General features: G+C 40.6%; 22 protein-coding genes, 4 long non-coding RNA genes, 2 other non-coding genes and 7 pseudogenes across 80 annotated transcripts, besides 40 other annotated features; 18 read left to right on the forward strand and 17 right to left on the reverse strand.

Moving 5' to 3' along the window:
* Positions 4,890 to 5,495: an enhancer, noted in NCBI's record as "H3K4me1 hESC enhancer chr9:125098749-125099354 (GRCh37/hg19 assembly coordinates)". NCBI's record gives its function as "activates a minimal SCP1, AML or CMV promoter by ChIP-STARR-seq in primed H9 embryonic stem cells {active_cell/tissue: H9 hESC(primed)}" and the evidence as "EXISTENCE:reporter gene assay evidence [ECO:0000049][PMID:30033119]".
* Positions 5,496 to 6,099: an enhancer, noted in NCBI's record as "H3K4me1 hESC enhancer chr9:125099355-125099958 (GRCh37/hg19 assembly coordinates)". NCBI's record gives its function as "activates a minimal SCP1, AML or CMV promoter by ChIP-STARR-seq in naive and primed H9 embryonic stem cells {active_cell/tissue: H9 hESC(naive and primed)}" and the evidence as "EXISTENCE:reporter gene assay evidence [ECO:0000049][PMID:30033119]".
* Positions 11,407 to 11,930: an enhancer, noted in NCBI's record as "H3K4me1 hESC enhancer chr9:125105266-125105789 (GRCh37/hg19 assembly coordinates)". NCBI's record gives its function as "activates a minimal SCP1, AML or CMV promoter by ChIP-STARR-seq in naive H9 embryonic stem cells {active_cell/tissue: H9 hESC(naive)}" and the evidence as "EXISTENCE:reporter gene assay evidence [ECO:0000049][PMID:30033119]".
* Positions 19,022 to 19,228: a silencer, noted in NCBI's record as "fragment chr9:125112881-125113087 (GRCh37/hg19 assembly coordinates)". NCBI's record gives its function as "represses an EF-1alpha promoter that drives an FKBP-Casp9 reporter gene in an ReSE screen in HepG2 liver carcinoma cells {active_cell/tissue: HepG2}" and the evidence as "EXISTENCE:reporter gene assay evidence [ECO:0000049][PMID:32094911]".
* Positions 32,162 to 33,361: an enhancer, noted in NCBI's record as "BRD4-independent group 4 enhancer chr9:125126021-125127220 (GRCh37/hg19 assembly coordinates)". NCBI's record gives its function as "activates an origin of replication core promoter dependent on BRD2, P300/CBP, MED14 and CDK7 cofactors, and independent of BRD4, by STARR-seq in HCT116 cells {active_cell/tissue: HCT116}" and the evidence as "EXISTENCE:reporter gene assay evidence [ECO:0000049][PMID:35650434]".
* PTGS1 (prostaglandin-endoperoxide synthase 1) lies at positions 38,953 to 64,123 on the forward strand. 7 transcript variants are annotated; one of them, NM_001271368.2, is made up of 12 exons: positions 38,953 to 39,262; positions 39,606 to 39,692; positions 40,033 to 40,254; positions 46,319 to 46,435; positions 46,853 to 46,993; positions 47,195 to 47,338; positions 49,791 to 49,972; positions 50,084 to 50,167; positions 51,929 to 52,175; positions 54,866 to 55,041; positions 58,618 to 58,765; positions 60,609 to 64,123. In NM_001271368.2, exons 3-12 carry the CDS (start codon positions 40,236 to 40,238, stop codon positions 60,962 to 60,964), a joined length of 1,614 nt encoding a protein of 537 aa, NP_001258297.1. In that variant the 5' UTR covers positions 38,953 to 39,262; positions 39,606 to 39,692; positions 40,033 to 40,235; the 3' UTR covers positions 60,965 to 64,123. The 7 variants fall into 7 exon arrangements, with proteins under 7 accessions (NP_001258297.1, NP_001258095.1, NP_000953.2 ...); NM_001271166.2 differs by lacking the exon at positions 40,033 to 40,254; NM_000962.4 differs by lacking the exons at positions 38,953 to 39,262; positions 40,033 to 40,254 and adding an exon at positions 39,444 to 39,511 and having other exon boundaries at positions 54,866 to 55,152.
* Positions 44,122 to 45,089: an enhancer, noted in NCBI's record as "H3K4me1 hESC enhancer chr9:125137981-125138948 (GRCh37/hg19 assembly coordinates)". NCBI's record gives its function as "activates a minimal SCP1, AML or CMV promoter by ChIP-STARR-seq in naive H9 embryonic stem cells {active_cell/tissue: H9 hESC(naive)}" and the evidence as "EXISTENCE:reporter gene assay evidence [ECO:0000049][PMID:30033119]".
* Positions 44,534 to 44,653: an enhancer, noted in NCBI's record as "active region_28928". NCBI's record gives its function as "activates an Ori minimal core promoter by ATAC-STARR-seq in GM12878 lymphoblastoid cells {active_cell/tissue: GM12878}" and the evidence as "EXISTENCE:reporter gene assay evidence [ECO:0000049][PMID:35858748]".
* Positions 51,956 to 53,155: an enhancer, noted in NCBI's record as "P300/CBP strongly-dependent group 1 enhancer chr9:125145815-125147014 (GRCh37/hg19 assembly coordinates)". NCBI's record gives its function as "activates an origin of replication core promoter dependent on BRD2, BRD4, P300/CBP, MED14 and CDK7 cofactors, with strong dependence on P300/CBP, by STARR-seq in HCT116 cells {active_cell/tissue: HCT116}" and the evidence as "EXISTENCE:reporter gene assay evidence [ECO:0000049][PMID:35650434]".
* Positions 52,032 to 52,531: an enhancer, noted in NCBI's record as "H3K4me1 hESC enhancer chr9:125145891-125146390 (GRCh37/hg19 assembly coordinates)". NCBI's record gives its function as "activates a minimal SCP1, AML or CMV promoter by ChIP-STARR-seq in naive H9 embryonic stem cells {active_cell/tissue: H9 hESC(naive)}" and the evidence as "EXISTENCE:reporter gene assay evidence [ECO:0000049][PMID:30033119]".
* Positions 69,390 to 71,715, reverse strand: LOC124902264 (uncharacterized). The gene is made up of 2 exons (XR_007061758.1): positions 71,604 to 71,715; positions 69,390 to 69,653 (listed from the first exon to the last, which is right to left on the reverse strand). It is a non-coding gene; the product is annotated as an uncharacterized LOC124902264 (long non-coding RNA).
* Positions 70,414 to 71,613: an enhancer, noted in NCBI's record as "P300/CBP strongly-dependent group 1 enhancer chr9:125164273-125165472 (GRCh37/hg19 assembly coordinates)". NCBI's record gives its function as "activates an origin of replication core promoter dependent on BRD2, BRD4, P300/CBP, MED14 and CDK7 cofactors, with strong dependence on P300/CBP, by STARR-seq in HCT116 cells {active_cell/tissue: HCT116}" and the evidence as "EXISTENCE:reporter gene assay evidence [ECO:0000049][PMID:35650434]".
* A 44,137-nt stretch (positions 71,716 to 115,852) lies between the features above and the next one.
* Positions 115,853 to 248,847, forward strand: OR1J2 (olfactory receptor family 1 subfamily J member 2). 10 transcript variants are annotated; one of them, XR_007061274.1, is made up of 5 exons: positions 115,853 to 115,965; positions 117,350 to 117,470; positions 136,981 to 137,605; positions 143,498 to 144,235; positions 156,018 to 156,175. XR_007061274.1 is itself a non-coding variant. In XM_024447517.2 (4 exons), the coding sequence occupies exon 4, from the start codon at positions 179,222 to 179,224 to the stop codon at positions 180,161 to 180,163; it is 942 nt and encodes a 313-aa protein (XP_024303285.1). In that variant the 5' UTR covers positions 137,506 to 137,605; positions 144,112 to 144,235; positions 171,198 to 171,290; positions 179,209 to 179,221; the 3' UTR covers positions 180,164 to 182,517. The 10 variants fall into 10 exon arrangements, 3 of the variants coding, with proteins under 3 accessions (XP_024303285.1, XP_024303284.1, NP_473448.1); XR_007061272.1 differs by lacking the exon at positions 156,018 to 156,175 and adding an exon at positions 147,549 to 148,922 and having other exon boundaries at positions 144,112 to 144,235; XR_007061273.1 differs by lacking the exon at positions 156,018 to 156,175 and adding an exon at positions 146,699 to 147,162 and having other exon boundaries at positions 144,112 to 144,235.
* Positions 132,170 to 132,671: an enhancer, noted in NCBI's record as "H3K4me1 hESC enhancer chr9:125226029-125226530 (GRCh37/hg19 assembly coordinates)". NCBI's record gives its function as "activates a minimal SCP1, AML or CMV promoter by ChIP-STARR-seq in naive H9 embryonic stem cells {active_cell/tissue: H9 hESC(naive)}" and the evidence as "EXISTENCE:reporter gene assay evidence [ECO:0000049][PMID:30033119]".
* Positions 133,663 to 133,712: a silencer, noted in NCBI's record as "silent region_20241". NCBI's record gives its function as "represses an Ori minimal core promoter by ATAC-STARR-seq in GM12878 lymphoblastoid cells {active_cell/tissue: GM12878}" and the evidence as "EXISTENCE:reporter gene assay evidence [ECO:0000049][PMID:35858748]".
* Positions 145,378 to 146,346, reverse strand: OR1J1 (olfactory receptor family 1 subfamily J member 1). Its single transcript, NM_001004451.1, has one exon. The coding sequence runs from the start codon at positions 146,344 to 146,346 to the stop codon at positions 145,378 to 145,380; it is 969 nt and encodes a 322-aa protein (NP_001004451.1).
* On the forward strand, positions 187,561 to 188,502 carry OR1J4 (olfactory receptor family 1 subfamily J member 4). Its single transcript, NM_001004452.1, has one exon. The coding sequence runs from the start codon at positions 187,561 to 187,563 to the stop codon at positions 188,500 to 188,502; it is 942 nt and encodes a 313-aa protein (NP_001004452.1).
* On the reverse strand, positions 194,778 to 195,713 carry OR1N1 (olfactory receptor family 1 subfamily N member 1). Its single transcript, NM_012363.1, has one exon. The coding sequence runs from the start codon at positions 195,711 to 195,713 to the stop codon at positions 194,778 to 194,780; it is 936 nt and encodes a 311-aa protein (NP_036495.1).
* Positions 205,825 to 207,024: an enhancer, noted in NCBI's record as "MED14-independent group 3 enhancer chr9:125299684-125300883 (GRCh37/hg19 assembly coordinates)". NCBI's record gives its function as "activates an origin of replication core promoter dependent on BRD2, BRD4, P300/CBP and CDK7 cofactors, and independent of MED14, by STARR-seq in HCT116 cells {active_cell/tissue: HCT116}" and the evidence as "EXISTENCE:reporter gene assay evidence [ECO:0000049][PMID:35650434]".
* OR1L8 (olfactory receptor family 1 subfamily L member 8) lies at positions 214,691 to 251,804 on the reverse strand. 3 transcript variants are annotated; one of them, NM_001004454.2, is made up of 5 exons: positions 251,741 to 251,804; positions 246,744 to 246,865; positions 245,186 to 245,321; positions 241,200 to 241,328; positions 235,537 to 237,109 (listed from the first exon to the last, which is right to left on the reverse strand). In NM_001004454.2, exon 5 carries the CDS (start codon positions 236,895 to 236,897, stop codon positions 235,968 to 235,970), a length of 930 nt encoding a protein of 309 aa, NP_001004454.1. In that variant the 5' UTR covers positions 236,898 to 237,109; positions 241,200 to 241,328; positions 245,186 to 245,321; positions 246,744 to 246,865; positions 251,741 to 251,804; the 3' UTR covers positions 235,537 to 235,967. The 3 variants fall into 3 exon arrangements, with proteins under 3 accessions (XP_016869774.1, XP_016869775.1, NP_001004454.1); XM_017014285.2 differs by lacking the exons at positions 246,744 to 246,865; positions 251,741 to 251,804 and adding an exon at positions 214,691 to 214,949 and having other exon boundaries at positions 235,946 to 237,109; positions 245,186 to 245,375; XM_017014286.2 differs by lacking the exons at positions 241,200 to 241,328; positions 246,744 to 246,865; positions 251,741 to 251,804 and having other exon boundaries at positions 235,503 to 237,109; positions 245,186 to 245,373.
* OR1N2 (olfactory receptor family 1 subfamily N member 2) lies at positions 221,532 to 222,634 on the forward strand. The gene has a single exon (NM_001004457.2). The coding sequence runs from the start codon at positions 221,632 to 221,634 to the stop codon at positions 222,580 to 222,582; it is 951 nt and encodes a 316-aa protein (NP_001004457.2). The 5' UTR covers positions 221,532 to 221,631; the 3' UTR covers positions 222,583 to 222,634.
* Positions 276,285 to 277,218, forward strand: OR1H1P (olfactory receptor family 1 subfamily H member 1 pseudogene; annotated as a pseudogene).
* Positions 278,127 to 308,105, forward strand: LOC124902265 (uncharacterized). The gene is made up of 3 exons (XR_007061759.1): positions 278,127 to 278,470; positions 305,523 to 305,656; positions 308,018 to 308,105. It is a non-coding gene; the product is annotated as an uncharacterized LOC124902265 (long non-coding RNA).
* On the forward strand, positions 283,158 to 284,102 carry OR1Q1 (olfactory receptor family 1 subfamily Q member 1). Its single transcript, NM_012364.1, has one exon. The coding sequence runs from the start codon at positions 283,158 to 283,160 to the stop codon at positions 284,100 to 284,102; it is 945 nt and encodes a 314-aa protein (NP_036496.1).
* On the reverse strand, positions 296,545 to 326,047 carry OR1B1 (olfactory receptor family 1 subfamily B member 1). Of its 2 annotated transcripts, none has more exons than NM_001004450.3 (2): positions 325,952 to 326,047; positions 296,545 to 298,389 (listed from the first exon to the last, which is right to left on the reverse strand). In NM_001004450.3, exon 2 carries the CDS (start codon positions 297,950 to 297,952, stop codon positions 296,999 to 297,001), a length of 954 nt encoding a protein of 317 aa, NP_001004450.2. In that variant the 5' UTR covers positions 297,953 to 298,389; positions 325,952 to 326,047; the 3' UTR covers positions 296,545 to 296,998. The 2 variants fall into 2 exon arrangements, with proteins under 2 accessions (NP_001004450.2, NP_001396622.1); NM_001409693.1 differs by lacking the exon at positions 325,952 to 326,047 and adding an exon at positions 325,784 to 325,867.
* Positions 310,737 to 310,937: a silencer, noted in NCBI's record as "peak7331 fragment used in MPRA reporter construct". NCBI's record gives its function as "represses an SCP1 promoter by STARR-seq MPRAs in K562 erythroleukemia cells {active_cell/tissue: K562}" and the evidence as "EXISTENCE:reporter gene assay evidence [ECO:0000049][PMID:32103011]".
* OR1L1 (olfactory receptor family 1 subfamily L member 1) lies at positions 330,136 to 331,068 on the forward strand. Its single transcript, NM_001005236.3, has one exon. It carries the CDS (start codon positions 330,136 to 330,138, stop codon positions 331,066 to 331,068), a length of 933 nt encoding a protein of 310 aa, NP_001005236.3.
* On the forward strand, positions 343,550 to 344,524 carry OR1L3 (olfactory receptor family 1 subfamily L member 3). The gene has a single exon (NM_001005234.1). The coding sequence runs from the start codon at positions 343,550 to 343,552 to the stop codon at positions 344,522 to 344,524; it is 975 nt and encodes a 324-aa protein (NP_001005234.1).
* A 9,635-nt stretch (positions 344,525 to 354,159) lies between these two features.
* TLK1P1 (tousled like kinase 1 pseudogene 1) lies at positions 354,160 to 357,051 on the forward strand (annotated as a pseudogene).
* Positions 357,052 to 392,409: 35,358 nt separating this feature from the next.
* Positions 392,410 to 393,345, forward strand: OR1L4 (olfactory receptor family 1 subfamily L member 4). Its single transcript, NM_001005235.1, has one exon. It carries the CDS (start codon positions 392,410 to 392,412, stop codon positions 393,343 to 393,345), a length of 936 nt encoding a protein of 311 aa, NP_001005235.1.
* A 17,377-nt stretch (positions 393,346 to 410,722) lies between these two features.
* Positions 410,723 to 419,203, forward strand: OR1L6 (olfactory receptor family 1 subfamily L member 6). The gene is made up of 2 exons (NM_001004453.3): positions 410,723 to 410,793; positions 418,255 to 419,203. Exon 2 carries the CDS (start codon positions 418,268 to 418,270, stop codon positions 419,201 to 419,203), a length of 936 nt encoding a protein of 311 aa, NP_001004453.2. The 5' UTR covers positions 410,723 to 410,793; positions 418,255 to 418,267.
* SKA2P1 (spindle and kinetochore associated complex subunit 2 pseudogene 1) lies at positions 430,270 to 431,076 on the forward strand (annotated as a pseudogene).
* On the forward strand, positions 457,353 to 458,315 carry OR5C1 (olfactory receptor family 5 subfamily C member 1). The gene has a single exon (NM_001001923.1). The coding sequence runs from the start codon at positions 457,353 to 457,355 to the stop codon at positions 458,313 to 458,315; it is 963 nt and encodes a 320-aa protein (NP_001001923.1).
* A 10,227-nt stretch (positions 458,316 to 468,542) lies between these two features.
* OR1K1 (olfactory receptor family 1 subfamily K member 1) lies at positions 468,543 to 469,493 on the forward strand. Its single transcript, NM_080859.1, has one exon. The coding sequence runs from the start codon at positions 468,543 to 468,545 to the stop codon at positions 469,491 to 469,493; it is 951 nt and encodes a 316-aa protein (NP_543135.1).
* Positions 471,351 to 472,550: an enhancer, noted in NCBI's record as "MED14-independent group 3 enhancer chr9:125565210-125566409 (GRCh37/hg19 assembly coordinates)". NCBI's record gives its function as "activates an origin of replication core promoter dependent on BRD2, BRD4, P300/CBP and CDK7 cofactors, and independent of MED14, by STARR-seq in HCT116 cells {active_cell/tissue: HCT116}" and the evidence as "EXISTENCE:reporter gene assay evidence [ECO:0000049][PMID:35650434]".
* Positions 478,831 to 479,000: a silencer, noted in NCBI's record as "silent region_20242". NCBI's record gives its function as "represses an Ori minimal core promoter by ATAC-STARR-seq in GM12878 lymphoblastoid cells {active_cell/tissue: GM12878}" and the evidence as "EXISTENCE:reporter gene assay evidence [ECO:0000049][PMID:35858748]".
* Positions 486,517 to 497,008, reverse strand: PDCL (phosducin like). Its single transcript, NM_005388.5, has 4 exons — positions 496,891 to 497,008; positions 495,036 to 495,212; positions 491,436 to 491,617; positions 486,517 to 489,056 (listed from the first exon to the last, which is right to left on the reverse strand). Exons 2-4 carry the CDS (start codon positions 495,205 to 495,207, stop codon positions 488,505 to 488,507), a joined length of 906 nt encoding a protein of 301 aa, NP_005379.3. The 5' UTR covers positions 495,208 to 495,212; positions 496,891 to 497,008; the 3' UTR covers positions 486,517 to 488,504.
* Positions 496,910 to 497,204: an enhancer, noted in NCBI's record as "tiled region #52; HepG2 Activating DNase unmatched - State 1:Tss, and K562 Activating DNase unmatched - State 1:Tss". NCBI's record gives its function as "activates a minimal TATA promoter and a strong SV40 promoter by Sharpr-MPRA in HepG2 and K562 cells {active_cell/tissue: HepG2 | K562}" and the evidence as "EXISTENCE:reporter gene assay evidence [ECO:0000049][PMID:27701403]".
* On the forward strand, positions 505,927 to 507,306 carry KRT18P67 (keratin 18 pseudogene 67; annotated as a pseudogene).
* Positions 512,976 to 573,779, reverse strand: RC3H2 (ring finger and CCCH-type domains 2). 6 transcript variants are annotated; one of them, NM_001354478.2, is made up of 21 exons: positions 573,530 to 573,779; positions 565,699 to 565,996; positions 561,329 to 561,446; positions 558,732 to 558,965; positions 551,624 to 551,799; positions 549,014 to 549,214; positions 548,413 to 548,545; positions 548,175 to 548,293; positions 545,891 to 546,003; positions 533,769 to 534,077; positions 528,337 to 528,551; positions 527,089 to 527,522; positions 526,343 to 526,513; positions 524,152 to 524,298; positions 523,604 to 523,817; positions 522,951 to 523,035; positions 522,605 to 522,686; positions 522,372 to 522,506; positions 519,743 to 519,856; positions 519,520 to 519,649; positions 512,976 to 518,242 (listed from the first exon to the last, which is right to left on the reverse strand). In NM_001354478.2, the coding sequence occupies exons 2-21, from the start codon at positions 565,927 to 565,929 to the stop codon at positions 518,214 to 518,216; spliced, it is 3,390 nt and encodes a 1,129-aa protein (NP_001341407.1). In that variant the 5' UTR covers positions 565,930 to 565,996; positions 573,530 to 573,779; the 3' UTR covers positions 512,976 to 518,213. The 6 variants fall into 6 exon arrangements, with proteins under 6 accessions (NP_001341407.1, NP_001094058.1, NP_001341408.1 ...); NM_001100588.3 differs by having other exon boundaries at positions 519,501 to 519,649; NM_001354479.2 differs by lacking the exon at positions 526,343 to 526,513 and having other exon boundaries at positions 519,501 to 519,649.
* Positions 519,782 to 520,557: an enhancer, noted in NCBI's record as "H3K27ac hESC enhancer chr9:125613641-125614416 (GRCh37/hg19 assembly coordinates)". NCBI's record gives its function as "activates a minimal SCP1, AML or CMV promoter by ChIP-STARR-seq in naive H9 embryonic stem cells {active_cell/tissue: H9 hESC(naive)}" and the evidence as "EXISTENCE:reporter gene assay evidence [ECO:0000049][PMID:30033119]".
* Positions 548,633 to 548,739, reverse strand: SNORD90 (small nucleolar RNA, C/D box 90). Its single transcript, NR_003071.1, has one exon. It is a non-coding gene; the product is annotated as a small nucleolar RNA, C/D box 90 (small nucleolar RNA).
* Positions 573,234 to 573,883: a silencer, noted in NCBI's record as "silent region_20243". NCBI's record gives its function as "represses an Ori minimal core promoter by ATAC-STARR-seq in GM12878 lymphoblastoid cells {active_cell/tissue: GM12878}" and the evidence as "EXISTENCE:reporter gene assay evidence [ECO:0000049][PMID:35858748]".
* ZBTB6 (zinc finger and BTB domain containing 6) lies at positions 576,476 to 581,743 on the reverse strand. Its single transcript, NM_006626.6, has 2 exons — positions 581,671 to 581,743; positions 576,476 to 580,501 (listed from the first exon to the last, which is right to left on the reverse strand). The coding sequence occupies exon 2, from the start codon at positions 580,490 to 580,492 to the stop codon at positions 579,218 to 579,220; it is 1,275 nt and encodes a 424-aa protein (NP_006617.1). The 5' UTR covers positions 580,493 to 580,501; positions 581,671 to 581,743; the 3' UTR covers positions 576,476 to 579,217.
* Positions 581,458 to 581,567: an enhancer, noted in NCBI's record as "active region_28929". NCBI's record gives its function as "activates an Ori minimal core promoter by ATAC-STARR-seq in GM12878 lymphoblastoid cells {active_cell/tissue: GM12878}" and the evidence as "EXISTENCE:reporter gene assay evidence [ECO:0000049][PMID:35858748]".
* Positions 581,578 to 581,807: an enhancer, noted in NCBI's record as "active region_28930". NCBI's record gives its function as "activates an Ori minimal core promoter by ATAC-STARR-seq in GM12878 lymphoblastoid cells {active_cell/tissue: GM12878}" and the evidence as "EXISTENCE:reporter gene assay evidence [ECO:0000049][PMID:35858748]".
* Positions 583,276 to 584,033: an enhancer, noted in NCBI's record as "H3K4me1 hESC enhancer chr9:125677135-125677892 (GRCh37/hg19 assembly coordinates)". NCBI's record gives its function as "activates a minimal SCP1, AML or CMV promoter by ChIP-STARR-seq in naive H9 embryonic stem cells {active_cell/tissue: H9 hESC(naive)}" and the evidence as "EXISTENCE:reporter gene assay evidence [ECO:0000049][PMID:30033119]".
* On the reverse strand, positions 583,986 to 599,932 carry ZBTB26 (zinc finger and BTB domain containing 26). 3 transcript variants are annotated; one of them, NM_001304363.2, is made up of 2 exons: positions 599,861 to 599,932; positions 583,986 to 588,364 (listed from the first exon to the last, which is right to left on the reverse strand). In NM_001304363.2, exon 2 carries the CDS (start codon positions 588,352 to 588,354, stop codon positions 587,029 to 587,031), a length of 1,326 nt encoding a protein of 441 aa, NP_001291292.1. In that variant the 5' UTR covers positions 588,355 to 588,364; positions 599,861 to 599,932; the 3' UTR covers positions 583,986 to 587,028. The 3 variants fall into 3 exon arrangements, with proteins under 3 accessions (NP_001291292.1, NP_065975.1, NP_001291293.1); NM_020924.4 differs by having other exon boundaries at positions 599,857 to 599,932; NM_001304364.2 differs by lacking the exon at positions 599,861 to 599,932 and adding an exon at positions 599,484 to 599,685.
* Positions 589,909 to 590,409: an enhancer, noted in NCBI's record as "H3K27ac hESC enhancer chr9:125683768-125684268 (GRCh37/hg19 assembly coordinates)". NCBI's record gives its function as "activates a minimal SCP1, AML or CMV promoter by ChIP-STARR-seq in naive H9 embryonic stem cells {active_cell/tissue: H9 hESC(naive)}" and the evidence as "EXISTENCE:reporter gene assay evidence [ECO:0000049][PMID:30033119]".
* Positions 590,410 to 590,910: an enhancer, noted in NCBI's record as "H3K27ac hESC enhancer chr9:125684269-125684769 (GRCh37/hg19 assembly coordinates)". NCBI's record gives its function as "activates a minimal SCP1, AML or CMV promoter by ChIP-STARR-seq in naive H9 embryonic stem cells {active_cell/tissue: H9 hESC(naive)}" and the evidence as "EXISTENCE:reporter gene assay evidence [ECO:0000049][PMID:30033119]".
* Positions 599,704 to 600,043: a silencer, noted in NCBI's record as "silent region_20244". NCBI's record gives its function as "represses an Ori minimal core promoter by ATAC-STARR-seq in GM12878 lymphoblastoid cells {active_cell/tissue: GM12878}" and the evidence as "EXISTENCE:reporter gene assay evidence [ECO:0000049][PMID:35858748]".
* Positions 600,091 to 773,286, forward strand: RABGAP1 (RAB GTPase activating protein 1). Of its 17 annotated transcripts, XM_047423130.1 has the most exons (28): positions 600,091 to 600,297; positions 600,388 to 600,666; positions 604,764 to 604,897; positions 625,431 to 625,629; positions 652,905 to 653,139; positions 654,635 to 654,839; positions 657,717 to 657,891; positions 658,476 to 658,633; positions 664,461 to 664,571; positions 664,959 to 665,025; positions 665,679 to 665,781; positions 667,017 to 667,186; positions 678,774 to 678,948; positions 683,963 to 684,056; positions 688,729 to 688,879; positions 733,768 to 733,881; positions 738,770 to 738,844; positions 741,972 to 742,097; positions 742,705 to 742,848; positions 744,665 to 744,706; positions 745,054 to 745,182; positions 758,178 to 758,270; positions 758,695 to 758,805; positions 766,161 to 766,265; positions 767,135 to 767,218; positions 767,898 to 767,969; positions 769,986 to 770,183; positions 771,511 to 773,286. In XM_047423130.1, the coding sequence occupies exons 4-28, from the start codon at positions 625,480 to 625,482 to the stop codon at positions 771,631 to 771,633; spliced, it is 3,210 nt and encodes a 1,069-aa protein (XP_047279086.1). In that variant the 5' UTR covers positions 600,091 to 600,297; positions 600,388 to 600,666; positions 604,764 to 604,897; positions 625,431 to 625,479; the 3' UTR covers positions 771,634 to 773,286. The 17 variants fall into 17 exon arrangements, 16 of the variants coding, with proteins under 16 accessions (XP_047279086.1, XP_016870056.1, XP_016870058.1 ...); XM_017014567.3 differs by lacking the exon at positions 600,388 to 600,666; XM_017014568.2 differs by lacking the exons at positions 600,091 to 600,297; positions 600,388 to 600,666; positions 604,764 to 604,897 and adding exons at positions 609,440 to 609,513; positions 613,752 to 613,852.
* Positions 608,980 to 609,049: an enhancer, noted in NCBI's record as "active region_28931". NCBI's record gives its function as "activates an Ori minimal core promoter by ATAC-STARR-seq in GM12878 lymphoblastoid cells {active_cell/tissue: GM12878}" and the evidence as "EXISTENCE:reporter gene assay evidence [ECO:0000049][PMID:35858748]".
* Positions 608,996 to 609,668, reverse strand: LOC105379839 (uncharacterized). Its single transcript, XR_001746924.3, has 2 exons — positions 609,559 to 609,668; positions 608,996 to 609,355 (listed from the first exon to the last, which is right to left on the reverse strand). It is a non-coding gene; the product is annotated as an uncharacterized LOC105379839 (long non-coding RNA).
* Positions 609,210 to 609,369: a silencer, noted in NCBI's record as "silent region_20245". NCBI's record gives its function as "represses an Ori minimal core promoter by ATAC-STARR-seq in GM12878 lymphoblastoid cells {active_cell/tissue: GM12878}" and the evidence as "EXISTENCE:reporter gene assay evidence [ECO:0000049][PMID:35858748]".
* Positions 609,210 to 609,963: a biological region, named in NCBI's record as "H3K27ac hESC enhancer GRCh37_chr9:125703098-125703822".
* Positions 609,239 to 609,963: an enhancer, noted in NCBI's record as "H3K27ac hESC enhancer chr9:125703098-125703822 (GRCh37/hg19 assembly coordinates)". NCBI's record gives its function as "activates a minimal SCP1, AML or CMV promoter by ChIP-STARR-seq in primed H9 embryonic stem cells {active_cell/tissue: H9 hESC(primed)}" and the evidence as "EXISTENCE:reporter gene assay evidence [ECO:0000049][PMID:30033119]".
* Positions 609,380 to 609,709: a silencer, noted in NCBI's record as "silent region_20246". NCBI's record gives its function as "represses an Ori minimal core promoter by ATAC-STARR-seq in GM12878 lymphoblastoid cells {active_cell/tissue: GM12878}" and the evidence as "EXISTENCE:reporter gene assay evidence [ECO:0000049][PMID:35858748]".
* RNY1P15 (RNY1 pseudogene 15) lies at positions 614,408 to 614,514 on the reverse strand (annotated as a pseudogene).
* On the reverse strand, positions 697,752 to 698,232 carry RPS25P8 (ribosomal protein S25 pseudogene 8; annotated as a pseudogene).
* Positions 702,087 to 717,523, forward strand: GPR21 (G protein-coupled receptor 21). Of its 2 annotated transcripts, none has more exons than XM_005251933.5 (2): positions 702,087 to 702,162; positions 702,685 to 717,523. In XM_005251933.5, the coding sequence occupies exon 2, from the start codon at positions 702,987 to 702,989 to the stop codon at positions 704,034 to 704,036; it is 1,050 nt and encodes a 349-aa protein (XP_005251990.1). In that variant the 5' UTR covers positions 702,087 to 702,162; positions 702,685 to 702,986; the 3' UTR covers positions 704,037 to 717,523. The 2 variants fall into 2 exon arrangements, with proteins under 2 accessions (XP_005251990.1, NP_005285.1); NM_005294.3 differs by having other exon boundaries at positions 702,591 to 704,085.
* On the reverse strand, positions 730,682 to 731,726 carry LOC100422501 (COP9 signalosome subunit 2 pseudogene; annotated as a pseudogene).
* Positions 740,742 to 741,415: an enhancer, noted in NCBI's record as "OCT4-NANOG hESC enhancer chr9:125834601-125835274 (GRCh37/hg19 assembly coordinates)". NCBI's record gives its function as "activates a minimal SCP1, AML or CMV promoter by ChIP-STARR-seq in naive and primed H9 embryonic stem cells {active_cell/tissue: H9 hESC(naive and primed)}" and the evidence as "EXISTENCE:reporter gene assay evidence [ECO:0000049][PMID:30033119]".
* Positions 770,990 to 771,284: a silencer, noted in NCBI's record as "tiled region #8358; K562 Repressive non-DNase unmatched - State 17:Gen3'". NCBI's record gives its function as "represses a minimal TATA promoter and a strong SV40 promoter by Sharpr-MPRA in K562 cells {active_cell/tissue: K562}" and the evidence as "EXISTENCE:reporter gene assay evidence [ECO:0000049][PMID:27701403]".
* Positions 773,287 to 777,913: 4,627 nt separating the features above from the next.
* Positions 777,914 to 783,897, reverse strand: MIR600HG (MIR600 host gene). The gene has a single exon (NR_026677.1). It is a non-coding gene; the product is annotated as an MIR600 host gene (long non-coding RNA).
* On the reverse strand, positions 777,914 to 937,006 carry STRBP (spermatid perinuclear RNA binding protein). Of its 11 annotated transcripts, NM_001376107.1 has the most exons (20): positions 936,856 to 937,006; positions 882,009 to 882,338; positions 881,005 to 881,128; positions 852,552 to 852,718; positions 847,427 to 847,647; positions 842,097 to 842,262; positions 838,322 to 838,466; positions 829,397 to 829,488; positions 828,787 to 828,882; positions 827,516 to 827,627; positions 826,752 to 826,849; positions 826,432 to 826,543; positions 816,198 to 816,290; positions 815,275 to 815,474; positions 807,949 to 808,107; positions 804,801 to 804,935; positions 804,461 to 804,601; positions 801,265 to 801,388; positions 796,634 to 796,678; positions 793,128 to 794,093 (listed from the first exon to the last, which is right to left on the reverse strand). In NM_001376107.1, the coding sequence occupies exons 4-20, from the start codon at positions 852,552 to 852,554 to the stop codon at positions 794,017 to 794,019; spliced, it is 2,019 nt and encodes a 672-aa protein (NP_001363036.1). In that variant the 5' UTR covers positions 852,555 to 852,718; positions 881,005 to 881,128; positions 882,009 to 882,338; positions 936,856 to 937,006; the 3' UTR covers positions 793,128 to 794,016. The 11 variants fall into 11 exon arrangements, 7 of the variants coding, with proteins under 7 accessions (NP_001363038.1, NP_001164608.1, NP_060857.2 ...); XR_007061327.1 differs by lacking the exons at positions 793,128 to 794,093; positions 881,005 to 881,128; positions 882,009 to 882,338 and adding exons at positions 777,914 to 778,173; positions 790,613 to 790,746; XR_007061326.1 differs by lacking the exons at positions 793,128 to 794,093; positions 881,005 to 881,128; positions 882,009 to 882,338 and adding exons at positions 777,914 to 789,968; positions 790,613 to 790,746.
* On the reverse strand, positions 779,966 to 780,063 carry MIR600 (microRNA 600). Its single transcript, NR_030331.1, has one exon. It is a non-coding gene; the product is annotated as a microRNA 600 (primary transcript).
* Positions 780,379 to 780,528: an enhancer, noted in NCBI's record as "active region_28932". NCBI's record gives its function as "activates an Ori minimal core promoter by ATAC-STARR-seq in GM12878 lymphoblastoid cells {active_cell/tissue: GM12878}" and the evidence as "EXISTENCE:reporter gene assay evidence [ECO:0000049][PMID:35858748]".
* Positions 843,214 to 843,925: an enhancer, noted in NCBI's record as "OCT4-NANOG hESC enhancer chr9:125937073-125937784 (GRCh37/hg19 assembly coordinates)". NCBI's record gives its function as "activates a minimal SCP1, AML or CMV promoter by ChIP-STARR-seq in primed H9 embryonic stem cells {active_cell/tissue: H9 hESC(primed)}" and the evidence as "EXISTENCE:reporter gene assay evidence [ECO:0000049][PMID:30033119]".
* Positions 844,646 to 844,705: an enhancer, noted in NCBI's record as "active region_28933". NCBI's record gives its function as "activates an Ori minimal core promoter by ATAC-STARR-seq in GM12878 lymphoblastoid cells {active_cell/tissue: GM12878}" and the evidence as "EXISTENCE:reporter gene assay evidence [ECO:0000049][PMID:35858748]".
* Positions 902,315 to 902,394: an enhancer, noted in NCBI's record as "active region_28934". NCBI's record gives its function as "activates an Ori minimal core promoter by ATAC-STARR-seq in GM12878 lymphoblastoid cells {active_cell/tissue: GM12878}" and the evidence as "EXISTENCE:reporter gene assay evidence [ECO:0000049][PMID:35858748]".
* Positions 936,732 to 936,781: a silencer, noted in NCBI's record as "silent region_20247". NCBI's record gives its function as "represses an Ori minimal core promoter by ATAC-STARR-seq in GM12878 lymphoblastoid cells {active_cell/tissue: GM12878}" and the evidence as "EXISTENCE:reporter gene assay evidence [ECO:0000049][PMID:35858748]".
* Positions 936,832 to 937,332: an enhancer, noted in NCBI's record as "H3K27ac hESC enhancer chr9:126030691-126031191 (GRCh37/hg19 assembly coordinates)". NCBI's record gives its function as "activates a minimal SCP1, AML or CMV promoter by ChIP-STARR-seq in naive H9 embryonic stem cells {active_cell/tissue: H9 hESC(naive)}" and the evidence as "EXISTENCE:reporter gene assay evidence [ECO:0000049][PMID:30033119]".
* Positions 936,832 to 937,431: a biological region, named in NCBI's record as "H3K27ac hESC enhancer GRCh37_chr9:126030691-126031191".
* Positions 936,952 to 937,431: a silencer, noted in NCBI's record as "silent region_20248". NCBI's record gives its function as "represses an Ori minimal core promoter by ATAC-STARR-seq in GM12878 lymphoblastoid cells {active_cell/tissue: GM12878}" and the evidence as "EXISTENCE:reporter gene assay evidence [ECO:0000049][PMID:35858748]".

Genomic DNA, 945,025 nt, shown 5'->3' on the forward strand with positions numbered 1-945,025 from the left:
CTCCTGGGTGAGTGAGCAGTGGCAGTGAGGCAGGGGTTGGAAACAGGACAATAGTCAATCAGAAGGGTTGAGAGACCCACAAGGGAGGAGGGACAGGTTGGGGGAGGTGAGTCAGAGAGAGGAGAGAGACAGAGACGGGAGATACAGGGACAGAGGGAGGGAGATAGAGGCAGAATCAGAGACAAAAATAGGAACACACACGCATGCACACATACAAACACAGAGATCAGCACATGGAGACAAAGACACAGAGAGACACCCAGGAAGAGAGATGGAGACAGTCCCAGAGACAGAAAACAGACAGGGACAGTGAGAGTCAGAGACAGTATCATCTGTAGAGATACTCCAAAAGAGATACCCACTAAGACAGAGACTGAGATAGAGACAGACACAGAGGAGGACAGAGAAGTACACACAGAGAAGGCAACAGAAACCAGGAAAAGAAACAGTTTAGAAAGAAGGGAGGGGAGGGGGTTTTCTACTTGTTCGAATCCCACCCCTCCCTCCGTCTCTATGCAGGGGAGCTGTTTTCTTCTTCCTTCTTTCTTGCCTGTTAAACTTTTTGCTCCTTAAAACAAAAACAAAAAGAAAGAAGGGAGGGGAGCAGAGAGGAGAAGACAGACACACATATAGGTGGAGACGGAGTGAGGCAGCTGGAGATGTAGGGGAGAGGGAGGGTGAGCCAGGCCTGGTGGCTTTGGGCAGCCCCAGGTTCTGGCACAGGGCGTGGGTAGAGGAAGTGTCGCATCAGCCCTGCCGGGGCTGCAGGGACTAGATAAGGATGCCTGCCAAAGGAAAGCAGGGGAAGGAAAGACGTTTACAAATCCCCATAGGGGCAAAGCCAGGGAGGCTGCCCCAGGCCCAGAGAACAATGGGTACTTGACTTCAGTGGGTCATTAATGAGACAATTAATGGAAAGAGTAACATAGGCCTCCCTGAGGAGGACTTGGAAAGTGGTTAAGTGGAATTATTGAGGACTTGTGGTGGCTCTGAGTGGGGGGCCTTTTCCCCCACAACCCAGATGTCCAGTGTGCCAACTGCACCTCCCCTGCTCCTCCAAATATGCCCGGTGCTCCCTCCGCCCTGGACCCCTGCTTTTCTATCCCTATGCATTTGCTTCTGCCACATTCTCTACCTGGAATGTCTTCCCCTTATTACATCCATCCATGGAAACCCCACCCTTCAGAGGGTAAGTAAACGTGATACATCCATACGGTGCAGTGGTCAGCCAGGGCCATATGTTTCAACAAGAATAGGGCCCTCAACACATGATGGGCAGTGGAAGAAGCAAGCAGAGTCCTATTACAGCATGATGCTATTTATACGAACTGGAATTACACAGACACAAAGCAATTCCTTTAAAAACGATGCCTACTTTGCATTATAAAATGTTTTAAAAGGGCAGGGGGGATTGTGAGGGATACTGGCTAAATTCCTAACGGTGATTGACACTGGGGAGTGGGGGGAAGATTTAAAGTATACCCTGAAGTCATCGTGTGTGTGTGTGTGTGTGTGTGTGTGTGTGTGTATGGATATGTACATGAAAACTTGACATAATGTTAATTTGGAGCTGTGAAAATAGGTGTGGTTGTTAACCTCGTTTTCTGTTTTTATTTCCCCTGTACTTTTAATTTTTTTTTTTCCAGAGAGAGAGAGAGATTCTAGCTATCCTCCACACCCACCCCAAATACCTCCGACTGCAGGAAGTCTTCCAGGAATGCATCCACCAATCAGACACGGTCTCCCTTTTCCCCTTGTACCAAACTCTCAGGGCTCTTAAGCACTTTCCCCCTCGCGGTTCCCCTTGTGATGTTCATGGACTGTCTTCCCCATTGAATGGGAGGCCCTCAAGGGCAGGGACTTCCAGTACAGAGGTATCTGAGACTGAGCCTAGGTCTTCCACCCTGTTACTGCAGGAGGCAAACCAGGAAGGTGCTGACCATTTCTCGGTTCCAACACCCACAATCCACTACGATGTGGGGAGGTGGGAGGGTGGAGCTCCTGAAATTCAAAGCACGGCTTCTAGAATGAGGATCTACCTCTAGTGGGGAGCTGCTATTCAAAAATGTTCAGGGAGGAAGGAGGAAGTCTTGTTTGCTGTGGCCAAGGAATCGCTTTGTTGCTTGTTAGCTGGTTGGTTGTGGCCACATTGCTAACAAGGCCTCTAGCTAGCAGCGTTCCCCAACCCATCCTAGTGGGCTAGAGATGCATTATAACCCCTTCCACCCAAAGCTACAGATTAAAAAATAGACCCAAATTCCAGCACCCCCCAGCGAATCCCAGCTGCTGGTTAAAATGGAGCCATTGTTGGCCAGGCACAGTGGCTCACACCTGTAATCCCAGCACTTTGGGAGCCAGAGGCGGGCGGATCATCTGAGGTCAAGAGTTTGAGACCAGCCTGGCCAACATGGCAAAACCCCATCTCTACTAAAAATAGAAATCCCTCTAAATTCCTCCTGCCCTTTTAAACATTTTAGGCATCATTTTTAAAGGAATTGCTTTGTGTCTGTGTAATTCCAGTTTGTATAAATAGCATCATGCTGTAATAGGACTCTGCTTGCTTCTTCCACTGCCCATCATGTGTTGAGGGCCCTATTCTTGTTGAAACATGGCCCCAGCTGACCACTGCACCATATAGATGTACTGCGTTTACTTACCTGCTGAAGAGTGGGGTTTCCATGGATGGATGTAAAATATGGGCATGGTAGTGGGTGCCTGTAATCCCAGCTACTCAGGAGACTGAGGCAGGAGAGTCGCTTGAACCCGGGAGGCGGAGGTTGCAGTGAGCCGGGATCACGCCAGTGCACTGCACCCTGATTGACAGAGTGAGACTCCATCTCCAAAAAAAAAAAAAAACTAATTCTCCAGCCCCCAGTGAATCCCAGTTGCTGGTTAAAATGGAGCCATTGTAGAGAAGGAAGGAGAAAGGACATCAGTCCCAGCCCACCCATCCAGGCAGCCACTACTCATGGAGCATTTACGCGATGCTTGGCCCCTAAGCCACATTATCTAACTTCATTCCCACAACAGCCCTTTGGGCTTAGATTTTTAGCAAACGGGCTCAGAAAGGCTAAGTGCCTTGCTAAAGTCACAGATGCAGTGAGTGTTGGAACTGGGACTCCCATCTGACCTGTTAGGAGGTGGATGTGTCTTGGGTCTGCTATAGCTCTTCCCACTTCTAGACAGCTCCATGTTTTACAAGTGGGATACTGAAGCACAGAGAGGGGAAGAACTCATCCACTGACGACACAGTCAGTGAATAGCAGAGCTGGGACTTGAACCCAGATTTCCTGATTTCCTCCCTGCTCCTTTGGCTGCCCAGTGGAGTCTAACAGACTGCAGGTCAGACCGCACTTTGGGATTTTTAAGCTGCCGGGGTTTGAGATGTCTTTAAGCCTTCATGGGGCAAAAAATTGCAGGGTTTGGGGAGCAGAGAAGGGTCTTAGAGATAATCTAGTTTGGCGCCCTCTTTGTAGTGATGAGGAATTTAAGGCCTAAACAGGGCAAATGACTCACAAGAACACTTTGATGTCAGAAAGTCCATGCCAAAATAAGCAGCCTCATGATCCACAGAGTCCGTTGGAGTCTCAGAACTGACTGACTACAGCTTTAGAACCTGTGTTAATAATAGGTAACTTGGTATCAAAACCCAGAGCAGATTGGAAACTATAAATTACAATGTGGAGAAGGGCAGCTTTCACACAGAGATGTCTGTTGAATGAGGAATACACAAATGAATGAATGAATGAATGGACTGCCAGGCTGATTTCTGGCTTCTACCTCACTTCCCTTCCTCTCCTCTATCTCTTGCCGTCAGATTAATAACCTTAAAACACAGCCTAGGTAGGGCGCGGTGGCTCATGTCTGTAATCCCAGCACTTTGGGAGGCCGAGGCGGGCCGATCACCCGAGGTCAGGAGTTTGAGACCGGCCTGACCAACATGGAGAAACCCCATCTCTTCTAAAAATACAAAATTAGCTGCACCTGGTGGCCCATGCCTGTAATCCCAGCTACTCAGGAGGCTGAGGCAGGAGAATCACTTGAACCCGGGAGGCAGAGGTAGCGGTGAGCTGAGATTGTGTCATTGCACTCCAGCCTGGCAACAAGCGAAAACTCTGTCTCAAAAAACAAAACAAACAATAACAACAACAACAAAAACACAGCCTTTGCTATAACATCCTGCTCAAAAACATTCAGTGGCTCCCCCTTACCTGGATGACTGAATAGCCTCCTAACCAGTCTCTCTGTTCTTCATGCCTGGCCCTCTGATCCGTTTTCTCCAGAGGGTAAATTCTTCAAACGCAAATCAGGCCACTAGCCTTCAGAGGCTCCCTATGACCTCCAGGAAAAAATCCAAAATTCTTAACCCAAGGTCTTAACTGCAAGGCTTGACCATCTCTCTGACCCCATCTCACCCCAGCCTCTCCTTGCTCTGGCGTCTCTCAGCTCCCCACCGGTGGCTGTCACTTCAGGGACTTTGCACGTGGTGTTCCCTCTGCCTGGGACATTCCAGGCCCTACTGGCCTTGCTAACTTCTATATGTCCGTTAGCTCTCAACCCAATGTCACTCCCTCCGGGCAGCCTTCCCTGACCTCCCCAGATTGGGTTTAGCAGCTCTGAGAGCCTCTGGTCTGCCCCCAGCACCGCACTATCCCATCTGATTATATGTAACGACTTTCGCATCTGTCTCCTGCCCCAACTGTGAGCTCTGAGAAGGCAAGAACTGTCTCATTCACACTGCACGCTCAGTCCCCAGGATGAAGCCTGACACACACTGTACACTCAACAAGTATTTGCTGAATGCACAAATAAATACATGTGGCTTCCTAGTGAAACTGATGTAGCCATTCAACAAATATTTAAGCATCTTGGTAGATACTTGTTGAGCACCTACTAAGTGCCAGGCATGGTTCTCCACACTCCACAGGGTAAACAAACCATCACAAAGTCCCTGCCTTTGTGGAGCTCACGGTCTACTTGGGAGAGGCAGGCATTAAATCCATAGAGAAATAACTTAGTGCCAGGCATAGCTGAGTGCTGTGAAGGAAAACAAAGCAGGAGTTAAAGAATTGGGAGGGTGGTGGTGAGGGGGTGGGGGTTGTCAGTTTAGATGGGGCAGTCAGGGAATGCCTCACAGAGGAGGTGACATTTCAGTGATGAGCGAGGGCTTCTGCGAGACACAGACCCTCCCCTGCCTGGGGCTGTCTGGGCCACAGGTGTGTCCAGGTATGGCAGGCCCAGGTCCCCAAACTCTTCCTGCCTCTCGGTTGGAGCAAGGAACCCAGAAGAGGCCTTAGGTGAGGCTTTTGAGGCCGGTGCAGAAGCCTCAAGCTGCTCTTCACAACAGCTGTGATTGGGCTCTTTCTGCATGGCGAGAGGCAGAGATTGCTTTGTGCGCCGAGGGCTCGGCTGATTGTGGTGGGTGCCGGGCGATTGGCACCCACAGACCGCGGCCGCCAGGGTTTACCACGCACCCCCAGCACCGCGGCGGGCCGTGCGCAACGCGCCAGCCCAATCTCGCCTCCTATATTCAGAGTTGATTAGACGCTATTTCTGCCTGGATTTTCAGAAGGCTCAAGAGCTTTTTTAATCACTACAGTGGCTCATTACGGTTTTGCAGTGACACTCATGTCCTTCAGTTCTCTTCTCAGATTAGATTCTATAGTCAGATGAATATTGGATGATTTCATTACATACAAATGCAATCAACAGTTTTGCATAAATTTCTTCTCTTTTCTTGAGTTTCAATTGACCCCAGCACCCATGGTGGCAGGCGCGATCCACATGCAAATGAGCTGGGTTTGCAGCCGAGGAGAGGGGCCGGGAGGAGGCGGGCACTTGCACCAGCCCAGGGAGGCAGCAGCCTTGATTGCTCAGGCTTTGGGAGAGGGGCCTTGGAGGAGGGGGCACCCTGCAGTGGGCAGCCTCTGTGGCCAAGGCTGGGCACCCCATTCAGGATAGTGTTCTCCAGGTGAACTGAAGCACAGGGATGCTCCGAGTAGGACAGGCTCTCTCTCTGGGCAGAGACTGGAATGTGAAGTTAAGGCCCTGGCAGCTGGGCTGGCAGGGGAGGGTGTGCTCAAGATGCTTGGAGCAGTGGCTATTTAACAACTGGTGTGGACATGTTTCAATCTTTTAACAACTGGTGGGGCTATAGCAGTGCATTCCTGCTGTGTATTTGCTGCTGCTGTTATGATCATAATCACTGTCATTACTCCCTCTGGAGGGCTTAAGCTGTGGCCGTGTGGGCAACCAGTAAGAGACAAAAGCCAGCCCGAGGCAGGTGGGAAATTTTGGAGCCTGAGGCAGTTGTCTCCGGCATCATTTTCTGGATTTCTCTATTGCTTTATTGGGTGGAGGGCCAGGATATTCTCAGAATTGGGCCTCAGAAGTCTCCTAATCCATCCCTTATCTGATGCTTGAATCCTCTCTACGACACCTCTGTCCAGTGGTTTGGCAACTTCTCCTCCCTGGGAATGAGAAACTCCTTCCCTGCAAGGACCCTCTTCCGCCTCCCACAGTTCCATAGCGAGAAGGTGCTTTCTATGACTCCTGAAGCCACCCTCCCCAGCCCTGACTGTGCGCTCTGGGCCCAGCCCACCTCTGCTCCTTTGCCCCGTTGTAGCCCCTGAGGTCAGCAGCTGGTGACTGTGCTCTCCTGGGTCACCTTCCTAGGGCTGGTCTTCTCGATTCCTGCAGCTTCCATTCCCAGAAGCCATCCTCCAGCCTCCTATCCTGGTCTGTCCTCCAAATGCTTCTGGTGGCTGTCACGATTCATAGTCCGGGCCTGGACTCAACACTAGGCACAAGGCTGGAGGGAGGTGTGGGGAGGAAGAGGACCCAGGGCTAACAGCTGAGCATCCCACACGCTAAGCATTAGAGCCAAGACGACGGTCTGCACTTTGCAAACCTCACTTCCTTTGGGCAGCTTCTTTATAAAACCTTCAAACGTAAACACAGACCTGACAGGATGCAGAGAGAGACATGTGGATGCACAAAAATTCAGGGACCCAAGCTACTGCCATCATGGACACAAGGGAACCTGGAAGTGGCTGGGGTCATAGCCAGCCATGGTCAGGAACGAGACACGCCTGTGCAGCCACCGCTCCGGGCTCAGGTTCTTTCCTGTCACTGCCCTCGGCTCCCTAGACGGGGCTTGTAGAGATGCAGGAATCTGAATTGAAGCAGAGGGCTCCTGTGTGGCTGGTGGGACTACTGAAGTCTGGAGAGGGGAGGTCTGGGTAAAAAGTCACACAGCATTGAAGTGAGAGTCTCCTGATGCAGGCTGGGGGCCACTTTCTTGTTCCTCTGGCTGCCCCTGGGGACCATTCCCTCATCATTCTGTCCTGTGTGCAGTCAGGAAGATGTCTTCTTTCCTGGTTGAATGGACGCCCCCACTCATCCAGTCATTGCCCATGCCTATACCTCTGCTTCTGCTTTCGCTCAGCTTCCCTAGGCTCTTTCTGCTTGCATCTCTGTGTACATTTCTCTCCTGTTTCCCTGTCTCCATCTCCCTGTATGTCTCCTTGTCCCTTCCTCCCCCATCCCTTCCCTTGCCTCCCTGTCCATCTCCTCATCTCCCTGGGTCTGGTTGTCTGTTCCCTTTGCCAGGCCACATCTGCTCCTTTGCTGTCAGGTCACGTGTTGCCCAGAGCTGGCCTCTGTCTGGGATTGGCAGAGTTGAGATCCCCAGGACTGCTTCCTTTAGAGCTGTGGCCCTGGAAGGAGGAGGTTGGGGAGCGGCTCATTTCTGAACTCTTTGGAGCCTTCCTACAGTGACCTGCACTGGGTCATCTGTCCTTCCCTCCCAGGACGAGGGAAGGACGGCTGGGAAGCAGCCAGCTCTCTTTCATCACAGACCTATTCTCACTCAGGCTGGAAGAGGGGGCTGGAGTTGGGTGGGGAGGGTTCAAGAGGACTCCCACTGACTCTTCAAGCCGACTGGGATCATCCTAGACAAACCTGCTGCTGTCTGCGGCCAGCTGCCCCCAAAGAAGCTCCCTTCCTGCCTCCCCTCCCCCAGGTTCTCCTGGCAGAATGAATCTACCTTGCCTCACCTTTCCCTACTCCCCTCTCTCCCACCCAGGCACAAAGGGCTGCCTTCCCCTACCACGCCTGCTTTCCAACCTGCGCACCTGCAGGATGGAGAGGAAATAGCTGAGCTCTGGAGACTGATAGGACCACGACAAATCCCAGCTCTGCCACGTGCTAGCTGTGTCATCTCGGGCAAGTGACTGAACCTCTCTGAGCCCAGTTTCTTCCTCTATAAAATGCAGACAATACTCCTTCCCCTGCAAGGCTGTCAAGAAGATTATCTTATGTGAAAGTAGCTAGTAGAGAGCTGGGCACAAAGTAGACTTAATAAAACATTTGTTATGAATAAATGAATGAGTAAATATGAGTGAATCATAGAATTGAGACATGCATAAATGGGGCATGGAGAAGGAGTGCCAGGTGTCCAGAATGGTACAGGCAGAGGCAGGAGGTAAGAAACCCTGGAGAGGGGACAGGGAACCATGAGCACGTGAAGTACAAATGCAGAGTCAGGGGTCCCAAAAGAAAGTCTCAGGACATGAGGCAGAAGTGGCAAGGGCCACATCCTGGCAGTGTGAAGAGCCAGGCTCAGAGGCTTTTTTCCTTTTTCTTTTTAAAATTGAGCATCCCTCGTAGCAGCAAAAGGAATGATCAGAACTTACTGAGAGTCAACAATGAACCGGGCAGCTAAAAGTGATTAAGGCAGCAGCTTCCGTGAGTAGAGGCCTCGTGCTGGGGCATCTGACAAGCATTGCCTCATTTAATCTTCACAGCAGCCGCTGAGGGAGATGCTATTACTATTGTTTTCGCTTTACAGTTCAGGAAATTGAGATCTAGAGAAGTAAAGTGATTTTCCTGAATCACACTGCTAATAATGATCCCAGCTAGGATTTGAATCCTGGTCTATTCTGGCTCCAGAGCTTGTGCTCAGTCCCTTGGCACCACTTGACCTTCCGAAGGGAGGACCCCCACATCCCTGGGCAGGTGAGGCCATGTGAGTGAAATGGCTTAAACACACTTTGAGTTAATGAAGGGGAGTACAGAAGGCATAAGCAGAGTGCCTGAGTATGAGGAAGATGGAAGCTTGGCTTGGGGGAATCAGGGCAGGCTTTCTGGAGGGCGCTGGACACAGAGGCAGAGGGGCAGCCCAGGAGTGAGGCTGAGGCAGGCCTGGTGGGGATGGAGGTGGGGTGGGGGCTGTCACCCAGGGCCTGGAGTACAGTAGCTGTGCTGCCTGCAGCCTGGGGCTGGGGTTCTTGACCAAGATCTGCTTTTGACTGGGGTCTACTTCCGTAGCCCCACCAGGCCCAGCTTGTGCCTCATCTGCTGGTCCCCAGAAAAGCAAGAAGATCAGGATTCTGGTGACTCCAGACCTGGGCCCCATTCCCAGTTCTGCTACCCTATCATCTCTTTTTTTTTTTTTTTTTGAGACAGAGTCTTGCTCTGTCACCCAGGCTGGAGTGCAGTGGCATGCTCTCCGCTCACTGCAACCTCCGCCCCCCACCTCCCAACCCGGGTTCAAGGGATTCTCCTGCCTCAGCCTCTGGAGTAGCTGGGATTACAGGCACACACCACCACACCTGGCTAATTTTTGTATTTTTAGAAGGATGGGGTTTCACCATGTTGGCCAGACTGGTCTCGAACTCCTGACCTCAAGTGTTCTGCCCACCTCAGCCTCCCAAAGTGCTGGGATTACAGGTGTGAGCCACCACGCCTGGCCTGCTACCCACTTGCTGCAGAACTTTGGCCAAGCTTATGCCCCTTTCTGATCCTTGCTTTCCCCACCTCCAAAATGGGGGTAGAAATGCCCACAGCTGGGTGCAGCTGACAGTCAAGGGCCAGCAGGGTCCGTACAGGGCCAGGTTCAGAGCAAGTGCTGAGCAGTGCTGGCTCCTTCTCCCATCCCCAGGGGCCCCTGAAACTCTGGGCCAGGCCTGGACGCCAACAGAGAGGGTGTGTGCTGCAGACTCCAAAGCCAATACAGTCTGGATCTATATTGTCTGAATCTGTACTGCTGTGTGGTCTGGAGTAGGGTACTTAACCCACTCTATGACAGTTTCCTCATCTGTAACATAAAGATTCTAAGTCCAGAGTCCCTTCTCTAAAACCTGTAAAGTTAGATGAGTTTCAGAGTTCTTCTTATTCTAAAGTCTAACGCAAAACGTATCCTGTGTGCTGCGTGACCTCCCAGTGGGATCTAGGGCATTTCTTATAATTAAATTCATGTTTTTTCCCAAAAACATATAAATATTCGTATCAGGTAGTGAAATGAAGACCCAAAATAGCCTCTCCTTAGTCCAGGTCAGATGTGGCATCAGACCTGTGGAAAACCTTTTTGGTCACTGAAGCTTTTTGAATTTCAATCTTGTGGTTAAGGGATGATGAGCCTGGAGTATTTGCTCACGCATGGGGCTGATGAGGGGATAAGATGAGTTCCTATACACAAGGCATTCAGAACCATGCCTGGCACATAGTGAGGACTTGAGACATAAATGGTAGACAATGGCTTCCTCCCTTGCTCAAAGCCTTCTCATGGCTCCCATGTCCTCAGGATAAAGTGCAAACAATTTAGCATGGCATTTGAGGCCCTTTATGGTTGGTGTCCTGCAAAGCTTGATTCTCAGGTGTTACCACTGCCCCTCACACCCTAAACTTTATATTCATTCTTTTGTCAATTCCTCAGTCACATCAGACCCTCTTTCTCTGGAGGCTGTTTCACTTGCTGTATTTTCTGCCTGAAACGCACCCCCTTCCCTAAACTTCCTTTCTCCACTCTGTGTCAGCCTGCAAATCTCACCGCCCTCATCTAAGCAAAAGTCACCTGCAATGACTATTGCCTACCTCCCTCCTCCAGACTGTGGTCTCCAGGAATGCCGGGGCCATGTGCATATTCTTCTGTGGCACACAGTTGGTGCTGAATGAATGAACATTCTCACCCATCAGTGGTGTTGCGTTTAGCTCAGGGACTGAATAGCATTCATTGGATGAATAAATGAAACACAGCTTTGGAAGGAAGATCCCTAAAGGAATCTTCCATCCCTACCTCCACATGTACCGCAGGAGAAAATTCCTGGAATGCTTTCCTCCTGCCCTTTCTAACTCTCATCCCCCTCAGATTCCTTAAGTGATTTTAAAACAGGGGACCCAGTCCATGCAGGGGGTCAGTGGGGCCTCCAGAATTGCAGGGCCTGGAGGAGGCAGCATCCGTACATTAGGCAGAAACCACTTGTCCGGGGTTGTTAGAGGCCTCTGGGGCCCGGGGAGCAGGGGGTAGGGCAAAGCGGGCCTCCAACACTCTGGGGCAATTGATATAAAATAAACTCCATAATCAGGTAAATGCATTCGTGCGGGGGATGGTTCCCGTGCAGCTGTGGGCGTCCCCCAGCCGGAGGGGACCTGTCTAATCTCAGGGTAATGAAAACGTGGGTCTAATTACCTCAGAGGGCCGAGGCCTGGGCCACGGCCGGAGTTGGGGAGTGGGGGCCCTGGCAGCGGAATTAGAACATTTAAGCTGTCACACCAAATCCGGGAGAGGCCTGATTACCTGGCCCTAGAAGAGGCCGCTTTGGTTTGGTGTCGACTATAATTTCCTGGCCACCAGCCGTGAAGCCAAGGGCCACCTTCTCTCCCCTGTGATGGGGGTCCAGGTTCTGCCTCTTTGACCCCCCCACCCTCACATCAGACCCACCCAGGGGAGCCCGCCTGGGCCTCCCAAGCTGCCCGTGTGGGGTAGATAGGGGAACAGGTACACCAGTCACACATACCGGCTACGTGTATGCACACAGGTTATAGGTAAATGCCTTAAGGAAAGTGTGCATGCTGGCAGAGGGTGAATGAACATGAGCAGATGTGTATATGGTACATCTACATTTGTTGTGTGCACACTCTACTTTGGATTGTATGTGTGGGTTGCAGGTACAAGTGGTATGAATATACTGGGTGTGGGTAAATAATAGGAGATGTGTCTACATGGATTATGTGCAGGTGATCCACCTTTTTTTTTTTTTTTTTGACTTTTTTCTGAGACAGGGTCTTACTCTGTCACCCAGGCTGAAGTGCAGCGGTGCAATCATGGCTCACTGCAGCCTGGACCCCCTGGGCTCAGGCGATCCTCCCATCTCAGCCTCCTGAGTAGCTGGGACTACAGGTGGGCACCACCGTGCCCAGCTAATTCTTTTTATTTTTGCAAAGATGAGGTCTTCCTATGTTGTCCAGGCTGGGCTGATCCATCAAGGGGGCAAGTGAGTGGTTCGTGCCTATGGGCTGTATGTTCATGACGCTACAAATGGGAAATGTGCACACAGCAGGGCCACATGTATGCAGGTTACATGTGGTATGTGTTCACAGTGGTGTGTGCTGGTAAGTGCCATGAAAGCAAGAAGCTGACCGCTGTACCCCAGCATCTAGCCTGGCACATGGTGGATAGCTGTTGATTATATAGATGCTCAATGACTAGAATCCGTTATCTTCAGCAAACAAACGCAGGAACAGAAAACTAAATACCGCATGTTCTCACTTACAGTGAGAGCTGAATGATGAGAACACACGGACAGATGGGGGAGGAACAACATACACTGGGGCCTGTTGGAGGGTGGAAGGTGGGAGGAGGGAGAGCATCAGGAAGAATAGCTGATGGATGCTGGGCTTAATACCTAGGTGATGGGATGATCTGTGCAGCAAATCACCGTGGCACACGTTTACTTATGTAACAAACCCGCACATCCTGTACATATACCTCTGAACTTAAAATAAAAGTTGGAAGTCGGGCCGGGCACAGTGGCTCACGCCTGTAATCCTAACACTTTGGGAGGCTGATGAGGGTGGATCACCTGAGGTCAGGAGTTCAAGACCAGGCTGGCCAACATGGCGAAACCCCGTCTCTACTAAAAATACAAAAATTAGCCGGGCATGGTGGCGGGCACCTATAGTCCCAGCTACTCGGGAAGCTGAGGCAGGAGAATCGCTTGAACCTGGGAGGTGGAGGTTGCAGTGAGCTGAGATCACGCCATGGCGCTCCAGCCTGGGCAACAAGAGTGAAACTTCGTCTCAAAAAAAAAAAAAAAAAAAAAGTTGGACATCAAATAAACAAACAAACAAACAAAACTATAGATGCTCAACGAATTTATGTCTGTGTGATAGGTACAGGGGAACTATGTGAGGCATGTGTTAATGATATGAGCATTTGGAGTCTACAGGGAATGTGCCTGATGTGTGTGTGTGTGTGTGTGTGTGTGTGTGTGTGTGTGTGTGTGTGTGTGTGTATTTGTCCCCATTGTGTGATTGGGGGGCATGAGCTCCAGATACAGTACTGTGGAATGCTGAACTGCCTCCTCCATTTACAGGTTGACCTTAGGGAAGTCATTTAACCCCTCTGAGCCTGACTTCTCATCTGTAACACAGATACTAATAATCACAGCTAACATTTACTGAGCACTCAGTCTATGTGTGGCACTGTACTATACGCTTCTCATGCATGATGATCTCATTGACTTCCCAACAACTCAAAAAAGGAGGTACTACTATCGGCCCCATTTTACAGATGGGGAAACAAGCTTGCCACAGGTTAGATAATGGTGAAGCCAGGATTCAAACTCAGGTGATCTGACTGTGGTGTGAACTTTTAGCAGCCAGGCTAAATGAATAGGACCTGTTGCATAGGCCTGTCCGAAGGATTGAATGAGGTCATCCACCCAGCAGTGCATATGGCACATAGTAATCACTCGGTAAATGTTATTGCTATTATTTGCACATAGATATGGGACATATAAAACAGCTACAAGAATGTGTGGGAAATGGGCATGTAGTATATTTGTGACAGAGAGATGTGTAGCTGTGTTTGTGTGGTGTGTATAGACATACATTTACACAAGGTTTATGACACATGTATTTGGGTATATGAATATACGATATATTTTACATGATGAACACAAGGCATGTAAATCCATGTATTATGATGTCTTTGGATGTACTATATTGACATGTGGCTTATGAAATTAGACAAGCACATACTTGAGGGTTGTGATACACATATGGTCTACCCGGGGTCTGCGTATGTATACATCTAGGGTGCAGGCATAAATGTGCACATGGCACACAGCAGGACACTTGTGTGCACAGAAGTGATACATATTATAGATGCAGATGCCATAGAGAGAGATCAGATGTAGGCCAGGTGGTGGCTAATGCCTGTAATCCCAGCACTTTGGAAGGCTGAGGCAGATGGATCACTTGAGCTCAGGAGTTCAAGACCAGCCTGGGCAACATGGCAAAACCCGTCTGTGCAAAAAGTAGATAAATTAGCCAGGCGCAGTGGCGTGCACCTGTAGTCCCAGCTACTCAGGAGGCTGAGGCAAGACAATTGCTTGAGCCAAGGAGGTGGAGGTTGCAGTGAGCCCAGATTGTGCCACTGCACTTCAGCCTGGGTGATGGGAGTGAAACCCTCTGTCTCAAAAAAAAAAAAAAAAAAAAGGTATGCATGTAGCAGAGATAGTATGCATGTTGTATACTAGACTATGCATATACTGTATACCATGCATTTATATGGTCTAGTATGTGCAGATGTATGTGAGGTGCTTATGCATGGGGTATTTATAGGCATGTGGATGTAAGTGGAGTATGTTTGTGTAATACATATACTTGGAGGTATATATTGTATATAATTTTGAGATGTATCTATTTGTTTGTGACACATATTTTGTGCATCTTTGCTCCAGCGTCACCTTCTTAAGTTAAAATATCCATAGCTACCCTGTTTAAAACAGCCCCAATTTCCCACCAGTCCCTTCTTCCCTTTTCTCCCTAAAAGTATTGATTTTTAATATACCATATAATGTAGTAATTTAGGATGTTCTGTTTCCTCCCTCACTAGAGCATAAACTTCAGAAGTCCAAAGCTCTTCTCAGTTTTTACTGTATTGGCCGCCATCCATTACAGCTCACTGCAGCCTGCATGGAACTCATGGGCTCAAGCGATCCTCCCTCCTCACCTACCCGAGTAGCTGGGACTACAGGCGCGCGACACCACGCCTGGCCAGCTTTTCTCTTTGTTCACGCTGGACCCCCAGTGCCTGGCACAGGGCCTGGTCCCTGGCAGATGCCCACCCACTCAGCCACCACGTGTGGAAGCAACACGTGGATGTCGGCGCAGGCAATGCGGCTGTGTGGGGCACGTGCAGCGTGCAGTGGAGACTTAGGTGCATGGCACAGACACGCATGTTACAAGGGGTGCGACCGGCAGAAGGCTTGTGCGCGCGCCTGAATACATGACGGCCGCCTGCCCGCTGCCGCTTGCCCGTCGCTAGGTCACCTCGCACCCTCGCCCGGCGGCCCTCGGTGGGCGGCCCCGTCCGTCTCCCGGGGCGCGACCCCGTGTACCCGCGCGGCGGTCCCGGGCTGCTGTCATTTCCCGGCGGCCGCAGGGCGGGGAGTGAGCGGGCCGCGGCCCGGCCGGGCGGGCAGGAAGCGCGCATTGTTCGCGGGCCGCGGCCCGGCAGGGAGTTCCCGGCCCCGCGCGGACATAAAAGGAGAAAGAGCGCCCGCGGAGCGGCCCGGGCGGCCGGGGGAAGCGCGGCCCCGTGCTCCGCTGACCCCGGCGTCCACTCCCGGCTCCGCCCCTCGGCTTTGAGGCGCAGATTCGAATCCCGGCTCGCCGCCTCCCTGAGCCTGGGAAATGAACGTTGGCTACTGGAAGCCCTCTCAGGGCAGACCCCCGTGCTCGCCCCCTCCACTCCCCGCGTCCAGTTTCCTGCTCCGCTAAAAACCCAACCCTGTGCTACGGTTCCTCAGCCTCCTGACAAGAGAAGGTGCACAGTGAAACCCAGGATTTCGGAGGAAAGTTTCACCAGCTAAGAAACCTACCACTGTAGCTTGAGCCACGCCCCACAACTCTGGCCTAAAACACCCTCTTCTGAGCGGAACGTTGTTTGCAGGCACCTTTATGGATGGGAAACAGAGACCCGGAAGAGGAAAAACTTGCTTAAGGCCATCAATAACAAAAACCCTATTGTGCAAAATTTTTACAAACCGGGGGCTTTCTCCCGTGCTTAGAGGCATTGCCACTTTCATGGTGGTTGTTGATTGAAAAACTGATGGAATGATCACTTACTGGGTGAACCGGCGTCACACCTGATACTGAATCCTCACGTCCCTTTTGGAGGTGGACATGAGTAAACTGAGGCCCAGAGATATAAAGTGTCTTGCCCCAGCTGGTTGAGGAATGGGACTCGGCCCTGCTCTGTTTTGGGAGATGTTACTCCTGACAATGCTGGCACCATAATCTTGGGCGGGGACATATTTGCATAAGGGTTAAGATCTAATCAAGTCAGGAAAAAGTAAGGAGTTAGCAACCCCACCCATTGCAGCCCAGCCCAGCCCATAGCATTGAGCTTTGCCCTCTTGGCCTAGATTGTCCTCTTGCCTCTTTGGTGGGAAAAGGTAGGAAAGGAAAAGGTTGAATCTTCACAGTTCCCACAGGGGCCCAGAGAGGTTAAGTGAGTGGCACCAGGTCACACAGCAAAATGGCTGTGAAGCAGAGCCTCCACTCACACACAGCCAGACCTCTCTTTTTGGGGAGAACCCTTTTCCTGCGTCCTGAAATTTTGGGGACCTGTCCTGAGGTGTCTTCACCCACTAGGCCAGGAGATTCTGATTATGGAGAAACGGCCTCCCCTCCACCCCTATCCCTGCCCGGCCGGGGAACCCTACACCCTGGGGTAATTGAGATCAGATGCAGCTGTGACCCACAGAATGCTCCCTAGGAACCTGGAAGCATTTATTGTCTGGAAGAGAATCCAGGGTTATCCTCCCTCCCTTGCTGTCCCCTCCCCAGGCGGCCTGGCCGAAGGTGGATCGGGCCTGAGGAGCCTCTGGTGCTGCCCCGGGTTAGAGCAGAGGCCTTGATGAATACGACTGCTGAAAGCGTCTTCCTGGCTTCCTCCTTCCTGGGGATATGGTTACAGGGGGCCAGACTTCCTGCCCAGCCTGCCTTCGCCTTCGCCTTTTTAGCAAAGTGTGGTTCTGCAGGCTCTCCTCCTGCAGGCAGCTCCGCACGCCCACCCCCATGCTTTGCAGCTGGGGCACCAGCTGGCCCCATTTCATTCAGAGCCCAGCTCAAATGTCACCTCCTCAGGGAGACCCTCCCTGGCCACCCTATATGAACCAGCCCACCTACCAGCAGTCCTTCCCTCTCACCCTGTTTAATTCTCTTCATATCACTTATCTTTAGTTGGGTGGTTCATTTATTTTCTTTCAATAATGTTTATTTCCTCTCCCCACCGCAAGAATGTGAACCCTGGGAGGAAGGGGACTTTGTCCTGCTCACTGCTGTATCATGAAGCCTGGAACTGTGCTTGGCACATAGTAGGTGCTCAGTAAATACTGGCTGAAAGAACAAGGCAAGGACTGAGCAACTGCTGTTGACCTCTGAACTTGGAAGTTGGCCTTGAATCACATTGCTCTGAGGTGAGGTTTGCAGTTTCGGATCTCCACCCTTTGGCTTGTCCTGATTGCACATCTCTGGTATAAATCCCCACTATCTTTTTTTTTTAAACAGAGTCTCACTTTGTCACCCAGGCTGGAGTGCTGTGGTATGATCTCGGCTCACTGCAACCTCTGCCTCCCAGGTTCAAGTGATTCTCCTGCCTCAGCCTCCCGAGTGTGGGATTATGGGTGCCTGCCACTACACCTGGCCCCTGGTCTCCAATTTCTTGTGTCTGGATTTTGGTTCTCTCTCCTCACTCAACAAGCCCATTTTACATGGTAGTGCTATGAAGTCGGGCAGGGTGCCTGCTGGCCAATACCATACCTTTGTCTGACTTGAGAAAAGGTGCTCCCTAATGGGAGGATGCAGTCCTGCTGGTCCCCAGCTTGACCAACAGAAAGTGAACTTACATGAAGAAAACGGACCATCTTTTTTGGCTGACACAGCCCCACACTTGGGCATAGGTTGGCTGATTTCAGACCTCTTGTGTAGTGCACAGACTCCACAGGTGTGTGACTTGTGCTTGGTTTAATCTTCTACTGCCATTGTCTTGAACATTTTAATATTTGAACAAGGGGCTGCATATTTTTATTTTTCAAAGGGCCCCTCAAATTACGTAGCTAGTCCTGATTCTACACACAGTCCTGATTAGGTGTTAGCTGCCCCCATTATACAGAGGGGGGAAGCTGAAGCCCAGAAAAGGTGACCACTAACGTGGCTCAGTGAAGCCTGGTGGGGCAGAGGCTGGTCTGCCAGCTCCTAGCTGGGTGAGGCTGGGCACACTCTGTTATGGGGGAAACAGGCATGGTCCCCTCCCCTGACCCCCGCAGGTGCTCAGGATCAGAGAGAAGAGAGATGCTGTTCACTTGTTTGCATTGCCCGGACACAGCAGGTGCTTGGTACTTGTGGGGGACTGAGGTGCCAGGGCAGTGTGGTAGAGGGAGTGACGCTTTCCATTAGGGGCTTTGGAGAGGGCTCCCTGGAGGAGGTGTCAAGGGATCTGACATTGAAGGATGAGGAGGGTTTGAATCAAGAGAGGAGGGGAAGGATATTCCCAAGAGAAGGTCCAGGATGGGCAAAGATCGCTCAGTCTGGATAGGAGAATGAGGATGGCACTGGAGAGGTAGGGGCCTCAACGTCAGGGTGAAGATTTTATCTTCTGTGTGGGCTTGGGAGAGTCCCCAGCTTCTACTCCAACCACAGCAGATCAGTGTAAACATGTTTTCTGTTTTATACATGGGATGGAGGTGCAGGGAGTGAGAGGGTCTTTGGATTTTGCTTGTAAAAAAAGAAGTTGCCTCTAAAAATATGGTTAAAAGCCACAGCTGTCGGGGATGGAAAACAGAGAAGGAATTAATACTCCGTCTGGCAGCTCTGGCCTTCTTTCCTTAAGGAGGGTTTGCCCTCTTTAAGGAAAACCCATAGCCTCAGAGAGGGGCAGGTGTCTGCTCTGGGTCCCTGGTGTATCTAGAACCCAGGACTCCTGACTACTAGATTGGTGCTTTTTTGACTTCATAGCTGCAGGAACTCATCTCCACAGGCCTGTGGTCCAGTTTCCGTGGTCTCGTGGCAAAGCTGCATCTCCAGCAGCAATAGATGCTTCCTTCTCCCTCCTCTGGCCGGCCTGCCAGGCCAGCCCTGGAAAAAGGCGGCCTATGCTGCCACCTGGTGGCCACTCACAGGCAGGGGAGGGTGCCACTTCTCTGCTGGGAGCTAGCTGCATTGTCCTGGTAACTGATGGTCTAGACACGGGATCCTGTGCCTGGGTGGGGGTTGCCCTGTTCTGGGGCATTGACCCCTTTGGGAATCTGGGACTATTAATGGTGGTATGGCCCACCTCAAATCTGTTCTTCCTTCTGTCTTTCCCAGTCTAAGGGACTTAATACCCTAATTGTCTAATCTGGAAGCCTGGGTTTTACCCTTGACTCTTCCCCCTCTCTTTTCCCCTAAATCCGGTCTGTCCCGAAGTCCTGTCAAGCCTACCTTTTAGGCACATATGGCATGTGTCCCATGCTCTCTATTCTCAAGACCACGACTCGGGTCCAGCCGCGTCATTGTCCTCACCTGGTCTTCTCCCCACTCAGGCCTGTCTGCAATCCACTCCCCAGTCTACATCCAGAGGGACTTTGTTAAAATGCATGAATACTTATATTCTCCCTGCTTGAAACCATCAATGGCTCCCTATTACCCCCAGGACAAAACTTAGCCTTTTTGCCAGGCTGCCTCTTAGAATTGCCACCCTCTTAGAAATAGTCTCTTACAAACCCTCTAGCTCTGCTTCCCACAAGCCCCCTCTTTCCCCCACTAGCTGGGCAGCATAGCACAGTGGTTACAGGAGTAGATGCTAGTGCCTGGGTATCTGCTTTTTTTTTTTTTTTTTTTTTTTTTTTGCAATGGAGTCTCACTCTGTCGCCCAGGCTGGAGTGCAGTGGCGCAATCTCAGCTCACTGCAAGCTCCGCCTCCTGGGTTCACGCCATTCTCCTGCCTCAGCCTCCCCAGTAGCTGGGACTACAAGCGCCTGCCACCACGCCTGGCTAATTTTTTGTATTTTTTTTTTTTTTTAGTAGAGATGGGGTTTCACCCTGTTAGCCAGGATGGTCTCAATCTCCTGACCTCATGATCCTCCCGCCTTGGCCTCCCAAAGTGCTGGGATTACAGGCGTGAGCCATCAAGCCCTGCTGGTATCTGCTTTTAAATTTCGCTTTTGTCATTTGATAACTGTGTGACCTCAGTCAGGTTCCTTATCTCATTTTCCCAATCTCCAAAATGGGATTGATGATAATAGTGCCTAAGAGGCACTATTAACTGAAATATCACATAAGAAATTGTGCTAAGTTGGGCCAACTACAAGGTTAGAGGGCAGAGACTCCACACAAGACCACTTTCATTTCTTTCTTTCTTTCTTTTTTTTTTTTTTGAGATGGAGTCTGGCTCTGTTGCCCAGGCTGGAGTGCAGTGGTGTGATCTCGGCTCACTGCAACCACCACCTCCAAGGTGTGAGTGATTCTTCTGCCTCAGCCTCCCAAGTAGCTGGGACTACAGGTGCGTGCCACCAAGCCTGGCTTTTTTTTTTTTTTTTTTTTTGTATTTTTAGTAGAGACAGGGTTTCACCGTGTTAGCCAGGATGGTCTCGATCTCCTGACCTTGTGATCCGCCCGCCTCGGCCTCCCAAAGTGCTTGGATTACAGGCGTGAGCCACTGTGCCCGGCCCACCTTCATTTCTTAAAAATTTTTTTTAATTAAAAAATTAAAAAATAATTTTTTGTGTTAATTTTTTTCCCCCAGAGATGAAGTCTCACTATGTTGCCCAAGCTGGTCTCGAGCTCCTGAGCTCAAGTGATCTGCCCACCTTGGACTCCCAAAATGCTGGGATTACAGGTGTGCGCTACTGTGCCTGGACAAAAAATTTTAAAGTTTTAAAATTTATTCATTTATTTGTTTATTATTATTTTTGAAACAGAGTCTCAGTCTATCACCCAGGCTCGAGTGCAATGGTATGATTATGGCTCACTGCAGTCTTGACCTCCTGGACTCACGTGATCCTCCCACCTCAGCCTCCTGAATAGCTGGGACTACAGGCATGCACTACCATGCCAGGCTGATTTTTTATTTTTTGTAGAGACACAGTACCATTATGTTGCTCAGGCTGGTCTCGAACTCCTGGCCTCAAGTGATCCACCCATCTCAGCCTCCCAAAGTGCTGGGATTACAGGCATGAGCCACGATGCCTGTCCACCATCACTTCTGATACCAGCTACAAGTTCAAGAGGTTCCCCAAACCACCCTCAGATTCCGTAATTTGCTAGAAAGACTCACAAGACTCACTGAAAGCCGTTATACTCATGGTTATAGTTTATTACAGGGAAAGAATACAGATTAAGATCAGCCAAAGGGAGAGATGTATAGGGCAGAGCCCAGGGGGGTTTCTTTCAAACATGAAGTAAAGCTTCCATTGTCCTTCCCATGGAATCAGAATGTGTCACTCTCCTAGAATCAATGTGACAATATCTGTGGAGTATTGCCAACTGAGGAAGTGCATCTGAGCTCAGTGTTCAGAGTTTTTATTGGGGCTCTATTTTCTTTTCTCTAATTTACTTTATTGTAAGAATATAGCATATAATATATATAACATATAAAATATGTGTTAATCATCTGTTATGTTATTGGTAAGGCTTCTGGACAACGGTAGGCTATCAATGGTTAGGTTTTTGGGGAGTCAAAAGTTATATGTGAATTTTTGACTGCATGGGGGTCAGTTTCCCTAATCCCTGCATTATTTTTATTTTTTTGAGACAGAGTCTAGTTCTGTTGCCAGGCTGGGGTGCAGTGGCATGATCTAGGCTCCTTGCAACCTCTGCCTCCTGGGTTCAAGTGATTCTCCTGCCTCAGCCTCCTGAGTAGCTGGAATTACAGGTGCCTGCCACGATGCCCAGATAATTTTTGTATTTTTAGTAGAGACAGGGTTTCACCATGTTGGCCAGGCTGGTCTCGAACTCCTGACCTCAAGTGATCCACCTGTCTTAGCCTCCCAAAGTGCTGGGATTACAGGCATGAGCCACCGTGCCTCGCCACCCCTGCATTGTTTAAGGGTCAACTGTACTAGCTGTTATCCACTTGAGATGCAATCTACTTCTCACAGTTCCTCTAAAGGGGAACTCTCTGTCTCTGGGCCTTTGCACCTACTGTCTTCTCTGCTACGAACACCTTTTCTCTGGGAAGACCCTGGGGACTGAGTTAGGTGCCCTGCATGTACCTCACCTGCCTCCTCTTCTCCTCTTTCCCAGGACTTATCCCATGGTCATTGCCTGGTCAGTGGTCAATGTCTGTGTCCCCCATCACAGTGTGGGTACCTTGTGGGCACAGAAGCTTCTGTCTTATTCTTCCCTGTTCCAGGTGCTCGGCACAAAGTAAGCACTAAGGAACTGGTTATTTTATTATTTTTATTTTTGAGACAGAGTCTCCCTCTGTTGCCCAGGCTGGAGTGCAGTGGCGCAATCTCAGCTCACTGCAACATCTGCCTCTCGGGTTCAAGTGATTCTCCTGCCTCAGCCTCCTGAGTAGCTGGGATTACAGGTGCATGACACAATGCACAGTTAATTTTTGTATTTTTGGTAGAGACGGGGTTTCACCATGTTGGCCAGGCTGGTTTCGAACTCCTGACCTCAGGTGATCCACTCACCTCAGCATCCCAAAATGTTGGGATTACAGGCGTGAGCCACTGCGCTCAGCCAGGAACTGGTTATTAAGTTAAACTTTGAACTCTGTGCTATAGGACAGAACTTAAAAACTAGATTAGACTCAGAAAGGATTTGAAAATAAATGATACAAATCTGGTGAAAAGCCATGGTCAGAAGAGGGACATTTCCTCTACTTCATAATGACATTAACCATTTAAATGCCAGGTTCTGTGCCAGGTGCTTATCCATGCTATCTCTTTTCTCCTTTAAAGCCCATGCATACAATTATCTCCATGTTAGTGATGAGGGCTTGGCCATTTAGGGAGGCAAGGTGATTTGCTCAAAGTCACACAGCTAGTAAGGGCCGAGGCGGAACTCATGCCTCTTGGAGGAGCTTGCCTCCGAGAGCTTGTAGCCTCTGGAAACAGTGATGTTGGCAGGGAGGGTGATTGCTGCTTGCCTGACTCTGAGGGCCCACTGGGCAGAGAAAATGACCTGTGTTGTGGGCCCTGAGCAGCAGCAGGGCCAGCAGGAGGCTGGGGAGGTGGATTTCAGTTTCTTGTGTCCAAGAACGCAGGCTGCCTGACGGGGTGGCAGCAAATGAACTCTTGCCTTGCACATTTGCTGCCCATGTGCCTCAAGGTCCAGGCCTGGGCTGAGATCCCTCCTCTCTGTCTATCCCCAGTGCTGCTGGGGGTGGGGAGAGGGTTCTGGGGAAAGAGGAAGGAAGAGCCAGTCCAGCCAGAGGTCTGCAGAGGAGCCAAAGGAAGAGGGAAGGAAGAGGAAGGAGGGAGGGCTCGGAGTGAGGGCTCAGAGTGAGGGTTCTGAGATTCCCAGCTCCCTCCAGTGCCTGAGTTCGTGGGTTCTGAGAAACAAGACGCTCTCTGGGTTGGGGGTGGGCTGCCTGAATTTGACCTTTTGGGCAGATGGGGCAGAAATCAGGGCCTCAAACAAACTCCATCTTGAGAGCCAACTGGGGAAGGACCTTGGCCTGGGGGCCAGGAGCCCTGGATTCCAGCTCCTTCTCTGTTTCGTGTTCTTGGGCAAACTCTTTCAGCTGTAGGCCTCAGTCTCCAGATCAGTTGAATGGAGGTTTGGGCTCAATGACTTGAGGCACCCCCTACAGAAAGGCAGGAAGCTGGGGCTCAGAGAAAGGTTGGGGAGGGAACTGGAGGTTGGGTCAGGATGGGTCCTAGTGGTGCCTGTCCATGGGCCTAGAGCCGAGTTCCGCAGCCACCCCACCCACTCCCAGCTTCTCCTCTGCCCACCACACAGACCACAGCCTTCTCTTCTCCTTTTCTGTATTCAGATATCCTTCTGGGGAAGGCCCAGGCTGGCTCCTGGGAACTCTGAGCTGCTGAAGGAGGCAACTCTAGCAGGAGGGATTGCAGTTAGAGATACAGCAGGCCACAGGCTTGGGAGGAGACAGCTGGGCTGCAGGAGGGGCCACATTGAGTGCCGTGGGAGTGGTGAGGGGTCTTTTTCTTACCCTAGCCTACCTTTGGCCCAGTATCCACCCCCCAGCACTGGTTTCTTCTGGAGTCTGGACTACCCAGGAGGCTGGTGTGGGTTGGCGGGGGAGGTAGATAGGAAGGAATGCAGCCCTGGCCTTGTCTGAGAGCTCACCCTGACCAGGAAAGTCATGGAGGCTGTGCCTGGCTGGCTGGGGGGCCTGTGGCCAAGGGTGCAACGGCTGGATTCTACATTCAGTCTAGAACTGGGACTTGGTTTGACTTGAACTGAATTTAGTAGAGTTAAACTGAGTTGGGTTGTGTTGGGATGGGTTTGATTGGGTTGACTTGATTGGAGTTGAGTTTGATTGACTTGAGTAAGGTTTAATTTGGGTGGGTTGAGTGGAAGTAAATTGAACTGAGTTGAATTTAGGATAGTTGAGTCATAAAACCCCAGTCCTATCCATCACAAGCAGCCACTCTGTGGTGGGAGGCAAACTCCTGCTTCCTCCTCTCTCCTGGGCCTATGAGGCCTTCCCCCTGGTGCTCTCAGAATGGTACCTGCAGTCCTGATCCCAAGAGGTGGAAGGGTTGGGGTCAGTGGTGGATGACTGTCATCAAAGGGACACCCAGATTGCTTCTTGGCTCCCCTCCTCCCCATCCTCCAGACAACACATTTTACTATGAGAGAGGTAGAGAAAGGCACAGAGAAGAGATAGAGATGGAGGAAAAAGACAGTCAGTGAGGCACTGCTCTGAGGCGGTAATGGCATGGCGATTGATGCTTCTGTTCATAAAGATGGCTTCTGGGGACAGACACTGTTGTTTTCCCACCCACCTCCCAACCTGACGCTCAAATCTCCTTACTCTGGGTTCAGATTCTGGGCTCTCCAGCCTCAGGAGGGCCTCATTCTGATTCCCCTAACACTGTATGATCTGGGGCAGGCCCCCTCCAGTCTCTGGGTCTCAGTTTCCCCATCCATAAAATGAGAAGATTGGCCTCAGTTTCCTTCCAGCTCTATTGTGTCTAATACTAATTTCCTGACTGGGGAAGTAGCTTTAGCTCCTGGTTCTCAGGCAGTCGGGACTGACCTAGGGCTCCCCTGGTGGAGAAAGGGTGGAGGGGATGAAGGGACGCAGGCATCTCTGTTCAGGAGGAACAATTCCCCACCCAAAGCTTAGAACATGAAGCAGATTGTGCCAGAAACAGAGACAGAGAGGGAAGAGTCAATGAGAGGAAGACAGCAATACAGAGTTATTGAAAGAGGAGGGGAGTCCAAGACAGCCACACACAGACAGAGCAGACATAATGAGAGAGAGGGAGAGAGAGAGGGAGCGAGGGAGCACCAAGCTGATAAAGGCAAGCAAAGGAGGACTGGTCATAAAAAGGAGGGAAGACAGTGCCAGGTGGATGGAGCAGAGAAGCCAGGGACAGAGTTTTCTGCTCCCTGGAGGTCAACTCAGACCCTGCTTTTCCCTGCAAGGTGTCCAGTCTGGTGGTCCCTCTTCTGGCCATCAAATCTTCTTTTGGAATTTTTCCTGCCCCCCTAATCTAAATCTCCTCCAGACTTCACCTCCCTAGAAGTGGTGTGGGCAGAGGTGAAAGCTGTCACAGGCCTGAGGCTTCATGGCCTTGGGGCTTCATTAAAGGGTAGCAGTAAATGGCAAAGTCAGGGATGAATAATAGTTATTATATGTATGGGGATGTGGTTAGAGTTGGGAGAAGAGCAAGGAGAGGCAAAGTCCAAAGAAAAATCTCCCCTTCTTTCATTAGATCAGGCATTAACTCTTGTGTTCCACCTCCCTACCAGATATCCTGTCATTTACAGATAGGCATTACTCTGTCATTTAGGGAATGACAGGATATCTGGTGGGGAGGTGGGAGGAAGGTCTTTGTTGTTGGAAGGAAGGAGGAGATACAAATGAAGAACTGAGCTGGGCAGGGATGAGTTTAGTTGAGTTAAATTATGTTGAGTGTAATTGGTTTTGTTTGGGTAGAGTACAGCGGAGTAGAGTTGCGTAGTTGTGTCATGTCAGGAAGGGTTGGGTCAAATTTAGTTTAGTTTGGTTGAATGAGTGGAGCTTGATTTGGGATTGGTTGAGTGGAGATGAGTTGAGTTGGTTTGGCTTGAACTGAATTTAGTAGAGTTAAACTGAGTTGGATTGTGTTGGGATGGGTTGGGTTGGGTTGAGTTGAGTGGAGTTGAGTTTGATTGACCTTGTGTAAGGTTTGATTTGGGTGGGTTGAGTGGAAGTAAATTGAACTGGGTTGGCTTGAGTTGAATTTAGGAGAGTTGAGATGCATTGAGTTGAGTTGAATTAAGTTGGGTTGGTTGGGTTAAGAAAGTTAAAAGACTCCTAGGAGACAGATCCAGGAGAACCATGCCTTAGGAAGGTGGCATGAAGTTCCAGCAAGGAGAGTCCTGGTTAGGGGAGGTGTCCATGGCTGAGATCTAAGCAGACTGTGAGTCTGAGATGATTTGGCATATAAATGATTTATCTCAGTGTTTCTCCATTTTCTTTTGCACTCTACACTCTCATTGGTAATGGAGGCTCATGATGGCATGGGAAGAAGGGAATATCAGAATTTCATTGCATATGCATGTGTGCTCACTTGTGTGTGTGCATGTGTGTGTGTAATCTGAAAAAATACCCAAAGGTGGTTCCTTTTTTTATTTTTAAAATTTATTTATTTTTAATTGACAAATAATAATTATGCGTATTTATGGGGTACAATGTGTATTAGTTTGTTTTTATGCTGCTAATAAAGACATACTCAAGACTGGGTAGTTTATAAAGGAAGAGGTTTAATGGACTCACAGTTCCACCTGACTGAGGAGGCCTCACAATCATGATGGAAGGCAAAGCAGAAGCAAAGGCACATCTTACATGGCAGCAGGCAAGAAAGCTTGTGCAGGGGAACTCCCATTTATAAAATCATCAGATCTTGTGAGACTTACTACCATGAGAACAGTATGGGGGAAACCACCCCCATGATTCAATTATCTCCACCTGGCCCCACCCTTGACATGTGGGCATTATTACAATTCAAGGTGATATTTGGGTGGGGACACAGCCAAACCATATCAAATATGATTTTTTTTTTTTTTTGAGACAGGGTCTTGCTCTGTTACCCAGGCTGGAGTGCAGTGGCATGATCACAGTTCACAGCAGCCTTAATCTCCTGGACTCAAGCAATCTTCCCATCTCAGCCTCCTGAGCAGAACTACAAGCACATGCCACCCTGCCTGGCTAATTTTCTTTTCATTTTTTTAAGAGACGGTTTCACTCTGTTGCCCAGGCTGGTCTCAGACTCCTAAGCTCAGACGATCTGCCCACCTTGGCCTCCCAGAATGCTGGGATTTACAGGTGTGAGCCACTGCTCCTGGCTAATATGATGATTTTATCTGTGTATTTGTTGTGGAAAGATTCAATCAAGCTAATTAACAAATCCTTCACTTCACTGACTTGTAATTTTTTTGTGTGTGATGAGGATGTTAAAAATCTTTTAGCAATTTTGAAATATATAATACATTATTATTAACTGAGTTTAGTTACCATGCAGGTATAATAGATCACTAAGACTTCTTCTTCCTAACTGAAACTTTGCATTCATTCATCAACATCTCTCCTTTCCCCATTTCTCCTCCTCCCCACCTCCCTCTCCCAGCCTCTGGTAACCACCTCCCTATTCTCTGCTTCCATGAGAGTGACTTTGTAAGATTTCACATATAAGTGAGGTCATACAGTACTTGTCTTTCTGTGCCTGGCTTATTTCACATAGCATAATGTCCTCCAGTTCCATCCATGTTGTGAATGTTTCTGTCTTTTTAAAGGCTGTGTAGTATTCCAGTGCATCTACATACCATATTTTCTCTCTTTCTATTTTTTTTTTTTGAGATGGAGTCTTGCTCTGTTGCCCAGGCTGGAGCGCAGTGGTACAATCTCGATCTCGGCTCACTGCAACCTCTGCCACCCAGGTTCAAGCAAGTCTCTGCCTCAGCCTCCCAAGTAGCTGGGATTACAGGCGCACGCCACCACTCCTGGCTAATTTTTGTATTTTTAGTAGAGATGGGTTTTACCATCTTGGCCAGGCTGGTCTTGAACTCCTGACCTCGTGATCCACCCGCCTCAGCCTCTCAAAGTGCTGGGATTACAGGCGTGAGCCACCACGCCTGGCCACCACATTTTCTTTATCCATGTATCTGTTGATGGACACTTAGGTTGCTTCCATATCTTGGCTATTGGGAATAATGCTGAAATGAACCCAGACGTGCAGATATCCCCTTGACATACCCCAAAGGTGAGTCATAAATGCCTCCCAGGCTACAGCATGTTCCAGTGGAGAATAAATATCCCGCAGAATCTTCACTTTCCCTGAGAAGTTCTGTTTGGATGAATCCCTGGCTGGAAAAATTTTTTTAAGGAGAATGAAGGGGAACATAAAGGTCAGAAAGTCTCCCCTCTCAGTTTCTTAACCCAGTTCATAGGTAGCAGACTTTGAAGAAAAGAAAATGTAATATTTGTTGAGCATCTAATATGTGGTAAGTATTTTTGCTTCCATTGTTGTATTGAACACTCACAAAATACTTCTATTTTATAGTGGGGGAACTGTGGCCCAACGAATTGAAGCAACAAGGCCAAGATCACACAGACAGTGTGATGTAAACCCAGGTCAGTGTGTCCCTTTTTGCCAAGAGAGTGACAGAAAACCATAGATGGTTTAGGGTGACAGCAACCAAAGGATGGCAGGGGAGGCAAGCGGGAGTGATGAGCTAGGGTGGTGGGGGTTGCTGGGGGACTGAGAGTGAGGGTCAGAGGAGACTGGGGTGCAGACAAGGTAGGCTGAATGGTCTGTCAGAGAAGAGGTGAGAAGATAAGGGAGTGGGCAGCCCAGAGACGCTTTGCAGGTGAAGGCCTAGTCATGGAACTTGTGGCCTCAGTGAGGTGGCAACAGGTCAGGTGCTGGTTTGTGGACCTTTAGCACTTGGGAATTAAGATCCTCCTAAGAATCTGGCAGGTGAGTCCCTCCAAGGAGGTTCCCAGCGCTCTCCTCTGTGCTTTGTCTTCTGTTCCTGAGGCTCACCCCATCATCTCGGAGCTTCTTGAGAGGTGAGGACTCCCGGGGCCTGTCTGGAGGTTGGCCAAGATGTCATGTTCTGAGTATTTGCAGGATGGGTGCAGTGGAACTGAAGGAATCACAGAGCAGCGAGGTCACGCCTGTGTGCTGGGTGTCAGGTGCCCCGAGGAGGCTCCCAGTTTCTGTCCTAAGGGTGGCCTGGAGGAGGGGTTCAGGTTTGGAGTCTCTGGGGTGCTCACAGAGCTGGTGCTCCTCTCCTCACGAGTGGGTGGCTATGGGCAGCCGGCTGCACGTCCTACTCACCACCCAGTTCTTTCTTGTGGTCCTGTGGTCCTGGCTGGATGGCTGGGCCTCCTCCTTCCCCGGTGCCTTGGTGACTCACATAACCCCGCCCCACCACAACACACACATCCCTCCCCACCAACACAAACACCCCACATTTACCCCACACAACTACTGGGCAGCCCCACAAGAGAGCCCCAGGTTGGATGGAGGGAAGACTGACTCCTCCCAGCTGTGGAGCCGGGGCAGCTCTCCCTGTCAAGCTGCTCTGAGGGGCTGGGATCAGGATCCCAGCAGCTCCTTCATTTCTTGTTCATTCTTGGCTTAAAATATGTATATTTGTGGGGATAGCACACATAGAGAGAAGCCAGAGCCTGAAATTTTGGAACTGCAGTTCAACAAGCAGAAATCTCTAGCCGAGTCATCTCATCTCTCTTTGCCTGAGTTTCCTTATCTGTAAAATGTACATAATGCTCTCTTGCAGGGTGATGGAGAGGATCAAACAAGATAACAAAAGCCAAAGTGTGTGTGAACTGTAATCAGAGTTTATAGTTTACAAACATATAAATAGTCATTCATTCATTCATCCATTTAACAAAGGCTGGTGAAAGCCTTATTAAGCACCAGGCAGTGTCCTGAGCCTTTTACAAGCATTAACTCATTTGATCCTCCTAACAACCCTATGAGGATGGTGCTAGGATTGCCCCCCATTTTATAGACGAGGAAACTGAGACACAGAGGATTTAAGTAGCTTGCTCAATGCCATCTGGTTAGTAAATGGTACAGCTGGGATTCACACCTAGTCCTCTTTGATCAACTCAAGAGTATTCCATTCATTCATTCAGGAAACATTTATTAAATAGTTTCTCTTTTTTTTTTTTTTTTTTGAGACAGAGTCTCGCTCTGTCACCTCGGCTGGAGTGCAGTGGCATGATCTTGGCTCACTGCAGCCTCCACCTCCCGGGTTCAAGCAATTCCCCTGCCTCAGCCTCCTGAGTAGTTGGGACTACAGGCATGTGCCACCACGTCTGGCTAGTTTTTGTATTTTTAGTAGAGACGGGGCTTCACCATGTTGGCCAGGCTGGTCTTGAACTCCTGGGCTCAAGTGATCCTCCCGCCTTGGCCTCCCAAAGTGCTGGGATTACAGGCGTGAGCCAACACGCCCGGCCAAATGCTTTCTCTATGTGAGTCCCTGGGCCCACGGAAAGGAACCAGAGCTGGTGAGGGTGGTTGAGGTTGTTATCCAGGGACAGAGGTAGCTTTCTGAGGGTGGAAGTTGGATATGTGGGGCGGAGGAAGGGTTGCAAATTTTGGTTGTTAGCCAGCTAAGATTTCTGCCCTGCGCAGGACAGTCCTACACACATTGTCAACAGCACCCCATTGAGAAAATATTCAAGAAAAGAGCACAGGCATTGGAGTCATTCCAGACCTCGGCCAAGTCCCAGCCTTACCATTCCAAGACTGTGTGACTTGGACAAGTCGCTTTACGTTCTTAGCCTCAGTTTCCACCTCTGAAAAACATGATTGGAGACATTATGTATGTGAAGTACCAGAAGTATCTAGCATGCCTTGGTTGCTCAATAAACACGAAGGTCTTTTCCTGCTTAAGCAAATACCAAGAAGTATGGAGAAGAAGCAGTTTTGGCTTCCGGCATCCTTGCAAACCCCTCTCCCTCTCTCTTGAGGAGGTCTGAAGCAAGCTAGGCTCTGGACATGCAAGAGTGCCCTCACCACATGGCCCTCCCCCTTCTCTCCATCCAGGCCCAGGACCCAGGGCCAGTAAGGCTCCTAACCTACCAGCTCCGAGGCTCCAGACAAAAGACACTTCCCCTCTTGGAGCTTTGGATTCTTTGTCAAATGGAGAAACGCAGTGCTGGTGGTCATCAGCTGTTTCTGCCTGTCCCGTGCCCCTTCCCTCTTCTTTGGGTGACTGCACCCAGTTTTCTTTTCTTTTCTTTTCTTTTTTTGAGACAGAGTCTCGCCCTGTCACCCAGGCTGGAGTGCAGTGGCGCGATCTTGGCTCACTGCAAGCTCTGTCTCCCGGGTTCACGCCATTCTCCTGCCTCGGCCTCCCCAGTAGCTGGGACTACAGGCGCCCGCCACCTTGCCCAGCTAACTTTTTATATTTTTAGTAGAGACGGGGTTTCACCGTATTAGCCAGGATGGTCTGGATCTCCTGACCTCGTGATCCACCCGCCTCAGCCTCCCTGAGCTGGGATTACAGGCATGAGCCACTGTGCCAGGCCGACTGCAACCAGTTTTCTATTGGGGAACATCCTGCTCCCATTCTCAGTCGCCTGGGCATGTGGTCTGGGACTGGCCAGTCAGCATGCGGACATTCCATCTTCCTGTTCACAGCCGTTGGTTCAGGTATAGGTGCATGAGCTAGCCCTGGAGCAATTACAAGTGTCCCAGGAACTCCTGGTACCAAGAAAAAGGCCAAGAGACAGGCATTCTCTTACCATATGGGATTGGGGCATGAGAACAGTGTAAGCCTGGAGCTGCCTGAGACCTCTGTAACATCACTTGGGGAGCACCTGCCTGAGGATGAAGCCAACAAGAGGAAAAGGAGAAGGAGATGAGAGGGAGAAGAAGAGAGGTGGGGTGGAGAGAGAGAGGGGCAGCGGTGGGTAGGAGAGAGAACCTGATATGATTTCTGGATACAGCCTTGCCTGTCTATGGATTTTCAGCTTGAGAGAAAATACTTCCCCTTCTTTTGCAAAAATTAGTTAGAATTGTGTCTGTTGCTTGTAATAGAAATAATCTTCACTTATTCAGGGGCTAAAAACACCTACGTTGGCCAGGCACGGGGGCTCACACCTGTAATCTCAGCACTTTGGGAGGCCAGGGCGGGCAGATCATTTGAGCTCAGGAGTTCAAGATCAGTTTGGGTAACATGGTGAAACTCTGTCTCTAGAAAAACAAACAAACAAAAAACAAACAACAACAACAACAAAACAAAACAAAATCAGCCAGGCTTGGTGGTGAGTGCCTGTAATCCCAGCTACTTAGGGGGCTGAGGTGGGAGGATTGCTTGAGTCTAGGAGGTCGAGGCTGCAGTGAGCCGTGATCATGCCATTGCACTCCAGCTTGGGCAACAGAGTGCGGCCTTGTCTCAAAAAAACAAAACAAAACAAAACAAACATAAAACATCTACATCAAAAAATTGCTGTGTAGATCAAAAGGGAAGATAACGTAAGCAAAAATGTTTCTTTATACTGTATATGGCTGAATGACGGTAAGTTATTAATGAAGTGTTAAAGCAGGAACGCGCATTCCATGCAACTGACGAGTCAGTCAGTCCAGTTCTGTTTGAAAGGCTTGAGAAAATGGACTTTTACGGTTCTTGCCTGAGAACAGAAGGAGTTTTTGGAAGTGTGGATTCTTGTCCCCTAAATTATCAGTTCAATGGGAGTAGGTTTTCTAAGGAGGAGGTGTCCTTGCATTGGGTCACACTGTTTCTTATGTGATTTGTTCCAAGGTCGCTTACTTTACAAGAGGCCATAGCACAGTGAGGAAAGATACCTGGCCTGTTTGGGCAAGTCCCTTCCTGGCTTTGAGTCTCTGATTTTGTCACCTGAGTGGGGCTGGATTGGGCCTTCTCCTAGGGAGCAGCTGGCTCTGACCCACTGTGGTCTTGCTATTCCCAGACCTTATCTTGGGACAAGAGAAGTCTGCTCACTTCTGCTGTCTGCAGCATGCACTGGTTACTGGATTCTCCAGAGAAGCCACCCGTCAGAAACCACAGCTCATGCTAGAACGAGGCTCTTTCTGGAGTCTGGGAGACATTTCCGACTCACTGTCCCTTCCCTGTCTATTCCAAAAAATTCGATTTCTCAACCTGCTTTGCAGCCAAGTGAGGCCACGTGACACGGTTCTGGTGAAAGAAATATAAAGTGGAAATCTCCTGAGGCTGTCTCTTCCCTTTCCAACCTTTTCCTGTTTGGAACATGGGCATGAAGTGCTAACTGCAAGGACACAAACTATTTTGAGGATGACGGAGCGGAAAGATGGAAAGAATCTGGACTCCTGATGGCACTGCTGAGACGCCGAGAAGCCACAACAGGGCTGGGCTGCTTACCTCTGGACTTCTTGTCATCTGAGAGAAATAATTCTCCCTCCTTTTTTGGGCTTAGGCCTCCATATTTGGGGTTTTTGATATATGTAACCACATGCATTCCTGATACACTAAGCTAGCACTTGCCTGCAACCATTCTCTCTTTCTCTTTTGTTTTTTTAGAGAGATGGAGTCTTGCTAAGTTGCCCAGGTTGGTCTTGAACTCCTGAACTCAAGCAATCCTCCCACCTTGGCCTCCCAAAGTGGGATTACAGGCATAAGCCACCGCGCCTGGCCGCTATTCTCTCTTAAATTCTTTCTAAGCGTCTAGTCCAACTTTTTTTTTTTTCTTGCCTTTGGGGCCATAATGACAGAATTGGAGTAATTTTATACTTATTAATTATAATAATTCTACCAGTAATTATTACTTACTGAGTGCCTCCTGAATGTTAGGAATTGAGCTAAGTGATTTTATTCTCACAACGGTCCCAGGAAACAAATACTATTATTTTCCTCATTTTCAGATGAGGAAACTGAGGCTCAGAGATGACAAATGACTGGTTCAAATTCACACAGCTAGAATTGAAGCTGGGCTCTGAACCCAGGTCTGCCTTACGCCAAAACTCCTGCTCTTCATCCTCAGCATGGCTAGTTCACCAAGCTTAGTTAACAGGTAGGGAAACTGAGGTCCAAGAGGAAGAGTTACTAGCTCAAGGTCATGCAGTGATTTCAGGGGGTCATGTTACAAGAAATCAGACAGACTGGGTCCCCATTCCAGGGCTCTTTCTATGATATCCTGCTGCTTAGCAAATGGCAGGGCCTGAAGTCCAGGCTGAGGTCTGGGGATGATGGGAGCTATTGAATGTTCTAAGCAGAATTAGGAGAGTGTTCCACATGCCAGACGAGGGTTGTGGAAACACTTCCTCTTCCTTCAACTATGGTGGAGAAGGAAGTGGGGTGAGAGGACTTGTATTTTACAGCCCCATAAACTTCCTGAGCAACGTCCCCTAGCCAGAGAATGGCTCTTTCCCCTGGTTTGTCCGTCACAGGTGGCTGAGTCCCCTGATCCCAGGAGCTGATGTCTGAGGCTCTGCGGATTACACTGATGGTGGGGGCTGGCTGGGGAGGATGCCATGGTGTGACCACTCAGCCATCCTGTGCCAAGCAGATGGTGCTGGCTGTCTAGTGGAGAGGTCTGCGGGACAGGGCACCTGCAGTGGAAACTCCCCAGATGAACTTGGGGACTCTCCACTTAGAGTCTCCTGCTTGTTTATCTTCTTGGCCCATTCCTGGCAGGATTTGGGTGTTTGTTTAAGGATTCAGGGTTTGAGATCCAAGATAACCAGCGATGAGCGTAATAGGGAGTTACACTTGTAAATGTTGAAATCATACAGGCCATGGCTCAAATCCCAGCTCTACCACCCATATATAGCCTGTGGTATAGGCTATAGCAAGTCAGTTAATTTTCCTGTTTATAAAAATGGAGACAAGAGGAACATCTACCTCATGGGGCTGTTAGGAGTTATAAAGGGGATGATGCACCAAAAATCTTTAGCATAATGTCTGCCACATGGTAAGTGCCCCAGAAGTGGTTAAAACTCCTCCCACTTTTCTTCCTCTCTGCATAATCTACGGACATCTTTGAGCCTCATTTTCCTCTTTGCACAATGGGGATCATGATACCTTCTTCTTCCAGCAATTGTGAGGGTTTCCATGAGAAAGGGATGTAAACGCATTTGGTAGGCCGGGTGTGGTAGCTCATGCCTGTAATCCCAGCACTTTGGGAGGCCAGTGTGGGAGGATCACTTGAGCCCAGGAGTTCAAGACCAGCCTGGGCTACATAGTGAGACCCCCGTCTCTACAAAAAAACAAATAAAACAAAATTAGCTGGGCATAGTGATATGCACCCGGTAGTTCCAGCTACTCAGGAGGCTGCGGTAGGAGGATCACCTGAGCCCAGGAGATCAAGGCTGAAGTGAGCCAAGTTCGCACCACTGCAGTCCAGCCTGGGCAACAGAGTGAGACCCTGACAAAAAATAACCAAAACCAAAACCAAAACATTATTTTGTGACTCTCAGTTCTCAGCTTCTCAGCTGAACTATGTTGCTTAAATTGGATCCCACACATCGCTCCACAAGCCGACTACCACCCTAGCGAGCCTTTCTGTTTCCTTTTAACTTCAAACACTCGTTGGTTATGCTGGGGCTTGGGTACAGGTACCCGGTATTCCAGAACAAAAGGGTTGGGCCTTGAAACCTGACTCTTACTGGTTGTGCATCTTGGACAAGCTGCTTCAACACTGGGCCTCACTTTCTTTCTCTGTAAATGGAAGTGATGATACTGACTTTATAAGGTTGTTGAGAAAAATCACATGTAACAGTGCATTTAAAACACATAGCATTCTACCCTGCACATAGTAGATATTCAAGAAATATTAGCCATTATTATTATTACCTCCAATGGTCAACCCTAGCCTGGTTCTGAGTAGGTAAAGAGGAGGAGGAAGGGAATTTTTCATGCAACCCTCTTGCTCAGGTAGGGAGTAGAAGCGAGGGCCAATAAAGAACTAGCATTGAGCTCCTACTGAATGCTGGGGATGCTCACAGGGACTATCTTACTTCATCCTCACAACAACTCTTGCAAGAGTGGCATTATTAACCACGTTTTTACAGGTGGGGGAACTGAGGTCCACAAAGGGCAGTTTGCTGCTTAAGGTCACACTGAGAGGTCAGGTGGGGTGGAGGACTGGGATTTGAAGAGATATTGGATTGAGTCCAGAGCCTTCCTGCCTGACTGAGAAGCTGCCTACACAGGTGGGGCCGGGTGGGGCTGGGTCCATGAGTGATTCAGGTAAGAGTCAGCTCTGGTTTTCCAAATAGTGGGTGGGGCCCAGCAGGAGTGAGACCTCTCCAGGAGCATTACAATCCAGGCTGTAGCTAGGGTGAGCAGGAGGGCACGTGATTGGTGTGGATAATGGGGAGGGGGCTATGCAGAGAGAAATCCTATCCCTTGTTACCAGTGGGGTATAGGGAAGGAGGTCCTTGCTGCCTTAGCTGGGAAGGGCTCAGGGCCTGGGGTGAAGCTGGGCCTGTGGGACAGCTGGGGGTGCTGGCCCATGGGACAAGCTGGAGAAGGCAGGGAAACTGAGGCAGGCAGTGATACTTTTGGTGGCCGTCACAGCAGATGGGTGGTTGGCAGTCACTTCGATGAGGCTGGTGCTGGACCTGGTCTGTTTTTTTAATGCATTCACTACTCTTTTAGATACTCATTCATTTCTTTGTTCAAGCAACAAACATTCCCTGGATGTCTTTTATCCGCCAGATCCTATGCTTGGCCTTGGGGCTACAAGAGTGACCAGGACTCTTATAGCCTCATAATGTTTGGGGGCAGAGGGACAATGTGATCAGGAGTGGCACTGCTGTGGCCAGGGAAGGCACAGGGGCTTCCTAGAGGAGAGAAGGGGGAGGAGGAGGCATGTTAGAGGAGGCCTACCAGGGGACATGGGAGGTGGACTTGCCCTATAAGTGGAAGCTCACAATCTTGAGGACTAGGATGGTGACACCAGTCCTAGGCATTTAGACTATAGCTTTGCAGTAGGGAGCAGGAAAAGGTGGCCCTGTGCTGTGGTCTCTTTCCCAGGGCTGGGGCAAGGGCTACCCCAGACCTCTCCCCTGTGTATCCAGCTGCATGCTGGGGCGGTTGGGGGTGCTGGCCCATGGGCCAAGCTGGAGAAGGCAGGGAAGGTTTGATCCTCCTCATTCCTTGAAGTGGATCAAATACAAGAAGCCCAAATTCAAATTCCACCTACCCATGCCAGCTCCCCTTCCCTGGATATTACCACCAGCATTGAGCCAGAAGGCTAGGTGTCCTCAGCACCTTTCTTCCCCTAAGCTCTAGTGCTAATCGGTCACCAAGCCCTGGCACTTCTGCCACCATTTCTCTCATCTACCTTCTCCCCACTCCATGCTCTTGGTCCTGCCTCATCCCTGGAGGGCTGCCTCGGCACCCTGCCTGCTCTCTCAGACTCCATCCTCTCCTGTATTGCAGCTGTGTTGAGATCTGTGGTGCTGGTCACAGAGCCTGGCTGCAGTGAGGGCTCAATTGCTCCATGCTGGAACTGGACCAGTCCTCAGAGACCATCTGATCTGCTCATTCTGTTGTTCAAATGGGGAAACAGAGGCCCAGTGAGGCCTAGCGGCTTGTTTAAGGTCACGCTATGGAAGAAGTGACTTGAACTCACTTCTGATTCTGAGGTGAAGGCTCTTCCCATCAGTGCCAGGGCCACACAAGTGTTTCTTGTTTTGAGTGCAGATGGGTGGCTTGGAAGTCAGCAGGAGGCACAGGTGTGGTGACTTGATGGGCTCAGGGCCCAAAGGGAGGGAGGGCCTGGGAGTGGAAGATGGAACCTCATTCAAGCCCGTCTCTCCTTTCTTCTCACCAGAAACTCCCCCTTTCTTTGGACAACTGGACCCCCACACCTCCACCCTGTCCCCATCCCTTTTGCTGATAATCCCATCTCCTTGCCCTGTAAATGCTAGGGGGCCCTTGATTTGGGGAGGAAGGGAAGGCTGAAGCCGGTCCCGGCACCCTGAGAGCCCCAGGGCCCTCCAATGCCCCACTCCTTCTCCAGGTCTGCCCTGGCTTGCTCTGTCTCCCTAGGGCAGCTGGCTTTTGTCCCAGGGGAGCATGGGAACAGCTTGGGTGAGAATGGGGGAGGGGCTTCCCAGCAGGTTTCACCTCTCCCACCTGGCATAATTTCTACCCTGCACCCAGTGATGCCCAGGAGCCAGCACAAGAACCTCTGAGCTCTCCTGCCGGCTTTCCCCACTGTGGGGCCCACAGGATGGCTGGGTGTGCTGGGGAAACTGAGGGAGATGACTTGTGGGTGCCAGCACCATGGGACTTTGGGTGATCTTGGACCTATTCCTTCCTCCTTCTAGGTGCTTCCTGAGCTGGCGAAAAGGAGAGCTGGATGCTGGGATTCTATAAATTCGGCGGTGGATGTGAGTCTAGCTACAGCATGGACCCTGGCCAGCCCTGGAATCTGAGTTCAGAGATCTTTGAAAAAATGCCTTCCGATAACTGAGCACCTACTACATGCTGGACACTGCACCAGGAGATTTGTGTGCATTCCCTCATTGAATCTTACAACCACCCTCTGGGATGGTTTTTGCTATTAAGCCGATTTTATAGATGAGAATACTGAGGGCTAGAAAAGATAAGTACCTTGTCCAAGGTGACACGGCCAGTAAGCTGTGGAGTCTGGATTTGAACTAGGCTCTCTTGGAGTTTGGAGCCCGGTCTTTTCATTTCTGGCAGAGACCTGTGGCTTCAGGGGGCGGAGCCCAGCCCATGGGGGAAGTAAGTCCTTCCTGTTAGATCTGTCTGAGGAGTAGTGAGTTTCTCATCTAGGAAACCATCAGCAGGCCAGGCTGGACTGCCCCATTTCTAGCCCCCTTTCTTCTCTGCAGACTGCCCTGTTTCTAGCCCCTTTTCTTCTCTACCCTTTTCTGTAGAGTGCGTTAGACCCATTTTACAGAAGGGGACTCTGAGACCCTTTCTTCTCTGCGGGGCAGGGTATGTGGTTCAGACGAGCCGCTTCCATCCCCAGTTCTGTCCCTAAGCCCTGGGTGACCTCAGCATTGAGCATCGTCTCTGAGCCTCAGTTTCCTGTCTATATCTAGTGCCACCAGGCATCAGAAACGTAAGTGCTTCAAGGATCTTGGGTGAAAAGCCGCTTTAGCGGCGAGCATACACTAATTAATAAAATGCCTTGGCCGGGGCTGGGCAGAGGAAGTAAGCGGGCAGCCGAGGTGACAGCTGGAGGGAGGAGCGGGGGTGGAGCCGGGGGAAGGGTGGGGAGGGGATGGGCTGGAGCTCCGGGCAGTGTGCGAGGCGCACGCACAGGAGCCTGCACTCTGCGTCCCGCACCCCAGCAGCCGCGCCATGAGCCGTGAGTGCGACCCCGGTGCCCGGTGGGGAATTTTCTTGGCCTCCTGGTGGAGCCTTGAATGCCAGGCTCAGCCCCTCATCTCTCTCCTCTGCAGGGAGTCTCTTGCTCTGGTTCTTGCTGTTCCTGCTCCTGCTCCCGCCGCTCCCCGTCCTGCTCGCGGACCCAGGGGCGCCCACGCCAGGTAGGCGGCCCCATCCCTCCCCAAGGGAATCCCCGGTCTTGCGCCCCTGGCCTGGTTTCAACCCCCTCCTTTCCCCTCCAGCGGGCCCAGCTTCCCCTTTCTGCTCGCGGTGCTGAGAAAGACTGAGGCTGAGTCTTTTGGTGGGATGGGGGCTCCCTGAAGCCCCCCCGGCGGTGTGGCCTTGGCTAATGGGCTATCTAGTTCTTTCAGGGGAAACAGCAGACTGGGATCTGGTGCCAACTTGGGGAGAAGGGACAGTCCCTATCCATCCCCCTCACCTGTTCTGGGCCCCAGATGTCTAAGCAGCCTCTGCACCCAACAACCCCGCTGTTTCCTATAGGGGCCTCTTTGGGAGGAAGCCGCAGGCACCAAGGGAAATGAGTTCCCTTTCTCCAGCCTCTAACCGTCTGGGAACCCATCCTGATTCCCATTGCCAGTGGAGAAGGTCTCCCCTGGTGAAGACTTCGGGAGAACATGGGAGATGGAAATACATTTAGGAGCCGGGATGCTTCATCTGGGGTTTAAGAGATCCCCATTGAGCAAATGAGGAAACCGAGGCTCAGTAGGTGCCATGATTCCCCAAGCTCACAAAATACATGGTGGGCCCAGGATCTGAACTCAGGTCTGTCTGCGTCCACACACTTCGCAAGGTCTTTCCACAGAAAGCTGCTTCTACCCACAATGGACCCGGAGCCACTCTGGGTTTCATGGGGGAGGTTGATGGGGAAATTCCGCCCTTCCCTCCCCCATGCATGTGCCAGGTTCCAGGTGAAGGAATTCAGCTCCTCGCTCAGCCAACCTTCCTCCCCCAGCTCGCTGCTTGTGTGTGTGCGTGTGTGTGAGCATGTGTCCCAGTTGGATATAGTTTCCTCCACCACCTAGCTGTGTAAAATCTCTAAAATGAGGCCCAGAGAGGGCAGGAGGGAGCAGAGGGAGTCCGCACTTTCTGCTGTGATGCTCTAAGGATCTGGTGCGTGGGGGAAAGAGGAAAGATATGTACATGGATTTTGGATCAGACCAAGTTTCCTGAAACGGGCTTTGGGTGGGTGGCATTTAGGGGACCCAAAGAGAGGACGGAGGGTGCTCTAGGAAAGGGATTGCGTTGAATAAAAGTCTGGTTTATGGGAAGAGGAGGAGGAAGACTCATGTGGCCAGCACTTTAAAGTTTACAAAGGTTGGTTGTGGACATCCACCTCTTTGGTGCTCTCAACAGCCCTGCCAGAGAGATGCGTTAGACCCAGTCTACAGAAGGGGACTCTGAGGCCCAGAGGGAGTGAAGCCACTTGTCTGAATCCTCACAGTGAGCTGGTGGTGGGGAGTAGAAGGGGCTCTTCAGGTTGCCTCGCTGACCCATCTTGTCAGTCCCTGGATCAGCCCAGCACTTCCTCTGAGGCCCCATCTGGCCTCATCCAGGCACTCTTGGTATACAGGTCCCACCCGTCTGTATTCTTTTTTAGTCCATTCACTAATGCACAATGAGCCATGGTCTGTGCTATTTTGTTTTTTGCCTTTTCTGTTTCCTTTTGTATAATAAATGTTTACACGGAATTGTTTTTTTTTATCCCCAAGGGTTATTTATGCCAGTCTTTGGCTGGGGCCTGGAGACACGGAGCTGGGAGGAGCTGACAGGCTGATGGTGGAGCCAGAAATGCCAACAGACTGTCATCCAAGGGGACCAGGGCTGTGCGGAGCTCATGGGAGGAAGCAGGGGTATAGGGAGCCCAGGGAAGGGAGCAGGGGTGTGCGGAGCTCAGGGGAGGGAGCAGCTGCCTCTCAGTGCGAAGAATTGAGGGAGGCTTCTTGGATCTGATGACTTTTGGACTGGACCTCGAAGGAGGTGGCGGGTGGGGGAAACACTAAGAGACTCGACCAGGAAACACCGTAAGGGTAATGTGGAGCAGGAGGCTGAGGTTGGATGCGTAATGTGGGGATGAGACTGGAGGCCAGAAAACTGGTACCGAGGCTCCTGCAAGGATCTAGGAAAGAACGAATGACTGGTGGAGTGCAGGGGCAGAAGGTCTGGGTTGCCCTCATATTTCCAAGTCTGCGAGTAAACTGAGGGCCAAGCTACTTGGGCATCTGCCCCAGGAAGCCAAAGCCTGTCTTTTACCTCTAGAGGCAAAGGAGATGAAGAGATGAGGGCTGCACTCACCTAAGAGGGCAGGCGGAGGGAGAGAATGCTGCTTTTGCCTCTCTGGTGGGTGAGGAGATGGAGGCCAGCCTGGAGGCAAGGCTGTGCCGGGGGCGCCCTGAATGCTCAAGTACTTCCCCTCTAGTCTCTGGACTTGACTCAGTGCCCATCTTCTAGATGGGGATAGGGCATGACCTGGCAACCAGAGCTGCATGCCAGGCAGAGGAGCCCCAGGCCAGCTGACCCGGGCACATGGGGCAAGATGCCAGCTGTGCCAAGGCTGCCCGGGTGCCTGCACCTGCTCTCGCCAGCACCAGTTGGGTCTGTGGGCCGGGAGAGGGCTTCCCCACCAGCAGGCTCTTCCAGCTGCTGGGCCCAGTTGTCTGGATCTGGTGTGGTGGTGCTTAGGTGTGGGGACTGGGGCCCAGGCCAAACCAGTCAGGGTTCCCCACCTTTTTTTTTTTTCTCTCTGGCTGCCAGGTCCCCAGAGACTCTCTAAATATTACTCTTTAGGGGATTTGGGTCCTGCCTCTTCACTGGGCAATCTTGCAGCCTGACACCTCTGCATCCTGGAGGACTTGGTGTTCCCTGGCTGTGCCTGTCCCCTAGTCACGCTCAGTCCTGGACCTGGAGCCCTGACTTTTGGGCTAGGGGGTGTTCCTTGCCCAAACCCTTGGAAAGGTCCTGGAACCAGGCAGTTCTGGACAGTCCTCATCTGTGGGGATGGGGACTAGCAGCTTGGCCTTTGGGCTGCGTGTGTCTGGCATGCAGCGTGGTGTGCTGATCATCTCTGCCTCCGCGTGTCTTGGGGACTCAGTGAGAGCAAATGGGAAGGTTCTCTGCTGATGGGGCAGTTGTGGGAGGGTTGTATTGATACAAATAATGGAGAGGGACAGATTGGCTCTACCCAGAGTAGAGGGCCTGGACGTCGAAAGGAAGGCCTCCTTTAGCCCGCCTGCTAAACCCCCTTCATGGGATATACAGAAAAATGAGGCTCCAGAGGTGGGAGGGACTCACCCAAGAATGCACAGCCAGTAAGAGCAGCCACTCTCTAATACAGCTCTCCCAAGCAACTACTTGGTGCCTGGCCCTGTGCTGAGTATGGGGGACTCAAAGTGAATTAGACTTGGTACCTGCATCTCCTTGGTTTTCTTTCTTGATGAACAGGGGTGTCCTCCACTGAGCATAGAACTGAGTTGGCATGAAAACATGCAGGATTGAAGTTAGACCGAAGGAAGGCCTTCCTGTACGAATACTTCCTAAAGATCTGGTTGTGGCAGGAGATGGTGATCCCCCTGGGGTCCTGGTTTCATTCGTTCTGGATTTTCAAGGTTCACTTTGAAGGAATGTGACAAATCCAACTCAACTGGGTCATCCTCAGTCTGCATCAAAGCGACTCTCCCTTTCCATCCCTTCCCCAAATCCAGTCCTGGGTACCTCCAGGAGTAGGAGGAGGAGGGAGATTAAGTCTTGGCTCCGCAACTTCAAAGCAGTGGGGTCTGGGCAAGCCTCCTGCTTTCTCTGGGCCCTACATTCCTCATTATGCAATGGGGAGTCTCACCTACCTCTCTTAGGGAGTGCTGGGGAGATAAATGAGCGTGGGTGTGGAAGGTTGTGGACTTGGTCGGCTGGAGCCCTGGCTTTCTGGCTGGGCTGTGATGGTCAGGCTGTAGTCTAGTGGCACCCAGTCTCCTCTCCGCCCACCCTGACACCTTGGGGCACCAGCGGCAGGCCCACTGTTGTCCTTCCTGGGAGAACTTTTCCTGCCCCAGAGCAGTGGTGTTTATGGAAAGAACGTGGCGGGGGAGGCGGGAGGGGGGAAGCTGGATGGGCCGGACTGGGAGGGAGGAGCCTCAGCTCCCGCACAGCCTCTCTTGGCAGGGAGGGTGTGGGCAGCCGTTCCAGCTTCAGCGTCTGGAGCTTGTGGCTCTTCTGCCTGCCGAGGCAGAGCTCTAGGGCCATGGCGGGAGGCCTTCCGGCTCCACCTCAGACAGCTGTTGAGGGCCTGGAAGATGAGGGACTCCTTTTGGTCAGGCTGGAGGTGACCAATCTCCTCACTTCATTTTATTTATTCCACAAACATTCGTTAAGCTCTGGCTACCACATCTGGATCCCAGACCTGGTTAAGCCCCAACTGTGTGCATAGCCTGTGCTGGGGGAAGAGAAAGCCTTAAGGGAAGCGGGGGTCCCTTCTCCTGGAAGCTTATGGTGGAGAAGAGCAGGTTGAATTGGAACCCGGAGCCAGGGCAAGGGAGAGTGGGAGGAGGGAGTGTGGACATTTGGGGAAGACTTCTTGGGGAGGCAAGGCGTGGGCTCAGCTGATTTGGAGGAAATGTATTAAGGAGGCTAACAGCCTGGATGAAGGATGGAGATGCTGAGGGTTTGGGGCTAAGGGAGGGGCTGGCGCAGAATGTTGGAGCTGCACGGACCTCTGGAGTTCATTTTGAGATCCCTGCTGTGGCAGGGATGGGGAAATTGAGCCTAGGGGAGGCCTAACCCCTGTGCCCTTAGAGTGGTAGAACTAGACCGTGAGTCCTAGCGGACCTTGTGTGCCAGGGTTGGGAGCTGGGCAGTGGGTGCTACAGGGGCTCCTGGGCAGGTGAGAGAGCCAGGCCAGCAGGAGGGGCAAGAAGAAGAGTTCTAGCAGGGTGACAAGTCCTTTCTTGGGGGAACCAGACCTCTGAGCCAGCACGGGGGCTGCTCCAGAGGCTTCTTGGCCTTTCTGGGCCTGTGGCTGGGGGAGGCGGGGGCTGGGGTACTGCCAGGCCCTTTCCCTGGATCCTGCCTGCCAGGTTTGCCTGTGGCTGCCTGATAAAGCCTTTTTGTCCAGCCTTCTTCCCCTGACCCCTCCCTCCTACACCCCTGCTGGGGCCATTGTGGGGCTGTGGGGAGTTGCCAGGGCTTAAGCAAAACTATTTGCATGATTCTTGTGGTCCTTGCTTGTGTGTGTGTGTGTGTGTGTGTGTGTGTGTGTGTGTGTGTGTGTATTTGAGGTGGTGTTGCCGTCTTCGAAGTGGGGACCAAGAGGACTCTGCTGCCCAGGTCAAGCCCTGTGCTGTGAAGTGAGGAGTGAGGAGACTGAGACCAGGGCAGGGGATAGGGGGCAGGTCTTGCCCAGGGTCATGCTCTCTGATCCTAGCACCCTGAGATGACAGCATTTCACCCTCAGCTGCTCTGGCCTTTCACTACCCTTTTGACCTGCAATAACCAGTTGCACAAAGAATCCATATTCCCTGTAACGTTGGCTCTGAGCCCAGATAAGGAAGTATGTTTGCAGAAAGGAGCCCGGCGTTTTCTGTGTAAGGTCAGAGATGGAGCCTCCTGCCAGGCGCTAGGAGTTTTTGGTCTGCCCAGCTCTGTTCTGTTTCCTTGGCCAAGTTATCACCTGTCCCTGAACCTCAGTTTCCTTCACTGAACAGGGTGGTGGGGGTGATGGTGGATCCTACTGAACCTGAGGAGTCTGTAACTTTGCTGCTAAAGAATCACTGAGGCAGATTTAGCAAGGGGGTGGTGGTCTGAGGGATCTGGGTTAGATGCCAAGAGGGATTTCCTTATAGAGTTTCTCCAGGAGGCAGCAGGGCGGATGCCAGAGCTCCATGCACCCTCCCAGGAGATTTTCTAGCCCTATCTCTCCTATTCCCTTGGTCTGTGACCTTCTTCTGGATCCTAGAGCCCAGACCCCACCCTGATGTGGGCCAAGTCTGATTCCATCAGGAATGGGGGCTGAGGCAGCTGAGACCTTGGAGTCCCCCTCCTCCTGCACACCCACCCTCTGTCCCCAGGGTTCTGGAAAACTTCTTTCCTTAGACTTGGCTGCTGAGGCTGTGGGGGTGGAGTGGAAGTGAAGGGATGGGCATTTGGTCTGGTGAGACTTGTGGGGTGATAGGTCTGGCTTTCCCTTTTTCTGGCTTCAATTTCCCCATCTGCAATGTGGACATTATGATACCTGCTCTTCTCTACCTTCTGCAGAAATGGAGGAATGGTGAGGGATCTCGTTTTCCTAGTGTTCATGGGGTGGTGGTCTGGGAGAAGTCCCCGTCCTCGTCCTCGTCCCTTTTCTGACCGCCCCCCCACCCCCCGCCCCGGCCTGCTCTTGCTACTGAACTCTGACTAGGCAGGAAGTGAACGCTCTAGAAGCCCGTGGCTGAGGAGTTTTATCAGCTCTTTCTTAACTTTCAGTGTCACAGCCGGGGAATCTTCTCCTGCCGCCGTTTGGTGGCAATAGGGAGGGAGGGGGCGCTTCCCCTGGGGGCCTGATGTGGGCTAGGCTGGAGTTCCAGAGCAGGGCCTGGAAATGTCAGGATGGGTGGTTTATGTTCACAGAGGTGGGAACAGGGGTCCCCTTGGGGGAACCCTGAAGCCCTGGCACCCAGTGATTCAGGACGGAGCTGCGACTTAAGTCCATGCCTCTGGCCCCTCATTCCCCCATCAGGGGCTAGATGGGGGTCAGGAGGCCACCCTAGCATGGTCTCTGACCTCCATTTCTCACCCACAGTGAATCCCTGTTGTTACTATCCATGCCAGCACCAGGGCATCTGTGTCCGCTTCGGCCTTGACCGCTACCAGTGTGACTGCACCCGCACGGGCTATTCCGGCCCCAACTGCACCATCCGTGAGCTGGGCCTTCAGCCCTCACTCCTTCCGTCTTGAGCCCTTCTGCTCCCCGGGCCCTTTCTCCTAGACCCTAACTTCCTACCCTCCTCTCTGACCATGGCCCTGTTCTCCTTCCTTGCCTGGTTCTGCCCCTCTCCCTGACCTGGCTTCAGCATGAGCTCTCGCTCTTGGTCCACCCTCACTCCCTGCTTCTGAGTTCCATGGTGAGTCTTCACCACATGCCCTGGCCCCTGTCCTCACGCCCGGTTCTGTCTCTGTCATGTGTCATTGCTCCCAAGGTTCCATCCTTACCCACTTCCCCATAGGTGCTACTCTGTTCCACCCTGGCCCTTGTCCTCAGTGCCCCATCTTCCACCCTGGCTACTTCTGGTTCTGGTAGGAGGGACCAACTGAGTGACTGCCATTGCCCCTGCAGCTGGCCTGTGGACCTGGCTCCGGAATTCACTGCGGCCCAGCCCCTCTTTCACCCACTTCCTGCTCACTCACGGGCGCTGGTTCTGGGAGTTTGTCAATGCCACCTTCATCCGAGAGATGCTCATGCGCCTGGTACTCACAGGTGGGTGTGGGGCAGGGCCCCCTGACCTGGGGGAGCAAGCAAGCCTGCTAGTCCTTTTGGATTCTTGGCATCTGATAAGGGTAGTGGGTGGGGAGAGTCTATGATGCCTGATAAAATAAGCCCCAACCCAGGAGGAGGCAAGAACTGGGATGGAGCTGGGGGTGGAAACACCCTTGTCACCGTTATTTTTGCTCTCTGCAGTGCGCTCCAACCTTATCCCCAGTCCCCCCACCTACAACTCAGCACATGACTACATCAGCTGGGAGTCTTTCTCCAACGTGAGCTATTACACTCGTATTCTGCCCTCTGTGCCTAAAGATTGCCCCACACCCATGGGAACCAAAGGTAAAATGGGGTGAGGAGCTGGGCCTGGGGATTACAGGAGGTGCTCAGTTCTTCTCTTTGGGAAAAATCAGGCGAAGAACAATTATTGACCCAATTCTGCAGATGGCTAGACCAAGGCAAGACATATGACATGTCCAGAGCCTGGGCTGAGAACAGGCAAGGGCAGCAGAGGGTCTTGCCTGAGGTCACCTAGAGTCAGACCAATGTTTCCATAGTTCCAGGGTGCCTCTTTGCTTGATCCTTTTCTAATGATCAGTTGGGTCCTGCCGGGGTGGAAGTGACTTAGAAGTTGAGATGTAGGAAAGAATAGTGAGCTATTTATTGGGTGCTGTCTCTGTGTTTGGGTCTTTACAGATGTAAATAGTTTTACATGCTTCACCAGTGTAAGGTACAAATAAGCCACATTTTTTTCTTTCGTTACTCAAGACTTCACTTAGCCACACTGGCAGGGGTCTTCCTTGTAAGACCTTCCCATGCCACCTGTAATTATCCAAAAACCTGGGATATTATTCATTTCAGACCCATCAGTTCAGCATCAAGTACAGAGAGGACAAGAGAGGCTCATCAGTCCACTGCTGCTATACTCCAGTTCCTGCCACATGGTGGCACTGTTGAATGCCAGTCCTGTGCAGCCTCATGGTTATGTGCTTTTTTGGGTTCAAAACCTTGCACCATGTCCCTGCTTGGGTCTCAAGAGCACTACTGTGACGGTTTTCCATCATATGGTTAGCTGCTTTTCCCAAAGCATGACTATTCTACCAGGATAGCTGAGTCTTGCCAACTTTGCTGAAATCATGCTTGCCCAGTGTCAGTGAGTGATGATTCCAAATTACGGTTGACAGATCACTCCCTCTAACTTCCCTTTTGGTGGATTTTCTTTAGGGGTACTTGATATTTTTTCCTGCCAGAGGAACCCAGTCAGCCATCTTAATCCAAGTAATTTCCATTGATCTTGAACCTTCAACATCAGGGCTCACATCTTGATGCATTGTGAAGAGATGCCTTTACCAGAACTCAAAAAATTCTATTCCTTTCTGTGAGGGCAATTGGGTGACAACTCATTTGACACTGACATAATTAAGGAAGGCCTCTCAATACTTATTCTAAGGATGACTTGTCTTTATGCCAGACATAGAAAGATTGGCATCATTTAAAATAGGTTGACACACCTATTTTAAGGGGAGCAAGCAAGCCTGCTAGTCCTTTTGGACTCTTGGCATCTGATAAGGGTAGTGGGTGGGGAGAGTCTATGATGCCTGATAGGTGGTGGTGTGGTGGCACACGTCTGTAATCCCAGCACTTTGGGAGGTTGGGGTGGGTGGATTGCTTGAGCTCAGGAGTTCAAGTCCAACCTGGATGACATGGTGAGACACCTTGTCTACAAAAGAATACAAAAGTTAGCTGGGTGAAGTTGTGTGTGCCTGTAGTCCCAGCTACTCAGGAGGCTAAGGTGGGTGGATCAATTGAGCCCAGGAGGTCGAGGCTGTAGTGAGCCATAATTGCGGCACTGCACTCTGGCCTGGGCAATAGAGTGAGACCCTGTCTCAAAAATAAATAAATAAATAAATAAATAAATAAATAAATAAATAAATAGGTTGGCAAACTACAGCCTGCAGGCCAAATTCGGCCCACCTCTCCATTTTTGTAAATAAAGTTTTATTGGAACACAGCCACACACATTTGTTTATGTGTCATCTGTGACTGCTTTCCCGCTACAATAGCAAAAACTGAATAGATGTGACATGTCTGTATGGTCTGCAAAGCCTAAAATGTTTACTATCTGGCTTTTTCCAGAAAAAGCTTGCTGACCTATGATTTAAAAAATTCTACCCACTGGTTCTCTGCCATGCTTACATTATCTCTCGCAGTCCTCAGATTCACTGTATCAAATGGGTATCATTTGCCCCTTTTTAAAGATGGAGAAATTGACACCCAGAGAGATGAGATGATTTATCTGTATTCACACAGCTAGCAAATAGCATAGTCAGTTGCAAACACAGGCTACCTTGACTCAGGGCAAGGGAGTTCATGTTTGTTTTTTTCTGTTTCTTTATTTCTTTTTGGTGAAATGTTTCATTATGGAAAAATTGCAAAGATACACAAAAGTTGAGAGAAAAGCAGAATGAACTATGTACCCATCTTTCAGTTTCAACATTTACCCACAGTTTCTTCATCTTATTTCATTTCTCCCCTCTCATATTTTTATAAAGTATTTTAAATCAAATTCTAAAAATCATGCCACTTAAAATTCTAAAAATCATGCCACTTCACCCATAAATACTTCTAGGGTCTTTTGGTAGAGAGTGGGTTACTTGGTGGTGGTGGGGAGGTGGTCCTGAGGAGGCCACTCTGGGCTTCCTGCTTGGGCCAGTTTGCCTGGTGAGCCCAGATGTCCCCAGGGCAGCAAGATCCAGATAGGAGAAGCTACTGCTGTTTCCTACCCCCCAACCAGGGAAGAAGCAGTTGCCAGATGCCCAGCTCCTGGCCCGCCGCTTCCTGCTCAGGAGGAAGTTCATACCTGACCCCCAAGGCACCAACCTCATGTTTGCCTTCTTTGCACAACACTTCACCCACCAGTTCTTCAAAACTTCTGGCAAGATGGGTCCTGGCTTCACCAAGGCCTTGGGCCATGGGGTGAGTACCTAGGAGGGGCTCAGGACTGCTCTGGACCTAATTTGGCACGCGTATGTCATCGACAGTGGGCCGGCACCCTGGTGACCTGAGGGAACCCCTCTCTGTCCACAGGTAGACCTCGGCCACATTTATGGAGACAATCTGGAGCGTCAGTATCAACTGCGGCTCTTTAAGGATGGGAAACTCAAGTACCAGGTAGTGCTGGGCCAGGGGGTAGGGCAGAGGGAGGGGTCTCCCATGGTCTTCCCTGGCAAAGACTGCTTGGGGCGGGGGTCTGGGTCATGTCCTGAGAGGGCCAACCACGGGAGTGGGAAGCTTGTGCCAGGAGCGACAGTATACGCTGGGAGGAGGCAGCAGGTATGAGAAGCCAGGGAGGAGCAGACGTGGCCTCCCATGTCAGCCAGGGAGGTGGATTTTGGAGCTCAACAGGAGATGAACATTTGTAGTCTGCATTTATTTATTTAATTATTCCACAATATTAATTGGACACGAGAATATACCTGGCACAGGTGATTGAGTAGTGACCATTATAGTTAATGGGCCCTGCCCTCAAAAAACCACAGGCAAACTCTAGGATGTTCATTCTATGAGGGCTTTTGTTTAAATCAGAACGGTCCAACAGAAATATAATGTGAACCACATACATAGTTAAAATTTTCTAATGTCCATATTAAAAGAGGGAAAAAGAAACAGGTGAAATGATTTTAATAATACATTTTACTTAATGCAATATGTCCAGGTAATTAGCATTTTAGCATGTAATCAATACATTATTAATAAAATATGTCACATTCTTTTTTCATGCTGAAGCTTCAAAATCTGGTGTATATTTCACACTCACAGGGCATCTCAATTTGGATGCTCTATTTTCACTGGAGTGATCTAATCTGTATTAAGATTTCATAAAATGTACAGCTGAATAAGTAGAGTGACATGTCCGACTTGTTCCACGCATACTTAAAGGTTTTCCAATAGCTGAAGTATCAGTTTTAAAATTCAAATAGAAATTAAGATAAACCTAAATAAAATAAATTAAGTAACATTCAGTTCTTCATTCACACTAGCCAAATTTCTAGTGCTCAGTAGCTACACGTGGCTAGTGGCTACCATATTGGATCGTACAAATCTTAGGCAAGCACCAAAACAAAGTTTGATGCTGAATCTTTAGGGCTAAGAACAGTACTTGGCATGTAGTAGTCTCTTGGCATGTATTTACTGAATGAATGAAGAAGCTGCCATATAATTAGGTACACTTGTAGCTGCCACCAAGGAGAAGCTGTGAGTGCCACTAGAGTGTTTGGATGATGGGTAAAACTTCCCTAGGAAGTTACAAATAAACCCAGAGTTGCATAAAGGATGAGGAGGAGTTAGGGATGCTAAGAATGGGAGAGGGCTTTCCAGGTAGAGGGTTTAGCAAGTACAAAAGCTTAGAGGTGGAGAACAGCTTGGTGACTTGGAGGGAGTGTAAAAATGGGAGCGTTTGCTGAGCCTAGTGATGGAGCGTAAGAATGACTTTACAGGAAGGTGGAGATGTCTGTGGGGACCGTGTTAAGGAATTCTACTTTCTGCCAAGAGCAGAGAGAGTATTTGGAAAGGTTTTAAGTCAGCTCATGATGCAAGATTTGTTGTTTTTTTTTTTTTAAGTTTTTTTTTTCTTTTTTTTTTTTTTCTTTTTTGCTTGGGTGCAGTGCAGAGACTGGCCTGTCTGGGGATAGGAGTGGAAATAGGGAGCCCACTTAGGGAAAGGAGTCAGAGTGGAAGATGAGCGGGGGTTGCTTGAGGTAGTGGTGGTAGAGATGGAGAGCAGGGGACTGATTTTAAGAGACATTTTGGAGGTGGAATCAACAGCCTTGGCTGAGGGGAACTGGCAGCTGGAGGCAGGAGTGGGAGGGAGTTGGTTGTGGGCAGCTGTGGGTGACCCCCAACCCCAGGTTGCCAGGTGGCCCCATCCCACAGGTGCTGGATGGAGAAATGTACCCGCCCTCGGTAGAAGAGGCGCCTGTGTTGATGCACTACCCCCGAGGCATCCCGCCCCAGAGCCAGATGGCTGTGGGCCAGGAGGTGTTTGGGCTGCTTCCTGGGCTCATGCTGTATGCCACGCTCTGGCTACGTGAGCACAACCGTGTGTGTGACCTGCTGAAGGCTGAGCACCCCACCTGGGGCGATGAGCAGCTTTTCCAGACGACCCGCCTCATCCTCATAGGTGAGGACTCCAGACCTGCCCTGCCCTGGAAGGTCATTCCCTCCATCCTGAGAAGTTGGGGGCGGGGGGGTACTTAGAGGTGGAGGCTGGGATTAGAATCCTCACCCTTCTGCTTAGTGGCTAGAAGACCTTGAGCAGGCCCCTCAACCTCTGTGAGCCTCGGTCTCCAAATCTGTACGTTGGGGTGAACGATGATTGTAAGGATTTATTGAGATCATGAATGGGAAGGCAACTAGCACATAGCAGGCCTTCAGAAAATAGATGACTGTGATGGTTGATTATTAGCTGGGTGACTCAGCACATTTGATTAGCCACCCTGAGTCTCGGTTTCCCCTGTGTGCTGCGCCCGGATGCATACTTGTGGTCCCCAGCACGTGCAGGGTCAAACTGTAACTTGCCCGGCCTTCAGGAATCTTCATGTTCCCTTCCCTGCATGTATCTACCTTCCTGCAGTTTGGTAGCTTCTAGGTGACTCAGGGACAGGATATTTTTGTGTTCCCTATGGGGGCGAGTCTGCAACCTAAAATGTCAGATGGTTTCCTGCCTGGGAGCTTGGCCCCTGACATCCCTGTCCAGACCATGTTCGCTCTGAGTCACCAGTAACTCCCTTCCCCCACCTCTGGCACCACTGGGCATGGCTGGTCCCAATTATAGAGCCTAATTCACTGGAGCCATGAAGAGCCAGGCATTGGGAATAGGAACAGTCATTAGAGGGAAGAGGGGCTGGTTCTGAAGTTTCAGCGTTGCAAAGACCTTGACCTGAGAGAGCTGGAGGCTGTCCAGCACACTGGCTGGAGATGAAGCTGTGACCAAAGGCAGGACCCTAGGGCACCATTTAACTCCCCTACAACCTCATGAGCCGGGTATGATTACCCTGTGAAAATCAAGATTCAGAGAGGTGAAGTGAACTCTCCAGGGACACTCAGCAGATGGAGACTTGAGGTCTGGTTGCCACCAAAATCTATGCTACTTCCACTCCATCACAAAGGGGGCTCTTCTTGAATGGGAAGGGGTTGCAAACCTGAGTCTGATCTGTGACATGTGAGTATTGGAAAGGGATTCCCCCTCGCGTCTACACTTAGTATTCCTACTTTTGGCTGACATATATGGACACCCCGTCTTATGCCAGGCACTGTGCCAGCAGTTTTGCTGTATTCATTGTCTACTTCTCTCAACAACCCTAATATAGTATTGCATTGATGTTATTATTATTATTATTTGAGATGGAGTCTTGTTCTGTTGCCCACACAGTAGTGCAATGGCGTGATCTTGGCTCACTGCAACCTCTGCCTCCCGGGTTCGAGCAATTCTCGTGTCTCAGCCTCCCGAGTAGCTGGGATTACAGGTGCCCGCCACCATGCCTGGCTAATTTTTGTATTTTTAGTAGAGACAGGGTTTTGCCATGTTGGCCAGGATGATCTTGAACTGCTGACCTCAGGTGATCCACCCGCCTTGGCATCCCAAAGTTCTGGGTTTATAGGCATGAGCCACAGCGCCTGGCCGCACTGATATTATTATAACACACATTTTACAGTTAAGGAAAGTGAGATTCTGAGAGATTAAGTAACTCAGCCCAAGCTCAGGTGGCTGGAAATGGTAAAGCCAAGATTTGAATCCAGGTCTGCTGATCCCACAGTCTGTAGCTCCAGGTCGATTTCCAAAAGCCAATTTGTCTAATGGCTAATTGGCCTGCATATCAGTTTCTTTCAATATCTAGTTGCCCAGTTTTAATTTTGTTACAGAATGTTCAATTTGCATTTTCCCTGGCTTTTTGCTTTCTAGCTGGTTATAGCTACAAATGGGGCAGAGGAAAAACTTATTTATAAGAATCCTGTTATATAAGAACATATAGGAAATATGTTTTTTGAAATATATTTAGGGCTAGGCTCCCCTTCTGTCCTCAGTATTCTCTTTTGCCACTGCAGCAGCTCTGAGTGGTCTCCTTGAAGTCCCCCTCTATCACCGAGGGTGTCAGCATGATGACAGCTCTCACCAGTAAATCCTCCACTTTTCCATCTTTTGTAGTCTCTCCACCTTCTTTTAATGGGCTTCAGGAGGGAGGTCATAAGACCAATTCTTGGACACCTCCTTTGCATGTCCTGCTTAGCTGGGCCTAGAACCTCCCTCTGAAATGTGGGAGTAGCTGGTGCTCTTGTCTTGAGACCTCAGTCAAAATAGACCAAAAGTTCTATTTTCACATCCTGTTACAAAGAGACAAAATGGAAGAGGCCAAACAAAATTAAACATCAACAGCAAGGCCAGGTGTGGTGGCTCACACTTGCAATTCCAGGGCTTTTGGGAGGCTGAGGTGAGAGAAGTGCTTGAGACTTGCAGTTCAAGACCAGCCTGGATAACATAGTGAGACCCCATCTCTTAAAAAAAAAAAAAAAGAAAGAAAGAAAGCTGGGTGTGGTGGTACACCTGTGGTCCCAGCTACTTGGGAGGCTGAGGTGGGAGGATTGCTTGAGCCCGGGAAAGTTCAGGCTGAAGTGAGCTGTAATTATACCATTGCGCTCCAGCTTGGGTGACAGACCAAGACCTTGTCTGTAAAAATAAAAATAAACATCAACAGCAACAACAACAATAAAGAGACCAAAAGCAAGCACCTCTCATGAACTGGCCTGCTTTCCAAGCTGGGCATCTAAATCACTGTGCTTGGCTGACCCTATTTCCAATCCTGCCCTGCCCAGGGGAGACCATCAAGATTGTCATCGAGGAGTACGTGCAGCAGCTGAGTGGCTATTTCCTGCAGCTGAAATTTGACCCAGAGCTGCTGTTCGGTGTCCAGTTCCAATACCGCAACCGCATTGCCATGGAGTTCAACCATCTCTACCACTGGCACCCCCTCATGCCTGACTCCTTCAAGGTGGGCTCCCAGGAGTACAGCTACGAGCAGTTCTTGTTCAACACCTCCATGTTGGTGGACTATGGGGTTGAGGCCCTGGTGGATGCCTTCTCTCGCCAGATTGCTGGCCGGGTAAGCCCCAGAGGAGTGCTGGTGAGGGCAGGTGGGCTGAGGGATCCAGCAGACCTGGGTCCAAATTCCAGGTTCTTCTTCTGTAAAATGGGGCTGATGTCACTTCTACAGGGCAGTTGTAAGCATTCCTGTGTGAGTTCATTGGTTCATTTGTCCATTCCACAATACCAGACATTACTCCAGGTACTGGAGATGTAGTGGGAACAAGACTTTTGTGGTTCTTGGCTCATCTTTTAGTGCTCCCACCCTAGAAAGTGATGGCAGTCATACGACAGCTGACAGCATTAGGGCCCTTACTGCGTGTCAGGCACTGTTCTAAGAGCTTCTCCTATGTTATCAGAATTCTAAGAGTATGTTATAAACCATAGTAGAAAAGCCCACCATGCTCTGGGAGTCAGGAAGGGACATCTGACCCAGAGTTGCGGGTTATGGGAAAAGAAGGGATGTCCAAGCAGAAATTGGAAGGAGGGATAGAGATTTCCCAGGGTAAGAGGTGGTGTTAGTGGCAGGGGATGGCTGTGTTCCAGATAGAGAGGACGGCATGGGTGAAAGGCATGGAAGTCAGAGGACATGGCAGTTTGAGGAACAGAAGGACATTCAGGGCATGGTAATGTATGTAACAGTGCCCGCCTATGGTGTTTATTAAATCATAAGCCTCCGCTCTGGGCTGAATTGTGGCTCTTTTAAAGTTCGTATGTTGAAATCCTAACCGCCAGAACCTTAGTATGTGACTGCATTTGGAGACAAGGTCTTTAAAGAGGTAATTAAGTTTAATTGAGGTCATTAGGCTGGGCCCTAATCCAGTGTGACTTATAAGAAGAAGAGATTAGGTCACACACACAGAGGGAAGGCCACATGAAGATGTAGGGAGAAGAAAGCCATCTACAAGCCAAGGAAAGAGGCCTCAGGAGATACCAACCCTGCTGACACCTTGATCTTGAACCTCTGGTCTCCAGACAGAGGAAATAATTTCTATTGTTTGAGCCACTCATTCTGTGGTACATTGTCATGGCAGCCCTAGCAAACAAACACATTCTCTTTCCCTGGAATTCCCAGCCAACGCCTTCCTCAATCTCCCCTTCTCCACATTCGGAAGCTCCCATCTGCTTCATCGCAGTCTCTGGCTCCCCTGTTGCCTCACAGTCCTCTGCTTCTCTCTAATCCTTGTCCCTAAACCCTGTCATGAAGCTGTGGCACACATGGATTTCCATTTCCTTCTGGTAATTTGACTGAAATTAGCATTTGCTGCCCCGGTGGGCAGCTGCTGGCTGCTTTATGGCCTCTTTGTCGGTTTCTTTATGGTTCTTTGTGGGGACACAAGACATGAACAGAGACAATAGCCTTTGTGTGAGGCTGGATGGTTTTCAGAACGTTTTCAAGGAATGACCATGATGATGTACGTGAAAAGCCCCGGCGTCGTACCTGGCACAAGGCAGAAAGGCCGCAGAGATGTATGGACTGTCAAGATTTTTTTTCTTTTTTCTTTTTTTTTAAATAGAGATGGGGTTTTGCCATATTGCCCAGGCTGGTCTTGAACTCCTGGGCTCAAGCGATCTGCCCGCCTAGGCCTCTCAAGGTGCTGGGATTATAGGCGACTCTCAGGATATTAAGAAGAGTGAGTGATGATAAGACAGGGCTTCCCCTGATAACCATTGTCCATGGCTACCCTCTCAGGGGTTCCCATGTGACCAATACTGAGATAACAGCTTTGCATAGTTTATCCCATTTAAATTGACCACAGCCATATCAGGTAGATGCTCTTCCCTTCCCCATTTTTACATATGCGGGAACTCAAACTTAGCTTGAATAGCTGCCCAAGGTCCCTATATTAGTTTCCTCAGGCTGCTGCAACAAAGTACCACAAACTGGGAAGCTCAGAGCAACAGATGGAGGCTAGAAGTCTGAATTCAAGGTGTCAGCAGTGCCATGTTCTCTCTCAAGGCTCTATGCCTCCTTGGCATCTGGTGGTGGCCGACAGTCCCTGGCATTCCTCAGCTTGCAGAGGCATCGCTCTAGTCTCTGCCTTTATCATCCTGTGGTGCTCTCCCTGAACTTGTCTTTCCTCATTTTATAAAGACACCAGTTATTGGATTGGAGCCCACCCTAATCCAGTAGGATCTCATCTTAACTTGATTACTTTTGCAAAGACTTCATTTCCAAATAAGGATGCATTCACGGATGCAGAGAGTTAGGGCTTCAACACATATTTAATATTTTAGGGAACACAATTCAACCCTCAACAGCCCCACAGCTTGTAAAGCTGTAATTGGCACCATCCTCTGCTTGCTTTGCTCATATTATTTCATCCAACCATGCCTTTCTTTTTTGCCCAATTATAGTTGTTGATCAAAATGACTATCTCTTAAGCATGAACGTTATTATTTCATCCTAAGCACCAGAGCTTTCTTTTCTTTCCTTTTTTTTTTTTTTTTTTTTGAGATACAATCTTGCTCTCTTGCCTGGGCTGGAGTGCAGTGGTGTGATTTTGGCTCACTGTAACCTCTATCTCCTGGGTTCAAGTGATTCACCTGCCTCAGTCTCCCAAATAGCTGGGATTACTGGCACCTGCCACCACGCCCAGCTAATTTTTGTATTTTTAGTAGAGACGAGTCTTTGCCATGTTGGCCAGGCTGGTCTTGAACTCCTGGCCTCAAGTGATCCACCCGCCTCGGCCTCCTAAGGTGCTGGGATTACAGGCACAAGCCACTGTGCCTGGTCAGCACCAGAGCTTTCTTTAGACTAATGCGCCTTAACTGTTAGTAATCAGAATCTTTTTCTGCAGCTTTTTTATCTTGCCAGGTTACCTGGGCTTTGAGTTCTATTTTCCCTCCCTTCACAGGGGGTTACACTACCTCTTGGTGTAATTCAACGGTCTGGGGAGCAGTGTGAGCCACAAAAGAGGTCCTCTTGGCCCATTCCACACTTCAAAGATGAGGAAGCTGCCGGATGTGGTGGTTCATGCCTGTAATCCCGGCAGTTTGGGAGGCTGTGGTGGGAGGATCATTTGAGACCAGGAGTTTGAGACCAGCCTGGGCAATATAGTGAGACCTCACCTCTACAAAAATAAAATAAAACAAAATTAGCCAGGCATGGTGGCACGTGTCTGTAGTCCTAGCTACTTGAGAAGCTGAGGTGGGAGGATTGCTTGAGCCTGAGGAAGTTGAGGCTACACTGAGTCAAGATCATGCCACTGCACTCCAGCCAGGGCAACAGAGTGAGACAGTGTCTAAAAAAAAACCCACAAAAAAAAAATGAGGAAGCTGAGACTCAGAGGGGCTTCCTGAGAGAGCATGACAGCAGCAGGCCCGGGGCAGGTCTGCAGCATCACAACTGCTAGGCTGCCCAACACTCTCCATCCTAGCTCAGAAGGGACTCCCACTGGAAGCTCTTGTCCCAGGAACTTACCCAGGCTCCAGGACAGCCTGGCCTGGCTCCCAGACCACTGCTGTGCTTCTCTCTCGGCAGATCGGTGGGGGCAGGAACATGGACCACCACATCCTGCATGTGGCTGTGGATGTCATCAGGGAGTCTCGGGAGATGCGGCTGCAGCCCTTCAATGAGTACCGCAAGAGGTTTGGCATGAAACCCTACACCTCCTTCCAGGAGCTCGTAGGTGAGCAGCTGTTTCCTGGATGCAGTCCCTGCCCTTGAGGGACTGGCAGCAAAGTCAGGGAGACATCAAGGAAATAGAACGGGACAATACATGCGGCAATGTGTAACAACCAGACTTATAATGGGCGTGGAAGTGCTGTGCCAGGGTGGTAAATAAGCCTGCTTGGGGAGAGAAGGTGACTTTTCAGCTGGGTTTGGAGAACAAATGGCATTTTCAGTGGGAGAAGAGAGGGAGGAGTGTTTTAGGCAGAGCAATAGAAAGTACAAAGGCTGCCGGGCAAGGTGGCTCGCGCCTGTAATCCTAGCACTTTGGGAGGCTCAGGCGGGTGGATCACGAGGTCAGGAAATCGAGACCATCCTGGCTAACACGATGAAACCCCGTCTCTACTAAAAATACAAAAAATTAGCCGGGCATGGAGGCAGGCGCCTGTAGTCCCAGCTACTCGGGAGGCTGAGGCAGGAGAATGGTGTGAACCTGGGAGGCAGAGCTTGCAGTGAGCTGAGATTGCGCCACTGCACTCCAGCCTGGGCGACAGAGCGAGACACCATCTCAAAAAAAAGAAAGTACAAAGGCATAGAGGTCAGACAGCAGGTATCTAGGGAAACAGTCATAGATGTGGCTGGGGCAAGGAGCTTATGTTGTGGGAATGATTAGTGATGGGAGGTTGGGGCCAAACCGTGTAGAATCTTGGTTTTCATACTAAATATTTTGAGTTTTATTTGGTCTAGTGCTTTCTAAGTACCCACTTACGGGCCAGCTGCATAAAAATCATTTAGAAAGCTGATTAAGATACCAAATCTCAGATGCCTCTCCTACGGATTCTGATTCAACCAGCCTGGGTGGTGCCCAAGAATCTGCGTATTCATATGAATAAAGTATATATACATATATATGAATATATATATGAATAGAGTATATATACATATATATCAATATATACATATACATATCAATACATATATACATATACACACACATATATATGTGTGTGTATATATATACTATATATATACATATATATATATACATATATATATATACATATATATATACATATATATATACATATATATATATATATACATATATATATATATATATTTCCCCCAATATCCTCAGATGTTGGGCAGCCAAGTTTCCAGCCCTTGTCACATACAATGGGGAGCCACTGAAGCAGGTGTGACATGGCCCATGAGAGTTCCCAGTGGAGGATGGATTTGAGGAACTGGGCAGGGAAGCAGGGAAGCTCCATATTTGTCTCCCCTTGGCCACATGAACATGTGGATATTGCAGAGTGGAGCAGATTCTGTGCATGAGCTCCTTGTGATCCTGGAACAGCATCTTATTCTTTACTCTCCCATGACAAATGGTCCCCGGGGGCAGAAGGAACACTGCCACTGAATTTCTGTGTGAGCTCGGACATGTTACATCTTTGAGCTCTAGTAGTAAAAGGGCTTGGCCCAGGCTAAGGTCTTGAAATCTGTCTGTGAAGGAAGCCAGATGGGGAGCATTCTCCCTTCTGTGATGATCAGGTAATTAGGGCCCAGAGTTGCTCAAGGTTATAGGCTGTTTGGTGGCAGATCTAGGCCCCTGACTTTCTCTTTAGTAGCATTTTCCTTCCCTAGACCCAGTCCCTGAGGAGGGGCAATTTGTGCTTTTCCTCTTGACCCTTTTCCCCAGTGCCAACCATGCCAAATTCTAGGGCACATGCTCAGTTGCTCAAGTTAGTCTCCTGGAGTCCCTATTATCCCCAGAAAAAGGTGGACCTGGAAGGGTCCCGCCCCAGGTTGACCTTAATGGCATCATGGATCTGATGCTAGCATTTCCCCTTATCTCCTTGTAGGAGAGAAGGAGATGGCAGCAGAGTTGGAGGAATTGTATGGAGACATTGATGCGTTGGAGTTCTACCCTGGACTGCTTCTTGAAAAGTGCCATCCAAACTCTATCTTTGGGGAGAGTATGATAGAGATTGGGGCTCCCTTTTCCCTCAAGGGTCTCCTAGGGAATCCCATCTGTTCTCCGGAGTACTGGAAGCCGAGCACATTTGGCGGCGAGGTGGGCTTTAACATTGTCAAGACGGCCACACTGAAGAAGCTGGTCTGCCTCAACACCAAGACCTGTCCCTACGTTTCCTTCCGTGTGCCGGATGCCAGTCAGGATGATGGGCCTGCTGTGGAGCGACCATCCACAGAGCTCTGAGGGGCAGGAAAGCAGCATTCTGGAGGGGAGAGCTTTGTGCTTGTCATTCCAGAGTGCTGAGGCCAGGGCTGATGGTCTTAAATGCTCATTTTCTGGTTTGGCATGGTGAGTGTTGGGGTTGACATTTAGAACTTTAAGTCTCACCCATTATCTGGAATATTGTGATTCTGTTTATTCTTCCAGAATGCTGAACTCCTTGTTAGCCCTTCAGATTGTTAGGAGTGGTTCTCATTTGGTCTGCCAGAATACTGGGTTCTTAGTTGACAACCTAGAATGTCAGATTTCTGGTTGATTTGTAACACAGTCATTCTAGGATGTGGAGCTACTGATGAAATCTGCTAGAAAGTTAGGGGGTTCTTATTTTGCATTCCAGAATCTTGACTTTCTGATTGGTGATTCAAAGTGTTGTGTTCCTGGCTGATGATCCAGAACAGTGGCTCGTATCCCAAATCTGTCAGCATCTGGCTGTCTAGAATGTGGATTTGATTCATTTTCCTGTTCAGTGAGATATCATAGAGACGGAGATCCTAAGGTCCAACAAGAATGCATTCCCTGAATCTGTGCCTGCACTGAGAGGGCAAGGAAGTGGGGTGTTCTTCTTGGGACCCCCACTAAGACCCTGGTCTGAGGATGTAGAGAGAACAGGTGGGCTGTATTCACGCCATTGGTTGGAAGCTACCAGAGCTCTATCCCCATCCAGGTCTTGACTCATGGCAGCTGTTTCTCATGAAGCTAATAAAATTCGCTTTCTAAAGTTACCTGTTATATATCTCTTTTGGTCCCATCCTCTAAAGCAGAGGCAACACTGGAACATGGCTAGCCTTTCTTGTAGCCATGGCTGGGCGTGCTAGAGGTTGCAGCATGAGACTTTCTGCTGGGATCCTTGGGCCCATCACTGTATAGACATGCTACCACTGGTACTTCCTTTCTCCCTGCGGGCCAGGCACTGCCCTTTTCAGGAAGCTCTCTTAAAATACCCATTGCCCCAGACCTGGAAGATATAACATTCAGTTCCCACCATCTGATTAAAACAACTTCCTCCCTTACAGAGCATACAACAGAGGGGGCACCCGGGGAGGAGAGCACATACTGTGTTCCAATTTCACGCTTTTAATTCTCATTTGTTCTCACACCAACAGTGTGAAGTGCGTGGTATAATCTCCATTTCAAAACCAAGGAAGCAGCCTCAGAGTGGTCGAGTGACACACCTCACGCAGGCTGAGTCCAGAGCTTGTGCTCCTCTTGATTCCTGGTTTGACTCAGTTCCAGGCCTGATCTTGCCTGTCTGGCTCAGGGTCAAAGACAGAATGGTGGAGTGTAGCCTCCACCTGATATTCAGGCTACTCATTCAGTCCCAAATATGTATTTTCCTAAGTGTTTACTATGTGCCAGTTCCTGTAACAGGTGTGGGGACACAGCAGTGAGTAATCAATACAGACAAGGTTCTGCCCTTATGGAGCTCACACTCCAGTGGCAGACAAACAGACCATAAATAAGGAAACGATGAAATAAGATATATACAAGGTGAGTGTGACTTCCCTTCTAACCCCCTCTGCTCTGTCCTCCCCTATTGCGCTCTCAAGACCAGAGACCCAACAGCAGTGATCTCAGGGCAGACAGCCCTCCACTCCAGCTCTGAGACCCTTTTCTCAGGACCTCTGTAGGCAGCAGAGAGAGAGGACAGAGGGGTAAGATGAGGGGTTGAGGGAAGGTTCTTCATGATCCACACTTTGGGCTTAGTATTTCTCAGGAAGAGCTATGGCCCAGAAACAACAGGGGAAACTAGAGTTCGGTCTGACAGTCCTTGGGGTTAAGTCTCCTGTCTTATGGTCCAGAAACTCCTGTTTCTCCTTAGTTGGCTGGAAACTGCTCCCATCATTCCTTCTGGCCTCTGCTGAATGCAGGGAATGCAATCCTTCCCTGCTCTTGCAGTTGCTCTGACGTAGAAAGATCCTTCGGGTGCTGGAAGTCTCCATGAAGAGCTTGTGTCCTGTCCTTTCTTGCAGATTCTATTTCCCCTCTTCTGCTAATACCTCTTACTTTGCTTGAGAATCCTCTCCTTTCTTATTAATTTCAGTCTTGGTGGTTCTATCAGGGGTGCATTCTGGCCAAGGGGTGGGCCTGTGAATCAATCCTGGGCAATCAGACACCCTCTCCTTAAAAACTGGCCCGTGGAGACTGAGATCACTGACTCTGACTCATCCCCACAGCTGGCTCTGACAAGATGGTCCATTTGTTCCTGCTTCCGAGATCCCCAGGGCAGCCTGGATCCCTGCCCTTCTCAAGACTTTAGCTTTTCCTTCCATCCGGTGGCCTATTCCAGGAATTCCTCTTTTGCTTAAATCAGTTGGAGTTTGTGTCTGTTGCTTGTAATCAAGCCTTTATGGCTGCTGGGCTGAGTGACACAAGCACTTTAATGGCCTGGAGGGACTTTTAATCAGTGAAGATGCAATCAGACAAGTGTTTTGGAAAGAGCACCCTCGAGAAGGGTGGATGACAGGGCAGAGCAGGAAGGACAGGAAGCTGGCAGAACGGAGGAGGCTGCAGCCGTGGTCCAACCAGGAGCTGATGGCAGCTGGGGCTAGGGGAAGGGCTTTGAGGGTGGAAGGATGGGATGGGTTCCAGAGGTATTCCTCTCTTAAATGCAAGTGCCTAGATTAGGTAGACTTTGCTTAGTATTGACAACTGCACATGAAAGTTTTGCAAAGGGAAACAGGCTAAATGCACCAAGAAAGCTTCTTCAGAGTGAAGAATCTTAATGCTTGTAATTTAAACATTTGTTCCTGGAGTTTTGATTTGGTGGATGTGATGGTTGGTTTTATTTGTCAGTTTGGTTGGGCTATAGCACACAGTTATTTAATCAAACAGTAATCTAGGTGTGGCTGTGAAGGTATTTTGTAGATGTGATTAACATCTACAATCAGTTGACTTTAAGTGAAAGAGATTACTTAAATAATTTGGGTGAGCTGCACCTGATTAGTTGAAAGGCCTCAAGAACAAACACTGCAGTTTCCTGGAAAAGAAGAAACTTTGCCTCAAGACTATAGCCATCGACTCCTGCCTGAGTTTCCAGCCTGCTAGTCTGCCCTATGGATTTGAAGTTTGCCAACCCCAACAATTGTGTGAATTAATTTCTAAAAATAAAGCTATATACAGCCATCCTTTGGTATTTGTGGGGGATTTGTTTCAGGATCTCTACAGATACCAAAATCTGTGGTTCCTCAAGTCCTTTATATGAAGTGGTATAGTATTTGCATATAACCTATGTGCAATCTCCTGTATAACTTCAATCATCTCTAGATTACTTATAATACCTAATACAGTGTAAATGCTAGTTGTTATACTGTATTTTTTCTTTGTATTATTTTTATTGTATTTGAATATTTTGATCTGCATTTGGTTGAATTCACAGATATGGAACCCATGGATATGGAGGATATGTGCACATATATTCAGGACTGAATATATATATTATACATATATATACACACAGAACTGAATATATATATATATATATACACACACACGACTGAATATATATATATATATATATATATATACACACAGGACTGAATATATATATATATATACACAGGACTGAATATATATATATATATACAAGACTGAATATATATATACATATACAAGACTATATATATATATTCAAGACTGACTATATATATATTCAAGGCTGACTATATATATTCAAGACTGACTATATATATATTCAAGACTGACTATATATATATATTCAAGACTGACTCTCTCTCTATATATTCAAGACTGAATATATATATATATATATATTTCTATCTCTCTAATAATACAAGAACAGAAAACCAAATACTGCATGTTCTCACTTATGCGTGGGAGATGAATGATGAGAATACGTGGACATATGGTGGGGAACAACACATGCTGAGGCCTGTCGGAGGGTGGGAGGTGGGCCATCAGGAAGAATAGCTAATGTTAATACCTAGCTGATGGGATGATCTGTGCAGCAAACTACCATGGCACACGTTTACCTGTGTAACAAACCTGCACATCCTACACGTGTAACCAATATATGTATATTATTATTCAAGTTCCAATAATCAAATAATACACAAACCACTGTATTATTTGATTATTGGAAATCAAATAATAATAATAATAATAATAATAATAATAATATACATATATTCTGTTGGTTCTAATTCTCTGGAGAACCCCGACTAATACAATGGGTGATTCATTCAGGACTCTCAATGCAAACAACAGAACATTCTCTAGCCTGTATAAGCAGGAAGGAATTTATTATAGGACATTACATAGCTCATGGAGCCACTGGGAGGACCAGGGAATTAGGCTTGGAGGGTTTGCACCTAGGAATGGTGGCCACTGTCCAGTGGAGATGCCTCTACTACTGCCATGGACACAGCATCTCAAATGACACCTTTGCTGCCCAAACCCCACTACTGCTGCCTTCCAAAACAGGCTGCTTCTACAGCCACTTTTGCTGGAAAATGGAATCTGTGTGATACTTGCTTCCTCTCTTTTCTCTACTTAGAATTAAAATTATCTTTATTTTGTGTCGGATTGGTGGAGCCCAGCTCATGTGTCTGTACTGCAGCTACAAGAAAGAATGGAAAGTGAGTTTTCTGGTTTGTGCCTTGAAAAGGAGGAACCCATGATAAGGAAAATTCCTCATACATAGGGAAGGTGTTCAAAGGGGCTGGGAAACGTGGAAAGTCTGCTTCAGTGAATCTGAATTTTCTTAGTTCTGTTCTGCCTCTGTGGGCCCTATCCCTAGAATGTTACAAAGACCATCACAATGGCCTTACTGTTGACCTGGTAGCAGCTCGATATAGTTGCAAGCAAAGAGCTTAAGAAGTGAAGTTATGTAATTATAGAACAACAGAGAAACAAAGACTGTTGGGTACACACAGTCCACTCTTTTAGTAATTTTTGAGTTAAAAAAAGTGTCAGAAACGCAGGAGGCAGAGCAAGAAGGCAGAATAGAAGCTTCTACCAATTGTCTTCCCCACAGGAACACCAAATTTAACAACTGTCTACACAAAAAATGCACCTTCATTAGAACCAAAATTCAAGTGAATGATTGTAGTACCTGGTTTTAACTTTATATTACTGAAAGAGGCACTGAGGAGGGTAGGAAGGATGGTCTTGAATTGCCAGAGCCATCCCTCCCCGATCCCTGGCAGCAGCCACATGGCACAGAGAATCTGTGTAGGGAGAGTGTAGTGGTTGTAGGACTTTGTGTTAGAACTCAGTGTTGCCTTGTTACACTGGAAAGCAACACCAGGCAGAACTCAGCTAATACCCATGAGGGAGAATTTAGATCAGCCCTAGCCAGAGGGGAAGCATCCATCCCAGTTGCTGAATGGGCTAAAGGGCTCTGGGGTTCTAAATAAACTTGAAAGGCAGTATAGGCCACAAGGATTACAACTCCTAGGAAAGTCTGATCTGCGCTTGGAGCCAGTGGACTTGAGGGGCATGTGACCTGCTGCGATAGCCAAGGGAGTGCTTGTGCCACCCCTCTCCCAACCCTAGGCAGTGCAACTCACAGCTCTCAAAGAGACTCCTTCCTTCAGCTTGAGGAGAGAAGAGTAAAGAGGACTTGTCTTGCCACTTGGATACCAGCTCAGCCACAGTAGTTTAGGGCACCGGGCAGAGTCCTGAGGCACCCATTCCAGGACCTAACTTCCAGATGACATTTCTAGACATATCCTGGGCTTATATGGGCCATATAAGGCAGAAGGGAACCTGTTGCCTTGAATGAAAGGATCTAGTCCTGATAGTATTCACCACCTGCTGACTAAAGTGCCCTTGGGCCCTGAATAATCAGCAGCAGTAGCCAGGTAGTACACACTATGGCCCTTGAGTGAGATTCTGAGATGTGCTGACTTCAGGTGTGACCCAGCACATTCCCAGCTGTGGTGGCTATGGGGAGAGACTCCTTCTACTTGAGAAAAGCAGGGGGAAAAGTAAAGGGGATTTCATCTTGCAGCTTAGGTACTAGCTCGGCCACAGTGGGGCAGAGCACCAAGTGGGCTCTCAGTATCCCTGATTCCAGGCCTTGGCTCTCGCACAGCATTTCTGGACCTGACCTGGGCCAGAGGGGAGACCACTGCCCTGATACGTGAGTCCTAGGTCTGGCAGCATTCACCACAAGCTTCCTGAAGAGCTCTTGGCCTTGTGTGAACATTGGTGGTAGCCAGGCAGTACTCCCCATGGGCCTGTGGTGGTGCTGGCCATGGGGAGAGACTCCTCTGCCTGTGGGAAGGGGAGGGATGAGTGGGAAAGACTTGACTTGTAGCTTTGTCTGCAGCTCAGCTGCAGTAGAATAGAACACAAGGCAGATTCTTAAGATTTTCAACTCCAGGCTCTGGTCCCCAAACAGCATCTACGGACCTGCTTGGGGGAACTCGCTGCCCTGAAGGGAAGGACACAAGCTTGGCTGACTTACTGCCTGCTAACTGCAAAGCCCTAAAGCCTTGAGTAAACAAAGGTGGTGGTAGCCAGGTAGTGGTTATAATGGGCCTTGGGTAAGAAACAGTGCTGTGCTGGCTTCAGGTCTGACCTAGTGCAGTCCCAGTGGTGGTGGCCACAGGGGTGCTTGTGCCACCCCTCCCCCAGTTGTAGGCAGCTCAGCACAGAGACAGAGAGACTCTGTCTGTTTGGGAGAAAGTAAGGGAAGAGAACAAGAATATCTGCCTGGTAATCCAGACAATTCTTCCAGATCTTATCCAAGACCATCAAGTGGTACCTCTACAAGTCTGCAAGAGCCACAGCATTACTGGGCTTGGGGTGCCTCCTAATGCTGATATGACTATGGTGACCAAAAACTTAGATGACAACACCCAAGTCCCTTCGAATACCTGGAAAGCCTTCCCAAGAAGGCTTTCCCAAGAAGCCCAGACTGCAAAGACTACCACAAATATCTAACTTTTCAATGTCCAGACACCAGTGAACATCCACAAGCATCAATACCACTCAAGAAAACATGACCTTACTAAACAAACTAAATAAGTCATCAGGGATTTATCCTAGAGAGATAGAAATATGTGATCTTTCTCTATCTCTCAGAGAGAGGTCATATATCTACACCTCTAGGCTTTTCAGACAGAGAATTTGAAATAGCTATTTTGAGGAAACTCAGTGAAATACAAGATAATACAGAGAAGGAATTCAGAATCCTATCAGATCAATTTAACCAAGATATTGAAATAATTAAAAAGAATCAAGCCGAAATTCTGAAGCTGAAAAATGCAACTGACTACTAAAGAATGCATCAGAGTCTCTTAATAGCAGAATTGATCAAAGAGAAGAAAGAATTAGTAACATTTCTATGTGAAAACAGTGAAAATTCTGAAAATAGTAATCCCATTTACGATAGCTACAAATAAAATTAAGTACCTGGAAATTAATCAAAGAAGTGAAAGATCTTGACAATGGAAAATAAAACACTATGAAAGAAATTGGAGAGGACACACGAAAAACAGAAAAATATTCCATATTCATAGATTGGAAGAATCAACATTGTTAAAATGTCCATACAACCCAAAGCAGTCTATAGATTCAATACAATCCTTATCAAAATACCAATGACATTCTCCATATAAACAGAAAAAACAATCCTAGAATTTATAGAGAACCACGAAAGACCCAGAATAGCCAAAGCTATCCTAAGCAAAAAGAACAAAACTGGAGGAATCGCATTACCTGACTTAAAATTATACTACAGAGATATAGTAACCAAAATAGCATTATACTGGCATAAAAACAGACACATAGACTAATGAAACAGACTACTGAACCCAGAAATAGATCTATACACCTACAGGAACTCATTTTTGATAAAGTTGTTAAGAACATACATTGGGAAAAGGATAGTTAATCTTCAATAAATGATGCTGGGAAAACTGAATATCCATATGCAGAAGAATGAAACTAGACTCCTATCTCTTGCCATATACAAAAATAAAATCAAATTTTGAATTAAAAGCTTAAATCTAAGACCTCAAACTACAAAACCACTATGCAAAAACTCTGTGGAAACTCTCTAGGACATTGAAGTGGGCAAAGATTTCTTGAGTAATACCTCACAAGCACAGGCAACCAAAGCAAAAATGGATAAATGGGATCACATCAAGTTAAAAAGCTTCTGCACAGCAAAGGAAACAATCAACAAAGTGAAGAGACACCTCATTTGCCCTGACATGATTATTATGCATTGCATGCCTGTATCAAAACATCTCATGTAACCCATAAATATACACACCTGCTATGTATCCACACACAAAATATGTCTCACACAAAAATATGTTAGACACGCCTACAACCCACTTTTCAACTTTATCATGCTTTTCCTATAAAAATGGACTCTAAATTAAAACAGCTATGTGTGAATGACAGAAAGAAATACTAAAACTTAAAAGATACTTTTATTGAGTACTATTAAGAGAATCACAGTGAAGCACTTTCTTCACTATCTTATCTGTTATTCGTGTTTCATTCAAAGTTGGTTTCCCTCCACACTTGGTCAAAATACGTCTTTTGCTTTCAATCTTTATCCTTTAGTCAAAAGGGATTTTGAGCCATTTGTACAATTGCAGCTTGGGTTTCAGAACGATGTGGCAGTACACCCTTGCAGGTTTCTGTGGCAGGTCGGTCTCCCTCCTGCCTTCAACTGGAGTATAACATACAGCAAAGAGCATTAATCTTAAGTGCATAATTCGACATATTTTTACACATGTATAAACCGCCATAGAAATCAAGATATAGAACATTCCCAGCACTCTAGAAGGCTCTTTTGTGCTCCTTCCCAGTCAAAAACCACTGAAAGGTAACCACTATTTTCACTTTTATCACTTTTGATTAATTTTGTCTACTCACGAACTTCATTTGAATAGCGTCATAAAGTATGTACTTTTTTGTGTGTTTGGCTTCTTTTGCTCAACATAACGTTTGTTGACATCCATGTTGCTGTGTATATCAGCAGTTTGATCTTTTTATTGCTGTGTAATTAACGTATATCACAGTTGATTTATCTAGTCTTCTGTTGATGGACATTTGGGTTGTTTCCATTTTTTTTACTATTATGAATAAAACTACCCTCTATGGTAGATTTTAACTCTTTTTTTTTTTTTTGAGATGGAGTCTCACTCTGTCGCCCAGGCTGGAGTGCAGCGGTGCGATCTTGGCTCACTGCAAGCTCCACCTTCCGGGTTCACGCCATTCTCCTGCCTCGGCCTCCCGAGTAACTGGGACTACAGGTGCCCACCACCACACCTGGCTAATTTTTTTGTATTTTTAGTAGAGACGGGGTTTCACCGTGTTAGCCAGGATGGTCTCGATCTCCTGACCTCGTGATCCGCCCACCTCGGCCTCCCAGAGTGCTGGGATTACAGACATGAGCCACCACGCCAGGCCGATTTTAACTCTTATAATGAGGGCTGTAATTAAAACATCATCTTTACATACACTTATTATGGGAAATGGTTCCAGTTCTCTATTCAAAATTCCCCTTTGTGTCTTCTCTTGCTTCATGGACTGATGGAAAGAGAAAGTGGATTCACGAGGGTACACGTACCATTAGAGAAGGAGAAAGGGAGCATATATTTATCAGACATCTACTCTGGGGCATGTATTTTACCTGCCTATTGTATTAACTCCTCCTAACAATTTTGTAGGTAGGTTTTCCTGTTTCACAAAGGATGAAATTGAGACACAGAAAAATTAGGTGACCTGTCTGGAGTCATACAGCTACAAAGTGGTAGGAGGTCACATGAAATTCCAAAGCGTGGCCTTTTCCCACCATGTGCCCTGTCCAAATCATCTAGAACCAGAATCACAGTAGGGATGGGGGAGTGGAGGGTGGTAGGCATTGGTGATATTGATGCACTTCCAGATGATTCTATCCATAAGCCTCAGAGGGAGCCCTCTGCACTGTATCATGCTGCCTTTGGTCATTCTTTTCCTCTTTAGATGAGTGACGTTTTCTTTCCTCTCCCCATGACTCACTTTTTCCACGCTTGCTGTCTCCTTTCTAATCTATGACTCACACTCTGCATCCTCAGTGACGTTCACTGCATATAACTGGTTATCTGAAATCTCAAAGCAGTGCCATCTCTCTCCCTGCCTGCTGCCCACTTGCCCTTACCCCTTCCCTCACCAAGTGAGCCACACTCAGTGAGGCCCCAACCCAAGCTCTGCCTCCTTCACCAGGCTGATGCTCAAGGATCTGCTCTTGTCTTGATTCTCAGTTCCTGCCCTTATGGGAGGGATTCAGGCCAGATCCTAATTTCCTCCTCCTCCACACTCACCCTATGGGGTAGAAAAGACGGTCTACCAGTTATTTTTCTTTCATTGTGGTAAAATACATGTAATGTAAAGTTGATCATTTTAAACACCTTACAGCGTGCAATTGAATGGCATTTAGTATATTCACAATGTGGCGCAACCATCACCAATACCTAGTTCTAGAACATTTTCATCATTCCAAAGGAAACCCCATAACCATTTTCAGCAGTCACTCTCCATCTCCAGCCCCTGGCAACCATTAACTTTCTTTCTGTCTGACAGTGTTAACAGCATTCACTACATGCCAGGCATTGTGCTAATATCATGATATGCATACCTTATTAATTCTCATGCCAGCAGCTCTGTGAAACTGGGGTTCTTCCTTCCATTTCACAGATGAGATAATTGAGGCTCAGAGAGAAAAGATTTATGTGAGGTCACAAAGCCCGTAAGTGGTAGAACCTGGACAAAACCACCCCCCACTCCAGCCCAGCGCTGTTTCCAACCACTGCTAAATGATGACCAAAACATGAATGATGCAGGTCTGGGTAACTCCTAAGCACATATATTTTCCATTCCAAAAGAATATTCTTTCCACTCCATCCTGAAGGTCAGTGGTAACAAAAAACAAACAAAAAAACGCAGTGAGCACACATTCAAATGACTTACGTTCCAGGAATTTTCTGGGATCTGTGACCCCAGAAACTATTAGTTGACATCTTGGGATGGCACACAGGGCAAGCAGAGTAAGAAATAAAGTGACTCCAAATGTGTCACAGGCTGAGGGGGTCTCACGAAAGGAAAGGTTCTAACTGGTACCAGATGGCTGTTTCTCCTGCCTTGTTGTCTAAGATTCTTTCTTCAAGAGTTTGGGCTTTTGGTTGCTAGGACCATGTAGGCTGACTTCCCTTATGGTTCCAGAAACGAAGGAAGCAATTGCAACCTCTGTCCACAAAAAAAGGAGGAGCTTATTAGACTTAACAGAAAAGCTACCATATGACATGCAAGCAAGGCCACGTTTTCCTGATCTTCATGCAATTAAGACAAATCTGTGTTGGATGCCTCGTCCTACCTCACACCAAACATGTTAAAATGTGGCCATATGGCACATTTAGTATAATTTACATATATATGTTGAGGTAGGTTTTAGTTGACTAACATAATACATTTTGTAGACATTTAATTAAACATTTATAACTTTCATTTTGTAAGTTTTTGGGACAGTACAATTATTTCTTCCAAGTCTCAAATAATTCCATAAACCTTTGAAAAGGTCAGTGACCACCAAGCATTGTGCATTGTGTGGGTTTCTTAAACAACCTTGCTTTGTGAGCCTCTCTGCATGATCACTGTTGTTGAGTAGCTGGTCATTCTGGTCATTGGTCTGAATCTGATTGCCTTTATCACTCAGCCAGACAAGAGCTCAGAGGTGGAGTCTCTGCTGATTTGGAAAAATATGGAACATAAGTTCCCCAACAAAGTGTTCCAGTAGATTATTTTTACTTATCGTGCTTCACAAATATAGCTGAACTTGTAGCTGCCATTCAAAATGGCAGCTGGTCTGGACACTAATTGTTAGCAGTTTAGGGAGGACGCAGGGAATCTCACCATTGATGGACTTTGAGCAGTGTAAAAATTGGTAAAGCACAGGGGTACCTGTGGGCATAACCTTGCTAGTAGAAGAGTAGTGACAGAAAAATCATCAAAGGCTTAATAGTGAGGTGGCTTAAAAATAAATTTACAATGCAAATTGAGACATACTTTGCTTACATTAAAATGCACACATCTCAAGTTTACAGCTTGAACTTTTTTTTTTTTGAGACAGGGTCTTGCTCTGTCATTCCAGCTGGAGTGCAGAGGTGTGTGATCGCAACTCTCTACAGCCTTGACCTCTGAGCCTCAAGCAATCCTTCTACCTCAGCCTCCTGAGTAGCTGGGACCACAGGTATGCAAAACCACACCTGGCTAATTTATTTTTTATTAATTTAATTAATTTATTTTTTTAAGACAGAGTCTTGCTCTGTCACCAGGCTGGAGTCCAGTGGGGCAATCTTGCCTCACTGCAACCTCAGCCTCTCAGATTCAAGCGATTTTCCTGCCTCAGCCTACTGAGTAGCTGGGACTACAGGTGCGCGCCACCACACCCAGCTAATTTTTGCATTTTTAGTAGAGATGGGGTTTCACCATGTTGGCCAGGATGGTCTCAATTTCCTGACCTTGTGATCTGCCCACCTTGGCCTCCCAAAGTGCTGGGATTACAAGTGTGAGCAACTGTACCTGGCCTATTTTTATTTTTTGTAGAGATGGGGCCTCCCTCTGTTGCCCAGGCTGGTCTTGAACTCCTGAGCTCAAGAAATCCTCCTGCCTCTGTTTCCCAAAGTGCCACTGTGTCCGGAATTGGTGGGTTCTTGGTCTCACTGACTTCAAGAATGAAGCCGTGGACCCTCAAGGTGAGTGTTACAGTTCTTAAAGGCAGCATGTCCAGAGTTTGTTCCTTCTGATGTTCGAATGTGTTCAGAGTTTGTTCCTTCTGGTGGGTTCGTGGTCTCACTGGCTCAGGAGTGAAGCTGTGGACCTTCGCGGTGAGGGTTACAGCTCTTAAGGCGGTGCATCTGGAGTTGTTAGTTCCTCCCGGTGGGTTCGTGGTCTCGCTGGCTTCAGGAGTGAAGCTGTAGATCTTCAAGGTGAGTGTTACAGCTCATAAAGGCAATGTGGACCCAAACAGTGAGCAGCAGCAAGATCTACTGCAAAGAGCAAAAGAACAAAGCACCCACGGGTTGGAACAAGACCTTAGCAGGTTGCCACCGGGGTGCAGGCGGCCTGCTTTTAGTCTCTTATCTGGCCCCACCCACATCCTCCTGATTGGTCCATTTTACAGAGCTGATTGGTCTGTTTTACAGAGCACTGATTGGTCCGTTTTGACAGGGTGCTGATTGGTGCGTTTACAATCCCTGAGCTGGACACAAGGGTTCTCCAAGTCCCCACCAGAGTAGCCAGATACTGAGTGTCTATTGGTGCATTCACAAACCCTGAGCTAGACACAGGGTGCTGATTGGTGTGTTTACAAACCTTGAGCTAGATACAGAGTGCCCATTAGTGTATTTATAATCCCTTAGCTAGACATAGAGGTTCTCCAACTCCCCACCAGAGTAGCTAGATACGAGTGTCGATTGGTGCATTCACAAACCCTGAGCTAGACACAGGGTACTGATTGGTGTATTTACAATCCCTTAGCTAGACATAAAGGTTCTCCAAGTCCCCACGAGACGCAGGAGCCCAGCTGGCTTCATCCAGTGGATCCCGCAGCGGGGCCGCAGGTGGAGCTGCCTGCCAGTCCCGCGCCGTGCGCCTGCACTCCTCAGCCCTTGGGTGGTCGATGGGACTGGGCGCCGTAGAGCAGGGGGTGGCGCTCGACGGGGAGGCTGGGGCGGCGCAGGAGCCCACGGCGCGGGGCGGCTCAGGCATGGCGGGCTGCAGGGCCCGAACCCTGCCCCGGGGGGAGGCAGCTAAGGCCCGGCGAGAAGTCGAGCACAGCAGCTGCTAGACCAGGTGCTAAGCCCCTCACTGCCGGGGGGCCAGTGGAGCCGGCTGGCCGCTCCGAGTGTGGGGCCCGCCGAGCGCCCGCCCACCCGGAACTGGCGCCTGCTCGCAAGCGCCGTGCGCAGCCCCGGTTCCCGCCTGCGCCTCTCCCTCCACACCTCCCCGCAAGCTGAGGGAGCCGGCTCCGGCCTCGGCCAGCCCAGGAAGGGGCTCCCACAGTGCAGCGGCGGGCTGAAGGGCTCCTCAAGTCCCGCGAAAGTGGGAACTCAGGCAGACGAGGCGCCGGGAGCGAGCGAGAGCTGCGAGAACTGCCAGCACGCTGTCACCTCTCACCACGATTACAGGTGTAAGCCACAGTACCTGGCCTACCTTGAACTTTTTTTAACCTAAAGAGGTAACTGCTAGTCTGACTTCTAGCACTGTAGATAGTTTAGCCTGTTCTTGAACTTCATACGAATGGCATCATACTATATATATTCTTTAATTAATTTTTTAAAGAGACAGGGTCTCATTCTGATGCCCAGACTGGAGTGCAGTGGTGCAATCATAACTTGAGGCAGCCTTGACTTCCTGAGCTCAAGGGATCCTCCTGCCTCAGCCTCCTGAGTAGCTGGGACTACAGACACCATGCCTGGCTAATTTTAAATTTTTTTTTTTGTATAGATGGGGTCTCGCTGGTCTTGAACTCTTAGGCTCAAGTGATCCTACTGACTCAGTCTCCCAAAGTACTGAGACTACAGGCATGAGCCACCACACCTGGCCTATATATAGTCTTTTAAAAGTTTCTTATTTCTTTTGCTTAACCTAATGTCTTGTGAAATTATCCACGTTGCTGTGTTTATCAGCAGTATGTTCTTTTTCAGTCCTGGGTGGCATTCTGTTGGGTAAACATACAGCAATTTGTTTATCCTTGTTTATCCTTGCTGATGGACATTTAGATTGTTTCTTGTTTGGGCTATCGTGAAAACAACTATTGTGAGTATATGATACAAGTCATTTGTGAATATAAGTCTTCCTTTCTCTTAAGTAAATATCACAAATATTTGTAATACCTATAACTTCTAGTAGTGATAAGACAAACAACCCAGCAAGAAGGCAAAAGATTCCAGCAGACACATCATAAAAGAAGATATGCAAATAAATAATATAATTATTTACTCTAAATAAATATTTGGAGTAGAATTTCTAGATCATATGGTAGATAGGTATTTAATTTTAAGACACTGCCAAATAGTTTTCCAAAGGGGTCGTAATATGCTGTACTCCCCTCAACAATGTATGACAGTTCTAGTGGTGCCACATCTTTGGCAACACTTGGTTCTCATACGTTTTTAATTGAGCCATTTTCCTGGTGGCTGTTAAGTGGTATCTCATTGTAATTTTAATTTTCATTTCTGTGACGACTAATGATGTTGAGTATCTTTTCATATATCATTGGTCATTTGCACATCTTCTTTTATGATGTGTCTGTTTGAATCTTTTGCCCTTTTATTGGGTTGTTTGTCTTGCCACTATTATAAGTTATAGGTATTGCAAATAGTTTCTCCTAGTCTGTGGTTTGCCCTTTTATTTTCTTAACATAACTTTGAAGAATATAATTTAAAACATTTTAATAAAGCCCAACTTACCCATTTTTCCCTTATGGTTAGTGTTTTTGTTTTTTATCCTGTCTAAAAAATTGTATTTACTGCAATGTCACAAAGATATTCTCCAGTTTTTTTCTCTAGAAGGTTTGTAGTTTTACGCTTAGGTCTCAACTCCATTTTAACTTAATTTTGGCATATCATATGCTAAGGCCATGATACAGATAGAGCCAAGGTTTCTTTCTTTCCATTTAGACATCTAGTTGCTCTAGCATCATTTGTTGAATAGACTACTCCTTCCCCAATTTAATTGCACTAGCACCTTTGTAAACAGCTAAGTGACTGGATATATGTGTGTCTATTTCTGGACTCTCCGTTATTTCACTGATTTATTTATGCTTACGACAACATCACACGGGTTTGTAGCTTTAAGTGAGTAGATAAGTAGCTATTTAGTAAGTCTTGAAAATGTTTAGTATAAGTTTTCCACCTCGGTTTTTAAAATTTTTTTGAAGATGATTTTGGCTTTTCTAGGTCTTTTGCGTTTCTGTAAAAATCTTATAATCACCTTGTCAGTTTCTATAAAAACAGCTGCTGGGATTTTGATAGGGACAGTGTTGAATCTATAGATCAAATAGGGAAGAACTGACATCTTTTTTTTAAATTTTATTATTATTATACTTTAAGTTTTAGGGTACATGTGCACAATGTGCACGTTTGTTACATATGTATACATGTGCCATGTTGGTGTACTGCACCCATTAACTCGTCATTTAGCATTAGATATATCTCCTAATGCTATCCCTCCCCCCTCCCCCCACCCCACAACAGTCACCGGAGTGTGATGTTCCCCTTCCTGTGTCCATGTGTTCTCATTGTTCAGTTCCCACCTATGAGTGAGAACATGCGGTGTTTGGTTTTTTGTCCTTGTGATAGTTTGCTGAGAATGATGGTTTCCAGTTTCATCCATGTCCGTATAAAGGACATGAACTCATCGTTTTTTATGGCTGCATCGTATTCCATGGTGTATATGTGCCACATTTTCTTAATCCAATCTATCGTTGTTGGACATTTGGGTTGGTTCCAAGTCTTTGCTATTGTGAATAGTGCCGCAGTAAACATACGTGTGCATGTCCCTTTATAGCAGCATGATTTATAATCCTTTGGGCCCAGTAATGGGATGGCTGGGTCAAATGGTATTTCTAGTTCTAGATCCCTGAGGAATCGCCACACCGACTTCCACAATGGTTGAACTAGTTTACAGTCCCACCAACAGTGTAAAAGTGTTCCTATTTCTCCACATCCTCTCCAGCACCTGTTGTTTCCTGACTTTTTAATGATCGCCATTCTAACTAGTGTGAGATGGTATCTCATTGTGGTTTTGATTTGCATTTCTCTGTTGGCCAGTGATGATGAGCATTTTTTCATGTGTTTTTTGGCTGCATAAATGTCTTCTTTTGAGAAGTGTCTGTTCATATCCTTTGCCCACTTTTTGATGGGGTTGTTTGTTTTTTTCTTGTAAATTTGTTTGAGTTCATTGTAGATTCTGGATATTAGCCCTTTGTCAGATGAGTAGGTTGCAAAAATGTTCTCCCATTCTGTAGGTTGCCTATTCACTCTGATGGTAGTTTCTTTTGCTGTGCAGAAGCTCTTTAGTTTAATTAGATCCCATTTGTCAATTTTGGCTTTTGTTGCCATTGCTTTTGGTGTTTTAGACATGAAGTCCTTGCCCATGCCTATGTCCTGAATGGTATTGCCTAGGTTTTCTTCTAGGGTTTTTATGGTTTTAGGTCTAACATTTAAGTCTTTAATCCATCTTGAATTAATTTTTCTATAAGGTGTAAGGAAGGGATCCAGTTTCAGCTTTCTACATATGGCTAGCCAGTTTTCCCAGCACCATTTATTAAATAGGGAATCCTTTCCCCATTGCTTGTTTTTCTCAGGTTTGTCAAAGATCAGATAGTTGTAGATATGCAGCATTATTTCTGAGAGCTCTGTTCTGTTCCATTGATCTATATCTCTGTTTTGGTACCAGTACCATGCTGTTTTGGTTACTGTAGCCTTGTAGTATAGTTTGAAGTCAGGTAGCGTGATGCCTCCAGCTTTGTTCTTTTGGCTTAGGATTAACTTGGCGATGCGGGCTCTTTTTTGGTTCCATATGAACTTTAAAGTAGTTTTTTCCAATTCTGTGAAGAAAGTCATTGGTAGCTTGATGGGGATGGCATTGAATCTATAAATTACCTTGGGCAGTATGGCCATTTTCACGATATTGATTCTTCCTACCCATGAGCATGGAACGTTCTTCTATTTGTTTGTATCCTCTTTTATTTCATTGAGCAGTGGTTTGTAGTTCTTCTTGAAGAGGTCCTTCACATCCCTTGTAAGTTGGATTCCTAGGTATTTTATTCTCTTTGAAGCAATTTTGAATGGGAGTTCACTTATGATTTGGCTTTCTGTTTGTCTGTTATTGGTGTATAAGAATGCTTGTGATTTTTGTACGTTGATTTTGTATCCTGAGACTTTGCTGAAGTTGCTTATCAGCTTAAGGAGATTTTGGGCTGAGACAATGGGGTTTTCTAGATATACAATCATGTCATCTGCAAACAGGGACAATTTGACTTCCTCTTTTCCTAATTGAATACCCTTTATTTCCTTCTCCTGCCTAATTGCCCTGGCCAGAACTTCCAACACTATGTTGAATAGGAGTGGTGAGAGAGGGCATCCCTGTCTTGTGCCAGTTTTCAAAGGGAATACTTCCAGTTTTTGCCCATTCAGTATGATATTGGCTGTGGGTTTGTCATAGATAGCTCGTATTATTTTGAGGTATGTCCCGTCAATACCTAATTTATTGAGAGTTTTTAGCATGAAGCATTGTTGAATTTTGTCAAAGGCCTTTTCTGCATCTATTGAGATAATCATGTGGTTTTTGTCTTTGGTTCTGTTTATATGCTGGATTACATTTATTGATTTTCATATGTTGAACCAGCCTTGCATCCCAGGGATAAAGCCCACTTGGTTATGGTGGATAAGCTTTTTGATGTGCTGCTGGATTCGGTTTGCCAGTATTTTATTGAGGATTTTTGCATCAATGTTCATCAAGGATATCGGTCTAAAATTCTCTTTTTTGGTTGTGTCTCTGCCAGGCTTTGGTATCAGGATGATGCTGGCCTCATAAAATGAGTTAGGGAGGATTCCCTCTTTTTCTATTGATTGGAATAGTTTCAGAAGGAATGGTACCAGCTCTTCCTTGTACCTCTGGTAGAATTCGGCTGTGAATCCATCTGGTCCTGGACTCTTTTTGGTTGGTAAGCTATTGATTATTGCCACAATTTCAGATCCTGTTATTGGTCTATTCAGAGATTCAACTTCTTCCTGGTTTAGTCTTGGGAGGGTGGATGTGTCGAGGAATTTATCCATTTCTTCTAGATTTTCTAGTTTATTTGCGTAGAGGTGTTTGTAGTATTCTCTGATGGTAGTTTGTATTTCTGTGGGATCGGTGGTGATATCCCCTTTATCATTTTTTATTGCGTCTATTTGATTCTTTCCTCTTTTCTTCTTTATTAGTCTTGCTAACAGTCTATCAATTTTGTTGATCTTTTCAAAAAACCAGCTCCTGGATTCATTGATTTTTTGAAGGGTTTTTTGTGTCTCTGTTTCCTTCAGTTCTGCTCTGATTTTAGTTATTTCTTGCCTTCTGCTAGCTTTTGAATGTGTTTGCTCTTGCTTTTCTAGTTCTTTTAATTGTGATGTTAGGGTGTCAATTTTGGATCTTTCCTGCTTTCTCTTGTGGGCATTTAGTGCTATAAATTTCCCTCTACACACTGCTTTGAATGTGTCCCAGAGATTCTGGTATGTTGTGTCTTTGTTTTCATTGGTTTCAAAGAACATCTTTATTTCTGCCTTCATTTCGTTATGTACCCAGTAATCACTCAGGAGCAGGTTGTTCAGTTTCCATGTAGTTGAGCGGTTTTGAGTGAGTTTCTTAATCCTGAGTTCTAGTTTTATTGCACTGTGGTCTGAGAGACAGTTTGTCATAATTTCTGTTCTTTTACATTTGCTGAGGAGTGCTTTACTTCCAACTATGTGGTCAGTTTTGGAATAGGTGTGGTGTGGTGCTGAAAAGAATGTATATTCTGTTGATTTGGGGTAGAGAGTTCTGTAGATGTCTATTAGGTCAGCTTGGTGCAGAGCTGAGTTCAATTCCTGGGTATCCTTGTTAACTTTCTGTCTCGTTGATCTGTCTAATGTTGACAGTGGGGTGTTAAAGTCTCCCATTATTATTGTGTGGGAGTCTAAGTCTCTTTGTAGGTCACTCAGGACTTGCTTTATGAATCTGGGTGCTCCTGTATTGGATGCATATATATTTAGGATAGTTAGCTCTTCTTGTTGAATTGATCCCTTTACCATTATGTAATGGCCTTCTTTGTCTCTTTTGATCTTTGCTGGTTTAAAGTCTGTTTTATCAGAGACTAGGATTGCAACCCCTGCCTTTTTTTGTTTTCCATTTGCTTGGTAGATCTTCCTCCATCCCTTTATTTTGAGCCTATGTGTGTCTCTGCACGTGAGATGGGTTTCCTGAATACAGCACACTGATGGGTCTTGACTCTATCCAATTTGCCAGTCTGTGTCTTTTAATTGGAGCATTTAGCCCATTTACATTTAAAGTTAATATTGTTATGTGTGAATTTGGTCCTGTCATTATGATGTTAGCTGGTTATTTTGCTCATTAGTTGATGCAGTTTCTTCCTAGCCTTGATGGTCTTTACATTTTGGCATGTTTTTGCAGTGGCTGATACCGGTTGTTCCTTTCCATGTTTAGTGCTTCCTTCAGGAGCTCTTTTAGGGCAGGCCTGGTGGTGACAAAATCTCTCAGCATTTGCTTGTCTGTAAAGGATTTTATTTCTCCTTCACTTATGAAGCTTAGTTTGGCTGGATATGAAATTCTGGGTTGAAAATTCTTTTCTTTAAGAATGTTGAATATTGGCCCCCACTCTCTTCTGGCTTGTAGAGCTTCTGCCAAGAGATCTGCTGTTAGTCTGATGGGCTTCCCTTTGTGGGTAACCCAACCTTTCTCTCTGGCTGCCCTTAACATTTTTTCCTTCATTTCAACTTTGGTGAATCTGACAATTATGTGTCTTGGAGTTGCTCTTCTTGAGGAGTATCTCTGTGGCGTTCTCTGTATTTCCTGAATCTGAATATTGGCCTGCATTGCTAGATTGGGGAAGTTCTTCTGGGTAATGTCCTGCAGAGTGTTTTCCAACTTGGTTCCATTCTCCCCGTCACTTTCAGGTACACCAATCAGATGTAGATTTGGTCTTTTCACATAGTCCCATATTTCTTGGAGGCCTTGTTCGTTTCTTTTTATTCTTTTTTCTCTAAACTTCCCTTCTTGCTTCATTTCATTCATTTCATCTTCCATCACTGATACCCTTTCTTCCAGTTGATTGCATTGGCTCCTGAGGCTTCTGCATTCTTTACGTAGTTCTCGAGCCTTGGCTTTCAGCTCCATCAGGTCCTTTAAGGACTTGTCTGCATTGGTTATTCTAGTTATCCATTCATCTAATTTTTTTTTCAAAGTTTTTAACTTCTTTGCCATTGGTTTGAATTTCCTCCTGTAGCTTGGAGTAGTTTGATCGTCTGAAGCCTTCTCTCAACTTGTCAAAGTCATTCTCCGTCCAGCTTTGTTCCGTTGCTGGTGAGGAGCTGTGTTCCTTTGGAGGAGGAGAGGTGCTCTGCTTTTTAGAGTTTCCAGTTTTTCTGCTCTGTTTTTTCCCCATCTTTGTGGTTTTATCTACTTTTGGTCTTTGATGATGGTGACGTACAGATGGGTTTTTGGTGTGGATGTCCTTTCTGTTTGTTAGTTTTCCTTCTAACAGATAGGACCCTCAGCTGCACGTCTGTTGGAGTTTGCTAGAGATCCACTCCAGATGCTGTTTGCCTGGGTATCAGCAGTGGTGGCTGCAGAACAGCGGTGGCTGTAGAACAGCGGATATTGGTGACCTGCAAATGCTGCTGCCTGATCATTCCTCTGGAAGTTTTGTCTCAGAGGAGTACCTGGCTGTGTGAGGTGTCAGTCTGCCCCTACTGGGGGGTGCCCTCCCAGTTAGGCTGCTTGGGGGTCAGGGACCCACTTGAGGAGGCAGTCTGCCCATTCTCAGATCTCAAGCTGTGTGCTGGGAGAACCAGTGCTCTCTTCCAAGCTGTCAGACAGGGACATTTAAGTCTGCAGAGGTTACTGCTGTCTTTTTGTTTGTCTGTGCCCTGCCTCCAGAGGTTGAGTCTACAGAGGCAGGCAGGCTCCACCCAGTTCGGGCTTCCTGGCTGCTTTGTTTACCTAATCAAGCCTGGGCAATGGCAGGCACCCCTCCCCCAGCCTCGCTGCTGCCTTGCAGTTTGATCTCAGACTGCTGTGCTAGCAATTAGCGAGACTCCATGGGCATAGGACCCTCCGAGCCAGGTGTGGAATATAATCTCCTGGTGTGCCATTTTTTTAAGCCCGTTGGAAAAGCGCAGTATTAGGGTGGGAGTGACCCGATTTTCCAGGTGCCATCTGTCACCCCTTTCTTTGACTAGGAAAGGGAACTCCCTGACCCCTTGCACTTCCTGAGTGAGGCAATGCCTCGCCCTGCTTCGGGTCATGCATGGTGCTCTGCACCCACTGTCCTGCACCCACTGTTGTCACTCCTTAGTGAGATGAACCCGGTACCTCAGTTGGAAATGCAGAAATCATCTGTCTTCTGCATCGCTCACGCTGGGAGCTGTAGACCGGAGCTGTTCCTATTCAGCTATCTTGGCTCTACCCTCCAGACTGACATCTTAATATTGAGCCTTCCAGTTTAGGAGCATGGTGTATTTTTTCCTTTACTTAGGTTTTTAATCTCAGCATTGTTTTGTAGTTTTCAGTGTACAGGTTTTGTATGATTTTGTTAAATTTAGCCACAAATATTTTTTTGATGATATTGTAGATGAAATTCTTTTTTTTTCCTACCTTCATTTTAGGTTCAAGGGGTACATGTGCAGGTTTGTTATGTGGATAAATTACTGGTTTTTTTTTTTAAATTTACTTTGGCTTGTTTTTTTTGCCTAGTATATAGAAATACGATTGACTTTTTGGATCCTGGAAACTCACTAAATTTACATATTGGCTTTAGTAGATTTTTTTTTCCTTGCATATTCTTTAGGCCTTTCTATGTATGATAGTGTTATCTTTGAATAAGAACAGTTTTACTCCTTTCTTTTTAATATGCATGCCTTTTTACTTCTTTTTCTTGCCATGCTGTATAGCTAGGATCTTTAGTACAATATTTAGTAGAATCAGTGAGAGAAGACACCCTTCCCTTGTTCCTATCTTAGGATGATGGCATTTAGTCTTTTGCCATTAAGTGTAATGTTAGCTGTGTTTTGTGGAATGACCTTTCATCAGTTTGAGAAAGTTGTTTTTTATTCTGAGCTTACTGACAGTTCTATTTATTGTTGTTTTTTTTTGCCATATGCTTTTTCTCCATCTATTGAGATATTAAAGTTGTTTTTCTTTTTTCCTCTATTGATATGGTAAATTACATGAATTGATTTTTAAATGTTGAACCAATTTTGCATATCTGGGATAAACCATCCTTGGACATAAGGTCTTATTCTTTCTATGTATTGTTGCATTCAATTTGATAATATTTTAAGTAGATTTTTATGTTTATATTTATGTTTTTATGTTCATTTTTATGTTTTATATATATGTTTATGTTATCAGGATAATGCTGGTCTCACAAAATGGATTGGGAAATGCCACACCTCTACTTTCTGAAAGAGTTTACATAAGGTTGGTATTATTTCTTCTTTAAATGATTAATAGAACTTATTAATGAGTAGATCAGAAAGCTGAGCGAAAAAAAAAAGAATTATTAATGAGGCCATCTGAGGATCGAGGATCTGTTTTGGGAGGGTTTTAAGTCATTAATTTGATTTTAAAAGGAGATACAGAGTTATTTAGATTTTCTATGTTTCTTGAGTCTGTTTTCATAATTGCATCTTTCAAAGAATTTGTCCTTAGGTTGTTGAGTTTATTGGCAGAGAGTTGTTCACAATATACCTTTATCATACTTTTTTATTTTTGTTTTTTGAGAGAGGATCTTGCTGTGTCACCCAGGCTGGAGTGCTGTGGTACAATCACAGCTCACTGCAGTCTCGACTGCCTGGGCTCAGGTTATCCTCTCACCTCAGCCTCCCGAGTAGCTGGGTTGCAGGTGCGCACCACCATGCCCAGCTAATTTTTGTATTTCCTGTAGAGACGGAGTTTCGCCATGTTGGCTAAGCTGGTCTCGAACTCCTGGGCTCAAGCAATCCTCTCACCTTGGCTTCTCAAAGTGTTGGGATTACAGGCATGAGCCACCATGCCCAGCTCCTTTATTATACTTTTTTTTGGTGAGGGGGAGACTGGAGTTTTATTATTAGTCTAGTCAGTCTCCCCAAGCATTCAAGGATCAGAGTTTTTAAGGACAACTTGGTGAGTGGGGGGAAGCCAGTGAGCTGGGAGTGCTGATTGGTTAGGTCAGAGAAGAAATCACAGGAAGTAGAAGCTGTCTTCTTGTTTTGAGTCAGTTCCTGGGTGGGGGGCCACAAGATCAGATGAGCCAGTTTATCGATCTGCGTGGTGCTAGCTAATCCATCAAGTGCAGGATCTGTAAAATATCTCAAGCACTGATCTTATGAGCAGTTTAGGGAGGGTCAGAATATTGAAGCCTCCAGCTGCATGACTCCTAAACCATAATTTCTAATCTTTTTTTTTTTTTTTTTTATTTTGACAGAGCCTCACTCTGTCGCCCATGCTAGAGTACAATCATGCAATCTTGGCTCACTGCAACCTCTGCCTCCTGGGTTGAAGCGATTCTCCTGCCTCAGCCTCTTGAGTAGCTGGGATTACAGGTACTCACCACCATGCCTGGCTAATTTTGTATTTTTAGTAGAGATGGGGTTTTGCCATGGCTGGTCTTGAACTCCTGACCTCATGTGATCCACCCACCTTGGCCTCCCAAAGTGCTGGGGTTACAGGCATGAGCCACTGTGCCCGGCCCATAATTTCTAATCTTGTGGCTAATTTGTTAGCCCTAAAAAGGCAGTTTAGTCCCCACACAAGGAGGGAATTTGCCTTTGGAAAAGCCTGTTCTCATTCTTTGTTTTAAACTATAAACAAAGTTCCTCCCAAAGTTAGTTGTGCCTATCCCCAGGAATGAACAAGGACAGCTTGGAAGTTAAAAACAAGATGGAGTTGGTTAGGTCACATCTCTTTCACTGTCTCAGTTACAATTTTGCAATGGTGGTTTCAATCTCTCCTTTTGGGTTTTATAACACCTTAATCTTAAGGTGTTGGCTAAAGAAGATGGAAAAAGGGTGAAGATCGCTCTAACTTCTTTCTGCTGATAGGGCGTAGTGAGGGTAGGTGTTGATCCCAAGGTGAGAGGAGTGGAACCACTTTGCAATTGTCTGAGCATACTCATGCAGGTCTGGCTGGGGTTCCAAGGTTTGCATGGAAAAGACATTAGCATTGTCATCTATAGTTTTAGTACTGCATTTAAGGGAACAACATACTATAAGGTAAATAATAAGTACTAGGGTAAGGAGTGCAATTCCCAGTTTTAAAAGTAAAGATTTGAAAGCATTAGTTTGGAGACTTGTAGCCCACAAAGACTTTAGGATCTAGTCCAGACTGCAGAAAAAACTCAAGAACAGATAACAACAGGTGTACTGTAGTTTTTTTTTTAAACATAATTTTTCTGTCATCAGTTCCCATTGTTATTAAAAACAAATCATGATAGAACTGATTTGTTTGCAAAATAAACTTTAGTCTTATTATATTTGGCCTGATTATTTGCATAAAATGCAGCAAGAATAATTATTCCCACATAGGCATTTTAAATTGGCTTTGATGGAACTCTGTTTCATAAGGAATCTCAGATAAGATTTTTTAAAAGCTGAGCCCAGCCATGGGTTTGTACCCTCAAATTACTATGAGTTGGGTATATTCCTCTCCTCTTGAGGTCCTAGGATAACCTGGGGCCCTTGGGCCTCTTAAAAAGTTACATGCTTTATTTACCACTGGTCAGAAACCCTATACAGGACTGTATAGACAAGGTATGAGGCCAGTTTTCCCAAGGGGCTTTTATTGGCTCTATAAGTCAAGTTAGATTCCTTAAAGGAAAACATGCCATTCCAGTCTTGGTAAAGTAACCAGTTTCTCCAGCTGTGTCCTGTTACAAAAGAAAGCAGATTCTTATTGCACTTATGCAATAACTATACTGTCATAAGTTGAGAATACTCAAATAGTTTCCAAATTCTGGAGAAATCAAGTAGAGAGAAACAAATATGCTCTAAATTTTGATCATAGAAGTATATTTTACTCAGTTGTTAAAAGCTATACATAGCTCAAAAGAAAAGTTTTCTTGGCTCTGGAAAGTAAAGGATCAGCAATATTTTTAGCAAAAAGGTCAAAGAATGATTACTTCAGTTTCCTATTAGTTTAGTCCATTCAGTTAACTCCTGTTCTGCTTGATATTCATGAACATTTCAGCTCTCCATGAGAGTCCCAAAAGTTTTTCCTCTATTCTAATGTCACAATCTCCAAAGTTATTAGAAAGCTGCATCCAAGAACACCTCTCAAAGTCCTACAGCCTATTATAAAACACCTTTTGAAGAGGATTGTAACAAGACAAAAAATGTCTTTGGATGACAGAAAGTCTCAGGACAGCCATTATTAAAGCAATAGTTGACCAGGAATTTTGGTTACCTCTGTGGCACACAATAATTTAACATAACAATTATCATTATTACTGATAACATATACTGAGTCATATCAGAATTGTAGGAGTTTCACATAATTTTGGAACATATACCAATAACACATTTACACAAATAGATATAGCCCAAAGAAAGCCAAACACCATTTCATATTTGACAATGCTTCCTGTATGATTTTTATACCAAATAAGCCAAACACATCACTTTTGGACTTCAGGGAACCTAATGTCTAAAGGATTAGTTAGATCAGAAAATGACATACTTTATAATTTGATTTTGGCAAGATTGTCAAATACCAAAGGTTTAAAACACCGAATGTCACAAAATAGGTTCGTAGGTTGTTCATTTATCCAAAGTGGTAACTCAAAAAAACTTTTTAAAAGGCAAAAATCTTTACTTTGATAGAAGAGACAAAGCTTTCCAAACAAGACTCAATGAAGTTAGCATGAGGCCAACTGAATCCTTCTCTTTTCTCTTCTCTTTTTTTTTTTCCTGCAATTTACCCAAAGGGGCAAACAAAAACCTTTCATTATCTTTTAATATTACATGAAGATCTTTTTCAAAAGAGAAAAACATATTTCATGTTTGCATTACTGCATCTTTAATGCTAAAGCTAGTTTTTAAAGAAAATTTTATAAATCTATCTAGTTTTAATTAGTTTGACCCTAAGGTAAGATTTTCATAAACCTTTTAGAACCCTTTACAATTTTCTGTTAAACAGCAAATCAATTTTCTAAGAAAATCCTGTTATTTGGACACATGGGGCCCAGTTTCTGGCCCTGCATTAGTATGCTTTTATTTTAATGTTTGACTTACAGAAAAAAATTAAATAATCCCCTTCAAATCTTAGCCAACTTGCTCATACCCACAGAACTTTCTTTACAAGACCAAGCCTTCACAAACTCTTTTCGCTTTGCTTAAACCTTCAGTTTTTTCCCATTACTCTTTGAGGTTAAGATGACCTTTAAAACCCTCTGAAGTAGACAAAATTACATTCCCTTTAACAAAAGCCACATTCCCATGCCTTCTTATAACCAAAAACACATTCTACTGTCCCTACACACCTTGTATGTAAAACTGTTTCTTCAGAGTCTCAACTACATATTACAATGTTAACTATTAGCAATGTTTATTTTTGGTGAAAAACCTGGTAAGTGAGCGATTTTAATTAGGTACTAGGGATGGAACCTAGGGCATCAGAGAGAAGTGCAGATAAGGTCTGACTCTTTCCAGCATAGCCAGAGGGTTGGGGCATGGGTGGGGCATGGCTAACTCCACATGTCCTCAGGCCTTATCTAGAATCTCATGCTACAAAGTAGGTAAATTGAACAATTATCAAAAGTCAAAGAAGCAGTCTATGATCTTAATGCTTTTAGCAAATCTGATATCTGACCTTAAATTTAGACTAAATGCCTACAGTTGAAGACATTTTTATTTTACCAATAATCTTTAAAACTGTCTTTTTCCCCCCAAAATATTACTAACATCACGTGAATAAAAAGGCATTAAAGTGTCTATTTTTCTGACAAAATATGATTTAAGCACTTATTATTCTAAATCAATTAATCAGAGCCCTTTTATATAAATATTACACAAACAACACATAAATACACAGACGGACAGACAGAAGATCCAGCAGTTGTAAGATTTTTCATTTGCTAGTTTTTTAATTGGATTACTGGCTTCTGGGTGGAGTCCTTGGAGGAACAGGGTCAGGAAAGCATGCAGTTTCTAGGGCCTAATAAGGAGGCACAGCTGGAAGGCAAAGACAGATCCCCAAAATTAAGGGTGCCATTTTAATTTTTATTTTATTTTATTTTGAGACAGAGTCTTGCTCTTTTGCCCACGATGGAGTGCAGTGGCACAATCCTGGCTCACGGCAACTTCTGCAACCTCAGGTGATTCTCATGCCTCAGCCTCCTGAGTAGCTGAGATTACAGGCACCTGCCACCATGCCCAGCTAATTTTTGTATTTTTAGTAGAGACAGGGTTTCACCATGTTGGTCAGACCAGTCTCGAACTCCTGACCTCAGGTGATCTGCCCACCTTGGCCTCCCAAAGTGCTGGGATAGGGTGTTATTTTATACTGGATCCTGGATCCCCAAAAAGGAGGGAAACACTATGACAGTAGATAGTGCAGTGCTTCTACCATGCATTTCATTGCAAGGCAACCCAAAGCAAATCAGCCCATTTTGTAATTAGCCCATCCTGCATGGGAGTCTCATGTCTCAGTGGGGGTTGGGGATGTTTCCATATCTTCCAGGTGGCCAAGAGCATGCTTTTCTCTTTGAGGAGTACAAAGAGCCAAGTATCCCTCCATGACTGCCATTAGCTATACCATAAAGTATATTTCCTACCTAGTTATTACACACCAAGGAAGGCCAGAAGAATGAAGTGGTTTTTGATGGCCCTGCTTGCTGTACTATAGCTGTAGGGGTTAAGCCCCTTTACAAAAGAAAATCACCCTTTTCTGTTTTATGGAACCAGAGACAAAAGATTCTAAGTTTTGCAAGATGTTGCACAATGGGCTGCATAGAAAAGTGAATTAACATTTTCCATCCCAGCTGGAGCAAAGTACACGTAACAAAACAGACACTAGTCACTTCATTCAGGACCCAATATCGACATGGCAAGGCTCAAACTTTCTCCCATTGGTCTCTGTTGTCCTTGGTCTACTCCAGGTGGGGAGGCATGATCTCTGAACAGTAATTCAATGGGTGGTCTCTGGGCAAGACAAAGAGTGGACAGTCACACCAAGTCAGGCCTGTTGAGCTTTCTTCAGGGCTCACTGAATGTGACCAGTCAAGTAAGGGTGGGGGGCATTCTCAGAGTTAGGCCTGCTGGACTTCTGTCAGCAATTCCTTCTGAGATCTGCTCCACATATACAAACACACAAAGATGAGATGAACAAAGGCCTTCCAAATCACATCTCTAGCCAAGAACTCCAAGAGTATCCCTTCTAAACTATCCTCCCATTCTCCATCTGAGAAATCTTCCCAAAATCTTCCTGATCCAGAAGTCTCCCAAACCAGGACTCTTCCTACTAGTTAGGGAGAGCCAACCAAGACCCCTCAGGAACCGAACTGAGACAGACACCCTCAATGGGGCTACAGACAAACTGAGACCTTTGAAGGAGCTGAACCGAGACAGACACCCTGTGGTGGAGCTACATTGTGGCGTGTCACCCCACAATGAGGCTACAGACAGACACCCCACCACGGGCCCACAGAACCAGTCAGGAGAAGGAAGGAGGCATTGGCAGTGTCTAGGATACTCATCAACCCAGACACGCTGCAGTAGGGCTATGGACAGACACCCTGTGATAGGGCCACAGTTATGGGACATCTCCCCAGGACTTTTCCTCCATTGCAATTAAATCCATGCACATTGGGTCGGCAGCACCCCGCCAGTAGAGAGAGTACCAGAGTCAGCTCCAGTCCAAGAGAACTAGGTGGCTTCTTGGGCTGGCCTTTGGATCCATTGCTGGAGGAGGGCTTCTGGACCATGGGCAGGTAGCCACAAGGGCAATCCTGAGCAAGCCCCCAGATTTGTAACCACCCAGTGGGTTCACCTTGTCCACTGCCTAGACAGAGCTGGTTTATTGAGACAGGAGAACTGCAATAGAGAAAGAGTAATTCACACAGAGCCGCTGTGTGGGAGACTGGAGTTTAATTATTACTCAAATCAGTCTCCCCTTTATTATGTTTTTAACATCTGTAAGGCATGTAGTAATGTCCCCTCCATCAATCCAGATATTGATATATTGGCTTTTTGCTTGAGTGTTAGCCACCCTGCATTATATAATCTGGAGAATGCCCTCAGAAGAAAAGCCAATTAAATGTGAATCTAACCTGGTGATTTCCTTCTTGCAAGGTTAATTCCTTCCGTTTTGTACCTGCTTTTGGTTATGCTCCAAAGCCTTCAAACAAAAATTTTTCCCCAGAGTTTCCCTCCCAATAATTTAAAATTATTAAAATGGGAGGCTCAGACTGAGACAAGATGCTTTGCCATTACTGCAATAGAAATTCTATTACCTTGCTGTATATTTTCTGTTTATCCTGCCTGTTTTTTGTTCCTTTTTCTCTGTTTTCTTGTCTTCTTTTAAATTATTGTTCAAATTTTGCACTTCTATTGGCTTGTTAGTTATACATTTTATTCTCTTAGTTCTTACTTTAGACATTATAATGTATATCCTTTACTTATTAAAGCCCAATATATTTTTATATTTTTACCATTTCATAGTAAATGCAAGACGTGTAGAACACTTTAACTCCATTTGCTCCACTCCTGCCTTTTGAGTTAGAGTTTTGATGCATTTTAATACAACACACATTTTAAACCTCACAAGACATCCTTACTATTGCTTTTAGTAAGCAATATTCTTTTAGATTATTCACATTATTTTTCTTTCCATTGCACTGCACTGCTTGCATTTTGTACTTTCACCTGTGATCATTTTCTTTCTTTCTTTAGTAGTTTTTTTTAGTATAGGACTTCTGATGATATATGATTCACCCAGGTTATGCTTTCTTCATCAATTCCCCACTCTGCTTTCAATATCGTGGACTATTATGTAGCTAACCGTCACAGTAACTTTAAGGAGGAGGGCCTCTCATTCTCTATCCTTAGAGGTTCTATCTTTTGTCTATTTCTTGCTATAAATACCTCTATTCTTTTTGTTTTCCTTTTCCCACCAGAGAGTCGTTACCAGTCTCTTGTGTCTTCTCATAGCATTCACCAAGAACTTCTCTCTAGAAGTTATTCTTGCACAGCACCCCAATAACTTAGATAAGTGCAATAATTGCAACAATAATCTGATGTTAAAAGTACAATGGAGAAAATTATTAATCCCACTTGAACCCAAGGATAAGGAAGGATGCTCAGAGAAAGCTATAGGGAAGTTAGGCCTTGAAGGATAGCCAACTAGGCATTGACTGAGTGAAGAGAAGGAATGATATTGCAATAACCTACAAAAACATAGAGGTGTGAAGAAGTGTTAAGTGGTCTGGGAATGCAGCATGGTTCAGGATTTGGTATAGGGCAGAGATGGAGAATATATAGCTTTCACACTACAATCTCCCCATTCCACATTCATGGCAGACATTGTTAATCTATCACAGAGCATTATTTCTCATGGGGATTGATTTGAACCTTTGAATCATTCTCAACTTAGCACTCCAGGCAGCTACTCTTAGTTAAATAGTGGCAGGGTAAGAGATGAAACCTATTTGTTATTTCTGGGAATAGAGAGAATGATAGATCATGAAGAGAAATGAGGCTAGGGAGTTAGGCAGGGTCCAGCTGGGAAGATGCTTTTGATAATGGTATTGGTTGGTGATCAGAACCTCTTGAGGAAGCTAGGAGGCTTTGAGTGTAAAATATCAGAAAAGTTTCAGTGCGCATGTAGCTGCCTCTGTGGGGTGTGCTCCATTCTTGTTAACGAGGCCCCAGAGAAACTTCATTTGAGAATCTCCTGGCTCATCTGCTTCAATAGTAATTAGCCATGCAGAGAAGATCTCTGTGGTTTAATTAAGTGGCATATGTGGTTAAAAGTTTGTCTTCTTCTAAGGGAGCAGTAATTAAAAATTAAGCGTAGTCTCTCCATGGATCAGTATCTTCATTGGAAACACGGCCTTTGGCTGTCACCAATTCAGAATACTGGAGAAACAGGCACTTCTCTCTCAGGCTCGTCTGCCCCCCTTCCAAGTCCAAAAAGTAGGACCTACCTGGGTCTGATTGGGAATGACACCTAGAATTGAGGGACCAAGTTGGGGGAGATGGGTCTTGCATGGCCATAGTCAACCTCAGTGATATCCTCTGTGTTGAAGGAGGCATAACATTATAGAATGAGATTGGTGAGAGCACTGAGGTAGTAGTGCACCTGATGTATTTAAGGAATAACAGACCAGTATGGCTGGACTGGGCTGAATGAATAAAGAGGGGCAGGAGCTGAGGTCAGAATGGCCACAGGACCAGTTCACATAGTCTTGTAGTCAGATTATTGCAAAGATTTTGGCTTTAATGTGAGCCAACTTTATCAATATTTTGTTTTTGCTACATTTTGATCTTATTTAGAAAATCTTTCCATAGCCTAAGTTCTAAAATATAACTTTTATTTTCTACAAAGTGTTTTTTCTAAAATTAAGTTTTCTAAAGCATAATTTATGAACAATAGCATTTATTCATAGGAAGTATTCCATTTGATGAGTTTTGACAACAGTATGCCGTTATGTAACAACTACAATGAAGATACACAATATTCTTATTGCCACAAAAGTTCTCTCCTACCCATTGGTAGTCACTATCCTTCTGCCACTCCTAGCCCCAGGCAAACGGTGATCTGATTTCCTGCTTCCTTTTCCTGAATGTCATACAATTAGAATGATATAAGATGTAGCCTTTTTTTGGTCCAGCTTCTTTGATTTTGCATACTTTTTTTGAGATTCTTCCAAGTTGTTGCACATATAAGTAATTCGTTCATTTTTATTGCTGCATATGGATGTACCACAATTTGGTTATCCATTCATCATTGGTGGACTGTCTCCACTGTTTGGCTACTGTGAATAAAGCTGCTCTAAACATTGGCATACAGTTCTTTGTGTGAACATATGGTTCCTTGTCTTTTGGGTAAATACCTAGGGATAGGATTGCTGGGTTGTATGGTAGGTATGTGTTAAACTTTTAAAGAAACTGCTAAACTGTTTTCAAAAAGGGCTGCTCCATTTTGCAATGGATACAATTTCCAGGTGCTTCTCTCACCAGAGCTTGGTATTAGCCATTTTAGTGATGTGTAGTGGTATTTCATTGTGGTTTTGATTTGCATTTCCCTAATGACCAGTGGTGTCAAGCATCTTTTCATGTGCTTATTTGCCATCTGTATATCTTCTTTGATTAAGTGTCTGTTCAGATCCTTTGCCCACTATTTGAGCTATTTGTCTTATAATTGATTGTGAGAGTTCTTTTTTCTAGATAAAGTCTTTATTAGGTATGTGTTTTGCAAACATTTTCTCCCAGCCTGTGGCTTGTCTTTACATTCTCTTAACAGTATCTTTCAAACAGCAGAAGTTTAAAATTTTGATGATGCTGAATTTAGCAGTTTTTTTCTATTATGGTTTTTGCTTTTTGTTTCTTATGTGAAAATTATTTGCCTAATCCAAGGTTACAAAGCTTTTCTTTTGTTTTCTTCTATAAGTTTTACAGTTTTAGCTCTTACATTTAAGTCCATGATCCATTTTGAATTAATTTATATATATGGTGTGAGTTAAGGATTGATTTTTTTATATGGATATCCAATTGTTCCAGCATCAGTTGTTGAAAAACTGTCCTTTCTCTATTGCATTGGAATTTTTGTCAAAAATCAATTGACCATATAACTGTAGATCTATTTCTGAACTCTTGTTTGATTGAGCTTTAAAACCAAAAGTACACTGTCTTGATTATTATAGCTTAGTAAGTCTTGAATTGCATGGTGTGGGTCTTCTTTCCTCCCCCAAAGTTATTTAGGTTCTTCTAGGTTTTTTGCCATTTCCATATAAATTTTATTTTAAAATTTTCAACTTACAAAAGAGCCCAATAGAATTTTGATTGAGATTTCATTGAACCAGTAGGTCAGGAATTGCCAAAAAAACACTTTCACAGAAACACATAGAATAATGTTTGACCAAACACCTTGTTACCATGGCTCAGCCAATTTGATACATCAAATCAACTATATAGTCTCTCTCCTGATGAATATCACCGTCTTTACCTTCAGTCTCTATTAATGGACTACATTTTTACCAATATTCATAACAAAAAATTAGAATTTTACAGTTTATCTGTAATTAGAAATATGTCTTCATACTTATAAAAGAAAGAATGTTTATGGTCAGGGCATGAGATCCTTTATGAAGATGCAGATTTAAAAAAATCTATACTTTTGCTATCCAGAGGTAACCACTGTTTCTACATTTTGGTAGATTTCCTCAAATTTATTTATATTTATGCCAAGTCTTATTCCTGAAGAATTTAAGGAAGCTTGGAAATACGTATAAAATACAAGATAAGATAAATGGAAAATGAGGTTAGAAAAAGAACAAAAGGGGGGATAAACAAGGGTGGAGACATAAAATTGAGCCAGGAATGACTCTGAAAATGCAGATTATGATGACTGTTGTTATGGGTGGGCCTCAGATTTGGCTCAGGCTTTCTGGTCAGTCACACAGTTCACTGGGACCAAAAGTAAAAATAAACCACTTGATTAGGTGAAATTATATCATCTGCGGTTCTAAGAACAGACACATTGCATGGGGTTTCTTTTAATCCGTCTTAATGTAGGCTTTGGCAATCAAATTGGGGTGTAAAAATTCACAGTAAACAATAGCTCAGAGGCAAAAAGAATGCTGTCTAGGTGCTCAGATTTCCAGTGGTTTGGGTGGACAACATATTGGATTTTAGTCTTGCAGGTAGGTATGGATGACCTGCATGTCCTTTGAGCAAGCTTCCCTAAATATATTTTCTTTTAGTTAAACTTTTGGTAAACACTGAGTATCAGTGACCACCAACTAATAGTCCCTCGTTGATACCTAAGCTGCGGCTGGTGTCTATTATCAATCAAGTAGAGGTGAATCCTATTTAGAGTTGGCAATCAAACAACACACTAGTATTTAGTGCAGGGCTTTCAGTCAGACAGATGTTTCAGATTCTAACTCCATAACTCAACTAACTGTGCAGTAATAAACAAGTTAAAAATTTCACCAAGTCTCCAGGTTCTCATCTATAAAATGTGAATAACATCAGTATCTGTCTTGTAGGGTTGTCGTTGGGATTAAATATGTTTACACAAGTAAAGTATGTAACACAATAACAAGAGTATAGTAAGTGTTCAATAAATGATATTATTATTATCTTTATAAAGCTGAGGAGACTAATGAGGACTTGTGCCTAGAAATAAGGCCATCAGACATCTGCTTCCAGGTGAGCTGAGACAGCACCCACCGAACGTGTTCCAGGACCCAAATAAAATCTTAACCTTAAACTACGTAACTTTTGAATGAACTCCCAGATTCCAGTGTATTCTACACCAAGGCATCTCAAGTGTTAGTCTGTGGATCAGTGTTTGTCCATAATGAAGTTTTCATGCATGAACTGAAAAAAAAAAAAAAAAACAACCCTGCAGAATTGGCTCTGTTCCCAGTACTCTTCTCTATCTTTAGGTTAATTTATATTTCTTGTAGAAAGCATTTAGTTGGAACTTTTTAAAACCATGGTGATAATCTTTGTTTTTTAAGCCTCTGGGAAGGAGGTAGTTAGAATATCTGCGTTTGATGTAATTGGTGATAGTTTTGAGTTTAAACCTACTTTTTAATTTTGGCCTTTCTTTTCTTTTCTTTTTTTCTTTCTTTCTTTCTTTTTTTCTTTCTTTCTTTCTTCTTTCTTTCTTCTTTATTCCTTCCTTCCTTCCCCCTTCCTTCCTTCCTTCCTTCCTTCCTTCTCTCTCTCTCTCTCTCTCTTTCTTTCCTTTCTTTCTTTCTTCAGAACCTCACTCTGTCGCCCAGGCTGGAGTGCAGTGGTGCAATCTCTGCTCGCTGCAGCCTCTGTCTCCCGGGTTCGAGTGATTCTCCTGCCTCAGCCTCGCGAGTAGTTGGAATTAAAGGTGCGCACCACTACACCCAGCTAATTTTTGTATTTTTAGTAGAGATGGGCTTTCACAATGTTGGCCAGTCTGATCTCAAACTGCTGACCTCAGGTGATCTGCCTGCCTTGGCCTCCCGAAGTGCTAGGATTATAGACGTGAGCCACCGCACTCAGCCTTGGCCTTTGTTTTCTATTTGTTGTGTATGCTTTTCGTTCATCTGTTTTTCCTTTCTTGCCTCCCTTTGGGTGGATTGATTATTATTTTTTAAAGTATTCTCTTTTATCTCCTCTTTATCTCTTTTTAGTTATGCCTCTGTGTTTGTGATTACTCTAGAGATTATAATCTTCACTTTCAACTATCACAGTCTACCTTCAAAAGATGTTCTACCAAATTACAAATAATGTAAGCACCTCATAACAGTACACTTGTGATTCCTCTTCCCAGCCTTTGTACTCTTAATATCATGTTTTATTTCTACAGATGTCATAAACCACATGATCCATTGTTATCATTTCTTACTTTCAATAGTCAACAGTTGTCTAAAGAGATTTAAAGATGTTATATATGATTATAAACATATTTACAATTCATTTCTATATAATTACAAATGTAATTTTTTAAAAAAGGTCCTTTATATTTACCTACATTTTATTTTATCTAGTGCCTTTCTTTCCTTCCTGTAGATTCATATTTCTACCTGATGTCATTTCCCTTTAGCCTAATACACTTCTTTTAGCATTTCCTGTAGTGTGGGTCTGGTGGGAACAAATTATCTTAGTTTTTGTCTAAACATCTCTTCATTTGCTTTCAGATTTAAAGGATATTTTTGCTAGATATAAGATTCTAGGTTGATAGGGTTTTTTTTGGCTTATTTTTAAAGCACTTTAAAGTTGATGCTCCATTGTCTTCTGACTTTCAGTATTTCTGATAAAAACTCAGAAATTATTTTTATCTCCTCATCCCTTTTCCCTTGCATAGGATATGCCTTATTTCCTGTGGCTGTTTTCAAGAATATCTTCTTGCCTTTGGTTTTACTGGTATGCCGACGTATGCTACATTTTACTGGTATGCCTACATATGTTTTCATTTTTGTTGTTTTATTTTATTATTATTGTTTATTGTTTTTATTTTTTTGTGAAGACAAGGTATCCTATCTTGCCTAGGCTGGTCTTGAACTCCTAAGCTCAAGGGACCCCCCTGCCTTGGCCTCCCCAAGTGCTGGGATTACAGATATGAGCTACTGTGCCTGGCCAGTTTTATTATTTTTTAACTTCAACTTTTATTTTAGATACAGGGGTACATGTGCATGTTCATTACATGGGCATTACACCCAGGTAGTGAGCATTACATATGGTTTCCTTTGTATTTATCCTCCTTGGGTTTCAATGAGTTCTTTGGATCTCTGGGAAAAGTCTTAACCATCATCTTTTCAAATATTTCTTCTGCCACATTTTCTTTCCTTTCTCATTCTTGACTTTCAATTTTAGATGTTATACCATTTTCTATTGTCCTCCATTTACCAAATGCATTATTTCCCCCATCTTGTGTTTCAGTCTGTGTAATTTCTGTTGACATGGCTACAAATTCATTGGTTCTTTCTTCTGCTGTGTTCGATCTGCTGAGGAGCCCATTGAAAAATTTTTTTTTCTGTTTCAAAATTAGTTATTCTCTTTTTTGATATATATTTAAGGCATATGACATGATGTTTTGATGCACAAACACATAGTAAAAAATCTTTCTATCTGATATTGTATTTTTTATTTCTAACATTTCCATTTGGCTTGTAGATATTACATAGTATAAAAATATAGTATAGTAAATATATAGAGAGTATAGTACAGTAATAAAATATGTTATATATAGTATAGTACATGTAATATATACACTTGTGGTATATAAATATATACTATATATAATATATATTATATCTACACTATAAAAGTTTCAATTTCACTTCTGAAACTCTCCATCTGTTCAAGCATGTAGCCTATCTTTTTCAGTACACCCTTTAATATTTTTATCATAGTTATATTAAAGTCCCTCTCTAATAATTCTAACATATAAAGTCCTCTTTGAGTCTTGTTATATTGATTATTTTCTCTCTTGGTGGATCACATCTCCATTTTTCATATGTGTAAAATAACAGAGAATATATAAATAATATTTAGGCCCCCCAAAATACATGATCCAGTTTAATTGTGGCTATCAGTGTGGGAAACTGAGTCAAACTAATTTAGAGTTGAGTAGTCTGGACTTTGTTGTGGCTTTAGTGAGATACAGTTCACTACTGACTTCAAATGATATGAGGGCAAGATTGTAACTTTCCTTTAAGAAGGGCTTGTGTATGAATAAATGTGGGGTTTCTTTTAATTCTCCTGATCTTTCCTTAGCCTTCAGCCAGCCTAGTATACCTTTGCCTGGTGAATAGGATGGTTCTCTCTCAGCTCTTCAGCCTCTTCTCCAGCCATAGGCAGCAACTGCCTTGTATTCCGTGGAGGCCTGGAGTGATAGTGGCGTGTTTCTCAGTTCTACAGCTCCCTCTCTGCTTGTGCTTCAGGTGGAGGTCTCTCTTTGCTGTCCTACTTCCTTTCCCAGCTCTGGTGGCTGCTGCATAGAACTCAGTGAAGTCCTACTGTGTCTGAAGGTTTCCTTCTCCATTTGCCTGTCCTGCCCCAAGACCTCAGCATGCTCTGTGCTCCTGTGTGCTATGTATAGGAGGAGAGGGCAGGTGGTCTTTCTCAGATTTTCTTCACCTCCTTCAGACATAGACAACTGCTGCCCCATAATCTGGTTTAAAGGGACTGTTAAAAGAGATTGCTAAGTTGTCAAACTGCCTGTGTAAGGTTGATGAGTTATGACAAAAACCAAACCCAGAACTATCTTTGTGAGTTGATGAGGGTTACTACAAAAACCAAGACCCAGGAGGTGGTCACAAAGAAACTCATGAAATTTAGCTTATTATAAATTTCCATTTTGAAAAAAGCTTAGTGACATACAAGCTGTAAATTCTTTCAGATGCTTCTAGACAGAAACATTGAACATGGGAATACTTGCCTGAGGCATGAACTTGGTACATAAATTTGTAGAGGCCAAGATCTCAGCTAATACCTAGGTGGCTCACTTCTAGATTTATAAAGCAAGATCAACTTGGTTTTGATCTGTTGCAAGCCACTTACTATATTGGAGCTTGAAACAGTACCTCACGTTGTATGGTGGATGTGGACTTAAGCTGAAAAAATGATCCCATTCAGAACCACAAGAAGATAAGCTACTTAGGAATTGTGATGGTTAATTTTATGTATCAATTTGACTGGTTTAAGGGATACCCAGGTATTTGCTAAAACAGTATTTCTGAGTGTGTCCATAAGGATGTTTCTGAAAGAGATTAGCATTTGAATCAGTGGACTGAGTGTAAAGAAGGTCCACCTTCACCAATGTGGGTGGGCATCATCCAATCAGTTGGGAGTCTGCATAGAACAAAAAGGCGGAGAAGAGAAAATTCATTCTTTCTTCTAGAGCTGGGACATCCATCTTCTCCTGCCCTTAGACATCAGAGCTCCAGGTTCTCAGGGCTTGGGACTGCAGGTCTTACACTAGTGGCCTCCCTCGTTTTCAGGCCTTTGGACACAGACTGAATTACACCAGGCATCCCTGGTTTTCCAGCTTGCAGACAGCGGATAGAGGGACCTGGGGCTCATAATCACATGAGCCAATTCCCATAATGAATCTTCTGTTATATTTATCCTATTGATTCTGTTTCTTTGGAGAGCCCTGATTAATATTGAGGAATAAAATTAGTAAGATATATATATATAAAATAAGATATACATATATAAAAGTTAATGATATATATGTTATAATATATATACACACACACATATATACACACATACTATATAATATTAATATACGTATACTTTAATGAGGACAACTTTAGACTTCTACTTCCATTTAGGATGTAGAAAGTCATAAGAGAATATTGCTCCCTCCCTAACAGTGGTTACTTTTTTACTTTTAGAGTGTAAATGTAAAACTATGTAAATGAACAAAAATACAGAAAATGATGAATTCCTTTTAGGCAGTGTATTAATCTGTTCTCACACTGCTATAAAGAACTACCTGAGACTGGGTAATTTACAAAGAAAAGAGGTTTAATTGACTCGCAGTTCCACAGGCTTAACAGGAAGCATGGCTGGGAGGCCTTGGAAGGCATACAGTCATGGTGGAAGGTGAAGAGGAAGCAGGGATCTTCTTCACACTGTGGCAGGAGAGAGAGAGGGAGAGAGAGAAGGGGGAAGTGCCACATACTTCCATGCCATCAGATCTTGTGAGAACTCACTCACTATCTCGAGAACAGCAAGGGGAAATCCACCCCCATAATCCAGTCACCTGCCTGACACATGGGGATTACAATTTGACAGGGGATTTGGGTGGGGACACAGAGTCAAACCATATCAGGTTAGAAGAGTCACAAGGCTTCATTGATCCATGTTGGAATAGCAGCACGAGGAGAAAGTTTCCAAAGATGAGAGCAAGAAGAAACAGTTGAATTTTTTTTTTCACAGAGTTTTGCTCTGTCGCCCAGGCTGGAGTGCAGTGGCACGATCTAGGCTCACTGCAACCTCCACCTCCTGGGTTCAAGCGATTCTCCTGCCTCAGCCTCCTGAGTAGCTGGGATTACAGGCGTGCACCATTATGTCCAGCTAATTTTTGTAATTTTAGTAGAGACAGGGTTTCACCATGTTGGCCAGGCTGGTCTTAAACTCCTGACCTCAGGTGATCCACCCACCTTGGCCTCCCAAAGTGCTAGGGTTACAGGCGTGAGCCACCACACCTGGCCCAAAACAGTAGAGTTTTTAACAAATATTTAAAGGCTAAGTGTGGGCTGGTATGATGGTCTGCAATTGGAGCCTCAGCCACAGAGAACTTCTGTAGCCACCAACCTTCTCTTTCCCAAGAATCTTCACCAAGGACTCATGGGAAAGATGGGGCAGAGATGGGGCAGAACCAGAGATCTGAGAGAGAGCCCCTGAGGTGTGCTGGCTTGATGAAATCTGAAGACAGGGCATGAAACCTGAGAGTCATGTATCTGAGGTTTTTATTATTTTTTCCTCTTGGGAAACAGGTGAGATTAACAGACCATGAAAGATAATGGCTCCAGTTCTCACTTTGTCTTATCCATGTGCTTTTCCATACAACCTTATGTATTCCCATTTATGAGTGACACTCTCATGCTCTCTTTCAGCTGCTACCCTTTTCTCTTCCCCCTCGAAAGTAACTGATAGCCTGACCTCTAATACTACGTTTAGCTTTTCTATCAAAATTATATACGTAAATCACATAGCATGTATTCTTTTGTGTCTGATTTCTTTCACCCAACATTATACTCATGAGAGTCATTTGTGTTGGTACAAAAGGCTGTAATTTGTTTATGTTTCTATAGCGTATACATGATATGGTTTGACTCTGTCCCCACGCAAATCTCAACTTGAATTGTGTCTCCCAGAATTCCCACTTGTTATGGGAGGGACCCAGGGGGAGGTAATTGAATCATGGGGACCGGTTTTTCCCATGCTATTCTCGTGATAGTGAACGTGATAGTGAATACGTCTCATGAGATTTGGTGGGTTTATCAGGGGTTTCTGCTTTTTCTTCTTCCTCATTTTCTCTTGCTGCTGCCATGTAAGAAGTGTCTTTTACCTCCCTCCATGATTCTGAGGCTTCCCCAACCATGTGGAACTGTAAGTCCAATTAAACCTCTTTTTCTTCCAGTCTTGGGTATATCTTTATCAGCAGCGTGAAAATGAACTAATACAGTAAATTGGTACCAGTAGAGTGGGGCATTGCTGAAAAGATACCCAAAAATGTGGAAGCAACTTTGGAACTGGGTAACAGGCAGAAGTTGGAACAGTTTGGAGGCCTCAGAAGAAGACAGGAAAATGTGGGAAAGTTTGGAATGCCCTAGAGACTTGTTGAATGGGTTTGCCCAAAATGCTGATAGCAATATGGACAATAAGATCCAGGCTGAGGTGGTCTCAGGTGGAGATGGGAACTTGTTGAGAACTGGAGCAAAGGTGACTCTTGTTATGTTTTAGCAAAGAGACTGGTGGCATTTTGCCCCTGCCCTAGGCCCCTGCCTAGAGATCTGTGGAACTTTGAACTTGAGAGAGATGGTTTAGGATATCTGGTGGAAGAAATTTCTAAGCAGCAAAGCATCCAAGAGGTGACTTGGGTGCTGTTAAAGGCATTCAGTTCTAAAAGGGAAACAGCATAAATGTCTGGAAAATTTTCAGCCTGACAATGTGATAGAAAAGAAAATCCCATTTTCTGAGGAGAAATCCAAGCCTGCTGCATATGTTTGCATAAGTAACAAGGAGCTGAATGTTAATCCCAAAGACAATGGGGAAAATGTCTCCAGGGCATGTCAGAGGTCTTCATGGCAGCCCCTCCCATCACAAGCCTGGAGGTTTAGGAGGCAAAAATGATTTCGTGGGCTGGGCCCCGGATCCTTGTGCTGTGTGCAGCCTAGGGACTTGGTGCCCTGTGTCCCAACCATGGCTGAAAGGGGCCGAGGTAGAGATTGGGCTGTGGCTTCAGAGGGTGCAATCCTCAAGCTTTGGCATCTTCTACATGGTGTTGAGCCTTGAGTGAAAAGAAGTCAGGAATTGAGGTTTGGGGACCTCTGCCTAGATTTCAGAAGATGTTTGGAAATGCTTGAATGCCCAGGCAAAAGTTTGCTGTGGGGGCAGGGCCCTAGTGGAGAGCCTCTGCTAGGGCAGTATGGAAGGGAAATGTGGGGTTGGAGCCCCTCCACAGAGTCCCTACTTGGGCACTGCCTAGTGGAGCTGTGAGAAGAGGGCCAGTGTCCTCCAGATCCCAGAATGGTAGATCCACTGACAGCTTGAACCATGTTGCCTAGAAAAGCCACACTCAAAGCCAACCTGTGAAAGCAGCTGGGAGGGAGGCTGTACCTTGCAAAGCCACAGGGATGGATCTGCCCAAGATCATGGGAACTTTCCTCATGCATCAGCATGACCTGGATGTGAGACCTAGAGTCAAAGGAGATCATTTTGGAGCTTTAAAATTTGACTGCCTTGCTGGATTTTGGACTTGCATGGGCCCTGTAACCCATTTGTTTTGGCCAATTTCTCCCATTTGGAATGGTTGTATTTACCCAATACTTGTACCCCCATTATATCTAGGAATTAACTAGTTGCTTTTGATTTTAAAGGCTCATTGGTGGAAGGGACTTGCCTTGTCTCAGATGAGACTTTGGATTGTGGACTTTTGGGTTAATGCTGAAATGAGTTAAAACTCTGGGGGACTGCTGGGAAGGCATGATTGGTTTTGAAATGTGAGGACATGAGATTTGGAGGGGCCAGGGGCAGAATGATATGGTGGGGTCAGGGGCAGAATGATATGGTTTGGCTGTGTCCCCACCCAAATCTCAACTTGAATTGTATCTCCCAGAATTCCCACGTGTTGTGGGAGGGAACCAGGGGGAGGTAATTGAATCATGAGGTCTGGTCTTTTGTGTACTATTCTCATGATAGTGAATAAGTCTCACGGATCTGATGGGTTTATCAGGGGTTTCTACTTTTGCTGTTTCCCCATTTTCTCTTGCTGCCACCACATAAAAGGGGCCTTTCACCTCTCGCCGTGATTCTGAGGCCTCCCCAGCCATGTGGAACTGTAAGTCCAAATAAACCTCTTTTTCTTCCAGTCTGGGTATATCTTTATCAGCAGCATGAAAACAGACTAATACAATACATACATAAACAGAATTGTTTATGTTGCTGTACAGTATAAAGAATTGTATCTGCACCACAATTTATTTATCTGTTCTGTTTGTTAATGAACATTTAAGTTATTTCCAGTTTTTTGGCTACTGTGAATAATGCTGATATGAATATTCTTGGAAATATTTTTTGGGGAAAACATACATATTCCTGTTGGGTGTGTACCTTAGAGTGGCTTTGCTGGGTGAGAGGGTATATATATTTTAAAATCTAGTAAATAATTCCCAAGAGTTTCTCAAAGTAGTTGAATCAACTTATACTCCTTCTGGTACTAGGTAAGAGTTTCCATTGTTCTACATCTTCATCAAAACTTGGTAGTGTCAATGTTTTAAAATTAAACCATTCAGGTAGGTTTGTGGTGGCATTTTTTGTGTATGTTTTAAATTTTTTAAAAATTAAAAATAAAACATTCATAGAAAGAAGTGGCCAAATTATTAGTATACATTTTGATGAATTTTCCCAGGACAATGAAAACACCATGTAACCAGCACTCCATTAAAAAATAGAACATTACCAGCACCTAGGAATCCCTGTGATGCTCTGTTTCAGGCACTACCTATCCGAGACATAACCACTATGCTCACTTCTAACACCACACATTAGTCTTGTCTGTTTAGTACATTGTACACATGGAATCAAAATACTTTTTCAGGTCTGGAGTTTTTTGCACAACATTATGTTCGTAAAATTTATCAATATATTTGGGTGTAGCTGTAGTTTGGTCATTCTCATTGTTGCGTAGTATCTAATTTTGTAAATTTATCATAATTTATTTTTCTATTCTATTGTTGATGAGCACTTTGATAGTTTCCAACTTTGGGTATCATGACCACTGCTGCCACAAATATTCTGATATATGGCTCACAGTGAACATATACATGCATATCTGTTGGGTGTATTTCTAGGAGTGAAACTGCTGGATCAAAAAGTATGCATATGTTCACATTAGTAGATACTGCCAGTTTTAAAGTGATACCAACTTACACTCTTGCTACTAATGGAGAAGAGTTTTTATTGCTCCTTAATCTTGACTAGACTTTTTATTTTTTGTCTTTCATTTTAGAAACTCTGGTAGGTGTTTAGTGGTATCTTTAACCCCTCTTAATATTTACTGGTCATTCGAATATTCTCTTTTATATAAAATTCCTTGTCCAAATTTCCCATCCATTTTTCTGTTGATTTGTAGGAGTTCTTTATATATTCTGAAGATGACTCTTTTGTTGGTTACATGTGCTGTAAATATGTTGTCTCACCCTGTGGCTTCCCTTTTCACTCTTTATAATCATGTACTTTGAATACAAGTTTTTAATTTTAATGTAGACAAATTTATTAGTCTATTATTTTATGATGGGTGTGTTTCTGTTCCAATTAAGAAATATCTACTTACCTCTAGGTCATGAAGATAGTCATATATTTTGTTCTAGAAGCCTTGTCATTTTGTCCGTCACATTTAGATGTATAATTACTTGGAATATTTTTTCCTAAATGTTGCAAGGTAGATTCATATTCAATTTTTAAAATTAAATTAAATATGGATAGTCAATGGATGCAGAATGATTTCTTGAAACAAAATCCCCTTGTGAATTTGCTACTCTGACATATCTGACCAGGCCAAGGGCTTTAGCTTTCACCTTCATGGCTGGCCAGAAGGAAGGAAGTACTGTTATATCTTGCTTCATTTCATTTCAGGTACAAGCACAGAAACTCCTACATGACCACAGTCCAGTAAAGAAAAAGCTAGGCCGGGCGCGGTGGCTCACGCCTGTAATCCCAGCACTTTGGGAGGCCGAGGCAGGCGGATCACGAGGTCAGCAGATCGAGACCATCCCGGCTAAAACGGTGAAACCCCGTCTCTACTAAAAATACAAAAAATTAGCCGGGCGTAGTGGCGGGCGCCTGTAGTCCCAGCTACTTGGGAGGCTGAGGCAGGAGAATGGCGTGAACCCGGGAGGCGGAGCTTGCAGTGAGCCGAGATCCCGCCACTGCACTCCAGCCTGGGCGACAGAGCGAGACTCCGTCTCAAAAAAAAAAAAAGAAAAAGCTATACCTGTTAATAATATTTTATTGAAGGTTCAGGAATACTGAAAGGGTGGTTATACTATGGAAATTAACAAGTACAGCACAGACCCAAACTTTCCTAGGAATTATTTTTTTCCTTTTTTTTTTTGAGACAGGCTCTTGCTCTGTCATTCAGGCAGGAGTGCAGTGGTGCAATCCCAGCTTGCTGCAGCTGCAATCTCCCTGGCTCAAGCAATTCCCCCATCTCAGCCTCCTGAGTAGCTGGGACAACAGATGCATGCCCCCATGCTCGGCTAATTTTCTTTTTTTTTTTTTTTGTAGAGGTGGTGTATTAGTCAGGGTTCTCTAGAGAGACAGAACTAATAGGATAGATACACATCTATAAAGGGGAGTTTATTAAGTACTAACTCACATGATCACAGGGTCCCACAATAGTCCGTCTGCAAGCTGAGGAGCAAAGAGCCAAACCGAGTCCCAAAACTGAAGAACTTGGAGTCTGATGTTCGGGGACAGGAAGCATCCAGCACAGGAAAAAGATGTGGGCTGGGAGGCCAGGCCAATCTAGTTTTTTCACTGGGCTTTTCACTTGCCTGCTTTATATTCTAGATGCCCTGGCAGCTGATTAGATGGTGGCCACCCAGATTAAGGGTGGGTCTGCCTTTCCCAGCCCACTGACTCAAATGTTAATCTCCTTTGGCAGCACCCTCACAGACACACCCAGGATCAATGCTTTGCATCCTTCAATCCAATCAAGTTGACGCTCATTATTATCCATCAGAGATGGGGTCTCACTATGTTGCCCAGTTGGTCTCAAACTCCTGGACTCAAGAGATCTACCCACCCTCAGCCTCTCAAAGTGCTGAGATTGCAGGTGTGAGCCACTGCACTAGCCTGGGTGCAGTACAAGCAGCATTCTTGTCAGGCTGGCTGCGAATCTGTCTCCACATGGACAAAGACGCTTCATCCCCGAACTTGAGACAGAGGCCTTTCCATGCCTCAGCGTCTGAGTCAAACAGGCTCCCAAGACTCCCAGAAGGAGGACTTCCCCTTAACTGCCCTCATACCTCATAGCCCCATTGTGCTCAGCCATCTATAATCATGTTTTTACAGTTCTGTGGGAAGGATTAGTGGCTAAGTATAGGGAAGTCTCTGAGGGAATTTTTAAGGCACGGCTTTATATAAAGGTGAATGCTAGTTCCACAATAAAATCTAAATAAAATGTAAATGGTTAACTAAAGTTGTATACTCAAAATTACATTTAAAATTTAAAAATTAAAAATTTAAATGAGATCAAAATAAAATTAAAATAAAATTTCTAATAAAATCATTAGAATTTTCAAAACATATCTGAACACAGGAGCAGAAATTTCATGTTATTAAAACCTCATACCAAAATGTGTATTCTAGAATTGAAATAGGATTCTGATACATGGGCTAGAAAGTTTGCAGCCTAGGTAGGTAGCTGGGCTTTGTAAAGCCCCCTTGAGATAGGTTTGGGAAAGCATGCTTCTCTCCAAGTAGTCATTTGCAAGAACCTCTCTGTAACAAGTAGGGGCCAGTCATGATTGTGGGGTCTCTGAGGAGGCCTGAGAATAGGACAGAGGGATGGTAGATGGAAGCCACCTTTATTACTGATAGAGATGTCACTGGAGGATGTGGCATCAAGTAGAAGTTGAAAGGGCTAAAATTGGCTGCCTCACTCCCGTGCATAGAGAAGCAGAGAGGAATTCTTGATCCCTGTAGGTGAGGACTGAGTCAAGCAGGTGACCAGGATGGCTTTTCATTCCCCTCAGCTTGACTAAACTCCAGACAGGCTTCTTCCTGACTCTGGGTCCTTGACCTTTTTCTTAGAGTATTTACTTTAGAAAACTTGTAAAGTTTTCTGTATCCCACTGAGATGGAAACCTTTTAAAAAGCCTCTTGCCGGTTTCACAAACTAAAAATGTCTTTCTCACGGTCCTGGGAGCCATCTCTTTGGAAGGTAAGCACAAGGAGGTAGCACTCCTGTCTCCAATCTTCTGTGGGAAGGCAGGAACCTAACTTCAGCAGGTGCCTTGCTCCACATTGCAAAGTAACCCCTGTTGTAAAGGCATGAAAAGTTTATTTTTCCTTTGGATAAAGTCCATTAGCAAACACAGGTGGTCTACGACTTTTACCTAATGTTCTTCAGTACTTTTCCATTAGCTCACCCTAGTGCTGAAAAACCCTCCTGCCCTTTGTTTCCGTGGAGTTGAAGTCAGATTGACTTCTGGATTCTCTCCTGTATTGCAACAGCCTTGAATAAAGTTTACCTTGCCTGTTGAACCTTGTCAGATGCAATTTTTGCTTTGACACAGGCTTTATTAGTCCATTCTCATGCTGCTAATAAAAACATCCCCAAGACTGGGTAACTTATAAAAGAAAGAGGTTTAATTGACTCACAGTTTAGCATGGCTGGGGAGGCCTCAGGAATCTTATAATCATGGTGGATGGGGAAGCAAACACGTCTCCTTCTTCACATGGTGGGGGCAAGGAGAAGTGCAGAGTGAAGGCGGGGGGCAGGAAATGCCCCTTATAAAGCTATCAGATTTTGTGAGAACTCACTCACTATCATGAGAACAGCATGGAGGTAACCTCCCCCATGATTCAATTAGCCCCCACTGGGTCCCTCCCATGACATGTGGGGATTATGGGAACTATAGTTCAATATGAAATTTGGGTGGGACACAGCCAAACCATATTACAGGCCAAATATATGCCTTCCCAATGTACTTCCTGGAGTAGAAACAGTAATGAGGTGAAAAAAAGCAAGGGTATTACATTAATTAAACTCTCTTCATGTGGAAGGAAAGATCACCAATAGAAATAAAGCACTCCTGCCAAACAGTGACATTTAGTCTTCCTGCTTTTAGATGTTCACTTACAATATCAATTTTTCTACTACATTCTCAAGTTTTCATTTCTTACCACAGGATCGATATCTTCTGAGCCAAATGAGGCTGACATTTATTTACAGTGGAAAGCTCTATGGCCCAATAAAATTATAACCAATGTCTAAAACTGGTACATTTTCTAGATTTTGTGTGATTTGGACATACACCTTGTTACAAAATATCACTGTTTTCAGTTCTGAAAATAAGGAGTCTGAAACTCTTTAATATTAAACAGTTTTTCTGAGTTGTAAGTGACCTTTGATATCCTCTATTCAACTGCTGCCCGATGTATAAACTGTCTTTATCATACCCTCTTCTAGGGGTGGTGGACGTCACCTTTCAACAACTCTGACTTTTGAGTGTTTTCCTTACAATGTGCCAGGAATTTCTCTCCCAATTCTTACACATATTGGGTCTTGTTCTATTTTCAAAAGTCATTCAGAATAAACTTCAACACAAAAGATGATCTGCTTCTGGAAATAGGCAGATAGATCGATGGTAATGATGTTGGAAATATAGATACCTGTAGGGCAAATGACCCCAAAAGGAAGCTCAAGAAGAATGATGTACCAAGTGTTGTTGGGGGAATGGAGGGAAGGAAGCCAGGGTAGAGACACAGAAGTGGAACACACATGATACATGTTAGAGAGACTGTGAAGTGTCTGATAAAGGAGAAACTAGCAGCAGGGGGCTGAGCTATGCAAAACACGGAGGACAATGGAAGGGATTTTTGGCTGTGGGAATCAGGGTGGCTAGAGTTAGAAGCACATGGTGGGGAGAGGAGCAGGTGTTGCTCAAATTAGAACAGTTTTTCAATTTTTTTCCATTCTATTATCTGTCAGCATGGGCTTTGTTTCTTCAAGGATCTTCATGATCTTAGCTCCTAACTCTCTTGAATCTTGTAACTCTTTATACTTCCTCCATCAACACTCTGGGAAAAGCCATCATTTCCCATCTAGATTATTGTGGTTTCATTTTAATGATGTATTTGGCATTTCCATATCCCCTCTCGAAACCTGCTCTTCCATCCATTCTCTGCACTGCAACTACAGTGATCTTTTAGTAATCAATATTTAATCATCTAACTTTTTAGATTAAAGTCTGTGTTAGTTTTCTGGGGCTGCTGTGACTAAATACCATTGCCTCTGGTAGATTAAAACAATAGAGATTTGTTCTCTCACAGTTCTAGAGGCTAGAAGTCAAATATCAGGGTGTCAGCAGGGTTGGTTCCTCCTGGAGGCTCTGAGGGAGAGTCTGTTCATGCCTCTCTCCCAGCTTCTGGTGGTTGTGGGCAATCTTTATTGTTCCTCATCTGGTAGATGCAACACTTCAGTCTCTGCTTCTGTCTTCATGTGGCTGTGTTCTAGAGGCATTGGTTTCCACCCCTTTGCAAATCTGTGTCCAAATTTCTCTCTTCTTATAAGGACACCAGCCATCAGGTTAAGGCCCACTTTAATCCACTATGGCCTTGTCTTTTTGATTACATCTGCGTAGATGACTCTATTTTCAAATAAGGTCACATTCTGAGGTTTAAGGTGGGCATAAATTTTTGGGGAACACTATTCAACCCCACACAAATCCTCTCTTCATTTAGTAAATATTGATTGAGTCCCTACTCTGTTTCAGGAATTCCAAAGCCCATTGATGACTTCCCAAAAGTGATGACTGAGCTGATTTTCAAAGGGCAATAGACAAGTAGAAGAAGCATCCAGGATGAGGACACCATGAATGAGCCAATGTAGGCAGGAGCCTGGCACATTGAAGAAGCAAGATGAAGCCCCTGGGGAAAGTAGGCATGGGAAGAAGAGCTAATCAGCATTTATCAAAGGATAAATTTGGCTACCTACATTGGCTCATGATGTCCTCTTCCAGGATGCTTCTCCTACTTGTCTGTTGTCCTTTGGATGTCATCTCAGCCATCACTTTTCTGGAATAAGGCACCCTGTTATATGCACTCATAGAATTCTGTTCCCTTCCTCTATAACTCGTATGATGATTTATAATTACTCATTAATTAATATGATTAACATTTGTCATCTCCTTGACCTAATACACAGGGATCTTGTTTCCTTTACCTCACCACTATATTCCTGGAGCTTAGTACTATGTCTGGCACATCGTGGGTGGCCACTAAATATTTGTTGAAAAAATGAAGTCACACCTGGCATTGAAGCTAGGGGCACCTCCTGGCAAAAGCCAGAATAACTGGGTGTAAAGCTGAAAGTAGTGACTATGCAGTGTATTCCTGACTTGCCTATTTGTATAGAACTTGTGTCTAAGATTCCTGATGAGGTGGTTGACTAGTCTGTGTTCTGGTCACAGGTTTATCTGAGCTACAAACATGGACTGGACATGGCCCTTGAGTCCTGATTTTCCACACCCAACCTATGGTCACATCCTGGAGATTCTGCCTCTCCCACGTCTCTCAGTCTGTTCACCTCTCTCCATGTCAGCTCTTCCTGCCCTTATGGAGACCTTTATCATGTCTTGTCTCCAAACCAGGCTCCTTGCAGAGATGACGGCCCCCTTTCAATCCATTCTCTACATTGTAGGCAAATCAGTTTTTATAAAATGCAAGTTTGAATACATCATTGTATTATCTTGATAGGGCTGCAGTAACAAAGTACCACAAACAGAATGGCTTAAACAACAGAAGTGTATTTGTATTGTCTCACAGTTCTGGAGGCTGGAAGTCCGAAATTGAGGTGTTGTCAGGATTGGTTCCTTCTGAGGGCTGTGATGGAAGGATCTGTTCTGAACCTTTCTCTCTGGCTTGTAGATAGCTGTCTTCTCTCTGTGTCTCTTCATATTGCCTTCCTTTATGCACATGTGTTTCTGTTTCTGTATTCAAACTTCTCCTCTTTATAAGGACACCAGTCGTGTTGGATTATGACCCACCCTCATGACCTTATCTTAACTTGATTATCTCTCTAAAGGGCCCATCTCCAAATAATGCCACATTCTGAGGTACTAGGGGTTAGGACTCCAACATATTTTTTTTGGAAGGGGCACAATTCAGCCATAACAGTGATGTTTGTGCTGCACAAGCTTCTCCATGGCCTGCAGACTTAAAGCTAATCTCCTTCCCATGATGGGCTCCTGCTGGGCTCTGCTCCATCTTTTGCCTTTCTCCCTGACTTCTTGCATTCCATGTGCCCATTGTAAAATATTTCTTGCTGCTTCTTGCCTTAGGGACTTACTATTCCATCTGCCTGAAAATGCCCGTTCCCTCTCTCTGTTAGCCCTGGTGATTAGTCCTCACCCTTTGCCTCAGATTAGATATTGCATCCTTTTGGAAGCCTTCCTGATGTTCCTCCACGATAGGCAACCCTCTCACACACACGACCTGGAACTAAATCAGTACTTACAACACTGTCTTCCCCACTAGACTGTGAGCTGCCTGAATACAAGAACTGTGTCTGGTTCCTTGTTACCCCATCCCACCTGGCATGGTGCCTGGGACACAATGGTCCCTTGATAAATATTTTCGAGATGAAATAATGCTTAGATGGACATTTATAATTATGAACAGATGTAAAGAAGAAATGCAACAGACCTCAAGCCACTATCTAAAGAGCAGCATTCCATTTAAGTCACTACAGATGGGACAGAGACCAACCAGAATGGCGGGAACCCCTCTCCTTGAAGGTGCCTCTTGGTCTCTTACAGCTTCAACTTTAAAACAGACTCCTAGGGACTCTGAGTTGGAGAAATTCCTAGAGATCCATTAGGATCATTTTAAAGAAGGGAGAAATTGGAGCATGATGGGAGGAAGAACCTTAATTATCCTGACATTTTTATTGTTAGTCAAGACTGGTACCTGGACTTCTTGGCTTCTCCATGAAAAGAGTAAATGGTTTGCCTGTAATAGAGGTCATGTGCATGGAGGTTAAGAGAATGGGTGCTGGTCCACTTTTTAGGTATATGGTCCTGCCTCTTATCAGGCAAGTGATCTAGGGCAAGTCACCTAACCTCTCTGTGACACGGTTTCTCCATCTGTGAAGTGGGGACAATGGGAGTACCTATCTCAAAGTTGAGAAGATTTGCTGAACAAAAGCATGTTAAAGCACAATGCCCAGCAGGTGGTCAACATCCCCATCCCCAAATGTTAGTATTTATACTATGAGGAAGAGAAAATATTTTAGTAAAGTAACCAGTCATAGCTAAATCTTGGAAGCCTGCCTGGTCTGCACTTAGATTAACCAAACATGTAAAAATCAGAGGTTTAGTCATAGTGACCCCTCATTCCTTTCTGTACACATGGATAGTGCTTGATTTCATTGGGTTCATTTGGACAATAACACATGAATAAGCCTTTCCTGATTCACTGGGGTCTTATCAAAACACTCAGAGTGATTTTTTGCCCATGTTTGACTCATGGACATTTTGGAACCCACCATTCTCCCATGGAGGGCAGTGAGGAAGGCATACATGATAGACGGGGCTATTTAGTCATGGCGCCTCCTGTGTCCAGATGTTTTATTTCCACTGTCCAGAAGCAGAAGCCTTTTCCACACTGTGTCTGCAAATTTATTCAGAAACCACACTTCAGCTGAAGGCTCCAGCCACCTGACATTTCCCACTCATTAACTCCCTAGGGGAGAACAAGGATACAAGAAGAGGGAAGCAGAGTGACAGTGGTCATAGGTTTTCCTGATACTGCTTCAGATCCCTGACTCATTCCCCACCTCTGGTCCCCAGCACCATCCTAACTTCCCATCCTAGCAGACAGAGTGACCCAGAACCACTGAGTGAGGACCTGTGTGGTCTGGAGACCCTGTCCCAACTGTAATGCTTTAACCTTCCTTTGCCAGGCCTCCTTAGGGCCCTTTGTGCTCCAAGGGAACAGGGTAGTCTCTCTCCCAGCTCTTCCCTCAGGGAACTCTGCTCTATGACTTCTCCAATTTGTTTTGTTTTGTTTTGTTTGTTTCTTTTTTTTTTCTCTGAGATAGAGTCTGGCTCTGTCACCCAGGCTGGAGTGCAGTGAAGTGATCTCCGCTCACTGCAACCTCTGCCTCCTGGACTCAAGTGAGCCTCTCACCTCAGCCTCCTGAGTAGCTGTAACTACAGACATGTGCCACCACACTTGGCTAATTTTTGCATTTTTTTTTGGTACAGACAGGGTTTTGCCATGTTGCCTAGGCTGGTCTCAAACTTTTGGGCTCAAATGATCCACCCGCCTTGGTCTCCCAAATTGCTGGGATTACAGGCGTGAGCCATCATGCCTGGTCAACCTTTTCCAAGCTTAGCAAGCAAAGGACAGCCCAAGGAGATGGAGCATGTCATTGCCTCTTCCCTAGTACTGAGAATATTCCCAGAGCTTTCATGGTCATATCTCAGAGGTGTGACTCAGCTTCCCCATTTGTAGGTAACTCAGGTTGAGGAACAGGAGTGAGTATTTTGGAATATGAGGGATGTCTATAAAAGTGAAATGCTATTTTGTCTTTTGGTATGGGATAGCTTAATATTGGGGGACAATAGTTTTCAGGTAATGGAATAGTGTGGCTTGGTTGTGTGTGTGTGCGTGTGTGTGTGTGTGTATTTATGCTAGTCCAGGGACAAGTGATGAAGGTAGATTAGAGTTATGTTGGTTTACAAATTCTATCAGGTTCTTTGGATTCTCGGGATATTGACAATGTCGGGGGCTCTTTAAGTGCTGAATTTTCAGCATGTAGTAAGAATAGTTTTACATGATTTATCTATTGGGGAAACTCTAAGAATTGTTCCAGTTTTAGTTGCAATAGTGGCCCTCCAGCTCCTTCCAGTTACTGGCCTCTGACAGAGCAGGAGTACTGTTATCTTGGACAAACAGCTCCACTTTAAGTTCCAGCTCCCTTTCTAACCTCATGCATTTCAAGGAAATCACTTATCTTCTAACAATAAGCAGCCAGAAAGAGCAGACGGTAAAACACAGATAAGACAGCTTGGGCACAGAGAGAGGGGGAAAGTCTCTTGGGTAACCACCAAACTTCACACTCACAATGGGCCCCAGTAAAACAGTGGGTCCTAATAAGTACATTCCTTTCCCTTTAGGTGCACGAAGATAGGGAAGCTAAAAGCAGACTCAGGGGGTATGCCTGCAGCTGCAGGAAGATGTGTGGGAACAGACACAAAAACCCTCCCTCCCAGATAAGCAAGACAGACAAACATTCCAAGCCCGTGATAAGCTCTTCTGCCTTGAACCCTTAAAACCTCTCAGTCTGTAAGAGAGAATGCCTCTGACCTAACTTGGCCAGAAGCCCCTCTCAGGTTTATTCTCCAAAATAAACCTCTCTTTGACTGTTGAGCCACTTTTTGTGTTTCTTTCTTCTTTCTTTAATTCTTGTAGCCTCTGTTACTGGGCATGGAGTCATCTGTCTTCTATGGAGCACCTCTGTCTTTTGGTCAAAGAGGGAAAATGAAATCCTGGCCCTATGGATACTGGGAAGCATACTCAAGTATCTCTGTACGTATCAAATGAGACAAGGGCTTGTTCAGGAGAGACACTAGACTTTCTGTTAATCTATACTTTGGGATTCCTGGAAGTTGCATTCTGAGATGCTCCAGATTCACATGAAAAAAAAAACAAGCCAAGTGCTTGACTGGCTGGGTTTCTTTCCTCCGCTCCTCCTTCCTTTCCTTATTTGCTCTCTCCTTTCCTTTCTTCCTTCCTTCTCTTTCTTTTCTTTTTCTGTCTCATCCTGTTCTAAAAACAATAGGGTTGTTTAGAAGGATACATACAACAGACAAGATAAAATAAATTAAAAATAGTCGAGGCTGAGTGCTGTGGCTCACATCTGTAATCTCAGCACTTTGGAAGACCAAGGCGGGAGGATTGGTTGAGCCCGATGAAGGGAGCCAGCCCCTGCACACCTGTGGGTATTTCTTGTCAGGTGGGATGAGAGACTGAGAAAAGAAATAAGACACAGAGACAAAGTATAGAGAAAGAACAGTGGGCCTAGGGAACTGGCACTCAGCCTGCGGAGGACTTGCACTGGCACCGGTCTCTGAGTTCCCTCAGTATTTATTGATTACTATTTTCACTATCTCAGCAAGGGGAATGCGGCAGGAGAACAGGGTGATAGTGGGGAGAAGGTCACCAAGAAAACATATGTGCAAAGGAATCTGTGTCACAAATAAATTCAAGGGAAGGTACTATGCGTGGATATACACGTAGGCCAGATTTATGCTTTTCTCCACCTAAACATCTTAGTGGAGTAAAGAGTAACAGAGCAGTATTGCTGCCAGCACGTCTTGCCTCCCACCATAGGGCAGTTTTTCTCCTACCTCAGAATAGAACAAATGTACAATCGGGTTTTATACTGAGACATTCAGTTCCCAGGGGCAGGCAGGAGACGGAGGCCTTCCTCTTATCTCAACTGCAAGAGGCCTTCCTCTTTTACTAATCCTCCTCATCACAGACCCTTCACGGGCGTCAGGCTGGGGGATGGTTAGGTCTTTCCCATCCCAAGAGGCCATATCCAGGCTATCTCAGTAGGGAGAAACCTTGGACAATACCTGGCTTTCCTGGGCAGAGGTCCCTGCGGCTTTCTGCAGTGCATTGTGCTCCTGGTTACTCGAGAATGGAGAATGGTGATGACTTTTACCCAGCATACTGCCTGTAAACATACTGTTAACAAGGCACATCCTGCACAGCCCTAGATCCCTTAAACCTTGATTCCATACAACACATGTTTCTGTGAGCTCAAAGTTGGGGCAAAGTTACAGATTAACAGCATCTCAAGGCAAAACAATTTTTCAGGGTACAAGTCAAAATGGAGTTTCTTATGTCTTCCTTTCTACATAGACACAGTAACAGTCTGACCTCTCTTTCTTTTCCATACACCCAGGAGTTTGAGACCAGCTTGGGCAACAGAGCAAGACGCCGTGTCTACAAAAAAAAAAAAAAAAAACAAGCGATAATAAGTAAAAAAAAAAAGTAGGGTAAGAACAAGATGACGTTTCTGCAAGGTGAGTATACAAAATCAGTGGGAAGGCGGGGTCTTATGTAGGGATTGATGAGACACAACAGGCTTCACCCAGCACCACAATTTATATAGCTTTACAGTAGTACAAATGATGGGCACCACACTATGCACTGCAACAGCACCGTGGAGGCCTTGCTTATCCTCTGCTCATCTTCCTGTATCTACAATCATTTCACACTGGAATATGAATGGTCACAGAGACAGCCAGACTATCTCAGCTTGGGCATTGCACCAGATCTGGGGCTTGTTTGGCTTTTACATCTTGATGGTCATGTAGCCCTCTCTGAGATGTATTTCTTTATTTTAGTTTATTTTTTTCTGAGACAGAGTCTCGCTCTGTCGCCCAGGCTGGAGTGCAGTGGTGCGATCTCGGCTTACTGCAAGCTCTGCCTCCTGGGTTCACGCCATTCTCCTGCCTCAGCCTCCCGAGTAGCTGGGACTACAGGTGCCCACCACCATGCCCAGCTAATTTTTTGTATTTTTAGTAGAGACAGGTTTTCGCCATGTTAGCCAGGATGGTCTCGATCTCCTGACCTCGTGATCCTTCCGCCTCGGCCTTCCAAAGTGCTGGGATTACAGGCATGAGCCACCGCGCCCGGCCTATGAGATGTATTTCTATCTATCATTTTTCTGTGCAGCTGCCTCTTGTCAATTACTAGCAATTGCTGGTTATCCAGTTACTAGTTAACAAATCAACAAAGAGGTGCAGCATGCTGGTTCACTATATAGCCGGATCCTAGTTTATCATAGATCGGGTATGCTGTACATTCTTTGAATTACTGTTGCGTGAAATAAAACTGAGAGTCAAGTCCTCAGGTTTTCTTGAGGCTGAAAAAAAGATTATACTCCATCTGTTAATCTTTCCTCCCAGTTTACCTCTGACTTTTGTCAATACTTCTTTGCCATATGTTCCTTGGGCATTTAAAAGATAATTATATATATTAATTGACAAATAATAATTGTATATATTTATGTGGTACAATGTGATGTTTTGATCTATGTATACATTGTAGAAAGGTTAAATCAAGCTAATTACCATATCTAACATTTCATCTACTTATCATTTAAAAAATAATTCTTGGCCGTGCATGGTGGCTCATGCCTGTAATTCTCAGCAATTTGGGAGGCTGAGATGGGCAGATCACTTGACACCAGGAGTTTGAGACCAGCCTAGGCAACGTGGCGAAACTCCGTCTCTACTAAAAATACAAAAATTAGCTGCGCTTGGTGGTGCACACCTGTAGTCCCAGCTACTAGGGCGGCTGAGGCACGCAAATCACTTGAACCTGGAAGGTGGAGGTTGCAGTGAGCCAAGATTGCACTTCTGCACTCCAGCCTGGGTGACAGAGCAAGACACTGTCTCAAAAAAAAATCTTTAAAAAGTTTTATTTAATTGTAATTGACAAATAATAAACATATATATTTGTGAGGGTATAATGTGATGTTTCTACACACGTACACATTATGTAATGATCAAGTCAAGCTAATTATCATATAATCACCTCAAATGCTTATCATTTCTTTGTGGTGAGAACATCTAAAATCTACTCTTTCAGCCATTTTGAAATCTGTAATACGTTGGTGTTCACTATAGTCATCATACTGTGCAACAAATCCCGGAACCAGTCCTCCTGTTGAACGGAAACTATGTACCCTTTAAGCAGTGTTTTGCTTTTCCCTGTCCATTCCCCCATCCCCCTCCTCTGCTAACCACTGTTCTACTCTTTACTTCTATGAATTTGACTGTTTTAGATTTCACATATAAGTGAGATCATGTGGTATCTGCTTTTCTGTGCCTGGCTTATTTCACTTAATATAATGTCTCCTAGATTCACCCATGTTGTCACAAATGACAAAATCACCTAGTTTAGAAAGTGATCCTTAATGTAGTAACTTCTATAACATTTTATGCACAAAAATACATTTTAAAACTCTGCAACCATGAGGACCATATTATTCAATGAGCAGTTGGAATTCTTTCCCAAGAATCACATTGAGCCATGAGTATATTTACTTAAAAATTTCTGATATATCTTTTTTAGTTGGACTATCTTCTCTCTTCCCTTTTTCTCCACTATCACCTGCATTATTATTATTATTATTATTATTATTATTATTATTATTATTATTATTTTGAGATGGAGTTTCGCTCTTGTTACCCAGGCTGGAGTGCAATGGCGCGATCTCAGCTCACTGCAACCTACACCACCCGGGTTCAAGTGATTCTCCTGCCTCGGCCTCGTGAGTAGCTGGGATTACAGGCATGCGCCACCAAGCCCAGCTAATTTTGTATTTTTAGTAGAGATGGGGTTTCTCCATGTTGGTCAGGCTGGTCTCCAATTCCCAACCTCAGGTGATCCTCCAGCCTTGGCCTCCCAAAGTGCTGGGATTACAGGCGTGAGCCACCATGCCTGGCCTCACCTGCATTTTTACAGGCTTCAACAGAGGTGTTGAGCTGCATATGTCACTTTTTAAAAGCTAAATTTACTTCTTTCTTTGGCCAATAGATCTCCATGAGTATTGCATCAACTGGAAGTTTTAGTTTGACTTCTCAAAATACCTTTTTATTCTGGCAACCATTTTCATTTATTTTTTATAAAGTAGCCTACAAATTCTTTATTACCTGTAGCAGAAAGATTAGACAATGTTCAGGACATTAATATAATCATGTCAATTTCCTAGCCTTCTCAGCAAAAATACCATTTTCTCATACACATTTCCCATAACTGGTGTAATTACTGGAGGTCATTGCTCAGTAAAGTCCAGGTTCCCTCTGGTCTGGGGGCATAATTACACTTCACCCACCAAGGAGTAATTTTTTTTTTCTTTGAGACGGAGTCTCGCTCTGTCGCCCAGGCTGGAGTGCAGTAGTGCGGTGTTGGCTCACTGCAAGCTCCGCCTCCCGGGTTCACGCCATTCTCCTGCCTCAGCCTCCCGAGTAACTGGGACTACAGGTGCCTGCCACCACGCCCGGCTAATTTTTTGTATTTTTAGTAGAGACAGGGTTTCACCGTGTTGGCCAGGATGGTCTTGATTTCCTGACCTTGTGATCCACCTGCCTCAGCCTCCCAAGGTGCTGGGATTACAGGTGTGAGTCACCGCGCCCAGCCCAAGGAATAAGTATTAGAGTAACTCAGGTTCCAGGTATCACTGTGGAGCACTGCCCATCTGTCCACAATTGGTAGAGTTTGAGCCGGTTAAGGATCAACTTTGGGTCATCCAAGGTAATACCAATTGTATCACAGAGTCAAAACTCCTTTCAACTTTTTGACACTGTTGCTCTGAGGGAGTAGCAGTAAATGGCATGCTTACCAGTCATCTTGCCATATGCCATAGGTTAGGTTGGCCATAGTGTTCCCATAAACATACCTCCTCTTGCTTGAGCCTGCAGCACAACTGCTATTTAAATATATCAGGTGCTGTTGCTGTTGACATGGCAATTATTCCTTCCCTGGTGAGCATATGGATTCTTGTCCGGAGTTATTGACAAGCAAGATGCTGAGCGAGTTGGGTAACATGCATAGTCCATTCAAATACTGTGATATGGTTTGGATATTTGTCCTGCTCAAATCTCATGCTGAAATGAAATCCCATGGGGATTGGAGGTGGGGCCTGATGGGAGGTGTTTGGGTCATGGGGGTGTGTTCTCCTGAATTTGGTTGTTTAAAAATTGTATGGTGGCTGGACACAGTGGCTCACGCCTGTAATCTCAGCACTTTGGGAGGCCGAAGCTGGCGGATCACCTGAGGTCAGGAGTTCAAGACCAGCCTGACCAACATGGTGAAACCCCATCTCTACTAAAAATACAAAATTAGCTGGGTGTGGTGGCGCATGCCTGTAATCCCAGCTACTCAGGAGGCTGAGCCAGGAGAATTGCTTGAACCCGGGAGGCAGAGGTTGCAGTGAGCCGAGATCACGCCATTGCACTCCAGACTGGGCAACAAGAGCAAAGCTTCGTCTCAAAAAAAAAAAAAAAAAAAAAAATGGGTGTGGCACCTGCCCGTATCCCCGCCTTGCTCCTGCCCTTTTCATGTGACCTGCCTGCTCCAGCTTTGCCTTCCACTATGAGTAAAACTCCCCGAGGCCTCCCTGGAAGCTGAGCAGATGCTGGTGTCATGCTTGTGCAGTGTGCAGAACCATGAGCCAATTAAACCTCTTTTCTTTATAAATTACCCAGTCTCAGGTATTCCTTTACAGCCATGCAAGAATGGCCTAGCACATTGCTTCATCATATTTCTGGGCCAAATGCAAGTTCAGTGAGTTTCCTGGGAGAGAACTCCCCCTAGTGACCATTTAGACCACAAGCATGAGTCTCCAGAAAAGTCATTTCCACTTGCCATGCTTAACCAAGTTCCCAACCTCCTAAGTCCCTCTTAGTACTCTGGACCAATGCTGGGTCTGTGATCACAAGTGTTGCAGCCATGAGTACTTGTGATACAAGACTAATTCAAGTACACTACATGCATCTAAAAAGTACTGTGTCCCTCAAGAGATTGTAGGGTTATCATACTCAGTTCCCAGGGGCTGTTCAGTTCAAGTATCCCAAAGGCTTCCCATAATCATCGTATTGGAAATTCCAGGGTGAGATCATCATTGGTATGTGACAACCAGGTCATGTCAATATTCACCTCTCAGACATCATTGTGATTTTTTGAATGCCTGCCTGTATTGTTTTCCAAACACATTACCATATGCTGTAGTTAAAAGGGCAAACTAGACTCCAATATGCTAGGCAGACAACTGCAATGATGTCTCCCTCATACCCAGGTATTTGCTTTAACAATGGAGTGTCATCTTGGGTTACAACAACATGATGCAGAGCTGTTAGCTGACAGTCACAGTATGTTCAGTGAGGTTCAAAGGCAGGAATCCTCTTAGTGCTACAGTGAATCAGCATGATACACATAAGAACAAAATGTGACTAAAACAGTAATCCCAACCTACTGTTGCTTAGGCAGGTCATCAAAGAACTCTGAGGTCTTCTCTCCAAATCTCGTACATAAGGTCTCAGGTAATTGTTGCCATGTGGCTTCGGTCCAATCCTCCTTATCAAGGGGAAATAAATCTTGGGGTATTTCCTTGTATGGGCTATGATCAGCACCACATATGAGAGAAACAGCTAAGAATATTGTTCTCCTGCTCCTGAGATAAAAATGACAACTCCCAGTGGCCGGGTGCAGTGGCTCACGCCTGTAATCCCAGCACTTTGGGAGGCCGAGGTGGGTGGATCATTTGAGGCCAGGAGTTTGAGACCAGCCTGGCAATATAGTGAAACCCTGTCTCTACTAAAAATACAAAAAATTAGTCAGGTGCGGTGGCATCTGTCTGTAGTCCCAGCTACTCAGGAAGCTGAGATATGAGAATTGCTTGAACCTTCTAGGCTGAGGTTGCAGCGAGCTGAGATCATGCCACTGCACTCCAGCCTGGGTGACAGAGTGAGACTCGATCTAAAAAAAAAAAAGTCACCTTCCTTTCCAGGTATTATTTCCCATTTTATGATCTCTTTCCATTTATTACCTGTCTTGATCCAGACTGGGCTTCTCTGGGTAGACATCTCTGGTTCAGCTATCCTGCCCTCTACAGGCATGTAGCAGATTAAGCTTTCCAGAACTGCTTCTTGTGTCCATTACCAGGTAGAAGGCATAGGGCTAGAAAGGCAAACGAAGATGGGAATGTCTCACAGGGGAGGGACGCATCACCTATGGTCAGCCGTCATGAGATGAAGTCACTATCCATCTCATTATTTGTTTAGGAATATGCACAGTCAAGTTATTTATTTGTTTATCTTTAACTTTAGGTTTCTTTTTAAATAAAACAAATTTGCCTCCAGCAAACACTAAACTGCTTCTGCCTCTATAAAGTTGTCAGTTTTGGATATTTTATACAAATGAAACACAAAAAAAGGCAAGCCTTTTATGTCCGGCTTCTTTCACTTTACATAATGTTTTCAAGGTTCATTCATGTTTAGCCTGTACTAGTACTTCATTCCTATTTATGGCTGAGTAATATTTCATTATATGAAGATGCCACATTTTGTTTATACATGCATCCATTGATGAACATTTGTGTTGTTTCCACTTTTTGGCTATTGTTAGTAGTGCTGGTACGAACATTTGGATGCAAGTTTTTGTTTGAATACCTATTTTCAATTGTTTTAGGTATACATCTAGGGGTAGAGTTGCTAGGTCATCTTGTATCTTTGTTTAACTGATTGAGGAATAAACTATTGTCCACACTGTCCATACCATTTTACATTCCCAATAACAGTGTATGAGTGTTTTAATTTCTTTGAACTATTTGTTTATCATTTTGTTGATAGCCATGATAAGGGGTATGAAGTGATATTTTATTGTCATTGTGTCTTGCATTTCCATAATGACAAATGACACTGAGCATCTTCTATGTGCTTGTTGGCCATTTACATATTTTCTTTGGAGGGATGCCTATTCATGTTCTTTACCCATTAAAACATTTTTTCCCTTCGTCTTTTGTTGTTGAGTTATAAGAGCTCTTTATATATTCTGGATAAGATATCGATATCCTTATCAGACATATGGTTTACAAATATTTTCTTCCATTTTGTGAATTGTGTTTTCACTCTCACAATATTGTCTTTTGATATAAAAAAGATTTTAATTTTGATAACGTTCACTTTATTTTTTTCTTTTGTGGCTTGTGTTTTTGGTGTCATGTCTATGAAACTTGGACAAATTCAAGGTGATAAAGATTTATTCATTTTTTTGTAAAAATTTTATACTTTTAGCTCTTATATTTAGGTTTTTAGTTTATTTTGAGTTTTGTATATCCTATGAAGTAAGGGCTCAACTTTATTACTTTCTATGTGTCTATCCAATCACCCCAGAACCATTTGTTGAAGAGACTATTCTTTCTCCATTGAATGGTCTTAGCACCCAGGTTAAAAATCAATTGACCATACATATATGAGTTTATTTCTGAACTCTCAATTCCATTCAGTTGATCTAGTTATTTATCCTTATGCTAGTAGCACACATTTTTTTATGACGGCAGTTTTGTAGTATATTTTGAAGTCAGGAAGTATAAATCCTCCAAATTTGTTCTTATTTTTCAATATTGTTTTGACTAGGGAGGAAGAGTCTGGGGATGGAGATGAATGGGGAATAATGGCTGTAATAAGCTCTTGCATATAACAAAGCTCTAGAGGGCTATGTGCGCGCTCAGGAATAAACACGTGCCTAGAAAGATTGGAAGAGATCCTATGCTTTTAGCTCTGGCTAATCTCTAGGATCCATGTAAGCAGTAAGTGAAGGGATAAGGCAGAGCTGTAAATTACCTAGCTAACTATGGAAGGAGTGCCCTAACACAGAGACAATCTGCCAAGACAGGGGAACAGTTTTTCTCTTTTTCTTATTTTATCTTATCTTATTCTTTAATTTTCTTTTCTTTTCTTTTTGGATCCAGGAAGCTAGGAGAATCATGGTTAAATCACTAGCTGACCATTAAGCTAACAGAACCTTTAGGGAACACACACACGAAAGAATACAGTCTTTATAAAAGTAGTTTAGAAAAGTCACTAATCCAACATCAGTGATCATTAGAGAAATGCAAATCAAAACCACAATGAGATACCATCTCATGCCAGTCAGAATGGTGATTATTAAAAAGTCAAGAAACAACAGATGCTGATGAGGCTGTGGAGAAATAGGAACACTTTACATTGTTGCTGGGAATGTAAATTAGTTCAACCATTGTGGAAGACAGTGTGGCAATTCCTCAAAGACCTAGAACCAGAAATATCATTTGGATCAGCAATCCCATTACTGGATGTATAACCAAAGGAATATAAATTGTTCTGTTATAAAGATACATGCGTGTGTATGTTCATTGCAGCACTACTCACAATAGCAAAGACATGTAATCAACCCAAATGCTCATCAGTGATAGACTCAATAACAAAAATGTGGTAAGTATACACCATGAAATACTATGCAGCCATAAAAAGGAATGAGATCATGTCCTTTGCAGGGACATGGGTGGAGCTGGAAGCCAATCTTCAGCAAACTAACACAGGAACAGAAAACCAAATACCGCATGTTCTTACTTATAAGTGGGAGCTGAACAAAGAGAATACATGGACACAGGGAGGGAATAACACACACTGGGGCCTCTCAGGGCAGGGGCAGGGGAAGGGAGAGCATCAAGATAAACAGCTAACGTACATGAGGCTTAATACCTAGGTGATGGGCTGATTGATAGGTGCAACAAACCACCATGGCACACGTTTGCCTATGTAACAAACCTGCACATGTATCCTGGAACTTAAAATAAGACAAAATTAAAAAAAGAAAAATCACTAATCAAAGAAACTACTACTACCGACAATGAGCAGCAACAATAAACCCTGGAAATGGAGGAGAATTTGATTTCTAGAGTTAGCACATTATAATATGAAAAATATTCAGTTTTAAATAAAAATTACGAGGTGTGCAAAAAAAAAAAGTTCTCAAACAAGAAACTATGGCCCATTCATGGGAAAAAAATCAACAGGAATTGTCCTGAAAGAAGCCCAGATATTGGACTTACTAGTGAAAGATTTTAAATCAACTTTAAAAAATATGGGCAAAGAACTAAGGAAATCATGGACAAAGAACTAGAGGAAACTATGAGAACAATGCATTACCAAACAGAATATTAATAAAGGGATGGGAATTAGAAAAAAACACCAAATAGAAATTTTATATTATAGGTAAATGGTACATTTTTTGTTTGCGACTTATTAGTCTAATGCAACTTCTAACATCTACCCCTTTAAAAAGAATTGTAAAACCACAAAATACTCTATCTCTATTAAACCCTTTCCTGTAATTTTTGTTGTTTTCATACATTTTTAATTTTTCTTATACTTAAGACTGTACAATAGATAACCATAATTGTGCAGTCAGCATTCATTTTTTGCTGTGTTTAATATTTTTGTTTTTCTTCATATTTTTTTAGATCTTGTTTCTGCTGGGACATTTTCCCCTTTGTCTGATGAAATTTCTTTAATATTTGTTTTAGGATAGGTGTGTTGAATAAATGTCTTCATTTGTCTTTATTTGGAAGGATATTTTCAGTGCTTTTAGTGTCCACAATTTGTAGTTACAGTTTTTATTCTCTTAAAATGTTATTCCCTTGTCTTTTGGATTCATGTTGAAACGTGTCAGTTGTCAGGAATGAATGTTTGAAAGGAATTTGTTTTTCTTTTAACTACTTTAATGATTTTTCTTTGTCTTTGGTTTTTACTAGTTGAATTGTGGTGTGCTAAAGTCTAGTTTTCTGTATATTTATTTTGATGGGTTCAAAAAGTTTTTTATGGGGTGTATTAATTCTCACAGTGCTAATAAGACATACCTAAGACTGGGTAATTTATAAAGAAAAAAAGGTTTAATTGACTCACAGTTCCACATAGCTGGGGAGGCTTCACAATCGTGGTGGAAGGCAAAGGAGAAGCCAAGGCACGTTGTACGTGGCAGCAGGCAAGAGAGCATGTGCAGGGGAATTGCCCTTTATAAAACCATCGTATCTCGTGAGACTTATTCACTATCACGAGAACAGCATGGGAAAGACTCCCCACCCCAATTCTGTTACCTCCCACTGGGTCCCACCCATGACATGTAGGAATTATGGGAGCTACAATTCAAAATGAGATTTGGGTGGGTACACAGCCAAACCATATCATGGGGGGTGTTGCTTTTGTCAGTTTTTGGAAAACTGTCAGCCATTGTCTCATGAAATATTACTCCTAAACTGCTTTTTTTTTTCTTTTCTCTTTCTGAACTTCAATTACATATATTTTTTGTCTTTTGAATATGTTCCAACATTTCATATGCTCTTTTTCTCATTTTTCATTCTTATTTCTAACCATGCTTTAATTTATCTGTCTCTTTTCATCCTCCCTACCCTTTGCACTATTCTACTCTACCTCCATGAGGTCAAATTTTCAAACTTCTCCATATGAGTGAGAACATGCAATATTTGTCTTTCTGTGCCTGGATTATTTCACTTAACACAATATCCTCCAGGCTCATTCATGTTGCTGCAAATGACAGAATTTCATTCTTTTTTATGGCTAAATGATGTTCCAAATTTTCTTTATCCATTTGTCTGTTGATGGACACTTAGATTGATTCCATATTTTGGCTACTGTGAGTGGTGCTGCAATAAACATGGGAGGATAGACATCTTTTTGTCATCCTGATTTCTTTTATTTTGGATAGATACCTAGCAATAAGATTGCTAGATCATATGACATTTCAGTTTTTAGTTTTTTGAGGAATTTACATATGTTTCTACAACAAGGTTTATTACTAGACATTCTATAGAATTGCAATAATTCCGATAAGATGCTCTTGAAAGGACACTTGCCCAGTAATGGCATATTCACCAATGAACCAGTGATGACTCTAGCTTTGATCCTCTGAAACCAGTGAACTCTGTTTCTAAGCAGCTTAGATGAATCTTTCCCTTTTTAACCAATAAAAGCTTCCCTTTATGCTTCCCTCTTTGGATGCACCAGTTCATGCACCGCTGGTTGTAATCCTCATTTCTCATTTCTGAATGAACTCAATGTAGTTGGACATTTCTTTAATGTCAGAGAGATGTCAGTACTCTTTAAAAAAATTTCAATAAGTTTTTGGGGGAATTGGTGGTGTTTTGTTACATGAATATTTTCTTTAATGGTGATTTCTGAGATTTTGATGCATCTATTACCTGAACAGTGTACATTGTAGTCAATGTGTGGTCTTTGCTCCCTTCCACCCCTCCCACCCTTTCCCTTGAGTCTCCAAAGTCTATTGAATTAGATTGGTGCAAAAATAATTGCGGGTTTTGCCATTAAAAGACGCTTTTAATGGCAAATAATGGTAAAACCCATACTTATTTTTGCACCAACCTAATATTATTCTTATGCCTTTGCATCCTCATAACTTAGCTCCCACTTATGAGTGACAACATACGATGTTTGGTTTTCCATTCCCAAGTTACTTCAGTTAGAATAATGATCTCCAATTCCATCCAAGTTGCTGCAAATGCCATTATTTCATTCCTTTTTATGGCTGAGCAGTATTCCATGGTATGTATATGTGTGTGTGTGTGTGTATATATATATACACACACACACACATATATACATATTATATGGGTATTTAAGTCCTCGATGTATATATGTGTTCACGTCCTTGATTCATCTTGAGTTGATTTTTGTATAAGGTGAGAGATGAGGATCTAGCTTCATTTTTCTACATGTGGCTTGCCAATGATCCCAGCATGATTTGTTGAATAGGGTGTCCTTTCCTCACTTTATGTTTTTGTTTCCTTTGTGAAAGATTGGTTGACTGTAAATATTTGGCTTTATTTCTGGGTTCTCTATTGTTTCCTTGGTCTATATGCCTGTTTTTATACCAGTACCATACTGTTTTGGTGACTATGGCCTTATAGTATAGTTTGAAGTCAGGTAATGTAATGCCTCCAGATTTGTTCTTTTTGCTTAGCTTTGCTTTGGCTATGTGTGCTCTTTTTTTGGTTCCATATGAATTTTAGGATTGTTTTATTTAGTTCTGTAAAGAATGATGGTGTTATTTTAATGGAAATTGCATTGAATTTGTAGATTGCTTTGGGCGGTATGGTCATTTTCACAATATTGATTCTCATGAACATGGGATGTGTTTCCATTTATTTGTGCCATCTATGATTTCTTTCAGCAGGGTTTTGTAGTTTTCATTGTAGAGGTCTTTCACGTCCTTGCTTAGGTATATTCCTAAGTATTTTATTAATTTGTTTATTTTGCAGCTATTGTAAAAGAGGTTGAGTTCTTGATTTGATTCTCAGCTGGTCCCTCTTGGTGTATAACAGGGCTACTGATTTATGTACATTAATTTTCCATCCTGAAACTTTGCTAAATTTATTTACCAGTTCTAGGAGCTTTTTTGATGGGTCTTTAGGGTTTTCTAGGTATACAATCATATCATCAGCAAACAGTGATAGTTTGACTTCCTCTTTACTGATTTGGATGCCCTTTATTTCTTTCTCTTGTCTGATTGCTCTGGCTAGGACTTCCAGTACTATGTTGAATAGAAGTGGTGAAAGTGGGCATCCTTGTTTTGTTCCAGTTCTCAGGTGGAATGCTTTCAGCTTTGCCCCATTCCGTGTAATGTTGGTTGTGGGTTTGTCTTAGATGACTTTTATTACCTTAAGGTATGTCCCTTGTGTTTTGATTTTGCTGAGGTTTTAATCATAAAGGGATACTAGATTTTTGTCAAATGCTTTTTGTACATCTATTGAGATAATCATGTTATTATCCTATCTTTTGTATTTTTTTTTGTTTCAATTTCATTTAGTTCTGCTCTGATCTTGGTTATTTCTTTTCTTCTGCTGGGTTTGGGTTTGGATTGTTATTGTTTCTCCAGTTACATGAGGTGTGACCTTAGATTGCCTATTTGTGCTCTTTTAGACTTTCTGATGTAGGCATTTAATGCTATAAACGCTCCTTTTGTCACTGCTTTGCTGTTTCCCTGAGGGTTTGATAGATTTTGTCATATTATCATTTAGTTCAAAGAATTTTTAAATTTCCACCTTGATTTCATTGTTGACCCAATGATCATTCAGGAGTGGGTTATTTAATTACCATGTATTTGCATGGTTTTGAGGATTTCTTTTGGAGTTGATTTCCAATTTTATTCCACTGTGGTTTGAGAGAGTACTTGTTATAATTTCAGTTTTCTTAAATCTACTGAGACTTGTTTTGTGGTCTATCATATGGTCTTTCTTGGAGAATGTTCCATATGCTGATGAATAGAATATATATTCTGCAGTTATTGGGTAGAATGTTCTGTAAATATGTGTTAAGTCCATTTGTTCTAGGGTATAGTTTAAGTCCATTGTTTTTTTGCTAACTTTCTGTCTTGATGACCTGTCTAGTGCTGCCAGTAGAGTGTTAAATTCCCCCACTATTACTGTGTTGCCATCTATCTAATTCCTTAGGTCTAGTAGTAATTGTTTTATACATTTGGGAGCTCTAGTGTTAGGTGCATATATATGTGGAATTGTCATATTTCCTGTTGGATTAGTCCTTTTATCATTATATAATGTCCTTCTTTGCCTTTTTAACTGTTGTTGCTTTAAAGTTTGTTTTATTTGACATAAAAATAACTACTCTTGCTTGCTTTTGGTGTCCATTTGCATGGAATAGCTTTTTCCATCCCTTGACCTTAAGTGTATGTGAGTCCTTATGTGACGGATGAGTCTCTTGAAGACAGAAGATACTTGGCTGGTGAATTCCTATCCGTTCTGCCATTCTGTATCTTTTAAGTGGAACATTTAGACTATTTACATTCAACATTAGTATTGAGATGTGAGATGCTATTCTATTCATCATTCTATTTGTTGCATGAAATCCTTGTTTTTGTTTTTCATTGTTTTGTTGTTTAATAGGTCCTGTGAGATTTATGCTTTAAGGAGATTCTATTCTGGTGTATTTTTATAATTTGTTTTAAGATTTGAGCTACTTTTAGTAGTTCTTGTAGTGTTGGCTTGGTAGTGGTGAATTCTCTTAGCATTTGTTTGTTTGAAAAAGACTGTATTTTTCCTTCATTTATGAATCTTAGTTTCACTGGATACAAAATTCTTGGCTGATAATTGTTTTGTTTATGGAGGCTAAAAATAGGACCCCAAACTCTTCTAGCTTGTAGGGTTTCTTCTGAGAAATCTGCTCTGTTTGTCTGATAGGTTTTCCTTTATAGATTACATGATGCTTTTGCCTCGCAGCTCTTAAGATTCTTTCCTTCATCTTGACCTTAGATAACTTCATGACTATGTACCAAGGCAATGATCTTTTTGCAATGCATTTCCCAGTGTTCTTTGAGCTTCTTGTATTTAGATGTCTAGATCTCTAGCAAAGCTGGGGAATTTTTCCTCAATTATTCTCTCAAATATATTTTCCAAACTTTTAGATTTCTCTTCTGTCTTGGGAACACCAATTATTCTTAGCTTTGGCTATTTAACATAACCCCAAACTTCTTGGAGGCTTTGTTCATTTTTTAAATTCTTTTTTCTTTGTCTTTGTAGGAGTGGGTTTATTCAAAACCCTTGTCTTTGAGCTCTGATTTTCTTTCTTCTACTTATTTGATTGTATTGCTGAGAATTTCCAGTGCATTTTGCATTTCTCTTAAGTGTGTCCTTCATTTTCAGAAGTTATGATTATTTTTTATTTATGCTATCTATTTCACTAGAGATTTTTCCATTCATATCCTGTATCTTTTTTTGATTTCTTTAAGTTGGACTGCATCTTTCTCTGGTGCCTCCCTGATTGGCTTAATAGCTGATCTTCTGAATTCTTTTTCTGGCACTTCAGAGATTTCACCTTGGTTTGGATCCATTGCTGGTGAGCTAGTGTGATCTTTTGGGGGTGTTAAAGAACCTTGTTTTGTCATATTGCCAGCACTGTTTTTCTGGTTCCTTCTCATTTGGGTAGACTATGTCAGAGGGAAGTTTGGAACTCAAGGGCTGCTGTTCAGATTCCTTTGTCCCACAGGGTTGCTCCCTTGATGTGGTGCTCTCTCCTTTCCCCCTGAGATAGAGCCTCCTGAGAGCCAAACTGCAGTGACTGTTGTTTCTCTTCTCAATCTAGCCACCCAGTGAAGCTACTGGGCTCTGGGCTGGTATAGGGGAGTGTCTGCAGAATCCTGTGATGTGATCCCTCTTCAGGTCTCTCCGCCACAGATAACCAGCACCTGCTCCAATGGAGGTAGCAGGGGAGTGAAGTGGACTCTGTGAGGGTCCTTGGTTGTATTTTTGTTAAGTGTGCTGGTTTTGTGTGGACCTCCAGCCAGGAGGTGGCGCTTTCAAGAGCACATGAGCTACATTAGCACATCAGCACATCAGTATAGGGAAGATTAGGCAGGGGGTGGGGCCATAGGGCTCTCAAGGGATTATGTCCTTTGTCTTTGGCTACCAGGTCAGCTAGAGAAAGACCATCAGGTAGGGGCAGGGTTAGGCATGTCTGAGCTCAGGCTCGCCTTTGGTGAGGCTTGCTGTGGCTGCTGTGGGGGCTGGGAGTGTGGTTCCCAGGCCAATGGAGTTATGTTCCCAGGGGAATTATGGTTGCTTCTGCTGTGTCACACAGGTCACTAGGGAAGTGGGGGAAAGCCGGCAGTCACAGGTCTCACCCAGATCCCATGCAGCCCACAGCCTGAAAGGCTGGTCTCACTCCCAAGGTGCTCCCCCGCCCCCACCGCCCGCCAGCAGCAGCGAGTTTATTTCTAGGTAGCCGGTGAGCAGGGCTGAGAATGTTCTGCAGGCTCCAAGCCTCTCAGCTGAGAAAGCAAGCAAACTCACAGTTCCTCAGTTGTCCCACAGAGCCTGCAGCAGCAATCCACCTCCCTCAAAGGGTCTGTGGATTCTTTCAGCTTTCCTGGTATGTTCTTGTGGCAGTTCTTAGAGCAAAAGTTCATGGTGTGTGTCTACACATGCCACTCTGTCCGACCTAGTGGGGGCTGCAAGTTAGTTTTGCCTCCTATCCGCCATTTTCCCTCTATTGGAAGTACACTTGAAGTGAGAGTACCTTTGGAAAAGATTGGTGACTCTTGGAACTGGGTGAGGAACTGGGTAGGTAACCACAATTGAGCCCTTGGCAATCTAAGCTTCCATGGATCATCTTTCTTCTGCCCAGGTAAATCATCTCTCAGATTGCGTTCCCTCCCTTTGGTAGCAGCTCCCTATTGACTTATTCAGGATCTGATTGGGTTAAGATGCCTTGCATCCTTTTTGGGACTATATAAGACTTTTTGTCTTTTTTGGAAAGTTATTTCTTTTAGAAAGACAGTTTGTCTTTCTGGTCCTGGTAAGTGCACTTTTGGTTTCAGTTTTGTTCTGACTTGTTTGTGTATGCTTATACTTTCATTTGCTGCTTGATTCTTTTCTTCCTCTATTTCTAAACATCTTTTGAAAGAAAAATTTACTTTCTCAAAAGGTAGGCACGAGTTGGCCGTTTAAAAGCCATTAGGGCAATTGCCACCATTCTATGAGGGATGTCAGTATCCGAAGAAAAAAAATCTCTTGTCAGGATAAACTAGTGCACAAACAGCCAAATTACCACTAGGGGGCCTGCCAGTCTCAAGAAAAATTTTGCGCGTCTGGGGAAAACTTGCTCATGGGACAGGCAATGAGAGTGCAGATTGCTTGCCAAGTAAAACAAAAATCCGGTGCCAGGCACACTGTAAAACAAAACACCAGTCCAAACGCCTATCATTCCCTGACAGGGCTCTGCTCTTCGGGCTTTTCTTTTGCTCTCAAGAGATTAATAAGCAGAATGGGATCCCAAAATCCTAAAGCACGTAATTATAATCCTCCTGGGACCCCTGCAGGCTCTATGTTTTAAAAATTATGGTCCTTTGTCTTGTGTACAATTTTAAATCAATAGCTATAGCACACCCAAACTAATTTGGATCCTCAATGGTCATACTGGGGGGCATTTGAGCTCCCCAAACTTGTTTTGTTAGAACAAAATTAGAAGACTGTGGTCCTAATATTAAGCAATCTGAATGGGAAACATACTTTAATTGGTATCTCAAAGCTTCTAAGTACATTCAGGATTCTACAATTGCCTCCTTATGAGATACCATGTCAAAATTAACTGAGACAAACAAATAGTTAAGGAAGGACAAGGCTTGAGGATCCCAGACTTGTTCCTCGTTGGAGGAGACCTCCTCTTCTCTTTCCCCTGTTCCTTCTCTCTATTTCTTCTTTGAGTGAATTACCTTTCCCTCTGGATTCCTCAGCTCCCACTACCCCTGAACCTGGTCCTGTTAAAACCTGTCCCTTGAAAGTTAAATTCACTGATGATTCCTCTAAATCCTAAATTTCTTTTGTTCCTTGGAGCAAGGCTGAACTTTAAGCCATTGCCGCAGAATTCCCAAAGGTCATGGAGACCTTTCAAATTTGCTGATAAAATTAACACAGTATTATAATTTCGACTTATCATCCAGGTTTTTCTTACCTGTGCCAGTTGGTTCATATACTTTTTGTGAAGGCCAGGCCCAATATTGAATGGCCCAGGCTCCTTGATGTGACCCTGAGAGGGCTTTAGGCAAGAATACCCCAAAAGACTATGACAGAGCCTGAAGCACAGTGAGCAAGCAAGCAGACAAACAAACAAAAACAACAAAACTTCATGAGGCTATTCTTGAGGCTTTTCCTGAAACCTGAGATGAATAAAATCCAAGACTGTACCCAAAACCTAATGAACCAGATTACGACTATTACAGTTGGCTCCGGGTTGTATTTGTAGAAAATTCTGGATTACCTATGGATGCCGAATCTACTCAAGTAGGCTGTAATTCTAAGTTTGCAAATGGCCTTTCTCAAGAACTTTCTCAGCTTGTCAAAAGAGTACACATGGAATGGAAAACTATGTCCACTTCTGATTTGGTTAATCTGGCAAATCACCTTGCCTGCACCCCTGAGGACAGTACTAAAAACCACTAACATTCGTAATGTTACAATTACAGCAAACTGAGGCTCCCAGACATAACACTAGGCAGAGACTCCCTGGGCTGTGCCAACGTTCCAGATGGCTGGAAGAGAGATTGCTGCAAGAGAAAGGGGGAATTTCATTCCCAACTCCCCCATCTCTTCTCCCATCTGAGACCACTTTCAGTGAAGGGGCTCCAAGGACTTATGGGGGATTTTCCCACTTCTCCCACTTAATTTTCTGAGTGAAATGATCCTTCAAATTAGGAGTGTTTTTTTTTTGGCGGGGGACAGAGTTTCTCTCTTATCTCCCAGGCTGGAGTGCAGTGGTGCGATCTCGGCACACAGCAACCTCTGCCTCCTGGGTTCAAGCGATTCTCCTGGCTCAGCCTCCTGAGTAGCTGGGATTACAGGTGCCCACGACCATGCCCAGCTAATTTTTTTGTATTTTTAGTAGAGACGGGGTTTCACCTTGTTGGGCTTCAAACAACTGGTCTCGAACTCCAGACCTCATAAGCCACCTGCCTTGGCCTCCCAAAGTGCTGGGATTACAGGCATGAGCCACCACATCCGGCTGGGAGTGTGGTCTTAACTGTGCTCATTGATGCCACAGCAATATTTTTCATCCTTAATCCCCCTAGCCTCAGTCAGCCCCTGCCTCAGAGTAATAAAAAGATTACAAATGGTGAGTTTCCAAAAAGCCACTGACTACTTTTGTTTCACAGCCCATTTCTTTCCATCTTGGTCTTCTCTCCAAGACACCCACACCTTTTGCTTGTTAATTCTGCCCCGCTCCACCACCTTGGATGTGATTTTTTTGAAAAATACCATGCTAAAATTTCTTTTTCCCAAGAGGGGGAAATAATTTTAGAATTTGATAAACTAAACTGTCCTCACTCAACAGACTCCCCCAATTCTGTCATTTGTTATGTCATTCCCTGTTCAGAAAACAAAAATAATGTCACTCATTTAGTGCTGAATCAAATACCTGTCTCTTTAAAGGCAAAATCATTCACTGATATTTTCAAAATTCATAGTGTACCTCTTATTAAAATCCAGATTAACCTATTAAAACCCTTGCTTAATATTAAACAGCCACTAAACCAGATGGCACTGCAAGGTATTAAACTTATTATAAAAGAATATAAAAAACAGTCTCATTATTCTCTGTACCAGTCTTTGGAGTACCCTGATCCTACCTACTAAAAGACCAAACAACCATGGGAGGAGGTTTGTTCAGGAACTCTCTCTGAGTTATAAACCATAGTATTATTACAAAGCACCCAGTGGTTCCAAATCCCCATACTGTATTAAATCCAATACCCATTGATAGCAGATTCTTCACCATCACTGATCTGTGTATTACATTATTCATTATTCCAGGGGATCAAGCCAACCAATATCTTCTTGCCTTCACCTGGGAAGGCCAACAGTTCACCTGGACATTAATGCCTCAGGGGTTTACTGAAAGTTTTTCCTATTTTCTCAAATGTTAAAGGCAGACTTAGAGGATGTAATTTTTCTCCAAGGCTCTTGTTTACTACAATATGTAGATGACTTCCTTCTTTGCTGTCCTTCACAGGCAGCCTGTGAAAAAGACAGTGTATACCTATTAAAGCAAGTGGCTGCTTAAGGTCATAATGCCTGTAAAGAAAAACTGCAGTGAGTAAAAACTCAGGTGAAATAATAAAGCCATTTAATTTCAGAGAATGAATTACATTTAGAACCAGAACAGATTCAAGGCATTTTACAATTTCCTCAGCCCAAAAGAAATGCCAACTTTGTGAGTGGGTTTCTTGGACTCACTGGCTACTTTTGAAACTGAATTCCCAACTTTTCTTTTCTGGCCCAACTCCTATGTGCTTTACATAAATTTACCAAACCTGACCCCATTACTTGGACAAAATCATAAGGGTAAGTTTTTAAAAAGCTAAAGGAGAAATTGATAAATTCTCCAGTTCTAGGTAATTCTAATCATAAACTCTTTTTTTTTTCTCTTTGTCTGTGAAAAGGAAGAAAATACTTCAGGGATCTTAACCCAAAAGCATGGAGGTCCACACCATCCTCCAGGATACTACAGTTGACAACTGGATCCCATCTCCTGTGGATTCCCTCTCTGCCTAAGAGCAGTCCCCGCTGCATCCTTGTTAGTCAAGGCGACTGAGGAGATAGTCATGGGATTCCTCCCTGACTGTGTTTTTTCCTCATGCCATGGAAGCCGTTTTACACACTCATCACACTTGGCATTTTTCTGCTAGCGGACTAACCTCCTATGAACCTCTTCTACTTACTATTCATCATATTATTCAATCATGCTGCAATAACCTTAACCCTGTGGCTCTCTGGACCTCTCCATCAGATGAAACACCACATGGCTGCTTAACTCTGACAGACCAGCTTTTAATTCCTTGGGAGCAATTCCTGTGGACAATGCTGAGTTGTCCTGGTTTACAGATGGCTCACATTTAAAGAATGAGTCTGGCAAGTATTGTGCAGGCTGTGCAGTCGTGACTTCCTTTGAGATTGTGAAAGCAGCTCATTTACTATTAACTACTTCAGCCCAGCAGGCAGATCTGTTTGCCCTCGCTTGAGCCTGACTCCTTGCTACAGGAAAGACAATGTTTATGTAAGCAGCAGGTAAGTGATATGGCTTGGCTCTGTGTCCCCACCCAAATCTCATCTTGAATTGTAGTTCCATAATTCCCATGTGTTGTGGGAGGGACCCAGTGGTAGATAATTTGAATCATGGGGAGCAGTTTCCCCCATACCGTTCTCATGGTAGTGAGTAAGTCTCATGAGATCTGTCGTTTTATCAGGGGTTTCTACTTTTGCGTCTTCCTCATTTTCTCTTGCCACCACCATGTAAGAAGTGCCTTTCACCTCCCACTATGATTCTGAGGCCTCCCCAGTCATGGGGAACTGTAAGTGTAATTAAACTTCTTTTTCTTCCGAGTCTTGGGTATATGTTTATCAGCTGCATGAAAATGGACTAATACAGTACATTGGTACTGGAAGTGGGGCACTGCTGAAAAGATACCCGAAAATGTGGAAGCGACTTTAGAACTGGGTAACAGGCAGAAGTTAGAACAGTTTGGAGGGCTCAGAAGAAGACAGGAAAATGTGGGAAAGTTTGGAACTCCCTAGAGACTTGTTGAATGGCTTTGACAAATGTATTGTTAATGATATGGACAATGAAATCCAGGCTGAGGTGGTCTCAGATGGAGATGAGTAACTTTTTGGGAACTGGAGCAAAGTTGACTCTTGTTATGTTTTAGCAAAGAGACTGGCAGCATTTTGCCTCTGCCCTAGAGATCCGTGGAGCTTTGAATTTGAGAGAGATGATTTAGGGTACCTGGCAGAAGAAATTTGTAAGCAGCAAAGCACTCAAGAGGTGACTGGGGTGCTTCTAAAGGCATTCAGTTTTAAAAAGGAAGCAGAGCATAAAAGTTTGGAAAAATTTGCAGCCGGACAATGTCATAGGATAGAAAATCTTATTTTCTGAGGAGAAATTCAAGCTGGCTGCAGATACTTGCATAAATAATGAGGAGCTGAATGTTAATCTCCAAGACAATGGGGGAAGTGTCTCCAGGGCATGTCAGAGACCTTTGTGGCAGCCTCTGTCATAACAGACCTGGAGGTCTAGGAGGGAAAAATGGTTTTGTGGGCAGGGCCCAGGGTCCCCATGCTGTGTGCAGTATAGAGACTTGGTGCCCTGTGTCCCAGCCACTCCCACTGTAGCTGAAAGGGGCCAACATAGAGCTCAGGCCATGGCTTCAGATGGTGCAAGCTTCAAGCCTTGGCAGCTTCCATGTGGTGTTGAGCCTGTGGGTGCACAGAAGTCAAGAATTGAGGTTGGGAACCTCTGCCTAGATTTCAGATGTATGGAAATGCATGGATGCCCAGGCAGAAGTTTGCTGCAGGGGTGGGGCTCTCATGGAGAACCTTTGCTAGGGCAGGGTGCAAGGGAAATGTGGGGTTGGAACCCCCACACAGAGTCCCTACTGGGGCACTGTGGTTGAATGGCTTTGACATTGGCCTAGTGGAGCTGTGAGAAGAGGGCCACTGTTCTCCAGACCCCAGAATTGTAGAGCCACCCACAGCTTTCACCAGGTGCCTGGAAAAGCCATGGACACTCAATGCCAGCCCATGAATGCAGCGGGGAGGGAGGCTGTACCCTGCAAAGCCACAGGGGTGGAGCTGCCCAAGACTATGGGAACCCACCTCTTGCATCAGCATGACCTGGATGTGAGACCTGGAGTCAAAGGAGATCATCTTGCAGCTTTAAGATTTGACTGCCCTGCTTGATTTCAGACTTGCATGGGGCCTGTAGCCCCTTTGTTTTGGCCAATTTCCCCCATTTGGAATGGCTATATCTACCCAATACCTGTACCCCCATTGTATCTAGGAAGTAACTAGCTTGCTTTTGATTTTACAGGCTCATAGGAGGAAGGGACTTGCCTTGTCTCAGATGACACTTTGGACTTTTGGGTTAATGCTGAAAAGAGTTAAACTTTGGGGGACTGTAGGGAAGACATGATTGGTTTTGAAATGTGAGGACATGAGATTTGGAGGGGCCAGGGGTGGAATGATATGGTTTGGCTCTGTGTCCCCACCCAAATCTCAACTTGAATTGTATCTCCAATAATTCCCATGTGTTGTGAGAGGGACCCAGTGGGAAATAATTTGAATCACGGGGGCAGTTCCCCCATACTGTTCTCATGGTAGTGAATAAGTCTCATGAGATCTAATGGTTTTATAAGGGTTTTCTGTTTTTTCATCTTCCTCGTCTTCTCTTGCTGCTGCCATATAAGAAATGCCTTTTACCTCCCACTGTGATTCTGAGGCCCCCTCAGCCATGTGGAATTGTAAGTCCAATTAAGCCTCTTTTTCTTCCCAGTCTCAGGAGTGTCTTTACCAGCAGCATGAAAATGAACTAATACAGTAAGCCTTTGGAGTTGTTCATAATTTTGGTATGGTTTGGAAGTAAAGAGGTTCCTCACTTCCAATGGAGACAAAATAAAGAATGACCCTTATGCGTAAGAATTATTAGATGCTATACAGTTACCTGATGCCCTAACCATGATCAAAGTCTCTGGCCATTCAAAATTAGACACTGTGGAATCTAGAGAAAATCACTTTGCGGATAATGCAGCAAAGAATGCTGTCCTTAAAAGATCCTATTGATCAAATTTCTATCATGGCCCAGCTAGAAAATTCCCCCCAAATAATTCTGAAACAATTACTAAAGAAGCACAGAATTGGGCATCTGAGGCCAAAAAAATAAGCTGGAGAATAGTGGATGCTGATTCACTGGTAAAGATATACTTGGGTTTGGGCCAAATAAACAAACCTGTCCTGCTAGACTCCATGAAATTTCCATTGTTTACTACTGTACATAACTTAAGCCACTGGGCTACATAAAATACAATTACTTCTATAAAACAATACTGGTCAGGTACCATCAATAAAGCAGCCAAAAATACTTATTTTACCCTGCCCTACATTCCCTAAATCCAATCCTGGGAACGCAGGGTGCATAACCCTGAACATTTTAACCTCCCTAATGGGCCTTTCAAAGTTGGATTTTATCGAGCTCCCTCCTTTGCATGGATACAAATGTGTGTTAGTCTTGATCTGTATGTTCTCCCCCTGGATTGAAGCATTCCCCTGAAGATGAGCCACCACATTAACAGTAGTTAAAGTCCTTTTAGAAAAGATAATTCATACCAGGGCCATCTCTCTTGAGCTCCCAGCAACTGAGGAATTAATTTTACAGGACAAGTTATAATACAAATGTGGGCCATCTGGCCAATCTTACAGCACTTTAATTGTGCTTATCATCTCCAGCCCTCTGGACTAGTTGAAATGCACCAATAGTACTCTTAAGACCCAACTGGCAAATTTTGTAGAAACCTTATACTTGCCGTGGCCAAAAGCCCTGCCTATAGTGCTTCAGAGCTAAAAGGTCTCCCTTTGGAATACATAAGATCTCACAATTTGTAGTTATTACTGGGTACCCCATGCATTTGGCCCCAACTTCAAAGACCCAAAGTTCATAAAAGGTGAAATGCTTCAATATTATAAAGGTATAATCAAGGCTATGGATAAAAAGTATGCTCTGGTAGAACAATCTTTCCACAGTGCATTCCCAGGAGATGAAGACCTAAAACACCATAATCTGCAATCAGGAGATTTTGTCTATTTGAAAAGACATTTAAAAAAAGACTCCCTCTGACCTCATTGAGAGGCCCATTTCCAGTCCTGTTAACCAACCTTTGTGCTGCCAACCTTAAAGGAATTGATTCTTGGATATATGTATCTTATCTAAGGAAAACATCAGCTCCTGAGTGGATCTGCACTCCTGTCAACGAATTAATACTAAAAATTTCTAAGAACTGAACTTAGTTTATAAAACTAAAAATTTCTAAGATTTGAAGCAGGTGGCATCTGTTTCTCCCAAGATGTTTGGATGACTTCTATATACCCTTTCCTTATTTCTAATTCTTACTTTATCTTATCCATTTCTTTTCCCTGGAAGACGATATTCCTGTCCACATTTCCCAGTCTGTTGGTACAGGGGAAAACTTACTGATTGTTGGATCTGTCATAAAAAATCCTGACCTGTTAATGACTCTAGTTTTCTTTTAGTACAATCTGTAACAAATTTAGTACAATCTGTAACAAACATCTCAGCTCCAACCCTCTGTACAAAGTGTATCATGGGACCATCCTATAAGGTTAAGCTTTCTCATTCACCTTCTATTCCTGTCTCCTGTCTCATCTACTCAAAACAATGATCTCCTAGTAGGGCCCTAGAGACGTGCAATGGATCATCTCTCTAAAAGTATTCCTTGGGTCTCTTTACCATATGTAAGAAAACTTGTTGGGACTGATTTTAAGAGGAAGGGCCATTAGCAGTTTATAGTAATATAACTGACCCCTGGTTTAATCCTGCCAGACACAGAAAATTTACAGATGGAAGAATTCTTTGTTTTCCTATTGGATATATTTACTTTTGTGGGTGGGATATGTCAATATGGGCCTCCAGATATTTAGACACTTGGACAACAGGAGGCTAATGTGTGTTGGGATGTTTTGTTTCTCTGTTGTCAATGCATAATAGATCTGAAACTGGTCACGGGACTGTCATTGGACTAGTCCCGTCTTACTATATCAAAGGGTTAAACATGAGTTACCAGGTGGGCATGGGACTCTGGATTGCTTCCTTTGTCAGATCTTTTGTATAATGGTATGATATAGCCACTAATGAAGAAATGGTAAAAGATTTATTTGCTACCCTAGGAATTCTTGCAGACTTCACTGCAAGTATACAATAGCATTCATTGGCTTCTCTTGCCAGGGTAGTGTTGACAGAATTGCTCTTGATTATCTATTAGCCGAGCAAGATGGTATCTGTGCGATTGCTAATACTGCATGTTGTACCCAGGTTAACTCCTCCAGGTAAGTTGAAACTCAGTTACATAAACTAAAAGAACAAGTCTATCTGGCTACAAGTCTCACCCATTTCTCTGGGGTCATTTTATCTATTTAGTTGGTTGCCTTTGTTCATGGCTCAAAAGCATCATGCAAACTGGACTCGTCATATTATGGCTATTTTTGCTCTGTATTTTCCTTTTTAAACTGTATACTTGTTGTCTGTTAAATCTTTGCAGAAATACAACTCCTGACAAAATAATGTTGGCCCAGCAATTTGAGATGATAGTCAATGCCTATGGAACAGACAAAATTAAATTTAATGATGAAATCCAGATGAGATAAGCCTAAGAGCTTCTCCTTCTGGCCTCCTTCTTGCTCAAATGTGGCTAAAAGGGTCTTGAGACTGACTTCCAGCTGTTTATCACTTCCGCCTGATGTGGGATGAGATCAACTAACTACAACAGGTCTATCCCAGCACCAAAGGACAATTCAAACCTGGCTACAGGCTAGTTGATCAATGATATTTTTAGAGAAAAATCATTATCAAAAGAGGGAAATGTGAAAGTTGCAGGTATCAGGATGAAATAACTTTTGTCACACCCAGACAAAATAGGGCTGGGAAGGCATGAAGGAGAGGGGGCTCATGCTTACGTGTCTGAGATAAGAACTATTTCCAAGAAGTTTCTAAGAGCTCCAGAAGACATCTCTTTGTATCTTTCACTCATCTGCTTTGTACAGCTTGCAGGTTTCACACATATACATATGCTTCTATGGCAAGGTTTATCACTAGACATTCTTCAGGACTGCAGTAATTCAGATAACATGCTCTCAAATGGTCATTTGCACAGTAACAGCATCTCTACCAATGAACTGATGACAACTTTAGCTTTGAGCCTCTGGAGCCAGTGGACTCCGTGTCTAAGCAGCTGACACGAACCTCTTCCTTCTTGCCAATGAGAGCTTCCCTTTACCCTGCCCTCACCAGATGCACTGGTGGCTTGTCATTTTGTGCACCCTGGGTTATAATTTTCATTTCTCATTCCTGAATAAACTCAACATATTTGGACATTTCTCTAATTTTTTTTTTCCTAGGTGAATACTTGGCAGGACAACAGGCAGACAAGGAGCAGCCTGGGCTACACCCTCCTCCATCCAGCTTGGCAGGGAAGGTTGGGGCAGGGCCTCGCTAGGAGATAGGGGCTAGAGGGCGAGGCCAGGGGCAGGGTTAGGCATGGGGACAGCACCACGGTGGGGTCTTCCTGGCTCACTGTCCACTACCAGGTACTGGGATCCCCAGTTATTTTATTGCCTCACCATGAAAAGAAGTGAAAGCATTCCCTAAACATAATTTCATCATTGTCTTTATCTCTCTCCCGCCACATTTCTTCTTTTCTATTGCTCTTTCTCTCACAAAAGCAGGGGATATATATGAAACTTGCTAAGTGGTTCTATTGAAGCTTCTTCCATTAAGCTTGAGATAAGGAGAAAAACAACCCTCTCCCTGTTAGGAGGATTTGGGGTTCACTATGCAGCTTTCTCTGAAAGAAAACTTTACAAGACACTCTCTTACCTCCAGCTCTCAGCTCTTTTTAGATCCACATTAGATTGAGAGGCTCAAGTGTTACGATATTGATTATTATTATTATTTCCTATCAATATCTTCATTTTGTGTGTCACAATTCACTTTAATATCTGTTGTCTCCCAGGTCTTGGTGCCTCAGTTGAAACTTCCAATTTAACATCCTGACACACACTACTCCCTCTTCCTGTGATCATCAGAACAAGATAAAACCTTGTGTGTCTGGATAGTTCTCATCTGTTAAGATTCAGGTAAAGAAACGCCTTCTTTGGGAAGTTGTTTATATCCTCTTCCATCAGACTGAGCTAATTATTCCTCTTCAAACCCACACAGTGTTCCATGTAAACTATTATAGTCTTTGCTACACTGAGTCACTCTGGAATCAGATGCCAAGATTCAAGTCTTCCTTTCACGAACTATATGATCTTGGGGTATTCTTCCCCTTTTAGAGCCTGAGTTTTTTAAACTTACCTTTTGGAGTTTTTGTCAGAATTAAGTTAGATGATTTTAAGGTATATTAAGTTCTTAGATCAGTCCCTGAGAGAACTGAGGTGACATTTATTTTGTCACTGAACATCTGTATGTGTTTGGGGAGAAAGGAAGTGTGGGCTATATTCTGGAAGGACAAGACAGCAGTGTGTTAATTATTATGTAAGGAGTGAGAAATGTCATATGTTTTTCTTAAAATTTCTGAAAGGGCTTCAGCTTCCTGGATATCTGGTGCCTGGGCGAAAGAGGAGCCATATCTTCACAAAAGTGGAAAATTCCTAAGAAATAGAGGTGTGAAGGGCCAGACACATTTTATAACAAATTTAAAATCTGGGAAAGGTCAGCCCTGATGGCTTCCTTTTCATACCAGCCAAAGTGACATAACATGCTCAGAATATTTTCCAATTCCATTACCCAAGAAAAGAGCAAACAAAGTCCTATACAACATATCCTATTTTACTATTCCCTCAAACAGATGCAATAATAATATCAGGAAAGCATTTCAGAGTGACAGCTGTGGAAGAAAGACAAGTGAGCTATATTTTCAATAATTTGTATTTCTGTATTATTGAGGAAAAATATTACATGGGATGTTTTAAAAGAAAGGTAAATATCAGTTAGAATAATGGTTTTTTTTTACTCAATAATTTTTTTTTCTTTTTTCTTTTTTTTGACAGAGTCTTGCTCTGTCACCCAGGCTGGAGTGCAGTGGCACGATCTTGGCTCACTGCAACCTCCGCCTCCTGGGTTCAAGTGATTCTTCTGCCTCAGTCTCCCGAGTAGCTGGGACTATAGGCATGCACCACCATGCCCGGCTAATTTTTTTGTATTTTTAGTAGAGACTGGGTTTCGCCATGTTGGCCAGGCTGGTCTCGAACTCCTGATCTCAGGTGATCCGTCTGCCTCAGCCTCCCAAAGTGTTGAGATTACAGGCATGAGCCACTGCGCCTGACCTACTCAAGAGTTTTCTTAGGGCTCCCTTAATGTCTTTATTTCTCAGACTGTAAATGAATGGGTTCAACATGGGAGTGACTGCTGTGTATATCACTGAAGCAATTATGTTCTTGTCATTGGTGTTGCTGGATGGGGGAAGAAAATAGAGACCAATAATTGTCCGATAATAGATAGTCACCACTGAGAGGTGGGATCCACAAGTGGACAAGGCTTTGCATATGCCCTTGGTAGAGGGAATCTGGAGGATGGTGACCCCAATGTGACCATAAGAAACCAGGATGCACAGGAATGGAAGCATAATGGCTGTCAATGCTGCTGTAAAGATTGCTAACTGATTGAGGGAGGTGTCTGAGCAGGACAACTTGAGCAGGGCACCAAGGTCACAGAAGTAGTGAGGGATGATGTGGTCAGCACAGAAGGAAAGCTGGGCCAGGAGGAGGGTATGCAAAAGAGCACACGCACAAGCGATGACCCAGGACCCAGCCACCAGCATGACACACTGGCTCTGAGTCATGATGGTGGCATAATGTAGAGGATGACAGATGGCCACATACCTGTCATATGCCATTGAAGTGATAAGGAAACTGTCTAAGTCAGCAAAAAATATGAAAAAATATGTCTGTGAAATGCATCCCTTGTAAAAGACGGCTAGGTGCTGAGTCTGCATGTTCATCAGCATCTTAGGGACAGTGACAGATGAAAAGGAGATGTCAGTGAGGGCCAAGTGGCTAAGGAAGAAGTACATGGGGGTGTGAAGGTGAGAGTCTAGCTGGATGAGCAGCATGATGAGCAGGTTCCCCAGCACCGTGGTCAGGTACATGCCCAGGAACAGGGCGAAGAACACGGCCTGCTGCTCTGGCCGGATGGGGAGGCCCAGGAGGAGGAACTCGGACACGCTGCTCTGGTTCTCAGGGCTCATGTTTATATCAGCTGGAGGGCACTAGGGAAATTTGAAGGAAAAAAATGGTATGTCTTGGAATAAGAAATGATAACTGTGGCATAGTATAATAGAGATGTTCTTTTGACTTAGAGAATGTCTTCATATTTTCTTACATTTGCCACATATTTTGCTGCAAATGTGCTGAAAAAGAAATGAAGGTTTAGTCGATATAGCTACTTTCTTTCTGAATCTGGTCTCTGTAAATGATAGTACTAAAAGTTGTTTGCTAAATGTTTTTTAATACACTGTTCCAATAGCTGATGTATTGTAAGTGATTCAATAGCCTTCAATATATGAGCTGGGTGGTACTGTTATTATTTCTACTCTTTAGATGTGAAAGCTAAGGCAGACAGTCTTATAGTCACAGCAATAGGAAGAGGAGAAGCTGGGATTTGGACCGAAGTATCTTGACTCCATAGTTTCTTCTGTGGAAACAAAGCAATTATTTGACATTGGAAATCTCATTGCCTTATTTTGTGTGCAATGACCTATTTAATTCTGTATACCCTGCTTGTCTACACAGTGCATGATTATTTCTAATTTATTCATTGTTTATAGACCCCTAATCTTTTTTTAAGACATAACACTTTATTTATTAAAAAACTCTTCCATGTAAACAATTACTCCAAAAGACAACAAAACAAGTTATTTTGAGTGATTTTTCAAAGGACATACCCACATATTTTATCATGATATATATGTACTATTCTAGAAGGTGGGGAGGGTGGTACTGTTGAAAGTCCAGGTAAATAAATCATAATACGAAGTAAGCAACAAGATAGAAAATCTTTCTTATGGTTTCAGATCCATACATAATTGCTCTGATCTTTTTTTGTTTGTTTGTTTGTTTGAGACAGAGTCTCGCTCTGTTGCCAAGGCTGGAGTGCAGTGGTGAGATCTCGGCACACTGTAACCTCCGCCTCCTGGGTTCAAGCGATTCTTCCAGCTAATTTTTTATTTTTAGTAGAGACGGAGTTTCACCATGTTGGTCAGGCTGGTCTCGAACTCCTGACCTCATGATCCACCCGCCTCAGCCTCCCAGAGTGCTGGGGTTACAGGTGTGAGCCACTGCACCCAGCCTAATTGCTCTGATCTTTTTAAAGTTTAAGATAAGTGTAAGATATTTAATTCTATGTTTGAATATCAATGTGTAGCGCGAAAACATATATATATTCCTCCAGGCTCAACCACACATGTGACAATGTCTCTTGGGGACGCAGCGGTGAATTCCTCTCACAGTATGTCTAAGGAGCATTGGCTCAGTGAGATTTCACATTCAGTGGATTTCAGCCATCTCATCAATTTCTCCATGCTACTGAAATCTCATTGTTCCACTCAGAATTTGTCTTTTCCCCAGGATGGCTTTCAAAGCATTTTACTGACTGTGTCAAGCCAGAGTAAGTAAAATGCTGATGAGTTTGGATTTCCTCCTCCAGTCTCTCGGCCTTTGTGTTTTATTGTTTTGTATCTCATTTCTATATGACATCAGATGCTGTATTAGAAATTCCTGCTTGATCTTGAAATATATCAAAGGTACTGACTGATGAGGCATTAAACACAACTTAAATTCAGTCTTTAATCACTACCACTTTTAAAACATTTAATAGTGTAATTACGAAAAATTCATAAAGACTTGGAAACTTCACATCATAATAAATTCAGATATTAGCGAGGCTGTCAGATGCTGTTACTCTATTCTAAATACCAGTACCAGAAGGACGAGACAATTTCTCAACATATTTGGAAATAATACTTCAGGTTAAGATATGAGCTGGATGTCTTATTTTGGTCTATTCTTTTTCATGTTTCCATGTTCCTTTCTCTTTTTCTTGAAAGATTAGACCTAGAATCTATCATAACCAACTAATGCATACTCTATATAAATTTGTTGATCAAATAAAATGTTAGAGCTATTTAAATTTATCATAACAGCTTTATTAAAAAACTTTTACTGGGCTTAGTTCAAGAACCAGCTTTGCTCTAACAATCCTGGGGCCCCATGTTATTTAGTTGCCACATGGCCTCACATTCAAAGAAATACAATCTAAAAGCTAAAAGTAATTTTAACAGGAATTCTGTTCTTTCAGCATCTCTGAAATAGCTTATAAGCGATTTATTTTTCAACTCACATCAATATTTATCAAAGTACTCTTTTTTTTAATAAAAAGAGAGGGCAGGGATTCACTATAACATATCACAGCTTGTTACAAATAATAAATATTTGCAAGTGATTAAAACAAATAAATATTTGCAAGGATAAACCAATAAAATAATGAAGAAAAATATAGAGCTTAGAAATAGACATGTTTATAATGAGGACCATGAGATTGACAAAAGTGCATTATAAATCAGTGATAAAGTAGTAAAAAGGAAGAACTGTTCATTAAGTGGTGCTGAGGAAGTTGGCTATCAATAAAGGAAAAATAATACTATATCCCTACCTCACATCATTAGAAAACTTTATAGATTATGTTTATGGCCTTAGGTTAAAACATATTTCTTTCTAACTTGTATTTTATGTTCAAGGGTATAAGTGCAGGTTTGTTACGTAGGTAAACTTGTGTCATGGGGGTTTGTTGTACAGATTATTTCATCACCCAGGTATTTCTTTTTTTTTTTTGGCTGTTGAATCCTTTTGAAGGATCTAAAAACAAATTTTATTAGAAAGAAAATGTATTTGCTTCTTTTTTTTATTATTATACTTTAAGTTCTAGGGTACATGTGCACAACATGCAGGTTTGTTACATATGTATACATCATCACCCAGGTATTAAGCTTAGTACCCATTCGTTATTTTTCCTGATCTCTCCCTCCTCCCACCATCCACCCTCTATTTTTTATTTTATTTTATTTTTTATTTTTTGTTGAGATGGAGTCTTGCTCTGTCACCAGGCTGGAGTGCAGTGGCACAATCCCGGCTCACTGCAACCTCTGCCTCCCGGGTTCAAGTGATTCTCCTGCCTCAGCCTCCCGAGTAGCTGGGATTACAGGTGTGCACCACTACGCCCAGCTAATTTTTGTACTTTTTAATAGAGACGGGGTTTCACCATGTTGGCCAGGATGGTCTTGATCTCTTGACCTTGTGATCTGCCCGCCTCGGCCTCCCAAAATGCTGGGATTACAGGCGTGAGCCACTGCGCCCGGCCCCATCCACCCTCTAAAAGGCCCTAGTGTGAGTTATTCCCCTCTATGTGTCCATGTGTTCTCATCATTTAGCTCCCACTTACAAGTGAGAACATGCAGTATTTGGTTTTCTTTTCCTGTGTTAGTTTGCTAAGCATAATGGACTTTGGCTTCATCCATGTCCCTGCAAAGGACATGATCTCATTCGTTTTTCATGGTAAAGCGCATTTCTTAATCAAGATCCCCAAAGCACACAGGATAAATGAATCTTCCTTTAAGTTTGATAACATTAAAATGAAGTTTCATTACGACAGCAACCACCAACACCACAAAGCCACAGATGGGAGAATATATACTGCCACAAATCAACAAAACACTAGTATTCCGGACACATAGAGAACTCCTATAAATCAATAAAGAAAAGACAAAAGCTCAATAAGGAAAAGACAAGCTCAATTAAAATATGGCAAAAAATACAAACTAGAAACTCACAGAAAATGAAGTCCGAATGGCCAATAAACATATTAAGCATGTGAGGGGTCCACTTTCAAAGTGATAAAGTAAATAAAAGTTAAAACAATGGTAAGATAGCACTGATGAAATTTTAAAAATATACATGAAGACACCATGAATTGGCAAGTATACGAAGAAAAGGAACTCTGATACATTGCTATAAGATGGTTAAATTGGGAAGGATAGTCTCTTCAATAAATGGTGATGGAAAAACTGGATATGCACATGCAGAACAATGAAGCTAGACCCCTATCCTTTATCATATATAAAAATAAACTGTAAGAGGATTAAGGACTTAAATATAAGATCCAAAACAGTAAAACTATTAGAAGAAAACATAGGGGAAATGCTTCATGACATTAATTTAGACAAGGATTTTTTTGACAAGAGCTCAAAAGCACAGGTAACAAAAGCAAAAATAGACAAATAAGATTATATCAAACTAAAAAGCTTCTGCACAGGAAAAGAAACAACCAACTGAGTGAAAAGACAACCTACAGAATGAAAGAAAATATTTTCGAACTGTGTGTCTGACAAGGGGTTAATATCCAGAATATATAAGGAACTGAAACAACCCAATAGCAAAAACAAACAAACAAAAACAATAAATTTTAAAATGTGCAAAATACCTGAATACGTATTTCTCAAAAGAAGACATACAAATGGCCAATAGGTATATGGAAAACCACTTATATAACTAATTATTAAGGAAATGCAAATTAAAACCTCCATGAGCTGTGACCTCACCCCAAATAGAATGGTTATTATCAAAAAGACAAAAAAATACCAAATACTGGCCTGGATGTGGAAAAAGGGGAAGACTTATACATGGTTGGTGGGAATATAAATTATATAGTCATTTTGTAAAACACTATGGAGATTTCTCAAAAAATTAAATAGAACTACCATATGATCCAGCAATCTCACTACTGAGTATATATTCAAAGGAAATACAGTCAGTAACTTGGAGAGATATCTGCATGTTTATTGCAGCACTATTCACAATAGCCAAGATGTAGAATCAACATAAATGTCCATCAGTGGATAAATGGATAAAGAAAATGTATATATACACAATGGAATACTATTAAGCCATAAAAAGGAATATAATCCTGTCAGTGTGGCAACATGGATGAACCTGGAGGACATTACGTTAAGTGAAATAAGTTCTGGCACAGAAAAACAACTACTGCATGATCTCACTCATATGTGGAATCTAAATAAGTTGATCTCAAAAAAGCAGAGAGTAGAATAGTGGTTACCAGAGCCTGGGAGGGTGAGCAGGATGAGAGATGGGAAGAAATTGGTCAACAGCTACAAAGTTACAGTTAGATAAGAGAAATAAGTTGTCATGCTCTATTGTACAGTAGGGTAAATATTGTTAACAACATTGTATATTTCAAAAGAGCTAGAAGAGAGGATTTTGAATGTTTTCTTCACTAAGAAATGATAAATGAATGAGGTGATGGATATACAACTTATTATACAATGTATATATGTATCAAAACATCACACTGTACCCCATAAGTATATACAATTATTGTGTCAATTAAGCATAAATAAAAAGGTTCATCGATTTAAATCGTTCATCTATTTGAACAGTTTAAATTGGCTTATCTGTTAAATATTTCTCATAAAATTGAAGATTTACTTCTCTTGATGTATTTCTCCATAGATGCTGTAAAAAATTGCTCACAATTCTCCAGAAGGAAAAAGGCCACATTATTATTTAGAGCTTTGTAATAATGAAGAACTGAAACAATTAATTGTTCAATAGCCAATAACTAGATAAACAGAAGTTAATTTATTTATGTAATTCTATCCTGCAATAAAAAAGGAATAAACTGTATGCCATATGTGTCTACATAGATAGATATTTAAAAATTAATTTAGGGTTAACATGCAAACTATGCTCGTGTAATATATCAATTAAAACGTGGAACAACACTATATATTATTTATGGGCACATATATGCAGTAAAAGCACAAAAACAAGTATAAAAAGTATTTAAAAAGGTATTAAAAATTTCTTTGTAGTGGTTAACCCTAGAAAAGGAGAAAGCAAAGGGGATATGTGGGATGCACCTTTGGCTGTGCTGATAACATTCTGTGTTGTTTGTTTTAAAGGTCAGAAACAAATGTGACAACATGTCGATGTTTGTTAAATCTGAATGATAAGTACATTAGGTCATATGTTTTACTTCTCTTTATTTTTGAACTAAGTAATTAAGGTATTTCTCTAAATAAAAAATAAATGCTTCTAAGGTCACATTCTCTAAAAAATGTTATTAGTTGAAAAGGGTGAGGTAGAGTGTAGAGAATTAGGTTTGTTCATTAGCAGAAAGGTCAGACAGGAAAAATTTGTCTCAGGTAAACCCAATTTATAATAAGAGTTATTAGTTTGGTGAATGCACTGTATATATCAGTAATATATATATCTTAAAAAGCATGGCTTCATGAAGTAATCAATATTAGGAGCCCATTGTGCCTTCCTCTGTTTTTCTCCATCAATTTCCAAGGTTCTCTTATTTCTATGTTTTCCCACCAGCAGTTACAATAATTTTTACTATTTTTGGGGGTTTTTTGTTTGTTTTTTTGAGACAAAGTCTCGCTCTGTCGCCAGGCTGGAGTGCGGTGGTGCGATCTCGGCTCACTGCAACCTCCACCTCCTGGGTTCAAGAGATTCTCCTGCCTCAGCCTCCCAAGTAGCTGGGACAATAGGCACGCACCACCATGCCGAGCTAATTTTTGTATTTTTAGTAGAGACGGAGTTTCACCATGTTGGCCAGGATGGTCTCGATCTCTTGACCTTGTGACCTGCCTGCCTCGGCCTCCCAAAGTGCTGGGATTGCAGGTGTGAGCCACTGCGCCTGGCGAATAATTTTTACTATTAAATTTAATGGAACTACTTTGGCCAGTCTACACAGCCAATGGGCAGATTATCCTATTGGCCTATGGTAAAGAACAAATCTCCTCTTAGGCCAGGTAGTCAAATCTAAAGAGGTTCTTAACATAAAGACACTATTATGAAGCACAGAATCCATGCTCTGAAAATTCTCTCCCATTTAAAGAAGGGGCAAAAATTTCTGCTGTTCATTCCTACTTAGTCATGAGCTATCCAACAAGAGAAAAAGAAAAAAAAAGTAGGACAAGAAGACAGAGTGTAGGACTAGGTGCGTTGGCTCACACCTGTAATCCTAACACTTTGGGAGGCTGAGGAGAGTGGATTGCTTGAGCTCAGTAGTTTGAGACCAGCCTGGACAACATGGTGAGACCCTGTGTCTACCAAAAATACAAAAAATTAGCCAGGAATGGTGGTATGCGCCTGTGGTCCCAGCTACTCAGGAGGCTGAGGTGGGAGGGTCGCTTGAGCTCGGGAGGTCGAGGCTGTGAGTTGAGATTCTGCCACTGCACTCCAGCCTGGGTGACAGAGTGAGACCATGTTTCAAAAACACAAAAAACAGTGTGCAGAAGCCCCACCATCACTTTCTCAACTGGATTCAAAAGGCAACCATGTCCTACCAGTCCTGGTTCCTCTTCCCCACCGAGTGACAGGAAGAGTGTAAACATGAGCCAACTTAATCTAGTAGGTGAAAATTCATGCCAAATGGTAACTTTCAGTAACTACAGCAAAGTAGACAACTGGCTCCATGTAATATTGAATTAGAATTTCAGCAGAATTAGAATATTTATGAATGCTTTACTATTAATCCCAGAAACACGTGAAAGCTAGTTTGTTACTTAGTCTTAGAGGCTAAAGGCTTTCCGCACAGACTCCAGCACTTTGGACCCAAACTTGACCCCCACATCTTCATAGATTGTAGAAAATGAGTGATAGAACCATGTCTCTAAGTTTCTCACCATTCTTCAGATTATCTGGGTTAGTTTTGTTTTCTAAGTGAACATGTAGTGTGATGTGATTTTCAGAACAACATTGAGCCTTTCCTGTCCCTACCCAAGACATCACCCTCAATAGCTTGCTGATATCTGAAATTCTTTTAGCAAGAGAAAAAGGGCTTTAAGTTTCCAACTAGAGATTAGGTTTCAAGTTAAGTTTTCCTGGGAGAGAGAGCCCTATGGCCAACACTCTAACTCAGATAGAATGGCTGAGAGCAATTTATTTGGGGATCCAGGTTTGGATGGCAGAACAAATGCACTGGCTTTCTCAGACAAAGTGAGGAGACAAGGTTGGAGATTACAGGCAGAATGAAAGCAGAGGCTGCAGACACTGAGAACAAATTTACTATCTTTCCAGTTTGGCTGCAATGACTGCTGTAAGGCTGGGCTGTAGAAATAGTTGAATTGTTAAGAAATCTGATGTAGTGCTTAATTTGTACCAGGTGATTTTCAAATAATATTCACCTGTTCCCACATAAGTTTTTTTTTTTTTTTTTGAGGTGGAGTCTCTGTCACTCAGGCTGGAGTGCAGTGCAGTGGAACCATCTCGACTCACTGCAACCTCTGCCTCCCGGGTTCAAGCAATTCTCCTGTCTCAGCCTCCCGAGTAGCTGGGATTACAGGTGCCCACTAGCATGCCAGGCCAATTTTTGTATTTTTAGTTGAGAGGGGGTTTCACCATATTGCCAGGCTGGCCTTGAACTCCTGACATCAAGTGATCCACCCACCTTGGCCTCCCAAAGTGCTGGGATTACAGGCATGAACCGCTGTGCCCAGCCAATGTAGGCATTCTGATCCTCACTTTGGAGAGGAGAACACTGGGATTCAGTGATGAAACTTGCCCAGTATTATAGCACTAGTATATTGTGAGCCTGGGAATTGATAGCAGGTCCATCTGGCTTCAAAGACTATATTCTTCCCACTCTATTAAAAGCCCTTATTAAATATATCTTCAAATAGGACAATATTTGCTGCCTGAGAGCACTCAAGAATTTCATGAAGTAAATTGGAGAGTTTAAGGATGAATAAAAATCTATAGTTTCAAGATTTGTGCCATGATGGTGATGTCAGTAATACTGATAATAAAAATTAGAATAGCAATCATTCATTAATCACATATTTATTGTGTGAATAATAATATAGGCCAGCTGCTGTGATGCAATTTATATCATATCAGCCTAACAGGATCACAAAATGGCATTATTCTCATCTAACCAATTGGAAAGTAGGGTTTACAGAGTATAAATAATTTGCCTAAAATTCTACATCATGAAAATGATGGGGAGGTCATTCAATCCTGTGTTTGTCTGATTTCAAACTCATGCTGCTAATCATCATGTCGTATTGCCTCCAGCAGAGCATTGATGGAAAAGACATCTGGATATGCACCTGTCATTAAAGAGGTGGAATCTGTAATTTCTTAAAAGCCTTTGCATAGATGTATTGCTTCAGTCTTTAATCAGATGATCAGAAGAGAATAGAGAAACCAGGAAATCAGTTACTGGATTTACGAAGGCAGCTTCCCAGAAAGTAAATTTCTCGGGGTCCCAGGAAAAAAACAAATAAGACCCTGGCCAGTGTTGTTGTTGATACCTATATTCCATCAGTAAGGGAAAGGTTAAGGCAACTATGGTACACATTATTGAAAAGAATATGTAGTCAATAAAATAAATTCATTAAAAGCTTATGATATAATTTTTAAAGGACATAATAGGAAATTGCATGTAGGTATGTTTATAACTATTTATAAAAATGCAGATTATTATTATTTTTTAAACCTTGAAGAATGTGCTCATAGCTGGGATGCAGGCCAGATATTCAGCAAAACTGTGAGAGAACATTTTCCTAAAGAGGAAAGTACAAACACCAGAGAATAATAATAATGATGTCCACCCTAAATTATTTGATGTAATACAAAAATTATATAAACCACCTGGCACATGTGTACTCATCTGCAAGATTTTGGAGGAGATGATTAACACACACACACACACACACACACACACACACAAACTGCTTAATGGAGTCTGTAAGCATTGGTCTTACCTAGTTCAGTGATAAATTCAAATATTGTCAGCTCCTTGGTATGAACCAATCATTCATTTTCTCTCCAAAAGTCTTAGAGCTGGAACAGTGAGAAAAGTCATGAGCTCAACCCTGAAGTGGAGAAGAGGCACATTCTTTGTTTTTCACCAGCCACAAGGCTACAGCAAGAGTATCTCCCTTTACCTGCCTGGATGGGAACCCAGGGGACTGGTGCCAGAAGTCTGTGGTGAGACACAGTTAGGGGCTAATTACTGTATTTCCCTTAATATTCCCAGTTGAAATGTGCCTTTGCCGGACACCAAGGACAGTCAACTCCTATGGGAATATAAATAAGAACTTTTATTATGTACAGATTTTTTTTATTTATAAAGAACTTTCACATCTATAAGATTTTTTAAGCATCACAATAATATTTGATGTAGATAGTATTTTTCCCATTTATTGAGTTTGACAATGTCTCAAAAGTAAATGGTTAAATGAGTATTCAAACATAAACACATTAACTTCAAACCTAAAGCCTGGTTTCATTCTAGGCTTTCTTCCATGTTGCCTCCCTTATATTAGTGAGCTCTATATTTTAAATAATTCTTTTGGGTTTTTTGTTTGTTTGTTTTGTTTTTGTTTTATTTTTGTTTTGAGACAGTTCTGTTGCCCAGGCTGGAGTGCAGTGGCATGATCTCAGCTCACTGCAACCTCTGCCTCCTGGGTTCAAGTGATTCTCATGCCTCAGCCTCCCAAGTAACTGGAATTACAGGTGTGTGCCACCACGTCCAGCTAATTTTTTGTATTTTTAGTAGAAATGGGGTTTTGCCATGTTGCCCAGGGTGGTCTCAAACTCCTGAGCTCAGGTGATCTGCCCGCCTCAGCCTCCCAGAGTGCCTGGATTATAGGCGTGAGCCACCGCTCCTGGCCTATACAGACTTCCTCCTTCCCACATTCAATTTGGAACTGGAAGGAGAGGTGTTACTAGTCCCTGAGGATTAAGAACACTTTTCAAGGACTAGAGATTTATTTTCCTCATGGGAAACACCTGAATACATGCAGGATTTATTTTTGGTTAGTGATGACACATAATAATAGTTGGAACAGACTCAGGGCTCAAAAAGTATTCTTTGACCATAAAAATGAGTGTGAGAATCTTCAGAAACCTGCTACATTCAGGTTGGCAAAAATATAAAAGAGACGGAGAATTAAGTGGAGGAGATTGCTTTTTTCATTATTTCTTTGAATAATTTGTGCATTCATTTACTCATTCAGAAGAATATTGTATAAATATGATGTGGCAAGAATTTTGTGAGGCACTGTAAGTAAAGAAAACACAAGTTTCTTTTTTTAAAATTTATTATACTCTAAGTTCTGGGGTACATGTGCAGAATGTGCAGGTTTGTTATATAGGTATACACATGTCATGGTGGTTTGCTGCACCCATTACCCATCGTCTACATTAGGTATTTCTCTTAATGCTATCCCTCCCCTAACCCCCCCACCCATTGACAGGCCCTGGTGTGTGATGTTCCCATCTCTGTGTCCATGGGAAAACACAATTTTCTGTCCCCAAAGAGTTCCCAATCCATTGAATGAGATCGACAAAACCGTCCACATCAGACACTGTAATGAAGGTAAGAGCCGAGTGCTGTGGGAACACAAAGGGGGGCATCAAACCCAAATTAAAGGCATCAAGCAAGTGTTCTGTGTGGGAAACTTATGAGGGGAGAAGAAAAGACACACACACCATTCCTTTATTCCATATATAAATATATATATATATATTTACACTCGCCAGACTACGGAGGATTCACCACCAGACTGGAAAGCAACAGCCTGGGTTCCAGAGTCAGATACAAAACTCACCAGACTGTGGAGGATTCACCACCAGACTGGGAAGAAACAGCCTGGGCTCCAGAGTCGGCCACTTGTCCGTGCACAGACAAGGAGAGGTTTCATGAAGCTTCGGTGCTAGGGTCTGGGACCCTAGCTCTTTTTGTAAGAAGTTGTTTTGCATGAGGCCCAGTGACGAGGGCCCTTTGCGACTGGGCTCAAGGAACACAAAAAGATCAACTTGTTTTTGCAATTATCTATTGTTTTTCAATAACCAATGTATAGGAATAGATTGAAATAGAGATTTCTCCGAAACAGTGCTGGATGAATGCCTCAAGGGGCTCACACAACCTGTTCCCGGACTTGGTGACCATTGTTTGTGTCCACGTTCAATTGAGTTCAAATTTAATATTTAACTTTTTCTCCACATTGGGCCTCAATTTGATACTCAGTTGTAGGAAAATACCCTTACAGATACATGGGGAAGGCACAGTTGATAGATTACAGATACATGGTAAGCACAGGAGAATTAAAAACGCAATTAATAAAAACCACACCTACGATAGCTTTGCAAGGAGAGTAATATTGTGAGAATTGTCAGGGATAGACACATAACATTTAGTATGCAGTAAGGCACAAACCCCTCCTTGGGCTGTGGTAAGCATATCTAATGCCTCTCGATTTTGCAACACAACAGTGCACGGCTGAGCAAATTCATCTGATAACATAAGTCCAGTGCTACTATCATTAAGAGCTTTTTCTACATGTAAGCTTAATATTTTAATTTGTTGCTGAAGCAGGATTGTACTGGTGGCAGGGGAGAATACTGTGATAGGGTACCATCATCAGGGAGTCTGGCACATTCATAACCAGTGATGTTTGTAAGCATCTAGATTACTGGGGAGGGAATATTATCCCAGATGGTGAATGGAATTAATGGCCATCCCCAAATGCATCTCCCCATCCAATGTGGGGTGGTGAGTGTAAATATATATATATCTCTTTTCCTTTATCCCCTTCCCATTGCAACTTGCTTATTATATCAATTTGCTTATTATATCATTGGCTTGTTATATCTGCATTGCCATTTACGTGGGATAAAGCTTGTTTACCCTTAAAGGTATTTTGTGTGTGTCTTTTCTTCTCCCCTCATGCGTTTCCCACACAGAACAGCAAGTAGGCTTGTAGAAAGTTACAAGTAAGCAGAAACTCAAGAAAATCAAAACAAGTAGAAGGTGATGTCAACAACATAGAGGCAGAGCAGTGAAAGGGAGAGAAACAGAGGAATAGGAAAAGACCTACAGAAGAGAAAGGATGGCAAATTTAGGAAACAATTGTCAGAAAAATTAGAGTGGCTAAAATGTACACTTGAACAGGGGAAGAGGTTCAGGATGAGTCCAGAGAAACTAGAAGGAATAAATCATGCAGGACCTTAGAAGCCATATTGAAGAATTTGCATATTACTCAAAAGGAAAGAAAGAGCCATGGAAGGACTTGATCAGCAGATTGACAATCATACTAAACACAGTTGGTATAGTTCAGGAGTGGATAATGAGCATGTGTTTGCAGTGGGCAGAGGACATGTTGGCAGAGCAGGCATGGGGTAGTGGAATGCAAGACCAGAAGCAAAGAGACTCATTAGGAGAAGATGACAGTCATTTAGGTAAGAGATTATGAAAGTGTGTATAAGAGAGTGACCATGATGTTAGAACTATATTGATTTAAGTCTCCGTAGTCAGAATCTAATGGATATAGTAATTTTGATGTGAGTTGATTTTGATAAGAATGTAGAAAATAAGGAGAACAAAGGAGTTGAAAACCTCTCTAAATTTATGGCTTGGACAGCTGAGTGTATGGTTGTGCTATTCACTGAAGGCAATATAGAAGAAAAAGATTTGAGAAGTTGTATTGCATAGAGTATGAGGTACCTATAGGTCATCCATGAGACAAATTTAGTAGGCAGGTGGATATATTTTGGATAGAGATAGAAATTCATGGACTGTCAACATAGAGGAGGATGAGATTGCCTGAAAACAAATGAGGTTAGTAAAAGCTGAGGAAAAAGAAGAAGGAGGGGAGAGAAAGGGAGGAGAGAAGAGGAAAGGAGAAGGGAGAAAAGCAAGGAAAGGGAAGGGAATAGTTGCTGAGGACAGACCACAGGGAACATTGACAATTAAGATAGTAGCAGAGAAATAAAGCCCCCAAAAGACATCAAATAACAACCAGAGATGGAGAAGGAGAATATAAAAATGTAGAGCCAAGGTTAAGTGCTGAAACCATTCATTGGATTTAGTAATAATGAGGATTTCGGTGACATGACTAGGAGCAATGCAAATAAAAGGTGGGAATGGAATCTAGATTACAGTGCATTGAATAATAAACAGGATGTACACATGGTGGATGGTTAGATTGATTCAACATTGAAGCTTTGGTGGAAGAGTGGGAAGGAAGGACCTTGTGGTAAAGACAGGCAAATTGGTAAGAGAACTATAAACCACGCAGCTCATCCTGAAGAGGTAAGAGTGAAGGCAAAACAAATTTTGGGGAAAAATGAACAGGATCAGAGACTGGATAGATTTATGAGGCCAAATATCCTATATAATGGGTAGGATAAAAAAGAGAGAAAAAAGAATTGAATGTTTAGATTTAACATTTTTTCTTTTTTAACTTTTGTTTTAGATTCAGGGGGTACATGTGCAAATGTGTTACCTGGGCATATTGCATAATGCTGAGGTTTGGGGTATGAATTATCCCATCACCCAGGTACTGAGCATAGTACCTAACAGTTTTTCAACTGTTGCCTCCTCCCTCCCTCCCTTCTTTAACAGTTCCCAGTGTCCATTATTGCCACATAAGTCCTTGACTACCCAATGTTTAGCTCTCACTTATAAGTGAGAACATGTGGTATTTGGTTTTCTTTTCCTGAGTTAGTTCACTTAGGATAATGACCTCCAGCTGCATTCATATTCCTGCAAGGGACATGATTTCATTCTTTTTATGGCTTCATAGTATTCCATGGTATATATGTACCACATTTTTTTATTTAGTCCACCATTGATGAATACCTGGGTTGGTTCCATGTCTTTGCTATCGTGAATAGTACTGTGATGAATATGCAAGTATATTTGTCTTTTTGGTAGAACAACTTGTTTTCCTTTGGATATATACCCAGTAATAGGATTTCTAGGTCAAATGGTAGTTCTGTTTTGAGTTCCTTGAGAAATCTACAAAGTGCTTTCCACAGTGTCTGAACTAATTAACATTTCCACTAACAGTGTATAAACATTCCCTTTTCTCTGCAGCCTCACCGACATTTATTGTTTTTGACTTCATTCCTCTTTACTGATTTTACTATTTGTTTCTCTTGTCTGATTGCTCTGGCTAGGACTTCTAGTACTATGTTGAATAGAAGTGATGAAAGTGGGCATCCTTGTTTTGTTCCAGTTCTCAGGGGGAATGCTTTCAACTTTTCCCCCTTCAGTATAATGTTGGCTGTGGGCTTGTTGTAGATGGCTTTTATTACCTTAAAGTATGTCCCTTATACACCAATTTTGCTGAAGGTTTTAATCGTAAAAGGATGCTGGATTTTGTCAAATGCTTTTCCTGTGTCTATTGAGATCATCATGTGAGTTTTGTTTTAAATTCTAAGTGGTGTATTACATTTATTGACTTACGTATGTTAAATCATCCCTGCATCCTGGTATGAAACCCACTTGATCATGGTGGATTATCCTTTTGTTATGCTCTTGGTTTTGGTTCACTAGTATTTTGTTGAGGATTTTTGCATCTATGTTCATCAGGGATATTGGCCTATAGTTTTCTTTTTTTGTTATCTTTCCCTGGTTTTGGTATTAGGGTGATACTGGCTTCACAGAATGTGTTAGGAAGGATTCCCCCTTTCTCTATTTTTTGGAATAATGTCAGTAGGATTGGCACCAATTCTTCTTTGAATGTCTGATAGAGTTGAGCTGTGAATCCATTTGGTTTTGGACTTTTCTTCGTTGGCATTTTTAAAAATTACCATTTCAAGCTTGCTACTTGTTATTGGTCTATTCAGAGACTCTATATCTTCCTGGTTTAACCTAGGAGGGTTGTATATTTCCAGGAATTTGTTCATCTCCTAGGTTTTCTAGTAAATGAGCATAATGGTGTTCATAGTATCCTTGAATGATCTTTTGTATTGCTGTGGTATCAGTGGTAATAGCTCCCATTTCATTTCTAATTGAGCTTATTTGGATCTTCTCTCTTCTTTTCTTGGTTAATCTCACTAATGGTCTATTAATTTTATTTATCTTTTCAAATAACCAGCATTTTGTTTTATCTTTTGTATTGTTTTTTGTTTGTTTCATTTAGTTCTGCTTTGGTCTTCGTTATTTCTTTTCTTCTGCTGGTTGTGGGTTTGGATTGTTCTTGTTTCTCCAGTTCCATGAGGTGTGATCTTAGATTGTCTATTTGTGCTCTTTCAGAGTTCTTGATGTAGGCATTTAATGCTATGAACTCTCCTCTTAGCACTGCTTTTGCTGTATCCCAGAGGTTTTGATAGATCACGTCACTATTACTCAGTTCAAAGAATTTTTAAAATTTCATTGTTGACACAACAATCATTCAGGAACAGGTTATTTAATTTCCATATATTTGCATGATTTTAAGGTTTCCTTTTGGAGTTGATTTCCAATTTTATTCCACTGTGGTCTGAGAGAGTACTTGCTATAATTTCGATTTTCTTAAATTTACTGAGACTTGTTTTGTGGCCTATTGTATGGTCTATTGGGAGAATGCTCCATGTGCTGATGAATAGAGTGTATATCCTGAAGTTGTTGGGTAGAATGTTCTATAAATATCTGTTAAGTCCATTTGTTTTGCGGTATAGTTTAAGTCTATTGTTTCTTTGTTGACTTTCTGTCTTGATAACCTGTCTAGTGCTGTCAGTGGAGTGTTAAAGTGCCCCACTATTGTTGTGTTGCCATCTATGTCATTCCTTAAGTATAGTAGTAATTGTTTTATAAACTTGGGAGCTCCAGCGTTAGGTACATATACATTTAAAATTGTGATATTTTCTTGTTGGACTAGTCCCTTTATCATTATATAATGTCCCTCTTTGTCTTTTTTAACTGCTGTTTCTTTAAAGTTTGTTTTTTCTGATATAAGAAAAGCTATTCTTGCTTGTTTTTGGTGTCCATTTGCATGGAATATCTTTTCTACCCCTTTACCTTAAGTGTATGTGAGTCCTTATGTGCAAGGCGAGTCTCCTGAAGAGAGCAGAAACTTGGTTGGTGAGTTCTTATCCACTCTGCCGTTCTCTATCTTTTAAGTAGAGCATTTAGGCCATTTACATTCAATGTTAATATTGAGATATGAGGCAGTATTCTGTTCATCATGCTATTTGTTGCTGAATACTTGGTTTTATTTTCATGGTGTTATTGTTACGTAGGTCCTGTGAGATTTATCCTTTAAGGAGATTCTATTTTGGTGTATTTTAAGGATTTGTTCCAAGATTTAGAGCTCCCTTTAACAGATCTTGTAGTACTGACTTGGTAGTGGTGAATTTGCTCAGCATTTGTTTGCCTGGAAAAGATTGTATCTTTCTTTCATTTATGAAGCCTAGTTTTGCTGGATACAAAATTCTTGGCTGATAATTGTTTTGTTTAAGGAGGCTAAAAATAGGACCCTAATCCCTTCTAGTTTGTAGGGTTTCTGTTGAGAAATCTGCTGTTAATCTGATAGGTTTTCATTTATAGGTTACCTGATGCTGTTGCCTCACAGCTCTTAAGATTTTTTTCTTCATGTTGGCTTTATATAACCTGAAGACTATGTGCCTAGGTGATGATCTTTTTACAATCAGTTTCCCAGGTATTCTTTGAACTTCTTATATTTGGATGTCTAGATCTCTACCAAGGCTGGGGAAGTTTTCCTTGATTATTCCTTCAAATATGTTTCCCAAAATTTTAGATTTCTCTTCTTCCTTGGGAACACCAATTATTCTTAGGTTTGGACATTTAACATAGTCCCAGACTTCTTAGAGGCTTTGTTCATTTTTTAAAAATTATTTTTTCCTTGTCTTAGACAGATTGAGTTAATTCAAAAGCCTTGTCTTTGAGCCCTGAAGTTCTTTCTTCTGCTTGTTTGATTCTATTGTTGAGACTTTCCAGTGTATTTTGCATTTCTCTATGTGTGTCCTTGATTTCCAGAAGTTTTTTTTTAAAATGTATGCCATCTATTTCACTGAAGAATTTTCCTTTCGTATCCTGTATCATGTTTTTGATTTCTTTAAGTTGCACTTCACCTTTCTCTGATGCCTCCTTGATTAGCTTAATAATCGAACTCCTGAATTCTTTTTCTGGCAATTCAGAGATTTCATCTTGGTTTGGATCCATTGCTGGTGAGCTGGTATGATCTTTTGGGGGTGTTAAAGAACCTTGTTTTGTTGTATTACCAGCATTTTTTTCTGGTTCCTTCTTGTTTGGGTAGACTATGTCAGAAGGAAGATCTGGGATTCAAGGGCTGCTGTTCAGATTCCTTTGTCCTACCGGGTGCTCCCTTGATGTGGTGCTCTCCCCCTTCCCCTAGGAATGGGGCTTCCTGAAGCCAAACTGTAGTGATTGTTTTTCCTCTTCTAGGTTTAGCCATGCAGTGGAGCTACCAGGCCCTGGGATGGTACTGGGGAGTATCTACAAAGAGTACTGTGATTTGATCTGTCTTCAAGTCTTGCAACGTGGGTACCAGCACCTGCTCTGGTGGAGGTAGTAGCAGGGAATGAAGTTGACTGTGTGAGGGTCCTTGGTTGTGTTTTTATTTAGTGTGTTGGTTTTGTGTTGGTTGAACTCCAGCAAGTAGGTGGTGCTTTCAAGAGCACATCAGCTGCAGTCCTATGGGGAGGATGCAAACTTGCCCTAGGGACACCTAGTTAAGCATTCAGGTTTCTCAGGTGGGCAGGGCCATAGAGCTACCAAGAGATTATGACCTTTGTCTTCAGCTACAGGGTGGGTTGAGAAAGACCACCAGGTGGGGGCAGGATGGAAGTGTCTGAGCTTAGACTGTCCTTGGGTGAGGCTTGCCGCGGCTTCTGTGGGAGTCGCAGGTGGTTCCTAGGCCAATGGAGTTATATTCCCAGGGGGATTATGGCTGCTTCTGCTATGTCATACAGGTATGAATCCCAAATATCTGAGACGGTCTCAGTTAATTTAGAACATTTATTTTGCTAAGGTTGAGGACATGTGCCTGAGACACAGCCTCAGGTAGTTCTGATGACACGTGCCCAAGGTGGTCAGAGCACAGTTTGGTTTTATACATTTTAGGGAGACATGAGACATCAAGTAACATATGTAAGATGAACATTGGTTTGGTCTGGAAAGGTGGGACAACTCAAAGCAGGGAGGGGGCTTCCAGGTCATAGTAGATAAGAGACAAATGGTTGCATTTTTTGAGTTTCTTATTAGCCTCTCCAAAGGAGGCAATCAGGCATGCATTTATCTCAGTGAGCAGAGGGGTGACTTTGAATAAAATGATAGGCAGGTTTGCCTTAAGTAGTTTCCAGCTTGACTATTCCCTTTAGCTTAGTGATTTTGGGGCCACAGGATTTATTTTCCTTTCACACAGGTCACCAGAGAAGTGGGGGAAAGCCGGCAGGTGAGAAAGACTCACCCTGCTCCCACGCAGCATGCATCCTAAAGGCCAGTCTTACTCACACCATGTCTCCTTCCCCCCTGTACATCCCGACAGCACTGAGTCTATTTCCAAGCAGCAGGTGACCAGGGCTAAGAACTTTCCCAGACCACAAGCCTTCCTGTTGAGAAAGCAAGCAGACTCACAGTTTTTTGGCATCTCAGGGAGCCTGCAGCAGTGATCCAGTTCCTTCAAAGGGTCTGTGGATTCTCTTGACTTTCCTGGTATGTTCTTGTAGATAGTTCTTGGAACAAAATTTCAGGATGTGAGTCCCCACGTGCTTCTCTGTCCATCAGAGTGGGAGCTGCAAGTTAGTCCTGCCTCCTATCTACCATCTTCCTCCCGATATTGGCCTATTCAGTGTTTCAATTTCTTCCTGATTCAATCTTGGGAGATTGCATAGTTTCAGGAATTTATCTATTTCCTCTAGATTTTCTAGTTTGTGTGTGTAGAGGTATTCGTAATAGTCCCTGAGGATCTTTTGTATTTATGTGGGATTAGTTGTAATGTCACCTTTGTCATTTTTTATTGTGCTTATTTGGATCTTCTCTTTTTTTTGTTAATCTAGCTAGTGGTCTATTGGTATTTTTTATTCTTTCAAAGAACCAACTTTTGGTTTCATTTATTATTTGTATGCATTTTTGGGTCTCAGTTTCATTCAGTTTTGCTCTGATTTTGCTTATTTGTTTTCTTCTGCCATCTTTAGGGTTAGTTTGTTCTTGTTTTTCTAGTTCCTCTAAGTGTGATGTTAGGTCATTAATTTGAGGTCTTTCTAACTTTTTGAGGTAGGCATTTAGCGCTATAAACTTTCCTGTTAATACTGCTTTTGCTGCAGTGTTTGTGGCTTTCCAGAGATTTTGGTATGTTGTGTCTCTATTTTCATTTATTTCAAAGAATTTTTTTATTTCTGCCTTGACTTCATTGTTTACCAAAAAGTTATTCAGGAGCAAGTAATTTAACTCTCATGTAATTGTGTGGCTTTGAGAAATCTTCTTGGTATTAATTTCTATTTTTATTCCATGATGGTTTGAGCATATGATTGGCATGATTTGGGTTTTTTTTTTTTTATTATTGAGATGTGCTTTACAGCCAAGCGTGTGGTCAATCTTGGAGTAGGTTCTATGTGCAAATGAGAAGAATGTATATTCTGTGGTTGATGTATACCTCTCTAGCAATATTAGAAAAGTTTTCTTGAATTATTCCCTCAAATATATTTTCCAGGTTGTTTGTTTGTTTTTTTCCTTCTTCCTCAAGGATGCCAATAATCCATAGGTTTGGTCACTTTATGTAATCCCAAGGACTTTGCTCATTAAAACAAATTTTTAAAAATTATTTTTTCTTCATTTTTATTAGACTAGGTTGATTCAAAAACCTGATCTTCAAGCTCTAAAATCTTTATTCTGCTTGGTCCAGTCTATTGATGAAGCTTTCACTTATGTTTTGAAATTCTTTAAGTGAGTTTTTCAACTCCAGAAACTCCGACTGATTTCTTTCTAAGGGGTTTATCTCTTCTTTCATTTCCTGGATAGCTTTAGAAGATTTTTTGTGTTGATTTTCAACCTTGCCTTGAATCTCATTAAACTTTTTTGAAATCCATCTTTGAATATTTTATCTGTCATTTCTGAGATTCCATTTTGGCTAGGGACCTCTGCTGGAGATCTAGTGCAATCCTTTGGTGGTGTCACTACATTCAGATTTTTCATGGTGCCAGAATTCTTGCACTGGTTCCTTTTCATCTGGAGATGCTGGCACTTCTAATTTTTGTGATTATTTTTGTGCAGATAGGATTTTTTCCTTTTCTTTCTTTCCCGTTAATGTTATTATTTATTATTTCCCTTTTCTCCTCTCCCCATGAGGTGTAACTGTAGAGAATACTGGGGGGTAGGGTATTTTGGCATTGCTTCTGTAGCTCCATGTGCTTCTTTTGGCAGATTTTATATTGGGCTGTGCAGTTCATCCCACAAGCCTATAGATGGCACTATAGGTAACAGCTGGCTGCAGCCAACAAGGTTGGGTCTGTACTTAATCCTTGTTTACTGGCAGAAGCTCCCTCTTGCCTCAGGCAATGATCTGATTTGAGGAATGCACAGTAGTCTGAGCTCCCTGCCCAGGCCTGTGGGTTGAGCCATGAAGGACAGGGCTGGACTGGGCAGGTTTACCTGCGGGTCCCTTGATGGCAGGCGTAAGAACCAATGCCAATGGAGAATCCAGTGGGTGGCCACCAGGATCCCAGAGGTGTGTCTAGGTGTGGAGCAGGGAAACCTCCTTAGTTCCAGGTTCTCTGCATGGGGACAGGGGGCTGCCTAAGCTTTTAATCCAGGAGAGTAAGGGCTCAGATCCCTGGAGATTTGCCTGGCATGAAGCAGAGGGGAACCCCCTAAACCAATATCTCTGCACAGGAGGGATGTGGCATCTCAGGCCGCTGAACCAGGCAAACAGGTGCTTTGAATGCCTGGAGATCTGCCTGGGCATGGATCAGAGAGAGCCCCTGTGCACCAAGATCTCTGCACAGGAGGGGTGGAGGCAACTCAGGTTGCTGGATGAAGCAAGAAGGTGTTCTGACTGCCTGGAGATCTGCCTGGGCATGTAGCAGTGGGGTCTCCCTGCACCAGGATCTCTGCACAGGAAGAATAGGGTGGGTCAGGCTGCTGATCCAGGTGAACAGGTGCTCTGAATGCCTGAAGATCTGCCTGGCTGTGGAGAAGGGAAGAGCCTCGCTGCACCAAGATCTATGTCCAGGAAGGGTTGGGCAGCTCATGCTGCTAGTCTGGACAAACAGGGACCCCAAATGCTTTGTTTTCTGCCTGGAAGTGGAGCAGAGAGGGCCCTGCTGCACCACGATCTCAGGGGAGCAGGGTGGGGCACCCATCAATGGCACACATAGATCAGTTTCAGGGCACCAAGCTGGCCTTGGCTGCAAGTGTTGCTGCCCAGGAGAAGCCACAGCTGTAGCAGCTCTCCTCCCACTGCAGGCTTGCAACAGGAGCACAATTATAGCACCTACTGCTGAAACACTTTCCATAGTTCTGGCTGTAGAGGTCGTTACTGTGTTCTAGAGCAGGTGCTCCAATTTCTGGCCTTAGACTAAAATGCTTGCACAGCCACACTGTCAAAGAATAGCTGACTTTGTATGCACTTGGATTAAAAATGGCATCCTGCTGTCAGTCCTGGGTCTGGGAAAATGTCTGCAGTTTTTTTGGTGTGTTTTCCTCACAGTGTCTCCAAGCTTCTCCCCAAGTTAACTCCAGGGCTTGAGAGAAGCAAAATTGTCTCTCTCAGCCTGGGTTGCTCAGATCTCCAGTGGATAGGGGAGTCACAGAGGGAGGCTCTCTGCCTCTCTCACGTACTGGAGCTTTACTCACTTTTAGCAGCTGGATGCAGTCACAGGGTCCATTTGCCAGCATTCCCCTCTCTGGGATCTGGGGTGTGCTTCATGATTCTGGTGGATTCTCATTTTCCTTCTTGAATTAAAGTGCACAGAGTTGATCTCTATGTACTATCTTGCTATTTCCAAGTGGCTATGGCACTAGATTTAACATTTTTTAGGTAAAGGAATTTCCGATTTCATGATATGGCCATGAGAAAAGATGACTAAACTGCAAGGGAGGTCAAGGTCATTGAAGATGAGGTCAAAGACTAAAGCTGTTATGACGGTGAATGGTTCACTTAAGCAAATGTTGAAGGCACTCAAGTTGATAGCTAATTTGTAGGGGAGAAGTCAACTGTGATCTAGGTGCCACCATCTGTAACAAAATAGGAGTCACTGAAGTTTGATCGTTGATGGTATAGGCTTTGACTTTTGAAAGTTTCTACAGTTTTGCTCAATACTGAAAAAAACTTTATGCAGAAAGATGTCTAATTACAGCATAATTTTAAGAGATAAGAATTAGTTACAAACTAGTTTCCGTGAATAAGGGAAAGGTTAAGGGAACTATTATACATATTCATTGGAAGTAATATTACATAGTCATTAAAATGAGGTTTATGAAAAACATAATTTTTGAAAGAACACAATAAAAATGATATATAGGCAGGTTTACAGTTATTTGCGAAAGGCAGATTATTATTTTTTAAAAACCTGCACATGCTCCAAAATGTTAATAAAAGCTATATTTTGCTGTTGGGATTAGAGGCATTTGTGTATTTTAAAAATATTTGTCTGCCATCACATTTATATAATCATGTTTTTCTTTTATAAGTAATAAAGACATTGGACAGTTTTGTGAACCGTTGTTGAATTTCATAGGAAAGACTATGGTCCAGGAAGAAAGTTTGTCCAAGGGTTGACAAAATTCAAGAAGAAGAAGGCAGCTGCCCCTGTAGACACTACTGCTGTGTCTTCTTGGTCTTTGTGCTGATTGCTCTTCTCCCAATCACCACCCACCACAGGCATTAAGCATCCTCACATAGGACCCTGAGAATCAAGGCACAAAACCTTCAATGGACAAGTTTCCGAAGCCTCAGGGAACAGTTCCTCTCCTCAAAATAACCTTCAGCCAACAAGCACATGCTTATTCCTACTATAAAACAGTTTATATCTTACTGCTATATGAGGCCTTAGCCCTTCTTAATACGTGCCGAGAGAAAAGAAAGTAAGATTTTTTTTTTCATTCACTCCTGAATTTTTAGACTTTAGTGTTGGGCACATAGAGATCCACTTAAAAATGTTTACTGAGTTACAGAGAATGAAAGAACATTGTTTCCTGACAAATAGCCAATAATAAAAAATTATTATTAAGTTACAGAAGTTTAGTTTGTATTGCTCCAGAAGTCAACTCTAAACCAAGAATTAAGGGCAAGTCGTTTATTTGAGAATCAAAGGAAACAGCAATAGGAGAGTGGGAAAATAAGACAGGGAAAAGTGAGGAGTAAAGGAGGTCAACAAAATTATCACCTGGTAACTGAAGCTGATCCCACTGAGAAAACACTAGACTCCAACACACCTCAGATTTTTCCACCCTGCAGGTGAGTGAGCTGGGGGATTCATGTATGAACTCCTGTCTGTTTGTAACCGAGGACTGATGGATATGGTAGTGGTGGATAGACAGAACAAATTCTCCAGCACTTCTAGCTTGCTATCTGTGTAAACAAACTGGGCTCCAGTGGCCAGAGAAAACCCTTAAGAAAGGAAATAAAAATTCTGATAGTTGAAGCTCTGGACAGAATGCACTGAAGCAGTAAGGTAAATAGTTATGAGTGGGGAGTTCTCAGAGTCTGTGACATTCACGTCCTTCATTGTTCAGATCCATTCATGTCTTATTACAGATTCTTGCAGATGGTGGCCAACCTAATTTTCTTTAAAAAAAAATCACCAGAGAATTAGATGGGTGTAATGCAATTTATACTGCTTCAGTTGGTCTCAAGGCTGCAACTTAAATTCACCATCTCACTTCTCCACCATCCATCCTTGATTCCCCTTACTTTGTTCATTAGAACACGTACCTTGTTCCAGGATGCTTGTCTGGAGGAATCACGCAGACCTTCATCTCTGAGGATGCTGAGGCCTTGGAAGATCATGGTTGCTGCAAGAGCAGCCAATGGGCATGAAAACACCAAAAAGTGTTCCAGTGAATCCCTAGAATTCCAGACGTTTCTCTGCCTTCATTATGTAGCAGAACCTTCTCATGATAAGTTGTTAAGTAGGGTCAAGTAACCTGCCAACATAGTACTTTTTTTTTTTTTCTGCAGGTCTACTAACAGAAGGAATTCAAATGATTAAGGAGTAACCATATCTTTAGGCTTAGTGGAATCTTTACTGTGTTTCCTGGTAGGAGTATCCAGGATCTGGAATTCCAGTTCAGCAGAGCAAAAAGTTCAAGATACCAGAAACATAAATGCCTCCAAGACAGTGATCAGGAAGTATGGTAAGAGGGGCCACTCCTTCCACTTTTCAGTTCCTAGTCTAAATGCATTCTTCTTATGGAGGACCTAATACCTTATAATGGTCATTGGTTCAAAGAACATATTGCATCTTGAAGAATAGTATTCCAACCCTCCAGGAGATCATCTACAGGTGGTTGCCTTAGTTGATGTTTTAAGAGGACATTCCAATATTCTGTCAAACCAATTTAAGTGATGTGGTATATGATAGGAGCAAAGAGCTTTATAGCTGTATATGCATTGTACCACCTCCTTCACAATGTGAGATGATGTCATGTGGGATATGATGATAAATGAGATCTTGAATAGTGGTAGTGGCTAAGGCATGGCGGAGGGAAAGGAAAATCCAAAACAAGAGTATCTGAAAATCCCAGTGAACATGAATCATTGCACTCAGGTCTGAAAGGTGTTGAATGTAATTAACTTGTCCCAGTAACCATTTGGTCCCCCAGAAGAATAACAACATATTGAGGGCTCAGCATTTGTCTGAGCTGCTATTAGGTTAAACATTCAGCAGTGGCAGCAGCTAGTTCATCCATGGTGAGAGGAAGTCCATGCTGTTGGACTCATGCATAGCCTCTACCTCCACGGCCACAGGAACTTTACTGATGGATCCATTGTACACCACATTGGTGAAGGACAGAATGTGGTTAACCACCACTGGATAAATAATATTATTAATCTTTTTGTTCAGTGTCTTCTCTGAAGTGGATGCTCTCTGGTAGGCATTGACATAAGATATAAAAACCCATGTACTTTGTGTCCAGTCTCATAGGTTCATCCACTTTATTTTTCAAAAATACTCTATCTCTGAACTTCCACTCTTACTCCCTCCAGGCCCCTGACAAACAACTAAGTCATTCACCAACACCAAAGAATCCATGCATATCTTTACCGCAGGCCATTTACACAAGATATGACCAGGTATACTGCACAATAACTTTTTGAGCAGGGAGTATTTCCCTTGATCACAGTTGTTTAGAGCCACCCTGATCAGGTCTGAACTGGAACAGAAGTCAATTTTTAGCTCCCACAAACATATATGGCCAATCCGTCTATGAACCAAGCCCAGGACTTTTTGTCTCTTTTTCAATTAGTTGTATGGAAATCCTCATGAGGCCATAGGTAAGGGCTGAGGGACAGACTTCAATACAACGTAGTTAGATGATCTGGGGGCCCAGGCTACCTGTTTCTGAAGTTTACTGTTGCTGTCCAGACCTACTAAGGCCCCATGCCAAATTTGCTGCTGTGTCTATCTGACCTTACAACTTTTTGTGCCTGACAATTCTCAGGTTCTGTCACTGGATGTCGCATGGTTAGGCACTCTGCTCTGCTAAAGCCCAGTAGCTCCGTAGCAGTTCCTGGCTCCAGAAACACTGCTTTGCAACTCTTCTATTGGAGTTTACCAGAGGCTCCATATAATGCCACTATCTACCATGGATACCTCTACCACCATGAGTTCTGCCCATTCAGATGATCCAATTAGCATGGTCCCTTGTACCACTGTCTGAACCAGCTGCAGAATCTTATCTTGTTCTAGAGCTTACTTAAAGCTGGAAGTTTATCTAGTCATTTGATAAATTGGTCAGAGGAGTATTATAAATGTGATGTGTGCTGTCTTCAAAATATGAAGAGGCCTACCAAATGCTGTGCTTTTTTCTCAGTGGTAAGAGGTGTGAGATATAATAACTTGTCCTTTGCTTTCCAGTGAGAATCATGTTTTTCACCAGTCCTACTTTAAGTCCCCTTGTGACCACATACATGTCATTTCTCTGTCTGTAATGCGTCAGACTTTAGTCCAAGGTGTCTCCATCTGATCTATTGTATTTCAATCTGTCCAAACCCACCACAGGTACCTTTGTCTTTGCTTTACAGTCTACCCTGTCTATACTGCTTGCTTTCATAGCTTCCTGTATCTGGCATCTGAGCTCCCTGCATCCTGTATCTGACTGTGTCTATTCAATCTGCCCACTTGCCATACAATGGAGTTGTCCTTCCCAGTGCACCAAGTGTCTGGCGTGTCCTTCCCAGAGCATCCAGTTCCTATAGCTAAACTATCTTACAGCCCACTTTGAGTTTGCTAAGCTGCTACTGGCCAATATTCTTTTAACCGTCTTCCCTGGGTTTTGCCTAGAATGCTGTTGGACTTCAATGATACTGAGTTGACAGAGTCTCCAAGTCCTTCTGCTCCAAGTTATATAAAGTTGTGGTAGTAAATACAGGGTCATCACACCTAGAAAGAAGCTGCCCGCATATAAGCTCTCTCAGTCTGTTATCTGTTGTTATAACTGAATACCTGAGACTAAGTAATTTATAAAGAAAAAGAATTTATTTCTTGCAATTCTGGAGACTAAGTCTAAGGTCAAGAGGCTGCATCTTGTGAGGACCTTCTTGCTGGTGAGGACTCTGCAGAGTCTTGAGGCAGTTCAGGGCATCACATAATAAGGGGACTGAGTATGTTAGCTCAGGTTTCTCTTTCTCTTCTTACAAAGCTACCAGTCTCGCTGTCATGATAACCTATTAATCAATTAACCCATTAATCTATGAATGGATAAATCCATTCATAAGGGCAGAGCCCTCAAGACCCAATCACCTCTTAAAGGGCCCACCTCTCAACACTGACACATTGGGGATTAAGTTTTAACATGAGTTTTGAAGGGGACAGACATTCAAACCATAGCATAAACTTTGCTTTATCTATGATGTCTTAGACCTAGATATGAAAAAGGCCAAAATAAATCCTCAAACATTATTATCTCAAGCTATAAATACTTCTTTATTTGTCCTATATCCCTATATATTTCACCCCTAAGAATCACGATTGGCATGATAAATGACCATTTTCCTCAAAAGATCAATTTCAGAGAACCTGAAGCTTTTCAATTTTGAGTCATTTTTTCTAGATTTTGCGTGTCAACTTGTTTTTTTTTTCTATTTGCAAGTTTGTTTTCTTTTGTTTTTGTTCATTTAGTTTTCTTTCCCTTCTCTTCCTTCTCTCCTTTTTTCATTTCTTCCTTGAAAACTATTTTTATTTGATATAACCATACCTAAGTTTGTCAATGAAACAATAAAACCTCGAAAAAGATGATGATCTCTGCCTCTTTCTCCTTCTGTATTTCCTCATGTTCACCGGAGAGAAGAAACACAAGTCACTTCCTTTGGGCTACCTGATGAGTAGGACTCAGTAAGATCCCTTGGAGTGGGATATGGTTCTACCTAAATTCTCAGAGCCCAGCAGTCATATGGATTTCTTCTATTTAAACATGATTGGAGTCAGTATTTTTTTTAACCTCCCTAGGATTTATCCAAAGTGTGATTAAGACTAGAAAAACAGAGGGTAGAACAGAAGAGAGACTGAGGGTACTTTGAGATATTTTCTTTGTGTACTCACCCTCTAACGTTCCCAGGACAAATATCCTCCCACAGAATACCTTTCCCAGTGGAATCAAGGGGAAAATTGGACAATTAATCCATGTTTTATGGATATCTTTAACTGGAGATTACCAGTTCAATCTCCTACTCCCTAGAGTTTTCTCCTTAGTTAAGCTCTTCGATTCACAGCTCTGGGGCTGTAAACAGGAATGAGTTTGTACTTGTAGCTTTTATTCTTGGTGTCTGAGAAATGTCTAGAATCTTGGAAGCTGGTTTTTAGATCCCATAATGAGAACCTTAGGAACACTTATCCACCAAACATTGGATCATAAATGCAGGGAAGGTAAGCACTGGAGATGGAATGGGTATTTTTTCCCTCTCAGCAATAGATGAGTTTATAAGTGCATATAGACGAGGAAGAAACAGAAGGCAGCAGTTGGCATGGGGAGAAGAGATAGAATGTAAAAAGACACACACAGAGAGACAGAGGAAGAGAGAGAAGGAAGGAACAGAGAGATATTGAGTGGCAGACATAGACAGGATGAGAGAAAGGGGCAAAAGGAGAAAAAGATGAACGAAGAGAGAGACTGACATACTGGAGGAATATTTTTCTGCCTTGGATCCTGACATAGAAAACCAGATCTGAACAGCAAAGAATCCAAGCATTCCAAAGTTGTTTTGGTGTTTAAATCAGGAATTTTGGGAAGGCCTCCTACACTTCCAAAATGTGTCCTTCATTGGCTATAAAAATTATTCAACTGCCAACATTTGGGATAATTTTTCTTTGATGACAAGCATATTCCTCTCTGTTTACTCAGGACAACACAAATATGGTGCCTTATCTGTGGTAGGTTTCAAGGGTCTGTTTGTTGAATGAATGCATGTGCCTTATAAGGACAAACGTCTCTCCAAAGGAGTCACTTGTTTAGTTCCTGATGTTTGCTTGTGTCAGAACTGTCAGATAAGTCGTGACCTTTGAAGCAATCAGAGGGCACCTGAAGATGAAAAGAAGAATGGAGTTAAAAAGGGTCATTAAAGGGGAAAATACTTAGGAGGCTGGGATTAGGGTAAACAAAGTCATCTCTTTATATCTTGCTGAACACTCAGTTATCCTCTTGCCATTGGCTTTGAGTCTTGGTAGGCTGCTGAAGGACTGGCACTTGGCTGCCTTATAAATTATCCAGCTTATCCCCAAATACAGTCTACACCAAGGCATTGCATTCAGCTGCTAGGCATCAGAATATAAGCTACTTATGTGAGAACGAGCCTCTCTCCTGAATTTCCCTTTTGTTTTCCCTCCCTGGTAAGTAGTGCCTGTTTCTCACTTGTCTGAATGAGAACTCCAGCAGTAGAATGATCATTTTCCCCCTGTGCTCATATGTGTTCTATGTTTGTGCTCTTGGTTTGCCAGCAGTTTGTATACTCAATTCCACAACTTTGTCTAAGGAATCCACACCCAGAGTCCAGCAAAGGAATTAATATGAATAATTTTCTCCTGCGTGTAAAAGGACGTAAATTCCTCTGGCTCCTCTCTGGGTAGATTTGCATTTTGTCTTTAATTGTGGCAGGAGGGAAACCAATATTTGCTGAGCACTATGCAAGCAAATGTACTAGGGGTTTCAAATATGTCATCTCACTTCATCTTACAAAAACCTTATGGGGTATAATTGCATCCTGTTTAAAGATCTTCATCTTTCTGAGATTCGCAAGAGTTAAGAGACCTGCTATGGACAAAAATGCCACAACCAAAGTTTTATGATGACCAAGCCTATCTTATTCCAAAATCTGTGGCTTTTTCTCTAGTCTCACATTGCCTTCAAAGTGGGAGTAGAGGACAGAGAGGGAGGGAAGGAGGGAGAGTGAGGGGGGGAGAGAGAGAGAGGGAGAGAGAGAGAGAGAAAGGAGAAGGAGAAGAAGGAGAAGGGGAAGAAGAAGAAGAAGGAGGAGAAGGAGGAGGAGGAGGAAAAGGAGAAGATTAGGAAAAGGAAGATGCTTGAGCCTAGCACACTTGGAACACTGTGTTTACTGACCTCAATATGTATGTTAGGGTGGGGATGTCTTTAAGGAGTTAGGTTGAGGTCTATATATAGCTAGATTTAAAAACTGAAAGATTTGAAACCTGCCACCGACTTGTCTTCTGCTGAATTTTTGCTCTAGGCCAGAAGCTCATTGGATGGATAAGAGCCCTCTCTAACTCTCTGCCTTTTCTTATTAAAGGAAATTTTATTAAAGGAATATTCCTTATTAAAGGAATATTGAAATTTGTAGGAGAGGGATGGCATAGAGTCTCATTTATGATTAGTGACAAATGCTTCCAATGAGATAGCAGCCTTATTTCCCTGCTGGTTAGGTAAGGATTAGCTCTGCTGAGTGATTGCTTTGTTTTGTTGGATGCAAGATGGAAGCTGGGGAAGGACACATGGATTTTGTTGCATTCTGGTCCCTAGATAACCAGAATATTTGGATATACCTGAAGTCTTTCCAGTGCTGATGTATCAGTTTTCTATTACTGCTTTAACAAATTACCACAAGCTTAGTGCTTTAGAAAAACCTCACAAATGTTATTATATCACAGTTCTGGAGGTCAGAAGTCTAAAATGGGTATCAGTGGGTTAAAACTGAAGAGGTTGGCATTTCTTCGAGAGGTTCTAGAGCATAATCTTGTTTTCTTGCTTTTTTCTAGCTTGTAGAGCCCACTTGCATTCCTTATCTCATGGCCCCTTCCTTCGTCCTCTGAGCCAACAACATAACATCTTCGAATACGTCTCTGATTCAGACTCTTCTATGTCTTCTTCCACATTTAAGGCACTCATTATCACACTGGGCCAACCCAGATAATCCAGGATAAGCTCCCCATTTTAAAGTCAGCTGATTAGCAACCTTAATTCCATCTACAACCTTAATCCCACCTTGGAATGCACCACAGCAGATTTACAGGTTCTGGAGATTAGGATGTGGACATCTTTGGGGGTTCTTATTCTGCTTACCACAGCTGACTAGGAGGTGTTGTGTTTTAAGATGACAGGAGTACCCAAGAGGGAGCTGAAAACTTGGAGTACACTTAAAATCTCACTTCTTTTGCCATCTTTTGATAATAGCCTTCACAGTTTGTTATGGGATGAGTGTTATTGCCTAGGGAGGAAAGGGAGACTGGATTGCAAAAGAACTAGAAAATGCACACTTTGAATATAATTTAAGATAATGTCACTTAAACTGCTTTGTGTTGACAGTAAACAATAAAGCGTAAATAAATTTCCCTAAAGTATTTTCTCATAGCCAGTCTGATCTTTACTTTCTCAACATGCCAGGGAATCACAAGAAATCCACAACCACCAAGGGGAAGAAGTCTAAATGACGTTAAATGGAAATGTGCCTTCCCACAAGGTTGGAACAGAGAGGTTGGCAAGGGTGAGGGGAAAGGGAGGGCAAGAAAGAAATGGGAAATGTAGGAGAGATGCAGGTTTTGCAGGGCCTTTAAGCCATATTAAGGTTGTTACACTCTAATCTTAAAGGTCAATGGGAATCCTTTGAGAATTTTTAGACAGGGAAGTCATGTTGAAAGGTAGTTTAAAAAAAGATCTCCAAGACTGAAGTAGAGAAAATGAATTGATACAATCCCTAATTTCTTAGGAACCCTCTACATAATTGAAACAAATAAAAATGTATGCATAATGATAACTGTTCTAATGAGAACACATGGACACAGGGAGGGGAACAACACACACTGGGGCCTGTCGGGGGGTGCGGGAGGAAGAGCATCAGGACAAATAGCTAATGCATGTGGGGCTTAATACCTAGGTGATGGGTTGATAGATGCAGCAAACCACCATGGCACACGTTTACCTGTGTAACAAACCTGCACGTCCTGCACATGTACCCCAGAACTTAAATTAGGAATACTATTCTTTACATACTTTTATTTGAAAAGGCCACCTCTCATCTGAAATTTAACCATGGCTGGTGAAGTCAGATCTTCTAATGGTTGCTGTACCATGACTGATGGCTTGGAATACTCGCCACATTAACTTTTGGGAGCAGTAACTTGGCTGAAACACCTTTCTCCACAGCCTAGTCCTCAGTCCCACAGGTGCAAGATTTATGTTTTGTTATCGAACCAAGAAATACTGACTCTCAGTAACATTTGCCTCAATGCTTTTTTCTAGTTTTCTTACATAACATATAAGGAAAAATATGAGAAGCAGGTTAAATTTTGCACTTTCTGAAATAAAACATATATATATATGTATTTTTAAGTTCTGGGGTACATGTGCAGGATGTGCAGGTTTGTTACATAGGTAAACCTGTGCCATGGTGGTTTGCTGTACCTATCATCCCATCGTCTAGGCATTAAGCCCAGAATGCATTATATATTTTTTCTGATGCTCTTCCTCCCCACAGACCCCCGATAGGCCCCAGTGTGTGTTGTTCCTCTCCCTGTGTCTATGTTAAAACGTACATCTTTTAATATGACTGCTAAAAATGATAATTTCAGAGCCTCTAATATTCTCAAGCATTCTTCATCTCCATCAGAGGGCAAAGGAGTATGAGCCCTGAGAACCAGAGCAGCGTGTCCGAGTTCCTCCTTCTGGGCCTCCCCATCCGGCCAGAGCAGCAGGCTGTGTTCTTCACCCTGTTCCTGGGCATGTACCTGACCACGGTGCTGGGGAACCTGCTCATCATGCTGCTCATCCAGCTGGACTCTCACCTTCACACCCCCATGTACTTCTTCCTCAGCCACTTGGCTCTCACTGACATCTCCTTTTCATCTGTCACTGTCCCTAAGATGCTGATGGACATGCGGACTAAGTACAAATCGATCCTCTATGAGGAATGCATTTCTCAGATGTATTTTTTTATATTTTTTACTGACCTGGACAGCTTCCTTATTACATCAATGGCATATGACCGATATGTTGCCATATGTCACCCTCTCCACTACACTGTCATCATGAGGGAAGAGCTCTGTGTCTTCTTAGTGGCTGTATCTTGGATTCTGTCTTGTGCCAGCTCCCTCTCTCACACCCTTCTCCTGACCCGGCTGTCTTTCTGTGCTGCGAACACCATCCCCCATGTCTTCTGTGACCTTGCTGCCCTGCTCAAGCTGTCCTGCTCAGATATCTTCCTCAATGAGCTGGTCATGTTCACAGTAGGGGTGGTGGTCATTACCCTGCCATTCATGTGTATCCTGGTATCATATGGCTACATTGGGGCCACCATCCTGAGGGTCCCTTCAACCAAAGGGATCCACAAAGCATTGTCCACATGTGGCTCCCATCTCTCTGTGGTGTCTCTCTATTATGGGTCAATATTTGGCCAGTACCTTTTCCCGACTGTAAGCAGTTCTATTGACAAGGATGTCATTGTGGCTCTCATGTACACGGTGGTCACACCCATGTTGAACCCCTTTATCTACAGCCTTAGGAACAGGGACATGAAAGAGGCCCTTGGGAAACTCTTCAGTAGAGCAACATTTTTCTCTTGGTGACATCTGACTTTTTAAAAAATTAGAATCTCATTTTGGTTTATCTCATGTATTTGATTTTCCATTTGAATATGTCTCAAAACATGTTATGTCCTGAAGCCCTAAGACAAATGTTAACATGTTGAATGTAATTGGTAAATATTTGTTGGCCAGAATTCCATTCTCTTATTAACAATGTTATTCTTTATAGTTTTTGGTCAGTGAATGCCAAATTTTGTTATTTATTTCTGCAACTTGGAGAAGGGACATAATAATGCAATAATATACAGTTTTCTTATCCCTTATTTGAGGAGATGTTTGGAGACATATATATTTTTGGCCTATAATCCCAGGCTTTAACACAACATAGAATTGAAAGAATTAGCTGTATTATTTTACTATTCTCTCTAATGTAGACTGAGTGGTATCATTAGTGAAGTAGTGCTTCATACCAGTCTCCTTGGAAATATAACCAAATTCAAGTGCTAACTCTTGGAAAGTATCATTTTCCTAAAGGTGCCACTCCAGATTCAGCACTGACTGTCTTTCATGAAGGATAGTCCTGTCTTCCAAATGAAGAATGAAAAGTAACACTTCTCAAATGTTAGGGTACATGAGAATTTCTGGAAAGATTGTCAAAACTCAGATTCCTTTGATCTACCACTACAAATTATGATTTAGTAGAATTTTGGGTGAGGTCTAAGAATTTGCATTCCTAACAAGCTGCCACATGCAACAATGCTGTAGAATGTTTACTAAATCTTGGAAGTTGTGGGACACACATTTATAACACCTCATCTGAATTCTGGTAGTAGATGGGATGAAACAAGAGACACCTTAAGTTATTTCAGTAATAGAGAAATCAGTGATTCATGTTGATATTTTTGGATTAACTCTAGCTGTGGTAAATTCCTCTCCCCAGTCTCTAAATTATCTCATTTGTATATAATATAGAAATACCCAGCTACTCCATATCATGGTTTGTATCATCACGCCAACCTATATATGTAATGAAAATGAAGCCAAAGTTTGGAAAAAAATTAACATCCAGTGTCCATCTGTGACTTCTTGTTTCCATTAAGCCTCGTGGAATTTCAGTGTGCCATGTAACTTTTCTAATGTCACTCAAAATGCTCTGATTTTCCTTGAAAGATTGGGGCAGGTTCACGTGAGCTATAATAACTCTAACAACATATTTTCATATTTCTGAACTGAAACAATTATTTCACATACGATGCACATTAAATTGTGTATTGGTTAGAAAACACTAGATGATTTCAGAAAAACTATAACCCCACAAAGGGACACAAGTTCTTGGCAGAATATTGAACAATTTTATGTTAAATGGTGTCATTCATTTATAAATGGCTCACTTCATTTGCCATGTTTTTTGACATATCCCATAAAATAGCATTTTTGTGGATCCAATCCATGTTATTGTTATTTTTACCCCAGTCTTTATATCCACTCTTTTTGTCACATTGGCTGTATGCAAAATGCAATATGTTTACTCAATTTTATACATAAAGATAAGGCTAATTACTATGTAAGCAGTAACTGGGATGGCATTGGTGATGGCTTAAACTGGAGTCTGAGATGCGAGGATAGAAATACTTGTGCATTTTGAAGGAGTTTGATATTTGATCTATGTGTGGAATATTGCAGTAGCAACTTCCCTGTTATTCAGCTAATTTCATTCCATAACCTTTCACCTAGGCTTTGGGCGGGTGAAAACAGTCTGGCATTGTTGCCTGTGTTTCCGCAGAGTTCAACCTGAACTTCCATTGTTCATGTATTTTCACAAGCATTTTTTTTTTTTATTTTACTTTAAGTTCTGGGATACATGTGCTGAATGTGCAGGTTTGTTACATAGGTATACGTGTACCATGGTGGTTTGCTGCATGTATCAACCGGTCATTTGGTTTTAAGCCCTGCATATATTAGGTATTTGTCCTAATGCTGTCCCTCCCCTTGCTCCCCACCCCCCGACAGGCCCTGGTGTGTGATGTTCCCCTCCCTGGGTCCATGTGCTCTCATCATTCAACTCCCACTTATGATTCACAAGCATTTTCACAGTTGTTTCTCCTCTTTTCAAAAGGGCAAGCCGCAGACACTAAGGAATTAAGACAATGCAGCACATTAAAAATGATGCTTTTGAAGATATTAAAGTAGCCTTGATCCGACAGCTCACAAAAGAGATGATTTTAAGGCATTTCATAGTCTTTAATAAAATTTCACAGTGAATAAAATAAAACATCTTAAGTAGATATGTATGTATAGATGTGCATAGACATAGAAATGCAAACATGGTGACAATAAATTATCACAGAAAATGAAAGCTATAAAGTACTATAAAATAAATCCCATTATGTAAACAGACATGTTTATGAATAAGTCATTTTTCATTTTATTATTATTTTTTAATTTCAACTTTTGTTTGACATTCGTGGGGTGCATGTCCAGGTTTGTTACATGGGTATATTGCATGATGCTGAGGTTTGGGCTACAAATGATATATCATCACCCAGATAGTGAGCGTAGTACCCAATAGTTGGTTTTTCAACCTTTCTCTAGTAGTCTTCAGTGTCTATTGCTCCCATCTTTATGTCCACGTGTACCTAATGTTTAGCTCCCACTTATAAGTGAGAACATGCAGTATTTGGTTTTCTGTTTCTGTGTTAATTTGCTTAGGATGATGGCCTCCAGTTACATCCATGTTGCTGCAAAGGACATGATTTCATTCTTTTTGATGCCTTCGTAGTATTCCATGGTGTACTACATTTTCTTTATCCAGTGCACCATTGATAAACATCTAAGTTGATTCCATGTCTTTGCTATTGTGAAGAGTGAAAATGCCCTCTTAGACGGATAAAAAATGAATCATGAAAGGGTGAGATACTTTGACTTTCTCCTTTGTTTTCATGTTTATATTATTTGTATTTCCATCATAAAGAGGAATTAGTTTTATAAGCAGCAAACCAAAAAAGAATTTTCATTTGAGAGAAAAATCTCTATAGACATCTCAACCTAACACCTAACCAGGGGAAACCAGAATCTGGCAGGGGAGGTCTTTCCCCATCTCTTTTTGGACTTAAATTCACAGGGCCTGACACTCTTCCTAAGGACAGAGATTCCTTGCAGTCTGCCCTTAGAGCCACTTGCCTCAGAATTTTCTGGCCCCAGATCTCATGAATGAATATCTCCGCAGGTGGAGCTGGGACCTGATCTTTAACAAGCTCCCCAGGTGATTTTGATGAACATCGAAGTTTAGAGACCACTGCCCGAGGGCATCTCTCCTGGGGAGAGTAGGAGGAAAACTGAGCAATTAATGCATGTTTATTTAATGCAAGTCTCTAACCGTGAGCTTTGTGCCCTGTCCCCTTGTGTCCTCTCCCTGGTGGGTAGAATAGACTTGTTACCTCTCCATTTCTGAAGCCTGTAAATTGAGAAGAGTAAGCTCCAGGTTCATGACTTCTTTCTCCGATGTCAGTGAGGTTTAGGACCACAGAATTCGGAGGCTAACTCTGGTCCCTTGGTCTCCTAGAAAGAAGCTGAGAAACCAGTCCATACTCCCAGGAATGACTTGAGCATAAAGTTCAGATCAGGACTGGGTATCCTTCTCCAGGAGCAGGTTGTGTGTGTGTGTGTGTGTGTGTGTGTGTGTGTGTGTGTATACGGGTGCTCAGCATTTCTCTGTGCTCTTCTGGAGTCATTTTTTATTCCCAGTTCCTAAAGACAGGGATGCAACAATCACCACCGGCCAATGACTCTCATGTCTTTAACCCCACGTTGTGGGGAGATGAGGGATAGGGCCAGCTGGTTACATAAATTGGTGGGCATATCCTCAAAATCCAAGCTAGGGGTCTCATCTCATCATTCATGTTCTAGATATTAGAATGTGGGCTTATTTACTGCATACAGTGTTAGAGAGCCCTCTCTAATATTTCTTTCCAAAGTCCCTGATCATTTCCTTCCCTTTAGACAGCACAGCTACTTTCTGAAAGTATATTTGAAGGACATGTTTAGCTAGAGAGCTTTGGGTCCTTTCTTCTTTTGTGTAGCATCCATACTGCATCTTCTTATTACAATCTGCTTGATAATTTCCTGCCTGTAATCTGTAGTGTATTCTTAAACCTTCATCAGAGGCAGCAAACTTTGAGCCCAGGCAACATCTACTACCCCAGTAATTTTTGCCTGGTTTGCACTGAATATAAGACACTGAGTTTGTTCCCTAGAGGTCTTTGCACTTTATTTTAATGGAAACAATGTCATCTCATATACGACACCTTCTATGGATGAGGTGTTTTTATAGACCTTACCTTATTTAATTTTTACTGTAATTCAGGGATTATGTTCACAATTCTAGAGAGGAAAAGCTGAGGCTCCTAAGATGTGCACTACCTTGCCCAAAGACATACAACTTTGATTTGAATCCCTTCTGTCTGACTTCAAAACCTGTGCTTTGTCTTCTACTATAATACACAACCTCACTGTAAAGGAAATATCAGTTATCAGCAAGCAGTAGTTGAGGTTTTAGTGATCAAGAGGCTGAATGTGGTGGGGTGGAGTCCATACATGGTCTTTTTTTTTTTTTTTTTTTTTGAGACGGAGTCTCGCTCTGTCGCCCAGGCTGGAGTGCAGTGGCGGGATCTCGGCTCACTGCAAGCTCCGCCTCCCGGGTTCACGCCCTTCTCCTGCCTCAGCCTCCCAAGTAGCTGGGACTACAGGCGCCCGCCACTACGCCCGGCTAATTTTTTGTATTTTTAGTAGAGACGGGGTTTCACCGTTTTAGCCGGGATGGTCTCGATTTCCTGACCTCGTGATCCGCCCGCCTCGGCCTCCCAAAGTGCTGGGATTACAGGCGTGAGCCACCGCGCCCGGCCCATACATGGTCTTTACATAGAATTTATGCAGATAGAAATAGGCATGGCTGAATTGGATTCAGGGGGCTTTATCAAAATCCTAAATCCCATGGATTAAATAGATTTACAAGTTCAGGAAGGAGTCATCTAATTGATATAGCATGAGAGAAACCAGAAGAGAATGGAGAAGGAGGGGGAGAAGTCCAGAATAGTGAGATATCTGAGCCATCATTCTCTAGGGTGTGGTTGGATGCTGCCTTTCTGCCCAACTTCATTATTGCTGTTTCTGGCCTTTGCCTGCATCAGGTCACGATCTCATGATGAAGTGGCCTTGTGGCACCTGAACTCTGCCAGTATCTGCCTGTTGAAAGGAGTGGGCAATCAGGAGGGAGAAATAAAGGAGACTCAGGAAATGGCAGGTGAGAAACTGATATAAATTGGTTCAGATTGTATGCAGTCATTCTTCACAAATGTTTTCTTATTAATATTCACAATATTCTCATGACTTAGGCTCATAGTCTCATCTCCAGATTAGAGATGAGAAAACTGAAGCTCAGGCCAACTGGATCACTTCTCCAGAACTCACAAATATGAAGATATGAAGTGATGTTGCCAGGACTTGAATCTAGGGCTAATTGCAATGCTTTTGTCAGTACAACATACTACCCTCAGACACTAGGCTCTATCCTTAAGGTCACAGCCCCAGGGAGCCTTAAAATGCTGGAGTGAGCAGGTGCAGCCGGGGAACCTGGGCCAGGCATTCTTGCCCCTTTTCTCTATGGGTCCATTCGGAACTCTGTTATGTTGGCTGCCTTTTGGTAAGTTTCAAAGGAAGGATGGTATTCTCATATGAAATAGGAGTATGCTCAACTCACCAGCTTAAAGAAGCAAAGAATTTTAAGCCTATCCTTAACCTGTACAAAGCTCTTCTGAATTTTTCTCCCAATTAAGAACTGTTATAATGAAATCCTCACATTTTCTATTTACTTAGTATACGTTGGTATATATATTAGGCATTTGGCATTGCTTTTTGACTTAAAGGGAACTTTTCAATTAAGACACAGTGGCACTATAAACTCATTCCTACTGGCCTTGCAGGATTTGGTAACTTAGGTTTAGAATATCTTTTTGAGGTGTTTTTTTTTTCTTATGTTCCAGGGTACATGTGCAGGATGTGCAGGTTCGTTACACAGGTAAACGTGTGCCATGGTGGTTTGCTGCACCTATCAACCCCATCACCTAGGTATTAAGCCTGGCATTCGTTAGCTCTTTTTCCTGATGCTCTCACCCCCTCAAGCTCCCTAGACAGGTCCCAGTGTGTATTGTTCTCCTCCCTGTGTTCTCATTGTTCAGCTCTCACTTATAAGTGAGAACATGTGTTGTTTGGTTTTCTGTTCCTGCATTAGTTTGCTGAGGATAATGGCTTCCAGCTCCATCCATGTCCCTGCATAGGACATGGTCTCATTCCTTTTTATGTATGTTCATTGCAGCACTATTCCCAATAGCAAAGACATGGAATCAACTCAAATGTCCATCAATGATAGACTGGATAAAGAAAATGTGGCACATATATGCCATGGCTTTAGAATATTTTAATGGGTAGATAGTGGCTGTGGAGGAAGCTGGCATATTTTTCTCATTCCTGATTTTAATGGAAATGCTTTAAAATGTCTCCACTAGGTATGGTGTTTACTGTATTATTTAGTTTACTGAGTGTCTTAGTCGGTTGGGCTGCTATAGCTGGGTGACTTTAAACAGCAGACATTTATTTGTTACAGTTCTGGAGCCTGGGAAGCCCCAGATCAAGGTACCAGCAGATTTGGTTTCTGGTGCGGGTCCACTTTCTGGTTAGCAGATGGCTGCCTTCCTGCTGAGTCCTCACATGGCAATGCCAGAGACACTCTTGTGTTTCTTCTTATAAGGGCAATAATCCCATTCATGGGGTTCTACCCTCATGACCTAATTACCTCCTGAAGCTCTCACCTTTAAATATTTTGTGTAAGATTTACTTTTTTTATGGCAGTGATATTGTAATCAATAGACAAGTTTTTTTTCTCATCAACTTTATACATAATGAAAACTTTGGCTGTTTATCTTTGATCCAATTTCTTTTGGATATGTGTTATGGAAACTTCATCCCTATATGTTGCTTACTAATAGATTTTGAAGTCAAATTTTAAAAAGTTCAATATGTTACAACATGAAGGCTCATGACTAGCCTGATGATTGTTTTTAAAAGTACATAAACAATGGAAATTGGAAAGACGTTATCTTACGATCCATCTGCTAATACGGTGTGAAGCTTTCTCTTTACTGACTAGACATGGCTGGTCTTCTCTTCTATTTCAAACCCTCTACTCTCTTGGCGAATTATCCCATTTTGAGTGATAAAACCATCTACTTGAAATGATTTTTTGTAGGGACATAGCAATGTAGACAGACATTGGCATATTCATCAGTAGCAAGGATCTTATTCTTATCTGCTGCTGTAAATCAACATTTGTTTGTTTCTGCCTTTTTCAATGTCCCTCTATTTCCAGCAGAGAGAAGACTGTCAGCATGAAGAGGGAGAATCAGAGCAGTGTGTCTGAGTTCCTCCTCCTGGACCTCCCCATCTGGCCAGAGCAGCAGGCTGTGTTCTTCACCCTGTTCTTGGGCATGTACCTGATCACGGTGCTGGGGAACCTGCTCATCATCCTGCTCATCCGGCTGGACTCTCACCTTCACACCCCCATGTTCTTCTTCCTCAGCCACTTGGCTCTCACTGACATCTCCCTTTCATCTGTCACTGTCCCAAAGATGTTATTAAGCATGCAAACTCAGGATCAATCCATTCTTTATGCAGGGTGTGTAACTCAGATGTATTTTTTCATATTTTTCACTGATCTAGACAATTTCCTTCTCACTTCAATGGCATACGATCGGTATGTGGCCATCTGTCACCCCCTCCGCTACACCACTATCATGAAAGAGGGACTGTGTAACTTACTAGTCACTGTGTCCTGGATCCTCTCCTGTACCAATGCCCTGTCTCACACTCTCCTCCTGGCCCAGCTGTCCTTTTGTGCTGACAACACCATCCCCCATTTCTTCTGTGATCTTGTTGCCCTACTCAAGCTCTCATGCTCAGACATCTCCCTCAATGAGCTGGTCATTTTCACAGTGGGACAGGCAGTCATTACTCTACCACTAATATGCATCTTGATCTCTTATGGCCACATTGGGGTCACCATCCTCAAGGCTCCATCTACTAAGGGCATCTTCAAAGCTTTGTCCACCTGTGGCTCTCACCTCTCTGTGGTGTCTCTGTATTATGGCACAATTATTGGACTGTATTTTCTCCCCTCATCCAGTGCCTCCAGTGACAAGGACGTAATTGCCTCTGTGATGTACACGGTGATCACCCCATTGCTGAATCCCTTCATTTATAGCCTAAGGAACAGGGACATAAAGGGAGCCCTGGAGAGACTCTTCAACAGGGCAACAGTCTTATCTCAATGACATTTACTCTTCTTTATAACAGACATATGTACTGACCTATTTCCAGATCATAGATCCTTACTTCTGATCCCAGCAAGGGATAAGTGCTCAGTAACTCTCTGATGACTTGAATTGCATCCTGTTACAGTTATTCTCCCTTTTCCTCTTTAGTGCAAATTGTGAATTCTGAGTTTACATAATTGTTTATTTATCTTGCCTATTAGATTCAGAAATTACATAGTTAACAGAACTTAAATCCTTCATTTTATTTCCTGGAAATTTATTTGTTCTTAGGAATTGTTTAAATATGTTGACTAACAGGATTCCCTTGCCATAGAAAAGTTGAAGGATTGGGTACTTGTAAAGGCATTTCCCTTTCTTTCTTCCCATTCAGTTCTCTTCTCACATTTTTTATTGTTGTTGCTGATGGTGGTGGGTAAGGAGAAGAAACTATATAGTACCCTTTACAGATCCAAAAAGCTATTCACTGTCATAAGTTCAGCTGTTCCACTTCAGAACTTGAGGTTCCTCTTCTAGACTACAATAACTTTCATTCAACAGTTCACTTTCAGACCAATGTTTATGAAGCTTTCTGACTACACATGTGAGCTTCAATCACGCCGCAGACTTACTCCAGGTAATGAATGAGAAGAACAAAAAAGTCTTCACAGTCAGGAGCCTTCTGTTGCCGTCACTAAATTTGATCCTTTTCCCATTCAGTGTCTTCGTTGTCTTTCTTATTGAAAAGCATTTCTACTCAGCTTAATGGCCCCTAGTTTGTATTATATGCCCAAGTCATCTTTTATCTTTTTCTTCTATCTTCTATGGTCTCCGCCATCCAGTGAAGGGCATATAGGTCTCTTTTTTCATTCCTCTACTTAAAGATAAACAGAACTACAAATGCTTCTGAGAAGCAGCAATGTGTAGCTGCAAGAGAAGAATATTTGGAAAGCTAGATCTCATTTGTAATCTCTATATACCAGGGTGGTGGCTGCGTGGCCTCAGACAATTCACCCAATTCCTTTGAACCTCAATTTCTTCTTCTGTATAGGTGAAAAAAGTTCTGCAACACCTAACATATTTTATTTGAAGTAAATGCAGTAATAAATTGGGCTTAACACTACAGCTGACCAAGAATAATGAATGTGAATTTTCTCTACCTTCTCCATCAGAGATGAGTTTTGAAGCAGAACTTGTGCAGACACTCCTGAATTATGGTGACCATGGGCAGCTTGTCATGTTGGTTATATTCCCAATTCAAAAGCAATAACCTGCCCTAGGACACAGCAACATATCTGTTCTGGCTTGAGCTAGAACCAAATAACTAAAGGGCAATGAACAAGTGAGTTCATGTGTGGGTAGGTAAGGAAAGACAGATCAGAAAAAGACCTTACTCTTCACTTGTTTGATATTGACTCAAAGAGTGATCCTTCATCGGGGGCTCATGTAGCTGCCTTTTGGCATCCAGTCCTTTGTAGAACAAGAAAGAGTGCCACCCCCACTCCTTGCTGCAAGCACAGGGTCACTTTGTTTACAGGCTTAGCCCCGACCTTTTCCAGAGCCAAAACCTGAACAGGGATAGAATCTTTATTGTTGGTTTATTGTTGGTCTAGGTAAAGCATGCCTTGATAGCCTCAGCACAATCATGACCTGCTGTACACTCTCATCTCTGCTATAGTGATGTGATCTGTAGAACTAAGTGCCTGACTCAGTTTCCCTGCCGGCACCCCAGTTCTGTTGTTCAGATCCCTGAAGATCTGCCTAGTCTTGTCAGGCCCATCCTCCAGAGAGACCAATATTGTCATTTATGTTTTAGCCACAGGCTGGTGACACTTCTCTGAATGACTTTTCCTCAAGAAATGGCAAGCTCACTTGTCTGTTGGGAAGTGTTTCATCACTATCTGTCTTACCAGTCCACCTCATCTCCCAGATCAGTTTGTCTTGGTTTTGGACAGCCCAAAGCACACTGGGGTGCACCGTATTGATTTGAATATGCAAATAGAACTGAACATCAATCACATTGGAAGTGTGCACTTTATATGAGTGCATTTCCCTCTAGCCATGCCAGGGCTAGGATTCGTGACCTTTTCCAGTGAAGCACCTCATTGAGTTTAGAACAAAGCTTGCTGCATTTTTGAAATCCATGAATGTGTGATTTTTTTTCACAAGTTAACAAATAGTTCTGAAAATTGGCAATTATGGACGTTTCAAGTGACCAGTGTACTTCCTTCTCAAAAGTTAACACTAATTCTTTCACAGTGTGACAATAGAACAATCTTCCTCAGAGGGGAGGAATCAAAACATCCTAGAACCAGGAACTCCAGCACTTGATTTTAGCACATATGTAACACACAATTCTGACATGGAAATTTTAAGAGTAAACAAAAATTATTCTATTTTGTCACAGATGGAAAGTGGAAGGGGAATTTGCTAAAGAATTAAGTTCACTTAGCTTTTGAAGGAAAAAATAAACCCATTAATGTTGTGATGGTTATATTATTTGAATCCAAGAACTGTGTGCATGTGTGTGTGTGTGTGTGTGTGTAACTCACATATACATACAATTTAATTTGTTTGTAATTAAGGACAAATGTTGGAATTAATACTAAAAATAGTAAAACATTCTTTATTTTATAGATTGTGCCCCTCAGTAGCCATTCAGCAAGTTACCTGTCTGTGCCAGGCAGTGTGCCTATTCTTGGTCAAACAGATCTGGATAAAGAGAAAGCCTCCAGGCAAAAGAAGCTCATATTCTGATAGTGTAGCAACAGGTAAACTAAGAAATATGCAAGAGTACAAAAAGTGCCTTAACGTAATAACACCACGAATAGTTGTGCTTATTTTGCATGGCTACTGTGTGTCAGGCATTGTATTAAAAGCTGTACCTGTATTATGTCATTTAATCCTCATAATAATTCTACATATATACACTGTTACTATCTATATTTTACAGCTGGGAAAATTGAGGCTTAGAGACGATGAAATACTTACATGGTAGTAACACAAGGGCGTATAGTTAATGCTGCCTGGATATCAGCAAAAGCTTTACAGGGGAAGTAATTCTTCAGTTGGGGGTTGAAGGATGCTCAGGATTGATACATAATGGAACAAATGAGTCTAGGTAGAGTGGACAGAGTGGGCCAGGGCACTGAATTTGCATGGTATGTTCAGGGAAATGTAAGAAAAATGATGTTGCTATACATAGGTGTGTATGAGTCAAGGAAGCATCAAGAGGTGAGTCTAGACAGGGAGACAAAGACTATATTGTGAGGGGGGTAGATTGTCCTGTTAAGAGGTTTAGACATTGCCTTGCAAGTGATGGGCACCATTGGCTGGGGTGGGGTGGAATTGGGATTAGTCTCAGGGAAGGTTATGTTTGTGTTTTCTAAAGATTACTCGGGTAACCAACGTGTGAGATGGTTTGGCAATGGATCGGAGTGCCTTGAATCAAGATGCTTAATTAGAAGGTCATTGTACATTCAGGTAACAGATAATGTGTGCCTGGATGAAGACAATGGCATATAGATAGAGAAGAGAATACTCTTGAAGGTAGACTAGACGGTATTGGTAATTGATGGGAAGTAGGTGATAGAATGAAGGATTGCTCTTGATTTATGGTTCTGTGGACTGATATTTAAGAACAAAATGGAAGACTAGGCACCTTAAATAATTTTGATTAGGTTTAACAGTCTTAAGGAAGTGAGGAAACAAACTGAAGACCATTTGCTTCTTAAAAATGGGTTCTGAGCAAGAAGAAAGCAAAACCCCTAAATAGGCAAGGGGCACTGGGAAGCTTTCTATCATGCTACCTCTCTCCATTACCCCACCTCTGATTCAAAGCATGCCCTGCTCATTACCCTACCAAGGTGCAAAGATTTATAAGTCACCTGTATGTCAGCAGGAATTATTTTAATGCTAACATCACATTAATTCTCTTTGACATAGATGACCTTAAAGGAATAGAAATTTGAGCTTATGTTTTGGGGATGGGTGTGATAAGATAGTCATGTGCCTCATAATGATGTTTTGGTCAACAATAGACTCCATATGCCACAGTGGTTTCAAGCTCATAATGGAACTGAATAAATCCTATCACAGAAATACTTACCATAGTGTTACAGTTGCCTACAGCATTTAGTACATTAACAAGCTGTACAGGTTTGTAGCCTGGGAGCATTAGTTATACCATATAGCTTAGCTGTATAGTAGGCCATCCCATCTAGGTTTGTGTAAGTGTACTTTATGATGTTTGCACAATGACAAAATTGCCCAGTGAAACATTTCTCAGAACATATGCACATAGTTAAGTAATGTATGACTGTATATCAAAGGAGGAATAAGTTTGGAACTTTGAATACATTGATAACTCTTGGCTGGCTGGAATCGAGGAATGTTAGACTATTGAACAGTGATAGGCAACAGTGTCCGTTGATGAATCTTTGTATGCTGAGTGCTGACCTAACTCCTAACGGCCACAGAATTATATTAAGTAAACTGAAGTGGACACCCAGTCACATCTTCTAGTTTGCTTGGGGCCTGTGAGAAAGAACTTAAACCATACCCAAACAGGATTCATAAATTTACCGCACTATCAGTGAGTGGATTGAGGGTCCCTGAGGATCAGAATGGTGAATGAAACCAGAAGGCGACATAGACACCATGAGTAAAGAAGGTAAAGTTGATTGGGTGAATCTGAGCAGCAGATTTAGGGTATCAGGGTGGACATAGGTTTCAGATATAGTGTGAGGCTGTATCTGGTGATCTCACACCTCAGGCTTCCTCATGTCCACTAGCTGTGTCATCAGGGGCCTTAGAGCTCTCCTAGGAGACCCTCTTCTGAAAGAGCTGATCATGAGAAGTGGAGGATAGTCCATTGCCAGTTCAAATGATAGAAGAAAGCTAGAGGTCAATGGCTTGGAGGAGACTGTCAGTGGTCTTTGGTCAGTGGAGCGATAGATGTCAACAGAATGGAAGGAGAGTTGTAGACTAAGGAGATGAGGGCAGGAGAACTCCAAGTTTGCAACCATCTCCAGCTCTGGTTACATGACGATGCCCTGCTCATCCCATTCAAGGACTCTCTGAGGGAACATCTGGAAAGGAGTTCTAGAGAGAAGAACAGACTTCCAGTTCCAGGTCATGAAATAAATGGAATCCTCGCGTACTAAGATGTGGCATCTAAATGATTCACATTTGTACTTACTAATAGCTGAAGCCTGGAACAGTTTGATTCCATGAAAGATGCTCCATAAGTATTCATTGAAAAAGTGCAGCAATCATAAAACATTTTAGAATAGGTTAGGTCTGAGAAACAAACTTAAATGAGGAAGGAGTTTAGGTAGCCAGTGGACACCTGGTGATACCAGATGTAAGAAATCAAAACTATATAGCCCTTATATTTAAAATAATATTTTTAATATTTCTAAGATTCTTGGAGACAGATAGAATGCCATTTACCTTCAAACATCATTTTTTCCATCTCTGCAACTAATTTAAGCTGCTGGTGCCCCTTTTAGATGTGGACGCAAACCTGCAGTCAAATAAGGAGAGAGGATTTCCACGTTCCTCTCATCTAATAGTCACTAAAAGGATGGTGGCATTGCACGTTTCTGACCAGCATGGGGCAGAGGTAGCACAAGGAGCTTTAACCCCCTTCCTAGTGAAACATTAGCCAACCGTGGGGTGGGCAACCCGCATGGAAACCTAAACATTGAATTTGAACCTTTTGATGGGGATCTCTTTAGCTATTCTGCAGCACATGGAATGCAGCCTCCATCTTTATTTCTTTTGTCTTACTCCCCACTTAATGCCACAAACAAAACAAGTGCCCCCAAAATTTTAATGATCGACAAATTAATAACCTAGAATGAAAGTGTCATGAAAGCAGGGACTTTGTCTTGCTCAGTGTCATAACCCTAGCACTTACAATAACTTCCAACACACCATAGATAGTAAATATTTATTGAACAAATATATCTCAGAGAAAAGATTTTTTGACTTCTGAGTTGGGGGAGGAATGAAGAATACTAATAGTAATAATAATAGCTATCCCTTATTGAACACCTACTGTTATTCACTACTATACTGAATGCATTTCATAGTTTATTTCAGTTAATCCTCCAAGTTACATTATTAGATAGAAACTGTTATCTCCATTTTATAAATGAGAAAACCAAGGCTCAGAGAGGCTAAGTAACCAGACTACAATCTTATGGCTAGTGTGTGGTAGACCCCAAAATGAAGCCCGTTTGTCTGACTCCAAGCCTATGTCTTTTCATTAAATGTTGCTGTCACCACATCTAAGAGGAAACAATACTCCTGTGACTGAAGAGCCTCTTTAGGGCCCCCTTCATGTCCTTGTTCCTTAGGCTATAGATAAAGGGGTTCAACATGGGAGTCACTATGGTGTACATTGCAGCTGCTGCAATGTCCTTCTCTTCAGAGGCAATGGAGGGAGGACACAGGTAGGCACTGAAGAGGGTCCCATAGAACACACAAACAACGCAGAGGTGGGAACTGCAGGTGGAAAAGGCCTTGCCCACCCCACCACGGGTTCGGACCCTCAGGATAGCTGGCACAATGTGGATGTAGGAGGTGACAATGCATAAAAAGGGGACGATGAGTACGGTGCCTCCCAAGACAAAAACCATCATCTCGTTGATGTGGGTGTCAGAACATGACAGCTTCAGGACAGGAGTGATGTCACAGAAAAAGTGAGCAATTTCCCCAGTCACACAGAAGGACAACCGAGCCATGAGGAACGTGTGAGTCAGGGCAACGATATTGGTGAGGACCCAGCACAATGCAAGCATTAGGGCACAGACTTGGGGCCTCATGACTGTGGAGTAGCAGAGGGGGTGGCAAATGGCCACATAGCGGTCATACGCCATGGCAGCCAGGAAGAAGCTGTCTAGATCACCAAACATCAGAAAGAAATACATTTGCGTGAGGCAACCCGTATAGGAGATGGTGTGATGCCGAGTCTGTATATTCACCAGCATCTTGGTAACTGTGGAGGACGTTAAACCCATGTCAACAAAAGACAGGTTGGCCAAGAAAAAGTACATGGGGGTGTGGAGGTGCAGGTCAGAGCCAATGGCCAGGATGATGAGCAGGTTCCCAGTCAAGGTGACAAGATACATACACAGGAAAATTCCGAAGAGGGACTGCTGTTGCTCTGGAGGCGCTGATATTCCTCGGAGGAAAAATTCAGAAATGCTGGATTGGTTTTCCATGACTCTGCAGCATCTGGAGCTGAGGGAAGACAGTTAGAATGCTAGATTTCATCTACAACTGTGTGGGCTGACTCCCAAATCTCCCTTTAAGTTCATTATATTCCTAATCCTGACTTTATCTTCATTCTGATCCTGCTTCTTTTCTCTCTTCATCAGAGTCTCATTTTCCCCCTTTCTCCTCTCTTTACCACTATTTAATCTTTTACACATAGAGTCCCCTTCCAATAAGGTCAGGGCATATTCTCCCTTGGCATGACCATGCCTTAGACTAGTCTATAGCCTCATGTTAGTTTCATTTTTGCAGTAGGCTGTCTATGTGAGTAGACTGAGGTCAGCTAAATTTTACATTCTTTTGGGAGGTAGCCAAAAAACCCACACAAAATTCTTAATTTTGACACATCCTCATTCATTTTAGAGTGAAGGGCATATGAAGGACTCATGCCTCTTTATTTTTTCATTATTTCTTTTGAAAAAGAAAATACGAAGTCCTGCATTTCTCCCTGCATTTGAGTTTTTGTCATTGGCATCATCATCATCCTGTAGCTAACGCATATTACATGTTAGCCACATATATGACAGGTACTCTACTAAGTACTTTATGAAGATTGTTTCCTTTAATCCTTAAACAACACTAGGATGCAGAGATTGTTATTCTTACCCTTATATAAGAAAACTGAGTCTAAGGATGTTTAAGTAAATTGTACAAGGACCCAGAGCTCATAAATATTTGAGACAGAATTCAAACCCACAGCAATGGTTTCCAGAGACTGTACCATCAGTCAATATAGATAGAAAGTAACTTTCTAGGACCACATTTATATTTAATCCCTCAGTATTCTTAGTTTAACGTATTTAGTCTCACTTGCCTTTACTATCTTTTATATGTGTGTTTTACAGAAGAACAACGAAATTTAAGAACTAGATAGAACCTGAAAGATCACCTGGCCCAGAGGTCTCAAGCATTGGTCTGTAGACCAGTTTATCATAATCAAGTGAGATGCTTATTTAAAATCCTGATCCCGGCTGGGCACAGTGGCTCATGCCTGTAATCCCAGCACTTTGGGAGACCGAGGCAGGCGGATCTACCTGAGGTCAGTAGTTCAAGACCAGCCTGACCAACATGACAAAACCCCATCTCTATTAAAAATACAAAAATTAGCCGGGTGTGGTGGCATGTGCCTGTAATCCCAGCTACTTGGTAGGCTGAGGCCGGAGAAGCACTTGAGCCTGGGAGTTGGAGGTTGCAGTGAGCCGAGATCATGCCATTGCACTCCAGCCTGGGCAATAGAGCAAGACTCCGTCTAAAATAAATAAATAAATAAAGATAAAAATAATAATCCCTACCTCAGACCTGTCAAATTTAAATTTCTAGGATACAATTTAGGTACCTGTATTTAAAAACTAAAACTGAAGGCTTCTCAGGTATTTTGATGCTCAGTGAGGATTAAGAAAATTTTGCTTAGTCCAACTCCTCCCTTTGATTCAGATAAATAAGCTAAAGTTCAAAAGACCAAAGTGATTGAAAAAGTTTACACTATGTCTTGGAGGAAGATACGGTATGAAAACCAGGGTATCAATGCTCTCAGACAGGTGTTCTTTTTAAAAATCAGCTATCTTTTCATTTTTAGAATTCTTTGTCATTAATATCTTACAGATCTAGATGTGTTTCTTTGTCCTGATTTATATTTAGAGTCTATACCTGAATAAAAAGTTATCTTCAAATTGATAGCTTTACTAAAGCACTGTTTGTATTCTGAAGTGGATAGCAACATCTGAGAACTATTGCGTATGTATCTATCCCTGAACCCTACACTGACTGAAGAACATCTCAGGGTTTTACAACTTTTCTGAGGGATCTGAGGCTACAGTCCAAGTTATTTTCTCCCCTACTTCAGCACTTGATAAGGCACCCTCTGACAGGGCACATTCTAATAGCCATGTCCAGAAGGGTAAGAGATCCTCTTATGATTCAGCTGATTGTTTGTCTCATCAAAAGAAGGGCTACACAGTGGCAGACAATGCCATATTTTCCTAGCATGCAGACCCTGCCTTCAGCAAGCAAGTCCTTTCATTGAGGTTTTCAAAGGGACAGTAAGTTATTTTAGGGAAGAGCAGCATCTTTTTGATCATTTGTGTTGGCATATACTGCCTTAATCAGGCTATTTCTATGGAGGTTCTTTGATCTAGGGCACCAACTGCTTAACATCAGAAAACTCCCCAAATCCTCAAAAAAGGGTCCAAAGCAGCCTAGCTTTTTACCTTCTGTCGTATTTTTTGGTCTCTACTCAAGCACTCTGCACCATCTCTTGCTCTATTTTTGGTTTTTCTCTTTCCCTAAAAGGGTTTCTCATCCTTCATCCTATCTATGGCCTCATAAAACTCTGTAGATCCTTGAGATATCAATGGGGTTCTTCCAGAAACTTGGGGCAATCCTTCCCTCTGTCATCCGAGGGTGATGAGGTCTCTTTACTTACCTCCAACTGCCTCTTCGTCTACTGTGTCAGCCAACAGGTAAGAGCTGGCTGGAACATGATGGACAGAGTATTCCAAACATAGGACATGCCCACCTGCGACTGTTTGTCTCAAGTGACTCTGCTTACCACTACCCTGGTAACAGAGAAGAAGGCAAAGTAGATGTTCTTAATTTGAGGGGAAGAGCTCAGATTCTTCCTGACAATCTTTGTGATGACATTAACTGAAATGAGGGTACAGGATCAAGAATAATGAATACAAATGGCAAACAGCTGGAAGCAGAAGTCAGGTTGATAAACCAAGATTAAAAATATATTTAAGGGGGTTAAGGGAGGGATGGAGAGACTAAGATTGTAGATAAGAAATCCATGAGATGAATAAAGGACTGTAAAGCCAAGTTAAGGCCAGATCAGTAGGGGAGGCTGGAGCAGTGGCAGTTACGTTCATCAGCTGGAACAGAAAAAATCAGAAGGAGGAGTATTTGAGATGACCTGGGACACATTGCACTGTGATCCCACCTAACCAAGATCTCTGGGACTTTTGAAGTTTTTTATGTTTACATTTTGAATCCTGAACCAATAAACTCAGAAACAGAGAGCTGCTGGCTCATCAGGCTACTGCCAGGAGGAGGCTAAACGTACTACACTTGGGGCATCTACAGATACAGGGAGTCATGGGACAGAGTTCCCTAGTGCCCTGTTAGTGTTAACTCTCATAATTGCCCAATTTTCTCTCTGCTTTTCTTAGATCAAATTAGTACAGTGCTGGCTTTATTTAAAAATTGGGAAGCTTTACTTTTTTCTCTATGAAAAGTGGTAGTGTTAGGATGCTATGGTATTTTTCATGCACGTCTGTGTGAAGAGACCACCAAACAGGCTTTGTGTGAGCAACAAGGCTGTTTATTTCACCTGGGTGCAGGCGGGCTGAGTCCGAAAAGAGAGTCAGCGAAGGGAGATAGGAGTGGGGCCGTTTTATAAGATTTGGGTAGGTAAAGGAAAAAGGGGTGTTGTTCTCTGGCGGGCAGGAGTGGGGGCCACAAGGTGCTCAATAGGGGAGCTTTTGAGCCAGGATGAGCCAGAAGGAATTTCACAAGATAATGTCATCAGTGAAGGCAGGAACAGGTCATTTTCACTTCTTTTGTGGTGGAATATCATCAGTTAAGGCAGGAACTGGCCATCCGGATGTGTACGCGCAGGTCACAGGGGATATGATGGCTTAGCTTAGGCTCAGAGGCCTGACATTCCTGTCTTCTTATATTAATAAGAAAAATAAAATGAAATAGTGGTAAAATGTTGGGATGGTGAAAATTTTTTGGGGGTGGTATGGAGAGATAATGGGCGATGTTTCTCAGGTCTGCTTCAAGCCGGATTAGGGGTGAGCGTGGGAACCTAGAGTGGGAGAGATTAAGCTGAAGGAAGATTTTGTGGTAAGGGGTGATATTGTGGGGTTGTTAGAAGAAACATTTGTCATTTAGAATTATTGGAAGGAGGTTCAGCATAGCCTTGCCAGCAAAGATTGTTTATTTACTTTAAGAGTTAAGAGTGGCGGTTTGGGGATAGCACCAGGAGATATCAGCTGTGATGGTTTGGAGAAACAGTGTAAACTGGCAGTGTAAACAAGAGCAGGGCGTGTATGAGTAGTTGAGAACGGTGAATAGGAGTATGACTAGACAGAAGATAGTAGGGATGGCAGGTTTTTTGGGGTACAGTCCAGGTTGGTCTGGTGTCTGGAATGAGACTGGGGCCTAATAAAAAGGAGCGTCTATACAGGAGCTCAAATGGGCTGTACCTTGTAGCATTCCAAGAACAGGCCTGAATTCTGAGAAGGGAAAGTGGTAAAAGTATTGTCCAGTCCTTTTTAAGTTGGTGGCTGAGCTTGATAAGGTGTGTTTTTAAAAGACCATTAGTCTGTTCTACCTTTCCTGAAGACTGAGGACCGTAAGGGATATAAAGGTTTCACTGAATACCAAGAGCCTGAAAAACTGCTTGGCTGATTTGACTGATAAAGGCTGGTTTGTTATCAGACTGTATAGAGGTGGGAAGGCCAAACCGAGGAATTATGTCTGACAGAAGGGAAGAAATGACCATGGTGGCCTTCTTAGAACCTGTGGGAAAGGCCTCTACCTATCCAGTGAAAGTGTCTACCTAGACCAAGAGGTATTTTAGTTTCCTGACTCGGGGCATGTTGAGTAAAGCTAATTTGCCAGTCCTGGGCGGAGGCAAATCCCTGAGCTTGATGTGTAGGGAAGGCAGGGGGCCTGAATAATCCCTGGGAAGTAGTAGAATAGCAAATTTGCCAGTCCTGGGTGGGAGCAAATCCCTGAGCTTGATGTGTAGGGAAGGCAGGGGGCCTGAATAATCCCTGGGAAGTAGTAGAATAGCAAATTTGCCAGTCCTGGGCGGGAGCAAATCCCTGAGCTTGATGTGTAGGGAAGGGAAGGGGCCTGAATAATCCCTGAGGAGTAGTAGAATAGCAGATGGAACACTGAGAAGTTATTTCCTTGAGGATAGATTTCCACGATGGAAAGGAAATGAGAGGTTCTAACAGGCGGGCTAGTGGCTTGTGCTATAGCATAGCCTGCCTTTGCTGGTGTGTGGCGATTAGGCCTGGTGGAACCGCCATCAATAAACCAAGTGTGATCAGGGTGAGAAACAGGGAAGAAGGAAATGTGGGGAAATGGGGTGAACGTCAGGTGGATCAGAGAGATGCAGTCATGAGGGTCAGATGTGGTATCAGGAATAATGTGGGAGGCCGGATTGAAGTCCGGGCCAGGAACAATGGTAATTGTGGGAGACTCAACAAAGAGTGAATACAGCTGAAGGAGCTGCGGAGCAGACTGTATATGCATCAGGTGTGAGGAAGAAAATAGATTTTGGAAATTATGAGAGCTGTAGAGAGTGAGTTGAGCATAGTTTGTGATTTTAAGGGCCTCTAAAAGTATTAGGGCGGCAGCAGCCGCTGCACGGAGACATGATGGTCAGCCTAAAACAGTAAGGTCAAGTTGTTTGGACAGAAAGGCTACAGGGTGCGGTCCCGGCTCTTTTGTAATAATTCTGACCGCACTAACCATGCCTAGGAAGGAAAGGAGTTGTTTTGTAAGGGATTGAGGTTTGGGAGATTAGTCGGACACGATCAGCAGGGAGAGCACGTGTGTTTTTATGAGAATTATGCCGAGATAGGTAACAGATGAGGATGAAATTTGGGCTTGACTGAAGTAAAGGGGGCTGTCTGTGAAGGCTTGCGGCAGTACAGCCCAGGTAATTTGCTGAGCCTAATGGGTGTCAGGGTCAGTCCAAGTGAAAGCGAAGAGAGGCCGGGATGAAGGGTGCAAAGGAATAGTAAAGAAAGCATGTTCGAGATCCAGAACAGAATAATGGGTTGTAGAGGGAGGTATTGAGGATAGGAGAGTATATGGGTTTGGCACCACAGGGTGGATAGGCAAAACAATTTGGTTGATAAGGTGCAGATCCTGAACTAACCTGTAAGTCTTGTCTGGTTTTAGGACAGGTAAAATGGGGGAATTTTAAGGAGAGTTTATAGGCTTTAAAAGGCCATGCTGTAACAGGCGAATGATAACAGGCTCTAATCCTTTTAAAGCATGCTGTGAGATGGGATATTGGCATTGAGTGGGGTAAGAGTGATTAGGTTTTAATGGGATGGTAAGTGGTGCATGATCGGTTGCTAAGGAGGGAGTAGAGGTGTCTTACACTTGTGGGTTAAGGTGGGGAGATAGAAGGGGAGGAAGTGAAGGAGGCTTTGAACTGGGGGAGAAGGCGGCAATGAGGTGTGGCTGTAGCCCAGGTGTAGTCAAGGAACAGATAATTTAGTTAAAGTGTCTCAGCCTAATAAGGGAACTGGGCAGGTGGGGATAATTAAAAAAGAGTGCATAAAAGAATGTTTTCTAAGTTGGCACCAGAGTTGGGGAGTTTTAAGGGGTTTAGAAGCCTGGTCGTCAATACCCACAACAGTTACAGAGGCAAGGGAAACAGGCCCTTGAAAAGAAGGTAATGTGGAGTGGGTAGCCTCCGTATTAAGAAGGGGACGGACTTACCCTCCACTCTGAGAGTTACCTGAAGCTCAGTGTCTGTGATGGTCTACAGGGCTTCTGAGGCGATCAGGCAGCGTCAGTGTTCAGCCGCTAAGCCGAGAAGATCTGGGAAGGAGTCAATCAGAGAGCCTTGGGCCAGAGTTCCAGGGGCTCTGGGAGTGGCTGCCAGGTGAGTTGAACAGTCTGATTTTCAGTGGGGTCCAGCACAGATGGGATGCAGCTTAGGAGGAATCATGGGCTGCCGGTATTCCGTGGCCTGGTGGCCAGATTTCTGGCACTTGTAGCAAGCTCCTGGGGGAGGCGGGCCTGGAGGAACACCTGTGCCCTGCGGTTTAGGCGTTTGGAAGTTCTTGTGTGCTGGAGATGTGGCTGGGGTTTGTCTCACAGTGGAGGCAAGGAATTGTATACCTTGAAGGGGAGGTTAATTAAGTCCTGTTGTGGGGTTTGAGGGCTGGAATTTAATTTTTGGAGTTTTATTTAATGTCAGGAGCAGATTGGGTAGTAAAATGTATATTGAGAATAAGATGGTTTTTTGACTTTTTAGGGTCTAGGACTGTAAAGCGTCTCAGTGTTGCAACCAAACGAGTCATGAACTGGACTGGGTATTAATATTTGATGAAAAAGAGCCTAAATGCTATCTGATTTGGGATAAAGAAAAAGAGCATTAACCTTGACTATGCCTTTAGCTCCAGCCACCTTTTTAAGAGGATATTGCTGGGCAGGTGGGGGAGGGCTAGTCACCGAACGAAACTGTAAGCCGGACTGGGTGTGAGGAGGGGAGGTGATAAAAGGATTATAGGGTGGAGGAGCGGAGGCTGAGGAATAATTGGGACCTAGCTCGGCCTGGCGAGGAGGGGAGAGGTCAGATGGGTCTGTAGAAAAGGAAGATTAGAAGGACTCAGCGATGCTTGGGGTTGGGACTGAGGGGACAGGTGGGAGGGAAAGAAGGAAGATTTCGGACGATTTGCATTGGGAACAGAGACTAGGGAGGAACTGATGTGTAAAAGAATGCCTGGACGTCAGGCACCTCAGACCATTTGCCCATTTTATGACAAGAATTATTTAGATCTTGTAGGATGGAAAAAGTGAAAGTGCCATTTTCTGGCTATTTGGAACCACTGTCGAGTTTGTATTGGGGTCAAGCGGCATTGTAGAATAAAATAAGGCATTTAGGTTTTAGGTCAGGTGTGAGTTGAAGAGGTTTTAGGTTTTTAAGAACACAGGCTAAGGGAGAAGAAGGGGGAATGGAGGGTGGAAGCTTGCCCATAGTGAAGGAGGCAAGCCTAGAGAAAAGAGAGAGTAGAGACATGGAGAGAAGGGATGGGGGGTTCTTGCCCTCCAGAAAAGCAGGAAAGGGGTTGGGGCATGGAAATAAAGGGTCGGGGTGCAGAAATAAGAGGTCGGGGCATGGAAATAAGGGATCGGGGTGCAGAGATAAGAGGTTGGGGTTCCTGCCCCTCCCCCAGAAAAGCAGGACTTGCCACTAAGGGTAAAGGACCAAGGCCGGCGTCCCTGCGTGGTCTGACACCTCTGAAACCTGGGTGAATAATCAGAGAGGTGTCCCTGCAATGATTAAACACCAAGGGAAGGCTGCCTTCCCTAGTCTGTGACAGGCACCGGAGTTTTGGGTCCACGGATAAAACATGTCTCCTTTGTTTCTACCAGAAAATGAAAGGAATTGAAATTAAGAGAAGGGAGAGATTGAAGTGTGGCGCCAAGATTGAAAGGAGAAAGAGGTTAAGGGATAGTGAGTGAGGTTGGAGAAGAGAGTAAAAAGAGGCCGCTTACCGGATTTGAAATTGGTGAGATGTTTCTTGGGCTGCTGGGTCTGAGGACCTGAGGTCGTAGGTGGATCTTTCTCACGGAGCAAAAAGCAGGAGGACAGGGGATCTCCCAAGGGAGGTCCCCTGATCCGAGTCATGGCACCAAATTTCATGTGCGTCCGTGTGAAGAGACCACCAAACAGGCTTCATGTGAGCAACAAGGCTGTTTATTTCACCTGGGTGCAGGTGGGCTGAGTCGGAAAAGGGAGTCAGCAAAGGGAGATAGGGGTGGGGCCGTTTTTATAAGATTTGGGTAGGTAAAGGAAAAAGGGGTGTTGTTCTCTGGCGGGCAGGAGTGGGGGTCACAAGGTGCTCAGTAGGGGAGCTTTTGAGCCAGGATGAGCCAGGAGAAGGAATTTCACAAGATAATGTCATCAGTGAAGGCAGGAACAGGCCATTTTCACTTCTTTTGTGGTGGAATGTCATCAGTTAAGGCAGGAACCAGCCATCTGGATGTGTACGTGCAGGTCACAGGGGATATGATGGCTTAGCTTGGGCTCAGAGGCCTGACAGTATTAGTATTGATTTGTAACCACAGTCAATGGCAAAAATGAACTTTCTGTGTAAATGCATCTCCTTGCTGCCCCCTTACAACAAGGTTCCTGCTCCTAACTTCCTCTAAAAACAAAACAAACAAACAAAAAACTCACAAGCTGCCAATATCCACCTTTAAAAACAGTTCAATGGCATATGACTTATCTTTAAAGAATTCTTATGCTTCTGGTTAATGATGTCATACTAAACTCATGCATCTAATTTCACTCCCTCCATAAACTCTACTAAAATAAAAAAGACATAAAACCCAAAAGGACAGAGAAGAGAGGCAAACAAATAATAACAACAAAGTTTGGAAACTGGAAACCAGATGGATGCACCAGCGATGACCAACACTGCCCTCAGCTTGACCAAACTTTAGATAGATATCTTCCCGACTATAGGCCCCTGGCTTCCCTTTTCTTTACATTTGCATTCGAGAACTGACAATTGTAATTTTTTTCTGGGCTCTTTTGAGATGTAAATATTCTCCCAGACTCTTGATAGTTTTATAGCCCAGGAATGTCTTTCTCAAGGACCTGGGAGCTATCTCTTGGAAATGTGATCAAGAAAGATTAGATAGGTTCCAGTTTCATTCTTCTGTGTGTGGATAGCCAGTTTTGCCAGCACCATTTATTGAATAGGGTATCCTTTCCCCATTTATTTTTGTTGACTTTGTCAAAGATCAGTTGGTTGTTAAGTATGTGGCTTTATTTCCGGGTTCTCTATTCTGTTCCACTGATCTATATGTCTATTTTTGTAATAGTACCATGCTGTTTTCATTACTATAATCTCATAGTATAGTTTGAAGTCAGGTAATGTGATGCTTCTGTAGCAGGACAAGCCACAGATAAAACCTCTCAGACACCAAGTTGTAGAAGGAAGGGCTTTATTCAGCTGGGAGCATCAGCAAGCTACTGCCTTAAAATCCGAGCTCCCCAAATGCGCAATTTCTGTCCCTTTTAAGGGCTCACAACACTAAACATTTCACATGAAAGGATCGTGATTGATTTAAGCAATCAGGTGGTACGTCACAGGGGCTGCATGCACCGGTGGTCAGAGAGAAACAGAACAGGGCAGGGAGTTTCACAATGTTCTGCTATACAATGTCTGGAATCTATGAATAACATCAGGTTCTAAGTCATGAGTTGATTTTTAACTACTGGGTTTAGGCCAGGCAGGCCCAGGCCTGGTTTCGGGCCTGGTGCCGAGCTGCCTGTCTTTGGGTTAACTTTCTTGCTGTTTTTTCTTAAAACAGGTACTGAGTATAAAACAATATAAAACAATATGAGAGGGTCTCTCTCTTCCCTCACTTCCAGCCTTACTCTTTTGCTTCAGGTTACCTTGGCTATTTGGGCTCTTTTTTGGTTCTATATGAATTTTAGAAGTTTTTTTCTAATTTTGTGAAAAATGATGGTAATTTGATAGGAACTGCATCAAATCTGTAGATTGCTTTGGGCAGTATATTCATTTTAATGTTATTGGTTCTTCCTATCCATGAGCACAGGATGTTTTTCCATTGGTTTGTGTCATTGAAATGGCCTCATTTCCTGGGCTGGCATCTGAAATTCTTGGAATCATGGCTGAGGAAATCAAAGATGCGGACACACCAAGGATAAGGTCAGAGCAGAAGCACAAGGTTAATAGGCAAAAGGAAGAGAACAGCTCTCTGCAGCAGAGAAGGGTCCTGGAAAGGGTTGCCATTTTTACAGTTGAATGCAAAGGCTTTTATAAGAAAGTGATGAGGGCTGGGCATCTCATTTGCATAAGGTGCGAATTTCTGGTAGCTCCACCCTGTCCTCCTAATGTCCATGTGGGCCCTTAGCTTGAGTTACTCCATATTGCTTTGTACCTCTTACTGTGCATGTGTCGGGGGATGGAATTTTCCATTGTGGGCATGTCTATGCAAGTCACCTGTGTAGCCTTTCTTATCTGTGCAGCTGTGGGCATGTCTCAGGCAAGCCCACCCCCAACAGCCCCCCAGTCCCCCTGCCCCTGCCTGGTACAAGTTCCCTTATCTGTGCCTGCAGGCTGTTCTTTAGTTTGAAATAATTCAACCGAGGACCCACCCTGACTGCCTGCCTGACTGGGTTTCTTCCTTTCTTCTCTCTCATCATCTATGATTTCTTTCATAAGTGTTTTGTAGTTGTCCTTATAGAAGTCTTTCACTTCCTTGGTTAAATGTATTTCTAGGTATCTTACTTTGTGTGTGTTTGTGGCTATTGTAAATGGAATTGGGTTCTTGATTTTGTTCTCAGCTACAGTGTTGTTGGTGTATAGAGATGCAACTGATTTTTTGTGCTTTAATTTTGTATCCTGAAACTTTACTGAAGTCGCTTATCAGATCGGTGAGTCTTTTGGAGTAATGTTTAGGTTTTCTAGGTGTAAGATCATGTCATCAGTGAACAGAGATAATATGACTTCTTCCTTTCCAATTTGGATACCTTTTGTTAATTTTTCTTGCCTGATTGCTCTGGCTAGGACTTCTACTACTATGTTGAATAGGAGTGGTGAGAAAAGACATCTTTGTCATATTATGCAGCCATAGAAAAGAATGAAATCATGTCCTTTGCAGCAACATGGATGGATCCTAAGTGACATAATTCAGATACAGAAAATCAAATACCACATATTCTCACTTATAAGTAGGACCTAAACAATGGGTATACATGAGCATAGAGATGGAAATAACAGACACTGGAGACTCCAAAAGCAGGGAGACAAGAGTTGAAAAACTACCTATAGGGTACAATGTTCACTATTTGGATGACCAGTTCACTAGAAGCCCAAAGTTCAACATTGTGCAATATACCCATGTGACAAACCTGCACATGTACCCCCTGAATCTAAAGTTAAAAAAAATACAAAGATAGTACACCTATCTCTCGGTCTCTGTGGGAAGGTAGGGGCCTGACTTTCAAAAGCGTCCCTTTTGTTTTTATTTATTTATCTATTTTTTAATTATACTTTAAGTTTTAGGGTACATGTGCACAATGTGCAGGTTTGTTACATATGTATACATGTGTCATGTTGGTGTACTGCACCCATTAACTCGTCATTTAACATTAGGTATATCTCCTAATGCTATCCTTCCCACCCCCACCCCACAACATGCCCTGGTGTGTGATGTTCCCCTTCCTGTGTCCATGTGTTCTCATTGTTCAATTCCCACCTATGAGTGAGAACATGCGGTGTTTGGTTTTTTGTCCTTGTGATAGTTTGCTGAGAATGATGGTTTCCAGCTTCACCCATGTCCCTACAAAGGACATGAACTCATCATTTTTTATGGCTGCATAGTATTCCATGGTGTATAGGTGCCACATTTTCTTGATCTAGTCTATCATTGTTGGACATTTGGGTTGGTTCCAAGTCTTTGCTATTGTGAATAGTGCCGCAATAAACATACGTGTGCATGTGTCTTTATAGCAGCATGATTTGTAATCCTTTGGGTATATACCCAGTAATGGGATGGCTGGGTCAAATGGTATTTCTAGTTCTAGATCCCTGAGGAATCGCCACACTGACTTCCACAATGGTTGAACTAGTTTACAGTCCCACCAACAGTGTAAGAGTGTTCTTATTTCTCCACATCCTCTCCAGCACCTGTTGTTTCCTGACTTTTTAATGATCGCCATTCTAATTGGTATGAGATGGTATCTCACTGTGGTTTTGATTTGCATTTCTCTGATGGCCAGTGATGATGAGCATTTTTTCATGTGTCTTTTGGCTGCATAAATGTCTTCTTTTGAGAAGTGTCTGTTCATATCCTTCACCCACTTTTTGATGGGGTTGTTTGTTTTTTTCTTGTAAATTTGTTTGAGTTCATTGTAGATTCTGGATATTAGCCCTCTGTCAGATGAGTAGATTGCAAAAATTTTCTCCCATTTTGTAGGTTGCCTGTTCACTCTGATGGTAGTTTCTTTTGCTGTGCAGAAACTCTTTAGTTTAATTAGATCCCATTTGTCAATTTTGGCTTTTGTTGCCATTGCTTTTGGTGTTTTAGACATGAAGTCCTTGCCCATGCCTGTGTCCTGAATGGTATTGCCTAGGTTTTCTTCTGGGGTTTTTATGGTTTTAGGTCTAACATTTAAGTCTTTAATCCTTCTTGAATTAATTTTTGTATAAGGTGTAAGGAAGGGATCCAGTTTCAGCTTTCTACATATGGCTAGCCAGTTTTCCCAGCACCATTTATTAAATAGGGAGTCCTTTCCCCACTTCTTGTTTTTGTCACGTTTGTCAAAGATCAGATAGTTGTAGATATGCGGCATTATTTCTGAGGGCTCTGTTCTGTTCCATTGGTCTATATCTCTGTTTTGGTACCAGTACCATGCTGTTTTGGTTACTGTAGCCTTGTAGTATAGTTTGAAGTCAGGTAGCGTGATGCCTCCAGCTTTGTTCTTTTGGCTTAGGATTGACTTGGCGATGCGGGCTCTTTTTTGGTTCCATATGAACTTTAAAGTAGTTTTTTCCAATTCTGTGCAGAAAGTCACTGGTAGCTTGATGGGGATGGCATTGAATCTATAAATTACCTTGGGCAGTATGGCCATTTTCACGATATTGATTCTTCCTACCCATGAGCATGGAAGGTTCTTCCATTTGTTTGTATCCTCTTTTATTTCCTTGAACAGTGGTTTGTAGCTCTCCTTGAAGAGGTCCTTCACATCCCTTGTAAGTTGGATTCCTAGGTATTTTATTCTCTTTGAAGCAATTGTGAATGGGAGTTCACTCATGATTTGGCTCTCTGTTTGTCTGTTATTGGTGTATAGGAATGCTTGTGATTTTTGCACATTGATTTTGTATCCTGAGACTTTGCTGAAGTTGCCTATGGAAAGCAAACACAGATGGCCTAATCACATTGACCAACCTCCCTGCTAACACCCTCCAGTAGTTTTCTACTAGCTCACCCCAGCTCTTAAAAGTCCTCCTGCCTTTTGATTCAGCAGAGTTGAGTTTACTCTGTCTCCCCTATTACAGTAATCTTGACTCCTACGGAAATCATGTTAAATAAAGTCTTCCTTGCCTGTTCAACTCTGTGCAGGGCAATTTTTCTTTGACAGTTCACTGAGTTAGCAGATGCATGAAAACTAAATCCTAAGCTGGCAGTAGATAAAATAGAGGAAACAATCTGATCAACACCAAAAAATCCTCAAAAGGCCCAGAAACCGGCATCCTTTGGTGCCTCTCGACTTGAGAGTGAAAGGGAAATAAACTAAGAAGAAAGAGATGATAGCTATTTCAGAAGAATTTGGATCCCTAATTTCCCCCTTTTCACTGCACACTGCTCAAATATTGTCCCTCTCCTATCCCAACGGAAGTTGGGAGATTTACTTTCTGAATAAGTTTGGGTCTTGGGGTGGCCATATACAGCTAAGATTAGTGAATCATATCAAAAATAAGAGAATTACATAACAACGTATGCATACCAAATGCTGAATGCTGAAATGCACAGCCCTTTATCTACATTAAGCTGCCAAGCCTCCACCTTAAATACAGAATATTAAAAGAATTTTCTTGGAGTTTGGCTAGCCCAAGAGAAAAGAACTAAAGATACTGACATTGAGGGGTTTCTTCCCCAAATTGTGCTTCCCAGCCAGATCACCCTGTGGTGAAACTCAAAGAAGACAGCTCCATCTACAAGCACAGAGCTTCCCATCAGTTTCCACAAATGTTATTTGGTTACGGCATATATCAGCAAAGTCCATGAATCTGAAGAGCACAGCTCAATAATTTTTTCATATGTATACACCAATGTAAACACCCCACAGATCAATATACATAACACTTCCATAAAGCCAGAACACTCCCTCTTGCCCCTTCTGAGGCACTGTCCTCTCAGAGGTAATTGCTTTGTGATTCATATCACTATAAGATTAGTTTTGTCTGTTTTTGAAGTTCAGGTAAAAGGAATTACACTGCAGAACTCTTGTATTTGGCTTCTTTAGCTCAACATTACATCTGTCAGACTCAATCATGTTTGTTGCATATACCAGAAGTTTGTTCTTTTTATTGCTGTGTAACATTTTATTATACAAATAACCCATAGTTTATTCAATTCTCTGTTGAATAATGGTGGGCAAATGGATTGCTTCCAATATTTTGGCTATTATGAGTAAAGCTGACAGAAATATGCTCAAACATTTTGTGGGACATTTCGCTTAGAGTGTACACCTAGAATAGCAGTAATATTTCTGGGCAATAGGGTAAGTAATATTTAGCTTTAGTAGATGTAGACAAACTGTTTTCCAAAATATTTATATAAATGCATACTCTCATCCAAATCATTGAGAGTTCCAGTTGCCCTGTATTTTCAACAGAACTAGTAGTTTCAGTCTTCTTTCCCAACATTGTATTAGAAAATTTTAAAAATACACAGCAAGGTGAAAGAATTTTACAGTAAACATTCCTATACCGCCCACCTAGATTTAACCTTTAAAACTTTATTATACTTGCTTCCACACATCCATTTATTCATCCTTCATTCTACTTTATTTTAAAATCAACTTTATTGGGGTATTATTTACATAAAATGTACCTATTTTAGGTGCACATTTTAAGAAGTTTTGACAACTTTATATACCTGTGCAAACTACCACAGTCAAGATACGGACTTCACTCCAAGTCCCATGCGGCCAGCCATCTGAATTCTGTCATTGTAGATTAAGTTTGCTTTTCCCAGAGTCAAATTAATAGAATCTTACAGTATGCACACTTATGTCTGGTTTCTTTGGCTCAACAAAGTGTTTGAGATTTATCCACGTTGTGGTGTATGTCAGTAACGTATGTTTTCATTACCCAGTAGTATTCTATTGTATACCACAATTTGTTTATGCCTTTTATAGCTGATGAGCATTTTGGCTGTAACTATTTCTGATCATTATGAATAATTGAGCTATAAATACCTATGTACAAACTTTTGGGTGGACATATTTCATATGATAACTGTATGTTCAGTATTGTAAAAAAATTCATTTTCCAAAGCAGTTGTGCCACTTTACATTTCTACCAGCACTATATGGGGATTCCGTTGCTCATATTTTTGTTATTGTTTAGACAGGGTCTTGTTCTGTCACCCAGGCTGGAGTGCAGTGGTGCAATGATCTCAGCTTACTGCAGCCTCGACCTTCTGGGCTCAAGCAACCTTCCCAATTCAGTCTCCCAAGTAGCTGGGACCATAGGCATGTGCTACCACGCCCAGCTAATTTTTGTATTTTTTGTAGAGATGGGGTTTTGCCATGTTGCCCAGGCTGGTCTTGAACTCCTGTGCTCAAGTGATCTGCCTGTCTCAGCCTCCCAAAGTGCTGAGATTAGAGGCGTGAGCCACTGTGCCTGGCCCAGATGCTCATATTCTTGTTAGCACTTGGTATTGCCAGTCTTTTTATTTTAGGAGGTAAATTGTAATATTACACTGTAGTTTTAATTTGCATTGTTCTGATGACTGATGATGTTGAGTACCTGGAAACTTGCCATTGGAACCCAGTTGTCATGTTGTGAGAAGGCCTAGGCTACAGGGAGAGGCCATGGGAAAGTATTCTAGTTGACTGTCCCAGCTAACTTCCTACCCATAAGGTCTAACACTCAACATCAACAACCAGAGATCTGATTAAACAAGAGAACAGATGGTTCAGTCTCCATCCTCTTAGCCGTCGAGGAGACATCACATGGAGTAGAGATGAGGTATCCAAACCAGTTCTGCCCAAACTGAAAGTGAGTAAAATAAATGCAGTTGTTATTTAAAGCCATTAAGTTTTGGAGTGGTTTGTTACACAACCACAGGTAACTGGTACCGATTTTGGTTATCATAATCATAATTTTCTTTTTTCAACTTTTGTTAGCCTCATAAAATGAGGTGGCAGCTATTTCCTTTTTGTTTACTGTCTGTAGAATTTGTGTAAGATTAAATGGAATCTTTCTACAATGTATGCATAGATCAAAACATTACATTGTAGCTCATAAATATATAAAGTTGTCAATTAAAAATAATGAATAAATTAAAATTTTACTTAGATTAAAATTTTTTTAAATTTAATTTTTTTTAAATGATGAGGGAATTAAACAGTGAAACCATCTAACCTTGAATTTTTCTTTGTGGTTAGTTGTTGATATTGATTTCGTTAATAAATATAGGAATATTCAGCTTTCTGTCTCAAATTACAATATCTGCACTAGGTTTTAAAAGCTCTATTTTTCAAGAATTTTGTTATCAAATTTGTTAGTAAACATATTTTTCAAAATAGCCTCTTTTTTCTTTTTTTTTTTTTTTTTTTTTTGAGATGGAGTTTCACTCTTGTTGCCAAGGCTGGAGTGCAATGGCACAATCTCAGCTCACCGCACCCTCCGCCTCCCAGGTTCAAGTGATTCTTCTGCCTCACCCTCCCTAGTAGCTGGGATTACAGGCATGTGCCACTATGCCTGGCTAATTTTGTATTTTTAGTAAAGACAGGGTTTCTCCATGTTAGTCAGACTGGTCTCGAACTTCTGACCTCAGGGATCTGCCCTCCTCGGCCTCCCAAAGCAAAATATCCTCTTCTTATCCTTGTGATGCCTGTGAAACCTGTATGGACAACCTTGCTTTCTCTTTCTTTTCTCTTGATCCATCTGGCTAGGGGTTAATCAATTTTGTTCATTTTCTTCAAAAGGCCAACTTTGGCTTTGTTACCTTTCTCTAGTGTTTGTTTTTTATTTCATTGTTTTTATTTCTTTCTTTTTACTTTCTTAGGGTTTACTTTGCTTTTTTTCTTCTAGCTTTTAAATTTAGAACATTGTTATTAACTGTAGACCTTTTTTCCTTAATTCAAGCATTTAAAGCAATAAATTTCCCTCTAAGCACAACTTTAGCTGCGTTTCCAACATTTTGGTGTTACATTTTTAATATAATTCATCTCAAAATATTTTCTAATGTCCCTTAAATTTATTCTTTGACTCATAGACTTTCTATTTGTATTGCTTAATTTTCAAATATCTTGATTTTTAAATTTATTGGTGTTATTGATTTATAATTTCATCTTAGTTGGATATAATATTATGTATGATTACAATCCTTTTAATTTATTAACATTTATTTTATGGCCCTCTCTATGGTTTATGTTGGTGAGTTGACCATATGATTTGAAAGAATGTGCATTTTATAAGTGGTTGTTTATGGTATTCCGTAAGTATCAATTAGGTAAAGAAAGTATTATTCAAATATTTTATATATTGATTAATCATTCTATCTACTTGTTCTACCAGCTTTTGGGAAAAAATGTTAAAATATCTAGATATAATTGTGTAATTTCCCATTTCTCCCTTTAATTCTTTTAGTTTTTGATGCATGTGTTTTGAAACTCTTTCATAAGATGCAACCACATTTATTATTGTATCTTCAGGATGAGTCGATCATATTATTATTATGAAACATCTTCCTTTATCTCTGGTAGTACTCTTTGTCTTGAAGTCTATATTGTCTAATTTTAACATAGACACTCCAGCTTTCTTATACTTAGTATTTTTGTGTTATTTCTTACCACTGTGTGAAAAATCACTCTGAAAAACTAATGCTGAACATATGCAGAAACTGGGACCCCAGAATTCTACTTCTATATTCAACCAAAATATGTATGTATACTCTCCAAAGTCATGTACTAGAATGTTTATGTCACTACTATTTGTAAAATACCAGACTGGGAATTATCTAAATACCTATGAATAATATTAATATAATAGATGAATTGTGGTATATTTATCAGTGGAGAATTAGCAGCAAAAGAATGAAAAAAAAACATAGCTCTGTGCTTCCTGCCCTCCTCCCTGTCCTGAGAATTGGGAGTGTCTATTATAGTTATTCCATGTCTATATCACCATTATGTTAGGCACGTGTGTGTTGGGGGGTGGATAAACTTGTCGCTTACATTCTCAGGTCTTCAGATTGAGAGGAACCGTACACAGGGAACTGCATCTGAGAAAACTCATTTTTACCTGGACCTCATTTAGATGATAAGATCGTGGACATTAACATGATGTGGCAAAGGGATGAGATTCTCAGGCTCTTGGGAGGGGCCGAGTCTATTTTGAATGTGGGAGGAAAGTAAATAATTTGTGGCAAGTGTGCAGGCTGTGGCAAATTAAAGACGACCAACAATTTTTTGCCACTCTTCCTATTGAGAGACAGAGCTTAATTTTCTTCCCTTAGTGACTTGTTTGACCAATAGAAGGCAGTGAAAGTGAGATTCTGGGATTTTCATAGGCTAGTTTGGGAAGCTTATGAAGTAAAGCAGCTTCCGCCTTGGTCTCTTAGAACGTTTGCTCGCACGGTGCTTGCTTTCAGAACCTGCTGCCTTGCTGTGAGCTGTCCAAGTGATGACCACCTACAGGTGTTCAGACCTAACAAACAAACGGAGAATGCAGGATTTATTTCAAAAAATGCTACGGATACAACTAGGCTATTTGTTAAAAAAATTAAAAGTAAAAGCAGATCCTCTTCTTTCACTTTACCACAATATAAATGGCAGGTAAATTAGAGATTTAAATGTAGTACTTAGAATTTAGAAGAAATAACTACATGAAATTTTCCTCATTTACGCCTGGAAAGTACTTTTGTGTGTAAGAATAATGGAAGAATAACGCAAAGCAAAATATCTGTCAATTTTGAAAACAAAAATTATTTTAAACCTATTTTTTAATGGACAAATAATAATTGTATGTATTCGGGGGGTACATAGTGATGTTTTGATACATATATAGTGATCAGATCACGGTAATTAGGATATCCATCATCTCGAACATTTATCATTTCTTTCTGTTGGGAATGCTCAGTATCCTCCTTCTAGCTACTTGAAACTATGTAATGTATTATTGTTAACTATAGTCATCCTACAGTGGTATAGAACACTAGAACTTATCCTGCTATTAGCTGTAATCAAAAATAATTTTTTTAAAAAGAATATTAATAAAGAATAAGCAGTGAGCCACATAAAAAAATAATAATTTAAAAAATACATAATGGAATGACTAGTAAAGAAAAAAAGTACCCATAATAAAATACTTTACTTTGTTTTATTGTCTTTGATAACCATTTAAAAAGGCATGAACACCCCAGCGAAAAGGGCAAATATATTAACAGGACATTCTGAGGTTAAAAATCAGATGAAACAACCATTCAGTCTTACTAGTAACAAAGGAAATGCAAGTTTTAAAAACAATTTGATTGTTTTATTTTATTTGTTATATACTGTTTATTTTATTTGTATAAACTTAGAGGATACAAGTGCAGTTTTGTTACCTGTAAATATTGCATGGTGGTGAACTCTGGGCTTTTAGTGTAACTATCACCAGAATATGGTACATTGTACTCATTAAGCAATTTCTCATCCCTCAGCCCCCTCCCACCTTCCCATCCTCCTGAGTCTCCAATGTCTATTATTCCACTTCTATGCCCAACTTGATTTCATTTTTTATGGCTGAGTAGTAGTTCAGTGTGTGTGTGTGTGTGTGTGTGTGTGTGTGTGTGTGTACATACACACTACATTTTCTTTATCCAGTCATTCGTTGATGAACACTTAGTTTGATTCCATATCTTTGCTATTGTGGATAGTGCTACAATAAACATACAGGTGCAGGTATCTTTTTGATATAGCAATTTCTTTTCCTTTGAGTATATACCTAGTAGTGAAATTGCTGGATCAAATGATAGTTCTATTCTCAGTTCTTTGAGAAATCATACTGTTTTCCATAGAGGCTGTATTAATTTACATTCCTACCAACATTGCGTTAAGTATTCAATTTTCTCTGTATCCCCACCAACATCTATTATTTTTTGACTTTTACAATAGCCATTCTGACCGGTGCAAGATGATATCTCATTGTGGTTTTAATTTTCATTTCTCTGATGGTTAGTGATGTTGAGCATTTTCCTCATATGCTTATTAACCATTTGTATGTTTTGTTTTGCTCAAAGCAGAAGTATACAAATTTATTTAATACAAGTTTTACATGATACAGAGCCTTAAGGAAATGAAGATCCAAGGATGCAGTTAGAGTTTGAACACTTACATACTGAATTAAATGAGGAATAGTAAATTGTGAAAATGTGACAAGGCAAAGGGGTTTGGGCTGGGGTAGTTAATTGGGTGGAATTGACTAGAAAGATAAGGATTAGTCTAACAAGGTTTCTTTATATACATTTCCCTTAATCTCAAGTTCTGTCCTTGATAATAAAAATGATAGTTTCCTCTAGTACAGGGAGGAAATTTTCCACAAGGAAATGTCATCTCTTGTTTTTAAGAAACAGAAAACAGGCCAGAGCAATCTTCTTGCACCTGCTGTTTTTCAAGTGCCTTCAACTCAAAATAGTCATTATGCCAAAGTGACTCATTAGGAGATGGTTATATGTTTTCTTTTGAAAAATGTCTGTTCATATCTTTTGTCCAATTTTTTAAAATTTTTATATATATATATTTTTATTATACTTTAAGTTCTAGGGTATGTGTGCACAACGTGCAGGTTTGTTACATATGTATGCATGTCCCATGTTGGTGTGCTGCACCCATTAACCGGTCATTTACATTAGGTATATCTCCTAATGCTATCCCTCCCCCCTCCCCTCTACCCCCACCCCACAACAGGCCCCGGTGTGTGATGTTCCCCTTCCTGTGTGTTTTGTTGTTGTTGTTGTTGTTGTTGTTGTTGAGCTGTTTGACTTCCTTGTAGATTCTGAACATTAGTCTTCTGTCAGATGCATAGTTGGCAAATATTTTCTCCCATTCTTCAGGTGGTTTGTTTACTCTGTTGATTATTTCTTTTGCTGTGCAGAAGCTTTTTGGTTTAATTTAGTTCCATTTGTCTATTTCTGTCTTTGTTGCCTGTGCTTTTGAGGTGTTAGTCATGAATTATTTGCTTAGATCAATGTTGATATGATTTGGATGTTTGCCCTCTCCAAACCTCATGTTGAAGTGAGATCCCCAATGTTGGATGTGGGGCCTAGTGAGAGATGTTTGGGTCATGAGGGCGGATCCCTCATGAATGGCTTGGTGCTCTCCCCGCAGTAATGAGTCCATGTGAAAGCTGGTTGTTTAAGACAGCATGGCATCCCTCTTGTTACCTCTCTTGCCATATGATATGCTGGCTCCCCTTCACCTTCCACCATGATTGGAAGCTTCTTGAGGCCTCACCAGAAGCAGATGCTGGCACTATCCTTTGTGTACAGCCTGCAGAACCATGGGCCAAATAAACCTCTTTTCCTTATAAATTACCCACCCTCAGATTTTCCTTTGTAGCAATGCAAATGGACTCACACAAATGTCTAGGGGAGTTTTTCCTCAGTTTTCTTCTAGGATTTGTATAGTTTCAGGTCTTACAGTTAAGTCTTTAATCCATCTTGAGTTAATTTTTGTATATGGTGAGAAATATGGGTCCAGTTTCATTTTTCCGCATATAGCAATCCAATTTTCCTAGAACTGTTTGTTGAATAGGGTGTCTTTTCCCCAGTGTATGTTTTTGTTAACTTTGTCAAATATCAGTTGGCTGTAAGTATGTGGCTTTATTTCCAGGTTCTCTATTCTTTCCATTGATCTATGTGTCTGTTTTTATACTAGTACCATGTTGTTTTGGTTACTATAACTTTTTAGTATAATTTGAAGTCAGGTGATGTAATGCCTTCAGCTTTGTTCTTTTTGCTTAGGATTTCTTTGGCTATTTGTGATCTTTTTTGGTTCCATATGAATTTTAGGATTTTTTTCTAATTCTATGAAAAATGGTGTTGGTATTTTGATAGGAATTGCATTGAATCTATAGATTGCTTTGGGCAGCATGGTAATTTTAACAATATTGATTCTTCCAATCCATGATCATGGGATGTTTTTCCATTTATTCGTGTCATCTAAAATTTCTTTCTTCAGTGTTTTGTAGTTTTTCTTGTAGACATTTTTTACCTCCTTGGTTACATATAATCCTAGGTATCATCAGAGACTACTATAAACAACTATGAATTCACAAATGAGAAAACCTTGAGGAAATGGATAAATTCTTGAAATATAAAATCTCCGAAGATTGTGCCAGGAACAAGTAGAAATGCTAAATAAACCAATACTGAGTAGTGAGATTGAATCATACAATCTCCCAACAACAACAACAAAAAGCCCAGGATCAGTTTAATTCACAGCTGAATTTCACCAAACATACAAAGAACTGGTACCAGTCTTCCTGAAACTCTTCCAAAAAATCAATGAGGAAAGAATCCTCCCTAATTCATTCTACAAAGCAGGTATCACCTGGATATCAAAGCTAGATAAGGACACACAAAAAAGAAAACTACAGACCAATATTTGTGGTGACAATAGATGCAAAAATTCTCCATAAAATACTAGCAAACTGAATCCAACAGCACATCAAAAAGATAATACACCATGATCAAGTGGGTTTTTTTTTTGAGGAATACAAGGATAGTGAAATATATACAAATCAATAAATGTGATTCACCACATAAACAGAATTTAAAATAAAAACCTTATAATCATCTCAATAGATATAGAAAAAGCAACTGATAAAATTCCATATCCCTTCATGATAAAAATGCTCAACAAACTAGGCCTAGAAGGAATATACCTAAATATAATAAAAGCCATATGTGACAAACCCATAGCCAGCATAATACTGAATGGGGGAAAGCTGAACGCATTCCCCCTAAGAACTAGAGAAAGACGAAGATGACCACTTTCATCACTCCTATTCAACATGATACTGGAAGTCTTAACTGGAAGTCCTTAACCAGAACAATCAGGGAAAAAAAAAAAAGACATCCAAATTGGAAAAAGGAAGTCAAAGTATCTTTGTTTGCTGATGATATGATCTAATACCTAGAATACCTTAAAGATTCCTCCAGAAGACTCCTAGATTTGATAAATGAATTGAGTAAAGTTTCATGATGCAAAATTAATGTACAAAAATCAGTAGCATTTCTACACACTAATAACAATCAAGCTGAGAACCAAATCAAGACCTCAATCCCATTTACAATAGCTACAAAAAGTTGGATTATTTTAGACCTATGAAATTGCTTATGATTGAAACCAACAATGATACTAGAACAAAGCATAGTGGATAATAGCATGTACTCCAGAGTCATTACAGACCTAGGTGGGGATTCCACTCTCTCCACTTAATAGAATTAATTAAAATACAGTAGATATAAGTAGCTTTTTTTGAGCAGCTGCTTTGTATGAGGCACTATGGCTGGTGTGCTTTATTTAGGTTGCCTCATTAATTGAGTTTTGGAGTTTTTGAGGGTATTGTTTCCATCAGGATTATTCTCTTTAAGGAAATCGCCAGCAGAAATAGTTGTGTTTTAGTTTATACTCCTGATTTCTTCTTCAATGCAGTTTTACCTAGGACATGGGACAAGTGCTGACTTGCCTAATGCATATAGGCAGGAGTTCCCAGGTGACCTGCTAGTCAGGCTGAAGTACACTGCATTGCCAGCAAGAGGCTTCAGAATCACATTCCCGAGACCCACATTTGAGATCTTAACCCCTGGGAAAGAGAGGTCCTCAGCTCCCCTAGGATCCAGCCAGAGTTGGCTGGAGAACAGGCTGCACAATGACACCGAGGTCGACCTTAACGAGCACATTGGGAGATGGTGTTCTAGGAGCCTTTATAACCTTAAGAGATATTCCTGTCTTCTTATGCCCGGGGAAGCTGAAATCGAGCCATACACTTCAGGTATTTCTAATAAACTCTGGACTCAATAGACCCCGACTTTATTGCCTCTGAGTCAGAAAGGTCTCAGAGTTTTTTATTATGAATTATCCATCCAAGGAAGAGAATTGGAGAATTTGAAGATGCCTAAAACTGATCCATAATCTGACAGGTGAGGATTTGGAAGGGGTAGGACACATACACACACACACACACATACACTCTCTCTCTCTCTCTCTCTCTCACACACACACACATATACACCTTCCTTCCCAGTTCGATGATCAGGTGACCAGGCAAAAGTTTCCTGGGAAAGTGCTGAGTCTCTGCCTAAGGTCAGAAGCTTCTCTATGAACCAAAGAACAAATGGAGGACTAAAATAGTTACAAAAGCTTCTAAGGCCAAACTTCTACAAGATCAATATGAAATGGTTTCTCCTACCAGCTCACTAGGGCAGCAAAAAAACAGACTGGTTATTTTCAAACCAAAAAGTCAGGGCGATACCTTTCACCTTCCCTCCCTCTGGTTAAAAGTAAATATTAGATAAATGTAGTACAAATGTAGGGGTGAAGGCACAGGTGAACTAAAATATCAGTTCCCAGAGCAGATAGAGATGCATAGCAGCAAAAAAGGGAAGAGGACAGGGATAAAGGAGAGGAAGTGATGGAAGGGAGAGAGTGGCTCCCTGTCCTATTTGTATGCGTGTGTGTGGGAGGGAACATCCTAACAGTGGATGGGGGAGTACGACACCAGACACCTACTGCCCTCAGCTCACATATCCTTTGCCGCTAGTTAGGAAAGAGTACAGGACTGGTTTGAATGGGTGAGGTCAAATTCTCAGCACTGAAAGGCAAGTGGGGAGGAAGCTATCTTGTCTTAAAAGTCAATTTCAGCCCCCACAAAGAGGGCTTGAGTGTGTGTGTGTGTGTGTGTGTGTGTGTGTGTGTGTGTGTGTGTGTGTTGGAGGAGGGGTAGGAGTTTGATGGAGATCATGCATCTTCTTTCCAATTGACAATAACAAATGGCTTTTCTAATCTTGCCATCAAGCTATTCTCAATTCTCACTTCCTCTAAATAGCCCATGCCAATTTCTCTGGTCAAACAAATCTCTTTTCTTTGGATTCTGCTATAGCATACAAAGCACAATTGAGATTTGAATGGATATTATCTTAACTGTTCTCTAAATGTCTCTTGGGTATTTCCTTGCATTCCCAGTGAGATTCAGAGATTCTTATTGGCAAAGACCATTTATTTTTCTTTTCTTTTTCTCCCAGCACAGTTCTGGCCACACAGATGCATATCTGTAAATTGATCTAATAAATAAATACTGACACATGGAAGGTTTTTATCTGCGCAGATCACACGAACTACAAGGGATGGGAAAACCAGGCAGAGTGAACCAAACCACTGTTTCAGACTTCCTCCTTCTAGGACTCTCTGAGTGGCCAGAGGAGCAGCCTCTTCTGTTTGGCATCTTCCTTGGCATGTACCTGGTCACCATGGTGGGGAACCTGCTCATTATCCTGGCCATCAGCTCTGACCCACACCTCCATACTCCCATGTACTTCTTTCTGGCCAACCTGTCATTAACTGATGCCTGTTTCACTTCTGCCTCCATCCCCAAAATGCTGGCCAACATTCATACCCAGAGTCAGATCATCTCGTATTCTGGGTGTCTTGCACAGCTATATTTCCTCCTTATGTTTGGTGGCCTTGACAACTGCCTGCTGGCTGTGATGGCATATGACCGCTATGTGGCCATCTGCCAACCACTCCATTACAGCACATCTATGAGTCCCCAGCTCTGTGCACTAATGCTGGGTGTGTGCTGGGTGCTAACCAACTGTCCTGCCCTGATGCACACACTGTTGCTGACCCGCGTGGCTTTCTGTGCCCAGAAAGCCATCCCTCATTTCTATTGTGATCCTAGTGCTCTCCTGAAGCTTGCCTGCTCAGATACCCATGTAAACGAGCTGATGATCATCACCATGGGCTTGCTGTTCCTCACTGTTCCCCTCCTGCTGATCGTCTTCTCCTATGTCCGCATTTTCTGGGCTGTGTTTGTCATCTCATCTCCTGGAGGGAGATGGAAGGCCTTCTCTACCTGTGGTTCTCATCTCACGGTGGTTCTGCTCTTCTATGGGTCTCTTATGGGTGTGTATTTACTTCCTCCATCAACTTACTCTACAGAGAGGGAAAGTAGGGCTGCTGTTCTCTATATGGTGATTATTCCCACGCTAAACCCATTCATTTATAGCTTGAGGAACAGAGACATGAAGGAGGCTTTGGGTAAACTTTTTGTCAGTGGAAAAACATTCTTTTTATGATTAGACATCTAGACGGTGATGTCTAATCTTGATCAACCCCTCCCTGTCTTCCATCACTTCAGTAATTCTACTACTGTCATGTTGATATTAGGGGAAGGTTATCCGTTGACTCTGAGTTAGGGATGTAAAAAAAAAAAAAAGAGTGTTTCATTCTTTTATTAGGCTGTGGAATGAGATGTTCTGTCTCAGCCTCTTTCCTGACCCCAGTGAGGCAACCATTACTAACAGCAAAACTACTATTCCTCCTCACATCTCTAAAACCAGCATATTAGCCATAGTGAACAAGGCATTTGTTATGAGGCTCTGGAGCTGAGCAATTCTACCCCAGCAAGGCAGGCATGGGATGAGGTGAAGGAAGGAGAATAGAAACATTTATTGACTATCCACAATGTTCCTCATTATTCCTTACATCAGTTACTTTAGGTAGAATTGTGAAAACTGTGAATTAGGATGCTAAATAACTTAACAAGTCAATTTATGCCTATCGACTCCCTTTCTATTTTACCACTTTGTGAGGATCATGACAAGGAAGGTGTGAGTGTACATCTAAGGTTAATATTGAATGATAACAATAGGAGAAAAAGAATTAATATATGTTATGGTATTCCTTACTATTTCATTTCTTTAACTTAAAAGCACTCTTCTGTTGTAGTAAATAGATTAAAAGTAATCAATATTTGTTGTACACCTACTAGTGCCAGATTTGTACTAACTACACCATCCGTTCTCTGAATTCTTTCATAAAATATTCTAGAATCAAAAATGATAAATCAAGCATGCTGGAAATTTTTAGGGCAATAATTTGATGCAAAGCAATCTGGTGGAAACTGATATTATGAGAAGTCACAAAGCTTAACAATGGTTTTCTTTTTGCAATGAAATTCTAGGTTATCAATTTCTTCTTTATAGCTACATGTTTTGAAACATGTAGATATTTTTCAAAAAAGGAAATGAAATTTGAGGGTTGGCACAAAAAAATGTTGCAGTGATAACTCACAGAGAAAAAGAAGCACTGAAACAGATCTCTGAGATCAAGTTCATCCGGGGCCAAATTTTTTAATAAAGGAAGGTATGCCCTTTTGGTGTTGTACAATAAATATTGCTTAAGGATCTTCCTTTAAGGAAGATCAGGCACTAGCATGCATTGCTCTTTGGTCATTCTACCTCTCTCCTTCTGTCCCTTCTCTTTGGATAGAAGAGAGGAATAATGAGACAACTAAGGAAACCAGACAAGACCATCTTAGCCTTGAATTAGGTGACTTGGCCCTGACCATAGCAATCTGCGGCTGCAATTTCTAGTGCCAAGGCAAAGGTTGGGAAAGGCAAGTTTTGTGTTTGTGAATAATATCTCTCCTCTTTGGGAACTAATTTCTGACCTCTAAGATCCCCACCTTTGCCCTCCAGTCACCCAGCTACACCATGCCATTTACAGTCTATTTATATATAAAGATATCTACCTCAAGGAATTGGCTCATGCAGTTGTAGAGGGTAGCAAGTTTGAAATTTGTAGGGCAGGCTGGAAACTCAGGCAGGCATGAACATTGCAATCTTTTTTAAATATATAGACTTTACTCTTTTAGAGCTGTTTTTGGTTTATAGAAAAATTGAGCAGAAAGTTCCCATATACTTTATGCCCCAACACACGCACAATCTCCCGAACTAATCCTCACCAGAGTGGTACATTTATTACAATCCATTAGCCTCCACTGACACATCATCACCCAAAGTCTATAGTTTACATTGGAGTTCATTCTTGGTGTTGTGCATTCTGTGGGTTTTGACAAATGCTTAATAGCATGTATTCATCATTATAGTATCATACAGAATAGTTTCACTGCCCTACAAATCCTCTGTGCTTCATCTAGTTATTCCCCTCTCCCCATAACCCTGTGGTAACCACTGATCTTTTTACTGTCTCCATAGTTTTACCTTTTCCCAGAATGTTATGTAGTTGGAATCATACAGTATATTGCCTTTTCAGATTGGCTTCTTTCACTTAGAGTGTGTTTAAGATTTCTCCATGTCTTTTCATAGCTTGATAGTTCATTTCTTTCTGAGACTGAGTAATATTTCATTGTATGCAATATTCAGGGAAAGGTGTAATGTCTGTGTCTAGATTCTTTTTTTTTTTTCATGTGGATGTCTAGTTGTTTCAGCACTATTTGTTGAAGAGACTGTTTTCTCCATTGCATTGTCTTTCATCCTTTGTCAAAAATCAGTTGACTCTACTTATGTGGGTCTATTTCTGGGCTCTTTATTCTGTTATATTGATCTATTTTTCTGTTCTTTTGTCAATGCCACACTATCTTAATTACTGCAGGCTTACAGTAAGTAGTGTCCACCGGGGCCTGTTGGGGGTTAGGGGACAAGGGGAGGGAGAGCATTAGGACAAATAACTAATGCATGCGGGGCTTAAAGCCTAGATGACAGGTTGAAAGGTGCAGCAAACCACCATGGCACATGTATACCTATGTAACAAACCTACACATTCTGCACATGTATCCCAGAACTTAAATTTAAAAGAAAAAAAAAGTAAGTAGTGTCAGTCCTCCAAACTTGTTCTTCCATAATGTGTTAGCTATTCTGAGTCTTTTGCCTCTCTGCATTTTGTTGATATCCACAAAGTAACTTGCTGGGGTTTTGATTGAGGCTATGTTGAATCTATTAATCAAGTTGGGAAGAATGACACCATGATAACATTGAGTTTTCCTATACATGAACATGGAATATCTCTTCATTTATTTAGTTCTTATTTGATTTCTCCTATCAGTTCTGCAGTTTTTCTCATATTAATCTTGTATATAGATTTATATCTAACAAATTGGGGGCTGCTAGTGTAAATGGTGTTGTGTTTTTAATTTCAAATTCCATTTGTTCATTGCTGCTATGTAAGAGAGCAACTGGCTTTTGTATATTAACCCTGTATCCCGAAACCTTGCTATAATTCTTTTAGTTCCAGAAGAGATTTTTGGATATTTTGGATTTTCTGTAAAAATCATGTCATCTGAAAATAAAGACAGTTTTATTTATTCCTTCTGAATCTGTATACTTTTCATTTTCTTGTCTTATGCATTACTAGGACTTTCAGTATGATATTCAAAAGCAGTAATGAGGGGGGACATTTTTTTGCCTTGTTCCTGATCTTAGTGCAGAGCTTTTAGTTTCTCATCATTAAGTATGATATTAACTGTAGTTTTTAAAATAGATATCCTTTATCTCTCTATTCCTAGTTTTCTCAGAGTTTTTAATCATAAATGAGTGTTGGATTTTTGTGAAGTGCTTTTTCTGCATCTATTTATATTATTATGTAGTTGTTCTTTAGTCTATTGATGTGATCAACTAAATTAATTGATTTTTAAGTGTTAGAGTAGCCCTGCATTCCTGAGATAAATCCCACTTGGATATGGTGTATAATTCTTTTTGTACATTCTTGGATTCTATTTGCTAAGTACTTTATTAAGGATTTTTACATCCATATTCATGAGAGATATTGGTATGTAGTTTTCTTTTCTTGTAATTACCTTATCTACTTTTGGTATTAGAGTATTGCTGGCCTCATAGAATGAGCTAAAAGTTCTTTCTTACTCTATTTCCATCTTCTAGAAGAGATTGCAGAGAATTGGCATACATTCTTCCTTAAATGTTTGATACAATTCACCAGTGATCCCATCTAGGCCTGGTACTTTCTGTTTGGGAAAGTTATTAACTATTGAGTTAATTTCTTTAATAGAAATAGGCCTGTTAATGTTCATTTCTTCTTGTATGGGTTTTAGTGGATTGTGGCTTTCCAAGAATTGGTCCATTTCATTTAAGTTATCATGTTTGTGGGCACAGATTTGTTCATGGTATTCCTTTATTATCCTTTCAATGTTCATGGGATTTGTAGTGATTTTTTTATTCATTTCTGATATTAGTAACTTGTGTCTTCTTTCTTTTATTTTCCTTAGTTAGACTTATTAATGGTATATCAATTTTATTGATCTTTTCAAAGAACTAGCTTTTGGTTTTGTTGATTTTCTTTAATAATGTCCTATTGTCCTATTTTCAATTTCATTGATTTCTGTTTTAATTTTTATTGTTTTTTTCTTGTGCTTACTTTGGATTTAGTTTCCTAGTGGGGAAGCTTAGATTATTTATTTTGGATTTTGCTTTTTTTTTTTTTTTTTTTTTTTTTTTGCAAAAGAAGGTTAAATTCAACTGGTGTTTTATCTCTCACCTTTTGGATAGTTTGAGGGTATTTACTTCTCTGTAAACCATAGCTCAGTTCCTTTTTTGTTTGTTTGTTTAAAGGTTTGACAAATGCTTTCTGGGCTAAAGTGGCTTTGAGTGCTGAACCTGTCTATTTGACTTCATACTTTCTGCAGTTAGAACTTTTCTAAGTAATTTCTTATTATTTTATGTTTGTGATGCCTTCAAGAACATATTTAAAATATTTCATCTGAGTTTTATTAGTTTTCCCATTGGGAAGGTTGGTCCAAATTATTAGGTTTGCCATTACCAAAAACTTTATAATAGATGGATATATGTATAAATACACTCTAAGAATCCCTGGGCTTTTTTCATACAAATTTGTCCTTTAAGATTCATGTAATTATTAATATATTTGTAGTTGATTTTGATATTCCATTTCCTTTTTCTTTGTTCCTATATATCATGCTTTTAAAATTATTTCTTTTAATTTTCTCTTCTTGTCTTTGTTTCATTCTTTCCCTTATAATGTGGAAGTTTCATATCTTTTTAAAATTTTTATTTTATCCTTAATTGACACAATGATTATACATATTTATAAGGTACAGGGTGATATTTCGATACCTGTATACATTGTGTAATAATCAAACTAGGATAATTCACATATCCGTCATCTCAACATCTGTCATTTCTTTGAGGTGAGAACATTCACAATCCTCTCTTCTGGCTATGTTGAAATTACAATACATTATTGTTAACTATATTCATGCTTTTGTACAATAGAACACCAGAGCTTGTTAATCCTGTCTAAGTATAACATAGATCTGTTGACTAACCTATCCCTGTTCCCCACTCCTCCTAAATCTTCAGCTTGTAGTAACCACTATTTTACTCTCTACTTCTATGAAATCAACTTTTTTTGTTGTTGTTTTTTCTATATGTAATATTTATTTTTATTTTTTTTTATTTTACTTTAAGTTCTAGGATACATGTGCAGAATGTGCAGGTTTGTTACACAGGTATATGTGTGCCATAGTGGTTTGTTGCAACTATCAACTGGTCATCTAGAGTGTCAATTTTAGATCTTTCCTGCTTTCTCTTGTGGGCATTTAGTGCTATAAATTTCCCTCTTAACACTGCTTTAGCTGTGTCCCAGAGATTCTGGTACGTTGTCTCTTTGTTTTAATTGAATACAAAGAACTTCTTGATTTCTGCCTTAATTGCATTATTTACCCAGTAGTCATTCAGGAGTAGGTTGTTCAGTTTCCATGTAGTTGTGTGTTTTTGAATGTTTTTTAATCTTGAGTTCTAATTTGATTTCACTGTGGTCTGAGAGACTGTTTGTTATTTTTCAGTTCTTTTGCATTTGCTGGGGAGTTTTTTGCTTCCAGTGATGTGGTCAATTTTAGAATAAGTGCCATGTGGCACTGAGAAGAATGTATATTCTGTTGATTTGGGGTGGAGAGTTCTGAGTTCTGTCGACGTTTATTAGGTCTACTTGATCCAGAGCTGAGTTCAAGTCCTGAATATCCTTGTTAATTTTCTGTCTCATTGATCAGTCTAATATTGACAGTGGGGTGTTAAAGTCTCCCACTATTATTGTGTAGGTGTCTAAGTCTCTTTGTAGGTCTCTAAGAACTTGCTTTATGAGTCTGGTGCTCCTGTATTGGGTGCAAATATATTTAAGATAGTTAGCTCTTCCTGTTGCATTGTTCCTTTTACCATTATATAATGCCCTTGTTTGTCTTTTTTTATTTTTGTTGGTTTAAAATCTGTTTTGTCAGAGACTAGGATCACAACCCCTCTTTTTTTTTGCTTTCCATTTGCTTGGTAAATTTTCTCCTGTCCTTTTATTTTGAGCCTATTTGTTTCTTTGCACGTGAGATGGATCTCCTGAATATAGCACACCAATAGGTCTTGACTCTTTATCCAGTTTGCCAGTCTGTGTCTTTTAATCGCAGCATTTAGCCCGTTTACATTTAAGGTTAATATTGCTATGTGTGAATTTGATCCTGTCATCATGATGCTAGCTGGTTATTTTGCACACTAATTGATGCAATTTCTTCATAGTATCGTTGGTCTTTATATTTTGGTGTTTTTGCAGTGGCTGGTACCGGTGTTTCCTTTCCATATTTAGTGCTTCCTTCAGGAGCTCTTGCAAGGCAGGCCTGGTGGTGACAAAATCCCTCAGCATTTGTTTGTCTGGAAAGGATTTTATTTCTCATTTACTTATGAAGCTTAGTTTGGCTGGATATGAAATTCTGCGTTGAAAATTCTTCTCTTTAAGAATGTTGAATATTGACCCCCACTCTCTTCTGGCATGTAGGGTTTCTGCTGAGAGATCCTCTCTTAGTCTGATGGGTTTCCCTTTGTAGGTGACCAAGCCTTTCTGTCTGGCTGCCCTTAACATTTTTTCCTTCATTTCGACCTTGGAGAATTTGATGATTATGTGTCTTGGGGTTGATCTTCTCATGGAGTATCTTAGTGGAGTTCTCTGTATTTCCTGAATTTGAATGTTGGTCTGTCTTGCTAGGTTGGGGAATTCTCCTAGATAATATCCTGAAGTGTGTTTTCCATCTTGGTTCCATTCTTCCCATCTCTTTCAGGTACTCCAATCAATCATAGGTTCTGCCTTTTTACATAGTCCCATATTTCTCAGAGGTTTTGCTCATCCCTTTTCATTCTTTTTCCTTTAATCTTGTCTGCCTGCCTTATTTCAGCATGATGGTCTTCAAACTCTGATATTCTTTCTTCTGTTTGATCGATTTAGCTATTGATACTTGCGTATGCTTCATGAAGTTCTTGTGCTGTGTTTTTCAGCTCCATCACATCATTTATGTTCCATTCCATCATTTATGTTCCTGATTGTTCTAGTTAGCAGCTCATGTAAGCCTTTATCAAGGTCCTTAGCTTCTTTGCATTGGGTTAGAACATGCCCCTTTAGCTCAGCAGAGTTTGTTATTACCCACCTTCTGAAGCCTGCCTCTGTCAGTTCATCTATTTCATCCTCCATCCAGTTCACGCCCTTGCTGGAGAGGTGTTGTGATCATTTGGAGGAGAAAAGGCACTCTGGCCTTTTGGATTTTCAGCGTTTTTTCGTTGATTCTTTCTCATCTTCATGAGTTTGTCTAGTTTCCATCTTTGAGGCTGCTGACCCTTGGATGAGGTTTTTGTGGGGACGTTTTTTGTTCATGCTGTTGTTGTTTTCTGTTTGTTTTTCTTTCAGTGGTCAGGTCCCTCTTCTGTAGGGCTGCTGTGGTTTGCTGGGGGTTCATTTCAGGCCTTATTCATCTGGTTCACTCCTGCACCTGGAGATGTCACTGGGGGAAGCTGGAGAACAGTAAAGATGGGTGCCTGCTCCTTCCATTGGTATCGCTGACCTTGAGGGGCACCGACCTAATGCCAGCAGGAATGCTTCTGTATAAAATGTCTGACAACCCCTGTTGCAGGGTCTCACCCAGTTGGTGGCACTGGGAGCAGGACCCATTTAATGAAGCACTTTGGCTGTCCCTTGGTGGAGGGGGTATGCTGTGCTGGAGGGAAACTTACTCATCTGGGCTGCCCAGATTCCTCAGAACTAGCAGTAGGAAAAACTAAGTCTGCTGGTCCGTGGAGACTATGGCCACCCCTTCTACTAGGGGCTCAGGCCCAGGGAGATGAGAGTTCTGTCCTTGAGCCCCTGGCGGGAGTTGTTGGAGTTCCTGCAGGGAGGCCCTCCCAGTGAGGAGGGATGGGTCAGGGTCTTGCCTGAAGAGGCACTCTGGCTGCAGTCTGCCACAGCCGGTGTGTTTGGCTGTGGGGAATATTTCTTGCCACCAAGTCTCCCTGGCTCGGCAGGGGAAAATAGTGACCTGGAGCTATAGAGATGGCTGCCGCCCTTCCCCCGCCATGGGAGCTTAGTGTGTTAGGCAGCTAGCAGTCCCAGTGTTGGCTGCTGCCCCTCCCGCAGGGAGCTTAGACAGCTTAGGCAGCAGGCAGTTGCAGCTGTGGTGATGGCTGCAACTCCTCCCAGGAAGTCAGCAGGCTTAAGCAGATTCTAGCTGAGTGGCTATTGAGAATCTGCGTAGCTCTGTTGTTGGGACCCTAGGCCCTGGTGGCAGGGGCTCTCAAGTGGGATCTTCTGATCTGTGGGTTGCACAGTTCTGTGGAAAAAGCATGGTTTCCCAGGCTGGGTAGCACGCTCACTCACCACCTCCCTTGGCTGGTGGGTGGGGACTCCCCTGCCCTGTGTGGCTCTCAGGTGGGCTGCCACACCACACTGCACTTCCTTCCTCTCCGTGTGTCATACCAACTGCCTAGTCAGTCCTGGTGACAGCACCTGGATACCTTGGTTGCCGTTGCAGGGTTCGCATGCTGTTTTGGTTGTTTTCTGAATTCAACTTTTTAAAAATCCCACAAATAAGTGAGAATATGGGTATTGGTCCTTCTGTGCCTAGCTTATTTTATTTAACATAATGTCGACTAGGTTCATCCATGCTGCCACAAAAGAATAAAAATGATTTTATTCGTTTTATGGCTGCATGGTGTTCCATTGTGCACATATAGCACTTAAAAAAATCCGTGTATCCACTGATGGACATTTTGGTTGATTCCATATCTTGGCTGTTGTAAATAGTGCTGTAATAAACTTGAGGGTGCAGATGACTCTTTGACGTACTTATTTCTTTTCCTTTGGATATATAACCAGTAGTGGGACTACTGGATCATATGGTAGATATATTTTAATTTTTTGAGGAATCTTGACACTGTTGACCATAATGGATGTACTAATTTATATTCTCACCAACAGTGTATAAGTGCTCCCCTTTCTCCACATCCTCACTAGCATTTGTTATTTTTTTTTTTGTCTCTTTGATAATAGCCATTCTAACTGGGATGAGGTGATATCTCATTGTGTTTTTAAAAAGTTTGTTTTTATTTTTAAATTTTATGGATACATCATAGTATAGTTAACAATAATTTATTGTATATTTCATTGTGATTTTGATTTGCATTTCCCTAATGATTAGTGATACTGAGCATTTTTCCATAAGCTTGTTGACCATATAGATGTCTTCTTTTAAGAAATATCTATTTAGGTCTTTTCTCCATTTTTAAAATCATTTATTTGTTTTTTTGTTGTTATCGAGACATTTGAGTTTCTTATATATTCCACATATTAACCTCTTGACAGATGCATAGTTTGCAAATATTTTCTCCCATCCTGTAGGTTGTCTCTTTGCTCTGTTGATTGTTTCCTCTGCTGCGCAGATGCAATTTAGTTTTATGTAAATCCATTTGTCTATTTTTGCTTTTGTTGTCTATGCTTTTAAGGTCTTATCCAATTAATCTTTAGCCAGATCAATGTCATAAAGCATTTCCCCTATGGCTTTGTCTAGTATTTTCATAGTTTCAGGTCTTACAGTCAAGTTGTTAATTTCTTTTGAGCAGAGTTTTGTATGTGGTAAGAGATAGAGATCTAGTTATTCTTTTGCATACACATATTCAGTTTTTATAACATCATATATTGAAGAAACTGTGCTTTTCCCAATGTGTATTCTTCACACCTTTGTCAAAAATCAGTTGGCTATAGATACATGATTTATTTTTGGGTTGTCTATTCTGTTTCATTATCCATATGTCTGTATTTATGACCATGCTGTTTCAGTTACTATAGCTTTATAGTATGTTTTGAAGTCAGGTAGTGTGATGCCTCCTGTCATTTCCCAAGGTAACTGTGCATTGGGAAAAGGGAAATGATCTGATCTTTTGGGGACTACTGGACACTGGCTCTCAACTGATGTTGATTCCAGGAGACACGAAACATCACTGTTGCCCTCTAGTTAGAGTAGGCAATTATGGGGGTCATGTGATTAATGAAATTTTAGCTCAGATCCAACTTACGGTGTGTCCACTCGATCCCAAAACCCATCTTGTGGTTATTTCCTCAATTCTAACTGTGGTTATGTCCCCAGTGCAACTGTGGTTATTTCTCCAATTCTAATATGCATAATTAGAATAGGCATACTTAGCACCTGGTAGAATCCCCACATTTGTTTCCTGACTTGTGGAGTGGGGGGGTATTATGATGGGAAAGGCCAAATGGAAGCCATTAGAGCTGCCTCTACCTAGGGAAATAGTAAATGAAAAGTAGTGTTGTATCATTGGAGAAATTGCAGAGATTCGTGCCACCATCAAGGACTTAAAAGATGCAGGGGTGGTGATCCCCACCACATCCCTGCTTAACTTTCCTATTTGGCCTGTGCAGAAGATAGATGGATCCTGGAGAATGACAGTGGATTATCATAAGCTTCACCAAGCAGTGACTCCAATTGCAGCTGCTGTACCAGATGTGGTTTCACTGCTTGAGCAAATTAACATTTCCTGGTACCTGGTGTGTAGCTATTGATCTGGCAAATGACTTTTTCTCCATCCCTGTCTGTAATGCCCACCAGAAGCAGCTTGCTTTCAGCTGGCAGGGCCAGCAGTACACCTTAACTGTCATACCTCAGGAGTATATCAATTCTGCAGCCCCATGTCATAATCAAGTTCACAGAATTCTCGACCACTTGTCCTTCCACAAGATGCCACACTGGTCCATTATATTGATAACATTGTGCCAATTAGACCTAGTGAGTCTGAACTCATTGGTAGGACATTTGTGTGTCAAAAAGTACAAATAAATCTGGCTAAAATTCAAGGGACTTATACTTCCTCGTGAAATTTATAGGGTCCAGTGGTGTGAGACCTGTCCAGATAGCCCTTTTAAGGTGAAGGATAGGTGTCTGGCCCCTCTTACACCCAAGAGAGAGGCACTATGCCTGGTGCATCTATTTGGATTTTAGAGGAAACACATTCTGGGTGATCAGGGATTTGGAAGCAACATGATTGGAAAATTGATGACAAAGATACCTGGGGAAGAGCAATGTGAATAGACCTCTATGAATGGGCAAAGATATGAAGATATCTGTGTCCCATGTAAATACTCACCAAAGCATGACCTCAGAAGGGGAGGTTTTAATAAGTGGATAGGATGACCCGTTTTGTGGATACCAGTGAGTCTCTTTCCCCAGCCACCACTGTCATCGCCCAATGGGCTCATGAACAAAATGGCCATGGCGGCAGGGATGGAGGTTATGTATGGGTTCAGCAGCATGTACTCCCACTAACCAGGGCTGACCTGGCCACTGCCACCTTTGAGTGCCCAGTCTGCCAGCAGCAGAGACCAACGCTGAGCCCCCCAATGGCACCATTCCCAAGGGTGATTAGCCAATTACTTGGTGGTATGTTGATTACATTAGTCTGCTTCTGTCATAGAAGAAGTATGGATCCCGTCACCCAGGTAGTGAGCATAATACCTGACAGGTAGTTTTTAACTTACCTTCTCCCCACCTTCACCTTCTAGTAGTTTAATTTTTATGAAGTTCAACTTTAAAATTTTTCCTTTTATGGATCATGCTCTTTGCTTTTGATTTCAACTCTAAGAACTGTTTGCCTAGTATTTTATTTTTTACCTTTTTGTTACATGTTGACACCCATGAGAATACACACAGTCAAGAACAATGACTGGACTCCTAAACTCAGGCTTGGAGTAAAGTAGGTGGAATCAGGGTCTGCTCTTCCAAGGCCTAAGCAGTGGCAGCATAGCCATGTTTGGTGTTAGGGATCTATGGAGTATGATCCAATGAGAAGGAAATCATTACAAAGGAACACAAATTAGGGTGACCTCTTATTTATCACTGAAAACACCCGAGGCATTGGAATAATATAGATGTATCTTTAAAAGATCTGAAAGAAAAGCTTTGGACCTAGAATGCTGCATCCTATCAAATTATCAAATTGTCTACTAAAGTAAACGTGCCAAAATCGTGTTTTTAGATATGCATGCACTCAGAAAGTTTTTCTTCAACTGGTAATTTATGAAGTCTTTCACCATTGCATAGGTCATCTTGTTTATTAATAGTTTTCTATTCCATTGGCAATAAATGTTTATTTGAAGAAATTCAGACATTACAACTGTGTATAAAGATGAGGAAATATTCTCCCTCCATGTTTCCCCCTGCCCTTCCATTCTTACCCCAGTGGCTACACACATATGTACATTCATATTTATATAATGTTTTAATGTAATGGATTCATACTTTTACATTTGTTCCATATCTTAATTTTCTTACTTAATGGCTTTTCAAGGAAGCAGTAAAGATATATTTGATTCTTTGAACATGCTGCATATAGTTACACTTTATGGAATTAGTCATAGCATCTTTCTCCATTTCCCTATTGAAAAGGTTTTAGGTTGTTGCCATTTTTACCTATTATAAACTGGGATTTCCCTGAACATCTTTGGAGATTATATATACATATATCTCACAATATTCAATACACATTTACAATAATATTACTCAATACAAATTTATAATAATATTTCTATAGGCTAGAGTCCTAGAAATGACAGTTTCTAGACGAAGTATTAAATCACACATTTTAAACACATAGTTTATGGGAAGGTGAACCAGAAGAAATGTTTCAACCTCCCCTGTGTGAAATGGATAATTTCCATGTTATCCCTTGTGGTTTTTGTTCTTTCTGACCATTAGCATTTTTAAATTGTATGATAAAATATAAGAGGAAATTAAAAGTAAATAAAACTACAGCAGTATAATAAAGGAAGGATAGAAAGATAAAAAAGTAAAAGCTTAAGATTTAAGCAATAAAACATTTTTAGAAGGAGAAAAATAAAAAATTATAAAAATTCTCAAGAAGAGAAAATTAGCTAAAATATATATCCTCCTCTTCCTTCATTCTTTCTCTTTTCAATTTTTTTGCAAAAACATTCAATGGCTACAAATTACACATTTTTCAGCAATATATTGAAATGTGAAGAATTTTGGAGGATCTGCCTTAATAAAAGGAGAGAAATTTGTTTAGGAAATATTCATGGGGAAAGGATTAGATTAAAGCAGTTTTTGGAAAATGAGAAAGTGGAAAAAATAAATCTTTCCAAGAAAGAGGAGACACAGACAGGAAACGATTGTGATTTAAGAGATACAGGCCGAATTGTTGGGTCATCATCAATGGATGTAAGTGCCCACAATAGCCTTGTCTCACATGGGTCAGAAGTGCTAGCTTCCAACAGCTTTGACTGTTCACCAGAAACCAGTAGAAAACACGTCCAAGTTGAGCAGATTCCACTTACGAGTTTTTCAAGAGGGTGCTTCCTAGGATCTCTTGCTCATAAGCTTCCTCAGGCCCTGTTTCAGGTCTTTGTTTCTCAGGCTGTAGATAAAAGGATTGAGCATGGATGACAAAACTGTGTAAACAATTGTTGCCACGTGGTCCTTGACAGCGTAGGTGGATGGGGGCTGTAAATAGACACAGAAGATGCTTCCATAAAAGAGCGTCACCACGGTGAGGTAAAAACCACAGGTGGAGAAGGCTTTGCGTTTCCCAGAAGTAGAGGGAATCTTGAGAACTGTAGTGAGGATTCGTATATAAGAGAAAGCAATGCAGAGAAAACGAGTCACCAAAACAATAGGTGCTTCTGTCATCTGCACAATTTCATTGACAAATATGGAAGAGCAGGACAATTTCAGCACAGGGCTGAGGTCACAGAGAAAGTGGTGGATAACATTGGAGTCACAGAAGGTGAGACGATTCAGCAGAAGTGTGTGCAGGAGTGAGTGGAGGTGAGGAAATGAGCAGGAGAAGGCCACCAGCAGGACACAGTGGTGGTGGCTCATGGTGGTGACATAGTGGAAAGGGTCACAGACGGCCACATAGCGGTCAAAGGCCATGACTGCCAGAAGGCAGCTGTCACTGTTGCCCAAGGCATAGAGAAAATACATCTGTGTCAGACACCCAGCATAGGAGATGGTCTTCTTTTCTGACAGGAAGTTCATCAGCATCTTGGGGACAACGCTTGTTGTAAAGCAAATATCAGTGAGAGACAGAAAACTCAAGAAGAAATACATAGGGGTCTGAAGATGGGGGTTGAAGCGAATGGCCAGGATGATGAGCAGGTTCCCTGTTATGGTGACCAGGTACACGATGAGGAAGAGAACAAAGAGTGTCTTTTGGTCCTCAGGCCGGGAGGAGAGTCCCAGGAGGATAAACTCGGAGACACTGCTGGTGTGGTTGATTCTTTCCATTGACTTGGGCTCAGTTATAAACAAGAAGTTTTGTCATTTAACATGCTCTGATTTCATAACACCAATCATGAGAACCTAGCAAGTCTTTGTTTCTTCTGTTTGGTCACAATTAGCTACTGTGCTAATTGTGGGATGGCTTGTTCACCTCATGGTCCTTGATGGGGTCCTCCCTTCCCAAATCTATGGGCTCCATAAGGGCATTATATTGAAATCTGGAGGGACAGAGGGAGAGTTTTCCTTTAGAAACTTTCAGAAGTGGACTCCTCTAATTCAGACTCAGTATTTCCTATTCTGTGAAAAGCACTATTCACCTGCCGGGGACATAGCAATAGAGCAGACAGATTTCTGCTTATGTGGAGCTTACCTTCTAGTTGGGGAGGTAGATCATTATACTACAAAATATGTAGTATAGCATCAGTTAGGGATACATTTTATGAACAAAATAAAATAGTATTAGAAGATGGAGGTTGCTGGGGAGTCAGACTGGGGGTATTTTAGATGGGGAGGTTTCAGGACACTCTTTCCCTATCAAAGCATACTCAGTTGTGTCACGCTGAAGTTTATCTTTGCATTGTCTTGAAAAAAACTAATGGTTTTTCAAAACAGCCAACAGGGCAAATCTAAGACGACTGTTGAACGCAGTCAATAGAGTGATTTTTTTTTCTGCTCTGCTCACAGAATGAAAGGTTCATCCTCCCTAGCTCATGACATGCTATCATCATTAGTTTGCACAAGTCTCCCTTTTTTTGTAAATTGTTTTTCCCTTCTTTAATTCTCTGTCCTAAATCACATTTGTACAGAATAAGCACCCATTGTTAAGTGTTAAATCTGTTTTTAATTTATCTTTTACGTGTTAAAAATATATATGAGAAACATGTTAATTTTTTGGTATATATATTTTTCATCCCGATCCAGTTACCTACCAATGGATATCAAAGTGGCTTCCATTTCTTGCTACTATAAAAAAACTCTGCAATGAGAATTTTTGTATCAGCAAAATGTTGTCACAATTTTTTTGCAATTAAAGTTTTTGAGTAAGCATATTCATTCATACCTTGTGAATAGGCATATTACATAGAGATTTTCAAGCATTTTTAGATATTGGTTATTTATACATTTTTGGCTACCATAAAATCTCTACAGTGAACATATTTGCACCACCAAGATGTTTGAAACAACTTCATTTTATTTTATTTTATTTTATTTTATTTTATTTTATTATTTAAGTTTTAGGGTACATGTGCACAATGTGCAAGTTTGTTACATATGTATACATGTGCCATGCTTGTGTGCTGCACCCATTAACTCGTCATTTAGCATTAGATATATCTCCTAAAGCTATCCCTCCCCCCTGCCCCCACCCCACAACAGTCCCCAGAGTGTGATGTTCCCCTTCCTGTGTCCATGTGTTCTCATTGTTCAATTCCCACCAATGAGTGAGAATATGCGGTGTTTGGTTTTTTGTTCTTGCGATAGTTTACTGAGAATGATGATTTCCAATTTCATCCATGTCCCTACAAAGGACATGAACTCATCATTTTTTATGGCTGCATAGTATTCCATGGTGTATATGTGCCACATTTTCTTAATCCAGTCTATCATTGTTGGACATTTGGGTTGGTTCCAAGTCTTTGCTATTGTGAATAGTGCCGCAATAAACATATGTGTGCATGTGTCTTTATAGCAGCATGATTTATAGTCCTTTGGGTATATACCCAGTAATGGGATGGCTGGGTCAAATGGTATTTCTAGTTCTAGATCCCTGAGGAATCGCCACACTGACTTCCACAATGGTTGAACTAGTTTACAGTCCCACCAACAGTGTAAAATTGTTCCTATTTCTCCACATCCTCTCCAGCATCTGTGAAACAACTTCTTTACAGCAGTATATTCTTTTACACATTGTGAATGGGCCTTAATACACCAGAATTTTCACATATTTTTAAATGTTGGCTATTTATATATTGATGTACTAAAAAATTAAATGCTTACATTTTTCTTGTAAGTTACTAAACACCTTTAAATCTCAGGTTTTTCATGTATAAAATCGAACACAAATATCCACATTGTCATGAGGATTTAATGAGATAAAGCATTTGAAAGACTTAAAAGAGGGACAAGGATATTGTAAAAACATTCAGGACAAGCTGTTCCCCAGCCACCTCAGCGTCATCGTCCCTTATCTGATATTCCTGCATGTTCTCAAAACTAATTATCTCACATGCTTAAAATATCATATCCCTCACTGTCTCTCAGATTAATTTTATAATATTGCAAGATTTTATAGAAGGAATATTTGCTGATATATTGAGTGAATCAGTAATTAAAGTCAATAATATTAACAAATATTTATTGAAAATGTATTAGTATTAGGTACATGGTAAGCATCTCACTAAATTCCGTAATAAGGAATTAAGAGGCATATGTTATTACTGTTGCCATTTTTACATACAGGAGGCTTAGAGAGGTGAAGTGATCTGTTCAAGGTCAGTAAGGAAGTGAATAATAGTAAAAATTTGAACCTTAAGCCTCTTCATATTTTGGTAAAGCTATACATATCTTACAATCGTGCATTGGTGCTATGTTTTCCTCACTCTGATAAATTTCTACAGAATTACCCTCTTGCCACACAAATACACAACTGACAAACTTTCTTGTCCCATGTTCAGAATCCACTCTTGCAGCTGTAAGGGTGATTACCAATCTTTCTGTGTGGTACAGATGGTGGGATTTGAAAGCTTGAACACTAATGAGGGACTGGTCACAATCAGGTGGGTAAAACTGGCCATGCATGCCGGGCGCGGTGGCTCACACCTGTAATCCCAGCACTTTGGGAGGCTGAGGCAGGCGGATCACAAGGTCAGGAGATTGGGTGCATCCTGGCCAACACGGTTAAATCCTGTCTCTACTAAAAATACAAAAATTAGCCAGGCATGGTGGCGGGGGCCTGTAATCCCAGCTACTCGGTAGGCTGAGGCAGGAGAATTGCTTGAGCCCAGGAGACGGAGGTTGCAGTGAGCTGAGATTTTGCCACTGCACTCCAGCCTGGCCAACAGAGCCAGACTGTCTCAAAAAAAAAAAAAAAAAAATTAGCTGAGTGTGGTGGGGCGCACCTGTAGTCCCAGCTACTCGGGAGGCTGAGGCAGAAGAATCGCTTGAACCCGGGAGGCGGAGGTTGCAGTGAGCCAAGATTGCACCACTGCACTCCAGCCTGGCGACAGAGCGAGACTCAGTCTCAAAAAAAAAAAAAAAATTGACCATGCATGGTGGAGGTGGGTCTTGTGTGTAGGGTTGTAGTGGTGCAGTGGACAGTGCCTTGGACTTGAGGCAGAAGATGCAGGCTGGATTTGTCCTCTATCACCTGCTCATAGGCTGATTCCTGATGTTTTATGAAAGGTGTATTAGTCTATTCTTACACTGCTATAAAGAAATACTCCAAACTGGGTAATTTTTAAAGTAAAGAGGTTCAATTGCCTCACAGTTCTGCAGAGTTTACAGGAAGCCTTGCAGTTTCTGATTCTGGGGAGGCCTCAGGAAACTTTTATTCATGGTGGAAGGCAAAGCCGGAGCAGGCATCTTACATGGCAGGAGCAGAACAGAGGTGGGGGGAGGCGCTACACACTTTTTAAACAAGTAGATCTTGTGAAAACTCACTCACTAACATGATACTAGCACCAGTGACAGTGCTAAACCATTCATGAGGGATCCGTCCCCATGATCACCTCCCACTAGGGCCCACCTTCAACACTGGAGATTAAAATGCCACATGACATTTGGGCGGGGACACAGATCCAAACCATATCAAATAGCAAGTGAGATACCATGTCTGAAAAGCAGTGTGTCAAACACAGATCATTATTTAAAAAGCAGTCATTCATGAAAAGGCTGCCTTGGGAATACAGAATTTAAAAAATAGTGGAGATTTGGGTTAAGTGGGTTTGGATGCTCCAGACTGTAGACATGAGGATCACCCATGCTTATCACGGGGAAAAAGGAAGAAGGTTTAGGATATGAAAATCAGGGAGAATAGTTCTAAAGTACAGGGTGAGTGTATGGGGCTGGGAATGCAATCATTGTTTTGTTTTTTTGGTTTTGGGTTTGGTTTTTTTTTTTCTACTAATAGGGTTTTGCTGCTCTCAAAGCATGTGGTGTAGAGGGCCTCCAGATCAAGCTCAATGAGTCTAAATGAGTCAGATGGTGGTTATGACTTCTTAATTCATGAAATATTTGAAACTTTCAGAAAGGAAAGAGAAAGTGCCAAACTGGGTTGGCTAGGTAGGTGGCTAGCTCACTGAAGCTCACCTCTGTATCCAGCGTTTTTCCTTTGCTTCCATGTGTCTCAAGAAGTGGATCTTCTGCACATCTGTGATTTCCAACTCTGCTTCTTAGCCAAAGCTCAGCTTCCTCATGTTTCTCCTCTGAACTTCTGGACTAATTAGCAAGGAGGGAAGAACTGAAACACTACTCTAAAGGAATACCACATTTCCCTTTTCTGACCTTAACTCCCTGTTTCCTTCCTAATCTGTGGTTCCTAACATAATGCTGCCTTTCTCAGCTGCACATCTCAGAAGGCAGGGAGGCCCTGACTCAAGTGGCAAGGACTCTTTTGATTGTGGAAGCCCAGTGAGCTTTCCATGGGTTTGAGTTCTGCCCTCCTGGCCTCTGTGATCCTTGTTAGGCTGATATAGCTGTGGTGTGCTGACCCCTCAGGGGAGTTTGTCCTGTGATCTCCCTCAGCAAAGAAAGCAGAATGGAAATAACAGTTAACAGAGCTGACTCCAAGGAGACAGGGACCCCTGAGGCTTCCCATTTAGATGTTGGGGCTAAACTCAGAGCTTCTTAACTTCACTGCAATATCCGAAGGGAATGCTTCTCTTTCCTCAAGTAATGGTTATCAAGAGTGGATAAATATTTATGTGAGTGAATATTTTTATGTTTAGGAATGTTTATGTTTGGCCATTCTAATGGGTATACAGTGGTATGTCATTGTTGTTTTAATTTGAATTTCCCAGATGACATGAGATGGAGCATCTTTTCACATGCCTGTTTTCCATCTGTGCATCTTCTTTGCTGAGTGTCTGTTAAGACCTTTGGCCCGTTTTTAATTGGGTTGTATATTTTCTTATTGTTGAGTTTTAAGAGTTATTTGTGTATTTTGAATTACAGTCCTTTATCAGATATGTTTTGTGCAAATATTTTCTCCCAGTATGTGGCTTATTTTTTTATTCTCTTGACAGTGACTTTTGCAGAACAGAAAAGTTTAATTTTAATGAAGTCCAGCTTATGAATTCTTTCTTTTATGAATCATGCCTTTGGTGTTGTATCTAAAAAGTCATCTCTAAACCCAAGATCATCTAGATTTTCTCTTATGTTATCCTCTATGAGTTTCACAGTTTTGCATCTTATATTTAGGACTATGATCCATTGAGTTAATGTTTATAAAGGGTGAATTTATTTTTCTTTTTGGTATGTGGACGTCCAGATAATTTAGCACTATTTGTTGAAAAAACTGTCTTTGCTCCGTTATATGTCTTTGCTGTTTGTCAAAGATAGTTGCGTGGGTCTATTTCTTGGTTCTCTGTTCTGTACCATTGATCTATTTGCCTATTCTTTTGCCAGTATATATTGTCTTGATTACTGTAGCTTTGAAGTCAGGTAGTGTCAGTCCTCCAGTTTGTTTTTCTCCTTTAATATTGACTTGGCTACTCTGGGTCTTTTGCCTCTACATATAAACTTTAGAATTAGTTTTTTAATATCTGCAAAATAACTTGCTGGGATTTTGATCGGTATTGCATGGAATTTATACACCGAATTCAGGAGAATTGACCTTTTGATAATATTGAGCCTTCTTATTCATGAACATGGAATTACTATTTAGTTCTTTTATCTTTCATCATGGTTTTGTGGTAACCCTTGTGTTCATCTTGTACTTATTTTGTTAGATTTATGCCACTATTTTATTTTGGGGGGTGCTAATGTAAATGATATTCTGTTCTTAATTTCAAAATCCACTTGTTTGTTGCTAATATTTAAGAGAACAATGGCTTTTGTATATTAATCCTGCATTTTGCACTCTTGCTGTAATTGCTTATTAGTTCCAGGAATTTTTTTGTCAATTCTTTTGGATTTTCTATATAGACAATCAAATCATCTGTGAACAAAGATAGTTTCATTTCTTTCCTTCAAATCTGTATATCTTTTATTACTATTCTTGTCTTATTGCATTAGGTAGGATTTCCAGTATGATGTTGAAAAGCCATGGTGAGAGGGAGCATTCTTATCTTGTTCCTGAATGTAATGGGAAAGCTCCTAGTTTCTCGCCATCATGTATAATGTTAGTTGTAGGATTTTTTTGGGGGTAGTTTTTTCTTATCAAGTTGAGGAATTTTCCTTCTATTCCTAGTTTACTGAGAGTTTTTAGAATCATAGATGGGTGTTGGAGTTTGTCAAATGATTTTTCTGCATCTATTTATGTATTCATGTGGCTTTTCTTTATTAGTTTATTGATGTGATGCATTACAATAACTGATTTTGGAATGTTGAACCAGGCTTGCATACCTAGGATAAATTAAACTTGGTTGTGATGTATAAATCTTTTTATACATTGTTGGATTCAATTTGCAAACATTTTGTTTAGAGTTATGCATGTATGTTTATGAGAGATACAGGTTTATAGTTTTCTTATAATGTCTTTGGTTTTGGTATTAGGATATTGTTGGCTTCGTAGAATGAATTAGAAAGTGTTTCCTTTGCTTCTATTGTCTGGAAGAGATTGTAGATAATTAATATAAATTCTTCTTTAAATGTTTAGTAGAATTCACCAGTGAACCCATCTGGGCCTAGTGCTTTCTGCTTTGGGAGTTTATTAATTATTGAGTCAATTTCTTTTATAGATACAGTTCTATCAATTTCATCATTTCTTTTTGTGTGCATTTTGACATATTGTTGACATATCATGTCTTTCAAAGAATTTGTCCATTCATTTAGGTTATCAAATTTGTGGGTACAGAGTTGTTCATAGTATTTCTTTATTTTCTTTTAATGTCCATGAGATCTGTAGTGATGTTCCCTTATTTATTTCTGACATTAATAATTTGTGTCCTCTGTCTTGTTTTCATAGTCAGCATGGTTAGAAGCTTATCAATTTTTAAAAACTAAATTTTATTGTATATATTTGAGGTTTACAGCATGATGCTATGAGATACATATAGAGAGTAAAGTGGTTATTATTATGAAGCAGATTAACATATCTATAATCTCACAGTTACTTTTTTGTGATAACAGCAACTAAAATCTTATTTAACAAAAATCCCTAATACAATTCAATATTATTAACTGGTTCTCATGTTGTACATTAGATCTCTAGACTTGTTCATGCTTCATGTCTGTATCCTTTGACCTACATCTCCCAATTTTGTCCCTCCCCCTACCTGTAGTAACTATTGTTTCATTCTCTATCCCTGCATATTTCTTTCTTTTTATTTCACATATACATGAGAGTGTGCAATATTTTTATTTCTGTGTCTGGTTTATTTCAGTTACCATAATGTCCTCCAGGTATATCTGTGTTGTGGCAAATGGAAAGATCTACTTCTTTAAGTCTTAATAATATTGTAAGGCTGAATAAATATACATTGCTCCTTTTAAGAACAGATAGTTCATTTTTTTGCTGTTGACTTGTAAGAGTACAGAAAGTATATACATATATATGTATGTATGTCTACATGTAACATTTTCTTTTTTACATTTTTTTTTATTTTTTAAGACAGAGTCTTGCTCTGTCACCCAGACTGGAGTGCAGTGGCATGAGCTCAGCCCACTGCAACCTCCGCCTCCTGGGTTCAAGCAATTCTCCTGGCTCAGCCTCCCAAGTAGCTGGGATTACAGGTGTGAGCCACCACGCCCAGCTAATTTTTTTTTTTTTTTTTGTATTTTTTAGTAGAGATGTGGTTTCGCTACATTGGCCAGGCTTGTCTTGAACTCCTGACCTCAGATGATCTGCCCGCCTTGGCCTCCCAAGGTTCTGGGATTACAGGCATGAGCCATTGCACCCAGCCAACATTTTCTTTATATTCACTCATTGTTGGGCAGTTAGGTTGTTTCCATATCTTGGCTATTATGAATACTGTATATATCTTCACTGTGAGAACCAGGTAGAACTCTGGGAGGTAAAACTCACAACAGTGTGTGGGCCTTTCTATGACTGGTTCCCCCTAGAGATTTTAACTCTCAGACTTGTCTACACTGAGCCTCCAGCAATTCATCAATTACAGTTCAGGTTTTCCTACCTTAGCACTGATTCCTGCAGAGGCTTCTGTTTGTGGGTTTCTGCTCCAGTAAGCTGTGATTCTTTGTATTTTTGTTGTCTGTCTCTCCAATTTGGGGGGCAGTGGGTTGCCGTGTGACCTCACTTCTCTGATGGATCTAAAAAGAATGTTGATTTTTCAGTTTGTTAGGCCTTTTACTCTTTCAGAAGGAGTAACAACCTCCAAGATCCATACATGTTGGACCAGAAACTGGAAGTAACTCTGATGTATAATTGGGTTTTTAAATGACAATAATTGATTCTGGGTGGAGGCAGGAAAAGGAGATACTTTCTACTGCTGCTAGTAGTGTGAATACAAAGTGGCATATGCTTCTAGGAAATAAATTGACAGCATGTGTTATAAACATTAAAAATATTTGTTTCTATGACCTAGTCTTTTTTTTAACCTCTAAAGAAGCATTTAATCTATTCATACACTGGTGCCTTAAATTTAGTCTTTCGGTATAAGCCCATATAGACATAGACAGTGTTAAGCAATTTAGAAAAGTCTCCAAATTGGGTTGATCCTATTATTGTAGGCAGACTTCAAATTTAAGGGCTTACAATAACTTTACTTAGCCAAAAGTTTTCAGTAGTTTTACACATATGACCTCCACATACAAAAATCGTTGGGATAGTCTGTGTTTAAATTTAAAAACAGAATTATAAAAGAAGGCAAACACCTCAATAATAAAAAAGTGCAATGAACATGAACAGGCAATTCACAAAAGAATACAAGGTTCAGTAAGCATGTGAACAAGTAATTAATGAAACTAGCAATAATGAACTATTGGATAAAATAATAAAATAACAGTGATACCATTTTTTCACCAATCATATTATCTATCAAAGATTGAAAAGAATCATAATACCTAGTATTAACACTGAGAGTGCAGGTGGAAATGTAAAGTATCACAATAACTCTGTAGAGAATTTGACAGTATTTATTTAAATATTTTTCACTTTAAGAAATTTATCCAAAGGAAACAGTTGAAAGTGGTACAAACATATCTGAAGAAAAATGTTCTCAATTACATTAAGCCATGTACATTCTTGTTTTTGTTCCCCCTCACCTTCATATCATCAGTACCAAATATAGTGTTTGTTTGGCATAGAAATTCAATATGTGGTTAATTAATTATTTATATTGTCTATGACCTAGTCTTTCACTTTCAGGAATCTGATCATATAAATACTAAAAACATTGCCAAGTGTGGATGTGGTGAAAAGGAAAACACTTTTACACTGCTGGTGAGAATGTAAATTAGTACAACCACTATGGAAAACAGTGTGGAGATTCATTAAAGAACTAAAAGTAGATATACCATTTGATCCAGCAATCCCACTACTGGATATCCACTCAGAGGAAAAGAAGTCATTATACAAGGCTGAGTGCAGTGGCTCACGCCTATAATCTCAGCATTTTAGGAGGGTGAGGCAGGTGAATCATGAGGTCAGGAGTTTGAGACCAGCCTGGCCTACATGGTGAAACCCCGTGTCTACTAAAAATACAAAAATTAGCTGGTCATGGTGGCAGTCACCTGTAATCCCAGATACTCGGGAGGCTGAGGCAGGAGAATAGCTTGAACCTGGGAGGCGGAGATTGCAGTGAGTTGAGATCATGCCACGGCACTCCAGCCTGGGCGACAGTGCAAGACTCCATCTCAAAAAAAAAAAAAAAAAGACATCATTATATACAAAAAAAGATACTTGCACATGCATGTTTATAGCACCACAATTCACAATTGCAAAAATATGGAACCAGCCCAAGTGCCCCTCAATCAGTGAGTGGATAAAGAAATCGTGATATATACATATACCATGGAATACTATTTGGCCATAAAAAGGAACAAAATAATGGCATTCACGGCAACCTGGATGGAACTGGAGACAATTTTCCTAAGTAAAGTAAAGTAACTCAGGAATGGAAAACCAAACATCGTATGTTCTCACTCATAAGTAGGAGCTGAGCTATGAGAACAAAAGGCATAAGAATGATACAATGAACTTTGGGGACTCGGGAAAGGGTAGGAGAAGGTGAGAAATAAAAGACTACACACTGGGTACAGTGTACACTGCTCGGGTGCACCAAAATGTCAGAAATCACCACTAACGAACTTAAACATGTAACCAAACACCACCTGTTCCCCAAAAACCTAAAATTAAAAAAAATTCTGAAAAATAAATCTCAGAAATTACCACTAAACTTATTCATGTCACCAAACACCACCTGTTCCCCAAAAACCTACTGAAATTAAAAAAAAATAGAAAGTCATTAAAAAAGAAGAAAGAAAAATACTGCCAAGAATATATGTACAAGGATAGTACACGTAAGAGAAACAGAAATCATCCAAGTTTTCATGAATGGGGCTTGGTTAAATTATAATATGTTGATATAATTGACTATTGTGTGGACTAATTATTTGATAGCATATTTTGAATACAGAATAATAATCTTAATAATTATAAATTTAAATTATAATTTTAACATAAATTTGAAACATTTTAATTGAGTTATATTTAAATTTAATTTGAATACATTGTAATTGAATTTTAAAAATTGAATACATTTAAAAATTTTGCACTAACTTTTTAAGGTAATACCTATCCCTTGTCTGGAGATTGCTTTGGAGATAAAGTCGCTCTTTCTCTCCTTTAAGAGAGAATTGAAGTCATTTCCTTGTACTGGAGCAAAAGGCAGCTAGGAAATTTCAGGTTGTCAACTAATAGCTGCTGGATGAGGTTCTTATACATTCTATTACAAAGGGTATAAGTGAGGGCTTCTTAGAGAATACTAAGTACTTCAAAAAGAGAATTCTTCCTTTTTAATTAGATATTAGTTGTGATGTTTACATTTGAGACTGAAGGAGTTTTCTGTCTATATACATAAGCATAAGGGGTATGGTGTCATAATTATTTCAGGATTAAGTCTACATTTTATTATCTGTTGTATTAGTCAAGATTTGTGTAGGGAAGAAAAAATTGTCATTGATGTTTTAAGCAGAAATGAAGTAAATAAAATACTGAAATATTTTATTTACCAGGAAATTGAGTGCTTACAAAGTCATTGGAAATGTTATAGAATCACAGGCTCTAGGATGAGTCTCTAGGAATAAACTTAAGCGCAATAATAATCTGACCCACCTAAAGTACTTCTCTTACCCAATTAGGAAGGAGGAGAATCAGAAGGTCGCCATTGAAACTATTGAATTCAAGAGCTTATCGGTGCAACTGCAGCCCAACTATCAGGAATCAGCATCAAAACTACTTCCTGTCTCTCACTAACTGGGTAATTGGTCACAAAAAGTGGACTTCAGCTGCCGCTCCTAAAGCAAATGCCTGTCAGCAATAATGTACCTAGTAACTGGACAATGAAAATCTGCTGCAGAAAAAAAAAATGTTCCAAGAATATTTCTGACAGTAGAAAAAGCAAAAACATAGGACACCTTCCACGTCATTTCAATATTTTAAATTTCATATAAGTGCACCCAACTAATTCATATTGAGGACTCTAACTGTAAAGAATTCTAGGAAATGTATTCTTTTTATTTCTAGCCTTCGACGTACAGGATGGCACACTAGAATGCGGTCAGAATGAATGCCGAGTGCCAATGATCATTTACAAATAAAACCATTGAATAATAACCTTTCTGTTTCCCTTAGTTGATAGGTCTAATCTGTAATAATGTAAGTTTCCATATGGTCAAAGCAGAGGAACACCAGTGCTAAGGTATTTAGTACAGTCTGCATTTTTCAGGGCATATGACTCATGCTGAAGATCGTAACAATGCCAAGAAGACACAAGAATATGAGAAAGGAATTCCTAGAAAAAAGGCAAAGGTTTCAATGACTAAGCTAATTTTTTCTAAGTCTACTGATAACATACTCCCTACCCCATCCTCCATTAATAAAAGAATGGTTGTTGTATTGTATTATGAGGGAATTAAAAGTGTGATAAGACTGTGCTGGTGTCAGGGTATGTTTGTGTTGTATTTGTTTTTTGTTTTGGGGTTGTTAAAAAATATACTTTTGTTCTAGGCTGAAGCTACTACACTGTGGATCAATAAAACTACTAAAAAGTGTCCCAAGTAACTACTATAATGGTAATTTGCTTTCTTTTAGTAATAAGAACACACCACAGCACAGCTACAATAAAATAAGGTCCTAGAATGAGCAATAGGCCTTTATTTATAAAATTAAGCAATACTCAGTGTCTCTCTAAGGCCAGCTCTAAAAAGAATTCGACTGAATATTAAATATAATTATAATGGTTTATATTTATTTCATAATAGTGACAAATATGGGCTGGGCACAGTGGCTCACACCTGTAATCCCAGCACTTTGGGAGGTTGAGGTAGGCAGATCACGAGGTCAGGAGATCGAGACCATCCTGGCCAACACACTGAAACCCCGTCTCTACTAAAAATACAAAAATTAGCTGGGTATGGTGGCATGTGCCTGTAATCCCAGCTACTTGGGAGGCTGAGGCACAAGAATCTCTTGAACCCAGGAGGCGGCGGTTGTAGTGAGCCGAGATGGCGCCACTGCACTCCAGCCTGGCGACAGAGCAAGACTCCGTCTCAAAACAAAACAAAAAAAAAGTGACAAATATTATATTATGATCATCAGTCAAAGCAATTACAGTTAGGTAAAAAGGTAGGTCATTATAATTAGACTTCCAAAAAATTTTCAAAAATCTTTGTAGGACTCCTGTTTCTAGCAATTAGGCAAACTAAATGCATAGAACACATTTTCATTTCAAAACTCCTAGATATATCTACTTCCTTGTAAGAAAAATAAAATTTAGAAGTCTAGAAATACCAAGAAAATGTGAATTCACAGAGGTAAGCGAGTGCCAATCTTCTTTAAAAATAAAGACAGAGGCCGGGCACAGTGGCTCATGTCTGTAATCCCAGCACTTTGGGAGGCTGAGGCGGGTAGATCACCTGAGGTCAGGAGTTTGAGACCAGCCTGGCCAACATGGTGAAACCCTGTCTCTACTAAAACTAGAAAAATCAGCAGGATGTGGTGGTACACATCAATTGCTTGAACCCAAAAGGTGGAGGTTGCAGTGAGCCGAGATCACGACACTGCACTCCAGCCTGGGCGATACAGTGAGACTCCATCTCAAAATAAATAAATAAATAAATGAATAAATAAGTAAATAAAGACAGAACTTTATTTCTTAAAGCTTCACAAGAAACAAGAGACAAAGCACGGTGTCAAAGCATGGGGAGGAGATCATGGTATTGGAGACCTTTCCCTAAAGCTAGGACCACTGAAGGACTAAGCTCATAGTGTAAGAATTATTTTTTTTAAGTCTAATTTATTTTTGGAGATAGCAAGAAAAAGCAAATTTCTTTTTCTGCGTTTTTGACTTAACCATATTTTTTAAAACTTCTGAGAAGTGTTGCGTTTTTGACAAGGATATATTTTTAAACTTCTGAGAAGTATCAACGTCTAATGAAAGATTGAGAATACACTCAAACTGCATCCATGGCTTAAAAATAATAAACTAAGAAGAATTTGGTTTACGTTGGAATTAGGTAAAAGTAAACAAAAATCCTTTCTGGAAAATGGTTTAAGCCCAGACTTCAAAGACTTTCTAGAGATAAAGTTCCAAAATTTATGAGTTTAAAAAATACAAACAAGGCTCGGCGCAGTGGCTCACGCTTATAATCCCAGCACTCTGGGAAGCCTAGGCAAGAGGATCACTTGAGTTCGGGAGTTTGGGGCCAGCATGGGCAACATAGCAAGATCTTATCTCTGCACAAAATTAAAAAAAAAATTAGCTGGGCATAGTAGTACACACCTGTAGTCCCAGCTATGCAGGAGGCTGACATGGAAGGATCACTTGAGCCCAGGAGTTTGAGGCTACAGTAAGCTACACCCCATTGCACTACAGCTGGGTTGACAGAGTGAGACCCTGTCTCTTAAAAAAAGTTATTTTTTTAAGTTAAAGGAAAAAAAGACATAATGAGCAAGAGTTAGCAGAAATAACAACAGAATGAGACTAAAAAAGTTAGTAGCCACAATTTAAAAATAATCAGGAGTACATATATATGAGAACAAAATAAAAATCTCTAGAAATAAAAGTGTAATTAAAATGAAAACTAAAAGCAGCTCAACAGCAATTTAGATACAGCTCAAAAGAGAATTAAATAAAAAATAGAGCTAAATCATATAGATTATAGCAGAGAGAGAATATAAAAGAATAAGGAAATGGGATTATTTTATTATATTATTTTAACATAATATAATCAGAGACTCAATAAACAGGAATAGCAATACGTTTTGATGTGTAAATTTATAAATACTTTCCAAAAGAGGCAAAAGACCAATGTTCAGGAAAACTTCCATGTGGGACAACATGGAGTAAACAATAAATGGATACGCCCCTATTCACTCTAGTCTGATTTTGCAAAACAATCAGGCAAATCCCAACTGAGAGACATTCTATAAAATATTTCATCAATATTCCTTAAAACTGTCAGGGTCATCAAACAAAAAAAAAAACAGTAAAATATGAGAAACTCACAGTCAAGAGAAGCCGAAGGAGACAGGATGACTGAATATAATATAATATCCTCGATGGGATCCTGGAACACAAAAAAAGGATATTAGATTTTAAAAGTAAGGAAATAGGCCGAGCGCACTGGCTCACGCCTGTAATCCCAGCATTTTGGGAGGCCGAGGCTGGTGGATCACCTGAGGTCAGGGGTTTGAGACCAGCCTAGCCATCATGGTGAAACCCCATCTCTACTAAAAATAAAAAAAAATTAGCCGGGCATGGTGGTGTGTGCTTGTAATCTCAGCTACTTGGGAGGCTGAGGCAGGAGAATCACTTGAACCTAGGAGGTGGAGATTGCAGTGAGCAGAGATCGTGCCACTGCACTCCAGCCTGGGTGACAAGAGCAAGACTCTGTGTTAAAAAAAGGAAAAAAGAAAAAGTAAGGAACTAGGAATAAAGTGTGAACATTAGTTAGTAAATAAATAAACATCAGGAAAGCCAGACAAAATGTACAAAGCAAGTGATTTTAGATATTGAAAAAGGTAGCATGGGGAGATAGAATTTTCAGAATTGAAGTGTAAGGACTTCAGAAAATCTGCTCCTAAAAAAAGCAACAACAAAAGCTAGCATGTAATCCAGCACTCTAGGAGGCTGAGGTGGGAGGCTCACTTGAGCCCTGTAGTTTGAGACCAACCTGGGCCACAAAGTGAGACCCCATATCTAGTTAAAAAAAAAATACCTGGCAAATGTAGCCAGAAAGATAGAAACTGTTTCTGAGGTAGTCCAGATGTTGGAATTACTAAACAAAGACTTTAAATCAGCTATGTAAATATATTTATAATAGGTAGTAAAATATATATTCATAAGTTATAGAAATCAATGTAATACACCATATTAAGAATAAAAATGTAAAAAACCATATGATCATCTTGATAGGTGAAGAAAAAGCATCAAACAAACTTCAACACCCTTTCATGATAAAACACTTAACAAGCCGGGAAAGCTTGAAAACTTTTTTAACCTGATAAAAGGCGTCTATGAAAACCTCACAGCTAACATCATACTCTAGGGTGAAATACTGAGTGCTTTCCTCCTAAGATCAAGAACTAGATAAAGATGACAGTACTTGCCACTTCTAGTCAACTGTGATGGTTAATAGTGAGTGTCAACGTGATTGGATTAAAGGATGCACAGTATTGCTCCTGGGTTTGTCTGTGAGGGTACTGATTCATGCTACAACATGGACAGACCTTGAAAACATGGGCTGGGCATGGTTGCTCATGCCTGTAATCCCAGTACTTTGGGAGGCGGGGGTGGGGGGTCGGATCTTTTGAGGCCAGGAGCTCGAGACCAGCCTGGCCAACATAGTGAAACGCCATCTCTACTAAAAATACAAAAATTAGCTGGGCGTGGAGATGCACACCTGCACTTCCAGCTCCTAGGGAAGCTGAGGCATGAGAATTGCTTGAATCCAGGAGGTGGAGGTTGCAGTGAGCCAAGATTGCACGAATGCACTACAGCCTTGGTGACAGAGCAAGACTGTCTAAAATATATATATATATATATATATGTGTGTGTGTGTGTGTGTGTGTGTATATGTGTGTATATATGTATATAATGTGTGTATATATATACAACATTATGCAAAATGAAAGAAGCTAGTATAAAAGGGCCACATTATATGATTCCATTTACATGACATGTCTATAAGAGGCAAATCCATAGGGAAAGAAAGTAGATGGGTTGTTCCTAGGGGTTGGGGACAAGGTAGAATAATGACTTACTGCTAATGGGTACTAGATTTTGGGTTATGAAAATGTTTCAAAATGAGATAGTTGGGAGAATTTTACGACTCTGAATTAAATTTACTGAATTTACTGAAATTACACTGAATTTTATGGTATAGGAATTATATGAACAAAGCTATTTTTAAAAGGCTATGCAAAACAGCTATCCTCAACAAGGTTGGAAACTTAGGGATGATCTTTCTTATTTTCAGTCCTACTATCTGGAGAGCATTTCCAGGCTTCACTGTAGAAAGGAAAAATCAAAAATATTCCAGCAAACTCTTTTAGTTGAGGAGACAATGTTTGAAGACCAGGGAAGCCTCAGCTTCCCTAGTAGCTGGGACTGCAGGTGTGCACCACCACGCCCAGCTAATTTTTGTATTTTTAGTGGAGACCGCGTTTCACCATGTTGGCCAGGGAAGCCAAGAAAGCTAGAATTCTTGGGACAATACCAGAAAAAAGGAAATTGTGCAGAGAGAAATATCAGATATTTTCTGGTGGGCTTTCTTGGGCCTTTGACTGGGTTTAGATCTGAACATGTGTGTGAATAAACTACCTGAGGCTGGAGAAAGTATCACTAGAAAAGGCTGGGTGGAACATTCATTTTGATGTACCTCTAGTAGTTTCCAGCACCACGGGGAAGGTAAATGGGAGTGACTGCTAATGGGTGCAGGGTTAGTTTTTATGGTAATGAAAATATTCTAATGCTAAACAGTTGTGATGGGTGCACAATTCTGGGACTATACTAAAAACAACTAAATGGAACACTTTTTAAAGTGTTATACTGTTATAAAGTAAATTTTATTGTATGTGAATTATATGTTAATAAATTTATTTTAAATTCATAAAAAATTTCCTAGGTTTTCTTCTAGGATTTTTATAGTTTCAGGTATTACATTTAGGTCTTTAATCCATCTTGAGTTAATTTTTGTACAAAGTGAGAGATAGGAGTCCAGTTTCAATCAATGGAACTCCCATGTCCTAGCAGTGAACAATTGAGAATTTAAATTTTTAACATGAAATTTATGACAGTATAAAAACTAAGAAATACATAAGGACAAATTTAACAATATGTGAACATATTATACATTAAAAACTATAAAGCATTAAAGAAGATTCAAATAAATGAAGAGATATACCTTGCATATAGATTAGATTACTCAATATCATGGTGTCAGTTCTACCCAGATTGATCTATAGATTCAATGCAATCTAAATCAAAATCTTAGCAGGCTATTTTAGAAGCTAATTATTTTATATGGATATAAAAAGAAACCAGAAGAGCAAAAACAACTTAAAAGTGGAAAACAAAACCAGAGAACTTTATATAATTTTAAACTTCCTATAAATTCATAACAATGAAGATAATTTGATAATTGCATAAGGATAGGCATATATATATAAATGAAAATCTTAAAATAGACCAATATGTGTATGGTCAATTAATTTTTTACAAATGCACCAAGGCAATTCGATATGGAAATGATAGTTTTCAACAAATGAGGCTAGAACAATCACTATCAATATATCTTAAATTAAATGAACATAGGCTCTTATGCTGTACCATATACAAAAAAAACTTGAAATGGGCCAAACATGTAAGAACTATAACTATAAAACTATTAGAAGAAGACATTGGAAAAAAATCCTGGCAAACTTGGGGTAGGCAAAAATTTTCTTAAATAGGACACAAAAATCATGAACTACAAAAGAAAAATTTCTAATTTAGACTTCATAAAAATAAAATGCATTTGCTCTTCAAAAGACACTCAATAGGCTGGGCACGGTGGCTCACGCCTGTAATCCCAGCACTTTGGGAGGCTGAGGTGGGCAGATCACCTGAGGTCAGGAGTTCAAGACCAGCCTGACCAACATAGTGAAACCCCATCTCTACTAAAAATACAGAAATTAGCTGGGCATGGTGGTGGACACCTGTAATCCCAGCTACTCGGGAGGCTGAGGCAGGAGAATTGCTTGAACCTGGGAGGTGGAGGTTGCAGTGGGCCAAGATCATGCCATTGCACTGCAGCCTGGGTGACAGATCGAGACTCCATCTTGAAAAAAAAAAAAAAAAGACACTCAATAAAAAGCCACGCCTCAGGCTGGCAGAAAATATTTGCAAAACAGATCTCTAAGGAATTATTGAATGTGTAGTATCTACAGAAGGAAAACAATCCAATTATTTAAAAAACTGTGTGCAAAAGATTTGAACAGATACTTCATCAAAGAAGATATATAGTATATCAGCATTTGTAAAGACACTCAGCATCTTTCATAATTAGATAAATGGAAGTGAAAACCAAATGAAATACCATGACAAACCCATTAGAATGGCTAAAATTCAAATGACTGACAATCCCAGTTGGTAGTAAGGACATGTAGAAATTAGAACTCCCAATCACTGGCTGTAGTAATGCATTATGTAGAGCCATTTTGGAAAGCAGTGTCAGTTTTTCATAAAGTTAAACATGCATTTGACCCAAGCAATTTCAGTCCTGTATATTTACCCAAGAGAAATAAAATTCTCTTGACATAAAGATTCGTATGCATAGACACTTTAATCATAACAAACAAAAACTAAAAACAACCCAAATGTCCATCAGCTAGTGAACAGATAAACTGTGTTATGTCTACGCAGTGGAATACTAACCAGCAAAGGGGAAAAAACTGTGAATACATATAACAGCATAGATAAATCTCAAAATTAGTATGCAAAGTGAAGGAAGTCAGGTGTAAAAAATATACTGAATGATTCTATTAATATGAAATTTTGGAAAAGGCAAAACTATAGCAACAGAAAGAACATTGATGACTATTAGGAGCATTGAGTAGGGGAGAGGATTGGCTACAAAGGAGCATGAGGGAGCTTTCGGGATGGTGGTGTTCTACATCCTGATTGTGTTGGTGGATCTGCAAGTGTTTATATTTCTCAAAACTCATCAGATTTTACACTTTAAATGGTAGATTCTATTATATATATTATGCCCAAATAAAGCTGAGAAGAAGAGGACAAATTTTCAGATCCATCAAGCAAATGATCCCAAATAGCTTATATGAGGGAAATTTACATCTAAACACATTATAATGCAAATGAGGAAAATAAATATATAAAAAGCTAAAAGCAGCAAAAGAGAAAAGTAATTGTATGCAAAGGATCATTATTAAACTGGCAAACATCTCCTAATCACCAGCAATGGAAGTCATAATACAGTTGAATAATATCTTCAAAGACTAAGAGAAAATAATTTTCAACTTAGGATTGTAAATTCTTTTTTTTTTTTTTTTTCTGAGACCAAGTCTCACTCTGTCACCAGGCACCAGGCTGGAGTGCAGTGGCGTGATCTCGGCTCACTGCAACCTCTGGCTCCCGGGTTCAAGTGATTCTCCTGCCTCAGCCTCCTGAGTGGTTGGGACTACAGGTGCGTGCCAAACATGCCCAGCTAATTTTTGTATTTTTAGTAGAGATGGGGTTTCACCATGTTGGCCAGGATGCTCTTGATCTCTTGACCTTGTGATCTGCCTGCCTCAGCTTCCCAAAGTGCTAGGATTACAGGCGTGAGCCACCGCACCTGGCCGAAATTTGTTTAAGGTTAAGAGTGAAATGAAAATATTATTAGAAAAATGTAAGAGAAAACCAACACCAGGCTTTTCTAAATGAAGTCCTTCAGTAAAGGGAGAATAGTCCAAGAAGAAAGAATTGAGAATAGTTAAAGCCTGCAAATAACTGTATTTTTTTTTACAAAGAAGATAAAAGTATTGACTAACCTTAAAATGTAAGTTGAATATGAGTAATAAATCTTCCATGTAAATAAAAATTAAAATACCTATTTTACAAAAACTGCCAAACCTACCAAAAGAAAACAAATTTAAAAAGAGAAAATTTGATCAATCCAAAAAAAGGAAAGCAGAAAATAAGTGAAACATGGAAAATGAAAAAATTAAAAAGTTCACATATTACAATATGAATATATCAACAATCAAGTAAAATACAAAAGAACCAAAATCCCTAGTTAAAGATGGACATTTAACTTTCTTGGCTGTGGCAATTATTTTACTATATAGATGTATATCAAAACATCACATTGTAAACCTTAAATAAATGCAATTTTGTTTTAAAACTATGGCCTGGATTCTTAAAAATTTAGAATTTTGCAATTAGTTATATTTTGACTCACTCTATAGACTAATTATCAAAGGTGATGACATCTTAAAGCACACTTTGATATACCTATAGTAGCTTTCCTTTGGTTAATATTTGCATGGCATATCCTTTTACTATCAAATTTTCTGTGCTTTTATGAAGTTCTCAAATTTTGAGATGTGTATTTTTATATATCTTTTATGTATCTAAAAGATATATAAAAATACACATCTCAAAATTTGAGAACTTTTATGTATATAAAAGACATATAAATATCTTTCATATATCTATGTATATGAAAGGTATATAAAAGATATATGAAAGATATATCTTTTATGTCTTTCATATACCTATGTATAAATGTTTTCATATTTCTCTTATGATTGATTATTTGGCCCAAGACTTTTTTATGTGTCCACTTTAATTTTCAAATATATGGAAATTTGATTATCTTTTATAATTGATTTCTAACTGAATTACATTGTGACCAAAGAATGTGATCTGTATGATCTTAATGTAATCTTTGAATCTTTCTTATAAGCTAATATATCATCCATTTTTATAATTGTTTAATCTGGGAGTGACTATTCCTATGATTTTGGAGGAAGTGCTCTTGATATATTTCATTAGATCAAATATGTTAATTATATTATTAAACCTGCTATGTTGTCTTGTTGCCTAATTAAACCCCAATACAGTTGGAAATTAAAATCAAATCTATTAAAAAACACTTAGGTTTTCCAAATGGATATTCAACTGGCCCAGCAATTCCAAGTAAAATCCTGCCAGTATCTCTGTGTACCTGCATGCACATGTGCATGTATGCAGGCGTGTTTGTGTGTGTGTATGTGTATGTGTGTGTCAGAGAGAGAGAACTGACAAAACTACTTTTTTTAAATTGAAAAACAGGCTGTTTTATTTTATTTTATTATTATTATACTTTAAGTTTTAGGGTACATGTGCACAATGTGCAGGTTAGTTACATATGTATACATATGCCATGCTGGTGTGCTGCACCCATTAACTCGTCATTTAGCATTAGGTATATCTCCTACTGCTATCCCTCCCCCCTCCCCCCACCCCACAACAGTCCCCAGAGTCTGATGTTCCCCTTCCTGCGTCCATGTGTTCTCATTGTTCAATTCCCACCAATGAGTGAGAATATGTGGTGTTTGGTTTTTTGTTCTTGCGATAGTTTACTGAGAATGATGATTTCCAATTACATCCATGTCCCTACAAAGGACATGAACTCATCATTTTTTATGGCTGCATAGTATTCCATGGTGTATATGTGCCACATTTTCTTAATCCAGTCTATCATTGTTGGACATTTGGGTTGGTTCCAAGTCTTTGCTATTGTGAATAGTGCCACAATAAACATATGTGTGCATGTGTCTTTATAGCAGCATGATTTATAGTCGTTTGGGTATATACCCAGTAATGGGATGGCTGGGTGAAATGGTATTTCTAGTTCTAGATCCCTGAGGAATCGCCACACTGACTTCCACAATGGTTGAACTAGTTTACAGTCCCACCAACAGTGTAAAAGTGTTCCTATTTCTCCACATCCTCTCTAGCACCTGTTGTTTCCTGACTTTTTAATGATTGCCATTCTAACTGGTGTGAGATGGTATCTCATTCTGGTTTTGATTTGCATTTCTCTGATGGCTAGTGATGGTGAGCATTTTTTCATGTGTTTTTTGGCTGCATAAATGTCTTCTTTTGAGAAGTGTCTGTTCATGTCCTTCGCCCACTTTTTGATGGGGTTGTTTGTTTTTTTCTTGTAAATTTGTTTGAGTTCATTGTAGATTCTGGATATTAGCTCTTTGTCAGATGAGTAGGTTGCGAAAATTTTCTCCCATTTTGTAGGTTGCCTGTTCACTCTGATGGTAGTTTCTTTTGCTGTGCAGAAGCTCTTTAGTTTAATTAGATCCCATTTGTCAATTTCAGCTTTTGTTGCCATTGCTTTTGGTGTTTTAGACATGAAGTCCTTGCCCATGCCTATGTCCTGAATGGTAATGCCTAGGTTTTCTTCTAGGGTTTTTATGGTTTTAGGTCTAACGTTTAAGTCTTTAATCCATCTTGAATTAATTTTTGTATAAGGTGTAAGGAAGGGATCCAGTTTCAGCTTTCTACATATGGCTAGCCAGTTTTCCCAGCACCATTTATTAAATAGGGAATCCTTTCCCCATTGCTTGTTTTTGTCAGGTTTGTCAAAGATGAGATAGTTGTAGATATGCGGCGTTATTTCTGAGGGCTCTGTTCTGTTCCATTGATCTATATCTCTGTTTTGGTACCAGTACCATGCTGTTTTGGTTACTGTAGCTTTGTAGTATAGTTTGAAGTCAGGTAGCGTGATGCCTCCAGCTTTGTTCTTTTGGCTTAGCATTGACTTGGTGATGCAGGCTCTTTTTTGGTTCCATATGAACTTTAAAGTCGTTTTTTCCAATTCTGTGAAGAAAGTCATTGGTAGCTTAATGGGGATGGCATTGAATCTATAAATTACCTTGGGCAGTCTGGCCATTTTCACGATATTGATTCTTCCTACCCATGAGCATGGAATGTTCTTCCATTTGTTTGTATCCTCTTTTATTTCCTTGAGCAGTGGTTTGTAGTTATCCTTGAAGAGGTCCTTCACATCCCTTGTAAGTTGGATTCCTAGGTATTTTATTCTCTTTGAAGCAATTGTGAATGGGAGTTCACTCATGATTTGGCTCTCTGTTTGTCTGTTATTGGTGTATAAGAATGCTTCTGATTTTTGTACATTGATTTTGTATCCTGAGACTTTGCTGAAGTTGCTTATCAGCTTAAGGAGATTTTGGGCTGAGACAATGGCATTTTCTAGATATATAATCATGTCATCTGCAAACAGGGACAATTTGACTTCCTCTTTTCCTAATCGAATACCCTTTCTTTCCTTCTCCTGCCTAATTGCCCTGGCCAGAACTTCCAACACTATGTTGAATAGGAGTGGTGAGAGAGGGCATCCCTGTCTTGTGCCAGTTTTCAAAGGGAATGCTTCCAGTTTTTGCCCATTCAGTATGATATTGGCTGTGGGTTTGTCATAGATAGCTCTTATTATTTTGAGATACGTCCCATCAATACCTAATTTATTGAGAGTTTTTAGCATGAAGGGTCGTTGAATTTTGTCAAAGGCCTTTTCTGCATCTATTGAGATAATCATGTGGTTTTTGTCTTTGGTTCTGTTTATATGCTGGATTACATTTATTGATTTCCGTATATTGAACCAGCCTTGCATCCCAGGGATGAAGCCCACTTGATCATGGTGGATAAGCTTTTTGATGTGCTGCTGGATTCGGTTTGCCAGTATTTTATTGAGGATTTTTGCATCAATGTTCATCAAGGATATTGGTCTGAAATTCTCTTTTTTGGTTGTGTCTCTGCCCGGCTTTGGTATCAGGATGATGCTGGCCTCATAAAATGAGTTAAGGAGGATTCCCTCTTTTTCTATTGATTGGAATAGTTTCAGAAGGAATGGTACCAGTTCCTCCTTGTACCTCTGGTAGAATTCGGCTGTGAATCCATCTGGTCCTGGACTCTTTTTGGTTGGTAAGCTATTGATTATTGCCACAATTTCAGAGCCTGTTATTGGTCTATTCAGAGATTCAACTTCTTCCTGGTTTAGTCTTGGGAGGGTGTATGTGTCAAGGAATTTATCCATTTCTTCTAGATTTTCTGGTTTATTTGTGTAGAGGTGTTTGTAGTATTCTCTGATGGTAGTTTGTATTTCTGTGGGATCGGTGGTGATATCCCCTTTATCATTTCTTATTGTGTCTATTTGATTCTTCTCTCTTTTCGTCTTTATAATTCTTGCTAGCACTCTATCAATTTTGTTGATCCTTTCAAAAAACCAGCTCCTGGATTCATTAATTTTTTGAAGGGTTTTTTGTGTCTCTATTTCCTTCAGTTCTGCTCTGATTTTAGTTATTTCTTGCCTTCTGCTAGCTTTTGAATGTGTTTGCTCTTGCTTTTCTAGTTCTTTTAATTGTGATGTTAGGGTGTCAATTTTGGATCTTTCCTCCTTTCTCTTGTGGGCATTTAGTGCTATAAATTTCCCTCTACACACTGCTTTGAATGTGTCCCAGAGATTCTGGTATGTTGTGTCTTTGTTCTCGTTGGTTTCAAAGAACCTCTTTATTTCTTCCTTCATTTCGTTATGTACCCAGTAGTCATTCAGGAGCAGGTTGTTCAGTTTCCATGTAGTTGAGTGGTTTTGAGTGAGATTCTTAATCCTGAGTTCTAGTTTGATTGCACTGTGGTCTGAGAGATAGTTTGTTATAATTTCTGTTCTTTTACATTTGCTGAGGAGAGCTTTACTTCCAAGTATGTGGTCAATTTAGGAATAGATGTGGTGTGGTGCTGAAAAAAATGTATATTCTATTGATTTGGGGTGGAGAGTTCTGTAGATGTCTATTAGGTCCGCTCGGTGCAGAGCTGAGTTCAATTCCTGGGTATCCTTGTTGACTTTCTGTCTTGTTGATCTGTCTAATGTTGACAGTGGGGTGTTAAAGTCTCCCTATATTAATGTGTGGGAGTCTAAGTCTCTTTGTAGGTCACTCAGGACTTGCTTTATGAATCTTTGTGCTCCTGTATTGGGTGCATATATATTTAGGATAGTTAGCTCTTCTTGTTGAATTGATCCCTTGACCATTATGTAATGGCCTTCTTTGTGTCTTTTGATCTTTGTTGGTTTAAAGTCTGTTTCATCAGAGACTAGGATTGCAACCCCTGCCTTTTTTTGTTTTCCATTTGCTTGGTAGATCTTCCTCCATCCTTTTGTTTTGAGCCTATGTGTGTCTCTGCATGTGAGATGGGTTTCCTGAATACAGCACACTGATGGGTCTTAACTCTTTATCCAATTTGCCAGTCTGTGTCTTTAATTGGAGCATTTAGTCCATTTACATTTAAAGTTAATATTGTTATGTGTGAGTTTGATCCTGTCATGATGATGTTAGCTGGTTATTTTGCTCGTTAGTTGATGCAGTTTCTTCCTAGTCTCGATGGTCTTTACATTTTGGCATGATTTTGCAGCGGCTGGTACCCGTTGTTCCTTTCCATGTTTAGCGCTTCCTTCAGGAGCTCTTTTAGGGCAGGCCTGGTGGTGAGAAAACCTGTCATCATTTGCTTGTCTGTGAAGTATTTTATTTCTCCTTCACTTATGAAGCTTAGTTTGGCTGCATATGAAATTCTGGGTTGAAAATTATTTTCTTTAAGAATGTTGAATATTGGCCCCCACTCTCTTCTGGCTTGTAGAGTTTCTGCCGAGAGATCAGCTGTTAGTCTGATGGGCTTCTCTTTGAGGGTAACCCGACCTTTCTCTCTGGCTGCCCTTAACATTTTTTTCTTCATTTCCACTTTGGTGAATCTGACAATTATGTGTCTTGGAGTTGCTCTTCTCGAGGAGTATCTTTGTGGCGTTCTCTGTATTTCCTGAATCTGAATATTGGCCTGCCTTGCTAGATTGGGGAAGTTCTCCTGGATAATATCCTGCAGAGTGTTTTCCAACTTAGTTCCATTCTCCCTGTCACTTTCAGGTACACCAATCAGACGTAGATTTGGTCTTTTCACATAGTCCCATATTTCGTGGAGGCTTTGTTCATTTCTTTTTATTCTTTTTTCTCTAAACTTCCCTTCTCGCTTCATTTCATTCATTTCATCTTCCATCACTGATACCCTTTCTTCCAGTTGATCGCATTGGCTCCTGAGGCTTCTGCATTCTTCACGTAGTTTCGAGCCTTGGCTTTCAGCTCCATCAGCTCCTTTAAGCACTTCTCTGTATTGGTTATTCTAGTTATACATTCTTCTAAATTTTTTTCAAAGTTTTCAACTTCTTTGCCTTTGTTTTGAATTCCTCCTGTAGCTTGGAGTAGTTTGATCATCTAAAGCCTTCTTCTCTCAGCTCGTCAAAGTCATTCTCCATCCAGCTTTGTTCCATTGCTCGTAAGGAACTGCGTTCCTTGGAGGAGGAGAGGCACTCTGATTTTTAGAGTTTCCAGTTTTTCTGCTCTGTTTTTTCCCCATCTTTGTGGTTTTATCTACTTTTGGTCTTTGATGATGGTGATGTACAGATGGGTTTTTGGTGTGGATGTCCTTTCTGTTTGTTAGTTTTCCTTCTAACAGACAGGACCCTCAGCTGCAGGTCTGTTGGAGTACCCGGCTGTGTGAGGTGTCAGTCTGCCCCTGCTGGGGGGTGCCTCCCAGTTAGGCTGCTCGGGGGTCAGGGGTCAGGGACCCACTTGAGGAGGCAGTCTGCCCGTTCTCAGATCTCCAGCTGCGTGCTGGGAGAACCACTGCTCTCTTCAAAGCTGTCAGACAGGGACATTTAAGTCTGCAGAGGTTACTGCTGTCTTTTTCTTTGTCTGTGCCCTGCCCCCAGAGGTGGAGCCTACAGAGGCAGGCAGGCCTCCTTGAGCTGTGGTGGGCTCCACCCAGTTCGAGCTTCCCGGCTGCTTTGTTTACCTAATCAAGCCTGGGCAATGGCGGGCGCCCCTCCCCCAGCCTCGCTGCCGCCTTGCAGTTTGATCTCAGACTGCTGTGCTAGCAATCAGTGAGACTCCGTGGGTGTAGGACCCTCTGAGCCAGGTGGGGGATATAATCTCCTGGTGTGCCGTTTTTTAAGGCTGTCGGAAAAGCGCAGTATTCGGGTGGGAGTGACCCGATTTTCCAGGTGCCATCTGTCACCACTTTCTTTGACTAGGAAAGGGAACTCCCTGACGCCTTGTGCTTCCTGAGTGAGGCAATGCCTCGCCCTGCTTCGGCTCGCACACGGTGCGCGCACCCACTGACCTGCGCCCACTGTCTGGCACTCCCTAGTGAGATGAACCTGGTACCTCAGATGGAAATGCAGAAATCACCCATCTTCTGCCTTGCTCACACTGGGAGCTGTAGACCAGAGCTGTTCCTATTCTGCCATCTTGGCTCCTCCTTCTTCAGCACTCTTAACGTGTCATCCCAGTCCTTCCTGGCCTGCAAAGTTTCTGCTGAGAAGTCTGCTGCCAGACGTATTAGATCTTCCTTATATGTGATTTGCTTCTTTTCTCTCACTGTTTTCAGTATTCTCTCCTTGTCTTTACCCTTTGAGAGTTTGACTCTAATATGTCTTGGATTATCCTCATTTGTGTTTAATATGTTGGTGACATTTGGCCTTCCTGAACCTGGATATTTATGTGTTTCTCAGATTTGGAAAATTTTCTGTTATTATTTTTTAAAATAAGCTTTCTTCCCCTTTGCCTTCTCAGTTTCCTCTTTAACTTCAATAACCCAATTATTTGCTATTTTGATGTTGCCTCATAGATCCCATAATCTTTCTTCATTTTTTTCATTCTCTGTCTTTTTTGTCTTCTGACTGTGTATTTTAAAAGTTTGTCTTTCCAGCTCACTGATTCTTTCTGCTGCTTGATCAGTTCTTCTGTTGATGCTCTCTACTGCATTTTTTGTAATTATTATACTTTAAGCTCTAGGGTACATGTGCACAACATGCAGGTTTGTTACATATTTATACATGTGCCATGTTCGTGTGCTGCACCCATTAACTTGTCATTTACATTAGGTATATCTCCTAATGCTATCCCTCCCCCCCTACCCCCACCCCACAACAGGCCCCAGTGTGTGATGTTCCCCTTCCTGTGACCAAGTGTTCTCATTGTTCAATTCCCACCTATGAGTGAAAACATGCGGTGTTTGGTTTTTTGTCCTTGTGATAGTTTGCTGAGAATGATGGTTTCCAGCTTCATCCATGTCCCTACAAAGGACATGAACTCATCCTTTTTTATTGCTGCATAGTATTCCATGGTGTATATGTGCCACATTTTCTTAATCCAGTCTATCACTGATGGACACTTGGGTTGGTTCCAAGTCTTTGCTATTGTGAATAGTGCCGCAGTGAACATACATGTACATGTGTCTTTATAGCAGCATGATTTATAATCCTTTGGCTATATACCCAGTAATGGGATGGCTGGGTCAAATGGTATTTCTAGTTCTAGATCCTTGAGGAATTGCCACACTGTCTTCCACAATGGTTGAACTAGTCTACAGTCCCACCAACAGTGTAAAAGTATTCCTATTTCTCCACATCCTCTCCAGCACCTGTTGTTTCCTGACTTTTTAATGATTGCCATTCTAACTGGTGTGAGATGGTACCTCATTGTGGTTTTGATTTGCATTTCTCTGATGGCCAGTGATGATGAGCATTTTTTCATGTGTCTTTTGGCTGCATAAATGTCTTCTTTTGAGAAGTGTCTGTTCATATCCTTTGCCCACTTTTTGATGGGGTTGTTTGTTTTTTTCTTGTAAATTTGTTGGAGTTCTTTGTAGATTCTCGTTATTAGCCCTTTGTCAGATGAGTAGATTGCAAAAATTTTCTCCCATTTTGTAGGTTGCCTGTTCACTCTGATGGTAGTTTCTTTTGCTGTGCAGAAGCTCTTTAGTTTAATTAGATCCCATTTGTCAATTTTGGCTTTTGTTGCCATTGCTTTTGGTGTTTTAGACATGAAGTCCTTGCCCATGCCTATGTCCTGAATGGTATCACATAGGTTTTCTTCTAGGGTTTTTATGGTTTCAGGTCTAACATGTAAGTGTTTAATTCGTCTTGAATTAATTTTTGTATAAGGTGTAAGGAAGGGATCCAGTTTCAGCTTTCTACATATGGCTAGCCAGTTTTCCCAGTACCATTTGTTAAATAGGGAATCCTTTCCCCATTGCTTGTTTTTGTCAGGTTTGTCAAAGATCAGATGGTTGTAGATGTGTGGTATTATTTATGAGGTCTCTGTTTCTGTTCCATTGGTCTATATCTCTGTTTTGGTAGCAGTACCATGCTGTTTTGGTTACTGTAGCCTTGTAGTATAGTTTGAAGTCAGGTAGCGTGATGCCTCCAGCTTTGTTCTTTTGGCTTAGGATTGTCTTGGCAATGCAGGCTCTTTTTTGTTTCCATATGAACTTTAAAGTCGTTTCTTCCAATTCTGTGAAGAAAGTCATTGGTAGCTTGATGGGGATGGCATTGAATCTATAAATTACCTTGGGTACTATGGTCATTTTCACGATATTGATTCTTCCTATCCATGAGCATGGAATGTTCTTCCATTTGTTTGTGTCCTCTTTTATTTTGTTGAGCAGTGGTTTATAGTTATCCTTGAAGAGGTCCTTCACATCCCTTGTAAGTTGGATTCCTAGGTATTTTATTCTCTTTGAAGCAATTGTGAATGGGAGTTCACTCATGATTTGGCTCCTGTTAGTCTGTTATTGATGTATAAGATGCTTGTGATTTTTGCACATTGATTTTATATCCTGAGACTTTGCTGAAGTTGCTTATCAGCTTAAGGAGATTTTGGGCTGAGACAATGGGGTTTTCTAAATATACAATCATGTCATCTGCAAACAGGGACAATTTGACTTCCTCTTTTCCTAATTGAATACCGTTTATTTCCTTCTCCTGCCTAATTGCCCTGGCCAGAACTTCCAACAGTATGTTGAATAGGAGTCTCTACTGCATTTTTTATTTCCTTCATCGTATTTTCACCTCCAGTATTTCTGTTCAATTTTTAAAAATTGTTTCAATCTGTTAAATTTATGAGGCCGTATTTCCCTGAATATTCTTGATGCTTGTTGATGGGCAACAATGTCTGTGCAGTGAGGGCTGGGTATTTATTTTAGTCTTCAAAGACTGGCTTTGTTTCCTTCTGTCTTTCTTCAGAGGACCTTCAAAGATTCTAAGGAAAATGACTATTGTGTTCCCTGAACCTGTAATCACTTCAGCCATCCCAGCACTAGAGGATCCTCTAAGCCCAGGCTTGCCATGAGTCTCCTGAGGGGCTTCAAGGTTGACATGGCTTTCCAGCCCAGATGAACCTGTGGAAGACCCAAGTGGGGGTACTTGGCTGTGTGGGAATGCTGGCTAGGGACCTGAGACCAGAAGACTGTCCCAATGACCCAGATGAGTGTGCCCCCAGCAGATCTCTGTACAAACAATGTTGAACAGAGGTGGCAAGAATGAATCTGCTAGTCTTGTTCCTAATCCTGGGGGAAAGCTTTCAGTCTTTCACCACTAAGTATGAGGTTAGCTGTGAGTTATTTTTTGATGCCTTTTATCAAGTTGAGAAAGCTCCCTTCTGTTCTTAGTGTGTTGAGTGTTTTTATCCTGAAAGAATGATGGATTTTGTCAATACTTTTTCTGCATGTATTGAGATGATCTTTTTTTATTCTGTTGGTATTGTGCATTACAGTAATTGCATTACATAATTTCAGATGTTGAGCCAACTTCTTTATTCTACTGATTGTTTCCTTTGTTGTACAGAAACTATTTAGCTTGATATAATCTCATTTGTCTATTTTTTTGTTCTTATTGCCTGTGCTTTTGAGGTCTTACCCAAAAAATCTCTGCCCTGCCCAGACCAATGTCCTGAAGTGTTTTCCCAATTTTTTTTCTAGTAGATTCATAGTTTCACATCTTATATTTACATCTTTAACCCATTTAGAGTTGATTTTTGTCTATGGTGAGAGATGGAGGTCCAATTTTATTCTTGTGCATATAGATATCTAGTTTTCCCAGCACCATTTATTGAATAAATTTTCCCAATGAATATTCTTGGCATCTTTGTCAAAATGATTTGGCTGTAAACATGTGGATTTATTTCTGGGTTCTCAATTCTTATTCTTATAATTTTTTATTATATATGTCTGTTTTTATGCCAGTAACATGCTGTTTTTGTTACTATAGCTTTGTAGTATATTTTGAAGTCAGATAGTGTGATGTTTCCAGCTTTATTCAGATTGCTTTTGTTATTCAGGGTCTTTTGCGAATCCATACAAAAGCTAGGATTGTTTTTTCTATTTCTGTGAAGAAAGTCATTGGTATTTTGATAGAGATCACACTGAATCTGTAGATTGCTTTGGGTAATATGAACATTTTGACAATATTCAATATTGGTGATAGCCAATGCCTATGGAACAAGCGAAATTGAATTTAACAGTGGACTACAAATGGACTTAGCCTAAAAACCACTCACTCCAGGCCTCACTTGCTGATCAAATGTGGCTAAAAGAATTTTGATATGGACTTCTTGTCACCAGTCACTCTCTCCAATGTGTAACCAGACCAACAACTTGGGACAGGTCTATCCCAGTCACAACTGGCAGTCAAAACCTAACAACAGGATGACTGATCAGTGATGCTTTTGGAGAACGATCTCCATCAAAAGAGGCTAATGGCAAAGTCATCAGAATCAAAATGGTATCACTTGTATTAACAACCCTGGAAAATGAAGCCAGGGAAGGCCAGAAAGGGAGGGTTCTCACACACGAATGCCTCATAACAAGAACTATCACAAAGGACTGCAGAAACTACAACCCTGCACAAAGGCCGCTGAAACCTCACACACACGCACAAAACACTTCTGTGCGAACATCTGCCCAGCAACTACCTGTCTCACCTCAGACTGTCACCACCCTTGTTATTGATTCCTGTAGCCAAGGATAATTATCTCAAACAATCGAGTAATCCTCATTTTTCTCAGCTTTCCTTTAAAAACTTTTACCTTCCTGAATATGCACATCATTTACTATGGCACATGTATTCTCATTGCAATGCCCATTCCCAAATAAATATCATTCATTTTAAAGAGCCTCTCTCTCACTGTTATTTAGGTTCAACAACATTTATTGAACACTAAAAGCAAGAACGGCAAAGCACACATTTCTTTCAAGCACACCTGGAACATTCATTAAGACAGACTACACCCTTGACCACTGGAGGATATGCTTTTATTTTTGCTCATGAAATATATAACAAGAATGACTATATGCTGGGTCATACAAAAGCCTAAAAGTCCTCAAAGAATTGAAATAATACCAAGTATGATATTTGAAAACAATGGAACTAAGCAAGAAAAATACTAGTAATAATCAGAAAATCACCAATTATTTGGAAATGATGCCATGCATTTCTAAACAGCCTGAGAGTCAAATAAAAAATATCAATGAAAATTAGAAAATATTAAAGATGGTAACAAAAATACAACATATCAAAATTTGTGAGATGCGACTAGTACAGTGAAAAAAAATTTCTAGCTCTAAATGCATGCAATAGAAAAAGGGGTGAAAAATCAATGGTATCTACTTCAACATTAAATAGGTAGGGGGAAAAAGCAACTTATTCCGAAAGAAAATAGAAAAAAGTAAACAATAAAAACAAATGTGAAAAGCAATGAAATGCAAGCAGTTACACAATACAGAAAAATCGACCAAACCAAAATTTGATCTTTTGAAAAGATTACTAAAATTAACAAACTCCTACCAAGACTGATCAAAGAAAAAGAAGAAAACAAAAATCAAAATTTTGGGAATGACAAAGGATATCACCAAAGATAATAAAAACATTAAAAAGATAATAAGCAATTTTAAATTTACTATAAATTTGTAGCATGCAAGATAGTACTGTGTTTATATGAAGATAGAAAATAGATTAATTAAAGATTAAATAAAGTTTAGACAAACCCACAGAGATATGGTTTGGCTCTGTGTTTCCACCCAAATCTCATGTTGAATTGTGATCCCCAGTGTTGGGGGAGGGATCGGTGGGAGGTGATTGGATCACAGGGGTGGGTTTCCCCCTTGCTATTCTCATGGTAGTGAGCGACTTCTCACAAGATTTGGTTGTTCAAAAGTGTGTAGCCCTTCCCCCTTTGTTATCTATCCTGCTGGCCATGTGAAGATGTACTTCCCCTTCACCTTCCACCATGATTGTAAGTTTCCTGAGGCCTCTCCAGCCATGCTTCCTGTACAGCCTACAGAACAGCGAGCCAATTAAACCTCTTTGCCTCATAAATTACCCAGTTTCAGGTAGTTCTTTATGACAATGTGAGAACGGACTAATACACGCAGTTACCTGGTTAATTGAAATACATTTTTTTCTAAAGTAAAACCTAAACATGAAAGCTAAAGTTTTGAAGCTCCTAGAAAAAGATTGTTAGCTAATGTCTTCACAATCTTGAGTTAAATATATTTCATACAAGACACAGTCTCTTGAAATCCCCAAACAAGAAATAATGGGTAATTGGACTTTATATAAATTAAAATTTTATGTCCATCAAAAGACAATGTTAGAAAAATAAGAATTAAGCCACAGACTGGGAGAAAATATTCACAATACATATAGCTGATGGATTAATATACAATACATATGAATTAAAAATTCTTATAAATTATTAAAAGACAATCTAATAAAATGGGTATACAAATTAATAAAAAGAAGATATATAAATAATAAGCACCTGAAAAGAGTCCGATATCATTAGTTATTGGGGAAATAAAAATTAAAACCACGATTAGGTAGGATGTCATGTTGGTGTTATTACAATTCTTTGAAGATTTTTAGGCTTTTGTATGACCCAACATATAATCATTCTTGTTATATATTTCATGAACAAAAATAAAAACATATCCTTCAGTGGCCGAGTGTATTATCTGTCTTCGTGAACGTTCCATGTGTTCGCTCATACACTCTAGGATGGCAAAAATAGCTATAAGATTTCTGTAGAGAGAATATTTTGTTTTCTGAGTTATTTACCTGATGAAACTGAGGTCCAAAGAGGATAAGTGAACTTCACAAAGTAACAGAGCAGTTCATTTAGAGTTTGAGGACTGGGACTGGCAATAAAACAGGTTTTTCTCACAATGAATGCGTTGGAGACTGGAATTCCCAGATGTCTCTACCACTTTCAGCAGGGAGCTCTGGGGATTGTGCCAGAAACTACATGTAGGTAACTCCTCTCTTCCTAGGGTTCTAATCAGTCTGGCTGATTCAGGATCCATGGTGCTGCTCTCATTTCCCCTTCCTTGGAGCAGAAGAGGGTTCCGTGTCCCAGGAGGCCCTTCTGCATTAAACATAGGGGAAGATGATGTCTTTTCATGTGATCCTCAAATATAGCTTTTCTACTCTTGACACGTGAGAACCTAAAGCAGAACACTGAAACCTCTACCTTAGCATGAATAAATGAGGAACTCTTCTTGGCCCAATCCAGAACTGACAGTAAGTTATTGGTCACACCTCTCATTTTTTGGTCAATCAAGAGAATCAGAATGGTCCATGGAAATAGTTTCAGGAACCCTGTTGTTGCTATCAGTCATAGTGCTGATCTTGGATGAATTCAGCAGCCCTTTAAGATTCTGTTTACTCATTCACCAAATAAGGGAGTTGTATTAGGTGGCTTAACATGTTTAGTCCCTAAAGGCTAGAGTGGCTAGATAGCTTTGATCCAGAGCACTATTTTACCAGGTTGTGATCTATATCCCTAGTCCCTGAAACCATAATTTCCTGAAATTTCCATGTACCCCTGAGAGAGGTTTGGCATGTGAACAAAACATGTCAGGTCAGGTTTCCTGAGTTTTCACATGCAGGAAAACAAGCGATTTGGGGGAACATTTATCAGCATTGGGAAGGATCACAAAGGAGCAGACTCAGACCTACTAGGAGATGTGTTCATATTAAATCTGAATCCCAAGCATTAATTTTCCCAGCATTCTTTTTTAAATTAAAACAAACCAATGTTCAGTTTAAATGCAAAAGATCAACAAATCAAGCATTCAGTATTTGTATAAATATGCGATTGATTAGACTAATTCAACATCCAACAATACTTTTTTTTTCCTTTTCACAAACAAGTTTGAACACCTTCTATGTACTAAAACTAATGCTGGGCAATCTAAGATCTTCATTAAGGGTAGTCTGTTTTATTAACTATGTAAGTAAAAAGCAATGCCGGTAGCTAAATGATTACACCATACACTTTTGTCATAGCTTAAAAATCATTTTACCACCGATCTGTTTCCTATCTTATTGAATAGATGATTACCGAGTACATATTAAGAAGAAACAAGATGAATAAAAATGAGTCTCTGGCACTAAGGGACAAATAGTCTAATGGTAATAAGCAGACAATTATAAAGCAATATGTCAAATATTCTACCAGAGACCCATAGAAAGGACTGCGGGGGGCAAGAGCATAAAACAATGAACTTCAACAGGAAAACATGTAAAATACTCTCAGAAGTTGACACCTGACCTCTTGCCTGGTGGAGAGGAGGAAGCACCCAAGAAGGGGAATAGGAATGGCAAATCATGGGGCCAGGAAGATGAGTTGTTCGGGGACTGTGAGTGGCTTCATGGGTAAGAAGGTGGGGTGCCCTGGTATGAGGGAGAATTCTCATTGGATGATAGAGGAAGACAGAATCATGAAGGGCTGATTATGTCATGATATGAAATAGCATGAACAATTTCCTGATGGCAGTAAGAGGCTATGTTACAGCAGCCTGTAACATAGATGCAAGTCCCAAGTAGGGTATTCTTTTCTCTGAGCAATGCTAGAGACAAATTAAGGTGTAGCTTTGGGGGCAAATGAAAGATTTGATGCCTTGTTTGTATTTAAGAATATATAAATCTAACAAATATAATAAGGCCATTTTAGAACAAAGAAGGGTTTAGGAGCTGAAATAGACCATCTAAAGCTTAGATTTTTAAATCCAAGTGGCCAGGAGAAGAGAAACCAAGGATTCATTTACCCTTCTTCACAGGCAGGGAAACTATAATAGATTTCAGAGACAATAAATGAATTATTCAAACCCATATTATTGGGCTTGATGCAGAAGGCTAATTAAGATTTTCTTAGTGCAAACTAAAGTTTTTTTTACCATTACACTGTTCAACCTAAATATTCTCTTCAGAAACAAATAAGTGAGTCTAATGCACTGTTTTTAAGTGTATAGATACAGTAGAGTTCAGATTTTGAGTAGCGGATAAGAAATGCTCCCCAGACGGGCTGGGCACGGTGGCTCACGCCTGTAATCCCAGCACTTTGGGAGGCCGAGGCGGGCGGATCACGAGGCCAGGAGTTCAAGACCAGCCTGGCCAAGATGGTGAAACCCCGTCTCTAATAAAAACACAAAAATTAGCTGGGCGTGGTGGAAAGCGCCTGTAATCCGAGCTACTCAGGAGGCTGAGGCAGAGAATTGCTTGAACTCGGGAGGCAAAGTTTGCAGTGAGCCGAGATTGCACCACTGCACTCCAGCCTGGGCAACAGAGCGAAACTCCATCTCAAAAAAAAAAAAAAAAAAAAATGAAATGCTCCCCAGATGATTGTGAGACACACCTTCAGCTTAAACCCACTGACCAGGATGTGACAGTATCTATCATCATAATAAAATTGAAACCGAATGACATACCTTTTCCCCAAAGTCAATTGTTTTAAGTTTTATTAGTTTACTTGCTTAGAATTTCTGGATAATTCTGAGAACATTAATTCATGTTAATAAAATTTTATTTGGAGTCAATGTAATTGGACTGCATGTTTTTATTAAATAATGAAATTCCTTTATTCATTATTTAATAAAAACTTGCAACCTGAAGGTGTGTATCCCTTGGGAAAGAAAAGTGTAAACTGGAATAAATGTTACTTGTTTCTAACTCTTACTGTAAAGATGATATAAATAAATGAATATGACAAAAATTATCACTGTACATCTGCTATCTGCTTAGCTTCTGAATCTGGACTTGGTTGCAATTAGGGGGAGAGGAGCTACAGATACCAGGAAGGAAGGAGTCTGTTGCTTTCAGGATAGCTCCATCTCAGAGTACAAATCAAGTGTAAAAATTGGATCTTGTCCAGACATTGGATTGGACCAAAGTAGACTAACTCACGTCAATCATGTTCACAAAAGATTGAGGCATAAGCCAAAAATATCCACATCTTCATTTGCTTTGAGAACTGCAACTGTCAAATTGAATGGATATTTAAATTCCCTGATGGTGCATTCCCTCCTTATAGAAAATATGCATGAGACTGAACTAGAGTCAGAAAATGACTTGGTGAATATTGAAAGGCAGTGTAGCACAGTGGTTTAGAACTTAAGCTTTTGACTCAGACAAACTTCACTTCAATACCTGCTGCTGTAGACTTCAGCAATTGCATCGCCACCCTGAACTTCAGTTTCTACATTTTTAAATAAAGATATTCACAGTGCTGGTGCACAGGGCTATCACTTAAGTGAATTCAGAACCTGGCAATGGCTAGTGCTCAGCCAGTATTAGCTATGATTATTACTCCAACTTTTTTCATAGTGTCAGAACAAGGGCTGTGGATTGGATAAACTTAATGTCCAGTATTATCTATTTAAGAGATCCTGGTATATCCTCACTATGGCTTCTGTGGGAAAAAAGGAATTTCAAGTCCCAAATCAAGGTATTCTTTGAGCGGCACTAGAGACAAATTAAGGTGTGGCTTTGGGGGCAAATGAAGGATTTGACACCTTCTATTTAGATGTAAAATATATAAATCTCATAAATAAATATAATAAGGCAAGGAAGGGTTCAGGAGCTGGAATAGACCATCTAAAGTTTAGGTTTTTAAATCCAAGGGGCCAGGAGAAGCCAAACTGACTGGAGAAGCACCTGTGAGTGAGGAGCACCTCTGAGTGAGGAGCATCTGTGAGGAGCACCTGTGAGGACCACCTATCCTATGTGGAGCACCTGTGAGTGAGGAGCACCTATCCTATGAGTGAGGAGCACCTATCCTATGAGTGAGAAGCACCTCTGAGTAAGGATCATCTGTGAGTGAGGAGCACCTATGAGTGAGGAGCATCTATGAGTGAGGAGCACCTGCAAGAAGCACCTGTGAGTGAGGAGCACCTATCTTATGAGTGAGGAGTACCTGCGAGTGAGGTATATCAGAGGTGTTAGGGAAAGCATGTGTCATTCCCAGGCATGCTTGGGGATACTGGAGCAGAATTCAATGCATTTCCTGTAGCTTTTCTTAGGGAAAGCCAAAATATTACTCTAAGTAAAGTGACTATGATGAAAAAGTCTTGCTCCATAACTTCAATTTTTTTTCTTTGCACAAAGTCAAATGATTTGATTTTTGTTCTACTTACTTGCCAGAGCTGCTTTTTAGAGATGACACCCTGGTTAACTTGTCAGAATTCTGGGTCTCTCAAAATCTCCATATTGGCTTCTGGACCACCATTTAAATTAGTTCAACCCATCACATCCATCACACTTAAAAATAATCTTTTACTTTCAAAAATAACACATGCTAGTAAAAGAAATGGTGTGTGTCATACAGAAGTTGACACCCACCATTCTTCCCCCCACACTCACTCCCTAGAAGCAAACATTATCCATCTTTTGAGTGTGTTCTTCTAGATTGTGTTCTTATTCATACACAAATATTTCTGTTTCATTTTTACTTAACTGTAACTATGCGTATACACACTGTTCTGGTATTTTACATTTTTTACTTAATTATATTATTACTAAGAGAAAAGTACTTGTGTAAACAGATAGGACATGTACAATCCAAGGCACACTTTTACTGGTGGCTGATATGTATCATATGGACAGCTGAAATAGTTCAAAGGAGCCTTAGATATCTTATCAAATACTGACACCAATCGATAACTTGACAAATGGTCTGACCCAAACTTTTTAACATGCACAATAATAAATCCAAGCTTTCTCAAAACAGAATTATTTAACCACAGAATTTTTTCAAACAGGAGTTTGAAGTACTTTTAACACAGCATTATTTTACTCTTTTGCTACTTATAACAAAATGTATTTCACACAGAATTTGAGACATGGACAGAAGAAACCAGACCTGCATCTATGAATTTCTTCTCATGGGCTTCTCTGAACACCAGGAGCAGCAGGCTCTTTTGTTTGGGCTTTTCCTGGTCATGTACTTGGTCACTGTGTTGGAGAACCTGCTAATCATCCTGGCCATTGGCTCTGACCTGCACCTCCACACCCCCCATGTACCTCTTCCTGTCCAACCTGTCCTTTTTGGATATTGGCTTTATCTCTACAATAATTCCCAATATGCTAGATCATATTAGCTCAGGAATTAAGCTGATTTCTTATGGGGAGTGTCTGACACAACTCTATTTCTCTGGCCTATTTGCAGATCTGGACAACAACTTTCTCCTGGCTGTGATGGCCCTTGACCGCTATGTGGCCATCAGCCATCCTCTCCATTATGCCCTAACCATGAACTCCCAACGCTGTGTCCTGTTGGTGGCTGTGTCATGGGTGATCACTATTTTACATGCCCTAGTGCATACCCTCCTAGTGACCAGGCTTTCCTTCTGTGGTCCAAATATTATCCCTCACTTCTTCTGTGATCTGGTCCCACTCCTGAAGCTGGCCTGCTCCAGTACTTGTGTCAATGATCTGGTGCTCATCCTTGTGGCAGGAACACTGCTGATTGCGCCCTTTGTCTGCATCCTTATGTCCTACTTTTACATTGCATTGGCCATCCTGAGAATTGATTCCCCAAGGGGTAAGCAAAGGGCCTTCTCCAGCTGCACTTCCCACCTCTCTGTAGTCTCTCTGTTCTATAGCACAGCTATCGGTGTCTATTTATGTCCTCCATCATCCCACTCAGATGGAAAGGACAGAGTCTTCTCAGTCATGTACACGGTGGTGACTCCCATGTTGAACCCCTTCATCTACAGCCTGAGGAACAGGGATATGAAGGGGGCACTGGGAAAACTGCTTGGAATAAAAACATCCTAACACCCTTACTCAAGACCTTAGGATCCTGACCCCAAGACTCAGAGCTGGGAGTGGATCAGTCTCCTGAGAGCCCAACCACTATAGCGTCTCTCAGCCCAAGACTTCATTGTTGCCATGTTTACATTTTGAAATGGATGAGGAGAGAACCAGTGATATCAGTCATCTTTAATCATCTTCACAAAATGTTCATGCCCTGACTAGTTCATTATCCACTCTCAGAATTGTTGTTTGTTTTTGCCAAATGCCTGCATGTGGGGGACTTGTATGCATATAAAATGAAAACAAAAGCCTAAATTTTTGATTAGCTCAAGTTATAAAGGAATTCCAGTAAGTGGCATGAGGGGGAAATGTGGAAATGTTTAGAACTTGTGGTACATCTAATATCCTCTGAAATGTCTTAAAAATAATGATGTAGGTCTGAGAGTGCTGTAGGAGGTCCATGATATATTGATGAGAGAAACAAAGAAAGCTCCAGAACAAATGATCCTATTTTTATAAAAACAAAATTTTATATATGCATGTTCATATGTGCATAGAAATTGTCTAAATGGGTACATGTCACAATAATAGCAATTACTCCTAGAGAGAAATCAGGTAGGGAGTGGTGAGAAACACTCTCAGTTTTTATTCAACATATGTCTTACTGCTAATTTTTTAAAAATATAAGTATGTACCACTAAAAAAAGCAAATAAGACGCTGCATCTCTAAGAAAGAACTAAGGGCAGGGAGACAGTCCCTCCCTGCCTTGACCATATCGAAATTTCTGTGGGCTTCCTTCTCAAAGCCAAATTTGGAGCACATGTAGTCAACCCCATGTCCAGACTGATCTCCCAGGTCCTGGCTGCTCTCCTGGGATCAGCTGAGCTGCCAAGCCACAGTCCCTAATACTGACACCAGGAGCACTGTCTCATGGGCCTCACTCCCCAGAGAAGTCAGTGAGGTTGGACAATGACACATTTGGGACTCCATGCTAGTGAGAACCATGGAATCCATGCAGAAGCATGTGATAAAACATCAGCTGCCAGCACCTTCCCTAGACAGGTCCTCCTGCCCCTGAAGAGCAGAAGCACCACCAGGAGTCTGGTGGCTCTACCCCTACAGCCCCTCCCTGATGCTTTTCTTTCTTCTATTCTTGGAAATTTCCTCTGTCTTCGCTGAGTGGTCAGCTCCACGCTGCTGTCAAAACAAGACATGATGACAGATGCTGCCTGAGGCGGATTGGGAGAGCCAGGGCCAGTACAGCTGAAAGGTAAATATCTGCTCTTAGGAGCCTGCACACCAGAGCACAGAAGTTTCTGGACACCTCCGACAATTCCTGTATAGGCTTTCAGTAATTTCTGGAGGGAGGACCATCTTTCTCAAAACTGATCCTTTGTACAATACTATTGAGTATTGTGAAGTTTGTCTTTGACTTCCTAATCGTCTTGTGTTTTTCCTCCCCTCGTCATGCCTCCTCCTCACACCATCCTCAGACATTCTGTGTCTTTATGGACTCTCCCATTTCCCCTTATCAAAACCTATCCACAAAAGAGTATGAATGATTTATAGGTTGGTGCAAAAGTAATTGCAGTTTTTGCCATTATTTTCAATGGAAATAATTGAAAATTATTCACTAATACATAGTGAAGAGTAAAATTTTCCCTGAATCAGAGAAAATAGCTAATAGATTCCAGAGATTTTCAATCCGTCAGGGAGGTATTAAGAATAATCAGAGTTAGGTGGCCCAGAAATCATCCGCTGGAATGGTTTTTCACTGTGTGTCTTCTCTTAACAACTGACCCAGATTTTCTTCCCATTTCTGGGGATTAAGAATCAGAGAAACTCAGAAACTTTATTAAGTCATGTTATCCCAGTGTCTCCTCTATTTACAAAGGGCAGTTTACGGATCCGATTGCTGGCAGTTATAGAAAGCTATTCTGGGATAGCAAAGGATAGGAAACCCAGGTTCCCACAGAAATTTAAAATAAACAACTTCTCACTGTTTCATGGGACATTTAAAGGGCCTTCATGTCTGTAGTCTCTTCTGATATTTTATATCAAGCTTCTACATCGAAAGCAGTTATTATTCTTCCCATTCCCCAGAGGAAGAAACTGAGGCTTCCAAGAAAGGAAGTGGTTTTCCCAATGTTTCAGAACATTTTCATGGCAGACCCGGGACCAAAGCCCAGATAGAAAATGGAAATTTCCTGGGTCAAGCTCCATTCCTGCACACCACATTACTGTTTTATTTTAAAATCCACATCCTTTTATAAAGTAATGTTCTCCTCTAGGAGTTCCCTATTCTTAGTCTCCTGCCTCCTTGTCCACACCACGCTCCTCCCCTCTGCCATAAGGGGCTCATACGCTGCACTATAGGTCAGGCAAGATGATTTCTGCCAGCCATGAGGAAGACAAGGAGGACTCTTAAGTTTCTAGGCAGCTCCCCACCATCCACTTCTGGGACTCTCTCTAGCCTCTTGGGTAGCTGTGTCACAAGAGCTACATAGATATTGCCCAGGTAGCATCTGGGCACAGGCTACCGACTGTCAAGTAGAGCTCAGTCCACTCATAGGCCTTTCCCAAGATCTGGAAAGAAGGATTAATCTTACGTTTCCCAAACCATAAACTCAGGGCCACCTGATGCCCAGCCCTGCAGGCTAGAGATATGAATCTTCATTTGAAGAATCCAATTACAATGCCACATTGATAAGAGAAGACCAGCACAGGGAAGGAATGGAACGTGGGTGTTAAATCGGTGAGGTCAGAGAGGAAGAGCATTGCTTCCGAGTTAGACAGATTGAAGATCAAGCTGGATCCAACTCTACTCTATTTGACCTTGAGAAAGTTAATTAGTCTCCCTGGTCCTCGGTTTTCATGATCTCAGTATGGGAATAATAATATCTATGCTTAGTTTTATAATGAGAATTAAACAAAAAAATGATAGGTACTTATCATTGTCCAATGCACAGGATAGCACAGTAGAAAAGAAGGAAACAAAGAGGAAAATAGAAACTAGAATAGCGAGAGAAAACTTAAGAAGTAGCATAGCCCCATGGTTGAGAGCATAGGCTTTTGAGGTCAGGCAGAGCTGAATCCAAATTTCATTACTACCACTTATTAAATCTGTGACCTTATGCATGTCACAGGACCCTTTCAAGCCCCAATTTCCTCATTTATAAAGTGGAGCTGATACCTATGTCATGGAATTGCTGTGATCACATGAAAAACATATATACAGCTCTTAGAATAATTCCTGGTATATAGTAAGTGCTCAGTAAATGTGCACTTTTATTTCACATTCATCATCATGCCACATTGAAATCAATTCAGGATATTCAATATCATATTAGGAATTGCCACACTTTTATAGTTGAAAAACCTACTGTTTGTTCTCTTGAGCTGTACCATGGTGGCATCCTTTAATTTGAGGCATGAAAGCAGACAGACCAGGAATGATAAATTCTATTCTGTGAAGAAGAAGCTAAATAAGTGAAATGGGCCATCAGGCACGTATGAGCACTAGAGGTATCCAGACGTAAGTGTGAAGTCGTTACCACTTACTACTAAGTTATACTGAGTGAATCACTTCACTTCCCTAAGCCTTGGTATTCTCATATATAAAATAAGGATAATAAGTGATTGTGACTAGGACACACAGCTAGACACATACTGAGATTGCTACAAGGACTATCTGAGATATGTGTAAAGTGCCTTACATAGGAACAGTTCTTAACTGCTGGCACTTTTTCCTCCCAACAACCAAATTGCACAGTCTGAGAATTCTTATAGCCATAAACACATTTTATTTGTGGACTGCCAACTCTGATCTCCACCTCAAAAAGATTATTTGGTTATTATTTACGACCAGATGAAATCATTGTGACTAGCCTGTGATGAAAAACCAGACTCATAGAATATTGCTTAGTTTCTGGAAATGACATTTTAAGGACAGAGGAAAAGTGAACAGTGTCACAGTAGAGACCTGGATGGCAGAAAAACCTGGAGACGCTATGTTTAACAAGACTGAAAAAAAATGAAAGAAAAAATCACCAACATTTACTGAATACTTTACAGAAACCAGGTACTTTCATCTAATCCTTGTAACAACTTTAAGTGTAATAAACTATAAAAATCCCCATTTGACAGATGAGAAAATGAAGGCTGGGCTTTTAACCACTGCACAGTGCTGCACGTTTAGATTTCTCAAGGGCTGTCATGGTGAAGAATAACAGGCTTGTTGTGTGAGATCCCAGAGGACCAACCTCATTCTGCGAGACAGAAATGAGAGGCAATTATACTTTAGCTTCTCCTGTAAAAAAAAAAAAAAAAAAAAAAATCTGACAACTAGAGCTTCCTGCCACTAAAAGCGTTCAAAAGGAGAAAGGATGATTATTTCCCCAGGATCCTATAAAAAGAGACTGAACATTGATTGAGAAGTTGGGTCAAGTTCTCAATCAATGAGTTTATAGTTTTCAATGATTTATAGTTTTTGCTTATATATGCTTTTTTATTAAGACCCATGCGCTTTTAAAAAGAGGCATATAAAATTATCCATTTGATGTTTAAATAGCTATAAGTATATAATACATGGAGTATTGTACTTTTAAAACAAAACTTTACATTATTTCTTAAAATGTACCCAATGACATCTAAACACAGAGTGATTTGATAATCACATCATTCATTTTTAAAATGCAAGAACAAAGTCATCCTGAAAATGTGTATGTTTTACATTATTCCTTCTCCATTTAAACATGTATTTCCATTCTTCTCCTATACAAATTTTATCCTGTTGTAATAAATGTTTATGCTGGAAAGTCTCTTATAATCACCTATATTACTTTTCACAATAAAAAATAAAAGTTTTTTTATTTCTTATGACCACAAAATTTTGTGTTAAAATAATTATGAAAAATCATCTACATTGAGTTATTATCACAATTATTACTAATTGGCACCAATTTGGTCAGTTTAAACAACTGACCAAAACTATGTAATTGTTAGCTTCAATTATATTAAGTTGCCAACATTCACCTATTTTGATCTACAAAAATAGTAATTTCATATGGTAATATATCACAAATTTTGAAAATAATTGTTATTCCTAAAAAGATTTTAATTAAAGGCATCTAGTAGGACTTTTTTAGTTCATATATCTAGAAATGAGTATTACTTATTACTAAAGTAAGTCAAAATCAACATCAATTATATTACCATTTAGTTTTCATTTGTTACATGGGAAACAAGATTATGCACTAGGTGACATCTTAAAGATAAGAAGAGTTTAGAAAAGAGAACTGTGGAAATTGAGGATCTAGACAATTATTTTCCTAAAACCATTATTCTATGTACTGAGAAGTCTCTGGAGATCAGCAAGAGTATGTGTCCCCCAAAGTGAAAATTACTGAACCAAATGACCTCTGACCTCCCTTTCAGCAGGCAGATTCCTTGGTTATATAGCTCATCAATAGGTCTTATTACCATGAATAAGATGGCTTGGTTTTAATCTGGGGAGTCATGTCATATAGTGGCTAATAGTATAATCTTTGGCACCAGATAAATGTGACTTAAATTGATATTTTGCTCTTTATGAACTTAAACTTTCCGTGCCTGTTTTCAAATTTGTAAAAGTGAAATAATAATAATAATAATAGTAGTAGTAGTAATAATAGCCTCATAGAGTTATTGATTTAAATGTGATAACACAGAAAAGTCCCTGGTTTAAGGTAAATGTTCTGTAAATGTTAGCTATGGGGCTATTAGGTTGGTGCAAAAGTAATTGTGGTTTTTAGCAGTACTTTTAATAATGATGATGTTAATGAAAAATCCATATTATCTTGGAAAAGTCATAAGCACTTAATCCCTTTATCAGCACAGTGTGTAGTTTACACTGGGGCACAACAGTGACTATATGTCCAAGTCTATAGAACTAATTCTTTTTGTTCTTATGGCAACAGATGGACAACAGCAACTGGACCAGTGTGTCCCATTTTGTTCTCTTGGGCATTTCCACCCACCCAGAAGAGCAAATCCCACTCTTCCTTGTTTTCTCACTCATGTACGCAATCAATATTTCTGGCAACTTGGCCATCATCACACTGATTCTCTCTGCTCCACGCCTCCACATCCCCATGTACATCTTCCTCAGTAACTTGGCCTTGACAGACATCTGCTTCACCTCCACCACGGTCCCCAAGATGCTGCAGATTATTTTCTCCCCTACAAAGGTAATTTCCTACACAGGCTGTTTAGCCCAAACTTATTTCTTCATTTGCTTCGCCGTCATGGAAAACTTCATCCTGGCTGTGATGGCCTATGACAGGTACATTGCCATCTGCCACCCTTTCCACTACACTATGATCCTGACTAGAATGCTGTGTGTGAAGATGGTGGTCATGTGCCATGCTCTCTCCCACCTTCATGCCATGCTGCATACCTTTCTCATAGGCCAACTAATCTTCTGTGCAGATAACAGAATCCCCCACTTCTTCTGTGACCTCTACGCTCTGATGAAGATCTCCTGCACCAGCACCTACCTCAACACCCTTATGATTCACACAGAAGGTGCTGTTGTAATCAGTGGAGCTCTGGCCTTCATTACTGCCTCCTATGCCTGCATCATCCTGGTGGTCCTCCGGATCCCCTCAGCCAAGGGCAGGTGGAAAACCTTTTCTACCTGCGGCTCCCACCTCACTGTGGTGGCCATATTCTATGGCACCCTCAGTTGGGTCTACTTCCGGCCCCTTTCCAGCTATTCAGTGACCAAGGGTCGCATTATAACAGTCGTGTACACAGTGGTGACTCCCATGCTGAACCCCTTCATCTACAGCCTGAGGAATGGGGATGTCAAGGGAGGCTTCATGAAATGGATGAGCAGAATGCAGACTTTTTTCTTTAGATAAAACCCCAAACACAGTTCAGAGGTTTACCTATGGTTCTGGAGAAATAATGTTGTGCCTCACAGATCTGCTTTCTTTAGAACTTTCCAGAAATATCTAAATTAGCTATATATCATGTGTTTTCTCACTGGATATTGCCCAGAGAAATCTATTAAATCCAAAGTACATAAAACAAAAAGGAACCACCATGTACTTAGTGTAAAACACTAGCGTTTCTTTAACTATAATTAACAGGGTTCTCTGCAATTAAACACTAGGGTTGTAACTCTCAGAGTTCTTAGATGTAGGCAATAGAAACTGATTCTGGCTTATGCATGGAGGAAATGAGTTTCTTGAAAAGATATGTGGAGCTCATGCATTTCCAAGGCTAGGGAACTAGACTCAAGAAAAATGGACAAGAATAATAAAGGTCATATCATCAGAACTGCAGTGAAAATCATATCCCAGAACTAGTCTAATGAGGACACTACTGTAGCCACCAAACTCTATTCACTGCAGCTTGTACCTCCTCCTATACTACCAGCAGTAGTCACTGGGCATAGTTCTTGGAGGTCTATAAACTGGTTATTACCACTTCCAGAAAGAACTGTCCCCTTCTTATTCTTTTCACTACTATGTCTAGATTCAAAATAAGGTGGTGCATCTGACTGGTCAAGAATTTGGTCACCAACACATCCCCTAGCTGCCAGGAAAACTAGGAGAGCAATATTGGTGCTTTTATTTTCTATAAGTTTATAGAAGTCAGGTGAAATGGGGTAACTACTCCAATATAAGAAGAGGAACATAATGATAATGTCTACTATTTGGAGTCAGAAGTTATATATGCTCCAGAATGAAGCACTGTCATGCTTACCAATTTGCATTTTTCTTAACCTGCTTTACCTGCACTACTCAGGGATAAGTCAAACTCATTTTGCCTCAGCATGTTCCTGATCTCTTCTGTAGTTGATATGTGGAACTGGTCTAATAGTGGGTGAAAATTGATTTGTCTTCTGACCAATCAATACTGGGCATGAAGAACAGGTTCAAGCATCAAGAGTCTGTTAAAATGTTGATTCTTCAATATTATTAAAAGACCATACTGCCCAAAGAAATTTATAGATTCAATGCTATTCCTATGAAACTACCAATGACATTTGTCACATAATTAGAAAAAACTATTCTAAAATCCACATGGAACCAAAAAAGAGCCCAAATAGCCAAAGCAATCCTAAGCAACAGGGACAAAGCCAGAAGCATCACACTATCCAAATTCAAACTATACTACAAGGCTACAGCAACCAAAACAGCATGGTACTGGTACCAAAACAGACACATAGAGCAATGGAACAGAATAGAGAACCCAGAAGTAAACAACTACATGTTAGCTGGTTATGTTGAACATTAATTGATGCAGTTTCTTCATGCATCGATGGTCTTTACAATTTGGCATGTTTTTTCAGTGGCTGGTACCGGTTGTTACCTTCCATGTTTAGTGCTTCCTTGAGGAGCTCTTGTAAGGCAGGGCTGGTGGTAATAAAATCTCTCAGCATTTGCTTGTCTGTAAAGGATTTTATTTCCCCTTCATTTATGAAGCTTAGTTTGGCTAGATAGGGAATTCTATGTTGAAAATTCTTTTAAGAATGTTGAATATTGGCCCCCACTCTCTTCTGGCTTGTAGGGTTTCTGCAGAGAGATCCACTGTTAGTCTGATGGGCTTCCCTTTGTGGGTAACTTGCCTTTTTCTCTGGCTGCCCTTAACATTTTTTCCTTCATTTCAACCTTGGTGAATCTGACAATTATGTGTCTTGGGATTGCTCTTCTCAAGGAGTATCTTTGTGGTATCCTCTGTATTTCCTGAATTTCAAGGTTGGCCTGCCTTGCTAGGTTGGGGAAGTTCTCCTGGATAATATCCTGAAGAGTGTTTTCCAACTTGGTTCCATTCTCCCCATCACTTTTAGGTACACCAATCCAACGTAGATTTGGTCTTTTCACATAGTCCCACATTTCTTGGAGGCTTTGTTCATTTCTTTTTACTCTTTTTTCTCTAATCTTGTCTTCTCATTTTATTTCATTAATTTGATCTTCAATCACTTATGTCCTTTCTTCCACTTGATCGAATCAGCTATTGAAGCTTGTGCATGCATCACAAAGTTCTCGTGCCATGGTTTTCAGCTCCATCAGGTCATTTAAGGTTTTCTGTACACTGTTTATTCTAGTTAACCGTTCGTCTAACCTTTTTTCAAGGTTTTTAGCATCCTTGTGATGGGTTAGAACATGCGCCTTTGGCTCGGAGAAGTTTGTTATTACCGACCTTCTGAAGCTTACTTCTGTCAACTTGTCAAACTCATTCTCCATCCAGTTTTGTTCTCTTGCTGGCGAGGAGCTGTGATCCTTTGGAGGAGAAGAGGTGCTCTGGTTTTTGGAATTTTCAGCTTTTCTGCTCTGCTTTTTCCCCAACTTTGTGGTTTTATCTACCTTTGGTCTTTGATGTTGGTGACCTACAGATGGGGTTTTGGTGTGGATGTCCTTTTCATTGATGTTGATGCTATTATTTTCTGTTTGTTAGTTTTCCTTCTACCACTCACACCCCTCAGCTTCAGGTCTGTTGGAGTTTGCTGGAGGTGCACTCCAGACCCTGTTTTCCTGGGTCTCACCACTGGAGGCTGCAGAACAGCAAATATTGCAGAACAGCAAATATTGCTGCCTGATCCTTCCTCTGGAAGCTTCGTCCCAGAGGGGCACCCGCCTGTATGAGTTGTCTGTCGGCCCATACTGGGAGCTGTCTCCCAGTCAGGCTACACGGAGGTCCGGGACCCTCTTGAGGAGGCAGTCTGTCTGTTCTCAGAGCTTGAACACCATGCTGGGAGAACCACTGCTCTTTATTGTATATATTCAAAAGCTGGAAGAAAGGATTTTGAATATCTCCAACACCAAGAAATGATGAATGTTTGTCATGATGAATATGTTATTTATCCTGATTTAATCATTATATATTGTGTACATATATCAACATGTCACACTATACTCCATATATATGAACAACTATTATGTGTCAATCAAAATAATAATTTTTAAAATAAAATAAACATAAACACAGAAAAAAAGATTAAAGATACCTGGATCCCTGATGCCATGGAGTGCCTCTGTGGCTCTGGACTGACCAACTGCAAACTTTTTGAACATTAAATGTAAATAAACTTCTATATTATTTCCAAAAACAACAACAAAAGGAAACCAAAAAAGAATGTCTCACCAAAGAGAAAGTATATATAAAGAGATAGAAATTATAAAAAGGAACCAAATGGAAATCTTCAAAAATGCACCCACACAAAATAAAACAAACTCTTGCAATTAATAAATGAATAGAGCTAATAAACCAGCAAAGTTTCAGCATAGAACATGAACATCAATAATCAACTGTATTTCCATATACTAGCAATGAATAACCTTCAAAAGAAATAAAATTTAATTTATAATAGTATCAAAAAGAATGAAACAGGAAAAAATTTAGCCATGGATATGCAATACTTGTATACTGAAAACTACAAAACATTGCTGAAAGAAATTTAAGAGACCTAAATAAATAGAAAGACATCCATATAATGGACTGGAAGACTTAATATTCTTAAAAAGGCAATAATCCATAAATTGATCTACAGATTCAATGCAATTCCTATAAAATCTTTATTATTTTGTAGAAATGGAAAAGCCAATCCTGAAATTCAGATGAAATTGCCAGAAACAATGAGTAGCCAAAACTATCTGGAAAAAAAATGAACAAATTTGTAGAACCTACACTTTCCTATTTCCAGAATTATTACAAAGTTATGAAATAAAAGAGGATACAAACAAATGGAAGAACATTCCATGCGCGCACGTAGGAAGAATCAATATCGTGAAACACAGGTAGGACGTTTATCAGTAATTTGATTCACCCAATAAGCTGCTTTGCTTTATTTGTGCTTCCAAATCCTCCTGTTTAATTTCACTTTTCCCCATTTCCACATATGGCACAATCAGGAGCTGTCCTATATGCTCTCCTGGCTCTGCTTTCCAGGGAAGAGAAGTAGATAAAACAATTTGAATTTCCGCATTGTAATCTGAATCAATGACTCCCGTTTGTACTTGTACCCCTTTTAAATTTAAACTTGACCTTCCTAGAAGTAATCCTATCATCCTAGCTGGCAAGGGTCCACAGACCCCTGTTGGAACTTTTTGCGGGAGTTCCCCAGGCATAAGGCTCACAGCTTTTGTGCAACATGAATCTACTGTGGCACTACTGGCTGTGGCAGGGCACAGACATTATACAGGGGTGAGGGAATGGCCTGAGCCAGAAATGCCCTGGTTTGGAACGGGGCCTGGGATGGGCCCCTCATGGCATTTCCTGAAATCGGGTTCCCATCTTTATCAAATTTAGAGTGACACTGATTAGCCCAGTGTTTTCCTCAGGCTCAGTAGTTTTCCTTTTTCGCCTATCTGGCAGCCTGACTCGCTGATTTTTTCTACATTCTTTTTTACTATGACCATGCTTCCCACAGTTAAAACAAACTCCAGGAAACGGAGTATTTCCTTTATCCACTCTCAGTCCCGCCATTGCTTGGGCTAGCAGAGTAGCCTTATGCACATTACCTCCGATACCATCACAGGCCTTGATATGATCAACTAAATGTGCTTTCCTGAATTTAAAAGGAAAAGGCTCAAATGTAGCTATAATATTTCCCAGTTGATCTTGGGGGGTGTATTCTAACAGGGAACTGCCAAGCCTCTAAATCACCCTCTCTTCTAGCTTGCTGAACTCCTGCCTGAATAGAACTGAGAGCGGTCACTCAAGACGCTGCTCGAACAGTCACTGGGGCAACTACTTTTCTCCCAGTGTCCTCCAGAAAAGAAAGATCTAGAGGGTCAGGCCACTCTTTTTTTCTTCAAAATAAGGAGGGTATGCAGAAGGGTAGGGATGAACCTCTTCCTCCTTTGCCGCTTTAGCTTTAGCTGGCAAACAAACCTGCTCTGTCACCTCTTCTGTTACTTCATTATACTCTCCTTTTTCCTTATCATTAGTGTGAAAAGGTTCCAAGGTGGAACGAACCAGAGCCCACACTTGTCCCACTGTTACCCTGATGCTTCCAAGCTCCCCTTCTTACTCATGACAGGGATTGCTTTAAGAGTACTCGGGTGTCCTCCAGCTTAGTTCCACATTCTCCAACTGTTGCTCCAGCGACACTTCGACCTCAGTTTGAGCCTCCATGTTGGGCACTGCTTGCCGAGACCAGCTCGGTCGTGGAGACCCTAACCCAGTGGCACTAGAGGAATTAAAGACACACACACAGAAATATCTTGTGTGGAGTGGGAAATCAGGGGACTCACAGCCTTCAGAGCTGAGAGCCTCAAACAGAGATTTACCTACATATTTATTAACAGCAAGCCAGTGATAAACATTGTTTCTATAGATTATAGATTAACTAAAAGTATTTGTAACTGGAAACAAAGGGATGGGCCAAAACAAAAGGATGGGTCTGGCTAGTTATCTGCAGCAGGAACATGTCCTTAAGGCACAGATCGCTTATGCTATTTTTGTGGTTTAAGAAAGCCTTTAAGCGGTTTTCCACCCTGGGTGGGCCAGGTGTTCCTTGCCCTCATTCTGGTAAACCCACAACCTTCCAGCGTGGGTGTCGTGGCCATCATGAACATGTCACAGTGCTGCAGAGATTTTGTTTATGGCCAGTTTCGAGGCCAGTTTATGTCCAGATTTGGGGGCCTGTTCCCAACAATAAAAGCCATGTCGTACTGGCAAAAGTATAGAAATATAGGTCACTGAAATAGAATTGAGAGTCTAGAAATAAGTCCATCTATCTAAAATCAATCGATTTTTTTTACAAGGGTCAAAGAACATTCAAGGAGGAAAGAACACTCTCTTCAACAAATAGTGCTGGAATAACTGGTTATTTATATGTAAAAGAAAGAATGAAGTTAGACTCATTCTTTCCTCATACCATATACAAAAATTAACTCAAAATTGACCAAAGACCTAAGTGCAAGAGCTAAAACTAGGGAAACCTTGTTCACTGTTGGTGGGACTATAAATTGGTACAGCCATTATGGAAAACAGTATGGAGGTTCCTCAAAAACTCATACACAGAACGACTACATAATCTGCTTCTAGGTTAGGGGGAAGGAAGAGATGAATAGGGGAGCACAGAGAATCTTTAAGGCAGTCAAACTGTTCTGTATGATTCTGTATGATTCTTTAATGCCACTACGCATTTGTCCAGACTCACAGAATGTGCTAAACCAAGAGTGAATCCTAATGTAAAGTATGGATTCAGGGAGACAGTATGTCAATGTAGGGTCATCAATGTTAAGAAATATACCACTACTCTGGTGTGGAATGTTGATAGTGGAATAGACTATGTACATGAGAGAAAGAAGTATATGGCAGCTCTCTGTGTTTTTTGCTCAATTTTGCTGTGAACCTAAAGCTACTTTATTTATTATTATTTTTTGAGACAGGGTCTCACTCAGTCACCCAGGCTGGAGTACAGTGGCACAATCATAGCTCACTGCAGCCTCAATCTCCCAGGTCAAGCCATCCTCATACCTCAGTTTCCCAAGTAGCTGGGCCCACAGAGGCCCACCACCATGCATGGCTAATTTTTTTTTTATTATTATAGAGATGAGGTCTCACTATGTTGCCCAGGCTGATCTTGAACTCCTGGCCTCAAGTGATTCTCCTGTTTTGGGCTCCAAAAGTGCTGGAATTACAGGAATGAACCACCATGCCCAGCCCTAAAGCTACATTAAAATATTAATCTTATTTTAAAAAAATAAAATAAAAACCAAATGCATTTGCAGCAATAGCAGAAAAATCATGGTAAATCTCACAGTATGTGTCAGAAGGCATCCAAAGATATGTTTTTGAAAAATGTAAATATGACCAGCAGTTAAATAAAAGTAAGATGTATAAGCTTCTAGATATCTAGTGGGGGTAAAGATAACAAAAAATGTGAAATGCAATACAAATTATGAGAAAAAATGAGCTAAAATAAGATCATATACTGTCTGAGTAACCCCACATCTGGAAGTAATCCAAACTATGGAGGAAGTGTATATATTAATTGCAACACAAAGGAGACAACATTAATTTACAGAAGAAAACAAATAGTGGTGTACCCACTCAGTGTTTATTGTAGGAAGTTAAGAGATCACATCCCTGTTCCGCTCAGCTTCTAACCAACGGAGCAGACAAAAAGGGTCACATCAGGATCAAAGCTTTATTATAACAGTAAATCTGTCAGTTAGGGCTGCTATAACAAATTAACATAGACTAGGTGGCTTAAACAATATTTATTCCTTGCAGTTCTGGAAGCTGGAAGGTCCAAGATCAAGGTGCGGGCAGATCTAGTGTCTGGTGAGGGCAGGCTTCCTTGTTTTCAGATGGCCATCTTCTCATTGTATCCTCACACAGTGGAGCGCCAGAGAGACAGGATAAAGAAGCCCTCTCTGACCTCTTCTTGTAAGGGCACTAATTCCATTCATGAAGCCTCCACCCTCACAACCTGATTATCTCCCAAGGCTCCCACCTCCTAACACTATCACCTAGGAGGTTAAAGTTTCAACATATGGATCTTTGGGGGACCCAAACATTCAGTTCATAACAGAGTGACTCTTCTCTTCCTCCTCCCAATTGAGGATAGTTTCCCCTTAACCTTTCCTGTACCTGGACAGAGAGAGCAGAAGCGTGACTACTTACAGTCACATTAGTTCATACAGCCATGGTTCCCAATCCTGGCTTTGCACCTGGAGAGAATCAAAAATATCCCTGTCTGGGCCCACCTCTACTGATTCTGTATTAATTGGTCTGTAGTATGACCTGGGCATCAGTATACTTTTAGAGCTATCACATGTTTCTGATATGCTGTGGGATTGTTCTGTGCCACTCACACAGAAGATTGAAGCTCAGGGCTAGCCAGAATAAATGTAAAGATTACTAATTAGAAAAATTCCTCCTCTTCCTGTGTATAAGTGGTAGGTGAGGGTTAGACTAGAAATTTTCCTGCCAGTTTGTTTACTTCTGCACTGTGAGGTAAGATTGGTTCTCTTTATGGACACTTGAGGGTGAAGAATTAAATGGTTCCTACCACCAGGTATTTAGCAGCCATGAAAATTCTTATAACAGTGACACTGTAACACCATGGAAAATTATTTTGACATTATTTTAAACATTTTTGCAAAACTGTATGTAAATTGTTATTATGAAAATATGCATATGAATAAAATTTTTATATTCTAGTGGTAGGATAATTTTTTAATCAAATAAAGCACACTAAGACCCTGCTACTTACTCAATGTGTGGTCCACTGAGCAGCAACATTGGAATTACATGAAAAATTATTATTAGAAATAAAAGTTCCATGTAAAGTTTGAAAAGCACTGTGCTAGGAAATTGTCAAAAGAAGCAGAAGCAGAAGAAACAGAAGAGGGAGAGGAAGAAAAGGAAAGACAGAGAAGAGAAGAGAATAGAGGGGGCAGGGGCAGGATTCCAGGAAAATGTATAATTTGTTAAGAAATTAAAAAGGTATCTTTTTCACCAGTGCTGTACAAACTGTGAGCTTTTCCAGCAAAAAAGAACATAGTTGTCAATGGGTGCTTATGAATATTTGCACATGCTTTGTGACCAGCTGCTTTGGGAAATAATTAATAAATATATAACATAGCCTTTTCTCTCTTCAACAGTATAATCCAGTTTCAAAAATGATGCTGATGGACTTGAAAAATGGACCATAATCATAACAACTTTTCTCTGTTACTTAACAGTTTACAAAGCAAAATTGCATGCACAATGTTAGAAGCATAATTAACTTGTGAAGAAAGTAATGCAGGTATTATCATCTCTGGGAAAACCCAGGCTCACAGATGCAAGACCTCAATCAAAATGACACAATGAGGAAGTGATGGGATTGAGTTGAACAAAAGTGGATGAAGCCTGATGACTTCAAATCCAATGCACATGGGCTGCATATGTGCTGATTCATGCAGTACACTCTGTAAGATTAACACCATGAACAATGGAAGAGATTGACAGCAAGGAGGCCCATTTGTAATTTGCATAGGAAGTGATAAAGATCTAGATGAGGTAAAAGTTATGAGAATTGAATATAGTTCAATTTGGAGGGGAAATATGGAATACAAGCCACAGGTTAGTTGGAGACAGATGATCTGATCAAGGGTTAACTCCAAGCAAGTAAATTATTCTTTCTGTGCCTCATGGGGGTAATAACAGCAATTACTTCATCAGGTTGCTGAGAGACATAGTGAGTTAATATGTGGAGAGATCCTCAAACAGTGTCTGACACATAGTAAATGCTATATAAAAGCTATTACTACTACTCAGATGCAAGAGATTTTAGGAGGATTAATTGATAAGCTTCAAAACACATCACATTAAGCCAATGGTCTTGACTGTAGCTACGTATTAGAATCATTTGGGGAATATTTAAAAATACTGACACCTAAGCTTTACCTCATAGCAAGTGGATCCAAATCTCTAGAGTGGAGGCCCAGGAAACTGAATTTTTTAAAACTCCCAGGTGATTCTAACGCACAGTGAAAGTTGAAAAGCACCGATATAGACAGAGGAAGAATTAGGCTTGACTTATTGGAACCTTAGATATCAGTGGTGATAATGGCAATAAATGAAGAGCTGTGGAAATGAATCTACTGTGAGGATTTAATTTCCTAGATTTTCACTGTAAGGTGATATTAATTTGAAAAGAGAAGTGATATATTAAGAGTGGATGAGTTCTGTGACAGGATGAGACAAGCATAGGCAAGGTGCCGAAGACTTGAAGTAGAAGGAAGAGATGTCACACAAGGTACAGAAAAGATGGAGAGACATTAGAGGACAGCAATGGTACAATGTCATGGGAGCCATGCATATGGGTGAGGTGATGGTTCCCAACAAACTATGTCAAAACTCACAGGCAGACAATGTACATTAAGCATTGAGATAAGACCACTGGATGTTGCCAATGGTTTGAGAAAGGTAGAATGTATTGAGTGAACAGAAGATGCTGGTGAGAGGACAGTGTGGAAGTAGTCAGGGGAATATAGAAATTATACCTGAAATGGGGAGATCCCAGGGATTGAAGTAGTACCTTGGGATGTGGGTGGAGGGGCTTATAGAGGAATAAAGACAGAAGTCAGCAAACTCAGTAAGGAGAAGTAGCAGAGAAGACCAGATTTTGGCTGGACCAATAATGCTGAAGGTGTCCCAAGAAGAGTGTTGTGTGATTGTCAAGGTGCCTTCTAGAGTTCTTACAACTCTAGAAGCCATAGATGATGTCCTGGAAATCCTCAGCACAGGAAACCCTGCTTACAATTACATTACAATCTATTTGAGTGAAGCTGCATCTCAAGTGGGGTGAAGGGCAAAAGTCAATGCATAAAAGTGAAAATCGAGTACCCTCAAAATTACCATTTTAATATTTTAAGAAGCACCGAAGTGGAGAGCAATTTTCCAGCTGCCAAAAAGCTAAGCAAAGTACCAATGTTTTAATCAGTGTTAAGATAGTTCATTGTTCCTTCTTTTATGCAACAAAGTAGTTAGCTTGCATTTTTCTGTCTATATTTTATTTTTAATGCACATTAAAAATTAATTTAATTTTGTTGATTCTTTCACAAAACCAGCTCCTGGATTCATTAATTTTTTGAAGGGTTTTTTTTTTGTCTCTATTTCCTTCAGTTCTGCTCTGATTTTAGTTATTTCTTGCCTTCTGCTAGCTTTTGAATGTGTTTGCTCTTCCTTTTCTAGTTCTTTTAATTGTGATGTTAGGGTGTCAATTTTGGATCTTTCCTGCTTTCTCTTGTGGGCATTTAGTGCTATAAATTTCCCTCTACACACTGCTTTGAATGTGTCCCAGAGATTCTGGTATGTTGTGTCTTTGTTTTCATTGGTTTCAAAGAACATCTTTATTTCTGCTTTCATTTCGTTATGTACCCAGTAGTTATTCAGGAGCAGGTTGTTCAGTTTCCATGTAGTTGAGCGGTTTTGAGTGAGTTTCTTAATCCTGAGTTCTAGTTTGATTGCACTGTGGACTGAGAGACAGTTTGTTATAATTTCTGTTCTTTTACATTTGCTGAGGAGAGCTTTACTTCCAACTATGTGGTCAATTTTGGAAGAAAACCTAGGCATTACCATTCAGGACATAGGCATGGGCAAGGACTTCATGTCTAAAACACCAAAAGCAATGGCAACAAAAGCCAAAATTGACAAATGGCATCTAATTAAACTAAAGAGCTTCTGCACAGCAAAAGAAACTACCACCATCAGAGTGAACAGGCAACCTACAAAATGGGAGAAAATTTTCGCAACCTACTCATCTGACAAAGGGCTAATATCCAGAATCTACAATGAACTCAAACAAATTTACAAGAAAACAAACAAACAACCCCATCAAAAAGTGGGCAAAGGATATGAACAGACACTTCTCAAAAGAAGACATTTATGCAGCCAAAAGACACATGAAAAAATGCTCATCATCACTGGCCATCAGAGAAATGCAAATCAAAACCACAATGAGATACCATCTCACACCAGTTAGAATGGCAATCATTAAAAAGTCAGGAAACAACAGGTGCTAGAGAGGATGTGGAGAAATAGGAACACTTTTACACTGTTGGTGGGACTGTAAACTAGTTCAACCATTGTGGAAGTCAGTGTGGCGATTCCTCAGGGATCTAGAACTAGAAATACCATTTCACCCAGCCATCCCATTACTGGGTATATACCCAAATGACTATAAATCATGCTGCTATAAAGACACATGCACACGTATGTTTATTGCGGCACTATTCACAATAGCAAAGACTTGGAACCAACCCAAATGTCCAACAATGATAGACTGGATTAAGAAAATGTGGCACATATACACCATGGAATACTATGCAGCCATAAAAAATGATGAGTTCATGTCCTTTGTAGGGACATGGATGAAATTGGAAATCATCATTCTCAGTAAACTATCGCAAGAACAAAAAACCAAACACCACATGTTCTCACTCATAGGTGGGAATTGAACAATGAGAACACATGGACACAGGTAGGGGAACATCAGACTCTGGGGACTGTTGTGGGGTGGGGGGAGGCGGGAGGGATAGCATTAGGAGATATACCTAATGCTAAATGACGAGTTAATGGGTGCAGCACACCAGCATGGCACATGTATACATATGTAACTAACCTGCACATTGTGCACATGTACCCTAAAACTTAAAGTATAATAATAATTAAAAGAAAAAAAATTAATTTAAAATATATAAAATAGAATTCAAATGCATCAGAGTTAGATGCTCACACTATAAGAAACCCATGGAACTTAATCCTAACTCATGGAACAGTAGAATCATGATTATCATTTCATACTCACTCTGGGACATATTTTTGCTCATTGAATGGAACAGGTAGCGAACTTAGCCCTATTTGTCTAAACTGTCATCTTCCCTTACTTTCTGATATACACAAACACACTCCCACAAGAACACACACCAACCTAAATGTGATGATGATGATTAACTCTACTGCTCTTCGTTTAGTTCATAGTTTCACAATCCTATCCTCATATTCCCTCAGAACTCTAAAATTAAAACTACCCAGACTTGGTAATTCTTTTTCATCCACTTTGATAAAATAAAAGGCCTGATGGAGGGTGCCCAGAGGTATGCTGATAAGGGAGCCCTGATCTTATGTGTCTATGAATGTGGAATGTTCATGGCTCCATCAAAGCACAACATTGACAAGAGCCAAATCTGGAGTTCCTTAAGTTATCTAGGCCCTCCACCCCTCTGATCTCCCCAAAACCAACTCTGCTCAGAATATGCCCATGACTTTTCTCACCTATTCAATATGGCCCACAGCAGGCTAATCAGGGGTCTACCTTCACCCATTCAAGCAGCCTGCAGAGTGCACCCTTGACATCCTTATTGTGGAGGCTATACACAAATGGGTTGGCCAAAGGTGTAATGGCAGTATACATTACTGAAGCCACCATGTCCTGATACTGAGAGTTCTGGAAGGGAGGCTGGAAGTAGACACAAATGATGGTGCCGTAGAGGAAACCAACCATGGTGAGGTGGGATCCACAGGTGGAGACTGCTCGGCGGCGACCAGCAGCTGAAGGCAAACGTAGAATAGCGGCCCCAATTCGGACATAAGAGAGTACAATGAGGGCACAGGGGCCCAGCATAAGGAAGCCACCCTCAAAGAATATGGCCAGCTCATTAGAATGTATGTCAGAACAAGAGGCTCGCAGAAGTGGCCGGTGGTCACAAAAGAAGTGAGGAAGGTTAACGTTGCCCCCAGCATCCCCAGTCCAGCAAAGAGGCAGGACGAGTCCCACACGCAACATGGTGTGCAGTATGGACACCACCCAGCTCAAGGCTAGTAAGCAGGCACACCGTTGGTGATTCATTACCAAAGCATAGTGCAGGGGGTCACAGATGGCCACATAGCGATCCAGAGCCATGACAGCAATGACAAGTGTATCTGTAACCCCAAATGCATAGAAGAAAAAGAACTGAGCCAAGCAGCGGGCAGCAGGAATGGTTGGGTAATGAGAGACCAAATGGGCCAGCAACTGGGGCAGTGTAACTGTGGATAGCCCCATGTCTATCACAGAGAGGCCACGAAGCAGATAATACATGGGTGAGTGCAGTCTGGAGTCCCAGGAGATGAGCAGCACCAGTGTCACATTCCCCAGTATGGTGGTCAGGTAAATAGCCAGGAACAGGAAGAAGAGGAGAGTGTAGGAGATGTTAGCTCTCGAGAACCCAAGGAGCAAAAAAACCGGAGAGTGTGAAGCATTAGGGGCAAAGCTCATCATGAGTGACAGTCAGCCTGCCTGAAAGACAGTTTAAGTCAAAAAGAAAGTCATGGGTCTGATGTTAGGGATCATAGCATTTCTAGTTAATTATATTACGTTACTAAAGATCGTTAAAGACCTAGATTCGAACTTGACCATCTACTCTCCCTCCCTAAGGTCTAGGATTTCGCTTCCTTAATATGTATTTATTTTCTCCTTTATTTCTTCCTTTTCACCCACCCTAGTGACTTGTTCCATCTAATTCACAAGCCCTACTAAAGTCCCTCCCACAGTGAAAAACTCTTCATTCATTCTTGTCTTTTCATCCAACTATTTCTTATCTTTTTCCAGTGGCCGACTTCATGAAAGAATTATCTATATTCACTGTCTCCAGTTCCTTACCTTCCATTCACACCTCACCCAACTGCAATCCTCATGATGTCTTCTCTCTGAACCTGTATGGAAAATAACATACCATTAAAACACATACCATACAAAGAAACAATTCTTTCGACATAGCTGACTTTTTTACATTTTCCTCTAAGGTCTGGAACAAGACAAGGATGTCCACTTTTACCACTCCTATTCAACATAGTAATAGAAGTTCTAGCCAGAGCAATTAGACCAATGAAAGAAAAGCCACCCAAATTGGAAAAGAGGAAGCCAAATTATCCATGTTTGCTGATAACGTGATCTTATATTTAGAAAAACCTAAAGACCCCACCAAAAAACTCTTAGATGAGATACTGCTTTAGAATGTCATGAAATTACTTTTTCTTTCTCTTTATTCCCTGTGTTAGTTAATAGCATTATCATTATCATCAGCCTGATGCACAAACAAAAAACTGAAGGAATTACTCCATCATCTCCCACATCCAATCATTCCTTAACGTCTATGTTTTCCCTTATATCCATTCTTTGCTGTTAGTCCACTATGACTATTTAAGTTTTAGCATCTCTAACCAATACTAATTTCTACAACCTCATTACTGGTTTCTCTACTTGACTCTCCTGATAGGTCTTCCATACTGATACTGGAATAAAACTTTCAATATGTGACTCCTTGTTTAAATAGTCAGGGACTTCAGAATAAAATCCAAATGCTTAATCTGTCTTGTATGGAACTTTCATTATTAGTACCTAACTTCTCTTAGAATTATACTGAGTCACCTATCCAGGGTTTTTTTGTTTTTGTTTTTGTTTTTGTTTTTTTAAGACAGTCTCACTCTATCACCCAGGCTGAAGTGCAGTGGCTTGATCTTGGCTCACTGCAACCTCTGCCTCCCAGGGTCAAGTGATTCTCCTGCTTCAGCCTCCCAAGTAGCTGGGACTGCAGGCACACATCACCACACCCAGTTCATTTTTGTATTTTTAGCAGAGACAGGGTTTCACCATGTTGGCCAGGCTAGTCTCGAACTCCTGATCTCGTGATCCAACCATCTCGGCCTCCCAAAGTGCTGGGATTACAGGCATGAGCCACCGTGCCTGGTCCCAGTGTTTTAAACTAGACATTTTTTCTTAATTCTCAAACATGGTAAGCTCTCACACCCCTGCACATCTTCCCATTATTTTGAGAATTTGGGCTTTCTGAAATATGAGGTATGTAATACAATCATCCACACATGCCCACTCAACACAGAAACTTAGAGAAAATATAATAATCATACTTTTTTTTTTTTTGAGACGGAATCTCGTTCTGTCGCCCAGGCTGGAGTGCAGTGGCACGATCTCGGCTCACTGCAAGCTCTGCCTTCCAAGTTCATGCCATTCTCCTGCCTCAGCCTCCAGAGTAGCTGGGACCACAGGCGCCCGCCACCATGCCAGGCTAATTTTTTTGTATTTTTAGTAGAGACGGGGTTTCACCGTGTTAGCCAGGATGGTCTCGATCTCCTGACCTCGTGATCCGCCCACCTCGGCCTCCCAAAGTGCTGGGATTACAGGTGTGAGCCACCATGCCCAGCCAATAACATACTTTTAAAATCATAACTAAGCTTTCAAGAACATAAGGGAAATACAAGAGTCTGTAATCAAAGAGGAATATGAAAAATTAATATCTAAAAACTATCTGTGATTATGGAGGTAGTGATGGCAGGTGACAGGTGGCAGGTAGGTTCAAGGGCATCACATCAGTCTTCATAGTCCACAGGTTTGATTATTAACATCCGTGTGGAACAGGAGATAAGAGCTTAAACCTGTATGAGGCAGGAGGTAGAGACCACCACATAAATTGAGGACACTCAAAAGGCTAAACTTTCAGCAAAAGGGTATACACGAACAGGAAAACACACACACACACCTACACCCACACAGGGTATGTGAGAACAAATGAAAATTCAGATCGCTCAGTCTGGACTACATGGAAGGAAAAGTGCTTTCCATGGGAATGCAGTTATGGATCTGTACCACATAAGAAGTGCATAATGCTAATTTACAAAATACATACAATTCTAGAACTCTCAAAATAAAAAATCAACATAAAAATTATCTTCATACAGGTAAAAGCATTGGAGTACCTTTTAGAAGTGAACATAAAACTTCTCAGTGACTTATAGACTCTAGACAGGAATCCCACAAACAGAAATCCACCAAAGATGAGCTCACAATTCAAAATTACAAAACACACATAAAGTCTATTCATTATGAAGATACTCATCAATCAACAAATAATGTGATAACCTCCTCCAAATGTCATAAAATTAACCAATCTGTTAAGGAATATACATTATATTTAAAGTACTTAGTGTCTAAGAGAGAAAATAAAGATTATAAGAAAGAAGTTATCAAAAAAAAAACATATTTTTAAAGGCCCAAAAAGAATTACTAGAAAACAAAAACATTCACATTGAAATGAAAAACTCAATGGATGGGTTAGACAGTGGCTGAAGAGAGAAGTTAGTTCTTTTAAAAATTTTTCTCTATTTCCATAGGTTTTGGAAGAACAGGTGGTATTTGGTTACAAGAGTAAGTTCTTTAGTGGTGATTTCTGAGATTTTGGTGCACCCATCACCCAAGCAGTATACACAGCACCCAATTTGTAGTCTTTTATCCCTCACCCCCCTTCCACCGCTTCCCCCAAGTCCCCAAAGTCCATTGTATCATTCTTTTCCCTTTGCATCCTCATAGCTTAGCTCCTACTTATGAGTGAGAACATTCAATGTTTGGTTTTCCATTCCTCAGTTACTTCACCTAGAATAATGGAAAGCAGCTAATTCTAAGAAAAATACCCAGGAGACAGTACAAAGTGACCCAGATAATATGAAGGGGGTTTGTATTAGTTTGTTTTCACCCTGCTGATAAAGATAATATGAAGGGGGGTTGTATTAGTTTGTTTTCACCCTGCTGATAAAGGCATACCCAAGACTGGGCAATTTAGAAAATAAAGAGGTTAAAAGGACTTACAGTTCCACATGGCTGGGGAGACCTCACAATCATGGCAGAAGTTGAAAGGCACATCTCACATGGCGGCAGACAAGAGAGCTTCTGCAGGGAAACTCCCCTTTATAAAACCATCAGATCTCATGAGACTTATTTACAATCATGAGAACAGCACAGGACAGACCTGCACCCATGATTCAATTACCTCCCACCAAGTCCCTCCCTGAACACATAGGAATTCAAGATGAGATTTGGGTGGGGACACAGCCAAACCATATCAAGAGTTAAGAATTTCAGGAAACAAAATAAGAAGACCCATTATATATCAAATAAGTCCAAGAAAAAAACTGGATACTACATACAAAAGAATGGAATTGGACCCTTATCTCACACCATTCACTAAATCAACTCAAAATGGACTGAAGACCTAAACACAAGACCTGAAACCACAAAATTCCAAGAAGAAAATACAAGGGGGAGACTCCTTGACATTAGTTTTGGCAATCATTTTCTGGATATTACACCAAATGCTCAGGCAACAAAAGCAAACATAAACAAGTGAGACTACATCAAACTAAAAAGCTTTTGCACAGCAAAGGAAATAATCAACAGAATGAAAAGGCAGCCAACAGACTGGGAGAAAATATTTGCAAACAATATATCTGATAAGGGGTTAATATTCAAAATATGCTTAAAAACTTATACTCAATAGCAAAATAATAATAATAATAATAACCAAGTTTCAAAATGGGCAAAGAGGCCAGGCATGGTGGCTCATGCCTGTAATCCCAGAATTTTGGGAAGCCAAGGCAGGCAGATCACTTGAGGTCAGGAGTTTGAGACCAGCCTGGCCAACATGGAAAAACCTCGTCTCTACTAAAAATACAAAAATTAGCCCGGCATGGTGGGACATGCCTGTGGTCCCAGCTACTTGGGAGGCTGAAGCAGGAGAATTTCTTGAACCCAGACGCAGAAGTTGCTGTGAGCTGAGATCACACCACTGCACTCCAGCTTGGGTGACAGGGTGAGACTATGTCTCAAAAAAAGGGTGGGGTGGGGGGGTGCAAAAAGAACGTGTATTAGTCTATTTTCACACTGCTATAAAGAAATACACTATAGCCTGACCAACATGGAGAAACCTCGTCCCTACTAAAAATACAAAATTAGCCAGGCATGGTGGCACATGCCTGTAATCCCAGCACATTGGGAGGCTGAGGCAGGTGAATCACCTGAAGTCGGGAGTTTGAGACCAACCTGACCAACGTGGAGAAACCCCGTCCTTACTGAAAGTACAAAATTAGCCAGGCGTGGTGGCACATACCTGTAATACCAGCTACTCAGGAGGCTGAGGCAGGAGAATCGCTTGAACCCGGGATGTGGAGGTTGTGGTGAGCAGAGATCATGCCATTGCACTCCAGCCTAGGCAACAAGAGCGAACTCCATCTCAAAAAAAAAAAAAAGAAAAGAAAAAACAGAAGAAAAAAGAAACAAAAAAGAAATACCCGAGACTGGGTGATTTATAAAGGAAAGAGGTGTAATTGACTCACAGTTCCACACACAGCTGGGGAGCCCTCAGGAAGCTTGCAATCATGGTGGAGGGCAAAGGAGAAGCAAGTACCTTCTTCACAAGGCAACAGGAGAGAGAAAATGCAGGGGGAACTGCCCCTTATAAAACCATAAGATCTCGTGAGAATGCACTATCACGAGAACAGCATGGGGGAAACCACCCCCATGATCCAATCACCTCCCACCAGGTCCCTCCCTTGACATGTGGTGATTACAATTGGAGATGAGATTTGGGTGGGGACACAGGGCCAAACCATACCAGAACCTGAATAAATATGCATCCAAAGATATACAAATGGCCATAGGTATATGAAAGTGTGCTTAACATCACTAATCGTCAGGGAAATGAAAATCAAAATCACAATGAGATAGCACCTCACACCTGCTAGGATGGTTATTATGCGGAATAACAAGAAGAAATAACAAGTGTTGGCAAGGATATGAAGGAAAGGGAACACTTGCACATTGTTGGAAGGAATGTAAATTGGTGCATCCATTATGGAAAACAGTACAGAGGGTCTTTAAAAACTTAAAAATAGAACAACCAGGTGACCCAGCAATCCCTCTCCTGGGTATACACCCGAAGGAAAATAAATCAGCACCTCATAGAGATATCTGCACTCCCATGTTCACTGCAGCATTATTCACAATAGCTAAAATATGGAAACAACCTAAGTGTCTTTTAATGAATGAATGGCTAAAGAAATTGTGGAATATTATTTAGCCTTTAAAAAGGAAGAGGTTCTGCTCTTTTTTGTGATAACATAAATGAACCTGGAGGATATTATGTTAAGTGAGATAAGCCAGGCACAGAAAAAAATACTGCATAATTTTACTTTTATGTAGAACCTTACGTTTTAAAAACTAAATACATAGAAACAGTGACTAGAAGGGTGATTAGCAGGAGTCGGGGAAGGGAAAAAATGAGTAGTTAGAGCTCAAAAGATACAAAGTTACAGTTTTGTAGGATGGATGTCTAGAGGTATACTGTACAGCAAGAAGACATATTAATAATATTGCATTGTATACTTCTATCATGGAAATTTGCCAAGAGAGTAGATTTAAGGTGTTCTTACCACAAAAAAATAGGTAACTATGTGAGATAATGGATATGTTAATTTGCTTGACTGTTGTAACCATTTCACTATGTATGTGTACATTAAAACCTTATGTTGTACACATTAAATATACACAATAAAAAATAAGTCCAAGATTAAGTATATGAGAAAATAGAGGAGAGGCAATATTGAAGAGACACAAACTAAGAATTTGCCAGACTTAATGAAGGAAATGAATCCTCAGATTGAAGAATCACAGTAACTCCCAAACAAGATAAATTTTTTAAATTCCATACATAGACACTATGTTAGGGAAACCACTGAATAGAAATTCGAAGAGGTTATATTAAAAGCAACAAGAAAGACAAATAGACTGACAAAAGATTTATCAGCAACAAGAGATTCTAGAAAATCAGGAAATAATATTTCCAAAGTGCTGAGAGAAAATAATGACCAAACTCAAATTCTATATCCCTTTAAACTATTGAAAAAATAAAAAAGCATTTTTACGGATACTGTTTTCTCTTTCATGGAATGTCCTCCCATCCTGTTAGGGCCCAAACTTAGGACCACATGCTAACAAGTAAAAAGCTGCTCATGTTGAAGGTCTCAGTCAGGCTTCGTTTCTACTTGGAGACTTCACCAAGTCCCTGCACGGTCATTTTAGTGGAGCATTTTTTGCTTTTCAAGTAACTTCGTAAATACTGACTTGCCTATCTCCCAATGTACACTGTTACCATGTGTGTATACACACACATATACACATATGAACCCATGTAGATACACACATGCATGCACGCATACATACACATATATACTGGCCAGGAGCAGTGGCTCACGCCTGTAATCCCAACAATTTGGGAGGCCAAGGCGGGTGGATCACCTGAGGTCAGGAGTTCAAGACCCACCTGGGCAACACGGTGAAACCCAGTCTCTACCAAAAATACAAAAAATTAGCCGAGCCTGGTGGCAGGTGCCTGTAATCCCAGCTACTTGGGAGGCTGAGGCAGGAGAAATGCTTGAACCCAGAAGGCAGAGGTTGCAGTGATCCAAGATCATGCCATTGCACTCCAGCCTGGGCAACAAGAATGAAACTCTGTCTCAAAAATAAATAAATAAATAAATAAACAAACAAACACACACATGTACATTCATCACTGACTTCCTAATACCTAACACAGAGCTGGGGAATGAGTGGGTGCTCGTTAAACATTTGTTAACCAAACAAAAAAGATTTTCTACTAAAGGGCAGTGGTCTAGAAGTTAATACAAAGGTTTCGGAGTCAGACTTACCTGGAGTTTCACTCCATATCTGCCATTTATTAACTATGTGATCTTAAGCAAGTTATGCTTTCTCATCTGTCAAATAGTGACAAAATTTCTCATAAGGTAGAGAAGATTAAAGGAGAACATATTCCGTTAAGAGAGTATTTTTGGAAGAAAATGAACTTTGCAGAGGTAAAGTAGGAAGTAACTTTTTTCACACGACTGCTTTTTGAAAAGTCTCATTTTTAGGTACTAAAATTCCAACACATTAGAATATAAAAATTTTAATTCTCAAGCAATTTAAACTGTGCTTTCTTCCCCAGCAGGGTTTATATTTTCATCCAGAAACCTGCATTAGGGAAAGAGGGATGCGACTGTCTTCATCTTTGCACCATCTTATCCATCCTTTTCTGTCTCTGGCTATTGCAGTGTTGATTTGAAGAAGGGAAACGGAAAGGTAAGGTCTCTTTGAAAGATAGAGCTGGTAGAAGTTACAAATACTGACTCTCTTCTCTTGCGGAACATCATATTGGCCCATTTGAGACCACCTATAGGTAACTATTACTGCATTCTTCCCAGATGAGACTAATTCAAACCCTGTCTGATCCCTTAGAGCCCCCTCCCTTACATTGGACATCTGACTGCACCCTTCTAAGCTTCTTCTAGGATTGCCTTACTCTAGCAAGAAATTCTCTTAGGTGGAATGATTTTCAAGATGACACAGCTCATGTACCATCCTTGGGTCCAAGGAAAGTTAGTCTAAGGAAAACTCATACATTTTTATCCCAACAAATTTGGTAAATGCAGTCTTCTCTTTCTCAATGCACTGGCAGAAGTTGCACTTGGCCCTTCCCTCAAGCTTTCTTTAAGGCCTTAAGTAATATTTTACACTGCATTCTTAGTTTGCAAACATTTTCTTAAACTATCTTTTTGTTACCAGTTTCTAATTTAATAGCATTCTGGCCAGAGAATTTAATCTCTGTGAGGTTACTTCTTTGAAGTTTTTTAAGATTCATTTTGTAGCCCAATATGTGGCTAAAAAATGGATATACAGATACAGAAATGGACAGTCCCAAAAACAAAATCACGATTTGTAGAAATTGTGGTATATAACAGTGATGGCATTCTTCAGTGATGAAGAATAGGTAATTCAGTTAAATATAGTGCTATAACTCTACATAAATATTTTAACTTGTGTTTCATTCACACTATACAGCATTTGAAATCAAAACAACATGCATGGAGTGTAAAACTCCAAGACATAATGTTAACTGGGAAAGGCCCGTTGCAAAATGATAGAAAAGTATAACAACAGATATAAAGTTGTAAAACATGCAAGAGAATTCTGTCATTTTTATAAAACATACATAGTGAAATTCTAGAAATATGCAGGAAAATAATGAATAGCTTATTTGGGATAGTAGTTTTCTTTAGGAAAAGAGGAAAGAGAAGCAGTTTGGGCTTTAATTGTATCTATAGCAGTCAATTTTTTCAAGGTAAGAACTGAAACAAAAAAGGGCAAATTTAAGTTTTGTTGAAGTTGGGTGTTTAGTATATGTAGTTCATTGTTTTGGTTCCTATGTATTTTTCTATACTGTGAAGCTTTTCCTATTAAAATATAAACAATAAAGCCAAGGGTAGCAATGGAGATATAAGACTTTTATTTTCTAGTGGTTTTTATTATTGATGCCTTCTAAGGTTAAGCATACCTTTCTAACTCAAAATAATATCCACATCACACATTCAGCACCAGGATACTCAAGCTAGTACATTATGGAGAACCCAGAATTAGGTAATATCTATCCGAGAACTAAGATAATCAGAGATTTATCTCCAAAACAATTTGCCAAGACCTTATGGAAAAAGAAAAGGTCACAATACTTGTGAATTATAATCATCAGGCCTGTGCATTGAGCCATGAAGTTCCCCTAGATGGTCTTTCCCTGACCCCAGGCAGGACCCATGTTTCCAATTATCATTTCTGGTTCTCTGTCTCACTATAGCAAGTTCTACAGTGAGCTTCTCATAGCAGCTTTTAGTTTGTGCTGATTGAAGGGATCTAGAGCAGGAGAAAAGTTTACACAGAGCTCCGGAATAGAAGGGAGAAATCTTCAGCAAGACTGAGAGATGGAAGGCTCATAACGGACTATATTTCCCCAGCCTCAGAAGCCCAAAATTTAACTAATCATAAGCTTTGGTTTATGCTACACTACAGTGGTTCGATTATAACCTGCTTGCCTGCTTACTCACTTGGTTTTAAATATTATTATAAACACACATCAACGTACTGTCCAACAAAGAAACAACAACATTGATGATAATTCATATCTACTTAGATAGACGTTTTTCATCACCTCCCCGTTACCTCCTGCTTAGGGTAACCAACCTTTAGAATCTTGAGTTAATCATCTTCTTACTCTTCTTAACATGTTTATATATTATATACGTCTATGATTTTGATACATCTATAGATATTCCAAAAAGAATATTGTCAAGTTTGAGACGATCTTAAATGTATTAAAGGATAACAAGCTTTAAGTAACTTGAGGTGGACATATCTTTAGATCTCAGCATCATATTACTTCACTGATATTATTGGATATAGCTTTGGTTCATTTATTTTTCACTGCTATATAATAGCCCTTTGCATGAACATATCACAATGTATTTATACATTCTCTGTGATATATATTTGGGTTGTTTACTGATTTCCGTTATACAAAGCATGGGTCTAAGCTTATATAAGTGTATGTTTCTGTGCTTTAAGTTACTAACTTTCATATGTGAGTAAGTTTTTTGACTTGTCTTTGAATTTCAGATTCCTCAACCATAAAGTGGACATGGGAACTACTTTCACAAAGTTGTTGGAAGAATTAAATAAAATGCCTATTATTGTTTAAAAATTATAATTTGTACTTTGTAATCTATCAAATTTAATTTCAATATATATTTATATATTGAATCTATCAAATTAAATTTCAATATATATTTATATATATTTATTTATATTGAAATTATTCAAGTATAATTTCAATATAAAGTAATTTACTCCATTTTTGCTTCCAAGGTTATAAATGAACAGTCTTCACCCACACACAATGATCTATAACAACAGGAGTAGTAGAACAAGAAGCTAACATTTTTTGAGCCCTTTTAATGTGCCACAAACTGTACGAAGCACTCCACATGCATGATTTCACGAAACCTGCGGTTCTGTGAGGCAGGTACCATTTCTGATTTTACAAATGGGGAAACTGAAGCATACAGAAATTAAGCAACTTGCTTACTATTGTAGAACTAGTCAGTGGCAGAACTGGAATTTTAACACGAAGATTTGGAAATCTTGATCATGGCTTCTCCCAACCCTTCTTCATTTTCCTTCTTTACTATTATTATCCACTATCCCCCACCTTCTAGATATTTGCTTTTGTCTAATCTCTATAATACTATAAAATTATTAATTTTATCCTCCTCCCTCCAAGTGGTTATCTCTTTTCTATATATTTTCCTTACTTCCTCTCCCATTCCCCTCACCATGAAGCCTCCCCAAGAACAAACCAGAAGAACATGTCCAGTTCTAGATCCTGGTCATGATCAACTTAATGCTGATTATTCTACAGTTCTTGTTGAAAATACAATACCTAATGAAGCCAAGTATATAATGGAGGGCTAATAATATAGTCGAAGGATCCAGAGAGAATAACAGGGACTGGAAAATAAAAGGAGACAGAAGAAAAGTCAGAGGAAAAGCAGGAAATTTGGTGAAGGGATATGGAGTGGGCGGGAAATGAAGATTTAGTCACCATGAATCAATCGTATTGGAGATTTTAAACAATTTGTAAGAGCAATTGCCAAAGACTGTTTTCTCACAAAGCACAACTGTTATTTTAAACAGTGCTTGGCAACTGGAATCTATGCCTCTGGATATACAAGAGAAGAGAGAAGAGAAGGCATGGAGAGAATTGTTCTGAATACTTGAATTTGCCTATGGTTCCCAGAAACTAATTTTGGCTAGATTAAGTACATCAGGTAGTCACATGATCCAGAAGATAATTCATTTATTTATCCATCCATTTATTGATTAATTCATACGTCCTACTAATATTTATTTCTTACCAGTGATGGGACATTAAGACACATCATACAAAGACCCTGCCATAAAGAAGTCATAGCATGGAGAGAAAGAAGAATAAATATTAGATGCAAAACAGTATAATAAGTGATATAATAAATATAAGCAAACGGGCTTGTGAATCTTATTTGGAGTTGGTCCCATTTCAGACTTAGGTGAGGTCAGGGATGGAATGAGGTCATGAAAATATTCCTCAGTAGGTAACAAAATCATAACAGGGTATAGTGCATCAAAGCACTTTGGGCTAATATCAAAACTTCCCTCCATATTACTCAAAGAACAGCTGGCTTTCTGAACAATAGTGGTGAATGTGACATAATGTGTGTGTGCATGTATGTGTATATGTGTGTATAAGCCCTATATATGTGACAAATTTTCAAAAAATAATTACTGAAATGTGAATTTACTGTTAATTGAGTGTTTCTTCTAAACCTTTCTTTCTAAAGTTCCATGTTTCCAAAAGTAATTTTGTGACTTTCTTCAAGAGATAATTGAAAGTCACGGCAAGGGTTAGAGACATAGAAATGAAGACACAATGGAGGAAAGGACAAATGCAGTAGAAAACAAAGCAGTCAAAGTGGTGGGGAAAGAGTAAGAATGGAAATGCAGGGTGGAAAGAGAATGCACACTGAATGTGAGAATTCAAAGAGCATAAGGACCCATGGAAGCAGAGAATAGAATGCTGGTTCCCAGGGAGTGGGGGTTGGGGAGAGGTCATCAAAACATACAAAATTTCACTTAAATAGGAAGAATAAGTTCAAGAGACCTTTTATACAACATGGTGACTATAGTTATCAACAATATAGCCTTGAAAATCACTAAGAGTACATTTTGTAGTCTCACCACAAAAATATAAGTATGTGAGATAATGCACGTGTTAATTAGCTCAATGTAGCCATTTCACAAGGTATGCAAATTCCAACATCATGTTGTATATTATAAATCTATACAAATTTTAATTGTCAATGAAAAATATAATTTTTTTAAAAAAGATCTTTGAAATGAGAAGACAGAGGAGCATAATTGGGGATTAGAATAAAGAAAATGATTAGGGCAGAGATAATGAGCAGAAATAAAGATTTTCAGGAAAAGAAGAAGGGCGTGCAGATGATGAGTGAGAGAAGGGTAGGAATGTGGACAGAGTAGAAGGAAAGCAGAAAAGAGATGGTTGGAAGTGGTGTAAAGGAAAGAGAAATGAAGGCAGGTATGAAAAATAGAACATCAAGAATGGGAACAGAAAGGAGAAAGGATAGAAAAGGAGGGTAGAGTGAGGAGCGAGAAGGGAATTGCTATGAAGGCATAAAGGAGAAAAGATGGTGTTCAACAGGAATAGATCCAGAGTGAGAGACAGGTTATTGATAGAGAAAGACAATAATTTGTCAGGGAAAAACAGGATGGAGAATGAAGGCTAGTTCCCCACCCACACATTCACCTGGCAAGAAAGGACGGCTGTGACTCTGGATTGTGTGACTCCAGCCTCCTCTTAAACCTCAGAGATCTGGCCATGGTGCTGAAGGACAGACACTCAGCAGACAGAGCAGGAAATCAGGGCTGGTGAGGCTAGGTGAGATTTAGGAGTTGTGGGGCCCTAGAGATCTTTCCTCTAGAGCCACCTGGGGGGAGGTCAGGTACAATGCCTGCCACCTCACAGATCAGGCAAGCATTGACATACTCTCAAGGGAAGGTACTTTTAAGTACCACGAGTCTCTGCCAATGTCTCCATGCCACTGATCCTGTTGGGGTAGAGAAGACAAATCAATCAATGCCCAGGTACCCCAGACGACAAACACTTGTGTATCATTACCCTAATCACTCACACAGTCATCACTTTATCTTCTTCCTATGATATAATAAGTAAATCATGATGTAATCACCTAAAGCAGGGCTTTGGAGACGAAATTGAATATAATTCTAGGCTATAACACTTATACATTCTGTGAATCTGGCAATTACTTAACATCTCTGACCTCTAGTCTACTTACATGTAAAGTGCTAATAACATCTAATGTTTTATAAAAGATTTTTGTAAGGACTAGAATATTTTACCTGAAGTGTCGGATATAGTGCCTGGCATGTACTAAAAGGCTCAAATAATAATTGTTTTTGTTGATAAAAGAATGGGGGTGTGGGGCAAGATGGCAGAATAGAAGCCTATACCATTTGTTCCTCCCCCACCACTCTCACTGGACCACCTAATTTTAACATCTGCACAGAGAAAAGCACTGACACAAGAACCAAAAATCAGGTGAGTAAGCACAGTACCTGGTTTTAACTCCATATCATGGAAGGCTATTGAGAAGGGCAGGACAGTCTTGAATCTCTGATGCCACCCCTCCCTGACCCCCCAACAGTGGCCATGCTGCAAGGAGAGAGAATATGTGCACTGTGGGGAGGGAGAGCACAGCAACTGAGGGACTTTACACTGAACTCAGCACTTCCCTGTCACAGCAGAGAATAAAGCCATGCTGGACTCAGCTAGTACCTGCACAGGAATGGAGTATTTGGACCAGCACTCGCTGGAGGGGAATCACTCATCCCAGTGGTGAGAACCTGAGTTACTCAGCAAGCCTCGCCACCATGGGTTGAAGTGTTCTCGGGTCCTAGGTAAACTTTAAAGGCAGTCTAGGACACAAGGACTGCAATTCCTAGGCAACTCCTAGTGCTAGCCTGGGCTTAAAGCCAGTGAACTAGGGTGGCACGTGACCCAGGGAGACATTAGCTGGCATGGCTAAGGGAAGGCTGGCGCCATACCTCCTCCAAACCCAGGCAGTGCAGTTTGTAGTAATGAAAGTGACTCCTTCCTTCTGCTTATGGAGAGGAGAATGAAGAGTAAAGAGGACTTTGTCTTGCATCTTGGGTACCAACTCAGCCACAGCAGGATAGGGCATTGGGCAGAATTGTAAGGCCCCCATTCCAGGCCCTAGCTCTGGGATGACATATCCTTGGCCAAAAGGGAACCCACTGTCTTGATGGAAAGAACCTAGTCCTGGCAGGATTCATCATCTGCTGACTAAAGAGCCCTTGGGTCCTGAACAAGCACCAGCAATACCCAGGGAGGACACTGTGGGCCTTGGGCTCTGAGACATGCTGGCTTCAGAGGAGACCCAGCACATTCCCAGCTGTGGTGGCTGTGAAAAAAGGCTCCACCTGTTTGAGAAAATCAGAGGGGAAAAGTAAATGGGACTTTGTCTTGCACTCTAGGTACCAGTTCGGCCACAGTAGGGTAAAGCAATAATCAGGCTATTGGGGTCTCTGGGTCCAGGCCTAGGTTCTTGGATAACATTTCTGGACCTGCTCTGGGCCAGTGGGGAGCTCACAGCCTTGAATGGTGAGTCTCAGGCCTAGCAGCATTCACCACAAGCTGAAAGAAGAGCCCTTGGGCTTTAAGCAAAACTTGGCAGTGGCCTGGCAGAAGCCCCATGGACCAGTGGTAGTGGTGGCCACAGGAAGAAGTTCCTCTGCCTGCCATAAGGGGAGGAAGGGGCAGAAAGGACTTTGAATAGTGGTTTGAGTGCCAGCTTAGCCACGGTAGAATAGAACATTAGGTAAATTGCTAAGCTTTTGAACTCTAATCCCTGGCTTCCAGATAGCATATCTAGACATGCATGGGCCTGGGTAAACTTGTCACCCTGAAGGGAAGGCCCTTGGCACAATCCCAGTGGTGGTGACCACAGTGGTGTTGGCATCACCACATCCCCAGTTCCAAGTGGCTCAGCAAGAAAGAGAGATAGTCCATATGTTTGGGGAAAAGTAAGAGAAAAGAATAAGAGTCTCTGCCTGGTAATCCAGAGAATTCTTGCAGCTATTTTCCAAGACCACCAAGGTGATATCTTTATGAGTCTGTAAAAACCATACCATGATTGGCCTTAGGGCTCAGGTCCCTTCCCTGGAGAGCTTTCCCAAGGACAGGCACACGCAAGCCCAGACTGTGAAAACTACAATAACTACCTGATTCTTCAATGCCCAGACACCAGTGAACATCTACAAGCATCAACGTCATCCAAGAAAACATGACCTCACCACATAAATAAGGCACCAGGGACCAGTCCCAGAGAAACAGAGATATATGAACTTTCAGACAAAGAATTCAAAATAGCTGTTTTGAGGAAACTCAAAGAAATTCAAGAAAACACAGAAAAGGAATTCAGAATCATATAAGAATTTTCACAAAGAGATTGAAATAATTTAAAATAATCAAGCAGAAATTCTAGAGTTGAAAAATACAATCCACATGCTGAAGAATGTATTAAAGTGTCTTAATAGCAGAACTGATCAAGCAGAACAAAGAACTGGTGAGCTTGAAGATATGCTATTTGAAAATACAGTCAGAGGAGACAAAAGAAAAAAAAACAGAATAAAGCATACTATAAGATCTAGAAAATAGCCTCAAGAGGACCAGTTACAGAGTTTTGCTCTTAAAGAGGAGGTAGAAAGAGAGAAAGAGATAGAAAGTTTATTCAAAAGGAAAATAACAGAGAACTTCACAAACCTAGAGAAAAATATCAACATTCAAGTACAAGAAGGTTATAGAACACTAAGCAGATTTAACACAAAGAAGACTCCCCCAAGGCATTTAATAATCAAACTTCCAAAGGCCAAGGATAAAAAAAGGATCCTAAAAGAAACAAGAGAAAAAAATAACATATAATGAAGCTCCAATGCAACTGGCAGAAGACTTTTCAGTGGAAACCTTACAGGCCAGGAGAGAGTGGCATGATATTTTTAAAGTACTGTAGGAAAAAAAATTTACCCTAGAATAGTATAGAATAGTATACCCAGTGAAAATATCCATTAAGCATGAAGGAGAAATAAAGATATTCCCAGACAAACAAAAGCTGAGAGATTTCATCAACACTAGACCTGTCCTACAAGAAATGCTAAAGGGAGTTCTTCAATCTGAAAGAAAAGAATATTAGTGAGTGAGAAGGAATCATCTGAAGGTACAAAACTCACTGGTAATAGTAAGCACCTAGGAAAAAACACAGATTAGTATAACACTATAATTGTGGTATGTAAACTTCTCTTAAGAGAAAGACTGATGAAACCATCAAAAATAATAACAACAACAACTTTTCAGGAAGTAGGCAGTACAATAAGACATAAAGAGAAACAACAAAAAGTTTAAAAGCGAGGGGAAAAGTTAAAGTGTAGAGTTTTTATTCATTTGCTTTTTGTGTGTTTGTTTATGCAATCAGTGTTAAGTTGTCATCAGTTTAAAATGATGGGTTATAAGATAGTATTTGCAAGCCTCGTGGTAACCTCAAATCAAAAAACATATAATGGATACACAAAAAACGAAGAGCAAAAAATAAAAGCATACCACCGCTGAAAATCACATTCACTGAAAGGAAGACAAGAAGGAAGGAAAAAAAGAAAGAGAAGACCACAGAACAGCCAGAAAACAAATTTTAAAATGAAATAAGTCCCCACATATCAATAATAACACTGAGTGTAAATGGATTAAACTCTCCAATCAAAAGACATAAAGTGGCTGAATGGATGAAAAAAACACAAGACCCAATAATCTTCTGCCTATAAGAAGTACACTTCACCTATAAAGACACACCTAGGCTGAAAATAAAGGAATGGAAAAAGATATTCCATGCCAATGAAGACCAAAAAAAAAAAGAGCAGGAGTAGCTGTACTTACATCAGACAAAATAGCCTTCAAGACAAAAACTGTAAGAAGAGACAAAGAATGTCATTATATAATGATAAAAGGATCAATTCAGCAAGAGGATATAACAATTATAAATATATATGCACCCAAAACTGGAGTACCCAGATATATAAAGCAAATATTATTAGAGCTAAAGAGAGGGATTCCACTGCAATAACAGCTGGAGAATTCAACACCCTATTTTCAGCACACCGCTATAATTGTGGTGTGTAAACTTCTCCTAAGTAGAAAGACTAAATGATGAACCAATCAAAAATAATAACTACAGCAACTTTTCAGGACATAGCACAATAAGACATAAGGAGAAACAACAAAAAGTTAAAAAGCGAGAGGACAAAGTTAAAGTGTAGAGTTTTTATTCGTTTTCTTTTTGCGTGTTAGTTTGTTTATGCAATCAGTGTTAGGTTGTCATAAGTTTAAAATGATGGGTTATTGGACAGATCTCTCAGACAGAAAATTAACTAAGAAACACTGGACTTAATCTGCACTATAAAACAAATTGACCTAATAGATATTTACAAAACATTTCATCCAATGGCTGCAGAAGACACATTCTTCTCTTCAGCACATGGATCATTCTCAAGGGTAGACCATATGTTAGGTTGCAAAACAAGTCTTAAAACACTCAAAAAATTGAAATAATATCAAGCATCTTCTCTGGCCACAATGGAATAAAACTAGAAATCAATAACAGGAGGAATTTTGGAAACTATACAAACACATGGAAATTAAACAAAATGCTCCTGAATGACCAGTGGGTCGATGATAATGGAAACACAACATACCAAAACCTATGGGATACAGTGAAAGCATTACTAAGAGGGAACTTTATGGCTATATGTGCATACATCAAAAAAGAGGAAAAACTTTAAATAAATAACCTAATGATGCATCTTAAAGAACTAGAAAAGCAAGAGCAAACTGAACCCAAAATTAGTAGAGGAAAAAAAATAATAAAGATAAGAGCAGAAATAAATGAACTTGAAATAAAGAAAATAATACAAAAGATCAATGAAACAAATAATTGTTTTTGTTGCTGCCACTGTTACTGATACAGTAATTGTAGATATTACACAGTCAAAGTGAATCCAGGTTTTTCAGCTGTTGCTACGATGCACTGTGTGTAACTCAATCCCCATATTTGACTCTGTGCTACAGGAGGGAAGAGGCTGTGATAAATTCACACCTGTACCCACTGACTAGCATGATGCCCAAAGCAAGCACTCAAGAAAGAATGGCTGAATAAATGGACAGTGGGTGACAACCTTTATTTCATTAACCCTAATTCCCTAACAAAATGAAATGCTCGATTTTTCCTATCATTCTCCAACAGTGTTTATATATCAAGAGTAAATATGTGTGAAATCAATCCATTTTTTTCTCCTTATATGCTTTGTTTTCACAATCAGTTAGCTAATGCATTCTCCCAGCTCTGTACCAGGCTAATGAAATATCTATTATTCCTTAAAAAAAATACAGATCAATGTATTGTGTTCTGGCAGAGATACAACAAAAAAAGAAAATTTCAGGCCAATTTCCCTGATGAACATTGATGAGAAAATCCTCAATAAAATACTGGCAAAATAAATCCAGCAGCACATTAAAAAGGTTATCCACCATGATCAAGTCGGCTTCATCCCTGGGATGCAAGGCTGGTTCAACATACGCAAATCAATAAATGTAATCCATCACATAAACAGAACCAATGACAAAAACCACATGATTATTTCAAAAGATGCAGAAAAAGCCTTCGATAAAATTCAACACCCGTTCATGCTAAAAACACTAAATAAACATGGTATTGATGGAATGTATCTCAAAATAATAAGAGCTATTTATGACAAACCCACAGCCAATATCACACAGAATGGGCAAAAGCTGGAAACATTCCCTTTGAAAACCGGCACAAGACAAGGATGCCCTTTCTCACCACTCCTATTCAGTAATTGTTTTAAGGAAGTCTCAGGATACAAAATCAATGTGCAAAAATCACAAACATTCCTATACGTCAATAACAGACAAACAGAGAGCCAAATCATCAGTGAAGTCCCATTCACAATTGCTACAAAGAGAATAAAATACCTAGAAATACAACTTACAAGGGATTTGAAGGACCTCTTCAAGGAGAACTACAAACTACTGCTCAAGGAAATAAGAGAGGATACAGACAAATGGAAAAACATTCCATGCTCGTGGATAGGAAGAATCAATATCATGAAAATGGCTATACTGCCCAAAGTAATTTATACATTCAATGCTATCCCCATCGACCTACCATTGACTTTCTTCACAGAATTAGAAAAATCTACTTTAAATTTCATATGGAACCAAAAAAGAGCCCATATAGCCAAGACAATCCTAAGCAAAAAGAACAAAGCTGGAGGCATTATGCTACCTGACTTCAAACTATATTATAAGACTACAGTAACCAAAACAGCATGGTACTGGTACCAAAACAGACATATAAATCAATGGAACAGAACAGAGAACTCAGAAATAACGCCACACATCTACAACCATCTGATCTTTGACAAACCTGACAAAAACAAGCAATGGGGGAAAGGATTCCCTACTTAATAAATGGTGTTGGGAAAACTGGCTAGCCATATGCAGAAAACTGCAACTGGACCCATTCCTTACACCTGATACAAAAATTAACTCAAGATGGATTAAAGACTTAAAGGTAAGACCTAAAACCATAAAAACCCTAGAAGAAAACCTAGGCAATACCATTCAGGACATAGGCATGGGCAAAGACTTCATGTCTAAAACACCAAAAGCAATGGCAACAAAAGCCAAAATTGACAAATGGGATCTAATTAAACTAAAGAGTTTCTGCACAGCAAAAGAAACTATCATCAGAGTGAACAGGCAACCTACAGAATGGGAGAAAAATTTTGCAATCTATCCATCTGACAAAGGGCTAATATCCAGAATCTACAAAGAACTTAAACAAATTTACAAGAAAAAAACAACCCCATCAAAAAGTGGGCAAAGGATATAAGCAGACACTTCTCAAAAGAAGACATTTATGCAGCCCACAAACATTTGGAAAAAAGCTCATCATCACTGGTCATTAGAGAAATGCAAATCAAAACCACAATGAGATACCATTTCACACCAGTTAGAATGGCAATCATTAAAAAGTCGGGAAACAACAGATGCTGGAGAGGATGTGGAGAAACAGGAACTCTTTTACACTGTTGGTGGAAATGCAAATTAGTTCAACCATTGTGGAAGACAGTGTGGCAATTCCTCAAGGATCTAGAACTAGAAATACCATTTGACCCAGCAACCCCATTACTGAGTATATACTCAAAGGATTGTAAATCATTCTACTAAAGACACATGCACATGTATGTTTATTGCAGCACTGTTCACAATAGCAAAGACTTGGAACCAACCCAAATGTCCATCAATAATAGACTGGATAAAGAAAATGTGGCACATATACACCATGGAATCCTATGCAGTCATAAAAAAAAGGATGAGTTCATGTCCTTTGCAGGGACATGGATGAAGCTGGAAACCATCATTCTCAGCAAACTAACACAGAAACAGAAAACCAAACACTGCATGTTCTCACTCATAAGTGGGAGTTGAACAAGGAGAACAAATGAACATAGGGAGGGGAACATCACACACCGGGGCCTGTCGGTGGGTGGGGGGCTAGAGGAGGGCTCGCATTAGGAGAAATACCTAATGTAGATGACACGTTGATGGGTTCAGTAAACCACCACAGCACGTGTATACCTATGTAACAAACCTGCAATGCCTGCACATGTACCCCAGAACTTAAAGTATAATTAAAAAATGAAAATTAAAAAAATATATATATAATATATTTATATATAGTCCCACACACTTATAAGGTATTTTAATTCTAGCAATATCAGTAAGACCAGACACAGTGCTCAGTAGATTAAATCTGGGGGAGGCAGAGACTCAGGCTCATGCTGTCATCTCCAGCAGTAAGAACTATATTGGCCTCTGGAGTTCAATGTTTAGAAATATAACTGATAAAATTCCAGAGCCTGCATTTATATGATTTACTTACCATGGCTATTGCAACAAAGAATAACATAAAAATGATATCACCTAATTTTAAGGTTATTAAGGAACTCTAGGTACCATTAAAATGGTTTGTCCCAGCCGGGCGCGGTGGCTCACGCCTGTAATCCCAGCACTTTGGGAAGCTGAGGTGGGCGGATCACGAGGTCAGGAGATCGAGACCATCCTGGCTAACACGGTGAAACCCCATCTCTACTAAAAAAATACAAAAAATTAGCTGGGCATGGTGGCGGGCCCCTGTAGCCCCAGCTACTCGGGAGGCTGAGGCAGGAGAATGGCGTGAACCCGGGAGGTGGAGCTTGCAGTGAGCCAAGATCGCGCTACTGCACTCCAGCCCAGGTGACAGAGCGAGACGCCGTCTCAAAAAAAAAAAATGGTTTGTCCCAAAGTAAACATGAAATAATTATCCAACATTCTTCATAATATATCTGATGAACATTTTAGGTTTAAAGACTAAATTTTTAAAATTAAAACATATTTTATAAAATGTTTTTACTGTTGACTTTTCTAAATTTAATTTTGTTTTGTTAATTGATACATAATATTTGTACATATTTATGGGGTACATACTGTGATCAATATGTACAATGTATAGTGATCAGATCAGGGTAATTAGCATATCCATCATCTCAAACACTTGTCATTTATTTGTGTTGGGAACATTCAATATCCACCTTCTAGCTATTCGAAACTACGTAATGTATTACTGTTAACTACAATCATCCTGCAGTGCTATAGAACACTGAACTTATTCTTCCTATATAGCTGTAATTTTGCATTCTTTAACAAGTATCTCTTTACCTTCCTTCCCCCTAACCTTCCCAGCCTCTAGTGTCCTCTGTTCTACTTTTTATTTCTATGACATCCACTTTTTTTTAGGACAAAGCTGGAGGCATCATACTACCAGACCTCAAAATATTGTTGATTTTTTTAAGACACAGAAACTTTGATACAACCTTAAGAAAATGATTTAGAGTGAGAAATTAACTCATCACTTTCACTTTTCTGGACTTACTAGCTTATTAGCAAAGAAAAGGATGTTTCCTAGTTTGTACATTCCAATTTGCAGAAAAATAAAACCAATTATAACAATTTTTATTTGTTGTGAGTTCATTTTTGAAATTATCATTTCAGATATATGTACATCAGGGCTTTTGCTCTATCACACAGGCTAGAGTGCAGTGGCACTATCATAGCTCACTGTAATCTCAAACTCTTGGCTCAAATGACCCTCCTGCCTCAGCCTCCTGAATAGCTGGGACTACAGCCTCCTGAGTATGCTGTGCCACCACACATTGCTAATTTTTAATTTCTTTATTGAAGAAAAAAGGTCTTGCTATGTTGCTCAGACTGGTCTCCAACTCCTGGCCTCAAGTGGTCGCCTTGGCCTCCCAAAATGCATCATTTCTGGTATTTTATTTCATTTAAGCATTGTCCAGAAAATTCCATATTAAAATTAGAAATATTTTTCAATATCTGTCATGAGTGAAAACTGAGATACTGTTTTCCTATTACTGATTCCAGAAATAACTGTATCAGATACTATTTAATAAAGATTCATATAATATTACAACTTACCTACTTCTAAAAGTCATCAATTAATATTCATTAAAATTAATTTTATATGACTGATTGCTAGAAAAGTTTGGGCTAAACATCTGGCTTTATCTGAAACTAGTAAACAGAATCTTGAAATTAGTTAATGTCATTTTGTTAAAGATTTGTGTGCATTATAGTATCGGCAAAGTCAAAAACCAGGAAGAGATTAGGTTCAGACCTGGACTTAAATTTAAAACCCTCACTTTCAACTCCACCGTTATTGATTTAGTTTCACTTAAACCACATCATCTGTTCCATAAATAAGTGTTCTTATTTTGAAATATGTCTGCAATACTTTATTTAATTTGTATCTTTATTACAGGTTTAGAGTTAAATCTGTATATTGATACATTCATTAGGGCTTAGAATTTTCTGTTCATATATATTCTACTGACTTTAAAATAAAACAGGTTAACTCAGGTTCTATGTTTGTTGTTGTTTTTTTTTCATCTTAAAGTAACTGTATAATGCTCAAGTTTGATAACTTCAGCTCCAGATGATTTATCAAGGAATGATCCAAAATTAACCCTCATTATATTATCTATCTTAAATCCCTGGGGATTGGAAGGATATAGGGGAATAACTTTCATCTCTTGGTTCTTCAACTTGTCTCTTACGGAATGTAGCTCTCCTATAATCACAGTGGGGAAGTCAAAGCCCCCTGCTCCAAGCTAAGGGTGCCTGTGACACTAGGCTGTAATTTCCACAATGTGGGATCCACCTGGAGTCCCAGCATTACTGTGCTCAAAGTAACCAGGCACTCAGGACTAAGGCCAGCTAGACTGAGGACTTGGCATCAGCCCAAGATAAACAGACAGTCATAAGTGTTTTAAATTGACCAAGATGAAAAGGGACACTTTCCTTGGAGATAGAAAAGGCTCTGAGGAATATGAGAATGTACTGATGATAAAGCACTAGTTAATATGTATTAATGTAATATGTATTATGTATTAATGTTGACAGACACCATGCTACGTATTAAATGCTTTGTTCATTTCAGGCTCACAGTGCATCTTTGAGTTAGTACTATGAAAGGAAGTATAGCTTCATGTTTAGACTAACCAAGTCTGAGTTGTAATCCCAGCTCTAACACCCATCAACTGTGTGATCTTTGGAAAATATCTTAACCTGTCTATGCCTCAATTTTCTTACTTGTAAATGAGGAAGATAGTCCCTGTCTCATAATATTGCTACTATTAAATAAGTTTTCATAAAATTCTTAGAACACAGATTGACACATGGTAAATACAATATAAGACATTCTATTACTGTTGGTATCCTTCAACAGTAGGTAAATTGAGATCTTCCACTGTCTCATGTAAAAGTTTCAGAAAGATGAGTTCCTCATCTGTCTGAAACCAAGCCTGTGTTCTTAAACACCCACCATAGCACTTCCCCCTGGCTGAAATTGAGGTTATAAAAACAGATTTCTCCAACTTCACAATATTTCCCTTGGTAATATCTGAAGGAATTTATTCTTGTTAAGGAGAGAGGGGTTTTAAGTGGTAAGGATATTATTCAACCTGCTTACACTCAAGATCCCCTCAGACAGTAGAGAAAGAGCTCTTATTAATTGAGAGCCTACTAACAAAGATTCTGGACTAGACAATTCATGCATTTATGCATTTTTTGAGTGTTTATAATTTAGTTTCCATCAAATCTCTTTAACATATTATTAAATACTTATTTTCTCCAGTATTAAAAGGCAAATATTGAGCATAAGATATGCTCAAAAAATAAATTAGAGATCAACACAGTAAACATGCTCCAGAAAAAGAGACTCTTTTCCATACTCTATGTATTTTTTAATTGATCACCAACTATGTGAAAAGGGCTCTAATGGGGATTGAGGATGCAATGATGAAAAAAATAAATAATTATGTACCTAATGGAGCTTCCATTGTAGCTAGGATAAAAGATAAGACATAACTTCAAGTGTCATGTAAACAATCAAAGGGAAGAGTGCAATTACAAATGAGGACAGTTTTATTAGCCCTACTTTCCTGATGCATGACTGAGACTATACAAAGAGGTAGGTTCTTTCCTGAACCACAACTTGGAGAAGGTATCCAGAGCGAGACTTGCTCACAGCATCTATCTGATTCCAGTGCTCTCCTAAGACCCAGCTGTTTCCTTCGTGGGAACTCAGTGCTCTGCTGCATCAAGAATACTCCCCTTCTTTCTGCTCTAACCAGATGGGGTCCATTTCTTATGGTTTTGACAATATTTTTGTTTTTCATTTCAATGACCTCTGAAGATATACCAAATTTCCCATTGTCTTTCCTAGAGTTTCAGAGAAGAAAGTACCACTCCTTCTTTATTTCATCAAAACTTTTCATCCCTAAAGCTTATTCTTCCTGTCTAACTGAAACTTTGTACCCTTCAGTCAACATGTCCCCTTCACCCAACCCAACTCCATCACCAGTCTCTGGTAACCACCTTTCTACTTTCTACTTCTAATGAGTTCAACTTTTCTAGATTCCACATAGAAGTGAGATCGTGCAGTATTTGTCTTTCTGTGCATTACTTATTTCAGTCTGCATGATGTCCTCTAGATTTATCCATGTTGTCACAGATAACAGGATTTCCCCCCTTTGTAAGGCTAAATAATATAGCACAGAATGGTGACTATAATAATTATGCATTGTATATTTCAAAATTACTAAAAGACTTTAAATGTTTTCAGCAAAAACTGAAAATTACTTGTGGTGATGGATTTGTTAATTAGCCTGATTTAATCATCCAGCATTGCAAACATACATCAAAATATCACATTGTACTCCATAAATTACACAATTATTATTTGTCAACTAAAAATAAACATTTAAGAAAAATTCTCCATCATTCCAGGTCCTTCACTGCACCATTCACCCTGCTCCCCCAGGCACATTATTTTCAAAGCACTAAAACAACTTTTTAATATCAAAAGAAAGAATGTGTGATGAGGGGTCAAAGAGGAAGGAAAAAAGGAAAATACAGCATCCACCTTTAACTAATTTGGGAGTTAAATTTTCCCCACAGATCTATCTTCCTTCAAGTCCTCTCTACTCAGTGGGGTCCAGACTGTTCCTGACCAAAGCCCTCCTATTACCGGCTCCTTGAAAGTCCTATTCTGTGAAATTTCTCCTACTTTTACACATAAAATGACAGAGCCTTACCTAAATCAACCCAGACGCCCATCAACGATAGATTGGATAAAGAAAATGTGGCACATACACGCCATGGAATACTATGCAGCCATAAAAAGGAATGAGAATGAGAGATCATGTCCTTTGTAGGGACATGGATGGAGCTGGAAGCCGTGATCCTCAGCAAACAAACACAGCAACAGAAAACCAAACACCACATGTTCTCACTTATAAGTGGGAGCTGGCAATGAGAACACATGGACACAGGGAGGGGAATGACACATACTGGGGCCTGTTGGGGGTTGGGGTGGGGGGAGGGAGAGCATTAGAAAAAATAGCTAATGCATTCTGGGCTTAATACCTAAGTGACAGGTGCAGCAAACCACCGTGGCGCACCTTTACCTATGTAACAAAACTGCACATCCTGCACATGTACCCCAGAGCTTAACATTAAAAAAAAAAAAAAGTCCTATTTTGTGAAATTTCTTCTGCTTTTACACGTAGAATGACAGAACTTTACCTAAGTCTTCCTTGAAGTGGTAGCCTAGTGTAATGGTCAAGAACATGCATTGAATCCTGGCCCTGACATTTACCAATAATATTACATGGGGAAATATCATTTACCTCTATGAGTAAGACTCAGTTTCCTTATTTCCAAAATGGGTATACTAATAGGATCTGTCTCTAGGAATTTATGTAGCTACTACATGCCTGAAATGTACTCTGTGTTCAATAGGTTGTATCCATTTTTTGTTGTTGTTGTTGTTATTTGATGAAGAAGATGGCACAGGGCACAATTCTGGCAACACGTGTCTTCAAAAAATTTATTAATCCAAAGATAGGAAACAAATCCTTGAAGCTTTGTTGATTTCAGATATTATACATAGACAAAGACAATTTTCTCATTATTATCTGCTATGGTTTTAAGATGTCCCCCAAAGTCCATGTGTTGGGAGCTTAATCCCCACTACGACGTATTGGGAGATGGGCCTTTAAGAGGAGATTAGGTATCTTTTCTCATGAACCCTTGGAGGGCTCTTTCTTATGAATAGGTTAATGCTGTTATTGCAGGAATTATCATGGGAGTGGGTTCCTGATTAAAAAAAAAAATGAGTCTGACCCAACTTCCTCTCTGTATCTCACATATGCACTTCCTCACCATGTGATACCTTCCACAATGGGATAACCCTTGCCAAATTCTCGTGTCATGCCCTCAGACTTCCTAGCCTCCAAAACCATGAGCCAAATAAACTTTTGTTCTTTATAAATTGCCCCATCTGTGGTATTCCATTACAGCAGCAGAAAATGGACAAAGACAGTATCATTTCACAGTCTACAAACTAAAGTTAAATTTAAAACTAGAACTTGAGGCATGACTTTCTATTCCTAAACCCAAACAGTACTAAATCAAAAATTACAACATAAATTCTATTGAATGGGTACTTTTATTTTATTTACTTTATAACATATTTTAGTTATATGATTATATAAAAGCTATAAGCATTGGCACTACATTTTTTTATTAAGTAACATCATTGAAAATAGTTTAAATCAACTGAGGGGTCCAACTGATTTTTTTCTTTAAAAGTTATCAATATAATGCATTAAATGATTCAATACATATTTCTAGTTTAATTTTTTTTCATTTTTATATAGATTTTGACTACTAATATGTTTGAAGATCTTTCTCAGGTTATTCCAAATGTCAGGGGGTGTCCTCAATCTCCTGGACCTTTAGGCTACAAAAGAGGCTTTTAGTATGAGGTTTATCATTTTGGAGAAATCAGAGACTTTCTGGCCAACTCAGACTGTAAATAATAAAAATACAAATAATAGAAAATTGTTATATAGAACTTACCAGAAGTGTCTTTACACATATTACATAATTAAATCTTTACCACAATTATGAGGCAGCTACTATTATCTATTTTTTACATAGAGTCAAACAAGGCAAAGAAAGTTTCGGTAACTCACCCCAAGATACTACAACTGGTTATTAGCAGACCTAGAATTCAAGACAAGATGTCTGACGCTACAGTCCATGTTGTTCCTGCCTGTGTTGTAATGTTTCCCAGCTAAGGACTGGCTGGAAGTAGATCAAGGGCTTTTAGAACAGATTACAGAAAGTGAAAACATACTTACTGCAATGTCCATTCTGCTTTACCAGCAATAGTAGTCTTGAGATCAGATTGATATTTGCACTCACGGAACACAAAAACATAGCAAACCTCCAGACCTGAGATAGAAATCAAAGGACAATCTTTATTTGTAGTGTTCCATTTTAAAGGGCAACATATTCACCTATAATTATGTATTATTTGGGGGGCAAGACATAAAGCATAGCATACATAGTGAGACCATGTGCTCTGAAGTGAGGTTGCCTGGTTGAATCCTGGCTCATCCACTTACTAGCTGGATGACTTTGAGAAGGTTACTCAATTTTTTGTGCCTTGGATTCCCAATTTGCAAATAAGAGGTAAGAATAATGCCTACCTAATAGGGTTACGAGGACAGTAAAAGTGACTCGATACTTATAAAGCACATAGAAAAGAGTTCATGGCCCATAATAAGTATTTTATAAAGGTTTGTGAATAAATGAATTTTTTAGAGGCTGGAGAAAATGGGCAAAATGCTATTGTTGCAAACCTTTCTGGGTGATGGTAACATGAATGATTACTATTTTCCTCTTTGTACCTTTCTACATTTTTTATTTCAAATTTCCACAAATAGAAAAATGAGAAAATAGCTCATTTGTTGAGTAACCACTACTTTGAACAAGACATTGATCAGCCACTCATGGGTGGAAACTGACTTTATTTTATATTCCACTGTTTCTCCAGTACCCATCACAATTCCCATCACATAATAAGCCTTTAATAAATGCCTATGAACTAATAAATTGATCAGAGCAATCAGATATTAATAGGCATGGTTATTGATCTCAAGGAGTATGCAGTCTGGAGGGACAGCTTAAACTAATATGCTTTTTTGAATCAACAAGAAATAGTTTATATTTTTGGCACTATGCTTTATTTGGGAATTGTTACTCAGCATATGATATCCAAATCTTTTTGCTAGCATCATAAAAAAGCAATAGAGTGGCAGGTTAAGAGCACTGAGTTAAACAGGAGTTAAACAACCTCATGAGATGTTTCAAAACTGATTCTGTCGCTTACTTGCTGTTCTACATTGGATAGCTCACTTCACCTCTCTGAGCTCAGATTTCTCAACTCTAATGTAAAGAAAATCAGACCACCTACCTCATTAAGGTGTTGAGATAAATAGATGAGATATTACATCTAATTTGTTTAGCTGAGTGCCTAGCACAGAGCAAGCACTCACTGAATTGTTGCTGTCTGGGATTTTTAAAAATTAATGTTTAAGCAATAAGACAAACAGATTGAGATATTGCATAGAATGGAGGTCCAAAGTGTTAAGTGGGGACAGAGACAAAGCCATTTCAACTGGTAGTCATCAAGCAAAGTGTCCTGGAAGAGGCTGAATTCGAGCCTTGCAGGTTAGGTTTAATAGATGAAGGAAAGGATAAGCAAAGACACAATAGTCTAAATGGGTGAGGGGCAATGAGTCAGAAGGAATCAGATAACCTTGGATTGCAGTTGTACTGGGATATGGGGAAGTTTAAGTCCTAATTTGAGAATTATATCATACACACAAAGTGAGATGTCCCAAATGACCAGAAATATGGATTGCCATAAAATATAAAATATATGTCCCTAGTGGCTGGAGGGAAGGAGGAATGGAGAATTGGTGTTCAGGGAAAATATATTTTCAGTTATATAAGATGAATAAGTCCTAGAAATCTGCTATGCAACATTTTTCCTATTATTAATGATACTGTGAACTAAAAATTTGTAAACAGGGTAGATCTCATGTTAAGTTTTCTTACCACAATGAAAGAAAAAAGAAAAGAAGAAATAAGAGAGTAGAAGCCTTATCCTTCTCATCCATTCAGCTCATCTGTCAGAATCCCTCCCCCATCACTTCCACCTGCTTAGAGCCATCTCTTTGTAGGAGGAAAACAAACATCACCTTAAATTTCAAGTAGTGAGAGCAGGAGCCATTTCAAATACATGACAATCTGAGTTCTAGAATGGTTCCAGTGAGGATTACTTTCTTACTTTCAAACAGATCCACACAATAAACTAGAGTGGCCAACCACTTCTTTTTTTTTTTTTTTTTTTGAGACGGAGTCTCACTCTGTTGCCCAGGCTGGAGTGCAGTGGCGTGATCTCGGCTCACTGCAAGCTCCACCTCTCAGGTTCATGCCATTCTCCTGCCTCAGCCTCCCGAGTAGCTGGGACTACAGGTGCCCGCCACTATGCCCAGCTAATTTTTTTGTATTTTTTTAATAGAGACGGGGTTTCACCGTGTTAGCCAGGATGGTCTCGATCTCCTGACCTCGTGATCCACCCACCTCGGCCCCCCAAAGTGCTGGGATTACAGGCGTGAGTCACCGCGCCCGGCCCCAACCACTTTTTTTGAAAGTTGCTTTAACAATAAAAATATCGATCTGGTTTGCTTAATGTTTGTGTGTTACAACTGTAATAAAATTAATAGCTAACGCTATATATATATGCCCTGATGGCTTTCCTGAGTGAGAAGCAAGGGTCATACATAAGTAGACTTAAGGATGCTTCAGACAGAAGAGTAAAGATTCCAGGCCTAGGGTCTAAAGTCTTAACCCTATTGCTTATTATATTTTAAAGTTCTAAGAACAGTGTCTAGCAAGGGACTGCTTCTAACACTGGGAGATGGGAAAGTGACTAGTGGCATAAGATGTTCTAGTTGTTTTAGCTTGATGATCAACGAATTCCGAGAAAACGTTCTCCAACCCCACATTCTGTCTTTCAATGTAAGCAGCACAGCGGTGAGGCTCAGGAAGTCTGTCACTTGAGCCAGCCTCACACAGGTGGGGTCTTTTTCACCAAAAGGAGTTAGGTCAGGAGGGTGATTTCTGAGAGAGAGAGAAGGCACTGACACTCCCCAGGCTCCTTGGGGAAGAAACTCCAAAACCGTAATAGTTCTTGGCTTGTTTTCTGCTGTCTTCTCCATCTGAACTCCAGGGACTTCTTGATGATCTCAAAGGATGCTCCCTTGACAGAGGGTGGGGTCTATGAGTGTCTTTAATCTCTTCAGCATGTGGGAGGCCCAGAGGAGGAAGAGAGGAAAATCTTCAGCTTCATGAGGGTTGAAAGCTTGTCTAGAATCAGGTGCCTTCTCTGTGTGGTTTTTTGGGGAAGCATATATATAACTGAGACTGGAATTGGGAAAAGAATTACACCAACACAGACAAGCATGCACTAACAATGACGATTTTAGCATTTAGGGGCTGGATAACAAAAATGAGGTTTATGTTACATTAAAAGAAATGTTGGCCGGGTGCGGTGACTAATGCCTGTAATCCCACCACTTTGGAAGGCCAAGGTGGGCGGATCACTTGAGATCAGGAGTTCGTGACCAGCCTGGCCAACATGGTGAAACCCCATCTCTACTAAAAATACAAAAATTAGCTGGGTGTGGTGGCACAAGCCTGTAATCCCAGCTACTCAGGAGGCTAAGGGGGGAGAATCGCTTGAACCCAGGAGGCAGAGGTTGCAGTGAGCTAAGATTGTGCCACTGCACTCCAGCCTGGGTGACAAAGCAAGACCTTGTCTCAAAAAAAAAAAAATAAGGAAAAGAAATGTTTTTACTATCCTGTTATTTCTGTCTATCTTTTGCCTCTTCATACCTATCCTTTCACTCAAATAAGGTTTCACTAAAAAATGAGGGAAATGGAGTAACTGTTGGGTAATCTCATATTTCAATGTCTTTTTACATGATTGCCAGCCTCCAGAATAACTGATGCAGACAGAAGTATCCGAACTAAGGGAAATCATTATTCCATCAGCTGGAAATTGAGAGATGAAACTTTTTTAAACCTGTCATAAACTAATTACTGAAAACCGTGAATACGATAAATATATACAGAAAAAGAAGAGAATAATTTCTCCAGGATTCCCCTCCTCTCCTTCTGGGAATTCTCTTGCACTCACTCCTTCCTCTTGCCCTATATCTCTTCTTTTCTCTTTTTCCCATTTCTGTTTCCCTGTAATTTGTTTCTTTATAGCAGGCAACTGAGATTAAAATATATATTAATTTCTAAATATCCCACATTAATGGAAAGAAACCACAATCCAGATAATTGTAATGTTTTAAATTTTTTCTTTGCTGATAAGAAGAATAAAAGGAGAAATTTTGGACAGATTGTATCAGATGTTGGAAGAATCTGTTACAGTGTTAGTTTATCTTTAGGTGAACCCACAACTATGGGAAGAAATAACCTAACAAGACCCTCTGAATTCATCCTCCTTGGACTCTCCTCTCGACCTGAGGATCAGAAGCCGCTCTTTGCTGTGTTCCTCCCCATCTACCTTATCACAGTGATAGGAAACCTGCTTATCATCCTGGCCATCCGCTCAGACACTCGTCTCCAGACGCCCATGTACTTCTTTCTAAGCATCCTGTCTTTTGTTGACATTTGCTATGTGACAGTCATTATCCCTAAGATGCTGGTGAACTTCTTATCAGAGACAAAGACCATCTCTTACAGTGAGTGTCTGACCCAGATGTACTTTTTCTTAGCCTTTGGAAACACAGACAGTTACCTGCTAGCAGCCATGGCCATTGACCGCTATGTGGCCATATGTAATCCCTTCCACTACATCACCATTATGAGTCACAGATGCTGTGTCCTGCTTCTGGTTCTCTCCTTCTGCATTCCACATTTTCACTCCCTCCTGCACATTCTTCTGACTAATCAGCTCATCTTCTGTGCCTCAAATGTCATCCATCACTTTTTCTGCGATGATCAACCAGTGCTAAAATTGTCCTGTTCCTCCCATTTTGTCAAAGAAATCACAGTAATGACAGAAGGCTTGGCTGTCATAATGACCCCGTTTTCATGCATCATCATCTCTTATTTAAGAATCCTCATCACTGTTCTGAAGATTCCTTCAGCTGCTGGAAAGCGTAAAGCATTTTCTACCTGTGGCTCTCATCTCACAGTGGTGACCCTGTTTTATGGAAGCATTAGCTATCTCTATTTTCAGCCCCTGTCCAACTATACTGTCAAGGATCAAATAGCAACAATTATCTACACCGTACTGACTCCTATGCTAAATCCATTTATCTATAGTCTGAGGAACAAAGACATGAAGCAGGGTTTGGCAAAGTTGATGCACAGGATGAAATGTCAGTAAAAGACCTAAGGTCTTAAGAGAATACCACAGATCTCTTGCCCTGGACTATAGGTTATTAATGGGTATGTGATTCTGAAATGATTATTAGATTCTGAAAGGATAGTACCTTCAATGATGGTGTTTCATTCCTTACAGAAGAATGTTTATTGCATGTATTGAAGCTACTCCTGAATATAATGCCTACAAACTAAGTTGGATCACTGTAATCTCCTGAGTATCCCTATTCATGCAGCTGGGTTTTCTTGTATAGTAATGTAAAGCTGCTTGAATGTCTTTGAGCTACTCTGTGTGTGTGTGCGTGCGTGTGTGCATGTGTGTGTGTATGTGTGTGTGTGTCGCTTCATCATATTAGCCCAGGGGCTCCTCAATAACGAGGTCTCTCTCTTTCTCCCATTATAAATGTCAGAACTGTGACTCCTTCCTCTGCATTTCCTCAAAGATTAAAGCCTGGCTTCTATAGTTGTCATAGTCTCAACAAATAAAATCATCCCACTAGATAACTCTTAGTGAATCAGTGCCAGGTCAGGTTCCTAAGAGTATGGCATCTCAGTATTCTTCCTGCTTCCCACCTGGCAAAGCTGACTGTACCTTAAATCTCTCATTAATTTCATTTGACCCAAACTCAACTGCACTGTTTTCCCGGGAGGTATGTGTTAGGTCCCAGTAACCTTAGTAGCAGATGCCTCCAACTGCTGGGGCAGTTCTCTTCCTTAACAGACTTTGAAGACAGTCTTCCAACCAGAAAAACAAATTGGGTAGGAAAGAAACACTTTTGCTCATTTGTGAGTTCTGAGAAATATTAGTCACTGCTAGTCCATGAATTATCTTGCAACTCAGAGATTTATGAATTCATTTGCTCTTTCAACAAATTTCTACTTCTGATACACCATGAACCAGCCTACTGGACTTAAAAACAAAGATAATGTACTACATGATTTAAGTCAACAATCTGAAGGCCAAAGATCAGCAGGGTCTAAGGAAACAAAATAACACAGGCAATACAAGTATTTGGAGGGCAATTTCCTGTTAATTGGATTGTTTTAGGTTTGCAAGGTACAGAGAAACACACATACTTTTAAGTAACAGATGTCAAATAAAAATCCAATCTGGTCTTAGGTAAGGAGAGATATTACTGCAAAAGTGGGGAAATGGTCTATAGCAATAATGCAAGGGAGACTATTACACTAGGGAGAATGTCTCAATTGTGAGACCAACAAAAGTGTCAAATGTCAGACAGAAAAGGAATTTTCTTTCATAAAGAGAAGTGAACATGAATGAGGCTAGAAAGAAACAGATATGCAGAAGTGGGATGAGCTAGTAACAGTAGCAGGACTGAAGAGTTGATCAAAGAATGTATTTTATCAGTTGACGCTCCAGAGGGGTCATTAAGGAGGGGTTATGTGTTAACTCAGATTGAGGGTGGGACAAAGTTCATTCTTTTCCAGAACACAAAAGAGTGGAGGGATTTCTTTAACTGTCACTGTTTTCCAGGAGCACAGGGCTCAGGTAAAATTCAACATTGGCACAGGAATTTGCTGTAAGAATTCATGAGGTAAAAAGAAGACATAAATCTCAGCTGTGCAGCCAGATCTCACAGAGGAATAAGAACCAAAGCATAGTTGGGCCCCACAGAGTTGGAAGGTAATTCAGGCTCTGGAAGGCTACTCAGGGGAAAATGCAAGATTCGTGAACGTGTCATTTTGATGCCCTTCCACATGAAGTTCAAACAAGAAGGCCATGGTCATGAGAATCACACAAAAGATAAGAAGCTTCTCTCCAATACCCTCTCCAAATGGGAGAGAAGAGTCAGCTAGAGTGAATTGGAGATTACATGGTGATAAAGTAAACATGGAAACTTCCCAGAGACATGTTTGTCAGAGGATATTTACAATAGTTACAAATGTGCCCTTCATGCAAGTATAAACTCCCCCCAAAATAAACAGCCAAACTACTCCAAACATCCTTAGTAAACCATACACCACACAGGGACTGCCTTACCTAAGTAACTGGAGAAGGACTCAGTTGCACATCTGGGTCAATATGAAGAATAACAGAAGCAAAAGCTTGCAGGCATTGATCATAAAAGATTACAAGCCTCTGGGATTTGCAGAAACATTGGCAAAGAACTTAAACTTCCACCAACCAGGCAATTGATAGATTCCTGAATTCAATCTTACTTGAACGTTCAGCAGAGGGATGCTACTGATCTTTACACTATGTAATAACAGCCACCAAGCATTGAGCTGTAAAAGGCACTCCAATGCAGCACTTTACATACATTATCATACTAACTTTCTACTAACCTTTTGATGAAAGTACAAATTTATTATGTCCATATAACAGATGTGATCAATGAGAATCAGAAAGTACAAATAACTTGTTGAATATCAAACTACTCTTAACATCAGATCTGAGAACTTAAACTTGTTCTGAAAATTGTATTTTTGGCTCTTAACCCCTATCCTACCTCCCTAAAGGTACCTATGTGTCCATAAACACAAATTTCTTCAACCTACTATTTTCTTTAAAAAAAAAAAACAAGTCTAGGTCAGTGAAGTGGAACTTTATTTTCATTCTTAAAAGCAGAAACCCAGAGGCACAGATGACCACAAGGACATAAACTTCCTAAAACTATGCAAAATTCTCCATAATAAGTTGAACTTCTGCATGTTGTGAAATGGGAACATTGAGTCACATTTACTTAGACCTCAAGGGGCAGAAAATCCCTCAATGATAGCTATATCTGTTGAGAGTTTTTATTGTGCCAGAATTAAAACATGTTTTAATTATCAGAATAATACTATGATATAATATTATAATCTGATAGTAACACTATAATCATGGCCACTTTACAGATGAGGTAGCCAAGTTTCAGACGGTTTAAAAGACTTTCCCAGCTATGACATAATCAATATGGCAGAATAGGAGATACCAGCCTTTATCTCCCAACCCCACCACCCAAAAAACAAATATAGACAGCAATACACAAACCAAAATAACCCAGAGAGTGCTCAAGGGCTCATTTAAGAATCTGCAGCAACACAGTGGTGCAAGAAGAAGAATAAAAAGAAGAAGAGGAATGTACGCACATAAAGGACGACTTGTGAGATCAGTGTCCCTGAAATACCTAGAGATGGCTAGGTACAAAGAGAAAAGCCAAGGTCACTGGTATCAGGCACATTGAGGGAGACACCATGGTCCCTAGTGACCTGCTCTGCAGAAAACTTCAGCATTTTTGTCACTAAGGTAACCAAAAGCCATTCCTGCCAGAGAACCCCAGAGAAGAAGAATTGGCTTCACACATACACACCCTCAAGAAGTAGCCAGCGTTGTGCCACTCCAGAACCAGAGCCACCACTCCTCTCAACTTGACATATGTTCCTGACCACTAAACTGCAGCTTCTCCATGACTGCCTGCATTCCAGACCTTGGCTCTGTGGCTGTACTACATCTACCCATGCCTCAGATATCAGAGCCAACACCATAGCAAGTTAGTTTACACTCTGCACCCCAGAATTAAGGTCTGTCTGCATGGATTCACACACCAAATATCAGCCCTGCCACCATAGAGAGCTAGCACATGACCTGGAGCCTGGAGCTGCTATAGCTCTGCACAAGTCCATGATTCCCTGCCTGCTTCATAAACACCCATGTCTTGTACAACATTACCGACACAACAGCAGGGGTACCTGCACCCTGGGCACCAGTGCGTTTGCTGCCCTGGACCTCAGAGCCACGGTCTTTCCACACATGCCTGTGCTCTCAGCCTTGGCTCACTGGCTACTCCACAGGTACTGTTCATCAGACACCAGTATTGCTGCCAGTGTGAGCAGGCCTATGAGTCAAACCCAGTGGCAAGAGACATCCCTTTGGTCATGGTTTCCCAAGTGGAAGAAAAAGATCTCAGGAGAACTTTTAGCAGCCATAAACACCAAACACATCAAAAGCCCTCACTGCTGCTGCAGGCACTCACATAATTGATCACTGCCCTCTAAACTTTACCAACGCTTACTGCAGATGACATAGCTGTACAGAGACTATGCTGCTGCACCCTCACCAGAGTCAGAATTGCTGCACCCTACATAGCCAGCACCCTTGCATGTTCCCATAAAAGAAGATCCTTCCCCACCAAAACCATCCCAGAAATCAGACAGACAGAGGGGATTATTTCACTGCCTTGAAAACTTTGAGTGTATAGTCTTGGTTGCAAGCAAATTCAAGCATTAACAGAAGGCCACAAGAAACATGAAAAGCAAGGGAAACATATCATCACAAAAAGAATACAATAATTTCCCAGTAGCTGACCCCAAAGAAACAGAAATTTCTGAACTGCCAAAGAATTCAAAATAATTGTATTTAAGGAATCTCAGCAAAGTTCAAAAGAAGACAGAGAAAAAAGTTTCAACAAAATCAGGAAAACAATAAATAAAAAATGAAAAAGTTACATATTGAAATACTAAAAAATCAATAAGATATTCTAGAGCTGAAGAATACATGAATGAAATAAAAATACAATGGAGAATGCAGTGAATGGAATAAAAATGAAACAGTGTCAATGGCAGAATTAATCGAACAGCATAAAACCCTGTAAAATTGAAAACAGTTTATTTGAAGATATACACTCAGAGGAGAAAAAAATGAAAAGAAATGAAGAAAGTGTATGGGATTTATAGGACAACATAATGATAGCTTTCATCTGCATTATAGAATTTAAATAATGTGGAGAGAAAGAGAAAGGGATAGAAAGGTTATATAAAGAATAATAGCTTAAAACTTCCAAATCTGGGAAAAGATATTAATATGCAAGTACATGGAAATCCAAGGTCTTTAATCAGATTCAATCCAAATAAGACTACCACAAGACATGAAATCAAATTATAAAACAAAACAACAAAGAGAGGTTCCTAAAAGCAGAAAGGAAAAAGAAGCATATCACATTTAACTGATTTCCCATAAGGTTAGCAGCACACTTCTCAGCAGAAAATTTGCAGGCCAAGAGAGAGTGGGATGACATACTCAAAGTGATGAAAAAAAACTGTCAACTAAGAATATGTGACCAGCACAGCTATATTTTAGAATGAAGAAGATATAAATACTTTCCCAGAAAGGTAAAAGCTGATGGAGTTAATCATCCCCAGAGCTGACTACAAGAAATGCTAAGAAGAGCTCTTCAAGCTGGAAAAAAATGATACTAAATAGTAACATAAAAACATGAAAATATAAAACTCACAGGTAAAAGTAAGTACATTGTCAAATTCAAAATAGTCTAATTCTGTAATGTTTGCATAAACCAGTCATAACTTTAGTATGAATGTTTAAAGACAAAACTATTAAAAATAGTAACAGTTACAATAATTTGTTAAAGGATACACAATAAAAAATAAAAGATGTAAATTGTGACATCCAAAACATAAAATGGAAGGGGCAGGAGCTTGAAAGTGTAGTTTTTTTATGTAACTAAACTTAAGTTGTTATCAGCTAAAAATAGCTTGTTATAACTACAGAATGTTTTAAGTAAGCTTCATGGTAACTGCAAAACAGAAACCTATAGTAAATGCAAAAATGAAAAAAGTAAGGAATCAAAAGATACTACAACAACAAGAAATTACCAATTGAAGACACAGAAGAATGAAACTAGACCCCTATTTCTCACCATATACAAACATCAAATCTAAATGGATTAAAGACTTAAATCTAAGACCTCAAGAAAATATTGGGGAAAATGTTCAGGACATTGGTCTGAGCAAAAATTTCTTGAGCAATATCCCACAAGCACAGGCAACCAAAGAAAATGTGGACAAATGGGATCACATCAAGTTAAAAAGCTTCCACACAGGAAAGGATACAATCAGCAAAGTGAAGAGACAACCCACAGAATGAGAGAAAATGTTTGCAAATGCTATATCTGATAAGCAGTTAATGTTAATATTCAAAATATATAAGGAACTCAAACATTCAATAGTATGAAGGCAAATAATTTGGTTTTAAGGTAAGCAAAGGACCTGAATAGACATTTCTCAAAAGAAGATATACAAATGGCCAACAGGTATATTTTTAAATGCCCAACATTACTAATCATCAGAGAAATGTAAATTAAAACCACAATGAGATATTACTTCACACCTGTTAGAATGGCTGTTAGCAAAAAGTATAAAGATAACGATTGCAAAGATGTAAAGAAAAGGGAACAGTTACACACTGTAAGAATGTAGATTAACACAGCCGTTATGGACAACAGTATGGGGGCTCCTCAAAAAACTGAAATTATTATTACTATTACTATTTTTTGCGACAGAGTCTCACTCTGTCGCCCAGGCTGGAGTGCAGTGGTGCTATCTCGGCGGCTCACTGCAAACTCTGCCTCCCTGGTTGAAGCAATTCTTCTGCCTCAGCCTGCCAAGTAGCTGGGACTACAGGTGTGCACCATCACACTCGGCTGATTTTTGTACTTTTAGTAGAGGCGGGGTTTCACCATATTGGCCGGGCTGGTCTCTAACTCCTGACCTCATGATCTGCCCGCCTTGGCCCCCCAAGAGTGCTGGGATTACAGGTGTGAGCCACTGCACCCAGCCAAAAAACTGAAATTATTGTGTTGGATATAAAAATGCTCTAGGAAAAAATGCTTTGTGCCACAAAGTGAAACCAACACTTAGGCAAAAGTTGTCTCAGCAAGGCAATTCACTTCTGCAGAAGAGTGCCACTTGTGTCAATCAAGATCGCAAGAGCACAGGGAACAAAGGAGAGCAGTGAGTTTTTATCTCTGATGGTCGTTCTTACCTCTGTGTCACTCCGCCATGGGCTGGGGTCAGGCCGCACAATCTGAGCTGACCCAATTGGCTACTTGCAAATATTTTTCTAAATACGGAAGGGAAGGGGGACATGAGGTACAGTGGTAAAGCATGTGAGATGTCCAGTTTCAGGGGAACAATGGGTGCAGGTAACCAAGGGAATAGATGTGCATTATTGATTAGAGCTGACGGGAAGTGGATAGGCTATTTACAGTAACTAGGGGCAAGGAGGAACAAGAAAGTTGAGTTTGAAAACAAAGGACAAGGAAGTTGGGAGGCTAAATCTTTGAAGAGAAACTCAGAGAAATTCATTGTATCTTACAATTGATACAGGGGTTAAAAAGAAATTATTTAGGCAGTGAGTGAGGGTGAAAAAATACTTAGCGGGAATTTTCCTTTAATAAATAGCAGCTCCCAAATCATTTCTTTTCTAATAAAAAGCAGCATGAAAAATCAAGTTGCAAGCATAGATAAGCAAGCTGGAAACTTGCATAGGTAAATGCCAGCAGCTATGCCAGACACCACGTATATCCAACATGGCAATTCCCTCTTCCCTTTTCCTTGTTGCCATATGTGTGGGTGTCATGGCGCCAGCCAGGTGAAGGCTCCATTTGCATAATACAAGATAAAGTGGGACGGTCTGTTTCTTCACAGGCTATGTAAATGGCACACCTGGTCAAATCAAACCCCTGAGTCCTATGTAAATCAAACACTGACTCCTCAAGCCCCTCTATAAAATCGACCACATCTTACCCCAAACCTGGAAATCCACTTGGACACCCCCTTCCTCTGCATGAAGAAGCTCTCTTTCTCTCTCTTCCTCTCTCTTCTTTCTTATGCCTATTAAACTTTCCACTTTGTTCTCCTTAGTGTGAGACAACAAACGTCTGGTATTTCCCCAGACAATGAAACTCCTTCAATCTAACTACCATAGAATTCAGCAATCTCATTTCTGGGTATATATCCAAATGAATTTAAATCAGTCTTTCAAAGAGATATCTGCACCTCATGTTCATTGCAATATTGTTCACAGTAGCCAAGATATAGAATCAACCTAAGTATCTAACAACAGATGAAGGGATAAAGAAAACGAGGTGGCTAGGCACATTGACTCACATCTGTAATCTCCCCACTTTAGGAAGCCAAGGCCAGAGGATTGCTTGAGGCCAGGAGTTTGTGACTAGCCTGGGCCACATAGCAAGACACCATCTCTGCAAAAAAAATTTCTGTAATTAGCTAGATGTGGTGGCACATGCCTGTAGGTCTAGCAACTTGACAGGTTGAGGTGGGAAGATTGCTTGAGCCCAGGAGTTGAAGGCAGCAGTGAGTTATGACTGCAGCACTGCACTCCAGCATGGGCAACAGGATGAGGAAACAAAGAAAGAAAAGAAAAGAAAGAGAAAGAGAGAGAGAGAGGAAGGAAGGAAGGAAGGAAAGGGAGAGAGAGAGAGAGAAAGAGAGGAGGAAAGGAGGAAGGGAGAAAGGGAGAAAGAAAGAGAAAGAGAGAGAGAGAAGGAAATTTTGCATATTCCGTGTGTGTGTGTGTGTGTGTGTGTGTGTGTGTGTGTGTGTGTGTGTGTGTATTATTCAACCATAAAAAGAAGGAAATCCTGACATTTGCAACAACATGGATGAACTTGTAAGACATTATGCTAAGTGCAATAAACCAGATACAGAAGACAAATATCTTATAATCTCACTTATCTGTAAAATCTTAAAAAGTTGAACTTATAAAAACAGAGCGCACAGTGGTGGTTGCCAGGGACTGGGGGTGGAGGAAACGGGGAGATGTTGGTCAAAGGTCATGCACTTTCAGTTATAAAGTGAATAAGCTCTGGGGATCTGAAGTAAAGCATGGTGAACATAGTTAATAATATCATATTGTTTACTTGAAATTTACTAAGACAGTAGATCACAAGTGTCCTCACCAAACACACACACACTATGTGTGGTGATGGATGTGTTAATTAATTTGATTTTGACAATCATTTCACAATGCATGTATATATCAAATCATCAATTGTATACCTCGAGTGTATACCGTTTTTATTTGCCAATTATAATATAAATTTAAAATAAAATCCTAACCACCCCCTATCCCACCAACTAAATGAATGCCCAGGTAGCCAACGGGACTCCAGAAAAACCTTAAAACCAAGTTCCTGGCCATGTCAGGATGGTAGGTTAGACAGGCTTCACTATATACCCTCTCTTTTATGATGTAGACACAACAACTGATCAGCATTATTGTTAAAATAGACATCATAAGATGAACAGAACAGACTCTTAGTGGCAATAAGATACCAAATTATAAATGGGACCTATGGCCATGCCAGGCAAGGGTTAAGTCACACATCCCTTCACTTAAAGAATAAACTGTGTTCTAACTGCCACAAGGCTTTCCTCTTTCTCTAGCAGCTAACCCAACCTTGGCCTCAAGATAAGCAATATTACAACAATTTTCAGCTCCACAGATGCCGACTAACTGAACCTCAGCCCTTGTTCCACCAGCCATAACTACAGCTTTGATTGGACAAGAGACTGATTTTAGTAAATTTCTGCTGATAAAAAGATCACTGACCATGAACTGGTTCTGTCCAGTTTACAGAGACTGTGCACTTACGTGCTTTCTTTTCCTGAAAAGATCTTTTGATGTATAGGCCCTAATTGTAATACATTTAAATGTTAAGTCTCCATCCCAGAGTGAACATGAGTCATATGTTACATGCATGTTGGTTCAATACACATGTATCAGGACTGTCTTCTTGAATATTCGTAGCTTTTTCTGTAACCTGTTGAATATGTGTTTAGCCAACCTGTTCAGCATAAAAGCTCCTATCTCAACTCCTCCTCCTTCAAAGTGCCTATCTCTGGTTTTGGCTGAAGGCATGCTTCCCGGCCTCTGGATGGCCACCTTGTAAGCTGTAACCTCATAAAAATTAAAGTCTCCCCTCCTCTTCCAAATGTATAATCTTTTAAGTTAACAATAACTTAATGCAGTTAGGAGAGGGAAAAAAAGAAAAAGAAATAAAGACAGTGAGGTTCTTGAAATATAAGATGTAATCAGAAATCAATAAGCGACAGGAATGGACAATATATAAAAGGCAGGGCATTTGGGGACTCTGATATATGGATTCTGTGTGCTTACATGAATCAAGAAGAGTAAGAGATTTGAAGCTGGTGGCTTTCCCTAGCAGTGATAGCAAGGAAAGGAATCCGATATATGAGCAGCAGACTTGGAGATTGCCTAATACAAGAAGGGTGACCTATGTTTGGGTTCAAAGGTTTTAACACTACATTTTGTTAGAAAATAGAACCATAAAATCACCACTACTAAACTAGTAGCTGCATCTAATCCTGGAAGGGTTTGGAAAGAAGGCACCAATGATGTTGGGGTACACTTGGGGTAGTTGTCCTTTGAAAAAATGGAGGCAGTAAGGAGGAGGCCAAATTGATATTTTATAGGTTCAAGGGGGGAATTGGACCCAGGTGTAAATGCCAGGTACTCTGTTCTCAGTGCTAGTTGGGACATCTTCCAGGCAAGCCCTCAGCTTGGAAGAGCTGGGAAAAGAAAATTATCGTCCATCTGAGATACCTACATCAAGCTAAGCAGATCTTGCACTACCTCCGAAGGTTCCAAGAGGAGAATGTGGGGCCACTTGCTGGGGGGAGCAGAGAAAACGTGCAATTCCTCTGGATCCCTGGAGACAATTCTGCACAAAGTTAATGAATGGTTGTTTTCTTACTGTCTCCCCTAGGAAACATCAGAGACCTAGTGGCACAGTCTCAGAAGATACTCCCATGAGGAAAACAAGGGCTATAAGTATCTACAACTTGTGAATGACAGTAAGAATCCAGGGAAGGGAGCATTCAGAATCAAGAAGCACTGGGAGATTTTCGACAATTAGATACCTTTTTGTATGCAGTTTCTTGGCACAGATTTATCTTCTTTCTGACTAGTTATTTCATGGAGCATAAATGAGAGGAATGAATACATAAGGCCAGACGTTAATGTCCTTTCCAGGCTTACCTGGAAAGGTACTCTGACCCAAGAGTACCTTTGACTCTTATTAACTGTAGTCACCTGCTGTGTAATAGATCCCCAGAACCTTATTCTATCATTTTACACTTTAAGATAATCCATCTGCTCATTGTCTAAAATACCATGAGAGATTAATTAATTAATTAATTAATCAACCTAGCGAGTGCCTGATGAGAAAGTGGAAATACCTGATCTCTGGGAAATAATTAGTCCTTACTGGACATTAAATAAGAGAGCGAATTTATGTTCACCCTAAGTGTAGATTATCTGTATTTATACTCTAAAGTCTGATCTTCCTTTACCCTAGCCAACTCCAGAATTACATTCCCCTGACCTCAGAATATGGATTATCAGCCAGAGAGTAGGAAAGCTTGGGAGAGAATTTTCTCGCAAAAGTATTCTGTCCCCCTCACTCTCTCATTCCCCGTGTTTCTTTTCCCTGTAACTGTTTACATTCAACTCAGTGTTCTCTAAGTGAGTTTCTTGCTTCCATTGTAAATGATGTGGAAAGAAACATCTGGACTTAAAAGAAAAGGTATTCATCAATTACAAGCTAGGTGAGATAACTATCTTGTTACCTAGATGTGGTTTAGCCACTCAGAATCCTTAATCAGAAGATGGCCTGAACTTGATTCAAAGTCTTTATCTGTGGTTCCTGTAATTACCAGCCACAGAGTAAGTAGGAGGAGAAACTTATCAGCCATTCGCTCCCAATCTCTTTCTCTCTTTCTCTGTCTGTCTGTCTGTCTCTCTCTTTCCTTGTATCTGTTCTCTATAGATCTTGCTATGGGTTAAATGTTTATGTCCCCCCAGAAGTCACTTAATCCCCAATGTGATAGCATTTGGAGATGGATATTTGACAGGTAATTTAGGTCATGAGGGTTGGGGCCCTCCTGATGTGATTAATGCCCTTATAAGAAAAGCTTGCTTCCTCCCCCTGCTTTCTGCCATGCAAGACTACAAGGAGAAGACAGCCCTCTGAAAACCAAGAAACAAGCCCTCTGCAGACACTGGATCTGTTGGCAACTTGATCTTGGACTTCCCAGCCTCGTGAACTGTGAAAAGTAAATGTTGTTTAAGCCACCTAGTCTATGATTTGTTTGTTTGTTTGTTTTTTTGAGACCAAGTCTCGCTCTGTCACCCCGGCTGGAGTGCAGTGGTGCAATCTTGGCTCACTGCAACCTCTGCCTCCCAGGTTCAAGCAATTCTCTTGCCTCAGCCTCCCTAGTAGCTGGGACTACAGGCATGCACCACCAGGCCCGGCTAATTTTTTGTATTTTTAGTACAGACAGGATCTCACCATGTTGTCCAGCCTGATCTCGAGCTCCTAACCTCAAGTGATCCACCCACCTCAGCCTCCCAAAGTGCTGGGATTACAGGCATGAGCCACCGCATCTGACCTGGCTATGGTAATTTATTATAGCAACCTGAACTGATTAAGACAGGTATCTACCTCAAAGATCTTTTAAAAAGTGAAAACACACTTTCAGTTCTGATTCTCCATGCTCAGGAAGAAAAATAAACTACAGAGTAAATGCTCTATTAATAACTACTCAGTGTAAGAACAACGTGGAAAGATGCATGTTGTAGATGACATAAGAATTATGTCATTAATTGACAGTGTTGCTTATCTTTAGGTGAGTACAAGTCCATGGGAATGTCCAACCTGACAAGACTCTCTGAATTTATTCTCTTGGGACTCTCCTCTCGGTCTGAAGACCAGAGGCCACTCTTTGCCCTCTTTCTTATCATATACCTGGTCACTTTGATGGGAAATCTGCTCATCATCTTGGCTATCCACTCTGATCCTCGACTTCAAAACCCTATGTATTTTTTCCTAAGCATCTTGTCCTTTGCTGATATTTGCTACACAACAGTCATAGTCCCAAAGATGCTCGTGAACTTCTTATCAGAGAAAAAGACCATTTCCTATGCTGAATGTCTGGCACAGATGTATTTCTTCCTGGTTTTTGGAAACATAGATAGTTATCTCCTGGCGGCTATGGCCATCAACCGCTGTGTAGCCATTTGTAACCCATTCCATTATGTCACTGTTATGAACCGCAGATGCTGTGTGTTGCTACTAGCATTCCCCATCACTTTCTCCTATTTCCACTCTCTCCTACATGTCCTCCTGGTGAATCGGCTCACCTTTTGTACATCAAATGTTATCCATCATTTTTTTTGTGATGTCAACCCTGTGCTGAAACTGTCCTGCTCCTCCACCTTTGTCAATGAAATTGTGGCCATGACAGAAGGGCTGGCCTCTGTGATGGCTCCATTTGTCTGTATCATCATCTCTTATCTAAGAATTCTCATCGCTGTTCTCAAGATTCCCTCAGCAGCTGGAAAACACAAAGCCTTCTCCACCTGCAGCTCCCATCTCACTGTGGTGATTCTGTTTTATGGGAGTATTAGCTATGTCTATTTGCAGCCTTTGTCCAGCTATACTGTCAAGGACCGAATAGCAACAATCAACTACACTGTGTTGACATCAGTGTTGAACCCATTTATCTACAGTTTAAGAAACAAAGACATGAAACGGGGCTTACAGAAATTGATAAACAAGATTAAGTCTCAAATGAGTAGGTTCTCTACAAAGACCAATAAAATCTGTGGACCCTGATTACAAGGTGTGTGTGTGTGTGTGTGTGTGTGTGTTAGCACCTGATGCCACTCTTTTCTTGAAAAAACGTTCCTTCATCTTCACCATTTGTAGCTTCACCTCGTGGTTTTCCACCCTGTGGTCTCTGTCATCGTATGATTGAACAATTAGGATGTCTTGGTATCAATGCCCCAATCACAGACTCACCTCATAATATATCTTAATTCCAGAAAATCACATTCCCTTTACTCTTTGCATATTTATTTGGAGCCTCTCATATTTCTTTGTGTTTATAAATTCATCCAAGTTTGGTCTTTCAATTATCAGAGAATTTTCCTATATACCTATGTAGAAATTTAAATATGTGCAATGATATTATGCACACATAGTCACTCTCTTCTATTTAAAGCTGTCAGGAATTTTTTGCAGGCATGTGTGTATGTATGTACAAGTCTCACCTGCCCATGAGACTACAGGCTATGGTCCCCCTCTCCACCTTTTTAGAGACAGGGTCGTACCCCCCTGTCACCCAGGTTAGAGTGCAGTGGCACTATCATAGCTCACTATAACCTCAAACTCCTGGGCTCAAGCAATCCTCCTCCCTCAGCCGCTCAAGTAGCTAGTACTACAGGTGTGTACCACCACCCCTAGATAATTGTTTTAATTTTTTGTAGAGACAAGGTCTTGCTATGTTACCCAGGCTGGTCTCAGACTCCTGGCCTCAAGTGATCCTCCTGCTTCAGCCTCTCAAAGCACTGGGATTATAGGCGTGAGCTACCATGCCCAGCTTTATGGTCCCTTTTTAAAATTATCACAAGAACTGAATGTCCTGGACTCTGGAGTCATAGATTCTCAACAACTGCTACCAATTATCTGATTGACTTTTTCTTTTTTTTTTTTTTTTTTTTTTTGAGACAGAGTCTTGCTCTGTCACCCAGGCTGGAGTGTGCAGTGGTGCTATCTTGGCTCAGTGCAATGTCTGCCTCCTGGGTTCAAGCAGTTCTCACCCCTCAGCCTCCCAAGTAGCTGTGATTACAGGCGCCTGCCACCACGCCCAGCTAATTTTTGTATTTTTAGTGAAGATGAGGTTTCACCATGTTGGCCAGGCTGGTCTCGAACTCCTGACCTCAAGTGATCTGCCCGCCTCAGCCTCCCAAAATGCTGGGATTACAGGCGTGAGCCACTTCCCCCAGCCTGATTGACTGTTAATAAGACAACTCTACGTCTCTACATGAGTTTGAGTCTCTACTCTTTCTTCTTTTCCTATACCCAAGGGGCATTCATCCCCTGACTCTTCCTGGGGCTTCTTGCCTGTTCGCTCTTCCATCTAGAGATGCATATATTTCTAGGCGTCTCTAGGTGGTTAAATAAAACACTGAATTTAAAAATCTCCACTGTCTCCTCTATCTGTCTAGTTTTTTTGCTCAGAATAAAAAAAGGTTTATTCCATGTAATCAGAAATGTTCCCTATGGTCACTGGAGGCAGAGTCAAAATATCAATAAATATAAACTACTAGCAAGGGTCTCTTGGGTCAGAGTGCCTGATACAAAGGAGGCTCTCAATATAGTTGGGGAACAAATTACATGACTTAGGAAAGCAGTCAGATGAATTATTTCCCACAATATTTTTTTAATTGCAGCAATTTAATGAGTTTCTCTTTCTTTCTAGTATTCGTATTTTAGTAGATGGAAATGTCGAAGTCAAACAAATTAATCTCTCATGGTATTTTAGACAATGAGCAGATGGATTATCTTAAAAAGTGTAAAATGATAGAATAAGGTTCTGGGGATCTATTACACAGCAGGTGACTACAGTTAATAATAATGTATTGTATATTCCTAACTAGCTAGAAGAATGGATTTTAAATGTTCTCACCACAAAGAAACAACATGTATTTGAAGTGATGGATATGTTAGCCTGATTTGATGATTCCACAATGTATACATGTATCAAAACATCACACTGTACTCCACAAATATATACAGTTATTATTTGTCAATCAAAAAATAAAGTAAAACTTTTTTAAAAGAGTCTTTAAATACCTTTGTTTCTGCCCTTGTTAATCCCTAACCAAGGGTAAGGCAGAATCAAAATAAGGATATACTGTTCTATTTCATTCCTTTATTACATGTATTGCAAAATTAATTTTAACTTCCGTGCCAACTGCGGACCCCTGCATTGCTAATGAGAAAACTTATGTGCCTACCACTGGGCTGAATGAAGAACGATGAAGATTGAGTATGTCTACAATGGGCATGGGAGAAAGGAGCACTGGTACATATAACAAGTGAATTTTCACAGTCACCACAGGCCTCAAGACTTGGGCATACTTTCATTCTATAGCATAACTTTTTAAAATTCTTTATTTCCATAGGTTTTTGAGGAACAGGTGGTATTTGGTTACATGAGTAAGTTATTTAGTGGTGATTTGTGAGATTTTGGTGCACCCATCACCCAAGCAGTGTACACTGAACCCAATTTATAGTCTTTTATCCCTCACCCCCCTCCCATCCTTTCCCCCAAGTTCCCAAAGTCCATTATATCATTCTTATGACTTTGTATCCTCATAGCTTAGCTCCCACTTATGAGGGAGAACATAAGATGTTTGGTTTTCCATTCCTGAGTTACTTCACTTAACATAATAGTCTTCAGTTCCATCCAGGTTACTGTGAATGCCATTAATTTGTTCCTTTTTATGGCTGAGTAGTATTCCATCATTTTATATATATATATATGTATATATATATGATGTTATATATATATGTATGTGATGTGATTATATATATGATGTGATATATATATATATCACAAGTTCTTTATCCACTCATTGGATATGAGTGGATAAAGCATTATGTCTGAGTAGTAGTCCACCATATGTACATATATATCACATTATATTATATTATATTATATATTACACTATATTATATAATATATATTATATATAACACTATATTATATAATATATATTATATATAACACTATATTATATAATATATATTATATATAACACTATATTATATAATATATATTATATAATATATATTATATATAACACTATATTATATAATATATATTATATAATATATATTATATATAACACTATATTATATAATATATATTATATATAATACTTTATCCACTCATATCCAATGCATATATATCCTATATATATAACATCATATCTATATAACATCATATATATATATAACATCATATATATATATGTGTGTGTGTGTATATATACACCACAAGTTCTTATCCACTCAGTGAGTGGATATAAACTCAATGAGTAGAAATAAATCAATGTGCTGCTATAAAGATGCATGTGCAAGTTATCTTTTTTGTATAAGTTTATAGATCATTCTATAGCTTAATTTGTATAGTTTTTTTTTTTTACTTTTTGCTTTGCCCAATTGAGGCCCAATTCTGAGTTTCTCTTATCCCAATTCAATAATTTCTCCATGACTTCTGTTATAATTTAGCCCCATTTATTCATTTCATACCCCTCCTGGCTGTCATTGCTCCCTCCACGCTCTTTCTTTAAACTCTCAGGACTTAGGCAGCTTACTCCTGATGTCCCTAATATAGAGCAGGGTTTTTTTAGTGTGGTCTACTTTGGTTCTATACTAGAATCTGTTGCTAACATCCGCCCTTTTTCCATCCATTTGTCACCATGGATGATCACTAGGGCTTGCTTTGGATTGGCAACTGGCTTTCATTACTCCTCATACTCTCTAGTGATGACCCAGTAGAGATGTCACCATTTGCCATCAAGAAGTGGTTAAACACTGAATTTAAAATCCTCCACGTAAATATATAGTACATAGTAAATCCCAATATATGTTCAAATCTATTTCTGAACTTTTGATTCTGTTTCACTAACCCAATCATCTCTATTTGTGTCAAACCATAATGTTTGATGGTCATAGTTTTTAAAAATATATACTAAGGTAACTCTTCCTTCTTTGAATCCTACTTTTCAAAAAAGTTATTGACAATTCTTACACATTTATTTCTTCATGTGAAATTCTCAAAAGTGCTAAAGTCTTTCTTTTACCTTTTTATCAACTATGTTCACATGTGGTGTCAAACATGAATTAGGCTTGAATTGTGTCCTTAGCTGTAAGGTAAGATAGTTTAAATAGATGGATGGATAGATGGATGATAGATAGATAGATAGATAGATAGATAGATAGATAGATAGATAGATGATAGACAGACAGACAATAGATTGCCTCAACCACTCTCATGCTGTACATATAGGCATATAACTACATAAATATATGGCAAAGTTGTACATGGAAATTGTTTTAATTGCTGTATATGTTTTCCAAAAACCTATTGGGGTTCTAATTGAAAACGTATATAATTTGTACATTGGTTTGGATAAAACTGACATTTTCATGATATTAAATCTTCCCATCCAAGAAATTCTATATCTTTCCATATGCTCAGATCCAGATTTAAGGAGCAATCACTCTTGATTTTCAGATTCAGAGCATGCACTGTAAATATTTAACCAGAAGATAACTTCTCTTTCATCTCTAGATGGTTTCTAGGGCACCATTTCTGTTTCAATCAGCCCTAAGTTCCTGGATATCCCCAAAATCTCACCTTAAACTTAATGATTAGTTTCCTATAAAAGTTATTTTCATTCTTATTATATACCCATTTCTATACTTTGATTCTTCCTACAAACTGGACATACTCTGTGGTCACTTAGCATTTGTTTGACTGCCTCAAATGCCAGGGAACCCACAACATAATGGGGTAAGCTATCCAACTGTTGGACAGCTTCTGTGTTAATCAGAATCTGCCTTCCTGCTATAATGCCTTCAAATATTTTGGTAACTTTCAATGTATAGAAACCATTGATTATTATGTTGTCAAGTTTGTCAAGCTTTTCCCTCTAAAAAAAAATAGCCTCCTATATTAACTTCAGTTCTATTCTATTCTTTAGTTTTAAATATTTTGTAGACAGATATATAATAACTATTTCATCTATATATTTAATTACTCTGATAACATTTATAATCACTAATTTCAAATGCTAAATGCCCATATATACATTTATCTCATTTATTTATTTGTTTCACTGATATGTGTCTTATTCTGCTTTATGTTGCTATAATAGCATACCCATGACTGGGTACTTCATAAAGAAAAGAAATTTATTTCTTACCATTCTGGGGACTGGGAAGTCCAAAGTCAAGGGGCCTGCATCTGGTGAAGGTCCTCTTGCTGTGCCACCTCATGGTATAAGGTGGAAGGGCAAAAGAGCATGAGGGAGAGAGCAAGGAAGCGGATTGTACTCATCCTGTTATCAGAGACCCACTGCTGCAGTAACTAACTGACTCCTGAGATAACAGCATTGAACCATTTATGAAGACAGAGCCCTCATGACCCAATCACCTCTTAAAGTTCCCACTTCTCAATACTGTTACATTGGGGATTAGGTTTTTAACAAATGAACTTTGTGTGACACATTCAAACTGTAGCAATATGTACATTTTTTTTTTTTTAAGACGGAATCTTGCTCTGTCGCCCAGGCTGGAGTGCAGTGGCGCGATCTCGGCTCACTGCAAGCTCTGCCTCCCGGGTTCACACCATTCTCCTGCCTTTAATTGCTATAACTTAAGAGCTTTTAAAAAATCTTTTAGGGCAAGTCCTCCATCGTTGTTATTTTTAATTTTTTTGATCATTCTTAAACAATTTCTTTTCTAGAGAAAATTTAACAATGGTTAATCAATTTCACAAAAATTTTCTTGAGATTTTGTATTGTATATATTGAAGGTGTACAACATGATGTTCTGATATATGTATACATAGTGAAATTATTATTATAGTCAAGCAAATGAACATATCCATCATCTTACATAGTTAGCTTTTCTAGTGTACTAAAAAGTACCTAAAATCTATTCTCTTAGAAAATTTTCAGTGAGCAATATGGTATTGTTTAACCCATTTCCTGTTTGCCCCAAGAATACACTTGTCTCTAATCCTAATGTAACAGAAATGTTACATTGTTTTTTATCCATAAAATGGTTTCAACATTCAAGAATTACTGTGAAGATTAAATGTTTTATGTGTATAAAATGCTTAGACCAGTGCCTGGTTCATAGTAAGCATTTAGTCAATGTTGTTGTTGATGCTGTCACTCTCTTACCTGTTCCTTTCATAATACCTAATGTGATAAGATGGAAGACCTGATTTGAACATCCTAAGAAGATGAACTAAAGTTGCTTCATCCAGAGTATGAATTTAATGGAAAATAGAACAGTTTAGACAAGAAAGGGATTAAGAAGGCTGACTAGATGAAGGTAGTATGTTCCTCCTCCAGGGAGAGGAACCAGAATAGAAAGTAGGTACATTTCAAACAGACCATCTAGAAGAGAATGCTAGGATTCACCAGAGAAAATACAAGAAGCACCAAAAATAAGTAAAGAGAAGGTTCAGGACACCTTGCCTAGTGAGGGACTAACTGAGAGCTGAGAGAGGCTCCTAGATATGGGGAAACAGTAAGAGAGAAACTCCCAGGTTTCTCTGGACTTTGGGAGAAAACTTTGACCCTCTAGACCTTGGGCCTGACATACAGAGCTGCCTAAAGATTGCACAGAGATGTCATTCCAGAAAGGGAACCCACATGGAATCTCACAGGCATCCGAGCCTAGACCAGCCTCAGCCAGGTGCCATTTAGAGAGCCCAGATACTGGCGATCTACATACTTAGCTGCTGCCACTGTGCTGCTTCAAGGAGAGATAGGAGAGACTGGGTGCTCCCGTGCACCCCTGGGAGGATCCCTACCACTCTGCTGTGGAATGCTGTTGAGATTGAGATATGAGCAGACCACATTTCCCACAGCTTCTTGCCCATGGTGCTCACCTGAGAGGGGATCCACGCTCTCTGGTAATAAGCCCACAACTGACACCATTTTAAGAGTTTAATCCTGGGATTTGCCTCACCCTTGGGCCAAGTTTGAGTTGCCATGGCTGCAGCCAGCACCCAGTCAAAAAGGGACAAGGAAACCAAGCTGTCCTACACATATATAGGACAATATTCACTACCCTGCTACAGGCTGCTGTGAGACTAAGACTTGAGCAGACCCCATTCCCCATAGTTTCTTGCCCATACTGCTTGCCTTAGGGGGTCCTCCCCTCTCTGGTCACAAACTGACAGCTAGCTTCATTTCGAGAGTTTAACACTGAGCTGTGCCCCACACTTGGCCCAAGTTCAAGGCAATACAGCTGCAGCTGCCACTCAGCTGGGAGAGAGACAGGGGAGGCAAAGCTCTCCTAAGCACACTAAGGGTAATACCCATCACCCTGCTACAGTGGCTCTGGGACTGGGGACTAGCCTGCTCAACCCATCACAGCTATCAAGAACACCAATATGGACCACTCGGGTCCCTGTGGTTTGCTCCACCACTGATACTGCCATCACCCACATTACACCAGCTGTCACAGGATATGAGAACCCACCCACACACCTGGCCTACCAATCCCACTACTAGCTTCTAGTCAAGCCACTTGGGGCCCAAGAACCAGCCCTCCAGGACACTTTAACACCAAAGTCACTGTAAGTTGCTCTGGGCTTAAAAACAGGCACATTAAACCCACTGCTGCCACCACAGGGACCTGGAGACTGGCTCAGTCAGTGTCCAAGTCCCCAGCAAAATCTTGCCACAACCTCAGCTAATAACTGTACCCTAAGCCACTGAGGAAATCACGGATACCACTGACTCTGTATACTGCTAAAGAGTTCATGCAAAGATCACACTATTGCAGGCACCCATAATCCTAGCCAAAGTATCCTTCTCAACCAACAACATACACATATCTTCAGGAAAGAAATTCCCTTACCAAAGCAATTTCAAAAAAAAATTGGAACCAGCAACTGCTTCACCAGATGCTCAGATATCAAAAGGACACAAAAAACATGAAAAATTGGGGAAATATAACACCACCAAAGGACCACAACTGTCCTGCAACAGATCCCAATAAAAAAAATTCCTCAAAATGTCAAGTAAAAGATTCAAAATATTGATTTTTAAAGGAGCTCAATGAGATGCAAGAGAAATCTAAAAACTAATATAAAGAAGTCCAAAAATCAACTTAGGATATGACTAAAAAATTACCAAGGAGATAGATATCTTTAGGGAAAAAAAAGCAGAAATTCTGGAATGAAAAATTCATTCACTGTGGAGTGCAGTGGCTCATGCCTAGAATCCCAGCATTTGGGAAGGCCAAGGTAGGAGGATCACTTGAGGTCATGAGTTCAAGTCCAGCCTGGGCAACATAACAAGATCCCATCCCCACAAAAAAAAAAAAAAAAATACAAAAATCACCCAGGCACAGTGGTGCATGCCTGTAGTCCCAGTTACTTGGGAGGCTGAGGCTGGAGGATCACTTGAGCCCAAGAGTTCAAGGCTGCAGTGAGCTATGTTCACACCACTGCACTACAGCCTGGGCAACAGAGCAATACTGTCTCAAAACAAAAATCATTGAAGGAAATAAAACATACATTTGAAAACTTCAATAATAGACTAGAAAGCAGAAGGAAGAATCTCAGAAATAGAAGACAAGTCTTTTGAAATAATACAGTTAGACAAAAGTAAAGAAAAAGAATAAGAAAGAAGGAGCAAAGCCTTCTAGACACCTGGGACTACATAAGATGAGCAAACCTATGAATTATTGGTATTCCAAGGGGGAAGAGTGATCAAAAAGTTTAGAAAATCTATTTGAGGAAATAGCTGATGAAAATTTCCCAAGCCTAGCAAGAGAGTCTGATATCCAGATATAGGAGGCCCAGCTATCCCCAGGAAAAAACATTGCAAAAAGACTTCAACATAACATGTATTATTCAGAATGTCTAAAGTCAAAGTAAATGAAAGAATTTTAAAATTAGCAAGAGAAAAGCAGCTAGTCATCTATAAAGGAAACCTCATCAGATTAACAGCAGACTTTTCAGCAGAAACCTTATAGGTCAGAAGACAATGGGATGGCATTTTCAAAGCACTAGAAAGAAAACCTGTCAGCCAAGAATTTTATATTCTACCAGAAAAAGCTTCATAAATGCAGGAGAAATGAAGTCTTTCTCAGACAATCAAATGCTGAATAAATTTGTCACCTCTAGACTGGCTATGCAGGAAATGTTCAGAGGAGTCTTAAACATGGAAATGAAAGGTCAGTATTCATTATGATGAAAACACATGGAAGAATAAAACTAACAATTCTTATAAAATAATCACACAAAGGAGGAGGAGAAAAGAATCAAATGGCAACATGACATAATTTGTTAAAACCGTAAAGATAAAAAGAGAAAAAAAAGAAAAAAATTATAAAACGATTTGTAAAAATTAATAATATGACAGAAACAAAGCCTCACATATCAATAATAATCTTGAATGTAAATAAATGTTCCACTTAAAAGATAAAGATCGGCATAATGAATAAAATAAAATCAAGATCCAGCTATACGCTGCTAACGAGAAACTCACTTTACCCATAAAGACACACACAGACTGAAAGTAAAAGAGTGGGAAAAGATAGTTCATGCAATTGGAAATCAAAAGCAAGTACGTGTAGCTATATTTCTATTAGATAAAACAGACTTTAAATCAAAAACAGCAATAGGCCCACACTCAGACCCTAGCCCTGGTGGGTGCCCCCACCACACCTCAGCCACTGGGCTCCTTCCCTCAGCCTCTTCTCTGGTGCGCCCACCCACTCCCTTACTTCTCCCCCTTTCCCTCCTCCCCATCCGCTCTCCTTCCCTCACCTCTTTCCTCCCCACCTCCCCTCGTTTCCTCCCCCATCCCCTTGACTCTCCCCTCCCTGCCCTCACTCTCTTGCTCACCCTCAGCCAAGCCCCCACTATGATGGAGGCAGGTGCCAGTGCCATTGTCACTGCTGTCATTGCAGAGTGGGAGTCAGGTTCCCAGAAAGCAGCTTGATGAGTGTCCAAAGTAGGAGTGGAAGTTTGGAGAGGCCACCATCTTGGTCCCACCTCTCCACATCTCCAACTCCAGGCTCAGCGGCAAGCGGCAGCCAGGTCCCTGATGAAACACACACCACCATCCAGGAGGCCCAGGGAAGGTGCAATGGATGAGCTTTGTAGTCTGAATCCAAGAAGGCAAGAGTTATTGGAAGCTAGATTTATTGGAGTTGTAAGTGGGAACACTGGGAGTACCAGCAGTTGCAGTGTTGGAGCTAAAGCCTCAACAGATAATGAAAGCTCTTATCACAGTTTTGGAAGCTTAGGATCTTTAAGTGACAAAGAATCAGAGAAACGACTGGCAGGCAGCTGAAAGGACTATAACAGTGACTGGACTTTATCTGCAGTGGGTTCCCTTGAGAAGCCAGAGAAGAAACAATCAGAATCATCCAGGGGAAGATAGAGAAAAGCAGAAAACCAGAATGAAAATTGTCAGGGAAAAAGTATTGGGGGGACGTGGCCACAAAAGTAGTGACTATTTTGAATACCAGGGTGGAAATGGCTCAAGTCCAGTAAGAGGCATACCTCCTGCAATCAGTTCTCCTCAAAATTCACATTCACATTCCACTCCTTCCTCATCTCTTCGACCAAATAGCCCTTCTCCTACTGCATTAGCATTTGGGGACCACCCTATTGTACAACCAAAGAAGTTATCCTTTAAAATTATTCAGACTGATCTCACAATCCTGAAATTAGCAGCATTAGAAAGTAATAAAATCCAGGACCTGGAAAAGAAGGAAGGATGTATAGATTATTTGCTCAGGGCTAACCGTGATCTCAGATGGCAAATAGATGAACAAAAAAAATTACTTGAAAAATACAAAGAATGATTAAATAAGTGCATATAAATGAGCAAGAAACTTCTTTTGAAAAGAGTACACAAGAAAAACTGTCAGAGAGAAGAGTATGCAAGATTGATTGCGTCTCAGGCACTTTACAACAGTTAGACATGGCACTTCATTTACTGAATAATGGATAGATGGTTTTGCATTTCAGACTCTTGTGAAGCAACAAGAATGGGTGAATCAGCAAAGGGAAGATATTGAAAGGCAAAGGAAAATTCTAGCCAAATGCAAACCTCCCACAGCTAATAATTCTCAGACACCCTCTACCAATTCTGAACCAAAACAAAGGAAAAACAAAGGAGTCAATGGAGCAGAAAATGATCCCTTTGTTAGACCAAATTTACCACAACTGTTGACTTTGGCAGAATATTATGAACAGGAAGAAATGTTCAAACTTAGACAAGGACATCTCAGAAAAGAAGAGGCAGAAATCCAAGCAGAACTTGAACGTTTGGAAAGAGTCAGAAATCTTCACATACGTGAGCTGAGAAGAATAAACAATGAAGATAATTCACAATTCAAAGATCACCCAATGTTAAATGAAAGATATTTATTACTTCATCTGCTTGGTAGAGGTGGCTTTAGTGAAGTGTATAAGGCTTTTGACCTTTATGAACAAAGCTATGCTTCTGTGAAGCTACATCAACTTAATAAAAGCTGGAGAGATGAGAAAAAAGAAAACTACTACAAACATGCCTGCAGTATAGAATACACAAAGAACTGGATCACCCCAGAATAGTTAAACTCGATGATTATTTCTCCTTGGATACAGATATATTTTGTACAGTGTTAGAATACTGTGAAGGCAATGACTTGGATTTCTATCTGAAGCAACACAAGCTAATGTCAGAGAAAGAAGCTGAGTCTATTGTAATGCAGATTGTAAATGCACTAAGATATCCCAATGAGATCAACCCCCATTATACATTATGATCTTAAGCCAGGAAACATCCTTTTGGTAGACAGAACAGCATGTGGTGAAACCAAAATCACTGATTTTGGTCTGTCCAAGATTATGGATGATGATAGCTATGGTGCAGATGGAATGAATCTACCTCCTGAGTGTTTTGTAGTTGGAAAAGAGGCAGCAAAGATTTCCGATTTCCAACAAGATTAATGTGTGGTCAGTTGGAGTCATCTTCTTTCAGTGTCTTTATGGTAGAAAGCCATTTGGTCACAATCAATCTCAACAAGATATTCTTCAAGAAAATACAATATTAAAAGCCACAGATGTCCAGTTTCCTGTAAAACCAGTTGTAAGCAGTGAACCCGAGGCCTTTATAAGATGCTGCTTGGCATATCAAAAAGAAGATTGATTTGATGTGCACCAGCTGGCACATGACCCATGCCTTCTCCTACACATGCGAAGATCAAATTCTTCAGGAGACCTACAACATGACTGAGCTGACAACATCTCCTACACTGCTTTCTTCAAGCATAATTACTTACCGACTTTCCTCCAAGATTGACATGATATCTTTGAATTGCTTCCAGATGCACACTTGAGTTTAAGAGCATTTGAGTGTTTTTTTGTTTTCTTTTTTTTACACAGGACATGGTTAAAAACTGTTTGTGAGCTGAAGTTCCTCATAGTGTCATTTGTATGAGACTGGATCATGGACAATGAATAAATGCACACTTCTGACTACAACTTTGAGCAGTGAAGGGTGACTGCCCATTATAAAGAAACAGGAATACCATGTTAAGATGGAAGAAAAACATTTTTGGTCTTTTATTTGGGGGAACACTGTCAATAACATTTATAATACTTAAATACATTTGGTTGTTACCAGAGTTCTAATATGAAGGGTAGTTTTTCATCATTTAAAAACACATGGAAAAATATGAGACATATTTCTAACACACAAACTACAGTGCCTGGATACATTCTTCAGCATTTGGCAGTTAATCTGCTGAAGCCAAAGTAAGAACTGAATGAGAGTGACAGTTGGGTTTTATAGTAATAGAATGCGACAGTTAGAATCTTTGGACAAAGTTAGGCTTTGTCATTTGTCTATTCTGGCTTTTACCAAGTTGCACCTTGAAATCACATGTCCATTTTCTTTCACTTGTTATATTAAAGGGAGAGCTATTATTCCTAAATACTTTACACTTTTGACAAAATGAGCTGCTTGTTTTGAAATCAGTTGAATTCACTAAATTGTAATATTGCCAGTGTTTTCAACACGTTAGAATTGATAACAGGTATTTTTCTTTTGTTACCAGGCCTTGTGCATCAAAACAGGTGACAGTATGTACCAAATGCAGACCGGTTCTATGCAGGATAACGATAAATTCCCTTCTAGCTCTATTGTAAAGTGTTGTACAGATGTCATATTTCAATCACTAAGTTTCAGCAGCTTATTCTTGTACAAATGTTTAAAATGTGGCTTTTCTAATTGGATATTGTATTTTTAAAGTCTTCTTGAAGGTGCTCTAATTGCTGCTAAATGATGTCACTTCTTTGCTAAAAAATTAAATGAACCCCTAGAAGGTGCAAGTTGACTATACATCATTAGCAGACATTCATTAACAATCAAGACATGTAAAAATGATCCATGTTGGACATATTGAGTTCTTCAAATCAGTTATTGGGTTATAGGGCTGTGGAGCACATAGATACTAGATTTATACATTGTTCATGGTTATTCTACATTTCTAGAAAGTTCTTACCAGCAAGATGATCCCATAAATAAGTTTCTTGTAGTTTGTTCAAATTTGTTAAAATGTGAACATTTTCTAACTGCCTTGTAGGGTAGAAACCAATATTTTTCAGGATGCTGTATTTCACTCCTGTAAGGACTTTTTCTTTGCTGTCTCATTAATAATGCTGATACTTACATGTAAGTTGTTCATGTTGCAGAAAAAGGAGGTTATACTTACCATGGATTCTCTTTAATATTTAACTGTATTTAATATTTAACTGTATTTAATATTTAACTGTATTTAATTTAAATACAGTTAAACTGTATTTCTGATGTTGCAAGCCATTTTGTTTTTTCATTGTAGATAGACACATTGTCTCTTTAAAATGCTGCTGAAATTGTAGAGAATATAGCCAAAACAGTAATAAACAATGACAGCTAAAATGTAAACAAAAAAAAAAAAGCAATAAAAGACAAAGAAGGACATTATGTGATGATAAAGGGATTTATTCATTCAGCAAGAGGGTATAACAATCCTAAATATTTATGTAGACAATGTTGGAGCACTCAAATTCACAAGACAAATATTACGAGACCTAAAGAAAGAGATAGATAGCAATAAAATAATAATGGGAGACTTCAGCACCCTACTCATAGCACTAGACAGATCATCAAGACAAAAAATTAACAAAGAAACACTGGATTTAAATTGGACTTTAGACCAAATTTACTTGACATTTAAAGAACATTCTACCCAACAACTACAGAATATACATTCTTTTGATTACCATGTGGAACATTCTCCAAGATAGACCATATATTAGGCCAAAAAATAAGTCTTAGCACATTTTAAAAATGTGAAATCATATCAAGCATCTTCTCAGATTACAGTGGATAAAAGCTAGAAATCAGTACCAAGAGGAACTTTGGAAACTATACAAATACATGAAAATTAAACAGCATGCTCCTGAACAATTACCAGGTTAATAAAGAAATTAAGATAGAAATTTAAAATATTTTTGAAACAAATGAAAATCAAAACAACATACCAAAACGTGTTGGGTACAGTAAAAGTGGTGCTAAGAGGGAAGTATATAGCATTAAATGACTACAACAAAAAAGTAGAAAGATCACAAATTAACGACCTAACATTGCACCTCAAGCAACTAGAAAAACAAGAACAAACCAAACCCGAAATTAGCAGAAAAAAAGAAATAATAAAGAGCAAAGCAGAACTAAATGAAACTAAAACCAAAAAAAAGGACCAACAAAACTAAAAGCTCTTCAAAATATAAAAGAAAATTGATAGACCAATAGCAAGAAAAGAAGGTCCAAATAAACACTATCAGAAATGAAAATAGAAACATTACAATTGATATCATAGAAATGCAAAAGATCATCAGAGACTATTATGAAAAACTATACACTTACAACATAGGAAACATAGAGGAAATTGATGAATTCCTGGAAGAATACAACCTCCTGAGATGAACAAGGAAGAAATGAAACTCCTGAACAGTCCAATAATGAGTGGTGAGATTGGGTCAGTAACAAAAAACCTCCTAACAACAACAATAACAAAAAGCCCAGGATCAGGTGAATTCATAGCCAAATCCTACCAAACATACAAAGAAGAACTAATACCAGTCCTCCTGAAACTATTTCAAAAAATTGAGCCTGAAATGCTCCCTAATTCTACAAAACCAGTAACACACTGATACGAAAACCAGACAAGGACACAACGGAAACGTAAAACTACAGACCAATATCCCTGATGAACATATATACAAAAATTCTCAACAAAATACTAGCAAATCAAATCCAACAGCACATTAAAAAGATAATACACCATGATCAGGTGAGATTTATCCCAGGGATGTAACAGTAGTTCAACATATTCAAATCAATAAATGTGATACATCAACATAAACAGAAATAAAGACCAAAACCATATGATCGTCTCAATATATGCAGAAAAAGTATTCAATAAAATGTAGCAACACTTCATGATAAAAATCCTCAACAAATTAGGCATCAAAGTAACATACCTCAACATAATAAAGGCAATATACAACAAACCTACAGACAACATCAATGGGAAAAAGTTGAAATAATTCCCCTTAAGAACTGGAAGAAGACAAGGATTCCCACTTTCACTGCTCTTATTCAATATAGTACTGTAGGTCTCAGCAAAAGCAATCAGGCAAGAGAAAAAAAAAGGCATTTATATTGGAAAAGAGGTAGTCATATTTTCCCTTTTTGCTGATGATATGATTTAATCTCTAGAAAACCCTAAAGACTCCACCGAAAAACCTCTTAGATTTTATTAATGAATTCAGTCAAGTTTCAGGATATACAATTAATGTACAGAAATCAGTAGCATTTCTATATACCAATTATGATCTAGCTGAGGAACAAATAAAGAAGGCAATCCCATTTATAATAGCTACAAAAAATAAATAAAATACCTAGGAATATATTTAACCAAGGAAGTAAAACATCTATATAAGTAGAACTACAAAACACTGATGAAAGAAATCGTAGGTGATACAAACTAATGGAAAAACATTCTATGCTCATGGATTGGAAGAATCAATATTGTGAAAATGACCACACTTCCCAAAGCAATTTACAGACTCAATGCAATCTCTATCAAATTACCAACGTAATTTTTTTAATTAGGGAAAAAATCCTAAAATGTACATAGAACCAAAAAAGAGCCTGAATAACTGAAGGAATCCTAAATAAAAAGAGCAAAGTTGAAGGCATCACATTTTCTGACTTCAAATTATATTACAAAGCTATAGTGACCAAAACAGCATGGTACTGGTATAAAAATAGACACAAAGATCAATGGAGCAGAATAGAAAACCCAGAAATAAAGCCACATACAGTCAACCAACTGATCTTTGGCAAAGTTGACAACTGAGGAAAGGACACCCTATTAAATAAACGGTGCTGCAAAAATTCGATAGCCATATGCAGACAAATGAAACTGGGCCCATTATATCAAAAAGATACCTGCATTCATATGTTTATTGAAGAACTATTCACAATAGCAAGGATATGGAACCCACCTAAGTGTCCAACAGTGGAGGATTGAATAAAGAAAATATGAGATGGATAGATGGATAGACAGATAAATAGATAATGTGTATACACAAACACACACCCACATACACACACACACTATGGAGTCCTACTCAACCATAATAAAAGAATGAAATCATGTCTTCTGCAGCAACACAGATAGAACTAGAGGCCATCATCCTAAGTGAAATAACTCAGAAAGTCAAATGCCACATGTTCTTATTTATAAGTGGGAGCTAAACAATGGGTACATGTGTATATAAAGATGGAAACAATAGATACTGGGAACTTCAAAAGTGGGGATGCTGTGGGGTGCAGGTTGAAAAATTACCTATTGGGTACAATGTTCACTATTCAGATGATGGGTGCGCTAAAAGCCCAGGCTTCACCGCTGTGCAATAGTGTACATGTAAGAAATCTTCACTTGTATCCCCTAAAGATATAAAAGTTAAGAAGATAAAAATTAAAAATAAATATAACTAGTTCAGAAACATTGTAGCTTTCCAGAATTCTCTGTGTTGGGATGCAGGGCCCAAAGTCCAGATAACAATAAAATGTTACTTTGCTTCAGTTTGTCATTATTCCTTGGGCAGCATTTCTCTTAGCAATTTCATGGGAAGAAGTACCTGGATTTCAGAGTGGAATCCAAAGTTTCTTGAGTTCCCTTGCCATAATACCCTCTAATAATTTTCACCACCTACTGAACTAGGACATATTTCTTAATCACATAATTTTAACAAATTTAAAGATGTCAACCAATGTTCACTAGGTCATCTAGGTCATCACGATAAAGGAAATATAACTGCCGTGACTATTTCTCAATCCCAGGTGCCTACCCAAACACCATGGAGAGAAAGCAGAGATATTTGAGGCCAAACCTTAACCTGTGTGAGGCTCAGGTCACCAAGGACAGCCGTGACCTCCCCCAGAGTCCCTTTTTGCTCCTGTTTCCGTAGAGTTCCAAACCAGATAAGCCGATGTTCTAATCTGGAGATAAATACCTTTGCTCTCAAGGGAGAACATGTTTCTCTGACTCGACAGTGGGATGGGTATGCCTGAGTAATCTTGGTTTCTCTGTACCAGGGAACTGTGTTGGGATCAGCTGAGGCCATGGTTATTTTGAAACTGACTTAATGTGCTAAGAGGTTCCAAGCTTAATTCCCAAGTACCCATTCATTCACCAAGGAGAAGCCAAAGTTTTACCTCTGGATTCTGTTTAATGAGGCTATCAGTAGCCAACCCAAGTGGTTAATTAACATCAAAGAAAAGGAGCCTAAAGGTTAGATAGCAAGTCCTCCCCCAGAGCCTCGTTAGGAAAGCTGAGATTGGACCTGTCCCTCAGAGGCACCTTCTGCAATGACGGTGGCTCAGAAACTTTTCTGACACAGCATCATGAGTGAGGCCTCCCGACTTTTCCCTTGGGCTGCTCTCAAGGGTCCATATTCTACTTTGATTTTAGAAAGGGAATTGAACAATGAGAACACATGGACACAGGAAGGGGAACATCACACACCGGGGCCTGTTGTGGGGTGGGGGGAAGGGGGAGGGATAGCATTAGGAGATATACCTAATGCTAAATGACGAGTTAATGGGTGCAACACACCATCAAGGCACATGTATACATATGTAACTAACCTGCACATTGTGCACATGTGCCCTAAAACTTGAAGTATAATTAAAAAAAAAAAAAAAGAAAGGGGAAAGACGATGCCGTAACTAAGAGGCTTTGCCTGCCCCCATCTGAGGTCAGTCCTCCAGGGCAGCATTGGAGAGAGCTGCTGAATAACCAGTTTGAGAGAGATAGCATATTTAAACCAGTTTTAGTCAGAGCCATTTTTTCATGTGTTCTTTGAATAACATCATTTTTCAGGGATACAAATCGATTCCCCTATTCCTTTTGATCTCCTAATTTAAAACCCTGGTAATGGTGTCTACTTTATCTAAGGCAGGGATTTTCAGCCTCCTCTGGCCCATTTAGCCATCTGGGAAGCTTCACAGAAGATTCCGATGCCCAGGCCACACCCTAGACCAATTAAATCAGAATCTCTAAGGAGGCAACCCAGGTATCAGTATTTTTAAACCTCTCAGGTGATTCCAATGCGCAGCCAAGGTTGGGATTTCTTTAGAGGGTCCCTATTGGCTTGTGTAATTTGACAGCGCCAATGCTGCGAGTTTAGGGTTAAGCAAATGAATGACGTCCTTCCCTTATCTCCTGGGTCTATTTTTATCTATCATAAGTTTTGGGGGTTTTCTTTTGGCTTTTTCTTAGATTTTATGAATCAATATTTGATACTGAGAAAGGACATAAAGAAAGCACTATGTTAAAAATGATTTAATTCATTTTTTTTGGTCTTACGTGTTTCTATTTTCCTTTATTCCCCTAAGTCCACAGATAACACATGAATACAGTCTAGTTGTGAAATAATTCAAACAGAAGTTATAAAGTAAAACCTAAAAGTATCTCTTGATTCCCACCCACAAACCCATTACGTATAAAAATATCTTTATATATGCAAATATAAATATTAACAGCCTTGAAATCACACAGTATAAATATATTATTTTGCAACTTGAATTTTCATCTAATAAGATGTCTTGGAGATGGTTCCAAGTCACTAGTATCTACAGTCTACACTGTTGTCTTTAACTGGATCCTAGGATTTTAACAATATTTTATAATATGAAGCTACTATAATTTATTTAAACATTCCTTTATTATTGGACATATCAATAATTTCTCTCTCTCTGTTACAAAGCTGCTGTGAACATCTTGTATATATATCGATATATAACTATATATCTATATATATATATCTATATATATAACTATATATCGATATATATAGTTCAAATATATTCTATGCTTTATATACATACATAAAAGTAGAAGTTCCTAGATACCATAAAATTATCCTTCAGAAAAGGCATTTCTATGTCAATCTAGTGTGTGACAGCACCTGTTTCCTCAGTCAACACTCTATAGTATCAACATCTTTCATTTTTTCCAGTATACTGATCAAAAAATAATATTTCATTGTTCCTTTAATTTGCATATTATTATAAATGTTTATTGGTCATTTTTCTTTCTTCCACTGGGAAATATCTGTTTATATTTTTTCTCATTTTTCTATTGACGCATTAGCCAGACTAGACTATATATGCTGCAGTAGCAAATTAATCCTAAAATCTCAATATCTTGACACAATAAAACTTTATTTCTTGCTCACACTATGTGTCCACTGTGAGTCATCAGGGGTGCTCTATGGATAGTGACTCAGAGAAAGCCACATTGATAGAGGTCCACCACTGCATATCCAAATCATACAGACTCCTTAGCAGAGAAAAACAGACTGGAGAATTGCATGTGGGTTTCTTTTGCCTTAACCCAGAAATAACACACATCACTTAAATTCATATTTCTTTGGACAGAAGTAGTTATGTATTCACTCAAAACTGCAGAGTGAGAAATGTAAGTTTTCACATGCAATATTTGTTAAACATTACTGTCTCTACCACAACTTGGAATATTAATAATTTCCATATTGACTTATTGAAATCCCTTGTATTATATGAATAGTAATCTTGTCTGCTGTGCATACAGCCCTCCATATCTGTGGGTTCCACATGTGTGGATTCAACCAATCATGGATTTAAAATATTAGAAAAAATAATATTGCAACAATAAGGAATACAAATAAACAGTACAGTATAGCAATTATTTATACAATATTTATTTTACCTTAGGTATTATAAGTAATCCAGAATTATTTAAACTATACTGGAGGATGTGCATAGGTTATATATAAATACTATGCCATTCTATAAAAGGAACTTGAGTATCATGGATCTTGGTATCCACAGGGGTCCTAGAAACAATCCCCTATGGATACATCATACATATGTGTCAAATTTTTTTTTCTAATCCTTGTGCTTCTCTTTTAACTTTTTTCATGGCATCATTTGTCACACACATTTTCACTTTTACATAGTCAAATCTGTCAATCTTCTAATTTAGAGCATTGGGGATTCTATTTTGCTGAGGAAGGGTTATTTCATTCCCAAGATTACAAAAAGTATTCTCCTGTATTTTCTTGTTATAATTTTATACATTTTTTTCCTTTTAGATGTCTGAATACATTTGGAATTTATTTTTACAGATGGTATTAGGTAGAGATCTAAATTTATTTTCTTTCAGTTCAATATACAATTGTCCCACAATTTTCTTTCTTGTCACATTCACAAAGCTAAATGTCTTTTTGTATAGGTTTGTGTCTAGATTCTATTCTGTTCCATCAGATGAATTGTTTATTTCTGTACCAATACTATATTATTTTAATTAACATAGCATTATTGCATGTTTTTCTGACTGAGAAGGAAAATCCACTCTCATTGTTTTCTTTTGCTTTATTTTTCAAAATTATTTTATTACTTTTGCACATTTTCTCTCCTTGGCAAACTTTGTAATAGATTTGCAAATTCTGCATTCAACAAAGATCTAATATCCAGAATCTACAAGGAACTCAAACAAGTCATCAAGAAAAAAAACAAATAATCCCATTAAATAGTGAGTAAATGACATGAACATACTGTTTGGGTTTTTTTGAGACAAGGTCTGGCTCTATGCAGTGGCGTGATCTTGGCTCACTGCAACCTTTGCCCCCCACACTCAAGCCATCCGCCCACCTCAGCCTCCCAAATAGCTGAGACTACAGGCATGCGCCACCATGCCTGGCTACTTTTTTTTTTGTATTTTTTGTAGTGATTGGGTTTTGCTATGTTGCCCAGACTGGTCTCAAATTCATGAGCTCCAGCAATCCACACAACTTGGCTTCCCAAAGTGCTAGGATTACAGATGTGAGCACCCATGCCAGGCCTATGAATAAACATTTCTTAAAATAAGATATACAAATGGCCAAAAAACATATGAAAAAGTGCTCAACACCACCAATCATCAGAGAAATGCAAATTAAAACCACAGTGAGATACCACCTTACTCCAGCTGGAACAGCCAATATTAAAAAGTCAAAAAGTAGTAGATATTGGTGCAGATGTGGTAAAAAGGGAATGCTTATACACTGCTGGTGGGAATGTAAATTAGTACAACCTCTGTGGAAAATAGTATGAGTATTTCTCAAAGAACTAAAGTAGCTCTACCATTCAATCCAGCAATCCTACTACTGGGTATCTACCCAAAGGAAAACAAGTCAGCATATCAAAAAGACACCTGCACACATATGCTTATCACGGCACAATTTACAATTGCAAAGATATTGAATCAACCTAAGTGCCCATCAACTGATGAATGGATACAGAAAATTATATATATATATATAATATATATACCCCATTAAATATTAGCCATAGAAAAGCATGAAATAATGTCTTTTGCAACAACTTGGATGGAACTGGAGGCCATTATTGTAACTGAAGTAACTCAGGAATCAAAAACCAAACACATGTTCTCACTTATAAGTGGGAGCTGAGCTACAGATTGTTATAATGAACATTGGAGACTCCGAAGTGGGAAGGATGGGAATGGGGTAAAGAATGAAAAACTACCTATTAAGTTTAATGTACACTACTCAGATGATGTGTGCACTAAAATCCCAGACTTCACTTCACCACTACACAATTCATTCATGTAACAAAAACCACTTGTACCCCTAAAACTATTGAAATAAAAAATTAAAATAAATGAAAAATAAATAAAAATAAAAATAATCCCACTTTTAAAAAAGCTGAATAGTATTCCTATTGACATTTTGTGAGGATATATGGAATATATGTATTAATTTAGGGAGAATCAACCTTTTTTAAAAACAGAGTTGGACATCTCACTGTGTTGTCCAGGCTGGTCTCCAATTTCTGGCTGCAAGTGATCCTCCTGTCTTGGCTTCCCAAAGGGCTAGGATTACAGGTGTTAGTCACCTGTAAGTCACCTGGCCAAGAACCAACATTTCTTACTATACTATCTTCCTATCCAGGAATATGGATTATGTGACCAATTGGTGATCTCTGCTAGCACCAAGCAATATACAGAACTGCGAAGGAGCATGAGATAAGGAACCAAGCTACCTGGGTTTGACTCCTCTTTCTGCCGTTAATACCAGCTCAACCTTGCACTAATTACCCAGCCTAAGTTTCCTCTTCTGTAAAAGGTTAATAATATCTCCCAATGCTATCCCTCCCCCCTCCCCCCAATGACGAGTTAGTGGGTGCAGCACACCAGCATGGCACATGTATACGTGTGTAACTAACCTGCACAATGTGCACATGTACCCTAAAACTTAAAGTATAATAAAAAAATAAATTTAAAAAAAAGGTTAATAATGAAAGTACCTATTTTGTTGGTTTGTTGTGAAGGTCAAATGAGATAATTTACGTAAAGGACCTGCAAGAATGCTTGGAACGTGGTACATTTTAATAAATGTTAGCCATTACCTTCCTTTATGTCTTTTAGTAAACATAAGTGGACAAATAGACTTCTTAAACTATCTTCGCAAATTAAAAAAATTTTTTACTTGATTCTGTTTTAGTAAACATAAAAGTTTAAGTAGGTTTTATTTGTTTGTTTTTTTAAGACAGCCTTACTCCGTTACCAGGCTGGAGTGCAATGGCCTGATCTTGGCTCACTGCAACCTCTGTCTCCCAGGTTGAAGCGATTCTCATCCCTCAGCCTCCCAAGTAGCTGGGACTACAGGCATATACCACCACGTCTGGCTAATTTTTGTATTTTTAGTAGAGACAGGGTTTCGCCACGTTGGCCAAGCTGGTCTGGAACTCCTGACCTCAAGTGATCTGCCCACCTCAGCCTCCCACAGTGCTGGGATTACAGGCATGAGCCATAGCACCTGGCCTAAATAAACTTCTTAAACTCTCCTAGCAAACTTAATAATATTTTACTTGATTCTGTTGGCTATTTTGGCAATCATATTATCTATAATAATAAGTGTTTTCCCTGCTTCTTTTTCAATAATTATGCCTTATTCTTTTTTAGTCCCTCTAAAAGGTAGAGAAAAATACTACTGAATAAATAATTGGTGATTATATTGTATTGAATTATCTTGATGTATTAGACAACATTTCTGGTAAATGTTGAATAACTGCAATATATGGGCCATGTTTGTCTCTGACTTCAGTGAGATTTCTTTGGTATTTCACCATTACCTATGACGTTTGCTGTACTTTTTTTTTTTAACCTCAAGTTTATCAAGTCTCATTATGTTTCTAACTTATTAAGAATTTTTAATCAGATATTGTATTAAATTTAATAATCTTTTAACATGTATTAAGAAGCCTTATGGTTTTTCTTCCGTAATCTGCTAATGTAGTAAAATTCAATAACAGATTTTCTAATGCTGACCCTTTCTTGAATTCTTAGAATAAACTCTAATTGGTCATGATGTATTTTTTTATTTCTTTAATAATTTATATTATATATGTAACATATGTAATATAAGTAATGTAAATGTTTATTGATATAGTAAAAATTTGCATATGATTTTCTAAGTGAGACAGTCTTATTGTTTTCTTTCTTAATGTTTTCCTTGTCTGCTGAATGGGTTAAGAAGCTCTCCTTCTTATTCTATGCTGTGAAACAATTTATACGACGTTAGAATTATCCATTTCTTGGTGTTTGCTGGAATTCACTGGTAAAACTATATAGGCATGTGTCTTTATCTGTAAGTTTTTTATTGAGGTAAAATGTACATAATATCAATTAGCCATATTGAAGTGTACAATTCAGTGGCATTTAGCACATTCCCAATGTACAATCAGCATCTCTAGTTCCATATTTGTAATCACCCCAAAGGAAAACACCTTTCTCATTAAGTAGTCACCCTCTGGCCGGGCGCAGTAGCTCACATCTGTAATCCCAGCACTTTGGGAGGCTGAGGTGGGCGGATCACCTGAGGTCAGGAGTTCAAGAACAGCCTGGCCAACATGGCAAAACCCCGTCTCTACTAAAAATACAAAAGAATTAGCCAGGCATGGTGACGGGTGTCTGTAATCCCAGCCACTCAGAAGTCTGAGGCACCAGAATCGCTTGAACTTGGGAGGCGGAGGTTGCAGTGAGCCGAGATCACGCCACCGCACTCCAGCCCAGGCGACAGAGCTAGGTGAGACTCCATCTCAAAAAAAAAAAAAAAAAAAAAGTAGTCGCCCTCCCAATTCCTCCTCCTCCTAGCCTCTGGCAAGCACTCTGATCGACTTTCTGTCTCTATTGATTTACCTATTCAGGATATTTCATATAAATGGAATTCTACAATACATGACCTCTTGTGTCTGACTTTTTTCACTTGGTTTACTGTTTTTGAGGTTAATTCATGGTATATTATGTATCAGTACTTTATTCCTCTTTATGGCAAGTAATAGTCCATTGAATGGATATAGTACATTTTGTTTATCTAACTCTCAGTTGATGGACATTTGGGTTGATAGCACTTTATGGCTCCCATGAATAGAGCTGATATAAACATTTGTGTACAAGTATTTATTTGACCACCTGTTTTCGGTTCCTCTGAGTATATACTTGGAAATGGAATTGTGGGTCATATTGTAATTCTACATTTAACTTTTTGAAGAACCACCAATCAGCCGTACAATTTTACACTCCTACTAGCATTGTGTTAGGTTTCCACTTTCTCAACATCTTCCTTTTTTAAAAAACTTATAGCCATCCTAAAGAGTGTGAAATAGTATCTCATGTGGTATTGATTTGCATTTTCCTAATGATACTATCTTTTCATGTGTATTTACAAAGAGCTTATGGTTACCATTTCAAAATTTAACTAATATTGAATAGTTAAAATTTTTAAACTAGCCAGTTAAAGCCTCCATAATTAACCAGACTCTCCAGATTTTCACCTTTTTTGACCATTTCAATTATTTATATTTTACTAGAAATTCATCAGGGAATTGTACACAGTTTTTTTTTATTTTATCTTTTCTTCTTATCCTTAATAATATTTATTTTAGTCTTCTCTCATTTTTATGAATTCATACTTACTAAGGGCTTGACCACTCTACCGATCTTTTCAAAAAACAGCTTAGGTTTATTAATTGGATCTAACATTTTTATTTTCTATTTCATTAATTTTGCATTTAAACATTAATTTCTTCTTACAATCTACTGAGGTTTATCTTATTGTTCATTCCTTGTTTCTTTAATTAAATGTTTGTTTTTATTGTTTTTATTTCCTAATAATAATATATGTCTTCTGAGTTCTACTTTATTCTTAATTACACGGTAGTGAGAATCAGCTGAATGTCAGAATCCCTACCAGCAACACTGGATACCGGAAGTAATGTCTTCAAAGTCTTCATAGAAAATTATTTTGAAACCAGAATATACAAAACAAAAATGAATAGGAAGGGAGGAGATATTAAACATCCCCCATGATTATGGGAGACATTTTCTTTTTTCAGAAATCATTAAATGAAGTCAAACAAAATTAAGTAAATATGTAAAAATTTGAAATATATTTAGTATGTTTGATTTAATAAAAATAAAGATTTGTATTCAACAGAAATATGTTCCTCTCAAATACATGAGAAATATTTACAAAATTATTATGTATTAGGTAATAAAGAAAATCTAAACAAATTCCAATCATGAATTCCAGAAATCATACAAGCCACATTCTCTGTCTACACTGTAATTACTTTAGAAATTAAAACAAAAGAATAACACAAAAGTAATTCAAGACAAATACTATATGATTGCACTCCCATAAAATATCTAAAATACATAGTCGAATTCATAGAAACAGAAAATAAAATGGTGGTTTCCAGGGAAGAGGGAATTGGCTATTTTTACCTCGCATAATTCTCTGGAGAGTAATACAGGTTGTTGTGTATATCAATAATGTGTTCCTTTTTATTACCAAGTAGTAGCCCATGGTATATATGTACCACAATTTCATTAATCATTCCCCCATTAATGGACATCTGAGCTACTTCCAATTTAGGAACATTATGAATAAAGCTGCTATAAGCATTTGTATATAGGTTTTTGTATGAACATAAGTTTTTGTTTCTCTGGGATAAATGCTCATGAGTATAATCATTGAGTTGCATGGTAGTTGCATGTCTAGTTTTTTAAGAAACTGCCAAACTTCTTTCCAGAATAGTAAACAGTTTTTAAAAATTTCCTTATGTTCAGTTTTTCAAAATTGCACTAATTGGTCCAATCAACATTTATAAGTGCTATAGGCAACCCCAAAGGAGACACAAAGAAGAATAAAACAATCTTTACCCATCTGCACTGTGAGCATGTGTGTAGAGTATTACTTGTGTTATATTAAAATTTTAAATTAAATGATGGCTCCAGCCCTTCCATAATGCATAACCTTCAGGGAAGATAGCAGTGTTCATCAGATTGCAACATGAGGCTCAGTGACTTATGGGGCTTTGCTGTTAATTTTCTTTTGGGAGAGACTATTCTAAGTGAGGCATTTTAATATCATCAAATTATGGTCTGGGCACAGTAGCTCACACCAGTAATCCCAGCACTTTGGGAGGCTGAGGTGGGTGGATCACCTGAGGTCAGGAGTTCGAGACCAGCCTGTCCAACATGGTGAAACCTTGTCTCTACTAAAAATATAAAAATTAGCCAGGCGTGGTGGCAGGTGCCTGTAATCCCAGCTAATCAGGAGGCTGAGGCAAGAAAATCGCTTGAACCTGGGAGGCAGAGGTTGCAGTGAGTTGAGATCATGCCACTGCACTCCATCCTGGGCAACAGAGCAAGAATCCATCAAAAAAAAAATTACCAAATTATAAGTAGAATACCTCTTAATTGCTCTGTGATTCCTGAACCAGGAAATAATTACAGAGTTTCAGATTGAGATAGTATGCATTTTGTTAAATAATGTAAATGACTGTTTTCATTGGATTGTGGCATCTCTAAAGAAATTATTGGTATTAGAACCTTTCCACAGTTGCTAAATCTGGCAAACCTACAGTCCTTTAATGTGTCCAGAAATAGGTTGTTAGAGAATTGAACTCGAGAAAAGGAGACTATGGAAAAGAAAACTCTCCTCTGGGTGAGATCAATGTGCCTTAAGATTATCCTGCCAGGATAAGAAAAGATCAGAATGAGTTTCCTTTAATAAAGAGGGCACTGCCAGTGCATCTAGGGACAGTGAGAGCTGCTGTCTGCTTTTGTGTTCTCTGCATTGTGATTTCCTTGTGTTACTTTTAAGTCTTGGTAGAGTCTGTTAACAGGGGTCCCCAACACCTGGGCTATGGACCGGTACCAATCTGTGGTCTGTTAGGAACAGCAGGAGGCCACATAGCAGGAGGTGAGTGGCAGGCAAGTGAGCATTACTTCCTGATCTCTGCCTCCTGTCAGATCAGCGGCCACATTAGATCTCAAAGGAGCTCGAACCCTATGGTAAACTATGCACTCAAGGGATCTAGGTTGCCTGCTCCTTATGAGAATCTAATGCCTGATGATCTAACGTGGGACAGTTTCATCCCAAAACCATCTTCCTCCCACCATCCGTGGAAAAAATTTCTTTCACAAAACCAGTCCCTGGTGCCAAAAAGGTTGGAGACCACTGTGTTAACACATGGCCTTGATCAGGGTGTGTCTTGAGGAATAAAGGGAGGTGGCCTCGATCTCACTTTGTGGTGAAGCCAACTAAAAAGAACTGCAACAGCAGTAAAAAGACACACTCATGGGGAGACCAGTGGGGATATTCAGTCACAGAACCTGGGGGCTTGACCCAGGAAAGTGGACATTTCAAAGGAGGAGCAACTCTACAGATAGATGAAGAACTTGTAAACATTTGGGTTATATATGTTCTATCACTAAAATTCATGCAAAGTTATCATTCCATGCCATAAATACAAGACAGTACTTCCCTTGTCTCTCTTTAAAAAATGAATAAAATTGACACTCCTCCATGTTAATTCTGAACCATCACATACCATGACAATTTGCTTTGAAAACACAGGATGTCGACAAGGGAGAGAATTTGAAGGACATTGAGCAGAGAAGGGACCAAATTATAACAAAATTTTTTGTAACTTAAAAAGATCGCTCTGGTCACCAGATGGAAGATAGAATGGGGTTGAAAGGATAGAGTGCATTTGTCCATTTACCCTGCTCTCCACTTGTGTCCACCCTGCTCTGTGTTTCATAAGGTTGAGACATGTTTCAGAAGGCTCCCTTTCCCTCCAGGCAATGCAAGGTACTGGTAAGAGATCCTGAGGGAGGGAGGTGGGAACAATCAGAGTATTTATTCCATCAACTTCCTTTTTGCTGGTCACAGTGAGTTACCTGTATCCATCTGATGAAGGCCACAGCTCCTATCAGGCAACCTTCTCCATGTGGCCACCTTGTTCACGTTCTGAGATCTACACACTGTGATTTTTCCCTTCAGGTCTAGGGGTGTAATGACTCTCTGTTGTTGCCAGCCCAAGAGTACTACATTATCCCTTGAAAATTTCCTTATACCCTACTCCCACTTTTGAAAATAATCCCTTCATCAATCTTCTCATTTGGAATGTTCCATCTCTTTCTAGCTAGGACTGAATGACATATGGCAAAAGACAGTAGAGGCAATTAGACTTATTAGGAGTTTTAGGTAATACACCAAAACAAAGACATTGAGTCCTGAGCTAGGGCAGTGGCAGTGGAGACATACAGGGGAGACAGACGTGAGAAATTTTAAGGAGGAAGCTCTGATCAGATTTAGTTATTAATTAAGTGGGGGGAAGAGAAGCTAGCAATGAGAAGTTAAGGGCAGCCTTGCACAGTGGCTCATGCCTGTAATCCCAGCACTTTGGGAGGCTGAAGCAGGCAGATCACTTGAGGTCAGGAGTTTGAGACCAGACTGGCCAACATGGTGAAACTCTGTCTCTACTAAAAATACAAAAATTAGCCAGGCATAGTGGCGGGCACCTGTAATTCCAGCTATTTAGGGGGCTGAGGCAGGAGAATCACTTGAACCCAGGAGGCAGAGATTGCAGTGAGCTGAGATCGTGCCACTGCACTCCAGCCTGGTCAACAGAGGGAGACGCCATCTCAAAAAAAAAAAAAGAAGAAGAAAAAAGAAAAACATTTAAGGGCTGTTTCCAACTTCCTGGTTTTGATGATCGGGCAGATGATAGTGCCAGTCAGGCCAAAAGAAAGGGGCTACAGACCCCATGCAAGCCTAAAACCAAGCAGGGCAGTCATTAAATCTTAAAGTTCCAAAATAATCTCTTTTGACTCCATGTCCTACATCCAGGGCACACTAATGAAAGGAGTGGGCCCCTAAGTCTTTGGGCAACTCCACCCCTGTGGCTTTACGGGGTTCAGTCCCTGCAGCTGGCCTCAAGGACTGGTATTGAGTGCTTACAGCTTTTCAGGCACATGGTGAAAGCTGCAGGTGGATCTACCATTCTGGGGTCTGGAGGCTGGTGGCCCTCTTCTCACAGTTCCACTAGCAGTGTTCCAGTGGGGACTCTGTCTGGGGGCTCCAACCCCACATTTCACCTCTGCACTGCCCTAGTAGAGGTTCTCCATGAGGGCTCCGCCTCTGTAACAGGCTTCTGTCTAGACATCCAGGCTCTTTCATACATTCTCTGAAATCTAGGTGCAGGGTCCCAAGCCTCAACTCTTGCACTCTGTGCACCTGCAGGCTTAACACCATATGGAAGCCACCAAGGCTTATGGCTTGCACCTTCTGAAGCAGTGGCTTCAGCTGTATGTACCTAGGACCCTTTGAGCCATGACTGGAGCTGGAGTGGCTGGGATACAGGGAGCAGAGCATTTTCTGTATTAGTCCGTTCTTTCACTGCTATAAAGAAATATCCGAGACAGGATAATTTATAAAGAAAAAAGGTTTAAATTGGCTCATGATTCCACAGCTGTACAGGAAGCATGGCAGCATATGCTTCTTGGGAGGCCTCAGGGAGCTTGTACTCATGGCAGAAGGTAAAGTGGAAGCAGGCCTCTTACATGGCAGGAGCAGGTCCGACAGACAGCAAGGTGGGAGGCACTGCACACTTTTAAAAAACCCAATCTTGTGAGAACTCACTATCACAAGAACAGCACCAAGAAGATGGTGCTAAACCATTCATGAGAAACCACCCCATGATCCAACCACCTCCCACCAGGCCCAGCTCCAACATTTGAGATTACAATTCAACATGAGATTTGGGTGGGGACATAGAACCAAACACGTCAACACCTGTTCTCAAGATGCATCAGAGTCCCCATCAACTAACCCTATAGAACTCAATATGTTGGAGTAGGGAATAAGAATGGGCAGGAAGTAGGTACTGAATAGCATGGGGACGTTCACACCATCATCATTATCATCATTAATGCTTATTAAGTGGAAACTATGTGCCAGGCAGGACTCGGTACATAATTTCCAGGACCCAATGCAAAATGAAAATGTGAAGCCCATTCCCTGGTTCAAAAAGTATTAAGAGTTTTAAGACAGAGACAGCAGAGCATTAAACTAAGCTCTGGGCCCTTCTGAGCACAGGAAGCACACCCATAAAGCTAGTGCTGATACCAGGCAATCTAATTGCTAAACTACAACTGCAGCCTTATTTAATAAGATAATAAGATCAGGATTACTATTGCACCTATTTTATAAATGGGGAAACTGAGGCACAGAGCTATCTAGTGAATTGTCTAATGTCATACAACTAGTAAGTGGCAGCTAGGGATTTGAACACAGGCATTAACTTCAAAGCCCATTCTCTTAACCTAACATTGCCTTTCTCCACTCTGTCCCAGTTTTCTGCCCCTGTAACAAACCCAAAATTCCATGCTTCCCACACCTTCACCAAACATCGTAACAACCTCAAGACCATTCCTATCTGCCTAGAGATCAGGGAACTCCCCCAAAGTTACACAGCTAGTGATTGTAAGGCTGGGATACAAAGTGAGATAATGTGTCTCCAAAGCTCACCTCTTACCCTCTATACCAGAGTTCAGATCCTGACTTACCACTTACCTCACCATGAATACATTCTTATTTTTAGTCCCTTTTTATAAAAGTAAAAATAGAGGCTAGAGGCTCTCCAAGAAATAGATCCATATAGATACTGTCAATTGATCAGGGGCAAAGGAGAAAACACATTTGACAGCAGAGAAAATATAGTATTTTCAACAAATGGTGCCAGAACAACTGGACATCCACATGCAAAAAGAAATGAATCTAGACACAGGCTTTACACATTTCACAATAATTCGTTCAAAATAGATAATAGATCTAAATGTAAACTGTAAAATAATAAGACTCCTAGAAGATAACATAAAGAAAACCTAGATGATCTTGGGTATAGCAATAACTTTTTAGAAACAACACCAAAGACAACATCCATGTAAGAAATAATTGATAAGGTATGATTAATTAAAATTTAAAATTTCTACTCTGAGAAAGACACTTTCAAAAGAATGAGAAGACAATCCCCAGACTAGGTGAAAATATTTGCAAAAGACATATCTGGTAAGGGACTATTATCGAAAATATACAAAGATCTCTTAAAACTCAACAATCAGAAAATGAGTAACCCAATTGAAAAATGGCCAGAAGACTTAAACAGGCACCACACCAAAGAAGATATACGGATGGCAAGTAAATATATGAAAAATGCTCCATACATATGTTGTTAGAAAAATGCAAATTAAAACAACGATGAAACACCACTACACAGCTATTAAAATGGCCCAAATCAAGAACACTGACAACACCAAATGCTGACAATGATGTAGAGCAACAAGACTATCTCATTCATTGCTAGTGAGAACACAAAGTTCTATAGTCACTTTGGAAGACAGTTGACAATTTCTCATGAAACTAGACATACTCTTACCATATGACCCAGAATCATCCTCTTTGGTATTTATGCAAATAAATTGAAAACTTATGTCCACACAAAAACCTGCAAAGACATTTGCAGCAGCTTTATTCATAGCTGCCAAAACTCGGAAGCAACCACGTTGTCCTTCAGTACGTAAGGGAATAAACTGTGGTACATGAAGACAACAGAATGTTATTCAGTGCTAAAAAGAAATGAGCTATCAAACCATGAAAAGATATGGAGGTACCTTAAATGCATATTAGTAAGTGAAAGAAGTCAATCTGAGAAATCAATCATACTGTATAATTCCAACCATATGACATTCTGGAAAAGGCAAAACTAAGAATATCAGTGGTTGTCAGAGGTTTGGGGGAAAGGATGAACAGGTGAAGCACAGAGGATTTTTAGGATGATAGAGTTATTTTGTATAATGCTATAATAGCAGATACATGACATATGTTTTTCAAAACCCATAGAATGGTCAGCACCAAGAGTAAATCCTGATGTAAACTACGATGATAATGATGTGTTAAAATAAGTTCATCAATTGTAACAAATGCGTCACTCTGATGGCGGGCATTGATAGTAGGGGAAACTGCGTGTGTGGGAGCAAGAGGTATGGGAACCCCTTGTACTTTCTGATCAATTTTTCTGTGACCTAAAATTTCTCAATAATAATAATAATAATGTACCTTTGAAAGGAATAAAAACAGAAAAAAGAAATATCTATCTAAAAGTTGTAATTGCTGTGCTATTTATACATAACGAGGACAATGTGGGCTAGTGAGGCTAAATACCTTACCCAAATTCACTCATTTAGTAACTGAGGCAAATGGAATTCAAATATAAGCAGACTGGCTTAAGAAATTGAAGTAATAGGGAGGTTCCAAGATGGCTGAATAGGAACAGCTCTAGTCTACAGCTCCCAGCATAAGCGATGCAGGAGACGGGTGATTTCTGCATTTCCAACTGAGCCTCCACTGGTGATACCCAGGGAAACAGGGTCTGGAGTGGACCTCCAGCAAAATCCAACAGACCTGCAGCTGAGGGTCCTGACTGCTAGAAGGAAAACTAACAAACAGAAAGGACATCCATACCAAGACCCCATCTGTACATCGCCATCATCAAAGATCAAAGGTAGATAAAACCACAAAGATGGGGAAAAAGCAGAGCAGAAAAGCTGAAAATTCTAAAAATCAGAGCGCCTCTTCTCCTCCAAAGGAACGCAGCTCCTCGCCAGCAACGGAACAAAGCTGGATGGAGAATGACTTTGATGAGTTAAGAGAAGAAGGCTTCAGACGATTGGTAATAACAAACTTTTCCGAGCTAAAGGAGGATGTTCGAACCCATCGCAAAGAAGCTAAAAACTTTGAAAAAAGGTTAGAAGAATGGCTAACTAGAATAAACAGTGTAGAGAAGACTTTAAATGACCTGATGGAGCTGAAAACCATGGCACCACAACTACGTGACGCATGCACAAGCTTCAGTAGCCGATTTGATCAAATGGAAGAAAGGGTATCAGTGATTGAAGATCAAATGAATGAAAAGAAGCGAGAAGTTTAGAGAAAAAAGAGTAAAAAGAAATGAACAAAGCCTCCAAGAATTATGGGACTATGTGAAAAGACCAAATCTATGTCTGATTGCTGTACCTGAAAGTGATGGAGAGAATGGAACCAAGTTGGAAAACACTCTGCAGTATATTATCCAGGAGAACTTCCCCAACCAAGCAAGGCAGACCAACATTTAAATTCAGGAAATACAGAGAATGCCACAAAGATACCCCTCGAGAAGAGCAACACATAATTGTCAGATTCACCAAAGTTGAAATGAAGGAAAAAATGTTAAGGGCAGCCAGAGAGACAGGTTGGGTTACCCATAAATGGAAGCCCATCCAGACTAACAGCTGATCTCTCAGCAGAAACTCTACAAGCCAGAAGAGGGTGGAGCCAATATTCAACATTCTTAAAGAAAATAATTTTCAACCCAGAATTTCATATCCAGCCAAACTAAGCTTCATAAGTGAAGGAGAAATAAAATCCTTTACAGACAAACAAATGCTGAGAGATTTGTTAAACATGGAAAGGAACAACTGGTACCAGCCACTGCAAAAACATGCCAAATTGTAAAGACCATTGATGCTAGGAAGAAACTGCATCAACTAACAAGCAAAATAAACAGCTAACATCATAATGACAGGATCAAATTCACACATAACAACATTAACCTTAAATGTAAATGGGCTAAATGCTCCAATTAAAAGACACAGACTGGCAAATTGGATAAAGAGTCAAGACCCGCCCTCTCCCTCTCCCTCTCCCCACGGTCTCCCTCTCCCTCTCTTTCCACGGTCTCCCTCTGATGCCGAGCCGAAGCTGGACTGTACTGCTGCCATCTTGGCTCACTGCAACCTCCGTGCCTGATTCTCCTGCCTCAGCCTGCCGAGTGCCTGTGATTGCAGGCGTGCACTGCCACGCCTGACTGGTTTTCGTATTTTTTTGGTGGAGACGGAGTTTCGCTGTGTTGGCCGGGCTGGTCTCCAGCTCCTAACCGCGAGTGATCCGCCAGCCTTGGCCTCGCGAGGTGCTGGGATTGCAGATGGAGTCTGGTTCACTCAGTGCTCAATGGCGCCCAGGCTGGAGTGCAGTGGCGTGATCTCGGCTCGCTACAACCTCCACCTCCCACCCGCCTGCCTTGGCCTCCCAAAGTGCCGAGATTGCAGCCTCTGCCCGGCCGCCACCCCGTCTGGGAAGTGAGGAGCGTCTCCGCCCGGCAGCCACCCCGTCCGGGAGGGAGGTGGAGGTCAGCCCCCGCCAGGCCAGCCGCCCCGTCCGGGAGGGAGGTGGGGGGGTCAGCCCCCCGCCCGGCCAGCCGCCCCGTCCGGGAGGTGAGGGGCACCTCTGCCCAGCCACCCCTACTGGGAAGTGAGGAGCCCCTCTGCCCAGCCAGCCGCCCCGTCTGGGAGGTGTACCCAACAGCTCATTGAGAACGGGCCATGATGACAATGGCGGTTTTGTGGAATAGAAAGGGGGGAAAGGTGGGGAAAAGATTGAGAAATCGGATGGTTGCCGTGTCTGTGTAGAAAGAGGTAGACATGGGAGACTTTTCATTTTGTTCTGTACTAAGAAAAATTAGTCTGCCTTGGGATCCTGTTGATCTGTGACCTTACCCCCAACCCTGTGCTCTCTGAAACATGTGCTGTGTCCACTCAGGGTTAAATGGATTAAGGGCGGTGCAAGATGTGCTTTGTTAAACAGATGCTTGAAGGCAGCATGCTCGTTTTAAGAGTCATCACCACTCCCTAACCTCAAGTACCCAGGGACACAAACACTGCGGAAGGCCGCAGGGTTCTCTGCCTAGGAAAACCAGAGACCTTTGTTCACTTGTTTTTCTGCTGACCTTCCCTCCACTATTGTCCTGTGACCCTGCCAAATACCCCTCTGCAAGAAACACCCAAGAATGATCAATAAAAAAATTAATTAATTAATTAATTAAAAAAAAGAAAATCTGAGCAGAATAATTTATAGAAACATAAAAAAAAGAGTCAAGACCCATCAGTGTGCTGTATTCAGGAAACCCATCTCACGGGCAGAGACACACACAGGCTCAAAATAAAGGGATGGAGATCTACCGAGCAAATGGAAAACAAACAAACAAAAAAAGCAGGGCTTGCAATCTTAGTCTCTGATAAAACAGACTTTAAACCAACAAAGATCAAAAGAGACAAAGAAGGCCATTACATAATGGTAAAGGGATTAATTCAACAAGAAGAGCTAACTAGGCTAAATATATATGCATCCAATACAGGAGCACCCAGATTCATAAAGCAAGCCCTTAGAGACCTGCAAAGAGACTTAGACTCCCACACAATAATGATGGGAGACTTTAACACCCCACTGTCAACACTAGACAGATCAATGAGACAGAAAGTTAACAAAGATATCCAGGAATTGAACTCAGCTCTGCACCAAGCAGACCTAATATACAGCTACAGAACTCTCCACCCCAACTCAACAGAATATACATTCTTTTCAGCACCACACCACACCTATTCCAAAATTGACCACATAGTTGGAAGTAAAGCTCTCCTCAGCAAATATAAAAGAACAGAAATTATAACAAACTGTCCCTCAGACCACAGTGCAATCAAACTAGAATTCAGGATTAAGAAACTCACTCAAAACCACTCAACTACATGGAAACTGAACAACCTACTCCTGAATGACTACTGGGTACATAACAAAATGAAGGAAGAAATAAAGGTGTTCTTTGAAACCAGTGAGAACAAAGACACAACATACCACAATCTCTGGGACACATTTAAGGTACTGTGTAGAGGGAAATTTATAGCACTAAATGCCCACAAGAGAAAGGAGGAAAGATCCAAAATTGACACTCTAACATCACAATTAAAAGAACTAGAGAAGCTAGAGCAAACACATTCAAAAGCTAGCAGAAGGCAAGAAATAACTAAGATCAGAGCAGAACTGAAGGAGGTAGAGACACAAAAAACCCTTCAAAAAATCAATGAATCCAGGAGCTGGTTTTTCAAAAAGATCAACAAAATTGATAGATCGCTAGCAAGACTAATAAAGAAGAAAAGAGAGAAGAATCAAATAGATGCAATAAAAAATGATAAAGGGGATATCACCACCGATCCCACAGAAATACAAACTACCATCAGAGAATACTAAAAATGCCTCTATGTAAAAAAACTAGAAAATCTAGAAGAAATGGATAAATTTCTGGACACATACACCCTCCCAAGACTAAACCAGGAAGAAGTTGAATCTCTGAATAGACCAATAACAGGCTCTGAAATTGAGGCAAGAATTAATAGCCTACCAACCAAAAAAAGTCCAGGACCAGATGGATTCACAGCCGAATTCTACCAGAGGTACAAAGAGGAGCTGGTACCATTCCTTCTGAAACTATTCCAATCAATAGAAAAAGAGGGAATCCTCCCTAACTCATTTTATGAGGCCAGCATCATCCTGATACCAAAGCCTGGCAGAGACACACAAAATAATAGAATTTTAGACCAATATCCCTGATGAACATTGATGCAGAAATCCTCAATAACATACTGGCAAACTGAATCTAGCAGCACATGAAAAAGCTTATCCACCACGAACAAGTTGGCTTCATCTCTGGGATTCAAGGCTGGTTCAACATAAGCAAATCAATAAACGTAACCCATCACATAAACAGAACCAAAGACAAAAACCATATGATTATCTCAATAGATGCAGAAAAGGCCTTTGACAAAATTCAACAATGCTTCATGCTAAAAACTCTCAATAAATTAGGTATGATGGGACGTATCTGAAAATAATAAGAGCTATTTATGACAAACCCACAGCCAATATCATACAGAATGGGCAAAAACTGGAAGCATTCCCTTTGAAAACTGGCACAAGACAGGGATGCCCTCTCTCACCACTCCTATTCAACACAGTGTTGGAAGTTCTGGACAGGGCAATCAGGCAGGAGAAGGAAATAAAGGGTAATCAATTAGGAAAAGAGGAAGTCAAATTGTCCCTGCTTGCAGATGACATGATTGTATATTTAGAAAACCCCATCGTCTCAGCCTAAAATCTCCTTAAGCTGATAAGCAACATCAGCAAGTCTCAGGATACAAAATCAATCTGCAAAAATCACAAGCATTCCTATACACCAATAACAGACAAACAGAGAACCAAATCACAAGTGAACTCCCATTCACAATTGCTTCAAAGAGAATAAAATACCTAGGAATCCAACTTACAAGGGATGTGAAGGACCTCTTCAAGGAGAACTACAAACCACTGCTCAATGAAATAAAAGAAGACACAAACAAATGGAAGAACATTCCATGCTCATGGACAGGAAGAATCAATATCGTGAAAATGGCCATACTGCCCAAGGTAATTTATAGATTCAACACCATCCCCATCAAGCTACCAATGACTTTCTTCACAGAATTGGAAAAAACTACTTTAAAGTTCATATGGAGACAAAAAAGAGTCCGCATTGCCAAGACAATCCTAAGCCAAAAGAACAAAGCTGGAGGCATCATGCTATCTGACTTCAAACTATGCTACAAGGCTACAGTAACCAAAATAGCATGGTACTGGTACCAAAACAGAGATGTAGACCAATGGAACAGAACAGAGCCCTCAGAAATAATACCACACATCTACAACCATTTGATCTTTGACAAACCTAACAAAAACAAGAAACGGGGAAAGTATTCCCTATTTAATGAACGGTGCTGGGAAAACTGGCTGGCTAGCCATACGTAGAAAGCTGAAACTGGATCCCTTCCTTATGCCTTATACAAAAATTAATCCAAGACGGATTAAAGACTTAAATATTAGCCCCAAAACAATAAAAACCCTAGAAGAAAACCTAGGCGATGCCATTCAGGACATAGGCATGGGCAAGGACTTCATGACTAAAACACCAAAAGCAATGGCAACAAAAGCCAAAATTGACAAATGGGATCTAATTAAACTAAACAGCTTCTGCACAGCAAAAGAAACTACCATAAGAGTGAACAGGCAACCTACAGAATGGGAGAACATTTTTATAATCTACCCATCCGACAAAGGGCTAATATCCAGAATCTACAATGAACTCAAACAAATTTACAAGAAAAAAATCAAACAACCCCAAGTGGGCAAAGGATACGAACAGACACTTCTCAAAAGAAGATATTTATGCAGCCAATAGACACATGAAAAAATGCTCATCATCACTGGCCATCAGAGAAATACAAATCAAAACCACATTGAGATACCGTCTCACACCAGTTAGAATGGCGGTCATTAAAAAGTCAGGAAACAATAGGTGCTAGAGAGGATGTGGAGAAACAGGAACACTTTTACACTATTGGTGGGACTGTAAACTAGTTCAACCACTGTGGAAGACAGTGTGGCAATTCCTCAAGGATCTAGAACTAGAAATACCATTTGACCCAGCCATCCAATTACTGGGTATATACCCAAAGGATTATAAATCATGCTGTTATAAAGACACATGCACACGTATGTTTATTGCAGCACTATTCACAATAGCAAAGACTTGGAACCAACCCAAATGTCCAACAATGATAGACTGGATAAAGAAAATATGGCACATATACACCATGGAATACTATGCAGCCATAAAAAAGGATGAGTTCATGTCCTTTGTAGGGACATGGATGAAGCTGGAAACCATCATTCTCAGCAAACTGTCGCAAGGACAGAAAACCAAACACCACATGTTCTCACTTATAGGTGGGAACTGAACAATGAGAACACATGGACACAGGGAAGGGAACATCACATACCGAGGCCCGTTGTGGGGTGGGGGGAGGGGGGAGGGATAGCATTAGGAGATATACCTAATGTAAATGACGAGTTAATGGGTGCAGCACACAAACATGGCACATGTATATATGTAACAAACCTGCATGTTGTGCACATGTACCCTAGAACTTAAAGTATAATAATAAAAAAAGAAAAACAAATATTAAAAAAAAGAAATTGAAGTAATAAAATGTTTAAGAAAGGCAAATGAAACCAAAATAATCGAGGCTCAGTAAGGTTAATTATTTGCAAAACTGCATAGATCATAAGATGCCAAGCCAGCATCAGAATATAGTCAGTCTGGCTCCTGGGCCTGTACCTTAACCCCTTCCCCACAACACTGCATGTGTATCCAGATGCAGTCATACATGCAAACACAGAACCTTAGGGATGTCAAAGGTCATCACTTCTCCTTCCAGGTAGGCACACACAAGTGTAAACCCAGAAGTGCACAAGAGTACATGCATGTAGCTAGAGTAGGCACACACATGTAGAGTATACATGTGCATGAAAAAAACACCTTATATAGGGTGCACACATGTGTATGGAAACACACATGTGCATAGGGTATACATATGTGCTTGAACAAACCTCCACCCCTGCTGCTGCATGGCTCTAATTCCCTTCCCAGGTGTAAGAGGCTACACCTCTGGAACCTAGGTTCCCCATAGTAATGTTCTTCACCCCTGGGAAGACCACAGCGCCAATCCCCTCAGGGCACTGGTATGCATAGAGGACAGGCCCCTGGATCTCCCTTTCTTTTTTTTTATTTTATTATTATTATACTTTAAGTTTTAGGGTACATGTGCACAACGGCAGGTTTGTTACATATGTATACATGTGCCATGTTGGTGTGCTGCACCCATTAACTCATCATTTCTCACTGTAGGTGAAGCACTGTCACATTTCTGAGGCTATATCTGCACTTCAAGAGGCCACCTTCTTCAGAGACTCAGAGCCCAAATGTAACCCTCTGGCAGCCCCCAAGCCTATTCAGGCCTCTGAATCTCCTGTCACGCCCACAGGTAGGCAGGCTGAGAGGTCTTTGGCAATGGGAACCCCGGGATCAATATCTTCATATAATCTTCTTCCCTTTTCCTGATTTTTTTTCCTCCATCTCAAAAACCAGGAAATGTCTCTCTCTATATTTTTCTTCTTGCTCCCTTTGATAAAATATCAGACATTTAAAGTACTTATTCTATGCAAGACACTGTTGTAGTCATTAGTCCCTGCCCTTAAAGGGTGCAGCCCACATTCTGCAACCTGAGACCCACGGGACTATCTCCTCCAGGGAAACTGAGTTGGCAGAGGAACAAATAAACAAGAACGTCTGGACAATAAAGAGATTGAAAGCACACACTTGGAGCTGGAATCTACCACCATCTGGCTGCGTGTCCTTAGGCAAGTCACTTTGCTTCTCTGTACTTCACTTTTGGTACCTGTAAAATGGAGTGTTGTAGAAACTAAATGACTTCATGTATATAAGGTTCTTAGAGCAGTGCTTCCATGTGTAAGTGCTGTTTAATTGCTACCCATTACATTACCATAATTGAGACTATTCATGGGAAGGAGCTGTAATAAAGTGGGTATCTCTAGACCAGAAACAACCAGATGGGGCTTTCTCAGCTCAGCTGAGGAAGACAAGATTTGTTTTCAGCAAATCCCAGTTGAAGTACCTCTGGTGGATCTGATGGCTACCAAAGGTATGTTGAGACCGAGCAAAGGCAATTATTCACAAAAGGAATCTCAATAGGCATATTTTAATCATTCATTTGCCTAGAATCTAGAATTTTAAATCTGGGAAGGGCAAGGTAATTCATCTGAACAACCTGCCATTACTAGCATAGAAATGAGGCAGATTGCTATGGGATAGGACTCCATGAACTCATGGCGGAGCTGAAACCAGAAACGTGTCCCCTGACTTTCAGCCCTGTGTTCAGTGGAATAGCCATAGCAAAACCCAGTTATAAGGTGCTCTACTCACCATGGGAATCAGAAATGGTTGTGAGGGAATATGCCAGGCTGGATTTAAGATTAGGGAGTGCCACAAGGCACAGAGGACCAGATAGGTAAGGAGAAAACTATGTCAGTGAAGGAACATGGTGTCTCCAGCAGAGAAGATATTCGAGCAACTAGACAATCTCTTGGGGACTCACGGGTGGATGAGATGACCTGGAGATTCACATTTCACCCTCACATTTCTGTAGCACAGTTAATTTTGGAGATGTCTCGTTTCTACTACCTTAAGGTATCAAAATAAGTTCATCAAATTTAATAAATATGCCAGTCTGGTGGGGGGTGTGGATAGTCACGGAGTTTTGTTTTGTTTTGTTTTTTCCTGCTAAACTAGGCAGGAAATTGGAAATTAAGCTAAGATACCACCTTCTACGGAGCCAACCTCATCAATGACAAAACCGCAATAACTTTTGCACCAACCTAATAGATCTGTTCCATGAGGAACTAGGCCACTTCTGCATATTCTGAGCTCCCTATCTCCGGAATGCTGAAAAGGCAAAGGTGGAAGGCACAGGGATCTAAAGCCCTGTGACTCCAAGGCAAGCAAAGCTCCCCGATAATCCACATTGCTAGACTCCTCCTTATGACCCAGGATATGTAGCCTGTCGTTTCTGCGTTTACAGCTGCACTGATGAATACCGACTAGTCACAGGTACGTGAGGCACCAGAAAACAAACTGACAACTTGAAATTTTAACTCATTAAATTATTGAGAAAGACAGAGACAGAGCCAGGCATCCCAGAAACTAGTGATTCCAAGAAGAAAGACAAAACCAACAGTGGAGTGGAATCTAGCTGAGAACAGCCTGAGCCGGAGGAACTGGGTTCAATCCCGGATCTGAGGGACTTAAGATGTCCAGAAGAGCTTTCAACCTAAACTAAGCAGGAAATGGGAAATTAGGCTGAGATACCACCTTCTCTGGAGCCAAGAGACAGGAGGTAAAGCTCTAATCTAATAGAGGAGTAAAAACTAGGCAGAAAACAGAGATTTCAGAGAACTGAAAAGAGAAAGACTCAACCTAAAAATAACCCTGCAGAATCCCTAAATGGGACATACCGCTGAAAGGGGCCTATGCACTCAACACTGCCAATCCGGGTGTCTTACAGGTACCTTAAGGTATCAAGGTATTCTCAGACTCCCAATGAGGAGAGAGTAGAAAGGGAGAAGCTGGATTTTCAAAAACATGTGCCCAGCTGGGTGTGGTGGCTCATGCCTGTAATCCCAGCACTTTGGGAGGCAGAGGCAGGCGGATCACCTGAGGTCAGGAGTTTGACCCCAGCCTGACCAATATGGAGAAACCCCTTCTCTACTAAAAATACAAAATTGGCCAGGCATGGTGGCACATGCCCATAATCCCAGCTACTTGGGAGGCTGAGGAAGGAGAATCGCTTGAACCTGGGAGACAGAAGTTGTGGTGAGCTGAGATCGTGCCATTGCACTCCAGCCTGGTCAGCAAGAGCAAAACTCCATGTCAAAAATAAAATAAAGTAAAATAAAAATAAAAACATGGGCCCAGGAGAGATCCTAAGGTCAGGTACTGGTGCTGCAAAATCAGAGAACTGTTGTTGATTCAAGATCTGAGAGAGCTGAGGTCCAAAGTCCCCTATAGCCTGTCCTCTCTGAAGTCTAGGAGGAGAGGAGAGGATATGACTTTGTGGAATGGGAAGCAGAAATGGGAGTAGGAAGGAAGGAAATTGAAAGGATTCCAATACGTAGGAGCGAAGGATAGAGTGGAAGAAGTGGGTCAGCAAGGAGGCTGAAGGCACTTGGCAATAAGACGACCTCTGTTGGCAGAGGACACACCAGCTTAGTTCCCTACTACACATGTACAGTTTGAGGAAGAGGTGTGATAGAGCAGTTTAAAACATAATTTGCAGTCAGTGTGCCTGGGTTTGAATCCTAGATATACCACTCACTGTGACTCTCTGAATTTCAGCCTCCTTTGTTATAAAGAGGGACATAGTGGTACTTAAAACATAGTGTTATTGTGAGAATTAAATGAGACAAATGTTAAATACAGACTCTGTCTAATAAATGTTAGCTGCATTTTTCCAGTTTAGTCACTTTCCAACTGTCTTTGCTTATTTAGGGAAGCAGAAGCATGGATAATGGGTAGCTTTCCACCAGCACACTGCCCACCCAGCATTGTTAATCCAATTTGGGAAGTGCATACTTGCTGCTAGTGTGTACTCCCTGGTTTCATGTGGACCAGTGGCTAAGAGAAGGACACTACACAAATGATGAGGAAGCAAGGAAAGGAGAAATAACCTGAGATGACAAATGTCCACAATGTGAAAATTCCAATAGAGAAAGATGAGAAGTATAGAAATAGTCCACATTTCCTGTCTATCAAGGAAGAGAGTAAATACCTTTTCAGGTGAGATGATGTGATTTTTTTAAACCTTATAGAAATTTATATTTATTAAATCCCTCAACATTTCTTTTTTTTTATTTTAATGGCATATTTAATTCAGTGAGTACATGTAGAATTGGCATCCTGACATTTTCTTTAATTTTCTTTATTATTATTATTATTATTATACTTTAAGTTTTAGGGTACATGTGCACAATGTGCAGGTTAGTTACATATGTATACATGTGCCACGCTGGTGTGCTGCACCCATTAACTCGTCATTTAGCATTAGGTATATCTCCTAATGCTATCCCTCCCCCCTCCCCCCACCCCACAACAGTCCCCAGAGTGTGATGTTAAAAGGCTTAGAAAGACTCCCAGGCCTTTCTGGTTCTTCCCACCACTAACAAGACTCATCATTAAAATGTCATTTCTCTAGCTTATTGTTTGAGCAATAATACTAACCACGTGTATTAGGGTTTGACAAACTGTCACTCAACTGTCACTTGAGTCTCCAAATGACAGTGGCAGGCGGGGAAGAACAGCACACACACAAAAATCAGCCTCTACCCCACACACACACCCCATCTTATTAATAGATATACAGAACTGTAATGACTTGCCCAAGACATGAGAAAATATACAATGTTGTCAGATCCAGTTAAACGGGAAGGGACTAAGCTACTACCTCTGAGGCAAACATCACACTGATCTTAGAAACTCCAAGTTCAAGTCCAAAGGAAATCATAGCCCTTCACCCCCAGCAAACACAATGTCCCAGGAGTGAGGCTGAAAGAGACAGAGAAGAAACTGGGGAAAGAGTCCAGAGAGTCAAATAGATACATTCCCCAGGAGTAGGATGAAGGGTAGTTATCTCGGGTTGTAAGTATCTATTAAGATTTTCAATGTTTATAAATTCCAACTTTGCAATTTGTATCTCAGAATCTATTCCACGCCTTAGAAATTATCTGATGAGTGCAATACACACAAAAACATCCATTGTAACAGTCTGTGGGGGATAGTATGGCTCCAATACAATATATAGTGTGCATATAGATCTATGGAGAGAAAAAGTTGGCTGGGGGATGAAATTGTTCAGAACTTTCACCCTTTTAATTATAAAATTCATGTAAAAAATCACGTGTTCATTATTTTTAAATACAAGCAATATAATCTTACCACACCAAAAAAATGATAACTATGTGAGAGAGCACATATGTTAAATAGCTCAATTTAGCCATTCCACAATGTATACATATTTCAAAACATCATGTTGTGCACTATAGATATATACAACTTTTGTCCATTAAATAAATAAATATATATGTAATATAAAGTTAAATGTGGAAGTTACTTCTCACACCAACCCACTTCAAGAGGCAGCCATATACACATAAACACACACACCAAAGTAAACACAATATATAAGAGTTATTTTTTGTTACAAAAATAGGATTATTCTATATGCATTGTTCTGCAACTTACTTTTGTCACTTAGTAAAACATCAAACAGTGGTATAATAGTGATGGCATCACTTGGCAATAAATGGCTCCAGCTCTGCCATCAGACTGCCTGAATTCAAATTTCAGCTCTACCACTTACTCATGGCGGGATCTGGTAAGTTACTCAACTTGGCTAAACTCTAACTTTTAATCTATAAAATTGGAATATAGTGCCTATCACTTAGGATTTGGGGAGAATACAGTGATTTTTAAAAACAGACAAAGCACCTAGCTCAGTATGTGGCATGTACTGAGTGCTAATAATTGTTGGCTAACATGAACCATCTTATTTCTTTAGAGAGTGCATGCTATTGAGTAACAGGAACTGCACCATAAATTGTTTAGTCTTTCACCTACATGTGCATATTGAGATTGTTCCCTCTATGGGTTGCTTTGTTTATTTGGTTGGTTTGGTTGGTATTACAAGCAACACATACTGTGTACTACACAAATATGACTACTTCTAAAGGATAGAGTGCTATAAGTAGAATCATTGGATAAAGAGATGCAGATTTCCAACTCTTGACAGAGATGGCCAAAAGGCCTACACTGATTCACACTTTCAGCATATGTGAAGGTCTATTTTCCTTTGGATATGATCCCCAAAAATGTAGTGCCAATCTGATAACTTATTTTTATTTGTGAGTTACAAAGAAGTTTAGGCTTATTTTTTCCCAAATGTTCCAGTTGTCATAAATAGCATTTATTTTATAGCCCATTCTTTTTCCATTGCTATGAAATAAATCTTTATTATATGTTAAGTTTAATATAGATCATGATCTAAATATAGGCATATAGATATACAAAATGCTTTATATTGGTCAGTTTTTTATTTTTCCCTATGTGTGTCATTATCTTATTGATTATCAATATACTGTGCTTTTATGTGGGGTTAAAAAAGTTTCCCATCATTATTCTAATGTTTCCAAAATAATGTTGTCTGTCTCTAGCCATGTAATACTCTAGATGAATTTTAGAATAATCTTTTCAACTTCCATTAAAAATTCCCTTCAGGTCTTATTAGAAGTACACTGAATTTTATTAATAAGGATTCATATTTTAAAATATAGTCTTCCTTTTCAGGAGTATAGTTCTCCACATATTCAGATATTCATTTTGTGTTCTATTATAGTTTCTTCTGATAGGTCTTACTCATTCTTTTATTTTGTCCCTCAGGTTAATTTCTAAGTATCACTTAGACTTTCTTGCCATTATCAATTGAAACCTTTTCTTCATTACATTTGTCTAATACAGAAAGATAATTAATACTTTTAGTTTTATAGCGCATCTGGCCACTGGTGAAATTGCCATAGGTTTTAAAAGATTTTCAAATAATTATCTTGAATTTTTTGGTACACAATCGTGCCACAAAAAAATGACATTTTCTTCTTTTTTAATGTTTATGCCTCCTGATGCTTTAGTTTTGCTTTGTTACTCACTCAGTCAACCATCTCAGCAATGTAGCTTAATATTGGTCATAGGGCTATCTTTGCCTTCTCTTTCCATGATATTGGTGGAAATAGGACTCTTACAGTCTATGTTTTATAGTCCTGCAATATTTGAATGTTGAGAATGAGGACTTCATAGTGTTTTAACCAGAAAAATTAATATATTCAAAGAACTAATCTTGCTTACATAGGCTATTTCTGGGAGTACTCTAATTTTAACTGGTATCCTTGGGCCAAAAGATGATAAAGCATCAGATCATATTAGCCAAAGAGAAATGCTTAAATAAACATTAGAAATGTTTTTCTGAAGATGAAAGAAAGTATTATCTGAATTCTGCAATTACCAAGGAGCCTTGATTAATTCTGTTGCTTAGTTTTGTTCTATCCCAACTACTACTACCATCTATGGACCTATGAGCAAGAGAGAATGCTGAAAGAGATAACTTCATTCATAGGGATTCCTTGTATGACAGCATTCTAATTCTAAGTAGAATCCAGCAACCTCTTCCCCGGGACAAAAAAGACAATAATAAGACTAAGGAGATGGTCAAGAAACAACCTCAGAATAATCTTTACAAAAGGAAATGAGAAGAACTCAAACAAATTAGGCCACATAGAAGTTCCTATGAGCACATGGAAAACCTTTAGTTTCTAATTTAGAAGACAGCTTGGCATCCTTTAACTTTTCTTTTGTTGAATTTTACTATCTGTTTCTATGTAGTTTCAGAATTAAATGTTCTTTCGAAGTATAATAGCAGTAAGATTTTTAAAATAGATTTGAGGTGGGGAAGAAGCTGTCTTGGTCAAACTGTCCTTTACATCTCTCCCATTGCTTCTCTAAACCCTATCCAGGAAGTCCAGAGACATGGAGACAAAGAATTATAGCAGCAGCACCTCAGGCTTCATCCTCCTGGGCCTCTCTTCCAACCCTAAGCTGCAGAAACCTCTCTTTGCCATCTTCCTCATCATGTACCTACTCACTGCGGTGGGGAATGTGCTCATCATCCTGGCCATCTACTCTGACCCCAGGCTCCACACCCCTATGTACTTTTTTCTCAGCAACTTGTCTTTCATGGATATCTGCTTCACAACAGTCATAGTGCCTAAGATGCTGGTGAATTTTCTATCAGAGACAAAGATTATCTCTTATGTGGGCTGCCTGATCCAGATGTACTTCTTCATGGCATTTGGGAACACTGACAGCTACCTGCTGGCCTCTATGGCCATCGACCGGCTGGTGGCCATCTGCAACCCCTTACACTATGATGTGGTTATGAAACCATGGCATTGCCTACTCATGCTATTGGGTTCTTGCAGCATCTCCCACCTACATTCCCTGTTCCGCGTGCTACTTATGTCTCGCTTGTCTTTCTGTGCCTCTCACATCATTAAGCACTTTTTCTGTGACACCCAGCCTGTGCTAAAGCTCTCCTGCTCTGACACATCCTCCAGCCAGATGGTGGTGATGACTGAGACCTTAGCTGTCATTGTGACCCCCTTCCTGTGTACCATCTTCTCCTACCTGCAAATCATCGTCACTGTGCTCAGAATCCCCTCTGCAGCCGGGAAGTGGAAGGCCTTCTCTACCTGTGGCTCCCACCTCACTGTAGTGGTCCTGTTCTATGGGAGTGTCATCTATGTCTATTTTAGGCCTCTGTCCATGTACTCAGTGATGAAGGGCCGGGTAGCCACAGTTATGTACACAGTAGTGACACCCATGCTGAACCCTTTCATCTACAGCCTGAGGAACAAAGATATGAAAAGGGGTTTGAAGAAATTAAGACACAGAATTTACTCATAGAAAGAACAAAATGTTGGCATGTCAAAATCAGGACATGACCTAAAAGATTATTATCAGTTTATCCTCCCTTCCTAACCCTTTTCCACATGGCATTCAAAGAGGTCATGAAAAGTGGTGTTGGATATCAGTAAGAGAATTAACCTGGGAGCAAAACACTCAGTTTCTTTATATATATATATATATATATGTATACACACACACACATATATATATACACACATACTTTAAGTTCTGGGATACATGTGCAGAACGTGCAGGTTCATTACATAGGTATACACGTGCCATGGTGGTTTGCTGCACCCATCAACCTGTCATCTACATTAGGTATTTCTCCTAATGCAATCCTTCTCCTAGCTCCCCACCCCCTGGCAGGCCCCAGTGTGTGATGTTCCCCTCCCTTTGTCCGTGTGTTCTCATTGTTCAACTCCCACTTATGAGTGAGAACATGTGGTGTTTGGTTTTCTGTTCTTGAGTTAGTTTGCTGAGAATGATGGCTTCCAGGTTCATCCATGTCCCTGCAAAGCACATGAACTCATCCTTTTTTTAATGGCTGGATAGTATTACATGGTGTATATGTGCCAGATTTTCTTTATCCAGTCTATCATTGATGGGCATTTGGGTTGGTTCCAAGTCTTTGCTATTGTGAATAGTGCCACAATAAACATACGTGTGCATGTGTCTTTATAGCAGAATGACTTATAATCCTTTGGGTATATACCCAGTAATGGGATTGCTGGGTCAAATGGTATTTCTGGTTCTAGATCCCTGAGGAATCGCCACACTGTCTTCCACAATGGTTGAACTAATTTACATCCCCATCAACAGTGTAAAAGCCTTCCTATTTCCCCACATCCTCTCCAGCATCTGTTGTTTCCTGACTTGTTAATGATCCCCATTCTAACTGGCATGAGATGGTATCTCAATGTGGTTTTGATTTGCATTTCTCTAATGACCAGTGATGATGAGCTTTTCTTCATATGTTGCTGGCCGCATAAATGTCTTCTTTTGAGAAGTGTCCATTCATATCCTTCGCCCACTTTTTGATGCGGTTGTTTTTTTTCTTGTAAATTTGTTTAAGATCCTTATAGATTCTGGATATTAGCCCTTTGTCAGATGGATAGATTGCAAAAATTTTTTCCCGTTTTGGGCCAGGCACTGTGGCTTACACCTGTAATCCCAGCACTTTGGGAGGCTGAGGCGGGCAGATCATGAGGTCAGGAGATCAAGTCCATCCTGGCTAACACAGTGAAACCCCATCTCTACTAAAAATACAAAAACAAAAATTAGCCGGGCATGGTGGTGTGCACCTGTAGTCCCAGCTACTCGGGAGGCTGAGGCAGGAGAATTGCTTGAACTTGGGAGGCAGACATTGCAGTGAGCCGAGATCGTGCCACTGCACTCCAGCTTGGGCAACAGAGCGAGACACCATCACAAAAAAAAAAATTCTCCCATTCTGTAGGTTGCCTGTTCACTCTGATGATAGTTTCTTTTGCTGTGCAAAAGCTCTTTAGTTTAATTAGATCCCATTTGTCAATTTTGGCTTTTGTTGCCACTGCTTTTGAAAAACACTCAGATTCTATCCATGACTTTGACCAAATACATATTTAATCTCAGGCTAGGTACTGATAGGAATCCATATTTTAGGAAAACCACTTCAGCTATCCTCAATAGACTAGCTTCCATATGGTAAAATAAAGCTTTTCTACAAATACGTCTTCTATATGCCTGACAATGGGTCCCAGTCAAGGAGTTATAAATCCTGTTAGTCTTCAGAAGTGGAAACCACATGGATTTGGTAGGAAATTGGAAAGAACTTTTTGGAAAAGTGACATAAGCTTATCCTTAAAATAGACTGAATTTTGACAAAGGAAGTTCCAAAGGATGAGGAAATGGCCAACGCATTTCACATAGTAAAAACCAGCCAAGCACACAGAGGCAATACATTTTGGAATATTTTTTAGAAACACTGAAAAACCCTGTGAGTCTTATTCAGTTTGAGGGTAAGGACAATCCAATCGAACAGATAGAATGATCCAAAAAGAATATTTACTCCACCCCCCAACACCAAAGTGTCATGACAGTATGAGTTCTCAGTACCCTACCCCTTTTCCCTCTTTTTTTTTTTTTTTTTTTTTGAGATGGAGTCTTGCTCTGATGCCTAGTCTAGATTGCAGTGATGAGATCTCAGCTCACTGCAAACTCTGCCCACTGGGTTCAAACAATTCTCCTGCCTCAGCCTCCCTAGTAGCTGGAATTACAGGCATGTGCCACCATGCCCAGCTAAGTTTTGTACTTTCAGTAGAGATGGGGTTTTGCCATGTTGGCCAGGCTGGTTCCCTTCTGTTTTTTAAGAGACAGGGTCTCACTCTGTCACCCAAGCTGGAGTACAGTGACACAATCATAGCTCACTGTACCTCAAATTCCAGGGCTGAGTGATCCCATTCCTTTTTAATTCCTCTGTTCTTATGTCCAGCATCCTCACTAAGCTACCCTTTATATCTTAGAAAAAGCCATGTTTGTCAGTCAGGATAAGCTAGGATATACTGTGGAAATAAACAATCTCCAGTTGGATCTTAAAACTAAAGGTTATTATAATTTTCCCTAAACATCCACCATAGAAAAATATAAGGATGCTGCTCATTTTAACCAATCAGGGGTCCAAAATGGTAGATCAGGCACCACTGTGAACATTGATCATCATTCTGTCAGAAGCTGAGAAAGACACTGGAAGATTTTACATTGCCAACTAAATATTCTAGTCCAGAAGTGACCCACGCCACTTCTGACCATAACTTATCGTCCAAAACACATCCCATGACCCCACTCAAACACAAGGGAGCCAGAAGGCACAATCCAACCAGGTGCCTCTAAGATGGAGAGGCAGAAGTATTTGATGAATAGCATTAATGACTGCTACATAGCTCTATTAACACACAAACATATCAATGTACATCAGGTGCTTTATTAATCCTCCCTAATGATGTTATTGTCAATAAAAATAGTCATGTAGGAAAATTTCTGCCTCAATTATTTCAGCAAGTTTTCACAACCACCAGCTTTTCTGGGTCGCAGGCTTGTTAATGGCAGGACTTGAAGTTGAATACAAGTCTTTTGGCCTTAAAGATATAGCAAGAGGTGTGTAACGGTCTTATGGAACACAGGGACACCTAGCCTACAACATCAGGGTTCCATTCCTGTCACCCTTTTCACTAAATCCTCCTAATTATAAGGAAGTAACCAGCAAGCCAGAAAAGCTAATTTGCAGTAGCCTCTGTATTCGTTTAAGCACACCTGACTTTTACCACTATCTCCCACCAATCACTTGATTTTGAGATGCTGGCCTAGAAGACATATTTACTTTCTATTTCCTTTATTTATATGTCATAGTTTTCTCATACTCAACTAAGTGCCATAGCAACTTTAGAATGTGAGAATTCCTGGCATATATTAATAAATAAATTCACTAATTACAGCCTACAATAATTTTTAAAGCTAATTAAGCCCTTTGACCCCAAGAATCATAACTTTTATTTTTCAGTTCTGAGATCGGCCTGACTTTTTTTCCTCAACAAGTGCATGGCCACTAAAAAAAATCACGATTTTTTTTAATGAAAAACTTTAAGATATTCCCAGAAATTCAAACTAAAAGAAATTCTAAATAACAAGTGACCATGAGATAGCACTTTGGGATAAAAAAAGTTTCCAGTCTACCCCTTTGGTAAATCCTAAACTTCTCAGTTGGAATTGGAGGATTCTCTGTCAGGATATGATGCCAGTTTCCCCAAGTCACAATAAGGGACTGTCAGTGGGTAAGAAGCATCTGAAGACTTTAATAAGATTTTTTCTTTTCAAACATGAGAGCCCAGATGTTAACTCAGAAATGTGCTAATAAGCATCAGTAAGAGGAAAAAAAAATCTTTCTTGAAGGTAGATATAATCAGAAGAAGGGTCTACGCAGACCTCTGAGCATCTTGCCACATCAGGTGGAATGCTAGAATACAATAGAATAATAATACTATAAGCCTGTCCTTTGTTAAAAGAATTATAAATGTATTGAGTCCTTTTAGTGCAAGTTCATTTCAAAAACATAAATATTAGAGATTTTGCTCAATACTGAACTAAAAAAAAAATCCAGCTCATTGAACATATGTTGCCTGTCTATTAGAGCAAATGATATCAACTAGGAACACTGTGTAGCATGAGTTCTGAGGAGAATGTGAGAGAAGAATAAAAAGTATTTCTGGCATTGAAAAGTTTGATAGAGAATATATTATTGAGGGGGACTTAATAGGAATAGTCACAGAATCCAAGAAAAGAGGAAGCTTCAAGAGGCAGGGGCTATTAATAAGTGACCAAATATGATGAAAGTTTAATAAGCAAAGTAAGCCTGAAGATTGTTCATTGGCTTTAATGATATGGTGGTCATTGATGCCCTTGGTGAATTGGCAATGGAGAAATGGAAAAGGAGCCAGATTGGAATATGTTAAGGAATAAATGGAGGTGAGAATCTGGAGACAGTGATTATAATTTGTGTCAATGTTGTTCTATTGTTTTGTGGCTTGCATTGCTTCTAAAGAGAAATCAGCTATCATTTTTATCTTTGTTTCCCTCTTAGGTAAATTGTTTTTTTGTCCTGGCTGATTTTATTTTTGGTTTTTAACAATTTGACTATAGCTCAGCTGTATATGGAATTATTTATGTTTATCTGGCTTGGGGTTTATTGAGCTTCTTGGATCTTGGAAAGATATTTTTCTTCACATTTGGAAAAATTTAGTCCAATGTTTATTCAAATATCATTTTGCCCCAAACTCTCTCCTCTCTTTGTGGGGCTCTAATTATATGATTGTTAGACCTTGGAGGGCAGCTTAGATTTTTTAATCCCTCTAAGTAGCCTCATGAAAATGGGACAACTAGAACACTAAAACAAGAACAACTTGAAGACACAAAGAATTCCCATAAATCCCCAAATACAGGAAGCTAGAGACAAATAACCAACAGTTACATGATCCATATGTTTTTAGAATCTGCGCAGGAGGAAACAGAGGCAACCAACAGTATCTACCTGAGCTGAGAATAGGAAAAACCCAAGTATTAATTAGCAAGTACTCACCAAAATTTGTTGTGGGCCAATTTAGGAACAGAAGTTAAGGCTTAAAAGGGTTTTGCCCATTCAACAATAGTGAATGTCTAATGATGTCAGAGCAATCTAGGCCTGGGCGGCCAGCATCCCAGAACCTGCAAGTACTCTGCCACAGACAATGATCACGCACCCTGCCATATGACACTGCTGCTGCTGCTGCTGGCACATGCGAACAAGGATGGATCCCACTGCCACCACCCATGAAATGCTTTGGCTGGCACCATCCATAGAGGTGTAGTGACCAGTGGTACAGGAGCATCTCAGCCTTAGTGCACTGGGTTCCTAACCTCAAGGAACCAAGAACAAAGTCAGGGTCCAATACCAGTCCCCCAGATTTAGAGCATGCAGTCCAGGAGTGGGGAGTTGAGCCTTGGTCCCCTAATATCTTCTAGAAACAAAGCCAGTCAACTGAAGCCACCTTATACCACCATCAAACCCTCAGGGTCATTAAATAAGGTAAAAGAAAAAAAAAACCATTCAAAGGAAAGCAGCTTCAAAGATTGAAGGAGCATCAGCCCACAAAGATGAGAAAGAACCAGCACAAGAATTCTGACAACTTGAAAAGCCAGGGTGCCTTCTTCCCTCCAAACAACCATGCTAGCTCTCCATCGAGGGTTCTGAACCAGACTAAGATGGCTGAAATGACAGAAATAGAATTCAGAATATGGATAGAAATGAAGATCATTGAGATGGAGGAGTGTATTGAAACTCAATCCAGGTAAACTAAGAATCACAATAAAATGATACAGGAGCTGACAGACAAAATAGTCAGTATAGAAAAGAATATAACCAACCTGACAGAGCTGAAAAACACACTACAAGAATTTTATAATGCAGTCACAAGTATTAATAGCAGAATAGACCAAGCAGAGGAAAGAATATCAGAACTTGAAGTCTAGCTTTCTAAGACAGGCAAGAATAGAGAAAAGAGAATGAAAATAAATGAACAAAACCTCTGAGAAATATGGGATTATGTAAAGAGACCAAATCTACTGCCTATTGGTTTCCTTGAAAGAGATGGGGAGAATGGAAGCAACTCAGAAAACATTTTTCAGGATATAATCCATGAGAACTTCTCAAACATAGTTAGAGAGGCCAACATTCAAATTCAGGAAATGCAGACAACCTCAGGAAGATGCTTTACAAGAAGATCATCCCGAAGACACGTAATCATCAGATTCTCCAAGGTTGAAATGAAAGAAAAAATGTTAAAGGTAGCAAGAAAAAAAGGTCAGGTCACCAACAAAGGGAAGCCCATCAGACTAACAGAAGAATGCTCAGCAGAAACCCTATAAACCAGAAGAGATTGGGGGCAATATTCAAAATTCTTAAAGAAAAGAAATTCCAACCAAGAATTTAATATCCAGCCAAACTAAGCTTCATAAGCAAAGGAGAAATAAGATCCTTTTCAGAAAAGCAAATGCTGAGGGAATTTATTACCACCCGACCTTCCTTACAAGAGCTTCTGAAGGAAGCACTAAATATGGAAAGACTGTTACCAGACACACTGCAAAAACACACTAAAGTACACAGACCAGTGACACTATAAATCAAACACACAAACAAATCAGCATAACAACCAGCTAACATCATGATGACAGGATCAAATCCACACATATCAATACTAACCTTGAATGTCAATGGGCTAAATGCCCCAATTAAAAAGCACAGAATGGCAAATTCAATAAAGAGCCAAGACCCTATGGTATGCTGTCTTCAAGAGACCCAGCTCACACACAATCACACTCATAGGCTCGAAATAAAGGGATGGAGAAAAATATACCAAGCAAATGGAAAACAGACAAAAGCAGAGGCTACAATCCTAATTATGGATGAATCAGACTTAAACCAACAAAGATTTTAAAAAGACAAAAAGGGCATTATATAATGGTAAAGGGTTCAATTCAACAAGAAGACCTAACTGTCCTAAATATATATGCACCCAACACAGGATCACCCAGATTCATTAAGTAAGTTCTTAGAGACTTTCCAAGAGACTTAGACTCCCACACAATAATAGCAGAAGATTTCAACAACCGACTGACAGTACTAGATAGATCATCAAAGCAGAAAATTAACAAAGATATTCAGGACTTGAACTCAGCACTGGATCAAATGGACCTAATAGACATCTACAGAACTCTCCACCCAAAAATAACAGAATACACATTCTTCTCATCACCACATGGCATATACTCTAAAATTGAGACATAAAACAATCCTCCACGAATGCAAAAGAACTGAAATTATAACAACCACTCTTTCAGGCTACAGCACATTCAAATTAGAAATTGAGACTAAGAAAATTGCTCAAAACCATACAATTATATGGAAATTACATAACCTGTTCCTGAATGATATTCAGGAAAATAGTGAAATTGAGGCAGAAATAAAGAAGTTCTTTGAAACTAATGAGAACAAATATACAACGTACCAGAATCTCTGGGAAGCAGCTAAAGCAGTGTTAAGAGGGAAATTTATAGTATTAAATGCCCACATCAAAAAGCTGGAAAGGTCTCAAGTTAACAACCTAACATCACAACTAAAAGAGCTAGAGAACCAAGAGTAAACCAACCCCAAAACTAGTAGAGGACAAGAAATAACCAAAATCAGAGCTGAACAAAAGGAGATTAAGACATGAAAAACCATTCAAAAGATCAACAAGTCCAAGAGTTGAGTTTTTGAAAAGAATTAATAGATAAAGCACTAGCTGGATTAATAAAGAAGAAAAGAGAGAAGATTCAAATAAACACAATTAGGAAAGACAAATAGGATGTTACCACTGATCCCACAGAAATACAAACAACCATCAGCAAATACTGTAACCTGGTCTATACATATAAACTAGAAGAAATAAATTCCTGAACACATACACTGTCCCAAGACTGAATCAGGAAGCAATTGAATCCTTGAATAGACTGGTAATAAGCTCCAAAATTGAATCAGTAATAAATAGCCTACCAACTAAAAAAAAACTGAGGACCAGATGGATTCACAGCTGAATTCTACCAGATGTACAAAGAGTTGTTACATCTCAATAAACTAGGTATTAAAGGAACATACCTCAAAATAATAAGAGCCATCTATGATAAACCTATAGTAAACATCATACTGAATGGGAAAAGCTGAAAGCATTCTCCTTGAAAACCAACACAAGACAAGGATGCCGTCTCTCACCACTCCTACTCAACATAGTATTGCAAGTCCTAGCCGGAGCAATCAGGCAAGAGAAAGAAATAAAGGGCATCCAAGAAGGAACAGAAGAAGACTATTCCTGTTTGCAGACAATATGATTATATATCTAGAAAACCCCACAGTCTTGGCCCAAAAGCTCCTTAAGCTGATAAACAACTTTGGTGAAGTCTCAGGATACAAAATCAACATACAAAAATCATTTGTATTCCTACACGCCAACAACAGTCAAGCTGCGAGCCAAATCAGGAATGCAGTCCCATTCACAATCACCCTAGAAAGAATAAGATACCTAGGAATACAGCTAACCAGGGAGGTGAAAGATCTCTACGATGAGAACTACAAAACACTACTCAAATCAGAGATGACACAGAAAATGCAACAACATTCCATGTTCACGGATGGAAAGAATCACCATTGTTTAAATGGCCACACTGTCCAAATCAATGTACAGATTCAAGGCTATTCCTATCAAACTACTGATGGCCTTCTTTACAGAACCAGGAAAAACTATTTTAAATCTCACATGGAACCAAAAAAAGAGCCTAAATAGCAAAGGCTATCCTAAAACAAAAAGAACAAAGCTTGAGGCATTATGCTACTTGACTTCAAACTATACTACAGGACTACAGTAACCAAAAAAACATAGTACAGGTACAAAAACAGACACACAGACCAATGGAATAGAATAGAGAGCCCAAAAATAAGATGGCATGCCTACAACCATCTGATCTTCAACAAAGCTGGCAAAAACAAGCAATGGGGAAAGGATGCCCTATTCAATAAATGGTGCTGGGATAACTGGCTAGCCATATGCAAAAGATTGAAACTGGACCCCTTCCTTACATTATATATAAAAATCAAGTCGAGATGAATGAAAGACTTAAAGTAAAACACAAAACTATAAAAGCTCTGGAAGATGACCTAGGTAATACCATTCTGGATATAGGAATGGGCAAAGAATTCATGATGAAGATGCCAAAAGCAATTGCAACACAAGCAAAAACTGACAAATGGGATCTAATTTAACTAAAGAGCTTCTGCACAGCAAAAGAAACTATCAACTGAGTAAACAGACAACCTATAGAATGGCAGAAAATTTTTGCAAACTAGTCACCTGACAAAGGTCTAATATCCAGCATCTATGAGGAACTTAAACACATTTACAAGAAAAAAAAACAGCCCCATTAATAAGTGGGCAAAAAGCCAGCAGTTTACAGGGACTGCTGCTCTGGACAGCTACTGTTGCTGTATGCTTCTGCTGCTGCTGCTGCTGCTGCTACACTGGGCCACCCCACCTATGGGATAGCCCTGATCTGTCTACGGAACACCCATTCTGCTGCACACTGCTACTCTAATAAACTTGCTTTATTTCAAAAAATATAAGTGGGCAAAGAGCATGAAAAGACACTTTTTAAAAGAAGACATACATGCAGCCAACAAACATATGGAAAAAGTTCAACATCACTGATCATTAGAGAAATGCAAATGAAAACCACAATGAGATACCATCTCACACCATTCAGAATGGCTATTATCTAAAAGTCAAAAAATAACAGATGCTGGTGAGGTTGCAGAGAAAAAGGATGTTTATACGCTGTTGGTGGGAGTATAAATTGGTGCAACCATTGTGGAAAGAAGTGTGGTGATTCCTCAAAGACCTAAAAACAGAACTACCACTCAACCCAGCAATCCCATTACTGAGTAAACACCCAAAGGAATATAAATTGTTCTATTACAAAGACACATGCATGTGTATGTTCATTGCAGCACTATTCACAATAGCCAAGACATAGACTCAATCTAAATGCCCATGAATGGCAGACTGGATAAAGAAAATGTGGTACATATACACCATGGAATACTATGCAGTCATAAAAAAGAATGAGATCATGTCCTTTGCAGGAACACATGTGGAACTGGTGGTCATTATCCTTAGCAAACTAACACAGGAACAGAAAATCAAATACCACATGTTCTCACTTCTAAGTGGGACTAAATTATGGGAACATATAGGCACAAAAAGGGGGACAACAGACACTGTGGCCTACCTGAGGGTGGAGGGCCAGAGAAGCGAAAGGAGCAGAAAAAATAACTATTGGATATTAGGCTCAGTACCTGGGTCATGAAATAATCTGCACAACAAACTCTCATGACTTGAGTTTACCTATATAACAAACCTGCACATGTACCCCTGAACCTAAAATAAAAGTTTAAATTTTTTTTTTTTTTGAGATGGAGTCTTGCTCTGTCACCCAGGCTGGAGTGCAGTGGCACGATCTTGGCTCACTGCAAGCTCTGCCTCTCGGGTTCACCCCATTCTCCTGCCTCAACAAATACTTCTCAAAAGAAGACATACAAGTGGCCAAAAAACATATTAAAAAATGTTCAACATCACCAATCATCAGAGAAATGCACATTAAAATCACAATGAGATATCATCTGACACCAGTTCAGAATGGCAATTATTAAAAAGTAAAAGAATAACAGATGCTGGCGAAGCTTCAGAGAAAAGGGAATGCTCACACGTGGTTGGTGGAAATGTAAATTAGTTCAGCCAATGTGGAAAACAGTCTGGGGATTTTTCAAAGAACTTAAAACAGAACTACCATTCAACTCAGCAATCCCGCTACTGGTTATATATCCACAGGAAAATAATTCATTCTGTTAAAAAGACACATGTGCTCCTATGTTCATCACAACACTATTCACAATAGCAAAGACATGGAATCAACCTAGGGGCCCATCTTTCCCCTCATTCCATACCCGTACTTCCACTGCCTCATTTTTCCCCCATTGAACTATTTATATTCTTCAAGTACACTCCTTCAAGCATTTGGTTTTAGTCTTCCCCTCCCTCTTCCATCAGGGTAATCCTGTACCACTCTCCCCATCCAGTCCTGTGATCTTTACTTTGATTCATTTCTTCGTTGGCTAAAATACTGACTGAGGTAGGCAGAATGATAACCATCCAAAGGTGTCCACATCAGAATCCCTGGAACCTGGGAAGAGTGACCGGTGCCACTGCTGAGCAGCCATGTAGATAAGCCAGATTGTCTCGCCCAGCCTCAGTTTTTCTCATCTGTACAACTGGGGAAGTAAAATCTACATCTCAGAGAGATTGTGAGGCTCAGAAAAGCTAATGGATTCAAAAGAATTTTGTGAGCTGTAAAGAGCTATACAGACACACAAGACATGCATTGTGTATTTGATGTCCTTCAGTATGAAATCTAGTAATAAACTCTTTCTGCGATTTAGTTCCAGGGAAAACCTATCTCTGACAAAAAAAAACTTTTTAAGTGTCATGTGGTCCCTACTCTCAGAAATGGAAGATGATAACTTCAATAGGCAGGGCTCTTTTATAGCAAACGATGAAGCCCTATGTTCAAATAATTTAAGACGAAAGGAGGATTTATTGTCTCATGTGACTGGAATAGGTCTGGAGTGAGGCAGGACTTAAGAATGACTGGTACTGAGGGCCACCTCAGCCATTCTCTTCCCCCTATTTGCTCCCCTTTGTGTCTCTTTGCATATTGGCTTGTTCTCTCCAACTGCACATGCTTTCCCCACATGCAGAGGAACATGGCTTTCACACTCTTCAAATTCTCTGCATATTGGCTTGTTCTCTCCACCTGCACATGCTTTCCCCACATGCAGAGGAACATGGCTTTCACACTCTTCAAATTCTCTTCAGCTCAGTAGCCCCAGGAAAAATCCACTTTCACACTAAAACATCTTGGGGCATCTTTGAGCTAAAACATCCTTTAGTCATAAGGATAGTCATAACATGGATCATATGTTAGGTCAGAAAGCAAGTCTCAATAAATTTCTAAAAATTTAAATCACACGTATCTTCTCTGACTACAATGGAATGAAGCTAGAAATCAACAGAAGGAAAACTAGAAAATTCACAAATATATGGAAATCAAACAACACTCTTTTTTTAGGGTTTGAATTTTTTATTATTATACTTTAAGTTCTAGGGTACTTGTGCACAACGTGCAGGTTTGTTACATAGGTATACATGTGCCATGTTGGTTTGCTGCACGCATCAACTCATCATTTACATTAGGTATTTATCCTAATGCTATCCCTCCCCCAGCCCTCCACCCGGCAACAGGCCCCAGTGTGATGTTCCCCTCCCTTTATCCATGTTCAACTCCCACTTATGAGTGAGAACATGTGGTGTTTGGTTTTCTGTCCTTGTGATATTTTGCTGAGAATGATGGTTTCCAGCTTCATCCATGTCCCTGCAAAGGACATGAACTCATCCTTTTTCATGGCTGCATAGTATTCCATGGTGTATATGTGCCACATTTTCTTTATCCAGTCTATTATTGATAGACACTTGGGTTGGTTCCAAGTCTTTACTATTGTGAATAGTGCCGCAATAAATGTACGCAAACAATGCACTCTTAAACAACCAATAGGTCAAAGAAGAAATCACAAGGAAAATCAGAAAATACTAAGAAATGAATAAAAGCAAAACACAACATACCAAAAGCAAACCATACCATATGGGATGTACTGAAAGCAGTGCGGAGAGTGAAATGTATAGCAATAAACCCCTACATTAAAAAAAGAAAGATGTCAAATTAATAACTGTACACCTTAAGAAACTAGAAAAAGAATAGCAAAATAGATCCAAAGCTCACAGAAAGAAATAATAAAGATAAGGCAGAAATAAATGAAATAGAGAACAGCAAAATGAATTTTTTAGCCAAGGAAATAATATTTGCATGTTAACTTTTTCCAATATCCATTTTCCCCTTCTTTCTGAAACCTCCATTTTTGAGCTGGGTATATTGCTGCCTAGCTAACAGCATTTCCCAGCCTCCTCTGCAACTAGATGTGGCCATGTGTCCAAGTTCTGATCCATGAGATGTAAGCAGAAGAGTTCTGAAGTGTTTCTGGAAACTATTAAAAGGGAGAGGCTTCTCTTTTCTCCTCGCTTTCCTCCTTTTTACTGCTCGGAATGTGGATGCAATGGCAAGAACTCCAGCAGTGATCTGTACTATGAAGCAGCTTTGGGAATGGGAGCTACATATGGTAGAGGAAAAAGACAGAGACAGCCTGAGTCCCTGATATCATGTCTCTTCCTTACCAGCCTTGAACTTCCTCCTCCAGCCAGAGAGAGACAGAGAGCAAAAGAGGGAATAAGAGAGCACCACAATGATGGGGAAGATTGAGAAGACAGTCTGGGAGGAATTGGTTTTCAAATCTGTCCTGAACCTCTAAACTTTATTCATAGAAGTCAGAGCCAGACTTGATTGTAAAAGTAGCAGTTAATGTAACTGTAGCCTCTGTCAGAGATTTCTTCAAACCCCTCAGCAGAGGAGCAGCTTATATTGAAGATCAAGCCTGCCTTTATGTGGAATTGCTTTCTCTCCCTTTCTTGGTAGTTTTCAGGACCCAGTGCAAAATGAAAATGTGAGACCCATTCCCTGGTTCAAAGAGTGTTAAGAAATTTAGGACAGTGACAGAAGAGCATTAAACCAAGCCCTGGGCCCTTCTGAACACAGGAAGTACACTCTTGAAGCTAATCCTGGCACCAAGCAGTCTAACTACTGCAAAACTAAAACCTTATTTAATAAGATAAAGAAGTCAGGGTCATTATTATCTCCATTTTATAAATGGGGAAACTGAGGCACAGAGCTATCTACCTAACGTCATACAACTAGTAAGTGGTAAGCAGAGATTTAAACTCAGGCACTAACTCCAAAGCCCATTATCTTAACCTGACATCCACCTTCTCCATTTTATGCCCTGTAACAAACAAAAACTTCCATGCATTCCATGGCTTCACCATGCCTAGAGGTTAAAGAACTTACCCAAAGTCACACAGCTGGTGAGCTAGAGCTGGGATACAATGTGAGATAATGTGTCTTCAAAGCTCACCTCTTCACCTCTACACCAGAGTTCAGATCCTGACTTACCACTTATCTCACCCCCACCCTCTTACTTATATCTTTTTACAAAAGTAAAAATTGAAGCTCACCCAGAAATAGATCCATGTCTTAATCTGTTTTCTGTTGCTTATAACAGAATACCTGAAATTCAGTAATTTGCAAAGAAAATGAATTTATTTCTTACAGTTATGGAGGCTGAGAAGTCCAAGGTCGAGGGGCCACATCTGATGAGGGCTTTCTCACAGGTGGGGACTCTGCAGAATCCTGAGGCAATGCAGGGCATCACAGGGCAAGGGAGCTGAGCATCCTACATCAGGTGCCTCTTCCTCTTCTTAAAAAGCCACCAGTCCCACTCTTGTGATAACCCATCAATCAATTAGCCCACTGATCCATGAATGAATTAATTCATTTACCTCTTAAAGGCCACATTTCTCAACAGTGTCACATTGGGGATTAAATTTCAACATGAGTTGAAAGATTCAAACCATAGAAAACCACAAAAATATAGTCAACTAATCTTTGACAAAAGAAGTAAAGGTAATATAATGGAGAAAAGATAGGCTTTTCAACAACTGGTTCTGGAACAACTGGACATCCACATGCAAAACAAATGAATCTAGATACAGACCTTACACTCTTCACAGTAATTGACTCAAAATGGATCATAGCCCTGATGCAAAATGTAAACCAATAAAACTCATAGAAGAGAACATAAGAGAAAACCCAGATGACCTTGAGTATGGCAGTTACTTTTTAGATACAACACCAAAGGCAAGATTCATGAAAGAAATAATTAATACGGTATAATTAATTAAAATTAAAAACTTCTACTCTGAGAAAGACACTTTCAAGAGAATGAGAAGACGATCCACAGACTGGGTGAAATATTCGCAAAAGACATATCTGGTAAAGGACTATTATCCAAAATATACTAAGATCTCTTAAAACTCAACAACGAGAAAATGAGTAATTCAATTGAGACCTAAACAGACACCATACCAAAGAAGACACACAGATGGTTATCAAACATATAAAAAATGTTCCACATCATGTGTCGTTAGGGAAATTCAAATGAAAACAACAATGAGATATCACTGCACAGCTATTAGAATGACCAAATCAGAACACTGACAACACCAAATGCTGATAAAGACGTGGAGCAACAGGAATTCTCCTTCATTGCTGGTGAGAATGCAAAATGACAAAGTCACTTTGGAAGACAGTTTGACAATTTCTCACAAAACTAAACATACTCTTACCATATGATCCAGCAATCATGTTCCTTTGTATTTATGCAAATAAGATGAAAATTTATGTTCACACAAAAACCTTCACAGACGTTTTAGCAGCTTTACTCATAGTCACCAAAACGTGGAAGCAACCAAGTTGTCCTTCGACATGTAAGTGAACAAGTAAACTGTGGTACTTCTAGACTATAAAATATGATTCAGTGCTAAAAAGAAATGAGCTATCAAGCATTGAAAAGATACGGAAGAACATTAAATGCATATTACTACATGAAAAAAAGCCAAGGTGAAAAATCAATTATACTGCATGATTCCAACTAAATGACATTTTAGAAAAGGCAAAAATATGGAGACAGTAAAAAGATCAGTAGTTGCTAAGGGCTAGAGGGAGAGAAGGATGAACAGGTGAAGCACACGGGATTTTTAGGGCAGTAAAACTATTCTATATGATACTATATAACAGTGGGTACCTGTCATTATACATTTGTCAAAACCTGTAGAATGTATAACATTGAGTGAACCCTAATGTAAACTATGGTCTTGGGTGATAATGATATGTCAATACAGATGCTCCTCCACTTATGATGGAGCTATACCCCAATAAGCCAATTGTAAATTGAGAATATCATATGTCAAAAATGCATTTAATACACCTAACCTACCGGTCATCATAGCTTAGCCTAGCCTACCTTAAATGTGCTAACACATACGTTAGCCTACAGTTGGCAAGATCATCTAACACAAAGCCTGCTTTATAACAAAACATTGAATATCTCATGTAATTAATTGCATGCTGTACTGAAAGTGAAAAAAGAGAATGATTATATAGGTACTTGAAGTACGGTTTCTACTGAACATGGATCATTCACAGTATCATAAAGAAAAATTTTAAGATGAACCATCGTAAGTTGGGGACCATTGTATAAGCTTATAAATTGTAGTAAATGTTATGTTCTAGCAGTGGGTAGATCGTGGGAGAGGCTATGTCCATATGGGAGCAGGGAATTAATGAGAACCGTCTTTACTCTCTGATCAAGTGTGTTGTGAATGTAAAACTTCTAAAAAAATAAAATCTATTTGAATGGAAAAAGCAGAAAAAAGGAAATATCTTTCTAAAGCTTATGATTACTGTGCCATTTACAGATGAGGACAATGTGGGTTAGTGAGGCTAAATAACTTGCCCAAATTCACCCATTTGGTAACTGGGGGAACTGGGATTCAAATATGACTAGTCTGGCTTAAGACATTGAAGTAACAAAATGTTTAAGAAAGGCAGACACAACAAAACAAATTAAGGCTCAGAAACCTGTGTAGTATTTGCAAAAGCTACACAGCTTGTAAGATGCGAGTCAGCATCAGAATCCAATTAGTCTGGCTCCTGGGCCTGCACCTCCAACCCCTTTCCAATAACACTACAGGTGCACCTAGACACAGTCACACATGCAGACACAAAACCTCAGCGATATCAGAGGCCATTACCTCTCCTTCCAGGTAGGTGCACATAAGCATAAACACAGATATGCACAAGAGTACACATATGTACATCGAATACATACATATGCATAAACATATATGCATACATGTGTGCATGCACACATCACCCTTACTGCTACATGGCTCTAATTCCCTTCCCAGGTGTAAGAAGCTACATCTCTGGAGCCCAGTTTTCCCACAGAGCTCAGTGAGGGCATCAGTGATGTTCCCCGCCAACCCCGCCCCTGCAATTCCCTGGGAAGACCACAGGACCAATCCTCACAGGGCTCTGGCATGCAGAGACGACAGGCGCCTGTGTCTCCCTTTTTATTACAATTCCCACCATAGATAAGGAAGAACTATCACATTTCTGAGGCTCGATCTGTACTTCAAGAAGCCTCCTTCAGAGATTCAGAGCCTGATCTTAACCCCATGGCAGATCCCGAAGTCTTTTTAGGCCCCTGAATCTCCTTTGTCAAGCCCACAGGTAGGCACACTGAGGGGACTTGATAATGGGAACTGTGGAGTCAATATCTTCAGGTGATCTTCTTCCCTTTTCCTTATCCTGTTTTTCTCTCCTCCATCTCAAAAGCCAGGAAACACAGTCTTTCTCTATATTTTTTCCTCTCTCTCTTTTTGGTCAAATATCAAATATTTGAAATATCTACTTTGTTCAAGACACTTTCTCCTGTCCTCAAAGGGCACAGCCAACATTCTGCAACTCAAGAGCCACAGAGTTATCACCTCCAGGAAACCAGGTCAACAGAGGAACAAGTGAACAAGATAGGGCAATGCAGAGGCTGAGAGCACACACTCTGGGAATGTAATCCACCACCCTCTGGCTGTGTGTTCTTAGGCAAGTCACTTCAGTTCTGTACCTCATTTGTGTTATCTGTAAAATGGAGTTGTTGTAAAGACTAAATGACTTAGTGTATGTCAAGTTTGTCGAGCAGTACCTAGCAATAACAGAAAGGCAAACTTCCACTCGTGATGTGGAAGAATTTCCTAACCCAGAGGTGTTCCACCCAAGGACTGGGCCCCTCCAGATATTGTGAGCTCCTTGTCTCTAGAATCACGGAAATTGAACAGTCGCTTTCCTAGGATGCTAAAATGATGAAGGTGAAAGGCAGAGGGGTCTAAAACCTCATGACATCTGAGCAAAACTCTCTGAGAATCCACAGCCCCTTCCTTAGGACTCGGGATACTTAATCTGTAATAGCTGTATTAGCAGTTGCACTTATAAATACTGGCTGATCACAGGTAGGGGAGGCACCAGGAAGAACTAATAGCTTGAGAGTTTAATTCATTGAATTATTGAGAGAGAGAAGCAGAGGTAGGCATCCAGAAAATCAGTGATTCCCAGGAGAAGAAAGACAGAAACAAAAGTGGGGCAGAAGCTAGCTGAGGACAACCTGAGCTGGATGAACTGGGTTCAATTATTGATCTGAGGGACCTACAGTGCCCAGAAGAACTTTCAACCTAAACTAAGTAGGAAATAAGAAATTAGGCTGAGATACCACCTTCTCTGAAGCAAGAGACATGAGGTAAACCTCTAATTTGACAAAGAAGACATTTCAGAGAACTGAAAAGAGAAGAAGCCAGCCTAGAAAGGACCTGCAGAATCCCCAAGTGGAACATATCTCTGTAGGGGGTCTATGCACCCAACACTGCCAATCTGCTTGCCTTACTGCTGGAAGAGAAAAGACAGTAAGCAAGAAGAGGCTGGAATCCCAAAACGTGGACCCAGAAGACATCCAGAGATCTTAAGGTCAGGTGTTGATGTTGCAAAATCAGAGGGCTGTTGTTTATTCAAGATCTGACAAAGCTGTAGTCCTAAGTCATAGCCTGTCATCTCTGAAGGCAAGAAACAGAGAAGAACACATGGCTTTGTGGAATTGGAGGCAGAAATGCGTGTAGGAAGGAAGGAAATCAAAAGGATCCCAATATGTAGGAGCAAAGGATAGGGTGGAAGGAGTGGGTCAGCAAGGAGGCTGAAGGCACTTGGCAATAAGATGGCCTCTGTTGACAGAGGACACACCAGCTTAGTTCTCTACTGCACATGTACAGTTTGGGGAAGAGGTGTGATAGAGCAGTTTAAAACACATAATTTACAGTCAGTGTGCCCAGGTTTGAACCCTAGATACACCACTCACCAGCTCTGTGACTCTCTGAACTTCAGTCTCCTTCGTTGTAAAGGGCAAAATAATGGTACTTCAAACGTAGTGTAATTGTGAGGATTAAATGAAACAAGTGGTAAGCACAGACTCTGTCTAATAAATGTTAGCTGCATTTTTCCAGTTTAGTCAATTCTCTACTGTCCTTGCTCATTCAGGGGAGTAGGTGCATGGATAACAAGTAGCTTTCCACCAGGATACTGCCCACCCAGCATCCCAATTTGGGAAGTGCATTGTGTGCTGACAATGTGTACTCCCCGGTTTCATTTGGGCTGTCAGTGCATACTCCCTGGTTTCATTTGGGCTGTCAGTGTGTACTCCCTGGTTTCATTTGGGCTGACAATGTGTACTCCCTGGTTTCATTGGGCCAAGAGAAGGACCCTGCATAAGTGATGAGTAAACAAGAAAAGGAAAAACAACCTGAGATGACAAATGTTCATAATGTAAAAATTTTAATAGAGAAAGTTTAGAAGTATAGAAATAATCCACATTTCCTGTCTGTCAAGGAAGGGAGTAAATACCTTTTAAAGTGAAATGATGTGACTTAGAAGGCTTAGAAAGACTCCCAGTCTCTCCTGGTCCTTCCCAATCACCACCTGATGGCAAGACCCATCATTAAAATGTCATTTCTCTAGCTTATTGTATGAGCAGTTATGCTAATCACTTGCAGTAGAGTTTGCCAAACACTCACTCAACTGTCATTTGACAGCTCCTAGGCAGGGTAGAAAGTGGCACACACACAAGCATACATGTGTGCACCATCATCTATTTGGAAGTGAAATGACTTGCCCGAGGCATGAGGAAAATACATGATGCTGTCAAATCCAGCTAAATGGGAAGGAGCTAAGTTACTGCCCCTGAGAAAAATCTCATAAATTTGGAAAATTCCAAGTTCAAGCCAAGGGTGATGAGATAGCCCTTTACCACCAGGATAAACTGTGTCCCAGGGGTGAAGCTAAAAGATACAGAGAAGGAAATGTGGAACGAACCCAAAGAGTTAAATAAGTACATTGCCTAAGAGTGAGATGAAAGTTATGTGTCTCATGTTGCTAATATCTATTGACATTTTCAAGATTTATAAACTCCATTTTAGCATTCCATATCTCAAGATCTATTCTACGCTGTAAAAATTATCTCATGGGTGAGAAATATGTATATACAGACAAAAAATATCCATTGTAACATTCTTGGGGTAGCGGAAGCATAATGAACCATTTAACCTCATTCCTATATGCAGTGTATATAGATCTATGCAGAGAAAAAGATCTTTAAAATATGCACACAATTCCAGTGGAATTATAGGAAATTTAACCTTTTAAATTACGAAATGACTATAAATAAACACACCTTTTTTTTTTTTTTTTTTATTTGAGATGGAGTCTCGGTCTGTCGCCCAGACTGGAGTGCAGTGGCGTGATCTCGGCTCACTGCAAGCTCCGCCTCCCAGGTTCAAGCCATTCTCCTGCCTCAGCCTCCCGAGTAGCTGGGACTGCAGGCGCCCACCACAACGCCCAGCTAAGTTTTTGTATTTTTAGTAGAGACGGGGTTTCACCGTGTTAGCCAGGATGGTCTTGATCTCCTCACCTCATGATCCGCCCGCCTCGGCCTCCCAAAGTGCTGGGATTACAGGCGTAAACCACCGCACCCAGCCAAACACACCTTTGTTTTTAAATACAGACAATACAATATAAAGTTAAGTATGAAAATTCAGAAGGTAACCACATTACACATAAACACTTTTTAAGGACTCTTTCCACACCACAACAAACACATTAAAAAAAATACTTTTCTTTACAAAAATGAGATTATTCTTTTTTTATTATTATACTTTAAGTCCTAGAATGTGCAGGTTTGTTATGTAGGTATACATGTGCCATGGTGGTTTCCTTACCCATCAAACTGTCATCTAGGTTTTAAGCCTGGCATGCATTACATATTTGTCCTAATGCTCTCCCTCCCCTTGCCCTCCACTCCCCGACAGCCCTGGTGTGTGATGTTCCCCTCCCTGTGTCCATGTGTTCTCTTTGTTCAACTCAAAAATGGGATTATTCTTTAGGCATTGTTCTCTACCTTGTTTTTGTCACATAACAAAATGTCTATGACATTTTGTGTTGTCTGTGCTATCAGACTGCCTGAATTCAAATTCCAGCTCTACCACTTACTCCCTGCGGGATCTGGTAAATTACTTAATTTTGCTACACTCTAAATTTATATCTGTAAGTTGTAATTATAATAATGTCTATGTCATAGGATTTGGAGAAAATAAAATGATAAAAGCTTTGCAAAGCACTGAACTCAGTGTGTAGCATATATCAGGTGTTAATAAATATTGGCTAACATTACCCATCTTATTTCTTTAGAGACTGCATGACGTTGAGTAATAAAAATATACTATAAACTGTTTAATAAATCACCTATTTGTGAATACTCTGTTTCCTCTGTGGTTGTTTTGTTTGTTATGTTGTATTATGTTTAGTTTGCTATTGTAAGCAACATCACAATAAAATGTCTGTACATATATTTTGATATACAAATATTACTATTTTTAAAGGATAGCTTTTCATAAGTAAAATTATTGGACAAAGAAGTGCAGATTTTCAGTTCTGATGGAGACTACCAAAGGGTCAACACTGATTTACTCTCTTACTGCTAGTATACATGAGGATCTAATTCCCTTTGTATAATGTCAAAAAAATTTGCATAAAACTGATGAGTGAGAATTGAATTTCAGTCCACATTTTCTGATTATCAATTATGCTGATCATCTTGTCATACATTTTATTTGGTAACTGTGTTGCAAATATTTTCATTGAGTCAATAGTTTCTATTTTAGCTTTGCCTATGATCTCTTTTGGTATAATTTTCAAATTTTTAAGTGGGTTATTTTGTCATTCTTGTTCTTCATTTCATTTCTTGCTTGGAATGACATTTCCATCCTGAGACTGTAAAAATGTGCTCCTTTAGTTTTGGCTCAAACTTACTTTGTAGTTTGGATTTTTAACTTTTAGGTTGTTCATTTATCTGGGTTTTATTTCTATGTGTGGGTTAGATAGAAATCTAGCCTTATACTTTCCAAGTGTTCAACCAATTGTGACAAATATCATTAATATTCCATTCTTTCTTTGATGCTATTAAGTTTTACTATATATTAAGTTGCAGATAAATTACTGTCTCTATATATCTACCTATATATATGTATGCATAAATACAGATCTACAAAATTCTTTATGGTGGTCCATTGATTTGTTTTTCTCTGTTTGTGCCATTATCTTGTTTTTCACTATTATGTAATTTGATTGGGGTTAGAAAAGTTCCCTGAAATTGTTCTAATTTTTTTCAAAATTATTTCATCTGTTCTTAGCCATTTATTCATCTAGGTGAATTTTAGAAAAACTTTCACAAGTTTCATTAAAAATTCCCCTGGGGTCTTATTAGAGGTGCATTGAATTTTATTAATTTGAGAAGAATTAACATTTTTAAAATATTGATACAAATATCTCTGTTTATTTAGATCTTCATTTTGTGTTCTGTTACAATTTCTTCAGATAAATCTTACTCATTTATTTTTATTGCTCAGGTTTACTCCTAAGTATTTTTTAGACTTTCTTAACACTGTCAATTGAAATGTTTTCCAAATTACATTTTTCTAATATAAGTATTAATATTTGTATATTTAATTTTATCTGGTTAGTTTGGTAAAGTCTTCATAGATTTTAAATTTTTTCAGATGATTATCTTGGATTTTCTAGGTGGACAGTTTCATCATTTCTAATGTTTATGTCTTTTAATTCTTACTTTTTCACTGATTGAGACCACTATATCAACAGTATAGCTTAATAGTGGTAACAGGAGCCATCCTTTTCTGCTCTTTTCATGATATTGGTAGAATAAGACTCTTAATGATCAAAGTTTTATAATCCTGTAATATTTGAATGTTTAGAAAAAGGATGTTATAATTTTATAATCAGAAAAGTTAACATACTTTAAAAACTAATCACAGTAACATAGGCTATTCCTGGTAGTACTCCTATTTTGAGTGACATCTTTGGACCAAACGCTTAAAATTAAAGTATCCACATCATATTAACCAAACAGAAAGGTTTAAACAGGCATTAAGCAGGCTTTGCTCTGAAGACTTAAGGAAGGCTCATCTGAATTCTGTGGACAATAAGGAGCATTGATTAATTCTGATGTTCATTATTGTACTATCTCAACTATCATCACCACCTCCAGAACTATGAGCAGGAGAGGACCCTGAATGAAAGGGTGTCATTCATGGAGATACCCTGAATGAAAGTATCCTCATTCAAGGTGGGACCCAGAAACCACTTCCTCTGGAACAAAAAAAAAAAGAAGCTAAGAAGTTGGTCAAGAGACAACCTAAAAAGAAACTTCAGAAAGGGAAATGAGAAGAACTCAGGCAAATTAGGCCACTTAGAAGTTCCGAAGAACACATGGAAAAATCTTTATCTTTCATTTGTATAAGTTTATGGGGTGCAAGTACAGTTTTGTTACATGAATACATTGTGCAGCGGTCAAGTTAGGGTCTTTAGGGTGTCTACCATGCAAATAACATACATTGTACCCATGAGGCAATTTATCATCATTCATTCCCCTTTTACTCCTGACCCCCACTTCTTCTGAGTCTCTATTATCCATCATTCCACTCACAATGATCCTATGTATATATTTGTGGCACCCACTTATGAGTGAGAACATGTGATATTAGTGTTTTCTGATTTTATATTTTTTTATTTGTATATTTGTATTTTTGTGCCTGGCTTGTTTCACTCAGAATAATGACCTCCAGTTCCATCCATAGTGCTACAAATGACACGATTTCATTATTTATCATGGCTAAACAGTATTCCATTGTGTGTGTGTGTGTGTGTACACGTATACGTACACACACCACTTCTTTTATTCATTCATCCATTGATGGACACTTAGGTTGATCTTTGCTATTGTGAACAGTGCTGCAATAAACATATAAGTGCAGGTATCCCTTTGATATATTGATTTATTTCTTTCTGTATTCTGTTCCATTGATCTGTGTGTCTGTTTTTATACAGCACCATGCTATTTTGGCTGCTATAGCCTTGTAATATATTTTGAAGTCAGGTAATGTGATGCCTCCAGCTTTGTTCTTTTTTCTTAAAATTGCTTTGGCTATTCTGGCTCTTTGGGTTCCACATGAATTTTAGAATCGCTTTTTTCTAATCTTGTGAAAAATGATATTTCTACGTTGATAGGGATTATGTTCAGTATGTAGATTGCTTTGGGCAGTATGGTCATTTTAACTATATTAATTCTCCTGATCCATGAGCATGGAATGGAAAATTGAAAATCTTCAGTTTCTAGTTTAGGAGGCAGCCTGGATAATTTTAACTGTTCCCTTGTTGGATTTTTACTACCTGTTTCTCCATGGTTTCTTAAAGTAAATATTTTTTAAAACTGTAACACAGTGAAACCCCGTCTCTACTAAAAATACAAAAAAATTAGCCGGGCGTGGTGGCGGATGCCTGTAGTCCCAGCTACTCGGGAGGCTGAGGCAGGAAAATGGCATGAACCCGAGAGGCGGAGCTTGCAGTGAGCTGAGATCACGCCACTGCACTCCAGTCTGGGCGACAGACCGAGACTCCGTCTCAAAGAAAAAAAAAACAACCGTAACAAAGGGCTATGAGCTATTTTTACAGGCTTAAGCTTATGAAAGAAGCTGTCTTGGTCAAACTGCCCTTTACATCTCTCCCACTGCTTCTCCAAACCCTATCCAGGAAGTCCAGAGACATGGAGATAAAGAACTACAGCAGCAGCACCTCAGGCTTCATCCTCCTGGGCCTCTCTTCCAACCCTCAGCTGCAGAAACCTCTCTTTGCCATCTTCCTCATCATGTACCTGCTCGCTGCGGTGGGGAATGTGCTCATCATCCCGGCCATCTACTCTGACCCCAGGCTCCACACCCCTATGTACTTTTTTCTCAGCAACTTGTCTTTCATGGATATCTGCTTCACAACAGTCATAGTGCCTAAGATGCTGGTGAATTTTCTATCAGAGACAAAGGTTATCTCCTATGTGGGCTGCCTGGCCCAGATGTACTTCTTTATGGCATTTGGGAACACTGACAGCTACCTGCTGGCCTCTATGGCCATCGACCGGCTGGTGGCCATCTGCAACCCCTTACACTATGATGTGGTTATGAAACCACGGCATTGCCTGCTCATGCTATTGGGTTCTTGCAGCATCTCCCACCTACATTCCCTGTTCCGCGTGCTACTTATGTCTCGCTTGTCTTTCTGTGCCTCTCACATCATTAAGCACTTTTTCTGTGACACCCAGCCTGTGCTAAAGCTCTCCTGCTCTGACACATCCTCCAGCCAGATGGTGGTGATGACTGAGACCTTAGCTGTCATTGTGACCCCCTTCCTGTGTATCATCTTCTCCTACCTGCGAATCATGGTCACTGTGCTCAGAATCCCCTCTGCAGCCGGGAAGTGGAAGGCCTTCTCTACCTGTGGCTCCCACCTCACTGCAGTAGCCCTTTTCTATGGGAGTATTATTTATGTCTATTTTAGGCCCCTGTCCATGTACTCAGTGGTTAGGGACCGGGTAGCCACAGTTATGTACACAGTAGTGACACCCATGCTGAACCCTTTCATCTACAGCCTGAGGAACAAAGATATGAAGAGGGGTTTGAAGAAATTACAGGACAGAATTTACCGGTAAAAGGAACAAAATGTTGGTGTGTCATAATTAAGACATGATCGAAGAGATTATCAGGTTATTCTTCCTTAGTAACTATTTTCCACGTGGCACTCAAAGAGGTCATGAAAAGTGGTGTTGGATACCAATAAGAGAATTGACCTAGGAGCAAAACAATTAGTTTCTATGCATGATCTTAACCAAATACATATTCAGTCTCAGGCTAGGTACTGTTAGGAATCCAGATTTCAGGAAAAGGTTTCAGGTTTTGAAAGCTGAGTATTGCATCCTCAATAGATTGGCAATCATATAGAGAAATAAAGCTATCTCCAAATAACTTGTCTATAAGCCTGACAATGGCTAGCAGTCAAGGAGTTTAAATCCTGTTAGTTTTTTGTTTGGCGGAGGGGGGTTGTTCTTGTGTGTGCGTGGCTTTTTTTTTTTTAGAAACATAATCTCACTGTGTTGTTCAGGCTGGAGTACAATGGTGCGATTATAGCTCACTGCAGCCTCTAACTCCTGTGCTCAAGTGATTCTCCTGCCTTAGCCTCCCAAGTATCTGGGACTACAGGAACATGCCACCACACTCGACTTTTTTTTTTTTCTTTGTAGAGACAAGGTCATGTTATCTCACCCTGGTAGGTCTTGAACTCCTGGCTTCAAGGGTTCCTCCTGCCTCAGCCTCCCAAAGTGCTGGGATTACAGGGGTGAGCCACCACGACTTATAAAACTCATTAGTTTTAAGAAGAAGAAACTACATGGGTTTGATAGGTCATTGGGTAAGACTTCTTGAAGGAATGGCATCTTGAAGGATGGACTGAATTTTGAAAGAGGAAGTTTCAAAAGATGAAGAAATGGGCAAAGCATTTCAAATAGTGAAAACCACCCAAGCATGTGGAGACAATAAGCACTGCAATGTGTTTGAGGGACAATGAAAAGCTGAGGCTTCATCAGTTTGAGAGAAAGGAGAATACGGCTGGAAAGATAGAAGAATCTACAAAATGCATTTATTCTCCCCCCCACCAACACTTAAGTTTCATGACAGTGTGAAGGCTCAGTACCCGATTTCTTTTCCCTTCCCTCTTAATTCTTCCCTTCATACATCCAGCATCCTCACCAAGCTGCATTTTGTATCCTAGAAAAAGCTAATGTATCAGTTAGGAAAAAGCTCGGTTGTGCTATGGAAACAATCAACCTCAAAGTCTTAGGACCTTAAAACCAAAGGTTTATTTCTCATTCACATTGTAGGTCCACCATAGAAAAGTGTAAGTGTGCTACTTATTTTCAACATGCAGAGACCCAAGATCGTGGAGCAGTCACCACTGAAAACATTAATCATCACTCTGCCAGAAGCTGAGAAAGGCTCTTGGAGGTTTCACACTGGCAGTTAAAAACTCTGGCCCAGAAGTGACCCTCACCTCTTATGACCATAACTTATTGTCTAAAACACCTCTCATGACCCCACCCAAACGCAAGGCAGCCAGGAGGCACAATCCAACTATGTCCCTCTAAGATTTTAGAAAGCCAGAAGTATTTGATAAACCGCATTCATTACTACTACCCAACTATATTAACATACAAACACATCAGTGTGAATTAGTTGCTTCATCAGTTCTCCTGGATTGTGTTATTGTCAATAACAATAGTAATGTAACACTTACACACTGTCTGGGATTTTTCTGCTTCAATTATTTCATCAAGTTCCCACAACCATCAGCTTTTCTAGGTCACAAGCTTGTGTGGCAGGACCTGACGCTGAATACAAGTTTTTTGGCCTTAAAGATTTAGTAAGAGGTGAATGGTGTCCAAGGAAATACAGGGACACCTAGGTTCCGACATCAAGGTCCCTGCTAGTGCTTTCACTACGTGCTCCTAATTATAAGGGAGTAACCAGAAAGCCAGGAAAGAAACCCAAAGCAATAACCTTCGTGTTTGTACAGGCACACCTGGTTTTCACCACTATCTCTCACTGATCATTTGGTTTGTGGGATGCTGGCCTAGAAGATATGTACCATTTCCACTTACTCAATTTATGTGCCATAGTTTTCTCATGCTCAACCAAGTTCAATTAGCTACTTCAGAATGTTAGGAATATCTATATTAAATAAATCTATTCATAAATTATATGTATATTACATATACATTAAATAAACAAATTCATTAATTATGCCACCATTAACTTATAAATCCAATTAAGTTCTTTAGTCCTGAGAACACTAACTTACTTTTTTTTTTTTAACTTATTTTAAATTCCAGGATACATGTGCAGGACGTGTAGGTTTGTTACATGGGTAAACGTGTGCTATGGTGGTTTCCTGCACCTATCAACCCATCACCTAGGTATTAAGCCCCATATGCATTAGCTATTTATCCTGATGCTCTCCCTCCCCACTCCCACCCAGACCGCAGTGTGGGTTGTTCCCCTCCCTCTGTCCATGTTTTCTCGTTGTTCAGCTCCCACTTGTAAGTGAGAATATGCAGAGTTCAGTTTTCTGTTCTTGTGTTAGTTTGCTGAGGATAATAGATTCCAGCTCCATCCATGTCCCTGCAAAGGACATGATCTTGTTCCTTTTTATAACTTCATAGTATTCCATGGTGTATATGTACCACATTTTCTTTATGCAGTGTATCATTGATGGACATTTGGGTTGATACCATGTCTTTGCTATTGTGAATAGTGCTGCAATGAACATACGTGTGCATGTATCTTTATAATAGAATAATTTATATTCCTTTGGGTATATATCCAGTAATGGCACTGCTGGGTTGAATGGTATTTGTGGTTCTAGGTCTTTGAGGAATTGGCACACTATCTTCCACAATAGTTGAACTAATTTACATTCCCACCAACAGTATAAAAGTGTTCCTATTTCTCCAGTCTCACCAGCATCTGTTGTTTCTTGACTTTTTAATAATCACCATTCTGACTGTCATGAGATGGTATCTCATGGTGGTTATGATTTGCATTTCTCTAATGACCGTGATGTTGAGCTTTCTTTCATGTTTGTTGGCCGCGTAAATGTCTTCTTTTGAGAAGTGTCTGTTTATGTCTTTTGCCCACTTTTTAATGGGGTTGTTTATTTTTTTCTTGTAAATTTTTTAAGTTCCTTGTAGATTCTGGATATTTGACCTTTGTCAGATGGATATTTCTGATCTCACATTGCCATCAGCCCCAGACTTCTTTTTCTCAACAAATGCATGGCAAAAAAAAATCATAAAAGATGTTTTATGAATAATCCTAGAGATATTACCAAAAGTGTAAAGAAAAGGAAATTCTAGATAACAATTAACCACGAGAGTGCACTTTGGGATGAAAGAGTTCCTACTCTGACCCTCAGGTAAGTCCTAAACTTCTCAGTCAGAGCTGGAGTGTTTTCTCTGTCAAAATATGAAGCTACTTCCCACAAGACATCCTGTCACTCTTCAGAAGGAAAGAACTGCCATGAGCAAGGAGTATCTACAAAGTGTAGTAAGATTTTTGCTGTCCAATCAAGAGAGTCCAGAAGTCAACCTAGAAAGTCACTAATAAGCATGAGTAAGAGGAAATAAATAGATTATGAAGGTAGATATAATCACAGGGAGGGATTTCAACAGGCCTCTGGACATCTTGTCACATTGTCTCAAATGCTGCTACATAGTCCTTGAGAGTAGACAAGGAATCTCCTTGCCAGCTCCTTGTTTCACCATATTGGTATCCAGAAGGCTGGCTGAATACAATAGAGAAATAATACCATAGGTCTCTCATTTGTTGACAAAACACAAAAAGTTTAAAAAAATGTATTGGGTTTTTCCAATGTAAGCTTATTACATATATACAAATATTTGAGATTTAGCTCAATACTGAAATAAGGGGAATTCAGTTCACTGAACATATTTTACCTGTTTATCAGAGTAAGTGATGACAATTAGGAAGAGTGTGTAGCATGAGACCCAAGAAAAAAGTAGGGAAGAGGGCAGAGTATTTCTGGCATTGAAGAATCTAATAGAGAAAACATTATCAAAGAGGAATTAAAAGGAGTAGTCATAGAATTCAAGAGAAGAGTAAATTTGAAGAGGCAGGAGCCATTAACTGGTATCAAAATATGATGACAGTTTAACAAAATAAGGCTGAAGGTTGTCCATTGGCTTTAGTGACATGGTGGTGATTCATAACTTTGGTGAATGTGCAATGGAGAAATGGAAAACGAGCCAGATTGTGATGTGTTAAGGAATGAGTGAAGGTGAGAATGGAGAGAATGATTATAATCTGTGTCAATGTTGTTCCATGGTCTTATGACTTGCATTATTTTCAAAGAGAAATCAGTTGTAAGTCTTATCTTTAGTCCTCCTATAGGTGATACGTCTTTTTGCTCTGACTGGTTTTATTTTTTGGTTTTTAGCAATTTGATTACATATGGATTTCTTTGTGTTTATCCTACTTGGGGTTTATTAAGGCTTTTAAATCTATGGATAGATTTTTTTCTTCACATTTGATAACTTTTAGCCCAATATTTTTTAAATGTCTTTTTGCCCCAGTCCTTCTCTCCTCTCTGCAATTAGTAGATCCTCAAACAATCTATGAATTTTTTGATTGTTAGACTTCTGGTAGTGGCTTAAGTTTGAATCCCGCTGAATAGTCTGATAAAAGAAAGGTAAAACAACTAGAATAGTACAAGAATAACAATTCTTAAGACACAAAACATCCCTATAATGCCCAAAATACAAGCAGGTAGCAACAAAAGACCAAAAGCTATATGACCCACATGGTGTCAGATCTGAGCAAGAAGAAACAGAGGCAACCAACACTATCTGCCTGAGCTGAAAATGGGAAAAAAAATTAATTGGTAACTTCTCACAGGAATTTGTGCTGAGCCAATTTGAGAACAGAAGCTGAGACTGAAAGGGTTTTGTCCATTCTACTGTCATTTCAATGGGGCCTTAGTAAGCCCTGGTGATGCTGGAGCAGTCTAGGCCTTATTACCTCACAAAGCTACTCATCCAATAATCTCTTCCAGTACAAATCCCACACCAAGGATAAAATCAGAAAATAGAGCCAAGGTTTACCAAGATAAAAAAAAAAAATCTAGGAATAAAAGGAAAGTTAGAGACATAAATGAATAAGAGGAACAAAGCCAGATATCTTAGAAAGTACAGGGCCTATCTTTAAACACATTATGAGAACAACAGCAAACAACAGAATAATATATTAAGATCCTCAAGAAAAGAATAGATGAGTCAAGATTTCATATCCAACTAAAATTACTTTCAAATATAAGGGCCACTTTCACTATTCAAGAACTCTTAAGGAACTTACCATAGAACAAGCTTTAGACAACCAAAATGACTGGAGAGACATCAACTTAAGAACTGTTGATAAACAGTAAGCATATATTTAACTGTAGAACTAACATTAAATGATGGTTACAAGGTAAGAGAATACTGTTCATGGATAAATGCTCTGACTATATAGTTACATACAACAATAAACAAAATGTGGGAATAATGAGAGGAGGATATAAAAAATAAAATAAGCTTACTTATTGCCTATTAATTATTAACTTGGAATTAAGAAGTATTAAGTCAGGTATTTTGAGAGAGGCAGAGAAGAGGTAGAGAATTACCAGCTAATTTTAATATTACTAATAATAGGGTACCAATAAATAATAACCAAAAAGGTAGGAGGCTGGTATATATTAAAAAACACAATGACAAAAACGTAACATGTGGACATTACTTGGAGTCTGATTTGAAAAGATCAACTGAAAAGAGTAATTTTTAAGACAAGAAAAATTGAATATGGTTTAGGCATTAGATGATATCAATGAGTTAATGCCACTATTTTCAGGGATAATGATATTTTTATTTTTAAATTCTCATTTCTGAAAGATGCATCCTGAAGTAGGTCAATGAATTTATGCGATATCTGCAATTTGCTTTAAAAGAGTCACCAGCAAATAAATGGAAGGAGGCATATAGATCAAACAAGATTGAAATAATTTTTTAAATTACTATGCTAGGTGATGTGTCATGGGGTTCAATTACACTATACTATTTTCTATACTTTTATTTGAAATGGTTATAATAAAGTGTTTAATAAATCACACATCATATTAGCAATACGTCTCCCATCTTTTCTTTTTTTTTTTTTTTTTTGAGATGGAGTTTCACTCTTGCTGCCCAGGCTGGGAGTGCAATGGTGCAATCTCAGCTCACTGCAACCTCTGCCTCCCAGGTTCAAGCGATTGTCCTGCCTCAGCTCCCTGAGTAGCTAGGATTACAGGCAGTCGCCATCTTGCCCAGCTAATTTTGTATTTTTAGTAGAGACAGGGTTTCTCCATGTTGGTCAGGCTGGTCTCGAACTCCCAACCTCAGGTGATCCACCCGCCTCAGTCTCCCAAAGTGCTAGGATTATAGGCTTGAGCCACTGTGCCCAGCCTCTACTATCATCTTTTCTCAGTGGGTAAAAAACTGATTGTAAACTCATCCTTATTCTATAAGGTCCTGGAAGTCCCCCATGCTTCCAAAAATCTCTAACTAAAATTCTAATATTAGAGAATTCACTGAAGTCATCAGTAACCTTTAAAATATGCAACCTAGGAAGAGGAGTCACTTGCCAAGTTATAAATCATACATGGTAGGAATGAATGTCTGAGACCAAGTTTTATATAGGGAGGTGGGAGAAGAACAAGTGAAGGAGCCAAGGAGGTAAAGAGAAGCAGGGAGAAATGTGGAAGCCTGGAAGAAATAATTTTTGCACAGAGATCAAGAAGAAACTCTCAAAACGAACAAAGGAACACTCCCCCAAGTCTCCATCCAGGTATCAGTGACTCTGCATTCTTCCACAAACTGGAAGCATTTAACCTTTGGTTCCCCTGAACAAGTAATCTATGCAAGTTTCACATGGGAAAAATGCATCCTGGATGAAAGGTAGATAAACAGTTGCTGAGAATTATGGAAGCTGGGATGATAAAATGTCAGTTCCAATAAAAAAAAATAGTCCTTTTACAGTTTTTTTTTTTACCTTTGACCCCTCTGTGGGTGTCCTAATTCAATTCACCATACAGGAATAGTTTTGTAGAATCTTATCCATTGTGATTCTACCATATCAAGCTATTTTAAACTCAATGGCTAGCAAACATTTTGGCCATCAGATAAGTGCTATTTTTTCGCATTTTTCCTTTCTTCATTATCATCATCATCAATAATAATAGCATTGTTTGAGTGCTTCTTAAGACATCAAGTTAAAGGTTTACATGCTCGATTGCATGTAATTCTCACAATAACACACTGAGAAACTCTGTGAAACTCTATTTCACAGATGAAGAAACTGAGTCTCCTTTCCCAGGATAACAAGTGGAAGAGCTAGGACTCAAACCCAGAGGTGGGTGATTCTAGTTTTGCTTGTGATTACTATGTAATATTGTATTTATATTCTATAGGCAAAGATTACAAAGGGAGAGCCCTAGATGGTCAGTATCTAAATACTATATACCTGCTGGGAACTTAGGAAGTACATTTCTCTTTTTTTTGTTTGTTTTGTTTTGTTTGTTTTGAGACTGAGTGTCACTCTGTCGCCCAGGCTGGAATGCAGTGGTGCAATCTCTGCTCACTGCAAACTCCACCTCCCAGGTTCAAGCGATTCTTCTGCCTCAGCCTCCCTAGTAGCTGGGACTACAGTTGCACACCACCACACCCAGCTAATTTTCGCATTTTTTTTTTTAAGTAGAGACAGGGTTTCACCATATTGGCCAGGCTGGTCTCAAACTCCTGACCTTGCGATCTGACCATCTCAGCCTCCCAAAGTGCTAGGATTACAGGTGTGAGCCACCAGTGGCATGATCTTGGCTCACTGCAACCTTTGTCTCCCAGGTTCATTGATTCTTCTGCCTCAGCCTCCTGAGTAGCTAGGACTACAGGCATGTGCCATCATGCCTAGCCAATTTTTGTATTTTTGGTAGAGACAGAGTTTCACCATGTTGGCCAGGCTGGTCTTGAACTCCTGACCTCAGCTGATCCATCCACCTCCGCCTCCCAAAGTGCTGGGATTACAGGCAAGAGCCACTGCACCTGGCCAGAAGCACATTTCTCATTTGATTTTCTTCTCCACTGAGGCTAGGACAGAGCTTAGAACATAGTTAGAACTTAATATATGCTGAGATAAACTCTTCTAGGAATAATAAAGGGTAAGGATACAGAGGAGGTAGTCTCAGCTTTCCAAAAGTTACATCCTAATGAGGTGACAGCATATACAGTTCCATACAATGCTAAGATACACAATATTGGGGGGTGGGGCCAAGATGGCCAAATAGGAACAGCTGCAGTCTATAGCTCCCAGCATCAGCGACACAGAAGATGGCTGATTTCTGCATGTCCAACTAAGGTACCAGGTTCATCTCACTGGGGAGTGTCGGAAAGTGGGTGCAGGACAGTGGGTGCAGCGCACCAAGTGTGAGCCGAAGCAGGGAGAGGCATCACCTCACCCGAGAAGCACAAGGGGTCAGGGAATTCCCTTTCCTAGTCAAAGAAAGGGGTGACAGATGGCACCTGGAAAATCGGGTCACTCCCACCCTAATACTGCACTTTTCCAACCATCTTAGCAAACGGCACACGAGGAGATTATATCCCACACATGGCTCAGAGGGTCCTATGCCCACAGAGCCCCACTGATTGCTAGCACAGCAGTCTGAGATCAAACTGCAAGTCGGCAGCGAGGCTGGGGGAGGTGTGCCCGCCATTGCCAAGGCTTGAGTAGGTAAACAAAGCAGCCGGGAAGCTCAAACTGTGTGGAGCCCACTGCAGCTCAAGGAGGGCTGCCTGCCTCTGTAGACTCCACCTCTGGGGGCAGGACATAGCCAAACAAAAGGCAGCAGAATCTTCTGCAGACTTAAATGTCCCTGTCTGACAGCTCTGAATAGAGTAGTGGTTCTCCCAGCACACAGCTTGAGATCTGAGAACGGACAGACTGCCTCAAGTGGGTCCCTGATCCCCGACTAGCCTAACTGGGAGGCACCCCCCAGTAGGGGCAGACTGACACCTCACACGGCCAGGTACTCCTCTGACACAAAACTTCCAGAGGAACGATCAGGCAGCAACATTTGCTGTTCACCAATATCCACTGTTCTGCAGCCTCTGCTGCTGATACCCAGGCAAACAGGGTCTGGAGTGGACCTCCAGCAAACTCCAACAGACCTGCAGCTGAGGGTCCTGACTGTTAGAAGGAAAACTAACAAACAGAAAGGACATCCACACCAAAACCCCATCTGTACGTCACCATCATCAAAGACCAAAGGTAGATAAAACCACAAAGATGGGGAGAAAACGAGCAGAAAAACTGGAAAATCTAAAAATCAGAGCGCCTCTCCTCCTCCAAAGTAATGCAGCTCCTCACCAGCAACAGAACAAAGCTGGATGGAGAATGACTTTGACGACTTGAGAGAAGAAGACTTCAGACAATCAAACTACTCCAAGCTACAGGAGGAAGTTCGAAACCACGGCAAAGAAGTTAAAAACCTTGAAAAAAGATTAGACAAATGGCTAACTAGAATAACCAATGCAGAGAAGTCCTTAAAGGACCTGATGGAGCTGAAAACCATGGCACGAGAACTACGTGACGAATGCAGAAGCCTCAGTAGCCGATTTGATCAACTGGAATAAATGGTATCAGTGATGGAAGATCAAATAAATGAAATGAAGTGAGAAGAGAAGTTTAGAGAAAAAAGAATAAAAAGAAACGAACAAAGCCTCCAAGAAATATGGGACTATGTGAAAAGACCAAATTTACGTCTGATTGGTGTATCTGAAAATGATGGGGAGAATGGAACCAAGTTGGAAAACACTCTGCAGGATATTATCCAGGAGAACTTCCCCAATCTAGCAAGGCAGGCCAACATTCAGATTCAGGAAATACAGAGAATGCCACTCCTTGAGAAGAGCAACTCCAAGACACATAATTGTCAGATTCACCAAAGTTGAAATGAAGGAAAAAATGTTAAGGGCAGCCAGAGAGACAGGTCAGGTTACCCACAAAGGGAAGCCCATCAGACTAACAGCTGATCTCTCGGCACAAACTCTACAAGCCAGAAGAGAGTGGGGACCAGTATTCAACATTCTTAAAGAAAAGAATTTTCAACCCAGAATTTCATATTCAGCCAAACTAAGCTTCTTAAGTGAAGGAGAAATAAAATCCTTTACAGACAAGCAAATGCTGAGAGATTTTGTCACCCCCAGGCCTGCCCTAAAAGAGCTCCTGAAGGAAGCACTAAACATGGAAAGGAACAACCGGTACCAACCACTGCAAAAACATGCCAAATTGTAAAGACCATCAAGGCTAGGAAGAAACTGCATCAACTAACAAGCAAAATAACCAGCTAACATCATAATGACAAGATCAAATTCACACATAACAATATTAACCTTAAATGTAAACGGGCTAAATGCTCCAATTAAAAGACACAGACTGGCAAATTGGATAAAGAGTCAAGACCCATCAGTGTGCTGTATTCAGGAAACCCATCTCACATGCAGAGACACATATAGGCTCAAAATAAAGGGATGGAGGAAGATCTACCAAGCAAATGGAAAACAAAAAAAGGCAGGGGTTGCAATCCTAGTCTTGGATAAAACAGACTTTAAACCAACAAAGATCAAAAGAGACAAAGAAGGCCATTACATAATGGTAAAGGGATTAATTCAACAAGAAGAGCTAACTATCCTAAATATATATGCACCCAATACAGGAGCACCCGGATTCATAAAGCAAGTCCTTAGAGACCTACAAAGAGACTTAGACTCCCACACAACAATAATGGGAGAATTTAACACCCCACTGTCAACATTAGACAGATCAACAAGACAGAAAGTTAACAAAGATATCGAGGAATTGAACTCAGCTCTGCACCAAGCAGACCTAATAGACATCTACAGAACTCTCCACCCCAAATCAACAGAATATACATTCTTCTCAGCACCACACCGCACTTATTCAAAAACTGACCACATAGTTGGAAGTAAAGCACTCCTCAGCAAATGTAAAAGAACAGAAATTAGAACAAACTGTCTCTCAGACCACAGTGCAATCAAACTAGAACTCAGGATTAAGAAACTCAGTCGGAGGAATGTCAACTATTAACATGGAGGCGGAGGTCGATAAGCTGGAACTGATGTTCCAGAAAGCTGAGTCTGATCTGGATTACATTCAATACAGGCTGGAATATGAAATCAAGACTAATCATCCTGATTCAGCAAGTGAGAAAAATCCAGTTACACTCTTAAAGGAATTGTCAGTGATAAAGTCTCAATATCAAACTTTGTATGCCCGCTTTAAACCAGTTGCTGTTGAGCAGAAAGAGACTAAGAGCCGCATTTGTGCTGGTATGACTAAAACTATGAATGTGATACAAAAACTACAGAAGCAAACAGACCTGGATCTGTCACCACTGACTAAAGAAGAGAAAACTGCGGCAGAGCAATTCAAATCTCACGTGCCAGATTTATGAAGAAATGGACTTGGAAAGGAAATTCTAACAGAGAAGAGCTTAATTCCAGAGAAATTTAGGAAGATGTCTTGTTAACCCTTGATGTCTAGAGATTGGGGGCTGGTGAAGGAAGTTTGGCTTCAATGACTGGATAATGATGTCTTTCATGAGAGAGACTATAAGAAGAAGGGCAGATAATATATGAATAAAGTTCAGCCAAAAGGATTAAATGAGAATAAAATGATTTAAATATATGTACACACGCATGTACACACATACTTAGTCTTGTAATTTCAGGCCAGAAAATCTCTTAACACTATTTTGCATGTGTTTTCTTTTTCTAAATCATGATAATGTAGAGGTTCTGGTCTATCATAAAAGAATGTTTATGTACATTTCAGTCATTCGGTATGTGGCCTTGTAAATTAAAGTATAGGCAAAACAAAAAAAAGAAGAAGAAACTCAGTCAAAACCGCTCAACTACATGGAAACTGAACAACCTGCTCCTGAATGACTACTGGATACAAAACGAAATGAAGGCAGAAATAAAGATGTTCTTTGAAACCAATGAAAACAAAGACACAACATACCAGAATCTCTGTGACACATTCAAAGCAGTGTGTAGAGGGAAATTTATAGCACTAAATGCCCACAAGAGAAAGCAGGAAAGATCTAAAATTGACACCCTAGCTCTGCAATTAAAAGAACTAGAGGAGCAAGAGCAAACACATTCAAAAGCTAGCAGAAGGCAAGAAATAACTAAGATCAGAGCAGAACTGAAGGAAATAGAGACACAAAAAAACCTTCAAAAAATCAATGAATCTAGGAGCTGCTTTTTTGAAAAGATCAACAAAATGGATAGACTGCTAGCAAGACTAATAAAGAAGAAAAGAGAGAAGAATCAAATAGACGCAATAAAAAATGATAAAGGGGGTATCACCAACGATCCCACAGAAATACAAACTACCATCAGAGAATACTATAAACACCTCTATGCAAATAAACTAGAAAATCTAGAAGAAATGGATAAATTCCTCGACACATACAACCTCCCAAGACTAAACCAGGAAGAAGTTGAATCTCTGAATAGACCAATAACAGGCTCTGAAATTGAGGCAAGAATTAATAGCTTACCAACCGAAAAAAAGTCCAGGACCAGATGGATTTACAGCTGAATTCTACCAGAGGCACAGGAGGATCTCGTACCATTCCTTCTGAAACTATTCCAATCAATAGAAAAAGAGGGAATCCTCCCTAACTCATTTTATGAGGCCAGCATCATCCTGATACCAAAGCCAGGCAGAGACACAACAAAAAAAAGAGAATTTTAGACCAATATCCCTGATGAACATCGATGCAAAAATCCTCAATAAAATACTGGCAAACCGAATCCAGCAACACATCAAAAAGCTTATCCACCATGATCAAGTGGGCTTCATCCCTGGGATGCAAGGCTGGTTCAACATATGCAAATCAATAAACATAATCCAGCATATAAACAGAACCAAAGACAAAAACCACCTGATTATCTCAATAGATGCAGAAAAGGCCTTTGACAAAATTCAACAACACTTCATGCTAAAAACTCTCAATAAATTAGGTATTGATGGGATGTATCTCAAAATAATAAGAGCTATCTATGACAAACCCACAGCCAATATCATACTGAATGGGCAAAAACTGGAAGCATTCCCTTTGAAAACTGGCACAAGACAGGGATGCCCTCTCTCACCACTCCTATTCAACATAGTGTTGGAAGTTCTGGCCAGGGCAATCAGGCAGGAGAAGGAAATAAAGGGTATTCATTTAGGAAAAGAGGAAGTCAAATTGTCCCTGTTTGCAGATGACATGATTGTATATCTAGAAAACCCCATCATCTCAGCCCAATATCTCCTTAACCTGATAGGCAACTTCAGCAAAGTCTCAGGATACAAAATCAATCTGCAAAAATCACAAGCATTCCTATACACCAATAACAGACAAACAGAGAGCCAAATCATCAGTGAACTCCCATTCACAATTGCTTCAAAGACAATAAAATACCTAGGAATCCAACTTACAAGGGATGTGAAGGACCTCTTCAAGGAGAACTACAAACCACTGCTCAATGAAATAAAAGAGGATACAAACAAATGGAAGAACATTCCATGCTCATGGGTAGGAAGAATCAATATCGTGAAAATGGCCATACTGCCCAAGGTAATTTATAGATTCAATGCCATCCCCATCAAGCTACCAATGACTTTCTTCACAGAATTGCAAAAAACTACTTAAAAGTTCATATGGAACCAAAAAAGAGACCACATGGTCAAGTCAATCCTAAGCCAAAAGAACAAAGCTGGAGGCATCACGCTACCTGACTTCAAACTATACTACAAGGCTACAGTAACCAAAACAGCATGGTACTGGTACCAAAACAGAGATATAGACCAACGGAACCAAACAGAGTCCTCAGAAATAATGCCACTTATCTACAACCATCTGATCTTTGACAAACCTGAGAAAAACAAGCAATGGGGAAAGGATTCCCTATTTAATAAATGGTGCTGGGAAAACTGGCTAGCCATATGTAGAAAGGTGAAACTGGATCCCTTCCTTACACCTTATACAAAAATTAATTCAAGATGGATTAAAGACTTAAATGTTAGACCTAAAACCATAAAAACCCTAGAAGAAAACCTAGGCAATACCATTCAGGACATAGGCATGGGCAAGGACTTCATGTCTAAAACACCAAAAGCAACGGCAACAAAAGCCAAAATTGACAAATGGGATCTAATTAAACTAAAGAGCTTCTGCACAGCAAAAGAAACTACCATCAGAGTGATCAGGCAAACTACAGAATGGGAGAAAATTTTTGCAATCTACTCATCTGACAAAGGACTAATATCCAGAATCTACAATGAACTTAAACGAATTTACAAGAAAAAAACAAACAACCCCATCAAAAAGTGGGTGAAGGATACGAACAGACACTTCTCAAAAGAAGACATTTATGCAGCCAAAAGACACATGAAAAAATGCTCATCATCACTGGCCATCAGAGAAATGCAAATCAAAACCACAATGAGATACCATCTCACACCAGTTAGAATGGCAATCATTAAAAAGTCAGGAAACAACAGGTGCTGGAGAGGATGTGGAGAAATAGGAACACTTTTACACTGTTGGTGGGACTGTAAACTAGTTCAACCATTGTGGAAGTCAGTGTGGCGATTCCTCAGGGATCTAGAACTAGAAATACCATTTCACCCAGCCATCCCATTACTGGGTATATACCCAAATGACTATAAATCATGCTGCTATAAAGACACATGCACACGTATGTTTATTGCGGCACTATTCACAATAGCAAAGACTTGGAACCAAGCTAAATGTCCATGAATGATAGACTGGACTAAGAAAATGTGGCACATATACACCATGGAATACAATGTATATTTTTATGCACCCATAAAAAATGATGAGTTCATGTCCTTTGTAGGGACATGGATGAAGCTGGAAGCCATCATTCTCAGCAAACTATCACAAGGACAAAAAACCAAACACCACGTGTTCTCACTCATAGGTGGGAATTGAACAATGAGAACACATGGACACAGGAAGGGGAACATCACACACCGGGGCCTGTTGTGGGGTGGGGGGACGGGGGAGGGATAGCATTAGGAGATATACCTAATGTTAAATGACAAGTTAATGGGTGCAGCACACCAACATGGCACACGTATACGTATGTAACTAACCTGCACGTTGTGCACATGTACCCTAAAACTTAAAGTATAATTAAAATAAATAAATAAAAGTAGAATTCAGCGATAACAAGTAAAAAAAAAAAAAAAAAAAAAAAAAAAAAAAAAAAAAAAAAAAAAAACAAAAAAACAGCCAAATGAAAATTCTGAAGCTAAGGAACACAATCACTGAACTGAAAAATTTCATAAAGAGCTTTAATAGCAGACTCAATCAAGCAGAATAAATAATTAGTAAGTTCAAAGACAGGTCATTTGAAATTATCCAGATAATATCCTCTGAATTTATCCAGTCAGAAGAAAAATGATTTAAAAGAGGATGGAAGGCCTATGGGATTTATAGGACACCAACAAGCAAACCAATATATGGCTTATGAGAATCACAAAAGGGGCAGAAAAAGAGAAAAGAGCAGAAAGTTTATGTAAAGAAACGATGGAAATTTTCCCAAATCTGGAGAGAGAAAGAACATTCCAATCTGTGAAGCCCAAAGAATCTCATATAAATTAAATACAAAGAGATCTTCACAGAGACACATTAGAATCAATTTATTAAAAGTCAAAGACAAATGGGGGTGAGGGATAAAAGACTACAAATTGGGTTTGGTGTATACTGCTCAGGTGATGGGTGACCAAAATCTCACAAATCACCACTAAAGAACATACTCATGTAATCAAATACCACCTGTTCCCCAAAAACCTATGGAAATATTTTTTTTAAAGTCAAAGACAGAGACAGTTTTGAAAAGGAGCAAAGCAAAGGAACTCATCACATACAAGGGAAACTCCATAAAACTGTAAGTTAATTTCTCAGCAGAAATCTTTCTGGCTACAAGAAAATGGAATGATATATTTAAAGTGCACAGAGAAAAAAAACTGCCAATCAAGAATACTACACATGATGCTGGTATATTCAGAAACAACGGAGAAATAAAGATATTCCCAGACAACAGAAGTTGTGGGCATTCTAGATTCATTCTACAACAAATGCTAAAGGGAGTTCTTCAAGTTGAAATGAAAGAACATTAACAACAAACAGTAAGGTAAGAATATAGTCAAATCCAAGGTACACCAATACTATAATAGTAGTGCATAAATCACCTTTAACCTTAAATTTTTTAAAAAAAGTTAAAAGACAGAAGTATTAAAAATAACCATAGCTGCAATAATTTGGTAATGAATACACAATATATAAAAGATTTAAATTGTAGCATCAATAACATAATATGGGAAAACACCTTAGTTTGCACTGAGAGACCATTTTCGGTAGAACCCAAAAGTTTGCAAGAGGAACACAGCATGCAGCAAGTGAGCAAGCCAGGGACAGTGGCAGCAGTGTCAAGGACCATGGTGCTGCTGGCACCACCTCCACAGGCATGGAAGCAGCGCTCCCACTCCCTCCTCAGACTCCACAGTGTCCCAGGAGATTTTGCTGACAATTCCAGTTTCTGAATGAAACATTTCAGCAATGGTGAGGGCTTCAATCCCATCTCTGATTTCCTGTCAACCGTGAATGGATGGATGTGATGCCTGCAAGGGGAGCTCCCACCACCAGCCAAAGGAGGCAGTGAGTGATTGTGTAACCCCACCCAAGAAACCACACTTTCCCCACAGATCTTTCCAGCCCATGGATCAGGAGATCCCCTTGTGAGCCCACACCAGCAGGGCCTTGGGTCTGAAGCACAGAGCTGTGTAGACTCTGGGCAGCCACTCAGGCATGCACAAAGATGTGGGAGTTTTTGCATACTCCACCCAGGGAATTCCAGTGAGGCAGGAGACCCTTCCATTCCTGTAGGAAGGGGGCTGAAGCCAGGGAGCCAAGTGGAGTCATTCAGTGGGTCCCACTCCCATGGCACCTCACAAGTGAAGACCCACTGGCTTGGAATTCCTGCTAGCCAGTGGTAGCAGGCTGGGGACTGCCTGAGACAACCAAGTTCCTGGAGGGGAGGGACAACCATCATCTCTGTGCTCAAGTCACATGTCCTGGCCTTCCTGCTCCAGGGAGTTCTGGGCAGTCCAGACAGGGAGGAATTCCCCACAGTGCAGCGCAGCTGCTGTGGCAGATCGTAGTCAGACTGCTACTTTAAGTGGAATCCCAATCCATTTATCCTCACTAGGTGGGGCTTCTCTGGAATTTCAACAACTCCAGCCAGGGTTTTATGGACAGAAGTCTGATCTCCCCGGGACAGAGCTCCTGGGAGGAGAGTGGGCCACACAGTCTCTGCAGTTCAGCTGATTTAGCCTTTTCCGCCTGCTGGCTCTGGAGAGCCTGGGTGGTCTCGAGGGGTGTTTCCCACAGTGCAGCACACCCACTCCACCAAGGACCAGAGTGCTTCTTTAAGCAGATCCATGATCTCATTCCTCCTGACTGGATGAGACTTCCCAACAGGGGTCTCCAGACACCTCCTATAAGAGTGTTTGGGCCAGCATTGGGTTGGTACCCTTCTGGGATGGAGCTCCCAGAGGAAGGAGCAGGTGGCCATCTTTGCTGTTTTGCAGCCTGGCAATTAGGGTCTGGAGTGGATCCCCAGCAAACCACAGCAGAAGAAGGGCCTGATTATTAAAAGAAAAACAAACAAACAAAAAGCACAACAATATCACAAAAAGACCCTATAAAAACCCCATTCAAAGGTCAGCAACCCAAAGATTGAAGGTAGATAAGCCCATAAAGATGAGAAAGAACGCAAAAATGCTGAAAACTCAAAAAGCAAGAGTGCCTCTTCTCCTCCAAATGATCACAACACCTCTTCAGCAAGGGCACAGAACTGGGCTGAGGCTGAGATGGCTGAATTGACAGAAGTAGGCTTCAGAAGGTGGGTAATAATGAACTTCTCTGAGCTAAAGGAGCATGTTCTAACCCATTGCAAAAAAATAATAATAACAATAAAGCTAAGAATCATGATAAAACAATACAGGAGGTGCTAACCAGAATAGCCCATTTAGAGAGGATCATAACTGATATAATGGAGCTGAACACCACAAAATGAGAACTTCACAATGCAATCACAAGTAACCATAGCGGAATAGACCATGTGAAGGAAAGAATCCCAGAGCCTGAAGACTGTCTTTCTGAAACAAGAGAGGCAGAAAAAAATATAGGGGAAAAAATGAAAAGGAATGAACAAAACCTCCAAGTTGGGATTATGTAAAAAGACCAAATCTATGGTAGATTAAGGTACCTGAAAGAAATGGGGAGAATGGAACCAAGTTGAAAAACATACTTCAGGATATTATCCAGGAGAACATCCTCAACCTCACAAGACAGGCCAACATTCAAGTTCAGGAAATCAAGAGAACCCCAGTAAGATACTCCACAAGAAGATCAACCTGAAGACCATAATCATCAGATTCTCCCAGGTCAAAATGAAAGAAAAAATATTAAGAGTAACCAGAGAGAAAGGCCAGGTCACCTACAAAGGAGGCCCATTAGACTAACAGTGATCTTCTCAGTGGGAATCCTACAAGTCAGAAAAGATTGGGGGCCAATACTCTATATTTTCAAAGAAAACAATTTCAAACCCAGAATTTCATATCTGGCCAAACTAAGCTTCACATGCGAAGAAGAAATAAGATCCTTTCTAACAAGCAAATGCTGAGGGAATTTGTCACCACCAGGCCTGCCTGGTGTACACAGACCAGTGAAACTATGAAGCAACTACGTAAACAATTCTTCAAAATAACCAACTAGCATCATAATGACAGGATCAAATTCATGCATAAGAATATTAACCTTAAATGTAAATGGGCTAAATGCCCAAATTAAAAGACGCAGAGCAGCAAGCTGGATAGAGTCAAAACCAATGAGTGTGCTGTATTCAAGAGACCCATTTCTTGTCCAAAGACACACATAGGCTCAAAATAAAGGAATGGAGGAAAATCTACCAAGTAAATGAAATACAGAAAAAAGCAGGGGTTGCAATCCTAGTTTCTGACAAAACAGATTTTAAACCAGTAAAAGTCAGAAAAGACCAAGAAGGGCATTACATAATGGTAAAGGGTTCAATTTAACAAGAAGAGCTAACTATCCTAAATATATATGCACCCAATACAGCAGCACCCAGATTCATAAAGCAAGTTCTTAGAGACCTACAGAGAGACTTAGCCTCCCACACAATAACAGTGGGAGACTTTAACACCCCCATTGACAATATTAGACAGATCATCAAGACAGAAAATTAACAAAGATATTCAGGACCTGAACTTGGCTCTGGATCAAGTGGACCTGATAGATATCTACAGAACCCTCCACCCCAAAACAACAGAATATACATTCTTCTCATTGCCACATGGCACTTACTCTAAAATTGATCACATAATTGGAAGTAAAACACTCCTCAGCAAATGCAAAAGAACTGAAATCATAACAGTCTCTCAGACCACAGTGCAATTAAATTCGAACTCAAGATTAAGAAACTCACCCAAAATCACACAACTACATGGAAATTGAACAATCTCTCCTAAATGACCCCTGTGTAAATAATGAAATTAAGTTAGAAATTAAGAAGTTATTTGAAACTAATGAGAACAAAAAGACAATGTACTGGAATCTCTGGGATGCAACTAAAGCAGTGTTAAGAGGGAAACTTATAGCACTAAATGCCCACATCAAAAAGCTAGAAAGATCTCAAATCAACAACCTAACATCACAACTGAAAGAACTAGAGAACCAAGATGAAACCAGCCCCCAAGCTAGCAGAAGATGGGAAATAACCAAGATCGGGGGGAACTGAAGGAGTTAAAGACACAAAAGCCCCTTCAAAAAAATCAACAAACCCAGGAGCTGATTTTTTGAAAAAATTAATAAGATAGATAAACCATTAGCTAGACTAATAAAGAAGAAAAGAGAAAAGACTCAAATAGACACAATCAGAAATGATATGGGAGATATCACCACTGGCCCCACAGAAATACAAGCAACCATTGGAGAGTACTATAAACACCTCTATGTACATAAACTAGAAAATCTAGAAGAAATGGAAAAATTCCTGGATGCAAAAACGCCAGTCAGAATGATGATTATTAAGAAGTCAATAAATAACAGATGCTTGGAAAAAGGAATGCTTTTACATTGTTCATGGGAATGTAAATTAGTTCAACCATTGTGGAAGACAGTGTGGCAATTCCTCAAAGATCTAGAAGCAGAAATGCCATTTTAGGCTGAGTGCAGTGGCTCTCGCCTGTAATCCTAGCACTTTGAAAGGCCAAGGCAGGTGGATCACTTGAGGTCAAGAGTTCAAGACCAGCCTGGCCAACATGGTAAAACCCCATCTCTGCTAAAAATACAAAAAAAAAAAAAAAATTAACCAGGCGTGATGGCAGGCACTTGGAATCCCAGCTACTCTGGAGGCTGAGGCAGGAGAATCGCTTGAACCTGGGAGGCAGAAGTTGCAGTGAGCCAAGGTCTCACCACTGCACTCCAGCCTGGGCAACAGAGTGAGACTCTGTCTCAAAAAAATAAAATAAAATAAAATAGAAATACCATTTGACCCAGTAATCCCATTAATGGGTGATATACCCAAAGGGCTATAAATCATTCTGTTATAACGATACATGCATGCATATGTTCACTGCAGCACTATTTATAATAGCAAAGGCATAGAATCAACCCAAATGCCCATCAATGATAGACTGGATAAAGAAAATGTGGTACATATGCACCGTGGAATACTGGGCAGCCATAAACAAGAATGAGATCATGTCTTTTGCAAGAACATAGATGGAACTGGAAGCTGTTATTCTTAGCAAACTAATGCAGGAACAGAAAACCAAACACTGCATGTTCTCACTTGTAAGTGGGAGCTGAACGATGAGAATATAAGGACACAGGGTGGAGAACAACACACACTGGGGCCTCTCAGGGGCTGCAGGGGGAGAGAGAGCATCAGGAAGAATAGCTAATGCATCCTGGGCTTAATACCTAGGTGTTGGATTGATCTGTGCAGCAAACCACTATGGCACACGTTTACCTGTGTAACAAACCTGCACACCCTGCATGTGTACCCTGGAACTTAATATAAAAATTGAAGAAAAAATAACATAGTATGGGGAGAAAAGATAAAGTGTAAAGTTTTCATATGTAGTAAAAGTTAAGTTGTCATAAGCTTCAAAATAGACTACTATAATTATAAAAGGGTTTGTGTAGCCTTGTGGTAACTACAAAGAAAAAACATGTAGTCAATACACAAAAGAGAAAGAGAAAGGAATCAAAGCATACCACTACAAAAAAAAAATCATTCTATCATAAAAGAAGGAAGGAGGAGATTAAGAAAGGAAGAAAGCAACTACAAAAGAGTAGAAAAACAATTAACAAAATGTCAGCAGTGATAAACAACTTTAGTAAAGTTTCAGGATACAAAATCAATGTACAAAAAGAGTAGCATTTTTATACACTAACAATGTCAAAGCTGAGAGCCAAATCAAGAGCACAATCCCATTCACAATCACCACACACACACACACACACACGCACACACACAAAATACCTAGGAGCACAGCTGACCAGGGAGGTGAAAAATCTCTACAATGAGAATTACAAAACACTACTGAAAGAAATCAGAGATGACACAAACAAATGGAAAAACATTCCATGTTCATGGATAGAAAAAAAATCAATATTGTTAAAATGGCCATACTGCCCAAAGCAATTTATAGACTCAATGTTACTTCTATCAAATGGCCAATGACATTTTTCACATAATTAGAAAAAAACTATTCTAAATTCATATAGAATAAAAAAGAGCCCGAATAGACAGAGCAATTCTAAACAAAAAGAACAATTCTGGAGACATCACACTACCTGACTTCAAACTATACTACAAGCCTACAGTAACCAAAAGAGCATGGTACTGGTACAAAAACAGATATGGAGACCAATGGAACAGAATAGAGAACCCAAAATAAAGCCACAAACCTACAACTAACTGATTTTTAACAAAGTTGACAAAAAACAAGCAACGGGGAAAGGACTCCCTATTCAATAAATGGTGCTGGGAGAAGTGGCTAGCCATATGCAGAAGATTGAAAATAGACCCCTTCCTTTCACCATACACAAAATCAACTCAAGATGGATTAAAGATTTAAACGTAAACCCAAAACTATGAAAACCCCAAAAGAAAATCTAGGAAATACCATTGTGGACATCAGCCCTGGCAAAGATTTCATGATGAAAACGACAAAAGCAATTACAACAAAAATAATGATTGACAAATGAGACCTAGTTAAACTAAAGGGCTTCTGCACAGCAAAAGAAACTATCAACAGAGTAAATGGACACACTGCATAATGGGAGAAAATGTTTGCAAACTATGCATCTGGCAAAGGTCTAGTACCCAGAATCTATAATGAACTTAAACAAATCAGCAAGTGAAAAACAAACAACCCCATTAAAAATGGGCAAAGGATATGAACAGACACTTCTCAAAAGAAGACATATACGTGGCCAATGAACATATGAAAAAATGTTAAACATCACTAATCATTAGAGAAATGCAAATCAAAAGCACAGTGAGATACCATCTCACACCAGTCAGAATGGCTATTATTTAAAAATCAAGAAATAACAGATGTCAACAAGGTTGCAGAGAAAAGGGAATGCTTATACACTGTTGCTGGGAATGTAAACTAGTTCAACCACTGTGGAAAGCAGTTTAAATATTTCTCTAAGAACTTAAAAGAGAGCTACCATTCGACCTAGCAATCCCATTACTGAAAATATACCCAAGGGAATATAAATCGTACTACCATACAGACACGTGCATTGCAGCACTATTCACAATAACAAAAACATGGAGTCAACATAAATGCCCATCAACAGTAGACTGGATAAAGAAAATGTGGTACATATACACCACGGAATACTACATAGCAGTGAAAAAGACTAAGATCATGTCCTTTGCAGCAACATGGAGGGAGCTTGAGGTCATCATCCTAAACAAACTAACACAGGAACAAAAAAACAAATACCACACATTCTTACTTGTAAGTGGGAGCTAAACATGGAGTATGCGTGGACACAAAAAAGGGAACAATAGACACCAGGGTCTACTTGAGAGTGGAGGTTGGGAGGAGGGGGAGGATCAAAAAACTACCTATTGGGTACTATTCTCATTACCTAGGTGATGAAATAATCTGTACACCAAACCCCCATGACATATAATTTACCTATATAACAAACCTGTATATGTCCCCATGAATCTAAAATAAAAGTTAATAAGAAAGGAAATACAAAAAAAGTTTTAAATGTCTAGAAAACATTAAAGGGCTTAATATCATTAGTAATCACAAAAATCCTCATTGTAAAATCAGAAGATTCTACTACACACCCACCAGAATGGCTAAAATGAAAAAGACTGACATCACTAAGTGTCACAGATGATGTGAAGCAACTAGAATTTTCATACATTGCTGATAGAACTATAATTTGGTGCAATCTCTTTGAAAGCCAGTTTGGCAGTACAATATATACTAAAATTGAAGATAGGGACATCCTAAAATCCAGAGATTCCACTCATATGTAAATATCCAACAAAAGAGTACCCAAGTGTGCCAAGAAACACACACAAGAATGACCATCAGGTATTACTTCTAATGGCCAAAAACTGGCTGCCCCTTCAGCAATAGACTGGATGAATAATACATCATATCTCCATACAACAGAGCATCTCACAACAAGGAAAATGAACAAACTACAGCTTTATACAACAATCTAAATGAATCTCATTTTGGATGTCAGAACTGTGGACATCATGGTAGTGTGTAGCAGTATCTCATTATGTGGTTATTGAAATCAATGAAGTAAAGATACATATAGAAAACTGCAGAAAACATAAGTAATTGCCCAGTGAATTATTAATATTACAGAATGAATGTCTGTATATCACTTCTCACACAAGAAGTAGAACATTGCCAGCCCTACCAAACTCTTCCTCTTGCCTCCTGCCAATTATTACTCTTCTCTTCTCCTCTAAGGTAAATAACCAGTATCCTTTTTCTCTAACAGCTCCATAGTGCTGGAGCAACTGGGCAAGAAACAGAGGTAAAAGTCATCCAAATCAGAAAGAAAGAAGTAAATTGTCTCTGTTCACAGATGACATAGATTTATATGCAGAAAACCCTAAAGAATCCATGAAAAATGATTAAAACTAATGAACAAATTAATTAAAGTTGCATGATGCAAAATCAACACACAGAAATCAGTAGCATTCTATACACTAACAATACACTATCTGAAAAAAAAAAAAAAACAAAGAAAATAATCCCATTTACAATAGCATCAAAACCAATCAAATCTATAGGAATCATTTTAACCAGGAGGATAAAAGACCTGTACACTGAAAACTACAAAATATTGATGAAAGAAATTGAAAAAGACACAAATAAAGGGAAAGATACCCAGTTTTTATGGACCAGAGGAATTAACATTGTTAAGATGTCCATACTATGCACAGCAACCTACAGAGTCAATCCAATCTTCATCAAAATTCCAATGGTAAGGCCAGGTGTGGTGGCTCACATTTATAATCCCAGCACTTTGGGAGGCCAAGGCAGGTGGATAACTTGAGGTTAGGAGTTCCAAACCAGCCTGGCCAACATGGCAAAACTCTGTCTCTACTAAAAGTACAAAAATTAGCCAGTTGTGATGTCGGTCACCTCTAATGCTGAAGGAAGAGAAAGACCCTCTCATATTATCTTATATTGTTTTATACTCAGTACCTGTTTTAAGAAAAAACTACAAGGAAGTAAAACCAAAGACAGGCAGCCCGGCGCCAGGCCCGAAACCAGGCCTGGGCCTGCCTGGCCTAAACCCAGTAGTTAAAAGTCAGCTCATAACTTAGAAACCAATGTTATTCATAAATTCCAGACATTGTATAGAAAAACATTGTGAAACTCCCTGCCCTGTTCTGTTTCTCTCTGACCACCAGTACATGCAGCCCCTGTCACGTACCCACTGCTTGCTCAAATCAATCACGACCCTTCTATGTAAAATCTTTAGTGTTGTGAGCCCTTAAAAGGGACAGAAATTGTGCACTCGGGGAGCTCGGATTTTAAGGCAGTAGCTTGCCAATGTTCCCAGCTGAATAAAGCCCTTCCTTCTACAACTTGGTGTCTGAGAGGTTTTGTCTGCAGCTCATCCTGCTACAATGCCAGCTACTCAGGAGGCTGAGGCAGAATAATCGCTTGAACCCAGGAGGCAGAGGTTGCAGTGAGCTGAGATCACACCACTGCACTCCAGCCTGGATGACGAGCAAGACTTCGTCTTTAAAAAAAAAAAAAAAAAAAAAATCCAATAGTAAACCAGGCACAATGGCTCATGCTTACAATCGGAGCTTCTTGGGAGGCTGAGATGGGAGGATGGCTTGAGGACAGGAGTTTGAGACCAGCCTGAGCAGCATAGTAAGATCTCATCTCTAAAAATTAAAAAGAAAATTAAATCAGCTGGGCACGGTGCACGTGCCTATAGTCCCAGCTATTCTGGAGGCTGAGATGGGAGGATGACTTAAGCTCAGGACTTTGAGGCTACAGTGAGCTATGATCACACTACTGCACTCTAGGCGGGGCGACAGAGCAAGACCCTGTCTCTGTTTAAAGAAAAAATAGTGAAGCAGGGACATGAAGGCATTCAGTGTGCAGCCTCCATGGACTGGCCAGAACCAGTCCATGGTTGGTATTCTTTTATCTGGAGAAAATTACTGAAATCAGTCTTTTGTCCAATCAAAGTTGTCGTTACGGCTTGTGGAAGGGGAGGTCAGTCAGCCAGCATTAAGCGGTTGGTGGAGCTGCAATTGTTTTAATATTGCTTATCTTGAGGCCAGTGCTTGTTCAGCTGCCAGAGAAAAAGAAAAACCTTGTGGCAGTTAGAACATAGTTTATTCTTTCAAGGGACTTAACTCCTGCCCGGCGTAGCCTTAAGTCTCGTTTATAAGTTTGTATCTTATTGCCGCAGAGTCCGTTGCCTCAATCTTGTGACCTCTATTTTAACATTAATGCTGGTCATTTTGTGTCTAAACCACAAAAGGAAGGAGGTATAATGAGGCATGTCCTACCTCCTGTCCCATCATGGCCTGAACCTTTTAAGGTTTCTCTGGGATCCCCTTGGCCAAGAAGGGGGTCCGTTCAGCTGGTTGGGGGTGCTTAGGATTTTATTTGTAGTCTCAATGAAAAATCTCTACGGTCAGTCACACCTTTCTCTCCATCATTCTCTGAGCTCCCGTCCCACTTGGTCTTCTTTCAAGTCTTCAAATGCGCCATCTGCATTCCCACCCCCAGGCCTTTCCGCGTGCCATTATTCCCACCTGACACACTTTCCCCCACACTTTTGTTTAGTTAATTCTGACTCTCCCTGCGGGCTTTATGAAAAAAAAAAAAAAAAAAAGGACCATGGCTTGTTCACTGTTGTATTCCAAGCTCTTAAACTTAAGCCCAGAACATAGTAGAATATAATAAATGCTACTTACATGAACTAAAGAACATTTTGCTAACGTAAAGGACAAGTTAGCCAGGTTGCAGCTTCCCACCCCATAGTCATTTATTCCCCACAGCCTGAGCCACTTAGCCATCCATTCTGATCTCTTGGAGAGTAGTTCTCAATCCTAGATGGACATTACAAGTAGTTTTTAATCCTCACAGCTTTTAAGAATCGCCTAAGCCTGGGCCTGTCTCCAAGAGTTACTTTCCTGAGCGCTTACTCCATGCTGAGCCCTGGCCTCAGGTTGCTGTTAGTCTAGGACAGCATCACACACAATCGTCTGTTTCCTTACGTCAGATTCATACTACTATATACACATCTCAAAGATGCACAAGGGAAAGAGTACTCCTGTCGCAGAGGCAGGAAGGCTTCCTGCAGATAGTAGTATTTGAGCTTGTTTTGCAACAAACAGTACCAGGTAGACAAGGAAGGGGCAAGACATTTCAGGCAAGAGGACCACTGTGACATATTAGGAGAATCGCAAGAAGAATGTGGGTTTGTGCAGAAGGGTTTCAAAGATTCTAGTGCATAGTAATAAGTAAATACATACAAGACAGAGTCCTAAAGAATGGATGAGGAAGGTGAGCCAGAAGGATTCCTGTCACTGAGGAATATGATTGTCTTCCCCACACAGAGCCTGGGGACCCACTCAGCCAAATTTCTCCAACCTCCCCAGGCACCAAAATGTGAGTCATCCCGGCATTCCCCTGCCACCATCTGTCACAAGGTCCCCAAAGGATGTGGAGAGAGTCTCCATGGACTCTGGGACAGTGGAAAGGGAAGGAGGAGGCAGGAAGAAAACAGAAAGAGCCATTCCCTCAGGGGCTACAAAGACTATAAGTCCCCCTGTTACTACCTCTGGACTAGGGCATGTCCCTGCTACCTCCCCCTGCCAGTCTCATGCCACAGGCTGCACTGAAGCTGCTCTGCTGAAAGAACTCCCCACCCACCTCCACTATTTAGGTATGTCCTAACAATCCAATAACCACATGCCTTTGCAATGACAGCAGCTGCTGTCTGAACCAAGACATATTAAATGTCTGTGTCCTGGGGAGGATGACCTAAGGACTTGGGCTTGTTAAGAAAAGGGCAAGCCACATATTGAGAAATGCCAGGAGGCCAGCCCCACCGGACTCAAATGCGTTCATGAGTAGAGTGGGGCCTGGAGAGCAGAGGATAAGTCAAGACAGAGTTCAGCAGAAAGCTAGCAGGAAGAGGCTAAGGAACCCTCCAGAAAGCTGAAATCCTAAGATATCAAAGCTGGAAATACTGTCCAATATCACCTAGGGTCTTACCATGCAAGCGGTGCCCAGGCTGCAGCATCAACAAACACCTAGGAGTTTGTTAGAAATGCAGAATTTTCAGAGCAGTCCTGAGGCAGGCACTGCATTTAAATACTATCTCCAGCTGATTCCTATGCACCCTAAAGGTTGGGAAGCACTGCTTGAGGGTCCCAAATCAGCTGCATATCAGAATCACCTGGAACATTTTTTTTCCAACTACAGATTTCCAAGCCCCACTCTGCATCAATTGTTTAGGATATCTGGGCACTGTGTGTAGCAATCTATTTTTTCACAAAGCTCCAGTAGTAATTCTAATGACACCAGTCCGCACAGTAGAGTGGGAACTGCTTATCAGTCCAAACTGCTCAATCTAAAGATGAGGAAAGATGGTGGCAACCGAGGAAAGACAGTGGCAACAACTAGCTTGGTAATCTATTAAGAGACCTAATCAGGGTTTCCACGTAGAGAGCATTTAAGACAAGAACTTGATTTGGAGCTGAGACATCTGAGTTCAAGCCCCAACTCTACTCCTTCATAACTACTATGTCTCTTGGGACAAATCTCTTCTCTTCTTTCTTTGGAACTCAGGTTTCTTACCTTCAAGGACAGATACTCCTAACCAGGGAAGGAAAGGGACAGGCAGCTGGAGCTGAGGTCAGAAGAACCACGTGGGAATCCCAGCCATGCCACCCACCAGCTGCACCACCAAGTGAAAATGCTTAAGAGGCAGCAGCAGCCGGGGGAGAAATGAAGGCTAGAAGCCAACATACATTGATCCTGACTGGGCCAGGCTGTACTCCATAAATTTTGTAGGAGATAGAAAATCAGGCACATGTGGCTGGGCATGGTGGCTTGCGCCTGTAATCCCAGCACTTTGGGAGGCCAAGGTGGGTGAGGTCAGGAGTTTGAGACCAGCCTGGCCAACATGGTGAAACCCCATCTCTACAAAAATACAAAAAATTAGCTGGGTGTGGTCTCAGACACCTGTAATCCCAGCTACTCAGGAGGCTGAGGCAGGAGAATCACTTGAACCCAAGAGGCGGAGGTTACAGTGAGCCAAAATCGTGCCATTGCACTCCAGCCTAGGTGGCAAGAGCAAGTCTCCACCTAAAAAGAAAGGAAGGAGTGGAGGGGAGGGGAGGGGAGGGGAGTCCTGGTTTGCTTGGGACTGTTCCAGCTTTAGCCCTGAAAGCCCTTTGTCCCAGGAAACTCCTCAGGTCCAGGCAAACTGGGACTGTCGGTCACCATAAGTTAGGATAATTCTTCCTTCCCCAGGAATGTGAAGAGCATGCTCAGTGGAAGCCTGTGTTGAGACTGCTTCTGTAGCTGAAGAAAGGTTTTGCCTTTATGTGCCTGATTTCCTTCCTTCCTGCCTGCCTTCCTTCCTTATTTCCTTCCTTCCTTCCTTCTCCCTTCCATTCCCTTCGACTGTTGGTCACTCTGATCCTAGAGGTGAGGGTGGGCGGGCTGAAGTCTCTCTGTTGCAGAATGGAATGCACTTCAGCCAGTTCTAGTGAGTATATAAGGGAACGACCTTCATCATTCCACAAGAATTCACTGAGCACCTATGATGTGCCAGGTGCTTGGCAATAACAGTAACAGAGATACTGCCTCCACCTTCACAGAGCTTACAGCTGAGAGGAGGATATGCCTCACAATTTTACCATGATGTCGAACTCTGAGGAACCTTCAGCCTATTCTTTCTGCTGAATTTTTTGGTGAAAAAAAAATTAAGTTGGCTCCTCACACTACAACTAGCACAAAATAAATTCCAGGTAGACTAAATATTTAACCATCTAAAAAAGTGAAACTATGAAAGTACTAGAAGAAAAGCATGGGAGGATATTTTTATAATCTTAGAATGGAAAGAGGGCTTCTACGTATAACATAAAACCTAAAACCAATAAAATAAGAATTTACAAATTCAATTAAATAAATTAAAATTTACTTTTCATAAAGAAAAAGAACCATAAAGTCAAAAGACTCATGACAAAATAGAAATATATATATAATTATATAATTTGTATCACAAAGAGCTAATGTCCACAAAATGTAAAGAGGTACTCTAAATTAATAGCAACAGTCTGGGCGTGGTAGTTCACATCTATAATCCCAGCACTTTGGGAGGCCAAGGCAGGTAGATTACCTGAGGTCAGGAGTTTGAGACTAGCCTAGCCAAAATGGCGAAACTCTATCTCTACGAAAAATGTAAAAGTTAGCTGTGCGTGGTGGGATGTGTCTGTAGTCCCCGCTACTCAGGAGGCTGAGGCATGAAAATCGCTTGAACCCAGGAAGTGGAGGCTGCAGTGAGCCAAGATCACACCACTGCACTCCAGCCTGGGTGACAGAGAGAGACTCCATCTCAAAAATAATAATAATAATAAATTAATTAATAGCAACAAAGACCAAAAATTCAACAGATAATTGGCAAAGAATGTGAACAGAGAATTCACAAAAGAAACACAAGTGATTCTTAAGTTTATTAAATAATGTTCATTCTCATTCATAATAAGATAAATGTAAATTAAGGCTACAGTGAGGTACTTTTATATATCATTAGGCAAAGATCAAAAAGTCTGAAAACAGTATTATGGAGAATGTTGGAAAGCATGTACTCTTATGTATTGCTAGTGGAAATATAAATTAGTATATCATTATTTAAGAGCAATTTGATAGTATCTACAAAATGAAGTACATATACTCTTTGACTTAGCATTTCCATTTATATGCTAACATACAAGTTTTAAAATAAATATATACATATATGTCTGTGCATTTATAAAGTAATTCTGGAAGGATACACAAGAAACTGCTAGCAGCTGTCCCCTCTAGAGAGCAGGAATAGAGGACTCAGAAGCAAGGTGGGAGGAAGAGTTGTTTTTTATTAAATACCCTTTGGTGCCTCTTGAATTTTTTACAGTGCATTATATTGCTCCTAAAAATAAATAACAAAAAGAGAGCAAAGTAGAAAACACTAACTTCTAACGATGTACTCATATTTATTATTAACATTAAATTTAATTTTTAAAGATTTTTTTCATTGGGAAATGTTATGAAAAACTCAGGATTGAAATAGGGGAGTTTGAATTGCAGAGAAGACATGCACCTAACCAAAGGATAACAAAGATGCTTCACCTCTCCTACAAACCCCAGCCCTCAGGCAGTGACTTCCACAAGCACTGAGATAAGAAGGATTCTAAGGCTAGTCCGAGTTCAGTAAGAATGAGTAGCACGACTGACTAGCCATGTCTGCCTTGCTCACAGGATGGGGTCATAGCATCATCTTTAATACAAACTCCATCTCTCTCCTAATGGCTCCAACCAATGAGACTGTGTTATAACCACTCCATTTGATGGCAGCCTATGTTCGACTGCAGAATCCAACTTATTTTAAGAGTGAATACCTCTTGGGGTGGTGAATGCATGAAACTAAAGTGATACTGTGGCAGAAAACATCACAAGTCCCTTAATATTAAGCCAAAGTAGATTGCAATGGCTGGGTATAGATTCACAGAGAAGACACAAATTAAATCGGGCTTAAATGTTAGCTAGGGGCTGGGTGCAGTAGCTCATGCCTGTAATCCCAGCACTTTGGGAGGCTGAGGCAGGTGGATCACCTGAGGTCAGGAGTTCAAGACCAGCCTGGCCAACATGGTGAAATCCCGTTTCTACAAAAAATACAAAAATTAGCTAGGTCTGGTGGTTCGTGACTGTAATCTCAGTAACTCAGGAGGCTGAGGCAGGAGAACTGCTTGAACCTGGGAGGTGGCAGTTGCAGTGAGCAGAGTTCATGCCATTGTACTCCAGCCTAGGTGACAGAGCGAGACTCCATCTCAAAAAAAAAAAAAAAAAAAAAAAGTGTTAGCTAGGAACTTGAATAGGGGAACAATATGGTTTGGCTGTGTCTCCGCCCAAATCTCATCTTGAATTGTAGTTCCCATAATCCCCACGTGTCATAGGAGGGACCTGGTGGGAGGTAATGCAATCATGGGGGCGGTTACCCTCATGCTACTGTTCTCGTGATAGTGAGTTTTCATGAGATCTGATTTTTTTTTTTTTTTTTTTTTTTTGAGATGGAGTCTTGCTCTGTCGCCCAGGCTGGAGTGCAGTGGCGTGATCTCGGCTCACTGCAAGCTCCGCCTCCTGGGTTCACACCATTCTCCTGCCTCAGCCTCCCAAGTAGCTGGGACTACAGGCGCCTGCCACCACGCCTGGCTAATTTTTTTTTTTTTTTTTTTGTATTTTTAGTGGAGAAGGGGTTTCACCATGTTAGTCAAGATGGTCTCAATCTCCTGACCTCGTGATCTGCCTGCCTCAGCCTCCCAAAGTGCTGGGATCATAGGTGTGAGCCACTGCTCCAGGCCGAGATCTGATTGTTTTATAAGGGGCTTTTTCCCCTTTTGCTTGGCACTTCTCCGTCCTGCAATCATGTGAAGAAAGACATGTTTTCTTCCCCTTCTGCCATGACTGTAAGTTTCCTGAAGCCTCCCCAGCCATGTGGAACTGTAAGTCAATTAAACCTCTCTCCTTTATAAATTACTTAGTCTTGGCCAGTTCTTTATAGCAGCATGAGAACAAACTAATACAGGGAAGAAGAGGAAAAAAGGGATTCTAGACAGGGGAAATAATTTCAAAAGATAGTAATAAGTAGGCCTAGCATCAAAGACAGGGGAGAAGAGTGAATAATAAGGAGATAGGACTAGGGCAAAGGCTTGCATAGAAGAAACAATATTAGAAAACTGTTTTTGTGGAGACCCTTGGCAAAGTGTTTGGAGTTATCTAATGCACAGTCAGAGTAAAATGCTTAGACAAGGCTTGAGAAGCACAGTGGAGAGGGGAAGATGTGGTCAGCATGGAGACCAGCTGGGAAGCTCACTCATGATCACATGAGTGGGGCTTGGACCAGGGACATGGCAGTCCTTGGAGTGAAGTGGACCAGCACAAGGGTACTGCAGAGGCACAACAGGTGGGCGGCCCACTGTTGGGCCAAAAGGAGAGGGTGGGAACAAAGGGAGAGGGTGGGAACAATCACCCTCAAAAGTAAAAGATGCTTCTCTGGGCTTGGATTTCTTCATCTATGAGTAGATATAAAAGTATCTGCTTCATAAGGATGTGATAGGTATCAAATGAGATTGTTCATGCAATCATCAATCAATCAATGGCCTACCAATCACTCCATTGATTGGCATCATATGCCATTCAGTAAGCTGAGGAGAAAGAGAGAAATGTGTTCCTCTCCTTCAGATCATATATATGTTAGTTTGTAATTGTATGTGTGTGGTTATTTGATTGAGAGCTCTCTCTTCCCACCAGCCTGAAAGTTCTGTGAGAGCAGTAACAGATGTGTTATAGTGACATCTGTATCCCTTGTGCTCATAGAGTGCCTGTCCCATAACAGGTAGTTAAAAAATGCTTGTTGAGTATATAATTAAAAATGGATTGATATTTAAGTGATTGATAGATTGATAAATACATACATACATACATGCATACATAAATATATACATAGACAGACTTCATAAGCTTTAATCCCAGGGACTGAAAGATAAATACGGAGTCAGACAGAAGTAGGAATGTTGGAAGGATTTGAAAAGACAAGAGAGTCAACTAGAGGCAACCGGGAACCTAAAAGTGCAGGAACCTGAAGTTTTCCAGATCCTTTCTAGCACTGATTAGCACCGAAGAGCAAACGCAGAAGTTGCTCCTTATGAAAACCTGAGTCCTCCTCTTTTATTAGCAAGTCCCACACTGACGTACACAACCCTAGAACGTCAATATTGCTCCTCCTGGGTAGTGAGGCGAGAGAGAGAGACGTTAATGGAGAATTAATTCTATGTTTTGTGTGTGCAAACACACACACTCCACAATACCTACTTAACTGAAGTTTGTGGGTACTTGTACCCAAAACATTCAAAGTACCTTAAAAGTCCTGAAGTCTCGTTGTCCCTATTTTACAGATGGAGAAATGGAGAGGCACTCAAAGCACCTCTGCTCCTCACTCGGTAAAGGTGAGTTGCATTTGCTTTCCATGTGGACAGACTGAAATACAAAGGGGTTGGCCACCCACTGGGTTCTGTGTGCAGAACTTCGGCCAGGTAGCAGACTTCATTCTTGGAGAACAGGTAGTTGAGTAGAACTGGAACTCCCTGTTTCTGTACCCCTGGAAGCTGTCTGACCTCCACCAGTGACACACCAAGGAGAAGGAGGAAGATACCTAAAATCCTGTATGCCTATGGACAGAGGGGTGAATTAAGCACAGTCCCAGATCTTAAGATGCTTGATCAGGTGAGAGGAGATAAGCATGTAGGTAATTATACAACAATGGAATAATGATATGATGCAGAGAGACTGGTGAGTGGAGTTCCAGCATGAGAGGATGGGCAGTTGGGTGCTCAGATAAAGATGACCCCTAAGCTGAATCTTAAAAGATAAGAAGGATCAGCTCTGACATAGCAGGGGGCAAAGGCCATGGAATCCTCTGAAATGCCCTCAGGTCTTTTAGCTGGAGCCCCATCTCTGTTTGGAGCAGACAGCAGTATGTCTTATATACACATACATTAAAAAAACATATGTTATGAGTTTTTTCATCAATCTGTATATTTTTTCTGAAAATTATGTTTTGATCTCAATATGTTCTTGAGATTTCTCTATATTGTTATATAGAGGTTGACTCCATTCCTGTTTAACTCCCATGAGCCTACTGATAAACATTTAGGTTTGACTAACATTTATTTAGCCATTACAAATAGTCCAGGAATGCATGCTCCCTTGTCTCCTTCTGTATACATGAGAGGGTTTTCAAAAGTAAACACCAAGTAGTGGAATTACCAGGTGCTATGGACTGAATGTTTACATCCCCAAAAAATTCATGTTGAAATTCTAACCCCCAATATGATGGTATTTGGAGAAGGAGCCTTTGGGAGGTAATTAGGTCTAAAACTATTTAGGTCATTATGGTGGCATCTATGATAATGGGATTGGTACCCTTATAAGAAACCAGAGAGCTTTCTCTGTCTCTCTGTCCCCAACCTGTGACAATACAGTAGGAAGGTGGCCATCTACAAGCCAGAAGGAGGGCTCTCACTAGAACCCAACCATGCTGACATGCTAACCACAGACTTCCCAGTTTCCAGGACCATGATAAATAAATGTCTGTTGTTTAAGCCACCCAGTCTATTGGCATTTTGTTATAGCAAACTGAGTAGCTTAAGACACTGGGGCGTGCACAGTGGTCGGAAATGTCCCAGTTTACATTTCCACAAGCACAACCTCACCAACGTGATATTGTCAAAATTTTTCATCCAATTTGTGCTTTGTAGGAGATTTTCACCATCCTCACTGGGCACAGGTAAGTCCCAAACATCTAAACTTCTCTTAAAAGGAGGGGAAGAAGAATTTATTCAGCTCCGGGCCCCTTCCTGCACACCTATTGCCTCTTAAAAACCTCCACAGAGATATTATGATTCCTACTTTGCAAGGAGAAAACCAAAGTTAAGGGAGGTGAAGTGACTTGCCTGAAGTTACACACCAGAAAGTTGTGGAACTAGGACTCAAAAGCAAGTGTTCATGCTGCTAATGTCTGTACTCTTGTTCACTGTGTTATGGACTCAACTAACATTTTTTGAGCTCTGATTATATACCTCACCCTGGAGATACAAAAATGAATTATGGGGCATTCTTAGCACACAGTAATGCTCAATAAAACTTTGTTGAATGAATATTGAATCAAGGAGCTCAAAGTTCACAGGAGACACACATGTAAAAGATATTTGCAATAGAATGGTGAAGCAGCATGAGAGAGGTACAGCAGTTGTTCCCCTTTACCCACAGTTTTGCTTTCTGCAGTTTCAGTTACCTGCAGTCAACTGTGACCCGAAACTATTAAAAACAGGCTGGGTGCAGTGGCTCACACCTGTAATCCCAACACTTTGGGAAGCCGAGACAGACGAATCACCTGAGGTCAGGAGTTCGAGACCAACCTGGCCAATGTGGTGAAACCCCATCTCTACTAAAAATACAAAAAAATTAGCTGGGCATGGTAGCACACACCTGTAGTCCCAGCCACTCAGGAGGCTGAGGCAGGAGAATCACTTGGACCTAGGAGGTGGAGGTTGCAGTGAGCCGAGATCACACCACTGCACTCCAGCCTGGGTGACAGAGTGAGACTCCATCTCAAAAAAAAAAAAAACAAAAACAAAACAAAACAAAACAAAACAAAACAAAAAAAAAAAAAATATATATATATATATATATATATAAAAGTAAGATATTTTGAGGGACAGAGAGAGAGACCATATTCACCTAACTTGTATTATAGTACATTGTTATAATTGTTCTATGTTATTATTGTTGTTGTTATCCCTTACTATGCCTAATTTATAAATTAAGCTTTATCATGGATATGAATGTATAGGGAAAAAAATCACATATATAGGGTTCAGTACGATCTGTGATTTCACACATCCACAGGGGGTCTTGGAACGTATTCCCCATAGATAAGGGGGAACTACTGTATGCTCCAGTGCAGCAGGCCACAGACAAGAAAAATGTTTAGTTTTAAGGGACAGATCAGGGAAGGCTTCACACTGGAGAAACTTTTTACCAAACACAAAAGGAGGAAATGGGTTCCAGGCAAAGAGGACAAATGCAAGGCACAGGAGTGTGAAGCAACATTGCATTTTCTGGGAATTATACTACTTTTGATTGCCATAAAGTTGCTTCCTTCCAGTTTGGAGCCAGAGCATCCAGTTCAATTTATTTCCATTCGCAGGGCCTTTGTTAAATGCCTGCGTGTGCTAGGCCCTGTGTGAGAAGCTTTACATGCATTATCTCATCGAATCCTTGCAGCTTTCCCCCATTATCCAGATGAGAACATTGAGGCTCAGAGAGGCCAAGAATTCAGCTCAGGAATATATTCACATTTTCTGTTCTTTCTACTCCCCACTGTTTTCGCAAGATACCAGGCTACTCCTTTCTCCGATCTTACTCCAAAGGAAAGATGTCCCTACTAGCAAACCTCAAAAGCCATGGCCAGGTGCCCGTTGGATCTGAAGATTATTTCTGCTCATTCCACTGTCTCTTTTCTTACCTGGAAAACTGGAGAGGAGAATGCATATAGAGTCACAAAGTTTTCAATCATTGGCTGGACACTAAATATCATCCCATTCATTCATTTAACAAATCTTTTTTGAGCACCAGCTATGTGCTAGGCAATGCTCTCAGTGCTGTAGACACAAAAGTGAATAAGAGGGACAAGACCCCTGTGGGTGTGGTGGAGCATGCCTATAATCCCAGCTGCTTGGGAGGCTGAGGTGGGAGGAGGATCACTTAAGCCCAAGAATTTTAGTTCAGCCTGGGCAACATAGTGAGACCTTGTGTCTCTTTAAAAAAAAAAAAAAAAAGGCTGGGCGTGGTGGCTCACACCTGTAATCCCAACACTTTGGGAAGCTGGGGCAGGCAGACTTGAGATCAGGAGTTGAAGACCAGCCTGACCACCAACATGGTGAAACCCTACCTCTACTTAAAAAATACAAAAATTAGCCGGGCATGGTGGCGGGCACCTGTAGTCCCAGCTACTCGGGAGGCTGAGGTAGGAGAGTCACTTGAACCCAGGAGGCGGAGGTTGCAGTGACCCAAGATTGCACCACTGCACGCCAGCCTGGGCAACAAAACAAGACTCCATCTCAAAAAAAAGAAAAGAAAAGAAAAGAAAAAAGAAAAAAAGACGGGCCGGGTACAGTGGCTCATGCCTGTAATCCCAGCACTTCAGGAGGCTGAGGTGGGCGGATCACCTGAAGTTGGGAGTTCGAGACCAGCCTGACCAACATGGAGAAACTCCATCTCTACTAAAAATATAAAATTAGCCAGGCACGGTGGCACATGCCTATAATCCCAGCTACTTGGGAGGCTGAGGCAGGAGAATCGCTTGAACCCAGAAGGCGGAGGTTGTGGTGAGCTGAGATCACACCTTTGCACGCCAGCCTGGGTAACAAGAGCAAAACTCCATCTCAAAAACAAAAAAAGGCTTCTGCAATGACTTCTAAGAGTTAGAAACAGGTTTTGAGAGGTTACGTGGCTTGCTCAAGGTCACAGCAATTTTGTTGCACAGGTGAGCTGAAACCCAAGCCTACCTAACTCCCAGTACAGGATGCTTTCTTCTCCCTGGCCATGGCCTTGCCATTGCTCTTATCTCCCTCCTGCTTTGCCTCTTCTCAGTCTCTGTCCAGTAGGATGAACTCAGAGAACCTCACCCGGGCCGCGGTTGCCCCTGCTGAATTCGTCCTCCTGGGCATCACAAATCGCTGGGACCTGCGTGTGGCCCTCTTCCTGACCTGCCTGCCTGTCTACCTGGTGAGCCTGCTGGGAAACATGGGCATGGCGCTGCTGATCCGCATGGATGCCCGGCTCCACACACCTATGTACTTCTTCCTGGCCAACCTCTCCCTGCTGGATGCCTGCTATTCCTCCGCCATCGGCCCCAAGATGCTAGTGGACCTGCTGCTGCCCCGAGCCACCATCCCTTACACAGCCTGTGCCCTCCAGATGTTTGTCTTTGCAGGTCTGGCTGATACTGAGTGTTGCTTGCTGGCAGCCATGGCCTATGACCGCTACGTGGCCATCAGAAACCCACTTCTCTATACAACAGCTATGTCGCAGCGTCTATGCCTGGCCTTGCTGGGAGCATCAGGCCTGGGTGGGGCAGTGAGTGCCTTTGTTCACACAACCCTCACCTTCCGCCTGAGCTTCTGCCGCTCCCGGAAGATCAATAGCTTCTTCTGCGATATCCCTCCACTGCTGGCCATCTCGTGCAGTGACACCAGTCTCAATGAACTCCTTCTCTTCGCCATCTGTGGCTTCATCCAGACAGCCACGGTGTTAGCTATCACGGTGTCTTATGGCTTCATCGCTGGGGCTGTGATCCACATGCGCTCGGTCGAGGGCAGTCGGCGAGCAGCCTCCACCGGTGGTTCCCACCTCACAGCCGTGGCCATGATGTACGGGACACTCATTTTCATGTACCTGCGCCCCAGCTCCAGCTATGCCCTGGACACTGACAAGATGGCCTCTGTGTTCTATACCCTGGTCATCCCGTCTCTCAACCCACTCATCTACAGCCTCCGCAATAAGGAGGTCAAGGAGGCCCTCAGGCAGACCTGGAGCCGATTCCACTGTCCAGGGCAGGGGTCCCAGTGATTGGTCCAGGGAGGCTGGGTAGGTCTGACTATGAGGGGATGAGGAAGGTCGGGGCCTCTTTCTGGCCCCGTCACTGTCGGTAAAGATGGGATGTTCCTCTGGCTTGGATGTCTCATGTCATTGTTTAAGGGACAGTAAAGAGGGAAATGAAAGCTTATAGCAGGGAGAAAAAGATTTGGGGTTCATCTAGGGCTAGACCTAGAGCCAGACGCTAGACCAGGCTAATGTTTCTGTTGCACTGCCTCAGGTTCTTCAACATTCAAAACATTCTTCAATATTCAGCTGGGTGCAGTGGCTCATGCCTGTAACCCCAGCACTTTGGGAGGCCAAGGCAGGAGTTCAAGACCAGCCTGGGCAACACAGGGAGACCCCCCCACCATCTCTACAAAAAAAAAAAATTGTTAAAAATAAGCTGGGCATGATGGCATACTATGCAGTCACAAAAAAGAAAGAGATGATATCCTTTTCAGGGACGTGGATGGCTCTGGAGACCATTTTCCTCAGCAAACTAACACAGGATCAGAAAACCAAACACCACAAGTTCTCACTTATAAGTGGGAGCTAAACAACGAGAACATGCGGACATATAGAGGGGAACAACACACACTGGGGCTTATCGGAGGGTGGAGGGTAGGACGAGAGAGAGAAGCAAAAAAAAAAAAAACTAATGGATATTAGGCTTAATATCTGGGTAATAAAATAATCTGTGCAACCAACCTCCACGACACACATTTACCTGTGTAACAAACCTGCACATCCTGCACATGTACTACCTCTGAACTTAAAAGTTAAAAATAATAATAATACCTGTAATCTCAGCACTTTGGGAGGCCAAGGCAGGCAGATCACGAGGTCAGGAGATCGAGACCATCCTGGCTAACAAGGTGAAACCCCGTCTCTACTAAAAATACAAAAAAAAAAAAAAAAGAATTAGCTGGGCGCAGTGGCAGACACCTGTAGTCCCAGCTACTCAGGAGGCTGAGGCAGGAGAATGGTGTGAACCCAGGAGGCAGAGCTTGCAGTGAGCCGAGATCACGCCACTGCACTCCAGCCTGGGCTACAGAGCAAGACTCCATCTCAAAATAATAATAATAATAATAATAAATTAGCCAGGCGTGGTGGTTCACGCCTGTAGTGCCAGCTACTGGGGAGGCTGCAGCAGGAGAATCACTTGAGCCCAGGAGGTCGAGGCTGACGTTGAGCTGTGATTGTGCCACTGCACTCCAGCCTGGGTAACAGAGCAAGACCTATCTCAAAATAGTAGTAATATAAAAGTTCCTAGATGTTACCAGGTAAAGGAATACAGGCTTATTTGCCACCTGTACTTACAAGAGGCTAATCCCCAGAAGCACCAAGTGAGAGCTATGTTAGTTCCAAGTGTTCCTAGATTCTTGACCTTTTAAGCTTCTTCATGGCCAGTGTGTCTGCGCCTGCCCTCCTCAGCCCAGGAGAACATCTTCAGGATCCACTTAGACCAAAGCATGGGACGGAATCTGAAGAGGGAAACATCTGTCCCCTATGGCCCATGTATTCCACGTCTCAGGAAAATGGCTTAATAGCTAGAACATGCACAAGTCACTTTTAAACTCCCAACAGCTGGATTTGAATTTGGCCAGGGTTAGACTAGTTCAGGCTTATGATAGAGGCTAGGAAAGGATTAGGATTGAATAGTTAGAATCGGGTTAAGATTAGGTCTCAGGCTATGGCTAAGGATGGGGTTCAGTTATGGTAGGTTAGGATTAGGGTTAGGGAGAATTAAGAAATGATCAGGCAAATTTATGATTGAATTACAATTATGTAAATTTTATAATTTGGGCTCGTTGTTATTAGTAGTATATTTGGGATAAATTTAAGGGTTTGGGCCAGGTGCGGTGGCTCACGCCTGTAATCCCAACACTTTGGGAGGCCGAGGCAGGCAGATCATCTGAGGTCAGGAGTTCAAGACCAGACTGAGCAACATGGTGAAACTCTGTCTCTACTAAAAATACGAAAAAAATTAGCCAGGCATGGTGGTGCATGCCTGTAATCCCAGCCACTCGGGAGGCTGAGGCAGGAGGATCACTTGAACCCAGGAGGCAGAGGTTGCAGTGAGCCAAAATCATGCCACTGCACTCCAGCCAGAGTGACAGAGCGAGACTCCACGTAAAAAAAATAAATAAATAAATAAATAAATAAATAAATAAATAAGAGTTTGGATAAATCTTGTTAGACATATTAGAATTATTTTAGGGTTAGTGTTAGAATGGGAAACTAAATAAGATTGGAGTTTGGATTTCATTTGTATTACTCAATTAAATTGGAGTTAGAGTTTAGTTCACATTAGACTTAAGTTGGTGTATGGGTAATGTTTGTGCTAAGTTTAAGTCACAGTCTGGTTATTACTACAGGTAAGCTGGGATCAGAACCAGATGAAATTTAGGCATAACAATATTTTAGGTATCAAATTGGCATGCTTGTGGTCACTTTAAGATTTAGTTGGGGTTATAAATAATGTTACTTAAAGCCTAAGGGTAGGGGTTGGTTGTTGGTGAATTTCAGTTTCATTCAGAGTGATGAGCATGCCTGGATTTGCATGTGGTTGGGTAGGATTAGTATCATGACTGTTTGGTGTTAAGATTCCAGCATTGAGGTAGGGTTGGAGTTGGAGAGGGAATGCCATAACCCTGACCTCTTGGGCAACAGTAACTACACTGCCCCAAGCCTTGAGTCATGGAGGACCTCCGAGACCCAGTGCTCTTGGGAGTTTTATTCACCCAGAGTTCACAATTTTGACAGATTTCTTTTGTCTCCATGACTCTTTTACACATAGGCAAGTCCTAAGGCACTGCATTCTGCCTGGGAAGCCTCTCTCTGCAGGAGCAGACAGGAGTAGACCCTGGGAGTTACAGGCAAGAGCCTCCAAGAAGAGGTGGAGCATGGCCAGATTTAAATGTCAGCTTCTACCTGATCCTCCCTCCAGTTCCCCTGATTATGGCTGAGGCAAGGCCAGGGTGGGAAAGGTATGGGACTCAAACAATGCTTCACCCAATAGGCTGCCCATGGAGTCTCTTCCTTGGGCCCTAGCCAGGGGCTGGCCTTGCCCCTCTACACTCTCCCTTCAAGGAGAAATCAACCACCTGGCGCCACTTAGACTGCAGGAAAACTGAAGGCTTCGACCTGGCTCCCTGGGAAGAAGATGCCCCTTGTTGCCAGGACCAAGACCCTCCCTCTTGGTAACTATGGCATTCTTGGAGTTCCCAGGCTAATAAAGAGAAGAATGTGGACAAGACCATCTCCTCAAATCTTAGAGAACTTTACAGGTTTCCTGACTCACTCCAGTTTTCCCAGAACAGTCCAGTTTTGAAACTCCAAGTCCCGGCTGGGAGCGGTGGCTCACACCTGTAATCCCAGTACTTTGGGAGGCCAAAGCGGGCGGATCACGAGGTCAGGAGATTGAGACCAGCCCGGCTATCACGGTGAAACCCCATCTCTACTAAAAATACAAAAAAAATTAGCCAGGCATGGTGGCGGGTGCCTGTAGTCTCAGCTACTCGGGAAGCTAAGGCAGGAGAATGGCTTGAACCCAAGAGGCGGAGCTTGCAGTGAGCTGAGATGGCGCCACCCACTGCACTCCAGCCTGGGCAACAGAGCAAGACTCTGTCTCAAAAAATAATAATAATAAAAAAATAAATAAAAAAACTCCAAGTCCCATGTCCCAAGACACCCTCAGTCCTGGGCAAATCGAGATAGTTGGTCACCCCATTTCCTGTTGAAGCAGCTCTTGAGAGAAAACTTACAATGTCCCAAATTCAGCACATTCTGAAAAGACTTAGATAAAATAAAACCCCTCCTCTCATCACAAGGCTCAACCATCCTCTCCCAGTTCCCCAACTCCTCTTGCCTCCTATCACCACAGCAAATCAGGTGCCACAACAAAAATCGGAGTCATTGTCAAAGGAGTTGGCAACCTGAGGACTGCAAATGTAAGGCTTGCCCCAAATTCAACATTTAGACTCAAAGATCTCCTCTATGGTCCTTTCTCTTTTTTGTGGGTTCTTAGGCTCTCATGACATACAGCAGCTGCCACAATCAGTGGAAAAGTTTCCAGACGGATAAGGCCCCTTCCATCACCTTGGCCCTACAGGATGGCCATGGCTCCTTCCACATATTTAGTATCCATGGAGCAGCCAGATACAATAATTACATAAATCCTAGAAATCAGCTGGAGGAAATACTAAGTTTCAAGCTATTATACTGGGCCTACTTGAGAGATAGGAAAACAAACAAGAGGGAAGGGGAAAGAATTGGGAAACACTAACAGAGCCCAACCTGGAGCATGAAGAGAGATAAATCACCCCTCCTGAAGTGAGATGCCCAGAAGAATGTGCCCAATTCTGATAAAGTATTTCCCTTCAACACCACTTCCTAAAGCAGGCAGTGAGGACAGGAAGCTGGGGAAGACTGGGGCACTCATTGCACAAAATAAGTTGGGCCCTGCAACATGGGTGGAAATTGAGGGGAAGAGGCAATTGTACCAGGGGGATGAGGGGCAAGTATATAGAAAGGCATGGAAGTAAAATAAGCTCAGCATGAGCAGAAGACTCTAAGGAGACCAATTTAACTGGCTTGAGGGGGTGTGCTGGGAAAGTAGAGGGAAGTTTAAAGATTGAAAATTAGGGAATGAGAAGAACACTCCATGGCTTCAATATTAAGTAGGAAATTTAGACTTTATTCAAGAGGCAATAGTAAATCATTGGAAGTTTATATATTCAGAATCATTCTTTCTGGTTATTCCAACAGTGTTATGTAAAGCTATTCCCACCTGGAATGGTACATACAGGTTCAGTTCCCTCATACTGCAGTACACACACAGAAACATATACCCCTTCAATAAAGGCCTAATCTCCTATTAGAAATATTCCTTGCTGGAAATAAGAGAGAACACAAACAAATGGAAAAACATTCCATGCTCATGGACAGAAAGAATCAATATTGTGAAAATGGCCATACTGCCCAAAGTAATTTATAGATTCAATGCTATTCCCATCAAGCTACCACTGACTTTCTCCACAGAATTGGAAAAAAATACTATAAATTTTATATGGAACCAAAAAAGAGCCCATATAGCCAAGACAATTCTAAGCAAAAAGAACAAAGCTGGAGGCATCACACTACTTGACTTCAAGCTATACTACAAGGCTACAGTAACCAAAACAGCATGGTACTGGTACCAAAACAGGATACAGACCAATGGAACAGAACAGAGACCTCAGAAATAACACCACACATCTACAACCATCTGATCTTCAACAAATCTGACAAAAACAAGCAATGGGGAAAGGATTCCCTATTCAATAAATGGTGCTGGGAGAACTGGCTAGCCATATGCAGAAAATTGAAACTGGACCCCTTCTTTACATCTTATACAAAAATTAACTGAAGATGGATTAAAGACTTAAATGTAAAACCCAAAACCATAAAAACCCTAGAAGAAAACCTAGGCAATACCATTCAGGACATAGGCATGGGCAAAGACTTCATTATTAAAACACCAAAAGCAATTGCAACAAAAGTCAAAATTGAGAAATGGGATCTAATCAAACTAAAGAGCTTCTGCACAGTAAAAGAAACTATCATCAGAGTGAACAGGCAGCCTACAAAATGGGAGAAAATTTTTGCAATCTACCCATCTGACAAAGGGCTAATATCCAGAATCTACAAGGAAATTAAACAAATTTACAAGAAAAAAACAAACAACCCCATCAAAAACTGGGCAAAGGATATGAACAGACACTTCTCAAAAGAAGAAATTTATGCAGCCAACAAACATATGAAAAAATGCTCATTATCACTCGTCATTACAGAAATGCAAATCAAAACCACAATGAGACACCATCTCACACCAGTTAGAATGGCGATCATTAAAAAGTCAGGAAACGGCTGGGCATGGTGGCTCATGCCTGTAATCCCTGACTTTGGGAGGCAAGGTGGGTGGATCATGAGGTCAGGAGTTCAAGACCAGCCTGGCCAAGATGGTGAAACCCCATCTCTACTAAAAATACAAAAATTAGCCAGGCATAGTGGTGGGGGCCTGTAATCCCAGCTACTCGGGAGGCTGAGGCAGAGAATTGCTTGAACCCGGGAGGTGGAGGTTGCAGTGAGCCAAGATCATGCCACTGCACTCCAGCCTGGGTGACAGAGTGAGACTCCATCTCAAAAAAAAAAAAAAAAAGTCAGGAAACAACAGGTGCTGGCGAGGCTGTGGAGAAATAGGAACACTTTTACACTGTTGGAGGGAATGTAAATTAATTCAACCATTGTGGAAATCGGTGTGGCGATTCCTCAAGGATCTAGAACCAGAAATACCATTTGACCCAGCAATCCCATTACTGGGTATATACCCAAAGGATTATAAATCATTCTACTATAAAGACACATGCACAAATATGTTTATTGCAGCACTATTTACAATAGCAAAGACTTGGAACCAACCCAAATGCCCATCAATGATAGACTGGATAAAGAAAATGTGGCATATATACGCCATGGAATAGTATGCAGCCATAAAAAAGGATGAGTTCATGTCCTGTGCAGGGACATGGATGAAGTTGGAAGCCATCATTCTCAGCAAACTAACTCAAGAACAGAAAACTAAACACCACATGTTCTCACTCATAAGTGGGAGTTGAACAATGAGAACACATGGACACAGGGAGGGGAACATCACACACCAGGGCCTGTCAGGGGTTGGGGGGTAGGAGAGGGATAGCATTAGGAGAAATATCTAATGTAGATGACAGGTTGAGAGGTGCAGCAAACCGCCGTGGCACATATATACCTGCGTAACAAACCTGCACATTCTGCACATATATCCCAGAACTTAAAGTAAAATTTTTTAAAAAAAGAAACATTCCTTGTTAAAAAAAACACTCTCATAGGTCCAGCCACCCACACAGACACAGATGCAGCTGCACACTGAGACACACATCCAAGCTCATGGACAAATGGAGTTGCACAGAGACACAATCACTCCCACAAACACAGCTCTACAAATTGAGATTGTTGATAATAGTTGTGATTGCCACAGTCACCAGGGGCACAATTCCTCCCATACTCCACACATCCTACAAGAAGCCACCATGAGGTGACAGTGACAGGTGAGCTGAGAGGAGGGTTGGCTCCAGAAGCTACAGCTGTAAACCCTGGGATCCCCAGGTCACTCTACTTGGGGCTCAGAGGTCAGCCTGACCCTTCTCTCTTATCTTCACAAGGCAGGGGCTGAGGAGCAGCAGCTTTGCAGTACACAGGGCTCCTGAATGTCCCGAGTTGGAGGTGGCACCAGTCACCTCCTCCATCAAACTGGTCCCTAGAGAGGAAGGATAACAAGCCCCACAGCCAGGCTGCCTTGTGCCCCAGGGATGAAGGCCACAAGAAGAGGTTGTTGCCTCTGGGGAAAAGCTAAGGTGCTCTCAGGGCTGTAAACCCCATAAGCATGGCCAATCATTCCTTCCTCAGACCCTCCAGTGTCAAGCCACTCCTGGGCCCTGCTGCTGTTCCTATGATGTGCAGAACCCAGAGGGTACACCTGGGGACAAGGGGCCAGGCTGCAGAGTGTGCAGATCTGTCTTCCTGTGTGTGACTGTGTGCATGAGTCATATGTGTGAGTATAAGAGTATGTGCTGTTTGCGAGGCTGTGATTATTACCAGCACTGCACAATCGTTTCATTGTAGGGGGTAGGAGGCAGTGTGTATGTGCATATGCCCCTCTAGCATGGCACATCTCTGCCATGATCCACCATGAACCTACGTGAGTGCAGCCGTGTATGTGAAGGTGTGAGGCTGTGTGCAAAGATGTGATTGTATGATCACTGAGGGGATTGGGTGTGGCTGGGCATGCATGGATGGGCACTGGGCAGAGTGCTCACACACAGTAAGCAGTCAATGAGAACATGAATGTGCATGATGGGTCACAGCAGCTGTGCATGGCGCTATGTCTCCATCAAGAGGAGTATGTGAATGATTGTCACCCTCTGGCCTTAGTGCCATTTTGTGATTGCATTTGGCCATGTGTGTATGTGTATGACGATCTTGGCTTCTGAATCCTGAGGTAATGGTTGTCTGCCTACTTTGCTGTGAATGCATGTGCTGGCTCCACATTTCTGTATATGACTGATTGTGCCTATGTATTTGCAGAGACCAGCTTGAGGATGCACATGTCTGCGTGCCTGCATGTGCGTTTCCAACTACATTTGAATGTTTCTACAAACATCTTTGTATATTTGAACGCTTCTTGGGACCAATTTAGACACAGGTCAGAGCAGGTCCATTTTCCAAAAGCAATTCTATAAACAGGTTTCCCCTTCCATCCTACCCAATCATCCTGATCCTCTTCCCCTCCAGGAAAGTGAGAAAGAATTAGGGGCTTAAGAAAAGATGCTTTAGAGGAAGCTAACGCCAGAGATTCTTCTTAACCAATGGAGGAAAAAAGGAATACGATAGGGTAGGGAGGTCCTTCATTGATTTTTTTTTAATAGAGAAAGATGTGGAAATAAATTAAAAGATCATTTCCCTGTAAAGGTGGTTTCAGCACAGTCTTCAGCAAACCTGTGCCCTAAAATTCCTCTCAGTTACTTCAATTCTCTTCTTACAGAATTGCCCAAGATTTCTGCAATGAAATTCAGACAGGAAAAAAACTGAGACATTGAAAACAAGTTGCCTCTCTCCTTAAGAGTCAAGTCGCTATGCCTGGGCAGATGTGTCCATCTGTCCACAGGAGTTTCTCACCCTGTGATGTGCATCTGCTTGGTGCTCAGTAAGTGTTTGATTTCATGGGGAAAGTTTTCAGGGATATGAGGAGTCATTCAGATTCTCTTGTTCTTTTTTTGTGTGTGTGTGAGATGGAGTCTCACTGTGCCACCCAGGCTGGAGTGCAGTGGCACGATCTTGGCTCACTGCAACCTCTGCCTCCTGGGTTCAAGATATTCTCCTGCCCCAGCCTCCCAAGTAGCTGGGATTACAGGCACGTGACACCACACCTGGCTAATTTTTGTATTTTTTTTTTTAGTAGAGATGGGGTTTCACCACATTGGCCAGGCTGGTCTCAAACTCCTGACCTCAGGTGATCCTCCTACCTTGGCCTCCCAAAGTGCTGGGATTACAGGCACGAGCCACTGCACCCGGCCTTGTTTTGTGTTTTAAGTCTGAAAATATCTGTATTCTTTACTCACACTTGAGTAGTATTTTTGCTGAGTGAAGAATTCCAAGTTCGAAATGCTTTTTTTCAGAATTTGAATATTGTTAAACTGTTCTATAATCTACTGTTGAATTGAAACATTTGATGGCAATCTAATTACATGGATATCATCAGTTCATTGCACCCCATGCCCTTAGGAAGTACTGGAGTCTCCTCTTCATTTCCAGTGTTCTAAAATTCCACTATTTGTGTCTAGGTGTTGTGAGTTCATATTCATTTCAATGTAAACATATGTGCTCTTCAGATTTTTTTTCTAGAGTTTCTTTCTTATGTTTCTCTCCTCCATCTTGGTTTGGTTTCATTTTTTCTTTTCCAAAATAAATGTCCATTGGCCAGATCTTTCTGTGTCGAACCTCACTCTGTTTCATCTTTTCTTTCATATTTTCCTCCTTCCCTGATCTACATCTTGTGCAATATCTTTTGTTCTATTTTTGCTTAAATCACAAACTATCAAAGTTGGACGTGACCTTGCAGATGAGTTACTTCAATTCTCTTATTTCGCAGGTTGAAAGTCTAAGGCCCCACAAGGTCAGGAGATCGAGAACATCCTGGCTAACACGGTGAAACCCCGTCTCTACTAAAAAATACAAAAAAAATTAGCCGGGCGTGATGGCGGGCGCCTGTAGTCCCAGCTACTCGGGAGGCTGAGGCAGGAGAATGGCGTGAACCCAGGAGGTGGAGCTTGCAGTGAGCTGAGATCGTGCCACTGCACTCCAGCCTGGGCGACAGAGCAAGACTCCATCTCAAAAAAAAAAAAAAAAAAAGAAAAGAAAATCTAAGGCCCAGAAAGGAAGAAGGTTCAGGGAGGTGAAATGACTTGCCCATAGTCATACCTGTGCCTAGGGCCAGGGCTACCTGACTCTAAACTCTTGATATTTTCCCATGGCCAGGAAGCCTTGAACAATTTATCCCCTCACCTTTTCCGTTAGACATCGGGGAGGTGACCCATCAATAGAAAGGAGCCCTTCAGGTTCCAGGCGAATAACCAGCCTGCCATGGAGGCTGCCAATGAGTCTTCAGAGGGAATCTCATTCGTTTTATTGGGACTGACAACAAGTCCTGGACAGCAGCGGCCTCTCTTTGTGCTGTTCTTGCTCTTGTATGTGGCCAGCCTCCTGGGTAATGGACTCATTGTGGCTGCCATCCAGGCCAGTCCAGCCCTTCATGCACCCATGTACTTCCTGCTGGCCCACCTGTCCTTTGCTGACCTCTGCTTCGCCTCCGTCACTGTGCCCAAGATGTTGGCCAACTTGTTGGCCCATGACCACTCCATCTCGCTGGCTGGCTGCCTGACCCAAATGTACTTCTTCTTTGCCCTGGGGGTAACTGATAGCTGTCTTCTGGCGGCCATGGCCTATGACTGCTACGTGGCCATCCGGCACCCCCTCCCCTATGCCACGAGGATGTCCCGGGCCATGTGCGCAGCCCTGGTGGGAATGGCATGGCTGGTGTCCCACGTCCACTCCCTCCTGTATATCCTGCTCATGGCTCGCTTGTCCTTCTGTGCTTCCCACCAAGTGCCCCACTTCTTCTGTGACCACCAGCCTCTCTTAAGGCTCTCGTGCTCTGACACCCACCACATCCAGCTGCTCATCTTCACCGAGGGCGCCGCAGTGGTGGTCACTCCCTTCCTGCTCATCCTCGCCTCCTATGGGGCCATCGCAGCTGCCGTGCTCCAGCTGCCCTCAGCCTCTGGGAGGCTCCGGGCTGTGTCCACCTGTGGCTCCCACCTGGCTGTGGTGAGCCTCTTCTATGGGACAGTCATTGCAGTCTACTTCCAGGCCACATCCCGACGCGAGGCAGAGTGGGGCCGTGTGGCCACTGTCATGTACACTGTAGTCACCCCCATGCTGAACCCCATCATCTACAGCCTCTGGAATCGCGATGTACAGGGGGCACTCCGAGCCCTTCTCATTGGGCGAAGGATCTCAGCTAGTGACTCCTGAGGGCAGGACCCCACTGAGGACAGACTGCATCACCCACACTGGCAACTGTTGAACGTGACCCTCTGTCCTCTGCTATGCTCAAAAATCATAACAGCTGTCATTTCCTGAGCACCTGCCCGGAAGCAGATCCTTGCCTGATCTCATTTTATTCCCACAGCCACCCAGGATGCAGATATTATGATCCGGTTTTACACACAAGAAAATTTGTCTTTAGGCTCAAAGATAAGAAGTGACTTTCCAGCCAGGCACAGCGGCTCACGCCTGTAATCCCAGCACTTTGAGAAGCCGAGGTGGTGGATCACCTGAGGTCGAGAGTTCAAGATCAGCCTGGCCAACATGGCGAAACCCTGTCTCTATTACAAATACCAAAATTAGCCAAGCATGGCGGCGCACAACTGTAATCCCATCTACTCGGGAGACTGAGGCAAGAGAATCACTTGAACCCAAAAGATGAAGATTGAAGTGAGCTAAGATTGTGCCACTGAGCTCCAGCCTGGGCAACAGAGCAAGACTCCATCTCAAAAAAAAAAGAAGTGACTTTCTCAAATTCACACAGTTCTTAGAAAGCAAAACCTGCACCCCTTCTGCCACATCATGCTCTTCTGATGATCACTCTTAGGCATTTAGAATGCATTCCACCATTTCCTACAGACCGAGGGCAATCCAGGAGGGTGTGACATCCGCAGAACATGCCTTGTGTGGATGAGCACTTTCTCTTCAGTCATATGGCCATGTGTTCTCAAATAAATTGACTTCTCAACTGGGACTGGAATAGAGAAATTCACACACTCATGTGTGAAGGGCCAGCCCCTCCTAATGAGCTCAGTGTGGCACACAGGAGGCCCTCTGCACATCTAATATGAATAAATGACTCTGTGTTCATACTAACATGCATTTAGAAGAAGTCCGTTCTTCTAATTCTTTGTTCTTTCCCTTGTTTGCTATCATGGCACCTGTTCTGCCCCACCTGGCATTCTGTAGAAGGAGCACGTTGTGGACACGCACAGTCATGAATAAACAAAGCAAAGCTGAGAAGGAGGAGGCATAGGTGTTAGGGGCAGATGGAGCAAGCATTGGATAAGTCTTTATCGTATGCCAGCACTTCACTTATTTTTACCCACAAAAAGTATGGGTACTCTTATTGCCACTTTATGAATGAGGAAACTGAGGCTCAAAGCTGGTAACCTAGTCAGTGTCAGAGCCAGAACAAGCCCTTATGCCACATGGGTCATGCAGGTGTGTTTTAATGGGCCCCATAGAATCCACACGCCAGGTTTTGGTGTCTCAGTGGAAGCACTTGCAGGAAGAAGTCTCAGACCAGGGCAGGTTCGCTGCCTCAAGTAAGGACACATTTTGGGGTCTGAAAAGGCCTCATGGTGCCCAAGTTTTTACCAAACAGGTATGTGAGGCAGGAGCTTTTAGGTCTCTGTTTCTCTAAGAAATCTGCACCCACTTCCCCATCCCCTAGTCCCAACTCCACTCCTACCCCCATTCCGCTGCTCCAGAGAGAAGGAGAGAGAGCTACAGCGATCCTAGAGCCAGGTTAGCAATAGCCCCTTCCAGATCACACAGGTGAGCTGCCACCGCCCAGTCCCAGAGCTGCTACACTATGCTGTTTAGATCAAAAAGGACCTTAAAGGTCTTTAGACTGGTAGCTTTAATCAAAAAAAAAAAAAAAAAAAAAAAAACCAAAACAAACAGAAAACAACAACAAAAACACGTTATTTACATAGAAACACAATCTGTAAAACAGGGTGGGGGAGAAGCCATGCAGTGTGGATGAGGGAGGGTGAAAGGAGGCCCAGAATCCACCGTCGATGCTTCTCCCCACCCCCACTTTGAAAGGTCTTTGATCAAACCGAACACCTTCACTTGATAAATGGGGAAACTGAGGCCCAGAGTGGTTAAGGGACCTGCTCAAGATCACACAAAGTCAGTGGCAAACTTCGGGCTTCCTTGTTCAACCTGCCAGTGCCCCAAAGCCTGGCCCTGCCATGACATAGAGACCATCCTTTCCCAGCCTCCCTTCCTCCCTCCCACGCCCAGGTTATTTGTTTGTGCTGTGATGCCAGATCCTTGCTACTCTGTCAATAACTTGTCCCCTGGCCCCATGATCGACTTCCTCCGCTCTGCCTTCTCTAAAGCTTCAAAAACATACCGGCCATGATGCACATTCACTTGTGCCTGGAAACACCTGCACCACCAGCCCTGCCCTATGGCTTGGAGTCAGCTGCTGACCATCAGGGTCCTTGCGTGAGGCATCTCTGGGTCCCTTGAACCTAGCACAGAGAACATGCCTGTGACGTGCTGTGGCCTTGTGCGTCTCATGATCTTCCAGGTGAGTCATCCGCATCAGGAAGGGGAAAGGGGCACGGAAGAGTCAGGGGGTTGTTAGTGCTCCTGTTTTCCAGGCCACCAGCCCTGCCCCAGCCATTCTGCTCAGATTTCAACCCAAGAACAGGCCGCATCACTGAAGGGGCAGCTAACTCTCACTGGTCCCCACTGCCGACAGGGTAGCTTCTGTCCCTGGACTCAGACCAGCAAGCTACCTCTGCCTCAGCATGGTCAGTGCCTTCTACAGAATCACCACGACCAGAAGCACAAGCTCTTCCGGGTCCCACAATAGCCCAGTGCCAAACCCCCATTTTGGATATCAGGAAACTGATTCTCAAAGAAGTGAGGAGACCTGTCCTTGTTCCTTCTGCCGGCCAATTTAAGTTGTAATTCTCCTGTCCTCGGTATCATTCTCTTTTCACTACACCATAAATCAATGTTAATTAATGTGTATTGATCACTTGCTCTGTGCCAGGCACTGGGTTACATGCTTAATCTATCTCCAGACAACCTGGGGAAAACAAGGAGAAGGGAATGGTGGGAGCGTCAATAGCCCAGTCTCCAGGCATGTGGCTCCCTGGACCACCGTCCCACCCCACCCCACCCCAACTAGACCTGACCTCTTGTTTTACTTTGGTTAGCCCTAGAAGATGAAGTGATCTGGAGACAAGATGAGGAATCCATCCTTTCTCTGTCCCCAGAGAGGCCACTAAAGACTTCATAAGGCTGGACACAGTGGCTCACGCCTGTAATCCCAGCAGTTTGGGAGGCCGAGGTGGGCGGATCACGAGGTCAGGAGTTCGAGACCAGCCTGGCCAATATGGTGAAAGCCCATCTCTACTAAAAATACAAAAATTAGCAGGGCGTGGTGGTGCATGCCTGTAATCCCAGCTACTCGGGAGGCTGAGGCAGAAGAATTGCTTGAACCCGGGAGGCAAAGGTTGCGGTAAGCCGAGATTGTGCCACTGGACTCCAGCCTGGGTGACAAAGAGAGACTCCGTCTCAAAAGAAAAAAAAAAAAAAAAGACTTCATAAATCCACTGAAGTAGTTTTCCCTGGATCTTTTTCACATGAAATATAAAGAGACCGATTTTTAACACCTTAAATAAAACAAGTATATCCAAATGACCGACTCCCTTCCCGGCAGTCCCCTTGGAAGAGCTTAGGCTTATTCCAGTGAGGCTGCTTCAGCTCCAGGGATTTTTGCACCCCCTCTTTGCAAGGTCTTTGAGCCACACGAGGAAATCTACCTCTTCTCACCCGCCACATTCCCTGAGTTTATCCTCAAGTGACTTCTGGCCATTTCAGAATCAATTCATCTCACCCTCCCAGCACCGATATTTTCAACCCTTCAGTTTATTCAGAATAATGTGTAGTGAACCACCTCCGCCAGAAAAAATAAATAATTGCACTGCAAGAAAAGAATTTCAGAGTCTGCCTCTACAGCCTCATTTGTCATGTAATCTTTGTGCATTGTAAAGTAAGGCAGCCTTCATTTCAAAGGTATAGCAATTGGGGAGATTTTAGTAGTAAAAAAAGCTCACATCACAAATGGTAAATTGATTACTCCTTCTAAGGGTACAAAGAAAATTTCTAGAACCTAAGTCTTCTTTCATGCAAGGGCTTCCACAGGGAAAATGCAGCCATTAGGGATGCAAAATAAAAACATAAAGACTTTTTCTTGATGCAAAAATGACTGCTTTAAAATACTAGCAATGGGCCGGGTGCAGTGGCTCATGCCTGTTATCCCAGCACTTTGGGAGGCCAAGGCGGGTGGATCACCTGAGGTCAGGAGTTCAAGACCAGCCTGGCCAACAGGGCGAAACCCCATCTCTACTAAAAATACAAAAATTAGCTGGGCGTGGTGGCATGTGCCTGTGATCTCAGCTACTCACTCGGGATGCTGAGGCAGGAGAATCGCTTGAACCCAGGAAGCAGAGGTTGCAGTGAGTCGAGATGGTGCCATTGCACTCCAGCCTGGGTGACAAGAGTGAAACTCCATCTTAAATAATAAAATACAATAACAAAATAAAATCAAATCCTGGAAAAGCATTGATAGTCCAAGAAGCTGACAAAGCAAGCAGTTCAGCTCACTCTGAATCATTGATGCTTCCTCCAACTCACTCTATCCACAGCTCTTCTGTCCCGCTTCCTCCACATCCTTTACCTTTACATACCTGTACTGCTTTCTCCTTTTTTTGTCACATATTTTCCCACCTCCTTCCCTTTTTGTTCTCTGCTCTCTCGCTCATCTACTATTATTTACTGGTGCCAGCCCCCATACTAGGCACTAAGACTATAAATAAAGTCCTTGTCCTCACGTGCAATACAGGAACACAGTTCATGATCAAAGCCAGAAGAGAGATACAACATGCTGTGGAGCAGGGGTCTCCAAGCCACAGGCCACAGACAGGTACCAGTCCATGGCCTGTTAGTAGCCAGACCACACAGCAGGAGGTAAGCGGCGGGCAAGTGAGCACTACCACCTGAGCTCCTGTCAGCTCAGCGGCAGCATTAGATTCTCATAGGAGTGCAAACCCTACTGTGAACTGCACAGGCGAGGGATCTAGGTTGCCTGCTCCTTATGAGAATCTAATGCCTGATGATCTGAGGGGAACAGTTTCAGCCCAAAACCATTCCCCACCTCTGTCCATGGAAAAATTGTCTTCCCTAGTGCCAAAAAGGTTGGGGACCACTGCTATAGAGGAAGCATGACTTGGGTTGGAAGGGAGAGGAGAGTTAAGGAAAACTCACAGAGTGTGGTAGGTTACATCAATTGTGCTGGTTCCTCAGCCATCCCTGATGCCATACCTTTGAGCCATGTAACTTTGCCCTCCAACCACGACTGGGGTCTCAGCCACGCAACTTGCTTTGGCCAGTAAGATATTAGGAAGCATGATTTTAGCAAAACTTGAAAGGTATTTGTGATACTGGCTGGGCGAGGTGGCTCTTGCCTGTAATCCCAGCACTTTAGGAAGCCAAGGCAGGCAGATGACCTGAGGTCAGGAGTTCGAGACCATCCTGGTCAACATGGTGAAACCCTGTCTCTACTAAAAATACAAAAATTAGCCAGGCATGGTGGTGGGCACCTGTAACCCCAGCTACTCGGGAGGCTGAGGCAGGAGAATCACTTGAGCCCAGGAGTCGGAAGGTGCAGTGAGCTGAGATTGCACCACTGCACTCCAGCCTGGGCAACAGAGTGAGACTCCAACTCAAAAAAAAAAAAAACTATCTGTGATATTGGGCTTGTTCGCTTGTGTTTCTCTCATTGCCATGAGAAGGACATGTCCACCTAGTCCCCTGGTCCCAAGACAGGGAAGAGAGACACCTGGGGCAGGGCTGCTGTAGCCAAGGTGATCTAAGCAGAACCCTCAGCTGACCTGCAGATGTACGAGCAAAGACCAGCCAAGATCAGCCAAGCCCCAGCTGTCCCATTGACACATGAGTGATAATGAATGACTCATGTTTTAAACCACTGAGTATTGAGATGGTTTGTTACACCGTCATAGCAAACTGACGCAGCTCCCATAACTATTTCTGATATTTGCCTTTTTCACCGATGCAGTCTGGCTAGCCCCTTCAGTGTCCTGAGGGCTGATTGATCCATCAACATATACTTGCTTTCTCTGTTTGCTTTTGGGGATTTATATGTAAGTATGTCTCCGCCCGCAAGACTAGACCAATCTACCAGGGATTCTTTGAGGGTAAAAGTCAGGTTTTTCCACTGGCCTAGGAACTCCTGGAATAAGGGCCCCAGCTCCCCTTTTTCAATCTCAGGATCACATCCATGTCCTCACTATAGACACTGTTTCCTCTCCTGGTTGCCTTCTTTGGAGGCTGTCATTGAACCCACACACAGATTCAATTTAGACTGGAACATTTTCAGCTAGTCTCTGGTGAGAAGGAAAAATGAAACTGGAAAGGCATTGGTTACTGGAAGGATGACATGAGTAAAACAAATCAAATCACCATTTGTTTGGCAAAGAGCTCAACTTCACCCACACAGACACCACCACCTACTTCATTTTCTCTCCAAGGACCACAGAACAACTGGCAGGTTGTGGAGAAACCATGACCAAGACCATCCCACACACATCACGAAATCACATCACCACAGACCTTGGAAACCATAATGACATGGTAGGAAGTTAACTCAGCACAGGCCAGATGTGGTGCCAGTGGCTTTACATTCCTTGTACTCATAACAATTTAATACTCATAACAATCCATTGTGGCACACATTATTGTCTCCATTTTACAGATGAGAAAATTGTGACTCAATGAGGCAACTTGCCCAAGGCTCCAAGATAAAAATCAGTGGAACTAATATTTGAGCACAGATCTGGCTCTGGGCAGAAATGAGAGATAGCAAAAGCCCTCCCCTCCCCTGTTCTGATTCCAGACCACTCATCATGCATGAGAATCATGTGACATGCTCATGGGAAATGCATTTTTTTTTTTTTTTTTGAGATGGAGTTTCACTCTTGTTGCCCAGGCTGGAGTGCAATGGCGCAACCTCGGCTCACTGCAACTTCCGCCTCCCGGGTTCAAGTGATTCTCCTGCCTCAGCCTCTCAAGTAGCTGGGATTACAGGTGCCCACCACCACGCCCAGCTAAATTGTTTGTATTTTTAGTAGAGACAGAGTTTCACCATGTTGGTCAGTCTGATCTCAAACTCCTGACCTCAGGTGATCCACCGGCCTTGGCCTCCCAAAATGCTGGGATTACAGGCATGAGCCGCCGCACCCAGCCAAAATTGTTTTTTAAAAAGGAAATGGGATAAGGAAAGGCTGGATGGGCTGGAGGTGCTTCCAGGCAGGTAGAGAACTCTTTGGCGTACCAAGATGATGACAAGGAACTGAGGCCTTGGGAGTAGAGGGAGAGCTACATCAAAGACAAAGCCACAGAGTAAGAGCTGCATTTCCTGACCACCAACTACAGTAGTCTGCTCAGCTGCCCTAAAAAAATACCACAAACTGAGTAATGATAGAAATATATCTTGTCACAGTTCTTGAGGCTGGAGGTCCACCAACACCATGGTGCCATAAGGGTTGGTTTCTGGTGAGGGATCTCTTCCTAACTTGTAGACAGCTGCCTTCTAGCTGCATCCTAGCATGTATCTGCTCTGTGCACATGCAGAGAGCAAGGGAGCTCTGGTGTCTCTTCTTTTAAAGACAGTGGTCTTACTGGATTTGGTCCCCACCCTTATGACTCATTTAACCTTAGTTACCTCCTTCAGTGGCCCTATCTCCAAATACAGTCACTTTGGGGGTTTGGGAATTTGGGCTAGGTTGGGGACGGTTCAGTCCATAACACCAACTATGGGGCAGGCACCCTTCAACTGTTTCCAAGAGCCTCTTTTGATAAACATTATTATTGCCTGTTCATGGGTAAGGCTTCCCAGACAGTGGTAAAATTCTGAGTTCTGAGCTCTGAGTTCCTAGGTTTAAGTTCTAACTTTACTATGTACTAACTGGTTGACCTTGGGCAAATCATTTAACTAAAAAATGAGGAAAATAATATAGCTCTGAAGTGGTGAGAATTATCTAAGAAATAAATATAAACTGCTTAGAAGCCAGGCATGGTGGCTCTCACCTGTAATCTCAGTACTTTGGGAGTCCCAGGTGGAAGGATTGCTTTAGCCCAGGATGTAGGGAGACCCCCTGAAACTATTGCTACAGAATAAAAGATGAAATGCTCCTGATTATTGTAAATACAAAATTGCATGCTGGATTGTGTAAAGACAATGCCAGGTTGGACTGCCAGAACGAGCCAACAGCGCGTGATGTGCTTCCCCCTGCAGAGAACCTATGAATGGACGTGCAGTCAGGGAGGTTTCACATCACCAAGATTCCTATCCCAGAAAAGTAGATGTTCATAGCTCTGGGAATGGAATGGAACCCTTGTGGAAAGCCTATAAACGGATGCATGGGGGGGCGCCTGTCCATATGGATAAGATAGGGCTATAAATGCCCTCATCTTGCCACAGCTCTTCCAGGCCTCTTTAGGGTTAGGGCATACTCCCTTCTGAGAATTTCTGGTCTAACCGGTTCTCTAGCTTCACGTCCTGTTTCTATGGATTGTTTGTAACCAGCTTTTGTTGCAATTGTTACTACTGATTAATAGCTTGCTAATCATAGGTTACGGAAAGATTGTGTTTCTGTTTTAAGGCTCTGTTAGAAATTACTGATGCATGCACTATATTGTAAATTCTTATCTCTGTATACCGTACTTCTACGTACAAATGTACTGTACTTCTACATACAAATGTTATTACTTCATCCCCATGTGACCATCTCACCTCATAATCAAATGACCCTAAATCCCTCACTAACCCACCCCCGCTGTCACTAAACTTAATAATAAATGCTGGTATATCCAGTGCATTGTTGGCACCACGGGACCAGAAGGCGGTGACCCCCCCTGGACTCAGCTTTCACTATCTTGTGTGTGTCTATCATTTCTCAACCTGCCGATCCACCTGGGAACAAAGAGAGAGCCCCGTTGCACTGCAGGCTGCTGGCCAGATCCCACAATACCAGGAATTTGAGGCTGCAGTGATCTATGGCTGCACCACTGCATTCCAGTCTTGGCAACAGAGCAAGACCCTGTTTCAAAAAACAAAACAAAACAAAACAACAGACTGAAAAACAAAGTGCTTCCTTACTCTCACTATGACAGGTCTAGGGGACACAGGTAGTAAGTCACTGGAAACAAATGGTGGGATTGGGATTTGAAACAAAGATTGTACTCTTAACTAAGAAGCTATGTCTCCTCGAGTCACCCACCTTGCAGCATCTTGGGGCTGGTGGGTGCCGCCTGCCTTCCTGTTCTCTTCTGTCTGTTTTTTTCTCCCCCTTAGTTGACCATGATCTGAAAGTCAAGTGTATATATGTTGTCTTCATCAAATACCATTTTGTTTGCTTTGTTACTCATTATTTAAAGTGTGTGTATTTAACATTTTCCCGTTCTCATTCCTAAAAACAAATTCTCTAACATTATTCTTACATGGTGCTACGTATCTCCCTCAGGCCCCTACTCTGCAGTCTGTAGCACAGCGTCCATAATGGGAGCAAAACAATTCATTCCTTCTCCTCTGCTGCCACCGCGTGGCCATTTTGCATTATAACCCGCATTTCTGCAAAGTAACCAGGAGGTAACAACCTCTTTGGCAAGGCTGAGGATTTAACTTGATCTTGTTTGTTACCTGGTTCTCAGTGAGCATAGGTAGTAGACGTCTAATTAAAAATATGTAACATTTATGGAAACATGATATAAGAGATGATCTTCTGCCCTATTGTGGTGAATTCCAGCCTACTCATGTTGCCTTGGGGATTTTCCCCACTGAAGGAGCATATATTAACTGATGCCAGCTCAGATCAGAGATCAGAGATGACAGGACACAGTCCCTGTCCCCAAGGAAATACTAGTCTGGTCTGTAAACAAATCCAGTTCAACTTTGGCTACCACACACGCTGAAGACAGAGTTACCCTACAGAAAAGAGAGACAGAGCTATTCAAGTCACCAGGATTTCCCATCTCACACTTCGGAAAAACTTTAAATATTTCTTTAAGTTGAATTAAAATAATAGCATGATGACAACAATAGATAATTTATTGAGACATTTCTATGTGTTAAGCAAGGTGCAAAGTGCGTTCTGAGTATTAACCCATTGACCTCCTTTTTTCTGAGATGGAATCTCACTCTGTTGCCCAGGCTGGAGTGCAGTGGTGCAATCTCAGCTCACTGCAACCTCTGCCTCCCAGGTTCAAGCGATTCTCTTGCCTCAGCCCCCCAAGTAGCTGGGATTACAGGCGTGCGCCACCATGATCAGCTAATTTTTTGTATTCAGTAAAGAGGGGGTTTCACCATTTTGGTCAAGCTGATCTGGAACTCCTGACCTCAGGTGATCCGCCCGCCTCAGCCTCCCAAAGTGCTGGGATTACAGACATGAGCCACCGTGCCCGGCCCCATTGACCTCTTATCCCAACTACTGTTATCCCCCTTGTACAGGTGGGAAAATGGAGGCAAGGCTAGTGTTGGATGGACCCAGGTTTTGAGCCCCCATTTTCTTAACCAGTGTTGCCATCACCTGTAGGAAGACATGTCACAGTATGACTGCCTCTCTCTGAAGAGACAGCAAAGACTTAGGATCCAGAGAGGATGTGAGGTTTGAGCTGAATTTTCAAGGATAAATAGGATTTATTTGAGTTGACAAGGGGAAATTGGTTTTTTTTTGGGGGGGGGGTTGTTTGTTTGTTTTTTGAGACGGAGTCTCGCTCTGTCGCCCAGGCTGGAGTGCAGTGGTGCGATCTCGGCTCACTGCAAGCTCCGCCTCCCGGGTTCACGCCACTCTCCTGCCTCAGCCTCCCAAGTAGCTGAGACTACAGGCGCCCGCTACTACGCCCGGCTAATTTTTTGTTTTCGTATTTTTCGTAGAGACGGGGTTTCACCGTGTTAGCCACGATGGTCTCGATCTCCTGACCTCGTGATCCGCCCGCCTTGGCCTCCCAAGGTGCTGAGATTACAGGCATGAGCCACCGCGCCCGGCCGGAATTGGGATCTTAAAGCCCTTTTTTAATAAGTGGGATCAGGGTTTTGTAGAGGATGGATAGTTTAAAAAAAAAAAAACAAAAAACTGATGACCTCTATGGATCTAAGGAATGTTTGCTAGGTGCCTCACCATGCTAAGAACTTTAGCTCATTGAACACTTCCAGCCACCCTGTGAGATAGTTGCTATGATTATCCTCACTTGGGAGATCACAGCTCAGAGACACCAAGAAATTTAACCACAAGCATTCACAATCCAAAATAAATTCTTGGAGTGGAGGGAATCAATGGGAGTGAGGCTTCTCTGAGAACACAACTTCATATTCTGTTGGCTTTTAAACTGGGTAAATGTTTTATATGCTCAAAAAGGTGGAACCAAAAAGGATGTATTGGAAAAAAAAAAAAAAGCAAACGCTAGGTCAAACACAGTGGCTTACGCCTGTAATCCCAGCACTTTGGGAGGCTGAGGCAGGAGGATCGCTTGAGCCCAGGAGCTTGAGGTTGCAGTGAGCTGTGATTGCGCCACTGCACTCCAGCCTGGGCAACAAAGTGAAACGCTGTCTCTTAAAAATGAAATGAAATTAAAATAAAGAAAATCACCTTTACGCATACCCCCAATGTAATAATTTGGTTCAGGCAAGGATGCCAAGACTATTAGGTGAAACGTTATTGTAAGAAGAGGATATTCACACAGTCTCAAAGTATCACAACACAGATTTCTTTCTGCTAACAAAGGGGAAATAATTTTACTATATGAAGATTTGTCATTCACCACCTTAACCAAGTGATTAAACTTAGCATCATCAAGCTGACATCAGATACTCCCTGACTTATGTAGTAAGAACTACACAACATCACCTCTGGTGATTGTATTATTGCCAGAAATAAGGAAACAATCTGAGAAGCCAGAAATTGGAGCATTTTTTATGACAGTTGGCCTGGATTCTTTAAAAAGCCTCAGCAGAAGGGTGGCCAGGCTGCCAGGTGGCTGGGCATGATGGACCCAGCTGCCGGTCTAGCCCTTCCTTATGCCCAGGCTTAGACCCATCCCCAGTCACCTAAATGAATAAATGGTTAAAAGTCACTGATAAGGCTGGGTGTGATGGCTCACGCCTGTAACCCCAGCACTGTGGGAGGCCTAGGCCGGCAGATCACTTGAGGTCAGGAGTTCGAAGCCAGCCTGGCCAACATAATGAAACCCCACCTCTACTAAAAAAAAAAAATACAAAAATTAGCCACATGTGGTGGTGCACACCTGTAATCCCAACTACTCAGAAGGCTGAGGCAGGGGAATCGCTTGAACCTGGGAGGCAGAGGTTACAATGAGCCGAGATCATGCCACTGCACTGCCAGCCTGGGCATGGGCAACAGAGCAAGACTCCATCTCCACAGGAAAAAAAAAAAAAAAAAGACTGATATGAGCCAGGCATGGTGGCTCACCCTGTAATCCCTGTACTTTAGGAGGCTGAGGCAGGTGGATGGCTTGAGCTCAGGAGTTTGAGACCAGCCTGGGCAACATAGTGAGGCCCCGTCTCTACAAAAAATACAAAAATTAGCTGGGCACAGTGTTCCACACCTGTAGTCCCAGCTACTCAGTTGACTGAGGTGGGAGGATGGCTTGAGCCAAGGAGGTGGAAATTACAGTGAGCCAAGCTCACACCACTGCACTTCAGCCTGGGCAACAGAGCCAGACCCTGCCTCAAAAACAAATCACTGATATGAGAAACAAGAACAAAGGCAAGGGGACTATACTAGCTTAAGAGACTAAAGTCACAAAAATGAAATGTGTGAACTTGATTGCGTCCTGAATTTTTTTCAAAGAATATTAAAGAAATTTTGGGAACAAATAGAGAAAATTGATATGAACTGTGTTTTAGATATTGTTGAATTACTGTTTATTCTCTTGAGTGTAACAATGGTATTTTGGTTATACAGGATCAAGACCCTTTTCTTAGGAGAGTCAGTGAAGTATTTAGGAGCAAAGTCAAGATGTCTGCAAACTTACATCTCAATAGTTCCGCCAGGCGCAGTGGCTCACGCCTGTAATCCCAGCACTTTGGGAGGCTGAGGCGGGCGGATAACGAGGTCAGGAGATCAAGACCATCCTGGCTAACACGGTGAAACCCTGTCTCTACTAAAAATACAAAAAATTAGCCGGGTGTGGTGGTGGGTGCCTGTAGTCCCAGCTACTTGGGAGGCTGAGGCAGGAGAATGGCGTGAACCCAGAAGGTGGAGCTTGCAGTGAGTCGAGATCGCGCCACTGCACTCCAGCCTGGGTGACGGTGAGACTCCGTCTCAAAAAAAAAAAAAAAGTTCCACAGAAAACAGAGATAAACAAATGCAGCAAAATATCAACTTTTGATGAAGCCACGTGAAAGATATACAGATGTTAATGGTAATATTCTTTTCAGTTTCCTATAGGTTTCAACGTTTTCCAAATAAAAGATTAATAATTAACTAATACAATGTGAGAGTCTGAAGCATCTGACGAAATCATCTAGCCAGATGCGTGGCTCACACCTGTAATCCCAGAACTTTGGGAGGCTGAGGCAGGAGGATCGCTTGAGCCCAGGAGTTTGAGACCAGCTTGGGCAACAAAGTGAGACACTCCACTCTACAAAAAATAAAAAATTAGCCAGGCACAGTGGCATGCACCTGTAGTCCCAGCTACTCGGCAGACGGAGGCAAGAGGATCCCTTGAGCCCAACGGTTCAAGATTACAATGAGCTGTGATTGCGCCACTACACTCCAGCCTGGGTAACAGAGCAAGACCCTGTCCCGAGGGGGAGGAAAAAAAAAAAAAGATCATCTAGTTCAACTCCTCACTTTACAAATGGGGAAATGAGGCCCAGGAGAGGAAGAGATGTATCTGAGGGCACTTAACTAGTTACTGAAAGAGCCAGAGTCCACATTAACTATTCTCCCTATTGCTGTCACTTGTAGTGGGACACGGGTGGCAGTGTGTGGAGGAAGGAGCCTAAGAGATGGATTTTGGGAGGGAGGACTCTCTTGAGTCATGGTAGGAAGGAGATGCCCCTCAACAGGGGCACATTGTGGGTCACTGCCACAGCTGAGACAGGAGGAGATTCTGGCCTGAAACACAGGCAGAATTGAGAGACCCAAGGCTCCATCAGCTCAACTCCTTTTCGCTCTTTGAATTCTCTTCTTGGCCGGTCGCGGTGGCTCACACCTGCAATCCCAACACTTTGGGAGGCCGAGGCAGCCAGATCACCTGAGGTCGGGAGTTCGAGACCATCCTGGCCAACATGGTAAAAACCTGTCTCTACTAAAAATAAAAAAATTAGCCTGGTATGGTGGCACGTACCCGTAGTCCCAGCTACTCAGGAGGCTGAGGCAGGAGAATCGCTTGAACCCGGGAGGCAGAGGTTGCAGTGAGTTGAGATCACGCCACTGCACTCCTGCCTGGGCGACAGAGCTAGGCTCTGACTCAAAAAAATAAATAAAAATAATGAAATAAATAAATGAGTAAAAATAAATTATCTTCTTTATTTCCTTCCTCTATTCTCTCCACTGTCTTTCAATGTTTCTATTTTATTGTCACTTGATCAGTTTGCTTTCTCCATCAAGAATATGACATCAGGAAAATAGTACAAATGTTGGAACTTCACAAACCTGATTTTAATCCTGCCCTGCCCACTAGCTGTATAAGTTGAAATGTCACTTAACTCTGCTAAGTCTTGGTTTCTACACCTTTGAACAGTTACTACTTCCTACTTTGAAAAGATGTGCCATTCAATGAGTCAATGTGTTCATTCTTAAATGTTTATTCATCTTTTGCCAAGTGCCAAGCACAGTGTGGGCACTAGACCAATAAAAACACTTCTGTGTGTTCCAGGTACTTTATATTAATTGACTCATGTTACTATCAGCATTTCACAGATGAGGAAACTGAGGCATGGAGGGATTCAGCATCTTGCTTCCAAAGGTAGTATCAGGCTGTGCCTAGAGACCAAGCCCTTACTCTATGCCAGTGGTCCCCAACCTTTTTGGCACCAGGGAACGGTTTCCTGGAAAACAATTTTTCCACAGACTGGGGTTGGGTGGGGGGAGTTTCAGGATGATTCAAGCGCATTGCATTTATCGTACACTTTATTTCTATTATTATTACATTGCAATACATAACAATTATACAACTCACCAAAATGTAGAATCAGTGGGAGCCCTGAGCTTGTTTTCCTACAACTAGACGGTCCCATCTGAGGGTGACGGGGAACAGTGACAGATCGGCAGGTGCTGGATTCTCATAAGCAGCGGACAACCTACATCCCTCGCGTGGGCAGTTCACAATAGGGTTCGCACTCCTATGAGAATCTAATGCCACCGCTGATCTAACAGGAGGTGGGGCTCAGGCAGTAACGGAAGCAATGGGAAGCGGCTGTAAAAACAGATGAAGCTTAGCTTGCTGGCCCGCCGCTCACTTCCTGCTGTGCAGCCTGGTTCCTAACAGGCCACAGAACGATACTGATCTGTGGCCCAGGGGTTGGGGACCGCTGCTCTATGCCATACATGAGGAAGAAAACAAAGTCCGTGCCTTCCTGAGACTTTCATTCCAAACGTGAAATCTGGAAGACTCTGGGACAGTTTGTGATAGACAAATGGTTCCTCTTTCCTTCCCCCAATTCCATGGCTAAAAGGGAGAATCACAAAATAAAACAGGAGAGAGGCAATCTGAGAGCTACCCCATTTCAACTCCCTCCCTCTTTTAATAAGGAAACCAAGAGCAGTGAGCACTTGTTCTGTCACAGGTGCACTCACTCACCTTAATCCATAGGTCAGTGACTCTCAAACTTGAACAAGCTTCAGAATCACCTACAGGGCTCATGAAAATAGTTTGCCTAGTCATTCCCAGAATTCCTGATTCAGGAGGTCTAGGGTGAAGCCCGAGAATTTGCATTTCTGACAAGTTCCCAGGTGATGCTGAGGCCGCCACTGCTGCTGGTGCTGCCCCAGCTACCACACATGAGAACCACCGTCACAGAACAACTCCACAAAACAGGTTATTTTTGTTCCCATTTTACAGATGAGGAAACTGAGCATCAGGAAAGGTAGGTTTCTTACCAGAAAGAAGCTACACCACTAGACTGCCAGACAGGATTTGAACCCAGATCTGCCTGACTCTAAAGCCCATGCTGCTTCCACGACACCAAAGTTAAGAGATCTAACATTCTCGGCCCGATGCGATGGCTCATGCCTGTAATCCCAGCACTTTGGGAGGCCGAGGCAGGTGATCACCTGAGGTCAGGAGTTCGAGACCAGCCTGGCTAACATGGTGAAACCCCATCTCTACTAAAAATACAAAAATTAGCCAGGCATGGTGGCAGGCACCTGTAATCCCAGCTACTCAGGAGGCTGAGGCAGGAGAATCGTTTGAATCCAGGAGGCGGAGGTTGCAGTAACCTGAGATTGTGCCACTGTACTCCAGCCTGGGCAACAGAGTGAGACACCATCTCCAAAAAAAAAAGTCTAGGATTTCTCCATTACCATTACATGTCTACTCTTTTTTTTAATTTTTTTTTTTTTTTTTTTTTTTGAGACAGGGTCTCTGTCGCCCAGGTTGGAGTGCAATCATGGTTCACTGCAGCCTTGACCTCCCAGGCTCAAGAGATCCTCCTGACTAAGCCTCCCAAGTAGCTGGGACTAGAGGTACAACACCGTGCCCAGCTAATTTTTTCTATTTTTTGTAGAGATGAGGCCTCACTATGTCTGCCTCAGCCTCCCAAAGTGCTGGAATTACAGGCATGAACCACCACACCCAGCCCTACTGTATTTTAGAACTTCTGTTCTTGAAAAGCAAAGTCAAGTTCCCTGTAAGTGCATAATATATTCTCATTTTCAATGAGAACAGAAGATGGTTTGTAAAAGCTATTTTTAAGTGTCCCTATTTGCCCAGTAATTCCTCTTCTAGAAATCTATGAGAATAATTCAAAATATAGCCCAAAACACAAAGGCATTAAGTGTTCAGCAAAACACTGAGAATCTAAATAACCAATATAAAGAGATTGGTTAGGCCGTGCAGCGTGCTCACGCCTGTAATCCCGGCACTTTAGGAGGCCGAGGCGGGCAGATTACCTGAGGTCAGGAGCTTGAGACCAGTCTGGCCAACATGGTGAAACCCCGTCTCTAGTAAAAATACAAAAATTAGCCAGGCGTGATGGCATGTGCCTGTAGTCCCAGCTACTCAGGAGGCTGAGGCAGGAGAACTGCTTGAACCCAGGAGGTGGAGGTTGCAGTGAGCCGAGATCACGCTATTGTACTCCAGCCTGGGTGACAGAGCGAGACTCCATCTCAAAGAAAACAAACAAAATAAATAAATAAAAATAAAGAGACTGGTTAAATAAATTATTATATATCCAAATGATGAAATATTATGAAGCCACTGAAAATTATTTATTTAGAATGTTTGAAACATCAAAGTATTTATGATACAACACTAAATAAGGAAGAGCACAGAACTAAATTCAGTAAGTACTCAATGTTTATAAAAATATTGAAAAAAGACTGAAAGGAAATAAGCTAGACTAACAATACTTCCCTGCTTCTAATAATTTTCAATACATTCCACCCTTTCTACTACAACGAGCTTTCTTAGTCAAAAAAAAAAAAAATGCACTCTGTTTGTTGACTAAATACTTTCAAGACTCTTTTACAGTTAGTCAATTCCTGAAAAGCCAGGAAAATCAAAATTGTGAATTTTAAGGCTAATATTTAATTCCAGATTACATTTCCCCTGACCCTAGAATATACATTTTTAAAGTTAAAAAAAGGAAAAAAACGCAAATGATAATTATTATAAATACATAGAAAAAAAGGCTATAAAAATGACTAGAAATATGACAAAAGGGATTAATTTTGGTTGGTGGAATTATATGGCTTTTAAGTCTTAACAGTGTTTATTACATTTTCTACAATGAACATCTATCACTTTTGTAATTTAAAAAAAGTATTTGCTATCTTTCTTTTTAAGAGACAACCATCAAGCAAATTATATCACATCTATACGATGGAATATTAATAGACATTTTTAAAAAGTTGTAGAATATTTAATAATATAAAAAAAGGTCTGATATATTATTAGCTGACCATACTATAGAACAGTATGTTCAGAATGATCCCATCGTTTTGTTTAAAAACAAACAAAATATCCATGTATACACAGAAAACACCTTGGCAGGAAACAGACCAAAATATTAATAGTGTTTTATTCTAGGTAGTAGGATTAGAGATTATTTTAATTTTCTTATTTTTGCTTCTGTTTTGGTCAGTTTTCCTCTACTGAATATGAATTACTTTTCCAATATGAAAAAAAAAAAAAGTTTTAAAAAAAATCTAGGTTAAACAAAAAGTTACCTTGTTAAACAAAAAGTTACCTTGTTAAACAAAAAAGAGACAAAGACAAGCAGGGGCATCTTACTGAAAGAACTTCCTTTACAAAGATTTCCAGCCCCACTCCAGCTCTAATGTTTAAATCCATAAACTACTTGTCTTCTAACATCACCAGGTCAGTAAGCATCAACCCTTCCTGCTGTTCCAGACTTAGTCATGCTGGAGGAAGACATGAAATCCAGCAGCAGAGGCCACCCCTCAGGACTGGGTGCGGTGGCTCACCCCTTTAAACAAGACCCTGGTGGGGAAAAAAAAAATCTAACCACCGTCTAAAGCTATGGAACTGATTACAAGTAAATATAATTTACAATCATTTGATTAAGAAAATGCACTATTTACGTTGCAAATAACACAATACCTACAGAATTATACTCTCAGACTTGGCAGAGACCTCTAAGATCATCTGAAGACAATTTCCAAGACCCTGTCTTTAGGATGCTTTGTAAATATTGACTGGAAACAATAACAGAGATGTCACACCACAGAATCTTAAGTAAACAGTTCAAAAGCCTGGCTTCCTGTTTATACAACTGTAAGTCACCTTATTGCTAGCTACAAGGTTATTCAGCATTCTGATTTAATCTAAGAATTTCTTTATTTTATGCATAATAAAAGGGACTACAAAGAACAGCTGAAAAGCCAGAAGACAAAGGAACAAAAATAAACAATGACGTGTATTCCAACCCAAACAATGAGAAATCTATGCAACTAGACTATCAGTTCAATCTATTTCCAGGTCGCTATCCTCACTGTGACACGTGGCAGAGTTACGCACAGATGTCAGCACCAAGACTTCCTTTTCTGGGAGTAATCCAAATTCCTGGAGAAAAGCTTCAAGGTCCACAGCAAAGAAATCATCCCCCAGCTGGTCAGTAACACGAACAAAATTGCCGATCAATTCACCCCCCTTATAGATCAGCAGGGCAGGAAGGGCATTCCTGGTGAACTGACTGCTGGCGCCAATAACTGAGCTCTTCACCTTGCAGAACTTGACAGCTGGGTACTCTGCGGCAAGGCAGATCATGCAACCATTCATGGCTTCGGTCCCTGGAATGCCATCCTCATAAATATGAACCATGATGACAATGCTTTTCTGTTCTTTATCAATCATGTCTAAAAACCCTTCTCCACTGGAGATCTCAAAAACCTGCTTGAATTGGGGCCCCTTGTGAAGCTGCTGCCGCATCTCTTCCATTCGCTGCTTCCGGTACTGCTGCAGAAACTCTTCATCATCTTGGTCCTCATTCATTATGGCAAACTCCTTCAGAGTCATCTGCAGGCGGACCAGCAAGTGAGCATAAATATGAAAACTGAACACTCGTGATAACAGTTAATATGGGCCGGGCGCGGTGGCTCACGCCTGTAATCCTAGCACTTTGGGAGGCTGAGACGAGCGGATCACTTGAGGTCAGGAGTTCAAGACCAGCCTGGCCAACATGGCAAAGCCTCATCTCTCCTTAAAAAAAAAAAAAAAAAAAAAAGTTAGCAGGGCATGGTGGTGTGCACCTGTGGTCCCAGCTACACTGGAGGCTGAGGCACAACAAGAATCACTTGAACCTGGGAGGCAGAGGTTGCAGTTAGCCAAGATCACACCAGTGCACTCCAGCCTGGGAGACAGGGTGATACCCTGTCTCCAAAAAAATAAAAAGAAATAAAACAGTTAACATGTACTACATGCTGATAATATATAAGGCACCATGCTAAGTACTTTACATGCATTATATCTCACTGAATTCCATAACTCCATCGGGAAGGGACTTTTAATAGCCCCACTTTATAAATGAGGTTCCAAAACTTGACATTATTTGAACAAGTTCACCCAGTAAGCATAAGACCAGTACTCAAACTAGATTTTAAAAACCCATGTTTTTAACTACAATATCACATTTCCTCTCAATCCAAATAGGCAGCATCATATAATCTCACTTCATGAGCTTATTTCTTTTTGTCAGTCTTGACAATATTTTATCTACTTTTTTTTTGAAAGATAACAAGACATTACAGAATTTTAGAAAAAACTCTCATAACCCCTGCCCCACACCATCCCCAAACACACACACACACACAGAGTCATATGGACTCTAAAAATTATTTTTATTACCAGTCATACTAAAATAGTTTTGCTTTTATAGCAGCAGCTGTGGGTGTACCAATTAAGCCATAACCTGCTTTCGAGACTTAGCACGATTATAAGTATTTCCTCATGTTTCCAAATATTTTTATGAAATTATATATAATGTGTCACTTTGCTTAATCACTTCCCTAATTCTGCCAGACAGTTTCCAATTCTGTTCTATTGCAGATAAATCAGCAGGACGGGAACAGCCTCTCACAAGACTGATCCATGTGATGATATGATGTTGCCTCATTCTGGCCTCTCACCTCAGTATCAGGAAGCAGCTGTGAGCAGCAGGCACAATGCCCAAGAGACAGCTTAAGCTACGAAAGCATCTTACCCCTGCCCCGGTGCAGCAAGACATCCTCGCTCCTCTCATAAAACCTAACTCTGCCTAATGTTGCATAGATTAGGGAACAGGGAGTGGGAGATCACACTAGATCAGAACACGTTGTTACTTTATCATAACCAGCAACATTCTGAGTTCACTATTTTACTTATTGCCAATTTTCCTCCCATCTTGCAGCCCTCCACTTCAACTCAGTCTACCAGAGTGGCTTCTTCTGACCTATTGAAGTCTTTGGCTAAGTGTAATGTCCTAAAATCAGCCTCCTGGTCAAGGTGAATGATTCCCAGCTTAATCCTCTTATCTGCTCCCTGATCCTGTGTGGTATTTTAGCTTTGGGCCATAACTAAATGATCTCAGGCACTCACAGACATTCGTCCACACTCAGAGGGCATCCAGAGAAACAGTGAATCCCTTTTAATACTGATAGGATAAGAGGCCATCACGGGCCGGGCACCACGGCTCACGCCTGTAATCCTAGCACTTTGGGAGGCTATGGTGGGAGGGTCCCTTGACCTCAGGAGTTCCGAGACCAGCCTGGGCAACATAGACCCTGTCTCTATTAAAAAAAAAAAAAAAAAGGCCATCAGGTGCCTACTTCCAAATATCTTCCAGAGTATCTGTTTGCTTATTATAATGCCTCCTTAGAATAAATTCTCATGAATAGGCTTCAGATGAAATAGCAACATCATGGAAGAAACAGGAGTATTTGGGTTAGAACCCTAGCGCCTACTAGAATTTACCAGTTGCATTGCCCTGAACAAGCCTCTAATGCCCTCTAAGCATTGCTTCCATTATCTGTAAGAAGGGGATAATACCACCACCCTAAGAGGGTTATTTCTGGCCCAAGATAAAACCTCAATAAAAGAAGGGAAACTAAAATTTACTGAGCACTTTCAATGGGCCAGACACTGTGATGGGCATATTAACAACACAGCCCTGCACGGGGAGGATACATCATTTAACCATTGAAACACCAGATTCAGAAGGGAAGAGACTCTCCCACAGTCACTAGTAGCAGAACTGAGATCCAAAGCTGGGTGGGTTTGAGTTTTGACAGGGCTCTATGATTTCTCCTGCACTGCACAACTTCTTGGAGGTCAAATCAAGCATCCTCCACCTCTTGAATCACTCACCCAGCTCTAGCAGCCACAGCAGACTCTAAGAAAAGCCTGAGTACTGCTAATTACCTTCCCACTGATCTTCTCCTGGAGGTCTTTCTGTTTCTGTTGCTCCTCCTCTTCATCCAGATGGGACCTGCAAGTCATTGACAGCTTCTTGATCAGCCTTTCCATCTCCCGGCACTGCTCCTCCCTCTGCTCTGTCTCCAACTGCTTGAAGCGGCGCCAGTCATTGATCACACCTTTTGGGCCTGAGTAGGGTGAACACGGATGTGACCAAGGAGAATGGGCAGGGAATTATGGACCAGCTGACATCTGTAGGTAGGAGTTCACATCTGCCTGAAGCTTGCTCCATCTACTGCACAATTATCATAGGGACTCTGTGTACTCTGCCACAGGGCAGAGTGGCCTATACACAATGATGTACCCTGCAACAAGGGCCAAGCTAATGCCCAACATTAGGAGATGAGTTTAAAAAATTATCATCTACCTACTCAAAGGAAAATAAAGCAACTCTTAGAGTAAAGCAGCTCTGTGTTTCCTGCCATTAAAGATATTCCAAATATATGAGGTTATTACAAAAGCAAAATTTAGAATATCACGGTACAATCCTCTAGTTTCTATTAAAAAAGACCTGTATGTATATACATAATTTATGTACATAGATATGCATACATGTTTGTATATACACTTGTGTGTTTATAGAATAAGAGCTTGCAGGATATGTAAGCTGTTAACAGTGGTTGTCTCCAGGTAGTAGGATCTAAGCAACTGGTGAGAGAGATCTTTTACTTTTTTCTTTCTGTACTTCTATATTATCTGAATTTTTTTTTTTTTTTTTGAGATTGAGTCTTGCTCTGTGGCCCAGGCTGGGGTGCAATGGCGCGATCTCGGCTCACTGCAACCTCCACCTCCCAGGTTCAAGCAATCCCCCTGCCTCAGCTTCCCGAGCAGCTGGGACTACAGGCATGCGCCACCATGCCCAGCTAATATTTGTATTTTTAGTAGAGACAGGGTTTCACCATGTTGGCCAGGATGGTCTCCAACTCCTGACCTCAGGTGATCCGCCCGCCTCGGCCTCCCAAAGTGCTATGGGATGATGGGCATGAGCCACCGCACCTGGCCTCTGAATTTTTTATAACAATTTTTTTATAACAAGATTGTAATACAACCTGTTCTGTTATTCCAGCTACCCTTAACCCGTCAAGCCCTGTGCTGCCGAAGGACTTATATGTCCTTGCACCTTGCTATGTGACTTGTGGTACCTCCTGTGGGATGAGTACATATATCCCCAGCCCATTGAGGCTGGGCTTGACTATGCGACTTGCTGGCCAATGGGATTGTGAGCAAATATGAAGTATGCCATGTCTGAGCAAAACAAAAAGTATGCCGTGTATGAGCCATTCCATGTTTCCAACAGCTCCTCTCTTGCTCTCTATGCTTCGCCATGAAAACGGTGTGTCCTAAATAGAGGGACACAGCCAAACTGAGGCTGTTATTCTTTCAGCCTAGCTCCTAGATGAAAGAACATACGAAACATAAGCAGGGCTGCCATTGACCTACAGGCTGCATGTAACGTGAATGAGAAATAAACCTTTGTTGCCATAAGCCACTAAAGCTTTGGAGTCTATTGGTTTCACAGAAAAAAAATATACAAATCTATATGAAGACAACTTTAAAATGCTCCCAAAAAATACTTGAAAGACTTGAATAAATGGAAAAGCAATACCATGTTCCTGAACAGACATACTCAACATCACAAAAGTGCCAATGATCCCTAAATTAATCTATATATTTAATGCATTCCCAATGAAAATACATGAACACACATATGTGTCCGGCTCCTAAATTTCCTTTGGAAAAAATAAAGCAAAAGTTAATTGAAGAGGGTCTAGCCTCACCAAATACTAAAATATAACACTACAATAATTAAAAACAGTATGACACAGCCCAGTAAAAGACAAATCAATGGAAGAGACCACATAGTACAGCTAAAGACCCAACATAAACAGAGAAATTCAGTACATAATAAAAGTGACATCTCAAGATAATAAAGATGGCTTATTCACTAAGCAGTACTGAAACAACTGAGTAGCAATCTAAAAAAAAATTAAACTGGAGCCCTACTGCACCCTGCATCAAAGTGAATTCCACATGAATCAATATTTAAGTGTAAAAAATGAAATCACAAAAATACTAATGAAAAGTATAGGAGAATCTTTTTTTTTTTTTGGAGACAGAGTCTCACTCTGTTGCCCAGGCTGGAGTACAGTGGCATGATCTTGGCTCACTGCAACCTCTGCCTCCGGGGTTCAAGCAATTCTCCTTCCTCAGCCTCCCGAGTAGTTGGGCCTACAGCCGCATGCCCCCACACCTGGCTAACTTTTTGTATTTTAGTAGAGACGGGATTTCACTGTGTTGCCCAGGCTGGTCTCGAACTCCTGAGCTCAGGCAGTCCACCCGCCTCAACCTCCCAAAGTGCTAGGATTACAGGCGTGAGCCACTGTGCTCAGCCAGGAGAACCTTTTTATACAGCAAAGTGAGGCCCTTTATAAAGTAGGGTGAAGAAACGCCTTTTAAGTAAAATGCAAAATTAAGAAACTATAAAATACTTTTAAGTACATAAAAATAAAATTTTTCATCCAGGAAAAGAACAAAAGAATATAAAGTCAAAAGACAACAACAAACTGAAAGAAATATTTACCACTCATATCACAGATTAATTTCCTTTATAGCTCCCCAAGAAGAAAAAAAACACCTAATTTTTTAAATGAGCAAAGGATATAAAAATCTCTCTTAAAATTATGAAAAGAAGTTTAGGTTCCCTCTTAAAAATAAATATGGGCCCAGTGCATTGGTTCATGCCTATGGGACGCTGAGGCAGATGATCGCTTGAGGCCAGCAGTGTGAGGCCAGCCTGGGCAACAAAGTGAGACCCCATCTCTACAAAAAATAAAGAAATAAATTAGCTGGGCACGGTGGCAAGCGCCTGTGGTCCCAGCTACACGTGGTCCCAGCTTTTTAAGAGAGGAACCTCATGGAAGCTGAGGCAGAAGGATCATTTGAGCTCAGGAAGTTGAGGCTGCAGTGAGCCATTATGGCACCAAGGCACTCCAGCCTGAGCAACAAGGTGAGAACTTGTCTTAAAAAACAAAAAAACAAAACAAAACAAAAAAAAGGTGGTGGGGGCGGAAATAAACCTACAATGAATTACTACAATAGCAAAGATCAAGGAGTTTCATAACACAGTAGGAGGTCAAGTGTACGGAGAAACACAGATTGCTGATTAAACTATAAACTACTGCCACCTCAACTCAACTGACAGCAATTTGACAATATTAAAATGTACAAGTGTAAATATGCCATTTTTAGGAATTTGCACTACCCATATACTCATACTTGTGATTTATGAGATATCAAACTGTTAATACGAGATGCAGGATTCAAATCCAGGCCAGTCTGTGTTCATTACCATGCTGCTATGCACATACATTTGTATTGTGCACTAAAAGGCTAGAAGCACACATAATGAAAAGACTAGGTTACCTCTGAAAGTGGGACCAGAGTTAAAAGTGATCAGGAGAATTAATTTATTAATATGTATTTAATTAATATGTATTTAATGTACATTTTTTAAGCCTGTTCCCAGAGCCCAGGGTTTCTCAGTACCTGTGTTAACTGAGATGCCTTCGCCTGCCAGCTCAGCCTCTGCAGGCACAGAACTGCTGGCTGGGGCACATCTGCCTCGGTCCTTGTCCTCGTGGTCACTGTCCTCATCCTCACTGCTGCTATAGTAGTACTGCAGTTTCTCCCCCAGCAACTTATCATCAAGGGTGGTCATGGTGTCTGGAAAAAGAAAGCATATCAGGTTCTTTGCTGATTTGAGCCAGACAGACATGAATCTGAAGCATAGGGGGCTCGCCTGTGCTGAGATCCTACAATTTCCAGGACACTAAAGTGATTATTTTCATAACCAAAATCTTAACAAATCCCTACCGTTACCCTGTGTGTTAGGGCTTATCACACTCTTTAACAGAAGGTAAAACTGAAGCTCAGATAAAGGAAGAGTCTTCACCAAGCTTAACAGCGAATGACGGAGCTGGGACCAGACCCCAGGGATTCCTGACTCCAAGAGCCTGAGGTATAAATTACTCTAGTCTGAGTTAAGTGTACAAGCCACCTGCACTGGCTTGGAGGAATCTACTGACTAGTGGTTTTATCTGTGCTTTTAGTTTTCCCACCAGCTAAGACTGCTGCCTAATTGAAAAATTGTTTAAGTATCCTCAGGAAAAACCCCAAAAAGAGGCATCAAGAGTACAATGCTGAGTCACTATTTGTCTAGGCAATCACTCTCTGTCACCAGCCTTCAACTTCCCAGACAACACCCTGAGGGCTTGGATGGATGGTCTCTGAAACGCTACCTATTCTGACAGTTTAAAAGAAGGGCCCATACAAAGATTTTAATAACTCCCAAGGGTTTAAAGGACTATGATGGCCGGGCTCGCGCAGGTAATCCCAGCACTTAGGGAGGCCGAGGAGGGAGGATCACTTGAGACCAGGTATTCGAGACCAGCCTGGCTAACATGGCGAAACTCTTGTCTCTACTAGTAAAAGCAAACAAACAAACAAACAAAAATTAGCCAGGTGTGGTGGCGGGTGTCTGTTTTCCCAGCTACTCAGGAGGCTGAGGCACGAGAATCTCTTGAATCCGGGAGGCGGAGGTTGCAGTGAGCCAAGATCACGCCACTGCACTCCAGCCTGGGAGACAGAGCGAGACTCTGTTTCAAAAAAAAATAAAAACTAAAAATATAAAGGACCAGGCTTCTGCATCAGAAGTAGCCAAGGGCATTCTGATGAAAAGATGCAGCTTAGCCCCCAGAGGCCTGCTTGAGAATTCAGCAGGAATGCGGCTGCCTTAAAGACTTATCACCGGGCCTATCATACTCCATTTACAAAGTGACTCTCTCCCACCGGGCAAGGAGTTCTTGAACGTAGGGACCTCTAGTCACTACCTCTATCCCCAAAGCCCAGCACAATGCCGCTGCACAATTTGCTAAACTCGCAGCCTGGGTCAACGGGAGAATCGGAGGACTCCAGCAGTCAGATGCAAAGGAGACAGGGATCATGGAGAGACAGGTGGAGGTGCCAAGAAGGAACAAAACCAAACTTAAGGCCCAGGAATGGGCCAAGCGGGGGACACAGCAGCGGCGGAGGGGAGGGAAGGAGTTGCGCTCCTAAAGGAGGGACCGCTGCGGGGAGGAGACGAGGGCGGGCCCCCTGGAGACGCGAGCAGAGGAGGCGGGGCCCCCGGACGGGAAGCAGAGGGGTGTGTGGAGCTTTTGGGGGAAGGCTGGAAGGGCCCGGGGGAGGTGGGGCCAGAGGAGGAAAGGGGACGAGGAAGACGCGGAGAACTTGGGGGTCGAGACAGAGCGAAGAAGGGGCAGTTTTACCCAAGCTCGCCAACCCCACTCCCTCCCGTAGTCCGCAGCTGCTGCCGCTTCCCGGTGGACCCCAATGCAGTTACCTGCCCTAGCTCGCTCCGGATCCCTTTGGGCCAGCAGCTCCGGGCGCCGGAAGGAATGGAGCACTTTCTTAAGAGGAAGAGCAGTGGGTCAGCGCCCTGAGCGCTAAAGAGAAAAGCCGCCGAAGCCCGACAGCGCGGACCAATGAGGCGGCCTTCCTGCGTCGTGGCGGACGCGCATTGTCCAATCAGAAGCCGCTACTCCCAGCTGAGGGGCAGGGGAGAAGCTACGGGTCCTACCTTGGAACAAAACACCTCGACAACAACGCTCTCCTAATTGCTTTGTTTTGGTTTTAATCTGCACAACAAAAAAGTGAATTGTATGACCCAGCGTCAAGCAATAAGAAAAATGTATTCACAGGCCGGGCGCGGTGGCTCACGCCTGTAATGCCAGCACTTTAGGAGGCCGAGGCGGGCGGATCACTTAAGGTCATGAGTTCAAGACCAGCCTGGCCAACACGTTGAAAACCCGTCTCTACTAAAAATACAGAAATTAGCCGGGCCTGGTGGCCGACGCCTGTAATCCAAGCTACTCGGGAGGCTGAGGCAGGAGAATCGCTTAAACCCAGGAGGCAGAAGTTGAAGTGGGCCGAGATCGCGCCACTGCACCCCAGCCTGGGCGACAGAGCGAGACTGTCTCAAAAAAAAAGAAAGAAAGAAAAGAAAAATGTATTCACTTCCCTTCGAAGTTTCCGAAGCCATTCAAAGTGTGTTTTTTATTGGTTCTTCATCGCATCACGTCTATTAGACGGAAAAGTGACTCAGAGACGTTCGGTAATTTGCCCGAGAGCACAAATCCCTCAAGTACAGGGCATAGATTAAAATATATATATATATTTTTTTGACGGAGTTTCGCTCTTCTTGCCCAGGCTGGAGTGCAGTGACGCGATCTCGGCTCACTGCAACCTCCGCCTCCCGGGTTCAAGAGATTCTCCTGCCTCAGCCTCCAGAGTAGCTGGGATTACAGGCGTCCGCCAGCAGACCCGGCTAATTTTTTCTATTTTTAGTAGAGACGGGGTTTCACCATTTTAAAGAAGCGGCAGCCAGGAGTGGTGGCGCGCGCCTGTAGTCCCAGCTACGCAGGAGGCTGAGGCGGGAGGATCGCTCAGCCCAGGACTTGGAGGCCAGCCTGGGTGACAGAGCAGGAATGTAATGTGAAATCCGGAATTGGCTCCTGGTATAGAAAAAGGACATGGGGCCGGGTGCGGTGGTTCACTCCTGTAATCCCAGCACTTTGGGAGGCCGAGGCGGGCAGATCACCTGAGGTCAGGAGTTCGAGACCAGCCTGGCCAACATGGCGAAACCCCGTCTTTACTAAAAATACAAAAATTAGCCGGGCATGGTGGTGCACACTTGTAATCCCAGCTACTCGGAGGCTGAGGCAGGAGAATCGCTTGAACCCGGGAGGCGGAGGTTGCAGACAGCTGAGATCGCACCACTGCACTCCAGCTTGGGGGTCAAGACTGAGACTCCGTCTCAAAAAAGAAAAATAAAAAGGACATGAATGGGACAACTGACGAAATTTGAATAAGGCCTATTAATTCATATTAGTAGTATTGTATCAATAGTTTTAATAATTATACTATGTAAGATGTGAACTTTTGGAGATTCTATTAGATGAAGAATCTAGGGAAGCACTATCCTATTTTTGCAACTTTGTTTTCTTCTTCCAGGGTAAAGCCATACTATGATATTTTGCAACTTTTTTTTCTTTTTCCTCAGGCATACTTTGTCGTCTGTTTTTGCAACTTTTTTAAAACCTAAAATGATTTCAAATTCTGAGCCCTTGTTGAAGTATCCAATACACAACCGTGAAGTTGCTCATAGAAAGCTTTGGGTAAATTGAATCATAGAAAATATTCTAGAAAGATACACTGTTTAAAATAGGGCTCTTAATTTGGGGTAGGGGATCTTAATTTGTGGTTCTAGGACCACCTGAAATTGTCTGCAAATTTCTGTACCTGCCTGTTTTCAGAGAGGCTGTTTGCTGAGGCCCTCAGAGGAGTCAAAAAATACCACACACAAACACACACCCATTCAAGAATACTGTATTAATAAGTCCGTTTTCATACTGCTGTAAATAAATAACCCAGTGTCAGGCAGTTCATACTGCTATAAAGAACTGCCCGACACTGGTTTATTTATTTATTTATTTATTTAAGACGGAGTCTTACTCTGTTGCCAAGGCTGGAGTGCAGTGGCGCAATTCTCGGCTCACTGCAATCTCCGCCTCCCAGGTTACAGGCTCCCGCCACCACGCCCGGCTAATTTTTGTATTTTTTAGTAGAGACGGGGTTTCACCGTGTTAGCCAGGATGGTCTCGATCTCCTGACCTCGTGATACACCCGCCTCGGCCTCCCAAAGTGCTGGGATTACAGGCGTGAGCCACCGCGCCCGGCCATATTCAACCTTTTTTAAAAAAAGTAGAAATGGGGTCTTGCTATGTTGCCCACGTTGGTCTCAAATTCAGACCTTTTAATATATTCAGTCTCCTGGTTGTATAGATATAGTGATGTCTTTGTTGGGAATGTAGCTTGCATCTGTCAGGAATATGTGTACATGAGTTAGCTATCTAATAATATCCAACAGAACCACTCATTTTTCCTGTTAGAAATGTGGAATGGGCCAGGCATGGTGGCTCACACCTGTAATCCCAGCACTTTGGGAGGCCGAGGTGGGCAGATCACGAGGTCAAGAGATCAAGACCATCCTGGCCAATATGGTGAAACCCCGTCTCTACTAAAAATACAAAAATTAGCTGGGCATGGTGGCGCACGCCTGTAGTCTCAGCTACTGGGGAGGCTAAGGCAGGAGAATCGCTTGAACCCAGGAGGTGGAGGTTGCAGTGAGCTGAGATTATGCCACTGTACTCCAGCCTGGCAACAGAGTGAGACTCCGTCTCAAAAAAAAAAAAAAGAAATGTGGAATGATGTGGATAATGAAGTTTCTGTTTAATGAGCATACTGTATGTAATTTATAGTTTTAAAGGTATTTTACCGCTACTGTAAGGTTTTTGTTGGGCTGTTTATCAGTAGAGTATATTAAAGGTATTCCCTAGTGGGGAAAACAACCCATGAGCTGTCTTGTGACGGCTAAAGCATTTATCTTTAAGCAAGGGAAACCTTGATCCAACCAGATTTATAGGCTATTTTTAAAAATATTTAAAATTTTGAAGTAACTGAATGAAATTCATATATAAGTGATTAAATAGGCCGGGCACGATGGCTTATGCCTGTAATCCCACCATTTTGGGAGGCTGAGGCAGGCAGATCATTTTAGGCCAGGAGTTCAAGACCAGCCTGGCCGACATGGTGAAACCCCATCTCTACTAAAGATACAAAAATTAGCCGGGCTGAGTGGAGCATGCCTACTGTAATCCCAGCTACTTGGGAGGCTGAGGCAGGAGAATCACCTGAACCCGGTAGAAGGAGGTTGCAGTGAGCTGAGATCATGCCACTGCACTCCAGCCTGGGAGACAGAATGAGACTCCATCTCCACAAAAAAATAAATAAATAAATAGCTAGATAAATAAATAAAATAAATGATTAAATTCCTTGAAGCATGAGTTCCAAGACTTGATCCACTCTTACAGTTTTTCCAAATCATAACAGAGGCAAAACAAGATTTGGTCTTACAATGAGTTTCTCATGTTAGATTTTTTCTACCAATATTTTTGTAAATTTAGAACAAATTTGTCCTGTTACTTTATTTTTTCTATAAGAATTAAAGGTCCAGAGATGATTTTGAATGACACCAAACCATATGAGGACTGTTTGAGATAAACAGCTTGCCCATCTGTCTTGTCTTTTCTTTCTTTTTCTTCATTTCCTGAATTCTTTTATTTTTCTTTTCCTTCCCTTCCTTTCTCTTCCCTTGTGCCTTTTCTGCTCCCTCTCCTTTTGTCCTTTCCCCTCCCTTGTTTCTCTTTCTTTCTCTCTCACCTTAACTTTCCTTCTCTGGTGGTGGTGGTGGTGTGTGTATGGCAGGGTGTTCCATCTGTTGCAACAGAATGTCTTTCTTATTTAAAAATCAGATTAAACAACCTTTTTTTTTTCTTTTTTGAGACAGAGTCTCGCTCTGTCACCCAGGCTGGAGTGTAGTGGTGCGATCTCGGCTCACTGCAACCTCCGCCTCACAGTTTCAAACAATTCTCCTGCCTCAGCCTCCTGAGTAGCACACGCTCCTGATTACAGGCACGCGCCACCACACCCGGCTAATTTTTGTATTTTTAGTAGAGACAGGGTTTCACCATGTTGGTCAGGCTGGTGTCGAACCCCTGACCACATGATCCGCCCACCTTGGCCTCTCAAAGTGCTGGGATTACAGGCGTGAGCCACACTGCACCCAGCCTAAACAACGTTTTTTTGTATTAATGAAGAGAAAACCAGTAAAGATAAGAACCACTTCCTTATATAATAGTCAGATTCTCTCTGTCTCTCTCATTTGTTTTCAAATTTTAAAAGTGGTATCTTGGCCGGTGCAGTGGCTCACACCTATAAACCCAGCAGCACTTTGGGAGGCTGAAGCAGGCAGATCACCTGAGGTCAGGAGTTTGAGATCAGCTTGGCCGGTGAAACCCTGTCTCTACTAAAAATATAAAAATTAGCTGGGCATGGTGGCATGCACCTGTAATCCCAGCTACTCAGAAGGCTGAGGAAAGAAAATTGCTTGAAGTCAGGAGGTGGAGGTTGCAGTGAGCTGAGATTGCACCACTCTAGCCTGGGTAATAGAGTGAGACTCCCTCTTAAAAAAAAAAAAAAAGTGGTATCTTTGATATGGCCTTTAATTTTAATTTTTTAAGTGAGTATTTTTTTAGATGTTGGATTGTCTATAAGCAACAATTAAATTACTATTTTCCCCTTTTTTTCTTTTTAGAGACAGGGTCCCACTCTGTCACCCAGGGAGGAGTGCAGTGGGATGACCATAGCTCACTGTGGCCTAACCTCTGGGGCTCAAGCCATCATCCCACTCAGCCTTCAAGTAGCTAGGACTGTAAGCGTGAGCCACCATGCCTGGCCTTTTTTTTTTTTTTTTTTTTTTTGAGACAGAGTCTTGCTCTGTCGCCCAGGCTGGAGTGCAGTGGCACGATCTCAGCCCACTGCAACCTCCACCTCCTGGGTTCAAGCGATTCTCCTGCCTCAGCCTCCCGAGTAGCTGGGACTTCAGGCACCCATCACCATGCCTGGCTAATTTTTGTATTTTTAGTAGGGGCAGGGTTTCACCAAGTTGGCCAGGCTGGTCCTGAACTCCTGACCTCAGGTGATTCACCCATCTTGGCATCTTGGCCTCCCAAAGTGCTGGGATTACAGGCGTGAGTAACCGCACTAGCCCCCTTTTTTTTTTTAGTAGAGATGAAGTCTTGCTATGTTGCCCAGGTTAGTCTCAAATTCCTGGCCTCAAATGATCCTCCCACCTCAGCCTCCCAAAGTGCTAGGATTATAAGTGTGAGCCACTGCACCCAGCCTTAAATTTCTTTTTAAAAAAGTTTTGATTAAGAAATCAAAGAAAATCAGAAAACCTCTGCTTTTATAGTTTTAGTAACAATACTTTTAGCAACTACCTTTTTCTTTAAGTAGCCCACACCTTTAACATTTAAGGAGTAAAATCTCTTTTTAAGGAATGTTTGAGGCTGGGAGCGGTGGCTCATGCCTGTAATCCGAGCACTTTGGGAGGCTGAGGCTGGCGATTACCTGAGCTCAGGAATTCAAGACCAGCCTGGGCAACTTGGCAAAACCCCGTTTCTACTAAAAATACAAAAGAAAATTAGCCAGGTGTGGTGGCACACACCTGTAATCCCAGCTACTCAGAAGGCTGAGGCAGGAGAATGGCTTGAACCCAGGAGGTGGATGTTAGAGGTTGCAGTGAGCCGAGATCGTGCCACTGCACTCTAAGCCTAGGTGAAAAGAGTGAAACTCCATCTCAAAAAAAAATTTTTTTCTTATTTATGTACATATATATTTTAATTCCTACAAGCCAATCAGAATGGAATACCATTAATTTTTTTTTTTTTTTTTTTTTTTTTTTTTTTGAGACAGAGTCTCGCTCTGTCGCCCAGGCTGGAGTGCGGTGGCGCAATCTCGGCTCACTGCAAGCTCCACCTCCCGGGTTCACGCCATTCTCCTGCCTCAGCCTCCCAAGTAGCTGGGACTACAGGCGGCCGCCACCACGCCCGGCTAATTTTTTGTATTTTTAGTAGAGACGGGGTTTCACCGTTTTAGCCAGGATGGTCTCTATCTCCTGACCTCTTGATCCGCCCGCCTCGGCCTCCCAAAGTGCTGGGATTATAGGCGTGAGCCACCGCGCCTGGCCCGGAATACCATTAAATTTTAAGAGACCTTATAATAATAGAATATAACCTTTACTTTGTTAATATGGTCAAGTACATAGATTGATTTTCAAATGCTAAAGCAACCTTGCATTCCTGAAATAAACACTATTTGGACTTGATGTATTATACCTGATATACATAGCTAGATTTACTAACATTTTAAGGATTTTTGCATCTATGTTCATGAGAGATATTAACCTACGATTTTCTTTTTTTGTAATGTACTGTGTGGTTATGTTTATCTAATAAAACTAGTTGTAAGTTCCCTCTTCCACTTTCTGAAGTAGCTTCTGTAAAATTGGCATTATTTCTCCTTAAATATTTATTAATAATAGAATAAACCTGTGAAGCGATCTGGGCCTGGAGTTTTCTTTGTGGGAAGGTTTTTCATAATTAATTCAATTTCTTTGGTAGTTATAGGGCTATGGCAGGCAGCTTCTAAAATCGCTCCTAGGCTAATGATCAATTTATTGCCCCTCTGCTCCCAATTCGCCCTTGAATATATGCTCTTCAATAATGGATAGAATTCAGTGAAGCATTTCTCCTTTGCAGTGAGCACAGTGATGAGCTTTCTCAGTAGAGGGCACTGGAGGGGCATTGCAGGAGGAGGGGCTCTCCTACTGTTTCCCACAGTTTCGTGGTAGGTCAGTGATGTGGATGTAATGACATCCAGGGGAGCTCTTTCCCAGCCATGTGTCCAGCACATATGGTCCCTTGGTGACATTGCAACCTCAGTCTAGACCAGCAACAATTTTCCTGTGGCCCTCTCAATGCGAAAATTAGCTTTCTGAAGGCTTCCTTCCTGTCGCCTACCAGTTTCCTGTCCCCCACCAGCCAACTCTCTCTGCAGGCTCCTGTGTACCTCTCCTGCTGCCTGGAGAGTAGCTTTCTGTCTGCCAGTGACTAGTTCCAGCCTGGGCCAACTAGCGGACCTCTGGGCTGAACTATACCTTCTCCGAGGTGTGACCCTCAGCCTTGAGAAGTGGACCCCTTTCCAAGTTTGTGTTTCCTTAGGTACTCTCCCTAACCTATAGAGTACTATGTGGAATTTACTTTTAGCTGGTAGTCATTTATTAGCATTTAATGATTCTTTATATTAAGCTTTACCCCATATAACGTACTGTGTAGTTTCTACCTCCTGATTGGACACAGACTGATACTACTCCCAAAGTTCCCCGCCTCTTGGTATTCATGCCCTGTGTAATCCCTTTCCCTTGCTTCTAAGGATTAGAATACCACAAAAGTAATGGGATGTTGCTTCCAAAATTTGGTTATAAAAGACTGTGACGTCTTTTTAGCACACACTCTCTCTCTCTCACTCTCTGTTGCCTGTATTGCTTGCTGCTTGGATGAGCCACTCTACCATATTGTGAGCTGCACTACAGAGAAGCTCATGTGGCCAGAAACTAACAGTAGCTGTATTAGTCCTTTCTTGTGATGCTATAAAGAAATAACTGAGATGGCCGGGCGCGGTGGCTCACGCCTGTAATCCCAGCACTTTGGGAGGCCGAGGGGGGTGGATCACGAGGTCAGGAGATTGAGGCCATCCTGGCCAACATGGTGAAACCCCGTCTCTACTAAAAATACAAAAATTAGCTGGGCATGGTGGTGGGCGCCTATAGTCCCAGCTACTCAGGAGGCTAACGCGTAAGAATCGCTTGAACCCGGGAGGCGGAGGTTGCAGTGAGCCAAGATAACGCCACTGTACTCCAGCCTGGCAACAGAGCAAGACTGTCTCAAAAAAAAGAAAAACAAAAAACAAAAAAAAAAAAACCTGAGACTGGTATTTCTACATAAAGAAATACCGATACTGATAAAGAAAAGAGGTTTAATTTGGCTCACAGTTCCGCAGGTTGTACAGGCATGGCACCAATAGCTGCTTAGCTCCTGGTGAGGGCCTGAGGAAGCTTACAATCATGACAGAAAGCAAAGAGGCGCCAGCATATCACGTGGTGAGAGCAGAAGCAAGGTGGGGGTAGGGGAGGTGTCACCCTCTTTTAAACAACCAGATCTAGCATGAACTGAGCAAGAACTCATCACCAAGGGGATGGCACTAAGCCATTTATGAGGGATCCATCCCCATGATCCAATACGTCCCACTAGGCCCCACGTCCAACACGAGGTCACATTTCAACATGAGATTTGGAGGGGACAAATATCCAAATCATATCATTCCTCCCCTGGCACCCATCCCCCACATCTCATGTCCTCCTCACGTTGCAAAATACAATAATCCCTTCTCGTTAATCCCCCAAAGTCTTAACTCATTCCAACATCAAATCAAAAGTCCTAAGTCTTCTCTGAGACTCACTTTCTTTCACCTATGAACCTGTAAAATCAAAACCAGTTATTTACTTCCAATAAACAACGGTAGTACAGGCATTGGGTAAACATTCCCATTCCAAAAGGGAGAAACTGACCGAAATAAAGGGGCTACAGGCCCTATGCAAGTCTGAAACTCAGCAGGGCAGATATTAAATCTTACAATTCCAAAATAATCCTTGAGACTGGGCAACATCGTGAAACCTGTCTCTACAGAAAATTAAAAAAACAAAATTAGCCAGGCATGGTGGTGTGCACCTGTAGTCCCAGCTACTCAGGAGGCTGAGGTGGGAGAATCACTTTAGCCCCAGAGGTCAAGGCTGCAGTGAGCCATGATTGCGCCACTGCTCTGGGCAACAGAGTGAGACCCTGTCTAAAACACACATACGGTCAGCAAAGCCTGACTCCTGTCCTCTCTCTCTCCTCTCCAGACAGCATGAGCTTCACCACTCGCTCCACCTTCTCCACCAACTACCAGTCCCTGGGCTCCGTCCAGCCGCCCAGCTACGGTGCCTGGCCGGTCAGGAGAGAGGCCAGCTGGTGGCGGGAGCTCTGGTTTCTGGATCTCCATGTCCCGCTTCACTAGCTTCTGGGGTGGCTTGGGGTCCGGGTTGTGGCCACAAGGATGGCCGGGGGTCTGGCAGGAATGGGAAGCATCCAGAACGAGAAGGAGCCCATGCAAAGCTGAACGGCCACCTGGCCCCCTACCTGGACAGAGTGAGGAGCCTGGAGACTGAGAACCAGAGGCTGGAGAGCAAAATCTGAGAGCATCTGGAGAAGAAGGGACCTCAGGCCAGAGACTGGGGCCTTTACTTCAAGACCATCGGGGGCCTGAGGGCTCAGATCTTCACAAATACTGTGGACAATGCCAGCATCATTCTGCAGATCGACAATGCCCGTCTTGCTGCTGGTTACTTTAGAGTCAAATATGAGACAGAGCTGGCCATACGCCAGTCTGTGCAGAGTGACATCCATGGGCTCCACAAGGTCACTGATGACACCAGTGTCACTCAGCTGCAGCTGGAGACAGAGATCGAGGCTCTCAAGGAGGAGCTGCTCTTCATGAAGAACCACAAAGAGAAAGTAAAAGGCCTGCAAGCCCAGGTTGCAGCTCTGGGTTGACTGTGGAGGTAGATGCCCCCAAATCTCTGAACCTCACCAAGATCATGGCAGACATCTGGGCCCAATACAGTGAACGGCCTCAGAAGAACCAAAAGGAGCTAGACAAGTAGTGGTCCCAGCAGATTGAGGAGAGCACCACAGTGGTCATGATGCAGTCCGCCGAGGTCGGAGCTGCTGAGATGACACTCACGGAGCTGAGATGTACAGTCCAGTCCTTGGAGATCAACCTGGACTCAATGAGAAATCTGAAGGCCAGGTTGGAGAACAGCCTGAGGGAGGTGGAGGGCCACTATGCCCTGCAGATGGAGCAGCTCAACGGGATCCTGCTGCACCTGGAGTCAGAGCTGGCACAGGGTATAGGGGCAGTGCCAGGCCCAGGAGTACGAAGCCCTGCTGAACATCAAGGTCAAGCTGGAGGCTGAGATTGCCACCTACTGCCGCCTGCTGGAAGATGGCAAGGACTTCAATCTTGGTGATGCCCTGGACAGCAGGAATTCCATGCAAAACATCCAAAAGACCACCACCCCCCAGATTGTGGATGGCAAAGTGGTGTCTGAGACCAATGACACCAAAATTCTGAGACATTAAGCCAGCAGAAGCAGGGTACTCTTTGGGGAGCAGGAGGGCAATAAAAAGTTCAGAGGTCAAAAAATACACACAGACACACAGACACACACACACACACACACACAAACACACAAATCCCTGACTCCATGTCTTCCATCCTGGACACACTGGTGCAAGATGTGGGCTCTCAAGGCCTTGACTAGCTTCATCCCTGTGGCTTTGCAGGGTGCAGCCCCTGTGGCTACTCCCCTACCAGCTGGAGATGGGCACCTGTGACTTTTCCAGGCTCAGGTTGCAAGTTGCAGGTAGCTCTACCATTCTCAGGTCTACAGAATGGCAGTCACTTCCCATAGCTCCACAAGACAGTGACCCAGTGGGGACTCTGTGTGGGGCCTCCAACCTCACATTTCCCCTTGGCATTGACGTAGTGAGTAACTCTTTGGGGACTCTGCCCTGCAGCTGGTTTCTGTCTGGGCACCTAGGCTTTTCCATAAATCCTCTGAAACCTAGGGGGAAGCTGCCAAGCTTCGTTCACTCTTGATTCCATGTGCCTGCAGACTTAACACTTAGAAGCTACCAAGGCTTAGGGCAACTTGCACTCTCCAAAGTGGCAGATGGAACCATAGCTGGGGCCCTTTGAGCCAAGACTGGAGCTGGAGCAGCCCACCGAGGTGGTGCAGGGCAGTAGTGTGCAGGGCAGCAGCACCCTGGCCTCGCCACGGAAACCATTCATTCCTCCTTGACCTCTGGGCTGTGACTCGAGGGGCTGCCTCAAACATCTCTGAAATGCAATACAGGTCTTTCTCCCATTTTCTTGGATAGTAGCACTTGGCTCCCTTTTAATCATGCTCATTTCTCTAGCAAGTGGTAGTTCTGCAGCCTGCTTGGATTCTTTCTCTTCCACAGGGAACAGTCTGCAAATTTTCCAAACTTTTCTACTCTGCTTCCCTTTTAAATATAACTTCCAACTTTAAGTCATTCCTTTGCTCCCGCATCTCATCATAGGCTTTTAGAAGAAACCATGCTACATCTTGAATGCTTTGCTGCTTAGAAATTTCTTCCACCAGATACCCTAAGTCATCATTCTGAAGTTCAAACTTCTACAGATCCCTAGGATGTGAACACCATGCAGCCAAGTCTTTTCTAGGGCATAACGGGGTTGACCTTTACTCCAGCTTTCAATAACTTCCTTATTTCCATCTGAGACCTCATCAGTCTGGCCTTCACTATCCACATTTCTATTAGCAATTTGGTCACAACCACTTAACAAGTCTCTAAGAAGTTCCAAAATTTCCCTTGTCTTCCTGTCTTCTTCTGAGCTCTCCAAACTCTTCTAACCTCAGCCTGTTACCCAGTTCCAAAGCCACTTTCACATTTTCAGGTATCTTTATAGCAATGCCACACTCCTCAGTACCAATGTTCTGTATTAGTCTGTTCTTGTGTTGTTCTACAAAGAAATAACGGAGTCTGGGTACTTTATAAAGAAAAGAGGTTTAATTTGGTTCACAGTTCTGCAGGCTGTACAGGCATGGCACCAACATCTGCTTAGTTTCTGTTGAGGGCCTCAAGAGGCTTACAATCATGGTGGAAAGCGAAGGGGAGCCAGTGTATCACATGGCAAGAGCAGGACCAAGGTGTGTGTGGGGTGCAGAAGTACCACACTCTTTTAAACAATCAGATCTAGCATGAACTGAGTGAGAACTCACTCATCAACCAGGGATGGTGCTAAGCCATTCTTGAGGGATCTGCCCCCATGATCCAATACATTCCACCAGGCCCCACCTTCAGCACGAGGCCACATTACAATATGAGATTTGGAGGGACAAACATCCAAGCCATTATCAGTAGCCTCCAGCCTCCAGCCAGCAAAAAAACTGATGTCCTCATTCCAAAGGGCATAAAGAACTGAATGAATTCTGCCAATAATCATGAGTGAGCTTGGAAGCGGATCCTTCCCCAGCTGGGCTGTGAGATGACTGCAGTGCCAGCCAACAGCTAGATTACAGCCTGTGAGAGACCCTGAAGCAGAGGACCTATTTAAGTCATATCCAGATTTCTGACCTACAGAAACTGAGGTGATACATTTTTTGGTAAGCCCCTAAGTTTTCCGGTAATTTGTTATACCAACAGATAATTAATACAAGAGTTATTCCAATTTTTATTTTCATTTTGTATCCAGTTTGGTAAACTGTATTTTTAAGGAATTTGTCCATTTCCAAGTTAAGACCTTATTATAGTCTTATTTATTAATTTCCTTCAGAGGTAGACAAAGTATACCAATTCATTCACTGAAAAAAAAAAAACTTCAGAAATAAAAACTTATGTCCACACAGAAACATGCATACAAATGTTCATAGCAGCTTTATTTGTAACAGCCAAAAATTTGAAACATTCCAAATGCCCTTCAATGAGTTAATAGCTAAAGACACCATTACCATGGTGTGTAGTATACATGTAGTATACCATGGTACCACGGATGTACCATGGCATATTACCCAGCAACATAAAGAAAAAAACTATTAATACATACAACCATTTGGATGAATTTCAAGGGAATTATGCTGAGTGAAAACAAAAAGCCAATCTCGAGGTTACATATGGTGTAATTCCAGTAATATAACATTCCCAAAATGACAAAATTACAAAGATGGAGAACAGATTAGTGGTTGCCAGGGTTTAGGGATGGGAGAATGGGGATAAGCAAGGAAAATGGATGTGATATAAAGGGGTAGCATGAGGGATCACTGAGGAGATGGAACAGCTCTTGATAGTAGTGGTGGTTCCACAAATCTACATGTGAAAACTACATAGAACTTACACACACACGAACATGCACATGCATGCAAATGAGTGCATGGGAAAGCGGTGAAATCTGAATAAGCTCTGGATTGTAGGAATGTCAAGTTCCTGGTTTTAATATTATAATTAGGGGCTGGGCTTGGGTGGCTCACGGCTGAAATCCTAGCACTTTGGGAGGCTGAGGTGGGTGGAACCCTTGGGTTGAAGAGTTTGGGACCAGCCTGGGCAACATGGCAAAACCCCATCTCTACAAAACATACAAAAACTAACCAGGCGTGGTTGTGTGCACCTGTAGTGCCAGCTACTTAGGAGGCTGAGGTGGGAGGATCACCTAAGCCCAGAAGGTAGAAGTTGCAGATCATGCCACTGCTGCACTCCAGCCTGAGCGACAGTGAGACTCTGTCTCAAAAAAAAAACAAAAAAAACAAAAAACTATAGTTATGTAACATGTTACCACTGGAGAAGGTGTGTGAAGCTATATGGTCCTCTGTACAATTTTTGCACTTCCTGTGAATCTACAATTATTTCGAAATATAAAACTTTTTTAAAAACTTCAGTTGATCTTATCTAAAATCTCGGGTTTAAATATCTCTTTAATTAATTAATTTGAGATGGACTCTCACTCTGTCACTCAGGCTGGAATGCGGTGGCAAAATCTTGGCTCACTGCAACCTCCAAATTCCAGGTTCCAGTGATTCTCTTGCCTCACCCTCCTGAGTTCCTGAAACTACAGGTGCTTGCCACCATGCTTGGCTAATTTTTTGTATTTTTAGTAGAGGCAGGTTTCACCATGTTGGCCAGGCTGGTCTCGAACTCCTGACCTTAAGTGATCTGCCCTCCTTGGCCTCCCAAAGTGCTGGGATTACAGGCGTGAGCCACCATGCCCGGCCCTAAATTCCTATTTTAAATGGCACCCTCCATCTGATTCTCACTGGATCTGCCTTTTGAATAAAGACCTGAAGTGAAAGATCTAATCATGAAGATATTCCATGGGTATCTGGGATACTTTGTTAATGTGCATGATAATTATTTCAATAGATATTATAAAGGAAATAAAATCTCCCTGGAATTTCATTTCCTTAAGTTTCCTCTCCCTTACCTGGATCACCCATCCATGGTTTTTCACCCTCTTCCTCCTTCCTGATCTCCATTGTCACATACTTTAGGATGTATATAACATGTTTTACAAATATTGGACTGTTCTCAGCAATGGGGTCTGGGATTTTAAGCCAAATTTAATCCCCTATATTGATTGGGTAGATGTCCAATAGACTTCCTACACTACAAATCCTGTCCATTGCTGTCTCCTACTTTTTAAATCCATCTTTTTTTCCTCCGTCCCAGCTTGGCCATGCTCTCAATACTTCTTACCTAGATTGCTGACCTGGCCTCCCTGCTGGTCTATCTCCAGCTTTACCTTTCACCCCATGGCTAAAGGGATCTAAAATCCCAAATTGTTTAGATTATATAACTCGTCTCTTTAGAATGGTATTTGCTGTCCTTCATGAAGTCCCTACCTACCTCCTCTGCGACCTTGGGCAAAATCTCTTAAGATCTCAGCCTCAGTTTTATGGTCCTAAGTCGTGATATATTATTGTACTTACAACTGTTTCTAGAAAATATTAAGTGCTCTATTAGTCACTGAAGCACCATTCCTTAAACACCTCTTCCATTGTAACACTTACGGTCAATATAAGTTCCGATCACCATGACCACCACCACCTCCTTGAGAGGTAGAAAAGAGGCAGACAAATCAGAATTCTGATTCTACTACTTTGTAGTTACAACATCTGGGCGAGTTAGATAACATCTCAAACATAAGATACGGGTTATAACATCTAAAGTAAAGGACGGTAGTTTGTTTTTTCTTTTTTTTTTTTTTTGAGACGGAGTCTCACTCTGTCGCCCAGGCTGGATTGCAGCGGCGCGATCTCGGCTCACTGCAAGCTCCGCCTTCCGGGTTCACGCCGTTCTCCTGCCCCTGCCTCCCGAGTAGCTGGGACTACAGGCGTCCGCCACCACGCCCGACTAATTTTTTGTATTTTTAGTAGAGACGGGGTTTCACCGTGTTAGCCAGGATGGTCTCAATCTCCTGACCTCGTGATCCAGCCGCCTTGGCCTCCCAAAGTGCTGGGATTACAGGCGTGAACCACTGCGCCCGGCCTGTTTTTTCCTCTTTTCTATCCAAGACAGTACTTCAAGGAATGATAGTTCAAGATTGAGTGGGTTGTTGTGAAGGTACAGTTGGAACTCAGGGTGCTTCCTCTACTTACCTCTGCATGGTGCGATGTTATGTAGCTAAAAGTATAGCTGGAGGTCATTTTACAGGGAAGTACTTCCTTTTGCTCACCACTGCCACTAACCCCATAATTTCTTTTGGAGTTTCCCTACACCCTACATTAGAACAATAGCTCACTGAATTATTCTGTCTTCTGATTTTCCATACTGTGATTTTCTAGAGAAGAAACTCATGTTTCATGGACCTTTAACCTTACTGAACAGCACAGACAGGGGTTTAAAATATATCAGCTGAATGAATGAATAAAACCACTTGAGGCCCAATGAAAATGGTGTCTAGATCCACCCAAGGCGTTCTCCTGAGGTCCACAGAATTGTCTTCAAACTTCTATGATACATTGCTTTGTATTAGTTATGCATCTGTCCTACTTTCTCCACTAGACAGTAAACTCAGTACTATCTACATCCTCATCTCCCACCCAGAAAGTGCTGTGTTGAATGAAGGAAGTGACTTGACAGAATTAAGGTATATCTCAACCTCCTTGGGTCTATTCATTTCTTTCAAATCCTTCCTTATGATATATAGATGAGGCATGCAATCATTTAAATCTCAAGGAGTGACCTGGTAGCTCTGTTAAGCCAAAAACTATGCCAAGAAAATCTAGATAACTAAAACATACCATAAACTTAATATTGACATTAAACAAACAACTTTTAAGGTGGACAAATAATTTTATTTTGTGCATGCAAATACATGTCAAGTACTGCAAACTTTTTCCATCAATTTTCTCTCAAACACTGAAAATCATGATGCTCTATTTTGTGAACAGCCAAAGCTAATATCTCTTCACTTCAGTGCTACAGCAAAAACACACAGAATTCACTCTTTGCTATTCACTATCATCACAACCCTCATTGTTCCATCTCTGCCCTCCCCCCATATACAGGCCTTATAAATCCTAGTCTTCCCCCATTTAATCCTATTCCTATAGCACAAAGGGAAACATTACAATTTGGAAATTCAAATTGAAATAAATGGAATAGAATTTATTCCCATATATATTCCCCATTTCATTGTACAGAATTATTTTAAATTATAGTTTTAAATAGAAGCTGAGTATATGCCTTAAAAATGAGCATTAAATCCATCTTAGAGATGGTGCCTGCTTTTTACATGATGGGTGTACACCATCTTTAATTTCATTTACATTTCAATCGAACAATAGATTTGCAAAGAAAATGTCTAATACAGACGTAAAAATATTCACACTAGAGCTTCACAATCGGTTGTACAATTGACAAACAGGCCTCTTTTCCCAAACTTTCCAGCTAAGCAAATTTATAAAATGTAATCAATGCAACAAGAAAAACATTTCTCTTTCACTTCCAGGGAAAAGAATATGCAATAAACAGTATAAATGCAGACAGCAGTTGCTGCAAGCTAACCACGATACTCCCAAGTGGCTGTACAGTGGATATGTGCAGTACAAATAAAAGCCACATGTGTTGTATCACAACTACAGTATAATTGTTTGCCCAGCTAAGAGAATGCATGCACTTCCATGCCTTGGGTTATAAAGTGAGGCCTAATTCTCGACAGGTTGATGGAATATGTGCAAATGACCTTGGCTTTTGGCAGTACTAAGTGCAGCCAGTGTCTGTGTTCCACTGGTTTGGGAATATTTTAAAAATTTTATTAAAAAAAAGAAAAAACTGCCAATTTTAGACTAGAAGGGAATAACTGCTCTTGGAGTAAAAATAAGACTCCACTCAAATGTGGGGTGTTTTGATCTGTGGTCTTGACGCCTTGTATTCCCTTGCCAGCAAAGGGATACAAGGAAGACGCTAGTATAAAGACATTACTAGCAAACTTCTTCAATTTATCCAGAAAATGGGATACTCCTTGAGCATGTTCTTTTGTGTTCTGCTTGCAGAAGGGGTCCTTATGTAGAAGGAGTTACAGTAAGTGATCCCATCAAGCCTCTTCATTCACTAAAACAAAAGAAAAGTTCTTCCAGGAAACCAATGCATAGTTGCAATGCAACTTTTCCCTTTAATGCTTAGTTATCAATACTGGTGACAGTCTGCTCCAAAAATGACTCAAAGAAGATAGGGAAGAAATACTCAGATTCAAAGGTGAAATCACATGCTGAATCTGATGGTTATACATTCCACCCCTGTTAACAAGACAACATAGGCTTTAATGTCTAAAATCCAAAAGCAAACTAGATGGTTTTTAAAATAATTTTTCAAATGTTTAAATGATCCCATTTGAAATTCCTACAAATTGCCGTGCATCCTGTAATTTTCTCAAGGCAGCATATAAAATTGGGATGTGCTTTATATACTTAACCTCAAATTGAAATCTGAAAGTGACTAGATCCATACAAATGGAAAATTTCAGTTCTTGTATAGGAAATTTCTTTTATTATCCTCTTACTAGAATAAATAGCTATGATGGGAAGGAAAAATCAGTGCCACTGGCCTAATGAACTCCCTTTTTTTTGAAAATTACAATGCACAACTTTCATGTATGACACTGGTTTATCACATGGCATTGAAAATAAGACGTGGCAGCAAAGGCAAGGGAATCTGCTTTGTTCAGGTACCAACTAGAAAAAATATATATGTAACTTCCTCTGAATTCATAAAATGAAATGAAACCACAAAAAAACTGATGCTACAACCACAGTAACTGAATGCGGCACATGGATTTCAGAATGGAACTTAGAAATTAAAAAACAAAAACACAAAAAATGAAAGAAAATAACCACCACTTTCCTGCTTTCCAGACCTCAGACTATTTTTTCTGATTAGACAATAGGTAACATATGCAGTTTGGTTACCCACATTACACATTTCCTCTCTTGTTGCTTTGTATCCTTTGATTCCAAATTTGTACATCACATCTTGTTGGTAAAAAGGCCAAATGACGGGAAATGCCTCAATTTTAAAAAGTCATATCCTAGGTCTGATTTGTAACATTTTCCTCGATGATATCAGTAGGTACCATTCTGAAGAAGGATCAGATGAACTGCCCTTTCTTCGAAAGTGGCAGAGAACCAATGGCTTTACTTCACATTAAGCCCACCATGACAGACAGAAGGTGACCACTACATAGAGAATGGATGCAACACAGAATAATCTCAACACAGAAACAATTCCTATGTTGTTAGTGAAAAAGAGAGTAAGTTTTTAAGAACAGGGAGTTATTGTTTTATGGGATCACCTGCTGCAAGACAAGCATTATTTTAATATAAATGTTCTGAGACATACCAATAAGGTTGGCAGGTATATACATATACTGATGCAAATGTAATTTCACTGGACAAGTAGGCAAACATCTAAGCAGTTTATCCCAACCCCCTCCAGCAGAGCACAACCAAGTTTCAAAATTTCAATTTTAAAATTAAAAAGATAAGGTTAAATACACAAGATCAATTTATGTAGTATATATTCACCCTCAGAACGTGCTGAAGATGTTTTGTGTAGTTCTGTTGCACAGAGGGTTCTTTCCCTGAGGGCACATAAGGAGCTCTCAAACTGTTAATAGGTCTCTATTTTGTAACAAAATAGCAATTTTAAAATCTTAAAAAAAAATACATTACCTTCAACATGGAAGATCTCACTATTAAATATCCATGAAATAGACAGACTGGTTTGCATATCCTTTTTGGAATTACAAACAGCAAATAAAGTACATTGGAAGCATTTCAAATGTAATAAGCACATATTTATAGAAAGGTTCTGATATAAATTATATAACAATCATGTTCCTGTAATATTCTAGGCTAATTTATAATGTCAGAAAAGTTAATGTAACATGGTTTAAAACCCTTGTTCCTATTCATTTCAGGTTACAGAGTGAAATAAATAAAATGTCTTCATAGGGATGGGGAGCACTGGCCATGGCAAAAAAGGTACAGTACTAACCAAAGGAAACTAAGTCAAGGCTACTGTGCTGTTGTTATGCTACAAACAAACATCTTCATACATTTGAGTATTAAATAAATGTGTAAGATCTTCCATACTGACACCAGAATATCAAAACTACCCCTTTGTTTCTCAGGTATATTTACAACTTATCAGTCACCTTATGAGCATGTTCATTAAGACAGGTATCAAACACCAGTATTTACTCATTCTAATCAAGAAATTTCAGGGAAATGTCAACCCTCCCGCCCCTGGAAATGTGCACAAAACTTTTTATCAAAATCTTATCTGATACAATGCTGTGGTTTTGTAAAACAACTAAATAGCTCAGACGACCAATAACATGATCCTGTTTAAGCATCTTGCTAGCAGGAAAAGCCCTTACATACAGTACACCTGGTGAAAGATCAGCTTGGCTTAAAATATTCCAGTACAATTTTCAGAGTAAACAACTTCACAGAAGTTAATTAAAAAAATAATAATAAAAGTCAAACTAATCTTAAAGAAACAGAAGAAAAACAGATAGATAAACTATAGGTAAAGATCACCAGGAAGGAATGCCCAGCTCTTCTTTTCAAATGTTGACTGAAATTTAGGTTTCAGTACAATACCTCCCACAAATCTGATGCATGACTTGTTGAACACATTGTATACTTTCAGATGCCAAGTCAAAACCATTTCAGTCACATTTTAGCAAGGCAGAAATTATTCATGTTCTTAAGTATGAATAAATGTTAGCCACTGTTCTACTATTACACAGTTCATAGTCTTATCAACCTAACAGTCAAAAAACAAGAAAAACTAAACCCCAACATGAAGTAACAATAAACAATATTTAACCAAGATAATGCAATGAACAACCAAATTAATTAGTTTAAATTAAAAACCCAGCAATACCATCTTGTTAGTCAGTGCAAACGCTACATACAGGGTTTTCTCAAGAAAGCTGAAAGCACCTGATTCTTTTGCCAAGTCATCAGATTCAATAATGTACAGGCTTAAATCTGCATTTTAAAAAACTGCCATTACATTAGTGCATAATTTATCAAAATTGTAAAAACGATTCTGCATAACTTAGGAGAATTTAATATCTAGTACATCAGCTGAAAGACTTAGGCACTTGGTTATATTTTTAATTAATTACTTCAACAAGTAGCCTGTGTATAAATATTAACAAAGCAGAAACTACTCTTGAAAAATGGAAAATTAAAAAAAAATTATATGCTACAGATAAAAGCACTGCACCACACTCCTACATATAATGCAGTAAAGAATGCTAGTATATAACCCTGTAAAATTCTATGGTAAGAACATCTAACTCCACTCTTCAAAATTAAAAAAAGAAAAAGAAATCCATGCAAAGTTCCATGAAAAAGATAAATAAAGCAGCTGGAATGAGATGGAAACTTCTCTCAGTGAAACATAAAATAGAAATAAATAAGTTAACTAAGTCTACTTTCACTAGATGTATCATTGTAGGATCCTGCTAGTTTAATAACTGAGTTGTTAATTTTCTATAGAAGCCATTTAAAATAGGAAATGGCTCAGTTACTGCACCGGATTGCTACAAACTCATAAAAAGCTGCTTGAAGCTTAAGTTAAATGTTGTCCAAATTCCAATCATTTCTGGAAAGTGAACATGTTACCCTAGTAAAGTAAATTTTCTTTTTTTTTTTCATAATGCTAATGCAAGAGGGCTTGAAGTATCAAAGAGTCCACAGGAAATGGATGCCCCCAGTAATATCTTTTTTTTAAAAAAAATATACATTATATAATATATATTATATATATAAAAAGCTAGTGTAAATGCTTCCATGGTGTGGTCACAAATTTGAAAGATGAACCTCCTTTCAGCTGTTAACCATCTTCCCATTTGCAACAGGTTTTAAAAAGTCGTTTTTATCTTCAGACATAACATGAGTTTTCAGAATGAGGTTGCCAGCACTGACAGATGTGGTGATGGGGAGGCAACTTGCATTGCTAATAGACACTGGGAGTGGCTGGCTAAAGCAAGAAGTTACCGGCAGAATTGTTTTTTGCTCCTCCCTGAGAAAAAAGAAATGACATTAAAAACAAATTAGCTTTAAGTGCAAACTGTTAAGGGTGACTATACATATTTAATGAAAGCTACAGCAAACTTTAGGAGTCTCTAGCAAAGACATGTCTTTATCACTAGAAGTATCAGAAGTAACTAGAAAAGTCCTGTTTTCCTATTTTTGAGACAGAGTCTCCCTCCGTCGCCCAGGCTGGAGTGCAGTGGCATGATCTCGGCTCAATGCAACCTCTGCCTCCTGGATTCAAGCAATTCTCCTGCCTCAGCCTCCCAAGTAGCTGGGATTACAGGCATGTGCCACCACGCCCAGCTATTTTGTATTTTTAGTAGAGATGGGGTTTCACCATGTTGGCCAGGCTGGTCTAGAACTCCTGACCTCAAATGATCCACCCGCCTCGGCCTCCCAAAGTGCTGGGATTACAGGTGTGAGCCACCACTCCTGGCTTGAAAAGTCCTGTTTTCCAAAAGTTATGATAAAAATTAAAATACTAGTTAGTTTAAGGCCAAACTACCAAGTTGAAGATTAAGCCCATATTTTTGGCAGTAATTATTCAAAATGGCAGTATTATAGCCAAGAAAATATACTATATTATATGCTATCTATCTATAGATAGATAGATAGATAGATAATTTTGAGATGGAGTCTCAGTCTGTCGCCCAGGCTGGAGTGCAGTGTCACGATCTTGGCTCACTGTCTCCGCCTCCCGGGTTCAAGCGATTCTCCTGCCTCAGCCTCCCAGGCAGCTGAGAATACAGGTGCCCGCCACTATGCCCAGCTAATTTTTTTGTATTTTTGTAGAGACAGGGTTTCACTATGTTGGCCAGGCTGCTCTTGAACTCCTTGTGATCCACCCGCCTCAGCCTTCCAAAGTGCTGGGATTACAGCCATGAGCCACTACGCCCAGCCTAGCCAAGAAAATCTTAACATGATTTTCAAAAAGAGAAACCATTAATCTAGGTTGTCATTCTCCATTTTGTAGTCTAGAAATTTGGCAACCAGATTAAAGAAGCATAACCTGATGCTGGAACACAGATTAACTTTATCTCAACAAAAAGCAAGTTTCAGGCTACCAAAATGGACTGCTTTGTTAGTTCAATTTTACTTTTTCTTCCCTAAAAATCCAGATTGACCAAATCATTGCCCATATAAGGTCTTCCCCTCACAGCATAAAGCCAAAAATTAATTTCGCATTTTTTTCTCTTTATTATGTCCTATGCCCACTGTTTATGAATTTTCTGTCTAACACTCACAGAATCACATGGTCTTCACCTAAACTCTGTTTCTTCTGCTTTGGTGGCTCCTTTTGGTGCTGCTGTACTGGATGCCCATTTTCCACTGCCATTCCATTTAGCAACTGATCATTTTGAGAACTGATACCAAGCTGTATGTCCAAGATCTCCTAAGAAAATAAAATGTTAATCCTTCAGTATGAAAGTATTTTATAAATTTTCAATCAAACAAAGCCTCTCAATTATCTAATTGTGGCACTTACTTCAATTGGTTCACTTTGTCCATCAGGTTCATCAGTATCAAGTGCTGAAAGCTCTAACTCGATATCCCTATCAGGTTTAGTATCTGTTGCATCTTCTGTATAATCACTCTGTAACTAAGAAAAATACTGATTTTGCTCTCCCTCTCCCTCTCCCTCTCCCCATGGTCTCCCTCTCCCCATGGTCTCCCTCTCCCTCTCTTTCCATGGTCTCCCTCTCATGCCGAGCCGAAGCTGGACTATACTGCTGCCATCTCGGCTCACTGCAACCTCCCTGCCTGATTCTCCTGCCTCAGCCTGCAGAGTGCCTGCAATTGCAGGCGCGCGCCGCCACGCCTGACTGGTTTTCGTATTTTTTTGGTGGAGACGGGGTTTCGCTGTGATGGCCGGGCTGGTCTCCAGCTCCTAACCACGAGTGATCTGCCAGCCTCGGCCTCCCGAGGTGCCGGGATTGCAGACGGAGTCTGGTTCACTCAGTGCTCAATGGCGCCCAGGCTGGAGTGCAGTGGCGTGATCTCGGCTCGCTACAACCTCCACCTCCCAGCCGCCTGCCTTGGCCTCCCAAAAAGCCGAGATTGCAGCCTCTGCCCGGCCGCCACCCCGTCTGGGAAGTGAGGAGCGTCTCTGCCTGGCCGCCCATCGTCTGGGATGTGAGGAGCCCCTCTGCCTGGCTGCCCAGTCTGGAAAGTGAGGACCGTCTCTGCCCGGCCGCCATCCCATCTGGGAAGTGAGGAGCGCCTCTTCCCGGCCGCCATCACATCTAGGAAGTGAGGAGCGTCTCTGCCCGGCCGCCCGTCGTCTGGGATGTGGGGAGCGCCTCTGCCCCGCCGCCCTGTCTGGGATGTGAGGAATGCCTCTGCCCGGCCGCCACCCCGTCTGGGAGGTGAGGAGCGTCTCTGCCCGGCCGCCCCGTCTGAGAAGTGAGGAGACCCTCCGCCCGGCAGCCGCCCCGTATGAGAAGTGAGGAGCCTCTCCGCCCGGCAGCCGCCCCGTCTGAGAAGTGAGGAGCCTCTCTGCCTGGCAGCCACCCCGTCTGGGAAGTGAGGAGCGTCTCCGCCCGGCAGCCGCCCCGTCCGGGAGGGAGGTGGGGGGGTCAGCCCCCCGCCTGGCCAGCCGCCCCGTCCGGGAGGTGAGGGGCGCCTCTGCCCGGCCGCCCCTACTGGGAAGTGAGGAGCCCCTCTGCCTAGCCAGCCGCCCCGTCCGGGAGGGAGGTGGGGGGGTCAGCCCCCCGCCCGGCCAGCCGCCCCGTCCGGGAGGGAGGTGTGGGGGTCAGCCCCCGGCCCGGCCAGCCGCCCTGACCGGGAGGGAGGTGGAGGGGTCAGCTCCCAACCCGGCCAGCCGCCCTGTCCGGGAGGTGAGGGGCGCCTCTGCCCTGCCGCCCCTACTGGGAAGTGAGGAGCCCCTCTGCCCGGCCAGCCGCCCCGTCCGGGAGGGAGGTGGGGGGGTCAGCCCCCCGCCTGGCCAGCCGCCCCATCCGGGAGGTGAGGGGCGCCTCTGCCCGGCCGCCCCTACTGGGAAGTGAGGAGCCCCTCTGCCCAGCCACCACCCCGTCTGGGAGGTGTGCCCAACAGCTCATTGAGAACGGGCCATGATGACAATGGCGGTTTTGTGGAATAGAAAGGGGGGAAAGGTGGGGAAAAGATTGAGAAATCGGATGGTAGCCGTGTCTGTGTAGAAAGAAGTAGACATGGGAGACTTTTCATTTTGTTCTGTACTAAGAAAAATTCTTCTGCCTTGGGATCCTGTTGATCTGTGACCTTACCTCCAACCCTGTGCTCTCTGAAACATGTGCTGTGTCCACTCAGAGTTAAATGGCTTAAGGGCGGTGCAAGATGTGCTTTGTTAAACAGATGCTTGAAGGCAGCATGCTCATTAAGAGTCATCACCACTCCCTAATCTCAAGTACCCAGGGACACAAACGCTGCGGAAGGCCGCAGGGTCCTCTGCCTAGGAAAACCAGAGACCTTTGTTCACTTGTTTATCTGCTGACCTTCCCTCCACTATTGTCCTATGACCCTGCCAAATCCCCCTCTGTGAGAAACACCCAAGAATGATCAATAAAAAAAAAAAAAAAAAAAGAAAAATACTGATTTTATACCTGTGGAACCTGGGGTTTCCCTTTTAAATTAAAGTAAAAAATCCCAATGATCAGCCAGGCACGGGGGCTCACACCTGTAATCCTAGCACTTTGGGAAGGTGAGGCGAGCAGATCACTTGAGGTCAGGAGTTCAAGACCAGCTTAGCCAACATGGTGAAACCCTGTCTCTACTAAAAACACAAAAATTAGCTGGGCATGGTGGTGGGTGCCTGTAATCCCAGCTACTCGGGAAGCTGAGGCAGGAGAATCGCTTGAACCTGAGAGCCAGAGGCTGCAGTGAGCCAAGATCGTGCCATTGCACTCCAGGCGATAGAGCAAGATTCCATCTCAAAAAAACAAAAATCCCGATGATCTAGTTAAAGAATTATTTAAGAAATCTGGGATTACAATTTTATTTCTGTTATAAGTTTTAAAAGCAATCAATCATCCATCAGAGATAGGCACACCAAAATGCACTCAGTAATGGTATAACCAAGATGCAGCAGCAGAAAACAAATACATTAAGCATGAAGCCGAAAGGTTCAGTTTCTTTACCTCTCCATTTCTTAGTTCAATTTCCTTGCTTAAAAGGTTTAAGGTAAGGTGACGGCCTTCATCCAGGGAATTCCACTTCTGTTGCATGGCCAAAGCATTGGCCTCTCTCTGAAGAAGTAATGAGTTGCTCTTGGCCTATATGAGGAGGGAAAAAAAGAAAAGTTAGCTTCCAACTATAGCTTTCAACTGTCATTCTATTTCTCAAAAATTTATAGCTGAGTTACAGAGCCTACCTGCTGAAGTTCAAGGCTCAAAAGGTCCCCAGTACTGGAATGCTTTCTATGACCAGATAAATCAGTAACAATGAATCTGTCCCTTTAAAGAGAAATATGTTTATTGTAATAAAAGTGAAGTGAATGAAGCAACAAAAGCAGTAATAACCATATGTTTTATGTGACAGATCAACCCTGAAAACTTCACTCATCGTTCCAAATTTAAATGCAAATATTTTTCAGAAATTTGTTATATAGCTCAGACAACAAGCAAAGCACATTTCATGAACTGGGGGTAGAATGTGTACCCTTAAGATACATACAAGTCTGAGAATGGAGAATCATATAGAATTAAGAAGAACGTTACCTTTCAACATAGTGTGCTGATGATGTGGCCTCGTTGCCATATGAACTCCACCTTGAATCAACAGCATTGACATAAGGGACATAATCTACAGACATGTAGAATGAAACAATGGTCAAAAAAGTGAAAAATCAGTGTACTGAGGTGAATGTATACTTCTCAAAATAGATCTGTATTTTATCCCACTAGCCATATGATGCTGGTTAAACACCTAATTCTGAGTTTCCCATGGTTGTTAAATGGAGGGAAATGTTTTCCATTTCACAAGTTGGGGATTAAAAAGCACAGTGCTTAGGACAGGCACAGTGGCTCACATATGTAATCCCAGCACTTTGCGAGGCTGAGGCGGGTGGATCACATGAGGCCAGGAGTTCCAGACCAGCCTGGCCAACATGGCGAAACTAAAATACAAAATACTCTCTACTAAAAATACAAAAATTAGCCAGGCATGGTGGTGCATGTCTATAATCCCAGCTACTTGGGAGGCTGAGGCAGGAGAATCGCTTGAACCCAGGATGGAGGTTGCAGTGAGCCAAGATCACACCACTGCATTCCAGTCTGGGCAACAGAGTGAGACTCTGTCTCAATTAAAAAAAAAAAAAAAAAAGGCATAGTGCTTAGAACATATCAGGCTAGGTATTATCTAAATGGATTACCTGATACACTGATGGGCTTAGTCGCACTTCCTTGGGAAGCAGTGGCCTGGACAGGATCTGTGGTATGGTAACCTGTACGGGAAGATCTGGAAATCGCACCCCATTTTGAGATGATGGGTCCATCACTAAAGGGAATTATTGGATCTTCTTCTTTTGTCCTTCTCTGGGTTTCAAATAAATGTACTCTTCTCTTAACATCACCACTGTCCAGGTCCTATGTAAACCAAAGAAAATCAATAAAAGGACTGTTGGCAATTACTTCAGCTAGTAAATATATGCTATCAAAAGACATGTAATTAGGTTTTTTGGTTAATTTAAAACTAGCTCTAGACTCAACGATAATCCAACAAACTACCAGTAAACCACCAATGTTCAAATAACTTAAATATTAAATATAATTTATTTCAGACTTACCTAAATATAACCCTGCTGCTACTGAGTTATAAGGCAACAATATGAATGAATGAATAGAAAACATTCATTCTACAACATGAGTGAACATGCATCATCTCTCACCTCCAACCCCTGCAACCCCAGCAAAATCATACCATTAACACAGCATTTGAATTAGCAATGACATCTTTGGGCTCTGAATCAATGGCATTTATACAGGAGCCTATGGTGCCACAAGACCAGGGAGAATAATGGGAAAGATGATCTTCTTCAAATTTTGTACCACTCACACTCTCTGAGAACTGGTTAAAAAAAAATAAATAAAGCCAATTAGTAAGAAGCTTAAATTTACAAGCTTGTAACTAATATAAAGTAACTATTATAGAATTCAGAGGACTTCATAGCAAACAATTATACTTTTTCAATAACTAATATAAAAAACTGTAATAAGCAAGAAATGGTATTTTTACAATAGAAAATGGCATGCTTTCCCTTTTCACTTTGTCCTTTAAGTGCTCATATGGAACATTTGACTAATACTATCAAAACCAATTAACAAATATTTATAGTATGGTACTAACATGGTATGGGGTGCACCAAGAAAAAAAAAAGTAAGAGAAAACAAATACATAGATACACACAGAGATCACAGTCCATATCCTAAAGGAGTTTATAATTTTCTTTTTTCTTTTGAGACAGGGTCTCACTCCCACCGCCCAGGCTAACATGCAGTGGGGTGATCACAGCTCACTAGCAGCCTCGACTTCCCAGGCTCAGGTGATTTTCCCAGCTCTGCTTCCCAAGTAGCTGGGACTATAGGCACACGCCACTATGCCCAGACAATCTTTTTGTATTTTTAGTAGAGATGAAGTTTTGCCATATTGCCTAGGCTGGTATCAAACTCCTGGGCTCAAGCAATCCACCCACTTCGATCTTCCAAAGTGCTGGGATTATAGGCATGAGCCACTACACCAAGCTGAGTTTATAATTTTCTTGAGAAAAAGAACATGTGCAAATAAGGGAATATAACTGATAAATTATGCAGTATCAAAGAACAAAAGGAATTCAAAGGAGGCTCTGGAGATAAAGGGGAAATGAATAAATTTTAAAGGGACTGTGAATAAGGAATACTTATAGGACCAGAATACTAAAGTTATAAGAATCATTAAATCTAGTTTACTAATTATTCAGATAAAAAAACTCAAGGGCAAAAAAGTTAAAAAACTTTTCTCAAGTCGAACTCAGCAGATCGGAGTCTCAGGGAAATACTCATTTCCTGAAGCATAATTGTATATCAAAAAAGAAAATACAAGTGGCATCTAGCAAGCAAGTGGCATCTAGCAAGCAAGTGGCAGCTCTGTCACTCTGTTGTCAAGATATTTACCTGCTTTGAAGAAGTCTAAGTTTGACAAGACCTATTTGGATCTAGTTTAAAAATTCAATGCTTTATTGAAATATTTATGGGTTAAAAAATATAATGCCTAGGATTACTTCAAAACAATCCAGGGGGAAGAGGGGGTATAAATAAGACAGTACTGACTGAGTTGATAACCGTGGAACCTGGGTGTTGGGTACATGGAGTTTATCATATTATTCTCTCTATACTTGTATATGTTTGAAATTTTTTATAATGAAAAGATTTTAAAAATTTTAATATCAGAACTTCTGGGGATGGGGAATAAACCAGAAGAAACTTAAAAAAGAAATTAATGGTTTTCTCCAAATATAACAGTACTGAAAACACCAGATTAAATTAAAATCATCCTGGTACACAAACTTGTTTGGTAATGCCAAGAACAATAATTAGCAGTGATGTAAAGAGCATAAATAATACTGTAGGTATTTCTGCACTTCTTGTTAAGTAGGGAAGAAATACCTCAGACAGCCCAGGATTCATATCCCAGCTATTTACAGCTGAAAGATCTTGGGCAAATTACTTAACTTCTGTAAGATTCCTACCCTGTAAAATATGGAAAATACCTGCCCCCTAAGGTTTTTGTGAGAATTAAATAAAATAGCTTTATGCAAATGTACTAATACAGTGCTGGCATGAGTAGGTGCTCAATAAATGATAGATATAAATCACACTATTAATAAAACAACCATAAAATAATTATACTATAGGAAAGATTTTGAATTCTTAGTAAAGGACTATGCCTTAACGGTCTTCAGAGTCTCATAACACCTAGCCGTAGTGCATTTATATTCAGTGTTTATTGAACTAAACTCAATTGCACACCAAACCACTGCAAATATCCAACATAGCTATTCCTGGTTTGAATGAGTAATTTGAAGTCAGCTGTTTGACCTATCCCTGCAACATTAAGTAATTAAAACCTTTCTTACATCCGCACGAAAGTCTACACTGAACAGAGGAGAAGGTGGTGTTGGTGACTGTGTTGCCACAGGAAGAGTTGAAGAGACAAGAGGTGCTTTCTGAGTGTGGTACTGTGCCCACTGATCTGGCTTTCTTCTTATCTGCTCCTCGCAACTGGTCTTCAAATGACCACAAGGTTCCTAATGGGGGATAAAAGAAACAATCTTAATCATCTAGGGAGTGGTGAATAAATTTAACTGTGTGAAAATGATGTAAACAGTTTATGATATTGTTGGGATAAAAAAATACAGCAGGGAAAGTCACCCTAGTCTATTCTCCATACACTTAAAATAAAAAGGTTAATATTTATTCAACTGATGTTAAACGCAGAATCTGAGCACTCACTTTTCTTGCTTAGGGAAGTCATTTGTATGTATGTGGTGATACTGAAAAAAGGTCCTAACCTTGTATTTTTAAGATTTCTTTCTACTTTCCCAACAATTTCCTATCCAAATATAACATTTATTGAGCATTAACATGTATGAGGCCCAGTTCTAAGAGGTTTGATTTTCTGATTTAATTCTCACAACAGCCTTATGAGGTAGGTACTACTATTATTTCCATCAAAGGAATGAAAGAACTGAGGCATAGGGAGGTCAAGTAACTTCCTTAAGTCACACAATTAGTAAGTGGAGGAGCCAGGATATATACCTGGGTGGTTTGACTCCAGACACTGGGCTGTTAATGACTACATTATAGTAGCATCTTCACTTACCCTTGGTAAAGGCACAGTTGTCCTTGGCTCACTTGGTGGCTGACAAGCCACCGAATAATATCCATCTAATGAGTTATATCTTTCCCGCAAAGATGTCTGATAGACAGATGAGTGCATCACATCCATTGGAGGTAAAGAATTGCTTCTAATAATGTCATCTCGTTGGTACATAGGTGGGCGCCAGATGCGCCTGCTGTCGTACACAGGAGCATACATTCCAGAAGGTACTGGAGGAACTGGTCCATACGGCTGCGGAGGAGGAGGCTGGTAAGGAGAAGAATTCATTCGATCTCGAGGGGAAAATGTACTGTAATGATCGGCATATGGCATGGAAGCAGGTGGGAGGGAGGACTCTGGAACGTTATTGGACCTCACAAAGCGAGGAACACAGGGAGCCACACCAGCTGGTACCGTTGGAGGTGGTGGATAGTATCCTTGAAAATTGGAAAGAGGAATATTTAATGTAATCTTAGTACAATCCAACATTTTATAATGGCTTAAATCTAAGGCAGCCCTTAATGTAGGAAAATATAATAAGCTTTGAACCTTACCTTACCCTGCTTTATAAAGCTTTATACCCTGGCTTTTTTTTTTTTTTTTTTTTTTGGTAGAGACAGGGTCTTGCTATGATGCCCAGGCTGGTCGCAAACTCCTGGGCTCAAGTGATTCTCCTGGGCCTCCCAAAGTGCTGGGATTACAAGTGTGAGCTACCACACCTGACCACAAACTACATATTTTCAAGACACCACTATATGAAAATCATTAACATTCAACACTTTGCTAAAGTGCTCCTTAAAACACACAACAGAGCTATTAACAGACGGATGGTAAATATCCTTCTAGGGCATCTATTGCCACTGGTTTTGGATTAGTCAGTTATATCATTGATTTTTATTAACTTTTTTGGGAGCAGACGTTAAAGACCTCTTTCAAAATCTATGTAAGTTGTTCACTCTCTTTCCAAAATTGAACATAAGCATACATAAATAAAACATTTTTTTACATCATTTCAGGGGACTTACAGAAAACCCCTAAAGTTCATTCCTGACCCTATTATATTTGATTTGTAGGAATGACAACCTTAAAGCTGTATTTAGAAGCACAGATCCTTGGGGAAGGAAAAAAACTTATGAGTCACATAGTCAAAAGGATTAATTTTTTTAAATGTAGACATTCTAGAACTATTCATTCATTTATCTAAAGGAAACAATGTTTCTTTTTTTCTTAGAATTGTCTAAAATTACTCACCTGTCTGTGGGTACTGTGGGACTTCAAAGGGTATCTGAGTCCTTGGATCTTGAAAATACTGAATGTTTTCAGAATGCGGAGGATATACTGGTACTCTAGTTAGAAATGGGCTGGATTTTTGAGGCACAGAATTCAGCTCTGTTCCAACATTAGAGGGCCCAGCTGAGGTAGCTGCTACATTACTTACAGGAGTCTTGGGTGGAGAACCAATTTTACTGGAGAGAAAATTTAACAAAGGGCAAAGGAGAAATCACTGTCTATGACTGTCCTCCTTACTAGAAATTTTTAATAAAATTATATTCTGAAACCACTAATAGAAAACACTTCAGACATTGCCACATTGACAAATAAGGCAATGAATTTCACTGCCACCTTACACAGCTAATTCACGTGATCATCGTAACAGATGTCATATTCCTGTGTGGGCCACAGGGAATAAAAACGATTCCCAGATATTAACGTGATTCATTAGTCACCATTTACCCATTCTTTTTTTTTTTTTTTTTTTTGAGACAGGGTGTCACTCTGTCACCCGGGCTGGAGTGCACTGACATAATCACAATAACAGCTCACTGCAGCCTTGACCTCCTGGGCTTAAGCAATCCTCCCACCTCAGCCTCCCAAGCAGATGGGACTACAAGTGCATGCCACCACACTCGGCTAATTTTTAGTTTTTTTGTAGAGACGGGGTCTAGATTTGTTGCTCAGGAGGGTCTCAAATTCTTAGGCTCAGGCAATTCTCCCACCTTAGCCTCACAAAGTGCTGGCATTACAGGCATCAGCCACCGTGCCTGGCCATTACTCATTCTTTAAACAAACATTTTTCCCTACTGAAGGTTAAAAAAAAAAAAGAAAATTCTGTTCGACAAGTTCTCAACCGAAAAAATATAGTCCATTAGTGGAACTATTTGAGACAAAGAAAACAGACATGGTAAGAAAAGAGTTGTTTTCTATGAGGAGTTAGATTAGCTGAAATATGAACTCCTTGAGGAAAGGCCACTTTTGTTTATTTTGATAATTCCTATATCCCCAGCACCTAAAACAGCTCCTGGAACAGAGTAGGCACTTGGTAAATATTTGTCAGACAAATAAAACAGTTCCTGGCATGCAGTAGGTACTCAGTAAATACTTGCTGGGTGAATGAAATGGTAACTCATTAAATTGAGGCAAAACACACCAACCTTTTATTATTATTATTTTTAACACAAAAGAATTTTCTTGGTTGAGTCACTAAGTAATCAGCTGGAAAGGATCTTATGGCTTTCTTAACTCCTTTTAAGAAGTCAAATTTCGGCCGGGCACGGTGGCTCACACCTGTAATCCTAGCACTTTGGGAGGCCGAGGCAGGCAGATCAACTGAGGTTGGGAGTTCGCGACCAGCCTGACCAACATGGAGATACCCCGTCTCTACTAAAAATACAAAATTAGCCGGGTGTGGTGGTCCATGCCTGTAATCCCAGCTACTTGGGAGGCTGAGGCAGGAGAATCGCTTGAACCCAGGAGGCGGAGGTTGTGGTGAGCCGAGATCACGCCATTGCACTCCAGCCCAGGCAACAAGAGCGAAACTCCGTCTCAAAAAAAAAAAAAAAAAAAGAAAAGAAAAAAAACCATATATATATGGCCAAAGCTTAGTCAGCTGGATTTGTAGCTATATTTATTTTGCTGATTGTATTTGCTTGTTTTAGTCAAATTTTGACAAAGCTTTAGATATGTGATGAGTGAAGAAAATGATCTTGTTAATTATGCAGGAACTCAATACATTGCATCTCAACCAGATTAGAGGGTTTTTTCCTCAAATTAGAACAATCATTTTAAAGGTAGGATATAAAGAAAAAGGTATATGGGCTGCCTTTAAGTTTATCACAGATTAGTCTAGCAGATGTTTACTTCTATGTGTAACTGTATATTAAAATGTAAAAAATAACTAAGGAACTGTGGGTAATAAAAGTAGGTACAAACGTAAGGGTTTAGAGTATAAAGATATTTTAGGACTGTGCTTATTCTTTACATAAAGTAAAATAGAGACAACAAGGAAAATGATTAGGATTTCCTTAAAACAATAACTAATATTTATCAAGTGGTTATTTGAGTCTATTCCAGGCACTGTGCTTTACATAAATTATCTGGTCCCTCCATGTCAAAATGTTATATACCTAAAATTTGGATTAGTACTTTGAAATGGTAAACTCATAGACTTATCAACAAAAAGGCAACAAGATCCATGATAAGGTCAACATTTATTGCCTCATGAAATCATGCAAGCTATCTCAAAAATTGGAACTTATAGAAAAAGCTAATCTTCAAGGCAACAAGATCCATGATAAGGTCAACATTTATCACCTCATGAAATCATGCAAGCTATCTCAAAAATTGGAACTTATAGAAAAAGCTAATCTTCAGTCACATCCTAGTGAGCATGAGATCACTATCCTAGATGACTTTCAGGATTCTAGGCTCTCCTCCATGGCAGCTTCTCTCACACCTTATTCATTTTGCCTGTGCTGCCTTCTCCATCCACAAGGCCCTTCCTTCCTTGCTATCCATACTTTTGGAAATAGCTCAGGTATCATCACTTCACCTCTAAGAAGCCATCCACAATACCTCTCATAGAATTATTCTTTTTCCTGTGTTCCAATAACAACTGGAACAACTGTGTTCCAATAAAAATTTAGATTTATTTTTTAAAAGTCTTTACCAGCTGGGCACAGTGGCTCACACCTGTAATCCCAGCCTTTTGGGAGGCCAAGGCGGGCAGATCACTTGCGGTCAGGAGTTCTAGACCAGTCTGGCCAACATGGCGAAACCCCGTCTCTACTAAAAATACAAAAATTAGCCGGGCATGGTGGCAGGTGCCTGTAATCCCAGCTACTTAGGAGGCTGAGGCAGGAGAATTGCTTGAACCTGGCAGGTGGAGGTTGCAGTGAGCCGAAATCGCACCATTGCACTCCACCTGGGTGACAGAGAGACTCCATCTCAAAAAAAAAAAAAAAAAAAAAGTTTTTACCCTAGTCTATTTTGTTAAAAAATTGAGATACAGTTCATTATTTTAGGGTGTACAATTCAGTAATTTTTAGTATATTCACAAGGCTGTCCAATTATCACCACTAATTCTGAAACATTTTCATCATCCCCAAGAGAAACCTGTACCCATTAGCATTCATTCCCCATTCCTGTCCCAGCCCTAAACCCCTAGAAACCATTAATCTACTTCCTGTCTCTATGAATTTGCCTATTCTGGACATTTAACATAAATGTGACCTTTTGTATCTGGCTTCTTTCATTTAGCACAATGTTTAAAGGTTCATCCATATTGTAGCACATAATAGTACTTCATTCCTTTTTTATGGCTGAATTTTCCATTGTATGGATATAAAACAGTTTTACAAAATTTTCTTGCCAAAAATCTTCAAAAGCTTATTTCCTAAACATGTATACATAAGGTCTCCATAATCTGGCACCAACCTATCTAACCTTATTTTATACCAGTCCCTAATATAAGCCTTCAGATCTAAAAGACTGGTCTCCTCAATATTCCATATAATTACAGATAGATTTAATCCATGTTATGTTGTTTTTTTTCTGTAATTTCCCATATTTCTCCCAGCAATATAAAATTTTCCTGTCCTTTAATCCAACTTCAGTACTGTTTCATATGTGTAAATGCTGTCTCCACAACTATATCATAAATCCCTTAAAAGCAAAGTATCTTGTATTCATGTGCCAAAAACAGCTACAAGATTGAGTGCATAAATAACATTTGTTAACTAGACCATGTTCTCAAATATATCTTTTCTAAAATCTTGCCCAGGGAAGATTGTAAAAGTCCTTTTTTTTTTTGAGATGGAGTCTCACTCTTGTTGCCCAGGCTGGCGTACAACGGTGCGATCTTGGCTCACTGCAACCTCCACCTCCCAGGTTCAAGCGATTCTCCTGCCTCAGCCTTCCCAGGTAGCTGGGATTACAGGCATGCGCCACCATGCCTGGCTAATTTTGTATTTTTAGTAGAGACGGGGTTTCTCCATGTTGGTCAGGCTGGTCTTGAACGCCCAACCTCAGGTGATCTGCCCACCTCGGCCTCCCAAAGTGTTGGGATTACAGGCCTGAGCCACCGTGCCCAGCCTGTAAAAGTCCTTTAATAAACAATCTCCCCCATCATGTGCTGACTGCAGAAGTAGCAAATGTTACTGCTTATCTATCCATCATTGATTGCTATGTGCCTAGCACAATGCTTTTTTCCTAGCAGGCATATAACAGATACTGATAGACTATTTATAGGCAACAAAATCTGAACATCAACATATTGATGAATATTAAAATATTCATCAATCTAAATCTTACTCAAGATTTTAGAGTTGGAAACAACTTTTCAGATAATCTGAAAATTTAAAAACCTTTTTCTAAAGGCACCAAAACCCTCTGACAAAGGAAATCTTATGCTGACACTCAGTAACAATTAATGGTGATAATAATAATAAAGCAAATATTTACTGAGTGCTTACTATCTGGTAGGCATTGTTCAAGGCATACTGGAGTATTAATTCACTTAATCCTCGCAACCAACATATGAAGTTGACACCATTATAATTCTAGTTTTATGAAGGAGTAAACTAAGGTAGACAGATTAAGTAACTGGCCTAAGATCAAACAGCTGGGAAACCATGAGCCAGAACTTGAAAGCCCAGAGAGTGTGGCTCCAAAGAGTCCCCTCCTTTTTTTTTTTTTGAGACAGTGTCTCACTCTGTTGCCCAGGCTGGATTGCAGTAGCACGATCTGGGTTCACTGCAAGCTCCGCCTCCTGGGTTCATGCCATTCTCCTACCTCAGCCTCCTGAGTAGCTGGGACTACATATGCCCGCCACCATGCCCGGCTAATTTTTTTTTTGTATTTTTAGTAGAGATGGGGTTTCACCATGTCAGCCAGGATGGTCTCGATCTCCAGACCTCATGATCTGCATGCCTCAGCCTCCAAAAGTGCTGGGATTACAGGTGTGAACCACTGCACCCGGCCAAGTGCTACACCTCATTACAGAGTATAAAGTGAAAGCGCTCTGACTGAAACAGAGCTAGAGGCTCAGCATTTTACCTGCTTAGGTTTCTATTTAGTTCTTTTCTGGCACCTCTATGGAATCAACACTACAGTTCAAGAAAATAAGGTGTGAAAAAAAAACAATTCTGGTCCAGTCTCTTTGGGAGAGTTGAGGAAAACAAAACTCAGAGTTAAAGTCACTTTCCCACTTTCCAAGTTCACAGGGCTATTCAGTTGCAGAACCAAACTAGAACTCAAATTTTTTAGTATTTAGTGTTTCTTCTACATCACAAAATATTCTGCATAAAAATTCTGATTAACCGGTATTCATCAGCAGAAATAAAAACACTCAGGCATTTCTAAAAAGGAAAAAGAATTTCCAGTAATCATTTTTACCTAATACCTACTTTTCAGTTACAGAATCTGCAGAGGGCCCAGCAGCATTCTGACCATTAGCGCCAACCTTTCCCACTTTCTTCACGGTCTCCAGAGCTCTTAAGGTACTGTCAGTACTACGTGAGATTAGCTGGGAAACACTGTTTTCTGCATTTGAAATTCCGTTTGTACTTGGAACAATTTTCCCTGTTGTTTCAGTACTTCCTATGACAGAAATGACATTTCCGGCTGTGGTTGTGACAGTGTTGTTTACACCAACTTTATTTAGAAGAGGAAACGTTCTTACAGTGGCATTGATCTTTTTGTTCCTTAATCGATACCTGTTTCAAAAACAATCAACAGATTGGTGAATATTTCACTAAATCTTACTCAAGACAAAAAATGGCAATGGGCAATGGGAATAGATTGAAAAAGGAGGAAACAGTTTTGACAAAAAGTTTCTTCAGCTAAATAATCAAATACAGTCTATATCAAATTCTACTGCAACAGATGCCACATGAAAATATATATGCCATTCACATATAATATACATGTAATTAATATAGCAAGCCGAGTTTATATGTATTTTTTTTTCCCCTCATGCCACTTTGTCCAAGAATGTATTCAAAAAAACCTTTTGAGGGAGTGGAAAGAGACCATTTGAAAATTTTGTATAACTAGAATATAAGGGATGTTATGTAAAAATGACAGGAACTGGCAACAAATTTGGTTGAGAACACAGAGTAAAGAGAAAAGGTATGCAAGAGCTGAAGCCATTTTCTGTTGTTACCAAACTGTAAAAGGATTATATAATTTAAAAAAATAATTTAAAAAACTCATTCTTAAACAAACATTACACAAAAATAGAAATTCTGTATTATAGTTCTCAGAATAGTTTATACCTAAAGTTAAAAACATTTGTATGAAAGATTTTTCTGATACTAAGTTTTGAGTTTTATTTATGGTGATCATTGGATATAATACTCTAATACACAAAAGGACTGGCAATTTGATTTTGGATTCCATTTAAGAAAATGTCTCCCTCTCCCCCTCCCCCTCCCCCCTCCCTCTCCCCACGGTCTCCCTCTCCCCACGGTCTCCCTCTCCCTCTCTTTCCACGGTCTCCCTCTGATGCCGAGCCGAAGCTGGACTGTACTGCTGCCATCTCGGCTCACTGCAACCTCCCTGCCTGATTCTCCTGCCTCAGCCTGCGGAGTGCCTGCGATTGCAGGCGCGCGCCGCCACGCCTGACTGGTTTTCTTATTTTTTTGGTGAAGACGGGGTTTCACTGTGTTGGCTGGGCTGGTCTCCAGCTCCTAGCCGCGAGTGATCCGCCAGCCTCGGCCTCCGGAGGTGCCGGGATTGCAGACGATGTCTGGTTCACTCAGTGCTCAGTGGTGCCCAGGCTGGAGTGCAGTGGTGTGATCTCAGCTCGCTACAACCTCCACCTCCCAGCCACCTGCCTTGGCCTCCCAAAGTGCTGAGATTGCAGCCTATGCCCGGCCGCCACCCCGTCTGGGAAGTGAGGAGCGTCTCTGCCTGGCCGCCTATCGTCTGGGACGTGAGGAGCCCCTCTGCCTGGCTGCCCAGTCTGGAAAGTGAGAAGCGTCTGCCCGGCCGCCATCCCATCTAGGAAGTGAGGAGCGTCTCTGCCCGGCCACCCATTGTCTGAGATGTGGGGAGCGCCTTTGCCCCACCGCCCCGTCTGGGATGTGAGGAGCGCCTCTGCCTGGCCGCGACCCCGTCTGGGAGGTGAGGAGCGTCTCTGCCCAGCCGCCCCGTCTGAGAAGGGAGGAGACCCTCCGCCCGGCAACCGCCCCGTCTGAGAAGTGAGGAGCCCCTCCGCCCGGCAGCCGGCCCATCTGAGAAGTGAGGAGCGTCTCCGCCCGGCAGCCACCCCGTCCGGGAGGGAGGTGGGGGGATCAGCCCCCCGCCCGGCCAGCCGCCCCGTCCGGGAGGGAGGTGGGGGGGTCAGCCCCCCGCCCGGCCAGCCGCCCCGTCCGGGAGGTGAGGGGCGCCTCTGCCCAGCCACCCCTACTGGGAAGTGAGGAGACCCTCTGCCCAGCCAGCCGCTCCGTCCGGGAGGGAGGTTGGGGGGTCAGCACCCCGCCCGGCCAGCCACCCCGTCCAGGAGGGAGGTGGGGGGGTCAGCCCCCCGCCCGGCCAGCCGCCCTGTCGGGGATGTGAGGGGCGCCTCTGCCCGGCCGCCTATCGTCTGGGACGTGAGGAGCCCCTCTGCCTGGCTGCCCAGTCTGGAAAGTGAGAAGCGTCTGCCCGGCCGCCATCCCATCTAGGAAGTGAGGAGCGTCTCTGCCCGGCCACCCATTGTCTGAGATGTGGGGAGCGCCTTTGCCCCACCGCCCCGTCTGGGATGTGAGGAGCGCCTCTGCCTGGCCGCGACCCCGTCTGGGAGGTGAGGAGCGTCTCTGCCCAGCCGCCCCGTCTGAGAAGGGAGGAGACCCTCCGCCCGGCAACCGCCCCGTCTGAGAAGTGAGGAGCCCCTCCGCCCGGCAGCCGGCCCATCTGAGAAGTGAGGAGCGTCTCCGCCCGGCAGCCACCCCGTCCGGGAGGGAGGTGGGGGGGTCAGCCCCCCGCCCAGCCAGCCGCCCCGTCCGGGAGGGAGGTGGGGGGGTCAGCCCCCCGCCCGGCCAGCCGCCCCGTCCGGGAGGTGAGGGGCGCCTCTGCCCAGCCACCCCTACTGGGAAGTGAGAAGCCCCTCTGCCCAGCCAGCCGCTCCGTCCGGGAGGGAGGTTGGGGGGTCAGCACCCCGCCCGGCCAGCCACCCCGTCCAGGAGGGAGGTGGGGGTGTCAGCCCCCCGCCCGGCCAGCCGCCCTGTCGGGGATGTGAGGGGCGCCTCTGCCCGGCCGCCCCTACTGGGAAGTGAGGAGCCCCTCTGCCCGGCCACCACCCCGTCTGGGAGGTGTACCCAACAGCTCATTGAGAACGGGCCATGATGACAATTGCGGTTTTGTGGAATAGAAAGGGGGCAAAGGTGGGGAAAAGATTGAGAAATCGGATGGTTGCCGTGTCTGTGTGGAAAGAAGTAGACATGGGAGACTTTTCATTTTGTTCTGTACTAAGAAAAATTCTTCTGCCTTGGGATCCTGTTGATCTGTGACCTTACCCCCAACCCTGTGCTCTCTGAAACATGTGCTGTGTCCACTCAGGGTTAAATGGATTAAGGGCGGTGCAAGATGTGCTTTGTTAAACAGATGCTTGAAGGCAGCATGCTCGTTAAGAGTCATCACCACTCCCTAATCTCAAGTACCCAGGGACACAAACGCTGCGGAAGGCCGCAGGGTCCTCTGCCTAGGAAAACCAGAGACCTCTGTTCACTTGTTTATCTGCTGACCTTCCCTCCACTATTGTCCTATGACCCTGCCAAATCCCCCTCTGTGAGAAACACCCAAGAATGATCAATAAAAAATAAATAAATAAATAAATAAATAAAAAGAAAATGTGTTTCTATGTATACACCAAAATTTCATTATAATATAATCCTTAACAATATTCCCTCCTATATGTGTGTGTGTGTGTGTGTGTGTGTGTGTGTGTGTGTGTGTGTGTGTGTGTATGTGTTTTTTTTTTTTTTTTTTGTGGGGGGGTTAAGTTCCACTCTTGTCGCCCAGGTTACAGTGCAATGGCGCGATCTCGGCTCACTGCAACCTCCGCCTCCTGGGTTCAAGTGATTCTTCTGCCTCAGCCTCCCAAGTAGCTGGGATTACAGGCACGTGCCTGCCACCACGCCTGGTTAACTTTTGTATTTTTAGTAGAGATGGGGTTTTGCCATGTTGGCCAGGCTGGTCTCAAAATCCTGACCTCAGGTGATCTGCCCACTTCGGCCTCCCAAAGTGCTGGGATTACGGGTGTGAGCCACCATGCCTGGCCCCTACAACATTTTTAAAGCGGTGAAAAATTAAGTTCACGAACAGAAAGAAGACTATACATATTTGGTGTCATAATTATATATGCCTAAAGTAATGTTATTAATGTTATATATAAACATATGGTAATTAAATATAAAGTGTTAGTAGTAAGCAATGCCTTCACAATAGTTTCCCTTTTAGTCCTCTGGTATCTATAAACAACTTCATTATTCAGTCCTTCTCTTCTCCTTCTCTTTAACATGTACACATTGGCAGAGGAAGGTGATGCTCAATAAAAGACAAGTGCTCCTAGATTAGACTGGCTAAAAGTGAAGTAACAGAATATTAAAAAAACAGGTGATGGCCAGTTTACACGATTTTTTTTTTTTTTTTTTTTTGAGGCGGAGTTTTGCTCGTCACCCAGGCTGGAGTGCAATAGTGTGATCTCAGCTCACTGCAACCTCTGCTTCCCGGGTTCAAGCAATTCTCCTGCCTCAGCCTCTGGAGTACAGGTGCACATTATAGGCGCGCGCCTGCCAACACACCTGGCTAATTTTTGTATTTTTAGTAGAGATGGGGTTTCATCATGTTGGCCAAGCTGTTCTCAAACTCCTGACCTCAAGTGATCCGCCTGCCTTGGCCTCCCAAAGTGCTGGGATTATAGGCATAAGCCACTGTGCCTGGCCAACATCATCTTATAGATAAGAGGAAAACCAATAATTACTTCTTTCAAGAAGGGCATGAGCAGACCTATATTTCAGGAAGACAATCTGGTTGTCTGGAGGGGCCCAAAGATCCCTATGCCTTCCTCCACATTCTCTCTGAAACCTACTCTCATTATTCTTTTCCTCAGAGTTCCTATACAGAATATCGTGTCTCCTTGCTTTCCATCCTCAAAAAATAAAACTTGGCCGGGCATGGTGGCTCACACCTGTAATCCCAGCACCTTGGGAGGCTGAGGCGAGTGGATTACCTGAGGTCAGGAGTTCAAGACCAGCCTGGCCAACATGGTGAAACCCCGTCTCTATTAAAAATACAAAAATTAGCCAGAAGTGGTGGGACATGCCTGTAATCCCAGCTACTTGGGAGGCTGAAGCAGGAGAATTGCTTGAGCCTGGGAGACAGAGGTTGCAGTGAGCCGAGATTGTGCCACTGTACTCCAGCCTGGCCGACAGAGCAAGACTCTGTCTCCAAAAACAAACAAACAAACAAACAAACAAACAAACAAACAAAAAAAAAACAACAAACTGAGATAATCCACAAGGTTGCTCTAGAAAGCAAAAAATAAAGTTTTAACTATGAACCTCTCAAAAAAGAGTCAGGAGAAATAAAATCTTAACCAAGTGAGGTAAAGCAAGTGACAAGTAGGGATATACACTGAATTCTTAGTATTGGGGCAGCTAAAGGCTGCCTTTTCAGGGACAGGATCTCACTATGTTGCCTAGACTGCCTTAAATCCTAAATGCAAGTGATCCTCCCAGCTCTGCCTCCAGAGTAGCTGGGACTACAGGTGTGCACCACCATGCGTAACTCTCCCTATTCTTTTTAAATCCCTTCTTACCCATCTTAGAATCCACTATCTACCATTAATCCCTCCCTTGTAAATAATTTTTAACTCCCTTGATCCACTCCCTCTGTATCTCATTTGGTAAAAGCTCAATCCAATTCTTTACTTATTTTGTGCCTGCTACCAAGCAGCTAAATGTTGGAGAAAAATTGTGCAATCACGCTGTCTATAATCCCTTCAAAATTATAAATAATTCATTAATACGCTTCTTTACTAAGTTCATTTTCCCATCTCCAATAGCCTTTTCCCTTCCACTTTCAACCACCCCTCCTACAGCTAGATGATATTGTTTCCCACTTAACCACGAAAATAGATGAAAGCAGAGGAGAATAATTTATCTTTCCGCTACCAATTCCAGTAACCTTCCTGCACCTGTAGCCACATTCCTCTTAAAGATAAGGGACAATGAGTTCCTGTTCCTGACTAAAGCCAGTCTCACCACCTGTGGCCTAGGTCTCAAGCCCATTTGCCTTCCTCTAAGACTTCACTGAGGTAATTATCTTTTTTTCTCGTGGGCACCTTCTTTGACTACCTGCTCAAATGTTGTATCTTCTTTTTTTTTTTTGAGACGGAGTCTCGCTCTGTTGCCCAGGCTGGAGTGCAGTGGCGCAATCTCAGCTCACTGCAAGCTCCACCTCCCAGGTTCACGCCATTCTCCAGCCTCAGCCTCCCGAGGAGCTGGTACTACAGTTGCCCACCACCAGGCCCGGCTAATTTTTTCTGTTTTTAGTAGAGACGGGGTTTCACCGTGTTAGTGGGGGGGGGGGTTTCATCGTGTTAGCCAGGATAGTCCCGATCTCCTGACCTTGTGATCCGCCTGCCTCGGCCTCCCAAAGTGCTGGGATTACAGGCGTGAGCCACTGCGCCTGGCCAAATGTTGTATCTTCTAAGAGTCTTTCCTACACTATTCTATCTAAGAGATCTCCCCTTTCTCAATCACTCTTTTTCTCCTTTGTGTTTTTTTTTCATACTGCCTGTCATTACAAGATATTATGCTATATTTATTTATTTCATGTCTGTCTTCTTACTACAATGTAAGCCCCCGGAGGACAAGACTTTTGCCTTTCTTGCATCTCTCTATCTTTAGCACACAATACACTGTCTCATAACATCCCAAGTGCCCAATTATTATTATTATTTTAAAGGCAGAGTCTCCATCACCCAGGCAGGAGTGAGTCACCATGCCCAGCCAATTTTTTTTTTTTGTAGTAGAGACAAGGTCTTGCTATGTTGCCCAGGCTGGTCACAAACTCCTGAGCTCAAGTGATCTTCTTGCCTCAGCCTTTCAAAGTATTGGAATTACAGGCGTGAGCCACCTCACCCGGCCCCCAATTATTATTTGTTGCATTAATATAGAATAAGCTTCAAACATCATTATGGCCAAGAGAACCACTGATTTTCTGCCCTGATGCATTTCCCATTTCAGCAAGAGACCACTAAGTTATGCAGGCTCCATACCTTGGAGTCATCCTTGATTCCTCTCTTTTCTTTATAGCCCACATTCAATTGGTCCATGTTGTCAGCTCTACTTCCAAAATATATCCTAAGTATGACTACTTTTCATCATTTCCATTGCTATAGTCCTACCCGAGCTACCAAACTCCCACCTGTGGACCAATATAGAAGTTTAACTTGTCTCCATCCATGCAGACACCAGAGTGATATGTCTAAGACAAAATGAAAATTTCATCATTCCATTTAAATAAAACTCTAAAATGACTTCTTATTGCAAACAGAATAAAATCCAAATTCTTTGCTATGGCCAAAATTGCTTATTTACATGTTTACTGTTCCTCTTTTTCCATTAGAAACATCTTGAATAGTAACCAGTATATAATAATCTTTTATAACTTTTTTTTTTGAGACAAAGTCTCACTCTATCACCCAGGTTGGAGTGCAGTGGTGCTCACTGCAACCTCTACCTCCCAGGTTCACGCGATTCTCGTGCCTCAGCCTCCCCAGTAGCTGGGATTACAGGCGTGCACCACCATGCCCGGCTAATTTTTGTATTGTTAGTAGAGACAGAGTTTCCCCCATGCTGGCCAGGCTGGTCTCAAACTCCTGACCTCAAGTGATACACCAGCCTTGGCCTCCCAAAGTGCTGGGATTACAGGCATGAGCCACTGCTCCTGGCCACTATTTGTTGAGTTGGTTGATCCCTCGCTTTTGACACTCCCCAGAATGTAGCAATTCTTTGGAACATAACCCCAACATCCTAGTTCTAAAACATATCCACATATTTACATAATATTTATTCTACATATTTATTTTATGTTTACATATAATAAATATGTATTCTAAGAAGGGATTATTGAGCATCCACATTTTGTTTGGTTAGAGGGGTGTATAATAGAGAAAGAAAATATAGGTAAAATTAATTTATTTAAGTTGAACAAACATTTGCTGAATTTCTGGTGTTATGTGAACTAAGACAAACAGCCTATCCTCAAAAAGCTCAGAGTGAGGTAGCAATATGTATTTTTTAAACTGAAAGGACAGTCACATCACCTACTTTTCTAATCCTTTGTATTATCCCTGTTTGTTTAAACAGCAATAGAGTGTGAAGCTGGTTGGAAATAAGAAGTAAGAACTGTATATTATTTGCTCCTCCACATAAACATACTGAGTTTATGTTATCAGGTGTTTTCTAGATGCAGGAAATATAAAGATGAAGAACCCTTGCCAGGTGCCATGGCTCATGCCTGTAATCCTAGCACTTTGGGAGGCTGAGGTGGGCAGATTGAGCTCAGGAGTTCGAGACCAGCCTGGGCAACATGGTGAATCCCCATCTCTACAAAAAATATAAAAAAAATTTAGCCAGGCATGGTGGCGTGTGTCTGTGGTCCCAGCTACTCGAGAGGCTGAGGTGGGAGAATCCCCTGAGCCTGGGAGGCAGAAGTTGCAAGTGAGCCAAGATCATACCACTGCACTATAGAGTGAGGCCCTGTCTCCAGAAAAAAAAAAGATTAATAACCCATGAGATAAATGAAGTCCAGTGAAAACACACATGTAAATAAACAATTATAATACTGTAGTTTTATAACTATACCATAATTTTTATTTATTTATTTATATTTATTTTTTTGAGACGGAATCTTGCTCTGTCGTCCACACAGGAGTATAGTGGCGCCATCTCGGCTCACTGCAACCTCTGCCTCCCAAGTTCAAGCCATTCTCCCGCCTCAGCCTCCCGAGCAGCTGGGATTACAGGTGCTTGCCACCACACCCAGCTAACTATACCATAATTTTTAAACTACTATGTATGGAGTGCTATGGCAGCATGGTGAAGGATGCAATTAACACTGCCTAGGGAAGTCTGTGGAGGGAAGATAATATCTGAGTATGATTAGAAATAGTTATCCAGATAAAGAGGAGAGAGAAAATAATACAATATGGAATAAACAATATAGACAAGTGAAAAGAAGAGTAAAAGAAATTTATATAGTAATCAACAGTGATTAATTGAATATACCTTAAAAACAAAGTATACAAATGGCAGAGTAGAGCTAGAGGATAAAATCAGGATGAGATTCTGTGATGTACTGAGGAACTAATTAAGAATTTAAAGGAGACACACATATTTTAAAAAGAAAATAGTGGAAATGGAAAAGACAGATTGAGATATAGGAAGATACTGGATAAAAAGCCACTGAAGCAGTAAAACCAACTGGATTACCATGTGAAACACTAAAAATGTGACCAATAATTTTGCCATTATTATTATTTTTGAATGAGTGATATTTTATATATTTATTATTTTATTATTTTTATTTATTTATATTTTTGAGACAGAGTCTTGCTCTGCTGCCCGGGTTGGAATACAGTGGTATAATCTCAGTTCACGGCAGACCTGACCTCCCGAGTTCAAGCAATCCTCCCACCTCAGCCTCCTGAGTAGCTAAGATGACAGGCGTATGCCACTATGCTCAGCCAATTTTGTTTATTTTTTTGTAGAGGTGAGGTCTCACTATGTTGCCCAGGCTGGTCTCAAACTCCTGGACTCAAGGTATCCTCCTGCCTTTGCCTCCCAAACTGCTGGGAATACAGGCATGAGCCACTACACCTAGTTTGGCTATTATTATTTTTACTGCTACTATTACAAGTCTGGCAAAATATAATAAAGTTCTGAACTAGGTACTGCAGATGAAGAATGTGAAGTCTGTTTGAAGGTATGAGAAAGAAGAAAATGGATTTTCAGCCTGGGCACTAATTGAGGGTGGAATGGCAATGAAACCACAGTTTCTTCTCTGACTTTTTTAGTCGAACTTTCTCAAAAGCTCCCCTTTTAGCTAAAAAGCTCTATTTCAGGTATGGACAAGCTGAATGTATTTCCTGGAGTCTCCCAAATTATCTTGATGTGAAATTCTGTATATAGAACTAGTTCGATTGGGTACAAACAGCATCTTTTTTCCTTAGGACTCCTTAATCCTCTTCTCTAGGCACTTCAAGTGGGGAAAAAAACTGAGAAGAGAAGCATGTTTCTGCTCTTTTCACTGCACACACACTTATCTTCTCTCTATCACAATGCTGCTGCTTGTAGAGCTCATTATGTACAGTGCCCAAGCTAGCCACTGAGGAAAGGAGACAACAATGAAGATATAGTCCACGGGGGTTACACTTATGTAAGATAGACAAACATTTAATAAACAGATCATGGGCCATAGTTTCTGTAAAGGGTTTTTATAAATAAAGTTTACAGCCATGCCCAATTTATGCATTGTCTGTGGCTGTTTTTTTGCTACAGTGGCACTGCTGAGTGGTTGTAACAGATTCTGTGGCCCACAAAGCCAAAAATGTTTGCTAGCTGGACTTCATAAAGAAGTTTGTCAAGCTCTAAAACAGGCCACTAATTAATTTTATGTGATAAGTGTTTGAAAGAGGAAGCTGGTTAGTATGAAGTGTCAGGGGAATTACCCTGAAAAAGCGAAGGATGAGCTAGACAAAGGAAAGGTCTCAAAGGCAAGGCTAGGAGTAACAGCATTATGTAAAAGACCTGAGGTGGGAAAGAGCACAGTGCATACCACAAACTGAGAGAAGGTCAGTGTGGCTTGAGTACAATTAGTGTTGTGTAATGAGATCAGAAAGGCAGACACAGATTAGATGATGCAGGGTCTTAGAGGCCACAACATAGATTTTATTTCTTAATCTACAGGACAATGAGAGGCTATCAAAGGCTTAGGTGAAGAAGGGTGGTATGAGTAAATCTGTGCTTTTAAAATATTTCTGTTTTAAGGGAAATAATGGGAGAAGGGGTGGACAGCGAGAGATTTAAGACTAGTGAGAAGGCAACAAGGGATCGAGAAAAGGAGATGACAGCTTGGATCACAAGGATGGAAAGAAGAATAAAGAACTGAGAAATATATAGGAAGATGAATTGGCAGAACTTTTTGACTGATTAAGCAGAAAAAGCTAAGGAAGGACAGCTGACAAATATGATTATTATAACACAGCATATATAACAGGCTGGATGGCTAAACTGGGTACACGAGGTGAGTACAATGGAAGGCAGGAGGAGGAGGTATGGGAGAAAATTAGCTCAGTTTGTTTAAAGTATCTAAAAACAAAATGAATATGCCCACAAAGAGTTGATAGACAGGGCAGGTGTGGTGGCTCACGTCTGTAATCCCAGTACTTTGGGAGGCCAAGGCAGGCAGATCGCTTGAGGTCAGGAGTTTGAGACCCGCCTGGTGAACATGGTGAAACCCTGTCTCTACTAAAAATACAAAAATTGGCCAGGCATGGTGGTGGGCGCCTGTGGTTCCAGCTACTCGGGAGGCTGAGGCAGGAGTATCGTTTGAACAGGGGAGGCAGAGGTTGCAGTGAGCCAAGATCATGCCACTGCACTCCACCCTGGGCGACAGAGCAAGACTCCACCTCAAAAAAAAAAAAAAAGTTGATACACTGGCCAGCAGAAAGTAGAAAAGCTGGGATCAATTTTTTGGTGAGGTCTCAAAAATGAAAGTCTTAGTTAAAAAACAAAACAACAAAAATTGGATAATAGTATTAAACCTTACATACATTAACTTTTAGGTCTCGGGTAAAGGGACATAGAAAAAGGGGTTAACCATAGGAGAAGAGAAAGAATACACAGGGAAAAAGAATGTTAAAAAGACCAAAAGCCGTAAAAAGGATATATATCTGCTTTACCATTTTGCCTGAGACTTTGCTGCTAGGTTTAACTGAATCTGAGCAAATAAGACTGCAAGTATTTTCATTCTGCACAGGTGCTCAGTATAAATATGGATTCCAGCTATAAAATGGTCTCAAAATATGACCACTGAGTAAAGTTCTAAATCACTTATGTAAATCTTGTACCCAGATCTTATATGTTTTGTTGTGAGGCAGAGTCTTGCTGTGTCCCTCAGGCTGGAGTGCAGTGGTGTGAACACACTCACTGCAGCCTTGACCTATGGGGTTCAAGCAATCCTTCCACTTCAGTCTTTTGAGCAGCTGGGACCACAACTGTGGGCCACACAGCTAATTTTTAAATTTTTTGTAGAGACGGGGGTCTCCTTATCTTGCCCAGGCTGGTCTCAAACTCCTGAGCACAAGCAATCCTCCTGCCTCAGCCCCGCAAACTGCTGGGACTACAGGCATGAGCTATGGTGCCCAGCCCTTAACTTGCATTTTTGAAAGTCATCACAAACTTCAGGACTGTATATAACATTCCCATAAAAATCAAAAATTAAACCCATATGAAACAGAATTCTCAACACTTACTTTTCAAGCTCTTCCTGAGAATGGGCAAATGTACAATTTGTTCCTCGTGGACAACCCCCTTGCTGTCGCAAATCTCGGCACATGCTAGTCTTGTATTTGCTGTTTGGCTGAGGCTACAAAAATGGGAACACATTCAATGAGTGGCAAGGTGAAGATTCCATTTGTTATTCACTCTAGGAAGTTCAGAACTTTATAATTACACCTTTAATTCTTTTTCACATTAGACAAGTAATTCTTGTGCTGAAACAACTAATATTCCATTGTTTCCTGTTGTGAGTTATGTGACATAACCCTGAATTGGCACTTCAGATATTCCTTCTGAAGATTATTCGAAACTGGTTCAAATGTTATGTCCATTTATTCATTAGTTAACAGAATGCCCAGAAAAAGAAAATATTTTTTCATCAATTTATTGCTGTCTTAAAATTCTGCTACCAAAATCAAACAATTTTAAAAAGCATTAAAAAAAAACCAAAAGCTTTGTCTACTTAAACTTTCTCAGAAAAGGTAGAATACAATTCCACCTAGAAGTGAAAAATTACCAATTCACTTGTCAGCTTGAGGGTGCAACTCTCAGGCTTAAACTATTTGAGTTCATACAATGAGGCAGAATATTAAAATTTCACTATTACTTCTACAATTTGCATCAAAATCTAAGACATTCTTATTCTTATGAGCCTAGGATGAAAACATTTGTTTTTAATATTTTAAGTTATAATATCTTCTAAGAATAAGGAGAGAAGAGTACAAAGTGTAGGTTTGATCCCAGCTCTTACTGACAGCACAACCTTTTTTATTTTTTATTTTTATCTTTGAGACGGAGTCTTGCTCTGTTGCCCAGGCTGGAGTGCAGTGGCGCCATCTCAGCTCACTGCAAGCTCCACTTCCCGGGTTCAGGCCATTCTCCCTGCCTCAGAGAGCTCCCAAGTAGCTGGGACTACAGGCGCCTGCCACCACGCCCGGCTAATTTTTTGTATTTTTAGTAGAGATGGGGCTTCACCATGTTAGCCAGGATGGTCTCGATCTCCTGACCTTGTGATCCGCCCGCCTCAGCCTCCCAAAGTGCTGGGATTATAGACATGAGCCACCGCGCCCAGCCCCCTGACAGCACAATCTTATGTTATTTAACCTCTTTGAATTTCAGCTTGGAAACAGCAACTACATTGCAGGTGGCTGTGAGGATAAGAAATAATACATGTAAAACATTGAATGTAGTGAATGGCTCATAATAATTTATTAAATAGAAGTTATAAGTATAAAGGATTATATCTTAACTTCTTTTTATTTTATATTTTTGGAGACAAGAGTCACTCTGTCGCCCAGGCTGGAGTGCAGTGGCGCGATCTCGGCTCACTGTAGCCTCCATCTCCCGGGTTCAAGCGATTCTCCTGACTCAGCCGTCTCAGTAGTTGGGATTACAGGCATCCACCACAATGCCTGGCTCATTTTTGTATTTTTTTTTTTTTAGTAGAGATGGGGTTTCACCATGTTGGCCAAGCTGGTCTCGAACTTCTGGCCTCAAGTGATCCACTCACCTCAACCTCCCAAAGTGCTGGGATTACAGGCGTGAGCCACTGTGCCTGGCCAGGTTTATATCTTAACTTCTAAAGTACACTGAAAAGTATCTTGAAAATTCAAATTTCGGCCAGGCACGATGGCTCACGCCTGTAATCCCAGCACTTTGGGAGGCCGAGGTGGGCAGATCACCTGAGGTCAGGAGTTTGAGACCAGCCTGGCCAACATGGTAAAACCCTCTCTACAAAAAATACAAAAATTAGCAGGGCGTGGTGGCACTTGCCTGTAATCCCAGTTACTTGGGAGGCTGAGGCAGGAGAATCACCTGAACTCAGGAGGCAGAGGTTGCAGTGAGCTGAGATAGCGTCACTGCACTCCAGCCTGGGTGACAGAGTGAGACTTTGTCTAAAAAAAAAAGAAAGAAAATTCAAATTCCATAAATTTACATATAGAAATTCAATACAGAAAAAAAATGACAATTTCCCACAGTAGAAAAGAATGAGACAAAACGTTTGGAATCAATTATCTACATTTGGTCAAAAATATTCTGCAATAAAGTATACTCACACCCAAGATACCCTCTAAACTCTTGGTGTGCTATGAAATGTTTACCAAGTACACTAAAAACTGGGTTCCTCCCAAAAGAATAGAGATGATAGAAACTTATGAGTCACATACGGAGTCCAATTAACAAAACAGCTGGTTAAGATGTTCAGGATGAAACTGAGTTAGAGACAACAGCAGTCAGAAATGTAATAAATGTACTTACCTGAGGGGTCTCATGGCCTTTTCTACTATAATTTTGTATGAAGTCCACAAGGCCATGAACTACTGTTTTAACAGCTACCATTGCATTTTCCAGCTGCTCCCAAGTTGGTGAAACAGCGTCTAAAATAAGCCACCAAGGGCATGGGGGTTGGGGGGGAAGAATGTTAGCAGTAATTCTCTTGTGTTATTCACCTCAAAAGTAGAAAAAAATATAAGCAACTGAGCATATTCCCACATACCTGGATTAGGGTCTATGTTTGCAAGAAGCTCTAAATGAGGCCTCAGTCTATTTAAGTTAGCTGGGTCACCTGTTCGTTGCAAAACAATTGTCAATTCCTGGACACTCTTTGCAAATGACTCTGGAGACTGTAGCTAACAAACAGAAATGAGAATGCTTTTTACTTTGGTTCTTATGACACATTTATACTCAAATACTTTCAATTTATCAACATATTTAATACGTTTTCAAGTGTCTTCAGATTCCACAGTAGGAGTATCAGTGATGAATTAAATTTTCACCTCAGAATCTGCCCTATGAAATTCATCATTAGACACTTAGAAAACTTATAAGCTGTATTAACTCTCTGAGGTCAGAATATAGATAAATTTGAGACTTTGTAAGCCTCACTGCTTTTATGCTAGTATCATGTATTTGTTTCCCTGTTGCATCCCTTTATTTTGCAAGTAGAAAAATAAAAAGAAAATAAGGATAATTTATAAGAGTCTGACATTTAAAAACATAGGAATCTCCAACTGTTTGTGTATAGACTCTTTAGAATATTCTAATACTCTTCAATGTAACAGCAATGATAGAACATCAGCATCTCTAATTTCACAAACCTTATCAATGATAGACTGCATGTGTGATTTATGAGCCAAATCACCATACAAAAGAGAGGACCACTGTTCAGGTGAAATACGGAGTCCTGCTTCCATGGCAATATGAACAATTTGGGCATCATGTTCTCTGCGTAATGCTTCATAACTCCGAAATTCCTCCTTCAGCTGCATTAGGGAAGAGTCTTCATCTCTTTTGGTAACCTAAAAAATAGAAAAGAGAAAAATCAGAATTGGTCTGTGCTTTCTCCCTTCAACTGATTCGTTTATTCCTTTTTCAGGGAGGGTGGGGGATACTTACATATCAGACACCACAGAAATAAGGTACAAAGATAAGATAATGTCCTGACCACAAATTCTTTCTGGAACAAAACAGAACTTACATAACTAAATACATAATCCTTGCCTTCAATGATTTCAGCCACTAGTAAGAAAGAGAAACTTGTAAGTAGAAAATTATAGTAAAAGTTATAAGGCTTGATGGCAACAAAGAGGAAAGGGAATTAAATTAGGGAGAAGAAAGGGATTTCAGAAAAGGCTTCTCCCAGCTGAAAGCTACATGAATTGATTTGTGCACAATAAACAGGAGTTTCCTGAGCAAAGAAAGGTGAGGAGGCCAGGGATGGTGGCTCATGCCTGTAATCCCAGCACTTTGAGAGGCCGAGGTGGGCAGATCACTTGAAGTCAGGAGTTTGAGACCAGCCTGGCCAACATGACGAAACCCCATCTCAAGAAAAAATACAAAAACTAGTCAGGCATGGTGGTGGCAGGCGCCTGTACTCCCACCTACTCGGGAGGCAGAGGTTGCAGTGAGCTGAGATAGCACCACAGCACTCCAGCCTGAGGGACAGAGTGAGACTCCGTCTCAAAAAAAAAAAAAAAAAAAGGAAAAAAGAGAAGGGGGAGAAATAGAATTTTTAAAAGAGAAACAAGTGGTGAAACAGAAACATGAAAAAGCAGAGCACATAGGGTTAAGATATGATACAGGCTAGAGAAGAATACAGGCCATTATATACTACGGCAGGGAATTTGGATATTATTATGAAGGGAATGTGAAACCACTGACTTTTTTTGCAGGGGTGGGGATGGAGAGGACAGGGTCTTTGTCACCCAGGCTGGAGTGCAGTGGCACAATCTAGGCTCGCTGTAGCCTTGACTTTCTGGGCTCAAGCAATCCTCTCGCTTTGGCCTCCCAAAGTGCTGGGATTACAGGTATAAACCACTGCACAGAGCTGATTGAGGATTTTTAAGCATAGAAGTGACATGATCAGATTTATGCTTTAAAAAACATCACTTTGGTAACAGTAGAGGATAAAGATAGACAAGCAAGGAATCCAGCTAATAGGTAGGCATATATTACCACTACCACATGATAATTAAGAAATTTTCTAGGGAGGCTGAGGCAGGAGGATGGCCTACGCCCAGGAGTTCAAGGCTGCAGTGAACTATGATGGCACCACTGCACTCCAGCCTAAGCAACAGAGCAAAAGTCTGTTGCTTTAAAAAAAAAATGAAAAGAAGAAATGTTCTGCTACCAGAGAAATTATCATCAGGGTATTTACATAGCTTTAATTTCTACTTAAGTAGTAAAAAAAACTACACATTCAAAAGATACAGAGTTTTACAGGGCCTAGTGAGGTTGTGTGTGGAACCAGAGATTAATTTCAATTGTTGCCCTAAGAGCATGAAACTAAACACTATGACTATGAGGCAGCTAGTGTCCAAGCCTCATTAGTGGAGTTAAATGAATTCACTTCAACACATTTCTATTATCAACTACCTGTTATCTCAAACTAAGTGTTCTGCCAAAGAAACATTTTTCTGTCTGTACTATTTTCACTCTTGGGGGCTATAAAACCAACAAAATAACCTAAATAAGCTTTGGTTTCAAATTTAAATGTTTTACTTTCATAGAAGCCAATAGGCCTTTCTATTTCCAAGTACATGAGCCTTTCTCAAGACCCAGCCAGCAACCTACACTCTTGGATCATAAAAACACTTTAAGGATTCAGCTTGCTTTCAGTATCTGTCACTACCCGCTAGACTATTAGACAATGAAACTACATTTTAAAATATCTTGGGGTTCTTCTCTACCCTTTCCACTAAACAAAAAACAACATCTAAAAGCAGAGTGGGCCAATCTCCTCAACTTTCCATTTCCTGGTTGTATCTGAGATAACATGTAGGCCATTTTCAGATTAAAGGTGTTAATCTAATCACTACAGAGAATGAGATAACAAACATAATAATGGGTTACAAAGTTTACATACTCCTTATGAAGTTTCCAATATAGTCTGATTTCAAGACACTAAATGTAAAGAAATGAGGCTTCTGCAGTCCACTTTTACTTGATAAGAGTCAAGTTTACCAAATGATTTCCTTATGTTCTTTCCGTTACTGACATCTTCACATATATGCTCTTATTTTGCCAATAGATAGTAATGGGTACTACCAAAAGGTGGTATCACAGATGCAATCAATGCAGAAGGAAAGTTTCCTCTCAACTCTTGTAAGCATTCTGCATTGCTAGGGCCTCTAGACTGGGTAACATGAATTTCAGGAAGTCTCTGTCTCACAAACAGGCATGTCTTTACATAGATACTTACTGCTTACCTTAAAACAAGAAGCTCGATACAGTAGTTGCACAACATGACCAATACTTGTTTTTGATGCCTGAGGAAATCTTGGTTCTAGTCTCTGCACAACAAAAAGTACCAGAACTTTCCTTGAGAGGGCAGAACCATCTTCTAATGCCAGTAACACCAGCTTCAAGGCCTCTTCTTGCATAGCTAAAAATATTAAAGGAACATGAGTTCATGACAAATGAGGAACCCATCAGATCATGTGTGTCATAGGCATCTTTGGGTATTAGAGTTTATAGTGGCCCATTACCCATAATTTATATTTAATTAGCACAAAGAGGACATCACACGTACATAATTTAAAAAGTAATCAAGCAAAATAAAACATACTTTCCATAAATAAAACATATTTTCCACTAAATACCAATCAGAACACAAGTTAACAGAACTTAAAATATATTCTGTATTTAACAGTCAATTAGATGATGATAATGTTAAGGTAAAAAAAGTCATTTATAAAACACATAGCTGGGTGTGGTGGTTCATGCCTGTAAATCCCAGCACGTTGAGAGGCCGAGGCAGGACGACTGTTTGAGCCCAGGAGTTTGAGACCAGTTTGGGTAATATAGGGATACCCTGTCTCTACAAAAAAAATGTTAAATATTAAAAAAATTAGCCAGGCATGGTGGCACGTGCCTGTGGTTCCAGCTACTTTGGAGGCGGAAGTGGAGGATCACTTGAGCCCAGGAGGTTGAAGCTGTAGTGAGCTGTGATCACATCACTGCACTCCAGCCTGGGTAACAGAGACCAACTCCATCTCAAACAAATACATAAAAATTAGGCCGGGCGCGGTGGCTCACGTCTGTAATTCCAGCACTTTGGGAGGCCAAGGCGGGCGGATCACCAGGTCAGGAGATCGATACCATCCTGGCTAACATGGTGAAACCCCGCCTCTACTAAAAATACAAAAATTAGCTGGACGTGGTGGCAGGCACCTGTAGTCCCAGTTACTTGGGAGGCTGAGGCAGGAGAATGGCATGAACCTGGGAGGTGGAGCTTGCAGTGAGCCGAGATCGTGCCACCACACTCCAGCCTCAGCAACAATGCGAGACTCCGTCTCTAAAAAAAAAATTAAACACACAGAACTACTCTGACAATGATATGCAAAGGACCCACAGTAGGCTTATAATAAATGGTATTGTTTTCATGCATGAGACTGTTACTTTGCCTGTCAGAACTATTTTGTATATAATTTAAAAAATGATATTAGCCTCTGAATGCAAAACCCAAAGAAGGTATTAATTTCATTTATGTTGCTTTACAGCCAAGGATATATGGTATAATCTGAAGTTAATCATTGGAGAACATCAGACAAACCTAAATTAAGAAATATTCTGAGACTGGGCACGCTGGCTCATGCTTGTAATCCCAGCACTTTGGGAGGCCAAGGTGGGCACATCACCTGAGGTCATGAGTTCGAGACCATCCTGGCCAACATGGTGAAACCCCATCTCTATTAAAAATATAAAAATTAGCTGGGCATGGTGGCGTGCATCTGTAGTCACAGCTACTCAGAAGGCTGAGGCAGGAGAATCCCTTGAACCCGGGAGGTGGAGGTTGCAGTGAGCCGAGATTACGCCACTGCACTCCAGCCTGGCGACATAGCGAAAGTCCGTCTCCAAAAAAAAAAAAAAAGAAATATTCTGTAAAACAAATGGTCTGTATTCTTCAGGAATATCAGTGTCATGAAAGGCAAAGAAAAGCTGAGGAACAGTTCCAGAATAAAGACGACTAAAAAGAGACATGACTAAAACGTATAGAAAGTGATCTTGAACTGGATCTCACACTTGAATAAATACTATAAAAGATATTTTTGGAATAGTTGACAAAACTGGAATATGAACTACAAATTGTATATAGTACTGTATTGTATCATTAATTTTTAAAAATTTAATGAATGTAATATTGTTACATAAGACAGTATCCTTGTTTTTAGGAAAACTAAATACTTTAGTTTTAAAGTATTAAAAGGAAAGGAGCATAAAACAAGCAACCTACTCTCAAATGGTTCAGAAGAGAGGGAAAGAATAACAAATATGGCAAAATATTAGAAAGTGCTGAATGTCGGTAAAGAATATATAAAAAATTCTCTGCATTATTCTTACAACTTTTCAGTAAATACGAAATTATTTCAGAATTATAAATTACAAATACATGGTTATTAATCAAAACAATAGAGCTTAAGAGCTGAAAGATTATCTAGATTCAAAATACAAACCTTTTTTCTAAGTGAGGCTACTGAGGTCCAGAGAAGTTAAGTGATTAAACCAAGGTAACGTATCTAGTTACCAACAAAATTGGAACTATAATGGCAAAAACCACAATTACTTTTGCACCAATCTAATAGAACCAAGGACTTTTAAAATTCTTTAAATTTTTTCTTTTTTTGCCTCCCAGGGTTTCTCTGCTGGCAAGGACTTTTTTAAAAATTGAGATAAAATTAACCATTTTAACCACATAATTCAGTGGTATTTACTACATTCACAATGTGTACAACCATCAACTTTGTCTAATTTAAGACATTTTCATCACCCCAAAGGAAACTCATCACCATTAAGCAGTCACTGTTCATACACTCTATACACAGCCCCTGGCAACACTAGCTGGCTGTCTGGTTTCTTTCATTTAACGTGTTTTTTGTTTTGTTTTGTTTTGTTTGTTTTGTTTTGTTTTGAGACAAAGTCTTGCTCTGTCACCCAGGCTGGAGTGCAGTGGCACGATCTTCGCTCACTGCAACCTCCGCCTCCTAGGTTCAAACGATTCTTGTGCCTCAGCCTCCCGAATAGCTGGGATTACAGGTGTGCACCACCATGCCCAGCTAATTTTTTTCTATTTTCAGTAGAGACAGAGTTTTCCCATGTTGGTCAGGCTGGTCTCAAACTCCTGACCTCAAGTTATCCACCCGCCTCGGCCTCCCAAAGTGCTGGGATTACAGGTGTGAGCCACCGTGCCCAACCTAACGTAGTTTTTTTGAAGCTCATCCACATGCAGCATGTATCAGTATTTATTCCTTTTATGGCTGAGGAATAGCCTATTTATGGATACATTACATTTTGTTTATCCATTTATCACTTGATGGACATTCGGATTGTTTCCACCTTTTGACTATTGTGAATAACGCTGCAATAAACATTTGTATACAAGTATTAGTTTGAATACCTGTTTTCTATTCTTTTGGGTATATACCTAGGAATAAAACTGCTGGGTCATATGGTAATTGTTTAACTTTTTAAGGAACTGACAAATTGTTTTCCAAAGCAGCACACCATTTTACGTGCCCACATTCTCCACGTTCTCATCAACATTGGTTATGTTCCATTTTAAAAATTATGGCCACTCCCAGCATTTTGGGAGGCCGAGATGGGAGGATCACTTGAAGCCAGAAGTTCCGAAGTTACAGTGGGCTATAAGCGTGCCACTGCACTCCAACCTGAGCAATGGAGCAAGACCCTGTCTCTAAAACAATGAAATAAAATAATGGCCAAGTGGGTATAAACAAGTATGTCCCTGTGATTTTGATTTGCATCTCCCTAATAACTAAATACACTCAGGGTTTTTTCATGTGCTTGTTAGTCATCGTGTCTCTTCTTTGGAGAAATGTCTATTCAAGTTATTTACCCACTTTTAAGTTAGGTTGTATTTTTGTTTCTGAGCTGTAGAACAAAAGAGATGTGACACCTAGTCTAGTGCTTCTTAAAGTAAACATCAGGAAATATCTAAAGGTAACATTCTTAAATTCTATATAAAAGTAGATTTTTAAAATATCTTAAAACTTTGTATAATGGAAAATTTGCCTCACTTTTAGTAATGCTAAGATTTATCAGTGGGTTCAGACTTTATCCATCTGCTATAAATTTCCCCAGTAACCTCTCGTCTAATGGGTTTAACAGCCACAAATAATTCTTGCTGAAGCCCATTAATACATTTGGGGATGTAAAATTGTGATTTTTCTAATTGTATCATTTTCTAAATGTATTATTAGTTTGAATTCAGCTAAAAGAGGAAACTTTCCTCAATATATAAGAACTCTCCCTGAAATTGTTTGTACATATTGTGTTTCAATCCTTTGGAGTCATTCATTATGATGTTTAAATTGCCCCACTTACATCTAGTAGGAGCTCCTTCATGTTCAACTTTTGTCCTTTCAACAAAATTGTCTCTCCCTCCTCTCTTTCTCTGGGGGTCAACTGATCCTCCCACCTCAGCCTCCCAAAGTACTGGGATTATAAGCTTTTTTGCTTCCCTGCTCCCCGCCCAGCACAAGACTTCCTACCCTAGACTGGAGTAAGGCATTTACCCAAAGAGCCCTGCCTCCTTTTAGTGGGAAATGGTATATATGAAAGCCCATAATCTGGGTGTTATGGTTATTCATCACTTCTAAGCATTTTCAGTGGACAGACCTTGGACACTGGCATTTTTTAGAAAAACAATTGAGTCCGTACTAATATTGCCAATTCAAATTTAAGACTGCAGGAGTTTTACTTAAATCTTTGATTTTATACTTGTATCTTTTTTTTTTTTTTTTTTTTTGAGATGGAGTTTTGCTCTTTCACCCAGGCTAAAGTGAAGTGGCATGATCTCGGCTCACTGCAACCTCTGCCCCGAGGTTAGGGCAATTCTCGTGCCTCAGCTTCGCGAGTAGCTGAGATTATAGGTGCCTGACACCACACCTGGCTAATTTTTTCTATTTTTAGTAGAGACAGGGTTTCGCCATGTTGGCCAGGTTAGTCTTGAACTCCTGACCTCAGGTGATCCACCCGCCTCGGCCTCCCAAAGTGCTGGGATTACAGGCGTGAGCCACTGCGCCTGGCCTTGTATCTTTTTTTTTAAATGCTGAAAGTCTTGGTTCTGGTGGCATTAACATAATTATTTGCTTGCTTGTTTTATCCAACTGTGTGTCTGTTTAAGTTTCTAAATAACAAGACCAGAATTATGAACAATATGACAAACAAATATAATTTAGGATTTATTATATATTCCACTAGGGATATAAAAGTCAAAACACTGTGTTCTAAAGTAACCTGAAATAATTCATTCTCAAATGAATATGCTACCAACTTGTTTTAGCTTTATTTTTAGGTATTATTTTGATCATTTTTAATTAAATTTAAAAAATATTTAAAGTTGTTTTATAATTACATAAAATATTTATGTGGTTCCAAAGTACAAAACAAGATAGAGTTGGCAAAGTCTAGCTTCTGTCCCTGTCTGCTTTCCCTTGATTCCTCGTTCTTCTACATACTGGTATTAGTCTTCTATTTTTTTGCCATTGTTTCTTTTGGAAAATTTAAATGAATAAGTGGATTTTCTCCCTCCTTCTCTTACTTAGAAAGTACTATACTGAGCAAATTATTCTGGACCTTGCTTTTATTTTTTAACTTACCAACGTATCTGGAGGTCACACCCTAGCAGAATATATACTTCTTCCTCATTTCTTTCGACAGCTGCATAGTACTACACTGGAAGGATATACCACAGTTTATTATACTAGTACCTTATTACGCATAGGCATTCAGGTTGTTTCCAGATGTTTGCTATTACAAATAGTGCTTTTATAACTGTATGCATTCTGTACCTTCTGTTGTCTCTTTGGGATAGATTCCTAGAAGTGGGATTGCTAGACCAAAGGGTAAACACAGAGGTAATATTTTCAGATGTTGCCAAATTCCTTTCTTTAAAAGTCTGTACCACTTTGCATGCCCATGACTACTGGATGAGAGTACCTCACACCCTTGCCAACAGAATATATTTTCAGACTTTAAGATTCTGCCAATCTGATAGGTGAGAAATGGTATTTCTTGCATCTTTTGTCAATTTTTCAGTTGGTTGTTGGTCTTTTTCTTCTGAATTTTTAGACATACCTTATATATTAGTTATATTAGTCCTCTGTGTATGTTTGTTACGTAATTTATAAATATTTTCCCCAGTTGGTCTTCTTTTTCATTTGCTTATAATTTTTTTGTGATGTAAATTAAACACAAAATTATATAGTCAAATATCAGTTTCTTCCCTTATTGTTTCTAGATTTTGAGTTAAAGTTAGAAAAATGTTCCCTACTCACAGGTTATAAAGAAATATATTCTTTTATTGGTTTTTATTACCAGTATATTTTTATTTTTAATAAGGATTTCTGACGTTTGTAATTTATATAGTTTATAGAGAATAAGAAATGCATCTAATTTTGCTTTTTCCGCATTTTGATCTAGTTGTCCCAACATCACTTATTAAAAGTTTCCTTTCCAAAAATAAATTCTACCCGAACTGTAGTTCTAAATCACAAAGTTCAAACAATAAACCTTCAAGAAGAAAACACAGGAGGGAACTTCATTACCTTGGTATAGGTGAAGATTTTTTAAGACAGAACATAGATAACACTAATCATAAATAATTATCCCCTAAAAACGATCAAGAGTTTAAACATTTTTTTTCAGACCAAAAAAAAAGCTTACCTTTCTTTGGCTTATTACGTGTTCAATCTTAGGCCTCTAACTTGGTTTTCTAATTTGTAAAACTGTAGCTATATTGCCTATCTTGATGGCAATTGAAGCTTAAATGAGAAATTTTGTTTTAAAACACAAAAGCACTGTCTATCATATAAATTAAGATTAATAAAAACGGATTTATATTGGCTGGGTGCAGTGGCTCACGCCTGTAATCCTAGAACTTTGGGAGGCTGGGGCAGGCAGATCACCTGAGGTCAGGAGTTCCAGACCAGTCTGGCCAACATGGTGGAACCCTGTCTGTACAAAAAATAGAAAAATTAGCCGGGTATGATGGCGTGTGCCTGTAGTCCCAGCTACTTAGGGGGCTGAGTCAGGAGAATTGCTTGAGCATGGATGTCGAGGCTGCAGTGAGCCAAGACTGCGCCACTGCACTCCAGCCTGGGTGACAGAGTGAGACCCTGTCTCAAACAAAACAAAACAGCAATAACAACAACAACAAAAACAAATTTATCTTTAATTATATCAAGATTTGTACATATAAAGACGGGTTGAGTCTCAGGATTCACCGAGCTCCAGAAATTGGCATCCTCAAGCCCCAATAGCTAATAAAAAAGGTAAGATAGTAACCTATCTTACCTGGCCCTAAAAACTGGCATCCTCGAGCCCTGACAGCGGCCCATAGATTGGCAGACAACTGCTGAGGGTTCTGGTGCTGTAATATCAGTTCTGTTACAGTTCTTTCTCCAAGGGAACGAGCTGCTCGCATGGCTCTTACACGACCTTCTTCCTCCACCAGTTGACAGTTTACAAGTGTCACCAGTTTCCTTTGCATTGGACGGCTCAGTGCACTCTGGTTCAAGCTAGCTACACCTTTAGGAAAAGGGAAACAAAGGGAGCTAAAGTTTTTTCAATAAAAAATAAAAGTCAATTTTCATTATCTGCATTTAACGATTAAGCCACAATTCCTAATGAGTCCCTTGTAATGTGCTTTCATTTTTCTAACAGTATTCTGTCTCTGTTTGTTATTATTCTATAGTAATAAGAAGCCTAATTTTTAGCTACTTTAGCAGTTTAACCTAAAAGTAAAAATGACTCTATTTTTTAATTGTATATAAGACATTTAGAATACTGCTTAATGGTAAGCTCTTAGATTCTACTCCTATGTACCTATGTAAGAATATTGCTCCAGCAATTCTCCCCTCTCCCACATTATCAAATTTTCCCTCTTTACTTGAACATTTCCATCATTACAGAATAAGAACAAGTATGCTGTTATTTCATCCATCTAAAATACAAATATTTTCATTGATCCTGCTTCCCCTACCAAATCTGCCCCATTTTTTTTTTTTTTTTTTTTTTTTGGAGACAGAGTCTCACTCTGTCGCCCAGGCTGGAGTGCAGTGGCACAATCTCAGCTCACTGCAACCTCTGCCTCCCAGATTCAAGCAATTCTCCTGCCTCAGCCTCCCGAGTAGCTGGGATTACAGGTGAGTGTCACCACACCTGGCTAATTTTTTTTGTATTTTTAGTAGAGATGGGGTTTTACCATGTTGGCCAGGGTGGTCTCAAATTCCTGACCCCAAATGATCTGCCCGCCTCGGCCTCTCAAAGTGCTGGAATTACAGGCGTGAGCCTCTGTGCCCAGCCTCTGTTCCATTTCTTTCTTCTCTTATGCAGCAAATTTTCTAGAGTTGTCTATACTCGCTATTTCCTAGTCTAGTGCCTTAACTACTTAGCCAATTGTAGATCACTACAATTGATCTGTTCACTACTTCCAATTCCTTGTTTCACAATCTCTGAAACCCACCCCAATCAAATTTTTCCCACATCACTTGACCAAACTTGCTAAATTGGTTAAATTAGTTAATTCTTAGTTCCTTATTTTATCTGACCTTCCAACAGCATTCAACACACATGATTACTCATTACTCCTTTAAAACACATTATTTGGCTTACTAATGTATCCCAGCACTAGAAGAATGCCTGACACTCTCAGTCCACGCTCTTTAGATAGCTGTTCAATAAATGAATGAATGAATACAGGGGATAAGTTTCTCAGTAAAATCACTATGGCCACATACACAACAGTGCAAAGCATTCAACAGGTACAAAATACTCAATATATTCAATCATTCAACAATTGTTTATTATACCTATGATGTGCTAAGTATGCAGTGATAAAATTTCAGTTTTGTCATAGACTTAAAATAATTTATTACACTTGTACATCTATCTCCCCCAGTAAACTGTGGGCTCCATGATGGCAGTGACCTTAATCACTGTTAAGTGCTCAATAAAATTTAATGAATGACTGAATGAATACATGCATACATGAAGCTGTCTTAATAGGACTTATCAAAACTAATATTCTGTTACAGCACTATTACACAGTGAATTCAAATAATGTACAAATTTCAAGATGCAGTGACTCTGGTAAATTTTTTTTTTTTTTTTGAGACAAGGTCTCACTCCCATTGCCCAGGTTGAGTGCAGTGGCACGATCACAGCTCACTGCAGCCTCAACTTCCTGGGCTCATGTGATTCTCCTACACCGGTCTCCTCAGTAGCTGGGACTACAGGCGTGTGTCACCATGCCCAGCTAATTTTTTGTATTTTTAGTAGAGATGGGCTTTCGCCTTGTTGCCCAGGCTGGTCTCAAACTCCTGGGCTCAAGAAATCTACCCACCTTAGCCTTATAAAGTGCTCAGATTACAGGCATGAAGCCACCACACCCAGCTTGAATTCTTTTTTTTTTGAGACAGTCTTGCTCTGTCGCCCCAGGCTGGAGTGCAGTGGCACCATCTCGGCTCACTGCAAGCTCTGCCTCCCGGGTTCACGCCATTCTCCTGCCTCAGCCTCCGGAATAGCTGGAACTACAGGTGCCTGCCAAGACGCCCGGCTAATTTTTTGTATTTTTAGTAGAGACGGGGTTTCACCGTGTTAGCCAGGATAGTCTCGATCTTCTGATCTTGTGATCCGCCCGCGCTGGCCTCCCAAAGTGCTGGGATTACAGGGGTGAGCCACCGCGCCCGGCTCTAGCTTGAATTCTTAATAACAATATTGGTTATTTTCAGAAAATAGGACAACATAATTTTCTCAGTCTATACATTTTTCAAGGCATTTCTCAAGCAAACTCCTTTTCCATAACTTAATAGGGTATCCACATCAAGTCATTCAAAGTAAATGTACTACCAAGTCCTACTTATCAGTAAAAATGCATTTTATGAACTTACCTTTACCTCCACTTAGTGGTTTTAAGTAGAGTGCCAAATCCTCAACGCATTTCTTTGCAACCTCATAGTGTTTATTCTCACCTAGATTACTTAACTTAATTGACTGATGATCTGGTACCTTAAAAAAAAAAAAAAAGGAATATTGCAGAAATACATTCATCCAGCTCATGCAACTATTATTTATGTACTTGATAATAATCTTGGTGAGTATAAAATTATCATGCATAGATAATACATGAAAGCCATTTAAGTAAAATTAAAGTCAAACACCTAGCCAAACTGCTTTCCACAAACCAAAAATAAGGCCGGGCATGGTGGCTCATGCCCGTAATCCCAGCACTTTGGGAGGCCAAGCCAGCAGATTAACTTAAGTTAGGAGTTTGAGACCAGCCTGGCCAACATGGTGAAACTCCATCTCTACTAAAAACTACAAAAATTAGCCAGGTGTGGTGGTGGATGCCTGTGATTCTAGCTACTCAGGAGGCTGAGGCAGGAGAATCTCTTGAACCCGGGAGGCTGAGGTTGCAGTGAGCTGAGATCGCACCAGTGCACTCCAGTCTGGGTGACAGAGTGAGACTCCATCTCAAAATAACAACAATAACAGCAACAGCAAAAAATAACATACTTAACAGCAGGAGCTGTGTGGATTAATGAAGGAAGAAAAGAAGCAGAAAGTTAACAGTATTGTATCGATGCTAATTTCTTGGTGTTGGATGTTAACATTAGGTTAAGCTGTGGAAAGTTATACAAGTTCTCTGAATAGTATTTTTTGCAACTTTTTTGTAAGTCTGAAAGAATTTCAAAATTAAAGAGTGGAGAAAAAAAGACACAGTTGTTTTTTTTTCCCCAAAGCACTTATCACCTTTTTACTATATTATTTACTTAAGATAAGCATTATTAAGACAGAGTGTTCTCATTCAAAGGTCAAAACTTGGGTAAAAATTGCAGCTCTGCTACTTCTATGAATGACCTTGAGTAAATTACTTAACTGCTCCAAGTCATAATTTCCATATCTGCAAAATGAAGATGAAAATCTGTATTTTGTAGTGCCGCTATAAAAGTTCAATACAGGCCAGGTGCGGTGGCTCACACTTGGAATCCCGCACTTTGGGAGGCCGAGGCAGGCGGATCACGAGGTCAGGAGATCGAGACCATCCTGGCTAACACGGTGAAACCCTGTATCTACTAAAAATACAAAAAATTAGCCGGGCGTGGTGGCGGGCACCTGTAGTCCCAGTTACTCCAGAGGCTGAGGCAGGAGAATGCCGTGAACCTGGGAGGCAGAGCTTGCAGTGAGCCGAGATCGCGCCACTGCACTCCAGCCTGGGCGACAGAGCAAGACTCCGTCTCAAAAAAAAAAAAAGTTCAATGCAATTCAACAAATAATTATATTTATGGAGTGCTTACCATGCACTGGACACAGTTATAGGTACCAGGGATATATCAATGAGCAAAACAGACAAAATGTTTTGCCTTTGTGGAGCTCACATTCTAGTGGAGAGGAGAAGAGGTAGCCAATCAATAAATTAAAAACATAATAAATTTGTAGTGTTCCAAGAGGTGAAATTATAGAGCAAAGATAAGGGGGACTGGAAATACTAGCGAGGGGTTACAAATTTAATTAGGGTGGTCAGGATTGGCTCCCTTGAGAACTGTGAGATATGAATGAATAAAGAACATGAAGAGAGAGGCTGGGCACGGTTGCTCACGCCTATAATCCCAGCACTTTGGGAGGCCAAGGTGGGCAGATCACTTGAGGTCAGGAGTTCGAGACCAGCCTGGCCAATATGGCGAGACCCCATCTCTACTAAAAATACAAAAATTATCTGGGCATGGTGGCACGCACCTGCAACCCCAGCTACTTGGGAGGCTGAGGCAGGAGAATCACTTGAACCTGGGAGGTGGAGGTTGCAGTGAGCCGAGATTGCGCCACTGCACTCCAGTCTGGGTGACAGTGAGAGATTCCATCTCAACAACAACAACAAAAAAGAAAATGGAGACAGACTGAACGTTCTAGGCAAAGGTAACAGTAACTACAAAAGCCATCACTTGGCAATATACTTGGTATATCTGAGAACTGGCTAAGAAGCCAGTGTAGCTTAAGCAGAATAAGAACAGTAGTAAAAGAGATAACAGAATTCACACTGTAAAGACCTGTAGGCAATTTAAGAACCAACTGAGATAACATTTACAAATGATATTAACACAATACCTGTTGACCTATAGCAGATGCTAAATAAATGGTAGCTAGGTTTTTTTTTTTTTTTTGAGACAGGGTCTCACTCCCATCACCCAGGCTGGAGTGCAGTGGCACGATCTTGGCTCTCTGCAGCCTCGACCTCCTGGGCTCAAGTGAACCTCCCATCTCACCATCTCAGCCTCCCAAGTAGGTGGGACTACAGTCACACACCACCATGCCTGACTAATTTTTTTATTTTTTGTAGAGATGGGGTTTCGCCATGTTGTCCAGGCTAGTCTCGAACTCCTGGCCTCAAGCAGCCTGCCCACTTCAGCCTCCCAAAGTGCTGAGATTACAGGTGTAAGCCACTGTGTCTGGTGGTAGCTAGTATTCTTACAAAAAGTCTATGATATTTTATCAAATCTAAAATGTTGTTTGCAAGAGGCAACATTTTATACTCCATTAACAAAAATATACTGGCAATTAAATTAAGATACACTATCAATTGTAGATGCACCTTGATTTCATAGTGTGTAACTTGATTATAAACACTGAAAAGAGATTTTGTGCTTTACAAGGAGGACTTCAAATATCAAGATACTAAAGGAATGAATGAAGTATTTTGGTTTATTGGATTTTCTATTAAATCAGAAAAATAATTCCTTTCTGGCTTTAATATGTAGCACATGATGTACAGAATTTCATCTCTTCCTAACTTGTAAAATGGGGATAATAACTACCTGAAAACCTATGGTAAGAATTAGTAATAATAAATGCTGAATACTTTCTGTCAAACCTAATGCAAAGTAGACCCTCATTAAATATGTTATTTCAAATCTAGAGTCTTGCTTTGATTCAATAAAATAATTACAAACATGAATTCTATAGCACATGTTCTTTTTTTTTTCCCCCCTAATGTTCAACTAAAGCATCACATAGCTCAGAGGTGTCTTTTGGCTTCCGTGGGCCATACTGGAAGAATTGTCTTGGGCCACACATAAGATACACTAACACTAACAATAGCTGATGAGTTAAAAAAAAAAAAAAAAAACTTTACGAATTTGTGTTGGGCTGCATTCAAAGCTGTCCTGGGCTGCATGTGGCCTGAAAGCCAGACAAGCTTGATACAACACATGTTCAGAAGAAATCATGGAGAATTTATTACTGACACATTGGTTTTTGGTTTTCCATATATACATCCCTACATAGACCTTATTGTTTCATTTACACTATTATATAAAAAGTCAAGTGAAGTAAAAAAAAGTAACAACAACAACAAAAAAACCTGTTTCTGGTCAAAGCTTTGATTACATTTCTTTTCATATCACCTGGTGAATAAATATATATGCTTATATAAAAATATTTCTTATCCACCAATATCACTTATATACATAAATTTTAGCCACAGAATTGAATATGTAACTATAATGTAATCTAAGGTTTTGTATAAGGATATGACATTATCTAAAGAAAATCTTTCGCAGAATACAATCATGAAAATCAGGTACATTGAAATTTATTTTTTACACCTTAATGATCACTAAACATACTATATACCTATTACTGAATAAAGTTCAATAACTATTTCATGTAACAAATTATTAGGTTGCTGCAAAAGTAATTGCAGTTTTTGCCATTAAAGCCACATAAGATGGCTGGGTGCAGTGGCTCACACCTGTAGTCCTAGCACCCTGGGAGGCTGAGGTGGGCGGATCACCTGACGTCAGGAGCTCCAGACCAGCCTGGCCAACATAGTGAAACCCCGTCTCTACTAAAAATACAAAAAAAATTAGCTGGGTATGGTGATGTGGGCCTATAGTCCCAGCTACTTGGGAGGCTGAAGCAGGAGAATCGCTTGAACCCAGGAGGTGGAGGTTGCAGTGAGCCCAGATCACGCCACTGCACACCAGCCTGGGTGACAGAGTGAGACTCTGTCTAAAAAAAAAAAAAAAAAAAAAAAAAAGGCCACATAAGATACACTAACACTAACGATAGCTGATGAGCTAAAAACATAAACATAAATCACAAAAAAAATCTCACAATGTTTTAAGGAAGTTTATGAATTTGTGTTGGGCCGCATTCAAAGATGTCCTGGGCCACATGTAGCCTGCAGGCTGGACAAGCCGTTAAAATAATGGCAAAAATAGTGATTATTTTTGCACCAACCTATAGTAAAATCTTGAATGCTTACCTGGGCTCCAACTAACTGGAGAAGTGCGAAGTTGACAGGAAGTACATCAATATCTGTGTTGATGGCAGTCTGGTCAAAAGGACAAGCTTTTCGATGAAGTTTATTCAAGCAGGTCTTGCAAACAGTGTGTGAACAACCTAAACTGATGGGTTTGTGCACATTCTCATCAAATTCATTATAGCAGATTGGACAGGACAGAAATTCTGTCCATTGAGCTGCCTGCACAGGCATTGTGGAAGCTGGATGCTCGGGTTAGCAGTCTAGCAGATCATTATTTTGCTGTGTAGTGTTTTGTAAGCTAGAAATGGACAAAAGTATGAATTAACCACATATTCATCATTCACCTTTGAAGAGTTAATTGCTTAAGTCAACTATTACAGCTTCAGACCTAAAATACTTCTAAATAATTTTATAACCTTTGGATGTCTTTTTTAAAAAACCTATTTGCTGAATTAATTACATTTCTGAAATTCTGCCTGGAAACAATACCTTAATAGTGTTCCTTTCAACTAAACTGTATTTATATTGGTTGCTCACATAATAAACATCAAAGCTTTTATGTATTTTTCTCAACGACCACATCAAACAAGCAAATTAACTTTCCATATTCCATTTTTAGGAACACAAATTACTTTGGACTGCTGGGCGGTTTTTTTGTTTTGTTGTTTAAAAAAGTGTTTCCCTTGGATAACCAGTACCCCAAAACATAATAAAGTATGGCCAGGAGTTAATGAACTTTGGAAACTACTGATCCAAACAATATTGTAGAGACTCAAGTGTGAAGAAAACAGCTTTGCCACCTGAAAGAGGAAATCTCTGACAAGACTTGGCTAGGAAGCAAAATGAGGCACTGAAAATCAACATATAAGAGAAGACTGTGATGACTGAGAGATGATTAAGAGAGCTGTTTGTTCATAAATGAAAGACTAATGCTGACCACAACATACAGTGCCAAAGTAAAACAAAAAAATTGTCTTAAATATCTTGTATTGTTCAATACAATACTTCTGATAAAACTACATTATTTAGCGATTGATATATATAACCAAAAACTGTAAAGTCCAATGAGGAAGACACAGAAGAATAAAACATTATTCTAAAAAGTTATATATGCATGATTAAAAACTGAAAAGGCACATAGAAAAAAACAGTGAGAGAATTTTTCTTATTTCTGAGATCAAAATGTTCCTGCTGGGCGTGGTGGCTCACACCTATAATCCCAGCACTTTGAGAGGCCGAGGTGGGAGGATCACCTGAGGTCAGGAGCTTGAGAACAGCCTGACCAACATGGATAAACCCTGTCTCTACTAAAAATACAAAATTAGCCAGACGTGGTGGCACATGCCTGTAATTCCAGCTACTAGGGAGGCTGAGGCAGGAGAATCACTTGAATGTGGAAGGCGGAGATTGCAGTGAGCCGAGATCACGTCATCGCACTCCAGCCTGGACAAAAAGAGCGAAACTTAATCTCAAAAAAAAAAAAAAAAGTTCCATAAGTTTAGTAAAGTAAAAGATTTAGTAGCAAAACGATACTAATTTGAACACACTAAACTTCCCAGAATTTCTTTATCTTCCAATTCAAGACTTAACATAAGTCTGACAAAAGCTCTCTGGTGAACAAGAAATCTAGGTATTTAGGGCAATCAAACAACTAATACTTTATTTCACAGGAATGTTTACCAACCCAAATATATTAGTTCCACAGAAATTAGATGTTTAAAAATGTAGTCACATTCAAAGAGAAAAAATATATAACAGAAAGTATTCTCAATTATGCCAACATACAAAAAAATTCTATTAGCCTTTATTGTGTTTTTTTTTTTTTTTTTTTTTTTTTTTTCAGAGACAGAGTCTCCCTCTGTCGCCCAGACTGGAGTGCAATGGTGTGATCTTGGCTCACTGCAACCTCTGCCTCCCAGGTTCAAGTGATTCTCCCGCCTTGGCCTCCCAAGTAACTGGGACGGCACCCACCATCATGCCTGGCTAATTTTTGTAGAGACAGGGTTTCTCCATGTTGGCCAGGCTGGTCTTGAACTCCTGACCTCAGGTGATCTGCCCACCTCAGCCTCCCAAAGTGCTGGGATTGCAGGCGTGAGCCACCGCGCCCGGCCCTGCGCTTTTATATTCACAAAAACAGAGATTAAAAAAAATCTTGGTAAAAATGAATTACAGGGCTTGCTATGTAAAAAGCACCCCTATACAAACTTTCTCAAACAGCTCTAATGCAAATTATCTAATATCGTTATCTTTAAAGTAACCAAATCTTCCAAGTTATAATTTTACAACTTTCATCCTCAAATTACCACATCTATTAATGCCATCAATCTAAAAACCAATTAGTTTCCTTCCAACTTTAGAGATAAGCACTGAGCAGATGAATATATCACTCCCTAAAACTACTGAACATTTTTAACATCCAGTTTTCTGGTTTGCAGAGTTATACAAGAAAAGGCCTTTGAGGAAGAATGAATTTCATCTTAAATCTACTGAAAGCCCTAATATAGTTAATAACTTGAACTGATTAAATATTTATGAAAACAGGACACTGCGTGTAGTTTTTCATAATGGCCACCTGTTTGGAAATGTTAATTCTGTGGGTTAGGGTATCACAGGCCACCTGGTAGTACAAAATAAGAGCAAATACCTTTTCCTTAGTTTTCCAAAGCCTTTCTGAAATGCTTTATATTAAAGCACATAAGTGTGGGGCTTGGGGTGGGGGAGTTTCAACCATACAGAAAAATGCTATCTTTCATATTGTCACCTACTACACAGTTTTAAACTGTTTCAAACTATACCAGAGCACACTTAATAGTTTTATGTTACAATAGTCCTTAGTATAGTTTTATGTTACAATAGTCCTTAGTGTGTTTCAGCATAGAAACATCAGAGGTTTTAACATAATTAATACTGAGAAGTTTAATTTCTACCACAAATTGAATTAATACCTTTAAGATATAAAGGTAAAACACTGCCAAAATTTTGGCAATAACTCTACCAAATTTTCTTCTCTGTGTCAGAGTCTAGCTTTCTGACAGTAAATTATCAACTAAACTTCCCTTATACGATCAGATGTAAGAAACGCTTTGATTTTCCAAATATGTTTTTCTTCAGTAATATTATCAGTAAATCCTAGATTCCTTAATTAAGATAAATCAATATAAAATTTTACCTAAAACATAGAAGAAACTTCATTCCTTCAAAACAGGCACTTTGTAAACATTTACCTAGAAAATATTTTTGTAACTACCAAAAATGGTAAATATCCTATAGTTTTTATAATTTAAAGAGCATATAAATGAACCATGGAGCACTAAGACTACATATTAATTTGCAAAACTTCTAGACCTATACTAATACATTTTATGCAACTTATTTGAGTCTATGTAAGTCTAAATTGCTATGAATATTTATAGTTACTACTGAAGTATTCTTCTCAAATAATCAAAACATTTCAAACTGAGATAAAATGGACTAAAAGGCCTACAACTCAAGATACCTAAAGTGATTCCTTAAGAAAAACATTCTAATTATTTGTATTAACTAATTTTAGTTACCAGTTACAAAAATTGAAAAAGGATAATAAGATAAAGCATAGGAGTGAGAAATGCTAAATTAAAGGTGGGACCATAAACAATTTTTCGCTCAAATAATTTTCCAGACTGTAAGTTCCTTGCTATGAGTGCTGACACATAAAACAGGAAGCACAATAGGCATCTCTTATATGATTCAAATTACAAACTGCTTTATTAAGAGCCAGCTAAATACTTTCATTTTCTCTTATTAGTCCACCATATTATGCAGCCAGTTCAGGTCTACGGCATCTGATTTTAAAATGCCAGAATAAAGTTTATGCTTCTTTAACTGTCATATATGTATACATCATTTTACAATTCTCTTAATAAAAATGTAAACCTTAGGGCTTAGTTCTTCTAATTAAAACCATTGTTTTCATTCTTGTTAACCTATGTGAGGAATATAAGCTACTGAAATGGACTGTCACAGTACTTCCCCGTTTAGAAAACTTAAAAATAATTAGTTTTGTTCTTAAAAAATGATATTTAAAGCATAAGCACAATTTGGATCTCTAGCTAAAAGACAAGTAAAAACCAAAACAGCAATGGAAACAACCTGTAAGCTAGAAACTCAGTACTGGAGAAAAAGGAATTGAATTGCAATTTAAAAGACTGCTATAATATGTGATTTTGCCGTTAACGTGTGAAGTATATATGACTCAAATTTTACTTCTTAAATACACTATGTGGTTGAACTGTTTTAAAATAAATATTAGATATAACTTCCAATGCATTCTTTTTTTTTTTTTTTTTTTTGAGATGGAGGAGTCTCACTCTGTTGCCTAGGCTGGAGTGCGGTGGTGCGATTTCGGCTCACTGCAACCTCCGCCTCCCGGTTTCATACGATTCTCCTGCCTCAGCCTCCTGAGTAGCTGGGATTACAAGTGCGCACCACCATGCCCGGTTAATTTTTGTATTTTTAGTAGAGACAGGGTTTCACCTGTGGGTCAGGCTGATCTCAAACTCCTGACCTCGTGATCTGCCCACCTTGGCCTCCCAAAGTCCTGGGATTACAGGCATGAGCCTCGGCGCCCAGTCTCAATGCATTCTAATAGGGCAATAATGAGATAACTACTTCTTTTTTTTTTTTTTTTTTGAGACGGAGTTTCGCTCTTGTTGCCCAGGCTGTAGTGCAATGGCGCGATCTCGGCTCACTGCAACCTCCGTCTCCCGGGTTCAAGCGATTCTCCTGCCTCAGCCTCCGGAGTAGCTGGGATTACAGGCATGCGCCACCAGGCCCAGCTAATTTTTTGTAATTTTAGTAGAGATGGGGTTTATCCATGTTGGTCAGGCTGGTCTCGAACTCCTGACCTCAGGTGATCCACCCGCCTCAGCCTTCCAAAGTGCTGGGATTACAGGCGTGAGCCACCGCGCCCAGCCAACTTTCTATTTTAACAAGTATAACTAATATTAGTGATGACGAGAAAAATACTTTCTTTGAGATAGAACTTACTTCTGCCTATCAAATCATAGCCAATGGATAACTTCATCCTTCATATTACCAAAGTCCTTAGCTCTTTAATTATTCTGATTGTAACAGGATAATCTATCTGGAAGTTTTGGGTTTTTATACATCTACTTTTATTCCACTAACATATTTCTTGGAAGAGTAATGCTGATCTACAACAGTAATATCCGATAGAAATATGTGAGCCATTATAATCCGAGTAATTTTTAATTTTCTGGTAGTCACATTAAAAAAGGTTAAAAGAGGCTAGGCGTGGTGGCTCACGCCTGTAATCCCAGCACTTTGGGAGGCGGAGGCGGGAGGTGGGTGGATCACTTGAGGTCATGAGTTCCAGACCAGCCTGGTCAACATGGCAAAACCCCATCTCTACTAAAAATACAAAAATTAGCCTGGTGTAGTGGTGCCTTCCTGTAATCCCAACTACTCAGGAGTCTGAGGCATGAGAATTGCTTGAACCTGGAAGCAGAGGTTGCAGTGAACCCGAATGGTGCCACTGCACTCCAGCATGGGTGATAGAGAGAGACTGTCTCAAAAAAAAAAAAAAAAAAGTTAAAATAGCTAAAATTATTTTTAGTAATATATTTTATTTATCCCAGTTTATACAAAATATCATTTCAACATGTTGTCAATATTAAAATTACTGAGATATTAAAAAAAATCTTGGTACTAAGTCTTTGAAATCTGGTATTTTACACCTAAAGCACATCTCAATTCACAGAAGCCACATTTCAAATCTTCAACTGTCACATGTGGCCACTGGCTAGTACTGGACAGTGCAACTCTAGAATATTTAAATTATAAAGTAATACTTAGAACTTTTATCAGGAAATTGAGGTAAAACTCACACTTACACTTAAAGCTTTAGTAAAATTAGAGACGCTGATCATAACATTCATGAGACTGGATGCAAAACATGAACTTATTTTTAATTTTCAGCTAGCTTTATTTTACCCATGCTTCCTTTTTCCATCACTAAAAAGTGAAACTTCAACACGGTACAAACTAAACAGTAAGTAGTTACTAAAACCTTGTTATGAAGTTTTTTTTAGCGTTCTTAGCTATTGCAAACAATGTAGAAGTTCAACTTTTGAATATAAAATCCTGAGTGTAAAGAAGAATGCTTTGCCAAAATGCAAATTTTTGGTTTTTTCAAAGTGGAAGACAGCAAATTACAAAAGCAGAGTATGATTTAACAAAAATATATGAACAAAGGACGTAAGTCTTCTTACATGTCAGGTTACCACAACAGAAATAACAGATCAGGGGTAACTCAAAGGATCCACTAATGAACACGAGTGTAATTAAATCCTCATAGAACAAGTGCCTGTTTGAATTATAACATCTGCTTTTTCTAAACGTAACTAGAATATGTTTCACATTCTGTCCTCCTAGCAATTTTCCAAACTCTAAAATTTTGAAAACATTAATCTCCAAATCAACGAAAATGTCAATATTGAAAAGCAGTCTTTAACAGGATGTAACGACCTCTATTTCTTCAAAAATTGAACGTGGAAGTAAACAACGTAAGAAAGGCATGTGAAGCTACAACAGTGGTATAGCTTTTTAGACAGCTAAAAGGTTTTTTAAAAAGGAGAATCTATTAATATTCTTAATATCGTAAAAAGCTTTTAACTAAGTTTGTATGTTTAACCATTAAAAGGCTGCACTGGCTAACATTTGTTTCTTTGCTTTTGAGTGACTTTATACCACTGTGGTATAGCAACGTTAGCTTTCTCAGGTTAACCAAAAGTTCCTACTGGAACTTAAAAGTTTGGCCAATACAAAATTGGAAAAAAGATTACTTAAAGCACTTTATTTGGGATACAAACTCACCCACCCACAATGGGTAGGGGGAGAGTAGAAATGAAAAAAAGGAAGGCCGTGGGTAAGGGGAGAGGAGGAATTAAAAAGGGAACCCAAGGGTTATGAAAATATAAATAAATCACTGGATTAGATTTACTTTATGCCAGTGATTACTTGAGTCAATTTTGGTGTGAAGGATTTATCTGCCGGTATCTTAAACGGCTGCCTTGGGATTTGAAGGATGGAAATGACAGCTACCCTCATCTTCTCCCATCCTGAAAGCTAAGGATAGAAAAAAGTACAGCTGCTTCTCTGGGAAACAAAGATGCTTTCTACCATTCTTCTAAGATGGTGGAAGAGTCTCCTCAAGAGGCTACACCAAAAAGGAAAAATGAGAGAGGGAAAGAAGAAAGCCATAGCAGAATTTCCTGGCTGTGTTTCATGCCATTGCTCCTAGCCACAACCCCTGTGCAACCACTCAGGTCCGGCCGTCCCCATCCTGGGAGGTTAAGCCCTCCCAGGGCATTGTTTGGCCGGGGTTCCTATTTACCACTCAGATCGCCTCCACCACCCTCTACGCTAGGGTCTCGGGAAGCCCCAGGGCAGAAAGCTGAAAAGCTAGGAGAAGACTTGGTTTCGAGGACCTCTTCCAAACCCCCTTACTAACTGGTGTAGAAAAGGGAGAGTGAAGCCGGGCCTTTGCTTGGGTGGGTTCGTTAGGGGTCAGAGGCGTCCGCTCGGCCAGTGTCGAAGGAAGGTGGCCATTTGAGCCGGTCGCTCCGCATCGAAAAAGCCCTACCAGAGAGAGGGGCCTCCGCAGGGCCCGGGTTCCATCCGAGTGTCAGGTGCGGCCCTCAGTTCCCAACCCTCGAGGCACCAGGGGCGACAGCGCACAGGCCCCAGGGCTGAGACTGGTCTCCCGCCCGACCGCCGGGGACCAGGCACCCGGGCTGGGGCCCGAGCCGCATCGTGCCCGCCCCCGCCCTACCTGAGGGGGCCCGGGCGGGGTCGCTAAGGGCCGCTCCCGGGAGCCCCGCGACGGCGCGGCTTGGCGACGGAGGCGCCTCGTCTCGCCGGGGCAGAGCTCGGCGGAGGTTTCACGACCTCAAACTCCATCGGGAGCTACAGGGACAGCCCCGTTGGCGGCGGCGAAGGCCGCGACGGGGCCTCCTCCTCCTCCCTCCACCTCCGCCTCCTCCTCCTCCTCCTCCTCACCACGGAGGCGGACCTGGAGGGATCCCGATCTAGCTCTCGCGAGAAGTTACTCCCCACTTAACGCGAGATTACGCAAGCCCGGGAGTCGGGAGTTGGAAGGAAAGCGTAGTAGCCCCAGCCACCCAAACTGCGAATCAACTTCCCTCTGCCTCAGCGGATCCACCCCGATCACGTGACAAGGGAGCCCCGGAGCACTGTGGGAGGTACTGTGAGAAGGACTAGGCAAGCCGAAGGGATTGATGGGAAATTCCCTGCACATTCATCTGCGCCTTGAGCCGGCTTCCTAGACGCTGGTTTGAGCGAGTGTCTTAACTCCCTTCGTGAAAAGCGTGGAATCCATTGAGCAGAATCTGATACATCTGTGTCACATTCTTCTTCACACTCCTGTGATGACATGCCGACAGGATCCCTCAATCCCTTTACAAAGATGTCAAGTAATCTCCCCATTACAAAAACAAGAAGAAAACATGTATTTGGCAGGCACTTCCACATCTCACTTCTTTATTAAAGAGAAAACTCTGTTTCTAGACAAAGAGTCCAAAGTGGGGGGGGGAGGGGGGGAAGAAAGCTCTGAGCTCCTCAAAAGCTGGCAAAAATAAAAAATTTAAGCACAAATTCTGGCATCATATCTCAAATATTTGTTGAAGCTTTTTACACAGCGAACTAAGGTAAGAATTATTCTTACAGTTTATAATTTATAGATGAAACAGACTTGGAATAGGGATATCAGAATTAACATTTATAAACTACTTAGTATGTGTCAGGCAGGTCCTGTGTTAGGTGATATTTAATTTTAAATATTTTAGTTTTATTTACATTTCATTTAATTAGCAAAGTGATCCTAGAAGACAGATACAATGTACCCCTTGTTACTGATGAGAAACTAAAGAATGTAGGCTAGAAAATGACCATGACGCCGGGCGCGGTGGCTGATGCCTGTAATACCAGCACTTTGGGAGGCCGAAGCGGGTGGACCGCCAGGTCAGAAGTTAGAGACCAGTCTGGCCAACATAGTGAAACCCTGGCTCTACTAAAAATACAAAAATTAGCCGGGTGTGGTGGCGGGCACCTGTAATCCCAGCTACTCGGGGGGCTGAGGCAGGAGAATCACTTGAACCCGGGAGACGGAGGTTGCAGTGAGCCGAGACCGCGCCATTGCACTACAGCCAGGCGGGGGGGCAGTGCCAGACTCCGTCTCAACAAAAAAAAGAAGAAAAAAAATGACCATGACTTGTAATTAAACTCAAGGCACTTTCCAATGTGAAATCAGATGCCCAACAACAAAAATATCGAAGTAAACCTACGATAAATTAGAATATGGAAAGGTTGCTTCTACAGTTTTAACAAAATATATAGTTATTACCTATTATATTTGTCTGAATGACAGGCAAAAATCAGTGTTTTTGAAAAAAGATTCATTGGCCACATCGAAGACGTTTCTTCCACACATTATCTTTTTCGTTCTCTTCTCTTTATGAAACATATGCCAGGCCTAGAGAACTGTTAACAACCAATAATTGTTTCAGTAATTTCAACTGGACAGTGATAGGTAATTTACATGTACATATTTGTTTTCCACCCTACTGTGTATATATATATATACACACATATATACATATATGCACATATATACATATATACATACATATAAATATATATACACATATATAGATACATATAAGTATATATACACATATAAACATACACATTATATATACATATATGTACATATTTTTTTTTTTGAGACGGAGTCTCACTCTGTCACACAGGCTGGAGTGCAATGGTGTGATCTCAGCTCACTGCAACCTCCACCTCCTGGGTTCAAGGAATTCTCCTGCCTTAGCCTCCCCAGTAGCTGGAATTACAGGCACCCGTCATCATGCCCGGCTAAATTTCTTTTTTGTATTTTTGTAGAGACGGGTTTTCACCATGTTGGCCAGGCTGGTCTTGAACTCCTGACCTCAGAAGACCCGCCTGCCTCGGCCTCCAAAAGTGCTGGGATTGCAGGCGTGAGCCACCAGTCCAGGCCAAATTTTTCTATTCTACTGGATATATTTACATTTCACTAGACAGAAGAATATATATTTCTGATAATCCGAGATTTTTCAAAGGTGTCCTGGTCACCATATTTATTTTTGAGATGGGGTCTTGCTCCCTCAGTTAGGCTGACTGCAGCGGTGCGATATTGGCTTACTGCAACCTCTGCCTCCCAGGTTCAACGGATTCTCCTGTCTCAGACTCCCGAGTAGCTGGGATTACAGGCAAGCGCTACCATGCCCGGCTAATTTTTGTATTTTTAGTGAAGGGTTTTCATCAGGTTGGCCAGGCTTGTCTCAAACTCCTGACCTCAAGTGATCTGCCAGCCTCGGCCTCCCTAAGTGTTAGGATTACAGGCCTGAGCCTCGGCGCCCGGCGCTGACCACCATATTTAAAATTGCAATTCCATCCCCCTTCTCTGGTACTCCCTATTCCTGATTTTTCTCCAAATTCCTTCTCAAAATTTGACATACATGGATTTTACTTACTTGTTTACTGTTTGTCTCCCTTCACTAAGATGTTTCACAAGAGCAGGAATTTTTGTCTGTATACCTAACTTATATTTCATTGTAAGGACTCAGGAAGTATTTGCTAGATGAATGATTAATGTATAGTCAGGAGAAATTGTATCCTTTAAATTGTATCCTTTAAAATTCAAAGATGAAGACAAAACACATTGTTCTCCATTCCCACCTCCAGTTTATTATTTCTTATGTAAACATGTAAGATAGTTACATCCCAGGAAAAAGGGCAAGTGTTTTTCTCTGACAACGAAGTAACAACTACCTTTTCAAGATCTTTTATATGTAAATGGAGTAAATGAAGAGGCTGAACTCAAACACTTTTCATTTTTCTGTCATATCAGAAACATAAACTAAATGTGAATATGTTAAATGAATAAATTCTATACTTTGTCATACCTGAACTTTAAAAAAAGATTCCATTTTCCTGAAAATTTTTAGACATATCATGCAAACAGACACTCTCCTAGGAATGTTTGGAGATCATTCCGTGCTACTGAACAGGAATAAATAATATAAATAATAACCATCACTTTCACAAAACACCCCTCCCCCAGCAAAAATCTCAAAGTGCTCACAAAAAATTTTACAACAATCTTACAAGGCACACATAAAACTTAAACATAGTTTCAACCAATTTTTTTTCAAATATCCAAGATAGTAGATACTAATTCTTAAAAAATCAGAGTACTATTCTTTTACCCTCTCCTCCCATCTCCATCCTTCCCCCTTCCCCCCACGCCATTTTATAATAGGAAGCAAAAATAAGAAAAGTACTTCAATCACTAGTAAACTATTTCTGAAAAGAAAATATTTTCACACCAACAAATGGCCAATCTTAGGTCAAATGGAAGCAATGAACTATGAATGAAAAATTAGCAATGAGCTATCACACTTTCCAGTGGAAAAAGATCCACTAATTAGAAAAATTATGTCTCCAATGGAGTACTTAAGTAACAAAGTTCATAAAGACACAAAACCGTCCTCTCTTGCTTTCCCCTCTTCTGTTCTCAGGAAGAATTAAATACAAAATCATGGAATTTTAGACCTGGAAATGATCTTTCAAATGACCAAGATCAAAGTTATTTTACATATAAAGTTAAAAAGTTCAAGGAGAAATTCAGCACAATGTCGCTAACTAGTAACATTGGGTTATGAAGTCGGTTTTTTCATCAAACGAGACCTGCATTCTTGAAAGTCTCAAGGAAAGTTAAAATTCAGTGGAGAATGTCTTTCCCACAAAATTGTCAAAAAAAGGTTAACACTTATAACAACGAACATGTGATTCATTCATCACACAATTTTTATAAATGGTACAAAGTATATTACATTTTAAAATACAGAAGGGCTTCAATAGAAATTAAATACAGTAGAAATTCTACATAAAGCTAAGTTAACTAGAGGAGGACTAGAACAGCTTCAAAGAAAGATGCATCTAGTCAGTCTTCTTTACGAAAAGCAGTTCCTGTGTTTTAGAGAATATTATTTGCCCTGCAGTATATTTTAATCTTTGTTAAAATAATTTATAAAAGTTTTGTGTTATATGTAGACGGAGATGTTAGAGAACTATGGCTCAGAACACCATCTCAAATATGACTCTCGCTAAAATAATCATACAGTCATAGTTTTCCTTTTGGCATATTTTTGGAAATATAAAACTCTAGGGATGGTTAAGATTTTTATCAACACATAGTGAATGGAAATTACATTAATGTAAATGAAAAAATACAACACTAATAGCTACACCTTTTTAAATTGCTCATCTAGTAACAGCTAGAATATATATTGCCAATTCAAAATTTAAAATGACATGGATGAACCTCAAAGTCATTATGCTGGGTGAAAAAGCATTTCAAGAGGGAACGTACTATAAGATTCTGTTTATATGACAGTCCAGAAAAGGCAAAATAATAGTGACGGAGAACTGTTGCCAGGATTAGAGCTAGAAGGAGCTGACTACAAAGGGACAGCATAAGAGAGCTATTGGGAGTGAAGGAACTGTTCTGTACCGACTGCAGTAGTGGTGCACAAATCTTTCTGTTAAAATTCACAGAACTATACACCAAGAAGAAATTTCAATTTTACTTCATGTTAAATAAAAAATAAAATAGAGAGGAACTTTTAAAACAGTAGAACAGATATCCCTGGTAAAGGTAGAATTTCTCATTTTTCACAGCTTCATGCCAATGGTATAATTTTACTGGCCACAAAATTATTAAATCCGATTGTATTAAATAAAATCAAGAAACTCGGGCCCAATGAACCATTTCTTAAGTATGTATACTAATAAGGCATGGAAATAAAAGTATTTTAAGGATTATTAACCCTGTATAAAAAAATTCTGCTATTCCCAAGTGAATCTGAATTGTTACTTTATACATTTTAAAATGAAAAGTATCTTGGTGTTTAGTTTGGAATCCAAGAACAGCTGGTAAAAAGTTAAAAAAAAATTTTTTTAGTGCCATCTGTTCTAAAGTGACTAGAAACAGGTAATAGTGTTTTTACCTTTATTTTCTCTTCTTGTTATCCTAATTCATTAAAGTTTTTATATGATTGGATTTTATACTTAAATCAATTACCTAGAGACTCCAAATCGGAATCTGCAAATACTGCTGGATCCTTTGTCACTAGAATCAAGAATATATAAGAGAGGAACACTATTTCTCTAGGGATACTACTGAGACTTATATGTAAGGTATGAGATGAGACAGAATCCCATCAGCTTTACTGTGCCTCCCATAACTTTGGAACTGTTAGAAGTTCAGAAAGAATGATTATGTGTAAGCCGACAAAATATAAGAAACAAAGATTGGGGGGATGAAATATTACAAATGCTGCATCTCTACAGAAAGACTTGCGTAATAGAATAATACAAACTTTATATAACAAGTCTGTGATTATAATTATAGTAGACTTTGCCTTTTGAGATCAGGCCTAGATAGTTTTTCACCACTGCTTCTGCCATGGACAGAGGTTAAGTGCTTTTTGAGAGCAGACTTGTGCTTGAAATCCATATCACAACAGTGGCATTTGTATGGCCGATCCCCACTGTGTATGTTCAAGTGGTCCTGAAGTGTGCTTTTGGCAGTAAATGTCTTCAAGCACACAGTACACTGAAAGGGCCGTATGCCCATGTGTCCTCGGATGTGTCGGTTGAGATTTTTCTTCTGTGTAAATGTTTTTCCGCACTGTAAGCATAAGAATAGTTTATGCATTTTAAGGTGGCGCAGATAGTTTTCAACATGAAGAAAGCCTCGAGGACACCTGGGGCACTGGTGCCTCAGTGAATAACCTTCCTCCAGATTCTGAATCTCACTCACTGTACCATAACTTCCTTCAGTATTCTCACAAAATAAGCCCTGATCTTGATTCCCAGGAACTTCAGCCACTCTGCTCTCAACTGTAGAATTGATCAATGAATGCTGTGTTTCAGAGAAATACATGCTTGCTTTTGAAGAGGTACAAGGCTGTGAAAACTGCCCATTTTCGACACCAGCTGTACTGATGGATTCTACATGAAGGATACAAATTTCATTGTCTTTAAAACCTATGTCTACTGTAGACAGCTCTGGTGACTTCATTTCCTTTCTCTCTGATGTCAGACTCTCTACTGTAGACTGCAAAGCATTGCTTTCCTCTTCTTTAACATGGAAATCTATGTTTACAGGACTATCTTCTGAAATTTCAATTATCTCACAGTCTTTATCAGAATTTTCATCTTCATTCTTAACATCAGGATCAGAAGACTGACACAGGTCAGTGTGTTGGTTGTTGTTTTTCATAGAAAGATCAATTTCCAGATACTTTGACAAAGCTTCTGTGCACTTTTCCACAATGTGAACCATCTGAAGGTAACTGGCAGCAGTCAAGTATTTCAAAAGCTCTTTCCTTTTAACTTCAAGTGCTCCAGTATAGCAAGACAGTAACAATTTTCTGCCAACTTCTGCACTCTGTAAGATGGTGATTCTGACATGTTTTGACTGTGTGAGTAAAAACTGATCTCTCATAAAAGTGGAGCAAGCAGCCAAAATCACCTTGTGCCCCTGGAACTCAGTGTCATTAATGTAAATTGATACATCACAAAATAAATTCTGCTGTCTCAAAAGATTCATTTTCTGCAAGACCACATCTCCTTGCTGTTCAAACTGGAAATGCAGAACATCAGACTCAGCAGCCATGATCACAATCTAAGCAAAATAAAACACAAACATTGATGTAATAAGGATAGGGAATGCTTTCCCATGCTGTAATGGTGAAAACAAACGAAAAACCCCAAACCTGAATTAGGAAGAAGAAGACTCAAAGTCTAATGTAGGTGTTATGAACCTTTATGCCACCATCTCAAAACGAGAACTTTATAATGCACTTCTCTATGATCTCATAGCACATTTTTCATAACTTTGTTACAACATTCATTACAATGAATTGTAGTGAACAGTTTCTAGCTTGTTTCTTTTGCTAAATGTTGTGTGCCTTGTGGTCAAGAACAATCTATCAATTTTGAATATCCAATATAAGCACTGTGACCACCAAAAAGTTGATTTAACATAATATATCCAATTAGCAACTTTAACGTAATCTCCAAACTTCCTACTCCCCACCACTACAACAGGTCCTCCTTCCGGTTCACCTGGACAACTGCAATGTCTTCCAACAGGTCTTCTTTATACCACACTCTTCTGTATGCCAGATTACCCGCCTGAGTGCCACCAGGATTAACAACCCTTATTTTATTTTATTTTTAATTTCCCTTTTCTGCTTTAAATCTTCTATCGTTCTTCTCTACCTCCGGGACAGTCCAGATTTCTTAGGAAAGAATACGAGACCCATCACGATTTGGCTCTAACCCATCTTTATGGCTTTATCACCTTCTATTCTCTTTTTCATACTCGAACCTCGTTCAATACTAAATTTTTCCATCATTACCCAGACAAAAAGACACGAATACACATTTCTTACATTCGCGTTTCCAGTTCCTTTTTTCAGCTAGTGATTAGGCTCCTTTAAGCCCAAATCAAGTAAAACTAATATGACTCCACCTCCCGTTTCAACCAGAGAGAGTCAGCTGCTCTCTGAGCACCGCGAGATGGTGCCTGATGCATCTGTGTTCCTGCACCGAGCTCAGGGGCCCACACAGAGCAGGAGGAGCTCAGGGAACATCTGCTGAACTGAAACCGGATGCCAGGTTCAGCACACAGGTATTCTGGAGGCAACCCTGCGAAGGGCCAAGGCCCTGTCGGCCCAGTGGTTGCAGCACAAGATTAGCCACTCCGGGGCCGAGCCCAGCTGTCCTCCTCCTCCTCCTCCTCTTCCTCAGGCACCCTCCACCTGAGGAATCTACTTTGCACTCACTCACCGACTCAGAAAACTAGAGTCAAGGATTCCGCGGCAGCGTCTGCCCAAGCCGGAAGATGGACTTAGCCTGGAAGAAAACACATCCGGTGCCAACCAGCTTTATTCTTTACTGGGGCCCTCTAGGCGCCCCGGAAGGACATTCTGAGACGGTCTTCCTTCCTCACTTCCCCCCTCTTGGAATGACAGAAAGGCTCCTGAATGCCGGCAAGCCCCATCTCTCTTGTCCCAGTTTCGGCACTCGAGCCGTTTTCCCCCACCATCCCTTTTTTTTTTTAAGACGGAGTTTCGCTCTTGTTGCCCAGGCTGGAGTGCAATGGCGCGATTTCGGCTCACTGCAACCTTCGCCTCCCGGGTTCAAGCGACTCTCGCTCCGCAGCCTCCCAAGTAGCTGAGATTACAGGCGCCCGCCACCACGCCCGGCTCATTTTTGTATTTTTAGTAGAGACGGGGTTTCACCATGTTGGCTAGGCTGGTATCGAACTCCTGACCTCAGGAGATCCGCCCGCCTCGGCCTCCCTAAATGCTGGGATTACCGGGTTGAGCCACCGCGCCCAGCCGAGCCATTTCCTTTTGTGAGTCCTCCTGAACATCCGAATTGGAGACGGGGTTTGAGGTTCGGTTACGGCACGTCTGTCAGAGTAACCAGACCTTTTATGGATTATTCTGGGACGATTCCTCTCCTTATTGGGGCCACCTACAACTTGAAAGGTGGCAGAGCAGAAACTATCATAAAGATCCGTATTCGAGATTGCCTAGATAATGCCCCATCAGGAGATGGCCCCAACCTCTGGATCTAGCTTCACACTTAAATGCGTTCCTCCATCCCAAAACTTTTGGCCCAGCTGTTTCCTCTGACGTGCCCTAGCCTTTTCCCCAGGCTTTTTTTTTTTTTTTTTGAGACGGAGTCTCTCTCTGTCGCCCAGGCTGGAGTGCAGCGGCAGGATCTCGGCTCACTGCAAGCTCCGCCTCCTGGGTTCACGCCATTCTCCTGCCTCAGCCTCCCGAGTAAGCTGGGACTTCAGGTGCCCGCCACTTCGCCTGGCTAATTTTTTTTTTTTTGTATTTTTAGTAGAGACGGGGTTTCACCGTGTTAGCCAGGATGGTCTCGATCTCCTGACCTCGTGATCCGCCCGCCTTGGCCTCCCAAAGTGCTGGGATTACAGGCGTGAGCCACCGAGCCCGGCCTTCCCCAACGTATCTTTAAAGAACCCGTTTATAAATCTCATCATCCTGAAGCCATCCTGAACTGCCCTAAGATAATTGGTTCCCAGTTTGAAACCTGTAATCCCTTTTCCTGCCTTCATTATTGCACTTAACACGCCTGTATTAATTTGTGCCTCATCTAGGCAGAGTTATTTAGGACAGTGGCTTACTGATCTTTGTATTCTCGAAGTCTAGCACTTGGTAGGCATCAAGTATTTGTGCTGAATGAAGATATGACTGAAGAAATTCTTTTTCTTTTTTTTTTGAGACAGAGTCTCACTCTGTGGTCCAGGCTGGAGTGCAGTGGCACGATCTCGGCCTACCGCAACCTCCGCCTAGCAGGTTCAAGCAATTCTCCTGCCTCAGCCTCCCGAGTAGCTGGGATTACAGGTGCCTGCCACCACACCCAGCTACTTTTTGTATTTTTGGTAGAGACGGGGTTTCACCATGTTGGCCAGGCCGGTCTCGAACTCCTGACCTCAGGTGATCCACCCGCCTTGGCCTCCCAAAGTGCTGGGATTACAGGCATGAGCCGCCGCGCCCGGCCTCTGCACCAATTCTATTCCTTTTTTTTTTTTTTTTTTTTTTTTTTTGAGACAAAGTCTCGCTCTGTCGCCCAGACTGGAGTGCAGTGGTGCGATCTTGGCTCACTGCAAGCTCCGCCTCTCGGGTTCACGCCATTCTCCTGCCTCAGCCTCCCGAGTAGCTGGGACTAATGCCCTGCCACCAGGCCCGGCTAATTTTTTGTATTTTTAGTAGAGACGGGGTTTCACCGTGTTAGCCAGGATGGTCTCGATCTCCTGACCTTGTGATCCACCCGCCTCGGCCTCCCAAAGTGCTGGGATTACAGGCGTGAGCCACCGCGCCCGGCCGCCTCTGAACCAATTCTTAAAGGCAGTTGCTCTGCTCCTCCAGCAACAGGTTCTCGTGGAAGTAAATGAATCTAGTAACAACTTTCTGATTAATTCGTATTTTTTTCTGAAGGCAAGCTCAGCATGCTTAATATGTATTTTTAAGACTATACATAAAGAAGACCTTCCTGTATTCAAAGTAAAGCAATTAAAAAAGAATAGAAGGAGGGGAGAGTGAGAAAATAACCAATGACACCAGAGCTTTAATCGTCACACTTTTATTAAGGAAACTTCCCCATAATAAGTGAAGAGGTAGTTCATAGTATGTCTAACATACAACAGATTTAGAACAGCTATTCATGAGCTGAAATAAAATCTTCTGGGTTGTTTAGGACAGTATTTTAGAAGCAGTGACATTGGTCACCTTCCATTTATAGATCTGCTAATAAAGAAACTTAAATTAAAATCATATCTGATTTACCTCAGAGCCACTTCAGTTTGGAGTTTAGTATTAAATAATAAATAAATAACTGACAGAGTAATTTTTTTTTAAACCAAACTATGGTAGAGAGTCATCTCCTTTTTAGTTCTCCTGGGGATCCATAAAATACAAATGCTGAATGATAAAGGTTTTAAAAATCTTCCTCCTCTACAGAAATATGACTAGTTTTGAAAGTCATCTTCCTCTGTAAAATACTGGATATCAGTAACTTGACTTCTTTGCAATATAATCTAACAAACACGTATAAGCAAAGAAGGAGGAAAGTGAAGTTCCACAAAAATTAGAAAAATGTCTCACAGAAACAGAACACCTCTCCAGCCAAAAATGGAGGAGACTGTAAATCACTTCAGTGGTTTGCATTTTCAAAAGGTGAGAACTAAATGTTTTACTGATACAAAAGCACAAAGTTGCTGATTTTAACTGATCGAATACAGCAAGGCAGCTTTCTTTATTATTTCTAGTATAAAAGCAAATTGAGACTTTGTTTCACTAAGACCACATGAGACTATAAGCTCCATGAGGGCAGGGACTATATCAATCTTACCTTCATTATCCTCAGTATCTAGCATAGTGTCTAGCAACAGTAGGTGCTTAACTAATGTTTCTTGAACAACTGAATGAACCCAGAAATAGTCTCCAACCAAAGAGACCAATCTTATTTGAACCCGTGCCTTTTAGTCTTCAAACCAGTAACAAAAACAAGACATGAATGTGAGCAAACGAAGCACTCCAACTTGAAATTTCCCTGTGAAGAAATGATGTTGACAGAAAATACCAAAAAATGCTGTTTGGTTGACAGGGTAGAGTCTCACTATTGCATAGAATTGGTACTCTTTGGCTGGATCATGTAAAAATCACAATGCTAGGAAGCATCATTAGACCATATAATGAGTGATGTTAGGCATAAGGTACCTATTAGTCTTACCACTCAACTGTATTATCATTTTAAATATTTGAACAAAAGACAAAAATCATACTTCACATCTGACTCACATGATGATAATTTACATATGATAACAATGATACATGTAAACGTATCAAATATAACAATTGAAGATCCCCTCTGACTATGCAAGCCTAATTTTTCAAATCTGCATGCACTCTCATAGCTCAAAAATAAAAACAGAAAATCCTGATGGAAACTAATAAACAGTTTTCCACACAAAATCAACTTCGCATTTAGATTCTTCTCACATTATTCTTGCTTTTTCCCTCCCTAAACAAACCTAGCAAATCACTCACTTGGATGGGAAGAATATAATATTCATCTAACTAAAAAATAATTAATATAAATCCCTCTGCGATATTTTGTTGGCAAAATTCAGGTTGTCTCAGAAAGCCAACAGGGAGACACAAAGGGGAAACACAAACTAGGAGCTTTTTGCTAATGCATTATTCTTCATGTACTAAATCTTTTAAAGCCAAGGGATAGCGAGAAGAAGGAAGAAGATGCTAGCTCATATTTAGTTATACCTTGGTCAATATTGGCCAGGCCACCTCTTCAGGCTTTGGATACCCCAATTTAAAATGAAAGAGGTGGAGTAAATGACCTCTTAAGATTCTCTAAGGACTCTACTAATACTATTACCTAAATCTAACTCATGGGTGAGAAACAAATAAGACTTAGAATTTTAGGTCTGAAGTACAACATGTGTTTTAGGAAAAAGAGCTGTTTTGTTTTTCCTTTTTGAAAATTAACTTTGTATTTGCAATCAAAGGCAGCAAGGTGGCACAGTGTACCTTTAAGAGGTATCTGAATACAGAAATTTGATTGCCCCTTCTGTGTCCAACCTAACTTTTATCATCCGTTTTAGAAATTAAGGTACATGAGGAAACGAAAATTCAGAGACTTTTATGGTGCACAGGACAAAACTCTGATGGCCAAACTCACCTTTCTGATGGCTAAACTCTGAAACAAAATTCAGAGACTCCCAAATAGCCTCTTTTTAGAGAGCCCACTATACTTTAGCACATTTTTAGCGTGCCTGGAGCAGTCCTGATCTCAAAAGCATCAACAAGTTACACATTAATTATAAGCATATGGCCTCTTATGGGACATGCTACCAGAGAAACCGCCCATGTAAGTGCTGTTGTATAAGTGTACTTCTATCCCTGTTGATTATGCTCCTCATGGTCATCCCTAACTATCTGCCTGCAGGTGTTCCTCAAGAGAGAGTACTCTGGTATATGTGAACAATTCAATGAGATGAAGTTGGGCTATGATACTGTTGAAAAGAGTACATAACAAACCAGCATACTTCTTTATAGCCAGCTCCAAGACAAGTACAAATGGTAGGAAGCAGATTCATTTATCAGACATGGAGGAATAATCAATAGGCAACCAGAAGTTCTATCACATTTTCAGGTCAATAGCAATATCACCTTATATCTCAGCCTATTTTCTACCAAAGAAAGATTATTCACTTCTCTTAGCATAGCATCTATTAGTGGAGAGTAGGTGACGTTATTAACTTGTTGGTACCTTCGGAATGTGCCTAGTGAAAAGCCTAAAACAGTGTCAGTCTAAGACATAAGTCAATGTTAGGTAGACAAAAGGAATTATTCCTTGGGAAAGGAAAACAGACTTTACAAGATAAATAACTCAAAACAGAAAATGGGAGAGGGCAAAAGTAAGGCAAATCCACTCCAAGTGGTAAGTTGCCTGGTCTATTAGTGCTTTGACTCACTCCCTACCACCTACACAGAGGCTTTGGAGAAGTCAAACTAGCAAAATCACTCCTAAAAAGACTAAGACTATTGCCACATTGTCAGTCAGTTCGAGTTGTGAGCATGAAGCCCCTACTCAATTCACACAAGTACTATCATTTCTTAAGTTCAGGACAGCTTGGGCCAGTTTACCTGCATCCAGGACCTGTGTTGCATCGGGTTGTGGCTGACACCCTTTAGAGTCTGTGACTGTTGTACATGCAAAAGAATCAAAATCCACTGTGAGGTCTTGTACATTTCTCTCATTGGCATTATCAAAGCTGTTTTTGCCATGCAGCTGTTTAAGGTGTTTCCTCAAAACTGGTTTATGTGCAAAAACCATATCACAATAGTTACATTTATGGGGCTTATCTCCACTGTGAAGGTTAAGATGATCCTGTAAGGAACACTTCTGAGAAAAGGTTTTCCCACAGATTTTACACTGGAAAGGTTTAATTCCGGCATGCACACGCATGTGTCGATGAAGGTTGCCTTTCTGAGTGAAAGTCTTGCCGCAGAGTAGACACATAAAGAGTTTGTGCATTTTTAAATGGTTGGCGTAGTTCTCCAGGTGACGAAACACCCTGGTACACTTTGGGCACTGGTGATGCCACTGTAGGCCTTTGTCTACACCTCGAATATTAGGGCCAAAGACATCTTTTGAGGCCATGATGATGTTATCACTGCCTGTATAAGAAAGGGCATAATTGTGGAGATGGTTTTGTTCTATTTCACTTACTCTGTTTTCCACAGTTGAATTTATCAGGGAGTGCTGGGGCTCTGATGAATGTAAAGCAGTGGGTTCAGAAGAAATAAACTGGTTCTGATCTTTTTTACTTCTAACCTCTGATACATCCCCAATAGATTCTACCTTAACAATCTGAATATCACTGTCCTCCATATCCATACTGTCTTCAGATGGATGAATACAAGGTGAGTCCTGCTTTGGGGAGCCTCTGGCATCTCCCTGCTGTTCTTTTGACTGGGGAGAAGCACTCTGTGGTTCACATCCCTCTTTACTATCCATTGGTTGTTTTGGCTTTATAAACTTCCACAGGGCCTGTGTGCACCGTTCTACAATGTGGCTCATCTGAAGAAAACTTGCAGCAGTCAAGTAATTTACCAGTTCCATCTCAGGGAATTCCAGCACACCACTATAACAGGATAAGAGCAATTGTCTCCCCACTTCGGAACTCTGTAATATGGAGATTTTCACCTCTCTGGAATCATTCAGTAAAAATTGGTCTCTTAAGAAGGGGGAACCTGCAGCAAACACAATTTTATGTCCCTGTACCTCAATATCATCTATGAGAACTGTAACATCACAAAATTTATTCTCTTCTCTTAATTTGTTCATTTTTTGTAACATTGAATCTCCATAATTTTCAAACTTGAAGTGAAGGAGATCTGATCTTTCAGACATTTTGGCAGACCTAAAGAACAGAAATGTAAAAAGGTTGAATTTAAGGAAACTCAGACAATTAAGAAAGCTGGATCTACCTTCCAAAAACAAATCTGTGTTGTCATATCTGTTTTGTATGTATCCAAATGAAATCTTCCTTGAAAGGGGAAGCCACTATAACAGGTTTCAAAGGCTGTTAAAAATTACACCTTACCAATATCAAGTGCCAATTGCACCTAAAGAGCAGACTTGTATTTGTGTAAATAGCTTGGCATTCGTTCAACTTTTAAAGATACTTATACGAGAATAGTGCTTGGGATAGTCCAAGAGTATCTTTTAACTTCTCAAATGAGAATTCTATCAGGTTTCTAAAGCAAACTAAAACATAACCCACACAAGTAAAGATGAAATAATTATCTTATTTTATATAAAACTGTGAACCTGCTTCTTCTAAGGCAAAAGCAATTGTCTCCCCACTTCAGAACTCTAATATGGAGATTTTCACCTCTCTGGAATCATTCAGTAAAAACTGGTCTCTGAAGAAGAGAGAACCTACAGCAAACATGGGTTCCTTTGCTCTTTTTCTTTGCTCTATATTTTAAACAACTGCACTGACACTGCTTGTCCAATTCCTGGCCAAGCCCTTTTCTGTTTAAATTGATATGAACTTATTCATACAAGTATTTCTGCAATAAAATGAAAGTCACAGAACTAACGGGACAATGTTTAGGCAAAGACAAAGTTCTTTGTCCTGTCCATTCTGGAAAAATCTAAACTCCGTTTTAAGGAACACTTCTTTATAAAGAAAATAAGATACTTGATGTAGAAAAACGACATGAGCTATATGGTGGGAATCTGAGTAGCGGTAACATAGATCGAATCAATCCCTATTAGATTTTGTTCTTTAAACTTTATCCCTATTTATCAATCATTAGTCATTATGTGGACTACTAGAACTGATTCATAAATGTTGCCTTGGCTTCCTGCTTATGTTCCCTCTAATACAGTTTTCATACCACCACATCTTTCAAAAACAGAGATCTGATTATACCCCACCCCTGCCTAAACTCCTTCAGTGACTTCCCGTTGTCTCCTGGATGAAGACTAACCTCTTGAATATAAACTGATTAATGAAACCCAATCATAATTAAGGTAAACACTGGAAAAACCCATTCAACAATGGAGAAGGTATCTTTCCCCAAACTGTCTGCATACTGATTCCTTTATATAGCAATTCCTTTGGTGAAAGTCTCCATGTTCTGATTCCATACTCTCATAAATGATTTTCTCATAACCTGGCTTCCCATTTGTCTCTCTCAAGGGAAAAGATAAATTTGCCATGCCAACACGATAATTCCAGTCCACTAGTCACTGTAAACTAATGACATAATGAATTGACATTCTCTTTATATACCAGTCTTCTATGAGATTGGTAGGTATGCTAGGTCTGTCTTTGAGATATAGCTCTATAATCTCAGTGCATCAAGAAATTCACTGAATTTTATGTATTAATCAACCCCTTAGTTCAGAGTCAGATGAGACAACCAGCTTCTCCTGGCCACATCTGGACCCCAAAGTCCAATCTTTATCATCTTAACTTCTGTAACAATGGATATCAGCTCCTGATGGCAGAGTCCAGGTTTTATTCTTATTCCTTAATGCCTGATACATAACAGCTCTCTCTTGGCTCCAGACCTAATGATACTTGTTTCCTTAGTTTAAAACACTACTTTCTAGGCTGGGCATGGTGGCTCACGCCTGTAATCCCAGCACTTCTGGAGGCCAAGGCAGGCGGATCACCTGAGGTCGGGAGTTCAAGACCAGCCTGACCAACTTGGAGAAACCCCATCTCTACTAAAAATACAAAATTAGCTGGGCGTAGTGGCACATGCCTGTAGTCCCAGCTACTCAGGAGGCTAAGGCTGGAGAATCACTTGAACCCGGGAGGCAGAGGTTGTGGTGAGTCAAGATTGCACCACTGCACTCCAGCCTGGGCAACAAGAGCAAAACTCCATCACAAAAACAAAAACCAAAACAAAAAACAAGCCAGGCATGGTGGCTCATGCCTGTTATCCCAGCACTTTGGGAGGCTGAGGTGGGTGGATCACGAGGTCAGGAGTTCGAGACTAGCCTGGCCAACATAGTGAAACCCTGTCCCTATGAAAAATACAAAAATTACCCAGGTGTGGTGGCACGTGCCTGTAGTCCCAGCTACTCAGGAGGCCAAGGCTGGAGAATCACTTGAACCTGGGAGGTGAAGGTTTCAGCGAGCCGAGATTGTGCCATTGCACTCCAGCCTGGGTGACAGAATGAGGCTCTGTCTAAAAAAACAAAGTAAAATAAAACAAACAAAAACACCACTTTCTAAACAATTGTGACTCCTTTATTTTCTCTGAGAGGCCCTTCCCTGACCGCTTAATAGAGTAGAATTGTCTCTTCTGGGCCCATTGCATACTTCTACTGTAACACTCAACACACTTTATTAAATACTTATTCCTTCCCATCCAAACTCCAAGTTTCATGGTATTAGGGGGAAGTATCTCCATCTAATGCTGGGAACTTGCATCTTCTAAGACAAAATATTCTTTACTTTTGCTTTGAATTATATTATACTTATTGCAGCTACATTGCTTGTCCCATTACTGGCCAAACCCTCTTCTGTTCAAATCAGTGTGTATTCCCATCGCCTAAGACTGCACTAAATACACAGCAAGTGCTCAGTTTGCATTAGTTGAACCTATCAGATTAGTTTGACAGTGGTAAGGAAGAACTGTTGTTAGGAAGACCAGCTTAGTGTCTGCAGAAGCATTGCAGGTCTGAGGCCATGATGGCCTAGAAAGAAATAAAAATGGGAATAAGACGAAAGGAAAAATAACAAAAGATATTTCAAAGAACTTGGTAACTGACTGGATATAGAGAATGAATAAAAGGAATGTGTAAAGATTCTACATTTAGGAGTTCATTTGAATGAGAATGGCATTGAAAGAAGGTGACCGGCCAGGCACAGTGGCTCACACCTGTGAGCACTTTGGGAGGCCAAGGCTGGTGGATCACGAGGTCAGGAGATCCAGACCATCCTGGCTAACACAGTGAAACCCCATCTCTACTAAAAACACAAAAAATTACCCGGCATGGTGGCGGGCGCCTATAGTTTCAGCTACTCGGGAGGCTGAGGCAGGATAATTGTTTGAACCCGGGAGGTGGAGGTTGCAGTGAGCCGAGATTGCGCCTCTGCACTCCAGCCTAGGCAACAGAGCAAGACTCCATCTCAAAAAAAAAAAAGAAAAAAAAAAAAGAAAGAGAGGTGAAATTTAGGAGGGGGAACTGGTGTGGCACCAATATAAGAAGAAGTAATAAGTATATTAATAAAAACACAAACAAAGCATAATCTTTCCCCTTGTATGACATTTTGAATGTACCGATAATCACAATAAATACAAAAACTGCATTGAGAGAGGAGCGATGTAGACAAGCAAATGAAACATCAGAGAAAAGACAGTGAGTATCAAACATGAAGGGAAAATGTAGAAGATATACAGGGAAAATGTCAGTAATTTAAAGCAGCAAAACTATTATCATTGGTCACTTTTAGCAACTGCAGTAGCTTAAAATACTCATTTTGGATTTGGAGTGATGAATGTTCCAATTTGTAACCAGAGTTGTAAAAATGACTGTTTCAAGTGGCCAAACAAAAGTGGCATTCTTTTTTAGCATTTAGCTGGTTTTGAAGGTGCCTATGAAACCCTCAGATCAGTATTTCCCTCCTCACACCCCAAAATAAGCATTCATTGGTTCTACCTATATTATGACAGTACTCACAATGCTTTAGACAACTATCCTCAGAGACAATTGTTCCTTGCTCTAAAGATGAAGAGCTGGAGTGTAGTTTCATTTAGTCATGTGTCATATGACAGTGTTTTGTTCAACAATGAACTGCATATACAATGATGGTCCCATAGAATATAATACCATATTTTTACTGTACCTCTTCTATATTTAGATACACAAACACCATTGTGTTACAATTGCCTACAGTATTCAGTATAGTAACATGTGGTACAGGTTTATAACCAAGGAGCAACAGGCTGTGTCATACAACCCAGGTGTGTAGTAGGCTATACCATCTAGGTTTGCATTAAGTATACTCCGTGATATTCACAAAATGATGAAATCACCTAACGACGCATTTCTCAAAACACATCACAGTTGTTAAGTGATGCATGACTGTGCTTCCTATCCATCAGTTCTCAAGAAAATTATCAACAACAGCAGCCAACCAGATAGTTCAGGGAAGTGTTTGCTTTGATCTGTCTGCTGTAGTCTAAGAATGTGAGCAAAATTTATTGGTTTCTTAAAGGATGTTTTCCCTAGGATGTGTCAGCCCACTCTATTGTCTCTCTCTGATAAATTCTTATTTCCAGGCCACACATCTTATCCCTTAATTGTTTCCTTTCACTAGTTTCTCTTTCCAATAGACTGTTAGTTATTTGAGGGCAATGACCAATGGTTTGTTATACTTTATACAGCTCATTTGACAAAAAACAGAAGAATAATGAGTTCTTAATGTTCCCCCATGAAATTATTACTAGGCTATGGTACAGATGCTCTTCATTATGATATCTTCTTTTGAGTGCCTAGGGAAAGCTTTCTTTCTAGGGTTTGTTACCAAAATAGTTTTGGCAATATAAAACCAAATTTCAACTTTCTTTTTTTTTTTTTTTTTTGAGACAAGGTCTCACTCTGTCATCTGTCACCCAGGCTAGAATGCAGTGGCGTAATCATAGCTCACTGCTGCCTTGGCACCAAGGCTCAAACAATCGTCCTGCCTCAGCCTCCTGAGTAGCCAGGACTACAGGTGCACACCACCACACCTAGCTAATGTTTTTATTTTTTGTAGAGGCAGGGTCTCGCTGTGTTGCCTAGGCTGGAGTGTAGTGGCGCAATCAAATCTCGCTGTAACCTAAAACTCCTGGGTTCAAGCAGTCTTCCCACAAGGCCTCCCAAAGTGCTAGGATTACAGGCATGAACCTGTTTTAAACACTTAAAAAAAATTTTTTTTGATAGTTAAAAAAAGTTTCTTATGAACCATCTTAATTTTATTTAAAAATAAGAGAAATGATACCTAATCTTCCTTGCTACATTTCAGGTATAGATGTTATACCTAAATTGACCCATTTAGGCCGAGCACAGTGGCTCATGCCTGTATTCCAGCACTTTGGGAGGCTGAAGTGGGCACACTGCTTGAGCTCAGGACTTTGAGATCAGCCTGGCCAACACGGTGAAACCCCGTCTCTACAAAAAATACAAAAATTAGCTGGGCGTGGTGTCATGCGCCTGTAGTCCCAGCTTCTTGGGAGGCTGAATGGGAGGATGGCTTGAGCCCACGAGGCAGACGTTGCAGTGAGCCATGATCATGCCACTGCACTCGTCTGGGTGAAAGAGCCAGATCCTATCACAATAAATAAATAAATAAATAAATAAATTGACCCATTTAATCGTGAAAATTTCTACAGGTAAGTATTACCATTATCCCACATTTTGTATATGACGAAACTAAGCTTAGAAAACATAAATAACTTGTAAACCCCAACGGAGGTTGAAAGTGTTAAGTGTTAGATCTGGAACTGGTGGTTTACACTGCATGATGCCAAAATCCAGGTATGAAACAACTAATCTAGGTACAATTTTTTTTTTCTTGTTTTGAGATGTAGTTTCACTCTTGTTGCCCAGGCTGGAGTGCAATGGCGTGATCTCGGCTTGCTGCAACCTCTGCCTCCTGGGTTCAAGTGATTCTCCTGCCTCAGCCTCCTGAGTAGCTGGGATTACAGGTGCCTGCCACCATGCCCAGCTAATTTTTTTTTTTTTTTTTTTTTGGAGACAGAGTTTCACTCTTGTCACCCAGGCTGAAGTGCAATGGGCTTGCCGCAACCTCCACCTCCCGGATTCAAGTGATTCTCCTGCCTCAGCCTCCCCAGTAGCTGGGATTACAGGCAGGCGCCACCACGCCTGGCTAATTTTGTATTTTTAGTAGAGACGGGGTTTCTTCATGTTGGTCAGGCTGGTCTCGAACTCCCGACCCGGGTGATTCACCTGCTTCGGCCTCCCAAAGTGGTGGGATTACAGGCATGAGCCACTGCGCCAGGCCTAATTTTTGGATTTTTAGTAGAGATGGAGTTTCACCATGTTGGCCAGGCTGGTCTTGAACTCCTGACCTCAGGTAATCTGTCTGCCTCAGCCTCCCAAAGTGTTGGGATTACAGGTGTGAGCCACTGCACCTGGCTGGTACAGTTTTATCTCAAGGATAATAATTGTGTAACTCGGCTAGGTGCGGTGGCTCACACCTGTAATCCCAGCACTTTGGGAGGCCGAGGTGGGCAGATCATGAGGTCAGGAGATCGAGACCACGGTGAAACCCCGTGTCTACTAAAACTACAAAAAAAAAAATTAGCCAGGAGTGGTGGCGGGCACCTGTAGTCCTAGCTACTCGGGAGGCTGAGGCAGGAGAATGGCGTGAACCCGGGAGGTGGAGCTTGCAGTGAGCTGAGATTGTGCCACTGCACTCCAGCCTGGGCGACAGAGCGAGACTCCGTCTCAAAAAAAAAAAAAAAAAAAATTGTGTAACTCTTCAGATTTCCTTCCTTACATTCAGTATCACAAACACAGGCCAAGAAAATTCATTGAGCTGCACACTTATGACTTGTATATTTTTGTTTTTGTTATGCTTCAAAAAAAGGTTTATGTTTAAAAACAAGTTATAACTTCAAGCCAAATTTGCATGAAATTAGAAGACTTAAATGGCAAGCATATATGTATTAGTCATATTCCTGATTGCATATTATGCCTTTATCCTTATTATACCTTTCTCATCTATTTTACTTTATATTATTTTCCATCTTTTGTGTATTTATCTTTGTGGACTGAAACTTAATGCCATTTGCAAATAAAGCAGACAATAAAAATTATGAATATATTTGATTTCACAATCCCCAACTGTAGGTAACTTCTAAGTATAGCAGTAATTACTCAAAATAATCATAAAAATCACTCAGATAATTCTAGGTTATAGTCAAGCTTCTTGTAACTGAAGGAAAGTAAAGAACTGATCAGGTAGATCAGAGACACAGTCATCATATTTTGTTGATTCTTTCCTCAGAATGATCACCAACTCCTCACTCCTCCATTCTTACATCATTGCCATAGTTCAGGTCTTTATTATCTATTGCCTCAGTTACTGAGATTAAATCTGAATACTGTTGAGTTTCTATTAGCAAGTTTTGAATGATATTTCTCAAACATCAATGTAATGGGAATATTCTCACTTCCTCTTCATTTATATTTATACAATCCTTCCACAATTATAACTAATTTGAAATTTTCCCTTTGTTCAAATGAGGATAGTAAAAAATGACTAATTACTGAATATTCCAGGTGGGACAATGTAAATTGCTATACTACAGGCAGTGAGAAAATAGTTTCTTTTCTCAAATGCTTCTAATAACTACTGGCAAGTAAAATTTTTCTATCTGTATAATAAATTCTTAAGCTAGGTATCAGTTTGCTTCCTCACCTGTCTCATAAAAGTGCCCTTATCTTTCAACTTACCACTCAAAACTACTTGGAAATCTTTGTCCCTCATTGACATGGTATGTTCTTTTTCTAAAGAGGCTGTATTATACTACAGCCTTTCTCTCTATAAACCTTAATCTTGTTCTTCTTTTAGGTAACTTTCATGACACGATACTCTCCAAGTTATCAAGCTTTTGTTTCAACTTTTAAGTAATATATACAGAATGTATTCTTCTTGAAAAATTTTTGAAGATTTTAGATGTAATTCCCCTTCTCAACTGCCTACCACTCAGTATTCAGTTTAAGTTTGATCCTTCCTGACTCTCCCTCCTTGCATTTTGTTTATTTATTTATATATTTATTTATTATTTTTTGAAACGGAGTCTTGCTCTGTTGCCCAGGCTTGAGTGCAGTGGTGCAATCTTGGCTCACTGCAACCTCCACCTCCGAGTTCAAGCAATTCTCCTGCCTCAGCCTCCTGAGTAGCTAGGATTACAGGCATGCACCACCAAGCCCGGATAATTTTTGCATTTTTAGTAGAGATGGGGTTTCACCATGTTGGCCAGGCTGTTCTTGAACTCCTGACCTCAAGTGATCCATCCGCCTCGGCCTCCCAATGTGCTGGGATTATAGGCATGAACCGCTGTGCCCGGCCCCTCCTGGCATTTTAAAAACAATACTTCTATATGTCTAGCCACAAAAGTATAACGTAATTAAGTTTCTTATACATAAACTATACATATTGTTTTGCAACTTACTTTTTTCACTCATTGTTTTTGAAAGCAATTTATGTTGATGAATATAGATTTAATTCTTCTTTTGATTTTTTTTCATTTTTTGAGACCAAGTCTCGCTCTGTTGCCCAGGCTGGAGTGCAGTGGTGTGATCTCGGCTCACCGCAACCTCAGCCTCCCAGGTTCAAGTGATTCTCATGCCTCAGCCTCCCACCTCCCAAAGTGCTGGGATTACAGGCGTGAGACACCACGCCCGGCCTAGTTCTTTTTTTTGAACTGTTATGTGGAAGTGGGCAAATTACTTAACTATTGAACTGTTTTCCACCATTGTTTTGCTGGTCTGTTCTTTGAGGCTTCACTAAATTGTATAAGGGTAAGTATCTCTTTCAAAGCTAAGTCTCCAATTTTTTGCTATTTTTTTCAAAAAGCCTGTCTTCTGTTTCTCAATGTTTTATTACCTCCCTATGTTAACAATCCCTAAATCCCAATCCCCATGGCCAAACTTAACCAAACTAAATCTCAATTCAAGGTACTCAAAAATACCTGTTCTAGGCTATTTCCCTATCACTTGAAATGCATGATGCCTGCACTCATGCACTGTCTAAACTTCAATAAGCCAAAAAAATTTCTTATGGAGAATGGCTTGGAGAAAAGTACAAGGAAGCATTTTAGTATGTGATTACTCTAAACAGATCAAGACAGAATGGCATGGGCCTGAAGAGAGACAACAATAATATGGATGGAGAGGGGAAACAGATTTGAGAGACATTTCCAACAAAGAACTGATGGGCTTGGTGACCAATGTGGGGAAAGGGTCAAGATGACTCCAAGATATTTGGTTTCTGTAACTGGATATCTTTGATGAATGTCATTCAGCAAAGCAGGGAATATTGGAGGGCATGATCATGAGTCTGGTCTTGAGCCAGAGAAGCCTGCATGACATCAAGGTGAGGATTCATGAGCTGGATGGATATGAAGAAAAGATCTGATTACAGATGGTAAGTGATAAATGAAAGCATGAAAGTGGAAGAAATTAACCTAAATGGGCAGAGAGTGGAAACGGACTTAGGAAGAAAGAAATAAAAAACATATCAAACATAAATCCTTTACTTACCTTCTTCTCAACCTGGGTCTCTTTCCAAGCCTCTCCATTCTTATCAATGAGCCTCTCTTTGCTTAAATGTTTCCCACTCCTTTGGCTCCTATATTCAGTCACTGCATAGAGCAGTGGGTAAAACCATGGACTCTGGAGCCGTATTTCCTAGGATCAAAACCCTGCTCAACTACTTTCTGTGTAAACTCAAACCACTCTGCTTCAATATTCCCATCTATCAATAGTAATTTATTTCATAGGGTTGTTATGGAAAATAAATGATTTAATTTTTTAAAGAGCTTAGAACAGTGTCTGGTATGTACCCTATAAGCATGTGTTAGGTATACAAATAAAGCCTGTCAATTTTCTTTGTGAAATGCTTTAAATGTGTCCTATCCTTATTCCCATTTAACACCAAACCAGCTGAGGTACCTAATATTTCATAGAGTATCACCTCATCACTGTACTAAATTGCTTTTTAAAAGGTCACTAATGACCTCTTCATAAAGAAATGCAATACTCTCCCCTCCCCCAAGTCTCCAGATGCTCTGCATGAATTGATCCAGTGGTCTCTCCTCGAAATTCCCTTCTCTTGATTTCTGGGTCTTCTTGCTTGCTGTAACCCTGCACTCCTACACTTTATTGCCTACTGCTGACTACTACTAGCTCCAATTCCTCTTTCTGCTTCATAAATGCAAGCATTACCCTCCCCCCCCAAATTTCCTTATTTTTCAAAATTCTCTTCCTGATGCCAGCTATTGCCATGGTTTCCACTTCTATGCTGATAACTCAAACTTTTACCTCTAGCTACAATGTTTAGGCTGAGCTAAAGATTTGCATTTCCAACTCCATGCTGGACAGCTCTATGTGTCTGTCTCATTAGACCTTTAATTCAACATGTCCAAAAAATGAATTCATAATCTACACTAAGCTTATGGCTTTATTTCTGATAATGGCATTACCATCCTTCAGCTCAGAGGTCTAAAACCTAAGAATTAGATTTGGTCCCTCACACTTCTTCAGCATTCAGTTAATTATGGAGTCTTGACATAATCATCTCCAGTATATTTGTCTCCTTACCAATGACACCATTATAACTTATTTCAGGAATTTTTTGCCTCTCACTAGGCTGATCCCATTACCCCTTCAAAAGAATCTCCGATAAGCGTTCCTAACTTTTAGCTAAATGTCTAAATGCAGTTAATAGAAAGTCCCTTCTCTATGGGCTTTCTACAGAACAAAATGATTTCCTGCAGTGCAAATCTGACCATATCAATATTCTGTTCCGAACTCTTCAAAAAACTACCCATCTCCTTTAGGATTACACCATTCACCATCTGGACCTCGGTCGACTTTCCCAGTCTCATATCCATTCTGTGCATAGGAGTCCCCCCATTTCCTCCTCTTCCCACACAAGTTATGCTCAGTCATTTCTCCACAGTATTGCAACTGTCTTCCCTGAAAAACTCTTCAACACTTTACTCTCTCCAAGTACAATTCAGACATCACTTTCTTTCTAAAGCCTTCTCAGCAACGGCCCCTTGAGCAATTAACACATATGTGACTGATACATACATACATATATATACACATAGGAGTACTTATTTGTTCAGATCTGGCTCCCAAACTTAATCCCGAAAACTGGAACAATATCTTGCCAATCTCCAGTGTCTGGTATAGCGCCAGTAATATAAAAGGTGCTGCGACCAGTGGCCAAATAGGGGAAAACCCCAGCAAAAGGGTAACCTAGCACTCACAGTGGTTCTCAAAGACTGGCACTGAATGCCTGGTCTTGGGCTGGCTCCCGAGGCTCGTTTTCTTAGGGCCTCACCTCTGGCACTTCTTATAAGATGCCAGAGTCAGGCCCCCAAGCCAACTGCTGGGCCCTCAGCTGGGGTCCTATGAGGCGGTCCCAGGGGCATCCTCAGGCTCCCCACTCCAGTCACAGGGAAGGGAAAGGGGCGGGGCGCAGCGTGGGCCGGGCCAAGGGCTCCTCAAGTCCCCAGGGGCCTAGGCCAGCCTCTCGGCTCCCATCCCAGTGCAGGTCCCGGTTGATCCAGGGCCCCAGGGGGGTTCCATTTTGAGACACCCCGCACCCCAGCCCGCCGCTCCGGCCGTCTCCGCACTTACAGACCCGGGGGAAGGCCGCCGTCAGGATCCGGCACCGCCAGGAGCTCCGGCCCCTCGGGGCTCCGGGAAGGGGGAGGGGCAAGGAACCCGAGCCAAAGGGGGACCCAACGGAACCGGAAGGGCAGCCCTGGCCGGACAAAGACAACTTCCAGGTCCCATGGTCCTCTCCGCCAATCGGAAGGCTCGGAGGACAACAGGGGCCCCGAGAGGGAATTTCTGCGTTGTGGGCGGGGCGCAGACGGAGGGCACCGTACTCTGGGCACTAGCTTCACTGCCTACTACCCCGAGGTGCCTTAGCTCGTAAGCGTCTGTGGCTCAGGCCCTGTGCGCCTCGCAGGGACCCGCTGCTCGGGACCCCCGTCTCAGCGGCTCTTCTGTAGCTGGGCCTAGACGGTCCGCTGCCTCCTTGGGCCTGAAGGGCTCCTCTGCACTTAAACTTTGGTAAGTCTTTTTAGCCTAGGGGTGTAGACTCGTCGCGCGGGAGCCCGAAGAGCAGAAAGCTCTCCCCTCACTTTTGGATGTGTTTTTCAGGGTTCTTGCCTTGGAGTTCTTCCTAGGGCAAACTCTTGCACTCCCATGGCTTCCGTTACCTACTTCATGCTGACCATTCACAACCCAGGCAGCTACATGGACGAGATCTCCAGCTGTCCTGATGTGAAAGTACCTTTTAATGATCTCAAGTTCATCTCATCTCCTATCCAGACCGGAAAACTTGAGGATCCTTCTAGAGTTCTTTTCCTTGCCAATCCAGTTTACTGGTTTTTGACCATTCTTTTCGTTTTTGGTGGTGGTGAGGGGCTTTTTATTGAGGTAAAACATGCGTAATGTTTATTACTTTAATCATTTGTAAGTGTAAAACTTGATGGTCTTGAACTCTGGAGTTAAAGTGATCCACCCTCCTCAGCCTCCCAAAGTGCTGGGATTACATGTGTGAGCCACTGCTCCCAGCCTTTCCCTCTTTTTAATGTAGTTATTTACAACTATACATTTCACTTTGATCACTGTTTTCACTACAGCTCATAAGTTTTTGTATGTTGTGTTATTTTCATTCATTTCTAAGTATTTTCTAATTTCCCTTTTGATTTCTTCTTCTTTTTTTTTCTTTTTTTTGAGATGGAGTTTCGCTCTTGTTGCCCAGGCTGGAGTGCAATGGTGTGATCTCGGCTCACCGCAACCTCCGCCTCCTGGGTTCAAGCGGTTCTCCTGCCTCCGTCTCTAAAGTAGCTGGGATTACAGGCATGCGCCACCACACCGGGCTAATTTGATATTTAGAGATATGGAGACGTGGTTTCTCCGTGTTGGTCAGGCTGGTGTCGAACTCCCGACCTCAGGTGATCCACCCGCCTTGGCCTCCCAAAGTGCTGGGATTACAGGTGTGAGCCACCGTGCCTGACCTTGATTTCTTCTTTGACCCAGTTGTTAAGAGTGTTGTTTAACTTTCAGATATTTGTGACTTTTCCAGTTTTCCTTCTGTTATTAATTTATAACTTCATCTGTGTGGTCCGAGAAGATACTTTGTATGATATCTATCTTGTAAAATATTATGAAACTTGAATTGTGGCATACAGTCTGGTGAATACCTCATGTGCTTTAGAGAAGAATGTGTATTCTGCTCTTGCTGGGTGGAATGTTCTGTATATGTCTTTTAAGTATAGCTGGTTTATTATGATGCTTAGTTCCTCTATTTCCTCACTTATCTTCTATCTGATTCTTCTCCCCGTTACTGAAAATGGGGTATTGTAGTCTCCCACTATTATTGTAGAACTGTTTATTTCTCCTTTTAATTCTGTCCATTTTTGCTTCATGTATTTTGAGAGTCTGTTCCTAGCGAGGTAAATGCCTATAATTTTTATATAATCTTGTTGTAATGAGCCTTTTATTAATATATAATGTCTTTGTCTCTTATAACCTTTTCAAATTTTAAAATCTATTTTGTCTAATGGTAGTATAACTACATCAGCTCTTTTTCAGTAACTATTTGCATGTTATATCTTTTTTCATTAAATTATTATTATTATTATTATTATTATTATTTGCGAGGGAGTCTCACTGTGTCACCCAGGCTGGAGTGCAGTGGTGCCATCTCAGCTCACTGCCACCTTCGCCTCCCGGGTTCAAGTGATTCTCCTGCCTCAGCTCTGGAGTAGCTGGGATTATGGGCGCCTGCCACCATGCCCAGCTACTTTTTGTAAATTATTATTATTTTCTGTGACAGAGTCTTGCTCTGTCGCCCAGGCTGAAGTGCAGTGGCAATCTCGGCTCACTGCAACCTCCACCTCCTGGGTTCAAGCCATTCTCCTGCCTCAGCCTCCCAAGTAGCTGGGATTACAGGTGCACGCCACCATGCCCAGTTAATTTTTGTATTTTTAGTAGAGATGGGGTTTTACCATGTTGGCCAGGCTGGTCTCAAACTCCTGACCTCCCACCTCGGCCTCCCAAAGTGCTGGGACTACAGGCGTGAGCCACTGTGTCCAGCCCTTTTTCCTTGAATTATTGAAAAAAAAATTTTTTTGTAGAGACCGCGCCTTGCTATGTTCCTCAGGCTGCTCTTGGACTCCTGGCCTCAAGCTATCTTTGGTCTCCCAAAGTACTGCGGTTGTAAGCCACTGTACCTGGCCCTTTTCCTAACCTTTTCTTTTCTTTTCTTTTTTTTTTTTTTGAGACAGAGTCTCGCTCTGTCACCCAGGCTGGAGTGCAGTGGCGTGATCTCGGCTCACTGCAAGCTCCGCCTCCCGGGTTCACGCCATTCTCCTGCCTCAGCCTCCCGAGTAGCTGGGACTACAGGTGCGTGCCACCACACCCGGCTAATTTTTTTGTATTTTTAGTAGAGACAGGGTTTCACCATGTTAGCTAGGATGGTCTCGATCTCCTGACCTCATGATCCGCCCACCTCAGCCTCCCAAAGTGCTGGGATTACAGGCGTGAGCCACCACGCCCGGCCTCTAACCTTTTATTTTCAATCTATTTGTGTCTTTGGATGTCAAGTGATTCTCTTGTAGACAGCATTTAGTTGGAGCATGTGGATTGTGTGTGTGTGTTTAAAATTAATTTTCCCTTTCTTTTTAAAAATTAAATATATTTTTAGAGACAGGGTCTCACTCTGTTGCCCAGGCTGGATTGTAGTGGCATGATCACAGCTCACTGAAGCTGGAACTCCTGAGCTCAAGTGGTCTTCTCGCCTCAGCCTCTCAAAGTAGCTGGGACTACAGGTGTGCAACACCACACTTGACGCCTTTATTTTATTTTATTTTATTTTATTTTTTGAGACAGAGTCTCACTCTGTTGCCCAGGCTGGAGTGCAGTGGCGCAGTCTTGGCTCACCGCAGTCTCTGTCTCATGGGTTGAAGCGATTCTCTTTCTCAGCCTCCAGAGTAGCTGGGACCACAGGCATGCGGTCCCATCAAGCAATCCGCCTGCGTTGACCTTCCAGAGTGCTGGGATTATAGGCATGAGCCACTGTGCCCGGACTTGACTCCTTTCTGTCTTTAGATTGGAGAGTTTAACCTTGACTCCTTTCTGTCTTTAGATTGGAGAGTTTAAACCATTTAGATTTAAAGTAATTATTGATAAGGTGGGATTTATATCTGTCACTTCTCTATTTGTGTTTTATATGCTTTTTAAATCTTCATTTCTGCCATTACTGCTTTTTTGTGTTAGTGTTAGTTGATTTTTTTATCATGAAACGTTTGATTCCCCTCTCATTTCCTTTTGTGTATATTCTATAGATATTTTATTGGTGGTTACCATAGGTATTACACTCAACATCCAAAAGTTATAACAATCTAATTTGAATTGATACCAATTAACTTCAATATCATACAAAAACTCTGCTCATGTAAAGCTCTGCCCTTTCCTTTCTGTTACTGATGTCACAGATAACATTTTATACATTGTATATCCAATAACATAATTTTTTTTTTTGAGACAGTCTCGCTCTGTCACCCAGGCTGGAGTGCAATGGTGCAATCTCAGCTCACTGCAACCTCTGCCTCCCGGGTTCAATTGATTCTCCTGCCTCAGCCTCCCGAGTAGCTGGGATTATAGGCACCCACCACCACGCCCAGCTAATTTGTTTCTATTCTTAGTAGAGATGGAGTTTCACCAATATTGGTCAGGCTGGTCTCAAACTTCTGACCTCAGGTGATCCACCCACCTCGGCCTCCCAAAATGCTGGGATTACAGACATGAGCCACCACGCCCAGACAACATAAATATTTTTTATGCATTTCACTTTTAAATCAGAGAAAATAAAAAGTGGAGTTACAAATCATAATTATAATAATTGCTTTTATAGTTGCCAGTGTATTTGACTTACTAGAGATCTTTGTTTCTCTGTATGGCTTTGAGTTACTATTGAGTGTACTTGCACTTCAAAATGTCGGTTTCTCTTTAGCATTTCTTGAAGGGCAGGAATGCTGGTGGTAACGAACTCCCTTGGCTTGTCTTTATCAGGGAATGTCTTAACTTCACCCTCATTTTTGAAGAACAATTTTGCCAGATATAGATTTTTCCATGACAGTTTTTTTTTTCTTTCTTTCGAGCCTCTGAGGATTCTTTATTGGGTGATAATCTTATTGCAATCCTTTGTATGGGACAAGTTGCTCATCTCTGGCTGCTTTCAGGATTCTCTTTTTTTTTGGCTTTTCACAGCTTAATTATAATATATTTGGTGGTTTCTTAGTATTTCCTATCAGGAGTCTGATAAGCTTCTTGGATTTGTATATCATGTTGTTAATAGAGTTTGGAGAGTTTTGACCATGATTTCTTGCAATATTATTTCTGCCCTTTCTTCTCCTTTGGAACTCCCACAATTCATTATGTTTGTCCTACTGATGGTATCCCACAGGGTCCCTTAGGCTTTATTTACTGTTCACTTTTCTTCATTCTTTTTTCTTCCTATTCTTCAGATGGAGTAGGAGTCAAAAGGAATCCACCTCTCCACCTAGACAACAGTTCTACCAGCAGCAACTCTCTGAAGTAACTATGTTGGAACTCTGGAGTCTATTCGAATGCTTACATCTTCCAAGGGAAAGCTGGGCTGGTAAATAGAGGTTAATTTCAGTCTCTGTCAGCTTTAGTGTGATACCAGCTACTCATGCAGTGTTACTTAACCCTGTAGCACGCAGCTGTATCCACATTCCTGGTGCGGCTTGCTGGAGGCTGGGTGGGCGATACGAACTTTGTCCTCCAAATACTGGCTGTCGACACTCTGGTTGTTGATGACTGAAGTGCAGGTGCAGAGGCAGGTTGCCACTGTTTTGACCCCCCACCAGCTGAACCTCTTTCCAAGGGTTTTAAAAGAATAGCACCTGTTTTGTTTGTTTGCTTCCCTTTTACTCCATTTATGAGTCAGATATTGAAGGATTAGGATATTCAAAAGCAATCACTTAGGCAGGGGAAAGTAGAAAGCTACTGCATATAACCAGGGAAAGACACAGGCTAAGAAAAGACCTGAGAAAACCTTAAGCTTTCACCCGAGGCTGATCCTGATCCCCAGCACAGAGACAATTACAAAAGCCCAGCAAACATGGGGGCAGGAGAATCTTATTTTCAGATTCACCACATTATGAGATTCAAATGTTCAATTTTCAACAACAACAAATCATAAGGATTTAAAGTGAAGCCAAATGTGGTGGCATGTGGTTGTAGTCCCACTTAATTGGTTGTTACTGGGCAACATAGTGAGACCCCATCTCTAGTTGAAAAATAAAATTTTTAAAAAAATCACAAGACATACAAATAAACAGGAAAGTATGGTCAATTCAGAAGAACAAAATAAATCAACTCAAACTATTCCCACAGAAGCCAAGATAGATGTCTGAGTTAATAGACAAAGGCTTTAAAACAACTATTTTGAAGTCGTTCGAAGAACTAACAGGGCTGGGCGTGGGGTGGCTCACGCCTGTAATCCCAGCGCTTTGGGAAGCCAAGGTGGGCAGATCACCTGAGGTCAGGAGTTCGAGACCAGCCTGGCCAACATGGTGAAACCCTGTCTCTACTAAATACAAAAATTAGCTGGGCATGGTGGCGTACGCCTGTAATCTCAGCTTTTCAGGAGGCTGAGGGAGGAGAATTGCTTGAACCTGGGAGGCGGAGTTTGCAGTGAGTTGAGTTCCTGCCACTGCTCTCCAGCCTGGGTGACAGAGTGAGACTCTATCTCCAAAAAAAAACAAACAAACAGAAAAAGGACTAAAGGAAGACATGAACAAAGTCAGGAAAACAATGTATGAATAAAATTAGACTATCATTAAAGAGAAATTATAAAAAGGAGCTGAGGCCAGGTGTGATGGCTCATGCCGGTAATCCCAGCACTTTGGGAGGCCAAGGCTCGTGGATCATGAGGTCAGGAGTTCGAGACCAGCCTGGCCAACATGGTGAAACCTCATCTCTACTAAAAATACAAGAACTAGCTGGGTGTGGTGGCATGCCTGTGTTCCCAGCTACTCAGGAGGGTAAGGCAGGAGAATCACTTGAACCCAGGAGGTGGAGGTTGCAGTGCACCCAGATTGCACCACTGCACTCCAGCCTGGGTGACAGAGCGAGACTCTTAGAAAAAAAAGGAGCTGAAATGAAATTCTAGACCTGAAAGATACAGTAACTGAAATGAAAAATTTACATAGAGGGGTTCAAAAACAGATTTGAATGAGCAGAAGAAAGAACCAGCAAATTTGAATATATTTCTTTGTAAAATACCCGCGGAACCCTGTTCCTTCGTTTTACCTCCTGCTTCCTTAGCTCAAGCCTTCCTCATCTTAGGCAGCCTCCAAACTATTCTATCAACCTCCCCTTTTCCCTGCTCTAGTTTTACTAGAGTGATCTTTAAAAAAACCCCAAATCTAATATTGTCACTGTCCTTTAAAATATCCAAGGGCACCCGTGTGTCTATAGAGTGAACTTCAGTTTCCTTATTTTAGCATTCAAGGACCTTCCTATTTTGGCTCCAGCCTACTACATTGCTTTATTTCACACCAGCCCCACATTCCATTCATATACTGTAACCACATTTTCTTGGGTACAAAGTCACTTACTGAAAAAAAGTTGAGCATATTTGGAAACCAAAATTCATTTTCTGTGAATGGGATATCAATATATAGCATTGGTAGGCATTGAAACAGACTATAGTCTATTTTTAAAATGGATTAGATGATAAAAACAACATGTATGTCATCACTAATCCAGTGGTCAATATTAGCATAACTCTGTAAGATACAATAAATGTTATATCTATTGTAGATACAATGTTATGTATCTAACATAATATCTAACATGTTAGATTCATAACGTTGTATGTAATATAATGAAACATGAAGTATAACCTGTCACTTGTGAGGTATACTAGTCTGATATGTTTGACTTGAATCCACTGAGTCTTCAAATATAACTTTCTTGTTCAAGAAATACAAGGCTTGCAGGAACAAGCTCAATGACTTCATGAGGAAGCAACCACTCAGATAAAAACATTTTGCACTTCAAGTGGCCTGATTTCTACAGTGAACAAGAATCTTTTAATTTTTTTTTAAGTGCCATAATTAAAAAGTCAAGGGATGTAACCAGATGGAATGTATGGTCCTGAATTGGATAATTTGGGTATACTGGTTGTAGAAAAATATAATTTGGTCAACAGAATATTTGATTGTAGTTAGGTATTATGTGAGAGGAAATTTTCCTGTAACATTACTGAGTTAAGAAAGCCAACTGTAAAAATAACTTTAGATGGATAGAAAATGTGAATGTGATCTAGGAATTAGGTGAGAAGAAAATGTACTGAAATAAGGTAGATATTTTTAATTGAAAAAGGAGATGACTAAAGTGATCTCATTTTGAAAAAAAAAATACACACACACAGAAGGATATACTCTAAAGTATTAACATTGGCCCTGGGAATGCCATGGTTTTTTTTTGTTTTTCATTAAAACATAGAGACACGGTCTCACTATGTTGCCCAGGCTGGTCTCGAACTCCTAGGCTCAAGCCATCCTCCCACCTCAGCCTCCCAAAGTGTTAAAATTACAGGCATGAGCCACCACACCTGGCCTTTTTTATTAAAAAAAATTTTTTTTAAATGCAATGTTTTCTTTTTTTGTTGTTGTTTTAGCTTGTGTCTATTCTCCAAAGCATGTTGTACTGATTGTGTAGTACAATTTTATTTAAAAATGTATGTTAAGATTTACATAAATATTTGGGGTGTCCATGAATCAAGAAATACATGAAAGTATGGGCACCAAAACGTTAAAAGTGGTTTTGTTGGGAGTTCAGGGGATTTTACTTTCTCCCTAATACTTTATTCTTTGAATATCTTGAAATGGATATTTTGTAACTGTATAAGGAGAAAGGAAGCGAAACTATTTTTCTGCAGGGGTACACCCACATCTATTGTATTAGACAAATCACAGAGGGATTGCAACAGAACACAGATTTTTCTCACTGTTTTTTCTCTGGTTGATCGGGATGCATTATCCACCAGAAAACACTGTAGACGACTCACTCACCAGGAAAAGAGCATATGCCAGTTGGAATAAATAAAGGGGAAGAGTAAGGAAGAGGCTGTAGAATTATTTTATAAATTATCAAGTCTTATGAGCCAGGTGCAGTGGTGCATGCCTATGTACAGTCCCAGCTACTCAGGAGGCTGAGGTGGTAGGATAGCTTGAGCCCAGGAGTTCGAGGGTGGAGTGTGATATGATCGTCTGTGAATAGCCACAGCACTGCATCCTGGACAAGATAGGGTCTCTTTAAAAATAAGACTTAACTAGCACTTTAATAATCATTGTTTTTGTTCCCAACTGCATTGTACATTCATTGAGGACAGGGACTTTAAACTTCATTATATTGCTGTTGCTGTGTTTCACCTTTGAATGATTTTTAAATAAAAATCTCATCTTTGAGTCACAATCTGATGTAACCTTGTCCATTTCTGTCCTCTTGTGTGCCTTAAATGCCTTTAGGCAGCTGTGTTGTACCAGTGGTTTTAGGACTTGGCAGTCGGAAGTTTTGACTTCTAGACTGGATTCTGTAACTAAAGCTAAATTACTTTATAAAAGGAGAAAAATGGTACCATTCTGACGGGTTTGTGGTGAAGCTGAAATGAGATAGCCACATAAAGAACCATCACAATCCCTGACACACCGTGCGCCCTCAGTAAATGCCAGGTGAATTTTATTACACTGTGAAGTACTGATTTTCAAACAGGACTTGCACATGAAAGGTGAGCAGGGGGATTCCTTGCTCAAGCACCAGTACTCTGGGGTTGTACCCTTTGTTAGGCTCAACAGGTACTACCCAGTCCGCTTCCATCGTCCCCAGTCCCGGCTGCAGTCACGTAGTTGGCTGTCCAACTCCAAATACACAAGACAGCCCAGGTCCAGCTCACAGCCAGTGCACTTCGCGCAGGCGCACAGTCCTGAGGCGGGCTGAAAGCCCAGGTGGGGCTCGGAGAAGAGGAAGCTCCGCCTCGCTTCCCGGTATTGGGCCAATAGGGTCGCTCGTCATGGTCGCAGACCTATGAGACGGGGCAGGGGGCGGGGCGGAGGGCGGAAGAAGTCGCTCTCACGTGAGTAAAGGGGTGGGGGGGCGGGGACAGGGCGGTTTGGGAGGCCCAGGCGGCGGAGCCTCCGGGACGGCGAGCGGCGGGCGGCGGAGGAGGAGACGGCAGGTCGGGTAGGGCCGTGTTTCCCCTCCTCCTCCTCCCACCCTCCTACCTACCAACCCCAGGGGTATTTTCCGACGGCCCCTGCGGGGAGCCAAGCTGTCTTCTCATCCCGCGGGGTCGGGCCAGTGGAGCTGCTCTCAGCTCCCTCGACGGGCCGAGTTCTGAGGGGAGCCGTGATTGGGGGGAGGGGGAACTGCGACGGAGGGGAGAGGGCGCATGCGCAGGCTGGGCCGCTCTGGGAGCCCCTGCCCAAACCGGTTCCCCCTGTCTGTGTGGGTGCCGGTCTTCTGAGTCTTGCGTTTTTGGCCCTCCCTCTGGTCCCCCAGCAAAGCCGGTTTGTGTCTTGACTTTAATGTTTTATGCTTGGTCCTATTTGGGAATCCAGCCGCTCCCCCCCGCCTCAGTTTCTCCCCATTGCTCACTAGGCCTGTATCTGTGACTTAAGCTAGCCTGGGCCTCAGGCTGTCCTGGGCTGCGCCTAAATTTCAAAGACTTGCTAGTTTTCACTGTCGCTTTGCCATCTCAGGTTGGTCTTTCAGTCTCATTTCCCCGTCTGCAATTAAAGCGTTCTTGGCATCCCAGTCTTCTCATCTCCTTGAAGCAGCTACCCCAGTACCTCATCGCTGTGTCTTTTGATTATCCGCACCCTTAGGGTTTTACGTGTTGAGCCAAAGGATAACCTCAAGACTTCCAGGAGTTCGCTGTCCATTGCCTGGTAGTACTTTGGTCTCTGCTCTTCTGCATCCAGACTGTTTATCATCTGCTCCTGCGTTTCACGCATCTGCATACCTTTGGTTACTCGAGAATTCTTTTTTGGAAACAAATGTCCTAGGAGACCGTGTTAAGTGATCATGCTGCTAGTGTTCCCGCTACTAGTGCTCCGTTAGTTTTAAATCATGTTCCAACTTGAATTTGAGGTCTTTTGACTTTCGTTGGCTTTTTGTCAGGGAAAAAAACCTGTTAGGGACAGGGTTTCACAATTCCTTTTATATTTCCATTCACATGTATTTACAAACGTGTGCCTGGAGTAGTAAGTACACAATAAGTGAGTTTCCAGCTGTTTTTGTTTCGGAAACAAAAAACAAAACAAAACAAAACAAAAAAACAACGGAAGGTGAATGGAATTGTGTTTGTAACATTAAACTGATGTTTGAAAAGTAGTTGGGAAAAAAAGCTTAGGTACTAAGGAGGGTTCATCCAACTTTTTTTTAAACGAAGGACGTGTTGCCTTAGTTCAAGTTTGTATAAGGTGCTATTTAATATGTATTGAAGACTTAACTAGAGCTTACTTATGAAAACTGAAAATAGGGGCCGGGTGCGTTCACGCCTGTGATCCAGCATTTTAGGAGGTTGAGGCGGGTGGATCACAAGGTCAGGAGTTCGAGACCAGCCTGTCCAATATGGTGAAACCAGGTCTCTACTGAAAATACAAAAATTAGACGGGCGTAGTGGCAGGCGCCTGTAGTCCCAGCTAATCGGGAGGCTGAGGCAACAGAATCGCTTGAACCCGGGAGGCAGAGGTTGCAGTGGGCCGATATTGTGCCATTGCACTCCAGTCTGAGCAACAGAGCGAGACTCCGTCTCAAAAAAAAAAAAAAAAAAACACAAAAAAACAAAATAGGGAAGAGAAGTCTTTATAAATCTTCCTGTGTAGAGTTCACTTTGTATTAATAAAATTTCAATCCATGATTGATTTTTATGTATTGGTAACATTTAAAATTCATATGTAATTTTAATTCAAGATATTAACTCAGATTCATAATTAAAGTTGAAATATTTGTGGCGTGAGGTGATTCATGCTTGTAATCCCAACACTTTGGGAGTCTGAGGTGGGAGGACTACTTGAGTTGAGAAGTTCAAGACTGCAGTAAGCTATGATGGGTGCCACTGCACTCTAGCCTGGGTAACACAGCCAGTTCCCATCAAAAAATAAAAAATAAAAAAACAACAAAAAATCTGAGATATAGTCATGTTGTGGTGCACTTTCTTTTTTTTTTTTTTTTTTTTTTTTTTTTTGAGACTGAGTTGTGCTCTTGTTGCCCAGGCTGGAGTGATCTTGGCTCACTGCAACCTCCGCCTCCTGGGTTCAAGGAACTGATTCTCCTGACTCAGCTTGGGATTACAGGCGTGTGCCACCACGCCTAGCTAATTTTTTGTATTTTTACTAGAGACGGGGTTTCATCATGTTGGCCAGGCTGGTCTTGAACTCCTGACCTCAGGTGATCCACCTGCCTCAGCCTCCCAAAGTGCAGGGATTACAGGCGTGAGCCACTGCGCCCGGCCACACTTTCTTTTAATTGAGTGTTATGATTCAGTTTACAGTTAACGCATTGACATTAATAGGTATATATTTGTTTGGAAAGTTAACCTATCAGCTATGTGCATTTTGGCATTTTTGGCATAGTATTTTGTTTGCAGTTTATAAGAGTTGTAGTAATGTAGTGGGAACAGAGACACCTGTTTCCTACCTTTTCTGCTGCATATTGAGAGAACTGTATTATGCACTTTATCTACATGAGGGGCATGGTTTTCCACACAATTTATTAACTGAACTTTGTAGCCCAGCTTCTTTTAAAGAAGTCTGTTGGCTGGGCGCGGTGGCTCACGCCTGTAATCCCAGCACTTTGGGAGGCCAAGGCAGGCGGATAACAAGGTCAGGAGATCGAGACCATCCTGGCTAACACTGTGAAACCCCGTCTCTACTAAAAATACAAAAAATTAGCCAGGCGTGGTGGCAGGTGCCTGTAGTCCCAGCTACTCGGGAGGCTGAGGCAGGAGAATGGCGTGAACCCGGGAGGCGGAGCTTGCAGTGAGCCAAGATCGCACCACTGCACTCCAGCCTGGGCGACAGAGTGAGACTCCGTCTCAAAAAAAAAAGAAGTTTTTGTTTTTTATTCAGTATATTTCCAGCTAAAGGAAAGCCTCCTTTGGAGGTCTCATTATTTCCCAGTAGTTTTAACAAGGAATTTTTGAATACAGTTTTCAGAAAATAGTTTAAATTGGTGCTACAGGTGAGTATCTTTGTAAAAACACTGGTTTGCTAAGGTTCTGACATAGGCTGCCCATAATGTTATCTTTGTAATTTCAATATAATCAGGTATCAGTAGACTTCTCAAGCATGTGGAATAAATGAATACAACACACTTTTTTTTTTTTTTAAAAGAGATAGGGTTTTGTTCTCTTTCCCAGGCTGGAGTGCAGTAGTGCTGTCGTAGCTCACCTCAACCTTGAACTTCTGGGCACCAGTGATCCTCCTGCTTCAGCCTCCCAAGTAGCTAGGACTGCAGGCACATGCGACCACACCCAGTGAATTTTGCTATTGTTTGTAGAGACTGGGTTTCACTGTGTGGCCCAAGCTGTTATCAAACACCTGGCCTCAAGCAATCCTCCCACTCTGGCCTCCCAACGTGACAACACTCTTAAATAATCTTTGTTTGTTTCTTTTTTTTTTCTTCTTTTGAAACGGAGTCTCACTCTGTCGCCCAGGCTGGAGTGTGGCGGCACGATATCAGCTCACTGCATCCTCCCAGGCTGGAGTGCAGTGGCGTGATCTCGGCTCACTGCAACCTCCGCCTTCCGGGTTTAAGAGGTTCTCCTGCCTCAGCTTCCCGAGTAGCTGGGACTACAGGCGCGCACCACCACACCCAGATAATTTTTTTTTTTTTATTTTTAGTAGAGACGGGTTTTCACTATGTTGGCCAGGCTGGTCTCGAACTCCTGACCTCAGGTAATCCACCTGCCTCGGCCTCCCAAAATGATAGGATTACAAGAGAAAGCCACCGCGCCCGGCCTAAATAATCTTTCTTAGCAAGACTATACTTCAGGGATCGTTCCTATAGTTTGTTAAATAATGTTTCTTGGAGATAGAACTCAAATATTTAAGAAGTGCTCATTTAAGGTACGTAAAGCAGAATTTGGCATGACATTTTGGTGCTTTGTATGTAGTTACCTTGTTTTACTGAGTTTACATAGTTAGATCCCACTGAAAAAAAATTCAAGGCTCAGGACTTAATGCCCGTGAGTATGCCTGGAAAAACACCATGTATACATCATAGCTGTTGCTTTTTTTTTTTTTTTTAGCATAAACTGGTTACCTAGTCATCCCAACCACCCTCACCCCTCTGTTTTGTGTTGATCCTGAGATCATTATTCTTTAGAAACTTTGTAACAATATTGGATAGACGTTTAAGCTTACATTGTAACCATTCACGTTGACCCTAACAGCCTTGTTTCTCTTCATGTGCAGACTGACCAAATATGGAAGTGTGCAAGTCTTGAACACATTAGTTTATACAATGTGGCCTGAAAGTTTCCCTCCTCTTTCCAAATCAACCATAATATTCTGAGGTACTCAGTGAGAATTTTTTGAAGATTGTTTTCTATCAGACTTTTCCCCCTAAATCCCTTTTTCTGATCACTATACAGTGAAATAAAGCCCTAAACCTACTTTTAAGCTCCTGCCTGACATTAAATAGTATGTATGTATTATCTTGGTTGTAAAGTATGAGAAATATATCTTCTTAATTGTGTACCTCTCCAAGAATTAATGCATAGTTGTTATGTATTTCCTGTTAAGGTTGCATCAGCATTTGTGTTATAAACTACTACTCCTTGGGTTCTGTAAGTCTTTGTGGAAATAAATTTTTCTCTGTACCTAAATCTGGCATTTCTGAAGGTACATTAGCAAGTGAGTTTCTGTGGTAACTTTAACATAATGTTACTAAGTCAAACTTTAACAACAATTTGACTGTTTTAAAACTTTCTCCCTTTTTCCCTTATTTATGCATTTTGGTAACTAACCAACAACCTATGGTTTATAATTTTGTTTTCCATTTTCTGAGGATGATCTTTTATCAGTTAAGGAAATGATATGCAGAATCCTTTGGGAATATATTTTATTTTTTAAGACTACTAAAGTGCAGTAGTGAGAACGGGGAAAAGAGTAGAACAAGGAGTTTGTTCTGTAACTGACTGAACAATCGAGATAACTCACTGTCTTTGGACCAGCTTTGGGAGTATATTTTAACTATCATGAAGGATAATACGAGATAGCATACTGGAAGGCACAGAAAACACGTATCTTCTGCCAAACATTCATGGTTTGCCTACATGCATTCCCCTGAAAATCAAACAGGTCATAGAAAAGACAAATTATATTTCTGCATTTATCTTAGACTTTGATCATCTGTTGAATGATTTGCCTGCTGAGTTTTAAATTCATGTAGATTAAAGAGAAGTGAATAATACATTTTAGATCTGAATGTAAACAGATGCATATTCTAAGTGGAATAGATTCATTTTCTTTATTGTAGATGAGAAGGAACTATATTGACTAATTTCCTAAAAAGAGGAAAAGTCTTTGACTAACCCTGCGTTGCTTAAAAATACTCATATTTTTACATTTATTAAATGCTAATGTAAATTATACTGTAGAAATCTGAACAGTTTTTAAAATCTGTACTAGCAAGTCAGGAATATAATCTGACCTTGTGAATGAGTAGTACATTAACATTAAGCTGACTTTCCCTGTGTTCCCAGGGATAGCTTCTATTGTGGACGTGGAATCCAAATAACAATTTAAATATTTAGTTTCACAGATATTGTGTTGAAATGGCATTAAGCCAGCATATGTAGAGTTCTGGAAAAAATTAAAGTGTGTTTCCTGAAATATCCATGGGAACATGAGAAAACCATTGGCAAGATTTTTTTCAGGTGTCAGCATTATCACACTCATAATTAACAGAGTTAAATGAACTCTGTTTTATGCACATTTCATCCCTACTTGTTACCTCTTGTACCTTTCATTAGAAGTATGAAGTATCAAGATATAGTGGGGAGAGTATGAACTTTGGGGTGAGAAAGACATGGATATCCCAAGTCTCTGAGAAGGAGTGATTAAGTAGCTTATCCTCAGAAACTCCATTTTTAAACATGGAGCTACTTACATCTACCTCATGGAACTGTAATGGAAAACACCTGATATCCCCCCTAAAGACCCTATAAAGTTATAATTATTTTGAAACTTACTTTTATTGAAGGATAAATGTGGCATACATACATTGAAATATTATTCAGCCTTAGGGAAATTGTGACACATGCTACAATATGAATAAACCTTGAAGACTTATACTAAATGAAATAAACCAGTTATGAAATGATAAATATTGTGTAATTCCACTGCTTATATGATACACCTAGAGTAGTCAATTTCTTAGAGATGGAAAGTAGAATAGTGGTTTTTGGAGGAGGAAGAGAATAGGGAATTAGTGTTAATGGGCACAGAGTTAAGAAAGGAAATGTTCCAAGGATAGATGATGGTGATGGTTGCATGACAATGTAAATGTATTTAATGACACAAAATTGTACACTTCCGTGGCTAAGATGGTAATGTTTGTGTTATTACTTAATCACAATGCAAAAAGATTACAACTTATAAAAAAGATGTTTTAAAGTTTTATTTTGTTTTACAATTTCCTGTATTTGTTTAATTCCGATATCTTTTTTAGTTAATGTAGAATTGAACTAAAAGTGATTTAATAGTTTAAAGAAGTAAATTGTCACAGTTACGGTAGGCTCAAATTTGCCTAAGCGTGAGTTTTAGATAAGCTAGTTTTTCTTGCCTTTAAGTGCAGGTAGGCCCAAGATGATTGTTTTGATTCTTTTGGTTTTGGTTTTGGTTTTTTAACGTAACCTGAAATTAATCAGAAAGCTTAAATTATTATGATTCTCTTAGCTCACTAAAATAATTCAAAGAAATAGTCTCAAAATTCAGAGTCAGAATGAAAACAAAGACATCTATTGTTTAGCAGTTAGTAGTGGTGGAAAGGAATTTATTTTTATAAAGAAGGGATGGTGTTCCATTGAGTTTTGTTTGATTTGTCCCACCCTTTCCAGGGATAGGCTGTGTGAAATTCATGTGAAAACCAGTGCAGTGAAACAAAGTTCAGAGCCAGGAAAACACACACACACACACACACACACACACACACACACACACAAACTGAAACTAATGCAATGTGATTTTTTATAGCTTCTTTGTACCCTGCTTGTTTAATTTTAAAGAGCTACAAACCCACAGGAATTATCCTGCTACAGCATCTTTCAGACTTGATTCTTTTGTTGCATCCTGTCTTGTTCTTTTTCTAAACAGAGAGTAAACTCACCAGATTTGTGTTTTAGAAGGGTACAACTGGGAGCAGCATAGAGGATGGATTGGAATTGGGAGAGGATGGAGATAGGGACATCGAGAGGGAGAGAGATGCAATCCAGAAAAGAACAGAGACACCTAGATACTTGGGTTTGGATCAAGTTCCACAATTTTCTCTCTGAACTTAAGCGAGTTACTCAGCCTGCCCAAGCCTTAGTTTGTCTGTCATATGAACTTAATACCCATCTGGCAAGGTGTGAAGATTAGTAATAATGCAAGTAAAACTTGTTCGTACCATGTTGGGCATATAATTGACACTCAAGAAGTAATAAGTATTGTTTTCTCTTTTGATTTAGCAAGATGATTTAGTCATCTTGCTTAAGATTCCCTAAAGCTGTACCCATTTTTTCACTGGTTGAGCAACAAAAATGATGGGGATTGGGAGGGAAGTGGTTAGTGTTTGGTCCAAAGGGAACCCAAGGTATATTTTTTGTGACTGTGTTAACTGTTTTTTGATCATGACAGTTGGGGATTTGATGAAGAGTTTAGTCTTCATCCATGTCCACATCCCCAGTACATGCATGTAGAGTAGCATGTTTGTCATTTGTTTTCCTCATATTACTTAGACCCTACTAGTTAAACAGCCATGAAGTATATTCAACCAACCAAATTTATTGAACACTGCCCGTAAGTAAGGAAATGAAATTACTACGAGTAAAACATAAGACCCCTGTCCACAAGTAGTTTGGGGGACTCTTTGTGCCCGTTATACTCCCAGCATTTGACATGGTGGTTTATACTCAGTAATTGCTTCTGGAATGAATGGATTGATCAATATAGCGGAGTAGAAAAGAAGCGTTGGGCTAGGTGCGGTGGCTCACGCTTGTAATCCCAGCACTTGGGGAGGCTGAGGCAGGTGGATCATTTGAGGTCAGGAGTTTGAGACCAGCTTGGTCAACATGGTGAAACTTCATCTCTACTAAAAATACAAAAATTACGGCTGGCTGCGGTGGCTCACACCTGTAATCCCAGCACTTTGGGAGGCCTAGGTGGGTGGATTACCCGAGGTCAGGAGTTTGAGACCAGCCTGGCCAACATGGCGAAACCCCGTCTGTGCTAAAAATATAAAAATTAGCCAGGCGTGGTGGCGGGCACCTGTAATTCCCAGCTACTTGGGAGCCTGAGGCAGGAAAATCGCTTGAACCTGGGAGGCGGAGGTTACAGTGAGCTGAGATCATGCCATTGCACTCCAACCTGGGCAACAAGAGTGAAACTCCATCTCAAAAACAACAATAACAAAACAAAAACAAAAATTAGCTGGGCGTGGTGGTGCATGCCTGTAATCCCAGCTATTCAGGAGGCTGAGGCAGGAGAATCGCTTGAACTCTGGAGGCAGAGGTTGCAGTGAGCCAAGATCATACCACTGCATCCAGCCTGGGTGACAAAGCAAGACTCTGTCTCAAAAAAAAAAAAAAAAAAGGAAAAAAAAAAAGTGTTGATATTATTTTACTGTGTGGTAAATGCTATAATTCTGTGATGAACTAAAAAACAAAAAGCCTGAGGAGCCCTAGAAGACAATAACACTGCAGAAGGGAAAGGGGGAGGTTGAATACTTGATTGTATCCACTAGGTTGCTGTTGGTGGAGAAAGGCTGATTGCGGAAACAAAAACACATTCCCAGCTGAGCAAGCAGCATATGAAAAGGCTTGAAAGCATTAAAATGCATGACATATTTGTGTATATAGTATGGTGTGACAGAAGAAGATAAGACTAGAATGGAAATTGGCTCCAGATTTTGAAGAACTAAATAATACAAGGATTTTGGATTTTATTGTATTTTCAGTCAGGAGCAATAAATAGTTTTGAGGAAAGGGGAGGTATGGGATATATGATCAGATCTAAGTTTTAGAAATTAACTTTGGGGGCTAAATAATCAATGACTAGGAAGAGTCTAGAATGAAACACTTGTTATAGCCAGGTTGAAAGAGAATAAAATACAAGTCAATGACATGAGGGATAGTGAAGAAGGAATATATTTGGGATATGTTTTAGAACTAAAATCCATTATTCCAAGGGAGGGTGAGAAAAGGAGGAGTCAAGATTTGTTTTGGTTTGGTGTCTTTTTTTTCTTTTTCTTTTTCTTTCTTTTTTTTTTTTTTTTTTTTTTGATGTTGTTTTGAATCTGTGGCTGTTAACCAGGATAGAGAATCTAGAAAGAAGAATCTGCTGACGCGTGGGGATTAAATGGTTTAGTTTTGCAAGGAATTGGTTTTGAGATGACCATAGGACGCATATAGTAGAGCCCTGCTGTGTATTCTCATAACACCCTTTACACACCTCTGTTATAACAAGCACTATATTATAATTACCTGTTTACTGGTCTGTTTTCTCTACCACTGTAAGCCTGTCAAAGGTAAGGAGTGTCTTTTATTCCTCACCATAATTCTATACCTGGTGTCTGGCACATATCAGACTCTTTGATACTGAATAGAAGAAAAAGAAAATATAACACAAATACCCATGTGGAATTCAAGAGAAAAGACAGTGCTAGTGTTATCAGCATACAATAGAAAGCTGTAACCATGTTAGCTAATGAGATAGCCAGTGAAAAGAAGGACGATGATGTGATTTTAAAAATAGAAGAAAAGGAACCTAAATCAGAACTAAGAAAAGATAGTGGTAGGAAATGGATGCAAAAGGATAAGAGTTTCAGAATAAGAAAATGGCCAGCATTTTCATTTACTTCAGCAGGTGGAAGTAAGAAATAATTCTTTGGGTTGTGAAATTTTGTAGTATTGATGGTTTTTAAGGGGTTCAGTGAAAGTGAGAAGTAACGGGGTGGTATTTTTGAGAGGGACTGTTTAGAACAGTGGGGAGTTCCATTGAAGTGGTAGAGGTGGAGGCATTAATACTACTCTTTCAAGAAGAAAATCTCAAGAAAACCAAAGAAATAAAGGTTAACCAAGCTTTGGATGAGGCACTAGCACATTTTGTCTCAAGCATGTCAGGTTCAATTATTAGTATCACCCACACCTCTTATTAAGCTAGGTAGGTCACTTACTGGGAGGTGGTTTTGCCTCTGCTAATTGCACATTAGCAAATCCATGCCACTGCATGTCACTGTTACTTCTCAGATGTTAGTTAACTAGAAACAATACAAATATCTGATAGTACTCTGTCTCAAAAAAAAAAAAAGTTGAAGTTTTTAAAAAAGTAAACACTGATTGTTCAAGAACCGACTGCCTTTGAAGGACTCTTAAAAGAGGTTTTATCATGGCCAGTTCTTTCCATTTCACTCTGTTAACTACAGTGCTTAAGAGGAGATTGAGAATGAATGTGAATTTTTTTTTTTTTTTGAGATGGGGTCTCACTCTGTCACTTAGGCTGGAGCGCAGTGTCTCCATCATAGTTCACTGCAGCCTAGAACCCCTGGACTCAAGCAGTCCTCTGGCTCAGCCTCCCAAGTAGCTGGCACTACAGGCACACACCACCACACTTGACTAATTTTTAAATATCTTATTTTAGAGATGGGATGTAACTATATTGCCCAGGCTGGTCTTGAAATCTTGGCCTCAAGCGACCCTCCCACCTCAGCCTCTCAAGTTTTTGGGATAATAGGCATGAGCCACTGCTCCTGGCTAATTGTGAATCTTTATTTAGCAATATGGAGATGCATTTTATGCTGGGGTACATAATTGAGCATAGAATTGGCACTTACGGCACAGAGCAGTGACTGTAGGCAAAAAGTTCATGGAGTTTTGGTATACGGGACTAATTTGCAATAAAAATCTGTAGTGATCTTTAATGTCTCTGTAAGAATAAAAGTAGTGAAAGAGTAGCTATAATGAAAATAAAGCATAATTGAACTTTTAGGTGTGATGGAAGAGGCTGTATAAGTGAACATAATTGTCTGTCACCTCAAGTGACTTGACTTTTTTAAAAGAGAGGTAAGGCTGGGTACGGCAGTTTATGCCTGTAATCCCAGCACTTTGGGTGGCTGAGAATTTTTTTTTAAATTTTTTATTTTTTTTATTTTTATTTTTTGAGACAGAGTCTCGCTCTGTCGCCCAGGCTGGAGTGCAGTGGTGCGATATTGGCTCACTGCAAGCTCCGCCTCCTGGGTTCATGCCATTCTTCTGCCTCAGCCTCCCGAGTAGCTGGGACTACAGGCGCCTGCCCCCATGCCTGGCTAATTTTTTTTTCTTTTTTGTATTTTGAGTAGAGACGGGGTTTCACCGTGTTAGCCAGGATGGTCTTGATCTCCTGATCTCGTGATCTGCCCGCCTCGGCCTCCCAAAGTGCTGGGATTACAGATGTGAGTCACTGTGCCTGGCTGATAAATTTTTTTAAAAAATTACCTGGGCATGGTGGCACACACTTGTGGTCCTAGCTACTCAGGAGGTGGAGGTAGGAGGATCACCTGAGCCCGGGAGTTTGAGGCTGCAGTGAGCTAGGATCACACTACCACATTCCAGCCTGGGCGACAGAGCAAGACCCTGTCTCAAAAGTAAAAGCATCCTTGAACTTGCATCCACCAACCTGCCCTGTTGGTAATTGGACTTGTTATAAGGATCTAGGCTCATCACTTCTATAAAAGGAGGAGACAAACTGTGAGTGCTTACCTACCAAATACCAGGCTATTCATATGTATCTTATTTCAAATGGATAATAATCCTTATTCTATCTGTTTTACAGAATTGTTAGGATGATAAAATGAGATACAAATGTGTACATTTTATTCCTTTCTGTGATACATAAAGGATATTTATTCAAAGTACTATTTTGCTTTTATTTAGATATTAACAACTTAGAATGTGAAATTAGGAAATTAATTTATTTATTTTTTCCTCAGTAATGTGTTTCCCGACTAACAATCAAATTAACTCATACAGGCACTGTAGACATAAGCCAAGAAGTAGAGATAGTATAAGTATTTTAATTTGGATTACTTAAATCAGTTAATAACTGTTAAATTTTTTTGAATTTGAAGTTAGTTTTTGAAAAGCTGTAACTATTGGGCGCTTATAATGTTCTTTGTGTATTGTTAAATGTTTTATGTATAGTCCTTAGTAATTTATACAGTAGCTCTATGAGATCGATAGTATAACATTACCTCTATGGAAACTGAGGCTCAGTGTGACAAGCTCATACTATTAGTAGTAGAACCAGTATCTTTTTTTTTTTTTTTGAGACAGAGTCTTGCTCTGTTGCCAGGCTGGAGTGCAATGGCACAATCTCAGCTCACTGCAAGCTCTGCCTCCCGGGTTCAAGCAATTCTCTTGCCTCAGCCTCCCGAGTAGCTGGGACTACAGGCGTGCGCCACCATGCCCAGCTAATTTTTATATTTTAGTAGAGATGAGGTTTCACTGTGTTGGCCAGGATGGTCTCGATCTCTTGACCTCGTGATCCACCCGCCTTGACCTCCCAAAGTGCTGGGATTATAGGCGTGAGCCACTGCGCCCGCCCGGAACCAGTATTTTAACTTAGGTATTTCTTAACTCCTAATTGTGTGCTTCAGCATCACAAATATGACCTCTGTTCTTTTTGTCAATTTATAAAAGGTGGCCTTACTTTTTCCTTGGGTGGCTCTTGCTCTTTTCCATCTTTATTTGCTATTTATCCTACTTCTTTAACAAATAGTTGAGCACCTGCTATGTGCCAGGCATTATTACAGGTGCTAGGGGTCCAACACTTAATCAGACATAAAAAAGCCTGCCCTCATGAACCTTAGGTTCTAGTTTACATTATACTTAAATTACCAAAATATATGTCAAGCGGTTATAGGTTCTATGGAGTGCAGGGCGTTGGAGGGAGGAATTTTGGTACTTTATTGTCAATGGGAATTAGAATTAAAGTCTGAAGGATGAAGAATTAGAGTAAGGGACTTTTTATGGTAACTGATGTAAGTAGGGATTAAAAAGAAATCCCTTATGGTCTTGAGACAGAGGTTGTGAATCTCTAGATTTTGCCAGAAGTGCAGCAAGTTCTGGGGTACCTCTTCATTGTGGAGGCCAGGGAATGGGTGGTTTTATCTATGTTTGTGGAGCTGATGGACTACTCCCTCTTCACTTCTGTCTATGGAGGCCAGAGAAAAGGAATCTTATTGTATAATTTTTCCTTTACTACTTAGTGTTTTGATAAACCTCATTCCTGCTGAGTGATTCAGTTACTTTCAGTTGCCAAAACAAATAATAAAGTATTTTATAAAGTGTATTTTCCTATCACCTTCTCAAAGAAAGTAGGTGGAACTTTGAGCTTGCCAAATCTTCTCAGTTCCTTAGTGTAATTACCAAAGTACATTGTTTTTGAGTCCAGAGTAGTAGTATACAAAGTTGTTAGTGTCTGAGACCAGAGCTTTAGACCACTTTCCCAGGCCCTCTGGCATCCAACTGGTAATCACATTATAAAAGATGGATAAAAGACTTAATTGATTGAGCATGAAAACTTCTCTTGAAGTACAAATTCTAAAAAAAAGATAAAGACTCCTTTACCCAATACTGAGTGTTTTGGGACAAGGCCCAAATTTGTGGCATTAGAAAAGCTTCATAATCGAGTGGAAAGAGTATAGCCTTTTGGAGTCAGATAACTGGGTTTAATTTTTGACTTTGACTCTAACCACATTACATTGAACAAGTTACACCATCTCTCTAAGACTTAATTTCCTCATTTTTGAAATAGAGATGTGACAAATTAAAAGGCACTCACCATTAAATTATAAAACAACATAATAGATGCTGTAGAAAAATCAAATGTAAAATGCTGTAGGAACAGATATAAGGGCAACAGTTCTTTGGATTCTGGGGTGAGAACGGGCAAGTGGACTGAGAAGACTACTAAGAGAGGGAGATTTTTACATCATGAGTGATGAGTTGGAGTTGATCAAGTACAAAAGTGAGGGAACCACTTCAGGAAGAGAATCCTGTGAGGGCAAATATCTAAAGGAATAAAGTGTATTTCCTTAGCAAAGGTCTAAGTTAGTCCTTCTCCCAACATGTTCCCATAATTTTCTTTACCCTAAATCAGTACTTATTAGGTACGATTTGCTTCTGTTCTCTACTAAACTATAAACTTTGGGGCAAGGTTCTATTTTCTTTTGTTTATCATAGCTTACTCTTTGTACATTATCTACTCAATAAGTATTCAATGAATGGATTAAGTGAATCATTTTTCTTTGAATTTTTCAAAAGTACAATTTGAAATGTTTTTGAATGCCATACTATGTATTTAGATTTGGTCTTATGAAATGCAGATGTGTAATAGCTGTTAAGCAGGGGAATTAGTTTAAATAAAAGGCAGCAGAGAGTCCAGGCTTCTAGCCTTAGCTGTGCCATTAACTGGTTAAATGACCTTACTTCTCTTGGGGTTGCCATTTCTTTATCTAACAGTATTGATTTGTAAGTTTTTTTTTTCCTACTTTTTACTCTGCCATCAACTTGATTTTAGATTTCTAAGTTTTCTTCCAACTATAATACTCAGGGATTGTGTAGTTTCTCCTGCCAGATGTTTATATGTGGGCCTTTTAGGGGAAAATTGTGTTTGACACATGGTGTATGCTCCATAAATATATAGTCAATGATTAAAAATCCAAAGCATAAATCAGGACTTCTCAGTCAGAGAAATTAAACAGATTTTTAGAACCTTACATCTTTGAGGTACTAGATGAACATGGAGCCATAGCTACTTTTGTTAATGAGTATAACGTTATATCGTTTTGTTGATGTTGTGACAACCAAATGAAACATTGCCACAAAGTTTGCAGAACTAGGTTTTAAAATGATGGTGAGTTTAAGTTTCATTCCAAGACTCAATAAATAATTGAATGAATTTTCATAAGTGACACATATTTATACTTTTTGCTGGGAATTTTTGGTATGAAACCCTTATTTGGGTAATGTTCATATTGAGCTGAGTTCTAAGAAACTGTGGTGTGGGAAGATGCAGTTTTTAATGAACTTCTCCTTTCTTGCTTTGTAAGGTATTTCCCAGCTCTAGAGTTTATGCTAAAGTTTAACTGCCTTGAATTTTTCCTGTTGGGTGTTAATGTGAAATTTGGCCTGTTAAAACCATGTTAATATTTTAAATTTAAGTATCAATAATGCTAGGAAAACCTTATTGTGCCCTCACAATAACTAAGTGCTTTCCATTTCATTTACATGTACAACTTTAAAAATTAGACGGTAGGCCGAGACCGGCGGATCACGAGGTCAGGAGATCAAGACCATCCTGGCTAACACGGTGAAACCCCGTCTCTACGAAAAATACAAAAAATTAGCCGGGCGTGGTGGCAGGCACCTGTAGTCCTAGCTACTCAGGAGGCTGAGGCAGGAGAATGGCGTGAACCCAGGAGGTGGGGCTTGCAGTGAGCCGAGATCCCGCCACTGCACTCCAGCCTGGGCGACAGAGTGAGACTCCGTCTCAAAAAAAAAAAAAAAAAATTAGAGGGTAGAAAACAGAAGGCTAATACTTATATATTTTTGGAGGCTAAGACTTGAATTGCAACTTAGCCCAAAGAAATCACTGTAAGTAGTTAGGGTTATCCTGAAGGGAATATGTTTTATTTATTTTTTTGAAGTCTGAAATATCTTGGCCTTGAATAGCATGAAATTCCCTTATTATCTGGAATAAAAAAAAACCCTAAGCTATAAGTAGTGAAAGTCTTAGGAAAATATTTTTGAAGCATTTAAAAAAAAATTCTGAATATGTTGTGTAAGAAGTACAGTGTAATTGAATATCTGGCAGACATTCTATATGAGTATCTTTATGGTTTTTGTTTTTCAGGCATTAAAAAATATTTAATCATTCATGTGTTGAGACTCATTCTTGAGTTATGGATGACAAGGCTTCTGTTGGAAAAATCAGTGTCTCTTCAGACTCAGTATCTACTCTTAATAGTGAAGATTTTGTCTTGGTTTCCAGGCAAGGAGATGAGACACCATCTACAAATAATGGAAGTGATGATGAGAAAACAGGACTCAAGGTAAAACTCCCTAACCTAAGATTGTTTTGCTTAGCTTTTCTAAGCCCATTGCAAAACTTGGCCTTAACAGAAAACAGATATGGGAGGAAAGTGAGAACATGGAAGTAATATACTTCTTTTTCTTTAAAGAATTTTATTTGCACTTAGTGAGAAGTTTGTATTTGATTAAAGATTTTCACTCTGATTAGCTTTTCCTAAATTTTTCAATACCCCTAAGTGTCAAAACTAGTGGTTATAGTATAAACATTTGTCATTTTAGTATTGTTTTCACTTTTCCATTGAATTACAAGTACTTGTTTTGTTTGGTCCTGGTTTACATAATGTAAGGGCACTGGCAGGTCAAAGATGCTATTTATGAAAATGTGTTTTAGGATTATTGAAACAACTTTAAATACCTGGCCATTTTTTTTTTTATAATTTCTCAGCCACTATTACTTATTTTCCAATGCCCTATTATTGTTCTACTCTTTATTGATATAAATAAAAACAGATTATCTGTTAAAGTTGTCATTTAAAATATAAGTAGCTTTAAAAATGTTTTAATTCCTGTTAACATCTTTTCTTGCAACAAATGTTTACTAAGTAATGACTATATGCCAATTATTGTTCTAAGTACTGGGGATATAGTGGTGAACAACACAGGCAAAACTCCCTGCCCTTCTAGAGCTTTAATTCTTTTTTTTTTTTTTTAAGAATGAATCATCCATTTTATTTTATTTTGTCATGTGCTCAACAGCATCTCTCTCTCTCTCCCCTCTCCCTGGCAGGTCACAGAGATAAATTAAAAATAAAATCTACAAGGAAAATAATTTATGAAAGCACTCCCAGGTTCACACCTTCTATCCCTACTGCTCAGTTAGGCACCCCCTAACTGGGAATCAGTGCTTCCCCCCACCCCCATTTCACTCCCACTTGTCTGGGGCAGACGGTACTCCAGAGCCGGGCAGGGGTGAGGGCAGCAGTGGCAAACAGTTAAAAATAAAGACATTGTAGTCCTGGAACCATCTGGCCACCTTGGCATTCCCATGTCTGCCTCCCCCAGGCAGCCCTCCAGGAGCCTGTGCGAAGCTGGGGCTGTGGAGAAGCTGCCTATGGCTGAGAGCTTGTGTGTTTGGGGAGGTGTAGAGCTTTAATTCTAATGGGGGAAATAGACTCTAAGCAAATAAGAAAATAAATATATCAAGTAAATTTAGGTGCTGTGAAGAATAACAAAACAGGATATGTGGATAAACAGTGAACAACGTTATGATTGTTCCTTGACTTTTAAAAATTTTTGTCAAAATGAGAATACTTGGACACAGGATGGGGAACATCACACACAGGGGCCTGTCGTGGGGTGGGGGGAGCAGGGAGGGATAGCATTAGGAGAAATACCTAATGTAAACGACAAGTTAATGGGTGCAGCATACCAGTGTGGCACATGTATACATATGTAACAAACCTGCACATTGTGAACATGTACCCTAGAACCTAAAGTATAATTTTAAAAAAAAATTTTTGTCAAAATTTTGAAAACTTGCCAGGTGTTGTGGCTCACACCTATAATCCCAACGCTTTGGGAGGCCTTGGCAAATGAATCACTTGAGCCTAGGAGTTGGAGACCAGCCTGGGGAACATGGCAAAACCCCATTTCTACAAAAGTCTAAAAAATTAGCCAGGTGTGGTGGCACACACCTTCAGTCCCCACTACTTGGGAGGCTTAAGTGGGAGGATTGATTGAGGCCAGGAGGTGGAGGCTGCAGTGAACCATGATCACACCACTGTACTTCAGCCCGGGTGACAGAGTGAGATCCTGTCTCAAAAAAGAAAAAACCCTTACTCTTACTCATAAATATATAGAGGAATAAATAAAAAACAGTAAAACTTAAAAAAATTAATTAATAAGAGTGAATGACAGGTGCTTTTTTAGAGAAGGTCTTGAGATGACATTTGAGGTGAGGCCCAAATGAAGTGAGGAGGAAGGCCATGGAAAAATCTGGGAAAAGAGCTTTCCAGTTAGAGCAGCAAATAGACCATGAGGAGAACCACCCTTGCTAGGACAGGGGTTAGAGCAGAGTGAACAAAGTAAAAAGCAGTAAAGGATGAGATCCAGTAGTGGGCATGGGCTGGATTGTGTAGAACCCTGTGGAGCTTAATAGAAAGTGTGGGGCTTTACAAAAAAAAAAAAAAAAAAAAGAGTGGAAATTTTGGAGAGTTTTGAATGGGATCATGATCTAATTTATATTTTTAAAAGCTCACTGGTTAAGAGGGACTTGTAGGATGACAGCATGTTCTACTCCTCAGCAGAACTGGTGACAATTACAAAAATAAAACATTTAAGGTCTCTGAAAGTGTTTTAAAGGAAATACAGCAAATGAAAAAACATTTATTCAAGAAAATTCATAAAATTTGGTCAGAGGGGCAAGAACCTGTTATTGGTAACAAGACCTGCCCTTTCCTTACCCTATCCCAGCTGAGAGAGATGGTAACTCTTCTCCATATTGGTGCAGTGAAGAAGACAAGAATCCCTGTCCCCCATCAGCTCCCATTCTGGGCTATCTTCCAAAGCAGGAGCAAGATATCATTATTTCTCATCCTGCTTCCCCATGCCTGTTTCTGGCCAAGTGTGACTAAGAGTTGGGGGCCTTGTTTTTCTGCCCAGCCCCTGCTCCTGGGACAGAGGCTTTACTTTGGGCAGAGCAACTAACCCTGGGGTGTCACTCAGTGACACACAGTGTGTCATTGTCTCTACTTCCAGCTCCAAAGCCATGTCTCAGAGATTTTACCTTCAGAGAAAAGTTGGCCTTAAAGCAGCCTTCTTAAAGGAATGGGCTTCATGCACGACAGAGTATAGAAAAGTTTAAGCCTAAGGTTACTCTAAAAAATAGTGGAGGTTGTGGTGAAAGGTAATTGGGGAAGATTGGTAGATTGATGGGACATTTAGGCTTGACTATAGATGTGCTCATTTGCCTGAGGAAACTAGGGAAAGACACAGCTGGGAGGAGATCACCAAGGGTCAAAACAAATCTCAACCCTTGACCTCTGGAACTTTCACTTCAAAGATACCCAAGTTTGATTGACTTAGACTATGGAACAGTTTATACTGTAGTGCATTGTTGAAATCATTACAGGAATCAGACAGCAATTAGTGTAATTTAACAAGCTAGTTGTGGTCAGAGAAACCAAGAATCAGCGAGAGCCCTGCCCAAACCACTCTCATCCCAAGGTGACAGTGAGCAATCTCAAGTCTGAGCTCCCTGAGGAGCAACTCCAGAGGCTTAACACTAGACAATGGAATCTACAAAAATCAACTAGCCAGTCACCCAATAAACAAGCATCAACAATAACAAATCTTGCAGTGGGGAGGCCAGTACTTAGTGTTGGTACTGTATATTATCTCAAGTATCTAGTTTCTAACCAAAAATTATAAGACATTCAGAGAAACAAGAAAATATGACCCAGACATCCCGTTAAAAAAGCAAGCTACAGATACTGCCTGTGAGAGTGACTGGTTGAGTTTAACACAGAGCTTTCAAGGTAGCTATTATTAATATATTCAGCAAACTAAAGGAAATCATGTAGAAATGAAGGCGTGATGATAGTTTCACATGAAACAGAGAATATTAATAACGAGATAGAAATCATTTTAAAAAGAAGCAAATGGAAATTCTGGAATGGAACATCACAGTAACTGAAATGAAAAACTCACTTGAGGGCACAACAGTACATTTCAACTGGCAAAAGAAAGAGTTAATGAACTTGACGATAGATCAGTAGAAATTACTCAAAGAACATGAAGAAAAACAATGTAGAAAAAAACAGGCTCAGAAAAATATGGGAAACTATTAAGTGTACCAACATGCTTGTAATAGGAGTATCAAAAGGAGAGGAGAAAGAGAAATGACTAGAAAAAAAATTTTAAGTAATAATGTCCAAAAACATCCCAAATTTATTTAAAAACAATAATTTATATATCCAGGAAGTTCAATGAACTCCATGTAGGATAGATGCAAAGATATCCACAAAGAGGAGTATCTTGATAAAGATGCTAAAAGACAAGGAAAAAATCTTGAGAGAGCAGCAAGAGATAACTGACTCATCAACTTACAAGGGAACCTGCCCATAAGATTTATAGCTAACTTCTCAGCAAAAAAATGGAGGCAAGAAGCCAGTGGGACAACATATTCAAAGCACTTAAACCAAAAAAACTGTTAACCAACAATTCTATGTCCAGCAAAGCTATTATTCAAAACGGAAGGTTCCTTGAAGTAAAGGCATTCTGAGGTAAAAACTCAGAGAATTTGCTGTTGGCAGACCCACTTTACAAGAAACACTAAAGGAAGTTCTTCAGGCTGAAAGCAAGTTACTCCACATGATGATTTTAATCCACATGAAAAATCTTAAGAGCACCAGTAAAAATAATTATGTAGTAATAACACTATAAATGCATATTTTCTCCTTTTCTCTTTTGTGTTGTGTATATATCATGTGTATCTATATAGGCACTTAATAGCTGTAAAGTTCCCTAAGAACTGTTTAAGCTGTATCCCATAAATCTTAGTATATTTACTGCATTTTACTGCAGTACTGTATAGTATGTATATAGTATATTGTTGGGCCTATGAGATGTGGAAATGTAATATGTTTGCCAATAATAGGAAAAAGGAGATAAGATAGGGACAGATCTGTGTTTGGGCTAGGAAATAACTCCATATAGTAACTCAAATTCATAAGAATAAATGAAGAAAACCAGAAACGATAAATAAGAAGGTTAATATAAGAAAAGCTGTAAATGTACATTGGTTCTTCTCTCAACTTCTTTAAAGGTATATATAAAATTATATAAAGTAATAATTGTGACAATGTATTGTTGGACTTCTAACATTTATAGATATAATGTGTATAGCAATACCACAAAAGGCAGGGGGAAGGGAATAGAGCTATGTTTGAATAATGTTTCTATTTCTCAGTGGAATTGAGTGAGTATAAATCAGATGCTCATTCTGATAAGATGTGCATTGTTTCAAGTCCAACAGAGCTTAAAGATTAAAAAAAAAAATGGGTAATCCCAGCACTTTGGGAGAGTGAGGTGGGTGGTTTGCTTGAGGCCAGGAGTTTAAGACCAGCTTGGGCCACATGGTAAAACCCCATCTCTACAAAAAACAAACAAACCCCCACAAATCAGCCAGGCATTGTGGTGTGTGTCTGTAGTCAGAAGGTGACTTGGGAGGCTGAGGTGGGAGAATTACTTGAGCCCAGGAGGTTGATGGTCTGGTGAGCCATGGTCACACCACTGCATTCTAGCCCAAGTGACAGAGTGAGACTCTCTCTTAAAAAAAAAAATAATAAAAATAGTACATTGTAAGTTCCTAGAGGAACTAACAAGGATACAAGTAAAAATATATGTGGAAAAAAATCATCAAAGAAATGTAAATGCTATATTAGAAAATATTTACTAAGTCCAAGAGAAAGCAATAATAGAGGCACAAAAAAGATAAGAGACACACTAAAAATGATAAAGTTGGCACTCCTGAATCCAGCTATATCAATAATAATACTAAATGTAAGTAGATTAAGCAGTGTAATCAAAAGGGGAGATACTGTTAGATTGGATAAAAATATATGATCCAACTGTATGCTCTCTACAAGATATACTTTAGGTTTAGAGATACAAATAGATTTAAAATAAAAGGATGGAAAAATATAATGCAAACAGCATTATAAGAAAGCTGGATTGGCTATTCTGATTTTAGACAAAATAGACTTTAAAACAAAAAACTTTACTAGAGGTAATATATGAATAATGACATTTTGTAATGAGAAGGATTAGTCCATCACAGACATCTAACAATTACATATCTAATAACCAAGCACCAAAATGCATGAAGCAAAAACTGACAGAAATGAAGAGAAAATGGACAATTCAAGAATAATTGTTAGCCGGGCGTGGTGGCTGACTCCTGTAATCCCAGCAATTCAGGAGGCTGAGGCGGGTGGATTGCTTGAGCTCAGAAGTTCGAGACCAGACTGGGCAACATAGCAAGTCCCCGTCTCATTTAAAAAAAAATTATTGAAGATTATAATATACTGCTTTCAATAATGAAGGGGACAACTAGGCCAATCAATAAGGAGATAGAAGCCTTAAATGACACTGTTGACCAACTAGAGCTAACAGATCTCTGTAGAACACTCACCCCAACAATAGCAGAGTATTCATTCTTTTCAAGTGCACCCAAAGTATTAATCCAACCATAAGGGCAGGAAACTAGAAATCAGTAACAGAAGTAAAACTGAAAATTCACTACTACAGGGAAATTAAACAACATACTCCTAAATAAAAAGTCGAAGAAAAAAAAAGGAAGTTAGAAAATACTTGAAATGAATGAAAATGCAGATACAATATACTAAGACTTATGGGATACAGCTTAAACAGTTCTAAGGGAAATTTATAGCTGTTAAGTGCCTATATTAAGAAAGAAGAAAGACCTAAACTTAATATCCTAACGTTCCACCTTAAGACCCTGGTAGAAAGGTACATTAAACCTAAAACAGTCAGAAGGAAGGAAAATAAAAGAACAGAAATTAATGGAACAGAATAGAAAAGCAGTAGAGAAAAATCAGTGGAACCAAAAATTGATTCTTTGAAAATACCAACAAAATTGACAAAACTTTAATTAGATTAACCACAGAAAAAGAAGACAATTTACTGGAATCATAAATGAAAGGGAATAATACTGCTGATAATACGTAGAATTATGAAGGAATACTAGAGTTGTGTGCCCATAAATAGGTAATTTAGATGAAATGGACAAATTTCTAGAGCGACACTAACAAAACTGATAAAATAGTCTGAACAGATCTATAACAAAGAGATTGAATTAGTAATCAAAAAAGTACCCCAAAGAAACCCTGGACTCAGGTGGCTATACTGTTGAATTCTACCAGATACTTAAATAAGAATTAATATCTATTCTGCACAAACTCTTCTCTGGAATAGAAAAGTAGGGAATACTTCCCAACTTACTCTATGAGAACACCATTACCCTGATACCAAAATCAGACAAAGACATCAAAGGGAAACTGCACACCAGTGTCTTTAATGCATATGGACACAAAAATCCTTGAAATACTAGCAAAGTGAATTCAGCTGGTATATAAATATAAAAAAGATTACATACCATGATCAAGTGGGAGTTATTCCAGGAATGTAAGGTTAGTTTAACATCTGAAAATTATTAATGTAATACACCGTATCTATAGAATAAAAAGCAAAACCCACATGATCATCTCAGTAGATGCAGAAAAAGCATTTGACGAAAATCTAACACCATTTCATGAAAAAAAGAAATGAGAAAACTCAAACTAGAAATACAATGGAACATTTCAACCTGATAAAGGACATTTACAGAAAGCTCACAGGTAAAATCATACTTGATGGTGAGTGATTCTTCCCCCGCCTAAGTTTAAGAATAAGACAAGGAGGTCTACACTCACCACCGATCTTCAACATTGTGCTAGGGCCAGGTGCAGTGGCTCATGCTTGTAATCCCAGCACTTTGAGAGGCTGAAATGGGAGAGGATCACTTGAGCCCATGAGTTTGAGAACAGCCTGGGCAACATACGGAGACTCCATCTCTACAAGAAAAAAATTTTTTTTAATTAGCTGAATGTGGTGGCATGCTCTTGTAGTCCCAGTTATTTGGGGGCTGAGGTGGGAGGATCTTTTGAGCCAGAGAGGTCAAGGCTGCAGTGCGTTGTGATCATAACCACTGCACCCCTACCTGGGCAACAGAGGGAGACCCTGTCTCTACTTAGAAAAAAAGATTTCAAGAAAAGTGAAAAACAACAACAACAAAAATGCAATGAAAGAATTTGTAAATGATAGTAGTTCTAGGAAGTATAAAGAACTAAACCATCAACTGCTGAATGGGTAAACAAAATGTAGTATACAATGGAATATTATTAAGCCATAAAATACTGATACATGCTACTACATAGATGAACCTTAAGAACATTATGCTGAATGACAGTCACAAAAGACTACAGATTACATAATTTCATGAATATGAAATATTCAGAATAGGCAAATCTTTAGAGACAGAAAATTAGTGGTTGCCTAGGGCTGGTTGGAGGAGTCTGGTGGGAATAGAAAGGTGATAACTTAAGGGTATATTGTGCTGCTTTTTACAATGTTTGTACTAAAAAAAATTTTTTTTGAGACGGAGTCTCTTGTCGCCCAGGCTGGAGTGCAGTGGCGTGATCTCAACCCACTTCAACCTCCGCCTCCTGGGTTCAAGAGTTTCTCCTGCCTCAGCCTCCTGAGTAGCTGGGATTACAGGCATGCACCACCATGCTTGGCTACTTTTTGTATTTTTAGTAAAGGTGGGGTTTCACCATGTTGGCCATGCTGGTCTCGAACTCCTGACCTCAGGTGATCCGCCTGCCTCGGCCTCCCAAAGTGCTAGGATTACAGGCGTGAGCCACCACGCCCAGCCTGTGCCACTTTTTGAGGTAATGAATTTGTTTTAAAATTGACTTTGGTAGTTGCATGTATCTGTGAATATACTTAAACCATTGAACATACATTTTAAATGAATGAATTGTGTGGTTTATGAGTTATATCTCAATAAGTCTTTTCTAAAAAGCTCCCTGGACAATTAGCGGGAAAGGGGCAAGAGTGGTAGCAAGGAGGGCAGGGGTAAATGTGCTCTGATTCAGAATATGTTTTGGTATTAATGTGAGTAAATTAGATATAGGGTATGAGGTAAAGAGAAGTAGATGATTCCTAGATTTTGGCCTGAGCTGTTTAGTCTAAATCTGAACTAAAAAGTAATGGCATTACCTCAGTAATGCCATTTACTGAGATGGGAAAGAGAAAGGTAAGTCCAGAATTGGGTCAGGAGAACATATTACATTTGAGTTGACTGTTAGCTGTCTCTTTGGAGATGTCAGGTAGGTAGTTTGATAGTTGGATATATGAGACAAATACTAAGGAGAGGTTGATTGTAGCTGCCATCAATAGTATTTACATGCTATTTAAAGCTATGAAATTATGGCTGGGTGCAGTGGCTCAGGCCTGTAATCCCAGCACTATGGGAGGCTGAGACAGGCAGATCACTTGAGGTCAGGAGTTTCAGACCAGCCTGGCCAACATGGTGACGCCCTATTTCTACCAAAAATACAAAATTAGCCGGTCATGGTGGTACAGCCTGTAATCCTAGGTACTTGGGAGGCTGAGGCAGGAGAATTGCTTGAACCCGGGAGGCGGAGGTTGCAGTGAGCCTACATTGTGCCATTGCCCCCCAGCCTGGGTGACAAGAGTGAAACTCCATCTCGAAAAAATAAAAAAATAAATAAAGCTATAGAATTAGATGAGACCACTCACAATGTGAGTGTAGATATTGAAGAGACAAGTGATAACAGTTGGTTCTTAGGGTACTTCAGTATTCAGAGATTGAGATGAAGAGAAATCAGCAGAAAAAACTGAGAAGAAAGAACTCTTGAGATATAAGAAAACCCGGGTGTATTACTTCGTTTTCACACTGCTGATAAAGACGCACCTGAGACTGGGAAGAAAAAGAGGTTTAATGGACTTACAGTTCCACACATCTGGGGAGGCCTCACAATCATGGCAGAAGGCAAGGAGGAGGAAGTCATGTCTTACATGGATGGAAGCAGGCAAGAGAAGAGAGAGATTGTGCAGGAAAACTCTGTTTTAAAAACCATCAGATCTCGTGAGACTCACTATCATGAGAACAGCATGGGAAAGACCTGCCTCCATGATTTAATTACCTCCCTCCAGGTTCCTCCCACAACACATGGGAATTGGGGGAGTTACAATTCAAAATGAGATTTGGGTGGGGACACAGCCAAACCGTATCACTAGGAGAGCAGAATTCCTTGTAAGACAAGTGAGGAAGGTGTTTCAGGAAAGCAGTAGTGATCAGGTATGTCTGATTTGGCTAATAGATTGATTTAGATAATAAGTGAAAAGTAACAAGATGCAGGCCTTGGGGATCCTCAAGAATAATGGGTTTTTTTGGAGAGATTGGACTGTAGTAAGGTTAGTGTGGGTTCATTAGTAAATAGGAGATCAGAAAGAAGTGGAAATAAATATAGACAACTTTTTCAAGGACTTTTGCTATAAAATGAGGGCAGAAAAATTGAGTGATAGCTGCCAGGGTTATGGATTTTATTGAATGATTGTAGGATATTTATATATTGGCAGGAATTATTTAGTAAAAAGGGTATGTTACTAGTATGAAGAGAGAGCAGAATCTTTGATTAGGGAAAAGAGTCTCCTGTGCGTAAGTAGAACAGTTAGCCTAGGAACAGTTTCTAGAAATTAAGACAGCAGTAAATATGCAAGTAAATCCATCTTGTCTCCTTTTGGATTTCCTCCATTTGAAAATTTTCTTGTAAACTTTCAAAGTAGTTTGACTTACTCTTCCTGTTTCTACTTTGATTAGTCATTTATAGTACATGGGGGGAACCCTCAGGTATCTTCCGAAGAACAACTTTTTTTGCTGTCTCATATGTCTTTTTTTCCTGAAAAAAATTTTTTTTTTTTTAGACAAGAGTTTCACTCTTGTTGCCCAGGCTGGAGTGCAGTGGCATGATCTCCATCTTCCGGGTTCAAGTGATTCTCCTGCCTCAGCCTCCTGAGTAGCTGGGATCACAAGCACACACCACCACACTTGGCCAATTTTTTGTATTTTTAGTAGAGATGGGGTTTTACCATGTTGGCTAGGCTGATCTCGAACTCCTGACCTCAGGTGATCTACCCGCCTCGGCTTCCCAAAGTGCTGGCATTACAGGTGTGAGCCACCATGCCCTGCCTTTTTTCTTAATGTTTAATTTTTGTGGGTACATAGTAGGTGTATATATTTATGCGTTAATGTGTATATATGCATTACATGAGACATGAGACATTTTCGTACAGGTGTGCAATGAGTAAAATTACATCAGTGTAAATAGGGTATCCATTACCTTAAGCATTTATTCTTTGTGTTACAAACAATTCAATTCTACCTTTTTTTTTTTTTTTTTTTTGAGGTGGAGTCTGGCTCTGTTGCCCAGGCTGCAGTGCAGTGGTGCAATCTCAGCTCACTGCAACCTCCACTTACTGATTTCAAATGATTCTCATACCTCAGCCTCCTGAGTAGTTGGGACAGTAGGCGTGCACCACTATGCCCGGCTAATTTTCATATTTTTAGTAGAGATGGGGTTTTACCAGGTTGGTCAGGCTGGTACTGAATTCGTGGCCTCAAGTAATCTGCCTGCCTTGGCCTCTCAAACTGCTAGGATTACAGGCATGAGAAACTGTGTGTGGCACAGTTACACTCTTAGTTATTTTTAAATGTTCAATTAAATCATTTTTTACCAGCACAGTTATACTCTTTTACTTTTATTTTTTATTTTACTTTATTATTGTTACTATTTTTGAGACAGAGTCTTGCTCTGTCACCCACGCTGGAGTAAAGTGGCAGGATCTGGGCTTACCACAACCTCTGCCTCCCAGGTTCAAGTGATTCTCCTGCCTCAGCCTCCTGAGTAGCTGGGATTACAGGTGTGTGCCACCACACCTGGCTAATTTTTGTATTCTTAGTAGAGACGGGGTTTTGCCATGTAGGCCAGGCTGGTCTCGAACTCCTGACCTCAGATGATCCACCTGCCTTGGCCTCCCAGAGTGCTAGGATTACAGGTGTGAGCCACCGCCCCCAGCTAGTTATTTTTAAATGTACAATTAAACCATTTTTACTGTAGTCACCCTATTGTGCTAGCAAATACTAGGTCTTATTCTTTCTAACTATGATTTGTCATCTTTACCAGAAAGAAATACCCGTATAGTCATGCACTGCATGACAGCATTTCAGTCCACAACCAACTGCATGTATGAAGGTGGTCCCAAAAGATTATAATACCATATTTTTATTGTACCTTTTCTGTGTTTAGATATGTTTAATACATGCATACTTACCATTGTGTTAGAATTGCCTACAGTATTCAGTATAGTAACATGCTATACAGGTTTGTAGCCTAGGAGTAACAGGCTATACCATACAGCCTAGTTGTATAGTGGGCTATGCTTCCTGGGTTTATGTAAGTACACTCTATGATGTTCATACAACAGAACTGCCCAACAGGCATTTCTCAGAATGTATCCCTGTTGTTAAGTGATGCATGATTGTGTTTTGTAGACAAGGAAATTGAGGAACATGTTCTCCAAATTTAAAATATTTCCTCTGTGTGTTTTAATTTCAGTACATTTGTATATTATGTAAGGTTATTATGTATAGAACTGGAATTGAGGAATTATTCAAATTGTTAAATCTTTAAGGTCTGTCATCAGAGGAAGGTATAATAGTGTTACTGGAGATATCTTGCGCAGTGGTCCTCTCCTTTTTGAAACCTTGTATCGTTTCTCAGCCCCTAGTAGAATGACTAACAAAATGACTTAAAAAAAAAAAGATTTGTAGAGCATCTTATCTATCTTCCTAACACATTTTTTTTGCCATTTCAATGTGGTATAATATGGAATTTAAAACATTTTATTTTGTAGAGACAAGGTCTTCATATGTTGCCCAGATTAGTCTCAAACTCCTGGCCTCAAATGATCCTCCCACACTGACCTCCTAAAGTGTTGGGATTACAGTTGTGAGCCACCACGCCTGGCCAACATGACATTTAATAAATTCCAAGGCTCTCGAGTTTTGTTTGTTTGTTGAGACAGAGTTTTGCTCTGTTGCCCAGGCTGGAGTGGAGTGGCATGGCACAATCTCTGTTCATTACAACCTCAACCTCCTGGGTTCAGATGACTTGTGCCTTAGTCTCCTGAATAGCTGAAATTACAGTCATGTGCCAGTGTGCCACCATATCCGGCTAATTTTTTTTTTTTTTTTCTTAGTAGAGATGGGGTTTTGCCATGTTGGCCAGGCTGGTCTTGAACTCTTGGCCTCAAGTGGTCCACCTGCCTCAGCCTCCCATTGTGCTAGGATTACAGGTATGAGCCACTATACCAGGTCCTGGAATTTTTCTTTGTTTCTGTTTTAATGCTAACATTTATGCTTGGGACATAAACATAAAAGTGGAACCATGAGTTGGGTGTGATAGTGTGTACCTGTAGTTCCAGCTGCTTAGGAGGCTGATGCAGGAGGATTGCTCAAAGCCAGGACTTCAAGGCTGCAGTGCTCTATAAGCATGCCTGTGAATAGCCACTGCAGTTCAGCCTGGGCAACATAGTGATACCCTGTCTTAAAAAAGAAATGTTTTTTTAAACTTTTATTTTAGATTCAGGGGGTACATGTACAGGTTTGTTACAAATGTATATTACATGATTCTGAGGTTTGGGGTACAATTACACCCAGGTAGTAAGCACAGTACCCAATAGATAGTTTTTTCAACCCTTATCCCTCTGTCTCCTTCCCTTCCTACCCTCTGTTGCAGTCCTCAGTGTCCATTGTTCCCATCTTTATGTCCATGTGTACCCAATGGAAAACATATTTTAAAAGTCTGTCACTATTCCACCCCAAAACTCCAAAAGTCCCAGTTGAGTGTCTTGTTGAAAGGTCATTTGACAGCTAGTAACTATCACAGGATAGGAATTCCCATTTTTGAAAATATGATAACCTACACAGCCTAAGAAGTTTCCATTATAAAATAATTAGGAAAGCTGGCTGAAATGTAACAAACAGCTTTTTAATTGCCTAGCTGTATTTACAAGAAAGTAATGACAGTCTTCAAGGAACAAAAACAAAGAGGGTACTGAAAGCTGGAACTATACATATGGGCTGACATTTGGTCTGCACTGAGGAATTTTCTATTCTTTATAACCAAAGTGCTTGGATTTTGATAACTACGTTGGGCAAGAGGTAAGGCCTTGGGTTTAGAGAGAGAGGTGTTGGAGCTGAGATCTCCTCAGAAAGTGTACTCAGGGGCTACTTCCTAACTTGAAAGGATAGGGTAAAAATTCTACCTGTACTTCACAGGAAAGAACATAAGGAAACTTACATTTCTTAGCTTGGACACTAATTTGGAGGAGGGTCTTGCTGGGAATTTATTCCCACAGGCTTGCCTTCATGTATGTTTAGAGTTTGAATTTACACTGCTTGTATGTTCCTTGATTGATAATACTCCAGGCACCTTACAGAAGCAATTGCAGAACTACTCTGGAAGAACATACTTGCCACTCAGGCTACATGGTATTTCCCCAGATAACCCTCTTAAAGCAGAGCACACAATCCAAAATTTACAAATATATACAAAGAATTATTTATTATGAGCAAGTTAGCAAACCCCAGCAGAACTGAATCCCACTGGAACTTGGGCATTAGAATTATTAGGTATAACCTTAAGGGAAATATGATTAAAATCATTAAAGACTTAAAGCAAAATTAGAAAACATTTAAAAAGAACAAAATATCAAAAAATGTAAAAATTAAGCCAACTAAAACTGGAATTCTGCAATTAAATTTAGAGCCAGTGAAATTAAAAGTGCAGCAGATATGTTAAACAGCAAATTACACATGGCTGAAGAGAGAATCAAATACCTGGAAAATGGATCTGAAGAAATTATCCAGAAGATAGCATTGAAAGATATGAAAGACCACTTAAGAGACATGAAAATTAAGATGAGAAGGACCAACCATCTTAAGTGTTCTATAATAAGAGAATGGTGAAGATGGAAGAAAATACTTGAAGAGATAATAGTTGAATATTTTCCAGAAGTGATAAACGATATAAATCATTGGCTTCAAAGAACACAGTAAGTCCCAAGTGGAATGATAGTAGAACTGGAGAACATCATAGCCAGAGAGAAAATAATACAAGGCTGAATGAGAATAGAGATGAAGTGGACTTGGTGCCTGTATTTAAGATGCTTATAGCTTAGGGCAGATGACAATTAAAAATCTTGTTACATTTTTTTCTGTTAGTCTTTCCTTTGTAACAGATTACCTCTGCCCATTGTAGTGGCACATGTCTGTAATCCCAGCACTTTGGGAGGCTGAGGCAGGAGGATCACTGGAGCCCAGGAGTTCAAGACCAGCCTGGGCAACAACAGTGCGACCCTGTCTCTTTAAAAAATAAAAATAAAAATGGTAAGAAAAAAACTCCAAATTACCTCGATACTCAGTGGATTAAAACTATTTCTCTTGATTTTGTGGATTGACTGGTTGGTTTTTGCCAATCTTGCGCTCATACAGCTTCATCTGGTGGGTCGGGTGGGGACTGGACTTGAGTAGGATGGCTGGGTCTCCTTCCATGTAGTCGCTCGTCTTAGGCTTCTTCACAGCATGGTAGTCTTAGGACAGGAGTAGCAGCTGTAAGGCCCTTGGGGCTGTGGGTTAGAAATTATACCACGTGGATTCTCGTGTTCAAAGCAAGTCACAAGTCCAGTTCTTATTCAAAGTTTTGGGTAAATAGGCTATATCTCTTGATTGGAGGTGCTGTAGAGATTCTCTGGCCGTATTTAATTTTCAACATCAGTATAGTTAGATGAATGCTGTGGTGTAGATGAGCAAAGGGTGCTATAGAACAGAGGATGGAAACCTAATTCAGCTTGAGGGAAGGGTCAAGGAAGGCTTCTTGGAGTTGGTAATGCTTTACGTAAGCCCTTTAAATAAAAGTATTATGTGATGGTGTGGTTATAGAAAACATAAAGGTATGGCCGGGCGTGATGGCTCACACCTGTAATCCCAGCACTTGGGGAGGCCAAAGTGGGAGGATTGGTTGAGCTCAGGAGTTGAGACCAGCCTAGGCAATATAGTGAGAGCCTATCTCTTTATATATTAAAAAAAAAAAATACATAGAGGTATATTTCTTTTTTTTTTAACCTAGTCATCCATAAGCAGGTATTTTTCGTAATAAAATGTTTTGACAACTCATATCAAAATGTGAGAACTTTCCATAAAAGCAGAACATGTATTTTCTCCATCTGACTGACTATATGTTCCTCTCAGTTGGGAATCTTAGCTCTTACCCAAAGATACTCTATAAATACTGGTTGGGGATGCATTGATGAACTAGTGTTTCTTATGCAGAAAGATCAGTTACTTTTTTTTGCTTTTGAGACGGAGTCTCGCTCTGCTGCCCAGGCTGGAGTGCAGTGGCATGATCCCTGCTCACTGCAAGCTCCACCTCTCGGGTTCACACCATTCCCCTGCCTCAGCCTCCCAGTAGCTGGGACTACAGGCGCCCACCACCATGCCCGGCTAATTTTTTGTATTTTTAGTAGAGATGGGGTTTCACCGTGTTAGCCAGGATGGTCTCGATCTGACCTCGTGATCCACCCGCCTCGGCCTCCCAAAGTGCTGGGATTATAGGCATGAGCCACCGAGCCTGGCCAGATCAGTTAATTTTTTAAACTCTTTAATCCTCATAGAGTTTTCTTCTTGAAAAATCTAATTGACATTATTTAGATGAAAGAAAATTGCCAAACTTTATTAAAATAGCAGATAACAAAAGTCACTCTGTCTCAGTAATGCCGAAACTAATCTTCTGATTTGGTTTCTGATACTGCTTTTTTAGAACCTGATAATCTGCTGGACGTGGTGGCTCACGCCTGTAATCCCAGCACTTTGGGAGGCCGAGGCGGGCAGATCACCTGAGGTCAGGAGTTTGAGACAAGCCCGGCCAACATGGCAAAACCCCATCTCTACTAAAAATACAAAAATTAGCTGGGCGTGGTGGCATGCACCTGTAATCCCAGCTACTCCGGAGGCTGAGGCAGGAGAATTGCTTGAACCCGGGAGGCGGAGGTTGCAGTGAGCTATCACGCCACTGCACTCCAGCCTGGGCGACGAGCGAAACTTCGTCTCAAACCAAAAAAAAAAAAGAAAAAAAGAACCTGGTAATCTTGTCCTCTGTAATGCAGATCTTTTATTCAGCAAAGTTACTGAACATGAGCTCAGTTTAATTAAGAGGGTTATAGTGGTGGTGGCAGTGGAGACACATCAGTAAATACGTCATCATGATACAATTCATCATGTACTAGAATCTAGGTATGAGCGAACTGTGTGAGAATGTAATTGTTGCCTAAAGAAGAAAAGAAAGGTTATGTGTAGTAGGTGATAGTTGAGAAAATATTAAGAGTGCCCTGTACAAACAAGTGAGCCTGTAACGTGGTAAGATCCAGAAGCTTGAAAGAACATGGAGTCAGGACTACTGTAGGTAGAAGAATTGATTGTATTTGCTTTTCTTTTCCTCCCAAGATGGAAATGGCTTTGTCTTTTTTTTTTTTTTTTTTTTTTTTTTAGTTATAATAATGTTTGCTTGATATAGAAAACCAGGCAGTAAGAGAAGTAACTAAAACCCAGCCATGGCCATGTGCAGTGGCTCATGCCTGTAATCCCAACACACTTTGGGAGGTGGAGGCAGGAGGATTGCCTGAGCCCAGGAGTTCTAGACCAGCCTAGGTAACATGATGGGACCCTGTCTCTATTTTTAAAATAAAAAAATTAAAATAAAACCCATCCATAATCCCATTACTTAGTGAAACAGTTGTAAATGTTTTGGGCCTGTCTTCAGTTGACTTTTCAGGATAAATTCACAAGCTGCTGTTCTTTCCCGTCCTCTTTTTATTTTAAAGTAATACTAGAAATTCTAATGATAACTTTATGTTGTTTGGTTCTTCCTTCATAGAGTAAGATAAAAAGACTGATAATCAGAACAGCCATGGTTTATAAAGTAAATCATAAAGAAATTTACTGATTTAACAAAGATCACAGAATGAGTGTGTAAGCAGGTTTGAGATTAGTAACTAAATCTTCAAATATCCAAATTGGACTTTTGGTTATTTCGTGTCATGTATTCTGACACAGCTAAGGTTATTTAGTGTTATAAGTAACATACATACTTCTTAATTGCTCAGCTTTTACACTGAAGCTCAGCAATATTACTCAGTTTGAACCATTTTCATTTGTGTTTTTACTGCAGTAGGATTAAAATAGTGGAAACTGTAGATCATCAGGAATTCGTCTTTAATTTTCTGATCATCTAGGGACTTCTCAAGCACAAAGTGTCCCTTCCTAAGCATGTTTTCTTGAGGGCCTAAATATCCTTCAGAAAAGGATCCCAAACTGCCTGAAGTAGCTTTGTATAACTGGCAAATCAAGTGGGGCCAAGTTGGTATTGTTGCAGTGAAAGGAAACAAGGACTATAAAATTAGAAGTAGAAAATTGAGACCAGGAAATGACTCTGGATTTTGCCTTTGGAACATTTTGTCCTTTGGTTCCATAAATGCAATTTTGCTCTCAAGGAAACAGACTTGTAGCCAATTCTACCGTATAAGATATTGCCCTTATTTGATATATTTAGAAAGGACAAATGTTATTCCAGTATGCTGCTTTTGTACATGAATAGTAGGTGTGTTCTTAGAGTTTCTTTGGGCCACGAAAAGTAGAACTACTTGCTTTCTAAGTTTATTGTTTTCAAACCTCAACTCTAATAGGTGGATCAGAGTTTCTTTAGAAAGAGCTGAGAGTGGGGTGGAGGAATACCAACACTTATTGGATGCTATTTGGCAGGTACTGTGGTGTGAGAGTTAAATGAGATAGTTCTGTAAAAACCACACGATACAGTGCCTGAAATATACGTAAGTGCCCAATAATGTTATCAAACCCTAATAACAATCCTGTGAGATAGATATTAACATCCTCATTTTAGAGATGAGACAGTTGGGGCTCCCAGACATTAATTTGCCCTCAGTTACAGAGTTAATGTCAGAGCAATGTCCCAAAGCCAGATATGTCTTACTTGGGAGTCCAAGTATGGCTACTAAGTTCAGTTGCATAGGCTTTGCACACTACAGTTCTAGTGAGAGCCATTCAGATAATCTGTGCTGTGAATGGGGTGCCTCTTGGAGTTGTGCCACAAAACAACTCTGGGCCCAGTTTTTTTTAGTACCACCCTGCTATGTAAGCAGAATTATGAATAAACAATTCATCATGCAGTCTCCATCCCTGCAAACGTTTATGTCATATGTTTACAGTAGCTGCTAAATGCTAAATTGGCCTTTTTATGTTTATTGTTTTCCTTAACAATTCAGGACTTTCCTAAAGAACTGTTCCTTTTAATGTAGAGTACATGGAAATAAACACAAATCTAAATGTAATTCTTAGTTGTACTATTCATAAATATTTGTTTTGCTTTTTTTGTCTTCATATTTGTGCTAAATTACATTAGAAGTCTTTGTTGGACTTCAAAATATATTGTTTGTGTTTTGCACTGGGCTCTTTGCAGTGTTCTTATTGTAAATGTTAGCCCTTAATGACACTTGCTCAGAATAATGAAAACAGATGGTATTTGTTTTTGTTTTTGTATTTTAGTAGATAAAGCTAAAGTCATTCAGATTTCCTTTCTATAATTAAACCAAAATTTGTAGAATATTCAGTATCCAAGTAGGATAAAATCATACTGCTTTGGCTTCCATTCTTTGCATTTGTAACATTCAGTTCAGTAAATATGTATTTCAGGTGTATTTTGTCCCAGTCACTATCTGAAGCTTTGGGGATATAAAGATAATTTAACAAACAGTCTCTGCCCAGTCTGGTTCAAGGGACTCTCTAAACAAATATTTTCTAAAACAAGTAGCAATGCTAGAATAAACATATATGCTAATATTATGGTAGCCCTGAGGAGGGAGTGATTAAATCCTATCTAGAACGGTTAAGATCTCCCAGAGGAGATAACAGAATTTAAGGTTGGTCTTAAAGAATACACAGGAGGAGAGGATGACTTTCCAGGAAAGGAAACACTCTATACAAAGTATGGGTGCTTGAAAGTTTATGGTGGGTCCTGGGAAAGTTGAGTAGTTTGCTGTGACTAAGTGACTGGAAAGGCAGATTGAGCAGAGTTGTGAAAAGACTAATAGGATATACTTATGAATTTGGGCTTTATCTTGTGGGCATTGAGGAACCATGGAAGGATTTAAAAACAAGGCAGTGCTTGATCACAACTAAGACTGGCAATTATAAGTTGAATGGTGGCCATATGTGAAAGAGAAGAGAGAGAAAGAAGGCAGGCAAACTACTAACTGCAGTAGGCTTACGTAAAATGAAAGAGGTTGTCCTAAGGTATTAGCTATGCAGAGAAGATAGAAGGGAAAAATGGACAGACAAGGGTCAATAGGATTTGTGAGTTATATGGGAATGAGAGAAATCAAGGATGATTGTAATTCTTAATTTGGCCATGGAGTGAATGGTAGTGCAACTCATTGATTAAAAAAGGATGCAGGAGGGCTGGGTTCGGTGGCTCATGCCTGCTAATCCCAACAGGGAGGCCAAGGCGGGCAGATACTTGAGGCCAGGAGTTTGAGACCAGCCTGGCCAACATGGTGAAACCCACCCCATCTCTACCAAAAATACAAAAATCAGCTGGGCGTGATGGCGCATGCCTGTAATCTCAGCTACTCGGGAGGCTGAGACATGAGAATCGCTTGAACCCAGGAGGCAGAGGTTGCAGTGAGCAGAGATTGCGCCACTGTACTGCTCAACCTGGGCGGCAGAATGAGACTGTGTCTCAAAAAGAAAAAAAAAAGCAGGAAGAGGATCAGTGGCTTAAGTTTTGGACAGAATAAGTTTGATGTATCCAACTGAAGGTCTCTATCCAGTAGACAGTTGAGGAAGGGATTGTAGATAGAGATTTGAGATTGTTTGTTGTTGGGAGTAGATACCATACAGTGGCACAGGAGAGTCTAATAACGTGAAGTTAATGCCAAAGACAGAATCCTGGATGAGCACCTTTAGTAGGGTACATAGAAAAAAAGGAACAGTTGTGTTCTCAAATTGCATCTTTTGTGGAAATCATACTTTTTCTGTTTTATTTTAGGTCAGATTTTTTGAGGTAAAATTTACACCAATAAAATGCAACCCTCTTAGTTGTACAGTCCTGAGTTTTAACAAATGTAAAGTCTCATGTAACGACCAGCACAGTCAAGATGGGGAATACTTTTATTACTCCCAAAAGTCCCCTCGTGCATCTATTTAGTCATACCTTTATTCCCCTTCCCTGATAACCAGTGATCTGATTTCTGTCCCTATAGTTTTGTCTTTTCCAGAATGCCAGGTAAATGGAGTCATACAGTATGTAGTCTTTTTGTGTATGGCTTCTTTTACATAGAATAATGCTTTTGAGATTTGTCCATGTTATTGTGTGTATTAGTAGTTTATTCCTTTTTATTGCTTAGTAGTATTCCATTTTATAGATCTATAAGAATCTTTTTATTAATCTACTCACCAGTGAATAAACATTTGGGTTGTATTCAGTTTTTGGCTATTATGAATAATGCATTAACATTTGCAGCCGGGCATTGGTGGCTCATTCCTGTAATCTCAGCAACTTGGGAGGCTGAGATGGGAAGATCGCTTGAGCCCAGAAGTTTGAGGCTGCAGTGAGCTATGATCGTGCCACTCTCCTGCAGCTTGGTCAGCAGAGAAAAACCCTGTCTCTCAAAAAATAATTTGCAAACAGATTTTTGTGTAGACATATGTTTTTATTTTTCTTGGGTAACTAATACCTAAGAGTGAGTCATATGGTAAGTGTAATGTTTAACCTTATAAAACTTTATAAAAAATGGATAATATGACTAGACCATTTTGCATTCCTACCAGCAATGTACGAGGGTTTTCTAGTCGCTCCTTATTCTTGCCAGCCCTTCCTATTGTCAGAGTTGTTTTGAATTTTAGTCATTCATTTTATTTTATTTTATTTTATTTTACTTTATTTTATTTTATTTTAAACAGGGTCTTGCTGTGTTGCCCAGGCTAGAGTTCAGTGGCATAATCTCACTGCAGCCTCAACCTCCTGGGTTCAAGTGATCCTCCCACCTCAGCCTCTTGAGTAGCTGAGACCAAGGTGTGTGCCAGTACTTCTGGCTAATTTTTTAAATTTTTGTAGAGTCGGGGTCTCACCATGTTGCCCAGGCTAGTTTCAAACTCCTAGAGACACACAGTCCACCTGCCTCAGCCTCCTAAATTGCTGGGATTATAGGCATGAACCACTGCGCCCAGACTATAGTCATTCTTATAAGGGTATAGAGGCATCCTATTATAATTTCTATTTCCCTGATGGCTAGTAATGTTGAGTTTCTTTTTATGTGCTTATTTGCCATCTGTGTATCTTTGGTGAAATGCCCTTTTTAGTTGGGTAGTTTGTTTTCTTCTTAAGAGTTCTCTATATATTCTGGATATACGTCCTTCATCAGATATATGACTTGCAAATGTTTTCTCCAGGTCTGGCTTATCTTTTCATTCTCTTAAGAGTTTCTTTTGAGCAGAACTTTTTAATTTTAATTAAGTTCTCAAGTTTTTCTTTTATGATTCATACTTTTTATGTCCTAAGAAATCTCTATGTCACAAGATCAAAAAGATTTCTCCTGTGTTTTATTCTGTATGTTTTATAATTTTAGAGCACACTTAGGTTTGTAATCCTTTTTGAGTTAATTTTTTGTATATGATGTGAACTATTGAGATTCATGTACTTGCATATAGATGTCAGATTAATTGTTCCAGCTTCATTTGTTTTATTTGTCACTTTCTCCATTTAATAACCTTGACAGTTTTGTTGAAAATCAGTTGGCCATATATGTGTGCATCTGTTTCTGGACTCTGTTCTGTGCCATTGATCTTTATATTTGCCTCTTCACCAATACCACAATGTCTTCATTACTTTACCTGAAACTACATTTATTTTAGAGATAATTGTGGTATCTGTTAGGAATGCTATTGGCAGCAAGGAAGAGAGCCCTACTAAGAGTGGGTTTATTTTTCTGCTATAAGAAGTCTGGAGATAAGTAGTTGCTAGTTGGTTTAACTTGTTCATCCATACCAGGTTCAACAGACTATAGCCTGCTGGCCTAATCTGGTCTGCCACCTGTTTTTGTAAATAAAGTGTAATTGGAACATAGCCACATTAGTTTGTTTATACATTGTTTATGGCTGCTTTCATGCTACAAAGTCAGAGTTGAGTAGCTGCAAGAGAGACTACATATAAGGCCTGCAAAGCCTAAAATATTTATTATCTGGCCGTTTACAGAAAATGTTTCTTAACTTCTGATCTATACCATTAAGGACCCAATTTCTTTTATCCACTCATTCATTTTTGGCTCACTGACTCTTTTTTAAGACAAGGGGTCTCCTTATGTTGCCCAGGCTGGCCTCAAGTGATCCTTCCCCACAGCCTCCTGAGTAGCTGGGACTACAGGCACAGGCCACTGTGCTTGGCTTGGCTTACTGACATTTTGTTCTGTGTCACTTCATTGTAATAGTACATCCACCATGGTTCTATATTCATGTTCCAAGTCAAGAAGAAGAGAGAAAGGGGGTGACACCAGTCATGCTTGTTTCTTTTATTGGGAAAATCAACAGTCTTCCAGAAGCTTCCCAGCCAGTTTCTTTACATCTGAAAGGCTAAAATTATGTTATATGGTAAACCATAGCTGTAAGGGAGGCTGGAAACTAAGCAGTCAACTTTCCTAGCCTCTCTAGTGGAGATAGGCATGTGCCAAAAGTAAAAATCATTTGCAATTAGTCGTTTTATCATGATGAACCATTCATATTAGAAAATAAATGAACTGTATAAGTTCCTAGCCCAGTGATTTTCAAACTTTGTTACATGTGAACATCTCATGGGGTGCAAAATGTAGATTCTTGGGGCCCATGTACAGAGGTTTTTCTTGGGTGGAGTCAAGGGATTTGCATTTTCAGAAAGTACCAGAGATCATTTTGATGCCTATGTGGACCCTCTGGTAAATACTATTTTGGCATCGTAGTTTGCGATTTAGATTTGAGGCAGTGTTTCTCAGTCCTGGTTGTATATCAGAATCATCTGTGGAGGTTTTTTGTTGTTGTTGTTGTTGTTGTTGTTCTTGTTTGATAGAGTCTCATTCTGTCACCCAGGCTGGAGTGCAGTGGCGCGATCTTGGCTCACTGCAACCTCTGCTCCCCGGGTTCAAGCAATTCTCCTGTGTAGTTGGGACTACAGGTGCATGCCACAATGCCTGGTTGATTTTTGTATTTTTTAGTAGAGACAGGGTTGCACCATGTTGGCCAGGCTGGTCTCGAACTCCTGGCTTCAAGTAATCTGTCTGCCTTGGCCTCTCCAAGTGCTGGGATTATAGGTTTGAGCCACTGCACCCAGCAAAAAACCAACTTTTTAAAGCAGAACTTCTGAAAAAAGATAAATATGTATTAATGTTGACTATATGACAGATGCCATGCTGTGTATTACATGCTTCTGTTCATTTCATACTCCCTAGTAATACTGATAATTTTTTTGGATAGTCATGGTCAAAAATCATTAATCTAAGATTGTTTCTCAGAGTGCAGTTCCCAGACTAGCAACATCACTATGATCTGGGAGGTTTTCAGAAATTCAAATTATTGAATACCACCCCAGACTTAGTTAATTGGAAACTCAGGTAGGGCCCAACAGTCTGTCTTAGCAAGCTCTCCTGGTGATTCTGATGCATGTCAAAGTTTCAGAACCTTGAAAGGCACTGCTGAATGTTTCCCAGCTTGGTTTAGACAAAATTAGTTGACTGTCTTAAAAATAAAAAAGAACTTAATTGATTAAAGTATGCAGGCCGGGTGTAGTGGCTCATGACTATAATCCTAGCACTTTGGGAGGCCAAGGTGGGTGGATCACTTGAGGTCAGGAGTTCAAGACCAGCCTGGCCAACATGGCAAAACGCCGTCTCTACTAAAAATACAAAAACTAGCTGGGTGTGTTGGCACGCGCCTGTGATCCCAGCTACTTGGGAGGTTGAGGCAGAAGAATTGCCTGAACCTGGGAGGCAGAGGTTGCAGTAAGCCGAGATTGTGTTGCTGCACTCCAGCCTGGGCAACAGAGCAAGACTCTGTCTCAAAAAAAAAAAAAAAAAGTATGTGTACTATACTGTCACAGGTAGTAATTTGGAATTGGATTGAAGGTTCACAAATGATCTAACATGATAATTGTTGAGTATTGTATTTGATAAGATTATTCAAGGCATTTGTTAGGTTACTATTTTTAAACCACTCTTACCACTGTTTTGTGTATGTACATTACTTTTTCCTAGTTTTTAAGGAAGAGTTAAGGACATTGAAGACAGTTCTTATGTTTATAAAATTTATAAAGTAGGGAAGAATGCAAGATAAACGTGTAAACACAAGGCAAAGGTATAAACATGTTTTCTTTTAGGGTTAGCTACATTTCTGTGATTGGTAAGTATATTTCAACGTAGGCAGCCTATCCCAACAGAAAACTTAGGTTTACTTATGTGCCAAAGATCAAAACAGTACTTCACAGCATGTAATATGTCTTCCTTCAATTCCAGTTGCATTCCCAGTTGTAATTACTAATTGCTTCAACAGGGAATCTAATATCTTCTCTCATCTGTTTTTGGGAAGCTGTATAACTCTATTCCTATATGTTATTTCTCCCTACCCTTGGAAAAATTAGTTTAGGTTCACTTGGGCTGTCTTTTGCTTACTGCAGGTGATACAGTATTTCTTCTCCAGTTTTGAAAAGATAAGAGGCTAATTGAATCTAAGCTTTAGTTGGATTTTTAGGTGCTTTAAAAATTTTTTAAGCTGGGCGTGGTGGCACTGCCTGTAGTCACAGTTCCTGGGGAGGCTGATGAGGGAGGATCACTTGAGCCCAGGAGTTCAAGTCCACGCTGGGCAACATAGTGATATGATGTCACTTTTAAAAAAAAGTTTTTGAGACAGGGTTTTGCTCTATCACCCAGGCTGGAGTGCAGTGGCGTGATCTCGGGTCACTGCAGCCTCAACTTCTGGGCTCCAGCGATCCTCCCACCTCAGCCTCCCAGTAGCTGGGACCACAGGCACATGCTACCATGCACGGCTAATTTTTGTGTTTTTGGTAGAGATGGGGTTTCACTGTGTTGCCCAGGCTGGTCTCGAACTCCTGAGGTCAAGCAGTCTGTCCACCTCAGCCTCCCAAAGTGCTGGGATTATAGGCGTGAGCCACTGCGCCCAGCAAAAAAAAAAAAAACAAAAACTTTTTAAAGCAGAACTTCTAAAAAAAGAAATTCAGTTGCACTTGTGTATGTGTAGAATCTGATTTAACAAAGGGTTAAAATTACTCGGCCCACTTGTAATTCCATTAGCAGTAACTCCAAACATAAAATGAAATTCACAGAAACAGAAATTGTCATTGAAGCCAAGAAAGAGGTCTTTATTTCTAAGGCAAAAGTAGTTGAAGTGTTGGAATTTCCTTGGGAAAATGTCCGCAAAAAAGACTTGTCTTTTTCTCAATTATAATTTGCAGCACAAGAGACTTGAAGTTTATAGAATTATAAAAGCCTGAATCAATAAAAGTACTTGAATTGGATTTCTTGGTACCCCAGAGGTACCTACCTCTGTTATTGGAATATTGCTTCCTAGCATCTGTGTTAATTTTGCTAGGGTAGGCCTCATTCTCTTAGCCCTGCCCAATTTAACTTTTTGTTAGGTTTTAGTCTTCAGAAAGCCTCCTAAATCAGGGCTCCCTCTTTTTTCCCATGACTTCGTTTTTCTAACTCAATTCTTTTGTTAATTTTTTTAGTATTTCTTAAGCATTTAGTGACAATACTGCATTATGTCACTTGTGGTTTTCCTTGGCATTGGGCAGTCTCCACTGGATTTTGCACTTACTTGCTTCCTTGTTGAGGAACTAGTAATAACCCATCATGACTCCATAGAATTACTTGATATTATTGAAATAGAGTGCTTTTATTTCTCAGGACTATTTTGTACATTCATGTCAGCTTTACTCAAGTGTTTCAGAACTTTCAGAACCTGTTCATATCATGTAACTCTTCCTCAGAAATACAAGAGACTTGCATATGACTGGAGTGGTAAAATACCTGTGGAAATGTATTGCCTAATATGTATGTTTCTGTTGATACCTTTTGGAAGCAAGCACATTTTTCCCTTTTTCTTAAGGGCTAGAGGAGACACTAAGATGTTCTTCTTAAAAGCGTTATTTCTTATCAGACAAAATTATAGATCCTTTAATTATTGTTAGTTTAGGACACAGTAAAAGACTTTAATAACATTGGCAGGCTATCGCATATATTTCTGGGTATTAGTCTCAAGTTCACTATGTACTTTTTCATGAAAAACTATGTAATTGAGAGAGCAGCTGCACCCTTATTTGTTGCAGATCTTGATTTATTCTATTTTTAAAAAAAACATTCAGAAGATATCTTTGTATCAAAAGAAATGCTAATGATTTTCTTTAGAATGTGAACCCATTTTAATCAATACTGGCCAATCTTTGTCACTTTGCTGATTGCATGTATTTGTGACCCTTAGATTGTAGGGAATGGAAGTGAACAGCAGCTGCAAAAAGAGCTAGCAGATGTACTGATGGATCCTCCAATGGACGACCAGCCAGGGGAAAAGGAGCTTGTGAAAAGGTCACAACTGGATGGTGAAGGAGATGGGCCTCTTTCTAATCAGCTCTCCGCTTCATCCACCATTAACCCTGTGCCATTAGTAGGGCTCCAAAAACCAGAGATGAGCCTACCAGTGAAACCTGGACAAGGAGGTTAGGATTGCTGCATTGCTTGCGTAACTGAAGGTTATTGTTTTTAATATGTGAGTGTCCACCCTGTACTAGGTTTTATTTAGAACAGGCAAAACCATTGTCTACAAAAACAGGCAAAAACATTCTCTAGAATCTCTGAATTCTAAATCTAAGGGGATGTGAGAGGAGTAAAAATATATATACCATTCTGATTTCCTTTTAAATGTATTTCACTTGTACCAAGGAAAGAGAAAACATGGCTAAAGGACACAGAGGGAGTCTTTTTTTTTTTCCCCCCAGGAATGCTTAAAGATTTTTCAAATAAAGAAGGAATATGAGTACAATATTAGAGAAATGGAGGGATAATTCTGGGTGAACAGATGTTTGCTCCAGACCTATATAGCTCTATGGGAGCAGTTGCCAAGTTGAAAAAGGAAGACTAGAACATGGGACAGAAAGACATAGCATGGGAGGAGAAGGACAACTTAAAAGACTCATTTGGAAAAGCAGGTGCTAAAACTATAGATGTTATTGGGAAAGGAAAGCCAAAGGGATTAAGAGAACATAATGAAGTGGCTAAGATGATGAATTAGAGAAATAATTGTAACAGTGCAGCTCAGAAAGATGACAGTTAGGCCGGGCGCAGTGGCTCACGCCTGTGATCCCAGCACATTGGGAGGCCGAGGCAGGTGGATCACAAGGTCAGGAGATCGAGACCATCTGGCCAACATGGTGAAACCCTGTCTCTATTAAAATACAAAAAATTAGCCAGGCGTGGTGGCACGCACCTGTAGTCACAGCTACTTGGGAGGCTGAGGCAGCGGGAATTGCTTGAAACCAGGAGGTGGAGGTTGCAGTGAGCCGAGATTGTTCCACTGCACTTCAGCCTGGCGACAGAGCGAGACTCCGTCTCAAAAAAAAAAAAAAAAAAAAAGATGACAGTCAGAGATAGGAGTTTCAGAGTGAAGAAATACTAAATGTATATTCGACCTAAATGTAAATTACAAAGTCAAAACAAATTAGAAGAGGCAGAAAGGTGAATCAAATCTGAGTCTGATTGAGACCGACTCTAATAGCACTATATTTTGAGTATCCTTTGTCTGAAATGCTTGGGACCAGAAGTGTTTCAGATTTCAGATGTTTTTGGATTTTGGAATATGCATATAATTACCTGCTGAGCACCCCAAATCCAATAATTCAAAAACTGAAATGCCCCAAATAGTACTTCTTTTAAGTGTCATGTAGGTACTCAAAAGGTTTTGAAATTTGAAGCATTTCATGTTTCAGATTTTTGAATTTAGGATGCTCAACCTGTACCTAAAAATCTTGGTGTTTCTGACAGAGTTCTAGTGTGGGATTTCTGGTTTTCATGGGCATTTCTTTTAGGGTATGGCATATTGTCTCATTAATACTTAATTTTAGACCTTAAATGTTACTTGCAGATTTTTACTTGCTAATCGTATCAACAAAATATCAAAGTGAAAGTAATCACTTCCTTATTCATTGTTTCTTTCAGATTCTGAAGCTTCAAGTCCTTTCACACCAGTGGCCGATGAGGACAGCGTAGTTTTCAGTAAACTGACTTACTTAGGCTGTGCCTCGGTAAATGCTCCCAGGAGTGAAGTGGAAGCCTTAAGGATGATGTCCATCTTAAGAAGCCAGTGTCAGATTTCACTAGATGTTACCCTTTCAGTGCCGAATGTGTCTGAAGGAATTGTGAGGTGAGACTGGTTTGTTGAAATCTTTCGATATTTACATCAGATCTCTGACCTGTTGCTTCAGAAAGAAGCAATAGTGAATAAAATACATATTAATAGTTATTTTACTTGTGTAACGTTTCATTTACCTGGCACTCATGTCTCCCAAGGACTGTGACCTTTGTGAAAAATGGTTACTTATTTGTAATAGTTTTTCGTACTCTTCCCGATCATGTGTAGTACATTAGGCATTTAATGTTTTGGGGATAAATGAAATATATTGACATGAGTCAGCCTAAAAGATTATATTTTCCATGTTCCTTTGATGAAAATACAAGCTTGACACATTATTTCAAAATGGAGTTTCATGTTGAGTTTGAAAGTTACAAAAATTTATTATTAAATATTAACTATACCAGCACACCCCTTAATTTTTATGATGAGAAAACTGGCTAGGTGCAGTGGTTCATGCCTGTAATCCCAGCATTTTGGGAGGCTGAGACGGGTTGATCACTTAAGTTCAGGGGTTCGAGACCAGCCTGGGCAGCCTGGGCAACATGGTGAAACCCTGTCTGTACAAAACATACAAAAATTAGCCACGCATGGTCATACACACCTATAGTCCCAGCTACTCAGGAGGCTGAAATGGGAGGATCACCTGAGCCTGGGAGTTCAAGGCTTCAGTGAGCTGTGATCATGCCACTTCACTCCAGACTGAGTGACAAAGTGAGACCCTGTCTCAACAAAGCAAAATGAAAAAAAAAGATGAGAAAACTGAGGCACAGAGAAGCCTCTAGCTGTTTATACTAATAGAACAAATAACAATTGCAGATAGCTAATCAGATGTCTGTATCAACCAGCTAAATATACTGTTGCTCAATAAGTCAGATGAATGCAGGTAAAATAAATTTTTTTTCCCTATTACCAAAGATACATGCTTATTTAAAAAAATTGCCACATAAAAATAGCCTTAATTCTACTCTACCACTAATAAATACAGTTAACATCTTGGCTTATTAAGATCTTCTTTGCATATTGGTATATGTATATGTCTAGGTATATGTAAATATACCTGCATATATATACATACATAATTTACAACTGTTAGAATCAACTTTTTTTTTTAACAGCAATGGACCTGTACATACCATCTTGTACTTAGTTTTATATCGTAAACCTCTTTTCATGCCAGTAAATATTATTAAAAATTTTAATTTATGATGGCATATGAATGGGTTATAAATAAATAACCCATCTCTTATATTAGACATTTTAAGGCTTTTATCTTTCAGAGAAAAAAGCATGAATGATGATAGCTAGTTTTAATTATATGGGAATATCAGTGTTTTATAAATAGGTATCTTTGAGCTCAATCTTTTTAGACTTCTGTTGATTTCCTTAGGATAAATTCCTAGAAGTAAACTTATTGAGTTTGTCTATTTTTATTGCTTCTAATAACATTGCCAACTAGCCATCTAGAAATATTGATCTAGTTTATACTTTTATCAGCAGTATATAGAATATCCATTTCTCAGTATCCTCAGAAGTATTTTGGACTTTCATGGTGACAGAGTAATAGCTGTGTGTTGATTGTAGTAAAATAATCTGTATATGTAATTTTTCCCCTTAAGTATTTAAATAACTATTTTGCAAAGACTCACAAATTCTATTTATTAATGATAAACTATTAATAAAATGTGTTTAGCACTCATTTCTATATGTTTCTTAGTCAATACTCATTCCTCTAACTGAAGTTAGACTTTAATATATTTTTAATTCTATAAAAGAAGTTAGAAAGCTAGTCGGTTTTACCCCACATTTTTAGAGTTTTCATAAAAGTGCTTTCAAACCTGTGTTAGATCCTCTTCCTAGGTATTTCCGTGATGAGCAAGGCCTTCTAGGCTTTCCCATTAATGGCTCTACCCACATAGTGTTGAAATTGCATAGTTTCTTTTTAGACCTTCCATAGTTGTGCCTTACTGCCCTGATCAGAGTCTGGAATGTTGTAGGTATCACATAAATATTTGTTGAATAAGTAGATTTTTGAATGAATGCTATCCCTTTGATTTTTTACTGAATGGCATCCTTTTGCTTTTATTCATGATTTTTTTTTTTTTGAGGAGTTAACATTTTGTATAATTTCTGTCCTTATTTTCCATGAATCAAAAAAAAACTTGTTTCAGTCTGAGAAAAAGCATCAGTTTTTTGTTTTTTATTTTTTCATAACAGATTAGGTCATTTTTAAAGGAGATAATTAGAAGCACAGCTTTGCCCAGGTGTGGTGGCTTATGCCTGTAATCCCAGCACTTTGGGAGGCCTAGGTGGGCGGATCACCTGAGGTCGGAAGATTGAGACCATTCTGGCTAACCTGCCCTGTCTCTACTAAAAATACAAAAAATTAGCCGGGCATGGTGGCACATCCCTGTAATCCCAGCTACTTGGGAGGCTGAGGCAGGAGAATCACTTGAACCCAGGAGGCGGAGGTTGCGGTGAGCTGAGATTGCGCCATTGCACTCCAGCCTGGGCAACAAGAGCGAAACTTGTCTCAAAAAAAAAAAAAAAAAAGCACAGCTTCAATGATGTATTTTGGTAGTCTAATTTACGTATTAATCGTCTTTATTTTGTAGCAGACTGTATAAGAAATGTGCTTATTGATATTGTTTATACCTTTCTGTTTGCCTCCCTAAAACATGATACTATATGGTTTTTAGTACTATGGAATTACGTAATCAATAGCTTCCGGAATTCACATATGAGTTACTTATTAAAATTTAAGGTTAATATCAGCATACCAAATATATGATCTTCTTACTAGAAAGAATGAGTCTCACATCTTAATCTAAACGTAGTGCAGATTGTTCATAATTCCTGTAATCTCTCTGTATCTTTTTCTCTGAACAGACTCTTAGATCCTCAGACAAACACTGAAATAGCAAACTACCCTATCTACAAAATCCTCTTCTGTGTCAGAGGGCATGATGGAACTCCTGAGAGTGACTGTTTTGCTTTCACTGAAAGTCATTACAATGCAGAGCTCTTCAGAATACACGTCTTCCGGTGTGAAATACAAGAAGCTGTAAGTCCTCAAGAGAAAACTCTCTGCAAATGAAACTTCACCAGTGCCCTCACTAGGTTGAAATGATTATGGTATTTATTATGATCACTCATAAGCCAGATGAAATTCTCTGCTATTGTTTTAGTGATTCTAGCCTCATGGGCCAAAATATAAATTAACTAAAAATTTGATTAACTAGAACTTTGTTACTACTACTAAGAATGTCAGAGGAGATCTGTTGGCTACTTTTGATTGGGTTAAGTAGGCATTCTGGTTCTAACATTGACAGATTTGCAAACCATTCTTTTAAATCAAAACTTGTTAGGACTGTTTTCATTGTAATATCTTCAGATAGTTTCTAACAATTTAGGAAGTGATTTTTAAATTGGATTTATAGTGCTTACAACCATTTCTTTTTTAAAACCCCTTGTCTGGACATTTTTAGTGTTGCTTGCTTTATAGGCCTAACAAATTAGGTAATTTACCAAAAGAAATAAGTGGGATAAAGATAATTATTGCCCTCCAAAGTAGGTAATCTTCCAGCCTTAATAAAGGTATTTTATATCTTTTGATAACAGCCCATTTCCTAACATGTCTGGTTGTAGGTAAGCCGGATACTTTACAGTTTTGCCACTGCCTTCCGCCGTTCTGCCAAGCAGACCCCACTTTCAGCCACTGCTGCACCCCAGACTCCTGACAGTGACATCTTTACCTTCTCTGTGTCTTTAGAAATAAAAGAAGATGATGGTAAAGGTTATTTTAGGTAGGGAATCTTATTTTATTCATGTATTAACATGCTGTGGTTCAGGGGAAATTCTAGGTCAGATTATAACTTTCATACCATAAAATGATGGCTTTTAAAGGGAGGGCTTTTAAAAAAAATCTGGATGATAAAGGCATATAAATACATAAATTTAACAGAGGCAAAGTTTGAAGAATTTTAAAGCAATTAAAAAAATTGTCATATTGGGAACATGTTGCTACCTTCTTTTAGTCAGATACCAAGTGGCTAACTGCTCACAAAAATATGGCCAAACCGCCAGGCGCTGTGGCTCACACCTGTAATCCCAGCTCTTTGGGTGGCTGAGGCGGACGGATCACCTGAGGTCGGGAGTTCGAGATGAGCCTGACCAACATGGAGAAACCTTGTCTCTACTAAAAATACAAAATTAGCCGGGCGTGGTGGTGGGTGCCTGTAATCCCAGCTACTTGGGAGGCTGAGGCAGGAGAATCGCTTGAACCCGGCAGGCAGAGGTTGCAGTGAGCCGAGATCCTGCCACTGCACTCCAGCCTGGGCAACGAGAACGAAACTCCGTCTCAAAAAAAAAAAAAAAAAAAAAAAAAAAATATATATATATATATATATATATATATATATATATATATGGCCAAAGCTTAGTCAGCTGGATTTGTAGCTATATTTGTTTTGCTGATTGTATTTGCTTGTTTTAGTTGGTTGATTTACTTATATTAATAATCTAAAAATCTTAAGCCTTTTCAAGTCAAGTTTTCCCAGTAAAGTTATCTGCATACATTGGAAGGGGAGAAATAAGGTCTGTGTCTGAAGTCTAATCTTTTGTAGGGTTAGAAGTGACTGATTTTAATTTTTAAATATAATGATAATCCTTTGAGTGGTGGAAAGAACCATGGAATAGAAGTCAAAACTTAGCTTTAGTTTAATTATTGTTACTATTAACAGTGTCCCCATTTCCAAGTTTCTTTACATCTGTCAGTAGTTTCCTCATTTATTAAATGAGGTGGCTAGACTCTAAAACCCTTTCTCACTTTAAAATTTTATGGTTGCAAGATGACTTGATGTTTTTAAAATTACAGCCCATGTCCCAAAATGATTGTATTATAATCAGTAATTGCATGTAGAAGTCTGTTTCCTCCATGACTACCTCATTAAATTGGTAAAATGAAGTTATATAAAAATATGAATATTTCTAATATTTTGCTTTTAAATTAAGCACAGTGATTGGTTTATTAGATTATTAGAAAAACTGATAATTTTTAGTCTTTCTTCAGACTTTGGAATTGTCATGCCATCTGGTGGCCAATTTAGTGTACAGTGCAGCTTAAACTTTGAGGAGTAAAGTATGACTCATTGTGCTCTATGCTTTCTAATTAGATAGATTTCTATTCTCTCTCTCTCTTTTTTTTTTTTTTTTGAGATACGCCTCACGCTGTTGCTCAGGCTTGAATGCAATGGTACAAACATGACTCACTGCAGCCTCAGCCTTCTGGTCTCAAGCAGTCCTCCCACCTCGCCCTCCTGAGTAGCTGGGACCACGGATGCATGCCACTATGTCTGGCTAATTTTTTTTTAAGTTTTTCTAGAGATGGGGTCTTGCCACATTGCCCAGGTTGGTCTTGAACTCGTGGTCTCAAGTGATAGTCTCAGCTTGTCAAAGTGTTGGGATTACAGGCATGAGCCAACCATTCCTGACTATTTCTATTCTCAAAGCAATGCTGTGAGGTAGTCCTTCCTGCAATGTACCTTCCTGCCCTGCAAAGTGAAAATTATAATCTGTATAATTTTAAGTAGTTTTTTACCTTGTTAAGCAACCTTTAAACTAAATATATTTTCTTTCTTTTTTTTTTGAGACAGAGCCTTGCTCTGTCACCAAGGCTGGAATGTAGTGGCACGATCACGGTTCACCGCAACCTCTGTCTCCCAGGTTCAAGCAATTCTCATGCCTCAGCCTCCTGAGTAGCTGGGATTACAAGCATCTGCCACCATACCGGGCTAATTTTTTCTATTTTTCAGTAGAGACAGGGTTTCGCCGTGTTGGCCAGGCTGGTCTCAAACTCCCGGCCTCAAGTGATCCATTTACCTGGGCCTCCCAGAGTGCTGGGATTATAGGCATGATTCACCATGCCTGGCCTTTTTTTCTTTATTGAAAATATTTATGTAGTTTTGGTCTGTAAATTCTAATTATTAAATAGGAAAGATTAAGATCCCTCAGAAGTATCAGTATAACTTCCCTTCCTTCTGAAATCAGGCATATTCAAGGTAGAATGATCATAAACATCTCTGTTCTATTTGTTAATACTGACAAAGTGCTATTACAGAAAATCCCTGGATGGTCAGATTTGCTTTTCACATTTGTTAGGACTTTGTTCTCCTTTTGCTACATGGCTTTGCTGAATTTCTGGTTTATAATAAATACTGTTATGTTAACTTAAATATATTATTTAAGTATAATGATCAATATACCTAAATATATTAGGTTAATATATATTATTTAGGTATAATAATAATTATATATTATACATATAAATTATGTAATAGTTATATACCTATTATTATATAAAACCTATTATATACTTACTATTATACCTAAATATTTATTTTATCTAAATATTATACCTAAATAATTATTATACCAAAATAATTATTATACCTAAATATATTAGGTTAACACAACAGTACTTTAGATGTATGAAATCCTAGCAAAATATACCTTGGTTTGTCAGATTTAAACTTGTCAAAGGTAGTTCCTCTTATCCAGTAATTCTGTAATATGTATGGAAATTTATCTGCAGAAATAATCATTGAGGTTTTCAAAGAATTATTATTATGAATGTTCTCCAACATACTGTGTATAATATTAATAGCAAATTTTAAAAGTAGAAATTAAGTGTTGAATAGAGTACTAAAACATGTTGGTTTATGGATATTACTTATCCCCTGTCCAACTCATATTTGTGTATAACACAAGATTTACTGTGGTTTTACTTTAACATAAATATAGACAAAGTATGATGAGAATAATTAATGCTCTTCTCATTTCTGAAAAAGTATAATTTTTAAATTATTATTATTATTATTTTGAGACGGAGTTTTTCCTCTTGTCACTCAGGCTGGAGTGCAATGGCGTGATCTTGGCTCATTGCAACCTCCTTCTCCCGGGTTCAAGTGATTCTACTGCTTCAACCTCCCGAGTAGCTGGAATTATAGGTGCCCACCGCCACGCCTGGCTACTTTTTGTACTTTTAGTAGAGACGGGGTTTCACCATGTTGGCCAGGCTGGTCTCGAACTCCTGACCTCAGGTGATCCACCTGCCTCAGCCTCCCAAATTGCTGGGATTACAGGCGTGAGCCACCATGCCTGGCCAATTTTTAAATTATTATGATTAGAAACCTGCTTCTCCATTTTGCCCATGGGAAAACTGAGCATTTGTTTGTTTGTTGTTGAGACAGGGTCTCACACTTTTTTTTCTTTTTGAGACGGAGTCTCGCTCTGTCACCCACGCTGGCGTACAGTGGCGCAGTCTCGGCTCACTGCAACCTCTGCCTCCCAGGTTCAAGTGATTCTCCTGCCTCAGCCTCCTAAGTAGCTGGGATTACAGACATGTGCTGCCACGCCCGGCTAATTTTTGTATTTTCAATAGAGACAGGGTTTTACCATGTTGGCCAGGCTGGTCTCAAACTCCTGACCTCAAATGATCCACCTGCCTCGGCCTCCCATAGTGCTGGGATTCCAAGCATGAGCCACCGTGCCCGACCTAAATTGAGCATTTTCATTCAAAGTACCATTCAAGACACTTCTTTTTTGTTTTACTTAATCCACTAACCGTCCTCATGAGATAAATTGGGTAGTTTATACTGTGCTTATTTATAGGTAAAGCCAGGGAAATTAAGCCTGTACTTCAGTTTCTTATTTTATACAATAGAAATTAAATACTAAATTCCCTACTTGGATACATTCACATGATGTAGTTATTAGACCAGAAATATGATCTAGGACCCTGACATTCAGTGAGGTGAACACCCACTGATTACACTCTCCATTCTGCTTCCTGTTACTGCATCCCTGTAGATTCAGAACACCAGAGACAACTTTCTGTCTATTGTTGTTGTTTTAAACTGCTAAACAATGGGATTATATTTACTTGAGCATCCAAAGAACATAGAGACCAGTGTATCTATTACAAGTTGAAAATTGAGACCCTTCCATTTCCTTATAGGTGAAAACTCTGTCACAAATATTTAACAGTTTGATATGCAAAAATTTTCTTTGAACATTTTTGACATTTTTAGAGTTCTTTGCTAAGATTCTTTGATTTTCTAATGGAAGTATTCAAAAATGTTCTTGAATTAGTATAAATAGTAATAAAGTGCAGAAGGGCTTCAAATTAGTATTTCTTTAGGGCTACCTTTAAGTTTGAGTAGGTGTTCAGAGCTTTTATCTAGCCATTTACGGTAGCTACTAATGGTTCTATTGCCATTATCTTAAAGTTGTACAGAAATAAGATACAATTTAGATTTTTTGCATATTGGCTGATGGCCATGGACAGATGTTTACCTTTGAGAACAGTGAGCTAGAGAAAGTGGTGTGTGGGAGAACAGGGGATTATTTTGTTAAACTGTCATTTTAAGAACTTTGCTGTGGCTCACATCTGTAATCCCAGCACTTGGGGAGGCTGAGGTGGGAGGATTGCTTGAGCCCATGAGTTCGAGACCAGCCTGGGCAACATAGCAAGATCCATCTCTACCAAAAATTTAAAAAATTAGCTAGGCATGGTGGCATGTACCTGTAATCCTAGGTATCCTGGAGGTTGAGGCAGGAAGATAGCTTGAGCCCAGGAGTTTGAGGCTGTAGTGAACTATGAGATTGTGCCACTGTGCTGCAACCTGGGTGACAGATCAAGATCCTGCCTCAAAAAAAGAAAAAGAATATTTTTACCTTTTTAATTAAGCTGATGTTTATTAACCTTATCACTAGTTAGTATTTTATAATTATTACACTGGTTTATAATAAAGTTAACAGTGCTTAAGGGAAGTGTTGGACAACAGCTTATTGGCCATATCTTCCTCATTTCTATTACTTTTTAAAGATACCTTGCTTTGAAACTCAAAAGATCTATGATTAAGTATCTTTTTCTTCATTATATGTTTAAGCAAAGAAGGTGATAATAATCTATCTGTAAAGCCCAGTGATAAATATAAAGGAAAGAATACTTACTTTTTTTGAGTTCTGTATGTCAGATGCCATGAAACATGCTTTACAGCAACAAAAGAGAAAATTAAGGTTATGTTTTAGGGGGCATAGGAGTGATTTTTTTAGCTTTATAAATGCTTTAGTGGTTTACCTGCAAATATCAAATGATTTTTTTTTTTTTTTTTTTTGAGATGTAGTCTCGCTCTGTCACCCATGCTGGAGTGTAGTGGCGCAAACTTGGCTCAGTGCAACCTCTGCCTCCCTGGTTCAAGCGATTCTCCTGCCTCAGCCTCCCGAATAGCTGGGACTGTAGGCATGTGCCATCACACCCAGCTAATTTTTGTATTTTTAACAGAGATGGGGTTTTACCATATTGCTCAGGCTGGTCTCGAACTCCTGACCTCAAGTGATCTACTCACCTCAGTCTCCCAAAGTTCTGGGATTACAGGTGTAAGCCATAGTGCCTAGACTCAAATGATGTTTTCACATCAAGAGGCATAGAATGATTTTTTTCTTTTTTGTTATTATTTGCAAACTAGGCACAGAAAAGAATCAGAGATTTGAGGTCTTTGTTTAAAAAAATGGTTCTAGTATGTGACAAGAAAATGCTTTGCAAAATTAATGAAACATGTTGGTCTACAGTGCAGTTCCCAAAGATAAGGACAGACAGTGCTTTAAACTACGCCAAGGAATTGATAAGAAGATTGTCATCTATGTGCAGCAAACAACTAATAAAGAACTTGCCATTGAAAGGTAAGCATTTTTAGTAAGTTTAGCTTAAATATAAATTTTGGCTTTTATCAATCTAATGGCATAGTTTTACACTGTATTAAAAAATGTATTTCCAAAGAATTTTGTTCCCTAGGAAATTATTTTGTTTACTGAAGTCAGTGCTTCATTACTTTGAAATAGCTACTATAAATAATCAGCTAATACGCTCTCTTCAACTATGTGGTAATAAAAGGCAAACGGAATTAGCTGACCTTGAAGGAAGGATTATTATTTTAGCAACACAAATTTATTGATAACTCTAATGTGTTCTCTTTTCTATCAGCAAGAATTTGTTTTTAAAGTGGCCTAATTTAAACGTTCTTTTGTGTTATCTTTTTTCTTAAATTTATGTCAGTTCTTTTTTTGTAGGTGTTTTGGTCTTCTCCTTAGTCCAGGAAAAGATGTACGAAATAGTGACATGCACTTATTAGATTTGGTAAGAATTTATTTTTATTAGAAAGTTACATACTATTTCCTCAGTAAAGGTTGTTTCACTTTTTCTCATCTGAATCTAGTGTTAAAACATGTTTAAGAAGGTGATCTTGTAAGCTATAAAGACAACATGCAAAGGTAAGATAATTTCCTTTTTCCTGACTAGCTATTTACAAGTCTGACTTTGGATAAGCCTTGGTCTGTTAACTGTGTGGTGGTGATAAAATTCTTGTTTAAATATTTGAGTACAGTTGATGTGATAATCAAAAGAGAAAATTTATTAAAGAATGATTTATAGACTGTCGTGTATCTTACCAATAGTAGGAGTTATTAGTATTATTCCCATTATCTGAAAATCTTTATTTTCAAAACTAAAAATTATAATTCACATGAAAGAAGAATTCAACATTGGATTTAGGTTGTGGATTTTCTTAATGTGTATACAATTTGATATTCGTAAGCATATACATATAACTTCAGGACAGTTGCATAAATAATTGTCACATTTTTTACCATAAATGTAATCATTCACATACACTTATCCTCTTCCATATTCTTATATTTTTGCAGCTTCTGGTTTTTAAAGGCAGCAAGATGGGGGTTAACTGTTGTTCACTCACTGTGGCATTCGGGTTTATTTTTACTCTTTTTTTCTAGGAATCTATGGGCAAAAGTTCAGATGGAAAGTCGTATGTTATTACGGGGAGCTGGAATCCAAAATCCCCACATTTTCAAGTTGTAAATGAAGAAACTCCTAAAGGTGATACAGATTGTTGACATCATGAACAGAAATTTTAGTCTCAAGAAGAGATGCAAAACTAAGGACCCCTTCTTTGACCAATATCCAGTGTTTACCTAATTTTGATGAAACCGAAGAATTTGAATAGTTCTTCACTTTATTATTAAATTTGACCTATAAGCAAAGTATCACTTTTTCCCACTTTTCCATCCTTTTTTTCATTTTTTCCTTCCCCTCTTTCTTTTCTTTCTTTCTATTTATATGCTTATTTACTTACAGACTTATAAGTTTTATTTTTGTACAGAGGTAATCCATGCACATAAATGGTTAAAAATTTCAAAGGATTTATAGGGGGAAGTGAGTCTACCACAGTCCCCAGGGCTCTGTCCCAAAGGAATCACTGTTAGCAGTTTCTTGTGTAGCTCTTCAAATACTCTATGCATAAAGTATCTGGAAGATATTTCATATGCTCTTTGAATGGCATTTAATAGCTGCATATTATCCCATTCTGAAAATGTAATTTGCTTAATAAATGCCTCTTATTGAGCATTTTTCCCCCCTTCAGTTTTTTGTTATTAATAGCACTATAGATAAATAGTTAAAGGATGTAAACAGACCATTCAAATACCATTGTTAACCAAATTTAAAAATTGAGAAGTTTCAGTGTTGATGAGGGTGACATAAAGAAGTCATATGCCACTTGTGCAGAACAATCTGACAGTACAGTGGTGTTTTTGTTTTATTTTTTTTATTTTATTTATTTATTTATTTATTTTTGAGACAGAGTCTTACTCTGTCATCCAGGCTGGAATGCAGTGGCACAATCTTGGCTCACTGCGGCCTGCACCTCCCGGGTTTAAGTGATTCTCCTACCTCAGCCTCCCAAATATCTGGGACTACAGGCATGTGCCAACATACCTGGCTAATTTTTGTATTTTTAGTAGAGACAAGGTTTCACCATGTTGGCCAGGCTGGTCTCATGGGCTCAAGTGATCTGCCTGCCTTGGTCTCCTGATGACAGTACAGTTTTGAAAGCTTTACAGTGTATACTACTGTCAGTTACTTTAAAATAATTCTCAATATGGAATTTGCTTTTGAAACCAGTTATTTGTCTAGTTATTTTACATGTTTAATTGATGGTTCACTTAAGGTATTTTGAAAGTTTATAATAAAAGTAATAGCTTTTATGGAATCTTATGAGCAAATATATTTGTGTTTCTGATTTACCTCTTCAGCCTCTCTCTTTCTTTGTTTAGATAAAGTCCTGTTTATGACCACAGCTGTAGATTTGGTAATAACAGAAGTACAGGAGCCTGTTCGATTTCTCCTGGAGACAAAAGTCCGCGTTTGCTCACCTAATGAAAGATTATTCTGGCCCTTCAGCAAACGTAGTACTACTGAAAATTTCTTTTTGAAACTAAAACAGGTACTGTATTTTTCTATTAATATAGAAGGGGGAATAAGAAAGGAGAAATCACGTCTGAGGCTGATTTCTAAGCCCTCAGATCTTTAAACAGTCATGTGTATTTTAAATATATTAAGAGGAAAAATTATATTTTTCATATTTACCCACCTACTTGTCATTTTTATTGCTCTTCGTTTCTTCCCAAAGATCCACATTTCCATTTGGTCTCATTTACTTTCAACCCGAAGAACAGCATTTCTTTAAGTATAGATCTGCTAAAGATGTATTCTCTTAAACTTCTCTAGATGAAAATGTCTGTTTTTGGCTTTCATCCCAGTAGGGTATTTTCACTGGATAGGATTCTGGTTGCCTTTTTTTTTCTTTCAAGATGTCCTTCCTATTCTTCTGGCTTTCATTTTTATTGTTGTTGTTGTTGTTTGTTTGTTTGTTTTTGAGATGAAGTCTCGCTCTGTCACCACCCAGGCTGGAGTGCAGTGGCGCAATCTTGGCTCACTGCAACCTCCGCCTCCCGGGTTCAAGTGATTTTCCTGCCTCAGCCTCCCGAGTAGCTGGGACTAAAGTGTATGCCAGCATGCCCGGCTAATTTTTTTTTTTTTGTAATTTTAGTAAAGACAGCGTTTCACTCTGTTGGCCAGGCTGGTCTCGGACTCCTCACCTCAGGTCATCCGCCCACCTCAGCCTCCCAAAGTCCTGGGATTACAGACGTGAGCCACCTTGCCCAGCCAGCCCTTCCATTGTTTTTGATGAGAAGTCAGCATTCATTTATGTTATTGTTCCTCTGGGTATAATGTGTCATTTTCTTCTTGCTGCTTTTAAGATTATTCATCTTTGGTTTTCAGATGTTTAACTGTGACATGATTAGGTACGGTTTTCTTTCCGTTTATCCTGCTTGGGATTTGTTGGGGTTCTTGCGTTTTTAAATTTATGCTTTTACTTTTAATTTTTAAATTTTTTTTTTTTTAACCAGATTTGGGGGAAATCTGGCCCATTATTTCTTAAACTTTTTTTCCTGCCCATCTCTCTTCTCTTTGATTCTGGGATTGTAATTATGTATATTTTAGAGCTTTTGATATCTCTGAGGCTCTATTTTTTCCCAGGCTTTTTTCTGTTTTCTTCAGATGGGATACTTTCTATTAATATGTCTTTAAGTTCACTGATTTTTATCAACTTTTAATCTGTTAGAGTCATTCAATGAATTTTAAAAACATTTTCTATATTTTTTGTTTTTAAAATGTCTGTGTGGGTTTTTTTTAATCTCTGTTGTCTCTTGATTTCCTGTTTGTTCTTTTACATTGAGCAGGTTTTCTTTTAAATCCTTAAGCATAATTACAGTACAGCCACTTTAGAATTTTGCCTGCTAATTTTCATGTATGATGATGCACATTTTTGTTTCTTTGTAATTTTGGATTACAAGTTAAACATCTTAAGTGATGCATTGTAGAGACTGTATTCTGTTACTTTCTTCTGAAGAGTCTTGATTTTTTTTTTTCTTAAATCGGGCAGTTAACTTGATCAAAGTTAAACTTCATACTCTGTCTTTTTTGTGGGTGGGTAGCAGCTAAAATCTCTGTTCCAATCTTTTACTCTTTTTTGGCCCCCAGTTGTTCTACCACCTACTGCTTCCATTTTTACTTTCCTTTGTAGCAAAACTCCTTGGAAGATATCAAGGTCACCACTGATTTAAATTGCTAATCTGAGTCCTCATCTTGACCTGTCTGTAGCATTTGCTTTAGATGATTACTTTCTTTTCCTTACTTTCTTTTCCTTAAAGCTCCTCTTTATCTTGGTTCTCAGGACATCTCAAACTTAACATGTCCAAAAAGGTTTATTATCTCATCTCCATCTAATCACTTCTCACCAGCTAGAGTACAATAGTCCTCATCTGAGTCATCATTTATAGCAATAGCCTTTTTTTTTTCTTTTTTAAAATATAGATGGGGATTTGCCATGTTGTCCAGGCTGGTCTTGACCTCCTGGGCTCCAGAAGTCTGCTTACCTCAGCCTCCCAAAGTGCTGGGATTATAAGGCATGAGCCAGCACACCTGGCCTAGCAGTAGCCTCTTTACCCATCATACTGTTTCTGTCTTTGTCCCCTCTTGATTTCTTTTCAACATAATAGTAGCCTAAGGTCAGATCTTATCACTTTTCTGCATAAAACCCTCCAGCCTTGTTTTACTCAATAAAAGCCAAAGTTTTACTCAGTAAAAGCCAAAGTGCTGGGATAACAGGCTTGAGCCACTGTGCCTCACCTTATTTTTTATTTAGTAGAGATCGGGTTTCACTATGTTGGCCAGGCTGGTCTCGAACTCCTGACCTCGTGATCCATCTGCCTCGGCCTCCCAAAGTGCTGGGATTACAGGTGGGAGCCACCGCGCCTGGCCCTATTTTTTTATTTTTTTAACCAGACTTTTACATACTGATAATGCCATGTAACATACTTTTATATTGTTTATTATCTATTTTGTATGTTAGAGTCCTCTACTAAGGAGAGATTCTTAATCTGTCTTATTTGGTGACTTATCCCAAGTACCTGGAACATAGTAGTTCTCAATAAATATACGTTGAATTGATTTTATTTACATGCAACTTCTGTTTTCTGTTACATAAAATGAAAGTGTATGTGGGGCTTACTTGAATATACTTTTCCATATTACATTTTTTTATTTCGATAGCAAGAATTTTGATTCTAGTATACCCAAGTTAGCCCTATTGGGTATATTTAGAAAAAGGAAATAAGCAGAGCAGGCATGGACACTTATTTTCAGTGTTGTCCTAAGAGACAAAGTAAAGCTGAGTCCCAGCACTATTCTCCCAGCTCTTCATTGTAGCAGGAGCAGAGATTAGGGGTCGTCATCTAGAACTTGAATTTGGAGTCAGAGCACATGGATTTTACCGCTAGCTTGTTAACTTTGAGCAAGTTCCCTCAACTCTCTGAGTCTCAGTTTACTAAATTGTAAATTGGCAGCATAATAGAATCTTCCTCATAGTGCTGTTGTGGCATTAAATTAAAAACTATACAACATGCTTAGAATAGTTCCCAGTACATAGTAAGTTCTCCCTACGTATTTGCTGTTATTATTGAGAAGGATTATACAACCTCTCTGGGACACCAAATTAATAAAAAAGCACTAAGTCATGAAATCAGAACAGCATTGATTATTTAGATGGAGGGTGAGCCCCGGGAGAAGAACGCATCAGAAATTAAACTAGTTTACAAACATCACTTTGAAAGTTTAGAGATTAAGAGAGAATGATCTTTAAATGTTTCTAGATGGTCTGTAATCCCAGCCTTTGGGAGGCCGAGGCTGGCGGATCACCTGAGGTTGGGAGTTTGAAACCAGCCTGACCAACATGGAGAAACCCTGTCTCTACTAAAAATACAAAATTAGCCAGGCGTAGTGGCGCATGCCTGTAATCCCAGCTACTTGGGAGGCTGAAACAGGAGAATTGCTTGAACCCGGGAGGTGGAGGTTGCATTGAGCTAAGATCACACCATCGCACTCCAGCCTGGGCAACAAGAGCAAAACTCCGTCAAAAAAAAAAAAAGTTTCTAGATGGTAAATAGAAATTAGTTGTATATATATTTTTATTATATATATATATTTTTTTTTTACTTACTGGCCTGAGAATAGTTATATAATAATTTTCAGTAAAAGTTGTATGTAAAAATAGTTCTGTTTAATTAGCATTCTAACCCTTTAATCTCATTTTAGTGAACATAAATAAGATTCCCCTGATCTTGCATTTCCTTTTGACATCTAATGTTATACAACCTTGGATTCAAAGACTGCATGGGTTTACAAGGTTTTGTGGTTGGGTATAGAAGAATATATCTTTCTATGGAAACAAATTTATTTAATTTTATTTTTAAAAATTTATTTTTTATTTTTAGCAACCATAATCAGAGCTACATGTTAATTCAATGTAAAACTTTTAAAATATTATCATACAGTATGTTATTCAAATAATAACATAACTTCTATTAATAACTTAATTTTTTTTTAGTTAGGCTAAAAAATGACTTGACAGGGTAAACCAGCCAAAAACATACCTGAAATGCAGCCTAAGAGACTGCTCTGGACTCTTTATTAAGGCTACAAACTAAACTTAAGCCGAGTTTTCACTGTTTTCTTTGCAAAAAGCAGAAGTGTGTATGTGGAAGCTCGGGGGAGAGCAGGAAATTCCCGATGATAATCTTTTATTTTTCTCCTTATTTGGATAAGTCTTTGTGTTTGTGCGGGGATTTAGGGGGAGTGCTAGGGAGTGGGAAAGGAGAGGTAGAATGGGAAGAATTTGAACAACTTTTCGCTGTCTTAAAGCATTTAGAACACTGTTAATCTCACCCCTTGTAACTTAATAAACTAAATGTATTCCCTCTTTTACATTCATGGCATTAAAAAGTATTTGAGGTTCAACTGTGACCATCATTGTCTTGGCTACTTCACTTTTTAAAATCTTAGGTAGTTTTCACAGTGATTCAATGAGGATAAATAGTATTTTCACTTTATAGATGAGGAAACTGAGATCCAAAGATATTTAGCAGTAGATTTTATGGGATGTTATATGAACAAAACATATATCTAAGCCTTTTAAAAGTCTCTGCCAGGACACTCTCCAGAGAAACATGCTACTTTTGTCTTTTCATCTATAAGAGTATTTTTAGGATTTACTGAAATTAAGCATAATTTAAAATTTTAACCATTTTCCGTTCTCCTTAGACTGAAAAGGAAACAATGCTACAAAGCAAATTTAAGAATATACAACATACAGCATTTCTGTTTTTTGCTGCCAGTATAGGAAAACAATATGTAAATGCTTTTTAAGACCTGTTTAAAAATTGATTCTTTTTCCTTTCACTAAAATTATCTGGTGACTCAGCAATTCCTTTTATCCTGGAAGCCTTCCCATCTGTGAGACTGTTATATTAAGATAGCATCATAGTAGAGAAGAAACTAAACATTAGTAGGGACAGGAGGATTGCTTTCTTGGACTTAAATTTTCTTATACTACTTACTGAAAGAGCAAGAAAATGAGCTAATGAATAGATTTTCCAATAGTGACATAAGGCGAACAAAAGACCAATTAAACATTCTTATAACTATAGAATAATGTCATTTTTATTGCCAATTAAACTATAGGGGTCTTAAAATCTTTCATAAAATTACTGTTTTATAAATGAAGAAGCTGATATCTGAAAGACTAAGTGGTATGGCCAATGTTGTACAGATAATTAGTATAACTATAACTGGATACCCGGGCCTCTTATTTTAATTTGCTGAGAGTGTATGTGTGTGGTACACACATTCCTCTCAAGATAAAAATATACAAATGCTTTCCATTCCACTGCTGAATTGAGAGGTGTGTGATATTAGGTTGTTCCAGTATTTCTGATGGGAAGTGTGATCACTTAATTAAGGTGGTGACCACTGGATCTCTCCTTTGTAAAATAGGGTTTTTCTTGACACTTAGCAAGTAATCTTTGGGGGTGACGCTTTGGCAACTTCCAAATATCCTGTATCTCAACAACGTCTTTTTTGTTTTTTTTTTCCTTCACTCTGCAGCCCAGCCTGGAGTGCAGTGTCAAAAGCACGGCTCGCTACAGCCTTGACCTCCTGGGCTCAAGTGATCCTCCTACATCAGCCTCCCAAGTAGCTGGGATCAAGGTGCACTACCATGCCTGGCTAATTTTTTAATTTTTTGGAGAGACGGAGTTTCACCATGTTGCCCAGGCTGGTCTCAAACTGGAGTTCAAATGATACTCCCACCTCAGCCTCCCAAAGTGCTGAGATTATAGGCATGAGCCACTATGCCCAGCCAATAACTAATTAACTAATATTTTTAGTATCTGTTGGTGATATTTACCTGATTCAGTTGAGTTCATTCACGTATTTTCAGTAATAATTTGACATTACAGGATTTTCTTTTTAAAATATTTATATGCATATATTTTATTTACAGTAACAGTAAATAATTTATTTGCCTTATCTTCATCAAAATCTAAAAAAGTCAGCCAGGCACGGTGGCTTATGCCTGTAATCCCAGCACTTTGGGAGGCCGAGGCAGATGGATCACCTGAGGTCAGGAGTTCAAGACCAGCCTGACCAACATGGCGAAACCCTGTCTCTATTAAAAATACAAAATTAGCTGGGTGTGGTGGTGCACATCCGTAATCCCAGCTACTCGGGAGGCCGAGGCAGGAGAATCACTTGAACCTGGGAGGTAGAAGTTGCAGTGAGCCGAGATCGCGCCATTGCACTCCAGCCTGGGCAACAAGAGTGAAACTCCATCTCAAAAAAAAAAAAAAAAAAAAACTAAAAAAGTCTTGCAGTTAATAATAGAATTATTGGGTGAAATTTAAGATTTTATGGAACTTCTTTTTGTCCTTTGAATATGTTTCAGTAAGATTATAAAATGGTTGCTGTTTAAAAATCACTGGGAATAATTTTTTATTGTGGTTCTGTTACCGTTTGACATATAGTTAGGTTCATTTGTTTCCATTTATTTTAGCTTAGGGGCTTGGGATTTTTTTTTTTCCTTTTTTTTTTGAATATATAAAATACTTATAAATGTCATAATTATGTAGAAATGTATACTCGGAAGTCCGCTTCCATTTGTATCTCCTTACCCCCATACCCATAGATAACAATTATTATTGGTTTATGGTTTATTATCCTGATTTCATTTTTGTGAAGATAAAATTCTGTATATTTTTAACTTCCTTCTGAAATAAAAATTAGCATACTCCATATGTCTTATCCTATACATTGCTTTTTAAACTTAATATATCCTGGGGATCATTCCACATCAGTGCATAGAGATTTCCTCATTTCCGTTTTAATGGCTATTTAGTACTGTCCTATTTGGATGAACTATGGGCTTTTCAACCAGTCTGCTATTGATGGACACTTGGACTGGTTTCCAGTCGTTTGCTGTTCCAAATAATGTTGCAGTGTGGAATCTTATGTATGTGTTATTTTGATTTTATGAAAGTGCATCTTAGAATAGACTCCTATTAGTATAATCACTGACACATAAGGTGAACGTACATATGCTATTGTTATATTTGCCAAATTCCCTTCTGTAGAAGGTGTAACCATGGACAGGGTATGAGAATACCTGTTTCTCTGCAGGGTTGTCGAGTGTGTTGTCAGACTTAAGGATCTGTGAGGCAGTGGTGTCTAAGAATAGTTTTAGTTTATCCTCTGCCTTTTTAATGTATAAGGGTGACTTTTCTGTGAATTTTCTATTCATATCTTTTGCTTATTTTTCTCTTTGACTTTGGTCTTTTTCGTCTTTATTTTCAGAACCTCTTTGTATATTCAAGAGAGATTAACCCTTGGAGATATGATAGTCCTCCCAGTTTGTCACTTATCTTTTAGCTTACATCATGGTGATTCTTTTTGGGTTTGTCATGCAGTTTCTTCTTATGTACTTGAATATATCAGTATTTTCTTTTAAACCTCTCTGGATTTGAGATCATAGTTAGAAAGGCTTTCCTAACTCCCAAGTTACAAAAAGAATACACTCTTCTGTTACTCTCCTGTTACTTATATGGTTTCATTTTACTCTTTTAGATTTCTGATTCATTAGTATTTTATTCCTGTGTACTCTGGTATATAGCGTAAAGTGTGGATTTGATTTAATCTTTTTCCAAATGGCTATTCTCTTGTCCCAACACCATTCATTAAAAACTATTAACTTTTCTACCCAGTGATTTGAAATGCTACACTTATCATATATGAAATTTCCCTGTGTGTTTGAACCTCTTTCTGGTATTTATATTCTGTTCCTCTGGTCTTGCATTAGAATCACACGGTTGTAATTATGTAGACTTTATTTTTATTTATTTATTTATTTTGAGATGGGGTCTCACTCTGTCAACCCAGGCTAGAGTGCAATGGTGCGATCTTGGCTCACTGCAGCCTCCACCTCCCTGGTTCAAGCAATTCTCCCACCTCAGCTTCCCGAGTAGCTGGGATTACAGGGTTGCACCACCACGCCTGGCTAATTTTTTGCATTTTAAATAGAGACGAGGTTTTACCATGTTGGTTAGGGTAGTCTCGAACTCCTGACCTCAGGTGATCCACCCGCCTCAGCCTCCTAAACTACTGGGATTACAGGCGTGAGCCACTGCACCTGACAATGTGTAGACTTTATAATATGTTTTTATATCTGGTAGGTCTACCTTCCCTCCTCAAATACTCCTTTTTGTGGGTTTTCCTGGATTTTTTTACTTGTTTATTTTTCATATAAACTTTATGTTCAACTTGTGTAGCTCTGGAAAAAAAAAACTACTGGTGTTTTTCATTTGTTTGTGGGTTTATTTTTTATTTTTTTTAGACAGAGTCTCACTATGGAGTGCAGTGGCATGATCCTGGCTCACTGCAACCTCCACCTCCCAGGTTCAAGTGATTCTCCTGCCTCAGCCTCCAGAGTAGCTGGGATTACAGGCATGTGCTGCCAGGCCCAGCTAATTTTTTGTATTTTTAGTACAGATGGGCTTTCATCATGTTGGCCAGGCTAGTCTTGAACTCCTGGCCTCAAGTAATCTACTTGCCTAGGCCTCCCAAATTGCTGGGATTATAGGCGTGAGCTACTGAGCCTGGCTTTTTTTTTTTTTTTTTTTTCCAAGACAGAGTCTTGCTCTATTACATAGGCTGGAGTACAGTGGAACGATCTCAGCTCACTGCAGCCTCTGCCTCCCGGGCCCAAGTGATCCTCCTGTCTCAGCCTCCTGAGTAGCTGGGACCACAGATGCGCACCACCACACCTGGCTAAGTTTTTGTATTTTTTTTTTTTTTTTTTTTTTAAGAAAGAGATGGGCTTTTGCCTTTGTTGCTCAGGCTGATCTCAAACACCTGGGCTCAGGTGATCTGCCCACCTTAGTCTCCCAAAATGCGCAACCTCCCAAAGTATTGGGATTACAGGCATGAGCCATCATGCCTGGCCACTGCTGATGTTTTTATTGGGGAAAATTGACATCTTTATGATGTTGAGTCATCTTATCCAGGAACATGGGATGTCTTTCCATTTATTCAAGTCTACCCTTTTTTGTCTCATCTGACTGCTTTTAATTATTTTATATGTTTATAACATATATTTCATAAATATAATATATCTAATTTAAAAACCTGTTTAAATTTTATATATAATTTAAAACCTATGTTTAAATTTTATATATAATTTAAAACCTATGTTTAAATTATATGTATAATTTAATATATAAAAGTTTTATATTTAACATATATAATTCAAAAAGCTTTTTACTATGGAAAATTCAAACATATGCAGAAATTGTAAAATAGTATAACGAATCCCCATGTACTATTACCCAGCTTCAACAATTAACATTTTTCATAGTTAGAGTCCTTGGCTTACAAGTTTGGTCCAGTAATTGACTGTATTTATCTGACTTCAAAAGGCAGCGTGTCCTTTGGTCATTATGACATACAGAAGAGTTTCTAAGTGGACCACGTTGGTTTGTTTATTTTTAAGATAAAGAGCTATTGCTGGCCGGGCACGGTGGCTCATGTCTGTAATCCCAACACTTTGGGAGGCCAAGGCAGGTAAATCGTGAGACCAGCCTGGCCAACATGGTGAAACCCCGTCTCCACTAAAAATACAAAAAATTAGCTGGGCATAGTGGCGGGCTCCTGTAATCCCAGCTATTCGGGAGGCTGAGACAGGAGAATCGCTTGAACCCAGGAAGCAGAGGTTGCAGTGAGCCGAGATCATGCCATTGCACTCCAGCCCTGGCGACAGAGGGAGACTCCATCTCAAAAAAAAAAAAAAAAAAGAGCTATTGCTGATCTTTGAACTGTTTAGGATACCAATTGTCTGATGTTTCAAAGAGCAATTTATAACAAAACAAAAATTTTAAATTCTCTTTCTTATTAAAGTATAATTTTCAAGAGTTAAAAATCATAATTATCAATTTAGAATGAACATGTATCAAATATTCTAATTCAGTGTATTAATTAATGAGAGAACCAGAAAGGTAGCAAAACTCTGAGTACTTGTGGAACTTGGATTTACATGGTCCTTCCTTTCAAAAAAAAGAATGTTACAAAAAGATTACTAGATTAGAAATAAAACTGGTTAATGTCCTTTAGGTAACTTTTGGGTTATATTTTCTCTTGGACAGAAATCATTTGCATATCTCCTGGACACAAATCTATAGGTTAACATGTAACTTCAGAGTCTGAGTCCTTAATTAATAGTAAGTAGCTAAGTCAAAATGGCATATTCATCTAGAAAATTAAGTAATCCTTGGGTGGACATGTTAAACCAAAGTTGACAGACAGGCCTGTAGGTCAAACCTGGCCTGTCACTTGTTTTTGTAAATAAAGTTCTATTGGAACACAGCCAAACTCACTCATTTATTGCCTGGCTGCTTTTGCACTATAACAGCAGAGTTGTGTAGTTGTAATAGAGACAACTGGCCCATATAGCCTAAAATGTTTACTATTTGGCTCTTTACAGAAAAGTTTACTGACTTCTGTATTAAACAGTGCTTCAAGATGATATTGAAAGAGCATGTTGCCACTATCGTGGCCTTACTTCCATGATAGGGTTAATTTATTTTAAGAACCCAAATGAACATTGCAATGATAAAAATCTGCTCTGGCTGATATTTCTATAGCTCATGAACATCTTATTCCCCCATCTCCCTTTCTGTGTTTTTACTTTGGTATGTGTGTATATATATATTTTTGTATAGCCACCTTTCTAGTTTTCTCTGTACCTTTTCCTATAGCTCTCCCTTTTTATTCTTCCCTATATTTCATGCTACCTTCCTTATATGGAAGGAAGAATGTTAGTATACTTACTTACATGTAATATGGAATGTTAATGTACTTATAATGTGTATTGTAGTGTAAAGTTTTATATTCCTGGTTTAAATTTTTAATTTAGGTCAGTTTAAATTATATGTTTGCCTCAAAATAAAACTAAAATACAATCAGTTGGAGTAATCAACATTTTTGTGGTTACTGTTGATGTGTTCTCTGCCATTCACCTCCCCCTGACCCCACCCCAACTCCAAGTTGTAGCTTTCAGTTGAAGAAAAAGTTCTCTACACTGTTTTAAGCAAAAGGAGTGGGGATAAAACACTGGAACATTATTAGAAGTAAGAATTTTCTTAGTCTTGAAGTTTATGTTTTAGAGTAATTTAAAACACTTTTTCTGTGTAGTTTTATATAGGAAACCTTGAAGGATGCCTTCACTAATTTGGGAGATACAGAACTGTTAGCTCTTTAGTTGACACTGGTTAAACATTGGTAGTTGGATACTTGACAATATGGTTTGAAGACAAACCAATATGGTTTGAAGCAGAACTAGAGTACTGCTTAGTAAATGCCCAATTTTCCTAAGAATTTTAAGATCTAAACATATGCTTTTCTGTTTTAAAAAGTTACTTCTAATGTAGATACTCAAAAAAACATCATTTATTTTCACATCCTGTATGAAATCAGAAGTGATTGCAGTGAGCCGAGATCACTGCAATTAAAAACATTAAAAACACTGCAATTAATTAAAAACATAAAGAACTTTACTGCTTAATAAATAATATTTTTTCATCTTCAAGATAAAGCAAAGGGAGAGAAAGAATAATACTGACACTTTATATGAAGTTGTATGCTTGGAAAGTGAATCAGAAAGAGAGAGGAGGAAAACTACAGCCAGTCCTTCAGTTCGCCTGCCACAGTCTGGATCGCAAAGTTCAGTGATACCTTCTCCTCCAGAAGATGATGAAGAGGAAGGTAAACTGTAGGGATAGCTTAATTTATTTTTGGGGGTGGAAGACCATGCAAACTATTAAAATCGTATCAGGGGATTGATAATGTGATACGGCATTTATAATTCATTTAATGAATTCCTTATGAGAGTTTACTATATGTAAGTAGCTGTGGGAGATTTAAAAATGATTAACATTGAGTTTTCTTTAAGATACTTGTAACCCAGTTGGAAAAATGAGATTTATAATTAGCTCCTTTTAAACAATCAGTGTAGTGCTAGCTTGGTATATTAGCACATTTTTTTTTAGAACAAGTTTGACACAGCTTACACCTAAAGAAATGTTCCTATCTCAACACATTCATTTTGCAGGAACAAATTCACTGTGCCAAAATGTGGCTTGCACACATGACCCTTTTTACCAAATATATTTATAAATATATACGTTTATATATTACTATGTTTTACACTGATAAACGTTAAGAATCCACTGGTTCTTTGTTTCTTTTTTTTTTTTCTGGCTAAATCTATTGAATTAATCTGTCATTCTCTATTAAAAGATATAATTACCTTTTAATGAGGCATGAAGGAAGGGAGCCACAGGAAACATGAATGAGAGTCGTTTTCTAATTTCTAACTTACTACCAGGGCTTCGAATTTAATGGAAGAAAACCTGATTACAATATAAGATCATGTGAGCCATGCATCTATATGTGAAGCTCACAGGAAATGTTCTGGAAATTCATAGAGGAGAATTCGGTTTTCATTGTGGGGAATGTTGTGGGGCATCATAAAGAGTAGTTTTTCAGTTGGGACTTTTAAGTGCAAGGAGAATCTAGTAGTCATCAGTGGAGTTCCTTGGAATTTCTAGTTAAGAAGTTGCATTAACAAAAGCATGGGGATGGCAAGAATGATTGATTTGGTTAAATGAAACGTATCCATGTACTTTCTTCAAGTTTAGAGTGAGCACTGACTTTCTTCATGTTTAGAGTGAGCACTGAGTTTCCAATACCTACTGTTTGCTATAACTCCCATTGCCCTTATGATTAATCAATTTAGCATCATTTATTAGTAATACTAATGGCCACTAATTACTGTGCTTAATATAATCCTCATAATAATCCTGAAAAATAGGATTTATTGTTAACCTAACTTTGCACATAAATGGAATCTGGCCAGGCACGGTGGCTCATGGCTGTAATCCCAGCATGGGAGGCTGAGGTGGGAGGATCACTTGAAGTCAGGAGTTCGAGACTAGTCTGGCCAACATGGTGAAACCCTGTCTCTACTAAATACAAAAAAATTAGCTGGGTGTGATGGCGCATGCCTGTAATCCTAGCTACTTGGGAGGCTGAGGCAGGAGAGTTGATTGTACCCAGGAGGTGGAGGTTGCAGTGAGCCAAGGCTGCGCCATTTGCACTCCAGCCTGGGCAACAAGAGCAAAACTCTGTCTCAACAACAACAACAACAACAACAAAAAGAAATGGAATCTCAGAAAAGTGAATTTGCCCAAGGTTACACAGCTAGAAATTGGCAGAGTCAGGATTTGGATCTAGGTCTGTGAATCCACAGTCATAGCTGTAGTCTATCATCATCTCTTGCATTTAGTTCACATAAAGCATTTTGAAGTATGGAAAAAGCATATGTATTGTTTTTGATGTCAGAGATGCAATTCAGAGTCCCCCTGGAGAGCCAATTTAAGTCATATGTTATATCTGGGAAAGGTGGATTGTTCCCACTGTTTGAAATTGTCTGTTGTGTAACAGTCTTGATTGAGGTTTGCAGTTTCTCTTCTAGGTCAACACTGGTTAAGATGACAGAGTGGGTAAAAGTTTACATAACTTTCCTCTCTTAACACTCAGCGATAAAAATAAAACAAAACAAACACAAAAATTGAGAAAGACACTATTATGAAACCAGAGAATGCTCAAATCTTCATACCATAGATTTTGAGGAATATCTGCTGGTTACAAAGAAATCTGGGCCCGACTAAAGGTTCCTCAGGACTGGCATCAAGTTTTAATTTATAGCAGACATACCTTTTTTAAAAATAAAATTTTAGGGGGTTCAGAAGGCCTCTACTGATAGTTCTTAACTAGGGAGAGATAAGGACTAATGGCAGTGTGTACCCCTTGGGGGAAATCATGGAACACTAGAACATAAGCTCTGTGAAGGAAAAGAGTGTCTGCTTTTGCCTCATGTTGTTCCCTAGCGTATACCACAACATCTGATATGTAGTTGGTGCTCAGTAAATATTGGCAGTATGGGTAACCCCCTAGAATTCATTTTTATAGTGAAGAGTTAATAACAGGAGAACTGGGACTAAAGAAAACTGTGTAGCCATGCTATCTTTTAATTCTCCCTAACGCAGTGTACAAACCAGAGAAACCATTCCTGCTGTGATTGTTTGCTTCCAGGGAAGAAATGATTACATTTCTCTCGAGAGGCTTCTTACCCATAAGACATTTGGCAGAAACCCAGAAATTATAAAGGGGACATGTTTAGAAGCATCATTCTGAAACTGAGATGCTTGTCCTACCCCACCTTAGGCAGATGGGTTCTTAACACAGATTTTAAACTACTACTACCCAGATTTATTGAAAGTATCCAAAATGTGAAAGAGAATTTTGTAAGAAAAGTTTTTCTAATATTTTTGAAGAAATTACCATCCCTTCTAAATTTTAGTACATTTTTCATAGCCACCTTTCCCCAAAGAGTTGTATTTGGTATATTGGTGTTTTAATAAATAGAAAATTACTTGAGAGATTAGAAAGTAGGGCCAGTCTTGCAAGGTAGTGAAGCTGGGGACATTTACCTTAGTGCCCTTGAGCCTTTCTTTTTTTTTTTGAGATGGAGTCTCGCTGTGTCACCCAGACAGGAGTACAATGGCACAATTTCGGCTCACTGCACCCTCCGCCTCCTGGGTTCAAGTGATTCTCCTGCCTCAGCCTCCTGAGTAGCTGGGATTACAGGTGCCCACACCACACCTAGCTAATTTTTGTATGTTTTAGTAGAGATGGGGTTTCACCAGGTTGGCCAAGGCTTGTCTCGAACTCCTGACCTCAGATGATCCACCCACTTTGGCCTCCCAAAGTGCTGGGATTACAGGTGTGAGCCACCGTGCCGGGCCTAGCCTTTTCTCTTCTTTACCTTATTCATCCATATATAGAAGATCTCTCACATTCTATCATCTTCTGTGTCTCACCAGCAAAACTGATGATAATGTCCAAAGCATTATAATATAAAAACGTTCAATAAGAAGTATCACAGATTTCTGAGTCTTTAAAATTAGTGCTTTCAGATGATTGCTGTCTCTGTTGGAGATGCAGATTCAACATGTAGTCATTAGAGGTGTAAAGATCCAAACTTTGTTTAGGCAAGTTAAGCTAAAAAATAAAAACAAACAAAATCTAGAAAGAGCATTGGTAAAGATCCATGGAAACAAGTACTGTTGTAACCCAGTTAGTGGAACTGTAAATTGGTAGAACATTTTGGAAGTCAGTTTGTCGGAAATTTTCAGTATTCTTAAAAATATGCATTCTTTTTAAAACTGAGAAAGTCAGTTTCTGGACATAAACCCGATGAAAGCAATGAGATATATTCATCCTGATTCCGTTTGTAGCAAAAAGTTAAAAACTCTCTGAGTGTCAAGCAAGAGGATTAAGTAGATATCTTAGTCCATGTTTATTCTCTGCTTTTATTATGCTTTTTAGTTCCTCTCATGCCTTGATCAGTGCCACTTATTTCACTGTCTTCATATCTTATAATCTCTAACTTCTGACTTGAATTTACTTTCCTTAATTGAATTAAATTAGAAACGATTTAATTTGGCCTTTTAAAGTATGTTTGTGTTTTCTTTTATAAATTAATATTTCCCATTTTAGAAAATTTAGAAAGTCATAAAAACATAAAAGAGCAGAGAAAAATACCAATCATAACTTCATCACTCAGAGGGAGCAATTGTTAGTGTTTGGTATAGTTTATACCTATCTGTTTTCTATTTTATAACATAGATTAGATCATAATGAATATTAAGCTCTTTGTATTTTCATTTTATACCGTATTTTGCCGTATCATTTGTATTAGTCTGTTCTCATACTGCTAATAAAGACATACCCGACCGAGACTGAGTAATTTATAAAGAAAAGAGGTTTAATTTTTTTTTTTTTTTTTTTTTGAGACGGAGTCTTGGTCTGTTGCCCATGCTGGAGTTCTGTGGTGCGATCTTGGCTCACTGCAAAATTTATAAAGAAAAGAGGCTTAATTAATTCACAGTTCTGCAGGGCTGGGGAGACCTCAGGAAACTTAGAATCATGGCAGAAGGGGAAGCAAACATGTCCTTCTTCACATGGCAGCAGGAAAGAGAAGAATGAGTGCCAGCAGGGGAAATGCCAGATGCTTATAAAACCATCAGATCTCATGAGAACTCACTGTCATGAGAACAGCATGGGGGAAACCGCCCCCATGATTCAGTTACCTCCCTTCGGGTCCTTCCCATGACACGTGGGATTATGGGAACTACAATTCAAGATGAGATTTGGGTGGGGACACAGAGCCAAACCATATCATTATTATATAAACATAAATGTCAACATGCAATTGCATTATATACATATATTATAATTTCTTCAACCATTCTCTACTCCTATTGTTGGACAGTTAGGTAGTTTGAAATTTTTTAAGTGTTTTAAATAAGACATATATTTTCATGCATAAAGCTGTTTGCTTTGGAAAATGAGAGAAAATACCATATTTTGAATCCTATAGTTTTATAATTAAATAGCTCCTTTTTTTTTTTTTTTTTTTGCAATTGACATAATTATGGACCTATGTGGAAAACAAAAGAGAATTAAAGAGGTTACAGCATTTTACCTAGAACTATTTTTATTTTCTTTGTACCTATCCATAAATACTAAAAGAGAGAAATTATGACTTTATGCTCCCAGTAAAGTCTTTCAAATTTGACTCTTAACATTCCAGTGTTCTTCTGGCTAGCATAGCCATCTCTGTTACCGTTTTTGTGTGTTTTGTTTATTATAGATAATGATGAACCTCTCCTGAGTGGATCTGGTGATGTATCCAAAGAATGTGCAGAAAAAATTCTTGAAACATGGGGAGAACTGTTGTCAAAATGGTAAGTTATGATAGAATAGTTTTTTTTATCTGCAATTTTCATTTTATGGGTAGAGAATCTTACCTAACTATAATCAATTTTGGAACCAGTAGTAGAAACCTAAGCGCAATGTTTGCATTCTGTGATCTATTTTAGGGATTTATATGAGTAAAAGTAGAGAATTGAAATCAATTTTCAGAATATCAGGAACCTAATAAATTCTCATTGCTGGAGAAAATATTTATCCAAATGTGGAATTCATGTACAGAATAAATAAGAAAAGTATCTTTTATGTTGAAGAGGTTAGGAACCACTGAGTGGTTCAGATAATACACAACAGTCAGTTTAGAGGGTGTTCACACAATGCATAGAGCCATGGTAGAGACCCCAGGTAGGATTTTTCCCTTATCTGTGATAAGTATCTAGAATGACAGAGCAAAGTGTCATAAGCATGGTATATATTACCTGCTCTATCGATTACTATCTCTTATAAAATTCCTACTAACACTTACAAATTTTAGGAATTTCTCATCAGCTCAAGAGATGGTTTGACAGCAGTGTTAAGAAGCACTATCCTATAGGCTATCTAAAAAGAATACATTGCCTTCAGGATGGGTGTAGTGGTTCATGCCTGTAATCTCAGCATTTTGGGAGGTCAAGGCAGGAGGATTGCTTGAGCCCAGGAATTCAAGACCAGCCTGGACAACTTGGTGAAACCCCATCTCTACAAAAATTGAAAAAGTTAACTGGGCGTGGTGACGCACACCTGTGGTTCCAGCTACTCTGGAGGCTGAGGCAGGAGGATCGCTTGAGCATAGGAGTTTGAGGCTGCAGTGAGCCTTGATTGCACCACTGCACTCCAGCCTGGGTGACAGAGTTGAGACCCTTTCTCCAAAAAACAAAAAAGAAAAAATACCAAACAAAAAGAATACATTGCCTTTAGGTATTTAACATGACCACAGATATTCTGGTAAGTCAGGTTGGTGAGACATTTATGCAGTTTCCTTTTCTCCTTGAATAGGATGCCAGTATATGCTGAAAAAAGCTGAGCTTGGAAGTGATCTGAACACTTCTCTATTTCTGACATTCTGGTTACTAGGGTTGTCAAATAAACTCCCTATTGGCCTGTTACTTTGGGGTTTGATTTTTCTCAGACATTTTAACTGTTGAAGTATTTCACTGCATTGTTAGAATAAAGCTGTGTCTCAGAATTTTAAAGCATTGTGTCATGCCCTTAAGGGATAGGACTACAAATGGGCATTATCTGCTTTTATATTACTCTCACAATGCTTTACACTTTTGACAAAACACTCTCCACACTGGAAAATGTCAAATGTGTACAGGAGAAAAAAGCAAACCAAAGCACGATTTGTCTTTACACAAGTTGTTTTAATAAATGAACTCTGCAAAAAAACCAGAGTAATAGTTTTCTTATATTTTTGGTATTTCTTTACATCAGGAGACAAAACTTCTGGTGCTCTTGTCACAATAATATTTTCAGTTCATTGAGTTTGGAGTGTTTGGGATGCTGCTGGCAGGAATTTTATCTGTATAAAAAGGTTTCTGCTCTAAAACAGAAACATAATTGAGTTTTGACATGGTTACATAATATATTTAAAATCATGTAGATATAGCATTAAGACTCTAGTTAGATTTTATTACACGAACCCATCAGCATCTTATACAACTTGGAATTCGTTTTGTTATCAAGCTTTGTTATTCATTTAATTAACATGTCTTCCTATTCCCTCAAATGTATTTATTGAGTTTCCATCTGTGTCTGCCATCTTTCAGGGTATTTAAACTATTTTTGCTTGCTTTAGTCATGTCTTCAGATATAATAGTGTCTCTTCTTTAGTTCATTACATCATTATTTTTTCTCATTATTATTTGTGTTCTATGGATATGTGTTCTATGGGTAAGAAGCATTGTAATAATGGAATTTTAAAGCCTGGTAGACCTGGTTTCAAATTCTACCTCTCCTACTTTTAAGCTGTGTGGTCTTAGACAAGTCACTTAACTCTTTTGAGTCTGTTTCTTCATTTAGAAAATAGAAGTCTATAAAATTACCATTTGTAATTATTATAGATTAAAAATAATGGATGCCATGGTTGTAGTTATAGTAACATAGAACTAATGAATTTACCATATTTTAGGCACTGTGCTGTTATGTGCTCTGTGTCAACTCTAACAACCTTATAAAGTATTTGTTTTTTACAGATGAGACTGGTGCATAGGTTAAGGCATTCTAGTTAGTAAATGTCACAACCAGAATTTTTAACACAGTCACGGCTGATCCCAAGGCTGGTTTATTTAACTCTATATTAGATTTTAGTGGTAGTATTAATAGTATCTTTGAGCTCTAATTCTCCAAGTTCATTTTTTTTGTTTGTTTTTTGAGACGGAGTCTCGCTGTCGCCCAGGCTGGAGTGCAGTGGCGCGATCTCGGCTCACTGCAGGCTCTGCCCCCCGGGGTTCATGCCATTCTCCTGCCTCAGCCTCCTGAGTAGCTGGGACTACAGGTGCCCGCCACCTCGTCCGGCTAATTTTTTGTATTTTTAGTAGAGACAGGGTTTCACCGTGTTAGCCAGGATGGTCCTGATCTCCTGACCTCGTGACAAGTTCATTTTAATATGACTGTTAATGGATAAGAGAACTAATGTCAGTATAAAATAGGTTGCTAAGTTGGATAAAGTTAATATTATCAATGAGATGAAATTATTCTGAAAGTAATTTTATCAATGTAAATTAAGCTAGTAAGGTTAGCAGGCTTTGTCTGTAAAGAGCCAAATAATAAATATTTTAGGTTTTGCAGGCTAATAGTCTGTCACAGCTACTCAGTTCTACTATTGTAATGCAGAAGCTATCATACACAATACTTAGACAAATAAGCATGACTGTGTTTCAGTAAAAGTTTATTTATGAGAACAGGTGATAGTTAGGCCCAGTGTGGCCCACAGGCTATAGCATACCAGGGATTGGGTTAGCAGCAGAACTATGTCTGTTCTTTCTGCTCATAACTTTTCAACTTTTACATAATGTTTTTATCTAAACAAGGAGAAAACTATTGAACTGTCCATAGCACTTGCATTAGGGCACCAGTGTCACAGAATAAATCACTTTTAAATGTGCTGTGCAGAATTCTTATAGGATTCTGTGAACATTTTGAGAAAAATCACAGGCCTTTTTATAATTTGATAGTGGTTATTTTGTATCAGTAACTTCTGCTTACGTCTGATAGCCACAGCATCTTCTTAATGTCAGGATCCTGTTTTATTGACTCAGTAATGGTGGCTCTCAAGTCACAAACCAGCTGCTCTATAACAGAGCATTCATTAGTCTTAAGAATTTGAGGACTACCTCAGTCATTTAATTGACTTCCCTGAAATTTTTTCTGCATCTGTAAAACTAGAGGTACTACCATCTACCTCAGATGGTTGTTCTGAAGGTCAAATAAGATACTGTATGCAGAAGCACATTGTACATTTATACCAACATTTCAAGGCTAGTTTAATTTTCCCCATTTTATAGGTGACATAAATGAAGTCCAAAGATTTCGATAACTTGTAGTGATATAGTAGTTCAGTGGAAATGTTATTAGCCACCATAAACATTCAGAAAAGTTATTTGAAGGAAAGCATCATAAAAACTGTTGGAAACATACTTGAGATATTTTATTTTAACTTAGAACATATAAATATACAATATTCTTGTCAATTTTTTTTTTCTAGACAAAGTCTGTCTCTGTCACCCAGGCTGGAGTGCAGTGGTGCGGTCTCTCACTGCAGCCTTGAACTCCTAGGCTCAAGCGATCTTCTTGCCTCAGCCTCCCAAGTAGCTAGGAATATAACCATCATGCCAGCTTATTTTTATTTTTCTGTAGACACGGGGTTCTTGCTATATTACCTAGGCTGGTCCAGAACTCCTGGGTTCAAGAAATCTTCCCACCTTGGCCTCTCAAAGCAGTGGAACTACATGAGTCACCATGCCCTGCTGACCACTTGTCAGTTTGATGTAGAGCTAGGTTCTTGTCATTTATTATATGTCCACTGATTGGAATTTTGCTCTTTTTTTGTTTGTTTGTTTGTTTGTTTTGAGACAGTCTCGCTCTGTCACCCAGGCTGGAGTGCGGTGGTGCAATCTTGGCTTACTGCAACCTCCACCTCCTGGTTCAAGCAGTTCTTCTGCCTCAGTCTCTTGAATAGCTGGAATTACAGGCATGCGCCACCATGATGGGCTAATTTTTTGTATTTAGATGGGGTTTCACCATGGCGCCCAGGCTGCTCTTGAACTCCTGACCTCAGGTGATATACCCACCTCGGCCTCCCAAAGTGCTGGGATTACAGGCGTGAGCCACCGCGCCCGGCCATCTTTTTTATATAAACCATAGCCATAGAGCTTCATCTGTGATTTCCAGTTTTGCTTTTTTTTTTTTTTTTTTTTAAAGTAGAGAAATAATTTAAAAATACTTAAGAAGCCTTTTGCAGAATCTATGTGGATTTTTATTTTCTTCCACCCAATCTCTCTTAGTTATCTTGGCCTCATCTAATTCAGAAGCACTTTTTTTTCCCTTTATTACTTTGTTACCTTGTCACGTATTTGTAAGCCATTTAAATTGACTTTGATAAAAGTAACATTCTTTAGAGAATCTTATCTTCCTTTTATGATTTATGGTTTATGGCCTTATTTTTAGGCATCTCAACTTGAATGTGAGACCGAAGCAGTTGTCATCCTTAGTAAGAAACGGTGTCCCTGAAGCTCTTCGAGGAGAAGTCTGGCAGCTGCTAGCAGGCTGTCATAACAATGACCACCTGGTAGAGAAATACCGCATTCTTATCACAAAGGTAAGGGGGTGATAATTCAGCTTCAGCATTAATCCTTTTAGAGATTTGTGATGAAAAGATCATTATAGTTATTTGACTTATAAGAAGTGTTTATTATTAATTTATTTAAGAATAGAACTGTTAATACTTCCAGCTCTAACATGTTTTTTCTGTTGCACGAAGAAGTCATAGTTTTTTCTCCTTGATTCATATCACCTCAGAGACCAAAGGTGTCTTCTAGCCCATTGTATATCCAGATTCTTTTTTGAGTGTAAATAACATTTTTAGTCAAACAACTTGTGCTATGCAATGTGTAAAAATTTTCTTTTGATTATTTTAATACTTCTCACATTTTACAGAAATGTGCTCTTGGTAGGAAAGGCTTAGTTCTTCTTAATTCTTCTGCAACTGTAAGAAAATAATTCTTTAATCTAAACCATATTCTCTTTTAGCTCATTCCTCTAAAGTGAAAAAAATCTCATTTGTATGGTGTTCCCCTTCTGAAGTTCATGCATTCCTCAAAGTTTTGCAAGCAAAACAAGAAAAACTATTTCTTCTACAAGCATATCAGGATTTAAAGTAATTTTCTGCAATGTTAGGCAATGTTTTGTGCCTTTGTGTTCATGTTTTCGGTTTTAGTTTTAATTTTCTCAAATTCTTGAAGTGTTTATCTTCAGGAAGCAGTTTCTCCAATAGTATGCAAATCCCAAACCTGGGTCGTGAATGTATTGCTCAGAATCTTCAAGAATATAGGAGATTTTTCAATGTGACAGAAGGTAAAACTTTGTCTTAAAAAAGAAAAAAAGTTAAAACCTTATAAATTATGAATGATATCTCTCTGTAAAGCTGTTATTTAAAAAAAAAAAAAAAACCTTATAAGGGAAGAGCAGGCTTTTTTTTTTTTTTTTTTTGAAATAGAGTCTTGCCCAGGCTGGAGTGCAGTGGCATGATCTAGGCTCACCGCAACCTCTGCCTCCCGGCTTTAAGCAATTGTTGTGCCTCCATCTCCCAAGAAGCTGGGATTACAGGTGCGCACCACCATGCCTAATTTTTGTAATTTTAGTAGAGAGTAGGGTTTCTCCATTTTGGCCAGACTGGTCTTGAATTCCTGGCCTCAAGCAATCCAACTGTCTTGGCCTCCCAAAGTGCTGGAATTACAGGTGTGAGCTGCCTCACCTGGCCTGGAAAAACAGCATTCAAACATGAGATAGGACCTTCACCAGAAAATGACTTTTATGTCTTCAGAATATTAATGTTCTTTCCCATCATCCTATATCCAGACAGATTTTTTTTGTTTCAATAAGTATTCTGATTCCTTCCATTAAGTTGATATAATTGTTTAGCTAGTATTTATCGTTGAGTAACTGTTACAACCACAGTGTTGGAGCTGGGAGGTTAAACACAAAAGCAAGTAGCTGTCTTATGATAGAATGTGTCTGAAAAAGCACAGTGGGAGCCATCAAAAGAAGTTAACAGTTCTATCTGGGAGAACAGAGGAGTCTTTATCAGGAATATAACATTTGAGATGAATTCCAGGTATAGAAAGATGGGTACAGCATTGTACTCATAGTATGAACAGAGCCACTGAAGAATAAGGTTATATAACATGTATATCTAGCAGAGATACACCTAGTTTTTATTTTCTTTTGTTGGCAAATCATATTTTGGATTTGTAACACTACTTATTTTTTTTGAAGTCCTTTGAAATGTTTGGTCAAAAATGATTCTTAAGAGCTTATTGCTTTAAACGAAATATTTTGGTAAGACTATTCATAAGACATGAAGTGTCTGTAACTGAATGGATTCTGTTTTTCTGGTTCCTTGAAAGTGGTGACGTCTGTTGATAGAAAAGGAACCTGGTAGTTATATGATATGTAAAAGAAAGACTATTAACAAAATATGAAACATTTGATTGATTTGTATATACTGGTGATGTGTACTTTATATTTCACATTAAACTTACAATTTTGTTTTTCTTTTTGAGACGGAGTCTAGCTCTGTCACCCTGGCTAGAGTGCAGTGCAGTGGTACGATCTCGGCTCACTGCAACCTCTGCCTCCTGGGTTTAAGCGATTCTCCTGCCGCAGCCCCCTGAGTAGGTGGGATTACAGGCACCTGCCACCACTCCCAGCTAATTTTTTAATTTTTAGTAGAGATGGGGTTTCACCATATTGGCCAGGCTGGTCTCGAACTCCTGACCTCATGATCCGCCCGCCTCGACCTCCCAAAGTGCTGGGATTACAAGTGTGAGCCACCGCGCCCGGCCCCCCAAATTTTTTAATGAATATATATTAATTTAAATTGCTAGTAGATGATCAGAAAATAGAAATTATTTAACCACCATAATATTTGTGAATTTAAAAAAATGTCAGTGATAGCTAACGTAAGTTGGTATTGCTTTTCTTTTCTGTCTTCCTGGAATTAAGAGTTATCATTGTGTGGGAATGGTAATTGACATCTTTTAACTTACTCTGAAATGTTTTTGGGGGGAGTAAGGTACTTTTTACAGTCTACTCTACCAGCTGAGCTGTCAAAGTTTGCATATAAGTTACTTTTTTAAAAGTGCATAGCTCCATGACATTTTACATATAAATACACTGCGGTGACCACTATCAAGAGCAAGAACATATCCATAACCCCCAAAAGTTACTCATGTACCTTTCTAGTCATAAATACCCTTACTACACCCCTGAGTAATCATTATTCTGGCTTTTCTCTCCTTAGGTTAGTTTTGATTGTTCTTGAATTTTTTCTGTTTTGGAGATGGAGTCTTGCCCTGTCACCGAGGCTGGAGTGCAGTGGCATGATCTCAGCTCACTGCAACCTCTGCCTCCTGGATTAAAGCGATTCTCCTGCATCAGCCTCCCAAGTAGCTGGGATTACAGGCACACGCCACCAAGCCTGCCTAATTTTTGTATTTTTAGTAGAGACAGGGTATCCCCATGTTGGCTAGGCTCGTCTCGAACTCCTGACCTCAGGTGATCCCTCCCCTCCCTGGCCTCCCAAAGTGCTAGGATTACAGACGTGAGCCACCACACCCATCCTTGAATTTAATTTAAATGCATTTATACAGTCACACAGCACGTGCTCATTTGTATCTCACTTCTTTCGTTCATCTATTTTGAGAGTGTATCAGTAGCTTGTTTTTTGTTGTCTTTTTAAAAAATTGTTTAGAGTATTCCATTATATGAATAAATTACACTTTAAAAATATATTCGGCTATTACAAATGTTTGTTTTTTTCCAGTTTTAGCTATTATGAATAAAACTGCTATAAACATTCTTGCACACAGCAGGATTTGTACATATTATACTTATTTAGACAATATTTGTGTATATATATATACACACCACTAATTTCTATAAAGTATTTATTCTGAACATGGCTTCTTTGCCAGATATATGCGTTGTGTTCTGAAATTTTACATATAATATTACTTTGAGATTTTTTTTTTGCTTAGCTTCTTCAAAGACTAGAGCAGGAAAGAGTGACTTGATTTATAGAGTGAAGATCAAAAAAATTAACCTGGCAAACAAAACTGATTAATGTCTTTGTCATCATCTTGCATTAGTTGTCAAGCCTGTCTTGTATGGGGTACATGTGGGAAATTTTCAATATACCATTTTAACCCAAGGACAAATGACCTTTCAGTAACATAAAATACATAGTATGCTTTTAAAGGTGTTTCTTATTTCAATAAGCAATGGAGTTAGTTTCTTCTTCCCGTTTTGCTTTTTAAAGTGAAAATTTTTTAGGTTTTTAAATTTCAGTAGGGATCCAGAAGGGAAATAATAGAACAATAGTAATAGCTACCTTTTTTAGCACTAAGTATGTGTCAGATACTGTGCAGCGCACTTGGATGTGACAATTCACAGTTCCACCAGCAATGTAGTTGCATATAGTTGTACCAGCAAAGTACCTGCTGCCCCATATCCCAACCAGTATTAGTTGTTATATTTAATTTTTACTATCAGTGGATGTAAGTGATGCCAGCATATCTTTTTTTTTTTTTTTTGAGACAGAGTCTTGCTCTGTCTGTCGCCCAGGCTGGAGTACAGTGGCACGATCTCAGCTCACTGCAACCTCCGCCTCCCGGGTTCAAACGATTCTCCTGCCTTAGCCTCCTGAGTAGCTGGGATTACAGGCGCATGCCACCGTGCCTGGCTAATTTTTGTATTTTTAGTAGATACTAAGTTTCACCATGTTGGTTAGGCTGGTCTCGAACTCCCGACCTCGTGATCCTCCCACCTCGGCCTCCCAAAGTTCTGGGATTACAGGCATGAGCCACTGCATGTGGCCTAGCATATCTTTAGTTTGCAATTCTCTGGCTACCAGTAAATTTGAATGATTTGCTCTTCTATTTATGTTCTTTGTACATTTATCTATGAAGTCTTTTTAAGATAACAGTTTCTAAACACTCTCCATATATTATGTTTACTGATCCTTTTCATATGCATTATAAATATATTTTTTAATGATTTTATTTATGGTTTTATGCCATACAAGACATTTGCAGTTTTTATGTAGAAAATTGTGTCTTGGTTAAGACCTCTTCTGTCTCTATATTTTGTAAATGTGGTTTCCAACATTTTCTTGCAAGATTTTTATTCTGTGTGTTAATTTTTATGTCTTTAATCCATCTGGAATTTATTTTTGTATGTGGCATGAGAAAGCAGTTCGATTTTACTTTCTTCCAGATGGATAACCAGTTGTGCTACTCCTATTTTCCTACTCAGTAGAACTACCATCTTTGTCATATTTTAAATTCTCATATATGCTGGGATTGATTTCTAGATTGTTCTTTGTATTATTTGTTTGCATATTCCTGTCCCCACACTGTTTTGATTAAAAAGGCTTTGTATTATTTCTGATAGCTGTGAAAGCAAATCTTTGTTTTCTATCTCATACCTTACTTGACTATTCTGCAAATTTAATCTGCCATAAAAACCTTAAAATCTTTTATCCAATCTCACTACCACCATCACCCTATAAGGTTATGTGGAGATTGTTATTTGAATTGCATTTAATTTACATACCAGTTGAAGGTATAAGTTTAACATGTGAGAATGCAGTATGTCTTTTTATTTGTTCAGATCTTTCTTTTCTTTTTTTTTTTTTTTTTGCCTTCAAGAATTCTGAATTGCCTTCATAGGGATCTTGTAGCTTTATTGTTAAATTGGTTCCTAAGAATTAACTTAGCATGTTCACACTACAGCAAATGGAATAGTTTTGTCAGTTTCCATTTGTAGGTGCTAACTGCTACAATAGGGAAAAAGAGAGTGATTTTTACATTTTTTCTATTTGCCTCTTAATATTTTGATTAATTGTCCTAACTTTATATCGTCATCTTTTGAGATTTTCAGGTGTGTAATAATATCAGCAGTAAAAACGGTTTTACCTCTTTTACAATGTTTATGCAGCCTACTACATTTTCTTGGTTTCGTCTTTATATTTTATAGAAGCATTAAGACAATGTTAAATGATGATGGTGATAACTAGCACCCCCATCTAATTCCTGAATTTAATTAAAATGGTTTTAGTTTTTCAATCTTTTGGAAAACATATTCTTTTTTTTTTTTTTTTTTGGTAAACAGTTTGTTTTTGGCCGGGCGCAGTGGCTCACGCCTGTAATCCCAGCACTTTCGAAGACCGAGGCTGGTGGATTACCTGAGGTCAGGAGTTTGAGACCAGCCTGGGGAACATGGCAAAATCCTGTCTCTACTAAAAATACAAGAATTAGCCGGCCGTGGTGGTGGGCACCTATAATCACAGCTACTCGGGAGCCTGAGGCAGGAGAATCGCTTGAACCCCGGAGGCAGAGGTTGCAGTGAGCCAAAATAGTGCCACTGCACTTCAGCCCAGGTGACAGAGTGAGACTTAAAATAATAATAAATTGTGTTTAATTTAAGTGGTTTCCTTCTATCCCTGCTTTGGATTTTTTATTAGGAATGTTACTGAATTTTATCAGCTTTTTCAGGACTATTACTGATTTTCTTTAATTTGTTAATGGAATAAGTTACATAATCTATCAACATGTGATAGACTTCTTATATTGAACTACTACCCTTGGCTTCATGGAATAAATTTTTATAGACCAAGCACCCCTGGTAGTCTTTGTCTTCTGGTGTTTGATTAAGAGCTCCTCAACCCTGGCCTCTAGGTAGAACTTGTCAGACTCAGAGGGAAGAAAGCTTAATAAGTAATCCACAGAGACTCTCATGGCTTCTCTTACCTCCAGTTGCCTGTAATTCTTACAGCTGTTTGGATCTTGTGAATCAAATAAGTTGGAGTTGAAAATGAAGGGGAAACAAAGGCACTTTCTTGTTCCCGGCTTCCAGAATCCTCTTCTGTCCCTTCTTTCTGATGGTTATTTTTTACCTTTTGTGTTGGTGGCTTAGCTTCTTATAATTCAGTGCTTAGTAGCAAAAATTTACAGCAAACTACTTCTTCAGTAGATCATTTTAATAACGAGAGAATAATGAAATAGCAACCTATTCTGATGTTTTTCTTTCCTTCCATCCACTTGGCCTTGCTTATCTTTTCTTAAACTTATCTGCATCATTTTCTCTAGTTTCAACTTCAGTGATAAGAATCTTTAGCAAGCTTTTATCCAGAAGCAAACTAGTAGCAAGCTCAAATAACCAATATTTACATTTCTTTCTTTCTTTTCTTTTTTTTTTTTTTTTTTTGAGACGGACTCTCGCTCTCTCGCTCTGTTGCCAGGCTGGAGTGCAGTGGCACGATCTTGGCTCACTGGAACTTCCGCCTCCCAGGTTCAGTGATTCTCCTGTCACAGCCTCCCGAGTAGCTGGGACTACAGGCATGTGCCACCATGCCCAGCTAATTTTTGTATTTTTAGTAGAGATGGGGTTTCACCATGTTGGCCAGGATGGCCTCGATCTCTTGACCTTGTGATCCCCCCAGCTTGGCCTTCCAAAGTGCTGGGATTACAGGCGTGAGCCACCGTGCCCTGCCAACCAATATTTACATTTCTAATTGTTGAAAGGAATCCCTGGAGGCCCAGCCACATTTTGCTAGTCTGGAAAAAATAATGTATTCAATTATTATGTTATTACTACGCAGATTGTTTTGCTTTTTAATTAACAACTTCTGTCTGGTAGGTTTGTATTATTGAATAATATTTAATCATAAGCATATGCCTGTGGATACCCAACAATAAAAGGAGATCGATTTAGCAAAAAAGAATGTTGGCCATGGAGGAGGAAGCCTGGGTACTAGTTTCAGTTCTGCCGCTTCATTTCCTCTTCTCTGAACTGAGGTAGCTGAGGTAGTCTGTTGATTTTTCCTTAAGCTTTGACATTCTGGAAAATCAGACAGTGTGTTTGAGTCCTGCCCTCCAAAATAGGCCATAATTCCATTTTTTCACAACTGAGCACTCTTGCTGCCTTGTCCTACATGAAAATAGTGGCTGGTGGATGTTAGAACTGTATTGTCTGCTGTCATACAGCAATTGCTACAGTAGGTCCCTCTAAATTATTACTTGTGAACATAATTTTAAGCCCTATATCTTATCCCTGTGAAGTTATTTTCCTTTGTGTGAGTTTATGTAAGTCATACTTGCTGGGAGTTCTAAAGGTTTCCTGAATTATAAGACTGGAAACATATTTGGTTTGTCCATGTTAAAATTGCTATTTGACAGTTTTTGACCCACAAATAGGCAATTTCATATGCCTCGACCTAATAATTATAGGTGAGTTAAACAGTTACCATGCTGGGGTTTTACTTGAAAGATCTTTCAACTTAGAAGCAGAATTGCCTTTTGTTTCATTGGACATTCATTGTTTATTCAATAAAAAATACCTTTTGAATGCCTACCCTGTGCCAACCCTGTGGTAGGCCTCATGGATATGCCCATAAATAAAATAAACTTGTTCACTGGTTTCAGGAAGTCTGCAGTCTAATGAAGGAAATAGACAGTTAACTATAAACAATCATAAAGTTGCATGGGAGTTGTAGAAGAAAAAATATATACTGCTGTACTGCATATGACATGAAGGATTTCTCACCTAAGTGTTCTAAAAGGTCTCTTGCTCAGAAATTAGCCAGGGGTTGGATAGTTGGGGTGGGATAGGGTGCTGCATAACAGATGTGGTCTTAAAAGTCAGAGAGAACAGCGTGTACTCAAGGCAGTTCCATAGAGTGTGAATGGAGGTAAGACCAGAGAGGTGGTAGATAGGGAACAGATCTTTGAAAGCTTCAGAAGGCATATTTAAGGTTTTGGGCAACAGAAGCGAATGAAGCATTTTAAGCAGGCAGGTTATATATTCCGGTTTATAAGGCAGTATGCAAAGTGGTTTCCATCTAAAGGCAAATTGTCTTAATTCAGATCCTAGTTCTGCTGTATTCTAGCCATTGAAATTGGGCAATTTAACATTCATACGCTTTGGTTTCCTTATCTGTAAAATGGAATAATAATAGTTGTAGAGTTGTTAGAATTAATGTGTGAAAATTCTTAGTATAATCCATAGTCCATACTAAGTGTAAATAACTTAATATTATATATATTTTTTGCTTATTATCTGTATTATCAGGCTTAGAAAGATCACTCTGTTACTTGGGCTAGCATGGAGTAAGAATAATTGCAGCGAGACCCGTTAATAATTCAGGCAAGAGATAATTTCAACTTGGATTGGGGTGTAGTGGCAAAGGGATGGGGAAAAAGATGCTATTTAAGAGGATTTCAGAGGTAGAGTCCTTGGCACTCACTTGATGACTGAATGAATGTGGGAGATGAGGGCGAGGGAGGAATAAAAGATGAGTCAAAGTATCTCAAATCATTTTTGGAATGACAGTTACATAAATAAACTCACATCAGCTGCACTAAAATAATATGTTAATTAATCAATGTTTAAAGCTCATTTTTTTTTTTTACTTAATAAAGTTTTATTTTTCCAAATGTAGAGTTGCTTGGACCTGTTCATGCATCTTCACCAGCAGCTGGAGCATCTCTGCCCTTGGTATTTCTGGTGTAAATTACTTGAGCTCTGTGCTTTGAAACCAGTTTGATAAGTCCTTTACTAAGGAGCTCCAGAAGGGCTGCCCTGGCCAGGGAACCTCAAATCTTCAGTCTCTTAGAGACCACAACTGGAGTTATAAGTTTATAGTTGGGAACTTCCTTACAGAGTTTGTCATATGTAGCTTTGTCAAACAAGACAAGGTATTGAGCTTGTCCCTAACTTTGCCTTTGGACCATTTCTTCTTTTTGGCCTTGCCCCCGGGTTTGTTCACTGGGTCTTTGTCTTTCTTGGCTGACTTTCCAGTGTCTGTCTTCTTCTTGTAGTCCTTGGGTGGCATCGTGAAGCTCGGAGAGCAGTGGCGAACACTGCAGCCTTGCTAAGATGTCAGACAAAAAGTGAAGCTCATTTTTACCAAATAATAAGTGGTAGTTGACACTAATGCCCAGAGGTGAAGCTTAGGAATTTGAAGAACTGAGATAATTTATCATCTACAAGTAGTTAAGTCTCTGAATAGGTTGGGAGAAAAAGAAATATAATTTGAACAGGTCTTTTCCTTTTTTTGTTACATTTCATTTCTCGTTCTGCTTTTCTTTTTAAGCCTGTCATTTTGTTATTTTAATTATTTTGGCTTTTAAAGTTGTTTTAATTTCATTAGGTTGAACCATATAGAAATTGGCGTGTTTGCAGGTCAGAAAGTATTTAGCTAGCAATGAAATGGTTAAGTATCGGTAAGTTCGTAATTATATTCTTGTTCTGTAAGAGGTTTTAACTGACATTTTGGGAGTCCATTTTGAGTTAGATTGAGTACCAAAGACTGTCTGAAGGAATGTTGCTCTGATGGCATAAGAACAAGTGGAACAGAGCCCCATGAAGTAGACAACTTCAACCCAGCATCATTCTATCTTGCTAAATCAATATGGTTCTGAGAGTATATAGAAATTGGAAAATTCAGAAAATATAGAAAGCTATAAAGAAGAAAGATTTTTTAATGAATGTTATCCCACCATCCAATAATAGTGTTGATTTTTAATGTATTTCCTTTTAGTCATATATATATAGAAAGTTACTCAGCCTTCAAAGTAAATATAGAGAGAATATATCATGAGACTGCATTATTTTATTTTTTATTGTATTTTTTAATCAGCATATAACATACATACTTATGAGGTATATAAGGATGTTTTGATACATATAGTATATACTGATCAGATCATGGTAATTGTGCACATACCCATCATCTCTAACATTTATCAACATTTATCATTTCTCTGTGTTGGGAACATTCAGTAACCTCCTTCTAGCTATTTGAAACTACATAGTATTAACTATAGTCTTCCTAGAGTGGTATGGAACACTAGAATGAGTCTATGTTATGGTTAAAGACCAAATGTACATGTGGATTTCTGTAAGGATACAAATTTATAGAGCCTCCCCAAGTTGTTAATAAATTGTGTCTTTTGAAGAAAATGTTTTTCTTTAATCCAAAGCAAAACATTTAATTCCTGATTGATTCAGTTAAATGTGGCTATTAGTCTTTTTTTTTTAAAGTTTCTTAAATGAATATTTTGATTTTAGCTCCTAGAGTGGTTTCACTAAAATAGAAACAAAGTTGAAAGAACTGTTACTGTACTAATGGCAGTAATGTAACAGCTTGTAGTTTTGTTGCAATTTTATAAATTTTGAATTCTTTCAAATTTTCAGCCATTGTATTGTCTGTTTTTATCAGCGTAACTGTCTTGTTTTATACATGGGAAACCACAGAGAGAATAAGTTTCATGCCCAAATTCACAAGTAGTAGTAGAAAAGCCTAGACTTTTGACTTTGGTGAACACTTTTTCTGTTTATTGAAATACAGCAGTAACTCTCAAAAATCACTCCTTTATTCCGTATTTATTAAGGTGCTCAGTAAATATGGTTTAAAAATAAAGTCTATGGCAAGTGTATAGAAGTAATCTGATTTGGCTGGAGGGCAGGTTATTTGGGGGAAGTAAAACAGTTGAGATCAGACTAGAAAGGCAGTAAAGGAGCCATTGACTCTTGAACAATGGGGTACAATAATAAAATGTACATTTTGGATATTTAACCAGACAGAAAAGAAAAAATTAGAAAAATGAACAAAACTGTAAGTTTAGGTGGTAATCATCTTCTATGGTAAGTGTATTAAAAATTGAAAGGAGGAAATGCATTTGAGAACTATTGTGGAAATACATTTTCAGGACTTGGTGACTCAGAACTAAGTGCTTTGAGGGAGAGAGTGGTCAAGGTGATTGATTCCTAAGTTTCATACCGGAGTGCCTGGGAAAATGTTGGAAAAATACAGAGGCTTATTTGGTGGGAAAAAGGTTTTTGATTTTAGACATGCTGTGGTTGAAATCTCTACAGGACATCTACAGGACATCTTCCATCTACTGGTGGAAAATGTGTGACTAGCAGGCAAATTGTAGATGGAAAAGGGAGCTTAGGAGTGAAGTCAGGGCTGGAGACCTAGGCAGAGAAATTATTTATGTTGAGGGAATAATTGACGCCATGTCATCATTCCTTCTTTTCAGCTACCTTCAGTGCTTTGTATATGCATAGCCTCAATGTATTTGAGTAATGTGTGACAGCACTGTATTCAGATAGCTGTTGTATGACCTAGAACTGTATAGCCTCAGTAAGAGCAGGCCCTTCAGGATTCAGAGGAGCCCAGCCTTAAGCATTTCAACATGATGGGCAGGAAAACACTGGCTCTTAAGGAAGGCTACTTTAGTTGTAGGAGCAGAAAGTGAGTAAAGTTATATACCCCCTCTGTGCTAGGTGTTGGTAAGCCTTTTTTATATACTTTATTTCTCAACAACCCTGTGAAGTAAGGAGTGTTGTTCTCATTTTACAGATGATGAAACAGAGGCTTAAGAGAGGATAAGTAATATTAGAGCAAGAATTTGAACCTGATTATTGTTCCTTCGATGCTATTGGTCTTTTTACTGTGCCACACACTTCGCTCTGTTTCCCAATAAGACCTGTCAAATATTACTATCAGGATTACGGTTAAATAGGTTTTTTATTTTGGGGCTATGGCCGCGTCTGGGACTGGCCAGACAACTGCTGCTGCTTCAGATTTAAAATGTAATTCATCGCATTCTGATTATGGGTGGCCATTTGTCTGTAATTAGAAAGCATGTGTATAAAATGAATAAAAATGAAAGTTGGATCACATGTTTTTACTCAGTTGCCTACCTCTTGGAATGCTTTCAAATGCCGGCATTTGTTTATTGTCTTTTATTCTGCTGGATACTTTCAATTAATCCTTCTAAATAAAGATACTAAAATTACACATTTTCATAGCACCCAACTCTGTTAGCTGAAAATTGTCATCATTTATGACATTACCAGGAAAACCACAATATAATATGATACAGTTTGCATTGTTTTAAATAGGCAGAAGCAAGATTGTATATTCTAAGATACAAAGGCTTATTTGTACCATGAAACTTCCTGTAATATCCATGCCTGAGTAGAAGAAGGTACATTTACTTTTCTATCTTCTGTTTGTATTCTTGTTTACTGCTCAGCAAATTAGAAGCAAGAAATGCATCTCAAAATTATAGCGTAGTGTCAAATATGGGAACAGTGTAATTTATCTGTGCTATTTGTGTAGTATTCAGAATGGGAGATACTTTATTTTTCTCTTGAAAAAGTGATCTTAAAGTTTCTTGGCCAATATTCAGTGAATCATGAGAGACAAAATTAATGGTGAATAGCCTTCTAGCTAGAACTTCTTGTGCAGCTGAATTATGATTCTCAGTTGCCATACGCCATACACTTAAAGGAAGTTAACATACTTCCTTTCTTTAATATTGCTCTTTGTTCTTTGGGAAAATGCCGTGAGAAAATAGAAATTACCCCTCTGGTAGTGTGTTTCAGTCTAATTCCTGACACCCTGTTCTGTTACTACCCCTTCTCCTTGCTAGCACCCTGAATTCTGCTTATCTACTAAAAGGGGGATTCCAGACAGACGAGGAAACAGCCTTCAAATGGTGCACTGCAGGCATAGCAAGCCATTCCCACACTGTGCAGTCTGGAAATCGGGGCACCTCTCTGACGATGAATTCCAATTAGTTGCTAAAGATGCCAGAGTGTGTGCACGTACAGGCTTTTTCTTTCCCCTCCCCCTTTCTTCCTTTTCCCAAGCCCCCTCTTCTCCCTGTTTCCCCTCCTACTCCTTTATCTCCTCCCTCCGTGTCTTAGTTCTGCAGTACGCGGGTTGAAGCACATTCCTGCTTTGCAAGGCTTTCTGCTAAGGATGTATTGTGGCTTTTGTTTGGATTGCAGCATGCAGAATTACAGGTAACATTCTGAAATTGAACTAAACAGTAAATTCTGTTGAAATGTTTTCAAAGAGGCAAAATATTATATTGGAATCAATGAAGAAAGTAAATTATCTTGGCTAATTTTATTAGTGGTAATTGTAGTGAAAGGTTTTCCTAAATATTATAAGCAAATTCCTTTTCTCCCCCGTCTCAAATGAAAGGAAATGGGGGTAAATTAATCTGACTGTGATTGGTTTTGTTTTATGCTGATCTTGAAAGCTTGATGTTGCTGCTGCTCCTCTATACAGTACAGATCAGTTGTGTGGGGTGCTATTGAGGGTAGCCGTGAATAGTGGTGCCAGTAGGGGTGGAGCGGGAGGGATGATGCCAGCCTGAGCTAGCCAGGTTCTTTGATTAGGGCATTGGATGTGAAATGTAAAATGCTCTCTCCTTTTCTTCTATCAGCTGTTCAGAGGAGACTCATTACAACTCCTGCTGAAGCTCCTAATCTTCTTCCCTTCTCTTCTACCCTTTCCCCCTACCCTCACTTGGCCTGAAGACGTTCTCCCCAGAGTTTACCTTGCTCCCCTGGTGCTATGTGTATGGTGAACCTGGCACTATGGCCGCGTCTGGGACTGGCCAGACAACTGCTGCTGGCTCTCCTTATTCCAGGAAGGATTTAAAGGGGAATTGCACTGCAGGCAATGCACCAGAGCAGCAGCATCAGGAGCTTGGGGAGTAAGGCTCCTCTGGCATTATTACACACATGCAAAGCTGACCGCAATGACAGCAGCTGCTTCTTTGAACTGTTGGCAGCAGCCAAGCGGCAGCATGAAGTGACAGATCACTCCTGAGCTCAAGATGAACTCCACCTTGGATGGTAATCAGAGCAGCCACCCTTTTTGCCTCTTGGCATTTGGCTATTTGGAAACTGTCAATTTTTGCCTTTTGGAAGTATTGATTATTGTCTTTCTAACTGTATTGATTATTTCTGGCAACATCATTGTGATTTTTGTATTTCACTGTGCACCTTTGTTGAACCATCACACTACAAGTTATTTTATCCAGACTATGGCATATGCTGACCTTTTTGTTGGGGTGAGCTGCGTGGTCCCTTCTTTATCACTCCTCCATCACCCCCTTCCAGTAGAGGAGTCCTTGACTTGCCAGATATTTGGTTTTGTAGTATCAGTTCTGAAGAGCGTCTCCATGGCTTCTCTGGCCTGTATCAGCATTGATAGATACATTGCCATTACTAAACCTTTAACCTATAATACTCTGGTTACACCCTGGAGACTACGCCTGTGTATTTTCCTGATTTGGCTATACTCGACCCTGGTCTTCCTGCCTTCCTTTTTCCACTGGGGCAAACCTGGATATCATGGAGATGTGTTTCAGTGGTGTGCGGAGTCCTGGCACACCGACTCCTACTTCACCCTGTTCATCGTGATGATGTTATATGCCCCAGCAGCCCTTATTGTCTGCTTCACCTATTTCAACATCTTCCGCATCTGCCAACAGCACACAAAGGATATCAGCGAAAGGCAAGCCCGCTTCAGCAGCCAGAGTGGGGAGACTGGGGAAGTGCAGGCCTGTCCTGATAAGCGCTATGCCATGGTCCTGTTTCGAATCACTAGTGTATTTTACATCCTCTGGTTGCCATATATCATCTACTTCTTGTTGGAAAGCTCCACTGGCCACAGCAACCGCTTCGCATCCTTCTTGACCACCTGGCTTGCTATTAGTAACAGTTTCTGCAACTGTGTAATTTATAGTCTCTCCAACAGTGTATTCCAAAGAGGACTAAAGCGCCTCTCAGGGGCTATGTGTACTTCTTGTGCAAGTCAGACTACAGCCAACGACCCTTACACAGTTAGAAGCAAAGGCCCTCTTAATGGATGTCATATCTGAAGTGGCTCAGTTACGGGGTTCCCGTGTGTGTGTGTGTGTGTGTGTGTGTGTGTGTGTGTGTGTGTGTATTTTATCTCTAAGTATTCCTAATTCACTAGGAAATCTGGGACAGAATACTTTGACTCTAAACAATAGCATACAAATTATTCGTATGGATACCTTCTAAGTTTGTAGAAATGGTTTTCAAAAGTGCTTGTGAATTAGAAGACTCAAGATCATGAAGACAAATTGCTCTTGCTCTCAATTTTTGAAATGTCTTGGAAATGACTACAGTTCTCAGATTTAAAATGAATAAAGCCATATCTAACACCTCTTTCCAGCTGGCATGACTGAACCTGAGTGTGAAAAGCGTCAGCATTTTAAAAAGTCATCACTTTCTTGTCACTTTCTGGGCTCTTTCCAGCTATTTGGGCTTCATATGCAATTGATTTCTTCTAACGGAATAGTAAAATATAAATGAAAAGGTTTTAGAAATTACTTTTTATGTATGCCAAAGCATAACTACACTGCAAGTTTCAACACTGTCATTTAGAAAGCCAAATGTTCTGTGTTTTATTCTCTTGAGAGAATTCTCAGTAGGGTGAATAATGTGAACACATAAACATTAATTTTAGAATTTTACAGTGAACCATGAAGCAAAAGTGCAATCAAATTATACAATTTATGAAAAACTGAGCTACTTTTTGTGCCATGCTTCACAGAGATCTAAAGATATGTGTGCGTAGAAGTAATCGTGTAGTACTTTTGCCCATGCCTTTGTGTTATGTCTATATTTAGAATATCTGAATTGTTAGATTTCTCTTTTACAGCAAAATGTGCTTAAGCTAAAAAGTAATTCAGTGATAGGCTGTTGGCTGTCCATTTTATAATGGTGACTATATACAAAAATGTGTCTTTAATATTGTCTGTTCTTTCTATTCAAAGACTTCTGAAATATTAGAACATCAGGGAGAAGGGTGTCGGTCATAAGCAACTGAGTCAGAAAGTATACCGTAGTATACAGATTGTTTTTTTAAAATACAAGGTAGTTGAGACATTTTCTTTGTGGTTAAATGGAATCAACTAGTTATTTTTGAAAAGTATTCTTTCAGTTAGTGCTAAGGAATCCACATTTGAAGAGGAGAAGGGAAAACACTTAAGTCTCTTATTGCTATTTTCTCTCTGGAAAAAAAATCCTTTGGCATACAGTTCTTAATGGTCTTTTTTTTTTTTCCTGCCAAAGTACTAGAAAAACCTATAGGATTTTATAATTCTTCTATAGAATTATTATTGAGAGTTATGTGTGTTTGTATGTAGTAGTGATGTTTGTTCTTAAAAGTGATTATCTTTAGAGCAAGAGGTTTATTTTTCTAAAAGGAGAGAAGGAATTCCGGCAGCTCCAGGCACGAGAGTATTTCCTCTACTTTTCTGCTGTTCTGGAAATGTTCTGGAAGTCTTCAAGGGACTTACTTGATCTCTGCCTTTGGCTAGAGGTTGTAATCTGAATGCGACAGTGGTGTTCAGTGAGATGGAAGATGGAAGAAACCCAGGGGACATGGGTTAAAGTGGATTTCTGAATCCAAGAAAGGACATGGATATTTATAAAGCAGGCAGATAAGCTTTGGTTTTCCATCATGATGCCAGTGTTCTTATGATTTTAGGCTTTAGACATCAACTTGATTTTAACCTCAGTTGTGTTCTATTTAAACTTTTTTATTTTAAGTGACTAAGCATTACATAAACATTCAAACTTCAGATTCTGGGTTTTTCCCAAAACCTTGCTTGCTCTTTATGTTTAGTGTTAGCAAATTTTATTCTAAGCTGCTTCAAAATTTAGAACTCATACTGAAATTGCAAGTTATGTTAGAAATGGCTTGGTTAAATTGCCATTTCAAATGGGAAACCTTTTCTGTTAGATTCTGAAAAATGGTTGTATTGTATACATTTTCCCTTTAAGTGGTACAGATCTAAAAAACCAAAATTTACCTTTTTTCATACATGTTAGAGAATGTAACCTGTTCACATTTGCAGTTTGCTTATGAATTTTTAGTTTAGAAAATATGGCAATTTTAAACACTTAATTTTTGTTGAAAAATTGATATTAAATCAGCAGGTTTGATCTTATTTTGTTGTGTGTGTATGTGTTGGGAGAGAGGAGATGCTCCTGGACACAGTAGTGTCCCCTTTAGTGGCTGGGGGTGTTTTCTGTGTGATATATTTGGAAAGTTCATGTTTAACTGAACTTTTCATCCTGGCATATTTAATGCAACATTTGATGACATTTAGTTTAAATACCAGTCTGACTTCAAAAAAAATGTATTTTTAGATTCAGTTACCATGGCGTTGGCGGGATAGCTCATTTAACTTTATATGGCATGTGACTGGTATCAGAGGAAACATATACTTTTGGTGATTATGTTGAAATTATTTCATAGTAAATTTTAAAGTAGGATTATACTGATGTTATATTTGTAAACTAGTTGTATTTTTTAATGCAGTGATTTCAGTGAAAGTGGTTTTTTCCCCCTTCTTAGAGTAGAAAAGCAATTACAAATGGACTAGTGTGCTCAACTTTAGTGAGAGCATTATCCTGACACTAGATTGGATATTTGCGTTTTTTTCACGGGCCTATTGACTCTTACTCAAAATTCCATTTTGGAAAAGGTTTTCTTTAAGCTTTATTGCTGGATAAATTCTTTTCAAGCCTTTTATAATGGCTTTTACTTTTTACTTGAATAATGGTCTCAGTATTTTAAGGATTGGGAAAACTTGAATTTTTTTTTACCGTAAATGCATTGCCCACCTCCTTGAACTTGAAAATGAAGCAGCAGGGTTAGACTCCCAGATGGCCCAGATGGTGGAGTGGTTTCTAGGAGGGTTTCCTCAGCTTTTCAGGTTTGTTTGAAAAATCTGCATGTTGACTTGGTATAGGAATTGTTTTAATTTCACTGAGTATGTTTTTGTTTCATAGTTGTTGGTGAAATTACCAGCAAGCCAAAATGTATTGTTACATGAGCAAATTTTGGGAAATTTAAGAATGGGAAAACTGTGGCATTGAGATTTTTTGAAGTCCTCATAAATCATTTTGTGTGTTGACTTTTGTGTAATTTTTTTCATTTCAGGTTGAAGAAAAAAATATTAAGTATTTATATTAAATTTATATATTATTAATATTATGTTGCAGACCTTGGAAATATTGTAGACATTTCTTATGGCTGTAAACGAGTCATTTGGCCTTTCTTCAAAATTTGCATGACAAAAGGGCATCATATAGTAAAAATGAAGTTGGAACTGAGAATAAAAAAATGTAGGCTTCTGTTTCTAATTAAGTAGTTTTGTAAATGAGGGCAAGTCACTTCTCTAAATGCTTAATTTCTCCTAGAAGGAAATATTGATCCCTTCATACCTCATAGGGTTAGTTTGGGGCTTGCGTTAGATAATAGATGTGAAAGTACTTTGTAAATTGTAAAGTGCTTTGCAAATAAAAATCATTACTGTTATTTGTATCTGCCATTCTTCTACATGTAAGGAAGCCATACATCATGATGTGTTCCCCCACACTTTGATCTTTGAAGCTCAATGCTACACCACTACTCTGTGCTACTTAGCAATCCCAGACTTGAGAAGAGAAGCAAAATAAATGCTCATCCTCCTAAAATGACAGTAGCCTTGAATTCAACATAAAATTGCTTTGATTTACTTCCTTCACTTGTCATCAAACTCTCTGAAGGCAAGGGACAGTGTCTCTTATCTGTCTGGTTAATATCTTTATCCCCACAATCTGACCTAGGACCTGGCTCAGAGCAGAAGTTTTAGTAAGTTTTATAGAATGAATAAATGACTCTGTAATTATTGCATGTAGTCACACCAGCCTTCTCCCTTCTGTAAGGTATTATAGGGCAGTGATGTTTGAAAGGTAGTCCAGAGCCTCATAAGCAACCTTCCATTTGGTCTAGGTTATTCTAGATTTTAAATAATAAATAATATCTCTTTTTGGTATCAAGAGATTAATGTGGTAATGTGAGTCCTCTATATACTTAGATAACTTTGCTTCTGGAAACTCTGTAGCTTCGGCCCAGAGAACTTCAGGCAGTGCTTTCAAATTGCCAGTTTTTCACAGAATGGATTAGGAAATATGTAGTTGGATCACACCTTCTTGGCTCTGGATCCAGATAAAGCTCTGTAAAACTGGTCACAAGGCCAAAGGAACTATAGAAAGCCTTGATGAAAGAAACTTCCTATGTGGTTTTGCTTTTGTCTCCCTTTCAGCCTTTCCCAGTTTTCTAGCTCTGTCTTTCCTTCTTCCTTCCTTTTCTTACCACACTATTGGTCATGTATCCAGAAAGAAGTATTTCCTTGATACTGCCATAGGGTATGGAAAATTGTATTATGTAAGAGCAGTGGCTTTTAGGGAAAGTTTAAGCAATCAAGAAGCACTTATCTAGTAAGTTCTGCTGTGTGCCAGGTAGTATAACTAGCCTCAGAGAGGGATCAAAGAAGGATCATTCCTTTCTTGTAGAACTATATAGTCTTTAGGTGTTTCTTGTGGAAAAATTCTGTGATTATCTGTCTTCCAGGAAGCCTCACTGTTCTCTACTTTATCTGGAAGAATGTACCAAGGCTTCCTGGTGGGCCACCCCCACAGCACTGTTTTTTGTGGGGTACAATCATATGATGCTGGTGTATAAAATCATGTCACTTTATTAGTTTAAGAAGTAGATGCTGGTAATTGAGAGCAGTCTTCTCTATTAGCAGATATTTATGGGAAGCCAAACTGTATTCAGAAGCTTGCTTGGTGGGAATGGAATCTCAGAACATGGTTCTGTAATGTGAACATTATTGAGATCATAGTAAAAGGTGAAATCATCCCTGCTTCCATTATTGGCTAACCTACCTTCTCATTGACATATTACGGTATTTCTTTAGTTCAATTAACTTCTGTTACTTGTCTTTTAGTCAGATTCTTTGCAAGTCTTAGTAGTCTGCAAGCCTGCAACTCATTCTTTCTCTTTAAGGTGCTTTTTATATCCCCAGCCCTATCTTTTATCATAAAACATACTAGTTTTATGATTTTTTTATTATTCAAAACACATCTTTGTTTTTTACGTTAGTTTGAGGGAGCCGCTCATCTTAGTTTTCATGTAGTTCCTAGTTAGAAAAGCAAAATACATGAAACTACCTATAAAAATTAATAGCATCAGATAATTAGGGATGTGATATTAATGTCAGATAATGTCTAGCAAAGGAGGCAGGGAGAGGCAGATGAGTTGGAAAGGACCTTAGGAATCATTTGGTCTGATTCTGTTATTTTGCAGAGGAGAAACCAGCCCAGTGGCCACTGGGTTATCTATTTATGGTAATACCCAGACTTCATGCTTCCTAATCCGTTGCTCTTTTGTAGTATATCATATTGCTTTTGCAGAGGAGTTGGAATTTGACTTGACTCAGCCATGCCATGGGGTGGGCACATGTGTATGTGTGTAATTCTAAGGGTAAGAAGTATGAGCAATAATATAAATGTTAATTGAGACTCTTTATGTTTCAGGAGAATTTTATAAACTTTATGTTAATACTTCCAACACTGTAAGAGCTAGTGACTGTTATTAACCCCATTATACAGATGAAACAGATTTTGAGGTGCCAGAGTCAGACAGCTTATAAGTGGAAGATCTGGGATTCAAATCTAGGACTTCTGACTCCAAAGCCTATGTTCTTGCCTTAATTTTTTCTTATATTCTACATTTAATTTTCACAGCAACCTATCAGGTAGTTATTTTGAATTTTCCTATTTTATAGGTGAGGAAACATAGGCTTAGAGAGGTTAAGAAGCTTCTAAGGTTACATACATAGTAAGTGTTATGATTCAAATCCAATTCTTTGACTCTAAAGCTTGTGTTCTGTACCATTATGTAAGCCTAGGCTTTAGAAACATGACAGACCTCCTGCTAAATGTAGCAGATTGAATATGCATATTTCTGTTAACTCCACTATAAAGAATAGCAAAGGTATAATATGGATAAAAAGAAGGAGAACAGAGATGATGACAGACAGTGATGCCAGCAGAATTTTGGAATATGGAAATTCAGTGGACGAGTAGTAACTGACTCAGCGGAATCAACAGAGCTGCTTTCTAAAGTCAAATGAGGAAGAGGAGCAAAAAGAAACAGCCTGATTTGTCTATTGACCACAGTAACTACTTGGGAATTGGATTGCTAAGATGTCCCTATAAGCATAGAGACTAAAAAACAAGAATTGATAGAAGCTGAAAAACAGAGTAATTGATAGAAAGTTTATATAAGGAATATTTAGACATCATCACCCCTTACTCCTCTTCCCCATCCCACCTGAATCCCCATCCCACCTGAATCCCCATCCCAAGCAGGCAACTGGTTTTCACCATTGCAGCAGAAGGTGGGAGATTTACTCTTTGGAAAAGCTGAACCACTCTAGATGCCAGGCATAGCTGAGAATGGAACTAAAGGTGTGCTTTGTTGCAAACATGACTGCTGTAAGAAAGTCTGTGTGTTAAATAATCAGCCCCCTTACCACACTACACTCTCAGAATGTTCTAAGCAGGATATGAGAGGAGTGTATTCTCGGGGCTGACATTTGAGGGCTCAGAAACAAAATAGCCACATTCCCTGCCTGGTCACTTTAAGGTGATGCCCATCAATCAACACATCCCACCCATGCACACAGAGCTCACAGTTTTTTATTGCTTCACTTTTAATATTAACAGACAGCCAGAGATAATTGCACTTTTGAGAAAAAGTTCTCACATAAAGTACAGAGCCCAAAACAATCAAGCAAATGACAGAAATCAGAAGAAACAGAAAGAATATAGGTTGCTGAAGAAAACAACCAAAAAACCCAACTGTAACTAACATTCTCAGAGAAGATTTTGTATCCATTAAAGCAGGGGAGAACAGAGTGCAGTAAAAATGAATAGGAAGAGAACAAGAAAGAACTCTTGCAATTTAAAGTATAATAATTTTTTTGTTTGTTTCAGTAAGCAGGCTAGAAAATGAAGTAGGTCAGATAGTGAAACAAAAAGGCAGAGAGACAGAAAATAGATGAAAAAGCAAAACAGTCGGAGGTTTAATCAGGGAACCCAATAGCTGACTAACAGAATCTTCAGAAACAGAATAGAGGAAAAGAAAGGAAGAAATTAATAAATATCACAAGAAAATTTTCCAGTGCTGAAAGATACGTGTTTTCATAATGAAAAGGCCCATTTCAGTGTAATAAAAAGATTCACATGATGGCAAATTGTTATAAAATTTCAGAACAATGGGGATAAAAATTCCTAAAAGCTTCTTGAATGGGGTGGGGCATGGATGGTGGAGTCTAAACATACAAAGTATAGGGATTTGAGTAGCAGAGGACTTTTTGCCACAATAAAGCTAGAAGATAATGGGTAATAGCTTCAGAATTTTGAGGAGAAGTGATTTCCAACCCACAATTTTATGCCCAAACTGTCATTCAAGTGTGAGGGTAAACTAAACTCATTTTGAGGTCTGCAAAATCACAAAATATTCACCTGCCTTAACGTACTTTCTCGGGAAGTTACTGAAGGATATGCTTCTCCAGAATGAGGGAGGAAATAAATAAAGAGATACAGAATCCAGGAAACAGGGTCTCTGACACAGGAGGATGGTGAAAACAATTCCCACAGGAAGGAAAGCTCTACGAAAGCAACTATGCAGGAGACCTAGAGAGCAGCCAGTCTAAATAGGAGCAGGAACAAAGAAGGCACTAGGAGGTATGTCTCTAGGAAAATATAGTTGGGATTTTCACCATGGTGAGAAGAATTTAGTTTTGTGAGATTTTTAGGGGAAGAATTGGTGATAGATACATAGAAAACCAAGGAAAAGAAAAAGATAGGCAATTAATAACTTCAGAAAAAAATAGAAAATTGAAGAAAGGAAATAAGATCATGACATACTCTGATTCAGTTATGTGTTGCTGTGTATAGTTTGGTGTTTAGCCAAAAATGATAGCAACACTGTTGACAGGGTGAGGGGAAGGGAAGTGTTTGGGGGGTGAGGGGAAGGAGGGTGGGTGTAACAGAGCTACAGTAGCATCTTCCATAGTGTAAACTCTGAAACTGATGTCTAAAGTGGAAAAACCCAGAAAATAGCAACTTAAGCATTTTATTCAGAAGTATGAATTAAAAACAAACAGCTTTAAAAAAAGGAGAGGTGAAAATGGTTGCCTCTAAGGAATAGGGTATGAAGAGTGAAGGGAATTTCATTGTAAGCTTTGTACTGTTTGACCTTTTCACTTACGTAGGTGTATTATTTTCTTTTTTTTTTTTTTTTTTGAGACGGAGTCTCACTCAGTCACCCAGGCTGGAGTGCAATGGCGCGATCTCGGCTCACTGCAAGCTCCGCCTCCCGGGTTCAGGCCATTCTCCTGCCTCAGCCTCCCGAGTAGCTGGGACTACAGGCGCCCACCACCATGCATGGCTAGTTTTTTTTTGTATTTTTAGTAGAGACGGGGTTTCACCATGTTATCCAGGATGGTCTCGATCTTCTGACCTCGTGATCCGCCCATCTCGGCCTCCCAAAGTGGTAGGATTACAGGCGTGAGCCACCGCGCCCAGCCAGGTGTATTATTTTCTATGAAAAGTGTAGACCACATTTAGGAAAAGAGATGTATTTTAACAGAAGTAAAGGGAAATCGGGAAGGAGGCCCAGGTATAGAACATTACTGAAATAGTAAATGGGGGCATAATAGCACTATTTTACCTATGGTTCTTTACAAAGCCATTTCCTATTAATTGTCTCATTTAATCCCCCTAGAAGTATAGGCAAAGTTAATATTGTCCCTCTTTTCCAATTATGGGAATGGAGTTTTGGGTCTTTAAGACCTTTTTGGTTTCCAGTCTGCTGTATCACTACGCCTCCATAGGTGTCTGTTTGGAACTTTTCAGATTTTGTAATTTTGTTTTTTACCAAGAGAAGACAGAAGGTGCTGGAATGCATCCTTCTTTGACATCGTGGGAAGGAATATAGGAAAACACACGTACGTGTGTGTGTGTGTGTGTGTGTGTGTGTATGTGTATGTATATGAGTATGTGTGCTGGTACATGAGTATAATACAAGACATGGTATTGTGAAATGATGAGAGGAATGCAAAATGCCATGTAGTGTTCAAAGGCAAGGAGGTGCCTGTTAAATAGATTTCCTTAGAAGGCAGTGTGAGAGATGGGCTAGGCTCAGGGTGGAGTAGAATTCCTATAGTCTGATTCCTCTCCTCACCCCAGACCCCCTCCTTGAATGAGATTTCGTAAAGTATCCAGCTGGACAGAATTAAAGGAACCCAAAGGATCAACAGACTAAAGACTGTAATGAAGTGATCTACAATTTAACAAACAATATATGACATGAGAAAGCCCTTTGCAAATTAAAAAACCTATCTTTACAAGAAATTATTATGATTGTAGTTACTTAATGAAAGATTTGTTGGCTTGTTACAAAACGACTGAATTAGCTTTGAGCAAAATATAAAAGTAATCATATTTTCAAAGTAAAGTTTTAAATTCTGTCTATCAGCTTTCAGCAAATACTTACTGAGTTGAATTGTTAAGGCAATATTTTGGGGAGAAAGACAAAAGTTATAGCATTTAAATAGCATTATTTATTTTGAAAATTTCTTCCAGAAAAACGGAGGAAACCTCAACTGCCAAAGCCATTTATTTTTAGCTAGACGAAAAAATAAAGTTTAAGAAGGCCATTTGTGGGTCTCTTGTCTTTATTGCCTCTGGGGAACTGAATCAGACTAAAGCCTTTTTTCATTTATAAAAGTTCCCCTTCTTCGTGGTATGTATTCGTAGGAATCTAAGTCATTCCTACTTAAGTTTTGTTAACATTATATATCATTAACATCATTTTATAATACTGAGGATGTGTATTGTAGCCTATAGAACACTGGAAATAAAGTTAAAACAAAATGTAGATCCTAGTTCTGGCAGTTAATTAGGTAATCTTAATCTGTCTGAATGTTAGAAGGATCTTCATCTTTGAATGAAGATGACAGCAGTATTATAGGAGTTGGTTTAAGATCAGTTGCATATTATGTTAATAGTAAGGCTTTTAAAGTTGTCACTGTGATTACTTCGTACTCTTGGATCATTTTTTTCCTCTGAGATAAAGAGGAAGGTAGTGAAAAGAGCATGGATTTTTGGAGTCTTTGGCCCTTGGTTTTCTACTCTGCAAAATGGGATAATACTACCTCATTAGAATTATTGTGAAAATTAGGTACTATCACATCTAAAGTATGTAAAATTGTACTTGGGGGCATTGTAGGAACTCAGTAAAAGATTTCAGCTATTATTTCTTTGCCACACAGAGGTCAGATTCTTCCAATGACTTCCAGGTCCTGCAAATTGGCACATACCATCAGAGGAAAGGCCTTGGGTGAATGTGGAGTGGCCTGGTGTGCTTCCTTCTCTCAGGGATGGTAAATCCCTTAAGTACTGCCTTGATAGTTAGCTCCAGTTCTTCAACTGATGTTTTATGTATTTTGTCCTGCTTTTGTAATACATTTTGCAGTAGGGTTAGTCCTATACAAATCTCGGACATTAGGATACACATACAATACTTGGATGTACTTCATCAAGGGAATAATAAGTCATTGGGGTTTACGGTAAGAATTTTAAATACTTCAGGAGGTGGAAAGGAAATTTGAGGCTGAAGCGGTAAAGAGGGGTCACTTTAACCAAACTTTAAAAATGAGTTGGTCTTATGCAGAAAATACAATTTTGGCAGCTCCTATTTTAAGCTTAAAAGGCCTGATGAAGGGGGGCTGTTTATATACTTAAGGAATAAGGAGACTGTGTAATGTGTAGTGGCCAAAAGTATGTGCTTGAGAGGCAGACAGACCTGGGTTTGAATCCTAGCCCTGCCACTTACTAGCTGTGAGACCTGGGGCAAAGTACATAATCGTTCTAAGTCTCAGTTGTCTTAACTAATGACACTGTCTCATGTGAGTATTGTAAAGATTAAATGAGCTAATGCATGTAAAGCTCTTAGCGTAGTGCTTGGCATGCAGTAAGCACTCAGTACATGTTAGCTGGTACAGCTGTCTTGTGAATAGGGTAGTATGGATGAAGCAGAAGTTTTAAGTTGAGATATAAGGGAGAATAAATTCAGAAAGATAAACTAGTGATAGCTGGTCTGGAATACATGGCTAAGGGATTTAATTCTATTTAGGAATTGGAGGTAGACTTAAGACTTCTGAGAAAATGAATGACATAAATATAGAATCCTTAAGTGACAGAGCTTAGAAGATCCCTTAGCAGACATAATCTGGACTCCTACTTTCACAAACAGGGAAAGAGAGACCCAGAATAGTGACAGAGTTAATTATTTGCAGAACTAGGACTAGAATCCAGGTATTAAACCTCCTTTAGACTCAGTCATTCCACTAGAATAAGTCCAAAGGGTTATTCAACATTTGTCAAGTGCTTAGAAAATAGGAGTTTTCAGCAGGTTTGGAAAAAAAGGAAACAACTGTTCAGAGTTTGGTTTGTGTTAAGTAAAATCAAAGAATTGTCTTTCCATTGGTACTTTCAGCCAAACGAGTTAAGATTTTCTTTCAGTACTAATCAAAATGTTCTCTTGATCACTAGTAACAACCTCAGAAATGTTTGTTCGAGGAGGTAAAAAATAAATGGGTATTTCTAGAATTCTTTCATTGGTATTTATAATTGTACTGCTAGTGAGTTTGAAGGGTAAAGTTTTTGCTTAAATAAAATGGAAGATCATAAGTTGTCTAGTAACTTTTAAAGTAGCTGTTTTCCAAGAATTTTAAATATGAAAATATAAAAAGTTTAATTCTAGGAGAGTCCTTTAAGGCATTACTACATAGATACTAATATACTTTGCTTGGGATTATTTCCTATGTGCTGATAAGTTTTAAGTTTTTTAGTTAATAGAAAAAGATCTGGTTTACTTATAGCTTTATACTTCTAAAATAAGATAGCTTTTAAGTATTGTTTTTTGATACTTATTAAGATTCTTCCATAGAAAAATTAAAATCTTCAATATGATTTTTCTTATATGTTGAGCTCAAGAAAATATTTTTGCCTAAAAGCTTTATAAAAATTCAAAATTAAAATAAAGGTTGAAACCTCAGAATATATACCTGTAGCCTTTGAATATGGGTGTGAATGCAGACCTCTTACGGAATTCTTAATGCAGTGCAGCAGTTCACTGATGGAGCTGTTACATGACTGGTATCATTCAAACACAGATTTTCATTTAATATTTGTTAATTGTTATAAGAGCAAAAATATCTAGCCATTTTACAGCTGCTGGGTTTTTTTTTTTTTTTTTTTTTTTTTTTTTTTTTTTTGAGACGGAGTCTTGCTCTTGCTGCCCAGGCTGGAGTGCAATGGCGCGATCTCGGCCCACTGCGAACCTCCGCCTCCCAGGTTCAAGCGATTCTCCTGCCTTAGCCTCCTGAGAAGCCGGGATTACAGGTGTGCATCACCACGCCCAGCTAATTTTGTATTTTTAGTAGAGATGGGGTTTCACCATGTTGGCCAGGCTGGTCTCGAACTCCTGACCTCAGGTGATCCGTCCATCTTGGCCTCCCAAAGTGTTAGGATTACAGGCGTGAGCCATCATGCCCAATCAACTGCTGTATATTTTTGCTACTCAATAGACACATTTAAATCTCTGATTTGTGACTTATTTCAGAAGAGAAGCTAACTTTGTAAAGTAAAACTGAGTATTTGTTAGCATTTTGAAGCATTTATAAGCATTTTCTTGGAAATAATCCATTGATTCGATTATTTAAAAATATAACTTGAGCAATATGAGACTTGGTCCTCTGTGTGTCTGTGTGTTGCATGTTATTAGTAGGTGATTTTGAGAAGATTTTATCCATAGCATACAACGCTTTACAAAATCTTTAAACAAATAGTACAAGTCAAACAATACAGTACGTATTAAGCTGTACTAAGAGAGCATTTGATATGCAGTTTACTTGGTAATAATACAATGAAATAAGTATTTGGAAGTTCATCACAGTTATCAGAAACATTTGTTTGGAATATGACTTTGCATATAATAATTTTATGTCTTAGTTCACCCATAAATTACCTTCCCCCTTTGACTATCACCACCTCTTAAATCAAAATGATATTTTGTGTGTTCACTTTTGTCAGGTAACAGTACTTGAGTATTTCCTGCTTCTTGGGCCTCTCCATGATGGATTGCTGTGAAGGAGAATCAACAATAGCAAACCAGGAAAAGGTTGACAGTGCAGTTAGCATTTATGTCTTATTTATACATGATTTGGGACCGTTTTGCCAAACATTGAATAATTTTCCTGTGGGAAACTTGAGCCCTAAAAGGAAATGAACATAGCTAAAAGGCTGCATATCACATGGGACTTAGATTTATTTTTAGAATGGCACTATAATGCCATATTTGGATTGAAACAATGTGATAGCAGTAAAATATTTCATTAAATAAAGAGCCATCTTTTCTGAGGAAGTCATCTGCTTTTCTATTTCAACGTGTGGTATAGATTGAACATAATACTTATATAATCATTCAGCTAATATAATTCTAAAGTATATGTTAAAGGAGCTTATTTGGCAAACATTTCTAGAGCCAGCTTATTGAGTCTGGTGTAGTAAAGGTTCTGTGACAGTTCAATGATTACAGCATATGGTGTTTTTTGTTGTTGTTGTTGTTGTTGTTTTGTGTGTTTGGAGTAAGTTGTTTGGAGGGGAAAAGAGTAAAGGGAGTAGAGTCATTTGGAATGTTTATATTATTTTTCTTGAAATGGATGAACTCCTTACTAAATTAGACAACGATAATAGAGAAACCTAGATGGATTTTTGCTTCTGAGAAATGATTTTGGAAGAAAAAAGATAATCAGCAAAGGTATTTAATATTGAGCTCTACAGTGTTTTCATTAGTATGGTTCATAGGCTAAAAAACAAAATACTCTTATTGTATCACTTATGTTTCAAGTATCAGTTTTTCTGCCACCTGATTTCTTTATAATTTCATTTGGTTTAAATGTGATGTTCATAACATTCAGGAGATTTCTGAACTGTATACTGTCTAATTGCAGATCCCCGACAGGGCACTAAGTCCCAAACAGGAAAACTTGCCAAATACAGATTTTGTCCCTTGGCTTCTCTCCCAAGGTGGGAAATATGCCAGCATCATAAATCTCAAGTCTGTTGAGAAAGAGCTACCGCTGATATACCAGGCCTTAAGCCACCAGCTTTCCATGCAGTATTTCATTTGCTTCTCATAAACTGTGAGGCAGGGACCATTGCATAGATTTTATAGATAGGTTTGTTAAGGTTCAGATTAGTTAAATGACTTGCCCAAGGTCACACAAATTAGTAAGTGGGAGAGGCAGTACCCAGAGACAGAACAGCCTGGCCCTAGACTTTGTGTTCTGTTGGTTGCATTGTGATCTAAGTAGAGCACCTAAAGTCCATCGTCTGCATTCTTTGTCAAAAGTCCAACTCCAGTCTCCACACAATTATGACCAGATTCTGAAATGCCTTTAGTTACCTCCATGTTCATGGGTATCTAATTCCAGTCTGCTCTGTGTGATGTGTTGGAGCTTTGGAGTAGAAATTTTAAAGCATTAATTACTGAATACCTAAACAATATGTCATGTATTTAAATGTATAGAGATCAGTTTACTATTTCTTTTTGGTCCAGGTTTTGAATTGTTATTGTTAATCAGTGGCAGTTTTACTGCAAGTATGGTTTTTGCCTTCAAGAGCAAATCACCAGGGTAAATACACAAAGCAATATCTACACACAAATCCAACTTCCACTAAAATCCCTGCTGTTGCACTGGTGTGGAAGAACAGCATCACAGCACAGAGAGGTCCCATGGTTCCTAGTTGAAAATACTGACTTAAAGGGCAGTGTTGCTAGTCATGTAGGGACAAGTAAAAATGTGTTTGTTTTATATAATTACATTCTTCAGAGCTAAATTAAGATGAAGATGTTTTTGTATTGTCAGTGTTAAGTGAGCCCACCAATCGATACCTATTTCTATAATTCTTACTGATTTGACTATGTAATTGACTTTGAGAGGCTTTAATTTGTTTGATACAAATATACTATAATTCCTATTACTGATATACAGGCTATGAGGTCCTGTATTATGTAAGATTGAGCTGCAGATTTGATTCCGAGCCTCCTGAAGGCCGAAGCAAAAATGAACATTGGATCATTTCCATGGGGAAAAATATGTATAATTTTTTAGGAGAAACTGTTTTTTGATGGGGACACTGAGTAAAGTGGTAGATGTCCTCACCACCATGAAATACAAAGTTTCAATAGCAGGGTTTTTTTTGTTTGTTTGTTTTCTTTTTTTTGACAGGGTCTTAGAACATGCTAATACCACAACTTAGTGAAGGTAGTTATGTGAAAGGCCAGGATATTGTGATCTAAAAATATATCTATCTGGTGGTCAGCCTTGAAGAAAAAAACTCAGAACATTGAAAAGAATACTCAATTTTTTTTTTTTTTTTAGGATCTGAAATGGTTAAGATACATGCCCCCAGCATTCAGCGACTGTGCCTTTTCTTTGAGGAGCCACATGTTGTGATTTTATTCACCTTGGTTTTTTTTTTTTTTTTTTTTTTTTTTTTTTTTTTTTTTTTTTTTTTTTGAGACGGAGTTTCACTCTTACTGCCCAGGCTGGAGTGCAATGGCGCGATCTTGGCCCACTGCAACCTCCGCCTCCCAGGTTTAAGGGCTTCTCCTGCCTCAGCCTTCTGAGTTGCTGGGATTACAGGCATGTGCCACCACGGCTGGCTAATTTTGTATTTTTAGTAGAGATGGGGTTTCTCCACGTTGATCAGACTGGTCTCGAACTCCCGACCTTAGGTGATCTGCCCGCCTCGACCTCCCAAAGTGCTGGGATTACAGGCATGAGCCACCACGCCTGGCCTCACCTTGGTTTTATGTTTAAGAGTGTCATATATTTCTCTGGCTACATGTTACTAGGGCCTTTAGTTATTTCTGTTTTTCATAAACACTGAGCAGCCTTCATACAAGCAAGCATGTTCAAATGAGTAAAAAGGAAAGCTTATTTTCAAAGTCTGTGTCATACCAATTTTAGTTATAAGAGTCTAGAAGAGAAAAGCTATTTTATTTTATTTTATTTTATTTTATTTTATTTTATTTTATTTTATTTTATTATTATCTTTTTATGAGACGGAGCCTTGCTCTGTCATCCAGGATGGAGTGCAGTGGCGCAGTCTTGGCTCACTGCAAGCTCCGCCTCCTGGGTTCATGCCATTCTCCTGCCTCAGCCTCCTGAGTAGCTGGGACTACAGGCACCTGCCACCACGCCCGGCTAATTTTTTTTTTTTTTTTTTTTGTATTATTCGTAGGGACGGAGTTTCACCGTATTAGCCAGAATGGTCTCGATCTCCTCACCTTGTGATCTGCCCATGTCGACCTCCCAAAGTACTGGGATTACAGGCGTGAGCCACCACACCCAGCCACAAGAAAAGCATTTTAAAAAATATATTAGAAATTATAACTCCAACTCAATACTGATAAGAGAATATTTTCACTTTTACAATATGTTCATTTGGATTAAGAAGGTGAGCTAGGAAGCCAGACCAGCTGGGTTCCAGACCTAGCTTCCCACTTTCTAGCCAAGTGATTTAACATTTTTCCTCATTTGTCAAGTGGGGGAGATAATAGAACCCACCTCAAAAGGTTGTTAAGATAGACCTACATGTTGTTACTTAAATAATTATTTTTAGGTCTGTGAAAGTACAGCTGGCAATAGAAAATTTCTTTTAGATCTTTTAGATAAGTGGCTCTGAACCTTATTATGTGTCATACATCCTTTTGAGAATTAATTTATTCAGTAAGTTTTTATCGGGTGCCTACTTTGTGTCAGATACTCTTCTCTGGGCTTAGAGATATACGTGAACAAAACAGAAATCTCTGTCTTCATGAAGCTTAACATTCTAGTGAATATGTTTAAAACCCTGAGCACTCGTCTGAGAAAAATGTGCACAAAACTTTGCATACAGGCTGGGTGCGGTGGCCCACGCCTGTAATCCCAGCACTTTGGGAGGCTGAGGTGAGCAGATCACTTGAGGCTAGGAGTTCGAGACCAGCCTGGCCAACATGGCGAAACCCCATCTCTACCAAAAAAAGAAAAAAAGAAAAAAATTAGCTGGGCATGATGGTGCACGCCTGTAATCCCAGCTACTTGGGAGGCTGAGGCAGGAAAATCTCTTGAACCTGGGAGGTAGAGGTTGCAGTGAGCCAAGATCACGCCACTGCACTCCAGCCTGGGCAACAGAGTGTGACTGTGTCTCAAAAACAAAACAAAATGAAACAAAAAACTTTGCATACAGAGTCAGATAATTTATGGAAACCCATAAGTCTGTTTATTAAATCTCAGGCTAAGAATACTATACACACCTTCATTTTATTTTGTCATAATTCTTGTGAGGCATTCCTTAGATGGGTTCAGTATTTAATTTTAAAAGACAAAGCTATTAAGAGAAAACATAATGTTACTGGGTTTTTTTTGTCACTTTTCTTGGCTCTATCAAATTAGAAGTGCTTGAGATGTGACATGACCAATTGAAATAACATTTCCAGATTTTGCAGACTTTTGTAGGACCATCTTGGTTTTACCCAGACATAAGACATCTGTTTTCATAGGCTTAACAGTCTTATTCTCATTCTTTATTTTGCTCAGTTCTACTTCCAAACATATGAAATGAAATGACAAATGACATGAGTGCTATGTAATTAGGAGAGAATTATTTTACCTCAGAGAGATTTTTCATCCTCATTTATTTTATATTAAGCATAGCACACTTTCAATTTCATTTTCCTTCTTTTGAATTTTTATCCCATCTGTTTAGGGGATTTTAAAAACTTAGTCTTTAAAATGACTTCTGATAAGCAGTAGCTGACTTTTTTAAAAGAAAATGTAACCAAAAATTGTTACTTTATTCCTGTGAAGTATATTGTAAAGATAGGACATGGTATAATGTATTGGAGTGGGTTTTGGTGGTGTTTTTGTTTTATTCTGTTTTCTTAACTGTTACATGATGGCATTTAATAAAGCATCTGTAACATTCTGGATTAATCTTAAGAAGAACTAACTTTTTCTTTGGGCAGCAAGCTACTCTGGAAATAATAATTTTCCCTATGTTGGTTATTTCTCATGGCAGCCTTCCACTGCATTTTCTTTGTTTGGGTACTTTCTTTTCTTCCTGCCGTTCTTAGCTTTCTATTTTTCAACTTGAGTTTACAAAAGGATGTGTATTCAAAGGGTTTCCTACAGTTCCCAGTACCTTGTTAATCCTGAGAAATTACCCAGTGAGCCAATTCTCACAGTAAGGTATAAAAATAGTCATCCAGAAAGATTACAGAATGTGGTACCACTGTGGTTTTAACTAATGGAAGACTTTTAAAACCAAGATGGGGAGAAGAAAACAGCACAAATGTTACTATTTCCTTCGATTTTTATCTGCACAATCTATTTTAGGAGAGCCTTCAAATTTAAAAAAGTAATAGAGCTTCACCACTGCTTTATTGGATACACTCAAAGATCATCATAATTGGGGACAAGAAAGAAATCACCTGCAAATAAATCACAAGAACAGAGCCTACCTGTGATTACTATTGAGCATATATCCACAATGTTCATTTAACCAATTTTATTCCACAAATTTAGTCCAGCATTTTATTGAGTGCTTTAATAAGTTCTGGTGTGTGAAGTTGGGTGGCTTAACTTCTCTAAGTCTGAATTTCCATATTGTAGAATAAGGAAGTAATTAACCTTTTTTTATTTTAATAAACTTTATTTTCAAGAACAGTTTTAGATTTACAGAAATACTGTAAAAATAGTACAAAGAATTCCTGTATACTCTGTTATTAACTCTATTATTATTACCTTGTATTATTATGGTACATTTATTATAATTAATAACTCAATATTGAGATGTTGTTAACTAAATCCCAAACTTTATTTACATTTCTTTAGTTTTTATCTAATATCCTTTTTCTGCTCCAGGATTCCCTCCAGGTGAGTGCACTACATTTAGTCCTCATGTTTCCTTAGGTTCCTGTTGACTGTAACAGTTTCTTAGGCTTGCATTGTTTTGGATGACTTTGACAGTTTTAAGGAATACTGCTCAGATATTTTGTAGAATATCCCTCAAGTGAAATTTGTCTGATTTTTTTTTCATGAAGTCATGAATTTTGAGGAGGAAGAACACAGAGGTAAAGTGCCATTTTTATGACATTAATGGTACATGCTGTCAGCGTGACATCAGTGTTGACCTCAATTATCTGGCCAAGGTCATCTTTGTCAGTTTTCTCCACCATAAAGTTTCTTTTCTCCACCATGTCATACTGTACTGTACTCTTCTGAAGGAAGTCACTGTGCACAGCCCACACTTAAGGAGTGGGGAGTTTTGCTCCCCTTCCTTGAAGGTGAGGTATCTACATAAATTATTTGGGATTCTTCTGCATGGAGGATTTGTCTCTTCTCCTCCATTTATTTATTCAATCATTTATTTATGTAAGTATGGACTCCTGGATATTTCTTTTATTGATTGATTGACTGAAAGTAGGGTCTTGTTCTGTCACAGAGGCTGGAATGCAATGGCACGATCACAGCTCACTGCAGCTTTGACCCCCCAGGCTCAAGCAGTCCTCCCACCTCAGCCCCCTGAGTAGCTGGGACTACAAGTGCTGCCATGCCTAGTTAATTTTTTTGTGTTTTTTGTTTGCTTGTTTTGTTGAGGTTTTATTTATTTATTTATTTTTGTAGAGATGGCATTTCACCGTGTTGCCCAGGCTGGTCTTGAACTCCTTGGTTCACGCAGTCCTCCTGCCTTGGCTTCCTAAAGTGCTGGAATTACAGGTGTGAGCCATCATGCCCAGCCAGATATTTCTTCTTCTTTTTTTTTTTTTTTTTTTTGAGATGGAGTTTAGCTCTTGTCGCCCAGGCTGGAGTGCAGTGGTGTGATCTTGGCTCACTGCAACTTGCGCCTCCTGGGTTCAAGTGATTCTTCTGCCTCAGCCTCCTGAGTAGCTGGGATTACAGGCTCCTGCCATCACGCCTGGCTAATTTTTGTATTTTTAGTAGAGACAGGGTTTTGCCATGTTGGCCAGGCTGGTCTCGAACTCCTGACCTCAGGTGATCCGACCACCTTTGGCCTCCCAGAGTGCTGGGAGTACAGGCGTGAGCCACCGTGCCTGGCCATTTATTTTATACTTATATAACCCAGTTTATTTTGTTGCTCAAATTGCTCCAGCTTTGACCATCGGGAACTCTTTCACTTGGCTCCCACGTCCCTTTGGCATACCCCTATCAATGTAGGTTTGTTTTCTTTGTGGTGTGGGTGAAGGGAGACTATTTCCTATTTTTGGCCAATACAAGATGTTCCAGGCTATCTGCCCTGGTCCTAGAATCAGCCAGCCATTTCTCCAAGGAGGGTTGGTTCCTTTTGTTAGTAAATGGTATTAGATACCAAAATATAGATGCTAGGTGTGCTCCTTGCTACTGGATGTTTTTGCTTCTAGGCCCTGTCAACTGATAGAGCAAGCAAATATATGTATGGTAATATCTTTTTAAATGTTGACAGCAAATCATGTATTGCAGTTAGAATAGGATGGAGTCAATAAACTTTATGTGCAATTTTTTGCAACTTTAGATTCCATTCTTATAGACTAGAAGGAGCATAGGACAAGTATACAAATGACTATTCAGAAACAGAGTAATTGCTGTAAGAGTGGTATCAATGTGGTTTGTAAGTTGGTACAACTTTTCTGGAGGACAAATTGGCAGGGCCACTCAAAATCCAAAAACAAGGATTATGCTGTTTCTTTTTTCTTTTTTTTTTTTTTTTTAATTGATCATTCTTGGGTGTTTCTTGCAGAGTGGGATTTGGCAGGGTCATGGGACAATAGTGGAGGGAAGGTCAGCAGACAAACAAGTGAACAAAGGTCTCTGGTTTTCCTAGGCAGAGGACCCTGCGGCCTTCCGCAGTGTTTGTGTCCCTGGGTACTTGAGATTAGGGAGTGGTGATGACTCTTAACGAGCATGCTGCCTTCAAGCATCTGTTTAACAAAGCACATCTTGCACCGCCCTTAATCCATTTAACCCTGAGTGGACACAGCGCGTTTCAGAGAGCACAGGGTTGGGGGTAAGGTCACAGATCAACAGGATCCCAAGGCAGAAGAATTTTTCTTAGTACAGAACAAAATGAAAAGTCTCCCATGTCTACTTTCTACACAGACACAGCAACCATCCGATTTCTCAATCTTTTCCCCACCTTTCCCCCTTTTCTATTCCACAAAACCGCCATTGTCATCATGGCCCGTTCTCAATGAGCTATTGGGTACACCTCCCAGATGCGGTGGTGGCCGGGCAGAGGGGCTCCTCACTTCCCAGTAGGGGCGGCCGGGCAGAGGCGCCCCTCACCTCCCGGACGGGGCGGCTGGCCGGGCGGGGGGCTGACCCCCCCACCTCCCTCCCGGACGGGGCGGCTGGCCTGGCGGGGGCTGACCCCCACCTCCCTCCCGGACAGGGTGGCTGCCGGGCGGAGACGCTCCTCACTTCCCAGACGGGGTGGCTGCCGGGCGGAGGGGCTCCTCACTTCTCAGATGGGGCGGCTGCTGGGCGGAGGGGCTCCTCACTTCTCAGATGGGGCGGTTGCCGGGCGGAGGGTCTCCTCACTTCTCAGACGGGGCGGCCGGGCAGAGACGCTCCTCACCTCCCAGACGGGGTTGCGGCCGGGCAGAGGTGCTCCTCACATCCCAGACGGGGCGGCAGGGCAGAGGCGCTCCCCACATCTCAGACGATGGGCGGCCGGGCAGAGATGCTCCTCACTTCCTAGATGGGATGGCGGTCGGGAAGAGGCGCTCCTCACTTCCTAGGTGGGATGGCGGCCGGGCAGAGACGCTCCTCACTTTCCAGACTGGGCAGCCAGGCAGAGGGGCTCCTCACATCCCAGACGATGGGCGGCCAGGCAGAGACGCTCCTCACTTCCCAGACAGGGTGGTGGCCGGGCAGAGGCTGCAATCTCGGCACTTTGGGGGGCCAAGGCAGGCAGCTGGTAGGTGGAGGTTGTAGCGAGCCGAGATCACGCCACTGCACTCCAGCCTGGGCACCATTGAGCACTGAGTGAACGAGACTCCGTCTGCAATCCCAGCACCTCGGGAGGCTGAGGGTGGCGGATCACTCGCGGCCAGGAGCTGGAGACCAGCCCCGCCAACACAGCAAAACCCCGTCTCCACCAAAAAAATACGAAAACCAGTCAGGCGTGGCGGCGCGCGCCTGCAATCACAGGCACTGGGCAGGCCGAGGCAGGAGAATCAGGCAGGGAGGCTGCAGTGAGCCGAGACGGCAGCAGCACAGTCCAGCCTCGGCTCGGCATCAGAGGGAGACCGTGGAAAGAGAGGGGAGAGGGGGAGAGGGGGAGGAGGGAGAGGGAGAATGCTGTTTCTTTAGGGAAATTGAGTGATTGTGGAAACTGTCTTTTCTCCCTTAAGAATCACTGTTCTACTTTACAACCTTGTTTATAGCAAAAGGGGTAGAATAGCTGCATATCCCAAAGCTGGAGATTTTGGCAGAGTAAATTATGGTATAATAGTGTGACAGGTTACTGTGCATTAAAAATACTAAGGTAGGATAATGGCCAAATAATATGAAAAGATACAATATTTTGTAGTTAGCAAAAAAAAATTTTTCTAAAATCTACACTCATTTTATAAAAATAAATGGTTATAACCTAAAAAGTTTGGCATATGCGAACCAAATATTAGCCATAGTTATTATCTGAATGGTAAAATTCTTCTTTTTCCTTCCAGTATTATTGTTACAAAAAAGCAAAACAATTTTATTAAAATAAGAAAACAAAAAGGTTTTATTATACTAAGAAAGCCAAAAGTTAGATTTTTTTTTTTTCCTTTTAAAATGCAGTAAGGTATATCATTGATTTTAGGTTATGTTTGGGAAAGAGATTTGGATTTTAGCATGAGGCGTTAATTCTCAGTATTTGTTTAGTGAATAAATTTAAGAAGTGCTGATATTTTACAGTATAGTTTTAAATAGAATTACTTCCAACAATGCCCAAATTGTGCCATGCCAGTCACCCCTTTTTCTCTTGAAGTTTTCAAAGAAATATAAACACAAGGAAGAGTGACAAGTGGAAAACAAGGTTTAATTTGTTAACTGGGAGCCACCAGCAGCACATTGGACTTGAATATATGTCTGGGTTTAAAGGCCTTTCTCTTTGTAATGCTCCAGTCTTCCCCCAGCATGCCCCAGATACTCAGGATATTGCAGCATGCATTTGAGAGAGAACAAAATGTCCTGGGTGCCTTTGTCAGCAGTGACCCTACTTACTACATGGTTCAAGTGGTATTCTGAAATCAGATTAGTGTTCAGTCTACTTGTGAAGTGGTCAGTATGAAGGAGAAGGCATGGACCTCCTCCTGTATACATAGTAATAATGACTCATAAAAGTTTATGACCAGCAAAATGATCTGATTGGTCCATGCATTTCAGAAAAATTAATCAGACACGGTTGTGCCAGTAGAAGTAAAGAGATAAAGGAAGATCAGTGTTATGGTCTGAATGTTTATGTCCCCCCAAAATTCATATGTTAAAACCTAACCATGGCTAGGCAAGGTGGCTCACACCTGTAATCCCAGCACTTTGGGAGGCCGAGGCGGGCGGATCACGAGGTCAGGAGATCGAGACCATCCTGACTAACACAGTGAAACCCCGTCTCTACTAAATAATTAAAAAAATTAGCCAGGCGTGGTGGCGGGCACCTGTAGTCCCAGCTACTCAGGAGGCTGAGGCAGGAGAATGGCGTGAACCCGGGAGGCGGAGGTTGCGGTGAGGCGAGATTGCGCCACTGCACTCCAGCCTGGGTGACAGAGCGATACTCCGTCTCAAAATAAATAAAAATTAAAAAACAAAAACAAAAAAAACTAATCACTAATGTGATGCTGTTAGGAGATGGGGCCTTTGGGAGGTGATTAGGTCATGAGGGCAAAGTCCTTATGCATGGGATTTGTGCTCTTATAAAGAAGAGACCTAGAGAGCTGCCCTGCCCCATATGAGAACACAGCAAGCACATGCCACCTATGAGCTGCAAAGCGACCCTTCACCAAACACTGAATTTTCCAGCATCTTGATCTTGGAATTTCCAGCCTCCCAGACTGTAAAAACAATTCCTGTTGTTTATAAGCCACCCAGTTTGTAATATTTTGTTAGAGTAGCCCAAAGCGACTAAGACAATCATTTAGGCTGTTATATTAGTCTTGGTAAGATGAAGCATGGGTCTGCCTTTGGGTGATGCACTAGAAGTGGAAAGGAAGAGACAGAATCCAGACTCTGCAGAAAGATCTCCAGATCAGTGATGATTCATGGTAGCTAGAATCAGAAACAAGGTGGTAAAACCTGCTGCCATTCACAAGAATAGAGAACTGTTGAGAAATGTTGGTGGAGGGAGGTGGGGAATGTGAGATTACAGTTTTTGTGAGTGTAGTATAATTTACATACAATAAACATACACCTTATGTGTTCATTTTGATGAGTTTTGACAATTTCTTATATTTGTGTAAACACCAAAGAAAATATAAACATTTCTGTCATCTCAGAAAGTTCCCTTATGCCCCTTTTCAGTTGATTTCCCTCCCACCCCCAGGTAACCATTTCGGTTTCTGTCACCATGGGCTTTTGCTCAACATAATGTTTTTGAGATTTATTTGTGTTGTTTCATGTATTAGAGGTTCATTTGTATTGCTGGGTAGTATTCCATTAGATGGATATACCATAATTTATCACTTTTTCTGTAGATGGACATTTGAGGTTTCTAGTTGGGCTATTACACATGAGGGTATTAGGAATGGAATTGCTGGGTCATGGTAGTTAGGTATATATTTAACTTTCTGGGAAACTGCCATGTTCTTTACCAAAGTGGTTATATCATTTACACACCCATTAGCAACCATTGAGAGTTCCAGTAATTTCATATTCTCACCAACATTTGGTATTTTTATTTTAGCCAGTCTCATGTGTGTCAGTTTGTGTTTATAATTTGTGAGCTGTATATACTGTTTATTTTGCTGCTTGAAATGTCAGGGACTATATACCACTACAATTACAGGGTTTTATTGAAACGTGTACTACACTGCATAGACAGGAATATACAGACTTTTGCAAAATGCAGCAAACATTTTTAACATTTGTTATTATGTGAAAAAAGTACAAAAGTGTTCAAAGAGATATACATTTCAAGTTGTAGCAGGTTGTGACAAAGTTTCTGAGGGCAAAGCATGTATAAAATTAATAACATGTTAGTATATTTAAAATCATAACAAAAATCTTCTCTCTGGTCATGCTGACCATAACAAATTACTGTGTTGTAGTATACTTATAACAAGGGTTAACAAACTACCACCTCAGGGCCAGGTTCAGTTTGCCTCTCACTTTTGTTTATTCATTTTTGTTGTTGTTGTTATTGTTGTATAAGACAGGCTCTCTCTCTTACTGCCCAGGCTGGAGCACAGTGGCACAGTCTTGGCTCACTGCAACCTCTACCTCCTGGGCTCAAGGGATCCTCTTGCTTCAGCCTCCCGAATAGCTAAGACAGGTGTATGCCAGCACGCCCGGCTAATTTTTGTATTTTTGTAGAGATGAGATTTTGCCATGTTGCCCAGGCTGGTCTCAATCTCCTGGGCTCAAGTGGTTTACTCGCCTCGGCCTCCCAAAGTGCTAGGATTACAGGCATGAGCTACTGCGCCTGGCATGCGCTTGCTTTTATAAATAAAGTTTTGTTAGGACACAGCAGTGCTTGTTTATTTACATATTGTCTATGGCTGCTCTACAAGGGAAGAGTTGAATAACTGCAGCACTGAATGGCTTGCAAAGCCAAAAATTTTTACCTGACCCTTTATAGAAGAAGTTTGCAAGATGGCAATAGTGCATAATCCTATTGCATTTTTGTTTTCTTCTGGAAATTAAGGGTGTTTTTCTTGGGATAAATGAATTAGCCAAAACACAAAACCAGTTGATCAAACAAAACAAAACAAAACAAAACAACCCACCTCTCTTATAACAGCAGTAATTTTCAGAACGTAACAACTGACAATACTTTTGCCATTCATTCCGTGTTCTTTTAAAGTCACCATCTGTGCACTGTTGCCGTAAGTACATTTATAAAAACTTGTCTGTTAAGCCATTATACTAACTACAGCCTCCTTAAGAGGATGTATTTGGTTGACTTGATCAGTTTGGCCACGAATAGTGTTACATGTGTTGCATTGGCAGGCTCTCTACATCAGTTACATTTATGTTTAACTCCTTAGAAATAAAAGGAATATGGCCGGGTGTGGTAGCTTACAGCTGTAATCCCAACACTTTGGGAGGTCAAGGCGTGCGCATCACCTGAGGTCAGTTGAAAACCAGCCTGACCAACGTGGAGAAAACCCGTCTCTACTAAAAATACAAAAATTAGCCAGGCGTGGTGGCACATGCCTGTAATCCCAGCTACTTGGGAGGCTGAGGCAGGAGAATCGCTTGAATCAGGGAGGCGGAGGTTGCGGTGAGCCAAGATTGCTCCATTGTACTCCAGCCTGGGCGACAAGAGCGAAACAAGAAAGAAAAGGAATATATATTGTTGTATAAAGCTTAATTTTGTAAGCACTTGCTTTGACTATTTTGAAAAGCTCTTTGCTTTTTTTCTCTTAGGGGATCATCCATAATGTTGCTGTGTTTTATTTTCAGAACCTTTTCAAATTTAATGTCATTCTGATAGGAACTTACTAAACTCATCATTATTAGAATTTCTGCATCACTTTTGCATGATGTGGCCTCCAGCAAGTCAAATGAATTTATTCCAAGTTCTTCAGCATATTTCCTTAAGGCCAAATATTTTAAGCAAATGATTCACATGGAACTCCTCAATTTATTATCATTCTTGAAGGCATCAAAAATTGAGTGTGAATTTTCAAAATGACCTTCTTTTAAGGGCATTTTGCCCCTTCATTCTCTGATAATTCCATGATTAATGGATATGGGATGGCAAATTGACAAGAACTGGCCCAGTTATAGAGAGTACTTTCAGTTTTTTGTTATTTTTTACGTCCTGTGTACAGTTGAATTTCTAAATCTCGTCTCCTCTCTCTCTCTTTTTTTTAATTGAGACAGGTCTCGCTGTGTCGCCCAGGCTGGAGTGCAGTGCCACGATGTTGGCTCACTATAGCCTCTGCTTCACTGGCTCAAGCGATTCTCATGCCTCAGCCTTCCAAGTAGCTGGGATTACAGGCACCTGCCACCATGCCTGGCTAATTTTTGTATTTGTAGTCAGAGACAGGGTTTCACCATGTTGCCAGGCTGGTCTCAAACTCCTGGCCTCAAGTGACCCACCTGTCTCAGCCTCTGAAAGTGCTGGGATTACAGGCATAAGCTACCATGCCCAGCCCAAATCTCATATCTCTAATAACTGTATCCTTTTTCAGGTTGTCATCTCCGTAATCAGTGTGATATGATTGATGTAACTGGTGTAAAATATTTTGAACGTTTCCATATTCCTCTCCATTCTCAATTTAATTTCCTAACCTTCGTAGTTGTCTTAAACCACAGTTTATCATTCTTAGCATTTTTTAGAGCTTCTGTTGTTGTTTTATAGAATTCCTAAATTCATCTGATTCTCTCTGGATTGTTTCCAGTTTTGGCTGTTAGGAATAAAGCTTCTGTAAACATTTGAGTTTAAGTCTTTTCATGCATTTATATGTTCAGTTCTCTTTGGTAAATACCTAGGAATGGAATCACTGGGTTGTATGGTAATTATGTGTTTACTATTGTAAGAAACCACCAAACTGTTTACAAAGTGTTTGTACCATTTTGCATTGTATAGGAGTTCCAGTTGTTTCTTATCCTTTGCCAACACTTCTTAATTTTAGCATTTTGTAGATATGTAGTGGAATCTCATTGTGGTTTTAATTTGCACTGCCCTGAGGGCTAGTAATGTTGACATCTTTTCAAGTGCTTATTTGCCATGTGTTATATCTTCCTTAATGAAACACCTCAATCATTTACACATTCCCACTTTAAAAAATTAATTGTCTTTCTCATTAATTTGGAGAGTTATATATTCTGGATACAACTCCAACTTTATTATCAGATATGTTTTGTAGGCATTGTGTCCTGGCCTGTGACTTACCTTTTCATATTTTAAACAGTTTTTTGAATAGTAAGATTTTTAAATTTTGATGAAGTGTCCAGCTTGTCGTTTATTTATAATTCATATCTCATAGCGACCCCTCTTCTAACTCTTCAGCTCTCTGTTCAGCATATTCCTCACTAGCACTCTACCCTACAATTCTAGCTACCTTGCCCGCCCCAAAATTTGTGTGCGTGCTCTCTCACTCGCTCTCACTCTCACTCTCGCTCACTTCGCTCGCTCTCTCATTTTCTCACTCTCGCTTGCTCTCCCTCTCTCTCCCACTTTCTCAACTTTTGAAGATACCTCCAACGCGGAGCTCTAATTCAGTCTGGAAGCTGCCACCATGTAATTAGCTGCTGTAGTCATAGATCTCCCTTGGATTTTTTCCTTTTGTTGAAGAGCACCACAGTCCTGAGCTGCCATTAACTGTTAAGACTATGTTAATAACTAGAAGTAACATATGCCACTAAAGCTCTTTGAAAAGCAATTTGGCGACATCCTTGAAGGTATAAATAGTTTACTGTTTAAGAAGGAGCATAGGCTTTAAAGTTAGTTCAGATCCCACAACTATAAAATATTCATGGCCTTCGGAACATGATTACCCAAAAGGCTAGAGAAATTATTGGACAAGAGAAGAACATCACTTGCATTTTTCATCTTAAAACAGAGGTATCATGTTCTTTGGTAGTATACTGATTATGATGTATTCTTACCAAGGGGAATCAACTCTATTGTCTTAGCTATGAAGACACTGCATTGTTAAAGTAGAAGGTCATATTTCTGTGTTCCAGTTCTTTACTGTGTCAGCAAATGAAATTTAACAAGGGGAGAATATTAGAAATAACTGGGTGCTTGGTGTATTTTACAAAGGTTTGTTGACATTATTGACATTTGTTCCGTTTTAGTTAACTCATTATAGAAGAGGAAACAGTTTTTGTCCATTGGAAAAAGCAAAGGATATTTTCCCATAGCCTGTTTGAATCCCTTGGCATTTGGTGGTCTTGTTCATACTGAGTAGATTGCTTTGTGCATTCTTATGCCATTTGCCTCTAGGACAAATCCCAATTAAGTAACTACTCTTTTCCATTTGAAAACTGGCATATGGGCTTCATTCCAAAGCATCAATTAAAGCAGCAGTTTTTCTACTGGGAGCACTTTACCTCCTCCTTTTGCGATTAGTTTGAGTATTTTCCTATAGGAAATCCATTCTTAATAGCACATTTTCCATCTTACAATAGAAGGGTCACCAGCTGCAGTTCTTTGCAGTAAGGATGGAGTATAATATGGAAGTGTATAGAGTGAAATGGGTTGCTTTTCTTCCATCTTTTTTCCCCCTTTACATTTGCTTTTGCTTGAGTGGTTGGTCCCTGAAGAGGCAGTAACTATGGGCATACATATGTGTATGTATGTCCCTGCAACATTTAAAGTGTGTAAATGAGAAGACCTTGCCTAAACCTGAATAAGAGTTTACATGATTAACCTAACTAAACCCTCTCTTTCCTTATGTTTCCACAGGAGTCTCCCCAGGACAGTGCTATCACCCGGGATATTAACCGAACATTCCCAGCCCATGACTACTTTAAGGACACAGGAGGAGATGGACAAGATTCCTTATATAAAATATGCAAGGTATTTCATGTCAAAAAAAAAAAGGACTCAATTCTGAGTGGTGGTTCTACTTTGAAATTACATAAGAAACAACTACAAAGTGTAATTTGTATTTGATGTTCAAGAATTCCAAAAAGAGAAAAGACATTGCAAAGTCAAAGGTGAGAACACAATTTTAGATTCATTAAAGAGTAGAAAATAATAAGAAATAAAATGGTAGGGTTTCCTTTCCCCTTCTAATCAGGATTTTTAGATGACAGTTCCCTGGCTCCACATTTAGACTTTCAAAATTTGTTTTTATGTTAAGAACCTCTGAGCCCTGTGACACTGCAGACTCCTTTTCAGTATTCACTTTATAAGTGATGAACTTGGCACCTACGGTACGGTCTCACAGTGGGAAGTGTCATTGCCCATCCAGGTGTACTTATAGCACTGCAGCATAGTAAATGATGGAAGATTCTGATTTCTCTCAAAAGGTCTGTACCCGAACACTAAAGGAAGTAATAGCCTGTTCAATTTCCGTATTCCATTTTCAAATAGATTTGGCACATTAGAGCTATTGGGTTATAAAAGGAGGAGATAGGAACGGAGTTTTTCAGTCTTCATCTGTTCTCAGAATTAGTCTTCAGTCTTTTCCTCCCAAAAGTAATCAAGTACTTATTTAGCATCTCCTATGTAGTAAGTACAGGTAAGGCATGAGACATGTCGCTAATGCTATATGACAACTGGTTTTAGGACAGACTAGCAGTAAAGGATAGGCTCGCCAATGAAAAATTCGATGATTTAAACTACAAGGACAGTTGAGTTTAGAGAAATATTTTTTAGATTTCATTTTAACTTTTACATAGGATACAGATTTCTGTGGTAATCTTTCTTTCTGATCATCCTTTTTAGCCCCTTCTCAGTTTTATTTCCTGCTTAAGCAGTGACCCCTGCCATCTCTCACTTTACTACAGAATTTCCTAGAAAGAAACGCTATGTCCACTGCCTCTGGTCCCTCGTCACATACTTTTGACTCCACTATATTCTAGTTCCTATTTCATGGTGCTCTTCCTTGCAGAGCTTTCTGCTCTTGAGCATAAGACATGTCACTCTCTTGGGTACGGGCTCCCTCTCATGCCTTCACTGACTTCATCATTTTATCTCACACTACCTGCCCCTAAACCAGAGGCCTTCCTCTGGGTGCTCAGTTGGGTAGTTTGGCTAGCTCTACACCATCTCCCTGGGTGATCCCTTCTACCCCCAAAGCTTCAGCTATCATCACTGTACAGATGTTCACAAATCTACATTAACTCAAGGTCTAAATTTCCAGCAGACAATTAGTCTCCATGTAAAAGTCTGTCAATTGTATCAAACAGAATGGGTTTAAAAATACAGTTCATTTTAAAACATGGTTTATTATGAAAAATTTCAAACGTAAACATTAATTAGTATAATGATTAGTCTAACTGATAAGTATAGTTAATATCCCCCACACTAATTATTTATCAATGTATTGTCACAGTTGCTTCATCTTTTTTTTCCTTTTTTCTAAAGTACTTTAAAACAAATCTTAGACATCATGATCCTAATTTTTTAATACTACATCTCTAAAAAATAAGTTTATCCATCTTTACCAATTAATTAGTAGCTACTCCACATTCAAATATCCTTAATACGGCTAGTTAGAATCAAGAGCCAATAAGACCCACATTACATTAAGTTGTTGTCTCTTTTTAAATTAAACATAGTCCTCCTTTTCTCCCATACCATTGTCCTGCTGCAGACAGTCATTTCTGTTGGTTTTCAGTCCTGTCTTTGTCTAGGTTGAGTTAGATATGACTGATGTCTCTCTTAGCTTCATTCTCTCTCTTCACTGCCCTGGTACAGGCCAGTATCTTACATTGCTGGCAGTTTTACAAAAGCTGCTCTGCCTTTGGGTTCTGGCCTGTTGATTCTTTGCTCCTTGCCTAACGCAGAATTAGATCATTTCAGTGGCCTCCACAGAAACCTTTATAACTGCTACTTTATAACCCATGGAATTAAATGAAAAGTCCTAGTTCATTTCCCTGGATTCCTTAGCTTAGTGTTGAAGATATTTTGTATTATATCCTGACTTAGCCCTTATTGCTGCTTCTCCAAATATTGTATGCATTAACTACATTGAACTTCTCACTGTGCTCTGGTTGATTCACTTGTCTAACTTCCCCACTGAACCGTGATGTCTTCAAGGGCAGGGATCATTTCTTAGATATGGTAGCATCTGTAGCACTTGGCACAGTGCTTGGTCTATAGTAGGTGTTCATTAAGTGTTGATGAATTAGTGAAATGTCTTTTCTTCCCCCAGATTTCGTTACAGCCAACATGAAACTTATACTCCAAACATTTTCCAAATGTATCATATAATTTCACACGTATATGATTCCTTTATCGTCCATCAGCCTGAAAAATATGCTCCCCTCCATTTTCTACCTATAGAAATTCAGTACAGTTTCATCCTATTATTACTGCATAATTGGTGAAGCTCTGTGCTGAGCATGTTAAATGAGAGGACTAAATGAGAAGAATACATCAACTCTGTGTTATTAATACTAGGCTTATTCTCTTATTACAAATAAAGTAAGTTACATGCTCAAGATTCATATCTAGGCTGGGCGCGGTGGCTTATGCTTACAATCCCAGGACTTTGGGAAGCCAGGGTGGGTGGTTCACCTGAGGTCAGGAGTTCGAGACCAGCCTGGCCAACATGATGAAACCCCATCTCTACTAAAAATACAAAAATTAGCTGGGCATGGTGGTGGGCATATGTAATCCCAGCTATTTGGGAGGCTGAGGCAGGAGAATTGCTTGAACCTGAGAGGCAGAGGTTGCAGTGAGCCAAGATTGTGCCACTGCATTCCACCTCGGGTGACACAGGAGACTCCATCTCAAAAAAAAAAAAAAAAAAGAAAAAATCCATATCTAGACATTGGGAGTTGTGGGATTTTAACCCAACTCTGACTAACTCTAAAGCCTCTGTTCTTTTGTAACTGATAAAACTGTTAATGGATATCTTCAAAGACATTGCCTGTTTTCCAGAGAGCTGTGTTAGCATATATTACTACTCATTTTTAACACAGTATTAATACTGGTAATAACATTTGTTAATTGTTATTAATTTGATAGGAAAGTGGTGCCTCGTATTATAAACTGATCATTTCTAAAGCCCTTTTTGCACATCTTGTCTCTGGAAAAGTATGTATGTTTCTCATCCTGTAGCCTTCTTATCAGATAAACTGAAGAAATGGGTGTGGTATAATAAGATTACATTGAATTCTACGAAAATTTATTAATGCGTGATCATAATGTATGTATTTTTAAAAGCTATAGTTTCACCAAAGCTAGTGATAAAACTTGGTTGCATATTAACTTGACTAGCATCTAATAAGTATTGGCACTATATTTTGCCAAGAGTTATATATTCTAAACATACCCAATTCTAAGTTGCTTTCTTGGGACACAGAGCAACTTTGGCACAAAAAATAAGTGGAAAACAAAGGGAGTTTCACAAGAAATAAATTTGTCAAACAAGGAATAGCATGTTGAAGCTATAGGAATTTCCCTTTCTACCACATTTACATGAGAACTGCAAATACCAGTCATAAAAACAGAACTCTGAAAAAGAACTAAAAAACCAAAGAGTAAACCATGAAGAATGTTAGATGTCAATATTCTATTCAAAATAATGTTCAGAGGAGATGGGTAGTAATCATTTGCTGCCAAGAAAAATAAAAATAAGAATTCCAGAGGAACCCACAAATGGTTTCAGAGTAATCTCACTTATCAGAAAAGTTATTACTGGTGTTGTGGAAAGAATTATATTTTGGTGTCTTTGCCAAAAGAGCTTTTCCCAGAAAGAAAAATGAATAACATTAACAGTGTTTCGTGAGCGCATGCTGTATATGAGGTGCTGACTCAAGGTTGAATAGAACATCACCCTGTCCCTCACAAAGCCTACCATCTGGCAGAGAAGATGGACATGTAAAATGCAGTGTGGGGCTGGGCTTGGTGGCTCACGCCTGTAATCCTAGCAGTTTGTGAGGCTGAGGCAGTAGGATCACTTGAGCTTAGGAGTTTGAGACCAGCCTGGGCAACATAGTGAGACCCTGTCTCTATTAAAAAAAAAAAAAATGCAGTGTGGGCCAGGCACACTGGCTCACACCTGTAATCCCAGTACTTTGGGAGTCCAAGGTAGGAGGATAGTCTGAGCCTAGGGGTTAGAGACCAGCCTGGGCAACGTAGTTGAGATCCCATCTCTATAAAAAATTTTTAAAAATTAGGCAGGCATGGTGGTGCAAGCCTGTGGTCCAGGCTACTCAGGAGGCTGATGGAGCAGGATCCCTTGAGCCCAGGAGGTTGACGCTGCAGTGAGCCATGATTGTACCACTGCACTCCAGCCTGAGCAACAGAGCAAGACCCTGTCTCTAAAAATAAAATAAAATGCAATGTGGTAATAATATAATAATAACCATGCATGTATAGCAGGTGCCATAGAGGCAGAGAAGAGAGGAATTCATTCTGGGGGAATTGAAATAAGTTTGGTGCCTGAAGGAAGAGTGCATGTTTGAGGCAGAGAGGGAAAGGACATCCCAAGGAGAGGGAACATCATGAACAACAACAAGGAAATACGAAGTTTTTTTTAGCGCAGAAGTGGTTTTTCCTTAATCTTCCCTACTCCTTCGCCACAGGAAATGCAGTGGTGATAGCTGTATTCATTGTAAAGAAAAAGTTAAGATTGGAGAGAAGTATTGGCACCACTTACTGTCTGTCAAAATGCTGTCCCAGTGTGGGTAGCATCCTCCAGGGTTCTGTATTCAAGGTCCTATAGTGCCACCATGGCCCACAAGTGGCTACATTCATTTACATTTCCTCTGTGTGTTTTATTTTCCAGGCTTATTCTGTGTATGATGAAGAGATTGGTTATTGCCAGGGCCAGTCATTTCTTGCTGCTGTGCTCCTTCTCCATGTGAGTAATTAGGTCTCTGTTATGACTTAACACATGGCCTCCCTCAGCTTATACTAACCTTAGGCTTGAGCATGGTTTTATATTGGGTTTGGACAGACTCTTAAGGCATGAATTTTAACACCTATAGCTGGAAACTTTTTCCTTAAATTAACTTAATGTCATTGTGGAGGAGATATATGATGAGAATAAACGGCAATGTTGAAAACTGGTACAGGGGTAGACTTCCTTTTTATTAATAGGATGATTGGAGAGACTTTAATGTTGGTTGAACTCTTGGGGACGTTTTATCTTCTCTAAAGTAGCCGCTGTCATTAATACTTGTTTTGAGATTTAGGTATTGGGGTAGGAGGAAGGCGGAAAAGTTGGTTTTCTTTTAGTACCATTTTATTCATTCATTGGCTTAGCAAACACCTTTGCCCTCCACCTTTTTTATTTTCTTTCAAATCCACAGAAAACTCTAAACAGTGTTAAGGTGAACAGTCTTTATCTAGTTTACCAATTAATATTTTCCACACTGCTTTTTCTGTTTGTCTCCCTCTGCATCTCTTTTTTTCTCTTTTCTGCATAAACACACATTTTCTTTTTTACTTAAATTGTTTTTTGAAATTATTCTTGAAAGTAAATAACAAACATCAAGACTTCTAAATACTTGATCATATATATGCCTTCTGGGAGCACAGAATTCTGTATCATAATCATAATACCATGATCACATCCAAGAAATTCCACATTGATTCAGTAATGTCTGATACACAATACACATTCAATTTTCTCCCAATTGTCTACTCCATAGAATCTAGCTTTTTTTCTAATCAAGATCTAATGAAGATTCAAATATTGAATTGTCATTTCTCTTTATTCTTTTAATCTAAATTACTCCTTTGCCTTTTTTTGTGTTTCATGCCATTGATAGTTTTGAAAAATTCAGACAAATTGTCATATAAAATGTCCCACAGTCTTGATTTGTCTCATTTTCTCATGATTCAGTTTAAAATGCTTGGCAAGAATACCACACAGGTGATGTCAGCAAAGAGTTTTGAGTACCTGTTATGATCTGTACTGTGCTGAAGATCAGAGGTAAATAAGAGACATGGTCTCAATCCTCCTGGATACAGAGCTTGTGAATCCAACTAGCTTTAAGCACATAATCACACAAGTATATCATTTATTACTTTCAGTGGTGCTATTAAGGTATAATAAAAAGTTTGGTGTAAGATTGTAACAAGGGAGTCTTACTTAGATTAAAGGCTTCTCAGGGGAAGTGACCTGTAAGGAGCAGCCTGGAAAATGATAAGGGATATCATTTTCTTTTGCTCTTTTCTGTGTTAACTTTTCAAAATGTTGTTATGAAAATAATAGATCTATTTGAAAAGGGAGTAGAGAATAGAGTGTTAATGGGAAAGTGAATGGTACAGTATACAGAAGTCCTAAACTGGGGAAACACTTGGTGTATGGGAGGAACTGAAAGGAGGACAGTGTGACTGGAGTATCCTGAGTGACTGGGAGTTGAGGAGAGAGCTAGGGAGAGCTTTGAAGCCCAGATAAGGAGTCTGAATCTTGCTTTTCTAAGCAACAGGTATTCAAGGGTATTAAGCCATTTTGTGTAGATTGCAATACAAGTTTGAGTATCCCTTATTTGAAATGCTTGGGACCGGAAGTGTTGTGGATTTTGGATTTTGGATTTTGGAATATTTGCATTATACCGGTTGAGCATCCCAAATCCAAAAATCCAAAGTGTTCCAATGAGCATTTCCTTTTAGCATCATGTCAGTGTTTAAAAAGTTTCAGATTTTGGAGCATTTTGTATTTTCAGATATGGGTTGCTCAACCTGTACAAGTAAAACAAAAACCACTTTGGTTTTTCTTAACTGAACCCAGCTTGTTGCTATTGGTAGTCATGTAAAAATATGATAAAGCTATGACATGAATAAAGAGGTTGACTTTTTATTTTGTTTTGTTGTTTTAATGAGACTTTATATCTCAAAGTCCCACAAGCCTGGGTGATTTATCTTCGTTCTCACCTTCAGTTCAAGGACATTTATCCCCTTGAAAATGGGTTTTCCAATCAGACCCTCCATGTCTTGTTTTGAACTCTTGCTGCTTGCCAGAGTGTTATAAGTGCTTGTTTAGAGTGAGGGGAGATGGGCTACTTAGCATCAGAATCACCACTGTGGGTTAGGCCACATCTCCTTGCATGTGGCAAAGTGAAGTTGCCTTCCATGACAAAGACTTCAAAGATCTGGGCTTTTGCCCCAGATACTCTTAACTTACCAGTAATGATCTGCTATGCTTTTCTCACTTATTACTTAATCTGATTTGCTCTTTAGTTCTGCTTTCTTCTCAGTGATTTCTGTGCTCAGCCCGCCTCCATCATCTTGTTCCATAGAAGCCTGCCCACCTTCTTGACTTTTTTGAAGGCTTGCTACATTCACACCAATCCTTAAATAACATTTCCAGTGCTTCTTTTTTCTCTTTTGAAAATATCTTGCCAAGTTCTCAGGGAAATAATTATCCATAAAACTATGGAAAATGTAGGTATTATTATAAATGTAAATAGAAGTGAAGGAGGCTTTTGTAGTACTTCAAGCATTACTGCAAGCCTTAGAATATGTAAGGTTCTTCTAAAACAAGCTATATTTTTAACAGTGAGGAAGAAAAACAATTTTGCTAGAATGAAATAGCAGCTAAGGGAGGAAAAATGGTTAAACAGAGGTCCCAGGATTTGGGAAAGATGACACCTACACTGTATATCAGCCTATTTCTGCTCAGCTCAAATTCTGTCCTTTCTACAAAGTCTGTTTCTGACTGCCTTAGGCAGATACAGGCCTTCCTGTTCTTGTATTATCACTGATGTCTAATTCCTATTACAGTTATTTTAATACTGGCTGTGTGAGAGACTCCTTGAGGACAGGAACCATACTGACAAAGAGTAGTCATTGTTAACTATTCCTTGTTTGAGTGAATAAATGTTTTAAACACAACCTTAGGCCTGAGTTTCTGCATAGCACTAAATTTTCTGGTAAGGCAATAATATAAAGCTGGATTTAATATCCTGAGAAAACTTCTGTATGTTTTGTGATTCCCCACCGCCATCCTCCCTACCCAACAACTTGCCTATCTGTTACAGATGCCTGAAGAACAGGCATTCAGTGTTCTGGTCAAGATCATGTTTGACTATGGGCTCAGGGAACTTTTCAAGCAAAACTTCGAAGATTTGCATTGCAAATTTTACCAGTTGGAGCGCCTCATGCAGGTAAAAAGAGAAACCAGCTTGTGTTTGACAAAAAGAGTACAGGACTAAGGAGCACCAAATTGAGGAAATGGTGCCAGGGAGCATTGGTAATTGCCTTAGCGATCCGTGGCTAAGGATGGGTTTCATTTTTATCCTTTATCACTATGTGATTATGATGCAAAGATTAACAAAGTGTTAAACTTTCACACCTCATGGATGTGAGCTGATAAACTCCCAAAAGATCAGATGACTTTGTTAGGGGTCTTTTCCACAGCTAACTCAGTCAAGAAGTACTCCCCAAGGCTCTGAAGCTGACTGGTTAGGAATCTCATAACAAAAGTGAAACAAACTTTCCCAAATGTTTTTTACTTTGGAGAGAAAAACAGGCTTTCCAAATACTTGTCACCATTTTGGGGATTCCTCTTTCTTTAGAACAAGTTTGTGGTCTGGAAAAAAGAGTTGAGTGCCAGCTTAATACCAGATGATAAGTGTTCTAAGCACTTTGGAGATTTTTAGAAAAACACAAGTATTTTACTTTTTTGGCCTATTCCTGGTAGATTTATGAGCCTCCTTAGTGGGAATTGGACAGATGCATATGTGCCCAGAACTAATTGGTTTGCTATTTCAGGAATACATTCCTGACCTGTACAACCACTTCCTGGATATAAGCCTTGAAGCACACATGTATGCCTCCCAGTGGTTTCTTACTCTTTTCACTGCAAAATTCCCTCTCTACATGGTCTTCCATATCATCGACCTGCTTTTATGTGAGGTATGTATCAGAGGCCACAGCACTTTGGCTTTTGTTTGCAGTGTACTTGAGGAGAACAGATTCTGTTTTGAGTGTCAGCTCTGTCAAAACAGAATTGGTCTCTTTAATTATTTTATTTTATTGCTAGGAAATCTAGGTTTAAGTGACTTCCTTGGACTAAAGCTAATGATCGTATTTGTTAAAGGTGTACTCTGAAAAGACGTACTGAATTAGACATTTGTATTAGTTCATATTAGTTTTGGCTGTATTGAATGAAGAAACCCAAAGTAACAGTGATTTTAAAAAATAGCTTTTTGCTCTCTTGTGAAAAAAAGTCAATGTTGGCAGTAGCGTGCCTTCCCCTCACTCTGGCTGTTAGCCGTATGGAGGAGTAGCACACCAGCCATTATATCATATTCAAGCCAGGAGGATTAGAGGATGGGAGAGGGTGCCTCCTCTGTTTTCAAAAGAGACTTCCTGGAAGTTCCATCCAGTATTTCCACTTTATGGTCAGAACTTAGTTACATGACCACACCTAGCTGCAAGGGAGACTTTTTAAAAAATAAGCTGAGCAGGAATTTGCTAAAAATTAGAGATTTATTACTAAAGAGAAAATAAGATATTAGAGTAAATAACAGTCTTTGCCATGACGTAATTTTGGATTTTGTGTGGTGTGTTTAAGAAAAACATAATTATAAAAATAATATATGTTTATAGAAAATATAAGTAAAAATAATTTAAAATACTACAAATCCCACTGTCTATAGGTTACCTCCTTTAACAGTTTGGTTAAAAGCAGTATCCTTTCAGCCTTTTTTATGTGTTCATATATGTGTATGTATAATTACTATACAGAATAGTATGGTTTCCATATGGATGGAACACTATATATATTATGGTTCTCCTATGTGTATATTTAAAAATATGATTGTTATTTATACTCTTTGGTATCCTCTTTTTAAATTTCATATACTTGAACATACACATCTGTACTATCCTTTTTAATTATGCTATATTCAAAACATACAAAAATTCATAAAGAATTTGTATCTACCACTCAGCTTGAAATATTCTAAGAAACAGAAGAAATAAATATTACCAAATATGCCGTTTTTCTTAGTTGCTGCCAAGTATCCCATTATTTGGATGTGCTATACTTTATGTAACCAATTTCTAATCACAAACCTTTAAATTGTTTCTAGCTTTTTAGTAGTATAAACAACCATCTGTTAAGTAGCTACTAAAGGCCAGGTGGCATGCTAAGTAATTTACATAAACTTTTCAGCTAATTATCTCAGAAAACCCATAGGAGAGTATTAGTTATGGAAACTGAGGCCCAGCAGCTTAAGCAGTTTAACTTGATCAACAGATGTTAGTGCTTCCTCTCCTTTGTTCTTAGCCCCAGGATTTGCAGAATGGAGGGAGCCTTGAGCAGATTCAGTTCTGGAATATAGGGCTTATCGACAGAGTGGTTGCTGTGCATGGATTGGGACAGCACAAGATAAAGGAAAAGTTCCCCAGGAGTTATTTCCTGAGAGATCACAACTTTATGACTGATCTTTTGGTTTGGAAGCATGGAATGCTTTGGAAAAGCATTTCTTATTATTGAATATGAGAACAGGGCAAGAAAAGCTCTTCTCTCAGAAAAAGGGGAAGCTAGGTCTTTAAGCAGCTTTTCAATGGCCCTTTAGTTTTTATTTTTCAAGGTAGTTCTGAGATAATGCATTTCCTTCCTTAAGTTTTCACAATTTCTTTAAAAATGTGGGGTATAAGGACAAATAGCATAATAGTCGAGATATAAAAACTGACAGTGTTCTTTTTGTCTGTTCTCTTTCAGGGAATAAGTGTTATTTTTAATGTCGCCCTTGGATTATTAAAGGTACTCATTTATTTATTAGCTGAGTTATCTGTCATTCCCTGCTCTGCACTTGCAATACATTGGTTGTAGTCTCATTCTGAGCAGTCACTGTGCACTAGCATTACCCATGACAGTGGATGTATGCAGGTGGCTCTGACAAAAGCGAAGAAATATCTTCTGGGGATTATAAAAGTGCTGGAAATCTAGCATTACCCCTAACAGTGGATGTATGCAGGTGGCTCTGACAAAAGCTAAGAAGTATCTTCTGGGGATTGTAAAAGTGCTGAAAAGTGCTGAGAATATAAAAAACTTCTTGTGCATCCTTATAGCAACACATTTTTTCTATATGTGTTTGTATTTTCTTCAAGACTTCGAAAGATGACCTGCTGTTGACAGACTTTGAAGGTGCCTTGAAGTTCTTTAGGGTTCAGCTTCCTAAGAGATACCGCTCAGAAGAAAATGCAAAAAAACTAATGGAATTAGCCTGCAACATGAAGGTAAAATAATTTTGCATTAGTTAAGATTCTGTTTTTCACTTAGTGTCTCACTATTCCTGATCATTTATAATACATAATTATTTATGTATTATATTTATAACATTTATAATACATATTAGTGTTAACATTTATAATATATAAATAATATTAATGATGTTTTCTTCTGTATTATATAACTCTTAACCTTTTTTTCCCCAAAATACTTTCCTATATATTATAATCCTACGAATGAAATCTCGTTGTCCCCCCAACCGCCAAACTATAGAAGAGTATTAATATCCCTGTTTTGAGACAAATCAAAACAAAAAGAGGTTGTAGTTCCCTAGTTGTACACCTGGTTAGTGGCAGAATTCAGGTTTCAGGTTTCATGATTTCTTCTACTGTGCTGGTTTTTTGTTTTTGTTTTTTTTTTTTTCTTTTTTTTGAGACAAGGCTAGAGTGCAGTGGCACAATCATAGCTCATTGCAGCCTGGACCTCCCAGGCTCAAGCGGTCCTCTCACCTCAGCCTCCTGAGTAGCTGGGACTACAGGTATGTGCCACTACACCCAGCTAATTTTTAACTTTTTTTTGTAGATTTGGGTTCTCACTATGTTGCCAAGGCTAGTCTCAAACTCCTAGGCTCAAGTGATCCTCCCACATTGGCCTCCTAAAGTGCTGGAATTACAGGAGTGAGCCACCACGCCTGGCCTTAACTTTCAACATTTGTTCTGGTCAGAAGTTCCCTAAAACAAAGCTAATAATACATGAAGAAAACTCAGTTTTATCACTTCAAGTGGCATTTGTGATTCGCACAATTTTTTTAAAAGTAAAAAGGTATAGGATCTTCTTGTGTTCATGTTATCATAACATTGTATTGTATTGTATTGTATTGTATTGTATTGTATTGTATTGTATTGTATTGTATTGTATTGTATTGTATTGTATTGTATTTATTTTCTGTGGGGCTTTTTTTGAGACAGGGTCTCACTCTTGTTACCCAGGCTGGAGTGCAGTGGTGCAGTCACAGCTCACTGTAGCCTCAACCTCCCTGGACTCACTTATTTAGGGCTCAGTTTCTGCTTTTGTAAAATAATATTTTACTTCTCATTCTGGTTATGTGTCAGACTGAGCTAACTCAGATTACCCTTCTTTTAACACATAGAGAGGCTAAATAAAATATACCCCAAGAAATGTTTAAATGCCTGGAAGAACTTGAAATAGAAATGCACAGGTATTTAAAACAAAGTAGCTCAACTAGTGTGTGTAAACTGATATAACACATCTCAGGGGAGTATGGAACTATGTGTAGCTATTAGGGGTTTAATGCTCACACAGACATAGTGGATATGATTTTGGGCCTTTAGGAGGCAGCTGAAAAAGTGAGGCCTTTGCATAAAGTTAAGACCTCTGAATGGCTCCCCTATCTGTTAAAGGAGGAATACAAAAACTACCTATTAGCCTGAGAAACAGTAGAAATCATAATATAAAATGAATAGTGGATTAGAAAAAAAAAAGGAAATAGAACTTCTGGTAATTAAAATAATCATCAGAGTTTACATTCTATTTAAAATGTTACATACTTCATAGGTATTACGGCTAACAGTTAATGATAGTTTACCATGTGCTTGGTACTATGGTTAAGTGCTTTTATATGTGGGGATTAGCGACGATATCGTATGTACAGTGTTTAACATAGTGCCTGGTAGTTAGTAAGGGTCCAAGAAATGATGGCTACGACTATAATTATTTCCTCCCTGATCGTTAAGTAGATAACAAACATTTTACAGTAATATTTTCAAAGAAAATAGGTTTGCACAAAGCATAGATAGAACCAAGTGAGTTCTGAGATTCTTTGAGTCACTCTTCCCACCTCAGCCTGGTTCAGCACACAAGAGGATGCTGCCTCTTTTTTGTTCATGATTTCTTTGCCTCCAAAATCCCCTTTCTCAGTGTCCCCATCTCAATTAGGGGTACCTGGTTGCTCAGGCCAAAAACCTTGCTGTCCTCTTGACTCCTCTCTTTCTCACACTCCACATCTATGCTCGTCGTCAGAATATATCCTGACTCTGATCACCGCCACCTTCATTATTAACATCCTAATCTAACCATCATCATCCTTTCCTGTTTCCACAGTGGCTCCCTCCCTGGCTCTTCTCTATCGCATGTCTCCTTTGCTGAAAACTCACGTTTCCACCATCCAGAGGCATCCTGCATTCAATTTTGCTCCTTTTCTTTCCAAATGTTTTTTATGCATTCTTAAATAATTGAGTTCATACAGTCAGTATCATTTTTCTTCCTGTTTCATGCAATTATACGGATTTTCCTCACTGAGATATTGTGTGTAAATAATCAGTTGTAAATGGTTATATAATTCCTCTGCTTGAATTTGCCTCACTGTGCTACAGTTTATTTAACTGTGCCCCCTTGTTTGTTTCTTTTTTAAATTTGTTTGCTTTTGTTGTTGTTGTTTGTTTTTTTGTTTTTTTGTTTTGTTTTGTTTTTTTTTTTTTTTTTTGAGACAGGGTCTCGCTTTGTCACCCAGGCCGGAGTGCAGTGGCGCAATCTCAGCTCACTGCAACCTCCGCCTCCCGGGTTCAAGTAATTCTCCTGTTTCAACCTCCCAAGTAACTGAGATTACAGGTGCACCACCATGCCCAGCCACTTTTTTGTATTTTTGGTAGAGACAGCGTTTCGCCATGTTGGCCAGGCTGGTCTCAACTTCCTGACCTCAAGTGGTCCACCCCCCTCAGCCTCCCAGAGTGCTGGGATTACAGGTGTGAGCCACCACACCCGGCCCGCCACTCTTGTTTAAATTTTTGTTGTTGTGATGTGAACGGTTTTATACATAAAGATTCATTGGATTTTAGAGTTTTTCCTTAAACTCTGATTCTTTCTCCTACTACGTTTCCCCCTTCTCCTTCCAATTCAGACACGCTGGCCTCCTTGCTGTTCTCAGACCTTTGCACTGGTCAGTCTCTCTGCTTGTAATGTTCTCCTGAATGTCTGCATGGCTTCACTGTCCCCTCATCCAGTCTTCGGCTCATATATCCACAGCTTCTCAAATTGCAGTATCTAAAGTAGCAGCTCCCCCAACCTTTATGCCATTACGTCCTTATCCTATCTTATTTTTCCCTACTGGAATGGAGGCTGTGCAGCAGAAGAGACAATCTCTTTGGCTTACTGCTGAATCCACAGTACCAGGAACAGGATCTCGCTTATAAATATCGATTGAATAAGTGAATGAATAAATACACTGTTGAGTGTCTACCATGTGTTTTACAAAGAAGAGTTAACATGGATTTGGGCAAAGCTTAATAGTTTCCAGCCAGAAGTTTTACCTTTTGGATTCCCATTAGCTTGAAACACTTTAATAATATATGGATCCTTTATTTCCATATATGGAAAGGTGGGGAAAGTCCAGATAGGAGGTATCTAATGTCTTTTTTTTTCTTGCCTATGCCTTCAATGAGTTAAGTCTGACAAGGCTGCCTTCAGTGTGTCTGCACAGCACATATATTTTGTGCTTAGATATATAATTCCTTCTAGACCTGGAGAACTTTGCATGTTTGGGGTACACTTTGGATGTTTCCCCCTATTTGCACATGATTTCAGGTGAGATAGTAGTTTTTCTTGAAATCGGCTCATAGCCTGAAAAGAGTACAGATTCACCAGAACATAAGAGAATGGGATTTTTCTGCCAGAAGGTGAGCTATGGTATGTACAGTTTAGTTAGTGATGATTTGTTGTCTTCTGGCAGCTATACTTAATACCAAAAAATTTTAAGAGAGATACACACAATAGTTGAACCTGTTATGGGCAAAGTGATAATTCAGTGGTAACTTGCCAGTTCAAAATTAGGAAGTCATTGGCAAGTGCATCCTGAGCCCTGCATTCTGTGGCTTGCGTGAGGTATGAGTACACATGAGGATCTGTGGTTTGAGTCCATTAGACCTCGAAAGGGCGGTTCATGATATGTGGTTCCAAAAGCTTGTTTGGAAACAAGCTTTTGAACTTTTTCATGTGGAATTTACAAAGGTAACTTTTGCTCTGCAACTCACTGAAATCTCTTTCCATTATTTTTTAAATGTTTGTAAATTGTGGCTTGGTTTACTCAGTTGTACAGTTGACCTTTGAACAACATGGTATGAACCGCATGGGTCCACTTATACGTGGATTTTTTTCAATAAAAGTTATACCAACTATGCCTCCTGTCTCCCCTTCTACCTCTGCCTCCTCCACTTCTGCCTCTGCTACCTTTGAGACAGAAAGACCAACCCCTCTTCCTCCTCCTCCTCAGCCTACCCATCATGAGGACAACCAGGATGAAGACCTTTATGATGATCCACTTCCACTTAGTGAATAGTAAATATATTTTCTCTTCCTTACGATTTTCTTAATATTTTCTCTAGCTTGTTATATTGTAGGAATTCAGTACATAATACCTATAATGTACAAAATATGTATTAATTGACTTTATGTTTTCATTATGGCTTCTGGTAAATAGTAAGCCATTAGTAAGTAAATTCTGGGGGAGTCAGAAGTTACACGTGGATTTTCAGGTGCGCAGGGCGTCAGTGCCCCTAACTCGTGTTGTTCAAGGGTTAACTGTACTTCCTGATAATCAAGGTGAGAATTGGAAATATTTTGCCTCACATGCCAGTCTAGGAAAAAGATAGCTACTTTTGTTGTCATTGTTGTGATATTTGGTCTTTTGAGAAGGGTCTTGCTCTGTCACCCTGGCTGGAATGTAGTGGCACAGTCATGGCTCACTGCAGCCTCAACCTCCCAGACTCAAACGATCCTCCCATGTCAGCCTCTCAAGTAGCTGCGAGTACAGGCATGCACCACCATTTCCTGGCTAATTTTTTTTTTTTATTTTGTGTAGAGACAAGGTCTCTTTGTGTTGCCCAGGCTGGTCTCGAACTCCTGGACTCAAGTGATCAACCCACCTCTCCCTCCCAAAGTGCTGGGATTACAGGTGTGCGCCACTGCGCCGACCATTGTTGTGTTTTAATATTATGATATTGTTGTAATTTGTAGTATTGATATAGTTCTTAAAAGCATCTTATTTCTTCCTCACAATACCCTGTGAGATACAATAGGGCACATCAAGTGACTTACCCAAGTCATACCAGCTGTATAGTGACAGACCACCCTAGTAGAACTGAGGCCTCTGACTCTTATGTTCCCAATGCTTTCCAACGCATTCCACTGTCTCTTACCATTGCAAAGGTTCAAGAATTAAATTTGGTGTGGCAGTATCTGAAATGGCCACAAGATGGGTGTGTTGCTCAAAAATGTCTATCTTCTTCTCGGTGCCCTTGGAAATTTTTTTTTTTTTCTTTATAAATCTTTGTCTGTCTCAGTCCTTACTTGCCTCTCTACTTTTGTCTTTTTCAGGCCTTTTACTTCTCCTATTCTCCCTCTTTCTCCTTAAAGTGAACTTATTATGGAACTGAAATGTTTTACTTATTTCTTGAGGAGTTTAGATCCCCTGCTCCTAAACTAAAATTTAACAGTGTACCTTAGAACTCATTTAGCTATCCATTGAACTTCTCCCGCTTTATGGGTCAGTGACCTGAGATAGAAAAATTGTTCCACTTCTGATAGAGGATCTAAAAGGAATTCCATTCTAAATAGATTATTCTAGAAGATCATTTATGGACCTGGGAGCCCCACAGCCCTTTCATACAACTGCACCTTGCATAGTCTTTAGAGGGGAATATTGAAAGGTCTTTTAGATTTTTGATTCAAGAAATATGCAAGGGAAGCTCTTTCTTCATGTCTGTATAGGCATTTTTGAGAACAAGTGAGACATATGAGGCTAGTTTAGAAGACCCAAGAATCATGCTCTAAGAGATGGCCCAGTGAGTTTCCTAGATCAGACCTGAGGACTTGGCCATTTTGCCATAGAATCCTGCTTAAGGTGAAATGGAATTGCTGAACCATTGCTTCATTAGAACGTGTCATTTTAAACACAACGTGATGTGCCAGACTTCAAACTACTTGTAAGAAAAGATACTAGTACAAAAACCAAATAGCAGTGTCTCCAAATTAATATAATTCTTAACCATTTGCTATTTGGAGAAACAGAAAACTCTTCAGCATTTTCCCTTGGGGGATATTTTTATTCCAGAGCTTAAAAACAACACTAGTTTGAACTTCATTCTCTGTTCAAATTGTTTGTGTAGTTAGTATGTATTAGATTTAAGCTCTCTGAGGGCAGCGACTTCATCCGTCTTGTTTGTTGATGGATTCGCAGAATCATACACAGTGCTCTCATACAGTGAAATAATCCTCACAGTGACCATATGAGGGCCTTTTAGGGATGTGCATACTGAGACATAGAGAATTGATGTAAACTCTCAAAGGATATAAAGTTAGTAACTAATGGAGTTGGGATTAGATCCCAAGAGTTTCAGACTCTGAAGTCAATTCTTATGGGCATTCTGCTTTACTGTAAATGATGGATTGAATGAATGGGACAGGAGCCATTTGTGTGTTATCCCTTTTTAGTGATGTTAGTAATGTAATCTCAATCTCTGTGTCAGAGTTGAAACTTATTCTCTATACACTACACAAAGTTCAGCTTTCTTTATAACTAGACCAGACTGTAGTTTTATTTCTTTGCTTGTTCCTACCTTTTAGAATCAGATTTTATGAGGAAACTTCTGAATGGATGCTCTCTCTGTAATGAACCCTAAATTTTGCCAGTTGTTGCAAGGGTAGCAGTGGGCACTGCCTTCTTTTAATAAGCTGGTCTCCCTTAGTCCTTATCTGTTTGGGTTCTCTGCTACTAATTTGCTTCTTCCATTTTAGAAAAACACTCTGGTGGTAGAACCAGAATACCTAATTGTACTTAGTGATCTTTGAAGGAGTTTGAGTATTAACTGTTTGAACAAATTAAATAAAAAGGCTCAGAAATTAAATAGAATGTTTATTTCCATTGGTGAAGAATGCAGACCTTCGAGACCCACAGACCTTGGCTTTTATCCTGGCTCCGCCTCTGCTGTGTGACCCCAGGGTAGGTTAACATCGCAGGGTTGTGACAGAATAAGATGATGCCTTTAAAGTGGCTGCTGCTTGCATCCCTCAAATACGAGTGTTCTTCTGGCCTGCCCTGTTTTGACCTTTGCCCAGGCATCCAGAGTACTTTCCTTAAGTCAGTTCAAGTCAACAAACGCTTGTAGATTTTCTTATGTGTTCAGCACTGAGCAGGCCACAGAGATAAATAAGAAACAGGAATCACCCCAAACTTGCATTCTTATGCTGGCATTGCCACTTAACACTGGGTCCTTAACTTTGGACAAGTCACCTATCTATGATACGGTATGATGTGAGCCATCTGTGATATGATAAGTATCACCTGTGATATGATCTATGATAGAGTAAAATGAGGGAGATAATCCCTGCTCTACTCATCTCAATAAGTTGTTTTGAGAAGTAAATAAAATAGTAGATATGTAGGCATCTTGTTATCCTGAAAGTCCTGAGTAAATCTCAGGTTCTTTTTATCAGTAACTAAAAATCAGTCCCTGTCCTGAGCATTAAACAGGAAGATAGACTTGTGTCAGATTTCTTTATTTAGCTTTCTGATAGTCCTACCACATGAAGCAATGAAGACTTTGGAGTCAGGATCTCCTTAATGTACCAGACTCTTTCTTACCCCCCACTGTCTACCCACTCACCCAACAACATGCTTCTCTCTCGCCATGCAGAGCTACTAATGTTCAACCTCCCACTTCACTGGATTCCCTATGACTCCAGCTCAGCAGAGATTCTGATTTTGGCAACACTTTTTTAAGCCAAACTTTGAAAGCAGCTCCACTTCCAGAGGGTAGCCTGTTTCATGCTTTTCTGTGTTAAATTGACTTTGTTTAAAATGGCTCTTTGTTTGCAGCACATGTTCAGAGTTGTAGCTGTGTCTCTTGATTCAGGACGGGATGCCAGGTAATAACGACAAATAGTAGCTAAAATTTATTGAAAATACTTCACTGTGTGCTAGGAACTTTTCTGAGGACTTTATATATATTTGATGTTTTTTGATCTTCATAACAGTAGTCTTCATAAGGACTGTTAACGATTTTTACAGATGAGGAAATAGAGGCTTAAGATTAGGCAGCTTGCCCTTGGTCACACAGTAAGTCATTGGCAGAGCCAGGACTCCAGCCTTGGTCTGTTCCACCTGCACAGCCCGAGCTCTTAGTGGGCAGGTTGTACCACGTCGCGCCTGCCCAGGTGAGCAGCCACTCTCACTCTTTCTCCATGTGTGTTGCCCTTGCCGTCCCTGTCTGTTCCAGGGGCTGATCAGAGACCAGCTTCCCCAAGGCAAGTGGCATAGATTTTAAGAAAGCACATTATCTAGTTCCTGTGACAGATTAATGACAAGTGAGTGACCAAAGGAGAGATGTTTTGGACTGAATTTGTGCTTCTATCAAAATAACAAACTGGCATGTATCAAGTCTTCCTTCTCTCTAATTTAAGGTTTCTTAACCTGGGACAATGGACAGGCCTCAGGGGGCCCATGAGCCCTCTGAAATGGTATGTAGAATGTTTTGATTGTGAAGGGAGAGGGGAAGTTGGCTTCTGTGCATTCTTTATTGGAGAGGAACCATGGCTCTCAGGAGACTTTCAAAGTAGTGCTATTTCTAACGGTGTTAAGAACCCCTGTGCTAATACAGTGGGGTATAAGGTTGGTTTTACCAACAAACCCAATCTTATGCTAAGTATTTGTTAGGCTTCTTTTCCCCCAACAAAGTATATTTAAACAGAACAAGGATTGAATTTCAAATTTAATTTTCTTTGAGGGCAAAAATACCTCTGTTTGAAGCTGTGATTTCCAAAGCCTTCTGATAGGAATCAGTGAACAGCGGGTATGATTCAGAGCTCTGAGTCTAAATCCATAGCTTCCCTTGCTTCCCGAATTCAATTAAAAGTTAAAAGTAAGAGAAAAAAATGAGTCTTGGACTTCTAAGTCTCTGTTCATTAAGTGTTTTCATTCTTATTGTGTGAAACGCGTTAGGAATTTCACAATGAATAGGACTTCCTGCCCTCATGGAGTTTGTACGTTGGCACCTATATATATCTTTGTATTGCTAATGCCACTGCACATAGTAGTGCTTAACTATTGGTTAAATAAATGTCCCTGCTGCATCTTTATTAAGGTAAAAAGGAAGCCTTTGGCTTTGATTTGTTTAACATCCTATTTTTATGAGTCCCAACTACTTTCCAAGCATTGAGCACTGGAGATACAATAGTAAGCATAACAGATATGGCCTGTCTCCTGGTGGGAAGACAGACAATTAAGTAGAAACCTAAGTAATCGTGAGCTTGGATTGGTGCCATGGATGAATTGACTTGATGCTATGAGAATAGTTACATAACTGAAAGAACTGGCCTGACAGGACGAGAGTATGAGGGAAGGGTTTGCTAAAGAAGGGGTGTTGGAACTGCAATCCCAGAGGTGAATAGGAGTGAGCCAGGTATGAGGTTGTCCAGGCAGAAGGAGCATGCTTGCATTGCATGTCCACTTTGGTTGCCATTTCCATTCAGAAGAAAAGTCAATGCAAGGAAAAGAGAGTCCTTTCTCAGTAATTCAGCAAGCATTTCTGGGTACTCGCTATACATGAACAGGGGACAACAATGAGTGAGAGACAGTTCTGGCCTGGAGAAGACATTCATAATGTCATAGGCAGGCTGGGAGGTGCTGGCCTCTCCCAGATATGGCCTCAAAAGGAGGCTTAAAATGCCCCTGCTGCTGCTGGCACCTTCTGGTTCCCCATTCGGGTTTCAGGCATCAGCCTTTATCTTGGAATTGGTGCCTCAGAGGCAGCCTAAACTAGTTGGGTTTGGTATGCAGCCACCCATGCTGCAAAAGTCAGCATCAGCCGTGAACCCATGAGAAGCTATGGTGTTTTTATTGATTTTGTGTTTGTGGTGAGTGTTTAAGGGAGAAAGGGAGGGTGGGAGGGAGAAAGAGAGAGACTGAGAAGAGGTGAGGGTGAAGACTGGGAAAAGACTGAGCTGGTGAAGAAGTCAGGACTCTGGACCAGCAAAGTCTGTGAAGACAGCAGAGCTTTGTGTACACCCGTTCCTGAGAGGTGACCCCTGAGGACTGATTCGGAAGTAAATGAAGACCATCAGCTAGAGAAACAAGCAGAGCTCTTAGAGAAACCCTGTATAATTATGAAAATGATACTTAAACAGCATTCTGTTTTTCCTAATTATAAAAATAATTCATACTCAATGCAGAATACTTGGAAGACATGGGAAAAATGAAAAGAAACACCCATATCCTATCATGAGAATGTAAGAAGCAAATGAGATGTTGGTCCGTGTAAAAGTTCTATTATTTACCAGGTACTTATCACACACCAACTCTTGTTATATATGATACTGAGGGAGAATCAACCCTATTACTATGAGGGTGAGGCAGCTATAATAAGGGTTAATGAAATATAGAAGACATTGTTTTGTAATTAGCCTATTACAACATATATCTATGGGGAAAAATGTTAATTCTTCCTTACCCCAGCAAAAGAATGAAAAGTTGAAGAAACTTGAAGATTTGTGAAAATGTTTTACAGGATTTGGTGTCAATTTGTTTTTTTTTAATAAAGTGCCATGGGAGCCTCATAACCACTGCCCTTCCTCTCATTTATTCAGAATGCAAAAGCACTGGGATGAAGTGTTTGCTGTTCGCAGCCGCATTTATTTTCTGTTCCACTACTATTGATCTGTTAGGATTGTCTATACACTTACTGATTGCATAGACATTTTACTTAGGTGCTTTCTTTGTGAGTCACTTAGGTACACAATAAAAGTTTACCCTAGCATTGGGCCTAAACTGCAGAAGATCTCAGCTTAAAGATGTCCTGCTCCAGTTTGTGGCCTCACCCCAGGTGTTGAGTGAGCATCTTTCTGTAGAGGTCAGCTGGAGCAGAATGCTGTCTTCCTGGCTGTCTAACCTTGGGCAGCAGCCAGACTCCAGGAATAGAGCTCTGATTGAGGCAGACCTGCAAACAGCCTGACTAGGGGAGGTGTCCACAGTCAATGGGAGAGGAACACACTCTCCCACTGAGAGCGTCTGGAGACACTGACACCAACACGCAGCAAATGTGGGCCTATCCTGTTCCCTTTCTAGGTCTTATTTCTTCATCTGTAAAATAAGAAAGTTAGAGTGGAGTAGATCTGAGAGTCCTAGTTACCTGGACCTGGGGACTAACAGGCAGATTTCCACGTCAGCACTTTAGTGCTGATTACTGAAGTTTCAGGAAGGGATTACCATTAGTTTCATATTCTTTTTTTTTTTTTAATTATTTAGATGGGGTCTCTCTCTTGTCACCCAGATTGGGACACAGTGGTGCAGTCTTGGCTTGGCTCACTCCATTCTCAACCTCCTTGGCTCAAGGGATCCTCCCACCTCAGCCTCCAGAGTAGCTGGGACTACAGGCACATGCCACCATACCTGGCCAATTTTTATATTTTTTTGTAGAGAGAGTCTTGCTGTGTTGCCCAGGCTGGTTTCAAACTCCTGGCCTCAAGTGATCCTTCTGCCTTGGCCTCCCAAAGTGCTGAGATTACAGGTGTGAGCCACTGCACCCAGCCATAATCAGTCCTTAAATTGCACACATCTGTTTTTTTTTTAATCACTTTTCTATTATATCTCATAACTTTTGAACATGTAATTTAAAACAATGCCAATGCCATAGGGAATGGCTAGCTGTTCAGAGGAAGGAAAGATAGTCACCCAGCCTGGGCAACATAGCAAAACTCCATCCCTACAAAAAATAAAAATCAGCCAGGTGTGGTGTCGTGTGCCTGTAGTCCCAGCTCCTTGGGAGGCTGGGGCGGGAGGATCAACTTGCCACAGGATGTCAAGGCTGCAGTGAGCTGAGATCACACTACTGCACTCCAGCTTGGGTGATAGAGATCCTGTCTCAAAGAGGAAAAAAAAGCCAGTTGCATCTTGAAGGTATGTTGCCCTTGGTTATAGTTTAGCTTGAAGAAGGAGACAGAGCCAACCAGTAAAGAGGGGGAAAGCCTGTTACCTAGAAGGAAAGCCAAGAGAATAAAGGGAGAAAAGATTTTCTAGAAGAAAGCAGAGAAGATTGGTCATGTTAAAGCATGAAAGTCAGGGAGTTTTGAAGTTTAGTTGGGGAGATGTAAGACCACTGGACAGAGGAAAAAGACACCACTGGTGACCTTCAAGAGGGTTCTTTCATAGAGTAGTCAGAGCAGAGGCCTGACTTACATTAAGGAGGGGCAGGTCTTGAAGCAATGGAGGTGAAGATATAGGCCTGTGGTTTGCAATGGTGGGTAAGAAAAGGCTTGAGAGAAAGAGAACAATAATCTGATGGGGTGAGAGGGCATCTAAGCAGAGTAGTCAGCACAGCTGTGTTTTTAAGGGTAGAGATAACTGTCTGTTTGAAAGCAGCACAGAAGAAGGTAGGAGAGAGGAAAGGGAGGGGATAGAGAGGTGCTAGGATAGTGAGGACTTTGGATGGAGTCCAACTGCCAGGGCTCAAATCCCAGATCTCCCAGTCCCTTATTGTGTGACTTTGGTCAAGTTACATAACCAACCTCCTTATACCTCAGTTAACTTGCCTATAAGATGAGGATGAGAATAGCACACCTCGTAGAGGTGCTGTGAGGTCACAGATTTAAAGGATTTAGCAGCAGCACTGGTATATGCTAAATAAAATGGTGGCATTATTATTAGGGACAAATAGGACCCAGAACTTGTAGGAGGAGCCGTCTGTAGGGTGTTCATTCTAATACTGTCAGTTAAAGCCTTAGGACCCAAACATCTCCAACAGAACTCTAAACGCATTGAGAATTTGGGGTCCTGGGCTTATACCCTACTCTGATGATTTCCCTCCAAAAAAATAGGAAATACCACATCCATAATGACTGAGATTGCCCAGGCCACCAGAAGTCTTGGTCTTCAGTGCAGGCACTGAAGCACCCACTACTTTCTAATACTTCTTAATTTACCCTATGATTTATCCTACAGATTAGTCAGAAGAAGTTGAAAAAATACGAGAAAGAATATCACACCATGAGGGAACAGCAGGCCCAGCAAGAAGACCCCATCGAGCGATTTGAGGTTTGTTTGCTTATGGCCTACGTGTGAGGAGCTCCCATGCTTTCATTTCATATGATTGCGCCTGTAACTAGCTTTATTGAGTCCTTTTTAAAATTCAATTCCTCTGTAGGTTCAGGTTTGAGTTTGCAAATTAGCAAGCAAGATCTGTTTTTGCTTCAAACCAGCTGCCTGGTTTGTTACAGTTCAGTGGCTTTTCGTCACAGTTAACAAATAGTAGGTGCTTGACAAAGTCACTTGAATCAGTTAAGTATTTCTTTATGGAGCTAGAAAATAAGAAATTGTTGATTTGGAAACACATCAGGTCCAGCCATTTCTCTTATTGTTTCCATAGGACTTAGAAATTTATTTTGAGGTTTAGCCCTGAGAAATTTTCATTTCCATCTGATTTTTATGTGTCTGTAACTGGTTTCTTTCTACCCTTCAGCGGGAGAATAGGCGTCTACAAGAAGCTAACATGAGGTTGGAACAGGAAAACGATGACTTAGCCCATGAGCTGGTGACCAGCAAGATTGCACTACGGAAGGACCTGGATAACGTAAGTCCAACGGGTCTGAAGGGAAAGATCTCACTGAGACACTTGACTTTTCCCCTCAAGAGAAATCCTGGAATTTTAGTGATTGTTATTCTAGCCACCTGTAAAGTTTCCCGCTTGTGATACAACTTGCTTGTCAGTGTCACTTCCCTCCTTTCCTTCAGGAATTATCTGTTGTCTCACAAAGCCCTCCTTACCACATTCTTTTCTCATTGTGCACATAATCCTTGAGCTTCTTTCCCAAACATCATTTGATTAAGAGACCTTGTGGTTAATTCTTACATTACTATAATTGGCAGGAGCATTTAATCATTATAATTACGTTAACCTCCCTCCTCAGACAGGAAGAGATTTTGTTATCCTACATATTTGGTGACTGTTGAAAAAGCATTGCCAGTTGGAATGCAGCTCAGTACCTCAGCAACTTGCAGTTTCATCAGGAGTTTCTGTTGACAGATGTTTCATTTTTCTTTGCTTCTCCTAATCTTAACAATTTTGGAATGATGTCTTTCCTGGCAGAAACCCTTTTCTATTTTCTGTACTACAGACTAACCTTAGAAGAAATGGTATAATCTCTCGATCATGGTTTAGGTCAGAAGTTGGCAAACATTTTCTGTAAAGGGATGGATAATAAGTGTTTGAGGCTTATGGCCCTACAGTCTACATTGCTACTACTTAGCAAAAGCAGACATAGATGATATGCAAATGAATGAGCATGGCTATGTTCCAGTTAAAAGCTTTATTTACAAAAACAAGTGACAGGCTGGATTTGGCCCTTGGACTGTAGTTTGCCAACCCTTTAGGTTTCCCTGCTAGGCTCCTAGGATTACCTTTCTACTCATTGGTTTCCTAAAGTTCCAGGGATGGGCTCAGGCTGTTGAGGATTTTTACGGGGGTCTTACATTATATGCACTGAAATAGGGTCCATGAATTTCAGGATGTCCTTGACATCCACCAGAAGCTTACAAAAATTTTGTGTACTCATGCATTTCCTTGAAAGGCTATGCTTTCATTTAGTTCTCCTAGGTAGAAAGACTATGGTTTCATCAGATTCTCAAAGTGGTTAACAGGTGAGACAGAGACCACAGTATCTACCCATTCAGAAAATGTAGGATGGACCTGGATTCTAATGCCAGCTACTCTGCTTTCAGCTCACCTTGGACACCTTGTAAAATGAGGGGTGGTAAAATAATAGCTATGTCACAGGGTATAGAGAGAATTACATAATTAGATGTATATGAAAGCATCATTAAAAAAAAATCAGGCACAGGCATTGTTAGCGCCCTCTGCTTGTCTGCTTGTCATCTACAAATAACTGAATTTAACAGGGAAGGCTCCTCTTTGCAGTTTTTGCAGGGAGAATGTTTCAAGGTCATTAGCCCTCAATGACCAGAACCTGAGGTCTTTTGATGGCTTTTTGGCTTACCACAGTCTGCTCATCAGGGTTGAGTTTCCTCCTTACGGTGCAAATTCCCAGCATATCCTCTGTTCCTCTTTGTAGAAACACTATATGGGTCATTCTCTCCCTGTTCGGGTATTTCTGCCTAGTGAGTGGAGGGAGGCAGGTGTACATGGAGCAGGGACTACTGAAGCAGGGCCAGAGGTGTGTGCCTAACACAGCCCTCATAACAGCCATGGGTCATGCAGAAAGGAGGAAAAAAAGGAAAAGAAAAAAAATATGGGTCTTGAATAGGAGCCTTTGTGTCCTACAATGAAATTAAGAGGCAGCTTAGGCTAAAATTCCAGGTGGATTTTTAGTTTGAGCTGTTGTATTTTCCAGTCTAACAGGCCCAGTATTAACAGTGACACCCACTAGTGAGTCGTAGACTACTTATGTTCTTAAAACCTGCCCCTAAACAGTATAAACCCTTTTTCAAGTCATCTTATCCTGACACAGTAGTGAGAGAACCAGGTTTCATTCCTGATATTAGGAGTGCAAAATAATAAGAATTATAATATGAGCTCCCATTTACTGATGATTTGTGGTGCTAGGCACTATGATAAGCATTTTACTAAACTTTGATCTCTCTTACCCTTACCTCAGCCTTGAGAGAACAGTAATGTAAGTTCCATTTATGGATGAGGATTTGTTTTTTTTAACAGCTATAAAACTTGAGATTCAGTTGAAGGTACCCAGGAAGAAGCAGAGCCAGGCCCATGGAACTGGAATGCCCAGGCTTTTTTTTTACAGTGCCAGCCTGTTTCCACAGTAAATATGGGACAAGGAGCTATGAATCAATGTCATAACCGTATCAAAAACATGAGGACCAGGGATTGTGACATAAGAGCTAACATTTCTTGAGCACTTACCAAGTGCTAGGCACTGTTCTAAGTGCTTTCTATATATTATCAAATCCTCAGAGTAGGCCGTGTTGTAGAAGGGATATAATTATGATCCCCATTTTACTGATGAGGAAACTGAAGCAAAAAGAGGTTAAATATCCCACACAGATCACCCAGCTAGTGGCCAAGCCCTCAAATTGAAGGGCTGACACCAGAGCTCACCCTCCTAAGCAGGCGGCAGGGCTCAGGAGCATCACACCAGGGCCCATCCTGCAGTCATCTAAAATGCTGCAGACACACCTTTCCCACACTCACTTTCCCTTCCCAAGTTAGACTTCTCTCTGTAGTTTCTTCTGAATCATCACTGAAAATCAGCTAGATTCTTCCTCACTGAAGGGAGGAGTGTGGGGCCCTTTCATTATTTTTTTACTTTAGGGACTTAGGTTTTTGAAAGAACGTCATTCCTTTGAGCTCTTTCCTTCCTGCATCTCAGAGAAAAGCTCTGGTGTGAGGCTTTAAAATTTCCAGGGCCCTCTTGTATTTTCGGTTGATTATACATCACTTTTGTTATTCATCACCTGTCACTTTTGCTGTTCTTCACACAACAGCTGTGGAGAAATTCCATGCCAGCCACTTAATTCCTCGGTGACCCCAATCAAGCTTTCTGTATGAAATGGGAGTAATGACTAGACCTGACACTGGTGTTAAAAGGATGAGGGGAAGCTATGGAAGGTCCCTGCAGAGCTGATAGGACCATGTCCGAGTCCCCTCTAGCAGGGTCACTCCTCTGTGTTGAGACAGACATGAGAGTGAAGGAAACTTGCTGGTGAGCCCAACTGCTGTCCAGCAGGATGTAAACTCTGCCTCAGCTCCTTATTAGTTCTGTGACATTTTGCAGATTGCTGAACTTGCCCCATTGAGTTAGCTTGGCCCCTTTATTAAAAATCAATTGACCCTAAATTGGCGGGTTCACTTCTTGATTCTGTCTGCTCCGTCTGTTTCTGTGTCTATCCTTAAGCCAATACCACACTGTCTTGCTTACTGTAGCTTTATAATAAATCTTAAAATCAGTTCATGTGAGTTCTCTGACTTTGTTGTTCTTTGCATTTCTGTATCAGTGTTAGAATCAGCTTATGAATATCTAGAAATAAAAGCCTCTGGCTTTTGAGTGAGGTTCATGGAATCTGTAGATCAATTTGGGGAGAACTGACATCTGAACAACAGTTGAAGCATTCAATCCAGAACATGTTAAAATTTTCCTTTATTAAGATCTTTTTCAGTTTCTCTCAGTAGCAATGTTTTTTAGTGTTCAATTTACAAGACGTGCATGTTTTAATCTATTTTTGTAAAGTGGTATTGTTTTTTAAATTTCATCTTCCAGTTGTGTATTGCTAGTCTCTAGAGATGCAGTTGGTCTTTGTGTTGTGACCTTGTATCCTGTGACCTTGTAAAAACTCATTTGTTAGTCTGGCAGCTTTTTAAATATATTTTTTCAGATTTTCCACATATACAATCATATCATCTCTGAATACAGTTTTTCTTCCTTTCATATTTATCTGCCTCTCTTTTTCTTGTCTCACTGCACTGACTAGCATCTTCAGAATGATGCTGAATGGTTAGAGTGGACATCATTGCCTGGTTCTGGACATTAGCTGTAGGTTTTTCGTAGAGTAGGTTGAGGAAATAAATTCTCCTCTGTTCCTGTTTGCTGAGAGTTTTTGTCATGAATGGGTGTTGAATTTTGTCAAATGCTTTTCCTGTGTCTGTTGAGATAATCATTTGGTATTTCTCCTTAATTTTGTTAATATAGTGAAATAAATTCACTTTTCAATGTAAACCAACCTTGCATTCCTAGGATAAACTCCAGTTGGGGTTTCTATTTTTTATTAAAGATTTTAATTCTTATTAAATATTTATATGTTCATAAGGAATATTTGTCTGGAGTTTTATTTAATGTTTTTGTCTGGTTTTGTCATTAGGGAATGCTGGCCTCGTAAAATGAAGTGAGAAGTGTTCCCTCTTGTTTTCTTGAGGACTTTGTATATGATTGTTCTTTGATTAAGTCTTTAGTTCCCTAGTGAAGTCACGCAGACCTGAAATTTTCTTTGCAGGAAATTAATTGTGAATTCTTTTTCTTTTCTAGATATGGAGCTATGCAAATTTTCTAATTTTTCGTGTGTCTGTTGTTATAATTTGTGTCTTTCAAGTAATATATCCATTTCATCTTAAGTATGTTGATATAAGGTTGTTTGTATTCTTTTAATATTTATAAGATATGTAGAGATGTTTCATTTTCATTCCTGATGTACGTCATTTCTTTTTCCCACTTTTCCATAACCAACTTAGCTAGAAGTTTATCAGTTGTGTTGATCTTTTCAAAAGCCAGCTTTAGCCTGGGCAACATGGCAAAAATTAGCTGGCTGTGGTGTCACATGCCTATATTCCCAGCTACATAGGAGGCTTAGGTGAGAGGATCACTTGAACCCGGGAGGCAGGGGCTGCAGTGAACCGAGATCATGCCACTGCACTCCAGCCTGGGTGACAGAGTGAAACCTTGTCCCAAAAAAAAAAAAAAAAAAAAAAAAAGCCAGCTTTTGCTTTTATTGAGTTTTCTCTGTTGTCTTGTTTCATTGATTTCTGCTTTTACTTTCTTTGGGTTTCATTTGCTCTTTTTCTGGCTTCTTAAAGAGGAAGTTTGAATAACTCTGGACCTTTCTTCTTTTCTAAAATAAGCATTTAAAGTTATTAATCTCAGCCAGGCACAATGGCTCATGCCTGTAATCCCAGCACTTTGGAGGCCAAAGCAGGAAGATTGCTTGAGCCCAAGAGTTCAAGACCAGCCTGGGCAATATAGCAAGAATTTGTCTCTACAAAAAATTTTTGAAAAATAGCTGAGCATAGTGACACATGCCTGTAGTCCCAGCTGCTTGGGAGGCTGAGATGGGAGTATTGTTTGAGCGCAGGAGTTCAAGGTTATGGTGAGCTATGATCGTACCACTGCATTTTAGCCTGGGCAACAGAATGTGACCCTGTGTCTTTGAAGAAAAAAAAAAAAAATCAGAAATCTCCATGTAAGCACTATTTTCAGCTGCATTCCACATACTCTGATGTGTTGTGCTTTTATTTTCATTCAGTTCTTGTGATTTATTCTTTCACTTATACAAGTTTATTAGTAGTATGTAATTTAATTTCCAACTATTGTTTTTCCCAGAAACTTTTCTGTTATTTTTCATTTATTTCTGTTGTGATCAGAGATTATATCCTGCCTGATTTTAATCCTTTTAGAATATACCATTACTTATTTTATGGCTTATCATATAATCTATTTGGGTGAATGTACCACATACACTTGGAAAGTATGTATGTTCTGTTGTGAGTGGAGTGTACTGTGTCAATTAGGCCAAATTGGTTGATAGTGCTCAAGTCTTATGTAGAACAACTTGATTTTCTCTGCTTGTTCTGTCGCTTCCTGAGAGAGCACAGTAGAAGGTTCTGTGACTCTAACTGTGCATTTTTCTTTTTCTCCTTTTAGTTGTGTAGGGATTTGTTTCATGTAATTTGAATTTCTGCATACATTTTGGATTGTTACACCTTCAAAGGGTATTACCAAGGACAAAGAGGGACATTTCATAATGATAAAAGAGTCACTCTTTTACCAAAGTAAACAGATGGAAAAAGATGTACATACCACACAATACCATGAAAACTGGACTGGCTATAGAAATGTCAGATAAAGTAGATTTCAGGACAAAGGGTATTACCGAGGACAAAGGGTATTACCAAGGACAAAGAGGGACATTTCCTAATGATAAAAGAGTCACGCAATTTAATTGCGTGCATTTGCAGTTTGCCAGTAATTAATGGCCTTTTGAATCTGCGTATCATGCCATTCTCAGTTCCACCTTTTTTTCTCTCTCTTTTGAGACTGAGTCTCGCACTGTTGCCCAGGCTGGAGTGCAATGGTGCGATCTTGGCTCACTGCAACCTCAGCCTCCTGGGTTCAAGCTATTTTGCTGCCCTAGCCTCCCAGGTAGCTGGGATTACAGGCGCCTGCCACCACGCCCGGCTAATTTTTTGTATATTTTTAGTAGAAACAGGGTTTCACTATGTTGGCCAGGCTGTTCTCAAATTCCTCACCTTGTGATCTGCCCACCTTGGCCTCCCAAAGTGCTGGGATTACAGGCGTGAGCCACCGCACCTGGCCCAGTTCCCCATTTAAGGACCCAGCTCTCTGGAACCTGTTTCTTCCAAAGAAGATACAGGAAAGGAAATAGAGTATAGTGGAAAACTCAGTGGCCCAGTTACACTACTTTAGGTGATGTCAGAATTTCAGGGAAATCCTATCCATATCAGGAGCCCAGCAGAGACCCTCTGTATTTAGTCCTTGAGTCTTCTCTAATATGGTATAGTCAGTCCTTCTTCAGTTATCTTTGGAGTGCCCAGCACCAGGAACTCGTATGTCAGGCAAAAGTATATCATTTTCACTAGAACTCACAGATACGCCCACTAGACCTTTTGCATGCTTTAGAAAAAGACTGGAGTGGAGAGTGGCCATTAAAGATAAGAAAAAGTGCCAGGAAAGGGGCAGCCTCCTTTATCAGGTAATAACAAGAGAAAAATGCCAGACGGGTTGGATGAAGCAGAGGAAACACAGCTTGGAGGAAGAAAACCAGTTTATTAATAATAATGATGGCTACCTTTTATTGGTGTTTACTGTATTCCAGGCACTGTGCTGAATGCTTTTCTTGCCTTATCCCTCAGATGAAGAGCCGGAAGCTTAGAGAGGTTCTCAATGACTTGTCCAAGTGGCACATGGTCAGTGAACAATGGGCGATGAGTCCAGGCTGTCTGATGCCAAAGGCTAAGCTCCTAACTACTGCCCTGCACTACCTCTGAGCAAGAGACTGGGACAGGCACTTATGCATGAGTGTATTCTCATTGTGACCCTGGGGATATAATTTCCCCTCTCTGAATCAGAGTTTCCCCATCATCTTAAAATGGGATTATGCTAAGTAATGGAAATCCTTTGCAGTTCCCAATTCTTGTTTTGTGACAGCATATCTTAAATGTTTCAGGCTGAGGAAAAGGCAGATGCTCTGAATAAGGAGCTGCTGATGACCAAACAGAAGTTGATTGATGCAGAAGAAGAGAAAAGACGGCTGGAAGAAGAGTCTGCTCAGGTAAGGGAACTCTCCCACATTCCTCTGTCTTGCAAATGCTTGAGAACTGGGAGTTCAGCTGGTGGCTTCCTGTTGGCACTAGAAAACCTAGAGACATCTGGCTTCAGTTTCTTTCCAAAGACTTTTTTTTTCCCCCTACTGTGTAAAGTCCAATGGTTCCTAATTAAAGTCTAGGAGGAGACAGTGGGTTGAAGCCCATCCTTTGTTGGGGCAGGAGAATTTCTGTGTATCAGCATCTGAGCATAACAAAGAAGAGGGGGTAGAATTCCTGCAGAAGGAAAGCACACATCATATAATGCCTGGCTGTTTCCCTACTTGTCCTCTGCTGTCTCCCTCATAGAGCAAGCTTGGGAAGTCTTGTTCTGAGCCAGTGCTCCATAGTCATTGGAGACACAGACCTGCAGGCATGGGAAGAGCTCTGGGTGCTGTGCGCCTGGGAGCAGTCCCCTCCCCTGTCACACCACGGTCGTCCAGGAGGCAGGACTGGCTGGGGTGAGAGACTGCAAAGCCCTTTCTACAGAAACCATGAGATGCTGAAAACCCGCAGTCCTCTTATGAGCTCTTTGGTTTGTGTCTGGTCTGTCAGTGAAGGTCCACAGGTTGGCTTGTACTGGCAGGGAAGACCTTCAGCAGAAGCCTCAATCTGAAATGGGGTCTGACGTTTTTGGAAGTTTTAACTGTTCTCTCCCTCTCCTGCATCAGGAACAGGGGATTAGTGCTGCCAAGATTGAAGGAAGAAAGTAGCTGAATTAGAGGACTTCCAGGGTTTGGTTCAGCAGTTTTTGGGAAGCCTAGCACTAAGCGGTTGGTGGCAGAACTTCCTTTATTTTTCTGTTAACATAGTCCCTTTTGTTTTTTTATGTGTGCAGTTAAAAGAAATGTGCCGTCGGGAACTCGACAAGGCAGAATCTGAGATTAAAAAAAACAGTTCTATCATTGGTGACTATAAGCAGGTAGGTTCCAGTACCCTGGGATTGGGCTGTGTAATCTGGGAGCCCCTAGTCTGGATAAAATGTATACCCGCCCCCCACCCCCAAACCCAAATGCAAGCACCCTGGTTTCAGATCCTGGCTCTGCCCCTGCACTGACAAGTGGCTTCACTTATTCTCAGTTGTAAAAGAAGGAAAATCATCCCTGCCTAGGAAGGTTGTTACGAGGATTTAAAAAGACCATGTTTGTAGAGTGCCTGGCAGTGCCCAGCACATAGTAGGTACTTAAAACCACAGTATGTTTTGGTATGTATTTCAGATTCAGAATTACGAACTTTTGTTTACGTGTAGTTTTAAACCGGTTATTTCCCTGACTGGTTGAGTTTTAAGAACATAACAGAATGGTCTTGTTCCCTCCTACACTAGGATCTCTTGCTGGCTCATGAGTCTGGCAGGTGTTCAGAAACCATTGGCCATTGAGTGTGGTGCTGCTTGGTTTCTGCAAGTCCTAGGCCAGTGAATGCAGAGGCGGCATAGCTAGAAGAACCCCTGCTTATCCATCGACTTCATATCCCCTCCTGAGCGGTAGCAGGCTATTTGCTACTATGTTAATTCCAATTTACATATTCCAGCTTCCACTATGGAATTTATGCAGATGATTACAATTGCTCAAGAGATTGTTGTTTTATATTTGTTTCTTTAGATTTGTTCTCAGTTGAGTGAAAGATTGGAGAAGCAGCAGACAGCCAATAAGGTGGAAATTGAGAAAATTCGGGTAAGACTTCTCTTTACCTAAAAGATTTTATACCACCTACTTCATTTTATGGCTGTATAAACAGGTTTTGGGAGGAGGCAGTTGATTTCAAAAGTGAGAGAATCTAAGCAATAAGGCACCTGTCACAGGTCCTGGCTCAGTAGTTGACAACTAACACTACGCCTGTTTTCTCTGGAAGGGTGTACAGATGAAATCAAACAAGCTCTAGCTTTAGATCTCAAAGTGCAAGTGCCCCATGATTTCCAAATGTCTGTAAGGCAGTCGATGTCCGCAGTGTGATGCTGAGGAGAAGGAGTCATGCAAGTGATAGGTCTTGCTTGAGGTGGTGGGAGTGCAGAGGTCAGAATCATGTGCTGTGGCTTGTCACTTTCCAGTGTTGTTCTGAGTTCATGCCTTCTGCTGTAACACATCCAATTACAATGAGGACCTTAGTTTATTTTTATTTTTTTTTATTTTTAGAGACAGGGTCTCACTATGTTGCCCAGGCTGGCCTTGAAATCCTGGGCTCAAGCGAAATCCCTCCCTCAGCCTGAGCTGCTGGACTCCAGGTGGGCACCATTGCGCCCAGTTTAGAACTTTAATTGTTTAATGTTTTGTTGGCAGCTTAGGAGTTTTTATAACATGGTGCTTTCTTTCTTTAAGTTCTACCTGTATTACAGAACTTGTCAGATTTTACTAAGATAAGCAATTTACTGAAAAGTGCCTCACTAACATATTTACAGCTCAGAGGACAGGAACTTGGGAAAGTTCTGTGCTCATGGCTATGTTTGCGCAAAGCAACATTACCTAGAGCAGGATGACACTGGCCTTCGTCATAATTAATGTTTAACCAGATGTGTGTGTGTGTGTGTGTGTGTGTGTGTGTGTGTGTGTGTGTGTGTGTGTGTGTTTGAGACAGAGTCTTGCTCTGTCATCCAGGCTAGAGTGCAGTGGCGCCATCTCGGCTCACTGCAACCTCCGCCTCCCAGGTTCAAGCTATTCTCCTTCCTCGCCTCCCAGCTAGCTGGGATTACAGGCTTGTGCCACCGTGCCAGCTAATTTTTCGATTTTTAGTAGAGGTAGGGTTTCACCATCTTGGCCAGGCTGGTCTCGAACTCCTGAGCTCGTGATCCACCCGCCTTGGCCTCCCAAAGTGCTGGGATTACAGCTGTGAGCCACTGCGCCTGGCCAACCAGATCTGGTTTTTAAACAGAACTTATTTTCTGATTCTAAAACTTTAATATTCTTGCAGAAAATTTGGAAAAGAAGAGTAAATAAGGGAAAAAAGCCCTTATGATCCATTTTCCACATATAACATCTTTATTAATACTGTGGTGTGTATTCTTTCAGTCTTTGTTCAGTGTTTAACGTCTAAAATTTCATTCATTCTGAGATAAGCATTTCTTTTCACATTTACATCTCTGAAAGTCGGATGTTTTATAATTGGCTTTTTGTGGTTTAATTGGCAGAATGTTTTCTTAGAGGAACATAAAATGACATTTCTTACAGTTAATGGCATCTTATTTTGATGAAATGTGGAATACATTTTATTTGTAATCATAGTTTATGTACATTTTTGTGTTCTATTTCAACCAGCATGCATCCATTTTCCAATGTTATAAAAGTTCCTCAAAAACCTTTTAGAGGCTGTGTACTTCCTTGTATAAATATAGCACAGTATATTTAATATTTAATTGTTTTTGAATAGTTTATCCCCTGCTTTTTTGCCTGTCTCCAGTTCTACAGTGAAAATTTTTGTACATAAATTTTTATCTAGTTACAGCTTCATTTTTCAGCCTGGGTTCCTAGAAGTGAGATTACTGAATCAAGACAATGATAATTTTATTATTTTTGGTGTATAATACCAAGTGGCTTTTCCAGTAGGTTATCTGCCAGTTTACAAAGAGCACAGGTTTTCAGAAACTGTAGTGCTCAACAGAGAAGCCGTCTCTTGGTGTCCCCCAAAGGAGATGCTCACACCATCCTAAAGGGCCAGTTCCTCTTCTTTGCCTCTTCACATCTAACATTCAATTTCAGCAAAAAGTGGATGACTGTGAGCGGTGCCGGGAATTTTTCAACAAAGAAGGGCGTGTAAAAGGCATAAGCTCAACCAAGGAGGTTTTAGATGAGGACACGGATGAAGAGAAAGAGACGCTCAAGAACCAGCTGAGAGAAATGGAGCTAGAACTGGCACAGACCAAACTCCAGCTGGTGGAGGCCGAGTGTAAGATACAGGTAACAGCAGCAGAGCTCAGACATGTGCCTGCGGGCTGGGTTTCCTGATGTGCACTAGAGACCCCAGAAATTATCTTTATGGTTTGGGGTTTTTCCACACCTTTTAAACTTTGGTCACAGTTGTCATGAGAAGAAATATAGGACTTGTTACTGGCCAGTGGATGTCTCATCAGTATTTGGCCTGTCTTGAGGATTTCCGCTGTCATATTGAGAATAATACACAAAAGCTTGGAATCTTTTGATGGGATGAGAAGACAGTGCTTTAGAAACACAGCTCTACCACTGAACTGTTTGACCTTGGGTTAGTAACCTCCCTACATCTCAGGTTCCTTATCTACAAATGGAAATGATGAGAGTCCCTATCTGATAGGTTGGTTTGAGGACTAAGTAAGATAGTGTGCACAAATGGCTTGGCAGAATGTCGGGGGCTTTATAAATGCAAGCTTTTGTTCTTCCAGTTCCCACCACTTAACTAGCTTTGTGACTGTTAATATACTACCTATCTGAGCCTCCTTTCCTGATAAAGAAGTTAGGGCTTGTTTTGGTCATCTTAATACACATTGCTAGGTCCACCAGCACCACTAAACCCTAAGCACTGTTTATGGAGGGAACAAGTTCAGGATAAAAGCTTTAGGGCTGATTCTCCCTCATGGCACACATTCACTGGGCATCTGCTCTTTGGCAGGCCCTGTTATAGGTCTGGGACTGCAAAGCTAAGGCCTGGTAGTGTGACTACCCGGAATAATCAGGAAAGGCATCACCAAGGCAGCAGTAGCTGTGCTGTGATCAAAGAATGCACAGGGCTTGTAGCTACAGGAGAGAGAGAACAGTGGCAATTCCAGGCAGAGGGAGTGGCATGTTCAGCAGCACAAGGAGGAGAGTGGCTGCCCAGGAAGGACCCTCAGGAGTTCTTTCCTTGCAGTAGGGGATGGAGGTGGTGCTAAGGCTGGAAGAGAGTGTGTGGATCCAGATTGCGAAGCATTTCAAATGCCATGCTAGGGAGTTTAAAGATTTTTGCCAAAATGAAATGATGTCACCAGAAATAGAGCATTACCTGTCTGCCTGGTGTGCATTAGGTGGACAGAAGAGGGAGACATAGCAAGTAGAAGACTGTTTTAATAAATAGACCAGGCAAGAAATTAGATCTTAACTAAAAGCTCCCAAATCTTTAGGCATTTCAGGCATTTCTATGCCAGTTGGAGACTGGGGGAATTCCCCGAGGCCTCTCCAGAGTAAATAGACTGCATTCTTGTCTTGGTTCTCCTCTGGGGAGCCAGTGTCATTGACACCAAGCCCAGCATCCTCATGCACACTGTTCCTCTTGCAGGACTTGGAACACCATTTAGGGCTTGCCCTCAATGAGGTGCAGGCAGCCAAGAAGACGTGGTTTAACCGAACACTGAGCTCCATAAAGACAGCAACCGGGGTTCAAGGGAAAGAGACTTGCTGAGAGCAGCTGCCGCCTCCCGACACCTTCAGAAAACACGACACCTTTTGTTGCCTTCTTTGGCCAGATGTGTGATTCTGTGACTTGTCCCAGGACCAGAATGTACCTAAGTCAGATCCATAGACGCATGTTGGTAGGTCACTGGACCAGAGCTTGTGAAGCAGGCAACCTCTGGGGTAAGACTACTGATACTAACAGGCCTGCTAGCTCAGCCGACGCTCTGGACACTCTAGAAATCACTCCTCAGTGTGACCTCCCAGGCCTCTTCCCCGTGTACGTCAACACCTCACCCAGCCTAAAGGCTGAGTTTACATGATCAGAGTTAGGGGATCCTTCAGTCTGTTGATTTTTTTTCTAAACCTTTTTTTTTTAATATACATATATATATATATATATATATATATATATATATATATATATATATATAGTGGGGGTGGGGCAAGGGATCAGAAATTCAAATAATTCTTTTCTGCTTCAATGCCAGCAGAAGGTCCCCCAGGTAGACATGGAGAAGCACTTTGTTTTAAATAGGAGGGTTTCATAGTTGCATCTGAAGCCACCTGGTTCTGTTAAACTGTATGGTGCAGGTTTTGGGTTTGGCATTATTCATGTTTCTGATCAATTCTATGCAACTCTCATAGTTCCTGTTACTTTTTAGCATTAGCTGCCAAATGACTTCAAAAGGCTGGGGTGGGTGACTTGACTGTGAGACTGGATTATAACATGGACAAATCTTATTTTGCTTAATGTGTTTGTGTGTGTGTGTGTGTGTGTGTGTGTGTGTGTATGTATATATATATATAAATATCTTTCCCAATATGCCCCGTTGACAGTGTTTAAATTCCAGACTAGGACTGCTGATCTGCACAATTTAATTATGTGGTTATTCGAGCACTTAATTTCACTCAAGGTTCATTGGGCTCTGCTCTCCTCCCTGCCATTACGGGAGCTGTGGACAGAGCTCCCTCACTTCAAGATTCCTAGTGTTTTTGCACAACAGGTTGTCCAAGTGAGAAAGACTGAGTTGCGTGTCTGTAAATGTCTGCGCAGGGTGCACATGCTGCGAGGTCTCCATCCTCCGGGCCTGTCCCTCCCAGATGGGCTGGGCCTTTGGGCCCTCCTCAGAGTATGCCTGGGTACAAACCTCACTGTTCAGATGGGCTGTAAGTTCTCACTTCAAAGCTATGGAATGGATTTTAGCACCTTTAAAAAAAAAAAAAACTTTGACTTTTAATTTATATAGTGATATGCTGACAGGCTGACACGCAGATGGTTTTGTCCTCTTTTCTGCGTTCAGTGTTGAGGCGGCTGCTTACAAGAGGCACTGGTTTTGTATATAAAGACACTCGGGTTGTTTTGTAGCTCTTTTTCTTATTGGCTGTACTAACGCTTGCTGAGGTTATCTGTAATAAGGGAGGTAACAAGTGGCAACCCCCTCCCCACCAACCATCCCCTTTGCTGCTTTCTGTGTCTTTCTTGTTCAGTTACCAAAATAGCTGTAAGCCTATCTAATGCTAGGTGTGTGGACATTGTGCTAAGGTAGTTTCAGTGTGTCAACTTTATGAATTGAAATATAAACCAGTAAAATTGTATTACTGTTTCTTTTGTTGGTTTTATTTTAACAGCATATTGATTAAATATTTTGGTACAAACAAACAGCATTGCTTTGTAAAAACCAGTTTTGTCATCACCTACTCCTGTCGCCTCCCCTTCTTCCCTCATCCCCTGCGCACAGAAGCAGTCAGAGAAGACCACTGTGTGTGCTGTAAGAGAGGCATGTGTGAGCGCGAGGCAGCCCCTCACCCACCTGTTGAGACGTATGGAGTGGTAGGGTGTGGCAGGCCACATGGGGCAAGATGACGACGTTGATGCCTCTGTGTTTGTTTATGATGAACATTGCCCCTCTGAGAAATAACATGCTGTAGTAGCAGGGATGAGGGACACTTGGTGTTTTTGAGGCTTAAGGAAGCCTTACAGGAGGTAAGGGTCAAATTAGACCTTCAAAGGCAAAAGCATCTCACCAGGCAGAGATGGAAGAGGGAATTCCAGGGCCAAAGTGTGCATGTGCAGGGGAAACAGCTGAAGAGTAGAAAGGCAGGCTGAGCACCTGGGGGCCGGCTGTGGTCTGCTAAAAGCTTTAAAAGCAGTGACATGGAGTTGTCATCATCTTTTCAGAGCCTCTTTCTTCCTATCGCCTGTCCTCCACATCCCTGCACCATACAGATGAGGCTCCCAGGCCTTCTGCTGCCCCTCTTCACCACCTCAACCCCCTTCTCCATAGCAGGAAGAAGAACGAAGCTTCCCTAATCTTACGGTTCCCCCTTCCCGCTTGACCTGCCCTCTAGGACCCCACCTATGCCTAGCCTTTAAATGGATGCAGGCTGAACAGACCATAGCTTCATGCCTGCAAGAAGGATGACTGGATGGATGGCTGGATGGACAGACAGACAGATAAATGTAGATTAGATAGATAAAGTAGATGATAGATAAAATAATAGATAGATGAGATAGATAAGATGGATAGATAGATGATAGATCGATAGATATAGATAGATAGATAGATAGATAGATAGATAGATAGGGATAGAGATACAGATTAGACAGAGAGCAGGTGGGCCCCTGCCCTGTCTGTCTGTCTTTCTCCACTGCAACGAAACTAGGAAAGTTCCTAGCATAGGGCTCAGCCCCTGGCAGGTACTCTTGCAGAAGCCAGGACTGTGGCTCCAGAGCACAGCTAGGTCCCTTTGATGCTCACAGGCTGCAGGCTGGAGGACATGTTTCTGGGATCCACATTCTGGATCAGCCTGCTCCATGCTTTTCCTGTCCCATGGCTTCTGTGTTCAGTAGGGCAGGGACTCAGCAGAATCCTCATCCCTGTAGCTGCGTACTGGCCCAAGAAAAGGAGTCCATATACTATTTAGTCTTGGCACACAGGCCTCAAACGACTCGGATGAGGGTTCTGCTTTTGGGGAGGTCCCCTGGTTATGTTGAGGCTGAGACTGAGAATAATGTGACACCGTATGGTAAGTCGTGTACAGGTGCATGGGATCCTGTGGGAAGGTTATGTATAAATGCAGGAGGGACAAAGTGGTAGTGACAGTTGTGACTGACAACTAAGGGACTTGCTAGCTAGGCAGAGGAGCAGCAAGAGGACAGCGGCATTTAGGTGGGAAGAATAGTAGTAAAGTCGGCTTGAGGTGGGGTGATGAGAGATGAAACTGGGTAATTAGGTTGCGGCCATGCCAGGGAGTTTGGAGCTGATAAGGAGTCACTGGAGAGTTTTAACCCATTTATGCCAGAGGTTACAAATTTTTTTGTGTGAAAAATCAGACCTTGGCGATGACCTTAAGCAGTAGGATATAAATAACTCCCACAAGCTTAGCGTTCCAATAATGGAACACTAGGCATAAATGGGTTAAGCTAACTTGCACTTTGAGTGGTTCCCTGCTGATCCTTTAGGAAGAAAAATCGGGAGGAGAAGAAATTAAGGGTGTGAGCAGAGGTGACAGATGATAGAATAAGGAATGGAGAACGGAGTCAGTGAAATTTAGGGAGAGTGACGACACACCAGGAAGATGATAAATTTAGCTGTCGGGGTATAGATTTGAAATAGTCTGGGACTTGCAGGTTGGAGATGCTGGCAATCTACAGCTGCTCAGTTGTTGGTTTGGCATCTCTAGCGCAGGGTTTCTGGACCTCATTGTTGATGATTTGGCTGATTGATACTTTTGTGCTGTAGGGGGTCTGTCCTGTGTAATCCCAGCAGCATCCCTGGCCTCTATCCACTGGATGCTAGTGCATTACCCCACGCCAAGTGGCACAACCAAAAACGTCTTCAGGTATTGCCGAATATTCCCTGAGGGGGCCAAATCACCCTTGATTGATTGAGAACCATTGCTCGAGCAAGCTGAAGCTAGGAGCCTGGAGAGACTGCCTAGATAATGTACAGCTTAAACAAGGGCTAGGAGCCGCCATTCAAGGAGCAGGAGAGAAGACATGGAGAATGGAGCATAGACGGCCAGAGAGGAGCAAGAGCTACCTTGGGGTGGGGATGAGGGCAGGACTGGAAAAGCTTCATTGGATTTGGGAGCTGGAAGGTTGTTAGGGCAGTGGCCACTACAGTTGAGATGATGGGAGGGCAGGAGGCAGAGACAAGCAAGTATAGATTTTAAGAAGCCTGGCTGTGAGGGAAGTGGGCAAGCAAGGCCAGTGGTCAGAGGGGACTGTGGCAGGAAGAGCAGTTGTGCTGGGCCACTCAGACTGTGGTTCCAACCTTGGGCACCTGTTGTCTCCTGCTCACGAGGTCGGCAAGCATGCAGCACAGGCTGAGTGGACCTTCTTTGGCAGGCCCTGCTGCAAACCAAGCTGATTTCCAGGGCCTTGATAATTCTCAGTGGGGAGGCAGCGGCTCAGACCGAATGGCAGGAGCTATCAGCCCCAAAGTGTCTGCACCTCTTCTGAATTCCAAGTCAAGTCCCAGGGGCAGGGGCTGAGTAGTGAGGGGGGTGAAGAAGAGAGCCACCGGCTACCCGAATAAGCCCAGAACACAACTCCCATGTTTGAGCTGACCCATCAGTTGTGAAAACCAGAGCCCATGCAGAGGGGAGCGCAATGGGTGACATGGGCCCCTTGTGGCCTTGGAGAGTCACTTCACCGCTCAGAGACATGCCTGATTCTGACATTGGGATTTAAATCCTCTTCTAAGATTCATTTGGGGGGTGATGAAAGAACAGGAACGCTGGAGCAGGCAGATATGAGGACTGGAGCCGCCCAGAATGGGCACTGAGGCACTCCCAGAACAACAGACATGAGTGCTGAGTTCTCTGCCCTCCACATTTGATTGATTGATTGATAGGTGAAGAGAGATGGGCTCAGAGAGACGGCTGGGATGTTGACTCGTACTTCTGTCAGTAACCAGCAGGGTGGCTGCTTAAAGATGACCGTGTGGAAGCAGGTAGGTGTAAACCGTCACAGCATTGTACTGCAAGCAACACACACAGAAACTCAGGGTTCAAGGCCAGGCCATACCCTTGGACGTACATTTCACTTAACCTTCCTGAGTTCTGATCTGTGCAGTGGGTCTGGTGCCTGGCTCGTCAGGGCTGCTGGGTTCTCCTGTGACGCCCTTGGCTCTTTTCCTGTATTCTTCTCCCTCCAGTCATCAGAACACCCCTGAGTTCAGTGATGTTATTCCCAAATTTGAAAGTGAAGGTGAAAAGTCTGCCTGTGACCACACCATCGGGGAGTTAGTTTTCCTACCACATACCACCACCTTCACCTTCTCTTCCAGGGCCCAAGAGCAAGAAAGACAATGCTCCCTCCCTCCCCCTCTCCCAGTTCCACCTCAACAACCTGTCTCCTGTGCAGCTGAGGCCTGTGGCAATTGTGAACAAGAAAGCCTAGCCGTCCCTCAATCTCAGAAAGGCCAACCTGGGAATGAGGATGGGAACAGCAGAGAGCTGGCCCGGGCGGCTCTTCTTTCTTTCAGTCAATTCTTGCGTCGTCGTAGATCCAGCCTGATGATGTATAGGGAGAAGGCGGGGCCCTGAGTTCTAAAGTGAGGCAAACACAGCCGGCGCCATTGCCCACACAACTCTCCACTTACCTGGAGGCAGCAGCAGCAGCAGCAGCCCCTGGCCCGATTCCCCACCAGGACACTTCCCTGGGCTACCGGACCTTCTTCATCCTCGTCCTTCCAAGTGGACTGGGACTACATTGTGGTCTTGAGCTCTCAGTTACTAGGGCAGCTCAACTGCAGAAGCCTTGCAGAAAAGCAGGCAGCAGGAAGAAGAGCCTTAGCTTTGGGTTCCAATTGCTGCCGCCCTCTAGAAGCTCGACACCATTGGGCAGGGTCCTTTAACCCTGAGCCTCGGTTTCCGATCTGTATTGTCTGTCTGGGTATTACTGACCCCGCGAACAGGTGTGACGATTAAGAGGTCAGCACTCACTCAACATGACATCACTTACCACTCACTGTGCCAGGGTGCCAGGTTCATGTTTCATGTTGAGGAAACTTCACACCACAGAGAGGCAGGGTTTTAAGGACCATAACGGGATCATGAATTAGGCCCTGGCCCCACCCAAATCACTGTCCATTATCAGGAGCCATCCACCCCCCTTCAAACATCCTCGGCCCCTCCATCCCTTTGCATGAAGGGAAGAACCTGTAACATGTACTGAACTAGAGCCTTAAGGGCCAGGAAAAGGGAGCCTGCACTTGAACCTTTCACCAAAGCTGTATCCTTCATTTTATCAGTGGGTCTTGCACAGAACAATCCATTACTGTGTGTGACAGAAGCATTTGTTTGTTTTTATTTATCCAAATGGGGAGAATGCAACATGTCAGGGCATTACAGACAAACTGCAGCAGCCAGACAAGAGGGTCAGTCTATGGCAGAGTCCAACATACTCAGTGCGAAGGAGCCACAGTGCGGGTGCTGCCTGGAGGACTTGTGGCAGCAGGGTCCCTTTGGATGAAGGCCAGGTATCTCTGGGCGAGGCACTGATGACCATCCACATGTGCAGGCTGCTGCTTCAGTCACGCTGAAGGTTTAAAGTTCAGAGTCCTACATGTAATAATTGCCTCAGAGGGGAAGGGCAGTCCATGGTGGTCACGGTTTCCAGTGTTTTTAAACATAATACACAAAGTTATTGCCAAGGATTTTGCACTGCAAATTATACTATTTACACTTGCGTATTCAGAAAAACACAGTAAATAGATACATGATAGATATTTTAAATAGATTTCTAAAAACCAACTTGGTCTTCAGTAGACCCGAGTGAGCTACAGCCAGGAGTCCCATGCCATGTGTGTAACCGTGCGGTAGGGAAAGGTTTCTATCCACGACTACGCTCAGCCTCCTCCTGCCTCCCCCACCCTTGGGCCTGACGAAGGGCTAAGGCTGAGCAGGCCTACCTTAGTCCTTAGTGTGAGGGCTTCAGGTCTAGACTGGCTGCACCTCCCACCTTCCCAGACAGAGTTCTGCTTGGAGCCGCTGAGAAGCAAGTCCTACAGGCTCCACTCCTGCAGGACCACTACACGGCGGGTAAACCAGGACACACAGGCATGGGGCTGCAGGGCTAACGGTATGATGAACCTGGCCCTAGGCCAGCCCCTTCCCCAGCACCCCCTGCCAAAGTACCCTTGGGAACAGGCCCATCAGCCTCACTGTTCCTGGAAGTACGATTGCCCTAATTTATGGTTACCTCAGGAAACCTTCTTTTGAAGAAGTGGCTGGGACCAACCAACCACTTAGACCAAAGGCTCAGCACAACAGGCCAGACAGATGGGTCCAGGATGAAAGGCCTGAGTCCAAGGATGCTTTGGGGAAAACGGGATAAACACTGCTAGGAGCTAAAAAGTATATGGTGTCTGCCCAAGGAAAGGACAACAGTAGGGAGTTCCCACGTGGACCAGCTTTCATTTTGCCTCCATAAGCCCTGGTATGCTGGAAAGGACGTCCACCTGGAGGCTGGAGACAGCTCCTCAGAGAGCCAGAGCTACCCTTGGTTCCTGGGAGATGGAGAGAGCGAGGCCCTCTGGTCGGAGGCCTACAATTTGGCTCCCCAGTAACATTTCTAAAAATGAGCCCTCCTCCCTCGGAAAGGTAGTAAGTAGTAGCAAAGCATCTCCCACAGCCATGGTAGGTCCCATCCCTGAGAAGCTGCCACATGAAGTGAGCTAAGGGAAAAGCAGTGCTCAGTACCCCATCTAAGAAATGGGGGTGCGCAGTGAACAGAACCTGCTTGTGCAAGGCCGGCCTGACCATGAAAAGTGATCGGGGGTAAGTAGAGGGATGCGTCTAATGGCAGCGGCCTCTGGCCCGCTGTCGGAATAGAAGAGGTATTTTTTGCAACCAGGGCTTGCCTGGCTACTTCCAAATCAAACCTCATGCACCAGCTGCCATCACTACCTTGGGGGTCAGGGCTGCAGCCTGAGGGAGCCAGTGAAGTGATATCCACACACAAGGAGGCTTGGTAAGTGACATGGAAGTGCCTCGGAAATGCGTGTGTCTGGATCGAGTGTCTTGCCACGGACCCACCACACCAAAATCCCTAAAGGGTGGAGAGCACGAGATACCCAGAACAGAGGAAAGAGGCTGGAAACCTAAGACACGACTTGTAAATTACAGGTGGAGACGGAACTTCTCACCACCTCCCTAGCTATCTAAAACTCCTACTCCTTGATCCATTTCCATGAACAAGGAAAAGAAAAAGAGTCTGACTCGCAAAAGCGGCAGAAATATTTAGGTTAGAGTCAAGCAACTTTCTGACCATCTTGGTTCCCTAAGCAGGAAAACGGGACAGATGGCAAAGCACCTGTGCCTGTAGGCAGGGGCAGGGCTGGCCTGAGCAAGGCTCTTGTCTGTAAGTAACTCCACTGCCTGACAGACAAGAGCCTTCCTATGAAGCTGGAGCCACAGCACGTGACTTGCTGTCACAGGAAAGGCCACACCTGGCACTGCAGCCAGGGACAGGCTGCATTCTCTTTACCCAGTGTCCATCTGTGCCGGCTCCAGTTTGTCAGTTTCCCTTCCATAAACCCAGAAACTTCACTAGACAATGCAAGAAGTGTTCCTTCTTAGAGCTGTACCATAAGAGCCTGAGAGCTACTCCATGTCCATAAGAGAGAAGACCAGGCAGCAAAATCCGAGAGGCACTTCTGTACCAGAGGGAGCCCGACAAGTCTAAAGACAGCAGCCACCCAGGGGCAACTCTTCCTTCTGTATCCCTGACCTGATTATCAGAGATTAGCAAAACACAACTTCACCGAGAGGAAGCAGCACCCAGTTTCTGAAGTTTGCAGTGGCTTCCTGCCTCTCCAGGGCCTGCCAGGCTGCTCAGAGCACAGCACACCTCCCTCCCGCCTTTCCCCACACCTGGCCCGACTGTGCTGGGGCAGCAACGTAGCCCTCGCCTCCTGACTCAGTCCCGGAAGGCCAGAGACAAGGCTGGGCCCCGTGAAAGGGAGTCACAGTGCAGCGCTGCCGGCCTGTGGCTGGTCCCGCCTCGTCAGCATCCTGGGACAGCCCTGTGTGCAGCTGGCCACCACCTCCCAGCTCAGGCAGAGGGGCAAGTGCCTCCTCTTCTCCGAGCTGCATGTGATCCTCGCCTGCCCCGCGGGGCTGCTGGGGCTTCGCTGAATCAGCGCCTGTGGAGGCGCTTCTATCAGGCCATCTTTCTCCAGCCCTAGCCGCCCCTTCGCAGCGGACACTGTGCTCCTATCAACGCACGGCAGCGCCAGCTATTCCCACCTTCTGTTCACGTCAGACTGGCAGCAGCTCACGTCCCTGGCACCTCTCCGATGCTCTGAACGGCAGCTCCCTTCAACGTGCCTAGAAACCCCTCTGAGAGGAAAGACCATGCTCAGCAGAAAGCGCTACAAACACCCCAACTACACTGAGCATTCCTCAATGCAGCCACCACGTCTGATTCACCTCAGTCCCCTACGCCTGACGTCGGGCCCGGCCCAGAGCAGTCCACCCCCAGGGGTAGTTGCTTCCACCTCCCTTAGTAGCTGGCAGCCTCTGGAGACGAGAGGCCAGCACCTCTGCTTCTCTGAGGCCTGCTGAACACGGGCCTAGGGCATGTACAAAGGAAGCAATCTGCTCCATAGAGCGTTCCCGCCATGTGACTTGATTCTGAAGCAAGGGGCAGTCAGTCCGTCCCCGCCCCTTTACCTTCATATTCTGAGGCCCCAAGCCGAACTTAGATTGGAGACAGAATGTTTCATTTATCCTGCCCTCGTACGTGAATCTTTAGGATAGCAGGAAAGAAAACGCCTGAAGAAGGAAGATTCTGTAAAGCTCTGTCATGTCAAAATAAAGGTGGGGTGCTCACTGACTATAAGCCAATGGTCAGAAAACCTGTCCAACTCTCTGGGCCTCTCTTCCCCACTCTAATACCAAAAGTACCTTGACCAGGAAGTCCAGACTAAACGGAAAGGCGTAACTTACAACCACAGACATGGTCCTCCATAGCCAGTGACATTTCTAATAAGCATTTGTGATCACATGACCCTCCTGAGCACAGCTGTCCAGTGGCTCCCTACAGCCCAGAGAATCCAGTCCACACCCCTGAGCCTGGCCCTCCTGGTCCTTTACGAGCAGACCTCATGCGCCTGTGTGACTATGCAGGCCTCCTCATTGTTTGACACAATCTCATCCGTTATCTGGTCCTGCTTCCCTTCCTGGAGAACTGCAGCCTCCTCGTCTAAACCCGACTCCGGAGCTGCCTGCCTTCAGGGCTTTCCTGATTCACCCTCAGCCCTTCTCTTTGAGATTCTATCACCTGGGACTTCCCTGAGCCCTGTTCTGTATGATGCTCTTTAGCCACCTGCTCTCCTCTTCCAATGTCCCACGTGTCACTCAAAACCTAAGTTCCATATGGGCAGGAACTACATCGTCCTGTGCATTGAGCCAGTGCTCACACGGAGGAGATGCTCAGGAAGCCTTTGTGGGGAGGTGGATGGATCCAGGCAGTGGATGGGAAGGAAGTTTCCAGTCATGATTAAGCCAAAGGGTAAGTCATCTCTATAGTCTAAGGGGTTGGTGAAATACAGCCAAGTTTGGCAAAATACTCCCTACTTTGCAGGGGTTGGCAAACTACAGCCCTGTGTATTTGTAAGTGAAGCTTCATCAGAACACAGCCATGCTATCTATTTACGCACTGTCTCTGGCTGCTTTTGTGCTACAGTGGCAGAGCTGAGCAGTTGTGGCAGAGACCACATGGTCCATAAAGCCTGAAATGCTATCTGGCCCTTTACAGAAAGGATTTGTGGACACAGGGCTAAGGCAGCGCTTCCCATATATTTTCACATTTCACCTCTTTAGAGGTGAGATTTGTGTAGCCTGTTGATTAACAGTGAAGGCTGCTTGCAGCTAAGAGACACCTGGCCTTGGAGCTCTGGCCACCCAAAGGCTGACAGGATCCGTGTCCACAGCTGCCACCTGAGCCACAGTCCCCAGCAGAGCTGTAGGAAACAGGTGCAGAAACCCATGCTGGCCTTCAGCTCTCCCCGTCCATTTCAAAGCAAAAGTGGCAGCACTGGGACAGACACAAAACTGACACCCAAAACCAATCCTCCGGTCACCTCACAAGTTCATGGTCCTTTCCGTCCTTCAAGAACTTGGGAAAGAATGTCCACGTCTTCCCATGGGCTACAGACTGTGTTCCACAGATGCTGAATCCAACAAGCTCCAACCCTTGCTTAGGTTAAAAATGAACACAAATGGATTAACTTTTTGCCAAGCAAAAGGCCTCAGCATGAACAACCACCCGGTACCTGTGACTCCTGGCTGGAGAGCCCAGCCCGGCGGAAACTCAGAAAGGGTGAAGATGCTGATAGGTCACAAGCCCCTCCCCACTGCCAATGGAGATGCCAGAGTGCTCCAGCACAATGGAGTGTGGCCCACCAAAGCCCCATTTCCTAGCCCGGTGGAGATGGCCCTCGCTCCATTCTACCTCCTCTGTACCCTGTCAGTATCTTCCTCCATTCCCCTGCCTTCCCCCGTCCTGGTCAGAAACACCATTGTTCCCTCTATTGCCCACTGAGCAGTGGTCCAGGAGAAGTACTCCAGCAGGTCCCCCGCCCCCGGATGGGTGCTATTGTTCCTTGGCCCAGGGTTGGGGGCCATCATCTTCCCGTCCCTACCCAATCCGGCAGAGGAGCCTGGCCTGTGAGGAGATGCCATTCCTGCCTCTCCATCCCTCTGCTGCTGCGCTCCATCAGCCTCCCTCACGCCTCGCCTGGCCAATGGCAACAGCCTCTTGCTCATCAGCCTTGCCTCCTGACTCTGGTCCTTGGCTATCCAACTGTCCCAATCGACCCTCTGGAACTCACTATTGTGGACAATGGTCATCATTGAAGGACACACCACCCAGGGCCTTTTAAGAAGTGACTGCAGACTGTGTGTCCCACCTGCCACTTGACTCTGCTCATCCTCTCGGGTCCCACAGCAAGGCCCTTCACACTCCCCAAGTGGGCACACTCTCTCTGTGCATGCATGCCAGGCCCGCCTCTGACTCCCCTCCTGGGGATCCCGTCTGGCTCAGTGGGAAGCCTATCGCTCTTGGTAAATTACTCAGTAAGCACTTCTCTCCTGAGGCCTGGCTCCTCTCCTGCCCTCGGCGGGAGACCTGGGAACGGGCCTGCCAGCGCCCAGCCCAGGGCTGGCAAGGAGGATCCCTAGCAGGGAGGGGGAGACCCACTGAAGCCTTTCTCCCTGCACAGAGGAGGACTCTCATTCTGTTCAAATCCTCTGCACCTCTTTCTTCCCCTCCCTGTACTCTCCATCTGGGTCAATGATTTCACCTTCTACTCAGTTGTCTAAGCTGCAGATTCTGACATTTTCTCCAACTGCTCCTTCTCCCCCATCACAGAGCCTGGTAAGAAGCAGTAGGTGACAGTGAATGGTTTTTCTCAATAAATCTACGTGCCCAAGAAGGGAGACATGGTCTTGGCAGCATCACCAGTCAACATCAGAGTTCGTCCAAACTGACATTCCACAGCATTTCCTCTTTGCCGTCCACACAACCGGCTTCTTGCTTGAACATGCTGGTTACAGGGAGCTCATGTCGCACCTCAGCTGCTCTCTCAAGGCTGCGTCTGTCATCGCGGGAGGTGTATTTTAGCTCAAATTGCCCCACTGGCTTCCCATAATTGTCTTTCACCCTTTGGAACCACATACAACAAATAAATATAATCCCTTAAAAATACCTGGCAGGAGTGCCCACGTTCTCTCCAGGTCTCCTCTTCACCAGCCTTAACCTTCTGGTCCTTCCATCTCATTTCAAGGTGCTTTCAGCTTTCCTGAGTTCCCCAGGTGCCAATTTCCATAGGTTTTTTACCTCCCAGATGATGGCTACCATATTCCTTTAACGTAGCCTCTGCAGGAATGAGGGATTTTTAGAAAGCTGAGACTTCCGAGAAGTCTCATGATGGAAGAATCCAAGGGGATCCCAACACCAGATTGCTCTGGAAAATGTGTTACTGTGACGGTGATCCCATGGGTTAGAGCACATGTTTGAAGGCCGAGCCAGGAACGGAGGATGTGGCCAAAAACCAAAGTGTGGATGAGGCGGAACATAAAACACATACTTCCAACAGCACATCCCCTGTCCTCCTTCCCACCCCTGAGGAGCTCTCCAAGTAGCAATTACTGAATTTGCACTTTATTATAGGGTTCAGTTACAGTATAAAATGATGGTCTGTAGAAATTAACCCCAACTGTGTAGCTGGCAAAAAAGAAAACAAAACAAAAAAACAGGCTGCCTGGCCCAGGGCTGACCAGTTGGTCACCTTGCCCAGTAGCACACTAACAAAGGAACAGAAAAAGAACGAGCCCAGAAAGTCTGGATTTTAGGAGGCTAAGGAAGGATCAGGGAGATGTGGGTTGGTTTTTGCTTGGTTTCAAGGCGCACAGGGGATAGCCCAGAAGCCTACAGGAAAGGTGAGCCGAACACATCACAGAGAGAGAAGCCACTGCTGCCAAGTGGGCTTGGAAGACAGAACGGACATTGGTGCCTACTAGCGACGCAAACCACCTGCACACAGCATAGCCTCAGACGGGGTGAGCGCCGCCACTCACCGCACTATAATTTGGGGCAAGTCACCTTATCTAAGCATCTATTTCCTCATCTGTAAAAGGAGAAAATTTCTAATTCCAGTTGTGGTGAAATTCAAAACTAATTCCTCAGAAAGGGCTGCTGTTACCTCTAAAAACAGTCTTAAGAAATGTTATTTCTTCTGGTGGTTAAAAACTCATTAGGGGCCACAATGCTTTGCCACAAATAAGCAGTGTGGTTTGGAGAGATCTCTGGGCTCTACTCTCCCTGTCTGCAAGGTGGGAACAACGATCTATGCACTGCTGCTTCTCCAAGGGCCACCAGTACAGCAAGTCATGAAATGGCAAACGGGAAAGGGCCTGAGAGAGGACTGTGTTCTATGAATGCCAGGCGCTCATTCTCCCTGACACAGTCATGCTCTAGAACACGACAGCCTGGGATTCAAAGGTTCCTTTTTCCTGCTCCCCTCCAGGATTACAGCAGGGTGCACAGAAACATTGCCAAGTGCCCAGAAAGAGGATGACTTGGGGTGGATGAGGAATACTTTGTCCTGAAAAGGATCCCGCAGCCATCCCCGCACCCACCCACGCCTGAGCAGAGACCCAGCTGTCATTCATTAGCCCAGGAGCTGGTAAAGTGGTTACAGCAGCAGAAGAATCCAACACGCTCAACAGGGTGGTTCACAGGCAGCAATTTAGAGACCCCAAAGCCATCCAAGCAGGGCTTACCATACACGGGTCCAACTTGGAGGGAAGACAGCAAACTCCAGGCTGGCAGTCTGCCCTGAGGCCTACTCCAAGGGAAACTCCTGGCAATGACCACTGACCTCTGCAATCTGCCACCACCCATCTCTACTGAGTACTCGTCCAGGGACACCCCCTTGCACTTACACCTCAGACCTGGGCTGCTGCCCCTCTGTGCTCCTCTTCCTTGTACCCAATGAGCCAAAGCCTCACCAGCCTGCCTTCAGAGTCTGGCTTAAATTGTTGAAGACATCCTCATGACCTATCTCAGGCCAGGCAGAGAACATGCACTCGGAAAATATAAGCTAAGTGAAAACACATACCTCAGATTTCACTGAAATTCAAAGAAAAACAAGCTTTAGATAAAAATGCTTCCTCTGTGGATACAGATGCAATGCAGCCCTTCAGTCTGTCCTTCCAGTATGTTAAATCGTTCTTCACAACCAATTTAAATGAAAAGAGCCCTATTTTAGGCCAGGTTATCTGATCTGGAGTCACCTCAAGTCAGAGGGCCTAGCTACCAGCAGAGCCCATCCTGTCGGCCGCAGCCTTTTAATCCATAGCAGGATGGAATAGAAAAAGGCTTTAGAACAGAACTAGGTTCCATTAATGGTTCTAGCACTTAACCTGGAGCATCAGTTTCTTTTGTAAACTAAGGATACTACTATTGCCAGAAAGGTAGCTGGAGAATTCAGAAGAATGTCCAAGTGCCTGGCACACAAGATACAAATGTTGGCATCTCTCCTTCCCCTTCCCTTCCTACTCCTTCAGTCCACTGCTGCTCCAAATGACCTAAACTGAGGGCTGCTGTTCACCTCATTACTTGGGGCATTTAGCAGACACCTGCATGCAGACACCTTTTGTCCAGTGCTGAAACTGCCTGGGCAAACAGTGGCTATCTTCACTCTGCCCACCAGCAGGGTGGCACAGTTCATCTGCAGAAATGGCAAAGTTCTGCCAAGAGAGACCAAGACCCTCCTCAGAAGGAGTAAGTAATTAGAATGTTGACAACTGATCAGTCAAGGCAAAAAAGTCCTCCCTCAATGCTGGCTGAACAAGGCAAAGACTCCACCAAACAGCCTCCCCTGGGGGGAATGTACTAACTTTTGCAGGACATTAGCTAAACAAGTATTTCTTAGATTTAAGAAAAACCTCCTGACTACAAGCCAAATCTTATTTGCCTCCTTAAAGGTAACACTCAGTCCTTGTCTACGTAACGCAGTTTTTATAAACTTGGAGCATCTGAGGGCTCCAATCTATGTTCCCCACTTAGCTCACCTCTTACCAACAGCCAAGGATGCATCTGACCACCTTTCTGCAGAGGCTCCTGAAGTCTTTGTAGACACACAAAGGAATGGAAGATAAGACGTGCACCCTCTATTTAATCCAAAAGCATCAATTTCATCATGTACCCATTTTCCTCTTATCGAAAAAAAGCAACTTTCCAACTGTGTCCAGACAGTAAATGGATAGACAAAAAGAAAGACGAATAGATGGGCAGATATGTTTTCTCTAAGACTAATAGGCAGAAGGGAGGCCTCATATGGTGTTGAGTGCAGATTTTTCCCCCCAAAAGTATCAAAGCAAACTAGAAGAGACAAGCTATAGGAGTGCTTTTCACTGAAGCATCCTAGTCAACAGCCTTTTAAGCACACCAATCAGTTTCCTCCTTTCCTTTCTGTGCTTTAAAGGAACTTGCTTTCTACCTACTAAACACTGGTAAGCCCTGAAGGTTAGATTCCGGAGGCAGTTGTAACCAAACACCTTTTTAAAAAATTATTAATGCACTGGTTGGACACTTGGACTCAGCAGGTAGATATTCTAAGATCAGCCCTTATGAAGTTCTAAGCACCCTTAAATCCCACCCCCCGCCCCCCGCCAAAAAACAAGTATTTACAAACCCTTGGCAGCAGACTGGCTGGTAATTTAACTACTGTAACAGACACATGAGCAACTTCCTTAAGCTTGGATCTGCAGCAACGCCACCACACTAGCTCTCACCAGGTCTTTGGGGTGTGTTTCTTGTCTAACCCCTAGATACCAGGAGTCTTCTCCCAAAGCCTGGCAGCAGCTGACGCCTATCAGCACCAAGGAACCGACACAGCTCCACCCTGAGCAGGCCATGCACCTGCCTCTCCAACACCTGTTGGCAGAGCCTTGCCCTCCTCACGTTCATCCTCACCTCGGCCAACCATGGTAAGAACACTCAACATTCACTGAGTACGTACTCTGCACCAGGTACTGTTCAAAACATATTATGTGTATTAACTCATCTAATTCCTGAGCCCCATGGGAATGTGCTGGAAGGAGAGAAATTCTTTGGCCCAGATTCCCGCATGGTTTCTAGTCTCTATTTCTAGCTGTGCTGTAAAGCTTACATAACCTAATTTGCATTATGGTACTATTTTTAAAAACCTCCAAAGATCGCTGCTTCAAAGCATCAATGGAATCTGTTAGTTCCTACCTAAAATGATAATGTGGGAAAGGATATCTATTCTTACAACCAACTCAACTGGAATTCTTGACTTAAAACAGTCTTTTGGGAAGAGGCTATTAAGAAAGGAAGGGACTCATTCTTATATAAGTACTAGCTCTGTGCTCTGTAAATAAGGGCTAGAGAGAAACACATCAATATTGAAACCCACCTCAGCAGTAGTTTCTTGGCTCTGCTGTTGTTATCCATTTACCACCCATCTCCTTTCCAAGACTCCTAATAACACCGAGAAACCTGTGGTCACTGCACAGCATGGCGTCAGACTGTATAGAGTATGAGTTTGAATACACAGAACCTTTCTCATTCTGGATGATTCAGAGATAGCCCCCACCCTCTCTCAGGAGGCACTGGCATCAGATGAATGGGAATTAGGGGAAGACCATTCACAGAGCAGGTTGTTTTCAGCTTTAACTGCTCTTAATGACCCTGGTGTATAGGGCTCTGGATTGCTTGAAATCTAATTGCGGGCGGGGGGGTGGGGGGGGGGGGGCAGGGGCGGGGAAAGCAGGGGGGATCTCCTTAGTTCTTTCCTCTCTAACTCACTGCTGAAGATTTCCCTCCAGTTATTAATGAAATCTAGGAAACAGGGAAATTATGGTGAATGACTGATTATAAGGGTGAAACTTTCTCATCTGTCATTAAAAAAAATGTGCTCCGTGTTTAAATTAACCACTTTGTCCTTTGTTCTACTATAAAAACTACTTGGAAAGGACCGGAGTATTTGTTATGAATTCATTTCATTACGTTCACTTATTGGACAGAGGTCCATGAACATAAACCAGAGTAGGTTTCAGGCTCTCAAAACTGCCAGGGAAATATTTTAAATGAGTGAATTTCCAAGTGACGCCTATTTTGGTGATGTCAGAGGGCCTACATTATTAAATAGTTTATAATTAAACTAATAACTGAGCTAATATTCTTTTTGCCACAGTTAACTAAGTATCTGGTTCCCAAAGTAGGATATTTGTAATAGGCCCAATTCCAACAACAAGGAGACTGTCAGAATTAAAATGCTTCCACTGGTCACAGCCTCTGTTCACTTGTACCCAGAAGAGGACCTGGTACCTAATAGGCACTGGGCTGTTTCAGCAGGACTGGATCGCACTCAGTACTAGTCAGCTATACCTCATACAACCTTTTATAGATGCCAAAGCCACATTAAATGTACATACAGATTCTGCATGGAAAAAAACAAGAGTTGTTCCAGCAACTTTAAAGTGAGTCATCAAAAGAAACTGCTACTTAGAAACAAATATGAAACATGAAATTCATTTTAATCTACATATATCAAATACAGCCTTAGCACACAACATCTAACACAATTAAATGCATTTATGGGACACACCTAAATGAAGCAAATCTTTATTAAAATGTCTGCCTAACCCTCACATCTTTACATGAACTCCATGATGGTTGAATAAGGTGGGAAATAAATAATCTAGCTACCTAACCTGGAAAAGACAGATGGATTGCTTTAAGTCTATTTGGTCTCTGCAGACTCGATATTCACCACCCGAGTCTTGCTGAAGTTGGTTCTGCAAATAATTAACTTAGCTCAGTCAATTATATACTTTTCCATAGTTACCATAATATTTTGTTTTTGTTTTTTTTTTTTTTCATTTTCTATTGCTTTTTTCTATGGCTTCTTGCTGTTGTTGTATTAGGGCATACAACACAGATCAGAGACTTTCATTTCTCGGAGAAGTTTTTCTCCTTGAGAAATTGGCACTTTGATCCTCAGCTTGTGTAACAGCTTACACATACAGATCCTACCAGCACTATTACCAACCTTGCTGCTTAGGAAATTCCACTGCTTTGGCCAAAAGAGTGCCCTGTCATTAAAATCTTCTTAGATGAACTGTTCCTATCACTGAATTCTTACATTTAAACAGGTATGTGTGTGTAATTTACATACGTGTTATATCCTAAGTTTCTACACACACACACACACACACACACACTTAGTGTAAGTGAAATGTCTGTCTTGAGTAAAAAGCAGTTACAAGGGTATTAAAACAAATGTTGAAAAATAACTATTTTACATTTAGACCATACAATTTTTAAAGGTAATGCGATGACATATGACCTAAGAGATCAAATACATCATATATGATTGTCATATATGCATGTTGTCTTAATTGACTATTTTTCTCTTTAATCAGAAAATAAAAGAGCTTACCTTTGTATACTGAGATCACAGCTTACAGTCACTATATCTCAGCCTATTTTATACAAGTGATATGGCTACGAAGGTCCGAGGAGAACGAGAATAAAGTGAGATAAACGTGCTGAAAACTGCTTAAAAGTATTAACCTGAAATACACAGAGGGTCCAACACCAGTTTTAAAAATACATTAACGAGGTATTCCCAGCTCTTCAATTAATAATGGTGGCTGATTCATGATTTTCAAACATTCACCCAAAATTAAAAAAAAAAAAAAAAAGAAAAGGCCAATACCAGCAAAATCTCTCAGTGGTTTGTTCCCCAGGCTAACAATTTGAGAGAGACTACAAACGACTTCAGAACTATATAAACTCAACTCCTTACTTCACCACCCATGCACTTCATCTAGTCAGCATGAGGTATGTTGGAAATCTACTGGACCAATTACCTTGCACAAGAGATGGGGTACTCCTGCAGCCTGAAGAAACACAAGCTGCAAGCCACATCCCTGGCTAGGGGCCAGTCCCCGTGCAGAGGATATGGCTTCAAGGAGGACCCCTATCTCTGAGAAATTATAGTAACGCTAACTGACGCAGTCAGGAATGTAACTATTTATGTGCTAAAAAGTGTAAAAAACTGTCAGAACATAGCACAGCTCACACGCTAATTTTAAGCTCTACACTGACCTGTAAACTCCCTGACAAGAAACTATGCTAAAAAGGGGTTAAGTACAGATATTGCTAGGTTTCCAAAGGAAAAGTTTTAAAACAGACACCGTGGCTTTGAACAAAGTATTGCTCTTCTTTAAAATGATCAGTCATTGCTTTCAAAAAGAGGGTGTCAGAGTGGAGTGTCTGAAAGCTGGATAGCCTCAGGGTGTCACATTGCTCTTAAGACCAAGACATAGAAATTGCCATTTCAAGCCAGACAACCTGATGGTTCTAGAAGTCAGAGAAGAAATCTTGAGGGCCCAAGTGAATAATAAATGGTGCGACGCTCAGAGGCTGGCAATAGGGGCTGTCAATGAAAAAACCACCTACAGTGGAGAAAAGAGCAGAGAAGCAAAACTTCATGTTAATCTCAGGCAATTTGGTGAAGCCAAGAGCTTCATTTATATTTCTCTGCTCTTTCAGCTGTAAGTGGAATTTTCATTACAAAATGGAAGGGTGGGAAGGGCAACAGGTGGGGGGACACTTAATTCATTACAGAATTTAAACAGTTGAACTTGCATGGTTACCACTTCTAACAAAGGACTGACAGCTCGATTATTTTAAGTAAAGCAGAGAAATGTAAAAGTTTGCAGCAACTGGGCAGGTTTACAACATGGTTAGTAACTTCCAACAAACAACAAAATTAAAAAAAAAAAAAAAAGACTTGGTAGAAACCATTTGAAATGACTGCCATCATGTTGGAAAACAGCACAGCTCCCTTTTCACCATTACAGAGCGCGTGAGTTATGAAGCAGAGTCAGCTACTTCAAAAGAATTTTCTAACGAGAAATATCTAGAGATTCCAACGTGGAATCCAAATTTGATGACCAATTTCAAATAACAATACAGCCGCAGCTGCCAATTAATAGTATTCCAAAGACAATGAGGACTACTGTAAAGATTTAATTAATAAAAACTGGACACTATCAGCCATGCTTTTTCTTCTCAGTGATGGCTCTGTTTCATCCATAGGTCAGCAAAACGCATCAATGAAACATGAAAACTCCCAGCTGAAATGGGCCCTCTTGTTTATGTCTAGCCACTAATGCACAGGATGAGAATGATAAGTTACAGCTATTTCCAGCAAGTGATGAGGTTTTATTAAAGTATCACCCACCACTAATAAAGACAAAAGACCAAGGAGAAGAAACAAACTAATCATTGTGTAATATATATCTGAGAAGTGACACTAACATTTGTTGTACATTGCCCATTTCACCTTTATTTAGTGGTCCCGAAGGAATTTGGTACATACATTTGCCATATTTTGTGAAGCCCATTCTCATGGATGGGCCCTGTCAAGTTCCCAAAAGCAGAACTGAATAGGGAAAATGAAAGCTAATTCATACTAAAAACAGACATTTTTAAGACATGGTGCCTTATAAATATTGACAGGGGACCACACTGCTGCTCCTTCATGGGGGTGAGTACCTTAATGAAACCATTGACCTAGTAACATCATTGGCTTTCCAAACAAGGTGAGAATGCAAGTGGAGGACTTAGGTCTGCACCCTTTACAGAACAGCACAATGTTACCCACTGATCCATTTCCACCAGCATCATCAGGTGTCTTAAAAAGAAATGCTGACCCATGGCTGAAACCTGTCACTTTTCACAGCAGCACTCAACAAGAACTGGGACAATCGAAGAGCAAGTTTTTATGGGGACCCTGTTGCTGCTTTAGATTCTGATGTAATTGAAGAGGAAAGGAGACCCTTCAATGAATCCCAGCAAAATCACTAATCTTCTATCTGCATGAAAAAAGCCAGGGAGTGAACACAATATCTTACAGAGTGAAGAAGGCCACAAGAACAAGAGAGGGTGATTGATTGATTAATTTATTATTTTTAAAAACTTGGAAATTCATAAACTAGGATAATCACATTCTCCTTCCCCATCTCTGGGTAGTGCCATCATTTTAATAAGCAATGCTCAAATAACAGAATGGAACCTTTATCATGGGGATGGCCCTTGTACAACAGGAGTACAAAGGGCTTACAAAGTGAGTAGACTGGCTCAAACTAACAATCACCTTTGCTTTGTTTTAGCACTTTGCTTACAAGTGAATGGGCTTCTAGGGCTAAGTTATTAGTTTTCAATTCCTTGTAATTTGATACCAAAACATATCAAAAATAATAAGCTAAAACAATATTCAAACCCATATTTTATTGGCTTTATTACACACTTCAATATTTACAAAGTTAAAGTTAAATGAAAAGTCTCTATTGTATTAAAAAAAATAACTACAGCCCAAATTAAAGTGCCCTGGGGCAAATACATATCAATCAACTAAGAATCAGTGACTGCATCAGGAACCAGGCAGTACTCTGTGTTACAACAAAGCAGTTTATTTGTGATCAGTGTTTGAGACTCTATACATCCTTCACAAATTTAATTTTACATAATCTGATACGTCTCTTAAAACTTAAACTTTGAACTGCTAGACTTTTATTTCCCTAGAACAGAAGGGCTGGTATAAGTTATTTTCCAGAAATGAGGTACCGTTTTCACAGAACTGGTTTCTTTTTTTTTTTTCAAGTTTTAGAGAACTAAATTTGCATTTGTTAAAATCAAAAAGTAGGAAAGATGTTCTTTACAAATAATTTTGATCAAGTATGTGTTCAAAGAAAGCAGGATAAAAAGGCTTTTTCTCTAACATTCTGTGTTGTACTGTATTGTTGTTCAATAGGAATTAGCTTCTGTCATTTGCTAAAAGAATGAGTAGTGGGGAACAGGATATGTTGGAAATTTCATAACGGGTAACAGAACCATTCTCTTGGGTAAACCTACAGAGAAAAGAAACGGAGAGGACTCCAAATAAGTTTTAATACTCCAATAAAAATTTCAGGTAAAAAAATATCTGACAGTAATTATCATTAACCTTTTCCAGATCAGTCAGTCAACATGTATACCATTTTGCAAGAGGCCCATAAATCGCTCACAGATCTATTTTGAAATTGCTCTTAATATTTTGATAAATAATATTTTCCACTCTCAAAATCAGGATGGCTACATCTAGGAAGCAATTTCATTGAGTGAGCTACCATGAATTCTGAAAATCAAAAGCAATGCTATTGAATCATGTTCTAATCGACTGTAGAAATCCATATTGGTTCTCAATGTGGCATATCACATATTCCAGGAGAAACGGGTTGTCAAGGTTCAAAGCATAGCTTTCCATGCAGACCTCAGCTCCAGCTGGAGCCATGGCCAGGCGTTTACTTAACTTCTTAATGGCTATGGCCAATATTGGCATGGCAAATCTGGAAAGATTAATTACTTTCTGAATTTGTAATTAATACGTTCTTGTGGCCTCACAGACTTCTGCATAGTCGAGCATGATTTGAAATCTGCTCCTCTTCCTATGCTAATATTTAACCTATGGAGAAATCACAAAGCAGCAACAGCAGGTATTCAAGAGCACCAGATGATCAGAGGGAAATTACCCCACATGCAACAGCTTTACAAAGGCCAAAAGACATATTTACCTTACAGCCAAAATAAAGCATCGTTTTAGTAGGTTTGCATCACAGTAACATTTAAAAACCAAATCTTTTATGTGAAAAATGGGGGCATCAAATTTCACCAGCTTTGGAAGTCAGTTATATGGCACGTGGAAGAGAGGAGCTTTCTGATGTGGGGGCTCAGAGGGCACAGGGTGAAAGTATAATGTTAAAGGAGGAAAGGGAGGAACAAGAGAGAAAAAAAGACCAAGGAAAAACATGAATGTAACTTAGAATCTAGATATTAAAGTATTTTCAAAGGAAAAATCGAGCTCTAGCAAACCTTTACTGAAGAATCTGAAACTTACTGTATGTCTAAAAGAAAGACACAGATTTAAATATCTGCCCCAAGCGGCAGATGTTTTGGCACTTATACAAGACATAGTACAGTGAGTCTAGTGAGCCAAAATGTACTTGGATAAATGGACCAGACCTAAGTCACAGAGAGGATGAGATGGTCAGGAGACCCAGAAGCCAGCTGAATAGTTAAAAGCAAATGGCCAAACCCAAACCCAAAGGAACTAGAGAGTTTGAATTTAGAAGGAAACCTGCGTAAGCTTATTATTGCATTAGTCTCCAATTCCTAGTTACCCATACGGCTCAGTTCAAAATATGGGGAAGCCTTGACCACACCCGAGTGTGCCAGAGGATATAAAGGATGTAGCTCCAGGCTCTGCACTTTGCCTAAAAGAAAATTTGCTCCGAAAGTGTGACCCTTGTAGCTTCACATCTTTCTAGGATATAAACTATTTTAATGGGCAAAGTGGTCAAACTATTCACTTTCTACTTATGTCCACAGTTACGAAATCAGATGAAGGTTCAGTTCAGCAGTGTTTTAGGAACACAATTTTCATCCAAACAAAAATGGCAAAGCAGATGCATGAAGAGAAAATGCACAATGCGAAGGTCTGAGGCTCATGTAGAGGACTAATGCCAAAACTGGCAATACAGGAAGGGCCTTTCCCTTCTGTGTGGATGCACACCCAGCCTGGGGCATGCTGACACACACACTCTTGCACACACACACTCTCATGCTCTCTTCTCTGACAACACCCTGCAGATGGCTGATTCTATAACATGTAGCACCTGAGTAGAAAAAAGTGTCTAAGAGCATATCACTGACTCCAAACCTATTGCCTCCATTGCCACATAAACCTCATTCAAAAGTTATCCAAAGGGCCACTGGAGTTCATTTATGCATTTGCTTTTATTTTTTATTTTAGAGGGGAGAAGAGAAACACCTATGATATTCTAGCATGTACTACAGACTTCCTGCAGCGAGCACTTAAGTAAGACTGCTGGTGAAACCCACTATCACTTCCTCTCTAGGGCCAATGATACCCATTTACTTCAACCCCAAAGCAAAGTTATGGAAAAGAATGAAGGCTACAAATTTGAAGTGAGCAGTTCCTATTCTTGACTTAAGTTACCCACAACTCACACGGTTCCAAACCAGAAACTTAAGTGTGGCTTTAAAACTGGTAGGCAGCCAAGCTAGCAACTGAGTATGGCCCTTCAGTAGCCTTTGAATGGAGTATCAGTTGGCTGTAAGAAGAACTACTTAAAATATTTAATTTCAATATGGTCAGAAACAGGCAATTAGAACAAGCAGTCCTTCAATCAGGCAAAGCGGAGAGAAGAGCAACTCCAACCAAACCAAGAACCACAAGGTTGTGGCATTTTCAAAAGGAATTTAAGTTGGGTCACTAGAATGAATAAATCTGAGATCCTCCAATTAATTTACAAAAACCCTAGATAGAAACTGTGCTTTGGATTGCTGTGACAGTCGCTAAGAGGAGATATCAGTAAGATGGTGTACGTACCATAGGCAGGGGCAGCTGTGCTGTAACCATATGGTGTTCCATAGCCTAGTGCAAAGAAGAAGAAGGCAGATCAGTCCAAGACCCAGGGCAATCATCACTGGCCCAATTCACAAGCACCACCTGCTCAGCACCCTGGGCCCGGAGGACTTCTTCCAGATGTTGGATGAATGAGAACCACTGCCAGAATGGTCCCAGTCTAGCCACTCTCTGTGTGCCTGCTTAAGATGTGGGAGCTCCTCACCATGGCCTACAAGGCTCTCCTAGATGTGCCAGACTGTCCTACATCTCTTTCTCACTGCACTCACTGACCCCACACTCTATTAACTATCAGTTCCTTGTCTGGGTTCCCCACTAGAGTAGCATAGACCTGGTCAAACTTATCCGTCGTCGCATCATCTGAACCTAGCAGAATGTATGATATATATAGTAGCCACTCTCTAAATATAATTTGTTGAACAAAAGAATACTTAAAACCACTCAAACTACCAATCTCTCAAAGTTAGCAAACAGAACTTTCCAAGTATCTTCAGAAAGTAGTGAGAGAGCAGGCTGAGGTCTCAATGGCCATTAAAACAGGCACATGAGTCAGGTCGTGAGCCCAAGGGCAAGGTCTATGACTTGCTGATATTTCAATTTCTGGCCCAAGTACAGGGTCTCTCTGTAAATGCTGGTGAATTTGACATCAGCCTCTGGTACCTATGAAAAAGGCTCACATTATTAAGTAAAAGCAAGTACAAAGAAGTTTTTATACCATATTAGTAGGGATTAGAAATATTACCTATATTAACAGAAGCTGCAATCTTTTTACTCTTTTAGTAAAACAGCTTAGATATAGGTAATATGTAGATAAAAATTACTTGGGGCCAGGTGTGGTGGCTCATGCCTGTAATCCCAGCAATTTTGGAGGCTGTGGCAGGAGGACTGCTTGAACCCAGGAGTTAGAGACCAGCCTGGGCAATATAGTGAGACTCCATCTCTACAGAAAAACAAAAAATTAGCTGGGTATGGTGGTGCATGCCTGTAGTCCCAGCTCCTCAGGAGGCTGAGGTGGGAGGATCACTTGAGCCCAGGAGGTCGAGGCTGCAGTGAGCCATGATCACACCACTGCACTCCAGGCTGGGCAACAGAGAGAGATCATGTCTCAATAATAATAATAATAACAACAACTTATTCATTTATAAATGAAAAAAATTTCTAAAGTAGAACAAGGGCACAAAATCACCATGGCACTTTTACACAGTACCCAAAACAAATGGAGCTTTTTCACATTACCACTCCTTTTTTTGTAACCACTTCTGCTATTCAGAATGATTTCACTCCCTCCTTCTCTGGATGACCAACTGCAACTCACCCTTGAGAACAGGATCAATTATCACCTCCCCTACAAAGTCTCCCAGACTTGCTGTTCTCTCTTTTGCCCAACCCATGTTATACTTGCATCATATTGCATTGTGTTTATTCAATTATCTGGTCCTACCCCAGGCAGTCACTGGGGCAGAGGCTAGGTCTTCTCTGAATGCCAAGTTCTAAATCTCCTGTTTGAGACAACGCATTCAAATGTATGCTGAAGAAGTAAACTGCTTTTAGGGACCAACTGAAACAGTTCTGAGGGATGAACAATTTTTACTTTTTAGTCTATAGTTAAGTCATATAACTCAGTCTGAGTGCTCACTAAATCATATTCAAGAGGACACATGTAGCTGAAATAAGCAGTAGGAAGAGGAGACAGATCAGAGGCCAAAAAAGAAATTAATGCTTAAAAAAGGTTAGCTATCAAATTTATTCCAGAAAACAGAAGCTGTTTGGCTAAGGCTGCAGTTCTAAGGATTATACCAAAACCTCCTTAAGAAGAAATGAGACCACAAGTACTAACTAGGTCATTCATCAGGACACTGGAGTCCTGATTCTAACTTCACCTTTTCCTAGCAAGGTATCTGTGAATGGCACCTGTTATTTAACCTCTCTGAGCTTCAGTGTTCTATGTACAGTAACTGAGTTGCCAGGGGAATTTAATTAAATAATACATGTAAATATACTGACAACAGTCCCTGCTGCACAGAATATACTGTGCAAATGGTATATAACCTATTCATAATCTAAAGGGACCTAATCTGAATCTTGTCTCGGCCATAAAATAACTTCATTTTTAAAAGCTTCGGGACACAGGCCTTTCAGGGAGGTCAATGCAATGACACAAGAGAGGAGTCACTATAGAGTAAAGCCTGGCAACGAGTGGCCATAAACGGTTCCTTTCATGATTACTGCCACTGGACCATAGCCATTTACCACTCTAGCAGGTGGTAAATGGTCCGCGGCAACAAGAGACGTGACCAGATTAAGCCCCAATAGAACACATCATCAAAGACAAGAAAGATAGTTCATCTCTATAACCCGCCTATTATTGTGAATGAAAGCTTTGCCCTTTCAATAATACACTGAATAAGGCTAAAATTATTAAATATCAGTAGAAATAGTGAGACACACAGAAGACTGTCTTAATTTTAGACTCATAAACTATGTCACACCATAAGAAATTCATAACCTTTTCCTTTTCCCCCAATGCTCCAGCTAAAAACCCTAGGAGCTGAGATATCCTTGAAACATCACTCTTCTTTCTATATATTCAATACACCAATTTTGCTTCCTTTATATTCCTCCCATCTGTTCTCTTCTGGTCTCCCCCTTTCTTCTTCCCTGCCTCCAGTAGCAATACTATCAATGTCTCTTGCCTGGGTTAGTAGTCTTCAGTAGCCCTTTTTTAACTGAGGCATAATAGATGTACATAGTTCCGGGGTTCGTGTGATAATTTAATATACCCATGTAATTTATAAAGATCAAATCAGTGAACTTAGGATACCCATCATCTTAAATATTTGTCCTTTCTTTATGCTAGAACCATTTGAACTCTTCTAGCCAGTTTGAAATGTACAATACATTACTGTAAACTATATGCCTTCTAACTGATCTTGTCAATGCTCACACCTATCCCTACCTCCTGTTCTTCACACTATAGAAAGACTAACCTTCACAAATAAAGTCTGATCTTGTCACTATTCTCCTAAGAACCCATCAAGACTTAACACTGTGCTTAGGGTTCTAAGACCAAAATCCAAACAACGGCCTCCAGGTCTGGGACTGAGTCATCCAGCTTTAATTCACATCATTCCCCAGTCTCTCCACTTCTGCCACTCAGTGCTCACCACATTCCACACATTCTGGACTTCTGCTTCTTCAATTGAGCCAAATTCCCCAACAGCAACACAAGGTCTCTGCACATGCTGTTCCTTCTGTATGCAACACTCTCCCATCCCAGTCTTCTTTGAGTTAACTCCTATTCATTCTTCAAAGCCCAATTCAAATGTCCCTTCTTCTGGGAAGCCTCCAGGGACCCACTAAACTAGACCAGGTTTCTCTGTTACATGCTCTCACAGCAGCATGTCCTTCTTTTTCATCATACTCATCTCAGTTTCTCGTTGTTATTACTTGATTAATCTACGTCTCACCCTTCAGACTGTAAGCTGCATGAGAACAAAATCCATGTCTGCTGTGTGCCAAAGCAGGCACACTCCTTGAGCAATTTACCTACTAGGATTATCTTCTAGAAGAATCATTCCAAAGCCACATCATAAAATTTCCCAAATGGCCTAGTCTTATTCTTTCTTAGAGGAAAGCACAAAGTGAACCCTTAGGGATGTTACCTAAAAAACAATGACTGGATAAGACCCAATCTTCATGACAATTTTATCTTGATCAGTATCTACAAGTGGTTTACTTGTCCAGTTTAAAGTACTATACTTTCAATATTGTGAAGAACTTGATTTTAACAAGACAGCTGGATAATCTACTGTTAAAATGACATAAGAATTAGAAGGGAAGGCAGAGAGAGGGCATTCTCCCAAATCTTCTTTAAGCTATGTGGTGGAATGGAAAGAATATGAACTTTGGAAATGCAAACACCTACATTCAAATCCTTGCTCTGTGGTTTAGTGGTTGCTTCACCCTGAGCTAGCTGCCTTATCTCCCTAAATACCAGTTTCCTTCCTTGGAAAATAATTTCTACCTGATGAAACACTGTGAAGATTAAAAACAAATTAAATTAAATTAAATTAAAAACAATTTAATAGGTAAAATTATTTACATGAAAATATCTAGTATATATAGTAAGCTCTGGATAAATTTTTTTTCCTTTGTGTATTTCTTTAGCCTTTGATGGTTCCCAAACATTAAGTTTAACAAACACTAATAATGCCAGGCTTCACCCTAATTAAGTAACCTCTTAGCAGTTTTTCTCTCCTGTTATACCCAACCTGTCATCTATGTCCTCGATGAAAACACCCTGCTCACCCTTCTCAATCTATGGAATATCCTTTAATTCCTTGTCAAAATACAGTCCCACAACCAAATGCAATTTGCTCATCTGTCATCTCCCTCCAGGTAGCCTCTCCTCACTCAGCAGATTCCAGGAGAACACCTATGACATTCTGCCAATTCTCTACTTTTAAATTTCTGTGTACATTCATGCCTGTGTTATATTTCCACAAACCCTGTACAACCTTAGAAAATGCAGGAGATGCTATTCTTTGAATTTCGGCCCAGTAAAGGGGGCCAATCTCTTGCAGTTTGTACTATACCTGGAGCTATGTAGCCAGGAGCAGCTGTCGCCCCAACAAAAGCTCCCCTTGTTAGAGTTCCTCTTCCTCTGCCCCGAACAGCTTGGACTGCTGCAGACACAGCTGTATTCACAACGCCCTTTGCCTGTTAAAATAACACATTTTCATTACTGAAAGAAATAAGAACCATTTTATTTCTTCTATCATCTCTTCAACGCACAACAACTATGAGAAACTGTGAGCACGTGGGTGAGACCATGAGCTGTCTGTGATCTTGAACCTTCAATTTATCATCTGAAAAACAAAAATGATACCTACCTTACAGAGATGTTAAGAGAATATGCAAATAACTTCTTTTTGCTTGAGGGTTATCCAGAAAGAGTTCATTTTCTACACCAAATTTCAGTAATCAATTTATATCCAAAGTCATTTTAGGCCTTACTAAAGTAATCATACACACTTGGTACCTAGGTTCCAAATCCAGTAAATTATCTGCCAACAGGCAGAAAATATCTGAGCAACTAATTACATAGAATTAACTGCGAATCTGAGTGGGGCTAGTGGGGGGAAAACATAAAGGACTAAGACAGGAGGACCAAAGATGAGGATGCCAGTTCCTGCTCTAAGTAACTGTGACCTCAGGAAGGTAATATGATTTCTTGGAGCCCGATTCCTCTGCTGTTTGTGTATGTATGTATCCACTACTAATTATCTTTTTTTGGTTTTTTTTTTTGAGACGGAGTCTCGCTCTGTCACCCAGGCTGGAGTGCAATGGTGCGATCTCGACTCACTGCAACCTCCACCTTCCCAGGTTCAAGTGATTCTCCTGCCTCAGCCTCCCAAGTAACTGGAATTACAGGCACCCGCCACCACACCTGGCTAATTTTCGTATTTTTAGTAGAGACAGGGTTTCACCATGTTGACCAGGCTGGTCTTGACTCCTGACCTCAAGTGATCTGCCCACCTCAGCTTCCTTTCAAAGTGCTGGGATTACAGGTGTGAGCCACCGCACCTGGCCCCATTATTAAATAAATAAATACCACTTTGAAAGCCCCTTCTTTCTCTAAAATGCCATAATCTATGGAAATCTCCCCACTAATTAAAAATGTGGATAATGATACCCACTTTGTTTTCCTTAGAGTTGAAACAGTAACCGAGAATTATAAAATGAGAATAATGATACTTTGTTTTCCTTAGAGTAGAAAGAACAACGAGAGAACAGATATAAAAACATTCTAAAAATACAACAGATAACACCGGGAGTAACAGTAAACAGGACTGTTGAAAAACCTCTTTTCCAAACTAAATTTTAAGAAAATCAAAAGGTGTCTAGTTTCAAATTGAATATTATACTTATAGAAATGCAACAAAAACTCAAGCTAGAAACAATTAAGATTCCCCACTATAACCAAGGTGCAAGAAAGTGGTGCAAAGCCTCAAAGCGTACTCTATGATAAAGTCAACAGTGTCTAAGAAGCTGAAAGAGTCAGAATACATACACATTGGTTTATCTCACTTTGAAAATGCAACATCCTTTATTCTTTCCAGGATAACCTCTACCTCTAGTATGAATGGGCAGGAACCTCTACCTCTAGTATGAATGGGCAGGAGACAGTTTCAAGGTTAACTGTGTCATGCACAGGGACTGCCGTTTTTGTTTTTCTCTGAAATAAACCAACCCACATATCCAAAATAGATTGCTTCTTGGCCGTCAAGCACATTGAACACATGAGTTTTATAGCTTATAGTATGGAAAATTTCTAAAAATGAGTGAACTTCATGTAGACATCTTTCTTTTTTTAACATGACTTAGTCAAAAGTAGTCAGCAAGCAACAATCTGGCAGTAGCAGAATGATTCCACACAAATCTAGCTCATGTCTAGTAGAACAAACTTAACTACCTAATAAATATTTGCACATGGGCTTTTTAAACTAAAATTAACTGACCAAACATAAGATGTAATATGGGAAAAAACACCATAAAACAAGCTCATAAAACAAGAATCATCTTTCAACTAATTTAGAACATACTTTGTTCTATGTTTACCAGAAGATTTTAGAAAATAAAATCTACTTGTTTTCGACATGCGTAATTTAAAGGCTTTAAAAATTTTTTCATCTCATTAAAATAAGTTTTCTCTACCTTTTGGATCCTAGAATTTAAGCAGTGTTTATTATAGCAAATACAAGAAATTTAAATGAATACAAAACAAATTTTGAGATGGATACAATATGCAATAGTAAAATGTCCATGGCCTTTGGGAGAACTACCTGGTTCTAGAAGGAACCCCCACCATCAATTAGCTGTGTTACCACAGGCAAGTATTTCCATTTCTTTGGGCCTTGTTTCCTTACCTGTAAAATAAGATCAATTCTACCCTCCTACAATGGACATAGCATACATAATGGAATCTAAATATAATGTTTAATGTAGAATTAAACAATCTAAGCTTCTTTTTATTACGTTAAGCATTTTTAATTTCTATCATATAATATATTCAGATGTTATGTTATTATACCAGTACTCTCTATGAGGCACAATGTGTCTTATATTTACTTACTCTTTCCCTCACTATCAGGCATATGATGTATGACTAGAAAATGTTTTTTGAATGCATAAATGAATGGATGGAAGAATCTCATATCCACAAGCATGTAATTAGAGGGCCATCTTTTCTAAATACCTTGCTAAGATCCTGGACATTCAGTAGCACTGACATTCCCAGTGTCAGTAATGAACAGACACAATACAGCGCCAAATTTTATGCGGTCGGCAAAGGAAACCCAAAATAAACAATGCAAAAGCACGAAACTGCAAAGGAACTGGAAGAGCACCCGCAGGCTGATGAAAGCAAAGCCCCAGGTGCTCCTGGCAGCTTCCCCAAACTAAACTGCTTAGACCTCACTAAGGTCCAAATCACCTCAAAACCTGACTTCATCAAGAATGACCTCAACCCTCCAAATAATGCTAATAGCCTCATATATACATATAAATATAAATATACATGTACATATATATTTTGTTTAGAAAGTCCATAGAACATGAAACCACTAATCAAATTTATATTATTCGTGACCTAACCCAAAGCAAAGGTCACCAAGTCCAAGAAAAGGAAACAACTTCAGAAAAAGCTAAAGTGCCACATGGACAGGAAAGAAAATTTAATTCCTCTAACATTTTTCACAGGTTCTGCAAAGGTTTAATGTTTACTCATACCTGAGGGATAATCTTCTTTTTCTTATTATTTGCCGCATTGGGTCCAGAAAACAGTTTCTCCAAGGCAGCTAAAGCTGCACTCGCCTTTGCCACTTTCTTATTTGGACCTGCGCCTCTGAATTTCTGTCCATCTACTTCTACCTACAATCAAGAATAACACCTTGCAATTATCCCATGCAATTCCTCTATGTCCTTTTAATTTAAATAGATTATGACACAGAAAACACCAAAAATCAAATAGTGCCACAAGAACTGACTCAGTCTAAAACTTTACATTAAGTTCAGGATATCCTATGTCTTTGAGAAGAAAGATAAGGCTGGCTTGTGTCTGGGTACACACCTCCATTACAAAGCGCTTGTCATGGCTTCCACCAGTCTCTGAGATGAGTTCATACTTGAGACCTCTTCTTTTTTCATTGAGCTCCATTACAGGGTTTTTGCCACTTGCTGTGAGGATAGGGCCCTGAGTTCTTACCTATAAGAGAAAGGGAATCTGAAGGTTCAATCAAGTAAGATTTTAGAATATTACATTTCTTATTAATACAATTATGCTAAGAAGGAGGCTCAAAAATTCTACTTCAAAGCACTCAGGGGCTAGAATGAGTCACCTCTTTACACAAATGGCAAAATATCATTAAAGCTGTAAAAACTCTACAAGCAGTAAACATTGCAGTCATCTGGCCAGCCTTCCTTCGAAGCAGTATTCAAGACCAATCAATGCAACCTCACCACTGTGGGCCACTCCAGGCTCTGCTCTGTAGTGTTCGTGATCTAAGAATAATACTCTAAATTACTAATAACGAGAATAGAACAGTTTGGATTCACGTGATGCCTAAGGGTTCATCATTTTTCTTCTTTAGGGTTAGGAAGAAATAACTCTCAATTTGGGATGTTAGAGGGTAAATGTTCCCATACACCTCTCAGTCACTCTAAACAGATTTAAGGGGACCTAAGGTAAAAACAGTTGGCTATAGACTATGGATTCTGAAATTTTAAAATAACAATAAAGGCAGTCACTCTCTGCCCTCAAGGAGCTAGAGTGTAGTGGGAGGGACAGATATCATCACTGCAAAATAACGTATGTTAAAGAGGAGATACATGCTATGGAAATAACTGATTTGAGGAAGGATAAGAATAGAAGTAGTGAAATAATTCATGCAAGAGCATGAAGGTGCAAATGAAAACAGAGGCTAGCATCAAAAGCAAACTAACAAATAAACCCACAAAATACAACTATAATTTTGAGAAAGGAGAAACCAAAAGATAGGGCACTTTTTGAGGTCAGAGATCATGTCTGTAATTCCACCACACAAGAAATGCTGAACACACAAAATAAATGTCCAAAAGTGTTAATTTTGTTTTTTTTGTTTGTTGTTGTTGTTGTTTTGAGACAGAGTCTCGCTCTGTGGCCCAGGCTGGAGTGCAGTGGTGCAATCTCGGCTCACTGCAACCTCCACCTCCTGGGTTCAGGTAATTCCTGCCTCAGCGTCCCAAGTAGCTGGAATTGCAGGCACCTGCCACCACACCCGGCTAATTTTTGTATTTTTAGTAGAGACAGGGTATCGCCACGTTGGCCAGGGTGCACTCAAACTCCTGACCTCAGGTGATCCGCCTGCCTCAGCCTCCCAAAGTGCTGGGATTACAGGTGTGCACCACCATGCCCAGCCCAAAATATTAAGTATTACATATATAAACCTAATGAAAATCAAGATTCTCTTAGTAAAGTATTCCGTGCAGTTTGGATAAGTGGTTGATGCTTCAGACGTGAAACATCAAAGGACAATTTTTAAGGACAAGTTTAAAAACATCAGTAACATCAATAAACATCTCTTCTTGATGAGTTTTTATAATCTGCATTTTTTGAATTTCAAGGCAAATTTCTAGTCACTGTCTTTAAAAGATAATGAGTGATTTTTGAAACTAGGTCTATAGTAATCACTCTATGCTTTCCAAACCTGAAATCATGTCTACAAAAATGAGTCGAGACATAAAAATATCTGAATTTTAATAAAGTACTATTATTTTAAACGAAGAAATAAATAAGGGCTTTGTTTTCTCCTTCCTTCCCACCATTACTACAATATACAGAAACAAAGTATAAATGTAGTCACTACCAAAACTTTTTATGTCAGTGTAGCTGCTACTAGTGCAGCCCACACTGCTCTCTCCCTTTCTAATTACCTTTGTACTTAATGGTCTGGACCTCATAATTAATGAGCCCTTTTTTCTTTTAGTATATGTAACATTGTCAGCAAAACAACATCTTGACCTGTGACTGCCACCTGTGAATGACTGGTCCCTCTGAGCAGCCAGCCATGACATCATCTGTCCTCCACAGCATCACACAAAGTGCCAAGTGTGGCTTTCTCAGGCTTCAGCCCCATCAATCCTGTCCACACTGGCCCACTTGGCACTTCTTAAACATTTACTTTCACAACTCAAAGTCATAACACCTCCTCGTCCTTCAGTCCAGAATGCTTTCTCTTCCCCACACGGCAAAGCTCATCATCTGAAGCCTTGCTCACAGTGGACTCCCTTTGATTTTACATGATTGTGTAAGTTATGTCTAAGAGTCTCACAACCCCTTCCTCCTTCAAGATTTGACATTATTATGTTCATTTTGCCATCACAGAGCTTATCGCATTATATTACCATTTGTCATAAACACCTCTTTTTGCCCTTTTAGCCTGGGAGCATCTCCAGGCTCTGCACACAATTTCTGAAACACCTGGCACTAAGCAGGTATTAAAAGGGATTTATGGACTGAAAAAATTAGTTTATTAATTAAGTCCTTAATAACTACTTATTCATACAAATGACAAACTAAGCCTTTTTTCTAATGTAAGCTCTTGCTGTTACTTTAAAGCTAATGTTCTTTACATAGAATGCAGTAAACATGGGTTCCATGAACTCCCCAATGTACTGTGTATACTCAGTACTTGGATTTCATCCCATTCTATTATCTGCGACAATAAGTTCCAGTCGGGACTTAATTAGGGTCTGAGATACATACTGTGTCAGGCTATGCCTTCCTTCAGGGCTGGACCAACTAAATGATGACCCAATGTACCCCGCAGCTTAGCACAAACTTCAAATAATCCCAATTTCCTCCTCTACATCTTGTAGTTTTCTGCCCATCAGTTACTGCTGATACTCTTGGTATATTCTGAAATATTGGAAGCAGCTTCCATGGCCAGCAACCAGGAAACACTAGTTAAATTAGGGTATATTCAAGTGTTGTGCAGTTTACAGATATTTTTAAAGTGAAAAAAATCAAGATGTAAAACTGCATGAAAAGATGACTGCCTTCACAGAGATTCATGAAAAAAACTGGATGGAAATAAACCAAAATAATAATTATGTCTGTCTCTGTAATTTATGTACAGGTTTGCATATGCTTTTGATTTTATTTATACTTTTCCACATCTCTCAAATTTCCTACAATGCACATATATGTTATTTTTTTTCTGAGAAAAAAATAAGTATACCTCTAAGGTACTGGAGGTTTCAGTTGTAGAATTTCCAGTATTATTGCTTGAGTTTGAAGACACTGTTTCATTTTTACTTTCATTATCTGATTTTTCATCGGAACTCATACATTCAATATCTGCATCAAAGCCTGTTGGATATCCCATTGCCTGCAATACCTGTACAAATTACATTAAAATGCAGTTTTATTCAGACACGAGAAACCAGAGAATAGACAAAATATTGAGAACAAAAGTTTCAAATCCATAGTGTTTGAACCATAAAACACCTTGCAGGAAGAGCAAGATGGTACTAAATCTGTAAGTCCTTGGTTAAATATGGTATACCTACCAGGGTAGCACCATGGAAAAATGGGGAAAACCTCCTCAGGATAATTGAGTTTAAATACAGGATGACAAATATAAACCTGATGCTATTCCTAGTTCATTTAATTTGGAGGTGAGAGGTAGAGAAAACAAACAGGATAGCTAGGTTCAAACCAATAGGATAAGGACAGAAGTAGCATACTATAAAAAGTACCCTGGTCTAGAAAGGAAAAAATCTGAGAGTCTAATCCTGTATTTCTCCTCTGGCCCTCAATTTTCCAATCTACAAAACAGGAAGACTATACTGGTTGACCTCTAAGTTATATGACTCAATCCATTAGGAGAAATTGGCCCAGAAAGGCAATCAAGAAATTTTTTATCTTTGAACCAACTTGCCTGTCAATTACAAAATAACATCTAAAACTTTCTACTTTGCTTCCAACATAGACCACAATCAAAACTTAAAAGATTCAGTCTCGGCCAGACGCGGTGGCTCATGCCTGTAATCCCAGCACTTTGGGAAGCCAAGGCGGGTGGATCATTTGAGGTCAGGAGTTCGAGACCAGCCTGGCCAACATGGTAAGACCAGTCTCTACTAAAGATACAAAAATTAGCTGGGTGTGGCGGTGCATGCCTGTAATTCCAGCTACTTGGGATGTTAAGGCTGGAGAATTGCTTGAACCTGGGAGGCGGAGGTTGCAGTGAGCGGAGATTGCGCCACTGCACTCCAGCCTGGGCAACAGAGCAAGACTCTGTCTCAAAAAAACAAACAAACAAAACAAACAAACAAACAAAAAAAAACAAGATTCAGTCTCTAGGTTTATTCTCTATACTAAATAAGCCAGGAACAATTTTAGTCTTGTATTTCCATCCCTCTCTCTCAAGGGCTGATTATGGCTACCTCCAACGTTCAAACTTCTTATACTTTCAGTCGATCCCCAGGATTTGTCTTACTTTTTTGAAATAAAGCTTTCAGAAGAATGTGTATATGTGTGTGCATGATTGTGCACAGGCATGCTCACACACCTCCACACACGTGCCTTTTAATACCTTCCTGATTATACTGCTTTTTAGATGTTTACAAGAGAATATGTTCACTTTTTGTAAGCCTCTTTCAAAGGAGGTTGATATAGCTTTGTCACTAATTAGAGGTTTACATCAGAGGATATAGGGACAGATTCCTAAAGACCCTTGCATTCGTTTCCATTTTTAACTGTTTTAAGTTGCTGAGATTTAAAAGCAACATCATATTTCTTTATAGTAACAACTGTACATAATAGGTGCTCCAAAAAATGGTTATGGTGGCCACACAAATGAGAAGCCAGCCTTTATAAACAACTGCATCTTGTATAAAGGATTTTGCCAATATAAACAGTGTTACCCTAAACCAAAAAATCGACCTACATAGAAGTCTGTACCAAGAGAACTCGAAATTAATTCACACAATTCATATGGAGAACTTGGCATTCTTATCATAAATAAAATGTCTTGTATTTGCTTGGGAGTAAAGCCAAGAACGCTTTTTTAACATCTTAAGTTCTAAAAGTGCTCAGGTAATACTTTACACTAAGCACATTAACATCATTTGTTTATATACTTATTAATATTTTATTTTAAAAACACCTTCTCCACTGTCTGAGTCCTGTAAATATGCTCTCCCTGAGAAATCTCATCTCCAAGAACAGCTATCATTCCGAATTAACACTAGCCAACACAGGCTGCAAGTCAAAGCCAAACATCACAAATAAGTTTGATTTGTTTATTCCAATAAAAACTAAGGACAGTCATCTTTTCTCGACTCAACATAGACAATAAAAATAGGCTAATATAAATTATTTAATACTTCTCTCCACCCTTTTCTCACATATCAGATTCACTTATTATTATTACAGCAACATATTTCAATACATTTACAAATATTTTATATAACTGGTGGATTATATCTCAGGGAAGTGTCCAACACAGTGTAACCAAAAAATTCAAATCAAATCATTTTTTATGAACAGTTATTCTAACAGTATTTACTAGCATATGCTAAGAAGTCAAAAAAGCAGGGAGTTCTCAGACCTCTGCAACTGATAAAGATTCTCTTAACCAAACTCTAGACAGGATCCTCTGAGCCATGTTTTCATCAAGGCCCCATCCTTTGGCCTTGTCCTTAAGAGCCATGTTGTAGCAAGAATCCTGCTAAATTGGTTTAGCCAGAATCCCTCACCCTCAATATTTAATCACCCTCCATCACCCTTGGTATGTGATCAAATTTCCTCATCCCCCATTGATATGGTTTGTGTCCCCACCCAAATCTCATGTCAAATTGAAATCCCCAGTGTTGGAGGTGGGGCCTGGTGGGAGGTGATTGGATCATAGGGGCAGTTTCTAATGGTTTAGTACCATCCCCTTAATGCTGTCTCATGGCAGAGTTCTCAAGAGATCTGGTTGTTTAAAAGTATGTGGCACTTCCTCGCCCTTCTCTCTTCCTCCTGCTCGGACCACATAAGATGTGCCTGCTTCCCCTTCCACCATGATTAAAAGTTTCCTGAGGCCTCCCTAGAAGTCACTATGCTTTCTGTACAGTCTGCAGAATTGTGAGCCAATTAAACCTATTTCCTTTATAAATTACCCAGTCTCAGGTACTTCTTTATAGCAGTGCAAGAATGGACTAATACGTCCATCACTGCCCAGGTGGTATCTGATCACCCTGGCCTGCTCTGAGCAAGAATCCTAATGGGTCCCGTTTAGCCAGAAATCCCCCTTCATCCTGATGTTTCCTCTTAGTAATTTTCCATCCACTGATCCATCCCTGTTCCTTGGCTACAAATCCTCACTTGTCCATGTTGAAGTCAGAATTGAGCCCAGTTCTATACTGAGGTCTCTTTTCCCTATTGCAATAATAGTTCCTGATAACACACTTTTTTTTTTTTACTGTTTTAACAACTGTCCAGCTCTGGTTTTCTTTGGCAGAACCAAGTTTGTTTGGAATCCATGTTAATGCTAAAAAACCAGTATACCAAAGAAAAGTGAATTTCAAGTATCTGGCAAACAAATTCAAACCTAATACATCAATTGAGCTTAAAAATGACAAGATCACTCATGGAAACAAGGTGACTGGGAAATCATCTGTGTGTAACCAAATCCCTTTCTTCCTGGAAGAGGGCAGAGGTTAGGAAAGGCTGTGACTGAGAAAGATGATACCCTCGAATACTAGGGGCCAAGAATGAAAAGAAAACATGGCTTTCTACATCATGGCTCTCTACTCAAAAGAAAGTAACATCCATGGCTTCTGTATAATAGAGATCTGATTTCATCAGATTCTCAGGAAATCTGATGTCTCTAAGAACCTCTCCAAAGAACCTTCTCTTCACCTTCATCCCCTTCTAGCTGATCTTTTCCTCACAATGACTAAGATTCTTTTCATGTAATATGGATGATTATGACCCTAAAGGTATCCTTTGTGGGGGGCTGCCAGGATAGAGAAGTGGAAGAGTGAAGGGAAGCCTGGCCACTAATTCTCCACCACTTTAGGGTGCTTGCTGCTCTGCAGCCAGGCCAGACTCATGTGAAACTACTGATTTCTTCTTTTCTTTTGATTTGATTCTCTGATGTGATTTGTCTTAATAGGTACAAAACCCTCACCAAGCGATTGAGTAAGAACTAAAAGGATTTTTATTCAGTTGGACCTACTTTCATAAACACGTTAGATGCAAAATTCTTTCTCGCTCAATTATAAACAACGCATAACATGTGATATAACTTTTATGGATAACAATTTGGCAATATATGCCTGGCATAGAATAAGAATTCCAATGCATTTTTTTAACAAATTAATGAATCATTAAAATGTATTTATCTTTTGACCCAATAATTCTATCTCTAGAATATATCTTAAGGGATCACCAGACAAGTTCAGAAAGATGTAAAGCAATAAAATGGAAGTATCTAAATCTAAAATGATTAGTTACATTATGATACTGTAACAGACCATCTGCTAATAATGAAATGTTAGACCATCACTAACAATAAGAGCAATCTTTGAGTTAGCTATTTAAACATTCATAATATATTTTTAGATGAAGAGAGTATCGGCTGGGCACAGTGGCTCACACCTGTAATCCCAGCACTTTGAGGGGCCGAGGCAGCAGGATCACCTGAGGTCAGGAGTTCAAGACCAGCCTGGCCAACATGGCGAAACCCCGTCTCTACTAAAAATATAAAAATTAGCTGGGCGTGGTGGCAGTCGCCTGTAATCCCAGCTACCCAGGAGGCTGAGGCAGGAGAATCACTGGAACCCAGGAGGCAGAGGCTGCAGTGAGCTGAGATTGCACCACTGCCCTCCAGCCTGGGCAACAGATCAAGACTCCGTCTCAAAAAAAAAAAAAAAAAGAAAGAAAGAAAGAAAGATCCTATTTTTAAAAAACATATTTTTACAGACATTATATAGGTTCACCATTCCTTATCTGAAACCCTTGGTGCCAGGTTGTTTTGAGAATTCATAATTTTTCAATTCTGACATCTAATACAATACATATACCACGTATTTTCCAAATCCCCAGTGGATTCTCAGGTGCTGCCCCATGTTTATGCAAAGGAACATATAAAATAATCCCACTAAATAGAATACTAAAGACTAAAAATAGCCCCGCATCAATTCAGGTCATGTTTTGCCACCCAGTGAATTTGCATCAAACTTAGGGAAATTTTTTTCATTTTTAATGCTTTCTGAAGTTAGAATTGCAAGTTAAAATAAGAAGGCTTGGAAGAAAAAATACCAAAATGTTAATGGTTATTATTTCTACGTATTAGAACTATGAATTTTTTCCCCTCATTTTCTAAACCATTTATAACAAACACACATTATACATTTATAATAAGATTTAAAAAGCCAAAAGTAACTTTTAGAAAACAAGACATAACACAAAAAAATCTATGAAGACCTTAGGGAGAACAAACTACCTCAAAATAGCAAATTATGGAATAAAGCTATAGAGTCATAAACCTGAGATGTTAGAGGCCTAGAAAAGACTGCAGGCCACTTAAGACTGACAGCTAGTAATAGGTTTTCATATCCTATAGCTGATAAACCAAATAAAGTAAGCAGAGTTTTTCAAATCTTCAAAGCTAGTTTACTCTGATTCTTAATTCATTCTACCTGGATGGATCAAAGTTTAGTTTATCCCATTTTCGAAAAGGGCAAATCTTAAACTCTTCACAAATTTCAAATTTACTAGTTACTGCACATTCTACCCAAAATGCTACTCAAGGTAAATAAAAGTAAGAAGGTCATCTACCTGCCACACAAGTCACAAGAAACCATTAACAATTTCCTCAAATCCAGTGTCATTCAGATCATAACTGATATCTACATTTCCGAAATTTGTCAGGGAGCTTAACTTAATCCCAAGCTTACAGCCCCTCCGTGTTTACCAAAAGCTCAGGTGAATAAAACATAATATTGGGAATTGAAGACAAAAGCAAATCCAGGCCAACCAAGTTCCATTATATCATAAAAATATATCACTGCATCAAATGAAAGCAGCATCCAAATCTTGTCACATTGCAAAATGTGCCACTCTACTAGCTCTCCCAAATTTTACTGAATTGGAATTTGCTATGAGGCCACTAGCTTATGTTAAAGGTTACTGTACGAAACAACCCACAAAATGTATCACTGCATCATAGATTTAAAAGAGATCACTGATATCCTTGGTTTGTGAAGATCTACCCAAGGAGAAATGCCCACCCGATCAAATGCCACAACTGTGACTCTCATAACCAAACTCTCTGTTCTTAAGACGAGAGAGTGAATTGTATATTTCACAAGCTTTTCGTGTCAGCTGCTACAGAACTTAGCTCTAAACTTGTGACACATTCTCAGTGTATGTTGTTACTAAACTATATGTTTAGTCTTATTCCTGGATTTACTTTTCCCCTCATTGTTGGTTTTCTTTTTCTGCCTCATTTTAAATTCATACTCTTTCATCATACTTTAGATATCCCTTTTCCAATGAAGACAGAGCATAAGTAATATATAGTGTTTGACATTTTTACAGCTTAGTTATTGTTTTTCTGCATGCATTGTTCTGATCACTATCTGATGTTTACACACTTTGTTGTCTATCTTCCCATCCTATACACACTAGAATGTAAGCTCCATGAGAGCAGGAACTTTGTTTCATTAACTGCTATATCCCCAGTATCTAGGATGGTGTTTGCATCTACACTAATAATACATACAAAATGAAATGACCATGAAAATAGAGCAATTATATCGTATGCCATACTGTTATATGAAAGAACTTTTAAGTGAATCTGATCTTCAGTCTACATGATCTTTAACATTTTTGCACTAGTCTGCAAGAGGTCAAATATACTTATAGAGAGATCCCATTACTTGGAAATTTTCTACAAACCTACATGCATAATTGGTCCAATCCTGGATATTATTCCCGATGGAAATATTCTAAAAATACAGACAAAGCACCATATACAAAGATACTGATCAAATTTATAATAGAAACAATCTGGAATAAGCAAAATATCCAATGATAGGAGAATGTTTAAACAAATAGTTTCCCGTAGCATGTTAATCGTACCGCCATTAAAAATTATTTATGAAGATTTTCATAATGAGGAAAAACACTAATGAAACATTACATGAAAAAAAATCAGAAGATAAAATTACATATATACTGTGAGCTCACTTAAAAAATAAACAGCAAAATAGAAAATGATGGGAAATAAACCAACATACTAGATACAAATACGAATGATCTTTGCTTCAAAAATGTTCAATTGACATATTTTAATTCTTTACTTCTTTCCGTATTTTCCAAATTTTGTAAGACTACCACATATTATTTTACAACAACAAAAACAACTTTGTTATCCAGAAGTAACAAAAGTCTATATATAATATTATTGCTATTAAAATGTTTTTAAAAATGATAATTTATTATAGGAAAATAAGCATATTATTTGGAACATAAAATAAGAAAGCATTGCAAAGTAAAACAAATACTGTACCTTCACCGCTACGTGAAGTTTTGCTGTTTTCTTGGATGGTCCTGAGGCTTCATATGTTGTGCCATCCACATCTACAGACATTGTGAAGACTGGGGCATGAACGGGGCCAGACTGAGATAGGAGCTTATACTGAAGCCCAGGCCTGATCTGATTTAGCCTCATTAGTGCATTCATAAGGTCTATTGCTTTACTATCCAGAACTGTTAAAGAAAGAGGAATGAGGTCAGAAATTAACTAGAAAGTAATTTTGCTTTATGCGTTTTTGGGGTTCCTAGTAACTACTGTAAATTCACCAAAATTTTTTTAAATGAGGATTTCAAAACACACAGATTAACCTCATAAGTAATTCTAAAATTATTATGCTAATATCACTATAAAAATTGTATGCATTATTTAACTACACATTAATTTTCGCTTGTCAATATAAATGCATCCTAAGCAAAAAAGCTTGGAAACAAAAAAGTTATCCAATTATCAATTGCTCAGTTAAGATCTAGTCTCAAAACTCTAATTCAAATCAATCAAATTCTTCACTTTTTGGCCAGGCACAGTCGCTCATATCTGTAATCCCAGCACTTGGAGAGGCCAAGGGGGGTGAATTGCTTGAACTCAGGAGTTCAAGACTAGCCTGGGCAACTTGGCAAAATCCTGTCTCTACCAAAAATACAAAAACTTAGCAGGGCGTGGTGGCACGCACCTGTGATCCCTACTATTTGAGAAGGCTGAGGTTGAAGGATCACTTGAGCCCAGGAGGTGGAGACTGCAGTGAGCCGAGATCGCGCCACTGCACTCCAGTCTCAGTGACAGAATGAGAACCGATCTCAAAAAAAAAAAAAAAAAAAAAACCCTTCACTTTTAATTTTTCTATCTGAAGCTACAAGTCCTCTCTAGTTTGCATCTATAAGAATAAAGGTTTTACACACTTTTCCTTAAGTTTCGTTTCATCTTCTTGTTGGGGTCTTTATCATCCCCTAATCCATCTTCAAATGGCCTCTTTAGAGCTGAAGACCCAGCACCTAAAAAAAATTATGAGGGATTCATTATCAGTCAAAACAACAATCCCCTTACCGTACCATATGTATCTAACATGTTCAGGTAGGAAAATCTTAGGAATCACACCAAGGACCATACAACTTTTTCACTGATCAGTTAAATTACCATTATTTATAATCTAGAAAAGCAAAATTTTTTACAGCAAATCTTGAAACAATATTATCACTTTTTATATTTATTTTTTCCCATTTATTCATATATACACACCAATATCTATGTCTATGATATGGTCTGAATGTGTCCCCCCAAAATTCATATGTTGAAACTTAATCCCCAGTGCAGTGGGATTAGGTGGTGGGGAACCTGGAAGGTGATTAGGTTATGAGGGTGGAGCCCTTATCAATTATAAAAGATGCCTGACAGAGACTGTTTGTCCCTTCTGCCATGTGGGGATACATAGCAGGCACCATCTATGAGCAATGAGCCCTCACGAGACAGCAAATCTGCTGAAGCCTTGATTTTGGACTTTCAAGCCCCTGAGGGCAATAAATTTCTGTTGCTTATAAGTTACCCAGTCTAAGGTATTTTGTTTTAGCAGCCGCACAGACAGCATATATTCACGTTATATGCATGAAGAGAAAAAGTCTAGAAGGCTATATATCAAAATGTTAAAAAGTAGCTACCTCTGGTAGGATTTATTTTTACTTAATATCATTTCAAACATCTCTATAATTTAACATTTATGACTTGTATAAACTTTAGAAGTCCACGTTACATCTTATACTTTTAGAAATCTGATTATCCAACTATAAAATATTCTTCTGCCTCTTCAAATCCTATTCAAAATTTTATTTACAGTTCACCTCCTCTATAAAAATGTTCTCTCATATCAGAGATTTTATATCAGAAATGTAAAGTCTTGTATCATTGCCTATTTCATATATTCTTGTGTGTCTTCAGTGCTCTTTGAAGGTCAAAGATATTTTTTCCTTGTCTTGTATCTTACAAACTACCTTAACACAAGACTTAGAAGCAACATAATGGGCACTGAGCAAAAACTAACTGAATTGATTAATAATCAGTTTCTTGGATAAAGAAGCCACCAATTTATAATGTTGTCAAGCAAAAGGCAGCAGTTTTGCTGTCCAAGTTAAAAATTATTAGAGAAAAGTTCATCAACCTATTCAAGTACTTTAAAGATCTCATCTCTTTATGTCTTCACTTTAAAAGTTAGTTGTTTTTCCTAAGGAAAATTATGCTCAAGATACTCATGCCACAAGATTTCCAGATTCTTCTAGTGAAAGCCTATAATAATAATGAGATTAACTATGTATTTTCTGATCAAGATTTATTGTCCCTTGAGGTAAACACTGACTTCAGCATTTGCTTGGGTCAATATTTACCACTCAGGTTAATCAATCTTGATGTTCTCTTCAACAGAAGGCAACGTTGGCTGAGTATTATATTTCATTTGCATTACATACAACTATGAGTATGCCAGTCTCCCAGAATGCAGTCTTTAAGAGATAAAAGTTAAAAAGGAACTATGTCTATTCAATCACTCTTCTGCTCATTAAGTTACATTAAAAGCAGCTTCTTGATTGCCTGGAAATCACAAGCTAGCTTAAATGCAGAGATCTCTTCTCTAAATCCTCCAGCTACATAGAGTTCTATGGATTAAGCTTCATTCTATCATAGCAGCCATTGGAAAGGGGCTGTAAAATGTGGGGCTAATCATAATAGCAACCTAAGGAGAAAAAGGGTCTTGCTTTACAAAAAGCAGGTGGTATTCAACCTTCACAATATCTAGTGATGAGAAGTGATCATTTCTGAGGCAACAATTTTTAAAAATAATATTTTCGTATTTACCATATGCCTGACACTGTTAACATCTTACAGGTATTAACTTATTTAATCCTCATGAGCACCCTCATGAAGCCATTACCTTTACTGTCCCCATTATAAATTCATTCATATATTCATTCAACAATAAACAAGAAATATTAATTGACATTTACTATGTGCAAGACAATTTTAGGCGCTAGACACATAGCAAGTAACAAAATAATCTCCCTTTTCTCAAAGAGCTTACATATACTGGCCAAAACTAATTACAACATATACTATGGGTAGTGAGTGTAATGAAGGACAATTTATATGTCGTGCTCAGCAGAAAGGTATCACTAATGAGGAGACCTTTTGATGAAGACCTGAGAAAGTAAAACAGTGAACTATTCAGCCATTTGGAGAAAGAGTCCCAGGCAGAGAAAAATAAACAGCAACTACAAAAGTCTTAAGGCAGAAACATGCTAAGAAATGATGCAAAGGCCTGAGTGGTTGGAGTGAAACAAACAAGGAGAGGGTGCTAGCAGTAGGTGAGAAGAGCCAGGCAGTAGTTCTCAAACCCCGGTGCCATTAATTGACAAAATATCAAGGGCCCACTTCCAGTATGAGAGAGTAAATAAGTCAAAAAAGGCTTCCCAACTAGAGCAATTAGAAAAACTGGGCAAAACAAACAATAAGTATCTGTTCCTGGGCAATGAAGAATTTTAAAATCAAGATCTGGGAGGTGAGCCTGGCACGGTGCCACATGCCTGTAGTCCCAGCTACTCAGAAGGCTGAGGCAGGAGGATTCATTGAGTCCAGGAGTTTGAGGTTAAAGTGGGCTATGACTGCACCTGCAAATAGCCACTGGACTCCAGCCTGGGCAACATAGCCAAGCCGTGTTTTCTTAAATAAATAAATTAATTAATTAAAATAAACAAAAAAAGATATGGAAGGTGAAAGAAATTCTCTGCATTGGGGGTTACATTAACCCTAGGGGCATCTTCCTAATCCAGAAGAGGTCACTAAGAACTGAAGAGAGTAATGTCAACAGGCTCCCAGGTCTCAAGGAGTCCAAAACTAAGTTCAAGGTCCAAGCAGAGAAGGGCTGGTGAACCCCCCACACACTGGGTTGGGCCTCTGAAATGTTATACACTAGAAGTAAGATGAACGGGAAATATTTCTTCATCCTTGTGGCTCTCACAAGGATGAAAGCCCAGCTTCAAATTATCTTAATCCCTGACTACACTGAAATGATCTAAGACTGCCAATTTCATTAGTCACCTCCCAGAAACAAATATAAATCCTCCCTGGAGGAAGATATCATTACTCTACACTTTAAATTATCTACAATTTCTTATTTTAAAAATCCAGCACTCATAATAACCAGGCACATGAGAAGATATCATGATCAAAAATCAAGAGAAATCACACACAATAGAAAAAGACCCAAAATGGACCCAGATGATGGACCTTTCAAAAACAAACTTTCTTAAAAATAATTTCAGGCAGAAAATCTGAAACGATAAAAGAGCCAAAAATCTATAAATGAAAAATATAAACTAAAACCTGGCAGGCCTGCAAGGGGAAATGACAAATCCACAATAGATGGGAACTGTCAGAGCTCTCTCAGCAATTAATAACAAACAACATCTGAAAAGCACAATGAACAAGTGACCTGACATGACCTAACACGAAAAAAATATTATGACCCTCAACTGCAGAATATACATTTTCAGAGCAAAAAACGACCATGTGCTGGGGCATAAAATAGGTCTCAAGAAGTATCAAAGGACAGAAATCATACAACACATGTTCTTCGATGACAGCAGAATAAGTAAAAACTCAAAAACAAAAGAGTTAACTACAAAATCTTCATTTGTCTGCAAATTAAGCAATGACATCTAAATACCCCATGGGTCAAAAAATTAGGAATAAAAGAAAGTAAAAAATAGCTTTAACTAAATGATTATAAACATACAAATGTCCAAAGACTGTGATGTACATAAATCTGTGCTTAAAGGGAAATTTACCATCTTAATAGTATATAAAATAAGAGGATGAAAAATCAATGATGTATTCATCCACCTCATAAAGTTTAAAAAGAGCAGCAAATTGAACCCAAAGAAAGTCATAAGGAAGGAAAACTACAGAAAAGAGCAGAAACCAATAAAACAGAATACAAACATGCAACAGAAGACAATGAATAAAGCCAAAAGTTAATTTTCCTATAAAGATTAATAAAAATAATAATCCCCTAGGTGAGAGTCATTAGCAAAATAAAATAAGGTACAAAATGTATAAAAGAGGACATTACTACAAATACTACAGACAATAAAATGAGGATCTTATAAATTACTTTATTCTAAAATATTTTTAAATTTAGTTGAAATGGATAAATTCTTAGAAAAACATAGCTTACCAAAACTGTCCTAAGAAGATGGAAGTCCTATGCTTATTAAGGGAATCAGATCCGTAATTTAAAACATTTCCACAAAGAAAACACACACCAATGGCTTCACTGATTAATTCTTCCAACAGTTAAAGAAAAACTAACATCAAATTTATGCAAACTTTTCCAAACAATAGAAAAAGAAGGAATAGGTCCTAACTTACTTTATGAAGCCAGCATAACATTGAAGCCGAAACACAGGAGAATTGGTGACAAATCTAACACACAAAAACCTGTGTTTTTGTGACTTGCCCACAAAAACCTAAATTTTATATATAAATATACACACGTGTATATATATATGATTGTTCATAGAAGCTTCAACTGTAAAAAGCCCAAACTGGAAACTAACTAAATGTCCTACAATAGGTAAACAGTTAAATAAACTCTAGCTCATTCATACCATGGAATACTACTGAACAAGAAGGTACAAACTATTGACACACACAACAACTTGGATGGACCCTAAGGGCATTATGCTGAGTGTTAAAAAAAAAAATCGCAAAAGGTCACTTATTGTAGAATTCCATTTATATAAAATCACTGAAATTATAAAATTATGGAGATGGGTAAATCTTAGTGGTTTCCCGGGATTAGGGATGGCTGAGCAGAGAGAGGCGGGTACGACTATAAAGGGGCAGCATGAAGCAGATCTTAATGGTGTTGGAACAGTTCTGTATGTTGATTGTGGAGGTGGCTACAGAAATCTACACACGTAATAAAATGGCATAAAACTTACACACACGCACTGTATCACTGTCAATTTCCTGGTTTTGATATTGTACTATAAATTTACATAGATGCAGCCATCAAGAGAAACTAGCTGAAGGGTAAATGGGATCTCTCCTTATCATCTTTGCAACTATGAATCTGCAAGTATTTTAAGATAAAAAGTTGAAGAGGGGTGGTGTTCTCCATAAAGAGAATTGCTTCTTTGTGGAGAACAGATAGAGGGGCAAGAACAGAAGCAAAAAGACCAGACCAGGAGGTGACTGCAATAATCCAGGTGAGAGATGATGGCAGCTTAGATAAGGATGTCAGCAGCGAAGAAGCTAAATTCTAGACTCATTTTTTTTTTTTTTTCTGAGACAGAGTCTCGCTCTGTCACCAAGGCTGGAGTGCAGTGGCATGATCTGGGCTCACTGCAACCTCTGCCTCCCGGATTCAAGCGATTCTCTTGCCTCAGCCTCCCGAGTAGCTGGGATTACAGGAGCATGCCACCACGCCCAGCTAATTTTTATGTTTTCAGTAGAGACGGGGTTTCGCCATGTTGGCCAGGCTGGTCTTGAACTCCTGGTCTCAAGTGATCTGCCCACCTCAGCCTCCCAAAGTGCTGGGATTACAGGTGTGAGCTACCACCCGGCCTGGACACACTTTAAAAGCAAAAAGGATTTGCTGACGTTTGGGATATGGGTGAATGAAAGAGGGGATTCAAGGGCAACTCAGAGAATCCTGGCCTGAGCAAACGGAGAGTTTCCAATGACTGGGACAGGGATAACTATAGAAAGAGAAGAGCAAAGGGAGAGCGAGGGCAGGAGCTTAGATCTTAGACATCTTAAGTTTGAGATGTCTGCTGGACATCCATGTAGCGATATTGAGGAGGCATTTTGATATTTTGGTCTGAGTTCAAGAGCTGGTAGTCTGGGATGGAAGTATTAATTTGGGACAATCTTCAGTATAAAAAGGTATTTGAAGACAAGAGACTAAATGAGGTCCCCTAAAGCATCAGTGTAAAGAGAAAGGGTCTGAGGACTGAACCCTAGGACACTTTAACATTCAGAAGTCAGGAAGATGAGAAAGAACAAAGACAGCTGAGGAGATGGCAACAGAGCTAGAAGAACAAAGGAAGCTGATGACCTGGAAGTCAAATGAAAAGTGGTATTTCATTTCAGAAAACATGGCAATACCAAATGTTTTTGAGGATACAGGGCAACAGGAATTTTCATATACTGCTGGTGGGAGTGTAAATTGGTATGTGCAACCATTTACTAGGTTGTTTATGTGTATACCTCAGGAGGTATGCAGAAGAATGCTCATGGCAACACGGTAAGTGGTTGTCAAAACTAAAGAACCTAAACGTCCTTCAAAAGTAGAATGAGTAAACTAGCATATTCATAGTGGATACTATATACCTATTAAAATGAACTATATCTATGTGCAGCAACATAAATCAATCCCAAAGAATGCTGAACAGAAAGAAGCCAGTCACGAAAGATTAAACTTAGGACCCATTTCTGGAAAGTTCCAGGCAAACTCAAATTATTTAGGAAAGCATACACAAGTGGGAAAGTGGGAAAGAAAATCTAGGAAATGATTTTCAGAAAGTCAGAAATGGTATTTCTTGGTACAGGAAGGTAATGAGAAGGATAAAACGGATGGCTTCTGGGGCACTGATAGAATTCTGTTTCTTACCCATGGCACTGGTTTTATGGGTTTGAAAGAAATAATTATTTTTTAAACTGTATTTTTTGTACTTTTCTATATATGTGCTATATCTCATTATAAAATAAATATGGGAGAGAAAAGTGTTCCTCTGTATCAAATGTTGCTGAAAATGGCTAAGATGAGGACTGAAAACTAACCAGTGAATGTAGTAACGTGAAGGTCGCAAGGGATACTTCAGGCAAGTGGTGAGGAAGAAAACCTGATTAGAATAGGTTCAATGAGAATTCAAAGTGAGGAAATGGAGAAAAGAGAAAAGGGCTGCTCTTTCCCAAAGTGCTGCTTATAAAGAGGAGAGAAATGCAACTCTGTTGCAGGACCTACAGAATCAAGGGAGAGTTTGTTTTGGCCTTGTCTTTCAGATGGGAGATACTGCAGCAGGTTTTTACGCTGATGAGAAGCATTCAGTAGACAGGGAGGAACTGACGCTGGTGAGAGAACAGATAATTGCTGGAATAATGTCCATTGGTAGGCAAGAGGGGATGTGATAGTGGGTAAGTAGAAAGGTCGGTCTTAAGAGGCGAGGCATTTTCTGCAGAGGCAAGGGAGGGAAAAGCAAAGACACGAGTTGATGCAGTGGGGCTTGGAGACAGTGATGAGAACATATACAAGTTATCTCTTAATATTTATCTGAGAAAATGGAAGCAAATAAGCTCATCAGATGAATAAGGAGGTAGAGAAGGAGGTGTGAAATGTGAGAAAATGTGAAACAGTTATCTAGGAAACTGGAGAAGTCTCAAACTTACAGGATTGCCCAGCAACACAAACAGCCCTATTAAATTAGTGTCACCGACTTAAAGGGAAAACAGTCAAGACGGCTGTTCTCCAACCATGTTGAGCAACCCAGTACAGACACAGAGAAGGTAGAGAGATGGATTTCAACCAGTTAGAATTTTGCCAGAAACAGAGAATCAAGGAAGTAAAGGTACGTGCTAGAGAGTGGTAATCAAGGATCATGTAATACAAGCACGGTAAGGACAGAAGGGAGAACACGAGGAGGATGAAGGACTATGCAATGGTACTGGAAAAAATGACAAGATTCAAGAGCTGAAATAAGGGTAGGAGACACAGTAATGACAAGAGATTGGAAAGTGGGATTCTTGAAAACATGATTATGGAAATAATACAGGTACAGTTATTGATGAAGACAAGAACTAGGCTATGCCCACAGAATAAGTAACCAAGGAAAGGCAGAGGATAAAATATTTGTGAGAGAAGAAGTCACAGAACTGAGACATTAGTGTTGAAAAAAATCACCTGAGATGCATAAGGAAATCACCGAGAATAACACGAATAAAGTTTAAACGTGAATGTCAGGAAGCTAGGTGCTAAAAGCATGAAAGTATTGGAGAGATCATTGTATAGCCAAAGCACAAAATGGTAAAGTGACTTGCCCAGGCCATATAACTTTGACAGAACTAGAACAGGAACACTGGCAGTCTGGTTCTATTTTATGCTATCAACTGACAAACCAGCAGTTCCCAAACTTTTGAGAAAGATCTTTAAAGTTAAAAAAAAAAAAAACTAAGTCACATAATAGTAAACATACTTTTACTATCTAGTGAAGGGGAAAATATAAAACCGAAAGAGTGGTTGTGAATTTGGTGATTGAAATAAAATTTTCTGATACTAATCATAAGAATCTAAATATATATATAACATTTTTATTCAATCATTCAATGCACAGACAATGCTTGATGTCACATGGGTATGTAAATCCCTTTCAATAATTTCTTCACCACTAAGCAAGCACCTGCAGGAAGAAAATGGCCTTCATTCCTCAAGTAATATTAAGCATTGGTTTATAATAATCATAGGGTAGAATCTGGAGGATTCTTTCTCCTGAGGAGTTTACAGTGTGAGGCACTGATTCTCAAACTTTTTAGCTCAGGAGTACTTTACACTCTTAAAAAATTATTAAGCACCCGAAGTGCTATGCTTTGTGGGTAATATCTGTCAATATTGAGCATATTAAAAATAAAACAAAACAATTTTAAACACAAGGATATAGAAAATAAAACATTCCATTAGCCATCAGAGCAACGATCTCATCACATGTCACATGTAGCCTCTGGAAAACTATACACTTAGGAAAGAAAGAGAGAAAAAGGCCAAAAAAAAAAAAAAACCCCTTAATATTATTATTACTATTCAACAGCTTTGATGTTGTAGACTCTCTGAAAGTCTTCAGACCCACTGGAATTCTGTCATCTAAATAAACAGACTGGGCAACTGCACTATTTTTGTGATATCTAAAAGTAGAGTAATTTCCATTGTTAGAGGTAGGCTGCATTCCAGGTGAAGAATATCCGGTATTAAATATTCCACTTTCTAGTTTAAAAGAAGAGAAAGGGAGGGAAAAAAAAATATTTTTGAGGCCTAAGGAAGGCAGTAAGTGGATTCACATTTGAGTATCCACTGTATTCTAGGCAACAAGTCAGGCATTTTAACCGGACAAGAGTCAAAAAAATAAGAAAGAGGGTAATATCCCTAGTGAGAGAGATGAGCTAACTGCTCAAGGCCTAAAACTAGGAAGTGGTGGAGCTATGATTGGAACCCAGGTCATACTGAGCCCAAAACCTACATTTTTTCTGCTGAAACTCTGAATTCAACAGACTAATACAAATGGAAGATGGTCCTGAATTTTCCAATATGCTTTTCTTCTCCTCTGTATTTTTCTTTCTTTCTCAGTTAGATAACATTTCCAAGCTTGAGAAAGATAATCAAACTGATTAGTGATAGTGATAACGTCTCCTCCTAGCTTATCGCTGATTTCTTCTCCTTAGACCAGGGGTTCTGAAAGTATAGTCTATGCAGTAATGGCATCTGGCCAACATAGCCAAATGAGTTAGTCACTAATAAGAAAACATGATTATGTTACATTAGCTGACGTTACCTAATAAGAACAGAAGAGAAGAAAGTCAGTGTATTGGTCCATTCTATTTATTGTATTAGTTCATTCTCATGCTACTAATAAAGACATACCAGTGACTGGGTAATTTATGAAGGAAAGAGGTTTAATGGACTCACAGTGCCATATAACTGGGGAGGCCTCAGGAAACTTACAATCATGGCAGAAGGGGAAGCAAACACATCCTTCTTCACATGGTGGCAGACGTGCAGAGTGAAGTTGGGGAAAAGCCTCTTATAAAACCATCAGATCCTGTGAGAACTCACTATCACAACAACAGCATGGAGGTAACTGCCTCCATGATTCAATTACCTTCCACCGGTCTGTCCCACAACACCTAGGGATTACGGGAACTACAATTCAACATGAGATTTGGATGGGGACACAGCCAACCTATATCAGTCAGGAAGAAAGCTTTTTATATATGATTTGGATGCACAATTATTAAGTTCCCTAAGTTGTAATGAGAGATGAATCCCATGATTATCTCTACCAGTGCCAACCCCCAACCCTAATAAAAAACTTCCATGCTCACCTTCTTTATCAGTAACTGACCAGGAATACTTCTGAAAAGGCTTACTAGATGGAAGGGGGTCCATCTCCAGCACTTTGTAAATCTGGCCAAAGGCTGATAGTCTGAGTGCATGCTAAAGAACAAAGTATTATATTTAATCACATTTCAATAGCCATTCATAAAGCCCTTAGAACATCTAGCTAAAAAGACACTCATAAATTCTGACATTATAACAGCAGAAGTCCCTAACAACACACAAGAAAAAAGTGTTTGAACACAATTGAGAAAATTAAGTTATGTTATTTCACTAATAAGTCAGAGTGGCATGCTCAATCTTCTACCTGTGCACTGTGGGTAATATCTTCTTTTTGCTGGATGGTCATATAGCTCAGAGCATCTGTTGGGTCTCGCTCACAAGGATCATGAAGACCAGGACCCCCTTTGGCAAAGGAAAAACACAAGTATCATTTAGAACTGAGTTTAGAATTCGGTAAACTAAAACAAAAGAGAGATGGCTGGGGAGAATGAAGAGAAAATGAAAAAAAAAACTGAGGAACTAAGTTAAAAGTCTGCTCAGTTAAGTGGAGTAAAAAGGACACACTCTCATTTTCAACATGTTAGCACTTGTATGTCCTTATTTTATACTGGAAGTCACTTGTATATCTAAGGCCCAAACTGAGTCTTACTCTGAGAATTTAGAAACAGCACAATGAATCAGCCCAAATCTTAAAAGGGATTACATATGGAAAATAAGACCAAATTTAATTTTTCCAAATTTAAAACCAGACTACAAACAGAATGAACTTCATACATTTTAACTAAACATCTGCAATTTCAAATTCAGAGTTCGAGGTAAAGCAAATTCAAAGCAGACACAATATATTATTAGTACCCTTTATGTTAGTACATATAAAACACAAATTATAATTATTGAAAAAGAGTTTTATAGCACTTTTCCAACACGCATTCTAGTTGTCAAAATTCCAAGCAAAAGAACTCCTATGCATCATTTTCCTGTGTAGAGAACAAACTTAGCATATATTTAGAAAAATAAACTAAACTGAGATTTGCTGATTGTTCTGCTTCCAGAGTTTGAAACCCTTACCAGGAAGTAGTATTCCAGATGCCAAACACTCCATTACTCGTCTCAAGGCCTCCCCAGCGCCCAAAGGTCTATTACAAGTACCTATAGACTTTTCACATATAAGTTCTAGTGGCTAGAAGATATTAAATTACAAATTAGTACATGCACCAAGTGTTAAAAGGATTCCAGTTAAATGTGAGCTAACATTTCTATCTACAAGGGAGGCCAAAGAGTGAAATTCAATTTAACATTTAGGACCCACTTAACATTTTCCCCATGATTATCAACCTTTACCCTGGGAAGAGTTTTTAAATCAAGCAATTTTAAGATCGTATCTTCAGAAGACATTTTTGTAACAAAAACTTTACATTTATTTACCCAGAAAGGATCACTAGAGAAACTATGGTCTCTAATTCATTTAATAAAGACTTAACAAGTCCTCATATAAGTTAGTAATAGCTAATAACTAGCCAGTGTACAAAACCCAGCCCACTTAATCTCCCACTTAGGAAGCACACAAACCACAAATATTTCAATATAATAATAAGACTTCGTTTCAGACAGCTTGTCTCAAGTATTACCATTAGAATAAACAAACGACCAAATGTCCATGTTCAATAAACTAAGAACTCATATTTTGTCAAAGTAATCATTGCTACATTCATTTATAAAATGATCTTTCACGGCTTTATTTAAATTGTTTTATAATGTTCTTAAGTTGTCTTGATTGGAGCAGGCATAATTTCCAAGTTAAGTCAATTTTACAATATATATAAATGATATCCATATGGGGTTAAGTGTACTGTTTGCCTGACTTTAATTACTAACATGAACTTATTTGTAAATGTCTCCACTCAAAGAGAAAGCTACAGAGGTATAGGATCCTTATACCGGCCTATTGGGTAATTTTCATGGTAATGCAAGGGGGCACCAAAAGAGAAGTGGGTCAGCCAAGGAGACTTTTGTGGGCAGCAGGTGAACACTAAGTGATTAACCACCAGTGCAAAGTCAAGTGTAAGAAGACACTCACTTCTAAAAGGTATAAAACCTTTTTGTCAGCAAAAAATATTTCAAGCTCTGTAACATGAATACAATGAGGTAGAAGAGGCAAGTTATATGCACAAAAGAAGAATTCGCTTAAAAAGATGCTTTATTTTTTTTTCATGGCAAACATACATAATGCATGCCTTAGCTAACTTAGGAGATAGCCATTTTAAAGTAACATCTCATTTCTACAGGATTTTCTCTGCTACAGCTTCCAAATTTGCTTTTAGCCATATTTAAGTACTTACCCATCCTTTCAATGGTGCCCATGTGGGGACTCTGTTGCACAAATCACGCAGAATGCGGAGGACAATTACACATGATTTTAATCCATTTGCCCTTGCCTAAAACAAACAAAATGATTCCAGATATCCCTATTGAGATCTATTCTTCATTTTGGGCAAGTTCTTTCAAGTGAATACTAAGTAGCAAATTATTCATCAGTTATCAGGCAAACAAAAAAATCAATTAATCACAAGTAGTAAAATTAAGGCTTAAAAAGGTACATTTTAAAAATAAAAGGACCATAATATTAAAATTAATTTCGTAGTCTCATGGCAACCCCACTCCAGGCAACTACCTAATTTAACCTTTAGCTTTTCTCAGTCATGTTTGATTTTATAAGCAACCATCTGAAATTCAGAATACTAAGCCAAAAAGAATTATAATAAAACATCATGAACTATAGAAGCTATACTAGGCACATATCTAAATTAACTCAATTACTCCAACAACCACACTATGAGCTAGAAAGCACCCCTCATTTTATGTAGTACACAGAAACCAATTAAGTGGCAGGTGTTCCAAATGAAACTTGGACAAACTTTAATAACAATAAGATAGTAAGAAAAAGCCAACCTGAAACCATTTGGCATGTCGAAGAGACGCCAAGGCGTTCAGGCATTTCTGCCTGTCCAATAAGTCCGGAGGATCTTTCATCGAAACATTTTCTAACAGTAAAATGGGATAAAGAGAGACAAATACAATTTGACCAAGCGATTCCTATCAAATTATCAAACAATAAAAAATAAAAAGAATAACAGCATTTGAGTGAACTAATAAGACTCCCAGAAAATTTCCTCATTTGGCTGTGTTGCTTTTTAAAAAAATTATGTGCACTATGATTATTATTTAAGTAAACAGTCATCAGAGTAGTTCTGTGCACAAATACAATGAAACATGAAAAATTCATTCAGTAAACAAATCAATGACAGCTGCTACTTAAAATCTGGGATCTTATTAAGCATCTATAACATTACAGGGCACAAAATAAGTACAGAGCACTTTTTCCTTTGGCAGGATGCAAAGAAGGGAAATCTGGGACCAATAGCATTAACAATTTTTTTAACAGAAGAAATTTTAATCTCTAACCATCTTTAAGGAAAACTGGAAATCAATTATGTCTCATATCAATGAGATATACTAAAAATAAACTGAGGATGACAATTTTTTTACACTAGATAAACTAATTCAACAAGATAACCATTAACAGAAACTCCACCCCATGATTGAGAACTCAAGTATCAGTTTGGAATTCCCTATTCTAAACCAAAATTATTAAAATTACAAATATAAAATACAGTGAACTACATTTCAAGTTTTACATGCCTTTTAAAAATAAAAAGCAACAAAGAACACTATTTAATTATGGCTATTCAGCTTGCCTTAATAATTTAAAGTTGGATTAAATGGCCCAAAGCAGCAAATATCCATATTTGAGAAGATGTCACATGACACTAAAGTCAAGTTTAGACAGCCAAATTTATCTCCTCTAAGCTACTGAAAAGTAGGCTTTTAAACTTTTGGGATTGGTACATTCCATAAATGCACACAATATGCAAATGCTTCTTGAGTAATAATTCTTTGTTTAATACAATTAAGTCGGATTTACCATTCTTTTTAAGGATTCTCTTAAATATAAGACAGCCCACTAACACTTCTTCCCAGCATTATCATGATAGTAACATCGGATAGAGGTAGCGCATTTGTGTGGGCCAACTAATACAATGTATATATTTCTAAATGGGAGACAATAACAAAGATACTTTTTGATTTCTTCAGTTATCAGAGGATCCTATTACAACAATCAATGTTTATTCTGTGGTTTTTTTCTTTTTTTTTTTTGAGACAGGTTCGTCCTTTGTCACCCAGGCTGGAGTGCACTGGCACGATCTCAGCTCACTGCAACCTCTTCCTCCCAGGCTCAAGCGATCCTCCCACCTCACCCTCCTGAGTAGCTGGGACTACAGGCATGTGCCACCATACCCAGCTAATTTTTTTGTAGATATGGGATCTCACTATGTTACCCAGGCTGGTCTCAAACTCCTGGACTCAAGCAATGTGCCTGCCTTGGCCTCCCAAAATGCTGCGACTACAGACATGAGCCACCACACCCAGCCAATGTTTATTCTAACTGATGAAATGTCATTAAAAAAGGCATAATGCCAATAGGAAACAAATCTATTAAAGGAAGAACTGTGGTTCTCTTTACTGGCCATGACACTGTAAAGGCTGAAGTGCTACACACTTATTTTCTGACCAGGTGAGCTCTACACCAGTTATTTGCATTGTTTCCCATTAACCACTGCTAACAAAATCAGAATACAATGTTTCATTACTCCCTTTTACTCATAAAATGGGAAGCCTCAAAAAGGATTATTACTCTGATTTATAAATATAAACAAATGTACCACGGGTATTCATTTCATAGGTGATATAGCTCAATTTTGTCTTTATAGTGATACAAAATATACAAGTAGCTCACTTTAATGTTTCTATGTCAAAATGCTTAACTGTGGTCAATACAAGCATCTGTGTAAAGCTCACATATCAGATAAAACAAACTACTGTAAATGAATGTTTACATTCTCTTAAAAGTTAGACGTAACAAAGGTTGACTAACTACTAAGTAATGTAATCCCAATAAATAGTATGGAACTTGTTTTTTAAGATGTCAATTTTTAAATGAATACTATGACAAGCTAAATTTTATTCCATCATCTTACCAAGTAGGAATGTCAGGAAGAGGGAGACAATGGAAGAGGGAAGTAACACAGAGGATAGGAAAAGGCAAGGCAAGCCAAAATTCTTCTTGTACTTTCTAATACTTTCATCCAGGGATCAGAGGTTGTAATTAGCATCTTACTCTGATTGTAACACAGATATTTTTAATGGGAGACAATGGCAAAAATATTTTGATAAATTATTTCATCCCAAAGTCAGATTGTAACCACAAACTCTTATTTTAGAAAACTGAGACACTGGCTTGCTACAGACAGTCAACATTTGAAGACAACACATTCTATGAAAAAGAGATGAAAGGGACAGGCACTGAACAGAAGACTTGCACCAGGTTCCCTTTTCCATCACCATCAGAATGACCGTGTTTCTTCATGCTCTGATAGTCAGAAAAGCAAAAGATCCAAAATGGCTTCAATATTCAGGAGGTAGAAAACAGTAGAGGAGATATAATAATTCATCTCATTTTATCTTTTTCAAAGTTCTTAATATTAAAACAATACAAATTCATATGGTAGTACAGTGCTATTTATAAGCATAGATTGCCTGTTTCCTTTATATAATTAATAATATACAGTTTTATGTATGTTTTCATTCCTTTGAAAAAACTTCATTTAATGTGGCAATCGCAAAGCTGCTGCTGGGAAAACACTGCTACCCTTGGTAGCAGAATCTCAACTTTAATATTTCTGAACTTTAATGTAGGCGTTTAAATTTTGAGGAGGATCAAAACTTTCCTGATAACACATCTTGGAGTTCTTAATTAGAAACAATAGAACTGTGAGCCATTTCATTATCTCCTAGAATGACCAGTGAAACAGATAAGAAACAGCATGGGAGGCAGGAGTTGGAAGGTGACAAAAATGCCAAAAGCAAAGAAATATAGCATTTTTTTGTTTGCTTGTTTTTGTTTTGTTTTTTGTTTTTTGAGACAGAATCTCACTCTGTAGCCCAGCTGGAGTGCAGTGGCATGATCTCGGCTCACTGCAACCTCCGCCTCCCGGGCTCAAGCAATTCCCATGCCTTGGCCTCCCGAACAGCTGGGACTACAGGTGCGTGCCACCATGCCCTGCTAATTTTTGTTATTTTTAGTAGAGATGGGGTTTCACCATGTTGGCCAGACTGGACTTGAACTCCTGACCTCAGGTGATCTGCCCACCTCAGCCTCCCAAAGTGCTGCAATTACAGGTGTGAGCCACCGCACCCGGCCAGAAATACAGCTTTTAAGAAAATCTATTACTCAGTAACCTAGCATCAGGGCATGAAGGTACATACAACATTCTAGCAACAGAAGCACTAGAAAGTCTACTATGCCTAACCATGTTCATTTGGTTAGAGGTTAAATCAGTGACCAGAATCACACCATACCACAGGAAATGTTGGTCAGTTTCTCTCAATGCCTTACATGCAAGCTAGCTATCTGTCCCTGTTAACAAAACACCAGCCTGGAGATGGGGCTGGCAAAAAAACAAAACATGATTGCATTAAACAGGAGTTATATGTCTGGAACCTAGGCTCTTCAAAGTTAAAATAATTGAGCTCAGTATCATGAGGGGCTCCTTGACAATCAGGATGAAACTGAGCTACTAAGTCTATGCTGACAGAATTTTCTAATTAGCCTAAGAATATCCTGGCAGCCCCTTCTCTCTCAATTCCTTGAAGCTTTCTGGAGAGAAGACATGCCCCAAACCACTGTCCATGCAAAACACAGGCACATAATAACATAAACAGATAAATGTAGCAATAAGGTAGAACAGAGAAAGCACTGTTCTCCTAATTTATGTGACTAATGTCACTCGGTATGACTTTTCTTCAGTGGCAGTCTGCCACTGGAAAGACAGTGCCTAAAAGTTTGCCCTGGATTGACCGGGCACGGTGGCTCACACCTGTAATCCCGGCACTTTGGGAGGCCGAGGCAGGCAGATCACAAGGTCAAGAGATCGAGATCATCCTGGCCAATATGGTGAAACCCCGTCTCTACTGAAAACATAAAAATTAGCTGGGTGTGGTGGCCAGTGCCTGCAGTCCCAGCTATTCAGGAGGCTGAGGCAGGAGAATCGCTTGAACCCGGGAGGCGGACATTGCAGTGAGCCGAGATCGCACCACTGCACTCCAGCCTGGAGACAGAGCGAGACTCCATCTCAAAAAAAAAAAAAAAAAAAAGTTTGCCCTGGATAACGTAGATCCAGAAACTAGGGAAGGCAGGAAAATAAAGCCCATCATTATCACAGCTGTGATGGCTGTACTGTAAAACCTACTGCCTTGACCCTAGCAAGACACATGCTAGTGAATTTCTGCCAAGAAGGGCGAGTTCACACTGGCACCAATATGAAGGGACTCTGAGGCAACTTCTCTGACAGTCCCTGAAAATCCACCCCAGTACTGAGGAGAGAGGTGTCTCTTAGTCTAAGCCACAAGTGTCTCTGTAGTTTCCTTATCCACCTGGTTTCAAACTGCATTATAAATAAGCAGATAATTTATCACCCCCTTCAATAGCAAATATATTTCTAATTTAAAATCACAAGCACCAAAAGAAATTGAGACTCTGTGTGAAGCTCAGAATGACCAGATCAGCCTAACCACTCATGCAGTAATCCTAGACAATAATGGGAAGTGGCCTGCATACTAGACGTAGAGTCAGGAGAGCTGGGTAAAATGTGAGATTTTCCTCATTTATAAAATGGCAATTAGCTACCCCATAGGGCCATGTGAGGGCTTTTAAAATAAACCATATGTGAGGAAGTGCTTATCACATGGTAGGTTATAAAAATATCTTAACAGAGATTAATCTTCAATATATATTACTTGAGCTATGAGATGCCCATTAATACTTCTTACACACTGGAGAGTCCTATTTAATCAGACAATATGCTGACTATGTTAATTCACTTAACAGATTTATAGGGCTTTTTAAAAAATCATCTACTACGTATTAGGTACCCTTAGAGGTGCTAAGGATAAAGGACAGGCAAAAAGACACCTGAATTATAAGCTATACAATATACCAGGTTTTTATTATTAGCACTGCATAAATCAGTATACTGATTCTAATACTATACATCACTGGGTGTTTAAGAGTTTAACTGTGCTTGGGTTGACTTCTTTTGACCTACCATGTGCACATTATTTTCACTGTTACGGCAGTTTGAGTAGGTGCATTCAATAAGTTGACTACTACTATTTACTGAGCAACTACTTTGTGCCAGTTATTGTACAAGTCACATTACATAAATTCTCTCACTTAAAACAACTTTCTAAGGTATTTATAATCCACAATTTAAAACGAGGAAACCTACCCAAGGTCACACAGCAATAGCAACTAATGGAGTTAAGAGTCAAATAAGGCCAGGGGCACTGGCTCACACCTAGCAGTTTGGGAGGCCGAGGCGGGCAAATTGCCTGAGCTCAGGAGTTCGAGGCCAGCCTGGGCAACATAGCAAAACCTCATCTCTACTAAAATACAAAAAATTAGCCGGTCATGGTGGCATGCACCTGTAGTCCCAGCTACTCAGGGGGCTGAGGCACGAGAATTGCTTGAACCCAGGAGGCAGAGGTTGCAGTGAGCTGAGATCATGCCACTGCACTCCAGCCTGGGCAACAAAGCAAGACTGTCTCCAGCAACAACAACAACAACAACAACAACAACAACAACAACAAAAAAACAAGCCAAACGAAAGACTGCTGCACACCAAGATCTGTGCTTCTATGCCTTCATTAGCAGGAAACGTAGTAATGGGGATATGGTTATTCTACAGGGCGTTCAAGTAAAGGGTTAGAATACAGAAAGACAACGGAAAACATAGGAGGAAACTTACCTATGAAACAGTAAACAATACCAAAGAGATTCACTCTGTATTATGGCAATTTAAAATGTAAATCGTGATTTGAAAGGAGTAGGTAGTTAGATCCATTGCACAATCCTGAGGAAATAAGTTTCATGCCCCAGTCCTCTGGTTCTGTCTGCTCTCAACCACTCTTTTTTTTTTCTTCCTTTTTTAGATTTTACCCAAATATGTGGCAAGTTAAGACAGAAAAAAGAAAGATGTGAGGTGTGTATGTATTGTGAACAGTTTGTTTGGGTGGGGGTAGGTGAAGGAAAGTTGAGATACTACAGGAAAATGTCTCCAAGAAAAAAGTTACAATGGATTTTTTTTTAACTTTGAGAAAAAAAAAAGTATAAATTAGGAGAAAAAAGGGTAACTTTCAGCCCCACAAATTCCTGGGACCTGAATGAATCTTGTGCTTTTATCCCATGCAGCTGAAAAGAACTGCATCAAGGGGATGAGCAGCTGTCTAGTGTGAGAAAACAGAATCGTACAGCCCAGGTCTGAAGTGCGTAATTATAGACCAGATCCTCCAAGTTGCCCAGGAATACACAAACCAGTAACAAAAATCAAAAATTGTCTTTGACAAAGCCCAAGTTAGAAAAAACGAGCAAATTATAAAAGATATCAAGTGAGTCAACAGGGCTGGGATGTTAAGGACAACAGCAAAGCAAATCTTTCTGCCATTCAAAAAAAAAAAAGGAAGTAAGATGTGTAAAACATTAGATCAAAGCTGATTCCTTCACCTTACCTGATCCCATATAACAGCTGATGAGATTCAGCTCATAGAGGTCTTTGGATCCTTCAGTAACTCAAACACCTTGAAGAGAGACTATGACTCTCTTACTTTATTACAAAATCTATTCTATAATAGTTTCTAGCAAGAGTACAATATACTAAGAATGTTTTCAGCTTCTCTAAACAGAAGTTAAAGTTATAAAGGCAACAGGCTAAGTTTAAAGGTATCACTGAAAGCTATGACAAAATCTCATATAAGTACACAAAACCAAGGAATAAAGATGACTGATGTTCCCTTAATACTTTCAAAAAAAAAAAATGAAAGGGATGCTGACAGATACAAGCAAACATGTAATTAACTTAGCCTTTGGCAACTTCAGTCTTTTTCTCATCTCCTTATACTCAAATAATTTTTAATAATACCTATAATTACAACACTACTTAGAAATGGTTGGTTTTATACTAGAGGGTCAAGTAGAACACATCTTACCAGAATTAACATTTATCTTGACACTTCAGAAATCATTTTATAGTTCTACAGTTAATGGTGAACTGTAAAGCTGTTAAAAAAATTAAGCCATTTAAGATTGGTTCTTCAGAGGTGCTATAGATACTACATACAGCAAAAAAATTTTAATGCATAGGCATAAGCTCAATTATAGATTGGATGCCCTTTGATTTTAAAATATGACTCATAAATGTGTCTGGTTTATATCTGTTGAGTTATGATATAGATGATTTTAGTTATCCCAAAAAGCATTTTTTTAAAAAGAGTCTATCACTTTTACTTTAAGTGATTCTATGAGTCATGTCTCTCAAAAATTAAAACTCCAACTTTACTGGTACCTTTTTCTCTACCCTTATCACCAAGTTGAAATAAACTAAGAAACTGACCAATATTTACTGCGGCACTGGTATTTCAGGTAAGGGAGTAAGCAATGGGACTTGTTGAAAGTCTGGTGATGAAAAATAGCAACAGGGAGTCCCCACTGGCCCAGATAGGCTGCAATGCCTCTAAATTGTCATGACAGAGTAGCCAGCTGGTCAAAGGTTTGACACAGGAGAAATACCACCTGGCAAGTTTCTAGGGAATGAGAGGCAGAAACAAGCTAACTTGACAGGATAAAAACATCAGAAAAAGAAGCCCACCACAATTCCATCATGAACTTCTCAAAACTACCAATAACTGAATACATTTCTCTACTTTTATGAGGATGACGCTGCCAGACAGCAATTCTTCTTAACTTCAGAAGAAAGTTAGTTTAAAGCATGATTCTCACATAAATCATATTCAAAATGTTAACAGGGTCACAAACCTCCTAAAAAAAAATTTACTAAACATTATCCATTAAAAAAATTCAGTCCCCCAATTTACATCCCTTACACTATAAAACAAATCTAGACACAGACATGTACAAATCTTATGAGATTATACAGCTATTAGAAGTCAAGAGCAATATGATGCAAATAATTCTTTTTTTTTTTTTTTTGGCAGAGTCTTGCTCTGTCACCCAGGCTGGAGTGCAGTGTTGTGATCTCAGCTCACTGCAACCTCCGCTTCCTGGGTTCAAGCAATTCTCATGTCTCAGCCTCCCGAGTAGCTGGGATTACAGGCGCCCACCACCACGCCTGGCTGATTTTTTTGTATTTTCAGTAGAGACGGGGTTTTGCCAAGTTGGCCAGGTTGGTCTTGAACTCCTGGCCTCAAGCAATCCACACACCTCGGCCTCCCAAAGTGCTGGGATTACAGGCATGAGCGACCATGCCCAACCAGGATGCAAGTAATTTTGGAGCAATGAGTAAATTTGAAAACAATTCTGTTTTGGACCACATTTAATCCTGAAATCCGACCATTAAGCCAAAATACATAGAATAAGTTGGCTGATAGCAATAACTTAATGCAATACTAGACAAAGTAAAACAGAACAGCAAATGGTATAAAAATTAAAGCAGAGTTAAAACCAACAAGACAAGCACAAGTTTTTGAAATAACATTTTATATTTTGAATTCATACATTTTTGCAAAATATACTGATTATGTAGAAACAAAGCCATTTAAAATACTATTAAATAGAGTGGCATAAAACAAATGAAGGCTGTTATTTCCTAAATCCATAAAACATTGTTAACATAGCTTTTATATGAAGAAAACAAACAACAACAACAAATATATACATATATATATATATATATACATGTGTACCTCCATCCTTCTTCTCCAATTCGTCCCTAATTAGAGGTGAGGTAAGTATCACCTTCAAAGTTAGCGTGGGCTCTTTTGTATTCCGAATTATAATAGATGCCTCATTTACACATTGTTCCACTTGATATTTCTCTTCTGTGAGTTTCTGAAAGTCACCAAGATTTCAAAATCACCCAGTTAATTAGACTGAAACCTCAAAAGAAAAAAAAACAATGCTTGTACTAAGTTCTCGAATGTTACTATTAATATTACTGTGCTCAAAGGGCAAAGAAAGCCTGTAACTAGTTCTTTACTGGGGATAACACTTTTCTCTCCTCCCAACTTACAAGAAAACCCTCTTTCTCCATTCTTTAAAAAGCAACCACAATGTCAACCATCCATACAATTATGAAACAATATTTAAAACCATTCTAATATTTGAAAGTAAAATGCCAATAGCATCAGTATGTGATAAATGGTAAATTGTTGTTCTTAAAATTATTACAGAGAACTATTATAAAATAAGAAATAGCTGGGACTGCTCTCCAAAACAATAGCTCTTTTTGTAGAGCAGCCTGAACAGGAACTCCTACTTGGCAAAAACTTATGAATATAGGATTATGGAGCTTTTTAAAGAGCACCAAATAAGCATGAATGAAAAAGTATCTCTGCACAGTCACTGACCAGGAGGAAACAATGAGTATAAACAAATAACTTCTTCCCTTCTCCGACAACAGGTCTCAGAGATCTTCCAATGGGACCTACCACTATGGGTCAAGTCATCTGACATCTACAGAAAACCTACATTGCTTCTTTTAACATACAAATATAAACAAACGTACAATTTAGGTAGGGGCCTCCCACAAAATAATCACCTGATCAGAATTATATATTAAGTTATGCTTAATATATTATTATACATTAAATATATGATTTAAAATAAGTTACACGGGGCTTTTTTTCTTAGTGGTGAAATTTAGTGTCTATTACCTGACATACAGTAGCCAGGCTGAATAGGGACACTACCAAGTCCCTGCTCATCAGTGTGTATTAAAAGAATTCAAAGTCACTTATGTAAAAATAGCATTTTACCATTAAACGATCCCAAAAAAGTAGGAAAGGGAAAACTCATTATCCTACTTTTGAATAGAGGAAGCCAAGGAAGGGAAAGGCCATACGTAGATAAAAGAACCAGAATATAAAGAAACTGCAAAAAACAGCTCACATTCATTTTGTCACTAAAAGAGCATTAAAGATGTCTATCAAAGAATAAATTGAACTTCATTTTTCAATTATGCATGTCGATCACCATAAGACACACCCAAAATAATAAACATAATATGCATTTTGTGCTAGAGTAATTTTAAGTGATTTCTGGTTTTGGTCATCCTCCTCCTCCTTTGCTCAAAGAAGTTCTAAAAGCATCCTAGGAAAGAGTATGAAGAGAAAAGGTAAGGTAAAACCTCAGCTAACTAACGTACTTAGATAACTGAAAGTTTTGCTATGTTAAGTGCTCGGGAAAAAGATTTTTGGTCCATAAGGAAATAATATCGTATCAGAGACTGGTTTTCCACACAAACACCATGAAAACTGGGCAGGGCAGGAGGGGCGGAGGGTGCTCGGGGAGAAAGGTTTAATTGTAAAAGTCACACTTAATTTCATGAATATTATTAGTAACAATACACTTGCACACATGTGTATATATGTGGGCATGTGTGTACATGTATACATTTTAATCTGAGATTAGTGTACAATCATCATCCCCATTTTACAAGAAAATGTATCTTTACCCAAACATAGATTTATTGTTGGAGAAATCTATTAGCTATGTTAAATTGAAAGATACTTCTCCTAATTTCCACCATTAGTCTTAAGAGTTCACACCTCTTTTACCTTCTGCCAGACAGCATTTCGAAGACCTAAAGGTATTTATATCTTTTTTAGTTTCTTTAGCCTAAAAAGCTTCAGTCTCCTAAAATTTGAGATGGTTTGTATACCCTGTACACCCTCCAGGGTAACCCCCTTGAATACTTGCTAACTAGACAAGAACCTTTTTAAACTGCGATGCTCATAAATAAAGACCCTCACTCAAGAGAGAAACAATGTGGAGTTTACAAAGTTGTGATCTGCACAGAGAAAGCTCTAACAATGCCAACTAAAGCTTGGCCCAATCTTCTCTGTCTTCAAAACAGGAGAGATGTGATAGATTTTCTGAATAAAAACTCCGATTTACTGTTGCACTGGTTCTCAACCCTTTTTCAATGCTGCAACATCTGAGGATGAGGAATATGATCATTCTCATAAGAAACAAGATTCATGAAAGGAACAGAAAGGGGGTGAGGTGGGTGAAAAAGCCACTAGTATGTCTGATTCTGATAATTCTACATGTAAGAGTAACGATGTTTACTATACTAACAGCAGAAATACAGATTAAATGCTAAAACAAAATAAAAATTGAAACGGGAACTTTATTAATATTCTAATAAACTACAAGTATAGTTAGCCAGAAAGCCCATTAATTAGCTTTCCACTTTGTAAAGCTTTATTGCATGTTTAATACATAAAGCTATGTTCCACTCTCCTTCCTCCAAATGATCACAAAAGGATTTTTTTAAAAGGGAGGGAAAGGTAAATAGATTCAACCCTATAAAAGACCAGAAAACATTTCTCCATCAAAATTGAAAGTGGAAAAGCCAAGTATGTTCTGTCACTTTAAAAACCATATATTAAGACAAAATGATAACATAGTGCCCCCAAAATTAATACAGGAGAATGTGCCAATCAGTAAAATAAATCTGAGTGTCAAGAATGGTACTAAAAAATCAGAGATGGTTTTGAGGGTCAGCTAGTGAATATGAAAGAAAATGATCTAGTAACAAAGCTAAGAAAAACAAACTTAGAATTCATACATCTTGAAAAAAAGACCCCTTTTAAAAGATATACAAATAAAAGAAACTAAATTTTAAAAAGTGAGTGGTGGTGGGGAGCATTCAACAATTCACAAGTTTGGACTTAGAGGCCAACATCTATTTCTGTGGCATTGATATGAAGACAAACTAATATAAAATTATCAAAAGCTGTAATTTAATTGGACCACAGACAATATGCATCTGAAACTGAAGATGATCACAGACTCCCAATCAGTGATGCAATGAGTCCTTGGGGTAGGCTGGCAGGGCAGGTCCTAGAATGACCAGAACCCCAGAATGGTTACCTTCATCCCTGAGGAGCCTTCAGCCTTCAGCAGCATCCTCCAGGGAACATGCCAGCATCATATTTTTCTAAATGCATCCCAGTGTAAAAAAGGTTTGGAGACAAGAAATAAACAGTAATTTCCATTAACAGAACAAAGAGGTGGCAAATTAACTGAGTCTTCAGTTTTAAAAATTACTATCTATGAAAGTCTCTCGTTGATAAGAAAGTCTCTTAGTCGCTAGAAAGTATCTAGGCTGTTTTCAATCTTCCAATTCTTTTCTGCAGTATACCAACCCTTCCAAGAACTTTATAATGGTGAGACCTAGCCTGGAAAAAATGAAGATTCTCAGCAAGATACAACGGAAAAGTTTAAGATGGTACCTTAATGGCCATCTTAATTTGGTAAATATATCCTGAGTACAAATCACCAGAAGTTTGCTTTAACTGTGATGAATTAGTCATTGACCCAGAGTAGCAGTACTCATTTTGTCTGTGTCTATCCTATTAGCTATTAGCAATTCTGGTTAATAATTTTTTCAAAGTCACTACCTATTTCACCTTTTTACAAATTCGCCTAGAGGTGCAGTTAAACTGTACTCACCTGAATCTGAATAGGAAGATTATCTTTGACTGTATTTAACAGGGTCTCTGTGGGTTTGTCTTTGCACATTAAAACCAGCTCCAAGTCCATATCATCTTTAATCAGCAAGCCTTTTGCAACCAGGCCAATCCTCATTACACCACACAATGTCCGACCACCTTGATCCCTAAAAATAAAAGTCTGCATGATTACTTTCACAACCTATTTCCCAAACTATAACTTAATCATCACTTGGCTTCCTGAATACTCTTACAAACTGATAAGGGAGTATGTAAATCCAGACATCCAAGTATCCACAAAATTAAGCCTCAGATTTGAGGCTTATAAAGTATCTATCTTCCCTCAAGGAGTCAATGGGGAACGTATTTCATACTACAGATCTTGTAATTCTTTACTACATTTATATTGCTTAAGAAAACTCAAAAATACTGTATTCTCTTAAATATTTTTTCAAATTGTTCTTTTAAATTTCCTTCTGGCCAGGTGCAGTGGCTCATGCCTGTAATCCCAACACTTTGGGAGGTCAAGGCAGGAGGATCATTTGAGCCCAGTAGTTCAAGACCAACCTGGGCAACACAGTAACACCCTGTTGCCACAAAAAATGTAAAACAATTAGCCAGGTGTAGTGGCATGCACCTGTAGTGCCAGCTATTCAAGAAGCAATGGAGAGAGGATTGTTTGAGCCCAGGAGGTTGAGGCTGCACTGAACCATGTTTGCACCACTGCACTCCAGCGTGGGTGACAGAATGAGACCCTGTCTCAAAAAATAAAAATAAACTTCCTTCTGTGTTAGTAGTAATTAGGCAATTTGTGAGGAACATGAATACCACTGTATATTGGGAAAGAACATCAGCACAGAAATCTAAAAGACCTGGATTCTACTCGTAGTGCCTGCTGACTCAGTATCCACAACAGTAAAATGACTATTGGCTAGATGAGCTAAAGTTCCTCCCAACTATATCATTCTAAAGTGCCTCCCTTTCTATATCAGCTTATGGGGAAAGCAGAAAAATGTGATAAAAGTATAGAGCTAAGGAAGGAAAGATAAACTGCCAGCATATGCATTCCAAATCCAGGAGTAGCTAAAAGAGCAAACACTCAAAGAAATCAAGTCATAAATGGTGCATAAGAAAGGTGCTCATCTATCCTTGATTTTAATTCTAAAAGTTTCTTATTGGTTCATTTCCCTTAATCACAAATGAAAATAGTAACTAAGTTTAACCGTCTTTCAACAAATAAGCAAGTGTTTGGGTATGGCAAACATATTTACAGGAGTTACAGTCTCTCCTGCTCCTGAGGCTTACTCTGTAGTTAAGCAACAAAAGCAGTAACAGTTTAAGTGCCCTATTTAAAAGGGGAAGAGAAAGTAACATCTGAGCACAAACAGGTGTCACATATTCTCATTTAAATCTCACCACAAGCCTCCATTTGCAAGACAAGAAATGTGAGCCTCAGAAAAGTTAATTGTTCAAGTTCACCAAGAAAGTAAAATGGCAAAGCCTAAATTCAAACCTAAGTTGTTTTGACCACAACATTCAGGTCCCTTACATTATATGATTGCTTCCCAAGTTCAGAAAAGGGAGAGGTCAAAATTAGAGATGTCAAGCAAGGCAAACTGAAAGTCTGACTTCAGCAGAATCTTGATCTACCTAGATGGGAAACAGTCATTCTAGCTATAAGCAAAGAATCAGCAGAGTTGGGCAAGAATCAGCAGAGTTGAGAATAAAATGGAAAGGGAGAAGGAAGAGAAACAAATTGTGGCAGTGGAAACTAGAAAGGAAGATAAATAATCCAGCCATGGGTTCAGTGCCTGGCACACTTATAGAGATTCAATAAACATTAAATCAATGAAAAATGTTAAAGGTGGTATAAATATAGAAATAAAAAGCATTTTAAAGCAGGTGACCAAGTGTAGGCAATTGTCTGATATTAACAATAGAGAATCAGTCATCTTTGATTTCTTCTTCCTCTGTATCCTTGTCCTCTCATTCTTCCAAGTCTAATATTGTAATGGTTTATAAATTATCCCTCTATAATCACCATCAAACTTGCAAACCAGTTTCTTCAGGCTTTTATTACCTCTCACGTAGACCACCTCAATAACCTCCTCCTTACTGGCCTTTCTGACCTCTGTCATCTCCAAAGTACTGTATACAGCAACCAGAATAATCTTCCAAAGGCGCTGATTGGATAACACTCTACCTACTAATTCATTGGTGTCCCACTGAACACTTGGACACTTACCATATTGGAAAGCAATTTAGAAAATGACATCGCTTCCTGGTTCAAATCCTGGCTCTGCTACTTACTGTGTGACATTGGACAAATTTCAAATAACTTGACTTCTTTTGAGCCTGCTTCCTCATTTGTAAAACAGGAATAATACCTTTCTCACAGAGTGGTAGTGAGAATATATGTTAACAAACTTTGGCCAGAGCCCAACAGATATTAACAGCTCAATAAACAACAGTTATTATTCCTTAAACAGTTCTATACTTTCTCATACCTAGATCGGTGCTGAGATTTATTTTTTTCTTTCACTTTCACCACATGCCAAAACCCTACCCCTATCCATCCTCTGAGCCTATTCCAAGTGCTACCTCCTTCATGGAGCTTTTGCAGATTTCCAGAACCAGCACATCATCGTCTCTCCCTGCTCTGTACTTTCACATGTTATTCACAGGAAACTGAAGAATAGATGCTAAGAAAACTGGATCTGGAGTCAGAGAAACTTCAATATGAGTCCTGGTTCAACCACACATATTTACTAAGTAGCCTTAAGCAAGTTAAAGTTTGTTAATGATTCTGAGTCACTCTTTTTTTTATAAGCAAGTTTGGAGCACAGGAAATTTCACAAGTAAAACAGGAGTGGAGAAAGGAAGATAATAATATTAGAGACTGGTAGATTTGCTGCAAGATAGTAGGAAAAGTATGTGGTACAATAGTTGGCACTCAATAAACAGTAGCTGTTATTAGCTCAGTTATTAAATTCTAAACCATAATTATGATATACTTGGTCTTATCAGCCCACAGGTAGAAGACAGCATGATTGAGCAAAAAATCAATTCCTAATTCAAACAGTTCTGAATTTCAATTTAAAAATTGGAACATAGCAGTTATTGTAAAGCAAGCAACCCAATGTATTTGAATTTACTATATGTGAATTTAAAATTAAAAACAGAATTCTAATATTCCTAATAATACATATTGTAGGACCTTGTATAAGTTATTTGACTTTTGAATCCATTTTGAAAAAGGTAAAGCATTAAGTTAAATTAAGACAGCATAGGTAAAAGCTGCCTAACCGTGCCTGGCAATGGAAAATGCTTAATTGCTTAATAAATACAAGCTACCCCCCACCCATCTCTGTGTCCTTCAGAGTGGTTAACACTCACCAGGTGCACAATATATGTTTATTACCAGAACACAACTCTGTCCTTGGAATACATGCCAGCCTCTGATATAAGAATAGAATCTCATTCTGCACTCCTTGAGTTCCACCACATGGGAAGGATCATAGGCAAGGGCTCACCCAGGGACTGTTCCACAAAACGGAAAGACTGTACATAGACAACCAAGAGCATCCACACACAGAAGTATAAAATCCAGGCCTGGCATGGTGGCTCATGTCTGTAATCCCAGCACTTTGGGAGGCCAAGGCAGGATAGCTTGAGGTCAGGAATTCGAGACCAAATTCGGCAATGCAGCAAGACTCTGTCTCTCCAAACGAAATTCTTTTTTTTTAAATTAGCCAGGCATGATGGCACACACTTATAGTCCTAGCTATTCAAGAGGCTGATGTAGGAGGATCACTTGAGCCCAGGAGTTCAAGGCTACAATAAGCTATGATCACACTACTACGCTCCAGCCTGGGCAACAGAGCACCCTATCTCTAAAAAAATAAAAATAAAAATAAAACTTCAAATAAAAGTATGGAGCATATTATCCTGTACAAGTCTTTAAATCACAGACCTCATCCAGTTAAGCAAGTCTATAGGAGTGCTTTCCAAAATATGCCAGGCTTGAGAAGAAACAAAATTAGAAAATGTATTAAAAAGACATAAACTTCACTGAAATGTATACTTACAATTAGTAAAAATAGCAAATCTTATGTTATATATTTTACCACAATAAAAAAATTTTTAACATGACATAAACATGTAGCAAAGTGCAACTTAAATCTGGAATACGTGACTATTTAACTTGCACAGGAGCTGAGATACATATAGAACTAAATAATTAGATAACATTACTAATGAACATGAATTCCAAATCTAACAGTAACATTTGTACAGACATCATATATGAGAAAAATTACACATTTCCAAGAACCTTCAGTGACAAGACCATGACCAGACACAATGTATAAACTGCCTGTAAATAGTTTAAAAAAATTGTGCTCTTCAGCAATAAAACTGACACACTGATTATCTTTGATCTGAAGATAAAAAAAGTTATACTATCTTTCAGTGAAGAAAATCCATTTATCAATACTTTCCTATTATTATTTACTTATCACACTGATTTAAAGTTAAAAGCTGCAAAAATTCTGTAACCTCTTTCACTTACAAATTATAGCCAAAGCAATGTTTTTATTCATAGAGTATAGTCAAATGAGCTCCATCTTTCAAAGTTAGACACTTATTCCAATCATTGTGACAACTGCTCAAAACAGTAACTTTAAGCTTAGCCTGGCATAAAAAGATTAATGACCTAACTCCAGGTACCATTTCAGTTTCACTAATCTATTATTGTCACACTTAGAATATGCTACTATAATTGTTGAGGGGTGTGGGTCCCATTAGATCTTTATCCAATCCACAAATATACAAAGAGCAGTTATGATATGCAAGACACTGCTAAATTCCTGGGAATCAGTGAGGTAGATACAGTCAAAAATACCTTTAAAATACATTTTCCTACACTCTTTCTTCTACACAAGGATTTTTAAATGCCTTACAAAAATGGTATTTTATGATCTCCCCAGAGATCAAAAACACTACTATTTATTTGAAAATTTAGGAGGCTGAATCAACACAGGAAAAAGATCATAACTTTGAAACATAATGATTTTAAAGGACTTGGTGTTCTCTCAAAAGGGATCCTAAGCAGGTCCATTTTCTTTCTCTGGCTCTAATCTTTATTCTTTACTTGCTTTCCTTTCAAATTTAACTCAGAAAATCTCCATGTAACATTTACTTCCTTGGTTATAGTCTCACATATGCATAAGACAAAATCCAAAAAACAGCATAACACACACTCAATCCAGCAGACCTTAGAGCTTTGCTGTGCACTCTAGCACAGCGTCCCAGAGGTCAGTCCACACTCACTTGGAATAGTTTTCTCCGGCCTCATCTTTCTTCACTTCTGTCTCACCCTCTGTTTTTGTGCCTTTATTTGTTTCATCCAACCAATCTGAGACATGTTTAAGAGCACATTCAACAGTAGATACCATATTCTGAACAGCTTCAAGTTCCTCCGGAGATGGATAGATTGTTGAATGTTTCACCATAACATGGCGATCATCATTAGCAAAAGATCGAATAGATCTCTGTTAGAAGGAGAACGAAAACAATTACTTCAACAAAAGAAACATCACCTGAAAAAGATGATATACAACTATATCTTTAGCCAACCCATAGCACTGACTGTCTACTGTGAAACAGTTAATACTGAAACAAGAAAAAACTGCTCCAGCGTGGGAAGTAAAATCCCATTCTACTGAACTCCTCACCAGAAAACAAGAGCTCTTCCATTCATGTTTTGGTAAGGTTCACTTCAGTCACTCTTGGCATTATTTATAAATAATGTTATCCTGGCCAGGCACGGGGGCACATGCCTGTAATCCCAGCACTTTGGGAGACCGAGGTGGGCAGATCACTTGAGGTCAGGAGTTTGAGGCCAGCCTGGCCGACATGGTAAAACCCCGTCTCTACTAAAAATAAAAAAATTAGCTGGGTGTCGTGGCATGCACCTATAGTCCCAGCTACTGAGGAGGCAGAGGTTGCAGTGAGCCGAGATCACACCACTGCATTCCAGCCTGGGCAACAGAGTGAACTCTGTCTCTAAATAAATAAATAAATGAATAAAGTTATCTTTTAGCTGAACCTACACATTCTGAATACTACTTCAACAAATGTCATCCACATCACACATCATCTGCAAGAATTAGATACTTCTTAGCTTCAAGAGAGTCGCAGAAATGCAGGATGGTGAGTGACTCATAAACTGCCAAAGACTTCTAACCTTTCCAAACTGCCAAAGACTTCTAACCTTAGAAAATTGAGATTTCAGGGCTGGGCATGGTGGCTCATGCCTATAATTCCCAGCACTTTGGGAGGCTGAGGTGGGAGGATCGCTTGAAGGCCAGAAGTTGGAGACCAGCCTGGGTAATGTAGCAAGATCCAATCTCTCCAAAACATAAAAAAAATTAGCCGGACGTGGTAGCAGGTGCCTATAGTCCTAGCCACTCAGGAGGCTGAGGCAGGAGGATCCTTAGAGCCCAGGAGTTCGAGGTTAAGTGAGCTACCACTATGTCACTGCACTCCAACCTGGGCAACAGAGTAAGACCCAGGTCTCTATTTAAATTTTAGAATTTAGGATTTCATAATATAGAATAATACGAAATAAAAAGTTATCTGTGAACACTATAAGAAAACTATAAAAAACATTAAAATAGTGTTCACTATTTGACATTCAAACCTTTGGTGCAAGGCCTTTAATTTTTTAAATAGACTAGTGGGAGACATTCCAAATGCAGAGTGGGAAAAATACATACTGCAAAATGACAAGCTAATTTACAAATATATTCTCAATCAAAATCTCCTCAGGATTGATTTACTTAAATCTCAACAAAAATCATTTTAAAGCTCATTTGGGGAAAAACATAAATAAGGGTATCAAGAAATACTCTACAAAGATCGAAGGGTGGTACCACTAACTAAAATGAAATATCAGATCAGTGGAACAGACCAGAACCCAGAAAATGAATGAATTTCATGAAAATTTAACAGAGTAGATTCTATACACTCATGAGTCACACATCCAAAAACCTTTAAATTTTTCCAAATTTACAAATATCACGAAGACACTTATACCAATACACAGCAAAATGAACAAGGATAACTTAGTGAGTTTTCCATAAAGCCTAAAATATTCCATTTAAAAGCTGGTTATACTGTCTTTACTTACATGAAATTATATGTTAGTACATGGTAAATATTTTGTTTTGAAGTCCATCGCAAACTAAAACATTCTCAATTTTTTATGAACAGTCTTGCCTCTTTTGTTCTTGTTTATCTATGTTTAAAAATCACATTATTTTTGGATAACAGTAAATTAACACTATAGTGTCACTGTCCTCTATAAAGCAAAGAAAACTTTGGTTGAAAAGGTAATCATTTGAAAACCTCTATCATTATATAAAAACAGAGCTAAAATAGATTACAAAGCTTTTCTTTTTCTCAATAAAAATCATCTGTCTAGATGTCTTTCTTGCTCAACATCCACAACCAGTTTTCCAACTGGTGCAGTTTGCCACAAAGAAACAAATTTTTTAAACACTTAGTGAGACATATTCATCTATCCCAAAGTAAGTACTAGAGAACAAAAGAGCCATAGAGTTGGAAATGCTAGGCTGTTAGCTAGGCTCATGTACTTGCTAAATTACCTAGTCCTGCACACCGGCCACACCTGAGCAAAACTGCGTATTGCTACATTACATAAACATTTGTCATTTATCACACAAATAATACAGACTGCCAATGTTAAATCTAAAAATGTTACATCTAACATTCTACTGGATGTGACAGAATAAGCACCATGAAACAACAGTGACAGGCCAGGCACGGTGGCTCATGCCTGTAATCCCAGCACTTTGGGAGGCCAAGGCAGGCGGATCACCTGAGGTCGGCAGTTCGAGACCAGTCTGACCAACATGAAGAAACCTCGTCTCTACTAAAAATATAAATTTAGCCAGGCATGGTGGTTGGTGCATGCCTGTAATCCCAGCTACTTGGGAGGCTGAGGCAGGAGAATTGCTTGAACCCAGGAGGCGGAGGTTGCAGTGAGCTGAGATCACACAATTGCACTCCAGCCTCAGCAACAAGAGCAAAACTTCGTCTCAAAAAAAAAAAAAAAAAAAAAAAAAAAAAAAAAAAAGAAACAGTAACAGGAAAAATTGAAGAAATGCAGAGAAATCTTATTTACTCAAATAAGCTCTAAACAGATTTTCTTTAAGTATTGAAAAAATAAATCAGACTGGGCACAGTGGCTCACGCCTGTAATCCCAACACTTTGGCTCACGAGGAGGGTGGATCATCAGAGGTCAGGAGTTCAAGACCAGCCTGGCCAACATGGTGAAACCCTATCTCTACTAAAAATACAAAAATTAGCCAGGTATGGTGGTACACCCCTACAGTCCCAGCTACTCAGGAGGCTGAGGCAGAAGAATTACTTGAACCCGGGACACAGAGGTTGCAGTGAGCTGAGATCGTGCCATTGCACTCCAGCCTGGGCAACAGAGTGAGACTCCGTTTCTTTAAAAAAAAAAAAAAAAAAAAAAAAAAAAAAAGACAAAAAATTAAATCAGAAGAACCATGCAGAAAGAGAAAATTCTCATTGCAATCTGAGATCTAAAAAGCAAGTAATAAGAGAAACCAGAAAATACTCATCAATTAAATTATATAAAAACACAAAATTTATACACCAGAAAATCTAAGCTGAATTTAAAAAGAATAAACTAAGGAAGACATCTTCATCCACTCTGAAAAATAATAAAGCATTTCTTTTAGTTGTAAGAATATCAAGACTATAAGAAATGAGCGGAATGAGAGGTAAATAATTCACATGGTAAGATATAAAAGAATCAGTGTGGTTTTTTCACATTTCACCACATAACTAAAATGACAGGGAAAATCCCAAGTTAACATTTGTTCCCACAATCTAGATCTAAAATATCAGAATTTCTTCTCTAAGGAGTCAGCTGATTAAGTTATAATCCTTGGCACAAATATTTTTAAAAGCAAGTAACATTTAAAGAAACATCACCAGGCTGGGCACGGTGCCTCACGCCTATAATCCCAGCACTTTGGAAGGCTAAGGCAGCAGCAGGGTTCCTTGAGCCAAGGCGTTCCAGACCAGCCTGGGCAACAAAGCAAAACCCTGTCTCTACAAAAAATTTAAAAATTTGCCAGATGTGGTGGCATGCGCCTATAAGGCCAAGCTACTTGGGAGGCTTGAGGCAGGAAGATCCTTTGAGCCCAAGGAGTTGGAGTTTGCAGTGAGCTATGATCATGTCACTGCACTCCAGCCTGGAGGACAGAGCAAGATCCTGTCTCAAAAAAAAAAAAAAAAAAAAAAAACAAAAAATCAAAAAAATCACCACCAACAGACCGGCTAAACAACATATTCCAAATAATCATACTGGTGATTAATATTTTCTGCTTTTTCTCTCACTGGTAATGTGTTTTTAAAATCTTGGCCAGGCACGGTGGCTGATGCTTGTAATCCCAGCACTTTGGGAGGCTGAGGTGGGTGGATCACCTGAGGTCAGTTTGAGACCAACCTGGCCAACATGGCGAAACCCCGTCTCTACTAAAAATAAAAAAAATTAGCTGGGTATGGTGGCGGGCACCTATAATCCCAGCTACTCGGGAGGCTAAGGCAGGGAGAATTGCTTGAACCTGGGAGACGGAGGTTGCAGTGAGCCGAGATTGCGCCATTGCATTCCAGCCCGGGCAACAGGGTGAGACTCCGTCTTTAAAAAAAAAAAAGAAACCTTTTCTCGCTTATACTTAGGAGAAAAAAAATTCATATAACACCCTCCAGAACTCATAATACTAAGGGAAAAAAAATCAGCACATTTTACCAATTAAAAGCCTAGGCACCAGAGACTATGAGCTCATCTAACATCACAAATTCAATTTAAGTCTGAACTCTTCCCAAAAAGCAAGGTTTCTTTGATTCTCAATTCAGTGCCCCTACTATACTCAGCACTTGACCCTATTATTTTAAAAGTATGAAAAAGAGGTGGCTTTTTCAGTTAAACATTCACACATATTATAAACTTCTACATCATTCATATCACTAATTAAAGGACTGGTTCAGAATTTTTAATTTCCACAAGAAAAAAAACTGAACTTAAAGTTAAAAACCTAGCTATTTGTATCAGTTTGCTAATGCCAGTTTTATTAGAAAATATTATTTATGAGCATTTCCTCCTTTGTTTTAATAATTCATGGCCTACAGGCTCATGAGGCCCTACCTTGTGGTTTACATAGCTTGTAGTAAATCTGAATTCATTCGCTTTGAATAGTAGAGTGCCATCTTTATATGACACACTAAAGCCAAAAATTAACACCACTGTTTTTCATTTGCCCTCACTGTTAACATTTCTAATTTTAAATTACTGGAGTCTTTTGTAACTAAATTATGAAAATATCCACAATAACCTACCATGGTTTTCTATAGTATTTTAGCTTCTTTTTCCGATCCTTTCCCCTCTTTCTTGTCGTCTTCACTAGACACTGTTTTGTGTAACAATACCTCCTCATAAGCCTGAGTCCCCTGACAGCTCAGCGTCAATATAGCAAATGTCTGAAGGCTTGTTCTCTGGAACACACCTGCAAGAGAAGAGGAAAACAACTTCAAAAATGCTTATTTACTATTAGCTTCCAATATGAGTGTGCAACCCATAAACATGTTCCTGATTAAAAAGAAATAAACTCAATAGAGGAAAATTCCCTCAGTTCAAACAAAAAGCTAACACATCTTTTGAAGGCCTGGGCCCAGGAGCCTAGGTGATATGGCCAGAAAAGTAAGCCTCCTGTAGCTACAATGTGGCAGCTGGCTGACTAGCACTCAATGAGATAAATACATTTGCAAAGAGATTCAGTCAAGAAGCACCACCTGAAAGAGTAATACTACCACTGATGGCAACAAGTTGCAGTTAACCATTAGATTTTCAATCAGAAATTGGCATTACTCAGACCCATCTGAAAATTCAGTAAAGACACCTGAAAATACAACAATACCAATGATTATTCCATGATGCTTTTACATTGGATACTGCCATTAAAGAGTACATGTTGGCACAATGTTTGTTCTTTAATTTTTTTCAGCCTAAAATTCAGAATGCTTTTTTGGCTCTACTTCCTAACTCCCAAAAGGCCCTATTTGTCCCTGGGCCTGTATGCACTGCTATGCCAGACTCCTGAATATTCACTAGATCCTGACTTCATTACCCCTGGATGTCCCTCACCAGATTTCCACAGTATTATTTCTATCCAGAGTCCTAATCATTGTTACTTATTTTGTTCCACCTTTATGAGATTTTATTCCAGACATAGTAAAAGTAAACTTTTCTGAGCACTGATGAAACACTTATATTATAAACCTAGCTACAAGAAAAGGAGAAAAAAATTAAAAAAAAAAACCAGAACATCAAAATACAGCACATGCTTTAACTATGTGGCTATAAGAGGACATAATTTACATACCATATATCGTATAAACTCACAAAGAAAATAACTTTCTCTTCATTTAAATATCTTTCCTTTAATAAGGAAACACCCTATTGTCAGTAACAGTTTCTTAATATTAGCAGTTAGGCCAAGTGAGGTGACTCATGCCTGTAATCCCAATGCTTTGGGAGGCCAAGACGGGAGGATTGCTTGAAGCCAGAAGTTCGAGACCAGACTGGGCAACAGAGCGATACCCTATCTCTTTAAAAAAATGATACTATTTAACAGAAGAGATTCTAATAAATGGGACTTACTTTATTATTACTCATATCGCATTAAGGAAGGAATGCATAAGTGCTGCAATTCATGGGATCCTTTTGGACAACCAAAAAACAGGGATCAAAATATGATCCCACAGTAAGAGATATCTCAAAAATGCTCCATCTAAGTAACATAATACTAAATACAATACTAAAATTTTACCTTTCCTATAAATACCTTACTATATAACCAAAGTCTTCAGCATCTCCCATTCCCAACCCTACTCCATTCTAAGGGATTCGGCTAGTCACTATTTAGCTGTGAATCCAGCAGCCAAAAACGATTGCTATGTGTTCAGTCAACAAGTGAAACAAAGTACACAAGCTTTCTTTATATTAGTGAAGCCAGTTCTAGACCATCCTGGCTAACATGGTGAAACTAACAATACAAATTAACAATACAAAAACTAAAAATGCAAAAAAATTAGCCGGGCATGGTGGCGGGTGCCTGTAGTCCCAGCTACTCGGGAGGCTGAGGCAGGAGAATGGCGTGAACCCGGGAGGCAGAGCTTGCAGTCAGCCAAGATCACGCCACTACACTCCAGCCTGGGCGAAAAAGCAAGACTCCGTCTCAAAAAAAAAAAAAAAAAAATGTGGAGCCAGCCAGGCATGGTGGCTCGCGCCTGTAATCCCAGCACTTTGGAAGGCTGAGGCCAGGAGGATCACTTGAGCCTAGGAGTTTAAGACCAGCCTGGGCAACACAGTGAGACCCCATCTCTACCAAAAAAATTAACAACAAATTAGGTGGGCATAGTGGCACATGCCTGTAGTCCCAGCTGCTCAGGAGGCTGAGGTGGAATGATCACTTGAGCCCAGTAGGGTGGGGCTGCAGTGAGCCATGAACACACCACTGCCCTCCAGCCTGAGCAACAGAGCAAGACCCTGGTCTCAAAATAATTGAATAGATTGAAGGCAGAAAAGGAAGAACAATGCTATGAAATAGCTTCAGATGTAGTGGAAAAATCATGGATCACCAATATGAAAAGTACAGCACTCCACAGTCATTTAGCATGGGGGGTAACTACCCTACCATCAAGAACCTCTGGGAACTTCAGAGTATGATAGCATAGTGCAATAACTCATGAAAAAAAAACTGTATCTCTATTCACTGTATATTCACTGTATGTTCTATTGGTGCTATAAAACAAACTTAAAAATCATCTGACCAACTCTACCCTCATTTTAAAAATGAAACAGAATCAGCAAACAAGGGACAAGACATGGTCTGAAACCTAAATTACAGACCAATGCTTTTTCCCCAATATTTATCAATCTGATTGAGAAAAAAGCCAAATTTATAATATGTCTGATTTACTCTAAACTGAAATGGAGAAACTACAATAGCTTTTAAGAGTTTTTCTTTTTTTAAAAAAAAAAAAAAAAAAGGTCAACCTAGTGGATAAAATTCTGGTCTTAAAATTTTTTTAAAAACTAACTTTGCTAGTTAATAGCTATATGACCTTAGAAGTTATGTGACTCAAAGAGTCACTTAATTTCCTTGGGTCTCTGTTTCCTTTCTTAATAAAATGAGAAATAATTCCACTACTAATTAGTAGATAACATGTATGTAGCTCAGACTTTGTACTCACTGTTCCTAAGACTTTTCATATATTAACTCAAGCCTCCCAACAATCTCAATTACTGTCTCCAATTAACACATAAGGAAACTAAAGCATAAACAGATAACACAACCTAAGTAAGACCATAAAGTAAACAGTAGAGCCAAGATTCATATCTAGACAATCCTCTTTAATACTGTTTTGGCTCTAAAGGACTTACATTTCCTATAGAGGACAAACTTCAGCTATTTAAAAAAAAAAAAAAAAAGTCTATGTGACCATAGAACACACAGGCTTTGGAGTCAAGTACCAGCTTTGTCACTTCCCTTATCTGAGCCAGAGTTTTCTCACCCATGAAATGGGCTGACTAGTATCTACTCCAAACTAAATGGACAGGTTATATAAAAATACCTAATAATATCTTACAAATAGTATACACCCAATAAATGGTTTCGGGAAAAAAACACACCTCAAATTTCCTAATGTCAAATAGAAACATTTTGTTTATACATCAGATGTATGTAAATTTCTCTGAAAAACTAAGCCTAGAAAAATATTAACTATGCACTCCTTAGAACAGCTTACGCAGAAGGTGGCATTATATATAAAGGAATGTGTGTCACTTTTTAATTGAGCACTTTTTTCAATTAATGGACATTATTTTCTAGAGCAGCTTTAGGTTTATAGAAAAGTTGAGTGGAAAGTGGAAAGAACTCCCATATACCTCTTCTCCCCACCACCCACCACACACCACCCACCACCCACCACACATAGTTTCTCCTATTCTTGACATATTACCTTAGTGTGGTACATTTGTTACCACTGATAAACCAATGTTGATACATTATTATTAACTAAAGTTCATAGTTTACATTAGGGTTCACTCTTTGCATTGTACATTCTATGGATTTTTACAAATGACATGCATTCACCATTACAGTATCATACAAAATAGTTTTAGTTTAACACCCCTGAAAATCCCCTATGCTCCACCTATTTGACCTTCCCACCTTCCCCACCCCCAAGCCCTTAGTAACCACTAAGTTTTTTCAGTCTATAATTTTGCCTTTTCAAGAATGTCATATAGTTGGAATAATATATCATATGTAGCCTTTTGAGACTAGCTTCTTTCACTTAGCAATATGCATTTAAGGTTTCTCCATCTTTTCATGGATTGATAGCTCATTTCTTTTTATTGCTGAATAATATTCTGTTGTATGGATATACCACAATTTATCCATTCAACTACTGAAGGACATCTTGATTGATTCCAAATTTTGGCAATTATGAATAAATTCCCAAAAACTTATTTTCAAAGTTTTTGGGTAAATCTCAAGACTAGGCCAGGTGCGGTGGCTCACGTCTGTTAATCCCAGCAGTCTGGGAGCCCGAGGCAGGCGGATCACAAGGTCAGAAGATCGAGACCATCCTGGCTAACACGGTGAAACCTTGTCTCCACTAAAAAATACAAAAAATTGGCCAGGCATGGTGGTGGGCGCCTGTAGTCCCAGCTACTCGGGAGGCTGAGGCAGGAGAATGGCGTGAACCCAGGAGGCGAAGCTTGCAGTGAGCTGAGATCATGCAACTGCACTCCAGCCTGAGTGACAGAGTGAGACTCCATCTCAAAAATAAAAATAAAAATCTCAAAACCAACAAACAACTATGCTATCTATATTCAAACTATGAAACTTAAATATTTAGGGATTTTTTTTCCTGAAATGCAATAGAGAGAATATAAAAATACTTTCTTTAAAAATCCCAAGTAATGTTTTGCAAACAGTTTGTTATGGAATCCAGTAAATTTACTCTCAAAACAGTAACTGACTAGGAAACCTTCAATTTTGTTAATACTAATATAAGCCACCTAAAACAAGCTATGTAAAAATAAACAGGCTTTATTTCATTATGAAAGAACCACCGCACATCTACAATATTAAATATGGGCAAGAAAAAATTAGAAAAAGACACCTCACTGCCTCTCCCAGAAGATCACATTAAGATAAACTATGTGAGATTCAATAGCAAAGACTTGGAACCAACCTGAATGTCCAACAATGATAGACTGGATTAAGAAAATGTGGCACATATACACCATGGAATACTATGCAGCCATAAAAAATGATGAGCTCATGTCCTTTGCAGGGACATGGATGAAGCTGGAAACCATCATTCTCAGCAAACTATCGCAAGGACAGAAAACCAAACACCGCATGTTCTCACTCATAGGTGGGAATTGAACAATGAGAACACATGGACACAGGAAGGGGAACATCACATACCAGGGCCTGTTGTGGGGTGGGGGGAGGGTGGGGAGGGATAACATTAGGAGATATACCTAATGTTAAATGACAAGTTAATGGGTGCAGCACACCAACATGGCACATGTATACATATGTAACTAACCTGCACGTTGTGCACATGTACCCTAAAACTTGAAGTATAATAATAATAAAAAAAAAGAAAATGTGGCACGTATACACCATGGAATACTATGCAGCCATAAAAAAGGATAAGTTCATGTCCTTTGTAGGAATATGGATGAAGCTGGAAACCATCATTCTCAGTAAACTATCACAAGGACAGAAAACCAAACACTGCATGTCCTCACTCATAGGTGGGAATTGAACAATGAGAACTCTTGGACATAGGGCAGGGAACATCACACACCCAGGGCCTGTCGTGGGGTGGGGGGCTGGGGGAGGGATAGCATTAGGAGAAATACCTAATGTAAATGATGAGTTGATGGGTGCAGCAAACCAACATGACACATGTATACCTATGTATCAAACCTGCACGTTGTGCACATGTACCAGAGAACTTAAAGTATAATAAAAATAAATAAAAATTTAAAAAAAGAAAAAAAGATAAATTATGTGAGATTTACAAGTAAATATATATTTATTAATTGCCTATTAATTTGTATGTATATGCTTGGTAGCATGGAGAATACAAAGATGAATCAACTCAGAACACACTAAGGGGCCAGGTGCGGTGGCTCACACCTGTAATCCCAGCACTTTGGGAGGCAGAGATGGGTGGATCACTTGAGGTCAGGAGTTCAAGGCCAGCCTGGCCAACATGGTGAAATCTTGTCTCTACTAAAAATACAAAAATCAGCCAAACGTGGTGGCACATGCCTGTAATCTCAGCCACTCGGGAGACTGAGGCAGAAGAATCACTTGAACCCAGGAGGCAGAAGTTGCAGTGAGCCAAGATCGTGCCACTGCACTCCACCCTGGGCAACGGAGTGAGACTCCATCTCAGAAAGAAAAAAAAAAAAAAAGAACACACTAAGGAAAGTAAGAGCAAATACATATAAATCCAATACTCTCCCCAAATCCCTTCAAATAAATTCAACTTTCTCTACATGGTGGCATTATTTCTATGCAATAGTAATGTGAAAAGAACACTGAATTTCAATATTTTCTTCTGGAAGCTTCTTTTTCATGTAAAAAAAAAAGGCACGTGCAAGAAGGTTAAACCTATCAATTACTTATCAATAGCTAATATAAAATCCTCACCTAGTTCCAAATTCCGGCTATTCCTCCTTACCCAAAAACACCTATAACGATGGAAAAGCTCTATTCTACCATATCACTTGAAGGCTTGCAATAATGGGCAGAGGCCGAAAGGTCTTTTCTCAATTAACGGTATGTACAAAGAAGATGCGACGGCTATAATCTGAACCTAAAATATACTGAATGAGCCAGCTAAGTCGAACCAGAATGAGATTCCTGAATATTTACTGTCAGTGAGCAAAATGGAAAAGCTCTTATTGAATAACCAATCAAAAGAGTGGATAACAGAAAAACACATCCCTTTGCTAAAAGAGGCAGTTATTAGCCCTTCCCAATCACTGGTGCCTTATGTGACAAAACAACATTCAGCCAGACAGATGACTCACTTGTTGAAAGAACCAAAAATTCAATGCATTTCAACAAGTATTTACCGAACACCTGTAATATCCCAGGCACTGTCCTAGGCACTTTGGCTACCAACAGTGAACAAAACAGACAAAAATCCTTGCCCTTGTGGTTTAAGTCCAGAAGAGGGAAATAATCAAAAGACAATAAATATAAAAATAAGAAAATTTAGCAGTACGTTAGAAGGTGTGAAATGCTTGGAAAAGAGAGGAAGCAAGTTGAGGAGGCAACAGAGTAAGCACACACAGATAATACATGGAGAGGGAGTGCCATTTTAACAGATAGTCAAGGGTTCACTGCAAAGGTGGCACCTAAGCAAAGACTTGATGGGGTTAACAGCCATGCAGATGTCTATGAATTGAGCACTTCTGGCAGGGGAGTTAAAGCAGTGGTCCTAAGGAAGGGCGTGCCTGCGTTCAGTGGAAGAATAATAATGAGTCCAAAGTGGCTGCAGTGAGGTGGGGGAGAGAGGAGGGCCGAGAGGACAGAAAGGTGGGGGTGAGGGGATCAGACCATATATGGCAGAGGCTGGCAAACTTTTTCTTTAAAGTGCCAGATAGTAAATACATCAGGCTTTTCATGCCATAAGGTCTCTACTACTCAACTCTGCCTTTGTGGTGCAAATGTAGCCATACATGATATGCAAACAAATGGGTGTGGCTCTGTTCCAATAAAACTTAATTACGGACACTGAAATTTGAATTACATGTAATTTTCACATCAAAAAATATCAATTTTTGATATTTTTTAACCACTTAAAAGTATAAAAACCATTCTTAGCTCACTGGTCATATAAAAACAGGCAATGGGCCAAATTTGGTCATGGGTCAGTTTGTCAAGTCCTAATTTAGGGCCCTTCTGGTCACTTTGAAGACTGTAGCTTTTACTCTGAGATGGGGAGCCCTTAGAAGGTTTTCAGCACAGAATGACAACATCTAAGTCATATCTTTAAAAGATCACTATGGTTACTTGTTGAAAACACTGTATAAGAGTGGAAGGAAGGAGGCCACTTAAGGAGGTTTAGTGATCATATTCTGGATATATTTTGAAGGTAAAAGCCACAGCATTTCGAATAGATTGGATGTGGGGTGTGAAGGAACTGGAGGCATCAGGATTGACTTTAAGGTTATTGGCCTGAGCAACTCAGTTAAGGAAGGTGCCAGGGAGAGGAGGTTTTGGGAATAAGATCAGAAATTCAGCTTTGGACATGCTGACATTGAATTTGAGTTATTTATTAGACATCTAAGAAGGCAGCTGGATATGGACCTAGTGTTCAGCAGAGAGGTCTGGATTAGGATATAAATTTGGGAGTTTTCAGTAGTTTGGTATGTGAAGCCACAAAATGGCCAAGGGAGTGGGTGTACCAATGAATACAAAAAAAGCAAAAGGAGAAGAACAACTATACTCAAAGAAGGAATAACCTGAGAGATGGCAGGAAAATGAGACTGTGCTATTTGGAAAGTCAACAAAAGAAAAATTACAAAGGAGGCAAGATGTCTAAATTAAACTCAAACAAAGGGCTGGGTGCAGTGACACAGGCCTATAGTCCGTCGGGAGGCTGAAGTAGGAGGATCATTTGAGCTCAGGGGAGGGTCATTTGAGCTCAGAAGTTCATGCCTAGCCTAGCCAACATACAGAGACCCCCATCTCAATTTTTAAAAAGGGAAAGGGGGATAGTGCATAGGAACAGGAATCTTGTTTTAATCCTTGTTTTACTACTACAGATATCTAATAATTCAAGGATACTTACATATTTGGAAGTCTTGTATACCACTGTGTAAAGTTGTTTTACTATGTTTTACCATTTACGGGGATTTATCCTCTCCTATACTATTCCCATTTCAGCCCATCATTGAGGAAAATTTTACCTTGAGAACATCAGACTCCTCTTCAAAACCTTCAATAACCACTAATTACCTAAGCAACTGGCACTAAACTCAAATATTCAGTGGCATCCAAGGTCCTATCGTCATTCTTGTCATTTCTCTCACCACCACAGCTCCAGTCAACACGGGAATAATGACTCTATGCCAGAACACCTTGCAATGTGCTACCGCTAAGCTTGAGTTAAACGATTCCCTTACCTGGACTGCAGCCACTACGCCATCATGATTTGTCATTGTTCTATTCATCAAATGCCCATCTCAAATCTACCCCTCCATGAAGCCTTACCTAATACTTCAGTTTATATAATTTCTTCCTCCTTTGAGCCATCCAGCACTTTTTCAGCTTCCTTTATATTTCTATTACTCAGTTTTAATGATATGATTTACTATTATCTCCACAGCACCTAGTACATCGCCCTGCACTCAGCAGAGGCTCAATAGAATTTGAATTCAACCCTAAATTTATCCTTCCTTAGAGTGCCATAACCACAGAATCTAAGGAGGTTCCATCCAAAAGGTCACCATCTCTTCCCATTATTTCCATGGCAGTCATCACCACAGTGACTAACAGGGAATTTCTGACTCGTCCTCCATAAGCACAAATTCCATTACTTATTTGACTTCTCCATCTTGGATTAATCCCCCAAACCCTATCCCATTCCTTCAGGACTTTAGTGCTGTACTTAGCTCAGTGACACACTCAACTTTACTTCTGGCATAAATATTAGAATTTTAATAACCGCAGAGATGACCCTTCTAAAATTCAGGCTTCTCCAGTCCTTGTATTCCTTTCCTCCAATGTTCTCATCTTCTTTCCTATTTTAGACAAACACGCCCCACCGGGACCTACAATCGCTAATGCTACCACTTTTCACAGTCCCTCATCCTTTTCATGCCCTCATTTCTGTCCTTATCCAACCGAAATTACGTGATCCATCATTTATCATTCATACCAGCAACTGCTTCTCTTTCCTTCTCCTAGCAAAACTCTAACCCTGTTAAATCCAAGCCTCTTGGCCACACCACATCATTAACCATGTACCATTAAATATAACTAAGAAAAAAAAGTATCACATAATCATGCTAATTAGTCTTTTTCATGACCATTAGCCTCAAAAGGCCCAATAATCAATAGTTCTAAAGGGATGTGAAAATGTGAAGTCAAGTTTTTTTAGTTGTAAGAATGACTAGGTAGGTAATCCTGGCATTTGGGACCCTGGAATGCAAAATATCCTGCCGTGTCCAAGATCTGTCCCACCTAAAATGCAAGTAGGAGCCTCAATGAAAAAGTTAAATGTTCATTCACTTCCTCACTCTCCTAATGATTTTCTCACACTTCTCTTGTCTCTTCAAACATCTATACTCTTACCTCTTCATATTCAACAGGTCACCCTGCTTCCTACTTCATGCAAATTGCCAACCTTGCTGCATCATTAACCATATATTCTTCCTTCCTGTTATTATAAATGAACTGTCCCCATTCCTATCTAATGCAAATTCCTGAACTCAAACTCTACTGGATCCCACCTCCTTTTGCCTACTTGGGATGTCACTCAGTAATCATCCCCTCTTCTCTCTTTCCTCTCCTGTATCATCCATTTTACCCATTCTACTGAGTCATTTCTATCAGCATTCCCACATGTTGTAATAGCACCCATCAATAAAAATAAAAAGGGAAAAAACATTAAAAACCATCCTTGACCTCTTGCTTTGCTACAGCTACTAGCCCAATTCTCTGCTCTCATTCTAGAGCATAACTGAGTTTACACTTTGGGTTTTTATTTCCTCTCCTTCCATTCTCTCTTAAAACCATCCCAATCAGCCTCTCATCCCAATGCTCCATCAAAACAGCTCTTGTCAAGGTCCCCTAGGATTTCCATGGTATTTAATGCTGTGAATAATTCTCAGTCCTCCTCTTAGTTGACTTCTCAGCAACAGTTGACACAGTTGACTGTTCCCTACACTTTACTCCCCTTGGCTTCCATCTAAGACACCACTCTCTTAGTTCTCCTCCTACTTTATAAATTACTCCCTTGTATCCTTTTCTTCTTTATCTCCACAACCTCTAAACGCTGAAGTGCCTCAAGACTCAGCCCTCAGACTTCATCTCTTCTCTATCTTACCTTCAACATTCCCTTGGCAATGTTATCTAGGTTTGAGACTTTAAATACCATCTATATACTGAGGATCTCCCAAATTCATATGGACCTGAGTTCCAAATTCACATTCAAATAAATAATCAACACATCCACTTGGATGTTTAATAAGCATCTTAAACCTAATGCATCAAAAACAAAAAACAAAACAAAACAAAACAAAAAACCACACAAGTTTGCTCCTCCTGGTCTTCCCTCCCTCAAGAGAAGGCAACTACTTCATCCCTTTAATTGTTCATGCCAAAAACTTGAAAGTCATCCCTGACTCCTTTCTTCCTCCCACATCTCACATCTGATCCATCATTAAATCCTGTTACCTATACCTTACAACACTATCTAAAATCTGACTATTGGGAAGTCCTAGCTAAAATAATCAGACAAGAGAATGAAATAAGGAGCATTCAAATTGGAAAGAAGCCAAATTATCCTTATTTGCAGATAATATGATCTCATATTTGCAAAAACCTGAAAACTGCACCAAAAAAACTATTAGAACTGACAAACAAATTCAGTAAAGTTGCAGGATACAAAATCAACATACAAAAATCAGTAGCATTTCTATATGCCAACAGCAAACACTCTGAAAGAAATCAAGAAAATAATCCCATTTATAATGGCTGTGAATAAAACTAAATACCTAGGACTAAACGTAGCCAAAGAAGTGAAAGATCTCTACAATGAAAACTATAAAGTGCTGATGGAAGAAATTGAAGAGGACACAAAAAAATTGAAAAGATATTCTATATTCATGGATTGGAAGCGTCAATATTGTTAAAATGTCCATACCATCCAAAGCAATCTACAGGTTCAATGCAATCTCTGCTAAAATACTAATGACAGTCTTCACAGAAATAGAAAAAAATAAAATCCTAAAATTTACACAGTACCACCAAAGACCCAGACTAGCCAAAACTATCGTGAGTAAAAAGAACAAAACTGGAGGAATTACATTATCTGACTTCAAATTATATGACAGAGCTGTTGTAACAAAAACAGCATAGTGCTGGCATAAAAACAGACACATGCTGATATAAAAACAGACACAAAGACCAATGGAACATAATAGAGAACCCAGAAGTAAATCCATACATCTCCAGTGGATATTCATTTGTGACAAAGGTTCAAAGAACATACACTATGGAAAGGACAGGGTCTTCAATAAATGGTGCTGGGAAAACTGGATATCCATATGCGAAAGAAGGAAATTAGACCCCTATCTTTCATCATATACAAAAATCAAATCAAAGTGGATTAAAGAATTAATCTAAGGCCTGAAACTATAAAACTACTAAAAGAAAACATTGAGAAACTATCCAGGACATTGGACTGGGCAATGCTGTATTGAGTAATGCCCCACAGCAAAGGCCACCAAGGCAAAAATGGACAAATGGTATCACATCAAGTTGAAAAGCTTCTGCAAAGCAAAGGAAACAATCAACAAAGTAAAGAGACAACCCAAAGAATGGAAGAAAATAGTTCCATTAGATGCAAACTATCCATCTGACAACAGATTAATAACCAAAATATACAGGGAGCTCAAACAACTCAATAGGAAAAAAAAATCTAATAACCCAATTAAAAAATGGACAAAAAATTTGAATAGGTACTTCTCAAAAGAAGGCATACTAATGGCAAACAGGTGTATGAAATGGTACTCAACATCACTGATCATCAGAGAAATGCAAATCAAAACTATAATGCGATATAATCTTATCCCAGTTAAAATGGCTTTTATCCAAAAAGCAGGCAATAACAAATGCTGGCAAAGATATATAGAAAAGGAAACCCTTGTATACTGTTGGTAGGAATGTAAATTAGTTCAACCAGTTTGGAGAACAGTTTGAAGGTTCCTCAAAAAACTAAACATGGAACTACTATATGATTCAGCAATCTCACGGCTAGGTATATACCCAAAAGAAAAGAAATCAGTACATCGAAAAGGTAACTGCACTCCCATGCTTATTGCAGCACTATTAACAATAGCCAAGATTTGGAAGCAACCTAAATGTCCGTGAAGAGACGAATGAATAAAGTAAATATGGTACATATACATAATGGAGTACTATTCTGCCATAAAAAAGAATGAGATCTTGTTACTTGCAACAACAACATGGATGGAACTGGAAGTCATTAGGTTAAATGAAGTAAGCCAGACACAGAAAAAAAAACTTCAAATGTTCTTACTCATCTGTGGAAGCTAAAAATTAAACAATTAAACTCAAAGAAATAGAGAGCAGAATGATGGTTATCAGAGGCCGAGAGGGTGGGGAAGAAGTGGAGATGGTATATGGGTACAAAAAACATAGTTAAATAGAAGGAAAACAATCTAGTATTTGATAACACAACAGGGTGATTACAGTCAGTAATTTTTTTTATTTCAATTCCTTTTGGGGTACAAGTGGGTTTTGTTACATGGACGAAATATAAAATGGTAAATTCTGAAATTTTAGTGCACTCATCACCCAAGTAGTGTACACTATACCTAATGTGTAGTTTTTTGTTAATCCCAGGCTCCCCTCCCGCCGTGCCTCTTCTGAGTCTCTAAAATTCATTATATCACTCCGTATGCCTTTGGGTACTCATAACTTAGCTTTCACTTACTCATAGCTTGGCTTTCCACTCCTGTGATACTTCACTTAGAATAATGGCCTCTAGCTCCATACAAGTTGCTGTGAAACATATTTCTTTTTTTTTTTTTTTTTTTTTTTTTGACACGGAGTCTCGCTCTGTCACCTAGGCTGGAATGCAGTAGCGCGATCTCAGCTCACTGCAACCTCCACCTCCCGGGTTCAAGCGATTCTCCTGCCTCAGCTTCCCGAGTAGCTGGGATTACAGGTACCAGCCACCATGTCCCGCTAATTTTTGTATTTTTAGTAGAGACAGGGTTTCACCCTGTTGGGTGGCTTGTCTCAAACTCCTGACCTCAAGTTATCTGTTTGCCTAGACCTCTCAAAGTGCTGGGATTACAGGCGTGAGCCACGGAGCCTGGCTCTGTCTTTTTAATAATGACCATTCTTTCAGGAGTAGGGTGGTATCTCACTGTGGTTTTAATCTGCATTTCCCTGGTGATTAGTGATGTTGAGCATTTTTTTCATATGTATCCTGGCCATTTATATATTTTCTTTTCAGAAATGTCTATTCATGTCTTTTGCCTACTTTTTATTTTTTATTTTTTTGAGACAGAGTCTCACTCCATCACCCAGGCTGAAGTGCAATGGCACGATCTCAGCTCACCGCAATCTCCACCTCCTGGGTTCAAGCAAATCTCCCACCTCAGCCTCCCAAGTAGCTAACTGGCACCCGCCATCATGCCAGGCTAATTTTTTTTGTATTTTTGTAGAGACACATTTTCACTATATTGGCCAGGCTGGTCTTTAACTCCTGACATCAGGTGATCCACCCACCTCAGCCTTCCAAAGTTCTGGGATTACAGGTGTGAGCCACGGCGCCCGGCCTTTTGCCTGCTTTTTAATGGGATTTTTTTTTTCTTGATTTGAGTTCCTTATAGATTCTGGATACTAGTCCTTGGTTGGACGCGTAGTTTGAAAATACTTTCACCTATTGTGTGGGTTGCCTGTTTACTCTATTATTTCTTTTGCAGAAGCTTTTTAGTTTAATTAGGTCCCATTTATTTATTTTTGTTTTTGTTGCATGTGCTTTCGGGGTCTTAGCCATAAATTCTTTGCCTAGGCCAATGTCTAGAAGAATTTTTCCAACATTACCTTCTAGAATTTTTATTGTCTCAGGTCTTACATTTAAGTCCTTGTTCCATCTTGATTTTTGTATATAGTGAGAGATAGACAGTTTCATTCATCTACTACATGTAGCTTGCCAATTTTCCCAGGACCATTTATTAAATAGTGTCCATTCCCCAATTTATGTTTATGTATGCTTCATCAAAGATCAGTTGGCTGTACATATTTGGCTTATTTCTGGGCTCTCTATTCTGTTTCATTTGTCTATGTCCCTACTTCTTTTTTTGAGATGGAGTCTGACTCTGTCGCCAGGCTGGAGTGCAGTGGCACAATCTGGGCTCACTGCAGCCTCTGCCTCCTGGGTTCAAGCGATTCTCTTGCCTCAGCCTCCCGAGTAGCTGGGACTACAGGCACGTGCCACCACATCCGGCTAATTTTTAGTAGAGATGGGGTTTCATCATTTTGGCCAGGATGGTCTCGATCTTTTGACCTGTGATCTGCCCGCCTCAGCCTCCCAAAGTGCTGGGATTACGGGCGTGAGCCACCGCACCCAGCCTATGTGCCTACTTTTATACCAGCACCATATACTGTTTTGGTAACTGTATCCTCGTAGTACAGTTTGAAGTCCAGTAATGTGATGCCTCCAGATTTGTTATTTTTGCTTAGAATGGCTTTGACTACGCAGGCTCTTTTTTGGTTCCACACGAATTTTAGGATTGTTTTTTCTAATTCTGTGAAAAATGATGTTGGTATTTTGATGGGAAGTGCATTGAATCTGTAGATTGCTTTGGGCAGTATAGTCATTTTCACAATATTGATTCTTCCAATCCATGGGCATAGGATGTGTTTCCATTTGTTTGTATCATCTACAGTTTCTTTCAGCAGTGCTTTGTAGTTCTCCTTGTAGAGATCTTTCACCTCCTTGGTTAGGTATATTCCTAGTTATTTTATTTTATTTGCAGATGTTATAAAAGGGACTGAGTTCTTGATTTGATTCTAAGCTTGATCATTGCTGGTGTATAGCAGTGCTATCGATTTGTGTACACTGATATTACAAACTGAGAGTTTACTGAATTTGTTTATCAAATCTAAGAGTCTTTATGACTTTCTAGCCATACAATCATATCATCTGCAAACAGCAATAATTTGACTCTCTCCTTTCCAATTTGGATACCCTTTATTTCTTTCTCTTGCCTAACTGATCTGGCTAGTACTTCCAGAACTATGTTTAATAGGAGTGGTGAAAGTGGGCATCCTTGTCTTGTTCCTGCTCTCGGGGAAATGCTTTCAACTTTTCCCCATTCCGTATGATGTTGGCTGTGCGTTAGTCATAGACGGCTTTTATTATTTTAAGGTAGGTCCCTTCCATGCCTACTCTCAACAGTTTGTTGACAGTTTTTATCATAAAGTGTGCTGGATTTTGTCAAATGCTTTTTCTGCATCTATTGAGATGATCATATGGCTTTTGTTTTTAATTGTTTATGTGCTGTATCACATTTACTGACTTGCATATTTTAAACTACTCCTACTAGACAAGTTTCTTGAAAACAGCAGATACTTCGATTCTGTACCCATTCTGCCATGAAACCCACTTGATCATGATCAATTATCTTTTTGATGTGTTGTTGAATTCAGTTAGCTAATATTTTGTTGAGGATTTTTGCATCTATGTTCATCACAAAAATTGCTCTGCAGTTTTCTTCTTTTGTTGTGTCCTTTCCTAGTTTTCTAATTAGGGTGATACTGGTTTCACAGAATGATCTAGGGAGGATTCCTTCTCTCAATCTTTTGGAATAGTTTCAGTAGGATTGGTACCAAGTCTCTGAATGTCTGGTAGAATTCAGCTGTGAATTCATCTGATCCTGGGCTTTTTCTGTTGGCAATTTTTTTGTCTTTTTTTTTTTTTTTGAGACGGAATCTCACTCTGTCACCCAGGCTAGAGTGCAGTGGCGCGAACTCGGCTCACTGCAAGCTCCGCCTCCTGGGTTCACCCTATTCTCCTGTCTCAGCCTCCCGAGTAGCTGGGACTACAGGCGCCCCGCCACACACCCCGCTAATTTTTTTTTTTTTTTTTTTTTTTTTTTTAGTAGAGACCAGGTTTCACCATGTTAGCCAGGATGGTCTCGATGTCCTGACCTCATGAGCCGCCCGCCTCGGCCTCCCAACATGCTGGGATTACAGGCATGAGCCACCATGCCTGGCTGGCAATTTTTTAATTACTGATTTAATCTCACTGCTTGTTATTGGTCTGTTCAAGGTTTTATTTCTTCCTGATTTAATCTAGGAAGGTTGTACGTTTCCAGGAATTTGACCATTTCCTCTGGCTTTTCTAGTTTGTGCACATAAAGGTGTTAATAGTAGTCTGGAATGATCTTTTGTATTTCTGTGGTGTCAAGTGCAATGTCACCAGTTTCATTTCTAATTGAGCTTATTTGGGCCTTCTCTCTTCTTGATTAATCTAGCTCATGGTCTATCAATTTTATTTTTTCGAAGCGACAGCATATTTCACTGATCTTTTGTATTTTTTTGTGTGTGTTTGAATTTCATTTAGTTCTGCTCTGATCTTTGTTACTTCTTCTTCTAGCTTTTTGTTCCTGTTTCTCCAGTTCCTTGAGGTGTGACATTAGGTTGTCAATTTGTGCTCTGAAATTCTGATGTAGGCATTTAGTGCTATAAGCTTTCCCTCAGCACTGCTTTTGCTGTATCCCAAAGGTTTTGATAACTTGTCTCATTATTATCATTCATTTCAAAGAATTTTAAAATTTCCATCTTGGTTTCATTGTTAACCCAGATATCATTCAGGAGCAGAATATTTAATTTCCATGTATTTGTACAGTTTTGAGAGTTCCTTTTTGACTAGTACTTCCAGAACAGTACTTCTTTGACTAGTACAAACTAGAGTTGATTTCTAGTTTTATGCCGCTGTGGTCTGCAGGGATACTGGATATAATTTCGATTTTTTAAAATTTATTGAGACTTGCTTTGTGGCCTATCATATAATCTATCTTGGACAATGTTCCATGTGCTGATAAAAATGTATATTCTGCAGATCTTAGGTAGAATGTTCTCTAAATATCAGTCCATTTGTTCTAGCATTTCGTTTAAGTCCACTGTTTCTCAGTTGACTTTTAGTCTCAAAGATCTGTCTAGTGCTGTCAGTGGTGTACTGAAATCTACCACTGCTATTGTTTTGCTGTCTATCTCATTTCTTAGGTCTAGCAGTAATCGTTTTACAAATCTGGGAGTTCCAGTGTTAGGTGCGTATAACTTTAGAATTGTAATATCTTGTTGAATTGATTGTTTTATTATTATATAGTGACTATATTTGCCTTTACTGTTGTTGAAGTTTGTTTTGTCTAAGAATAGCTACTCCTGTTTGCTTTTGGTTTCCATTTATGTAGAATACCTTTTTCCACTTTTCTGAGTTTACAGGACTCCTTCTCTGTTAGGTGAGTTTCTTGAAGACAGCAGATATTTGGATTCTGTATCCATTCTGCCATTCTGTATGTTAGGTGGAGCTAGTTTAGGCCACTGACATTCAATGCTAATATTGAGATGTGAAGTATCATTCTCTTCCTCATGTTGTTACCTAGTTTGTTTGTTTGCTTTTTTCATTGTATAATTGTTTTACAGATCCTGTGGGTTTTAAGCTTTCCACTTTGGTGTATATCAGGCTTTTGTTTCAAGGTTTATAACTCCTTTTAGCATTTCTTGTAGTGCTGGTTTGGTAGGGACAAATTCCCCTGGCATTTGTTTAAAATGACTTTATTTCTCCTTCATTTACAAAACTTAGTTTTGTGGGATAAAAAATTCTTGGCTGACAGTTGTTCTGTTTAAAGAGGTTGAAGACAGGACCCTAATCTCTTTTGGCTTGTAAGGTTTCTGCTGAGAAGTCTGCTGTTACTTTGATAGGTTTTCCTTTGTAGGTTATCTGATGCTTTTGTCTTACTGGCTTTAGAATTCTTTCCTTCATCAGTTAACAAAAATTTACTGTACATTTAAAAATAGATAAAAGAGTATAACTGGAATGTCTGTTACACAAAGAAATGAAAAATGCTTAAAGTGATAGATGCCCCATTTACCCTAATGTGATTGTTATCCATTGTATGCCTATCAGAACATCACACCTACTCCATAAATATATACACCTACTATCTACCCTTAAAAAACTGAAAATTAAAATTTAAAAATCTAAAAAATAAAAATAAAATAAAATCTGATGACTTTTAACCACGTCCACCATAACCAACCTGGTCAGAGCAACCACCATCTCTCACTTGGATTATACATTGCCTTCCAACTAGTTATCTTACTTCCCCACCTGAAAATAAACCCTTCCCCAGAGTTTATTCTCAGCAACAGCATCCAGAGTATTCCTGCTAATCTACATTAGCATCCAGGCATGGTGACTCACACCTGTAATCCTAATACTTTGGGAGGCTAAGATGGGAGGACTGCTTGAGGCCAGGAGTTCAAGACAGCCTGGGCAATATAACAAGACCCTCTCTCTACAAAAAATTTAGGCAGGCATGGTGGCGTGTGCCTTCAGTCCTAACTACTTGGGAGGCTGAGGCAGGAGGATCACTTGAGCCCGGAAGTTTGAGGCTGCCGTGAGCTATGATCACTCCATTGCATGCCAGCCTGGGTAACACAGCAAGATCCCATCCCTAAAAAAGAAAAAAAAAAAAGAATCTAAATTACGTAACAGCATTCCTCTGCTCAAAACCTTCTAATAGTTTCCTGTCTCTGAGTAAATACTTCACAATAATTAAGGCTATAAGGCCCTAATAATCTGATTCCCGTTAACTTCTTGGCCTCAACCTCTATCACTATTCCTCACTCACTGTGCTCTACTCACAATAGTATCCTTGCTGACGTTCCCACCTCAGAGCCTTTCCACTTGCTAGTTTGCCCCCAATATCCACATCACCCCTTCTCTCACTTCTTAGGTGTCTGCTCAAATGTCATCTTATGAGCCTATCTCTGACCACCCTATGTAAAATAGCGACCTCGGCCAGGCGCGGTGGCTCACACCTGTAATCCCAGCACTTTGGGAGGCTGAGGCAGGTGCATCACCTGATGTCAGGAGTTCATGACCAGCCTGACCAATATGGTGAAACCCTGTCTCTACTAAAATTACAAAAATTAGCCGGGCATGGTGGCAGGCGCTTGTAGTCCTAGCTACTCGGGAGTCTGAGGCAGGAGAACTGCTTGAACCCAGGAGGCAGAGGTTGCAGTGAGCCAAGATCGCGCCACTGCACTCCAGCCTGGGCAACAGAGCAAGACTCTGTCTCAAAAAAACAAAAAAACAAAACAAACAAACAAACAAAAAAGCAACTTCTCTCACAGCAGCCCCTCCCAAAGCACATCTGTTTTATTTTTCTGCATAGGATTTACCATTGGCAGATGGTGTCTTTGTTTACTCTGCATTGCACACCTAAAACAATGTCTGGCACAAAAGAGAAACACAAACGAATTTCTCAAAATATTTTCTCATACAGGATCACATTCAATGCTCACATGATCCTGAAAAGCAGTAAAGAACAGATAAATTTTTTAATAATCTTTTAAATTGTGAAAGCACAAATATACAAAGATGTTAAATGATTTGTCTATGATCACACAGTGAAGTAACTGCAGAACTAACCCTAGAATTGGGGTCCCCAACATCTTTTCCAATTCACATCACTGTCTCCACAAACAAATCAAAGAGCAGGTGTATATTTGATTTCACACAGTGATCTTTAAAAAGCTCAAGATGGCATCTATTCCTTTAAACCACGATCAAACATGAAATAGCACCAGAATAGTACATGACTCCGTAGCTATTTATTTTCTTCTAACTAAAAGGGAGTAATAGAGGTCATCAGACTATTTTTAGAATTTACCGATTTTGTGACAATTCTGACTAAAAGGAAAAAGGGGTAATGTGCCAAGAAACAGTTAAGAATTCAAATATGCTGTGCATGGTGGCTCACACCTGTAATCCCAGCACTTTGGGAGGCCGAAGTGGGTGGATCACAAGGTCAGGAGATCGAGACCATCCTGGCTAACACAGTAAAACCCCGTCTCTACTAAAAATACAGAAAAAAAAAAATTAGCCAGGCATGGTGGCGGATGCCTGTAGTCCCAGCTACTCGGGAGGCTGAGGCAGGAAAATGATGTGAACCCGGAAGGCAGAGGTTGCAGTGAGCCGAGACTGCGCCACTGCACTCTAGCCTGGGCAACAGAACAGGACTCCATCTCAAAAAAAAAAAAAAAAAAGAAAGAAAGAAAGGAAAAAAAAAAAAGAATTCAAATATTCGGCCAGGCACGGTAGCTCACACGCCTGTAATCCCAGCACTTTGGGAGGCCGAAGTGGGCAGATCACCCGAGGTCAGGAGTTCAAGACCAGCCTGGCCAACATGGCAAAACTCCGTCTCTACTAAAAATACAAAAATTAGCTGGGTGTGGTGGCGGGCACCTGTAATCCCAGCTACTTGAGAGGCTGAGGCAAGAGAATTGTTTGAACCTAGGAGGCAGAGGTTGCAGTGAGCCGAGTTTGCACCACTGCACTCCAGCTGGGCAACAAGAGCAAAACTCTGTCTCAAAAACAAAAAGAATTCAAATATTCTCTGTCCTCCTCTGTCTGCTGAAGCACACTTAACACTGAAGGGTAAACCAATACCTTGGTAAACAAGCTTAAAACAGTGTCTTTGATTCTCAAAAGACCTTCTGTTGCCATTCTGTACCACAGAGCATGGCAAAACAAAACAAAACCCATATCTGGAGACAGAATGGACACGATTATTTCTCTTAATGAGGTAAGTTTGCAAAACGAACTTAGAATCTGCAATCCAGTTATAAGCAAGCAGTAATGTTAACAAATTACCAATTTTGAAACAAGCAAAAATAATAATATTCAGCTTAGCAAAATAAATAGGTTTTAACCTACAAAAAGAAATACATAGATTCACCAATATTGTGTCCATACAAGAAAATTATCTTATACTACTTAAAAGTGCTAAAAATTAATAAGTACATTAGATCCTTCAGTAATATAGTAATTTAATTTCCAGGCTCTTGCTACTATTCATTCTTCTCTTTCTGGCATCCTCTGCCACAGTTGGAAACTGTGTATCTAGGTCAGAAAAGACAAGTAGCTTTTCAGAACAATTCAATATCTTTGGCTCAGGTGTTGATATTATAATTCAACCCTTTCACAAACTCCTTTTAAAACCTGACGTAAATCACAAGATTAGTACTACTGATATTTATGAAAAACCACTGGAAAAAGTAATTTGGAGATAACGGACAAAAGAAGAATCTAAGACAGGCCATCCAATGTAATTGGTATAAAAGCAATAGATTGGGGTCAAAAGATCTGTATTACAGTTCCGGCTCGACTCCTAACGTGTTCGCCAATTGTGAACAAACCTCAATTCTGAGCCTCAATTCCATCGCTTATAAGGAAATGGGGTGAACTATACCTAGATTACTTTTTACTTTTTTAAGTCTACCTGAATATGATTCTATGATACACGAGAAATCTGCAAGTACATTCCTATGAGATCAGTTAAAACTATTCCTTAAAAGTGTATGTTTTGCAATGTAATCATATTTTAAATACCGTAGATAAAGCTAAAAAACAGACAATTGGGGAAATTCGGACACTGAATATTTGACATTTGGGGATTACTTCTGGAGTGTAATAATGGCATTATGTGAGTTTCATTTTGGAATGGGGGAGTCATACCTTTTAGAGATACATACCAAACTACTTACAGATGAATGTATGAATGTGGATATCTGGGATTTTAAAAAAATAATCCAGTTGCAGGGGCAAGGAAGTAAAATACAATTGGCCATATGTTGATAGGTATTGAAAATGAATGACAGGGGGTTCTTTATGGTTCACTGGGGTTCTTGCTACTTGTTTATGTCTGAACATTTCCATAATAAGATTTTTTTTTCTTTTTTTCTTTATTTTTTTTATTTTTGACACGGGTTTCACTCTGGTTGCCCAGGCTGGAGTGCAATAGCGCAATCTCGGCTCATCACAACCTCCGCCTCCCGGGTCCAAGTGACTCTCCTGCCTCAGCCTCCTGAGTAGCTGGAATTACAGGCACCCGCCACCACGCTCAGCTAATTTTGTATTTTTAGTAGAGACGGGGTTTCGCCATGTTGGTCAGGCTGGTCTCGAACTACTGACCTCAGGTGATCCGCCCACCTTGGCCTCCCAAAGTGCTAGAATTACAGGCATGAGCCACCGCGCCCAGCCAAGAAGATTTTTTAAATATGAACAAATTTATCAAGAATCTAATCAACCAACTTTCCGTTTTTCTGTGGTAAAATGAGATTTTCATGTCATATTTTCTGCTTTGGAAAGTCCATTATGTCTAATTGCATAAAACCAAAGCAGGTGAAACTATAAAAGAATAAAAAAAACAGCTCGAGGAGCAATTTAATAGTAACTGATAACGTCAAAGATGCGGATACCCTATAAGCAATGATACCACTTCTATTTACAGCACCTAGAGTAACTTCAACACAGAAACCCAATAAGACAGACAACACCAACATTTACTGTAGCACTGATTTTGTGCATTATCACAAAATACTGGCAATCTAAATGTCCATCAACAAGAGAATAAAGATATACACTGCACAGTTTATGAATGACAGTGATCCACTTCATCATGTCTAAAGTCAAAAACAAAGTTGGAGGAAAAAGCTAGTTGCAGAATAGCATGAACAAAGTGATGCCCTGAATATAAGCTTGAAAAAACATAAGATAATGTTACATATCATTTATGGAGAGAGATACAGACATACTTTTTTAGTATAAAAAACATTCAAAGTAATGACAAAAAATTCAGGAGAGTGGTTACCTTTGGGAAAAGTAGGATTAGAACACATCAGGAAAGCGGGGTCGGGGGCTAGGGGAGGGATAGCATTCGGAGAAATACCTAATGTACATGACGGGTCGATGGGTGCAGCAAACCACCAAGGCATGTGTATACCTATTCACAAACCTGCACGTTCTGCACATGTATCCCAGAACTTAAAGTATAATAAAAAGTTCAAAAAAAGAACACATCAGGGAGGGATATACACATAATACATATCTGAGCTACTATTTCTTAGAGGAAAAAAATCTGAAACAAGTTTGGTAAAACATTAGAATATGAGAGAGATATTTGTGGTGAACACACAGTTGTTTATCATATTCTATTTTTGTCTATAAGCTTTAAACAATTTCTAATTTCAAAATATTTTTAAAATTATGTGAACACGTAAGATACGTAGAAACAAAAGGAACTTTGATCCTCTTTAGCAAGAAGCTACTTTAGCTTTGGTTTTAGCCTTCCGGTACTAGCAAAATAAGTATTCAATGTAAACTAAATATTGATATTGAGTAGAAGGTACAAGAAAGTTCTCCATCAAAGAAGACTGTAAGTTTTTTTTTTTTTTTTAAGTGGAATGAGACATATTCCAACATAGAATTATCTAGGGGAGTAAACAAGACATTCAAAGTATTCGAGGGTGCTGGCTAAAGTCACTGTCACTATAACGAAGGTTACAAAAAGCACCAAAGAAGGTAATACTGCCCCAAAACATTCTAATTTTAACTCCAGTAATACTTTTGTTAGGACAGATCTATGGAAAGCCCAGGATGTTTCCCAAGTCCTGTAACCTGGCAGAACTCAGCCTCCAAGTTCTGCTTTCTCCGCAGATTTCATCAGGATTTGCTTACAGACCTTAGCTAGCGCACAGTTTGTTGTTAAGAGGGTCCTAGAGTAGGACTTACTCTAGTGCAGGAGTCAGCAAACTTTTTCTTAAGGGGAGGGGCAAAATAGTAAATATTGTAGACTGGTGGGCCACACAGTCTCTGTGGCAACTGCTGACATTTGCCATTGTAGTATAAAAGCATCCATAAACAACATATACATGAATAAGTATGGCTATGATTTAACAGTATTGCTTACCCCAGCTTTACCACATGGTCTTTCTTGCATTTCATCCAGATGCCTGGGAGGTCTCTCAATTGTGGCTGGGACAAAGTTTTAACATCCCCTAGCCACATACTTCTAGTATTTGTTCCACTGCCAATCCTGTGGCAGCCACCTGATAAACCCTCCAGTCTTTCCCCATCATGGACAGCCCAACACTCTGACAAGAATTCACAAGAGACTCACAAACAAACATTTGGGAACCTCTCTTGTACAGCTTCTTCTTGTCTGGTTCCCTTCCCCGAACACTTTAGCTGTCTCAAGTGTACCAAACTCCAACCTCTGCCTCCTCAACATGGTTAGGTGACATGCTCTGCTTGCATTCCAGCTCAGCAAACTGTCCTCAGGCAGAGAACAGGAGTAATCACTGAGCTCTCCTCATAAATGTCAAGATCACAATCCTGTGCAGCCTGTTGCCCAAAGCCTGAAAATCTTCCCACATATATTCTGTTAAGTTTCATAATTGTTTATGGCAAGAAGGCTAGTCTAGAACTAGTTACCCATAATACTTAGAAGTCTTAGTCAATAAACATTCTAGTTTCTACTATATATCAAGACCTCAGCTGGGGCACAGTTAAATATGATGCTATGGTATAATCGAAAGAACATCAGGGTGAGCATAACTAGCCATTTATTCATCCATCTAACCAACAAATACTTACTAAGCATCTACAAATACCAGGAAAGCACTTGACTTTATGTCTTCAAGGCTTCAGTATTAACAATACACTCTAAAGTGGGATGATAACCTGCCCACCTAATCACATAGATTTGTGGTAAGAATTAAATGTAAAAATGTAAAAGCATTTGATAAAGTACTACACAATATGTTATTTTTGTGATGCCTACAATCATATTCTTCTTAGTAAACCACAAGAAGTTCACCATGTACACTTTCCCAACGCAGAAACAACATGTAAAGAGGATGGCTCTAAAAGAGTATGGGGTGTATGTATGCATGTATGTGTGCACATGTGTGCTGATGAGGGAGGTTTCCAGATTTCAAATCTGCTAGAGAACAGAGTGCATACATGGAAGTGACAGGAGATACAGGTATTTACCATACAATGTTGATAAGCAGAATGAAATATTTTCAAGCTCAGTAATAAAAATAATTTTCAAAATAAATAATAAGTTTGTCTCGATAAATTACACTGGTCATACTCATTTTCTCATCAATGGTTGCCATACACACACACACAAATTTATTCATATATATAAACAAGGTTCAGAGAAAGGGTAAATCATTCAAGAAACATATAGGCTGCTGAGAATTTAGGGAAAAGTCATGGTAGCAGACCAGTGAACCTTATTCAGATACTTGTATTCAAAAAACAAATGTGAATCTAGCTTTTAAGAGAGGCTTATTTTCTATTCAGTGGTTGGGAATGAGCAATTTGTAGTTATATATATTGGTATATTCGAAAATGCTTCCTGTTCTTTCATTTTCTTAAACTATCTTCTTCATCTATTCTACCACTGCAATCTCAAGCCTTTAAATAAGTGTCAACTATAGAGTTAACAGATATGGGCATCGAAAATGAGAAAAACAAAAGTCAATTATTTCTTAAAGACACAAAAGTATAACCATAAAATAAATCTGAGTATTAAAATCAAGAACTTTTGGTCATCAAAAAACACCCTAAAGATGGTAAAAAGACAAGTTACAAACAAGATTTTTGGAATACATACACCCAACAAAAGATAAACATCAAGAATACAAAAAGAAGTCTTTTTATATTCCAAAAGAAAAGAAAAAAAAAATCCAGGAGTAGGATAAGAAAAAAACAGAAAAAAAAGGCAAGAACAAGCATTTCACAGAAGGTAAAACACAAAACCAATAAAAATAGAAGAAACATTATTATAAAAAATGATCAAGCAGGCCGGGCGCAGTGGCTCACGCCTGTAATCCCAGCACTTTGGGAGGCTGAGGTGGATCACGAGGTCAGGAGTTCAAGACCAGCCTGACCAAGATGGTGAAACCCCGTCTCTACTAAAAATACACAAAAATTAGCTGGGTGCGGTGGCAGTCGCCTGTAATCCCAGCTACTCAGTAGGCTGAGGTATGAGAATCGCTTGAACCTGGGAGACGGAGGCTGCAGTGAGCCAAGATCGTGCCACTGCACTCTAGCCTGGGCAACAGAGCAAGAATCCGTTTCAAAAAAAAAAAAAGATCAACCAAATGCAATAAAAATGAAATACCATTTTACATCTATTCAAGCTCCAAAAACACCAGAAATCTAAAAATACCAAGAACTGGAAAAAATGTGGACCCACAATGGCTTTTTATGTATTGATGGTAGGAAAAAATGTTCAGTCTTCCACAAATTGAAGTCCCATAACCTATTATGCAGGGATTTTACTCCTAGGTATACACTAAGAGAAACTCACACATGTACAAACAACAGACACATATTAGAATGTTCATAGCAAGACTGTTCACAACAGCAAAAACCTGGAAAACATGCAAAACGTCCATTCACAGGTAAATGAATTAAACTATGTACATTAAGATAATAGATTATTCGACAAAGTGAATGAACTACAATGACATGCAACATTATGAATAAATTTTAGCATTACATTAAGTAAAAACAATAAGTTCCAAATGATTACATCATAGAATAACCTTTTTATAAAAAATAAACCAAAATAAAAAAGTATTCCTTCTAAGAATCCATAAAGATGTGATAAAGACAAATAAAAACAGAAAGAGGGTGAATACAAAATTCAGGTTTGAATTCTGTCGAGGAAGCCATGGGGATAGGATGGTTGGGGAAACCTGGAAGTCACATATAGGTTATTATAATAAGTACCTACCTTTTTTTTCCCCAATGGTGGATAAACAAGTGCTTATTGCAGGCCAATGAAACTATGTCATAAACAAGGACTATGACTAATCCATTATCTAATTCTGTGCACATTATAACCAATTCTTTAAAAAGCTTCTCAGCCTATATTAAATTTTTACTAAATTAAGTTTTGGTCTTCCTGACTGAAGTATAATTTTTTAAATTTAGGCCAAATCGGTTCAACTATAAAGAGTTGTTATACTATTTTCCTAATATGGATAACTTTAAAATATTGAATTGCTAATATAGTGTCCTCCTAACTTATCACATATGAGTATAATTCACAGACTATAATTTGACTCATGGTATATCCAATATAACAGTATTAATAAAACTGCAACTGAGTAAGTACTCAGTTTGCTACATACTAGAAAGAGAACAAAAACTTCCATAATCTATAGAAAATAATCTTGCTTTTTACAAGATGACTTCTCACCTAACCCCTAAAATATAGACACTAACTCAAAAAGAACCTTCTTACTCCTGAATGACACTTTCAAGTCAACCTTAGTATTTTTCCCAACCTTTTGCTCTGAATAAGAAAAGTAAAATGCAAAACTTCTTCCTTAATACGGATTTTTTTCAGTTATTAGAAAACTCAACATTAGGATTTTCCTAACAACTCAGCCACTTAATAAATAAATGCACGTGTATACATTTAACACTTCAGGGGAAGGTAAGACTATAAAAAGAATTTGTTCTAGTGAGTTTCAATTACCGCATTTTGTCATTTCCAATACGGTACTCACAGAACTTTATATTCACCTACCTCTGACACGGGTTCATGAGGAAAACAGTATATATTAATAATTGATAAGCATTTGTCGAATGATTTTCATATGTAAAATGGATCTCTTGCCTGAATTTCCAGTGGAAAACAAACTTCAAACTACTAAAATTCGTATATTTATTAGCTGCAAGGTTTTAAACTATCCAACTATTTGGATAATACTGACACCCCCAACGCCCCTCCCTAGCCAAAAAAGAGACAGAAAAGGAGGAAAGAACAAGCAACGCCAGCAATGATGTGAGAAGTCGATTCAGTTATTTAGTTGTTATTCACCTGTCAAACATTCCCAGATGTCCTTGGCTTTCCCAAGATAGATCCTTCACATGACTATCAAGAATATTATCCACAGATAAGCAGGATAAGAACATTGAAGACAATCTAGAAATAGAGACATTTCCTACCAGGCAAGACACCAATAAGTGAATAAATTTGAGTCTTAAATACACAAATACGCATTCCCATACAGCGTTATACAAAGCAATTCTTATTAAAAATTAAGCAAAGTAAATTCTGCATCACAGACATTCCTGTGTGGTTCAAAATCTCAGTATTTCACAGATAAAAGGGCCAGACTCATAAATTTTAAAACTCTCACAAGATCATGCAACTAGTAAATGGCAGAGATTAAGTGCAAATTCAGGTCTGATGACTAGACTTCAAAGAAAATTAAATAAAAAAATAGAACTATGTCAGGAGACCAGGGCTATAGTGTTGAAATGGCCACTCAGCCATAAAGGCTTTTCCCTGGCTCTGTAAATTCTGTTTCCTGAAAAATAATCATCACCCACCTATGTGCTCCCAAGGCCGCAATGAAGGTTCATTTACTAACAGTCATGGTAGTAGTTTGAAAAGCACAGTCTTATATAAGCAGGGAAGATTACCCTTCCAACCTAATCAGCGTACTGAAACTCAAGGGACAGCAATATAACGCCATGAACTTGTGACTGGTGTTTTCTCAGTATGCAACAAATTCTCCAATTCAAGAAGAATCCTGACAAAATCTCAGTTATTCAGAATGTGTAACTGATAAATGGAAAAGTACAGCCACCAGGTTCGTTTTTCGAAACTTGATAACTTTATTAAGGCAGGAGAACAGAATCGACTAAATTCAGCTTCAAAAAGCCTACCCACAAAACCCTAACAGTAATAATGCCCAAATACTCAGCTACATCTTTTACATGAATTACTTCATTTAATCCTCAAAAACCATCTGTGGAGAATATGATTATACCAACTGGACAGAGGAAACAATAGTTTAGAGGAATGAAGTGACTTACCTGAGATCAAGCAGCTAGTCTGCGACAGAGCCAGGACTAGAATCAGACCACCTGCGGCCAGTCACAGTGGCTCATACCTGTAATTCCAGCACTTTAGGAGCCAAGGCGGGTGGATCACCTGAGGTCAGGAGTTCGAGACCAGCCTGGCCAACATGGTGAAACCCCGACGCTACTAAAAATACAAAAATTAGCCAGGCATGGTGGTGCGCACCTGTAGTCCCAGCTACTCAGGAAGCCGAGGCAGAATTGCTTGAACCTGGGAGGCGGAGATTGCAGTGAGCCGAGATTGCGCCACTGTACTCCAGCCAGCGTGACAAAGCGAGACTCCATCTCAAAAAAAAAAAAAAAAAGAATCACTAAAAGTAGAACTACCGTTTGATCCAACAATCGTACTACTGGGTATCAACCCAGAGGAAAAGAAGTCATTATATGAAAAAGATACTTGTACATGCATGTTTACAGCAGCACAATTCACAAAATTGCAAAAATGTGTACCAGCCCAAATGCCCATCAATCAATGAGTGGATAAAGTGTGGTGTATATATATATATATGTATACACACACACACACACACACACACACACACACACACACAAAATGGAACAGTACTCAGCCCCAAAAAGGAATGAATGACATTCTCAACAACCTGGATGGTACTGGAGACCATTATTCTAAGTGAAGTAACTCAGGAATGGAAAACCAAACATCGTATGTTCTCACTAATAAGAGGGAGCTAAGCTATGGGGATGCAAAGGCATAAGAATGATGGGTGGTGAGGGATAAAAGACTATAAATCAGGTTCAGTGTACACTGCTTGGGTGATGGGTGCACCAAAATCTCACAAATCACAGGTAAAGAATTTACTCATATATCCAAATACCACCTGTTCCCCAAAAACCTATGGAAATAAAAATTTTTTATTAAAAATTAAGAAAATAAAAGAAAGAATCAGACCACCTGTCTACAGAGCTGGGACTCCTCATGACTCATTATGCTAATAAAGGTTCTGCAAAACAGACCATCCCTCTCTTGAAAGAGTCAGGTCAAATGCTACCTCTCCAGAAAGCCTTCCCTCATCCCATCCCAAGTGTAACATTAATTCTCCCTCCTCTTTGTTCTCAAAACAAGTTTTATTTCCTCTCAGACAACTGTACCTACCTATACTATATTCATACAGATATGAATGAACAAATATGAAAATCTCAGTATTATGAATCTTGACATTTATGCACGTGTTTATATGTGTGTGGGTGTATATATATGTACAAAATCCTGGCTGATTTTTTAAAACAAAATTTTACTTTAGTCTCTGGGCATATAGATTGCTTCGCATTATAGTTTCTGGTGTCCACATTTTTGCTCCTCTTGTTAATAATCACTTGGTATGGATAGTGAGTCCACTGTTCCTGGGTTATGGTCTTAGGCAAGCATGTAACTAAGTCAGTGGAGGTGCCTGATGCCAAAGCCCAATTTCTTTCTTTTTTTTTTTCTTAAAGAGATGGGCTCTTACTCTGTCACCCAGGTTGGAGTGCAGTGGCACAATTATAGCTCACTGCGACCTCGAACTCCTGGGCTCAAGCGATCCTCCCACCTCAGCCTCCCAAGTAGCTAAGACTACAGGCATGCACCACTGGCTAACTGTTTTATTGTAGAGACACGTTCTTGCTATGTTGCCCAGGCTGGTTTCCAACTCCTGGGCTCAAGCGATTCTCCAGCCTCAGCCTCCCAAAGCTCTGGGATTATAGGCATGAGCCACTGTGCCCAGCCTGAAGCCCATTACTTACATAGCTCACCCAATCATTACAGCCACTCTGATCTTAATTCTTAAAGCTGGGGTTAGGGTAAGAACCAGAGCCATGCCAATCTCATTTACTATTCAGTTAACAAATATTTATTGTATACAAATTATAAAAATTCAATAAGGCCAGGCATGGTGGCTCATGCCTGTAATCCCAAAAATTTGGGAGGCCAAATTACCTGAGGTCAGGAGTTTGAGACCAGCCTGGCCAACATGGTGAAACCCTGTCTCTACTAAAAATATAAAAATTAGCCGGGTGTGGTGATGCGTGCCTATAATCCTAGATACAGGGGAGGCAGAGGCAGGAGAATCGTTTGAACCCAGGAGGCGGAGTTGCAGTGAGCTGAGATCGTGCCATTGCACTCCAGCCTGGGAGACAAGAGCGAAACTCCATCTCAAAAAAATAAAATAAATAAATTCAATAAATACAGTGTTGGTAACATTCTAAAATTCTACGAACAAGAAGGCCCTCAGCTTCCAAGTTCGATTCTGGATTCTTATATTTCCAAAGCACAAAGTTAGGTCTACTCCTAATGTCTGATAACAGTGAAAGAAAGATTTCGGACATCTCATTTCCCACTCCTCTGCTGAAAATTAGACTCAACCATGCTTACTCTGTAACCTACTCACAGAAATAAGATGTTTAACCCTTGGAATGAAATTTTTCAAAATACCATCCTTAACATCTTAAACCCTCCACCCTTATTCTGCATTCAACTTAAGACAGTGCCTTCTCCCACAGGAAGCGTCCTCTCATCTTGACCTGTACCGCTACCCCCTTCCTAATCCTTTGCCTGGCATGGACTGAATGAAGAAGACCTCCCATATCTCACACTGCACTAGTTTTGCCCTATGTTTTACCACTTACCAGCTCTGTAACTACATGTTCCTAGAAGGCAGATACTGTGTTTTGCTCTTGGCTGTATACCCCTAGTATATATCACAATGCCTAGATAGTAAGCTCTCAAATAGTTGTCAAGCGAATAATCAAATGAATAAATGATTGATGACTCAATTATAATTCCTGGTACTTCAGGGTGGGAATACGTGCAACTCCTCATCATTCTTTATAGTTGGAGCACAGCTAGGCTCATAATTTACAACAGACAGTCTTGCCATAGAAATGTCTATCATGCTCCATGCAAATATATGTCGTGACCACAGCTGCTGTGCTTACTACCCTTTAGTCACTGAGAAGCAAATCCAAGCTTATCAGAGTGTACTTGAACTGAGGTCCTGACCACGATTCATTCTAAAGATGCTTTATTCTCAGATAAAGGGAACTACCCATATAAATAGCAAACACTGCTACGATATCATGTACAATTACATGTCCCATCTTGTAAAACTGATTACCTTGGCAAGTGAGCCTTCATTTTTTATCTCCCATGTTCCATAGAGTGTACAGGACACTTTGCATTAATTACCTCAGTTAATATTCACATCAACTCTACAAGGTAAATGTGATACAATCAGTCTCTATTTTAAGGTTTACAAACTGAAACTCAGTTAAGTCACTTGTCCAAAGGTACACAAGGGAAAATCTACAATTTAAATCCAAGTCTGTTAGGTGCCAAAACCTATGGTTCTCTACAATTTTAAGTGCCCTCAAGTAAAAGATACCTGCCTTATCTGCTTCTCAAGGTGCTATGAATCAACTAAAAATTGAGTTCCGATGTCAGGAAGAAATAATCACCCAATAACTTAAAGTCAGGCTTCCCATTTAGTATTACATATAAATACAAACTCAACCCGAAAGATAAAAGGAACCTCAAGAATCAAAGCTGCCATAATGAATGAGTTACTGATACTATCTTGTAAAAATTTAAGTCACTGTTAGAAGTTGGGCTTTTTCAAAACAAAGTTACTCAAAATGATAGAGTAGAAGGATAATCTAACCATCTGTTAACAGGATGGTTAAAGGTTAGGAAAACAAGACCAGAAAGAAAAAAAAGCATCTTATTCCAAGAATAACAAACCATATGCAAAGATACTCCCTTGCCAATTTATAAGAAACACAAAGAATGTGAAAAAGAAATGGGAAAAATAATGAGACAGTATTTAAAGAATGTCTTTTCTAAGTTGTCAGTGAAAACAAGGTAAAAATCATTGCCAATTAGACCACAGAAGATCTGAAATACAACCTAAGAACAGCACCATGTGTTTACTTCCTCCGAAATTAAAAGCATGTCCACTTAAAGGCATATTCTCTTGTGAAATCATTCTAATCAATGCAAACAGTCACCAGATAAAGTTAAACCTCCCTTAAAACTATAATTAGCTACTAGTTAGGTTATTTTCAATAAAGGCATTTGATATAATGCTGAACTATTTTAAACTTAAACATATAAGTGGTGTCCATTCTTATTTCCCACTGTCCTTTACTGACAATATTTGAAGATGCTGGCATTCAGTATTGCAAATCCACACTGGCTTCTCTGCCACATACGTTTGCTTTTCAACTTCTTAAAGATTAATGAGCCTTCACTTAAATGCATTTCTAGCTTGTCAGTCCAGATATTTCAATGGCTTTATACAATTTCTCTTCAAATAAAATTTTAACAGACAAGGCAGTTTTTTATTCTTTATAGTTACGGTGGAAGCTTAGTTAGCATCCTCACACTACAAACAATTCCTAAAGAAATCAAATTAAACAATGCCCATAGATAATGTTTCTAAATTCAGGACCCAGCACAATTCCTACATCTTTCCTATGGCATCTTCACAGCTTCTGTCTATGATATACTGTCTTATCACAGATTTAACTAATATTACCTCCTTCTCTCTCTTCTTACTACACATTCTTAGCATAGAATGTTTTCTTCACTGTTCTTCACCATTATTTTTATAACTATAATGAGTTAGCTGAGGAGTGGACTGGGAATGATATGTAACATGTAATCAAAAACAATGCAATGAGGAAATAACCTAAATGAATTATACAGCTTATTTATACATTAAATATGACTTTTTTTTTTTTTTTTTTTTTTTTTGAGACGGAGTCTCGCTCTGTCGCCCAGGCCGGACTGCGGACTGCAGTGGCGCAATCTCGGCTCACTGCAAGCTCCGCCTCCCGGGTTCACGCCATTCTCCTGCCTCAGCCTCCCGAGTAGCTGGGACTACAGGCGCCCGCCACCGCGCCCGGCTAATTTTTTGTATTTTTAGTAGAGACGGGGTTTCACCTTGTTAGCCAGGATGGTCTCGATCTCCTGACCTCATGATCCACCCGCCTCGGCCTCCCAAAGTGCTGGGATTACAGGCGTGAGCCACCGCGCCCGGCCTAAATATGACTTTTAAAGGACATAAATTTCCTATATAAGGTGCAGGGGTGGGAAAATATAATTTGGTTAATTATCCCATATATATTCTATTAGTGACTGGAATTATGATTAACCATGTGCCAGGCATCAGGGTGAATACTAACATACATAATCTAATTTAATAACACTAACAATAATAATAAAATGATGCCTCACATTTACATAGCGCTTACTGTTCTAAGTACACTGCATATATCATTTCATTTATCCTTGCAACAACCCTATAAAAGAAGTACTATTATTTCCAATTCACGGATGAGGAAATAGAGGCCTGAAAAATTTAACTAACCCACAATATAAATGAGGAAGTGACAAAGTCATAATTGAGATTTAGGTTGGAAGATAAAATCAAGCCAAGCTCTTGCCCTGTAAATAATCACTGTATCACCCCGTCCCTAAACCATTCTACAAGGGCTCCCTATGCCCTAAAAGACAGAGAACAGGAGTTTGCAATCTCCATAATGACACACCACCTCACATACAACCTTATCTTCAACAATATTTATAATCTTCAGCTAGAACCAAATCAACCTTGCTGCCATTCCCCAAATCCATCATTCAGTCCCCATGCCTTTATTCACGTAACTTCCCCCGACCCAAAGAGTCTCTACGATTTCAACCCCCCACAAACTCTGCCTGGGGTTCAGACCAAGTCACACCTCCTTCACAGGATATTCTCTGACATATCCAGCCAATTGTAAAATTCTCTTTGCATTAAACTCTTTTAGTAATTACCACAGGCTATCACCATTTTAGCTATTAATCACATACTGCCTCATATTACAAATTGAATGTTTTCAACATGCTTTTCTCCAAACTATAAATTGAAGGCCAGAATTATGTCCCAAAATCCAGTATCCACCTCAGTTCATAGCAAAGTTATACATATAAGAGAAGCTCAATAAATACTGTTAAATTGATGAACGTGTACTTTTATTTAGCGAGACGCAGTAAGGCAAAGTGGGGAAAGTATAGGCTTTGATGTCTCACAGACTTGGATTTAAATCCACTATTTTCTAGCTGTGTGAAAGGGACAAGTTATCCAGAGTTTTTATTCTCATCTGTACTAACAACAATAAAACCTGTATTTCACAGAGTTGCTACAAAATTTAAATGAGAGAAAAAAGACAATTACCTTCAAAGGAGGGACACACTGCCAGCTCTCAATATTAACAATGGATCCAGAATGGGAGCTTCCCCGTGCTTAAAGAAAATAACTGCCAATACACAATTCTATATCTAGTAAATACACAGCCTTCAGGAATGAATGCAAACAAATGAACTTTCTGATAAACAAAAACAGAGTATGCCACAGGTAAACCTGTATTAAAAGAAATTCTAAAGGGTATTCTTCAGGCAGAAAGAAAATTATTACAGATAAAAAATTAGAGATTCAGATGGAAAAAGAGCAAATAAAGAGGTAAGCATATGGGTAAATCTAAGTGAATATGAACAGTTATAACATTATTTTTAAAATGACAAATATTATTTAATACAGTGATGCATTTCTTAACAAAAGTGATACAACCTAAGAAATGTGTCACTAGGCAATTTCATCATTGTGTGACATCATAAAGTGTACTTACACAAACCTAGATGTTATGGCCTTCTATACACCTAGGTTATTATAGCCTATTGCTTCTAGGCTACAAACCTGTACAGCAAGTTATTCTACCAAATACGGTTGTAGGCAACTGTAACACAATCTAAATGTATCCACACACAGAAAAAGTACAGTAAAAATATGATATAATCTCATGGGACCACTGTACATTGTACAAGCAGTCTGTCATTGAAACTTCATTGTGCGGTGAATGACTAAACTTGTGGGCTTAAATGTATACAATAATGTAAACAACTAAAATGGCATGTAGGTGGAGAACAGGGTAAAGGAAGTTAAAGTATTCTAAGATGCAGACATTGTCAGTACTACCAGTTACCAATTAACAATAGACTCCAACAAGTCAACAATGTATCACTGTATTTTTTTAAGAAACCCACTAACAGGACTGTATAACTAACCTCCAAATAACTGAGGAGAAAACATGATTTATTTTTTAAAATGCCCCAGTACAATGCCACTTCCTTTCAAAGTAGGAAGAAATAACTTGTCAAAAATGAAGAAACCAAGACTTAGCAGGGTTAAGTGACTTCCAAGTTGCAGAGCTAGTACGCAGGATTGGAATTTGAAATCAGGTCTATCTAGCTCCAAAATTTATATTATTTCCATGACATCACGTTAATTCTTGGTGGAAAAAGCAAAATGACCAACTGACAATAAAATAGAGACGTTTGTTTTTTGTTTATAGAGATTTTTTTTAAGGTAGTGGAAAGAATAATTAGAGAAAGAAAACAACAAAGAATTTTTAAAAAGAGAAAAGGAGGAGCTAAGCTGGGTGAAGCGTTGGGTCTCTCGGGCCTGCCTGTGTTTCAGGTCATAATCTCCTTCATCTTGGCTGTGGCTGTGACCCACAACATGCTCCTACTAAGGGGTGCCCCTTTCCTACCATGACTCCGGAGAGCCCTTCCTCCCAAAGACCCTCTCTCTGTCCCTTTGCCATTCCTCCCACATCTTGCCACTCACATCCTCCACGGGTGGTGGCAAAAGACAGAATAGGCATGCTCTTCACGCTCTATCAGTAACCAGCTGATGTGTCCTCAGACAAGTCTCCCTGGGTCGCACTTTCCTCATTTGTAAAAACAAGGGGTTGGATTAGAAGATCTCTTAAGACCCTTCAGAGTCATATTTTATTATCAATTAACTGTTAAAAATCTACACTTTGAAAACAGGAAAATTAAAAGACTATTAAAATTAACACTTGTGTACTCTTCATTTAGGTTCATCAATAGTTAACGTTTTGCTACATTTGCTGTATCTCTGTGTTTTGTGAAACCATTTGAAAGTAAGTTGCAGACATCTTGACTTCACCCCTAAATAAATACTTCAGCGTCTTTTTTAAGAATCCAGACCAAGGGTTTTAAAGAACGCTCCACATTCTGATTTCTCTGATTGTTTCTTCATTTCCGGCAATGATTTAAACAAAGGTGATGGTGCATAGCTCTTACTGCATCAAGTCAGGGGGTACTTGATACCAGCTCCTTGATCTTAAGTTTTAGTCACTTCATTAAGGTGGTGAATGACAGATCTCTATATTGTAAAATTATTTTCCCTTTATTAAGTAGAAAGTAACCTGTAAAGTGATACTTTGAGACTGTGTAAATATTTTCTTCTCCCAACAGTCTTTCACCTAATAGTTATGGCATCCAGTGATCGTCCTTACCTGAACCAGATTATTATGTGGGGTATACAAAAAGGTGATTTTCTCATTATATAATTCCTTTTACATTTATCACCTGGCAATCTTCTGCAAAGAAGATTTCGCTTTTCTCTCTTTCTCTTCACCTCCCTTCCTACCCCTCTCCTCGCTCTTTCCTTCTCTTTCTCACTATGAAATCATGGCAGTGTTTTCTTTTTTTTTTTTCCACTCAATGTCTATTACCATTTTGTAATGTTCAAGTTGTCTCAAATTTGGCCTGTGGTAGCCTTTACAAGTGAGTTCCTGTGTTCTTCAGACATGTGCCCCGAGCCTTTCACAGCTCCCTTGCTTTTTGACACAAGATGTTCCAGACTTAGACAGCACTCTTCTGGTCCCACACCTGGAATCAGCCACTTCTCCGAGGTTCCTTTTAGTGGCAAATGGTATTAAAAAAACAATATATGGGCACTAGATATGCTCATCTCTGCTGGCTGCCATTGCTTTTAGGCCCTTTCAGTCAATAGAGCAAGTAAATATTTTTAAAACCATGAGTTCAACAAATTACTAATATCAGAAATAAAAGAGGAGCCACCTATACTAAACTGTTGGGAATTAAAAAGATAATCAAGGAGTACTATGAACAATTCTACGGCCACTGATCGATAACCTCAGTAAAATGTATCAATTCCTTGGAAAGGCATACTCTTCCGAAGGTCACAGTAGAAACACAGATCATCAGAATAAGCCTATGCCTCTTAAAGAAGTTGAATTAACATTAAGAATATTCCAAAAGGAGAAGGCACCAAACCCAGATAGTTTCTCTTATGAAATCTACCAAATTTTAGGAATCACAATCTACTTTTACAATATGATCCAAAAATTGTGCTTAAGTATTTACCCAGTTGACCTGCACAGGAACGTTTATGACAGCTTTATTTATAATCATCAGAACTGGAAGCAAAAAAGATGTCTTTCGAGGTGAATACCAAAAAAAAAAGGCAAATGATAGCAATATTATTCAGTGATTTAATGGAGTTCACCATCAAAGCATAAAAAAGACATGAAGGAAGCTCAGATAGATAGATGATAGATAGATAGATAGATAGATAGATAGATAGATAGATAGATAGATAAAAATGAGCTCATCTAAAAAAAGCTATGTAATATATTATTCCAACTATATGACATTCCAGAAAGGGCAGAACTAAAGACAATAAAAATATCAATAGTTGCCAAGATTTCTGGAGAAAGAGGACAGAGGTTAATAAGTGGAAACGGGATTTTTAAAGCATGAAAGTATTCTTTATGAGACCATAATGGTAACCATAACATTATAAATATTTCAAAATTCACAGAACTGTATAACAGAATGAACATTATGCAAATTATACTTTAAATAATAACATATCAATATTTGCTCATTAATTTTAGCAAACGTGCCAACAGTAATGTAAGATGTTAAAAATAGGTGGAATTATGAGGTGGGAGTGAGGGGATAGAATGATATGAAAACTTTTTGTATTACATGCTCAATTTTTATGTCAATCTAAAACTCTCCAGTTAAAGAAATACATTAGTTTTTAAAATAATAATATAGTACCACTGTTTCAGGGAGATCTCTTCATACTAATGTTCAACAATCAGGTAATATCTAGACATTATGAGCTCAAAACATTATTATTAAATGTGAAGCAAAATTGGAAAAAAGAAACACAAAAGCATGAGTTCATATAGATAATTCCAATTCAACGTTACAATTTTTTTTTATGAACCTCTTGGATTTTTTTCCTCTTCCACTAAAAATCTTGATTCTTAGTATTTATTTATATTCATATATGTGCTTTATAATTAACAGAAATTACAGGGAACAGTTCAACATTTCTTTGCGGGATAAGCTCTCAGAGGCAAGAAGCCACTTTATTAATGGTTTATTTTTTACTTCTGACACAGGCAGAACCAAAGGTGCTAGAGTAGAGCAACAAAGTAGAAGCAAAGAAGAGTACGCAAGGTGCTCCAGAGATGCTATAGTTAGAAAAATTCCACATGGATTTACACTGGCAGAATTACACTTCACAACATGTTTCAAAATTCCGAGTTCCACAAAATTCAAATGCCACAAAACAAAATACACAGTGAATAAAAAAGAAAACATCTACTCATATTTATATATTAGCTCTAATCTTTACAAGGTGGAGCCCCATTTTATAAAGAAACTAAAAACTAAGAGATTAAGCTAACCAAATTCACACCCACTCATGCCTTGTCTAATCTTGTCTCCAATCATGGGCCCAAATCTTTTTTGTAACTATTTCCTAACAGCTGGACACACCTGTAACAAAAACACAATTCTTCACTCACAGAACAAAACAGCTTTCATTAACTCTCTCGCAGTTCAGGAACTAAACAGGGCTACCTATTACCTCCTGAATCAGATTTCACCTGACTTAATTCAATCCTATCACCCATTGTTCCCATCACTTCTAATTCCAGTCAGACCAGTGAGTTCTCTGTTCTAAAAAATGCCAAGATAATTCCCACCCACAGACATACTCACGATTCATCTTTTCACGCAACTTTCACGGAGCATTTACTACGTGTTCTAGGCCTGTACTCGATACTAAGAGGAGAAAGACAAAACAAGAAATCCCACCTCAAAGAGTTAATAACATTATAGGAAAGAGATACTTGTAACTGATTAGGTAGACTCAAACAAGTACTATACTGGGGTACAAAGTCCTATTGAAAACAGAGGAAGATGTCAAAAAGAAGTGACCAATTGGAACTTACATGTACTGCTGGTAGTAGTGGAAAGTGAAAAAAAGATACTTAAAACTTTTCAGCAGACTCTCCTAAAGCTGAACATACACAGAACCCATGACCCATTAGTTTCACTCCATGTTACATACCTAGAGAAACATATATATTTAAACCAGAGGACGTGCAAATATGTTCATAGCAGTACTTACTTGCATTAGTCAAAAACTGGAAATAGCCTATGTGTCCATCAATAGTACAATGGATAGTGTTATACTCACACAATGAAACAATATGAAATCAACAAAAAATGAAGTCCACAAATATTGAAAGAAATGCTGAAAGAAAGAAACCATACACACACAATTTTGATTACATAAAGTTTGAAAACAGGCAAAACTAGTCAAAACCAGTGATTCAGTGGTGGAGTGGGGAGTGTGCAGTGATGAAGATGAGGACACGGGAGAAGTTTCTGGGTGCTGGCAACGTTCTATTTCTTCTGGGTACCGGTTATAAGGATGAATTCACTTCAAGAAAATTCATCAAGCTATACACACTTATGATTTATGTAGTTTGTTTTACACTTTAACAAAAATTTTACTTACAAAAGACAGATGGGGAAAAAGGAAAACAGAAAAGTAAACTAGCATTTATATTCTAGTAAGTTCCTAGACACCATGGAAATTATTCTATCTAATCACAGCCACCTCTGGAGGTTGTGGTATACACGTGTTATTTCCTTTTTCAGCCCCACATCTGAATCCTCTTTCCTATGTTTGGGGAATCCCCCACCTTATGAGGCAGCGCCTACCTCCAGATGGTGATTCAAAAGCAAATGACTCAAAGAAGCTGGGTCCTCAGAAAATCTATTCTGGCAAGTGAAAGCAGCAAGCACAGCAGCTTCATCCAGTTTCCAGAGACAGTAATTCTACCTACAGTGTCTAGCACCCCCTGATGGTATTGGCGATTCAACCTCGTCTGTGCCTAGAATCTTGTTCCTGGATGCTAACTTCTCAGCCTATTTCTCCAGCCCTCCAAGAGATTCTGTGAGCCACCTAACACCCTGTTCATAAGTTCCTTTCCCAGACTCAATTTCTGTTGCTCACAACTAAAAGTCTTGACTATTACCCCATTTGATAAATGTGAAAAAAAGCTAATAACTTTGAAAAACAGTTTGGTGGTTTTTTATAAAGTTAAATTCACTTATCATACAATCCAGCGCTCCCACACCCAAGGTATTTGCCCAACAGAAATGAAAATGTTTATAGCAAATTTACTCATAATGGCCAAAAACTAGAAATAACCCCAAAATCCATCAACTGGTAAATGAATAAACTGTGGTAAATCCATACACTGGAATACTTCTGGGCAATAAAAAGAAATGCACTCCTGATACATGCAATTACACAGATGCATCTCGAAAGCACAGAGGCTAAATGAAAGAGGTTTGACTAAAAATGAGTCACACTTAAGAAATCAGATCAATGGTTTCCAGGAGCAGGAGGTGAAGAGAGGGAACTGACTACATGGCACTGAAAGGAACGTTTTGTAGTAATGGATATATCTTGATGGTGGTTACATGACTAAGTCTGTCAAAATTCATAGAACCGTATATTCAAAAAAAATGTATTTTACTATATTCAAAGTATACGTCAATAAAAATGACTTTTTTATTATTAAAAGGGACTCAAGAATGGCCAGAAATCTTCCTCAAGGTCACATATATACTAAGCAGATTCAAACTCAGGTTCTAATTCAGATGCCATGCCTTGAAGGTTAAAGAGATCTTGCTAAAGGCACAGAAAAGAGAAGATTGGGAAAGATAAGGGAAACTAAGTTGTCCTTTTCTCCCCAAAACCTAATCAAAATTTTTCAAGGCCTGCCTCAGACCCCCACCTCTGCCATACAGCCATCCATTTACTTATTCCACAAATATATCTTGAATGGTTACTATGTGCCACGCACTGTGACACTTTAGGTTACATCTGTAAACAAAACAGAAATCCCTGCCCTCATGGAGCTTCAGCTTAGCGGTGTTGGGGAGTGAGGGGGTGGCGGGGTGGGGAGGAAGAGCAATGTATCACTGTCTCAGTCCATTTTATGCTATTATAACAGAATACCACAGATTTGGTAATTTATAATGAATAAAAATATATTTGGCTCATGGTTCTAGAGTCTTGGAAATCCAAGACTAAGGGGCCACATCTGGTGAGAGCTTTCTTGCCACGTCATAACATGGTGGAAGGCATCACATGAGCGAGAGAAAGAGATCTAATTCACAGCCTCAAGTTCTTTTATAATCAGCATTAATCCATTCGTGAGAGTAAATTCCTCATGATCTAAACACCTCCTACTAGGTCTCACCTCCCCAAGTTGCTGCGGGGATTAAGTTTCCAACACATGCTTTTTGGGAGACGCATTCAAACCACGGCAATCATAAACATAAGTCAATAATGTACTCAATCAATGTTAAATGTTATGCAAAAATTTAAAAGAGGAGAATCCAGAATGTAGGAGGAGCAAGTTACATAATTAAAGGTAACCAGGGTAAGCTTACTGAATATGGTGAGCTTTGAGGAGATCTGAAAATGGTAAAGAACATTTCCAACAGAAAGAACATCAAGTGCAAAGGCCCTGAGTCTAACACACACCTGTTTGAAGAAGAGCAAGGAGGTGAATGCAGTAAGCCAAAGGATAACAACAACAGATGTGGTCAGAGAGGTAACAGGGTCAGATGAAGTAGGGCCTAGTTTGGCTGTTACTGAGTGAAACAGGGAGGCAATGCAGGGTTTTGAGCAGAAAATGCATATGATCTGACATATTTATTGTTTTCTCTTTTTTTTTTTTTCTTTTTTTTTTTTTTTTGAGATAGAGTCTCACTCTGTCGCTCAGGCTGGAGTGCAGTGGTGCAATCTTGGCTCACTGCAACCTCCGCCTCCCAGGTTCAAGCTGTTCTTGAGCCTCAGCCTCCCAAGTAGCTGGGATTACAGGTATGCACCCCACACCTGGCTAATTTTTGTATTTTTAGTAGAGACAAGGTTTCACCATGTTGGCCAGGCTGGTCTCAAACTCCCAACCTCAGGTCATTCACCCACCTCAGCCTCCCAAAGTGCTGGGATTACAGGCCACTGCACCCGGCCTGATCTGACATATTTCTAAAGGATTATTCTGGCTACTGTGTTGAGCTAGACTGTTGGAGGTAAACATACAGCAGAGGATCTAATTAGAAATCCATCACAACGATGCAGGTGAGACATGATAATCAGACGAGGGTAATGGCAACGGCAGAGATGGTAAGAAGTGTTACGACACTGCAGATATTTTAAGGTGAGGTCAACGAGACTTCCTAGCAGATTGGATGTGGGATGTGAGAAAAGGAGTGTAGGTTAACTCCATCGGTTTTGGCCTAAACAACCGGAGGATGGCATTGCCTTGATCAGAGATGGGGAGACCTATGGGTGGCACATATTTTTAAAGAAAGAAAAGGAGTTGGGTTTTAGACATGTTCCATTTAAAATGTCTAACATCCTGGTGGGCAGGCAGCTGGACACATGGCTCGGAAGGACAAAAAGAAGAGATCTAGGTTAGAGATATCAACTTGGGAGCCAGTTCAAGGATAGTACTTAAAGATGTGTAAGTCTAGATAAAGATCTCCAATGGACACGCCAATTTTTAAAGGCAGGAGAGAAAGGAGTAAATAACAAAGGAAACTGACAAGGATTGACCAATAAAATGTGTGTGTGGGGTTGGGGGACAGGGGGAGCTGCACACAACATGCAGTATCCTGGAAGCCAAAAGTGAATAAAGTGTATTACGGAGGAATGAATAATTGTGTCAAATGCTGGGCATAGGTCAAACAAAATGAGGACTGTGAACTGACTGTTGAATTTAGGCACTTTGATGTTACTAATGACCTTGTCAAGGGCACGTTCAGCTAAGAAGTTTGGGAAATAGAGGAAAAACCTGATTAAAGTTGGCTTAAGAGAGAACAAGATGAAGAAACTTGAACTCTGGTGGAAATGTAAAATGGTACAGCCATTTTTGAAAAACAATTTGGCAGTTCCTCAAAATGTTAAACACAGGGCTATAATATGACCCAGAAAGTCTACCCTACTAAGTATGTAGCCAAGATAATTGAAAAGATACATCCACACAAAAATCTGAACACAAATGTTCACGGCGGCATTTTTTGTAACAGCCAAAATGTGGAACCACCTAAACGTCCATCGACTGATGAATGCACAAACAAAATGTGGCATATTCATAAATGGAATATTAGCCATAAAAAGGAATGAAACACTCATACATGTTATAATACGCATGAACCTTGAAAACATTATGCTAAGGGAAAGAAGCTAGTCACAAAAGACCACATATTGTATGATTCCATTTACGTGAAACATCCAGAATAGGCAAATCCACACAGACAGAAAGTAGATTAGTAGCTGCCAGGAACTGGAGGAAGGGTGAAACAGGGAGTGGCCACTAAGGGGTACAGAGTTTCTTTTTCAATGATGAAAATGTTCTGGAATTTAGACAGTGGTAATGGATGCACGACTCTGTAAATATACTAAAAACCACTGAATTGTACATTTTAAATAGCGAATTTTAGGGCATGTGAATTATATCTCAATAAAGAAATAGAAGAGGGATCATATGAGGAAGGAAATTAAAAACAGTTGAATAGAGACTACTTCTAGATGTTTCACTACAAAGAAGGGCAAAGAAATGAGACAGTAGCTGGCAATCAAAGTGGGATCAAGTATTTTTAACACTGGAAAAATAACATGTTTAAATGTTGATGAATGATCCAACAGAAAACAAAATATTGATGATGCAGGAAAATCTGGAGGGGGATTCTCAGGGCAATATCCTTGAGTAGTTGATAGAGGATAATATCTAATACACAAGTGAAGAGCTTGTTTTTGATAGAAGCACATGTAGTTTATCTATGGTGAGAGGAATGAGGGCAGAAGGCACAAGTACATGCTTCAATTTCCTTAGTGAAGTAAGTAGCAAGGTCATCAGTTGAATGGGAGAGAGGGTATTATGGATTTTAAAAGGAAGGGGTCGGAATAATCAAACAACTGTCTAACAGAGTGACAGAGTGAATGGGCCAGGTACATATGATTGCCTAGGAGCATTAAGGACCCATTTGAGGTTCAAGGTTATGAATTTTAAAAAATAAATAAGATCATTCAGCATAGGGTGTATGAAGGTATGTGTTTTCCAGCTATGTTCAGATGCACAGGTACAGGTGCAGATTAGGAGGAGAGTCAGATTTAACCAGGGTTGTAAGTTTTGCCAAGTAAGTATGATTAAAGTGTGGGACTATACAGACTATACAGAGGAGTTAGCATAATGACTATGGAATTTAAGCTGAGTGAGGAAGGGAATGTGAACATCAGGGATATAAAGGACGATGAAAAAGCAGTAGGATCAACAGATCTGGGGTCCATGGTCTGACAGATGTCCACAGAAAATAAGATCACTAGATGAATGGAGCTCAAGAAAATAGGAGGCCAATGTGTTGCAAGAATCACTCTTTACACTCAAGCGCAAGAAATAATTCCAGTCTCCGAGCAGCAACTGTATTCTTATAATTATCACGTAACTTGACATTGAATTGTCATTTACACAGCCTTCCCCAACCCAAACACTGGCAAACCTAGTGCAAGTCCCATGCATTTTTGTCTATTTTATCTAGTTACTTATTTAGTAACTTACATACATTTCCTAATACACTTCTGGGAAGATAGTAAGTGCTAATAAATACTTATTGATGGATACAGATACAGGACCCTGAGGACAGACAAGTAAGCAACCGTCCTTTCCGTATCAGATATATCACAGACAGCTGCTCACCATTTACAGCTATCTGCCTTCCAGACTACATCACCCAATTCATTTACCAATCACTGTCTTTCATATTTATTTTTCAAAGACACTGTAGGTGATGAGGCAATCTATGTTTGGCTGCAAAAGCTATACACTATTAATAATTAAAACTAGGTAAGACATGGCCATTTCAGTTAATCACAGGAAAGTTTCTGTTTTAAAATTGCTTTAACTAAACAGCTTGTGTCTTCCACATACTTTTTTCAAGAACACATGTGCATCATTATTTTAATGAAAAGCGTACACACTTTTTTAAATTTCTGGTATTAGTAGGGGGAAAGCACAGGGTATAATAATTGTACCCAAAACAAAAAGGTTAAACCTATATTGAGTTCTAAAGCAATTACAAAATCCTCTTTGCAGAACTCTGTCAGTAACAGAATGTAGGGAGTAAGTGATCTTTCTGCAACCCAGTGGTTCTTCAACTCTGTGTATTATAAGAAAATGCACAGGGAGCTTTTTAAGCTAGACATGGTACCCTCACACCCCTAGAGGTCAATTTAATTAATCTGGGGTGGGATCCAGGTTATCAGTATTTTTTTTTTAACTCTACAGAGATTTTAATGTACAACGAGGCCTGAGAACTACAGACCTAACCTAATCCTTTCACCTGTTATTAGCAGCCTATACTCCTCTATTGCACTTCCAATTTTACTGCACTTCCAACTGCCTTCCACACATCTCCATCTGGAGGGTTGACTCCAAATATAAAAGTCCAATCCTAAAGTCAGTATCTTCTTTCCCAAACTTATTTTCTCTTGTTCCTTTCTGGTCTTTTAGATTGTGAAATATAACTTACAGATGGAAAAATGCATAAAACATATAAGCGCAATTTAATAATCCTTAAACAGTACCCTCATAGTTATCAGCCAAATCAAGAAATATAACACTGCCAGCACCACAGTCTCCCATATTTCTTATCTTGGCTAGTATACCAATTAATCCAGTTACTCAAGTCAGGAGACCAGGGACATCATCTTAAGATTCCTCCCCTTCTCCTGACATCAAATAAATCACAAGTACTAAAGATTTTACTACCAAATTATCTCCCCTCCTCTTTTTTACTGCCATTTTCTTAGTCTAAGTCCTCAAAAGATTTTCTGTCTCTGCCCCACTTGCCTCCAGTTCATTCCATGAAATGATCTCTTAAGGAAATAAATCTGTCACCCACCTTCCCTGACTCCCCATATCTTAACAAGATAGAGTTCTTCATAAACTGGCCTGGATCTCCCTCTCTCTGGTCTCTAATGAACCTACCCCACTTCAAAACTTATACTGCGAATGTACCAATCTCCTTACAGTTACCTAAACACACTATGCCATTTCCTATCTTTCTCCTACTGTTCTTCTATAAGGAATATCCTTCCTTCCCACTGTTGTACTTGAATTCATCTTTCAAAACCCAACTTAGCCAGCTGGATGCAGTGGCTCACACCTGTAATCACAGCACTTTGGGAGGCTGAGGCAGGTGGATCACTTGAGGTCGGGAATTCGAGACCAGCCTGGTCAACATGGTGAAACCTCGGCTCTACTAAAAATACAAAAATTAGCCAGGCTTGGTGGTACATGCTTGAAATTCCAGCTACTTGGGAGGCTGACGCAGGAGAATCGCTTGAACCAGGAGGCGGAGGTTGCAGTGAGCCGAAATCACACCACTGCACTCCAGCCTGGGTGACAGAGTAAGACTCCATCTCAAGAAAAAAGAAACAAAAAAACCTTAGCCGACAATTTCTCCAGGAAGCTGACCCTGCCCCTATTCCATCTATTTCTATAGCCTGTTCTTGTCTGCACCAGTATTTATCACATTGTAGTTATAAACCATTTTCAGTGTCAGCCCAGGTTACAACAGCCCCATACTTGTTCTGGGAATTGTCTCTTCCATCCCTCCTACTTCATTCCATTCACAAAAGTGAGCTTCCAACAGCTCAGCCCTCAGGCAAGCTGAACCAGGGTGGGGCCAGATTCTACCTCCCAGGAATTTGGAATGAAATTAACAGAGAAAACTGGTATGTCTATGTGGCTGAGAATTGTTAGATGTAAAATAAAAGCTCTACGGACAGCCATGTTCTACCATTTGTACTAAAAAGAGAAAAAAGTACATCTTCGAAGAAAAAGAACGAAATGGGCAGAGTTAGGAAAAAACAGTCCTGTGAGCCTTCTGGTTCTTGGTTCCAGCCCTTCCCAAAGCCCCACTGAATTCCTGCCCTCAGGTTCTGTAAGGAAGACCGATTATCTGTAGAAGACAGCTGATTCTTATTTGCAACTAAAAGCTCCAAATAAAACACTACGTTTTTAGACATCTCTTCTATTTATCCTACTAGCACCATGAAGGCAGAAACTGTGTCTTACTCATCTCTCTATCTGCAAGACTAGCAAAGACCCTGAAAAATGCCAGATGCTCAATTAATGACTGTCATCCATGGCACACTAACAGTTATACATTTTTATGTATGTAAATTTTTTCCTCCTTTTTAAAGACAGGGTCTTGCTTTGTCATCTATGCTGGGAGTGCAGTGGCGTGAACATAGCTCATGGCAGCCTAGTACTCCTGGGCTCAAGTGATCCTCTCACATCAGCTTCCCAAGTAGCTGGACTACAGGCGCATACCACCACATCTGGCTAATTTCTTTATTTTTTTAGAGATGGGGGGGTCTCACTACGTTGCCCAGGCTAGTCTCAAACCCCTGGCCTCAAACAATCCTCCCGCATCAGCTTCCCAAGAGTCATTAGGGTTACAGGCCTGAGCCCCTATGCCAGGCTTATGTATATAAATTTGAACTTTAAGAAGTGTTAACAAGTATCAAACTCCAGCTAATTATATGTATGTCAAAATGTTTAGGGGTAAACTGTAAGGATGTCTGCAGCTTATTTTGAAATGAAGCAAAAAGTAAGATGTAATGAAGGTTAAATAGTGGAGTGAATAGATGCATAGATGTAAGATACAGTTAATGAAAGATAATGTTAATTGCAGAATATAGGCTGCACTAATTGCAGAATATATGGAGGTTCACTATACAACTCTTCCAACTTTTTGCATGTTTAAGCTTTTTCATAATAAAATGTTTGGAGAAAAATGTAACAGCAATACATCTGCATTGATTTACATGGGAAAGTCTACATAAATAAACATGCTCATGTTAGCTCATTTCACTGCCCTCTGCCATGAAATGGGAATTCAAAGAACTTTAATAATAGGTGACTCTCCTTTCATTGCACAGTACATTTTCAAAGTGTTTTGTCTTTTCAGTTCACATGCTTCTTTTAAAGTGACAACAGCAAGGCACAATTAAAATGTAAAACTAGGCCGGGCGCGGTGGCTCACGCCTGTAATACCAGCACTTTGGGAGGCCAAGGCGGGCAGATCACGAGGTCAGGAGATTGAGACCATCCTGGCTAATACGGTGAAATCCCGTCTCTATTAAAAATACAAAAAAATTAGCCAGGCGTGGTGGCGGGCGCCTGTAGTCCCAGCTACTCAGGAGGCTGAGGCAGGAGAATGGCATGAACCCGGGAGGCAGAGTTTGTGGTGAGCAGAGATCACACCACTGCACTCCAGCCTGGGCGACAGAGCGAGACGCCGTGTCAAAAAAAAAAAAAAAAAAAGAAGTAAAACTAAATACTTCTAATTTCATGTCTCCTTTAAAACTAGTTTTGGAAAACATTAAAATTAGATAGGCTAATTCAAACCAGTTTTCTGTTACCAAGACTATTCAGAAGACAAAAAAAAAAAAGAGCTGGCAACTTTAATACTGTTAAGTTTCTCTTCACAAGACAGAAAAAACTGAGAATCACAGACTGTTAAAACTGGTCAAAAAGACTAATACTGTACAGGATCCTTACTTCCCAAAAAGAAAACTAAGACCCAAAGAGATAAAATATCCTGCCCAAGACCACCAAGTAACTTTGTAGCAAGGCTCAGACTCAAAACCTGGACTTATCACTAAAAATCTAGTGTTCTTCCCATCCTAGTTGGTAGTCTTAAATCCTGTTTTGTTTTGTTTTTTCAAAAGTAATAGTATATAAAGTGCCTAGTCTCAGCATAAACATTTTGTATTTGTTCAGGCCGAGCGAGGTGGCTGATGCCTGTAATCCCAGCACATTGGGAAGTTGAGGGAAGCAGATCACTTGAGGTCAGGAGTTCAAGACCAGCCTGGCCAAGATGGTAAAACCCTACCTCTACTAAAAATACAAAAATTAGCCAGGCATGGGGGTGCACACCTGTTATCCCAGCTACTTGGGAGGCCAAGGCAGGAGACTCGCTTGAACCTGGGAGGCAGAGGTCGCAGTCAGCTGAGCCTGGGCAACACAGACTCCATCTCAAAAAATAAAAAAAAAGTTTAAAAAAATTTTTTTTGTATCTGTTCAACTGGCTTTTTTTTTGGGGGGGGGGGGTACTGGGTATTCAGGTTATAAATACAAGTGAACACCGGAAACACATTACAACCAGTATTCAAATGACATACCTTATGTAACCACTGAAACTGAACTTCACTAAAATGACCTGAAAGTGTTTTTCCATCAATTTAGGCAAATAAAGAGGCAATGACAGAATTTTAACAACACACTTGCCAGCATTCCTTGTCTGTGGTAGAAGGCCAAAATTTTGCATGTAACTTTTCTAAAAAGTAGGTAACACAAAGCTACAGAAGTTGAAGGATAAGCCTTTTTTAATTTAGGTTTTTTTTTTTCATTTTGCAAATAAATCAATATGTGTATGTTAAAATAATGGATTACAGAGATACAGATAACTGTATCCTTGCAAAACCACTGAAAGAATGCTAGTCCCAGTTAGACTTCACTGAATTTATGATACAACCACTTTTATTTCTATTGTGATTGTCAGACAACTGAAAATCTAATTAAAATCTGTATGAACTAAGAGCAACTTCAGGAAAAAAAAAAAAAAAAAAGTTATCCCAAAGACAACTGAAAATCTAAGTAGAATCTGGATGAAGAGACAAGTTCAGCAAAAAAAAAAAAAAAAAAAAAAAAAAAAAAAAGTTATCCCAGAGAGCTATTGGTTGGTCATTAACCACATGCAAAAAGAATGGCACTCTTTGTCTGATCTCTTCCCTTTCATAGCAAAACTGAAGCTGTAAAGAATGTCTAAAGGGTAGTCTATGGAAAATTAAATTGAAGTCATGTTATTTCTATCTATTAAAATTCAGCTATACTAAAGTCACTTCTGAAATGATTTAGGAATAGAGCGCTCAGCAAAATAAACTTCCAAGAAAAATAATCAAAAATAAGAACACCAGAATGAGTTTGCTACCTGTTCTATTAAAATAGGAATGTGTAAAAGGCTCCATCTTACTTTCTGATTAATAATCCATCTGCACAAATACTTAATATGTGTCATAGTCCACAGCTTCCAATCTCTAAATCAGATTACCACAAACTCTACAACTTAACATGCACTAGCAAGAACATTTCAACACACTTTGAATACAAAAATACTCAAAATACTGAGGAATGGTACCTTACCTTCTAGTGTCAGCAAGGAGAAAGGACTCCTCCAGCTGCTCTAAAGTAGAAAATGTTCCCAATTTCTTGAGTACCATATAGTATAAAGTGGTTTTATCACATAGTACAGCAAAATTATTGGTGAAATTATATGAACACTGTATTTCACAATACATGCTACTTACTAAGAAAAAAACATTAAGTGCCCCAATATTTAATTTCTATTTTTATTTCCTATTTTATTTCTATTTCATTTGCTCATTTTACATGTCACTTTACCGTAAGCAAGTCTATAAAAGTATAATTTTTAAAGAGAGTAAAATCTCTGCTACCCGGTATTACATAAACTGACATATCTAAAACATGGCGTCATTTGTGAACATCATGATGACAGTGAGGCAATACAAGTTCTTAACGTACTTTCTGAATCTTCAAAATGACATCAAATTATCAATAATTCTCATCAAATGATAGTAATTTGCCAGCATAGTATATTGGACATTGGTGATATTAGACACCCTAAGAAAGGATACAAGAGTAGTGACCACAGTAAATATAAAAATTGAATAGGATTTTCTAAAAAAAAAAAAAAAAGTGTGTCATACAAACTTCACTGACTCTGGAGCCATGATGTCTGGATTTAAGTCCCAGCTCTTCAACTTTCTAGCTGGTTTCATTCAATGTTTAACCACCTATGTCTCGATTTTCTCCTTTACGAAGGGAATACCATCACTTACTTTATCTACTTACCTTTATAAGAAGCAACAGTTGAGGCCAGGCACAGTGGCTCGTGCCTGTAATCCCAGCACCTTGGGAGGCTGAGGCAGGCGGATCACTTGCGTTCAGGAGTTCGAGACCAGCCAGGTCAACATGGCAAAACCCCGTCTCTACTAAAAATACAAAAATTAGCTGGGCGTGGTGGCGCACACCTGTAATTCCAGCTACTCGGGAGGCTGAGGCAGGAGAATCACTTGAACCCAGGAGGCAGAGGTTGTAGTACAGAGCCGAGATTGAGCCTCTGCACTCCAGCCTGGGCAACAGAGCCAGACTCCATCTCAATAACAACAACAAAAAAGCAAGAGTTGAATGTGTGTAATAATACTTTGCAAACCACAGCAGTGAGCTATTCTAACATTCCTACTGAAATCTACAGTGTTACAGCTGCGGCAGAAAATTGCTAACTACCAAAATCCACCCTGTTTCTTCCAAATAACAGAGTTGTAGCTAGGACAAGGCTCTCACCTTTACATTCTGTAACTGAAAATGCACTCCCAAGAACATTTCAACACTGATGAAATACTCAAAATAGTACAGAATGACACCTTACCTCTTAGTGTCAGCAAAGAGAAAGAACACTCCAATTCCCAATCCCCTGCAGCTAGATGAGGCAATGAGACTAAGCCTTCAGCAATGGGAGGAGAAATTATATTTGTACAACTTTCACCTCACTTGCTTAAGACAAAATTTCTTACCCTGTGCTTCCAACAAGAACAACCTTGAAAGCTGTGCATTCGAGATGATACAGTCCCCATTCACCTACGTCCCCAAATGCCTGCATAAAGGACAGCCACATGCTGATGTGGAACACCTGCTCTCAACTACTGTGCGCTGAATTCTGGGGTTTCAGCCATTGTATTTCAGGGCTCTATTTCAGCAACTGGGTTACTTAAGTAATACAATGGCAAACCCCTTACAGCGGGAGAAAGGTGCAACTATAAAATCCCAAACAGGCACAAGCTTTTAATGCCTTCACACAAGGTAACACATAAAAAGTAAAGTTCTCAATAGGACAGTTTCCCAGAAAGGTGTTACCTCAGGGGAGTGTTAAAGCATAGTAGATAAGAGAATAGGCCCTAAAGTCAGATTGCCTGGGTTCAAATCCCTTCTCCACCACTTGCCACCTGTGTAACCTTGAGATCGGAACTTAACCTTTCTGTCTCTGTAAAATGAGAATAAAAGCAGGACTCACCTCACTTAATTGTTGTGATGTTTAAATGAAAAGAAAACTCCACAGTTTAAAGCTGCTTAGCAAAGTGCATAGCACACAGCAGTAACAGTAAACGTTAGCATTTCTTATTTAAAATTTGGCCAAATGAGGTAGCTCACGCCAGTAATCCCAGCACTTTGGGAGACCAAGACCGGAGGATCGCTTGACGCCAGGAATTCAAGACCAGCCTAGGCAACATAGCAAGACTCCCATTTCTAAAAAATACAATCAAAGAATACATGATACTGCACAATTTCAGTGAGGTGATCACGTATCAATAAGGCTAGCAGAATGCTAACAAAGATTCTCTACAACCTACTTGGTGGTGCAAAATGTTCTAGGAGATATACAATTAAACCTAGATTCCCTTAAAGGCAAACTAAGCGCCATCCAACTTTCAGTAACCAAGGAAGACAGCTGCATAAAAGCAGCATGACCTAGGGTTTAGCTACTTACAAAACCATTATAGTGACTAAGAGAGAACAGTACATTGTACTAGGGCACCCTAATTTCAGCACGGACTGTACAGGAACTCTGACAGCACTGTTTTTCAAAACAAAGAGTCATCCTAACATCCCACGTATGCAAATGAATTGATAAATAGTTAAGATTCAAATAAGCTAAAGATGAGAAGGGAGACTACCCAAGGAAATTTCAGAAATTTGCCCTGTCTTTCTAACAATAAATCTCACAGCATGAAACAGAGCTTTATTATTTTTACACACAAAAGAGAAAAGCTATAACAGAATTAAACTTAAGTATATAATAAAAACATTTCCATATTTTTAAAAAAGAGACACCCCCCCACAATAAATTCCACGTTAGAATGCCATCTGGGAGCAGGCAAAAGTTCAATGAATTGTAAAGGCAGGAAGGTAAATTCGATCATAACATTACAAAAGTTTCAGAATGAGAATTTTTAAGTTATTATTAAAGATTTCCTTAGCAGTGGCAGTAACATTTATGCTTTCCTGCCCCTAAAAATAAAAATACATAAAATAAACATCTTCTTAATATGGAATGCCTAGGCTGGGCGCGGTAGCTCACGCCTGTAATCCCAGCACTCTGGGAGGCTGAGGCAGGCGGATCATGAGGTCAGGAGATTGAGACCATCCTGGCTAACACGGTGAAACCCTGTCTCCACTAAAAATACAAAACATTAGCCAGGCATGGTGGCGGGCGCCTGTAGTCCCAGCTACTCAGGAGGCTGAGGCGGGAGAATGGCGTGAACCCGGGAGGCAGAGCTTGCAGTGAGCCGAGATCGCGCCACTGCACTCTGGCCTGGGTGACAGAGCGAGACTCTGTCTCAAAAACAAAAAAAAAAATGGAATGCCTATCGGGCTTTCCTCTTGTCTATCCAAATCTTACCTTTTTTCCTGGGCCACATTTAGACTCACTGCCAAAACAAAGGCCTGTCCCAATGACAAGCCTACTCTGACCTCATTTGTACCTGATATCACAAACTTAGGACCAGGGCACAGAACGTCTTGCATTTTCCCCCAGCTTCTTATGAATATGACTTATTACTGAAAGCAAGAACTCCTGAAGGACAAGGACTGTCATCTCTTTTTCCTATGCTATTCTTATAACAGGAGCAGAGTAACAATATCACCTACAATTTACTAAATGTCTGGCACTGACCTAGGAACTATACACATAAGTTTTAAAGGATAGTTATAAAATATTTGATAAATACAAATTATTCAGTGTAGCATCTGAATTTATGAAATGTTCCTAAAATGAGTATCTGCAAACTAGCCACCTGACACGAGAAGTACTACATTACTATTATTGTTGAAGCTATAAACAGTCTTATCTTCACAGCAGACCTATGAGGCAAGTACAGGTATGCCCCTAAGGGAATACAGGCTCAAAGAAGTCAAGTGATTCATCCAATGTCACAAACTATTAAGTGAGTCCTCACTCAAACCAGGTCTTCTGACCAAAAAAATAAGCCCATTTTCTTTCCACCATATCTTACTATATTATGGGATTTGCTCTTCTCCTCTACCCACCTAAGTCCTACTTATTCTTCAAGTTCCAACTCCTCCAAGAAATCCTTTTCAACTACCATAGCTTATTCTTTTTTACCTCTCTTTTCATCAAAATTCAATGAAAGCAAGGTCTATATTTAACATTCCTTTTTTCTCCTTCAATTTAGCATTATGCTAGACCCAGAGTAGTTACTCAACCACTTAATATACTGTATGATGCTTTCTTCATGAAACCATTATATTATTATGTATAAAAATGTTATTGTCTGCCCACCACACCGAAATCTAGAGATCCTGCATTTTCTTTAATGTTATCAAGTCTTTGAATTCAAAGAGGCAAGCCAAAAAGAGAGAGAAACACAGAGACGTATTTTACTAGCATTTCACTAAAAGCAAATATCACTAGCTAATTTTCTCACAAAAAGTAGTTTCTATTATTTGTCTCCTCTTATCTTTCAACAGGATTGATAGAATCAATGGATATCACAAAATTCAGGTTTCAGAGAAGGCATTGATAGAATTCATTTTTCTATATCCTTATCTTTCTATAACTTTAGTCGCAAACATACAAGAGCATCAATGGCTAAACCTTCCTAGGCTTTGTTGGCTCTGCCTTCCCCTCCTCCAGACCTCATAATGTGCCAGTGCTCCAAGGCTCTGTCCCAGGCCCCCTTCTCTGGTATCACACTGTCTTCTAAGTGGCCTCTCCCAGTTTTATAACTCTGTATAATGTCTATATACAAATCACCACACTATATCAACAATCCTGACCTCCGCCTGGACTCCAAACTTGTATATCCAATTGATGGCAAACATCAGTTAAAATATAAAGTGATTGGCCGGGCATGGTGGCTCACACCTGTAATCCCAGCACTTTGGGAGGCTGAGGCGAGTGGATCATCTGTGGTTGGGAGTTCATGACCAGCCTGACCAACATGGAGAAACTCGATCTTTACTAAAAATACAAAATTAGCTGGGCATGGTGGCACATGCCTGTAATCCCAGCTACTCGGGAGGCTGAGGCAGGAGAATCACTTGAACCCAGGTGGCGGAGGTTGCGGTGAGCCAAGATCACACCATGGTACTCCAGCCTGGGCAACAAGAGCAAAACTCCATCTCAAAAAAAAAAAAAAAACAAAGTGATTTAAAAAGGACTATCAACTGGGCACAGTGGTGCACACCTATAATCTCAGCACTTTGGGAGGATGAGGCAGCAGAATCCCTAGAGTCTAGAAGTTCAAGACTAGCCTGGGCAACAAATGGAGAATTTGTCTCTACAAAAAAGAATTTTTTTCAATTAGCTGGTTGTGGTGGTGCGCACGCCTACGATCCCAGCTACTCAAGAGGCTGAGGTGGGAGGGTCACTTGAGCCCAGGAGCTCAAGGTTGCAGAGAGCCGTGATCGTGCCACTGCACTCCAGCCAGGGTAACAGAGCAAGACCTTGTCAACCCGCACACACAAAAAAAAAAATCAATTTTTTTTTCTCCAAAACATACCTTGTTCCTCTCCCAAGTCTTACCAATCTCACTGGATAACAATAATCATCCAACCAAGTTTTAAAAGAAAAAAAAAAATCTAGGCATTATCTTTGATTCCCTTTTCCTGTGGCCATGAAATACAGAACACATCCTGTTGACTCTATCTTGAAAATATATCCTGAATCCTTTCCTAGAATAATCACCTTTCACCTGGTCTGAAATAGCTCCCTAATTCATCCTCCTGCTTTTGTTCTGGTCTCTCTCCATACAGCAACCTTTTCACTCCCTTAATCGAAACATTCCAGTGGCTTCTCATCACCCTCAGAATAAAAATCATACTCCTTACCTTGGCTTACAAAGTCCCAGGTGATCTGGCCCCTGCCTACCTCACCAACCTCATTTGTACTACTCTCCCTCTTGTTCATTACACTCCAGACACCCTGTCCTCCTTTTTAGTTCCTTCCACACACCCACTGTGTCCCTAGCTGTTCCACTAGCTGTTCCCTCTGCCTGGAATAGTCTTCTCCCTTTTCTTCAAAAGGCTGGCTCTTTCTTGACATTCAGATCTCACCACCACAAACAAATGAGATTTCTTCAGAGGCCTTCCCTGATCTAATCAATCAATTAGCCACCCCACTATTTCAAGGTCAACCTGTTTCGATTATCTGCATAGCACTTAATTGAGGTATATCGTTATTATTCATATACTATCTCTTCATTAGAATGTAAGGTCAATGATTAGGGACCTTTACCACTGTATTCTGGTGCCTAAAACAGTGCCTGGCCCATAACAGAAGTTCATAAAGATGTTGAGTGAAAATTTTATGAATAAATGAATAGCCAGGCACGGTGGCTCATGCCTGTAATCCTAGCACTTTCAGAGGCCAAGGTGGGCAGATCACTTGAGGCCAGGAGTTTGAGACCAGCCTGGCCAACATGGCAAAACCCCGTCTCTACTAAAAATACAAAAAATTAGCTGGGCATGGTGACATGTACCTGTAGTCACAGCTACTCAGGAGGCTGAGGCAGGAGAATCGCTTGAACCCAGGAGGAAAAGGTTGCACTAAGTAGAGATCACACCACTGCACTCCCGCCTGGGTGACAGAGTGAGACCCTGTCTCAAATAAATAAATAAACAGAATTGAAATGAAATTGCTTCCACTTCCACAGCTCTATTAATTATGGTTTTTAACACCAAAAAGGGAGGGAGGGCTAAAAAGTTTAACATTTTGCTAATTACAAAGAATTCTCTCCATACAATTTAAGTAATTTGAGTATTTTCTCTACAGAACTACTTCTTTCTAGTCTCATTCCAATCTATTAAAATCCAATGGTAGAGACACTCCACAGTAAAAATGTCAATTCTTCCCAAATTTATCTATAGATGTAATAAAATTTTTACCAAGGATTTTTATAGACATAACCAAACTTATTCTAAAACTTACATGGAAAGACACAAGACCAAGAAAAGCTAAAACAATTTTTAAAATAATAAAATTGGAGAAATTCTACCAAATTTAAAGACTTATTATATAGCCACAGTAATCAAGATTGCGTGGTATTGGTAGACGGACAGACACAGAGATCGATGGAGTAGAACAGAGAAGCCAAAAACAGATCCACACAAACATGTCCAACTAATTTCTTAGAAAAATGCAAAGCAATTAAATGGAAGAAGGATAGCCCTTTCAACAAATGCAGCTAGAGGAATTAGACATCAATAAGACAAAAAAAAAAAAAAAAAAAGAAAAATAGAGCTTTCATCTAAACTTCACACCTTACACAAAACCTAATTTGAAATGAATCACAGACTTAAAACTATAAAACTTTCAGAAATAAACACACTTTTAGGAAAAAATCTTTGGGGCACAGGGCTAGTTGAAGAGTTCTTGCAAAAGCAAGATTCGTAAAAGGAAAACCTGATAAACTAGACTTGGTCAAAATTAATTTTTGTTCTATGAAAGACACAATTAAGAGGATATAAAGACAAGCTACAGCCTAGGAGAAAATAATTACAAACCACATACCCAATAAAGGACTTCTAACTAGAATATATAAAGAACCCTCAAAACTCAACAGTTAAAACAAATAAAAATTAAAAAACAAGAATCCAATTAGAAAATGGGCAAAAACATGAACAAACATTTCACTGAAAAGCAGATGGCAAATAAGCATATGAAAACATATTCAAAATCATTATCCAGAGACATGCAAATCCAATCATAATGAAAAGAATTACTACATAAGTATCGGAATGGTTAAAATAAAAAATAATTCATTGCTGAGGGAAATGTAAAATGGTACTTTGGAAAAGTTTAGAAGTTTCTCACAAGGCTAAATGTAGTCTTACAACACAATACAATAGGAATTGTGCTCCTAGATATTTATCTAAATGATCTGAAAACTTACATCCACACAAAAGTCCACACACAAATGTTTATAGCAGTTCTGTTCATAATTTCCAAAAACTGGGAACAACCAAGATGTTTTTCAATAGGTGAATGGATAAACAAATTGTGATATAATCACAGTTGAATACTGTGGTTCATCCACTATAGGATATTATTCAGCAATAAAGAGAGATGGGGGGAGAGTAAGAGTTATCAAGCCATGTAAAGACATGGAGAAACCTTAAATGCATATAGCCTAGCAAAAGAAGCCAGTGTGAAAAGGTCAGATACTATATGCTTTCAACTATATGACATTCTGGAAAAGGCAAAACTATGTTAACAGTAAAAGGATCAGTGGTTGCCACGAACTGGGGGTACAGGAGGGCTGAACAGGTAGAGAACAGATTTTTAGGGCAGTAAAACTATTCTGTATGATACTGTAACAGTGGACACATGTCATTTTACATTTGTTGTCAAAACCCACAGACCTGTACAAGTCACAGAGTCCTAATATAAGCCATAGACTAGTTAATAATAATGCATTAATACTGCATTATTGTTCAACAATTTTCACAAATTTACCATGGTAACAGATGTTAATAAAAGGGGAAAGTCATGAGGGAAGAAGGTATATGGGAACTCTCTGAATTATCTGCCCAACTTTCTGTAAACCTAAAACTGCTCCAATGAAGTCTACTAATCTTTCTCAAAAAATAGTATTGATGTCAAACGCTGGCAAAGATGTAGAGAAACTGGATCACACATACACTGCTGGTGGGAATGTAAAGTGATACAGCCACTCAGAAAAAGTACAGCACTATCTGAGAAAACTAAAAATGCATTTATCACATAACCCAGCAATTGTACTCTTGGGCATTTATCCCAAAGAAATGGAAAATTATGACCATTCAAAAGCCCATCCACAAATGTTCACAGCAGCTTTAACAGTAATAGCCAATATGGAAACAATCCAAATGTCCTTCAACAGGTGAATGACTAAACTGTGATACTTCCCTACCTACCATGGAATACTACTTAACTATAAAAAGGAACAAACTACTGACACATGCAACAACTTGGATGGATCTCAAAGGAATTAGCCTGAGTGAAAAAGCCAAGCTGAAAAGTTTACATACTATATTACTTCATTTACATAAAATTCTTGAAATGATAAAATTACAGAGATGGATTACTCAGTACATTATTTCCTACAACAGCATGTGAATCCACAACTACCTCAAAAAAAAAGTTTTATAAACTCCAAAGGTAAAGATATATTCTCTAAAACCAAATTTTTCCCCTTGAGTGGGCTAACAAATTTCCCAGAGCGGGAGTTCTAAGCCTCATATGCACACTGGAATTACCTCTAAAAATCCAGATGCTTAGGTAGCATCCCAAACCAATTAAATTAGAATCCTCAAGGTGAAATCCAAGCATCTGTATTTCTTTTTTTTGTTGTTTTTGTTTGTTTGTTTGTTTGAGACGTTGTCTCGCTCAGTCGCCCAGGCTGGAGTGCAGTGGCACGATCTCGGCTCACTGCAAGCTCCGCCTCCCCGGTTCACACCATTCTCCTGTCTCAGCCTCCTGAGTAGCTGGGAGCTGCCACCACACCCAGCTAATGTTTTTGTATTTTTAGTAGAGATGGGGTTTCACTGTGTTAGCCAGGATGGTCTCGATCTCCTGAACTCGTGATCCGCCCTCCTCAGCCTCTCAAAGTGCTGGGATTACAGGCGTGAGCCACCACGTCCGGCCTCAAGCATCTGTATTTCTTTTAACTCTCAGGTAATTCTAACGTTCAATCAAGAATGAGAATCAGTATCCTCCAGAGCTAGAGAGTCTTTTTAAAAGCAACCTTTACTAACATGTTAATAAGATTATTAACAGTTGTTAAGGATCTGGCTGTTAACAATTCACTAAAATCTTAGCCACAAAAATTATCCCACTGATAAATGGAAACTTTAACCCAAACCTCACTCAGCTTCCAGAAACAAAAGGATTTAGCCCAAGAAAGACAATAGTTCATTATGGTTTATTTTTAAATAACGTTCCTACTCGGCAATGGAGTTTGAGTCTGAAATTGAATGGTAGGTTCACCTTTATCTGTGAAACTTCTGTAAGTACAAAAATGGATATATTAATCTGGCTTTCCAAAATCTCTCAAGCCAAAAGGTTACAATATTCCATTTTAGACTTAACCTAAAATCAAAAGGAAAGATTTAAAATAACCTCGTGACTTTCACAAATTTAACTACCCACAGACAAACCAGGAGAACAAGGTACAGAACATGAAACATTTCGAATGAAGTATTCTTTTCCAACTGCATGTGAAAAGGCAACATTGACAGCATCACAAAAACCTTAATTTAAAACTAAATGTCACATAAGAACACCATATACACCCAAACAAACCCACATACCACATAATTCAACACATCCGGGCAGCAGTGGCTAAATAATGGACTAGCATGAATACTGCAAGGATTTTGGCAGACCGATGTAGAGTCGCTCACATTTCCTTTGCCTTTAACAGTGCCTGTTACATTACTAATGTAGTTTTTGGTTTTTAGGTTTGTTTGGAGTTTCATTGGGGTTTAGGGGGATGAGATTCCAATTATACTGTATAAATTATTAAGTTAGATTCTCAGCCCAGGAAAATTAAGTAAAACAACAATACTATAACATAACAGAATTTGACAGTTGTGTATTGCTTAAAACATTAAAGTGATAAGGCCATTTTTAAATATGTGTAATCTTTTTACAAGTTCAGAAGAACCACAAATTATGGAGCTACAAACCACCAGCTATTCAAAGGAAAATTGTAGCTTATAAAATATTGGCTGACTGCCAATACAAACAAATTTTTTCCCCTCAAAAAAGCTTTGTAAGCCAAAATACTGTTTCAAAAGTGACTATAACCATCTTATTCAATCAAGTAGTAATGTTATTACACAGTAAAGGTAAGTCAATTCTTGGCCTAAAACAACCTGTAAAAACCTACTAACAAACTATTTCTCACCAATATAGTAAAATATCACCTTGAACTTAGAAATCAAGATCTGGAAAATGTTAATCCATTACTATTTTACCAAAATGTCATCAGGCAATTAATTAAATAACAACAATAATTTAAAAAAAAGTTTTGAAAAAACCAGATTGAAAAAATACCAATCAATGAATTTATTATAAAAGGGGAGAACAGCCACTACCCAATGCCCCCCTCAAAAAGCTATCCTTTGAAAAACAGCAAAAACTCCTCTACAATCCAAAAATATTTTTTTCAACTTACTGCCCAAATGGAAAGGTAACAGAAGACAGAGAGGTGGATTCAAATCCCAGCTGTACTTTTTTTCTTTTTTTTGAGACGGAGTTTTGCTCGTCACCCAGGCTGGAGTACAGTGCCACAATCTCGGCTGACTGCAACCTCCACCTCCCGCGATCAAAAGATTCTCCTGCCTCAGCCTCCTGAGTAGCTGGGATTACAGGCTCCCGCCACCCCATCTGGCTAATTTGTTGCATTTTTAGTAGAGACAGGGTTTTATCATGTTGGCCAGGCTGGTCTCGAACTCCAGACCTCAGGTGATCCACCCACCTCAGCCTCCCAAAGTGCTGGGATTACAGGCATGAGCCACTGCGCCCAGCCTCCTAGCTGTACTTTTAACTAGTAAGCACCCTAGGCAACTGATTAGTCCAGGCCTCAGTTTTCTCATTTATAAAATGGAAACACCATCACTCACCCCACAGTGAAACTGCTGTAAGGATCTAAAGATGCAATGTGTGTAAAATGCATATCACAGTATCTGAACAAAGTAGTAAGCACCCCATAAATACAGGCCAGAATTACTGCATTCAGTAAATGGAGAAATCAGAATCTCCACACGGATGGAGAATTTAGATGTCGTATGTAACTAAAATATATCTTAACATACATGGATTGAGAATTTGGATGTCTTAAGTAACATCAGAGCTGAGTTGAAAAAGTTGAAAAAAACAACAATAATAATAGTTGCCATGAGTGCCTTCTATTGCTAGGCACTTTGTAAGTTTTTTTAAATCGTTATAATAATTCAGTAAAGGAACAACTAAGCACAAGGTATACACAAGGTGCTTTAGGAAGCATTAAAACATTTCTATGAAGTCTTGAGTGGAGATCTTTACTCTGTGTATGTATATATTTTTCCTCCAAAGCAAGGTATCTGAGTATTTCTATTCTATTCTAATGAGAAACATAAATGCAAATAACATAATACTCAAATCTATGTGATCTTGGCATATTTAACTTAGTCTTTTCTCATCTATCAAATAGCAATAACAGACTTCTCCCACCCCTATCGTGTTTTTTTTTTTTTTTTTTTTTTTTGAGATGGAGTCTCACCCTATTGCCCAGGCTAGAGCGCAATGGCACGATCTCGGCTCACTGCAACCTCTGCCTCCTGGGTTCAAACAATTCTCCTGCCTCAGGCTCCTGAGTAGCTGGGATTACAGGCACATGCCACCATGCCCAGATTTTTTTTATTATTATTTTTAGTAGAGACGGTGTTTTACCATGTTGGCCAGGCTGGTCTCGAACTCCTGACCTCGTGTTCCGCCTGCCTCAGCCTCCCAAAGTGCTGGGATTACAGGCATGAGCCACCGCGCCCAGCCGAATTATTTTTTTAAGGCAAATAAAAACCTGTAAAAATACTGGAAACTATACAAACCTATAAAAATAGGGTAACAATGTGAGAATAAAAATATAAATTGCAACATAATTTTGTAAGCCTAACATAATTATTCAGTGTTAATTCTCCAGTATAACCTGATGTAATGATTACCTGAATGAGCACTGTCTGTACTTTCCCATAATAAAGAATGGCTTCCTCTCTCCTTGTATGTCACCTTGTTATAGAGAACTTGCATTAGTCATCTTTTTACAAGGTTATATGTCTTACCCCTTCAGCTAGACTATAAACTACTAAAGAGAAGGAACCGTTTTTCATAATTCATATCTTTAGCAGTACCTAATACACTGCTCTGTCTATAAAAAGCACTCAAATATTTAATGACCTATTCGCTGCATTTCAAAATTTGGCAGCTCTTTACTTCAAGGAATAAGATGGTTTCTAAGACTAAGGCTTAAGTAGCAATCCATTTCATAGTAATTTCCAGATTATCTCTTATTAAGGCTGTAGGCCAAGCCACATGGCTCTCACCTGTAATCCCAACACCTTGGGAGGCTGAGACAGGAGGATCACTTAAGCTCAGGAGTTGGAAACCGCAGGTCACAATGAGACCCCATCTCCACACACACACAAATTTTTTTAATTAGCCAGGCATGGTGGTGTGCATCTGTAGTCCCAGCTACTCGGGAGGCTGAGGTGGGAGGATCACTTGAGCCCAGGAGGTCAAGGCTGCAGTGAGCTGTGATCATGCCACTGCACTCCAGCCTGGGCAACAGAGTGAGACCCTGTCTCAAAAAAATAAAAATACGCTTTGGAAGGCTGAGGCAAGAGGATCACTTGAAGCCGAGCTTGAGACCAGCCAGGGCAACATAGCAAGACTCCATCTGTACAAAAAAATTAAAAAACTAGCTGGGCATGATGGTGCATGCCTGCAGTCCCAGACACCAAGGAGGCTGGAGTGGGAGGATCACTTGAGCCCAGGAGTTCAAGGTTATAGTGAGGTATGATTGCACCACTGCACTTCAGCCTGGGTGGCACAGTAAGACCCTGTCTCAAAATAAAAATTATTTTTTAAATCTGTTTTTAAATTATTTTTAATTAAAAAAATATAAAGCAACCGAGTCACTCCTTTTAGCTTACCAATTTTTCTAACTTTGCAGTTCTGCAAGTGTGGTTTAGGAACCCCTGGAGGTCCTCAAGACCTTTTCAGGGGTCTGCATGGCCAAAACTATTTTCCAAGTAGTATGAAGGCACTATGTTTCTTTTCCACTCTCATTCTTTCCAGAGTACAGAGTTTCCCAGAGGCTATATAACGTTGAAGACGGAACATGAAATAGGTCACATTTGGAAGATCAAGATAATTCAATGAATCAATATTTTCCAATGGCCAATGCATAATGTTATAAAACCATGTATAGATAAAAGATCCAATCAAAATGCAAAGACCAATGGATTTTAATGTAACAGGACACAAAATGTTCACTGATCTGGTTTCAGATTCTATCAGGATACTACCATTTGTCAAGTTTTGGTGTAGTATCAAAGAAGAATATCCAAAATTATCTGAAAAAGCTATTAAAATATTTCTCCCTTTTCCAGCTACATATCTGTGTGAAGGCAGATTTTCTTCTTCATATACTTCATCAAGAATATTAAAACAGACAATGCAGAAGCAGCTATCTGAACCCAGCTGTCTTCTAGTAAGTTAGGCATTAGTGAGAATTACAAAAATGTAAAACAATGCTAGTCTTCTCACTAATTTTCTTTTGTCTTGTGTTAACATATAATAGTTTATTAGCATTTTTAAATAAATATTTAAATTTTTATCAGATATAATTTCCGATAAATATCAACAGATACAACTCACATAAACAAGAGATCGTTGGGGTCCTCGATAATGTTTAAGATTGTAAAAGGGTCTATAGTTAAAAAAAAAAGTTTTTTTTGAGAACTGCTGGCCTAACTATATGTAGGTTGATTTGGTGTTCCCAATGCTAGGTTTTCTATCCATTTCACTAGGGAAATGCAGCCATTTCTCAGGAATGAACCATGTCAACACTGTACAACTTGGAGCAGTGGTCACTTAAGCTCTTGACAAATGTTTTGCACTCATTTTGCAATCAGCAATCCTCCTCCAATGAACAACAGATTTTCAGCAAAAGGCTTTGGCAAAAACATCAACCATTCTTTGATTCCCATTTCATAACGAGTAATCACTTAGCTATATGATCTGTTTTAAAGGAAAGCAGGGCTGGCTACAGTGGCTCACACCTATAATCCCAACACTTAGGGAGGCTGAAGCAGGAGGATGGCTTGTAGCCAAGAGTTCAAGACCAGGGTGACAAAACGAGACCCCATTTCTACAAAAAAACAAAAAACAAAAAATTTTTTTTTAATTAGCCAGGTCTGGTAATCCTGTAATCCTAACTACTTGTGAGGCTGAGGCAGGCAGACCACTTGAACTCTAGGAGTTCGAGGCTGCAGTGAGCCATGATCGTACCACTGCACTCCAGCCTGGGCAGTGGAGAGAGAGAACCTCTCTGTCTGTCTCTGTTTCTTTCTCTGTCTCTGTTTCTTTCTTTTCTTTTTTCTTTCTTTCCTTCTTTTCTTTTCTTTTCTTTCTTTCTTTTCTCTCTCCCTCTCTCAAAGAAGAAGAAGAAGGAGAAGGAGAAGAAAAATAGTACAAGAGAACGGACGGCACTTACTGAGCCCATCGCAAATGTCAGGCTCTGTGCTATACTTACATTATCCCATAATCTTCAAGACCCCTCAAGACCCCACAAAGTAACACAAAGCAGGAAACTAACTCAGATTTACTTGCCAAAGGTCACACAGTTAATACATGGTGGAATCAGGACTCAAAATCAGGCCTGTGTGACTCCAAAGTCCAGTGCTCTCTCCACTTTACCAGGTAACCTTCATAATACCGGATTGGAAATCAAACCTGTCACTTACTTTCTATGTCCCTGAGTGAGTCACAACTTCTCTCAGCCAGCTTTTTCATGTACAAGATAAGAGGGTTAGTATAGCTGATCTCCAAAGTCCCCTCCATAGCTAATATTCTTAGATTGCAATTCATCACAACCTCAACCTTACAGTTACAGTGTAAAAGTCCTTTGTATGTCTTTCTAAACAGAACAAGAGAAACAATGCAAATAATGGGGAAGTAATGAGTAAAATTATTAGGCTAAGATATAGCTTTTCATGCTTTAACATTAACAATCATCATGAAATACACTATAAGCATTTAGTAGGCATTGTATACTTTTCATTCCAGACAACAAAAGCTCCCTCCCTTCTTTGGCATAAGCTTGGGCATTCGGCCAGCTGACATCTCTAAGGGTGGTAAGCACCTGTTAACATGCTACACAGGAATACCTAACTGAAAGGGATTGCTATAAGGGAGCAAATCCCTCATCATTAGCTTGCATAGCACCATCTATTTTTTTTTTTTTAGCTCAATTATACAATACCCAATGAAGGTATTTGCCAGGCATTTCTGAGAAAAAGGAAAAGTTGCAGGAAATGGTGAAAACTGACACATGGCACTTCAACACACAAACAAAACACAAATCCAAGAAGAAACGTGCTGATTGCAGGACAGTATACAGATGAGGTTTTCCTGTATTTGCACCGTGATGTTGGCTAGGCTATCAAAATTTAGACTTCTTCCTATAACACGGACCATTTGAACACAATTCACTATGTGCCAGATACTGTGCTGAGCCCTTTAGAGACATCACCTCTAACGCTACAGAGCTGTAACATAAGATATTCATTTTAAAAGAGGAAAGGTCTTACAGCTAGTAAGTGACAAAGACTTGAAAACAAATCTGACCAACTCCAGAGCCTGTACTCTTCACAGTACATTTCTGCTGGTTTCAGAGAGAATGAAATGTCACCACTAGGTCAAAACAGAAAAGCAATGTGTAATATTTGAGCCAAGCTACAAGGGCATTTTAAAACTTTTAAATAAAAGTTTTTAAAAGCTTAAAATCCATTTATGGAAGTACCTAGTATTTAGATATTAGCGAAAGTCACAAGGTCACTGTCAAAAATCTATACTTCTTTGGATAACTATCAATACACACACTCAAGACATTTGTAGATGGCTGCTATTGCTATACCTTATATTCTTGTTATGCTCACATAACCTTAAAAAAATCTCTTTGTCCAAAGTAGCCAGAGAGCTGTATTTTACATGATACCATCCTTTTTACCCAAAGCCAGCATATTTTAACATATTACCCCAGGGCCTATTACTGAAGGGAAGTAACATGATTCGGGCCAAAACACAGTAGAAAAGTGACAAGGTTTATGAGGTGACTTACTAGGGGCTTTCAAAGGAATGACTGACAACTGGCCTACCAAAAGTTCTTTCAAACTTTAAAAAAGCTAAAATAAAGTTTTTTAATAGGGGCAAAAATGTAATTACAAAAGTCTTCAATACACACAATTTGAGTTATGCTTCACTGGAATTGAATCACCACTTTTTAAAAGGATCTTAAAATGGGAAATCAATCAAGTTCCAATACTGCTCAGACTAAACCACTCAAGCAAATCAATTTATGAATTTAAAATAAAATCATATAAAGACTCATTAAAAGAGAAGAAAAAAAGAAACAGATAATTTCTAAGAACAAATGTCAGAAGCTACATTGCCATTTCTTCTAATTGTTCATGATAATGTCCATAAAGAGTTCCAAAGATTATTTCCTATTTTGTTTTTCCTCCTGTGCATACAAATCATAGTGGGACAGGATAAAGTGGCAACTAACAAACACCAACAGGACTAACAAACTCAAATCCCCTTCCCTTACACACTGTACTGCTAAGAGAGTACTGAATCCCTCAAACGAGATGATTCCTTCCATGTGTTTCTTTTTGCCTGCTCATTCCCAAATTTAGTGACAAGAACACCCAACTTTTCAAGCCAAATAGATATGGATTTGAATCCCAGATTGACCACTTATCAGCTAAGTGATTCTAGAGTTACTGAACAAGGCTTCATTTTCTCATCAGAAATACAGTAACCACTTTGAAAGGCTAGTGTGAAGATTAACAATAATATGCACAACGCATGCCTGCTATCAGCATTATTATTCATTATGTGCCTGACACATTCTTTTTTGATGTTGCTGCTGTTTGTAATATCACTATTAAATAGCATAAGAAGGATACTCTGTTTCTCACTGGCAAATCGGAAGCAGGCAACAAAGCACTAGGAGTGACCTGTAATACAAACTTGCCCTAGTCGACCTTACTTGTCACAGCAAAGATTTTTATTCTAATTGCTTAAAAACTTTTCAAACTGCATAATGGGTAAGGGGTTTTATTTTGAAGTGATGAAAATGTTTTGGAACTACATAAAGTGGTGGTTGCTCAACATTGTGAATGTTTCATTTAAACTGAATCGTTCAGTTTAAAATGGTTAGCCTTTTAAAAAAACGTTTTCAGAAGGAACGAGGGGGAAAAAATCTTAATTATTCCAATTGAACATTATTAGGTGTAATAACACCCAATAATGACCAACCAACTAAGCTGGTTAGTGACCAACTCAGCTACGTTCATTTAAGATTTCCTGGTACACATTTCTAAACAGCAGCCTGACATGGTGAAAGCAGCCCAAGACTGAAGGGCAAGAAATCTACCTCTTGCCAGTCAGGAGATCGAGACCAGTCTGGCTAACACAGTAAAACCCCATCTCTACTAAAAACACAAAAACTTAGCCGGGCGTGGTGGCGGGCACCTGTAGTCCCAGCTCCTCGGGAGGCTGAGGCAGAAGAATGGCATGAACCCGGGAGGCGGAGCCTGCAGTGAACCCAGATCGCGCCACTGCACTCCAGCCTGATCACGTGAGACTCCGTCTCAAAAAAAAAAAAAAAAAAAAAAAGAAAGAACAAAAAAGAAATCTACCTCTTGCCCCAACTCTGCCACTAGTTGGGTGTGTGATTTTCAACTAGTGCCTTAACCTCTCTGGAACAAAGCAGGACTAAAAGGATCTCGCAGGTTTCTCACAAGGGTAAAACTTTATATTCTTAGCAAACCAATCATGTGAAATAAAATTGCCAAGATTTAAAAAAATTTACAATATACTCCAAATCTGAAAAACTAAAAGCCATCACACCTCCGGTGAGGTGAAAAATATAAATTATCCTAAATAGGAAAATTTTCTCATTTCAGGACAGTTGGGTCCTACTGACTCCTATTTAATGGAAAACAAAAGGCTCTATAATGACAGTGCCAAAATAATGTTCACTGACAATATTATCTAAGGGCAAAGAAAAAAGACTTAATAAAGAGACGACTAATGTGATAAGCTCAAGGTCACCCTTCTAAACGTAGCCGGTGAATTGCAAGTTTTCAACAAACTCATCATGTCTTTTTTCAACTATTAAAAAATGCATTAAATATATAAATATCATACATCATTAGCCTATAAATAAAAAGTGTACACAATTATCAATATCATTTTGCAAATAATTTTTTTGTCTATCATCTTTGGGTTAAAAACACCTCCTGCTACAGGGCTCTGAAAATGCTATAAATCTAAAAGAACCTTACACTGTTGTTCTTGAATCTGCCTGGCATAGAAAGCTACATCCTCTGATATCTTCTGGTATTTTGTTAAATGTAGGCTGTTAAAGAAATGTTTTGGCAACTAACATCTTAACTACCACTAATTAGGTTAAAAGGCTTGTCCTCTTCCAATGTGGCTCTATGTCCTAAGGGGAAAAACAGGAGTATGGTATGGCAAAAGCATGCAAACCTTTTAATTCAAATAAACACTGCCTTCATCTCAAGGTGATCAAGGTTACTAGTTGGGAACACTCAACTGCTCATCTGTTTTCTTCAAAGACGTAAGAAAGGCACTACTTAGATATCCATAACCAATGAAGCAGCAGTAAAGGAGATTTCAAAGGATAACCTGTAAGTTGTATCAAGCTACTGAGAATACATAGTGTTTTTACAACCAGAGCAACTTATCTAACAAACTTAGTGAAAAGGGTTGAGCTACTTACAGATGAAAAGAAAAATTCAGGTACTGTGTCAAAGTTTTCCAAATCAATTATCTAGATTCTGATGCCAGCAATAGATCCAGCAACTGAGTCTTACTTCTCTTTCTGGGAGTTAGCTATATCAAAATGAAGGCACGAAAGCAACAGATGCACATCCTTTCTAAAGAGAATACTAATTTTCTTTTTATCAGAATCATCATCACCTGTATATAACCATCACACCTGCAAACGTTATACCAAAACCAAACAAATTTTCCTCCTGATCTCACTTCTCTTGGGCTCCCTGCTTATACTGAGGGAACCCCAGGCTGCCAATCAAGTAGGCTTGAAACCCTGTAGTTGTCAGGCTTGTTGCTCAGCCCTCACATTCAGTAGTTACCAAGTTGCAACAGTTCCAAGACATCCTTTCTTTCTTTTTTTTTTTTTTTTTTTTTTTTTTTGCTAGTCTTGCTCTGTTGCCTAGAGTGGAGTGCAGTGGCATGATCATAGCTCACTACGGCTTTAACCTCTTGGGTTCAAGCAATCCTCCAACCTCAGGCTCCCAAGTAACTGAGACTACAGGCAAGCACCACCACACCCAGCTACTTTGTTTCTATAAAGATGTGGTCTCATTATGTTGTCCAGGTTGGTCTCGAACTCCTGAGCTCAACTGATCCTCCGCCTTGGTGTCCCAAAATGCTGAGATTATATATATACCTACTTCCACTACCTATACCTATTTCCACTACCTTTATTGCTTTCCCCCCAAATTATTACAATAGCATTTTAATCAGTGTACAGTAAGTTGTCATTTAATGTACTTGATAGGTTCTTGGAAACTGCGACGTTAGAGGAAATAACATATAATAAAACCAATTTATCAGAGGCTAATTGATATATACAACGGTTAAGTTCTTCTTGTCACAAAAACATCACCAAACTTCTAAATAAAAACCAAAACGCTTGTAATATTAAACACTGAAATAAATGTGAGCTATATATATATGTAAGAAAAGTTAACAAAAAACAAGATGACTACTTAATTATTCCAGTTCAAGAATGCAGATGGCCAGAGCCTATCCCAACAACTCAGGGCACAAGGTGGGCACCAATCCTAGACAGAACACCATTCCGTCACAGCGCACACTCACACACACACCCTCACTCACTCATCCTGGGACCATTTAGACAGACCAATTAACCTAAACTGCGCATCCTTCAGATATGGAGGAAACCAGAGCACCCAGAGAAAACCCACACAGACATGGGGAGAACGTGAAAACTCCATGTAGACAGTGGCTCCAGCCAGGAATCTTTTTTTTTTTTTTTTGGTCAACATTATAATGAAACAACATCGAATGAAACATTATTCGAGAACCAGTCGTATTTATTTCAGTCTGTCTTTCCACGTAACATTGTCAAACTCATAAAGATAGTCCTGATAATGTCCTTTATCACTGGGGCTTTCAAACAGAGTAAGGCTTGAATTCCTTATTCCTGCATTCAAATCCTTCTATCAGTAGCTCCAACATTCCTCTCCAAACTTACGCTCTGCTAATTCCTTTCATATATCGTATCGTCAACAAAATGAACCACTTATTTTCCATACAAATCTTGAGCATTCTTATTTTGCTAATGCTATTCCCTCCATATGGAATTCTCTTTTCCATTTTTCTCATAATCCAGTTCTATTTGTTTTCCATGGCTGATACTACACACTACACACACCCTCGCTGAAATCGCTCTATTATTCCCCTCCACTAGAAATAATTTCTTGTTCTTCTGAATTCTGGATCACTCTCTCTTAGGTACTTACCTTTTTAAAACACACAAACACACACACACACACACACAGACACACACACCCACATCCCATACTATCAACTCCCCTAATAGACTGTAAGCTCATAAAAGTATAAAAGTCAGAGTCCATGAATACTTTATCTCTGGCTGGGCACACTGGCTCATGCCTGTAATCCCAGGGCTTTGGGATACCCAGGCAGGAGGATGGCTTGAGCCCGGCAGTTCAAGACCAACCTGGGCAACACAGCAAGACTTGTCTCTACAAAATAATTTGTTTTTAATTAGCCAGGCATGGTGGCACATGTCTGTAGTCCTAGCTACTCAGCAGACTGAATGGGAGGACTGGTTGAGCCTAGGAGGTTGAGGCTGCAGTGAGCCGTGATCACACCACTGCACTCCAGCCTGGGCAACAGAACAAGACCCTGTCTCAAAAAAATAATAATAATTGTATATATATATAACTTATACAAAAGATACATATTTATGCATAATTTATGTATATATATTTATTTACAAAATTGTATAGAATTATTATATCTATATCTTTGTATATCCCCATGCAACCAGCATAGTGCTTAATAAGGACTCAAGATGAATAAATTAATAAGGATACTCATGAAGAAAAACAGAAATACAGCAAAAAGACGACTTCAAGGCGCATAATATTCCAAAGAAAAACTGAAATTAAAACTTTAAAAAAATTAAACCTTTTCCAAGTATAGACTACAATTAATAAAATAGTTCATTCAAATACTCGGGTTCCTACTAAATGCCAGGCACTGTTCTACTAGGTGCTTGAAATCTACAGAAAACAAAACCAACAAAAATCCTTGCTTTCATGGAGCTTATATCAGGTGGAGAAAAAAAGGCAATAAACAATATAAGCAAAATATATCATAAGTGAAATGGTTTAAAGTGGTATGGAGAAAAAGAGGATGGGAAAGGTTGGGTAAGGAGAACCAGAAATGGAGGAGCTGCCATTTTAATAGGGTGGTAAGAGAAGGCCTCACTGAAAATGAGAGACAAGATGGAGCCAAGCAAATGTCTGAAAAACTGCATTCTGGACAGGGTAAACAACAAGTGCAAAGGACCTGAGACAGAAATATGCCTGGTATGTTAAAGAATCTGCAAGAAGGCCAGGCGTGGTGGCTCACGCCTGTAATCCCAGCACTTTGGGAGGCCAAGGCGGGCGGATCACGAGGTCAGGAAATCGAGACCATCCTGGCTAACACAGTGAAACCCTGTCTCTATTAAAAATACAAAAAAATTAGCCAGGCATGGTGGCGGGCGCCTGTCGTCCCAGCTACTCAGGAGGCTGAGGCAGAATGGTGTGAACCCCGGAGGCAGAGCTTGCAGTGAGCCAAGATCGGGCCACTGCACTCCAGCCTGGGTGACAGAGCGAGACTCCGTCTCAAAAAAAAAAAAAAAAAAAGAATCCGTAAGAAGACCATTGTGGCCAGAATGGAGTAAGCAAAAAGAAGAGTAAGAGATGATGAGGTCAGACAGCAAAGAAGGCATTCGATCACAGAAGGACTTGATAGGACTTTGTGTTTTACTCTGAGCAAGATGGGCAATCACTAGAGGGTTTTGACCAGAGAAGACAAAATCTGACTTATCTTTTTTAAAGGATCATTCTTGTTACTGTATTAAGAATAGACTATAAGGAGGAAAGGGCAAAAAAAAAAAAAGGGGGGGGGATTACTGCAATAATTTGGAGAAGGTAATGTAGGCTTATGCCAGTGCAAGTGATGAGAAGTGGTCAGATTCTGGATATATTTTAAACAGAGCTGCTAAGATTTCCTAAGGGATCAGATGTAATGGGTGAGAAGAGTCAAGAATGTCTCCAGGTTTTGACCTGAGAAAATGGAAAGATGAAGCTGCTATTTACTGAGATATGGAAGATTATAAAAGGGACACGGGGAAGAGGAGACAGGGTAAGTTCAATTTGAAATAAGGATAGAAGATATAAGAGATGTCAGGTAGGCAGTAGCATACACAAGCCTGGAGTTCCAGGCTAGAGATAAAAATTTGAGAGTCAGCCAGGCGCAATGGCTCACGCCTGTAATCCCAGCACTTTGGGAGGCCGAGGCGGGTGGATCACCTGAGGTCCGGAGTTCGAGACCAGCCTGACCAACATGGAGAAACCCCGTCTCTACTAAAAAATACAAAAAATTAGCTGGGCGTGGTGGCGCATGCCTGTAATCCCAGATACTGAGGAGGCTGAGGCAGGAGAATTGCTTGAACCCGGGCAGCAGAGGTTGCGGTAAGCCGAGATCACGCCATTGCACTCCAGCCTGGGCAACAAGAGTGAAACTCTGTCTCACAAAACAACAACAACAACAACAACAACAACAGAGATCCCACGAGGCAGTCCAATATTAAGAGGTAGGTGTAATAAGGAAGAACCAAAAAAGAGACTATGAAGCCAAGTAGGTAGAAAAACCAGCAATCTGGTATCCTAGAAACCAAAGCAGAAAGTGTTTCACAAAAGGAAGCACCTATTTGTGCCAAACACAGCTAATAGGTCAAATAAGAAATAAACTTCGTAGTCTTGACAGGTACAGTTTTCAGTAGAGTGGTGGGGTTAAAAATCTCACTAGAGTGGTTTCCGGAGAGAACATGAGAACTAAAGATGAACAGAAGAAACTTTTTCAAGAAGTTTTGCTGTAAAGGGGAGCAGAGAAATTGGGTAGCAGCTAAAAAAGGCACTGTGGTCAAGAAATGGTTGTTTAAAAAAAATAGATGAAATATAGTATGTGTGTGCCAACTGGAATGAGCCAGTAGACAGGGGAATAATGATGTTGCAGGAGAGAGAGAGACATCATTTCAGCTGTTAATAGAATTTCACTAGAAGAGTCAAATAACCCAATGAAGAAAAATTTCACTAGGCTAGTGGGCAATAATTCCAGAGTACTGTTACTCTTTGTGATACTAAAGAAGGGAGGAAAGCAGCCCATAATTCTAATTCACATGTCACAGGAGGCTCAGAAGAGAGGCTGGACCACTTGCCAAGAACCTTTGTGTTAAGATATTTTACATGTTATTTCATTTAAGCACAAAATAACTTCATGAGGCATTATCTTTATGTTACAGATAAGGAACCAGAAGCTCAGAGAGAGTAAATAATATGCTTAACTCACAAAGCTGGTAAGTACTTTCTAAGAGGTATGTTTTAAATCCACGTCCTTCTGTGCAGAAGATAAGGAATTATTGTTAATTTAGGGGGTTAAAATAATGTTGTGGTTACGTGGTTTTTTTGGTTCTTATCAGTCAGAAATATATACTGAAGTATTTATGGATCAAAGTATATGATGTCTAAGATTGACTGTAAATTCCCTACCAAAAAAAAAGTAAAATGCAATTGTGAGTGAGGGCTGAGCAGCAAAATGCTGATAATTGGTGAAGCTGATTGATGGCTATATGGAAATTTACTGTACTGTTTCCACTCATATACATCTGAAATGTCCATGATGAAAAATGAAAAATAAAAATCCAGGTCCTTTTGAGTCTATCACTTCAAAGCCTGCCCTTAATTTCTGCTCACTTCCAAAAAAAGAAAATATGCTTTATAGCTTCCAAACAATTTTCTTATCTTCTTTAATCTTCAATATAACTCTGTAAATTAGGAGTATTATTCCTATTTCAGACTTAAGGAGAGAGATCTACAACTAGTAAATAGGATCAGATCTCATAGCTAAATCTTATAGTACCAATAACGTTCTTCTAATACAGCAATTAAGGTTGCACACCAGGCACTGTGTGCATACCCATACTCCACCCAGTGCCAGTACTTTTTCTCAGATTCATTACTATCTCATAATCCTGGGACTCTGAGCTTCCTGGGAGGACTAAGCATTATCCCATTCAGTCCATGAAAAGACTTGTGTACTCAACAGCTTGATTAAAAGAGGCAGATTTCAAATTTGCTCAGCCATCAATCTTCCTTGCCAAATTCAGAAACTAACATGAATTTGATATACAACTTCTCAGTGATCTGACAGTCTGCCAATCTCTGCTCTAAAGTGAACTCCTTGTGCCTCCATTTCCCTAAATGTAATATTCCATTGTTCACCTACATTATACAGCCATCACAGGGACCAAAGTTCAGGTATATGAACTCTGAGCTCTAGAAATAAAGGAACAATAATACTGACCAACTTCAAAAGTCAATGTTGTATAGTTCTAAAACATTTACCACAAAACTGGCAGAACAAAAAAATCACAGTTAGTACTTATTTTTAAGATACCGTATTTTTAAAAGCTTCATCACGATGTTTGCTATCTGTTCTTCTATGCTAACCCTGGCATTATAAGCTCATTCACAGCTTACTTCAAAAACAACCGAAAATATTCACACCAAAGTCTTGAGATTTTATTCTCTCCAGCTTTTAATCATCAAAACTGCAACACTTTTCCCCTCTAGTTCACTATCTTTGTGAGTTATTCAGAATTATTTAACTCAAGAGTTACCCAGTATCCAAAACTTCATTAGGTTAAAATTTAGGTTGCCTAAGCTATACAGAAGCCTATGATTAGATGCAATGTTTAATGAGTTTCAGATTTACTTGAACTATAAACATCTTAAAAATGAACTGCCTCCATCTTAACTTTTACAAACCAACCACTTATTTATTAGATCACTACCTAGCTGTCTTAAATTGTACTTATTTCCATTTAGGCTGACTAAACATAAGTAACCAGTTACAAACTCCATTTTCATATTAAGGGCCAATATATCTAGAGAAGGATCTATTCTTTACTCAAACCAGTATTATTGAAGCATACTAAGAAATCTTAGGTCTGGTACAAAACACACCTTTGAGCCTAAATGTCAATTTATGCTTGCTGAATTAACTGGCAAAACGGGCTTAATAATGGCATACTAAAACAAGCATGGTAAGAAAAAAATAGAGACAGAGCCCTTTAGGACAATTACTAGTCACTATATGTCAACAGCACTATATTGGTTAAATTAAAATCATAAACAAAATGCTGATCTGCCCAATAGGATATTGTGAAAAATCCTGGCACCTGGAAAACTGCAAAGAACAGGAAATTCTGCAGGTGCAGTAAGAAACATCTTACCCATGACCCAGAAATGCCTCAGAATTTATTACACAACCTGCTGCAGAATTCTCACTTTTCAAGTGGAAATGAACCATGAAGTCACACAATGCAAGGCTGTGATTTTATTATTGATGTAATCAACTGTACCCTTTCAAGTTATGCTAAAGTTAACTAAAGAAAGCAGATGTTTTACACAGCGCTAGTTATGTCAGAAGTTAAGAGAATCTGAATACCAAATAAAATTTAGGACTGCTTCATTCAGCCACATGCACATGTGGAGAGTCTGTTGTGAGGCAGGCACTATACTTCTCAAATAGGATGCACTTAATGGACCCTTAGGACAAGAAATAATTCAAATTAGACATGAAAATTACAAATCAGGTCACTTGGTCACCTCACTATTCAATGCAAGAACTAAAAGCTATATTAAAGATTAACACAACTTTCAGGCTCAAATCACCTAATTATCTACATCACCATTAATCTGGCCTTATTTACTTTACTTCTATTTTAACTGACACATACATTAAACTTACATCTCTCAATAAAGTTTTCTAAAATTAGACTCGATTCACTAGCCTCTTAGAATTACTAGTCAGAAACAGTTTCTGTAGCTAAACGAATTTTGAAAAACAACCAATCTTCCAATAAAAGGACCTATGCAAAACAAATGAAAACAGAAAAGCAGTAAAATGGGTAACAGTGTCCAAACATGTTACCTAAGAGAGTAAACTATTAGAGTAGATCACGTAGCAAAGAAAGATCACTATCGGAGCTGGGTATCACCAAGCTCAAGGCAAATTAATGTGTAATAAAGCAACCTATGCTGAGACAGGAGGATCGCTTGAGCCCAGAAGTCCAAGATCAGCCTGGGCAACACAGCAAGACCTTGAGACCTGGTCTCTACTAAAAGTAAAAAAAATAGCCAGATGTGGTGGCACATGCCTGTAGTCCCAGCTACTCGAGATGCTAAGGCGGGAGGATCACTTGAGCTCTGGAGTTCAAGGTTACAATGAGCTATGATCACACCACCACACTCCAGCCTGGGCCACAGAGCAAGACCCTGTCTCAAAAAAAAAAAAAAAAAAAAAAGGCAATTTGCTATTTACATTTTTGCTGTGTCAATCATGACCAACACCTGGAAGGCTCTTTACAACTTGTAAACCAAACACAACATTAAGAAAGCATTTAAAAATCATTCCCCCTCAAATAGAGCATTACCTGTCAAAGCATACGGAAATACCAAATGATGGGTAATTATTTGATAACTAAAACTTGAAAAAGGAAGGAGTATTCAGTAAATCAGAACAAGGAAGCTTGACGTCACTAGCAGAAGGGATAGCTCTATTTTTCTATTCCAGTCACTCAGTCAGTAATCAATTTTCTGCAAAATACATAGGAAAATGTATTATGTTTATTATTTCTGATATAAGAATTGAATTTGGCTGGGCGCGATGGCTCACGCCTGTAATCCCAGCACTTTGGGAGGCCGAGGCGGGTGGATCACAAGGTCAAGAGATCGAGACCGTCCTGGCCAACATGGTGAAACCCCGCCTCTACTAAAAATACAAAAAATTAGCTGGGCGTGGTGGCGGGCACCTGTAGTCCTAGCTACTCGGGAGGCTGGGGCAGGAGAATCACTTGAACCCGGGAGGCGGAGTTTGCAGTGAGCCGAGATTGTGCTACTGCACTCCAGCCTGGCGACAGAGCGCCACTGCATTCCCCACCCCCAAAAAAAGAATTGAATTCACTGAGCCAAAGAAGGCCTCTGTCTCTGGAAATTCCTGCTTAGAAACAATCTTGGGCTATAGCTAGAACCCAATGTCTCTCACAAGCTTCTGCTCAGGCTGAAGAATTCAAACCAGCACTAACACTTAGCTGAGAAATTGGAAAGGTAAGCAGACAGCAAAGAATGAACAAACTTCAATTTGCAGACATCTCTTTCACATAAGTTTCATCTCTATCCAACTTTCACACAACAAATTAATCCACCTAATGGTAAATTACGAAGTACTAACATTTGACCAGTCTAAAAACCACAGGGGAGAAAAAAGAAACTAAGTAACATCTATCCCCGTATTTACGTAGCTCCAGTCTTCCCGAAAGACTTAAACTTGTTTTATATAAACCACCTTGATTCTCATGGGAGATGGATAGAGTCAGATTTCTAGAGAAGAAACCAGCACAAAGGGATTAAATATCTTGTCCAGCAAGTCACCAGCGAAAATAAAACCAGAACCCAATTATTCAGCCTACAAAGCCTAAATAACCTGCTTTCCTTGGTTCGTAAACTTAGGATATCTAAAGTGCCTACAAATTGTCCCAATTCATAGAATTTCACTGAACAATACATATAATCCGAACACTATACCAGAATTGAGTATTCTGAGCAAGAAAGTAGTGCGCACCCCAAGTCAATAAAATGAACACAATGGACTTAAGAAATATAAGGAGGAAACAATGGCTATGTTGGAGAGAACTTTCAAAGCTCACTCTATTCATCTTATATCCTACTGCTCAAATTCTCTGCCAAAAAGCAAATGAGGTCAGACATGCTCCCTATATTATATTGTATACATATATCAAATCTCAAAATACTCAGAGTTTCAATCGAAGGGACATTATACTCTAAAAATCTTTCCCTCCAAAAATAAAATCTTACAGTAATGCCTTCAGAGCATTCTTTTGCTGCCATGACACACTTCAAATTTGGATTTTACGAATCATTTGCTTCCAGGTTTTTTTTTTAATATTTATATTAACGGATTCCGATTACTTAAAATTTGGTGTTCTGCTCCGCCCTCATTATGTTTAGGCAAGATTCCCACTTCCACTCAAACTTATTATTCGAACATACAATGGCTGCATTAAGATACTTCCTAAATCGACAAAAGAAGAAAACTAATCAACCCAGAAAGCTCCCAAGCTACCAAAGCGAACCTTTTATTTGAAATCATACTAGGTACCACACTACACATTACGTGAAGCCCACAGAGTGATAATTGAAGTTATTTCTGCAACATGATGAAATTTATTTCTTAGCAAAATCTGACAAGACTTAATTTTCAACTGTCAAAAGGGAAATCGTTTTCCAAGATTCTAGGAAACCTTGCTTACTGAAGCAGTCTCAAAGTAGTTTGCTTAATCCTTTCAAACCCCTAAGAATCTAACACAAGCCACAGAACAGTGAATGAGACTTGCACTGAAATAAATGTCTGTGTTCAAACCCCTAAAGGTTACTTCCCATGTGTTTGGCAAGCTGAAGGCCATATGTCCGCCCAACCCATAAGTGTCTTTCCTCAATAAAGCTAACATTACACTTCCCAACTCAAATCAAAATACCAGAGAATCCAAAAGCCTCCAACTAAATTTTACCTGAACCATTTGGGAGAAAAAGTCAACAATCCAGATCAGTTATTCACGCCTTGAAAGAGTGTTAAGAGTCAGAAAGCTCCAATTCTGCCACTTTTAGGAGCTAGGTGTACATTACTTCTGTCTGCCTATAGCATGGGACTCAGATATTACATCACCCCATGCTGCCTGAATACTGACCCATTACCCAGAAAGCACCAGGGTATCTGAGACACTGCACCAAGGTATCCCTTTCTTCCTCTCTTATGCATAGCCCTTGAATGCTACTGGCCACTGGGCCTGGTCTCTTCCAGTTTCACAAAGACATCTGCCCTGCACCTGCTGCAATCCCATTTCCATTCACTCTTGGTGCGCTCCTCGTGACCCTGTGTGGCCCTTCTGTCCACTCGTCAAACCAATATGCTAGGATGATACCCACTACACACCTCTCCCAAATTTGGGGATGTGCACTCAGCTCTCCCTTACCCCTTCCCCCTTCCTCATTTACTGGGTTCTGGAATTAAAAGCAGGCTCAACGATCTCTCTGACCCTAGGAGTATGAACTTTCAGATATGACACTGAGTTTAATGTCCTCCACTTTCCATTAACATCATTCCAGGATCCAGGTCCCCCCACCCCTCAATCTCCAGTTTCTCTCAGTATGGAATTTAATCCTCTCCATTTAGTTATTTTTCCAACTTCTGCACTCTGCCTGATCTTCCTTAGACTCTCAGTGACCTAAAAATCTTGGCCCCTTTCATCTCTCAAACTCAAAGTGTTCCAATCTCTCCCCATACTTCCACTCCTTGGATCTTCCATACTCTCTTAAGCAACCTGTGTTCCTAGCTCTCTCCAACTTAAGCAGTCATTTCCTGCCCTAAACCTGGGCATCCTATTTCCCCCACCACCACCACCACCACTCCAATCCATCACCTATGCCTTTCTAGTTACAGACATGTCCACATACACCTCTGCCTTGCCCTTCCCTTACTCCACTATAGGTATTAAGCATTCTTCTACATCCTCTACCCCAAAATAGCCTGTCTACCTTCCTTCTTTCTCCCTACCTCCCTTCTCCCTACAGCACAAAATTCAGTGCCCCAAACCTGTGCTTCCCTCCCTCCACCTACTGTACTCCAGACCTGTCCACCTTCCCCTCCAGTCTATCCCGTTGTCCCCCTCTACTGATTTCGTTCTCACCCTCCCCTCCACCTTCCTCCTCCCCAACCGCTCCACACTTCCCGCCTCAGAAATCTTTCCTTCCATTTGTCCCCACACTTTACCTGCCACTCCAAGAACACTTCCCTTTCCCCACCCCCTTTTGCCCTCCACCTCACACACTCCACGCCACCCCACACCTGTCCCTCTCCCCCAGCTCCTGCCCCTAACGTCCTCCAACACTTGCCAAGAACCCCTCACCCTCCGTCCTACCTCAAAATTCCCTCTCTTGCTGATCCCACCTTCTTCCATACTTCCTGCATAAACACCCTCCATTTCACGCACTTCTCCCGCTATCCTTTAAATGCCCCACACACCTCCTGCTCTCCATCCCCATCACCCTTCTCCTACTGTCCCCACCTCTCTCTGCAAGCCCTCAAACTAAGTCTCTGCCCCAATGAACTTCCCCCTTCCACCCCATACTCCTCTTCCCTGAGCACCAGATACCTGCCTTTTTATCCTTACATGTCAACCCCCTCCCGCCTCCCTGCAGGCTCCCCTATACACCTGGCCACACACTCCCTCACACCCCTCGCAGGTCTCCTGGAGCCCCTGGGCCTACCCTTCATTTCCCTATCACCCCAGAAGCCTAGGCACCCTGCTCCCCTCCCTCCCTTTCAGGCGCTCCCTGCCTGCCCTCACTTCCCCCTGCCCCGACCCCCTCCTCCATCGTTCCCCTTCACGGGCGTCCCGGTGGCCTTCCTAATACCCGCCCCACTCCCTGCCCCTGGCACGCAGCGCTCCTTCCAGTCCTGCTCGAGTCCCCAGTCTTCTCCCTCCATTCCCACCCCACTCGTCCCTGCCCTCCCCAAAAGCCCCCTCATTCCCTCTTGAACCCCACAATATAGTGCCCCCCCCCACCGGACGGAATGTCCTCCATCTCGCACTCGCCTGGCCCAGGGGGCCCCCCAAACCTGCCTGAAGGCTCTCCTCCTCCATTGGGCCGGATCCCTCTGCACCCCTATTTACCCCCAAATCTGCCCACACCTTCCGCCTGCCCCCCGAAGCCTCTCCCCAGCTCCTGCCCCCAATGTCCTCCAACACCTGCCCCGAGCCCCGAGCCCTCCGTCCCGGAAGACCTCCCGGCACCGCGTCCCCCAACCCTGCCCACGCCCTCCCCTGATCGGCCGGGACCCCGTCCCCGCGAAGGTGAGGAAGGCTGCCCGCTGCCCTTGCCCGAAGCGGCCGGGGCACCGCAGCGGCGGCGGCGGCGGCCACAATGCCGGAGCCGCGGGGCCGGGATTGCTCCCTGCTCTCCGCCTCGGCCGCCACCGCCGCCGCCGCTGCTAAGGACGCACAACAAACAATGCGGGGCCCGGGCCGGCTCCGCCAACCGCCTCAACCGCCGCCTTAACCGCCGCCCGCCCGGGACGGCCCGCCGCGCAGGCGCCCGCCCCGCCGCCGGAGCCTACCCGCGCCGCCGCGCTCTGCCCGCGCCCGGTACCCGCTCCCGCTCCGCCGCCGCCGCCACCTCGCCCGCTCGCGTCTCCGGCTCCTCTGCCCAGCGGCGGCGGCTGCGGCGGCTGCTGCCCTGGTGGCGCTCGCGGCTCCGGTCTCCGCTTCGGCGGCGGCAGCGGCGGCAGCGAGCACGTGACACCGTCGAGCGCGCCCATTGGCCAGGCCAGGGGGCGGGCCCCGCGGCTGCTGGGGAACGGAAAGCCCGCCCCCTCGTTCGCCGCGCGCCCCCTCCACGCGCGTCCTGCCGCACCTGAGAGCGCCGGCCAGCGCCCGCCGCCGCCTTGCTGTGCCGCCGCCTGCGCCAAGTGCGCACCTGGGAGCGCGCAGGGAGCACTCGCCGCCGGCGGCCTTATGCACCTGCCAGCGGACGCTTACGTAAACTGCGTCCCCGCCTTCCTCCCGGCCCCAGGCCCCCGCTCGCTGCAGCACCTGAGCCCCGCTGCGCTAGCGGCGTAACTGCGGCGGAGCGGAGACGAGCTGCGCTGGGAGGCTAGCGAAATGCACGGAAACTTCGTAACTTCCGAACCTGGGAGCTGCGCCGAGCCGCGGCGGCTAGCCGCCTTCCCCGGGCCCCGCACCCCAGTGCGGGATGCCCCCCAACCCCAGCAGCCACACAAATGGAGTAGGCGTCGCACTGCCTCCCGAGGTAGAGGGGCAGGCCAGTAGGCTTTGACTTGTGCCACCGCCCACCTACTTGCTGGCTGTGTGACCTTGGCCAAGTTACCAAGAACCGTTCTGAGCCTCAGTTTCCTCATCAGGAAAACTGGGACAATAATTCCAATTTAGGAGCTGTTGGGGAGATGGCATAAGACAATAGGTGTGAATCCTGGCACACAGCAGTCGCTGAACAGAAGCTGCTACAATCACCTCTCCTTCACCTGCCTATAATGAACCTCGCTGGGATTGAGTTTGGGCCCAGGACCTCTCTGACCTCCTTATGGTTGGGTCAGACTTTGGCTGAACACCTACCAGCTCTGTGCCAGGGGCGGCGCTGGGGAAGAATTAAAGGTTCGCTTTCTATTCTACAGTCCCTGGCCTCAAGTTCTTGGTGCCCAGCATTCTGCTTGCCAGTATACAGTCCCTGCTGTATACCGGGGGGTTTGCAGGCTGCAGGGATGCACTGGCAAATGAGACAATGTCTTTGCCCTAAGACAATTCCCAGCCTGGAGCAGAAACGACCTGACCACTCAGTGCCAAGACAGAGGACCTTGAACAGCCCAGGGGTTGAGGAGGGACTCCCCACAACAGCCCCCTTGGGGCCCCTTTTCATCTTTCTAACACACCAGGCTCAAATATTTTAACAGCTCTGTTTCATTCACAGAATAAAGTGTAAAAAACCCAATTTCAACTGAAAAGGCCTTGGTGATCTGGCCTTAAGCTTCAAGGTGCACGCCCTTCCCTTTGCCCCTCCTTCAGGCCAATGTGACCCTCCAGCCACACAGAACTACAGTACTGTTGTTTCCAGAGTATGCCCAGGTGTGTAGGAGCCTGAGTCTCCTGAGACAGATGCCAGGCCGCAAATCCCTTTCTAAACCCTCTCCCCACCTCTGACCACTCACACCTTCCTTGACCCTCCTGAAAAAAATCCTGGGTATCCTTATCAATCAGCTCAGAGTATATTCTCTGGAGATCCTTGGCTGCCTCAGACACATGGTCTAAGCTCCCTCGGCTTGAACATAGTCCTGTTAAGCTATATGTATTCTCATGGCACTAGATTGTAATTGTTTAGCTGTCTGTCTCCTCCCTGGTCTCTCAGTCCCTTGAGGACAGGGTCATCTTCCTGCCTAAGTGTGTTAGGGAAGACTACACGTGCACATGACATGAGATCATTAAAGCTGGGTTTTGTAGGATGCCCATAAGTATCAGAGGGAGAAGAGGCGCCACACTGTAAAGATCCAGATTCACTGCACACTAGCTGTGTGATCTTGGAAAATCAATCTCTCTAGTCTAAGTTTACTCATCTGCCAAGTGAGACTAATAGTATTGCATATTGTAGGGTTGTTAGAAGGATTCATTGCAACCGTATATCTAAGGCACTCAGCACGGTGTCCAGCACTTGGTTACATTTTTAATTTTTTTAAAATAGAAGAACAGCATGGCATTAAGGATTCAATAGTATTTCTTGTTTCAATATCTTTATTGGGTTTGTAACTCCAAACACTGAGACAAAAGCATGCAAATTATATAAAAGGAAAGAAAGTAAAAAGTTAGGCCAGACGCAGTGGCTCACGCTGGTAATCCTAGCACTTTTGGGAGGCCGAGGCGTGTGGATCACCTGAGGTCAGGAGTTCAAGACCAGCCTGGCCAATGGGGCAAAACCCCATCTCTACTAAAAATACGAAAATTAGCCGGACGTGTTGGTGTGTACCTGTAATCCTAGCTACTCGGGAGGCTGAGGCAGGAGAATCGCTTGAACCCGGGGGGCAGAGGTTGCAATGAGCCGAGATCCCGTGATTGCACTCTAGCCTGGACAACAAGAGCGAAACTCCGTCTCAAAAAAAAAGTTAATGTCTCTCTCCCTTCCTGCCCTTGACTCCACTCCCACTACCCCAATCCCAACTCCAGAGTAGTTACTGTTAATTTTTCATGTCCCTCATTACATGTCCAAAGAAAAAAGAAAGTTGCAGAAAATTATTTATCTGTAATGTGTATGTTGGATTCTCCATAGAAAAACGTCAGAAAGGATTAAACACCAACCACTATTGGTTATGCCTGGAAGATAGAACTGGGTGTGGGGATGGAGGACTTAAAAATTTCTGCATTGTTTTAATTTTTTAAGGATACATATGCAGATTTTTGTTTTGCTTTGTTTTTGAGAGGGGTCTTGCTCTGTCGCCCAGGCTGTAGTGCAGTGGCGCAATCTTGGCTCACTGTAACCTCTGCCTCCTGGGTTCAAGTGATACTCTTGCCTCAGCTTCCTGAGTAGCTGAGATTACAGGCGCCTGCCACCATGCCTGGCTAATTTTTGTATTTTAGTAGAGATGAGGTTTCACCATGTTGGTCAGGCTAGTCTTGAACTCCTGACTTCAAATGATCTGCCCGCCTCGGCCTCCCAAAGTGTTGAGATTACAGGCGTGAACCACCGTGCCCAGCCTGTTTTGTTTTGAGACAGAGTCTCACTCTGTCACCCAGTCTGGAGTGCAGTGGCACAATCTCGCCTCACTGCAACCTCAGTCTCCCAGGTTCAAGCCATTCTCCTGCCTCAGCCTCCCAAGTAGCTGGGATTACAGGCGTGTGCCTCCACACCCGTCTAATTTTTTTTGTATTTTTAGTAGAGATGGGCCAGGCTGGTCTCGAACTCCTGGTCTCAAGTGATTCTCCCGCCTTGGCCTCCCAAAGTGCTGTGATTACAGGCGTGTAATCACACATAGATTTTTAACAATTTACTTGAGGTATAGTTTACACATAAAATTATGCATTTCAAAAATGTACAATCCAATGATTTTCAGTAACTTCACTAAGTGGTGCAACATTAACATAAGTCAGTTTCAGAACATTTAGCATACCTTGCCGGGCACGGTGGCTCAGCACTTTGGGAGGCCAAGGTGGGCAGATCACGAGGTCAGGAGATCGAGACCATCCTGACCACCATGGTGAAACCCCGTCTCTACTAAAAATACAAAAATTAGCTGGGCATGGTGGTGGACACCTGTAATCCCAGCTACTCAGGAGGCTGAGCCAGGAGAATGGCTTGAACCCAGGAGGCAGAGGTTACAGTGAGCCAAGATCATGGCACTGCACTCCAGCCTGGTGACAGAGGAAAACTCTGTCTAAAAAAAAAAGAACATTTAGCATACCTTATGGATCCCCCGTAAGACTCTCATGCTCATTAAGTGTTAATCCCATTTCCAACCCTGGCCACAAGCAAACACCAGTCTACTTTCTGTCTCTATTTTTTGTTTTTTCTGGTATATCTGATACTTCTTTTTTTTTAGACAGAGTTTTGTTCTGTCACCCAGGCTGGAGTGCAGTGGCGCAATCTCGGCTCACTGAAACCTCTGTCTCCCAGGTTCAAGCGATCCTCCCACCTCAGCCTCCTGAGCAGCTGGGACTACAGGCATGCCATTGTGCCAGGTTAACTTTTTGTATTTTTTTTAGTAGAGACTGGGTTTCATCATGTTGCCCAGGCTGGTCTCAAACTCTGGGCTCAAGGGATACTCCCTCCTCAGCCTCCTAAAGTGCTGCAACTACAGGTGTGAGCCTCTGCACAGGGCCTGATACATTTTTGTAAAAAAATCAAACAGACTGGTTGGGTGCCGGGGGCTCATGCCTGTAATACCAGCACTTTGGGAGGCCGAGGTGAGCGGATCGCCTGAGGTCAGGAGTTAGGGACCAGTCTGGCTAACATGGTGAAACCCCATCTCTACTAAAAATACAAAAATTAGCCGGGTGCAGTGGCACGTGCCTGTAGTCCCAGCTACTCAGGAGGCTGAGGCAGGAGAATCACTTGAACCCAGGAGGCGGAGGTTACAGTCAGCCAAGATGGTGCCACTGCACTCCAGCCTGGGAGACACAGCAAGACTCCGTCTCAAACAAACAAACAAATAAATAAATAAATAAATAAATAAAGTAGACCTTTTCGGCCTGGCACAGTGGCTCACACCTGTAATCTCAGCACTTTTGGATGCCGAGACGGATGGATCTCTTGAGGCCAGAAATTTGAAACCAGCCTGGCGAACATGGTGAAACCTTGTCCCTACCAAAAAATAGACAAATTAGCCAGGTGTGGTGGCACATGCCTGTAGTTCCAACTACTTGGGAGGCTGAGGTGGGAGAATCACTTGAACCTGGGAGACAGAGTTTTCAGGGAGCCAAGATCACACCACTGCACTCCAGCCTGGGTGACAGAACCTCTTGAAAAAAAAAAAAAAAGAAAGAAAGAACAAAAATCAAATAGACCTTTTAGGAAAAAAGAATAAAGGCCAGGTGCTGTGGCTCATGCCTGTAATCCCAGCACTTTGGGAGGCTGAGGTGGGTGGATCACCTGAGGTCAGGAGTTCGAGACCAGCCTGGCCAACATGGTGAAACCCTGTCTCTACTAAAAATACAAAAAATTAGCCAGGTGTGTTGGCAGGCACCTGTAATCCCAGATACTTGGGAGGCTGAGGCAAGAGAATTGCTTGAACCCAGGAGGCGGAGGTTGCAGTGAGCCAAGTTCACGCCATTGCACTCCAGCCTGGGTGACAAGAGGAAAACTCTGTCTCAAAAAAAAAAAAAAAAAAAAAAAGGAAAAAGAAAAAGAAAAGAAAAAAAGGAATAAAAGTGTCACCTAATCTCAACCAGTAATAATAACCCAAACTTTTCCTATGTATATATATTGTTCCAACCTTTTTTATGCATATAAATATATCTCTTTTACAAAGTGAGATTATTGTATGCCTTCTGTTTTGATTATTTTCACTTAATATAAAATGAATACACTTCCTTTTGTGTAACTAAATATTCTTCTGCATAATGTCGTATTTTAAGAAACATTTAATTAAACCAAGTACCTGTGTTGGGTATTTGGGTGCTTTCCAATATTTTCACTATTATAAATAGGGGAAGGTAATAGACGTTGTAAAGCTCTTGAGTTCAGCGCACTTTGAAATCACACCTAAGTTCAAGTACCAGCACCCCCTGTTTTATCCATTTATTGCTCAAATATTTACTGAAAACCTATTACATGCTAGTTCCTAGGAATACAAAAGCAAGCAAACAGCTACCCTGCCCCAGCTGAAGGTGGGCTCTGGTCTAACTCCCAGTTCCGGGCTGTTGGTCCCAAGCTACACTGCCATCTATAGAAGGTGCTCACCTTCTATATATATATATATATATATATATATATTTTTTTTTTTTTATTACACTTTAAGTTCTAGGGTACATGTGCATAACGTGCAGGTTTGTTACATATGTATACATGTGCCATGTTGGTGTGCTGCACCCATTAACTCGTCATTTACGTTAGGTATATTTCCTAATGCTATCCCTCCCCCCTCCCCCCACCCCACAACAGGCCCCGGTGTGTGATGTTCCCCTTCCTGTGTCCAAGTGTTCTCATTGTTCAATTCCCACCTGTGAGTGAGAACATGTGGTGTTTGGTTTTTTGTCCTTGAGATAGTTTGCTGAGAATGATGGTTTCCAGCTTCATCCATGTCCCTACAAAGGACATGAACTCATCATTTTTTATGGCTGCATAGTATTCCATGGTGTATATGTGCCACATTTTCTTAATCCAGTCTATCATTGTTGGACATTTGGGTTGGTTCCAAGTCTTTGCTATTGTGAATAGTGCTGCAATAAACATATGTGTGCATGTGTCTTTATAGCAGCATGATTTATATTCCCATTACTGGGTATATACCCAAAGAAGGTGCTCACCTTTAAAGAACCACACTGAAGGCCAGGCGTGGTGGCTCATGCCTGTAATCCTAACACTTTGGGAGGCCGAGGCGGGTGGATCACCTGAGGTCAGGAGTTTGAGACCAGCCTGGCCAACATGGTGAAACCCCGTCTCTATTAAAAATACAAAAAATTAGCCAGGCGTGGTGGCAGGCGCCTGTAATCCCAGCTACTTGGGAAGCTGAGGCAGGAGAATCGCTTAAACCCGGGAGGCGGAGGTTGCAGTGAGCCGAGATCACGCCGTTGCACTCCAGTCTGGGCAACAGAAGTGAAACTCTGTCTCAAAAAAAAAAAAAAAAAAAACAAAAACACAAAAAAACCCACACTGAAACAGAGGCAGTAAACATCTAGAACTGTGCTATCCACCCAACAGACACGAACCAAATGTGGCTATTTAAATTTAAATTAGTCAAAATTTCAATAAAATTTGAAATTCAGCTGCGTGAGGCACATTTTATGTGCTCCATAGCCGCATGTGGCTAGTGGCTACTGTACTGGACAGCACTGATAGAAAACATTTTCATCATTGCAGAAAGGCCTATTGGTTAGCACTGACCTAGAGGAACAATAATTACATAGCAGTAGTCACAAGAAGAATATCTTACCTGTGTATTTTTTTCCAAAGCACCTGCCCTGGGAGGTAGAGAAGTTGGTCTGGCCTCCTCTACTCTTTATTTCCCACCCCTCCCCCAACTGTACCCAGTTCTATAGAAAGCAGCTGAAGACAAAAAGCTGGCTGGTTGTGCTGTGGGTGAGGGGTAAGGTCATGGAGGATGTGACATTCCTCAACTTCCTGCCATCATTTCTAAATCAACTTTCATCTCCAGTCATTCTGTCCTCCTTCCCTCCTTTTACCAAAACCAGCTCCTCTCAACAAAGGCCAGCTCCCTTCCCCAGTGCCTGGACGCCCTCCTTTCCTGCCCTCTAAGGAACTACACTTCCTAGTTTGTTCCTCTCTGGTATGGCCAGCCTCTCCCTCTCTACTGGATTATTTCCATTATTATCCAAGCAGTCTCTTCCATTGTTTAAAAAGAAAAAAGAAAGAAACAAGATCTCCAGGTGATTCACCTGCACCTTACCATTCGAGAAGCACAGACCCAATTTCAGCAGGTACAGATGCCAATCAGAGCCTCAAATGCCATAGCAGAATTGCTGTTGCTGATATGATGTCTGAAATGGTGAATAACTCTTGGTAGGGTCTAAGCAAAACAAGATATAATCTTCATTCACTTTGCATAGTATTTGCCTCCCTGGAGTATTAAAATCATGCTAGAATGTACTTTGTGTTTATATTAAAAATGGAAATTAGTTGTTAAGCTCACATAATTATATATGGGACTTTCACCCATGTAAGTGTCCAGTGGGACATTCAAAAGTCATATGACATGAGGCCAGGCATGGTGGCTCACGCCTGTAATCCCAGTACTTTGGGAGGCAAAGGCGGGTGGATCACTTGAGGTCACGAGTTTGAGACCAGCCTGGCCAACATGGTGAAACCTTGTCTCTACTAAAAATACAAAAGTTAGCCAGGCGTGGTGGTGGGCGCCTGTAATCCCAGCTACTTGGGAGGCTGAGGCAGGAGAATCACTTGAACCCGATAGGTGGAGTTTGCAGTGAGCCGAGATCACGCCACTGCGCTCCAGCCTGGGTGACAGAGCGAGACTCCATCTCAAAAAAAAAAAAAAAAATCATGCAATGCTATCCATGCATTATATGACATCTAGCATCTCAGACTTCTCCCCC

This window comes from Homo sapiens, chromosome 9 (assembly GCF_000001405.40).
Source record: "Homo sapiens chromosome 9, GRCh38.p14 Primary Assembly".
Taxonomy (NCBI): Eukaryota; Metazoa; Chordata; class Mammalia; order Primates; family Hominidae; genus Homo; species Homo sapiens.

Bases quoted from the DNA above. Each gene is read 5' to 3' on its own strand.
- PTGS1 (NM_000962.4), top strand. The intron at 46,436-46,852 runs GTGAGCTGGGCC...TTGCCCCTGCAG, and splicing joins CGGCCCCAACTGCACCATCC to CTGGCCTGTGGACCTGGCTC. The intron at 49,973-50,083 runs GTGAGTACCTAG...CTCTGTCCACAG, and splicing joins CCAAGGCCTTGGGCCATGGG to GTAGACCTCGGCCACATTTA.
- OR1J1 (NM_001004451.1), bottom strand. From the start codon at position 146,346: ATGAGCCCTGAGAACCAGAGCAGCGTGTCCGAGTTCCTCCTCCTGGGC.
- OR1J2 (XM_024447517.2), top strand. From the start codon at position 179,222: ATGAGCCCTGAGAACCAGAGCAGCGTGTCCGAGTTCCTCCTTCTGGGC.
- OR1J4 (NM_001004452.1), top strand. From the start codon at position 187,561: ATGAAGAGGGAGAATCAGAGCAGTGTGTCTGAGTTCCTCCTCCTGGAC.
- OR1N1 (NM_012363.1), bottom strand. From the start codon at position 195,713: ATGGAAAACCAATCCAGCATTTCTGAATTTTTCCTCCGAGGAATATCA.
- OR1N2 (NM_001004457.2), top strand. From the start codon at position 221,632: ATGGGAAAACCAGGCAGAGTGAACCAAACCACTGTTTCAGACTTCCTC.
- OR1L8 (XM_017014285.2), bottom strand. From the start codon at position 236,897: ATGGAAAGAATCAACCACACCAGCAGTGTCTCCGAGTTTATCCTCCTG.
- OR1Q1 (NM_012364.1), top strand. From the start codon at position 283,158: ATGGACAACAGCAACTGGACCAGTGTGTCCCATTTTGTTCTCTTGGGC.
- OR1B1 (NM_001004450.3), bottom strand. From the start codon at position 297,952: ATGAGCTTTGCCCCTAATGCTTCACACTCTCCGGTTTTTTTGCTCCTT.
- OR1L1 (NM_001005236.3), top strand. From the start codon at position 330,136: ATGGGAAGAAATAACCTAACAAGACCCTCTGAATTCATCCTCCTTGGA.
- OR1L3 (NM_001005234.1), top strand. From the start codon at position 343,550: ATGGGAATGTCCAACCTGACAAGACTCTCTGAATTTATTCTCTTGGGA.
- OR1L4 (NM_001005235.1), top strand. From the start codon at position 392,410: ATGGAGACAAAGAATTATAGCAGCAGCACCTCAGGCTTCATCCTCCTG.
- OR1L6 (NM_001004453.3), top strand. From the start codon at position 418,268: ATGGAGATAAAGAACTACAGCAGCAGCACCTCAGGCTTCATCCTCCTG.
- OR5C1 (NM_001001923.1), top strand. From the start codon at position 457,353: ATGAACTCAGAGAACCTCACCCGGGCCGCGGTTGCCCCTGCTGAATTC.
- OR1K1 (NM_080859.1), top strand. From the start codon at position 468,543: ATGGAGGCTGCCAATGAGTCTTCAGAGGGAATCTCATTCGTTTTATTG.
- PDCL (NM_005388.5), bottom strand. From the start codon at position 495,207: ATGACCACCCTTGATGATAAGTTGCTGGGGGAGAAACTGCAGTACTAC. The intron at 491,618-495,035 runs GTACTGAGAAAC...CACCCTACTCAG, and splicing joins AGGCATCTCAGTTAACACAG to GCCCAAAAGGTGTGATCAAT. The intron at 489,057-491,435 runs GTAATTAGCAGT...GTCCGCCTGCAG, and splicing joins AGGAGAAGATCAGTGGGAAG to ATGACTCTGAAGGAGTTTGC.
- RC3H2 (NM_001100588.3), bottom strand. From the start codon at position 565,929: ATGCCTGTGCAGGCAGCTCAATGGACAGAATTTCTGTCCTGTCCAATC. The intron at 548,294-548,412 runs GTATGTGGGAAT...GGCTTATTTTAG, and splicing joins AAACATAGACCCTAATCCAG to ACGCTGTTTCACCAACTTGG. The intron at 526,514-527,088 runs GTAAGTGAAGAT...ATCCCCCATTAG, and splicing joins CAACTGTGCCTTTACCAAGG to GAACCTTGTGGTCATTTGAA.
- ZBTB6 (NM_006626.6), bottom strand. From the start codon at position 580,492: ATGGCTGCTGAGTCTGATGTTCTGCATTTCCAGTTTGAACAGCAAGGA.
- ZBTB26 (NM_001304363.2), bottom strand. From the start codon at position 588,354: ATGTCTGAAAGATCAGATCTCCTTCACTTCAAGTTTGAAAATTATGGA.
- RABGAP1 (XM_047423130.1), top strand. From the start codon at position 625,480: ATGGATGACAAGGCTTCTGTTGGAAAAATCAGTGTCTCTTCAGACTCA. The intron at 665,026-665,678 runs GTAAGAATTTAT...CTTTTTTTCTAG, and splicing joins ACATGCACTTATTAGATTTG to GAATCTATGGGCAAAAGTTC. The intron at 766,266-767,134 runs GTAAGGGAACTC...TTATGTGTGCAG, and splicing joins TGGAAGAAGAGTCTGCTCAG to TTAAAAGAAATGTGCCGTCG.
- GPR21 (XM_005251933.5), top strand. From the start codon at position 702,987: ATGAACTCCACCTTGGATGGTAATCAGAGCAGCCACCCTTTTTGCCTC.
- STRBP (NM_018387.5), bottom strand. The intron at 815,475-816,197 runs GTGTGTAAAACC...TTTCTTTAACAG, and splicing joins GAAACGAAACTTAAGGAAAA to TTCTGGATAGTAAAGCAATA. The intron at 796,679-801,264 runs GTATAGTACAAA...TCTTTGCACTAG, and splicing joins TCCTGGCTACATAGCTCCAG to GCTATGGAACACCATATGGT.